Source organism: Panthera onca, chromosome D2, assembly GCF_046562875.1.
Source record: "Panthera onca isolate mPanOnc1 chromosome D2, mPanOnc1 haplotype 2, whole genome shotgun sequence".
In the NCBI taxonomy this organism is placed as follows: domain Eukaryota; kingdom Metazoa; phylum Chordata; class Mammalia; order Carnivora; family Felidae; genus Panthera; species Panthera onca.
Window position 1 is genome coordinate 78,833,166 of NC_138349.1, and position 1,153,433 is coordinate 79,986,598.

Sequence of the window (1,153,433 nt, forward strand, 5' to 3'; positions counted from 1 at the left end):
CACCCATTAAATAATCCTGTATATATTAGCTGGGGCACAGAATAGCATTCATAGTTCTTTTCATTGCACACATATGGCTCATTCCAAAATACTTCTACTAATCTGAAGTAAAATTTATACTAGTATACATATACTATTAATACTTATTTCCTATTTATGCAAAGCATTATTATCTTCATTTTCCAAGACTTCTTCCCTCCCCAGTCTTTTATACCCAAACTGTTTATTTCCTCTTTCTAATTGCCTCATTCCAAAGTGCCCTCAAGTAGCATCTCTTCCTACTTATTTAGTAAATTCAACTATTAAGAACACATCTGAAAGACAACAGAAGAGAAAAAAAATGGCCACCTGAGAAACTGAAATCAAATGCCAAAGTTTATGCAAATTAATTACGGAGTCACAGTCTCTGACTTCTACAGTAGATTTTTACATTACTTGTCATGACCAGCTCTACGGTTCTCCGCTCACACAGGTAATTTTAGTACACTGAAGAAAATTAGACACAGCCTAGTGTGCACTGTAGCTTCAGAGCGTTAAAGTAGGTGACTAATGTCAGCCTTCTGTGACCACCTCAAGTGACCTCAAGGACACATCAAAAATAAGAAGAACCAGAAAACCAGTCAAGTAGAGGCATGCACACAAAATTTGGAACAATAAGATATGATAGAAACATCATGTCCACATATCCGGGTGGAAACGAGTAACCCTTCATTTTCCAACCCAACACATTAGATCTTATGAGATACTTTGGAGAGTGGCTTGCAAGCTTCCCTTTTTGCATACAATCCCCTGTAAACTAACAAGCTTGGGAGTTTTCCAGAGCAATCTTAAAGACTGTCTCTAGGCTATAGTCCTCAGTAAAATAATGAATAAAGTATTCATGAATCTATGATGCTGGCTTTTCCCCCCTCAGTTTATGCTATAGATATAGCAGCTCAAGGCAGAAGTACAACGGCAACCCCTCAGAAAGATCGGGATGGAAAACTGCATCAGGGGCCATTCAATGGAGGTGTGAACCAGTCTAAGTATCTCTAGGGCCTGAGCGGTCTTTCAAAATTAGAACATAAACTTGTACAGTCATGAACGGTGGTCACAGAGAATGCATGTAAGTATAATTAATCATTGATTCATTTACTCAGCTGTTCATTTATTTAGCAAGAGAAACACATGAAACTGATTTGTCTGTTGATGTCCCTGCTTCACCCTATGTGGCAAAACCACAAGGCAAAAGGAAACAAGGATTTTGTGAAAATTCTTGACAGGTGGGAGACATACCTCACCAGACTATACAGTGGATATTTTAAAAATAAAATAGGGAACTCCACATTTTAAATCATTTCAGTCATTTCAACTAATCAGAACATAGACTCTCTCCTGACTCTAGCCACCCTCAATGTCCCCAGCTCTGTTTGTTTTCTTCCTTTACAGAAAGTTGGACCATTTCCTCCTAATCTTCCTTCACACCCACGCCATCTGATCTCACCTTGGGCCTTCAAAGATTCCTTAAGGAATTCTCCTAAATAAAGACCCTTCTGTCCATGAGAAGAATCTCAGTCTTCCGCTGGAAATCATGCCTTTACAAGAATAGTATTTTAAGAAATATATTCTTGTAATAATGTTTTTAAATGTTTACAATTGGAAGACTTTATTTTCTGAAATTACCGACAAGGCTAAGATAGATCAAGGTGATGTATCAGCAATACGTTACTATACTGGTAACAAGCAAAAAGTCTATTTATTTGTTCAGGTGCGCTGAGTAGAGTCTGCTATCGTTGGTTCTTTTTCTAGAGTCACTGCAGTCTCCAAAATCTTACCCTTAAAGATTCCTTCCGTTGGTGAAGCACTGCCCTCTTCAGGCAAAATTGGTGAAAGTATCAATTCTCACTAGGGCCCATTAACATCTGCAATGAATTTAATTTGTAAGATCACAACCTTTGTGAGCTCAGGCACACAAAAACAAAACTCTAGGAAATGACACAAGTCTTGCCCAAATCTGGGTAACTTTTAGATAAATTAGTGAGGTTTTTCACTTACGTAAAGGCTGAATGTGTATGATTTTTTTTTAACTCTGCAATCTCATGAATGATAAACCAAAAAGAAAGAAAAGAATACTTTAAGACTTGTGCAATTCCTAAACTAATAAGAAATTATTTCAAAAGTGATAGTTAAGGTCCACAGTGTCCAAAATTGTTTTCTTCTCTTAGTTATAAACAATAAAGGGTTGTCAGCTTATTGATATGAGAACAAATCCCAAAGAAATACATTCTTAAACATTACTTAATTAGCCTTGTGCATTGTTTTAAAAATTAAGAATATTTCAGTGACTGATGAGAGATCAAGTGTTTTTTTTTAAATTTTTTAAGTTGTATTTATTTTGAGAGACACAGAGACAGTGTGAATTGGGGAGGGGTAGAGAGAGAGGGAAAGAGAGAGAGACTCCCAAGCAGTCAATGTGCTGCCAGCACAGAGCCCAGTGTGAGGCTTAAACCCAGGAAACAGTGAGCTGAACCTGAGCTGAAACCAAGAGGTGGACACTTAACTGACTGAGCCACCCAGGCGCCCCTCAAGTGTTTTCAAATTCTATTTAAACAAAACGCTTCAGTGGCTGAAGGCCAGCAGTTCTGCCTTATTCTTAAAAAAAGAGTGTAAGGTGCTGAGCCTTATTATAAACTTCTTCATTAAGTTTTATTTGAGCCCTGAAGTGTTCACTGTAGAAGGAGGCATTGTGGGAAGAAAATGACCTTGTTAATTGGCTGTTGATGCCCACACACACAAAAAATTAGATGTATCTGTACTTTTTATAAGAATACTTTGCACTATCTTGTTATAAACTTATTTATTCATTCTAAGCATAAATTTTAAAATCTGCCTTCATATGAGTCCCTGTTTATATCCTATGGGAACTTTGAACTATACATTTGGAGTCATGAGTTTCGGCAATGAATTTCAAGTTGTGGACTCTCAGAGGAAAACCGTAACACCTCTCACCATGAGAAAAGTCAATATTGACATCTGGAGAAAGAACATACTATGTGCTAATAATTAAGCCAGACACATCTCAAAATATAAAACTACAGTCAATTATCAAAAGTTAAATTTTTTTAAAAAAATAGGATAATTGTGTCAGAAAATGCTTCTATGATTGTAGTTTACAAAAATCTGTAAATTATATAGAAAAGAATAGAGTTCAAATTAAACATTTTAGAAATCACCAATATTGAGTTTGGTTTGAATCATGTTCCTTATGAAATTATATATTAATTTAATGACTTCGGTCATAAAAAATGGGTAACAATCTGCAAGCTTGAGAATTAATTAAAACTTGTTATAAAATTAATTTGAAATGAACAGCAGGTTGGAAAATATCAACTTATTGTTGTACATTGTACACTGTAGATGTAGAGTGAAGAAAACTAAATTTGGAAATTAAAATGCTGTATTCGAGCTATATTTTCTTTACACTCTCTCATAAGGCAGTGCAATTAGTAAAACATACAGATTTTTGAAGCCAGACTTTTGGATTCTGTCACTGGCTCTGCTCTTCCCCAATTCTGTGCGATTCTGGACATTTGCTTCTGAGTCTCTGTTTCATTATCTATTAACAGACATATATTTCTTATCTGTCAAGGGTGTTGTATGGATTGACTCAGACAGCAGATAGAGATTCTATATCATAATGGTGACACACAATAAATGTTCAATAAATGTCAGTTCTGTTTGTGTGTTATTCCCCTTCGCTTTGGGAAGCATAGTTTCTTTATCTCCAAAACTGGAGCTATAATAAAGCTAACATAAATTAAGCTAGTTCACGGCCTATTCCCAAGATAATTAATAAAATTAACATATATTTTACTTGAAAATTCTTTGTAAACTAGAATGCTATGCCACCCTTTAGAATTTGTTAAGGTGGTGGTTGATCATAATACATAAAAAAGGAGAGTTAGTTAACTCTCCTCATCCATTATCACAGTAAAGGGTATACAGTAAGAAAAATATATTGCTAAATCTGGAAGAAAAGATGTATCACTCCACTGTAGAAATACCACATTTAGAATACTGAAATCTATTTTGTTTATACTGTTTATTTATATTGTTTGTTTTAATAGTTTCATAAGTAGACTTCCAAAAAGGGGCCAATTCTTTATGCAATCAGTCTCAATTATCATGCCAAGTTTATTGGTCCTTGTACTGTTAGTATATACCTAAAATTTCTAAATAAGTCTCTTGTATGTCTAATTATGTGATACAATAGTAAAATGATTCATAAAGTTGAATGTCTGATACTGAACGCGAGGATTTGCTATTACAACAGCATGAAAAGCAAAATAAAATCTCAAAACGTTAAGACTGAAACTCAAGACCCTCTGTTATCTGAATTTACATGTAATTGCAAATATTTCTTCCACTCCTCTTCTCACTTTCAATCCAGATCTTGTATTCCAGGCTATTTTTTATGCTTTTCATTAAATTTTGAGATAGAATTTATGTACTATTAAATGTGCCTAATGAGTGTACATTTCGATGAGTGTTCGCAAATGTATACGCCCTTGTGCACACACGCATGCATCTATCACAATAATGATAAAGAATATACTTATCACCACAGAATGTTCTCATGTGCCTATTGCCAGTACACCTCTAACCCAGCCAGACGCCAACAACACCTGCTTTGCTTTCTATCTTTTGTGGTGTTTTATTTAAACAGAAGCATACGGTATGATTTCTTTGATACCTGTCTTCTTTAACTCAGCATACTATTTTGAGATTCATTCATGCTTCTGCAGGTATCAGTTGTCGAGTCTTTCTTATTTGCTGAGTAGTAGTCTCTGGTATGAATAGACCAGAGCTTGTTTTTTCCATTTGTGTTTTGATGGATGGGCTGACTCTTATTTTTGGCCATCTGAATAACGCTTCTGTAAACATTTGTATACAAGTATCTGTGTAGACATATGTTTTCATTTCTCTTGGACAAATGCCTAACTGTGTAAATATTTATAAATGTTGTTTAACTTTTTAAGATATTGACAATACAACTTCCAAAGCCATGGTACCAATTTACATTTCCACCAACACTGTGTGGGATAACTGAAATCTTAATACTGAATCTTCTAATCTATCAATATGGCATATTTCTCCATTTATATAGGTCTCTTTATTTTCGCTCAATGTTACTTCTTCATTTATATAGGCCTCTTTATTTTCGCTCAACGTTGTTTTGTAATTCTCCATTTCAATTCTTGCATGTATTTTTTAAAAAAAATTATCCCTAATTATTTCATGTTTTATGCTATTATAAATCATAAGTTAAAAATTGTAAAAAATTGTTAAAAAATAGTTTTCTCTGTATAGATTTTTCACCTCTTTGGTTAGATTTATTCCTAGGTATTTTATGGATTTTTGTGCAACTGTAAATGGGATCGATTCCTTGATTTCTCTTTGTCACTTCATTGTTGGTGTATAGGAATGTAACCGATTTCTGTTCATTGATTTTATATCCTGAAACTTTGCTCAATTCATAAATCAATTCTAGCAGTTTTTTGGGGGAATCTTTGGGTTTTCCATATAGAGTATCATGTCATCTACGAAGAGTGAAAGTCTGACCTACTCATGGCCAATTTGGATGTCTTTTATTTCTTTGGGTTGTCTGATTGCTGAGGCTAAGACTCCCAATACTATGTTGAATAACAGTGGCGAAAGTGGACATCCCTGTCTTGTTCATGACCTTAGGGGGAAAGATTTCAGTTTTTCCCCATTGAGGATGATGTTAGCATTGTGTCTTTCATACATGGTTTTTATGATCTCGAGGTACGATCCTTCTATCCCTACTTTCTTGAGGGTTTTTATCAAGAAAGGATGCTGTATTTTGTCAAATGCTTTCTCTACATCTATTGAGAGGATCATGTGATTCTTGTCCTATCTTTTATTGATGTAATGAATCACACTGATTGTTTTGTGGATACTGAACCAGGCTGGCATCCCAGGTATAAATCCCACTTGGTCGTGGTGAATAATTTCTTTAATGTATTGTTGGATCCGACTGCCTAATATCTTGTTGAGGATTTTTGCATCCATGTTCATCAGGGAAATTGGTCTATAGTTCTTTTTTATAGTGGGGTCTCTGTCTGGTTTTGGAATTAAGGTAATTCTGGCCTCATAGGAAGAGTTTGGAAGTTTTCCTTCCATTTCTATTTTATGGAACAGCTTCAAGATAATAGGTGGTAACTCTTCCTTAAATGTTTGGTATAATTCCCCTGGAAAGCCATCTGGCCCTGGACTCTTGTTTTTTTAGAGACTTTTGATTACTAATTCAATATCCTTACTGGTTATGGGTCTGTTCAAATTTTGTTTCTTCCTGTTTCAGTTTTGGTAGTGTACATGTATCTAGGAATTTGCCCAGTTCTTCCAGATTGGCGTTTTATAGGTATATAATTGCTCATAAGATTCTCTTATTATTGTTCTTATTTTTGCTGTGTTGGTTGTGATCTCTCCTCTTTCATTCTTGATTTTATTTGGGGCCTTTACTTTTTCTTTTTGATCAAACTGGCTAGTGGTTTATCAATTTTTTTTTATTTTTTCAAAGAACTAGCCTCTGGTTTCATTGATCTGTTCTACTGGGGTTTTTTTGGTTTAGATAGCATTAATTTCTGCTCTAATCTTTATTATTTCCTGTCTTCTGCTGGCTTTGGGTTTTATTTGTTCTTTTTCCAGCTCTTTAAGGCGTAAGTTTAGGTTGCGTATCTGAGGTCTTTCTTCCTTCTTTAGGAAGGCCTGGATTGCTATATACTTTCCTCTTATGACCGCCTTTGCTGTATCCCAGAGGTTTTGGGTTGTGGTGTTATCGTTTTCATTGACTTCCGTATACTTCTTAATTTCCTCTTTAACTGCTTGGTTAGCCCATTCATTCTTTAGTAGGATGTTCTTCAGTCTCCAAGTATTTGTTACCTTTCCAAATTTTTTCTTGTGGTTGATCTCAAGTTTCATAGTGTTGTGGTCTAAAAATATGCACGGTATGATCTCAATCTTTTTGTACTTTCTGAGGGCTGATTTGTGTCCCAGTATGTTGTTTATTGTGGAGAACGTTCCATGTGCAATGAAGAAGAATGTATATCCTGCTGCTTTAGGATGAATTGTTCTGAATATATCTGTTAAGTCCATCTGGTCTAGTGTGTCATTCAAAGCCATTGTTTCCTTGTTGATTTTTTGATTAGATGATCTGTCCATTGCTGTGAATGGGGTGTTGAAGTCTCCTACTATTATGGTATTGCTATCTATGAGTTTCTTTATGTTTCTGATTAATTGATTTATATATTTGGGTGCATCCATATTTGGCATATAAATGTTTACAATTGTTAGGTCTTCTTGGTGGATAGACCCCTTGATTATGATATAATGCCCTTCTGCATCTCTTGATACAGTCTTTATTTTAATGTCTAGACTGTCTGATATAAGTATGGCTACTCTGGCTTTCTTTTGTTGACCATTAGCATGATAGATGGTTCTCTATCCCCTTACTTTCAATCTGAAGGTGTCTTTATGTCACAAGTGGGTCTCTTGTAAACAGCATATAGATGGATCTTGTTTTCTTATCCATTCTGTTACTCTATGTCTTTTGATTGGAGCATTGAGTCCATTGACGTTTAGAGTGAGTACTGAAAGATATGAATTTATTTCCATTTTGTTGCTTATAGAGTTGGAGTTTCTGGTGGTGTTTCTGGTCCTCTCTAATCTTTGTTGCTTTTGGTATTTATTTATTTATTTATTTATATTTTCATCTTTTCTCCCCTCATAGAGTCCCCCTTAAAATTACTTGCAGGGCTGGGTTAGTGGTCATGAACTCCTTTAATTTTTGTCTGGGAGACATTATCTCTCCTTCTATTTTGAATGACAGCCTTGCTGGATAAAGAATTCTTGGATGCATATTTTTCTGATTAAGCACATTGAATACATCCTGCCACTCCTTTCTGGCCTGTCCAGTTTCTGTGGATAGGTCTGAGGCAAACCTGATATGTCTTCCCTTGTAGGTTAAAGACTTTTTTTCCCTTGCTGCTTTCATGATTCTCTCCTTGCCTGAGTATTTTTTGAATTTGACTATGAGATGCCTTGTTGATGGCCGGTTTTTGTTGAATCTAATGGGGGGTCCTCTGTGCTTCCTGGGTTTTGATGTCTGTGTCTTTCCCCACGCTAGAAAAGTTTTCCACTATGATTTGCTCACATAACCCTTCTACCCCTATTTCTCTCTCTTTCTCTTCTGGGACACCTGATTCTGATGTTGTTCCTTTTTAATGAGTCACTGATTTCTCTAATTCTTAAATCGTGCTCTTTTACCTTAATCTCCCTCTTTTTTTCTGCTCATTATTCTCCATAAGTTTGTCCCCTATATCGCTGATTCTCTGTTCTGCCTCATCCATCCTTGCTGCCGCGTCATCCATCCGTGATTGCGGCTCAGTTATAACATTTTTTATTTCATCCTGACTAGTTTTTACTTCTTTTATCTGCGCAGAAAGTGATTCTAATCTATTTTCCACTCCAGCTGGTATTCTTATTATCATGATTCTAAATTCTGGTTCAGACATCTTGCTTGTATCTGTTTTGATTAAGTCTCTGGCTGTTGTTTCTTCCTGCTCTTCCTTTGGGGTGATTTCCTTCGTTTCATCATTTTGAATGGAGAAAAGGGACTAATGAGGTAGAAAAAATTAAAATGAAAAACAATTAAAATTAAGAAAATATTAAAATTAAAAAATTAAACACACACACAAATCGAATAAATGATGCTAGATCCTAGGTGTGTTGGTCTGGGTGTTGAAAGTGGCTTGACAGATTAGAGACAAAGGGGGGAACAAAGGAAATCATTTGAAAATTTGGACAAATGAATACACTGAAGTAGACTAAATTGAAATGATGGAAGTAAAATAGAATTTGAATAATTTTACACAAAAGTAAAGAATATAGTAAAAAAATTAAAGAGATTATTTTTAATAAAAATTAAAAATAAAAATGTATTTTTTCTCTTTCTGTATTCAAGAAAACGAAAAGAAATGATAAAGAGAAAAAAAGAAAAAAAGAAAGAAAGAAACTTGAATAGATGGACCTGCTAACAGACTGAAATCGACTGAAATTACTTTGTTTTCCCCTAGAAGTCAGACTATGAAGCGTTTGTTGTCCATAAACTAAGCAGGCTATGACACTTCTGTTCTTGAAGAGCGAGGTTGGCCCAGTTGGGCGGGGCTAGGTGTAATGTCTCCATTCTCCACTAGATGGCGCTGCTCGCCTACTGGGGTGGATCGTTGTGGCGCTCCTAGGTGCGTATGCGCACTGGCGGGAACGGTAAAAATGGTGTCACCCAGCTACCCGGTCTCTAGTATAGGAACTCTGTTCTCCATGGTCAGTAATCACACACCTGTCCTTTGTGTTCGTCCTTTCGTCCACTCCCCACTTTTACACTGTCTGTGACCAAGCCCCAGGTAGGACCTCTCTCCTGAGTTTTGTCTCAGATGCGGCTGTTTTCCCTGGCCCCTTACTTCTAAGGGACTGTGACTTGACCCGTTCTGCCCCTCTGCAGAGGGTCTCACTGAGCAATGGCCAAATGCCAGCTGCACCCAGGAAAGTTCGCAGGACGTGCTGCTGCTGATGCCAGAGACTGGGGCCAGGTTCCAGCCTGCCCCAGAAAAAGTTTGCAAGATAGTGTAGGAGCAGCATGTCAGGGATTATGGAAAATCACAACACACATCTGGCACCAGCCTTCACCCTTAATGACCTTGTTCCAGCACCCTTAATGACCCTTGTTCTGGGGTCTGCTGGGTCCATGTGGCCTCACAGTCTCTACCAAATGTCCTTCCAGCAGTGGAACCACTTCTCCCTGGGTGGCCCGAGAACCTCCCGGACCCCACTCTGCTCCTGGGGATTCGCCCTTCCCACCAGAGCACTACCAGGTATCGAGCTGCAGAGTTGCAGCTTTTGCGTTCCCCTTGTTTACAGTCTTAATGGAATTGAGACCCTCTCCTTTCTCCCTTTTTCGTTTAGTCCCTGTGGCTGTTTCCAATTTTCCACTTTCTCTCCAGCTGCTTTTGGGGAGGGATGCTTTTCCCATATTCCCTGCCCACCCCCCCAACTCCATCCTCTCTCTGCATGCAAAAGCGGCTCCCTGCCCTCCACGGCTTCTCTTTCCCCAAGGTCACCAGATTGTTGTGTTAATCCTCAGATCAGTTTTCTAGGTGTGCAGGATGGTTTAGTGTTGGTCTGGCTGCATTTCATGGACACGAGACACGCAAAAAACTTCCATGCTGTTCTGCCATCTTGGCTCCCTCCACTGGTTTAACTGAGTTTTTAAATTTGCCTCCCACATTTCATTTTGCCATTTTCTGATTTTAATCTCTACACTGTTATTAATTCATCCTTATACTTACTTTGGATTGAATTCACTCTTCTTTCCAATTCCTTCTTTCTCCTCTCCCTCCTTGTCTTTCACCACTCCTTCTCCTCCCTCTCTCTCCCCCTCCCCCATCTTTTTTTGCTTCTTCATGGTTTAAAGTGAAAGTTTGGATTATTGATTTTAGATATATTCTCGTTTTAACAACTGTGTTCAAAGATATAAATTTCCCTGAAATCTCTACTTCATTATACCACACAAATTTTGATATATTTCTTAGTTATCTTTATTCAATTCAAAATATTTTCTACTTTCTCTTTTAATTTCCTCTTATCTATCTGTTATATAGAAGTGTGCATTATAATTTCTCCAATATTTAGCAATTTTTCATTCTGTTAGTAATTTCCAGTTTAATTCCAATTATCAGTTAATACATTATGAATGACTTCTACTCTTACAAATGTACTGAGACTTGTTTTATAGGTCATCATATGGTATATCTTGGTGATTTCTCCACGTTCAGTTAAAAGAATGTCCATTTTTTAAGTTTTTGTGTGGAATGTTCTATAAAATATAATAGAACACTTTGGTTGATAGCCTTTATACTATTCCCCCAGCCCTAAAGATTTTCTCTGCACTTGTTCTATTAATTACTAGGCTGTAAGTGTTGAAAACTCCTACTGTATGTAGACTTGCCTGTTTTTGCTTTCAGTTCTGCCCATTTTTACTTAATGTAGTTTGAAGTTTTGTTGTTAAGTGTATAGCCCAGGTAGAACCATTTTTCTTCTTAATAAATTGATTTCCTCATCATTTTGAAGTATTCTCTGCACCCTTGGAAATATTCTTTGCCCTGAAGTCCACTTTTTCTGAAATTAATACCGCCACTGCTGCTTTATTATGATTAGTGTGGGATATAAATATACGTTATATATTATATATAATAAAGATCACCTTATTTTATAATTTCTACTTTCTTTACAGTGATTGGTATCTTGGTATTTAAACCTCTGCTTTAAGTTAGAATGATTAGATTATTTCTTTGATAATACTTTTAATGTGATTGGGTTAAATCAACCACATTCCAATTATTTTCTATTTCTCTCATATGTCTTTTCTTTTTCATGTTTTTTCCTGCCTATTAAAAACTAATGGTGTATTTTTTTGCATTCCATTTTATCTTAAGTATTTGTTTATTCTTGATGTTTGTTATCACATATGAGTGCTCTAAGAAGGAGCTTCTGAAACAGAATTTAAAGTTTATTAGGGAGTACCCATAGGATTAACACCAGTGATAGAGGAAGAAGGATTAGGCACAGAAAGAAGTCAGATGTGATATAGACTTGAGTACTTCCCCTGACCTCACAGAGAACTCTGGACTGAAATAGTTCATCAGGATTGTCCTATATTGAACGGAAGTTTCCAGTAGTTCATAAATATGGTTTGGTCAGTCACACCAGGCTATATGAGAAATGCTCCCAGGTCAGTAATAAGGTTCTGTTTTGTTTTGTTTTGTCTTAATTTGGGGTAGTTTATTTTACTGTATATTCAAGTTCACTGATATTATCTCCTGCAATGACTAATCTACTTATAATTCTACCAACTGAATCTTGCATTTTTAGATATTATATTTTTCATTTCTAGAAGTTCCTTTCAGTTCTTTTTGCCATGTGTTTCTTTTCGTCCCTCACTCTGCTCCCAAAATATCTTTAAACATATTGAGCATATTTAAAACATATTCTTTAACACCCTGGTCTGCTAATTTTATCATCTTTATTATTTCTGGCAGTTTTTATTGAATAACCTGTATCCAAATGCACTTAATATTTTTTTAATTAGATGTATGATATTTTGATTTTTATGTTTTAGTGTGTTGGATTTTATTTTCTTCCTTTAAAGAGTTTTGGGTGGTTAGATTTTCTTATCTTTCTTATACAGTTACGAAGTTTGCTCTTGTAGGCAATTAAGTTACTTGCAAATCAAGTTGATCTTTTGGAGGCTTATTTTTAAGATTTGCAGGGCAGACCCACAGCAGCCTTTATTCGGGACTAAATTAGCCTTATTAATGATTGACCTTTCTTGGGACTCTACTAATTGCTCTTTAAAAATTGTGCAGGATGATTGGGTGGCTCAGTTGGCTAATCGTCATACTCTTGATTTCAGCTCAGGTCAAGATCTCATGGTTCAGTTCATGGGATCAAGCCCCACGCTGGGCTCTGCACAGACAGCATGGAACCTGCTTGGGATTATCTCTCTCCCTCTCTCTCTGCCCCTCCCCTGTGCTCTCTTTATCTTGCAAAATAAATAAATAAACTTTCAAAATATACAAATAAAAATTGTTCAAAGTAGTCTCCACACTAGCTGGAATTCAAGCTTTCCCCAAGTGTGATGAAGACTTGGAATTGTCCCCATGTAAGAGTCCTGGATCCTGGGGCACCTGGGTGGTTGAGGTTGAGCATCTGACTCCTGATTTTTGCTCAGGTCATGATCTCAGTGCAGAGCCAGCGTGGGATTCTCTCTCTCCTTTCTCTCTGCTCCTCCTCCCACTCATGTGCATTCGCCAGGCTAGCTCTTGCTTTTTCTCAAAATGAATAAACCAACTTAAAAAATAAAAAAGAATCCGAACATGCCTTTTCCTTTATGAGGTTCTACCCATGTATGTGGGATAGGTATTCAAGTAAAGATTTAATGGGACCCCTATTCTGATTTCTGGAGCTTTCTCCTCAGGGTGCCCTCCTTTTCAGTGCCCTGTCCTGCAAATTCTGCCTGCCGCAGTTTTCCTCAACTTTGATCTCTGTCTCCTCGACTAAGCAAGGCCATTGGCTCTGTCTCGATTCCTCATCCCTACCTGTGATTCAGAAATTGCCTAGGAGTAGAAATCTGATGAAATCATGAGGTTAACTGTGTTTGTTTCTCTTCTCCTTAGAATTAGTCCTACACTGCTTATTGTCCGATATGGGACAAGAAATTTTATTATGTTTTTTCATATTTATCTTATTGTGTAAGGAGGGAAAACTTTATCCCTGAATCCCCTCAGATCTAGGGGTAGGGGTGTTTACTCATTGTTCTTTTTTCTTCCTGTCACCCACCTCCTGAAAGAGGCATGTAACGTATCTCTCTGAGAACTACAGTACGTTACTTGGTTTCCTTTGATTCTATACATCTACATGTCTCTCTTCCCCAGTCACTGGCATCTTCTTTCTTAACTTCAATGACCAACTGCCCCACCTCTAGCCTAGGTTTTCATTAGAGTTTTTATTTTTGTTAGTAATTGTGGCATAATAAACCACCCCAAATTCAGTGACTTAAAAATGTGGTTTATAATTCAATAGGTTAATTGAGCTCAGCTGGAAAATTCTGTTCCATATGATATTAACAGTAGCCTCTGTATGCTGGAATCCCAAGCCTGACATACAGGGACATCTTGAAGGCTGGGCTAAGCAAGAGATGCCAGCATTGCTGAGTCTCTCTTCCCTTCCTGCCCATGTCATCTCTCCATGGCATAGTTCTATATAGTCTCTCCAGATAGGACTACTTACTTGAAGACTCATGAGTCCTGAAAGTGAAAAAAACAGAATCTGACAGCTTTTCTTAAGGCTCGATGCCAGAACTGGCAAAATTCATTTCCACCACATTCAATGGTTAAAGCCATCAGAGATACCAAGGATTCCTATAAGGCTACAATAATTAAGGCACTGTGCTATTGGTGCAAAGGTAGAAAAAGAAACCAAATATGCAGATCCCAATGCTTAACAATAAAATCAACTATTTATTTTGGAATGATTTCAAATATAGAAAAATATTGCAAAGATAAAACAGAAAGTTTCTATATACCTTCACTCAGTTTCCTTGAATGTTAACATCTTACAGTACCATGATACATTTGTGAAAACTAAGAAGCCAACATTGGTGCACTACTCTTAACTAAACTCCAGGTTTTATTGAAGAATAACTAGTTTTTCCACTAATGCTTGTTTTCTGTTCCAGGATCCACCCAGTGCATAAAAACTCACTTCTATATGGTGATTTGATTATATAACATACCACTACAATCCATAGGGTGTAGGATTTCCTTTCAAAAAAATGACACTGAATCAATTGGTTACTGTAGAGAAATATGAACCTTGACCTTCCTCTATGCACTATACAAAAGTTAATTTGAAATAGATCATAGTTTTAAGCTTGAGATGTTAAATTATAAATCTTTTAGAATAAAACATGGGATATTATCTTCATAACCTTGAAGTGGGCTAAAGGTTTTTCAAAAGAAAATAGAATTTTGAAAGTAGCAAGAGAAAAATGACTCATGGTTTACAAAAGCACCCTAATAATGCAATCAGCACGTGTAAGGTACATGAAAAGGTGCTTGACATCATTAACCATCATGGAAATGCAGATCAAAATCACAGTGAGATATCACCTCACACCTGTCAGAATGGCTGTCATCAAAAGCACAAGAGATAATAAGTGTGGGTGAGGATATGGAGAAAAGAAAAATCTTGTAGACCGTTGGTGGGGATGTAAATTGGTGCAGCCACTATGGAAAACAGTACGAAGTTTCCTCAAAAAGTTAAAAATAGAACTACTATATGATCCAGCACTCCCACTTCTGGGTATATACCCAATGACAGTGAAATCATTTCAAGGAGATATCTGCACTCCCATGTTTACTTCAGCATTGTTCACAACAGCCAAGGTTTGGAAATAATCTAAATGTTCTTTGGTGGATAAATGAATAAAGAATATGTGATATATATATAATATATATAGCATAATATACATATATAGATAGATAGATAGATATAGATATAGATATAGATATATTTAGATATATAGATATAGATACTATTCAGTCATTAAAAAAAAGAAATCCTGTCATTTACAAGGCCAATTTCATATAAACAGAGAATAGAATGGTGGTTACTAAGAGCTGTGGAAAGGGTTTGTGGGGAGCTACAAGGGTACAAACTTTCAGTTTTGAGAAGAGTAAGTCCTGAGGATCTAACATAAATCATGGTGACTATTAATAATATGGTTCTGTATACGTGAATATTGCTGAGAGTGCATCTTAAGTATTCTTACCACAAGCACACAAAAAGTTAACTCTGTGAGGTGATGGGTATGTTAATTATCTTGATCTTGGTAATTATTCTACAATGTATATAAATCATCGTGTTGTACACTCTAAATATATATGATCATTATTGTCAATTATTCCTCAATATGGTTGGTGGGGGAAGTACATTCTGTGAGATTCCATTAATATAGTTAACAAGCAGAAAAATCTGATCTGTGGAGATGAATTTTGTGATTAGAATCCACCAGCTCGTTAAGGTTTTCCAAGACTGTTTCTGATTTTTTGCACTCAAAGTCTCACATCCAGGGAAACTCACTTCCAGGCAGACCAGGGCAGATGGTCAATCTAGGTGATAACGTCAGGGGGGTTGTGTTAGTTATCTATTACTGCATAACGAATTGTCTCAAAACTCCATAGCTTAAAACAATAAGGGACACTAATGTCACATGGCTTATCTGGGTCATACATTGTGGGGCACCCTAGCAGGTCATAAATTTGGGTGTTTTATGACCTTGCAGCCATGCTATCAAGCAAGGCTGTCATCATCTGAAGGCTGGACTAGGGCTAGAGGTTGTGTTTCCAAGAAGGTTTTACTCATAGGGCTATCACTTTTGTGATGGCTGCTGCCAGGAGAACTCAGTTCCTCATCAGGTTGGACCTCTTCATAGAATTGCTTAGAATGTCCACATGAAGTGGCAGCTGGCTTCCCCAAAATGCATAATCCAGGAGAAACAAGAAAAAACACATGTTTTTTGTGGACCTGGTCTCAAAGACAGCACACCATCTCGTCTGAAATAAAATAGTAGTAAGAAAAACACCCTTATTTTTGTGCAAGGAGACTATACAAAGGTATGGATACCAGAGGCGGGGTTCATTGGGATCCATCTTGAGGCTGGTTGTCTGTCACAGGGCTACTGACTGAAAAAGGAATTGCCTGGGGTGCTGGCAATGTTTTATATCTAGGTCTGGGTGGTAGTTACACGAATGTATTTATATGAGAATTCATCAAGCTGTGCATTCAGGATTTGTGCACTTTATTCTACGTATGATTTGCCACAATCTAAAATATAGACATAAAGGAAGAAAGCAGTGGGACTATGTAAACATGTACATATATGAACACCTTTACCTGCTGCTTGAAATATTTGAATGACTTTGGGGCATCTGGGTGGCTCAGTTGGTTAAATGTCCGACTTCAGCTCAGGTCATGATCTCAGGGCTCGTGATTTCAAGCCCCACGTGAGGCTCTGTGCTGACAGCTCAGATCCTGGAGCCTACTTTGGATTCTGTGTCTCCCCCTCTCTCTCTGCCCCTCCCCAACTCGTGCTCTGTCTCTCTCTCTCTCAAAAATAAATAAACATTTTTTTAAAAAGTCTTTGAATGATTTCATAATTACATAAAATGGAGATCAAAATCATTACTATTGGTGGTAAGGCCACAATAAGGACTGCCTCTCTTCTGGCATTACTTTACTTTCCTCTTCTAATCCTCACTTCATCTGCTGTTTACTTTTACGAACTATATCCTTTTCAGTCTAGACTCTGAAATACTGGTCCTCTGTCTGAAAAATTCTTTTCTGCTTCTTGTTCTTCTTTTTGGTCCTAGTTTAAAACTGTTTCATCAAATGAATTAGGAACCTAACTACTCATTTAGAGGATTGGTAATTCTGGGGCGAAAATAGGCATTTGTTATGTCTTGTCAGTAAAAATTGTCTTTCAAGTTTACCAGATACCCCCAATTGATATTGGAAAGGGCTTTTTCAAACATTATTAGCTAACAAAAATACATTGAGTGATAGAAAACTCTAATTTTGCAACCATGATGGTGTAAAGGTAATCATATATAGCCATTGGACACTAAAACTGTATCAGTAAGTAACTGGACATTTTGTAAGAAGTTGAGGTACTATGCTAGCTAGCTTGTTGGGTTTGGATACATTTATAATCTCATACTGAAGACATCTTGCCAGCTGTAAGTTAACCCAGAAATCAAACTTAAAATAACTAATAATGAAAAAACCTACATTATGCATGATATGCTTTTTGAAATGATACAATAAAAAGTAAACAACATTATCTATGCAGTAAATCTTATCCAGTCTCTAGATTTAACTTTAAAGTTACAGAAAATACAAGATATAGAAAAACAAGTTAAATACATGAAAACGAAATAATTCAGACATACCCAGAAGGTAGAATATTGCCCAAGCCAATGTCACATGTGTGTGTACATGCACACACACACACACACACACACACACACACACACGTGAAGGGGACAATATTATAGATTAAAACAGACCAATGCAATGCATGGCCTTGAAATTAGCCTGTTTTTTTTTTAACTTTTACCATTTAAAAAAACAATTTGAGAAGATTGAATATGACTGGGAATTATATATTAGGGAAATGATGGTTTCCTCTTAGTAATGATTTTAAGATTATATAGAAAATTTTCTGCTCTTTTAGAGATGCCTACTAAACTAAATAAAGGAAAATAGTAAGTAAATATTTTGATTTCAAAAACTTAGCAAAGGATGACATAAATATGGCAAAATATAAGCAATTTTTAGATCTAAAATACAAGTTCAAAAGTCACTTCATTTCAATTTTGACTTGAAAAGTCAAAAGTGACTTCATCAAAAGTCCACTCATCCACCCTGAACTAAGTAAGGACCTAGGACAATAGTCACAATATTTTTCATAGCATTTATCACAATTACAATTATTCATTTACTTAACTGTAAATGCTGGGCTATAGCCCCTTTAAAGTAAGGCTCATCCTATCTTATTCAACATTGTTTGCAAATGTTCAGTAACTATTGGTTGAAGGAAAAAATGAAGGACATGGATGATTCCCCCAATCCTTTGATCATTTATTTCTTGCTTTTTTTTTCATATTTTTCTTTTATGTTAAACAACCTGCCCTCCTAATGTCAATTCTATTAGCTGAAATTGTGTAAATCTCCAATCAATTGTTACTTCTTGCATGAAGTTTTCTCTTATTTTGCCAATCAAAATAATTTCTTCATCTTCAGCATGATTATTACTCCATCACAACAAAAATAACACATTTAATTTCTATGTAACTGTTCATTTGTGAGTGTATTACACTCTATTTATATAAAAACAAGGATTGAGCATTTCTATCTGTCTTTTTTCCTTAAAGACTTTATTAGTTTATAGGGGTATAATAAACCATTGAAATTGGGTCCATATCAATATGTGCACTGTGTACCTTTTATTGTATTATTATATTTTTAGTTCTGGTATTCTTTTGTGACAAAATATTACGGGTCCCCCCCCCCCCAGGTGGATTGCAGTTTCATAACACAATAACTTGCAGTTTCAGTAACACAATAGAATTAGCAACTTCCTTAGACACATCCAATCTCTCATACTGGGACTCAGTACCAGGCGGGATCTGTGCCACAGTGTAAGCCCACAGAATGCAGAAGCACGGAAGCCAACAACAAAAGAAACGGAAAGAGAACTTTAAAGCATGAGACTTCGCCTGTCACATTGGGTCCCCAGAGAACTCACCTGGGGGTGTTATCCCACAGACAATAGTATGATACAGAGATAACCTAGTGGATGTGCTATGTCAGAGACAGTAGTAAGAGTCTGGGAAATCTTTGAGCCAAGGAATTCCAAAGCACGTGAGACGAAAGGAACACCTATAGAAACTGAAAGGCAATCACACACCAATGTCCAGAATGAACAGGGTCGCTGTTGTACTTTTGCTGGGTTGACAGCTAAGGGAGAGCTGCTCTTGTTATTGGCTCCCTGGTATTTCCTGGTAATCTGCATATCTATTATGTGTGTTTGTGCACAAACATTAGCACATATTCTGCAGCTGTCCCCTGACTGCTGTCAGCTACTCCTGCCACCCACTCACCCCGAAAACTGGACACAGAGAAGAGGGGAAAAAAAGGACACAAATCTCTCCACTGAAATTCCACAAAACAATTGACTACAGGAAGGCAAAGCACACTACCCTGGGGTCCCTTCCTGCTGGGGAGCATGGCTCTCCCATCACACACCATTGTGTGATGCCATCCGGCTGGGATTCACATCCCAGTGACCAGAGAAGCAGGTTTTCCAAGGGAAGTAAATTATCCTTAAATTCATGTTTTATTAACAGGGGAGACTCAACTTCTTTATTCTTATTCTTAATTTACCCTTGCTTTTATCTTAAAATGAATAGAAACATTTCCATCCTATAAGTATGAAAGCACCTACCTAATATACCTTTGTGCTTATTGTTAGACACTACTATCTTATTGTTTGGTTTCCCCAGGAGCATGTGATTTCTGAGTTTCTTTTTATTGTCTTTTGTATATCCTTAAAATCATACTATCCTTATGCTATATTCTACACAGTATCCCATTAGATGTGTTTTGGAAAAAATGGGATGTGCCACAAGTTCTATGAAGTAGTTTGTAACATGACTGGTCCAGAAAATAGAGACCAAGAAAGAAAAAAAAAACTAAACTAAACCAAGCCTAGGCCAGAGCCTTGTGCAGAATAATTGCTTTACAAATGTTAACTCAGATTGGAATGAGAAACCAAAATGAAAACACTGCACGATACTAATACCTTTCTTCAGCTTACCCATGTTGTCCTCTCTATAGAATTCACAGCTGAGGTGCCTGTGTGGCTCAGTTGGTTAAACATCCGATTCTTGATTTCAGCTCAGGTCATGATCTCGCTATTCCTGAGTTTGAGCCCCACATCAGGCTCTGCACTGAAAGTGTGGAGCCTGCTTGGGATTCTCTCTCCCTCTCTCTCAGCCTCTCCCCTGTTCATGCACTCTCTCTGTCTCAAAAATAAAATAAATAAACATGTAAAAAAATTCACAGTTATTTGGAAGCCACAAGTTTTCATGCATGTCATATAAACTGGATGACTGATCATCTGTAAATTATTTTATTTTTTCTTATTTTCAAGATGTTATTTTTTAAAGTAATCTCTACACATGACATGAGGCTCAAACTCAGAACCCTGAGATCAAGAGTCACATGCTCTACCAACAGCCAACCAGATGCCTCTGATCATGTACAAATTAAAATATTGGAAGTACTTACACACTATGACAATTCTAATTTTGTATTTAAAAGTCATGATGATAAGAATAAGAACCACATTTTATAGCACTAAAATCTTAAGGAAATACTATTTTCCAAATTTCATTTTCTCCATTTAAATCTCATTGTTTACTCAAAAAAGTATTAGACTGCAGTTTGGAATTTATCATATTCTTTAAGTACAGAGTTAAGCTAATCTCTTTATTGAGTTTAAAATTTTTTAAATGAGAGATGTAATTGACACGAAACATTATATTAGTTTCAGGTCATCCATCACCACACATAGTTACAGATTTCTTTTTCTTGTGATAAGAACTTTTAAAATCTACAATCTTAGGAACTTTCCAATATACAATACAGTTACAATATATAATACCATTAATTTATATTAACTATACAGTCACCATGCTATACATTACATCCTCAGGACGTATTTATTTTCTAACTGGAAGTTTGTACCTTTGATATTTTTCTTACTACTAATTATTAATTGTTATCAAATCTAACATGTACTTAGTGTTTTGTGGTTATAAAGAGATTTCACATTTTCTTTCATTTGTAATTTAGGAAATTTCTCTGAGGAGGGTATCATTATTGTTACATGCTTCTATTTCTATGGAGCTGACTAATTAACAAACTTGCTCAAGAATGGGGTTAGGAAATACCAAAACCTTCATACTCTAAGGTTCTTCTTAATGACATTATATCACGTCTAACTCTTGACACCAACTTATATAGACATATCCTCACAAGCACCCAAAATTGTAGTTTCCAAAGAATCTAAACATCATTTCAATATTCAAAAGAAGCATATATCACTTCTGTACTGATTCCCCTTCCTTAAACACTAAAGCAGCACACAGCAAGAAGTTAAGAACCAAATTATTCGAACTCTGTGTGAGATTTAACCAATCTGACTTGTTCTAGAAAGATCTGTTCAGGTTATTTAAGCAGGTTAAAAAATGATCTTCTGTCTGGTGTCCTAAAAATATGTTCTGAGAATACTGTAGAGAAACAAATGCTTAGCTCCCTCCTGGTGTTGAAATAATTTTGCTCTTGACTTCTAGTGGACACTTGGAAGGCTAATACAAAGACTTCTAAGACAAGACCCTGAATCAGTATGCAGTTCATACCTACAGTGAACCAGGGAGGGGCTATGTCCAGTCCCTAGTAAGACAAAGGGCAATGGAAGGAGGAGAGTTTTGGTAGGGCTGGAATTTGACAATGTGCCATATATTGAGTTTCAATACAACTTTATACAGGAATGATGCTGTTTAGTTACTGCCCATATTGCTCTAGAAGAGGAAATTCTTACAGAATAAATTTCAGCATGTAAAAAAAATCTGTTTCATTATTTCATTCTAAAATTTTGCAAAATAAAACCTTTGTCAGAAACAATAGAGATTAAAAAGAACATTGTTGGCCTTCAAAGTTCTACCTTCCACCTCTCTGAAATCATTGGAATGAGGAATACAGGCTTTCCGCCTTCAGAGAACATTCTAAAATCCATGGCCTGAAAATCATAAACCTAAACCTAGTTCTTGTTTATCTGTCTCTACAAAAACATATACTGCCACTAAGAGTAAAAGGGTATTTTAATTAAAATAACTTTGCTTCTACGGTGGGCATTGAATGCTAACAATTTTAAAGGTTTCTATGCAAAATCAGAACTCAGAATGAATCACTACTATCCTAACATACGTGTGTAAAAGAAAAGAACACCTTGAGCATAGCTTATGAGATTTTCATGGAATTAATCATTGCATTTAAGGTTACATGAAGCACAACACTGCCACTTTGGGATACAACAGAGTTGTTTACAGCAAAGCCATATTCCACCAAAAACAATCAGAAGAGTCGGATAAAATATACCATTTGCTTGAATACATTGCAGGGTTGCTAAAGAGACTATCATTGGAGAGGCCAAGATCTTAAAGAACAGGAAACCCCAGAAATGTGAGCTGGTATGACGGGAGCTGCTTTTCTACCCGGGATATTTGCTGATCTGTAGCATGTAGCTAGAGGCTGGTAAACCACTCCAAAGAACAGAGATGCAGTGGAGCAAGGCAAGATTTAACAGTCTCCTAAGGGGAAAGGAGACAAAACTGGGAGTTTGCTGCTGGCCAGTCATTCATGATTCAATAAGCCAGAATCTTGAAATGGAAGCTGCGGGGAAGTAATGCCAAACTCTGGGGTCTCCCCAGCATGAACTTTTACCCAGAAAAGAACAAGATGTTAAAAACTAAACATAAAGCCACCAAAAATGCAGAGCCGGCCACAAGCTGATTAACAGATGAAGATAGGGTACTACTAAATAGCAGGGGTCTTATAAAACAGTTGATATCCTGAAATCTACGCCCAACAATATGGGGCAAAGCAGAGGTAGAAGAAGCCATGCTAAAAATTGTACCCCAATTTTGAGTCATATGCCTGGTTGGATTAAGGTGATCCCACTGATTCCTACTGCTTTTCCATGTTCAGCATTTATTATTTTCTCTATTTTTTTATATTCCCTATTCAACATTTCCTTCTCAACTGGCTCCTTTCCCAGCAGCATTTCAACATTCTCAACTATTACCTGTTGGCATGGAGGCTCCCACTTCCCTCTCCTGTCTCCCAGTACAACGCTATTTTCCCTCCCTCTCCACTTCTCACAGTCTACTTACTCCTGCACCCAAGATAACCTCATTCTCATGCCTGCCACGCTACTAAAATTGCTCTTGTCAAAAACTCCACTAACTCCATGACTCTCCATATTCCTAATAAGGAGCATTTTCTGCCTTTGCCTCAGTGGCTTTCCACATCATTCCAATGAAAAGATGTGCTACTCTTCTCCTTCCATTCATTTCTTCTTCACCTTTGTTGACTCTGCTTTCTAATCTCTTTTATGTACTCTTCTTTCTGTTCCTCAAACTGCTATGGTAGTTTTCTTTTCTTTCCCATTTCTGCATGTGTCTGGCTAACTCTTACAAGGTTTCAGATGTCACTTATAGATGATGTTGGCTCTTAATGTAGTGTCTAGGTCAAGATATAATCGACATTTCCAACTACACACAACTCCAAATACTGTTTTGAATCTCCATTTGGACAATTTAAATGCCCTTCAAACTCAATATATCCAATACAAATATCCCCTTGAAGTCAACTGGTAGTCCTCCATAATTTACTATCTCATCCCAGTACCTGATATATTGTGTATAAAATATCTTATAAATCTTTTTTCACTGTCTCTAGTCCGATCGACTGTCAATTTTTCATTGGCGATGGTAGTCATCTGCTAATAGTCCTGTGCATCTACTCTTGGTAAGCTCTATTCCATTTTCCACCCTGAAATCCCAGCAGCCTTTTATGCATTGCAGATCTAATCACACCACCCCTCCATTTAACATTTCAATCAATAACTTCCCTTAGCATTAAGGACCAAGTCTGGTCACTGTCAACCCCTCTGACATCATGGTGTGCAAGTCTTCTTCCTTCTCTTCATTCCAACAAATTGTCCAGATTTCAGTTCCTTAAAGGAACCTTGCTCCCTTGTCCCCCAGAATTTTTGAAATGCTGTTTCTTCTCCCAGAATGCCCTTTCAAAGTCCCTTGTTTATTGAGCTACTTAACTCCTACTCAACTTTCCAGTGTTCATTCAAATGTCATTGCCTTAGGAAAGCTTTTTTTTGGACATCTTCTGGCCATATTATGCTTGCTACAGTCTCTTCACTTTCTGTATGTTACCCTGAAGGAAAATATATTTTTGTATGTGATTATTTCCTACCACCACACATCCAACACACCAATCCTGATCAAATTGGTAATTCCATGAAGATAAGAATCGTGTCTGTTTTATTCCCACTGTATCAGTTCCTGGCAAATTGTAGATACTCAGCAAATACATGTAAAATGAATGAGCACAAATAAATGAATGAACGGATGACTAAGAAAATACTGGGTAACCCCAGTTACTGAGCACATCAAGGTAGAGTTGTTTGTGCTAGGTTACTTGGATAGGCAACTTTGCTCTTCAAACACCAACTCTTCTCCTTATACCTACACCTGCCCCATCATGAAGGCAGATGGCACATCTCTAATCACAGATTAGAGATCCCTCACCATGTCCTTACGGATTTAATTAGTAATTAAATTAGCAAATTTAATTAGTAAATCATATTTCTCCCTCTCCTTCATATTCCCAATGCACAGGCATGTATGCACTTACACACACACACACACACACGCACACGCACACACACACAGTCAACTTCTGAAAAAAAGAAAATTACATTATTGTACTTAGGGTGTAATTTTTCCCAGAATGCTGCAATTTCAAATTAGTATGCAACCAAAAAGTGAGTTAAAATGTAGACTATTATTAGAAACTTATATTGACTCATTGAACTGACCAAGTAGTTTCTGGAAAGAACTAACTCAAATTATTGTGGGTTTTTTTTTCACAGTTCTTCCTCTTTCTGCTCTCAAAACTGAAATAAGTTTAAAATTAAAATAAAATGTTAGAAAATAATAGGTTTGAAATATAGCACTCTTAAAATCTTCATTTTCAAAGTACTTCAGTCTTCTGGAAGTTTCCTAAGAAAATGTGTGACTGCCATTCAATCTTCAAGTGACATTAAGATTCCAGAACAACTTATTTCATATGCTTACTTTCATACAGAGAAAAATGAGTAAGGGAACAGAAAAAAAACCCCAGAAAGTTATTTTAATATTTTACATTGTACCAAGTCCAATACTACTGCTCCAAATTGGTGCAAAATGTTGAATATATAAATATTCTTCATATTTGGCCCAATAAAATCAATATTCCTTTACAAAACTTGACAACTGATGAGCTACTTAATATAGCTCATCGAATTATGTTATTGAAAAGAGATATTCAGAAAGTATATCAATAAAGCTACTGTTATTATCTGCAAATATACACTTATATTTTTATAATTGCTACAAATAGAATATTATTTTGTCTCAGAAAAAAATCTGAATGTGTCATCATTTTATAGTAGAATATGTTTTTGGAGAAAAAAAAGTCTTTCATTGAAACACTTGCTTAGAAAAGGAAAAGGTTCTGATGATAGTGAAAGCATTTTGGATGACGTATTAACATACACAGATAGTCCTTTGGAGGCGATCTTTGGAAGCTTCAGAAAACATGCATATTGCTTCACTCCAAGGCAGCTGTATGTTTTTTTCTCTGATATCTTAACGACAAAGAACTGCTACTCAAATGTATTAGTGGCAAAAAGAGCAATAGCTACTTGGCTTTTTCTGTGGTTCTAAAAATCTTCCTTCATTTCCTATAAAAATTAATTTAATATTTTTTGTTGTCTTTAATACCATAAAGCTCAATATGAAACAGAGTCTTTACTCAGAATAAGTATAGAATTGATGCTATCTGAAGAGATGTTGAATTCCCTCTAAATCACAGTTTCTTTTCTCATTATCCACACAATTTTCTTGTAATCATTGCACATTTGTCTTACAAATAACATCCAGCATTCCCAGTAACATTCGTGTCTTTTGTATTTGGATTCTTCTGGTTATTCCATCTACAGGATAATTTTAGGGCTGTCTAATGTATGTGAAGTGCTGAAAAATGGCATTTATGAAAATATTTATTAGTACTTCCAAAGTGGGTCACCTAAATTAAGAGCTCTGGGTTTAAACACTTGTTTATCAACATAAAAGCTGCTTTCACATCCTTACCCAAGTGTGTGGTTCCTTACTCAAAGGCTATCCCTAGGTAAATGCAAAATCAGTGAAGTGTGTTTTCAGCCCCCCAGCAACTGCTTTTGGAGACTTTCCCCCTCTTTCTAGGAACCCAGGGTTTGTCTGATAATCCTACAAAAACAATCTGCAAACTGTACTGAAATTTTTATTTATCCTCCTGGGTAACTGACTGACTGCTTAAAGTGTCTCACTTCTTAGGCCTAATTATACTTTAGTAGTATTAGCAATGGTATTAACTGATTTTATTGCTTCCTATATGCTAGAGAATCTAAGTACTTTCCAAGTAATAATAGAAACGTGAGCACCTTCCATATCTTCTTTCTGTTTTTCTCCAGCATCAGCTTCATGGATTGCATAACAGTCAGTAAAGTATTTTCAACAATTTAAAGATGGACAACATGATATTGCTTTTGAACCACTGGGTTATAAATCTGGTCAAGGGTATGTTATATTCTCTATGAGATTATGGCTATCATTGACGCGTAGTTTTAGAAAGCTCCAGTTCTACACCAAAGACACGGATTTTATTTTTCCTAATAAAAAAGTCTGAAAAGAAAAAGAATAAAATGGGTTTTATGTTGACACACCTAAAAAGAAAAAGAGACAAGAAAACAAAGCAAGAGTGAAGCAAATAAAGAATAAGAAATAGACTAACAGGAAGCCAAATTTATCTCGGAGAATTAACTTGGATGTACCCCCACACCACCTACTCTCTTGTCAAACCTTACAAAAATATCAGCGGTAATAAGAAAAAAACTATCAAAGATGTGACATAATCCTAGAGCTAAAATTGTGCCTAAGATATACTCTTATCCAGCCTATATCCCATCCACAGGCCCACAAAGGAAAAGTGGCCACAGTCACAGCCTAGATCAGCGGGACAGAGACTGAACGCAGGTTTTCTGAAGGCCAAGCCACATAAGTTCTTGGCCAAAGTTCAGTGTCTTCTTTGTGACATTGAGTTCTTTGTAAGCATTTTATAGAAAACTAACTATGATTTAGAGTGCAATAATTTGACTTCTGACTCTCCCCGCACTACCTGTATGACCAAGAGAACGGCGTTTAAGTTGGGAAGCGTAAATCCGCTTCTCTTTAAAATGTTGTTAAAGATACTGACTTCAGAAGATTGTTTTGCTGATTACGTAAGTCTGCAAATGGCTTTTATGGGGCTTTGGAATAAAAATAGCAGCTGGTATTTATTGAGGACTTACTATGTGCTAGACCCTGCTCTAATTTATCCATATGTATTAAATTATTTTATGCTAGCATCACTTTGAAGCATATACCTCACACAACTAGAAAATATTTTAGTGAAAACAGATGATCTCAGTGAGTCTGTACACAGCCTATATATATTAACACCATATAGATGGAAAATATCATATATAACAGTCACGTAATAAGAAAGAACAGCTATATATCCACCTCTAAGCTTAATACCAACAATATTACTAGTAGACTTAAAACCTCCATTGTGTCTCCCCTCGTTGTGGCCTCCTTCCTTATGTCTAGAGTTGATCACTAACCTGAATTTGAGGTAAACACTCCTTTGTTTAATTCATGATTTCCCACCTATGTGAGAAAAGGAGAATCATGGGCAAATATATTGTCTTCGTTTGTAATTTATCTTTTTACCCTTTTTTAAGATGATCTTTGATTATAAAAAGTTTTAATTTTAAGACAGACTCATTAACCAAGCATTTCCTTTAAGGCCAATGCCATTTTGGAAACCTATAACAAATATTACACATTAACATCAAGCCACATTCTCATTACCAGTCCATGCATAGCCACTTTAATGTTATCTAGTTTTAAAACTTACAATGTATTATATTAATTATATATTTTTAAAATTATTTTAAGTTTATTTACTTTTGAGAAAGAAAGAGTGAGCAGGGGAAGGGCAGAGAGACGGAGAGAGAGAATCCCAAGCAGACTCCATGCACTGTCAGCTCAGAGCCCGATGCAGGGCTCAAAGTCACGAACTGTGAGATCATGACCTGAGCCAAAATCCAGAGTCCAATGCTTAACTGAATGAGCCACCATACACCCCTAATTATATTATATTATTATGTGTGAAATCATCACCCATAACAAAAGCTTGAACTTGAACCATAGCCTGTATCTAACCACCTTGTTTTCGGTGTATCATCAGCTTAAATTTAATAAAATTAAGTGGCGCCTGGGTGGCTCAGTCAGTTAAGCACCTGACTCTTGCTTTTGGCTCAAGTCATTATCCCAGGGTCGTGAGATTGATCCCCATGTCCGGCTCTGCACTGGGCATGGAGCTTCCTTGAGATTCTATCTCCCTCTGCCCTGTCCCCACTCTCTTCCTCTCTCTCAAATAGAATAAACTAGAAGAAATTCTTAAGAAAAAACAGCAATCATATGCACTCTTGTCCACATGTGGACAGCCCTCACTATTAAACTACAAAGTTCCAATGACCTGATAAAATAAAAAATCCCTTTTTCTCCTCCTCAGCCTCAGAGTGATAGTTTAATGAGTATTTTAGTGATCATATAAGTCAGAACTAAACTCCATTCTAACTAAACCCTATTCTAACTAACCTCCATTCTAACACATTGCACTTTCTTGAAATTTTTTCAGAAAACTTTTGGCTTAAATGATTCCATGAGTCCCCCCACTTATGTGAAAAAAAAAAAAAACACATTTTACAACTCTCCACTCTTGGTGTTAAAAAATGACACTTTCAGAAACAAGTTCCTTTTCATTTTATTTATGAGAATGATGTTGCTGTGAAAAAGATGACATTTGAAGAATTGCGGGAGAAGAACGACAAGAATTTAAAGGATTTCGACAAGCCCATTATCAGTGCTGAGTTTTAACACTGCACAACATCTAAGGTGCTTGGTTTACTATGTTTCTTCTAACTCTGTTTCTTCCCGTTTCGCCAAGTCTTGGCAATAGAGTCTTTCAGCACTTCTTACACAGAGCTTATAATTTCTGGGACAAAGACTTGGAAAGCTTTAGGAAACACATTAAATCACTCAATAATTCTCCAGTCAGAAGAATTAAAACAAGGTTACTGGCATCACTTCTAGTTTTTTAGTTCATCATTTGAGTGAATAGTTTACATATTTTGCTAAGGCCATTGCATGTTTCAGAGGTCTTTTGGCCTAACTGTAAATCATTTTGCTTTGAAAGTGGTATTACCTTAGGTGACAGTGAGAAAAACAGATAAAAAAATATCCAGTATTTCAATGAAATAATAGATGTTCATGAGCCAAGCGTGCCTATACATTTTATTTGGAATTCACTCATCAATTGTCATGGGAAAAACTACACCTTACAAGTGGAATTAATTCATTTAACAACTGACCTAATATATTCAGGGAAATGTGTTAGCCACTAGAGTTCAAAGTTAATTACTTTAAATAATATTAAATTCTAAGAATAAACACTTTCTAGAGAGATGTTTGATATCTACTGAAAGTGTAGAGAAATATGATAAGTTGGTTAATGTAACATCATATTGAGATAAAGAAAAGCCGCCTATGGTGTCCAGAGGCTGGCCTGGCATGTTCAGGGAGGCCATGGAATCCCGCTCTTGAACTTAAACACTTTCAAGGAGCACTAACATCAGACAAGGCCACTCTGTGACCATGATGAATGGAGACAAAAAGGATGACCACTCTGTACTTATGAACACTGTCAAAGCTACAAGAATAGACTAAATATCTATCCTGGATCATGTGAATGACCATTGCCCCTTTACCAACTACAACTTAGCCTTGATTTATGCCTCTCATCTTCTGGATGAGCTTTATTAAGATACCCAGTCATGAAATTACCCATGCTTCCTGACAACATCCAATCCAGAACAAACATTCTTGTTTATAAACCCTACCCTACATCTGCTGATACAAACCCAAATCTTTTTTAAACTTCTTAATGTTTATTTATTTTTGAGAGAGAGAGAGAGACAGAAAGAGAGAGAGAGAGAGAGACAGAGCATAAGCAGGGAAGGGACAGAGAGAGAGGGAGACACAGAATCTGAAGCAGGCTTCAGACTCTGAGCTGTCAGCATAGAGCCCGACATGGGGCTCAAACCCATGAACTGCAAGATCATGACCTGAGCCAAAGTCAGACGTTTAACCGACTGAGCCACCCAGGTGCCCTTAAACCCAAATCTTTTAAGTCATTTTCTGCACCATTTTAGTACTGGGTGCCTTCTCCCTCTCTGAAATGAACAACAAAAACAACTTTTTCAACTATAGGTTTGCTTTTAGAGCTAATTCTCTATTTCTTCAAATGTAAGGCACTATAAAAATTGTGTATCTTAGAACTGATGGAAAAATACATTTTATTACATTTGCTTTCCAGAGTACAAATGCATGTACCATATACGTTCAACCTAAAAACTGAGAAAGTCTTTTATTTTTAAGGCAAGTAATTCCCTTAAAGAGATTCCTGAAATATTCTCTACAGAAAAGGAGTCTATTCATCACATGAAGTAGAAGCTTGGTAAATTTTTTTTTTCAATTTCAGAATATATGAATACATAAAGGATTTTTAAAAATACTTTGGATCAGAAATTGGTAAATTATGGCCCACGGACTAAATCTGCCCCCTTTCTATTTTATAAATAAAGTTTTATTGAAATATAGGCATATATATTCATTTACATATTTTCAATGACAAAGTTCATTAGTTGTAACAGATCATGTGGCCAGTTACGCTTGAAATATTTACTTTCTGAATCTTTATAGAGAAAACGTTTGCTGAGCAACTATCTTCTGGAGTGAAATATAAGCAATTACCAGAAATTAGGACTGAACATATTGCAGCTTTGTAACACTTGTAAAACACATTACCATTTGCATGTATACCATATTGATAATGTAAAAAAAATACTGTGATTCAATCTCCTCACCTGTAAGATCAGCATTATAATACCTACTTTATACAGTTATTGTGAGGATTATGTGTATTAATATATCTAAAGTCCTTGGAACAGTAATAGCATATAAGAACTGTTAACATAAGTGTTTGCTATTTTTGTAGTTGCTTACAACCACTAACAAAACCAGCAGCACCCCATACCTCTAAACATTAAATCTCATTTCTGGACAAAAAACAAATAAAAAAATAGCACAAAAATAGCCAAATAAAGGCAAGATGATTTATATTGTATCACTGGCCAAAATCATCCAAAAATGGTGGGGGGAGGGCAGGAGAGAGAGAAAGAGAAAAGGAGAACAAAAAGCATTGCTTGAAAAGCAAGGCAATTATTTTATTGAAAACTAGGAAACAGTTAATGAAACTGATTTGAAGCAACAACATACATGACAGTTTTTCTGTAGTGTTCCACCACTGGATTATGCAGATACGAATATAATAGAATTCTGAAACACCCATATGCTGATTAAATAGGAGAAATCGAAATATCCAACTATACACCCATTTTCTGCAGAAATATCAGTGTGGGAGTCTGTCCTCAGAGTTCATTTCTGTGTCTCCCATTCTTACTTCATAGTGTTCTTTGGAGGAGAAAACCCACAAGTTGAGGTAAACCAACTGAGCAAATTAAAGAAAATGCAGGGTAACTTCCTATGAGATTTTATTATATCTATCAACAGGCAGATTTTCTTGGAAATTCATGGGACTAAACAGTCCCCCTACATCCAATGAACGTTTGTTTTCAAAGGTGTCATTTTTACACGTTAGAGATTCTCTTCAACATTTCTATTTACCAGACACCATTTTCTATTACTGAAGGATGATTATTGGAGGGTGATATGTGATATTGGGAATTTAGTAAATTCCCTGATTCTGAGTCAAATATAATTTTTCCAGATTCAGGAAGAAAGTCTTGAAATAAAATGTCTTAAATGCCATCTTTTTCTACCTAATTTAATAAGAATGTTTTTGAAACAAGTGGTCATACAAAGGTTTAGAGCCTGGAAATCAGATGAACAAAAAACCGCAGTGATACAGAAATAGGTTTCTACATAAAATGAATCAACAAAGTATTCAAAGTACAATGCTTTCTATCTCCCCTTATCATAGTTTCAAAGAGATTTCACTCAAACATTTGACCCACATGGAGCACCTGGGTGGCTCAGTTGGTTAAATGTCTGACTTCAGCTCAGGTGATGATCTCACAGTTCATGGGTTCACGCCTCACATCGGGCTCTGTGCTGACAGCTCAGAGTCTCGAGCCTGCTTCGGATTCTGTGTCTCCCTCTCTCTCTGCCTCTCCCTCACCCGTGCTCTCTCTCTCTCTCTCTCTCTCTCTCTCTCTCTCAAAAATAAATAAACATTTTAAAAATACATTTGATCAACAGAAATTTCTACATGTTCTTTTCATTACTAAGTGACACGTGTTCTACATTTAGATTCACAGTACCTAATAGTTCTGTTAGATTAATACAATTATTATCATTTTCAGGTCTGACTTCATTGCAGTCATAGGATTAAGCCTTTTGAAAGCTACAAATCAAGCTGAGAATACTGCCAATATTTCAATTCTTTCCACTAGGATGAATCACAGTTTGGGAGAAAAGACATAATAAATGACAAGTAACAAAGGGCTTGTCACTTTTACTGCTCTATGGATTTTAGAATGGAGAAGACCATAAGAATTTCTGAAAAAAGGAATAAATTCAGTAAAATATGCCCACTTGCATATTATAGAATTATGAAGCCTACTCATAATAGATTTATATGATTTTCATTTCACATTGCATTTCCTTTATAAAATAACACCAGTCAAGTATATAATATACAGAAAGACTTATTTACAGATAAAAATAATAAGAAGCCATTTAAAGAAAGAAATATGTCTGTATACACTTATATGAAATAATTGTCAAGTTATATATATGGTGGGAACAAAATGATGGACAGAATTTGTAGCGGGCTGACTCTAAGATGTCCCCAAAGATTCTTGCCTCCAGTAATTACACCCTTATGTAATCTCCACACCTTGAGTCTCATGGAAACTGACTTGTTTTTAAACTATGAGAAAGGTGATGGGAGATGACCAAAATTTAGGTTACATAAGAATGTCCATCTAGCTAGCAAATTGTTTCCTTGGCTTATATGCTTTGATATAGCAAGTAGCCTTGTTGGAGATGTCCTTATGGGAAGGAACTGAGGGCAGCCTTGGGTCAACAGTCAGCTGGGAACTGAATCCCTAAATCCAACAGCCCATGAAGAGAGCTTATACGTGGATTCATTCCAAGCTGAGTGTTCAGAAGAGAACCCATGCTTGGATGACCCCTTGATTAAAGTCTGAATAGTCCAGAAGCAGAGGACCTGGTGAGGCTATGTCTGAGCACCTGACCAAGAAAAACTAAGGTACTGAATATGCATTGTTTTAAGCTGCTTAATAAGTGATGTTTTGTTATCCAGCAATAGATAACCGATACATATTTTGACACCTGGTAGTGGGATGCACCCATGACAAAGGGAAGAAGTGGTTTTGCAACCAGACAGTAGTTGAAGGCTAAAGGATTTGGAAAAGAAAGATAGAGAAAACCTAAATTCTCTTGACCAGGCTGTTAGTAGAAATGTAAACATTAAGGACACTGCTGATGATGGCTCAAAAGAAGTGAGTGATATGTTACTGGAGACTGGAAGAAGGAGGATCCTTATTATGTAGTGGTAGAAAGCTTAACAAAATTTTTATCTCAGTTATGTGGAAAGCATTTACATGATAAACTTGGTTATCTAGCTAAGAAAATGTCCAAGCAAGCTATTGAATATGCCACCTCGTTCCTTTGTGCTATTTATAGTAAAGTGCAAGAGGAAAAAACTGAGGATGAATTGCCAGACAAAAAAGGAACCAGAACTGATGATTTGCAAAGTCTTCAGCCTCTTCAGATGGTAAAAGATGCTAACATTGAGAAATGACTTCTAGGCACTCTCAGAAGGATGTATTCTAGAAGTAAGGCCTGGTCTAGAGGTAAAGTTGAGTGTCTTTGTTAAAACTTCAAAAGATAAATTATCAGAGTAGTTGGTGATCAAACAGGAGTCATTTAGAGAGATTAATGGTATGCCTGACCATAAGGCATTTGGGACCTTCAGAGCATTGTTCTTCAGCCTCTACAGGAGCCCAAGGTAGAAGAGGGCTTATCTAGAAGACATTTGGGGTGCGGCTTTTGTCTAATGGATTGAATCCCAATTAAAGTCACAGAAGGCCCACAAACTTTTAAGAAAATCTTGGCACCAAAAACACTGGCAGTTTTAACTAAAAGAAACAAAGAGAATATAAAATGAAAAGACACTGCTGGTCTCCCCTAAATTTCTACTGGCAGTGAGCACACTGAGAGAACTGTGAGTTCTCACACAGTGAAAAACACATGCTATTTTTCACAAAGAAAAGCAGGGAGATTTGAAGGACCAAAACAGGAGTGCAGAACACAGAATCAGGAGCCCTCAAAACTAAGACCAGAAGAAATAAACACACCTAGGGAAGACTTGCATTCTGCACTTGGGCCCCATATACCCATCATCGTAAAAGCAGTATTTAACACTGTGTTAAAGTACATACTCACAAGTATATACTCATCTAGTCTAGAATGGATGTAAAAGGATTCAAGAAGAAGGTGGCCTGTAAATGACTGTCACTTCTCCTACTGGCACAGATGGAAGTTTTTAGAGCCAGAAATGAAGTCTTTGACTAGCTTCAAAACTGCAAAGGTGTGTGTATCCCATAAGCTGTCTTAGCTTTGGGGATATATCTTAAAGAGATGGCCAATTGAAAGCCAAAAAGCCATTCACTAGCAGTTATTTTTCCCCCTTCTAAATTTGCTATTGGGATTTTGAAAGGTACTAAATGTAGTACAGCAATTAACATCTTTGAACAACTCCTGGGAAAAAAAATAAATTCAAAACTGGATGCATCAATCGCTAAAAAATAATGAAAAACAAACAAACAGAACAACAACAACAAAACTAAGAACCCAGTTTCAAAGGATTACTCCCAAGCCTTGAACATAATCAAGGACCTTCCAACGTTTGGTCAGCTGGATTTCCAAATTTTTATGGATTCTTATTTCCTCCCCAATTTGCCCCTTTTGGAAAAGGGCTGTGTAGCTGCTCCCTTTCACCTCACTCACCACTGTATACTGGTAAGACAGGCAGAAGATTACTTGTCGCTTTGATTTCACAAGTCAGATCAAGAGAAATCGTGTTCCAAGAGCTCTGCTTAACAGACTACACTCGTCTGCACCTGAATCTGATCCCTAAGATGAGATTTTAGACTTGGAGAAAATTCTGTAATAGGCCTTAAGGACTTTTTTGGGATGGGCAGGTTAATGTGTTTGGCATGGGAAAGTGATGTGCATACTTCAGAGTCAGGGTACAGACTTTGACAGGTTTCTATGACAGCTGCTCATACACTTGTGGAAACCCCTGACCTTAAGTAACTTGTTTCTAACCAATAGAGTGCCACAGAGTTCAGGGGTTATAACTTCCAAGATTAGAATTTCATAAGATTTCAACTTCTATTGTAGTCACAGACTCTCCCTATTGCCATCTTAGAGATGTCCATGTGACAAGGAACTGAGGGTGGCTTCTCAATACTACCAGCGAGGGACTGATACTCTCAGTCCCATAGCCCTTAAGAAACTAAATCCAACCAACAGATGTGAGGTTAGAAATGTCCTTCACCAGGGGCGCCTGTGTGGCTCAGCCTGTTAAGCATCTGACTTTTGATTTTGGGCTCAGGTGGTGATATCATGGTGGTGGGATCAAGCCCCACATTGGGCTCTGCCCTGAGTGTGAAACCTGCTTGAGGTTCTCTCTCTGCCCCCCGCCCCCACTGGTGCATGCTCTCTCTTTCTCTCAAAATAAATAAACTTAAAAAAAAAAAAGAAATGTCCTTCACCATTTGAGTCTTCAGATGAGACCTCAACCCTGACCTACACACTGATGGTAGCCTTGTGGGAAGTCTTACATCAGCAGGTTCAGCTAAGCCATCTCCAGATTCCTGACACATAGAAACTGTGAAATAATAAATGTGAATTGTTTTAAGCTGCAAATTTATGTGTTATTTAACAATGGCTAACAAACATAGTATTGCACATAAATATATGCTTTAATGTGTGTAGAACATCTCTGATATAAATACAACAAACTAAAGAGGGTGGGTATCTCTGAAGAGAGAATAGGACCTTTCTGAAGTGAGAAGTCATACTTTTCTTTGTATACCCTTTGTAGTTTTTGAACTTTAAAAAAAAACTTGTTACTAAAACTACTAATTATTTTTAAGAAAATAGGTCATTTCATACTTGTCATTTAAAAATCAACTAAGAATTTATCCTATACAAAACTTACCCTGTTAATTCTATTTTCACAAAATGAGACAACTTGACATCTAAGATAGTAAAATTTAAGTACAAAAGACTTTCATATCAGAGAGCAATCAAGTTGAGGACATACCTCAGTTTAGTCAATTGGCAGTAAGTATTTTGGAACTAAGAAATCAACTCTGCGATAATTTCTATATAATTCCTTTTTACCAAGAACAGGCATCTAAATTTATCAGGTTCCAGGAAAGATGTAAGTGGCAGGTGGTAGACTTGTTATGTGCTAGTACATATAATGGGAAAAAAATTCTTATTTACTTTTTTACCTCATAAGTTTATTAACCCTTTTTATATCAGTAGTAGAATTTTTAAACCTGAGATAAAGTTAACTTGTATTATATACTTCTCTTCTTCCACACATTACATCAAGAATGAAATAGTCTCCTTGGGCATCTGGGTGGCTCATTTGGTTAAGCGTCCGACTTATCGGACAGTTCAGGACATGATCTCATAGTTTGTGGGTCTGAACCCCGCGTTGGGCTCTGTTCTGTGCTGACAGCTCAGAGCCTGGAGCCTGCTTCGGATTCTGTGTCTCCCTCTCTCTATGCCCCTCCTCCGCCCATGCTCTGTCTCTCTCTTTCTCAAAAATAAGTGAACATTAAAAAAAATTTAAAGAAGAATTAAATAGTCTCCTGTAATTTATTTCATTGTAAAAACATATACTGGATATGTATTATGTACCAGCACCAACGATGAATAAAGGGATTCTACTCACAGTAAACTTGCACTCTAATGAAAGAGAGATATAAATAAACCTTCAAGAACATGTCCGTGTGATAAATATTATAACAGATATGTGTACAGGGAGTCTAATGGGGGAAAAAAAAAAGGTAGAGAAGGAGGGAGCCAAATCATAAAGAGACTCAAAAACTGAGAACAAACTGAGGGTTGATGGGGGGTGGGGAGAGGAAAAAGTGGGTGATGGGCATTGAGAAGGGCACCTGTTGGGATGAGCCCTGGGTGTTGTATGGAAACCAATTTGACAATAAATTTCATTAAAAAAAAGAAAAAAATAAAAAAAAAACAGGGACACCTGAGCCCATGAGTGGGGAGACCAGAAAACTTTTCCAGAAGAGCAATTACACAGGCCAATGCTTTCTACCGCCTTTGTGACTAATACGATTTACAATTTTACTTTCATTTTTTGGTTTGGAATCTTACTTTCAACTCTCGTTTGCTGTTTTGCTTTTTTTTTTTTTGCCTGATAATCCTATTTTATTATCAACAACGTACCAGCTTGGTGGTGTAACTATCGGATTATGCCAGTAGCAAATCCTGAAAACACTGGACACCTCTGCAACGCGGGGAGCGTGGGTTGGTGATGCTAAGCCGTGAAAGAGGAGAGAAGATGCACCGGAGAACAAAAAGGAGCTATGCCGAAGGATCTGAAAGAATGTCAGAGAGCCAGCATGGGAGGACTTGCAGGAGCAGGAGAAGCACAGCAGGAAACGCTCTTACTGGACTAGCGCAGATGGCAGAAAGAAAAACCATCTCTCACACACACACACACACACACACACACACACACACAAGAGCCATGGAGAACAGAGAAGATGGAGTAGGCTGACAATTACCACGCCATATTATCTATTATTTTTAATTTGCAGATGCCTATTTATTTCGCTCAGGGAATGCTCCACAGTGTGCCCCGTATTTTGAGATGCAGGATTTTAGGGAAGAGTGGGTGAGTTCAGGAGAGATCAGAGTGGCTCAGTGGAAAGTGAGCACAGAGGCGATGGCAGGCCGCCATCTCACCTTCTTGGGAGTGCGCAGAGACTTACTAATGCCATTCCCGTGGGGGCTTGCAGTCGCTCCAAAGCTCAGCCCCACAGAGTCCGCATTAAGGCACATCAACTGCTTCACAGGCTTTCTCCATCTCTGTGCACAAGAACGATCACAGCTGAAACTGTAACATCTCCAGACACCCTTACTGAATTCCGTGAGCTTTGGTATGAACACAATGATGTCATGATTCTTACTGTCTAAATGAAAGAAGATAAATCATTCTTATAAATGTAATTGTATGCCACAAGATATGAGACATTCGCTCCCAGCTGGAAGTAAAATACTTCACAAATCGTGAGTCCAAAACCCTCCTGTTAGCCCAGCATCTTATGCAAAGGCCTGTACAGGCTGGTAAGGGAAAAGAGGAAACACACAGAGTTCTATTGGTAAAGCACGTCACTTACTCATAACAAGCTAACGAGAGAAGAAACAGCAGATAAATGGAACTAATGGATGAATTAGGATTTGGGGGAATATTTTTGAATTTCAGTCTTATCCTTATATGTACCTTTGGTCTTTCCGCCGTTTGAACTAACTTCACCTCAGAAACCCCACCTCCCCAAATCATTTAAATGAGTTTAACAAAATTAAGAGCTGGATATAATAAACAAACTGTCAAAAACGTGAAAAATTTAAAGACATCGTCACCAATCCATAGTCAGGCTTTGATTTAAATGACAGGCAGGAAAAGATTATGTGATACAGATTATGTTTTGTTTTGTTTTGTTTTCTGTTTTCCTGTTGCCTTAATCTTCTTCATTTTCCTTTGCCTAGAGGTGAGTTACTTTTCTCGAAATCCCTCACAGGCCAGAATAAGAGTACAGTGATATGAATTAGTGCAACCATTGAAGATAGATTTTTTTTCTGTGAACCCAAAATTACTATAAATCCAAACTAATCATTACAGAAATAACTCTTGATATGATACACAATGATAAAGAAAATCACTGATCTGTTCATAGGGAAGTCAAAATAAGGGTGGAATAAAGTTGAAAAGCAAAAGAGAGTGTGACCATAGTTACAGATAGAATAAATGCACATGAAATTTATTTATTCAATTATTTCTCAGTCATGCACATTTTGTGTTTTATTCTACAGTAACAGCTACTAACAATGTAATAATAATGTAATAATTATTACATGTAATAATATGTAACAATGCAATAATTACATATAATAATGTAATAATTATTGGATATTGGATATCTCACATAAATGTTAAAAACTTTGTATTAATTATCTAATTTAAATCTCAACAACCAAAAATGAATAATCTAATTTAAAAAATGGGTAGAAAACATGAATAGACATTTTTCCAAAAAAGACTTCCAGATGGCCAATAGACACATACGTGAAAAGGTTCAATATCACTGGTCATCAGGGAAATTCAAATTTAAACTGGAATGAGAGATCACCTCACACCTGTGAGAACAGCTAAAATCAACAACACAAGAAACAACAAGTGTTGGCAAAGATATGGAGAAAGGGGAATCCTCTTGCACAGTTGATGGGAAAGCAAACTGGTGCAGACGCTCTGGAAAATGGAATGGAGAGGGAGTTAAGATGGCAGAGTTGTAGGGGGACCCTGAGCTTGCCTTGTCCCTTGAACATATCTAGATACACATCACATCATTTTTGAACACCTAGGAAATCGATCTGAGAATTAAGGAACAATCTGCACAATTGGAGGAGGAGAACATAGCAGGTATAACACTTATTTTAACAAATGAATCCAAGCATACCTAGCTAAAATTTCAAACACTCCCGACTGCAAGCAAGGAGGAGCTCTTTAGAGGACTGACCTGTGGCAGAGAGCAGCTAAAACACAACAGCACTGTGCACATGGCATACACTGGAAACAGTTCCTGAAGTGCTAGCCCTGGACAGTGTATGACCCCTTCTTAATATAGCATTAGTCTCAGGAGCAGGAAACATAACAAGTTTCACAACATGCAGAAGACCGAAACCTAGACAAAATGACAAAACAGAGGAATTCTCCCCAAAAGAAAGATCAAGAAGAAATCACAGCCAGGCACTTGCTCAAAACGGATGTATGTAATGTATCTGAGTAAGAATTTAGAGCAGCTATCATAAGGATTCTAGCTGGGTTTGAAAGAAGTGTAGAAAGCACCAGAGAAACCCTTGCTGCAGAGACAAAAGACCTAAGAACTAATCAGGCTGAAATGGAAAATGCCATAACTGAGATGCAAAACTGATTACTACAATCACAATGAGAATGGAAGAAGCAGAGGAAAGAATAGGTTATATAGAAGATAAAATTATGGAAAATAATAAAACTGAAAAGAAGAGGGAAATAAAACTATTAGATAACAAATGTAGACATAGGAAACTCAGAGACTCCATAAAGTGCAATAATATCTGTGTCATAGGAGTCCCAGAAGAAGAGCAGGGAAAAGGGGCAGAAGGTTTATTTGAACAAATTATAGCTGAGAACTTCCCTAATCTTGAGAAGGAAACAGGAATTCAGGTCCAAGGGGCACAGAGAACTCCTCTCAAAATCAACAAAAACAGGTCAACACCAAAACATATAGTAAGACTTCCAAAATGCAAAGATAAGGAAAAAATTCTGAAAGCAGCTAAGGACAAAAGGTCCTTAACCCACAAGGGTAGACACATAAGGTTAGCAGCATACCTGTCCACAGAAATTTGGCAGGCCAAAAGGGAGTGGCATGATATGTTCAATGTGCTATTGGAAAAAATATGCAACCAAGAACACTTCATCCAGAAAGGCTGTCATTCAGAATAGAAGGAGAGATAAAAAGTTTTCAAGACAAGCAAAAACTAAAGGAGTTTGTGAACACTAAACCAGCTCTGGAAGACTTATTAAAGGGACACTTTGAAGGGGAAAGAGAGACCAAAAACCACAAGGACTAGAAAGGAACAGACAATCCACAGAAAAGTGACTTTACATGTAATACAATGGCACTAAATTCCTGTCAATAATTACTCTGAATGTACATGGACTGAATGGTCCAATAAAAAGATAAAGGGTATCAAAATGGATTAAAAAAATAAAACAAGACTCATCGATATACTGCTTACAAGAGATTCATTTTAGACCCAAAGATTGAAAGTGAGGGGATGGAGAGCCATTTATCATGCTAATGGGCATCAAAAGAAGCTGGAGTAGCCATACTTATATCAGACAAACTAGATTTTAAAACAAAGACTGTAATAAGAGATGAAGAAAAACACTATATCATAATAAAGGAATCTACCCAACAAGAAGATCTAACAATTGTACATATTTATGCCCCCACTTGGAAGAACTCAAATATATAAATCAATTAATAACAAAGACACTCATTGATAATAATACAATAATAGTAGGGGACTTTAACATCTCAATCAGAGCAATGGACAGATCATCTAAGCAGAAGATAAACAAGGAAATAATTATTTTGAATGACACACTGGACCAGATGGACTTAACAGTTATATTCAGGGCATTTCATCCTAAAGCAGCAGAATACATATTCTTTTTGACTTCATATGAAACAGTCTCCAGAACACATACTGAGCCACAAATCAAGCCTCAACCACTACAAAAAGATTTAAGCCATACCATGCATATTTTCAGACCACAAGGCTATAAAACTTGAAGCCAACCACAAGAAAAAATTTGGAAAGACCACAAATACATGGAGGTTAGAGAACATGCTACTAAACAATGAATGGGTTAACCAGGAAATTAAGGAAGAAACAAAAAAAAAATGTGGAAGCAAATGAAAATGAAAACATGACAGTCCAAAAAACCTATGGAGCAAAGGCGGTCCATAAGAGGGAAGTATATAGCACTACAGTCTTGTCAAGAAGCAATAAAAGTCTCAAGTACACACCTTACACCTAAAGGAACTAGAAAAATAACAGCAAGTGAAGCCTAAAACCAGCAGAACATGGGAAATAATAAAGATTAGGGCAGAAATAAATAATAAAGAAACAAAAAAAACCCAACCAAACAACAACAACATAAAAGGTAGAACAGATCAACGAAACTAGAAGCCTGTTCTTTGAAAGAATTAGCAAAACTGATAACCCCCTAGCTGTACTTAGCAAAAAGATAAGAGAAAGGACCCAAATAAATAAGATCATGAATGAAAGAGGAGAGATCACGATCAACATCATAAGGGGGAGTTCTCTTAGTCACACCTCCTGGGTATTCTTCTAACCAATTCTTTTTGAATGTGTATGTAAATCAAAACAAAGAAAACACACACACACACACACACACACACACACACACACATATATCATACCATATATCACAAGCAAAAAAATATCTGCAATGTTGTTTAAGTAATTATGCTACTATGTTATGGTAATCCATTAAAAATCAAATCTAGAAATTGATCAGATCTTACAATCATATTTTATAGGGAAAGAATTTCAGTGAATGTAAATTTACTATTATGAAAAAAATTCATTTAATTATTTCCTATATAAATACAGAAATATAAACTAATAAAACAATCATAAGCTATTTCCTGGAGAAAAGAAGCTTTACTTAAATGACCTTCTTTTACTTAGATGAGTATGTATTTAAATATTAATTTTGAAATTAATATTAAAATATATTAATTTATTATGTATACAAATATTAAAGTATATAAACCAAGTATCATCCTTCTTACATAATCAAAAATAATTTGGTTAGGATACTATATTATTTAAGAATGGTTGGGTCCCTTCCAGTAAACGATCAATGCCAATGTAAATCCATTCAATTAATGGAACTAGTTACCTAAGATTTGAAATGAAAATCAACATTCTCCCAAGACCTTTGATCAGATCCAAACATAATGTCAAAATAGAGGAAGTTTATTTTGTTTTATATTTTATTTTATAGTATTGCTTTGTTCTATGGCAAAGAAGACAAAGCTCCAACTTCCAGCTCTTGCTCAGGAATCTTGAAGTAATCTTATTTAAAGATTCATGAGCAACTATGTTCCCAAGATATTTTTTGAGCCATATTCAAGTTTTATTTTTGTTCATACTTCCTCAAACAATGCTCAAACGTTCCCACTTTCTGAAACAATGTTAGAACATCAGAATATTTATTTTCTTTAGTGTAACCTTTATTACAAACTTGTGCTAGAATGGTATTTATCTCAGTGGTACGATGGCTTTCTAAACTATACCCTAGTACACTATTAGTCTTACAAATTATGAGCTCAGGGATTCTATCTCTCTAAGGAAAGTAACTTCAGAGAAATATGTTAATAAATAAGTTCAAATCTGATAGAAAATTTGTTCTTTTTATTTATATGGTGTTAGACATTCTTCAAGATTCATCTTCCTGAAGTATTTCTCATTAAAAGGAAAGAAATACATTTGGCTTTTAAGAACAGCAAACCAGAGAGAAGATAATTTTGTGTGTCTGAAAACTTTCCTTTGAAATAAAATTCTACAAAGGGAAAGGATCCTTTTAGGAAATTTTCTCTTCATGTTAATTTTTGAGGGTTGGCTAATGTGCCAGAATCTATCAAATGGGAGTTGTGGAGTTTCATTCCACACGATCAGTTGTTTAACCTAAACATGAAGATACCAAAATTATTGGAGCTCCTTTTATTTATTTATTTTTCTTTAATTTTAATGTGTATTTACTTTTGAGAGAGAGAGCAGGCAAGGGGCAGAGAGAGGGAGACACAGAGTCTGAAGCAAGATAGAACCAGATTATGCATAGACACCATTAGCATTATGTGCATGCTTCTAGGTGTTTAGCTATATATTAATATATATGTATAGCACCAACCTGTATATAGGAGGCACTTATAAATTTTAGTTCAAGATATATATAAGCAAATCATTGATGACACCATAAAAGATATGACATGAAAGTGTTAGCAGAAGGAAAGTACGTAAATGAACTAAGATAGGATCCTTGGTTCCATGTTTGTACATAGGGCACAAGGATCCTGGAAATTGCCCATCGGGTGGCACCAAGGTACTGTTAGGTAGCGGCACACCTGAATGCTTGTAGACCGCAGGACTGTTGGACCAGAGGTTAAATCTCATTTGCAGTAATGGAACCGGTATAACCAAGCCAGGGATCCAAAGGGATCGCTCCACCATGTTCAGAATATCGAGTGGTAGATCAGTCTAGCTCCACAGCAGCCCCGGGAAGATACAGCGAACAGTACAGGGATCTTTAAGATCTGGTCTTTTCTCGGCTGCCATGAGATCACGAGCAGATCCTTCTCCCATACATACCAGTACTCTATTAAAGAAGAAAGTGGGGGGACAGAAGAGGTCTGGAACCCTAACCCTCCAACATAGCAAAACAGTCACCTAGAGAATCTCTTTAAGTTCAGGAGTCAAAGTAAAATGAAAAATAAAATAGGTTCTTTTTGATTTTGTGAGTGTTTTTCCCATCGTCATTGGATGTACTGATCATGTCATTAACAGAAAAAAATTTAAAACGAATGTGATTTTGGAATGACATTCATTCATTACAAATTACATTCATTATCTGTGCTACTTTCTTTAACATGTGTAGCTGGACGAGCCATGTTAGCATATATCATCAAAGTCATACCATGCTCTTCAGAACTCTCCTGAAAAGGGGATCGCACATGTGATAGTTCTTCGAAATCACAGATTGGTTAATTGACCCTACAACATGAATGACCACTTCATATAAATTAAAATCTTTAAAAAGATTCTATTTATAAGACCCTCTCTTCATTCCAGTATGGAATCATCTCAAAAGCTCTTGAATTACAATTAGAGGCCCTCAGAAAAAGGAATCTTATTTGGGACTAAAGCTCTATTCTGCAGACATCTGGGTCTTCTCTCTGAGGGGAAGCATTGAGCCTACTTATTATTTATCTGAAAGATCTATTCCCAGAAGGAGAAAAGGCACTTTTCCAAAGTTGAAAACAAGTTCTTTGGTTTTAACATCCACAAGCCGTTCAATTCATTCAAGTGTTTAACCAATAAAGTTCAGCTTTACATTGCTTATAAAGTACCATTTTGTTGCAGCTCAGGATTATTAATATTTCATATCATAAATAGTGTTTATCAAGTTCTTGCCCGTTCTTGCTTCCACTGATGGCAGACAGTTCAATTTGGGGAAGTGATGCTCTGTGCAACAAGAGCCTTGGGATAAGAATGCACCTGAGTTCTAAAGTTATGTATGACTCCAGTCATTAATTTAACACAATGCAAATTCTACAGTAGAGTCTAGAGATACATTTCTAGAAAGAACAGGAATACAATCCGGAATTTCATGAAGCTGATGTCCTAGAGAAGACATATATATGTTTTTAAATACAGAGTATTCTGCCTCTACTGATGGCACATTATGGAATGTGTACCAACCTTTTTACTGAGAACAGAGAGACATACTGGAAAATATGTTTTTAAAATGCTTTTGAAGACATAGCAATGCTGCAGCATAATGAAGAATATAAAGCAATGAAATAAGAGAAGAAAACACAAGTAGTTGAACTTAGCATCTGGGACATCTTTTCTATAAGGGACATCTGCCATTCAAGAGAGAAGAGGATGAGATACTGAGAAGTGATTGGGGCAAGCTCCAGGGGCTGGAGAGCACAAATGGAGTCCAGACCATGCCAAAGAGGGAAATCCTTTTTGACCCCCATTCTTTGTGTAGACCATAAAGCACTATATCCTGAAATGGAGGTCAGCAAGTTTTTTCTGTAAAGGGCTAGGCACTAGATATTTTAGGTTTTGTAGGTTATGCTGTTGGTAGCAACTACTTAGTTCTGTTTTTGTAGTAAAAACGCATCATCATTGACAATATTAATATATGGACATCACTGTATTTCATAAAACCTTATTTATACAAACAAGCAGCAGGCCATATTTGACACACAGTCTGTACTTTGCAAACCTCTGCCATGAAGAAAGCATGAGGCAGAAATATACCAGACTTAAAAGGAAATAAAGCTTAATCATATTATTCTTTGTTATTGGATTAAAGTAAGAATGCATTTCTAGCATCGATGGCTACCTTTAAAAGTCAGACTTAAGTCATGACAAATGGAAAATAGTAAGATCCTACAAATTATGATTATCTGCAAATTATCTCTGAAGCTTTCTCATATATTTTGCAATCAACTAAAAGTCCCATAAGAAAAGATAAATAATAAACAAATGCAGTTGCACGAAAATATCAGGTTTCTTTTTTAACTTGATGAACTCAGTCTACAATTTATGTGGAAGTTTAAAAGACCAAAAGTGAGAAATGTTCTTAAGTAAGATGTATAAAGTGGGAGCAGATTCTTTACTAAATATTATTTTGAAAGTACAGTATTTAAGAGAGTATCCTATTGAAGCGAAGCAATGTTAGATACATAAACCAATACAACAGAATATAAATTACAGAAACAGATCCATCTATATGGATATATGATTTATGACTGGGTAATACTGGAGCATATATGAAAATCTCAAAAATGAGTACTAGATGAATTACAGCACTAAATGGAAATGGAAAAAAGGAACCTCCTTAAATATAGTATGTAAGAATATTGTGATGTGGAGGAGGGAAATAACTTTTTTTAAGTTTATTTATTTTGAGAAAGAAAGAGACAGAGAGAGAACATGAGAAGGGGAGGGGCAGAGAAAGGAGACTGAGAATCCCAAGCAGGCTCCATGCTGTCAGGGCAGAGCCCAATGCGGGGCTTGATCCCAGGAACCAGGAGATTATGACCTGAACCAAAACCAAGAGTCAGATGCTTAACTGACTGAGCCATCCAGGAGCCCCAGAGGAGGGAAATACCTTTTAAAAAGGCGTAACTATAGTTAATAATGCTGTGTTGTGCATTTGTGAGTTGATAAGAGAGTAGATCTCATCACAAGATGAAAAAAGTAATTATGTGTTATGATGGATGTTAACTTATTGTAGTGATAGTCTGTAACACATACAAATGTCAAATCATTATGCTATATACCTAAAACTAATATAATGTGTTATTTTCTATATTTCATCAAATTTTCTGATATAATGTTATGTGTGTTCTAGTCAAAAATAGAAGATTGGATAATTTTTTTTACAGCAGTGAGAAAGAACTGCTTACACAACTGATAAATAACCCAAAAATAATGTTAGGCATAAAAATAAACACAAAATAAAAGAGACTGTAAATTTGAAAAGTTCAAGACAATCATACCTAAACTGTGGTATAAAAAGAAAAGTGACTAGCTGAAATCATTGCCGGGGGCGGGGAGGTTAGCTATTGAGATAGACATGTCGGGTGGACATTCTATCATGCCCTTAGTGTTCTCTTTCTTGATGGTGGTGGTTACATGAGTGTTTCCTTTTTGATAATCTTTTTAACTGTTCATTACATTTTATTTCTTTTTGGTATGTGTGCTACAATACAATAAAAGTTCAAATTTAATTATATGCATCATCCAACGATTCAGCGACTACAGTGATATTTCTATGTAGTTTTATGATGTTCTGTGACAGGCACAAAAACATTAGAGTCTAAAACAAGAGACATTTACCTCGTCCGAAGGGAAGAAAAGACTGAATCCCAAAATATTAACAAGATTAGAGAGGTTGAGTAGAAAGAGAGGGCAAGGGAGTAAGTTAGACACACGAAAAGAAGAATCATGAAAGTATGACTTACTTACAGGTACACATCTGGGGCATCAAGAGTTACAGAGAAGCTTCCACCAAGCTCCACTTGAGAACTTGGCAAGTATTAAGATCTCTGAAATTAAGACGTATCTTAAAATTTAAGATGTGCCATAGTATAGTTAGTGGGGTTTGTTTGTTTGTTTAATTTCAATCTTTCTTAAGGATACATATGTTACTTGTGATTTTTTTTAAAAAGGACATCTTGGATTCAATGAAAATTAAATTTCAGAGGTCACTGGCTAGACCTTCATATTAGATGGAATCTGAAGGATGATGACGAGCCAGTTATCACAGACTCATCACAGCCATGGACAATTGTGTCAATGGGGTGGCAGTTTCTGAGGTGGGAAAATTGAGAAGAAAAGATCAAATGGAAAGTTAATTGGGGATCACAAGTTCAGGTTTGGATGTGCTGTTTTAGGTGCCATTGCTTCATGAGAGGGTGATACAACAGAGTCTGCTGACACCCAATAGAACTCAAGAGAATGATCCAGTTTTATTATCTAAAAAAAAAAAGATTAACTCTCTGGGTAATAATGAAGGCCTATTTAAGGTAAAGATCTAGTTATAAATTTGATATTTTGTTGTGGAATCACTATTAATCTGAATGCTGAAACATATATTTTTATAAATCAATATTTCAGTATACACTAATATACGTTGTGGCCTGATATATAATCACTCCATGTGCTCAAAAGTTCCATTTTCACACTTAGTGATTGAATCCATGTTCTTTTGGTGTTTACCATCTAATAGAGAATTTTTTTATTATTTATAAATTTCCAAATCATATTAACTTGAATGATAAACTTTACCCCGTTTCAGATTTTCTTTTCTGTCTAATAATTTTGTTTATTCTTACCAATAGTACAAATGTTGATCATTTGTACTGTAATGTATGAAAGTACAATCCCTTTTTGTGCAAATAAGATTTTATTTTTAAGTAATCTCTTCACCCAAGTGGGGCCTGATTTACAACCCCAAGATCAGGAGTTGCAGAATACACAGACAGAGCCAGTAGGCGCCCCCTTTCTTCCACTTTTATATTGTCTAAATTGTCCTAATTTTCTTCCCACATCGACTTTTTAATTTTTTTTATTTAATTAAAAAATTTTTATCGCTTTTTTTGGGTATTATGGAAAAGTAAAAATTGTTATTATGTAAGTTGTGCAATGTGATTTTTTAAAAGGTGTGCAGTGTGTTGATTTAATAGACATACACATTACAAATTAGCACATCTGTCACCTCACACACTTACCATTTTTGTGTGTGTGTGGTGAGACAACTTGAGATAGACAATTTTAGCCAATTTCAAGTATGCAATACAGTATTAACTATAATCACCATTTTGTACATTAGCTCCCAGACTTCGTTCATCTTAATAAGTGAAAATTCATACTCTGACCAACATCTTCCCATTTCCCCTACCCCTCCAGCCCTTGGCAACTACCATTGTACTTTAAAAGTCCCCAGTTATTTTTTTTTTAATTTATTTATTTATATTGGAAGAAAGAGCAAGAGTGAGTGTGGGAGGGACAGAGAGAGAGAGAGAGAGAGAGAGAGAGAGAGAGCAAGAGAGAGAGAGGATCCCAAGCAGGCTCCACACTGCTAGCACAGAGCCCGAAGAAGAGCTTAAACTCATGAATCTTAAGATCATGACCTGAGCAAAAATCAAGAGTGGGATGCTTAATTGACTGAGCCACCCAGTTATTTGTCTTCTTATCATTCAGCATAGTGTATAGTTTTTTTCCTAGAGTCCTATACATGTCTTGTTGATTTTTTTTCTGAAAAATTTGAAGTCTTTCTTGCTATCAGGGTCCAATGTTTCTATTTTTGTTTTTTAAATTTCTATCTATAGGAATCTAGCTATTTATCAAATGTGAATTAAAGAGGAAATTACTGAAATTTGATAATAAGACTTTAATAGCTTTATAAAAAGAATCTAAAAGGGCCTATATTATTTTCTGTACTTACAAATTAGTTTACAAAAACCTGTTTCTGTTCTTTAAAATCGTGATCAATTTACCTGCAATGTTTCTGGTTTGGATTCCGGAACTACTTATTAGAGGTTATTCCTTGAAAATTTCTTGAATTTGTGTCAGATTCTGAGATTTGATCTTGATTCTCCTGAGATTCTCGAATAAATTTTAATGGTATATGTTTCTCTAAAGTACTGATGCCCATACTTTGGTCTATAGTCAACCGTTGAGTTGAATGCATAATAGTCACCTGGAAAACTCATAAAAAGTGCCGATTATCAGAAGATTCTGACTTGTAAGTCATACCAGAGGAAACCATATGTTCAACAACCTTTCAATCTAATATTAGAGCTCGTGATGGGCACCCTGGCCTGGTACCCATTGTCTGGATCATTGACCATTTAACTTGCATTTATAAATGCATTAGAATGGCTTTTTAAATCATTCATTATACATATAATTATGCACGCTACTCTGCAGCTGGGGTGTTATCAGTGACACAATGAAGCTTCCATTCATTGTTCTGGTCTTAGCTTTCTCCTTCATTGTCAGTAGATGCCTCCTCTGAGTTTTGATATGCATTTAAATGTTAATTATTATATTTTACCCACCATCTCATGATATTTATAAAGGAAATGTTTCCAGGTAAATGTGATTACTTTGTCTTATGGAATTACACATAGGAGGGGCCCCACTGGTGAATAATTGGGGTTTACATGGCTGCGTCATATGACACGTCTTTTCACTATAACTAGTTTGTTTAAATTACTTTAAACTTGGGGTGTTTGGGTGGCTCAGTCGGTTAAACGTCTGACTCTTAGTTTCAGCTCAGGTCATGATCTCGCGGCCTCGTGGGTTCGAGCCCCACATGGGGCTCTGTGTCGACAGCATAGAACCTGCTCGATATTTTCTCTCTCTCCCTCTCTGGCTCATGCTGTCTCTGTCTCTCTCAAAATAAATAAACTTTAAAAATTAAATAAATAAATGAATAACTTTAATCTTAAAAATACCAATTCAATTATAATCTTCTGTTCATCTAGGAAATCAGACTTTTATAGCTTAGTATTTTATATCTAGAGGTGAATTTTATATTGACGGCTAACATGGGGAAGAGTCAGCCTTTCGACAATCTTGTTTTCATTCCTCTTCCTATGTAGGTTTTTAATCAAAAAGAAGTAACATATTTCCAGGATTTTTTATGGCAAAGAATACTATGTAAAAATGTGGAGAATCTGTTTTTTTTAAGTAAAATAGTATTAAAATCAATGAATTTATATTCTATCCTTATTGATTCATATCCAAATGTTACAATATGTCAGGAAACTTCATTTCTCCTAAGTCAGAGCCTAAGGAAAACGTTTACTGTGGATATTTTATTTGCAAATGCCGTCTAGTATCTGGAGTCAGGAACAAAGGGATGGAAACAGGAAAAAAGAACGAGTCAGTACAAGTATGTGTTATCAAGTTATATTAGAATATAATATTAGAATCTGACCAATAGGTGATTGATTGCTGATCACATGCCACCTGTTTTGGACCAGATTCTTGGAAAGAGAAAGGAAGGAACTTTATCTATTGGTTCCTGTCTTCTTTGATCAAGCACCACCCCCTGTGGTTTTACCTCCACCCCCACTCTTGAATATTGTGCCCACCTGACTGCAAAGGGAGGGAGTTGAATAGGAACTGTTCTCCTATTCAACACATCAGACAAGGAAAGCTTCAAAGCATGAGAGAATTTGAAATGGTGCAAAAGGAGTGTTCCTCTGTGTGATAGTGAGTACTTTTGTGGGAAAGAATTGTAGAAAAGAAAACTATATTCTCTGTTCATAGCCTGCATTTACATAGTGTATTAGCACCTCTGTCATTTTGGGCCACATATATTATACATTTTCTGACAGAAGGATTTTTTTTTTACTATTGTCTGCCATTCTCCAAAACAAAATTGGATCTGTTTCTCAAGTCAGTAACCAGAATTGTAAAATAGAGCTGCTCTTACAAAAATTAAGCTGTACATGTTTGTGAGTCTACGTATACACAAATACATATACATTGACTTCTATATATTTGAAAATACTTTAAAAAGCATAAAGTAGTAAATTTATAGAATGTGTACATATTTGGAAAATATATTGCATGGAATGATACAAATAAACTCCTAATATGAAAAATTAACTAAGGGCAAAAGTAAGATTCATATATGCATATTCCCTTTTATATATTTAATACATATTAATTTATTAAATGTATATATATAATTCAACTTATTAAAACAGCTTGTATTTACTTTTCTAGTGACAAAAAATATACCACAGGGAAAATAAAAAGGAAATTATAAACATTACACGCTGGGTTTTTTGTTATTCTCTTTTGTTGGAGATGAGACCGTGTTCTATCAAACTGGTTTTAAAGCAACAAGTGTCTAACTAAGGCCTTGTGTGTGTTGCCTGGCAGTCTTTTCAGCTTTTTAAAAATAACTGGGGAAGTGTGAGATATCGCCTCCATAGCAGTCAGAATGGTTAGTATCAAAAAGACAAGAAATAAAAAGTATTGGTGAGGATGTGGGGGAAAAGAGGTCCTCATACATTGTTTATGGGAATGTAAATTCGTGCAGCCACAGTGGAAACAATATGGAGGTTCTTCAAAAAATTAAAAATAGAAATATCATATGATCCAGTAATTCCAATAATTCCATTACTGGATATTTACCCAAAGAAAATCAAAATACTAATTAAAACAGATACATATACCTTTATGTTTCCTGCAGCATAATTTACAATAGCCAAGATATGGAAGCAGCCCAAATGTCCACTGACAAATGAACTGATAAAGAAAATGTGGTATAAATATATACATATATATTTATGATATATATGTAATGGAATATTACTCAGCCATAAAAAAGAATGGATCTTGACATTTGTGACAACATGAGTGAACCTAGAGGGTATAATACTAAGTAAAATAAATCAGTCAGAGAAAGGCAAACGACAAATTATTGCACTTATAAGTGGAATTTGAAAAACAAAACAAATAAAGAAAAAAAAAACACACTCTTAAATACAGAGAACAAACATGGTGACCAGAGGGACAGTAGGTGGGAGAGGGGCGTAGTGGGAAATAGGCAAAATAGATATAGGGGATTAAAAGGGACAAAATTTCAGTCATAAAGTAAATAAATCATGGTGATTAAAAGCACAGCATAGGAAATATAGTCAAAAATGTTGTATGGTGACCGCTGGTAACTATAGAAAGCAGGGAGTAATGTAAAGAATTGTTGAATCAATACATTGTACACCTGAAACTAATAGAACATTGTGTGCCAATTATACTTCACTAATTTTTAAAAGAAAAAAGAGTGGGGAGAATATATTTTATCATTGAAAAGAAAAATCTTTGGGGCGCCTGGGTGGCTCATTCCCTGGAGCGTACGACTTTACTCACACCGCGATCTCATGGTTTGTGAGTTTGAGCCCCGCGTTAGGCTCTGTGCTGATAGCTTGGAGCCTGCTTCGGATTCTGTGTCTCCCTCTATCTCTGCCCCTCTGCCCGCTTGTGCTCTGTCTCTCTCTATCTCTCAAAAATGAATAAATGTAAAAAAAAAAATTTTTTAAAGAAAGAAAATAAAAATCTTTGCATCGATGTAATGTATACTTTCTATTTACAATGTGATCTTCAAAACATAATTACTGCTTAGTTTGTCATGTATTAATCATTATTACTGATTTAATACTATAGGTAGCGTGCTCTTAGGATGTACTTTTTTTTTTTTTTTAACTGAAACAAGGTCTTTATTGTGGAATGAGTACTGGCCCCCAAGAGATATGTCCATGTACTAACCCCTGGAACCTGCAAAAACAACCTTATTCGTAGAAAGGATCTTTTTTTTTTTTTTTTTTTTTTTTAGTGTTTACTTCTTTTTGAGATAGAGCATGAGCAGGGAGGGGTAGAGAGAGAGAGGAAGACAGAATCCAAAGCAGCCTCCAGTCTCTGAGCTGCCGCAAAGAACCTCACACGGGGTTCAAACTCACAAGCCATGAGATCTTAGGATGTACTTTAAGGGGATCCAGGAAGTATAAGCGAGGGAGCTTGTTGTAGAGCATAACTATAAAAAAAATGACTCACGTTGCTTACAGTCACTGCAAAAAAGTTCTTTGATGGGAAACAATCTCTACTCTTTGGAAATATTTGGAAAAATTTCTTGGATGTCTTAACATATCTTAACTTTATACACACACACGCACACACACAGACATGCACACCCCTACATATATACAATATGACATAGATAGAGACAGATATATATATATATACATATATATATATATACACATAATATATATTATGTAGATATCTATATATATATCTCTGTGCCTATGTAGACACAGTTAGGTGATAGGTAGATAAAATGATGTAGCCCAACAGACATGGATTTCTTTTTTCCACCATAAGCCTAGAAAATCTTTATCTAGAACCTGCTTCTAACTGGAAAAAAGGTTTTCTTTATTTTGGAAATCAACAAGGAAATTCTAGAATAGGAAGCATTAGAAAGCCAACAACTTCAGGAAAACCAATCCAAATTGCCTGGTATGCGTGATTTTGCCTTAGAATCCTATTTGCCTCAGGCTTTTCTAAGAAATTGCATTACCTCCCTTAGCCAATGATTTTTAACTTAGAGAGGAAAATCAATACTAGTTTAACCAATTAAGTCAAATTAATTTACCTCAGTCGCTGGTGTATTTTAGTGGTTTATGTTTGGATGACCAAGTTTTCCACACATTTAAAAACTCCGCGTTAGAATCCTGAATTATTTTAAAAGCAGTTCAAAAAACAAAATGTAAAACATTACATAAATAACTCATCTTCAATTTTCCTTAAAGAGTAAGGTGTAATTTGGTGTTAGAACTTAGTTAGGAAAGTACTCCTAAGATATTTTGAGGTTTCTGGTTTGTTTTTACTGCGTCGTCCTGTCAGTTCTAATCTAATCATTTCAGCTGTCTTTGCCCTGTTGGATTGCTTTCCATGTCAGCTGACCTTGCTTGAGTCTTTTAAGAACAAAAGCTTCAGAAAGCTCTGCAAGTTGCATTTAGGTCAGAAATTAGGATGTTACTGTGGAAAGTATTTACATTTTTGTTTGAGCGAGACCTTATGGAAAACTTCTACTAGAGGTTAGCAGGGTAGTAACTCAAATTTGAACTCTGTAAACTCATTGTTTTAGCTCTGAAAATTAAAAACTCTTCCCCACAAAGATTTGAAGTTCAAAGTGAGGGATTCGAAATGACCTAGAACCAAAAAAATGATATAAGCACAAACGCAATTTTAAAATCTGACTAGGCATAACTGTTCTATTCTCCACTTATTGCTGAGTCAAAAACCAAGATACTACTGGCTGTTACTTATTTCAGTTAAAGTATGGGACTGATGAAGCCAAGGTTAAGGTTTTTTTGGGATCCAGCTATTTTTCTACTTTGCTATAGTCTCCAATCTCAGCTGCCTACAGAGAAAATAGAATATTTAGTCATAAGGGACAGAGTGTTAGTGCATTTGCTCAAATATATTCTCTCTCCATCTATAAAAACTGTAATCTTCCATAACTTATAAAAGCTGGGAGCATCACCTTTGTGGAGAGGCACCATACTACAATGGAAAGGGTCATTATTTCAGAGTCTAAAGACATTTGTTTGAGGACTAATACCATCTCTAAACTGTCTGAGTAACCTAAGATACATACAATTTGAGCTTACCTTTAATATTGTGAAAGAAAGAGTATTAGTCATGGTTCCCCAGAGAAACAGAAATACATATACACATATGTGTGTGTGTGTGTGTGTGTGTGTGTGTGTGTGTGTGTATACTTTATATATGTATATACATAATTTTTATATATATAAAATTTATAAATAGAAAGAGACAGATAAATAGACATAGTCATAGATACATAAAGAGATTTGTTGTAAGGAATTATTTCATGTGATTATGCAGGCTGAGGAGTCCCATGATCTATAACCTGTAAAATTAACCATCACAAACAGGGTTGATAAAAATTGCAATAAGGGCCATTTTGGTTCTTTGAAGACTAAGTCAAATGAGGTAATGTATGTACTTTTATTTCTGTATGTTAAATTTTATAAAAAATTTACTTATATTTTTTAAAGTATGCAACTACTCTATAAGATGATTTCTTTATGGCAGATTCTAAGCCTGAAGCATGATGTCAATGTAACAAGCCAGGGGATGTGACGATTTCTGCCATTATGGTAAAATGTTCTATGTAGATGAATGAATTGTGCTAGATAGAATTATAGCAACTCATTATTTTCTGTGAACTAAATATAGATTCTGAAGTTTAACTGACATTTTGATAGATGTGTAGGAGAAAAGGGTGATATGTTTAAAAATCTTTGATTCATTTATATCTCTATATTTAATTGAGTACTATTGCATTATCAGTACACATGATAATGAAAGATCATCATCTTCTGTTCTTTTAGAATATACTGTTGATTTCATGGTTATAGCACATGAATTTATCTGGCTAATTTTTTCCCCTGAAGAACTAAGAAAGCATTTATGAAAATATTTAAAGCATAGTTATAAGGGGAAATGCAAGTCAATATTTTCTGTGATATGTGAAAAAAAATTACGTGGAGGTGGTCTGAATCCTAGTACATAATGTTTTAAAACAGAACATAGTGAAATATGAGATTAATTTAAAACTAGAAAAATATAATGGAAGAAAATATCATATAAGAAGTGCAGAGGGGACACCTGAGTGGCTTAGTCAGTTAAGTGTCTGACTCTTGATTTTGGCTCAGGTCGTGGTCTCACGGTTCATGAGATCAAGCCCACATTGCGGTTAGCACGAGTCTGCTTGGGATTCTCTCTCTCCCTTTCTCTCTCCCTGACTCATGCACGCTCTCTTTCTCTCTCTCAAAATAAATAAATAAACTTTTAAAAATATATTTAAAAAAGAAGTAAAGAGTAAAATCAGTAGTGTCAAAATCTGGACCAATGATGAGGAGAATGGCATTGAGAAAATCACACGCATACAGAGGAAAGTAAGAAAGATGTGGGATCCATTATAGAGAAGACATTAATGAAAGATTACAAGCAATGAAAGGCTAATATGTAGATACAAGTTTTCTTGAAGAAGAGGGAAGACTAAATGTAAAATTAACAATATAAAGAGCAATATTAGAAACATAAATCTTCCTAAACTATAACCTCAAAGGAGTTCATTGTATAAAATTATTCATCAACAGGTAGCATCTAGATTATAATTTAATAATTAATAAAATATTTGGCTTCAAGAACCAATAGAATGATTGAGGTACAGAGAAAATCTGTTAAATATGGAGACTAAAAACAGTAAAAGTATTTTTAGATTTCTTTACAAGGGTAGATGCCAGTAGACCTATCCTAAATCAAAAAATATGACCAGGATAGACATACAGTCTATGATATTATGAATGATATTTATGAAAAAATGTCTCCCAATAGAAAGTGGGGTGTTTCTCAGAAAGATGGGAGTACCAAAGACAGACACTCTTCAAAATAAATCTAAAAATTTAAGATAATTCCAGTTATAATATCATTCTAATTTTGATGGACCTTAAAAAATACAGATTAAATTTATGTGAAAGAATAAACATGAAAGAAAAGTCAAGAAATTTATGAATTTTAGCTTACATAACAGAGAATGAGCCCTATCACTTTTTTAAAGTAGACAGCTAATTAAGCAAAAGAGTATGTTCTAGGCTCATAACAGGAAAATAGATCGATAAACAAAGTCAAGAAGCAGATTCAAGAGTATATAAATTTTAGTCTACAGTAAGTCATCATTTTGAAATCAAAGGAATTGATAAATTTATCAGTATATTTAATTAATAGTGTTCAGTTATACTATTTCAGAAAATACATCTCCAACACCAAAGTATTACCCAGATAGACTGAATATTTATATGCAAAATATGAATACATAAAAGCAGAAATAAATATATGTGGATTTTTAAATATTATGATATAAACGTCTTTTTGAGTATGTTTTAAAAGCTAGAAATGAATAAATAAGATTATGAAATTTATTCAGTTTAAAACCCCATAAATAAAGCCAAAGACAAATAGGCTCCTGGTAAAAAGCATTTGTTTCATATGTCATAGATAAAATCTAAAGACCCCAATAAATCAAGAGATCATACAAATTTAAGGAAAAAACAAGGGCCCAATAGAAACATAGGCAATTGGATAAATCTGTCACGAAAGAAGAAACCAAGTGGTCAAAAAACATAAAAAGGTATTTCCATAAACATATGTTGCAAAGAATGTAATTTAAAGAATAAAATCGTATTTTAGCTTTCATGTTAGTATAAAATAATCTTAATGCCTAAAGCTGGCACAGGAATACATACATATATAAGCAAAGTATAATTTATTAATAAAGTTATCTTAGGGGTCTGACACTGCATGTTGGGTTTTTTTTCCTTTCGCTTACTTTACTATCCCTTTGTTCCTCAGGCCTTACTTCAAATTTTCTGTGTAATGAAAATTATAAAATATTGAATATTAACCAGTCAGCTTTCCAAGAAGACCTCAAAAGAATATTTGACATTTGTGATGGTATCTCCTGCCCTTTCCTACTTTTGACTATGTTGGTGTTTCCTGTCCTTTCCCACTGTTGACTAAGAGTACTTGATTACACTCTTTATTGCCTTCAATGACAATTTTTTTAATCTAATTTCAGTTTGGCCCCTCTTAAGAAAATGTTACATTCACACTTAGCAATACTTTGCAAGCTTTGGAAATCAAAGAAGACCAGTAGATATTATCCCATTTCATCATAGGTCCATGGTAGCACAGTGTAAAATATCTGATACACATTTCAGAAAAAAAAGTCTCAAATTCAAGTTTATATTTAATAACCCAAATCACCTCCAAGAAGCTGTTTTCAGTGATTTATGTAGTTTGGATGATTCTAAAAGGCTCCCAATGATGTGGTAGGGGTAGAGTTGCCATCCAAGGTTAAAACGTGAACGTGGGGAGACCATGTGTAGCACATCAGAAGCAAGCTTACTACACCAGCTACATCATGGCCAAGTTTTCTTTAGAAAGATCGACAAATGGTAAGAAAAGGATATTAGCAGTTCCTGCTGGGCTATTTGCACACATTATATGATTTCCACCAAATTATAACCTAAATTTATCACATATCTTCAATTCCCTTAAGACTGAACATTGTAAAAATCTGTAGATTGTTTATCATTTTTCTATATTCAAATATTTCTAAGTACTTTCAGTTACAACTTATGAAAGCCATATATCAAGAAAAACTTAGGTTAATTGCTTCCTTCAGGGATCTTCTTCGAGCTATTGTTTCTTTAGTAAAATTTATCTTGAAAAGAAATTTGCGACACAATCCCATCTCTTCTCCAAAAACCCACAGACTTCTCAGAAGAGCTCCAACTAGCTCTCAATGATTTGGATACCACCTGTTGAATCATAGGATGTTAGCATGTTTTGGTACTAACTTTTTTTTTTTTTTGGCCATTTTAGTGTTCCCCTGCATTTCTTAAAAGTGGAGCCAGTCAACACGAAGTGAGTCTCAGTGAAATATAGTTTAGACTGTTTCAATTCATCTTACTAAATTTATGATATTAAAATTTTAATATTTTTAATTAAAATAATTATATATGAAAATAACTTCTTGAAATTCTTAGTTTCAATGTTAAAAATCTATAACTAAGTACTTAAATGGAGATGCTAATAAAAATGATGGATCAAAATTAAATACGTATTCCTCAAAAAAACATCAATTGAGATAATTCACTGGCTCTATCACCAAATCTCCCAAGCCCTAAGAGTTTGGGTTGTGGTGAAGATTTCTATTCCTATTCTTTTTTTTTTTTTAACATTTATTTATTTTTGAGACAGAGAGAGAGCATGAATGGGGGAGGGTCAGAGAGAGAGGGAGACACAGAATCTGAAACAGGCTCCAGGCTCTGAGTGGTCAGCACAGAGCCCGACGTGGGGCTCGAACTCACGGACCGCGAGATCATGACCTGAGCCGAAGTCAGACGCTTAACCGACTGAGCCACCCAGGCGCCCCTCTATTCCTATTCTTATATCCTAGATTACTTGGTTAAAAAAAAATGGCTGCCTGAAGATGTCCACACCTTAATCTCTGGAATCTTTAAATTGTTTCACTACAATACAAAAGGGGATTTGTAAATGTCATTAGGTATATGGATCTTAAAATTGAGAGATCATCCTGGATTATCCAGGAATGCTGAATCTAATTGAATGACCTCTTCAAGGCAGAGAACTTTCTCGAGCTGGATTCAAGGCACATGTGACAGAAGGGAAGTCAAAGAGTTTCAAAGTGTGAGAGGAACTTGACCGACCATTGCAGGACATATGCAAAGCATGAGAAGGAGTCAAAGCCTGGCTGACAGCCAGCAAGGAAATGGGATGTTGGCCCAACAACTGCCTGGCCCTGAATTCTGCCATCAACCTGAATGAACTTGCACACAATTACTTCCCCAGAGTCTTGATTGCAGCCTTGATTTCAGCTCCTAAGCAGAAGACCCAGTCCACCCCCCCCCCCAGACTCTTGACTTACATAAACTGTGAGATGATAAATCTGTTGTTTTAAGCCACAAAATTTGTGGTGATAAACCACCAACAGAAAATACGGAAATTATCAAAGGGCACTCCATCCTGGCAAGCAGGCTTTTGTGTATTTGATCTAAAGCCCCTTGTTTTGTCCTATTTTATTTTTACTGCAAGATCCGAAACAGCTATTTACAATTTAATCTTGCTTTCTAAGAGTTTCATTTTTAAGTGAGTCCATTAGAATTCACTGATGAAGTGCATTTGAATTTCGTAAGCAGACTTTCATTTTACAGTTTCCACCTCACACAAATATCTCATAATCTCTGGCCTTTCATCAAAATATAAAGCTTGGCTTAAAGGAATATTGACCTAGGGGATTTTATTATCAATAAAAATCATTCATGCATTTCACAATTGTTCTTCCCTTTTGAATGAAGAGATTAAGTGCAAAAAAGATATGATTTAAATGGCTGTAGAAGACTTGAAATTCAGGGCCCTTGATTATGAAAAACAGCACATTAATTAAGAACAATCTTTCAGGCTTGTAATCACTTTGGATATGTTTATATTTTTATTACTAGTCTTGGACACACAGTATAAATTAAATACATATACACAAGTACAAAATAATGTTAACTAGGAAAACTATAGAATGTGATCTATCTATTGGAAATGATTTTTAAGCACTTACTGCTCGCTCACCACTATGCTAGGCATTGTCAAAGATATAAAAGGGATACAAGACATGTTTTTTTAAGTTTTTATTTATTTATTTTGAAAGAGAGAGAGAGCGTGCAACCCTGGCAGGGGCAGAGAGAGAGAGGAGAGAGAGAATCCCAAGCAGGATCCCCACTCCGTGCTGAGCCTGATGCAGGGCTCCATCCCACAGACAGCGAGATCACGACCTGAACTGAAATTGAAAGACGCTTAACGAACTGAGCCACCACCCAGGAACCTCAGACATATTTTTGGAGGCAGACTCATAGTCAGGGAAAACAAATTCCTACTTAGAAGGGTAAAGATATGACTGGTTTCTTTTTATTTATGTGTTGAATGATTAACCGGATACATGGGGCTCAAAATCACGAACCATGAGATCATGACCTGAGCGGAAGTTGGACGCTAAACCAACTGAGCCACCCAGGCGCCCTGAACTATCCTTCTTAAGAGATCAGGGTGTTCAAACCAAAAAGAGTTACTGCATTGAAAGGACTAGAGGCAAAGATAAAATGAAACATTTGTGGCAGCACCTACATGTCTTAGTGAGGAAAAACACACATCCGTGAGTGTGGATGGGAGAGAAGACAGAGGGCTGATCCCAAAGGGCCCCTGGGGCATTCTAAGCTGGGCAGACTTTATCACTAAGGTAATAGGAAACAATTAAAGAGGTTTCAGGAGGATATCACACAGACAGATTTGCATTTTAGAAAGTTCATGCTGGTGGAAGAAGAAAAAAATTGTTGGAGAGTGGCAAGGTTTTTCAGAGGGAGATCTGATAGGATGTTGTATAGAAATCAGATAGCAGCAATGTTATAAAATTACTGTGAAACGTGAGGACGTTGCATGCTGTCTGAAAAATCCTTTTAAATGAGAAAAAAATATGGGGCACCTGGGTGGCTCAGTCAGTTAAGTGTCCAACTTCATTCAGCTCAGGTCACGATCTCCCAGTTTGTGAGTTCGAGCCCCCCGTCAGGCTCTGTGCTGACAGCTCAGAGCCTGGAGCCTGCTTTGGATTCTGTGTCTCCCTCTCTCTGTGTCTGTTCCTCCCCCATTTGCACTCTGTCTGTTTCTCTCTCTCAAAAATAAATAAGGATTTTTAATGTTTTTAAAATGAGGAAAAATAGATTTCTCCTTGATATTTAAATTATGAAAGTAACACACAGTGGAAGAGTTTGGTCAGTTCAAAACCCACTGGCCTAAATAATAACTTGTGTGACAAAATAATCACTCCTGAGTCTGTCAATAGGATGCAGCATTATGCAGTCTGCCCTTACTAGCATGTTAGGCTTTGTTATGATATGAATACATTATAAAAATAAAGCATGTTATGAATACCCCGAAAGGGAAAAAAATAAATGACAAAAGAAGTTATCCAAAGAGCACAAGAGGAAAAAAAGGCATAAGTATTTTCTCATTGTGGATTAATAGTCCGTTCCACTGGTTAGTTCCCCTTTCTGTCTACGTTTCTCATGGTTTTGTTGACTGACTACTGAGAAGATAATGTCTCTGAGCCCTCAACATGGAAAACTAGGGTCTTCAATGTCGTGATGAACTCGAGATACTTCCAGTAAATCTTTTCCTTCATGCAACTTCATGTCCATCTTCACACGGATAAACTCAAGAAGGCGTCGAGATAGTAGAATCAAAAGGACTTCATGCTTAGTGGCAAGGGTAGGAATGAAAGAGGAAAGTTATGAATGATTTTCAGCATTCTAGCTTGAGCTACAGGTGGGTAATATTGCTATTCACTAAGGCAGAATAGAATCAGGTCCTGACTTGGCTACAGAGGGAAAGGAAGACTGCGGATCATAAATTCAAAATATGCACATGTGGGGTGCCCCCTCTGTTTTGCAGCTGAAGATTTCTGGTATAAATTGGAAAGCTAGGTATAAAACTTAAAAGCTGATGACTGAAACATGAATTCTAGAGAGAATCCTTATATAGCTGAAACCACAAGAGTGGATGAAGTCACCCAGAGAGGCAAAGGGATCCATTAAGGTAAAGAAGGAATTTGGAGGCAGAGGGAGAACAGGGGGGTATAAGTATTAAGTATTAAGACTGCTGTAAAGAGGAGAATAAACATAGGAAGCACAGGTTAGGTGGAAATGATCAGAAATTAACCAAAGAACCGGGTTTGGTCTGAGGCATGTATTCCTGGTAGAGTAGACAGAGTTCATTTCAGGGTACACATAAGAATTTAAGCATCATTAATATTTGTTCTGTAAGCATACTGGGAAGAGGAGTGACATAATTAAAGCAGTGTTACAGACTTGAGAAAAGAATGACTAGATTGTTCTTTCTGTAATATGTCAATGGTCATAAGGCCTCAGACATGAGTTAACAGTGGCAAATTTTTTTTTCTAAAGAAAGGAATAACAAAATTCCTAAACTAATTTCATCTCCTGTTTAATTTCCACTTGCTCATATTTTGCTTCTTTGTTTCACTGGTGAGAGAAGGAAACCAACATTGTGAGTGTCCCCACATGCTAACTTTTGCTCCAACGGAACACTGAGATCTAATTTAATCCACACCACAGTCTAGGAGGAGAGTGAAGTGCCAATTTCACAGAACAAAAACTCAGTCTCAGTGAATTAAACCACTTAAGAGACAAAACTTGCATCCAATCCAGGTGAACCCAATTTCCAAGCCCAAGCTCTTACCGATGTACCTGCTCCCTCTTGCTGAGATGTTCCATCCCCCACAGACTTTTTCTGGAATTGTCGTAACCTCTCTTCTGACCTCTCTACCTTCTTAGGGTTTACCTGAAGTTCCATTTCTTTTGGGAATTCCCGTTGATGACCTCAGCTCAGAAGTATTTTTCTATTCTCAGAATTCATATATAATATTTTTCAAAGTGTTTTCTGAGAACACTGCTTTCCCAAAACTCTACAAAAATTGGTTTCTGTAATCAAATAAATTAGAAATCCTGCATATACAAAGAGACAGATGAGCCACTGGCAATGGGAAGGGGATTAGAGTCTGAAAGACTCCTAAATGCCACTTTCTTAGGATAGCATTACAATTATTTTCCCCTACAACCACGTCTGACTTTTGCTGAGGAAAAGAGCAAGCAACTGAGATTGTAAAATAAAATGAACTCATGTAGCTCAATATTTTTAAAGCTGCAGCCAGTCCTCAATAAAATAAAAGTTTGGTAAAATCTGAAAGATCATCATCTCCCTTTATCTTCCACATATAAGAAAAATAAAATTACACTGTTTGGAAAAAATAAAAAGCAAAGTTGTAGTCTACTTCAACCTCTACTATTTTTTAAACACAGTACTCTACAGTATCAAATATGATGAACTATGTAAAGAATACAAATATGCTAAGAAAAGAAAGAATGTACGACAAAAAATCACAAAAACTAAACCACAATAACCCAGACACAGGAATATCTTTCATCATTTTATCTTTTTTTATAACTTTTTTTATTAGTTCGTTTATTTTTGAGAGAGTGTGCATGTATTTAAGTGGGGGAGGAGCAGAGAGAGAGAGAGAGATAGACAGAGAATCCCAAGCAGGTTCCACACTGTCAGCATAGGAATATAGGTCTTGAACTCACAAACTGCGAGATCATGACCTGAGCCGAAATCAAGAGTCGGACACTTAACCGACTGAGTCACCCTGGAGCCCCTCTTCCATTATTTTCTATAATGTGACCTTGACACTCTTCCCATCCAAAGGCAAAATCTCTTCCTTTTGACTTGAATCTTGGAGAGCTGCTCTTCACTCTCAATAGAATGTGATAGCAGTGATGCTGCATAACTTGTAAAGGTGGGACAGAAAAGGCGGGAGCTTCTGCCGTGTTGGCTGGGCCACTCATCTGTGGAACTCTAAGCCGCCAAAAAAACAGTCTCACCACCCTAAGTCTTCTATGGTGTCAGAAATCCAAGCCTTCTGGAAAATCCACATCTAGACATTTCATCAGCAACTCTAGTGTCTCAGTTATCCCAGGCCCAGTGCAATAAATGCTCCTTGACTAAATCCAGCTTTTAGCCAACAAGTCATAGAAATATTTGAGTCTTCACAGATAAAGAACCAGTCCCAGTGGAGCAGATACAAGCCATCCTGACTTGATTTTCTCAAATTACTAACCCACAACATCCATAATCATAATAAAATGATAGTTTTGAGCCATTAACTTTTAAGATAATTTGTTACACAGTGACAGGAAGCAAAAGCGTTGCTATACATCGCATGGGGCTCAACTCACAGCTTGAGTGCAAAATAACTGCCTCCTAGAACTGAAAACAATAATTGTCAAATAAGAAAAACAGATTCCAGAGATTTCTATTATTTATAACGTCTGCTTTTTACCCCCAAATCACAAGATATGGAAAAAAGGAGGAAAATGTAAACCATTCTTAGGTAAGAAAAACAGCTGATAAGAAAAGACACTGAATAGTTTCAAATGATGGACTTAGTTGCCAAAGCCTTCAAATCAGCCATTAATAGAACAAATTAAAAGAAAATATGTTTGTTATTCAAACAATGCCAAAATAACAAGAAAAATATTTTTTAAAACATTGAAATGGATATTCAAGAACTCTAAAACATAACATCTGAAATATAAAATTCATTAGATAGGCTCAGGAGCAGATTTGAGATAAGAGAAAAAAGAATCAATGAACTTGAAGACAGATAAATAGAAATGATGTATTTCCCCTGCCCCCCTCCACACACACACCCCAAAAAGCAGACGGAGAAAAGACTGAATGAAGAGGAATATAGCCTCAAAGATCTGTGGTACAATATCAAGTGGTCCAACTCATATATCATTGGTTAGGACATATAATGCTACTTTGATTAACTATTTGGAAGCTTCTTATAAAGTACACCTACTTATCTACCAGCAAGGCAACTCCTAGGTATTTTTTTAATGTTTTTTTTTAATTTATTTTTGAGAGAGAGAGAGAGAGAGAGAGCATGAGCAGGGGCGGAGCAGAGAGAGGGAGACAAGAATCTGAAGCAGGCTCCAGGCTCTGAGCTGTCAGTACAGAGCCCAGTGTGGGGCTTGAACTAATGAACCACGAGATCATGATCTGAGCCAAAATCAACTGCTTAACTGACTGAACCACCCAGGCTTCCCAAGTCAACTCCTAGGTATTAACCCAGAAGAAATTAAAAAATATGCCCACAAAAGTCTTGCACAAAAAATGTGCTATCTGTGTTCATAATAACAAAATAACTGAAACAATACAAATCTCCATCAATGAAATTGATAAATTGTGGTATATTTATAAAATGAACTACTTAGATTTTTAAAAGATGAATTAATGATACACGTAAGAGCATAGCCAAATCTCACAATCACTGTATTAAATAAAAAAATCCCCATATAAAAATGAATGTATTATGTAATTCCATCTATGAAGGTCTAGAGGGCAGACCTCATCTATGTGGGTAAAAATTAGGATAACTGTTGGATCTCAAGGTGAAGGGGATAGTTTAGAAGGAATCACAGAGGATTTCTGTGGTGACAACAATGTTCTGTATCTTGGAAAGAGTCAAGAGTGAGACAAGTGTAATTATTTGCCAAACTCATCAAAGTCTACACTCAGGATCTCTGCACTTTGCTCTGTAACTCTGCATGATTTTTAATTCCAGAAATTAGTGTATATTTCTTTTTGTTGGTTTCTTCTCAGGAAAACTAAATTCAATGAACTATTTTTTCATTCCATAATCACTTGCTTTAATTATTAAAACATTGAGATTGGAAACAGTATAGTAAATCAGAGTAGTTTTGAATAATCTCGTTATTCGTGAATCCTTTTTTTTTATTTGGCAAAATCTAAATTGGATACATTTTTATAGCTAATGTGTTTCACAAATCTTTAGTTGAAATAATGAAGTAAAGGGTCTCTGTTTGATAATGCTGGAACAGTCTCTAATAAGCCACTAATGTATTTTACGTTAATGAAAGTAAATTTTTAAAAATAAAATCTGTATTTCTGTATTCTATTAATTCAGATTATTGCATTAGTTCTGGAGTTCAAGTTAACAAGGTAGTGCTTTTTTAATTGGTATAGCAAAGATTTATTATATTTTAATTCCTACCACATTTCACTACCTCAAACCTTTTTTAGACATGTTGCATAGATCTCAGTAAGTAGGCAGTTGCCTTAAACTTAATGCAGTTTCATTTGTCAGTTCTTACATAACACAAAGTATGGGACTGAATAAAAAGTTGAGGTAATACCAAATGTAAAATGACCAAAGATGTTGGTAATTTGAAGTGGATGAATAGGGATCTGGAAGCTATAGAAGACCAGCCCTCAACAATATTTTCTTTTCCATTCTCTTTCACTTTTATTTATTTATTTTCTAATGTTTATTTATTTTTGAAGGAGAGAGAGACACAGCATGAGCAGGGGAGGGGCAGAAAGAGAAGATGACACAGAATCTAAAGCAGGCTCCAGGCTCTGAGCTGTCTGCACAGAGCCCGACGTGGGGCTCGAACTCATGAACTGTGATATCATGACCTGAGCCAAAGATGGATGCTTAACCAGCTGAGCCACCCAGGCGACCTTGTCTTCACTTTTAACGTGGAAATAAGTTTTTTAGTAAAGAAAGAAACTCAACCTTCTAACTCATGAGATTTGGGTAATTATTATATCATATGTCATTTTCTTTTAGTCATGAAAAAAGATGATAAATAGCTTTATCATTTCCAGACAGGTTTAAAACATAGTCCTGCCTGTCGCTTAATAACTATGCAGTTAAGGGGAAGAAGGTTCAATTTTCTGAATCTTGAAAAGGTTTTAACATTATAATTTTATAGAATGCATGAGAAATATGACATATAATACTACTGAAAAAGAAGATGCATATATATATATAATACATATATGATACATATATATAATACCATATATATATAATACATATATATAATACCATATATATAATACATATATACATATATATAATGCATATATATATACACGTATATATGTATGTATTATATATAACATTGTTACTACTTCCACTGTTATGGCCAATCGAGAGAAAGTCATAGTACAGAGGGTCTCACACATTCTTATTTTATGGCTCCCTTAGCATCTCAGTAATTGTTTCACAGAAGCCCTACAGCAAAGCAAACATCTGTTTCTTTATTAAGTAGATAACACTAAACAGCTTAATAATATTTATGTCCTAACAATTTAGTAAGTATTTAAAAATATATACAGATGAATTAAACACAAGATAACATTTTGTTTTCACTCTGAAAAAATCCCAATTACTGAGTTGTGAGATGTGGGCATCTGTGGGGGCATTCGCAACTTCTCAAACCTCAGAATCAGATTGGAATGTAGCACATTTTAATGTTCAAATTTTTAATGAGCTCAAGCTAGTAGTTCACACAGTTCTCAACATGGCTAGTATCACTGTGATTCTTTTTTTTTTAAAGTTTATTTATTTATTGTGGGGGGCGGGGAGGGAGAATCCCAAGCAGGCTCTGCACCTGCCAGCACTGAGCCCAATGTGGGGTTCCATCTCACAAACCATGAGATCATGACCTGAGCAGAATCCAACAGTCAGAGGCTTAACTGAGTGAACCACTCAGGTGCCCCTGATACTTTAAAATTTAAATATATTCCATGGTGCCACGTGAGTTTGTCATGATGCCCCAGGGCACTTTGTCACACAGTCTGGGGGTGCACATTTCAAGAAAATAAAATAATAAAAAACTTCTGATTATAAGATACAAATTGAGGGAACATCCTCTTGAATTAATATGAGAAAATCTGTAACATATGAAAAGGTTTTAGACTGAGAAATTGAGTTAGTAATTGCCCTAAAGGGAGAATGAATAAAATATATACTCTTTGCCTTTCATGAGACTTAGAGCAATTAGAAGAGCTGCAATCCAGAAAAAGGTGGTCCTTTTTTCAGGATTTTCAGGATTTCAGGAAAAATCCCTGAAAAAGTGTTTTAGAAACAGAATGTTCCTTTAAGATTTTGTCACATATTACACGTGTTTGACAAGCAATGATCCTGAAAATTCCATGGCTTACTCTCACATTTTCTTTTCGTTTTTCTAGACTAATCTTTTTAGCAGCTTCGATGGTTTGCAAATGTCCGCCCCATGCATGCACAACTGCTAGGGTCCTGTGTCTCTCCTTAGGCACCTGTCTCTCCAGACTGCTTGCTCTGCAATCCCTGTTCTCCGAAGGGTTCGAGAAAAGGCATTAATGTGTGATTTATCCAGCATTTTCCTTGTCATAAGACTGGGAGTTATGTTCTTTCCAGTTTTAACACCCCTGAGCTTAAACATGAAGTCCACCAGGCTTACTAAAACTAAAACCAACAAAGAAACTCACTCGGTCTCCTCTCTCTCTGATTATTTAATCCTGTCTGACTTAGGCAAAATGAATCTGACTAGTTTTTCTTCCATTCAATACTTTTCACACACAGTTCACCTGGACCACCTCACAGTTCAAAATTATACCCAAGGATCTAACCAGAGTTGTATCTTTTTTTTTGAAGCCTTTTCATCAATGGGTTATTATTTTTATTATTTTTTTTAAACAGTCTTTCATTGGTTTGCTTACTTATATATTAAAAATTACAAAATATCATCATCATTTATTTAAATTTCTTGAAACATCAATGCCATTTTTGAGAAATACATTCTTGTGGTTATATATGCTAGTTAAATCCTCTCAGATTTCTGCAAGAGTCCATTCAGAATCGAAAGATGGTCAACTCTCTCAGGAGATCTTCTTTACTGGTTACTATATGCTGACTGGTTTCTGGCTATTGATAACAAAGCAATGTTCCCAATGGTGAGATCATGGAATTGAAATTCCAAGATAGGTGTTCTACCACATTCAGTATGGAGGTCAATAAGTGATTCTTTTTGGCCCACGGATCTTCCCCAGCAGTAATTTACCATGTACTATGTGCAAGGTGCCATCACAGAGTTGAGGGTAAAATGGTGAAAAGAACACAAGGGGTCTCCTTTTCATAGAACTTACAACCTATGCCAAGAAAAAAAATTGAACAAATAAGTAAATAATCAAATGCAGTAAGTGGGAAAGAAGGATATGGCGCATAATCATAGCTTATAAAAGATGAGTCTGGGGTCTAAGAAGGGTCCTCTGAGGAGATAACAGTCAATCCGAACATAGAGAGATTCATCATAGCTTAACAAAAAAAAAAAAAAAAAAACAAAAAAAAAAAAAAAGGAGAGAAAATGAAAATCAATGGAATCTGGCACAACAAAATTAAATAAAACTTGTAAGTGTGTTTTTAGAGTTTTTAATTGAGTTGAAATACCATTGTTGGCTTTATTTTAATTACTGTATAAGTACTTGTGAATAGGATTGTCAATCTCAGAGTAAAAACAATGAGAAGACAAGGTTTAATCATCACAAAGATATGTGTATTCACTTGGTTACAAGAGATCAATGAAAAAAAATACTAAACTTTTTTTTTTTCAACTTTTTTTTTTTTTTAATTTTTTATTTTTGGGACAGAGAGAGACAGAGCATGAACGGGGGAGGGGCAGAGAGAGAGGGAGATACAGAATTGGAAACAGGCTCCAGGCTCCGAGCCATCAGCCCAGAGCCTGACGCGGGGCTCGAACTCGCGGACCGCGAGATCGTGACCTGGCTGAAGTCGGACGCTTAACCGACTGCGCCACCCAGGCGCCCCAAAAAATACTAAACTTTTAAGGTTTAGAAAATGTTCTTAATTGCCTCTTCAAATTCCAATTAATAATTCACTTGGAAAAGGCAGTTTCTAATGTCTTTTGAAGAAAGTATAGCAAAAGACTACATTATTTTACTGTATTATATTGAATGTTATTCAGAAATCAGTTTTCAAGAAACTTTAAGAAAAATAGTAATTAATAAAATGAGAACATTTTAAAATCTGACATATCAGACAAAATAAATGGCTCTTAAAATGTTTCTTAATTCAATATAATCTACGGTTTATCATCAGAATGAATTTAAATTTCTAAGAATGCAGACATAAAATTGGCATCAAAATAATAAGGGAAATTATATTTTCTATCTAGCAATAATGTCAGTATATGTATATAAAATGCAAACATATATGTGTGTGTATGTGTTTATATATATAACATATATAATATGTATCATATATAATATATATTATATAACATATATATATAACATATATATATACTCATTTTATGTTTTTATGTGTGTGTATATTAACTTTAAGTATACTTGTTTTCTGTGTACTAACCAATTGATATTCCTTTATACTGAGTAAGCCTGCATTGAAACCAATACAACAACCTCCTTCTTATTTGTTTCTTGAGCACAGTTATGAAACCAATTTTTAATGGTAAAAGTATAAAACAAAACAAAAGCAAATGGCCTTTCACTGAGGAAAAAGTAAATACCTTAGAGTATGACCAGATTCATGTCCTACCTAAACATTAACAGGATCTGTAAAGTGGCACTTGGTCTGGAAGAATCTTCAGCAGTAAACAGCAAATGAATTTGTCTAAATACTAAGGTACAAAGAGGAAATTACCTTAAGGACAAATGCATCTGAAAAGTACTTCCTGAAGTATAGTCCTAAACTCAAAATTTCCTAAGACCAATTTGATCACAATACAAAATTTTCTATTGGAAATAAATTTACCACCATTCAGAATGCTCTTACAAGGAAAGATAGAAAAACAATTCCTAACACACTTGACGTTTGGAAATGGAATACCATATGCCACACCTACTGCCAAACAGTCACAAAATTTTAACGGAGCCAGAAGACATGCAAAGAAGGAGCCTATAATCATAAAGTATTGGGGTTTTTGTAGCACTAAAAACAGTAACAATAACAAAAAGACTATGATAGAGAAACCTTTCTATCCACAGAGACAAAGCTTATAAGGGAATAGTGATGGGGCACCTGGGAGGCTCAGTAGGTCGAGCTTCTGACTCTTGATTTCCGTTCAGGTCATGATCTCATCTTTTGTGAGTTCGAGCCCAGCATCAGGCTCTGTGCTGACAGTGAGAAGACTGTTTGATATTCTCTCTCTCTCTCTCCCTCTCTCTCTGCCCCTACCCTGCTCAAGCACTCTCTCTCTCTCTCTCTCTCAAAATAAATAAATAAACTTAAAAAATTTTTCATAGAATAAAAGGAAATAGTGATGTATAAAAATTATGAATACTGTTAACAGAGAATCATATAAGAAATTTTTTAAATATTTGAAAAACGGGCATTCTTCAACACTAAGTCTAAAAAAAAGATTCCATAACTTAAAGGAAAGTGTAGGTCATGAATAGGTAGTGAAATTATTGCAGTTCAGTTTCTGAAAGAGGCAAGATAAGATTCTTGACATTTATAAAGTCAAAGTTCATAGGAAAAAAAGATTCACATGTCCCACCACACAAATAGACAATTTTTAAAATGTAGATGATTTAGAAACAATTCCAAGTGTGAGTCATGCTAAAACCCTTCAAATGACTCTATAGTGTGGGGTTCAATCCCACAGACAGAGACATAGTACTGAGTTCCTGGGCCCAATTCGCCAACTTTGCATTTCTTCGGTGTTAAAAATACTGCTTATACTTCCATTCCTTTGGTAGGGTTTCTCCTATATGACACAACTGTTTCTATAAAACGCTAATGTTTTTCTGTTGAAATGAAAAATTGTGTTATGGATTAAACTCTGTGCACTGAGTTTAAATGAGAGAGGAAAAGAGTGTTGTCCTGTAATGGATGGTGACTGTACAAGAACTTGAACCATGCTCTGCACTGAAGGATAGTCTGCCCAGGGAGACAGAACAATATATCAGGTTGACAGAAGCTAAGAGATAAGTAATATATTCTCTTATGAAGACAATATACCTTTTCCCGCGAACACTCCTAAACTAGGTTAGTGAATGTGGCATTAGTGGGAAAAAAAATATTTTGCTGTTAGATTCAGCTAGGGTTATTGTCAAATCCAGACAGGTAGAAGTCAGAGTCAGGGATTCATTAGAGCACTTTTTCAAAAGCACATTACTGAAACACTTCTGTAAAATAAATAACTATATTTTAAAAATACCCTATAAATTCAGTAAAAGTAAGTTCTCCTCCTATGTGTACAGTTTGCTCAGAGAAAGGAAGTTAATTAGCACATACTGAACATCTACTAAGAGCCAGGAAGTGTTAACATATTCTGTCACTTAACTCTCAGAACAATCTTGTAGTTAAGCATTATATTCTCTCCAATTCAAAGATAAGGAAATAGGCATCATTTATTCCAACTCTCACTAAGTCAGTTACCCAAAAAGTCTCATGTACTGGGCATGGTGCTAACTTCCAAGGGTCTTTTGGTGAAGAGCATTGGTACCGTCTCCTGGCTAGAAGATATGACAGAAGCAGGTATAAAGATGACCTGATATGCTTTAGGGAGTACGGAAAATTTTCCCCAAGAGAATAATCTTAAGACTCAAACAATTTATTTGCCATAGTTATATAGCAGTGTGTGGAAGAAACGCCATTTGAACTTGTTGGCCTGACACCACAGTCTATAACTATAGTTAACTGTAATGTGTTGTAATATTCAGTGAGAAAGATAGCCGATTAGTTGATTACTCAAAAAGAGTTTGTATGCATTTCTACACAACTGTCCGTGCAGAAACCATGTCCAGGAGTATATGATGTGTGCCTTAACCACAAAGGAAATAACATGCAGTAAGGTGTCAGGGAATAGGTTCTACTTACACAAATGGTTTAACAAAAAGCTTAGGGTGGAAATCCACCATCATGGGGCGGAAGCACCCGAGGTTAGCTAGCAAGATATTGTAATGGGATCATGAGTAAGTTGTTATATCACCTGCAGAAAATTACTTCCCATCTGGTGCCAATATACCATTGTACTTTGATCACAAACTCCACTTGCCCCCAGACCCTTTGCTTCTTACACATACAAGTTATCGATTACTATCTGACTGCTTTCTCCACGTTCACCACGTGTGTAAGATCTTGTTTTCTTCACATTCACCACGTAGGATCTTGAGCGCTCAATAAATACAAAGACGAGATCTGTGTTTGGGGCTCTAGTTTCCTCCTGGATATTAGCCTCTGTCATATTCAATTCTGCATCTGCTCTCTTGCTGGACAAGAGAGAACTCCAGACTCATAGTCTGTGACACTAAGGGAACCCTGCTCCATCACTCACTGAGGGAGAATCTAGGGAGCACCTCATGAGAAATCTAGAAAATTGGAATATGGTAAGAAATCGCAACACCAAACAGTCCTCTTTTCAAACCAGGTCTGTTGGCACTGATGTGGGGCAACCTTCAGCTACACAGTTGAAAGCAGCAACTGACAGCTATCTTAAGTTCCATGCCTTCCTTCTTTGGGACCAAATGGGACCCTGCCTTTCATTCACCCACAGCCTCAGCCGACTACCCTGATTCGTCAGATCTGAACCCAGTGAAATAACAGGTGTGGCTTTTTCTACCAACACTGAGATTTTGCTCCTATATGACTTCTGCAGGCTGCCGGCCTCACCGAGAAACTGTGGCTTACATCCTGCTCTTTACTTATCAGGTCCAGCCCAAATATCTGAGTTACCCAGCACAAGCATATAGATAGCAGCCCACATATGATAGTCTTAATATTAATATATAGAGAGATACATTATTAATATATATGTACACATATATATCCACACATATATATCCACACATGTGTGTGTGTGTGTGTGTGTGTGTGTGTGTGTATCTCAAGCAAATAAACCAAATCAGTGAAATCCAACTGCAATCTGTAATACTTCCTTTCAGACCTACTATGTGTTAAGTGATATTTGTCTAAGTTTGAAGATTGTTTTTATTTTGCAATTAAATAAATTCCATTTAATGGAAGTATTATCTGACATTTAAATGAAACTACTAATATATTAGAAGACTAGTTTAACCCTACCTCAAACACAATAACTGAATTCTATATAATTCCAGACAAGAGTGAAACCAAATGGCTATAGCCAGAAGGGTATCTAAATTGCCATAGAATCAGTGCTCTCAGTGGGGGGTCCTTTTCAGCTTTAAATCAGCTTTCAGTTTACTTTTCCTACTAGTTTACTTTTCCTACTTTTCCTACTCATTTAAATTTCACCCACTGCCAGGATCAGACCATAGACCACTGCGGCAGCAGGAGGCGTGTTGTGGAGGAAGAGAAAGACCAGAGAGGGGAGGCCCACAAGAGAAACACCTTCAGGCAGTGGATAGATAGCATCCAGGATTTGACAAATGCCATGACTGTGAAATAACGTAATTCAAGAGGAAGCAACATTGAAAAACTGTAAGTTTGAGTAATGACGTGTGCAACATGAGACATCTCTATAGCCAGTAAATAATGCTATTTTTACTAAGAAAAGACAGTACTGGTCAGTCTGATGAGAACACAAACAACATGCAACACTCCGAAGAGAAGCAACTGTATTTGGATGTCAGAATAAAACAGAAGCAACCCACTCCCTACATAATATTGCTTTAGCCAATTTTTTAATAGGAAACATTATGTTAAGACAGGACTATCTCTATATTATTTTAAATGTTTGTGCAAAATTACAATTAGCCATAAAATGTAAAGCATATCAAGTTCTCACTCCAACATCAGCATTTGTGTGGATAGGTGTTTTCAATTCCTTCTTTTATTTATGATGAGTTTTTATGACTATGATTGAGAACTGGACTTAAATTAGCACAAATAACCATTTCAATAAAAATGTCCATGCAGACCAAAGAAACACTTCTCCGGAAAGAATGTGAAATTAGCCAGGCTCCTTCCTGGCTAATTTGTGACCCCTGACATTAGCTTATCATACCCCATATCAACTAATTTATTCTGGAAGATGCCCTATTAATAGGATTTGTGTGTTGACACACTAATAATGATGGTAATACTCAATCTGAAACATAAGAATGCATTTTCAAATGGACACTGAGAAGGTCCCACATGAGGAAATCATCACAAAAATGACAAATTCAGATGCTCAACAAAGGTTAAAGCCAGTTAGCATACACAATTTTTTAAGGAAAGCAACATGAGGGGAAAAAAAGAGCAAAAGATATCAAACAAAAGCACTTTCTTCCCTGTTTCGTCTAAAAAAAGCACTTCCTTCTACTTCTTCTAATTCGTGGGTCTGCACAACAAAATAAGATAAAGAGCATCAACAGGTTGTTTCCTTCATGAGAACGTAAAGACAACCACCTGACTACCTACAAGAGACTACTGTCGATAAAGACTTTTATCTCACACAAATATTGATGACAGTAGCATTTTGTATTTTAATTTAACAAGTTTTATGTTCACAGTTGTATCCTTAATGATTTTGCCAGTGACAAGGCACTACTTCAAGGTAATCATTCCACATAGTGTCTGAATTAACCTGCTTCTGTGAATGCTATTTTTTACACAACTATGCTACAGAGGCAGACAAAGTCACTGGATGATTGTACTTCAGACCTTTTGTTTCATAATAGGATAATTTTTGAAAAGGGGAGAGAGAGAGCATCAACATCGCAGCATAATGAAATTCTCTGAAGGAAAATTCTTCCGGGAGACAGACCATTGATATTTAATTTAGTGAATCCTGATCATTGCTTACATTTAAAGTTTGAGCTATAATGACAATAGACAAGATACAAATTAAAATCTTAAGCAACTACCTAAGGGACGGTCACTATCACCTTTGTTTCAATGAAATAGAAATTTATAGAATTTAATCTTTAAGTGTTCAAATAATATTATTATATTTAGTAAGTATCTAACTAGACATGGTGCTAATACCGTTTACCACCCAAGTTACCATAATGTAGAAGTCAAGAAGGCTAGTCATTTGTACTTTTTTTTTTTAATGCAGTCTCTCCTTTCCACTGGAAAAGAAAAAAAAAATGGTAGCAATTTAAACTAAGATTGCAGTTGAGGAAAAGCTGTAGAGTACAATTTGCATCATAAGTAGAAAACATGTAATTAGAACACCCAGAGTGAAATGCTGACAGGTCATCTGTGTTGAGATGACAGTCATATAGACTCGCGAAACAGGCATGATATAGGTTATTGGTAAGATGCTTTAAGTAATTTGCATTGAAGTGAAATAAAAAGTGGAATGGACAACAGAAACCCAGAGAAAGAAGAACCTCTGTATTGCATCACATCTGTCTTTTAACACATTAAGAAACAGTCAGGGTATGATTTCCAAACTGTTACCATCATGACAATATATATATGCTGTGTGTGACAGATAACCATCTTTTTTCAGGCCCAGTAATGGACTCTTCTCCCAATGCCATCTCTTCTATCCTAGTGCTGGGTTGCCACTTTTCTAGGATATCATATATATATAGTGATTTCAACCGTGGTCAGCTTGCTGTTGGCTCTCAGATCAAGATTCCTATCTCTGCTCAGTGCCCTGAGATCCTGGAGCATATATCCAACAGCTTGGTGCACATTTCGATGTGGATGTGACACCAGAAACCTAAGGCTTTCTGCCCTCAAGTCAGTTCCCTCTTCACTCTGTTTCCCGGCCAGCTCTGTCTTCACTACTCCCATCCTACACCACCTACTCATTTATTCTTGAATCAACTTGGACACACACCCCCTCTTTTCACATCCAATCTACTGCTAGATTGGACCTAGCTCTAGCATGTGCCTCACTGACATTTTCCTCATGCCACCTACACAGTCACATTCTTGTCTTAGCTCTTAATCTCTTTTGCTTGTACAGTTGTGCTGTAGAATGGCTGCTCTCTTCCAAGCCATTCTCCACAATGAAGCCAGAGTAATACCTATGAAACAACGCCCTCATGAGTGCTTAAACACCTGAATTGCTTCTAATTAATCCTGAGTGAAAGTTGGAGAATACAAGTCATTGCTCTTAGGAAATCACAGTGGGTCAGGAGTCATCTGGGTGGCTCAGTCAATTAAGCGTCTGACTCTTGACCTCTGCCCAGGTTATGATCTCACGGGTTTGTTAGATCGAGCCCCATGTCGGGCTCTGCACTGACAATGTGGAGTCTGCTTGGCATTCTCTGTCTCCCTCTCTCTCTGCCCCTCCCCCGCTCATGTTTGCTCTCTTTCCCTCAAAAATAAAATAAGCATTAAAAAAAAAAAAAAGAAATCATAATGGGTCAGATAGGGTGACAAACAAAAGCAAAGGTGTCCAGCAGGCCTCAGTTCATTCCCTCTTCCCTGTTCCATGTACATTTTGACCTTCCACCTTCTATACCTATTGACCAAGAACAGTCCCAGGTTCTCCACCAGACCCTCGGACTTGTGCCTACAGGGGAAGCAGCTATACAAAGACAATGGTTTTCGCTAGTCCTCTTTGCAATCTTTTCCACTGTGTCCCGTCTAAAGTGGCTAGACCTGGTTGGTTTCTCAGATTTTCTCATTATTCAACTACTGAAAGCCAAAATAAAGGGCAAATCTTGAAAGCAACAAGGGAAAAACGTAACACTACAAACGGGAACCATGAGCAAATTAGTGGCTTATTCTTCATAAGAAGCCATGGATATTAGGTTAGAGAAGAACAACTATAAAATACTAAAAGGGGGGGGCGGTGCCTGAGTGGCTCCGTTAGTAGAGCATTCAACTTCAACTCAGGTTACGATCTCATGGTTCGTGAGTTCGAGCCCCACGTTGGGCTCTGGGCTGAGCGCTCAGAGCCTGAAGCCTGCTTCAGATTCTGTGTCTCATTCTCTCTCCACCCCTCCCCCTCTTGCACTTTGTCTCTCTTTCTCTCAAAAATAAATAACCATTACTTTATTTTTAATGGTTTAAGAAAAAACAATAAAAGAGGGGCACCTGGCTGGCTCAGTCAGTAGAGTGTACAACTCTCAGGGTCATGAGTTCAAGCCCCACATTGGGCATGGACCCTCCTTAAAATTAATTAATTAATTAATTAATTAATTTTTAATGCTAAAAGAAATACCCAGAATTCTATATTTTAATTAAAATATTCTTCAAAAATTAAGGCAAAATAAACAATTTTTTCAGATAAAAGAAACCTGACAAAATTCTTTGCCAGCAGATCTGTTTCATATGAGATGATAAAAGAAGTTCTTCAAGATGGGGGTGCCTGGGTGGCTCAGTCAGTTGAGCATTGACTTCAGCTCCGGTTATGATGTCTAGGTTTGTGGGTTCGAGCCCCACATCAAGCCCCACATCAATCCTTAAGTCAGGCTTTGCAATAGCAGCACAAAGCTTGCTTTGGATTCCGTGTCTGCCTCTTTCTCTGCCCCTCCCTCTCTCATGCTGTCTCTCATGCTCTCTCTCTCTCTCTCTTTCTCTCTCTCTCTCTCAAAAATAAATAAACATTAAAAAGAGAAGTTCTTTAGAATGAATGGAAATTATAGCAGACAAAAACTCAGATGCATAGAATAAGCCAAAGCATACTAAAAATGGTAAATGTCAAAGTAAACAAAAAAAGTGAAAAAAAAAATTCTTCTTCTTCAGTTCTGTATAAATCATATAACTGATCAAGAAAAAAATATAACATTTTCTTGTATTGTTTATAATCAATGTGGTTATAATACATATAACAATTAAAACATGAAAAATAGGGGATAGTCATGGCAATATACAATTACAAGGTTTCCTATGTTTTGTTTGAACTGGTATAGTATTATTCAGAGTATTATTAAAATATAATACCAATAAATTTGACAATATAGATACAATGGACGCATTCCTCAAAAGGAAAAACTTATCAAAATTGAATTTAAAAGAGAGAAAACCTAGCTGCCATCAAGCCACAAAGAAGACAAATTTGGGGGAAAACCAAAGAGACTCAAAACTCATTTGGGAGGGGGAGGGGCCAAGATGGTGGAGCAGCATGGAAATTTTTTTGGCATCTCACGTCCATGAAATACAGCCAGATCTACACTAAAACCTCCTGCACACCTAGAAAACTGATCAGAGGATTTCACAACAATCTTCACAACCTGAACCACAGAGCTCAGCAGGTACATGGCGTGGAGAGGTGAAACTAGGGGAAAGAGAAGCCACGGAAAGCAGGGAGCTCTTTTTGCTAGCGGAGAGAGGACAGAGATGGGGGAGAGTACGGGAAAAACACTGGAGAGAAAGTGGAAAAGTGGAAACAGCCGTAGGGACTGAACAAAAAAAGGAGAAAGGAGAGGGTTTAAATTCCATTAAGACTTTATAAACGGGGGGAATGCAGAGTCTGAAATGCTGCAGCCTGATACCTGGCGGTGCTCTGATGGGAAGGGCAAATTCCCAGGAGCAGAGAGTGAGGTCTGGGGGTCCGTGGGCCACAAGAGGAGAGGCAGTTGCCCTGCTGGCAGGACATTAGGTAGAGGCTGTGCAGCCACCCCACAGGCCAAGGTCCCAACGGACCCCAAAGAACAACCACATTCCCTGGTACTGGAACAAGGATATTAAGGGTGAAGCCTGGTGCCAGATGTGTGTTATGATTTTCCCTAATCCTTGAAATGCTGCTGCTACATGATCATGTGAACTTTTTCTGGAGTGGTCTAGCACCCAGCCATAGTCTCTGCACATCAGCAGCAGCATAGTCCCGCAAACATTCCTAGGTGCAGCTGGCACCCAGCCATTGCTTGGTGAAACCCTCCCCCAGAAGGTCTGAGTGGGTCAAAGCCGTAGTCCCTTAGAAGTGAGTCCCTTTCCCTTTTTTCTCTAATCTATCAAGCTCCTTTCAACAACCAACCAAAACACACCTAGGATTTCACATAGTTTATTTGATTTTGTGTGTGTGTTGTTTTTAACTTTTTAATTTTATTTTTTTTACCTCATTAATTCCTTTTCTCCCTTCAAAATGATGAAATGAAGGAATTCACCCCAAAACAAAGAGCAGGAAGAAACGACAGCCAGGGACTTAATCAACACAGATACAAGCAAGATGTCTGAACCAGAATTTAGAATCACGATAACAACAATACTACCAGGGGTTGAAAATAAATTAGAATCGGAGTGCCTGGGTGGCTCAGACAATTGAGCGTCCAACTTTGTCTCAGGTCATGATCTCATGGTTTGAGTCCCACATCAGGCTCTGTGCTGACAGCTCAGAGCCTGGAGCATGCTTCAGATTCTGTGTCTCCCTCTCTATCTTCCCCTCCCCTACTCATGTTCTGTCTCTCTTCAAAAATAGATAAACATTAAAAAAATTAAAGAAAATAGAATAGAATCCCTTTCTGCAGAAATAAAAGAAGTAAAAGCTAGTCAGGATGAAATAAAAAATACTATAACCAAGCTGCAATCTCTAATGGTGGCCATGGCTGCAAGGATGGATGAGGCAGAGCAGCAAATCATCAATACAGAGGACAAACTTATGAAGAGTAATGAAGCAGAAAAAAAGACGGAGACTAAGGCAAAAGAGTAAGATTTAAGAATTACAGAAATCAGTGACTCATTCAAAAGGAACAATATCAGAATCATAAGGGTCCCAGAAGATGAAGGTAGAGAAAAAGTAGAAAGGTTATGTGAGCAAATCATAGCGGAAAACTTTCCTAACGTGGGGAAAGACACAGACATCAAAATCCAGGAAGCACAGAGGACTCCCATTAGATTCAACAAAAACCGACCTTCAACAAGGCATCCCATAGTCAAATTCACAAAATACTCAGGTAAGGAAAGAATCATGAAGGCAGCAAGGGAAAAAAAAGCCCTTAACCTACAAGGGAAGACAGATCAGGTTTGCATCAGACCTATCCACAGAAACTGAGCAAGCCAGAAAGGAGTGGCAGGATATATTCAATCTGCTGAATTGGAAAATATCTGCATCCAATAATTCTTTATCCTGCAAGGCTGTCATTCAAAACAGGAGAGATAAAAAGTTTCCCAGACAAACAAAAATTAAAGGAGTTTGTGAACACTAAACCAGCCCTGCAAGAAATTTTAAGGGGGACTCTATGAGGGGAGAAAAGACAAAAGGAAAAATAAATAGACCAAAAGCAACAATGAATAGAAAGGACCAGAGAACACCACCAGAAGCTCCAAATCTACAAGCAACAAAATGGAAATAAATTCGTATCTTTCAGTATTCACTCTAAAAGACAATGGACTCAATGCTCCAATCAAAAGACATAGGGTAACAGAATGGATAAGAAAACAAGATCCATCTATATGCTGTTTACAAGAGACCCACTTGAGACCTAAAGACACCTTCAGATTGAAAGTAAGAGGATCGAGAATCATCTATCATCCTAATGGTCAACAAAAGAAAGCCAAAGTAGCCATACTTATATCAGATAACCTAGGTTGTAACAAAAGGTGAAGAAGGGCATTATATCATAATTAAAGGGGCCAACCACCAAGAAGACCTAACAATTGTAAACATTTATGCTCCAAATGTGAGAGCACCCAAATATATAAATCAATCATAAACATAAAGAAACTCATTGATAATAATACCATAATAGTAGGGGACTTCAATTCCTCACTTACAACAATGGACAGACCATCTAATCAGAAAATCAACAAGGAAACAATGGTTTTGAATGACACACTGTACCAGATGGATTTAACAGATATATTCAGAACATTGCATCCTAAAGCAGTGGAATATACATTCTTCTCCAGTGTACATGTAACGTTCTCCAAAATGGACCACATACTGGGACACAAATCAGCCCTCAACAAGTACAAAAAGATCAAGATCATACTTTCACATCGCAACGTTATGAAACTTGAGATCAACCACAATAAAAAATTTGGAAAGCTAACAAATACTTGGAGACTAAAGACCATCCTACTAAAGAATGAATGGACTAACCAAGAAGTTAAAGAGGAAATGTAAAAAGTATTTGGAAGCTGATGAAAATGATAACACCACAACCCCAAACCTCTGGGATGCAGCAAAGGCGGTCATAAGAGGAGAGTATATAGCAATCCAGACCTCCTAAAGGAGGAAGAAAGGTCTCAGATATACAACCTAACCTTATGCTTTAATGAGCTGGAAAAAGAACATTAAATAAAACCCAAAACCAGAAGAAGACAGGAAATAACAAAGTTAGAGAAGAAATCAATGCTACTGAAATGAAAAAGATATTAGAACAGATCAATGAAACCAGAAGCTGGTTCTTTGAAAGAATTAACAAAATTGATAAACCTCTAGCCACGAATGAAAAAGAAAAACTTAAGGACCCAAATAAATTAACTCAAGAATGAAAGAGGAGAGGGGCGCCTGCCTGGGTGGCTCAGTCGGTTAAGCGGCCGACTTTGGCTCAGGTCATGATCTCACGGTCTGTGAGTTTGAGCCCCGTGTCGGGCTCTGTGCTGACAGCTCAGAGCCTGGAGCCTGTTTCAGATTCTGTGTCTCCCTCTCTCTGACCCTCCCCTGTTCATGCTCTGTCTCTCCCTGTCTCAAAAAAATAAATAAAACGTTAAAAAAAAATTTTTAAAAAAGAATGAAAGAGGAGAGATCACAACCAACAGAGCAGAAATAAGAACAATAATAAGAGAATATTATGAGCAATTATACACCAATAAAATAGTCAATCTAGAAGAAGTGGACAAATTCGTAGAAATACGTAAACTACCAAAACTGAAAAGGGAAGAAACAGAAAATGTGAACAGACATTTCCAATTTCCAATAAAGAAACTGAATTAGCAATCAAAAATCTCCCAAAAAACAATAGTCCAAGGCCAGATGGCTTTCCCCCTAAGGTCATGAACAAGACAGGAATGTCCACTCTCACCACTGTTATTCAACATAGTATTGGAAGTCTTAGCCTCAGCAATCAGACAACCCAAAGAAATAAAAGGCATCCAAATCGGCCATGAGTAGGTCAAACCTTCACTCTTCGCAGATGACACGATACTCTATACGGAAAACCCAAAAGATTCCACGAAAAAAAACCAGCTAGAACTGATCCATGAGTTCGGCAAAGTTGCAGAATATAAGATCAATGAACAGAAATCAGTTGCATTCCTACACACCAATAATGAAGCAACAGAAAGAGAAATCAAGGAATCTATCCCATTTACAATTGCACCAAAAACCATAAAATACCTAGGAATAAATACAACTAAAGAGGTAAAAAATCTATACACTGAAAACTATAGAAAGCTTATGAAAGAAATTGAAGGAGACACAGAAAAATGGAAAAATAGTCCATGCTCCTGGATTGGAAGAACAAATATTGTTAAAATGTTGATACTACCCAAAGAAATCTACATATTCAATGCAATTCCTATGAAAATGACAACAGGATTCTTCACAGAGCTAGAACAAACAATCCTAAAATTTATATGGGACCAGAAAAGACACCAAACAACCAAAGCGATCTTGAAAAAGAAAAAAACAAATCAAGAGGCATCACAATCCCAGACTTCAATATGTATGACAAAGCTGTAATCATCAAGACAGTATGGTACTGGCACAAGAACACTCAGATCAATGGAACAGAACAGAGAACCCAGAAATGGACCCACAAACGTATGGCCAACTAATCTTTGACAAAGCAGGAAAGAATATCTAATGGAATAAAGACAGTCTCTTCAGCAAGCGGTGCTGGGAAAACTGAACAGTGACAGGCAAAAAATGAACCTGGACCACTTTCTTATACCCTACACAAAAATAAACTCAAAATGGATGAAAGACCTAAACATAAGACAGGAAGCCATCAAAATCCTTGAGGAAAAAGCAGGCAAAAACCTTTTTGATCTTGGCCGCAGCAACTTCTTACTCAACACGTCTCCAGAGGCAAGGGAAACAAAAGCAAAAGTGAACTACTGGGACCTCATCAAAATAAAAAGTTTCTGCACAGCGAAGGAAACTATCAGCAAAACTAAAAGGCAACTGACAGAATGGGAGAAGATATTTGCAAATGACAGATCAGATAAAGGGTTAGTATCCAAAATCTATCAAGAACTTATCAAACTCAACACCCAAATAATAATAATAATAATAATAATAATAATAATAATAGTAATAATAATAATAATCCAGTGAAGAAATGGGCAAAAGACATAAATAGACCCAAAAGATACAAACTTCTCCAAAGAAGACATCCAGATGGCCAGTCGACACATGAAAAAATGCTCCACATCACTCATCATCAGGGAAATACAAATCAAAACCACAATGAGATACCACCTGGCACCTGTCAGAATGGCTAACACTAACAACTCAGGCAACAACAGATGTTGGTGAGGATGCGGAGAAAGAGGATCTCTTTTGCACTGCTGGTGGAAATACAAACTGGTGCAGACACTCTGGAAAACAGTATGGAGGTTCCTCAAAAAGCTAAAAATAGAACTACCCTACGAACCAGCAATTGCACTACTTAGATATTTATCCAAGGGATACAGGAATGCTGTTTCGAAGGGACACATGCACCCCAATGTTTATAGCAGCACTATCAACAATAGCCAAAGTATGGAAAGAGCCCAAAAGTCCATCAATGGATGAATGGATAAAAAAGATGTGGTATATATACACAATGGAATCAAAAGGAATGAAATCTTGCCATTTTCAACTACGTGGATGGAACTAGAAGGGTATTATGCTAATTGAAATTAGTCAGTGAGAGAAAGACAAATACATGACTTCACTCATATCAGGACTTTAGATACAAAACAGATGAACACACAGGAAGAGAAGAAAAACTAATATAAAAACAGGGAGGGGAACAACACATAAGAGACTTTTAAATATGGAGAACAAACAAGAGGGTTACTGGAGAGGTTGTGGGAGGGGCGATGGGCTAAATGGGTAAAGGGCATTAAGGAATCTACTCCTGAAATCATTGTTGCACTATATGCTACCTATCTTGGATGTAAATTTAAATTTTTTTAAAAAACAGAGAAAACCTATAAAGGTTTCTATCAATACAAAAATATGCAATCCAAAATATTATACCTTCCTCAAAGAAAATTTGGTTATGGCTATATTGTTGTGTTCTCCCAAATATTTTAGGCAGAATTATTACTATTTTAGCAGAAACTTTCAGAAAATAGAAGAAGGAATGGTTCACATCTCATTTTAGGAGGCCATTATTACCATGATACCAAACCAATCAAAGATAGAAAGAAGATGGGGCGCCTGGATGGCGCAGTCGGTTAAGCGTCCGACTTCAGCCAGGTCACGATCTCGCGGTCCGTGAGTTCGAGCCCCGCGTCAGGCTCTGGGCTGATGGCTCGGAGCCTGGAGCCTGTTTCCGATTCTGTGTCTCCCTCTCTCTCTGCCCCTCCCCTGTTCATGCTCTGTCTCTCTCTGTCCCAAAAATAAAAATAAAAAAAAAAAAAAAAAAAAAAAAAGATAGAAAGAAGAGGGGCTCCTGGGTGGCTCAGTCGGTTAAGCATATGACTTCGGCTCAGGTCATGATCTCACGGTCCATGAGTTCCAGCCCAGAGTCAGACTCTGTGCTGACAGTTCAGCTTCTGGAGCCTGCTTTCGATTCTATGTCTCCCTCCCCCTCTCTGCCCCTCCACCCCTCAAAAATATACATTAAAAAAAATTGGGGGGGGGGGTCAATGGGTGGCTCAGTCAGTTAAGTGGGCGACTTCGGCTCAAGTCATGATCTCACAGCTAGTGAGTTCAAGCCCCACACTGGGCTCTGTGTTGACAGCTCAGAGCCTGGAGCCCATTTCGGATTCTGTGTCTCTCTCTATTTCTGCTCCTCCCCCCCTCATGCTCTCTCTCTTTCTCCTTCAAAGTAAATAAACATTTTTTTAACTTTAATGTAGTAGAAAGAAAGCTACAGATAATTATTCCTCATGAAGATAGGTAAAAAATATTTAACAAAGTTTTAGTAAAATGAATTCCACAATATAAAAATAACAATAGATTATGACCACATAAGGCTTGTTTCAGAAACTAAAGTCTTTATAACCATTAAAATAATCAAATGTAATGGAATAAATGTTAATGGAATAAAGAGAAAAAAATACATAATCACTGCAATAGATATTCCAGGATCAACTCAAGAATATCTGCTTTCAACACTTCTATTCAATATTGTTCTGAAGTCCCTAAACAATGCAGTAAGAAAATAAAGAGAAAAAAAAGAAAGAGAAAGAAATTCCATAAACATTTGGAAGGAAAAGTAAAACTCTTAACTTGAAGTGACATGCTCAAATGGGTAGAAGTTCTTAATTACCAAAACAATAATAATTACTAGAATTAAAATGTAAGCTGGGCAACTTCACAGAATACAAGATAAATATACAAACATAATTAGTATTCATATACAGTAGCAATGAACAATTAGAAAATAAAAACAATTCCATTTATAATAACATTAAAATATTTGAGAAATTATTGAAAAATGCAAGATCAATATACTAAAAAATACAAAATATTGCATGTTTAGGGAAATTCAAGAGAGTAAAAATGGAAATTCTCCCCAAACCAATCCATAGCGTCCATGTATAGTTACACCTTGGATTGTGAATAACTTGTTCTGCAACATTTTCACCTCAATAAAATTGGAGAAAATATTTATGGTATCTGAGAAAGGGCTTAAACCCACAATATAAAGAATTTTTACAAGGTGATATGAAGCCAAGATAAAATTTAAATACTGCCCCAAAAAATTTTTCAGGAAATTCATTCAAGTATCTTCAAATGGCCAAGAAACATAATGTGTGCTCAGCCTCTTAGACATTGGGAAAATGCAAATATTATGCCATACAATTATATTCCTCTAAGAACAGATACAGTCTGAAAAAAGATGAAGGAAAAGGAGAAGACAATACATACCATTTTAGGTGACAATGTAGTAAAAGTATGACTCTTTGTATATTACTGGTGGTATATTGATGTATTCACTTTGGAAAGCTATCTGAGAGTGACTAAATAAAGCTAAATACATACAACGCCTAAGACCCAGCAATTCCACCCCTCGGGATACATCTGAAAGGTAGGCACTTGCATTTACCAGAAGACAAACACAAAAATGTTCAGGTAAAGACTCACTGTAAACATAAAAGAACTAGGCACAAACAAAAATGCTCATCAACAGTTGAGTGAGAAAGTAGCCTGTAGTGTAATCAGACACTGATTTCTATAAAACATAGACAATGAATATTCTTCAACTATATGCAAGGAATTGGAGTGAAAGAGTTGAGTGAAAGAATCCAGACCAAAAAAAAAAAAAAAAAAAAGGAGTACATGGTGCATAATTCTATTCCTAAAAATATCGGAAAAACAGGCAAAACTATTCAATGCTGTTAGAAATCAGGACAGTAGCTGCTGTTGGCAGAAAAAGTCACTGGACGAAAGGAGAGTTTGTGCTTTGTTTCTTTATCTCTATGCTATTTATAAAGATGTGAGCAGTTTGTGAAAATTTTGTTAACCTGCACACTACTGGAATGTTTACTATGTTTTAAGAAAAGTTGCTTTTAAAGAAAGGATGCCTGGACGTCTGGGTGGCTCAGTCGGTTAAGCGTCTGATTTTGGCTCAGGTCATGATCTCGAGGTTTGTGGGTTCGAGCCCCACGTCAGGCTTGGTGCTGACAGCTCAGAGCCTGGAGCCTGCTTCCGGTTCTGTGTGTGTATGTGTGTGTGTGTCTCTCTCTCTGCTCCTCCCCCACTTGTGCTCTGTCTCTCTCTCTCTCTTAAAAATAAATAAACATTAAAAAAAATTAAAGAAAGCAACCCAAGAAAAAGAAAGAAGTATCTGATTATTAAAAACATGACATCAAAGTCCTGAAGGACTGGGGCACCTGGGTGGCTCAGTCGGTAAAGCGTCCCTAAGCGTCCTGCTTCAGCTCAGGTCATGATCTCACTGCTCATGGGTTCGAGCCCTGCATGGGGTTCTGTGCTGACAGATCAGAACCTGGAGCCTGCTTTGGATTCTGTGTCTCCCTCTCTCTCTGCCCCTCCCCTGCTCATGCTCTCTCACTCTCTCAGAAATAAATAAACATTGAAAAACAATTAAAAAAAAGCCTGAAGGACTGATGATGGGACAGAGAACAGGAAGCTAGCCAGAGAAACATTATTTATGGAGGTATGAAAATCAGTTTTCTATATACTCACCCCAACTTCCTCAGAGATGCATTATCTAGTTGAATAGCTTTTGGTTTGGTTTTATTAAGTTGGCCCTAAAAACAAAAAGATTTCTGGATCTTTTCACTGCAAATATTCAAGATGCCCACAGTACTATCACAGGGCTGACATTGTAAGTTACTACAGGGAGGACTTTCCCTGGATATCCCAGTATCATCATGTGAAATGCAAACAAATACTGTTTATCTGTTTCTTTTGTGCAAGGTGTTTTCAACTGCTTATGATATTTTTTCAAATTGGAGTTTACTTTCTGTAACAGGCTGACAAATCCTGGAGAAAAGGTCTCAAACAGTATGGCTTTCAACAATTCAGATAGAGATATAAGACACCCTAATATAGTAAAAAAACAAAGAAAAAATTCTCCTTTAGATTGAGTCCTCTGCTTGATGGTATAGAGAAAACTCAGGATCTTACTCATGAAAAGTTAAGGATCATTGCAAATGAATGAAAGGGACAGGGAAAATATATAAGCATGAAAAACATACTGAAAACATATTAATCGAATACAATGGTTCCTATAAATAGTACAAAGCCAAATGGTTTCTCCCCTGTGTAATTGATAGAGCATACCTTCCACACAAATGGGAATTCCATAAATTTTTGTCTACTTTAAAGTTGATGAATAGGATAAAATATTAAAAAATAGGCAATCAGAGTAAAAATAAAATGGTGATGCTATTTCTATCAAAGTAAAATGTCTTCCCATTTGCATGTGAATTGCAGGTGATAAAAAAAAAATGGAAATTCACCAAAAAGAAAAACAAAACAAAACAAAACAAAAAACCAAAAAGCAAAAAAGACTTGGCTTGATGTCCATTATCTGCACAAGCATGGTTCCCATTTTATTTGTAACTATCCTTCCTGTTAAACTATTCAAACACTTGCCAGCTGATATAAAATTTAACTTGAACACATACCAAGTACCTACAATTCCTGTACTAATGTCTTTGGCAAACTTACTCATATTATTCCCTCCACCTCCACCCCTCACTCACTATCCAGTATCTTGAAGCGTCTTTCAGAAACAAAAATGGTCTGTGAAATATTTTCAGAAATATTTTCCCCATCAAAATCTTTTCCCCATCAGAAATTTAGCAATTAAGTCTTTGGAAATTAAAAAAAAAAAATACTCTAAAATAAAGGAACACACACAAGAGTTCACTATTTTTTTTCCCATGAGAGTGATAGAATTTTTGAGAACTTAAAATTCAAGATAAGCCCCCTCAGTTCAACTTTATCAATTTAAACAAGTGACCAGCAGAGACAAATCAACTTCTCAAATCACATAATAAGCCGGTTTCAGAGGCGGCCCTGGAACCCCAGTCTCCTGATTGTGTCATTCATGATTCATTTACTCTTCCACACTTTGTCTCTTTAGGAGTGCTCCTTCCAATCGTGAGTGATAGCGGCTTGCTAGGACCACGCTGCCTATGCATTGCTACAAGAAAATGAATGTAATTTTTCCAAAACTCGCAGTGCCCTGGATCCAACCTTGCCAGCTATGAAAAACAAATTACTCTCCCCAGGCTTTGCCTTCATGACATTAACTAGAATCACTGTGTGTTTCTTTCCATCGTGATTCTTGGAAGGTCAGTCTCCTTTCTTGTAAATAATTCTTTAAATACGAGAGTTCTATATCTCCAGTTTGTCAACCCACTCCATCATGCCTTCAGTAGTATAGTTGTGAGTGTCTATGAAACCCTGTTTTTATTCCCTAAGAAGTAGCCCTACTCTAAGCTGAGTACAAAAGCTGACAGGAGGGTAGAGGTTAAGTGCTGGTGTTTGAGTTTAGGCTAATTGAACAAGAAAGCCGTCTACTGGATGAAACATTGCATTTGAGATCCATTCCCTTCTTGCCAGTGAGTGACGGTCCCCTGCAGTGGCTCTCTTTGCCTCCTTTCTTCCCCGGATAAATGAGATTCGGTAATAACGTTTGAGACCAGAATAGCAAAGAGTAAAGAAGCGAGCAGTTCCTTTCACGTACTTCGCATTTATCAAAGATACAGGGTAGCTGGCATACATAGTAAAATTTCTGGACTCCTTCCACCTGAGATGAGCAGAAAGAAATAACAAGTAAGTGCCGTGCTCAGCCTCAACTTTTTAATCTCTTCTCCAGACACCTGGGGCACCCCTTATCTATGTCTCCAACTCTCAGACTACCTTTCTGTTGATGGTGGCTCTTCCTCTACTCGTCTCCTAAGTATAGATACGGCTCACTGTGCTCTCCTAAACAGTCCCGTGATGTAAAGACCAATAGAATTATGTCACCACCATGCTCAAGGATTATTGAAAGTCTCCTCGCTATAAAATACAGAACAAAGTCCTTGGCAAGGCATTCAAAGCCATCTACCAACTGGCCCCAACCTCCTTCTGTCTGCCAACATACCCTCAACCCCCCATGGAAATTCACATTATTTTACAACTATTTCAAACACCTCGATGACACTATCCCTTTTCTTTTATTAAATTATTTTTAAACTTATTTATGTATTTAGAGAGCAACAGAGAGAGAGAGAGTGTGAGCGCAAAAGAGCCAAGAGGAGGAGGGGCAGAGAGAGGGGGAGAAAGAGAGAATCCCAAGAAGGCTCCACATTGTCAGTTCAGAGTCCAACATGGGGCTCGAACTCACAAATCCTGAGTTCATGACCTGAGCCAAATTCAAGAGTCGGACGCTTAACTGACTGAGCCACCCAGGCACTCCTCCTTTTACTAAATTCTAACTGTAACCTTTGCCAGCTTTGTAACATATAAATTCCATGTCCTTTAAGAAACTTTCCGAAACCTCCCTAGTTCAAGTATTTTTAATTTCTATTTGAATTGCTTCCATTATGCCTCTCAGATCATTTCACAGAAGCTGTGTGCTTTTTCTCTTCCAGCGTGTGTTTTTCAAGCTTCTGAATCTTATTTAACTTTATGCTTCATGAGTACCACAGGCAATGCTCTTCATAAATAGTACACACACACTATGGCAGCTAGAGAAGTATGTATGTCACATGAAATTGAGAAGTGAATAAAATAAGGCCTTGTCTGGAGCGCCTGGGTGGCTCAATCGGTTCAGTGTCTGACTCTTGGTTTGGGTTTAGGTCATGATCTCACAGCTCGTGAGTTTGAGCCCCATGTCCCTCATCAGATTCTGCACTGACCGTGCGGAGTCTGCTTGGGATTCTCTCTCCCTCTTTCTCTGCCCCTCCACTGCACTCTCTCTCTCTCTCGCTCTCTCTCTCTCTCTCTCATAAAGAAAGAAAGAAAGAAAGAAAGAAAGAAAGAAACAAACAAACAAACAAACAAACAAACAAATACAAGGCCTCATCTGACTTAGCAATAAACTTTATTCTAGCATGAAATTTGAGATCAGTTTTCTTCAGAAATGAAGAAAATTAGTGTTTCAGTGTTTCATTAGGAAAATGGACATTACAGCAGTTATTTCAAGAAGGAAGGCATCCAATACAGAAAACTAACAGCTCTCAAAACAGCTTTGAATGGGGTGCCTGGGTGGCTGAGTTGGGTAAACATCCAACTCTCGGTTTGGGATCAGGTCATGATTTCGAGGTTCATGAGTTCAAACCCCGTGTAGGTTTCTGCACTGATAGCAGGGAGCCTGCTTGGGATTCTCTCGCTCTTCCTCTTTCCTCCTCCCCTGCTCATGCTCTCTCTTTCTCTCAAAATAAATAAAACTAAAAAAAAAAATTTGGAGACCTAGCAACCAAGGTCAGGAAAAATCTACTGATGTTTAGGAAATCAGAAACTGCAGGAGACAACCGTCAGTGAATTCAGCTGCCCACCACCCTGCACGTGTGGCTCACTGGGGGATGCCTTGGATCACTGGAAATGCCTCTTGGCTTCGAAAGCCAAGGCCCACACTCCTGCCCCAACCTGCCAGGAGGCATCATGCCTTCTGTTTGTTTTCCACCTCCCAAATCTCATACAAGTGACTCTAATTGATGCCTCCGAGTGCTGGCAGAGGTTCTGAGAAATGGAGTTACCAGGATTCTAGGCCCTATTATGTAAGCGGCAATATTGAAAAGGAAAAGGATTGTTAAATATTTAATGGCTAATTGGGCACACAAAGACCCAGAGGTCACCATGAGTCAGGACTGTTTTTCTGAGCTGTGGAATTTCATACAAACATACATGACTAAGTGAGAGAATTATGTGCAACTGCCCAGAACTTTAACCCAGTTGAGCTAAATGAGTTGACCCAGGATGTCACAGTCTAGTTATTTAGCTGACAGAGACCCAATTAAAGACTCAAAAAGCAATAAATTATGTATTTCTTGAAATGTGTCTTATTGCAAATCATATGTGATACCATTTAAAAAGAGAGGAAATAGGATTAATTGATAAGAAGGAAAAATGTACTTTCATTATTTTCATGTGGAAGAAAGATTGTTTTGACCACAACAGTGATCTCAATATTTGAAGGGTCTGAAAAAGTTGCCAAATCAGTAGTGAAAACTACTACTTCCGTGTGGAAAAAAAATAGCGCCTTGACATGAACTCGACCAGAAAGCTACCAATGTTCTGTAAATGGCTACAAAGAAACCAGCACTTCCCGCGCTTCTTCCTTTCATGCAACCACAGGACGTTTACGTTTTTTTTAATGCAGCAACTTCTGCAACATTAAAATTCTGTCCATTTTCACTCATTTCTTTAGTTTGTCTTTTTATTTCTCTGTTCTTCAATAGTTGCATATGAGTGTGTTTTAGGAACAAAGAAAACCCCGATTATAAGAAGAGCTTCATGAAATCCACAGCTGTGAAGTTAGGCACAAGTAACATCTGAAGCATATATTGTCAACATATAGGATGGCGCGTTTTTAGGAAACCTCCCTCTTGCCAAATAGAACGGGGACAATAGGGGTGTAGAAGAGAGAAAAAGTGAGAGCATATACATGGTATATATAATTCTGTAAAATCTTATGAGACATTTTGGATGTATTGCTAAGAGCTGTGCGACATTTGACAAATTGTATAATCTCTCTGTTCCTCCATTTTGTTTGTTCTTTATGTTTCTTTTTTTTTAATGTTTATTTATTTTTGATAGAGAGAGAGACAGAGCGCAAGTGGGGGAGGGCAGATAGAGAGGGAGACACAGAATCCGAAGCAGGCTCCAGGCTCTGAGCTGTCAGCACAGAGCCCGATATGGGGCTCGAACTCACAAACCGTGAGACCATGATCTGACCCGAGGTCAGACACTTAACCGACTGAGCCACCCAGGCTCCCCTGTTCTTTATGGTTCTTTAACCATATCCCGCGTTGCCTAGAGTCCGCTCAGGCATTTCTCTGAATGGGAGCACCCCAAAGTGTGAAGCCTGTCACCTTGACTCTGGTTCAACCTGAGCAACCATTCTCTCCGGGAAGTCTGCATCAAATTGCTCTTGAGCTGAGGATTGCTAAACTGAAGAACAATTTGAGATCCACTGGTTTAGTGAACTACAAAAGGCGATGCCCTAGGAATGTGATGTTTCTTTTTGTCAGGTGGCGTTCGATGAAACCTTTCAAGGGATATAAACATCGCTCTATTTTAAAAGGTGTCCAGAAGGCGCACTTGGGTGGGTCACTCAGCTGAGTATCCAACTCTTGATTTGGGCCCAGGTCATGATCTCAGGGTCATGGGATCAAGCCCCACTCAGGCTCCACACTGAGCATGGAGCCTGCTTGGGATTTTTTTCTATCCCTCTGCCCCTCCCCCGCTAATTTATTTTCTTAAATAAATAAATAAATAAACAAATAAATAAATAGCTGTCCAGAAAGGAAGAATTCATCATGGCTTTCATGCTATATTCCTCAGCCTCACTTTCATCGTAAAATGTCTCCTCTTTGGGGAATTTAGTTCAGCTTCACCAGTAATCAAAGAAATAAACTAATGCCCATATAAAAGACCAATTTTCGTCTGTCAGATGAGAAAAGAACTTAAAAGGAGTAATTTTTTTAAGAATGTGTATAAACAACAATTTCTTATATTTCCAAAGAGGTTGTAAATTGGGACAGACTCGTGGGAAAGAGAGTAAATTGGTAATGTATGTCAAAAGCATAATGTGTTTCTGTGCCTTGAATCCATAATGTCGCGTCCACAAATGAAGCCTAAAAAATAATCCAATGAAAACATTATTTGTCTATCCAGGTATAATTTCTGCACTATTCTACAGTAAGTATATCAGAACCAATATAGACTAGGGGTGTTATATTAACTGTGCTACATACATGCATATATTGATATAACATGTAGGCATTAAATACAGGTTTTTAAGAATTGCTAACGACATAAGGGACTTTTTTGTGATATAAGGTTAATTGTGAGAAAACAGAAAATGCTTAGCAGAAATACTACAATATGTTAACAGTGGCTAACTAAAGGTGGTGAATATTTTCCACTTATAAGATTCCACTTGTAAGATTTTCCACGTATTGATAAGGTCTGTATTTTCCAAAGGATAAACATTAAGTTTGTCATAAACAAAGACTATTTACATAGAAAGTTGAGCATTGTTATATGCAGTGGAATTGCAGAACAAAAATGTTTGCCCTCTTAGAGGTAACATTTCACGCAATAAATGTATTTTAGGTTGTGTCCATTCTCGCTAGTCAAAGTGCAGATCACTGCTGGTATTCTTTACATTATCTTAATTTCAGTACGGTGCAAATCATTTTTTCCTTTTAGCAATCTATTATTTTACATGGATGTTGATATCTCATCGCATAATGTTGACTAATGTTGATTCAGTTTCCCAAGATCTAAGTTTAATGACTTCAAGTGTTCACTGAGCTACTGTCAAAGATAAACCAAGCCGGACACCAGTTAAAGTGATAAGGACAGATTCTAATCAGTAGTAACTATTGCAATGGGGAAAAGAGTGCATCCTGCACTGAATTTCACTTTGATTTGTAGAGATGACGGGAGCAGAGAGGAGGGCAAGTGGATGCTCAGTAGAATCTGGGAAGTGACGAATCACCAAGGATTGGTTAGTGTAGACGCAGTTCTGCCAGCTGTGTCTGCTAGCTGGTTAGGATTCCATCAACCCACAGTGATTGGGAGACAGAAGACATATCCTTCCTGATTGTTGTATTTGAAAGGATGGCTTTCAGATCCTTGAGAAAGACACTCCTAAATGGTAGTAGATACACATACATCTCAAAGAGTCAAATGAAGGATTCCCACTTGCCAGCCCTTTCGACTAAATGCTTCAAGAATGTATGACCAGGGATGTATTCTCAGGTGTTGGCCAGAATGGCCCATTCTTCTACTGGTCCTGAGCTTTGTCAGGCCAACTTCAAGGTGGCTGGGGTCATTCTAGGGATGGGACCTCGAGCTATTGGAAACTATGTTGGGCAGAGTTTAGACTTTGTAGAGAAAAGAGCTCAGAGAAGCCTGGCTGGAATTTGGTCAAAGACAGAATCACTGTCAGTACCAACATCTTTCAAGCAGAAGCCTCAAGTACATCACATAAGAAAGAAGAAAGTTCTGGGGCACCTGGGTGGCTCAGTTGGTTAAGCGTCTGACTCTTGGTTTTGGCTCAGGTGATGATCTCACGGTTCATGAGTTCGAGCCCCGCGTTGGACTCTGTGCTGACAGCTCAGAGCCTGGAGCCTGCTTCAGATTCTGTGTCTCCCTCTCTCTCTGCCCCTCCCCCGCTCATGCTCTGTCTCTCTCAAAAATAAACGTTAAAAAAAGAAAGAAGAAAGTTCTTGCAATTTATTTATGTTTTAAGTTTATTTATTTTGAGAGAGAAAGAGAGAGACAAGCAGGGCAGGGACAGAGAGAGACGATAGAGAGAATCAAAAACAGTCTGCAATATCAGCAGACCATGAGACCATGACCTGAGCTGAAATCAAGAGACTGATGCTTAAATGACTGAGCCACCCAGGCACCCCAAGTTCTTGCAATTTAGAAAGTCCTCCCATGTACTTATCTACTTACCCTTATATCCAGAGGCAGTTTTTCTTTTAGCTTCCAATGATCAGAAGTATCTGCTAGTTGAGTACTTTTGAGAGTTTGGGTATGATCTATGTAAGTGATTATCACCCTTTGTCTTTACCAGAGAAGCCCAGATAAAATACTTGAAGCAGTCAATACTACGCATTAATTAACTGCATACTACAAATTCAGCTATGCAATATTTATATATAAAAAGTGGTTTTGGGAAAAAGGAAAAAAGTTTTAACTCACATCCCAATGCATAATTCATCCATTATACTGAATTCAACAATAATTTATTGAGAGTCGGTTTATAGCAAGCAATGTGTTTCATAATTCATTCACTACTCATCTCAATAAGCTCTTCTCAGTGGCTAAGACAGTGATTGAAAATGAATGTTTCCACGTAGGATTTTTCAGGAGTCTCAGTAGTGGAGCAGGCTTCATCCTGAACTTCAGTATGAATGTTCCGTACTAAGCTTGGGAACCATAGCTGTATTTTCAAAAAGGTACATTAGAAACTGACCAAAGACATGTATAATTTAATAACTCTCCAGAAGTAAGATCACCTCAAAGGAAACATCTACTACTGCGTTGAGAAGAAATGTCTTTGGAGTCAGGTAAACCAGGGTTTGATTCCTTAATTGTTCTCTAGCTGTGTGATCTTGGACAAGTTACTAGGCATCTCTGGGACCTCCATTTCATCTGTAAATTAAGGATAATTCTTACCACATAGTATGTTGCTCTAAGGTTAGATGAGATAATGTGAATACAACTTGTGATACATAATAAACTGTCAATAATAATTGTTATGTAGAGTCTTTTATTTTTCATGCTTCGGAGATATTCTGGGTTCATGTCTAGACCACCACAATAAAGCAAATACTGCAATTAAGTGAGTCAAATGAATTTTTTAGTTTCTCAGCGCATATAAAAGTTACATTTAAACATACTGTAGCCTTTTAAGTGTGCAAAAGAATTATCGCAATAATTCACAAAGCAATGAACATATCTTAATTTTAAAAAATAATTTATTGCTAAAAAATAAAAATGATGATTGCAATAATTCATAAAGTAATGAATGTGTCTTAAATTTTAAAAAGTAATTTATTGCAAACAATACTAATTATTGTCTGAGATTTCAGGGAGCTGTAATCTTTTTGCTGGTAGAGGGTCCTGCCTCCACGTCGATGGCCGCTACTGATCAGGGCGGTGGTTGCTGAAGGTTGGGGTGGCTGTGCCAATTTCATAAAATAAGGCACCGATAAAGTCTGCCACATCTATTGACTCAATGGTTTCTCTGTACCATGGGATGCTGTTTGGTAGCATTTGACCCACAGTAGAACTTCTTTCAAAGTTGGAATCCATCCTCTCAAACCCTGCCGCTGCTTTATCAACTAAGTTTGTGTCACGTTCTAAATCCTTCATCGTCATTTCAATAATGTCCACACCACCTTCACCAGAACTAGGGTCCAGCTCAAGAAATCACTTTCTTTGCTCATCCGTAAGAAGCAACTCCTCATCTGTTACAGTTTTATCCTGACATCGCTGTAATTCAAATATAGTAATCACGAAACACTTTGAAATATTGTGATAATTACCGAGCTGTGATGCAGAGACACAAAGGGAGCAAACGCCGTTGGAAAAATGGCACCAGTAGCCTTGCTCGGCTACAGGGTCGCTACAAACCTTCAATTTGTAACAAACATGAGATCTGCAAAACGTCATAAGGTGAAGGTAATAAAATAAGACATGCATGCAACTGGACTTCTGTGGGATCCATGAATTGGAAGCATATAATGAAGCAGATCAGACGGAACAACTGAACAATCAACATAAATATACAGAAACACACTAATGTGCTAAGTGTTCAAATGGAAAACAAAATAGGACAGGATAATAGTTAATTTAAATCTAATGTCACCTAGAGAAATTCCAGTTAAGATAAGAGAAAACATAACATTTGAATTTAGTCTCAAAGAATAAATACATGTTTTCTAAGTAAATTAGAAGATAAATTTATATGTAAGAAGCGTCATGTACAAAAACAGAAGGATAAAGAGCATGATCTGGGGAAAGATGGCATCAGTGTCATTGAGGTACAGTCTTGGTGAGAGGTGGAGGGGGTTGGGGAGATTAAAGCTTCATTTGGGACATATTATGCGGGTGTTGACGTGGAGTTGTCAATGTTTCTTTCAGATAGCCCTACCCAGATGAAGAATTATTGTATGCACATCTGTGTTTTAGGATAATGGCTGGGAGGCTCAGACTTTCCTCCATAAGGCGTACAAATCCTACTTTTTCTCTCAATAGACACACATTTTTAACAAGTTCATGAGTTACAAAAAGACAGGGAGAGCTTTTGTTTTGCAAATAGCAATGATGAAGAAGAATGTTTTAAGTTGTTGGCCTTGAGGTTTAAAATACCCAGCCTTCCTTTTGGGCCTAGAAAAAGGACAAGCCCCCTCTCTTAAATGTCCCACCCAGTTGATTTCCTAACACACGCACAGGGACTTTTCGACCTTTCCGAGTGTAAAAATTCATTATGATAAATGGCTTTGTAAACTTATTATACAGTGGAGATTGCCTCAATGGTCATCAAAAAGCTACTGAAAAATTGATTTTTAAATTATCAACTGTGAGAAGATAATGCTATGCACCCTTCAGGCCTATTAGTCATTTTGCAAATGTAGCTTCATCAAAAAGACTGATTTAATATCTAATAATATGATAGCACTGAGAACGAGTGAGCAAGGTGACAAGTCTCATGATGTCCCAAATCAAATCCTTGGTATATCTGCCAGCCACACCAAACCTGATTGTACTGCTGTTGCTTTTATTTCTGTTAATAGGACCATTATCCTTCTAGATATTCAAGCTTTAAACCTCAAAACTGTGTTTCAATTAAATTCCTCTCCCTTATCCCTTCAAAATCTGGTTGGTCACAAAGCTGTTATAGGTTAAAAAACACTATTTCTAAGATATCTCTGATTATATATACTATATAATATATAATATATATATATATAATATATATATATATATATTATATATATATATACTTGCCACCTGGTTTAAATCCTATTACCTATCTGGACTATTCCAGTAACTTATAACTTGTACTCTTGCCTTTAGGCTCTCTCGGTTGGAGCCAAGCCACACACCGTTGCCATAGGAACTTTACTCCCTTCTCTCCCAGATCAAACACTCGGAAGGGACTCCCCTTTGCCTACAAGATAACTCATTAGCATAACATAGCAGACTGTCCAAAAACTGTTTTCCAACTGCCTTTCAGTAAACCTTTTCGTTCACTGTCTATTCCTCCCTAAATAGGACCCTGCCATTGGTCTATTACCAGCATCATTTTGAGATTTTTTGTGTTTACATTATGCTTATTAATAGGTAGTGATACTGCTTCCATCCTGAAAAGCTATAAAATTTGCTCCAAAATATTGCTGCATTTCGTGTGTTCTAGCTTGCATTACACACACGCATATACACACATACGTAAATTTATGCTGTGTTCTCCATAATACCACTTGAAAGCTTTGTTCATAGGATCCAGTAGGAGGACACGGGGATTACTTTAAGGGAAGGTGGAGGCGTGGAGAGGACTAACGATAGCATAGTTCTTAGCACACCCACCCATTACTTCATTTCAATAGCTAGGATTTTATTTGTTTTATTTAATAAAGTATCATATAGTATTCAATTTTATTTTTTAGTTTCCACTCTTTCTTGTTTCAAAGTATAAGGGATTTCCTACACTGACCTCCTAAATATCCACATGGACAGAATCTCTCAGGATTCTCCAGAGTCAAACTTCATCAGAAAGGAGGTAGCTCTCCCCAAAACTCCGAATCCACTGTCCAAGTAGACAACAGATGGCTTTGACCCAACACCTCTAGACTGAGACCCTCACACTTCAGGCCTCTGACCACCAGCCTATTTATTTAGTCTTTTCACCATTGTCTTTCTGTCACCTTTTCCCCCTCTCTCTCGCATTAAAGTTTTTGATTGCTAGAATGAAGTTCTGCACGTTTCTTCTCCTAACCCCGGTTGTGTAGGCAAATCTAGAGAAGGCACACAAATGCATGGGTATCAAACCTGACTCATCTATAGACTCCAGAAGGGCTGGGATATATTGTCCTGGCTGACTGCAGCTGGGACAGAATCTGGTCTGAGAGGCATGATCCCAAGCCTTCTAATAATTGTCATGCCCGTGCTTGCTTTTACCACAGTTCACTGTGTTTTCTCCTGATTCCTAAATGCTTTTGCACGGCTACTCACTCAACCAGTGACTGGAATTCCACTTACAATGACAAAAGTGGCAAGGAGTCCTGACAGCAGTTGCACCCAGTTAGTCTGAGATCACAATGGACCCAAGAGAGGTAGCTATTTCAGAGGTCAGATTAGAGCAACAGTCTCCCTGTTGACCCAGAGGACAGCCCATAGGAGAGCCTGAAAGACTAAGAATTTCTACTGTGGCACTAGCATTATTTTGACCCCTGGAGCTTTTTCTTCCCATCATTTCTAGAAATGAATTTAGCCCCTGTTACATTTCCTATTCCACCTTACACCTAAACCGTCCAACCAGCAACTGCCAACTGCAAGAGTGATTCTTCCCTCTTCCAAAAACCATTTTGATCTACTATTCCTAAAACGAGCTGAATTTCAGGTTATGCCTCTGGCTAACGCTCTGTAAAAACTCCACCTTTCTTTCCCAAGGTAAAACACTACTTCAGAGCTCTCACGCCATATTATTACAAATAAAGGCTTATGTTTAACATGGCCTGGTTAATCTTCTCCTACATTATCTTGCTCAAATCAAATAAGAAAGAACTGGTAGAGCCCCAACTCACACTCAAGCTTTCTGCTGACCAGCAGATTCCTTTTACTGATACAAAACACTGAGTCAAGATCACGACTGTTATATGAACACAAAAAAGATAGAGAGATTTTTTTTCCTGGTGATATGCTACAGGGGGATGCTTAGAAAAAGACAAAAATCGGGCCTGACACTCTGCACACAAACATGTAAATGAGATATCCTTCTTAAAGGTGCGTATGAAACAAATGGGAAGAAGGACAACTTTTAGCAAGCAAGCTATGAAAATTTCACATCAGCCGAGTCCTATTTACAGTCACAGAGGATGAACACTATCCCCTCACTGAAACCCTTCATTTAAGAATTCTGCTTCTTTGTTTTTCCTTGTGTAGAGAGAAGGAAGAACTCTGCCTTAGCATCCAGAATCGGTCAAAACAATGCTGACATTTCATTTCTTCAGGGATCGACAATTTATGCTCAAAGCCATGGAAATAAAGGTTAGAACACTCTTGCAGCTTGCTGGGAGGGTCGCTTGCTACTCAGAGCGGGAGCTCAGGGGAAGCTGCTGTCTAGAATCTTCTGTCATCTGACCCCTTCCCTATGACCCCACCACAAGCAAGTAATAAAAAATACCAACTGTACAGCTCAGGGCGCTGTGGACAACTAAAGTTTCCTACCCTCAGGAAAACTGCTAGCAGCCGGGCAGGATAAACATGACTGTGGTGGAATAGGTGTCCCTTGTATTAACAGATGCATTGCTTTTCATGTGATAAAAACTTTGATTTTCTGGCTTTGGGTCGCCTTGTATTATAAATAAAGAACCAAAGCACAGCACAGTTCGGAGAAGTAGGAAGTACTACATTGAGGAGACTATACAGGATGCAGTTGGAAAGAAAGCACCTTCAGAAGAGAGGAGAATGATGCCTAAGCCTTGGCGGACTGTAAGGAACAGTTAGGCACAGCAGTTTTTCACAGTCGGAGAGGAGTAACACCTCTGGAACGGTGAGACGCACAAAAGGATAAATACTATTTATCACCTCTGCTTCAAACTATGGGGCACCTGGGTGGCTCAGTCGGATAAGCGTCTGATTCTTGATCTCACCTCAGGTCATGATCTCACCCTTTGTGAGTTTGAGCCCCGCCGTGGGCTCTGTGTTGACTGCGTGGAGCCTGCTTGGGATTCTGTCTCTCCCTCTCTCTCTCTCTCTGCCCCTCCCCCACTTGTGCACATGCTCTCTCTCTCTCAAAATAATAAATAAATGAACTTAAAAAAAAGAAAAAGAAACTACAGCTTGGTGAGCAGGTAAGCAGTCATACTGGCTGTTGCACTGGCCAATCCCCCTCCTCAGCATCAAGGCACTCATTCTTCAGCTGGTGAGTCCCTCTCTGGGTAAGGGCCTCGGGCCAAAGGGAGCTGCCTTGCTCAAGGTAATAACTCCCTCCAGGGACACTGGGCATAGGGCAGCCGTTGATTGGTGCCTTTATTTTAGCAGCGCCGAGTTTTAGGTGAAGGTATTTGGACATGTTGATCTCTTTTGCTCCGCCTGCATTATTAAAGAGTGTTTTACCTGGGTATACATTTCTTTTTTTTTTTTTTTCAACGTTTTTTATTTTATTTTTGGGACAGAGAGAGACAGAGCATGAACGGGGGAGGCGCAGAGAGAGAGGGAGACACAGAATCGGAAACAGGCTCCAGGCTCCGAGCCATCAGCCCAGAGCCTGACGCGGGGCTCGAACTCACGGACCGCGAGATCGTGACCTGGCTGAAGTCGGACGCTTAACCGACTGCGCCACCCAGGCGCCCCTGGGTATACATTTCTAGATTAAACATATAATTCTGTTTTCCTTGAATGTCAAGTCTGCTAATACTATAGTTGCTGTGAATCTGAAGATAATCCTTTTTTCTGGTAGCTTTTAAGAATTTTCTATTTTTATCCCTGATATTGTAATCTTTCACCGCATTATGTCCATGTGTGGGTCTGTTTTATCTACCCCACACGGCACTTGCATTAGCCAGTTACTGTACAAAAAAGACCCGGTGGTTTTCAAACATCACTCACGGACACTCAGGCAGCTACAGCTCGTCTGGGGGTTAACTGACCTACTGGGACTTGGCAAGATGTAGCGCCCACTACAGTCTGGACCAAGATATAATACTGTCACAATATATAACAGCCCACATATGGCAGGCTGAAGCCAGTCGTGCGATCAAATACAGAGTCAAGAAGTAGAGAGGTAGACTTTTCTCCTAAGCGGAGAGGCTATACAGCACGACAAAGGGAAGGTTTCAATAAGGGGACTAGAATTCATTCCACCATAATCCTGTAGGTTATTCCCAAGCTGAAAACCCTCCTGCCCACTTTAGTATAAATATTCTCAGACTTCATCCTTTAGAATATCATTTCCACTCCCTCTCTTTTCATCCTCTGTAGCTTTCTTTAGAAATCTGTTGCAGACTGTCGAATTATACTCCAAGCCCCAATTTTATTTTTCATGATTTTTCTATTGACTCCATATCCCTTTTCTATACCTGAAAAGAAAATGAAATTCCATGAAGTATTTTTTCCTACTTTTTGGATATATAAAATTAGCAGTTTTACTTCAATTGCATTACTCATACAATAATATATTCTCAATCTACAGAAGTCTTGTGAGGTACATAAAGTTAAATCATCTTCCAGCTTCCCCTGCCTCTACCCGGACTCTGAATGCTAATTCCCAATTAGAGTATATTTAGAGTATATTCATCTTTATGTATTTAGAGTTTGCTAGAATAATGTATATATACATGAACATATAGAAATACATTTTTTGTTTTATGAAAGCCTTTTTTTTTTTACACATGTAAATTATAAAGTACATATCTTGGGGGGGCAGATCCAAGAATTGGACAGGCCCCCCCATGCAAGTGAAGTGCTCTGCTTCTTTTTTTTTTAACATGTATTTTGTTTTTGAGAGAGAGAGAGAGAACAAGCAGGGGAGGGGCAAGGGACAGAGAGAGGGAGACACAGAATCTGAAGCAGGCTCCAGGCTCTGAGCTGTCACCACACAGCCCAACATGGGGCTTGAACCCCCACACACACAAACCACGAGATCATGACCTGAGCCAAAGTTGGCGCTCAGCCGACTGAGCCATCCACGCGTCTCTGAAGTGCTTGCTTCTTACGCTTCCTCTGCTCTGTGGTAAACCTACCTGTCTATAAATACAGCGACTTCCTCTTTTGCACTGAAACATTTACATGGGATATATTTTCACTGCAAAATAATATACAGCTCACATAATTTATTTAAAATATTGCATATTACTTCTCTGTTAAGTCATCATATTGTAGCTTTAGTAAAATTTTTGCCAGCCTTGTTGTTAACAGGTAAATATTTCTCTGGGATGCACAGGAAGAACCCTAGTCTTTATATGAAAGATATACATATTTTCAATCTGAGCATATATTGTGAAAATATCTTCCGAAGAGACTGCTATAATTTACACACTTTTTCGACAAGGGGTAATATTGATAATTTTGCCCACTTTTAAACATTGCATTCGCCAGCATATCTTTTTTGTTTTTAATGTTTTATTTATTTTTGAGAGAGAGAAAGAGTATGAATGGGAGAGGGGCAGAGAGAGAGGGGGACAGAATCTGAAGCAAGTTCCAGCCTCTGAGCTGTCAGAACAGAGCCCGTTGCAGGGCTCGAACTTGTGAACTGTGAGGTCATGAGCTGAGCTGAAGTCGGACATTTAACCCACTGAGCCACCCAGGCATCCCCATTCCTTGGCGTATCTTAATGCTGTGTATTCTATATTGATAAATTTGAATTTTTAAAATGTGTTTTTCTTTGTTAAAGAAGATGAAACTCTTGGGGGATGAGATGAAGAATAAAAATAAAATATATATCATTTAATGAACTTGAAAAACAAAACATTGAATGAGACAAGCCCCATTCTACTACATCAAAGACAATATGAAACAATGGAACCATTCATACATACACTTGGAATAATCTGGCATTATCTACTGACCTGATGATGAACGTGATCATAATTTTTCCAAAACAGTCCTAATTTACCTATTGTTCTAGCATCCTGTTCCACTTAGTACTAATGGTCTAGAGTACTGACCAGAGGATTATTCACCATCATTGCCCTTGCCAGCCACTTGGCTTACCAGCCAGCTGTTCCTATACCAGCATGCAGTCTGCAACATGTAAAAGCGATCAGGCCACCAATTAGTGGGTCAGTGGAAATGAAAGAAGTTATAGTTAAAATAGGTATGAACTATACATAAAAAAGAGGCTGAGCCATCCTGCCAGGGAATTTCTAAGTAATCATCTGAATGCTTTTGCTACGGTACGTTTGGCATTTATCATAAACTGTACATCTATAAACTACTTTATTCGGTTGTTTGATGATATGCTTTTTATTTTGAAATAACCCCTTTTAGAATAAATGGCTCAAGAGTCAAAAGTTACATATAAAATGCAAGTAATGTAAACTGAAAAGTGAACTATGGGATTTTCATTTCTTAGAAAGCTGAAATGTACAAACATTTTATAAACTGTTTACAGTATTTATGATTTCCTTACATGTTAAAGTGATACTGTTATCAGTATTTTTTTTAAAAAACGATATAAGATAATCCTGTGGAAGGATAATCAATATCCACTTTAAAAGTTAGTAAATTCAGGGGCACCTGGATGGCTCAGTCAGTTGAGCATCCAACTTCGGCTCTGGTGACGATCTCACGGTTCCTGAGTTCAAACCCTGTGTCGGGCTCTCTGCTGACAGCTCAGAGCCTGTAGCCTGCTTCAGATTCTGTGTCTCAGTCCCTCTCTTCCCCTCCCTGGCTCATGTTCTCTCTCTCTGTCTCTCTCTCAAAAATAAATACACATTAGAAAAGATTTTTTAATAAATAAATAAATAAATATATAAATGAATGAAATGAATGAATAAATAAAATATGTAAGTTAGTACATTTAACACAACTACCCCAAAAATGGTGATTTATCATACAAAACTGAGGAAGATGCATTTACAGGTAAAACACATACGCCTGTGAAGCATAACTCTTCATTCAGATCAAATGGCTAAACACTTAAATAAACTTTTTCTATATCAAGGAGTTATGGTGAGTAATTACAAAATTAATTGGCACCTGTTAATGTGATGATTCCAGAAGTTTCATCAGATACTTCAAATAGAAACCAGTTAATTCCCATAGTATATTTATCATTGAATTTAAGGAGTCAAAGTGTTCAGCAATTCATTCTGACAATGGTAAAACATTCAACTTTATAATAAATCCTTTTGTGAGTTTATTAAAAGTTTAACACTAGGGGTGCCTGGGTGGCAAAATCAGTTGAGCATCCAACTCCTACTTTTGGCTCAGGTCATGATCTCACAGTTCGAGGATTCGAGCCCAAGCTGGGTTCCGTGTGGTGAGCATGGAGCCTGCTTGAGATTCTCTCTCTCCCTCTCTCTCTCTGCCCCTTCCCCACTTGCTTTCTCTCTCTCAAAATAAACAAGTAAATATTAAAAAAAAAAGTTTAACACTAAAGATAAAACTGATTGCTTTATGGTGATAACAGAAATACAAATTTTGATGGAACGAACATTTGTATCATGGTAAACACAAAATTCTTGCAAAATTAACAAGCCTGGATAGCATAAATGTTCTCGGATCTGTGATGCATACAAAATTCATAACTGCATCTAAACAAATTGTAATATCCCAATGCCCTAGACAGAAGCTGTGGTTGTCAAATTTTACAACATACGTGATTTGAGTAAATTAACTATAAAGTCTTTGTAATATACTTGATGTTGAAAACCAAAAAAATCTTTTGACACCACAGTATGCACCACACAGTTATTTTAGAAATGTCTGAGACTTTGAAGAGTTAGTTGGTAAATCAACCTAAGTATACTACCTTGAACTTTTTTTGTAAACGGGTCCTCTGAAGTTAGGGAGCCTTGTTTTTCTAACGCGAGTAAAAGTATTCAATTAAATTATTTAATAAATGTAGTATCAAGAATCTTGGAAACTTTTGCTGAATTAGTTATTGAAAACAAAGTGTACAGACAACCCCTAATTTATGATAGTTTGGCTTATAATTTTTTGACTTTGTGATGGTGTGAAAGTGATATGCATTCAATAAAAAACATATTTCAAATTTTGAATTTTGATCCTTTCCCCAGTGAGTGACATGTGGCATGATACCCTCTCGTGATGCCGAGTGACGACATCTGGCAGGCAGCCACACCATCACGAGGGTGATCGACTGTCACACTTGACCATTGTGTACCCATACAGCCGTTCTGTCCTTCACTTTCAGTACAATATTTAATATGTCACGTGAGATACGCATCACTTGATTATAATACCAGCTTTGTGTTAGATATTTAGGCCAACTGTAGACTAATGTAAGTGTTCTGAGTGTGTTTAAGGTAGGCTGGGCTAAGCTATGATGTTTGGTTAGTTAGGTGTATTAAATGCATTTTTGACTCATGATATTTTCAACTTGTGGGTTTATCAGAATATAATCCCATCGTAAGTCAAGGAAGATCTACACAAACAAAAACACATAATAAGGCCAAGAGAGAAAATGAATAAATGAAACAAAGAGCATCTACCTATTCATAAAATCTCATTTTTAAATTATATAATTCCTTTCTATAAAATATTGCCTTGCAGGAGGAAATGTTTCATGGAGTTTCTACTTTTAACAGGATACATATGTATCTTTTTTACTAGAAAGGAATGAAATTAAGAAGGCCTATAATTTTGCAACATAAACAGTGTGAGGGTTTTTTTCCTAATCAAACTATTTGGAAAAAGGAAAAGATTCTTAGTAGAGCACCAAAAACAGTATCTGTGAAATATTTAGTGTAGAATATTGAAATTTTCCAATACAAAATATCCTCCAGTCACCAAAAGTTGTTCTGAGTTTAGATTTATGTTAGTCCTTTCAGATAGAATATCTTGTATCACTTATACAGAAGAGTGTAAAATTTAGATTCATTAACTAAATTAACTAATTATTAATCATATCAATTATACAGAAGAGTGGAAAATTTAGATTTATAAATAAAATTTCAAGGAACACATAGCAATTGTGGAAGAAATCTGAAAATATTAAGACTACATTAAAAAATACATTCAACATGCAAATAGTGACTGATTAATGAACTTTTTAATATTATTTTACCTAAATACAAGATTATTTTGCAAAATTCATTTAAGTGCTTAAATATAAATATAAAGGCATTTTTCAATTTTATTCATTCTACACAGATATTATCCTTATTCTTCAGAACTAATTTGTTTCTAAAAACCATTTAAGACAGGACTATTTAATTAGTCAACTAATGTACTATAACCAATCTGTCAGTCAATAAATGTCACTTAAAATTTACTTAATTTTTAAAGTTTAAAATTTAAACTTAAAATTATACAATGTTATTTGTTTTAGAACACCTTTAACTTTCCAAGTGTCCCAGTGTCTATAATAACTTACATAGTAATACTGCCTATGACTGAGTAATGTCATTCTTATTATTTACCCAGAAGAATTCATGCACAGAAACACCAAGTGATAGATTCAAAGACGTTCACAGCTACATTATGAGGTTAAAATAAAAAACAATCCAATTGCTTGAATTGTATGATATACAGGAAAGTTGTTTGGAGAGTAAATCCTAAGAGTTCTCAACACAGGTGAAACTTTTTTTTCCCTTTTTTCTTTTATTCTTTCTGTCTTTTAAATTGTATCCATACGAGATGTTGACTGTTGGCTGAATCATCTCACAATATGTGTAAATTTAGTCATCATGCTATAAACTTATACAGTGATGTGTGTCAGTCATTTCTCAGTAAAACTCGGGGTGGGGGGAATCCAATTGCTCAAAACTAGAAGGATGAATATAGTTTGTTATAGACTGCTATACTACTAATGAAAAGAAAACAATGAAACAACAGTGAATCATACCGACATAAAACTGAGGAGAGGGAGACATACATAAGGGGATACATACTCTATGAACACACTCGCAAAACATCCCAAACATATTAAACTGTCATTATTAGCCAGATATTCACAGGAGGCGAAACTCTAAAGAAATTTCAAAGGTGTTGTTACTTATAAGGAGAAGAAAGAATCAAGGCTTCAGGGATTCTACAAATATTCTCTTTCTTGATCCTGATGGAGTTTAGACAAATGTTTCCCTTCTAATAACTCATAAAGCCTACATTTGGATTTCATTTGTTTTACTGTGTGTCAATTTTTCATTTAAAAAAGGTATACAGACAAACATTCTGAAAAACATTTAAAAAATTTTTATTCGGTAGCCTCCTTTTATCATTTGCTGGAGTAGTTGTACTTTTGAAATACAAAGCTGAATTATAAAACATAGCTACATCAAGGTGATTTTCCTAATCTGAGTGAGCATGTGTGTGTATGTATGAGTTGTGTTTATTTGTATGTGTTTGTAGGGGTGTGTGTGTATGTGTGTGTGTGTGTGTGTGTGTGTCTACATGTGCATTTGCATGAGACTGGTTTGTATGCTTTGGGGTAAGGTAAGGATACATTTTTTGGCATGGGATAATATGATTATCACAGAAAGATTAAGATGAACTAAGAATTTGAAATTGGAAACCCCAAACAGAAAATTTCAAGTAAATGGAATAAAAGAAATAAATATATTGCTTTCATCAAGTTTGGTGGTGTAAAATACATACTTTAATATTAGCTTATTCCCAGATTTTTGTTTTCCCAGTGTGTGGTTCATGCAACTATAATGACTTTGTGAAAATAGAGCCCTCAGCTACTAGAGAAAGAGCTCCACCTGTTATTCTCTGATTATTCTCATTCCGTACTGCTTTTCACTGCCTCCTTATGAGTATTATCCCCAAACAAAAACAAGAAACACCTGCTGTATTATACACAATTTTCAATCAATTCATCAGTAGTGTTAGCATAAAAGAAAGAAATCAAGCAAATTATTAGCCTGTTTGGGAACTGGGAGAACAGATTTAAAGGATGTGAGTATTTTCCTTTTGAAATAATTTGCTTTCTTCGCCTTTTGTAATTATGGAGCACCAAATTCTTTTTGCCTTGCCAGTTACAATTTTCATCATTGTCTTTTATAATATTTATTGAAAAAGTCCCTGAATATTGGGCACCACCAAATATAAAGACACACACACACACACACACACCATCCCATATACACAGATAACATGGCCAGCATTTTCTACAAGATTCAGGTTTCATTATAATCATTCTGCCATTCCCTCAAATTCTGGATTCACTTGCTTAACCCATTCAACCTTTAATTTTGAGTTTGATAATTTCTGATGTGATCTTTCTAGTCATATGGGATATTTACCATAATAGTCTAAGTTAGTAGTACCTCTATTCCCTTGTACAACACAATAGATCCATAAAAGGGCACAAGTTTGGGGCGCCTGGGTGGGTCATTCAGTTGAGCGACCGACTTCGGCTCAGGTCATGATCTCATGGTTTCTGAGTTCGAGCCCCACATCAGGCTCTGTGCTGATAGCTAGGAGCCTGGAGCCTGCTTCAGATTCTGTGTCTCCCTCTCTCTCTGCCCCTTCCCCACTCATGCTCTGTCTCTGTCTCAGAAATAAATAAACATTAAAAAAAAATTTTAAAAAAAGGACACAAGTTTGGGTAGCAGGTAAAGGGAGTTCACTGGAGGAATGTAAGCAATCTGATGAATGAAGACCACGATGACCTGACCAATGGCTGAGAGCAAAGAGGTAACTTTTCACTTCCCCATATCTGTGAGAACAAGTCCCGATGAATTCCCTAAGGTTGGTGTTTTTCCTCTGTGAAACAGATGGGAGAAATACAGTGATAGGAGTATGGTCTGCTTTTTTATTTGAAAAGTGAATTTGCTACACTTAGGGAAATTATGGGTTTGATGCTCAGGACTGTGGCCACTGAGGCCCCAGTGGAGATACAAATTAATGTCTTGTCACAGTCTGAGGCATGGCTAATGGACTGACCTGGCCTGAGGGCCCAGAGAAGTAAGAATGCACATGTATTAATGGAAAAAGAGAGCAAATGTGAAGCAATATGGAATCCAATGTTCTGACCTTATACTTGAAAAGAAGAAGGTATTGAAGTGGCAGCAGTTCTGGTGAAGTCATGACAAAAGAACACTTTGAGTGACCCTATTTTTTATGCATGATCCCAAAGAATGAACCTCTAACCTCAGTCCACAAGAGGTACAGCAGTCAAGGGAGCAGTCAGATGTGGCTGGTGTCTAATCCTTGAACCAACAGGTCCTGGATCACCCATCATACAAAGGCTCATCTATCTCACTGAGAAAAAACATCAGCCTTCAGGAAATTAGCCAGGCCTTGCTCTCTCTGTCATATAGAGGTGAGAAGTTGCCTGTTTTCTCTCCAGTTTTGGTTGGTTCACAGTCCTCATTCACTTATTTAACAAATGTATATTTAGAAATGACCATACATAGGCTTTGATTTAGGTATTCAATTCCAGATGAAACAGACATATTCTTTGTTAGAGTTTACTGTCTAGAGGAAGAAAGAAATAACATACAAGAGGGTGCCTCAGTGGCTCAGTCGATTAAGCTCAGGTCATGGTCTCACGGTTCATAAGTTTGAGCCCTGCATCGGGCTCTGTGCTGACAGCTCAGAGTCTGGAGCTTGCTTCAGATTCTGTGTCTCCCTCTCTCTTGGCCCTCCCCCACTCACTGTGCATGCTTTCTCTCTCTCAAAAATAAATAAACATTAATTTTTTTAAAAAAAAGAAATAACAGGGGCGCCTGGGTGGCTCGGTCGGTTAAGGGTCTGACTTCAGCTCAGGTCACGATCTCACGGTCTGTGAGTTTGAGCCCCGCGTCGGGCTCTGTGCTGACTTGCTCAGAGCCTGGAGCCCGTTTCGGATTCTGTGTCTCCCTCTCTTTCTGCCCCTCCCCTGTTCACGCTCTGTCTCTCTCTGTCTCAAAAATAAATGTTAAAAAAAAATTTAAAAAAAAAATAAAAAAAGAAATAACATACAAGTAAGCAATCAAACAAAAATATGAAATGATAATCTGAGAATGATAGTACAGTAGAGTCAAATTAGACATTTTAACAATATAAATTATTCCAATTCATGAGTATGGTATATCTTTCCATTTTCTGTGTCATCTTCAATTTCTTTCATCAATGTCTTACAGTTACAGGGTACAGGTCCTTCATCTCCTTGCTAAAATTTATTCCTAGGCATCTTATTCTTTTCGATACAATTGTAAGAGGGGTTGTTTATTTAATTTCTCTTTCTGCTAGTTCATGCAACAGATTTCTGTACATAATTAATAATTAATTAAAGTCTTCAACTTTACTGAACTCACTGGTTAGTTCTAATAGTTTTTTTGGTTGAATGAAAAGAAGTTTTCGTTTGAATGTTATTAATTTTTCAAAGATTCTCTTAATTTGTTATGCTTCTTTATATAGTCTAGAGAATCCCACACTCCCCTAAGATTAATTTTCTGATAAAATTTTTAAATTCTGTTCTTTACATTTGTCTTTAACCTATCTGGAATTTACTTTTGTGAATTGTATGAAATAAAGACCCCACTAAATAATTCTCTTTTTAATTTTTTTAATGTTTATTTATTTTTTGAGAGAGACAGAGACAAAATGCGAGTGGGTTAGGGGCAGAGAAAGAGGGAGACACAGGATCCAAAGCAGGCTCCAGGCTCCGAGCCATCAGCATAGAGCCCAATGCGGGGCTCAAACTCACGAGCTGTGAGATCATGACCTGAGCCGAAGTCGATCGCTCAACCAACTGAGCCACCCAAGCGCCCCATAAATAATTATTTTTTATAGGAATTTTTATGTTTATTTATTTTTGAGAGACAGAGCATGAATCGGGGAGGGACAGAGAGAGGGGGAAACCCAAAATCTGAAGCAGTCTCCAGGCTCTTAGCTGTCAGCACAGAGCCTGACGTGGGTATCAAACTATAAACTGTGAGATCATGACCTGAGCCAAAGTCAGATGCTTAACCGACTGAGCCATCCAGGTGGCCCCCCATTAAATAATTCTTTTAGAATGCTATTCTTTTTTCCCCCCGAGTATTATTCTTGAACAGTCTGCCCAGTAATTATTGATCTGCAATATCATCTCATTCATATGTGTCCATGAATCTGATTTTGGGTTTTTTTCCGTTCCATTTTCACTTTTCTTATCATTTAACCGAAAGCATACTGCCTTAATTGCTACAAATACACACACACACACCAAGTACAAATGCTCCCCCTACTCACTGTTAAATATACATTTTAGAATCAGCTTTTCAAATTGAAAAAAAATGTATATATAATTCTCATTCTTGTTGGAATTACACAGAACTGATGTAATGTTTTCAGAAACATTGACAAAGTTATGACACCTAATGAGCATTTTATGTCTCTTCAGTCCATTTCAATCTTACTTATCATCTTTCTTTTTTTTAAATATTTTTATTTATTTTTGAGAGACTGCAAGCAGAGGAGTGGCAGAGAGGAGGCAGACAGAGGATCTGAAGCAGGCTTTGCGCTGACAGCACTGGGCCCAATGTGGGGCTCGAACTCATGAACTGCAAGATCGTGACCTGAGCCAAAGTCGGACACTCAACCGACTGAACCACCCAGGTGCGCCTTATTTACTTTCATAGAAGCTTCCCAATTTTCTCCATAAAGCTTTACATAACTTTGTCATATATATTCATAGGTACTTATAGTTTTTACTATGCAAAATAGACTTTTTGTTGAGTACAGTTTACAAGCTTCTAATAGCATTCAGGTATAATCTTTGGTACTTTTGGATTCTTCTGTCCTTGCTCTGCTAGGTAAAATTTTTCTTTGGAGAAACGAAGGAGAAACGAAGTTCATTATTTAATATTGCCATTCCTTTCAGTATATTTGCTATTTTACTAATGGTATGTAAGTCCTGCAGAGTTTCTCTTGGAAGTCTTCTCACATCTGTTCCTTCTTCATGCCCATCCAGCCTTCACACAGTAGTACTTTCTTATCCCAGGCCCCCATTACATCAAGACTTGAATTTCCAGAATGTCTTCTCAAATCTATCTATTGTCTACTGCTCAACAAACCCTAATCTAGCCCATACAGAATTTCTTAATGAATAAAATGGGCCTTATTCCCTAATTTAAAAAAATGTTCAATGGGTAAAATTCACATCCTATTAGATTTTCCCTCTCATTTAACCTCCTCAAGAAGAGCTTCTACAATTTATACTTATAATCTGTTTCTGTCTCTGTATCCTTCTCTCCCATCAAGCCAGCGGGCATCTTCACCACCTCTGGCTCCTACTCCAACATGCCACATTCGTTCATATCTCTGAATGCTTCTGTCTTAAGCATTTGTCCCTGCCCATACTTCCCATATGAAAAAAAAAAAATACTCTTACCTTCGAAATCCAAGTTAAGCCCCATTTTGATTTGAGGTTTTCTCCTGTTATACAACCTACATTCATAGCTCACTATTCTGAATTCCTTAGTAATGATTCTACACATGCTTATGTTATCAGAAGAGTACATAATGTGCTGTTTTCATGTTTTTATGTTTCATCTATCAACAGTAATGGATTGAATTTGTAACATGGTCAGATACTGTTTCTGCAACCAAACCTCTTTGGTATGTTTCAAATGGGACTTTTGCATCCCAAAAGTAAATGCATCAACCTAAAAAATAGTAGCTGCTCAGTGAATACTTGTTTATTAATTTCCCTTATTTACTGTTCAATTCCTGCAATAGAGTAACTGTGCACATATTAAACATATAATGTACATATTTACGTGCATTATGTACCTCCCCTGAAGGGAAAGTGAGTAAGCATTTTTTCTCTCTCTAATTTAGGACATTTTATAAAAATTATAGGGTTTCTATGGAAAAATATGTATATGGTACAATGAAAATGCCAGAAACTTAATACAGATTTTGTCTGATTTGCCTATCTTTAGTAATATGGCTTGCCTTATTCCAAATCAACGTAACAGAGTAAGAATTCAGAATAAATCCAGAATAAAGCATCAGCACTTTGGTGTTAACATTAAGTGAGCTAGCTATGTTAACACTTCCTTACAAGTATACATTACTTATTTCTTTCTCATAAGCCTATTAATAAAGGGGATATATGCCTCTGATTGTCAAACACCTTATTTATAAAAGAGAATATTTTAGGTTAGCATCTTACAGGTAACTAACCATTTATAAGGTACCATTTCTACAGCTCACCAATTTACTTAGGAATCAATTAATTTGCTTCCACCCACCTCCTTTCAAGACTGCAGTATTTCTAACTTCATCTACAGCTTGATCTCTTTGAACTTGAAATGTGAAAGGTTGATGTGACTAGAGCCATTTTAAAATAGAATCGGAGCAGCCACTGCAGAGAAACCGCCGTACTCACCTTTGTTTGAACTGGGTCAAAACCTTTGGACTGAGCAAAATGGCAATTGTTTTAAGCAATTGCTTGAGAAGTCAAAATGAGATAAGGGACATTCTGGTCACAAGACTGATGGTTGTGGAGTTTCGAAAGATAAAATCAGTAGTCAATGCCTAACCCAGGGTTAACTTGTTACCATCCAGAGAAACGTCTTTTTCTTTTTTTCTTTTCTTCAACTTCTGTGATTGCACCCCCCCCCCTTTCTTTAACTCATAAAACACCCTTGCCTCCACCCTAGAAGCAGGAGCACTATTTGGGTAACCACCTGAATCTGAGCTCCCTAAATTTCCATACTTCAGCTGCAAATAAACACTCATTTGTCTCTCATTGTGGCTTTTTATTTTCAGGTTTACCAAGTAAAGATTGGAAGCAGCCATTAATGATACAACACTCAGAATAAACTCCCTAAATGAATGATTTTGTAATTCCAAACAGAAGTCTATAGTTTTTTTTTTTTAATGTTTATTTATTTTTGGGACAGAGAAAGAGAGAGAGTGGTGGAGGGGCAGAAAAAGAGAGGGAGACACAGAATCCGAAGCAGGCTCCAGGCTCTGAGCTGTCGGCACAGAGCCCTACTCTAGGATCGAACCCACGAACTGTGAGATCATGACATGAGCCGAAGTCAGACACTTAATCCACTGAGCCACCCAAGCGCCCATAGAAGTTTGTAATTAAATTGAATGCCAAATATTTGAACAAATGAAGGTAAAATAATCCATTTCTTCCATACATTTTATTTCAGGGAAGTAGAATATGCTAAAAATGGATGTTTCCAATTATAGGTCCTATTATTCCAGGAAATATGGATATAGATAGCTAATTAAGCTCAGAAAAATACCCTTACGAGTACCGAGAATTTAAAAACTATCAGTTCTCTCAACAGCTTCCTGTAATCTAAGCTTATTTTCTTCCAGAATGTCAATACTGTGATATTTCATCTTTTTTTTCTTGCCAGTAAATAATCCTGCCTTTCAAAACAATAAGCCATCTAAAAAAGACATAAAAACTATAATAAATCACCTTTGAGAAATTCTTTTTTTTTTTTTTTTAAATTTTTTTTTTTTTCAACGTTTATTTTATTTTTTGGGACAGAGAGAGACAGAGCATGAACGGGGGAGGGACAGAGAGAGAGGGAGACACAGAATCGGAAACAGGCTCCAGGCTCTGAGCCATCAGCCCAGAGCCTGACGCGGGGCTCGAACTCACGGACCGTGAGATCGTGACCTGGCTGAAGTCGGACGCTTAACCGACTGCGCCACCCAGGCGCCCACCTTTGAGAAATTCTGACAGAAACAAAGTTTGAGCAATTGCTTAACTAAAAGCTTCATCAGAGTTTTCTGCCTGTGGATGATGCTGTGTAAGCATCCTTGAAGTCTCCCCTCCCACTGCCATCATATCTAAGTTAGAGTCTCCCAAAGAGCCCAAGCAGCTGTAGAAGCTCTTCATTGGAGGTTTGAGCTTTGAAGAAACTGATGAGAGTCTGAGGAGCCATTTTGATCAAGGAGGAACTCTCACAGACTATGTGGTAATGAGAGATCCAAGGGCCCCAGAGGCTTTGGATTTGTCAGCTACACCATTGTGGAGGAGGTGGATACAGCCATGAATGCAAGGCCACCCAAGGTAGATGGAAGAGCTGTGGAACCAAAGAAGGCTCTCTCAAGAGAAGACTCTCAAAGACTCAGTGTCCACTTAACCGTGGAAAAGACGTTTGTTGGTGGCATTAAAGAAGACACTGAAGAACATCATCTAAAAGGTTATTTTGACATATGGGAAAACTGACGCCGTTGAAATCGTAAGTGACCAAGGCAGCAGCAAGAAGAAAGGCTTTTCTTTTGTACTATTTGATGTCCATGACTCCATAGACAAGACTGCCATTCAAAAATACCACACTGTGGATGACCACAACTGTGAAGTAAGGAGAGCTCTATCTAAGCAGGAGATGACCGCTGCTTCGTCCCGGCAAAGAGGTTGAAGTGGTTCTGGAAACTTGGATGGTGGTCATGGAGGTGGTTTTGGTGAGTAGGACAGCTGTGGTCAAAGAGGAAACTTGAGAGGGCAGGGTGGCTTTGGTGGCAGTTGAGGTGGTGGTGGATATGGTGGCAATGGGGATGGCTATACCAGATTTGGTAATGCTGGAAGAAACTCTGGAGGTGGCAGAGGCTATAATGACTTTGGCAATGACAGCAATCACTCTTCAAATTTTGGACCCATGAAAAGAGGAGATTTTGGAGGCAGAGGTTCCAGCCCCTTGGGTGGTGGAGGCCAATACTTTGCCAAACCACAAAACCAAGGTGGCTGTGGCGGTTCCAGCAGCAGTAGCAGCTATGTCAGAAGCCGAAGGTTTTAATTACTGCCAGGAAACAAAACTTAGCAGGAGAGGAGAGCCAGAGAAGTGACAGGGAAGCTACAGGTTACAACAGGTCTGTGGGCCCAGCCGAACATAGTGGTGGCGAGGCCTAGCTGCTACAAAGAAGACATGTCTTAGACAGTACTCCTGTATACGGGCACAAAACTCGAGGAATGTATTTGTGACTAACTGTATAACAGGACATTTTAGTTTCTATTCTGTGGAAAGTGTAAAGCTTTCCAACAAAGGGTTTTAATATAGATTTATTTTTGCACCCATGGTATTAATTGCTAAATGTAATAGTCTAATCAGGATATGAATAGATTGTGTCTTTTTACATAAATAAATAAATAAATAATAAAGTTTTATCAGAGATTTTAATTTTTTTAAATTTTTTTTAACGTTTATTTTATTTTTGAGACAGAGAGAGGCAGAGCATGAACAGGGGAGGGGCAGAGAGAGAGGGAGACACAGAATCTGAAACAGGCTCCAGGCTCCGAGCTGTCAGCACAGAGCCCGATGCGGGGCTCGAACTCACGGACCGTGAGATCATGACCTGAGCCGAAGTCAGACGCTTAACTGACCGAGCCACCCAGGCGCCCCAGAGATTTTAATATTTTAATATGCCTTATGAATTTCAGAAGGGACAACACTCTGTACAGGACTTCCTGGAAATCTATAAACATGGAACTGAAGGACAGAAAATTTTCCACCCCAAGATATGGCTCTTTGGCATACTGATTATTTTAAGCTGGTTATTGTTTTCTAAGTGAGCTCTACATCCAACCTGGGGCTTGAACTCATGATCCTGAGATAAAGAGCTGCATGTTCTACCTACTGACCAGCTAGGCGCCCCTTAAGCTGGTTATTTTTAAGAAAATGCAGACACAAGAGAAGCTCTGAAAACTGAGAAGTCACACTTTTGTTAAAAGAAAAATACATTTATAAGAGAAATCTCCAGTTGTAAGGATGTCTCCCCCACTATACCTGGAAAAGGGAATGACTCAGTGTATAGAAATTTATCTATGGAGAAGGCAATGACTTCAATCTATGCAACAATCTTACCATTGTTGACTATGCTTTTCCTGGTAGCCTCCCATAACTAACACCCCACCTCCAATGTCTTCTTTTGTCTTTAGCTGACAAATTTAAGTACGTTGGTATTTAAGGTGATGGCTTTGGTCAGTTTGAGCTGTTACTCATTTCCTGTGTCTCTTTCATGTATACAGGAAATATACATATCATTGAAGTTTTGTTTTCCACCTGTTGATCTGTCTCATGCCAATTTAATTATTAGATCAAAGAACCTAGAAAGGTAGAGGGAAAAAATTTCCCCAACAGAACTGTTCCTTTTTCAACTTTACCATAGGACTGAAGACATGTTTCGAAAATCTTGTTATAGTGGAAATATTATGAGTTTTCAGATTTCTGGAGACTACGTTTACATCCCAATCCCTCCCAGTCCTGCCTCTGTTAATTAAATCTTTGAGCCTTGATATCATCATTTGTAAATAGGAAATACTATTGAACAAATAAGGCCATTGTATAAATGCCATAAGCTAACTTGGTTGACTCATTTCAACATTTACTTAGGTCCTAAACAAAGGCCAGTACTTGGTTAAGAACTAGAGGAAAAGAGATAATTAAGATGTAACCCCTGACCTCAAGGAGTTCACTATTTTCAAAATCACTGAGCATTTACTACTATGGGAATTCTATGTGGCCACATTCCTCTTGGTTTCTTATTTTCTACATCCTTCTCTGTACCTTTCCATCACTTTTTTGTGGATGCCAACTCCAAACTATTAGCAGTTTAGCTCTCCATTTCCCCAAAGCAAGTATCCTTGAACATCCAAAGACCATAGATGGAAAACAAAAGACAATATAGTCTAGGTACCTATACTGAAAAATACAAAGGTTAGAAAAATGTTGGACATAAGAGATTTTTCTTTTCCTTGAACAGACTCCAGATCATATTCTTTAGTCATCCAGTCTTGACATAAGTAAAGTGAAGCAATTGCAATGTATTTTCTTAAATGTCCGAGATCATCTGGAGGTGTTTATTACTATTATTTCTTCCATTTTCACTTAGTTATTCCTATTTTAAATAAAAGCTTTCTCAGGCAATAATATACATACAAAGGTCCCTTCCCTTTAAAAATCAGCAGCTGTTCTTTTTTTTTTTTTTTAATGTTTACTTATTTGTTTTGAAAGAAAGAGAGAGAGAGAGTGAGGAAGGGGCAGAGAGAGTGGGAGAGAGATAGTTCCAAGCAGGCTCCAGTCTCAGTGCAGAGCCCTCATGCGGGGCTCAATCTCATGACCATGACATTATCACCAGAACTGAAATCAAGAGTCAACGCTCAACTGACTGAGCCATCCAGGCACCCCTCAGCAGTTGTCCTGATGAATATAGCAGTACATTCAAATGAAGAAAGAAAAATACATATAAAACTGCAAATTCACAAAAAGGACATATTCATATGAATATTAAATGTTTCTTAAGTATTAGATTAGGATGTGCTTAGCTAAAGAAATCATAATTTATTCCAAATCAAAATACATGTTTGAGTAGCTAGTATATCAAAGCAATAAAGGCAGTTGCAAAAAATAAAAATGAAGTTACAACATCAGCATTAAAATAATTTAAATTTTATACTAAAGATAAACAATTGGGTATTTATTGAACCACTGCTGTGCGTTTAACATTGTTATGGGTCTTTTTGGTTTTGCTTTGTTTTGGATGGAGGAAAAAGATTAGAAACTGAAGGTTCAGATCAGAATTTGCAGAAAGATAAAAAAAACATTTTTTTTTGTTTTTTGGCAGGCCAATGTTTACTTCTACCTGTTAGACAGCAATAATCATAGAACACTTCAAATATATATACCAAGGGGAAAAAATTCACTCAGCTATTATGCAAGTTTGGGTTGATTTTTGTTTTCAAAGTTGATTGGTTATTATAACTGACTGTAATAGAGGCAAATATGTTTTAAATTATGATTTCCCAGAAAAACAATAAAATAAGGTAAAATGAGACACACTAAATAGTGAGTATCAAAGTTAAATTTTCAAATCTGGTCTGAGCTGGCACAAAAATATTTCCAATAGTGTTTCCCTTCTGCCACTCCTTCATAGTCTGCTTTGAATTAGAGCACCCATGCCTTTATCCCATTTCATAAAAATCCAGAAATGAGGATATATGGAAGAATAAGGATTATATGGGCAAGATTGGATTCTTGAATCAACAAAGGATTTAGAAAATAAGGGTTTTCTTTAACATTTCATGAATAATTTTATTCCCAACTCTTTAAAAATCTTGTAATGTCATTTTGTCTCATCTTATAATTTTTCATCTTGCAAAGAGAAAAATATTATTACTCATTTCTTTCTATGGGATAATAAATGGAAGGAAAACCTCTCCTCTATCCTGTTAATGTTAATGACCAGAGCCTATGAAATAAATTGACAAAAGACAGATTAACAGAATAAAAGGCACTCAAATTTCGTTGATGTTAATGTTTTTTTTATGCAAGGGGATTTCACAGAAAAGAAGTGAAAATCCAAAGAGGTGGTTAGACCTGAGAGCTCACATACCATTTTAACAAAGGGCGATAAATTCTGGAGAAGTAACTAGATAAAGGAAAGGGGGGTTGGGGGTTCCTATGGAAAATACACTGTGGGAGGGTAAGTATATGGTGAAACTAATGTCAAATAAGGGTGACTTTATGAAGCTTTGTTTGTGCAGAATCATTTCACTGTTTTGTGTCTTCTCTATGGCCATAAAAGTCCTTTGGAGAGGGGATTTATGACAGTCTTCATTCCTCAGAAATTTCTGTTTCTCATCAGATAAGGGAAGCTCTGAGAAGACTCCTTTCTGAGCCTGTTAATTCTCAATTGCCATCAGCTCAAAATAATTCACATTCCAAAGTGGCATATTTAAGGCATATTCAGATCCCCTTCAGTAACACATTTCAAATGGCAACTCAAACAAAAGAATTGTCACTATACCTTCACTGTTTCTGGTACCAGAGACTAAAGTCAATTAACTATTGATCATGGACAGTAGTCGGGGGTCATCCCCAGTCAGGATTCCAGCTGTATTTTTGTTTCCTGGGAGAGCTTCAGCTCTAGGTAGAGAGCCAGATTCTCTCAGGCATTTGGAAGATTCTGACTACCTTTGGCAATTCTAGAGGTTCCCTCCTTCACTAGTTTCACTTATATTTTCAAGGATCTTACAATGAACAAATGTACCCACCTATGCATAACATAAGCTCACAATTTCTGGCAATGCATTATTTTTTTAAAGTTTATTTATTTTTGAGAGAGACAGAGAGAGAGAGAGAGCAAGTGGAGGAGGGGCAGAGAGAGAGGAAGACTCAGAATCCCAAGCAGGCTCCAGGCTCGGACCCACCAACTGTGAGATCATGACCTGAGCTGAAGTCGGACACTTAACCGACTGTGCCACCCAGGAGCCCCTGAAAATGCATTATTTTTGATGTAAATATCCAGGGAAAGAAACCTACTCTCTCTCATTTCATACACCTATGTGATGCTGTGCATTGCAGAATATGATCCGTTAAGCAAATCAGTTACAGTGTAAAAATCAGAGCTTAATAGCTTCCCTTTGTCTTTCATCTTCACATCTTGCTTAAATGCCAAATGCCTCTTACTAGCAAAATCCAAGTGGAATACTGCTGGAAAGTAATTCAAAGAAAAACAGTTCCCAGAGCTTACCTCCCTTTAGCAAAGGGGAGACTTCAAAAAGGTAAGAGTAATAAATACATTCTGCATGTTACACATAGGAATGATTTAAAGTTTTCTGAACATTTCACAAATACTATCAAGTAGCTTCCTTGACATTTTTTTGTGCTACTCAGCAAAACAGCAGAGTTGTTTACCTTCAGATTATTTTACCTTCTTCTATGGAACCTTTTATTTTCTTAATTGTACAATCACCAAAATAAGTTTTCCAGAGTTAAGTTCTTACTAAGAAGATGAGTAAAATGGCGAAAGCATTCTGTACATTTACCCGAAAAGAATATTATATCTTTTGACCCAGGAAATGAGGCTTATGTGCCAAAACAATTAGAGGAAGTTTTCAGAGTAGGCTAATTATAGCAAGTAACTAAATACTAAATCCAACGTACCCCACCTTAGGCAGCAGGTAAACCAGAGGAACCATCTTCTAGGTCATCCTGCTCAAAACTTTCCCTAATGTTGGGGCTCTTGGGTGACTCAGTCGGTTAAGTGTCAGACTCTTGATTTTGGACTCTTGGTTTCTGTTCAGGTCATAATTTCACAGTTTGTGAGTCTGAGCCCATCTTGGGCTCCACGCTGACAGCACAGAGCCTTCTTGGGATTCTCTCTTTCCCTCTCTTTCTGCCCCTCTGCCGCTTGAGTGCGTGCGCTCTCTCTCTCTCTCTGTCTCTTTCTCTTTCTCTCAAAATAAATAAATAAACATTAAAAAAAAACCTTTCCTAATCTTGGCATCAAGATTGATGTTAAGTGTCACCTATACCCCCAAAATATTCACGTCAAAATTTGCTAAAACACTGTCTGCTATGGAACTATGAATTTACAAATAAGAATAATTCCATAAATGACTATTCTGTCACTGTGGGCTATCGCGTATGTGTCCTATGAACAAATGTGAAAACCGAAACACAGTCTGGGAGCCTAGTTCCCGATTACCTTCAGGCTGAAGGTGTCTTACTCATCGCACTCAAACTAAAAATGATAAAAGACCAAACTGCACTCACATCTTTTTTGTGTGTATGAATGAAAAGTAAACTACAGGTCCCAGGCCAGGCCATGGTGTATATTTTACTCATCCGTGTAGATAAGTGCACTGTACATGTTCTGCAATATGGCATAGAATACAAAGCAGTAACTATTAAAAATACTTCAATAAGCATTCTTGTAAGCATGTATATAGATAGATAGATAGATAGATAGATAGATAGATTTGCTACCTGTATGTTATGTCAATCTTCGAAACACATTGAGACTTGTTGGAGTCTAATAAATGTCATTTGTTACAACATTTTTTACAACATTCCATGTATGCTCTAATAACTGTATATACTCCAAAAAAAAAAAAAAAAGAATACAAAGCAGTATACACATTTAAGAAATATACCATTTGTGTTATCTTAAAGCAAAAGCTATGGGAGCAGATGGACAATCGCCTTGGATGAGAGAGAAGATCAAGTATAGGGTGAATTGTCAGAGTCTGACTGCGGGAGCAACACTGCAGAACAGATGCAAATCTTACTTTTGGTAGTGACTTTTCTACTCACCCTGCATTTTTTTTTTGATGTTTCTTTTTTAAATCTTTTAATGTTTATTTATTTTTGGGAGAGAGAGAGAGAGAGAGACAGAGACAGAGAGAGAGAGAAACAGAGTGCAAGCAGGGGAGGGGCAGAGAGAGAGGGAGACATAGATTCCTAAGTAGGTTCCTGAGCTGTCAGCACAGAGCTCGACGCGGGGCTCGAACTCACGGGCTGCGAGATCATAACCTGAGCCGAGGTCGGACGCTTAACTGACTGAGCCATCCAGGTGCCCCTCACCCTGCATTTCTGAGTTTGAGATTAGATTACTGCTTACAATTTAAGAATAGAACGTTCAATCAAGTCTCCAATGAATTCAGATGGGTAATGAAAGTGTTGCTAAGTGAATGGGGTATAAATAGAAATAAGAACATGGGTATTTATTCAGCACAGAGAGTGTATTATGTATTTGTTGGAAGTTACAACTTTTTTGGTCAAAAGCTGTCCTTAGCCACTTTTATCTATGGCGTATTTGGCAGACAAGGTTACCAGCTGTTCTTCACGACAGGCCAAGTTAATGATTTTTTCTCCGTTGTGTAACAACAGAAACGGAGATGGGTCATATACACCCTGGAACAAGCACAGAATAGTGTGTTATTTAAAATATTTTGGAGGCTACATATGTATGCCTGCAGTATAAACTATCAAATGAAGCTAAGTAATAATTATCCCCTAATTTGGAAGATCCAAGAATCAAGCTAGGTATGTTGAGTGTTATCAGAATGTCAGTATTTGAGATTTGGGGATCAACTTAATTGAATTAGTTGTGAGGGCTCTACAAATTCACTTTACTATATCGATGTGATTGCATGACAATATATAACTTTAAAGTAAAACTGTAATCATGAATCAGGTAAGTATTGTCTATGCTGTTCTTCCAACCCAAATGTGATGGCTATTTAGTAAATCTCTTATCCATATTTCTGGTTTCAGATCAGTCACATGAAGAGCTTGAGAGGCATGAGTCCCATTTTCACAAAAAGAAAATAAACTAAACAAAGTTAATGGCTTTTCTTAAACCCATCAGAGAATTGAGGTCATATGGAAAATATTCTCCCAGAATTCTGAGAGAGCAGGAAGATTCCTTATGTGCCCCAGATCAGAGAATCACAGACCCGATCAGCTTAACTGGAGCAGAAATCCAGACACAGGTAGGAACACTAAAATGGTAATACTCGCAAACAACCAAAGCCTGAATGTGGACCAGCTTAAGAGTAAAAAAATCCCAAAGGCTTTAGTTTTATGTGGGTTATGCCTCCAGGAGCCCCACAGAATTCTCATGGTGAAGAGGCAAGAAAGCCCCTCATGGCTCTGGTAGGGAGAAGCAGCCATTCAAAAATATGCCCAGAATGTTTTCCATGAGGACAGCTTGCTCTCCAATAAATAAATAAATACCTTAGTTCACCTAGAAGTAAGGGCAATGTACCCGCCTGGTGGCCCCTCTAGGCTTCCTGTCTCACCCAGAGTGGGAAAGGAAAACAAAAGCCAAGATACACTTAGGAAAGTCATATCCCAGGCACACAAGCTACTAAGAGACTGAGATTTAATCAAAAGAGGACAGGATACTTCCCATCCCCTACTTCTTACCACCACATCAAAGACTCCGGGATAAAAACAGCGGATGCAGCTGAATGAATGGCAAGGCACAACGTTAGGAAGTTCTTGGGGGAAATCAAAGACAACATAAAAGACAAAGATATTAGAGGCATCTGAAGACCCTGGAAACTGCATCAATAGCAAATATTACACACCATCCAACTCCTGGCTCAATTAATGTAAGACTTCACATTCACTGACCTCATTCTTTTTTTAAGTTTACTTATTCACTTTGGAGAGAGACAGAAAAAGCACAAGTTGGGGGGCAGCAGCAAAGAGAGAGGGGGAGAGAGAAAATGCCAAGCAGGGTCCACACTGTCAGTGTGGAACCAGACATGGGGCTCAAACCCACGAACTAGGAGATCATGACCTGAGCCGAAGTTGATGCTTAACTGACTAAGCCACCCAGAGACCCCTCATTGACCTCCTTCTTATTACTCAGTATGTTATGTCCATTTTCAATAAAATTACAAGACATTTTAATAAGCAACAAAAATGCAATCTAATGAGACAAAGCATTAGATCCAGACTCATATATGACATGAAAGTTGGAATTATCATTTTAAAATAACTATAATTACTATAAGAATTCTACTGGAAAAAGTAGATAACATACAATAATAGATGGGTAATATAAGCAAAAAGATAGAAACTCTAAGAAAGGATAAACAGAAAGGCTAAAGTAAAAATACTAACAGAAATGAAGGATGCCTTTGATGTGTTCATCAAGAGTATAGTGAACTTGGGGCACCTGGGTGGCTCAGTTGGTTGGGCTTCTCATGTCGGCTCAGATCATGATACAACATTTCTTGGGTTTGAGCCCCTCATAAGGCTCTGTGCTGACAGCTCAGAGCCTGGAGCCTGTTTCAGATTCTGTGCCTCCCTCTCTCTCTACCCCTCTCCTGCTCTCATTCTCTCTCTCTCTCAAGAATAAATAAACATTAAATTTTTTTTAAAAGAGTAGTAGTGAACTTATAGAAACTTCACACACTGAAATACAAAGAGAAAACAAATGGAAAAAAAGAAAATAAACACCCTGGAACTATGAGAAAATTTCAAAAGGTATAATACCCATGTAATCGGGGTACCAAAGGAACAGAAAATAGAGCAGAAGAAATATATGAAGTAATAACAGCTTAAAAATTTCCAAAATTAATGACATACACCTATCTATAGATCTAGGAAGCTCAGAATACAAAATAAGATACAAACAAAAACAAAAACAAACAAAAAAACATCTACACCTAGTCATGCACTATTCAAAGTATAGAAAACCAAAAGCAAAGAGAAAGTTTTGAAATAAGCTACAGGCAAACCATACCTCATCTACAAGAAAAAAATAAGACATACTGCCCACTCTTCGTCAAAAACCGTGCAAACAAGAGAAGAATGGAGTGACATATTGAGTGTTCAAAGCAACATCCACCAATCTAGAACTCTACATATCCAAAAAGTTACATTTCAAATGTGAAAGAAAATAAATGTTACCCAGGTCAGAAACTGGGATCTACATAAAAAAGAAAAATAGTCAGAAAAAGGATAAAGTAGTCAAATAAAATATTTGTGCATTCTTAATTGATATAGTAGGTAACTTTTCTGCTCAAGATAATGATAATGGTGATGTACTGTGTGGGTAAGTGAAATGAACTGTAGCAATATTACAAGGAATGGGACTAAAGCATGGGAAATACTGTGTTATAAGTGATCTGCACTATCTATGAAGCGGTATAACAGAATTTGAAAGTGGATTTAGATTAGTTGTTAGTGTATACTGTAAGCTATAAGGCAATCTATAATTTAAAAAATCAAAAAGATATAATATGCAAAGGGGGAGAGAAAATAAGGTCATATAATTACTTGACTAAATGGGGTGCCTGGGTGGTTCAGTTGGTTAAGCGTTCAACTCTAGATTTTGGCTCAGGTCATGATCTCATAGCTCCTGAGTTTGAGCTCCACACTGGGCTCTGCACAGATAATGTGGAGCCTGCTTGGGATTCTATCTCCTCTCTCTGTCCCTCCCCCACTTGCTCTCTGTATCTTTCTCAAAAAAAAAAAATAAAAATAAATTTAAAAAATGAATGAATGAATAAATGAATGAATGAACATATTCAAAGCTAGACAAGGCATAAAAAGAAAAGGTTTTTTTTCATATTAAATATAACTTATTGTCAAATTGGTTCCCATACAATACACACTGCTCATCCCAACAGATGTCCTCCTCAATGCCCATCACCCACTTTCCCCTCTCCCCCACCCCCCATCAACCCTCAGTTTGTTCTCAGTATTTAAGAGTCTCTTATGGTTTGCCTCTCTCCCTCTCTGTAATTTTTCCCCTTCCCCTCCCCCATGGTCTTCTGTTAAGTTTCTCAAGATCCACATATGAGTGAAAACATATGGTATCTGTCTTTCTCTGCCTGACTTATTTCACTTAGCATAATATTCTCCAGTTCCATCCGCATTGCTACAAATGGCCAGATTTCATTCTTTGTCATTGCCAACTAGTATTCCATTGTATATATAAACCATTTCTTCTTTATCCATTCGTCACTTGGTGGACATTTAGGCTCTTTCCATCATTTGGCTGTTTTTTGTTGAAAGTGTTGCTATAAACATTGGGGTACAAGTGCCCCTATGCATCAGCACTCCTGTATCCCTTGGGTAAATTCCTAACAGTGCTATTGCTGAGTCATAGGGTAGATCTATTTTTAATTTTTTGAGGAACCTCCACACTGTTTTCCAGAGCAGCTGCACCAGTTTGCATTCCCACCAACAGTGCAAGAGGGTTCCCGTTTCTCCACATCCTCGCCAGCATCTATAGTCTCTTGATTTGTTCATTTTAGCCACTCCGACCAGCGTGAGATGGTATCTCAGTGTGTTTTTGATTTGTATTTCCCTGATGAGGAGTGATGTTGAGCCTCTTTTCCTGTGTCTGTCGACCATCTGGATGATTTTTTTAAAAAGAAACAAAGAGGGGTGCCTGGCTGGCTCAGTCAGTAGAGCATGAGACTCTTGATTTCAGGATTTATAAATTCGAGCGTCATGTTGGGTGGAGAGGTTACTTAAAAATAAAATCTTAAAAAAATAAAGAAGTACAACAAATAGAAAACAGTTACAAATGTGATATAAATAATTGTGACAAACACATGATATAAATAAGTGATTGGATACATAAATAAAAGGAAGAAAAGAGACAAATTTCCATTGTAGAATTCTGCATAATTTATATAGACACTCTTTCTTCAGAGGGAGAGCACAACCACTCCCCCACCTCGTTAAGTATTATCAAAAAACAAAATTCAGCTGAATATATTTTAAAGATCTTATTGGCTTTATTCAATAATTCATGAATTGGGCAGCATCCCATACTGCAGATAGAAAAAAGCTCCAAAGAACTGTACAAAATAAGAGATGTTTACAGGCAGAAGGAGGCTAGATAAAGAAGTTACCAGTAAAGCAAAAATAAACTATTGGGCCTATATCAAAATAAAAGGCTTCTGCACAGCAAAGGAAACAATCCACAAAACTAAAAGGCAACGTACGAAACTGGAGAAGATATTTGCAAATGATATATCTGATAAAGGGTTAGTATCCAAAATATATAAAGAACTTACAAAACTCAATACCCTCAAAACAAATAATTAATGGGCAGAAGACATGAACAAATATTTCTCCAAAGAAGACATCCAGATGGCCAACAGACACATGAAAAGATGCTCATCATCACTTACCATCAAGAAAATGCAAATCAAAGCTAAAATGAAATATCATCTCATTCTGACGCCTCTCAGAATGGCTAAAATCAAAAACACAAGAAACAATAGGTGTTGCCAAGAAACACACCTGTGTTCTTCACACCTGTGAAGAAAAAGAAACCCTCATGCACTGTTGGTGGGAATGCAAACTGGTACAGTCACTCTGGAAAACGGTATAGTTTCCTGAACAAGGTAAAGATAGAACTACCTTATGATCCAGCAATTGTACTACTAGGTGTTTACCCAAAGATACAAAAATACTAATTCAAAGAGATACATGCACCTCAATGTTCATAGCAGAATTATTTTACAATAGCCAAGGTATGGAAGCAGCCCAAGTGTCCACTGATCAATGAATGGATATAGAAGATGTGGTGTATATGTATATATGTATATGTATATGTATATGTATATATGCATTTATGTATGTGTGTATACATATATATATGTACAATTAAATGTTAAAAAAGAATGAGATATTGCCATTTGCAAAGACATAGGTGGAGCTAGAAAGTGTAAGGCTAAGTGAAATGAGACAGTCAGAAAAGCACAAATACCATATGACTTCACTCGTAATATGGAGTTTAAGAAGCAAAACAAATTGGGCAAAGGGGAAAAGCGAGGAAAAAAAAAAAAAACACAAGAACAAACTCTTAACTATAGAGCACACACTAGTGGTTGGTTACCAGAGGAGGGGGGGATGTGGGGGGATGGGTGAAAAAAAGTGATGGGGATTAAGGAGTGTATTTGTTGTGATGAGCACTAGGTGATTAAAACAAAAAGTTAAAAAAATAAAAATTAATTAACTAATTAATTTTTTGAAAAAAGGTATTTCTACTCAGAGTTGATTGCTTCAGGCAAGGTTACCTTTCTTTGAGGGACAACAGGAATCTATCCGGCATATAACCCTATTAGTTTTGACCAGGTAATTCCAGACTGATTATTTAGGATTACATTCCTCGAAGAGGCTAATAGTGCAATTACGTTAGATACATTAAGTCCTGATTTGGAACATGGGCTTAGCGTAAACCACTCCATTTGAGGTCTGTTATCTCTTTTTTAACAGTATGAACCACACACAGTAACTTCCTTCTTATATACAAAAGTGTATATGAAAAAGGGAGGAAAATACAAACTTCACAGTGGAGAAAACTAACAAAAACTACGTCAGCCAGATGGTCAAGGTCAATACCAAGAGAGATAGCACATACCCTTGATATGATATTAACATGGTACCTGGCCTCTGTGGTCTTTCTCCTAAAAACCCATAATCCCAGTCTAATCATGAAGCAAATATCAATCCAAATATAGGGAAATCCTACAAAATACATAACTAGTACTCCTCAAAACTATCATGGTTGAAAAAAAGAAAAGAAATTTTGAGACACTATCCCAACCAAGAAGAGACCAAGGAGACAAGAAAATTGAATACAGTGCAGTATCTTGAAATGGGACCCTGGAACAGAAAACGACATTAGCTAAAAATGAGGAATCTGAATAAACTATGATTAATAAGAATGTACCAATATCTATCTATTAACGGCAACAAATGTATCATACAAACATGAGGTGTTAATTATAGGGGAAAGTGGATGCCAGGCTTATGGGTATATGGGAATTCTAATACTACCGTATCAATTTTTCTGTAAATTAAAAACAAAATTAAAAATAAAGCACTCTGAAGGGCACCTGCATGGCTCAGTCAGTTAAGCGTCAGACTCTGTATTTTGGCTCAAGTCAGGATCTCTCAGTTCGTGAGGTCGAGCCCCACACCAGCAGGGGTTGTCAGCGCTGAGCCTGCTTGGGATTCTCTTTTTTTCTCTGTCTCTCTCTCTCTCCTTCTGTCTCCTACTCACACGTGTGCTTTCTCTCTCTCTCCCTCAAAATAAAGATTTTTTTTAAAAAATAATAATGTTCTAAAAATTAAATATATTATTTAAAAACTCCTCATTACAGAGGTGCCCGGATGGCTCAGTCGGTTAAGCATCTAACTCTTGATTTTGGCTCAGGTCGTGATCTCACAGTTTGTGAGTTCAAGCCCCACAATGGGCTCAGAGCCTGGAGCCTACTTCAAATTCTGTATTTCCCTCTCTCTCTCTCTGCCCCTCCCCTGCTCATGCTTGCTTGCTCTCTCTCTCCCTCTCTCTCAAAAATAAATACAAAAACAAACAAACAAACAAACAAACAAACAAACAAAAAGAGAGTAGAGGAAATCTCTGATCCTTTCTATGTCTGTTGCAATTGCCTAGCTAAGTATGCAAATGCCTTTATTTAACCAAACCTATGCAACTGAATAAAACTATTTATACTGCGGTGCAGATTTGATACTCAAGGCATACAAAAATAACATGATGCCACAAAGTATGTGTATATCTCCCAATGGCATAGAGAGGATATATATCAACATGCAGTTTGTTACTCCACCTGAAGACTCACACATAGTGTAACTATGCATTCCAGAACACATCTGCTCCATTTGTTAGCACACAGCAATCCAGGAAGAGTGGTCAACCAAGTTATTCACATTAACATGTTGTCAATTCCCAGCTATCACTCTGAGGATATGTTAGTCAACATTTCTAGAAAGAGAACTGGCAGTTTCTATGCCTTCCTCAAGAGATAAATTGAGCATCTAATAAAAGTTCATTAGGCATTAATTTTCTGCCCATGTTGAAGAAACACTCTTGTAAATTCACTAATTCCTACGCACCAAGGAGGGACAACAACAACTACCTACTTAATACACTATCATCTTTCTAGGATGATTATAGCAATAAAAATAATCCACTTCCACTTTTAAAGTTTGTTCTGTTATAAAATATGCAAAGAATAGTAGCAAATTTTATATTATCTGCAGGCAGGCAATTTCAAAAATATTTATTATTGTGCTTGCATTGTAAGAAAAATCAGAGCTTTAAACAAAATCTAGCAGGTCTCTTCTCTTGCCCTCTCACTCACTCATTTCGAATGGCTTGTGGCATCTTTTGAATGTTTTTTGCCGATTTTGAAAAATAAATCAATCTAAGGAGTATCTAGTCCTTTTAGGACATGGCTGGCCTTCTCTCACATTCACACAAAAGAGAAATAAATAAACAAACAAACCTCCTTGCCTATGAGGCCACCTGGTAACAAAAGAAACGGTCACCGTTCCTCAGACCTTGCCTGAAAACATCCTTTCTGCTCCTTCTGCCGCTCGCTATCAAGATACAATAGCAGCTACGGGTTTCTGAATCTTTTGTTAATGCTCAGGGCACATGAAGGTAGACGCTTGTCCTTTAAAAAGCAGGAACAAAAATCAAGTAAACCAAAAGAAAATATTAACAGTAATATTAACAGGCTAACTTCAGTTTTTATCTCTAGATAGAGCAATTGCATGGGATTTATTTCTGTATTTCTCTGTAGGATCATGAGAGCAATAACACATCACAGTGTGTGTGTGTGTGTGTGTGTGTGTGTGTGTGTGTGTGTGTGTGTGTGGCTTATTCCCATGGTAAATACAATTCTTCTTTCTGATCCCATGTACAAAATCTCACTAAATATTTGAGCTCTACTGACAGAGTTTGTTCAGAGAGGGTTAAGACCCTTTGCTATGTATGACTTTACTTTAAAAAGATGACAACTGACAGTGTGGAGCCTGCTTGGGATTCTCTCTCTCCCTCACTCTCTGCCCCTCCCTGGCTCGTTCTCTCTCTCTCTCCCTCTCTCTCTCTCTCTCTCTCTCTCTCCAAATAAGTCAGGTTTGAATATAAAGTTCCCTGGACACCCACAAGAGTTCTTTATATGAATGTCTTCCACAAAGGTGTCAGTCTTGTGACTCAAAGAAGTCAGACATAAGCGCACAGCTGGTCTTTTGTTTTTCACTTGACTTATTGATCTTTTTAAAAAAAAATTTTAATGTTTATTTATTTTTTGAAGGAGAGAGACAGAACATGAGTGGGGGAGGGTCAGAGAGAGAGGGAGACACAGAATCAGAAGCAGGCTCCAGGCTCTGAGCTGTCAGCACAGAGCCCCACGTGGGGCTCGAACTCACGATCTGTGAGATCATGACCTGAGTGAAGTCGGTCACCCAACAGACTGAGCCGCACAGGCACCTGACTTATTAACCTTTATATAACTGGACTCATTCCTATTCTTTTAAGTCTATTTATTTATTTTGGGTGGGGGGGAGAGAATCAGCAGGGGAGGGACAGAGAGGGGGACAGAGGATCCCAAGCAGGCTCTGTGCTGACAGCAGTGACCCCAACATGGGGTTTGAACTCATGAACCATGAGATCATGACCTGAGCCGAAGTCAGATGCGTAACCAACTGAGCCACCCAGGGGCCCCTCATTCATATTCTTCCTAAATAATAGCTTTATTGAGACTGTTAAGATAGGGTAAGCGAATTATAACTTACATATTATAAAATTCATCCTCTTAAAGGTCACAATTCAACAGTTTTTAGTATATTCCCAGAGTTGTTCCATCACTACTACCTCGTTTTAGAACAATTTCCATCCCAAAAAACTCCATTCTCATTAACAGTCACTCTCTTTGCAGCCCCTGGAAACCACTAATCTACCTTCTGACTCCATGAATTTATCTCTTCCAGACATGACATTTCACATCGCTCCTTGTTTGTTACCCACTTACATAGATTTTTCTCAACACTAGTCACATGGCATGTTTCACTTGGGCTTTTTTTTTTTTTAATTCTTTTTAACGTTTATTTATTTTTGAGACAGAGAGAGACAGAGCATGAACAGGGGAGGGGCAGAGAGAGAGGGAGACACAGAATCTGAAACAGGCTCCAGGCCCTGAGCTGTCAGCACAGAGCCCGACACGGGGCTTGAACTCATAGACCGCAAGTTCGTGACCGGAGCCGAAGTCAGCCACTTAACCGCCTGAGCCACACAGGCGCCCCTCACTTGGGCTTTTAAATCAGAGTTATATCTCTATAGAGAAATTATATGTTAAAAACCTCTTCTTTTCCTTTTTTTTTATTATTTGAGGTATAACTGACATATAACATTGTATTAATTTCAGGTGTACAACATAATGATTTCATATTTTATATATTGCTAAATGGTCATCACAATAAATCTAGTTAACATCTGTCACAACACATAATCACACAATTATTTTTCCTCTTGTGATGAGGATTTTTTAGATGAGCTCTCTTAGCAAACTTGAAAGATGCAATTCAGTATTATTAACAACAGTCACCGTGCTGTACATTATAGCCCCCGGACTCATTTATTTTATAACTGGATGTTTATAAATTTTGACCCCCTTCACCCATTTTCCCATACCCCCACCCTCTGCTTCTGGCAACCACCAATCTGTTCTCTGAATCTTTTTTTTTTTTAATTTTTAGGAGAAGAATTCTTTACTCATTTTTCAAAGAATAATATACTATGAAATGATTAAGCTCTTTAATTCATTTCAAGAAATATTTATTGAGACATTTAACCAGTATGTCTCCAACTATAGAGTTCGCATGACCTAAACAGAATCACCTGGGCACTTTATAAAGATGGATAAATTGGGGATCCACCTCACCCCTACTGAATTAGTTCGAGGGGACAAAGGAGGCTTCACCCCAATAGGGCCTCTGCGTTATTCTTATGCACACTAACATTTGTCAATCGGAGGTCTGCCCTGACTAAGGTCTGGAGATAAGATGGTGATTTAGATACAGTATTTGAGGGGCGCCTGGGTGGCTTGATTGGTTAAGCATCCTACTTTTGATTTTAGCTAAGGTTATGATCTCACAGTTTGTGAGATTGAGCCCCGCGCCGGGATCTGTGCTGACAGCACAGAGCCTGCTTGGTATTCTCTCTCTCCTTCACTCTCTCTTTCAAAATAAATAAATAAACTTATGGAAAAAGACCTAGTATTTGATATGAGGTGATTCCAACCCATTTAGTCTATACATTTTGCCAATGATATTTTAGTAAAATTATACAAATGTACTGATATGAAAAGGAGCACTAAAAAATTCCCAGTGACCAGCGACTTCCTGCTTCTTACAGAATACTCCACAAATACTATTTTTTTAACTATTAAGTGTAGCATATGCCGTGACATATATACGTTTTCCATATTTGATCTTGCATTAAAAATACTCATCTTAGCATGAATTCACCCACTTATTTATTCATTAAATGTATATGTATTGAGTTATTCCTATGTGTCATACAATGTCAGAGCCAGTAAACAAAATACATAAAGTCTTCAAACTTTATGTCAAAAGGAAGAGGGTGTGAACACAAGACACAGTCACAGGAAAGAACAGTGGGTAGGAAAGGCTCCATGGAAGGAGAAAAATGAACTGGTTCTGAGGATGTCTAGGATCCTCTGGGAACCACAAGACAGAGGCTATTTATACAGTGGAAGATACATAAATAAAAGTGTATATAGCACCAAACCATGTTATTTTATTCAAGTTAAATCAAGTTTGATTCAAGTTATATCCAAGGTATAAATACCTCTTTGGAGTCAAGTATCTGTTGGTACCTGGACTATATAAGAGAGACGTGACCAAAATAACTGATATGTGACTATCTTATATTTGGGCCATAGAAGAACCTGGAGTGGAGATACCCAAGGAGAGACTCTTAACATAGTTTACCCTAGTGAAAACAGCTCTGTGCATTCCAAGGGAAAATGTGTCCATCTGCTGGTATGAGTTGGTCTTCTCAATCTTAAACTGCTGAGAAGCCACAAGGCTGTCTCAATCCCTTTTCCAGATAAAAGAGGGAGAAGAGATAGAAGAACAAAGAGTCAACTCTGCATGTTGTAATGGGGGATTGAGAACTTGCTGCTGCTCACCTACTAGACCGTAAGTAAAGAATCCTGTTAATTCTGCCACTAATGTGACTATTTCCTCTGGAGGTGCCCTGGAAGGTAAATCAGAACATCAGGAAGCATGGAAAGAACAATACTAACACATCTAATACAGCCAAGCAAGCAGAGAGAGAGAGCGAGAGAGAGAGAGAGAGAGAGAAAACAAGCCTAGATTAAGCACCCCAAAAATATGAAAATAAAACTACTAAATGAGACAGGTCAGATCATGAATAGTGAGCATTTAAGGAGTTTCAATCATGGTACAGAATACTTTATAGAAATATAAAACTAAAAATGTTTAATAGATGTTGGAAAATAGGACAGCTACTGGTGAGATCAGAATTGGTGACCTAGATTATACAGTGTAAGAAGTATCTTAAAGCACAGAGTCAAAAATATAAAGAGACAGAAAACCATACTGGGAACATGAGAATTTGGAGGAGAGAGCTGACAGAATTACACATGAATTTTCTAGAGTTCTGGAGGGAGGGACAGAAACAGAAGACAGGAAATGAAATAAAATAAACATGTATTTTTTTCACTTTAGCTGAATAAAGAGCCAAGCCTTCAGATTAAAATTATTCATTAGACAACCCAGGCAAAGTTAATGATTAAAAAGAAATGTTTGGAAGAATTCAAGAACTTCAAAGAAAAGGAGAAAACACTTACAAGCTTCCAGAGAGAAGAAACACATTGCCTAAAAATGAAAGTGGATCTGACCAGCCATAGGCAAGTCTTCTGCCACACTGGCAACAACAAAGCAGCAGAAGACCACCCACAGAATATTGAGAAGTGAGAATTACAGCCTGATCATTCCATTCCTAGTCAAGACACTAATCCCTGACAGGGAAAAAAAGAAAGATATATGTGGATATGCTACCCTACAGGAAATATACTATTTTTCTTCCTCAACTAACCAGCAAAACTGTATCAAGGAAAAACCTCAAGAGATGGGAAGGTAAAGGGGGGACCAGGAGAGGACAGGAGGGATGGATCTCGTATTTCATACACATATAACTGAAGTGAATGCAATCAAATGATCACAAGGATGCTCACGATTAAAGAGAAATCGTTGAAATCCAATGAATGTAAATTATCGAAATTCAAGAGAACTGACATCGAGAGGAAATGTTTAAAAGGAATCTGGGATTGGGGTGCCTAGGTGGCTCAGTTGGTTAAGCATCCTTCTCCATCTCAGCTCAGGTCATGATCTCACAGTTCATGATCCGCCGATTAAGCTTGAGACTCTCTCTCTCTCTCTCTGTCTCTCTGTCTCTCTCTCTCTCTCTCTCTCTGCCCCTCCCCCACTGTCTCTAAATATAAATAAATAAATAGATAGATAGATAGATAAGTAGATAAATAAATAAATACTTAAAAAAATAAAAGAAGAGATGTTAATAACATTGTTGGCCAAACTTGGCTGTACAGCAGGTGCAGATGTCAGGACTCCCTGTGGCTACACTTCTCGGACCCAGGGAGCTATTCCAGCTGCCATTTCCCTGAGCTAGCTCAACGGATGGGAAAGGTCAAGGCCATGATACATTTTGAAAATGGTATCTGTGGTATTTCAAAAGCTGTCACAGAGAAGTAAATAGATATCCTTTCCCTTAATGCTCCCACCCAACTAGGGTCAAGGCCAAGCCTCTGAAGGAAGGAATTCTGTGAGTTTAGTCGTAGCCAGACATGCCTCCCAGTAGCTTCTGACCTTTGGCCAATTACATGACAGTAAAAACAACAGCAGCAACAACAAATGTATTGATTTTACTTGAAAGGAACCTGAGGCTCCAGGAGATTAAGTGACATCTGACAGATATGCTTGGAGCCAGTTTCCAGAGACTGCATTTACTTCTTAACTTCTCTGAGCCTCAGTTTCCTTGGAGCAAAGTGGGACTACAAACCCTCCCCCACAGGAGTGTTCCATGGAGTATGTGTTGTAATGCATAAAGTCAGTGTTCAATAAAGTCACCTTCTGGAAAGCCTGCGTGGCTCAGTCTGTTGAGCACCCAACTCTTGGTTTTGGCTCAGGTCATGATCTCCCAATTTCATTTATTGAAGAGACTGTCCTTTCCCCAATGTATAATCTTGCCTCCTGTGTCATAAATTAATTGATCGTATATGTGTGGGTTTATGTGTTGGGTCTCTATTCTGTTCCACTGATCTATGTGTCTGTTTTTATGCTAATATTACACTGTTTGGATTACTACAGCTTTGCAATATAGTTTGAAATCAGGAAATGTGATGCCTCCAGCTTAGTTCTTCTTTCTCAAGATTGCTTTCGCTGTTTAGGGTCTTTTGTGGTTTCATACAACTTTTAAGATTTTTTTGTTCTATTTCTGTGAGAAAAATGCTAGTTGAATTGTGATAAGGCTTGCTTTCGGTGGTATGGACATTGTAACAATATCAATTCTTCCAATCCATGAGCATGAAATACCTTTTCATTTACTTGCATTTTCTTCAATTTCCTTCGTCAGTGACTTAGTTTTCAAGGTACAGGTCTTTCACCTCCTTGGTTAAATTTATTCCTAGGTGTTTTATTCTTTTGGGTGCAACTGTAAATGGGACTGATTTCTTAACTCCTCTTTCTTTCTTTTTTTTTTTTTAACGTTTATTCATTTTAGAGACAGAGAGAGACAGAGCATAAATGGGGGAAGGTCAGAGAGAGAGGGAGACACAGAATCCGAAACAGGCTCCAGGCTCTGAGCTGTCAGCACAGAGCCCGACGCGGGGCTCAAACTCACGGACCGCGAGATCATGACCTGAGCCGAAGTCGGTCGCCCAACCGACTGAGCCACCCAGGCGCCCCTTAACTCCTCTTTCTGATGCTTCATTATTAGTGTAAGAAACACAACTTACTTTAGCATATTGATTTTGTATCCTGCAACTTTACTGAATTTATTACTTCTAACAGGTGTTGGGTTTTTTTTTTTGATGGAATCTTTAGGGTTTTTAAAAAATATATAATATGATTTCATCTGCAAATAAAAACAGTTTCACTTCTTCCTCTCTGTTTTGGAAGCCTTTTTGTTAGTTTGTTTTTCTTGCTTAATTGCTCTGGCTAGGACTGCCAATACTAAGTTGAATTAAATTGTCAAGAATGGTCATCCTTGTCCTATTCCTGATCTTAGAGTAAAAGCTTTCAGATAAATTATATATTTTTTAATTCTTTTAATGTTTATTTATTTTGAGAGAGAGAGAAACACAGCGTAAGCAGGGGTGGGACAGCAAGAGGGAGACACAATCCGAAGCAGGATCCAGGCTCTCAGCCATCAGCACAGAGCCCAATGAGGGGCTTGAACCTACGAAAGGTGAGATCATGAACTGAGCCAAAGTCAGATGCTTGACTGACTGAGCCACCCAGCTGCCCCCAGATAAATTATATTATTAATGCAATATTTTCAAAGAAACAAAATGATAAACTATGGTCGATGGGCAGGCACCTGTTTTTTTGTTTGTTTGTTTTTTGTACATAAAGTTTTAACTTCTCATTTTAAGTGGAATTCTTGGTTTCACTCTTATACCAGCAAGCACATAAAAGAGTTCTAGAATATTTTCATAACTTCACTGATACATCAATAAGATGTTCATGCTCCTAGGATTGTATATTTTTCTTTGAATGTCCTATTCAGGTCATCATTATCCAGCCTCAGAAAGAAATTCAGAAAATATGACATTACACAAAATTTACAGAAAAAGCTTTCGCTAAGATCTTGGATCTATTCTCTAAAGTTACATAAAGAAGCTATATAAAATAAAGCTATATAACAACATTCTTTTACCAGAGAAGTGTTTTATAATGTATTATTCAACCTTAGGAATTGCAAAGGGAAGTGAGTGAGACCCTCACGGCTTTCCTTGTCCCATAGATGCTGGATTCAATCATGGAGTGTTTACAGCACATGTGGGAGCACCACTGTTATTCGCATGATTTGCACTCTCCTCCCTACTATGCTTAATTTAAAACAAGAGATATTTATAGAAATTGTGTGCACATCAAAATGGTGGCATCCTGCCGTACTCAGCAACATTTATTCGGTTTTGAATGCTATTTAACGTATTTACCAAAAAAACAAATTTTCCTCATAAGGCTAACTGGAGGGGTGCCTGGGTGGTTCAGTTGGCTGAGTGTCTGGCTTCATTTCAGGTCATGATCTTGCAGTACATGGGTTCAAACCCTGCTTTGGGCTCTGTGCTGACATCTCAGAGCCTGAAGCCTGCTTCGGATTCTGTGTCTCCCTCTCTCTCTGCCCTCCCCCCGCTGGAGCTCTGTCTCTCTCTCTCTCACACACACATTAAAAAAACAAATAAAAATAAATAAAAAATAAAAAGGATCTGGGATTGAAAATATAGAATGCCAATTAAAACTCTGCATTAGAGTGTGGTAAAGGAGAGAGAGAGAAAAGAAAACAAAACAAGAAAGTCTTTTTCAGATTGCGGTGAGAAAGGAGAGTAAGGAAATAAGTATGTTCTAAAAATCTCAGCTTGTGGAGAAGGGTTCTAGAGAGCAGGGGGTAAAGTCCTCACGAGGGCAGGACTGGTGACTTGTCCCCAAGCATAGTAGTGAAACATGAGCATGGTGGTGACAGCCCAGCCAGAGATGAAACTACTGATGAAATAAAGGCTCCAAGAAAAAGAAATACAACTTGTTTGATTCTTTTAAAAAAAAGCATTTAAGGATAAAGAGAAAATAAACTGCATAGAAACAGACCTCTTATAGTACAAATAAATAAAAAGGAGGAAAACAATTGAATAAGTAATCAACACCCCATGCAAGATATTTATTAGACAGAAATTATAAATCAATAGATTTAATTTAATTTCTAATTTTTAATTTCTAATTTTTAATTTCTAATAATTTAATTAATTTCTAATCAATAGATTAGAAATCAACAACATGAACACCCATTCAAGATATTTATTAGACAGAAAGAAATATAGATCCCATTCCTATCAGAAACCAATGAAATTGGAAATAAATTACAAAAACCATACTAACATAATATTACCTACTTAGAAATTAAGCATAATAGTCCACGATAACTCTTGGATCAAAATAGAAAATACACACCCTTTGGAAAGGTGTGGAAAGAATACATCATGCCAAAGCCCATACAGTCTAGCAAAACTAAGTGGAAAAATGGTATTGCCTTAAATGCTTTAATTATTAAAGAAAACAATTATAAAGAAAGTAATTGATAGCTGAAATTTCTCGTGATGAAAACACAATTTTAATACTTTATTTTGAATCTAATTCAACCTATCTTTTAAGATTCATGGTTTTCACTCATTTTGATATCCAAATTTAATCTGTCCCATCAATTGAATAATTTCAATAGAAGTCTTCTCTTAAAGCAAAAGAAAAAACTACTAGAAAATACTCAACACTGTAGGTTATTGGGTGAAAACTGAAACATTCATTAAAATGTTAAAATAAGAGCATGTGAAATTACTGGATAATTTGGTGAATTTTTAAAACCTGTAATAATCAGCTTGGGCTGTTATACCAAAACACCACGGACTAGATGGCTAAAACAATGAGAATCTGGGGTGCCTGGGTGGCTCACTCAGTTAAGTAACCAACTCTTGATTTCGGTTCAGGTCATGATCTCATGGTTCGTGAGTTCAGTCCCCAAGTCAGGCTCTGTGCTGACAGCACAGCCTGCTTGGTATTTTCTTCTCTCTTTCTCTCTCTCTCCCTCTCTGTCTCTCTCTGTCTCTCTCTCTCTGTCTGTCTCTCTCTCAATAAATAAATACAAAATAAACTTTAAATTTTTTTTTAATAAAAATAAACAGGAATCTATTTCTCACAGTTCTGGTAAGATGGGAAGTTCAAGGTCAGTATGCCACCCAATCTATCCCCAGTGAGGGCTCTCTTCCTGACTTGAAGACAGCTGCCTTCTCCTTGTATCCTTCCATACATGGCAGAAAGAAATAGGGAGCTTGGTCTCTTTACCTTCTTATGAAAACCTTAATCCCATCACGATTGCTCTATCCTCATAGCCTCATCTAAACTTAATTATCTCCTAAAGGTCCTACTTCAGATTATATCACATTGGGGGTTAGGGCCTCAACATGTGAATGGGACACAGTTCAATCCATAGCAATACCCATCACAGATTTTGTATTTTCCTTGTCCTAGAACTTCTTCTATTCAGTTTGAAATTAATCCGGTGTCATAGCCAAGCACAACAATTTTGCAATATACTTCACTGTTATTATAAATGTTTATGTGCACAGCAAGTTAGCAATCATTTTATTAGTTAAGGAGTAATTTTGAACTTGTTTGCTGCACATAGCCTAAGAAGGACTTTGACACCTAGGCGGTCATAGAGTACACTCTGTAAGTACACTCTTTCTTCAAAAGCTTTCTAAAAACAGTGCGCAAACTAAACACAGCCAGCTGCTGCAAGTATCCATTAAACATTAACTGTTCCAGGAAAAATTATCACAATCCATGCTTTACACATAAGAAGCTATCTCTGAGATTATCACGGTAATACTTAACTATACTGCTAACAATGGGAGAGAGCTTAACAGCTAGTAAACTTGCCACTCTAGGTATTACAAAGGGAAGTTATGTAGTTGAAAGGAGAGCAGTAAAACAACCAGGGCATCATAAAAGCAAGGTAAACAAAATCACATGGTAGTAACTAACTAACATGATGCATGTAAATCTTTAGAATTATTCATTGCTTGAAATCCTTTTTATAAGGATGATATGAATCCTTTATATGAAATGATTTCATAGAATCCTTTACATGAAATGGCCTTTTTCTGTTCTGTGGAAATATACAAAGCCCATCCAAATGAGAACAAAAGGCTTTGTCCAGAGCTTGCTGTAACAAGAGTCAGTCACCACCACTTGTGCCTGGCAGAGACTCACAGGCACACAGAAGAGTGAGATAGCTTTACAGCTGGGGAAAAAATGGAAGGTTTCAGGTCTGCTCTGATTGGGGGCTTTTGGCATGTGGAAACTGGGGACAGGCTCGTTAGAAGTAAGGCATTCTAAGTGAATGGTTAGGGAAGCATATCTGGCTTTCTTTGGTTGGGCATAAGTTAGAGGTAGGAGCAAAAATTAGGGAAGCTGGCAGTTATTGATTACTTCCATTTTGGACTGATTGCTACAGAGGTTGTGGTTTGGCTCCCTGCTCTGGTTGCTGTGGATTGCGGATGAGAGCTCTATTTTTACATGTGGTCTGGCTGTTGTCCATTTGTATTCAGTCTCTCCGTTTCCATCCTGATAAATGTCTGACAAATATTGCCCCAATAGAATTTGAATTCATAATGGTTTTGGGCAGTGAAAGAAGAAATAGACAAGTCTTATTTCTAAGAAAATGCAAATCAATCTGCTAATCTCTCATTTTATTTTTTTTAATTTTTTTAAATTCTTTTTTTAATGTTTATTTTTGAGAGAGAGACACAGAGAGAGAGAGAGAGAGAGAGAGAGAGAGAGAGAGAGAGAGAGATTGAAAGAATGAGCAGGGGAGGGGCAGAGACAGAGGGAGTCACAGAATCTGAAACAGGCTCCAGGCTCTGAGCTGTCAGCACAAGAGCCAGGTGCGGGGCTGGAACTCATGAACCATGAGATCATGACCTGGGCTGGAAGTCGGACGCTTAACCGACTGAGCCACCCGGGGGCCCCTGATCATCTCTCATTTTAGACACATTGTTTTACAATTGGTTTCTTCTATTTACTATTACTTTTTATGCTCTCTCCTATATTAACTAAATTGTTTCTCAGGCATATAATTTTAAGCCCATGAAAATACATATGTATGGCTAAAATAGCCCTGTTACGTTTTAAATCATGTATGTAAAGTTGTATGAAAATGTCTCAGAATATGTATCAACTTGTCATTTTACCATTGTTACAAAAACTGTCTTAAGTGCTAAAATACGTGGTATCTATTGATAGGGAATGTACTGTACGTGCAGCTTTTAGGTTCAGTTGAATAAGCCTTTCAGTCTCCTCAGGCATTCGTATCAATGCAGATATTCGTGTCGACTACCTGTGGTCAAAAGGCCAATGTCAGCTTCAGGGTAATAAAAGCCACCACCACCATAACAACAATTATTATTACCATTTATCAAACTACTACTGCCTGCCAGGATTTCTGTATATATTCACATTTAAGTTTACTTAATCTTTGCAACAGTTTAAATGCAAAATAGAATGCTAAATTCTACGGACTCATTTTTCGCTCAAGAAACATTTACTGAGCCTCTCTGAGGCCCAAGGACATTGGCCAAAGTGGACAAGTCAGGGGTCAAATCCAACCCCGTCGGCATCCACTTTCCATGTTCTCATTCAAATATGTCCAGTCTTCTTTGTGAGCTGAGACGTATTCCAAGGAAATAAATCTCTTGAATTTTAAGCTCTAAATTACAGACAAGAATGTCCTTGATAAGTTTTTCTATCACTAAAATTAAGTGCATAGAGCACATAAAACATAAAAAGAAGATTCCAAAAAGTAAAATTTTACACACGGTCTTTAATATATTCTTCTAAAGAGATGTTTTGTAATTATTTTTTTTCCATTTGGCAAATAGTAATCATGACATACTGATTAAAGATGTTAAGTGGCTGTTCATATGAGATATGATGATGAATAGAAGATAGGAGTCCATAGAGCAATAACAAATATATTCATCCGATGGTTAATTTTAGGTGTTAATTTGATGGGGCCATAAGATGCCTAGACATTTGGTCAAACATCATTCTGGGGCTTTCTGTGAGGGTGTTTCTGGATGAGATTCACATGTATCAGGAGACAGAGTAAAGCAGGTTGCCCTCTGTAATGTGAGCGGGTGTCATTCAATCAGGTAAAGACCTGAACAGAACAAAAATGCTGAGTAAGCAGGAACCTCTCCTGCCTGAATGCTTGAGCAAGAACACTGATCTCTTTCCTCCTTTGAACTTGAATTGAATACTGACTTTTCTTGAGTCTCCAGTCTATTGGTTTTCAAACAGGAACTTACACCATCAAAACTCAGGTATGTTGTCAGGCCTTTGGACTCAGGCCTTCCTGGGTCCCCAGTTTGCCATTTCTTTATAATAAATTAATGTCTTTCTTTTTTTTTTTTAACGTTTATTTATTTTTGAGACAGAGAGAGACAGAGCATGAACAGGGGAGGGGCAGAGAGAGAGAGGGAGACACAGAATCAGAAGCAGGCTCCAGGCTCTGAGCCATCAGCCCAGAGCCCGACACGGGGCTCGAACTCATGGACAGTGAGATCGTGACCTGAGCTGAAGTCGGATGCTTAACCGACTGAGCCACCCAGGCGCCCCTAAATTAATGTCTTTCTACAGATGAAAGGAAAGACAGAAGACAGACAAATAGATATGTAGATAGACAGAAGATAGATAGATAGATAGATAGATAGATAGATAGATAGACAGATAGACAAATATGTTTATATACATATGCATATATTCTATGCATCCTATTGGTTTTATTTCTCTGAAGGACCCTGACTGAAGTAAACCATCTTAATTATCTGCCGGTGGCAGAGAAAAAAAAACCCACAATTTTTATAGACGGCAAATAAAAGTTACTTATTAGGAAAAAATATTTTTAAATAAACCACGCATTTTGGAGGTATTTTCAATTCGCAGATCTATCATAAAGAAATAATTACAAATAAACACAAAAATTTATTTACACAAAGACCTCCTGGGAAAAAATCAAAATACATAATTTAGATATACAATGATAGAAAAATGGTAGAAAAATGGGATGCCTGAGTAGCTCATTTGGTTGAGCGTCCGACTTCGGCTCAGGTCATGATCTCACAGTTTGTGAGTTTGAGAGCCCCACGTCAGGCTCTGTGCTGATGGCTCAGAGCCTGGAGCCTGTTTCGGATTCTGTGTCTCCCTCTCTCTCTCTGCCCCTCCCCTGCTCATGCTCTGAAAAATCTCTCTCTCTCTCAAAAATAAATAAATGTTAAAAAAAAAATTTTTAAGAAAAATGGTAGAAAAAAATTTAGAATAGCCAAGAAGCAAAATATTATACAATTATAATTATCATGTTTTAAAAATCAAATTATATCTTAATATTTGGATAACTGTTATGTTGTTTCTAATTCTTTGTATTGTAGTAGGTTTTTTGGTTGATTGGTTGTTGGTTTGCTTTTTAATGGCCACAGTCTTTTGTAGCAACTTTTTCAAGAATTGTGGTCTATTTCACTTCCTTTTGAATATAGGGTTGGTCATGTGAAAAAATTTTGGAAATATATAGAAGCATATATGCAGTATATTATAATTTATGCACATTTTAAACCATTTAAAATAATACTGTGCCTTGTTCACAGACAAATTTACAGATAGTAAAATTATTAAATCACAGATAGGAAGGATAATCAACCAATTGATGATCATGCTTTCTTCTCATAATGAAGGGAGGTAACAAGATTGAGAAGAGGCATTGTAAAAGGATTTTCAACCATTTTACTTAATTACACCCATATAACTTTTAAATATAAAAAATAAATATAGATAAATATTATTTTTAAGAGATGGATACAAATGTTTGTTATATCATTTATGTGTTTGAAATGCCTCCTTTATTTTTTTAATTATTAATTTATTTTTTGACACAGAGAAAGAGAGAAAGAGACAGAGCACAAGTGGGGAAGGGGCAGAGAGAGAGGGAGACACAGAATCCAAAGCAGGATCCAGGCTCTGAGCTGTCAGCACAGAGCCCGACGAGGGGCTCAAACCCACAAACTGCGAGATCATGACCTAAGCTGAAGTCAGACGCTTAACCAACTGAGCCACCCAGGCGCCCCTGAAGTATGTCTTCTTTAAATAAAAAAATACAATAAAGTTACCTGAAAGCCTAATAGAAATAGGAAAAAAAATGTGTAAGATGAACACTTGCAAATGATAATATGAAACATCAACTGTTTCTTAGGCACCATTTTAACCAGTGAGGATGTGTAATGGAAAAAATTACATTCAAAATAAATATAAATTTCAAAGTTCGTAGGAATTTTTTTAATAGGAAATATGCATCACATATAACAATATAGAAACATGTGCCTGAACAGGTGGAAGGAAATTTTTCAGATGCTAATTCTTCAAAGAAATAATTTTGTTTAATTTCAACTAAACCTCAAGAGGTTTAATTTGGACTCCCAGGGAGAGTGCAAATTCTGTGAAATCATAAATGGCCAAATAGCTAAGATATTTAATAAGATGTAAGAAGGGCCTTAAAACAACAGGTTACTTATGCAAAAATATTAATAAAACTTCAATGGATCGTGTTTCTGGAGAGATAGAACTCAGGGTTCTTATTTATAAGAATTTCTATTTATACTCTTATTTATTCTTATTTATCTGAATTGAGTACATAATTGCCTTTCCATTGCAAAGAGCTGAGAATGAAGTTAATCAAAAATAGTGTAGAATCAATTGACTATACTTTTAGGGGGAAAAATCAGCTCTCTAGGATCTCCAGCAAACATCTGAACACAGAAGAGTTGGATTCTGAATCCTCTCCCTGTGTTGCTGCCACCATGGTGCCCAATACAAATACAAAAGATGCGAGAAGGAAGTGGAGACAGACCTGCGGCCACAGCGCCTGCTGAAAGATTATCACTGGGCCACAGGATCCCTGGAGGAACCAGCACCAGCTCTCCAAACAAGGAGCTACCTTTTCATTTTTGCTTAAACATGAGCAATCAGTACACAACACTGGGCATGTGAGGAAAAGAGCAGCCAGAAATGATAACTTCGCACTCGAAAATGAGAACAAAAACTATGAAAGAAAACAGAATTCGTGAAAGGAATTAGAGAGGTCTTTGCAAATATCTAATTAGTATTCTCAGCCAGATTCACGAGAATGGCAGCGATAAGAACAAGAGCAAGTTGCAAAGAGAGGCAATCAGATTGCAGGAAGAGCTCTTAGAAATGGAAAGCGTGAATGAAAAAATCCATAACCCCATAATAATTCAAGAACAAAATGCAAGCTCTAGAAACTCAATTTGTGAAGATCAACTGTATTAAAACTATGGAAAAGTGAAAAGATCCAACACGTACAAGGTAAAATACGTGCTTGGTAAATCTAGGCACGCCAACACACTTTAAACAAAAGAAAAAATATGGAAATTAATAATCAAATTATGTATGACAAATTTCCATAGCTGATGAAAACACTTTGGGAAAACACACACAAACACACACACATATCCTACTAGAACTTTTGACTTCCTATGAGTGTCCAGATACACACATTGTACACATGCACAAAACATAGCACCAAGATAAACAAAAACAGCAAACAAACAAACAAAAAACCCAGGTTTACAAAGGAAAGAGAACCACAACGGCTTTGTGGTTCTTATCTGCAATACCACAGTCAGTGTTAACTGAATTAGGAAAAACCATTGCAAACCTCTCAAACTAGAGTTCAACGGGGAAAACAAAAGCAGGAGAAGCAGGTTAAGTTAGAGAATATTAAGCACATTCCCATTTTTTTTAACATATATGTATGCAGTGTCAAACAAAAACGTGGAAAATTTGACGTGTTAGCTGTTTTAACATGACGCTGTCATGACACGTATTAACATTCATGGAGTCTAAAAGGGTGTTCTGGAACCAATGCGAATGCGGGGGGGATTGCATTTCCCCACCAACACCAAGTGGTGTTCTGACACCAACTGGGTGTCCTACAATTGCACTCAATTCTGACACTGTCTACCTGGAGGTACCATCAGATCCCACAGCTTAAGGGCTCATTCCCACAAGACTGCATCCGACCCCCCTTCTCCAGATGTCAGTGGCAAGTTCCGACGGTCAACTATGCTCCTGACCAATCAGCTATAAATCTGAGATTCCCACCGTCTCCTCTTCAGTCTTGATTAATTCGCTAGAGCAGTGCACAGAATTCCGGAAAACTGTTTACTTAGCGTCTACCAGTCTATTATAAAAGGACATGATAAAGGATACAGATGAACATCCAGGTGGAAAGGATGCTTAGGGCACAGTATTGGGAAGGGGCGGGAAGCCTCCACATCCTCTCCGGGTGTGCCACTGTCTACACACCTCCTTGTGGTTCATGACGCAGAAGCTCTTCACACTCTGTACCTTTGGAATTTTTAGGCAGGCTTCATCACATAGACATGATCAATCATCACCTCCATTTTTAGCGCTTCTCCTTTCTTAAAAGAATGGAGTGAATCAAAACCACACTCAGATATCACCTCACGCCAGTCAGAGTGGCCAAAATGAACAAATCAGGAGACTATAGATGCTGGAGAGGATGTGGAGAAATGGGAACCCTCTTGCACTGTTGGTGGGAATGCAAACTGATGCAGCCACTCTGGAAAACAGTGTGGAGGTTCCTCAGAAAATTAAAAATAGACCTACCCTATGACCCAGCAATAGCACTGCTAGGAATTTACCCAAGGGATACAGGAGTACTGATGCACAGGGGCACTTGTACCCCAATGTTGATAGCAGCACTCTCAACAATAGCCAAATGATGGAAAGAGCCTAAATGTCCATCAACTGATGAATGGATAAAGAAATTGTGGTTTATATACACAATGGAGTACTACGTGGCCATGAGAAAGAATGAAATATGGCCCTTTGTAGCAACGTGGATGGAACTGGAGAGTGTGATGCTAAGTGAAATAAGCCATACAAGAAAGACAGATACCATATGGTTTCACTCTTATGTGGATCCTGAGAAACTTAACAGAGGACCATGGGGGAGGGGAAGGGAAAAAAAAAAAGAGGTTAGAGTGGGAGAGAGCCAAAGCATAAGAGACTCTTAAAAACTGAGAACAAACTGAGGGTTGATGGGGGGTGGGAGGGAGGGGAGGGTGGGTGATGGGTATTGAGGAGGGCACCTGTTGGGATGACCACTGGGTGTTATATGGAAACCAATTTGACAATAAATTTCATATATTGAAAAAAAATAAAAAATAAAATTTTTTATTAAAAAAAAGAAGAGTGGAGTCGGGGGGGGGGGAGGGGCAAGCACTGAAAATTCCAAGCTTCTAACTCACGGCATGGTCTTTCTGGTAACCAGCCTTCATCCAAGAATACACCCAGAGTCACCTCATTGGAACGAAAGACACTGCTGTCACCCAGGAAGTTTCAAGGGTGTCAAGAGTCCTATGTCAGGAACTCAGATGGAAGTCCAAATACTAGAACAAAAAAGGTTACTAGTGCTCTTATCACTTAGGAATTTACAGGGGTTTTAGTTGCTCTGTGCCAGAAATAGGGACGGAGATATGTAAGAAATAAGAAATATGTATTTCTTATGATCTCTTTCCTTGTGGTACAAGGGAGCCACCTTAAAGGGATCCTACACCGGCCACACAGATATGAGCAGGAAAGACACCGTTGCTAATGATTGAGTCCTAAGGGGTAGCAGCACTTAACCAACTCACAGGAGAGGAGAAAGCATTGCAGGCAGAAGGCAAAACATGAGGCAAAAACAACACATTGTGTGGGAGGGAAGAAGCGGGACTACAAGCTGAGCAGTTGTCAGAATGTTTTCAGAATGAGTCATTATGTAGACAGAAATGAGGCTGAAGAGTATAGTTGGGCCCAAATCATAGAGGGCTTTCTAACCCTTTGCTAAATACTTTGAAGCATATTCTGCAGGGCATCGCTTTTCAGTCTTTTGAGGCAGATTAACCCCTTATTCCAACAATAGCTACCCAGAGATCCAGTTTATAAAACACGAAAAAACTTAGTCCCTTATTACTATAATTACACAAGCTATAGTTGGTGACATCGACTTAAATAGTCAAGCATCAAGTGCAATGAGGCCACTTCAGTGAACCCCACCAATCACACTCTCAGCATATTTATTTCTAAATTGAATTTTGGTTGCATATTAGCCAAATTAACTCTTAAGTCATAGAGAGAAATTTTTGCAAATAGTCATTCAACAACTTGTATTAAGCAGAAGTGGCAAAAGAAGCCTTATTCTGGGACCTTGATGGACAAAGGGAGAGCCTGTGTGCCAGCAAACCTGAAGAAGGGGTTAATAAACTGACCAGGGATGAGTCCTTCAGGGGAGCCCCCAGGACTGGCTAAGGATTTATAGTCCTTTCACCAAAAGCCTTAATACTTGCTTAACATTTACTAAAGACAGAGATAGGGTTGGAGTTCTTTTAGGAAACAGTTTTCTTCTTTGTATCCAAAATTTGTCATTACCAAGTGCTGAGTGACTCAGTTCGTTGAGCATCTGAGTCTTGATTTCAGCTCAGGTCATGATCTCATGGTCGTGGGATCGAGCCCTGCACTGGGCTCCGCGCTGAGCACTAAGCATTTGGATTCTCTCTCTCCCTCTCTCTCTGCCCCTCCTCTGCTTGGATGCTCTCTCTCTCTCTCTCAAAATAAATAAATATTCAAAAACTTTCATTACCAAGTAAGAAATTCCCAAGTCTGGATATTGAAACAAGCAGGACAGATTACTGGAAGGTATGGGGACTCAGAGCATTGGCAACGGGAGACACAGCTTAGAAAGTGCACGGGAACTGAGACAACCTTGAACTTCCCAAATCAAGGATGATGGCAACTCAACCTTCAGCAGGGACAATCCAGCTAGGACGCATCTGTGTGCAGCAGGACACCATCTCCACTGCGGGAACACTGCAGTGGCTTCATGAGTGACTCCTACCCTACCTTGGTCATCAATGTCCTTTCAGCTGAGCTCAGATCCTGAGCCCATCCCTGGCTCTCTGGGGACAGGGAGAAGAAGGAACTTTTCTCTGCAGCTTCTGGAGTCGCAGGTTGAGCAATGGTGGCTGCCAATGAGAACACGAGCTTATGCGTCAAGTTTAGACTGTAGAAGTCAGTCCGTCACTGAGGAAAGAGATCACCAGGGTTCTCCCTTGCAACTCCGAAGGGAATGAGAGTATTACCCATTCTGTGAATAGCAGGGGCTCATTACCTGTTCTTTCCCCAACACCGCAGGGGATTCATAAACATCAGATTGGTAACCTAAGGTGGTTGGTCTTTGGTGACCTTTCCTGTGATTACAACAGGAAAATGCCTGAAATGGGCATAGAGTCAGAGAAACATCCACTTTTATAGGACATCATTATTCTGACAACAGACGTTACTACCAACATGTACTGAACTTCAGGAACAGTCATTCCTTGAAATTTCTTTATTATAAGACTCTCAAACATTTTTAGGGAGGGCAAGTCAGTGGGTAAGTCAGAGTATATCAGATAGTTTAGATGTTCAGGAAAACAAAAAAAGCTTAATTTAAAATACTTCCTATGAGCCAGGCAATAGTCATAGCATTTTACATATTCAACTCATTTTATCCTCACATCACCCTATGTAGTAGGTACTAACATTATCCCATTTTACTCACAAGGGAGTAGGAAACAGTGAAATTAAACAGGGTTGCCTGGGTGGCCCAGTTGGTTGAACATCCGATTCTTGATTCGAGCTCAGGTCATGATCCCAGGGTCACGGGACCCTGTCATGGGTCCGGCTCCACGCTGAGAGTGGAACCGGCTTGGGATCCTCTCTCTCCCCCTCTGCCCCTCCCCTGCTCACTCTCGAGCACATGTGCATGCACTCCCTCTCTCTCTCCCTCAAATAAAATTAAAAAAATAAAGCTTGAAATTAAACAACAGAATTGTACAGTAAATAAAGAGAAGAGCCAGGTTCCAAATCCAGGCCATCTATCTCCAGAGCCCATTTTGTAGCTTATATGCTACATTTATCACAAGGGCCTGCAAACTAAAATTGATAACAACTATTTCTGCATGAAAAATGAAGACATTCCATACACTAAATATAATTTTTGGAATTATTTTTCAAGTTGCTCATCACTCCTAAATAGTTAACATTGGCTACACAAACCCTTGAAGTACAGTGGCTAATGGTTCTCAAATTTTCTTTAAAATATATTTGATCTTTGCAGTGTTTTATGTGGGAAATATTTCCTAATATTCTCTTTGATGTTCTTTTTTAAAATTTATTTACTTATTTTGAGAGAGAGAGACAGAGAGAGAGAGAGAGAGAGAAAGTGAGAGCGTGAGAGTGGGGAGGGGCAGAGACAGAGGGAGAGAGAGAGAATCCCAAGCAGGCTCTGCACAGTCAGCTCAGAGCCCAATGTGGGGCTCGATCCCACAAACTGTGAGATCATGACCTGAGCAGAAATCAAGAGTTGGACACTCAGCTGACTGAGCCACCGAGGTGCCCCTTCAATGCTCTTTTGAAATTTTCCAAATTAAACATTTTCTTGAAACACATCTTAAAGATTTTTAAAATACAGAGGTACAAAATAAAACATATTCCTAATAAATACTAGTGGGTGACCGTTTACTTAGGTTAGAGCTCATGGTTACTGGGACAGTCAACTTCAAGGGACTCTTGGTAGGCATTTCACTTGATTGCTAGTGAGGTCTTCTATGGTTTGCAGTTTATCTTGAAATACTTCAACAGAGACAGTTTGATATATGCCAAAAAATATCCCATGAAAACTCACATTGAATCATGAATTGGTTGGGACTGTCTCCCATCACCTGACCAGTCCTTCTTCTCCAATGCTCTGCCAGCGTCCAGTAGTTCTTACCCTTTGGGGGATCAGGCAGCCTCCCCCATGTTCTCTAGGCCCCATATCCCAAGATCACCTGTGTGTTACGTGAATGAATTTTTGGATTCCATTTACTTCATTCTAGTGAGGCTGGGGTTCAAGTTGTTTTACTCCGTATCTTACAGGTGGTTAGTAAACAACTCCAGTCTTAGTTATCCTTTAGAAGTCTGTTATTTACAAACTCGCAGTTCAAACAAATACAGCTACTCTAAGTGCTAATGCTTTCTCCATCAGCTACAGAGGACACTGTGTTACGTAGCATCATGGATCTTAACATTTTTCAAGATATGCCCATTGACTAGAAATTTTTAAGAAACCCACCCAAGAATCCAATGAGCTCAACGTCCTACACCTTACAAAGCAAAGCTCTAAGCTTGCGATTCTGCAGCGCATCATCAGAAAAATATTTCCTTCCCTTGACCAGAAAACTGGCTGCTAAAACGCTGTCACATCTGGCTTGAGTGAATGTTCTATGTAAAGTGCAAGGACAGAGAGCTGGGACTTCAAATTTTCAGAAGTGATACTACAACTTTTTGTCATTTCTTGCTAATAGATGGTTTGTATGTGTGGTAGGAGTCGGTCTGAGATTCAACCATCATTTTAACGGCTCCTATCACGGCACAGCTGTAGGCTTGGAAACCTACAGACCTCAGCTATCTCTAAAAATTAGCCAGTGCCCATATCCATCAAAAAGAACTGATAATTCAGAATAACCACATCGGCTACATCAGTTTGCAACAGGACTGGGATTGGGGTATGCATTTAGTCTGTGCCAGCTGTAAAATATTTAGCAAATGTAGGTCAGCACCAGTAAAAATTACGGGGTTTTTTTGTTATGGATTTATTTTGTTTATTTTTGTTTGAGAGCACTAAATACTTCGAGGGAAGAACAAATTTACATTCTGCTGATGATGTTAAAGGTGCCTCATAGAAATCTGAGTTTATTGGCATTAAAAATACCTATTTTTTGGGGGGGTGGTCTGGGTGGTTCAGTCAGTTGAGTGTCCAACTCTTGATTTCAGCTCAGGTCATGATCCCAGGGTCGTGGGATCGAACCCTACGTCAGGCTCCACACTGAGCACGGAGCCTGCTTAAAATGCTCTCTCTCTCTCTCTCTCTCTCTCTCTTTCCAAAATTAAAAAAATATATATATGTAAACACCTATTCTTATTGGGGAGGTTTCCATGCCTCTTCTCCTCAGGCATTGTGAGCAATCAGCTGGTAGACTGCCCCTTAATCCCACACCAGTTTTAAAAGGTTAAAAATAAATTTCATTTAAACACACTTGATCTCTTGAAACAGTATAGAAGATTACAACTATTTCAAACTAAAATCATAATCGAGCGTTTGCTGAATCACTAGAGCACCTGCGTGCAATAACAGTTGGAAAACTGCTAGTGTAGGTGAAGGGAAACACCAAAGAAGCTTAAGGAAGAAAATAATACTATCAGATTTACATTTGAAAGACATGTCTAGCATCTGTGGGAAGAGCAAATTTGACAGAAAAAAGATGGAAAACACAAAGCCCTTTAAGAAGGAATTAGAAAGAGCAAATGGTGCTGGAAATGGAGAGAAAGTTGGACTGAAAGCTGATTTAGAATTTAAGTCATTCTACACTCTTTTAGTCTCATTTGTAGTCTTTCCTTGAAACCAGTAGATTTGCTCATGTATCCTGGCTGCATAGTAATGGTAAGAAACACAGACCTTGGATTAAATCCCATACCTGAAATTTTGGAGTCTAAGATGTTGGGCAAATTACTTAACCTCTTGAACCTCCATTTCCTCATCCATAAAATGGGAATAATAATTTCTGCCTCACAGGTTTAATAGCAGAGAGAAAGTGAAAAAAATCCATGCTTACGTTAAAGTATTAGGACAATGTCTACCTACACAAATGGCAAATGGTTATCGTCTTCTCTAGAAAAGAGCAGTTTAAGAGTAGACAATCAAAGTGAAAACAGTATGTTAGTTAGAAATACAAAATAAGGGTGTAGGAATTAAGCAGTATCTCCACATGGAAACCAGGCTATTTAAGACAGAGGAAATGAAATGAAAATAAAAGTGTTACTTCTGTTTTGGTTTGCTTCATTCAATCTGATTTTTTCTTTCCCCGAGTAGAACTGTATGGATAGCAGAGACCTCACCTGCAAAAATAAAATGCAGTGATGGAAGGAGAGAAGATGACGATGTTTTCGATGTGCCGATATACAACCCCTTACACATCTGAGAAAAGATGATTCCCTTGCTAGCAAGTCAGCTTGGGCTTGTTCCACAGAAGAGCAAAGGTGAGGAGATTGGATGAGACAAACAAAAACTTGCCCTTTGACCAAAGGACAGAGATGAGCAGTCAAGTATAAGTTGCCTCAGTCACGAGCTCTGCACCTCCCTGGGTGCCCAGGTAAATCCCTTCCCCAGGAAGCCAGGCAAAGCTTTTCGCTGCTCTTCAGTGAGGGCTGAGCAAGAATTATCAGCACGTCAAAGCAGACTCCCCTTATTCAGGTGGCCTGTGGACATTTTTTTTTAAACTTTTTTTTTTAATGTTTATTTATTTTTGAGACTGAGAGAGACAGAGCATGAACGGGGGAGGGGCAGAGAGAGAGGGAGACACAGAATCGGAAGCAGGCTCCAGGCTCTGAGCCATCAGTCCAGAGCCCGACGCGGGGCTCGAACTCACGGACCGTGAGATGGTGACCTGAGCTGAAGTCGGCTGCTTAACCGACTGAGCCACCCAGGCGCCCCGGCCTGTGGACATTTAATTCCTACTTGCTCTTAGGATGCTGGAATTTGAGCACAGATATGTAAATTAAATAAATAAGTCTGTGCATGAAATCGAATGTTTCCACTATTCTAGAAGTATCCACTTGGTGCCACAGACTGGTTCTCCCAAAATAGATGGAACCACCACGGATATCCTACAAACCCTTCTTGTGTTTGCAATTTCAAGCAGCCGGTTACCACTAGGGAACATGTGCTAATTTTTTGAAACCATTTTATTACCTTAATTTTTGTCATAAAATAACCTTTTGCCACAGAAGATAATGATGAATTGTGCTGACCTTTGAATATCACTAAAAAACAGACAATCTGGGTTTTGGGTTTTTTTTTTTTTTCATGACACAGGTCATGAATTTTCACCACATTTTAAAGTCATCTGAGTCCTTAACTCCTGTAAAAATGGTTTACTGATAAATTCAACATAATTCACTGTGAAAGAATGGGACTGGACTTTAGCATTACCTCTAAAACTTATTCTCAATTGTCTTTATATTGAATACAATTTTTAGAGCAATTATAATTTAATATAAAAACCAACACAACCAACTGCCTCTGTTTCTAATCGCACACACAGATGCAATCATAGCATGCCTTCCCTGTGCCAGGAACTCCACTGGATGCATTTTTTTCCCTTTATGTAAAAAATGAAGTGATTAACCAAACGTTTGAGGAGATAAAATCCAGCTCCATCGCTGCTCAACCCCCAAATACAGTTCAACCATGGGTATTCTGCCTTGGGCAAAATAAAAGCAAATGCTAAATATATGTCATATGGCATGAGGTATCACCAATTTTTATGTAGGTTAATTACGTGAAAATCCAGAGTGACCATAAATTCATCCACCATTATTCTGAAGTTGGGGATCTATAAAATGACACACCTGTATTTTCACAACTGATTCGAAGCCAATGTTGGGTGTGGGTTGGAAGAGAGAAAGGTGATTTACTTTCCAGTGCTTTTGTAAATTAAAAAGAAATCCATAGTTAATAGTCATGCTTTGTTTCCTATCACCAGTATTTTTTATCTTAAAAAAAATTAAAACTAAATAGTTTTTCTTGGCTACATTTTTAAAAAGATATTTAATAAACAGTGATCTTTACTTCTTTTGTGATGAACACCATTTTTAAGAAAAATAAAATGTGAAGTTGAACACAGAATTGATTTGTAAAATTTTATTTGAAAATGGAAACTTCTGGAGATTCTCCTAATCCTAACTGATGTCAAGTCCTAATTGTATGCCTTTATATACGTACTTTGATTGATGAATCAATCCAAGTTGCCATATAACATCAAACATATTGGCTACCTCAATCCGACGATGAAACCTTTGTGCAGGGTCCCGAGCTTGGGTATTTCTTTAGTTGGACCACAATAGCTGTAAATGTCTAATACAGGACTTTTCTCCACTCCAATACAAAGAAGTCCACCCATAAATGGCCAGTTTCCCACTAATATTACAGATTTTAAACTCCCAAGGTAAATGGCTATTCTAAATATAATGCTAGTTTTATTCTTTCATAACTTCATTCAACAAACACTGAGAGCCTAAAAACTGTGACAAGCACTATTCCAGGTGCAGTGGATACAGCAGTGACCATCAGAGACAAAATCCCTGCCCTTACGGAGGTTACCTTTTAGTTGGATTTGGGGGACACAGTCCACAAAGAAATACGTAGGTAAACTATATGTTATGACTCAAGGACATAAGTGCTACAGGGAGGAATAAAGCAGAGAAGGGGACCAGGGACATAGGCAGAGGGGTGGTAACTTTAAACAGTGTGTCCTGAGAAATCTGCACTTAGAAGACACATTTGAGCAAGGACCTGAAGGTTGTAGGTTGAGCAAAGACCACAAACTATCTGAGGGATCATTCAGAGCAACAGCAAATGTCTCCAGTGCTTTGTGTTGGAAGAATAGCAAGGAGGCGGGGTGGCCAGAGGGGAGTGAGCCAAGAGAAAAGGGGTAGGAAGTAGGTGAGAGAGTGACTGAGAGGCAGAGAGAGAGAGAGAGAGAGAGAGAGAGAGAGAGAGGAGAAGGCAGTGGGGAAAGACTGGAGGAAGAACCGTTTTGGGAAAGAAGATTATGAGGTCAGTTTGGAGCATCTTAAGACCAAGGCACCAGTCAGCCATCCAAGAGCATTGGTGAGTGGACTGCTGGAGTCTGGGGGAGACTCTGGAGGGAGGGTTGTGATTAGCATCAGGGGAGATCTGAGCCATTCTGGAGAGAGAAACTCTTCCTTCTTCAGAGAAGAATGAACGTTCACTGGAAGCAGAGAGAGCATGGTATTGGAAAGCTTAAAGTCACCTCTGGAAAAAAAGTAACGTTTAAATATCCAGATAGAAGGATATTTTAATCCTAACACGGAAAAGGTCCCTAATCCTAATGTGGGAAAAGGAAGTAAATTTGTTAAAGTTACAGCCTCTATCCTTCTCATTGTTTGATCTTAAAAAAACCACCACAAAACATCCGATTCTTCAGTGAGACATGGGTGACATCTGATCGATAGCTGACTTAATCTGGGGACAGTGGAAAGGACAGTAAGCACTTCATACCTAACCTGCTCCCGTAGGGACATGCAGACTGGTAGCTGGAATGACCGCGTACAGAGCACTCATCAGTGACCATGTACAGGCCACCATGAGGGGAGAGCTACGGAAGTAACCAACTCTCTAGATTTAAGGGCAGAAAGTCTGGATTTCCTGTTACCCTCATAAGTTAGCAGTAACACGCTTAAGAGATGAAAAAGGAGGACGACTTTAATTGTTATTATAATAAATAAGATAATTAAACTTCCACTTGATGGTTTCCCTTTGTTTTAAAAAGCACCAAGCAGAAAGCAGACTTCCACAAGTCAAAATAAAATTCTGAAGTCCATTAGTGTAGTAAATTCCACTGTGTACCATCAGCAAAATAATTTTCCTTCTCCGTGACTGACCCAAAATTTAGCCTTGTTCAGAGTAACTGAAAATATAATCTTTTGCAATGAAGTCTGGATTTGTGCATTTTTTAATGAAAATGAAGCCTCCTCCTTTTGGTCATGATCTGTTATTTTGATCATCTTTAGATGAGATTGGGAGAGAATGAAAAGATCCATGAAATGAAACCCCATTATGAGACTCACTACATATTGAGAGTAGTTCTTAACCTGCTGGGAATCAGACTCTGTTGAAAATCTGATAAAATCCCTGGACATCTGAGAAAAAAAACAGAAAAAGTGCTCAGCATATAGAAAGAAATACATTTCCATGAGGCTCACGGTTAACCTGGAAAACATCTGAATCAAAGGCCCTAAAGACATCCAGCTTGTGGTGAGCAAATCAAACTACAAATGGGGCCATGCCTCTTAACTGCTTTGCTCCACACTGCCTTTCCCTTCCCCGAGGGGGCAAAGGGAGCCAGTGTCAGAGTTTATGATCCTGCCATGAAATACGGAGACCTTGCTCAATCTGGTCTTCTCAACCCTGTTTTAAGACAAAGAAATTATTCTCTGCACATCTTCTATAAGGAAAAGCTGTTTCATAATGATGCTTAATGTAAAGCAGCTGTCGCTCTCACAAAGGCGGCTTGACGGTGATGCTTTGAGTCGTGAGTCATACGTGCATACGGAATTAGCCAAATGATCATTTGTGGACTTGTCACGTCCTGCCCCTATAGCATGAACGTCTGTTGCGACAGTGCAAACTTTTCGTGAAAATGCCAGTGGGAGGGGAGTCTCCTTAATTATGGGCTGGGAACTGCGGACTCACCCTCACGAAGGTAAAGTAGTGGACAGAGTGCCTCGTAAAGCAATGGGGGAGCTCTAGAGATTCTTTTCAATGTTCACCGAATGCAACCAACTCTTCTCTGTCTAGGAAGTGTGATTTCACACCACAGGCACCCATTTCAGTCCGGATGGACCTTCCTAGGATCTTGCAGACCAGCTCGGCCTTGGGAGTTGGGCTGGTTGTGGCTAAGGACAGAGAGATATAGAGCTAGATCAGAGAGTTACCTCCTTGGATGGTACACGGATGAGAATTCAATGTGCTTTGCGAATCTGAATGACTCCTACCACTTTGGGCCTAAATGAGACATCTTAGAGAAAGCTCAGGCAACCCTTCCTTCAAGGAAGTGATGGATGGGAAGCGGTCCGCACCCTCAGGAAGGGGGCGGGGCATCTCAAATCTTTAAATATTTACATGTCTGTGTCTTCAGAAATCACATTCTTCAAGGCTTACAGAAGAAAATGTTCATAATGGAAGCCCAAAAGTTGTCTGAGAGAGTGCATTATGCTCATTCTGAAGACTGTTTTAAAATAGCAGAAAAGTGATCTTTCTCGCATTTTTAAAATGTGATTCTTGATAAACATCTTTCTTCTCAGGGAGACATGGCCATTAAAGCGTAAATATTGAGAAGCTGAGGAGTAAGTTATTCCCAAATTGTACAAGTTATGTTCAAAGCCTGGAGATGGGCAGATTTTTGTTTTTGACATCAGTGTTGAAGGCATTTTTAAAGCCACGCTTTAAATTTAACGTACGGCTTACACTGTTGCGATGAAAACCACACGCTAATGAGAACGTAGCAAATGCTGTGTAATGCAAACAATGGCACGATTGAACTTGCGTGGCTTTAATCAGCTCTGGAAAGCTAACACATACAGCCTGTGTATAACGGTTAAGACTCTGAACTTCAAACGCTTGCATTATGCTCTCCAGTTTGTGCTATTCTAAGCTGTTCAGTTTATCATTTCTATGATATTCTAAGTCAAGTGAGGACAGCTTGATTTTGCTGATAGCTGATGAAGCTGTACGAGGCTGCAAAATTAGATAGAAAGGAAGTATCTATTTAAGAAGGAAAATAAACATCCAGGAAGTTCTTCTATGAGGGGGGTTGGGGGGGAAGGGATGTGAAAATTATTTCTTGCCCTGTTACCAGACTTTTCCAAGAACTCAGATTTAGCTTTTGTTTGCAGCATTGAGTTTGACATTCTGGAAGCTCTTTACTTAAATAATTGAAATGTGAATAGTGCTTTCTGGTTATGAAACCATTTGGTGGGTACTATCTGCCTGAGTACTCCAAAGTAACTCACGAGAGAGATACTGTCATTACCGACTTTAATGATCAGGGCACTTAGGCTGCCCGAAGTGAAATTTTTCCCCAAACTTACACAAAGGGAAGTGACAAAACTGTGAAGGAACCCCCCCCCCCCCCCGCAAATATTCTGTCCCATCACCAATGTGATGCTTCCTTTCACGTAGGAATTTCCAGGACTGCAAGCAAGAAGGAGGCAGTCATCTTGATTTGCCTGAACTATGGTAACATCTCCTGACTTGTACCTGCCCTAAGTCTCTTCACACTCAGCCTTATCCCTCCTGCACCCTGGTGACAGTGATTGGTGCCCCCAAGTACCTCGAGTACCTGCTGGGGAGGCGCCATACGTTTCAGCCCAAGGAATGAAGGTGCTTAAAAACCAGCCACACTGATTGATAATAATAATAGTGATTACAGTAAGTATATACATACGATTTTATTTGCTCTGTGGCAAGCACTATGCCAGGAATTTTACAATGTATTATCTCAGTTAATTCTAACCCAAAACCCAGGAGGCAGGTACTAATATTAATCTCCAGTAGAGGAAATAGGAAAATACGACAGATGAAGCCACTTCTTCAAGATGCCTTACTTTCTCTCTCACTGGGCTCCTAGTTTCCTGCCTTTGCTTTTCATTAAAAAGGTGAGAAATAGGATTCAGGGGTGGATCTCATCTGGATGAGAAGTCAGTGTCGTTTCGGGAGTGACGCATCAAGGAATCTGAAGTGTTTCCTACATTTTGCTTACAATCTAAGAGAAAGCTTAGAGTGTCAGATTAGGCAGAAAAATGCTATCCTCAGAATCCAAGAATGAGGCACAATGGTTACAGATGATCACATCCTGATAAACTGAGACAGCCCTCAAATTAGTTTACATAATGATATCCAACTAACTGCCAATTATACTAAACGCTTTTGAAATATACATGTAAAAGTAAAAAAATGTAAAAACATGTAAAAATTTTTAAAAAATGAGGGTGGGAATGGAGTAGACACAAAGGAAAGAAAAGAAAAAAATGAAAATATAAATTATTTTACATAACTGAATCCACCTATCTGCCAGTTATAAGAAACACTTCTGGAATATACGGAATGTTTAAAAATAAATAAGGGAAAGGGAAACAATTGCCACATAAATGGAGGGGGAAGAGAAACAGAAATACAAATATCAGACTGCACTGATGTAGGCAAAAGAAGAGATCTGCAATGTCAGCCATAGTGCCCTTTTGGCCTGGGTGACGGAACCTGTTTGTGAGGAGAGGTCTACTATCTTTCCACTGCCTTCAAAACCTTGGTGCAAAGGAGGAGGGGAGGGAGGGGCCTTGAAAGGACGGCTCTCTGTACAGCGAAGCAATTTAACTAGCTTTTGCACGATGTAGGACTAGGGAGTCTCAGAGCTGGTTTTGGAGGTCTGAGATAGAACAACATTTCTCTGAATTAGAAAATGAGGGGAATTTGTTTTCCCATTAATTGTTATTTCTGTCTCCTAAAAAAGGAGGGAAAGAGAAGAGGAATATTTAAAACTGAACTTTGACTTGTTTCTGTCTGGGCTATGGAAATGCCCTTGCTCATCTCCGAGCTCTCAGTAAAACCCAACACAGACCCTCGGGGACATGCTTCTGGGTGTGGGGAGCTCCACGTGTGGCTGTGCGTGTGTTTGCACTGGGTATTTCAGGTGACCACTGGGCCAATCCTGAAGTATCCAAACACCTTCCAAACTTCTCATGATTTTCTCCTTTTCCTCTTGGGAAAATCATAATCATAATAAATTGTGACTGTTAACTATCGATCTCAGCTATGCCATATGAACATCTCTGTGCATCTTTCTCAGAAATAAAACTTTTGGGGTGCCTAGATGGCTCAGTTGGTTAAGTGTTGGACTCTTGACTTCGACTCAGGTCATGATTTCACGGTTCGTGAGTTTGAGACCCGCATCGGGCTCTGTGCTGATAGCTCAGAGCCTGCTTGGGATCCTCTCTCTCTCCCTCTCTCTCTCTACTCTCCCCCCACTTGCACATGCACTCATAGCACTCTCTCTCCCTCCCTCCCTCTCTCTCCCAAAATAAATAAATAAACTTAAAAGAAAAAGAAATACAACTTTCATATGACTTAGAATGGAATATGGAATGCATATAAAATTCATCTGAGAAATATCTACCCAAATTTGTAACACTGGTGCTACAAAACAGCAGAGAGAACTGCAATCATTACCCTGCCTAAAAAAAAGAAAAATGTTTTAGGGACACTTGGGTGGCTCATTCGGGTTAAGCCTCCTACTTCAGCTCAGGTCATGATCTCGTAGTTCAGGGGTTCAAGCCCCGCATCGGGCTCTGTGCTGACAGCTCAGAGCTTGGAGCCTGCTTCGGATTCTGTGTCTCCCTCTTTCTCTGTCCCTACCCTGCTCATGCTCGGTCTCTCCCTGTCTCTCAAAAATGAATAAACGTTTAAAAAAATGTCTTAAGATGTGGTTAGCTTCACCATGGCCAGTAATTTCTACCTGGAGAAATTATACAGGGACTTAATGCTCTCCCACTTTGGGTTGGATAGTTTATGGGTAAACATAGCCCCTTTGCTTACATCCATACCTCTCAAAACTAGATCTTTTAAACCTAAATCATTAGTACTCTTTAAAAAAAAATCTTTTTTAGTGTTTATTTATGGGTAAACATAGCCCCTTTGCTTACATCCATACCTCTCAAAACTGGATCTTTTAAATCTAAATCATTAGTACTCTTTAAAAAAATTAATTTTTAGTGTTTGTTTATCTTAGAGAAAGAGAGAGTGAGAGTGCACACAAGCGGGAGAGGGGCAAAGAGAGAGGAAGACACAGAATCCAAAGCAGGCTCCAAGTTCTGAGCTGTCAGTACAGAGCCCAACATGGGGCTTGAACCCACGAGCTGTGAGATCATGACCTGAGCCAAAATCAGAGGCTTAACCGACTGAGTCAGATAGGTGTCCCTGCATCATTAATACTCTTGAGAAACAGGAAAACACTACACAATCATAAGAGGTAAAGGCGGTTCTAAATTACGATGCGTAGACACATAAACATAGAGGATGTTTCCAGTAGCATTCTACAATATTGGCAAGAATAAATATGGAAACACAAAAATCCACAAGTCTAGATATTAAAGGATTTTTCTCCTTCCCATTGGTCATAAAATTTATAATTGATTTTCAATCAAATTGACAAATAGGCAAGCAAATAAACTGGAGTAACAAAGCAGATTCTCCATCATCTTGTGCTCAAGAGATAAAATATCTCAATAAACCATTAATCCATTTATGGAGATCAGCAAGCCATCAGACCATAAAGCAAATTACCAATCGTGCTGACACCAGTGGATCATAATTTATCTCCCTTAAACAAACCAAAAGCACAACACAGCAAAACAAAAAATTACTGAAGAGGAGAAATTAATTTTTCTACTGCCACTTTGGATTCATCATACTGAGACTTACCCTGGGCATGAGGTTCCCCACGTCTCCAGAGAGGAAGTTTATCCAGTTCTGTCAGGTGAATCCACTGAATGTCTCAGGGGAAGACATCTAAAATTATATAAAGTTACAATATTGAAGTATTGAAATAGTAATATGGAAAATAGGCAAACGATTCAATACAACATGAAGTAGCCTTAAGTCCATAGAGGACATAGAATCATTTATCTTAACAGAGGAATCACAGATGGAAAAAAATAAGGATTATTCCATAAAAGACTGAGAGATTTAGTTATTTGGAGAGAAAATAAAATTAAATCATACTTTTATGCTATCTAGTATAAGCAAGTTCAAGTATATCAAAAGACGAAATGAGAAAAATCAATCATTTAATAGCTCCCAGAGAAAAAAAATAAGATGACTATTTTTATGCTGTTCGTGGCAAGACTTTAATAACCTATTTGTTTTGTTTTGTTTTGTTTTTTAACTCAGATGGCAGATTTGATTCTGTGATGCTCCCGGTCCATGGTATACTCTCATCCTGGATCCCTCCTCGGCTCTCCCCTTGCCACGTTTTTTCATGTGCTAACGTTCATCTCATGTCGCACTCCCTTCCTGCCTCCCTTCTAGAGAATTATTGTGATGTTTTTAAATGTTGCTATTTTCCATGTGTTCATGTGTGCACACATGACAGATATCCTAGTCTAGCTCCTTGTCCCCCCCACACACGCACACACATTGGATATTATGTTGTTAAAACTCCACAGGCTGCCATGTGTACAAATACAACGTCGCTTCAAACTGCTGCGTGATTCTCCATGGTAGGTGGGCATGGAGTGATTTTGCTCTTGGTTTGTTACAGGAGGATAATTATTATTCCCCATTGGTGACAGCCACTGAGGATTTGGTTTTATGGTCTGATTACTTGATGATCACTGTAAATGGGTGGATGGTTTATAGATACCTGTTATGTCTTGAATGAGAGACGACAGAGAATCTGTTTTGTTATTGATTAGTTTGATTGCCTATTCATCTATTTAAACCCAATAAACCCTTTACCTGCTACTGACTGCACTCCAGTTCTAACAAACTCCCTGCAGCACATCACCCTGAAATGAACAATTTCGTGGATGCTCCTCTGTGGGCCTGGGTGAGCGTTTCTTTTGAATGTATACCCAGGAGTGCAAGGTTGTAGGAGAGGCTTAGTTTTAATTTGAATCGATGATGTTGGCTTACACTCCAGAACAGTTATACGTCTCCAAACGGATTCAATCGCTTTAAAGTGACATAGGTAAAATAGCAATTTTTAGCTAGGTGAGGATAGAGGGGTACACGTTGTTGGGTTTCAGTTCATCCGAGTGGGTAAAAGGAATAGGTTGAGGTCATTCATCACCATAACAATGCTCCATTACAAGCCATCCTAAAAGTCAGTGGCTGACAACTGCAAACATTCATTTTTCTTACCCACAGGTTTGTCTGGGGCTGTTCTGCTTCAGCCTACAGATCACCTGGATTTACTTCTAGACTTTGAGTTCGGTTCGATCTATTCTAGGAATCTCTTCCCTTTCCCTGGAGCCATGGCTACTTGAGGCAAGCGGTCACTGGATGACAGAGGACAAGCGCTTGAGCAGGAAAACAGCAAGGGACACTGAGGCCTCAGCATGGAACAGACAAGTCACTACTCTGCCCATATTCTGTTGGACAAAGCAAATGCCACGGCCAGTACAAGATCAATGGGTGAGGGATAGTTTGCTCACTTAACGGAAAACCTTAAAGTGACAGATTGAGATCCAAACAATCCAATGTTTAATGCCACAGCAGACATTTAAGGCAAAGTGAAGGATGTCAGAAAACTTCTTGGTGTTTCGGTAACATTTCCAACAGTCACTACTGAAATAACCAGTAGAGGAAGGTATGGAAATTAGTAGGGGCTGAAAAGGTCAGAAGAACAGGTTGGCAAGGAAATTAAAGCAAAAGATGGATGGCCACAAGTGTTTCCCCAAGATGGAGATTCTAGTTCCTTAGAAAGAGAAAGACATGCATTTTGAGCAGTGTACAGAGACAATTAACTCATCGAATGGATATCAATTTCTCCAATTAAAAACTATAATGGGTTGGAGACTTGAGAAAAATTAAAGCTGACAGAAGTAAATACCCTTTATTTCAAATTCTCTCCCTTAGAGCAGAACGACTTAATAGAGTCCTTTCTGGCCAAGCATCCCACATTCCTTTGGAAGAACTGGCCTAGCGAATGGCCAATCGTGATAGAGTTTGAACAGCACTACGCAAATTATTCCAGCTTTTCTCCTTTACCGCTGGATCACGTTCCTATTAATTGAATTATGCCAAACTAAATATAAAATAGTTGAAATGAATGACTATGCCTTAATTAAAAAGAAAGAAAAAAGGGCTCACCTCCACACTGTTCTTCATTTCGAAAAGGCAATTAGTCCCATTTTAGAACACTTCTAATTTAACCAGAATTTCAATGATACTAACTTTTCAATTGTAAGAGCATGGGCCTAGTAAGATTCATTTATTTTTAAACCTCAGATTCATTCATCTACCTACATAAATGAAAGTTACTCATTTATAATGCTAGTAGTTCCCATTCCTGTCTGTTCACATTTTCTACATGCAAATAGATCTGCTCTTCAAGGTAAGCATATTTAATTAGTGCATAAGCCACCTCTACTGTGCTATCCAAAACTAAACAAATTGCATGCCAATGTTATCTTCAAAAATAAATTCTTGATTCAAAAAGTTTATCTTATTTTTTTCATTTTATTTATTTATTTATTTGAGAGAGAGAGAGAGAGAGAGAGAGAGCGAGCACTAGTGGGGGAGCGGGGCAGAGGGAGAGACATATCTTAATGAAGCGGGCTCCACACTCTGTGCAGAGCCCAACACAGGGCTCCGTCTAACAACTGTGAGATCATGAACCTGAGCCGAAATCAGACGTTCAACCACTGAGCCACCCGGATGCACTTCTCCCCTTCAATCCTAAATAAAAACCATTCTCAGTATGGTTGACCTCAGTTATCAACTCCTTATCAGGGCTCAGGAATTAAAAACATTTTCTGGATACAAATGCATCCCTAATTGTAGAGGTGTGCTTATCAGGACACTCCCCTGCTTGGTTTACACTGCAATCCCTTCTCTTTAGCAACCCAAACTAGGTATCTGCTCTTTAGATTTCATTTCTGAAGTGGGGCTGATGTCTCTTCTGAAGTCTTAGTAATTCATGCTAGAAACTCAGGAAAGACTGAATGCAGCTTTCCTTGTGTGGGCTTTCTCTGGCCTTCAACAGTATCAGCTACAACTGTTGTGGATTGCTGAGGAAATTCTCCCAAGGAGTAACTAATATTCCCAAAGGAATGCTTTGAAGCCTAATTGTATTGCTAGGATTTTATGATCACAACAATGTTCCCTCCAAAATTAGCAATTGCAATAATTATTTGCATTTTTTCTCGTTATTTCCTTCCAAATAGCTCAGTCACATCCACCTGGCAGAACTTGGTTCCTAAGCTCCTGAGCCCCACAGAGACGGGTGTGCACAGGGGGAACAAGAAAGTCAGACTTCTCATCTGCCACAAGGCAGATGAAATTAATCTTACCTCCGAAGCCCATGAAATCAAGCAGCTAGTCACCAAAGTGGCAGTCAAATTGATAATGTAGTCTTTAATGGATTTTATCTCTTTCCCTGCTTCACACCCCTGTCCCTAATGCTTTCTCTAGGAACAGTGTTCCAGAACCAACCACAGGCACATACATTTTTTTCTCTCAAGTTCTGCTTTTGGGAGAAAAACCAAAAAAAAGGAGAAGGAGAAGAAGGAGAAGGAGAAGGAGAAGGAGAAGGAGAAGGAGAAGGAGGAGGAGGAGGAGGAGGGGGAGGAGGAGGAGGAGGAGAAGGAAGAGGAAGAGGAGAAGGAGGAGGAGGAGAAGGAGGAGGAAGAGAAGGAGGAGGACGAGGAGGAGGAGGAGGAGGAGGAGGAGGAGGAGGAGGAGTCGTCTATACCTTCATGTCTCATCATGTCAGTTGATTTTTCTGGTTAACGTTCTTTTTTTTTTTTTTTTTGTAATGTTTATTCATTTTTGAGAGAGACAGAGAGATAGAGCATGAGCCAGAAAGGGGCAGGGAGAGAGGGAGACACAGAATCCCAAGTAAGTTCCAGGTTCTGAGCTGTCAGCACAGAACCCGATGCAGAGCTTGAACTCAGGAATTGTGAGATCATGGCCTGAGCCAAAGTCGGATGCTTAACCGACTGAACCACCCAGATGCCCCTGTCTGGTTAAATTTCTATCCGGACACCCATCCTTCTTAGGGACCTTATAACTTATCCCAAAACAGCTAGACTGAGGGAAAGCATAGATCAATGGATAATTAGTGGATTATGCTAATAAATACCAAGACATAGCATACTTTTAATATGTTGGGCATACTTTTCAGAATTTTTCTTAAGATATTTCAAAAGTTATGCATTTATAGTGCATTTTTACAAAAATGGGGTTTTACTATCATATATATACACACATACATGCAGATAAATACACATGTGTCTTATTTTAAAAAATTTTTTCATGTTTATTTATTTTTGAGAGAGAAAGAGTGCAAGTGAGGGAGGCACAGAGAGAGAGGGAGACCCAGAATCTGAAGCAGGCTCCAGACTCTGAGCTGGCAGCACAGAGTCTGACTCAGAGCTCGAACTCATGGATTGCGAGATCATGACCTGAGCCAAAGTCCGATGCTTAACCAATGGAGCCAGCAGGCACCCCGATGTGTCTTATTGACAAATAAGCATTAGTTTATATTCAGTTTTGAACTCTTACAAAACACTGTCATCAGAAGTTTAACTTTCTACATGCATCCTTGTTCCATTAAACAAATTCTTTTCTCTTTTTTTTTATTTTTTATTTTGAGAGAGAGACAGAGACACACAGAGAGCATGCACAAGCAGGCTCCACACTCAGCGCAAAGCCTGAGCACAGGGCTCCGTCTCACAATCCTGGGATCATGACCTGAGCCAAAATCAAGAGTTTGTCCAGCTCAGTCAACCAACTGAGCCACCCAGGTGCCCCAACAAATTATTTTCATAAGATAAAATTCTGTGTGAACAGCATTCAGTTTTACAGAGAATCTGTACCAATTGAAATGCTTGCCACAAACGGTGTATAAACCTGTTTTATCACACCCTCACAGGCCATTAATGACATTATTCATTTTCTTAGGTATTCTGACAAAGATTACACACACACACACACACACACACAATTATAGACAACTGAGATGTACATTAATATGATTTAACTTCTATTTGATTATTATTGAAATGTCACAAGTGTCTCTGGGCACTTGTGTGTGTGTGTGTGTGTGTGTGTGTGTGTGTGTGTGTGTGTGTTTGGAATTACTGGTTCATATCCTTCATCTACTCTTTCATAATGAGCTCTTGAAACACTCATTCATTTCAATGGCAAGGGATATTTATTGAGAACCTACTATATGCTAGATAAGATGTGGTAGGAGCTGCAGCTGGCATTGTGAGTATCAAGCTTGGCTCCTTCCCTTTGTGCCCCAAGTTTAGCAGCGAAGACGGCCACTAATAACGTCACCTGTGACGTAGTTGGTAAATGTTTCCCTGGAAGAAAGTATGGTGGGAGACCTCAAACAGTCAGTTCATCAGGGCATCCTGGAAGACCACCCATGGATATAAGGCTTAGGCTGAGACTGAAGAGTACATGAGAGTCAGCCAGGTAAAGAGGGACAGAAGAACATTCCATGGAGAGGAAAACAGCACAAAGCACTGTTTTCTTAGTTTATTTTTGTTTGCAACCATTTTGCCAAATGGAAATTTAAAAAATGTTTCTCGGGGCTCCTGGGTGGCTCAGTTGGTTGAGCGACCGACTTTGGCTCAGGTCATGATATAACAGTTTGTGAGTTCAAGCCCTGCGTTGGGCTCTGTGCTGACAGCTCAGAACCTGGAGCCTGCTTCGGATTCTGTGTCTCCCTCTCTCTCTTCCCTTTCTCCACTCATGATCTGTCTCTCTCTGTCTCAGAAATAAATAAACATGTATAAACACCTCCCCTTACAATTTAATTTTTTGTTGTTGTACCTAGATACTCCATTGTTACCATACAGTCATATTATCGTTCACTTATATTTCCTTCAGCAGTTCTTTTATTTTTGTTTTTCTCTTCCAAATATTTTTTAAAGTTTATTTATTTATTTTGAGAGAGAGTGCGAGCGAGCACCAGCAGGGGAGGGGCAGAGAGAGAGAGAAGAGAGAGAGTCCTAAGCAGGCTCCATGGTGACAGCAGAGAGGCTGACACAGGGCTCGAACTCATGAACCCTGAGTTCATGACCTGAGCTGAAGTCAAGAGCTGGAGGCTTAACCGACTGAGCCACCCAGGTGCCAACTCCTTCAAAATTTTTTTAAAAATCTCGAATGTATTTGGCTTACAGTATGAGAAGAATATCTTTTTATTGGTTTCAGGTGAATTTACAAACAATTTTCCCTCAAAAGGTTAAGTAGATTCCCCTACTTAAACAGAGAAGTTTCTTGAAGCAAATATTGATCTCTTGTCACATTGGTTTAAATCTCCACAGTGATCAAATACTCCTCACACATTACCAAATCTTTCCTTCTCTGGCCCAACAAATCTGTCCCTTCTAGGGTCCTCACTGCCCCCTCTCCTAATTTACATCACAAGCGTTTTTTAAAATTCTCATCCACTGCTCTGTCCATGACAGTTGTCCCCAAATTAAGTCAATTTGTTATTCTTTGTTAGTCAATCATACAAGACACCAGTTAGAGAACAGAAGTTAATATCCATTAGTAGGAAAATAAAATAGCAATAAGAAATGCATTTTACCTTCTTTGGAAGTGTGCAATTCAATGAAAGTTTCCCGTATTTTTTTTTATTGTAACATTTCAAAAATAACTAAGAGCAAAGGAATTCACTCTAAAACTAATTGTTACTTAGACTGCATAAAATTGGCACAGTGCAATAAACAAAATAATTTAGAAAGGGTACCTCACCAAAATAAGAGAATCTGTATGGCCAAATTCTCTCAAGGGGGATTAGAATGTCCCTGAAGCAAAGGTACTTTGTTGGTCTTGAGAAACACAAAATACCTCTGCTTGTAACAGCATGAAGTCTGGCGGACAGTCACAAAATATTACCAAAAATATGAAATAAACAGCATCAGATACATTCCGTATGTATTTTTAGAGGCAACTCAACTAAAGCAGCTTACAAGACCCTGAATTAGAGTCATTACAATACATAACTAAAAACATTATTATTTTTAATGACAGTAATAAGAATGCAGTCCATCTTTTCTCCCTGAGTATTGTTTTCAAGCTTTAAATACATCCCCCACGAGCTGTAAAATCACCAGAGCGAAAGCACTGGCTCTTGTATGAAAATATTGGAGAAGATACGACTACTCTTTCCCCGAAGAAATTTTGTCTGTGATCAAGGACTGCGTGTTGGCACATTAACAGTTTGCCCAACTTGGCAAATGGCATCCCTTCTAAGATAAGGTTTCGATCCTGATTAATTTGGTGGTATTGCTGGGGTGGACAGAGGGGAATTCGTGTTAGCAAAGGAACAGGTGATTAATCTGTCACAGCAATTTGAGTGTCTGTTCCTCATACTGTCCAGGGGTGTCCTCAGCCATGCAGCAATGGTCAGCAAGAGGCTGTGGCAGTGAAAGTCTAGAGCAGAGCCTAGGGGCGGGTCAAGAAAGGCAAAGGGGGTCTCAGTCCTGGGAAGCTGCTCAAGGCAGAAGGAGGGGCAGACAGCACAGCTGAGAGGGTCAGTATAAGAAAGGAGCCACAATTTAGTCAGAGAACAGAGCTCTAGCCAGGAATCACCTTGGTCCTTTGGTGCAGTGTATTCCTGTACGTTCTGTTGTCTGGTCTGAAGAATGCCACCTTTCTCCCTGGTCTGGGCTTTTCACCCTGCTGTGGATGTTTGTGAAGGGAAGGGCCAGGAGCCATGAAGAAACGGTTCTCATGAGAAGCAGGTAGACTGCTACAGAGAGTCACATTCTGCTTCCTGAACACAGGGGTGCTTGGTAGGATGTCTTAGAGCAATGCCTCCCTAAAATACCATCTTTCTTTTATCGCTTATCCTCCTGAAGAGTAAAAACTATCCCTTTGAAGTTACGACACAGGAATTGCTAAGAAGGTAAACAATACCGTGGAGTCAATTCTAGGATTTTGCAGACCATATATGCCCACTAGATCTAGAACCTAGTTGTCCAAGCTTTGTCTTGTATTGCCTAGCATCTGTGTTAAGACTGGAATGAAAAAAATGAAAAGAAAGCAAAACTCTTTGGAGAGGGGGAATGAGGTGTCATATGCCATTACTGAGACTTTTAAAGTGTAGATAGGGGGATCATCTGGGAAGACGTTAAATATCCCAAATTATTAAAATTTGGTCCTTGTGCCCTAAAATGTGCATCACTCGTATTCCCAGCTCTAAATTGCTGTCTGCTACAAACCACTCTGCAGCCTTTTCATCAGTCCATGACTGCAGTGTGTTACCAAACCTGTCCTACGCAGTCCCTGATGTCAGTCTGGCCAAGAAAACAGGGCACTGACCTGAAGGTGAACAGATGCGAGCCCCAGTTAACAGATGCCTTCAACTTGCAAGATACTCAAGAACGCACTCAGCACTGGCTGTCTCTACACAGAGTAGAGATACCCATTTTCTACTCAGAATCATTCTAAAGCCACCACTGATATTGTTCATATCTCCATTTATACCGTATAAAAGTAAACAAACAGGAAATATCTGGAAGCATCTAAGAAGACACTGCATTTCAAGGAGGAGCCCCCGTTCTGTGACTTAGAGTAATAAAGGTGCTTCACCAAACGTGTCCATCCATGCTCTGAAAAAGGCAGTGGAAGCATTTCCGGGGAAACAGAACCAATATTCACAACTTTTATATGAAAATATAATATTTAAGATGATGGCGATTATCAAAAGAGGGCTGAAAAATCAGAGTGACTGCTAGCATTTTCTCAAAACAAGCGGCAAATAGCCCATGGATATCATGATAACAAGCAGAGAGGAGGCGGCTAGGAGCTTCACGTTGGATAAGGAATTTCAAGATGGCAACACTTTTATTGCTCATGGTCAGCACTGACAGCTTTCCAGGGAGATATTTTGAGTGGCTGCATCGTAGGGCTCATTAATTAATTTGAAATCAAAGATCATTCCAAGTAAGAATCCAACTCAGACAGAGAAAACCAAGCCCCAACAACTTGCTGACTTTCAGCGGAAAACCTAAAGTCAGACGACGGTGCAGGCAGACTGAGAACTGCTCGGCCCAGCCCCTTAATCCTGATCAGTGCTGGCAAGGATTAAGGCACTTAGCAGTTCAAAGCTAGTGCTGACAAAGACTCCATGATTACTGCCTCCAATTTGGGAAAACCACAGCAGAACTGCAAGCTAACCATGAAACCGACTCTGCTGATACATAATAGGACCCTTGTAAGGAATATCCTGGGGTAACACCTTTATATCAAACCCCCACGTTTGAAATCTTCTGGTTACTGAGAGACCTTCTGGACGACAGCTGAAACACTGTTCCCACCAGAGGCTGCTCCCCGAGTCCTGTCTGCTCCTCACCCCCGCTTTCAGATATTAGCTCAACCAATGTTGGGCTTCTCCTCTTGAAAATAGATTGGGGATTTGATTTGGCCATTATCACTGTATACACATCGAGGCCAACCCACATATCTCTTATAATTCTGACCTGAGCTATGTTGACCTGTGGTCACTGGGGAAGATCAACCTCTGGTTTCTGCTCTCAGGAGAATCATGTTTGAATTATAACGAATAGACACATGCAGGGAACAGACAGAATTGAGGGGTTCCATTTAATCTGGCCTAATCCTCTGTGCCGTGCACCACAACCCAACTTACACCCAGGTTTTAAAAGAAGAGACTTTGAGCCTCTATATCAGCCGTCCCAAAGTCCATGCATCTTTCTACCTGGACCGTCCACAATGATATGGATACTTCCTTTACCTGGTTAGTAAAAACTACAACATGTTTAGTTTGCTGCTTTTCAGCTTACAATATCTGAAAAGGGAAATTAGAAGCAGAGATCTGAAGGATGACTGGCACACGCCACAGGAAGAGTCAACTATTTGTTGCCAGATCACTCATAGCAGGAGAAATGAAGACATAACAATGAACAGAACAAAAGGAACTAAGAAATGGAGAATTCTATTGCCACACTATACTATGATGGCTCTGTAAATAGTCGTGTCCAAAAACAAAATAGTATGTTTCTGTACATTCTAAGAAAGTCCACGGTATTAAATTTTCAGTCCCTTTCAAGGTAAATAGAGATGAAGAGGGCAGAAAGAAAGTAATAAATGTCAGGGAATAAGCATCAGGGATTAACATCCTGATGTTAAACGAGCTTGATTTCATTTGGCAACTCCATTTCATTCTTAGGGACTTCCCAGAGCACTGCGTGGCTAAGAGGTGTGGAGCTACATTTAGACTAAGTCAAAAAGAGGGCCAAGGCTGATAAGTGATGTTTTCCATGGCTTTGAGCGAGAAGGTACAGAATGGGAAGTTAGGAGGGAAACTTATTCCTTGGTAAAGAAAAGGTTGTTGAATGCCAAGGAATGGGGAGGACTTACTGGCACTTATAATATACCATAAACAGCTCACTCACAAAATATTTTGAATCTTAGCGAAGAGGGACCTGCCTACTGCTTTTATAGATGGAGTTACACAGCTACTTAGGACTTTAGTTGAATTTGTAAGAATCAAGACCTCATCATATGGCAGAAGAATCACTGAACAGGTGTCCAGCTAGAATATTTTGTTGATAGTGTGATGCACATTGTTTAAACAAGGAAATCTTTTTCATCTATATTTCATTTTTCATGCTAACAGTGAATTCTTAAAGAATGAACTTTCTATTATTTGACACAGGTTGGCCTTCAGAGGAGCACTTGATAAGGAGTCAAGAGTCCTGGAAACCTCTCTTGCTATAGGCCATTAATTAATTAGCTTTGTGACCCAGCTCAAGCCACACTGCTATACTTCAGTTTTCTCGGGTGGCAAATTAGGGGAGTAGGCAAATAAGCGGTAAGTTCCCTTCCAGGTAAAAATCTATAAATCACTATAAGCTCAGGGAAATATATATTCTATAAGAAATGCAAAGTTCTTACAGAAATAGTGGCATCAATACATTGATATATATAAAATGTTTCATAACACTTGAATTCACTAGTCATCTGTTCTCATAACAATCTTTCTTAGGGAAAAAAATAAAGGCTTATTAGTTTGTGAAAAAGATGTAATGACCTTTCTTGGTCAACAAAACAAGAACTGCAAATTAACAAATTTCTTAACCATTTATTTTAATAGGCATGCCTCTCAAGACTACATTTAACATTCCTGATTTAATTTTTTAATCTGGTTTTTGACCAAAAAAAAAAAAAAACAAAAAACAAACCCACATCAAATTAGACCATTTTAAGGGCAATTGTTCTGGGTTCATGTCAGTATCAAATGTCTGTATCATGTCACAGAGTAGGTATACTTCCATTCTGGTCATGCGGAAAGCGTCATGAGGAACATTCTGATGAGATTTGTTGTTTCCAAGGCTTATTTTTATCACATGTTCAAAAACAAAACAAAAAGAAGAGGTACAATTAAGTGAAGTTGCTTAGTATATTTGTCACCAGATCCAAATCGCAGTTGATACAAATTAGAGAATCCTGATGTAAATATCAAGGCCTTGTCCATTTGTCCATTCATTCACCTGGCATTAACACACTGATTGTAGTAGTCAGTGAAATTTATTTTAGTAAGTGAAAAAAATTATAAAGAAGTGATTATAGACCATTAAGAGTAAAAGCATCATTAAATTTAATTTATTTCTTTCTTCACAGCCCATTATCTATGTGATTCTTAACCATATTGCTTTAGTATGCAGAAATGTCCTAGCTCAAGGTAAAAACTGTTATGCTTTTCCACAGCATAACATGACTAGCTAAAAGCATATAATCAAAGTTTCCAAACAAATTCTCCTTCAAATTAATTATAGGGGTAAAAATAAAAAATAATTTTAAAACTCAGTAATAAGAATTTTACTGAACTTTGTGGTTGTGATAATGGGGAGGAATGAATAACAGTGTTATTCAATTCTCATCAATGTCTTTTATATTATCAATTCTTAATTACATGGGTTTAGAATATCTGAGTATTCTCCATTTAAATAACATCTATAGTCATTCTTAGTCCATTGGAATCATCATAAATACTGCCAGTTGCTTTGTTTTGTTTTTCAGAGAAGATTTACTTCTAGCTTTTCATTTTAAGTTATAATTGAGAGCATTAAAACATATGCATACATGCACACCCAGAGACATACTGTAGAAGATATTTTAGTCTCAGTGAAGGTAGCACATCCCCTGAAGATCCTATGTTGACTTGTTAAGACTAAGTTAGACCCTCCTCTATATTGCCACTGAACATACCACTGAGACGATCATAGTACTGACCAAGACGACCACTGACTTCCTGTGTGCCTGTCAACCCAATTATGATCCTTAGCTTTCTGGTGTTTATAGCTACAGTGCCCGGCAAGGTACATACCCCATTGGATCTGTTTAGTAAATTATATTTTAAATGAATGAAGAGAGGACATCGAGGAATAGTACTGTGTGACCACAAATTTCTGGGTGGATTTAAAGCAATTCATTCTGGGGGCACCTAGATGGCTCAGTCAGTTAAGTGACTGACTTGATTTAGGCTCAGGTTATGATTTCATGATTTGTGAAATGGAGCCCCAAGTTGGGCTCTGCGCTGACAGAGTGTAACCTACTTGAGATTCTTTCTCTCACTTTCTCTCTGCCCCTTCCCTGCTCTCTCTCTCTCAAAATAAATAAATAAACTTAAAAAAAGCAGCTTATTCTGTGATCACATATTTACTACTAGCAATTGTCAAAAGAAAGATCCTTGTCTTTATATCATAGTATAAGATTAATTTGTTCATTAACACTATGGTATAAGATGTGCATAGTTCTTACCTCTAAAGTTTAGTGTAATTTTAGGACATACGTTAGGAAGCAAATGTTTTAATATTGGCCTTAACTTTTTTTTTTTAAAGCTTATTTATTTTGAGGGGAGGAGACAGAGAGAGGGAGAGATAGAATCCAAAGCAGGCTCCGTGCTGTCACCTCAGAGCCTGACTCCCACGAACTGCAAGATCATGACCTGAGCCAAGACGCTTAACCAACTGAGCCGCCCATTAGCCCCAGCCTTAACTTCTTAATAAATTACATTTTTATAACTGGATCAACCTTAGAATTCACTGTTTTAACAGGTGAGAGGCAAAGTTAATTAAACTAAAAAATAAAAGGCAGATATGAGAATTTAAAAGTAAGGGCAATTTGGTGATTACAATATTCTCACGGAAAGGGCTCCTGAGTGGCTCAGTCTGTTAAGCATCCAACTCTTGATTTCAACTCAGGTCACAATCTCATGGTCGTGAGATCTAGCCTGGCACTGATTCCTGCACTGATCATGGAGCCTGCTTAAGATTCTCTTTCTTCCTTTGCCCCTCCCCTGTTCATGCTCTCTCTTTTTCTCTCAAATAAATAATAAATAAATAATAAAATACATTCATTGAAGAAATAGAGAATTTTTAATATTGTACATGTGATAAAGCAAATCTTATAACCCTTACATAATTTCTAAAATGTAATCTGTAAGAAATTTAAATTATCTGTATAATCTAATTAATTATTGGATATTTTTTGAAAAAAATCATTGATAAAGTGATTCCACTGAATAAATACCCCTATAAATATATATCCATCCATTCCGAGACTTAAAAAGGGAATCTAGCCATGCTTTGAGTGAGGAGATTTATTTTAATTTGAATTGTTATGGTTTACTTCTTTAAATAAAGTAGAATTTTGAATAGTTTGGAATTATTTCATACCATGTTTAATTCTCTAGAAAAATATGTGAAAAATACGTAACTTTTCTTATATAGTTAAGTATGCTTCTTTGAATCTGTAGTGAACTCTTTACCTTAAAATAACTTCAAAGAGCTGAAAGGTGTAATTTCAAGCTGCTTTCTTCAAAAATACAGTTAAGATCATAATGGCTGGTTTGAGCAGTTTTGTTTTTTAGCGTTAAATTTCAGAGTTGAGTGATATGGAATGAGATTAGATGCCATATGTCCCTTTTCTTACATTCAGAACTTAAATAAACACATCATTTTCATGATGGATGATTCCCTGCAGAGTATATTCATCTACTGTGAGAAGATTGGGGGACTCGATTTGGGAAGTAGAATGATGGTCAGTCAAGGGAGAGCGATTTCAGTTGGTGAAAGTACTTGGATAATTTTTGCTCATATCATCCTTATTCTTTTTGTTTGTTTTATTTTCCCTATGACACATTAGGGATACTGTACTTGAAGATATTTATTGCTTTCATGGATTTTTTATATACTGTTTACTTTAGATACTCTACTTTTTACTTTATTTTTACCTTGTCTAAGCCCTGAGAGGAAATAATCTTTCATACACACCTTGTGCTATTCTTTCCCAAAATTACTCTTTGGGGTTATCGCAATAAAATTATATCTTTGTGTATTCAGTGTTTGGGATATGATCTATTCTTCCCATGTCCTTAAAGTACATTGTTTATTTTTTGACCTTAGAATATCATTTCCATTCCCCTGCACAATACTTATGTAGAAGGTAGTGAATTTAAAAGAAAAAATAATTTAGAAAATTTGCCAAATCCTCTTTTAAAAGAAAGTAGTGTGCTAGGAGATACATAAAATTATGAAGATAATCCATTTGACATGTCTGACCTCATTTGTATTCATACGAGAAAGTGATCCAATGAAATGCTAAGCTGATGTGCAAATGTGTCTCTATTACCAGTAAATCTTTGCTAAGATTGTTACTTTCTTCCAAAAAAAATTTTTTTTATACATAGCAATTATAGAGTACTTATATAAAAACATGTCGGGTCTAGGACAAACTCCTTATAGTGACTTCTCAATCAGATGGAAGTGTGCCAAACTTTGGATGAAATCTCAGTGAAGTAAAAAATTATTTAGAATTCATATAAATTAGGATGGAAAGAATTTAATATGCATGTGCAAATGTATGTGTAAATATGTATACAAACATAAGTACTGAAACTTCAAATGCTAAATCCTAATATAGGTTAGATTTCTTGCTGTAAATAGGATTCAAATCATCAAAGAGCTAATTAAAAAATCATTTCCATAATTTCCCTTGTCATTGACATAGAAGCATCTAAGTGTTTGTTTGGTGCTTTTGTTCCCTAATTATTTTTCATTCTTTTCACATATCTTAATCCATGAAGTCCCTGTTGCAATTAATATTGTTTTACCAAAGGGTATCTACTTGTTATTCATAAATCTGATGTTTAATAGAACAGAAAATAGAATTCTACACAAAATACAGCAGACTATGGTGAAAAATCAAGTATTTTTCCCCACTACAAACACAATTAAATACTGGATAAAATATTTAAAAATTAAAAATTATTTGGGTGAATCCCAGAAAAAAAAAAAAAAAAAGAAAATCATGAAGGCTTCCTCAAGGAAGGGGGCACACAAATGCTGGTGATCAGATCAAGCCAAAAGTTTCATGTAGATATCAGCACTGTATTTAAGCCTTTGGAGCAATCTGAATGGTCTCACAAACACAGGTGATGCCACTTTAGAGTCAGATCCATTATCAAAATAACCTGGAAATGCATTTTCTATGTAAATCTTAGAGACAAGGATAGCAGAATTGTCTGTAAAGAAGAGAATAGAAGAAAACTCCACTTAATGATCAACGAATGGAAGTTGACTCTGGCCTAGGATGTTAGTTGGTATCATGATTGTATATGAATTTTAAATTCCCACTATCTTCAGTATAAGACATTAACGTGAAAAATGAAAAAAAAAAATTTATGTTGAAAAAGACAATGGAAGAATCTTGATTTGCTCCTGATTTGAGGGGCAGGGGAAAATATTTGAGAATGAAAAACTATAGACTAGATATTGTATAATGTTATAGAATTATTGTTAGTTCTCTAAGGCATGATGATACCATTGAAGCTGTAGGATAATATCCTCATACTTCAGAGATGTGAGCTGAGTCTTTGGTAGTGCTGTCTGGTAGTGAGCACCGGGGTGGCTCAGTCCAACTCTTGATTTAGGCTCAGGTCCTGATCTCATGGTTCAGGGGCTGGAGCCCCACATCATGCTCTACGCTAACAGGGCACAGCCTGCTTGGAATTCTCTCTCTCCTCTCTCTTCCCCCTTCCCTGCTCACACATGCACTCTCTCTCTCAAAACAGATAAACACTTAAAAAATTAAATGAAACAAAATCTTTTAAAAAAGACAAAAAAAAAAACAAAACAAAAACCCACCAAATGTATCCCACCAAGTTTCACATTTAGTGGGGAAGGTATCATGAATTCCCTAAAATCAAGAATAAGGCAAAGTTAAAATCTAATTAATTAATGGGAAAAAAAGGAAGAGGCTATGAGATACAGGGCCCATTATTAACAGCATATCAGTTAAGGGGAGAAAAACACCTTTCACTGTTCATACTAATTGTAACCAAGGCGATCTTAAGTACAATGGAAGGAGGGCAGTGAAAACCAGACATGCAACTTTGGATAACTCATCTAACCTTTAAGAGCTTCCGAAGCCTAAAATAGGTGATGGGCATTAAAGACGGCACTTGTTGGAATGAGCACTAGGTGTTGTGTGTAAGTGAGGAATCACTAAATTCTGCTCCTGAAACCAAAAAAAGGAAGAAAAAAAAAAGCTTAAGAAGCCTAATTATATACAAATAATAAAATTTAAACTCTCAGCATTAACTTACCCAAGGATACATGCGCTATAAAGGGAGGGAATTTGCATATTTTTTCACCTCCAAATACCAATGAGGTATTTAGGCACTCAGTGAATGTGTGTTAAATAAATTAATAATAATGTTACTCCCCCAAAATATTGTAGGAATTCAAATAAAGGCAATAATGCACAAAAAGGCATTCAACACAAAGCCTGGTCTATGTAAGCATTCAAATTAAAAAATCATCAACATTGTCATACACATTAATATCTTTTATTACTACTATAATTTTTATAAGTCAGTAATTGCATGAATAGCATCACATTCAAGGAGATACAACTACTCTTCCAGACATAAAACTTCCAGTGGACTGAAAAAATGTTTGCTTCTGAGGCCAAACCTCTGAACAGATTATGAGTGAATTGTCTCAAGTGTACTGACAATACAGGGGGCAGCTGAGGAGACTGGTCTGGAAGTTTTTGTTGACCTCTGAAAACTAAATAGCACTGTTAACAAGAATGCGTTTATATATAGAAGTACATTATTAACTGCTTATTTACATTTGGCAATATGCTGGTAGTTTTGTCCAACTCAGGGAACATGGATAAATTACATGCGTATGGGAATATTGTTCAGATATAAATGTCAAAATTTAGAAATCCTCTTACAGGTGAAAGATCATCCAAAAGATTTGGCTAAACCCCAGGTTCTGGTGGCCGTTGACTCTAGTCCACACAAAAAGATTTATTTTTCAATGTATTTCCTTGTCACAGACCTGTCACCCTTCAGGAACAATAACGCTATGCTTTCTAACTAGTTTTCTGTCTGCAGTCAGTATTTCTAAGAGATAACATCCAAGAAAAATGTGGATGTTTTCTTCTAAATTAAATTCTGAGCATGACAGCCTAGCAAACTTAGCTACTTAATGAAATATTCAGATTGGCATTTTATTTTACTGTATTTATTAGGGATACAAACAATATGACCTTTAAATGTTATACTTTTTCTGCTTTAATTGAAAATAATGCCACATTCAATGTAGATGTCCTGTTTTAACACTGAATATGAGCATCCATTAAAAACAAACATGAAATGTTGGACTCTTCTGTAATCTATGTAGGTTGTGTATTATAAGCAACTCAAAGAAATAACCACAATTTTGATTGAAGTGTAGATTTACTATGAATAATTAATAGCAATCTTATCCTCACTCTGTGGAACAGAAAATACAATAGGGACATCTCATCTCTATCGTAACTGGTCTAACTTTTAAAGCCTAAGAATTGAAAAAAAAAATGGATGATGGTGACATTAATAGACATTTTCATTTTGTTATATAAATTATCTCATGTAATCCTCTCAATAACACTACAACATAAGCATTATTATCCACATTTTAGAGATGAGACAATAGAGGCATAGGACTTAGATCTTGTGCTTCACCTATGACAAAGATGTTCTGCCACAATGCCCTGTACTGTGACTAATTCTTATATTTTTGAGAAGCTTCTATATGCAAGGTCTTAGACATGTCAAGCAACAGACATGTTACTGAGGCAAGCTGCTACTCTCTGTAGGTTCAAAACAGAGGTAAATGAAGATCAAGCATCACAACCCTACCCCTATAGAATCTGCCACTCAGAAAGTGTTATGGTCTGAGGGTCTGCTGCCTAGATGCCTCCAGCATCTACATCAGTGGGTTCAGTATTTTTCTGTTCTTGAGCTAATCTTGATAGAGGCAGTGTGTACATTAAAGCTTCAGATCCAGTTCCTCCTTCTGTTTCCCCCTTTATTCTAGTGTGTCCTGAGTTAACATCTCATATCTGAGCTCAGGCAACAGTGCTAGGTTTTGCTAAGAACCGAAGCCAGATGCACCCCCAGGAACTATCCTTGAGTGCTTACATTAGTCAAGGCTCACCTGGTCCTCCTTCTCTGATGACCTCATACTTGCCCAAACACAGAAATTATATGGAGTGTACTTTGATTTCCACCCAGACATTTGGCCTGGTTCTTCTATGACCCCTCTATGGGAGGAGTTGTGTCCTGAGTTTTTTCTGATGCTAATTCACTTCTTCAACATTGTCTTATCCTGGATCCTCAATGTCACACACTACATGCCCTACTCCACTCCCATTTAAAAATTCTGGCACCAACTATGGTCTGAATTTCATCTGCACATTCCACCTGCTCTGAGCCCTGTGTCCAGCCATCCAGCTGTCCGCAAGGTCTGCAGTCAATTTCATTCCTTTCCTTAACAGTTCTCTAGTCTTAAAGGGAATTGTGCTGGCTCCCTCATCTTGTCTCATATCCTCTGTCCAAATGTAATCATTCCCCCAATAATTATAATACAAAATCAAATGTAACAATCGCCAAATGTTTATGAAGTGCTAAGTGTATTCAGAGATTAAGTAGAACTGCTCACTATAAAAAATGACGAGAAGTACTTTGGACCATGAAACGTGTAGTACAAGCTTTAAAATTCTGTGACAAGCAAAGATTGTAGAGAAGAGTATGCTAGTAAAAGAAATAGCCTTAACAAACTGCATGGGGCACAAAAGTCTGTTAACAACATGGCGAGAGACCCAAATGGGAGTCGCTTGTGCTAAGCTCCATATCACTGAACAGAGACTTCACTTAATTACAGTTTTGGGATCTCCCAAAAATGGAATCTTAAGCCAGGAAGTCAGGAACTACCTCACTGGCACTAGTTACGTCATCTGCCTGATAAACCTCTGCCGTCCTCTAAAGGAAAAGTAATCTTGCAATAACCAAAGACTTTTATGAAAGTCTTTCATTTTATACGGCTCCTCAGAGCTCTTTTCTGTCTGCCAGATTGGATGCTGCCTAACTCATGAACTGTTGAATAAAGCCAATGAGATCCTTAAATTTGACTCAGTTGAATTTGATTTTTTTAACAAATCCAAATCATGTACCGAAAAAAATAACCTGGTTTGGTTTCTCTGCATGGTATAGGAGAGACTAATGGGAGACAAGGATGAAAAGGTTAAAACCACACTGGGAAAAATCTTGAATATCAGACAAGTGAGTTTGTACAAAATATTTTAGACAATGCAAATTAATGAGAAGTTTCTTTCTATCTTTCCTTCTTTCTTTTAATTTTTTTTTTATGTTTTATTTATTTTTGATAGAGAGAGACAGAGCACAAGTGGGGGAGGAGCAGAGACAGAGGGAGACACAGAATCCGAAGCAGGCTCCAAGGTCTGAGCTGTCAGCACAGAGCCCACAGTGGGGCTCAAACCCATGAACCGTGAGATCATGACCTGAGCCGAAGTCGGACACTCAACCGACTGAGCCACCCGGGCGCCCCACCTTCTTCCTTTTAGAAGCTGGCACAGGAAGAATTAAAACCGAAAAATATCAGAAGGCTGAAAATATACTTAAGAAAGAGATTGTAAAACACAAACAATATGAAAAATTAACAGCCTGAATTAAAGTGTTGTTAGTATAAGAAAAAAAAATACTTAGTAAAAACTAAAGCATAAAACAGAAGTAGGTATTTGAAAGAGAATCTTCTTATTCAAAGAGACACAACGATGACTAAGCCAAAACTACCTCCCCAATATTCACCTTCCCTTTGGGAATTTTGTGCTCACCACACCCATAGCTATGCTGCCACTGCACTCTCTCTCTTTTCTGACCCAAGAATGGACACCTGAGTTTTCTTCTCCACAGCCCCCAGCAGAGCAGAGACAGAACTGGAACAACAAAAAATAATTTACTGAAGACCACTCTGCAAGTTGATCCAAGGTGTAGAATCTGGACGGCGTGGCATATAAAATATGGCACCATGTTTGGCTGATGACCCACAGAAGAAGACCTAGCTCAAGGCTGCTGCAGCTTAGGAGATTCCTGATAATCACCAGAGTAGCACACATCTGAATACACTCCAAGTCAAAGGAAGTATACAACCACCTAGATACTGAGATGATGTCCGAGTGTTATCTTTCAATTCTAGCTTACTGCTTGAGGACCTACTTCATATCCTGGCCAACTTAAACAGGATGAACTCATTCTGTTCACTCACTTGTTCATTGTTTTATCTCTGACCTTTTTAGGATAACTATATCAAAGCACAACATTGACAACCCAACATCAGTGATATGCTAATAAGTGTTGAGCAGTAGGCTCTCTGGAAAAATGAAAACAAAAACAAAACTGGTTTGTATTGTTTGCCAATTTCTATGGTGTAAATACCCTTTCCCCTTCCAATTTTGAGCTACCAATAAGAAGTCACTGAATTAAGAGTTGGAAGAGCCTGTGTGAGCAGGCTCCAGGTCAAACCTGCTATTTGTGTATAATAACAATAGCTAGTATTTTTAAGTTCTTTCTTTCTTAAAAAAAAATTAAAAAAAAAGGTTAGAGTGGGAGAGAGCCAAAACATAAGAGACTCTTAAACACTGAGAACAAACTGAGGGTTGATGGGGTGTGGGAGGGAGGGAAGGGGAGGTGATGGGCATTGAAGAGGGCATCTTTTGGGATGAGCACTGGGTGTTGTATGGAAACCAATTTGACAATAAATTTCATATATTAAAAAAAAGATTTTTTTTAATTAAAAAAAATTTAATGTTGATTTACTTTTGAGAGACAGAGACAGTGTGTGAGCGAGGGAGGGGCAAAGAGAGAGAGGGAAGCACAGAATCTGAAGCAGGCTCCAGGCTCTGAGCTGTCGGCACAGAGCCCGATGCAGGGCTGGAATTCACAAGCTGTAAGATCATGATCTGAGCCGAAGTTGGCCGCTCAACCAGCTGAACCACCCAGGCGCCCCCTTAAGTTCTTTCTAAATGTCAACATGAATGCTAAGCAACCAACATACCTTCTCTCCTTTACTCTTCCAACAGCTCTCTGAAATAGGCATTCTTTTCATCATTGTCAAGTATAGGGATGAAGATATTAAGGATCAAAGAGGTTAAATCGTTCAAAGTCACAAAAGCAGTAAATGGAAGAGCCAACATTTGAGCCTCTTTCTGTCACTTGACTTCTGATGTGCATGTCTACCTCTTAATCACCAAGTTCTAGTTTTGGCATCTATGTTTCTCACCCAAAAATCTTCCTGTAATGCTTGTGTTCTTATGTACTTTTTCTATACTTTCCTTGTTATATATTAGGAAGCACTAATATAGAGATTATAGCTGTAAGAAGTAATAAACAGGTATTAAAATAATGGGTACAATTATATAAATATTGCAGGTATCAGCTCTTCATGAGTAGGCAATAGATTAAATATGGTGATCAGAGGGAAAACAGTAACTCCATTTTTATTCTGGGGTGATTGGAAGAATGCAATGATCATTAAATTTTTTGGATTCTGGAAAAGGCCTTGGTTTATGAGAAACATATTTCAGGAATGCTGGTTTAGGAAAAGGAAGAGCCTAAAGATTTATAAGGAAAATGTATACTGTAGTATCTGTTCTGGCAAGATAAATAAGTCTACCAGAATCGGGCTGGGCAATGTAGGAACAAGGTAATTAATTTCCATGACTTTAAGTTTCTCTACTTTAAAAACCCAAAGTTAGGAACTCTGCTCAAATTCACTCCTCAGAGAATGGTAGGAAGATTAATGTATTTTAATCAAGAAAGCTCAAATGCCCATCTCTAGTAGCTACTGGGGGGAAGTTGGTACCAACTGAAATGATAGTTTATTCCTCTCCATGAGAGAAACCATCAGTTTCATGGTTTCATCAATGTAACATCATTGTAGTTATCAGATCGATTCGTTTCCCCCATTTTTCTTCACACTCCATTTTTTCTTTTTCACCATAATATTTGTAAAGGACATCTGAGTATGAAGGAAGGCCTTAAAAAAAAAAAAAACAGCTGTAAAGTTAGTGTTATGGCTTTTCAGCAACTTGCAGGGAGACCTCATTATCACACAGAAAATGGCAATTCAGAATACAAAGAATGTGATACTTCCTGCTCTATTCATTTATATAAAATTTTTTTCATGTGGCCTTAATACCCAAGAATTTGAAAACTAAATTAATATTTGCTTCCCTCTATGAGATTGAAACTCACCTCTTAGAAATCTTAGCATATGAATTGTCTAATTTTGTAGATCGCATATTTTCTATTACTTATTTTGTCTTTTTCCATCCCCCGTTCATCGGGTCACAGACTTTGTCTTCCTCACTGTGTCTGAGCACATCTCTGAGTGTATATGTGATGGCCTGAATAAAAGAACTACTGGATGAATGAATGAATGAATGAATGAACATGACAGGTCAGGGAACTTGGTTAGCTCTGAAAGTAGAGCATTTGACCAGCTCCAGAATCTGGGCTCTGTCTTGCCTTAAAATTGGAGTCATGGATGATTTCTTGTTTTATACATTCCACGCATACTATTGTATATCTCCTCTGACACCAGATATTTTTCTGATTCCTGGTATCATGTCCCCATTCCTCAGTGCTGATCTTCTATTTAGTAAGGACAGCCCAGAAGCAAAACTGTGTCCATGTCGATATGTTTACTTTCCCAGCCGGGCTGTAGGTCTCTTGGAGGTAAAAACGGTGTCCTTACCTAGCTCCATGGGTTGGACATGCAGTGGAGGTTCTGAGACATTAGTCAAGGTCTTTCTTTAAAGGCTTCATGTGTGAAATGTTGGAGACATTTTTGTATTCTGCCCAGCATTTCTCTTTTCATTTTCCCATATTTGCTTTGATTTATAAGGTAGTTCCATTTGATATTTGACCTTTGCTTAACACTTTCAGGAAAGCATCGGCAGCGGGAGGCAGATAAATATTATTTTTTAACAGATTCTATTATTTATATTTAATATTAGTATCTTATCTACCTAATCATTGCAGTAATAAATTTGAAAATTGTAGAAGTCAACTCACTGAACATTGAAATAATTAATTGTTCTATCCCTATTGTGTCTTCTAACAACAAATGGCTACTTTTCTCATGTTTCTACGTGGTAAAGAAAAGCATTTATTTTGTGTGTATAAAGAGTGATAATTTGCAAAATGAGGACCAAAAAGCAGTGTTAAAGGAAGAATCTCATAGCAGATTTTAACCGAGGCACTTTCTTCTTTTTGCAGCAAGGAGCCTTGCATCAAAATCACTAAGAAAAGATAATAATTTAGTTCCTAATTATAGCACTAAATATAGCATAGTTTATTTTCTGTTAGAAAGCATGTAATTCAAATTAAAAATAAAATATAATTTTACCTTCTATTAGTGTTTTATCCTGTGCACTTAGAATAATAAAAAGGCCACTCTCACTACACAAAGTCACTTTTGACAGTGAACAAAAACAAAACAAAAAAAATTTTGTCTTAATCTTCCTTTATATGGCAATGATTTGAACATATTTTAGGAGAAATCATGCCACCCACGAAATACTTAAATGAGTAAACCCTTAGTACAATTAAATTAGCCTGCATTTTGGGTTGTAATTGAGAATGAAATTGATCCCATTCTATCCTCTGGAAGTTTGTAAAATAAATGTGATTGGGGGCCAGCACTCTTAAAGACATCTTTATTTTGTAACACGAGAGGACAAAGCCAGATCTCTCTAGTGAGGATCACAGCTTCTACTAAGTTTTCTAGACAATGCCTCAAATAACTGCTGCCGTAGTTTCTCCTGGTCAATAAGTTGCTTGTGATTACTTACCAATTTTCATGCTAATATTCACATAAAAGTGTTCTATCATTAATTTAATAGATTTTTTTTCAAGGAAAGCAATGTATTTTTGCATGTTTTGGGCTGTTGTTACGTTTATTAATTGTTTAAAATCCCCACTGCCTAGGTTGAGCAATCTCAAGGGAAACCAATGGGATATTTAGCTTAGTAGGTGCTAACCATATCACATTCCCAACTGCACCCATCCTCATTTGATCTATTACAACATTCATTTTTTATGTTTATTTATTTTTGACAGAGAGAGAGAGAGAGACAGAGAGAGACAGAGAGAGAGACAGAGAGAATATGAGCAGGAGAGGGGCATAGAGAGAGGGAAAGAGAGAACCCCAAGCAGATTCCATGGTGTCAGCACAGAGCCCAATGTGGGGCTAAGACTCATGAACTGTGAGATCACGACCTGAGTTGAAAGCAAGAGTGGGACACTTAACCGACTGAGCCATGCAGCCACCCTGATCCATTACAACACTATCAACCTAAGGTCCAATAATTAGATGTCAGTAGGCTCATGAATATGGATGGGTTATTTTCACTGACGTGTAACCAAAATTCATCATTTCTGTCACTTGTAAATCAGTCAACAAAGCAGAGTAGTAATATCAGTGAATGTGGATTTGTCACAGATAGAAGCACACGCATATTCTTGTGACATTACAGCTGCTGGAAATATCCTAAAATCAATATGTAGACTCATCACCTTGAATTTATGTTGAGTAGGTCCACAGTTACATTTCTGATGAACAAGACAGTTCCATTAATGGGTTTATAAACACATGTATTATTATATCCCAAATGTATTTACACATGTATATGTACACATGAATTAACATAAAGAGATGGCTGTAAAGTCAGATTTAAATACAGATGTATAACTGATAGTTTCCTTTGTGTCCTATGCATTTAATAAATTTATCTTGGAAAGGCATCCATACCCTTCTCCAGAGTGCCCTTGGAGCCCATGTGACATTGAATGTTACGACCTCTGCATTGTTGAGCTTGTAAGACAGACAAAGGAGAAGTTTGTGCTGAAATAACACAAAAAGCCTCAAAACATCCTCAGAAACTTGCAAATACTTTTCAGGGAAAAGACCAAAAAAAGTCCCCTGCCAAAATATGGCGACCTGAACCTGGGCAATCAAAAAATTTAGCTAAACTTGTGAGTTTTTTCTTAATGTACTTTAAATGTATTATTTTAATCTAAAACAAGTATATGTGCTTTGTACATTTTTTGATAAGGATAAAGATTTTTTTTCTTTGAAGTTCTCTGGTTTGAGATTTATTTTGGCATTATTGTTTAAAAATAAACATATTTGAAAGGGATTGTCCATGATTTTCAGGTTCAGTGAAATTACGACAGCCTCACAAGCTTTGCAACGTAAGTGCCAAAGACTTCTGGATTTGTATTTGCAGAACATTTTCCCAAACTCTTAGAGTTGTGTCACTCACTCTTAACCTGACTGTGATTTTTTAGTAAGTCACCATTATTGATTCTTCTCACAGAAGTCAACTTCATTTTCATACAAACAAAAATTATCACCATATTAAATAATATTATTTAAAAATAAGTTTTGTGAAAACGCAATTAACTGACCATTGGCAAATCAATTAGAAGCATAAAAATACAGAGACACTAATCAACTTCCTACTAATTCTGAGCCTTCCATATAGCCCTAAGTGTGACATCTTTAACAAAAGCGTTTTTTAAAAGGAGGCGCTAGGGGCGCCTGGGTGGCTCAGTAGTTGGGCCTCTGACTTCAGCTCCATGATCTCACGGTCTGTGGGTTCGAGCCCCGCGTCGGGCTCTGTGCTGACGGCTCGGAGCCTGAAGCCTGCTTCGGATTCTGTGTCTCCTCCTCTCTCTGCCCCTCCCCTGCTCATGCTCTGTGTCTCTCTTTCTCAATAATAAACATTAAAAAATTAAAAAAATAATAATAAAATAAAAAAAAATAAAAGGAGGCGCTATGTGCAGTCATAATTTTATTTTACTGAGAGAAGAGAGTGTAGCAATCTAGCATGTCAGTTAAGTGAAAGTGGGTAACAGAGTTAAGGAACTTCTACACTACATGTGTATTATCTATACAGCTTTCCACTGTATCTACAAAAATGTTGCTGCCAGAATTAATGTATAATTCATAAAAATAAGATAGTCTTCAACAAAAATATTTCAGGTACTAGATGATTTTAAGCTGTCATATTTCATAAGACCCATGAACCAGCATTAAGTGCAAATCAAGTTGCTGTTAGAAAACTTTAAAACAAATTTTTTGTTTATGTTTTATTTTATATTTGAGAAGAGAAAGCGAGAGACAGAGCACGAGGCAGAAGAGGGGCAGAGGGACAGAGTCCGAAGTAGGCTCCAGGGTCTGAGCTGTCAGCACAGAGCCCGACGTGGGGCTCGAACTCGTGAACTGCGAGATCAGGACCTGAGCCAAAGTCAAACTCAACCAACTGAGCCACGCGGGCGCCCCGGAAAACTTTGAATAGACAAATTTAAGCATCATCTCTCAGGATGTATGCAAGTGACTTTCAAGGTAACATATTTACCCATGAAGATGGTATCCTAGCATACTTCCCTATGAACAGAGTGCCTTTACTACTATAGTCATCAACAATACTAAGCACACACAATTATTCTCAGATCAGTCTGCTTACAATCCACTTGAAACTTCTAACAACAAAAAATTATATTTAGAGGGAAGATGAGCACAATGGAGTAAAATAATTAGCTTGCATATTTGAAAAGCTCATCTAAAAACACTTGGCTGAGAGCTGCAGCCTTCATTTCCAGGAGTGAGGCACTCTGGATCAGGACCTAGTAATAGTTTGGGATGGAGTCCAGGTGTATCTGACTCATTATGAAAACAAATACAAGTCATTTTAAAATTATTTTCACCTCTGTTCACCTCCTTATATTGGAGATGATATTGAGCTTTTGCTTAGGATTATTGTGTGCCCTGAAAATGAAAGGAAAAACAAAAGCATTTTGAAAATAAAGTGCTATGAAAATTTTAATAATAATTTGCAGAAGTGAAATTGCAAGGTCTGAAAAAGAATTTAAAAATCAATGTAAGTTTCTAAATATAATAAAAGTAATTTATCCCTCAAAATTGGAAGAATGTTGAATAGAAAAATGAAATTTAAATATAAAACTTTAGCATGTGGGTCGCCTGGGTGGCTCAGTTGATTAAGCATCTGACTCTTGATTTTGTCTCAGGTTATGATCTCACGGTTTATGAGCTGGAACCCCACGTGGGGCTCTGTGTGGATGCAGAGCCTGTGTGGGATTCTCGGTCTCTCCCTCTCTCTCTCTCTCTCTCTGCTCTTCCCCCCTCAAAAATAAATAAATAAACATTAAAAAAATACTTTAGCATAATATAATCCCTTAATTGTGAAGTTTATTTAAAATGCTTGCTTCTTTAATATCTTTCAAAACTGAAATATATTAACATAGAGTACCAGCTTCTCTAAAATTTTAATGTCACAGTTCAACAAAGGCTTACTATCAACGATATGAAACACATTATTCCATTGCTAGGGAAATACATTGACATAGTTGCTGTTCTCAGTTAACTTGCAATGGATATTGCACAGGAAAATTATGTTTTTAAGTTTATTTATTTATTTATTTTGAGAGCAAGAGAGACAGAGACAGAGAATCCTGAGTAGGCTCCATGCTGTCAGTGCCGAGCCTGACATGGGACTCCATCCCACCAACCATGACATCATGACCTGAGCCAAAATCAAGAGTCAGACACTTAACCGACTGAGCCACCCAGGGGCCCCTAAAATTAATTTTTATTATTATTTGGATCTCAACTTTCTACTTGGAGCAAACCGAATGCAAAGCTGAGACAAAGTTTTAACGCCAAATGCTAGTCTTGATGTGATAGGGAGCAGACAAATGTTTAAATTAACATCATTTACTAAATATCCTCTTCTCATCAAGCCCTGTATTATACCCTTGGAAAAGAAACAAAACTAAAGCAGCACTCCTGCCCCATGGGTCTCAAAAGATGTTGAATTAAATATGCAAATGATGAAACAGAAAGGGGAGAAAGTAAAATATTTCGGATCTTTTCTGGAATTCTTAGGGGAGGACTGTGGGCTCACCAGCAGAGGGTGTTTGGTTCCATGGGATGGGGACTGGCCCGTGTCACTACCCGTACAGGGTCATCACTATAAACCACGGGATTTCCTCCACTGGTGGCCTGCTGGAGCACACGCTGACGTCTCACAGGTATGTGGGCAGCAAATTTATTTGATGGCTCTAATGAGCCTCCTGTATTAGGTTATATTCAGCTCCGACACTTGTTCAAATTCCATAGGATCTGAGATAGAGATCAATTACAATTTCTTTTCGTACAAGGGAACATTTCTATAGTTACGCTTCTTTCCAAACTTATCGTTCAGGAATAGAGCGATAAATATCAAATGCAGTGGACGGCGCTGCTTGATTTTAGAGCAAATATTCACTAAAGCATTTATTTGCTGCATCGCACAGACGTGCTGCAGGGCACTGATCGCACCAAAAGCCAACACAAGAGAGAAAGGCCCTCTTTGGTCAGAGCCACAGATTTTTTTTTTAATGACACAGAAATATAGGACATTTGGGTAATGTATTTCATAGCTTTAATTTTTTTTAATTTCTTATATTTGACAAATAATGGTGGAATAAGAGGAAGTGTCTCCTTATGAGTCAGGCACACATCATTTCATTTGATTCAAACGATGACATCTTCGTTATTTAGGCGAAATACTGAAGTTTTAAAAGTTCACTGTGACATTCGTCCAAGAACTACTATGTGCTGAATAGGGGATGTTAAAGTAACTCTGCGTCACCTCTAAAGTTTTCCACAGAGATGGGTAGTATTTCTCAAATAGCATTCTGCAAAGCAAAGATTCCATAGAAACTGGACACCATTCATCATCCATAACAAAGAAAAATGGGAAGTCGAAGAAAAAGAGTTTTCATAGCTGCAGATATGCTAACTTGCATTCTGAACAACCAAGAAGGAATGACAGCATAGATTTCTCAAAATATTTAGCCTAAGTCTGTTTTCATGAATCCTTATGGATATATCGAGTTGGAGTATGTGCTATGGGAAGCATTCCAACGAACCTATAAATAGGAATGTGGGGAGGATGTACAAAGAGGGACAGGAAGGACATATGCCAAGAAGTATCTTAGGGCTTCCTGTAGGTGGACAGTCTTTAAGGAAAGTTAATGCTGTGGGCCAGAAGAAGAGGCAACGAATTCTAAAACTGGAAGTAGTGGCCCAGGTCCTCCGGCTTCAGTGGATATTGTCCAACCCCAAAGCAGAAGCAGATACTTTACTAAAAGACATCTACCTACAGCTACGATTAAATCACTGGGACTGGGCATGTCCTTTAGCCACACACACACATGAAGCTAGAAACCTGGACAAAGTATATGAAAAATGTCATTAGCAGACATTGGACAGGAGACAGGAATGACAGGATCCCCGAAGAGAAGAGAAACAAATGAGGCAAATCCTGTGTCTTAGTCTGCTCAAGCCTCCATAACAAAATACCGAAGACTGGGAGGCCTAGGCCCCAGTAATTCACTTTCTCACAGTCTGGAGTAGAAGTCCCGGATCAAGGTGCCCACTGACGTGGCTCCTGGTGAGGACCCTCTTGTTGGTTTGCAGATGGCTGCCTTCTCGCTGTGTCCTCACATGTCAGAAAGAGAAAGGTCTCTAGCGTCTTTTCTCGTACTGAATCAAGGCTCCACCCTTATGACCTAGTTTAACCTTAATTACCTCAATCTAGGCCTTATTTGCAAGTACAGTCACATCAGGGGGTGGGGCTTCAACATGTGAATTTGAGGGGAACATAAACGTTCATTCTGTAACACCATCCCTTTCTCCCTCTAGCTATTTCTTAGACTGTGATACAGAGGTGAGGTTGGAGGTCTGTAAGACAAGTGAATACACCTCTCAGATCTCCGACTGCAAGGGTCGGAGCGAAGGCCCTAGCCCTGCCCCCAGAAATCTACTGATATATTCGCACGGAGGACACACTTCACAAGGGCTGCACTCAGTGAATAACTGCACATTCTGGGAATATTCACGCAGATCTGTTCTGGGAAGCAGGGCAAGAAATAAGAAAATAATTTAAAATCTAGTAGATACGTTATACAGTACACTACTGTAAAAAAATCAACAGAGAAATTAAATAGGATTCTAAATATACATATACATATATACATAAATGCATATATATGTATCTTAACAAGAAAATATATGTGTGTATACATAATTTAAAACACACACGAGACTCAAAGGAACAGAATACACTTGAAATATATATATAAAACAAATAGCAAAATTATGTAGACATAATTCCAACCATATAAATATTACACTGGGGCACCTGGGTGGCTCAGCGGGTTAAATGTCTGACTCTTGATTTCGGCTCAGGTCATGATCTCGCAGTTTGTGAGACTGAGCCTTGAGTTTGGTTCCATGCTGACAGCTTGGCACCTGCTTGGGATTCTCTCTCTCTCTCTCTCTCTCTCTCTGTCCCTCCAGACTTGTGCTTTCTCTCTCTCTCAAAATAAATAAATAAACTTAAAAAAACATATTACATTAAATGGGAATGGACTAAGCACTGCAATCAAAACACAGAGATTATCAGACCGGAATAAAAAATGATATCCAAATACATACTGGACACACTAAAGTTTCAGATATACTAATGGGTTGAAATTTAAAAGGTGAAAGATATACATATATATACACATATATACATACATATATCTACATATATACTTACATATATATATGTAGATATATGTATGTATATGTATGTATATGTATATCTGTATATATATATGTATATATATGTATGTATGTATATATGTAAGTATATATATATATACTTACATGTATATATGTATCTACTTTTTAAGTGACACAAAAAGACCTCCAAAATTCACTCCTCCATAAAAGCAATAAGAAAACTAGCAAAAAACGTTAGAATCAACTTTTTCTGAACCTTAGAAATTAAGCAAAGGCTTGAAACTACCCAGGGAGTGTTTGTTGAGGGAAAGTGGCTGGATCTCAGTGAGAATGCAAGCTTTGTGGCATTTTATCTGCCTTTGTCACATCCCCTGCCCTCCAGCTCTGTGGTGGCCTTGTAAAATAACAGCCCACACTTAAGGAGTGCCTCCAAAGCTCCATGCCTAGGGGGTGGTCACTATCTGGATGTTTCTGGCGGCTTCCGGCTTCCTGAAACGCCGCATTCGCAAGGCTGTCTGTGTTTGCCTGACGTGGAGACTGCTCCATGTGAAAAGCTTTTTCCTCGGAGTGATTTTTCAAATATATTCCAGGCAATTGAGTAACTTAGTATCTTTCTTAGGTGGTGAAAAGCTGCCGGGCCGAGGCAAACAAATCAGGGAGCTCAAGAGGAAGATCTGGGTCACAAGATGTTCATAGGAGATTTTAAAAGCTCGGACTTGCTGGGAATCTGGAAGGCCGTGGGTATACATGCCCGGGGTTGTGCACACACTCAGGAAAGATCTGAAAAGGCCCCGAACTCTCCCCTCTGGCTGACCTCGAGGCTCTGTGCAAAAGAAAGCAGAAGCTAAGGCAGAGCAGTCAAGTGGCTAGCTAAACACTGAAAGCACACAACCAACGTGCACTCAGAGCCCCTCAGCAAAGGTGGAGATGCACTGGCTGTTCACTGAAGAAACAGTCTATGCCATTATTGACACACCTCTACGCTAACCAAGCGAAGACTCCCATGGCCACGCATGACAATGTGGACTTTGCAGAATTATATCAGAAAAGCCACTAACCCAACAACAACTATGACAACAAACAACAAAAGCAGTAAACTCTGAGAGGAGGCAGTGGGAGTCTGTTGTCCAGGGTTGCCACACAGTGTTAATGAATATGTCTGATTTTAACAAAAATTAACGAAGAGCCAAGAAAGTATCACCTATACACAGGAAAATAAGTAGAAACTGTCCCTGAAGAAACCCAGACATTGGAATTCCTAGACAAAGACTTCAGTTATTTTATATGTCCCCCAAATTAAAAGGAGCCATGTCTAAAGAGATAAGGAAAATGTGTGAATAATGTTTCACTGTATATAGAAGAGAAATGAAGAGGTAGCAATTATTTAGATAATGAATTAAAATTCTGGAATGAAAAGTTGAAATTAAAAATTCACTGGGAGGCCTCAACAGAAGATTTGAACAGGAACAATGAAGAACCAACAAACTTGCACGTAGACAAGTTGAACTTATCTAGTCTGAGGAACAGAAAAAAAACATAAATAAGGAAAAAAAGCCTTTGGGTGCCTGGGATAAGTGTCCAACTTCGGCTCAGGTCATGACCTCATGGTTCGTGGGTTCGAGCCCCATGTCGGGCTCTGTGCTGACAGCTCAGAGCCTGGAGCCTGCTTTGGATTCTGTCTCCCTCTCTCTGCCCCTCCCCTGCTCATGCTCTGTCTCTGTCTCTCTTTCAAAAATAAACCTTTAAAATTTTTTTAAAAAGGAAAAAAAGCTTAAAAGTCCTTTGGGCACCATCACACATACCAACATCAGCGTAACAGAAATCCTAGAAAAAGAGGGGAGAAAAAGGCAGAAAGAACGTTTGAATAAATAATGACTGGAAACTTCTAAACATAATGAAAAGCACAAACCTGTACATCCAAGAAGTCAATGAATTCTAAGTAGGATAAATTCAAAGACATATACACCTAGATGCAGCAAATTCAATACTTGAAAACCAAAGAAAAAGACAGAAATATAAAAGCAGGAAGAAAAAGTGACTCTTCACATACTAGGAATTCTCAGTCATAGTAAATGCTGATTTTTCATGATTAATCATGGAGGCCAGAAGGTAGATGAAACACATGATAAAAGTACTGAAAGAAAAATATTATATTATTATGTATATATATAGTATATTTATATAATTTTATATATATATATATATATATGTATGTACATATGTATGTATGTATGTACGTATGTATCAGAAACTTTATGTCCAGCAAAATTGTGCTTCAAGTTTGAAGGAAATATTAAGTCATTCACAGGTACGCAAAAACTGAGAAAGTAAGTCTCTAGAAGAAATTTATTCTAAGAAAAGAGTCCTTCAGTCTGAAATGAAAGGAGGCTAGATATTAACTTGAATCTACATGAAACACTAAAGAACCCCACCAAAGACAACTGCATAGGTAAATATAAAAAAGAAAGTATAAATATGTTTTTGAATTCCTATCTGATTTAAAACACAACCGTATAAAGCAATCATTACAAATCTGTGTTAGTGGGCACAAAATGTACATTATGTAACAATACTAGTACCAAGTAAGCAGAGGGAATGAATTTACAAAAGAACAAAGTTTTGTATGCAATTGAGCCAATCTGAAGAGCTCACACATCTTGATTTCAACACTTACTACTCAGTTACAGTGAGCAAGGCATATAATAAATACTGCCATAAGAATAGACATATACATCAGCAAAATGGAATCAAAAGTCCAGAAAAAAATGATTTTCTACAAGAATGCCAAGATAATTCAATGGGGGTGGGGGTGGGATTAGTCTTTTTAACAAATGCTGCTTGAACAACTGTACATCTTTATGCAAAAAGAAAAAGAAAAGAATTTTGACCCATATCTCATATCATATAAAAAAATTAAAATGTATTAGAGAACAAAATGTAAGGGCTAAAATGTTAAAGTTCTTAGATGAAAACATTGCTGTAAGTCATGATGGTCACGAACCAGGCAGTAAATTCTTAGACGTGACACGAAAAACAAATCAGTCAATTAACAAACTTCTGGAAACCAATAGGGCAGAGTAGATTTCACAAGAAACGTCGTAAAATATGTGAATTGAATAAAATATGTTTGTAAACTGATATCAAAATTTATGGAACACAGCCAAAGGAGCAGTTAAATTTTAACAGCCTACACTAGAGAAGTAAAAGGGTATTAAACAGGGGCGTCTGGGTGGCTCAGTTGGTTAAGTGTCTGACTTCAGCTCAGGACATGATCTTACTGCTTGTAGGTTCAAATCCCGCATTGGGCTCCGGGCTGACAACTCAGAGCCTGGAGCCTGCCTCAGATTCTGTGTCTTCCTCTCTTTCTCTAGCCCTTCCCTGCTCATGCTTGCTTGCTCTCTCTCTCTCTCTCTCTCTCTCTCCCCAAAATAAATAAACATCTAAAAATTTTTTAAAAGGTATTAAATAATAAACTTAAAATCTTCCACCTAATGAACTATAAAAAGGAGAGCAAATAAATACAAAGCAAGCAGATAAAAGAAACAATAAAGATGTGTGCAGAAATCATGGAAATAGAAAACAGAAAAACAACAGAAAAAAAAAATAAGGATACCAAAGTTTGGTTTCCAGAAAAGATGAACTAGATTGACAATTTTTTTTTTTACCAGACTGACCAAGGAAAAATACTCAAGAAAATTACTCAAATCAGGAATGAAAGAGGGAACCTTACCACCAACTTTACAGATTATAAGGAAATATTATGATCAATCTTACACAATGAAATTTAGACAACATTCATGAAGGGGACAAATTCTTAGGGACAAACAAATTACCAAAAGTAATTCATGAAGAACTAGAAAATCCTGACAAAACTATAATAAGTAAATAAATTCAATTAGTAATTAAAAATCTCCCCACAAAGCAAAACCAGGGATCATATGATTTCACTGGTGATATCTAAGAAACATTAAAGGAGAAAAAAAATATTCACAATCTCTTTCAGGAAAGCACACCATGAACACATTTCCCTCATTAATGTAAATACAAAAGTCTTTGAAAAAAAATTAGCCAACCAAATTCATCAGCATGTAAGAAGGATTACAACACATGATTAAGTGGGGGTTATTCTAGGGATAAAAAGTTGTTTTAACATCTGAAAATCAATTAATGTAATAGATGTACAACAGATGTAGGAAATGATTTAACCAATCCCACACCTGGTTACGAAAAAACTTTCAAAGAAGGAAGAGAAATTCCTCAGTGTGACAAAGGGCATCTATGGAAAACCTACAATTAACATGATATTTAATGGTAACAGATGATATACTTTTCCCCCAATAACAAAAAAAGAGGCAAGGATGCCTGCTTTTACCACTTCTCTTCAGTATTTTAAAGGAGGTAATAGCCAGTGTGGTTTTTTTTTAATTTTTTTTTTTTAACATTTATTCATTTTTGAGACAGAGAGAGACAGAGCATGAACGGGGGAAGGTCAGAGAGAGGGAGACACAGAATCCAAAACAGGCTCCAGACTCTGAGCTGTCAGCACAGAGCCCGACGTGGGGCTCGAACTCACAGACCGCGAGATCATGACCTGAGCCGAAGTCGGACGTCCAACCGACTGAGCCACCCAGGCGCCCCAAAAAAATATTTTTTAAAAAGGTGTTCAGAGAGGAAATGTAAGTAAATTGTCTTTATTCATAGAAGACACACTTTTTTGTGTGGAAAATCCTGTGGAATCTATTTAAAAACTAACAGAAATGATTCAACAAGGTCTCAGGATAAAAGATCAATATGAAAATGGATTTTATTTCTGTACATTAGCAATGCACAATAAGAAATTGAAATTAAAAAGCTGTAACTTTTAAAATGGCATCAAAAATATGAGGGGTGCCCAGGTGGCTCAGTCGGTTAAGCATCTGACTTGGGCTCAGGTCACGATGTCTCAGTTTGTGAGTTCAAGCCCTGTGCTGGGCTCTGTGCTGACAGCTCAGAGCCTGGAACCTGCTTCGGATTCTGTGTCTCCCTCTCTCTCTGCCCCTTCCCGGCTTATGCTCTGTTTCAAAAATAAATCAACATTTAAAAAATATTTTAAGAAAATATGAAATAGTTTGGGTTACATGTGAGAAAGATCTCTTGACGGAAAACTATAGATCATTCCTGAGAGAAATTAAGGAATATGTAAATAAGTGAAGAGATAAACTTTTCTGTCATGGACCAGACAAACTGATACTGTTAAAATAACAAATCTCAAATTGATCTATACATATGGTACAATCATAATCATGATGAAAGCAAGCATTTTTAAACAGTTGACAAGTTGTTTCTAAAATTCTTATGGAAATACAAAGGATCAAGACAGTGGTAGTACCCTCAAGCTAGACAAATGTATCAACGGGTTAGAAAAAGAGTACAGAAACAGACCAGAAAATACACAGTCAATTCATTGTTGACAAAGGTTCACACAATTCAACAGAGAAAGGCTAGTCTTTTCAACAAAAGACACTAGAAGTTAGAAATCCATTAAAACTGTAACTTCATGGGGCACCTGGGCAGCTCAGTCAGTTGAGCATCCGACTTCAGCTCAGGTAATGATCTCACGAATCGTGGGTTAGAACCTCACCTTGGGCTCTGTGCTGACAGCTCAGAACCTGGAGCCTGCTTCAAATTTTGTGTCTCCCTCTCTCTCTGCCTCTCACCTGCTCTCTCTCTTTCTCTCTTTCTCTCTCTCAAAAATAAAATAAACACTAAAAAGATTTTAAAAATAACTTCATACTTCAAACTGTATATAAAAATTAACTTAAATTGGATCACAGGCCTAAATGCAAAACTAGAACTAAAAGGAGAGAGTCTTTACAACCTTGGTTTTGCCAAAGATTTCTTAGATCAACATCAAAAGTACAACCAATAAAAGGAAAATTTGGTAAACTGGACTTTTCCAGGTTAAGAAATTCTTTTCAAAGAATAATGAAAAGACAAGCCAGAGATTAAGAGTAAATGTTTGCACACCATTTACTTGATAAAGGACTTGAACCCAGTACATATAAAGAGCCTTTGAAATTCAATAAGGAGAAAACACACCACTAAAAAAAGAGGGCAGAAGAAGATTTGAAAAGCCATTTCACCAAAAATGGCAACAAATTAGCACATTAAAAAGGTCCTCAACATCATTCCTTCACTAAGGAAATGAAAATTAAAATCCCAATGAGAGATCAAAATGCACCTGGTAGAATAAAACACACTCCTTAATGTAATAGATAAATAAATAAATATCTGACCATTCTAAGTGTTGACAAGTTTATGTTGCACAACAAACAGGTCGTGGTACACTGATACAACTGAACATAATTCAGCAATGAAAAGAATAAACTATTGATGAATCTCAAAATAATGAGTTGGAGTAAAAGAAGTCACATAAAAGAGAGTACATACTGCACGATTCCATTTATATAAGGTTCCATTTTCATTCCAGAGTGAAAATGGGAACTAATTTATGGTAACACAGAGCAGATCAATGGTTGCTTCAGAACAGGACAGAGATGACAGGGAATGGAAAATTCAGATTATTGTATGTCAGCTCTACCTTATGAAAGCTGGCAAAAATAAATAAATAGTATTTCTTCCACCATTTTGAAAGAATAAGCAGTTGAGTATTGGTTAGAGATAAGTAAATCAGTGAAATTCTAGAAATAGGTAAGAGTATATGAGTTTACTAAAGAATAGAGTGACATTTGTAACAAAATAGGAAAAATGAATTATTCACCATAAATCAATAATCCAGTGAAAAAAGGTAGGGTCACAGTGGCCTAGAGCACAGAGTATAAGCAAAGACTTTCTACAATGAATGCTAACTCCACCACTTAATAGCACTATGGTTTTTGAAAAGTTATCTAACCTTCCAAAGCCTCTAACACATGACCTTCTATGTGAAAACCTACCTCCAAAACAATTTGTCAAAGGATGAAACAAGTAAGAAATTATTTTAACCTTGACCTCTACCGAACAATATCCCTAAAACTTAGCTCATAACGGATCATAGATTTATACACAAAAGCAAAGACCATAAAATTTCTAGAAGAAAATAAAGGGGAAAGTCTAGTCATTTCTGACGGTTGAAATCGCTCCGGTCAGAGACAAGGAGCTCATATTCTTCAGGAGTTATCAGAAAAAAGTAATCTCCCTGCCAGGCAGAGAGCCTGAAAATGACTGGTTACCCACCAGATAAAAGATGCCTTCCATTTTCATCAATGAAGAACAGAGTATTTGTTTTAACCAGTCTCAGAAAAGAATTATCATGAAAAAATAATACTTAATCCTCCTATTCAAAGCTCAAACAAAACAAAAGATTAGACAGCTCACTCATTCTTGTGTTTTCAGGTCTTGCTTTCTCAAGCCAAGCTTGCGGCTTGCCTGCGTTTCTTTTGCCTTCTTAAATTGACTTGGCGCTCTAGGAAGAACAAGGTCTTGGAAGGCATACAGAGCTGTGTTCAAATATCAGCTCTGCCATTTATTAGCTGGGTTACCTGAAGCAAGTCTTTTAAATATTCCGGGTCCTGGTCTTATCAAAAAGGAAAAACGAGGTGGGGTGGAGAATACTTTCTAATGTAAACACTGAGCAAGATAACATAGGGACAATGTGTCTGACAGCAGTCATTTTAAGACCTTAGCCTCCTTTCTTTCTTGAATATCAAACTGATATTTTGTTTGTGTCCCTAGCCAGTCTAGCTTTTCTTCAGTCCTCCAAGAACCATTCAGGGTAACAATCATTTTACCACCGCTCTAAGTAAAATGTGTGTTACAGATAATGCTAGCATTTTCACTGTCCCTTCGGATTGTCCTTCACCTTTTTTTTTTTTTTTGGTTTTTCTTTTTCAAAATCCATAACATCAGGACAGAGGGAAAATGGTCAATTTTGTCCTATTTATGTTAATGGGAACAACCAGTGACATAAAAACAATAGAAACCTTAAGTAGCAACCCATTACATTCCTTGTTACAACCTCCCTCCAAAACAGACCATTTATCAAGAAGGAACAAGTAAAAATATGACAAATTTCTCTCCTTTCCATTCCTCTCCTCTTTTCCCCAGATCCCTTCTGACCCTACGTTAAAGCTGTAAAGTATTATAAAAGCAATCAGACACTTTTAGGAAAAAAGGTTAAAAAAAAGTGTTTGAATTACCAACAACAGGAAATGAATTTTTAATAATTAAGAGCAACCTGTTTTTCAGGAACCAGTACAAAAACATCTTGTGGTATGTTTGTGACCACGCTTCATTAGCCAAAACACCTTCACGACTATTATCTCCAACAGCAGCATCAAAAATCGTTTCAGCCAAAAGAAAGGCTAATTTAGGTACTTCTCCTCTCATAAGCAGTAGCTATTATCATTGTTCAAGGTCAACATACAGAAAAGAAGGTAGAAACTGAGAGGACAGAATGTGAAGAGTTTTAAGAGAAGAGAAAAAAATGTTCAAGGGCCTTGTGCAAAAGTAGTAAATTTGTATAATCTTTCACGGAAATGATTGAAAATATCAAAAGAAGTTTATAATAATAATTACTTTTTAAACTAATGAATGTTCTGATGGCTGACACTCCAAGAGGGGAAAGAAAACTCAACATAATAGTTAATTTCCTGTTGATGTGAAATATTCATATCATTTTGATAATGCAGAAGTATAAAATGTCATTCATCATACTTTCTTGACAGAAGACATTTTTAAATACTTTTACCTTTAAAATGGACTGTGACTATTTACAATAATTCTATTAATTTCCCACATCTCTGAGCACAGATATCTAGTATCTCATATATTTAATGCTTATTACATAACAGGCATTCTGCTAATTTAGAGAGATTATTTTATTTACTTCTCACAACAATTTGAAGTGATTTTTATTATCATCTTGATTTTGCACTTGTGAAAACGGATACGTAAGAAGATGGCCCTCCAGGATCACTCAGTGTAACTAGTGAAGTTTACATTTAAAACAATGCACATCTGGTAATCGAGTTCAGAACAGTGACCTAATGTCTCCATGAGAAAGCTGCTTCCATATGTTCTCTTAAACCTTCATCAGTTTCATTTATGTGAGTCCTTCCATAATTCCCTATTTCTTAAATAATGTTCCCTCTTTGCAAATTGAAATTATAAACTGTAATTTCACTCTTATGAAACCATTTTTATGAAATAAAAACTACTTTTCCAGGACTTCACATTGATAAACTTAATATTTAAAAGAATCATATTTAAAAGGTAAAATAATGTCTCTTATCAGTTTGAAATGGACACATGTCAAACATTAACTCATTAATGTGGGGACCAGTAAGATGTTACAAGGGTTTCAAAGGAGAATCCAAAGAGCACGTACATATGAAAGAAGAAAGAAAGACTGACATAAATCCCCTTAATAGATGCAGAACTGGCCAATATTAACAAGGCAATAGTTGTCCCTATCTCCAAGGAAATTTACATTCCTATGGTCAAGTCATTTGTATTAATATCAGTATTTGACAATTTACAGAAGAGCTCAAAGACAATGAAAGGCACAGAGATTCCACAGGAGCACAAACTCAATGCCTACCTTTATTTTTTTTTTTAATGTTTATTTATTTTTGAGGGAAAGACAGAGAGACAGAGTGTGAGTGGGAGAGGGGCAGAGAGAGAGAGAGACAGAATCTGAAGCAGGCTCCAGGCTCTGAGCTGTCAGCACGGAGCCCAACGCAGGGCTCAAACTCACAAACCGTGAGATCATGACCTAAGCTTAACCACCTGAGCCACCCAGGCACCCCATCCTAGTTTTACTTTAAAGACTCCCAGTGATCTTTTCATGCATTTTCAAGTCTTTCACTCTTTTTCCCTAAATTATCTAATTTTACTTAATTAATAACACTGAATTTTAAAGAACGATAAAAGGAGGAGGAGTTGACTAACTTGAGTGAGATAACCACAGACAATAAACTTAAAGGAATCCTAACAAATATGTACCTCCTATCCCTCTGAAACCTCACTAAATGACAATGCAGAAATGAAAGGGGGGGGGGGGACTTCCTCCCTCAAACATAAAGAGAATGTCCGTGCAGAAAATCGGACCACCAGAAAGCTAGTGGCATCCTACAAAGAGCAGTGTGTAATCCCAGTAACCCTTGCCTCCCTAAGGAGATTCTTCCGTGCTTTAAATTTTATAGAAATTTAACCAGAAAGGCTCTGGGCTCAGCACTTGATGGAAGAGGGTTAGCCCAGAAGTGAAAACGGGAGGATTAAGAGAAAGACGCACTAGTGAACGGTGAGAGGTTTTGCACCTTCTCCCTCTCTAGGACATGACTTAAGACCTGAGATTTGAGGATTCTTTTCTCAAGACACTGAAAGTTCCCAAAGAAATGACCTTTATGTACTGAGATCACAGATTTGCCAAGTTATTGTGTGATAAGCAAGAAACCCACAGGGTAGCAAGTGTTGTGAACAAACTTTTCCTCCACTCTGTTATGTTCTTTTCTGGGAACCTGCAAATTAAACTGACAAAAGCTAAATCAACAAAGAAAAATGTGACTCAAAGAGGACATTAGAATTTGGGACTTAGATACCATCTTAACAGGGGACAAGGAGGTACAGAGAGGTACTTCCAGGAAATCAAATGACTTATTTGAAGAGGTGGGGGGGGGGGGGGGGAAGGACACTTACAGAAAAACAAGTGGATTTTGGAAAGAAAATGGGCCCTTAGGGGAATAGAAGGGAGATATGATAGTTTTGTGACAATGTCTGTTTGTGTGTGTAGCCTGCTGCTCCTCTCTGAGAAGAGATTAGAATTGCTCTGGGGAAGGAATTTAAGACAATTGAGTTCTTTCTGGAGGCTCTACCTGTAGGCAGCTAGGGATTTCAGGAACTCAAATGCCTTCAGTTCAAAATAATTTTTATGCCACAATGATTTATTGGGGACCCCTTTACAAGCCTTCCCCACGCCCCACCCTAGAGCAATGGAAATTAGGTACTACTTACAACAGCAACAACAGCAAACACCTACAAAGTATGTAAGAATTCGCCCAGAATCCAAACAATCTCTGTGGAGAAAATTAAAATTAAAACTCCTTTGTGCTTTATGGACAGTTTCACACATCAATAATTTAATGCCTGTGTTTTAAGAGGATATAAACCGTTTAACAGCCTGACAAAGGAGAAACAAGAGAAAGACCTATTCCATGTATTTATATTTTGGAAAGGGCTATTTCTTTTCTGGTTCAGTATGATGTAAGGGCATAAAATTGCCTAGGTGAGAAAATGCCTTTGGCTACAAACTTGAAGGAAGGATAAGGGAAGGAAAGACATTAAGAAATGATAATGTTTTAAGATGTTATATTAGTTACGCCTTCATAGCTTTTTGATCCCGGAATGTCAAAAAACTACTTGAGCGATTATATCATAAAGCACCTGTCAGTTAGAAGCAGCAGAATAGAGACGTGGAGTATGAAAGATGGAAAAAATCTTAAACATCATTTATTCCAACTGCTTCATTTCACAGGAAAGCAAACCAAACTCCAATGAGGCTAAAAAAGTCCCATAAGGGTTCAAAGTATGCTCAAATGTTGCCGGGTCACCTGTCTTTGGCCCGCCCATATCAGTATTTAAGAGGTAGAAAAACACAAATCCGTCTCCATTAATTACAGATTAGGAAACCAAAACACAGATATTAAAGGGCTTATTTAGAATCATATACACTTCAATGTCTTGATTTCTGACCTAGGACACTTAACAACTACACCATACTGGCACGTCTTAACTGATTAAAAATAAGATTGACAAAGTTTCTTTTTTATTGAAATAAGCCAGGTAATTTCTAGTTGTGGTCACAAGGGAACTGGAAGGTCTAAATTAACTAAAATGTTAGATTTTTCTGAGAATTCACTTTAGGCAATCTATGACATGATTGGTTTTGAATCTCCTCAATATCACCATGTAATGCATACTATTTTTTTTTAATCTTTTTCTGGACTACAATACAAACAATTTTCTTTATGAAGATTGATGCAATATATTAATTTGTCCATTTTCAAATTTTCTGGGCAACACTGAACAGCGATAAATTCATGCCCATCTTATATCTGTGAAAACTAAAATTCTACATAGTATAATTCCCTTTCAACTCTTACAACGAAAACAATTGGTGTTTTCATTATATTTTCACACATCAAAGTCCTTGGAACCCCTTATCCCTGTTTGTTTTCAGATCTCCTTACATAATACATATCAAATTGATTCTTTTATCCAGAAATTTATATCTTTACATTTATTTAACAATTTTTTTTTTAATTTTTTTAATGTTTATTTATTTTTGAGACAGAGAGAGACAGAGCATGAACGGGGGTGGGGCAGAGAGGGAGGGAGACACAGAATCCGAAGCAGGCTCCGGGCTCTGAGCTGTCGGCACAGAGCCTGACGCGGGGCTAGAACCCATGGACCATGAGATCATGACCTGAGACGAAGTCGGACGCTCAACCGACTGAGCCACCCAGGTGCCCCTATTCAACAATTTTTATACACTGCAATATCTTACTGTGTCTCAGAAACACTCAATGTTATATGTTGTTCTTGATTATATTGTGACATGTGTTCATGTGCTTTTACCATCACCTTCGCCTTTCACATCTCAATAGTCACATCGTCTAAACTTTGCGTTCTGTCAAATTAATAATTCTTTAAAAGTATTCCGCCAGTTTTGATCAGGACTGTAATAAATATGTAAAGGAATTTGAGAAGAGTTGAAGCATTTCAAGTGTCTCTCCTTTCCATTGAGTAAAATACATCTCCCAACGTACTTGTCTCCTATATTCCTCACAAACTGTTACTTTACACACTTACATACATCTCCAAGCAACATGAATTATTCAGTATTTTTTTTATTATGAAGGAGGAATCACTTTTTAATGTTTATTTACTTTTGAGAGAGAGACAGAGTGTGAGCAGAGGAGGAGAAGAGAGAGGGAGACACAGAATCTGAAACAGGCTCCAGGCTCTGAGCTGTCAGCACAGAGCCCGACGCGGGGCTCAAACTCATGAACCACGAGATCATGACTTGAGCTGAGGCCAGACGCTTAACAGAATGAGCCACCCAGATGCCCCAAGAGGAATCACCTTTTGGATGTAACTTATACATGGTGATCAGAGAAGTAAGGAAATGTCAGGGATATGTAGTTTTTCTATTTTATACTTATATGTATATTTAATGATTTCACAATCACTTTCTTTGGGGAGGAAGTCTAGTGATTAATATCTTAGGTTAGGGAGCAAAAGCCAAACACACACGTCCAGCCACTTCTTGCTACTGAAACCCCACAGTGCAACACCATGCCTATTATTAGAAATTATAAACATCAATGTGGATCACCATTCTTCAGCTCAGTATCTGCAGTAAAATCAGGATAGTGCTACACAGTCCACGGTCTTTAATGACTGGGCTATTTCCTCTAACTTCATGTATTTGAGAGTCATTCACGTTGTTTTGTGCACACATTGGTTTATTCTTACTGCGATATAACGTTTTGTTATTTTGTGGATATCCTACAACTCGCTTACCCACTCTAATGTTGATGGATTACTTGGTCGTTTTCAGCGTGGAACTGTCTTGATAATGTTGCTGTGAACATATTCATATGTGCCCCCCTTAGACACATGCCTGCTGACGTTTTCTCAGGCAGCAGTACCCCAGCTCAAATATAGGTGAGGCAGATGTTCAGCTTTACTAAATGCTGCCAATTTTTTTTTTAATTTTTTTTAACATTTATTTATTTTTGAGACAGAGAGAGACAGAGACAGAGACAGAGACAGAGCAGGGGAGGGGCAGAGAGAGAGGGAGACACAGAATCAGAAGCAGGCTCCAGGCTCTGAGCCATGAGCCCAGAGCCCGACGCGGGGCTCGAACTCGCGTACCGTGAGATTGTGACCTGAGCTGAAGTCGGATGCTCAACCGACTGAGCCACCCAGGCGCCCCAGCTAAAGGGATTTAACAACTTTTTCCACAAATGATGATATTCCATATCCCCACCAAAACTACAACCCACCTGAAATAGATTCTACTGTATGATGTGATGAAACAGTCAAAATCAGTTGTGTGTTTATTTTTTTCATATAGATATCCAAGTTACGCGGCGCTGTTTTATAGATGCTGTTATTTCCTCATCCTATAGATCATCTTTATTGTACATCAAATATCTAAAGTATGTGTGGAAATGTTGTCGAACCATCTATTGTATTCATTGGTCTATTTTCCTATCAGCATTGTATTAGTTAGTATAGCTTTGGAATAAGTAAAGTTTTCTGCTGGTATAAGTTCTCCAGCTTTGTTTTTTAAGATTAATTTTTGGCTATTCTTTATTAAAAATTTTTTTAATGTTTATATATTTTTGAGAGAGAGAGTGTGAGCAGGGGAGAGGCAGAGAGAGAGGCAGACACAGAATCCGAAGCAGGCTCCAGGCTGTGAACTGTCAGCAAGGAACCCGACGTGGGGCCCAAACTCGCTCAAACTCACAGACCATGAGATCATGACCAGAGCCAAAGTTGGACGTTTAACTGACTGAGCCACCTAGGTGCCCCATAATTTTTGGCTCTTCTTATGTATTCATATTTATAGGTACGTTTTCAAGTGAATCTTTTATTTTCTATTCTTTGATGTGACTTTGTGATTGAACTACAGATCAGTTTGAAAGAACAGACAGACCTGTGATACAGCTTCTTTTCCACTTGTGGATATAATCTATTCCTTTGATTTTCTTTGTGTCTTCTTAATTTCTCACAGTAATATTTTCGAGTCGTTCCCATGCAGGCCTGTGGGAGACAATAGTCAATGGCCCTGGCCCTTGTATAATCCCCTCCCCATGAATGTGGGAAGAATCTGTATATATGATGAAAAGTAACTTCTGTGGTTATGTTACATTGTATAACAAAAGGAATTTTAGAGATGAAATTAAAGTCACATTTCAGTTTACTTTAAGATAGGGAAATTATGGGGCGCCTGGGTGGCTCAGTAGATTAAGTGTCTGACTTCAGCTCAGATCATGATCTCATAGCTTGTGGGTTTGGGCCCCATGTCGGGCTCTGTGCTGACAGCTCAGAACCTGGAGCCTGTTTCGGATTCTGTATTTGCCTCTCTCTCTGCCCCTCCCCTGCTTGTGCTCTGTCTCTCTCTCTCTCTCTCTCTATCTGAAAATGAATAAACATTTAAAAAAATTTTAAATAGGGACATTATGCAGGTGAGATTGACCTAATCACACCAGACCTTTAAATCTGGATCAGTCTGGGAGAGGAGAAAGTCACAGACTCAAAGCAGGAGAAGGGTAAGCATGTTATTGCTGGCTTAAGTGTGGGTGGGACCATGTGGCAAGATATGTATGTGTCCCCTTGAAACTGACAAGGGCCCCTGACTGACATCCAGTAATGAAATGGGAAACTCAGTCCTACGACCACAATGAACTGAATTCTGCCAGTAAGAGTCAGCTCACAGGTGTTTTTTCTCCCCGAGATTCCCGACCAACATGTCACCTGGCCGACAGTTTTCAAAAGAGAAAATTCATGTGGCTAATAACACGAAAAGAGGCTCAACCTCACTAGCTGTCAGTTTTTAGACAAATTAAAACTGAGATGCAATTTCACAGGTAACAAATTGGCATAAATACTGGACATCTTATAATACCAAGTGCTGATGCTTATATGGAAAAAAGGGAATGCTCTGATAATTCTCACGCGAGTGTGCATTAGTTCAACCACTTTGGAAAGCAATTCCCCAATGTCAGGCCAATTTAACAAAGGTGTGAATAGGGGCACGTGAATGGCCTAGTCAGTTAAGTTAGTCCAACTTCGTCTCAGCTCATGATCTCACAGTTTTGCTTGTGCATTCGAACCCCGCATCAGGCTCACTGCTGTCAGCACAGTGCCCACTTTGGATCCTCTGTCTCCCCCCCTCCTCTGCCCCCCCTTTCAAAAGTAACAATTTTTAAAAAGATGTGAATATCTTAGGTCAAGAAATTCTTAGGTCAAGAATTTCCACAGGTATATACACTGTAGAAATATCCATACATGTATAAAAGAATGTCTACTAGAATGCTGTTTGGAAGGGAGGAGAAAAGGAAGGAAGGAAGGAAAGAAGGGAGGGAGGGAGGAAGGAAGGAAAGAAGGAAGGAAGGGAGGAAGGGAGGGAGGGAGGAAGGGTGGAAGGGAGGGAAGGACGGAGGAAAGGAGTGAAGATACAACTTAAAATCCCATCCACCACAGATTGAGTAATTAAATTGTGATATACTGACAAGTGGACCACTAAACAGCAGTGTAAAGGAAATTACAATATATGTTGCCTTTTGTAAAATTTTAAAACAGTAGAAATACTATATATTAGTTACAGATGTATACATATGTAGAAAAAGTATAAAAACACAAATGGAAAGGATAAACAGCAAATTTGATTTATTATGTATCTAGGAGGACATAAAAGTGAATGAAATTTGGCAGGTGGGTTCAATTTCATCTGTAATATAACAGGCCTTTAAAAAACGGTAATCATTTCTGGGCGCCTGGGTGACTCAGTCAGTTGAGCGTCTGACTTCGGCTCAGGTCATGATCTCACCGTTCGTGAGTTCGAGCCCATGTAGGGCTTTGTACTGACAGCACAGAGCCCAGAGCCTGCTTTCAGTTCTGTATCTCCCTCTCTCTCTCTGCCCCTCCCCTCTCATGCTCTGTCTCTCTCTCTCTCTCTCTCTCTTTCTCTCAAAAACAAACTTTTAAAAAATTTTAAAAAAAAATAAAAAATAAAAAATAAAAAATGGTAAACATTTCTGAGGCGCACTGGCTATGTCTTATTTTCTGTTATTTTGTGTGTGTTTGTGTCACTTAATAACGAATCTGTGTAGTTTAAAGGTTTGTGACAGGTCCCATTTCCTAACATGTCTCTGTTCTTCACCTTTATCACTGCCTACACTACTTGCCTCTTCTTCCCAGGTGATACCCAAATCAGAGACAGTCCCCATTCAGAAACCATGCGGATTAGTCAGCATCTGTAAACTCAGTCAGCTCTTCAAGGTCAAGAACTGCATCTTCCTTATGGCTGTGTAGGTGGTACCTAGCTTAATGGAACAGCTCAGCAAAGAGTTTGTACAAGTGAGCTCCCTGGTAGCTGGTCGACTCATCCAGGTGAACACTGTGATTGACAGCTGCTCAGACACGTCCTATTTCAGGTTCTGGATTTGTTTGTTTGTTTAATAATTCCACAGTACTCATCGTTATTCTACGCTTCTGGCAATAACAAGCAACACATGGTGAGGAACTTAAATGCACCTCTATTTGAGTTATAGGTCTGCTTCCTGAACTGTTAAACTTGATAGACACAGATATAACTAATGGCAAAGTATACGTCACCTAGTTGTTTCCTTGCTTCCCGCCAAGCTCTCTGAACTGAGGATTCATTAAGTCTTCTGTGACTCGCCAGAAGACAGCTCTCAGACCGGGCCAGGGCCTGGCTGACTTTGCTTTGTTTTGCCCTCTGGTTGGGTTCCACGCTTGTCTTGGCAGGTCATTGCCTATTCACGTAGAAAGCTCTATAAAGATGAGCTGGCGGCAGGGATGCTGCAGGCTGTTGAGGCTTCAAATTACAAGGCTTTCTGCCTAAAATGGTGTTACTTCTCTCCTGCTCCCACCTACCTCTTCAACTCAACCTCACCTACACCACCTGACAACTGTGCTCCAGCACTAGAGCCACTTAGAATGCAGACACACTTATTGTTTCTTGACTCTGCACCTTGTCACGGGCTGTTTCCTATGCCAGGAATGCCATTCTCTCTTTCTTGTCTGTTTGGCAAGCATCTTGTCTACCTGGCAAAGCCCTACTTAGGTATCACTCCTTCTCACGTAACTTCCCTGAATTTGGCAATCCAGAACTGTCATGACCTAACACAAAACAAAACAAGAAGGACAAAATCCATTCACCTTGTCCTGACATCCAATATCTTCGACGATATGCCCAACATATTCATTCACCCATTTATTGATTTCACAATGATTGAGTGCTTACTAAGTTTTAAGCAATATACAAGGTATTGAAGATAAAAAGATGTCTAACATGCAAACCTCTGGCTATAAAGAGCTTCCTGGACTGTTGAAACCAAAACCAACATCTACACTATAGTAACTTTATATGCATATATATTTAGTCCATGAGACAATATGAGAACACCAAAAACTAGTAAGAGGGAACAAGGCAAGAAAGGAAATGGTAAAGAAAGGAAAGGAAAGGAACAAGAGGAAGATATTTATGAAAAGAAATATGTCTCTTCGGTTCCTCTGCCCATTTTCAAAACGGATTCTTTGGTGGGTTTTGCTATTGAGTTTTACGAATTCTTTATAAATTTTGAATGTTAACCCTTTTCAGATATATCAGTTACAAATATCTTCCCCCACTCAGTAGGTTGACTTTACAATGTACTGATGGTCTTTTGCAAAACATTTAATTTCCTTATCACTATTTTCTCCCATTACACTCAGGAGTCAAAAGGCTAAAGTTGAATGAATCCTACTGCCCACCTTCCCCGTAGCTTTACCTTCACAGATCCACCACTCAGGGGGGGAGAAAATATTAAAAATACTGAATCAGATCAGCTGATGGTATTTTAAACCAATGGTGCCTAAATTCAGTGGGGCCCTCCTCACCCTACAGCTGTCCTTCCAGGCCAACTTTCCCATCATTGAAACCATCAAAACAGCATCATTCCTTTATTTTCTCCTATTTCTTTAAAACATTTAGACTCCTTCCATATCTCCATATTCAGGAGACAAACTGACCTCATAGAAGAACCTCATAGATGAGAACTTTTACCAATAAACCTACAAACATACTCTTTCTTGTGCCCATTTTCTCCCTCTTCTTTCCTAATTTAATGCAGAAAGTACTCATCCTTCTGTCAATGCTACCCCTAGAAAATCTACTCAGAACTCTACACATTACCTTCTTCTCAAGGCCATATGCGATCTTCTCTTCCTCCTGCCTTGCCCATCACTCCCCCAGCATATAGATATGCACCTGTATCTACCTGCTAGAGTAGAGGCCCCTCTTGTTCTAAATCACAGTACTTCATTTGCTTCTTCAGAGCGTTTAGCAAAACTTGTAATAATTACATTTTATTTGTTTGGAACTTTAATGCCGGCAACATTCTGGCTCTTGATCTGAAAGTCTTGACACAGTTCATATCTTGGTTTTTTTCTTGTTAATTTTTAAAGTTTATTTATTTTGAGAGAGACAGAGCGAGTAGGGGAGGGGAAGAGAGAGAGGGAGACAATCCCAAGCAGGCTCCATGCTGTCAGCACAGAGCCCGATGTGAGGCTAGAACACACAAAACCATAAGATCATGACCGGAACAGAAACCAAGAGTCAAACGCTTAACCAACTGAGCCACCCGGGAGCCCTTACATAGTTCACATCTTAGTGAGTTCCATCCACAGTTATGTTTTGGGTAGTTCTTTTTGTATCTGTTAGACTTCAGAATATTACACTTTTTAATTGATATATAGATTTCTATCATATTTAATATCTAATTTTATTTGTTAGGAAGAACTCATCTTTGTATTACCCAATATGAATATTCAATTATTAGTTCAGTGTGGGAGTAAAGATCATTAAAACTTCTTCTTTGCTGTGACACTGTCATCTTAATTGTTTTAAATAGGAATTCAAGGTTCTTACCAATAATAGTTTTATAGAAAACAAGGGAGATGAAGAGGCAACTAGTCATAATTATAAAGAAGAGAATAGGGATAATGTATGAGAGACAGTATTTATAAAAATAATGCCTACCATGGACTAAATGTTTGTTTCCCCCCATCCCAAATTGATATGTTGAAGTCTTACTCCCCAGTGTGATGGTATTGGAAGGTGAAGCCTTTGGGAGGTAATCAGAGTTAAATGAGGTCATGAAAGTGAGGTTCCATGATGAGATCAGTGTCATTATAAGAAGAGGACCAGAGTGTTTTCTCTCCCCTCACCCCTGGCAATTAATCTGTCTCCCAAACTCTCTCTTTCTCTCTCTCTCTCTGTCACATGAGGACACAACAAAAAGGCAGCCTTCTGCAAGCCACGATGACAGTCTTCACCAAAAACCCAATCGTGTTGGCATCCTGATCTCAGACCTCACTGTCTCCAGAACTGAGAAATAAATGTTTGTGTGAGCGACTCCGTTGATGGCATTTTGTTACAGCAGCCCAAACTGACTAAGACAATGCCTCAAGATTGTTTATATTTAATGAAGGACATAAACCCTTTAATGACAGATACAGACTAATGAACACGAGAAGCTCAATGTACACAAAGAAGGAAAAATACAGAGTCTACGCCTCACACATCATAGTGGAACTTCAGAACACCAGACAAAAGACCTAATTTGGGAAGCAGAATCAAGGAAGCCTATCTAAGGAGATGAAATTTGAACAGACAACCGAATGATGAGAGTGAAGCACACAGGCTTGCTCAAGGACGAGCGAGGAACCAGTGAGCCAGAGCACATTTATAAAAGGAGATATGGAGGGAAATGTGTACAGACATTTAGGCCAGTCATGTAGGCCTTGGAAGCCCAGGAGGAAGACAGTTGATTTTTCTTTTCTTCTATGTGAGGAGAAGCCATTGGAGTGTTCTGAGCATATGAATGGCATGAATGAATTTATTATTTAAATGACCACTTGGGGGCGCCTGGGTGGCTCAGTCAGTTAAGCAGCCAACTCTTGATTTCTGCTCAGGTCATGATCTCACGGTGAGTTTGAGCCCCACGTAGTGCTTTGCGCTGACAGCGCATGGAGGCTGCTTGGGAGTCTCTCTCTCCTTCTTTCTCTGACTCTGCCCCATTCTCACTCTCTCTCTCTCTCTCAAAATAAATAAATAAATAAATACGTACATAAAATGATCATTTGGATTAACACTGTACGTTAACTGTGTTGGAATTAAAATTTTCAAAAATAAAATGATCACCTGCACCGTCTGCTCAGGACTGTACTGTTGGATCACTAGTGGGGCAGAAGGACTGCTGGGACCAGTGGGACTGCCATAATGCGAGAGACAGGTGAGACTGTGTGGGAATAATGGGAAAGCAAAGGCAGGCGTCAAGGAGATGGGTTGGGAGCATATTTTAAAAGTATAGCATATAGGTGCATGTTGATGGATTTGAATGGATTTTTAAATGTTTATTTATTTTGAGAGAGAGAGTGAGTGGAGGAGGGGCAAAGGAGGGGAGAGAGAGAGAGAGAGAGAGAGGGAGAATGAGAGTCCCAATCAGGCTCCACGCTATCAGCCGAGAGTCCGGCTTGGGGCTCCATCTCAGGAACTGCAAGATCATGACCTGAGCTGAAATCAAGAGTCAGACTCTTAACCAACTAAGCCACCCAGGTGACTCTGGATGTGAGTATTTAGGAAAACAGAGGAATAAGGAATGATTCCTATGAAAAAGGAAAGGAATGCAAAACAACTTCTTTTCCAATTAATAAATATGAAATTGAGTGGAAAGGTTATATAAGCAATTGCATAAATGTGTCTTAAGTTCAGATCAAACTTGGGGCTGAAAACTTAAATTGTGGAAGTTCAGCTTACTAATACTATAAATAACACAAATAATATATGCTGACTGTAACAGATGATGACTAACTTATCCATGGGCCCCCAGACCTAGGGAAGCAGTCAAACTTCTTCCTAGAAGAAAATTATACTGATATAACTGCTATGTTCTGAATGTTGGCATCCCCCTAAAATTCTTATGCTGAAATGCTAACCCCAAAGTGATGGTTTTAGGAAGGGAGCCATTGAGAGGAGATTAGGTCATGAGGGTGGAGCCCCCATGGTGGGGGGTGGGGGTGGGTTCAGTGCCCTTGGAAGAGAGACCTGACCGTGCTCCCTCCCCCTTCCACTATATGACACACGGTGAAAAAACTGCCGCCTATGAGCCAGGAAGTCCTCACCAGTCTCTGAATCTGCCTGTGCCATGATCTTGGACTTCCCGGCCTCCAGAACTGCGAGAAATAAACTTCCGTTGTTGATAAGCCACTCAGTCTGTAGTATTGTGCTATAGCAGCCTGAACAGGCTAAGGCAACACCTGGAGAGATTTTTGCGAGTGCCACCTTATCTGTTTCAACAGACATTCCGCTCATGCCTTGCAAGTATAGTGAGGGCTGCAAGGAGATGCAGTTCAAATAGCGCAATACAGAATTTCATTTCCACTTCATGCTTTTTGAATATGTTTTATTGAATAATAAATTGATGAGATTCTACTCTAACATTAAATATTTATTGATGTTTGCCTACCCAAAACATCTCCTTCCCAGTGGGATTGGAATGGTCTGTAGACTTACTTATAAAGAGAGAATAATAACAATAATAATAATAACAACAATAACAATAATAACACTTCAATTGCCATTTCCTTATCCCTCGGGAAGATCTGCTTTTCTTTGCTTTTTGGCCAAAGTTTTAAAAAATGGGGCAAGAAGATTGAATATAATCAATGTCATCTCACGCTGGCTAAGGGAGTACCTTTCCATGGCATTGCTGCAAATGACACTGGGAAGCTGTTCAGTCTCATTAACTTTACAAACCAATCTGCTATAAGCATCTGGTTGTGAATTTGCCAATGATGAAAAAGGCTGGAATATACCTCCTGGAATCATTGCTTTACACATTTTGTGTATTCAGTATGATCTTTCTGATCATTTGCCAGCATTATGAATTTTTTAGGAATAGCCAGGGTGTTGGAAGGTAAATTGAAAGGAAATAGAAGCCTGATTCTCCTATAGATTCAGTTTAGCATGTTGGAACGAGACCCTCAATTTCCTTACAAGAAGAGGTACCAAGAAACTAATGGGCCTGGCTATGCCAAATTTTGTACTGGAAACCTTGGATTCCCTACACACCCAGACCACTCACCTCCACTGGCATTTTCACTACAAGATATGTCATGAGTACTTCTCCAAATCAACTTCACACTCGCCCCCCCCCCCCCCCGTCCTTTTGCAGGCTTATTTCATAACACTGAACTTTTTCACTTACAATGAAAGTTAAATTATGTTGAAATTTCAAAGTCACCTAAATCCTATAATTTGACCACAGAAACTTATAATTAAAATGTAAGTTTAGATATCCACCCCCATGTTCACTGCAGCATGATTTACAATAAATAATAGCCAAGATACGAAAACAACCTAAATGTCTACGGATGCTGAATAAAGAGAAGGTATGTGTATATACTCATACATGTTATAATAGAATACTATTAAGCCATAAAAAGAAAGAAAATACCCTTCTATGTTGTTGCAAATGGCAAGAAATTGCTCTTTTCCATTGTGTGTATGCGTGTGTGTATGTGCATCTCACATCTTCTTTATCCATTCATGTATTGATGGGCACTTGGGCTGCTTCCATACTTTGGCTATTGTAATAATGCTTCAATAAACACAGGGGCGCATACATCCCTTGAAATTGGTGGTTTCACATTTTTTGTTTAAATACCCAGTAGCGCAATTAGGGGATCACAGGGTAGTTCTATTTTTAATTTTTTTGAGAATCCTCCCTACTGTTTTCCCCAGTGGCTGTGCCAGGGAACTGTTAGATCACTATATTGTACACCTGAGACTAATACAGCACTGTACTTTAACTTGCACTGGAATTAAAATTTTTAATTAATAAAATTTAATTATTAAAATTTAATTATTTAATTAATAAAATTTTTAATTAAATCAATTGATTTTAAAAAAGAAAAAAAGAAATCTTGCTATTTGCAACCATGTGGATGGATCTAGGGAATAATATGCTATGTGAAATAAGTCAGAGAAAGACAAAACCATATGACCTTACTTATATGTGTAACTTAAAAAACTCATAAGATACACAGCATACATTGGTATTGCCACAGGTGGAGGGTGGGAGGGTGGCTGAAATAGATGAAAGGGGTCAAAAGGTACAAACTTCCAGCTACCCGATAAATAAGTCATGGAGGTGTGAGGTACAGCATGGTGACTATAGTTAATAACACTGTAGTGCTTATGTCAAAGCTGCTAAGACAATGTAAAAGTTCTCATCACACGCACACGCACACACACACACACACACACACACACACAATTATGTAGTTATGTATGAGGATGGATGTAACTGGAATGACTGTGGTGATAATTTTGCAATATATACAAATATCAAATCGTTATGTTGTACACCTAAAACTAATACCATGTTGCATGTCAAGTACATCTCCATTAAAACGTAACACAAAATAAAATAAAATTTCCTGATTTTGAACAATATTAGAGTGAGCCAGGGCCAACGACATGACCACAGAGGAAACGGAGATGAATCTTCCGGAGGCGTGAGATAGAAGTCCTGGATAGGGACGTGTGTACCTAGTATCAGAGTGGTAACAAGAGTCTTTTAGCCACACACGTTGAGCTACCTTACCCGAGTTATTCTTGGCAAACCTCATAATTCCTAAATTAAACACAATACTGAAGTCAACACACATAAATCAGAAATGATATTTTTAGATAGGAAAATTACTCAAATAGCCATACTGCTCGTTAGACTTCGACTTTGTACTTTCAGTGCCTCCAACCACAGTTTAGGAACTGTTTTCTATTAGTCAAAAGATTACCGCGTATCACGAAAATACAAGCCACACACAAAATCAAGAAACCACACCCAGTGATATTATTCATCCAGGTTTGCCTTCAGTGAATACAGAATAATAGACAGTATTCTCAAAACCAGAACCAAATACCCACCTACTAAAAGGCGTGGATATGTTAATACTTCCTAACATTTAAAAATGCTTTCAAATATATCACATCATCCATTTCTTTCAGTGTACCTGTGAGAAAGACATTGTTTTATTCCCTTCAGAGATGAGATTCAATGAGATTCAAACACATGGTAAACGGCAAGAAAAAGAGTCGCGAATCTGGATCATGTAATACCGTTCTTTCCCCACTAGGAAGTTTCCATCCTTGGAAGATAGATGCGACTTTTATAAACCATGATTATGCTATTGGCTCAGCATTCTTGAAACACAAATTCTGAGTTGTACTGTTCTGTCCAGACACCCTGCTCCCTTCCACCCAACAAAGCAAGTAAGAAAAAAGAGGTTAATGCAATTGACGTGAGCTGTGGCAATATAATTTTTAAAAACCAACTGATATTCATGAAAACCGAAAAATTTATAATGAAAGCATCTCAGTCTACACAACTGAGACAAAATGTTTGTAAATATTTGAAATATCCTACTAATATTTTACAACTCTTTCCCCAAGGATGAATTCCTGAATATAAAGCAAGCTTCCACTCAGCAAATGTGTATGTCAGATTGAAATGGAAGATAAAATGGATCCATATATAATTGCAAATCTATAGCTCTTTCACAGCAACTTGTCTCATGAATTCATTCAAATACTGAACATTAGTTCTGAGCTAAGGGCTTTGCAAAATCTATGAACTATATAAAAATGTATGCAGCACCAACATTTTTTAATGTTTATTTATTTATCTTGAGAGAGAGAGAGACAGAGAGAGAGAGAGAGAGAGAGAGAGAGAGAGAGACTGGGGGAAGGCCAGAGAGAGAGGAAGAGAAAGAATTCCGAACAGGCTCTGTGATGTCAGCACAGAGCCCTACCCGGGGCTCCATCCCATGAACCAGGAGATCATGAGCTGAGCAGAAATCAAGAGTCAAATACTTAACCAACTGAGCCACCCAGGCACCCCAGAGCACCAATATTTTAATATTTAAAACTTGGTAATCCTGGGGCACCTGGGTGGCTCAGTCCGTTGACCATCTGACTTCAGCTCAGGTCATGATCTCGCGATTTGTGAGTTTGAGCCCCAAATCGGGCTCCCTGCTGTCAGTGCAAAACCTGCTTCAGATCCTCTGTCCCTTTTCGCCCCTCCCCTGCTTGCGCTCTTTCTCTCAAAAATAAATTAACATTAAAAAAAAACCTTGATAATCCTCATTCAATTTTAACAGGACCTAAAAACTTTTTTAAAGCTCACCATTTTAACTCCATCATTCTGTTGTTTTCACTGATGACCTAACACAAAACCATAGGAAGGAGCATATATCATCAGTATTTCACCCCAGTGTTCAACAAAAATATTGTTCCTAGATACACTTCTAAGTACAGACTTCTAGTAGTTGTATTTACTAGGTATTATGAAATAAGTGGAATTAACCACCAAGTTAAGAGCAAAAGGCATTCGTTGGTATATTGGGTAAATCTCAAAGTACTTAACATCTGCCAATTTGAGTATGTTAGCATACTCATGTTAGCACGAAAGATAATAGTGCTTGGAAAATACAGAAAAAAAGACAATATATTTTTCCATATAAAAAAACTAACATTGGACCCCATCTGGGAATAATGAGAAAGTGAGTCTCCTCTGATCCCATGATAAGCACAAATGCAAAAGGAAATTAGATGCAACTTTTTAAAAGCTCTAAACTTTTCTCTGTCTAGATTGCCAAATTTATTAAATCTTGGGATCATGCATTTGCCCTACAACCTTGTCCTCTTTATATCTGTACCAGTTAACCCAGTATCAGAAATACAGTGCTAAGAATGCTGTCTCAATTCTACCAAGTTTTGTAATACCTGGATAACATCACTTGCCACAACTAAACTTATAAGGTATTGAAAGGAGTGTTATGGTCCAAAATAAAATGTTCCAAATGAGCACTCTGCCATCCTCAGAAAATTTTCCCAAGAAGGGGAAAATATCCATATGCTTTGTGATCAATTGGCTGAAAATATTGCTGTGTGCTTTGTCATAACAGGCTGTTCTGTTGTTGAGACTTATGAATACTGGCACAAGTCCAGTTTGTATAAGAGATTAACTTTATCAAAGTCTCTGAAGATAAAGGCTCAGACCAGTTCATGTGACTGTGGTCACAACAGCATAGCCAACGAGAAAAAGCTCACAAAGGAACAAAGACTCCCTCATTCATGGTGAAAGACATATATGCATGACTCCTGTAAGCTTCAGCAATGCAAGAAAAATTGGCAGAAATACTTGAATGTGGCCACCAAAACCAATTTCATTTTTTATGGAACTGCTACTGTGAACACTGATTAGATAAGGAAAAACCGTTGCCAGCACTTAGAGAAAAACATTTTCCATCAATTGACGATGAAACACTGCTAGAGCATAAAATATTCTTCTTTCTAAGCAGATGACTTGGAGTGAAATAGAACCTCTTCTGTCTTCCCAGGAGTCATTCCTCTGGTATTTACCTTTTCCCTGGGGATTCTTCCGTAGTAGGATTTTGGCCACTGGGTACCAAGACCACTGAGGAGGCAATGGAGCCAGATCTGGCAGAAGATGTTAGGATGCTGACACTTATCTTAGCCTTGTGTTGGGAAAAAGGCAGCTTGGCCACCTGCCAGACATATTCTTTTGGTCTGTAGGAGAGGTCACTCAGCCACCAGAAGTTGAATTTTATACAACTACGGAGAACAGAGGAGTTGGAAAGAAGGATGACCATTTGTCCTTTTTGGGAGAATAAGAGGAAAGAAGCCATTGGTGGTCTTCTGTTCTGTTGATAAATGGTTAAGGCTCATCTTTTACATTTCTCGTAAATGATTCCTAGTTTACATCCTCAAAAATTAAAACTGAATGTTTAAAGTCAGAGATTCTGGCGGGGGGGGGGGGGGGGGGGAGGTTACTTCCAAATGCTAATAGATTGAAATGCAGCAAACAAGATTTTAATTTTTTCCTAAATTCCCCACACTAATGATTAAGAATCATGTCCTATTATTACGATTTCTCCTTACACATTTATTCTAATATTGCATGATTATACAGCTCACCTATTACAACAGCTATTTATAAACGTTTCATTTTACTTTCTGAAGAGAATCCCCCAAAATGTATTTCTCACGACTGTCTAGAGAAGAGTTATATGTAAACTCTTAAGGAAAGGCCAAATGAGTAAAATACCAAGAGATTTTTAAAAATTTTTTTAACTTTTACATTGCTTTCCTTCATTAAGTAACCCCCAAACATGCAAAAACACTGTGAGTCTTAACCAGAGAGCCCCATTTGACACACAGGAATGCAGTCTGACTGTCTTGTCTAATGAAAAGAATCTGAGTGCTGACAAGCCTACAATTATGAATATTTGGTTCTTGGTCTCCTGTATTTTAAGTAGATTTCTCTTTATTCTATCATGTATTGTTCTTTTGCAAATGAAATCCCTTAACAATATCAACTCAGTGCCCTCTTTAAGTAATAAATATCTGAGGTACTGCTAAAGTATGATCAGTATCAAACAGCTTATGATATTCTAAATTCTGAATGCAATCAAAATAGGAAACCTTGCCCAGTATCATTTAGGTGTAGGATACAAATGGCTCTGTAAAAGTAATCTTACTCTAACCCTTCAAAGGAATAAAACCTTGAGAATTTCTGTGAAAATAATTTCAAAGAAAGCAGAAAAAGCAATCTTATTTTCTTTGGCTAATGCATAAGGTAAAACTATCTGAAAAATCAACCATTAATGGGTACTCACAAGTGCCTTTCTTGGAATATGTGATTTTTAAAATTTTTTCAATGTTTATTCATTTTTTCAGAGCGAGAGATAGAGCGCGAACGGGGAAGGGGCAGGGAGAGAGAAGACACAGAATCCGAAGCAGGCTCCAGGCTCTGAGCTGTCAGCACACAGCCCGACATAGGGCTTGAACTCATGAACCACAAGATCATGACCTGAGCTGAAGTCAGACGCTTAACCGACTTAGCCGCCCAGGTGCCCCTGAGTGTATGATTTTTATGAATGATTTCAGTTCACTCTCAGGCAAACAAAGTTAGCGTTAGTATCCTTACTTTACAAATTAAAACAACTGATACTTAAAGATATTAAGTAACACACAAGTAATTAAAGATATTAAATAACACAACTTAAAGTCACACAAGTGAATGTGGGATCCAGGATTCTAAGTCCTTTTTATATCATATTTTGCATGACATTAAGCTGATGGCATAATTTCTTCTGTTCAGTGACAGTGACATAGAGGGCCTTCTCGCCCCCTTTTGGAATCAATCTCTTTGTAATTGAACTTCCAGAGCATTTATTACATTTATGAGCCTTACTTCAGTCTACGTTTATTATAGATATCACATACTTAACCTGGATACTCTTGGAGATTTTAAACTTCCACGAAGACCCATGCCTTTTTTACATGTTCCTAACATGGCATTTTATACATAGTAATAATCAGTAGTGAATGAATGCCTGCTAGAAAGTTATCTTTTGTAAAGCATTGTAAAAACTGACTAACACCTTGATCTTCATATTAGAGGTGACTGTTTAGATTAGGTGAGCAAATGTTGGATCCACAACTCACCATGTGGTAAACATAATTTAAAAATTCATCACTACCTTCTCCTTGCTCTTGCGACCACATTAAACCTTCTAAATCTGATCTCATGGTTGTCCTTTTCTGTAGATTCTCATTATTTTACAAATGTATTCATTTCCTAATTGTGATTTAACTGTGCTTGTGCTCAACAACCACGACCACCTCCACAGGGAAGGGCTTCCTTCCATCTTTTGCAATCTATCCTAGAGTTTATACTTGCTTGTCACTGAAAAGTGGGGCTTCCCCTCAAAGAAGAGCATACATCTTTTTTTTCGCCCATATGTCCCATATTAATATGCTCAGTTTCTGTGTGTCTAGCTCTTGTCTAAACATGGTAATGAAATTTCTGAGAGAAGTGCTCTAGCTTATATATGACCTTAAAAATGACCTACACCTCTAGCACCTAGTAGAAGGCTTTTGGTTAACAAGCCCTTAGCAAATATTAATAAAAGTACAGAAGTAGAAAATACTACAATGGTTAATTTCCATTGTTAGACAAATGAGTGCCAGTTGCCCAGAGTTTTAGGGTTTTATCCCTTTTTTGCCAATGTTCTGAGTGAGTCAGTCATTCTACATGGGTTTTATTAACATACTACATGATCAGCAGATGTTCACTTACACTGAGTTGACAACAGACTCATTCATGTCAAGGTTTATTTGTATAACCATCTTGTCCAACCATATGCATCACCATTTGATCTGTGGGAGTTATTAGTTCACTTACATTATTCTCAGGATGGTAGAAAGCTGAAAGAAAACTGGGCTTTTGTGAAAGTACTCCAGATGTTCAGCTCTAAAAGTTTAGAACTTGAAATGCAAACAGCACACTGGATAATTATTAGATCTGTTAATACTTGCTTTCAGGGACACTTAAATACCTGTTCGTTTCCTCTTGTGTCCCTAGTGCATAGTATTTATTGTATTTCAAATGAAAAGACTTTACTGACACTTTTTTTGCAAGATATCACTGCCAAATTTTATTATGCATTTACACAGAGTGAAATAGATCACAAGATTCTACCATTATTTACTCGCATTAGCTAGTAAAATAAGAGTTAGTAGTTTAAAATAAGTGGTTTCACATACATTTACACACTCCTCTATCAAAATACTGCGAAGAAAGCTACCAAATTATTAGGTTTCTTAAAACTGTACATAAAAATAAAATTATTATACTGTAAGCAGAATTTAAGGCTCACTTAGATAAGAAAACCAGGTTATGTCTATACCTGGACACCACTGGACATAACTGAGCAGACTGTGAGTCGAGATCCAAAGGGAGGACCTGGCCCATGCCACTTCACATATTTAGAGGGACATTGGGAGAAGACAAGGAACACCAGACTCGTTGATAACTTTCTTCTGCAGTTTAAAAGCCTTGTTGAAGAGAGGAACATCATATATAACCCAAAACGGTTATTAGTTTAAAAAAAAAAAAAAGGCAGAGAGGGCTCAGCCCTGCTGATACAGGTCACGGCTAGGGGCCTCATAAGTTACGGGTCGGGGAGGGATGAGGAGAACACAGAAACCATCTAGCACCTTATCTCTCTTCATCCAGTAAAGAATGCTAAGAAGGTGCAGAAGGAACAATGTGGAAAAATGAAGTGAAAGGGCAAAGCTCTCTTTTGATATTCTGTAAGCACAGAGTTTGATCACTTAGTCAAGACCTTTCGGACGGAGATTGCTTACGGTTGACCGTCACATGCTCACTCCGTCAGGAGACACTTGTTAGCTTCTCCCACATGTGAGGATCAGGCCAGCCACGTGTGTGTTATTTCACACATTCTGAACAGCAACCTAACAAAGAAAGGTACCTCTCAGGAGCTGCCTCATGTACTAAGGTCTTCCTTGGAAAACTGTGAAGCTGTTTTCCTTGCTTGGTCTTCTTAAATCCCTGTGGATATTCTCTTATAAATAACTATTGCCCGGATATTAAAAGGGTAATGGATGACTTATAATATTACACAAGTAATAAATGCTCATTCTAAAAGAAAACTTTTACGGGAGCCTGGGCGGCTCAGTTGGTTAAGCGTCCCACTGCGGCTCAGGTCATTATCTCGTGGTTTGTGAGTTCGAGCCCTGCATCAGACTCTGTGCTGACAGCTTCAGATTCTGTGTCTCCCTCTGTCTCTGCCCCTTCCCTGCCCGTGCTCTGTCTCTCTCTTTCAAAAATAAATAAACATTAAAAAAATGAAAAGGAAACCTTTCATATAGTTGAGATCTTAAGAGTAGACTCCTTAAGGAAGACTGCTGTGGGGGTTCCTCACGGTTCACTGTGTTGGAGAGCTGCCTGGCGGGTCACACGCAGGGCAGACATGCACACAGCAGGTTTTCAGTAAGTTAGTTGACAAGCAACTTAGTCAACTTAGAGTAAGGTGTGCTGTTTGGGAGAAGCCAATTTCAAACATCTTCTTACATGCGTGTGACACTGATTTAGACAACAGGCTCAAATCAGAGCCTCAAATGTATACACAATGGCTGCTATAGGTGATCTTATTGAGGATGAGAATGGATATTCATACTTTCTTTTTTTAATGTTTATTTATTTTTGAGACAGAGAGAGACAGAGCACGAGCAGGGAAGGGGCAGAGAGAGAGGGAGACACAGAATGGGAAGCAGGCTGCAAGCTCTGAGCCGTCAGCACAGAGCCCGACGCGGGGCTCGAGCTCACGAACCGCGAGATCGTGACCTGAGCCGAAGTCGGACGCTTCACCGACTGAGCCACCCAGGCGCCCCTGGATATTCATACTTTCCGGTAATGGTCAGATAAGCATTTTCTCAGGGAACAGAATAGATCTGAGTTAATAAAATGTTCCACAAGTGCTATTGTTGTGACATGGACTACATTCTCCGCAACTCACACGGTGAAGTCCTGATCCTCACATACCTCCGAATGTGACTGCATTTGGAGCCAGGGTCCCTACAGACATAATTACGTTAAAAATGACGTCTTTGGAGTGGGCCCTCATCCACTCTGACTGGCATCCTTATAGAAAGATACAGGAGGAAGATGATGTGAAGACGACAGGGAGAAGGTGGCCATCTACAAGCCAAGGAGAGAAGCCTCAGAAGAAACCAACCCTACCAACACGTGGACCTCGGACTTTTAGCCTTGAGAGCTGTGAGAAAATGAACTTCTGTTCTGTCAGCCACCCAGTCTGTGGTACGAGGTTATGGCAGCCCTGGGAGACTGATACAGGTACTATCACCCTAGTTTCTGGGTTATATGAGGCCATATGCACTCTGTTCAGATGATGCAGAGGCTTTCTTGGGTCAAGCCAGTTCCCCCTGAACTGGTGTCTGAATCATCCATACCACTAAAGCCAAGAAACAAGGAGCTGGCCTTTACATAATGACTTTGAGCCAGTAGGTTGCTGGTGTCAGGAGTCATGCCACCCAAATCTGGGATTATGGCCAGGTTTCTGCCTGCACGCAGATGTGTTCTGTTACAGAGCTGCATGGTTATGGTTCAGTCCTTGTTAACAGGTCTGTTACCTTTGCCTCACGACTGGCGCCAGGAAAACAATGAAAGGAGAGTATCATTACAAGCTTGTAAAGGGTTCCTAGGGACCCGAATACTCCTGACTCCCATAATGACAGAGGATGAAGCAGGCTTGCTGGAACATCCACACCACGGATTCAAACCAAAGTCCCAGTCCTGGCAGGGAGCTTCTGATCAGGACTGTGATGTTCAATTTGGCACAGCACATGTGTTTATATAATCTCCCTCCAACTGTGAAAGCTGCAGGAGCAGATATGACAACCCATCGTAGGAAGAACCCACCGAATACCTTGGGCAGGTAGCAAGGAATACCACTGGTCTTGCTAAGGGAGTCTTTCATAGGCAGCCCAAAGCAGTGTCAGAGCAACTAACAATGTCAAGCACATGCCATCCGCTAAAGGACCCCTTCTCAATGAAGGAAAGAAGATACAGGAAAGTGACAGGAATTCAGAAAGCAAACCTTAGGAATCTTCTTGTCTCCTGTACCACAGGCTTCTTGACTTGTTTCTGGGATATCAAGAACTTAAAAAAAATAGTGTTTGAAAAAGACAGAAAGACCACAGAGGGTGTCAGGGAGTTGATCAGTTGTAAGCCACTGGTAGTGGTTACTAGTCAAGCCGGGATACATACCTGCAAATTTTATGCTTAGCTGGTCACAGGACTCTTACACAGACAGGGAGAACAACAGAACAGCACGGGCAGCTCATGAAGACCTGGGCACGAAAGCGATAAGTTGATCTAAGCCTTTTCTATGACTGAGGGAAGTGGTTACTTCTTCTCAACAGGGCTAGAGGTAATACCGGAAAGCACAGTCACAAAAGCAAATAGAGAAGTGTCCAGTAAGTGCCATCAACATAAATTACCTGAGCGTGTTTTGGGTAAACTCCCCCTTGTGGAAACTTTGGGAAATGACATAGACAGCCATCTTCCATTCACAGGCGGGGTAAGAAGTCTTATGGAGGGCAAAATAATCACCCCTGTCTCCTGAGCTGAACAAGTATGGTTAGCAATCCAGAGACCAGAGAATCTGGAACTTAAGGCTATTATCCCAACTAATGTTGGTCCTGGAGGAACCAACCTGGAGGAATCCATAATAGTTGTCCCCACTTAAAGTAATCATGGTGGTACCACATTAATCGTTTTCCTCTCATAGCTTGTTGGGCAGCTGAAGGTTAAGCATAAGGTTAATATGCTTAAAGAAAAAAATGTGCTTACTTTTTAGTATCAAAGATAAAACTAACAGCCGGTTCCTTTCCTCTAACAAAAGTGACCCTTAAACAGAGACTTTTTAAATTGAAACATTTTCATTACTATTTCTCTGCACCCTAGACCAATGGAGGAGGAAGTTGAGTTTCCTGGCCCTGGAGAGCATAAGGGTTATATTTCTCAAAACTCCAGGCAGTATGGTTACATGTTAATCATGTCTGGATATGAAATTCATTGTTCCACATTCCCTAGTCAAGGGAGGAAAAACAATCATGTCCACGGATTAGAGCAGATGCAATGACAAAAACTGTAGACTGGAATATATGTGCTCTTAGACCAGACCACATCAAATGAAAAAGTTGGCTAGTTGTGGACCTTATCAGGCAGCTAACCCTTCATAGACTAGACGATTCCATCATAAATAACTCTCCAAAAGTCTCAAGTTCGGTCACCAAAACACCAATGACAGAGTGACATCAGCAAAAATGGCAAAGCACGGACCTCTGAGAATGAGCTCCTCCATAACAGGAATTTTTTTAACTGACAGAATTTTCATTATCAGAACTCTGAAAATCCACTAAAGGTTTACAGTAATGCAGGCGGAATTTATTCAAGACAATCAGTGGGACCTCAGTGAAGGCAGCAACTTTTGTCGCATTTTCACTTGCCTTCGTCCCACCCTCTGCTCTCCAGCTCGGTGGCAGCCTTGAAAAACAGCAGCCCACCACCGTGACTCAGCTGGACCAGCCACTGGAGGTGGCGAAATAGGACTGGGTCACGCCCACAGCCTCGTTCCCAATGAACCTGTTGGTATTATTTGACCTGCTGGTCATTCCCTGAAGACCCCACTTATAAGGCTGTCTGCATTCAACCTAATTAGAAGCTCACCCAAAGCAAACATTCTTCACCTAGGAGGCATTGGTCAAAAGCAATTAAAGGCAAGCGTTTTAACCTTCCATTGCTTTTTGTAATGGAGGGTAATAGTTGGTACAAACAGAATACAGACCAAAAAGATTAAAAGGAAAAGCTGAGAAATGAGATGCCCACATGATTTTTGAAAAGTTATCACACACACATACACACAAACACGCAAAGAAGAGTTGTGACCCGTTCTGAGTTTCTAGAAGGTCATACACACGTACACTTGAACAGAACAAATTTGAGAGAGCCATAAGCTCTCAGTTCTAGCTGACTTCGAAGTTCTACCTAACGATGAAGTGAAGGAAAGGACAGAACTGTTAACTGCTCCACTGAGTGCTGGAAATGTGCCTGGATATAAACACAAGGTCCCTCAACAAAAACAGGGATTGACTGGTTTCTGGTGTATAAGTAAACATCCATCCAACCATTAGTAAAGCCAAAACTAAGCAAACAGAGTAGAGATTTCCGTGACCACTTAGAAGAAAGGCTACTGACTTCACAGAATTACTTCAAAAGGCACTGAATGATGGGGCACCTGGGTGGCTCAGTCGGTTAAGCGTCCGACTTCAGCTCAGGTCATGATCTCACAGTCCATGAGCTGCAGCACCGCGTCAGGCTTTGTGCTGATGGCTCAGGGCCTGGAGCCCGCTTCAGATTCTGTGTCTCTCACTCTCTCTGCCCCTCCCCTGTTCATGCTCTGTCTCCCTCTGTCTCAAAAATAAATAAAAAAACATTTTTAAAAAAGGCACTGAATGATGAAACAAATAAGACAAACAGCAACAGCAGCGGATGTTGGAAAGGGAGAGAATCTTATTTCTAGAGTTACCACACCATACTATTGAACATTTCCAGTTATCAACACCAACGACAAAAATACATAAGGCATGGAAAGAAACAACTATGACCCATATCAATAAAGAGAAACAATTTGTAAGGATGCCCAGGTGTTAGACTTACTGCACTAAGACTTTAAATCAGCTATTTTAAAAATGCTTAAAAGAGTTCAAAGAAACCGAGTGTAAATAACTAAAGATGTGTATAAGAAAAATGTCACACCAAATAGAGATTACCAACAAAGACATAGAAACATATAAAGATATAATTTATATATAAACATTTATATACTTTAGTTATATATTTATATTATATAATTTGTTTATATATAAATATATTAATATTCTCTGTCTGTATATATATATGCATACACACACACACACACACACACACATATATATATATATCAAATCATGTAGAAATTCTAAATTTAAAGAGTATCATGGGAGAAGTTTAAAAAAATCAATAGAGGGAATCAAGACCTGACAGCACTCAGCTTACTCAGGACTCTCCCTCTCCCTCTCTCTACCCCCTCTCTTTCTCTCTCAAAATAAATAAATAAATAAATAAATAAATACACACACACACACACACACACACACACACACACTGTTTTAAAAAGCATAAACACCTGAAAATAAAGAGAACAGAAAAGATATTGATGGATGAACTTGGGCAACAAATTTTTGGAAGTTGACTGTCTGACAAAAGACTGGCAACTAAGCTAGCAGAATAAAAAGAGTTGAAATCTAAGGGCTTGCTAAAGGAGTGATAAAAAGAGGCATACAATTCATACCCTAAGACCTAAATGATGATGGAGAATAGGAGCACCCAGTTACGCCAGCAGGCATAGGTGAACCGGGCATTGAACACAGGATCATTTGTTGGATGTCTGTATAAAGCACCAGTTAGAGTTCCAAGTTCCTTCTCATACCCCAGCAGAGACTGGCATTTAGTTTTTGGAGAACTTGAACCAAGAGGTTCTAGACATAAGTCGGTGCAGAGAGCATGACTGAGGCAGGAAGATAAAGAGGCACGCTATACAATGCTGGTGACAACCTCTTCCCCAGCCCTAATTCCGTCATTAGTTCCCAGACTGCTGGAATGCTTGCTAATTATCTTAGGGCAAAGGATTAGAGATCCTCTTGAAATCCTCTGGGATAAAAAAGAATACTTACCCTTACTTATATTTAGGTATCGCACTGTGATGTTTAATTTTATGTGTCAAATCGGCTGGGCCACAGTGCTCAGATATTTGGTCAAACATTATTCTGGATGTTTCTGTGAAGGTAGCCTGCATTAAACTAACATTTACATTGGTGGACTTTGAATAAAGCACATTTTCTTCCATAATGTGGGTGGGCCTCATACAATCATGAAGGTTTAAACAGAACAAAATATTGGCCTCCGCTGAACAAAAGGGAATTGTGCCAGGTCTTTATTTTTTTTTAATGTTTATTTATTTATTTTGAGAGAGATAGAGAGCTAGAAGGGTAAGGGGAGAGAGAGGGAGACAGAAATTCCCAAGCAGGCTCCACACTGTCAGCACAGAACACGATTAAGGGTTCAAACTCACAGACCGTGAGATCTTGACCTGAGCCATAACCAAGAGTCAGAGGCTTAACTGACTGAGTCATCCAAGCATCCCAGGAGAAGGCCTTTAGATCTGAACTGCAGCAGTGGCTCTTCCCTGGGTCTCCAACCTGTCAGCCACCCTGCATATTTGGGGCTTGTCAGCCTCCATAATCTCATGAGCCAATTCCTTAAAATCTCTCTCTCTCTCACACACACACACACACACACACACACACACACACAAACGTGCATACACACCCTACTGAATCTGTTTCTCTGGAGTACTCTGATTAAAATATACCTGCAAAGAAAGAAAAGCCCAGATCACTATCCTATTCGTTATAAAGAAGTCATCAGTTGACACGTCCCATATATGAACACACAGTTTCAATCCTGATAATGCTTGAAACCAAGAAAACAAACATTTGAGGAAAATCTGTGAGATCAAATAACATAGATCAAAGAAGATTTCCGAAGACAGAATGGCAGTGCAAGAAGAAAAGTTTTAAAAGTTAGAATTAATATCTTCATAGCAATTAGAGAAGATAATTTTCACATTATAGAGGAAGAAAAACAATAAAGGGGAATAGATAACAAGAGAATTTTATTAAATTAAAAATATGATAATTAGAATTTAAAAATTCAGTATGAAATATGAAGCTATTGTTGAGAAAATCTTCCAAAAATACATCGAAAAGAAAGATGGGAAATAAAAGATCATATGAGATGATATAATAAACAGATGTTCAGATATAACAGCTCTCAAAAATTATCCTCATGGGCACCACACTTATTCTCATGACAGCGATAAAAAATTAACTCCACTAAAATAAACAATGTGTCAAGAAGATTACATAGAATCCAGGAAAGAGAGGACCCAACATGGAATTCAAGCAAAGGGACTTCCCAGGATGTGAATGACAGACAGAGTTAGGGAACAGATGTGTCCTTAGACTAGAAAGCAATCAGTCCAGATATGAAGAGGAGAACAGAGTCCTCCAAGAAGGGGGCTGTAAATTCAATTTCTTAATGAAATCAATAGATTATTTTATCAGAAATGTATTAGAATTCCATAGGATAATTTTGAAGAATTCATGACAAGTTTCTAGAAAACTTACTACATATAAAAATGAACAGGGTAAGGGTGCCCGACTGGCTCAGCTGGTAGAGCATGGGACTCCTGATCTCAGGGTCATGAGTTCAAGTCCAATGTTGAGCATGGAGCCTATTTTATAAATATGTACGTACATACCTACCTACCTACATACATAAAGGCACTGTAGAAGGATAAGGATATATAATAATAACATATTAGCATGCAGACAAATGAAACAACATATTACCTAATGCAACTCAAAAGACAAGTGACAGGAAGAGATTATTTACAGAATTATAAACTGCAAATGGCTAAGCACATAAAAGACCTCAGTAAGGATTAAAGAAATTGACATTAGAAAAATTAAAAGTAAAGCAAAAGTATGACATTATTTCACACCCATCAAGTGGGTAAAAATGTAAAAGTCTGATAATACCTAGTGTTACAAAGGATACTGACCAATGGGAATAAATATATGTTGACTGTAAGAATAGAAATCTGTCCAGCCACTTTGAAGAGCATGTAGGCAATATGTATTAAGGTTGCAACAATACAGGAATGCTGATTCATAGGGGGCACATGTACCCCAATGTCTATAGCAACGCTTTCAAAAATAGCCAAATTATGAAAAGAGCTTAAATGTCCATCAACTGATGAATGGATAAAGAAGATGTGGTTTATATATAGAATGGAATACTACTTGGCAATGGGAAAGAATGAAATCATGCCATTTGTAGCAACATGGATGAAACTTGAGGGTATTATGCTGAGTGAAATAAGTCTGTCAGAGAAAGACAGATATCATATGTTTTTCACTCATATGTGAAGACCATGGGGGAAGGGAAAGGGGGAAAAATAGTTACAAACAGAGAGGGAGGGAGGCAAACCATAAAAGATTCTTAAATACAGAGAATAATCTGAGGGTTGATGGGTGGGGGCGGGAGAGGGGAAAATGGGTGATGGGCATTGAGGAGGGCACCTGTTGGGATGAACACTGGGAGTTGTATGTAAGCGATGAACCACAGGAATCTACCCCAAAACCCAAGAGCACACTTGACACACTGTATGTTAGCCAATCTGGCAATAAATCATATTGAAAAAATTAAAAAAAAAACAATAAAGTTGCAACTGTGCATAGTCATTAAATCAGGATTTAAGTACTAAAGAGATTCACACAATTGCACATCAACACATGAGCATAAGTATTTACTACCGTCATAAAAATATGATGCGCACAAATGCATCTGGATACACACAAATTTTTCAAAGTATAAAAACCCATGTGGCCTGGGGCCGTGGGTGGCTCAGTCTGTTGAGCATCTGACTCCTGATTTCAGCTTGGGTCATGATCAAGCCCCATGACGGACTCTGTTGAGCATGGAACCTGCTTGAGATTCTCCCTCTCCTTCTGGCCCTCCCACTGCTCACACACATTCTCTCTCTCTCTCAAAATAAATAAATAATAATTAAAAAAAAAAACGGATGTGGCATGATAAATACTAAATTCAAGATCCAGGTTATTTGGGAAGAGAGGGGAGGGAATTAAATGGTGCTAAGGACAAGTATTGTCAACTAAATCTATGAATGCTCTGAAACACAAGTAGCCATATGGTAAGTTTTATTTTTAAGCTGGGTAGTAGCTACATGGATGCTTATGATATTCTTCTCTATACTTTCAGGTAGGGTAGAATTAGTTCTTAATTTTAAAAAATGGGTAAGTAGGTGATGAAGAAATTGAATATCTATTTCAAGCCAATCTGAAAAACATGGAGATGGAAGGAAAGAGTGGGGTGAGATTGAAGGGCAAGAATGAACCCATGAAACGTTACCCAGATCGGTTAGGATACAGATGGATGGTGCAGACCACCAGGAAGAACACAATGCAAGAAGCAACAGGAAATGGCTTCCAGGTCACAAATGTTGGCATGAGCCTCGTAAGGATGAACCTTGGTTTCCTCCCAACAATGCGTGGGGTGAGTGGAGAAACCGGGGGCTGGGTTCTTCCCTGGCTTTGTCTATCAGTAAGGAATTTAGTAAGAAAGTCAACCTACCTCCCCCCATCATGGTTTCCAAGTGAGCTCTTAGCGACATTACTCCTGCCACATTTGCACAGACGTCTGTAGCTCCACCTTTAGAACGCATAGGATTACTCTTGATTTCTAATTATAATATTTTATTCTTAGAATTAAAATAATAAAAGCGCCTGGGTGGCTCAGTTGGTTAAGCGTCTGACTTCAACTCAGGTCATGATCTCGCGATTTGTGGGTTCGAGCCCCGCATCGGGCGCTGTGCTGACAGTTCAGAGCCTGGAGCCTGCTTCAGATTCTGTGTCTCCCCCTCTCTCTGCCCCTCCCCTGCTCACACTCTGTGTCTCTCTGTCTCTAAATAATAAATAAACGTTTAAAAAATTTTTTAGAAAAAAATATCTCCCCCCCCCCCCACCAAATCTATCATGGCATTTTTTTTTTCTTTCCTGTAACTCCAGACCAACATTTTTAGCCTTGTTCTTTTAAAAGATTGTGGTCTCCATTCATTTTCAAACACTTCCTTTAATTCTCAGGGTATTTTTCACACTGAACAAAATCTATTTTTCCTCCTCTTTTGTTAAATGTTTGTTCCAGCGTATCTCATTCATTAACAAGAGTACAGTTTCCAGGGATGTCTAGGAAACAAATGTAAGAAATGGAGTCAGAATATGACACAACTAATAATCACACCTGAGATTGACTTCTATTCTCTAATCCACATGAAAAAGACAATCCATGTGCATTGTTGTATTTCTATCTATCAGGTATTTCCCATTGCAAAGGTAAAATAAGAATTAGGAAAATAAGTGTCCTAACAGTTTATTTGATTCAAAAGAAAGATAAAGTCACTGGAACACCAAGTAACTTCAACAGCAACAGAAGAAATATATTTTTCAACTGAAGTATTGCTTAAGAACCAACCATTTGACTTGGGTAATGTGACAGAAAATCTTGACAGAATTTGTCCTCATCAAAGATTCATTTCAATAACTGCTTTGAGTTAAATATTTACCAGATCAATGGCATTATTTCAGTAGTTCTCCTTTAATATATTGATGTAGCTGTGTCAAACACTAGTATGTGTATATGTCAAGCTTTTCTTAGCATTTATTCAGTATTTTCACATCTTCAAGGTTGTACACGTTGGAAATCAAGAGCAAAGAAGCAAGTGAAAATGAGGAACCGTAAACTAATAGGGCATGTTATTTAAGAGAATGAATGAGGTTTTGAATAGAGGCTAAACTCCAGTGAAATAAATAAAAATAAGCAAAACCCACAAAATGCTACATAAATACATGATTTTTACACTCCTTTGCTTTGTTGATCATGAGGAAAGATATGAGTTTAAGATGTAATTACAGTCCTTCAGACTGTATAATTCCAGTGAGATCACTTCCCTCTTCCGTCTCTATCTCTTTAAACATCTGTCCATTAGCAACATTAAGCACCTCTCTATAAAAACTGTGATTCATTAGGTAGACGAAGTACAAGTATAATTTGGATACAAAATGAGCAAAGCAATGAATCACCAAGTTAAAAAAAAAAGAAAGCAGAAATACTCCTTACTGCCGAATTTCATATCAACTCAACCTCCAGAGGTAATGATCCTCAAACAACTCTTAGCAGGAAGTCAGAAAGGTAGACAGAGTGTTCATCCAGAACACTCAGATGACTTCCGGACTCAGCAGCCAGTTAGGTGGCCTAATACCAGCCCTGGTTAGATTCTAGGAGGTCTTATCCATTACATGAAATAGAGGATCAGAGATCTCTGGGCAGTGACAATCCTTAATAAGGGTTGTGCGTACCAGTTGTCATTTGTGTCAGAAAAGAACCCACCCAGAGCCCGGTAATACAGAAAGAATGTTGAAAAAGAGCAGGATCAGCAAATTATCTATCGCTATATTGTCCAATACAGTAGCTGCTAGCTACAGGTGAATGTAAATGTTTTAAAATAGGTAAAATTAAAGTTGGGTCCCACCGTAGCACTCACCACAGCAGCACACCTACTGGACGGCACAGATATGGAAACCTCCCGTCATCTGGGCAGTGCTAAGCCAGAGTCCTGCTACTCCAAGTGTGGTCCATGAATCAGCAGCATTGACATCACCTGGAAGTTTCTAGAAATGGAGAAACTTGGGCCCTACTACATCTTCATGGGATCTGTGCACATTAAAGCATAAGGAGTACTGGTCTAAAGCTCATTCCAGGAACCTCATCATTGAAAGATAAAGGAATACAAGCCAAAAAGCTGAGGCAGAATGGCTCAGTCAACTGCACAAAAATGATCTGAACCCAATTTTGTCCTGGCTTCATCGAAATAACCTCGGATGCATAACCTCTATTTATGGAGCTGAGATGATTCTCAATTCCAAATAGGATTCTGCCTATTTTGTCAGGACTGGTGAGGTAACATACAATACACAAACAAATAACAATAACAAATAACAATAGCATTTAGCATTTGATGGGCAATTAGGCATTTTCTAAATTATTCACATAAGTGCCCTTTTAAACAGTTTTATCGATGATATAATTTAGTCTCAACAAGTATAAAAACCATGCCCAAGATCACATACCTAATAAATGGTAGAGCCAAGTTTGAAGAAAAGGGAAAAAAAAGTTGTTTTTTGTTTTTAATCAACAGAACATTCGGAAACTTGTACAGTTATTTTGGCTTTTAAGTACTAGAATCTCTAAGCATTATGAATGCTGCCACAGAGATTAAATAAATCTTGAGATTCAACTAAAAGAATATGACAAAGAAAGATTTTGTGCCTGGACTCAAGACTGGTAAAGAGAAATATTTATAATTTCCTTAAAAGCTTTTAGTCTTTTGAAGAGGCTCTAATCTACATTAGCAGAGGTTCTGCCCTTGAAGTGACATTTGGGTTTTCTTCTGTGCATTTAGAAATCTGAATTTCAGTTTCTCTCCACCTTACATAATGGAAGGCCACTTCTCTGCTTGCATTTTTAACTTTAACTCATACTGTTGTTGCCCCAGAATCAGACACCACCGTGATCTCTCATTAGCTATGACAGCCAAATGCAAAATTCTTAGTAATACAGGGAATATTGAAGGTTCTACTGGTGAGCGTGGAATTTGCAAGCAATCATATCAAGACAGCAGTTAAGAAAACATGGTTTTACAATTTTTACACTGGCCACCAGAGTTCAGAAGCCTGTCCACTCAGTTTATCCCTAAAGGCTACCCTTACACAGGTTGGAGTATATGCATTCTTTAAATCATCACCAAAACCACAAAAGAAGTGAACAAAGCTGGTCTTTTGCAAGTGATATTTTCATTTTCAATAAATAATGCAAGCAACTATTCTCTTAGAGGAAATGTTAAAGAAAATACAAGCCTATGGAGTAAAAAGAAAATTTAATGAAGATTAGCCATGATATTCTCATTAACTATAAAACAATCCCATTTATATAGTTTTTTACCCTCAACTATTTATTCATGAATCTGACGTATCAAAAATTTGAACCCATGTTTCATATATTCTAAGTTGGTTTATTATATTTTTAACATATTACAAATATGTTTAATATTTTAAATGTAAATGTATGATTTTTTTAACTTTATTTTTATTTATTTTGAGAGAGAGATGGAGATTAAGCTGGGAAGGGGCAGAGAGAGAAGGAGAGTGAGAAACCCAAGCAGGTTCCACGTGGACAGCGCAGAGCCCAATGTGGGGCTCAAACTCACAAACCATGAGATCGTGACCTGAGCCAAAATCAAGAGTCTGACACTTAACTGACTGAGCCACCCAGACGCTCCGTAAAGGTATGATTTTTTAATGACAAAATGGTTTGAGAAGGGATGGTAGCACACAATATTTTCACAAGTGTGGTGGAAATTAAATTGCAGAAACCATGATTTGTCCATATAAGGCAACCATATTTGTTAGTAAGCTCGGAGAGGTCTCTGGGGAAATTAAGGATCTTTAGCCTAAAGAACAGAACTTTAAATAATTAGCGGACTTTAATGTGGAAAAATCTGCATAGCATCCCAATGCAGATTAAATAATCCTGGAGAAAAAAACCAAAAGCAATTCTAATAATACGCTTTAAAAACAAAAATTCATCTCAATAAAAGCATGTTGGATTGTAGGTCACCTTCTAACCTCTTGGGGGAGCTCATTTCATTTCATCCTCTGGGAGAAAGGGCTCAAGGCAAAGTTGGAAATGCTGAAAGAAGCTTAATCAGTGTGCCAGTGGGTGGGGCTTTAGGGGTGATACCAAAAAAGGTCTGAACGTTCTTCCTTCTTGTGTTTTTTGTTCCTTTCTTCTCCTGCTCGTTATGATAAGGTGGCCTGCAGATTACTTTTGCCTGCAGGTGTCCTTACACTTGGAAGGTAAACCAATGGTCACAATACAAAAGCCCAATGTACTAGAAATTAGTTTAGGCAAGCTTTGCTCCTGGCCTAAAGAAAATGATGTTTATAGCCACTGTGGTTTACAAGGAAGCTGGCATGGAGGGAGTTTGCCTGGCCAACATCTTATTTGGGCCTTAAGATGAAGGCAAAAAGAATACCCAAGCAAGCTTTTACTAAGTTGCCTGGCAATATATAATACCGACAAGCAATCTTGTCAATATTCAAAAATAATAAAGAATTAGAATATTTTTTTTCTTTATAAAGTCCGCTAACTTCTTCTGAAGATACAACGTAGAGATTCACCAAATATCAAAATAAATTTCATAACTTACCTTAAGCAACATGTGTAGCAGCTCAGAACAATATATTATGAGTGTTAAGCATATTACATCAATATGGCAGTTACAAATATAAAGTCATCATCATATGCTATGTTCTTCCCATTTACAAATGTTGTCATTTCAATAATTTGCCTTGGCAACATGTAGAAATTTAAATACATTTGTCTCTAAAATAATCACCTGAAATCGCTGATTGTTGGTTACATTATCTGAAGAGTTGATTAATTCATTTATTAAATCATCATATGTATGATTCATTAAACCACAGTTTTGACAGAGAAATAAATAAAGTAACTATGTGTAAAAAATTTCTTAAGCATTGCAACCATTTTCTCAGTTGTCTTTCTTCTGCATGTCTGTCAAAGTTGAGTTCCCTGTACTCTGATATGCAAAGAAGTTCCCAGACCACCCACCAGAACAGATCTAAATTCTAATTAGATTAACTTGAAAGTGAAACAGGGAGGTGATGAGAAAACAAAAGACATTTATGATAACATAGAACAATAATAGATTTTATTACTGAGCGTTTACTATGCGCCAGACATGTACATTTCACGTACAATAACATTTAATTCTTGTAACAACTAAAGGAAGAAATTGCTATTGGGTATCACCGTCTTCAGATGAGGCAAACTCAGATCACTGACAAATGCCAGTGTTGGATTCAAATCCAAGTCTCTCAACACCAAAACACGTACTCTCAAAAGAAGTCCCACACTGCTCTCCTGCAATCAGTAATGTGGCTGATGATATCATTAACAAATACAGACACTTTCGAGATGGACAAACAAATGAGGCAAAATCTATGTAAATACAACCTGACGGCTGCAGAAGATATTACAGTCTACACACGGAAGGTGTTAATACAAGTTAGAGTTTTATGTGTTTTGGAAAAGGTTAATTGGATTTCTACTTCCAATTAGGATGTAGGAATACATGAAAGAATTTCACTCCCATGGTAGCAGCAAGACGAAAATAGATATGCTAACATGCATAATTTTTATAAAGCTATTGAAGGGCACTGAACACAAAGATGTCTTAATGAACTGAGTTCTGGATAGAGATGAGCCCTTCATAGGTTATCAAAGTGCCATTTCCACCCCTGGGATCAAGGGCCTAGTGTGGGAATAGGTAAGTAGAAAAGTAGGCCTGTCACACACAAAGAGCTTGCAGAGACACTGTAAAATCAGCCAATGACAGAACACAGAAAATCAGTAACAGAAAAATTAAATCTCTTAACTTGTCAATCTGCACTTCCCTTTGTAGAGTACTGCTGAGTAAAGACAACAGAGGTGAGAACGAAAAGCAGTCTTTGCGAAGGCTTGCACAGCTCCTAATGCTTCACATTCCAGGGATCAGCAAGAGTAGAATGGAAAGGTGAATCAAGACTACCTAAAATTGCCATCTGAACCGCTTCCAACCCGACCCCTGACAAGATCAAAGAGCTTAGCGGGAGAGTAAAGAGAGGGTCTGAACCCAATTTGAAACACCAAGTGAATGAAGGCAATCTATTAATGGTAACAGGCCAAACAACTCAACCAAACTCTTCATGGAATCTGAAAACTCCTTCCTTTATACTACTCACCCCTCCAGAGAGAAATACTACTTGAAATCCCTAGGGGAAACAAAGATACAACGTGGTAACAACAAAAAAATATTACAGATCTAATCTGCACTCTATTTAATGTAAAGATATGCAGAGAACAGGGAATGTTACATAATTATGAGAAAAGATAGTCAACACAGGCTGAGCAGCAGGAGATCCAGATATTGCAATCAGCAGGAAGAGGTTTAAAAGGACTATGATAAAAATGTTAAGAATTACAAAAAACAAAACAAAAACACAAAACAAACCCAGAAAAAGGACAGATTGGGAGAAGAAAGGGAGAATTACAGAATAAAAAAGGAAAACTATATAAATGAAACAAAAACTCAAACTCAAATACACAATATCTTAAATATGTATTTAAAATAAATTAAACTTAAATAAAATAAACTTTGGGGCTCCTGGGTGGCTCAGTAGGTTGAGCATCTGACTCTTGATTTTGGCTTAGGTCATGATCTCATAGTTCGTGGGATCAAGCCCCATGTGGGGCTCTGTTCCCCTTCTCTCTCTATCCCTCCCCTTGAAAAATAAACAAACAAACATTAAAAAATATATCTGAAAAATAAGAAACTTAAAGTAGTGCAAATCAATTTCCCTCCCCCTATCCTAGGTGATAATTTTGGACATAGCTCAGACACAACAGAAGAAAGGGTTAGTGATCCTTATACAGATTGATAGAAATTATGCAAATTAAAGTAGAGGCAAAAATAAATTTAAAAAATAAAACAACAAAAAGGGACCTGTAGGAAAACATCAAATTTTGTAACCTATTATAATTAGAGTCAGAAAAAGAGAAGAGAAAGACTATAACAGAAAAAAGAATTCATGAAATAAAGGCTAAAATGTCCATATTTATTTACAGCACCAATATACATGTCCAAGTAGCACAGCAAGTCTAAACTCAACCAGGGCATAAATAACCACCCTTAGACATAACAAAACCAAACTACTGACAATCCAATCCAAAATCATTTTATCACTGTTTTTTAATTTTTATTTTAAGTAGGCTCCATACCCAATGTGAGGTTTAAACTTACAATCCTTAGAGTAAGTGTCACATGCTATATTGACTGAGTCAGTCAGATACCCCTAAAATAATTTTAAAATCCTGAAAGAATGATAAGAATGATAACGATAATTGACTTCTCATTAGATTCACCAAAAGCTGGTAGACAACAAAACGGTAATTTTAATGCACAAAAGAAGAAAAATACAACCCTTCATTCAATTTGCAGCAAAATATCTTTTAAGTTTATTTATTTATTTTGAGAGATAGAGAGCATGAGCAGGGGAGAGGCAGAGAGAGAGGGAGAGAGAAAGAATCCCATGCAGGCTCCATGCTATCAACACAGAGCCCAACGTGTGACTCGATCTCATTAACCTTGAGATCATGACCTGGGCTGAAGCCAAGAGTCAGACACTTAACCAAATGAGCCACCCAGGCACCCCAAGAAAATGAAATTTTTAAGAATAACAGAGTACCAAAATCAAAACACTTAAAAATAAATTTATTGAAAGATATGCAAGAACTCTACCACTAAACATAAAAAAAAATTTGAGAGTTATTAATGATGAGTTGCAAGAATTATTAGGTATGAATTATTCATAAAGTGAAATCAGTAGTGTTAAGATATTCACTTTCTGATTTAACTAGGGATTCAATGCTATCGAGATCAAAATCCTAGTTTGTTTGGGTTTTTTGGTAGAAATATAAGGTGTTTCTAAAAGTTATGTGAAATTGAGGGGTGCCTGGGTGGGCTCAGTCAGCTAAGCATCTGACTCTTGGTTTCAGCTCAGGTCATGATCTCAGGGTTCATGAGGTCAAGCCCCATATTGGGCTCCGTGCTGACGGTGTGCAGCCTGCTTGGGATTCTCTCTCTCTCTCTCTCTCTCTCTCCCCCCCAAATTAAATAAATTAGACTAGACAAAAATGAAATAATAAAATAATAAAATAAAATAAAATAAAATAAAATAATAAAATAAAATAAAATAAATTTATGTGAAATTGAAAGGGATCTGGTATAGCCACAGACAATCTAGAAAAAGAAAAACAATTTTAGAGGGCTTTCAGTGCTTGGTTTCAGGGTAACATACTCCATCATAAGATACACTTACTCCCTAATTATAAAGCTTACAATAGACCTACATTAATTTTGACGGCATGGTATTGACAGAAAGAGGCAAATAGATCAATGCAACAGAAAAGAGAGTCATAGGAGCCAATGCAAATCAGTGGGGACACAGAAGTCTTTGCAATAAATGGGGTTGAGCAAGTGGAGCAGTGAACCCTGGCTCTACTTCATACTAGTCAAAAATTAATTCCAAAGATATCATAGACCTGAACAAAAATTCAACCATAAAGCTTCTAAAAGCACAGCTTCTAAAAGCAAAGCTTCTAAAAGGAAATCATTTCCTCAACTTGGGGTACACATATTTCTCAGACACATCATAAAAAGTCCCAATGACAACAGAAAGAAACAACAAACTGAAACACTGCCCATAAATGGATGCCAATTAATAAAAGAAAAAGCCATCGATTGGGAGAAACTATTCATAATCCATATGTCTAACAAAAGACTAACAAAAATTACACAAAGAACTCCAACAACTTAGTAACATAGAGCCAAAACCCTAATGGAAACTGGAAGGAGACATGAGCAGACCCTTCCCAAGAGAAAATACCTCGATGGGTAGTAAGTCAGAAGAAGGTGTCCAATACCATTAGGCATCAGAGAAACTCAAATTAACTCTACAAGGACATGCTACTTCACACGAACAAGAATGAAAACAATAGAAACCAGCCAGTACCAGCTGGAATTTAGGGTATGAAGCATTGGGAACTCTTACATATTTTTGGAGGGAGTGTAAAATAGTGTAACTACTCTGGAAAACTGACAGGCAATTCTGTTTCAAGTTTAATATATACCAAGTCCTTCCTAGTAGTTCCTCTTCTAGGTATAAGTCAACTGTTGCCTGATGAACACCTCCTTTAGATCCTTGGCTTTAAGTGTCAATATGCTGTTTCAAGCAAACTTTCAAAATATGATTGTATCATAATGATGGGTAAACTTACCAACTCATTCATCTCAATTATTCCAGTAACTGTGAACATTTTAGGGTAAGCATATCTAATAAATTTATCACAGAAGAGTCAATTAATGGAGCAGCAGTTTATAGGAATGCTTTTGAAATTATTTCTCATTTCTTAAAGTGCTCTTTAACTTCAGTGAGGGGGAAAGAAAACTGACTCACAATGCTGGCCCTCATTCAACCTTAGTAGTATTCCATTAGCAGTGAGAATATGTGTGTGTGTCTTTCCAAGAGCTTAATCACTTCATGGATCCTCTTAGAAGACTACTTATGATCTGTTTTGTGATATTAGATATTAATACTGATTGGTGCATGTATCCCTTGTCTAACCACAGATGCAAATGAAAACTCATAGCATATAGTAGATTATAGGTGGCTGCAAATTCTTAGTTCCTTCAAGAGGTGGAGTCTAGTTTCCTTCCCCTTAAATCTGGATGGACCCTATGATTCACTTGACTGATAAAAAGCAAAACCAAATAACATTGCATGATTTCCAAGGCTGCATCATATGAATCATAACATCTCCTGCTTGGTTCTTTTGGAATGACTGTTCTTGGAACTCTTCTGAGAATCCACCTGTCATGTTGTAGAATCCCATGCCACAAGGTGAGCCCTTGTGTAACATGCCAATGAATAACTACAGCTGAGCTCCCAGCCTAGAGACAGCATCAAATTTCAGTCATATAAGGGAGCCATTCAAAATGTAGCCAGTAAGCAAGGGTTCGGCTAATTGCAACTTCATCCACCACATGAGAGATCCCAAGGGAGAACCATATGGCTAAGCTCAGCAGTGCACAAAACCAAAAGGGATAATAACTGAGGCCAGTAAGTTTGGTGGTCATTTATTACATAATAATAGATACCCACAAACCAGTGAACTCAGAAACCAATCTTTCAGTCTAATTCAGCTCTCTTTTCTGACCTCTGGATAACTGTGATAAAAGCAAAATCACTTATGCAGTCCTCTTGGTGTAATTTTACATGACTGGAGATGGAGATATTCAAATGATCTTTAATTTGCTTCATTTAAATTTGGATTCTGCTTTATAAAGTAGGTCTGCATACAGGATACTTACAAATGTGTAACTATCTTATTTTTAAGAATGAAAATCCAGGGGCACCTGGGTGGCTTAGCCAGTTTCCGACTCTTGATTTCAGCCCAGGTCATTACCTCATGGTTTGTGAGATTGACCCCACATTGGGCTCTGTGCTGACAGCACAGAGCCTTCTTGGGATCTTCTCTCTCCCTCTCTCTGCCCCTCCCCTGCTCACACTCTCTGTCTTTCTCTCTCTCAAAATAAATAAATAAAACTTTAAAAAAAAAGAAAAACTAAAAATATTTCTAATTAATAATTATATTTAATACATAAAATTGGGAGTTCATTATAAGTTTTCTCTAACTGTGCCCTAGATATAAACAGGTACACTCTTTTCCCTAAGATCTGGACAAGATTCATTCAGACCCACATTTATTGATTAGAGAAAAGCCCAATGCCTTCCCCCAAATTTCTGTGAAGTAACTGGGCTGAAGGAGGGTAGCCCTTATATTCTCAGGGATACCTCTGATTTTAAGCTCCCATCTCTGCTGAATTTGCTCAATTTCAACATATTTTTCATCTAGTCCTTATTGTAAATTCTACAGATGGAAACCCAGTCCAATTCCTTAATCTCCTTCCAGAATTTACATAGGTGTTTCCCTGAGAACGTAAGTAAGATAGAGGCACTTATAAAAATAAGCTCAACTGTAGGTATGCATAGTCCTTAACAAAAATAAACACACACACAAAACAAAACAAAACAAAACAAAACAAAACCACAGCTCTCAGTGATTCTATAAAAGTGGCATTTATTGCTTCTGCTCTCATTCCACTAGACCAAATCACAGGGTTAATCTTACTGTCACTGGGGCAGGAATGGGTTCTCCTCCCTGAGACAAGTACTGCAAATCATATAGCAATGGGGAAGGGGAAGGGTACATTCTCTCACATGTAGTGAGTCAGTCATGGCGCCCTCTAGGGAAGAGCATTCAGGGAGAGGGAATAGAAGAAGCATATCTTTGATGAAAAATATGCTTGATATATTTATTCAAGGGACATCAACAAGACAGGTATCTCTGTATCAAGGTGAACACGAGCAATAATGAAAGAAAATGAGATCAGAGAAGTAAGAAGTCGGGATTATGTAAGCCACAGTAAAGACTGAAAATATTATTCTACATGTTATGGAGAGCCACAGAGGGATTTGGAAAAAATGGCATCATCTGATTTGCGTATTCAAACACTCATACAGCCTTCCATGTGGGAAATTAACTCTGTCGCTCTCCAGGGGTAACCAGAAAACCAATCAGGAGGCTTTTGCAGAAAAAGGTTCAGGTGAGAAAGGAGAGAAGCATGGCCGTTTGGGACTGTGATGTAAGAGAGAAGGTAGAGAGAAGTATTTGTGTTATGGATCCATTTTAATGGAAATGCCAGGAAGTTTTTGGTGGACTAGATGCTGCATGTAAAGGAGGAATTAAGGCACCACTTACTGGAAAAATCTCATGGAACAGCAAATTTGGAGAAACGCAGAGATTAAATGCATTAAGTTTGAAATGCCTGTTTGAAATCCAACAGGAAAGTTTCAGTCTGTGGCAAGGTATATGTGTTTGGACTCAAGAGAGATACAAAATTTGGTCATATTAGAAAATGGATTGTAAGTAACATCATCGGATTGGGTGAAAATATAGGGTCAGTATAGATAAGATGAGATGTCTAATGCCTGATCACTAGGGCACTAGAAAGTAGTCAGAAGGATGAGGAAGAATAAACAAAGGAGGGTGAAAAGGACCAACACTGCATTAAAAACAAGACAAAACAAAACAGGGAAGTGGTTGTCCTGGAGTAAAACGTCTCAAGAAAGACAAAGACAATTTGCAGGCTTCTGAGACATCAAGTAAGATGGCAATTTAGAATTATGTATTATATTTATAAATCCGTAACCAAGATAAAAGTGATAGGGATCTCAATGAAGATAATGAAGGAAGTAATCTAAGACTGGGAGGTGATGATTCATAAGCATAGCCAAGTCATTGTTTCTTTTCTTTTTTCCAAGTTTTATTGAAATATAAGTGGCATACAACACTGTGTAAGTTTAAGGTGTCCTGCATAATTATTTGACTTCCATATATTCTGAAACGTGGGTGCAGATATCTTTTCAATACAGTGTTTTGGTTTTCTTTGTATCAATTTCATTTATCTTTCAAACAATCAATTCTCAGTTTTGTTAATAGCCAAGTCATTTTTAAAGGACATTTGTTTTATTTTTATTTTTGTTATTTTTTTTAATGTTTATTTACTTTTGAGAGAGAGAGAGAATCAGACAAGACAGACAGAATCTGAAACTGGCTCCAGGCTCTGAGCTGTCAGCACAGAGCTCGATGCAGGGCTTGGACTCACCAACCCAGAGACCATGAGCTGAGTGGAAGTCAGATGCTTAACCGACTGAACCACCCATGTGCCCCAGGACGTTTGTTTTAAAGGGAAGAAGACACAGGATGGGTGTAGAAAGCACCAAAAGTGTTGCTTTGCCCTCCTTTTATTCTAGAGACATCACAGCAGTTCTGAATCTACTCATCGGGGGCTCATTCAGGTTATTAGCATCATAGTAACCACACATACACCCACACACAGGATCAATACAACATGGTAAATCTTTATGAGCTGTGGGGCATCCACTGCCCATCTTGTCCCAACTATTTACTCTTCCTTTTTCAGCTCTTTCATTCTGTGATTAAGCGACAAATGAGTAGTTCCCTTCCTCACACCTGTCTCATCTTGCCAATGACTCAACAAATCATACACAATTTGACAGGCTCCCTTGGCTAGACGGTAACCAAGAAACGGTAGCCATAATTATTTTCAGCCACTGAAGGCATAAAGCTTTCGGAGCTGAAACTTCCAAAGTCCTTGCTGACAGTTTCACTTACTCCAGATCAAGAGCCGCTCGGTCAGCAGGCAACATGTGTCAGAAGACGGGAGGATTTACAAGACAGAAGCGCTCTCAGAAGAGAAGGCAGCACCGGAAGGAGTAGTCCATGCATGCTCGCCCTTTGGTCATTAATATTAATATTTTCTGGTTTGGCCTCTTCTGGTTCACCCATTCACCAGGTTATCAACTTTATTAGTATTTCCAAAAAATCCATTTTGAACTTTGTTAATTGTGTCTATTACTTATCTTTTTTTAATTCTATTGTTTCTTCCTTTATTATTTTCTGCTGTCCACTTACTTTAACTCTTACTATTATGTTTTCAAATTTCTAATAGTGGAAATTCAGATCATTGAGTAAAACAATACATACATTAAGCTATAAATTTTTTACAAAACACAGATTTTGCTGTATTCCACAAATTCTGATAAATTTTATTTTCATTACCATTCAGATTATAATCATCTGAATCATCTTCTTGTTTGTCTTTTGGGTTTCTAACATGTTTGTTGTCTATTTTCCAATATTTGAGATTTTCCAAATATGCTATTGTTACTGATTTCTGCTTTAATTTTGTTGTGATGAGGGACCATACTTTAAGAATTTAGCATTTGATAGACTTGTGTTTTCTCTAAAAATGTTTATAGTTTTAGCACTCACGTTTAGGGGTATTTTTAATCTATTTTGAGTTTGTTTTTGTGTATGTTGTGAGAAAGGAGTAAAACTTCACTTATTTGCATATGGGTATCCAGTTTTCCCAGCATCATTTCTTAAAAACCCTGCTTTCCCAACATTGAATAGTTGGAACCCTTATCAAAAAGTAATTGACCTCAAATATGTGTTAATCTCAGTGCTATTTCATTAATATATATTTGAATATTCATAACTCACTGTCTTGATTACTAATTACTGTAGTATTTTAGTAAGTTTGTTATCAGGAAGGTTGAGTCCTCCAACATTTTCTTCTTTTTCCAAATTACTATGGCTATTCTGAGTTCCTTGTATTTTTTGATGAGAGAAGTATTGAATCTGTAGACCAATTAGGGGAGTAATGTCATGATAACAATATTAAGTCACCCCATCCATGAATATGGACGGTCTTCCCACTTACTTTCACCATCTTTAATTTCTTTTAATGGTTTTTTTTGTAACTTTCAACACATAAGGCTTCACATATTTTGTTAAATTCATCTACTTAGAGATGAATTTATTTCTTGTTATTATTAATGGAATTTCTTAGGTTTATTTATTGTTTAGTATATCTCTACAACATGAGCCTCAAACTCACAACCCCCAGATGAAGAGTCACATGCTCTTCTGACTGAGCCACACAGGTGCCCCTATAACTTTTTCCTTTTTAATTACATTTTCTGATTGTTCATTGTTGATATGTAGAAACACAACTGATCTTTGGGATGTATAGATCTTGTTATCCTGCAGGTTTGCTTACCACATTTACTAGTTCTAATACTTTGTGTGTGTGGTCCTCTGGGCTTTCCGTATAAGATGATGGCATCTACAAACAAAGCTGTGCTTTTTCCTTTCCAATATGAATGCCATTTGTTTCATTTTCTTGCCTAATCACCATGGCTAAAATTTTCAGTACAATGGTGAATGGAGGGGGCAAGAGAAGACATCCTTGTCTTGTTCCTTATGTTAGGGAAATAGCATTCAGTCTCTTATCATAGATTCAATACTATCTTTGGCATGTAGATACCATCTATCAAGTTGAGTAAGTTACCACTAATTTTGTTGAGGTTGATTCTTTTTTTAATTACAAAGTGCTGTTGAATTTGTCAACACTGATTGATTTTCAGATATTTAAACCAGGCTTCTTATTTATGGATTAAATCCCACTTCATTAGCATATATAATCATTTTTACACATTCTTGGATTTGGTTTGGTAATAGTTTTGAGGATTTTTGCCTATGTTTTAATAAGAGGTACTGGCCTATTGTTTTCTTGAGATATCTTTGTCTAGTTTTGATATCAGAGTAATGCTGGCTTCATAGAATGAGTCGGGCATTGTTCCTTCCACTTTCATTCTTTTGACATGGTTGTAAAGGGTTGATACTAACTCTTTCTTAAACTTATGGGAGAAATCACCACTGAAGCCATTTTATCTTGTATTTTTCTGTGTGGGACGTTTTTAATTACCATTTCAATTTCTTTTTATTGTTACAAGTCTACTCTGACCTTCTATCTCTTCTTCATGCAGAGTCAGTACTTTATTTCATCCTCGGAATTTGTCCATTTAATCCAAGTTTTCTAGTTAGTTAACATATAGTTGACTATAGGATTCTCTTATAATCTTTTTTTTATTTCTGTAAGGTCAATAGTATTGTCCCTTCATGCATGACTGATTTTACCAAAATGAATCTTCTCTTTTTTTTCTTGGACAACCTAGCTAAATTTTGCTGATCTTTTCAAAGAACCAACTTTCTTTTTCGTTGATACTTCCTATTGTTTTGTTGTTCTTTATATTCTTCATTTTCTCTAATAATAATTTTTCTCTTAAGGTGTATTTTCATGGGATGATTATAGCTATGCTAGCTCTCTTTTGGTTATAATTTACATGGCATATTTTTATATCATTTTGCTTTTAATCTCTTTGTGCCTTTGAGTCTAAAACATGTCTCTTACAGGCAGAATATAGGTGAATCATATATCTTTATCCATTCTTCCAATCTCCACGTTTTAATTGGAATGCTTGATCCATTCTTTTTTGTAAGATTATTTTTTATTTTTTTAATGTTTATTTTTGAGAGAGAGAAAGAGAGAGAGCATGAGCAGGGGAGGGGACAGAGAGAGGGGGGCAGAGGATCCTGAATGGGCTCTGTACCGACAGCAGCGAGTCCAATGTGGGGCTCAAACTCACAAACCGTGAGATCATAACCTGAGCCAAAGTCTGATGCTCAACCAACTGAGCTAGCAGGTGCTCTGATGATCCATTCATTTTTAATGTAATTACTGAGAAGGTAGAATATGCATTATCTGCCATCTTGCTGTTCGTTTACTACCTTCATTACTGACTTATTTTGTGTTAGCTAAGTATTTTTTGTTGTTATTGTTTATTTATTTTTTTGGTAGTCTCTACACCCACTGTGGGTTTTGAACTCACAACACAGCGATCAAGAGTCACAGGCTCTTTAGAGTGAGCCAGCCAGGTGCCCCTCTAGTATACCGTTGTAAATCTCTGTTGTCTCTTTTACTGACTATTTTGAGTTATGTTTTTAATTTTTTTTTTCAACGTTTTTTATTTATTTTTGGGACAGAGAGAGACAGAGCATGAACGGGGGAGGGGCAGAGAGAGAGGGAGACACAGAATCGGAAACAGGCTCCAGGCTCCGAGCCATCAGCCCAGAGCCTGACGCGGGGCTCGAACTCACGGACCGCGAGATCGTGACCTGGCTGAAGTCGGACGCTTAACCGACTGCGCCACCCAGGCGCCCCGAGTTATGTTTTTAGTAGTTTACTTGGGAATTATAATTAAAACCTTAACAAAATCCATTTCATTTTAGCACCAAGTTAATTTCAATAACATAAAAAGATTTGCTCCAATATAGCTCTGTTCCCTCCTCATCCTTGGAGCTATTATTTTCATCTACATTACCTGTTTATGCATTATAAGCCCTTTGTCTTTTAAATCAGGCAGAAGATAAGTGTTACAATAAAAAAATACATTGGTATTGTATTTTATATTTATCCACATAGTTATCTTTATTGATGTTCTTTATTTCTCTGTGGAGATTTGAGTTACTGTTGAGTGTTCTCTCATTTCAGACCAAAAAATTCCCTTTAGTAATTTTTGTTAAACTGATCTCCTAGCAACAGATTCTCTCAGTTTTTGTTTATTTGGGAATGTCTTAAGTTTCCCTCATTTTTGAAGGAGAGATTTTTTAGATGCAGGATTCTTGTTGGGAGCCTTTTTTTTTCTAGTCCTTTAAAAAAATTTTTTATTATGTTTCTTTATTTTTGAGAGGCAGAGAGAGACAGAGCACAAGTGGGGAGGGGCAGAGAGAGAAGGAGACAGAATCCAAAGTAAGCTCCAGGCTCTAAGCTGTCAGCCCAGAGCCCGATGCAGGGCTTTAACCCACAAACTGTGAGATCATGACCTGAGCCGAAGTTGGACACTTAACTGACTGAACCACCCAGCCGTCCCTCCAATTCTTTAAATATATCATTCCACTGCCTTCTGACCTCCATGTTTCTGATTAGAAGTCATCAGTTAATCATGTCAAGGACACCTACCTACAACATGAGTTGTTTTACCATTGCTAAAGTCAAGATTCTCTGTTTTTTTGTTTTGTTTTGTTTTTTGGTCTTTCAATACTTTAATAATGATGTATCAAACTACAGACTTCTTTAAGTTTATCCTATTAGGAGTTTGCTGAATTTCTTGGATGCTGGTTTACGTTATCATGAATCTGGCAAGTTTTCAGCCATTATTCTTTAAATATTCTTCCCTCTTTTTTCTTTCTCCTTTCCTTCTGGGACTCACATGATGTATATATTGGGATGCTTGATGGTGATGGCAATTCCTTTATCTTTGTTGACATTTTCCATTTAATAGGGATATCATTCACATGTTTTCCTTTCATTTTTGAGATACAGTTTCCTTTGTTTTTAAGATTTTTTAATAGCTTACTTAAAGTCTGTTTGGTTAAGTCCAGCCTCACTGTACCTCAGGAGCAGTTTCTATTAGCTGTTTTTTTTTTACCTATATGTAGCCTCAGTTTTCTTTATCTTTGTATTTCACATAAATTTGTGTGTGTGAAATTGTATTTTTAAAATAATATACAACTCTTGAAATAAGATTCTTCCCCACCCCCCATTGTTGTTGCTACAGTTTGTTATTGTTCTTGTTGTCACTGTTTGCTTGTCTTTTTTAAGTCTCTTACTGCCTATGTGTTGGGTCAGTCGATCACATTTGTATAATGTTTTATTTTACTTATGTTCTCTGAAATTGTATTATTTATCTAAAGTAGGGCTTGTGTTCTTTCATGGAGATATCCTAAGTCTGGTGTTTGAAAGATCTCTCAGACTAGTTTTGTGTTTCTTTCTATCACGGGCACCAAAGTTGTCATAGATATTAAAGAACTTACACTCACTTTTGATTTTAGAGAATCCTGATACATGGTTTGCTGAAATTTACTCTAAATCTACAAAAAACACATGATTCTATTGTTCACAAGATCCTTTATTTTTCTTTTTATGCTCAATATCCAAGCAACTTGTTAATTCCCTGGACTATTAAATGGTTTCGTTTTACTGAGGGTGCAGCATCCAGAGGGTCTCACATTAAAACAAGGGTCACAGGTAAATTCAGAACTAACAAGTACACAAGGCTTCGTCTTTCTTCCTGGCTCCTGGTCAGATTATCTCTACCTGTCCCTCAGGCCCCCATAACTGCATCAGTTCATCTACTATTGTTCTAGCTTTCTATCTGTCTTCCCATCTCTGTCACCTGGAAACTTCCTGCCCTGATTTTCTGTGTGGTTATAATTTACCCAGTGCTCCTAGGTATTTTTAAGTAGGAGTTTTAGCTGAGTCTACAAATTTGAAAATACCGTACATTTTCTCAATCATTTTTAAGTTAATTATTGCTGCTATGTGGGGAATAGATCAGAACAGGGTAAAAATGAATTTGGAGAGATAAATATTATTCCTCAATATGAATGAATGGTAAAGTAATTTCTCAGAGTTGTATCTTTTTATGCTATGTTACATTCAAAGCAATAAACTTATTATTTTCCAAGTCCTCTGGCACTTAATAAAAAAAAAGCTAAAGGCATATATTCCCAGGCTTTAGCCAAATTTCATAACAGCCAATTTAATCACATCTTACCTGTTCTTTTTATTTCCTGGACTTGAAATAATGCACGGCTTTGCTGGCAACACGACAGATGACTGGGTTGACAGGAGAGGTTGTGTCCATTATTAAACTAACTTCCTTCAGTAATCAACTTCTTAAAACACTCCTGAGAGGATAAAAATGGTAAAAGTTGACATGTATTCCAATAAAAAAAAAATACGAACATAAGAGGCACTTTTTAAAAAATTGCCACCTTGGCCAAAACAATTTAATAGATTTGTTAGAGAGGGTGCTGCCCTCGTGTTTCTGGGCTGCTGGTAAACATCAAAGGTATTATTTCTGAAAGCCTTTTTATCTTCTCTCCATGTCTTCCATTTCAAAGAACCATGTGCTTCATTGTCACATTGCTGCACTATCTTTTCCTAGTAGGGAAAATCCCTCAGAGACAATATGGGCTCCACCTCCTTGAGATAGTTATATAATGTATATTTTTATTTTTGTAGCAGGGAGGGAAAGTTTGGATAAATTCAAATGCATAGAGGTGACAAGCTCTTCATATATTATCCAGAGCAGAGAGTCACAAGTAAGTGATAATGAGGTTGTATGGGCATTCAGCATAGTAATTCCAGGTCAAAGGAAAACATCCATTAAAGCAACGACACATGTTCCATTGAGATTTTTGACATAGCAGTGATTTTCTTTTTTCATTTTTTTTTTTTTTTTTTTTGAGAGAGAGAGGACAGGCGCAAAGGAGAGAGGCAGAAGGATAGAGAGAATTTTAAGCAGGCTTCACACTCAGCACGGAGCCCCACGTGGGGCTTGATCCTACACCCCTGGGATCATGACTTGAGCCAAAATCGAGAGTCAAATGTTAAACCAACTGAGCCACTCAGGCACCCAGCAATGATTTTCTATCAGTCCTTGGCAATATGGCTGACAACTCAAAATAATCATGCATAACAAAGAGGTTAATATATCTCCTGCAGATAACAGAACAAAACTCACCAGGTAAATATGAAATTGAGCCTTGGTTATCTTATCTTAGGTATGAGGGTTATGGATTTATATTTAAATTCAGTAAAAAAGGGGGCACCTGGCTGACTTAGTTGGTGGAATATGCAACTCTTGATCTCAGCGACATGAGTGGAGCCCCATGTTGGATGTGGAGATCACTTTTTTTTTAAAAAATTCTTAAAATAGATAGATAGATAGATAGATAGATAAATTCAGTAATAAATAATTAATTTTGCAGTAATTACTATTAGTTCCTCAAAGAATAATGAAGGTGAGAGTGTTCCGTAACCACAATATTTAATAGCTACTACTAGTAGTAAAAATACATTAATATGCTATATCCATGGGCAATATTCTGCCCAAATTTATGGAGCCAATAATACTCTGGACAGACAAAGAGCATTCCTTGATTATTAAGTCAGTGGCTGAGGCTCAAGTTGGTTTCATGTGAAGTCCTGCTATAGACTGAATGTTTACATCCTCTCAAAAATCCATAAACCCTAACCCCAATGCGATGGTATTCGGAGGTGATGAAGCCATGAATGTGAGACCCTCATGGCTGGTATTAGTGCCCTATCAGAGATGTCCCACCAAGCTTTCCTACACCCTTCCACCACGTGAGGACATATTCAGTGACTTTGAATAACCTAATGAAAATATCCAAATATTAAAATAGGAGAAAAATTCTGAAATTTTGTCAAGATGTTACTGAGAAATCTAGTACTGAACAAGAAATAGGGTTCCATATGGGACAGGTGGGGAGCAATGATTAGAACAAACAAAGCCTTTTCTTGTTCATATTCATTGTATGGAGATGCCTGAATAAATGATTAAAAATTAAACAGGTTCTCATGCTAGAGTGTGATAGAGGGGGATTTAGGAATTTTCTAGGTCAATGTGCAAACCTAAGAAGGGAGAGAGTTCATGTTTTGGTTTTAGTTGTTATCAAGAAACAAGGAGTTTTATTTCATTTTATTACCTTACTGGATATTACTACAAACAAAATAAGGTTCAGTTTGTTGTAAAGGTGTCATTTAATTTACTGATGCTCTCTCCTATTTCATCAACCAAGGATATATTTCATAATCATTTCTCCATTTCCTTTCCAAAATATTTGGTATGACTATAATACAATGAAGGGAAAAAAAAAGAAAGAAAAGGAATTCTCAGATGATTTATGGAATGAATCTCAGTATTTTACTTTTATTCTTTATTCTTTTTTTCACCTTGGCTGTAAGTACTGATTTTAATGGAATTTTTTGGCTTATGAATCATAGGAAAGACTTAGCTAAAAGGATTCTATATTTTATTATAAAATATTCAAAAGCCAGTTAAAAGCCAGAGTTGGTCACTTATTTATTTATTGCCTGAAGAAACATTTATTCACAAATTTCTACATATACTCGACTAGACCCTGTGACCTTCAGTGAATGACAAGATGCTGTGTAACAAATTATCACAAATTTAGCAGCTTAAACAGCACAAACTTATCACTTCACAGTTTCTGTGGGCCCCGATGGTGGGTGCCAGTCAGCCGGTGCCCCTGCTCAGGAGCCCACCGGTCTGAAATCAACATGTCGGTGGGGGCTGGGTTCCCCTCAGGGGCCCCTGGTTGTCAGAATTCAGGTCCTTGGGATTGTAGGATCATGTTTTCCATTTTCTTGCTGGCTGCTAGCTGGGGCCACTCTTTTTCCTAGAAGCCACCCTGAGGTCCTAATTCCTACGGCCCCTCCTCTCCCATGAGAATTCTTTTTTTTCAAGACATCACATGTGAATGCTTATATTGGTTAGCTTATTATCCCCCAAAACAACACTAGGAATTGCTACTGTCCCCATTTTGCAGATAAGGAAACTGAAGCACAGCAAGGTTACGTGTCTAGTCTAAGGTCACATGACCAGCCAGGTTTCAGAATTGACATTCGTATACAGATTGTCTGATAGTCTGGCTCCCAAGTCTTTGTTTTTAAAAAGAGCACTCTAACTTATTTAGGTTCCTTAAATTTTAGGGTAATACTTAATATTTTATAAGTTTTATAAGGTTCAATAAAGATGAATTTATTCATCACATTCTGTATTTATTTCCCTCTTTAAAATTCTAGGTCATGTCTTTGCCCAGATTTCTATTTTTTTTTATGTTTATTTATTTATTTTGAGAGGTGGGAGGACAGGGCAAAGAGAGAGGGTGAGAGTCCCAAGCAAGCTCAGCACTGAGCCTGATGCAGGGCTTGATCTCACAAGAGATCATGACCTGAGTCAAAATCAAGAGTTGGACATTCAACCCATTGAACTACTTAGGCACCCCTGCCCAGATTTCTATTGTTATTTAGAACAGAGGAAATTAGAAAATATGTTCCTATTGGGTTATATCTTTTTTCAGTTTGTTTAAGCTATTTTTTTTTTTTTTTTTGCAATACAGCCATTGTAATCTTATTTATCAGTCTTTCTATTTGAGTATCTGGGTGTGGCTTATGGTTTATAGTTATAGTTCCATTTTTAGAATAATTTCTAATTTGGGGTGCCTGGGTGTCTCAGTCTGTTAAGCATCTGACTTCACCTCAGGTCATGATCTCACAGCTCGTGAGTTCGAGCCCCATGTCGGGCTCTGTGCTGACAGCTCAGAGCCTGGAGCCTGTTTCGAATTCTGTGTCTCCCTCTCTCTCTGCTCCTCCCCTGCTCATTCTTTGTCTCTGTCTCTCCTTCAAAAATAAATTTAAAAACATTTAAAAAATTTACAATAATTTCTAATTTGGTTATAAGTAGGCATTAAAATACATATTTGTGCATTTTAATTTCTATTCATGTTATTATAAAGAAGTATTTTAAAATATGCTATAAAATGATATTATGGCCAAAACTGATACCTCTAAAACGAAAAAGAGAATTTTGTACAAAATTAGTAATATTTCAATACCAAATTCAATATTAATCTAATCTAATTTCATTTAACCATGTAAGGTATCTTATTTAGGAAAAAAGTTTGGAAGAAAATCCACAAATATCATCACAGTTTCTTAGAGTGATGAAGTTATGGGCTTTTTATTCTCTCCTCTCCCTTCCCCACAAACTATCTAACATTTTAAAATTCTTTTCACTTTTCAATGAATTTTGCATTATAATGTGGGTACAGAGAAAAGAGGTTACGATTTTCCTTCGCTTGTAGTGAATGTCAAGACATATATGTACCTACTCTCTACTACATGAGTCTGGGATACCTAGCTAGCTCTTTCTTGAAATGTCTGCAAATAGAAATAGTGTTGTAAGATGTCCCTGTTATTCTTCTCTATGCCCTGAACTAAGTCGTCTGGTTATAGCTATTTTCAAAAATAAAATGTTATTTCCCAAGAAGGAAAACATAACGAATTGAGAAACTGTAAATGAGGTGAAGTCATAGCTCCTGGCCGATTAAAGGATACAGCGGATCCAGAGTTCAAGGTGAGACCCATGTGGATGTGGTGGGTAGGGATAGCACCTAACCTTGGCATATGCTGGCCTATTGACAAGCACAAGCACGCAGGCAACTTAAAGCAATGATAGTTAAACAGTGCAACCACACAGCATCACCGAGTGCCATATCTTGTTAAGCAAGACCCTATTTAAACATGTGATAGCTACACAGGTAGTGAGCATATCACAACACACAGAGTTGTGGAGTCACTGTGTTGTACACCTGAAACTAATGTAATGTTGTGTGTCAACTATACTTAAAAAAAAAAAAAAAAAGATGATATCTGTTGTAATCTCAAAAGCAGTGACTCTATTGAAAGTGAGGATTCTTATTCCCTTTTTTTCCTTGGGGGCTCTTGTCCCTAAAGAATGTTCTTAAAAATACAAAGCATTAGGTAACTATTAGGTAAAGCCATTTTAAATATTTTGCAAATATTAAATATATATGCAAATATGTACATGGATATAATTTTATGAAGTACACACACAAGTATAGTCCCTGCCTTTTTCCTTAGCTTCCTTTATTTTATTACTCCGTTTTCGTATGTCCAAGTGACTCTCTCCCCATCTGTGAAACTCTTGTGTGTGGTGTGTGTGTGTACTCTAAATATTTGGGTGTTTTTTTTCTTATGTGGCCTTATTAATTTCCCTATGGAGCACTGGCTTTTAATATTAAATAGATTACCTATATCTGTGCTAAGATGAGAAGAATAATCAGAAAATGTAATGAAATAACACAAAGCAAATAGTAGTGAAATCACTATGGTTTTATTTTTCCATTTATTTTTTTCACATCCAACCAGATAGTTAAGAGTAAAACTTCTTTCACAATCAATATAAATTTCCTCTATCACTGGAAAGAACAAAAAGACTTTGGATTTACCTGTTTTACAAGAAAAATTCTTGGAATATAGTAACCAAATCTCCTGGCTTTAAACTAATACCATGTCAACATGGTAACAAGTGTTCTAAGAGAGCAAAGTAGCAATTGCCTATTTGGCCAACATAGTGAAAAACGTTACAGATTTCAAATTCCCCACATGTTTTCCTTCATTAGAATTTAGCTACTTTGGGTCTTAAGTCCCCTGGTATTGTGTGCCTGACTCATTTAAGTCACCCTGACATCTGCTCAGAATTAGTCACCATGCCCAGTAGGTCTAACAGGATTCACTCAGGTGGAAAGCAGGCAGCCCTCTTAGACAGAATAATAGAGTGAAAGCCTACTTTCTTCTCCTGTCCAACCTACAGGGCAGTAGCAGGATATACTATTTCCAAAGGCTATGGAAATGTACAAGCCTTCCAGTTAGAGAAGTAAAACTACAGTTTCTCATGGGGAAATGAGATCTTGAAACCATACTCCATGACAAACATTTTTAACAATTTTTTTGTCTCATCCCAATTCACTGAAAATAATGAGATATGAAAAAAACATCAGATATAAGCAGAAACCAATTAACAGGCAGTCTCCACAGCATCTAGGCCACCCTAATTAAAACAACCTTGCAGACTGGTTAAATGAATCACAAATCATTCACCAGTTTGAAAACGTTACTGTGATAAAGGTACTCTATTCCAATAGGTACTATTAGATGCTTTGGCTTAAGAGTTTTCCTTGCCTACAATGATTATCTCTTTTGGTAGTCAGTCAACATTACGGACTCTTTTAAAAGTTTATTTATTTATTTTGAGAGAAAGAGAGAGCACACAAGCGGGGGGGAGGGGCAGAGAGAGAGAGGGAGAGAGACAGAGAATCCCAACATCAACTTGGGGCTCGACCCCACAAATCATGAGATCACCACCTGAGCCAAAATCAAGAGTCAGACACTTAACCAACTGAGCCACCCAGACACCCTTCTACATTATTGACCTTTAGTCTGAGTCACCACCGTTAGCCTCCGTTCCTCCATTCTCGCCCTTTTATTTCATATAGGTGTTAACCAGCACCTGTGCTGCATGCCCACCTATGTTGCCTTATGCACGTGGTGCTTTATTAATCCTTTCCCAAGCTCCCTTGGCTATTCTTGCAGATTGTTATGGCTACTGAGGCCTCCTAACTTCCCTTGCTCACATTTGACCTCAACAGGCATCGGTCTTTGAACAAATATTGACGAAGCTGAATGACAGGGGATGCTCTTGGCACTGAGGGTCGTCAGCAGGAAGACAGACATAAACCATCACTACAGAGCTGACTTTCAGAAACTAGTTATCCACGCCTGGATGTATCAATGCTTCTTAAAGCAGCTTCCTCGGACCATGACTGTCAGAATCAGTCAGTCTGCTTACTAAAAGTTTTGATCCCTGGGTCCCAACCAAGACATATTGTATATCAGAATCCAGACAAAGAAGAAAGTATGCATTTAAAACTAAGCACTCTTCTTCACTCTATAATTATTATGCACAATAAAGCAAAGGAATTATTGGTATGTATAAGTGTAGTGGTGAGAGCAAAGGGTACATTTGGTGAATGAGGGGTACATTTGATGAAGCTGGAGTCTCCAGATATGCCCCACAGTATTACCAGCAACTTCGTTCAGGTTTGGATGGGATTCAACCAGAGTTTCCCAACTTTGAGAATAGGGGCTAGCAAGAATCAGTATGTTCTAAGGGCCTTTGTCAGGTAGGCTGAGGTTTGGAGAAGTTCCCAAAGAAGTTGAGTGAAAACCAAGGCGGAAACAAATCTGTCCCAGAGTTAAAATAAGTTAGAAAACTCAGTGGATATTTTTGTTCTGTAAATATCAGCCCTGATCATTGAACACTATACATAAGCCTAATTTCAAGTCCCATTTATTGCTAAGGTAAAGCTCTTTGTGTATTTCCTACCTTTTTACGATTGTTTCAAGAAATGGGCTGGAGTGAGACAAAAGGTTCTGGGCCTTCGCTGTTCTAGTTTAACAGATCTGAGGAAGACAAGTGTTGAGAAATTTGTCAGAGTTAATGGGGAAGGATTCATGGCAGCATCCAGGTTTAGCTAGAGAGAGAAAAACAGAGGCAGAGAGGAAGAGAGAGAAAGAGAGAGGGAGTTTTCTCCTAGAAACATGTCCTTATTAAACACTCCAAGAATGGCAGTAGTTCAGCACTGATAAGAGGAAGTATTAATACTGGGAAACATGCAGTGTTGGAAAAATTATTTTGTCCTTGAGACAATTTCCACTGGCTTTGAGAATTTGCAGCTAAGGTGATTTACCAACTTCAGGCAAGAAGCAGGCAAGACTCAACAAACAACAGATATACCTAAGAGAATAGTCATTAAGGAGTGCCTACTATAAGGCAGGCACTTAACGTGAGAGAATTTCGCACACTTAAACACCCCCGCAAGGGAAATAGTATTGTTCTCTTTTTACAGTAGAGGAAATCGAGGTTCAAAGAATTTAAATGGCTTTCGCAAGATACCACAACTGATCCTACTAGAGTTGGGATAAAAGTAGATTTGTCTATGGGGCACCTGGGTGGCTCAGTCGGTTAAGCGTCTGACTTCGGCTCAGGTCATGATCTTGCAGTCCGTGAATTCTAGCCCCACGTCGGGCTCTGTGCTGACAGCTCAGAGCCTGGAGCCTGCTTCGGATTCTGTGTCTCCCTCTCTCTCTGCCCCTCCCCCACTCTCAAAAATAAATAAATATTAAAAAAATGTTTTAAGTAGATTTGTCTACGTGAGAAGATATTCCTTCCTACTATAATACACTTGGATAACTTAAAAACAAGTTATTAAAAAAGAAACCTTGGCTCTTGACAAGACGGTAAAGTGACATTGGCTCCTATTATTGGACAAACCCAGAAGTAGCCACATAAATAAAAGGAATATATATATAGTTCTGTCAAGCCAAAGAAAAATCAACCAACTAACCAATGAACAACCCATGAGAACCCTTGATAATGATATCAGTTATGGTCTAGTGTGGAGACAAAAATGGTGGCTCTGAGCAGAGGAAGGCCTGATGCCAAACTTAGGATACAGGCTAGGTGACAAGGTTTGATCTGTGTTCTTCATTCTCTGCTGCATTATCCGGGGGGGATCATGGATGCACATCACTAGATGTGGGTGCTCCAGAAAGAAAAGAGTTCAGGAGAAATCCAAGTGTTTGGTCTGAGCAGCTGGAAATACAGGGTTCTGATTTACTGAGCTGAGGAAACACAGAGTAGAAGAAAGGGTAGGAAGGAAAATATAATGTTCCAGTTTTGGGTTTTTTTTTAAATTAACTTTAAGGTATTACATCACCTGGATACCTATAGTACTATATTATCCAGAAAACAATTTTAATATCAGGCAATAGTAGTATTTAAAAAAATGACACAGTATAAGGAAGAACATATCTATGGTGGCAAAAGGCATAATGGAAACATGATTATACATATTATATATTTATATATATGTATAGTCAGATATTTACATACTTTGTGTTCAATATATTAATGCTATATTTTTAATTCTATAATTATATATATTTATATACCTTTATATTCTACATTTTAATGCTATATTTTTAATTCTATAATGTTATATATATGTGTATATATATGTGTACTTTTATATTCTATATTTTTAATGCTTTGACATCTGGGACCTTGCTGACATTGGACAGACTGCCCCTCCCAGTGTCAGCCAATTCCTAGACATATTAAATGAATGGACTCACACACCAGCATTGCCCTTCCTCCCCAGTGCATCTTTCATATGCAAATCAAACAATACCCCAACCAGCTCCTTTATCAGGCTTTCACATTCCCAGCCAAGAGTCCCCTGCACTAATCACCACGGGGCTAGGTACCAGACAACCAGGGACCACCCTTATGCCCCAGAGCCTACTGAAGTTCTTCAATTTAGCCAATCCCAAACCGGTTTACTCTGCATGAACTGACTCTTTCCATAGAACGCACATAAAAGGTCCGGCCCACATTTTTGTCTCCCTCTTTCTGCCTCCTGACTCTCATGCCTCCCTATGTGCCTGCCCCCACAGAATGGCCTGCCCCCTTCTTGTACAATCTGTGAGCATAACAATCGTTTCAATGGTGGTCATTTCCTGATCTTTTGACCTTTCCATACCTCAATAACAGTAAAACCTATATTTTATAACATATGTGTGCAAAATATAATAATTTCAGGTAAATACAGCACCAACTGGCAGACTACGGAGGCACACTCTCAGAAACTGACAGAACAGATAAATAGGCAGAGAACTTCACAACAGTTGTGTGTTTTTCTACTACACCTGGAACACTCACCAATTTTACTATGAACCAGTTCTCAAAAAACAGTCTCAAGTCTCAATAAAATGCAAAGAATCAACATAGAGTAGTCTTTTTTCCCTAGCCACAATACAATAAAATTAAAAATCAATTACCAGGGGCACTTGGGTGCCTCAGTTGGTTAACTGTTTGACTCTTGATTTCGGCTCAGGTCATGATTTTACAGTTCCTGAGATTGAACCCCAGGTAGAATTCTACACTGAGAGTGTGGAGCCTGGCTGGGATTCTCTCTCTCTTTCTCTCTCTCTCTCTGCCCCTCCTCTGCTCTCTCTTTTTCTCTCTCAAAATAAATAAATAAACTTTTAAAAATGTTTAGAAAATAAATCAATTACCAAAGAATACCTCAAAATGAAATTACTTTATGAATTCATAACATATTGCTAATTAATTTTGTTAAAGACAGTCACATAAAGAGAAGTGTACATAAAAGTAATTGTCAATGAAAACACTATACACTGATATTTGTGAGATGGTTCTAAAGTAATATTTATGTCTTGATATGTAGCTCTAAATGTACTTATCAGAAAACAAGAAATATTTAAAATATAGAACTGAGCACTCAAATTAAGAACCTGGATAAAAGAAATGTAGCAACTCCTTTAGTAATAAGATGAAAGAAAAATAATTATAAGATCAAAACATACATATCAGATAACCAAAAAGTGGATACAATAACAAGATATTGGAATTCTGATTCACTGAAAAGATCAACATGATGGTGAAACCTCTAGCAATATAGAAAACAAAAAAAAAATAAATTGCATACAAACAAAATACATACAAGAAGAAAAGGATAATTTTAGATTCAGGGAGGTTAATGGAACAAGAGAATAGTATTGATCAGATATATACTCAATAGCCTAAACCAAGTTGATGGATTTCTGAAAAATTTACAAAACAACAAAGTTGGTGAGAAAAGAAATAAAAATCCTAAAGGAACAAATATCCTGGAAAGTTGAGCAATAAGAGTAATAAACAATAATTTCCATTCTTTCCTGAAATACCCCTCACCAGATGAATTATACCAAAATTTCAAGGAATGGAGACAGACAAATCTGCTTAATCCATTTTCTAAGACTTACGTAAACTTGATGTCAAAACCACAATAAGAAGACTGCAAGAAGTAAACTATCAGTTCATTGCACTTAGAATTATAGTTTAAAAATATTAAATATGTTTAAAAAGTTATCCATGACACTCAAGAGCTTTTAACCAAAATATGTATTGAATTTTATCTGTATTTTATATGCATTGAACAAAATACATGGTATTCTCTTTTGTCTGCTCATGTGACAAATTACATTTGCAAATTGCTTTAACTGCTGGGGTCTATATTTACCAGAAAATGTCTGCAAAGATCCAAAAGGAGACATGTACTTAAACTTCATCACTCTATTTTTTGCATGTAGATTAGTGATGGTTTGGTTGCAACACAAGTGTCCATAAATGGAAACACTGAAAAATAAAATATGGTGGATGCAGTCAAGGGGAAACTGTCCAGTAGAATGAAGGATTGAATGTGATGAATGCACAGCATCATGGGTAGAACTCCATGCATAGCAATGAGTAACAGAAGTAGAAAACAGAATGAAATGCATAGTGTAATTTAATATATGTTAAAATATATACATATAGAAACGATACATCATTATTAAAGGATGTATGTATATCTAACATAATATGTGTATTAAGGACATTAGCATGCTATTACATAGCACAACACTGTACATTATAGTAGTGTAGTGTAACATAGTGTAATGGGAGGAAGGGTAAAAGGTGGTCCTAGTGAAAACAGACAAAACAAAGTAAGCCAGGGAAAAATAAAATGGCAAACCAACATCTTTGCACAAACTAATGAAACAGCGTGCTTTGAATTGAGGAGTACACAAATTCAAATCTATGCACTTGAGGAACACCAAACTTTTAAACTAAACAGTGAAACAGAAGAATTCTCATGTCAAACTGTATTCTATTTCCCTTCTTCCTATACATGAGACTTTCCAAAGACCTCTAAAGATATATTGTATCCTTAAATGTCTCTTTGTTCAATTTCTACATTATGCTTTTATGGAAACTTGAAGTCAAATTCTAAATGTAAATTTGGGTCAACCACTGTGATGGCGAGTTTCGTGTGCCAATTTGGCTACAGCTTAGTACCCAGTACTTCAAACACTAATCTAGATATTGCCGTGAGGGTGTTTTGTCGATGTGGTTAACACCTATAGTCAGTTGACTTTAACTAGATTACCCTCAATAATGTGGGTGAGCCTCACCCAATCATCTGAAAGTCCTTAAGAGCATAACTGAAGGTTTTCCTGAGAAAGAAGAAATCCCACCTCTCAAAAGCATCCGCTGATCCTGCTGGAGGGTTTCCAGCCTGTTGTTCTGACCTTCTGATATCACATTTACCCAGCCAGACTCCACAAGTACATTCACCAATTCCTTGAAAAAAATGTGTACGTGTGTGTGTGTGTGTGTGTGTGTGCACGCATGTGCATATATAATTCCATTTCTCTAACGGAACCCTAACTGATACAACCCCCAATTCTTGAACGTCAAAAACAAAAATCAAAATTATGAACAAAATGATCAGTACTTTTAAAACCAATAGTGAATTTGGTTTAAAGTAGGACAAGGGTACCCACCCGGCTGGCTCAGTTGGTGGAACATGTGACCCTTGATCTCGGGGTCATGAGGTCAAGCCCCACATGGGCATGGAGCCTACTTTAAAAAAATAATAATAAAGTAGGACAGATCGCAAGAAAACAAAGAGGATCTTGGTCTGTTTTACTCTATTATGAATCCACTGTTTTGAATTTCTGACATTACTATAGAAAGGTGGCTTTATGTATGAGTCTATATTAAGAGAGCTACCTCATTTTATAAATATTCTCTCAATTCACACCTGTGTGGGTTAGTTTATGGGCACATATCTTCACAGATGCAAGTATACAGAGAGGGGAAGATAATTTTAAGTAGATAGTTGATAAACTCACGTGGGAATAATAACGTCATTAACAAAACTTCTCAATCATTTTTACTCAGTTATGAACTGCTAACCCTCACATGAAGCATTTAGTAGACTTTTGGTAACCATAAATGATTCACTTGTTCAGATGTACTGAAAACCTTAGTTTTTCTCTGTGATTTCAAAACACTCAGTCAACTACCTCAACCAAACAACCCCCTCTCTACTGCCCCTTGGGGAGATTAAAACAACCTGTCAATGGTTTATTCTCTTGAAATGTCAGTTTTGCTGTTTGAATATTCAAGCCACAGTGGAGGATGTCAGAAGAAAGAAAAGCAGCCGCTAACCTTGTTTTAAAAAAAAAAAAAAGGCAGGTAATTGATCTTAGACTAATGTCAAACCTGGCTGTGCATATTTCAAAAAGGAATTTCTCGTCATGGTTCTTTTCTGCATCTTTCCCCTCTCCCGCCCATGGCTTAACTTGTGTGTCTGAATTCAGCAGTGTGGCTGGGCAGGACTCCATCTCCTGGGCCTTCGGTGTCTTTTGCATCACCTTGACCCTGGCCTTGGGAGGACAGACCACCTGCTTCCCTCAGCACATTCATCTCTCCACAAGCTCTGCCTCTGTTCTTTCAAGTGAAAAGGCACCAAGTCTAGCCCGCTTTCCTCAGAGGCCATGCATTCTGCTTCAGCTGCCTGAACCTTCAATTATTCTCTTTGACAGAGAACCAAATGTGTTTGCCCTAAATATTACACCTTCCAAAACAAAATATTTTGAAGGTACATTTATTTTTCAATACACATGTTTATCATCTCTTCCTTTAAACGGGTCTTGAAATTTGGGTAAAGGGAAAGCTAAGCACTGACAACAATTACAAGACTTTTTCTTCCCCAGATCGTGTTGTCTCTGAGAAGGAAACATTAAAGGCTCTTATTAGCTTTGTAGCCTTGAACAATTTAATGCTGAGCATCATCAATGAGATGCAAATGATATGTATTTTGCTCAATAATTTAACAATTATGTGCATAACGTGCCTGGTACATGGTATTCCATAAATGGTAGCTATTACTATCATTAGCTTTCCCTCCAGCAGGGAATAAAGGACACCATCACACTTGATCTTCTCTTCCCTGTGATCTATGACTAGGGTCTCAGGATGGTCAGAGGAGCCTCAGCTCTATGCAACCTCAGATTCTCTCCCTGCCCATGATATAATACAGGCCTTTAACATTACGGCAACTTTGTTCCCTGCTACCTGTTCAAGGGTCTTGACTCTACAATATCAGAGCAAACACATCATTGCCCTCTTCCCCATGAACCTCATTCAATCTGGACTTTGATATCATGAAATTGTTCATGTATGCATGCAAATTAGGTAATCTACTTCCCTCTAAAATACAGGGTTTATTCCAGCCAAAGGTTTTAAGCTGATAGAGCTGGAGAGGTTAATTTGTAACTAACTGTGTTCCTCACGATCAGCACCGTATATTTAGAAGCATTGGTTTTGAAGTTTTGCCTTTAAAATGTTTTCATACAGTAGAGCTTCAACTGATTTTTCATAACCCAACTAAGAACGCTACCCACATGGCAAGGAGATCCAGCCAGCAGCAGAATTCAGGCATCGGAGATGAAACAAGGTGGAAGGAAACAGAGACAGAGCCAGATCCCGTACTGGAACTGCCATTCCAGCATCTGCTACACAGAGCGTGTCAATATCGACTGGAGGCGCAGAGACAACCACCAGGCAGAGGACTGGACTTCGCTCACTCTACAGAGACATCTGCTCCTTCCAAACCCTCTTCCGTGGCCCCCGGGACTGGAAGGACTTTAGCACAAAAAAGAAAGGGACTTCTCAAGATGATGCCAAGTTCCCACCCCATTCCGCGCATTGCTAACTAGCCCTCACAAGGGAGGGAGAAGGGCTTTGAATTGGATAAGAAATTAGAATTTTAAATGAGAGAACTAATTTCAATGATAAAAAATGACAGAAGAGTTACAATCAGATCTAGATGTCATCAGGTGCTTGAAATGTAGCCAGGAAAAGAGATTTGACATAGTAATTTGGAAGCAATGACTGAAACAAAAATAAAAAAAATTTATGTTCACATCCCCAAAGCAGTTGAGACACCCCATAAGCCAACTGGTTATATAATCATTATTACTATTCTTTTTTTTTAATGTTTACTTACATTTGAAAGAGAGAGAGACCAAAACAGAGCATGAGAAGGAAAGGGGAAGAGAGAAGGAGACACAGAATCTAAAGCAGGCTTCAGGCTCTGAGCTGTCAGCACAGAGCCCGACGTGGGGCTCGAACTCACGGACTGCGAAATCGTGACCTGAGCCGAAGTCGGCCCTTAACCGACTGAGCCACCCAGACACCCCAATCATTATTACTGTTCTAATAAATACTATGTACTAATATAGCAATTGCTTAAACACAGATCCAAAAACATTAGCAAACTATGATTACATGTATATAAAATAAATAGGCTTACAATAGAAGCTTAGATTGAAATACATTAATATTCTGAAAGAAGTTATGTTTGGATGCTAAGATTCATATGTCATTTTTGTTCTTTTTCTCCATTGATCACATATTCCATAAACTGGTTATACTTGTTTATAAATTAAAATATAATTTTATAAATAACAGGGATCATTTGAAATTATTTAATGCTATCTCTCACCTGAGTTTTCATCTAACTGCAGTACGAACATATGGGTGATACCATAGTGTGAGTCTCCTCAACAAAGGATGGCCCTCAGCTCGCTTATTTGGGGAAGTAATTTCAAGGGACAAAGGTGCAGGACAGGGAAGCATGAAGCAGGGAAAGACAGAAGAAGAATTCAAGGCTAAATGATTGCTGCTATGGACAGCGTGGGACCAGTTCCACTGGGGACTCTGGGGAACCATGAAAAATGGTGTACTTATCCATCAATACCCCCTCCTCATTGGTCAAGGGTTTCCTCAATCTTCCTGGTTTATCTTACATCAGAACGGCAAGCGGATCCCTTAAGGTGCCCATGGGGGCCAGGGGTGAGGGCAATAGAGAATTCTCAGGGCCAAAAGTAAGAACTTTGTGATTGAGTTAAGGCCCAGTATTTCAGGTCACAACTAAACAGTGGTAGCCACACAAACCTACTGTAAAGAGGTAGGTGAGGGAAGGTGAGGTGGGACACATACAAACACGTCCCACGTAGGCTATAGCAGCACCATCTGGTTTCCAGTGAGTAAACAAATGAGGACATGGTCGGTCTCCTTAGGGCAAGAGGAAGGACACAAAAGCATTGTCGATGGGGCCATCACTGAGTCGCACAAAATACTGGCTTCAACCTCAGTGAATTACTATAGTCCAGAATGAAATGCTTTGGCAAAGTCAATGAATATGAAAGAGAGATTTTTCTATTTCCCTTCTTCGGCATCTTACTTACAGGAATAATTTCATTCTGGCTCTGCTTAATGAGTTTTATGACCCTGGGCAAGTGAATACCTTGGCTGGGCTCCAATTTCTTCATTTATAAAATGAGATGATCACTGAGCTCCACTCCAGTTCTAACATTATGATTCTATGAACCTATAGCCACACAGTATACTAGAGCCTGAAATCCTTCTCTATTTCCAGAAGTATTCACATCTGTATTACTGTGTAGTGCTTTCCTGCTAGATGCTCTGCTAGAATTTTTCCAGTCCCCCACTAGCTACGTTTGGGTTTCTTAGATTCTGTATCCTGAATACAATGATATGTGAATCACTCTGGAATTTTCTGAATATTTATAGGAAGAGAAGTCTATAAAGAATACTGCCAGAAAAAAAAAAAAAAGAGTTTATACTGATTACATGAAACTCAGCATGTATGCTTTTGGAAATGGTGGCTTATACTTGCACACTAAATGGTAAATTTCCAGTGTCCCCACTCACATTTTAAAACCCCTGAACTCCTTCCAATGGTCTCCATGCTACACATAATCCGGCAGAATAACTCTGTTCCCCCATTTCTTTCCACTCTCCCCATCCCCCCTTTGCTACCTCTAACAGCACGGACTTGCTTTCTACCCTTTGACCACACTTAGCTCATCTCTGTCTCAGGGCCTCCTCACTCGTGTTCTCCCTGCCTGCACTGCTCAGCTTATCTGTGTTTTCTCCTCTTCCATCTCTCTGAGCAAGCATCGCGTCCTCAGAGAAGCCTGCCCTGACCATCCAGTCTAAATTTGCCCAGTCACCCTGTAGTAGTCTTATTTTTCCTTCCAGAATTATCACCATCATACATTTTTGTTTACGTGGTTTACATTTAGTTATATATTTATTTATTGTCCTTAAAAAAAGGAAAGCTTCATTCTTCATTGAATTCCCAGTTCCTAGGAGAATATCTGGAACATAATAAATTCAAGATAAATATTTGTTGGCCAAATAAATGATTGCTGAGCGGCACGTGGTCAACATTCAAATAAAAGAGAATGGACACTGATCTTGAAACTAGAATTCTTGTTTCAGTTCTGCTTCTGATATGAGATTATATAATCTGAGAATAACATCTACCCTGTCTATCTCACAGACTGTTGCTTTATGTTTAGATTTAATGCCTCATTATCTGAAACTTTTCCTCCAGGAATATTTTAGAAGAATTTTATTCATTCTTCCATGTTTTATGTTTACATCATATACTAGCTGTGAAAACGTGTGCAAGTTACTTAACTTCCCTAAGCCTCAGTTTCTTCAACTAAAACAATAACAACAGTGCCTATGTTAGGTATATCTAGCGTCTCTGGGAAGAACCTGACACGTACTAACCATTACACAGGTGTTTGCTACTATTTCTTTTTCATTCTGTATCAGCATCTTTCTCTGTCAATAGCTGGTGAATCCTAACTGTGCTCCAAGGCTTCAGGCAAATGCTAGGTCTTGTACCAAGCCCTTCCTTATATCTCCACTTACCTTGTCCTTCCCCAACATAATTCACAAACATGAGTAATTTCTTTCATTCTGTTCACTTAGTAAACACTTTAATACTTGCTTTGTTTGTTTATGATTTCATTTTATAACACACACTAAAGAATCATCGTGATTTTTTTCTTCATTTTAGACAGAGAGAGAGACAGAGAGCATGAGCAGGGGAGAGGGAGGGAGGGAGGGAGAGAGAGAGAGAGAGAGAGAGAGAGAGAGAGAGAATCTCAAACAGGCTCCTCACTTAGCGTGGAACTCAGCATGGGGCTCATTCCCACGACTCTCGGATCATGATCTGAGCCAAAATCAGGGGTCAGATGCTCAACCAATTGAGTCACCCATGTGCCCCATCATGAATTTTTCTAATACCTTCTTAGAGCCACTTCATTTATGGTTAAATTTATTTTTCTCCAAATAAGTGGAATTAATTCTCACTCTTTCAATTTATTTAAAATATTTATTTAAAACATTTGATTAAAACAATCTTCTTTGGGGCGCCTGGGTGGCTCAGTCAGTTAAGCATCCAGCTTCAGCCCAAGTCATGATCTCACAGTTCACGAATTTGAGCTCTGCATCAGGCTCTGTGCTGACAGCTCGGAGCCTGGAGCCTGCTTCGGATTCTGTGTCTTCCCCTCTCGGCCCCTCCCCCGCTCATGCTCTGTCTCTCTCTGTCTCTCAATAATAAATAAACATTAAAATTTTTTTAAAAAAGCAATCTTCTTTGTCATGATCATTGGTCTTCATGAAGAGAGGAGAAAATATCACATGTATTTTTTCAAGTCATTTGTCTTTTCAAGAGACTTCAAAATGTTCATTTTTTTACTGTACCATATTTATTTCTTTATCATCCAAAAGAAAGTTCTAAGGAAAGAAGTTATTGAATTCAATGAAAAAAATCTGTATACCTGATCCAAATGGATGGGTTATCTGCTGTTTTTTTCAGAAGATTTATAAATTTAAAAGTGCAATAAATTCAATGACTTCCAGGATAGTTCTAATAAATTTAAAATAGTTTATACCCAAAAATAGAGTGCTAATCCAAAATTATAACAAATTATGGTTTACATCTACTTTTCCAATGACAGTCAGAAGTGTTAATTTCTTACTAAGAACTTCATATGCTTCATTTTCTAATAATAGAAATACCGATGAAACTTCAAAGAAATTCTCCTAAATACATTTAGAAGTTGAACAAACATAATTTCTTGATTTATTTCTTGTCTGTCATCTTTTCTATTTCCCATAATAAATGATCTAAAAATTTTTAAAGATTTTATTTTTAAGTAATCTCTACTCCCAACGTGGGGCTTGAGCTCACAACCCTGAGAACAAGCGTTGTAGGCTGTACTGATTGAGCCAGCCAAGTGCCCCAGACAATTTAAATCTTTATTGCTCACCCCAAGTCCCCAGGTATACACCTGCAAGGACAGACATCTATAGACAAAAAAGGACATCAGACATCAACATTTGCATTTCCCTTTGCCTCCAGTCACAAAGATCTGTCTATTCACTTATATTTACTTCTTTTCCTCCTGTGAAAGACCAAAGAAAGTATCCCATTTTCAAACTCGAAGCCTTCTTTTAGGGGCACCTGGGTGGCTCAGTCGGTTGAGCCGAATGTCCGACTTCGGCTCAGGTCATGATCTCAGAGTTTGTGGGTTCAAGCCCCGTGTCAGGCTCTGGGCTGACAGCTCAGAGCCTGGAGCCTGCTGGTTTTAGATTCTGTGTCTCCCTCTCTCTCTTCCCCTCCCCCTTACCTGCTCACTGTCTGTCTCAAAAATAAAATAAAACGTTAAAAAATGTTTTTAAAGCCGTCTCCAACTTGGGCTCAGTGGAGTAAAAAGAATATTAGATACACCTGATTTTAAAACTTCAATATGAATCCCAGCACTATCACGTATTAACCACGGCACAGTGGGTTATTAAATTTGCCTGAGTCTTTTCTTTTTCAATTGTAAGAGGGAAATAATAAGTACTACCTTAGAGACTGATGGTTACAAACATTATAGATTATATAATATGTGTCAAGGAACTAGCAACATACAGGCCCTACAAAAACGTTGGTGTTCTTCGTCTGCATCTTTTTCTGTCTTAAATTTAATTGTCTTTGTCTCTTAGTAGCTCCTCAATGAGACACAATTCTTTTCCTTCTCATTTCTAACATCTTCAGTCTCTCATTTTCCTATTTTTATTCTGTTTTTACCCAAATCACACCCTTACCTCCTTTATCCTAAACTTAAAGGTGCTTTCCTTACTACTTCTCTTTGACGTCTAACCACATGGCCCAATATGTTTCTCCTGTCCATATCTCCTTAGCTTTCCGTGCGTCCTTGTAGCTGCAAGAAGCTGACTCAACCCCCAGCTCTGTTACTGAAACTTCTGTTTGCAAGATTAACAGTGACCAGTTTCTGCAGGACCCATCCCACTTCTCCAACCTCCTGGCAAATCTCACCTTCAGAGCCTGGACGACACAATACTATTTTCTCCTTCTAACATGGTGAGTCTCTGTCTCCTTCTTTGTCTGCCCTACTTTTAGCTCCTGCTTCTATAGGAGTATGTTCTAGCACCCTTTTCTTTGTCTCATTTGCACTCTGTCTACCTTAAGAGAGCAATGTTATAAGTTGTCACAACATGAATAATTTCCTCTCTGCTGCTGTCTCCCCATCAAACTCGCCTGCCAAGCATATCAGCTGACAAATGTGCATTTCAACCCGAATACCCTGCATGACACTTGGATGGACATCTAGAATCATCATCTCTCTTAACACCCTCAAAGCTATTGCTAATGCTTTTCTGTGTGTTGCTGAGTGAACTAAATGGCCCTCAAATGCTCAAACTAGAGGCAAATGACATTTTCTAGATTTTTCCGTGTGCCTCATTAACCCTGCCCAATGTCCCGAACAGTAAATTCTACTTTGTACATATCATTCCATTGGTTGTGCTTCTTTTCCACTGCTTACATTTAGGGCCTCAGTATTTTTCACTAACACTTTTAAATTTTGTTTTAATGCTTATTTATGTTTGAGAAAGAAAGAGTACGAGTGGGGGAGGGGCAGAGAGGGAAAGAGAGAGAGAGACAGACAGACAGACAGAATCCAAAGCAGGCTCTAGGCTCTGAGCTGTCAGCACAGAGCCCAATGTCAGACTCAAACTCATGAACTGCGAGATCATGACCTGAGCCCAAATCGGAAGCCCAACCAACTGAGCCACCCAGGCGCCCCTAAAACTTAACATTTTAAAAAATACTTCATAAATTGTAAAAATCCTGGGGTGTCTGGGCGGCTCTATTGGTTAAGCTTCCAACTTCTCCTCAGGTCATGATGTCATGGTTTGTGAGTTCGAGCCCCACATCGGGGGGCCCCCATATCGGGGGGCTGTCTGTGCTGACAGCTCGGAGCCTGGAGCCTGCTCAGATTCTGTGCCTCCCTCTTTCTCTGTCCCTCCCCCGCTTCCATTCTGTCTCTCTCTCTCTCTCTTAACAATAAATAAACATTAAAAAAATTGTAAAAATCCTGAAGTCTTCAATGGCCTAGTATATATTTAATTATAGCCCCAAGAGGATGGGAGAGGGCAGGGAAAAAACTGATAAAGAGATGAAGAGTAAATCATAATATCACTTGAGAAGAAGTCGAATTACACACAATGGAACAAAAGTATGGATAATGGCAGATTTCTCACTGGAAACAACTTAAGCCAAAAGACAGTAAAGCAAAATCTTAAAACATGGAAAGGAAAAAAAAAATCCACCAATCAGTATTGTAAATTTGACGAAAATTAACATTCTAAAGAAAAGGCAAAATAAAGACTGTTTTAGGCCAAGAAGAGCTGAAAGAACTCGCTGTCAGTAGACCATCACTGTAATCTACACTGAAGAAAGTTCTCCAGAAGAAAAGAAGACGCCAGAGGCTATGAATTTGAACCTACACCAAGAAATGTAAAGCACCAGCAATAGTGATAGCATGGGTAAATACAAAAGGCTTTTTTCTTACTAATTAAATCTCTTTATATGGTAATTGATTGTTGAAGGCAAAAGTAACAGCAGTGTAATGTAGGACTGGTAACAGTTGTCAGAAGTAGAATGTATAACCAAAAAAAACAAAACAAAACAAACAAACAAAAAAAGACAGGATGAGATAACTAGAAACATTCTTGTTACCTTATATATATACCTTTATATAGTAACAAAGAATTATAGTTCAAAAGCCAAGACAGTACCTAAAATAGAACCATTAAAAAATAGTGAATTCAAAAGATATTTAAAAAAAAGAAAAATTGAACACAGAACACATAGGACTAAACAGGACACAGATATGAATATTCATATGATATGTAAAGGGTCTACATATTGCAATTAAAGAACAGACTTTCAGATTGGATTAAAAAAAATAAGATCAAACTTTGTGCCAACAAATAACCCATATGCTACCAATAAGTAACCCAGTTTTAAGTATAAAGCTACAGAGAGTTAAAAGTAAAAGATGGAAAAAAACATAGCATACTAACACTAATCCAAAGTAAGCTATAGTTGCTATAGCCAAAGTATCTTTCAGAGCAAGGAATATTACTAGGGCTAAAAAAGGTCATTTATCAAAGTGTATACTCTAAATATGTATAGTTCATTGTACATTAATTAAACCTCTGTGGAAAAAAAACTGTAATTCAATGTGCAAGTTCTTCCGCATATTATGAAAAGTGCTCTTACATGCATTGCCTTAATTCCTACCTGCCATATGCACGGATCCTATCCTGCAATCAATGTTGTACCACTACTGTGCTCTAAGAACCCTTGTCATGTCACCATGCTTTAATATCAAGAATTTCTTTCTAGAGCAGACTTTATCCTTGAAAAATACCTAAATATACTTCAAAATACAATTCAAATGCCATTAATAACACAGTGCAACCAAACAACAAAAATAAGGAAATAATATTTGTTGGGTATGTCTTATTCAGTTTACTTAGAGAGTGACAAAATCTTATTGTCAAAAACCAGTGGAAGTCTAACCAATTAATAACCAAATCTCAAGTGTTCTTTACTCTGGAACCTATAAAGGCAAGAAAATATTAGTCGAGAATGACTAATCAAACATTGGAGGGAATGGTAGGAGTTTACTAGAGAGTTACATTAGGCATACACACCCTGTTAATAATAGATACATTGTATTGAGTGATTATCTTGCCCTGGACACTATAATGTATTATCTCATTTAACGCAGAAAAGTCGTATTAGTCACCCATTTTTTGTTCTTTTCACTATAACGAGTTAAGTTAGTTTTCCAAGAGTCTCAAAGTTAGTGAATTAGAAAGCTGGAATTTCAAGCAAAGTAGTGCAAATTCAGAAAGCGCTCTTGTTCTCGACACCCTGTCACTCATCTTTACAACGAATTACGACTGGCACACGCTGAGGTTCTGGTCGGAATTTCTAAAACCACTTCGCTGAGGAAGTGGCGAAACATCCAGCCAAGTTTCTCTGTCTTGGTTTTTTTACAGATCTTACCAACTTCCCATTTACATTATTATTTTTTTAATTTTATTTTTAAATGATTACTTATTTATTTTGAGAGAGAGAGAGCACAGACACATGAGCGGGACTGGGGGAGGGGCAGAGAGAGACAGAGACAGAGAGAGACAGAGAAGGGAAGAAAGAGAGAATCCCAAGCAGGTTCCACACTGTCAGCACAGAGCCCAACATGAGGATCGATCCCACAAACCGTGAGCCGAAGGTCAGCTGAGCCTCCTAGGTGCCCCTCCATTTATATTCTACATTACGTCCTAAGTGTTTTTCTCTTCTCTTACAAGTAAGTGATAGAATGAACTCTTTCTAGTAGCTGCACTGCTAAACCGATTTCACAGGGTTTTACATCTCTGCTGAAGTCCAGATCCCAAAATACATCTTGCCTCAAGTGCGTTTACACCATTGCAAACGTCCCTGTCTCTGGCTGTCCCTGCACAAGTGTCTGTGATACAAAACTTTCCGAGGCTTCTTCTGCCATATGCTTACTGTCAGGTGTGTTTGTCTTTGTTTCCCTGAAATGCCTTCAGGAGCATCCAAAACAGGATTACTAAGGGCGGGAGGTCAGCCCTAGTTACAACAGGAAAGGAACGTCTTCCAGACCAAGTTTCACTAAGATAAGTCCACTGAACAGAAATGATTTATTCTTGGTCACTTACTGCATAATATCTTCAAATACTTGCCTTAGCTCTTAACAGTTTCTCCTGTCAACACTTGCGTGGTTATGTCACATTTTCCCCTCCACTCTTTCCCACCGCCTTCTGTCAGAGCGGCTACCTACCTACCCCTCTGTACTTCCTGGCACTTTGCATAGAGCTGTGCTGTAAAACTTGGCCTGTTGGGGTCTGCGAGACTCTGAATCATCCCCAGGGAACGGCCGTGTCCTACTTCTTTTGTATCACAAAGCCATCAGTAATTTCTGCTGAGTCCTCAGCTTATTAGAACACTTAGCGTTTGGCACAGTGGGCTCTTCTTCCTTGAAGCCACTGCTGTGTTCGGCTGTCAGGTCACCACACTCTCAGCTCTCCTGTGCCTGCACTGGCCCTGCTTCTCTGCCTCTTTCTGCTCATGAGTCCCTCCCTAAAGGAGTCCTGCAGCCCATGGTTGTGCCCTTGGCTGTGGTAGGCCTGTTCCCAGGACCAATCCTTTGAACATTTACATTCCTTTTACTTTAAATCTTTTCACTATCTTGCCCAGTTCTGTGGCTTTCAAAACCATCTGTATGTTGACAACCCCTGCATTTTTATCTCTAGCCACAGACTCCTCCATGAACTCCAACCTCTTGAATCGATCTGCCTATCTGACATTTCCACTTGCATATCCGATAGACATCCAAGTCCTAGCCTGTCCTAAAATGAGCCTCGACTTTTCCCTGCTCCCAAATCCTTTCTTAACACAGGCTTTCACGTTCAGTGGGGACAATCCCTTGCCTCCCACTGCTCAGGCTAAAACCCTTGGAGTCATCTCTGGCTCTGCTCATTTGTCTCCTACCCTAGAGCTGGTCCATCAACAAATTCTTTTACCTCTATCTTCAGCATATTGTTTAGAACCCACACGCTTCTCACCTCCTCTTCGGCTACCACCCTGGCTCACAGCACAATCACCCCCTACCTGGATTGTTGTAGCAGCTTCCGAGCTTGTCTCCCAACTGATACCCTCACTCTCTTCAGCCTCTTCTCAATATGGCAGCTCAAAGAATCCATGGCTTCACTTCTCACTGTAGAAGACAAACTTGTTGCCACGGGCCAAGGGTTTCTCGGGATTTGTCACCCCACAGCCCACTACACCTACTCGCTCCTCCCCTGCTCACTTGGATCCACGAAGGCATCTTTGCGGTTGTTGGAATTCCCCAGGCAAAGCCTTTTGTATTTGTACTGGCTGTTCCCTTGGCCTGGAACACTCTTCTCCCAAATATCCACATGGCTCGTTCTCTCACCTCTCTCGGGTTTTGACTCAAATGTTCGCTTCCTAGAGCAGCCCCCTTGATCCTAAGGTGAAATTTCCATGACCACCTCTATCCCCCTTCCTGCTTTATCTTTTTCCTAAAACTTACCACCCATGCAGTCTATTATATATTTTAGTTTTTTAATTAATTGATTGCCTCTCGCCCCTCACTAGAATGTAAAACCCAGAGGGCAGGGATCTTGTCTGTTTTGCTCACCACTGCTTTCTCAGCACTTGGTGCCTAATACACAGAAGGTACTCAAAAAACATGTGCATAGGGGTGCCTGCATGGCTAAATCGGTTAAGCGTCCAGCTTTGGCTCAGGTCATGATCTCACGGTGAGTTCGAGCCCCGCGTCGGGCTCTGTGCTGACAGCTCAGAGCCTCCAGCCTGCTTTGGATTCTGTGTCTCCCTCTCTCTCTGCCCCTCCCCCTGCTCACGCTCTGTCTCTTTCTCTCTCTCTCTAAAAATAAATAAACATTAAAAAAAAAGTATGTGCAGAAAAAGTATGTGCAGAAGTATGAAACAAGTTGAATGAGTGAATGAAAGAACAAATGAATATTTTGCATGACCTAACCTCATTTCTATGATGGATCACTAACACAGCAAACGTTTATGGAAGTGAAAAGGAAAGCTTAGGCAGATAGGACAAAGTTAAAATGAGAAAGGACAATGAAGACAAAGAGAAAGGCACCAGGACTGTACAATATCATTTTCTTTTCTGGTCTTCACATTTGATTTAGAAAAAGGAGAATTGTTTTGGACAGCTTGGGCTGCTCTTTATTTTAGCACAAGCATTGAATTTTCCTTTTCAAGTTTCCTGCCACCTACTTTCTTTATGTTTGTAAATAATGATGGTCCACCTACACGGTTGGCTTCTGTCAGATATCCTGACCTTTGTTCCAATCTTATTTTGCTGTTTGACCTACCCTCCCATGCTGAGAAGACATTCTGATTTAAAACCACTAAATAAGTCAAAAAGAATATGTCAGTTCCTTTCAGGCAGAGACTGTACTTTGGTTCTCGGGGAATAAAAGTAAAAAAAAAAAAAGTTTAGATGTTAGTGGAAACGTAACTATGTCTATGTACATATTTCTTCTTTTTACTTTTATATATAATACCACTTTGGCCAAGGTATGTCAGGAACATTTCCTGATGTTTTCTCTCCCTTCACGGAAGTCAGTTTATGAGGGTTCGAACTGGATAAAACTGAAGATGAATTCATCTTGTGCCTATTCACTGTGGTCAGTGGAGACTCATGCTATCAGTAGAACGGTCACTCTCCATTTTGAGAGGCATAGTGTATGCAAAACTCTTGCTTTTTTCTGGAACTAGGTGGACATTGTAATTTCTGTAATTAGCTGTTCCCCATTTGGCTACAGTTTGAAGACACTGTCACAGCACTAAAGAAAATTACTAGTTAATCAGCAATTATTTATTGAGCAGACCCCGTGCCTCCAAGAAGGGAATGATCCAGCAGAATTCTCAGACCCACACGTGGGGTTATAGTATTCAGATTCACAGAGAACATGGAGTCTGCTTAAGATACACTCTCTCCCTCTGCCCCTCCTCCCCTCTAAAGTAATAGTAATAATAATAATAATAATAATAATAATAATAATACAGTCATACTACTGTAACCCACATGAAACAGAGGTTGCCTTTCAACTCCCACTGAGAGAGCACAGAGCTTCTTTCTGCCCTGAGTCTGGAGTCCTAGACCAAATGAATCTAGTTAGGAAAGAACGAGAAGGGAAACAGCTAATTTAGTATGTTTTCTGCTAACACAGGGATCAGAGGACAATTGATGCTCATGTGAAGCCAGAGGGCAGTGTATAAACCACCCTTCCTTCCCACCTATGGACAAAGTCGTTCACAGGCAATGCAGTCTAAAACGCACATTTTAAACAAGCTTTAGCAGAGTCAAAGGAAGCTTACAAGAGGCTGCATTTAGGTTCTCACAATGGGAACTGATGAGGACAGTCTGTCCTGCAAAAACAACCAGGCTGCAGAGAGGAGCCTGCTGTTAAGACTGAAGAAGGGGTTTCCCTTGAGGGATCCAGCTGAGGAATTCTGCCTCCTGACAGGCCCTTGTCACCCCGTCTGCGTCTGCGGCGTGGAAGACTGAGGGTCAGGGGTTCTGCGGGGCATGGAACTCTGCCAGTATTCTCCTTCTGGCTCCACTTTCTCATAACAGATGTGAGGAGAGCAGCTGGGCGACCTGGACATAGCTGCTCGGAAATAAGCACCCGGGAGGCTTCCTGTCGTTCTAGTCGCAATGAGCCTGGTCTCTGCATTGCAGGATATGCCCTGCTTGCTCTCGGATCCTTTCCCGACAGTCTCCTGCCTGCCCCTCACCTCAGGACAGTATTTTCCACGCTCCCTTGTCCTCTGGCTTCTGGGCATTTTTGAGTCCACGGGAAGCAGGGCTGAACTGTGTGTCTCTGCCCCCTCGGCCTCCAGACATCTGCTCAGTAGCTTCAGCTCCCACTCCATAGGACCTTCCTTTATCTCACAGCTTCCAGCAGGGAGGGAGCCAAATGCCTGGTTTCTGCTCCTGCCCTCATCCCTTGGCGTCTGAGCTCTGTTAGCCCTACCTCTTGCTTCTGCAGTCCTAGGCAGATCGTGGCTTCACGCGGTAGCGAAGTTCAGGACGCCTTGCTGTCTCTATCTTGTCAGCCACTCCTCACCCGTGTGACCTGTTGTTTGAATTACACTATTACAGTCAGAAGGAACCAGGGTCGCTTCTGTTTTGCTGGTGGACGCTGATTCACAGGTTGTGGATCGAGTTGAATCTTTCCACCTCCTTCTTGGTTGGTGTTGTTAAGGCACGGAAGAGGACAATATTGAAACAGACCACCAATTGTTTTCTCCACCCAGCAAATATAGCTCTGATGGCTCTGTTCATTTTATATTTATATATAAAATATTTTTTTTATTTAAAAAAAATTTTTTTAACGTTTATTTATTTTTGAGACAGAGAGAGACAGAGCATGAACGGGGGAGGGTCAGACAGAGAGGGAGACACAGAATCCGAAACAGGCTCCAGGCTCTGAGCGGGTCAGCACAGAGCCCAACGTGGGGCTCGAACTCACAGACCGCGAGATCATGACCTGAGCCGAAGTCGGCCGCCCAACCGACTGAGACACCCAGGCGCCCCTATATAAAATATTTTTAAAAAGGGAAATACAGAAAAAAATTGTGTATACTTTATGTAATTTTATGGAAGTATTATAATTATATGTATAACTTTTCTATATGTCTTTTTCTTTCAAAGTGTATTTGTTTATTTTGAGACAGAGAGAGAGACAGTACAAGTTGGGGAGGGGCAGAGAGAGGGAGACAGAGAATCCCAAGCAGACTTCGCACTGTCAGTGCAGAGCCCAACGCAGGTTTTGAACCCACAAAACTGTGAGATCATGAGCTGAGCCCAAACCAAGTGTTGCTTAACCGACCGAACCCACCTAGGTACCCCTCATTTTTTTTCTACATTTCTGATACTCTGGCATCTGAAGCCTCACCCACTAATGAGGCTACCCTTCCCGGGCTAGCCAGTTCTTAGAGACAGCAAACAATTCCTCTGTGGAGCATGCCTTTCACATGCAAACTAAACCATCCAAAGCCTACATAGGCCAACCACCTCCTTTCTAGAACTTTCACACTCATAGCTACCATCCAGCTGCTCTGATCACCCCACGGCCAGCTATCAGACAAGCTGGGGTGGTCCCTACACTTCAGAGCCCACAGACACTATTCCAACTAGCCAATGCTATGTCTGTTTTCACCGCCTCACACATTCCTTCTCACAGAAACCATGATAAAGGCTTTCGTCCAAATTTTCCTCTTACTCCTGCCTCCTGACTGCCCCTACTGCTTCCTCATGTGGCCCTGCATGACCTCCCATGACTCCTGCTTCGAGGGATCTTCGAGCATAAAAGTGTCTTTCTTCATGACAGTCATTTCATTGTCTGTGTGTCTTACCATATCTGATTAAAACAAATCTTGGTGCATTTTGCAGGGGGTGGGGGGATGCCTGGGTGGCTCAGTTGGTTAGCGTCCAACTCTTTACATCAGCTCAGGTCATGATCTCACTGTTCATGGGTTTGAGCCCCATGATGGGTTCTGTGCTGACAGCTCAGAACCTGGAGTCTGCTTTGGATTCTGTGTCTCCCTCTCTCTCTGCCTCTCTTCTGCTCTCTCTCTTGCTTACTCTCTCTCTCTCTCTCTCTGGAAAATAAATAAAAAATTAAAAAACAATTAAACAAAAACAAAAAACAAATCCTGGTACATTTTTAACAATGAATGCAATATAATCGGTGTTTTCTGTAGCTCCTCATTTTTTTCTTCTTAAATATCTTCTTAGAAATTCTGTAAGGCAGTCAGCTGGGAGAGGAGGTGGAAGGGAATGTTAACCTGAAGTTACACTTATCTGGATGCAAAATAAAGTCTTTACACATCACTGGTTAGTCTCATATCATCTTCCTCAATGATCATTCTTACTTTTAAAGTTTTAAGTCTTCTGTCCTAAAAGAACCACTTTCATGGTTAGCATAGTTTTGTGGGGTTTTGTTGTTGTTGTTGTTGTTGTTCCCTCTCTTACTACACACACACACACACACACACACACACACACACACACACACGAATTGATCACAGGTCAATGTCTTCAGTTCCCTACTGCCCACACACAACGGGTCCTGAAACAGCTCACCTGTCCCACCTCACCTGTGCTCAGAACCCACCTGCCCCAATTGAACACGCTCAGCCTGGCTCTCTGGCTCTCTCTAGGATTCTCCCATTTTTATTCATCCCCTCAGCTGAAGAAAAGCCCAAGTCTTTTCCACCCTTGCACAAAATGTTTACCTCCACACCCAAACTTCATGGGAGGTTACTTAAAGTCACACTTTTTCATCTGTCTCCTCTTGCTCCGCATCATCTGGTTTGTGCCCTCTCTTCCCACAACAGCTGACGCTTCCATCATCTCTAGGCACGTGTCAATTAACTTCCTTATAAATCTTACCAGCCTATGCACTATGTCACCACCTTAGACTTCTCTCTCGTCCCTTGGTTTTGTGTGACACCAACCTCTCTCTGCTCCTTCTCAACTCCTCTCTCTCCTTCTCTGTTTGTCTTGTGAACACTGAAGTTCTTTGGTTTCTTCTTCCATCCTTCTCAAAGGTCCATGTATCTACTTTCCTGGCTACAGGGGTGCCACTTTAAATTGTCCCTTTTAGAATTATACCATAGGGTTAAGCCAGCATTTCCCTAGTGGGAATTACAAGGAAACTATATGTAGGTGTGTACAAATACCTACACACTTGTACAAATGCTATAAAAGAATGTTTTCTCCATTCCAATCAGATTGGATTAAAATTAAATGAAGAAAATGGAGCAGAGAGAGCACACTTGCAATGCACCATTTCTGAAATGTTTTTATATTTTGAATGGGGCACGTATCAACATCTGTCGGCGGGATTGTTACTCACACGCCAGCTGATAAAATACCAGACGACAACACTCTCTCAGAAAGACCTTGTATAAATTTGCACTAAGATACACTAATGTGTTGGGAATCTCTAATAAACTGCCTGGGGTGGGCGTGAATAACAGCATGTCTGTCATGTTAGAACATGAGATAAGCAAGTTTGGGTAAAAAGGAAGAGACAAGCCTGAGGCAAAGTAGTACTCTGAGAAAGCACAGACGACACTCTCAGAACTTGAGGAGAATTCCAGGTGTCTACAGGTAGGGCAGTACTGGAAGAAGAGAAAGTTAACAATGATTTTTTTTCTTAAGTTTTTTAGAAAGTTGAATATACACACAATTTCATCAAAATATAAGAATACCAAGAGACAACCTTTGAAAAACTAAAAAAAAACTATTTTCCTTATAAACAATTTTATTTCCTTTCACAAATGATGAGGTTATAACTAATCCAATTTACAAAGAGAGAAACCTAGTTTCAAAAGATAATTGAATTTGTGCTATTATATGCACAGAACTAGTCTTTGTTTTTCTTGTAGGTATGATTAGAAATAGGAAAATGAGGAACTAAAATTGAATTTTGGCTAAGGCACATATGAAAACTTTAGTTTATAAACATTTTGCATTTTGTCCAGCTTCAAGCTGCACTGAATGCTTTTTAAAGTCATAGGAAGTTTTTTTAGCCTGGGATCTACAGTATCCTGGCAAAAATCAAAGCAGAGGTACAATTTCTTAGAAAATGTATCTTTTAGGGACACCTGGCCAGCTCAGTGCATGGAGCATGTGACTCTTGATCTTGGGGTTGTGAGTTCGAGCCCCATGTTGAGTATACAGGTTACTTAAAAATAAAATCTTTAAAAAAATACTTTCAAAAAATTTCATTTATACTGTCTTAAAAATAGCACACTTTTTTTATTTTTTTAAAGACTATTTATTTATTTGAGAGAGAGTGCAAGTGGGGGGAGAGGTAGAAAGAGAGAATCCCAAGCAACCTCAATGCTGTCCACACAGAGCCCAACACAGGGCTTGACCTCATAAACCATGAGATCATGACCTGAGCTGAAACCAAGAGTTCGATGCTTAACCAACTGAGCCATCCAGGTGCTCCCAAATACCACACTTTTAAATAGTGAGCTTTAGGGGGCGCCTGGATGACTCAGTCGGTTAAGCATCTGACTGGGGCTCAGGTCATGATCTCACCATCCGTGAGTTCGAGCCCTGCGTCGAGCCCTGCGTCGAGCCCTGTGTCGAGCTCTGCGTCAAGCTCTGTGCTGACAGCTTAGAGCCTTGAGCCTGCTTCAGATTCTGTGTGTGTGTGTGTGTGTGTGTGTGTCTGCTCCTCCCCCACTCATGCTCTGTCTCTCTCTGCCTCAATAAATTAATTAATTAACTTCAAAAAATTAAAAAAATATAGTGACCTTTAGGATCTCTGCTCCAAATGGACACAAAGTTAGAATACATCTGTAAATAGGAAATTACTCACTTGAAGTCATGCTATGAAAAAAAGAGAATATGCTATTATATAACACATTTCTTCTCATAAAAATAGATCACGGGTATTTCAAGACTATCATATTATGTGGAATTTCTTTCTTTCTTATGGATTTCACATGTGATTTTTTTTAATGTTTATCACCGACTATGGAGTTAAAACATTACACATTTGGCGACATAAAAAGTTTACAACATTTTAAGTGCACATATTGAAAGTGTAGATTACATCGTAACATCTAAGGAACCAGTTAAGCCTAGGCTGCAAGTCTCAAAGGATGAAGCGTGAAAATATGGGCATTTTAATTTTAAATTTTTGTATGATGGAGGATTGGCTATTTTCTCAAAATTTGATAATACTATCACCAAACTGCAAATTATTTCTCCCAGATTCCTTGGGGAGTAACTGTCTACCCAACATCTGCCCCAATTCCCAGCTTCACTCCTTGGTGTCACAGCAGTGTTAAAGTATAACATACTTTCTGTCATTTAGCAGACTATTCCTGCTCAGAAGCACAGAACTTGGGATTTCCGAGGCTCTGTTTCAAACCTGAGAACATGTCAGAATGTAGCACCTCCCTGCTAACCCTTCCTCACCTTCCATCTCAACACACATGGAGGCAGAGGGGAAACAAACCTCACACTGCAGTTTTTCGGAGACCTCTATGATGCAGAAGCACACGGATCTTAGTGCCTTGTGCAAGATGCTGATTGATGTCAGTCTATGCAGTATTTAGTCTTCCTTTCCTTGGAACCAAAAGGCTCCCACTTGTTCAGGACTACAACACATTCAGATAAAAAGTTTCAACATATAGGGGCGCCTGGGTGGCTCAGTTGGTTAAGCACCTGACTTCAGCTCAGGTCATGATCTCAAGGTTTGTGAGTTCAAGCCCCACGTCAGCTCTGTGTTCAGCCTGGAGACTGCTTCCAATTTTGTGTGTGTGTGTCTGTGTGTGTGTGTGTGTGTGTGTGTGTGAGTGTGTGGGTCTCCCTCTGCCCCTCCCCTGCTTGCATTCTCTCCCTCTCTCAAAAATAAATAAACATTAAAAAAAATTTTTTTAAGTTTCAACGTATAGGCTCCGTTGCAATTAGAGATAACTGAATGTGGCTAATGACAGGTACCTAATGACACTGAGCAGAGCCTCAGGGAAACTTCTTTTCAATCAGGGAGATTCAGCAGACATGTGCCCTTTAGCTTTTTTATTTCTTCTTCCTGCCTGAAACTCAGTGCGACCCTGGAGGCCAATCAGAGGTGACAGGTGTAACATGTGAAGGGCGGCTGAATCCCAAGCTGAGTCGTGCGGCCACACCACCAGTCTTGGGCAGCCTACTCTGGAATACTTGATATGTTGAAAAAACAAATAAACCTATAAAACCCCTGCCTGGTTGAAGCGATTTTTCATTTGATTTTCTATTGCCTGTAGCTGAACACAGTCCTAACTATTACAATACACACAGTCTAACCTAGTGAGTTTTATAATGCCAGCAAGTGCCCATAATATTTGAGCCAGATAAGCATGAGTTTTTCTGAATTCTAATAGGAAGAAAATGGTAGACTTTAAATCCATGTCTTTATGGACAAACTTATGAGCAGCACAATCATTAGGACCATAGCCATTAGGAGTCAGGACACACGAAATAGAAAAATTTTGAAAATGTACTGATTGATGTTTAGAGCTTTAAATTTAGTGGCTAGTAAATTGTATACACATTAACTAAAATGGATAACTCTAAAATAACAAAACGTGACACTTGAACTATTAAAAATATCAAAATTTAAGTTTTAAAAGCTCTGTTCAAATTAAATTTGTTTTTTTTAATTTATTTTTATTTATTTTGAGAGAGAGATGGAGAGCAAGTGGGGGAGGGACAGAGAGAGAGACAGAGAGAGAGACAGACAGACAGAGACAGAATCCCAAGCAGGCGCCACACTGTCAGCACAGACCCTGATGCGGGGCTCAAACTCATGAACTGTGAGATCATGACCTGAGTCAAAATCAAAAGGTCACTTAATTGACTGAGTCACACAGACATTCAAATTTAAATTTAAAATATTGAATTAGGTATCACTTGAATGTGAAATTTAAGGAGGAAATGAGCAAGTATGTTATGGAAGAACAGTATGATTTTGTACAAAGCATCCATGAAACCAAAATCTCAACTCTATCCACTCTGACCACACTAGATAGATGATAGATGGACAGATGCATGGATGCATGGATGGATGGATAGATGATAAATACACAGATGTATGGATGGATGATGGATGGATAGATGATAGATGCATGTGTGGATGGATGGATGGATGGATGGATGGATGGATGGATAGATGATAAATACACAGATGTATGGATGGATGGATGAATAGATAGATGATAGATGCATGGATAGATGGATGGATAGATGATAAATGCATGGGTGGATGGATGAATGGATGGATTGATAGATGATAGACAGATGCATGGATGGATGGATGGAGGGAAGAAGGAAAGAAAGAAAAAAGAAAGAAAGAAAGAAAGAAAGAAAGAAAGAAAGAAAGGAAGGGAGAAAGAAAGGAAGAAAGAAAGAATATGGCAGGTCCTTGTGATGTGACCTTCTTATGTGGGCTTCATGACTCTCAGAGAAACATCCCCAGCATCTTTCCCCAGCTCATAACTTTCCACCTAGCGATCCCCCCGACACAGAGTTAGAAAAAATAGGCCACAGACAGTAAGGAGAGTCCACGGCAGAAAGGGGTCGACGCACTGTGCTTCCGCTCTGTGCACTGAGTACAAAAATACTGTGAAAGATAGCAAGAGGAATTTAGTGTCTGTGCCCATGCAATAATCAGGACAGCCTTCCTTATCATGTAGATTGTGTAAAATATTAGGCTATGGCTTTGCTTTGATAAACGTGTATGAAGATGGCTTGAGATCATTCATACTGCAGAAGAGTTTTAACTTACATGCTGTTGCTTCAGAATTACCAGGGGTTCTCCATTCTCCCTGTAAAAATACCAATATGGGCCTAGTCACCTGATGCAGGGGGCTTTCTGATTTCTTCTGTTTATACCTTCACTCCTTATGTTCACCATGCCTTTTTATTAGACAGCAGAAAACAGGAACAGTAACAGACAGCAGTCACACACAGTTGTACAAAGTAAAGTAAGCCAAATAGCTGGAAACTCAGTTAAGGCAAGTGGATGCCCCTTGACCCTAGCCCCCAAACCATCTGTGGAATTAGGTGCAGGATAAATAACCATAAAATATGTGTTAAGAATGTAAACATACTGACTTTCCTGAATGTGCTTCATCAGTGTTTGTTTATACGCTACCATCTGAAATTAAACATTAAGAACTGCAACTTTAGTCAAAGTCTTATGTTTATGGTTTACTCAAGAAGGACTCAGAGGTATCTGTCTGCGGGCATCGACAGAAACAAAAGACTTTGGTCCTACATGCAAAAATGGGGGCGGGGAGGTGACTATGTGCTGGTAAGTTTTAAGTTACAAAAAGGTATTAAGCTATTGGATCTGACATTACTTAATCACCTCTGAACTATGAATCTGGTCTATTATGCTCATCTTGGAGAAGGGGAGAGACTCACAAAGGAAAGCAACTTAGCCAAGATCACATACCGAGTTCAGATTTGAGCAAAATCTGCTTGAATCCTAAACTACTGTAGGCAACTATTGAATTCCTTCCTTAGAGGACAACCACGATATATTAATATCGTTGAGAGTGGTTAAATTGGAAACACATATACATATGTAGAAAACATATATTCCTCAAGCAAACCATACTGATTTTTGGTTTTACTCACTATGAATGAAACAGGAAAAAACACCATTTTATGATTAATATTTGTTACCAACAAACTTACAATGATTCCTATTGACTCAGAATAATACATTTACTTGGATCCTGGATGATAAGATATTTACTAAATTTATAGAGTTGCTAAGTAACAGATTAAATGCAACCCACCTCAAAGATTCTAAAAAATGGATAAATGTCACCAGATTTTAAATAGAAAATGTTTAATACCATAGAGTTCCCAGTTCTTGGTTCGTGAGTTACATCACAGTTAGAAACATTAACTTTTTAGCTATGCAATTGTCCTCCTTCCTTTAGCCCTCTTATGATATGACATTTTCTTTACCTTTTCTGCATGTGAGAAAACTTAGGTATATACTCAGAAACAAAAGTATGAATCGCTGTATTAAGCTCAGAAAAATTATAGCTTAACCTTAGAAAGATGTGAAGACCTGAGGTGCCTGGGTGGTTCAGTCGGTTAAGTGTCCGACTTCGGCTCAGGTCATGATCTCACGGTTTGTGAGTTCGAGCCCCGTGTCGGGCTCTGTGCTGACAGTTCAGAGCCTGGAGCTTCCTTCGAATTCTGTGTCTCCCTCTCTCTCCGCTCCTCCCCTGCTCATGCTCTGTCTCTCTCAAAAATGAATAAACATTAAAAACATAAAAAAAATAAAAGAAATATTCCAACGCTGAGATCAGAACAGTGTGCTTTAATAATGCAGTCTCCACCCGATTCTAGGGCTATTTAGGGAAGCATATTCATACTACTTCCTTGAAAAGTTGTAAATCTCACAAAGGTATGCCTCATTTTGGAAAACGTCATTTTGAAAAACCACCACATAAGGAAAAAAGATAATATGTGTATATATTCTGGTCCAAGTCCAAGCAGTCCCTTACTTGTGTACAGATCTGTAGCTCATGACAAATCAAGGGCGGCAAATACCTTTAATGTTCTCTCAGCCCTGCGGACCTTAGTTAAACAGATGAACAATCAGTATATTTACAGTAAAGAACAAAGAACCAAAAGGAGTAGAGAAGCCAGCTGCTTTTAACTTGTACGTTTGGCTTTTAAAGAATGCTTATCCCAGATAAGACTCCATCTCCAAGAATATGCACCTTTGTTTGCATTACATTTCTTAACTTTTTAAAAGAAAACTACTGTTTTCCTCCTATTTAAATCTTTGACTTTATCCTTGGTTAAGTTTTTGTTTTTCATCTTGAGTCCGTTGCATTTGTTTCCTGGGAACACATGTTCATTTCTGTAATAAAACTTAAGAAAGAAGTTAAAAGTTCATCTGTTTGAGGTTTATTTAACACCTAGCTTTGCAGAACTTGTCTCTCTCTGCATAGTTATACATACCTCAGCCTAGTAATTTCGATTTCGATTTCTTTATAAAACCTGAAGGGCATGAGTTTACCATCACTTCCATTGTCTTGACCGCCTGTGCAGGATTTTTGGGGGTGGTTAATGCCAGACATGAAGAGGGGATTTTTCAGGGTCCAGGTTATGCTACAATGTACATTATGTCCTTTAAAAAAAAGGCAGCAACTCTTTCATGCCACAGAGGAATCATTTCAGAAATAACTGTTGCATTTTAAATGGATACATATTAAGTGTTTCTGCCAGAACTATCAGCTGAATTCTTAGCTCAAAAATCACCTCATCGCCAAACCCTATCACCTTTTCAGGCTACACCTTCATCAGGTTTTCACAACATTTGCCCCTGTTGATTATTCTTTGCTTGACTTACCCCCATGGGTGCTCTATACCATGCTTTCTCTCTCCTTCCAGTCGTTCTTGTTTTTCCAAACATCCCCTGAGGAGTAGGGTCCTGGGATCTTTCCACCACCTTTTGTCTTTTTTTTCATATTTACTTTATTTTTTATTATTTTATCATTTTTTCTTCACTTTTTAAAATTATATCCTAGTTGACATATAGGATAATCATGATTTCAAGAACAGAACTCGGTGATTCATCACATCGATAACACTCAGTGCTCATCCCAACAAGTGCCCTCCTTCGTGCCCATCCCCCATTTAGCCCATCCCCTCACCCAACACCCCATCAGCAACCCTAAGTTTGTTCCCTGTCTTCTTGATTTCCAGTCCTCTGAAGTCATGCCCTTGGGTAGCCCCGCCTCTCTCCTCTGTGCAGAGGGCTTCAGGATCTGAATGCCCAGCTACTCTTCTCCCATATTCCCAGGTCCCCATTCCAGCTGCCTGCAGTTGTGTCTTCCTACATGTCTCCTCCAAAGACGCAGACTCCGATTTCTTCACCATCAGCTGCAAACTCCTTATACCATTTGGTCCCTATGTTATTCCATGCTTCAGACAAAATGAGTAATTGGCCATTTCCTAAACACAACTTGCCCATTTTGTTCTCTCTGGCTGAAATGTCTTTATTCCTTGTCTCAAAAAAAAAAGGCAAAAAAAAAAAAGATTTTATACAAAATGTTTTTATTCCATGCTTTATAATTCTGTAGGGTTTCATTTCAGACTCTCTTAGGCTTTATTCTTTGTTTTCGTTATGAATATTCGTGTCAAGATGTATTTTCTGACCAAGATCCCAGGTTTCTTGTGGGCAGGAAACTTCCTGTTGTCCCCTGTGCCTGCCTAAGGTGCTCAATAGATAACTGCTCAAAGAATGCAAAACAGCCCATTGTCACAGGGCAATGAACTCATTACTCTTGAAGTACAAGCATGCCGTTTTTGGCTTGGAAAAACTAAGTTCTACAACAAACTGTCCTAAAGAAACAGTGCTAATGGGAACATTGAGATACAAGTTTGCTTTGAAAAATCTGTGATAAATTCCCAAGAAGGGATATATGCTCATTGAAATAAACTCTTTCCGTATTTAAAATTGAAAGCTGGGCACGGGGTGGCTCAGTTAGTGATCTCAGGGCCATGTTAGGCTCTGTGCTGACAGCTCAGAGCATGGAGTGTCTCCCTCTCTCTCTGCCCCTTCCCCACTGGCGCTCTGTCTCTCCCTCTCTCTCTCAAAAATAAATAAACATTGGGGCGCCTGGGTGGCTCAGTCGGTTAAGCGTCCGACTTCGGCTCAGGTCATGATCTCGTGGTCTGTGAGTTCAAGCCCCGCGTCGGGCTCTGTGCTGACAGCTCACAGCCTGGAGCCTGTTTCAGATCCTGTGTCTCCCTCTCTCTCTGACCCTCCCCTGTTCATGCTCTGTCTCTCTCTGTCTCAAAAATAAATAAACGTTAAAAAAAATTAAAAAATAAATAAATAAATAAAATAAATAAATAAACATTAAAAATTTTTGAAAGATAATAATAAAAATAAATAAATAAAATTGAAAGCCATCTTTTTTGCATTTAAAATAGTTTAAATTATTGTGAAACTGCATATATAAATGGCTAAGGAAAAGCATATCTGAAAACACATATAAACATACTTCTCTTATAATATTTGGTTTCAAGCAACATAACTTTATCTAGACAAAGTAATGCTATTGTACAAATGCCCAAGCAACTGGTTTAATTTTTTATATTGTAGAAACATAGACGAGCTCTAATTTCCCTTATCACTTTCAACAGATATCTAGAAGTATCTTTTTCAATCAAATTATTAAATATTCAGAGAATTGGAAAACATATATGTCACTTGAATATAGCAAGTTCTAATACCTTGGCAATATCTTAATTCATCGCTTTTTGTACCAAGGAACAACTTCAGTCAAAAAAATAAATTTTGCCTGAAAAATTAAAATAGTGGTACAGATTTCTGAGAGGGAGGGACTGGTTGATTATATTTATTCCCATTAATGTTGTTTCATATAATGTACTCTGTTATTGACCAGGTCTTAATAACACATTACATAATACCCTGTTAATCAGAGTTCTGGTTTGTGAGTCACAGTTTTATTTTGATATTTCAGGTGCCCTAATTTTTTTTTTCCTATAAACTAATCTTTTCCAAAAAGTCTCCATGATTTACTTTCACACTTTGTTTTCTCCACGAACAGCAGCAAGCTTGAAGAGCTTTTGAGAGAAAAAATTCGGGGGAACTTGTGACTTTTTTTTCTCCTTTTCTATCTCTTGATTTGTAGCCAAAACAAACGAAAAATACAAAAAACCTTCATGTTGTGAGAAGATAAAATAAAGAGTAAGTTCCATATATTCACGGTGGCCTAGGAATGAAGGCTCATGAGGCAGTGTGCCTGCCCCCACCTTTTCCAGGTGGAAAGCAAGCTCTCTGCTCCGGACCAGGGTACAGATTCCCCGCCTTCCTTCCCCTCTTCACCTTTCTTAACAGGACACGGGCTGCCAGCTTGGAGCGATAGCAAACACACCACTGGTGCTGGAGTGCACGGTTTGGGGGTAGGGAGGGGTAGGATGACGCTTCTAAAAGCAATTATGCCCAGTTGGAAATCTTTTTCAGGATGTTCTTCTTAGGATCTCCACTTTGGGGATCGACCTCTTTCAGTCCTCTCGTCTGTAATTCTTTTTTCCTTCTTTGGGCTGGGTTTTGGGGACTGCTTCGGTTTCTTCTCCTGTCTGGTCTGGTACAGTTGTCCTTCCTGCTTGACATGCTGTCTAGTGCTCATCTCTTTAGAGCCACCAGGTGGGAACGGGGGTGAGAGACAGGAAGAGAAACAAAGGGGCAGGAAGCATAGGTGTGTCTCTGGTCCAGTCAGAGGAATTCCTCAGAGTCACATGTACTGTGTTCCAATCCCATAAAGTAGATTTTATAAAAATTGGAAGCCAGAGCCCCAGATATGGTTAATTTTATCCTACAGTTTCTCTTCTGCCCAACTCACTCAAAAACTTGAGGGAAATCAGCCAGCTGACTGGGACTAGTCAGGATCCTAGCCATCTGTGTCTAGAACTCCACTCAGAAAAAAGATAAAGGCCAAAGATTTGGATCATGTATACATGAGTGACTAGAGCAAAGAAAGAAAGGGCCTCTGAGGATCAGTAACACACAGAGATCTCAGACTTAGTCTAGACACATGCAGGAGAAGGGAAGGTAAAACCTTAACATCAAATTCACCTATGATCTAGTACAAGAGGGCTTCAGAGAACATAGTGTTGACAGACCATCTCATCCCATCTGAGATAAAACAGGCAGAAATCGCTAACAGTCATTCTTATCGGAGTTAAAATAGATGATCTGTGTCCTAAAGGACAATTTTTTCCAGATAGTAACGATGTGATATTCACTCATGAGATGGCACACACTGGCCAACCCTTATCCATGCCAGGCACAGGCAGTACCACTGCTAGACCTGGCCAAGTAGGGTCCTCATGTCCACTCTAGAATGTCTTCCTGAAAATGTCTTTAGATCCTTCCTGTGTTGTGGGCCAACACCATCATCGTGTCAGGGGGCCCCAGGCCTGGACTGCTTGGCCCTAGTCCCCATTTCTCCCTTTTGGGGAACTCTCCAACCCTATCCCATTAACTCATCTCTCCCATACCTGCTCTACAGATGCCTCAAGGAGGAGATATAGGATTCATGCCTTTGGGGTTATCCTAGGACCTTGCGTTAAGTCCCTACTTCTAGGAGAAGAGTCTGGTAAACAGATTACTCCCACTGGATTGTATGGTATTTCTTTTACAGGATAATGCGAGACCGTGCTGCCAGAATCACGCCTACATGCCGATTTGGGGTGGTTTTGACCCATGGAAGAAATAGAAGGCATTCATGGATATGGGCTACCAGAGGACCACTGACCCTTGGGCCTGAGCCATGTGCAGGATGGTTAATTGCTTCTCACCCATCCATCACTGCTTCTGGTTTGTACCTGAGAGTAGTGGAGTAATGGCAGAATTCCCTTACCCTGTGCTCTCCATGCCACCAGCCCCAGATGCAGTCGACCACCTCCTCCACTGTGTGTATTCTTTTTCAGAGATTTTGAAATTATTGCTCTACAACAGAAATGGGCCATACTAATCATTGTCTTCTCTTGCCTCCAACAGATACAGCGATGTTGTGCTCTTGTTGGTGATTAGGAAGCCATACCAGATGAGGGACTGACATTCCTTGTGCAAATAGGACCGCTTTTCTTACTTTGCCCCTCAACTACCCTCCCCACTTGTGTTGGTATGTGGAGGGCAGGGACAACATTGCAAGAGGAATACAGTGAGCATGGCCTAAAGAGTTCAAGAGAAGACGTGGTTTGAAGATGTGTTGAACTGTGTTTCCACCACAAACTCCTCACAATAAACTTAACATGACAAGAGTGAATTATTTTTCACATTAGTCTGAATATTCTGGATAAGATTTGCACCTGGGCTCATTCTCAGCAAAGCACAGTAACAAGCTATTATTAGACAGTATCTAATATTCACAGAAGACTCAATGGAAAGGATAGTGTCATGAGTATCAATGTAATTAGCATTAGATAAAGGATATAAGGCAAGAATATCTATATTGTTTCAATAGAAACAGATTCCAAGGAGCCGTGCCATTTTAAGCAGTAACAGAATTGCTGCCTTTTTACTGTGGTGGACATATAAAATTTGCCAGGAAAGTGCATTTGGTAATAAAGTCCATGAAGAGATAGTTCCTAGATCTGAACGGAAGATGACAGTGCCTAAATATCTGAAAGGATCCTCTGATCCTTTGGATCATAAACCGGTTGGATGACAAGCAAATGCTTGGGTACCTCTTCTCTACCCATTCTTCTGAGCCGAAAACTAAAACTATAAATTGATATACCTTACATGGACCCATGAATTTCATTGATACAGTCAGTATAAAGACTTCTCAAAAAATTGCCCACGTTCCCATAGACACTGGGAGGAGCCCTGCCCACATCCTGGAGCTTGGCCTTCGCAGGGTCAGTATAGTGCTATCTTAGCGTCCCTCCCAAAGTGGAGCTGAGCTCATCATGCAAGAAGCAACAGGCTTGTGGTCATTCCAGACAGTCATTTCTTCATCAGTGCCAACCACAATACCAGGAGCTGAAGTATGGCTCGGACTGGGGAGGGAGGTGTTCAGAGCAAGAGACTGAGGAAACTGGGAGGATGCTTTCACTACTTGTTTAATTTCTATTACAACCCCCACCAACAGCTTCCAAAATAAATCAAGAAACCAGAGTGCTAAGGGTTGAGAGAAACCTCAAGACAAACCACAAGCATTTCTCACTTTAAACTAGATTGTAACTGTGAAGCTTTCTTTCTTTGGAACCCACAGTCACCACTATTAGCAGGATTGATATCAGCAGCCTATGCAGCAAGATGCTAAATGAACACTTTTCTGATTTTCAGGAAGTTTTAATGGGTCCCAAATGGAGTTTAAAGAAGTGTTAGGTATTCCCACATTTTAAACAGACTGCCTCAAATTGGAATTTGACATATGAAGAGCTTACTTAGAATTGAAAGAATGAGCCAAGTTAAATTCCACATCACCCCGACCCAGAAATTTAAACAAAGCTGGGACTTTTAGAGAAGGTGAGAGTCATGTCTGAGGAAGAAGAAGAAAGTGTTCTCCATACCTCTGAAACCAAGTGAGAAGAGCTGCAAGAGAATTTTAAAAATTGTAAGAACCTGGGGCTCCTGGGCTGTTCAGTTGGTTGAACACCCGACTCTTGATTTCCGGTCAGGTCATGATCTCACAGTTCATGAGTTCGAACCCCACATCAGTATCTGAGCTGACAGCATGGAGCCTGCTTGGGATTCTCTCTCCTTCCCTCTCTGCCCCTCCCCTGCTTGCACAGTGCATTCTCTCTCTCAAAATGAATAAACTTTAGTGAATAAAAAATAAAAATTATAAGAACTCAGCATATTTCCTACATAAGATTTACCACTTAGGCATATACTTGGGAGAGGAGAAAAGAAATTATGATACAATTATTGGGCTGGACAGCTACAGTATATTTTACTTGGTTTCCTGGTGTTAATTCTTTCCTCTGGCCAAATTAATCTTTAATGCTAACCTCGTTGGGGGGAATTTGTTGGATTAAGACCGAAAAAGCTCAATTTATTTAAATGTCTCATTTTTGTTGATTAACAAGCATAGACCTCTTATTTGCTTTTCTTAAACTTTCTCCTTGTAGAAATCTCATTTTTTTGGAAAAGATTAAAGAAGCAGGGAACCTAATGGAATGACAAAATCTCCTCTCAGAGTTAAACCAAAACTGTAGCCATAGAATGCAGATGGAGAATATCTACTATAAATAATGTTTGAAGATACAACACTGTTTTCTTAGACCACTGTTATTATCTTCACAAGGAATAAGATATTCTTCCGACACTTAAATTTATGCATTTAACTTTATCTCATGAAAGATAATTTGTCTAATGCCCAGAATAAAGATAGTGAGGAATTAGTTGCACTGCAGGTAACTGTCCCACATGGCACTGACCTGATAACTTGGTTACTGAAAGCCACAGGTCGGAGCTATTAACAATTAACTAAGGTAAGCTGCAATTGTGTCTTGTGATAAGAATGACCTTGTTTAAGAATACAGTTCACAGGTGAGCAGTGAGGTTTAGGTAGCGCTAGGCTTAGAATAAGCTCTGCATATGCCCTAATATATGTGTGCACACAAAAATTACAGTGTTCACCAACTTTATTCCAATATTTACAAGAAATTTTATTTTTCAGTGACAGAATCAGTCATTGTGAAGTTTATTTTACATGGCTGGATTTCATAAAATAATATCATCTGACTTACTTCCTTATATGAGCTAAAAAAAAGTCTTTGTGATATGATTTCAGGAACACTGTCTTTTAAATTTCATGTCATATCTGAAATATTTGGCTTTCAAAAGCTTGTACATCCGAACAATCAATTGCTTTTTGCATTCTACAGTAAGTATTCATTTAAGGATTTCCAACCATGCTAAACATCTGTTCTTTCTGCCATTGAAGTTGAAGGAAAATCATAAATACTGCAGCATTTGTTTGATGAGCAAATGGAAATGCACAATCTGATGCATCCTTTTCCTTTCTTTCCTTTTTTTTATTTGTCTGACTTGAGCAATCATCCAGATTTTGATCAATTAGATCTTTTGTACTATACTGATTTTTTCACTGCAGAAAATATGAATGCAAAGAAAACCATATTTGAATTCTGAGAAATAAAAATGTGAGATCTTAGTCTTTCAATGACTCACATAAGCAAACATGAAAGGAGTCTAACCTCAAATGACTTATTCAAAGCACTAGGACCTGTATGTTCTGTGCTTACTGAGGATTTGCAGGGCTCCAGAGAAGACAAGTAAACAAAGGCATCTGCTGGTACCCCAAACAGGTCTTGAGACATTGTCCTAAGCAACTTTCCACACCTCAACAGTTTTCAAAGTACAAATAAAACCTTGGATTGTGAGTAACTTGTTCTGCGAGTTCTGCAAGATGAGCACACCTTTCTAATAAATTTTAACTTGATAAACGAGCGATGTCTTGCAATATGAGTCGTACTTGACGTGGAATGTCACATGATCACAACTGAGCCAATAGTTCTTGAAATTCACTTTGATATACAAGTGCTTTGGATTACAAGCATGTTTCTAGAAGGCACTGTACTTGCCAACCGAAGTTTTACTGAACTTGATGCTCTATGTGCTTTGTTTATCTCCCAGTTGGGAATAGAGTAAGCAGAATACTAAAAATTACATCCACTGGAACTGTTTTTGAATAAATTACTATTACTATCTTGAGGAACACTAATGTCCCACAAACATGACTTGGGGAAGCTGGGCTATATATCTGTGTTTGGAAGTAATCAATATTCTTGTGGTATTAAATCCTTGAGACTATATGCAATGGTTCCCAGACAATAGACAGACCAGAATGGAACTTTGCAGAAGGACACCACAAGCTCCAGGACAGGCGGGGTGTTATACTGAGTTTCTTATGCATGTTGTAGACCCACAAAAATTTTAAAGTAAGAAGAACAGACATCACATAGTTCAATTCCCTCACTTCATAGGTAGGGCAATTAAGGACTAAAGAATTTGGTGATTTACTTAAAGTTACACAGCTTGGTTCCTGGTTGCTCATCAAAATCAATGTATTAGCCTAACGAAACTGACATGGAACAAAAGCAGCACGTTCTGGTTGCAAGACATTAAAGTACGTTAAAATAATTTCTTAATATAGAAGACGAAGGAATCTACTGGGCCCCTTCCTTCCTTCATGCAGTTTCTCGTAATGAGGAGGGAACGTTTTGAGTGGACAAAGCACATTAAACCCTTGTTGGAAGCCACCACACAAGGAGAGTGCTCATGACAATGATAAAAAGAGAAAGAAAGAGGAAGAGGAAGAGGAAGAGAAAATCCCCATGGTTTGTACTTTTATGTAGCCTTTTGTTGCCTCATTTGAGAATGTCAAATACAGAAAAAAATAGAGTATTTTTGTTTCTGTTGACTCCTCAATCATCCAGTCAACTAATAAAAGAGTAATGTTTTGGTTTGTTTTGTTTTCTCTGTAGCCAAGGACTCTGTGTATGTTGACTTAAATAATTCAAAATGGTACAATCCAACTTCCGGCAGCATTTCACACTCATTTTTATATTCAAAAATGACAATGAGAAGAAAGTGACTGGCAATGTATTTAGCAGGCTCCTAAGACAACTACGGCTTTGGAGCTGCTGGACATCCAGTCTCTTCTCCTCACAGTAAATGGTGTTTGCTCATATGACACAGGCCACTGCACCTCTAATTGCTGCACAACTGTACCTTTGATCTGTTTTCATTTTCTATCTAATTAAATGTAAATATTATTTCACATTATAAGCCAATGGAATGAGGTGTCATCTTCCCACCCTTCTCTACATCTTCTTTATTTCCTGGAGCAGGTGCCATAATAGATATTCAATATAAATACCTATAAAACACAGATAACAGTAATGTCACCCTCATAGTCTTATCGAGAAGTTTAAGTGAGGGATGATACATGACAACTCTTTGTAAACAGTAAAGCACTACCACCCTGCTCACCAGCTATTGCACTACTAGGTATTTACCCAAAGGATACAAAAATACAGATTCAAAGGGCCACATGGACCCCAATGTTTACAGTAGCATTATTAACAAGAGCCAAGCTATGGAGAATGCACAAATGTTCATCAACTGGTGAACGGATAAAGAAGATGTGATACACACACACACACACACACACACACACACACACACACACACAATGGAATATTACTCACTCATCAAAAAGAATGAAATCTTGCCATTTGCAATGATGTAGATGGAGCTAGAATGTATTACACTAAGCAAAATAAGTCAGAGAAAACAAAACCATATGATTCCACTCATATGTAGAATTTAAGAAACAAAACAGATGAACATATGGGAAGGGGGCAACAAAAAAAGAGAAGAGAGGGAAACAAAACACAGGAGATTTTTTTTAATGTTTATTTACTTATTTTTGAGAGAGAGAAAGAGCACAAGCAGGGTAGGGGCAGAGAGAGAGGGAGGCACAAAATCCAAAGCAGGCTCCAGGCTCTGAACTGTCAGCACAGAGCCCGACATGGGGCTTGAACCCACGAACCATGAGACAATGACCAAGAGGAAATCAAGTCAGATACATAACTGGCTGAGCCACCCAGGTGCCCCAAACCACAAGAGATTCTTAATGAACCAGAACAAACTGAGGGTTGATGGAGGGACGTGGGTATGTGATGGGTGATGGGTATTAGGAGGGAGCTTGTTGGGATGAGCACTGGGTGTGTTGTATGTAAGTGATGAATCACTGAATTCTACTCCTGAAATCAATATTGCACTATGATTGCCTATGTTAAGTACTAGAACTTAAATAAATTAATTTTTTTAAAAAGTAAAGCACTGCTTATACATTATAGATTATTATGATTACAAACATCAACATTATTATTTATAAGATGCTGCTCTAAACATTGTAATGGATATTAAAAAGAATCGGAACATTTATAAAGCATAAGATCACAATTCTTAGCATATAATTCTTCAACAGTATTTATTGAATCAAATATAAAATCAATATGCTACAAATGGAACACAGTGGAATGTGGGTACAGAATAAAGGGTGAGCCAGAGCCTCATAAAACTAATGTGGAAAGTGAGTATTAAAGTAATTTCTTCAAAAGGTGAGAAGTAGAACTTCATAATTTGGTGGGGAAGACAACATAAGGCAAAGAGCATTGGCAAAATTAAAAATGGCAGGAGTAATTATAAGCAGGGAACTGTAATGATAAAGTGCAAAGAATTAGACAGTAACTAAAGGATCACAATTAGGGTCAGTATTTGTGATGATGATGAAGTTGGAAATTTTTCTGTATATAGACCTAAGAAAAAGAGGTAAGGCAATCTAGGAACTGAATAAGAGGTAGCTCTTTTCACACAACCATCTCAAAGAGGTGATCTTTGCTTCACTTTAAAGATAGCTTTTCATCTATTCTCCAGTCTAATCTTTCAACTCTAGAATTAGACAACGAATTCTTCAGCATCCACATTTGCATGGCTAATATAAGTCAAGGCTCTAAGTTAATGTGTCCAAGAATGAACTTCTGCCCCCCTGCACCCAAGTCCTTGCTGCCTCAAGTCTTCTTCATCTCAGGAAACGTCACTCTTCGGTTAGGTGAACATGCTTGGAATCATTTTCAACTCCTTTGCTTCACTTACAACCCAAATCAAACCATCAGCAAATTCTATCAGCTTACCTATCAAAATATTTCCTAAAACTGAATGTACCTTTTTTCACCATTCCTACGCTACAGTGCTAGTCACACTGACAAATTCCAACAGCCTCTTAAATGGCCACCATGCTTTCTCTCACTCTCCTCCGTCTATAATCCAAACAGTAGAGAAAATTACTCTCTTAAAACATAAAAAAGTTAGTGCTACTCTCTTGCTCAAAGGCCTGCAGTTTCACTTAGAATAAATTCCAAACTCCATCCCATGACCTAAAGGATGACATGATCTCAGCCCTTACCTTCCTCCCTTACCTCACCTCTTCTATGACTATTTGCCTCTTAGCTCCCTGCTCTCCAGCCGCAGTGGCCTCCCTCATATATTCCTGGAAAACACCAGACAACACATTCCCACTGTGGGGCAGGGGGAGCTTTTGCACTTCCTCTTCCTCCTATTTGGCACACCCACCCCCTAGTCACGTGTTTCCTTCCTGTTTCCGTTCAAATGTCACCCCTTCAGAAAAGTCTTCTCTGCCATCTCATCTAAATATTAACTTTAAGCATTCTCTGTTCCGTTACCAAGCTTTATTTTTCTTCATTGCAATTATCATTGCAGACCCTGCCTTTTGTAGAACTTGTGTATTTGCCTGTAGTACGTCTCCCCCTGTTACAAATTAAGTGGTATGGGACATGCCATCTGTCTTACTACTGTGTTCCAAGCACCAGGGCCTGGAGTATAATGGACACTAGATAGATGTTTGCATTTAACGCTTATTAGTCTCCAGAGCCCTACTTTTTAATCAAGACAGTATGCGTTTGATATTTATGATTTTTATATATTACCATCATTTGAAGAACAAGACTAACTGAATCCTGCAGTTTTTCAACCATACTGCTCAGGCGTACGTTTAGCATTACAGAAGTGAGTCGCTACCTGACCCACTGCACACATTCCCGGGGGAAACCGTGTCTACATCCCTGCAGGTGAGCCTCCAGAGCAAAGTTCTGTTCTGCATGAACCCAATGGCCTGCCCCAGCCTACTGGCTTACCTGTGGTCGATAGATTCACGGTCAGCCCACAGACACCACCTCCTTGGAACTCTGGACAGAACCAATCATATTCATCTCTTGAGAGTTTAGAGATAGGAAAGTTTAAGATGGAAATAATGAACAGAGCTGGATGATTTTAAGAAACTGAAAGCAAGACAGCCATTCTAGGTGTTTTGCAAGCAAAAGACAAAGAGTAGGATGACAAGCAAATGTGCTGAGCGATGCCGAGATTCCCTGGCGATCTTCCAGGAGAGTCCTAGGAGGGACATAGAGAAGAGACCACCTTCCCAATTCAGCTCCAGCCTTTGTGTGTCTTAAAAATAAATCCCGAGTTTCTTTAGGCACTGAGGTAGACCACATTTCCTTGATCCCAAGAAAACCATGACATAATCTGCCTAATTATGGACTAAGAACTAAATAGTGGACTAAGAACTATGGAACATCATCCATATGGACTTAGTACATATAGACTAAAAACTATGGAACATCATCCATAGTCGTCTTTCGCTTTTGACAGGAAGGGCGACTACAGGTTAAGTGGCAGAGTTCTGTTAATCGTCTATGAGGCTCATGCAATTTCATGTTTATCCATAAGTCACACAAAGCACTTTAACTACCTGTTCCTTATCTATGAACTTAGATATTGTATTCACCTTATAAAAATATAATGAAATCAGCTACCAATAGAAGTCCCAGGGATGAAAGTTTGAACTGGAATCTCTGAGGCTACTTGCTGCTAAGCCATGCTTCCCAAGGTTAGCTCTCAATCAGCAAAGCAAAATATAGATTTGAAGCAATTATCTGGATAATTCAAGCAAAAACATTACTTTGACTTGAATTGCCTGAATAATTGCAAGTTAATAATCTCTTCACTCCTGACCTCCTAGCAAGTCAATTGTCCAGGTAATAGAGACAAAGCATGGTGGTAGCTTCAATTACCCAAATAATTGCATGCTTGCTTCACCCAACCTTATCAATGAGTCCTGGCCATGATGTAAAGAACATGAGTAGAGAAATGACCTGAGTTGACAGCTAAGGCCAGACCTATCAATGGGAGGTGAAAAGTCAGAGGACAAAAGTCAAGAAGGCTTTGTTAGGAGACACAAGTGTGTGAAGCAGGAACCGCTCGAGTGGGAAGAGCCACCTACTACAATGCCACTTGATGAGGACGGGAATGGAAGTGGGGAACGATGCACTCTGATGATGAGAAATTCTCATATATGTGAGAAACGTGGGGGAATAAAATGGCCTTCTAAAATCCCAAAGAGTCACTATGCAATAGGCTTAGCTGTGGATTAAATCACAAAAGTTAAAAAAATTTTTAAACGTAAGTCCAAAATAGTGTCATCCCTGTGCTTAGACACTGAATGTATTTTAAGTTTACTTATTTATTTGAGAGAGAGAGAGAGAGAGAGAGAGAGAGAGAGAGAAAGAGAGCAGAAAGGGGCAGAGAGAGAGAGGGAGAGAGAGAATCCCAAGCAGGCTCTACACTGTCAGCACAGAGCCCGACATGGGGCCCGACCCCACAAACCGTGAGATCATGATTTGAGCCAAAACCAAGAGTCAGATGCTTAACTGACTGAGCCACCAAGGTACCCCCACACTGAATAATTTTAAGTATACTATTAGTAAAATTACATTCAACAAACTAAAAACACAAACACTCTCCACTCATAATTTATTTTTATAGTTTTTTACTAAAGTGTGATTTCCTCAATTTGCCTCTCTAATACTATGTACAGAGAAAAAAAAATAGGTGTAATTTTAAATATAAATAATCTGAGCTGCACTAAATCAACAATGACCGTATTTCTAGAACTGCAGGCATTCATGAAATAGTGACTCTATAGCTATAGTGCTTTAAATCCATCTTCCAATAAAATAATTTCCGCTGAAAGGCTGACTTCCCTGTGAGGAATTGGTCATTTGTGTTCTTTTTTTTTTTTTTAATTTTTTTTTAACGTTTATTTATTTTTGAGACAGAGAGAGACAGAGCATGAACGGGGGAGGGGCAGAGAGAGAGGGAGACACAGAATCGGAAGCAGGCTCCAGGCTCTGAGCCATCAGCCCAGAGCCCGACGCGGGGCTCGAACTCACGGACCGCGAGATCGTGACCTGAGCTGAAGTCGGACGCTTAACCGACTGCGCCACCCAGGCGCCCCGGTCATTTGTGTTCTGAAAGTTATAACTGAATTATAGTTTAAGATATACTGATTTATCATATTCATTCAACAAACTTTTATTACACACCTACAGTGTGAGAACTAGCGTGCTTTCACATATACACATTTGCACTGCAAAGCAAGTCAAACATCATCAATGCATTTCACCAAGAGTTACTTTATTTCTGTTATCAAAGCTGCAGCTTTTATATTAAAGTAAAACAGAAATCTAAACAGGACAGTGATATAAAGGGAACTAGTATCCGGATATTAATCCAGACTCTGTCCAATGACTGTGTTTTCTATACAATGTGCTTGTTGATATAGAATGTCAAGGTTTCCCTCCTACTAAAATTTCTGACTCTCTTTATTATAACCGAATCTACAGTAATACATTTTGTGTGCTATCAGTGATGGTAATTATTATTTATAATGTTGCCAAAGGCTCTTTTCGTACATTCCGCGACCCAAATGAATCTCTCTATTGGCAACCGATCTGTTTTCGTGAAAGAAAATCTGAAGTGTGCAGTTAAGAGAGTGGTTTAGTATTACCTGAGTGTTTTTTTTTGTTTTGATTTGTAAGAATTATCCCTGCTTTAATTTTTAGATACATTATAAGTTACAGTATACATGGAAATATACCAAATTACTTATGTCTGCATTTGTTATAGATCAGGTTTTTTTAATCTTTAATTGATTGATTGCTCTAAATTACCACTGGTCCTTCACTTGTATTTTGGAACACATAAAACCATATTTGAGGACTTAGTGTTGTAATTCACTGTGTCTGATGTACACTCGGTCAGATATGGACCCTAGGCGAATGAATTACCCAAGGTTGTGCAAACCGGTGCTAAAGGCAGGCAGTGAGATGTTATCAGAGGAAATCAGCAAGGCAAGGCACAGCTTTGAGTTTACGTAAGAGGCAGTAGGGTACAAATAACTGATATGCCAAATCAGGTAAGGATCAGTTCTAGAAGCCACCCTGCGCTATATAAACAGCGTGTGTTTGTTCAGATGTCTGCCTTGATCATTTTCCTCCCTTTTTGTTCAAGGAATGCAAAAGCTTCAGGCTGATTGATCCCAGGAAAGAAGTCAAATGGGTTGTATGACCTACTTTGTGGCTCCGTTACCAATACCATAAGAGCAGTTACATTCAATTAGATGCCACTGATCTGGCAGTTTTTATCGGCTCTCCTCTAAAGCCTGACGGTGTGCATGTGTGTGTGTCGGCACATGCCCACCTCTCCCTCCTTCTCCCTCTCTCTCTCTCTCTCTCTCTCTCGCTCGCTCTCTCCTCTTTCTCTCTCTCATTCTCTCATTTCTTACATAGTGACATTTCACAGTTGGCACCTATATTGGCCCTAGTAACGAAATACTAGGCCCTGGTAACAAAATGATATGTCAACAAGTTCACCGGGAGGCCATTCTGGAGGGATTATCAGGAAGGGTATTATTAGGAAAGCATTCCCATTTGCATTTGGTTCAATTTGGCTCTGGCTCCATCCACATTTGTTCTTCGATTTTTTTTTAACTGCTATGCATGTTTGAGGGGAAGCTGGATGACATTTTATTTATTTTAAGTTGTCTTTTTTTTTTTTCCCCTAAGAGCGGCAAAAGGAAGGATGTTTTTGAGAATAATCTTTTTTTAGTTACTGATTTCTACAAGCAAAAGCTTTTTCTTATATTTAAATAATTCCTTTTGTAAAACAGACTATGTAACTTTGAAAAACAGCTGCTATACAAGAGTACTGACTACTCGCCCTAACGATTTTCTACTCCACGAGGCATTTCAGTGCTGTGTACTATCTTATTAAAAGTACTCTCCACAGCGCATTGGTAATCTAACTGTAACTATTTGACAATTACCCTTTCCTTTCCTAGCCTTTACACTGAAAAGCATCATGTGACAATGTGACAAAAGTGAACATGAAGCTGCATGGTGCATCTTGGATGTATGATGAACGGTACATTTGTGTTGGTGTTGTTTTTTTTAAGCACAGTTGGTCTTTTTCCCTGTTGTTCATTTTCAAATATTTACTGGGTAGCTACTGTATATACAGGACCGACCAGGGACGCTGAAGTGCACAAAGTATATAACCTCAGTGAACATGTCATCTATCACGGAAAATAAACTAGAGACACAAACACTTTGCTTCTGACCCGAAAAATAACATACCCTCTTCCGAGAGGAGGAAAAGGTATCCCCTAGATAGCAGATCTGAAGAAGATTCCCCAAGGATATGGTATTTGACGGAGAGGATGTTTAGGCCTTCCACATGGGAGATTAAAGGCTAAGAATCCAAAGCAAAGAGAGGGACCAGAGTAAGGAAAACACAGGCTGTCATAAGTCACTAGGAAGCTACCTATTTTGATGAAACCAAAAAAAAAAAAACAAAAAAAACAAAAAAAATGATGTAAGAGAAGGGCTCAAAGGAGGACCAAGATTCAATCATAGTAAGTCTTGCGTGCCCATCATCCACAAAATAGAAAGAATATAACTGATGTCCAAAGAGAAGGAACGGTAAAGAGACCGCGTGCCTCCAAAAAGAAAGAGCCTAAGAAAGTCAGCCCCTTGCCATGTTCAGTTCCTACTTCCAACCTGTTCTGAAGCCCAGAGGCATGGCCGACTGTGCATAGGTCTGAGAATCCCCGTGTGTGTGTGTGTGTGTGTGTGTGTGTGTGTGTGTGTTTAATTCATGTACACACAGGCTCTCATATCATAAGCCTCCCCGTTCTTTTATTGTCTCAAGATATTTGCAGTGTTTTTTAACTTGCAAATGAAGAAACATTCATAAAACCAAAAGTGAAACAGGACAGGACTCCAGGGAACCACTTATCACATATGTGAATAAATAGCAGGGGTTACTAGAAGCAGTACATGAAGAAAGTACAAAGTTATTTCCTGTCAGATACCGAACGGCTTAAACGTCTGATGCTAAGGACGAACAGAAGCTGAGAATAACCAACAGGAAAACTAATGACCCAACAAGTAGAGGAAAAGTCATCTGCACATTCTGCTTCACAGCGACTTCTGCGTGCACAGATCAAAGTTGTCACCTACAGCATTTCAGAGCATGAACGATTTAATCACAATTTCCTGTGTCTGAGGTCTTGGACTTTAATTTTATTTTAACATGCATGTTTTAGAGGTAAAAGGAAAGGGTTTTTAAACGCATCCTTAATTACAAAGGTCAAAAACAGAATATGATGTATTTTCAGCCCTATTCAAAACCAAACCCTAATGTCATTTCAAGGTGACACATCAGTTAGAGAAGCGATGTGGTCTTCAGTAGTGCTCAAATTTTAGCAAGCATCAAATAATCTGGGCAATAGTTAAGATGCTGTTTTCCTAGGCTTCACTCCTATATATTTTGATTCCTTAGATCAGATGTGTGGCCAAGAATCTCCACTTTTAACAAATATCCCAATTGGTTCTGATGCAGAGAGTTCCTGGATGAAGCCTTGAGAATTCTTTTTTTTTTTTAAGTTTATTATTTATTTTTGAGAGACAAAGAGAAAGCACACACATAAATGGGGGAGGGGCAGTTGGGGGGGGAGAGAGAAAGAGAGAGAAAGAGAGAGAGAGAGAGAGAGAGAGAGAGAATCCCAATCAGCAAGCAGGCTGCTAGCTGTCAGCAGAGCCCAGTGTGGGACTCAAACTCCCAAACTATGAGATCATGACCTGAGCCAAAAGTTGGATGCTCAACCGATTGAGCCACCCAGGCGCCCTAGCCTGGAGAATTCTTATCACTGATCTTTAGTAAGCAGCTTGGGCCAGCAGAACAATCATCGACCTGTATGTCAGAAGTCACAACTTGTCTAAGGCTGTTTATTCAAACTAAAAAATATTAATTCTATCCTTCCCGTTTCAGTTACTGTCAAGTTAATATAATAGACCATGATTATAGTATTCATTGATCGCTATTCATGTTACAAGTCACAAGAGGGAAAGCTTGTTGATTCCCTGGGAAAGTTCCTTGAGTATCAAAGGAGTGCATGACTGAGGTTCTTTACAGGTACGAATTCGACAGCAAAATCAAATGTTTGCAGGGGGAAAAAAATCTCTTTGTTTTGATATAAAACGGGTTTCCTTTCTCAAGGCCTCATTCTTTCTCAGTGGCCAAGGGTTAACAAAATCATGACATTTCCAGGTATTCTTTTTTCTTTTAGTTTAAAACTTCACTTCCTTTGGGTAAATATTCAGTCAAATTCAAGTATTATTATTTCCATCACTATCCACAGCGCCTTACTTCCCCCTGTCTTGTTGCCTTCACCTCCCGCTCTTACTTCCTTCTCTTCAGCTGCTGGTGTCTCTCTGTTAGAGCTGCAGGTGGGAAAAGGGGAGTGGGCTGATGGGACTGTCCCTCAGGAGAGACACCACATGTCTGGTCTGGGTGGTCCTTTGCCTTCTACTGCTGCTGTCAAACCTCAATCCATCCCTGGAACTGTCTGTTTCAGCCTGGACAGTATCTGAAGCTGGGCTCAGCATATGAAGCATTCCATGTGTGTGGGTCCCCCGCGGGACTCCAGTGCAGGGAAGCATGGCTGCCCCCCTCAAAATCCGCGGTAGAGGGGGTTCCAGGCAGACCCTCTGGTGACAGAGGTCTCTTAATGCCATGGGTGGCCCCGTGTGATGCTGGGGAAATGGCTCGCCCTTCCAGATTTTTTCACAGGCGACTCTAGGCCTATTGGCAACTGGTGAATCAAACTCAGCTTTGAGGGAATTTGGGGCTCATCCTTGCCCTCTCCTACCAAGTTCTGTCGCTCCCCAAACTCTACTACCCACACTGCCAAATCACTGCACTTGTCTCTAGGCATGTTTTACTGCGAAGCAGACATCCCTAAACTCTAGTCCCCTGTGCCCAGAATGGCCTCCCCAAGGTCCAGCAATGACCCTAGTGGCCCCCATTTTCAAGCAGAGACAGGTTGAGTACACAGCCTCCACCAAAGGGACCAAGAAAAGTCCAGTCTTCAACTTTGCTCTCTACTGCTTCTCTCTTTCCCCAGCTAAATTGTCTTTTTATCTCTTGTTGTAATAAACTGAAAAAACAAAAATAAAAATAAATAAAAAATTAATTTTGCCTCATTCATATTTGGTTTGAACCATAGGCTTCCGGATGCCAGTGTGGAGTATTCCTTCGGAATTCTGTCTTTTATTCCCTGCTGCATGCTGTCTCCCAAGAAACCATGCACTTTTAGTGTGGTTACCAGGCATGATAGGGAGTGTACTTACTTCTTAAACACAACAACAACAAATGATTAAGAAAAGGAATTAAACACACTGCTTATGCTTTAAGGCATTTACAACTGAATGGATGACTGAAGCAGACAATTATAACACAACGTGCTGATTACAATCACAGAGATGGGGGCCGGATCATCCTGGGAGTTCACAGTGGGGAGCCACTTGGACCCGACCTTGAGCCCTGGGAATATTTCTTGTGAGAAAGTGCTATTGGGTCCAAGGTAAGGTGGTGGATGGAGAAAGGCTAGCAGAATGGCCAGCTGGAGCAAATTACAACACAACCTGCTAATTACTCCCCAGGAGTCACCAGTTCAATTGTAAATGGCTTAAGTATATAAACAGTGTATTTTAGTTTGTCTCTGATCAACATTTCCGTATCAGTGGCACTTAACACTGAAACTTGGTAGAGGCTCTTAAATTTTTTTTAACTACTTTGCTAATATATTAATTACATTAAAACTAATGCAATTACTACTACTGCTACTAGATAATGAAATACTGCATCAAAGATTTGTCATGTAGCATATAAGAACTACTTAAATGTAATGGAGGCCTGGGGGGCTCAGTCGGGAAAACATCCAACTTCAGCTTAAGTCACGATCTCGAGGCTCATGGGTTCAAGTCCCACATCAGGCCCTGTGCTGACAGCTTAGAGCCTGGAGAGTGTTTCAAGTTCTGTGTCTCCCTCTCTCTCTGCCCCTTCCCTATCATGCTCTGTCTCTTTCTCAAAATTAAACATTAAAAAAAATTTTTTTAAGTACCACCAAGGGCTCCTGGCTTGCTCAATCAGTACAGTATGGGACTCTTGATCTCGAGGTTGTGAGTTCGAACCTCACGTTGGGTGTAGAGATTCCTTAGAAACCAAAATAAATGAAACGTAAATAAATAAATAAATAAATAAGTAAATAGTCACCAAGCAGGTGCCAAGCACCACTATTAGATTCTAGCTCCTGGGGAACACATATGGTTGGTGAATGGCCTTTTTGTCTAGTGGCAAAGACACAGACAATTATAGTCAATGTGACGAGGGTTCTATGGGACATAGAAGAGTCTGTGGGGAAAGAGAAGGGCAAACCTTACCTAAGAAAGTCGGAGAAACAGGTACACAGGGTAGATTTGAAGATGAAAAGCGTTTGCAAGGCAATGGAAGTTCCAGCCTGTGCCAACACAAGATGGTGAAAAGCCCAATCTGAGGATCAGGGGGTGGCTGGTCTGGCTGAAACATGTGTTATGTTGGCTCAGGTAGGAGATAAGGCAGGAAAGAGGTGTCACATGACACAGAAAGCTAATAATAAGACCAATACTGATAGTGCACTATGAGCCCCTACTATGTTTAAGGATTAGGCTGAAAACAAGCAGTGCGTGGGGTCTATGCTTAATCTTCACAACATGAATATTGTTAACCATTTATACCATGTAAAGCTTTGCCCAGAGCTTCATGCGTTGCTGTCCATTACGCAACAAACAGAAGTTGGTTAATACTGGTTATATTTGTTGATTATTAAATTCTCACTGTCCCAGGACTGCACATTTGTGATTACTGAAAACCTGAAGCCAGGAAACACAGCCCATGCTAATCCTCAAGCAGTTAAGAAGCAATTCTGTGACTTCATTGAATTCATACTGTCTCACCTTCAAATGAAATCCACAGAGTCATCCTCTCCCAAACCTGGTATGAATCCATATGCTTCCCCTCTGGATTCAATGTCAAAACTTCCAAAGTGTACTGCTGTTCTGACTCCCTATCTGTGTAATGAATCCCCAGTGGGACTGGTCCCGTGAGATGACACATTGCCATTTCCTGCCATGGGTCTCTATCTGTTGCACCTGATGGTGAATTAAAACCAAGTACCTCAACTCTTTTCCCTCATCAGATAACCAGATGGGCTGTCTTGGAACCCAAATCATCCACTTAAAAGTTTTGCAATTGGTACTGATGCTTACCCTCTTTAAAGGTCAACTTTAAGGTATACTCTCCCTGAACACCAGCCCAGGTAACTTTCCTTGTATATTCTTCTTTCCAGACCAGGTCATCCTATAGCCTCTTCATGCCTTCTGCACAAACCCATGAAGGCTACAGAATTGAATAAGCTTTAAGAATAAACAACCAAATAAACAAATAAGTAAATAAATTAATATATATTAATATATAAATAAATTAATATATATAATAAATAAAATATATTAATAAAATATAATAAATAATAAAATAATATATATTAATATATATAATGTTTATATTCAATATAGTTAACAGAATACTGGCCTCCCCAAAAAGTCCACATTGTAATCCCTGGAATCCATAAAAACATTGCTGTAAATGGAAAAGAACTTTGCAGATGTGATTAAATTAAGGGTTGGTAGATTCTTGAGATAGAAACATTACCCTAGATTATCACATGGACCAAAGTAATCATAGGGAACCTTCTAGGAGGGAGGCAAGAGGGCCAGAGTCAGAACAAGAGATGCAAAAATGGAGTCCGGGTCTGGAGTGAGGCACTTGCAAGTTAGAGGAAGCATTCTGGCACCCAGGAGTGCAGATGGCCCTGAGAAACTGGAAAAGGTACAGACACAGGCTCTCCCCCGGACCCCTTAGTAGAATATAGTCCTGCTGACACTCCTTTCTAAACTCCTGACTTCCAGAACCATAAGAAAAATAAGTAATAAATAAGTAATAAATATATAATAAATATATAATAAATAAGTAATAAATAGTTACTTATATAATATATAAGTAATAAAAAAGTAAATAAATATATAATAAATAATAAGTAATAAATTGTATAATAAATATTACTATATTATAATAATATATATAACATATATGTAATACACAAACACATAATAGAATATTATTCTATATAAAAAGAATGAAATCTTGCCATTTGTAACAACATGGATGGAGCTAGAGAGTATAATGCTAAGTGAAGTAAGTCTGTCAGAAAAAGACCATAATAAACAAGCAAAGGAAAAAAGAGACAGACAAAAAACAGAGAACAAACGCATGGTTACCAGAGGGGAGGGGGGATGGGTGGGGGGACGGGTGAAGTAGATGAAGGGGATTAAGAGGACGCTCATCTGATGACCACTGAGTAATGTATGAAATTGTTGAATCACTATATTGCACACCTGAAACTAATATAACACTCTATGTTAACTACACTGGAATTAAAATTTAAAACTTTAATAAAAAAAAAAGAATCTAGAAAATAAAGAGCAGATTGAATCTAAAGTAAGTAGAAAGAAAAAAAGATTGAGGATGAGAACAAATTCCAATGAATAAAAACCAGAAAAACAGTAGAAAAGTTAAACAATATCAAAATTAATTTCTCTGAAAAGACTAATAAACTTCTCATAAGAGTCTTCCGCCTGCAAAAGAAAGCAAGACAGAAATTGCCAGTATTTGAACTGAAGAGTGGATATAATTTCATATTCGTGGCCTAAGACTGCAATAACAAAGGACCACATACTTTGTGGCTTAAATAACAGAAATTTATTCTCTGGAGCACAGAATTACAAAACCAGAAGCCTCTAGGGAGGCTCCTTCTTTGCATGTCTCTGGCTTCGGAGGGCCCCAGCATATTCCCCAGGTACAAGCACGGGTGACGTCTGTGCCTCCCACTTCACATGGCCATCTTTTCCTTGCGTGTCTCTATGTCCTCACAGAGTGCTCTCCTCTCCGTGTCTCTCTCTTCTTTTTACAAAGTCATACTGGATTAAGGGCCACCTTACTGCAATATGAACTCACCTTAACCTGACTAATTATATCTGCAGTGACCCTATTTCTAGATAAGGTCACATTCACAGGACTTCAACATTATCTTCTGGGAGGGCACAATTCAACTCCTAATACACTATAGCTGGCCTCTGAATAATGCAGGGGTTGAGGCGCTGACCCCTGCACAGGTAAAACTCCACATATAACTGACTCCCCCAGACCTTAACTATTGCCTACTGTTGACCAGAAGGCTTACCGATAACATAAACAATTAACACACATTTTGTATGTTGTATATATTACACATTGTATTTTACAATAAAGTAAGCTAGAGGAAAAAATGTTAAGGAAATCATAAGGAAGAGAAAATAGATTCACAGTAATGTACTGTACAAAATATCCATGTATAAGTGGATTATATTGTTCAAGACTCAACTGTATAAGCATTAAAAAGATAAAGTCAACACTAAAACAACTTTATGTCAATAAATTTCACACTATAGTGGACACATTCTTTGAAAACCGTAAATTGTAAAGCCAGAAAAGGAAGAACTAAGAAATTTAAATAGCCTTATACTAGGTTAAAAAATGTAAATGAATAGCTAACATCGCAAAGAAAACCTGAGGCACAAATAGTTTTCCTACTGGTTCCGTCAAACATACAGACTTACACAAACTCTTCCAGGAAATAAAGGAAGAGAGAATACCTCTCAAGTCATTTTATGATGCTGGAATTACCCTGATACCAAATGAAGACAAGTATTTGGTAGCATTAAAAAAAACAGTACATAAGTATCTCTCAGAAACATACATGCAAAACCCCTTTAAAATAATGTTAGCTAAAAAACCCCAATCAAGCAATATATAAAAAGGAAGCACTTCATGACCAAGTGAGGTTAATTCCAGAAATATAAATTTAGTTTAACATTAGAAAAATCAATCATTTACTTCACCACCATGATTGAATAAAGGATTAAACACTGATTATCAGATAAAGCAGGGGACTGAGTTTGATACTCATTAAAGATAAAAAAAAGAACTCCATAACAAACTAAAAATGGTAAGGTATTTATCAGCATCCAGGAAAGGGCATCCAGGAAAAAAATATAGCTAAGTTCATACCCAATGGAAAACTGCTACAGGACGCAACTCCAATTTACAAAATAATCAATTGTATCTCAATAGAGAAGCAATAAAAGTTGAAAAGTGGATTTTATTCTATTTTTTTATTTTTTCTAAACGTTTATTCATTTTTGAGAGATGGGGAGAGACAGAACACAAGCAGGAGGGGCAGAGAGAGAGGGAGATACAGAATCCGAAGCAGGCTCTAGGCTCTGAATTGTCAGCACAGAGCCCGACTCCAGCTGAACCGCAAGATCATGACCTGAGCTTAAGTCGGATGCTTAACTGACTGAGCCACCCAGGCGCCCTGAAAAGTGGATTTTAAAACAAATCCACCTAGAATAGCATAAAATATATAAAACATTTAGGATTCAATTTAAAAAAGATGTTCAAGGGGTGCCTGGGTGGCTCAGTCGGTTAAGTGCCTGACTTCGGCTCAGGTCATGATCTCGCGGTCCGTGAGTTCGAGTCCGGCGTCGGGCTCTGGGCTGATGGCTCAGAGCCTGGAGCCTGCTTCCGATTCTGTGTCTCCCTCTGTCTCTGCTCCTCCCCCGTTCATGCTCTGTCTCTCTCTGTCTCAAAAATAAATAAACATTAAAAAAAATTTTTTTAAATAAATAAATAAAAAAGATGTTCAAGAACACAACACTGAAAACTACCAAATGGTACAGAAAAAAAATTTTTAAGACCTAAATAAATTAAGGGATATATTATACCTGTTGACTGAAAAACTCAAGATTATTAAAAAGTCAATTCCCTTCAAATTAATGTATAAATTTAGTATATCTGATTCAAAATCCAGATAGGTTTTTAATAGAAATTTAAAAGCTGATTCTGAAATTTATATAAAAATGAAAGTAACCAAATAAGCTTAAACAGCCAAAGATTAGCTAAAATTGCCAAATATAGCCAAAATAATCTCTTAAAAATTTCATGTTTTATATAATCCAAATTAAAATCCTTTTATTTATCTACACTAATTATGGCAACTGATAATGTGTAAGAATAAACAAATATATTAACAAAATAGACTTAGTATGGGAACAGAACCGTACATTTGTAATTAATAAGCTTTCAACGCCTGAGATAATTAAATGAGAAAAGAAAGTCTTCCCAAAAGTGGGGCAAAAACAGTTGAATTAACATTTGGGGGAACTTTATCATTTTTAAAATTTTATTTTACAGAGAGAGAGAGAGCTCACAAGTGGGGGGAAGGGGGGGGCCAGAGGGAGAGAGAGAGAATCTTAAGCAGGCTCTATGCTCAGCACAAAGCCGGATGCAGGGCTCAGTCCCATGACCCTGGGATCATAACCTGAGCAGAAATCAAGAGTAGGATGCTCAACCAACTGAGCTACCCAGGCACCCCCAGCATATGGGAAAATTTTAAATTGAACTCTGCATCATACCGTATGCAAAAATCACTCTGTCATGGATCATAATAATGAGTGTAGATGCCAAAACTATAAAACTTTTAGAAGACATGCAAAAACATCTTCATGAATTTAAGTCACACAAAAAACATCTTAGGGTGACAAAACTATTAGTTAAAAATATCTTTCATGGGGCGCCTGGGTGGCTCAATCGGTTAAGCGTCCGACTTCAGCTCAGGTCACGATCTCGCGGTCCGTGAGTTCGAGCCCCGCGTCGGGCTCTGGGCGGATGGCTCGGAGCCTGGAGCCTGCTTCCGATTCTGTGTCTCCCTCTCTCTCTGCCCCTCCCCCGTTCATGCTCTGTCTCTCTCTGTCTCAAAAATAAATAAACGTTAAAAGAAAAATCTTTCATGAAAATTTGATTTCATTAAAATCAAAACTTCTCCTATTCAAAAGACCCCATTTAAAAAATGAAATGGCAAGCAACAGGCTGGAAGAAAATATAGACAATCAATGACAAAGAATATACAAAGAACTTGTAAAAAATAATAAAAGAAAAATTTGTATCCAGAATATATAAAGATTTCCTACAAAACAATAATCAACAGAAAAATAACCCTTATGTAACGTGGGCAAAACATTTCAAAAGACATTTCACAAAAAAAGATATATAAGTGGCCAGTAAGCACATTAAAATGTCCAATATTATTAGTCATAAGGGAAGTTAAAATTAAAATCAAAATGAGATGCCTTGTCAACCACTCAAATGGCTAAAATTTAAAACGAGGTCAATGCCAAATATTGCAAAGATGTGAAGCAATAGGAACATGTTTAGACTGCTGAGGGAAATATTAACTGGTTCAGCCAGTTTGGAAACCCTTCTGTCCATTCGTGTGTGTGTGTGTGTGTGTGTGTGTGTGTGTGTGTGTGTGTTAATGAAATACACATCTACCAGGGGCACCTGGCTGGTTCTGTCAGTACAGCAGGCAACTCAGTCTCAGGGGCATGAGTTCAAGCCCCACATTGGGCATAGGGCTTACTTAAAAAATGAAGAAAGAAACAAAAGAAAAGAAAAGAAAAGAGGAGAGGAGAGGAGAGGAGAGGAGAGGAGAGGAGAGGAAAAGGAAAAGGAAAAGGAAAAGGAAAGAAAAGAAAAGGAAAGAAAAGAAAGGAAAAGGAAGAGAGAAAGAAATCAAGAAAGAAAGGAGGGAGGGAGGGAAGACATTTTTCCTTCTTCAAAAGAATGTACACTTTTTACATGATCCCACAATTTGATTCTTAGGATCCACACAGAGAAAGGGAAATGTATGTCCACAGAAACAATTGCACAAGAATGCTCGTAGCAGATTCGTAACAACTCAAAACTGGAAGCAATTCAATTCCCATTAACAGACACATGGATTAATAAATTGGACATTTGTGGGATGAGAATATTTAGTTTTAAAAAATAAATTGGGGTGCCTGCCTGGCTCAGTCAGTAGAGGATGTAACTCGATCTCAGGTTGTGAGTTCCAGCCTGATGCTGGGTATAGGGATTACTTAAAAAAAATTAAAAACTCAAATACGATAAATTAACTCTCTTCGAAGTGTTTCTTTTTTAAAAGATTTTTAAAAAATGTTTATTTATTTTTGAGACAGAGAGAGACAGAGCATGAACGGGGGAGGGTCAGAAAGAGGGAGACACAGAATCGGAAGCAGGCTCCAGGCTCCGAGCTGTCAGCACAGAGCCCGACACGGGGCTCGAACTCACGGACTGCAAGATCATGACCTGAGTCGAAGTCGGATACTCAACCGACTGAGCCACCCAGGCACCCCTCAAAGCGTTTCTTAATAACAAAGGTAAAAACAATAACTTTTCAGAAGAAAAAAACTGGCAGACATCATCTTAACCAGGTATCCAATGTAAACATCACAACTAATAGGTCAAAACAACATTATGAGCCTCCTGATAGGATGCACTGAGAAAGATACATCATCACTCCTATGCTATTCCTGTCAAAAAATGCATAGCCCAAATCTAATAATAAGGAAATATCATACAAACCCAAATTCAAAGACATTATACAATGCCTCCGACTCTTCAAAAATGTCAAGGTTATGAAAGAAAATGTCAGACTGAGGAACTGTTCCTAATTAAAAGATCCCAAAGAGACCTCAAAAGTAAATGTAATACTTGATCCTGGATTGGATCCTGAACCAAAAACAAACAAGCAAACGACAAACAAAAAGAGCCAAAAACCACTTTTTTTCCCATCTATATAGGAAAATATTGGGACATTTGGTAGAGTTTTAATAAGGTGTCTAGATTGGATGTTAGTATTATATCAATGTTGATATTCTGACTTTAATAATTACACTAATGTTCTGCAAGAGAATGCTGTTTTGAGGAAATACACAGGAAATATTTAGGGTTAATGAGGCATAAAGTCTACAACTTACACCAAATGACTCAGAAAGGGAAAGAGAAAGCAAATGTGGTAAAATATTAACAGTTAGCACCTTGGATGAATGGTATGCAGAAATCCCTTGATTCTTGCAACTTTTACATATCTTTTAAAAAGTTTTCAAAAAAGCTACACTGATACACACAGCATGGATGAAATTCGTTATTATTATGTTGAGTGAAAGAAGCCAGACCCTAAAGGTACAGACCATATAAAGCTCAGAACAGGCAAAACCAATCTATGATGACAGAAATCACAACATAGTTTTTTGTGGGCGTTAGAGATGGACTGTAGAGGGGCACCAGGAAACTAAGAAGGAAAAAAAAACAGGAAATAAGGACATTTCAGATTATATTTTGCTGTGAAGCAGGAAGTACTGAAGCAAGCCCCTCTCTGGCCCTACCTTAACAGATCAATTGTTCTGTAATAGTTGATTACGTAGAACATCTTTCTTCCAGAGGCATCGTATCAGTTAAATGAGATGGAAGAATTTTTGTATTGTTCTTTTTTTACTGACTTCTTGCATTAATTTGCTATATAGGTGAAATGTGGACTCTTAGGGAAGCTGTTTTTGATTCTTCTAAAGCAATTTTTTAAAAGAAATACATGCTTTAAAAATGTGTAAAACTAATAATAAATTAACAGTATTAACAGTTCACAATTACCGATTACTTAGAACATGCAGATACCATGTAAAGTATTTTGTATGTATCGTGTCACTGAATTACTGTGATTATTCCCATTTTACAGATAAAGAAACTAAGGTTCAGAAAGTGTAAGCAACTACGAATTTGCACAGAGGCAAAGCTGGGTCTGGAACCCAGATATTTGTTAACCCAGCTGTCCTTATTCAACAAATATTCGGTCCATCTGTTGTTCAGGGTATATGATATGAGTATCACTTCCTTTCTGTGACAGAGTCTGCATAAACAAGGAGAACCACATATCTAATTCTGATCTTTGTAGAAAATTGATAACCCCGCATCTCTCACATGCATTACAGAGACAGGATAGCATGTTGGATCTTGCCATGTATCATTTCAGAGTAATGTAAAAAAACCTTAGTAAAGACTTGATCAAATATATTTGTATTTATTTATTCCATTAGGAGTTCAAATAAAGTATGCATTCTGTTGAGGCTCTTCTGTGGTTTTATAATCGCTGATGAAATTCACTAATACCAGTACCCCCAATACCAATGCCAGGAAATTTTTTCTGTTTACTAGGGGATCTAAGTAATGATAATAAAGAAAACCAAAATGACCATTTATCATTGCAGACCACTTTTTTTTTTTTGAGAAAAAGAGTGGGGGGAGGGAGAGACAGACAGAGACAGAGACAGAGACAGAGAGAATCTTAAGCAGGCTCCATGCCTGTGGGCCAGGGCTCAGCTCTGACCTGAGCTGAAAGTAAGAGTTGGATGCTTAACCAACTGAGCCACCCAGGCACCACCCCTGCCCCCTGCAAAACACTTTTAAATCAATGCAACATGTCTACTGTTTAGAACCTTCATGTGAATACCATTCTGCAGATAGAATTTCAATTGCAAATGTTTCTTCATTTTCAGTATTAGGAGAAATCTGGTTGATTTGCAGTGTTTGTCATACTATTTGAATACTATGTCAAAAAAATATATATATATATACATAGAGAGAGAGAGAGGGAGAGAGAGAGAGAGAGAGGCTGAGTAACTAGCCCAAGTTTATTGAGCCATATATACACCAACAGATGTAGACACCTCTTCGAATTACCTCTTTTTTCCTGTTTTTGTTTTTTGTTTTGTTTTTTTTTTTTTGAGACTCAATTGACATATTTTGACATGTATTCATTTTAGGTGTACAAATAATGATTTGATTTATGTAAACGTTGTGAAGTGATTCCCAAATAAGTTTACTTAACCTCCATTATCTCACATAATTACCGTTTTTCCCTTGTGATGAGAATTATTTAGATTTATTCTTTTAGCAACTTTCGAACATACAATAGAGGACTGCTACAGTCACCATGCTGTACGTTCCATCCCCACAGTCACACTCACTTTACAACTGGAAGTTTGTCTGTTCTGGTAACTTTCATACAATTCCCTCACCAGCACCCCCACCCCACCCTCCGCACCTGGCAACCACCCAACTTTAACTCATTCTTTCACCTCAGTTATTTCACAGGACGTAGATAAAACATGTTTCATTAGAGCAAGATCAACATTTTATTTCTAATAATAGAGAAAAAGGTGCACGAGGAGACATTCTATTTTCACACCACCTTTTTTTGTCCTATGAACATATAGCCATTGGGACGGCAGAAAAGCCAAGAAAAATCTACAGCAGCTGACACAACACTCTGATATTATTGAGTGTTGAGCCAATTCGAGAACTACCTCTCTCTACATTTCTTATAATCAGAGATATCTAACTATCTAAAGTCGCAGTTACTTAGCTATGTTGTTATTTTCATCCCAACACATTGCTAATACAATATCTTTATTAATCCCTTTAATTCTACTTGCCACATACCAACTTTTGCATGAATTCTACCTTTTTTTTTTCTTAAGAGTCTATTTTTAAGTAATCTCTACACCCATCACGGGGCTCAAACTCATAACCCTGAGATTAAGAGTCATGTGCTCTATAGACTGAGCCAGTCAGGTGCCCCTCAATTCTACTCTTTCTCAAAGTACAACTCACCACCCTCATGGCCTTCTTATGTATGTAAGTGAGTTTGACTTTTAGTCTACTCCCAACAAACCAGTAAATGAATACATTTGATATGTGTTTACCTATTTCTAGTTTAATAGTTATGTTTTGTATTATATGTATTCTTTTATTCCTCCCGTGAGTCTTGAAATAAACGCCCCCCTTTAGTTGGCTAAAGCTAACTGGTGTTGATGTCGTTTGTTCCCATCCTTAAGGGTATCTGTCTCCACAGCTACTGTGAGTTCTCCCTCTCACTCAGACCCTAGGCCTCTGCCCTCACGTTTTCCATGCTTGCTTTCTATTTGTTGTGCTTCTTGGAATCAGGAATCAGGTGAACATCATCCTCCCCACAGAATTTTTTCCTCTTTTCCATTCCTTCCCACGAGCTATAATATGCTGACCCTGCCTCCATCTCTGACCACCTGTGATGTTCCTCACGGACTTGGTCTCGCTCACTTAGCACTCACGGAGTACTCACATATGTTGCTCTAAACATTTGCCTTCAGCACTTGTAAGCCTCCTCTCTTTGCCTTTTGGGGAGCATGTTCATTCTCACCATTTTGATGGAAATGGTGCTGGACTGGGAGCCAGGTCATGTCCCCACCCACAGGCCAATTTCTCAACTTCTCCAGATCTCAATTTTTCATTTGCCAATGAATAGTTTTCTTTAAGGCAACTGTTCCAAAATATTCACTAGCTACTGAAATCTGCATCTCAGATCCTTCCTTGTGACCATTTTCACTCCTTGTTCCACGGTTTTGTTTTTTTCAAGTCAGTATGATTAAAACCAACCATTTCCTCTTTCTTTTCCTAACTTTGTCCTCTTTAGTTGGTCATTCCTTCTTCCACTCCTGTGTCTCCTCCATGACTATACACTCTCCCATCTGTCTTGTTTTCATTAAATACAGTTTTTATCACAGTTTTTGGCTCTTCTGAAAATTTGATTAACTTTGTTTTATTTAAGATATTGAGATTAACTTCTGTTTTCTTGCATTCGGTACTCTTTACAATCTGGGCTTAGCGTACCTGTCAAGAACATTCTCTACCACTCTCTTTTACTCTCTGCACTTCTAAACCCAATTCCCTAAATGCTTGAGAAAAAAAAATCACGTTTGCCCTTTCTGCTCATAGCTTTGCTTATACAGTCTCCTCTTAGAAATTTTCGTCCAATATCCTATAAACAACTAAATTGCCTATTTGAAAACCCCTTTCTCCATGAAGTCTTCTAGGAATGATCCATATTATTGATCATTTCACTCTTTTCTGAAATCCTATTCAACTAATGATCTGCATATCACAGATAATTATTATTGTTAAGACTTTAGACTTCACATCTTAGATTTCATGTCTATATTTGTGACCCTGTATCGTTTGCTAACTGCTTCATGTGGGTGAGTGAACACTTCCCAGTTTCCTACAGGCATCCCAGGGCCAGGCCATATCTCTTGTGTCTATCATTTGTCACTCATCTATTGAGTGGACCAGACATATTAGTGATGGTCCCTTCCAAAACTAGGAAAACTGTTAATATTTTTCCAAATTTATGGTTGAAAACAATAAGGTTCTGTGGGATTCAGTCATTGACTCAAATTTACACAGTGATTAAGTGTGGAAGCCAAGACCTGGCTCCAAATCAGCCTTACTCTAAAGCCCAGGCTTTAACTTGTTAATTGAGCTAGTAAAGAGCCTCAGAAAGTACTCACCCTTTAGAAATTGTCACCAGCTCTATGACTCTGTAGGGAGCAGGGGAGATATAGAGTGCAATTCAAGTACTTGAAACTTTTTTCTCAGAGACCACACTTAAACAGAGTGGTACAATGCAATCAGTAGTAGGAAGTTCCCACACCTGAGATGATGCAACATTTCCAATATTTCACAAGTGAAGTCTGTGTCAGCTCATGACTTATTGGACAATATAGTAGTACTTTGGTCTTATCACACACGTTGGGTAAACTCATCCGTTTACAGTAAACCACTGTTCTAAACCATGAAGAAAGGAGTGGGAAAAATAAAAATTGTTGCCTTGGAATTCGAAAGTGCAGAATTAAGATATGGTTTAATCTGGGAAAGATTTATTTATCTCACTTGATAAAATTTAAGTTAAAAACATTTGGGATTCGGGGCACCTGGCTGGCTCAATGGGTTGAGTGCTGCACTCCGGCTCAGGTCACGATCTCATGGTTTGTGAATTGGAGCTCTGCATCAGGCTCACTGCTGTCATCGCAGAGCTTGCTTGGGATCCCGTGTCTCCCTCTCTCTCTGCCGCTCCCCTGCTTCCTCTCTCTCTCTCTCTCTCTCTCTCTCTCTCTCAAAAGTAAATAAACATTTAAAAACCATTTGGAATTAAATTAAATATAATTAAATATAATGATTCAAAAATGTGTGTCTGTGTATGTGCACGTGTACTTATATGCACATGCATATAAACATACATATAAATAAAGTCCTTAGGAAATTTTTTGTTGTTGAGAGACTTTTTTATCTTCTCTCCACATTCCATTCTTATCCTTAACTTGGTATAAAACTAGCACACATCGGGGTGCCTGAGTGGCTCAGTCTGTTAACGGTCTGACTTAATTTCGGCTCAGGTCATGATCTTACGGTCATGAGATCAAGCCCCGTGTGGGGATTCTCTCTCTCTCCCTTGACCCCTCTCCACAGTTCAGCTCTCTCTCTAAAGAAAACTTAGCACAGATCTCTTTTCTTAAAAATGTTTATTTATTTATTTTCGAAAGGAGGGGGGGGGCACAAGTGGGGGAAGGGCAGAGAGAGAAGAAGACACAGAATCTGAAGGAGGCTTCAGACTCCAAGCTGTCAACACAGAGCCCAACTCTGGGCTCAAACCCACAAACTGTAAGATCATGGCCTGAGCTGAAGTTGGATGTTTAACCCGCTGAGCCACATAGGTGCCCCCATATATATTTTTATATTAGGATCCATTAAGCCTGCATTTGAGATACATTTGAATTTGAAAAAAAAATTAGTCTGACAACAGAAATAGAGTTGTCTTGAGTATTTACCAGTCGTGAGAAGGAGGTAAATGTGAAAACTCAAAATGGGTATAGGATTGGTTAGTACATCCAGACCCCTGGAAGAACACTGAGATGAGGTTCACACAGCAAAGCACACGACACCTGGGACATGGGTGTCACTGATTATCGTTAAGTTATGGAGTACAGTTTAGATAACTAATGGGACTCTGTCAGAGTAAAGAGAACCTAAGTGAATTTTAGATCAATGACCTTAGAAATTTAACTTTCCTGAGAAACAATTTATATTATAAAAGTCTGTTTATTCATTTGAATAAACACCCATCGAACACCTATTCTGTGCCTAACGCTCTAATAAATGCTGTTGATGAGGAAAGATAGCAAGACTGGACCTTGTCCCCAAGAATTTCACAGTCTAAATGAGACATTAAAGCATAAATTACAATGTGACATATACTATAGGGAAAAATATTAAAAGCGGCTTGCAAAAGGAGCTGAGAAAACTAAAGATGAGACATTTCTAAATGCAGTTAGGATTTGAACTGAGCACTGACTCATGAAAAAAGTTGCTACACAGAGCTTCCCAGCATGTTTGCTTCCTAGCATATACTGCAAAATAGTTTATAGTACAGTTTCCATTAACACTGTGCCAACTTTAAATTCAAGTTCTTGCCCGATAAGTGATTAAAATAGGTTTTCTTTTTTCTTTCTTTCTTTTCTTTCTTTCTTTCTTTCTTTCTTTCTTTCTTTCTTTCGAGAGAAAGCATGAGCTAGAGAGGGGCAGAGAGAGAGGAGGAGAATCCCAAGCAGGCTCCGCCCTCCGTGCTGAGCAGAACAAGGTGTTAGATGGAGAACCACGAGATCATGACCTGAGCTGAAATCGAGAGTCTGACACTTAAATGACTGAGCACCCAGGCGCCCCTAAAATAGGTTTTCTAGTGAAGTTATTATCCCCTCTTTGGAGATATAGGAAGGCACAAAATCCCTTAACCTCTTAGACTTACATTACACATGTCCTACAGAATGGGAAAAACAAACATTTTCAGTAACATGTTTGTAGAGCACGTAATGGCATTCAAACTAGTTTAACACAATTTTTATCAAAAATGGTGTATGAGTAATGAGCAAGAGAATGGCAAAACAGTTTTAACACCCTTATTAATTATGATGCAATATAGGAATTGAATTTATTATCAGAGGATTGAGTTGAAATATCAAGTTTGTCAGTAATAAGCTCCAAGACCCTGAGCATATCACTCCACCTCTGTGAGGTTCAACATTCTCATCTTTGACATGGTATAATACCTACCCTGCAGGGTTATTATAAGAATTGAGAGCAAGAGGAAAGCAAGAATAGACAGAGATATCTTCCATATATCTCTTTCTATGTATTTTGGCAAAAAGTTCTATTTCTTTTTTGGGGGCACCTGAGTGGCTCAGTTGGTTAAGCGTCCAACTTCGGTTCAGGTCATGATCTCACTGCTCATGAGTTCCAGTCGTGCATCGGGCTTTGTGTTCACAGCTCAGAGCCTGGAGCCTGCTTCAGATTCTGTGTCTCCCTCTCTCTCTGCCCCTCCTCTGCTCGCTCGCTCTCTCTCTCAAAAATTAAATAAAAAAAAAATTCTATTGCTTTTCACACCCTACAACCTAATGTTATTTTTGAAAGCGGATGAATTCTTTTGCAAGATATAAACATCACAAGTTTTTTTCATTTAGTAAAGTATCACACTCTAGGTAAGTGTTTTTGCTAAATATTTGAAGCAAAACTTGTTCAAAACTGAAGATGTAAGATTAGGCTCTAGTTGAGTGGACTGTCTCATTCTAAGTAACAGAGGAAGGAAGTAAAACATTCTTCAAACATTTCTCCAGCACTTTATAAACACTAGTACTTTCAGCATTCAAGTTGAAAAGAGAACTTATGCCATGCATCTCACCTTCAAAGCTTGTCTGTAATGTGGGGAAATGGACATGAAAAGGATCAATGTGCCTTAGGAACTAAGTTTTATGCTGAAGACTAGACTTAAGACATTATAATAATAGATGTCCAATATTGGCCAATTCCTAAACTAAGAAGTTCAAAAGAAAGAAAGAAAAACGCCTACTCAATTCTACTCTGAGATTTAGGAATAGAACATGATGCACATTCCTGGCATTCAACAATCTGAAACCCACATGCTTTCAATATTGGCTCAGACCTGTTTGCATTCAAGACTCAAACACTTTTACATAGAATTAATAATTCTCACATTCTCTTGTGAGGGGGCAGGAGGCACAACAGTGCTTACGTACATCTTACAGGATTGGCAAGAGACTGGTGTAATGTTATCCAAAGTCATAGAGATTGTTGCCAAGACTATAGTTGATATCGGAACTGCAGTTAAAATGTAGTCATTATGGCTCTAAGAATTCTTTGCAACTGTAATCATCTTAAAATAAAAATGATGTAATTAAAATTTTTCCTGCCATCAAAATCCTAGATGAGAGATGGGCAACAACCTTTTTGACCTCAGCCTCAACAACTTCTTACTTGACATGTCTCTGAAGGCAAGGGAAACAAAAGCAAAAATGAACCACTGAGACCTCATCAAGATAAAAAGCTTCTGCAGAGTGAAGAAAACAGTCAGCAAAACTAAAAGGCAACCGATGGAATGGGAGATATTTACAAATGACATATCAGATAAAAGGTTAGTATCCAAAATCTATGAAGAACATATCAAACTCAACACCCAAAAAACAAATAAACCAATGAAGAAATGGGCAGATAACATGAATAGACACTTTTTCAAGCAAGACATCCAAATGGCTAACAGACACATGAAAAGATGCTCAACATCACTCATCATCAGGGAAATACAAGTCAAAACCACACTCAGATAACACCTCACACCCATCAGAATGGCTAACATTAACAACTCAGTTAACAACAGATGTTGGTGAGGATGCAGAGAAAGGGGAACGCTTTTGCACTGCTGGTGGGAATGCAAACTGGTGCAGCCACTCTGGAAAACTGTATGGAGGTTCCTCAAAAAATTAAAAATAGAACTACCCTACAACCCAGCAATTGCGCTACTAGGAATTTATCCAAAGGATACAAAAATGCTGATTTGAAGGAGCACATGCAACCTAATGTTTAAAGCAGCCCTATCTACAATAGCCAAATTATGGAAACAGCCCTAAAGTCCGTTGACTGATGAATGGACAAAGAAGATGTGGTATATACACAATGGAATATTACTCAGCGATCAAAAATCTTGCCATTTGCAACAACATGGATAGAAATAAGAGTGTATTATGCTAAGCAAAATAAGTCAGAGAAAGATAAACATCATATGGTTTCACTTATATGTGGAATTTAAGAAACAAAACAGATGAACATAGGGGAAGGGAAGCAGAATAAGATAAAAACAGAGAGAAAACAAATGATAAGAGACTCATAAATACAGAGAACACAATGAGGGTTACTGGAGGGGAGGTGGGTGGTGAGATGGGCTAAATGGGTGATGGGCATTAAGGAGGGCACTTGTTAGGATGAGCCCTGGGTGTTATTACATGTAAGTGATAAATCACTAAATTCTATTCCTAAATTCATTATTACACTATATGTTCACTGACTTGGATTTAAATTAAAAAATTTTTTTCCTGAAAATATGTTCATAAAATAATTTTCTTAGCTGGGCAACCAAATCATACTTGAGGTAAACCAGCTCAAAGTAAAAGTGACTTTTTTCAAATTTTTTAATTGTTTGAATTTTATTTATTTATTTTGAGAGAGAGAGACAACTTGAGTAGGGAAGGGGCAGAGAGAGGGAGAGAGAGAATCCCAAGCAGGCTCCTCACTGCCAGCACAGAGCCCAATGTGGGGCTTGAACTCACAAAACTATGAGATCATGACCTGAGCCAAAACCCAAAGTCAGATGCTTAACCGAATGAGCAACTCAGATGACCCAAAAGTGAAAATTTTAAATCAGAACTACTAAAATTAGAAATTTAGTATTTTATTCCATCCCCAAAATTCATGGTTTTGTTTGCTTTGTTTTGTTTTCATTTTGTTTTGTTCTTATCCAACCCCCAGCTTCAAATAGTGAAAATACAGAAACTTACATAAATCCTCTGAGTTTTAGACTCAAGTTTGGAGAAAATGCATCCATATAAAGAAAAAATATAATGATACAAAGAAGTAATAATGTAAAAGATAACTTTAATTTCGGTGTGCCTTCTATGAAATAGGTGGTTCTAGATGTTTTTAAGATACTAAATTGTTCTAGGCGCCTGGTGGCTCAGACGGTTCAGCATGTGACTCTTGATTTCGGCTCAGGTTGTGATCTCACTGTTGTGAGATTGAGCTCCGTGTCTGGCTCTGCACTGACAGCCCGGAGCCTGATTCTCTCTTCTCCCTCTCTCTCAAAATAAATAAACTTAAAAAAAAAATTATATTGTCCAATCCTCACCTCTACCTTTAAAAAATATATGCCTTTTATTCCCATAACCCAGATGAAGACACAACCTCAAAGAGGTTATATAGTTTGCCTAAGGCTATAGAGTTAGAAATAATAGAGCTGACATCTGAGACCAGTCTGTTGGAGGCAGTCTTGCCTTTTTTCTCATTAACCATGAGACGTATTTACAGTGAATGCTATCACATCAAAAGAATGACAGAGATGGGTTGGTCACCCAGGACTAAACTGAGCCCTTAACAGATAGACAGATGATACAGAACACATTCTAAGTGGAGCTGAACATAAGCAAAACTACGCTCCCACTCCTCCCCCTGGGTTGACTGAAGCTCTTCAGGGTGCCTCAGCACACGGTTGAGAAGCCTTGGAATCAGTACCGGAAATCAGACAAAGACCCCCAATAGTAAGCACTGGAATAAACCAAACTCAAGTTATAAACATAAGGGTATGTCTGATGGTAATAACGAGATCAAGGCCAGGCTGACCTGAAGGGGAACATAATGAAGGAAATGCTCTGCAAGTCTCTCAGTGGTCCAGTCAACAGAAAGGTTAGAAAGAAAAATGTGTCAAATGCTTCAGTTCTCCATCCCTTCCTGCATTTATTGCTGATTTTGTCCTAACTGGAGAGGTATTTGTGTGGCTCCGGAAAGGTCACTTCCCTGGACTGGCCTTAAGAATATTCACTGAAACAATGAAGGACTCTGATCAAAAGATCTCTAACAAGCTACAATATCACTAAGTAGTCATTTAGGAAGCTAACAGATCTCCTTCTAGATATGCAGCTCTATTATGTTTTGCTTAGATGTTTAATAAATACTTCTTGAATAAAGGGTCCCTACCTCCCACATAGGGATTCATTATAATCTAATAAATGCGGAATGCTGAAACAAGTATAGAGAGATGTCAAACAGTGAGTGTTGTTCAGAGCACTGGAATTGTTTCCCCTTCTGATGAGGAAAATAAATTGGAAGATGAGAAAGGTAAATTGTAAGACATGCTAAATTTCATATTTGACTGGGGCAAAGGAACAACCAAAATAGCACCTGTTTCAGGATAATTATTTCTCTTTTTGTAGATTCAGTGGTTTTCTTGGACAAATCTGCTCCTATCAGTGGTGAATGCCATTCAGAAAAAGACATTATATGACTGACAGCATAGGGGAAAAAGCTGATGAATTAGTCACCAAAGCACTGAGACTCACCGTCTATAGTAAAACAATTTACAAAAAAAGAATTTATAAGAGTCAAAGACTTCTTCCCAAAGTATAAACCCATTTCTGCAGCTAATTAAAATTCAAAGGAAAGCTGAAGTAAAATGAGGGGAAAATCATAATAATTCCATAAATTTTACCCTCTGAGAACAGAACTGACATCTTGAGGATTTGGGGATAATTTTCTCTTAAGATAATGCTGTAGATGTTTCTAAAATTGTTTCAAGGAGAGACGTCAGTGCTCCCTGAGCATGATTTAAGGAGTTTAAGGAAAATTAATAGGGAAAATAGTTAATGAAAAGTTAATGAAAATAAAATTTTGATTGTATGATAATTATAACAAAATTTAGTAAACAAAGGTAGCAATTGAAATGGAAAAAAACTGAATCAATGAACATTATCTTTTAATATTAGTATTAGAGGAGGTATTATTTAGTTTTTTATTTTATTTTTTATCCGTTATCTTTTATTTTTCAAAAATTAAAATAATTAAACATAAGGGCACCTGGGTGGTTCACTCTCTCTCAAAAATAATAAATAGACATTAAAAACATAAAATAATGAAACATATCTTAAAATTACAGAAGTAGATACACAAATGTTTATTATAAAAGGTTCTACTTTTCTTTGCTGTTGTTTTTTAAATGATTTTTTTAAACATTTATTTATTTTTGAGAGACAGAGCGTGAGGAGGGGAGGGACAGAGAGAGAGACGGAGACACAGAATCCAAGGCAAGCTCCAGGACCTGAGCCATCATCACAGAGGCCAAAGAGGGGCTCACACCCACGGATCAAGAGATCATGACCAGAGTCAAAGTCAGTCGCTCAACCTACTGAACCACCCCAGAGCCCCAAAGGTTCTACTTTTCTTGTGTTTCAAAACTGTTCTCATACAACTATTTTCATTTATTTTATTTTAAGTTTATTTATTTATTTTGAGAAAGAGAGAGAAAGGAAATGAGCTGGGAGGGGCAGAGAGAGAGAATGAATCTCAAGCAGGGCCCACACTGCCAATGTGGAACCCAACATGGGGCTTGAACTCCGGAACCATGTGATCACGACCTGAGCTGAAATCCAGAGTCAGATGCTTAACCAACTGAGCCACCCAGGCACCCCTATTTTATTTTTTATATGATTTTTTTAAAGTTTTTATTTGAATTCTATTTAGTTCACATACAGTGTAATATTGGTTTCAGGAGTAGAATTCAGTGATTCATCACTTACATATAACACCCAGTGCTCTACTTAGTATTTTACATTTGATTAGTATTATCTTTTTGATAATATTGAATACATTTGGGACTCAATCACTAAATGTTGATTCATTGGAGCCTTTATGAGCACCCTTTGCAACCAGGATCTCTCAGCTCAACCAGAATAACTTTAATATTTCACCATTGGTTAAGAGGAACATTGGACAACAGAATCCATTTACACAAAATCAAATCTATTTCCATTACTAGAATATTAATCTAGGGACTATTTCTTACTGCAGTGGTTCAGACCATCCTTAAATATGGAGGCTGGCATGTTTCTAACTTAACCACTGATGACAATAAGCTTAATTCTTGACGGCTAACCAGACTAACAGGATTCACCTCATATATTAGACCGGATATATAACTGTAGGTATTAGTGAATATCCCAGGAGTAAGGTAAATGGTGATTAGAATTTTCTATAATTCTTGGTGGTTTAAATGATATGGGTTTCAGTGAGAACTCTGACTTGATATTTTTCTATTTTATAAACTTCCATAATATCTTTTTAATTACATAAGAGAATTGAATTAAAAGAGAAGTTTCCCTTCCGTAAATTCATCTAAAGCCTTCCTTCTTTCATTACTTTATCTGCTGATTAAGTAATCATTCTTTGTTACAGAATGCAATATAATATATAATTGAAACCATACTTCTTTCTCATCCAAAACAGCAAGAAAAAAGCAAGCAGCACATACTTTGTAGTGAATAGTTTAGTTTATGGATGTTGACTTCCCTTCTGTACTTTGTGTCACTGTTACTGAAGCCTTCAACCATTATGTGATCACGCAAGGAAATAACATTTTTTCAATTTAACAGAGTTATAACTCTATTTTGGACCTTTCTGATACAGTGGAGACCTACACAGCTCATATTAGTGATTCAGTCTTTCATTTCTATGTTCTTTCCTTAGAAATAAGAATATTCCCTCAAAGTCATTGATAAACTTGTTTTTTAGTTTACTATTTATAAGAGCTCATCTTAAATCATTAGACAAAATAGAAATAATAGCAAAATAATGAGCTCCATACTCCTTACCATGTTTGGACCAATGGTCCATTTGTGGTGGTGTTGACATATTTGGTACTCATAGCTCACTTAACAGTCAAAAAACAGAGGAGCAAATAACTCCAAATGCCACACAACTACATGAGAATGTCAGGATACAAACCCAGGCACTCAGGATCAAATTCTAGAATGACCACTGATTAGGCTATAGTGGGCAGCTTCAGCAAATATCAGCATTTCAAGGCCTGAATACTACTTTTCACCTTCACAGCAGGGTAACTCTGAAGTTGGCATTCTAAGTTAAGAGTAAAATAAACTTAAAAAAAAGAAATGAGTATGTTGACATTTATTTATGTATTTATAATGCATATTTATTTTGAGAGAGATAGAGCGTGAGAGAGGGCATGGGGGGAGGGCGGAGACAGAGAGAGAATCACCCAGTGGCAAGGGGGCGGAGGGGTGGGGATTGAAACCATGAACCAAATCATGAGATGATGACCTGAGCTGAAACCAAGAGTTGGATGCTTAACCGACTGAGCCACCCAGGTGCCCCAACTTTTATTATTTTTGAGGGGAAAGAAGTGATAAGAAGTGTTTTGTGACAATATGGTTTTTAACTTTTTTTCATTTTATTTATTTGAGAGAGAGAGAGCATGAGCAGGGCTGGGGGAAAGGCAGAGAGAAAAAAAAAGAGAGAGAATCTCAAGCAGGCTCCACACTCAGCCTGGAACCTGACACAGGTCTTGATCCCATGACCCTAGGATTATGACCTGAGGCCAAATCAAGAGTCTGACACTCAACCAACTGAGCCACCAAGGCACCCCCATTATGGCTTTTAAAATACAGTTTGACTTCTTTTCATAAATATATCACAACTAGAAAATTAATTTTAAAATAATTCCAAAATGTATGGTTGTAAGAACTTTTATAAACACCTAATTATTCAGGTTTTGTTTCTTTGGAATTTCTAATATAATCAATAGAATATCTCCTTTATAAATCTGAAAAAGAACACAATTCAAACTATCTCAAACTTGCTTACATTTATAAAGAATATTTGACATTATGCTTTTAATTCAAGAATCCATATTGATCAATCACTAATTCAAGGGCCCAGGTTAGAATTCTACTTATGTTTCCATGTCTTTTCTGGAAACTAACTATTTCAAATCTAAAGAGGGAAAAAAATTATACCAAAGAAAATAAGCTTTATTTCTAGTTTTATTTCCAACTGCTTCTATTGAAATTGGACAAAGAAAACAAGTTGATACAGTAAAAATAGCTGCAAAAAATGATTCTGAAGAAATCACATTATTCAGGCCAGGCCTGTAATGAAGAAAAAAAGACATCCTTAAAGACTAAAAAATTCAATGAAAATAAGAATCATACGTTCAGGAATAGTCACAGATGACAAGGAAAGACTATATGACTAGTCCAAGCCTTGGGGTTTTTACTGCTTAACTTTGTACGTATCTATGTATGTATGTATTTATTTTTGCTTTTATTGGAGGAAAAAAGGGAACCAAAAACATTTAAATGTTGAAGTCCAAAGGACTAAGAAAAAAGAATATCATGAATGTATTTTTGATTTGGTGAAATAAAATATATTTCATGCTAAAAGCATTTGTATTATTCTTGGCTTACAATGAATACCATCAAGGTAGTTCTCCCTGAACGACTTGATATGCAGAGCTTTAAAGGTTCAGGACATACAACTGAATTCCCCTAAATACCTTCTACCCAATGTATCATAATAACTCATAGGAAATTAAACACATTTCCTATTCAATGACTTTTTTTTAATTGGGTTTACTATTCCTTATGCATACAAGCTAAAACATGTTCTTTTGTCCTGCATGCAGGCATATAATAGAGAAAAACTAAATGAGCGATGATTTTTTAATAGAACCAAGCTATTATTCTGTAATTTATAAATATTGTATTTTGTTTACTGGAAGAATAACTCAGAAGCTTTGTCAGTATTTAATAAACTAAGGGGAATACAAAGGGAGTGGGCATACCTTGATGCAGTTAGTAGTTTTATAATGATCATAAAGTATTTTCAGGTGGGCCAGCCAAAGAGTAATCCTTCCATATCTTCAATACAGCATAAGATGATGTCAGGAATAAATGCTAACGGGGATAACCAACAGGAAGGCCTTAGTGTAGGTCTACTTCATACCTGAAAAGGTATATAGGCAGATCTACTTACAAGAATATTACTTCATTTTGTCATCCGATTTTACTGAACTCAGAAATGTGACACAGCACTCGGAGTGGAATGAAACATTCTTCCTGTTTAATTAAATATCCAGTTCATCAAGTATATGTCCACACTAAACCATTATTTAACATACAAAGCTCTGGCTTTTACTACTGCACATAAATAACCATAAAGAAGATTGCATAAGTAATTAAATATGCTATATAGTGATTCACTGTGGGTATATAAATAACCTTTGATTATGCACAGAATATATGTACATTTGCCATTTTAATAGCACCAAATGATGAAAAATACATGTGGGAAATCAAAAACCAAATGATTCACTTTTTCTTGATACAGCATAGCGTCGATAATTCACACAGATGATACATTAAAACCTTTGTGATTTCATTCAAAGGAATATTAGGAAGGTCTAATGTTCGTAAGCAGCATACAGGTAATGATAACCACCATTGGCAAGCTTTGGACGCAAAGAAGAGTGGTTTTCTTACTACCCAAAAGCCACCGCTCATTTGCATTTTTCCATAGGGATGGGTATTGATAGGAATTGCCTGCATATTCGTGATCTTTATTTCTACTTTGTGACCTAGTTTCACTAAAGTTGGTACATCCCACTTCTTACTACATTTGGAGAAGAAAAAAAAAAGAGAAGAAGGAAGAATAAGAAGGGGAGGAGGAGGAGGAGGAGGAGAGAGGTTGAGCACTGACACAGTAATATAAAGAACCAGGAGCATAGGATAACATGACATTAAGCTAAAGAAATTATGTTTCAAGAGGAAGCATGTTCTCTAGTCTGGGAAGAAAGTCTTTTCAAGAATCCATTGGCTCTATTGGCCAAGCACTGACAGAACGTGGGAAAGGACCACATGTGCTTGAGAAAGGAGGCAGACATGAGTCATTCGGCTCCATTATTGCAACAATCTACCCCAGAGGACATAGACCACATTGCCATTGGCTGGGGAAAAAAAAAAAAAAGTTTAGAAAGGATGAAGACTGAGAAAAAGGTCACTGGATTGGTACTTAGAGACGAGTTTTAGGAATAAGAGTGGGGCAAACCCAGATTGAAAAAAAATGTTTAATTAAAAACTATAAGGAGAGCAAATGGAGGGGGACTATGTTCTCCTCTTGAAGTTCTGTACTGGCAAAAGAAAGAGGAGAAACGGGCCAATGTGAGAAGAGGCAGCAACATTAGAGAAGATCTGTCAACTTGTTAGTCTTTTATTGTTTATTTTAGGCAGAAGTGTCTTCAGAGGTTTTGTTGGTAGAGAAGAAAATAGAAAAGTTTTGAGAGACACGGGCACAGATTATTTCCCAAGCAAAGGCTGGTAGATAAAAAAAAAGAGAAGGTGAATCCCAGTCTCCTTGAGTCGTGAACTGAATGAGGTGTGAACAACTGGAAAGTTTATGCCTACATGTTAATGATTAGACATAGTAATAATGTAGGAAGGTGTTTATTTGCACAGCAATATAACTGGCACTCATATAAACTTCCTTGTAATCCCCTCCTGCCTTACATCTCTTTGTAGCTGTGGAGCCCTCAGAAGCTCTGGGAGATTTACCTGATTCACCACCTGCCATAATTGGATTATCAAGAGCAATGACGCTACAGGGTCCCTGGCCCTCAGAGCAGGTTCCCTAAATTCTTTTCGATTTACTGTCATCCTGATTGAGAGGAAAGAGAACAAACATGTTCCATAACCCCAGAGTTTAATCCTTGGGAACTTAAACAAACATTTCTCTGTCTTAAAAAAAAAAAAAAAAAAAGGATATATGTGTAGTATTTATGGAGTTGTAGTTGAATGATCTAAAAAGTCAAGTACCATGATATAAATAAATGCCTGGACTTTCCCAGTAATACATTCACATATCTCATCAAACACTATTGATGATACTGCTAATAAAATACATGGCAATCACTGTGCAGGGGACAAAGCAAAAAAACAAAATAAAATCTAGTTCTTGTCTTTTGACAATTTAGTTAAAAACGGGCTGTTGGTTGATCACTCTCAGGATACAGTATTTACGTAAACTATTCCCCACATTCCCCTTGTAGTTGATGCTATGAATAGCATTAAGGAAAAAAATAAATCTAACCCTAGCCAAAGAATTTTGTAAAACCAGTAAAATAATATAATCACTTGTTTTGAAATGGTAGGGGGTAAGAATAAAGAAAGTCATAGTTTCACTAAGACTTTAGGAACACACAAGAGTTTTTGATAAATATGATGTATATTTAGGTACCTAGGTTTTTGGCTTCACTATAAACTTATGTTTAAATAGCAATTTTAAATTAGGCAAAAAATATTATTAGGCAATTCACAAAATAGTAAATATAAAAGTTTAGTAAACCTGTGAATGGATCTTCTACTTTATTACTACTAAAAATGTGATAATCAAAAACACAAAATAAAAATATCAAAAGATTGATACTATCTAATTAATGTTGCCATGGATGTAGGGAAATGAATCTGCTCACATGACACTGAATGGTAAATTGCCTTGAACTTTCCAAAAAGTAATTTGACAATAATTATTTGATCCAGCAACATAACTTTTAAAAACCCAGTGTATATTCATATAAATATTTAATCCACAAGCATATTTCCAATAAATACTTATAGTAAATTATATTTCTCACAGTAGTGTGTCAAAGGGAAAATGGAAATATTCTGAATGTTTGTATCAATGAATGTCTGAACAAATGACACTATATTCATATATGAACTAAACTGCTTTATGGTAGTTATTAGAATGGTTCAAGGGGCACCTGGGTGGTTCAGTCTATTAAATGTCCAACTTCCGCTCAGGTCATGATCTCACGGTTCATGAGTTGGAGCCCCACATCGGGCTCTGTGCTGACAACTGACAGCCTGGAGCCTGCTTTGGATTCTGTGTCTCCCGCTCTCTCTGCCCCTCCCCTGCTCATTCCTCTCTCTCTCTCTCTCTCTCTCTCTCTCCCCCTCTCTCTCTCTCTCTCAAAAATAAATAAACATTAAAAAAATTTTTTTAAAGAATGGCTCAAAAATATGTCATTTATCCTCTTCAGGGCATGTAACATACTTTGAGATTTGGGATCCTTCTTAAAGTTTGGTGTGGCCATGTGTCTTGCCTTGGCCAATGAAATGGCATTGCTGTGTTAGGCTGAAGCTCGTATATAATTTGTTTTCTTTCCCTCTAGCATAAATATAACTTGTTCCAAGACACTGAATAAGAATATTACATAGAGTTCAGATCCTAGCAACTTTAATAAATATGCAGTTGAACAAAAAATAAGCCTTTATTGTCTTAAAACATTGAAATTTAAAAATGGTTTATTATTACTGTTATTATTATATTTACTATTACTGAAGCATAACCCAGCCTACCATAACTGATATAAAGTATTTTTGTTCTTAAAATATGGCTGTGATATACTGAACAGTGGAAAGCAAGTTGTAAAAAATATGTATGTTAGAATCTTACTTTTTAAAAAACTTTGAAAAATATATACATATATGAGATGTATATGAGACAGGGAAAAATATTACAAGGTAGACTTATAAATGTTAACAACTGATGACTTCTAGAAATTAAGAAATTATGAGTAATAATTTTTCCTATACACATTGTACTTTTATTTTTTTAAACAAAAAGCAGTTATTTCTAAACTAAACTTAAAAATAATAAAGGGTGAGGGGTGCCTAGGTGGCTCTCAGTCAGTTAAGCGTTTGAGTCTTGATTTCGGCACAGTTAGTGAGCTACAGCCCCATGTCAAGCTCCATGCTGGCAGTGCGGAACCTGCTTGGGATTCTCTCTCTCCATTCTCTCTGCCTCTCTCTCTCTCTAAATATAAATAAAATAAACTTAAAAAAAATGATAAAGAGTGCCTGGCTGGCTCAGTCAGTTAAGCATCCGACTCTTGATCTCAGCTCGGGTCTTGATCTCATGAGGTTGTTAGTTGAAGCCCCATGTTGAGCCTGTGCTGGACTCCACACAGGGCATGAAGTCTACTTAAGATAATAATACATACTATAATTCTATATTTATTGAAAAATATTATATATGCATGAGAACAAAATGATCAAAGAAAGTGAACAGCAAGTCCAGAAACAGATTCAAATAGAATTGAGTACAGATGAGTTTACCATTGGCAAAAAGAAATATCTATTCAATGAATTAGGCTGATATATTGGTTAAACATTTGAAAAAGATTAAGCAAAATTTATACCTCTTCTTTTTAGCAAAATTAATTCCAGATTCATTACAGTTATGACTATAATAAAATAAATCACATAGACAAATGGTATATGTCTAGTGGATTAAGATGGCCTTCTAAATGTGATGCCAAGACCGGAAAGAGTTATGAGTAAACTGACAGATTTGACACACAGTGAATCAACCAAATCAATCAATCAGTCAATTTCAAAATAGGGGAAATATTTGTGACACATGTAACAGAGCTCAATCAAAATGTGTAAGCCTATCCAATAGCATAGCAATCACACTCCTAGGTAAAATTAAGCAAAGATTATTTGTAAAAGTATTTTATTTCACTACTGGGATATTATGGGCAATCTGTGTGACTTTTCCTGGGAGACAAGACTCACAAAATGAGATTAATGAACACAGAATTATTTTGTAAAAGTCAGAAGTAATAAACTAGACATAAACCCAATAATCTGGGTTGAGCTTTTTTTTTAATATGGTAAAAATGGGAATATAAAATTTACGTAAATTCGTATGTGCATAAAGAACAACATACGTACAAACGAAAACATATACAAAAAATGTACATTAAGTACTTTAGAATGAATATCTGTGTGGGAGGAGATTAGAAATGCAATAGAAGAAATGGAATATATAAATAAGTAAAAAAACAAAAACAAAGAACAACAGAATTGCACTTATTGTACTTTGCAAAGATCAATCATAATATCATGCCAGACCATTGATGAGTACAATTAACTCAATACACGTGAAGTCAAAATATATCACCAGTATTTTAAAAATAGGCTAAGACAAGACCTGGTAAATTAATAGCAAAGGAACATAAATAGGTAGTAAGAATATTAAAAAGAATTTCATTTTTACTAACAGTTACAATTACAGATTAATACAGACATTGATTTGTGTTTATTTATTGACTAGTCTATTGAGAACTGTGGTATCGAGTAAAAAGTATCATTCATAGCCATTGTTAATGGCACTAGACAGTGGGAGAACATTTCTGGACCACTCAGCTGCCAAATAATATTTGAAAAAAAGTATTTATTGTAACGTTCGTTATAGAAGCTAACAGCTGGGGATAAATAATTAACACTTATGGGTTTGATCACACAAGTGCTATATCAGAAATGGAGTATTATAGGGGCACCTGGGTGGCTCAGTTGGTTGAGCATCTAACTTCGGCTCAGGTCATGATCTTGAGGTTCGTGGGTTCAAGCCCCACACAGACTCTGTGCTGACAGCTCAGAGCCTAGGGCCCGGTTTGGATTCTGTGTCTCCCTCGCTCTCTGCCCTTCCCCTGCACTCTCTCTCTCTCTCTCAAAAATAAATGAACATTAAAAAAAAAATTAGAAATGGAATATCATATAGCCACTGAGAGTTGATGAAACAGAAATTTTCTCTTTGCCCCTACTCTTAAAATCTTTCTACAATTAACACGTATTATTTTCTGCAAAATATAATAATAAATATTAGGATAAAATTAATTGGGAGGAGCTTCAAAAATTGAATTCTTCTAGAAGAACAGCTCTACTGTTTATTATCTGTTCTATGACAAATAAAATTAGACTCCTAATGTATTTTCTTTTGCTTCTTTTCACACAGATAACTAAAGTTGACTTTTTAAAAATTTTTTTATTAAACTTTTTTATGTTTATTTATTTCTGAGACAGAGAGAGACAGAGCATGAGTGGGGGAGGGGCAGAGAGAGAGGGAGACACAGAATCAGAAGCAGGCTCCAGGCTCTGAGCTGTCAGCACAGAGCCCGATGCGGGGGTCAAACTCACGAACCGTGAGATAATGACCTGAGCCAAAGTCGGATGCTCAACCGACTGAGCCATCCAGGTGCCCCAAGTTGACTTTTGATTTGGGAGTTCATACATTCCCTTCCCATCATTAGGAAATATTTGTGCTTAATACCAAAACTCTACATGCATTACTACTATAGTTAAGTAGGGGGAAACAACTCAGGTTTTTCTACAATAAAAATATTTCAAAACTAAGTGCCAAGCCAGGTTAAAAATCTGTTTAACAGGAAATGGCATTCTAAAAGTATGTATTTTTTTGCCATTAAATTAATTCAGTATTACATTTTGTTAAAATGTAAAATGAAATAACTGAATTTGATATGTTTGATGTGACTTCTTGGTTTGTGGGTAAATAGTAAAATTTATGGCCAGCCATATTTTTATGAAGATTTTACTTTTTCAGAGCAGTTTTAAGTTCACAGCCAAACTGAGCTGAAGCTGCAGAGATTTCCCATCACCCCCTTGCCGCACACATACCTTGTCTCCCATCCCGCAATGATCAACATCCTCCACCAGAGGGGTACATTTGCTAGAGCCGAGGAACCCGCATGGACACATCGTCTTCACTCAAAGTCCATAGTTTACATTACGGTTCACTCTTGGTCTCGTACACTCTGTGGGTTTGGAAAAATAGATGATAACATATATCCATCTTTCTAGTATCAACAGAGGGTTTTGACTGCCCTAAAAATCCTCTGCGCTTCATGTATTCGGCCCTCCCCACCCACTGATCTTTTCACTGCCTTTTCCAGAATGTCATATAGCTGGAATCATACTGTATAAAGCCCTTTCACATTGACTTCTTTCACTTAGTAACATTCTTTCAAGGTTTCTCCCTGTCTTTTAATGACTTGATAGTTCTTCGGTCTTCAGTGCGAAACAGAATTTTATTGTCCGGATGTACCAGTTTATTTATTCATTCACCCTACTAAAGGACATGTTGGTGACTTTCAAGTTTTGACAATTATGAGTAAAGCTGCTATTACACATTTGTGTGCAGGTTTTTGTATGGACATTCGTTTTGAATTGCTTAGGGTAAATACCAAGGAGTGCAATTATAAATACAGATTTTTTTTTTTCTGCAAGCTAATAAGACAGTTCAGGTATCCAGGATTAAACACCCCACACCCCAATAACTTTTATTCCTTATGATACGGAAAAATAATTTTATGCTGAGATGAATCTGTCTTTGCCAACGAAGTTATCACTTATAAGAAAAATTTGCCCTTCACATCATCTCGCCCCACAAACCTGTCTTTTGCCCTATGTAATTCCCTTTTCCTGGTGTGAGACTTATTTACTTTTTAACAAGATGTTTGTTCTATTTCTACCGGTTCTCTCCTTCACGAAGAAGCAGATAATTAAAGTAACAGTACCAAAGAGTCCCGGACGCAGTCTGCATCAACGGTGTGCAGTGAGGACAAAGGGCTAAGGCTTTACAGTCTTATTTTGTCACGAGAGTTTATCCCTTATTTTTTTCTTCCTCTGCAGTTACAGGAAATGAAGAATTCACTCTTTTATGTATAGTCTGATGACAGTTGAAAGTTTTACTGAGGATGTGGTCAGGCAATGGTAATCTACAACCCACACACAAAACATAGCACTAAAATCTTTATAATTAACTGCATATGATTTAGCAGGGTCATTTAGAAAGATGATTCATCAGCAGTAGGTGTGAACTGGTTCACTAAACCTAAAGCTTAAAGGGAAAGAAGAGACAGAATGGGTTCTTTATTCCACTTTAGGCGAATAGCCAGGTGATTCAGAGTCCTTAAGAGCCCTGATTCAGTCTTCATTTCTCATCACCGATAGGATGTGGAAGTGTCATGCCAAACAATTTATCTTTCCACACCTCAGTTATGTAAATCTCTAACACAAGCCTCTAACAGGGGTCTGGGCAGGTGCTACTTATAGCCTATATTCCGAAGTCCTAACATTTTTTCTTCTTTCTTCTTTGTAATTGAGTGTGTGTCTGTGTATAGAAGATTTTTCCCCAAAATGACTGCATATCTTGGAAAAATTGTATGATGGGCACTGTTCTCTTTGGTGCCTTTCCATCTTTTTGCAGACTAGCTATGCCCAGGATTCTTATGCTATCTGAGCCCTGGCAGCTCAGAAAATTCTATCATAATAGACTGTCTCCCTAGGCAGTCCTCAGCTTCTACAGAAATCTTTACCCCTTTCTCCTTAAACTCTGCTTTCAGCAAGTTGCCAATGTAGAAAGATCTGAAAATCTCGTCCTCTAAATTGTGACTAGCTCACTGTTGTTCACGGTTGTTCCCCTCAGAAGAACTTGTGCCATAAAAGGGAAGAGATCTTTGACTTCAGGCTGTGTTTCTCAAGTAAGATCAACAGAATCTCTTGGAATGAATGTTTAGGAATACAGGTTTGCAGGGTACCAGATTAAACACATATGCTTTAGAGAATCTCCTGAGACTGAGACTGGGAAATGACAACCATGTACCTGGAGCAAACACATGTGACATCACCACACTCAACTACATAGTCAGGATTAAAGCAAGGGGTTTTAGTACCTCTCAAATATTTTCCATCTCGCTCTCTACAGTAACCTTGTATACAGTGTATGAGTGCTATAATTTGGCCCGATGCCAAATGCCAAGAAGAACAGAATCAGATAATGAGCATTATCCATCCATTACAACATCTGAGATAAACTGTGCTTTTGGTCAGCTCACGTTCAAGTGTCAGAACATTCACTGAACGTATACTGCAAAGCAGCTACATCTCTCATTCAGAGGAAACTGCATTCACTTCACCAGGAAGGGAACACACTTTTGGTACTTCTGACTGCCCACCTAGTCTAGCACCCAGTGGCTTCATAATGTTTTTTGCTAGTTTACTACAAAGGCTTTTATTGTTATTTTTTATTCCAAAAGGAACATGTGTTTGCTAAAGCAAACTTAGAAAAAGCAATGGGATAAATAATAATATTTGATCACTACTGTTCACGTTTTAACGATCCTTTTATTCTTTCACATATACATTCATCCATCCTTTCTGTAAACATTCCAGGAGCTGTTCTAAGTCCTATGGATACATCTGTGAACAAGCTACCTAAAACTTGTATGGTCAAGACAACAGTACTGCAGTGCAGGAGCCAGCTAATAATGAAACACGGAAGTTTTATGAAGAAGACAATCGTGAATAATGGGACTAAGAGGGTCTGAAGAGGGAGCATGACTTTACATTGGATGATAAGGCAAGACCTTACCAAGGGGGTAGCATTTGAGCCGACAACTGAGTAAGAGGTAGTTCATCCTGAGACAAGCTGGGGAATCAAAATCCAGACAGAGGGACTGTCAGTGCAAAAGGCCTAAGATGGGAATAACCTTAGCATATTTAAAGAATGAAAGGAGGTCAGTTCGATGAGTCTGAAGATGTGGAGACTGATAATAACAGAAGCAGCAGAATTAATTAGGGGTAAGCCTTGTACAGCTGCACTGTCCAATATGGGAGCCACTAGTCAGATGTATCTACTGAGCACCTGAAATCAAGTTAGTCTGAATCAAGCTAGTCTGAATTGAAATACACACGGGATGTGATGGTCTAGTGTAGAAACAGAATATATCCCATTAATAATCTTTATACTTGGGGCACCTAGGCGGTTCAGTTGGTGAAGCGTCCAACTCTTGGTTTCAGCTCAGGTCATGATCTCACAGTTTCTGAGTTTGAGCCCCACTTTGGGCTCTGTGCTGACAGCGTGGAGCCTGCTTACTGTTCTCTCTCTCTCCCTCTCTCTCTCTCTCTCTCTCTGCCCCTTCCCTGCTTGCTCTCTCTCTCAAAATAAATAATAAACTTAAAAATAAATTTAAATAATTTTACATTGATTATATATTGAAATGATGATTTTGGACATATTGGATTAAATGAAATATATTTTTACTATTAAATGACTTATTAAATAGGTTTTACTATTAAATTACTTTTTCTAAGCAAAAAAATATGGTAAAAAAAAAATTTGTCTTTCTCAGTCTGACTTACTTCAGTTAGCATAACACCTTCTAGGTCCATCCATGGTCACAAATAGCAAGATCTCATCCTTTTCTATGGCTGTGCAATATTTAGTTATACATATAATATATATCTTACATATAATACATATATTTACTTATATAATTTTGTATTTTATTTACATTTACATATAAATTATTTATACATTATATAACATAAATAAAGTTATATAAGTTCTATATATACAATTGTCACATCATCTTTATCCATTCATCTATTGATGGACACTGAGGTTGTTTCCATATCTTGGCTACTGCAAAGAATTCTGCAATAAAAATAGAGGTGCATGTATTTCTTTTTAAAGTTTATTTTTTTAAATTTTTTTTTAACATTTATTTATTTTTGAGAGGCAGAGAGAGACAGAACATGAACATGGGAGGGGCAGAGAGAGGGGGGAGACACAGAATCCAAAGCAGGTTCTAGGCTCTGAGCTGTCAGCACAAAGCCCAATGCGGGGCTTGAACTCACAAACTGGGAGGATCAAGTCCTGAGCTGAAGTCGGATGCTTAACCAACTGAGCCACCCAGCTCCCCAAAGTTTATTTTTTTGCAATCTCTACACCTAATGTGGGGTTCAAACTCATGATCCCAAGATGAAGAGTCACATATTCCTCTGACTGAGCTGGCCAGGCACCCCTGAATATATCTTTTTTAATTAGTGTTTTCATTTTCTTTAGGTAAGTACCCAACAGTGGAATTATTGGATCATATGGTATTTCTATTTTTTACTTCTTGAACAATGTCCATACTGTTTTCCACAGTGACTCTGCCAATTTAGATTCCCACCAAAAATGCACAAGGGTTCCTTTTTCTTCACATTCTCACCAACACTTGTCATTTCTTGTCTTTTTAATTTTAGCCATTTTGACAGGTTATGGTTTTCATTTGCACTTCCCTGACAATGAGTGATGTTGAGCATCTTTTCATGTATCTGTTGGCCACCTATATGTTTTCTTTGGGAAAATGTCTATTCAGATTATTTGTCCATTTCTTTTTATTGAATTTGATTGGGTTTTCTGGTGTTGAATTGTAAAAGTTCTTTACATATTTTGGCTATTAACCCCTTATTGGATATATCATTTGCAAATATCTTCTCCCATTCCGTAGTTGCTTTTTTGTTCCGCTGATGGTTACCTTAAGTAAAGGGGTTACTTTACTTATGTGTGGAATCTAAAACACTACAGAAATGAATAAACAAACAAGCAAAAAGCAGAATAATACCTATAAATACAGAGAACAAACTGATGGCTGCCAGGGGAAAGGGGTTGGGAGAATGGGCAAAGTGGATGAAGGCGGGGAGGGGTACAGTCTTCAAGTTACAGAATGAATCAGTCATGGGGATGAAAGGAAATATAGTCAGTGTATTATAATAGTGGTAAATGGTGACAGACGGTAGCTACACTTGTGATCAACGTAGCGTAATGTGTAGAGACGTTGAATCACTGTGATGTACACCTGAAACTAACATAGCATTTGTGTCAACTGTACACAAATTAAAAATTAAAATAAGAAAGTAAATAAATACTTGCATGTACACTATTAAAACAAGTAAAAATGCAGATATAAGGAACCAGAACCAACTAAAAAACTTAATTACTTTTTCTAAAGATGTTACCAGAAAATTTTAGATTGCATCTGCAGCCCACGTTATACCTTTATAGATAGCACCAACATGGAGACTTGCATGTCATAGTCAGGAATTGCAGTTTTTTAAGTACAATGAGAAGTATTTAGAAGATTCTAAGGAGGTGGTAAGAGTTAGCTTTTAATATGATTTACCCATTAATGAGATTGTATTGTTGTTGTGTTGAGAAAGGATAAGAATGGTAACAGGGAAACGAGGCATCAGATTACTGATGGTTATTTAGACCAGGGTACCATAAATAAAGATGGAACAAAGAAGGTAGTTTCAGAATTTATTTTGAAAGTTGAGCTCTAGGAAAAAGAGATGATTCCCACTTACTGTGCAACTGTGTAAATGAATTATTGTGGTGCCACTGCATGGGGTGGCGAAGACTGGGGTAGGAACATGCTTGAGAGCAGGGAAAACATGTTGGAGACATTTTCAGATGCCTATTAGATATCCAAGTAAACTTCACAAGAGAAATCAAGTAGAAGAAGAGTACACCAAGGAAGATGAGCCAGCAAGCTGCTGGAAAATAGTACATGACAATGTTCCAGAAGTCAAGTAAATAACTTGGTTCAAAGAGCAAATAGTGGTTCACTATTTTACATTCTGTTCAGTAAGCAAGGAAAATGTGAACAGAGAATTAGACAGTACATCTGGCAATGTGATGAACCTTGGTAACAGTCGTTTCTTATGGTGGTAACAGTGAAGGTTCAACTGAAGCGGATAGAACAGTAAATGAGAGATGATAAAATTAGAAAATAAAATTTCAAAAAAATGCTTTGTGAAGATAAGCAGACTAAAGGAATAGTAGCTGGGGAAAGACATGATATTTGCCCTTCTTTTAAAAGTTTCGACCTATCAGGGCTTCCCTTGTGTGCTAAAGGGAATTATTCAGCAAAGCAGGAGAAAATGATGTAGTACAGAGGATAATTGTTCAAGGTTCTTGAGTGAACTAGTTGGAACAGGATCCAGATCTCAAAGACAGGATTGACTTTTGATGAAACTAGGATCTCATTGTATCATAGATCTGTTGTATCTGAACAAAAGATAGTGTAGATGAATGAAACAGATAAAGGTGAGTCTCTCTCTCTCTCTCTCTCATTGTCTTCTCCCGTCATGTGTTTACAATGCTTGTATCATATCAAATTTATCAATTTGTAACATTTGTAGACACAATTCTGAATTCACAGATCTATGTGTTCTAGCTTCAAATGTCATTACAGAAAACTCACTGTGTGTGTGTGTGTGTGTGTGTGTGTGTGTGTGTGTGTGTGTTTAACGTATAGAGATGTTGAATCACTATGAGGTACACCTGAAACTTCTTGAACTTTTATGATACGATATTTAAAAGTCTCCTAAAAATTTGACTTGGTTAAGTCTTAACTCATTATTCTGAATGCTCAATGATTCACTGCAATCTGAAGATTGATTTCCTGCATTTGGGGGAATTTTCTGTATTATTTATTTATTTTTATTATTTCCTCCTTTCCAGTGTTCCTTTTCTCTCTTTCTGGAATCTGTATTAGTTGGATGTCCCATGGATTGTTCCTGGAATGATCACAACTTTATTTCTCAGTATCTACTTGGTTGCCTATTGCCTGTGTGTTCTACCTTCTAGTAGTATTCCTTGATTTTAACACTGAAACCATTTTGGTTAGAAAAAATTTAGGGGACCCTGGGTGCTCAGTTGATTAAGTGTCGGATTGTTGGTTTCGGCTCAGGTCATTATCTCACAATTTATAGGTTCAAGCCCTGCATTGGGCTCCGTACTGGCAATGTGGAGTCTGTTTGGAATTCTCTCTCTCTCTCTCTCTCTCTCTCTCTCTCTCTGTCTCAAAAATTATTTAAATAAACTTAAAAAAGCCTTTTTTTGGTATGGAATTTTTAATTTCCTGGAGCTCTTACTTTGATCTCTATTCCTTCTTCATAGCATTTGGCTCTTCCTTAATGGGTTCAGTGTCTTATCTAATGACTCTGGGTACATTAATTACTGTTTCTTTGAAGTTTTCTTGCTTTCACAGTTGTTCCTGCCCCTTCTGAGCTTCTCAGGTATTATCTGTTTGTTGGTTTTCCCCTTTCATGTTACAGAGTTCTCTCAAAAGTTTTGAGATACATAGCCATCTGTTCACAGTAAAAATTGCCTTTAAGCTCTGTGTGCATGGCAGAGAACACTGACCAGAGAGATGCATTGTAAAATGAGCAGGTGGCCTTTGGAGAACACTACATGGCAAGATCTAGGTTTCTCTCTGGCATGGTTCAATTTATCTAGAGGTGGAGGCTTCACATTATTGATCTTGTACAAAAACCTGATGGCGGGTGGTCTATACAGCCAGGTAGCAGAAAGAGGTTGGAAGGAGGGTGGCAGCATCATGTAATTAGTATGTGGACTCCCATTGAACAGCTCTCTTCTAATCTTGCACCTCGTCCTACATTCTTCTGTAGCTGGTTTTCTTAATCTAAGCCTCTCTGGTTCAGTTCCTCCATAGAGCATGTTTCACATTCCTAGGAAACCTAGCGGCTATAGTTTTCTAACAATGCTGAGGTGGAGGTGAGAGCAGGAAATCTAGCTGCTTCTTATGTAAACTTACTTCCAAACTGCCCCAGGCTTAGAGCCTTCTCCAACCGCCCTTTTGTAGTTATGGTGCCGCGGCTTTGTCTTTCTGGTATCCAAAGAACAAATCAGCTTCTTCCTCATGGATAACCCACTTTGTAGACTTCCATGTACACCATCTCTACTTTTTTTTTTAAGATTTTATTTTTAAGTAATCTCTACACCCAACATGGGACTCGAACTTAACAACCCTGAGATCAAGGGTCATGTGCTCCATTGACCAAGCCAGCCAGGCGCCCCTCATCTCTTCCTACTTTGATAAATAATTAAATTCCTACTTTTTCTTTCCATCGTCCCACAGTGTAATTCAGAATTATAGATCTCTCATAATTTAATAAGAGATGAAATCAGTGTTTCTACTTATGGGCCGAGGCAGCAACATTGCTAAGTTTCCATCTTATACGAGAAACTGTTTAAATCCAATGGTAATAATACAGTTCCTTTTGACAGTCAAGATTCCTGAAGATACTGTCTTTCAGGAACTCTAAATTAATAGCAATGTTTACAGCGTTCTATACTCCCATATCCATGGGACTATAGCTTCTATTCTAAATATTAATGAAAGTAGTATGGGGAAAAAGTAGCATCTTATTTGAATCTGCACACTTAAACCCAGACTTGTTACTGTTTTCTGAAAAAAAGAAGAAAGGAAGCAAGGAAGGAAGGGAGAAAGGAGGAAAGGTCTTTAGAACCAAAGAGGAAAGCAACTAATTCAGCTTTCCTGGTGAATTAGGGAAGGCTTCATAAGAGAACTGATATGTCATCTGTATCTTGAGAGATTTGCCTACCTTTATAAAAGAGGGTATTATATATCACAAAAGAATGGAAGCAGAAAGGAGACCAACATGTTCAAAGAAAAACGAGATATTTGAGAGGACAAAACCAAGATAATGTATTAGATTTGGGGAAAAGGTTAAAAGTTTACATAAATTCAAAGAAGCATTTTTTATTGATACTGATTCTACCTTCTTCCTGGAGTTTTGCACCCTCTCTGTGAATAATATGCGTATCTAATGATCTAGTTTACAAGGAACCCACAAATCTACTTCACAAGAACCCCAGAAGATTCAATTCCAATTTCACAGGAATAATTACTTAATAGAAAACTCATAAAAGAGTCTTTTTTCATCGTTAGGAATCAGGCTATCGTTGATGGTTGTGATGCATTGTGCAAACTCTCCTGAGCATAGCTGACTTCAGCCCATGAGAGGTGGACAGTTCCAACCACACTGCCAGGGCCCCATGTCTTCAAGGCCTTCTCCTAAGCCACAGGAGGCCACTCAACTGAACCTGGTTCAACCTGCAAAGGTAGGGGAATTAACCCCTTGAGAACAATCTTCTACAAGTGGGAGACAGGAGTCTTGATAAATGCCCAGCCTTCCTATCCTCTACAGAGACTGTGGAAGGGAGGTCGGATACAGCTCCTCACCAGGGTCCGTGGTAGGACCGAGCTTCACTCATTCACAGGGGTAACTGGACTCTCAAAACTCAGAGCTTGCTCCTCTACCTTCTTTTTTCTCTCATATTTCCCACTCTTTTACTTCTGCTCCTTGAAATTTCCCCTTGAACAATTTACCTATGCCCCATTTCTGTTCTCAGGTTGTGCCTTTGAAAAAATCAATATAAAACATGTACTTAACTAGTTATGTGCCTCTACTATCTACTTATTTTTCTTAACTCCACAGAATTTGCGGCATCCCACCTTTTCCATCTCTTTATCTTAAAATATGAAGAATAATTAAAAATTAAGTATTTTCTTATTTATTAGCATTGATTACTTATATTTAGAATATTCACCACTGATACATAAAAGAACACTGAACGAAGAACCAGAAAACCCATATTCTAGTCTTAGGTTTTGTAGTAACTAGTGGTGAGACTAAATGAAAGCAACTGTATCTCTCTAAAAATCTTAGCTCCCAATTTACTAAAATGTAGGAATTGGTGTAGAAGATTATTCATAGGCACTGGTTTTATGATTCCATGAAATAAATTATAGAGGTAGGCCTGCTGTGGGTGAAGCTGTCAATCTGACATGCTGCCAGGTGGGCAGTTGGTCATGTTCACATCATGGTCACCTGCACCTGTGGCCATGCCTAGAGCAACTTCCGACCAGCATCCAATTCAAATCTGTCCCTTGTATGAATAGTTCCCAATGCCCCAGTAGCCCGCAGCTTTAAATATACATCGTATTTGATTTGTGTAATCACAGTTAATCCCAGGTTCTTCTCTTTTCTTATATTTTCTTATATTCTTGAGCAACACACAAAGTAACCATTTGTTACTCAACAGTGACTCCAAAGGTGAAGTTTCTAGACGAAAGGGAGAGGGACACCCAGGGGTGGGCGGAGCTTAGAGGCAGAAAAGGCTTTACTGAACTTTGCAAATCATCCCATGTAGTTGGGTTGCCAATTCAGCCACACCGAAGGCTGGCTCTGGCAGGAGGCATTAAAAGGAGAAAGTAAAATAGTTCCTTTGTTCAGACTCTACAAATGCTGAAGGGAAATTCCTGCTCACAGCAGGTGATTAAACAAGCTTTATTAGAGGCCATTACATGGAGTCACTAACACTGCTTTGTTGCAATAAAATGGTTCATTTTCCCATTTTCTCATTCTTTACCTTTCAAATTGTATTAATTAGATTTATCAACAATTTGGTAACTCCAAACTGGCTGCCAGAGTCTTGTAAGAACTCTTTTACAACCTGTTCTTTTAAAGCAATAAAGCTCAAACTTATCCAGCAAATTCCTCCTAAGATAGAAGAAAGTGGATTTGTATCTTGGAGGAAAGGGGTCACCATGTAGCTCAAAATCTTTGGCCACAAGCATGAAATTTCTCCAAAGCCTTATCCTTTATCTTAAAAGTTCATGTGAATTTGCCTACTACGCAGTAGTAAACCTCAACTTATATTAATTTCAACATAATGTGTGCATCATTTACTAATTACCCCATCAACACGTCTAAGGAAGAATAATGTAATTTGGATTTTATGTTTTATTCTTGTACTCTTCATCTTTTTATAAGGGTAAAATAGAAATGTTTCTCTTTCTTCCAATGATACCTTTAAACTGTTCCTGCATCATATATTAACCTAGGAGAAAGACTTCCCCATTCATTATGAAGCCTGTTTTTGTGCATCTGAAATCCCATACCATATATAAATACGAAATTCAAATGTCAACTCCATTATCCTTTCGAGAGAAACACAAGGATCAAAATTCAATGCTTATCAAGTAAAAGTAAAAAAAAAAGGGGGGGGGTGATATTATGGTCTTTGAATCTTCAGACTTCAGAACTCATATGTTTAGCATCATACATAGCCTGCACCAGCTGAATAAGCCCAGGAAATTATTATTTTGCTGCTAGCATCTGACCTGCCACAACAGGGAGGGCAGGGTCAAAGTGAGCACACAATGTGGAACAGAAACATTCATTTCTCTCCCTATATTCCTCTGACTTCCTTGTACCTCACCAACTCACTCTTTTCCTTCCTTTTATTTTGCAAACTCATCACTGCCCGCTTTATAGCATATTTTCGTAATTTTGTTTCCACCCCACATTGTCCTGTATGATAAATACCATTGTTTTCGTGCATTAAAGAAAGGCAGAGATATTCTTTTCCCTTTCCCTTTAGCCAGTCTCTTTGAATTCTGTATTCATGAAATCATCACATTTCCTTGCCTAATCAATTATTACTCTGCTACACATAAATTCGGTGAGTTTGATGGCAAAAATCTGCCAAGCACTTTGGATCTCATAGAATGGAAACCTCTATATAGATGTCTGCTATGATTTCTATTAGATGAAGACACCTTAAGGTATGTTTTATTGGCCCGTTAATAAATGCCTGGAGTGGTAAAGATATCTGGCTAGAAGCCCTAATTTTTGCAAGCACAAAAGATTGGGTTAATGGAGCAATTAAATACACTTTTATGTCCCAGGGCTGTAATAATATTGGGGAAAGGTAAGTGAATTACTACAAAGGAAAGACAACTGTAAATACAGAGTAAGAACTAAAGGTGTAACTTCTAGAAAAGTGATAGAGAAATATATGACAGAATTTCAAACAGTGGGCAGTTTATAGGGCACCAAAATTGTTATCTTTATACATTTTCTTCTCAAAAGAGGTATCTTGTTTCATTGAGGCAGAAGAAATATAAAGTGGAGAAACAGGCCTACAACAGAAGCGGTGAGTAGTGCGGGGGGAACAGCAGTCAAAAAGCGTTTTAAGAAACTTTAGCAGCTACCTGATTGTCGGCTGTTGATGTAATAAGACTGTTTTGAAGCTACAGGAGACGTGAGAGTTTGTAAAAAGAAGTGCAAGAGCTGAGAACACCGTCAGTACGAGGCCAAGTACTGGGCATCTCTGCATTCCTAGCATACTGCACATGTGTGCCATGTCGGGCTCGTTCAGGAATTGGTAATATGCCAGGATTAGTGTACCAATGCTTGGTTACAATGGCTCTAAAGGTGACAGAGTGATTGAGTCTGTTGGGCAGTCTCTTGTCAAAGCTCAGTTGAAGGATAGGGATCAGAGGAAGATTTACTCACCCCAGTATCAGCATCATGTACTCCCAGAACTGCCACCTTCTTCTTTGCTCTTCTCTTTCCTTCGCAGCCTGTTGCGGAGACATCTGGTCTCCCCTCTTATCTGCCACCCTGGTTCCTTTGCAGTCTTATCTTTCCACCATCCAGGCTCAGTGCATTTATTATGATGATCTAACTTCTTAGCTCCTACACCCTGGAAGCTGAGGGTTGCTACAAATAGCTGCCTAACCATAAAAATCTTGTGGCATTAAAAGTTAGCTGAGACCTCAGGGGAACCTGTAAAAATTTCACTTCATTTTTTTTCAGCTTCTTCTGTCAGCTTCTTCAATGACTTTTCCAAAGATTTCTATTCTTTACTCCCTTCCTTTCACTCTCTATTCAAACTCCATCTTCCACACTATCAGAGAAAATGTATCCTCTAATTCATGAGTTCTACTTGGCTTACCCAGTATGCATGATCTCTGACCATATTCATCACACTGATTACAAACTGTGTATGTGTGTGTGTGAGTGTGTAAGTCTTGGCCTTAAGTTACTTGTACAAGAGTTTTGTATCCAAAAGACACACAACTTTTATTTCAAAAGCATTGAAGAGTGATGAAAATCTTTATTGAATTCCCAGAGGAAGTACTAACAGGATTATACAAATGCCAAGATGTTCTAAAACTTTCCCAAACTTCCACTAATCATTACAGCTACTGGGACCATCTCTTTTGTGTGGGTCTCTAAAAAAACTTGCCTGTGGCTTCCTCACTCAGATATGCTAGAATTTCCTCTCTGAGAGGATTACCATGTCTTTCCTTGGTATCTCAGTTTTTCTGTGGAGCCCTCTTCCAATGGGTCACCACAAAAGTTCTCTGTGGCAAGTCACAGAGTAAGCAAATACTCCATCCTGGGATGGAATAAAAATCGTGAGATGTGACGAGTATTCATGCTTCTATATCCATGGTTGTCTTTGCCTTTTCTCCTCCAGGTAGAAGACAACTATGCCAGCTCTTTTCAACTAACCCTGCTACCTATTCCTTTGACCAAAGTCTTTCTGTCTCTAAGACATTATCCATCAGGATTTCTGTCTTCAGCCTTTGTAAACAGAATATGTTTTTAAAATTGTCTCAACTCAGTAATGAAAAAAAAAATTTCTTAATGGGCAAAAGAACGGAACTGACACTTTGCCAAAGATGTACCAGTGAAAAGTAAGCACATAAAAAGATCCTCAATATTAATAGTCATTAGGGAAATGCAAATTAAAACCACTATAAAATACCACTACGCACCTCTATGGCTAAAACGAAAAGGACTGACCCCATCATGTGTTGGCGAGATTATGCAAGAACTGGAATTCTCATACACGGCTGCTATGGCAATGTAAAATGGTACAGTTAGGTAGTTTTTTTAGAAAAATAAACATGTACTTTTTGCATGATCAAACCATTCAGCACCTGGGTATTTATCCTAGAGGAGTCAAAGTATATATCCAAAGAAGATTTGCACAGAAATGTTCGCAGAATCTGTACATGTAATAGTCTAAGCCCACACGTGAGTGGATAAACTGTGATACTCAGCACCAAACAAAAAGAAATGGATGACTTAAAATAACTACATCATGATCAATACTGCAACACTATGCTGGATGAAAGAAGCCAGACCAGGGGTGCCTAGGTGGCTCAGTCAGTTGAGTGTCTGACTTCAGCTCAGGTCACGATCTTGTGGTTCTTGAGTTCGAGCCCTGCAATGGGCTTGCTGCTGTCAGCACAGAGCCTACTTTGGATCCTCTGTCCCTCCCCCCATCTCTGCCCCTACCCTACTCATGCTCTCCCTCTCAAAAATAAATAAGACATTAAAAAAAATAAAGAAAGAAGCCAGACCAAAAAGAGAGTATATAATGTAGGAGTCCGTTCATATACAATTCTAGAAAAGAAAAACTAATCTATAGTGACAAAAAGCAAATCAGAGGTTGCTTGGGGGTTACAGGGGGTGAAGAACAAGTAGTGTGTGTGTGTGTGTGTGTGTGTGTGTGTGTATCACTCCTGTGTTTCTCCTTTACTTTCATACCACTAGCACACTCACACCACTTGTAGTGGTAAGCTTTCCACATAGTAAGCATTTCTGCCACACTAGCTATCTGGAGTTAGCATCACATCCCACAGGTTAAGGCTTCAATTTCACATGACTGCCCCCCACTTGGAATGTCAATGTCAAGTCCCAGAATGTCACCTGTGGTTCTGAGCAATGGGCTATAAATTGGGGGTTCTTATAGGCCCCTCTGTGGACTCAATAGTCCAGAATGGTCCACAGAAGTCAAGGAAATGCTGAGCTAAATTTACTGGTTTATGATAAAGGATATACTAAAGAGTACAGATAGGTAGGACACAGCCAGATAAAGAGATGCATAGGGTACGGCACAGAGAACAGGACATGGAGCTTCCATGCTCTCTCTGGGTACCACTCTCCCAGCACCTCCATGTGTTCACCAACCCAGAAGCTGTCCAAACTCTGTACTATAGGGTTTTTTATGGAGACGTCATCATGTAGACATGCTTGATTATTAACTCCATTTTCTGACCCTCCCTCTTCTCTAGAGAATGAGGATGGAAGGATCGTGAAGGACCCAAGCTTCTAATCATGCCTTGGTCTTTCCAGTGATGAGTCCCCATCCAGGAGCCTACCAAGAGTTACCTCATTAGAACAAAAGACACTCCTATTACCCAGGACATTCCAAAGGAGTTAGGAGTTCTGGGTCAGGAACCCAGATCAAAGACCAAATATTAGAACAAAAGATGCTCTTAATACTCTTATTACTTAGGAAATTGCAAGGTTTAGGAGCTCTGCTCCAGGAACCGGGGCAAAGATAGATATATACATTTTTCCCCGTAATCTGATTATTCACACATACACATACACACACACACACACACACACACACACACACACACGACAAAACTTATCAAACTGTGCACTTTAATAGGTACATTTCATTTAATGTCAGTTATACCTCAGTAAATCTATTAAAATTTTCATACGCTTGCTTTCCCATTTATCTTTTAACCCATTAAAATTTGGTTTCTATCCCTATCACTTTAGAGAAACAGCTTCAATAAGATCTTCATTAATATTTGAGTTGCCATCGATCTATATGTATATATTTTAAATCCTTAACTTTACCAGATCTCTCCAGTGCATTTGATTACTGTGATAATTCTATCTTCTTGAATTCCTTTACTCTGCTGACTTCTGTGACACTGTGGTATTCTAATTGTCATCACAATCTCTGAGTCTCTGGTCTTTCTTCTGTATGCACTCCGCTTTCTCTTCAGATTTCTGAACTGTAGTTGTTTCTCAGGATTTCACTGACACCTCGCCTCAAGCTAAACATTATTCCTGGGGGCACCTGGGTAGCTCAATGGGTTGAGGCTCTGACTTCAGCTCAGGTCATGATCTCACGATTCATGAGTCTGAGCCCCACATCAGGCTCTCTGCTGTCAGCGAAGAGCCTCCTTGAGATCCTCTGTCTCCCTCTCTCTGCCCCTCCCCTTCTCTCTCTCTCTCTCTCTCTCTCTCTCTCTCAAATAAATAAACATTTAAAAAAGTAAACATTATTCCTGAATATTGTTCTCAATTCCCATTGACCCAATGTCTCAAAGACGGAGGTGACCCACATCTACATCCCTAGCATGAGACCCACACTAATCTTCAGAGTATTATTTCCAAATGCTTGATGGACATTTCCAGTTTCATTTCCCAAAGGAAAGTGAATACAACAAAGGAAACACTGAAATTGTCTTCACTCAACCAAAGCCGTTCTCTAGGACTAACGGTTTTAAACATCAGAGCCTACTTATCCCCCAGGGAATCACCCTTGAGTTATCTTCTTAAGTCACTTCCTCACTCATTATTTCTTGCTTATAATTAACGGAAACGGCCCCCTAAGTAATCCCTCTGCTTCTGGTCAATTCTCCATCAAGCCCATGCTTGACACAATGCTTGTCACTTCACTCTTCAGTTGAATACCCTTGTGTGGTACTTTATTAACCACAACATGAAATGCAAACACCTTATCATAGTAATCAAGACACAAGTCTTCAAATGTTTGGCTGCCATCTATTTAGTTAGCAAACATCTACATTTACTAACATCAAATAGCTTTTAGTTCTACACACACATCATGCTACCATGTCTCTGTTACCATTAACCTCCGTGCCTCAAATGCTCTTTCTTATTCTATTATTCTACTTTTCTGGATAACTACTGTGTGTCTGCTAAGATTTACAAAACACTATTCTAAGTTATTCATATTATTTATTTATTTATTTACTTACTTACTTACTTACTTACTTGCTTGCTGACTTCTATATCAGAAGACCAAGCTGGGTATAGAATTTTGGAATCGGTAGAGAAAAAAAAAAAAAAAAAAGACCAAGAAATGAAAAAGTGGTTGAAATGTTGGTAAAGGCTTGATATTAAATGTCCTCAAAAACAACTTGAAGATATATACCAAACTTAAAGGAAGTTAAAGAAAAAACTCGAGTCAATGTGAAGCAATGATGTGGGGTGAATTCTAATGCCAATAGTCATGTGAATCCTGAAACAGCATGCCTTCGCTGAGCTCGAAGAGTTTGGAGCTAAGGAATTGATTTCATACCTCTGTGTACTTTGCATTTTCTTTGGTTTGAAGGAAGTTTAACGTGGGCATGCAGGAAAAGCAGAAGAACTGTATGTAACCATATAAACTTACTAAAAGATACACTTGTTAAAAAGCATGCCTAGTCCTGTGCAGAAGGTACAAAGAGGGAGGTAAAAAATAATCAGCTAATAAGGTTTTAAAGGTCAAGTTGCTAGTACACCTGAAACTAATATAACACTATATTTTAATTAATTGGAATTAAAATAAACACTTAAGGGGTGCTTGGCTGGCTCAGTCACTGGAGCATCTGACTCTTGACCTAGGGGTTGTGAGTTCAAGCCCCACACTGGGTGTGGAGCATACTTCAAAAAAAATTTTTAATTAAAAAATAAAAACTTAAAACTAAATAAATAAAAATAAAATAAAAGTCAGGTTGCCATTATCAGTAAAGCTCCATAACTTCTGAGAGTCCTAAAAGATAAGTTTTGCTCTTTCTCAATTAATTTGTGTTCTCATTTAATTCATTTTGACTAATTTCATGGTTTTCATATTTAATAAGTCTTGACCAAGTTGTGAGAGTACATAAAAACACTTTTCTGCTTATAAGGAACCTACAGTTTAGAGGAGGCAAATGCCTTTAGTACCAGCTATTTTTCTATGTTCTTTACTTAAGTTTAATTCAGTCTTAGATCAGGCTTGTTTAGGATAGTATAGATATGTATATACAGCAATGCAATGTAGTTATACAGATTAATCTATTTTATAAAGACACTGATATAGGCAGTGATGATTACAGTAGAATTACAAAAGTAGGATTATAAAATTATCTGAGTCGGAGACTATTTTATGGCTAGAAGGTAGTAAGGCTTCAAAATATGTTATATATAAATCTTAAGAACAAAGAGGAAATGTAGTAAAGATTTTTAGTGTTTTTATCTGATATCCATTTTTCTCAATTTTCTTATTTATAAAACTCCAATCATATTCTGAGCAAAGGACCCCATTCCATAGCCTCCTTTGCAAATGGAGTTGCCAATCAGGTATAAAGGGGCAGATGGGTCCTTACAGTGGGCAATCCCAGAGTAGAGATTATCCCTTTATCCTGTCTTATTACCATGTCCTCCTTTTTCTTGCTTCCAGCACAGACATTATTATAGGAACTCCAGCAGCCATTGTAGACCATGAGGAGCTCTTGATAATCGCTACAAATTTCTCGTGGAACAGAAAGCCAGAAGGAACATGCCTCCCTGATGACTGTGGTGTGGTGTTACCATACTCCTGGATTATTTTTACAGATGAGAGAAATAAGCTTCCATCTGGTCTAATACTGAGGTTAATCTGAGGTTTTATTTTATATATATCAAATTTAATCCTAAAAGCATCCATATAAGAACAGGATACCAAGTCCAAGTAAGAGTCAAGAAATTGACCACAATATTGACCACTATATTGACCACAATATTGACCACAATACAGAGTCAGACACCACTGTCACTGACAAGTGTCAACGTAACTTCATCTCTAGCCTCCCCTTTGCAATTATAACTCTTCGTTTAAAATGGCCTTACACTTGTCAAATGTAACTCTCCATTATCGATATCTATAGAAATCAAGCCAACTTTTCCAAGGAGAACTACTAAAAACTGTAGATTAAAAAAAAAAATCAAGGACATTAAACAAAGTAGCCTGGATTCAGGGACCAAGACCTCTAGAAGCAAAAAGCACATTTTGAGTTAGCCTGATAGAAGTCATAACTTTTCTTTTAGAAGAGCTTTCTTGACCCAAGGGGCTGATGTTGACAGACAACCTTGGGATTAGCCCAGGTGAAATTCAAAACTAGCCCCGATACACAGAGGGCAAGGAGAGTCCAGAGAAAGAGGCAGACCACTCCACATTGGTAGATGGCGGGTTTAATTTAATAAGCAAGGGGATTTACATATGAAACTTGTCTTGGGCGACCACAAGCCCAGTAAATCTCTGCACCCACTTTCCAGAATCTTAAAAGTGTGTATAGAGGCCTTCACAGGGTTCAGTCACATATGCTGTCCAGCTGGTTTCAATGATACTTTATTTCTCAAGACTGCATCCTTAAATTGGCTCCAGCTACGGGAGCGTAGTCTTGTTTCATTTTGCTTTACTTAAGTACAACAGTCCCATCACCAGAGCAATATTATTTGTAGGCAGATATCACCACTGTGTGACTTGGTGGGGAGGGGGGTGTGTGTGGAAAACTAAATATGAACCCAACTGATGAGGGAGCATAAGGCAAGCTGAGAGCAAAGTATAGGCTAACAGCACCCCTCCCCCACCTCCCCACCCCAGGTGGGACATGTGTGATATTCCTCGGACACGTCTGGCCGCCCAAGAACAGGGAAAGGAAAGAAAGCAGATGGTTGAATGATACAGATCACAGTCATGCAGGACAGGAGTCTCCCTCAGTTTACAGATAATTTAGTAAACTGCAAGAAAAAGGTAATCTTATCCAGAGCCTAATCTCCAGAAACCTATAGACTCCGTTTCCTGGAGCCCTAATATCACCCCCCTCAAGACGTAAAGGAGTTAAAGCGCTTGTATGGTGATACAGGAAACTAAGGCAAATGAAAAATTAAATTCCCTTACTGCCCACAGCCCATTGACAAGTCCTTGAAACAGGCAGAGTGACCTCCCTCTAGGAGCTGAGCTGCCCTGATGATGACACTTTGCTGGGGCAAAAGGGAATCTTGGCCTAACGTTATCCTGACCGCCAAGGATCCTACTTTAACGTATAAAAATTCCGTTGGAAACGTCCTTTAACTGAACTCCCCCAAATGCAGGCTGGCAATCATACTCCAAGCTTATGGCCCCTGGTGTCCCATCTGAAGGGTCTCATGACTGAGGTTTTACTAAAAGGTACTAAATGGTGTTTCTCTAGCAACAGACTTACTCTATCCCTGACCCCCTACCAACCTGAGGGTATATAATCACTTACCTGTCACAACCCCCGTGCAGCTCTTTCTGCCCAGGGTCCTGTCCCCGTGCTTTAATAAAATCACCCATTTGCACCAAAGCCATCTTCAAGAATTCTTTCTTGGCCCTGGGCTCTGAACATCCCCCCCCCCCCCATCCCCCCAAACCCCATCACAGCTTCCGCCATCTATTTGCTTCTGTCACATTTAACAAGACATTCATGACTATGTGAGTCTGTTTTCAGCGCTCCGAAAGGAATTTCATCGAGAGATTACAATAATAGACATAATAGTGTAGTAAGACGTCACAGTAAGCATCAGGCACAATATCTTCTTTAAAAATTTTTTTTTCTTCAACGTTTTTTTTATTTATTTTTGGGACAGAGAGAGACAGAGCATGAACGGGGGAGGGGCAGAGAGAGAGGGAGACACAGAATCGGAAACAGGCTCCAGGCTCCGAGCCATCAGCCCAGAGCCTGACGCGGGGCTCGAACTCACGGACCGCGAGATCGTGACCTGGCCGAAGTCGGACGCTTAACCGACTGCGCCACCCAGGCGCCCCAACAATATCTTAATACTGTTCCCAGAAATGTGCAAAACCCAGGGCCCCAGGCATGAACACGGGGGTCCCCCGACCCTTCCTGGGGAGAGAGGCCAGTGCCCTGAAATGCGCCAGAGCCAAGAGCCCCGCGAGGGCCCACTGGCTGCAGCCCGGTGGAGAGCGAGTGCGACGATGGCGCCCGCTAAAGAAAAAGGAAAAGAGAAAAAAATAAGGAAAAGAAGAGAAGAAAATGAAACAAAGAAAAGAAACAAGAGGAAAAGGCAGGGCGCCCGCTGGCTCTGGCGAGGCGGGGGAGATGGCGCCACCAGCGCCGCCAGGGGGAGTTTCCCAGCTCCTCCCCAGCTCGCGGAGGCCCCAGGCCAAGGAGGGTTCAAAACTCCCACACAAGGGGAGCCTGGGGGGTGGCGGGCTCCGTGGGTTCAGAGCCGGACTTTGGCTCAGGTTGCGATCTAGGGGTTTGTGAGTTCGAGCCCCCGCCTCGGGCTCCCTGCTGGCAGCGCGCGGGATCCTCTGACCCGGCTCTCGCTGCCCCTCCCCCACTCGTGCTAGCTCTCCCTCCCTCAAAAGTAAGTAAACATTAAAAAAAAAAAAAAAAAAAAAAAGATAAAATGAAATGACCAAAGGAGTCCCTTTCACGTCAAGTCTGGGCGGGCAGGCCTGGACGCAGACCCGTTATGAACGAGCGCCCTGCGTCTCCTGCTTGCCGGTGGCCTTGGGCTGCAAGGCCACAGGTTTTGGGGTCTCATCCTTCAGGTGTCGGTCTTAAACTTGGGGTGTCCCTCAGGGAGGAGCCTCAAGTTTTGAGTTCCCTCCCATGTATTGGGGTTGGGGAACAAGGGGTGGTCCTCATGGTGAGACGTGTCTCAGTCTTTCCTACCTGCTGCCGCGTGCTTTCCCTCCTGCCTGCTGATGGGAAGGCGTTTCCTCTGTCGGGTTGAAGGTTTTTCTGGGAGGAAACGATTCCGTAAAGAGCCGAATTCAGCGGTTCTGTGGGAGGAGAGCAACTTAGGGTCTTCCCGTGTCGCCATCTTGAACCCCGGCGCCTGGCACTTCTGCTGGAGAAACAAAATGGCCCACAGGGAAAATCCGTGGAAATGGTTCCTCCTGTGCCTCCCCTACTCAAACATTGCAGCCCTACGTTGGTTGCAGGTTAATAACCGAAAAATGTAGTTTTACATATGTTGTCCACGTTGTGTAGTTATTTTATGGTAGAAGGGTAAGTGTGCTATTAGCTTTCTCTCTTGTCCAAAACCAAAGCCTTATTTAATAATTGACTCATTGAATAAATGAATAAATCTTATACACACCCCCTGTGTTTTATTTTTGAAAAACGAACCTAAAAGGCAGGATTTCAAAATGTATTTTATCTAGTTCATCCCTTTTGCTATAAATCAACATCTAAAGTAAAGAACTGTTGATGAAGTCCCAATAGTTCATTCTGCAAATGACGTATGGGATAAAGGGTTAGTATCCAAAAATCTATAAATAACTTATCAAACTCAACACCCCCCCCCCCCCCCGCCCAAAAAAAGTAATCCAATGAAAAAATGGGCAGAAAACATGAATAGATACTTTTCCAAATAAGACATCCAGATGGCTAACAGACACAGGAAAAGATGTTCAACATCACTATCAGAGAAATAAAAATCACAACCACAATGAAATACCACCTCACACCTGTCAGAATAGCTAAAATTAACAACTCAGGCAACAACAGATGTTGGAGAGGATGTGGAGAAAGAGGAACCCTTTTGCACGGCTGGTGGGAATGCAAACTGGTGCAGCCACCCTGAAAAAGAGCAGGGCAGTTCCTCAAAAAATTAAAAGTAGAACTACCCTACAACAAAATGCTGATTTGAAGGGGCACATGCACTCCATTGTATATAGCACTGCTATCAACAATAGCCAAATTATGGAAAGAGCCCAAATGTCCATTCACTGATGAATGGATTCAGAAGATGTGGAATATACGTATGTATGTATATGCGTGCACACACACACACACAAACACACACACAAACACACACAGTGGAGTACTACTTGGTGATCAAAAAGAGTAAAATCTTGCCATTTGCAACAATGTGGATGGAACTAGAGTGTATTATGCTAAGTGAAGTAAGTCAGAGAAAGACAAATACATTTCACTCATATGTGGAATTTAAGAAATACAACAGATGAACATGGAGGGAAGGAAAAATAAGATAAAAATGGAGAGGGAGACAAACCATAAGAGACTCTTAAATACAGAGACAAACTGAGGGTTGCTGGAGGGGAGGTGGTTTGGAAGATGAGCAGGATGGGTGATGGGCATTAAGGAGGGCACTTGTTGGGATGAGCCGTGGGTGTTTCACGTAAGTGATGAATCACTGGGTTCTACTCCCGAAATCAATACTACACTGTATGTTAATTAACTTGAATTTAAATGAATAAATTAAAAAATAAAACAAAAACAAAACAAAAAAAATAAAGAACTCTTTAGATTTGACATTTAGTGTCTTATAAATTATCACTGCCCCTAATTTGGTTCATTCTCAAATCTAAGAAGTAGCCATATAATTTGATAAATTTGCTGAACAATAGGGCACCACACTCAAAACCAGACACTACTCTGATCTAGCATGAATATCATTACCAAGACACTTCAGGAAACCCTCCAAACTGTTGGTTTCACTTTGTTCAATATGACCATACAATTTACACTTGCCTTGTCCATAAAGATAATGAGAAATTTAACTGGAATTGGGAAATGCCACATGTATGAGTTTAATGAAGAAAGAAATAAATGAAGCAAGGTCTGGGAAGATATTTTTACTAAATTATAGTTGTTTTCTGACTACTGGCAAATGATTTATTTCATGATCTTCTCTAGAGTATTGCCAGGAATCCCTCTGACACTTAATCACTATATAGATAAGAAAATCTACCTAAAAAAAAAAAAAAAAAAAACTGGTACATTTCTTTATGTCCATTCTTCTGGCCTCCTGTATGTTATTTATGGATTTACAAAACATTATCAAAATATATTATATCAAATTATGAAAAGTAAATAGCAATTTTGTGTAATGGAAAGATATTTTAAATTTGAATTTACTAGCTCTTACTAGCTGTGTAATGGGTATTTATCTAGTCCTTTCAATTTCTGTCCATTATTAAATGGGGGTAACATACTTTTTTTTATGTTTGCTTTGACAATTAGGGATATATATTTGGAGGCAACTATTATATTTCAGTCTGAGAGGTATCCAAACAAGATGCCTACCTTACTAATAGTTATCATCATTCTAGTATTTTGCATGTAATTCATTTGAGTTTGGGTATTTAAATTTAAGTAGGCATATGCTTTCTCACTAGATTTTTCCTATTTTGACCTTAATTCTCTCTAAGCAATGTTTAGTGTCTTCTGTCCTGAAGATTGCTCTACCTAGAAGAGAATATATAGATAGACTCAGAATGTAATATGTACACTTTCATTTCTCTCTTAGCATGACTTACTTTCTCAAAGAAGAGCTCTTTTCCTGTTTATTTTCTTGCTCCAAATAGATTTAACAAAATCATTTTTCTCTTCCCATATTATTAAAACTTTAATTTCATGCTGTGCTCTAAGTTCTTTCCCCCCTTCCCTCCAGAGTCCTTTCTCCTTCCTTAAGGGATTCTCCTGCAATTGTTCCTTACATGATCTTCTATAAACCTTCAGTGCGCTGTGGGGCAGCCTCATTGGTATCTCTGCAACTTTGGCCTCTTTCCACTTTGTCCTTATTTAGTTAGCTGAAAGTAGTATAGTAAGACATTTCCCCCCTCTCCCCACCTCCTTCTTCTCTCCTTTTCTTTCCTCCTTTCTCTCTTTTGAACTTCTCATTCCTCTTGAGCTACCTATGCAATATAAAAGCCTGGCTAGCAAGATCCTATCTTTTATCTTCTGATTACAAAAAAAAAAAAAAAAAAAAAGGGTCTGGGTGCGTGTGCACGCGCGCGTCTTTTTAATGCATGTTTACCTTTTTTACAACTAAGGCGTCAACTTCTGGAAGAGGAAAAGCCAGGTCGTCCTCTATTACATTGTTCTGTAATGAAGAGACTATCATCAGGGAGGGGGCGGGGAAGACTCAGGCTGCTCTCTAAGGAAAGGTTCTCAACGGAGTCGTTTATTATAACCGCGCTGGGGTTCTCTCGGCAGTAAGTTGTGCCCAAGAATCCACTTCCTCTCAATCCTTCCAAGCAGCCCAAGCAAATGGACTCAGGAGAGAACACAGCAACACTGACCCACAAGATCTGTCCTTGAAGCACCGGGGGCCCGAGCTGGGGACACGCGTGGACAGAGCGAGCCCAGCCCGGAGGCCGCGGGGCTCTCCCGCCGCCGCCGGGCTCCCCCGCCCCCAGGCGCAGAAAGCCCGTGGAGCCCGCACGCGGGAGCTGAGCGCGCGCCAGCAAAGCCACTGGGCATGCTCAGAAGCCGGGCAGGTTTGGGTCTGTGGCAGGCAGCTTGTGCATTACACCCGTGCTCGCCGTCCTGGGGGAAGGAGGAGGAGGAGGAGGAGCGCGGGAGGAAGAGAAGGAGGAGCGGCGAGCAGTAGCCACGACCGCCACCACCAGGCAGAGAAAGAGTTCGTGAGGAGGGAGAGACCCTCCTTCCACTTGGAGCGCCTTGTGTCTGCTTTTGGAAAGACAGAATACAAGATAAAGGAGGAGAAGGAAAGAAGGAGGGGGAAAAGTGAGGAGGGAGAGAGAGAGAGAGAGGGAGGGGGGAGAAAAAAAAGACGCGAACAGAGAGGGCCGGAGCGTGCCGGGCGCCCGAGGCGCGGGGGCGGCAGTGCCGAGCCAAGAGCGCTGCCGCTTGGGCAGGTGCCGGGCCGCTGCCTGGAGGCGGCATGTGACGCGGCCGCAGCTGCCCGCGGGCGGAGCGCTCTCGGACCCGGGAGCGCACACCGCGGGGCAAGTCGGTGCCTCCGGATCCCCGCGCTGCTGGTGAGATCGCCGGCGGCAGCCTCGCTTCTGCAAAGACGCGCGATGAACCGAAGGGCGGCTCCGGGCATGGGCGTGCGGTCCTAGGACACTCGCTCCCGGAGCGCCGAGCAGGAGGCGACTAAAGGACAGGGGACCCGGCGACACCCGTGAGTCGAGGAGGCGCGGGCGGCCGGCGTGGGACGGTCACCTGGAGCGCAGCGGCCAGGTAAAAGACGGTGCTCGCCACCGGGGCGCTGGGCGAAGCGGGTGGAGGTAGCGGCTGACCTGGTTTCTTGCCTGATCGCGTTGCCAAGGGAGGAAAAAGTTTTCGGCCCGGGTAGGAAAGGTCTTTGCTTTGGGGAATGCAAACAGGGTATTGGGGACGCTGGAGAGAGCTGGTCTGTCGATTTGGGGAGTAGGGGGGTGGGTGATGGAAACTTGAACCTAGAGAGAGCGCGATATTGTGCGGAGTTGGAGCCTGGGACCCAGGGTGGGAATGCTGGGGTCACCGCAAGTGCCGGGAAAATGACGGGAGTAACAGGAGCGGTGGCCGAGAGAGAGCGGGGGCGCACCACTGGGCTCTCCTCGAGCCTTGCATCCTCTCTCCCCCAAATGCCGGATTTGAGGCACCAAGAGTCCGGACAAGAGGAGCTACTCGGCTTGGTGTGTGCTCGTGCGCGCGCGCCTGTGTGATGTGCGTGTGTGGCTTCCCTCAGATGATTTCCTACCGCTTTTAGGAAAGCTAAAGCAGACACCCGCCAACCTCGAAATAGGGTGGCTTGTTCGGATTGCATTTCAGGGGGCGAAGAGGCAAATTTGGCACTTAGTGTAACACCTGGGCGAAGGTGGGTAGCCCCGGCGCGCATCTTTACTGACCCAGAGAGAGTCTACACTCGCGGAGCCGTGGCCGTTAGACCGCACCGGATCTTCTCTCTGGAACCCTCCCCCAGAACAGCCTCCTTACAGCTGGGTTAATTTCTGCGTGTTTTTAAACCGTGGTGGTGTGGGGGGCGAGGTGGGGGCACAGTTGACTCGTGCAGCAAAATGCACTTGTCTTTTTCGCGCTGTGCGTGTTGGAATTGTGATCCTGTTCGGCGTGCGTGTGCATGTGTGCGACTCTCCTAGCACGCAGGTTGGAAGTGGGAGAGGAAGCAGGGGTTTGGGAATTGCACCCATATGGACAGATTACAAGAATGCAAACATTCATGTGTCTGGAAATGTTATTTGAACCTGTCCGATGGCTGTAAGGATATGCTGTCCTCAGGCTGGCTGTGTTGCGATGTTGAACGGGATGGCTCTTCTTAGGAGGTAAATGTATGTATCCAAGCGTTTGTGTTGTTAAAGACACTGGTTATTTCACTGTATGTTTTGCACAGACCTTTTCATGCCTCTCTTGGCCTCTGAGTCCCAACAAAACAGATAGCCTGATCCCCCATTTTGGGTCTTTCTGTGTTACTATTTGAAAAATAATTTTTTTTCCAAAAAAAAAAATGTATTTGTTGATTCTGCGGTCCCAAATAATTTTATATTGTGAGATCATTAAATTGCATGAAACATTCAGCACTATTTCCTGTGTTTAAAACAATGCCCCTGTATTTACTTAAGAAAGAGACCCTGCCTAAGAATATACACTTAAGAAAGGGGAGAGGTGAACCTAGGACAAATACCAGCATATAGACAAGATTGTGGTAGTCATGTATTAATTTAAAAAAAAAAAACTGAGGTCTTTCTGTTCCAAACGTGGTGGGATAGATATGGCGTTGGGTGCACCCTCTTGTTATGGGAGCTGGTATTGCGAACAGTATATAGAACATGCCTGCCTTTTCTGTGTGCATTCAACATGCCACAGAATTGTGGTTTAGATCATACGCTCCTATCCTTGAATAGCCTATTTGAGATTTTGTTTACATAGCTTGTCTCAATTAGCTTAATGTATAATTAGCTATTGTTGCATTAGAAAGCATGTTATTTTTAAATGGGTTTCCATATGGAAATATACCTTTAGCTTAAATTGCTGAGTTAAAATTAATTACATTGCAGGTCTGATTTAGACTGTTTCTATAGGCTGGGGGGGGGGGTTGCTAATAACATTGACTTCCAAAATGAAAATAGTACTACTGAAATGCCATTTTTTAAAAATAATAACAAATATTTATGCAAATAGACTTAATATTTTAAAAAGGAAAAGAGAAAAAGATTTTGAAAAGAATCTTTGACAATGTATATATCTACTGCATGGGAAATTATTGTAAGAGGAAAGTGTAATTCGGGAAAAGGGAAAACGTGTGTGGAATTGGTCAACATATAGAGAAAGATTGATTGTGTTATAAGAGTAGTTTTGCATTAAACCCTACATTTAAACTTATTTAGGAAACTTCCTATTAAAGTTTAGTGAAATGTATGAATTGTACATTTTTCTTTTTGGGAAAAAAGGGAGATATCACATCAAAAGTATTACCAATTTCTGAAGATTATTTAGGCATACTGGGTTTTTTTAGGATGCACCCGTTTTCTTCTCCTTATAAAGACAAATAATTTACTTCCTTACAGAAAGAGTGTGTTGTTTAAGCTACAGTGTGTAAAAGCGTGAACTTCTTTTAATGGTGTTTCAGCTTTAATTGAGGGCAACCTGTTGAAAATGAGTTTGGCGGTGGGGGTGGGGGGGGTGATATATGAAATTCACAATAATATAAAATTTCTTGCATCCCCACCAGTCCACTGAATAGAAGGAAATTTCCGTGATATAATTAAAAGCAACATTCCCTTGTGTATTTGCAAATTCTAAAGTAATAATTTTGTTCATATTTGTACCTAAAATTTCCTCTAGCATTTCCTGAGCCCACGTACTGTTCTTGCCTAATAGAGTTGTTAGCATTGGAAGAATTACTTGCCTACTCCTAAATGGCCTGGACATTGTCAGTGTAACTATTAAGGAACTGGGTCTTTGCAATGCAGGGAAGTTTATATTGAGAACAGCTGTGGTCTAGTGGCACTTCAGACATGAGATGAATGAATGGTGAATCATATGAAGACAGAGTCTCTGGTGGGTATGCTGAGAGATGCACCTGTCATTCACTGAGGGAACCTACTTTTATGTCATAATATATTATGACCCATAGCATTATCCTCACATTGTGGTTCTGAAGCATCAGTGAGTAACTGGAAATGTTTTACTTTATGCAATATGTTTGTGAATTGAAAAATACTTTTTTCTTACAGGAGAATATCAAAAAGACCTGTATGGCTCCAATAAAAAAAAATTAAGCAAATGCCTCCACCACGGTTATTAAAAAAAAAAAAATCAGCATAATAAAATGTGCCTTATGCTTAATTTTTGATGGCAGTGCTTCCCTAGATGGCCATGAAATGGTCCACTGGATTTTGTTTTTTTAACCTATCAATCTCATTTAGTCCAGTGGATTCCCTGTCCTAGTTGCCAGTATGAACAGAACTGGGGGATAGAATTGTAGCCTCGGTGGAAAGTTTTGATTTTAGGGGAGAAAGGTGAACAGATCACCTAATGAATTTGACAAGAGGCAAAACCTGTCAAATTGGAAGTTAATTTCTCATGTCTGACAAGACTCCATCTTCAACATTAAGGAAGGGGTTCTTGTTCAGATCAAATTAAAGACTCTGAATCCTAAATCAGTAGTTATGGCCCTTGTCTCTCCACCAGCACGCCACAGAAAGGCTGTGCAGGTGCAAAAGGCATCCCCTTTTGGTTGTAATCCCACATCCCATGTGCTCCATTAGATTTCCCCGTTCCCTAAAAAGTGCATATCCTGGGCGACTTAGACCTGCATTAGCACTGTCATCAAATAAGGAAATGAAGACAGTTTTGTTGCAGTGAAGCTATTGGAAATATTGAATCACAATGGGCCGTACAGTGGAAATGGGGTGCCCTCCCCCAGCAATTCTTTCCCCATGTGCAAGTGGAGGAGATAGAAGTCTTCCTGTCTACGTTGCGGAATGCTTTTGGCCATCCATAGCCATGACTTTTGTGGAAGTGCTTTTCAAACGATCTCTAAAGCACTATTAAATGTGGCGCACGATTTGGACCCTTAATATTATTTGATGTGGAGCCCGGAGAGCCAGAGTACAGGTTCCCCTCTGGCTAAGTAGCTGGCTGCACTTGCGTTCCCTTCTGTCCGGAAGTTTTGGCGGCTTGTAGACTCCCTGGCCTCTGGCAGGCTCTCCCCTTCCGGCTGGCACTTCTGCTCTCCCACCTGTTGAAACGTCCTGCTCATGCACTCCTGAAGGCTAAGTCCTCTGGCTGGCATGCACCTTCTTTGACTTCTCTCTGCCGAGGCTGTAGCTCCCCACATCGACAGAGCCCCGGGATCCACCGGTGGTGATGGCAGGCCAACAGAAGGAATATTTGAGCTCCTGCCATCTTCTTCTCACCAACTGTGCCAGTTCATCCTGAAGCCAGCTAGAATATGAACACTTTGAGGAGAAACAATGATGGGGGGGAAATGGGGGAATACGATTAGACAAACAGTAGCTGGCTGATGCATGTGGGCTTTGAGCTCTTGCCTTCCCCAGCCCTGCATTGTGTGACACTGGGAGACTGGGCTTCTGGACTCTTCAACCAGTGCACTGCAGAGAAGGGAGTGTGAGGTTCATTGGCCCTAACCCTAGTGAGCTCTAGTGTTTCCCATGCCAAGCTAGCCTCAGTTTCTCTTACTCTTGTCATATTTTCCAAGGCTAGGCTTTTCTCATGTTTGCAGTTTTAGTCCTACAGGCTTGCCTGGAAGGGCTTTAGCTGTGACCTTGGCAGTTAGCCTCACCCTTGCCAAGAACTTTTCTCCAGGAGCAAGACTGCATTCTTTCTCTTCTTAGTCTCTGATGCAACCCTAAAGTGGACAAACCCCTAGGCCTAAGGCACAGTCACCCTCCTGACAGTGTATCCTTTCTGCCCGAAGAGTCGTGCTGCCAAGTTCCAACCTGACAAATAAATTCTCCTTGTGTGTCATTGTTGGCAGGATCAAATCTCAGTTCTCCACACTCCTCCTGGCCACTGTAATTTGAGTTGCTGACTATCCACTACAGAATTAATTCTTCATTAGGTCATTTGTTCTGGCCTAGCCCTAGCTTATTTCCTGTCCCCGGTGTTCCCTTGAAATCTGGCACACCAGCTGAGCCCTGACATATTCTACCTTCAGTCACCTCTACTGCAGGAAGTAGAGCTAGTGTAGACATCCTGGGTCAGGCAGGATATCCTTCCACTACTGCTGTGCAGATAAAATTCAGGTAGGATCAAGCCAAAGTAAAATACCGCCAGCAGGCTGTGAAGGACCATGCGTTTATGGTTGTGAGGTGTTCTTCTGCTGAGGCCTTTTAATTTATCACAGGTAGCTATGGCCATGGAATTAGATTCACAGCAAAATATCCTGCCAGTAAGCTTTAGGGAAAGGGACCTATGGACAGCCTTTGTCCATTTTTTTTCAACTTCTCACTTTAGAGTAGTGATATTTGCTCTGGACTTGCCCATGGAACCAAGTCTGGAGAGAGACCCCGTTACTACTCAACTAAGAACCACTTCTTGCCCATGGCCATTTGGAGTTTCATCTTGCCGGCTCTTAACCTCCCGTGGGGCCCAATCCAGTTGTATTTTGCAGAATCCAAGAATCCACATAAATTTCAAATATTACTGGGTTCTATGTGTCTGTGTATCTATCTATTTATATATATGTGTATTCATTGAGAAGTGTTGAACACAGTGATTTTTTTGTTATTTTCAATTTTTTCAGTTCAACATAGTCTAAAAGCACAACTTCTCTCATGTGCAAATCCCTCAAATCATCTGCATTGAAAAGAAGTTCTCATACATGAAATGGATGCAGAGATCCTCCTGTCTAGTTTGCCTGTGACTCCTCACGTGATAATGACCTGTGCCGTGTGCATTACCTTGTCAGAAGGGAGACATTTGGGAAAACTGGAATTGCCACAGTATCCCTTCCTATGAAGTCCTCCTTTCTTCCCTCCTCACCCCCAAATCCTCAGCCAACCTCTCTCAACTTTCCTTGAATGCAGCTATCATTCTGTTTTCCTTGTGATAAATTATTTAAAACCCTTTAGTTCATGTAATAGTAAGAAAACTTGTCTAAGCAACTATAAGCCTCATGTCCTTCCTCCAAATTCTGGTTGTACCCTCTATCTTGAATAGTAAATGTGGCATTCGAGGATAACCCAAGTAGTATTTATGAAGTTAACTTCATGAGAGTATAAATAAATTTTAATTTACTTGCTTGAGTAGGATGAGTCTATCCATCTGCCTTTCTCCTTCCCTGTTGCTTTGTCTATCTGTCTGTCTGTCTATCTATCTATCTATCTATCTATCTATCAGTCATCTGTCTATTATCTCTCTGTGTGTCTGTGTATCCGTCTCTGTGTTCCGCTTACACATGTGGGTGTACATCTCTGTGGTAATTCTCCCTGACAGTGTTCAGTGTTATCTGATGTGCCGGGTACCACAGACATCCTTCTTTGGATTCACAAGAGGGTGAGTCCAGGGCTGTGCCTTCCAAGAGTTTATGATCTGCATGTGTTGAGAGCAGCTCCAGAAATCTAAGAGTTGGAAGGTGATGTCAGGTGTCATATTGATTTACTATGGCTTAAAACAAAATAAATGTTTCCTCTCATAATTCTGGAGAGCAGAAGTCTGAAATCAAAGTGTGGGCAGGTGCACAGTCCTTCCAAAGCCTCCAGGGGAGAATCCTTCCTTGTCACCCACAGCCTCTGATGGCTGTCTACATTCCTTGACTTGTGACTGCCTCTAGTCTCTGCCTCTGTGGTCACATCGCCAGCTCTTTTTCTGTGTGCCTCCTCCTCTGTGTTCCTGTCTTACAGGGATACATGTGATTGCATTTAGGACCCACCCAGAAAATCCAGGATAAGCTCCTCCTTCTGAAAGTCTTAATGTTATCATACCTTTTACCACATAAAGTAGTATTTACAGGTTTCGGAAATTAGGATGTGGACATCCTATTTTGAGAGGACACCATTCAACCAGCTACAGATGTCAGTGATGAACCACATTCTACTTTGTGATTCCCTGTTGAATTGTGCGATCTGTGAGCTCTGAGAAATGAATGTATACAAGGTGGCCTTTTCCATTTTCAGACAGCCCTGAGCAGATTCTCCTTACGTTGAGCCAAAAATCTAATTCTTACTGTTTGCCCTCCTAATAATTCTGAGAATTATGATGAGAATACTTCTCATCTTTTTTCCATAAGCAAATCTTTAAAGTTCAACAGTTTAAAGTTCATTCAACCTGGTCTCTTACGCCCCTTCAGAATTTTCATTTTCGTTCTTAATCTTTTCATTCGTGCTCAGTGCCACCTCCCTCCACCCCCAATTTCACTACCCTCCGACCCTAACCTTTTGCTCTCTAGCTTCCCTCCTCACCAGGAGTAAAACCACTACCAAAAGTCACCCCTGACCTCTTAGTCATAAAACAAGTAGCCCTTCCCCAGGTGTCCCCTTTAGTCTCTTAGCAACACCTGTACCTCTCTTTATTTTCAAAGCATCGTATTTCCCTGGCTCTCTCTCTCTTGTGGTTCCTCTGCCTTCTCCCAGCTTCCCTACCCCATCTCCTGAGCGGAGTGAGACTCTCCAAGAATTTCTCTTCTGTTGTCCCCCATGCCTTCCTCGCCCCCTCCTCCCTTGGTAACTGCACTTGTTTTCATGGCTTCCAATGCCTCCAGTGTGGAGCACACCCATTCATGGTCTCCACGCCCAGCTTGGCTTCTGGAAGGAGTGTTTCCATGAGTTTGCCGGACAGCACAGCCTTCATCTGTTTCCTCCTCATCCTGCTCCTCTTCGGTTTCCTATTTCTATAAATAGCATGGCCATCGTACAACTCAAAATGTCTGAGTAATCTTGATTTATTCCCTTCCATTGCCTCCCACATTTAGTCAGATGCCAAATTGTAATAATTCAACCAAGTAATAGCTCAAACCTCTTGGCTTCTTTTCTTCCCTATCACCAGCACCTTGATTTATTGCTTTTCCAACTTTATTGTGCATTCAGATCACATAGGGATCTTGGTAGAAGGCAGACTGATTCGGGAGGTCTGGGCTGGGGCCTGAGAATCTGCAGTTCTAACTAGCCCAGGTGATGCGAATGCTGATTCGAGTCACCTCGTTCATCCAGTCTCTGGGCCTCCCAGATGACTGTGCCCTCTTCTCATCCATTTTATACAGATCACTTTTATTGAAGACCCAATCTGATCGTTGTTTTCTCCTATCCTCACAAAACTTCTTTGACATCCCCTTCTATTATTATTGAATGACAATTAAATGTATTCTATCAGCATTCAACTAGCATTCCACTTGTTCCATGGCTTGGATTTACATTTTAAATTCAATCCCAAGTCTCAAGGTCGCCTCTCACGGTACCCTTGGCACTTGCTGTTGTGTATACGCTCTGCCATTTCCCTGACTTTCATGTGTTCTCAGTGCTGCACAAAATGCCCTTTCTTCCATATCCTCATGGGCTCAGATTTTAGCAGTTTGTCAAGGATTGCTTGAACTGACATTTCTTACCATGAATTCATCTTTTAGTACTTTATCAGACATTCAGTGTCATCACCGGTCACATTTACTCGTGCGTGCATGTGTGTGTGTGTGTGTGTGTGTGTGTGTGTGTGTAAATTATTTCAGATACTGGAGTGTGAAGTCCTTTGAGGACACTGTGTCTCATTTGTCCTTTATTGCCCTAAAGTACCCTGCGTGGAGTCTTCCTCCGAATGCTCAGTATACTCATCAACCTATAAACTGTGTAAATATACTGTATTTGTTGCTTTCTCATTATGTAAGTAATAGGGATTACACTAAAAATCAAGCATTACAACAATGTATATGACGTCAAAAGTAAAACCAAAAAGTTCACCGTGACCTAATATCCCCTAAAAAACCATGGTTAACAATTTGATGCAAAATCCTTTAATACTTTTTTTAAAGCAAGCTCTGCACCCAACGTGGGGCTTGAACTCATGACCCCAAGATCGAGAGTCATGTGCTCTACTGATTGAGCAGCCAGGCGCCCCAATCCTTTGAGATTTTTCTATATACACCCTCACGTTTATCTTATACAAAACTGAGATAATAATAGATTTTTGTGACCTGACTTTAAATGTAAATCTACCTCTCCCTGTTTTTTTTTTAAATCTGCAATGTATTCTAAAAGATCTACTGATTTCGCTGCATAAAAATCAATCCACTTAAGATGGCCCAGTGGTATAGAAATATGTTTGCTTTGAAATTCTGATCAGTTAAGCATGTCTTTATTCAGCACTTTCTCTGCCCCCAGGATTAGACACTTAGGATTTACGAGAGTAAGACATAATACTGCCCCAGAGGGCACAAGCTGTTCACGTCCCTTCAGGCTGATGTTGGACCGTAGACTGGTGGTGATGTAGTGACCACTCAGGTTTGATGCCCTGTACTTTCAGATAGTTGAATTTCATATTGAAATTTAAACTGTCACATGCTTTATATTTTAATAGTTTTTTTTAAGTTTATTTTTTAGTTTTTGAGAGACAGAGGGAACGTGCATGCAGGTAGGGGAGGGGTAGAGAGAGACGGAGACAGAGGATCTGAAGCGGGCTCCTGGCTGACAGCAGAGAGCGTGATGTGACGCTGGGCTAGATCTCACCAACCATGACATCATGACCTGAACTGAAGTCAGACGCTTAGCTGACTGAGCCACCCAGGCGCCCCTAATCTTTCACATACTTTAGATCTGTGGAAAGCGGATGATTCATGTTGAAATCTGAATGTGGATATATTTATTGAAGACACACATATAATGTATATTAGTTTTTGTTTCATGAATGAATGTAATCTTGGAGTAAAAAAGCCCAGAAAATCTTTTTCCCCCAGAAATTCTTTAACAAAGATTTAATAAAATCATGTTGTATATTTAACAAAAGTGCAATTTAGAGAGAGGAAGGGCAAAAAAAAAAAAAAACCACAAAGTCATACGAGCTATGTTTTAGAATGCCAATAAATGAATGCACAATGTAAGACATTGATTGAAAAGAAAATTCCTATAGAAGTCAAAATCAAAATTCCTCTAAGGATTTTGGAGAGACAGCTCCAAACGACGAATGTTTGTTACTGTGACCGTTATTTGTCAATTTTTGAAAAATCAGTTTTGCGGTAGAATTCTGGAAGTTCGTTTTGCCTGGGTAGTGGGTCAGGTGGAGTATGTAGGGGGAACCTACAGTTATCATTGAAGCTGGCTATGTCTCATGAAGAAAAAACCTAAAAGCAGAATGCCAGACAATAAGGGGCTGATGCTTAGACATGTGTGAGGCTGCTGTGGTCTGAGTTTGTGAAATCGTATGAAGAACACTTCTAGATCATATCTCTTCTATTTGAGGAAAATGAGGTCCCAAGACTTTGAGTGATTCACCCAAGGACACAAACTTAACAAGCCTGGGTCTTTGGGCTGCACATCAGGGTTTCTCGGTTCTTCCAGGGAAGAGTCATCGCACCTGCTGTCTGTGTGTGTTCTCGCCCCTGGAGATCTCAGCTGCACTTAGGGCTTCGGTGACAGCAGACCCAGGTCCGTTCCCTTGAGTGCGGAACATCCATTTCTGGCACTCTGCTGGACATTTCCACAAAGGATATCCACCGGGCACCTCTCACGCCCTGTTTGGACATTGGAACCCATCACCTTTCTCCGAAATATACCATTCTGCCTGGTTTTCCTATATTAGCTGATTGCATCAGTCCCCCTAGGATCTCAGACCTTTTGCCACTGTATTTCCTTTATACCCTCACTCTGCACATGCAGTCTCCACATCCTAACAGATTTTCTTGAGCTGTCTCATCCATTCCTTCCCTCCCCTTCCCACTGCCTTTCCCATCTCCCCCTCACACAGTGCCCATGGCCTCGAACGTGGCTCCCTGCTTTCATTCTGCTTTGGCTTTTCCCTATTCTGTAACGAGGTCAAAGTCATTCACATTTGGCTCTATGCAACTGTCCATACGGTCTTCCTTGCCTCCCTCTGCTGCGGCTCTTAGATCCATGTCAGCCTGCTGGGGAACCCTCTCACTGGCCCCCATTCTCCTCCCTCCGGGTGTCTGTAGAGACCCCCCCCCCCATGCTTCCTGACATTCTACTCCTGCTCTGACTGTTAGCAGACCCACAGATGCTGGAGGCCTGCCTCCCCAGACAAAAGTCACCTTTTCAGTCCCCATGCCCCTTTAGTGTATTAGTCCCATGCCCGCTATCACATTTGCCACATATGTTTGCGCTAGAATAAGTTACGTGAATAACTGTCTTTTCCTTTAGATTTTCCGTGTCTCATCAGGACCCACCATTATTTATTTTTCGATGCCTAGGACTTCACGCTGTAAAGTCCAAACGAGAAGCTCTCGAAATCTGTCCCTGTATGGGCAGAGATTTTTATGTTATGTTTTCCTCGCCAGCGTCTCCCATGGGCCAAAAACAGTGCTTGGCACATGATAGACTCTCGTTATGTACTTGTTGTTGAGTGAATTCCCTCTCACTTTTCCCCTTGCGGGGCGGGGAGGGGGGGGCTTGAATTAAATCTCAGGTTTACCAGTTTTCAGTGCATCTTAATAATGACAAAATAGCTGACATGTTTATAAACAGTAACCAGTTCTTGATGAGTATCATACAGAACATAATAGAATTATCCCAGGCCAGACCCAGAGTGTCACTTGCTTGGGGGGTTGTCTGTGTAGATATAATGGTTACGCGGGTGACCCTAACATTTTGAGAGGTATAATCCTTTCAGAGAACCACCTCCAGATGTGGCTCCTCTCACTGGCCAATGCTGATTGTACTTTTGAAGTAGTCATTATTGGTCGAGCTTCCTAAGTAGCGGCTTCTCATGGGGATTCTTGTAACCACCGGACAGGTTTAGAAATGGTGATGTTTCTAAAGCCATACATAGCCCAGGATTGAGTGCCCCAGAATTCTCTGGGGGTGGCTGTTAAAAATGCATTCTTGGGGATTGAAACCAGACCAGCCGAATCAGGTTCTGTCAGTCTGCATTTCAAATAAATACCTTGAAGGATACTTACGCTTGCTCAATTTTAAGACCCACTAGTGAGGATTAACAGCGAACAGGAGGGAGACAGACATAGAAAGAAATTGAGAAAGAAACATTTTCTTTCTTTCCTTTTTTTTTTTTTTCTGTGTAGATTGTGAGTAGCCTGGTTGGCAAGGGGTGCATTATCTTAGGCTGTTCTCTCTGGTAAGATGAGTCATATTCAACTTAGGGTGTTTCTCAGGCTGTGAGGAAGGGTGGAGTGCTCTTTTCCACTGGAATTTAAACACAATCGAGCAAGGACTGAGATCTCAGGTGTAGAAATAAGATGAAACTGTTTCCATCAAATGTCCTCCACTGTATCTAAATATATTGTTGTATTTAAGAAGTACGGATATGTGTTCATAGGTGGTATTAAAACAGAAGTTCTGATCTCGAATACAGGAAGTCCTTGACAATTTTTTTTCTTTGTTTCTTGATTTATATTATGGAGCTATTATACGCAGACCATATATTTGCATGTATTTAATGCTATATTTAAGGATTACCTTTCTGAGAAAGTATATCATATGCATTATTGATATGAAGAAGATAATGTCAGGAAAGTGAGACGGTATAGTCTAGAACTGCTACCTATGTGCCTAATAATTCAATTATTGTAAATATTCATAGAATAAGCATAGATTCATTTTGCTCATTGATTAAAGGTCATTCCGTCTAGATCATCTAGAAATAAATAAGTTTTAAAAAGCGTATGTAATACATTTCATAGTACTTCACAAATTTAAAGTATTATATTAATTTCTAAGACAATTAAACAAAATTATCAATCACTCTGTTCCGATCTGTTTCCAGTTCCTCTACTGCCATTCACTAGCTCATTAAATTTATCACGTTCCTAAATTGTTTCAGGCACTGTTCTAGGTGCCAGAGATAAAGAGAGAAATAAACAGGACAAGATGCTGCTTTCATGAAACTTCTGTTTTTGTGAAAATCCATAGGATCTAGACATAAGATCTACAAGTTTCATGAAATTTCTGTTTTTGTGAAAATCCATAGGATCCATAGCAATCCATAGACTCCATAGGATCCCAAGGGGTTTTACACAGGCCTTCCTTAACTTGATGTCAAAGTCAGAGAGATATGGGTATTACAGTAGCATGGTCACTTAGATGTGTGACCTTCCTAGGTTTCACTTTTCCTCTATCTTTTAAGCTTAGAGCTTAGATTGGATTTTTCTCAAAAAAATATATGTGTATATATATGCATGTATATATGCATATATATAGACTGTTTTCTAGAAAAATTAGGCTGCCGATTCTGATTTTTGCCACTAGATGGCAGACATCAGCATTTGTGTCCAATGAATGGGTCAAGTCTTGAAAAATTAAAATGAGGTTCAAAATGAGTCACTTGATATGGGGAAATGTTGTTAGTTCCATGTGAGGGAGAGGGAGGAGTTGCTGTTATATTCCATAGATTTCATGCTTTAAATATGGTCATTCTTTACTCTCTGGCATTTAGTTTGTTGTTTTGTTTTGTTGGGATTTAGTTTTTAATGTGGCTATCTGCTCTTTCTTTCCAAACACAGGACAGCCCATTTTTGAAACCTATGTTGAAAGTCATGTGTATTGCTGGAATTATGATATAAGACATTATCTCTAATATCTTATAATAACCTTATAATATCTAAGTTATGATATAATAAATATATGAAATATAAGATATTAGCTAGAATAGAAATTCCCTAACATACCTTGACCAGTGTTTCTTACATATGAAAAAAATTAAAATAGACTTTGCAAGTTGAAACTTAGATGAACACATTTAGTAGCTGTAGGGAGTAGACTACTATTCCAAATGTATGAGAAACAAAGGTTTCATTTGTGTGTGTGTTGGGGGGGTGGTGACAGAAGAAACAAAGATACTAGAAACCTTAAGCCTGACTAATTAATTTTATCTGCCATTGGTTATAGGAATCCAAAAAAAATCAAATATAAACAGAAGTTATATCAGGCAACTCATATGTGTAAACCAAGATTAACATTACCATTACAGAGTAGAAAGCTGGCCCAGATCCTGCTAATGAAGATCCCATCAATGTATCTTCTTTTTAGCACAGAAATAACTAACCAGGGGCTCCTGGGTGGCTCAGTCGGTTAAGTGTCTGACTCTTGATTTTGGCTCATGTCATGAGCTCTCTGTGCACAGAGCCTGCTTGGGATTCTCTCTCTGCCCATCCCTCTCTCTCCTTCTCTCTCTCTCTCTGTCTCTCTCTGTCTCTCTCTCCCTCTCTCTCAAAAATAAATAAATATTAAAAAAAAAGAAATAACTAACCAAAGCATGACATTCAGTGTGTCTTTTAGAAGACTGAAGGCGCCATCTTGTGTGTTTTCCAAGTCCAAACCAGACCAAGCTATAAAGTGGTGCCCACTGACTCTTTAAAATTTTAGAAAGCCAATACCAACTGTAGATGCTGTTTTTGACCTCCAGAGCAGCTTGGAAATAATTGTTTTAAGGCAATGAGGTTCAGAAGGGAAAAATGTGTAGCAAAGTCTTGCCCTTAGATATGTGTTTATAACCTATAAAAGTGTTAATTGGTAAAATAGAATTATCTGAGCCAAGTTGTTCTTGGGATTTAAAGGGTGGGGAAGCCAAATCTTTTTGGAGGGATTCCAGGAACTTCTTAGTTAAAGGAATTTCACTTGAGAAATACTTTAAAGGACTGGTAAGGTTTAAATAGGCAGACATGCAAGGTACACTAATTAGGCAAAACTTACCTTACATGTGGAAACTCTTTGCTATTTTTTGTCTGTGTCAGGAACATTCCATCTCAGAGTCTTTGCACCTGCTATTCCATTTGGAACACTCTTTCTGGAAATCTGTACAGCATGCTTCTGCACCTACTTTAGGTTTTTCTCAAATGTCACTTGATCAGGCCAGCATTTTGTGACCACCTCATCTGAAATAGTATGAATTCTCTTCCACTATTCACTGTCTCCTCAATCTCTCGTCTCTTCATAGTATTTATCACCACCTGACATCATGTGTATTTATTTTTTTCATTTATTGCCTGTTTATAATCCACATAATATGAGCTGAGACCAAGAATTTAATTTTTTTTAAACTGCTAAATCTCCAGTTCCTAGAACACTGCCTGGCCCACCATAGGCTCTTAACAAACACTAACCGACTAAGAGAATACTCAGTGCCACTTTTGCATTTCTTGTCACATAAACACTGATAAACTTACCCCGTATTGTCCATTCAGCCATGGCCCTTTCTTTTGTACATTCATATTAAAATCATCACTCATAGCATCATTTACAGTGAAGTATAGAATTATAGATGTGCAGAACAATGAAATAAACCAGCACATTCACTCAGATTTACCTGATTATGCCTAGCCTTGTTTCTAATAATGTTATTTCCCCTATTTTCCCATTAGAATTACATAAGAGAGAAGCAACTTGCTACCTTCTAATTTTTTAAAATTTTATTGTGCTCACAATAAATAAATAAATAAATAAAATGTATTAAATAAGTGCTCACTTAATTATAAGCATATGCACTAAAAAGGAAGTCAAGAAATTCTTTGGGTTACAAAATGGAAGGGGAAGTCAAAGGACTTTTCTGAGTTTGATTCTGTGGCGTAATTAGGAAGTCACCAGTGAGTACCTACTATGTGTCACTGTGCAAAAAGTGACATAATCACGAGTGTGTTGGCCCAAAGTACCACAAGATACTTAATTTTCTACATTACTTGGCTAATATGCTTTCTAGCAGTTTGGTGATTCTGAGGCTCTTAAAAATAACCAAGTATTATACTCTGTTAGGTTTTTCACAGCAAAATCTAGGTCTTGACATATTGCCAAACATACTTGAAAATAATGTATTCTATTTTTTCATTCATCAGATTTTTTTTTTTGAGCAACTGACCATGCTAGAATGCTGTTCCACGTCAGGGATACAGTGATGCCGAAAAAAGACAGGGTCTTGCCCTCAAGAGGAGCTTCAAGCTTCAGTGAATCAACTAATTGTTCTTGCTATTGAAAAGTAGCTTTAAGGGGCGCCTGGGTGGCTCAGTCGGTTGGGCGGCCGACTTCGGCTCAGGTCATGATCTCGCGGTCCGTGAGTTCGAGCCCCGCGTCAGGCTCTGCGCTGGCAGCTCAGAGCCTGGAGCCTGTTTCGGATTCTGTGTCTCCCTCTCTCTGACCCTCCCCGTTCATGCTCTGTCTCTCTCTGTCTCAAGAATAAATAAACGTTAAAAAAAAAAAAAAAAAGATTAGCAGAAAAGTAGCTTTAAAAAAATGTAATAAGAGTATAATAAATATAATATAAATATTATAATAAGTAATCTGGCTTGAAGGGTGCTGATCCGTGGGCATCACCGTGAGATTGACATTCCTAATATGGTAAATTTTGCTCTGATGATGGTGGGATAGGAGGCATTCCCTGGAGACGCTGTTTCTCTGGAACCTGCAGATCAAAACGCACACACACTCGACTGTGTGAACCATCTTAGCAGCACCCAGAACTCGGTTGGGGCTGAATCTCTCCCATCTCTCAGGTCTTGAAACCATATGTGTAGGTGAGAACTTTTGTCTGGGCTCTGAATCAAAGTGGGAAACGATGCTTGTACAGGCATGGTTTCAAAACAGGTATTTGGAAGTTAGGAAAATATTTTACTGGAATCACACGGAAGCTATTGTCCAATAGAATGTGAGGTTGTCACAAGCTTGACCTCTTGATCGCTAAAAGGACAGTGAGATGCTTGGAATTTGTAGCAAGAGATTCACTGAGGGGCACCTGGGTGGCTCAGTCGGTTGGGCGTCAGACTTCGGCTCAGGTCATGATCTCACGGTCCACGGGTTCGAGCCCCGCGTCGGGCTCTGTGCTGACAGCTCAGAGCCTGGAGCCTGTTTCAGATTCTGTGTCTCCCTCTCTCTCTGACCCTCCCCCATTCATGCTCTGTCTCTCTCTGTCTCAAAAATAAAGGTTAAAAAAAAAATTAAAAAAAGAGATTCACTGAACAGAGAATATCTTTTGTTAAAACAAAATCAGTGATGTAGGTACTAAAGCAATTTTCATTTGAGGGCATCTGCTGCTCTAACCTTTTAAAGAACATTTTGCTGTATGGTATCAGATGGCTGATATTAACCTTAAAATGTTTTGTTGTTGCTGTTTTTTAATAGTTTTTTTAAAGTTTTTATTTTATTCTTATTTTTGAGACAGAGAGTGCCAGTGTGAGAGAGGGGCAGAGCGAGAAAGAGAGAGAATCCCAAGCAGGCTCCACACTGTCAGTTCGGAGCCTGATGTGGGGCTCAAACTCACAAACCGTGAGATTAGGACCAGAGCTCAAATCCAGAGTCAGGCACTTAACCAACTGAGCCACCCAGGCATCCCAACCTTAAAAATGTTTTTAACCACAAAATGCTGTCATGCTCCCAGAATTATAAGGTCCTTCTCAATTGTTGCCAATTTCCATTCTGAAGCTCTCCCACCATTATTTTCCCTCTTAACCTTCTTTTAATTAAGTGTTTCTTATTCGGACTTTTTTTTGGTCCTAATCTCTGTAACCCATGAAAATTTAATACCATGCATTCACTGTGTAGCTGTTTGTAAAATGTGGCCATTCAGAGATTTGGAAACCATTGCAATCTCTAAAACTTTTTTTTTTTTTCCCCTCTAAGAACCCATTTTAAAGGCTGGGTATGCCCTTACATACTTTGATCATTTACCAGGACGGTATCAAGGCAGAAGTGGTTCCATGGCCCCTCACACTTCATGGTGCTTTTAGTCTCCTTTGCCGTTCCCCAGAAAAGTTCTGTACCGTTGACGTGATTCTCTCATGGAAGCACGCAGGATCCCTTCCCCACCATCTCTCTGCTGGAATCCTCTGATCCCTCAGGACTCGTGCTAGAGTGGACGCATCTGCTGTCCCTAAAAAAGGATTTCCAGTAAACCTCTACTACACTCTGGCCCCTTAATACTGGGTTTTTGAGCAGTGGAGAAGGTCAGTGTGTTCTTCTGAGGCACAATAAGAAAATCCAAGCACAATTTTATTTATTTTCCAGCTTCTTACTGCTTTTCTCCAGCTCCACTGCTGTAGGTGTCCCTAAATTTGCTTTGTTCTGCCTGGCAAATCTGCCTGTTCTCACCACCCAAGTACACTTGAGATAAAGGGAAGCCTAGATAGGGCCACTCTGTTTTGTTTTCTTACACGATTTACACAGTTGTTGCATTCCTGTGTCATCAAAGAGTTTTGAAGCTTTTGTAATACCTCAGTCCTTCACAAAGTCCCATGGTTCCCAAGGCTGTGAGAAAATTATAGCAGCCCTCAGTGCCCCAGGCCTCCCAGTTTCCCAGTCTTAACAGGTGAGCATTTTTAACTCTTTAGGCTGTTTTTTTCCCCCTCTTATTTACTTTCATATTTGTAAATACCATGCTTCGACTGATGTGTCTTACTTTTTGGCTTTTAGTTTTTTCAATAACTTTTTAGTGTTTATTTTTGAGAGACAGAGAGAGAGTGAGCATGAATTGGGGGAGGGGCAGAGAGAGAGGGAGACACAGAATCCAAAGCAGGCTCCAGGCTCCGAGCTGTCAGCACAGAGCCCGATGCAGGGATTGAACTCACAGACCACGAGATTATGACCTGAGCCAAAGTTGGCCACTCAACCTAGCCAGCCACCTAGGCACCCCTTACTCTCTGGCTTTTAGAATTTACTTCTTACTATAGAAAACCTCCATCCTTATACTGAGAAAATCACATTAAAATTTTGGTTATATGAATATTCAATATTAACATGTTTTGACTATATAAATGTTACTCACTACTGAACCATTTAGTGAACTTCTTATGATATTTTCTCTTTTTGTATTTTTTTTTATTTTCTAGGAAGTAATACTTGTCTCATGTTCTCCCTTTCTCTCTCCCTCCCTTTCTTTCTTTTTCTTTCTTTCTTTCTTTCTTTCTTTCTTTCTTCCTTCTTCCTTCCTTCCTTCCCCCTCCCTTCCTCCCTTTCTCCCTTCCTTCCTCCCTTATCCCTTCCTTTCTTCCTTCCTTCCTTCCTTCCTTCCTTCCTTCCTTCCTTCCCCCTCCCTTCCTCCCTTCCTTTCTTCCTTCTTTCCTCCTTCCTTCCTTCCTTCCTTCCTTCCTTCCTTCCTGTCCTCTTTCATTTATTAGGAGCGTTCCAGAACTGTTTGCTCTCTAGACCTGCCATATATCTGCACTCTTAAGATATGCCTTCACTCTACTCTTCCCTGAATTACCCCTTTTCTTCAGAGTTCCTCAATTTTACCGTCTGTAGCGTGAGAAGGATAATTACTATTCCTTGCCTCTTCTGGTTATCAGGAAGATTAAACTGAGTATATGGATAAGCCCTTAAGTAGAACTTGCACGTGGTACGTGCCCCAAAAAACAGTGTTATTATCACTGCTGTATCTACTGTTTTGTTGTTATTTTTCTATTATTATCTTACCAGTCTCATCACCGTCTCTATGACATGATGTGAGTAGAGTGAGAGATTATTGTAGAATAAGTTAAGAGTCTTGCAGAATGATTTTGTAGCCATAATTATTACAATTACTATTAATGGTACTGCAGACTTCTTTCATGGATAAATCAGAGCAGATACCTCATGGAGGAGAGTCTGGCTGAGGGTTGCTGGCTGACCGCTGCTGTCCAGACCTCGCTTGTACTTTGACTCTCAAAAGAAAGGCCCGTTTCCTGGGAGGGTTAGAACTGAACCGTAATCCGAATTGAAATGAAACCGTCACGACTTTTAATAGTCTTCTATGTTTTTTGTGAACGTCAGTCAACTACTTCAATATTAATTTGAATGAAACTGTAGAACATAAAAGCATGAATGGCTGTGTTGAAACACAGAACTCACTTGCACAGGTTATTTAGTTAATTAATTAAAGGGAAGGACTCAGGGTGCCTAGGTGGCTCAGTCGGTTAAGCAGCTGACTTCGGTTCAGGTCATGATCTCGCGGCTTTGTGGGTTCAAGTCCCCGCGTCGGGCTCTGTGTGGACAGCTCAGAGCCTGGAGCCTGGAGCTTGCTTCGGATTCTGTGTCTCGGTCTCTCTCTGCCCCTCCCCAAGATGCACTCTGTCTCTCTCTCGAAAAATAAATAAACATCAAAAACAATTTTTTTGATAAAGGGAAGGACTCAAAAATAAGTGGATTTAGATGTTACTGTGCAGTTAGAGTGGTTTGGGGGTATGGAGAATACACAAGACACATAGACACACACTTTTTTAAACTAAAGAAGTAGGCATCAGCTTGTTTTCTGTTGTTCTTATTTCCATTGCAAATGTTTACTTGGGTGGTTTTAAATCATATGAATGCTACCAGAATAATGCAGACCCAAGGTGGGGAGTGTTTGGTGACAAGAAACGAGGGTTCTTGTTTGTCTCAGGTTCTCCCTGAGAATGTTCTCCCTGAAGTTCAAAAAGAATTTGAACCTAGGACCTCGTCATTTGTGGTAATTTTGTGAGCAATCCCGGAGTTTGCTGTGTCTCTGTAGCTGAAAATCCAAATGTGTTTGAGTGGGTGGTGGGGCACTGGCTCACCTCATCACTGCTATGTTTTGTTTTGTTTTGTTTCACTGCTATGCTCTTTGTTTCATCTAATCCTTGGTTTCTTTTCTATTCACAATTAATTTTATACTGAACACACATGCTTTGTGACAGCTGAATACTTGTCTTTGACGTCAATCAAAAGAATAATTCTACGATGAATCACACAAGTGGCTTACCTTTTTTTTTTAACCTTTATTTATTTTTGAGACAGAGAGAGACAGAGCATGAGCAGGGGAGGGTCAGAGAGAGAGGGAGACACAGAATCCGAAGCGGGCTCCAGGCTCTGAGCTGTCAGCACAGAGCCCGACACGGGGCTCAAACTCACGGATTGTGAGATCATGACCTGAGCTGAAGTCGGACGCCCAACCGACTGAGCCACCCAGGCACCCCTGTGGCTTACCTTTTTTTAAAAGGGGTTCATCCCTTCCTTACTTTGATTTTAACAAACCTAGGTAATTTTTAATACTCACTTAGGTTGCGTCTACCTCAGGCAAGTGTTTCCAACAGTTTGATGCTATTTGGAACACACTTTCCAAGTTGCCTGTGCTATGTGACATTCAACAAACATCAGCCTCTACCTTATGTTTGCTCCAAAGCAGGTAGTAAAACAGCTGGAACAGAACAAAATAGTTCAGATCAGATAGCATCCATTTCAGAAAAATGGACTAGCATAGATAGTACACTTAATTTCATATATTTTCCTAAATTCAATTCAGCTGAGATCAAGGAGGATTGATTCAATATATAGAGTAGAAACTGAACATGCATTTTATTTTATGATCAGTTTCTTGGGAGCTCCTGCCTTTATGGAACATATGGCTAGTAGTGGAAATACTGGTGGTAGGTTGTAGGAAACCAGCTTGACCCTTTGTTTCTTTTTTTTTAACGTTTATTTATTTTTGAGAGAAAGAGACAGAGAGCGAGTGGGGAGGGGCAGAGAGAGAGAGGAAGACACAGAATCTGAAGCAGGCTCCAGGCTCTGAGCTGTCAGCACAGAGCCCGACATGGGGCTCGAACTCACAGACAGTGAGATCATGACCTGAGCCAAAGTCGGACGCTTAACTGACTAAGCCACCCAGGCGCCCCAAGCTTGACCCTATCATACAGAATGATTCACTGTCAATAATATAAACACTAATATTTACCCAAAAAATGCTGGGTGCTTGCTCTGTGTTAGAACAGTGCTAAGTATTTCCTTTGTAATATCTCATTTGCCCTTAAAACAATACTGCAAGGTAGGTATCCTGTCTGATTAATAGGTGAGCATAATAAACCACACATACGCTAAATAACTTGTCCAGTCCAGGTATGACTGTGGTTTTGGTTAAAGGTATTTGCAATCTCCGGACTAAAAAATGAAACCTATTGAGGCGCCTAGGTGGCTTAGGCAGTTAAGTGTCCGACTTTGGTGCAGGTCATGATCTTACAGCCTGTGAGTCTGAGTCCCATGTCAGGCTCTGTGCTGACCGCTCAGAGACTGAAGCCTGCTTCAGATTCTGTGTCTCACTTTCTCTCTTCCCCTTCCCCACTCACACTCTGTATCTGTCTCTGACAAATAAAAATAAAAACATAAAATTTTTTTTAAGTTACTCATAATAATGTTACAATAAGAGGTTATTTTATTCATCTAAGTAGGATCATCTACTGCTCTCAATATGATCTCTTTGCAACTTGGACACTAATTTAGTGATCTTATGTAAATAATGCACTGTGGCTATAAAAGATGACAGATAGAATTACTCAGTTTCTGTGTTTGGTATGGATTTTCCAAACAGTAAACATTTAAGGGGAGAAGAGCAGACTTTTCAAATAGGAACGTGTATCAGTGATTCTGCCACTGTGCTCAGCTTCTTTGATAATTCAAGTTGTTGAGAGTTCTAGAAGGCTCTTCAGGAACAGAATTAAATATTGTGGGGAAACCACAGTTGATCTGAATCTCAAAATCTACCTGAAGGAAATAAAATCATAAAGACCATTCTTCATTTGAACATCGGTCTTCAATGATCATGGGTTGGTTTTTGTTAAATGATAATTTAGTTTTGTGAACTCATTTTTATCTGACTGTGTCATTCATTTTCCCCTAAAGTTTAGATTATATAAAAAAATGACAAGATGTTGTCAGTGCAGAAACTAACTATTGGCCTATGTAGTAAAATAAAAGAATTTCCCCTTCCACGAAAGAGAGGTGTTCTCTGTAGAACACTATTGTTGTTCTCTGAGGTGACCAGTAGAGCCTCATATGGGCATTTCCTTCACATTCTATGGGATCTGACTGTTTGAGTGATAAAGCCTCGAGAATAGGAACCAGAATGAAATATATTTATATCTTCTTTCTGGTGAAAATATATCCATCAATACTAATGACTATGAGGTATCAGAAGCAGTTGTTAACTTTGTGTTCTTCTTTTGCTGCCAATTAATATTTTCCTTCTTTTCAGAAAATGATTTCGTGGACTTCTGGTTTATAAGTCAAGACAATGGAGGGGAAAAGCGTAAATGAAAGAAGTGTGTAAAACTGAGCAAGGAATATGCCCTCACATTTCACACTCATTCCAGGGTTGGAAGGTGAGGAGACTTTCTCGAAGGGTTTATATGTAACCTTCCTCCTCTCCCATGGATATGGTTTGGGAGCCCAGATTGCTGCTGGCTAGTAAGCTGCTTTAAACTCACTCTTTTTTCATTTCTTTCTTTCTTTCTTTCCTTCCTTCCTTCCTTCCTTCCTTCCTTCCTTCCTTCCTTTCTCTTTAATGTTTACTTATTTTGAGAGACAGAGAGCAGCAGAGGGAGAGGGAGAGAGAGAATCCCAAACAGCCTCCATGCTGTCAGCACAGAGCCCAACACGGGGCTCAGTCCCATAAACTGTGAGATCATGACCTGAGTCAATATCAAGAGTTGGACGCTTAACCGACTGAGCCACCCAGGCGCCCCAACTCTCTCTTTAGATACGAAGTTGTGTAGTTGGGGAAGACAAGGTGCTGGGTCATGCCATTGTCGATAAGGCTGAAGGAAGGAGAGCCAGTAAGAAGGAAGGAGAGCCAGTAAGAAGGAAATTGCAGGAATTGCTTTGGAATTCATGGAGCAAAAGTATGGAACAAAAGGGTAAACTATTGTGAGGATCCAGGGGTTCGTTTGTACAATAAAAAGAAAGGTCTGCGAAAACACAATTGTGCAGTATCAGCGGCTACCTAATAACAAACTGACTAGGTGGTTTTACAATCACCCTACCATCTGTTTCTGAATTTGGGGAAAAGAGGTACATGTGAACTTTTCATCATTTTTCTAAGATGAGAAGAAAACAATTTAGGCTGGGAGTATGTGTTGCTCACACATGCTGTTTTCAAAAGAAAAAAAAGGTGTGAATGGAGAAAATTTTAAGATGTGAAATTCATAGACTTCATGATAGAATAAAGAATATAGTCTGGTATATTTTAGAACAAGTAGTCTGGGCTCCTGGGTAAACTTTAAGTTTGTTCCATTTAGTTCTCTAAAGAAAAGAAAAAGAGATTCCTCCATACTCCTTTTTTCAGAATATTGCCACAGAAGCTGCCAGAAGGTTAACCTCCTAATGAACAATAAATTATAAGTTAAAATAAATTATAGGTTAATTGGTTATTATCCCAGTCACTCTTCATAAATTCTAGGTTTTAAGCCAGTGTACAGATTAAAAAATTCCATTTTAATTTTTGATTTTTTTTCATAATTTACATGTATATGTATATCTCTTTAGAATATAATTTGGGGTCAGAAGTTACTTTGAACTATCTGAAGACATCTGTTTAAAATATTCCTAATTTTGTATTTTGAAGTCGACAGGACTTACTCATTTTGAATTCCATAGGTTTCCTTCTTGACTAAAGACACTTTGGAAAAATAGCACAAGTTTTCAACCCTAGACAAGTGGATACAATGATGAAAATAAGCAATCGGGTCATGAAATTTGTTAGAACTATTTGAGAGCAGATAACCAATTGTAACATATTAGTTTTTCCTTTTCAAAGTTGAAAAAAAAATTTTTAATGTTGATTTATTTTTGAGAGACAGACACACAGAGCAGGAGAGGGGGAAGGGCAGAGAGAGAGGGACACACAGAATCCGAAGCAGGCTCCAGGCTCTGAGCTGTCAGCACAGAAACTGACGCAGGGCTTGAACCCACAAGCTGTGAGATCATGACCTTAGCCAATGTTGGACACTTAACCGACTAAGCCACCCAGGCACCCTGAAAAGCTTGGAAGGTTTTTAATGACTAAAAATTTCATTCTTTGGGGTGCCTACGTGGCTCAGTCAGTTAAGCGTCCAACTCATGATTTCAGCTCGTGTCATGATTTCACAGTTCATGAGTTCAAGCCCTGCACTGGGCTCCGTGCTTAGGGCACAGAGCCTGCTTGGGATTCTCTCTCTTCCCCTCCCCTGCTCGTGTTCTCTCTGTCTCTCTCTCAAAATAAATAACAGTTTGAAAAAAAAATTATATTCTTCAAAACCTGGTTTCTTTAAATAAAGGAGCTGAAAACTCGAACGCATCTGTCCTCCTGGCCTGGGTGTTTCTTAGAGAGAAATTATGTTGACATTGGTACTGCAGTAGGACAAGTGTAGTGCTTGAGAAGGAGTGTACTGGCCGTGATAATCAGTCACTTCATGAGTGGCTTCCTCAGTGCTGCCTCATGGGACATTGGTGCACACCATTCTTGGTGACTTTGTTCTTTAATGAGATGGGAAATCATTGGAGGGAAAGAACAAATCCAGTGTGTGCTAAACATGAACGTGTCTTTTAAATAGACCTTGAAGGATCTGTAGGATTTCTGCAGCAGAAATGATATTTATAGAGAGGGGCATGCTGGTATGTGTCATAGGCACATTTGGGGTGGAGGATGGGTACCTGGCTCAGGTTGTCTGCGGCATAGGATAAAAGCAGGAAGGAAAGAAGTGAAAGACAAGACTCACAGCCACATTCTAGTGGAAGGGTCCTTGAATTGCTCATCTCTATCTGGTATGTGCTCTGACTTGTCGTATTTGTTTTAATTTTTCTTAACGTTTATTTATTTTTGAGACAGAGAGAGACAGAGCATGAGCAGGGGAGGGGCAGAGAGAGAGGGAGACACAGAATCTGAAGCAGGCTCCAGGCTCTGAGCTGTCAGCACAGAGCCTGACGTGGGGCTCGAACCCACAAACCGTGAGATCATGACCTGAGCCAAAGTCGGATGCTTAACCGACTGAGCCACCCAGGCACCCCTGACTTGTCATATTTTTGAAGGCAGAGACATGAATCCCTTTTTTCCCTAATCCATAGTATTGCCTCAATGAATCTGTGAGTTTGATTTGATCTGACTTTAGATATCCAGCTCTCAAAAGGGTTTTTGTAAGTACCTACTTATTAGAGTCAAACAAATTTTAGTACCATAAGCTCCCACCCAACCTTTCCATATGGATTAACTCTTTTGGAAGAGTTAGGATGAGAGTGTTAGGCTTTCCATATCTTTAACCACGTGGAGATATAACTCATCTTGACATTTGGATTTTAAGTGATAACAACATGTACAATTGGATTTAAGATCTGATGTTAGGAAATCACAAAGGAAGGATTTTATAAGACTTTTAAGTTTTATCTGCCTGTTGTTTTGAAGGAAGATAGCTAAAAAGAAGGATCAGATCGTGTGTGTTTAAAGCTTTTGGACTTGAGGCGTCTGTGGTCCATATTGTTCATATGTTACGGAATTTAATAAAATTAGATGTAACAGTTCACATATAACCCATCAGGATGCAAATGGGGAACAATTTATTGTCTAAAAAGATCAAATGTAAAATAACTTCAGTCTTTCATTTCAAATTCTATCATTCTTCGTGATCTTATTGCACAACACTTGATTCGGAAAACTTTTATTATTTTATTTGTTTGTTTAAAGATTTATTTATTTATTCTTGAAAGAGAAAGCATGGGTGGAGGAGGGGCAGAGACAGAGGGAGAGAGAGAGAAACCCAAGCAGGCTCTGCATTGTCAGCACAGAGCCTGATGCAGGGCTTGAACACACAAACCATGAAATTATGACCCGAGCTGAGGTCGTACACTTAACTGACTGAGCCACCGAAGTGCCCCTGATTCAGAGAATGAAAGCATAGACTGCAATTCTCAAAGCTCTTATGAAGCTTTAAGGAAATTGAGGCATTCTGAATCTACCTGAGAGATTTTGATCCAGTAGGTTTTTAAAAGTTTCACAGGGGATCCTGATTTATAGCAGAGTTGAAAGCCACCAAGCTGGATATTTATTAAGTTTTTGTAAATTTAATAATGTTGATACACTTTAATTAAGGAACATTTCAATTTTAGTCTAAAAATGAGTTTCATAATAAGAAATCTTAGTGAGGTTTTTCCTCACTCTGAGTAAGGTTATTCAAAATACTCTGTATCTTTTAAGACTGATAAATAGTATTGATTTCAGTATAAATCCTCTGGGACAATTATGCTGGCTTCCCCAGTTTTTCTGTTTAGTATGTTTTCTGTGAATGGTTGAAGTTTAGATGTATTTATCAGCTTTGTTTTTGAAGAAAGAAAGAAAATAAAACTTTGATAAGCCTACTGTGATATTAGGACATTGGAACATGATGCAGATAGTTTTTTCTTCTCTTATTTGAGCCATAGGTCTGGTGCTCTGTCATTTGATAACTTTGTCTAATTTCCTACAAGTTAGTCTACTTTTTAAAAAGAATTCATGTGTTAAATTTTTTAATGTTTATTTATTTTTGAGAGAGAGAGACAGAGCATGAGCAGGGGAGGGGCAGAGAGAGAGGGAGACACAGAATCCGAAGCAGGCTCCAGGCTCTGAGCTGTCAGCACAGAGCCTGACACAGGGCTCAAACCCACAAACCATGAGATCATGACCTGAGCTGAAGTCGGACGCTCAACAGACTGAGCCACCCAGGCGCCCTTAGAATGGTTGTTAGAAAGAATTCTTCCTGGAGCACCTGGGCTGGCTCAGTTGGTAGAGAATGTGACTCTTGAGCCCCATGTTGGGTATGGAGCCTACTCAATTAAAAAAGAAAAAAGAATTCTTGGAAACATTGTGTGATTAGTCACAATTAGTAGCCTCATTTGTCCATTTTATTTTCTGACTTCCTTGTATGAAATACCACAATGTTATTAGTCTTTTATTTGGAGGGTACTGACCTTTTATTACAGTAAAATGACAGAGGGAGGTATCGATTTGCATTTGATTGTATAAGCTTAGCTTTTGGCTAATAAATATTTATCATTTAATTACATTTTAAATCTTAAACTCCCTTTTCAGATTCCCTGTAAATAATGTTAACTTAAAAATTTGCATTTGTATATTGCTTTTATATATGTTTACGTGTGTGACTTGGTATTATAAAAAGAATTTCTTTGCTCTCCAGATATATTAACCAGTCATTCTTGATCTGACCTCCAAAACATAGGTCAGGAAATATTAAGTGCTCTTATGCTTTTATTGAGAAATTCCAATCATCCGTGTGAAACTCACCCTGTGGAATGCTTCACCTCTAATGTGCTCTTTATCTCTCCATTTGTCTATATTAGGCTAGTTTTACAGTCTCTGGTCTTCATTGCCAAACCACACCATACTGATGCCAGATAGTTTTTTTTTTTTTTATTGGACTAACAAATGTGCTTAAATTTCTTTTTATCTTGTGAAGAATGGAAGTTATAATTCATATTACACCATGGAGCGCACATAATGCAGTAATTGTAAGGCACGTAGATGTATTCTGCTCTGTACATGACTTGTCTCCGTTGTTAAGTTATAACACAGATAACATCCCAGGAGAATGAAGGCTGTGTGATCCTTTAGCCAAGAGATCATAAATGAGGCCAGAAGCCACTTATCTATAATGGCCCGAAAAGGGGAGTTTATCTTACTCTTATATTTCATAAAACGTTTTTATTTAATGCCTGTGATGATTTCAATGATGCTACCGTAAGAAAGTGTTGGGATCACAGGATTTGGACATAGACTGTGTTTTTCCCATTGCTGATTTCTGTTGAAGTTTGAAGCTTGACTGTGTTCAATAACTTCGTGTTCTAGGCCGTGCAAATCCTGAGAAAGTGACCTGGCCCGGTGCACGTAAGTAGGGAGGTTCTGGGAAGTCAGTAAATCATCGTTTGCTTTCTTTCTCTGTCGCCGTTACTGCTGTTTTTTAGTTTACTTTGTTTCTTTAGAACAAACATTGGAAGAGTGCGTAATGAAGTTGTATTATGGCAAGCTTCACATTTTTATTTTTAAAGACCATCTTTGAAAAATTAAAAACAAATAAAAGACTGCCTTAACAATTGAGAAGACAAAGGTTTTGTAATGACAATAAGTTGTCTATGAAATACTTTGCCAAGAATAAAACCCATTTAATGCAGGAAGGCAAGGGATCAGGTAGGACAGGTCATTATGGGACAGCTTTGCATCTAAGGAAATGTAAGTATGATAGGAGAGGACAGGCCTCAAGATCAGAAGGTGGTGGGGTGCCTGGCTGGCTCAGTCAGTAGAGCATGCAACTCTTGATCTCAGAGTCATGAGTTCAAGCCCCACGTTGGGTGTAGAGCTTACTTTTAAAAATAAAATTAAAAAGAAGGCGTGGGTGCCAGTTCTGTTTGATCTCCACTGAGTTGCGTAAGTTTCATTTGATCCTTGGTTTTCTTATCTGTGACACAGAGATAGCACTATCGCTCTCAAAGGGCTGTAGGAGGACAAAGCGAAGTAAAGCATGCTAGTCACCTGCAGGGCACCTGTACCTAGGGAACTCTTGGGAAATGGATTGAAATTCCAATTTATTTCTTCCTCAGTGTTTCTTGATCTTTTTAGGACACGTGTCGAAAAAAAAAAAAAAAAATAGGTACGGCAGGTGTGTACTGTTAATCCTCATATTTTTGCATTTAAAAGAAAATCATATGCAATCAAGAAGTTAAAACTCTCATGATTATGATAACTTGTTTATGGAACACTTTGACTAGAATAGCAGCTCTTTGCCACATACGCTCAAAGACCACCTGGGCTCCACTCCTCTGAAGGTATCCATTAACCACTTAGCCTGTGTCTAGGGTAGCATCCTGGTAGAAGAGGGTAGAGTCAGAATGAGGAAGAAACACAGTATCAGATCCCAGCTTTTGAGCCATATTTGGGGAAGCCGGGACATTCAGTAAAACTATTTAACAATTATTCAATGTATACTTGAGTGGACTTTTATTGTAGACCAGTGTTACTAAAAGGTAGAGTCCGAAAAGATTATAAAGTAGGATTAAATTGGTAAATTTATAAAAAGCCTCAATCAGAGTGACTGGCACAGGGCAGAAACCCAGTAAGTAGGAGGTTTAAATTTTTTTTTTATTGTTTATTATTTTTGAGAGAGAGACAGAGAGACAGAGAGCAAGCAGGGAAGGGGCAGAGAGAGAGGGAGACATAGAATTGGAAGCAGGCTCCCGGCTCTGAGCACTCAGGACAGAGCCCGATGTGGGGCTCGAACTCATAGACCGTGAGATCACGACCTGAGGTGTAGTCGGCCGCCCAACCGACTGAGCCACCCAGGCACCCCTGTAAGTAGTAGGTTTAAAAATTACATATATTATTGTGATTTTTTTCCCCTAAGAAATAGAAAAACATTCAAGAAGAAAGCTTTGTAACTTCAGACCCAATGCCTCTTTCTTTGTGAAACCGTATTGAATATCCAGAGACTGTCAACCTATTTCTCCACCATGTATCCACAGATTTCAACCACACCTATATTAGTGCACTTACACATAGTCTGACAATTGGTGGGGGATCCTGCTGGGTAGAATAGGCATTCCTCAGGGGAGCTGATAAGATCTCGTGTAACCGCATAGTCTGTGTCCTTGCAACACAGGACTCAGAACATGAGAATTCATTAATGAATATTTGTTGAATTAAATAACAGGTTTGAGCTGGGCATGAAGGAAATACTCGATTTTTGTTCATGGCGGGATTTTGTTCATGGTGGTGGGGATGGGTGAAGTCTCTTCAGGAAGGGGAACAATCTTGGGGCGCCTGGGTGCCTCAGTTGGTTAAACATACGACTTTGCTCAGGTCACGATCTCGCGGTTCAAGCCCCAAGTCAGGCTCTGTGCTGACAGCTTGGGGGAGCCTGGAGCCTGCGTTGGATTCTGTGTCTCCTTCTCTCTCTACCCCTTTCCCGCTCATGCTCTGCAACTAAATAAACATTAAATAAATAAATAAAATAAACATTAAATAAACATCAAAATAAACATCAAAAAAATAAAAAAAGAGAAGAATGGGAACAATCTTTAAAGATGCGGAGATTGAAATGAGCATGCCATTTCATTCATTCATTCAACAAACATCTATTAAGCAGCTTTTTGGTGCCAAGCCCCTGAGTAAAAGCAGATACAGCTTCTCCCTGTGGAACATACAGACTAGTGGGAGAGATGGGCATTAATCAAACAGTCATGACAGTAAGTAGACATTTGTAGCTGGGATGAATTCCGCAAAGGAAAGGTACATGGAGCTCTAAGCGTCTGACCTACTCGCAGAGGACAGAGTGTTAGGTGCAGTGTGGTGACAGGAGGAAGGGAGAGGACTCCTACGAAGAGGAGTGTTGCATACACAACATGATGGTCCGAAAGAAGGCTGTGGGCCGGTACAAGGGGGTCGGTGGCGGGGGGAAGGTGTTGGCCTGAAGAAGGCAGTGGGGACCAGATCAGATAGACCTTGTGAGCCACATTAAGGAGCTTTGACTTTGTTGTAAGAACAGCCCAAACCGCTGAGAAGTCTTAATCTTGCGTGAGCAGTGAAGGAATGGCAGAAATCATCAGACTTTCACTTTGGCATTTCGAAGAGCTGACTCTGCCTGCGGCCTGGGTGATAACTGTGGGGAAGGGCCAGAGTGGATTCTGGTTGAGGGCCTGGAGGGCTGTTGCACTCCCTTGGAGGCTTGGCCACGAGTGCTTCTGATGGAGACCGCACTTAGGATAGATGTACCTTGGGATAAGGAGGGATTAGTAACGTCACTACAAGTGATCTAGGAGTAACAGGAATTAAGGTTGAATAGGTAATACTGAGACAGGTGCTGCAAGCTGAAACCTTAGGTCCAATGGGTCAAACCCAAACCAAATGACCTGTCACATCTCTGCCTTTACCTTTCCTTCATTCCCTCAATCTTTTATTAGGTGAGTCGTTTACATATTCATTCATCCATTCACTCAATAAATATTTATTGTGTGCCTACTGTGTGTGCCACAAACAAAACCATGTACCCTTGCTAACCTCAGTCTCCCTTTGCTCTGTCTCTCAGTTTATTGTAATTTTTCTTACCCAAGTGCAACTCAAGCCTGTTCTCCCGAGACCACTTTGTGGGTCTTCCCAGTTAGAAATAGCAGCTTTTACTCATCTTTCCACCGGGTAGAAACATCGCAGCTCTCAAGCAGTAAGCCATTCTCCTCGATCAGTAGTGTGGACAGAGTGCTGCTTTTTCAGATTTGGTTCCTCCCACTGGAACAGAGACCCACAAAATACAGGCACGTGGTAAATGCTTATTCGATCAAGTTAAAATAAACTGAAGAAAACAAAGGAGGGGAGTTTTCCATGAAACGAAATTAAATTTTGTTTAATTTGAATGATGATCATTTAAATCTGGTCAAATGATGATCAGATTCTGATGATATCCCTAACCGTATGTGTTATTTTTATTATTTCCCTGGCAAGTGACTGTTAATTCACATGATTGTTCACGTAGAATCTTCAAACACTCATTCCATGCAATTGTGTTCTTTCGGAAATCTCTGATGAGTTGGGGAATCTAACCTTCCCTGTGTCAGACGCGCCTCTCAGTGTATGCTAGACCAGCTCGTTGCAGCTCAGGAGAGCCCTGTCTGCTGGCTCCTATTTACTGATGTTGCCTTGGTAGCTTGAAATTGGCAGTGATGGCCGTATTGTCAGCACGGAAACTGCAAGTGCTACAGATCAGAGCTTTGGCCTTTTCCCTCAGAAAGCTGATTGTGAATTACTTTCTAGCACACCACTGCTTTGAATCCAAAACGCACACACACACAAAAAAAACAAAGAAAAAAATTATGATTCATGGATTGCATTAATTCTGAAACACATGTGTGCTGTGTGTGCGTGTGTGTGTGAGCACGCACAGGCACATACAGATTGAAATGGTTCGGGACTATTTCTAAGGCCTATGGGAAAAGCGAAATTTTGTTATTCTCATGTTCAGTTTGCACCTCACTCATTCACTCACTCAAGCAATGCATTTATTTACTGGAGACTCTAGCAAACGAGGGTCTTTTTCCTCAAATTGATCCCAACCTAGTTGGTGAGAGACGACAGGGATTCCTGTACAATATATTGAGGATGGAATCTGAACTGAAGTGGAAGCCATGCAGTTGCAGAGAAGTAAGAGACTTAAGAACTACGTAGGAGATACAACGAAAAATACTTGATAAAAGGCCAGAGAGAATGAGATAATTGCCAGTTTTCCAGATTATGCAGGCAGGTGGATGGTTGTCTGTCCCCAAAATGAGAATTGCAGGGAGAGCAATGGCTTGAAGGGAGATGTGGGTAGGGCAGGCAGAGGTCCTTGAAGGAGATGGATTTAATTTAGGGTGTGTTAATCTGAAGTTATTTTAGAATACCTGGAAGGTGCTTTGAACTATATACTTGGAGATTGGAAAGAGATGGGTGATAGCGATTTAAAGTCATTGCCCTGTGGCGGCAGTCCAAGCTGAATGAGAATAAGATGGGGTATTAGTCAAGATCCCAACAAGAAACAGAGGTCATGTGCAAATGGGGTAATTAAGGGGAATTCAATGATAAGATGGTTCATGGAGGTTATGGGAAGGCTTAAGGAAGCCAACTGGATTGATAAAACACACTGGGACCAGCAACAGAATAGAGCCATTGTCCACATTAGGTCTGGAGAGCCAGAGGGAAGGAGCACTTACCAGAACATGGACAAGTAGAAGCGAAAGCTGTAGATATGGCTGTAGGAGAGAAATGCCTAATAGTATTTATAGCCTTCAGTAGAGGAATTTGGCCCTTACCAGACTTGGCCCAGCAGGACAACAGGCTGGGGAATACATATTATGACCTCTCTCCCTTCCCACTCTCTGACCTCTGGTCTTCCATTGGCCAAATCCACAGTGAAACCAAAGGGCAAGGAAATGCTTTGAGGCTCTTTAGAGGTCATCTTCCTTGGGCACAGAGCAGGATAGGGAAAGGTATAATGAGATTGTGGACTTGGAATGGTGAGTGGAAGACAACAGGTGAGGTCATCTGAAGAGGCTGGGGCAAGACAGAGCCTTGAGAAGCACCAACATGAAAAGACAGGTAAGGAGGAGGAGCCTGAGTAAGGGCATCAAGGGCTAGATGGAAACCGAAGGGGACGGGTGGGGTGGTTTTGCTGGAAGGAAGGAGAACATTGCAAGGAGGAGGAAACCCTCAACACTGTCATATACAGGAGAAAAATCTAATAACAAAACTCCAGAGAGTGTCCACCAAATTAGTCACTGAGGGTCCTTGGTGACTCTTGTGACTTCACATTGTGATGTGCACAAACGAGGTTATGAAATTGGTGGCGGCCACAGGAACATATTTGTAAAATTCGGCACCGTGGTTCTTGCATCAAACATGAAGAGGATGGAGAGTCCCTTAAGAGTGGGACTGTACCTGTGCCACCTGTGCCCCTGTCTCTCCAAGCATACGCTCTGAAAGATGCGTGAGGGAAGATGGGTAATGATTAACTTTGGTGCACCAGGATGCTGTGCAAGAAAGGAAGGCAGTGGTAACTGCCAGCAGCAAGAGAGGAGGGGCCTGCCGCTTTCCGAAACCCCCTGGAGTCTGACACGCGTCCTGGAGTGGCAGACACAGTGTTTTCCATTTCAGAAATGGCAGTAGACTATTTCGCACAAGTGATTAGTAGTTCTTGTCTCTGGCACAGTCTGCAGTGGTATTTCAGAATACAAAATATGACCTGGTTGTGAATTGACAGGGACACGTTAAAGAAGAAAGGCAAAAGTCCTTGTATTTAGTATGAAATGTCAGGAGACTGGCCCTTGGAGGTGTGAGTGAAATGCATATAGGGAACAGCACAATACAGAGCAAACGTTCCATAAATGTATGTTGAATGGAGCAAAGGAAAACTTGGAGAGATGCTACCAGATTTAGTCATAAGAATACTCGGTAGGGGAAAAGTCCTCATTTTGTATTGTTCGACATCTCACCAAAGGATTAGCCAAAGTAACATTTTCACTATTTGTTTTAAGTTTATTTTTCCTGTTACAAAACATAAATCTGTTAACAGCACAACTACAACAGCAGTTTTTAACATGCCAACATAACCATCTTTATCACTTTGAGAAATTTCTTTCTAGATCGTTGTGTTACGTCCTTTTTCTACTTACTGTATACACAGTTATGGATTAACTGCTTCCTGGGTCAGCTTTATATAATGGGGATTCTCCACCTCACTTCTAGTCGTCATTTTTAGTGGCAGAAAGATAGCCTATTTGAAAGATACAAGATGGTATTCTTAGTTGTTGTCCTGTTACTGGTTTTTTTTTTTTCACGTTTTTCACTCTTACAAATATATATTATAATGAGGTTTTTGAACCCAGAACTTTACCCACTGAGTTTTGGGTTGTTAGGAATTTTTTTTTTGGATTTTCTGAAATCAAATTACTAGGTCCAAGAGCAGAAACATTGTTATGGATCTTGATGCAATTTAAGGCACGTTGATATTACTATTTCTTAAGTTTGCCTTTGAATGAATACATTTTCAGTATCTTTAGTACCTAACAACTCCCTAAACTAAGTAAAACCTAGTGGTTTGTGTGTGTAGGCCTGCAGAATGCTTAACGGTGGTAGCTCTGTGTAAGAGGGAAGTTAACAAAAGGACTTGAAACCCTTCATCCCTGAACGCAAGGACAGATACTTATTAAACTGGATTAAATGATTAAATCTAGTGAGTAAATTTTAATACATGATTCTTTTTTTTAATGTTTATTTATTTTTGAGAGAGAGAATGAGAGAGAGAGAGAGAGAGAGAGAGAGAGAGAGAGAGAGAGAATGAGCATGGAAGAGTCAGAGAGAGGGAGACAAAGAATCTGAAGCAAGTTTCAGGCTATGAGCTGTCAGCATAGAGCCCAATGCGGGACTTGAACTCAGGAGCTGTGAGATCATGACCTGAGCCGAAGTTGGATGCTTAATCAACTGAGCCAGCCAGGTGCCCCAGGTTTTAATACGTGACTCTTAAGTCATTATCTGTGATTTATTTCAGTCCAATTACCATCTGCTACAGTGCTTCAAACTAGATCAAAAGGCTAGCTGTGACCGGCTCATACCCAGTGTAACATATGCTATAAAACCAGGATGTGATTGTTATATACCAATGCTTACTTAATGTGTTTCACTCTTGCCCTGTGATTTTACACTGCAGAACTCAAGTGGATGGCACATATTTTCTGTGCTTTGCTCTTTTACACTTCTGACAATGTGTTGATTTTTTCATATCTGGTGTTTTTATCTGGCTAGTCTGATTGCATTTTTCTTCTCTTTGCATTTAATTATTTTTCCCCTTCTGTCACTATTTTCTGTTCATCTTCATTATCATGAGTTTTTCTCCTGTAACATCTCAATGGTAATTCCTTTATGTTTTCCCGAGCTACCTACACATGGGTTCTGCCTTCTTCATACTTCTTAACCTATTAAACCTTTCATTGCAATTAAATAAAACATGTGCTCAAATGGTATAAAACCACTTGATCAAGTAAATAAACACCCAGACAGTCCTGTAAATATTTTGCACTTTATAAAAATAAGTAAAACCCATAACTTAACACATCTTTTAACTTTTCACTTTTGATTCTAAATTAAGTAAATAAATGCCTAAAATACATGTAAGTTTCACAGACTCTCACAAACTACCCCTAAATGCATCTGTTTAAGATGAGTTCAGCGTTTATAAATCAGCAGGTATGATTTTCATGTGACTGCTGGATTTTTTTCCACTCATTGGCCAAAATAATCAGAAGAAAACCATGTTTAGCTGAATTTTTGGAAATATTACTATAGATAACTGGCTAAGCATTAAACATGGGAGACTCAATGTTTTAAAATTAAGACTTTTTTTTAGAGCAGTTGTAAGTTAACAGCAAAAGTGGGGAGAAAGATCAGAGATTTCCCATATATCCCCTTGCCCCCAAATATGCATAATCTCCCCCATGATCAACATGGACCCACCAGAGGGGGGTACATTTGTTATAGCTGATGTGACATTGACACATCATTAGCACCCAGTCCATAGTTTATATTATGGTTCACTCTTGGTGTTTACTGTGTATTGTATGTATTTGGACAAATAAAGATTACATGTATCCATCATTATAGTATCATACCCTATGTGCTCTATCCATTCACCCCTTGTCATGCCCCCAACTCCTGGAAACCACTGGTCTTTTTACTCTCTCCATGATTTTGCCTTTTCTAGAATGTCCTAGAGATGGAATCGTATAGTACTTATCCACTTCAGGTTGACTTCTTTCACTTAATAATATGCATTTAAGTTTCTCCCATGTCGTTTCGTGCTCTAATAACTCATTTATTTTTATTGTTGAATAATATTCCATGTCTGGATGGACCACAGCTCACTGATTCATTCAGCTACTGAAGGACAACTTGGTTGCTTCCAGATTTTGACAATTATGACCAAAGCGGTTATAAACATCCACGTCTTCGTGAGGAAATAAATTTTTAGCTCTTTTGGGAAAATCCCATGGAGGTGGGTAAGAGGGAAGAGTATCCTTCATTTTGTAAGAAACCACCAAGCTGTCTTTCCAAGCGGCTGCACCATATTGTGTTCGCACCGGCCGTGAACAAGAGTCCCTATTGCTCCACACCTTTGTCAGCATTTGGTGTTGTCATTGTACTGGGTTTTGCCCATTATAATCAGTATGTGATGGTAGATATCTCATTATTGTTTGAATTTACATTTCCCTGATGACATGATGTAGAGAGTAGATTCAATTAAAAAAATAATAATTTTTAGGGGCGTCTGGGTGGTTCCGTTGGTTAAGTGTCAGACTCTTGATCTCAGCTCAGGTCTTGATCTCAGGGTCATGAGTTCAAGCCCTGTGTTGGGCTCTGTGCTGGTCATGGAGTCTGCTTAAAAAAAGAAAAAAAAAACAGGACACAATTTTCATACCTAAAATCATACTGTTTTTTAATTCCCCAGATATAAACATACACACAGGTAAACATGTGTACACACACACACACACACACACACACACACTTCCCCAAATACATATATCAAATGGCTGATAGGAGTTTTACTGTTTGCTGTTTTGGTTTTCTGTTAACATTTTTTTTTGCTTGACACGTTGCCTGGTATATTGATTTCTCTATAAGTAGATTTTTTGTAATATAAGAGTTTTCAGAGCCTGAGAGAAAGATAACAGCTAAGAATATCTTTGTTACTTCTAATATTAAGTGAATAATAGAAAAGTATTTTCAGCATATTGAAAATCATAACATCTGTTAACTTTAGTTGACCTTAGAGCTTCTTGTTTCTTTGTTTTATTTATTTATTTATTTATTTATTTATTTATTTATTTATTTATTGTAATCCCCATTTATTTGTAATCTCTACACCCAACATGGGACTTGTTGAACCCATGACCCCAAGATCAAGAGTCATATGTTCTACTGATTGAGCCAGCCAGCTGCCCCCGAAACTGCTTTTAAACCAATCCCTCTGAACCACACATTGTACTACTGTGCCAGACTTTCACTATGAATGATAGAATGTGACCTTCATAATCCTTCCATATTGAAAAATCTAATGAAATTAACTCATTTATTCACTGGTGCACGACATATTGATAGGTACCTACTATGCCTATAAAATGCTCTGGGATACAGAAGGAGAAAGATTAATTTACATAATAAATCTATGCAACCTAGTTAATTTTCCCTCTGAAATAAATTTATAAGGAACATAAGGATCACACAACAGTTTTTTGTTCTATCAACCCTCCACAGATTATCAAATCTGCTTCACTGATTTTCATTTTCAGGAAAAGGATTTTTAAGGGCTATAAAATAGCAATTAAAATGCCTGAGGTTATAACCGGGCATGCCAAATAATGAAATTAACAAGGTTCAGTGGCTCTGCATGACACAATAGTCTCTTTACCAACAGGGAAATAAATATTATCCCTCAAAGTTACTACATGTGGACTTAGGTTGGAGCAAAATAAACCCAGACAGAGTTCAAGGTCAGGCCCTGGCTTTTGAAGAGAAGACTGACTGTCAGTGTAAATTGCCTGAAGTTCCCTGCCTTTGCCACGCTCTGTAATTTACAGTCAAGGATAGTGTTGGTTACCACTTGAGTGATTCATTTCATTTATTTAGTGCTTAGTAAGTACTGTGAGAGATACAGAGAGGTGGAGAACACTGTTTGGCATCCTTTGAAGAAACTTTGCCAACAAGAGACCCCCCTCCCTCCATTTTAGGGATTTTTGAGATGGGACTCTAGTCCTGAACGACTTCCATTTTGATTTTACTGGGTCTAGAGACTTTCCCCCAAGAGTCAGGAAGTCGCTGCTTTGGGTCAGTCTGCTAGAGTGCTAAAGACTGTACTGTGAGCAGTTATAAAAATCCAGCAAGCCCCCGCTGTAAGGGAGAGCACACGTTTCTCTGTAACCCTCGACACTCCTTCTCTGTAACCATCTCCCTCATCCTTGAAGAATGTGGCTATCACAGGAGTTGTGCATGGGGAATGTGCCACCCCAAGATGGCTTATAGAGGTTGACTGTCAAGGGGGGGAGGGGAGACAGATAAACGACATGTTCCAATTCAAAATCCCATCTGGAAGTGTCTGTTTGGCGATTACCTACTCAGTTTTCATAAGCAGTTTTGTTACCTCCTGGGAGATTCCTGGGAGCATCTTTTATTGGGTGGTAACGTCTCAGGGGCATTCCATTAGCTGGTCTGTGCACATATAATTTGACATGACATTCAGACTCTGTATTTATATCGAAATATATTAATCCTCCTCCTTAGTCACCTGGGTTTCACTTTTGTTTAATCTTACCTAATGAGCTGCTGCTGTGTGGCTGCTGTTTGCTATATGAAGAGTGAGTGGGGAAGATGCTCTGTAGGTAGACTGTGGGGACAGCTGTCTTTGCACAAGTGGACTAATTGGGGATTACTTATGCTGACCCCACGGTACGTCACCTGTAAGTGCTGTGCTGGGACGTCTGCGCTGTTTCCTTTGAAAAGTTGATTTTGATGTTCATCCTGTGAAAACTGTGATGTGATAAACAATAAGATATGTTTGAAAATAGAATGTATGAAAACCAAGCATGGTATTATTTAATAATCTAGAGAGAAGATTCAGTCTTCTCTGGTACTTCAGAACTGAAGAGAAACCGTCAAATTCAGTCAAATGCATTTTTCTACCCTAAGATAGTAAATCTGTTAATATTCGATTATCACTTTCTCAGCCAAGTTTATAGGCTCTTTTATTTTCCAATACTGGGGCTTCTTAGGATAGGATTCTTGGTCTTTCTATTAATTCAACAATTATTTATCCATCTCTGTCCCCTCCTTCATCCCCTCTACCCACCACACTCTGGCCTAAACAAATGTAATTCATCCTCACTTAGACGTTAGCCCTTCAGTCTTCACACATTTCCTCCTCCCCACCCTCAAAACTGGCTTTTGAAGATCACAATCTGATCAAATTGCTTCTTTGTTTGAAATTCTTCGGTGGTTTTCATGAGTTACACTTGAGCCTTGACGCCTGATAACTTTACTTCTCTTACCTCTACACAAGCCTCTCCTTAGTTGGGCAGGCAGTGCCCTGTGATCTCGTAATTCATTCCTTTATGTGCCCTATTTCTTCTACCTGGAAGGCCCTTTCCTGCCTTGTTTGTGTAGCTAATTCCTGCTTCTGTCTCCTAACTTAAGATAAACATCATCTTCACTTGGATATTTCATAGGACTACTCCATCTGTATAGAAATAGAATTACTATATAGAAATAGACTGCCCTTCTGCATTCCAAGAACGTTTTGCGCAGTGCCTGCTATAATTTACCATGTAACACATGGTTTATATGATCTTCTTGTCTGTTTCCTCAGCTATAGAGTGACTTCCTTGAGAGCAGGAACTGGGTCTGATTTACTGCTCTTGTCCCAGCATATCCAGTTCAATGCTACAGATACTTACTGAACACCTACTATATGCTAGGCGCTAAGTGCTTGTAACACATCAGTGAACAAAATAGAAATCGCTGCACATACGGATTTCGATTCTAGCGTATAATATTTGCCTGGTATTGGAAGAGAAGGAAAGAGAACAGAGAAAGAAGGGAGGATGGAAGGATACACAGATTAAATTATGGGATTGGAATCGTTTTGAAAGGAAACAATAATGGGTATTTTGGTTGGGAATTTGAAAATGCTATCCATCAGTCTGTGGAAAGGGAAGCAAATTTCTTAGTGTTTGTTTGTTTGCTTTGTTTTGTTTTGTTTTCTTTCATGCTCTTTGTTGCTTTAGGACTTCATTATAGGACTCTACTGCCTGTGGAAGACAGTATTGTTCCCATTTCTTTCCTGTTAATAAATGTTAAATGTTTCATAAAACTGGGAGTAGCAAAAATTATATGAACAGTTGCCCAATTAATTTTTTAGAAATAAAAATACTAGTTAATAATGCTCAGTGCTTTTAAGGGTGCAATAAAAGTTTTTCTCACTATTATTGGTGTGATCACCACTTGGTATTATCCCAAAGAAATAGTGAGTAAGTGAATGAATGTATCTGCAACTTTCCTACCAATTAATACCTAAGGTAGGCTAGGCATTTAGAAGTTTCTTATTTATTTTTAGTAAGTGTCCATACTGTAAAAAATGTGTTCAGTGCTTTCCATGTTTGACAGATAATGTTTAGAAGTAATGAATTCCACCATGTTTATAGACTACGGAGATTTAATTTTGAGCTCAGATGGACCTTTGATTCTCCTAAAAAGCATTTTATGCCTTTATTTTTCAACATTTCCATCCTGTGGTAGTTTGCACTGCAGAGGGCTTTATGCAAGGCATGGTTCAGAAGATCACACTTCTCTGTTGAGAATTAACGAGATGTGGTATATTTTTAACGATTTTATTTTTAAGTAATCTCTTTACTCGAGAGCATGGGGCTCAAACTCACAACCCCAAGATCGAGTCACATGCTCTACCGAGTGAGCCAGCCAGGAGCCCTTAGATATGTGGTATTTTTAAAAAATAATTTCGAAAGATACCGTAAATAATAATATTTGACAAATTTTTAAAAAATGAATCTGTGTATGCACGTGTTATGTGTATGCTCATGGGCATATAAGAAAGAAAGAGAATTCTTGGCTATTTTAGCTTAGTATTCTGAAAGGCAGGGAGGTTGGTTAGGAGGAGTTTTGTTGTTGTTTTTTGTTTTTTGTTTTTTTGACATTGCCCAACAGTTTGGAAACACATTAATCTCAAATAGCTTGGCGGGTCAGGGCATTTCTAATCTGGAGAGATTGAGGACACAAGCCACATGGAAGTCGGAGGTCTCGATGTACAGTCGGTCCCCAACATTCTGGGGCAAGGACTGCACGACGCGAGCCTGTTCTCCTCCCAGTAAACCGAGCTGTGCTTCCAGTGCTGTTCTCACTAGACCATTATGAGGTGAACCGGCAGGATGCCTCTGCCTGTTGGCATTGACCGTGGGCAGCCTCTGCCCATGGCATTGACCGTGGTGTGTGCAATCCCGAGATAACACAGATTTGTTTGTTCCTTTGCATCCACTGCTGCTTTTGTTCATCCATCTCCCCAACCTGTAGGAACCAGCCAGGGGTTAGTCACTTGCCCTTATTTTGATCAAAAGTGGGAGAGCTTTATGAATGGCTCTCACATTCATTAATTGTGCTCAGATACCTTTTCTGGATGCTGTTACTTTGTAACTTTCTGCCTTGAAAGGCTTCCTACTGAGAAACCTCAGAGTGATACACAGTTACTTTTTCTAGGGCAAACATATTAATTTTAGTAGCAATGCAGGGTTTTATCTGTATGACTCGTTTGTTTCCCCCACCCCAGTACCTCTCCCAGATTAAACTTTGCCTTGAGTGTTGCTATTATTCCATCTTTATTGGGAGTTAGGCCTTTGCCTGCCCTTTTTTTGTTTGACCTTATCATGAAGGATGCCCCAATGAAGTGACCTCTCATGGGATTTCCAGTTCCAGAACCACACATGAATGACTCGCTAGACACAACATATCTCACATATAAACTCTTTTGTTTTTTTAATAAGTGGCCTCACACAGTTTACAATCTAGTGGGTAAGGAAAATTTTTATCTCTCTTCCAGTTAAGTAATTGCTAATGCTTGGTCACGCCCCTTTTAGAGCATTGAAGTCACATCACAGTCTCTGCTGTGGGATTCTGCTCTGTCTGCTCCCCTTAATGGCCTTGGGGAACCCCAGGCAGGTAGAGCTTTTCTTACTGGACCTGTGCACCCCATAGCAATGGCAGAAGATGAAAATTGACAAAATAATCCCAAAGGTTCACCAAACAACTCAGGGAATCTGGAAAGGAAATCTGAAACCAGAGACCATCGAGAGTCTAGCTGGTACTAAAAGAATAAAGATTATCTGTTTAAATGAAAGCTAGAAGCAGTTTTGAATAATGTCAGCAAATTTTTTTAACTTTACTTATTTTGAGAGAGAGAGAGAGAGAGAGAGAGAGTGTGCAAGCAGGGGAGGGGCAGAGAGAGAGGGAGAGAGAGAGAATCCCAAGCAGGCTCCCCACTGTCAGTGTGCAGAGCCCAATGTGGGGCTTGAACTCATGAACTGTGAGATCATGACTTGAGCTGAAATCAAGAGTTGAACATTTAACCGACTGAGGCACCCACGTACCCCAATATTAGCAAAATTTTAAGGTCTTCCTAACGTTCTTAATGTTTTGCCTAGTGTGGAGCTGAGATCTTCCTCGGGCTAATTGAAATGGGGACTGAAAGAATCACAGGGTGAAGGTCACATGGAGAGAACTGGAAGTTCTAACTCTAATAGACCTTAAAGTTCATTAATGACTTCTTGCTCATTGCATTTCTTCTTCGGCAAATGCACGTTACATTTTAAAATAGAACAAAACATATTTCACGATATGGTATCTTAAGTACATTTACACTTATTTCCACCCCAGGGTATTTTTTTTCTTTTTTTTTTTAAGAGTTTAATACAAGTTTACTGAATGAATGAAATGGCAAACAATTGTTCAGAGACAAGTCACTAGGGCAGATACCAACAATTATGTTTCTTTTCCCAACTCTTGATTTGGCATCAACAAAGACCTCAGCCTGAAAGCATTGATAGGATGTAGATAAGTGGAGCCTATTTTTTTAAAGAGGGGAGGCACAGAAATGTACAAAATGGAGCAAAGGTTTTGTATATAAATAATGTCTTAGCATAGCAGAGTACCTGCAAGCAATGGGGACAATAAAAAAAGAATTTCTTGTTTGTATTTAATGTCAATTTTAAATATTATGGGGACTCACTCATGCCTCACAACCCAAGGCAGACTAACTCCATTAAAGGATAGAAACTGAGACTCATAGAGGTCAAGTGCTTAGCCAACATTACCCAACACTGATGTTAGGTCTACCAGACGTCAGGACCTTGGACTCTGTGTCAGTGCTCTGGATCTTAGGGGCACACTAGGGTGACCTCAAATTTAGGGTGCCACACAGCAGCAGCAAACTATCCTGACTTTCCCCAGCTCAGCCCAGTTAACGACTCCGATTCTCGGCAGCAGAAAGGCTCAAATGCCCTCAGCCTTAGGCTACCAAGAATGGAGTCGGGTAGCAATGGAGAGGCCCCAGCCCCATGGGCAGAGGCATTGTGGGATTTATCTACTACAGTCTTAAGCCCAGACAATCCTAGGTATGTGGTAGTTGCATGGCCACAGAGTATACCCCTGGTCACCCCACCCCTGATATTCATTGCCTTGGCTTCTGTTCCAGCTCCCAGAAACTTGGTCCTGACCAGTCCCATCTCCCCAAGAGATCAGATGAGCTGTTCTCAGAGCACACATAGCACCGGGGATGTCATGTTTCTCTGTGGCCCCCACACCAGGTCCCCAGGGTATTTTCTTAATAGGTAAGGAAGGTATGTTTTCAGCAACTGTAGCCAAAGTCTTGAGATGTGAAACTTTTACAGAAGTTATCTATAAATGGTGCCGATTTTCGACACACACATAAACACACAGAGACACATTCAAGTAAGGCTAATTCTGTATGTGACTTCAAACCCATATGCAACTTAAAAATGGAGTCGCACTTTATAAGCTAACTAATAAAGGACAAGATTCTGCTTCAATTTGGCCAAGCTAAACATGGCATTCTGCTGCCACATCTTGGCATGTTGACTCTGGTACAGTCTGTTTCTGTGTTTTACTTTTATACACCAAAGCTTGTTACATAATCTCCTTCTTGTATATTGTCTATATGACGTGGATTACAGTAAATCTGTCATTACAATAAATTTGGTAGAACTATTGTGTCAGTCACAATAGTGACTCAATATTTGAGATTCGAGAAGCTTTCCTAAGCCACAAAAGCTTTAAGAGACCTCTGCATTAGGAGAGATGATATTTACTTTTGTAAGTTACAAATCTCTTCTAAAGAACCTTGAGGCTTTCTGATTAAGTATGCGATCTAAGAAAAAAATAGTTGTTATACAGTATTTTTCAGTAGTGATGTGCTTCTGAAACCTGTTTCAGAATTTTGATATTATCTAAGCAAAAGGTTGCACAAATGTGCCCCAGTCATCAAAGAATAGAAAACCAAACTGATGTAACTTAGAGACTTGGAAGCAAAGAATGTTCCATACAAAATCAAAGTGTAACCCTGACTCTGATGAACATAGTGACCCGCCCCCTCCCCCAACAGATAGTTGTATAAATCGAGCCTAGTTGAATACCCAGGTTCTTAAACAGCAGTACCTTCTCCTGGCAAACGTAGTGTGAAAATTGACAGGTTCACATAGGTTAATGGCAGTTACTGAAAAGGCACATTTCCCTGGTTGAATTAGCATTTCCACTGAAGGCCACTAGTTAGTACAAGTACAAGTTCGAAACATGCTCCTTGGGTTTACATTGCACTGGAAGTCCTGGGATTTCCTAGGTGGCCAGGTCAAGGTTGTGGTTGTCTTCTGTGACATGAACATGAACGGCTCTGCTGATGTTGATAATAATAGTAATAATAGCACTTCACAGCTTTTCTATTTAGTCATTCATGGGAAAGGGTAAAGAGTATTGGGGAGAGAGAACTAATATTAGCATCTTTGGTACTTGTGAGGACGGTAGCTGATGGGAGGCTACAGTCAGCTTCCGACCGCACTGGGAGCAGCCAGAGGACACTGAACACCTGTAAGGGCAGTGAAACGGAGAATTCGAAATAGGGTCCAAAGAAGGGTAAGAAAGGGCTTGTTGGACAAATTCTAATTATTGTCAGTTTTTCTTAGAATAATGGAGAAGGTAGTCAACACACTACAAAAAGTTGATCTTGGAAAGAACACAGGTTGTTAAAACTCCTGAAAATTTGGGCTTCGTGAGTTTATTATGATCTGTTGTGGTCATTTCAGTGTCACTGTGCCTGGGTCTTTGTACTGAATGGTACAGACTGCTTGTGTCTAGGACACAGAGTGGGGCTGTCTGCGTGGAGAACATTCTGTAGGGAGCAGAAGTCAGTCCTTGTACCTTTCACTAGGGCGTGGCATCAGCCTGTTCGATTTTAGGAAATAATGGGCAAGAAGGTGATATCAGGAAGTTTAAAAGACCTCACTTCAGGGCTAGGAACCCGGTGGGTTTAGACATTGAGTGTAAAGTGTAGAAGGTAGTTCTTTAAAAAATTACTTTAATGCTGAGCTGTCAACACAGAGCCCGCCATAGAGCCTGAACTCACAAACTACAGATCATGACCTGAGCCGAAGTCAGATGCTTAACCGACTGAGCCACCCAGGTGCCCCTAGAAAGTAGTTCTTGAAAGTGAGTCACAAAGAAAAGAAAAAGGGCAGAAGATCAGAAAATCCAACTAGGAAGCTGAACTGCTGACCTCATACGATGTATGTATTCTGTTTACGAGCAATACTAACGTTAAGCACATGGCTAACTCTATACTCGGGGGTTCAGTTCCAGTTTGGACGGTGGAGAAATATAAGGCGTATTCATCATCAAAGCGATGTTTAGCTCCATCGCTCAGAATATTCCTATCTCCTCATCAATAGCAGTATTTCTTGACTATTATTTTTTGTCAGAGAACAGGTCTCAACGCCCTGTTGCTCTTCAGCCAATTAACAAATGTATCCTTTACAGGAGTGCTAACATGGCACACTAATTAACGGCCCCAGAATTGTACCTAATTAAATAATCCCTTAATCCTTGCCTGGAAACCTGTGATACTAGCTCAGATCTTTGTGGTTCAACTCCATAAACAGCTCAGCCTCCCCTGGGCGGTTGAATTTGCATTTACTGTTCACTTGTGAGGCAGACGTTACTCTGGATGGTGTTTTTCTTTGATAGTCTTTTGGCTGCTTAGTACTCCTAGTGTCAACAGTTAAATTCATAAACCGGCAGATTGAGGCCAGAAACAGAAAAATAAGCAAAGTAAACTCTCCTGATAATGGTTCTTAACTGGTGGAAGGCTTCACACAGTTTTCCAGAAGTATTGATTATTATTTTAAGCATGTGTCATCAATTGTTGATGAATAGATCCGAAATGGGAACAAAAAGGTGAAAGAACATTTATAACTGGAAAAGTTCACATTAGAGCTGTTGGCTCTTGGGCAAGTTAAGCAAAAGTAAGACAAAACAGGGGCGCCTGGGTGGCTCAGTTGGTGTAGCGTCCGACTTCAGCTCAGGTTATGATCTCACACTCTGTGAGTTTGAGCCCCGTGTCGGGCTGTGTGCTGACAGCTCAGAGCCCGGAGCCCGCTTCAGATTCTGTGTCTCCCCCTCTCTCTGCCCTTCCCCTGCTCATGCTCTGTCTCTCTCTGTCTCAAAAATAAATAAAAACATTAAAAAATTTTTAAAAAACGTAAGTCAAAACAGAGAAGCAAACAAAAACACAACTGTTACCTAAATTGGAGCAAATTGCATGACTTTCTGTGTCTTTTTTTTTTTTTAAGTTTCTTTATATAGTTTGAGAGACATCGCGAGAGAGCGTGGGGGAGGGGCAGAGAGAGGGAGAGAGAGAATCCCAAGTGAGCTCTGCACTGTCCGCACACAGCCCGACGTGGGGCTTGAACTCATGAACCGGGAAATCATGACCTGAGCCAAAGTCGGACACTCAGCCGAGCCACCCTGCTGCCCCAGTGAGGGTCCTTTCAAATAAGTCCTTCCGAGAAACTAGGGGAAGGCTTTCCCAGGTGGTTAAAGCTTTTGTTTATTTTTCACAGTTGCAGCTAATAATTTTCAGTCAGACAATTCTTCTTCAGATTGTGCCATGACCAATTTGTTTCGAAAGCTGCTTGTATGTTTAAGAATTCATACACTTCTCATTAGTTGAACTCTTGCTGCCTGTTGCCATGTACAGATGAAGAATCTTAAAATCCTTGATAACAAATAAATGTTTTTAACAGAAATTAAGAAGTTAAGAAAATTACAGATAGATCATTTTTCTTAGCATAAAAATTCTATTTGAATTTTACTGTATACCTAGAAGGAGACAGCCCGTATATTAATCGCCAAAGGGCATATAAGTATGTTGTCTCCGGTCCTTCCTTTCAGCTAGCAGGGGTTGAATATCAAGTTGTCTCAGATTATATTTAGCATTAAAAACAAGTAATGCTAGTTCTCGATGAATGCATGGATAGAGACATTTGTTTTTTCTTTTTGTGTTCTTGAGGTTAACGAATTTTTCAGGTTGAGAGATTATGAACTGTCTTGGAAACAAATGTGTGGGGCACACACCGGTTGTATTTCTTTACCCGTCAGGGGTAACTTGAGCAGAAATGGGGAATGTGGCTCGGACCCTGTAAGATGGCCCTAACAGCCTACTCTCACTGTTGGCTTTTGCTCTGATTACAGAAGAAGGAAAAGAAAAAATAGAAGCAGGGAACTTTTTAAAGTTAATTAAACCTACAACAGGTTTTATTTTTTTAGTTTAGAAAGGGACCAGAAGTGGCAGAGACTTAAACTTTCTCCCACGGCCAGCAGGCATGGGAAGAGAAAATCAGAATACTTTTTTTTATACTTAGAACCTGTGTCGTTTCTTTCCCTGGTGAGTTCTGTGTGCTAGTTGCCTTTTTTCCCTGGCAATAGGTATATGTGTTGTTATTATGCACAAATCCTTGGGCTATGGTTTTGTCGAGTCTGAGGTTCTCAAAAGTGTATTTACAAATAAGGATAAAACTATCAATTTTAATTGACCCACCGATCTTTAACATTTTCATTTGATTGTACAGAGTATTACTTCTTGATGGTTTTATGTGGTTAATTTACTGTGATATAACACAGCTTATTTTATTTCATTTAATAGTGAATTACAAAAGCCTGAGGTCATTGCTGTCACTTATAAAGATATTTTAGAATGAATTTACAGTATTATTCCACCCCCATGTGTGACTTGCAGTTTTTGGTGTTCAGAGAGGATTTAAGTCATTTATGGAATAGTCCTGTATTTGAGGAATAATCTGATGATTGTATAATTTGTCACGAGTCATGTATCCTAATATGGCGTTAAAGTGAATATCTCGTACTGAAGTCTTCTGCAGTTTACTAAAGAAAGCTGATTTTGTAGTGCTACGAACATAAAATTGATATCGGTTTTTCTAAACAAATAATTATGAGAACATCAACTCTGGGGAAAAAATTGCCGATGGACTGCAGTTATGTAAGCACAAATGGAATTGGAATTGCAAAGATCATATCATCGTGTCTGAGAAGAAAACCTGCTGTTAGGATAAGATTTTTCCGGCTGTTTAAGGTGACTGTCACGTTGAAAGCTGCCTATAATAAATCCAGAGTATTTTTTTAGAAAGTACTTACTTTAGTGAAGAATCTGAAGAAATGCTTAGAAAGTGAAAAATGTGAAGAAAAATATTTTTCTTTGTTTGAGCATTAGTCATTGTAATATTTTGACTCCTCAGAGGCTAGATACATGCAAAATTGCTTGAGTGAAAGAAGCTTCAGTCATCACAGAGAATTTGGGAGAGACTAAAGGAAGGTTCAATTAAACCTTTGTGGAGGTCTTCCTGTCCTCCTATTACTTGAGCTCTCTTGTGGGACATATGTGTTCTATATTTTATAGTTTTCAAAACCCTCCTCCACTTATTGTGTTATGTAATGCCTACCAAAAAATAGCTTGTGTGGAATTTGCTTTTAATAATTGCAATTGTGACCTTGAATACTAAGAGCCAGGCATCACACGAGGCATGTCCTATGTTTTCTCCAGTTCTTAGGAGAATCCTTCAAGCTATTTATGAGTATTCTTGCTTTACTGATGAGTAAAGTTTCCTCAGGCTGGTCATGGGTCTTCCTCAAGAGTCACACACTTTGTATGTACCGATGAAAATACGAAAGCCCGTTATTTTCTTACCCCACTTGGTTGCTCTCTATGTGTATCAAATTGTTGTCTCTTTTTTAAAAAAGAAGAAAATAAGATCTAAAAGAGTTAAATGACACTCGGTCAATTTCCTGTCTCTCTCTCTCTCTCTCTCTCTCTCTCTCTCTCTCCTGGGTACAATGGGTCCCACAAAGATAAACAAGGAATTTTACAATATGATAGGAGAGACAGGCATTTTATATACAACTGAAATAAAAATAATGTTTTAGATTAATTGAGGAGTATAAAAATTACTAAGGATTTATAAAAGATAAGGCACTTAATTTGTGCTGGAAAGAATACGAAAGAAAGACTTCATTAGAGGCCCTGCTGTAGGAGCCGGGATTTGAAAGGTGGGTAGAAAAAGAACTTTGTCAAGGAGAGAGGTCAGGGGTGAGGAACAGACGGGAAAGGAAAAATGGAAGACTGGAAAAGGAGATTGAAACTAGATCATAGAAGACCTGGAGTGTTTTCAATTTAGTTGATTTCAGAGAATTTGAGGGAAAAAGTCAATTGGATGATGCAATTAGAATCATAACTCTGAATATATATATACGTATATATATATATACGTATATATATATACGTATATATACGTATATATATATATGTATACATATATATATATATATACTTTTTTTTCTTGGAGAAAAACACAGATCAAAGAGAGCAGAGAATATTGCATATTTCCCAGTGGCCTCTAGGAGTGATGGGAGCTGAGAGAGAGAAAGGAAGGAAGGGAAGCTCGCCAAGATGGAAGGATTGGATTTGACGGATATTTGTTTGATGATTATTTACCTGTAGGGGCAGGTGGAAAGAGAAAGAACGAGAGTGGTACTGAGGTCTCTGGCATTAGTGAGAGGGAGGACAGAAGGTTTGGAAGGTGAAGGGCGATCAGTGATTCGTTTTGTGCAGCAGACCAGCAGATTTAGCAGTAAGGAGATGATGGACACTGGAGGCAGTGCCTTCACAAATGGAAATCGGATTGCAGTGTTGGAGAGCATGTGAAAGTTGGGGAAGTTGAACTGCATAGTCATGAAATAATTATTTTTCAGAAATTTGTCTAGCTTGGCAGAGGAGAAGGAGTGACAACCTGGGTAATGCTAGCTGATCTGACAATGATGTTGATGATAATGGCTAAGTGTTATGGAGTTCTTCCAGGTGCCTGGCATTGCCTTAAGTACCGTCCCATTTACTCTCCATAGCAACCTCATGAAGGAGACGGCATTATTTTCTTTCTACTGATGAAGGAAAGAAGATGCCGGAAACTCAGTGGAGTGCGATCATCCATATGACAGACATGTTTCTAAGACTAAAGCATCTGAGCTTTAAGTGTGAGAAAATGCCTTCACAACAGAAGCTGTGGCACTTTGCACACACCTTTATTTTATAGTTGCTAGTGGACAGTGCGGCCATCATCCAAGACACAGGGTGGAGGTAGAAGTTTGACAAGTATTCTCTAATGGCCCTTCATTAGAAGAGCAGGCTCTTAGAGGTGGATTTCAGTTTCTTTTTCTAAAACTGTTATATAAGTGTGGTTAAGACTAGAAACTTTAATGCATCGTGGAGTTAGTATTTATAAACATGATTGAAACAGTGCTTAAGAAGTCAAATTACATTAGCCGGTGTTATTACCATCCTCGTCCATCCATCCATCCATTCATCCATCTATAAAACCAGGAAATATGGGGTTTTATCTACTAGACGCTGGGGAACTCAGAGATGAAAGAAAGAGCCTGCCAGAAACAGTCCAGTGGGGGGAGGAATGTAAAACAGCCAACTACAGGGTACTGATCCATTAAAAAAAAAAAAATTTGAGTTAATTACCAAACATCTTAAGTGGCAAACACTCTCTAAGCCTTGAAGACAGAAAAAAATAACAAAGGCAAATAGAATTGAATGCTTTCATATTTATAACCTTTATGCAAAATAAGAAATCACATTTGGAGCTGATTAAGCTGTGAATGTAACTTGTAGCAAAATAAAAGGAAACTGTATTTAGTATATAATATCAGTTAAACTGTTAGGAAATTAGTGGACAGCTCACAGATTAGTGATCAATGTGGATAGCCAGCCATTTGCTGAAGAGTAGTCAACACATCTAAACAAGAACAAAAATACTACATCTTAAACAGCAATCAGAGAAATATAAATTAAAGTCATTATGACCTAACTTTTCCTTTGCAGACTAGACACAAAATTTTAAGACATTTTCAGTGACTGTCAATGTGCAGTAAAATGAGCTCACTCATGCATTACCAATGAGAGTATAAATGGTGCAATCCCTTGAAAAAACAGCCTGGCAATGTGTAAGTCTGAATGGACCATTCTAGTGAAATATAATAAAGTATGGTGAGAGCAGTGTGCATCCAAATTTCAGCGTATTTAAAGTAGGAGAAGACTGGAATCATCTAAATGTTCATCTAGACAGGGGGAGTGACTAGGTACCAGTGGTTCTAAGGGGCCTTTTAGAAGGATGTTAGTAATGTTGTTTAACACCATGGAAATGGCCCACATAACAATAATGAATAAGTAAAGAAAAAGCAGATCACAAAAATTATGTACGTAAAAATATGGTCATTAAAAACGGAGAGAGGATCTATTTTTGTGGTTGTATTGGGTCTTGGGGCACAGGTCTATAAGTGACTTTTTTCGGGTTTTCCACATTTTACAAATTATGTTTAATTAGAATCTAGTTTATGAGTATGTATGCATGCAATCATTTTCATCACCAGATTAACATTAATTAGTATTTTAAAATATTCACTAAATGATTTCCATTTGATTTTTTAGGATGACTTGTAAGTTAGATAAGGCTGGCAATATATTTTAGAGATTAAACAAGAAGATTTCATGACTGCCCAATATTGAAAATATTATTTTGGAAAAAGTGTTAAGAATCTTTATACAAAACAAAAAAGATGTGGAAGGAAAAGATTAAGTAAAAGTAGTTTGCTAAGTTAGTTTCTAGATATATTTCCTTACAATATTCTAAGAATTTGGGGACAGAGAGAAGGAAGGTCAGAGAGAAAGTTCTGGAGGGAAAAAATTGCATGCATTTTTTTTCTTTGAAAGCAGCTAAGTGCCAGGAAAACAAAACAAAACAAAATTTACAATTGCTTCGTATTAGACCAGGAGCTTTGTGTCCAAGTAGAAGGGCCTTAAAATTGGAATCTGTTTATTGAGACGACATTATTGGAGTTGACAGTGTGAATTAGAGTGTTTTTCTTGGCATCCTGCACTCCTTTTAATATACTCTTGTTTTTTCACTGGGTTTGGTGTGCCGTCATTCAATGCTGGTTCCATCCCCACCACACCATTGGAGGTAGACCCAACCCACCACTTTGTTCTTGAAAAAAAGTGGCAGTTCCGGTCATATCTGGATTCCAGTCCGAATTTTGCTATAGTCCAGGACCATTACAAGGTCCTGGGCAAATGAAGCTCTCTAAGGCCCTGTGTCCTTGTGTTTAAACTGAAGAAGGTGCCTTGAAAAGTGATTTGAGGGGACAAAATGAAACAACATGGAGTAAGATTTAGCAAAGCATTCACCACATAATAAATGTTCAAGAAGTGTATCTTTCCTAAAGCAGCCACTGGCTACTCTGCTCTTGGTTCTGAAAGATGGATATGATGGTCCTATGTAATTCACTTGCTAGATCAAAGTCGTAGGCATTTTAGTCAAAGCATTCACTTTAATTTAAAAATTAAATTATACATAGAGTAATATGTTTAGTAAATTATTAATAGGTTGGAGCCTAGCATGTATTTCATTAAAGGATATCTCAAATTTAGTGAATCAAAGGTAATTGATTTTTAGAACTTGAACACTTTATCAAGTTTGTAACAAATATTGAGCCCAATTTTACCTCATCCAAGAAAAGGTTACCTAAGTTCTCTACAAAGGAAATAAATGTTCCTTTATAAACATTCAAAATGATATACTCACAAATTTCTTTGTCATGATTAATGTATCACTTTTGTTACAAGATAATTTTAAAAGAAGACAGAGGCATTGGTAATACTTAATAGTATAAAACACCCAAATAATGTTATTACAGGCAAATCTTCATTTTTTTTTTCAACCTGCTTACCACTCAGCTAAACCATGAAAGAGATACTAAAGGATAGACTAGTTTTAAAAAAAAAAATCTAGACCAAAATTCTCTATGGATCAATATCAGGAATTTAGGGTCTTTCTAGTCTTAAAATACTCTGGTCTGTGAGTCTTTAATATCACAAATTATAAAGTTGAGGAATATCCAATCCTTTTCAACTACAGGATGAACGCTGACTCTTCTATTTGATTTTTTAACACAACGGCTCTGTTTATTATAACCGTTTGTTACCATAAAAGTATAAACTGAAAGGTAGCAATGATGGGTGAGTGTAATATATTACATTAAATAAACTTGTCCTGTGCGCAGTACATGGAAAGTTCTGTTTACATTACAGGAAGCTGTTTTCTGCTGCATTTACAATTCTGCTGGGCAAATAAATTAAGAGAGCTTATGACAGCTCAATTTAGTTTATCTGGTCAAGCCCCAAAGACATTATTAGTATAATTTTAGCATATTTAACTTTATATAGGTATTTTATAATGCAATCTCAACCATCTTTTTTTTTTTTTTAAGGAAAGGATGTTTTAGCTGATGATGTAGAAAAAGAGAGCAAAAATATAAAATTACTGCACAAAAACCTGAACAATACAATTCAACATACAGAATCCTTGCAGAGGAGGATTATAAAGGAATATAAAGGTCATTATATGAGCTTGAAGGAGATTTTAAAAACAGAAAGACGTGTAATGTATTAAAATAATATTTTTTCATTCTCCTTCCTACAGGTTGATCGAGGGTTCGATGTTTAGACCCAAGATAGAAGTGAAGGAGTTGGAGGGCGTATGGTGTGGAATTTTGCAGATAGCTCCAGGTTCTCTTTTGTAGTAATTAAAAAAAAAATTTTTTTTAATGTTTATTTATTTTTGAGACAGAGAGAGACAGAGCATGAACAGGGGAGGGTCAGAGAGAGAAGGAGACACAGAATACAAAGCAGGCTCCAGGCTCTGGGCTGTCAGCACAGAACCCGACACGGGGCTTGAATCCACAGACTGTGAGATCATGACCTGAGCCGAAGTCGGACACTCAACCGACTGAGCCACCCAGGCGCCCACTTTTGTAGTGATTTTTAAAAAATTTTTTAAATGTTTATTTTTTTGGGGGGGAGGGGCAGAGACAGAGGGCGCCACAGAATCCAAAGCAGGCTTCAGGCTCTGAGCTGTCAGGACAGAGCCCAAAGTGGGGCTCAAACCCACAAACCGTGAATGGGATCTTGACCTGAGCTGAGGTCAGTTGCTTAACCGACTGAGCCACCCAGGTTCCCCTCTTTTGTAGTAATTAGAATAGATGACACCAAGACAAGAAATTTAGTTCATTACACTATTCACTTAACTAGACTTAATTTTCTCAGCTTTCTGTTACTTAGGATGAATTTTCATTTTCTGGGTGTGTAGGTCTGTCAGTGTGTGTGTGTGTGTGTGTGTGTATGCATGTGTGTATGCGTGTGTGTGTGTGTGTGTAAAATTGTAACATAAAGAGACAGGGTAGGAACACGAAATGGAAAGATTCATGGGTTTGGAGTAAGAAGACCTAAATTCAAGTCCCTGCTTAGCCATGTGTTAGGTAGGTGACCACTTTCTTTAATTACGTTTTTGTTTTAATTCAACTGTAGTTAATATATAGTGTTAGTGTCATGTTACTTTCAGGTGTACAATTTAGTGATTCAGCACTTGCATACAACACCCAATGCTCATCACAAGTGCCCTCCTTAATTCCTATTTCACCCATTCCCCTCACCTACTTCCCCTCTGGTGACCGCCATTATGTTCTCTATAGTTAAGAGTCTGTTTCTTGGTTTGCCTCTCTCTTTATTTCCCTTTGCTTGTTTGTTTTGTTTCTTAAATTCCACAGATGAGTGAACTCATGTGGTATTTGTCTTTCTCTGACTTATTTTGGTTAGCATAATACTATTTCCGACCACATTGTTGAAAATGGTAAGACTTCATTCTTTTACATGGCTGAGTAATATTCCATTGTAAATGTATACCACATCTTCTGTAGATGACCACTTAAGCAAACTAAATTACTCGGGGGGGCTTAGTTGAGGCTCTCATCTCTGTTAACTCAGAGTTACATGGTAAATATGGGTGCCCTGGACCTATTCATAATACAGGAACCTTGGCAAATTATGCATTTTATGCCTTTTCAAGCCACTGTTCTTTACATTTCCCTCCAACCAAGTAGGTCCCACTTGTCTAAAGCATCTCATGGCTCTGCATTTGCACAAGTCCTTGACTTTGTCAAGGATGCCTTCCTGCTCCCTCCTAGGTAAGCACTTGTCGTCCTTCTGGGCCCATCTTAGACGCCCCCTCCATTCTAAAGCTTTTCTTATTACTTTTTACTTATCTCTTCTTTTGTCTTAAAAACATCTTTGGATTCTAAAATTAATTTAAAGGGTATCTGGGTGTCTCAGTCAGTTGAGCGTCTGTCTTCGGCTCAGGTCAGGATCTCACAGCTCGTGAGTTCAAGCCCTGCATTGGACTCTGTGCTAACAACTTGGAGCCTGGAGCCTGCTTCAGATTCTGTGTCTCCCTCTTTCTCTGCCCCACCCCCTCACTGCTGGTGCTTTGTCTCTCTCTTTCAAAAGTAAGTAAACATTACAAAATTTTTTAATTGAAAAAATTAATTTAAGTACATTGCATAAAGATACAGAAATAAAAAAGTGAAAATAAATATGATCCAATACTCCATGAAAAGAGATAAATACCCCTAGTATTTTAGTATAATTTTACCAACTTAACCTTATACAAACCCACTTAAATAAATGAATTAGTGGGGCGCCTGGGTGGCTCAGTCGGTTAAGCTTCCGACTTTGGCTCAGGTCATGATCTCACGGTCCGTGAGTTCGAGCCCCGCGTCGGGCTCTGTGCTGACGGCTCAGAGCCTGGAGCCTATTTCGGATTCTGTGTTTCCCTCTTTCTCTCTGACCCTCCCCCGTTCATGCTCTGTCTCTCTCTGTCTCAAAAGTAAATAAACGTTAAAAAAAATTAAAAAAAAAATAAATGAATTAGTGGGGCGCCTGGGTGACTCAGTCCATTCAGCATCTGATTTCAGCTCCGGTTATGATCTCGCGGTTCATGGGTTTGAGCCCTGCTTCGGGCTCTGTGCTGAAAGCTCAGAGCCTGGGGCCTGCTTTGGATTCTGTTTGTGTGTGTGTCTCTCTCTCAAAAATAAACGTTTAAAAAAAATAATAATAAATGAATAAATAAATAAGTTAGGAGAGTTTATGACAGCTCAGTTTAGTTTATCTTGTCAAATCCCCACAACATTATTATTTTAGTATACTCACCTTGTATTTGACTCTAACCGCTCTAGAATACAGGCAGTCACAACCGCAAAGAAAACCAACTTGGGAACCGATGTGCATGTATGTTTACATTCTCTTTTCCACTTCTCCTTAGATCGTGTCTTTCAGTGTTCTGAGAAAACATGGCTGTGATCCCTTTCCGATATTCCATCACACAGGTTAGAGTGTGATTAGTGTAATGCTTCCTCTCTTTGTTGTGCATTGAGGCCGTGTAGAATATTTTGCTTTGACAAGCAAAGCACTCTTGTGCGCATCTAATATTCTTTCGGCAGGACAAATTCCTAGAAAAGGAATTCCGGGGTGTGTACACGTTTCGTACTCTGGAAACATACTGCCAAACGGGCCCCTCGGGAGACGGCAGCATTTTGCTCGTCTGCCAGCGAGCTCCGCTCTGGGGCCTGTTTTCACGGCTCCTCCTGTGACAGCGGCCCTCATCACGCCGTCTTTTCACAATTTATTTACTCGTCTCGCTCACTCTGAGACTGCAGACTTCTAGGTGACGGGAGCTGTGTCTTACTCATTATGAATCCCAGGGTCCAGCTCAGAGCCTAACCTAGCACAGGAAAGTGAGAGGGGAGCTAAAATTTGGAGAATGAATTATGCGTTTCCGGTTTTTGTTTGCACTCTGTCACAGTTTTCTGTACTTGATTCTAATCGTCAGTGATCTTAAAAAATACGCAAAGGCTGCCTTTTCTGCCACTTCATTGAACGACCCTGTGATTTCGACGTGTTCCGTTTCGGACGGGCTTTGTTACATCCCGCAACAGGAGATTTCCTCCCCTAGACAGTGTTAGCTGTGTCGAGAATAAATATGGTCATGAAAAGTGAGTTTGTATCTATTTCACTTCCTTTTTTTGTTATTAAAAATTTTTTTAATGTTTAGTTTGGAGAGAGAGACGGAGACAGAGACAGAGCGTGAGTGGGAGGAGGGGCAGAGAGAGGGTGACACAGAATCTGAAGCAGGCTCCAGGCTCCGAGTCGTCAGCACAGAGCCCACGTGGGGCTTGAACTCACAAACTGCGAGATCATGACCTAGAGCCGAAGTCAGACGCTTAACTGAGGAGCCACCCAGGCGGCCCTGTTTCACTTTCGATTATGAGTGTTTAGTGGAAAGATTCTGTGAAGCTAGATATAAACATATCTTTGGAGAAAAAATATAGACTTTCTCGACAATGCAAGGGAATCCCATACAGCTGGTGTGACCGTCCCAGGTAACTCAGGCTTATAAATGTCCACGTTGGTTACACGTTTGGTTCGTATCAAGTGGAATTATAAGATGTAATAATTTATCTGTGGTTAAGTGTCTCTTCTTAAATCTTTTAAGGACACTTCTCAAGGCAGTATTACTTATAAAATTAGAGTGTCTGTGGATGTGATCCTAAAAATTGCATTACAGTAGTGAATTGATAGATGAAATCAGTGTTCAGCCATCAATATCAATATATTAAATGTGGGCATTGTAAGTATAGGGCCAGGAACTGCTCCGTGAGTCTAAGAAGCACACCACAGCAGTCTGAATTTGACTTTTATAATTCTGCAGAATTGAATTTGTAAGTTATATGGTACAATACCAACATTGTTGCCAAGAATGAGTATGTGGGCAAGAAAAGATCGATTAAGTCAGGAATGTGGAGGGCTGGCCTCTCACAGTATCTAGAGACCGGGCTCAGGAGGATGTGTCTCGGATTGAGATCCAGCTTCGTGTGGCCTCAGGCCGCTTTCTTCAACCTGTGTGCCTTTCTTTCCTCACTGGGGTACAGGGACAAGAAGAGTACCACTTCACAGATCTCATACAGATTAAACGAATTCACAGATATGGAGCGCTTTAAACAGTGCCTGGAACATTTTCAAAAATCAGACAACCTACTGAAGCAAGATCGTTAACCTCAGGAAGATATTTTTTTAAGATTTTATTTTTAAGTAATCTCTACACCCAACACGGGGCTCAAACTCACAACCCTGAGATCAAGAGTCGCAGGCTCCTCTGACTTAGCCAGCCAGGCGCCCCAAGAAGATATTTTTAATAAACTTGGTAACCAGTAGGAAAACACTGAGCAAAGGGATGGAAAAATGAAACACGTTTCACACCGCAGAATATATGACTAAGAGTGTTCAGAACGAACTCTAAATACATAAAATATTTTATCTTGTTTTCCTAAATTCTATTGCCTATTAAAATTGAATGTTACATTTGAGGATACTTATTCTATTAGATTTTAGAAATAAAATTATTCATTGATTAACAGGCAGTACATTTTGAAATAAGAGAATGTGAAATCTGAACACACTTTCCTGTACCTTTTTTGTTGTCACACGACATTCTTGCTTAAATATACTTTCCATACAATATTACGCCCATCCTTTAAAAAATGGTGTTTATCCATTTCCCATAACTGTGCAACACAAACTGATGCCCACGTATTATAATTCAAATACATTACATTCTACCCTGATTTAGGCCAGATGAAGGAAAGAAAATTCACATGTTAAAATAATTGTGAATACATGCGTTTGAATTAGTTTAGCGTGGGTTTGGATTCCATAAATGTAGCAGAAGTCACTGGCCTTTTATAGAAGCTGGTTACAATTTGTTTCTTTACAAAGTTTATATAGTTTACTGTTAAATAATTAACAGTACTGTCATTACCCATCCATGAATATCTGCAACATTAAGTGACTGATGCCATTTCCAGGGGGTTGACACCATAGTGAGAAAAAGACCTCAGGAATTCTGGAAATTAATTGCTTCATTAAGCCCAGATTCTAAAGGTGGGCTTATTTTAAGAATCTCGGCCAGGGGCGCCTGGGTGGCGCAGTCGGTTAAGCGTCCGACTTCAGCCGGGTCACGATCTCGCGGTCCGTGAGTTCGAGCCCCGCGTCGGGCTCTGGGCTGATGGCTCGGAGCCTGGAGCCTGTTTCCGATTCTGTGTCTCCCTCTCTCTCTGCCCCTCCCCCGTTCATGTTCTGTCTCTCTCTGTCCCAAAAATAAAATAAAAAACGTTGAAAAAAAAAAAAAAAAGAATCTCGGCCAGAAGAACCACCGAGCTACTAAATATATTCCAATATTTCTAGTACTAATTTCCACTGTAGCCAAGATATTTCACTGAGGTAAGATCCCCATAATGATATAGAATCAATCAGAGTCCAGTGCCTGATGTCAGCCAACAAAGAATAAATGCATGTATCAAATTCATTACCCAAAGGGAGTATAAATTGTAGCAGAACTCTAGACTAATACCTGACAGTTATATTTACAAAGAAAGTCATTCCGATTCCAGAAAGCAGTGAAAGTTAAAAAGCTGACACAGACTTCTGTATTTAGGCTTGCTTCTAATTAACTGATGCGGGGTAGTGTTGATAAAAGAGACTAAGAGAACGAGGAAACAGCTCCAGAAGCCTGAAAAACTTCAGGCCCGCTATGGTGTCATCAAGATAATTTAACTTCTCCGTTTTATTTCGGCATTGCTTCTGAGAAACGAGAGAGAGAAAATGGAATTTTAACTAGTGATCTTTTATTCCTACCTCATGATGTTTGTCAGTATGAAATTATAGGGAATTCAGAATAATAAATGGAGACGGGTATGTTGCTATCCCAAGTGTTGTTGTAGCAAGAGCTAAGCTAAAATGCCTACCTTGGGGAATAGGTCGACTTCTTTAACGTGGTTTCATCCAAATGTATGCAAATGTCTGCCACACCATCCGGGTTCTCATTTTAAATGACAAAGGTGCATCTTTGTACAATTTTGCACAAAATTGTCACGCAGGCACATTATGTCGTGTTATAAACAAGATGTTGCTCACTTCTGTTTCCACACAGATATCTTCCAAAAGGAATGAACAAATTTAGCCATTAAAAACAGAAGGGTACACACAGGTATAAATTATGACTTATACGAACTAACACATTGATTGTGCATTCTATTAAATAATCTTAGATACGGTGAAGATTCTAGAAGAGTTAAAGTATTATTACTCTCATGAGAAAATATATATCCATTTGGAAGCAGGCACCAAAACGGATTTAGATGTAGGAGAGATTCCCTGGCGGAGAAGCCAGTGAAGGTAAGGACAGAGGAGGGACGAGTGGGGAGAGCTTCAGACCACAGTGAAGGTCTGGCATCTGTGAAGGGAGCAGGGAAGGAGTCTCAGGATGGGGGAGCCTCAGAGGGCAGTGCGGTTTGGAGAAAGGCTCCGAGCCTAAGTGTCGGGCCGGAATAGCTGATTCTTAATTTTTTTTTAATGTGTATTTATTTTTGAGAGAGAGAGAGAGAGAGACGGAGCACAAGCAGGGGAGGGGCAGAAAGAGAGGGAGACACAGAATCTGTGCTGTCAGCACAGAGCCCAACGCGGGGCTCGAACCCACGAACCGTGAGATCATGACCTGAGTCGAAGTTGGACGTTTAACCGGCTGAGCCACCCAGGAGCCCCCAGAATAGCTGGTTCCGTCTGGTAGTCTGCCATTGCTTGATTACCGGCTTGGAGCAGCTGGAGTGGGGGTAGGGGTTGGACCTGGGGGAAGGCCACGTGGCCTGTTAGAAACGCCACAGTGGATCAAAAAGTACAAGGACTAGAGGCTGCCAGGTGACGACCCTCCACAAAGCGAGGTCTGCTGCGGGGAGCCCAGAGCAGAATTCTGTGACCGTCTTGCTGACCGCCATGGAGAAAGTACAAAGTTGCCTTTACACACGCACAGCCCCTGCAAGTGTATCTACCTCTACCTTGTTTTGTATCCAGTTACTGATCCACGTCTTCACTTTGTGGTCTGGTCTCTAAGTTTCAGCCCTCCCTTTGCTGAGGACTGGGAGTATGTTCAACATGTTGTCTTGTTGTGTCTTTGGTTTGTGTCATACTTTCGGAGTTCAAACCAAGGGGTCCTTCGGATCTGGATTTGGCTCTCTACCTGGTTTTCTTTGTATGATCATAAGCAGCGTACTTAACTTCTTTCTCTTCTAAGTTTATTTATTTTGAGAGAGAGAGAGAGAGAGAGAGCAGGGAAGGGGCAGAGAAAGAGGGAGAGAGTGGATTCCAAATAGGCTCTGCGCTAACAGCTTGAACCCAACACAGGGCTTGAACCCATGAACAATGAGGTCATGACCTGAGCTGGATGTTTAACCAACCGAGCCACCCAGGCCCCTTTCTGTGCCATTCTAAGTAAGGTTGTAGGTACTTGTATCTTCTGTCACTATCTATGAAGACATTCAAAAATCTCTTGTCCCTGGAAAGAGTCGGAGGGATGAGATGACATTTCCATTGCTTCATTTTTCATTCAGAGCTTCCAATATTTCTCTACTTATGAGCCACAATCAAGAGTCAGACACTTAACCAACTGAGCCACCCAGATGCCCCATTTACTTAACTTTTTAACCCTCAGTTTTCTCAACTGTCAACTGGGAAGGAAAATATAAAGTATTGAAAGAGAGGATTTAAAGACAGAACACATAGAAACCTCTCAATATGATGCTTGGCTTACCTCAAGCATCTGAAAACATTAACAATTTTCATTGTAACTGTAATTTTTGAGTATCCTTCTGTTATCTATACGTTTCATACTCTTATCTGGAAATATCTGAGTTTCTGTACGCTTCCATTTGAGCTGACGAGCTTTGTTTTGAAAGCTCCAATTGTATCCTTCAGTTTAATGGAAAATATAGAACAAATGATGTCAGAGATCTACAAAATGCCAAATGAGGACCTTGTCTAATGCTGTGGATTTTCAATGTGGTGTTTTGTCTATTGGCAAGCCAAATCAAAGTTCCGTGATGAGTACTATGATTTCATATTTCTGAGGAACAAAAATAAATATTGAGGGCTGTGAGGCTTACAGATAAAAGGAACCCCAGTACTTGTCAGGACAGAGGGCAAGACATCTGCAGCACAGAGGTGCTTGGTTTATTAATGAAAAAATGATACATGTCTTCTTACCTTTGTAGCTTTGTGAAAAATGCTCACCATAAAATTATCTACTTGGGAATGCCCTTGATAAATATAAGAAAAGTACAGTTGTTTGAGAAAGAGATTATAAAGAGTGGGTTTGAATACAACAGTTTCTCATGTGGACCCAACCCAAGTGACTGGTGAAACTGTTTTATCACTTGCCCCTGCTGTTGACAGAAATTGCTTCTCATTCGATACATTTGTGGGGGACAACTAAGGTCCGTTATGCTCTCCTTGTGTTTTGTCCAGGAAATTACATATTACAATTGTAGTTGAATATTAGGGTCTCAGAAATAAACCTGTTCTCAGGAAGCTTGCATTGTATTTGGGAAAAGAAAAAAAAAGAGAAAAGAAAAGTAAGAAACTATATAAGGAAAGAGTAGCGTATATCGTATGTTGGGTAGTGATAAACCTATGGAGAAAAATAAAGCTGAGAAGCCATTGGGTTTAAGAAGACAAGACCTACCATAGACTGTGACTGTTTTTCCAGGCACATTCAAGCCATTGGATCCATATTTTTAAGATGCCTGGCTGGGTATAGGGATGTTCTGTGTGGCTGGAAAGCAAAGCTAAATGCATGATCCATACTCTATTGTTATGGTTCTAACTAACACAATAAGCTGCAGATAAAAAGAAATAGAGTAAAACCTTGGATTGTCAGTAACTTGTTCTGTGAGTATTCTGTAAGATGAGCAAACATTTTTAATAAATTTTAACTTGAGGGGCGCCTGGGTGGCTCAGTCAGTTGAGCGTCCGACTTCAGCTCAGGTCATGATCTCACCACTCATGAGTTCGAGCCCCGCGTTGGGCTCTGTGCTGACAGCTCAGAGCCTGGAGCCTGCTTCCGATTCTGTGTCCTGCTCTCTGCCCCTCCCTCACTTATGCTCTGTCTCTCTTTCTCTCAAGAATAAATAAAACATTAAAAAATAAAAAAAAATAAAAAACAAATTTTAACTTGACAAATGGGCAGTGTCTTGCAATACGAGTCATACGTGACTCTGAACGTCACATGATCACAGCTGAGTCAATGGTTTTTGAAATTCACTTTGATAGACAAGTGCTCTGGATGACAAGCATGTTTCCAGAACGAAGTATGCTAGAAAACCAAGGTTTTACCATATGTTGCTTTCCAAACAGAAGTCCCTAGTATGTCGGTACTAAACCAATATATTTAAAAGCATAGTATTTAAAATTAAACTGGAAGGAAAATAAATAAGGTGTAGCAGAATAATTAAAATAATAAGGCATACATATTATGTCTAGATTACATAAGGTATCATAAATATACAAGCCTTAAAACTCAAAGGGTTTTATTCTTGAATGTATTTAAAGGAATTTCCAAATTTTTCAAACCCTTGATTTAGACAATGACTGCTTTTAGTCTGCATTGTTATTATTTTATTTTACTTTATTTTTTATTTTATTTTATTTATTTTTTTTGTAAGGTCCTCATCACATAGAGTCAGAAATTACTTGGTACTGTTCTGGAAATAAAGACCACAGACTCAAAAATTTTTAACATAATTAAACAGAAATTAACATAATATTGTGTATTAACTAAACTTCAAAAACATATGTAAAATAAAATAAAATAAAATAAAATAAAACAATAAAAATGAAGTGAGGTGAAGTGAAGTGAAGTGAAATGAAGTGAAATAAAGAGACCCCGCAGATAATCTTCATGCAAGAGGAAGAAATGGGAGAAGTGCCATCAAAGTCTTCTGGCTACTTGGTATTTTGGGTATATGAGCCTTATTTATACCCTTTATACAGAAATGGCACATTATGTTCAACAGAGCTGTCAAGAATTCCTTTAAAAGAATTGTTTTCCCGGGGCGCCTGGGTGGCTCAGTCAGTTAAACGTCCGACATCGGCTCAGGTCATGATCTCACAGTTTGTGAGTTCGAGCCACGCATCAGGCTCTGTGCTGACAGCTCAGAATTGGAGCCTGCTTCCGATTCTGTGTCTCCCTCTCTCTCTGCCCCTCCCCTGCTCACGCTCTGTCTCTGTCTCTCAAAAATAAATAAATGTGAAAAGAATGGTTTTCCCCGCAGTTAGATGTCTTTCCCTGTGATTAGATGTTCTTCCTCTTGCTAAGTGTCAGGATTTCAGGATTTCTTGTAGCACAGGAAAGCTTTAGAGACAGGGGATTTGGTGATGTTGGCCATTGACTAGAGGTGTGGTGGTGGTATTTCCAAAGAACCAGGATGACGTTTATCACCTGGAGTCTGGGGTCTCCCCCCACCAAATGTAAAAGAAAAATCAAGTACTTTTTTTTTAATGTTTATTTTTGAGAGAGAGAGAGAGACACACACACACACACACACACACAGAGTGTGAGTTGGGGAGGGACAGAGAGAGAGAGAGAGAGCAGGGGAGGGGCAGAGAGAGAGGGAGACACAGAATCTGAAGTGGGCTCCAGGCTCTGAGCTGTCAGCACAAAGCCTGATGCAGGGCTTGAACTTATTAACTGACAGATAGTGACCTGAGCCACAGTGGGCACTTAATCGACTTAGCCACCCAGGTGCCCCTCAAGTACTTTTTAAACAATAACCTTTCCACCTCCGGTTATTTCAGACCCACCGTGTATTTGGACCTACACAAGGAGAGTCTTCCTGACCAGGCGGCTGACATCCCAGGACAGGGAGGGGCTTGCCAGGGGGATGGGGCAGCTTTCTAGCAGGAGGAAATACTTTCATGTAATATCCCGTTTTACTTGGCCAAATTCTGATGGTCTGTAACATAGTCAGTAAGTTACACGCGGAACAGAAGTTTCTTGGAAGTAGGTAGAGCCTTAAAAAAGAATAAGTCTTTTGAATGGACTGAGGTTACTAGAAGAGAATGTAATGGGCTATGAGAACAGAAAATATTAATTTTCTTCTCTCTGTTTCTGCAAGTACCTTAAATGTTTTTTATTACATGAGTTGAATCTTTTCTATTTCCCATTAATTCCATAAGATAGTCATAATTAAAACTAAGAAAGAAATAAAGCTTACTAAGGAAAAAATCATTGTATTAGTTTCCCTTCATTTTTCTACTTACTCAGATTATGATATAATATGGATGAAAATAAACTGTCTTTGAAAGTGTCTGTAAGAATCTATTTAATCTTCTTAAACTTCTCTATACCCTGTGGACAGGAACCTTTCCCTAGAATATAGATATTTTTTATATTTTGTTTAGTTTTTTAAATTGTCTTTAAACATTTATTTATTTTTGAGACAGAGAGACAGAGAACGAGTTGGAGAAGGGCAGAGAGAGGGAGACGCAGAATCCGAAACAGGCTCCAGGCTCTGAGCTGTCATCACAGAGCCCGACGTGGGGCTCGAGCCCATGAGCCTCGAGATCATGACATGAGTCGAAGTTGGACTCCTGTCATGTCATGAAGCTTAACCGACTGAGCCACCCAGGTGCCCCTATATATTTCATTTATTTTCCATGTTCTTTTCCCCCTCTGTTCTCTCTTGGGCATGGGCTTCTAACCCCCATTTTTCAGTCATAACGGAACCATTGATGCTTACTGGGGAGAAGCTCTGCAGTGTTAAGAAGAGATCTCTGCCTGAACTTGCCATCCTTGATCAAAGCCAGTGAAATCTTTTCATGTTAGGGGATGGATTTCCTACCAAACTCCATTCAAAAGTCATTTGTAACCAATGAAACTAGTGGTTGGTTTCAACTCAAGGTTAGATCTTGTATGGTCTTTTCTCTTCTTCATTTCTGCTTTGGGCAATTCTTCTCTGTGTTTATATATTATTGATCCTTTCTTATTCTATATTCCTTCACATAAAAAAATTCTGTACACTTCCCCCAAAAAGATTTGAGGTGATTTCCAAAAATACTTGAACTACAACACAATAAAATTAAATGAAGTTGTTAAGGGAAGTAAAGATAGAAAAATAAATTAGCAAAACGGGCAATAAGTTAACATCAATTTGGCTGTGCTTAAAAGTGATGGGATAGAAATAGGATTATAGTCTCTCAACAGTCGACACACAAAGGAAAATATAAAGTAAAATGCAGTGGTCTTTGGGTTAAAGAAGACTCATAGGAAGAGTGTAGTCATCCCCATGCGGCAGAGAGGACTTTCATGGTTCCTTATGCAGAGACATCGTGTCATGTGATGAGTAGTATCTGTGATACTGACAGTAAGGACAAAAATGAATTTCATTGCTCTGTTTCTTTTTTTTAAGTTCATTTGTTTATTTTGAGCGAGAGAGAGAGAGAGAAAGAGAGAGCAAGCAAGCGGGGGAGGGACAGAGAGAGAGGGAGACACAGAATCCGAAGCAGGTTCCAGGCTCTGAGCTGTCAGCACAGAGCCCGACACAGGGCGTGAACCCATGAACCACGAGATCGTGACCTGAGCCAAAGTCAGATGCTTAACCAACTGAGCCACCCCGGCGCCCCTGTCGGTTTTTTAAAACAAAGTACACTGTGGGAGGATTGGCTTCCTTCACCCTGTCGTACTTCCTTTATTTCTATGCTCCTCTTGTTTTGTGTATGTTAAATGCAGATTCTCTGCAAGCAAACCTTAGCGAATGTGCTTGTCTCCATAAACACACAGTAAATAATACAATTCCCTTGACAAAGTGAGCTCTTCAGGTGGTATTTCTGGTTGATTTGGGGTGTGGTTCCATCCAGCACTTGCAAACATACACCCCTTTGCCCAGGAAGGTAACTGATACTATTTTCTGCCCCTCTTCCGTCCCCCACTCCCGACTGCTGCCAAGACCCCACCCACGTATGACACCTTCTCCTGTTCTCCTCTGGGGACATCTTCGTGGATGACACCTTGACTTCATTTTTTTTGTCATCTTGCTTCCTGCAAGTTCTTTCTCCTTCACATTCTCGATTCTCTCCCATTTTCAAAAGTTGAATAAGTCAGGAAAAAAAGAACCTTATGTTGAACCTGCCTCTTGGCCTCTCCACCCTCAGGTAATACCACTTCTTTTCACAGATGAGGAGAAATTTTAATTTTCAAAATTGTGTTTGATGTAGCTATGAGTCGAACTTCTGTTTCTTGCATGCATTTAAGCAAGTAAATAATTGTGATTGGGGGTGGGGTGGGGAGACGTTGTCCTGAAATGTGAAATGTATGAATGCTAAATTTGCTTCAAAGGGAAAACAAAGGGATTCAGGGGCATTTACTATATTTGAGAACTGAGGGGCATTTATTTTATTTTGCTTCAGGCAGGTTTATGTGAGCAGAAGTGTTTATTGTGTGTTATGCCACTGGGTAGGTAAATAATGTACATCTGGTAATACAAGAACCCATTTTTGTTACCCAAAGTTGATCTGTTTCAAAAGTTGTGATTCTGGAGCACCTGGGTGTCTCGGTCTGTTGAGCATCCAACTTCGGCTCAGGTCATTATATCACAGTTCGTGGGTTCGAGCCCCTCGTCGGGCTCTGTGCTGACAGCTCAGAGCCTGGAGCCTGCTTCAGGTTCTGTGTCTCCCTGTCTCCCTGCCCCTCCCCCTCTCACAGTCTATCTGTCTGTCTCCTTCTCTCTCTCAAAACTAAACATTAAATTAAAAAAACAAACAAACAAAAGTTGTAATTCTGAAATCCCATAGTTGTCAGAAGAAAACCGAAAAACTTTTCTCAATTTATGCTCTTGTGCCAAATCATAAATGCTTTTGTTTGGTTTTGTTTTTATGATACAATGCATCCCAGGGATATAAAAAACAGACTTTCATTTTGTGCATTCACACTTTTACAGCTGCTTACAGGCTATGTGTAAAAATAACTTGACTACGAGTTCACTTTTCTGGCAGATTAAGATAGCAAAATAGATGATTGATTTTCAGCTACTCAGACATGCTCTAATTAGAGATAATTTTTAAATGTGTAAAATACTTTTAGATTAACTTTACATATAGTGTGTTTGACACCAAAAATGATTTTGCTAGCTTTTGAATTTATATTTCAAGTTTAGTTGACAGCTATTTCTTCAGCTTCCTTCCTTGATAGTTATATTTTACTAGCATAGTGTTTTGAAATTCCAGACGACGAACGAAACTTACTCTTTTCAGACATTTTATGGAATCTGTCGTAGACAGTGTTACGTCTCTTTGACTTCAGGTTGACAAAATTAATTTTCTGATCGCCAGTCAGTAAATACATAATGAGAGGAATAGAGAAAATGTGTGAGTCATGATTCCTAGAAAAAGCAGTTCACTTTTATGCAGCCAAAATACATAACTCCCATTTTATAGTATTCCGGACTATGTATAATGACTTCATTAACTGAACAATGTAGTTCCCAGAGTGGAGACTATTGACACTGTAGTGATTGCAGTGATGAGAAGAAATGATACCAGCCTTGGGATGGTATGTAACAGAGGATGGTAAGCAATTAGGAAGCAAATAAACAAATAGATAAGTAACGGCCCATTGTATTCGTGTGGCAATTTTGGGAGACTTTATTTGCCAACCAAAGTCGGAACTTGTTTCCACGTATAATCCAGTTTTCATAAATTTTGGGGTGTGCCCTGAGAGGCTTTCGTGATCACATCCATTCGGGTTCTCCTTTTTCCTCCTTGCCCGTTCCTTTGTTCTTTTCCTGGACCTGTGCTCCTCTGCTCTGTGATTCTGTGCGAGCACCCGAGCAGAGCTTTCTGAATCTGTCACTGTCACATTCATCTTTCTTAAATACTGCTCCCACGATGACTCTTCTCTGCAAATGTAAGTTTAGCTCTTACCTGTCTGCTCTTAGAGCTAGAATCTAAAAACCCGTGTGTCTTCCTTCCCCACTTGTCACTGGCATGCATTCTCTCTTTCCGTCTGACTTGTCTTCCTCTCGTGCTGGACTTCACTTCCCAATCCTGTGAACTCATTCCTTCCCTGCTTTCCGCGGGGGGTCTTTCTCCCTCTGCCCGGAATGTGCTCTTTTTCATCCCCAAAGCTGTGTGATGCTTTTAGCGACATGCTTGAGGTTGGGGTTTGTTTCTGGGTGTGATGGATTAAAGATGACCACAAGTTATTGAGCATTCTTCCTGCCGAGATGTGATGACCGTGTCCCCTACCCCTGAACATGGGCAGGTCCTGGACTGTTCTGACTAACACAGAATGTCAGGAGGGACACTGTTGATTTCCAGTCCTGAGGCTCAAGAGATCGGCAGCTTATGCTTCCTTTCTCCTGGAGCACTCACTGTCCACTCCCCCAGCCTCTATTTAAAAAGTCTGACTACCCTAGGTGGTCCTGTTTCCTTTTACTAAAGAAGTGACTGTAAGGGTGCCTGGGTGGCTCAGTTAGTTAAGCATCCGACTCTTGATTTGCGGCTCAGGTCACGATCTTGAAGTTTCTGAGTTTGAGCTCCATGTTGGGCTCTGTGCTGAGAGTGCGGAGTCAGCTTGGGAATCTCTCTCTCTCTCTCTCTCTCTCTCTCTCTCTCTCTCTCCCTCTCTCTGCCCCTCCCCTGTGTGCGTGCTCTCTCTTTTTCTAAAATAAATAAACATAAAAAAAATAAGTGACTATAATGGGTTCGTGACTCTAACTTATGTTTATATTTGAGACTTTCCCTGAAACAGTGGTCTCCAAAGTACAAAAGACAATCTACTTAGGTGTAGGAAGTAAATATTATCATTTGCGTTACTATGGTTTTTTTTGTAGCATATTTTTAAGTTTCCCTTAGGTGCATCATTTCTATTTTAGTGACATTATAATGTGTAATACATGGTTGTGATTTATGTATAAATATACACCTATTTGAGGCATGTGCATAAATATTTTTTAATGAAAAAGTTGAATTGTTAACAAGATCAAAGTCTATGAATCTGTAAACATCAAAATCATCTTTGGGGCGCCTGGGTGGCTCAGTTGGTTAAGCGTCTGACTTCAGCCCAGGTCATGATTTCACGGTTTGTGGGTTCAAGCCCCATGTCGGGCTCTGTGCTGACAGCTCAGAGCCTGAAACTGCTTTGGATTCTGTGTCTCCCTCTCTGCCTGCCCCTCCCCAGCTTGTGCTCTGTCTCTCCATCTCTCAAAAATAAATGTTAAAAAAAAAATTTAATCATCTTTAACCTATGTGTGTATACGCATACTAGTGTTTCCTAAAAGAAGAGCAATAATTAACTGCTGATGTAGCGTTGCAAGTCCCTGAAAGGGAGAACGCACAAATAAAAGGCAGTGAGCCAAGGCCTCTCCTTGCAGAATTACAAAGTTATGCCTCTAATTTGATTTATTCCCCCAGAATCGAATTCGGTTTCTTTTTAAGTGCCTACAAAATTTCTCTCCACGAATGTTTCGTAATAATATCAAAGCCTATAAACGGAGAGGTGGTGTTTTCCAAGTTTTCTTTATTTATACAGTGACTGCTCAATCCTTAACACCCAGGATAAGCCAGTGCAGCTCTGTGCTACTGTGTGCCGACCTTCCAGAATTGGGGAGGGGGTGGCCCCGTCTCTCAGTTCACAGTGCGTTAGTGAAAGCTGTGCTCTGGGCTTGCTGGAGATAAGTGACGTAACAGAAAGCACCTTGCAGGCTTACGGGATGCCATCAAGAAAAGCAAAAATCTGGACATGACCTAAGACATCTGTAGGCCAGGGAGTTGTTCATTCTGGCTACGGCGCAGGGTATGTGTAAGAGGAAACGGGCCGTTGGATGGGCGATGTGTAGTATCAGGTCTCGAATGACAGGCGAGGAGTTTAAATATTCCTCCGCTGCTGAGGAAAGTAGCTTTTGACGCAGGCAAGCAGGAAGTCGAGCAGGATGGCATTGACCGTGCTGTGCTCGTCAGGTTCCTTCCGTGGACTTCTTGCCTGTGTTTGCCGTTCGTATGCAGCACTGCGCTTGCGTTTGCTTCCACAGCTGAGCCAGGAGGTGTGTAAGGTCCAGGGTCACTTTCGATTCTTCTGGGTCCCCGCTGCCTCGGGGAGGGGCAGCGAACTTAGATTCCGGTAACGCCCCGTCGTCCTGCGTAATTGCAAACTTCCCACCTGGGTGCTGAGATAACGTTTCTGAGAAAAAGGGGTCTTAATTTCCAGTATCAGTTTTGTATTATGTAGTAGTTATTACTGTAAATTGCAAGTTGCAATTCTACTCCAGTCGTTTGGGTTCATGTACATCTAAGATGGACAGGAGGATGCTATCATCTGTGCTAATACCCGGGTGGAGAAACCGGACGCAGGCGGTTTCTATCAGCTTCTCATGGTCACTAACTGGAGCAGGTGCAGGCCTGAGACTAATGTTCAGATGTTTGGGTCTTTTTCTGTGCCTCTCCTAGTCTCTCTAGAAGGTATTTACAATCCTTGGAGAAAGAGTAATGCAGTTTTTAAGGTACTAAACAAGTGTTTTATTGTTGTCCTCTTTAAATAGGTGATTAAGTATACCGAATCTTTTCCTCTGGTTATTTCATTTTTTTTTTTTCTTCAACACAGTACACTTAGCCATTAAGAAAGTGGCCGTGTCACGTTGAACACTACATCCCTCGGGACTTGAAACACAGATTTCATGCTTAGACGTGCGTGCTTGTTTTCCTTTTGTTTTTTAAAAAGTTCTCTGTGATGAACAGTTTCCAATGATGGGTGAATGAGTTTAAATGCCTTTAGATCTTAAGAGAGCACAGACAGGAAGAAAAAAATATCTGGAGGCATTGAATATATTCTACAAGTTTTACCTGTTGGCTTTCATTTTAAAGTATGCAGCTATTGTGCTAATATTGAATAGCACGTGACACCTTTGCTGAGATAGGTTATCGCTTGGGTTGAAGAGAATTATGATTAATGACATACTCTTGCTTAGTGGGTTGGCTCACTTTTATTTTCAGTATTTCCCAGAATGCCATCCTTAAAATAGAACTCATCATTTTCTCCACCAATGTTTCCTACCCCCTCCCAACTTTATTCCAAGATGAAAAGATGACAAAATGTGATCATTTGTCTCCTCGAAGTCTGAGGGTGTTAAAGAGTTCTGAGTGGTAAAACAGATGGAATTGTGCTAAAAAGCACATGGCCCCTTATAATTTTTTCTTTAAAAAGATCCAAAACTTAGGCTTAGTAATAGAATATACTTTGCTATTCTTGAGTAACACATAAAGAAATCTTTGCTTCTCCCTATTCTGACTCACTGCTCTTTTCCCAGAGTGCAAAATGTCCATTTTGGATCAGTCATTGAGAAATGCTGATTTAATAGACTTCCAGAAAAGGTTGACCAAGGTGGGTAACTCTATGGATACGGGAAATAAAGTATATCAAATTATAAGATTATTACCAAATTTTCTTCTGACTTTGGTGACCAAGAGAAGTCTTCAGATGCTTTTACCCCTGCAATGTCTTTTTACCATTACATAAACGTTAAATATATTTTTCTATAAATAGTGACTCAGTATGAACTTATTTTAAAGTATGGTTTTTCTTTTTTGTAAATTAAATTCGTTGAAGTTCATGTCTGGTATGATGGTTTTGGCAAACGTGAAAGTGATAGGTGCCAATTCTATACGATTGAAATTTCCTGTTTTCGGAGGAATTTTTGTCAACTCCTAGAAACCACACTACGGTCTTTACATGAGGATCTTTAAATTCCTTGCTTTAGGTGGTGCACTCAAGTATTTGAAACAAAGCCATCTTAGTATTTAGCATTTGAAGTACTGAAATTAGAAACAGGAGAATTGGACATCATTCCTATGACTTTATCTTAGAATTTAGTGCCAGATATGTTTTAAGCGATTAATGTGTAATGACAATATATTCTCATGTACAAAATACATTGAAACAGGCCTTCAGACACAGATCTCAAATAAGGAAACTCAAGTATCTACTGTGTGGCTCCTGGAGTTCAGTCTCTTAGCCACTTTTTTTTTTAATATGAAATTTATTGTCAAATTGGTTTCCATACAACACCCAGTGCTCATCCCAACAGGTGCCTCCTCAATATCCGTCACCCACCCTTCCCTCCCTCCCACCCCCGTCAACCTTCAGTTTATTCTCAGTTTTTAAGAGACTCTTAATGGTTTGCCCCCCTCTCTCTCTAACTTTTTTCCCCCTTTCCCTCCCCCATGGTCTTCTGTTAAGTTTTTCAGGATCCACATAAGAGTGAAAACATATGGTATCTGTCTTTCTCTGTATGACTTATTTCACTTAGCATGACACCCTCCAGTTCTATCCATGTTGCTACAAAAGGCCAGATTTCATTCTTTCTCATGGCCACATAGTATTCCATTGTATATATAACCCACAACTTCTTTATCCATTCATCGGTTGATGGACATTTAGGCTCTTTCCATAATTTGGCTACTGTTGAAAGTGCTGCTATCAGCATTGGGGTACATGTGCCCCTATGCATCAGCACTCCTCTATCCCTTGGGTAAATTCCTAGCAGTGCTATTGCTGGGTTATAGGGTAGATCTATTTTTAATTTTTTGAGGGACCTCCACACTGTTTTCCAGAGTGGCTGCACCAGTTTGTATTCCCACCAACGGTGCATGAGGGTTCCCGTTTCTTCACATCCTAGCCAGCATCTATAGTCTCCTTATTTGTTCATTTTAGCCACTCTGACTGGGGTGAGGTGATATCTCAGTGTGGTTTTGATTTGTATTTCCCTGATGAGAAGTGACGTTGAACATCTTTTCATGTGCCTGTTGGCCATCTGGATGTCTTCTTTAGAGAAGTGTCTATTCATGTTTTCTGCCCATTTCTTCACTGGATTATTTGTTTTTCGGGTGTGGAGTTTGGTGAGCTCTTTATAGATTTTGGATACTAGCCCTTTGTCCGATATGTCATTTGCAACTATCTTTTCCCATTCCGTTGGTTGCCTTTTAGTTTTGTTGATTGTTTCCTTTGCAGTGCAGAAGCTTTTTATCTTCATGAGGTCCCAATAGTTCATTTTTGCTTTTAATTCCCTTGTCTTTGGGGATGTGTCTTAGCCACTTTAAGAAAGAAATGGCCAGAAGACAAAATGAAGCAGGAGATAACTGTATACAAGTCCAGGAATTTCATTAACAGACCATTATTAGTAAATGATGTCATCTAACTACCATATTCCTACAGAAGGAAAAGTTATTCTGGGATTATAAAAGCCAAGATGAGTAAGGGAAGACCAGAGGTTGTTAATTCCAATGAAAGTCAGGCGTAATGAGAAATAGAAATTAGACTCAGAGTCAAAAAGCCTGAGTACTAGACTGTACTTCTCATTTATCTTACAGAGAAATCTGGGTAATTTATTCAGCCTGGGTCTCATGGTCTCCTTCCTTCAAACTAGCCTGTTTTGTAGCATTTCTGTGGAGGGTCAGACAGATACAGTATATGTTAAAGTGCTTTGCACTTTCCTGACTGTTTCTAGCTAAAACAGACGGTACCTTGGGTTCCGACCCGCTCCCTCCCATACCTTGTGCATGCAGTTAATTCCGCCCATTTATTTGACACGTCTCTCTCTTTGTTAGACTGTACGCTCTTCAAGGTCTATATCTGAATCATTTTGGTATCTGTAGCTCCTGACACAGTGAACGTTCTTAATAAACGTTATTAATAAATATGAGTGAAGGAATGAGCATTATTTGCACAATCATGACTACATAAGCAAATCTTCAGCCTGGTTGCTAAGTAAATTTAGTGGATGTTCTGGATACAAACTCTGAGCACTTTCTTGGATTCCTTCGATGGCCTCCTTCTTTCCAAAAGCCCCACCTGTTCCTGGGACTGTGTCCACCCTCCCTTGTCAAGCTCCCTCTGTAGGCTGGAGTCTGAGGTGATACCCAGGGGCTGTGTGGCTCTTATACCACACCCACTGAGGCTTACCTGTGCCATTCACCCTGTGGAGGATTGAATAGTGGTGTCCACATTCTAACCCATGGTACCCGTGATTGTGTCCTTATTTGGAAATAGCGTCTTTGTGGATGTGATTTAGTTAAGGATCTTGAGATGAGATCATCTCTGAATTCATGACTGCTGTTCTTACATGAAAAGAGGAGGGACATTTGAGACACATAGACACAGAGAAGATGGTGATGTGAAGGTGCAGGCCCAGAAGGAGAAATACAGCTACAAGCCAAGGAATGCCAGGAGGTGCCAGCAGCCACCAAAAATTCAGAACAAATTCTCCCTTAGGAACCAACCTGCCAGCATGCCTTGATTTCTGACTTTTGGCCTCCAGAGCTGTGAGAGAATAAATTTCTGTTGTTTCAAGCCACACAGTTTACGGTAGTCGTTCATGGAAGCCCCAGAAAACTAATAAACATCTCTCCATTCTGGTAGAGGAAATGTTACCCTATGGGCTTGGATCTGGATCCCAGAGTGGTCCTCAGGAAGCATCTCAGAAGTGTGGATGCATGACCCCCGTATAGCTTGAGCCAGCTGGAAATAGGAGCAGCCAGTCAGAAAGTGCTCCCCTCTGTTCATCCTTTCTTGGAACATGCCACTGTGTGGTTTCTTATTTCATGCTTTCCAGGGAAGCGCCTACCTATCACACTCCCCAAGCTACCTACAGCGCTCCCCCCCCCAGTTCATCGTGGAGGCCAGCACTGTAATAACATCACATGGCATTGTTTTGTGTTTTCACTTTGCCTCACTTCCTTCCTTCCTCCCCATCACCTCCACAGAATTGCACCTCACAGAACAAAAGTATCAGTATTTTAATACTTGCTTCAGGCTCTGCTTTGTAAAAGACTTAGCTAAGACAGTGTGTGTATTAAGTTGAAGAATTACAACGAGGCTTTCATTTTTACTGAATTCACTTCCTGAAAACTTCTTGGTGAAATAGAATAGTTTTTAGCAGAAACAATCTTAGGGGCTGAATTCCTCGCCTAGAATCAAATATATCATTTATATAAACAATAAGATTTCCTATAATTATATGTAAAGGCTATATGTTTCTAATTGTTTAAATAGTCCTGTTTAGTTAGGATATAAATAGTCTTAAGAGGGGGCACTTGGGTGGCTCAGTTGGTTAAGCATCCACCTTCGACTCAGGTCATGATCTCACGGTTTGGGGGTTCGAGCCCCGTGTCGGGCTCTGTGCTGACAGCTCAGAGCCTGGAACCTGCTTCGGATTCTGTGTCTCCCTCTCTCTCTTCCCCACCCCTGCTTGTGCTCTGTCTCTCTTTGTCTCTCAAAACTGAATAAATGTTAAAAAAATTTTTTAAGTAGCCCTAAGAAATGGGCATAAATTCATGACCATGAATTATATGAGAGAACTCAATGACTCATTAATTGCACTTTGAAGAATTTCAAAATAACTTCTGCATTTACAAAACTAAATTTTTGTTAATGTTTCATTGTTGCTAGACTTCCTTTCTCTAGCAAATGGGTCAGGAGCTCAGCTGAGGGAGAGAGAAAGCTGGGCTGCCAAGCGTTGGAGGAGCTGGAATACTTGATGAAGGCAAAAAGCCAAGCATGAAAGAGTTAAACCTTTCATCACTGAAGAGTCACTATAAGCAACTGTCTAATATTGGAGGAGGTGCTGAACTCGCCCATTGCAACCTTCCCTGTGAAATGGTGCACCAGTTGATGGTCAGGTGGTTCAGCACAGAAGTCTCACTGTAGGCAGAGCTTTGATTGAAAGCCTCTGGCAGATTTATGACCCTGGCAGGGGCGGGGACACAAAACAACAAGGCAGGCAAAATCTAGTAGTGGAAAAGCACTGGATACTGAGTCAGGATGGGGGCAAGTTGTCTTCATGTTTTTCCCTCCCCCCCTCCCCATAAGGAGGTCCTGGCAGAGCCACCTGAGGAAAACTCTGCCTGGGGTCTTAGACAGAGAGACCTAGGAATGAAGGCCCAGGGCTGGATATGCAAACGTGGGTAAGAGCATGACCAGCAAGGGGCTGGGGGGCCCTGAGTTTTTGTTTTTTTGTTTTTTTTTTTAATTTTTTTTTTCAACGTTTTTTATTTATTTTTGGGACAGAGAGAGACAGAGCATGAACGGGGGAGGGGCAGAGAGAGAGGGAGACACAGAATCGGAAACAGGCTCCAGGCTCCGAGCCATCAGCCCAGAGCCCGACGTGGGGCTCGAACTCGCGGACCGCGAGATCGTGACCTGAGCTGAAGTCGGACGCTTAACCGACTGCGCCACCCAGGCGCCCCTGGGGGGGCCCTGAGTTTTGACCGTAACTCCCCTCTTTTAGACATTGAGCGCACCGTCTGTGCACGAAGTCTGGCGTGGAGAGGACAGCTTTCCCCCCATGACATCTGCCAGAAAAAGCCTGCGTAACCGCCTGTGGTCAGTTCTGAAGAAATCACACATAGGTTTTAACTAAGAGCCCAATTCCCCAAGTGGTGTTGTTTTGTTTTGTTGTTTCCAGGTTGGAAGGACACCCCGCCGAGTGGGGGCAGGTAACCAAATATTCTGCAAACAGCTCCTTGGAGTCACATGCATTTATCATGCTGGGTCCAACATCACTTCAGGGAGGAGCACGAGTGACTGGAAGCTTATGAGCCTCATATACAAAGCTAGCTTATTATACATCTCTGCTCTTCTCCTAAAGGCACCATTCCTGGCCCATCCTCTTCCAGACAGCCCTGAATGGCCTTTTCTTGTCCTCAGGTGTGGGCACTGAGAACTTTTCTTAGCACTCATCTTAAATGGTTCTATACCGATTCTGTTTTTCTTATGGATTCGGTGCTTGTGGTCACCTAATATTGTACATTCTGTGATTTTCTCCCTGCTTGCCATAGCCTGCCTCTATAGGAAACCCTCGTTGCTAGAAACTCCTGAAAAGAATGAACAGACTGATAGGCCATATTCATTGACAGCAGGCAAAATGCAGTATCAGAAATAGGTCAGTTCTCTTCAAATGGGGGAGGCCCAAGTGCCAAGACCAGACAGATTTATTTTAAAAATATAAAGCAGGTAACATTTTGCTTTTACACATATCAACTTAAGAATCTAGACTAGTGAAAATATTACGGCACTGGTGCAGTTATAAACAGTAAACCAAGGAAATAACAAAGATCAGAAATAGTCTCACATACGAAAGCATTCTTGATGTATGATAAATTGGCATTTAAGAAGAACACATAACTTTATGAGGCACTGGGGTGGCTTCAGTTCAAGTCGTGATCTCACCGCTTGTGAGTTCGAACCCCACGTCGTGCTCTGTGCGGACTTGCTCAGAGCCTGGAGCTTGCTTCTGATTCTGTGTCTCCCTCTCTCGCTACCCTTCTCCCACTCACGCTCTGTCTCTTTCTCTTGAAAATAAGTAAATGTTAAAAAAAAATTTTAATAAAAATAAAAAGAATACATAATTTTTTTAAAAATGGTGGTGGAATAAATGGGTGTATGTAAAGACAAAAATAAACCAATTTAAAAGTAAATCTTTGGTCCATTAAATACTAATTTTACAATATGAAAACAATATACAAGAATCTTTTTGTGAATGAAGGGAAATACGTAAATTCTTAAGTCAAATGCAAAAACCATCTCATAAGCAAAAAGGCTGAAAATTTTAAATAGAATGTAAGCATATCCAAGCAAAACTTTTAAAAAGATGCATGAAAAAATTAAAAACAAGTCACAGATTGGGGAAATACATCTGCAGCACACATTATCAAGCACGGATGGATATTTAGACTCCAGTATATAGAAAATTCTTTTTATCAAAAAAATTCTTACATACAGCAAGAAAAAGATAACTCAGTAAAAGAAATAAAGAAAAGATAAGAATAGGCAGTTCACGTAGAAGATGGTCCAAATGGCTGCAAAAATGTGAAGCAAGCAGAGCTCTCATGAAATGTTGGGTGAATCATTTGTGTAATTAATTTGGACTGTAATTTTACAATACATAGTAATGCAATTTTATTCCCAGATGTTGATCTGTTATTGACCACATTGTTTGTAATAATGAAAAAAATGTTAACAGTCTACATGATAATAACAAAACAGGTAAATAAATTATAGTATACTGATGTTGTGGAATAACATAAATGAATGGACCTGTGTTCTGAAGTCAATGTGGATAAACGTACCTCCTAAATACATTTAGCAAAAGCAAGTGAAATAAGGAAAGGAATTTTCAGAGGTGTACCTATGGTATTATACCATTTCAGTATTGTTAAAACACTGGTATTATTTATGTGTACATATGTTTGTAGTAATACCAAATTCGAGGTCATGGTTCCTCTGAGAGAGTAACAGAGAAGAAATGGTATCAGAAAGGGCTTCAGTAGAATCATTGTCTTATTAGAAAAGAACCCAAACCAGCCAATAGTAAGATTTGGAAAGGCTGTGTATAAGAGAATGATTTGCCAAAGTATTTCACAATGCAAAACAAGAAATAAAAAGTCTTTATCCACATAAAGGTGTTCCATTTTATTTTAAAAGATAACATCTAAAGCATCTAAAGATGTCATTTTTACTTAATGAAATGACAAAAGCCTTTAAAAAAAAAAAAAAGAAAGAAGAACCAGCAAAAATACATTGAAACATAGCCCTCCTAAGCTTCATTGTGACTGAATTGGTAAAAGTCCTGGAAGTTAACATGGCAGTACTTAATGCCTCATGCCTTTTGCCCTGTTATTGTTTCCAATTCCCTAATTCTGTTATAAATAAATAATTAGAGATGTAGTCCAAGCTATATGAGCAATATATAAAATCACAACAATAAAAAGTGAAAAAGTGGCTATTGCATATATATTGTATGTATAAGTATAAATTTATATATACATGTAATTTTGTTTGTTGGTGTATCTGTGAGTAGACTATTACATGTATATGTTTTCGCTGATTTATTTTGTTTACTCTTATGTTACCGTGTCACCAGCACTGGGAATACTGACTGATGTCTAATTGTGCTCACTGAATTATTGTAGAATGATATATTGAGGAAATATAATGATACAGTTTTTTCTTTTTTTTTTCAAAGAGGAGAGAGAGAGAGAGAGAGAGAGAGCGAGCATGCATGCATGTGAATAGAGAAAGGGCAGAAAGACAGAGAGACTCTAAGGATCCCACAACCATGAGATCGTGACCTGAGTGGAAATCAAGAGTTGGGCACTTAACCTACTGAGCCACTCAGGTGTCCTGTAGCAAATAATTTTTAAAAGATAAAGACAGTGTTGAGAACTAATGTAATCAATGGCAATTTGCTTGCAGGGATGGGCTATGCCTACACAGAACCTAATCATTACAGATAAAAGATGTCTTCCAAAAGTGATCTAAACTCACTTTTAGTTAGAGTCTGAGAGGTAGTAAGCATCAACTTTTTTGAATATCATAAGCTGATAAAATTTTACAGTATTAGACCACATTTACAGCAAACAAGATAAACTAGGCATTTAAATAAGTTGGTAATACTTACTACTGGGGTTATAGTCAGAGACAGTGATATCACCCACTCACAAAAATGAGGTTAAACCATATTTTTACTTACGTATTTGTTTGGGGGCACCAAAATACCGGATAGAAATATGCAGTTAAGAGGAAGTTATGTGAAAAACAACAAAACAGTTAGGAAAATGGGATGATGTAACTGGTAAGTAAATTAAGTTGACAAAATAGGGTGCAGTGTGGTTAAGAAACAATTAAGTTAAAACAAACCATCCATGTTGTGTCTGTGAGGAATATCTACAAGTGAAACAAAGAGCAGGCAGGAAAGTTAATAAAGCAGAGAAAGATCGTCCACAGTGTGGAAACCAGGTGGCTGCTCTGTAAGCGAAAGTAAATCTCTAGCCTATTTCTGTTAAGTTCTCAAGTCCTGGTGAAAGGAAAGTCTGATTCTTCCCTCAATGGTTAACTGAATAAAGATATAAAAAGGCCAGACAAAGGTCAAATTTAGACAAGAGCGACTTATCTCCACACCAGCGGCCTGACAGAAGAAGGGGGCACTCTTTTCGGAAGAATATGCTGCTGCCTTCAGTCCTGATTGTTCTTTGCACAGAATATTCAGCATAAAATAATGACAAAGTGTTGAGGAAGCCAGAAAAGGTCACTGGTAGTCAAAACAAGAACAGTCAAATCGATGCAGACCTAGAAACGCTAGTATTAGTAGGTAAAGAATTTAAAAATACCTGTAATGTATATTCCAAAAGATGTATCTTTCTAGAAAAGGTAGACAATGTGAATCACTATGTGGAATTTTAGCCGAACAAATAGAGACTATATATTAAAAACAAACAGTGGAAATGATGAACTTGAAAACTATAAGATAAGGGGTGCCTGGGTGGCTCAGCAGGTTAAGCAACCAACTCTTGGTTTGGCTTAGGTCATGATCTCTCGGTCTGTGGGTTCGAGCCCCATATCAGGCTCTGTGCTGACAGTGTGGAGCCTGCTTGGGATGCTGTCTCTCCCTCTCTCTGGCCCTCCCCTGCTTGCACTTTATGTCTCTCTCTCTCTCTCTCTCTCTCTCTCTCTCCCTCCCTCCCTCCCTCTCAAAATAAATGAATTAACGTTTAAAAATAAGAAAAAAATAAGATTTGAAGAATTAATTCCATAGACTTAACAACAGAGTGGATACAGCAGAAAAAAGAATCAGTGAATTTTAAGATAGATAAGTAGAAATTATGTAAACTTAAACATAAAGAGAAAATAAGGAGTGAAAACATGTAATAGATACCTAAGAACTATAGGACAATAACAATCTTATGTTAGTGTAACTGGAATCCCTCTAGGGAAGGAGAAACAGATTGAGGCAGAGGAAATATTTGAATAAGTAATGGCCTTTTTTTTTTTCAAAATTAAAGATTGCCATTTACAAATCCAGTAAGCTCAGTAAATCTAAATGGGGTGAATACAAGGAAAACCATACTTAACATGCATTGTAGTCCAACTGCTGTAACCAACGAAATGAAAGAAATCTTAAAAACTGCCAGACTAGAAGACCTACAGGAGAGCACAGGTAAGAAAAACAGATAACTATTCAGAAGATACAGTGGAGGCTGGGAAGATGATGGAATGTTTCAAAGCACTGAAAAAATACCAGTCAACCTAGGATTCTACAGCAAGGAAAAAAAAAAATATCCTTCAAACATAAGGACTACATAAAACATTTCAGGCAGACAAATGCTAAGATAATTTGATGAAGACAACTTACACTAAATGAAATACTAAAGGAAATGATTTAGTCTGAAAGGTTTATGATTAGGTTATGATAACAGATGAGAGCCCAGATTCATAGAAAAGAATGAAGAACAACAAGAAGGATAAGTATGTAGATAAAACAGAGGACTGCTTTTGGTTTACATATACTTGTGTTTGTGTGTGTGTGCGTGTGTATGTATGTGTATCTTTAAAACATATTAACTACTCAGAGCTTATATATAGCATTACACCATGAGATTTATAACACGTGAACAGCATCTCATAATACTTAATACAATCTTATAAAAATAAGAGATCTAATGTATTGAGTGCATCCTATGTGCGAAGTATTGTACTTTACACATTTAAAGTCAGGTGTATAGCCCTTACTTTATAGACTAGGAAACTCAGGCTCAGATGACTGAAGTAATTTGCCTAACATCCTACAGCCACGTAGTTGCAAAGCTCTTCTACACTCCAAATGCATGAACAAAGTTATAAAATTGTTTGTATAAACGTAATACAGAAAATAACTCCATTCTACCAGGAAGCAACTAATAAAAAAGCCATGATGTTTCCATTCTTTTTTTATGGTGTTTCCATTCTATGGAATATTATACAGCTGTTAAAAAGGGTCCTATATCTAAATGTGCTGACCTGGAGCAATATCCATGACATAATTTTAAGTGGGAAAAGTCAGATTAATGCAGTGAGAATAGCATATTTTCCTATGCACATATATGTGTGTTTATTTCTATGCTTTTGTGCACAAACGCCCATCTATACGTATACATGTAGAGAAACTAGCCTTTCACAAAACAAAAGAACTGCTAAGAGATTTTGAGTCTAAGAACGACTTTAGAACTTGAGGGTGAGAACTGAAAGAGAGACTTACTTTTTCAACACTCTCTTTTGGTGTTGTTAAAATTTTTGCTACACACTTGCACTTTCCCCCCAATTTTGAAAAGCCTAGTTTTTTAAACAAATCCTAGTTTTGCTCATTTCACTGTAGTAAACTAGCAGAGGACTCACAACATGAACTTAATAGAGGCAGAGGCCATTCTTTTAATCTAGATTTTTCCTTTGTACCCAGTATAATGAATGCCCTGGCATAAAGCCATTACTGTTTGTTGAACTTTCAATTTAAAGGATGTTGGTAATGACAGAGTAAAATTTTTTGAAATATTGGGATGAGACAAGCCCAGCAATACATAGGACTGCTTAGAAGCATAATGTAGGTGGGGCGCCTGGATGGCTCCTCGGTTAAGCGTCCGACTTCGGCTCAGGTCATGATCTCACGGTCCGTGAGTTCGGGCCCCGCGTCGGGCTCTGTGCTGACAGCTCAGAGCCTGGAGCCTGTTTCAGATTCTGTGTCTCCCTCTCTCTCTGCTCCTCCCCTGTTCACGCTTTGTCTCTCTCTGTCTCAAAAATAAATAAACGTTAAAAAAATTTTTTAAAAAATAAAAATAAAAAAATTAAAAAAAAGAAGCATAATGTAGGAGGTAATAGTTGAACAGATACTGGATGGGCAGTATTTTGGGGGTTGAGGTCTGGGATATATCACATATATCACTGAGCTCCACCATATATACCACCGTAGGCAAGAATGATACAGACATAGGTGGGGGAGGCTGAGAAGTGCAGATACGTGTTGGTGAAGCGCAGTCTTGTTTGGGAAATAATGAACAGGCGAAGGTAGGTTAGTGCTGTATTGTGGGCTGAGGGGTGGGGGTGAGGGGTCATTGATGGGTTCTGAGCCTCAGACACAACACTGCTTTAGGACAATGAATATGGCAAGAAGTTCTTTCAAGTAACTTTTGAAGCCAGCCCTCTTTGCCATTATAAAGACTCTCTTCTTTCACAGTCTCTTCTCCTTTCTGTCCCAGCCCCCTCCCGCCCTGTCCTTGCGACGCTTCCCTTTTCTTTCCTCTCTTTTTCTGGCCCGTCTGTGCCGGCCTGGCCATGGCAGTAACAGCCCAAGGACAGCCTCGTGCTTTTCACAGCTGCTCTGCTTACTCATAGAGCAAGTATTTTCGCACATTGCTGATGACTGTAGCCTTTCTCTTCTTTTGCATGTCTGGTTTTTTTCTTAACCTCTGTCCGCATGGACATGTAACTGTGGTGGGGAACACTGGCCCCCTCAGGGAGATAGACACCCACAGGGCTTAAGCCAAACAAGACCGTTTTCGTGTTTCTTTTCCACAAACGTGAACTTGTCTGAGCTTGGAAAGCTACGTACCCTACTTGAACTACGGGTTCTTTGCTCTGCAACGCAAGAGAACCTTTTTGCCTGAAGTACCCTTGTGGTCCCCCCTCTCCTCCTCACCCTCGATTCCCCTGGCTAAACCTTGATCCTTCATATATCAGATCAGAGATCCCTTTCTCCAGGGAGCCTTCCTCTGACACCCCAGACCCAGGCTGCTCCTTCGTAGGCCTGCACTGTGCCCTTTGTTGTCACACTGAGGTACAGTTCCCTGTTTCTCTTCTCCACTGAGCCATAAATTTCGTACTGCTCTGTATCATTTTTGTCATATTCATCTTTTATGGCCAGTACCTAGCTTAGTAGCTGGAACGTAGTAGACTCTGTTGTCAGAATGAATGAATGAATGAATGAATAGCGTGATAGAAAAAACAGAGAAGTGCTTCATGGTTGTTTTCATGAAACTGAAACCCCCCCCCCAGAACGTTTTTGGTGTCCTCAATATTCTTTGTATTCATGTGATTCTACAACATTGCTTCCCCCCCACCACCTTGAAAGAAGGTGATTTCCTAAGCTGTGCTGACTTCATAATCATGTTTGTAAAGGCTTTTTTTTGAATCAAATGGATCTTTAAGGGTTCCTCTTTGGGTTTATGGCCCTCGCAAAGTAAATTTGAAAGACGTAAGAGGAGTACTTGGAGGATGCTAGCGTTAACACAGCAGTAATTAACAGCCTAGTTAAAGTGTTTGAAAAACCTACTTCAACAGCAAGCCAGTACCGCATGTCTTACAACTATTACATGTCTGTTCTACATTTTCTAACTTGTAATCATTCTAACCTTCATTATACAAGAAGGTATTAAAGATTTAACTGACCAAGTTGAGACTTAAGAATGTTGCCCCAGTAGAAAAATGCACCTCTCCAGAAGCTGTTGAGAACTCTCATTGTCATAAGCTCTCATTGTAATTCTACACTGTACTTCCATGGGCTTCTGTAGAAATTAACTAATCATATGCTGCTGGACTTCCCTAATAAGACCGAGCCTAGTAATCTGAGATGATCAGCCTCTCAAAAGAGTAAATGGTGGTGGCAGCACAAACTTGGCTTTGCACAGGAGCAAATGGGAGTGGTTTGCCCTGCTTTTGCAAAGCTTCTTTAACTGTGAAATTGTTTTTGACAAGATGCTTTGTCACATGCTTGACATCTTTTTTCTTTTTTTAATTGAGGGAGTGACTGGAAGATAATTTAATCTGAAATGCTGCCACCTACGTAGCGAGAGATTAATTGGATACTGTCTGAAAAATTATGTGAGCACCTCAGAGACAGAGTCTATGTAAACAGAAGGGGGTATGAACAAAGTGGAGGCAAATCATGCCCCTTCCTTGGCTGAATAAGAAGGCTCTGGGTAAACAATTGTCCTTACTTTTTGTCCACCCTTACATTGGTTGAAAAGATGGTTTGGTATCTCAGCAAGTGTAGGTTTTAACACAACCAGGATATGGTCTACTTCTAATGCAGCTATTAATTTAACTTCTTTTTTTCTCGGGTGCTTATTTTGTACAAGAAGGAAACCAATTCACTGCAGTGGACGTTTTGTTAATAACATAACATTACCAACAAAATAAATGTGTAGGCATTTTGGCTCTGAAACATCCTTTCAAGATCTCCAAAAGATCTTCATTGGGATATGTTTCTAGGATATTATTCCAACTTGAAGAACACGGCTATTAGAATGGAACAAAGCCAGACATGGGAGTAGGGGACAGGTGTGGACACCGTGTAGGGCTGGGATTTTGCATTAAGGAAGCAGAGATATGGTGTGAAACTCACATTGCGAAGATGATATATCCTCAGGTTGCTGTGCTCTGAGAAAGCAAGGATAAAATCTAAAAGGAATCTTATTACAAAGACTTCTAGAACATAAAACATTATATAAGAGAAAATATACATAAACTCCCAATGTATACATTTCTAGAAACCTGTACGTTCACGTGCCCCCTTTTCTGGACCTCCATTATGGCAATCTTGAAATTAAGTTGCTTTTGCTAAACAGGATCCCTTTCATGATGACCTTCAGGTTCCTCAGTGGACCTTAGCATTTTCTTAATATTCTGAAACAAAGCATTATTAGTTTTTAGCTATTGCCTTGATCTGTATTATCAAGCTATGAAAACTTTATAGATTAATTTAGCCATCTTGGAATGCCCGAGGACCCAGCTATTGCCCAATTTTTTGCTCTGTCTTGCACGAATAGGATTAGTGTACAAAGTCTCAACTGTCTCCAGGAGTCACAGAGTGGGCCAGGAGTTTGCTGTTAAATCGGCAAGGCTCGTCTTTTCAGTGTCAGACAATATGCTACCTCCCAATTCTTTTCTTGAAAAGTGTAACAATCTTGGTCTATCTTTTATTTTTTTAAGCTTGTTTATTTTTGAGAGATAAAGAGAGCAAGCATGGGCAGAGGAAGGACAGAGACAGAATCTCAAGCAGGCTCCATATAGTCAGCACAGAGCCTGACGCAGGGCTTGAACTCACGAACCATGAGATCATGACCTGAGTGGAAAACAAGAGTTGGGTGTTCAATCGACTGAGCCACCCAGGTGCTGCAATCTTGGCCTTTTTCATTCTTTCTTTTGATGTAAGAATGGAAAAATGTGTCTCCATGAAGGGAAAATATAAACTCCAGTTCAACGATTAATTGAAATGACACCTCAATGTTGGGAGGCATCAGGAACAGTGGACTATAACATACCAAGGCCCATGCTTATACTGAGGGGGACCTCCTACACATATCCTACTTGTCACTAACATGCATGAACAGGGCCTCGTGTGGACCATTCTTCCAATTACTGCAATAGATTTTCTGTTTTTATTCTCTCAAGGAGAGAAGTTTATTTTTTTTTATTTATTTTTTTATTTTTTAATATATGAAATTTACTGTCAAATTGGTTTCCATACAACACCCAGTGCTCATCCCAAAAGGTGCCCTCCTCAATACCCATCACCCACCCTGCCCTCCCTCCCACCCCCCATCAACCCTCAGTTTGTTCTCAGTTTTTTCAACGTTTTTTTTTTATTTTATTTATTTTTATTTTTATTTTTATTTTTTTTATTTTTGGGACAGAGAGAGACAGAGCATGAATGGGGGAGGGTCAGAGAGAGAGGGAGACACAGAATCGGAAACAGGCTCCAGGCTCCGAGCCATCAGCCCAGAGCCTGACGCGGGGCTCGAACTCACGGACCGCGAGATGGTGACCTGGCTGAAGTCGGACGCTTAACCGACTGCGCCACCCAGGCGCCCCTGTTCTCAGTTTTTAACAGTCTCTTATGCTTTGGCTTCAAGGAGAGAAGTTTAATTTACACTCTGTGTGTTGGACCCTGTGTGAGGTGCCCGGGACACAAAACCGTGTTCCCTGACTACGACGCTGGTTCTCGTTCAGCATCCCTTTTTGCAAGTACTCCCGCGCAGACATCAGGTTTATCTTTCTCAGTTTCTATACGGATCATGCCCCGCCTTCCAGCAACATCTATAAATCCCTCTTGCTACCAAATACATTCTGAACTGCTTAGCCTGGCGTTCGAGGCTCTACCCAGTCTGGCTGTGGTCTGTCCTTTACTTCAGCCTTCGTTCATCACGGTGCCTACTGCAGACATCATGGCTCCCAACTTGCTTCTCTGTAAACCCAGTCTGCTCTCAGTCCTGTTTACTTCCAGCCGTCCCCCACCCCCTCCCACACACACACACCACGGAAAAGATCTAGTTCTGTTCTGTCTGTGGGAACTCGGTCAGGACATGGTTTGGGATAGGGGTTGGCAAACTTCATCTGTAAAGGACCAGAAAGTAAATATTTTCGGCTTTGCAGGCTGTATGGTCTTTCTTGGAACCGTTCACCTCCGTAGCTGTGGGGTGAAACCAGCCAGATAACATGTAAAGGAGAGCACGTGTTCCAGTAAAACTTTATTTACAAAACAGAAGGCTGAAAGGCTGTAGTTTACTAACCCTTGACTTAGAATCTCCTCCCCTACCTCTGTGTGCCTGAACTTCCTGCCCTCTGATGCTTTCTCATCATCACCCCTAGAAAAGAATCCTGGTTTCTGATCTGTGGACACCACGGCTACCACATTTACTAATTAAAAGTCTGGTAATAGAAACTGTGGGCAAAGATGTGAAGCATCAGGAATTCTTTCTTATTCACCATAAATGGGGGAGTAATTAGCATAACCCTTCAGGACAACAACTCGTAAACACCTGGAAGGCTGTAGTAAACACCGCTTGTTGAGGTGTCCTCCTCAACAAGAGGGCAGATTCCTGGGGGAGAGGGCCACGTGTCGTTCTTCTTTGGATCTCCTGTACTGAATAGCGTTTACGTGAAAATATGAAGAACCGTTTGCTCTATGTCATTGAAGTTTCTGGGTTTGGACATGTATTACAAATACCAACTCGTAGATAGAACTTACTGGGAAAAGCAATAAAGAACGATGCAGGGGAGACCTAATTCTTGTCATATTTAGGCTAATCTTTTCTCCTTTCAAATATAAAAGTCAGTAAGGAAAATTGAAACCATCTATATATTGAACTTCGTAAAGTCAATAAACTCCAAGTAAATGTGAGAAAACGGCCCTAGTTTAAGACACTGAAGTATAAAAAAAAGACAAAGCTATTTCCTTTAATTTTTGTGCATGATAATTGAAGTCACATTCAGAATCCCTGTCATAATCTTGTTAGCCTTTCAAATGACTATAATGTTACCATTATTTTCAGGTAACATGGTCTCTAGTAAGCCTGAAAATCTCACGGAAAAATCAAAAAAAGAAGAGAATTTAATAAAGGTTCTGCTTTAAAGAAATTGTACATAACTCAATCTAAGTAACTTTCCATGCACACAACAAATAAACACTTAAATTTTGCAAGAAGAGGGGCTTCCGGGTGGCTCAGTCGGTTAAGTGTCTGACTTGTGGTTTCGGCTCAGGTCATGATCTCACGGTTCATGAGTTTGAGCCCCACCTCAGGCTCTGCACTGACAGCAAGGAGCCTGCTTGGTTTTCTCTCTCTCCCTCTCTCTCTGCCCCTCCCCCGCTTGCTCTCTGTCTCTCTCTCTCAAAATAAACAAATAAACTTAAAATAAGTAAAAAAAAAAATTGGAAGAAGAGCCTCCATGTAGAATATCAACAACAAAAAAAGCACGTCTAGGAAGAAATTCAGTCAGAAACATGTCAGACCAACATGAAGAACTTCAGACCCCACTCTTGGCATACAGGAATGGCTGAATACGTGGAAACACATGGCATGGTTTTAGATAGGAAGTTTGGTTATTGTGAAAATGCCAGTTCTCCATGAATTAATCTGTAACTACATTGAATTCCTTGTCAAAGTAACAAAAGAGACTATCTCAGGAACACTTAAAGGATACAAGAAACGTAAACCTAAGATGATAGCACATTTATCAATCCTATCAAACCTATAAATCTTAATCTAGAAAAGAGAAATATTATTCCTTTAAAAAAAACTGTACTACTAAATATACAAAACCAAATGACCAAAACATGATTATTTAATATTTGCAAAAAAAAAAAAAAAAGAGCAAAGAGAAATTATCCTTAAAATACAGAGATAAATACAAACCATGCAGTAGAAAATTACGCAAAGAGCAATTCATAGTTACCAAGATAAACATAAATAGACAGTGATCATCTGGGAAAAAAGAAGCTCACCTCATCACTAAGCGGAGAAATGCACACTGAGACAAGGCATGTTTTAGGGGTGCCTGGGTGGCTCAGTCGGTTAAGCATCCGACTTCGGCTCAGATCATGGTTCCCGGTCCGTGGGTTTGAGCTGCGCGTTGGGCTCTGTGCTGACAGCTCAGAGCCTAGATGGAGCCTGCTTCAGATTCTGTGTCTCCTTCTCTCTGCCCCTCTCCCACTTGCACTCTGTCTCTCTCAAAAATAAATAAATATTAAGAAAAAAAAAAAACGAGGCATGTTTTAGCCTATGAGGTTGGCAAAGATTAAAGTTACATAATCTCAGGCACTCCCCCTGCCCTCTTGGCAAGAGTTTAAACTGGTGTGAAACCATCAGTCTCCATGAGGCTGACTTTCAAAAGGTGAAGTGCATAGACTCTTTGACCCCTCTTAACAGCCAGATTCCCCTCGTACGAAGATTTTGTACTTACAAACTGGTAAAGGTGTGAAAGGTATTATTGACATTACAGTGGTCGCACCTAAACATTCATTAATAGGAGACCACTATTGAATTATGGTAAATCCCTATTTTGGGCTCCTGAGTAGCTGTTCAGACTAATTAGCTAGTTTTGTAGATGCTGGTAGAGGACAATTTTCAATACCTAGTGAGAAGAAAGCAAGCTGTAACTTGTGTATAGGTTTATGATTAGGTTTATAATTTCTCCTACATAAATTGTTTTGCACTTGATGCTCGTAAAGGTTTCAGAAGAATTGGTAAGGAATTAGGCTTGTAGTTTCTTCTAGATATTAAATTAGGAGGTCACATGGGAATTCATATTATATATGTCTAAACTTATACCTGCCTGTTTCCAACCTAATGATATTTTTTGTAACAAAAATCTGGTTGCAAATAAAGAGCATCACGTGTTGCCTAGATACTTTGCTGCTGGAGAAAAGGTAGGCTCCAATTTTTGACTACTCTTTTTTGAGCAAGAAAAATACTTTGATAAGTTAGAAACAACCCAGCTTCTCACACTATCATGACTGTAATCGAAACCTTATGTGTTTACAGGACCTCCTGCTTTATATTTATAGCTGGATATGTCTGGAATCACAGCTTAGTTTTTTCAAGGAAAACGTTCCTATTCCTGATTTCCTGGAAGGCACTTTGGCCCAAATACACCTGACCTCTGTGTCATCCCTCACTCTTTCCTCCTTCCCGTGGTAAAAGTGTCGTAGCAGAAATTGTGACAGAACAACTTGGAATTTTCTGACTGGCAGTGCTGTCTTTTCTCTGCCAGCCTGCAGAGAGCGGGGCTGTTGTGGCTGTGGCCAGGCTGGGAAAATGGGGGTGAGGTCCCTGCCCTGGGATGGGGGTGGGGGGCTGCCGGGTCCAGGGCTACCAGCAACGAGGTGAGTGAAGCTGATCTCAGTCTGCCCCTTGGTCCAGGCCAACTTTTATCAGACTCGGGGGAATTTGCTGACTCTTTGGTCTTAACTCTTCATTTGTCCGAAACCTGTTGGAGAAGCCCACTGGTTTATATGGAGTCTGCTCAGAACTCAGTATCACACTATTTAGGCATCACACCAGCCTACCACTGCAGGCTCGCAGGTTATGGGTAAAGAAGCGGAAGTTCCAGGAAATGAAACTTGGACAGTTTGAGACAATAGCTGGACTGAAGCTAGAGCACAGAGTTGCAATCAAAAGATTTTGCAAGGAAAAGCTGATATTAAAAACAAAGGACTCTTAGGGATTATGTTTACCTTAATGTAATTAAATATTGGAGATACACAAGTGATGAAGTTATACACTGCAGATGCATCAGTATTTTCATGTAGATTCATGCCAGCGGACCAATGCAGTTTCTCAGTAAGAACCATGGGGTCCCCCTGGGAGACCCCAGTTACTAGCTGAGGAGCTGTGTTCTCACTGCTGGGCTTGCCCGTTGTCGCCTTTAATCCCAACCCCGTCAGATGTGTTTCAAAAAAATTCAGTCCATCCTGTACTGAAAACATCTCAGCTAAATTAATCTCTGTGGGAAGTTGCTGTTATCACATATTTATAAGCTGGAAGTTTATTTATGGTTGAAGTTTCTTGAAAACTCTGCTCAAAAATAGCTTTAAAAATTATTTGAATACCATGCCAAACACACAGTAGGCATTTCAAAAGCAGTGAAGCTAATGATACACGTTAGAAGCTTTGTACTTTTAGTTAATAGGTTCCCACTGAGTAGAAAATTAAAATTTCCGACCTGCAGTGTGGTTCAACTCTGTAACTGTGTGTGTAAGGAGGAAGAGGCATTCAGACGCTGGACAGTATTCATGCTCAGCCAAAGTCCACTAGTCCAGGTACTGCGATACTGTCCAAGAGCATCATTTGTTTTTTTTAATGTTTATTTATATATATGAGAGACAGCGCGAGCCAGGGAGGGGCAGAGAAAGAGGGAGACACAGAATCCGAAGCAGGCTCCAGGCTCTGAGCTGTCAGCACAGAGCCAGACGCGGGGCTCGAACTCATGAACTTCGAGATCATGACCTGAGCCGAAGTCAGATGCCCGACCGACTGAGCCACCCAAGCCCGCCTGTCCAAGAGCATTCTTAAATACAAACTGCATACTCATGTTCACTTCAATAGACAGTTAACTTGATAGTGAAAATGTGTGTGGATATTTATATACATGCTACCTCAACAAGTTGCCAAAAATATTTGTATAGTTTATATCTTTAGTCCTGTTTCCTTCTCCCAAGTAGATAAAACAATGCCTTTGTCCTGGTTCTCCTGGGTCTTCTTTGTATCTAAGCATTGGGCATTTTTCAGTATTTCATTTTTCGTGTCTGTCCGGATTGGGACACTCACTTCTTTTGTGACAGCTGTTACTCTAATGGAGACAAAATTCTTAGTGCATCTGCTGGCAGTTTTTCGAAATTCAGTTACTAGGACCCGGACTCGACATGTATTTATGTTGTTTCAGGTATAGTTACTGGTTTGTCTACCAACCAGGATACTCATAGGAACTCCTACATCAATATCTTTAGAATGGAACTCATTGGGAATTCATGTAGATGGTTGGGTTTTCTCCACATTAAACCACATAACCAGGGCGCCTGGGTGGCTAAGTTGGTTAAGTGTCCAACTTCGGCTCAGGTCATAATCCCACAGTCTGTGGGTTTGAGCCCCACACTGGGCTCTGTGCTGACAGCTGAGGGCTTAGAACCTGCTTCTGATTCTGGGTCTCCCTCTCTCTCTCTGCCCCTCCCCCACTCATGCTGTGTCCCTGTCTCAAAAATGAATAAAAACGTTAAAAAAATGCAAACCATCAACTGCTACACAAAAGGGAAGAGCAAGAAAGCAGCCCAAGAAACAGGCAGACAGTGGACCTGTAGCCCTGTCTCTCTTCTAATTAACTTTCTTTTTAGCTTCCTACCCTCTGTACCACTCCCTCCCAGGTACAAATTTGGCTGGTTTCTCTGTGAACCAGTCTCTCCATCCACCTGTGAAACACTTCTGCATCTGAGGTTGGATTTATGTTCTCTGTGCTCACAGCGGAATGTGGGGGAGGATGTTGCAGGAAGAGCAGGAAGGTGGCACTGAGATCAGTCCACCTCCCTTTGACCACCGCTCTGCTCTCCACCAACCGTGAGCCCTCAGTAGGCTCAGCTTCAGATCTTCACATATAAAATGCGGATGATAATTACAGTTGCGATACTGAAGAATGAATGAACCTATCTATCAAGTTTCCTACACATAGTAACAACTTAATAAATATTAGCTATTATTATTATTTTTTAATGTTTATTTATTTTTGAGAGAGACCGAGCACGAGCGGGGGAGAGGCAGAGAGAGAGGGAGACACAGAATCTGAAGCAGGCTCCAGGCTCGTATCTGTCAGCACAGAGCCGGATGCGGGGCTTGAACTCATGAACCATGAGACCATGACCTGAGCCAAAGTTGGACGTTTAACCGACTGAGCCACCCAGGCACCCCAATATTAGCTATTATTATTAATTATCACTGCCACTGTTCTTATTAATTCCTGCACACCCCATCTTGGAGTTTCCTTCTCTGCTCAAAAGCAAGCATAATTTCTTCTGATCTCTTATCCTTTTGTCCCTATTTTTGACAACCTATACCAAAACTAGGAATAAGAGGGCAAAGGGGTACGACGTGTATATACTGTCACTGGGAGGTGAGAGGGAGCGGGGATTCTGTTCCAATGTTTCCTGTCTACTGCTAACTAACGTCCGGGTCTGTGCTGTGTTGGAACCTGAGGACATTCATCATCTTTCATGCAGTCTGCACAATAATACCTCAAGCACTCTATTTTCAGATGTCTGTCTACATCACAATCTCTCTCTTGGGTATATACATGCAGAGATCACCAAGGGGACAAGCTAGGTGAAAACACCATGCAGAACAGGTCAGCTAGCAGGAACCGGCTTCTGCAGGGCAGGTATTACTACTTCTGCTTTACATGTGGGAATCACACTTAGCCAAGCACCAGTCCTACGTTTGCTAGTTTTACGAGCTTATTTTCGCTTTCCAAGCCTCAACAAATAAGAGTACGATGAAGAATTTTCTGCAGTGACCACACTTGTCTCCTTTTATCTCCAGATCACACCACCAATGAATTTTTGAAGCAGCTCCTTGTGTCGACATTCAGAATTCTCCAACTTGGGTGACGTGTTTCGAATATAATTTCACACAACTTCTCATGTGTATCATAATTATACAGTCCAGAGGTTTTTAAAAAATTTTTTGTTTTGTTTGTTTTTAATAAACAGGGCAGTCGGAACCCTGTTTGCATGAATCACCGATGTTCTCTGCTGAAGAGAGGCTGCTATGAAATCCATTTTCTGTGCCTCACTGTCGCTTTAGAATAATTCCTCTTGGGCGCCTGGGTGGCGCAGTCGGTTAAGCGTCCGACTTCAGCCAGGTCACGATCTCGCGGTCCGTGAGTTCGAGCCCCGCGTCAGGCTCTGGGCTGATGGCTCGGAGCCTGGAGCCTGTTTCCAATTCTGTGTCTCCCTCTCTCTCTGCCCCTCCCCCGTTCATGCTCTGTCTCTCTCTGTCCCAAAAATAAATAAAAAAAAAAAAAAAAAAAAAAAAAAGAATAATTCCTCTTTCCCCAGCCAGTCTCCTCATCTGTGTGTGTAAACCCAGACACTGAACTAGATGCTTCTGTTTCTAGCGAGGGGTATTTGGGGTTGGGCATACGCTACAATAACCAGGCAGACCAAGAAAGTATCACTGCACTAACTTTCCCACATCTGGGAACTGGATCATGGCTTCGGAGAATAAATTTAGACAAATGTTATCCCAAGGAGTGTGAGGTGATGATAACACTTTTGGGAGAATGTTGGTGATCACCATGGTCGTTCTTTTTACGCTTTGGGGTAGGGGTTCAACACCCCAGTTTTTCAGACTTCCCATTTTATTCAGCTCTCCCAGGATTGTAAAAAGACTGGTTAATGTCATCCCCACTGCGTCCCGCCCAACCTGCAGACCTGTGAACAAAACGTGAGTTGTTAGTGCTTAATAACTCCACATTAAAAGGGAGTTTAAGGGCACCTGGGTGGCTCAGTTGGCTCAGGCCCAACTTTGGCTCAGGTCATAATCTCACGGTTCATGAGTTCGAGCCCACATCAGGTTTGCTGCTATCAGCATAGAACCTGCTTCAGATCCTCTGTTGCCCCCCGCCGCCTCTCTCTGACCCTTCCCCACTCTCACGCTCTCAAAAATAATTTTTTAAAAATGGAGTTTAATAATGACTAGTTTTAGCTCTATTGATGAATTATATTATCAGTATACAAATAATCATGTATAGTCTATATTCTATACTTACATATAATTCTGTACATAATTTATATTGTATAATGGTTTCTTTTTTAAAAAAATTTTTTTTAATGTTTATTTATTTTTGAGACAGAGAGAGACAGAGCATGAACAGGGGAGGGGCAGAGAGAGAGGGAGACACAGAATCTGAAACAGGCTCCAGGCTCTGAGCTGTCAGCACAGAGCCCGACGCGGGGCTCGAACTCACAGACCGTGAGATCATAACCTGAGCCGAAGTCAGACGCCCAACCGACCGAGCCACCCAAGCGCCCCTGTATAATGGTTTCTTATGTAACATTACATTAATACCCAGTTGATGCTAATACTGTATCATAATTGATAATATTAATAAATTATAGCTTAATAATAACTAAAGACTTCACTGTTTACCAGTTCTGTTTTTTGGGGAAAATTGTTCACATCTGTTGGCCTTGGTTTCTTCAGCCTTAAGACTAAAGGTCGCATTCATACTTACCTCTTAGTGTTGTGAGAAATAAGTGGAATTAACACCTAGAAAAGTGCCTGAGACATATAAAGACTCAGTAGCTATTTGTTGTAATAATAACAATGAAGCTGGTGATGGTGGTTCTTGATAATGTTGATGAGCAGGACAAAAACATAAAGAGATCACCTTTACTTGGGCTAAGTGCTTACTGTATTATATTTTCCATGATGTATTTATGGGCCTGTTTATGTGAATAGACTGAAACTCACTGAATTCAGGGAATTGGTCTCATTTATTTTTGTATGTCAAGCACAGCTGTGCTTGTTGGACTGTTGAAGAACAGACATCCGAGTGAAAACGAGAAATTCTATTTTGGACCTTCTGGGGTTTAGGATATGAGGGGGATATCCCTAAAACTTATATAGAAGTCCCTGAAAATAGGAGCTTTGTGCTTATGAGAAAAGCAGAGATTTGGGTGACTATTGAAGACACAATTGGCGAGAATCTCTATGGTATGTGGCTGATAAGAATACAAGGCAGGATGTAGTAATTATTTCAAGCACAATGCTACAGAGCCCGAGGCTGAAAATATTCCCTCTGACGGAGGCGGGGTGGGGGGGGGGGACAGGAAGAGTTCACAGACACACTTCTCCTGTAAATCTTGAAGTCATTGGAAATGACTATTAATCATATGTAAATTTATTTTCCAGAGAAAAGAATTAGATCGGCTCTCCCCAGGTTAGTAGTCAGAGAAAAATGAGAAGTGAAGCGATACGTCTTCGGTTTAAGAGTAGTTGACAGTTTAATGTGGAAGGGCAATTATGAAGCTGGGCAGTTCTGTACAGTGAACTCAAACTGTATATATACCTCAGTGTTTTCTGGAATCTGGATGGATCATCCAGATGGATGGATCATCCTGAATACCAGAAGTCTTCACTAAAATATAAGTGTTTAAGCAGCAAATATGAATGTAAGTGAATTCTTTGCATTTTGAAAACCTACAGCACCAGCTCTATTTTGGCCATGCTCTAATTATTTTTGTTTTTGTCGTTTACAATGTAATACGTGTGATATTCTTTCCTCTCCTAAGGTTTAGGGTAAAAGTGACTCTACATCTTTGCTCTCTATTCTCTTCCTCAACTCACTACAGTCTGGCTTCTGCCCTTACTTTTCTGCCTTAAGTATAATCACTAATAACGTCCTATTTATAATTCCAATGGGTACATTCTTACGGAAAGGACTAGAAGCTTACAGAGAAGACTAGAATGCTTCCCATATTGGTACTTATTTCTAGAGCATGAAAGTTAAATTGTATGGAATCTCTTATGAACACAGGCAACAAGAATTATGTCAATCATCTTCTACAATCATCTATCTCCTGTGCCCACCATCCTCCAACAAATATTTATGGAATACTTCAGTGGATGCCAGCAGAGTTGAGCGATGTAACACTTGACAAGGTCGACAAGTTAAACATTTTGGTGCTCTTAAATTGGATGTTTATTAAAGTCACCTGGGCTGCTTGTTTAAAATTCAGATTTCTCAGCATCGCTCCAGATCTCCTGAATCACAGCCTCATGTTGAGGCCAATAAGCATAATGGGCAATTCTGACATGGGACGTCCAGAAACAGTGCACACACGAAGGCTTTGAGGATGCCCTTCCCCGCTCAGTATAACCAGCTCAGACACTCCTCTTACCTATGTGTACGTTACCCTTCTAGGCATGCCTCACTGAACTTCTCCTTCCTGTGAACTCAGTTCTCTACTCCATAGATACCTGTAAATTTTTCGTACCTAAGGACTTCCAAACTCACGTAGCAAATTAATCCTGCATGAACTTCAGCTGGCTCCTTTATTTATTTTAAAATACTTTTTCTTGTTTGTATTCTTTCCATATTTACACTGTAAACTCCTTAAATACACAGACAAATGTATGATGCTTCTAGAATCAGCCCTAAACCTTAGCAAAGAGCTTCCAGCATAGTTGGTGTTCAATATATAATTATTAATTAACCGAACCATGAATCAAGTATCAAGCAAGCTCTGTTCTAAAAAAATTTTTTTTTATTTTTTTAAATGTTTATTTGTTATTGGGAGACAGAGAGAGACAGAGAGTGAGCAGGGGAGGGTCAGAGAGAGAGGGAGACACAGAATCTGAAGTAGACTCCGGGCTCTGAGCTATCAGCACAGAGCCCGACGGGGGGCTCCAATTCACCAACTGCAAGATCGTGACCTGAGTCGGACGCTTAACCAACTGAGCCACCCAGGCGCCCTGCAAGCTGCGTTCTAGTTCCAGCTCTCTGTGTGACTACTTGTGTTGTGACGTGGGACCAAGTCATTGAGTCTCCTTCAAATTAGGCTTTTGTATCTACTGGACTATCTTGAGGGCCCTTTCAGCTGTGTATTGTGAGATGATGGTTTAGAAAATGTGAAAAAACATCAGCCTTCGCATGAATGGTAAGCAGTAGAGAAGACTAGGAGAAGCAGGACTTTATTTCAAATGAAATGTTTCAAATAAATATACTGGATAAACATTTGAAGGGCTAGGTCCACCTCACATAGTGTGAAGTGTCTCCAGGCCTGCAAACATTTACTACATTATCTAAACCAGGTATTATAAAGAGAGAGAAATTTTCACTATAGTCCCAGGACAAATTCTTCAGACTCGATCCAGTATTATATTTTTCTTAATTTAACTCATCCATTCAGCAAAAATGTGCAGGGGTGTGGATAAATACATTTGATGGATATTTTTTCTGGAGAAATATTCTTTCTTGTTACCTGCTCTTCCTTGGATATGTTATAACAAGAATTTTTCATTTTTACTGTTGAGTAATTACACATCCTGTTCAGGTCTTGAAGTGATTTTAGATAAATTCCATCAAATTCCATCAATGGGAATACCCAGTTATATGCTATTTTCCTCTATACAAAGAAGAAATTAACCTGGAATTTCTATCCAGCAGCATTCATGCTTTTTACTCTGGTAAAATCTGTGTATAAAATACTTGCAAATGTTTTTCCCCAAGGTGTAGGTGGAGCTCATTTCCATGTAATCTGGTTGGTTGGTTCCCAGCCAGCAACTCAAAAGCTTCTGGGATCCTGTGAAATCATCCATGCCTGTTTACATAGCAATGTTGATACTATAGGTTCTGGATAGAAACAGGTTTCTGTTTGTTTGTTTGTTTATTTGTTTGTTTTTACAGGTTTTAGACTAAATTCGGTGTGTAAAGATGTTTATCTGTGCCTTTTGAACATCGCTTAGGAATTGGTGTGTGTTTATGAGTTTGTTTTTTTTTGTTTGTTTGTTTGCTTAGTTAACAACTGAGAAGTTTTAAGAAGTAGAAGCTATTTACTTTATGTAAGCAATCTGAGATACCATAGAAGAAGCTGTATGTAGTTCTCAGGGAGGCTGATGCCTCAAAATATATCTTACTCCAAGATTATTAGTTTAAACCAAACAAAGTAACTCTGGGTTTTTTGTTTTTGTTTTTTGTAGATGTAGTATCTCAATTTTTTCCTAGCAAATATTGGTCTAGAAAGAGCATGTGCAGTAATCTAGGTCTGAATCATGAGCAGAATCAGCTTGGGACTTCTGCAGAGTTTTCTTGTTCATTAGAAAGAGAAATGAGCAAAAATTGTTCCCTCTTCTTCCCCTGGATGTTGAGGCATGAAAATGTGGCTGCCATGTTGTGATTATCACTGAGAAGCTAATGACACAGCTGAGAGATAGAAGAACTGGGATCTTTAGTAGCATCATTGGATTAGAATGTGCCAGAAGCCCAAACTAACCCTCTAGACTTTTGTATTATGAGATAATAAGTTTTAGCTAGTTTGAGGTTTTTTCCTATCTACATTTGAAATCTCTTAAGAGACACAGAATAGACAATGAAACTCTAGAGGTGAGATGGAATTGTCCAGAAGAAAACAATGCAACTACAGCAATAAAGAGAAATAAAATATTACAGAAAGACAGAAACACCTTTACATGAAAAGAGAATGAAATGTCCAAGGGCTTTAAAGAAAAGTACCAGATGCAAAGAACTAAGCAGCATTCGTCAATCACATCTATGTGGCTATAGGTTATGCACTCTTATACAAGAAATCAGAGAGAGAGATTAATCAGATTGATTGCATACAGTTTTATTAACTGTGAAGACTGGCTAGAACCATGGATGTTACTTTCCAATACTGCTGATAATATCTTTTCAAAATTAATTAAACACAGAGTAAATAATCTGTAGATGTGTTATGGGTTACTATTTCCAGTTTTCTCTAAATTGTTGTCTTGTAGATACATTTAATATCAAGTTATTATAAAGGTGAGGTCTATTATTTGTTGTAATTTTGTTACAATGCAACTTGAAGTAAATATTCACTTTCTTCTGGCAGAATTAAGTGTTTTAAAAGATTCAAAAAATGAAAGTGTCAAATCTGATTTCTATGGTTATTTTTCTCCTTAAAAATAACTTTCCAAAAATATTAGATATGTCTATTCCATTTTTGTCATGAATTTGTTAAATGATTTCAGCTCTATGGGATTTAAAAAATAAATCAGGCTCAATTAGTTGGAAGTTGCACCACATTATTTTAGGAGAAGAGTTTGGAGACTTTTTGCCTGACATGTAACAAATTAAAACTTTATTTTTTTATTAAGTTTAATTCCATGAAGCACAAGCTGATACTTATTTTCAGATTTACTTCTTGATCAGAATGAAACGTGTTTCATGGGAAATTAAGTGGAACACAACAAAAGTAAAAATGCTACCATTGCCAAATCAATAGATCAAGGAAGCAAAATAAGCTTTTTGTAAGGTAATTGAAATTGTAATGAATGAGCACTTTACATTATTATTGCAAGTGCATGTTGAACTCATTTATGCAGAGAGAGGAATATTATTGGGCTATTAACTGGTTATGATATGTACACGGATTGGAGGGTTAAGACTGAAAGAAGAAAGATGGAAGGAGCCACTTACTCTAGTTGAGGGCTTGGGCTAGTACGTTGGCATGGCAACTGGATGGAAGGAACCAGAGTGAGAGGTGAAAGATTGAGTTTGCAGAAGGAGGAGTTAACAGAGAAATATGAATCCAGAAAAAGGGCAGTCCAGTAAGGGTACGCTTTGGGTGGAAACCCCAATTCACTCTTAGACAGCCATTGATGTAAAAGTGGGATAGTCAAGTCTAGGTTCTCAGGCTAAGCGTAGAATTCAGGGCTTCAGTCAGGTGACTGCTCAGAGAAATGGAGCTATCTGAGCTCTGGGTGATCCCTGAAGGATTTTAACTCCATTCAACTAATTTTACCTGAATGAAAACCTCATCTATGTAGATCTCATGGGAAAGTGGCTAAAGGTGAAGGCACAGGAAGCAGCAGAGCCTGAGCATCATGACTGTATCCCTGAGTCCCTGTCCCAGTCTCTTTTGTTGACTTCACCACAGTTTGATATTAACTTCAGGGTATTAATTGTCTTTTAGGAGCACTTGGCCTGTTTATTGTATCTGGAAGCTTGTGATTGCTTCCTCCATTCCTCCCTCCTATCCCTCTCTCCTTCCCTCCCTTCCTCCCTTCCTTCCTCCCTTCCTTCCTCCCATCCTCCCTTCCTCCCTTCCTCCCTTCCTTCCTCCCATCCTCTCACCCTTCCTCCCTCCCTTCCTTCCTCCCACCCTTCCTCCCTCCTTCCCTTCCTTCCATCCTCCCACCCTTCTTCCCTCCCTCCCTTCCTCCCTCCTTCCTTTCCTTCCTCCCTCCCTCTCTTCCTCCCTCCCTTCCTTCCTTCCTTCCTTCCTTCCTTCCTTCCTTCCTTCCTCCCTTCCTCCCTTCCTTCCTCCCTTCCTTCCCTCTTCCCTTCCTTCCATCCTCCCACCCTTCTTCCCTCCCTTCCTTCCTCCCTCCCTTCCTCCCTCCCTTCCTCCCTTCCTTCCTCCATTCCTTCCTTCTTCCCTTCCTTCCATCCTTCCACCCTTTTTCCCTCCCTCCCTCCCTCCCTTCCTCCCTTCCTTCCTTCCTTCCTTCCTTCCTTCCTCCCTTCCTCCCTTCCTTCCTCCCTTCCTTCCTCCATTCCTTCCTTCTTCCCTTCCTTCCATCCTCCCACCCTTCTTCCCTCCCTCCCTTCCTCCATTCCTTCCTCCCTCCCTTCCTCCCTTCCTTCCTCCCTTCCTTCCCCCTTCCTTCCTCCATTCCTTCCTTCTTCCCTTCCTTCCATCCTTCCACCCTTCTTCCCTCCCTTCCTTCCTTCCTTCCTTCCTTCCTTCCTTCCTTCCTTCCTTCCTTCTTGTCATAACCCTTTGCTGATGGATATTCTCTTTTGTTGCTCTGGTTTCTTGATGGGTAACCATCCTCTAAGGACCTAGCTGTATGTGAAACTTTCAGTTCCATATTTTGTGTGAGTCCAAGTCCTTATCTCTTTCCCTTAGAAAAACCGTAAGAAGCAAGACCTTTGGTTGAGCATCTGGCAGATGGCCCAGAGTATCTGTGGGTTCTGTGCCAACTCCCCAGTCCACCTGGTCAGCTTCGCCTTCACTCGTAGCTCACTCTGGCGATTTCTCTCTTGTTGTTTTGGGCTATGCCATGCCTACAGGAATGCCTGTTCTCATGCCCCTCACCTCGATATTGATAAACGTTTTATAGTGAAACGTTTTATACTGAAATGTTTTTCATAACGGCTTTTACATTTTAGGTCTTATTTCTAATATCAGAAACCTAGATTTTGGCAGTTAGCCCAATGCCAACTGGGTTTCCAATAATATATCTTAAATGTTTTTATAGGTATTGTAAAGACATAATAATAGAAGAGAGAAAAAGGACATATTATTAGTCTTTTGGCATCTTAACCTGATCCCTTTTGGGGGGGGGGGTGTTGATTTAGTTAGTTTAAATCTGTATATTTTAATTTTGCCATTTTTCAAAATAACATTTTGATTTATTTATATGTGCATTGGTTTGATTTTTTTCTCCTACAAACTTGATAAACATTCTAACAATTGGAAATAAAACATTTTCTCTAAATTAGATATATCGAATTCTAAACTTTTTAATTACCTTTTTATAAGCCATGCTCCTAATATTTGAAAGGTTAATTAGCTAATTCAGTCAGATAATTAGTCATTTAACAAGTGACCAGTTCATGGCAGGGGGCAGACTCTGTTCCAGGCACTGGAAAGTCAGTTATCAGTAAACTTCCTGATATCACAGGGCTTACTTTCTTTTGGAAAAAAAACACATTATTTACTTGTTTCAACTAGAGTCTGTTTTGTGAACGAAAATAATACTGCTTTTAGTGTTAGAAAACTGTTGGATACTGTTAGAAACTGTGCCTTAAAGTACAGCTTATGTACAGAGTGCCTGTTTTTATAGTTGGGCATTAGTTTTTTGAGAAGTTTCAAGTTTACAGTAAAATTGAAGGGAAAGTCCCTATATGCCTCACCCCCTCCACATTCCCCACCAGGGTGGTATATTTGTTACAATCCATGAAACTACATTGAACTTTATTGTCTCCCCAAGTCCTTAGTTTACATTAGGGTTTACTCTTAGGGTTATACATTCTATGGTTTTTGACAAATATATAATTTATCCACCATTATGGTATCATAGAGAGTAGTTTTACTGTCCTAAAAATCTTCTGTGCTCTGCCTATCCATCCTTCACTCCCTTCTAACCACTGACATCCTTCTAATCACTGACATCTTAACCACTGACAACCAATAATCTTTTCACTGTGTCCGTTGTTCTCCTGTTTCAAGACCGTCTTAATAGTTGGAATCATGTAGGATATAGTTTTTTCAGGTTGCCGCCTGCACTTAGGCATATATAGCTTAGGTTCCTCCATGCATTTTCATAGCTTAATAGCTCTTGTCTTTCTACCACTGAATTCCATTGACAGGATGGACCACAGTTTATTGATGCATTTTCCTACTGAAGGACCTCTTGACTGCTTCCAAGTTTTAGAAATTATGAATAAAGCTGCTATAAACATCTGCGTGCAGATTTTTGTATGGACTTAAGTTTTCCACCGATTTGGATCAGATACCAAGGAGGGCGATTACTGGATCATATGGTATGAGTATGTTCAGTTCTGTAAGAAACTACTTAACTGTCTTCCAAAGTGGCTGTATCCTTGTATACTCTCATCAATAATGAATGAGAGTTCCTGTTCCTCCGTATCCTTACCATCAGTCAGTGTTGCCAGTGTTTTTGGATTTTGACTATTCATATGGGTGTGTATCTTGTTTTGATTTTCAGTTCCCTAATCATATGAGATGTTGAGTGTCTTTGCATATGCTTATTTGCCATCTGTATATCATCTTTGGTGAGGAGTCACTTAAGTCTTTTATCCATTTTTATTTATTATTTATTTATTATTTATTAGGAAGCTAGGGGTTTTCTTTTGCCTTTTTAAAAATATATTTATTGTCAAACTGGCTTACATGCAACACCCAGTGCTCATCCCAACAAGTGCCCTCCTCGATGCCCATGACCCATTTTCCCTCTCCCCAACCCCACCCCCCATATACCCTCAGTTTGTTCTCTGTATTTAAGAGTCTCTTTTGGTTTCCATTTTTAAATTTGTTGTTCATTGTCCTAGTCTTGAGCTTTAAGACTTCTTTATATATTTCAGATAACAATCCTTTATCAGACATGGCTTTTGTAAATATTTTCCCCCAGTCTGTAGCTTGTCTTTTCATACTCTTGACAGTCTTTCACAGAGCAGAAGTCTTTAATTTTAATGAAGTGTCCAGCATATCAATCATTTCTTTTATGGATCATGCCACTGGTGTTTTATCTAAAAAATTATTACCCTATTCAAGGTCATTTAGATTTTCTCTCTTGTGTTAACTTTTCAGAATTTTATAGTTCTGCATTTTGCATTTAGGTCTGTGATCCATTTTGAGTTCATGAAGGATTTAGGTCTATGTCTAGACTTTTTTTTTTTTTTGGCAATAGTTCAAGAGTTAAGTTAATCTTTCAGGTTTCTATATAGACATTCATGTTCTCTGTAAACAAAGACAATTTTATTTCTTCCTTCCCTTTTCTTCTCTTCTTTTCTTTCTTTTCTTTCTTTCTTCCTTTCTTTCTTTCTTCTTCTCTTCTTCTCTCTTTTCTTCCTTCTCTTTTCTTCTCTTTTCTTCTCTTCTCTTCTCTTCTCTTCTCTTCTCTTCTCTTTACTAATTGCATTAGCTAGGACTTCCAGCAGAATGTTGAAAAGGCATGGTCAGAGGGGACTTCCTTGGCTTGTTCTTGATCTAATTAGGGAAGCTTCTAGTTTCTCCTCTGGGTGCCCTTTTTAAGCTTACTGGTTTTGAATGTTTTTTTCTGTGCAGAATTTAAGTGTTTTACATGCATCACTTATTTCAGTCCCCCACCTTGACTACTGTCCACTGAACTTGAGCAAAAAGAAAATTTACAGGTGGAAGCATTTCATTGTTAGGTGTTTGACCATAGCAGAAAGAAATTTTTTAAAATTTGGGATTCAATCCATCATAAAATCCTCTCTAAATCAAAGCATCACTACAGAAGTGAAAATTAAAATTACTTAGTTGAATATTTAAGAACTTAAAAATATTTTCCCTTGCTAATAACTTTCCCTACGTTTGTAGAAAGAAGAGAAATGTAACTAAATGTGATGCTGAACTATACAAGAAAAAAATACACTGATTTTCTCTATCAATTCGTGTATTTATTGGTCATGTTTTTAAAGCTTAACATGTTGCCACTGCTGGATAACTGTATATATTTACCTATAAATAAACTAGATATTCAAACTCAAAGTCTTTTAAAATGCTTATTAAAACAATACATACGGTTTTTTTTCTAAAAACCCATAAAGATTCCCTGTATATATATATATATATATATATATATATATATATATATATATATATATATATTAACGTTTGTTTATTATTGAGAGACAGAGAAACACAGAGCGTGAGCAGGGGAGGGGCAGAGAGAGGGAGAGACACAGAATCCGAAGCAGGCTCCAGGCTCTGAGCTGTCAGTACAGAGCCCGACGCGGGGCTCGAACCCACAAACTGTGAGATCATGACCTGAGCTTAAGTTGGGCACTTGACTGACTGAGCCAGGCAGGCACCCCACCCTGTGACTTTAAAAATCTTACATTGACTTTACAAGTAAGCATTGAGTAAGTTAAAAATAGATATACAAATGAAAAGCAGAAAATATGCCATATAATTGCAACTATTAATGGGACATCTAGAATAATTTATAATTATTCGTAGGTCTTTTTAAAATTCTAGAATAAGGATGGGGTAGGGAAAATACTTTATCTTAAGTTAAAACTTTTCGCAATATTTATATTTGAACAAGAGCAATGTCTGTTGCAAACCTGTTTTCTGCCATAAACAGAGGGAATTATTTTTCTGGACTTTAAATTATTGACTTTTCTAAAACCATGTTGCATGGCTTCAAAAACACGGCAGACGAACAACGATTGTGAGAAATGAAAAGTGACAATGTATTTAACTCCCTGCATCATACTTTTGGGCAGGCAGCAGTCTGCATCCTAAATGAGTAAAATGTGATGGAATACACTGAACTGTCATCTTTTTGCCAAGGAAGTGCAGAATGACTTTTAGGGACTTTTGGGAGTATGAATTATGAAATTAAGAGTGCTGCTCTTTGGTTTGGTTGTTGAATGGGACCATGGTAATCTGACCCCTAGTAATCTTCCTTTTAATAGCCATTAAGAGCTGGATAACTCATTGCTTTCCCCCCTTTTCTGTCTAGATTGCCAGAAAACTTACAGCTTATTTTTTGCTTGTTAGCAAGAACCATTTGTAGGTTAGTCCTTCTGGTGTAATACTTTCTTCTCTTTTTTTGAGGGACTTTTCACCATATGAAAGAGTGGCCTTCCTAACAGGGGAAGCATTGTAAGCAATTATGCAAACATATCAAATAAAGGGAAGAAGCTGAAAGAATTATGCTATTTGCAAGTAGTTCTTACCACCTTGAAAATATATCACTTAAAACCTCAGACCCTGGCTTTTGGGTTAGGATTTGTTCTTTATCTCCATTCCTAGGTGTGAGAGCTGAGGTAAAAAGAGACAAATAACTTGTCCAAGTTTGCTCAGCTGATAAGCAAAGAGTTTGTCTCCCCACTTCGAAAATCTTCACTTTTCCATTGATTTGACATCTGTTGCCTCTGTTGTGCTTTGCATTTAGACCATAAATAAACAACATGAGTTTATCATTGACATAATATACCTTATAAAGTAGTTCCCGAATTCAGTGAAGTATAATACATTAGGTGGCCAATTATCAGCAACATTAATGACAGCTAGGCACAGAGCATCATTCAGATCTTCTAGGAGAGTCATGGGTTTAAGAAAATGTAATGTTTAAATTATTTTTTATTTTTCTCCAGGCACTACTTGTATCTTTAGGAACGAGCATTTTCAAAGGGCACATTTTAGGAAGCACTATTTTGATTGTCTTTGTTTTATATATTCTGCTTTAAAATTAACTATGGCAGACTGGGGATAAATAATCAATATATCTGATGAGATAAAGACACTTTCCCCACATTTTAATTTTATTGCTTTTAAAAAAAATCTTTATACTTCTTTTTTTGAAAGTAATCTCTACACCTACTCTATACCCAGTGTGGGGCTCTAACTCACGATCCTGAGATCAAGAGTCACATGCTCTACTCACTGAGCCAGCCAGGTGCCCCTGATGTAATTGCTTTCTAAAGAGCACAAGGGAAGACTAAACAGTCATATAAATTTCCCAGGCTACCTCTAATAAGCAGAAGTAATCAGTTCCTTAAATATATGCAGAAGAATAGTAAATATAGGTGAAAACATTCTCCCATGTATCAGAGACAATCAAGTGAATGTGCATTGGAACCTGTCTCAATTCAGTCATCAATGAACCCCACTACCCCCTTCTGTTATCCCAAGTCATTCTCAACTTTACACCTGGACTGGATGCATCATATAAATAGAAGGACAGGTGATTGGTGTCAGTGACATTACGCTGTATAGTCTTCCAAACTGAGGTCCACAAAAGGTGCTTCCCATGAGGTTCTCATGGTGGGTGATGGAGAAAGCGCGTGTGGCCAAATGTAAATTGCCACCCTGAGTGAAGGCCCTTTCAATTTGCTGTAGGTTTGAAGGTTTCCAAAATCAGAAGGGTGGATGTGGTGGAGGGAACACAGAAAGCAGAAGCTGTTTCCAGGAAGGTAACTGGTGTTAGAGATTAACTTAAATACAGTGAAGGCAATAGCATGATTTAGGGTCATGATGGGAAAACCTACATACTGGTGCTTATGAGGAGAAACTTTATGTGCATTTATTCCACACTTATCTCCCTTTAAAAAATGTTTTAATGTTTGTTTATTTTTTATAATATAATTTATTGTCAAATAGCTAACATGCAGTGTATACAGTGTGCTCTTGGTTTGGGGGTAGATTCCTATGATTCGTCACTTATATACAACACCCAGTGCTCATCGCAACTGGTGCCCTCCTCAATGCCCATCACCCGTTTTCCCCCCTCTCACCCCCCCCACATCAACCCTCAGTTTGTTCTCTGTATTTAAGAGTCTCTTTTGACTTGCCCCCCCCCCAGTTGGAAATATTTTTCCCCTCTTCCATCCCCCATGGTCTTCTGTTAAGCTTCTCAAGATCCATATATGAGTGAAAACATAAGATTTCTGTCTCTCTCTGACTGACTTATTTCATTCAGCATAATACCTTCCAATTCCATCCACATTGCTGCAAATGGCATGATTTCATTCTTTCTCATTGCCAAGTAGTATTCCGTCGTATATATAAAACGAGAACCCTCTTGCACTGTTGGTGGGAATGCAAACTGGTGCAGCCGCTCTGGAAAAGTGTGGAGTTTCCTCAAAAAATTAAAAATAGATCTACCCTATGACCCAGCAATAGCACTAGTAGGAATTTATCCAGGAGTGCTGATTCACAGGGGCACATGCACGCCAATGTTTATAGCAGTGCTTTCAGCAATAGCCAAATTATGGAAAGAGCCTAAATGTCCATCAACTGATGAACAGATAAAGAAGGTGTGGTTTATATATACAATGGAATACTACTTGGCAATGAGAAATAATGTTTGTTTATTTTTGAGAGTGAGAGAGAGCTAAAGAGAGAGAGTCTGAGCAGGGAAGGGGCAGAGAGGGGGGGGGTACAGAGGATTTGAAGCAGGCTCTGTGCTAACAGCAGAGAGCCTGATATGGGGCTTAAACTCATGAACGTGAGATCATGACCTGAGCCAAACTGATTGAGCCACCTAGGTGCCCCCACACGAATCTCCTTATCTAAAAGACAGAGGACTAGTGGTTGAGCTGCTAAGGCACAGCCTTCCTGTCTATGGTGATCTGCTGTATTCATTCCTTCTCCCCCTGAATTTAGCCCAGTGCATATTTGATACAAATGTTTCTATGGCCACAGAATAATGGACTGATGATTTTTGCATCATAACAACTTGACTTTGAGAGGTCATCAACATACGTTTTTCTTTGAGTATAATCTAGAGATACTTTGAATGCAATTTTTTCAATGTGAATAGTATAAAAATTTAGCATGTGGTACACACGTTTATCTAGATAAGTAAAAATTTATACAGATTTTCCTTTGTAGTAATTTAAACTCAGGTTTTAAGATTGTATATTGCAGTTCAAATAAAGCCATCCCTTATAAGACAGTATTAACAAATATAGTGTCTTCTGTATGTTTTTTTAAATTTTTTTTAACGTTTATTTATTTTTGAGACAGAGAGAGACAGAGCATGAGCGGGGGAGGGGCAGAGAGAGAGGGAGACACAGAATCCGAAGCAGGCTCCAGGTCTGAGCCATCAGCACAGAGCCCGACGCGGGGCTCGAACTCACGAACCGTGAGATCATGACCTGAGCTGAAGTTGGACGCTTAACTGACTGAGCCACCCAGGCGCCCCATGTATGTTTTAAGACCTACCAAAATTAAGCAGATATTTTTGTGATTTTTTTCGTTGATATTAGGAATATCAATTTTCTGTGTTTCACATGTGAATTGTTAGTGATTCGTAAATTAAGCAGTTCATTCATTGGGTTCAGGTAAGCACAAATACTCTTTTTATCATCAAAACAACACCTATTTTGAAATGTCTAAATAGTTGTTAGCAGAGAGATTTTAACAGAGAGAATATTTAGTGTTTATCAACTTTATTTTGATTTCTTGAATATCCTTCCATAAGAGAATTGTTCTCCCATGTTCCTTGCCATTTGAACTCACTTGCCATATTCACATGGTTAAAAACTAGCTCCTCGGTTCTTATTCTTTTGCTTTCCCTGTCTCTTAAAGTTCAAAACATATTGTCTCCCATCCGAATACCAAATGTTTAACTCTAAGTGTGCTCACTTATTGCTGAGAAAAAAAATTATTTTGCTTAATCCCCATTGTGTATTTAATATTCTAGCATCTAAGAAATGCATACAGGAAATTAAATTAAAATCAGGACTACTTGGGGCATGGGAATGTTTTACGGTCATCAAGAACTCCGGTTCATAACAGCAAGGCAGGTATGTCAATGCAAGTCAAATCAGTAACTGAAACAATATCCCAGCCAGGTTCTTCTGGTTCTTCTAAGCTTTGCAGGATTCAGCTCCTTTGAACAGATGTAATATTGACCTCGTTTTAGGGACACTTTCATGTATTTGCTGAGGCATTTGTTGACTTTCAAAAGGCAACTTCAATCCAAAGCATTCGTACATACATGGCATACTGTTAGTACAGTCTTACAAAGGGTTTCAAATGTATCCTAATAAAACTCCTGTCTCTTTGGAGTTACATAATTATAAAGCACAGAAAAGACAGAGATTTGACCCGATAAGAACTTAAAGGAATCAAGGTTGGCAGTGAGAGTGCAAAAATAGACTTGCAGGAAATCCTTTAGAATTTTTTTCATTATTCAGATTAGTATTAAAAATAATTGGATTAGATGTTCCTCCCACATTGCCGTAGCACCATCCAGAAGTCTGTTATCTTTAATTCCAATCACAGTAACTAACCTAGACCTCATCTGTCAGCCAAAGACTAAAGAGCCTCCTTTGTAGTTGTCAGTACATAGTGCAGTTTGAAGCTCTCTGGTGGTCAGCAGATGGTCATTGCTAAGGTCAGCATTGCCCTGTTCCTACTTCCTTTAGGACATGCACACAAACTATTTTCCTGGTCATTAGGCCTTTAGAAGAGTTACAGCTCCAATGAAGGCATGGGTGTCTTTGTGAAAACATTGGGTCCCTGAGCAATACAAGACAATGGGTCTTTCTCATCCTTGTGGAAGGCAGCTTAGGAATTATTCACTGAAGATTTGTGCTCTCCATAATTCTCTGAAATTCTCCAGTGTTGACATAGTCACAATGGTTTCCCATAAGTAGAATGTATATGCACTATGCCCTTTTTGGTTATTCACTAAATGAAGTCATTTCTGAAATTGAAATAATATGCCATGTGAATTATACTGAATTGCCAAATGATTATTTTCTCTGCATCAGTTTTAAAGAAAGATAGTGAAATTCCCTTGCACAGCTGGATGTACAGGTTTAGTCTGTGTTTGTTTGAGGAAGGGATGTGTATTGTTTTGGTCATAGTACTAGCATTAAAGTGTGACACGGAAAATTTCCAATCCAAAGATGAGAATATGCGCTCATTCCTTGAACACGGGCAGACTGTCTTTGCTGCCTCAGGTCTTAGAGTAAGATCGTTGACTTGAAGCCACGTCCTGAAAGGCTTTACAGCATCCATCTTGGTCTCTTGGATTGTTTCAGTTGGGGAGGCGGGCACCCTGTCATGAGGACCTTGAAACCACCCTGTGGAGGGGGGGGGGCGTATGGATGGAGGCCCTCAGCCCCCAGCCTGCACTGGCTTGCCAGCCTTTTGAAGGAGCCTCCTGGGAAGCTAATGCCTAAGCCTCACTCAAACCCTTACTGGATCCTTCAGGCTTAGCCAACGCATAACTACAGCTACATGAAAAACCCGAAAGTGGACCCTCCCAGCCAAATCTTTCCCAAGTTCTCATCCAGCAGAAACCACATGAAGAATAATAACCATTAATATTGTTTGGAGCCACCTGGTTTCGAGGTGATTACTTTATAGCAGTAGATCGCAGATACTGATTTGGGTTGGGCATATGGGTTCATTATATGTTCTGCTTTTGTGCATGAGGGGTAGTGAGCTTTCTGGTTGCTGAAAATCAGGTGGTAGGGACATTCTGGATAGAGGCCTTTAGGCTTTGAAACCACTTTTTCCTTCCAAGAAATACGTGGCCTTGCAGACGCTGAGCTTGATTTAAGCAGTAGGAACTCTCAGTGTTTCTAAATACTCCCATACAAAAGTTCATACATTATTAGATTAAGTCCTTCTGGAAAGGTCATATAAGCCCACAGAAGAAGAAGTAGTGGTCTAGCAAAAAAATTGAGTTTCTCAGACCTGGCAAAATCCTTTCTTGGGTGTAAAATGTTATTCCCCCTGTAGGTCTGTATGGACTCCTGGGTCCAGGGAGTCCCTGCTTTAAGGGACTGAGTCAGCTCCAGCCTTGCCTTGTAAGATCAGACATCATAATTAATCTACCCCCCCCCCCCCGTGGCTGGTGTTGTGTGGGCTCTTCCCACCTATCTAACTCACGTGGAGAGCAGCAGTGAAATAAAAAAAAATGACAAAAATCAAGTTGATTGCATCTGTAGATGTATTAATCAGGGTTCTCCAGAGAAACAGGAAGTAATTTATAATAAGAAATTTGCTCATGCAGTTCTAGAAGCTGAGAAGTCCCAAGATCTGCAGCTGGCAAGCTGGAAACCCAGGAGAGCCCATGGTGTAAGTTCTAGTCTGGATCCAAAGGCGGGAAGACACTGATGTCCCAGCTCAAGGCCTCAAGCAGGGAGAGGAAATTCTCACTCTTCGTTTTCCTCTTCTAGTCTGGTCCCAATGGATTGGATGAGGCTTCCCATACTGGGGAGAGCAATTGACTTCACTAAGTCTGCCGATTCAAATGTTAATCTCGAGAAACATCCTCACAGACACACGTAGAATAATGTTTAGTCAAATATCTGGCACCTTGTAATCAGTCAAGTTGATAAAACCTTAACCATCACAGTACATAATATATATGTTGTATGTACAGGCATATAATGGTTTTCTTTTTTTTAATTTTTTTTAATGTTTCATTTATTTTTGAGAGAGAGGGAGACAGAGTATGAGCTGGGGAGGGACAGAGAGAGAGGGAGACACAGAATCCAAAGCAAGCTACAAGCTCTGAGCTGTCATCACGGAGCCCGTCGTGGGGCTCGAACTCATGAACCAAGAGATCATGACCTGAGCCAAAGTCGGATGCTCAACCGACTGCACCCAGGCACCCCTCTTTTTGACAATATATACACAACATATAGGTACACAGCATATACAATACATATATACTCGCATGTATCTAAACCATTTATTGACCCCTTACAATATTCAATAAATAACCATTTTCAAATCAGAGAATAATAGCATGCTACCTACTTAAATTCTTTCAAAAATCTTGATGACGACTATTTACGTATGTTATAGATGAAGAAACTTAAGATAAAGAAGTTATTTGCAGTAGGCTCATCCCTCAACTAATTTCAGAGCTACAATTCGAAACCAGTCTGATTTTAAAATCTTCCCATTATGCCTCAGAAATGTGTATCATGTGACCTCAAGAAATAATTGTATTTGTTAGTTTCTTCTAAGACTTAAAAAACTCCATAGTATAAGTGTGCCTAGCACCTAACGGTCTTGATTCAGAGTATACCAGTGGAGGGACTGACCACATTTCAAAATTACGTAACGAAAAGTTTTGTGGCAAAGTAATTCCAAAACCTAGGCTTAACTTTTAGAGAGTGAATCACAGGCAACATCTTATTCCACAGCTGTGCCTGTTATCTGAGCAGAAATTGGTAATGACATTCTAAATGGTGACCTGAAGTTCATGCAGAATTATCAAAGGATTTATGCCATGGAGTTACTGCAAAATAGGGTATCTCTCTACAAATGCCCGTTCGGCTATTAGTGCGTTATTTGATCAAAAACAGTTCATTCTGTAGTGATTCCAAATAAGAGTAAGTACTGTGAACTTTTTTAATATCAAAAACAGGGATAATGTCTACACGGTGCAATGCAAACACTGCCCAGAAATTTGTCACAGCGATCTTAACGTGCATTCTGTGGTGGAAGAACCGGGATGTTGTTGAGTGATGTGTCCTGCTGTTTGATGGGCAGACCATCGTGACTCCTTTCTGTGGTCTCATAATTTGCCTTCCCAGGTGTATTAGAAGATAATGTTTAGCAGAGTTAGGAGTTGTACGTTATGCTTACATTTGGAGTTTCTCACTCTCTTTACACATTCAGCATAATCAAATGCAATCAGCTAATTCTACTGAGAAATCGTGAACAATTCTTCTGACCCAGTTGTGTTTCCTTATTGCCCACATGTATGAGACTTTCGACCTGGGGCCTTCCGTGAGGTCTTGTAGTAAAAGGACAGTGGCGTGAATGTAGAACCAGAGACACAGATACATGGGCGTGTGTACTTGTCCAAGTTCCCATTGCTGGAAAGCTTAACCTCCACCTCTGCACTTTACTAAATGGCATCCTCAGGATCCCACGCAGATGCCCTACCCCCTCGAAAGGCTGTCCTAACTATCCACCTGAAGCCACCCCATCCCCCATTGTTTAATTGCATCTTCCTGTTTATTTTCTTCGTAGCGGTTGTCATTGTGTGATTCCCTGTTGATGTATTTGTTCACTTGGGTGCTGTCTGTCTTCCCCGCGAGCATGTCAACTCCATGTGCTTTGTATTCAGTGACCCACCCAGGGCTCTTAGCAGAGGGCTTGGCGCACAGTAGGCATTCATTAGATAGTTGGTGAATTAATGAATGATTGGCTTTTATTTGAGCCTAGTGTTTCATCAGCTATAGAATTATTAATATTCCATAATAAACCTAGTACTTTTATTTATCTATTTTTTTGGTATATCCTGTTCCTTGTCACCAAGGAAGGTGCGGCACAGTGAGACTTCTTGAATCCTAGAATCCTGAAGACCAAAGTAGCCTTATCATCTTGTGAGTCCTGCTCTGTCATTTAATAGCTGAAGTTACAGATCTTAAAGGCAAAGCTAAGTCCAGGTTAACCAGCATTAGGAGCACTTGTCCAAACTAGGCATCTGGCTCATAAGCCACTACTCTAGATACTTGCAGTGCAATAAAAAATTAATTTCTCAGCAGTGATGCTTTGCAAATGAAAATATCATTTAAAAATTACAGATAAGCTGATGAATGCAGATAGTCGGAGTGACAGATGTGGTTGAAGACAAAAATAAAATCTGAATCCTTTGTCCCCCATATGTGGAAATGTTTTGTTAGCTTAGCTTTTTTTTTTTTTTACATTCCCATTTGGTGTCTCTCTGTTATTATCATATTATAATTCAGAAATTCTGATTTTGGCTTATTTTCTTGATCAAAATAGAGCCAGGACCAGAAATTAAGGTGCCATAGAGGCCCCCAGTGACAATTAGCAAGTGACTACTGTGTGTTAGGTAGAACAGTACGTTTCAGAAGGACTGAATGCAAAAACGAGATGACAGAAAGTAAGATGGAATTAATGGGAAGAAGCAGTGTGGTGTCAAATAAAACATTGTTGTTTGGCTTTTTTTGTGTGATTTTGTGCAGAAGTTACAATCAGAAAAGGCATGCTCAACTCAGGAAATAGAAGAAATAAAAGAATAAATTAATAAGTGCAATATTTGTGAGGTGAAACCAGACAGAGGATATCGAGTCAATGAAATCTGTTAGAAAGGAAGACCTATAGGGCAGAACTGATAACCAAGTGCCTGAGTCCTGGCTCTCCTGTAAAAGGTAAAGTCACATTGCTCAGCTTTTAAGTATTCAACCCACCAAAAACATTAAGTCCACATCCCACCTTTTTTAATAGACCTGCCCAACTTATAATTCTAGACCCTACTGACTTAAAAAGAATATATATATATATATATATATATATATATATATATATATATATGAGTTTCTCATAAAATTATTTGCCTTCCCCCCACCAAAACAGGCCTTCTGTGATTTTCTAAATAAATGCAAATTTTACTGACAGCATATATTTTTATCTCTTCAAGAAGACGGTTCCTTGTCATTGTTCTTTTCAACAATCTGTCATTTGATTTAAGCAACTTATTCTCCACTTTGTAGTACTTGAGGTATCACCCCAATGAAATTGCTCTGTATCTCTGCAGTGGGTGTTCTCTTGAAAACACGGACAGCGCATTCCATTATTTATTACCAAGTCCTTCGGCACGGTTGGCAAACCACATGCCAGGCTAAAATGGGATAAATGCAGCTAAGAACGTTGTTATAGTAGGGGATTTTCTGTTAAATCCAATCAGTGAATTCCACAGATTGAATTTATAACGTGACCATGAAAATCAGGTTTCCTTTCCATTTTTTTTTTTAAGATTTTATTTTTAAGTAATCTCTACACCCAACGCGGGGCTTGAACTCACAACCCCGAGATCAAAGAGTCGCACGCTCCACCGATTGAGCCAGCCAGGTGTCCCCTCTTCCGTTTTTAAATTCATATCAAAGTGAACCATGTCTTACCTCAATAATAAATATACATAAAATTAAATGATTAAACAAACAAAAAAATGTGAAAAAAGACAGTGGTAAAATCAAAGTGGATTCTTTTTTTTTTTCAGTATATGACATTTATTGTCAAATTGGTTTCCATACAACACCCAGTGCTCCTCCCAAAAGGTGCCCTCCTCAATACCCATCACCCACCCTCCCTTCCCTCCCACCCCCCATCAACCCTCAGTTTGTTCTCAGTTTTTAACAGTCTCTTATGCTTTGGCTCTCTCCCACTCTAACCTCTTTTTTTTTTTTTTTCCTTCGCCCCCCCCCCCCCCCATGGGTTTCTGTTAAGTTTCTCAGGATCCACCTAAGAGTGAAACCATATGGTATCTGTCTTTCTCTGTATGGCTTATTTCACTTAGCATCACACTCTCCAGTTCCATCCACATTGCTACAAAAGGCCATATTTCATTCTTTCTCATTGCCACGTAGTATTCCGTTGTGTGTATAAACCACAATTTCTTTATCCATTCATCAGTTGATGGACATTTAGGCTCTTTCCATAATTTGGCTATTGTTGAGAGTGCTGCTATCAACATTGGGGTACAAGTGCCCCTGTGCATCAGTACTCCTGTATCCCTTGGGTAAATTCCTAGCAGTGCTATTGCTGGGTCATAGGGTAGGTCTATTTTTAATTTTCTGAGGAACCTCCACACTGTTTTCCAGAGTGGCTGCACCAATTTGCATTCCCACCAACAGTGCAAGAGCAATTTCTTACTTGACACATCCCCAAAGGCAAGGGAATTAAAAGCAAGTGGATTCTTTGAGCTATAGTCTCTTCACCCTTCTGTGTAAGCCTGGCACAGGTCAGAGGCCTGATCAACAAAGATTACTTCCAGTACTACCCTTTGTTCTGAAACCTGTTATTGTTTAGGGAAAAAAAATTAATTATTCCCTCTCTAGTTGGATAAATTAAGAATTTTTCATATTGGGTTTTGCAAAGTGAAAAACTGAGCACATTCAAGCATTGCAGTCTGTTCACATGCACATCCTTATATAACACTATCCAGAATATATTATTGTGCATTTTGCTTCATTTTTCTTACACAGGTTTTTGTGTTTTGAGATAGTCCACCTAATTTTTACTTTCTTAGCCACGTAATACCGTGTTGCTGTGTCCTAACTTGATTATCAGCTGTTGTCTTGCTAAGCATTTTGATTTCCTTTTCTCTCTCTTTTTAAAAACCTTTAAATCACATATAGTATAAGCACTTATATACAGATTAGGCTGTTTATTTGGGGTTGAATAGAAAAGTTCAGCTGAAGTTGAATAATACAAATTACAACACATTCCCAGATTTTTTTTTTTTTTTTACAGAGAGGGGAGAGGGCAGAAGGAGGGAGAGAGAGAGAAGGAATCCCAAGCAGACTCCACACCCAGTGCACAGCCCCACACGGGGGTTTGTTCCCGTCACTCCAGGATCATAACCTGAGCCGAAATCAAGAGTAGACACTCAACCAGCGGGGCCACCCAGGCTCCCCTCCCAGATTTTTCTTAGAGAAAATGAACAGATTAACTGGCAACATGCGTGTCTATACCACCCCACCTTCCCTCATCCTCTATCTCACGACAGCTTACATTTTTTGTTTTAATGCCTAAAAGATTAAATTTATGGCTTTTTAATTATGGCAGGAAATGAGATAGTGTTCATAACATACTGTCAGGCCCAGTGGTTCTCCACCTTGGCTGCATATTACAATTAACTTGGGGGACTTTTAGAAGCCCTGATGCTCAGGACACCCCAATTCCAATTCCACTTAAGTCAGAGTCCTTACGAGTGGAACTCAGGCATCAGTACATTTTTTTAAGTTCGTCTATTGGGGCGCCTGGGTGGCTCAGTCGGTTAAGCGTCCGACTTCAGCTCAGGTCACGATCTCGCGGTCCGTGAGTTTGAGCCCCGCGTCGGGCTCTGTGCTGACAGCTCAGAGCCTGGAGCCTGTTTCAGATTCTGCGTCTCCCTCTCTCTGTGACCCTCCCCCGTTCATGCTCTGTCTCTGTCTCAAAAATAAATAAACGTTAAAACAAACAAACAAAAAAAAATTTCAGTTCATCTATTTATTTCAAGTAGGCTCCACACTGTCAGCACACAGAGCCCGAGGTGGGGCTCGATCTCATGAACGGTGACATCATGACCTGAGCTGGAAATCAAGAGTCAGACACTTAACCAACTGAGCCCAGTCATCCCTACATTTTAAATCTGCTTAAGTGATTCTGTTGGAATCAGGTTTGGCTGGGTTTGGGGAGCACTGGACTAAGCTGGTTGTGAAGTTGTCTCTGGGTTTGACAGGGGACTGGAAAAAGAGAAATAGCCTTAGTTCCATCTTCTGGGGCAATCAGAATTAAGCAGAGTTGCTTGTCTTACTTGGTTCCATTCTGCGGAAGCAAACCCTACCTTGACCCTGAATCTCCTCGTATTGCTTACACCCTTGCCTGGCTGGTCTCTCCGTATTGAGTATCCTTCCCTATAATGGTCCCTCCTTACTGTTGTCAGCCCCACTGGTACCGCATCTGACTGCTTGCACACTTTTCTCTGATTCTTTGCCTGCGGAGCTACATCTTGCTTCCCGAACCTCCAAACCCTGGCTGAAGTTGTATTCTCAGAGAATACTTGATATTTTTATATTAATCAGGAGCCACAACGATCCTACTTCATCCCAGTAGTTTTAGGGCACACCTTCTACATGATTTGACCTTTGCAATGAATATGAATGCTACTGGCCTGGGCACCACTACTTCCTAGAGGCCCGGGGCTGGGTTGGCCTCCCCATAGCTTTAATGAGTAAGACGTTTTCTGGCCTCAGCAAACACACTCCTACTCTGATTCCTTTACCACAATTAAGTGCAAGTGAAATCCAGCAGCTTTTGCTGTATTTAATAGGACCAGCTCGCAGAGCAGGGAAGAAAAGCCCATTTCCATTTATTAGTCTTTCCTTTTTTTACTTTTATTTTCCACCAGCTGCAAACTAAGTCTGTCTCATCCGTAATGACAAGAACCACAATGATGAAAATAACTCACTTTCATCAGATTCTTTCTACATCTACACACCCTGATAAGCCTTCTACACCTTTTATATCTCATTTGCTGCTGTAACAACTTACAAAATAAATTACTTTACTCAGTCCCATTTTGCAGATGAGGAAACAAAGTTTCTTGACCAAGGTAACATATTTGATAAATGACAGAGCTAAGAGGATCCAGCCTAGGAGTGATGAGTTCCCAGAGCCTGAGAATTACCCGTGGTCTTGTGAAACCGGGGCTGCTTAAAAAATATGCAAGATCCTCAAAAAACCGACTCTCCAACTTCTGTGTTCTCACGGTCATCTTCACTTATCGTTTCCTCAAGTCCTACCGACCTACTGGTTGACCCCAACTGTGACAACGGCGTGTCTTTCCACATCTTGTTTCTTAAGCCAGAAACTTTTGCTCCCTCCTTCAAGGTGGACGCCCACTCACAATTTCAAACCTCGGTTCAAGTGTCAAACGACTCTATGTGAAGCTTCAACTGAGCTCCCACATTGGCTATTTGCTCTTTTCTCTGTGTTCTTACAGCATATGTTAAATGTCTCAATCACAGCATTCATCACTGACTAGCTAATTACTTTTTTAAATATTTATTTATTTGAGAGAAAGAGAGAGAGAATGCACGAGCAGGGAGGAGGCAGAGAGAGAGATGGAGAGAGCAATTTCAGGCAGGCTCCACACTGTCCGTGCACAGCCCAATGTGGACCTCGATCCCACGAACCATGAGGCCGTGACCTGAGCCGAAATCAAGTGTCCGATGCTTAACCGACTGACCCACCCAGGCACCTCTAGCTAATGACTTTTGATGATTCATTTGTCAGACTCAGTTTCCTCAGTTAATCAGAGGGTTCACCTCAGAGTCTTATGTGGATAAAAGGAGATAATGAATTTAAGATATTTAACAACATGTTGTATAGTAAGCATTTTAAAAAATATGAACTATTATTATTTTAGAAAGAGAGAGAGCATGAGAAGGGGAGGGTCAGAGAGAGAGGGAGAGAGACAACCTTTTTCTTTTAAGTTTATTTATTTATTTTGAGAGAGAGAGAGAGAGAGAGAGAGAGCACGTGAGCAGGGGGTTGGGGCAGAGAGAGAAGGAAAGAAAAAAATCCCAAGCAGGCTCTATGCAGCACATGGAGCCCACCGTGGGACTCAATCTCATGAACCATGAGATCATGACCTGAGCTGAAATCACGAGTTGGTCACTGAACTGACTGAGCCACCCAGATGCCCCTCACTATATTTTTTATTATTAACCATCTCTTCATAGCACAATTTCTTTCTGTTTTTAATATGAAATTTATTGTCAAATTGGTTTCCATATAACACCCAGTGCTCATCCCAACAGGTGCCCTCCTCAATGCCCATCACCCACCCTCCCACCCCCCATCAACCGTCAGTTTGTTCTCAGTTTTTAAGAGTCTCTTATGGTTTGCCCCCCTCCCTCTCTAACTTTTTTTTCCTTCCCCTCCCCCCGTGGTCTTCTGTTAAGTTTCTCAGGATCCACATAAGAGTGAAAACATATGGTATCGGTCTTTCTCTGTATGACTTATCTCACTTAGCATAACACTCTCCAGTTCCATCCACGTTGCTACAAAAGACCATATTTCATTCTTTCTCCTTGCCAAGTAGTATTCCACTGTGTATATAAACCACAGTTTCTTTATCCTTTCATCAGTTGATGGATCAGGCTCTTTCCATAATTTGGCTATTGTTGAAAGTGTTCATAGCACAATGTCTTAAAAAACTATTTTCTCTTTCTGTGAGGATGGGCACAGTGATTTGTATTTTGTATTTCCATATTATGTAAAGTGCTGAGCACACAGTAGAAAGTTATGAGCTCTTGCAAGTTACCTAACTCCTCCAGCTGTCAATAATGAGGACCCCATGAGGTTATATGTGGATTAAGAGAGAATGTTAAACTGATTAGCATGGAAATATTTTAATAAGTGTCAGCAACTATCGTTATGTAATAAGTTTGAATAAATGGATGGATGAATTCAGGAGCGAGTAAAACGTTCTTATGCTGCTGGTTTCTATTTATTATACTGAGATGATGGCAAATCACAGCTGTCTGTGTCAGCTGTCTCCTAGATAGACCTCATTGTGTGATGGGATATGACCAGTCTTTAGACTTTGTCTTACCAATATGCAGCAGGACTGAGTTTTGCAGTCGTCCAGGGAGTAAGTATTGTATTGATCAGCGAGAGACCTGGCAAGTCTTGCCGAATGTCTCTTTTGACAATAAGATAAACCCTTTCCATAGATTCTTTCTGTTCTGCCCTGGAATTTTGGTAGACCATTTGTTTGAAGGTGCAGGACATAATGGTGACCAGGGAAATAAGGTACTTTCCTGCAAATTCTAGTAATTCATCTACAGTAAATTCCAAAACATGACTTGAAGAGAGTACCTGCTAATCTCTGTTACAAGTAAGCTTACACATTCTGGAGCAGCAGAGGTTGGAGATGGAACTAAAAGGACATTCATTTAATTTGGGATGTAGACAACCATAACAAAATTTTTTCTTCTGGAATAACTCCCCAAAACAGTATGAATATTCCTCTTCCTATTCAAGCTTAAAAGAGCAGTCTTGGGGCGCCTAGGTGGTTTGGTCGTTTAAGCGTCTGACTTCGGCTCAGGTCATGATCTCGCTGTCCGTGGGTTCGAGCCACGCGTCAGGCTCTGTGCTGACAGCTCAGAGCCTGGAGCCTGCTTCAGATTCTGTGTCTCCCTCTCTCTCTGCCCCTCCCCTGCTCATGCTCTCTCTCTCTCTCTCTATCTCAAAAATAAATAAACATTAACACACATATTTTTTAAAAAGAGAAGTCTTTATTTGTTGGATCCTCTTGCCCACCTTCCGTTCACTTCTCATACACTCATGCCTTTTTGAGCAATTTGCTTGGCCGTAGTTGCCTGTAGAGAAAGAAAATGTGACTGGAAAATTGTTACTGAAGAAACACTTGCAGGTCTTGGCTTTGTTTGTGGAGAATATTCCATGTCAGAGAATATAGCAGATCATCAGTTTAGTGATTATCAGCTGCTTTGATGTGGTAGTTTGAGAAGTAAATATATGAAGTTCTAATTCCAAATGTCTTTCATTTTTTAAATTTAAATAGCTAGTATATTAGGAGATGTCTTGTTAATTATTTGTCACTTTTCTTGATTAATTGCGCATTTTCTCATTTTTGTCCATTTATCATTCATCTTTACATCAACCCAATCGTCATTTGGGTCAGAGATTACCCCATGCACGTTCAGTGGTAGCTGCTTCGGGTGCTGGTCTCACCCCTGTTCTTCTAATAAAAACACTTTTAATTTATGAACAAGTTCCTTTCTTAGCCCTACCCTCCAACCCTACCGAGCTATCATGTCTTTCATTACTTTTGATAATAAACTTCTCCATGAATACATCAAGTTAAATAATTGCACACTTGAATTAGCTACTAAGTTCCTAATTCCTCAAATTCAAATTTCTATCCCAACATATGAGCAAAAACTAACTTGATGTATTTTTTATCTATATTGGTTATTCCAGTACAATTTATATTGACCTTAAGACAGGGAACAGCTCTAAGTAGTGTGCCTATAAAAATTAATAATTACAAATTTTAAGGAAAGTGGGACTTTAAGAGTGTGGTCCATACAGAAAGAAAGAAAGAAAGAAAGAAAGAAAGAAAGAAAGAAAGAAAAGAAAAGAAAGAAAGAGTCATTTAATAGATGCTGTCAATGTGAGGGCCAGGAGTGGAATTTAGCATATAGCGACTTCAGTGGAGCTATGATAAATATGTTCAAAGAATGAAAGGGCTCTATGCTTTAAAGAAGTAAAGGGAAATATGTGAATGACATATCACAAAATAAAAAATATCAGAAAAAAGGAAGAAATTATATATTAAAGCCCAATGAAAATTTACTAGACAAACTAAAAAATAGACTTGGATGGTAGAAGAAAGAATCAGTGAACATGAAGATTTATGAATAGGAAGGAATAAGTCATGAAAAACAGGAAGAGTGAAGGAATGAACAGAGCCACAGGAACTGTGGTACAACATCAGATGTACCAACATTAGGCATTCCAGAAAAAGGCAGAAAACATAGAAAAAAATATTTGCAAAAGTAATGGCCATACTTTCCAAGTTTTATGAAGAATATCAATCTACATATCCAGGAATCACCACAAACTCCAAGTCAGATCAATACAAAGAGATCCATGCCTGAACACATCATCAGCAGACTGTTGAAGGCCAAAAACAAAGATAAAAACTTGAAAACAGACTACCAGAAAGACCATAGACATTTACTAGAGACAAAGATATTTATAATGCCAAAAGTGTCTATTAAAGAAGATAAGAAATTTGAAAACATATAGACACCTAACAATAGAACCCTAAAATATAGGAAGTGAAAGCTGAAAAAATTGAAATGAGATACAAGCAGTTCAACAAAAATAGTTTGAGAATTCTGACCTTAATAATTGATAGAATAAGACCAAATCAACAAGTATATAAATACTTGAACAACTCTATCAACTAACTTAAAACAAAAGAACAAGTGGAGTGTAGAACACTCCACCCCAGAACATGAAAATATATATTATTGTCAAGTGCAGATGGGGAATTTTCAGAAAAAAACATATGCTAGGCCCGTAAAACAAGATTCGATAAACTTAAAAGGGTTCAAGTCACATAACCTGTGTTCCCTCACCCTAACAAAATTAAATTATAAATCAACAATACAAAAATTGGGGAAATCTCCAAAAATTAAAAATTGAACAAAATACTTTTCAAATAACCAAGGAGTCACAGAAGAATTCACAAGGGAAATTTAAAAATATTTTGAAATGACTGAAAAAGAAAATATAGCTTATCCAAATTTGTGAGATGCAGCTAATACAGTGCTATAGGAAATTTGTGTTTTTAAGTGCCCACAACATAGTAAAATGCAATTGAAAATTAATAATCTAAACTTCATAACATACTAGAAAAAGAGGAGCAAACTAAAATAAAATATGAAAGAAAATAATAAAGATTGCAGTGGATATCAATGAAATGAAAGGCAGTAAAGAAAACCAATAAAAACATAGAGAAAAGAAAATCAAAGTTTGGTTCTTTGAAAAAAATCAAAACAAGGGACAAACTTTTAGCTAGAATGACCAAGAAAAAAGAGAAAAGATACAAATTGTCAAAATCAGGAACATAAGAGACACCACTACCAATCCTATAGAAGTTAAAGGGATTATAAGAAAAAACTTTGAACTATTTTCTGCCATCAATGGACAATTTTGATGAAATAGACAAATACCTACAAAGATAGAAATCCATAACTGACTCAAAAGAAATAGAAAATCTGAATGGGTGATGATAAGTAAAAAAAAAAAATAGAATTAACAATTTAAAATCTTCACATAGGAGGGGAAGGAAAAAAAAAAAAAAAAGAGGTTAGAGTGGGAGAGAGCCAAAGCATAAGAGACTGTTAAAAACTGAGAACAAACTGAGGGTTGATGGGGGGTGGGAGGGAGGGGAGGGTGGGTGATGGGTATTGAGGAGGGCACCTTTTGGGATGACCACTGGGTGTTGTATGGAAACCAATTTGACAGTAAATTTCATATATTAAAAAATTTTAAAAAAAAAAAGTTAAAAAATAAATAAATAAATAAAATCTTCACATAAAGGAAAATCCAGGCCTACGTGGCTTCCTTGGTGAATTGTCAGATATTTTAGGAAGAAATAATACTATTCTTTTACAAACACTTCAAGATTTAAAGAGAATATTTTCCATATAATTCCTTGAGTCCAGTATCACTGTCATACCAAAGCCAGATAACACATCACAAGAAAACTAGACCAATATCCCTCATAGATGCAGGTGCAAAAATCATCAACAAAATAACAAACCAAATCAATGTGTCAGTTGACCAACATGTATAAATTAATTGCAATTTGTCATTTTAAAACAAAATCAGTTTAATATTCAAAATCAATTAATGTAGTGCACCAAATTAATAGAATAAAAGGGAAAACACACGATCATCTTAAAAGATACAAAAAAGCACTTGACAAAATCCTATATCCTTTCCTGATTTAAATTAAAAAAAAATTTAATGTTTATTTCAGAGAGAGAGAGAGCATGAGCAGGGGAAGGGCAGAGAGATAGAGGGAGATACAGAATCTGAAGCAGTCTCCAGGCTCCAGGCTGTCAGCACAGAGCCTGACACAGGGCTCAACTCACAAACCATGAGATCATGATGTGAGCCAAAGTCAGACACTTAACTGAGCCACCCAGGCGCCCCAACATTCCTAATTTAAAAATAAAAATGAAGGGGCACCCATGTGCCTCAGTCAGTTAAGCTTCGGACTCTTGATTTTGACTTACATCATAATCTCATTGTCATGAGATTGAGCCCCAGGTCAAGCTTTGTGCTAGGCATGGAGCCTGCTTGGGATTCTGTCTCTCTCTCTCTCTCTCTCTCTCTCTCTCTCTCTGCCTCTCCCTCTCTGTCTCTCTCTACCCTCTCCTCACTTGTGCTCTCTCTCTCTCTCTCAAAAATAAAATAAAAACAAAAATGAAAACAAAAACTTTCAACAAACTAGAAATAAAAGGGAACTTTCTTAGTCTATTAAAGGGCATCTACAAAAAACATACAGCTAACATTATACAAAAGGATGAGAAATTGATACTTGCTCCTTATGACAGGGAACAAGTCGAGACATCCAATCTCAGTGTTCTCCTCATCATTGTATAGAACATGCTGATCACTTGCAGTAAGGTCAAAAATTAAATTTAAATAAAATAAATAAATGCATCCAGATTAGAAGAGTAGTAAACTGCCTTTATTGGCAGACGATTGAGCCTGTGTGTGAAAATCCTAAGAAATCAACAAAAATACTGTTAGAACTAATAAAAGTGTTCAGCAATACCAGAGAATATATTATCAACAAGCACGATCAATTGCATAGCTATTTACTGTCAATGAATTTTCTGAAAATGAAATTAAAATAATTTCATCCCCCCATAAATATGTAGGAATAAATTTAACAATGAAGTACAATACTTAAACAACAAAAATTACAAAGCACTGCTAAGAAAAAGAAACTTTCTGAGAGAAAGAACAGGTTAGCTGAGAGAAATTAATGAAAATTAAATAAATGGAGAGACATTTTATGGTCATAGATAGAAAGACTCACTATTGCTAATATGGCAGTTCTTGCCAGCTTTATCAATCAATTGAAAAAGTCCTATCAATTTCCGTCTAGAATCTTTGCAAAAGGGATAAACTGATCCAAAAATTTATGTGGGAATTCTGAGCATTGAAAGTAATCCAGTGATTTTGGAAGAGAAGAACAAAGTTGGAGGACTTAATATTTCCTGATTTTAGAATTTAATGTAAACTACATTAATCATAGCAGTGTGATAGCATTAAAGACAGATGCATAGAGCATTGATTTTACTTAATATATGCTAAGTAAAAGAAGCTGGATACAAAACACTTTTTTATCTCTATGATTTCATTTGTATAGCCTTCTGGGAAAACTTAAAGAATAGAAATCAGAGCAGGGGTGCCTGGGTGGCTCAGTCAGGTAAACGTCTGACTCTTGGTTTTGGTGTAGGTCATGGTCCCATGGTTTGTGGAATCAAGCCCTGCATCAGGCTCCATGATGAGAGCCCAGAACCTGTTTGGGATTCTCTCTCTCTCTCTCTCTCTCTCGCTCTCGCTCTCGCTCTCTCTCTCTCTCTCTCTCAAAATAAATAAACTTAAGAACACAAAAAAAAGAATATACATCAGAGCAGAAGTTGTCAGGACTGGAGTGGGAGAAGGGCACTGACTACAAAGAGGCACAGGTAACTGGCTAGCGTAATGGAAATGTATTTTGTGGTATTAGGCATGGCTACTGTACCATGAACATTTATAAAAACCCAACATGCCATATGATAAAAAAAGGGGTGAATTTTACTCTTTGAAAATTATTTCTAAACAAATCCAACTTTAAAACTGAAGAGAAAACATCCTGAATTTATTTATAATTACATGTTAGCAAATATTGACAATTTCGTGAAAAGGGCATGAGCCTTTGAATCAAAGCACAGTGATGCATGTGCACATAGGCTTTGCCACTTACTGAGAAGCTTATTTTCTCTTCATTAAAATGCAATAGCAATATTTCCCATGTAATAAATTTGATACTTTTTCTCAGTTATTGGAAATGACACATCTAGAACAGTTATGTGACTGCCTCATAATTTTGTATTAATTTTCTTTATCCTTTATCTTAAAATATTGAAAGTATCAACTGAAAGTGGAGGGCTTTTTCATTTCTTTCTTTTCTGTTTTTGCCATTTCCAAGATACAAAACTTGAATGAAGTACATTTCTCTTCCCTTCGCCTATCCTGTTCAACAAACTTTATTTTCTAGTGCAGGGAATTTGGTTCCCGACACCAGACTAGCTGACAAAGACCTTTCTCCCATGCTCAGAACAGGCCATCATTTCTTGTGTTTCTCTGTGGTCCAGTCCAAGCTCAGACAGATGTATTGTGGGAAGTTTTTATCAACCAAACCAGTTTGGCATGCATGGCATGTCAGTATCTCCAATAACCTCTCTCATTAAAATGTACACAAATTTGGATATATGTTATTTCTTTTATATATTGAATTATTTGTCTTACTTGTTCACATCGTGAAGTTAAGTCAAGACTTATCTCTTTGCATTGCTAAATATGCTCTTGAAGGAGTAAGATTTTCTGCAGCCAAAGCCTGTGAGCCTCATGGTGCCTAGAATCATGGTTTGTGCCAAGCTCAACATGTTAATGTGTTTGATAGTGATAATAAAAAAATAGGACTCATTTAAGAACTTGTTTTATGCCATTGCTGTTGACCACTATTTTTTAAGAGTTTTGAAGTCCAAAACAAGTTTGAAAAAACTACATATATGTGATAGAGATGATGAATTACATGAGGAAAATTGCATTTAAAAATGTTGGAGGATCATGAGAACATCTGATCAGAAACTTTTAAAAGTAGTTTAATGGCAACCAATAATTGTATTTAGGGACTGAACATAAATCATATAGTTAGATGATGTCGGTACTCCTAAAATGTCAGAGAGCAGCATTCTTTGTAATTCTACTTAAAATGGATTTATTATGAATTAAGTATTTCAAGATATCATGAACTTGGTTAATTCTAAGAAAAAATATCTATTATTCACTTTGTGTTGTAGAAAAGAACATTTCTAGAATTGGTTTCTAAGATGAAGAAATCGTCTTACAAGATATGTAGGAGTTCCACTCTATTTGATAAAGTTTAACATTAAGACCTTGAAACAAAAGCAGTGTAATGAAAACTGAGAGGTTAATAAGCATGGAAGTAGTAGAGATTATACTAAGCCAGAAGGGAGTGACATGATATATTCTAAGTGCTCAGTGGGAAATATTTGCAGCTAAGAATACTCTATCCAGCAAGTCTATCATTCAAAATAGAAAGAGAGATAAAGAGTTTCCCAGATAAACAAAAACTAAAAGAGTCTGTGACCACTAAGCTAGCTCTGCAATATTAAATATTAAAGGGGATTCGTTGAGTGGAAAGGAAAACCAAAAGTGACAGTATAAAGGTAGAAAACACAAAAGTAGGAAAAATGAATATTTCTATAAAAATCAAGTAACTCACAAAATAAAAGGATATAAAATATAATAACATATACCTAAAATGTGGGGAGGAGAGGAGTAAAGAATGGGTTCAAGCTTAAATGACCATCAACTTAATACACACTGCTATATGCAGAAAAGGTTAGATGCTAACTTAATGGTAACTACAAATCAGAAACTGCTAATAAATATTCAAAGAATAAAGGGAAAGAAGTAGCAAATACATCACTAAATAAAACCAGCAAACCGTGAAAGAGAAAGACAAGGATGAGAGAAAATCTTCAGAAATGACCACAAAACAAGGAATGAAGTGACAATAAATACATATCCCTCAATAATTACTTCAAATGTAAATGGACTAAATGCTCCAGTGAAAAGAAATAAGGTGGCAGAATGGATAGAAAAGTCAAGAGACTCATTCAGACCTAAAGACACCTGCAGACTGAAAGTGTAGGGATGGAAAAACATCTATAACGGATTGCAAAAGAAAGCCAGAGAAGCAATTCTTATATAAGACAAAATAGACTTTAAGACAAAGAGAGTAACAAGAAACAGTGAAGGACACAATATAATCACAGAGGAGACAATTCAACAAGAAGCTATAACAGTTGTAAGTATTTATGCACCCAACATAGGATGCTCAAATACATTAAACAATTAATAACAAACATAAAAGAACTAATAGTAATACAATAATAGTAGAGGACTTTAACACATCACTGACAACAATGGACAGATCATCTAAACAGAAAATCAACAAGGAAACAATGGCTTGGAATGACACACTGGAACAGGCGGATTTAAAGAGATACATTTAGAACCTTGCATCCTAAAACAGCAGAATACACATTCTTTTGCACATACAACATTCTCCAGAATAGATCACACATTAGCCCACAAAACAAATCTTTACAAATTCAAGGAGATCAAAGTTATGTCATGCATCTTTTCTGACCATGAAGCTATGATAATAGAAGTAAACCACACACACATTATCACACACACACACACACACACACACACACACACACACGAAACAAAATTTGGAAAAGTCACAAATAAATGGGGATTAAATAACATGGTACTAGACAATAAATGGGTCAGCCAGGAAATAAAAGATGAAATACGAAAGTACATGGAAACAAATGAAAATGAAAACACAATGGGACAAAACTTCTGGTATGCAGCAAAAATGGTTGTAAGAGGAAAGTGTATAGCAATATAGGCTTACTTCAAGAAGCAAGAAAAGTCTCAAATGTATAACCCATCCTTACACCTAAAGAAGCTAGAAAAAAAAAAACAAAACACAAAAACAAGCAAACCCTAAGACCAGCACAAAGAAGGAAATTAAAGATTAGAGATGAAATAAATGATTTAGAAACTAAAAAACAATAGAGCAGCTCAGTGAAACCAAGAGCTGGTTCTTATTATGAAAAAAAGAGAAAGGACTCAAATAAATAACATCACAAATGAGAGAGGAGGAATAACAATCAACACCACAGAAATACAAACAACTATAAGAGAATATTATGAAAATCCATATGCCAACAAATTGGACAATCTAGAAGAAATGGATAAATTCCTGGAAACATATGACCTACCAAAACTAAATCAGAAAGAAATAGAAAATTTGAACAGAATGATAACCAGCAAAGAAATTGAATCAGTAATCAAAAAACTACCAACAAACCAAAGTCCAAGACTAGATGGCTTCACATGTGAATCTTATTTTGAAGAAGAGTTAATACTTATTTTTCTCAAACTATTCCAAAAAAATAGAAAAGGAAGGAAAACTTCCACATTTATTCTATGAGGCCAGCATTACCCTGATACAAAAACCAAATAAATACACCACTAAGAAAGAGAACTATAGGCCAATATCTCTGATGAACATGGTTGCAAAAATCCTCAACAAAATGCTAGCAAACCAAGTTCAACAATACATTTTAAAAAATACCACCACTATCAAGTAGGATTTATCCCTGGTTTACAAAAGTGGTTCAATATTTGCAAATCAATCAACGTGATACACCACATCAATAAGAAGAAGGAAAAGAACCATATGATCATTTCAGTAGATTCAGATAAAGCATTTGACAAAATACAACATTCATTCATGATACAAACCCTCAAGAAAGTAGGTTTAGAGGGAACATTCTTCAACATAAAACCCATTGCTAACATCATCCTCAATGGTGAAAGACAGAGCTTTTCCCTTAAGTTCGGGAACAAGATAAGGATGTCCACTCGCACCATTTTCATTCAACATAGCACTGGAGGTCCTAGCCACAACAATCAGACAACAAAAAGGATTGAAAGGCATCCAAGTATATAAGGAAGGAATAAAGATTTCACTATTTGCAGAAGACATGATACTATGTGTAAAAAACGCAAAGACTCCGCCAAAAAACTACTAGAACTGGTAAATGAAGTCTATAAAGTTGCAGGATACAAAATCAACATACAGAATCTGTTGCATTTCTACACAACAATAATGAAGCATCAGAAAGAAAAATTAAGGAATCAATCTCATTTACAATTGCACCAAAAACATTAAGATAGCTGGGAATAAACTTAACCAAAGAGGTGAAAGACTTGTACTCTGAAAACTATAAAACAACCATAAAAGAAATTGAAGACAGCACGAAGAAATGGAAAACATTCCATGCTTATTGATTGGAAGGACAAGTATTGTTAAAATGTCTATACTACCTAAAGCAATCTACACATTCAATGCAGTCCCATCAAAATACCTCCAGCATTTTTCACAGAACTAGAACAAACAATTCTAAAATTGAAACCACAAAAGACCCTAAATAGCCAAAGCAATTTTGAAAAAGAAGAGCAAAACTGGAGGCTTCACAATTCTGGACTTCCAGTTATATTACAAAGTTTAGTAATCAAAACCATACAGTACTGGCACAAAAATAGACACATAGATCAATAGAACAGAGTAGAAGACCCAAAGCAAACCCACAATTATATAGTCAATTAATCTTCAACCAAGCAAGAAAGAATATCCAATAGGAAAAGGACAGTCTTGGGGCACCTTGGTGGCTTGGTTGGTTGAGCGTCTGACTTCAGCTCAGGTTATATCTCACAGTTTGTGACTTCAAGCCCTGCATTGGGCTCACTGCTGTCAGTGCAGAGCCCACTTTGGATTCCGTGTCCCTCTGTCTCTGTCCCTTGCCCACTTATGCTGTTCTCTCTCAAAAATAAATAAACCTTTAAAAAAAAGCACAGTCTCTTCAACAAATGGTGTTGAGAAAACTGGACAGCAACAAAAGAAATAAACCGGGCCACTTTCTTATACCATGCATGAAAATAAGTTCAAAATGGATTTAAGACCTAAACGGGAGACCTGAAGCCATAAAAATACTAGAAGAGAACACGAGCAGTAACTTCTTTGACATCAGCCATAGCAACTTCTTTCTAGATATGTCTCCTGAGGCAAGGGAAACAAAAGCAAAAACAAACTACTGGAACTTCATCAAAATTAAAAGCTTCTGCACAGCTAAGGAAACAATCAACAAAACTAAAAGCAACTTACAGAATAGGAGAAGATATTTGCAAATGACATATCTGATAAAGAGTTAGTATCCAACATGTATAATGAACTTACAAAACTCAACACTCAAAGAAACAATCCAATTAAAAATGGGCAGAAGACATGAATAGGTATTTCTTCAAAGAAGACAGGCAGATGGCCAACAGACACATGAAAAGATGTTCAACATCACTCATCGTCAGGGAAATGCAAATCAAAACTACAATGAGATACCATGGCACACCTGTCAGAATGGCTAAAATCAAAAACAGAAGAAACAGCAAGTGTTGGCGAGGATGTGGAGAAAAAAGAACACTTGTGCACTGTTGGTGGGAAGGCAAACTGGTGCAGCCACTGTGGAAGACCATAGAGAAGTTCCTCAACAAGTTAAAAACAGGTCTACCCTACAATCCAGCAGTTGCACTTCTATTTACCCAAATAGTACAAAAGTACCAGTTCAGAGGGTTACACGTACCTATGTGTTTATAGCAGCATTATTTACAGTAGCCAAGATACGGAAGCAGCCCAAGTGTCCATCAATTAATGAATGGATAAAGAAGAGGTGGTGTATATCTATGTACCTATGGATATAGATCTATGTAGAGAGATAGATATATAGAATATTACTCAGCCATGAAAAAGAATGAAATCTTGCCATTTGCAATGACATGGATGAAGCTAGAGATTGCAATGCTAAGTGAAATGAGTCAGACAAAGACAAATGCCATATGATTTCACTCATATTGAATTTACAAAACAAAAAAAGCAAAGGGAAAAGATAGATGATGATGATGATGATGAAGATAGATAGATGATAGATAGATAGATAGATAGATAGATAGTAGATAGATAGATAGGTAGGTTGATGATAGATAGATGATAGATAGATAGATAGATAGATAAAGAAACAGACTCTTAATTGTAGAGAACAAAATTGATAGTTACCAGAGGAGGGTGGGGAGATGGATGCCATAGGTGATGGAGATTAAGGAGTGCACTTGTTGTGATGAGCACTGGGTGATTTATGGAATTGTTGAATCTCTATATTGTACACATGAAAGTAGTATAACACTGTATGTTAACTAACTGGAATTAAAATAGAAACTTTAAAAAAAACCACAATATGCTAAAAGAAGGTAATTAAGAAAGAAGACTGTCTGGTGAAGTTTAATATAATCTTTGCTACAAACGTAGACATAATCACCTGTAAGAAAATGAGAACAAAAATGACCGAAGCAGATTACTTTAAAATATTATTTATGGTTTTAAGCTGATTTTCACTTGAATTCATCTGTTTCATGATTTTTTTTTTTTTTTTAGTTTTGCAAAAGGCCCCATAATCAAAACCTTAAATAATTCTGGAGTATCCTTTAACTATTTGTGGAACTCTGATGGAAATAACATATTTTGATGTATTATCATTCTCCTTTAGGGGAGGGAACAAAAGGTCAAATTATTCCAAATTTTTAGAAAAGAAAAGCATTGTATTCCTTCCATTCCTCAATTTTTGTGGGAACATGATGAGAAAATATACTAAGGTCCCCATGACTAGGCCAAACTTTCCATGTTGGTAAATGGGCACATCAGCGATGAGGCTAATCTGGTTGTCACCTGTGCTGCCCCACTGAACGTGGGGCTGACTCAGTAGCCTTGACTAGATAGCCGGAGATCCCTTCCTCCTTCCGCGCCATTACACGCACGTCAAAATGGCGATGTGCATTTCAGGTGAGCGCACACACTGATTTGCATTTCTAGGTCTTTAACTTTCAAAACTTTTTCACATGCATGTTGCTTTTTTGGATCCCACGTAGTGGATTGGGAAAGGGGTCCCAGGCTAGATCACTATCATAAGTCTAGGTGCTGAGGGAAGAATTAGTTACCACCTCTCACATCTAGAAGTCTACCAATCATTTCCAGCTTCAGGGACATTCTCTGAAACAGAAAATAAACAAAAACTTAAGTTTTCATAAGGTGGAGGGTCAATGGGATTTGGCATAATCCAACCTAAGTTTGAATCACCAGTTTTCCCATCTGTAGAAGGGGGCCAATATACATTTTCAAGGTAGTAAGGAAGACTAAATGGCACAGTCCGTATTTGGAACAATTAGCATTTGGTCTAGTTCCTGGGAGAACCTCAGTAACTAACAGTGTATAATAAAAGCAATAAACTCTGATTGCAGTAAGGTTCTCCTTAACTGAAGGGTCCTACCACTGCTGGTGGCTGCTGAACTTGAGTAATGGCTTATTTTGAAGATAGCATCTTTCTGTAAGGATGCTCCTCCATCGAGAACTGTCCCACTACGTGTCAGACTCCGTGCCAGGCACTGGAGATGCAGCAGTGAGAAAGAGCCTCTGCTCTCCTGCAGCTTACCGTGTCTCTTAGCATGTGCACATTGCTCTGCCTGTACAACTTTCTTGCACCAAGTGATTGAACTTTTAACAGAACCTCAGTCCTGGAATTCATTCAGCACCAAGTATTCATTGAGGGAAGGAAGACGGACAGATTAAAACTTGGCATTGATGAGGATGCCCACAAGTCGGTGCCAGTGGTCCAGAGTCTGCATGCTGTGGGCTTAAACTCAGTTGGGAACAATCTTCTAATAGTTAATATTGGCACTATGCACTCATCACATCTGGGGCAAAAAGCTCTTTATAATGCATTTTGTCTCCTCTCTCCAAAGGGGAGAGTTCACCATATTGCTGCCATGTTACCATGTTGAGAACTTTGAGTGGAACCCATTTAGTATATATTTATTTCCCATTTAGGATATATTTTAAGTCCTTTACATTTCTTTTTTCCTATTTGGGCCCCATGTTTCTAGCACCCCAGACCATATGGAATGTGGGATCTGCCTTGTGAAAATGCTTTCACATTCTGGTCAGGCAGTTCTTCAGGCTCCTGTGTTGCCCTTGGCTTTGGCTTAGGTTAAAGTAACCTGTCTAATTGGGAAGATTATTTCTCCCTCTCCTGCCTGCGTTTGTTTTTCTGTTTGGGGATCTCTCCCATCGGATTCGTGGCCTGGAGCTGCTGTCGATACTTGTGAGGCATGTTCCCCAGCATCAAGGAGTCGATGTCATGGAGGTCAGTCGGCTGTTGAGAGCAGGGCTATTGTTAGGCCTGAGCAAAGGTGAGGACTGTGAAACTGGCTGTCACCTGGGCCCTTGGGCACAGGCTGCTGCAGCTTGACCTTGACCCAGAGAGATCCCACCTACCCTGGAACTGTTAATGAAGCAGACTGAGTATTTTAAGCAGGATAGGTGAATAGTGTGCAGTGCTTTCAAGCTGCAAGCCTGCTGCGCACGTGAAGAGACACTGTTGAGACTCCATCTTCAGACTACGGGGTCTGAGAATGGTGTGAGCATCTAGAGGTCTGTTGCTTCCAATTCCACTCTACGCTTGGGGTCCAGGAGGCGGGACTAACACGGGACTTACACGGTGTATCCTCAGGGTTTCAAGTTTGCTTTGGTTGGATTAATTACGAAAATTCTCACCGTGGCTTTGGTTTTCCAATTCCCACAATGCAGAGTATTTGAGGGGCCGGTGGTTTGTGTGCCCTCCATTCAATCTCAATCATTTATTTCCACGTTCTAACTGGAGGACGTGGTTACTAGTTTTCTCTTGGCCAAAGCCATCGTCCTCCTATGGCAAGCAGTCTCTGTTGAGATGGAGACCATAGTTTTGAGATTGATACTCGGGAGCTATGGACTGGGGAAAAGGCGATGTGTGAAAGGTGCATTCGACCCACTGGCCCTGATGGTTAGTGGTGAGGCTTCCAACTAGCGTGTTTCTGCATTCATTAACCAGCTGTATGCTTATGGAATTCAGTGGATCCCTGCCCAGAGGTTGATAATCTTATTGAGTGTATTCATTGTATAAATGCATAGCTTAAGAGCAGCTTAATAATATGCACATATGGTGCATTTTTATATGGGGGGAGGTTCCTTTCCAAAGCTTGTATGCCCCATACCACAGGACTGTTGCTTGTCCTTAGTTTCTTAGTCCTGTCCTCGATATCAATTTGTAGGTGGACTGGAAACCTACTTTCTCTAATGTAGTGGAAGTCCTTCCTTCTATCCACATTTTGAGTGATACTTTCCTTGCTTAAATGTGTAGGGTAGAGAGGGGCTTTGCCCAGAGACATCTGCTTGAAGCCACACACTGAAATCCTGAATACATTTTGCCATAAGCAAACCTTGCTGCCACTTTAAGCCATGAGGACGTCCTCTTTCTGCCCCAAGAGCGCAGTATCCTATTGCCCTCAACGTTTGCTGTAGTCTTCCTTACTTAGTCAAGAGAATGCTGAGTATCAGCACTAAGGAATGCTTATGCATTTGTCTTTCCGTGACATTAAGGGAAGTGTTATCACTTCCAAAGACTTCAAGAGCATTTGTGAAATGTGTAAATGTTCTGACTGCAAAATGTACCTGAGACATCTCTTCACCCAAATTACTAGTAAACTGTCATCATTTTGAAAACTGTAATATCCATGTGAGGTAACTGTGTGATTTCAGAGTCCTAAATCACTTCCTTTCAAGTGCAAAACTAGGAAAGTGTCCAAAGGCATTCATGATGATAGCCATCTAACTATCCAGGCTGGTAAGGCGAAAAGAGAAAACCCCAACTTTAATCATTTCTGTGTTCTCTTGGCTGCCTTCCTCATTACCGTGCCTCCAGGAAACCAAGGCCTTTCCAGGTTTCAGAAAAATTTGTGCACTGGCTTCTCAGTCCTGGAAAGTTACCATGCACTCCAGCAGACGGCATTAGAAGTCCTAAGGAAGCCTTTCTTATTTAGATATAAATGCAGATTTTGTCTCTGTTGATCTATTCCAGTCGAAAGCTTCCGCATTCCAGTAGTAGGTTCTATGAGGTTTTAAGAGGACAATGAAGCTTGTTTTGTTTTGTTTTTTTCTTTTCTTTTGTTTCTTGGGCTTCAAAGATGACTTTGAAGTTTGCTTTCCTTGGGCTTTATGTCTGGAATCCTTAGCAGATATCAAATGACTGAGATATTCATAGATTGCTAATTTTGTTGTAGTTCGGTAAATAAATAAAAAAAAATACCCTAAATTTTAGCCACTCCTTCCAGTCTAGACACCTCTTGGTCTGGTAACCATTATTTTATTTTTGTTTCCTTTTATCATCCGTAAATTAACTGGAATGTTGGTAGTGATCATGGTCCTTTTTAACATGAAGATTCAGACATTAATTCCATTTGCTCTGGAACTATTCTGTTGCTGTGATTTAAGAATGTTTAATTGAGTAGCTCTCTGATATGGAAGTAGGTTCTGAAGGATAACAATCCAGCTGCCAGTTTCCATCATGATTCCTTACATGCTCAGGGGCTGCAGTGTCGCAGTGAGTTCTGCATTTACACAGAGCTCTTACTTTTCTCACTAAAAGAATCCGTTCAACTGGGGTTTGGTTTCTACCTTTGCCACTCAGTGGCTCTTTGGCTGTGAAGTTCAGTCTGGAAGAACCTCAGCTTCTGTGAAATACCAGTAGCAACAGTTTTGGAAGACTGAAAAAGAAAACAAAGATGCATGTGAAGTACCCATCAATGTGCTTGGCACAGAAGTAGGCTCGTGAGTAATGACTGTGATATTGCTCCTGCTAAAAAGGACCGGGAGAAAGACGAGAAAAGAGAGGAGAAGGAGAGGAAGGATAGAAGAGAGAGGAGAGGAGGAGCTTGGAATGGCCCAAATAAGGAGATTCTCCATTGTTCGATAGCCTTTGGGGAGGGTTTTCCCAAGCATCTCTTTCTTCAATTTACCTTAGCTCTCATCTTCAGTGTGATTACAAAGGGTGATGAGAGCCTCTGAAAGGCTTTTTCTTTTCAGACAGATGCTGATAGAAAATGCTTCCCACCTCCCCTCTATTGGTGCTTTGCCCCAACTGTAGATCGCCTTTCTGCATTAGCTAACCTCCACAGCACCCCTCCTTCAAAAGGCTTGGTCACTTCTCTACCATCATGACAGCTTTGATTCATAAGAGAGCCCTTTATCCACAGCTTGCCAAACTGGATGTCTCAACCCAATCAGATAATATTGGAGTCAGATTTAAAATTTAAATAGAGTTAGAAGCTGCTGTCTGTTTTGTAAATGGCATATGAGAAAATCTACTGATTTTTGTCTAGCTAATTTAACAGTCCTTACTTAAAATTAATATAAAAGACTAATTGGCACATCAGGAAAGCAAATGTAGAATAAGCATGGAAGTTAATTTTCAGTGCAACTAGTCTTTAAAGTTTAATAGCCAATAAATATAAACATGAAGTGACAGTTACCTCATTACAAATGTAAACACATATAAACCTACCCAGTAGCAAGTTAAAACAAACTTAGAAATAAAAATATACCTCCTACTTTGGCTATGCCTGAGCCTTTCTTGCCAAGGCTATCATTCTTTTTGATTTATTATTTCCTACCTTAACACTGTAGCTGTCCACAGCAGTTACTAAAATAGTTAATTCGTGCACCTGGGTGGCTCAGTCGGTTAGGCATCCGACTCAATGTTCCGGCTCAGGTCATGATCTCATGGTTGATGGGTTTGAGCCCCACATCGGGCTCTGCACTGAGTGTGGAACCTGCTTGGGATTCTCCCTCTCCCTCTCTCTCTGCCCCTTCTCTGCTTGCTCGCTCTCTCTCTCTCTCTCTCCCTCTCTCAAAATAAATAAATGAACATTGAAAAATAAAATAGTTTTCATGAAAATTAATTTTAAAGTCTTAACAGAGAAGGAAAAATACCCATCAGATTATCCTTTATATAGTGGGAAACCTAGCTAAAATGTGTATTTTCATCCGGAATATCACCATGTACACTGGGTATAACCATTAGTGCGCTTAAACCATGTATATATCAGATGTCGGTCTCTGGGCATAATCATTTGTATGGGAGAAAAGCCACCCACTCACACAGAAGAAGCTGCTCCTGATTCCTGGATGATTAGGTTTCATGGTTGTATAATCAAGATCACTTTTCTGTACTTTCTTTGGTAGAAGATGCCTTTTTTAAAAAAATGTTTAATGTTTATTTATTTTTGAGACAGAGAGAGACGGAGTGCCAACAGAGGAGGGGCAGAGAGAAAAGGAGACACAGAATCTGAAACAGGCTCCAGGCTCTGAGCTGTCAGCACAGAACTTGACTCGGGGCTTGACCTCACAAACAGTGAGATCATGACCTGAGCTGAAGTTGGGTGCTTAACCAACTGAGACACCCAGGAGCCTCCTAGAAGATGCTTTTGATTAAATAGACTTCTTTACAGCCACCTGGGTGGCTCAGTCAGTTAAGTGTCCAACTTCAGCTCAGGTCATAATCTGGCAGTTTGTGAGTTCAAGCCCCCCATTGGCTCTGTGCTGACAACTCGGAGCCTGGAGCCTGCTTCAGATTCTTTCTCTCCTGCTCTCTCTGCCCCCTCCCCTCTCTCTATCAAAAATAAGTAAACAGATTTCTTTAAGTTTTTGTGACTTTCTTCTGTTGTAATGCAATGACCATAAGAGAATACTAATTGCTTCATGAGTAAGTGACACAGGTTAGAACTGCCTTCAGATGAAAGTTGGAGATGCAGGTGGTCTGTGACCTGGGCATCTGCTGGTGTGGATATCAGGTCCTGACTAAGCACGCGTCAACATGTTTTTGAGCCTCAGCTGTTGCTCTTGTCCAGTATGGTCTCCCTTTTTGGGTAAGAACTTTCATCATTGTCTTTGCTGTGGTTCTGTTAAAATAGCACGCTCCCTATATGCGGTATGCATACACACACACACACACACACACACACACACACGTGTGTGTGTGTGTGTGTGTGTGTGTGTGTGTATTTTTTTTTTTGCAGGAGTACCATAGTCAGTATTATCTTGTGTTGATTGCTTATCCTAATTGGCAAATGTGAAGGTAAACTCTATTTTAAGTCGAGTAGATAGTTTAAATGACTCCATTTCAGAGAGAACTTAGCTCCAGTAATCCTTGTTTTTTAAATCCGCCTCTAAATGTTTCCATTTCTGGTAGCAAAATAAATAGACAAACTAATAGCTCTTACTAAAACCGCAGTAAGTATTTTCCTGCTCAGGGAAAAAGTGAGATTTCAAATGTGGAGAAGTCTGGCATGTTACCACCACTCTTAGAAATGTATACATGTCAGCTTTTTTAAAATATAAATTTGAACTCATGCATGTTTGCACTTTTCTCAAATAAATGGATGAATTTCAAATAAGTTACCTATAATCACACGGTCTTGCTTTCACCGTACTGTCTTCCAATATTTATTATTTATTCTACATGAAATTGCTCATAATTTTGATGAGCCTTCTTAGCTTTTTGTATTCTGCATTTATGGACACAGATCCTTATGTTAGCATAACTTCGATACTTACAGCAAACAAAGCATAATATAAGTTTCACATTATAACATTCCATAGTGATAAACTGTTTCCCTTTTGTTGGGTTATAATAATTGTAGTAACAACAACTATCACTTATTGACTGTTTATACAAGAAGTCTTCCGTTAAGAGCATCTTTTAACAAAGTAGACACCAAAAAGGAGTTTTAATGTGGAAATGCCTAGACTTTGATATACTTAAGGTTCCACTCACTGTGTGACTTTAGTCAAGAAAAAGCTTCCCACTCTTTGCTCCCCTTCAACTTCCTCCTCTGAAAAAGAATAAAAATGGAAATAGCTGACTTAGAGGCTGTACCCACTGGAGTCTGGTACATAGTAGATGTTTGGGAAATTGGGAAGATTGTCATTGAAATCTACTTCAAAAGCTCTTTTGCCCAAATCTATAAGATGAAGAGATGTATACTACTTTGTGTCTATTTCCAGATGGATTTCCAGGGTAATTAAGCAGTCAGTGTTACTGAGAACTTGCTAAGAGTCCATTTCTTACATATCAGATCCTTACTAGGTTTGCTGTTGCATTCTTCCTGCACTCATTCTTCACTTACTCTTTCAACAAATAACCAGTGTTTGGCCACCAGACATTTCTGAAGTCGCCATTACACTCAGGTTGCAGCTGGCATGAGGAAGGTGTTGTCTATTCAATAAGTGCCAGATGACTCGGATGTGGTCTCCTACACTAGGCCAGTAATAGGCAGGCAGGAAGGTATGGTGTGTGTGTGTGTGTGTGTGTGTATGTGTGTGTGTGTGTGTGTGTGTGTGTGTGTTTATATGTCTGTGTTTCCCAGGAGGCTATAGTTGGTCATTTTGCTATCACATCATATCTTACCAATGAAAATGACCAAGATACAGCGTCCTGGGCAAGACAGATGTTAACAGATAACACACTATGACTTAATAATAACAGATTTTTGCACAAAAAGGTTGTGCCTGTATATTTCTGCCCAAGGGATTAAGAATGGTTACAAAATTTATTTTTTTCAAGTGAATAGCAGTTTACCAGTGAGATGAGAAAAGATTCAATGTTAGAAAGCATAGTCTATGCAAAGAAAGCAGAAAATGCAAAGGCAGGTGAGACTTACATGTCCAGCACCGATTTTCCTATGGTCGTAATTGTCATGGCGGATGGATGAGTTTTAGAACAGGAGGGTGGGAAGGTGAACAGGGCTAGACCAGAAGGAAGGTAGCAAGCTAGTAAATATCATACTTCCCATGTAACAGGCAATATCCTGGACATTTTAGGCATATTTTGTCTCACAACTTTCAAAATAACCCTGTTTCAGAGGTAATGGAAATGAGACTTTGATTATGAGGTTGTTCAAGGTCATACAGCAAGAATATGGTGGATTTGGTGTTCAGGGCCACGTCTTTGAGATCAGAACCTCTCTTTTCTTCACCAAGATGCAATTAGTAGTTAAATGGGAAGCCACTTAAATGTCTTCTCATTTATTTGGGTTTAATTAATTTCTGCGAAGAACTGTGGGATTTTGTTCTGTGTTGTCTCAAACTTCACTGAGAGTCCAAAGAATGTTCTAGAATGTTTAATTAATTAATTAATGTTTAATTAATTTCTGCGAAGAACTGTGGGATTTTGTTCTGTGTTGTCTCAAACTTCACTGAGAGTCCAAAGAATGTTCTACAACACTTTAACTTTCTTTGGTGTCTTTCAGATGTAAATGTTTCCTCTTCATAAAGATGGCATGGTTTCCTTGTGCTTTGTAGCAGATTTTTTTTTTTTTTTTGGTTTTTAAATAGGATTTTTAAATTATGTTTTACTTTTTTAAAGTTTTTATTTAAATTCCAGTTAGGTAACATACAGTGTAATATTAGTTTCTGGTGTACAGATTAGTGACTCAACACTTCTGTACAACACCTGGTGCTCATCACAGCAGATTCTTGTTTACAGGCTTTATGCTTTTTTGTCTGTTTATTTCCGTCTCCCCTTAATCCATCCTTAGACATGGCCAGTTGAGAACACCGTGGCCCGTTTATCCTGGTGGCCAGATTTCTTCATCCATCCTCATTGGCACGACCTGTATGCCAGATTGAGTGTGGCTGAGTCTAACCTTTCCAGTGCCTCCTCCAAGGAAAAGCCCCACTGTCCCCAGAGGAGCCTGGCCATACTCAGTGCAGCCGTTGCATTGCCCCTGGGGTTCTGCATCCTCTGCGAGGATTGGATTCCCACCCCCTACCTCTAGTCTGCCTGAAAACACCCATCTTTCTCTAATATCATCCCCGCCCAAAGGAGAGCGATTCTTTAGATCAGAAGCCAACCGACCATTTCAATAAAAGGTCAGATAGTCTGTATTTTAGACGTTGTGAGTCATGCTGTTTGTCACAACCTCTTGACTCTGCCGTTGTGGCACCCAAGCCGCCAGAGACGATATGTAAATGAATGGCTGTGGCTGTGTTCCAATAAAACTTTATTTATAGACTCCGAAATTTGAATTTCAAATAATCTGCATGCTTCTTTTGATTCCTTTCAGTGATTTAAAAATGTAAGACCCATTCTTAGCTCAAAAACAGGCGGCAGGCTGCATTTCGCCAGGCCCTGCTCTAGACAGACAGTCAGCCACAGCACTCACTGCTTCTTCAGTGGGGTAAATTGGGTCTGACCATCGGGGTCTTTGACGTGGCTCTTTCTCTATAGCTTCTCCAGCTTTTCCTAGTTCCTTGTGGTCACGCAGTTTCTTCCTAGGGTCTTTAGCCATTTCTGTTTGCCCCCGTCTTTGTGCAAGGGAAGGACTGCATGAAGAGATCTGGCCGCAGGGGAAGGTGGTTAAGTTCTGTTAGCACGCTGATATCTGATCCAGGAGTGAAAGCCGAATTCTTTTTCCGTCTCTGGAAAATTTCTTTGTTATTGACCTTTTGCTGTTCTTCAGGAACCTCTCCAATTGAGGCAAATTGAACTGACTCCTAATGAATTTGTAATTCTTTGAATGAGGGCTATTTGACTTTAGCTCACTTGATGTTTCAGATTATGTATTCTGCTTTTTTTTCTCCCGAGACTGTGTTGCAGACAGGAAGGTAATGTCGGCAAGTAAATGAAAGGGTTGATCAAACAAAAGTGTGAACTCAGACAAAAAATATATGCCAGTTCCTACTTTTGTTGCCATTTATTCATTCGTTTACTCAGCAAATATTTACATGTGCCAGACTCTGCACCCCCACACGAGGTCTCTCGCTTTGGAGGTCTACATACAGTGATGAGCAGAGGACCACGTTTGTCTCCCGAGAACCCCAGGGGAGGCAGAGATCAAGGAGACCCATCTTTCCTTGAATCTCTTGGCATCTGTCACTCATAATGTAGGACGTAGGGGGCACAATTAAGCATAGGACGACACGTGTTCCTACACGTTGCCCATGATAAGTGAAAGGACATGGCTCTAGAGGTCAGAGTCTGGGGCCAGCTGCTCTACTATTCTGAACCCTAAATGCTGTAAACGAGGAGACTACCTGTGTTGGAGCTTTGTTAGGAGGACTAAAAGAAATGTCATACACAGGCAAGATATAAATGTTTAGCACATAGGCCCTAAAAAACCACCCACATCCAAGGATGTCAAATTTGCCTTTTGTTTGTTTTGTTCTTTATTGATAAATTTATAGCCTTCCAGTAAAGTCCTACCGATTTACTGCTAAACTTACTACTAAATCAGACTTATTTATTGACTGCACAGTGCGTGTCCATGGCTGTACTATGCATTGTGGGAGAAATCAGAAAAGTGTGATGTATCATCAAACATTTTTTCAAGCTGGAGGTTGGAAACATACTCTTATATGAATGATGCGAAATACTCTTTACTGACGTTGTTATCTCTTTGTGTGTCTTTTTTAGATCTGAACAGTGATGGCACACATTTCAGTTACGAGTCGCTCAGAGAGCTGTGGATCGACAGAACGATAAACATGCCTGTCGTGATGTATGCCACTAAGCCTCTTCACTAGTAGGTATTTTCTATTCAGTATTGTTTACGTGGTTATATATGGAGATTGTCAACAGAGTCTACATTTATAATGAAAGAGAAGCAGAATACTTGTGTTCGTGTTGTGGTTATGAACGTGGCTAGATTTATTCTGGTTATGTGGCAGCCAGTTGCAAAATGAAAGAGAAGGTTAAAATGTACCTGTTGCGTATATGTGTGTATATGAGTATGGAAGCGTATATGTATCCCTATAGCAGAGTTTAGAAGTATAGAACTTTCCCTCTCTTTTAACTGAGTAAAAATAATGTCACTGGAAATTTTCACTGTCCTTTGGCTCTTTAATATCATCATATAAATCTGGCAGTGAAAGCCTAAAAAATTTTACCTAATGTGATGTTTTGAAACGGTTCAATTTTATTGCAGTTTTAACTAACAAGATATCTGATAATGTGTCCACTTACACAAGTATCATGTGGTAATTGGCATGTGATGTTTATGGTGTCATGGAAAGGGAATTATACTGTGTCAGAAAACCTTAATTGGATCATCCGACCAGACCCTCAGGTCTCCAGGCATCAGTTTCCTCATCTGCAAAATGAGAGAGAATTTCTGTTTTACCTGATTCATAAGGTTACTTTATAGGTCCAGTGAGATAATAATGTGAAGTCATTATTTAACTACAAACCCCATAAAAATGACGTTATCTGTGGCTGATTAATATTTCAAGGAGGGAGTTGGATAAGAGTTGTGATCATACTTTGCTTTTTCTTTAGTTTTTCTTTTTTTAATTTCAATTCTAATTAGTTAACATACAGTGTAATATTAATTTCAGGTCTACAATTTAGTGATTCAGGACTTCCATACATTTGGTGCTCAGCTTTTTAAATTGGCCAATACAGTTTGATATTTTGTGTGTTATTCACCCAAAATATAAATGATAAAATCATACTTAACTTTAATTCATGAACCAAATAAATTTCTCATATTTGAGAAAATTATGTGTAAATTAAACATGAAAAAAAACCAACCAACCATGTTTCTCACACATACTGTGCACCCCAGTCCCCACCAACTATGGGTGTTAGATGTCTGCTTCTGTTCTCCTGGATACACTTTATTAGACTACTTTTGGGTATTTACACTGTTCTCCTGGATACACTTTATTAGACTACTTTTGGGTATTTACACTCGGAGGAGAAAAGATACATTAGATGCTTTTTGTATACAGTTTAATTTCAGGACATTAAGAGATAATGGAGAAATTCAACCAGATATTGTTCATTTAGCTTACTATATTACATTCCTTTTTACCGAAACCTCTTCAGTGCCTCATATAGCCATTCTTTTTTGCTAATGGAATACAGTTAGTGTGTTTAAAAGATTGAAAATGAGAATCTTAACGAATATATTTAGTAAGACGGAAAAAGACTTTTTCACTAAAATTTTAAAAGTTGTTATATAACCGGGACCATGCAATGACACTGGTTTGCAGATTATTCTCCAGGAATTGGATATGATTATTTTTGAAGGGACAATGGCTTATTACATGAATAAAGTGTTTGCATTTAGGTGAAACAAAATCTTTAATAACAGGTAATATATATTCACTTGCTAATATTGTAGCATAGTCCCTAAGGGGGGATGGGGGTGGGGGGGAGGAGCTGTCTAAAGTCAGATTTATGGGGTTGCAACCAACCCAGTTGTTTCATTTTCCAGCTTTGCACTGTTGGACAGGTCCTTTAACCTCTCTGTGCCTTAGTTTGCCCATCTGTAAAATGGGTCTAATAATAAGAATGATTTCTTTTTCTAAAAAAAGACAGAGAGAGAAAGTAAGAAAAGAGGTGGAAAGGCAGAATGTATGTCACAAAACGATGTGGAGGACGGTTTGCTTTTCACTTCCCCCGATCATTTTCTCTAAACCATATTGTATACTTATTCCTGTTATAAATAAACTTAAGGTATTGTCCATTGGGCTCATATTGGACAAAGTTCAGTGGTTGTACTGGGTGGTATATTTCAAATGAGTCATCATTTGTTCCCAAGATGGGAAATACTGATAATCTGGGGTGGTGATCTGAGCCAAGAGCCAATTGCCTGTCTGCTGTGTATGACTCAGAACAGAAAACCAAGTCTCTTTGTGTCACGTGTTAATTATAACCCATTTGGAACAGTGACAGTGCTTGGTCACCGCATCTCTGTGTCCATCTGTATATCAGCACCCAGGATTATCTCATAGGGTTTTTGCGTGGATTACATGAGTTAATAGGGTCAAGTGCTTAGGAGCGCTGTGTGATGCTTCGTAACTAATCAATATTTATGGTTATTATTCACTGGACAGAGTGAGGGATTATGGTAACCACCACAGATTTTGGAATCAGAAAGCCCTAAGTTCAAAACCATTCATTATGTTACGGTGGAAGCTAAAGTAGTTACTGAACCTTTCGAAGTCTCAGTTTCTGGAAAAAAAAAAAAAAAGAAAGAAAGAATTTAAAAATACTCCATACTGCTTTTGTTAGGATGATTTAACACAACATCTGGCAAGCAGTGGTAGCCAACACCTGAATCGAGAGTTGTGAAAATATAGTCACAAATTATTATAGAATGCATTTTTAAAGTCATGTAAATCAGAGATACTCCGATTCTGAAAATGTCCTTCTTGCCATATGTTATATTTAGGGGACTTTTAGAAATGTGCCCAATTATATGATTTACTTTGTGAGATCCAGAATTTCAAAAAAGACAAATGAATAACTTAACTCAAATTAAAAAATGCAAACATAACTTAAATATGGTATCCTGATTAAAAAAAAAATTCGTTGCCTTTTTTAAGCCTATCAGGGAATATCAACTCAGTGTTTATTTTGTTATAAAGATTGGGCTGTTACCACATTTAAAATGATTTGTTTTCTAAAAAAAAAAAAGTGGGGGGGGAGGAAAGAGGTGGAAATGCAGAATGTATGTCACAAAACGATGTGGAGGACGGTTTGCTTTTTCACTTCCATGAACATTTCGTCTAAACCATATTGCATACTTATTCTTGTTATAAATAAACTTAATGTATTGTCCTCTGGGAGCATATTGGACAAAATTCAGTGCTTGTACTGGGTGGTATATTTCAAATGAGTCATCATTTGTTCCCAAGGTGGGAAATGCTGATAATCTGGGGCAGTGATCTGAGCCAAGAGCCAATTGCCTGGCTGCTGTGTACGACTCAGAACAGAAAACCAAGTCTCTTTCCATCACGTGTTAATTATAAACCTTCTGGAACAGTGACAGTGCTTGGTCACTTCATCTCTGTCCCTCAGTATCACCACCCAGAGACTCTTTCACATGCAAATTTAACCTGACTTGTTGACAATTCAGATAGTGATATTATCAACAGTTGCTTTCTACAAGCCTGTTATTCTTCTTGTTTATTTTTGCAATAGCGTTAGCCTTTAAGAGTTTGCCCACGATGAGGACAGTCATGGTTGTAGAGGAGATTTTTGGGTGTAAACGTTTGGGAAGTGCATTTTTTTTTAATGTTTATTCATTTCTGAGAGACAGAGCGTGAGCGGGGGAAGGGCAGAGAGAGAGGGAGACACAGAATCCGAAGCAGGCTCCAGGCTCTGAGCTGTCAGCACAGAGCCCGATGCGGGGCTCGAACTCACAGACTGTGAGATCATGACCTGAGCTGAAGTCAGACGCTTAAGCGACTGAGCCCCGCCCCCCCCCCCAAAGCGCCCCGGGGAAGTGCATTCTTATGTCCACGTATGCAGACATAGGCTTTGCTGTCCCTGCTTGGGGCCCTTGGTGAGAGATGACCTTGGTCATTCTGACCTCCTTCCGGAGGGCCCTGCATTGCTGCATACTTCAGGCCTTCGGTATGGTCGCCATTCACGTTTTGAAGTCTCGTATTAGGAGTTAGAGTGTAATAAAAAGAAGCAGAGTCGTCGTGCTCATCCAAACAAGTGGATTCTCACATCGCCCTCCTTCCCCCCTCCTTCTTGCCGCGGCCATTGCGCACTTGCGATGTTTGTCTCAAAAGTGATTTGTGGCTTTAGAAGTGTCCTTTTAAAGGGGTCTGATCTAGTCAGTTATCACTCTAATACTTCATCAAATCGTGTCTCTGAAAACGAAGAGACGTTTCATTCCCTGTCACAGGGCCAGAGTTTGGAAGAGGTGGGGCGTCCAGAACTAAAGTCGGCTGTCGTTCGGAGACAGACGTGAAATGAAATCTGTCTTGGCGGGACTTTCAAGAAGAGGTTGTGACTGTAAGCATAACACACTCACGGAGGGAGCGGGAGAAGCTCGGAGCGGTTGCGGGTGAGCCGGATGGGCGGCAGGACAGGCGGAAGAGGAGCTCATGAACAGCGAGTGTCTGCTGCCCAGTGACCAGAAGTAGCCTCAGATGAGCCGCAGACGCCCCCAGACGTGGATGAGGCCCCCTCTCTTTTGTCGGCTTCAGATCTCAGCCTCTGCGCTGACCGCCCACCCGGAGGCACCCCCGTCTCACCTGCCCGTCGCCATCTCCTCGTGCTCGCCGTCCATCAAATTCCAGTTCTTCCTTCCAGACTCATTTGGCATTCGCTGCCGTCTGTGAAAGCTACCCCCATCCTCCTCTTAAAGTTGACCGTCCCCTGCTGTCCTTCCACCTCTGTACTGCGGACGCGCCTTAGTGAGAGATCACATTCTTCACTTCTTCTGCAATACTTGGCTTCCATTTCACCATCAACCGAGTGGCTTATGAACAACAGAAATTTCTTCCTCACTGTTCTGGAGCCTGGGCACTCTGAGATCAAGGCACCAGCAGACTTCATGTAGGGTAAGGGTCTGCTCTTTAGAAAGCCATGTTTTCCGCGTCCTCACATGGTGGAAGAGGCGAAGGAGTTTTCTGGGGCACCTTTTATAAGTTTCCCACGTATTCTTGTATAACTATAATCCCATTCATGAGGGCTTCACCCTCACGACTTAATCACCCCCCCAAAGACCCCGCCCCCCTCCACATGCCACCACATAGGACATTTGCATGTGACGTCTGAGTTTTGGGTGAGAGGTCCACAGTCAGTCTATAACAAGTATCCATCTGTCCCTTTGCAGTCTTGTTGAGGGCATTCCTCGTCTTACTCAGTCTCTTATGTCCAGGGTCTAGTGCTCAACAACTAATTCCTGATTAAATTAATGGTAGAAACAATACCATTCTCTGTCCTCAGACTGAAGAGGAAATAATTGCATTTGCCACATCAAAAGATTTCTACGAAATGTTATTCAGTATGGATATTACTTCAAATTGTTATTAATATAAATCTGCAGGGGCACCTAGTGGCTCAGTTGGTTCAGCGTCCGACTTGAGCTCAGGTCACGATCTCACAATTCATGAGATCGAGCCCCACATCGGGCTCTGTGCTGACGGCTCTGAGCCTCGAGCCTGCTTGGGATTCTGTGTCTCCCTTTCTCACTGCCCCTCCCCTGCTCGTGCTCTGTCTCTCTCTGTCTCTCAAAAAATAAAATAAAACATTAAAAAGTATATATATATATATATATATATATATATAATTTTATATTATAATATATTATACATTATATAATTTTATATTATATATTACAGTATTATATGTTATATATAGATCTGCAAAAAGTATAACCAGAAAAATGAAAACTGGCAACTTTTAACATATTATGAGATTTGCATCATTTTTAACACTTTTAGAAAAACAGAACACAGTTTTGAAAATGTAAAACTGATTCTACTAACTTCCTTATGGGTTTACCATTAAATGTATTATTTTTAGAACAGCATTTCAACAATAATGAGAATTATTTGACCTTTTCTTGACTGAGAGGGAAATGATTTTTTTCATGTAAGTTAATATGTAAGAAATTATTTATATATTAATTAAGGAATTAATAGATTAATTAATAGTTTACTAATATATAAAAAAAATTAAAGAGTTCTTAAGGTTTTGTTTTATTATAGTAATTATTACATATATTTAAAATTGATTTTGTTCAATTCATTATAAAATATATTAAAATGTGTAAGATATTTTAACATAGTTTACCCATGGAAACCATGGAAGACACCTACTATTAATCTGAATGGGGAAAGGTGGATGTATATATTGTGTAAGTCAACATTCCTCTAGGTTTGAGCTGTTTTTGAAGAAATACAGAGAAAAACAACCAAACCAAAAAATTCCCTCCAAGTCAATAAACGAAACCCTCATGATGTAGCCGCATGAAGTTCTATCTGAAACTTAACTTTGGTGGCCGTATACGACACAGTAGTGGACTTACAATTGTTTAGTTTAATATTTATACTTGAATAGTACCATGTTAACAGGGAAGACCATCAAATCCGCTAAACTAGTATTTTCACACTCGACATTCATCTTTTGTTACTTCGCGTACATCAGTCTCACACAGAGGAGTCACTACAGGCTAACGTAGAATTGTGACACACTGTATCTTAAGCCATTCAGCTTTCACAGATGGCTGTAGATAGGTAAGCGGAAGGCATTGAGCCAGTAAAGACGTATTTCAGAGAGGAAAATGGGCTGACAGTTTTCAGTGCATGAGCTATTTTAGACTGACATGCTTCTGGCAAAAAGGGATAATGTTTGAATGAATCATGTATCAAGAATATTCATCCAGTTGTGTAAGCAGAAATACAGGACTAATGTAGGAGTGATGAATATTCATCCAGTTGCGTAAGCAGAAATATACGACTAATGTAGAAATACAGGGCTCGGGTAATCACAATATTAAAGCTTTGGTATGCTCCAATAAGTAGCGCATGGTATGCCAAGAATAACATATTATCGGAAGAAGTAGGGGTTTTTATTTTGTTGTTGTTGTTGTTATTCCCAGAGGTAACACTTGAAAATTTTCGAGATTGTTTCCTGGTAACTTTTTAAGTCTTTATTTTATGTATTTGAAGATTCGACTATCTTAGTGACTATTTCCTGACATTCTTTTTAGCTAATGAACTTAACAGTCATGTGGCGAAACTTGGCGATGACAGTGATGGCTACCACGTACTGAGCTAGTAACTGTGCAGTAGGCTTTTGTCTCATGTTGTGTCACATCATTGTGTCATCCTCACAAAACTCTGCAACAATGGCCTCATCATCTTCCTTTCACAAAGGAGATGAGTACTGTACCCTGTACCCCACTGATTCACACCCATACTTACATAACCTAAATTTGTAACAGCCTCATCCCTACAGGGGGGCACATATGTATGGAGGCATATCATATCTTATGAAATTAGAAAACTAATTTGATTTTTAAAATAAAATTAGTGTTGAAAATATAATGTGCTTCGGGTTTTGAGCCATGCTTCTCTCATATCCTGGAGAATCAATAGCTTATAAAATTATAATTAAAGATTTCCCCTTCTATCCTTCTGCAGCAACCGATATGAATAAAAATGAGAATCTGCAGTTATTTCAGTCATGTCTTCAGTAACAGATACAAGCAGGTGTCTTCCAGGAAAATGCATCAGAAATGCATTTTTAAGACTGGACAGTTTATCCGCAAAGTTCAACGACATCCTTATTCAACATGTTTCCTTATATCTTTTTTTTTTTCATATTAACAGTCAGTGTAAGTGCCATGAAATCAGCATGTGTTTCATACTATAATTAATTGCTCCCACAAAATTCAGACTAAAATTCTTATTCTCAACAACTGTCTTCTGTACACCAGTCACCTCACCAAATGCTTTCACATTAATTCCCTCTTTTCAGCTCAGTTATGCTTGAAAAGAATTTTGTGGATTCATGTCATATGCTGCCTCTCTCTCTCTCTGATGGAGAGACATTAACAGTGTTTTACTGTCCCTTAGATGCTCACTCAGAGGGTCTGTTAACCCCAGCAAGCAACACCTAAATGGAATAAAAAAAATACAATAAAATAAGCCTGGGAAGCAGAGAGAGTTTTGAAGAAACACTTGCTTTTAAATAAAGGAGATAATTATAATATTTTGAAGTCATTTAAAATTCGAGGGGATTAAACTATCTGGAAAGAAAATCATGCCCTACATGACATGTTAAATATTTGAAGCTGGAGAACTGAGGTATTCTGTTTATTCATTCAGCAAATATTTCTAGACCTCCTTCTATGCAGCAGGCCCTGCCTGCCGCTGTGAACAACAGACAAAATCCTTGTCCTCGTAGTTTTTCCAGGTAGCCACTGGTGAGCAGGAGGCATGGAGGACGAGAGTAGAGTGTGTGTGTGTGTGTGTGTGTGTGTGTGTGTGTGTATACATATATATAAAGTCCTTTTCTATAGTGACATAGATCATTAAATATATGTATATACAAATAGTAATGAATTTAAGTTTACATAAAAGCAGTTGCTTTTTGTACCAGCAAAAACTTTCTTCAAAGCATAATTTTATTTATTTGTTTATAATGTTTATTTATTTTTTTAAAAAATTTTTAATGTTTATTTCTTCTTGAGAGAGAGAGAGAGTCAGAGCATGAGTGGGGGAGGAGCAGAGAGAAAGGGAGACACAGAATCTGAAGCAGGCTCCAGGCCCTGAGCTGTTAGCACACAGCCCGACACAGGGCTCGAACCCACAAACCGTGGGATCATGACCTGAGCTGAAGTTGGACGCTTAACCAACTGAGCCACCCAGGCGCCCCTGTTTATTTATTTTTGAGAGAGAGAGAGAGAGAGGAGCAGAGAGAGAGGGAGACATAGAATCCAAAGTAGGTTCCAGGCTCTGAGCTGTCAGCGCAGAGCCCGATGTGGGACCTGAACCCATGAACCGTAAGATCATGACCTGAGCCGAAGTCGGACACTCAACCGACTGAGCCACCCAGACGCCCCTCCAAAGCATAATTTTAGATTACAAACTTGGAAATTCTTACTCACCAAAACTTCCTATTTTGATTGCTTTCAGAAACGAAAATTTTGATAACCTATCTCAGCCTTCGTTGGAAAATGATTCGTGTGTTTTCTGCCTTGTTTTCTTTACTCACTGTAAGATAATTTGGTAGGTGCTCCAGAACCTAAAGGAGAAAACTTCAAGACTATTGTGTACATCATCAGATTACACCGAGAGTGGCTAAAAGCGACTGAGGGGGACAGATAGCTTGCACACCATGAGGCCCAAAAGGGAAAAAATAACAGAGAGAAGAGAAGCAATTCCAGTGTTTTGGAACTTCGTTCGAAGTTCAAGTTCTTCCTCTGCTGAAGCACCGAGTGGCATGGATGTGTTGCCCTTGTATCACCTAATCCCATGAAAGTTGGGTATAGAACCAGAACCCTTCATTGATTGATATCCATCACCTAATTAGAAATGTAGTATCTGATGTAGAGCTGGTGACAAAAGGAAAAATTTAAAAAAATTGGGTAAAGTGACAGCCATGCACTGTGCTGAACCAGCTTTCCAACAGGAAAGTGAGTCAGAGATTTTTAGTGATTTTTGGATGCCATATAATGACCTCTTAAGCTCAGCAAGTAAGTAGATATTAAACTCTGTTTACTTAGATTGCAGTGATAAATAAAAATAGCCCATTCCTCTTGGGGGAGATGATAAACATCATAACTGCATTCATTTTTTAAAAAAATATTTCTTTTCTTTGCATGAAGCCCAGTTGCATGTTTGACAACTTAGTCTACTTTCTAGGTTTTCTGAATACGTGGTTTTGGTGGCTCTCCCAACTCCAGATCACTTAACTCTCATGCCACTGATGTGAAAATCAATGCTTGATGCAAAAAAGTGCTACACAAGACTTTGCAGCCATTCTTGAGAGTGCATTTTTAAAGTTAGCTCTTTAAAATAACCTAGATTAAAAAATAATATGGTAATGTAGTCAAATGGTAATGTCTAATGGCTTTTAGACGATGGGACGAAAACAGGGCCGAGGCGGAGGGCCATGAGTAGCTCATCAGTGCTAATTTTGCCTTTTCCCTACTACTCTGTATAGAGAGCAAAACTAAAGAATTTCCGCCAAAGTGAAAATTGTTGACAAAGTGATTATCACCAAGTTCCCATCCTGTGTGCTAACAGCCTGCAAAGTGTAGCAGTCTAATAAGGAGAGTAATTAAAGCTGCATTTCAGTGTCTCATACTCCTAGCATTTGTCTATTAAAATACATTAGACATGTTATAGAAACGTCAGTCTTCCTTAAGCTGGAGATGTGTCTCCAGCTTCCTCGGGGAGGAGGTATGTAAGATAAGTTGCAAGATACAACCAGTAAGCCCAAGACAAGGAAAAACTCATTGTGTAGAAGGAGTTCCAGGTTGTTTTTTTCAGTTTTGTTGTAACTCTCAGGGGGGAATTCACACCAAGTGGGGCTCATAGGAGGAAGCAAATAAATGTTAGTTCAATCGAATGATGCCCCTGCTTTTCAGTTTCTTTAAAAGATCGGCTACAAGCTCAGACTATATTACTAAAGGTGTTTATTTTTTTTTTTTTAACTTTAAAAAGTAATTGGATCATGGACTTTAATCTCATTCTTTCATTTATGCCTTGGGCTAGGAGATCCTCAGGGGCTGTGCAGATTAAGGAAAAGCCACTTAATTAGTGGAGAGAGCCCTCTCCCTTTGTTCAGATTCTCTGTTGCCTGCTAATGAGAAAGGCAACTCAATCACATCTCTTCTGACACTAAAACTTCTTTGTTCAGCTGGCTGCTGAACAAAACTGGTCTTTCCATCTGAGTTCTCTGTCAGCCTTGCTCATACTTCAAGGCTGACCTGCGAATCAATCATAAAATCAGGTTGGTAGATTGCCACCAGCATTTTAAAATGCAACACAGCAAAGGAAAAAGTGTCAGAGTGTATCCCATGATGACTTTCTATAAAGTCTTTGTTTCATTTATATCTGTATGTATATGTGCCGGGTCAAGGGTACAATGTGTTTATTATTGGGGGTCACAGTGGAAAAAAAAGTTAGAAAACCCCTGTTATTTATCTAATCCCCTCCCCTCTCTTCTTAGTTCTGTCTTCTTAATTTGTCTTTTCTAACTCATACATTTTCAAAATTTTCATTTCATTAACTCTTTTTTTGCCAGTGTAGACAGCTCCTTAGTTCCTCAGTATCTCTGTCATGATAGCCAACACTTAGTACAGAGATCACTGGAGTGATCTCGTAATGTTGTTTGAAATAATGAGTTACTGGCATTCTTAAAAGCAGTTACGACTTTGTAAGTCCCAACTGTGAATTTAGTTTTTAATCCCACCCTCCTTTTCCTCTTTTAATCCCTATTATGACCAGTGGTAATCACCAGCAACCATGCAGTTACCCAGTGGAATTTCTGAGTCATTTTCTAAGTTCCCCGGCCTCTTTAATCAAAATGAGTGATCAATCCAGATGATTCTATCACCTAATATCCTTTAAAACAATCCTATTCTTTACCTTGTCAGGACTACTATTTGGCCCTGTGATTTTATACCTAAGCTATTACAGTAAACATTGCAATAGTCTATTTGACTCCCTTCTGGTATGTCCTTGCTCTTGCCGTTGGAATCTTTTCTAACACACAAACCTGAATATTTCACTCTTTGCATAAACATTTCCCATAGCCACATTCCCTTTGCCTTGAGATTAAAATCCAGACACATTTCAGTGAGAATAAGAGGCCCTCCAATATGTGACTTCAGGAAATTCTCCAAACATATCCAGCCCTACCCACTTCTACACCTAACATTTGAACTCAGGTCGGTATTCTCAGCTATTAAGCACGTTAAAATCTTTTGTGTGACTGGACCATCGGGCTCACCCACGCTCTCCTTGCCTACAATGCCTTCACCTTCTATTATGCCTGGAAAATGCCTACACATCCATTAACATATTGGTTTAGGTTTTTTGCCTTATGTAAGAATTCCGAGTCACCTGAGTCAGCTTCTCTGCCATTACTTACTATTTACGAAACTGAAATCCCTCAATGTCTATATGCTCGTCTTCCTATCCCTGATTAGACTCAGAGCTTCTCTTGCATACCTATTGCCAGTTTCCCTTTGTAACCAGAGATAGAAGCTGTCACAGTGCGGAACACTAGAAGGATGCTCAGGGAATATGGGCTGAGTGAACTCTTGTGCCAGAATCATTGAAGATATTTGCCAGTCCTCTTTTACTGGTACGGCCTTCCTTATCCTCTCACTCCCACTATACCACTGACACAGATTCTTGCTAGACTCATAAGTATGGCACAAAATAATATTCACCATAGCCATTCTCCATCACTTTCCCTATATCTGTGAGGTTTTTTTTTTAATTTATTTATTTATTTTGAGAGAGTCAGAGGCAATGCAAGTAGGGGAGGAGCAGAGAGAGGGAGAGAGAGAGAGAATCCTAAGCAGGCTCTGCACCGACAGCATGGAGCCCGATGTGGGGCTCAAATCTGTGGACTGTGAGATCATGACCTGAGCTGAAATCAAGAGTTGGATGCTTAACCAACTGAGCCACCCAAGCACCCCATCTATGACTTTTATAATCTTTGAAAAGGTCATATAAGCAAAGCAATATGTCTCCATTATTCACGTTATTCCATCGATACTCTGGACTTGGGTTAAGATCATCTTACATGGATTCACCAGTTTATGCTTTTACAGTGTATATCCTAAAGTAATGTTCCAATGTGGGTACAAATACTTATTTCAACACTAGAATTTAAAATGAAATCTTGGGTTTCAGCTTACCCTTGACCTTACCCTTCATCTTGAACAGTGTTATACAACGCATTTTCCCTGATTGTTTTATTATAGTCATTTTTTTTTTCATTGAATGTCAACAACTGACCGTTTAACCACCGCATCAGATTTAAACATCGAATTTTGAGGAGCCGATTGCTTTAAGTATAATATTTTCTTCATAAGACTTCAGGGAAAGTGAGGAAGAATTTCAAGAGAGAACACTGATTGGTTTAATTTAGTAAAGAAGACATTCCTGTTAGTTCAGGAAGCTAATCAGCATTTCTTGTGCATGAATTGATTACCTTGTTACATTTCACTGGCCATGATAGGATATGTTTAATAAGGGAAAATATTGCATTCATTCTATAATTATAAATATATATAACATTGTCCCAATGACTATGAAATGTCTTATGCACACTTTCCCCCTTTTTTGTCATTGCAGAACTCACACAATTGATCACACAATTGATCATTTCCCATGCTTCATCCAAATCAACCGTTAAGGGGAAACAAAACATTTCATGGCCTTTTTGTTTTGGAATGAATAGCAACGGATGTCACAATTTGTTTTTCCAAGTAGATTTAAGAGTGATGGATAGACTAACTATATACCATTTATTTGTAAGAAAAGATACAAATGGTGAAGTGTATTAACTAGTGTGCAACAATTCTCTGGGACCAAAAATTTATGTATACAAAGAATAGGGAAAGATACAGAGAAATGTTTTGTGTTGTAAAAACAAAATTTTAAACAATACCATTCTATAAGCACATTAATTAGAAAATATATCAATATGCTACTTCTCAATTAATAAATTTATAGTAATGTTAGGAAATGAAATACCGTTAAACTGGTTTTGCTAAATCTTTCTTTAATATATTCTGCTGTTTTCTTGTAACTCATAGGCTAACTGAAGTTTTTATGCTCCTTATTTTTTCCAGATTTTTATAAAATATAAAAATATAAAATATAAAAAATATAAAAAGAGATACAAAAAGTAATATAAACACCTCAAACCTTACCACTGAAAAACTACAAAGTAACTCTTCAAATATTTTTTATATTCTAGACTTCTAAAGTTTACATACTTTTACAGAACCGGTGGGATTACAAAACTCCTACCTTTTTCTTCTTAGTAGTATAACGATACATTCCTATGTAACAAACATGCCATCATCACGTGAGGGCCTAATAGATAGTTAGTGATAAATTAACATGTGCAGAATTGGACTATGGATTTTCCCCCATTCCACCTCCAACATGCTTCTCCACAATGTCTTGTTTCCCTTTTCAAACTTTACTGCTTTTTTTTTTTTTTAAGTTTATTTATTTATTTTGAGAGAGAGAAAGAGAATGCCCACAAGCATAGGAGGGGCTGAGAGAGACCGAATCCCAAGCTGGCTCCACACTGTCAGCATAGATCCAGATGGGAGGCCCGATCTCCTGACCTGTGAGACTGTGACCCGAGTCGAAATCAAGAGTTGGACACTTAACTGACTGAGCCACCCAGGGGCCCCCAAACTTTACTCCTTTCCCAGGAGAACCAGGCAAAGCCTAGGTGTTATTTCTCTTCTTTCTTCATTTCCCACATGTAATTCACCAGCACATTTTATTAAATCAGCCTTCATAACACATCCCGGATGTGCTCTCCTCCAGCACTGCCGAGTCCGTCTGGTCTCACCTGAGCTGGTACCTGGCACTTCCCATCAGCTCTCCCTGAGCCCACTCTTGGCCCCTGTCACGTCTCTCCTTCCCTCGCCATCGTGCAGGGGCTTTCGGTATACCCAGATAAAATCCAGACTCTCTTCCACAGCTGCCGGGACCCCATGTGACCATCACCAGGCGTGCTTTCCCTCATCTTTCACCACCTTCTTCCTCTTTCCCGCTTTGTCTACTGACTTCTTTCTGCCTCATAGAAAATCCCCTCCCCTCACACTCCCGCTGCCTCTTCCTTTTTGTTCAGGATTCAGCAGACATGCCATTGCCCTCAGTGGCTTCCTGCCCAACGAGTAGGAAAGAAGGCCTCCAACAGACCTGCACATTTTGTTTCCTGTGTATGTACATTATTTCTTAAATACTCCTGTGTTTGTTTATCATACATCCACTCATTAGAATGTAAGCTCTGTGGAAGCAGAGAGAAAACTCGGTCTTACTCCCAACTCTATCCCCAGAACCAAGAATAGTGCTTACTGTGTGGAGAAGACTAAATATTTACCAAGTGAACAAATAAATCCGTGAAGATTTACTACTAGAATTTGTATTAAATAGAATTTCTCAGTCAAAAAAAAATTTTTTCTTAACCTTTTGCTTCTCAGTCTTTAGTCCCCGCGCATTATGTGGCAGGGCTAAATTTACCACACTGCCTTCCCCATCCAACACTGCATGAATAATATTGTTTTGCCAGCTCAGCGCACAGCATTTAACCAATGGTTTTCATTTTCACATTAGTGTCTGCTAATGGGGCCCAAAGAAGTTTGGAAATCTTTCTCATTTGAAGCCCACTCACTTCTGACCCAATCCAGGCTTCTGATCCAATCTGAAGACTTCCGGAAGGAAAGGATAAAGCAAATGGGGACACATTTATTGAGAGTCTGTTAGGGACCATATACTTGCTGTTTTTCATTGAAGTATTTACATTTAAGTCATTTGACCCTCATAGTAACCCTAGAAAATAGATGTTATCCCTTTTTTAAATTTTCATATGAAGAGATGTTCTCTGAGCGATTATGGTTCATGGAAACTAACAGGTTGTATAGTTTAAATCTGTACCCAAGTCTGGCTGATGCCGAAATCTGAAGTGTTAATGCGACATCATAAACATAAAGGTTTATATCCATCACCACACAAGCTTTCTGAGCCATAACCGTTACGTTTTAGTGTGGATTCTGGATATTAGTGCTTTATTCAGAACATTTTTTAAACAAACAGGTGTCATTCCTTTAGGAGATTTCCACAGACTCACATATCTGTTTTACTACATAAAGGGAAATTTCACAGGTAGAGACCTGGAAGTGACTGGAATCCATCATTTATATAAGCAAAGAAATGGTAAGCTGCTTTTGGAGAGTTCAGCAAACCTTTTATTTACGCATTAATAAAGTCATGTCATCAGAATTGGTGCTGATGAGATTTCTATCATATTCTAGACATGCTTACGGGCGCAGAGATTTGCCTTCCTTCCTATGAAGGTTAAGATGTCCTTTACTCCAAGGTTGGTGTGGAGCGACATATAAGAAACCAGGAAGGGATCCATCCAGGTGCAAACTCTTTCTCTCAGATGATATAATCAAAATTATGAATATTTATTTGTTTCTAAGAATAAGCAGATCATCACAGAGGTGGCTTAGTTCAAATCAGGAAGATGAGGTCAGTGTGGCGTGTGCATGCAATTGTTCAAGTTCCCCAGATAGCTAACTTCTAAGGAGCCCTCAGAATGTCACTAACATAATGAATGTTTGGGTACATAAAATGAGAAGAGTTAAGAATGGCTTAAGCTAAAAATAAAAATTAAAAAAAAGGAAGAGGACGAATTACTTTTAGACTAGTTCTTCAGATATACGAATGACCTTTTCATTTTTGTTCTTTTTTGATCCCAAACATTTCACAGTATAATTCAATAATCATGAAGAATTCCAGATGGGTTCGCAGAATTTGAAGTTTTTATACTATAGAAGTGATCTATCTCAAGGCAGGGAGGAGGCAACACTTTAATGAAAGGGAGGTGGGCATTGTGGACTAGAGTGTCTTTATTTATGGTAACTCTGTGCAGATTGCTCAGTACACATTTGACAAGAGGCTATTTGTAGGAAGCTAATTTAAAGTAGAAACAAATAGTTGTGAAAAATGAGGAAATCCTGCTGGAAGAAAAAAAAAGTGTGACAGGATCACATCAAATAGGAGTGTTAGAGTAATTTACTATTCTAGGCAATCCAGCAGCTGGTTTATCTAAAGCGTTCCTCTTTTTCATGAGCACTGGAACAAGGACAGGAAATCGTTCAAAAAGCATGCTGCCTTTTCCTCTAACAGATTTCTGTAAAACTTTAATAGCAAAAAAAATGAGTTTTAGAAGCTCAGTTCTTAGCCATTTGGGGGACTCTTTAATGAGACAATGCATATATTTCTAATTTTAGTTACTCAGAAATTATACTAGAATGGAGATTTTTCGAATAGCATAAAGATAAGAGGAAAGAAATCTCTGCTTATGTCATTCATAGAAAGTGTTCTGTATTGAACTCAACACTTAGAATCAGTTTTACAGAATAATGAGTATTTTAGCTAACCATTGAGAAAACGATCCAGAGACCTAATGTAAAGTAGAACATACATAACATTTTATAGAACTGCACTTAATTGTTCCAAATAAAGAAATATTAGGACTGGTATAATTAGGAGTTGGAATCCCAAAGACACAAGAACTGAAGGAAACATAAATCATACAATGTAAAAATGTATTTGGAAAAATATTTTAATGCAACTAATAACCTATAGGTAGGACTATATTTTTTAAAATGATTCCAAAAGATTTGAGTGGAATCTCTTTATGAATTCCCTGCCCCTCTCTCCCACAACAACAACAACAAAAGAATAAAAAATATTTCCTTACTAGGGGCTGGGGGAAGGGGATACTAGGAAAGGGTTGGTTAAAAGGTACAAACTTTCAGTTATAAGATGAATATATGAAATATATATATATATCTTAGGATATACGGTTCTATTGCAGTAGTTAGCCACCGCAACTATATTTTTAAGTAACAAAATGCATTTTTCACTGGAGTTGTTGTCTTATTGACTCTAGATTTTATTTGGGTTGTGGGCGACAAAAATCAAATTCTGTGTATTAGTTTCGTAATGCCAGCGTAAAAAAAAATTACCACCAACTTGTTTATTCTCTCACAGTTATGAAGGACATAAGTCCAAAATCAAGATGGTGGTAAGGTTTCATCCCCCATGGGAGTTTCTGGGGGAGAATTCTTGACTCTTCTAGTTTCTGGTGGCTGCAGGCATTCCTTGGCTTGTTGCCACATCACTCTTATCTCTGTCTGGATCTTCACATCACCTCTTCTTCCAAATGGGTCAGATCTCGTGTGGCCTTCCTCTTAACACATGTAACACATTCAGGACTCACCTAATCCAGGATAATCTCCCCATCTCAAGATCCTTGACTTAATCACATCTGCAGAGACTCTTTTTCCAAATAAGGTCACATTTGCAGGGTCCAGGGATTAGGGCCTGACATCTCTGTAATAAAGGGAGGCATTATTTATCTACTACAGGCTGAGGCATGGAGTTTCCGATTCTCAAGTAGCTTTAAATCTAATGTAGTCTGTGGAATATATTAAAATGTAGGTGTTAACTAGAACTTTTAGTTAAATAAAACTAATCAAAGCTATCATAGCTGTAATAGGGTGAAAAAAAAACTAGCTTTGTACCCAGAGTATTTTTTACCCCCCGTACTTCATCTGTTCTCAATTACTGAGGTCATGCCATAAAGCTCTATTGTTCTGTGCCAATTAAATATGATAGAAATCAAGTTTTAAATGTTCGAGTCACATTTATTTCATCTATTAGAAATTTATTTCCCAAAGTTCCTTGACCCATTTTGCCTTACTGGTCCTTGGTGATGTATATTAGAAGTAGATTAGAATACCTGCCATTAGGCCTTTTTTAAATTCCACAGTTAGGTGGTTAACTCTCCCTTTTTCTTGTTCTGTTTTCCAGTGACAATCTCCTCACATTCAGGCAATTTGTGATCACGGTAAAGGAATTAAGAAGACAACATAACAGCTCTGATCTGGTCTTGTTTTTATAGCACGTCCCACTGAGAAAATGATATATGTTAAAACACCACCTTCGCCAAACACTGTTTTCATTCCAAGCATCTTTGATTTTGATTCAGCATTGTGTCTGCCAGAGCAGACCAAGCTATAGATAATAACGCGAATCCGGAGGTTAGGTCATCGTATCTGTTATTATGTTAATTAGCTTAAGTGAATTACCAATGTCCAGCAAGACATTACTCACTTTGGAATGCATTTCACTAGCAATTTATCATAGTAATAAGAGCTCGAAGAGACATGTGAGTTCCCTAAGTGGCAGCAATTATACCTACTAATGGAAAGGGAAGCTGTTTATTAAAACACACTCTATCTTTTGCATCAGAGTTGTTCATCTTTACTTGGATGCCTGGTTTCAGTTCCTTTTAATTCGAGTTCTTCTGTGGATGTTTATTACCTTGAAGGATTCGTTGGTCCCAGATTATTTACTTTTAATTCTAAATTGCTGTCAAATACAATGGGACATGAATTCCTTGTGGGACATGAACATTTCTCCTAGGAGTGTGGATTTGCAGGGTACTTTGAGGAGTCTAGTTTGCTCCCACTTGACCCAAATTTCACAGAGAAATGTTGGTGATTCAGTTAGGACGTTTCAGGCTCTTCAGAGCAAGCCGGGCTCCTCGCTTACGGAACAGTAAGGGTCTGGTGTCAGAGAGGCAGGCGGTCAGAGAAGGAAGGTCCCCAAAAAGCACGACTGCATTTGGTAACAAATACGATCCCTTTCACTAAACACAAATACGAATTGTGTCCGATGCGAGTGCATTCACAATGATAGATTAAAAAGTCTCTGCAGGGGCGCCTGGGTGGCTCAGTCGGTTAAGCGGCCGACTTCGGCTCAGGTCACTATCTCACGATCCGTGAGTTCGAGCCCCGCGTCGGGCTCTGTGCTGACAGCTCAGAGCCTGGAGCCCGTTTCAGATTCTGTGTCTCCCTCTCTCTCTGCCCCTCCCCTGTTCATGCTCTGTCTCTCTCTGTCTCAAAAATAAATAAACGTTAAAAAAAAAATTAAAAAAAATTAAAAAAAAAAAAAGTCTCTGCAGAAATGTACCAAATTTGTGCAAGGTGAAATTACCTAGATCGAGATCTTTATTCCAGGGTGACTGGAAGAGCTTATTCTAAGGAAAGCATCATTGTATTAGGATGATTATGTGCTATAGTTACACATTTCATAGGTATCTCAGGAACTTAAAATTAATTCTTTGCTGGGGTGCCTGGGTGGCTCAGTCGGTTAAGCATCCGACTTCGGCTCAGGTCATGATCTGACAGTTCGTGAGTTTGAGTCCTGCGCTGGGCTCTGTGCTGACAGCTCAGAGCCTGGAGCCTGCTTCGGATTCTGTGTCTCCCTCTCTCTGCCTCTCCCCCACTCGTGCTCTGTCTCTCTCTGTCTCAGAAATAAACATTAAAAAAACTTTTTAAGAACTACTCTTAGGGGCTTCCAGCCTACCTATGACCTCATTAAAAGTGATTGCTCTCTAATTTAAATAAAGAACTTGGTGACATCCTCTTGGTGCTATAGTTAAAATTTTCATTCTCATTGCAACGCAGATATGCAGAAAAAAATACATTTTATTTATTTTAATCCTAAACTACTGATTAAAACATTTTCAGGATTTATTTTGGGGCCATAATTTAAGCAGTGCCTTAGATACTGCCCATTGTCTAGGGGACGTGATCTTTAAGTTGTCCGCTGGTGAGGATTACTTCTGTGAGCAAAGGTGAATGTGGGGCTTCCGTTATATCACGGAGCGTGTGATGCCCATCTCTGGGCCTGGGGCGGTCTGCTTTGGGCTCCAGGATGCTGACCCCCCCATCCCCACTTGTCCTGTGGCATCTATGAAACCTGGATAAGTAGTAACATAGAGGCTGGTCTGTTTTGGCACAGGGTCTGTTTTTCCCTGGCTCACTCCCCATCTCCCTGGCACCCGCTGGTGGGTTCTCCCTAGGCCCTCATGGGGTCTTCACTTTATCCCCTTCGGCTCCAGCTGGGCTGGCACTTAGCTCTGATTGGCCTGCCCTGGCTCTTCTTCAGGCAGCCCCTCAGCCACCTCTGAGCCTGTCTCCGTCTCTAGGAACCGAGCCAGGCCATGAAATGGAATTTGCCTGGTCTCCCCCACCCAGCCATGCTGGACAGCCAAATTCCCATTCATGGGACTGTACCCCAGGCTGGTGTGGGCAGCCTCTTTTGAGGTAAGGAAGTGAGTCAAAAGCCCTACTTTGCTTTGCTTTAGCTCTCTTCTTTAACCTGCACTCCCACCCCATGGACAACATAGAGAGAAGAGCAGAATGGGAGAGTACATACCCCTCACTCTTAGCCTCCTGCCTTCTCTCTTCTTGGCTCGGCCTCCTTTCTTACTCCACTCTTCCCTAAAGGCAGATTTTCTGGGATCACATACTTCTTCTGGATACAAGCCTAATCATTAATCCCTGAGGAGGAGTAGGGGTGTTCTCTCTACTCCCCGGGGTACCTGGGATCCAAGTACCCCTCTGCTTAGCTCTTGATGAACTAAATGAGAGCAGCTGCAATTCAGACCAATACGTCTGGTCTCCACGTATCAGGCCTGGCTCCCTTTGCCTCTTGCTAAAGAGAATCGGGTTCTTTGCCTTTCGCACCCTTGACAGAAAGGAGAAAGCGAGGAAGATGTTGGTTTAATATTTACAGTCATTATCTCCAATATTTATATATGTGATGTGTATATACATACATATGTAAATATAACAGTCTTGTCACCTGCCAGCTATATGATTGTAAGAAATTTGCTTTACTCTGTAAGCTTCGGTTTGCACTAAGATATAGCTATAAAAGCCCATAACTCTGTAGGGCTTTTTTTTTTTAATGTTTATTTATTTTTGAGAGATAGAAAGAGAGAGAGAGAGAGAGAGAGCAGAAGAGGGGCAGACAGAGAGAGACACACAGAATCCAAAGCAGGCTCCAGGCTCTGAGCTGTCAGCACAGAGCCCGATGTGGGGCTGAAACTCACAAACAGTGAAATCATGACCTGAGCCGAAGTCAGACACCGAACCAACTGAGCCACCCACGCGCCCCTGTAAGGTTGTTTTTTTTTTTTTTTTTTAAGTGGTAAACAGGGTTTAGTAGGTGAAATGACAGGTAAGGTCTTTAAGAACCTTAAATTCAGATCTAATGATCTTTGACTATACTCAGAGACACTTCAAACAGGCACAGTTAACTCATTGTGTAATAACTCAGATGGCTGCTGTGGAAATCTATCAAAAGGGCCCTTGTACTTATTTTAAACTAAGAAAATGTAAATATGATAGTAATGCAGATTATTAGGCAGTACATGTATGTATTGGCGGTAGGTTAGTGATTTCAACCAGTTTGTCAAAGCTGTGCCTTTGGAAAGTGATTGTATCCATTGTTGTTTAAGAAATCCACTTTCCAGGGCACCTGGATGGCTCAGTCAGTTAAGTGTCTGATTCTTGATTTCTGCTTAGGTCATGATCTCATGGTTCATGGGTTCGAGCCCCACATCGGGTTCTCCATGAACAGCTCAGAACCTGCTTGGGATTCTCTCTCTCCCTACCTCCTTCCCTCCCTCTCTCTCTCTCTCTCTCTCCCTCTTTCTCTGCCCCTCCCCTGCTTACACTGTCTCTCTGTCAAAATAAATAATAAAAATAAACATTAAAAGAAAAGAAATATACTTTCCTTCATACTATGAGTCCTGATTTTAATGAGAAATAAAGAATAATTGAGAGGAGGCAGAACAAGACATCATCTTTACCTGTCTTTTCCCATCTTTGCGATCAGAGAGAATCCCAAATCCCAAAGCCAAAGCAGAGGAACGTTGGTTGATGTGGGTACTGAAGAGGGTTTCCCGATACTGACAGTCAGAAATAGATGGCAGGGCTGGATGAGTCCGGTGCCCCCCCACCCCCCGCGGTGGTGGAATCGTTCATATGAACATTAGGAGAGGAAGGACGGAGAGGTGGCTCACTTGAGCCCTAAGAGGTTTGTATTTTAAGATGACTTCTGTAGGTTTACGATTTCCCCCACTGTGTGTTATTTCAGTAGTTTAACTGAATTCTGAAGATCCGTCTAAAATTGGCTACCTTCCTAGGAAATCAAAAAGGTCATTTATGTTTTACGTTTAAAAAAAACAAGAACAAAAGAAAGAGAGGTCAGGGGGACGCTTCTCGAATGGACTCATCAGAAACTCCCACTGTCCCCGGGAGAGGGGAGAGGGGCTGACACAGACATGGAAAATCTCCTCCTTTCACTTCCTTTGGGTTTCTACCAATGTCAAACGGTGCAGCGATTTGTGAAGGGCCAGCTTGTCAGGCATACGTGAATCTCTAGTAACACTTGCAGATCAGTTTTATTTTCTTGAGACCAAACATTGATAGGCTCATTCTTTCCAATAATTGATAGTTGAGGGCGCTTTTTAAATAAAAATGGTGAACCAGATAAAGGATGTTCCCTTCAATCATATAGTTTGCTCAAAAATGTGAGGTAGGTTAATATGAAATACACTCTGGAGGGAAGTAAGTGACTCGGCTGGAGGTCACCTTAGCGATAAGTGACTCGGCCGGAGGTCACTGTAACGAACAGGGCATATTCAGATTATGGCAACCTCTAGCTTTGAGATGGAGTAAAGATGTTTTCAATCCTTCTCATCTTAAATAAAGAAAATAACAAGATAAACTCAAAATAACAAGAAATAAACCCAAACTCCATCTTCTTTGACAGTAGGAGGTATGACTACCAATAATACTCGGAAAATGGCAAGAGGGGCAGGGGCTGGATAAAATTCAGGGATATACATGAAAGTCTGCAGTGAATGGAGACCCTGGGGCCAAACCTCTTGTCTGCCCAGTTCTAGCTGACAAGCAGCTGCCTGAACAGGGCAGGACCTTTCTCTGGATATACCGATTCTACCCAGAGAAATCACCTAAAGATCGTAACAATTAAAGGGCCACCAGTTAAAAATCTCTGTACCATGAAGTGGACAAGCCGTCCCCTATGTACCAGACCTTCCAATGAGCTTGTTAGGGTTTTGCATGTTAATAAGGACAGACAGCCACGGAGCACAAGCTATTTGAGGAAAGCTTCGAACAGAAGTGTTCCAGAAACATAGTGTAGAGAAAATTGCAGGGAAAAATTTTAACAAGGAAACAATGCAAAAACATTTCTCAAAACTAAAGGACAAGAGTCTCCAGTTTTTCTTTTTCTTTCTTTCTTTCTTTCTTTCTTTCTTTCTTTCTTTCTTTCTTTTTAATTTTGAGAGAGAAAAAAAAAAAACAAAACACGTTAGTGGGGGAGGATGGGAGAGAATCCCAAGCAGACTTCGTACTGTTAGCATGGAGCCCAATGTGGGGCTCGAACTCATAAACCATGAGATCATGACCTGAGCCAAAAGTGGACACTTAACAGATTGAGCCACCCAGGCACTCCGAGAGTCTCCAGTTTGAAGAGGCATGCCCTTGCCTTGCACCAGAACGAATTAAGATCGACACTGAGGCACATGACCGTGAAATTTCAGAGCATCTGGGAACCCTGCTCTTTGGTACAGAGAAACCTCAGAGACATGTCCTCCATTACATCCCTAGGAACCACCATGGACACATGTCCGTTTGGGGGTGGCTGGGTGAAGACCAGGTCACCATCAGTTGTCCCTTCCCATGGTAACATTCCCTGTGGCCCCTTCTGCTTCAGACTTCTTTTATTCTCCATGATTTCCGTCTACCACAATCCCTTACTCTCTCCTGCTCTGTCAGGGCAATCTCAGGCCATCAGAGAGGTCTCAAAAATGCTCAACTCCGAATGGAAGTGGCCAAAGCTCTAGTTACCTTTCTCTTGAAAGTAATCAGTGCACTAATACATAAATTCATAAATACATGTAGATATGTGGGCATTGGGCAATAGCACATTTCTTCCCACTAGAATTCAACCTCTCCATAACTGATCAATGCATTGCAACAAGGCTGACTTCTTGAACTTCTTTTCCCAAGACCTGGCTCAGCCAGTATGTCCCGCCAGCCACCATTTAATTATAAAAGTATTATGTGCCAGGCATGCAAAGTAACTTGCATATAATGTCAAATTATTTTTACAAGCACCCTATATGGAGGTTACAGCGTTTTGCATTTTAACTGGGATTTGACCTAAGGCTGTATGATTATCCATTTCGTGACCAAATCTCCTGCAAGTTGCCGCCTGGGACTTAGACTTGTGCTTGCAGGAGTACAGGTGCAGGGGCTGGGGGTAATGTTCCTTTACCCAGAATGATTCTGAGCCCTTGGGGATTCCCACAGTGACTGCTGAAGATCCTGGACCATCTTGATGAAGTGGAGAAGAGATCCCAATGAATAAGCTTTTCATAAATTCAGTCCTGTCTTCCAGACTCTTAGGTGGATCAGAGATACTGCTAAGTTTCTGTCTGAAATGTAGAAGCTTATCATTTCTAGACAGTGTATCGGTAAATTATTGTTAGAAATGTGATGTTGACGAAGGTCATGTTGAATGAGATTTCCTAATTCAGTATAAAGTTGTATCAGGAGAATATATGTGTTTTTCAGCCAGCATGCATCATACTTAATCATCATCAGCAATGGGCAAATTCATCCATTTTTATTTGTCTACACTGCTCTTGTAAACCAGTTTATTTAAATGAAGCCTTCTATTTCCATTAGGTACTTAATACATCAAATCTTTCTTCTCAAGAATTATTTGATTTTTATGCATCGTTTTGATGTCCTGCTGTGCCTCTGGTCACTAAGTAGTGACAATGAATGCCATTCCTTTAATGGATGTGATCTGGGATGTTTGTGACATACCCATATCCATTGTTTCATATTTCCTTTACAGTAACTATTTTTATTTAAGAGAAATGAAATCATGTTGTTAAGGACTACACAAAACATGCGAAATACAGAGAGAGTAACAAGCTGGCCTACTTTATACTGAGCCCTTCCTTGTCTGTGATTCTTCATATCCCCTTTGAGTTTACCTTTCACTTCCAATACTCTTTCTTCTCCAGAACATTCTTACCTTCTGCTTCACTTAACAGGTGGTGCTTACCCCTCCCATTCCTGCCAGGTTTCCGGGGGTTCTCTGGCATTCTGAGGGCTTTGACGCGATCCTCACTACTCCATGGGCATATAGAGCACAGACTCCCCCTCCCCATACTTTTTCTTCTTCTCTGTATCTCTTTTCATTACCAGATTTGTCTTGTCCGGCATCCCTTCTCTGACTACCCTTCACTGCCAATTTCTCCCAACATTGGACTTCACTTTCCCTTTTCCCTTCCAATCTCTGCTTTCCCCCTTCCAGCGTTGTGCTGATCAGCTAGTCAGGCAGTTTTGCTAAGTGCCTTCTGTGAGATGAAACTCAAAAAGATGAGGCTTCTGGGTAATATTATATTGAAATATCATCAAGAAAACATTCTCTATAGAAAATTACTCTGATTAACTTAACACCGATACATCCCAGGGCCAAAACTTGGCCGTGGCTTTCTAGCATGTCCTGGAAATTCTCTTCTCTAAGCCATATTCTTCCCCCAAGTGATTGCTAAAGTCCTTTAATGATTTTACTATGTAGGGAAGAGTTATTGGGTAAGAACAAAATTATATTAAATGCACATAACCTATATTGAAAACAGTCGCTTGTCAAAGCCCGTAATCTCATAGAGCAATGCAGTAGAGGTCCCCATAAACCATGCTTTTTATCTGCTTTAATTCTCCTGTGGGTAAGAGCTCTTCTGGCCGAGGATCTCCTTTTCCTGGCCCGCAGGCCCCCGTTAAATCTCCTCCCTCTGTAATTGTCCTGTTCTCTTCTAAACAATGTCACTGAGTTTTGCTCAAAGCATATCTCTGAGCTGAAATCCCCATTTTATAGATATATTAATCTTGTCCTTCTTTTAACTTTCTCCTTTCTGAACACAGTTTTCATATAACCCTTCACCAGAGCATTAACATTCTTCACCTCGTCTTCCATTCCAGGTCACCACCACCCCCTAGAATGAATGACTCCTAGTTAGAGGTTCGGTGAGTGGTGGAGGCTGGGTCTCGTCTCTTGTCTCCTGATCTAACACTCATTGCAAAATGCCAGGACTTCCCTGCTGTCATCATGTCTGAGAGCAGTCCACACCAGCCCACCCTGCTGGTCCATCAAGAGTTAGTCTTGGGGGGCACCTTGGGTGGCTAAGCATCGGTTAAGCATCCAACTTCGGCTCAGGTCATGATCCCGTGGTTTGTGAGTTCGAGCCCCACGTCAGGCTATATGCTGACAGCTCAGAACCTGGAGCCTGCTTCTGATTCTGTGTGTGTCTCTCTCTGCCCCTCCCCTACTCACGCTCTGTCTCCCTCTGTCTCTCAAAAATGAATAAACGTTAAAAATTAAAAAAAAAAGAGTCTTGCATTCCTACACAACTAGTTTTGGGTATGGGGGAGAGATTATTTGGTCTTCCTATTCCTTGCCCCATTTTAGCTGATGCTCAGCAGAGCAGTTGAAGTGTTTCTGTAAAACAAGCCAGAGCACACTACTTCTCTGCTCATCAGCTTGCTGTGGCTCCCCATGTCACTCAGAGTCAAAGCCACAGTCTTTACAGAGTCTGAAAGGCCCAGCGTGGTTGGATGTCAGTTTCCCATCTACTTCCCCTCCTGCTTCGGCCTCTCATGACTTTCTAGCTCATGGGCCCCGCCGGTCCTCGTACATGCAACACATACTTCCCCCTTGGGACCATGCTCCAGCTTTGGGCCCGGAACACTCTTACCCAGATACGCACGGAGACAACCCCTTCACTCCCTTCAAGTCGTTGATGAAATGTCACTTCCTCTACCAGCCCTGCCTAGACTGTCCTGTGGAATAGAACAGGCTATCCCCCCTCCCCCACCCCAAAGCCGCAACGGACACTTCCTGTCACTCTCAGCTCACTCTACTTATGCCTTTTTTTTTTTTTTGCCATGTTCCTATCACTTTCTGTCACTCTAAATAATTTACTTTTTTTTCTCAGCTCACTCTACTTATGCCTTTTTTTTTTGCCATGTTCCTATCACTTTCTGTCACTCTAAATAATTTACTTTTTTTTTTAAATGTTTTAAACTTTTTTTGACGTTTATTTATTTTTGAGAGAGAGAGAGTGCGAGTTGAGGAGAAAGAGAGGGAAACACAGAATCTGAGGCAGGCTCCAGGCTCTGAGCTGTCAGCACAGAGCCCGACACAGGGCTCGAAGTCACAAACTGTGAGATCATGACCTGAGCTGAAGTCAGATGCTTAACCAACTGAGCCACCCAGGTGCCCCAATAATTTACTTTTTTTAATAAAATGTTTCTGTTTATTTTTGAGAGAAAGAGAGAGCGCGTGCATGTGGTGGAGGGACAGAAAGAGAGGGAGACAGGATCTGAAACAGGCTCTGTGCTGACAGCAGAGACCCTGACAAGGGCTCGAACTCGAACTTGTCAGAGAGCCTGACAAGGGCGAACTGCAAGATCATGACCTGAGCAAAAGTCAGACACCTAACCAATTGAGCCACCCAAGCACCCTGATAATTAACTTTTTTTATTTGATTTCTCGTTTATTTTCTTATTCCCTCTGCCATAATTTATGTCCAGTAAGTGTAGTGATTTTCATCTTGTGATTATGATTATGACAGTTGCCATCAGCAGCAACAGCATCACCTCGAACAATGCCTGGCACATAATGTGTATTCAAAACTATTTGTTGAATGGAAGTACCCATCTCACCAATTGACAACTTGGCCCTAATGTTATCCTTAGACTACAGACACTATTTCAGAGTTTACAATGCTAATTTTATAGTGTCAGAAACTATGCCTTGATTCTGATGTCAAATAAATGTCAGTATAGTGAAACTCTTTACTTTCTTAATGTTTATTTATTTATTTTTGAGACAGACAGAGAGAGAGAGAGAGAGAGAGAGAACATATGTGGAGGAGGAGCAAAGAGAGAGAGACATACACACACACAGAATCTGAAACAGGCTCCAAGCTCTGAGCTGTCAGCACAGAGCCTGATACAGGACTCAAACTCACGGACCATGACATCATGACTTGAGCTGAAGTCAGATGCTCAACCGAACTGAGCCACGCAGGAGCCCCAAAACTCTTTAATGCCCTCATTATGTACAAAGATAAGAATTAAGGGATTTAAATTAAGTAGAGCTAAGTTTTTGGGTTTTTTTTTTTCCAACTGGGGTATTATTAAATCTCTCCTTTTATGAAAACAGATTAAAACATATAGATTCCCTATGTTTATTAGCATTCATTCTTTTAAAAAGGTAGAGGGGTGCCTGGGTGGCTCATTTGGTTAAGCTTCTGGCTCTTGATTTCGGCTCAGGTCACAATCTCACAGTAGGATTGACCTTCATATCGGGCTCTGAGCTGACAACATGGAGACTGCATGGGATTCTTTCTCTCTCTCTCTCTGTCCCTCCCCTGCTCATGCTCCAACTCTCTCTCTCTCAAAGAAAGAAAAAAAAGAAAGAAAGAAAGAAAGAAAGAAAGAAAGAAAGAAAGAAAGAAACTAAACAAACTTAAAAAAATTGTTTAAAAAAGGTGGAATACTTTGAATAAAGAACAGAAAGCGGGAACGGTTCTTACGCCTCTGGTTCACCAAAGTCATCATCAGTCTGTTGTGAATGAAGAGAGAGAAATTACAAGTCTTAATAATGCCCAGGGGCAACTGAAATAATTCATATTATTGTAATCCTAATCTTTTATAAGAATGTCAGAGGAGGAAACCAGAGTATTTTTGACTTACTGGGTTTCTGAATTTGTTGGATCTCACCACATCTCATTTTCTAGAGAAAGTAGAACACCTTTGAGAGTAATGATCAGCTTTGCATCACACCCAGGACACAGAGTTAATTCTGACTTCTGATTTAGGTCACTGTAGACATAGGCGTGCGTTACAAGTCCTGGATGCTTTGTGGTGTCTTGTGAAGGGATTTGTGTTTTCTCTTAGGGTGAGCCAGTCGTTTGGGTTCTAAGCTAAAATCATCCTTTCTAGAGACTGGAAAAACTATAGGCTGTCAGAGCCAGAAAGGTGGCTGGTCTGACTCAGACAGCTGTGCTCAGTGACACCCATGTACAGCCACTAGTCACCAGCCGCATGATAACATCCTGAATCGGGAGAGGGTGTGCAGTCCCACAGGCTGTGTACAATTTACAGTTTTTAAACACACACACACACACACACACACACACACACACACACACACACACATTTTAATGATTTTTGTTGTGACAAAAAACCCACATAATATTAAATTTACCACCTTAACTATTTTCATGTGGTGGTTCAGTTTTTAAAAAATGTTTATTTATTTATTTTGAGAGAGAGAGAGAGTGTGTGAGCAGGGGAAGGGCAGAGACCGAGAGAGAGAGAGAGAGAGAGAGAGAGAGAATCCCAAGCAGGCTCCATGCTGTCTGTGCAGAGCCCCACACGGGGCTTGATCCCCAAACCGTGAGATCATGATCTGAGCTGTAACCGAGAGTCAGAATTTTAGCTGACTGAGCCCCCATGGAGCCCCCCAGTTGAGTTTTATTCATTGTTGTTCCACCACCTCTAGAACTTTTCATCCTGCAAAACTGTAGCTCCATACCCCTTGAACAGTGACTCCCCTTCCCCTCCTCCTCCTAGCCCCTGGCAACCACCATTCCACTCTCTGCATCTCTGAATTTGGCTTGTCTAAGTACCTCATAAAAATGGAAACATACGGGTTTTGTCCTTTTTGCGATGGGATTATTCTACTCAGCTTAATGTCCTTTCCGTTCATCCATGTAGCCTGTTTCAGAAGTTCCTTCCTCTTTTAGAACTGAGTAGTATTCCGTTGTGTGGATATACCACATTCTCTTTATCCATTCATTCTGGGAGACTAGACTTCTCCCCTCATCCTACGCCCCTCCTCCCAGGGTCTGTAGTTAGTGGCAATTATAAGTGAAATTGTGATGGTTAGAAGAGGTACTTGAGATTATTTTGGGAAGTGTTATCAGAAAGAACATTGGAATGACCCTTATTTTAAAGCAAGTTTGAGAGAAGTAACTGGTGAGAGGTTTGGTCCACGATGAGGGAATAATGAAAGTACACAGTGTCTGCACAGTTACTGTGGGCCACGTGCTTCAACGCAGCAAAGAGACCAACAGGGCACCTGGGCGGCTCAGGCAGTTAAGCGTCCAACTCTTGATTTTGGCTCAGGCCATGATCTCACAATTCGTGAGTTCGAGCCCCAAGTCAGGCTCTGCACTGACAGTGCGGAGCCTCCTTGGGATTCTCTCTCTTCCTTTCTGCCCCTCCTGTGAATATTCCCTCTCTAAATAAACAAATAAACTTAATTAAAAAAAAAAGACCAACACCTCCTCTTTGTGACCCTCTGAACAACACTCCTTGTGCTCGCAAACACGCACCAGCAAAGAGTAAAGAGTAAACACATAGAGATTTTACCTTTAAAGATAAGTTACTTATTTCTCGATATAAAAACATTTCCAGGGGGAAAAATTATCACAGACAGTTCAGAATTTTCAAGACCATTTGAGATCTTTAAATTGAAACTGACCTATTAGAAACTTCATTGGTTTGTGATTCCTCCTCTAAATTATTTTTTAATGTTTATTTTTGAATCAAAGAGGACATTTGATTCTTTGAATCAAAGAGGGGGAGGGGCAGAGAGAGAGAAGGTCAGAGGATCCAAAGAGGGCTCTGCACTGACAGCAAGGAGCCTGACGTAGGGCTCCAATTCGTGAACTGCGAAATCATGACCTGAGCCAAAGACGGACCCTTAAGCCACCGAGGTGCCCCCTTTTAATTTAATCTTATTTTTGAAAATTTTTTTAACGTTTTTTTTTTATTTTTGAGAGAGAGAGAGAGAGAGAGAATGAGAGGTAGAGGGGCAGAGAGAGGAGACACAGAATCTGAAACAGGCTCCAGGCTCTGAGCTGTCAGCACAGAGCCCAACGTGGGGCTCGAACTCACAAACCGTAAGATCATGATCTGAGCCGAAGTCAGAGCTTAACTGACTGAGCCACCCAGGTGCCCCAATTTTATTTTAAAATGAGAAACCGTTCCCTGTTCATCTACATCTCGAAAAACATAGTGGAAAACAAGCTGTTTAGAGAATATTCATAACGAATGCAGTTCTCACATCTGAGATAAGGATGGGCCAAACCTGCAGGCCAGCTCCGTTGGGATTGATGCACGATCTTCTCATGCAAGGGGGTCACGTCCCGGTGTTGTCACCACCACATGCGCCACCCTCTCCCCTGCCTCACAGTTAAAGAGTGACGGGTTATACAAATTCTTAAAACTGTTAACAACGTGCACTTGGGTTTTGGAATAATGATTGCTTCTGAGTACAAACTGTTTACTAACTTTGGCATTGGTACCTATTCTGTTATAAAATTCTGCACAAAATTCACCACGTTTCAATGTTACATTCTAAATTTTTTTTGCCCAAAGCGTGCTTCCTGTCGGATTTATGTATTGGTTGCCATTTCCAACGTGCCTCAGCCATGCATCATCCTGAAGGAGGCAGGTCTCGTTTACAGCACGCTCACTTTCCTGTCAATGGCACTCACCTAAAGTGCCCATCACGGGTATTCTGACCCCTCAGGAGAATCATTACAGTTCTAGCAAAACCCTGTTCATGAAGGAAATGACAGACTTATTAATGTGAAGACATTAATATGTGAGAAGGCTTATTATGTCATTGTTCCCAAGGGTATGTGCATTTTTATAACGATCAATGCTTTCGGCCTGAGGAATAGAACGCTTATGGTTGGATTTTTGGTATCTGCAAGGGACCAAAGAAATGAGATTTTTCTTTTAAGATGTAAACTCTGGAATACCCCTGAAATCAGATCACAAAGATGGTTGTCCTTATGGAAGACCAGCTAATTCTTTTGACAAGTTACAGTATCTTACGGTCGCATCTATAGGTGCAATTATAGTAAATACATTTCTGACTCTGTGTCTTGTGGCTTTGCAGTTCCTGGTACAAGAAATGTTTGTGCACATTTTTGTATGTTTTCAATTAAATTTCATATTTTTATATTTACCAGAAACATTCCCTGAGTTTCACTGATATATATATATATATCAATATATATCAATATCAATATGTATATATCAATATATATCAATATCAATATATATATATATCAATATATATCAATATCAATATATATATATCAATATATCTATATATATATATCAATATATATATCAATATATATATATCAATATATATATATATATCAGTGAAACTCAGGGAATGTTTCTGGTAAATATATATATATACATATAGTGCATCTACCTCAGTGATACCACTTTGTTCCAAAAAATAAAGTTAATGATGCACCTTACTGGTATTATTTAACTCTGAATAACTGGACTTTTTCCAAAAGTCAAATCTATCAATAAAGGTCAGAATCTACTAGCATGGTCAACATTCAAATGATGATGCTGCAGAATCAGAAGGACATTCAGCAGAAGCAGTCTTTTGTATTTTAACTCAATGATACTGTTTTTGTCATTAGTATATGACTTCTTATGTGACTGCCTTGAAAATGACCTGAATTACCAGAATGGATAGAGAGGGGTGTGTAGGGTTTTATAAAATGAATCTCATTATCCTGGGTTAAGCTCTTTACTAAACACCGTCTTTTCAGCAGTTCCAAAGCCCAGATAAATTTCAAAACCACCTCAAGAGCATTTTACACGAAGAGACCACCAGGACTCAGCCCGGAGACCTGACCCAGAATTTCCTGGTCTCCCGCCCAGAATACATGGTTGAAATTGGTTCCCTAAGTGATTCCCATGCTTCCAGATCAACACCAGTGGGGGTTACTGAGAACCATTGATGTACAGCTACCCCCATTCAGGAAACTTGAAGAGACTTGGATGTTTTCATCCCCGTTTTCTTGAGTAATGAGATCCTATTGACTTTGCATTTTAAATATCTCACTGTCTCGTTATTATATTTATGAGCATGAATGTCTCACCACTTGTCTCCAATAAGAGACTTGAATTCTATTCTGGCATAATTTGAGCATTTATGAAATAGCTGTTGAATGAATGATGAAGTGGCTGAATGAAGGCATCAAGACAGACCTTATTAAATGCTTTTCTGGCCCCAGGTTTTATTTTATCCCACATTTCCCTAAATTACCAATCTTCCAAACCTAACAAAGAAAGTGTTAAAATTAGTTTGACATGTACTATCTTACTAAACCCATAGTGGTCCTTAGGGATTCCCCAGTCTCTTTTCATGATGTCCTTTACTATGCTAATCTGTTATAGAATCATTCCTGGAATATCAAACAGATTAGTCTCAATATTTGGAAATGACACTGCTTTTGGGGAATTGGAACAACATGTATAATTTTCCAGAGCCATTGGAACTCTTGATGTTCTGTATATGGTTTTAAAGGTCACCAGTCACAGCTAAATATTCTTACTTGTGGATTCTTCAGTGCCTGTAAAGGTATTTCACCGGAGGCAAGGATAGTAGATTTTTCCCTTGGAGCAGCCTGTGTAATCCCTGCTTTCGTGTAGCTGACTTTGAATTTCATCTTAGCAATTTTCACATACACTTAGGAGCTCATTTTTCTTGACAGAGAAGACAAAAAAAAAAAATACGTTAAAAGCTGGAGATGTTTTAGTCTCTTCCACTTTCACTTTCTCATCCAGTAACACAACCCGATTGTCCAGAAGCAGTCCGTGCGAGCTTTCTTACTCCCGAGATAATTCTTCTTGCCTTTAATGAGAGTTGTGCCCTATAACTTACTTTGAATTTTAGATCTTCTAAATTGTTTTTATCAGTCTTTCCTAATAGTTAATACTTGGTCCTCACTCTACGGCAGGCATTGCTGTATTTTATACTTCTGTATGAACTTATATATCTTCCCCAAAACACTAGGAGGTAGGCAACTGTGGTTATCACCATATTGTAGAGGAGGAAACCAAGGCACAGAGATGTTAAGTGATTTGTCCAGGGTCCTACAGCCCAAAGATATTTGAGTTGAGATTTGAATTCAAGCAGCCTACCTCCAGTATTCCTTTAAAAATTTTTTTTTAATGTTTATTTATTTTTGAGAGAGAGAGAGACAAAGTGCGAGCAGGGGGAGGGACAGAGAGAGGGGGAGACACAGAATCCGAACCAGGCTCCAGGCTGACAGCTGTCAGCACAGACCCTGATGGGGGGGCTCGAACCCATGAGCTGTGAGATCAGGACCTGAGCCGAAGTCAGACGCACAACCAACTGAGCCACTCAGGCACCCCACAAGCCCGAGTATTCTTAACCACTATGCTGAGGACACTATGCTGTCCTCAGTTGTGTGCCCTTTGTCCATATATTTTGTCCATAGTTTGGTGCTGTATGGACTCAGTGAAGATTATTGGATGCATCCACATCGCTTCTGTTAATTACCTACCCCTCCTCTGTCACTAAGGGGATTTATAAATACACAGATGACATTCTTTCTCCCCATATTTTAAACCCAAGTCTCTTTGAACCAGGAACTAGACTCTGCTCTTCAGGAAACAATGTGCACTCGTGCACACCAACACATTGTTAATTGAGACGAAATTGACTAAATAAATATATTCAACTGAGTATTATGATCAGTTTCCATGTTTTCTTTTTTAATCAAATTATTAAGATGCTATTATCTAACAAGGAAGGAAACTAAAATTCCTCCTTGCTGTTCTCACTTGGTGACTATTTATATAATATTCTATTTTGGCAAAGAGTTTAGTGACTGTTTATGCCTTGTTGGAAAGTCACTCTTAGATTCTCACTCAACGAAAGAAAAAACTGTTAAATGATTGATTTGTAGTCATTGAGAGGTTATCAAACCTGACAGCACAGTTGAATGTTTCTGCTCTGATTTTCAGACCCAGTGTCAGAATATCCACCTGTGCTCTCTCCCTGTTGTTACCTGTATGTGAGATTAGATGCACCGCTTTGCCAAATATATTTACTATTTATATACTATATACTATATATATACTATGTATATATATACTATATGTATATATGTATATACTATATATATATATGTTCACATTTCTTATACACAAGTTAAGAACTTTGATATGATTTTAACATGTGGAGGTTTTCAGTGAATGTGCTTCTTCAGATTGGCTTTTTTAGATGAACATATCTCTCTGTTGGAACAGAGTTCCTTACCTCTAGGGCATTTCACTACCAAACATAGGCCTTTGGGGTCATACTCCAAGCACTTGGCAGTGACCCAGGGACATGGCCCTTTACACAGACCTCACAGTACTCCAAAGTTGTGGTTTATCACCTTTTTTTTTAACCCTCTCAAGATGGCCCTTGCTGTTCATTTTAATTAAGGATTGTTTGGTAAGAAATTATTATAGGAACCACGTAGTAACTCCACAGAACTTGTAGTTCTGTATGTGTGGTTTTGTTTCTCGAACGAGAATACTAGTAATGAGGAGGAAGAGGAATATGGTGAGGACTTACAATGAAAAAGGTACCTTTACCAAATAAACTGTACTGCTCAAAAAAAAGTTCTTATTTAAATTTTAAAGCACTGTTATGAAGCAGATATGGTTATCCTTCTGTTTCAGAGGGAGAAATCAAGGCTTAGAGGGTTAGACGTTGCTTAACATCACACAGCTAGTCAGTGGTAAAGCTGGGATTTGAATCCAGGCCTGTCTGATACGAACACTCTCTTCTTAAGGAGAGTTATTGCTGAGACTTGCCTATTTGTGCGTGCGTGTGCATATGTATATGCGTGTGCATGTGTGAGTGTGTGTATCAAATGCTTACCGAGTTTCCATTGGGTAAATATTTATTGAGCACCTGCAAAGCCAGACTCCCTGTACTGGTCACCTTGTGGATACGGACATGATGAAGGCACAATCATTAACTGAACACAATTCACCATGGTTAACCATGTGTTGAGTGATCTGTGGGTGACCAGCTCTATGCTAATGCTTTAATTACATGATCTCATTTAAAGCTCACAGTAACCCTAAAAGTTAGGTAATATCCCATGCTATAGATGATGGAACTGAGGTTTAGGAGATTAAGTTAGGGCGTTATTCAAGTTCAAGGCTTGGACTTAGGTTGCCTGATTCCAAAGCCTGTGCATCTATTCTGTGCGTCTATTCACTTTGCTATTCTGTAAAGAAATTAGAAGAAACATTTTCATACTTTTCACTATATACAGTGCAGAGAAAATAAATTCTACGAATGATTTATAATATCTTTGTTTTTATCCTTTTTCATCTCTGCCATAATGTTGTCACAATAATATAAAAGCATACATAGAAATGAATACATATAACTATCCAATATTTGTAGGACTTTTTAACCTAACCGCTTTGCAAGTAGATGTCACTTAAATAACTAAAATTTTGAATTTCTTGAGCGAGAGCACAGTGAAGGTAGATTGTGTGCTGAGTGAAACCATTTGTGTGCTACAAACATAGGATACTCTTGGATAGTATAAATTATGCCAGCCTGCCAACCTTTATGACTTTTTCCTCTGTGCTCTAACCAGCCTGAAAATGTCATGCTAAAGAGGATTTCGACTGCACCATCAGCTTAGAGAATTAGCAGGCTTACTTTGCTAAAAACACTTATTTTTAATCAATATATTGTCTCATTCAAAAAAATGAACCATCTCTGTGTAAAATAAGGAGGTCCATAGTACTTACCTTTTTAGTGTTTGAGGTTTTTTTTTAAGTTTATTTATTCACTTTGAGAGACCGAGAGCAGGAGATGGGGCAGAGAGAGAGGGAGAAAGAGAATATCAAGCAGGCTCCACACTGTCAGTGCAGAGCCCGACACAGTTCTCGAACTCGGGCACCACAAGATCAAGACCTGAGCCAAAATCGAGAGTCATCGGTCACTCAACCAACTGAGCCACCCAGGCACCCGAGTATTTGAATTATTTTATCACAAACTCGGTTTTCTACCTGTAGAATCACTGTTCACTCAAGTGGAAAATCTCCCAGTTGAGAGCCCATGCACAGTGTGGCTTCGGTTACCAGCCACATGCCCCTGGCTCTCAAACAATTTCTCCGGATAGCAAAGATGTTCTGGGCTCCAGAATAGTACATCCTACATTTTATTGCACATCACCCCTTGCATTCTGCAGGCATCTCAAACATACCACCTCTCAGACTAAACATGCTTTCCCCCTCCAGCCTCTGAAATTCATCTCCCCAATGCCGTCCAAGTCCATGCCATCATGGTCTGTCACCTGAGTTACTGAAACAGCACTGTAGCCTGCCCCCTAACTAAGTCATTCCCCTCTAGAATCTGTTCTTTACACAGCAACTAATGGGAACCTTTCAAATCACATGGATCTTCCTGACGGGTTCAAGCTGTGAATTCTCTCAGAAGTCTTGAGTGTCTTCCATTGGGATCAAGTCCTATGGCTTTTATTTGATTTGCAAGACACCTTCTGATACCTTACCTGGCGAGCTCTCCAGAGTCCCCATAAGCCACTCTGTCTTTTCCTGCTACCTCTCGAGAGGCTGCATGTGTCTGGGCTTCTCTGGCATGAGAGCTCACTCACACCCACGCCTACACTCAAGCTGGCTCACTGGGCTGGCTAGCATCTCCCCTGTCACCCTTTGAGTGAGCCTCTGCTCACTATGGACCATGTGACTTGCCCACACCACCACTCACCACACTTTAGTTCATAGTTCAGTGCCTATTTTTCCTGGGAGAGTGAAATTCTATGAGGGCAGGTCTCATGTATGAATGAACCATATGGAAACCAGTATGTTAATACTATTTGTAGTATTTTATATTAAATGTGCATATGTATTTGTTTATAGCTTAATCATGAATGATTCATTGAGTTTATAAAACATGGAAGCAGTGGAATATATCATCAGTCTCAAAAATGCTTATATTTACTAAGTCTTACTGAATGCTAGGCATAAGAAAGAATGCATTTGTTCAAAAAGTATTTAGTAAATGCTCTGCTATGCTTCGGACTGTGCTAAATATAGCAGGTATAAGGCACAGTGTGTCTTCAAAGTTTTGGACAATGTAGTTGAGAAGATAGGACACAGACACAAAGAAATGGTAATGTAGGTCAATTTAGTATAGGGGTACTAAGTCTCAGTATCTATTTTTACTGGTTAATTACTTAGCCAAGAATTACTTTGAAAGTAATTTCACAATTTTTGAATTGTTCTTCTCTCCCTTTCTCGTCCCTTTCACCCCCTTTTCTGAGCAGTAACGTAAGATTTATTTAATTCCTCTCATTTGGCATCATGACAGTATAAAGTCATCAGTGTAATCACCATAAGAGGACTTTGTTTTAATTTTTATCACCCAGCACATTTTTATTGTCAGAATGGTTACTAATCATTCATTTTTATTTACTCTAGCTGGGGAAGTTTTGCAAAAATCTTGTGACTATTTAGAAAATAAAATGTTTGGGGCGCCTGGGTGACTCAGTCGGTTAAGCGTCCGACTTCGGCTCAGGTCATGATCTCGTGGTTCGTGAGTTCGAGCCCCGCGTCGGGCTCTGTGCTGATGGCTCAGAGCCTGGAGCCTGTTTCAGATTCTGTGTCTCCCTCTCTCTGACCCTCCCCCGTTCATGCTCTGTCTCTCTCTGTCTCAAAAATAAATAAACGTTAAAAAAAATTTTTTTTAAAGAAAAAAAATGTTTTAAATTATGGGTTCCCTCCTAGCCTGCTGCCCAATGGACACACCATAGACTCAAACCTTATGACTCCATGAAGATGAAGAAGCCTTGGGTAGTAGACAAGATCTGCTTCTGCCCTTGCCAACTGGCCCCAGAGCCCTCCTTCCCCCTCCCAGACCATGCTCAGCACCAGAATGTCAAAGCCAAGCTGTGTTTCTCTCAGGTTTGATTGGAATAGCCATCTGGGTAGCTGATATGGAAGACACAAAAATACTGATGATTAGTGTCTATTTCAAATTCTCGGGCTCTTGAGATTTTTAAAAATAACCATTATTTTATAGTTTTGTTAAGCTTAATTGAAATATTTTAATAGTGTGCTTCAGAGCCTCTAGAAGAAGAGAGAAGGTAAGGGTGAACATGAAATCGTCTAAAAAAATGCTATGATATACATCAAATCGGAAGCTGCTGAGAGGGGTAAAGCCTTGTGTTGAGAAGAGAGTCAGGAAGATCTAGGTTTAGAGGATTCCTGTTCCTGTTCAGATTGAGCCCCCCAAAGTGTCACCTGTAGTGACACCTTCTGTCCTCAGTTCAGGGTGCATTCCTCATAATTCGTTCAAAATGCCAGTTGGAAAAGCGTCTGTCGGTTGTGTGGGCATTGTGTTGACCAGCAATATGTAAGTTGTCTTCTCTGATAGTCTAGAAGCTCATTAAGACCTAGAATTCATATATCAGATACCAGTGTTATAATTCTAAGCTCAGATTATTTTGTGAACGTTTGCACTTGGTTCTGGTTAGAATAATTCAAATAGGCCCATGACTTACGGCCATAAGAGGCAATAGTTCTTCATGAAATCAACCCAATGAAAGTTGAAAAATGACCTACATGATTGTTTGGAGACACAGTGTATGCATATAGATCTATGCATACTTTCAGTCATAAATTAACAGGAAAATGCCGAAAAACTTTGATACTAAAAGGATGATAAACTGGACATGTCATTTGAGTAAGAGTCACTGTGGCTCCTGTCTCGTGAATATCCAAATGTGTTTTCTGGGAGAAAAAAAAATAGGTGGTCAAGACCTTTGTGAGGGTCAACCGGCTGGTCAGGACTATAAGGTATTTTGTTTGGTGATAGGAGAAAGAGATTGGAAGCTGAGGTCAATAGGCAAAGATTTTGAGCAGCATATCTAACATTAGTAAAACAAAGACCAAGATGATTACAGGAAGATAAGATGTGCTGTATTCATGGGCTGGGACCCGGGCAGCCCTTAGTAGTTCGGAGGTATGTGGGAGAAACACCTTGCCTTTGATCATGTTGTCATCAAAAGCACCCATGTCAGCCTTTCCCTAAGCAGCAATATTCAAGAGTAAACACTGAGCTGAATGGGTCCAGTGTAGCCTATATCTAATGATCACAGTTGAAGGTGGCTATAAATGCTTGGCAGGCCGATCTTTCCTGATTTGCAGGCTGAATGTTATGAAAGCCAGTGGAGAGTTGTACTTCAAGAAGTCCTTGTACTTTGAGAGACAGAATATGAATTCTAAATGGCCACATCAAGATTAACTCGGTCTGTAAACTGGTCACCACTTCCTTTTAAATCTTGCACAGGATGCATGGAGAAAGGAAAAGAACCCAGTGTTCATGTGCCCTTGCTTCCACTCTAAAAAAAAAAAAGGTTTTCCTCTATGATGTCAGTTTTATTTATTATTCCCAGTTTCGAGATGGGAATAGTTAAGCCCAGGGGCACAGTCTTGCTAGGGGAACTCAGCTAATCGATCGTGATGCAAATCTTGATCTGATGGAGCAGCGTTCCATCCACTTTCCACCCTCCATGCTCCATAGGAATCATTTCTATCTAAACTGCTGTGCCTCAAGAAGTAGACAGGCCCAGAGACCCTGGTGTCTGTGAATTGATGTGATAAGATGTTTAGATTGTTCATAAAACAGTATCTGAGGCCAAGCCGAGTCGGAACTGATGGAAAGTCATATCGTTTTTTTTGTTGCCATTTCTTAGTGGATTTCAGCTCTGGAATTACACCAAAGCCTATTAATATATAACTGTGGTCCACACAGCCACAGGTCTTTATGCAAAAACTGCCGAGGTGAACTCGGACTGCAGTCTATTTTTTGCAGCATGGAAGTTTCTCAAAGCAAATGTCAGGGCTTTGGATACTCATACGAATCAAAACACAGGCAGAAATAAAATTATAGTTACCTCTTAGAACCAAAATTCAAGGCCAGAAAATAATCCCCTTCCCATTCTTCAATGTCTCAGGGAGATTATTCTTAAATTCGCCATTAATTTATTTAGAAATTATTCAGGTGTTCTTTGAGAAACACTTCAACGCTTTTCATTATATATTTTGGGATGTTATAAAGCAGATATGCTTCATGCTTCCTTCTTATTTCTGTGTGAAGATTATAACTTTGGCACTCAAGGAAAAAAATGTGCTAGGAGGCTTCTTAAATTTTTGGAGTAAGTTAAAATCATTTTCTTGCACTTTCTGAGCTACATAATGAGCTACAGCCAGTTCTAGGATTGGTCCTGGAGGTTTGTGGTGCTGGTATATTGCCTCTTCTTTCTAGATTCTGTCTGGTAGACAGGAAGAGAAAAAGGAAGGTGAAAGCTTAAGTTTTATTTAGGGTGGATATTGGCATCTCCCAACACAGGTCTTTTTGGTGAAGTTGGATTTGAAAATATGACTAATGGAGAAATCTGGGGCTCCTACTAACTTCTGAGGGCTGTACCTTTCTGGGCTTGTAGAGAAAGCTTGGAGCATGTCCTCTCACCTGAACCAGGGGAGGATTGACCTCAGCTCTACCCACCACAGTCTGTCACAGGAAGACCAGAGTCAAGCCCCCGAGCTCGGTGTGACCCTCCAGGCCCTCCCTCTGGCAGGTGCGCCCTCAGCCTTACCCACAGGTGTCCATCGGAGCAGCCAGTTAGGTCCCGGTTGCTTCCTGCAGGGCTGTGACACTCGCCACAGACAGACATGGATCGGAGGTCAGTTCCCACTTGAGCGGAGAGCTCAGCCCTCCGTCCTGTAAATACCATGCACCAGAGAGATTAGCCTCTTACCAGTCAGTTTACTGCTGCTCTTTTCCTTTTCATGGAAAATATGGTGGAAAGCGAGATAGAAGGATCTCCTCCTCCTACTTCACCCCACCCCCAAACACACACACACACACACACACACACACACACACACACACACACCAGAAAGAACTTTGCTTCTCATCAAGAAATTCCATCATTTACAGGCCAGGTTGGGACATGAGGAAGCAGAGGGTGGCCTTGGAGTCAGCACCCTGGGGAATTTTAAGCCAGCTATGCAATTAAAATAGTGAGGTTGGCAAAACTGTTTAAATTACCTACAGACACTAGTCTTTATTTTATTTTTCTGTTTATCTGCCTGTCTCACTGCCCTACACTCCTCCCTTCCTCTCTCCATTTCTCTAACCCCTAAGCAGCAACAAAGTCATTTTTCCAGGGCTTAATTCAGGAATTATAGCCACAGTTACAAAAGCGTGTTCTGGCAAAGAGAAACATTTTCTGAGATTCATTTATAAAGAAACTTTCTCTGGGGCTAAGCAACAAAAGAAGCTTCATATTGGCTTAAATTTGACATATCTGATCCACCAATATAGCTTTCTTGCAGGTGCTAAGTATACTTTTAGTAGACCGGTAAAACAAACTCCTACATTCTGGTTTTATTTTTCCATTTTTACTTAAGTACAAAGGTCTCTTGAAGTTTGGTTTTTGAACATTCTATTAGACCCGTACACGAGCCACACATCTCTGCTCTCTTAATGCAAACCATGTGGCATATTTTTAATTCTATGTGAATACTGCATAAAAACTTTTGAATACATTATGCCATTTTCTAATTTTAAACAAACTTGATTTAAGCATGTATGCAGATTGGTTCATTTGCTAGTTAGAATACCATTCCTGCAGCTCCCAAGGAGTGGATGAGCCTGGGGACAATATTTATGAAACTGTAATCTAGAATATTGATCAGCCTTCACACTGTCTGGTTGAAACTGGTCTTTGGAGATGAAGGTCCTACGTCTGGAAGTGCTTATATACCATATGGAGGTATTTTTATTATCCTTAACAGAGTGTTGTCTCTAGAATTCATAGACCTCCAATAGGTAGCATAGTGCATAGTATGAGAGAAGCTCAGTAAGCAATTATTGACTGAGTAAAGGATCATCTGTTCGATGTGTGGCTATAATCAGACCCCCACTAGGAGTGTTCAGTCGTGTCTTTTCATTTTCCATTTTCAGATGTTCTATTGCAGGACGTGAGTAGACAATCATCTTACTTTTGCGAACAAAGGATGATTTTGAAAATCAAAAGGAAAATAAAAGGAAAAAATCAAAAGGAAAATAAAAGGAAAGGCACTGGGATACTTAAAAAAAATACATATATGTATTTTTAGCTCTCTTGTGCTCGTCATGCTCTGCAACAGAGGAACCAGAAGGCCAGCAGTGTACAAGCTGGGGGAAATGCTTCTTATAACAGCATTTTACAAAAAAAAAAAAAAAACACACACACACACACACACACAAACAAACAAACATACAGGCTTTAGCTGTGTAGAGAAGTGGATTGCATATACCCACATGTATATGATAGCTCACAAGTGCCCGTACAACTTTGTAGAAAAGGAAGTGGGTTTATAAAGCCATCATAGACCTTCAGGTGTTACAAAAAAGCAAAACACTTACTTTATTGAGTTTTTGAAGCACCATTATAAGAGAACCAAACAGTGTATTAACTTACGAATAGTTAATGTACTGATTTCAATGAGGAACCAAATTTCGTATCTACTAACTCACTCAACTGAGTGAAAATAGCCTCCTACATTCGTAGACCTCTCTCTGCCAAAGATGATTCAAGGTACCAAATGCAAGCACCGTTCATGAAAAAAAAATCATATATTAGTACATGAAAATTACATAAAACTATATATTTCTGACTTTGTGTCTGAAGTTCTACAGAAGTCCCTGTGAAGTCCATGACTTCAGAAGTGAGACCATTCATTTACAAGTGCCATAAAATACCTTAGTGATAAATATAAAATAATAGGGTCTTTGATTTTTGTATGAAAACCCACATTTTAGGCATCACTAATTTTTTTTAAATCTTCTATTATTTTATATTTCTCTCTGAGGCATGTTATTATATTTGTATGTAAATGGCCTTAGACCTAAATTCGTGGGTGTGATGGATCCACAAGACTCAAGGTCACCTTCATAGATTATCTGGTCTGTCTGACTCGCTTCCTCGGGTCAAGCAGTGGCCTTGTCCCTAAGGATCTCAAGCTCAGTCAGAGATGCTGAATGTTTGTAGATGAAATGACTGATTCCTTTTACCTCATACTTTGCCTTCAGTTCATTCAGTGATTTATTAAGTCGATCATTAAAAAATCTAGGGGAGCCTGGGTGGCTCAGTTGGTTAAGCATCCGACCTCAGCTCAGGTCATAATTCCATGGTTCGTGAGTTTGAGCCCCGCATCGGGCCCTGTGCCGACAGCTCAGAGCCTGGAGCCTGCTTCGGATTCTGTGTCTCCCTCTCTCTCTGCCTCTCCCCCACTCGTGCTCTCTTTTTCTCTCTCTCTCTCTCGCTCTCAAAAATAAATAAACATTAAAAAATTTTTTCAAATGCCCATTATACATCTAGGGATTTCAAGACCAATACAATATCCCCAAGACCTCACAGTTGAGCATAAAAAGTAGACCAATGGGCAAAATGGGCAATACATCTTACCAGTATTATGACCTACATATAAAACAAGATACATTTGGGACACAAAGAAAGGGTGGCCAATTCTCCTTGAGGCAGGGATACAAGTTTACTTAAAGAACTATGTTTTAACCATTTTGCATAAGATGAAACTTTATAATAAAAAAATGTCTTTAGGGGTGCCTAGGTGTCTCAGTGGGTTGAGTGTCCAACTCTTGGTCTCATCTAGGTCATGACCTCACGGTTCTTGAGTTCAAGCCCCATGTCAAGTTCTGTGCTAACAACATGGAGTCTACTTGGGATTCTCTCTCCCCACCTCTCTCTCTTTCTGCTCCTCCCCTGCTCTGTCTTAAATAAACTTTAAAAAAATGTCTTGATAATTTCATTTTGTACAAAGCAGAGACCAAAAACTTTCCCTGTATCTATTCTGCCTCTCTGACCCTTCTTTTAAGAAATTCTTTATATCTTACTGAAATTTTTCAGGATGCATTTTTAACTTGAAGTTCCTTAGTTTCTCCAGGGAAGATGGAAAACTGCTGATTGGTATCCCTTATTTAGCAATCTGAATTTTTGGCAGGCTGAATTTGAATTGCTGGATCAAAACCAAAAAGATTAAATATAACAGGAATAAACATAAAATCCTATATTTAAATTAAAAATGTTATCACAGATAAAAGACAGGAGAAGCACTGACTTAAATGAAAAGGTCTGAAGATTTTAGCTGACCACAAACTTCAGTATAAGCCCATTGTAAGATGTAGCTGCTGAAATCCCAACTCAACCTCTCGTCCACAGTTACTGTTAATGGAAACAGGCTTCATATCACAGTAAGTATTAAGCTCATTATCCCAGGCACTGGTCAGAGCACAGCTGGAAAATAATCCGTTTGGTTCTGTGTGTCACATTTAAAATAACAGAAAACCTGAAAGCTCTGTATGGAGAAGACCTCCCCACCTGTATCTCTGGAGTAACCTTGGCCTCCATCTTGAATTTCAGTTTCAACCAACTGCCAAGCTTCTGAGTGTGTAGCATCTCGTACTACCCAGTGATACATGGCCTGGTTTGTAACAACTCTCCATTGTTCAGTCAGTTCTTCACTCCCAGCAATTTTCAGTCAGTTCTCTAAAACTGAATCACTCTTCCTTCCCTGTGACACACTCCTCTCCTTCTAAGGCATGCATCCATTTTAGACACCACTGCTCTAACATCCACCCAGATGGAAAATGTGGTGGTTGTTGTTTTAAAAACACTTTCCCCTTGGCCTCTGCTTTTCTGATATCCCCCGGTCCCCGAGACAGGCGGCTTACACACTTCACTGTCTTGCCCATAGTGTGAATCATCCTGTCCTTTTGTCTCCAATAGATAGTTCATGGCAGAGGTGAAAGAATATGGTTATACCATCTGAGTGGGAGAAAACAGAGACTTATATTTACTACTTAAGATGTGTTATTTCTTTTCATTTTAAAGCGCCGTAGCAACCTTTACCATGCTAGTCTTTATTGAAACAAATGAACAGAAAGATTACTCTGAATATTCTGGAGTTTTCATAACCTCTTAAGTAAATGTATGGACCGTCAGCTCTGAGCTCAGAATAAATAAACATTAATTTTTTTTTAATTAAACAAAAAGAAAAAGAAAATTTATTCTCAGAAAGCATCATTGCGGTGAAGAGGTTTTGGCCTTTTTCTCTCAAAAATATAGCTAATCTAGAAACGTGCTCTTTATAATTATCTGAGCACAAAGTGATCTACCATGATTGATTGACCTTAAAACTAAGATTTTATTCTTCATCCATAATATACCTGCCATTTTTTTTTCCTTACCAGAAATTGTCAAGTTTTTTGTTTTTTGTGTTTGGATCTTCACTCTAATGCCTGAAGGCCTTGATTTCTCCTTTGGTCTCCAAAATCAGTTTGGGTGTCAAACAAAAGTAATAATTGGATTTGCTTGAGTTATTTCTTACTTTAGTCCATTCCTTTAAAAACATAATAAAGCTCATATATTTTATTTCATTTGCCTGAGATCAATTTTATGATCTGTTTAGGAGGTTGTTATAATTCAATATTGAATTCATACTACCTAGGAAAACTGTGTTAACTTATATTAGAAAGTATAATAACTATGTTAATATCAGTAGCTGCCCCAGCCTTTTCCCCTGTCCATTTTCAAAGACAAATGGCCAGGTTTTTATCTGTTCTCTTATTTCTGTTGATTTCTCTCAAAGAGTGTACTTATGGACCAACTTCTATGCAGAAGGTAACAATTTCAAACTTGTTGCCTCTTTGTAAACTCATCCAAGAGAATATACACACTTCTTTATCAGGCTCAGAATTTTACCAGAAGCACAACCTGCAGTGATTTGAGGTTAAAGACGATGAACACTATGACTAGGCCAGCAAGGTAGCATTTCTCCACCAGAAGATACAGTGTCAAACACTCAGGGAACCACCAGGTTAAGCAAGCATCACTGAAAGGGAGACCTTCATCCAAGCCCAAGGAAAGCAGAAGTCATTAATGCATCTGATATATCACCGCAGTTGATTATAATCTCCTTCAAAAGCAATCCTTAGCACCTATAATCCTTACTTAGCGGCACTTGCCATTAAGTTGTAAATAAATCTTCAGAATTGTAATTAAACCCTGATGTTCAAATCCACTGATAAGCAAGTTCCTCATTTACTGCTCTATATAACCACTTTAATTGTGCTCTTAGGTATTTTCCATATTATTAATATGTTTCCCCCTTTTAAGCCGTATTAACAGTTATCCAGGCACAGCATGTGTCAGAAAGTATTGTAAAACACGTAAGTGGATCAGCTTTTTCTCCCTTTTCATGTCTAAATTATTTTTGCCAGGCACAAATTATTTCTGCATTCTGTGTTATGATATAACTTGATATTATTAGCTTTAACATTTGGAAATCAGAGGTCACCCGGGTGGCTCAGTCAGTTGAGCATCTGACTTCGGCTTAGGTCATGATCTCACAGTTTGTGAGTTCGAGCCCCCCATCGGGCTCACTGCTGTCAGCACAGACCCCGCTTCAGATCCTCTGCCCCCCTCTCTCTGCCCCTCCCCCCACTTGCACTCTCCCCCAAAATAAACAAATATTTAAAAAAAAAAAAAAAGAAAATATTTGGAAATCAGAAGCGAAGGACTTTTCAATATGACTCATTTGATTTACAAGCACGGGAATAAAAAGTACATTTCTAAAACCAGACAAATTTGATAAGCACAGTTGTACTACTTGGGGAGTTTGTTGACTTTTGTTTAAGAGAGACTAAAAGTGGCAGCAACAAAGCTTTTCCCCAAATGTTTGGATTTTCTATATTTGGTATGGATCGTGAGATGCATTGGCAAAGAATACATTTTGCAAGATGTTTGTGTTTATAAGAAGCAGTGTTTGTATCTATACGGGCACATCTCTGTTGTGAATATTAGCAGTGGTACTGTTGTACCTGTGAATTTACTATTGCAAAATCAACTTGTCATTGGTGTCAAGGTTCACTTAAGTTCAACTCAGTGTTTCAGACTTTTAAGGTGTTTTGAGAATGTATAACTTCAGATACATTTGTGGCCGTTTCTCAGTTTGAGCAAATCCTCACTGTTTCAATTTCAGTAGATAGAATTCCAGTAGCTTTTAAGAAAGACTTTTAGGGAAGGAAATAGTATTATTTTTTTTAATTTTTTTTTAACGTTTATTTATTTTTGAGACAGAGCATGAACGGGGGAGGGTCAGAGAGAGGGAGACACAGAATCTGAAACAGGCTCCAGGCTCTGAGCTGTCAGCACAGAGCCCGACGCGGGGCTCGAACTCACGGACCATGAGATCATGACCTGAGCCGAAGTCGGCCGCCCAATCGACTGAGCCACCCAGGCGCCCCAGGAAATAGTATTATTTTGATAACTGAGAGAAGAGTATGTCTTCAGAAATATCTCCCATAACTTAAGGTATTCAACTTAATCATTTATTTATATTTTTATAAGGCACAAAACCATTGGATTTATTTAAGTATTTGAAAACCATGTATTTCCAAGATGTTTTGTTCAATCAGAGCATCTCTTTATTTTTCTTTCTTTCTTTCTTTCTTTCTTTCTTTCTTTCTTTCTTTCTTTCTTTCTCTCTCTCTCTCTCTTTCTTTCTTTCTTTCTTTCTTTCTTTCTTTCTTTCTTTCTTTCTTTCAGAGAGAGCCAGCATGAGTGGGGAGGGGTAGAGGGAGGGAGAGAAAATCTTAAGGAGCCTCCATGCCCAACGTGGAGCCTCATGCGGGGCTCGATTTCACAACCGTGAGACCGCGACCTGAGCCAAAATCAAGAGTCAGACACTTAATTGTCTGAGCCACCCAGTCGCCCCTGTTGTAGCATTTTCTAAACTTCCCTTTTCAATTCTCCAATGCTCTGAACATTGTAGGCTTTTGAAACAATGTTTAATGTTTATCCATTTGGGTGGCAGAGATTAGAATTTTCTTTAGACAAACAAATCTAAATCTGTTTTAACCATTTTACTCTAAAATGGCCAAGTTAGTGCCAGGGTGTTTGAAAATTGAATTGTGTACCAGGGGAAATATGTTCTGATATAAACATCAATGCCAAAATTTACTACTATATTCTTCTACTTTCTATTTCCTTAATTTTAGAGTTGGTTTTTAGAATACTGAAAGTCTTTACAAGTAGTCCCATGATTTTGAATACTAAGTTATACCAGTCTGTTGTACTATATGTGACTCATGTTATGTTTAGGAAACAGAACGTTGCCCAAAACATTCAGCGCCTTTATACTAAGAATCAGTGTTAGTTCATGCTTCTTAGTTTTAATTAGAAAAAAAAAAATCCTCCTTAAAGTATATTTCACCTGGCTGGATTTACAAAATTCAAAGTTTGAAATTTTTTATGTGGGCTGTTTTTTCCATCTCTCGTTTCGCTAGACTGTGAGAAGTCGCAGAGAAATAAAACAATGTTGAGATAATTCCTACCTTCTTCTTCATTCTTTAAATCCAGTAATTTTCCATCTCTGATTCTACATGAAAAGCGTTCGCAGTTCCTGGGACATTTCAGCTGTTGACACTTTAGGAACTTCCAACTCTGTGTAGGTGTTTTCAAGTAAATTTGAAACCTGGAGGTGGAAAAAAAGCCATATGTCCCTAAAAGTTTTATTTTATTTTTTTGAGTGAAAGAATTGTTGCCAGTATGAGAGACAGTCAGCAGCTCGTACGTAAGGAAGGTCGCTAAGAGAACTGAAGTAGAATGTCCATTGTTTAAAAAATTCTGAGCAAAACTAACAAACTCGGAGAATACGACACATTAAAAAAAAAAAAAAAGCTACATACCAAACTATGCTGTTTCTTCTTCATGGATAAAAATTGTACTATCAAAGACAAGTGTATCCCCTGATAAATTTTAATTTCAATTAAGAAGTTGATTGATTGTAAGTCGGAAGATGGATCCAGCCCGAATCATCCCATTCGGAGAAGAATCCTTTCTTGCAACAGTGCACACGCCGCTGTTCCAGAATGTGAAGCAGTCTCTGAGGAAACGGATGTCATCTCTTGCTGATTTTTTAAAGAGATTAAAATTTAATGGATAAGAGGCCCCTAAATGGTTTTTCTTTGAGTGTCTGCACATATATACAGATACTTTGTGTGAGTGTAAGTGCTGCGCAAGTGACCGGAATTGTTTTTAAAACAAGATTCGGGACAGAGAAAGCAAAAGAGGCTTCATTTCACTCTGTGCTTCTCTAGGAGGGAGTGAGGGGGAATCCAAGAACACGAACCTTTTCACAAAGAGATGAACTAGGTTCTGATTTTCCAGAGGGCTCACGGTTTAAACGGAGGAGTCAAAACAAAACAATAAAATAAAATAAACACAACTGAGTAAATAAAATCAAACCAAGAGACTTTATGGATGAAAATTCAACTATAATTCGCTTCGGTGTATTTGGGGGGAGGGGGTGGAACATTCCTGTCTTTCATCATCCTGCCATCTTATTATCATCATCATCAAAATGCATCCTGGGACATTTCCTATGAGTTGGACACTCTGCCCTTCCGTGATTCCAACGTTTTGATTCTTTTGTGTGTTACAGAAAAATAATGGCACGTTCAGTTTCGTTTCACTGGCTTCATCAAGAGGGCGATGTATTTCAGAAAGCTAAAATGGCATACGATAAAACTATGTCAGCAGCTGACCTGTAGCAGATTCTGATCGAGTGGGGTGTTTTGCTGAGGTTTTTTTTTTTCATGACATGACTGAAGTTCCGTTTCTCATCATAATTTGTTTCTAGCTGATACCTTTTGATTTGTTCTTTTTCTTTTTTTATATTTATTTTTTTTTAATTTTTTTTTAACGTTTATTTATTTTTGAGACAGAGGGAGACAGAGCGTGAACAGGGGAGGGGCAGAGAGAGAGGGAGACACAGAATCTGAAACAGTCTCCAGGCTCTGAGCTGTCAGCACAGAGCCTGACGCGGGGCTCGAACTCACAGACCGCGAGATCATGACCTGAGCCGAAGTCGGCCGCTTACCCGACTGAGCCACCCAGGCGCCCCTGATTTGTTCTTTTTCATGTCCTGTGAAAATCAAGGCAAGGGATTGTAGTGTTGACTTGTGTTTATTCACCCAACTGTCCCTCACCTCACTTCGAGCAGAGACCCATTTATACTTTAGCATTTCCTTACGTCTCCGTTTGTGTATTTTTTTTTTTTTTTTTTTTTTTTTTTTTTGTCAGTAGCATCTCAGGGCTTCTGTAAAAGCCTAAACTTGTTGATGGGGTTTTTGCTCCTGTAGGTCTCTGAGGGCAATGGGAAGAGAGCACAAATGATTTGCCAGAGCCTCCCCTGCCCCTGAAATACAATGTTGAGAGTTGGGATCTCTGAGCAGAGGGGTCCCTTGAGTAATTCAGTGGCATTGCCTGGGGACACGGCAAGACTTCCGAGGATGCTCTAGCAGGAGGCTGGACTCAGACCTGGGTTCTTAATTGTAAAATCAATTCCTGTACCTCATCATGGCACAGAGCCAGGGGCTCTGAAGGCAAAAGCCAGTGTGGACAGCAGGCAGGACTCAGAGGCGGGGGGCGAGGGGCTCCCTCACGCTTTGGTTCTATGGGAGACACCAGGACCTTGGAAAGGCCCCAGTCATCATTGAGATTGGTGTGGTTGTGTTATTGTTATTGCTTGAATTTCCCTGCTGGGCTGGCAGGATCAGCTGGATCTTTGTTGAGCCAAAGAAAATAAGAAGTGTGTTTTCCTTGGCTTCTTTGCATCTTGAATGTGCCCTGAGATACATCCGTACCCAGTACCTTTGTGTTCTTCTGAAACTGGTATCATGAAAAGGTTGCTGACCGAGCACTCGGGAGACGGATTCTCAGCCTCTCGTCTCGGCTCTGTCTTTCGATCGCACCTTTGTCTCAGGAGAACGCGACACATACGTGCCTCCGAAACTCTGTTTTGGTTGAAGTGGCATTAAACCAAGATGCTTCATCCATGCCCCCAATTTAAAACTTTTTTTATGTTTATTTATTTCTGAGACAGAGAGAGACAGAGCATGAGTGCGGGAGGGGCAGAGAGAGAGAGGGAGACACAGAATCCGAAGCAGACTCCAGGCTCCGAGCTGTCAGCACAGAGCCCGACACAGGGCTCGAACTCATAAACCGTGAGATCATGATCTGAGCCTAAGTCGGTCGCTCAACCGACTGAGCCACCCAGGCGCCCCATGCCCCCCAATTTAAAGGTGGGGCTCCTGAATTAAAGGTTCCCGATTTAAGGATAAGGCACAACTGTGGTTCAAAGAGCGAGCGGAGTCACTGGTCAATCAGAGCGGGGTTCGCACCTGACTCGTTTGGGGAAGCAGTGACAAAGTTTTCAGTGTTTCAAACTTTCTTTGGGTTTCCTGATTTTGAAAGTCTACAAACTGTTCTGAACCAAATTTTCTCATTTGCACACCAACGTGCTTCTTGCCTTTCTCCCTGTCCTCTCTCTCTTTTTCCAAAGTGGAGAGTGTGGGCTCTGGGGTGGGAATAGGTGAGACTACGGACTAATTGTGCTCCCCCCACCCCCGCCGGCCCCCAGCCCCAGCCCCATGCACCATCAGGTCTGCACAGAGGCCTTCAAGCATGAGCTACTTCGACCCCCCATGATGGATGTCACCTGAAATTGCATGAACCACCTGCTCATGTTTTGGCTCTTCCCTCATCTGTTCCCAGCTGCTCCCTCCTCTTGTGACATCTCTCTGGGGATCTAATTTCTTCTCTGTGTTTTCAACCCCTCTCTTAGCCCCCTTCCGCAGACTGTCCTCAACTGTTATTTTGAGAAGACATTCCCCCGCCCTTGGTCCTGCCTCCCACTGCAGGCACCTGCCTTCCACAGCTGCCCAGCAGCAGCAACCTTCTCAAAAGGTTAGAGGACTTTCACTTTCACTTCTGGGTCTCCCGTGCTCCGCCCTACCGATGGCGATGGATTCTCCCTTGGTCGCCCGGATAGCTGCTCTTCCCAAGGTCGGCATGACCACCTCCTCAGCAAACCCACTGGATGCCCCCACACCCTCTTACTTCAGTTATCTTCCACGGTGATGCCCTGCACAGACCTCTCCTTCCTTCTACAGTTTCCACCACTTTTCATCCTCTCTCGGTCTCTTTGGCAGGCTCCTGGTGGCCTTTTTCCTTTCTTGGAGTCAAACATTATTAATGTTCCACAGGGGTCCTCCCTGACCCCCTGCTTTTCTTTTCTGATGTCATATCCACGGGCTTTGCATCCATTCCCTTGGCTTTAACTTCTGTCCATTTGATGATTATGCCCAAAGCTTATTTCCTACCCATGCCTACACTGGGGTACTGCAAAGGCCAAGAATGTACACTTTATGCCCACTGGGCTGCTTCTCAGACCTAACATGCACCCGGAAGAACTGATTTTTTCCTCTAAACTTACACTGTAATGTATGTGCCTTCTTCTGATTAAAAGCAGTGCCCCCACCCCCAAAACCAGAAACCCCAGAGTCATCTGTGAATGTTCCCTTTCCTCCCTCCTCACATCCAATTCAGAACTGAGTCACACGGACTTTAACTCTCACATAATCTCTGCTGCCTTCCCCTTCCTGTCTGTCATCACTGCCGCTCTCCTTGTTCAGACCCCTGGCATCTGTCCTGTGACTCTATCAAGAGTTGTTTGGATGGTTAGTTCCCACCGGCCACCCCCACCCCAGTACATTCTCTGCCCTTCATCTGGGATTGTGTCCTGGGACAGTGACCTCCATGTGGGCTCTTGTGCTTGAGCTAAATCCATAGGAGGCCCTAGAAGATGGCAGAGGGCATAAGGGGAGAGATCGGTCCCCGTGGTTCTGGCTTTGGTTGTCTTCCTCTGAGGATACGGCTCATCTGGGGAGCTGTTCATCCACCCCTGGTTCTCTCCAGCCTCCAGCTACAGTGTCCCTCCTTCCCCTTCTTCTTTGGGCTGGCAACTTCCCTGGGCACTTCACCCTTGGTGGTTTTTTACCTCTGTTTGGGTGTGCCAGTGGGTTTCCTGCCGGGACTCGGGCTGATGCACCTTCTAACTGGTCTCAGTCTTCAGCTCTGCCCTTCCCCCATTCGTCCTCCATGCTTTTATGCAGAATGAACTTTTAACTGTAAATCTATCATCCACATACTTAAAATTCCGCCATGACTTCCTTCAGTTGAAGAATGAGGATGGCAGGGCGGTTTCTGTGGCAGTGTCCTCCATGATCTCCTGCCTCTCCAGGATTCTTCTACCCTGCTTGGCCCTTTGCAGGGTGGAACTGGCTGAGTCTAAGTGCTTATAAACCTGAATCGGTAGGGAGAGCCCTGCTCCATAGCTCTGAGGACTCTACACTCTGGCCATGCTCCGTTTGACCTGCTCGTTCACCTCTCCCAGCGTTGCTACCACCATGTGAACCGATAGGGAGTTTTTCAGATTGTTGTCACTTAGGTGAATGTTCCAAAAAACAGTTGAAAACAAGAAGTTTGACTGTTTTTCCCGATGGATGGCTTGTTTCCTCCAATTTGTTAAGTTGGAAATAAGGCACTTTCTGTTTAAAAAAATTTTTTTAATGTTTATTTATTTTTGAGAGAGAGAGAGAGAGAGACAGAGTACCAGTACGGGATGAACAGAGATAGATGGAGACACAGAATCTGAAGCAGGCTCCAGGCTCTGAGCTGTCAGCACAGAGCCCGACATGGGGCTCGAACTCGTGAAACGTGAGATCATGACCTGAGCTGAAGTTGGATGCTTAACCGACTGAGCCACCCAGGCACCCCGAGGCATATTTTATTTTAAACAGAGAAGAAGTTTGAAATGATGGGTTACTCATGGAAGCTCAAGACAGGTATTTTCCCATATGTGCAGTGACCTCTGAACATATTAAAGGAACATTTCCCCACATTGTACGAAGTATATTTGAGATTTTTGAACCCGTTGACTTTGAAGTATGTGGGCTCAGGGAGTGGGAGGGGGAAGAGTGATTTTAAAGCCCAGTGATAGGAGGCTGAACTCATCTTTCTCATCTGAAATATTGCCTTTAAGAACCCAGTGGAGAGGATTATGTCATTCCTTAAGTGAAACTTCATATTTCAAGAAAGCTAATTATTAATTATCCCAAGGGACTGAATCCCATGCTGGAACAGCTTTCCCTCATCCTCCGCTCTCAAATCTTATGTTTTCCTCGGTTAATTCGCTGAGGTCTGCGCTGTTTGGTGATTGATGGGAGACCGTAGAGAGGCCCGGGATGTGAGTCGTGGTGACATGACCGATGGCACTGTGGGGTTGTTTCCTGATCCATAAAACAAGCAAATAATCTTTGTGACCTGATTGATCCTCTGTGATGGAAGTGGTTTTTAAACTGTGTTTTCTTCAAGGAAATGTCAATATGCATGAGCTTACTGAGTAATAAAGTGGGAAAGAGTAAGAGTGAGGTTAGAGCCAGATCAAGTTACATGCATTTCAGAAGAACGTCCAGCTCTATCGGTTTGATAGACCCCAAGACCAATTAGAAAAAGGGTGGTAGGCTCATGGATACCAACTGTGTGACATTGGGCAAATTACTTAAATTCTCTGGTTGTCAGTTATGCTTCTAGAACATGGAGGCAACAGTCCCCCACGTGTGCTTATTGTGAGGAGTAAATCAACGGATAACCTATCAAGTATTGAATACAGTGCAAAGCATAAGGGCTCAATATATGGACAGATGATGACTTCTGCTGTGTTCCCGTGGCTGCTTTCATTGCTGTTGCTTAGACATTTCTATGCTTTTTCATGTGCTCCATTGTTGTGCTTTTTTATGAAATCCACTCACTATCCTTTGTTCTTCATTGTGCAATAACTGTTTTCCACTCTGTTGATCGGCAGGTTATGACTTCCATGGTAGCCTCCTTCCTTCTTTTGTTGCTCACAAAACTTTCAATATATAAATGCCCACAATGCTACTAAATTGGCCCTATTTAAAAAAAAAATGTTTTTTAAGTGGGAGGAGTCACTTTGGACTTTAAGAATATGATTTTATAATTAAAATCCCATCCTGGTAACAAACCCAGACAATTTGAGGTATTGTTGGAGATGAAGTACCCGTTTAAGATCATGGATTTTGGTGTGAAAAGAAAGTAAGTAACTGAGAATGTGAAATGCTGAACTAATGAGAGATTTCCATTACTGAAGAGTTTAGATGAGAGAAAATAGACAGTCTCTCTGTGCTGAAAAGCCCATCCTGAGCTCTAGAAAAATTAATGAAAGTGTCTATTGATAGCTCTTTATGCAATAAAAGTAACATTTTCAACAACAGGCAAATACTAGGAGCTGAATATGTATTTTTTTAATTAATGCTTAGTGTGCAAATAATTATTTTTGAAACCTGCTGGAAGTGTGTCCATATAAAACTAGAAGCATTTCCCTAAACATCTGTAGGACAATTCATTTTTAGAGCTATTTGCAGTGGCACCGTGAGAAACATTTACCCTTTCTAAGTACACAGTTCAGTTATGTTGAGTACATTCACATTGCTGTGCAACCAATCTCCGGAACTTTTCCACTTTGCAAAATTGACCCCTATACCCACTAAACAAAAATTCCCTATCACCCCCAACCCCTGGAAACCACCCTTCTACTTTCTGTCTCTAATAAAGACTACTCTAAATACCCCACCCATATAAGTGGGATCACACAGCATTTGTGTTTTGGTGACTAGTTTATGTCACGAGCATAGTGTCCTCAAGGTTCATCCACATTGTAGATGTCAGAAGGCTGAACAGTACTCCATCGCGTGTATATACCACATCTGCTTTTCCATTCATCTATCGATGAGCACTTTGGTTCTTCCAGAACTTCTGACTATTATGCACAGTGCTGCTGTGCACATGGTATGCAAACATCTTTTTGACATTCTGCTTTCAATTCTTTTTCATATATATGCCCGGGAGAGGGGTTGCTGGATCATATGGCAATTCTATTTTTTTAATTTTTTGAAGAGCCTTCATACTCTTTTGCATGGTGGATACACCATTTTATATTCCCACCAACAGCACACTCCTATTTCTCTACATCCTCAGCAACTTTTGTTATTTTCTTTTTTGATAGTAGTCACCTTAATGGGTGTCAAGTGATATTTCATTGTGGTTTTGATTTGCATTTACTTAATGATAGTGATATTGAGCATCTTCTCATATGCTCGTTGGCCATTTGTGTGTCCTCTTTGGAGAAATACATATTCACGTCTTTTGCCCATTTTTAAATTTGTTTTGTTGTTGACTTGTAGTAGTTATTTATATATTCTGGACATTAATCTCCTATTAGGTTATGAATTACAAATATTTTCTCCATTCTTTTTCACTCTGTTGTTTATGCTCTGTAATGCACAGAAATTTTAAATTTTAGTACAGTCTGATTTTCTGTTTTTTATAATTATTTAATTTTTGTTTTCATTTGCTGTGAAGAAATATGGAGTCATTATAACACTTTCATTTGTTATTACTGTTTGTTGTTAAAAGCAGTAAGAATATTTAAAAATCCCTTATCATAAAAAGAAAATGTTTTTTTTATTTTTTTAATTATTTTTTAAATTTATTTATTTTTGAGAGAGACAGAGCACGAGTGGGAGAGGAACAGAGAGAGACAGGGAGACACAGAATGCAAAGCAGGTTCCAGGCTCTGAGCTGTCAGCACAGCGCCCAACATGGGGCTCGAACTCACCAACCATGAGATCATGACCTGAGCCGAAATTGGATGCTTAGCCGACTGAGCCACCCAGGCGCCCCAGAAAATGTTTTTTAAAAATATAATGCTTCTTATTTTCATCTCAAGTTTTTGTAAGGAATTCCTACAATCAAAGGCAAGAACTTAGAAAAGTTAACTTTTTGGAATGGATAGGTAAAGGAAGAATAAATAACATGGCAATATTTCAGAAATAACTGGGTTTTTCTGAACAGATGTGAATGTTATTACCATTCAGTGATAGGGCCATTTATCCTGTATCCTGGTAGGCATTCTGTCTGCTTGGACAAAGAAGGCACATGCTATTGCTCTGTTCTACCGGAGTTGATTGTTCAGACTTTCTCAGCCTTTGTTGGTAAGTTTACACTAAAGTAAGCATGGATCTTGAGAAACTTAACAGAAGACCATGGGGGAGGGGAAGGGGAAAAAAAGTTACAAGCAGAGAGGGAGGGAGGCAAACCACAAGAGACTCTTGAATACAGAGAACAATCTGAGGGGGGTTGGGGGAGAGGTGAAAATGGGTGATGGGCATTGAGGAGGGGACTCGTTGGGATGAGCCCTGGGTGTTGTATGTAACCAATTTGACAATGAATTATATCAAATTGACAATGAATTAAATAAATAAATAATTTAAGTAAGTAAGTAAGCATGGATAGTAAGCCAATGAGCTCTGAGTTTGACCTTCTTATAACCAATGGTTTTTCTTTTGTTCTTTTTGAATCTGCATCTAGAAACTGACTTTCTTCTTTACCAGAGAAAATATATTAATTCCCCGTGAAAGATAGCCTTATATGATTAATGTAGACAGATTGATAGGGAACCTCAAAGGTAAGCTGAGTTATGGGTGCATGGGTGTTTTTCTTTTACCTTTATGCACACATAACACACACACATGTAAACACACATGCATGCACACATACACACACACACACACGCACACACACATTATATAAACACATTACGGACAGTCTATAGATACAATAAATTTCATAATAAAAAATGAATAGCTTTACATTAAGTTCTGTTGGGAGTGAAAATTAGAACTATAAGTAATTTTCTATAACTTAGACATTTGCTACTGGAGATGGTAGTTTATGGCCCAAATTCTGTTTGATTTTCCTCAATGGTATTATGAGGCTTCAACAATGTAGTAAAAGATGAACTCGAATAAGAACCACAGGTTACCTAGTTATATGTTAGTAAAAATGAAGAAGATCCATAATACGTAAATTTTTAAATTGAAATACAGTGTTAAAAATTTCTCTCCTTGGGAAAATCCTTTTCCTTTGAATTAAACATTGTGAGGGGTGCCTGGGTGGTTCAGTCAGTTGAGCATCCAACTCTTGGTTTCGGCTCAGGTCATGGTCTCATGGTTCAAGGCCCATCTCGCACTGGTGGTGTTGAGCCTGCTTGGGATTCTGTCTCCCTCTTTCTCTGTCCCTCCCCTGCTTGCTCTCTATATCTCTTAAAGTAAATAAAAATAAACTTTAAAAACAAACAAACAAACAAACATCTTTGTGGTTCAAGTTAGAGATTCAGATGATGGATTAAACATTTCCTGCCCGTGCTTTTGTGCTCTGTGCATGAAAGATGGTGATTATTTGCACCTTAAGAAGTAGCATTTATTAAATTGGAAACTTAATGAAATTCAAGTGGAATAGCAAACTCTTAGCCCATCTGGGAAAACTGAGGCTAGTTGTTTTTTTCAATCAAGGAAAAGCAACCAGAACAAAGTCAGTTTCACTAATTACAACTTCAGAATACTGTCATGGTGTTTGTCCATGACATTCACTCCATCTAGCCCCTTCCTGTATTTCCCGGGCTTGATGAATTCTTGAACATATTTCCACCTCTCTTCAGATAGGACTGAAATGATTAAAAAATGGAAAGATCCTCTCCAGTCTCTGACAATATGTCTAACATTATGCTTACTTGTCTAAGACTCCTGTCTAGAGCCACGTGCATCTTGGCTGGCTCTCTGCATGTCAGACAGCAACTGCCCTCTCATGAAGTGACAGACTGTGGATCTCCAGACAGAGGCTCGGTTTCTGTGGCTTACGAATAGTCCCAGAGAAGTCGGTCCCAACGTAGATGTCCTCTACAACATTCTAGCTTCAGAGTATTTGGATACGTTTATTGTTCCTTTAATCCAGGGATTTGCAGCTCATTTTCCTCTGAAATGGTACAGTTGGGGAAAATGGAATGCCAAATGATATTTTTAAATTTTTGTGCCGTTTAAAGATTGTTAGACTGTTTAATTGCAGAGTGAATTCCTTCCGTTTTACCTTGTTAGTCTATGATTATATGCGTTAATTTCATTAAGGTCTCTTTATTTTCAATCAAAGTGCTCCCTTTAATGACTAAGATTTTTAATAGAAAAATTTGATTTAATACTATTTTTATAAAGTTAGGATGAATTCTGTATCTCAAGAGATCATATATAGGTTGAGTAACACTGGTTTTTATGCCAGGAAGAGCTACATGAGTAATCCAAAATTTTATCAGGTATGAGTTTAAATACTTGTACGTTTGCATAGTCCAGATAATGTGGATGAATGAATTATTTTCAAATTCAAAGGTCCTTAGGTAAGAAGACATTTACATAGTTTAAGATCCAGTCGTATTCAAAATCCAATCAAGCCACCAGCCTGTGTGAGAGTATTAGACTTTTCAATAGAAGGAAAAAATAGGTCATGCCCATGTAGGGTTATGGGCTACATTCTTTCTCCTTCTTGATGGTACAGAGCCATTGATATATTGACCATGTGGAGTCTAGTACCTCTCATAAGATCAGCTAACAAAGTCCCATGAAAACATTGGCCAAAGGAACATGTCAAAGGGAATCCCAATGAGACTGAGAAGATGGTTGTCTTCCCTAGAAAGCAAGCACTTTTCACCTCTGAGAAGATAGGGAATTAAAATATAAATGTTTAAGAGAATCAAAACCATAATGCTAATATTTTTGTTTAAAGGAGAATCTGTGCACAACTGGTAACTTACAGACATGTAATTTTAAGGTCACCCTAGTGTAATTACAGCCTGATAATTCCAGTTTAAAATATATAATCATTTAAACTTGGGATTTGGGGCAGAAATCTCAACCAAGTTTATGTTCTTCATTAGAATGTTTAAGATAACTTAAGGTTTGTGGCATTTATAAGGTTAACTTATTAAATGCATGGGAACTACTTATGTGCTTAGGGAAGTTTCTCATCTGGGCATTTGTGACATTTAAAAAGGATTAGACATATCAGCTGGTAACAAACAGCATTCAAGGTCATCACTGCTGTGAGTTTCCAAGGCGTGCCTTGGGATTCTGTGGGGTCCCCAGGTCCATTAGGGATTTCACATGGTCAAAACTATTTTCATAACACTGCTAAAATTTTAGACTACTTGCCTTTTCACTCTTGCTGCCTCAGCATGTCCAGTGGACTCTCCCAGAGGCTTCCCCAAGTGCGATATTGCAACAGACAGAATTCGGAAGCAAATAGGAGAATCCAGCTGTCTTCTGTTAAGCCAGTCATTAAAGAGATTTGCAAAAATGTAAAACAATGCCACTTTTTTACTGAAATTTTTTTTGCTTTGGAAAGTCTAGTTATTTTTCACTGAAAGATAAATCATTCATGCTAATTTGGGGGGTCAATTTATTTTTTAAGTGAATTAATTTTTTTAATTTCTAGTTTTTATTTCTAATACAGTAAATATTTATAGGCATAATTAACATAAAGAACAGCTGATTGGTGTTATTTTTGAGCATATAAACGCATCCTGAAACCTACAACCTTGAGACTACTCTAAATTAATTGCTAAAGTTACCACATTCATGGGGTGTAGAGGTGGTGGCTAAGTAGAATGCCTAAGAAAGCCATGATTTTGATTTGTAACTCTAATGAGTCAAAAATTAAATCTTGGGGTGCCTGGGTGTCTCAGTTTGTTAAGTGTCCAGCTTCAGCTCAGGTCATGATCTCACAGTCCGTGAGTTTGAGCCCACAAGCCCACGTCGGGCTCTGTGCTGACAGCTGAGAGGCTGGAGCCTGTGTCAGATTCTGTGTCTCCCTCTCTCTCTGCCCCTCCCCCGCTCATGCTCTGTCTCTCTCTGTCAGAAATGAATAACGTTAAAAAAAAAAAAGAAAATTAATTCTTAAATCCAAAGTCAACCTCTAAGTAGTCTCTTCTATGCACCCTAGATGCCCTTAAGACCATCAAACAATGTACCATTACATAAACAGGATTGCACCCAAAAATGTGAGCCTCCTGACTGCAGTCCTATCCCACACGCCCTCTGAGAAGGAACACTGGCTTCTTACTCTCATCCACTTGGCCTCTCTTCCCTCTTGCCACTCAGATTCCATTTAGGTGGAAATGTATTATTTTCTAAACTTAAACAGCAAAAAAAGGTTTCCAGATCAGCAGAATGATAAAAAAAAAGTTCATGTGCTATGGGCCAGCCCAACAGGCTAAACTCATTCTTTCCCTAGAGCCAGGGATCACTCTGGGCCCCTGGCCTCACCTGTGCAAGGAGAAGAGTAAGGCAGTAATCCTGCATCAGGTGGTGGTGAGAGATGAATTCATACATTTAAGGAGCTTAGAATAATGCCTAGCATAAGACAGCTGTACAGCAAGTGCTGCTAGATCTATTTTGATTGTTAAAAAAGAGTTGTCTAGTTCCCTTTAACAAATACATAGGCATCTGGCTGGAACAACGGCTTCTTGGGGTGGAGGCTGCCTGTATCCCTTGCTTTTATGTCCCCAAGGAAAAGAGAAGTACCTGTAGGACCCTTATTAATGGTGGGATCAGTTTCTTCAATAACTTAGAATGTTGGCAGAAAAAAATAAAATTCTGACTCAGCTTCTTTTTGTTACAAGAAAGTGATTTTATTTTTCCATTTAAATTATTTATCTCAGTGGAATGCCACCAATATGAAAAACTAAAATGAAAAAGACTCCGTTTAAATCAACCTTTCTGTTATGTGTGTGTGTATCACAAATTAATTTGGGAATTTATTACTTGACCTGAAAAATACACAAAAGTTAGCATGCGTTCCTTAGATTTATTTGAAATTTTTTTTTCACTGCAAGTCATGGTTGTAAAATTTGAAAGTATAAGATCAAGTGGGATTTATTCCAGGCATGCAAGGATGGTTCAACCTCATCAACCCTCAATGTGATACACTACATTAACAAACTGAAATATAAAAATCATATGATCATATCAATAAATGCAGAGCAAAAGCATTTGACAAAACTCAACATCCATTCTGATAAAAACTCTCAACAAACTCAGTGTACAAGGAAGATCTCATAACATGATAAAGCCCATATATGACAAGTCCACAGTTAGCATCATTCTCAACATTGAAAAAAAACTGAAAAAAAAAAAAAAAAAAAAAAAAAAAAAGAAAAAAAACTGAAAGTTTTTCCTCGAAGATCAGGAAGAAGAGGAAGACACCCACTCTCACCACTTCTACTCAACATAGTACTGGAAGTCCTAGCCAAAACAGTTAGGCAATAAAAATAAATAAGAGGCATCCAAATAAGAAAGGGAAATATAAAATTGCCTCTATTTGCAGATGAAATGATGTGATATATAGAAAACCGTAAAGATTCCACCAAAAAAAAAGTCAGAACTAATAACTCTATCAGTAAAGCTGCAGGATACAAAACCAGTGTACAAAACCCAGTTGCTTTTCTGTACACCAACAACAAACTAAGAGCGAAATTAAGAAAAAAAATCCCATTTGTAGTTGCATTAAAAAAATAAAATACCTGGGAATAAATTTAACCAAGGAGGTGAAAGATCTATACACTGAAAACTATAAGACATTGAATGAAAGAAATTGTAGAAGACACAAGCAAAAGATATTCTGTGCTCATGGGATGGAACAATTAAAATTATTAAAATGTTCATACTACCCAAAGCAATTTGCAGATTCAGTGCAATCCCTATTCGAATTCCAATGGCATTTACCAAAAATGGAACACACCATTCTAAAATTTGTGTGGAATCACAAAAGACTCTGAGTAGCCAAAGCAATCTGGAGACAGAAGACAAAGTTGGAGAGATCACACTTTCAAATTTCAGACTATACTGCAAAGCTAAGTTATCAAAGCAATATGATATTGACATAAAAACATAGATATAGATCTGGGGCGCCTGGATGGCTCAGCTGATTAAGCGTCCTACTCTTGATTTTGACTCAGGTCATGATGTCATAGTTCATGAGATCAAGCACCATGTCAGGCTTTGTGCAGCCAGTACACGGCCCACTTGGGATTCTCTCTCTCCCTCTTTCTATGCCCCTTCCCTGCTTTCTTTCTCTCTTGCTCTCAAAATAAATAAACATTATAAACATTAAAAAAAAAAACACAGGCATAGATCAATGGAATAGAATATAGAACCGGGAAATAAACCCAAGCATATGTGGTGAATTAATTTACAAAAAAGTAGCTGAGAATGTACTGGAGAAAGGACAGTCTCAATAAATGGTGTTGGTAAACTGGACAGCCATGTGCAAAAGAGTGAAACAGCCCTATCATATAAACAAAAATCAACTCAAAATGGATTAAAGATTGCATGTACGACTTGAAACCATAAGACTTCTGGAAGAAAAACATAGCTGGTGAGCTCCTTGACATTGGTGTTGGCAAAGATTTTTTGGATTTGATGCCAAAAGCAAAGGCAACAAAAGGAAAAATAAACAAGTGGACCTACATCGAACTACATATACAGCTTCTACACAGCAAAGGAAACTATCTATTCTGTTAACTTGATAATGAAAACATGCTTCACATTATTCCCTGCATTCTGTTTTAAGATTGTAACATAATTATGCCTTCTTTTATTTGTGTTTAGAATTGGGGAAACCTTTCATTAGGTGGCTTCCCATGGGCTCCTAAGAGTTTATGTATTTACTTTTAAAGGAAGATGCTTTTTCACTGGAAGAAATGACCAAGTATGTATTAATAAACAAAGTAGTTTTCAGACTTTCTGAGGTCCTGTGTTCCTTTATTTAATAAGCCCCACTCTGTATGATAATAAACAGAATAAACTGCACCTTAACTTAAATATAATTTTTGTTGTGGATAAACTTTGAAGTTTATATATAATTCTATTTTGAAATCATTTAGTTATAAATGAATCAAACTCATTTATCACTCACTGGCTGAAGTTTCTTGGTAAATATCATGGTAAATGCAGGATTAAATAATTCTGCCAGCTTTATGTGCTTATCACATGTACCTACTTTGTTCAAAGGTTGTTTTGGAAAATGTTCCCCACATACTTATTGTTTAAATAAACTTTTGTGGACTTTAATAATTCTGAGTTTCAGAAAAGAGCAGCTCTGACAAAATCCTTGCTGGCAAGAATATGTCCTTCTAAATACTTCCATCTGTTTTAATTGTTCTGTACGCTCTAAGAGAGCTAACATAGATACTTTCACCTGCAAGAAAGTGCCAGAACTGACTTGCCAAACCATAAAATAATAAACCTTGATAGTTCTGTGGTTTAGAATATGGACAGGTTCGTTTGGTACTTTATTTTTTTTTTAATGTTTCCTTATTTTTGAGAGAAAGACAGAGTGTGAGCAGGGGAGGGGCAGAGAGAGAGGGAGACACAGAATCGGAAGCAGGCTCCAGGATCTGGGTTGTCGGCACAGAGCCCCATGCAGGGCTCGAACTCCAATGGCGAGATCACGACCTGAGACGAAGTCAGGACCCTTAACGGATTGAGCCACCCAGGCCCCCCGTTTGGTACTTTATAATATCACCTTGCAAATGCAGATAGTGACCATGGGTACCAGTAAGCAGTAACACATGGGCAGAAACATTAATGAAAGTCAAAGTTGATTAGTCCCGTTACTCAGTTCTGGGGAAAATGTGGCGATTTTCACCAGGACAAAGGTTTTTAGTACAAAACTGTTAGGCATACATAAAGTTTGCTTAAAGAAAAATTTTAACCTCACAAATAAATTTGACATACTATATAGATAGCAGTTCAGCCAAAATCATTTTTCTTATAGAGCCTCACTTTTTCTTTATTTTCTATCATTGCAGGACATTGGAAAATACAATAAATGGAAACATACAGTGGATTTTTTTTATTTTTTTCCAGCTGTATTGAAACATAATTGAATCTCCGAACTGCACATATTTAAAGCAACCAGGTTGAAGTTTTGACATAATATATACATTTGTGAAGCCATCAACAAAAACAAGACACTGAGAATGCTTTGTCACTTTGTAATGTTTTGTAATGTAATTTTTTGCAATCTTTCCGTTCTCCATTCACCCTTAATTCCCTGTCATCAACCAACCACTGATGTGCTTTCTGGCAGTATAGCTCAGTTTGCATTTTCTAGAATTTTATACACATGGAATCATATAATGGGTACTCTGTTTTGATCTAGCTTCTTTCACTCAGAATAATTATTTTGAGATTTCCTCATACTTTTATGCGCATCAGTAGTTTCTTCTTTTCTGTTGCTTATTAGTATTCAAGTATGCTGATATGCTACTATTTATCCATTCACCTCTTAGTAGACATTTGGGCTGTTTCCAGCATTGAACTATTAAAAAAAAAAAAAACTACTGTGAATAGTGTGTACATATCTTTGCATAGAAAATGCTTCCTTTTCTCTTAGGTTAATACCCAGGAGCAAAATGTCTGAATCATATGGTAGGTATATGTTGAACTTGTTAGGAAATTGACACACTGTTTTTCAAGGTGGTTATAGGTTTTACATTCCCAGTAGCAAATGAAAGTCCCAGGTGCTCTACATTTTTGCTAACGCTCACTGTGGTCAGTGTTTTTCATTTTAGTCCTCCTAGCAGATGGATACTGGTATTTATTTTTATTTGCATTTCCCTAATGGCTAATGACCTTGGGCATCTGTTCATGTTGCTTCTGTGCCATTCGTATATATTTTTTTAGTGAAGTGTCTGATAAAATCTTTTTTATCGTATTGTTCATATTTTCTCTTGGGCTGTTCATTCTATTATTGAGTGTTAATAGTTCTTCATATATTTCATGTAAAGTTCTATAAGCTAGAATTTACAGCTAATTTGATGCTATTTAAACTTTCATCCATAAATTCATCAAACTAAAGTTCTGTAACTTTTTTTAACGTGTATTTATTTTTGAGAGACAGAGAGAGACAGAGCATGAGCAGGGGAGGGGCAGAGAGAGGGAGACACAGAATCCAAAGCAGGCTTCAGCCTCCGAGGTGTCAGCACAGAGCCCGACATGGGGCTCAAACTCACAGACCGCGAGTTCATGACCTGAGCCAAAGTTGGACACTTAACCAACTGAGCCACCCAGCTGCCCCAAAGTCCTATAACTTTTAAAATTAATGCTTTTTAAATTGATTCAACGTATGAATCATCTCTTGTTTTACTGTGTATGCTCCAAGCACTATGGTATCAGGAGGCACCTGGTGGCTCAGTCGGTTAAGCATCTGACTCTTGATTTCAGCTCAGGTCATGTTCTCAGGATTGTTAGATCAAGACCTGAGTCAAGCTTTGTGCTGGGCATGGAGCCTGCTTAAGATTCTCTTTCTCTCTCTCTCTCTCTCTCTCTCTCTCTCTCTCTTTTTCTTCCTCTACCCTTTTCCTCTACACTTGCATACTTGTGCTCTCCGTCTCTCTAAAACAGAAAAAAACTGTGCTATCATTATTTATGCCTCTTATTTTTTTAATGCCTATGTCTTCTATATATTAGATTACAATTTCTCATGAAATGGTGTATTTCTGTCCCCTTTTTTATGCCATAGTTATCAAGTTCTCCTTGATGCTGTTCCTGATCTATTATGTATTTATAAAACCTTGTAGCTTTATATAGATATGGTAAAAGCTAAAAGTGAATAGCACTTTTCCTTGCCAGGCATTATTCTAAATCATTCTAAGGTCTTTACATACATTAAATACTTTGGTCCTCACAACACCATGAGTGTACTAATGTGACCCCATTTAGAAATGAGAAAGCCTAGTAAAAGAAAGGACAGACATTTGCCCAAAGTCACGAATGAGTAGGGGGCAGAGTTAGGACTCACTTCACATCTGGACTGTCTGGTCTGAGTGTACAAACTCTAGATCTCTGTTAAAGGCTTGGAAATTTTCTTTTAAAAAAAGCTATGGATGTTAATGATTTTTCTGTCACCAAATTAACCTTTGTATAAATAAACAAATTTGAGTGCTAGCTTTGTTGCCCTTTCTAAGTAGTGGAAATATCAAAATGTATAGGAGAAAAGAAAACAAAGTTAAGCTTACTGGAAAAATCTATGAATTCTAAACCAAGCTCTTATCCATTAAATTCACTGAGTACCATGCACTCATGTGCTAATTTTTCTAACATGTAAATAGAATAAATAGACAATGGAAGTAGTATAATATCATATAAATAGACAATTCTTTAAACATTGGATAAATCCAGACTTTATTTTTTCAAAGTAACCATTATGCCTAAGGTGGGGCTCAAACTCACGACCCGGGTATCAAAAGTTGCGTGCTCTGGAGACTGAACCAACCAGACGCCTGTAAATCCAAATTTTGTAAGTGACATGTTTTGCATCCAAGAGAAAATTTAAGATTGACCATTTCTGTAGACAAAATTTCATAACATGGCAAATTCAGACAAGTCTACTAAAATTTATTGTCAATGGGTTATAATTAAGAAGTGTGTGATATTGGGGCACCTGGGTGGCTCAGTTGGTTAACCATCCAACTTTTGATTTTGGCTCATGTAGTGATCTCACAGTCATGGGATAGAGCCCCTGATGGGGCTCTGCACTGAGTGTGGAGTCTGCTTGAGATTGTCTCTCTCTCCCTCTCTCTTTGCCCCTACCCTACTCATGCATTCTCTCTCTCTCTCTCTCTCTCTCTCTCTCTCTCTCTCTCAATATTAAATGTGTGATATTGATGTTAATGAAAAATGAAGAGAAAATTCTCACAGATTTAAAGAATTCTAAGTACAATTTATAAAATTCTAATTTACAGGATTGAGTTTATACACATGGAGTCATTTGTAAAATAACTTAATCGTTGGGTCATGGAGGTGGGATTGCTCTCACGGGTTTCTAAATTGGTTCTTTCCCTTTACCATGTCTTCATGAATCTGACAATAAACTCTCTCTGCTTAAAGATATTCAGAGATGGAAACACCATGTCTTTATTTTAAATCATAAATCTGAGTGTTTTGTCATATCAGAGGGATAATCATAATTCCTACTGCCCTGACTTTCTTAGAGAGGAGACTCGTAGAAGACATGGGCCAGATTTTTAATTTTTATTTTAATTAGTATGTCACGAGACATAATACCACATCTAATTTAGCAGTTCTTGCCTAATTATTAGGTGATTTTATTAATTGGCATATAGCTGTAGAGAGCATTTTTGTGTCTTGAACGGCCACTTCTGATGAATCAAGGGTATCAACATTTTCTGAGTTTTGCATTTAGAACTCTTCCTTAAAGCAGAAAATATGTTTTTCCCTCTTCTATAAATTGCATGCCGTCTTCCTCAGACAGATAAGGAAAAAGCAATCAAACCCACAGATAACAGAAACCGGCCTATTCCTCACTGCCTGCCAACCCCACTCTTCATTACACACTGAGAAATGTCGGTCTGACAGGGTATCATTCACAAGCAGTTTGATTTCTAGTTGTTTCATTTTTTCCTTCTCCATCATTTTTTTTTTTTCCATTTCCTACAGGATGCACTTAAGGAAATGCTGCCCGTTGTCTCACATTAAATGTCCGGAACCACTATGGAACTTTGTCCCTACTGAATGTTTCCCTGTGGTGTGAGCTGGCAGTGGTGTGGAAAAGCACAGCGGTTAAGCGCCCCAGCCGTGGAGCCGCACGGTCCGGCTTCAAACTCGGCCACTGGCACTTACTACCTGGGTCATCTTGAGTAAGCTTCCCTTCCAGACCTTGATTTTCCCTTCTCAGGGGCAGGGAGGATAAGAACACCTTGGCATAGAGTTTTTATGAGAATTAGAGGTAGTTCCTGAGGACCGTCTGGAGTACGTCAGATGCTATACGGCTAAGCTAATCCACTTCTCTGACCATGAACTCGAGACTAGGAGAATGCGCCCTAAAAGCATAGCACAAAATAGGCCGATGTGACTTGGGGCGTCCTCACCTCATCCTCCCTGTGGCTGTCCCCGTGGTGCTGGGAGGACGTGACAGGCAACAAAGAGCTGATGTGATAGCTCATCAAACACAAGTTTTTGCCAAGCTGGGTGCAGATTTCACCTCTGTGCACACAGGAAGCAAAGGCTGAACGCGCTGTCATTCTTAAGGCCAGTTCTGCCACTTTACTGATCATCGCTAAGGAGCCATGAGTGAGCTGGAGGAGAACGAGCCATTTCAGAGCAACAAAGTGCTGTGATTTTTTTTTAAGTAGAATTAAGACAACATATAGCTTTATGCATATTTAGACATAGGGTTTGTAGTTATAGAAAAATGAGTATCACACAGATTATATATTCTAAAAATCTCCCAATCTCAGGTACCACATAATATAGCACTATTCACTGTCAGCCTCATGCACATGGACAAAAAGTTGAAGCCTAAGGAGTTACAGGTCTCAAAACAAGTGATGTTAGTTGATGAAAGATCTGTAGGTAAAGAGAAATGAAACTAAAAGGGCCGTAAGAGAATAAAAACAAATCTCAGTCATTGGGTATGTGTCCATCTGTCTGTGTGTCAGTCTGTCTCTCTCCCTCTGTCAGTCTTTCTGCTTGTGTGTTTCTTACTCTCTGTTGCTGTCTCTTTCTTTTACACATACATGCACACGGGCAATGAGACCCACTCTCTCCACATTAATGACTCTAATCACTAATCAGAAATGTAAAGTCATGACAACAGTAATCAAGAAGTATGCAGTATCTCATTTAAGAGAAAAAGAAGAGTCAGGTCGCTGCAGTACCTCTGTGTCTGGCCTGTACTTTCTTAAAGACCAAGTTTCTAATTATTTCAAAAGTATGTGCAATCTTACTGATTTCTTACAACTAAGCAAATAAAAATATCAATTGGATAACATTATTAGAATGAATAACCAAAAGATACAAGACAACAGTATTCTCTGTAATGTGAAATTTCAAATAAAATTCCAAGGTGGAGCCTGGGGGGCTCAGTCGGTTGAGCATCCAACTGTCGATTTTGGCTCAGGTTATGATCTCATGGCTCATGAGATGAAGCCTCTGCCCCTCTCCGTTGTCCATGCTCGCTCTCGCTCTCTCTCTCTCTCTCTCTCTCTCTCAAATAAAAAAACAAACAAATAAAAATCCAAGTTAAGGATTCATCACGTTGTATATGTGGGAGATTGGTTGTCGAGTCCCATTAGGAAGACACAGAAATAATGGTTATAATGTTAATGCTGATGCACAGAATAGGTTCACACTGGGCTTGAGAAAAATAAATCCTGAACCTAAGTTTAAATGTCTTGTCTTTTGCTGTACCCCAGATTCCCAGTGACTCCTCGTGTCTACCACAGGCAGTCAAAATGTCCAGTTTTTCCCTCATCCAGTAAAACCTGTGCTCTCCCAGAATGGCTGGCACTCCATGTGGTTGAAGGAAAACTGTGCTTTAATTCATGCAAAGGTGGAGATGATTTCATGGATTACGGAAGCATTTACATATAGAGTATTTTTAAATCCTTAGTTGAGTACTTAATTGCCAAAAATTCATGTCATCTTTTTCAACGTAATGAATATCTCAGATATAATAGGATCAACAGAATTTTGAAAAGCAAAATGGAATACAAAGATATTAGATTCAAATAAAAATACCCTTCTATTAGCTTGAAAAGTATTCACTTCTGTCTAGTCTTCATAATATGGGAAAAGTTGATATATTTTTTCAAGAGTTATTATTTGGTTGACTATTTTTTTTGTCTTTTTAAAAATTATTATTTTAATTCCTGTGTACTTAACACACAGGGTTGGTTGACTATTTCTTAATTAATAATTCTCATGGGTTTTTTTTTTTTGAATGACTCGTAGTTTTATTTCAGTCTAATTGTTTTCTTCTCCCCCCATCTTGCTCACGTTTTTGGGGGGCGATCTCAATAAAATGGGTGTTACTAGAAGGAAACCATCTCTGTGAACTCCAGATGGCCCTCTCTAGGGAAAAATACAAATGCCTTCATGCCATCAGCCATCAGTCAGGAATAAGCTCCTCCCATTGCCCAGCTCCCTGGGGAGAAATGACACTTCTTTCTAATGAAAGCACTCCCTTAGTCTTGAAGCATCACCGTTGTGACTCTGGGGATCCTTCAGGCTGCTTCTGATCTGGAAAGACAAGAATATAGCCTTGGTTATGAGAAGGCGGTATGTGTTAACCTTTTACCTACCAAAGATACTGTTCAATCCAGTAGGGAAAAGCCATACTAACTCAGAACACTTGAGCATTTTCTGAAAGATATTTAACAAGAAAAGCTCCAGGGGAGCTGATTAAATCTGTTGCTTGCACCCCCAACAGTATTCTATTTCCCAAGAACAGCTGTACAATAGGAATTGCCAAAATTGTAATTCATCACATCAAAATTGACCTTTCCAAATATTTAAGAGGTTGAGATTTTAGCAAACTACAGTTTCAGGAGCTCATTAGATTTTCAAGAGTGTATCCTAGAATATCATGGTTACATTTCAAAATGTGGCATTTAAAAATATGTATTTTGAATATTGTTATTGAATTTTTTTCCTATCCCAAATCAATTAGTTTTTGTTGTGTAACACAGCAGGCAGTATTCTCTTTTCAGACAGACAAATTTATTTTTCATGATGTTATAGAGTCTATGAATTTGGAGAAAATACCAGTCCAGACTCAAGAGCAAATTCATTTTCAAGCTAGGCTAGAAAAGAAATAGATGTCTTTTTCTGTAGTGAAGTAGAAGAGTCCTGAGCTGTGCAATGCAGCATTTGCCCTTGTCCTCCTAGGAAGTCTTCACATGGCCAAACAAAATTGGACGAGCAAGTATCAGAATGCATCTGTCTTTAGGAAATTCATGATGTGTACCTCAGTTTTAATCTCTGAATGACTCTGTTGTAAAGATAATGGTAATGTAGTATTTAACCCAGTAATTTCCAAATTTATTTGAGCACCAGATCTCTTTTTTAAATACTGTGCAGCTCCTAGATGTCAGGTGCAGTCTAGAAAAGGTTGTAAACACCAGTGAAGAGTCTTCTGATCGCCTGATTTTGTCTACTCCAAACACTATCCTCTTGGTCACGTATCAGAATCTAGACAGTTAAGGTGGCTCACTACAGCAATGCCAGCACAAGTTAACTTTTATAAAATTAGATAGTTTTGTGCCAAAAAATTTGAATCTACAGTGTGGTGTTAAAATGTCTATATTTTTAGGGGTGCCCTGGTGGCTTGGTCGGTGGAGCATCTGTCTCTTGATTTTGGCTCAGGTCATGATCCCAGGGTCTTGGGATTGAGCCTTGCATCAGCCTCCACACTCAGTGTGGAGCCTGCTTAAGATTCTTTCTCTCTCTCCCTCTGCCTACCTCCCCTGCTTATACAGTCTCTCTCTCAAAAAAAAAAAAGGTCTATATTTTTATATGTATATTATATACAGTATGCTGTATATACTAATACTAATTTCCTTTGCTTGCCACACACACACACACACACACACAAAATGGATAACAATCTGTAGCTAAGAAGACCACTGTAGCGGTCCACTGGAGGGTCCTTTTGTCCTTTTGTGTCTGGATTTGAATAGTCTGTGATAGTCCCTTTTACATCCCCACACTATTACTGTTTCAGGTACTGTGTCCCTAAGTATTGTGCTTCTCTTGTGTCTTATAGAAGCATTTAGAAATCTCAGACTCTGCCTGCAGTTGTTAAGTGTCTGCTTTTGTTTGCTCGTTTAATCAGCCACATCCCTGAGGAATCTGGCTTAGCTGTAGTATACTCTGAGAAGTGTCGCCATTAAGAACTTACCAGGCATGACTTCACTGTCTCCTCTGGCCTTAGCTGTATGTCTACCTGAGAAGCAGTGTCGACTTCAGGGAACATTTGGTGCACGCAGTCCTTATCTACAATCCTGTGGAAGAGCTAGACACAAGAATAGGAAGTAGGGCTGATTTTTAATTACAGGCAGCATGGTAACCACAGATGAAGCGAGCGGCACAAAGCAGGAATGTTGGAAAGAGAGGAAGCGCAGAGAGGGCGTCAGGCATGGAAGATCCTGTCAGACTTGAAGGTGAACTCAGGCTTCATATTGCAGAGGATTTGTTTCAGATTACTTTTGCATCAAATGCATCTGCTTATAAAAAAAGAAGTTGAAAACAAGAGTGATACAGAATACAGAACACACATTCCCTTTATTCAAAAGACAGCCATGTTGTCATTAGGAGGTAGTATTTCCTTCTCTGTCTTACAAGTTCTTTTATCACTTCTCTGAGCTGAGTTCATGCTTTTAACTTCAGGCTGTGGGTGAGAAAACCAAAACACTGAATCAAGCGCCTGCCCAAAGTCCAGACTCAGCGAGGGCTCAAGAACATGGAAACTTCCTGAGTACTGAAATGAAGACTAAAGAAGGGGGGAAAATGGGAAAAAAACTCTTCTCCAAACAAGCAAATAATAGGCATAGAGCAAAGTCTATTTTCATTATTATGTTTTAAGGAGTCTATCTACCTGAGGTGTGGTAAACTAAGCTGGCATTATGACTAATTGTTCATCACAAATCTGTTCCAAAGTGTAGTCAGTGAGTGTGGGTGCCCCACTACTAAGAAATCTTGGGCTCCACATTCACCAGTGGTCTTTTTGGGTGTCTCTCAGATGCCTAATGGAAGTCCCCAAAAGAATATCCTTTATAAGAATCTAGGCTGTAGGTACATTTTCCCCCTTAAAATTCATCCCGGTAAACACAATTATTTGCTCAGGCTTTGTAAGACTGGTTTGACCAAAAATAAGAAATACTCCTTTCTGGCTTTTACAGTTGTATTATGACCTAACTTCAAAGAGAGAAAGACTGAGCTTTAAGGGCTATAATTATAAGCCACCTGAGTAAGGACTCCTGAAAGGTTACCTGAAGAAAAGGGTGATTAACATTTCCAGGCATGTGAACTGAGTCATTTCTGGCTGAAGGGTAGCATTTTAAAGATACAATATTGTTTATAAAATTAAGGAACTTCAAGACTGGACCTTTTCCTTTGTTATATATTTTTTTAAACTTTTAGAGAATACAGGAAACCATTGGGTGGGTTAGGCATTTTTAAAATTATAGTTTTATGGAGAAAATAATAGCAGTGGCTTTTAAATCAGAATGTTTTTTCCATTCAGAGCAACTCACTGAATGGAGCACTTACTTGTTTTCACTCAGTACAAAAATTCTATCTCTGAATGGGTTCCTGTTGTTTTTCCTAAGATACATTTTCCAAGGATTATCTCCCTCTTATGCCACCACATTGGAACATTGGCCAAAGGTGCCCCTAGAACAAAACTATCTCTGAATCCCAACAGATAGAGGTAACACTGAGAACACTGATTTTCTTGCCAAAAATAAGATAGATTTACTGATTGATCGAAAGATAGAGAGAGATAAATACACAATTATGGGAAACGGGAAACAAAACTGCTACAACCTTTTTGATAAGTAACTGGCATGATTGACTTAAACATAAAACGTGAAGACCGTATGATCCACAAATTATAGCTTTAAGAAGATATAACTACCAAAATGAACATACTATGCACAATGATGGTTATTGCTAAATTGTTTTAATAGAAAAAAAGGAAACAATCCTAATCCCATGAACAGTAAAAGGATTGAATAAATTATGGCACTTTGTGCCGAGGTGGGTTCACCAGCTCTTACAAAGCATGAGTCAGACCTAGACCCACTGATGAGGAATATTACTGAGAACAGCATATGCTTTGTCACATGAATGTTAGGGTAATAGTACAGAATGACAAGACAAGACACCGGGAACAATAAATATCAAACTAGTAAATTCAAGGGATTGAATTTGGGAGTGAAAATGAGGAAAAGACAAATTTATTGATTTTTTTTTCTCTTTATGTAACTAGTATATTTTGGTTTATTAAATGAGCTTTATGACTTTATAAATACAAAATAGACAACATTTTGTTATGTATTATTGTGCATGAGTGGCCATTGAATCCTGTTTCTAAGAGGTTAGGTTGCCTGGGATTTGGGCTGACCGAGATGAAGTCTCCAGAACAAAAAGTTAATGGTGGAACCCAGGTGAACAAAACTACCTCCTGCCCCCACCTTATTCTTCCCACTCAATTTCCATAGACTCCTTGGAATTATAGATAGGTTATTGTCCTAGGCTTATCCATAAATACATGTCTCGACTCATAAATACCTCTATATCCAATGGGGATACAAAGGGGGAAAACTGGGGCACCTGTGTGTCTCAGTCAGTTGAGCATCTGACTCTTGATTTTAGCTCAGGTCATGATCCCAGGGTCATGGGATCGAGCTTTGCCTCGGACTCTACACTGAGCATGGAACCTACCTGGGATTCTCTTTCCCGCTCCCTCTGCCCCCTTTTCTTGCTCGTCACTCTCCCTCTCTCTCAAATAAAAAAAAAAAGGTGGAAAATAATAGTTTTTCTGTATAAAAGGAAAAGTGGAAATGTACAAACCCATGGCTCTTTTTCCTTCCCACCTCATTTCTTTTTTTTTTTTTAATGTTTTATTTATTTTTGAGACAGAGAAAGACAGAGCATGAACAGGGGAGGGGCAGAGAGAGAGGGAGACACAGAATCCGAAGCAGGCTCCAGGCTCTGAGCTGTCAGCACAGAGCCCGATGCGGGGCTCAAACTCACGAACCGTGAGATCATGACTGGAGCCGAAGTCAGACGCTTAACTGACTGAGCCACCCAGGAGCCCCCTTCCCACCTCATTTCTACCAGCAATACAGATTAACTACTTTTCGACCAACCTAACTCACAAGTTTTAGAACTATCTTGAGGGGCACCTGGTGGCTCACTTGGTTGAGCCTCTGACTTTGACTCAGGTCATGATCTCATGGTTCGTGAGTTCAAGCCCCACATCCATCTCACTGCTGTCAGCTTGTCAGCACAGAGTCCCCTTCTGATCCTCTGTCCCCCTCTCTCTGCGTCTCCCCAGCTTGCACTCTCCCAAAAATAAATAAATATTTTAAAAAACAGATGAAAATAATCATGAATCACATGTGATAAATGACTCTTTCACTCTTTAATTCAGATATAGGCCACACATAATATTCAATGTGGTGCATTGGCTTCAAATTAATTATGTTACAAAAGGAACTGATGTTTAAACTTTCTTTTTTTATCCTTCTCCTGAAAGATGCTAGCAGAGGAAGATATTTCGTTTTGTCATCATACATACTCCACATAAAGTTCAAATTTCATTTTAAATCCACCACTTGTGACCAAAGGACAAAATTCAAAAATGGGAAGTTTCGCTCTAAATTGTCCTTTAATTCTTGTTAGCTTCAGAGTTCTCGAATTCGATGATTGTAAAGAAAAATTAAAGCCAAAACTACCGGTGAAGCCAGACATAATCTCCAGTAGGTTTTTGCTCACTGGAGACCTGAATGGAAGTGTATCAGTCTATTCAAGCTGCTGTAATGACATATCCCAGATGGGGTGTTTTATTTTTTATTCTTTTTAAAAAATCTTTTAATGTTTATTTTTGAAAGAGAGAGAGAGAGCGAGCATGAGTGGAAGAGGGGCATAGAGAGAGTAGGAGACACAGAATCTGAAGCAGGATCCAGGCTCTGAGCTGTCAGCACAGGGCCTGATGCAGGGCTTGAACTCACGAACTGTGAGATCATGACCTGAGTCGAAGCCAGATGCTCAGCTGACTGAGCCACCCAGGAGCCCCTGCTCTCACAGTTCTGGAGGCTGAGGGTCTGTAGTCAAGAGGCCAGAAGAACTTGTTTCTGGTGAGGCCTTTCTCCTTGGTTTGTTGACCGGGCTTTCTCACTGTGTCCTTACATGCTGTGTTCTCTGTACCTAAGCAGAAAGAGAGTGAGCAAGAGAAGAACAGTCAAGCTGAGGTATCTCTTTCTCTTCTTATCTCAACACCAATCCTATTGTATTAGGGCCCCCCCTTATTATTTAACCTTATTACTTAACCTTAATTACCCCTTTAAAGACTTCATCCCAAATGCAGTCACACCTGGGGCTTAGGGCTTCAACATATGAATTTCAGGGGGACAAAATTCATCCATAACAGGGAGAAAAACAAACATAGGCTACCACGGGATACAAAATTTGTGTATATTTTACATTATGCTAAGTTTCTCCCTTCTAAGTTTTTTGTGTCTTTTAGTGAAAGAAACAAATTGAACTGACATTTAACAGCTTGCCACAGCCAGCAGGTATAATCTACAGGGTCCAATTTTAGAAGGTCATGAATTATTTCATTACATTGTTAAAATGTCTTTATATTGAACATAATATGTGAGATACGTACGTACATCTTTTTTGAAAGTGATATTTGAAATGATGCCTCTTTAGAATTATTTCTTTTGCTTTTAAAATAGCTTCTGGGGAAAGCACTGGTTAGCCTATTACATTCTAGCCATTTCGTGGGCCCCGTAGAAACACTAGTTAGTTTATATGAAAGACATTTTCTTCTAATTTATAGAAACAAAGAAGTACACAAGAATCACATCTAATTACAGAAAGAGCCAGCCAACAGGCGTTAATATTATTGGTGAAGCTCCTTTTTGTTACTTTTCTGTGTACAGACGGAGAAAGGCGAAATTGTAAAGTCTGAGTAATACCCTTCACACTGTTTTGTACGTCTAGTCGAATCTAGCCTCCAACCTTTATCTCAACGGTATGAGATTAGGTCTGCGAAAATTGGACTGGCAGGCGGTCCTTTTCCACGAACGTAGGAGAGTTTTCTTCTCCCATTACCGCTTTCTACCAAAACTGAAATTCTCTTCATTCAATTGTCTGCTGATGCTGCCTCAAATTTCCAGAACTCTGGGTGTAATGAGACTTTATAAGAATCTCAGTAGCCACTCCTACTGACCTCAGGCTCCGGGAGCCGTGAGAATTGACCACTGCCAGCCACCAAGACTCAGCCGTGCCCAGGTCCCGAGTAGTAAAGAAGCAGACTCGTCCTCTCCAGTTGGCAGCTTCTGAGAATCCTGTGACCTCCAAGAGGTCCAGGGTGGGCCTTGGTAGCGCCAGTGTTTACAGTTCATCATCCTCAAATCCTGGTTTGCTCTTCTCATTCTTATTTAAAATAGATGCCCCACCCCCCCAATTCAACACACCTCTGAAGGCTAGGGACCCAGGGATCTGCTTCACTATGACCAGGGCACTCGCTCCAGACTACTAAACCTTGCCCGTGTTCCCAGCCACCGGCTGAGGTCTTGTCAGCTCAGATGAGCCACCGAGTCTGCTCCCATCCTGACGATGAGTACGGAACCTGCCTTGAAGGCTTCTAAGACTGTGTCCCCCATCAGGCGGGTCCACTGCCCACCGTCTTGGCTTTGCAACGGCTCCTTAGACACTGCAGTGTGGCAACACTCTCCTGGACAGCAAACCCCCAAAGTGGGAGCTTTTCTTCAGCTCCCAAATGCCATTCCCACTTACTGCCCCTCCCCTTCCAGCGTGTTCTGTTCTCAGGAATATGAAAGTAGAGCCTATCTATCTTAGAGGGCTCAGGATCCACTAAAACTTCTCACGGTGCTGCCCGGATCAAGATCCATTGACCGTCAGCACGGGCAAAGCGACGTCTCAAAAATGTTTTGGATATTGCTGGACCTGCCGCACCTCTACCCATTCAAACCGAGAGTGGTGTTAATTGTATGTCTTGGATGAAGTAAATAAGAAGGAAAGGACATCGAAGGGGAATGGTAAATGGAAAAAGATGAAGCAACGCCAAATTTGGTCTCAATGATCCCTGTGGAGCTGTGGTGCCCCAACACAGAGCAAACAAGTAGCTGTTTCTTTATCTATGAAATGTAGACAACAATAGTTAGGGCTGTGGTGATTAAAATGACCGGGTGTATACAAAGGGCTCGGGGGGCGCCTGGGTGGCTCAGTCGGTTAAGCGTCCGACTTCAGCTCCGATCACGATCTCACGGTCTGTGAGTTCGAGCCCCGCGTAGGGCTCTGGGCTGATGGCTCAGAGCCTGGAGCCTGCTTCCGATTCTGTGTCTCCCTATCTCTCTCTCTGCCCCTCCCCCATTCATGCTCTGTCTCTCTCTGTCTCAAAAATAAACAATCGTTAAAAAAAAAGGGGGGGCTCAGAATGGCACCTGCAACATGGTGAGCGTTCGTAGATACTTGTCGCTGTTGTGGTTACCGCTACAACTATGTGCGACTGGAAATGCAAAGGAGCCAAGCTTGGACAGCAGCTCTACCCACCACTCACAGGACAACTCTGAGACAGTGATTTGATCCCCGAGCCTCATCTGCAAATTGGGAAGAGTAACAAAAGAATGAATCATTTCATTCATAAGAACAATTTCATGTTTTAATTATCTGTCTTTCCTTTTTCTGGATAGGCTGGCTCAAAAATGAGAAGACAGACTTTGAAAGGAACTAGTGAGGGTCCAACACAACATCTGAATGAATGTAGATACTTAGTGAATCCTGTGTTTAGATAAGAACTTAATGCGAACCAGACTTAGCATAATATATACATTTTTAGAACCATATTTATCCTATTCCCATAAAGCAGGCTGTCAGACACAACTTTGTCAAAACACGTGTTATTTTGGTCTTTGATAAGCAAGTTAAAAACTAAAGCTATATCATGAAATTAAAAAGGAGAATATTCTAGATCTTTCCGAAGAGGCTGGAATCTAATTTCAGCTGAATACCAGAAGTTAAATTAGTTAATTAAGCTTATTCATTTCGGAGCTGTGAGCAGGCATGATGCTGTCTAAATCAGATGGCTGTGGGGCACCTGGGTGGCTCAGTCGGTTAAGCATATGACTTTTGATTTTGGTTCAGGTCATGATCTCACAGTTCATGAGTTCGAGCCCCGCGTCGGGCTCTGTGCTCACAGCACGGAGCCTGCTTGGGATCCTCTCTGTCTCCCTCTCTCTGTCCCTCCCCTGCTTGCTCTCGTGCTCTCTCTCTCTCAAAATAAATAAATAAACTAAAAAAAATTTTAAACATCAGATGGCTGTGGGTTCAGTTATCACTCACTTAGATTGCAAAACATCTGCTCAAGTGTTCTGTGTCTCCCAGGAGATCAGAGCAATATGCATGCTCACAATAATTAGAAAGTAGGCAAATAATGTGAGTTTTTGGAAAAGATTGAAGGAAATGGGACCGTTCAGATGGTTATACTAAAAGTCCAGACCTGCCACCTTGTTGCTATCTCATTACCTCTGTAAATACCCACTGATACGACACAAAGAAACAATTAAAGACACTAACAAAAGAGCGTACACATCCTAAAAGTAATGTTTTGTTGGCCTATTCTCTATACATCCTAAAAGTAATGTTTTGTTGGCCTGTTGAAAGAATCTTCTCATCTGTGGTTCCTTAATTATTATTCTGTGTCTGGCTTTGTGTTTCTCTTTATTTGGCCTACTGCAAGACTACGACAACAATCTCTGGAATCGCCAATCATATTTTCATCATATAACCCTTTGAGCCGTGTCTACTGGGATTTGGTAGAGCCTGTCATCTACACTCCGAGAGCTGACGCTCACCCTCAATGAATGTCATGTGCGGTTAATTTGCGTTAGAAGTAATTTGAAGTTATGACGGAAGCCAGCTCCCTCACTGGTTCTCACAATGAGTGCTTTGCCTAGTCAAACACTAGAGAAACTTAGAGATTCTTCGAGGTATTCAGTCTCAGTTATTGTTCTCAGATTCATGTAGTGAATGAGATATTTTTATTAGCAGACACTTGAATGACTGGATAGTGTTTATTTTATCATTAAATGTGTGACTTAATTTTATTATATTGAGATACGTATTTACATATTCAAGTGATCATAATCCTAATACATAGGCATGTTAGGACTTCTACTTCAACTGTGTTCTGGAAAACCGTTCATTTGAACGATAAAATCCATATGACAAATACGTATGGAGCAATTACTGTGCGTGGGGGACTTTGCAGGTTACGGTGACAGGACTGACACGGGCCTCAGTGAGATCCACTTGCCCTTGGGTTCCCTAGATTCTATAAGGAATCACTGGTGAAAGATGAAGTCTAGGCTCCCTGGCATGCCCCACTTGGCAGAAAACATCCGGTTTGTTAGAGACCAGAGACAGAAAAGTCTGCCTCCTCCCACTGACATGCTAGTTGATGCTTTTCCTAGCACTTCTCTAGTTACAACAGGAGTGTTAATGCTGCCGCACATTCCCTTGAAGTGCCATAATACATGTATTATTTCCTGAGGAGATGCTGGGATCTACCAGAAGCAAGGCCATAGGTGGAAAAGGCCAGAGAGCCTGGATTCAAGTGACCTCTGTTCACTCACAGCCACGGCCTCGGTTTCCCCATGCTCTCGGGAGATGATCAGCTTCAGCTGTTCCTTCCCGAGGATGCCCTCCTGGGCTGGGGCTGCAGGGAGAGGAACCGTGTGAGGCTTCACTGGGGTCCGGGGCCCTCTTCCCAGAGTGGGAGAGGTCCTTTGATTGAGAGCTCCGCCAGTGCAGGCAATAGCAGAGTGAGAGGCCCTCAGGGAGAATGAGACAGCAAAGGAGGAATGTTCTCTAGGATAATGCTTCTCAGACTGAGGCAGCACCAGCGACTTTTTCCTTTCCTTTTTCCCAATCTTCTGCAGATCGATACTTTCAACAAAAGATACACACAAGACACGCATCTATTTTGCATTATGAATGAAGTATTTCTTTCTGTCTCCAGGCTTATCTTGCAGACCACACTCTCAGAGGCTGCCCTGAGCTCCTCTCGTCCTGCGCACCCTGGGAACCCTCACCCTCTCACCTCACGGCCTCTTCCCCTCCTATGGTCTGACCTCACTGTCACCTCTCAGGAAACTGCAAGGTTCTCCTTTTAAAAATCCAGCCACATCTTGTCAGTCCCCACCCCCAATTCTGCCATAGCACTTATGGTTCCCTCCCGACCCCGTGTTGTCTGTGACGTCCTTCACAGGAGCACGCTTCCTTCACTCTCTCCCCGTGGAACATGGTGTCTCTTTTTCTTTCTCTAGTCGACCTTCTAAAAGCTTTCCTAAGGTTCTAGCCTAAATGTCAGGCTCTATGCACTTTAAATATATGAATGTCAAGGGTGCCTGAGTGACTCGGTCAGTTGAGTGTCTGACTCTTGATTTCGGCCCAGGTCATGATCTCACGGTTTGTGAGTTTGAGCCCCGCATCGGGCTCTGCACTGAAAGTTTGAAGCCTGCTTGGAATTCTCTCTCTCCCTTTCTCTCTGCCCCTCCCCCACGTGCACTCTCTCTGTGTCTCACAATAAATAAATATACTTTTAAAAAAAAATGTGAATGTCAGTGTCTGAAACGGGGTTGGGGGATGTTAAGATTTGACTCTCTCCCAATGTGAAAAGGGGGCTAAGCAGGAGTTAACTGCGTGTATACGTGTCCATCGTGTCTGGAGAAGGTAGCCGACCAAAGCTTCTGAGGAGGGTAGATGGCATTAACCCACTTGCTAACAAAGGAGGGTACCATTTGTTAACCCTTTGCTAACAAAGGAGGGTACCATCACTAACTTGTAAAATGAAGGGATGTGCAATATCTTTTGTTTTCTGTTCTTCTCCCTTTGTGTCCCTTCACTCTGACGGGGGCTTCGATGGGTATGAGGAGTGGAACTGTACAAAGATCCTTTTGTAGAAAGTCAGTAGATGTGTTTCTTCTGCCAATGACAGGGATCTTAACTCTCTGACCACCTGTATCCTCATCAGTGATATGCGGTGGTTCAGTACTGGGATCACATTCCCTAGAAAGTTCCATAATTTTCGTACATTGCCTCAAATCTTTTGTTTAAACTATTGATTTTTTTCATCCCGGGGCTCTATGTTAACCTTATGTTCTTAATTCTCTTCTAGCAACTGTGTTCTGCTCAGAGGCCAAATAAATGACATTCAGAACTTCTACTGAGGTACTATGAGGTAAGATCTTTTTCTCGGTTGAGTTCTTTGGTTTAAAAAAAAAAAAGGATGTATGGCTTGATCAGTGAAACAGATTAATGAGGAATAGGAATTTCTAAGTTGGTGTTTTCAAGTATGATGTATAATTGCTCTCTGTGCATCTCAACATAGGTAACACAGTCATGCTCGATTTTTGTCTTAATACAGATACTTTTTTTTGGCTTTTTGCTCATAATATTCAAAATTACAATGAAAGCATGTCGGTTAAAATATGAAATGTTGTTTTCTTTCAAATACTCATTTGTCTCTTAAGTGTAGCAAGACGGGGTTACTGGAAATTAGTGCCAAATGTTTGAATTTTTAGCGTCTATAAAATGTTATAGCTTGTCTAATTTACAGAAGCTTACATATTATCCCTTGATTGATATCACCTTATATAAAACGCCATACAAAATCTGATAGTGAATATAAAGACAGAGCAACGTTGTGAAAAAGCTCCATTTCCTCTCAATGTTATTGTTAATCCCTTCTCTATTCAGCAGACAGTGTTATTGTCCTAGTCAATATCCCTTCTCCCTTCTTCCTTCCAAAAATCGTCATCATCACCATCATCATCATCCTGGTATTTTGAAAGGCAGTGAAATACCTTGTTTAAATACCGTCACGTTCCCAGACTCCTTTACGAGGCCACGTAACCTGGTTCTCACTAATGACCCTGGATGGTGGGCCCCAGGGAGGGCTTCTCTTCCTGAATTTATTCCCTTCCTGCACTCATTCCCTTCTTGACTTAAAAGATCAGAGCTTCAAGAGCAGAATATTTTGGGAATATTGTTACTACTTCATCTTCTTACCTGGAAAGCTGTTCTAACATTTGTAGCCGCGGATTTTAATTTGTGGAGGTGACTGAGTGTTGACATGGAGAGGTCAATGCCATTGAAAGAAGAATTTCTTCCGTACATATGCTGAGAGAAGGGCCACTCTGTGCCACCAGGAAGCACCGGGTTTGGTCAAGAGGCAGAAGACGGGAAGAGGAGAGAGTCTGAGTCAACAGTCTCTCCTGGGAGTGTCTGTGGGAACAGCTGTGCAGGGTGGGGCATACGGTTGAGGATTGGCCAGTTAAAACCGTGTGAGGGGCTCTGGGCTGTAAGGGCGGTCCCTGGCCGCTGGGTGACTTAGGGCTGAGGAAACACCGGCTTGGTGTGTGAGTTAGAGGAGAACTGGGACTGTGGATCCAGGGTTGCTTGGTTTACACATGAAAGATGTGCTCTGGGCCACGCCCTTCGCTGTCTCTAAGACCTGGGTAGCCCTCTTGTTGGCATGAGCGCTGGGAGTTGTATGCAAGCGATGAAACCTAGGAATCTACTCCTGAAGCCAAGAGCACACTGTATACACTGTATCTTAGCTAACTTGACAATAAATTATTTCCAAAAAAAAATAGAAAATAAAAATAAATGAAAAGAACTGGCTAGCCTTGACAGAGGCAGGCTCTCCCTCAGCAGCAAGGTTTTAAGATCTCAGAACATCATAAAATACAGAAAGGAAAGAACATGCCTGATACACAGCACAACCCCCCCCCCCCCCATCTTGAGATCCCAAGGACGAAAGCCACAGCCAGAGATGTTAGAGCAGGAAGGTAAAATGAACTTGACTCCTTGATGACATTCTTGCCCTCCAGTGAGCCTACCATCAGCTCTCCTGTGGGATGACTCAGATAAATCCCTGATTCTCTAGATCTCTTGACACTCGGAGCCCAGTTCTTACAGCACTGATTCACAGGCGTTCGTACCCGGGGGTTGTGCTAGACATGCCTGTCTTTAATCTTGGCAGTAGTGTGCAGTCAGGGTAAGTGTTATTATCCCCATCTACAGATGGGGAAACTCACACACTGAGTGTTAAGGTTGAGGTTTGAGCTGGACCTTCCGGTGCCCTTCCCTGTCCTCTGTTACCCTGATGCCTATCCTAACAGTATATGCCAGGAGCCTGTGCTTTCGGTATTCACATCTGCTGGCTAGTCAGCAACATCGCCAATTCATTACCCCTTTGAATGCTTGCTCTTTGATAAGCCAGAATTTCCACTGGATTATCCACTTATAAAACCAAGTGAACTTAGGCTATTCCACATTAAAAAAAAAAAAAGAAGAAGAGAAAAAACTCTAATTTGGGGGGATCAGATTTGATTGGAATTGCCTGTGAAAGCAAGTGAAGGAAATATTAATTCCAAGGTGGGTTTTTTTTTTGTTGTTTTTTGGGGGTTTTTTTGGCAGTAAAAGTTTAGAACTCATGGTCTCAATAAGGCCACCACAATTCAGCTTTTAACCTATGGTCCAAATACTAAATGTTCTCCTTCCAACAATCTCTGTTTCTTTACTCGCACTTGTTGGGATCGGGGGAAAATGCAGGTAAGAGATAAATTATATAAAGAACTCCTTTCCAAAGAAAGTCATGCACGATATTGAATAAGGTACTGAGCTGAGTCAGGGAAGGAGGTGCTTATAATGGAAAAGTCTCTGGGCTGGAAAATACGAGAGGGGCAGTGCAGGTGACAGCCAGCTCTTCCAAGGCTTGAAAAACGCCAGCTCACCTCTCTGGACCTTTGTTCTTTATTTGTAAATGGAGGGTGTCAGATATTCTGATATTCTCTTCGTGTAAAATAATAGCTTTCTTTGTCAGATCTCCTTTGCTAAGGCAGGGAAATGCTGCATCTACTAAAGTCAAACTTTCCTTTTGGCCACGGAAGCTATGATTTCTCAGTACTTTCCCTTTTCCTTTCCTTTCTTTCAAATAGATGCGGAATCTCTTCATTTCTTTGTGTCTCTTCTGTCACGACCCTGCCCTAGGTCATCATTCTGTCTTTCCTGGACAACTGTGTGAGCTTCCCAATGGTCTCCTGGCTTCCAGGAGACTGGGGAGCCCGGAGCACATCTCATTACTCTCCTGCTGGAGACCTGTTGCAAACCCTTCAGCTCCTTCCTCTACATTAAGAGCAAAACCCCCAGTGCACAACAATGACCTATACATCCCATACGATCCGGTTTCTACCTGTACTTGACTCCTTGCTTCCCAACTCCAGCAAGTGTCCTTTTCACTGTTCCTTGAATGTTTCTTTGTGTTCTTTCCCCCGACACCCCCGGGGCCCTGGCAGTATAGTCCCCTGGCTGACATTGTGTGTCCCTGGTCCTTCCAATTCGGATCTCAGCTGCTTCAGCCTTCCCTGACCACTCTCTGGATATGAGCGCCAGCCCAGGTACCCAAATTGAATTCCTTTTAAAAACTAGAAATTTTATTTTGTAAAGCATACAAAAATACCCATGTATGATATCTATGTATGCATAGAACTTAAGGGATCTAGGAGAGACATGAAAAATAAGGGATTTAGGCCAGACGTGAAGAATTCAGCCCTGCTTGTTTATGGTTTATTATCTCTTGCCATAGTGTGATCTAAGCTCGGTGAGGGCAGGGCCTTATCTGTTCCTTCCTTGCCAAAGCCCACAGTGCCTACAAGGATGCCTGGTCCCTGCAAGAAGCTTAGTAAATATTTAGTGAATGAATGAATGTAGAGGCAGAAAATGCTGTAGATCAAATATCCCCCCAAAATTAAGCAGTGCTTACAGATGTCCCTGAAGAGTTTATGGCTTAGGAAGGAAGGAAAAAAAAATAAAAGTAAAGATGAAAAAAAAAATTCTGGGGAGAGGGACAGACAGCAGGGCACAAGGAAAGAACAGTAAATCTTTGGGAGGGATCGCTTCAGGTATTTTTACGAGCAGTATTTCTGATCTGTGGTGATGGGTGGCGGAGGCCAGTTCTTTGGATCTTACAAAGATTTATTAGCTAAGCCTGACATGTGGACGATCAGAACTGTTTGTTGAATGAAGGCCCAAAAGAATGAAATAATAAATTATTGAACTGCTAAGAGCATTTTGCCTTTTTTTTTAAATGGGCAGGATAACATTCCCTTGATGCCAATATTTAGTCCGTGTTAGTAACAGCCATTCCAAATACACTGAGTGTGAAGAATGTTCCATGAAGCAGAATTCGGTTACTGCGCTAGGCATCTCCCTGAGAGCATTTCAGAATTTATTCTATCTTCAAGTAAATTGTCACAGTGACTCTCCAGGATGGCATACCGTGGTAACGTATTAAAATGCTGATGGGAAAATGGAAACTAGAAAAATGTCTTATCTGTCAATTAAATGATGTAGCCTCGTGGGTCGATTACAGCAATTCGGGGGCTTTTTGTTTTCTGCCAATTGAGATTTGACAGCTGTTTATAAAATATTTACATTCTGATTTCAGTCACATTGACAACACTTTTGGGTCTTTGGAAGATGATAATTATATGTTAGGAAAACGTTAAAAAAATTCTGAAGCTGATCTGTTGAGGGGAAAAAATATCTGGCTTTTTTCAAATTGTACAAAGGAAGGAAATCTACTTTATTAAAGGATGTATTTCTAATAAAAGTCAGGAATAATAGACATTTGTGATCCAAAGACATACTGCGTGTAATACGAGAGAGTATCTTTCTTCACCTCGCCTGTTCTGGGAACCTTACCTTTTCTCAGTCAGCTCTGGCTAGCTAGACACGTGTTTCTCACCTTTCTTTACTTTATTAGGCATACATAATGTTTGTATGGTACTTGGGTGAATTAGACAGGATTTGAGAGCATCTCTATGGAATTTTACAGAAAAAGAATTCAATATATATTCTTAGTACTTGAAAGAAGAGAAAATAAAAAGTATTGGGGATAATACTAACTATTGAATTTATATCGAATTTTCAAATAAAATCATTTTAAATGTTTTTCATGAGAAGTGTAAATTTACATGCAGCTTTTCTTTATCAGGTATCATGTTAGAAACAGTGACCTCTAATTCTTGATCAGTATCTGTCTAAAATCTTGACAGCCACTGTCTGTGTGATGCTTTGTAAGAACAAGTAGGTGATAGAAAATTTGAAACCTAGTTTATAGCCATTCAAGGGTTTCCTGTAACTGACATTATGTTTGAAGTATCTAACAGCTATTACTTTCTTTCACTGATGAATGTTATGTTGAAGTTTCTTAAGGTAAGGCAAATGATTTTGGAATGCAACCTAACTTTTTAGTATCAAGTATATTAAGTTTGTATAAAACATATATTCTTTTATAGCCATCACCCTGCACATAGTTTGGACCCCACTAAAAGGGCATGTCAGTCATAAATGGGCCAAAGTGGGCTTGAGTTTATTTGTGGAACCAGGAGAAAAAGTGCAGTTGGAGGCCCAGGGCCCACCCCCTTCCCGTCCCTGGCTCTTCCCTGTCTTTCCAGGGGCCTTGCTCTGGGACCATTCATGTAGACACTCCCTGTGAAAGTCTAACACGCCCCCTCCCACTGTGTCACAGCTGTCCCTTGGCCAGCCATGGGGTCCCAGCAGCACCTAAGGATGCATCTGGTGAAGCCACCACGTAAGCCCTAGAAATGAGCAGACCTTTGGTGAGAGATTCTAGGGACCTGCAGAGATGAAGCCTGGTCTAGAAGAAACCCAACTCCCTGTGGGCAATTCCCATGCAGAGGGTCATGGCCAGAGGAAGTCCAGAGTGGACACAGATACAGCACTTCTCTAACACTAACGTGGACACACCTGTTAAAATACAGATTCTGATTCAGAAGGGCTGAGGTGGGCCCGAGCTTTGGCGTTTCTGATATGCTCCCAGGTGAGGCTGATGCTGATACTGACTAAACTCTGAGGAGCAAGACGGTGATGCACAAGGTCAAGGCCAGGGTCCTACTGTTTGGGTTGCAGGGCAGTACTGGACAGAAGTATCTGCTTTGGGTGAACACAGAGACATGGGCCTGCCACAGACAGCTGTCCTCGCCCCCAGGACCTCCCAGCCCAATTCTATGTCATGTCCCTTGGCAACCTGTGTCACCAGTTGTCCCTCCATCAGCTCCCAGCCCCTTGTCCACGTGGGCAGCAGCCCACTCAGGGGCTGGGCACTGAACTTGATGTCCAGGTGTCAGAGCCCACCTTGGCTGTGCTCAGAGTGTTGCAAGGCCAGGTGTCCCCAGCATGCTTGCAGCCAGGGAGAGCTCAGCACCAGACCGGGCTCAGGCACACCTGCCCCTGGGGATTGCCCCCCCCTCCACCACACAGGTCCCTGAGGGCATATGCGCCTATCTTACACCCTGGGGCACTTCACCCAGCTTGTGGGAAGTCCTACAATCAGGCTCAAAAAGGCACATTAGGGGGAAATGGTAAATCTAATAGTTCTCTAGCAAGATTATACCTCATTATATGAAATTGGATTACAAAGTTTTCAGAAGTGACCCAAATAAAAGCAGTGCATAAAAAAATGATTAAGTTCTCAGAGGAACCTTTGAACCAAAGAGAAAAGAAAATCCAAATTAGGAACAAAAGAAAACAAAACAAAAAAAAAGAAACATTTGGGGGCACTTGGGTGGCTCAGTTGGTTAAGTGTCCAATTTCGGCTCAGGTCATGATCTCACGGTTTGTGAGTTCGAACCCTGCATCGGGTTCTGTGCTAACAGCTCAGAGCCTGGAGCCTACTTCAGATCCTGTGTCTCCCTCTCTCTCTGCCCCTCCCTGCTCACACTCTGTCACCCTCTGTCTCAAAAATAAATAAACATTAGAAAAGAAACATTTGGGAAGTAAATATAGGTGTTACGCCATATACAAAAGAAATAAAATGCTACCCAACAATTGATCAAATCATCAAAATATATCACGGAATCCCACTTTAAAATTTTTTTTAATGTTTATTTATTTTTAAGAGAGAGAGAGAGAATGAGTATGAGCAAAGGAGGGGCAGGGGGAGAGAGAGAGAGAGAGAGGGAGAGGGAGATTCCAAAGCAGGCAAGAATCCCAAGCAGGCTCCACACTGTCAGCAGTGAGCCCGATGCCAGGCGCAAACTCAAGAACCATGAGATCATGACCTGAGCTGAAGTCAGACACTTAACCAACTGAGCCACCAAGGCGCCCCTCACAGAATCCTGTTTAAGACAAACACACAAACAGTATCGGGAGATGGGAATCAAAAATTAAAAAATATTATGGGATGACTATAAAAACTTATAACAAAAGAGCAGCTCTAGAAAACTAGAGTAAATCAGATAAAGTAATAAAGGTGATTAATTTCATTAAAATCCAAGTTTGGAGTTAGTAGGTGATACTTTTTAAATAAAAGAGGGTTTTAGACATAATTCCATAACATGGAGAAATTCAGTTACGTTCCAAGAGAAATGAAAAAGCTCGTTAGAATAAAAACATCATAGGGGCTCCTGGGTGGCTCAGTCAGTTACACGTCCAGCTCTTGATTTTGGCTCGGGTCATGATCTCAGTTCCTGGGATCAAGCCTCACATCAGGCTCTGTGCTGATAGCACAGAGCCTACTTGGGATTCTCTCTCCCTCTCTGCCCCTCCCTGGTACATGCTCTCTCTCTTCCTCTCTCTCTATCTCTCTCTCAAAATAAATAAATAAACTTAAAAAAAATTGTAGAGGGGCACCTGGGTGGCTCAGTCAGTTAAGCCTCTGACTTCGGCTCAGGTCATGGTCTCACGGTTCATGATTTGAGCCCCATGTCAGGCTCTGCGCTGACAGCTCAGAGCCTGGATGGAGCCTGCTTCGGATTCTGTGTCTCCCTCTCTCTCTGCCCTCCCCTGCTCATGCTCTGTCTCTCTCTGTCTCTCAAAAATAAATAAATGTAAAAAAAATTTTTTTAAACCCATAGAAAGGAACATTAAACACAAGCCACCGTCTTCACACCAGACAACATGCAGCGTACATGGAAGTATAAGAAGAAATAAATTCAAAGTGCGTATAAGGATGACTTGGAAAGAAAAGATCTCATAATGTGATCAAAGGCAAAAGCTGCCGAAGTGCTATATTTACATTCTAGTGTGTCAGAGGGGAGAAAAAAAGAAAATCCGTCTACACAGTTTCTTATTATTCCAAGACTGCAAACTCTATCCAGTTTTCTTTACAGCAAAGGAGTTATTCAATTCCTGCTGGATGTTCCTAAGAGAAATTTTAGATGATCTATACCAATGCTTTAATACACAGGGTCTATCCTCAAAGAACGTGCAGTTCCATTTAGATGGGAAGCCATACACATTTTTTTTTTAATGTTGTAAGTGTTAAATACAAGACCAAGTATTAGCAATGTAACTAAGTAGTTTAAGTACCAAACAGATCATTGACCTGTTGTGGTCATGGGCTATAGCCTTAGCGTGTTTACATCCTTGATGCTTTTCGTAGTGATAGACCTATGTGAGCTCGTAGAACATGTTTATGAAAAGGATGTGTTAATGACATGCCAAAGCAGAATAAAAGGTAACATTTTTCATGGCCTCAGGGGCACAGAGACACCCCTCAATAAAAAGGGATGACATATATAGAGGCTGGAGAGAGAGTAGGACTTACATAGGCAGAAAGAAACCAGAGAACATTGCAAAGGATCACAGGGCAGGTATCATCCCTGTGTGTGTGTGTGTGTGTGTGTGTGTGTGTGTGTGTGTGTGTGTGCGCGTGTGCGTGCAGGGGGTGGTTTTCAAGGATGGTGAGAGAAGGGGACGAGCAGAATGAAGAGGACTTTGTAATTCTAAAGCAGCTTGGATTTTATCTGAAAAATCACGGAATACCACTGAAAGAATATGAACTGGGGGATAACGTGAGAAAAATTAATTAGGCAACACTATGTGGAGCTAGATGGAAAGTGGGGAAAATATGTGGGTGACTTTAATCAGGAACCAGAATGTCAAAGGCTGAAGAGAAAGCTACCCCCAGGAGGGAGGAAAGCCTGGATTCAGAAAACAGCACAGCGAAGTCTCTGTCTTCTTTCCTAGTCGGTGTGGTGTTTGCTCTCTCCTGTCTTCACACCTTTCTGTTCTTTTGGTGATTTGCCTTTCATATGTACATGTCAAATGGGTTCAAATCATAAAGAAAAAGCAAACAACACCCTGCCTAGGTTCTCTTTTGATTTCTGTCTCTCCCTCCTTCTCTTCCTCCAACCCGCCAGTGACCCTAGTTCCTTCCTTAGGTTTCCTCCTCCTCAGTCCTCAACCCTCCATAGCCTGGTGGCTGGTCCCCCTGCCTCACTGGAACTGTGGCTAAAATGAGCGAAGATCTCCTGGTTGATGAACCCTAAGAATTTTTGATCCACAACTTTTTTGACATCTCTGCAAGTTTTGCTGCCTTTTTGAAATTTTCTCTTTGCTTGGAATGCAAGGAACTTCCTCTCCTTGAATCTCGTACCTTTTTTTCCCTCATTGCCATTCTCCCTCCCTCCCTTCCTTCCTTCCTTCCTTCCTTCCTTCCTTCCTTCCTTCTCTCTCTCTCTCCTTCTATCAGCTGCCTAAGTGCAAATTCTCTCCTCTGCCCCCGCAAAGCTTTGTTCAGAATTCTCCTTATTTCATTTAACTTCCAGGCTTAGACTATGACCTCAAATCTGTGCCTCTAGCTTAGACACCTTTCCCTAGTTCACATCTATCTGTATCTGTAGAGACCACTCTCTCTACAGGGTTTCACCACATGCTCCAAATTCAGAACAGCAGAACTGAACTCCCCTGTTCCTCTTTCCACTCCCTGCTTCTCCATGTCTCTGTCTCAGTGCTGTGTGTGTTATACAGGTGCAACCCAGAAACTAGATAAACCCTTTCTGTTTCTGAAGTGAAAATCTAATCTTAATTCCACTGAGCCACTTCTTAGCTATGTGACCTTCTACGTTACTTACCTTCTATGGCTCTCAGTTTGCTTATTTATAAAATGGACAGAATAGTAACACTTTTCTCACAGAAGGGCTGTGAAGATAAGAAATGGCACGTTGTAAGCCCTCAATACATATAGCTATTGCATTGTTTGAAATAATCTGACTCCCCATAGACTTGAAAAGAAAAAAAAAAAACCCTAGTTTTCTTAGCATGTGATTTGATTTTTGCCTAATTCTCAAACTTCTTTCTCACCATTTCCCAGCTTCCACCCTGCTCTCCACCCTTATAGAAGACACTCTGAGGTGCCATTCTCTGCCCACCATCCCCCAAGCTCATGAATGCCTCTTCCTGGTATCAGATCATGACTTAACCATGATAATTTCCCCTGATCATCAAAGTGTATGTGGGTAGGGGTGCCTGGGTGGCTCAGTTGGCTAAGCGTCTGACTCTTGATTTCGGCTCCGGTCATGATCTCATGGTTCATGAGTTCCAGCCCCATGTTGGGCTCTGTGTTGACAGACCGGAACCTGCTTGGGATTCTCTGTTTCCCTCTCTCTCTGCCCCTCCCCTGCTTGCTCTCTCTATCTCTATCTCTCTTTCAAAAATAAATAAACTTTTTTTAAGTGTAGGTGCTTAGCTCTTCTTGCATTTTTCTCTTCGATCTCAACTAGTTTTCCTCCATGTGCCTCTGGAAAGCCGTTGCCTCAGAGATTGTTCCTTCTATGTTGTCATCAAGCACAGATCTTTATCTCTACCTCTGTACTATCAGCTTCTTGGTGGTAGAGGATGTCCTATTTATCTGTAGGTGGGAGTGGTTTTGAGAAGAAGTATAACCAATAGGGTGTGGACAAAAGAGAATAACCGTTGGATGTGCCAGTTGTGCACCTAGAAATGGCCCCTAAATATGGTTGAGTCAGCCTTCACCTCAGCGGAGTCTGAGGTGGCTGCAAAAGGGAAAGTTTGAAGAGGACAAGGCAAAAGGGATATGGGGATCCTGGGGAAAAGCTAAGTCAAAGATGTGAGGAGAAAAATGGAAGCCAGCTGGTAGATGGTTCACAGTGGAGGAGAGGTCCATGGGGCCCAGTGGAAGGGGTGGCTGGCAAGAAAGGAGAGCTCATGCTGACCTGTGATGGATTTATATCTGCATAAAATCTTCCAGAAGAAGATTCCAAAAAAGAGAGGCTTTCAGTGTCAAGAATGAGGAAAGGACAAAACATACATAAATTTGTGATATATAGGAAGTTGAGATATAACAATATACACACAGTTTTAATGAGTTACAGGGGTTTTTTTTGTTATGGTATTTGTGGATGTAATGCCATGTATAATAGTATATTATAAATATACATTTTTATATGCAGCTGACCCTTGAAAACACAGGGGTTAAGCGTGCTGACTGCCCCATGCAGTCAGAAATTCATGTATAACTTTTGACTCTGCAAAAACTTAACTACTAATAGCCTACTGTTGACTGGGAACCTTACTGGTAACACAGTAGTCGATTACCACGTATTTCATATGTTATATGTATCCTATACTCTATTCTTACAATAAAGTAAGCTAGAGAAAAGAGAATGTTCTTAAGGAAATCATAAGGAAGAGCAAATACATTTCTCACTTATTGTCGCCCCAACCCTAAGAGACTGGGCAACAGGGCTCTGTGTCCCTGAGTTCAAGTGGGGTGCAGATTTAAACCTTCTGGATTTAGAAGAACAGGTCTGGAGAAAGCACGCCGCGTGCCCAGCAACTGACCTCAGGGGCCTTGTTTTCAGGCAGACCTCTGTGTCCTGACTCTGCCCCCTTCCTTCAGCTTCAGGGCTCTCGTCACGGCTGGTGGTGGTGAGGACTGGACCGGGTTGGTCTGGACTCTGGAACGGACTCCTGTGCCAGCCCCATCATGACTGTCCCTATCAACTTGGGCCAGGCACTTAGCCCTTTCCACCTCAGCGCTTATCATGTAACATGGTGATTAAAGCTGGTCGTGCAAATGAGCAACAAATAAGAACGCTGCTATAAGAGCGCCTGGGTGGCTCAGTCGGTTGAGCGTCTGACTTCAGCTCGGGTCATGTTCTGAGTTCAAGCCCCACTGCTTCCGATTCTGTGTCTCCCTCTCTCTCTACCCCTCCCCCACTCATACTCTGTCTTTCTCTCTCTCTCTCTCTCTCTCTCTCTCTGTCAAAAATAAATAAACATTAAAAAAAATTTTTTTTAAAGAAAAAGAAATTGCACATAAATTTCCCAGCACACAACAAGAGAGTATAAAGAGAACGGACAGCCAGACACTGGTGACATCCTAACAGAAATGGGGGAGAGACAAAGTGATTAACGGTTTGAAGGCAAGGTTTTTAAAAACTTAATTTTTAACCAAATGGCAGCCAATTAAAGCCTGGTGAGGTGGGCAAGGCCCAGCTTTTGTTTTGAAGCTGATAAATTTAATAAAAATTTCTCCATTTTCACTTCAGTAAAGGCCAGGGGAGATTTTGTGTGTGCACAGGCACATTTCCAAACACGTATCTGTAATTGAATGAGATTTTGTACTGGGAAAGGACATTAATTACCACGTTATATCAGAGCATCATGCAAAACACTTAAAACTAAGTAAACTAACTAATTAAAATACTCTGGGTTTTTTTTAATGTTTATTTATTTTGAGAGAAAAAGAGCATGAGCCAGGGAGGGACAGAGAGACAGAGAAAGAGAATCCCAAGCCGGCTCTGAGCTGTCAGTGCAGAGCCCGACTTGGGGCTCAAACCCATGAATCGTGAGACCGTGACCTGAGCTAAGATCAAGAGTCGGATGCCCAACAGACCCAGGCGCCCCTAAAATATACTGTTCTGTAGCATCATGGATATAATATAAAAACAGGGTGTTAAAAATGTGCATATTATGTGTCTTGATTTCCAGATGGAACCACCAGTGTCCAAGGGCAAATCTAGAACAGTGCCTGGGACATGAGCTACCAGATGGTGGTGGATGAATAAATGAACAGATAAAACCCCTGTTTGCAACCTACGTAGCTTACATTGGAGGGTCTCCATCTTAGGAAAAAATAGCCAATGCATTCTATTTCGATTCTTACAAACTAATGTAACACAAAATTGTGCTTAATGCTAGAAAGCACTATAATGAAGGAATTTTGTATGAGTTGATGTATCAAATCCAAGAAAAAGGGCAAGGCATTCTGAAGTACATATCATGTAAGCATAGGTAGGATTGTGTTCCAGACTGTTGGAAAAAGGTTTATGGTACAAAATCATACCATTAAAGTATTACCTGAAATAATGTTGTATTTATTGCAAAATCAAAACATTCCTATGAGAGAAGAAGGAAGGCAAGATTTTAAATTTTTTTAACTTATTTTTTGAGAGACAGAGAGTGCTAGCAGGGGAGAGGCAGAGAGGTGGGGGACAGAGGATGCAAAGTGGGCTCTGTGCTGACAGCAGAGATCCTGACGTGGGGCTCAAACTCGTGAACCATGACCTGAGCAGAAGTCGGATGCACAACCACCTGAGCCACCCAGGCGCGCCAAGGAAGGCAAGATTTAAAGCTGGAGGTGATGCAGCACAGCACGGGAACAGGGAGGGGGTGTTCAGAGAAGCTTGAATAGTAGTCCTGGCTAAGACAGAGTTGGGGATTCTCTGTCCTTCCTTCTTCCCCTTCCCCAGGCTAGTCTCCAGAATGAGAACGTCAGTGACCTGAGTGACTAGCTTAGTACTTTCTGAGGGGAGTATGAAGAAACTGGTACTTTGGGAGTATGAAGAAACTGGTACCCGGGTGGCTCAGTCGGTTAAAGTGTCCGACTTCGACTCAGGTCATGATCTCATGGCTCGTGAGTTCCATCCCTGCATCAGGCTCTGTGCTGGCAGTTGAGAGGCTGGAGCCTGCTTCAGATTTTGTGTCTCCCTTCTTCTGCCCCTCCCCCATTCGCACTCTGCCTCTCTCTCTCTCTCTCTCTCTCTCTCTCTCTCTCTCTCTCTCTCAAAAATAAACATTAGAGGGGCGCCTGGGTGGCTCAGTCGGGTAAGCGTCCGACTTCGGCTCAGGTCATGATCTCATGGTTTGTGAGTTCGAGCCCCGCGTCGGGCTCTGTGCTGACAGCTCAGAGCCTGGGGCCTGTTTCAGATTCTGTGTCTCCCTCTCTCTCTGACCCTCCCCCGTTCATGCTCTGTCTCTCTCTGTCTCAAAAATAAATAAACGTTAAAAAAAAATAAAAATAAATAAACATTAGAAAAAAATTGAAAAAAAAAAAGGCAACAGGTACTTAAAGTGTGATCCATGGACAAACATCAGCATCACCCAGGAACTTACTGCAGATGCTGAATCTCAGACCCCATAGCAACTCTTTACTGAATTGGAATCTGCTGTTAACAAGTTCTCAAGGTGTGTGGGCTTCAATCTTAAATTAAAATTTGAGACGTATTGTTCTAGGGATTAGAAACGTGGGCTTTAATGCAAGGCGATCTGAGTTCAAATCCTGATTCCTCCTCGGGCAGGCCAGTTATATAATACTGTTTTATCATCTGCCCTCTGCACTTATAGGTAAGTCATAAATACCCTTATCTTGCTGTAAATGAGATAGGTACACATAAAGAATTTGTGTAGTACCTGCCTTTCAGTAAGCAATCAATAAACCTTAGCTATGTTTATTATTTCTCTAATGCAGAGCAGGAAGAAAAGGAAATAGTGAGGAAGGGTTCTCACTATGACCTTACTCTCTCCTTTCCCAATCCCAGACTCAGCAGGAACTTGCAAGCAGATCTGATAGTTTCTCAGAGTTTCCTTCTGCCACCACAAGGTTTTTTTTTTTTTCTATTTACATTCCTATGGACAAGTCACTTAACCTCTTTGAGCCTCAGTGTCCTCCCCAGTAACATGGGATGGCCACATTAGCCTGTATCACAGTTGTGGGGAAAAAAAAAAGTGAAGGGGTCCATAAGACAGTAGATTCTTTTCATTGTTCAAAGAGCGAGTCTGGAGAAGGTAGCATGATGGATTTCACAATTAGAAAGAATCCTCCCGGGTGCCCGGGTGGCTCAGTCAGTTAAGCGTGTGACTCTTGATCTCAGCCCAGGTCTTGATCTCCGTGTCATAAGTTCAAGCCCTGCGTTGGGCTCCATGCTGGGCATGGAGCCTACTGAAAAGAAAGAAAGAAAGAAAGAAAGAAAGAAAGAAAGAAAGAAAGAAAGAAAGAAAGAAAGGAGAGAGAGGGAAGGAAGGAAGGAAGGAAGGAAGGAAGGAAGGAAGGAAGGGAGAAAGAAGAAAGAAAGAAGGAAGAAAGAAAGAAAGAAAGAAAGAAAGAAAGAAAGAAAGAAAGGAGAGAGAGAGAAGGAAGGAAGGAAGGAAGGAAGGAAGGAAGGAAGGAAGGAAGAGAGAAAGAAGAAAGAAGGAAGAAAGAAAGAAAGAAAGAAAGAAAGAAAGAAAGAAAGAATCATCTTACCATGAGAGGCTAAATAACTGAAGGTGGTGAATTACATCACTTTAGAGTAATGCAGGGTGGAATAAATGATAGGGCGTTCCCTTTTGATAAGAGGAGAGCAGGTGGATTCTACTGGCAGATGGGGAGGAGAGGGAGTTAGTTCCGTCTTCAGAGACAGAGGCCTCTGAAGTTTGTTCTTGAAAAAATAACGTAGACTTTCAAGGGATACTTAAGTATTTTGCTCTTTACCTATGTAGCAGCAGCAAAAAGAGCGAGACAAAATTAAGGAAGTAGGCATAGAGGAAAAGTTTCTAAAGAGGATCAGAGGAAGGAATGATTGCATCTGGTTGGGTCTCAGCAGAGCTTCTGAGAGAGAAGATTTTTATGGTTGGCCTTGGGGGATGGAGAGAATGTTGAGAGGGAGTTGCAGTCTTAGTGGAGGAAATAGCATGAGAAGAACAAGCCAGAAAAGCTTGATGCTCATGAAGGAAGAGTGAAGATTCTAATTTGGAGGCTCCAGATTGCACAGAGTTGGAGAGGAAGAATCAGTCGTGAAGGTAGGTGGGGATCAGATTCTGAAGGACCCTGACTGTTCGACTCCTAATTTCTGCGTGACGGCTGGTCATAGATTGTTCTTGATTTGGGAGCTGACATGATCAGGGATGTGTGTCAGAACATTTATTTGGCATCCATGTGTGATGTGGCTTAACCCAGGAATAAGTAGAGAGACTAAATCCGTATTGGAGTGGCTCAGGAAAAGTAATCAGGCCCTGAGCTGGATTTGTAATGCTGGGAATGAAAAGGAAAGGACAGTTTCGAACAAATGCCTTTGTAACATGACTCTTCCTCGTCAGCAAGAAGCATCAGTGTTAGAGGAAAATAGAAATCACTCACTTCATAGTGAGCAATGCTCTTGCCAACTTCCATGTTTCAATATATTTTAAAGTCAGTGTGAGTAGAAGTGCAAATATACTAGTTTCTTGTTCTATTTTTATGTCCCTGTGTAAGGAAAAGAGAAAAAGGAAGAGTTCTTTTGATGTGTCATACTCTGAGACTTATGGTAGTTTGCTAATTATAAGTTCTATTATAGTAAGGTCTCCCAGACCCCAGTGATTACACAGCTGCAAAATCTGTAGCCGAAATGTCAGCCTGACTTAGTATTTTTTCAGGCCAAAAGGCCAAGCAAAGTAAAGTCAAACCGTTTCTCGTTTCTCACCAAAATTTGCAAGATCTAACAATAGATCTCAAGACTGCATCAAAAAACTTGCATCCATTCTTTGCCCTCCTGAACTGTTGGCTGAGCCGGGGTTTTTCCATCTGTTGAATGGGGGATAATCATACTCTTCATCTATATCCCTGTCTTTGTAACAAAGGCCTTTTGAGTGCCTTGGTTTCCAGGTATTTCCAGATACCCAAAATTAAACATAATTTCGATGTCCTCATACACATGGTGGCAGACCAGCTTTCTTTCTTGGTGTAAATTCTTGAAACCGATTAGCCACTGTCGTCCACTTACTCTCAGAGCTGGGTGCCCACCTGACTTGTCATTTCCTTGACTTTTGTTAACCTGCCCCATCAGGCTCGATCTTAGATCTTAGTGTCATCTCGATGTCTTCTCTATAGGGGCAGTCTTTCTAACGGCTTACCGAATAGTTTGAAATGAAACATTTAACTTAATGCGATCTCTTTTTGTTTGTTTGTTTGTTTGTTTGTTTGTTTGGTAAAAGTCAATATTAAGAAAATGCAAAGAAAAAGTATTGCCACGTAAAAATATTGATTTGGGATTGTAAGTGATTTGTAAAATGTTTTCATTTTTTCTTTTCAAATCTTTGTAATGAGAAAACCATTTCTTAGAGCTACGAGAGATAACTGACATATGAGTGATGTTAGTTCCTGGCGTGTAACATAAAGATGCAGCATTTGTATATACTGTGAAATGATCACCGTATTAAGTCTAGTTAGTGTCCATCACCATACCTACTTACAGAATTTTTGTTTTCTTGTCATAAGAACTTTTAAGATTTACTCTCAGCTACGTTCATATATACAGTATGGTATTATTAACTATAGTCACCATTCTGTACATTATATCCCAGTACTTACTTATTTTACAACTGGAAGTTGGTGCCTTTTGACCACCATCACCCATTTCACCCACCCTGTACCCCCACCTCTGGCAACTACCAGTCGGTTCTCTGTACTTCTGAGCTTGGTTTTGTTTGTGGTTTTTTTTTTGTAACATCTTTCTGTTTTTTAGATTCCACATATAATCGAGATCATATGGTATTTGTCTTTCCCCATCTTATTTCACTTAGCACAGTACCCTCAAGGTCCATCTGTATTATCACAAACAGAAAGATTGTGTTCTTTTTTATGGCTGAGTAATATTTCATCATATATATGTATACATATACCTATCATCTTTTCTTTATCATTCATCCAATGATGGGGAAAAAAAATCTATTATTTAAAAAGCTTTTTCCTAAGCATAACCATCATACTTTATTTTTATAATTTTGATGTGTTTTTTTTTTTGAGAGACAGAGAGTGTGCTTCGGTGAGGGAGGGGAAGGGTAGAGGAAGAGGGAGACAGACAATCTTAAGCAGGCTCCATGCTCAGTGTGGAGACCGATGTGGAGCTCGATCCCATGACCTTGGGATCATGACTTGAGCCGAAATCAAGAGTTGGATGCTTAACTGACTGAGCCACCCAGGCGCCCCTTGATGTTTTATTTCTAAAAGACACATCCTTTGGTACGTTTTGGTGATTGTGCACATTATTTTATTCTATAGTAACGATTCTTATGAATTTTTGGTTTTGAAAACAGAATAATGTTTTAAAAGCAACTAACCTTGTGCTGTTAAGTTTTAAGAAAAGGAAAGGATATTTTAATACTATACTAATATAAAGGACTTGGTCTAAGAACAAAAAGGACCCTTCAGGAGAAGGGCCAATAGGTATATTTTTACAAACTTTTATGAGGGCTATATTAACACGTATATACACCATTTCAAATCCATTGAAATTCTATTTAATGACATTAGTGTGAAATAAAGTTATTTTGGAGACAGCCATTTTACAGTGAAACATGGAGATGGAGTGCCTACAATGTCTCATTTTCTCTCTGTGTCATTGTGACTATAAAATTACCCAGCTCTGCACAAGAATATTGAAGAAAATGGAACAATACTCCGTAATATTCACTGCGCTCAATTTGGAACGTTCCAGGTAAATTGAGAGATACCAAGGTACAACCACACATCCTGCTAAAATTTTCCCCTTGAAGAACCTAGAATTTCAGGAGTCAGGTGACTGGCTGACAAGGTGGCCTCAGCAGTTAAGGACTCTGCTGATTCAGCACAGAAAAGTCAGCAGCTTATATGAACGATTCATCAAGGTTGGTACCAGACAGGCATTTGAGAATCCTCTTCTTTCACTGCCTTTTTATCCTCAGTCATTTTCCCCCTGCTGTCCGAAATATATTTTAGGTACTAAATCTCATGATAAAGCCATTTTAACTCTAGCTAGATTCTGTGATTTGAAGTATGGACAGGCAAGTCATTGGCCCTCACATCGGTAGGTTGCTTTTTAAAATAAGGCAAAAGCGGGGCGCCTGGGTGCCTCAGTCGGTTGGGCGTCTGACTTCGGCTCAGGTCATGATCTCACACTCCGTGAGTTCGAGCCCTGCATCGAGCTCTGTGCTGACAGCTCAGAGCCTGGAGCCTGCTTCCAATTCTGTGTCTCCCTCTCTCTCTGCCCCTCCCCTGCTCATGCTCTGTCTCTCTCTGTCTCAAAAATAAATAAAAACATTAAAAAATTTTTCAAATAAGGCGATATCCCATTAAGAATAACATCTGTCTCCACTGCCCTTGGTGCCTTTGTCCTTTATAGAGCTAATATGTCTATGTTCTTCCCTCTACGGTCCTTGGAGAGAAATTACAAGATTTATCTTATTACTCTGACAGCTGTGTTATTGCATAAGTACCGAAAAACTGAGAACAATGCAATGTACTTCATTGGGGTTATTCTTAAGGGGTCTGGTATGTGCCCCTTTGTTAATATTAATTTGCAGTTCTTAGCATGCTCTGTGTGTGGTTCTCTCAAATGAGGAAAAGTCCCTGATTAGGGATAAATGTCTAATAGAGTGAGACCAACTGTTCAGATCTACTTTTTTATTGCAAGTGAGTGATTAACTTTTGGATTTTTAATAATGAGATGAGTTTATTATTGGAAAAAGAAGCTGTTGCTTCACCAAGGGCTTCCTTTGTGTGACTCACTACACAATTTTAATATTATTTGTGCTAGATTTACAAATAATCTTTAGTTCTCATACTAAGTGGCAGGCTCCATAATGGGTATTATGGGGCACCTGGTGGGAGCTCAGTTGGTTAAGCATCCGACTCTTGGTTTCAGCTCAGGTCATGATCTCACAGGTTCATGAGATTGAGCCCTGCATCAGGCTCTGCACTGACAGTGCTTATGATCCTCTGTCTCCCTCTGTCTCTGCCCCTCCGCCACTTATTCTCTCTCTCTCTCTCTCTCTCAATAAATACATAAACATTCAAAAAATGTTTTTTTAAGAAATAATGGGTATTGTGTTGAAAGGCATCCCAAGGCTTCCTTGGGCTCAACCAGAAAGAATATCAAGACAGATTCATACTGTCTACAAAAGACAGGAACCACGAGGTGCACCCGAGTGCCAGGGTGTTGTTGTGCCCAATCTGAGGTAACATTTTCAAACTGTACTCTAAAATTTAGTATCTTTATGTTGTTCTCTAAGCTTCTTCTGTAAGTCCAGACTTTTCAATTTCGTTGTACGTTTTCCCAAAACATCTGGTATGTTAGGAACCAGTAAGCAATGATAATTGATTGGTTAATTAATGGATTGACAAATTAGCAAATATTTAGCACCTAAAATTTGCCAAATTGTACAGCATATCTGTGTGTCCTCGTAGCTTCTTCAAAATAATACTACAATTTTGCTTTTCAGCAAGTGCATTTATCCCATGCTCTCTTTGTGTAAACACTAGCAAAGTCTAAATCTTTCATCCTCCATGGTGGTTTGTTCAAGGTTAACAGGTGTGAGTTCTGGGGTGCCTGGGTGGTTCAGTTGGTTAAGCGTTCGACCTTGGCTCAGGTCGTGATCTCACAGTTTGTGGGTTCAGAGTCCCACATAGGGCTCTGTGCTGACAGCTCAGAGCCTGGAGCATGCCTTGGGTTCTGTGTCTCCCTCTCCCACTCTTCCCCTCCCCTGCTTGCACTCTGCTTCTCCCTCTCTCAAAAAATAAATAAAAATTAAAAAAAAATTTTCAACAGATGTGAGTTCTGTGGCTTTTATTTCAAACTCACTGTTTTTGTACCTGCTGTCTGCTCCTTATGTCTCTGGGGCGAAGGCGCTTCTCTCCTTCACCTCTAAGTATATACCTGCTCTGCTCTTACCTTTTCCTGCCCCTCCTGGGATCTTGTGCCTCAGTTGTTCCCAAGATTTGTAGTAACCGCCCTGTCTTTCTCTTGTCTGGAGCCTTTCCCTCTCCTTAAAGGTCTACTAGTCTCTCTGTTTCAGTAGAAACTTCACTTCACTTACCTCTGTCCCTCACTTCCAGCTACCATATCATTTCTGTCCTCTCACAGGACAGGCCTCTCTGGCCTCCTGACCTTCTTTCACTCGAGGTACTTCCTGAAGTAACGGAAATGTTCTGTACCTGTTCTGTCCAGGCCACTCAGCACTTGTGGTTCTTGAACAGTTGAGATGTGACTGCTGTAACTTGAAGAAATGAACTGTGATTTCTTGGCATTTAATTATTTATTTATTTATTTATTTTTGATTACACATTTTATTATTTTTTTTTTATTTTTCACTTTTTTTATTGAAATGTCTTTTCCAAATTGCGGTTAAAATGGTATAGTCAAACTTTAAAAATGTGGCATTTCCATTAAAAAAAGGTATAGTGCATTTATATCAAATATATATTTTTTTATTTTTTCATTTTCTTTCCTCTTTATTTTTTTTTATTTTTTGTGTTTTTTTTAATTTAATTTTTTTTAATTTACATCTAAATTAGTTAGCATCTAGTGCAACAATGATTTCAGGAGTAGATTCCTTAGTGCCCCTTACCCATTTAGCCCATCCCTCCCCCACACCCCCTCCAGTAACCCTCTGTTTGTTCTCCATATCTAGGAGTCTCTTAGTTTTATCCCTCTCACGGTTTTTATATTATTTTTGCTTCACTTCCCTTATGTTCATCGGTTTGTCTCTTAAAGTCTCATAAGAGTGAAGTCATATGTCTTTCTCTGACTGACTAATTTCACTTAGCATTATACACTCCAGTTCCATCCATGTAGTTGCAAATGGCAAGATTTCATTCTTTTTGATTGCCGAGTAATACTCCATTGTGTGTATGTATATATATATATATATATATATATATATATATATATATATATATATATATATCTTCTTTATCCATTCATCCATCTATGGACACTTGGGCTCTTTCCATACTTTGGCTATTGTTGATAGTGCTGCTATAAACATTGGGGTGCATGTGTCCCTTCGAAACAGCACACCTGTATCCCTTGGATAAATACCTAGTAATGCAGTTACTGGGTCGTAGGGTAGTTCTATTTTTAGTTTTTTGAGGAACGTCTTCGCATTTAATTTAAATTTAAAGCAGTCATACAGGGCAAATGGCTGCAATATGGGACAACGGGTAGACTTTCTAAGCCAGAGTCCCTCACCTGAGCCACACAACACAGAAAATTATTTGAATGTATCGTCTCTATTCTCCCAGGGATAGTACATAGCAGGTATTATCCCAAGATGCAGAGAAGTTAAATCAGCACATGTAGTAGGTGCTTGAGGGCGTCAGGACTTTGTTCTTTCTGCTAAGGTAACTGAAGTCTTCCTTTCCAGCCCCTTGAAAGACGAAGTTCAAATATATACCATTTGCAAAGGTCATCAGCATCTCTAAAAGGCAGTCCAGTGCAAGTTTCTCAATCCTGACTCTTAATTCTCTGCCTTAATGGAATTCATCACTATCCTCCAAATGCTAATTTTACTTTTCTACTTTCCAGCCTCATATTATACTTTATCCTCAGACTGTTGTATTCTGCCTCCTCTCTATGCTTACCAAACTATATAGATTCTCGGAGGCTCACATCTGGGTTTTTCTAAAAAATGAAGCCTATGAAAAATGGGAATCCTTCAGTCTTTTCAAGAATATCTATTGAAGTTTTGCTACATTCCAGGCAAGGACCTCCTCCTCTCCTTCCCCCTCCCCCCTCCCCCCCATTTTCCCCTCCCCCTTCTCTTCCCACTCCCTCCCTCCTTTTTCTTCTTTTGTTAAATATCTCACGTAGATTCATGTGTTTGGGGAATAGAAGGTCTTGATTCAGTAGCTAGGCTGTCATGGTGCTGAGACATCTATCAAGTTGGAGCTGAGGAGGAGTTTCTGCCCCGTTTGCTTCATCAGGGCTTTCAATCTCACCTCTTTTGCTCTTCCTTTGTCTTCCCCCTTCTTTCTTTTTTTTAAAAAAAAAATTTCAATCTTTATTTATTTTTGAGAGAGAGAGACAGAGTGTGAGCGGGGAAAGGGAGACACAGACTCCGAAGCAGGCTCCAGGCTCTGAGCTGTCAGCACAGAGCCCGATGCAGGACTCAAACTCAGGAACCGCGAGATCATGACCTGAGCCAAAATCAGTCACTAAACTGACTGAGCCACCCGGGCGCCCTCCCCTCTTTCAATACAGATCACCATGAGACCTGTGACTTTCATCTTAACACACTTATAAGGATATCAAAAGAACGGACATACCGAATTTTGTCAACAATGTGCCAAACTCCCGGACTCCACATAATTCACTTTCGACACGCTCACATTTCTTTTCCTCGCTGTACATCCCCAGGAAGAGGAAACATGAATGCCTCCTTGAGGCAAATATGCTGGAGGTGATCTCATCCCATATCAATGTCATAATAGTCAATGGAGTGGAATCATAAGAGAAAGGAAGAACATACAGTAAATTTACTTCTTGTTTACTGCCTAATTATCTTTAAACCTATTTATATTTTTAAGGAGGAATAACTAAAACCAGAACCATACATACTGGATCTCCAAATGAAACAAGAAGCTAATCCATCTGGGATGGTAGTTGAGCAATGTCAATTTACTCTTACATTTTGTACAATTCCGGAGTGCCTGGGTGGCTCAGTCAGTTGAGCGTCTTACTTCCGCTCAGGTCATGACCTTAGTTTGTGGGTTCGAGCTCTGCGTCGGGCTCTGTGCTGACAGCTCAGAGCCCGGAGCCTGCTTTGAATTCTCTGTGCCTCTCCCCCATTTGTGCTCTCTCTTTCTCTCTCAAAATAATAAATAAACATTAAAAAAATGTGTACAATGCCAGTCAAAATATATTTTTTTGCAGCTGATTAATTATAGTCAGTCCTTACCAGTAGAAAACTCTTTCAGGATTCCTTTGGAGACTTTTTTGAAAAATACATATTCCTGTGGCCTGCCCCGCACCCCTTTAATTAGAGTCTCTGAGCGTGGTACCTAGAAATCTTTCCTTTTCAAGGAATTTCTTCCTCAGAGTGCCGGGGTGGCTCAATTGGTTAAGCATCTGACTCTTGATTTCAGCTCTGGTCATGATCTCATGATTTGCACTGATAGTGCAGAGTCTGCTTGGGATTCTCTCTATCCCTGTTGCTCTGCCCCTCCCCAGTTCAGGCTCTCTCCCTCTCTCTCTCAAAATAAATAAATAAACTTTGAAAAAGAAAGAAAAAAGGAAAGAAAGAGAGGGAGGGAGGGACGAATGAAGGAAGGAAGGAAGCAAGCAAACAAGCAAGCAAGCAATGTCTTCTTGAAAAGGAATTTTGATGATTTCATCAGGTTAGGGAACCAGTGGCATGCAATCTTGGGTGGTAAGTGAAAACTACTTAAATATCAAAAAGCTTTTAAAATATATGTAACCCTTTTTAAAATTGGCTGATTTTTTTTCTTAGTCGTGAACCCAAGTTTTACAAACGTGATGGTTGGCTTTACCCTCTGGGTGTCCCTTCTGGCTCCCATGAGGAATTGAAAGCTACCAAAATCCTAATGCAGTCTTCATTCAAAAAATATTTTCATGACATCAGAAAGCAATAGACCACCAATCACTTGTCCAAGAACCCTCTTTGTCTGTAAATATTTACAGAGTTCTTTCTGAGCATAAAGCACTATCTTCAGGGAAGTCATCCTACTTACCCAGCTCTGTTAGCCCGTGCACATAGTCTGGGAGGCAAAGTAGCTTCTGATCCATGTTTGATTTATCCCTGATTGAACACTATCAAAAGCATTTTTTAAATTCTTGCGTGTATGGCCCTGTTCTTTGGGCTCTACAGTGAAAGTCACAAGCACCCTGGTTCTTGCTTCCTTAGAACAAATTGGGCATCCTACATATATCCAGATACTTTCCACACATGCTTACGTTTTATTCTGTGAAATGGAGAAGACATTGCCCTTGCCCCTTGGGCAGAGGGACCAGTACAGTTTAAAAGTTTATTTTGTTCTCCTGCACCCCTTATCTTCAGAATCTCTCCTCACAAGAAGATTGCAGGTCCTTTCCTTCCTCAGAGTCTGTGGAGACTGCTCTGAGAGTCCCTTTCAGACTACACAGGTGCCTCGTCCAGCCCCTTCACTGCCTTTCTCTCACACTCCAGCCTCCAGCCTCTTTCCTTCCTCTGCCCGGCCCCCCTCCCCACCCACCACTCAGGGGCTTCCCCTTTTACCCTCCTTGAAGCTTTTCCCATGTTTCGGTGGCTTGAGAACACTGGAAACTCCCACAAGCCTTGTAGACAAGTCCCGTTATAAATGTGGGTCTGCCCACTGTCCATAATGGCCGAGTCTACTCTTCACAGTGGCTTTTCCAGTTCTCCTTCACTCTTTGCCCCCAGTCCTGTACATTGCCCTTCCAACCTGAGTTCTCTTGGAATGGGATACCTCATCACCTGCCTGACTGAGAAACCCAGAGCTCCCACATCTGCGCTCCAGGCATCTTCAACACGTCGGTCCCTTATTCCGCTCCTGTCTCATGTCTCCCTCTGTCTCTGGAGAAGTGTCCCTTCAAACTAACCGATTTCCAACCTAGACTCTCCGTCCTGTCTCTCTGGTCCTCAACATCTGACCTTTTAGCCAATTACTGAGTTCTAATCCTCCTATCTTAAGCATTAAAAATTTGTTCTTAAAAGATTTAAAATGCGTGTTGACCTCACCTCCCTGTCTTTTCTCGCTTGTTCAAAAAGGTGTGAGTGCCCTAGTGCGTGCCCCGTGCTGTCTCCAGCGAGCATGCGTTTCCTCCAGACTCCATGGTGTCACCTGCCCTTGCCGGTCCCCTCTCTTCTTTAGCTCACTGCCATTTGACTTCTCCTCCTTCATTATCTAGAAACATTGGTCTTAAAGGTTTTCAGTGAACCCTTCTCTCTTTTTAAACCTATTTTTCTCCATCTTTTCTACCTGAAAACTTTTCAGAAGTTGAGGCCATAGTTACCTATTTGTTTGACATTGCCATCAGTCAGATCTGTGAATCCTTGTATTTTTCCACTTTCTCTGGTTGGTTCCTGGATTTTGGCTGGAGTCTTCTTTTCCACCTCCTGCCCTCCTAAAATAGTTATCCCCTAAGACTGAGTCTGCCTCTCCTGTCTTACATGCTTTTCTTCCTATTCTACGTGCTCTGTTCACATAACTCTCATGGGTGTTGGGCAGGTAGGTCATCTTTATATTTTAATCTTTAAACTATCTCTCCAAGGCTTAATTCTTGTGCTATTAATTGTTTCAATGGCTGAATGAGTAAAAATCAGCACTTCTGAAACACAGAACTATTTACCATTTTTCTTGAAATTTACACACACACACACACACACACACACACACACGCACATTTTCTTCTCCTTTTTATCTCAAAGAAATTGCTATTCTCCTAGTAACTTGGCCTTATCAAAATATGTGAATAATCTCCTTTTTCTTTTATATCCAGTTAGTTGAGAAGTTGCTGTGTTGATCTCTGCCTGAGGGACTCACCTGGGCCCCTCCTACCTGTAGCCATTGAGCCAGGGGCTTATCGAGCCCCCCTTGACATTTCCCCAGTCGGAGCCTGTGTTGGGGTTGCACTGGCCTTGTGGTTCTTCTCATTTCTAAACACATCTTAGCAACAAGGTGAGGGAAGTTTGAGGAAGAAGACTTATTCCTCACAGGTTCTGGAAGGAGGAAGGCACACCTAAGGGCCACACATTGAGGTCACAGGTAGAGAGAGAGGGAAGGAGCATGGCCTGAGGCTTGGCCTTTTTTGGAGTCCAAGGGTGGGGTGCCCATGGTTTAGGGGGTTCAGTATTGATAACTTGAAAACATAAGAGTGGGAATTAGAATGTAGGAAGGGAAGAGTGGGGTCACCCAAGTGGTCAGTTACCTAGGTTCCCCGGGGCTTTCTGGAAGGGGAACTTCATGCGTGGGAGAGGCCTGGCTCCTTATCTGGTGGTTTTATTAGCATCTCAGTCACACAACAGCTGGTATGCTGAGTTGAGATGGGGGTCATTGAAAAGGAAGCCTCAGCGATCAAAAGTGTCTGGTCAGGTGCTTGCACTACCAAAGCCTAGTCAGCTGTGTCCTTCATGAGGCCTTTTGGCATATTCAGTCCTTCATTTTCCACCCCAGCCTCAGCACCTGCATCAGTCACTGTGTGCCTAGACCCTTGGCATCATTCTCCAGATTCTACCAAGGCCTCATTCTTTCTCATGATCCCCAGTGTGACTGACTCCCATCATGACTCTGTTTCACCTCTCTGTAACAGATTGATTACCGTTCAACTTTTTGACATGTCTTCAGTGTGAATTCAAGCCATAAAAACGTAGAGCTCCATGAGGAGACTGAGGCCCAAAAGGGAAAAATAATTTTCTCAAAGAAGCATCGCTTCATTCTTTCTCCTTTTGCATGTGCCACCTTCCAGAAGTATAGATGCACCAGGAAGGCTACCTGTCATGTTCCGTGCCGCAGCCTGTGGACATTTTCCTGTGTTCCTCTGTACCTGAATCCCATGTCTCCCATGTCTTCCTGCCAAAACTCTACCCCACCTTGCAGGATCCAACACAGATCTGCCATTGCCTTCTCATGCCTGATGAGAACAGAACTCATCCTTCTCTGTGTTCAGGTAGCTTTGTAATTCTGTCACAAACCCTGTTGTCTTCCTCCCACAATATGCAGTTAGTGTTTTGTGTTGAATTGCTCTGAAATTCAACAATATGTGCAGACTTGAAGCACCTAATTTTATTGGAAGTTTACCACTACTTAGAAATGTTATTCATTCATCACTTAAGGATACACTTTCCAAATTTAATTTGGCCTCTGCTTCCTTAGTCCCTTGTTCTTTGTATCTACTAAGCATTGCTTACAGATCTTTTTTCCCAGAAAGACCATCTCTATCACATGAACCTTCTACTCAAAACATTCAGTGACTCTGCTTTGCTCTCAGGATAAAGCACAAATTCCTAATGACTAGCATTCAAGACTTTCTCAGTCTGGTTCCAGCCTAGATGCCTGTAAATCAGTTCAGTGTTGTCCTCCCCTTGGTCTTGCAGTATATCATCTTGATTCTTGATTCTGAGTCTTTTTTCTTATTATCCACCCCCCAGTCCCTGAACCACTTCCCTCCTCTTATTTTATGAATTACATTGAGAATTTAAGATCTAGCATTTTCTTCCTTTTTAGTTTATTCTTTATGAATCTACGCCTTTCCCATGGCGCCGTAAGACTCACTGCCAATAACGCTGAGCACCACATTAGAAGATGGATGGATGGATGGATGGATGGATGGATGGATAGGTAGATAGATAAATAGATACACACCATATACACATTGTATGCATATATGTAACTTTCTGTTATTTTCCCAACATGATTATCTTTTTGCTGAAAACATCGTGTAACCTTCCCAAAGACAAGGATGATGACTTACACTCCTTTATATCCCACAGAGACACTAGATCCCTAGTGTATCATACTCTCTATTTGAGTTTTTTTGGAATAATTAAATCTAGAGCATCTTGAAAAAGAAACACATGCAATGTCTCTATTCTAAAACTTTTCTGACCTTTGTTCTATATAGTCACACTCTTTCTATTGGACTCCTTTAAGCTCCTATTACTAAGACGAAACATTTTTCAAGCAGATAAAGTCAATTTTTTAAAAAAATTGTGTCCACAGGAAAATTAAAGCTCCAAAATAGTGGGATTATGCATTACTTCTCTGCAACTTGCACTCTTAAATATCCTGGTGCTTGATTGTTCTAGTTCAACAATAAGAACAATTCCCAGTTCATCCATAATGTGTTGGCTTCTGGAAAACAGAATTCTAATTTATCACATCAGAGTGTGATTGCAGAAGCTTATGTTCTTTGCTGGTAATTAGTCATGTTTTTTGTGTCCATTCTTGCTCATTAGTAAAACAGTTTGGGGTCTTATTCACAGAAAGAACGGGTAGTTCTAGAGATAATCAGATCAAGCAGGAAGTGCCATATTCCATTTTATACAACACTGAGAAACTGAAAGGGACATTAATTTCTCTAAAGGGCATCCCTGCCTACATAGCTGAACACCACCTTCTACATCGTTCATCAATTTCTATTCTGACTGACCTCATCCTGAGCTTCAATCTCCCTGGAAAATTCAGGAGGCTCTGTCAGCATGGAGCCTGTTCACGCTCCTGTTAGTCAGGAAGGGGCTCAGCACTTCCGGACCCAAACCCCACTCATGTGACTGCGAGCCTGCAGCCAGCTTTCCCCAAAGTTAGCAAGCATTCTAACGCCTTAAAAGGGAAAAGTAAGATGAAAACAGTGAAGGCCAATTTCCATTCCCTTTAACAAAAATTCTTTGCACCGGCTCTTTCTTGATGTTCCTTGTGTTAAATTGGTGTCTTGGTTCTGTTTGTTTCGATCAACTGGTGAAAGCAGACTCATTATTCCCCTTCATTTAACAAAGTGGGCGTTTCTCTGCACCTTGCTTAGTTTATTCCTAAAAGGACCTCTCTTCTGCAGGCCAAGCTTTACTGAAATTCATTACTGTTTAATACAAAGAACCAGACTCTGACTTAACCAATTTCTCCTCAAATTATTCAGAATCTCACGTGTACATGTGACACACGCTGATTCTCATCTGAGAGCTGTGGTCGACTAAGCTATGAAAGGAGATAAGGAAAGGACAGTAAAGAGGATGTGAGAAAGACCCAGAAAGACTTCACCACATAATCCAAGAAGAAGAATGTGGAGAGGAGGGCATTAAGACATACATCTAATGCCACCTGCTATATCGATGATACTCTTTTAAAGAAATGCAGTCCTCTAGATGTTTAAAACATTTTAAATTAAAAAAAAACTACAGGCTTACTCAAAAGCAGGCAGAACATAACCAACCCCCTGTACTCACTGCCTCATTCAGTAATTAGCAGCACATGGCCAGCTTGTTTCTTGTAGATGGCCCTCTTTTCCCACAAACACTGGATTTATTTATTTACCTACTTATTTATTTAGAGAGGGGGGGGGGCGAGGGGCAAAGGGAGAGAGAGAGAATCTTAAGCAAGCTCCATGCTCAGCACAGAGTCTGACTCAGGGCTCGGTCCCATGATCCTGGGATCATGACCTGAGCCAAAATCAAGAGTGAGACACTCAACTGACTAAGCCACCGTAGCTCCCAGCACTGGATTACGTTAAAAGAAATGCAAGATATGCATATTTCCAAGTGTCTCTAAATTGATATTTTAATATTAAAAATTAATTTTAAAAATAAAATATTTAATCTTTAAGAGATCATCTCTGATATTATATAAGAATTAAGAAGCCAGTTAAGGTTCTGTTTAATGAACTATAGTCAGGTATAATGTATATACAATACTAAGCACCCATTTAAATGTATATTTGGATGAGGTGAAACACATTCATCTAACCATGTTATTACCAGTAAATCAAATCTTAACAGTGCACTTCCATCCCACACCTTGTTCCTTTTATGCCCCTTCTTTGTTTCTTGACACACGCCCTCAGCCCACCTTAAGCCCCAGGTGATCACTGTTGTGCTTTCTGCTTTCTAGATTTCCTTTTTCTAGAGTTTTCTAACAATGGAATCCTATGAGGGGTGCCTGGATGGCTCAGTTGGTTGAGCGTCTGACTGTAGCTCAGGTCACGATCTCACGGTTCGTGAGTTCGAGCCCCACATTGGGCTCTGTGCTTACAGCTCAGAGCCTGGAGCCTGCTTCGGATTCTGGGTCTCCCTCTCTCTCTCTGCCCCTTCCCCACTCATGCACTGTCTCTCTCTGTCTCTCAAAGATTAATAAGCATTAAATTTTTTTTTAAATGGAGTCCTACGATATATATTTTTGTGCCTGGCTTCTATTGCTCAGCGTAATATTTTTGAAGTTTCTGCATAGTATTGTGAATATGAGCAGTTCATTCCCTTTCATTACATTTTTTTATTCCATTGTATGAAAGTATCTAGATTTGCTCCTCTGTGTCCTCTGATGGACATCTGCTTTCTCAGTTTGGTATAATTGTGAATGTAGTTACTCTGAACATGGGTGTAAAAGTTTCTGTATTGATATATGTTTTTATCTCTCTTGGGAAACTAACTAGGAGTTTAATTGCACAGCCTTGTACTAAACATGTTTAACTATACAGTAAACTGCAAACCTGTTTTCCAAAGTGGTCACATCACCTTACATTCCCATCAGCAGTGTATGGAGACAAGAGTGGCTTCCTGTCCTGTCTGGCCAGCACGAATATAGTCAGTCGTTTTAATGTGAGCCATTCTTGTGGGGGCTTGGTGGCTTCTCATGGAGGTTTTATTTTGCGTGTCCTGATTACTAATGGTGTTGAGCATCTCATTCGTCGCCTTACCGGACTCCTCAAACTCGGGTCGTCACTTTCTCAATTCAGTGAGGCAGCTGTGCTCTGCCCACTTCTTCTGTCCACTTTCCAGAAATCTTTTCCAAACAGGGAGCCCAGATGTTGTCTTCCCTCATTGGTTTCCCTTCCCTCAGTCATCACAGTCCTGTGTACCTGTTGTCTGGTTCTTGAAAACAGTTATTTCGTTTGTTTTGCACAGTCTTCTAAGGTTCTTTTTTTGGGGGGAGGGGGAAAGCCGGTGCCGTGTGCAAAGGATTTAGGTTACTCTCCATCCTTGTTACTCTGTCATGGTTATAAATAGAAGTTCAGGTTATTTTCGGCAATTTTCTATATTCTTTTTTTTAGTTTATCAAGGGCCAAGCCCAGAAAACTCAAGTCATATTGTATGGAAAAAAAAAACCCAAAAACCCTTCAACTTATCACTTCTGGGCTCACTGTCTGATGGTAAAAGAATATGACACCAAGAAAGAGAAAGGAAAGCGTGCCCCTTTGCTGAGCCTGAGGAACTCTGCCAAGCAGGAATGGCAGTGGCAGGGAGGAAAGTAAGTGTGCCTGCCAACTTTCTCTCTTGGGGTTTTAGCCCAGAAAAAGAGAGGTGTGTCAGCGAAAACGAGGTGTGCACAGGACAGGGAGCTATTTCACGTGCAGCCCCGTGCAGCAGCATAGTGAACTCGGCAGTTCAGCCTGCTGGGTCACAGGGAGGCCTTGGAACTTAGGTTCCCGTGTGGCACAGAAAGGACCCCGAGATAGCCGGAGAACCTGTCACTGGGGCTGGGGTTCCATCACGTGGGTGAGGGTGCTTCTGACCTGAGGGCTGCAGCACTCGAGGGCTGAGTTTGCATCACAGCCACACCCTAGAAAAGGCTGCATTGTCAGCAGGAGGCAGGATGAGTTAAATAGAGATGTCTACCCACCGTAGCAGGGCAAGAAAAAGCAGATGGCATACCTACCAGTGGTGAATTGAACTGTAAAGTCCACCAAGCCGGGAGCACTCAGATGGATAAGGAGCCTGGTCCCGTAGGGCAGAACAGATAGAAAAAGTCATGTCTGGAGACAGAGACCCTTTTTTCTGTTCCTAGATTTATTCTTTTGCTGTTGTTCTTTTTAAAGTAATCTCTACGCCCAATATGGGGCTTAAGAACCCTGAGATCTTGAGTTGAGTTTTGGGAGCTCAAAACCCTGAGATCAAGAGTTGCCTGCTATACCAACTAAGCCAGTCAGGTGCCCCTGTTCCTAAATTTATTGAAGGCACACCTCTTTCCACTCTGCATAACACACACACACACACACACACACACACACACACACACACACATTTTAGAAAAGAAATAGAGGAAGTTGACGGAGATGCTAACTTGTCCAAAAAAGATTAATGGTACCTGAATTACACTTAATTTTGTGTTTCTTTTTATACACAAATGCATAAATACAATGCAGGCAGAGGGGCAGGGATGCGGTTTGTGAATTTCTAATGATCTGTAAGATTTATACACTTAGAAAGTGCCTTTGCTTTCCAAGAACTGTTGACATGAGATGGGTAATAGTTTCTCTGCATTCATCTCTAGAAGACAAGGAGTGTGTTGGAGCAGCAAATGCCATGACTTTACTGCCTAGAACCAAGAATGAGACCAAGAGTGGACAGGGGTGAATATGACACCATCTAAGCACTTGCTTGCTCATCCTTAGTCTTACACAAGGCAGAAGGAAGCACCAAGACTGGCTCTTTTTTCTTCAAATGCTCCTTCTTCTTGCCCAGCCAAAGACAAAATGTCTTCCCAAAGATGGAGGAGACCTTGCTGGGGCCAAGGGTGATGTCTTAGAGCAGAAGATGAAGCAGTGGGAGAATTCTCCAGCCCACCTACTTTCCCTAGAACATGGGATGGAGGGAATGTGAGAAGATGAAAGCATAATACATAGTGGGAAAGACTACTGGTCGTAGATCCATTTCAAATCACATTCATTAGCAATTATGTCAACAAATCTTGTAATCTCATCTTAATTTCCAATGGCTGCCATAATACTAAAAACATTTGTTTACACCATTATGTTAAAATATGTGTATTTTGTCCCAGCATTATACAAACCGTGCCTCCTTCCCTCTTCCTCTACTATCAAATAGTTAATTATGTAACAAAATAATATTGTGTATGTGGAAATCATTTAACCATATAAACACGTACTCCAACTGTATTGTGTTTGTGGGTCTATATTTTAATTTAATGGATACTTTAAATGAGTACAGTTTTAAATTATATGGTACGAAGGGGATTAGGATTTCTTAAATGTATTCATCCTTACTCTACCCCTAGCACAACTATTTTCTTTTTCTGGTCACCAGCTAGTATTTACTCACATATGTAGTTTGTTCCTACTTATAATCAGAACATGTAATTTTGTATATAGCTTTCTTTATCATTCTCTATATTGCAACTTAATGGAGTTAATCTAGCAACATTTTCTTAGAATCTCCCCTGTTGGACACACAGATTGTTTCCATTATTCACTATAATGAATAAGGCTGCAATATACATTTTCCTAAGTATGCCATTTTCTAATTTTGAATTATTCCCTTGGGATAATTTGTAAGATTAATAGTCCAAAGATATGAATATATTTAGGGAGTCTTAATATAGAGATGCATCAGATGGGGGGGGGTCCATGGGCTATATATATGTATAGTACCACCAGAACTATATGAATTTATCAGTTGTTTTCCCAGTAACCTCATCTGCATTTATATTTTCTTGCTTATAATTTTAACTAACATAATATGTGTCACTTTTTAAATTTATTTGTATTTCTTTAATTGCCATTCAGATTTTGAAAGTTTACATATTGCTTTACACATGCCTTACTATTAGTGAGCTTAATCAGGGAAATCACTGAAGTATCATTCAAGCATAGGTTCAAGTTCCAACTCTGAATTAGCCTCTCAAAAAAAAATAATCATTTCTTCAGTTACGACTTAGTGACAATGAGGCTTGCATTACAAAGTTGTTGAAACGATTGGATGAATTAATCAATGCCTCATGAGTTAGCAGCACATGGGGAATTGTTACTTCTCTCTCTGTCTCTGCCTCCCTCATCTCATCTACCAACCCTCGTGCCCCTGACTTCCTCTCGCATGGATTATGCACTCACGCTCTCTTGGTACACAGTTTTATAGGACCCGCCTTGTCCTTCCAGAGTTTACATCCATGGGAGCTCTTTGTCAGCGTTCTCTAGAGAACCGATCTCTGACTTGCCAGCAAGGGCTGACTTATATTGCACATCACTGAAGCCAGATCTGTTGGACCACGTCTGAACTTACTTGAGCGTTCACACAAACATGTGGGTAATACACTCAGTATGAATGTCTTTCTATAAATTACTCACTTTAGGATTCTGTGTATAGTCCAGTTTCTCTTTTAAATGTCTCTTCTCCGAGTTTCCTTCCACTGGTCTTTTCAGAGATATTTTTATTTGTTTATTTGCCTCTTTGTGCTGGTTTCGGGTAATACTTTATCTTAATCTTCCACTTGTTGTGTCCCACCTGAGAACAAGCGTCCTTCTTCTGGCAACAAGTGCAGTTGGTCAGACAGTCGTAAGACAAGCCGATCGCCAGACGTTGATAGATGATGCTGTCATCTGCATTTTGTCCATCTTGCGTCTAGTGTGTTTTCCAGGCGTTATCGCCCAGCGGTTGCCTGAATTGGTTTCCATCTTGAGGACCTTTGTGGCAGGAGCTGTCTTTTCAAGCGGTCATTCTCCCTTAAACCCAAAATAATTCCAAATACATTATAAAGTATGAGAAAGCCTGTGAGCAAGCATATGGTTTCTCAATTGGAAAAGCATCGAAATTGTAAGTTCCTGTCCTCTTCCATGAGGGCAAGGCGGTTTGGGGTCTACCAGAAGATCTTCCAATCTCTCACCTTCATGACGAGAAATCGAACTGAGTAAGATGTGTTCTAAGCAGTTCCACTTTGGGATTTTAAAAAGAGCAAAAGGGGAGGAGGGAGAAGAAGGGAGAAGAGTTCTCTACAGTCTTTTCCAGCCTCGGCAACTGTATTTCTCATCCTCTAGAGAATGCCACGGGCTCCTTTCGATTTTTTATTTCTTACATAAGCCTTCTCTTTATGTGTCACAGGCAAGGCTTCATTTTTGCATTGCTAAACCTGCTTTCCTGCATCTCTGTGCCCACTCTCCCCATTTTTAGATGTTACACATGAGTGCTGGCCTCTTTTCCTATCTGAGCAGATGCAACAATTCTACCTTCTTACCCACATCCAAGCCCTTCATCTGCACACTGCACCGGCAAATGTTCAAGTACTGATGATTTCCACCAAGCCTGAGAGAGGCTCCTGTGTAATAGTTAAATCAACAAAGGGAATTCAAGGATCACAGCTGGGTTTAGACACAAAGACCGGTTTTTCCATTGCTGGTGAGTGGTACACAGCAGCCACCATGCCCGCAATATGCCTGCGCAGAGACATCTAGCACTGAAATTCCCAAACTCACAAGGTGAACGAAACGTGCACTTACAATCACGGTCTTGTTTCTCTGCCCCACACTTGCATTCATGAAGCTGGGACCAGAAAGGGTGATATTAGAAACGCTGTACTTGTGCCCAGAGCCCAACTTGCACACAGCAAGAAAGCTGTTGACATGAAACAGGACAGTGACTGTAATGGCCACACCACGTTCATCGCTGTATCGCACGCACTTCTTCACGAACCCTGGCATCCTGAGCCTCTCCCTGCGGCTGACGGAGGACCGGCCCCAGCTTGAACCTCAGTCTGCATGACTCGCTTTGTGGTTTGATCAAGTCCCCTTAGCCACAGTTTCCCCTACACAGTGCAGGTAAGGTCACACTGTCCTGCAAAGAGCTCATTAAGCTAGAAGGAGATAATGTGCATACAGGATTTTGGAACAGGGTTCAAATTCTCTACAATTACCAGGGTAGTTGTTTTTGTTAGCGCCGTTAGGCTGATTTACAGTAATTTAAATCTGTAAAAAGATGTTCTGCCGTTTGTTTGTGTATGTTCCACTTTCCTCACCCTGTTGTGCACCAATTAAGGCGGCTTTCAGAACATGCCGTTCTCCCTCACAGCTTCCTGCGTTTGAATATGCCGCTTGAATATCCTTCTCCTCCCCTCCACCCCCATGTCCCTTTGTCTGTCTGCCACTTTCCTACTCAGCATTCAAGACTCAGCTTAAAGACCTCCTGACTGGTGATGCCCACCTCTGTACCCTCTCTGTACCGCAGTCGGGCAATTACTTGCCTGTATTGGGATGATCTGTGTCCAGTGTGGTCTCTTCCATTTGACTGGACCAGGCTTGTCGAAGGCAGAACCAAGTCTTACTCAGTTTTCACCCCAATACCTGGTTCATGTTATTCACTCAATAAATGTTGATCAAAATGGTGAGTGAAATGTCAAATACTTGGTGCCATGAAATCAATTGTATTAATCAGGTGAGCGATTCTTTGCTTCTTTGCTATAAATTTATGAAGGAAACTCATCACTCAGCTTTCTATAAGTGGCATACATATATATTCATTTTGTGTACATATTAAAGGGGAAAGCTAATAAAATACTCCCGGGGCTCCTGGGTGTCTCAGTCGACTGTTGATTCCACCTCCAGTCGTGATCTCACAGTTTGAGACTTTGAGCCCCACATCGGGCTCCACAAGGTGGAGCCTGCTTGGGATTCTCTCTCTCTCTCTCTCTCTCTCTCTCTCTGCCCCTCCTCCTCTGCTCATGCGTTCTCTCTCTCTCTCAAAAAAAAATATAACTTTAAAAAATACTCCCAATTATTTGAAGTTTCAAACCGAGGACATGTGACCATGTGACAGAGACCATAAGATGTGATGTTTATGTGGAGAGGTAACTTATACAAATTCATTGTTTCCCCAGTAGCTGCCACGAATCACTCATTCAGCAAGACGCCAACACATATAGAAGAATAGGGTTTCTTGATGAACATTTGGAAAATTCTGGGAAAATCTCTATTTATAAAATTTATCATTTAATTACAATGTCATCTCTGGAGGAGTAGGAGAAGGCTGGTCAAAAAGTAACAACCTTCCAGTTATAAGATAAAAAAATACTAGGGATATAATATACAGCATGATGACTATGGATAATATTGCCATATGACATATATGAAAACAGTTAAGAGAATAAATTCTGAGAGCTCTCATCACAAGGAGAGAGAAATTATTTTTCTTTTCTTTTTTGCTTTGTTTTCATTGTATCTATATGGGATGATGGATGCTAATAACTACACTTACAGCAATAATGATTTCACAATATATGTAAATGAAATTTATTAGGCTGTACATCTGAAACTTACACAGTGATGTATGTGAGTTATATCTCAACAGGACTGGAAGAAAGTGAAATGCCATCTCACAATTTAGCTTTCCGAGTATCATTTCGTCTTTTGTTTTGGTTTAGATTAACTTCCTCTTTCATTATTATGTTCGATTTTCAGCTTTCGTGGTAACATGGCCCCTGTTTTCCTTCTACAAGAGAAATTCAGCACACAGCAGAGTCCTTGATAAACTGGGTTAGTTTGATGATCCCACTTGGAATAGGTATGTAGAACTTCAATATTTTCTTACTTAGTGTTTTGAACCCTTTTTATGATTCAACAGGAACCATTCCTGCTCACTGAGAATGGAATTTGCTATGAGGGGTAAAACTGATGGGTCAGAGATGACCTTTGTCTTTTCTGCTTCGAAGTCTGTGTTTATGACTTGCAAGGCTCCGGAAGATGCCTTTCTTTTCTTCCTCGTGTGATAAATACACATTGAGAATACAGTCATTCCAGGAGAGGGAGGAAATTCTATGCTCGTAGGATTCTGAAAATAATATTTATCTGCAACTCTTTGAACATCAAGCATATGAAATATGACTGATGCTCTGGTATGTTTATGAGTATAATATCTGTAGTTCAGTGCTGTAATGGAAATATACAAACTTCTTTTTCCCCAAAATTAGGCCAGGCTCAGACAAAACTGAATACTAAATTACAGACTGAATAATTGCACATGTGAATTAATTAATCATCCCCGGATCACTGAGGTTTTGTGACAATTACTCCCTTGGTGTATCATCATATAAATATGATATAAAAACCACAAAATACAGTATCTGACAGTTTTTCTATATACAGAATTCTTTTGAAGGAAATATTCTATAATTAGATTCTTATAAGGTATAAGCCTTGTAACTCTTGATTTGATCCAGTTAAGACTACTTGGATAACTACTGTGTGTGTGTGTGTGTGTGTGTGTGTGTGTGTGTGTGTGTGTGTATGAGAGAGAGATATTATCACTAAGGGATATTTTATTGTAAGATTCATTGCTTTCTTGTATTCGACTTTTAAAATATTATTAGGAATATGGTAGGCTTGTTGAGATGCTGGCAAAAATTTAGAAAAGTGTCCCATCTATATAAATTATATTTTCAAAAGTAAAACTCTATAACAACTCTTCCGTGCCCCACCCCTCAAAAAAAAGTGTTGAAAACCACATTTCAGAAGTAGCACAGACTTGAGAGTTAATGAGACATGAGGACCTAGCTTTACTACTTAACCCATTACCTTAGGAGAATCTTTTATGTTTCCTTAGGAAGAGTGTTATCACTTAATTTGAATGGGAGGAAGAAAATAAATTAATTCACAGGTACAATGTATGAAGTCCACGAGGTCACTTTTATTCTTAATGAAGTATCTGGTAATTAAGGATTGTGTTTCCAAGAGTCTCCAAAGAATTTCATTCCTACGTTCTGTGAGAGTCTGAAATCCATAATTAGAGTTTAACTGCCTGATTTAAACAGAATTTGCAGCTGGTCACCTACATGTTAGATCTGTCTTCGTTTGTTTATTTTTACAAGGTTTTGTTTTGGTTTTGGCCCACACAAAGTTGATACGTATGTATGTTAAACAATTACCAAATCAAAAAACCCAGGAGAGTTCACATAAAAATCTAGGTTCCCAGTCTTCTCTTTCTTGGTCAGTGACACTACAATTAAACCAGATACTTATTTAAGAAATCTAGTTGCCATACAAGAGACTTCCCTCTTCTTAACCTCTCCACATCTACCCCATCAAGTTCTCCAAGTTCAGCCCTGACTCCGTGGTTCTCAACCCTTATGGAGAAAAGATGCTGGTTCCCAGGTTGCCCCCAGAAAAGGAAGGCAGAATTTTTTTTTAAAAAGCCCCTCAAAAGATTCATACGTGCAGTTGGGGTTTAGAGCCACTGCTCCAAAATCTTCATTCGTGTCTGTGTCAAATGCCACCACCCCTCCCCCCACGCAAGTGAGACCTTCCCGTGTCACCAGTGCCCTGCAGTGGTCCTGAATTCACCTTCTCACTTCTATTCTGATCCCCAGTCAACCCATTCTCTGCCCAACAGCCAGAACGATTGTCTGTAATAGAAAAATATCTGGTCAGTGCCTGCTTACACCTCTTCAGTAATAACAGCAATAATGAAGATCACGGATAATGATCATTTATGCTTTGGTGGGATGAAGTTCAGGTTTGTTGAAAGACTGAGTCACCGAAGTGGTGAATTTCAGGACAAATGGGGGAAAGGACATAAAAGGTATAACTGAAAATACCAAGGCAGTTTTGTTCCACCCCACCCCCCCGCCCCAAATCAGGCTTCTGGCCGAATCTTCTGCTGGCCTGTTCCTCTAGGCAGTGACCCAGAGGCCAAAAATAGTGCTGACCTTTCCCACAAATTGCCACCCAGTCCATATCCTGGTCTCCCATGACCATCAGGAGGAGCAAAGGGATTTCATAATTTGTCAGTGACACTATTATAAGATTAATTTCATGGCACAGCCACCAAAGTTTATTAAATGTCACTCCCTCAGAGTTGCACGATTCACCCAGCAAAATACAATGATATTGGTAAATTTTTAGGCAAAATAACAGAAGTAAGGGTGTGTATTTGTTGGGGGGCGGGGGATGATGGTTACAGCTAAGATCTTTTTTCCTATAGCTCATACGTGTAGGTCTTTCTTTTCGCCAATAAATAATGTAAATCCAGCTATTTATTTGAGATGCAGTGGAGACATTTTTTCCTCATGTGACTGTATCGCGATTTTATAGACCACTGTATCAGCCCCTGAAATCTTTTCTTTAGATTCTAAGCACCCCATCACTGTAGATGTTGCACTTTCCACTGGGAGGGCAGAAAATAAGGTTTTCATCAAAAAGTACACTCTTTGAGGTATAGTGATGTTGTTTCATCAGAGTTTTAAAAGATACCAGTAAATGCAAACCGCTTTGGTGCTGAGTGGAAACTTGGATCCCTGTCGGCACCCCATGCACATGGCATAATCAACTTTTATTTCGTGCTTTTATTTCATGCTGTCTTATATACAGAACCTTCTGCTGTTCACCATTTCCATTATTAAAAAGTTCAAGGAGCTGCTTTAAGAACCTGACAAAAATGTGCATTTGACATTCCAGCAATGGAGACCAGTAAAGAGGTTATAAATGTAGCTACCTAGGTGTTGAATTAAGGCCGGGGGCATGGCTACCTTCTTTACCCTACATTATTTTCATCAGTGAAGCTAAAGTGTGTTTGGGGACCTAATTTACCCAAATAATATGCCTGTGCAGAGTTATCCTTCATTTAAGAAAACAGTTGATATTTTAAGCTTCCCCTAAACGTTTAGTTTGGGGGAAAATGGAAAACAAAATGTACGGAGAGAAGCACACATACATGCACGCGCACACACACACACACACACACACACACATACACACACACACACACGGACCATCCCAAGAGACACTGGACAGGACCCTGCTTGCTAATGAGATGCCCACGCATTTCTTTTTGGGATCAAGGTGGATTGGTCTTGTATGGAATTCTCTGTGGTGAATAGAGCTTTAATAAGGCCACAGATTCCTTTCATGCTGTTTTAGGAATTTCTTTGAAAGGATTCAGGCAGTGACACCCCTTGTGTTTTAGAGTTTTACATTTGTACAGACAAAGCTTTTCAAATAATATAAAGCCATTTTTCTAAATTCCTTATGTCCCTGAGTCCCTGGGTTCTGGACAGAGGAAGATGAAAATCTCTATAAAATGTACCATATTGCGACCACATGAACCAGCTATTGAGGGAGAAATTAATAGCATCTGAAATGAGCCTTGTGTTAAGCGTCCTTCACTTGGTATTTTCTACTACTTTGCTCGTTTTCTATTAAGTCTTTTTAATCAGAGAGCTCCCTAAAACATACAGTTGATTCAGATTAATCTTTAAAATCTAATATAAAAGATAAATACATATTGTGTTTGTTAAAGAGCAGACACACCATGAATGCTTGTGAATACTGAATTCATTCTGAAAATTCATATTATCTTGTATTGTTATATCAAATGGCTCCAAAAATATACGTTTGTCACAGATATTTACTACTGCATCAGACTTTTTCTTAGTACTGTCATTCCTCTAGCACCTCGTGTTGACTCTCTTTTTGTTGTTGTTCTTTTTTTTTTTTTACCTTTTTTTAAACTTCAATTCTTTTTAGTAAACATACAGTGCAATATTGATTTCGGGAGTAGAATCAGTGATTCATCACTTACATACACCCAGTGTTCATCCCAACAAGTGCCCTCATTTGTACCCATCCCCCATCTAGCCCATCCCCCACCCACCTCCCTTAGTCAACCCATAGTTTGTTCTCTATCATTAAGGGTCTCTTGTGGTTTGTTTCCCACTCTTCTCTTTTCCACCGCGTATATTTATCTGTTTTGTTTCTTAAATTCCACATATGAGTGAAATCATGTGGTATCATACAGTATTTGTCTTTCTCTGATTGACTAACTTAGCTTCACGTAATACATTCTAGCTCCAGCCACATCTTTGCAAATGGCAAGATTTCGTTCTTTTTGATGGCTGAGTAATATTTCATTGTGTGTATATATATATATATATATATATATATATATATATATACCACATCTTCTTTATCCATTCATCAGTTGATGGACATTCGGGCTCTCTCCATAGTTTGGCTGTTGTTGATAATGCTGCAGTAAACATTGGGGTGCATGTACCCTTTCAAATCTGTATTTTTGTATCCTTTGGGTAAATACCTAACATTGCAATTCCTAGGTCATAGGGTAGTTCTATTTTTAGTTTCTTGAGAAACCTTCATACTGTTCTTCATAGTGGCTGCACCAGTTTACATTCCCACCAACAGTGCAAGAGGGTTCCCCTTTCTCCACATCCTCACGAATGCCTATTGTTTCTTGTGTTGTTAATTTTACCCATTCTGACAGGTATAAAGTAGTATCTCGTCATGGTTTTGATTTGTATTTCCCAGATGATGAGTGATATTGAGCAACTTTTCTGGTGTCTGTTAGCATCTGGATGTCTTCTTTGGAAAAGTGTCTATTCAGGTCTTCTGCCCATTCCTTAACTGAGTTATTTATTTTTTGGGTACTGAGTTTGATAAGTTCTTAATAGATTTTGAACATTAACCTTTTATTGGAAATGTCTTTGCAATTATGTCTTATTCCATTTTGTCGGTTGCCTTTTAGTTTTGTTGATTGTTTCCTTCATTGTGCAGAAGATTTTTATCTTGATGAAGTCCCAGTAGTTCCTTTTTGTTTTTGTTTCCCTTGCCTTTGGTGACATGTCTAGTAAGAAGTTGCTGTGGAAAGGTCAAAGAGGTTGCTGCCTGTGTTTTCCTCTAGGGTTTTGATGGTTTCCTGTCTCACATTTAGCTCTTTCATCCATTTTGAACTTGTTTTTGTGTATGGAGTAAAAAAGTGGTCCAGGTTCATTCTTCTGCATCTAGCCATCCATTTTTCCCAGAACTATCTGTTGAAAAGACTGTCTTTTTTCCAGTGAGTATTCTCTCCTGCTTTGTGAAGATGAGTTGACCATATAGTTGTGGGTCCATTTCTGGGTTTTCTATTCTATTCCATTGGTCTATGTGTCTGTTTTTGTGCCAGTACCATACTGCCTTGATGACTACAGCTTTGTAATAGAGCTTAAAATCAAGAATTGTGATGCCTCCAGTTTTGTTTTTCTTTTTCAGGATTGTTTTGGCTATTTGGGGTCTTTTGTGGTTCCATACAAACTTTGGGATTGTTTGTTCTAGCTCTGTGAAAAATCCTGGTGGTGTTTTGATAAGGGTTGCACTAAATGTATAAATCGCTTTGGGTAGTATAGACATTTTAACAATATTTGTTCTTCACATCCATAAGCATGGAATGCCTTTCCATTTCTTTGTGTCCTCTTCAAGTTCCTTCATAAGTGTTCTATAGTTTTCAGAGTATAGACCTTTTAACCTCTTTAGTTAGGTTTATTTCTAGATACCTTATTGTTTTTGGTTGCAAATGGGATTGATTCCTTGATTTCTTTTTCTGCTCCTTCATTATTGGTGTATAGAAATGCAACAAATTTCTGCACGTTGGTTTCATATTCTGTAATTTGCAGAATTCATGTATCAGTTCTAGCAATTTTTTGATGAAGTCTTTTGGATTTTCTACATACAGTATAATGTCATCTGCAAATAGTGAAAGTTTGGCTTCTTCTTTGCTGATTTGGATGCTTTTCATTTCTTTTTGTTGTCTGATTGCTGAGGCTGAGACTTCCAGTACTATGTTAAATAGCAATGGAGAGAGTAGACACACTTGTTTTTTTTCCCCGTTGAGGATGATATTAGCTGTGGGTCTTTTTTATATGGCCTTTATTATGTTGAGGTATGTTCCATCTATCACTACTTTGTTGAGGGCTTTTATCAAGAATGAATGCTGTATTTTGTCAGATGCTTTTTCTGCATCTATTGAGAGGATCATATGATTCTTACCCTTTCTTTTATTAATGTGGTGAATCATGTTGATTGATTTGTGAATATTGAACCAGCCCCAAAGCCCAGGAATAAATCCCACTGGTCATAATAATCATGACCTCTTGAGAACAATCATGTTGCCTCTTTTTTTTTTTTTTTTTTTTTTTTTTTTTTTTTTTTTCATGTTGCCTCTTGAGAGTGAATATTTTAGAATGAAACATATAGTCTTCCAGTATCCTCCATGCTTGGACTCCACATTAGATTTTAGTAAATATTTTTAGAATTTGTAGAATGAATAATTCAAATGCATTTTGATATTAGACACAAGCAGAGGAAATACCAAAGCTAGGAACGGACTTGGTACATAGAATAATGAGCAATGGAAATGGTAATTCATCAGATCAGAGGCTATATTTGATACACTCTGCTGAAGCAGAGATGGACATCATTTTTGAAGGATTTGGATAAAGTAAAAAAGCCAAGAAGGCTAATATTTTGGTTAAGAACTCATCCTGATTTTATTAAGGCCATGGCCATTGACTTCCTTCTTCACCAATATTTTCATCTTTAATTTTTTTCTGCCATGTTGAGGAGATGTTCTAGCCTGAAGATTCCTAACTGAGATGCCTTATCTTTTGAAACTTTTCTAGAGTCATGTGGACAACCATTAAAGTGTAAAGTACTACAGAGTGGCTATAAATACTAGTCTGGTATAGAAATAGCTGCACTAGTGAATAGTTTGGTGGCTTCTAACGCTGTCCAAGTAAACTCTAGGAAGTACTTGAATCTCTTCCACATTTCCATCTACCTATCCATTAAATCTCTGACTTCTCTTGGCAAAGTTCAAACCCAATTAAAGAAGACAGACTTTATATCACTTCTCTTTTGCATTTTAGAAAAAGAGTAGATGGTCCAAATGGATATGATGGTCTTCATGATACTATAAGCCCTTCATACGGAAAGTTATTTTTCTCAATAGTAGTGAAATTTCATTTCAAAATTAGACTGCATTCATAGTGTAACAACACACAGTGCCTTGGGAAAGAAACAGTTTCATATATTTAAGGTTCCTAAATCATATCCTCATATTTGGGAGAATTTAAAAACAAAGCAAAACATTTTCTTTATCAGAATAATAATATGATCAATGATAACTTTGATACTGAATATTTTGAAATAAAGAACTTCCATATTTAACTTTGCCTTTTCAATGTTCAATCATATTTTTCTTTACATTATTAATATTCTAAAACATTTTCATCTACTCTTCTTTTTACTTGTGTATCTCTACTATGCTTTTCTAACCTAAAAAATAAAAAGACTTTAGATGGGTTAGCACAATAATAAAATAGAATAATTATAAATGAAATAAAAAATTAGGGAAGGGGTGCCTGGGTGGCTCAGTCAGTTAAGCGTCAGACTCTTGATTTGGATCAGGTCATGATCTCATGGTTGGTGAGAGTGAGCCCCACATCGGGCTCTTCGCTGACAGCTTGTTTGCAATTCTTGCTCTCTGCCCCTCCCCAACTCAGTGTGCTCACTTGCTCTCTCTCTCTCTCTCTCTCTCTCTCTCTCAAAAATAAGTAAATAAACATTTTTAAAAAAAGAAAATTAGGGGAGGAAAAAAGTGTAATTAAAACCACAGAACCAAGAAAGAAAGAAATATCAGTCACAATTTGCAGACCCTAGGGACCAGAAGTTACTACTGTTGGTCTTTAAGCTTGACTCTGAGTTTCCTGGCAGCAAAATTTAGTTAAGCAATTTTGTTATCTGAAAAAAAAAATCTCACAAAAAGCAAGTACTGTACTGCCTAACATTATCATATTCATTCTGTAAAAAGAGAAATTGCACACTTGAAGGAATGGAAATTGTTTATGATGCTGTGGGACGATTGAACTCATATTAAACCATCACAATAGGAGGAATGAGCTACAGCTATCCTGAACTGTGTGTATCTATCATCAGCATCTATTTATATTTGAAGTCATGTTTCAGCTAATAGTTGAATGAAATCCATTGAAGTCAGGAATTTGTATATTGAATTACATTAGCCTTTTAACCTCAATGGGCACAGAGGTCTTGATCATATCTTCTGTTCTCTACCACCGTCAACATTAAAAATTTTTTAAAGATTTTATATTTAAGCAACCTCTACACCCAATTTGAGGCTCAAACCCACAACCCAGAGATCGAGTCTCATGCTCCACTGACTGAGCCGGCCAGGTGTCCCTGTCAGCATTAAATTTTGAATGATGGTTTATGGAATCAGGTTGAAGCTATAGTTTCAAAATTGCTGTCTAGATTCTCACAAAAGTGGAGGTAGTTTTATTGTTTCAAATTCTTTAGTTTATTTCATTTGGCATAAAATCACATGGCCGCCTAACACTGTTTTTATTAGGTTGGCTAATACCAGACATACATATTTTTAATTTTGTTACTCTGTAAGCTTTGGGGGAAAAAAATGAATGAGTCTTTATATTTTTTTGATTAGGATCATTGAACAAAGAGTAGTAAACTGCTACATATTTCCCTAAACAACAACTTCCTGCATTAATCTATTGCAATATGAATATTGTGATTAATTCTTGTAAAAGCATGGCACACAACTGGATCATTTTAAAAAGGAAAAAAAGGGAATCACATATTATGTAAGCCACATGGTATAAGATAGAGTTAGGAATCCCTATGCATGAATTCTGGTCTTAAAAGATTGAAAGGACTACTTTCAATAAGGAAAAAACAATGGAAATGAATCCATAAGAAAGAATGAATCGTCAGTAAAACACGCTCTTCTATGTTAACATATAGCTTGTTTCCAAATATTGCATTGTAACCAACACAAAGTAGAATTAAGTAATGAGGGGCCAAAATTTGAAATTTATATTCTTCTTCCACTAATTTCTTATGACTTTGGGCATATTCTTTTTTTTTTCCTAACAACCTTTTTATGTTTTTTATTTTGAGCATATTTTTAACTAGTGGCTGCCTTATAAGTTCTCCCTATTTAGAATAAAAGATAAGTTTGAGAGCCTGTCTCCAGGTATTAAACAAAAGGTCAACATGGTGGTACTGAATGCTGTTTTTCTGGGACATTTTTTCAACTTACAAAGACCATTTTAAATTAAATTGATTATTTTTGCAAACTGGTGCAGCTGCTCTGGAAAAGAGTGTGGAGGTTCCTCAAAAAAATTAGAAATAGAATTACCCTATGACCCAGCAATTGCACTACTAGGAATTTATCCAAAGGATACAGGAGTGCTGATGCATAAGGGCACATATACCCCAATGTTTATAGCAGCACTTTCAACAATAGCCAAAGTATGGGAAGAGCCTAAATGTCCACCAACTGATGAATGGATCAAGAAGGTGTGGTTTATGTATACAATGGAATACTACTTGGCAATGAGAAAGAATGAAGTCATGCCATTTGCAGCAATGTGGGTGGAACTGGAGGGTATTACGCTAAGTGAAATAAGTCAGTCAGAGAAAGACAGAGATCATGTTTTCACTCATATGTGGAACTTGAGAAACTTAACAGAAGACCATGGGGGAAGGAGGGGGGAAAACATAGTTAAAAACAGAAAGTGAGGGAGGCAAACCATAAGAGACTCTTAAATACAGAGAACAAACTGATGGCTGATGGAGGCAGTGGGGGAGAGGGGGAAATGGGGGATGGGCCTTGAGGAGGGCGCCTTTTGGGAGGAGCCCTGGGTGTTGTATGTAAGTGATGAATCAAGGGAATCTACCCCCAAAACCAAGAGCACACTGTACCCACTGTATGTTAGCCAACTTTACAATAAATTACATTTAAAAATATAATAATTAATTAATTAACTAATTACATTGATTATTCTGAGGGTGCCTATGTGGCTCAGTCAGTTAAGCGTCCAACTTCAACTCAGGCCATGATCTCGTGGTTTGTGAGTTCAAGACCCATGTTGGGCTCTGTGCTGACAGTTTGGAGCCTGAGGCCTGTTTCAGATTCTGTGTCTTCCTCTGTCTCTGCCCCTCCCCCCCCCCCATCAAAAATAGATAAACATTTTTTTTTAATTTTATTAAATTGATTATTTTTACTGCTATGCAGTTAAAACTTGAGTATCACCATTAATCTGCTCGACTCTTTCCCATTTTCCAAACACTGCTATGGTCCAGTCCCCATGTGGGAACCCTAACACATATCATTACTTCACATTACCTGATTTCAGAGCAGCACTGGGAGATAGGTAATATCATCTTCACTCTGCATGTAATAAACAAAAATGTATTACAGGAAAGTTATGTCATGAGTGATTCCCATCTCCTTACTAAGAAGGATAACCCAAGAAAACCAGAATTTTTGCTTTCCCAGCACAAAACTCTTATCCTCTACATCAGCGCTTCGCCATCAGGGTTGTGTTGTCCCCTGTGGGACATTGGGCAGTTTATGGAGCCGTGTTTGGTTGTCAGGGGGAAGTGTCCCTGGCATCTAGTGGGTGGAGGCTAGCGATGATGCAAACTTCCTGCAATGCACAGGGAACCCATATCCCCAACAAGGAATTATGCAGATCAAAATGTCCACATTGCTGAGGTGGAGACGCCCTGCTCTAAAAAAGTGCCTTGTGAGGGGCTCCTGGGTGGCTCAGTCGGTTAAGTGTCCAACTTCAGCTTGGGTCATGATCGCACAGTTCGTGGGATCGAGCCCCGCATCAGGCTGCTGACGGCTCGGAGCCTGGAACCTGCTTCAGATTGTGTCTCCCTCTCTCTCTGCCCTTCCCCTCCTCATGCTCTGTGTCTCTCAAAAATGAATAAACATTGAAAAAAATTTCTTTCAATAAATAAATTTTTAAAAAGTGCCTTGTGGAGAGTATTGAGTAGTTAGTGAAAGGCTATAGATGTGCATAAAAAAGGAAAGTGTATAGGAAGTGAGTATTCTGACAGGGACACTGGGGAGAGTGAGTCTGGGGGCTGAGGGGGAGTGTCAGGGGCAGGAAGGCTTTGCGGATGGAGCCAGGAGACACGTGGAAACATGTATGAAAGGGAGCTTTTCTCCTCCTTTTTAATTTTTATTATTTTTTTTTCAACTTTTTTTTTTTTTTTTTTTTTTTTTTTTGGGAAAGAGAGAGACAGAGCATGAACGGGGGAGGGGCAGAGAGAGAGGGAGACACAGAATCGGAAACAGGCTCCAGGCTCCGAGCCATCAGCCCAGAGCCCGACGCGGGGCTCGAGCTCACGGACCGCGAGATCGTGACTTGAGCTGAAGTCGGACGCTTAACCGACTGCGCCACCCAGGCGCCCCATAATTTTTATTATTTTTTAAGGTTTATTTTGAGAGAGACAGCACAAGTAAGGGAGGAACAGAGAGAGAGAAAAAGAGAGAGAATCCCAAGCAGGCTCTACACTTTCAGCTCAGAGCCTGCCACGGGGCTCGAACTCACAAAACTGTAAGATCATGACCTGAGCTGAAACCAAGAGTTGGAGGCTTAACCGACTGAACCAGGCAGGCGCCCCCTCTCTTTCCTTTCAAATGCAGGACAACCTGTCTGCCCTCTTCATGCTCCAGCCTCACTCAGCATCTCGCTGGACTTTCTTGGCCGTTTCCCCTCTGCTGCTCATTCTGATTCCACAGGGCATGTAAGCTCTAAGAAGTGTCAGGACCCACTACCTACTGGGGGACCCTGTCTTACTCCAAATCTGCATTTCAGCTGTACCTTGCATACAACCCCAGCCGGGAACTGGATGGCTGTATCTACTCTGAGGGAAGATATTTAACTTCCCTGAGCTTTGGTATCTTTATCTGTAAAAATGGAAATAGTAGTATTTTCTTCCTGGGATTGTCGTAAGGAATAGAAGAGTCTCTACTACAAAGCAAGTTCTTCCTAAATGTCCTATTAGCTGCTCAGTTAAGTGGCATTTCATTGGCTTTCTCAAAAAAAAAAAACAAAATCAAGAGTTCTAACCACTGGTGCTCTGTGGTCTGCCATTCTCATCCCCAAACAGTACAAACAAAAGCAATAATAAAAACTTGCTGCTCTGCTTCCTCCATAGGCTGGGTCTCGCCAGCTCTCAGAATCGGGTTCCGTCTTTGACACACCCCTCCCCCGTTGTTGTGCGAGTCGTCATCACTGCAACTGAATGACTCTGAAGTCTTCTTTAACGATTTCTTCAGTTATCTCTCTGCCACCAGTTTTACCTCACTCCAGTCCTTCCTCGGTACTGATTCCAGAGTAATCTATATGTTTTTAAATGAGCCACATAACGTTACGCTTCTACCTTAAAAACTGTCGACTCCAGGGGCTCCTGGGTGGCTCAGTCCGTTAAGCACCCGACTTCGGCTCAGGTCATGATCTTGCGGTTTGTGGGTTCAAGCCCCGCGTCAAGCTCTGTGCTGACGGCTCAGAGCCTGGAGACCGCTTCTGATCCTGTGTCTCCCTCTCTTTCTGCCCCTCCCCTGCTCATGCTCTGTCTCTCTCTCTCAAAAAATAAATAAATGTTAAAAAATAAAAACTGTTGGCTCCATGGTGCCCACAGGCGCCTATCCTACAAACTGAAATTGGAGAATTTTATGCAAGCTCCTAAGAGCCACCCCCTTCCATTAATCCTACGTAAGTTCTATCACGCTGGTGTCTTACTGTTCACTGGGAATTATCCAAACGCTGTGCTTGCACACGGTCCCCATTCTGCCTGCAGTATGCTGAACCTCCTTTCCTGCCACGTGTGTCTTCTTCTCAAGACCCTGATTAAATCTCACTTTTTCATTGATGCCTCTTCACATGCCTGGCTCATCTTCCCCAAGCAGAGTTAGGTTTACCATGCTGTGTCCCCAGAACTCTTCCTTTATAGTTACCCAGCACTTAGCACCTTGTATTGTAACTTATTGATTTCCTCGGTCATTTCCCTGGGACCGCCCTCATATTCATCATAGTATTCCTAGGGCAGTACATAACGGCCACTAAATACATGCTTTATTGTTGAATAAATGCTAAGCGACCCATGAATCCCTGTTAATTTATCATTCCCTTGCAGCTAGGGAAATGGTGCAATAAATTAATTTGCCCAACGTTCTGGAGCATCCAAAAAGATTAGCAGTGAGTTTCATTAACTTCAGCTTTTACCCTCCCACCATTTTTCAGCTGGGAAGAAATGCAGAGAGAGAAAAATGTAATGTACCTACCTCCTAAGATTTTGACACTTTTTGTAAGATGTGGTGTCATCCAGTTTCTTTCAAAATTATCAACATAAGTACTTAGGAAGCGTTTAAGATATTACGTTCTCTCAAGAAAAAAAGCTATCACTTAAGGACAGATGTCATCCATTCATTCAACAGATTTGTGTTGATTGCTGAATATGTGCCAGATTGCCTGGAACATTATTATTCTATTAATACTATATTTGAATAATAATCATACTATTTTTTGAAAATTAATGAGATGTAGGGCGCCTGGGTGGCTCAGTAGGTTAAGCGCCAACTTCAGCTCAAGTCATGATCTTGCAGTTTGTGAGTTTAAGTCCCACGTTGGGTTCTGTGTGCTGACAGCTCAGAGCCTGGAACCTCCTTTGGATTCTGTGTCTCCCTTTCTCTCTGCCCCTCCCCCACTCATGCTCTGTCTCTCTCACTCTCTCAAAAATAAATAAACATTTTTTAAAAAAGAAAATGAATGAGATGTAAAATGTATCCTCTAATGCCCAAGAATAATTAATTGACTCACTTGTGCTAAGAAGATATCTACAAGTTTTATATTTGATCTAGGACTTTAAATTTATTTGTTAATAAACTCCTTCTAAAGGAAGCTGATGTTACCTATATATCTTGGTGCTGGGTTCAGAGATTATTCCTCACTCTACTTTATGAGCAGAAATATTCCAGAACAACAACATCATGTGGTATTGTTACATCATGTCTTTCTGAGTTAGATCATATTTATACTTAGATATACTTTTTAAAAATTAGTTCACTTCAGGGGCACCTGGGTGGCCCAGTTGAGCATCGGACTTCAGCTCAGGTCATGATCTAATGGTTTGTGAGTTCAAGCGCCATATGGGGCTGGGTTCCAGCTTGGAGCCTGGAACCTGCTTCAGATTCTTTGTCTCCTTCTCTCTCTGCCCCTCCCCTGCTCGTGTTCTGTCTCTCTCTTCTCTCAAAAATAAATAAACATTAAAAAAAATTTTTGTAATTAGTTTACTGCATAAAGCCATTCCTTTTACATTCCATTGAACAAATTTAACAAGTTTATGGTCTTCATGTCGCAAAATTGTAAAAACCTGCCTTTACTAATATAAATGTGACATGTTTATACACTCAAGAAGTATATGCGTTTGAGTATATAACTATATTCTGATCACTACCAAATACCACTGTTATTAATGCATCACGCCATGCTGGATGTTTACACTGATGTACAAAAGTCTCTGCTCTTGTGGCCTCTGGGTGATTTAGTGAGTTCAGCGTCTGACTCTTGATTTCATTTTGGGTCGTGATCTCGCACTGAGTGTGGAGCCTGCTTGGGATCCTCTCTCCCTCTTTCTCTGCCCCGCCCCCTCTCGCACGTGCATGCTCTCTCTCTCTTTCTCTCTTTCTCAAAATAAATAAACTTAATAAAAATTCTCTTCTCTTAAGATAGTTGTGAGAATGAAAAAAAAATTGGGGAGTTTGGTACCTTCTTTTACTTTTTCTTGTAATATATTGCAGTGTTTTTCATTGATCTATTTGCAGAAAGCACCAATATAAATATGTTAGTGTATAACTGCTAGTGTATATAATTATATGTTATTATTATATAGTATATAATATATTTTTATATATGTATTTCTCGCTGACTTCGAAGCATTGTCCTGGATTTTTTCCTAAAAAATATGTTACCATACCGGTTTTCAACACAGATTTAATGACTGTTTTTTAACTTTATTCAAACTGCATTATCAGTGCAAAATTTCATTTTTTATATGCTCTGTATTTTGCTAAGATTATTCAAGTCCACTAAGTGCATATTTGTGCATATTTATTTGTACACATGCCCATCTAAGACTAACAATGTTGTAAGTCGATGTATCAGCGATTTAAAAAGTACTTCCAGAAGCATACTGTAGCGGTTATGGGCATAAACTTTGCACCCAGAAGCTCTGGGTTCAAGTTCCCCATCAAAACCTATCCATGGAGTTTCCTTGTTTCCTGACTTATCTTAGCCCCCGTTTTCCCATTTTGCCAAGGAGGGTCATCAGGCCCATTTTATGGACAGACCATGGAAAGGATTCCATGAGATGGGGTGTATAAAGTTAAACAACTGTCTGCGTGCCTGTGCAGGTTAGAGTACAGAGAATAGTGATTTGAATTTAGACCTCACAAAGGCCTTTAATAGTTCAATTTTGTGTCAAAGGGAGAGAGAGAGGGAAAAAGCCATGTCCACAGCGATTGGGAAGTATCTGACTCCAGGTCACGGAGCTTTGGAGTGCCCCTGAATGTGGGCTTCCCTTAAGCTTCCCTTAAAAGGGAATGCCCTGCCCTGCCTCTAGCCCCGAGCTCCTGGTGGGCCTGCCCTGCCTCTAGCCCCGAGCTCCTGGTGGGCCAGATGGATTTTTACATCCTCAATGTTCTGAAACATAGTAAGCACTCCAGAAATGCTGGGTAATAATGCAGTTAAAGAAAATTTTGACAATTTAGTGATTGTAAGAATTCCTATGGGAAATTAAAGTTAGGGATGAATACACTGAGAGTCTTTGAGCCACACTAGTACAGCAGAAGGTAGTCTTTTTGCTAAGGTTCTGTTACATCACATCCCAAGGGCAAGAATCTTGTCTTAATTGATGTAAGAGAGTGCCTGGTATAGACAGACACTCAATATCTGTTCGTTTCATAACTGATAGAGCAAATGGATAAACTTGAATAACTAGAAGGAAGTGTTAATAAAAACCTTTTGAAGTTTTGAGATAAAAATTTTATTATTCTTACTATTGTTTTGCCACTAACGTTTTGGAAAGAATATATGCCTTTGGGTGGGTTTTTATCATCAGGTCTCCTTGTATTCCTCTTTTCTATGTGCATATAAAATTCTTCCTTTGCTTTTTTCCTCCATTTGTTTTGCTTATAAACAACTGGACTTTGTTTTCTCATTATTTTAAAAATATTTATCTTTTTCTTAAGACTCTTATTGAAATAAAATAAAACTTTGTTAATGTGTACTAAATGAAGAAAAGTTGAGACATAGTCGTCTGTTTTGTTTTTTATTTTTTTTTTAATGTTTTTATTTTATTTTGAGAGAGGGACCAAGTGTGAGCAGGAGGAGGGGCAGAGAGAGAGGGAGACACAGAATCTGAAGCAGGTTCCAGGCTCCGAGCTGTCAGCACAGAGCCTGACATGGGGCTCCAACCACAAACTGTCAGATCATGACCTGAGCTGAAGTCGGACGCTTAACCGACTGAGCCACCCAGGCAGGCGCCCCTGTTTGTTTTGTTTTATGCATAAAATGTAACTGAAATTCCGGGACTGTGGATAGTGGTATTTTTGAGGTGTCTATGTTAGGAAGTGAGAGAAGAATGATCCTTAAGGAACACCATGACTTTCAATAGCACAGATACTTCTGAAGTCCTTTAAATTATTGTGTATCCTTAGGATAGTCAAGGAGGAACTGCTGTCTTACTTCTTCTCTTGTTTTTGATATTTAAATAAGAGAATGGATCACTTTGACCCGAGGACTGTGATAAATTCACCATCGAACATCACAATTGAAGATTTAACTCAAAAACCACAAGGCCCCCGCGGGCTCAGCCAGTGGAGCACGTGATTCTTGATCTCAGGGTTGTGAGTTCAAGCCCCACGTGGGGTGTAAAGATTACTTAGAAAATAAAATCTTTTAGAAAATATTTAACTCGAAAACCAAAGTTTGAAGATAATAATTTAAAAATACTCTATAAGATTTATATATATATATATATATATATATATATACACACACACACACATATATATGTGTGCATACATATGTGTGTGTGTATGTATATATATATATATATATATGCTGATTTGTTTTAAAATAAAGTAAACCTCCTCAATTCTCTCCACTGGAGTTTTTAATAACAATTACAGTGAAAATGTGATCTGTTTGAATGTTACTAATTTGTTTTGTTGGAAAACACAGAATGAGATTTTTCGCAGTTAGTTTTTTTTTCCCCCCAGGGGAGGATTCTAACTGAAGCGTCACAAATTAAAGATACAGGAGGTTGATGGGGGGATGGGGGAGAGGAGAAAGTGGGTGATGGGCATTGAGGAGGGCACCTGTTGGGATGTGCACTGGGTGTTGTATGGAAACCAATTTGACAATAAATTATATTTAATAATAAAAAAAGACAAAAAAAGATGCAGGAGGAATGACAAGTAATAAAATATTAATGGGACCAATTGTTGCCTTAACTTGAAGCACTTCCTTTGTGCACAGACAGGTTTACATTCAGGCATAGGGTAAGTAAATGTTTGCATAAGAAGGTGATAAGAATATGAATAAAAATGTAAATTTTTCTAGTTAGAATTAAAAAAAATTTTTTTTAAGTTTATTTATTCTTGGGAGAAAGAGAGAGACAGAGCATGAGCAGGGGAGGGGCAGAGAGAGAGGAGGAGACACAGAATCCGAAGCAGGCTCCAGGCTCTGAGCTGTCAGCACAGAGCCCGACAGAGGCTCGAACTCACGAACTGCAAGATCATGACTTGAGCCGAAGCTGGACGCTTAACCGACTGAGCCACCCAGGGGCCCCTAGAAGTTTTTTAATAGTGAAAAGAATTATAAAATAGCAGAGCTCATGAATTAGACTTATGATAACGCTGCGTGTTAAAACACATAAAATCGGTCCCCAAATGTAAAATTATTTTGTATTTGGAATTTCCTGTGCTTCGTTAGCCTTGCTCCGTGTCTTCAGACATGTTTCCTCTTTCTGAGAGATCCTAAAACTGGGATTTTTACTGACCACGTGCTTTGGGTCAGACATCCTTACACACTGAGGCTGTGACAGCAAATGAAACAAAAAGGTTGTGCCTTTATGGAGGTCATGTTATAGTAGGGGCAGATAGAAAGTACAGAGATACACATACAAATGTTGAGTGTGCAGGGAGATCAATCTTAATAAGCATATTAGGGCAAGAGAGAATCTTGGCACTAAAGGGATATGGTGCAGTGTTCTTTTAAGGAGAGTGTTCAGAGTCCTTTTTCAGTTAAGGTCACATTGGAAGGGAAACCCCAGAAGAAGCCAAGGCAGGGGACCAGCATCAGCAAAGGCCCTGAGGTAGGAGCATACTTGAGATGTTGAAGAGAGGCAGGGAAGAACCACAAGCTCAGGATGGAGAGGAAGAAAACACTGAGAAAATGGAAGCAAGTCAGAAATTGGTGGAAGGCCAAGTAGACCATCATAAGACTTTGAATTTTAGATGAAGTGACCTGGGAAGCCTTCGGAAGATTTTGAGCAAAAGAGTGACATAATCTAAGGGTTTTATGGAAGGATCATTCTGGCTTTTCTGTGAAGAAGACTAGACGGGGAAAGGGTTGCCGACCATCGGTAATAGATGGGAGCGTGAGGAGCAGACGTGAACATTTCTCCTTGCACAGCCACGCCCAGCTGCAAGGAAGGTCACCGTGTGACCAGCTGAGAGTCAGGGGCTTATTATTACAGGAACGGGAAGAACGGATGTGAGTGTGAAAAGAGCAGTTTCGGTGTCATTCAGAGGTAGGACATGGGGTAGAAGGACCAAGTTTGTGGAGGGGAAGTCATGAGGGTTTGTGCAAGAAAAATACGAGATGCTCAGGTGAGCCCCAATGAAATATTTAGGAGGGGCACAAAAGAGTTGTTTGGGGAATATTTGGGGTTCTTTTGTATTGTTATATGTCAATTCAAAGCTTGGAAACAAGAGCATGTAAAGGGAAAGAGACAAGAACCCTAGGGATGTCCCTGCTTCTGAGCGTGGTTTGAGAATATATTTGAAGAGTCACCTCACCCACAGAGGGAGAGAAGGTGCTGGTGGGTGGCCTTCTCTTTTTCCTCAGGGTCTGCACATTTCCTTTTTGCCCTAACACTCAGAGTGCTATGGATTCCCATTCCAATTTCTCTCTCCCAACTCAGTGTGAGTGCAAGCTTTTGCATATATAATACTTGAAATCCCTAAGATGATCCCAGGAAGGCAGAATAATCATCAAAAGAAGGAGGCTGTGTTAACCTGAATTGAACATAACTTCACGCAAAAGTACTTTCTCATCTTAAAGGGTGAAATCACTTAAAAATAGGACTGTTTTTCTCAAAAATTACCCCTTATATGCAAATCACAGTAAATTATTTTGTCTGCTCTGGGAGAGGATCATCATTTTAAAAAGTTGCATAGGGTTGTTTGTGTTAGTATTCCTAAAAATTCATAATGTTTATGTGACATGTAGTAGCTGGTAATTTTGAAGTATATATATTTAGGTGTTTTGTTATAAGCAGATGAAATATGCATGTATATACCTAGGTAGATAATTACTTAGGTATTATAAGATAAGTACGTATAAGATATATACATGTATGTATATATCTTGGATTACTACATATATAGTTATATAAACATATTTACTGAAGTATTTTACAGGCATTTTGTTATAAGCAGAGGAAATATATATAATATATATTTACATAGATATATACTTAAGTATTTATAAGATAAGTATATATGTAAGAAACATGTATATCTCTTAGATTAGTATATATATAGTTATATACCTATATATATATAGGCATACTTAAGTATTTTATATCTAAGTGTATGTGTAGTTATATAACTATAGAGACAGAGAATCCAAGAGAAAGGAATCCAGCTAATGAAAAGCTTTAAAGTGTCCAAAGTTGAAGTAATTATGACATTTGGATACCAGCTAAGAGCAGCAGAAAACAGAAACCTTTGGTCCAGCATCGCTCAGGAACATTTGCCAGGCTCGGATGGGAGTTGTTAAGGGCTGAGCCCTTGAGCGTCAGCTAGAGGAAGCCACTCTGGGGTTGGAGAAGCCACGAGATTGTGCAGATCGGGTGAGGAATAAACCAAGAGGCAGAGTGAGCTCTGGGCAATGAGGGGCTTTAAGGGCTGACTCAGGATTTTCAGGAAGAGTTGGATTTCATTTTAAGCCTGTAGGAAGAGCTCATTAGTCTTATAAACAGAGGCATGGGTAAACGTGATTAAGAACTTTCTTAGAAGGCTTGCTTCTAAGAGTAACTTTTTAAAATGTTTTGGCTTTGCCTTGTGTTTGCTCAAAGAATTTTACCTTACTCAACATGTTAGAAAATTATCCTGACTCTTACCAAAAAAAAGGAAAAAAAGAAAAGAAAAAGAAAATATTTTAAAGGTCAGAGGCTACAAGCTTTTCATCATTTAGCCAAGAGACATAGATAATATAGTCCATGTATTCAGTTTAATTTAAATAAAATGTCAGCTTGAGGGAGTAACAACGAAGCAATTATCTGAAGATAGATTAGAGTGACATTAAGCCGTGTCCCTCATGTCCACCTGGGGATCTCATCATATAGTAATTCATCCATTTTACGTTTTAAATATTGTTCCTAGGGAGAAAATAGTCAATCATAATTTTAAATGAACTCTAAACGTTTTACGTCGTATTCGCCTTTTCTGTTCAGTCATGCTGATGTCTCCCAATTTGGATGTGCATATGAATAGTGGATTAAATGGCTCTCTCCATATTTTGTTGTGAAATAGAATGTCCACTTTTAGGCTCCGGGCTTACAGCTCCCCAAGGCACATCATTTGAGGATTTTCCCCCAAGACCAAGTGTCTGGAAAGATCAGTCGTGAAGTAATGAAATCAAAGGGTACTTATTTCAGTGTTTTGACAAGGATCCTAAGGCAAGAGACCTTAGGGGACAAAAGTATCTCAAAATGAATTAGCAACTTTAGATGTCACCAGTATCTCGTCCGTTCCCTCTAGGCTAGTTGCCTGGAATCTGTTCCAGTTTCTTTCTCTTGAGTCTGAAAGGTGGTCTCTCTCTTAGGCATCTTGAGCAAAACACATATATCTTTGAGATAAATATTCAGAGGCTAGAATCAGTCAGGCAAGGAAAAAAGAATGTCTTTTGAAGAAATCTGCCTTGATGATGGTGCCGAATCATTTTGCCTGTGCTCAGGCCAAATGACTCTGTAGGGGGCAGTGTGTCTATGGAGTTGAAGAGAAATTAAGGTTCCAGAATCAACACTCTGAAATGTAAACTCTAGTTAGAGGTGATTTGCATGTCAAAATAGTGGAAGGCCTAGGGTTAGTTGCAATTTTGAAAGAGAAAATAAGACCAAAAAAAGACAACATAAGAAACAGCAGTTGAGGTACGATAAGGAACCTGTTGCGCCTGGCTGTTTGGGAATGTTGTCAGCCATTTGCAAAAACAGTGAGATAATCCTGCTGTCATGCTCAATACTGAAAAGACCCTAATGAGTGTATTGGTTCCATAACTCCAAAGGAGCGTGGAGATTTTGAAAAAGCTTTAAAGGGTAATCACAAAGGTGAGTAACAAAACAAAAAGCAGGAAAAGTTATGAAAAGCAAAGAACTTCTCTAGAAGAACTTGAGTGATCTTTGAAGTCACCAACAGCTCCTTGAGAGATGGTTACGTCTGCGTTCTTTCTGCAGGACCAAACAGACTGCAACTAGGGGTAAGGGCTTTTACACTCCAGGACCAAACTGGTTTCTTGACCGTGAAACTTGGAAACAGCAGGAGTGGGAGCCAAAAGATTGTAAAGTTTAGTTGTTCAAAGAATTAGGGTGTAGAGAAAATGTGTTTTCATCTACTTGTTTTTGCTTTGGTAAGTCCTGTCCTCAGATTGACTCCTTAATCTTTTCTAAGCATTGCTATGACTTTCTTCATTGCTCCAGAGAAGGACGTCTCAAGTGCATTTACAAGTAAGAAATCAGATCGTCAGAGGTTGCACAGCTTGGGCATCACTGCTCTGAATTCGTGTACGCCCCTGTTTGCCCCCATTTTCTTCACACAGGTGTTTAAGAAAAGTACTGTGATTGCTACCCTCAGCTCTCTACACAATCATGACCCAATAGTTCAAAACAGATGCCACTTACTTTTTTTTCACAAATTATGATAGCTTTTTGACTTTTCAGAGCACTGTGGATTGAATTGCGTGCCCCCAAACCCATATGTTGGAGCCTTAACCCCCAGTGCAATTTTATTTGGAGATAGGGCTTTTAGGAGGTAATTAAGGTTACATGAGATCCTAAAGATGGGCCCTAATCCCATAGGATTGGTAGCCTTATAAAAAGAACCCTCCCACCAGGAACCAAATCTGCCTTATCTTTGACTTCCTCGACCTCCAAAAACATGAGCTGTCTGTATTTGTGAGCCACCCAGTCTATAGCATTTGGTTGTGGTAACCTGAGTAGACTAATAAGAGGAAAGTTTGCTGCTCGACTATCATAATCTCATATGTCTGAAGCTGGCTTTAATTAGCAGAAACCTTAGAAATTAGGCAAGGCTTTTCTCATAAGTATCTCCATAGAGTGAGGGGCAGGGCGGAGTTCTGGTTGTGGGGGCAAAAGGAGGGCGATAGGAGAAGAAAGGCTCAGGGCATGTCCACCTTGGAAGGTTTCTCATTAGAACAGAAACAGACTTGGGTTATTTATGCCATACTTGGGACGTGCCAGAACACTCTTTAAATCAGACTTGTTTAATACTTTGGTGAACAGATCAGGAGATAAACTTACAGGGTTTCCTTTGATTTCATACACGGTGGGAATTATTCTTCCATTAGGAATAAAAGACAGGCTAGCCTCTGGCCAATATATAAATGACAGACAGCCACATTCAGAAAGATGATTTTCGATTCCTTTTCACATAGCAATAATTTATATATTAGACACTGTGTAGTGGGGTGCATTGAGCTTTACACTATTTATATGGTATGCAAGTTTCAGGCCTTTACATATTTATGAAGTTTAAGAGAATTAAGAACAGAAGTCAACACTCAGAAATTCAAAATACAATGAGACAAGAATTACGTATCAAAACCAGTTAAGAAAGTAGTTGGCAGTTGAAGACTTTGATCCGATACCTACTCCCAGTACAATGGGAATTCAGCCAAGAAAGGCATCGTTATGAATAACGTTTTGAAGATAACTCAAAGAGATGGAACTTAGGCATGTTTTCTTCTAGGACATCATCACTGTTTAAGAGTTTTTGTTCTGGGGCGCCTGGGTGGCGCAGTCGGTTAAGCGTCCGACTTCAGCCAGGTCACGATCTCACGGTCCGTGAGTTCGAGCCCCGCGTCAGGCTCTGGGCTGATGGCTCAGAGCCTGGAGCCTGTTTCCGATTCTGTGTCTCCCTCTCTCTCTGTCCCTCCCCCGTTCATGCTCTGTCTCTCTCTGTCCCAAAAATAAATAAACGTTGAAAAAAAAAAAAAAAAAAAGAGAGTTTTTGTTCTTACATTTGTATATGCATATAGATGACAACAGTTGCGCGTTAATATCTTGAGTGAAGGAGTGAATGCTCAGAATGAAAGACTGCCATGAGGTGTAGATGTTAATCTAGGCACTGACTCACACATTTGCTATAGAAGCTTGTAATTAAATGTAGTCTTTATGACAGTCTTTGGATTCCGTATGATCTGGTGATTTAGAGAAGCATCAGGCCCAGCCTACACCGAGCCACAGAAGTTCCAAAGGGTTTTGCAATTATTAATTTCTCTTTTCCTCTTAGCGCTCTTCTTTGAGGTGGGTGTTATGATCATCACACCCATTTTTCAGATAAGGGAGTCAAGGCTGAAAATAACGGCTTGCCCAAGTCTCAGGATAGGGGCTGAACCTCAGCAGTCTGGGTCCATCGTGCTTCTAGCCTGTATACTGTGTCAGCAGTTCTGGTCTACAGGCACTCAGTACTGCTTACTCACACACTTCTCCACCTCTTAAATTTGTGCTGATCGTAAGAATGAGATCAGTATGGAACCAAACCCTATGGTTACAATGAAGATAACTTAACATCATCTTAAGATGTGAAGAAACAATGAGGCACGGTCTGCTTCATTTTCCACCAGGGCACACAGGAGCTCCCCTGGGTCAGAAAGAACAAGGCACAAGTCATGTGTCACAGGTTGTAGGAAGGGAGCTCAGACAAATCGGGCATACGACCGTGTCTCTGCTTCCACAAGCCTCATGCAAATGGGCCATCCAAGTTCTGAGACTTTCAAAGGAGCTTAGATGTTCCAAGAAATAAGAAAAGGTCTTTGGCATTCCTGGGTAAAGTGCTTATGGAATGTGAATTTGTTCTTGCGTGATGGTAAGTTAAATATTGTATTTTCTGAGTGGTGTTAGAATAGTAGAGACTGCCATCTGTCTGTTTTAAAAATATTTTATTTTATTTCATTTTTACCTTGAGACTCTGGGCTTAAAAATCAAAAGAATTAAAATGTCCCATTCTCTTACACATTAATAAGCATATAAAAATGATACTGAAGAAAAAATTCTGAGTCATCATCTGCATTTTAATACAAATTTAACATCCTAAAATAATTATACTAATCTTGATCTGCATAATCAATGTATTAAAAAGGGTATCCTTTATTAATATGTATAGCTACTTATAATAAAAACTTTCACTTTCAGATATTTTTACCTTTTGGAGTTATATATTGATTTTTCTTTTTTAAAAATTTTTTTAATGTTTATTTATTTTTGAGAGAGAGAGAGAGAGAGAGAGAACACAAGCAGGAGAGGGGCAGAGAGAGAGGGAGACAGAATCTGAAGCAGGCTCAAGGCTCAGAGCTGTCAGCACAGAGCCTGACACGGGGCTCTAACTCACAGGCTGTGAGACCATGTCCTGAGCTGAAGAAGTCAGACACTTAACTGACTGAGATACCCAGGTGCCCCTATACATTGGTTTTTCATTGACATCTATGTTGCAGAGCAAAAAACTACCCTACAAAAAAAAATTGCAATAGAAATGACGTGGGTAAAATTGGAGTTGATTATTAAAGATGCTTCTATTTTACTTTGGGAAGATATTCATATTTTGTGTATTTTACCTTATATACACCACTAGCAAAGTAAATTACTATTTTTTTTAGATTGTTTTTAATTGGGAAAATTTAGTTTACTGCTTTGACATGTCGGCACATTGTTATTACTCACATATTTAATTTTTCTTACTTTCACAAGAAATCTGGAAGATCTTGAGGGACCAGAGACTAAAATCATCACACTATGCTCTCTGTGGTCAGCTACAGTCATTACATGCAAAATTACATTGTAAACAAGAAAGGCTTTAGTGCACATTATAAGCTTTAGTGATCGAAATTCAAACTTAGGCTCTAAGAATTTTTAAGCTATTATGATAGTTACACGAAATGACTTTTTCCCTCAGAGTAGTCCTAGTTAGAGGAAATGAAAAGGAAAGAAAACTCATTTAGAAAATTATTTTTAAGAAGCAGAGAAAGAATTTTCATTACCTTTGAATTATTTCAGATTTGCTGTTCTTTAATTAGATGTTGAACTAGACTCACACAGCTATTTAAATTCAGTGGTTGGGGAACATGCTAGAGAATACGCCCAACTCAAGTGCCCTTATTACCTCAAAATTATTTATCTTGATTTCTGTTTCCTTTTCTAATGAATGGATTACCTCTGTAGTCATCATAATATATGTGTTACCTCCAAACCCAATATCTTTTCCATGCTTTCCATATATGCACTAGCATTTTCTCTTAAGACTTTGATTTACAATACAGTGAGGGTGTAGACCATCTTTATCATGTTAAGTATAGAAAGTACATATCTGGATTTGAAGCCAAAAGACATGATTTCTGGCCCTGACTTTGCTATCTGTTAAAATGTCTGGCCTTGAGTAAGACACTTAACTTCATTAAATTCCAGGTTCTGCCCTATTAAAATAGAGACAATAATACCTGCCTTGCAGCTTGAATGAAAATCTTATGTCAGAATAAGTGCTATATCTAATAAACCATAAAATACTATAAAAATGCAAGGTCTTAGAAAAAGAAGAATGAACAAAACCCAAAACCAGTAGAAGGAGGGAAATAATAAAGATTAGCGCAGAAATAAACAAAATAGAAACCAAAAAAATAGAACAGATCAATGAAACCAGGAACTGGTTCTTTGAAAAGATGAATAGAACTGATAAACTTTTCTCTAGACTCATCACCAAAAGTAAAAAATAAAAAAGAAAGAGAGAGAGAGACAGAGAGAGAGAGAGAGAGAGAGAGAGAAAGGCTCCAATTAACAAAATCAGAAATGAAGAGGAGAAATAACAACTAACTCCACATAAATACAAAAGATTATAAGATGTAAAATATATAACCTCCCAAAACCAAGATTCAAAATCAGAAAGAAATAGAAAGGGGCACCTGGGTGGCTCAGTCGGTTAAGCGGCCGACTTCGCCTCAGGTCATGATCTCACGGTCCGTGAGTTCGAGCCCCGCGTCGGGCTCTGTGCCGACAGCTCAGAGCCTGGAGCCTGTTTCAGATTCTGTGTGTCCCTCTCTCTGACCCTCCCCCGTTCATGCTCTGTCTCTCTCTGTCTCAAAAATGAATAAATGTTAAAAAAAAAAATTAAAAAAAAAAGAAAGAAATAGAAAATTTGAACAGACTGGTTATCAGCAATGAAATTGAATCAGTAATCAAAAAACTCCTAACAAACAAAAGTTCAGGGCCAGACAGCTTCACAGGTGATTTCTACCAAACAATTAAAGAAGAGTTAATACCTATTCTTCTCAAACTATTCCAAAAAAAATAGAAGAAGAAGGAAAGCTTCCAAATTCATTCTATGAGACCAGCATTACCCCATTACTAAAACCAGATAAAGACACTACAAAAAAAAGAGAACTACAGGTCAATACCTCTGATGAACGTAGATGCAAAAAGCTTAACAAAATATTAGTAAACCAAATCCAACAATACATTTAAAAAATCATTCACCACAATCAAGTGTGGTTCACTATTCTCAAATCAATCGATGTGATACATCACCATCAACAAGAGAAAGGATGAAAACTATATGATCACCTCAATAGATGCAGAAAAAGCATTTGACAAAGTATAGCACTGATTCATGATAAAAACCCTCAACAAAATAAGTTTAGAGGGAATATACCTCAACATAATAAAGGCCATATATAGAGAACCCACATTTAGGGGCACCTGTGTGGCTCAGTCAGTTGAGCATCTGACTTCAGCTCAGGTCACGATCTCACAATTCTTGAATTTGAGCCCTGCATCAGGCTCGCTGCTGTCAGTGCAGAGCCTGCTTCGAATGCTCTGTCCCCCTCTCTGTCTGCTCCTTCCCCACCCATGCTGTCTCTCAAAAAATGAATAAACATTAGAAATAATGAAAAGAAAAGAAAAGAGAAAGAAAGAAAGAAAGAAAGAAAGAAAGAAAGAAAGAAAGACATCCCACATGTGACATCATACTCAGTGATGAAAAACTAAGAGCTTTTCCCCTCAGATCAAGACAAGGATGTCCACTCTCACCACTTTTATTGAACATAGTACTGGAAGTCCTAGCCACAGCAATCAGACAACAAAAAGAAATAAAAGGAATCCAGAATGGTACAAAAGAAGTAAAACTTTCACTATTTGCAGATGACATGATACTATATAGAGAAAATCCAGAAGATTCCATCACAAACTACTAGAACTGATAAATTAATTAACATTGCAGGATACAAAATTAATATATAGAAATCCATTGCATTTATATATACTAATAATGGAGCAGCAAAAAGAGAAATTAAGAAAATAATCCCATTTAGAGTTGAATCAAAAATAATAAAATATCCAGGAATAAACTTAACCAAGGAGGTGAAAAAACCTGTACTCTGAGAATAATAAAACACTGAAAAGGAAACTGAAGACAACATAAACAAATGGAAACATATTCCATGCTCATAGATTGGAAGAACCAGTATTGTTAAAAGGTCCATACTACCCAAAGCAATCTACAGATTTAATGCAATCCCTGTCAAAATATCAGTAGCATTTTTCACAGAACTAGAACAAATAATCCTGAAATTTGTCCGGAACCATAAAAGTCTCCAAATAGCCAAAGCAATCTCGAAAAAGAAGAATAAAACTGGAGGTATCACAATCTCAGATTTCAAGACATACCACAAAACTCTAGTCCTCAAAAGAGTATGGTACTGGCACAAAATAGACACACATATCAATGGAACAGAATAGAGAGCTCAGAAATAAACTCACAGTTATGTGGTCAATTAATCTTCTTCATAAAGAAGGCAAGAATTCATAACGGGAAAAAGACAGTCTCTTCAACAAATGGTGTTGGGAAAACTGTAGATACATAGAAAAGAGTGAAACTGGGCCACTTACACCATACCCAAAAATAAACTAAAAGTGGATTAAGGACCTAAATGTGAGACCTAAAACCATAAAAACCCTTAAAGAGAGCACAGACAGTAATTTCTCTGACATCAGCCAGAGCAACTTTTTTCTAGATATGTCTCCTGAGGCAACAGGAGGAAACAAAAAGCAAAATTAAATTGTTGGGACTACATCAAAATAAAAAGCTTCCGCGTAACGAAGGAAACAATCAACAAACGAAAAGCCTACTCAATGGGAGAAGATATTTGCAAAGGACATACCTGATAACGGGTTGGTATTCAAAATATATAAAGAACTTGCACAACTCAACACCCAAAAAACAAATTATTTAAATTGGGCAGAAGTCCAGACCAGATGTTTCTACAAAGAAGACAGACAGATGGCCAACAGAAACATGAAAAAAGTGTTCATTATCACTCATCATCAGGAAAATGCAAATCAAAACCACAATGAGATATCACCTCACACCTGTCAGAATGACAAAAATCAAAAACAGGAGAAAAGACAAGTGTTGGTGAGGATGTGGAGAAAAAGGAATCCTTGTGCACCATTGGTGGGAATGTCAACCAGTGCAGACATTGTTGAAAACAGTATGGAGGTTCCTCAAAAAATAAAAATAGGGGCACCTACCTGGCTCAGTCAGTTAAGCCTTTGACTTCGGCTCAGGTGATCATCTCATGTTTCATGGGTTCAAGCCCTGTCTCAGGCTCTGTGCTGACAGCTCAGAGCCTGGAGCCTGCTTCAGATTCTGTGTCTCCCCCTCTCTCTCCCCTTCCGCTACTCACTCTCTGTGTCTCTCTGTCTCTCAATAATAAATAAACGTTAAAAATTTTAAAAAAAGAGTACACTTATCATCATGAGCACTGAGTAACGTATAGAATTTTTGAATCACTGTATTGTATACCTGAAAATAATATAACACTGTATGTTAACTATACTGGAATTTTTAAAAAATGCAAGTTCTTGTATGTTGTCACTTTTATCGGAAGTCGAGAGGTGTTAAGAGAGTAGATCGTAAATGTTCTCTCCACCACAAAAAATATGTAATTATGTATGGGGATGGAGGTGTTCATTCACCTTAGTATGGTCATATTTTGCCGTATATGCATGTATCATAATCATCCTGTACACCTTTAACTTACATCTATGTCAATAATAATATCTCAGTAAACTTGGAAATATTTTTTAAAAAAATAAAAAAGAGTAAGTAACAAAAACAGGCATTATAGGAAATAATATAAAATTATGTGTCAAGGGGCGCCTGGGTGGCTCAGTTGGTGAAGCATCTGACTTCAGCTCAGGTCATAGTCTCATGCCGTGGGTTCGAGCCCCGCATCGGGCTCTGTGCTGACAGCTCGGAGCCTGGAGCCTCCTTCAGATTCTGTGTCTTCCTCTCTCTCTGCCCTTCCCCTGCTTATGCTCTGTCTCTCAAAAATAAATAAATGTTAAAAAAAATTTTTTTTAATTATGTGTCGAAAATTATCTGTACGTAGAACTGTAGTATCCGGTATGGCAGCCACCAACCACCTATGACCATTCAGTGCTTGAAATGCACTACACATGTGAAATAAACCATATATTTTTTTAATTTTTTTAATGTTTATTTATTTTTGAGACAGAGAGAGACAGAGCATGAACGGGGGAGGGTCAGAGAGAGGGAGACACAGAATCCGAAACAGGCTCCAGGCTCTGAGCAGTCAGCACAGAGCCTGACGCGGGGCTCGAACTCACGGCCCGCGAGATCATGACCTGAGCCGAAGTCGGCCGCTTAACCGACTGAGCCACCCAGGTGCCCCTGAAATAAACCATATTTTAAAGACTATGAAAACAATGTAAACTACCTCATTAGTAAATTTTACTCGATTAAATGTTGAAATTACAAGATTTTGGATATATAAGGTTAAATAAAACACATGATTAAATATTTTTAAAAAATACAAGTTCTCACGGGGGCAGTAGTGTAGGTATCTTGGTTGACAGATGAACACTGGTGTCCTCCTTGTGTAGGTGATCTCTCTCCAGTCATTTCTGACAATTTTGTGACTTGGGTTAAGATCCTGAACCTTTGTGAGTTTCAGTTTCTTCATCTTTAAACTAGGAATTTTGAGGATATTCCCCTCTAAAGGCAAAGTGAAGTTTAAGCTAGAAAATGCATGCAAAGTACTTACAGACAAATCTGGCAGGTAATGAGCATAAAATAAATAATAATTCATATTGTTTTGTTTTAAAACACACATATTCAGCATCATACTAGCACAGTTTTGTAGCTGGCATTGGTATTACCTGCTCAGAATGGGATATGTGTTAAAAAGAAAACATGAATTTTTATTTTAGTTTTGTTAAGACTTATTTTTCTGTTAACTGAATAATACATCTTTGCTGTAAACTCTCAGAACGTACAGAAAAGCAAGAAGAAAAGAAAAACAGCCATCAATCCAATTTCCAGGTAGAATCATTATTTAACATGCTTCAGATGGAAAAGTACTTGAACAAAAATAATTTCAGAGAAAACCAAAGTTTTCTCTGATAGAAATGGGATGGATTTGGGTTGCAGAGAAACCAGTCCCTAAGAATGGAAACCAGTGGAGGGGGAGGAATTCAGGAAGTACAATATATGAGAGAAAGAAACAACTGACTTACAAAACTATGGTTGTGTTAATAAGGACTGAAAACTACTTTAAATAACTAAAACATATGCCCTTGCTTAGGGTAGAATCACCCTGATTTCACCATTTCCCCTGTAGTATTTGACCACTCTACTGGCAGGGATGCGACCATAGCCACATGGAGGGGGTCAAGAGATACACATATAAACCATTTTCCATGGAGCTCCTGGCTCAGTCGGTTAAATGCCTGACTCTTGATTTCGGCTCAGGTCATGATCTCACAATTGTGAGATCGAGTCCCTCATCAGGCTCCATGCTGAGAATCCCTACTTGGGATTCTCCCTGCCCCTCTCCTCTCCTCCCCTACTCTCCCTCCCTCTCTCTCTCTCTCAATAAACAAACATTTAAAAAATAAAAAAAAAATTAAACCACTTACCATTGTTTTCCCTAAAAAATAAAATAGGAAAAGAAAAGAAAACCAAGTCCTCTGAATCATTCCCTTCACACCTGTGACATCAGAAACCATTGTCCTTGGTGGATGGGGAGGGAAAAGTGGCCGCAGAGAAAAGCCGGAAGAGAAGAGAAGTGACTAAATTTGACATCTCTGGCTTTGTGCAGACAGAACTGGAGAATTATTCATACACAGGGGCAATTAAGAAAAAAAGATTCTAAGAAAGGAATTACACACCAAGTTTGCCACATTCGTTTTGTGAAAACAGGCATTAAGAGGTAATTATTATTTTGTGAAACTGCACCATGACAAGCATTAAGAATGCTACGACGTCTACATTTGACATTACTGCATAATTAAGAAGAGATTATTGCAGATCTCGAGAAATCACTCTCCCATTTCCTCCTCAAAGGTCATTATTTCTAAGTCATTAATCTGAAATGAAATTTAAGGTACTTCAGTAGCATATAGGAAAACAGCATAAAAGTTTAAAGCAGATTTATTCTTTCCATGCTGCATTAATTTAATTTATGGCGTGGACCCCTCAAAGAGCAGGATCACGCCTACCTGACACGCCTCATATTCAGGAATTATACTCACTATTTCATTGACAAAGAAGGATGTGAATCAATTGCATTTTTTTGTTTTGTTTTGGAAATAAAATACATATTGTTATGAGGCTACTAGATTGTTCATTAGAACATAGGATTTAAAACACAATAAATAGGGGCCCTTGGATGGCTCAGCCAGTTAAGCATCTGACGCTTGATTTCAGCTCAGGTCTCGATCTGAAGGAAGTGAGATCCAGCCCCATGTCAGGCTCTGCACTCTGCACTGGGCACGGAGCCTGCTTGAGGTTCTGTCTCTCCTGCTCCCTCTGCCCCTGCCCCACTTGCACTCTCTCTCTCTCTCAAAAACAGAAAATAAAAATAAAAGCTAAAAAACACAGTAGGGACGCCTGGGTGGCTCAGTCGGTAGAGCGTCCGACTTCGGCTCAGGTCATGATCTCACGGTCCGTGGGTTCGAACTCCATATCAGGCTCCGTGCTGACAGCTCAGAGCCTGGAACCTGCTTCGGATTCTGTGTCTCCCTCTCTCTCTGTGCCCCTCCCCAGCTTGTGCTCTATCTCTCTGTGTCTCTTAATAAACGTTAAAAAAAAATTTAATATAAAATAAAAAACCCACAATAAATATACTGTACTTCCAGTGAAGTATACAGTTAACTGGCAGAACTTAATTCTTCCAAACAGAAAAGCTAATTAACTACAACACAGACCCTTGCTTGTCAGAGCGACACCTACTTCCGGTGGCCCTTATAATGAATGGTCAGCCGCTATCTTATTGCAGAAACAGTGAGTTCAATGAACAGTTACTGAGGGTCAACTCTGTGTCCTGTGGGCTCTGATTCGGGTGTGGGGGCCCTTTATCTCCAGGTGGCCACGGTCCTGACCCTCTGGTCTCTCTTGCTCCTCAGGGCCATTTACCTAACAAAGGTAATAGACTCTCAATCCAGGTCTTGATGAACTGATTAGCAGGAGTGTTCCCACAAACTTAACTCTCCTAGCACCGTGTTCAAGTTGTACATTTCTCTCTTGAAGCCTGGAAAATAAAAAGGTTTAAAAAAAAAGAAAGGAAAAATAAAAAAATAAAAGCCATTCATTAGTCCTACCACACTAACACAACCACAGCTAGCACATTGATACTTTGAAGACTTTTTTTCCTATGTCTGAGGTTTTCTCAGTGTGCTTTTAGTAATATTATATAATTTCTGGATCCTGTTTTTTATTTAATCTATCAAAAGTTATGTTCCGCGTTATTACATAGTTTGGGAAAACTCATTGTTGAGTGCGTGGTGTTATGGAGTGAATGTTTGGGTCTTTCCCCACATGCGTATGTTGGAGCGCAAGCCCCCAGGGTGATGGTATTTGGAGGTGGGGTCCCTGAGAGATACTTGGGTTGAAGGGCGTCACGAGTGGGGTGCTGGTCTGAAAAGTTTAGTGCTCTTAGGAGAAGAAACACCAGAGAGCTCATTTTTCATGCCAATGCAAAGAGGAGGTCATGTAAAGACACAGTGAGAAGATGCCCATCTAAAAGCCAAGAGAAGAGAGCCCTCACCAGCCTGAATTGGTGGGCACCTTGATCTTGGACTTCCCAGCCTCCAGAGCCATGAGAGAGAAATTTCCATTGCCTGAGCCACCTAGTCTGTGCTATTTCCTTACAGCAGCCTGAGCTGCCTAGGACAAGTGACTCCATCATATATAGCTTGATTATTTCTAATTGTTCACAGGCAACCTCTGTCACTGTGGTGTACATCTTTGTGCATAAAATATTTTCCTGTAGTTCACATTGCTTCCTTTGTGCAAATTCTCAGAAGTGGAATTATCTGATCAAAGACAAGAATACTTGCTAAGTGTTTATAAATCGGTTGTACCAAATTACATAGCCAAAAGGAATATGGAGAAAGCATGTCTTCGGCCTAACAGCACTAAAAAGAAATGCGTGACAGAAACCCTCAAAATATTAGTTAGAATATCAGAACCGTGTTCAGAACCAGCCTTAAGAAAATAGGGAAGAAATTTAAGTTTCTTTTCTTCCGTCGTTCCTTTTTCCTATGCCTGCCATTCAGCAGGGTTGTTTTCTCCTTCATTCTGGAAGGAAAAAGAGTCGTGGATCCTATGCCTTCAGATTTTTAATTCACTCTTTCACGGAGGAATATGGTGTCTGATAAATAGAGGCTCATGACAGAAATGCTGGACAAAAACTCTGGGCTTGTCCCTCACCGACTCCTCTACCTTTCTGTCAAGGGACCAGTGTTCCTTTCCGCTCTCTCCCGCCTGAGACGTTGATGTCATACAGTGTTAGAATTTTAGATTTGCAAAGGATCTCGCAGGCTGTCATCCCAACATCCCATCTACAATGTGTTATTCCCTCTATCACATCCTTGCCAAGTGTTCATTTAAACTCCATATGAGCCTCTTCAGTGACCGGAAACTCGTCATCTCACTGGTCAGTCCCGTTTGCTGATATCCATCCTCTGGAGGGATCACAAACAAATCTAATTCCACTTTGACTCAAAAGCCTTCAGAAATTTGAAAAGAGCTGTCAAATAAACCTTCTCCTGGATAAATCTTATCAGTCCATCCCCTTTCCCTTGGGCGATGTGGCTTTGAGTCCTATTAGCATCCTGTCACCCTCAGAATGCTCTCCATTGTAGGCATGTTCCTATTAAAGCAGATGTCATAAACCCATAGCCTGCAGGCTGGCTTTTGATCCTTGAGTATTTGGGAGGGGAAAAAAAAAAAAAAAAAAAAGGTAAGATCTGAGGGGCTTTATTTCTTTAGTTTGGCATGTTCCTCCCAATTTTCTTAACTTCTTGAAGTTATTACTCATCTAAGTTACCTGCAGACTTTTGGACGCCTGTCTGTTTGTGACCTCTGTCTTAAAGGGCAGGTCCCTCAAATGAACACAGCACTGTAGATCTGATTTGAACCGCTTGGAGGAAAAGAGAGCTGTGATCTCCCTCATTTTAATGACATGCCCCAAATGTGTATCAGCCATTAAGACACTTGGTTTTTGTTTACTCTTCATTTTAAGTTCCTAAGACATTTTTCCACTGTTCGGTGTCCTGTTAAGTCCTTTCTCTGCCTTTACTTGTGCAGTCGGTTTTCTGAACCGAAGCATAGGAGTTCGGACTCATGACCAGTGAGCATGTCTTCCTAGAGCTGGTCCACCAAGGCAGAATACTGACAACTTTTGTGTCCTGCATCTGTCAGTCCCTTGCAGGACTGTGTTGTCTGGGGAAAGCTTGTGGTCTCTATCGTGTCCTGGCGCACAGGTGAGCAGGACCCGACTGAGGAGAGACCCACGAGCAGGGTGCTGTATACCTTCCTCTTCCCCGTGGGTTCAACATGCTCCTTGCTCTTCCTCTGAGTCTGTCCTCCTTCCCCAAAGCTTGTCACCAGGGTGTGGGAGGTCTGATTTCAGAATGGCCACCAGACTGTCCCCTTCGTGCTCATGGTTCAGAGCTGTCCCTTATCAAATTAGGCTTAGGGTTTTGCCAGCAATTACCTGCCTTGTTTGGCTAGCTGGCTCTTAACTCTGAATTTCAGTGCACCTTGTGTGGCATTGCCTGATGATTTTCCTAAAATATCACGTTCATCATGTCTATTCTGCTCTTGATATTTTAATAGATTGTAGTTAGAAATGCACACTCTTCGGGGTGCCTGGGTGCCTCAGTAGTTGGGCATCCAACTGGGTCATGATCTCGCAGTAGGTGGGTTCAAGCCCCACTTTGGGCTCTGTGCTGGCAGCTCAGAGCCTGGAGTTTGCTTTGAATTCTCAGTCTCCCTCTCTCTCTCTACCCCTCCCCTGCTCACACTCTGTCTCTCTCTCTTTCTCAAAAATAAATAAACATTAAAAAAAGTTTTAAGAAATGCACATTCTAAAAAAAAAAAAAAAAGAAAGAAGGGGCGCCTGGGTGGCGCAGTCGGTTAAGCGTCCGGCTTCAGCCAGGTCACGATCTCGCGGTCCGTGAGTTCGAGCCCCGCGTCAGGCTCTGGGCTGATGGCTCGGAGCCTGGAGCCTGTTTCCGATTCTGTGTCTCCCTCTCTCTCTGCCCCTCCCCCGTTCATGCTCTGTCTCTCTCTGTCCCAAAAATAAATTAAAAAAAAAAAAAAAAAAAAAAAAAGAAATGCACATTCTTCCCTGTGGGTGGCATGGCCTCAGTGACCCCATTCCATTCTGACCCACCCAGAGTCCTGGGCAGCCTAGACTCTTCATGTTTATTTATTTTGGAGAAAGAGACAAAGAGCACAAGTGGAGGAGGGGCAGAGAGAGAGAGGGAAACACAGAATCCGAACCAGGCTCCAGGCTGCGAGCTGTCTGCACAGAGCCCTACTCGGGGCTCAAACTCACAAACTGTAAGATCATGACCTGAGCCTAAGTTGGATGCTTAAGCCTCCCAGGCACCCTATACTAATCAATGTTAAGTCATCTCCTAATGATTCTACTATCACTTCTTTAATAGTTCCAGTTGGGTTCTATTCCTCCTTCTGGGCTGAAGGGTAAGCGCGTCGAAAAGGAGCCATGTCCTTTAATGCTTTGTCTAAACACTTTTCCTGAAATAGTATTAAACACATGATGGATGCCTGGTGAATGTTGCTCTCAAGCTGATACACTTACACTTAAAGGAATGTGGTGCTTAAACTTATCACTGATCCATTGTGCAACTAACTTGATTGATTATGGAATTTCAGAATGAGGACAGTGTTTGGGGGCAATTTCTATCTGACCCTTCTAACAGTATTTCTGAAGAGCCTTCTGTGTGCCCCGGAGACATGGCTATCTCAGATTCAATCCTGGCATTCATGTGAATGTCAGTAGTTCTTGTTTTAAATACTTTGTCCACAGATTTTTCCCTTTACTGAACATGGGGTGCTACTCTGAGCTAACGTTCACAGATGTCATTCACGGTACATCACATGTATTTTTCACTTCACATCTAGAAAAGAGAGCATTGTCTTTATTTTTTTTTTAATTTTTCTTTAACGTTTTTATTTATTTTTGAGACAGGGAGAGACAGAGCATGAACAGGGGAGGGTCAGAGAGAGGGAGACACAGAATCTGAAACAGGCTCCAGGCTCTGAGCTGTCAGCACAGAGCCCGACGCGGGGCTCGAGTTCACAGACCGCGAGATCATGACCTGAGCCGAAGTCGGCCGCTTAACCGACTGAGCCACCCAGGCGCCCCAACATTGCCTTTATTTTTATTCTTTTTGTCTTTCATTTTAATTCCAGAAAGGAACGCAAAAGAAAAACTTTAGTATTATAAAGCGTTGTAGAAATTTCTTGTCTTATCTATTAATTCAGTCTCACCTTTGCAAGAATAAAATTCATCTCTTTTGCTACATGGTAACTTAAAACGTGAATTCGATCCATTGAGTTCCTATGGTGACCTGAATCTCTATTCCAAAACAGTGGCGTGCGACAGGTAACTTTCTTTGTCTGTCCCGATTTTCAGTGTTTCTATGTCAGCCTCACATATAGTCTTCAATAGATATCTTCTGTGGATTGATAGCATTGCAAACTGCTTCCAAAATTTCACAGACTGTTATCTCATCCTCCTATATCCTGTGTTGTAATTAATTCAGTTGTACCACCACCGCAGAAATATATTGATTAGGCCCCTCCAGGCATGGCGCTGGGCTCAATGCTCTGTAAAAAAGAGCAATGTGGATGAGCCATATTTTTGCTCTCCTGGGAAACTCTATTTTGCTTGATTCTCTTACGAGTTTACATCAGTTTCTGGTTTCTCGGGAGACAGAGGAAGTTTCTACATTGTCTAGAGATTGCATATACCCACATACAGAAATCCCTTTAGCTAGATGAGTTAACTTTCCCTGCTACTGTGCCTTTGGACTAAAAGCAAAATGGAGTCGGGTTTCGGTTGCATTTGGGAGGCATCCATGTTCAGGAAAACAAAACGACAGATACTTATTAATATGATCTTTGTTCTTTGGGGTAGAAGTGTGAGAAATGACTACAGTACAAATCAAGAAATTCATAAAGGCACCCAACTAATGACTGTTACTTGGCAATCTGTCCTTTTCTTTTTACCCCCAAATATATGTCCTCTTATTCAGGTTAAAGCAAGCAAAATCTTATGGCTTTTGTGAGATGATGACATAATAAGCATTACATTGAACCTGTCCCAAGTTTGATATACTTGTCTTCAAAGCTGTAGGCCATAAATGGTTTAATCAAATTAAGTGAAAATTGATAGATCTAGGAATCCCTTTAATGAGTGATGATGTCATCTTGTAAGCATGAGTTGGTGAATCTACCTAATATTTGTATTTGTTCCCTCCTATTCAGAATGTATTTGTTTATTAACTAATGTGAGAGCAACTCATTTTTGCATCAATTTTGACATTTCACCTGGAAAGAAGTGGAATAACTTTGGGGGAGCACTTCTTTGGCTAATAAGCATTTAGCCTCTAGGCTTTTCATGAAGGTCACAGAGGCTTTATCCAGCTTTGTTCATTTAAAAAAAATTAATGTTTATTTATTTTTGAGAGAGAGAGAGACAGAGTGCAAGTAGGGGAGGGGCAGAGACAGAGGGAGACACAGAATCCGAAGCAGGCTCCAGGCTGCGAGCTGTCTGCACAGAGCCTGACGCAGGGCTCGAACCCATGACCTGAGCTGAAGTTGGATGCTTACCCAACTGAGCCACCTAGTCACCCCCTGTTTTGTTCATTTTAAAGAAGAAATTCTGGTGTAAAATTTTTAGAAATGCCCTTCCCCAACTATTCTGTAATTATGCTTTCTGCATAAATAACTTTGAAAATAAATAATTCCTCAAGAAGGGCAGAGGAAGATGTATGTGCAAACCAGAAGCATCTGCAACTGTTAAGGCGGGTCTGCACCTGGCCCTGTTGAGAGGTGTGGGATGTAACAAGAGATGAAATGCTGGCCGTGGAAATTATGAAGAACCTGCAGTTCTTTCTTCCACTGAACTGATGAATCGGTTGAAGAAGACCTTCTGGCAGAACTTTGACTTGGATTTTTGTATTGATTACAAAAAAGGAAAATCTGGGACACCAGACCCAGGGAGAAGATATACCATGAAAGGACATTGAGAAGAGAATAAACAGTCAGAAGTGTATTTTAGCTTCTTATCACAGAAGCAGAAACGCAATTCACCACAACCTTTTCCCAAGTAGCTGGGCTTCTCTTGTGCAATTCAGGTAACAAAATAAACACGAAGTACCTTCTCTGTGCAGAGTGCTGTGAGCAGAATCATGAACGGTACCAGAAGGAGGAAGAAGTAGTCCTTGCCACAAAGAACTTGGTTTATTTATTAGAGGAAGATATGTATACAAGTAACAACAAAGCAAGGTAGAATTTATTAATATTTATATTAAGATACAAATAAAGCGCTACCGGGAGCTTGGAGGAGATACGTTTATGCCAGCTAGCGATTTTGCAGAATTTACGGTAGAAGCCATCTTCGGGCTAATCATAAATGATAATGAGGAATTGTCTAGGCGTATATGAAATAAATGAATTTTGGAAAAGGAGAAGTATGGAACATGGCTGGGGAAAAGCAAATCGCCCTTTTTGAATGCAGCCCGAGTTGCTACTTTGCTAGGACCGCTTTAACGAAGCACCACAGCCTGAGGGGCTCAAACAATAGAAATTTATGGTCTTGGAGCTCTGGAGGCTGAGCTTGACATGGCCTTCTTTCATGCGTTTGTGTCCAAATTCCCACTTTCTATAGGGACACTAGTCACATTGGATTAGGACCCACCCTGATGACCCTGCTTTTACTCAGTTGCCTCTGTTAAGATCCTACCTCCAAATAAGATCACATTCAGAGGTCCTGAGGTCAGGACTTAAACACATCTTTTGGGAAGGACATAAATCAACCCACAAGAGTACCTAAAGGAGGGAAAATGACAGACTGAGAGATTCACTGTCTATATCCAGTGGCCCTGATTTTCAAAATAAGAAATATAAACATTATTCTAAGCATTGGAGTTCTGTGGGCAATCTGTACAAGGTGTTTAAGTGACCTTGGGATACTAAGTAAGCTTTCATACACAATTAGGATGCAAAGTTGTGAAATGAATGGTGGCAGTAGATGATATTGGAGATAAAAGAGAAATTATAATTAAATATTTGACATATGAGAGGAGGGGGTTGAATGTCAAGGACGGTGGCTAACTTATTGAGATGGAAGGAATATTAAACTGAGGAAAAGAATACCTTCATTCAACTTCCAAGAACTGTTAAAGGCACTGAACACAGCTAGGACATCCCATGATCCAATGTGCAGACCATCTGCCCACTCCAAATTTTATATAAAATACCTGAAGCACTGTTACGAGGTACCACCTCCTGCGTCCTGGGTTAGATCGTCTGTCTCCTTGCGGATTTCAAAGAGGTAGAATTTGTTAGTCATGAAGCATGATTTGGAGAGGTTTCCACTACTTCCTGATACTTAAATCTAGAAAAAAATTTCACTCCCATTCTGCTTCACACATCCCCTCCATACGTGTGCGTGCGCACACACAGAGGCGTGTACAGGTAAGCACACATGTATAAGGGTGATGTTGGGAAGTACTAAGGAGGTACTACAAAAACTCGACTTATTATCATGGGTAATTTCCAGGGAAATGTGAAAAAGAGAATGCTATTTTTCAACTTGTATGAGAAAAGTGAGGGCAAGGTATGGTAGAAGAAAGAGCAAAGTCTTGGAGTCTTGGGGCACGTTGGTGGCTCAGTCGGTTAAGTGTCTGACTCTCAGTTTTGGCTCAGGTCGTGATCTTACAGTTCGTGAGTTTGAGCCCTGCATCGGGCTCTGCACTGACATTGCAGAGCCTGCTTGGGATTCTGTCTCTCCCTCTCTCTTTCCCCCTCCAGTGCTCGCACTCATTCTCTCTCTCTCTCTCTCTCTCTCTCTCTCTCTCTCTCTCTCTGTGTGTGTGTGTGTGTGTGTGTGTGTGTGTGTGTGTCTTTCTCTCTCAAAACAAATTTAAAAACAAAAGGCTTGGAGTCTGGCAGGCAGCCTTGTATATGAGCTCCATCAACATTTTCTAGGTGGCTGTGCACATATGAGCCTATCTTACAAACTTTGGTTAATGTGCCATGTAAGAAGAGGACAAATATGTCATATAGTCATTTGGACAATTAGATTAAATGAGCTGTATGAAGGATACAATAAGTGTTATATCTCTCTTTCATTATCATGAATTATAATTTTCATAACCAAAAGATTCCAGACATTTCTGCCTATAGATTTAAACACATGCATATGCACAGACTGATTTGCTGTCATATTCATAAGGTGAAAATAAACTAGCTGGACAATAAAAAAATAAATCTGAATCTCCGGTGGAAAAACCCATAGCTATTGTAGGACTGGGATGATTCTCAGCAAAACTGGCAACTATTGCTCGTGTCAAGTTTCCTTCTGTTTGTTTCGTTTTGCAAACCTAGATGTTCTGAATAGTGAGATACTTGTTTCAGAAGGAAATAAAATCTACATTTTCAAATGAATATACCAACGTTTGTTGGAGGAAAACTTAAGGAACGATTTTAAACTTTTCATGCAGATGTGTGATCTTGGTCCCACAAAGACATTAATCACACAGAGGCACTGGTTTTGAAAAAAGATGTAAATAAAACATCCTCCTTTTTTCATTGCTTTTGTATTTTTTGGACTCAATAATTCCAACCGACATTTTCTGGGCAACAGAGTTTGTCAGCAATTACTCTGTTGAGAATGCAGAAAAGAAAACAGTAATTAAATACCTTCACTTATCCTACTTTATCCCTGACTCTGTAGCTAAACTTAAGCATGGACTGAAAATAAACATACCTTGGGATAACTTAATATAGAAAAGTACTGGGCATCTTTGGTCTTGGAGTAATTTTTTATACACTTATAGACATTAAATGCCTTTATGTACACTAGTTTAGCTATTTCCCTCGACCTGTCTTTAACCTGCTAAATAAATACTATGGAATATTTCATTACATGAAATACCTACTCATCTCCTTAAAAAGGACTGTGTCAGTATCTGAATGTAGTAATTCTGCAGCACGGGAGAAGATACGACCTTCAGGGTGTTTGAGTCTATGTAATAGAGATGGGTTGGAAATGGGTGAAGCAGGTGATGGGGATTAAGGAGTGCACTTGTCGGGATGAGCACTGGGTGATAAGTGTGGAGTCACTGTATTATACACCTGAAACTAACATTACCCTGTATTTTAACTAATTGGAATTTAAATAAAAACTAAAAAAAGAAACATAACCGGAAGATGAAATAAAACAAAATCCAACACTAGCAATGTAACACTATATAATTTTTTAGAAAATAGAAGCAAATACTCAACATCGCTTCACTCAGCTCTTCGCATGTTTCTCCTTGTCCCTATTTACAACACATTATGTATAAAAGTTTACATACATGCTGCAAACCTTAATTAAACTTCTCATAATAGTGGAGTTTTCTGGTGCTTCATTGGATTCATGATTCTCGTTTTGTCGGATCTGTAATATTTCAGAAAATAGTTCTCCACCTAGTTGAGTAAGTTTCTATTGTTGGGCATTTATAACAGTCTTAGTGTTTCAAGATTTTCAACATAATGAGTGACCATGCAGGGAGTTCCCTTTTAAATAGCTGAGAATTCATTGTCTCTGAATTGCCTTAGAATGCCGTTCCTGAGGTTGGAATTTTTAGGTTGTCACTTCTCAGAGCCACGAAAGAAAATATATTTCAAATTACATGAATGTCATGGTAGAGTCACTATGAATGTGTGGATGTTTGAAGGACCGAGACCCCTACAATGTAAGCATTAAACATTCCATGAAGAAATAACGAAATTAATTTTCTGAAAAATGGGAATGTCCAAATGGATATTACTTTGTAGGCCTAAGCCAAAAGAGGCTGAGAAAGCTTTTCTTCCGTCCTGGAAATGGTGTTCATGAATGAGTAAGACACATTTTTAAGTTTCTTTTGTGGAATATGTAAGGATAGCTATTCCTCAGAGGCAGAGGGCTAGAATGGTTAATGAATGAAGGAACTTTTATGAGTGTCCATCTTGTTCCTCAGTTGGGGTGTAAAAATGGTTTCCAAACCTGAAGGCTAAAGGTAGACTTAAGTTATTTATCTGTGTCTCTCATGGGGCTATTAAACTGTTTCATTCATAGTAGTTTGTTCTTTGGGTCCCATGACAAGTTCAACAACGTTAACCAGCTTTCAAGGTCCACGTTGGCAAAAAGACATTGCCATTAAAAACAAAAGAGCTTACCAAAACATAAGTCTTTTCCATCTAGTCCTGCCTGGTTATTTACATATCCTGAGAAATATAATGCTTTCTTTTGCTTCCTATTTTCTGCATCTAAGCTTGGTATTTATCAAAGATTTTATCAAACACATTCACATTGATCTTGCTGCTTCTCAAACAAGCCAAGTTTGTTCCCACCCCAGGCCTTTGTTCTCTGTGTTCCAGCTTCTAAACTTTTTTAACATTTATTTATTTTTGAGAGAGAGAGAGAGAGAATAAGCAAGGAAGGGGCAGAGAGAGAGGGAGACACAGAATCTGAAGCAGGCTCCAGGCTCCAGGCTCCGAGCTGTCAGTGCAGAGACGGACATGGGGCTCAAACCCAACAACCATGAGATCATGACCTGAGGTGAAATCAGAAGCTTAACCGACTGAGCCACTTGGGCGCCCCTGTGTTCCACCTTCTGGAATGTTTTCATAGACTGCCCTCTGGTGAGCAGTGGTCTGCTCAATGTGACTCCACCTCAGGCAGCTTTCACTGGCCACTGGATCCAAAATGGCCATGGCCTTGCCAGCCCATCCTCTTCTTTTCCACTGCCCTTTTTACCCACACGCCCTGCTTTGTTTCTTCAGTAAAGCAGCTAATGTATCATATAAATTCAGGTGCAATTTTTTTCTCCCCTACTAGAATAAAATTCCTTTTAATGACTGACTTCATCTCTTTTACCTATATGTCCAAAGCTAAAACAGCCCTTCCAGTGTTGTAGAGACTGTATTTGTTGAAATGAATGAATGAATGAATGAATGAATGAATGAATGAATGAAATCCTTCTTATAGACATGGAATTGCTTAAAGGAGTATACAAGTCCTTTTATCCTGTTCACTAGTTGCTTTTGGAAATAATGTTGTCAGAGACAGGCTTTTAAGAGTCCTCTATGAGGCCATTTCTGCAATTCATTATTTGTTGTAAAATTGTATTCAGTAGCTAAATTCCAAATAAGCTTAAAGAGATAACCATTGGTACACCTAAATTCTTCACTACTAACAAATACTCCTTGATGGCTAAGTGACCTTGCTTTATCTTTAAAGCCTAAGTGTTTTTAAAAAGTTGCTATAATATATTGAAACAGTATCCACATGGGGATAAGTTAAAAATGATTTTAATGGGCATTTGGCATGAAATGTCACTGTATCATGAGATACTAATAAAAGAAACTGCAGTCCTCTTATACCCTGATCAGGTAAGAAAGGCACTGATCGAAAAGCTCATACTGGCAATTTCTTTTTGCCGACATTGACCTTGAAGGCTGGTTAATGTTGTTGAGATTGTCATGGGACCCCAGAAATAAACCATTGTGAATTAGACAATGTAATAGCCCGACTAAAGACCAAGAGACAAATAAATAGTCTTTCCATCTGTTGATATCTACACATCATCTTTACAACTATATTCTTTTTTTTTAATTTTTTAAATTTATTTTGAGAGAGAGATAGCACACAGGCAGTGAGAGAGGGAGACAGAAAACCAAGCAGGCTCCACACTATCAGCACAGAGTCCTATGTGGGGTTCAAGCTCAAGAACCATGAGATCATGACCTGAGCCAAAATCAAGAGTTGGATACTTAACCGACTGAGCCACCCAGGCACCCCGTATACAACTATATATTCATATCAAGATCAATCATTGAAAAATTCCCTGATCTAAGTTAGGCAGACATTTCATAAAGTTATAATAATTTCATATCAATAGGTAAGGCCGTTAATGCAAGAAAATACATTGTGACAGTCCAAAGAATGACATAGCATTCTACATGATTAAGATTGTTAAAACTGCAGAGATAGATGTGTTCTGGGTCTGTGTATGTGACATGAGGGGAGGCAGACGTGAAGAGGGGGCTGGGGTTCACTTCAGAACAAGCTTCAATTAAGCATGCAAATTAAAATAATTTGCTGAATATTATTTAACCAGATACAGTACAGAGAATTTGATGACTATAATTGAATACCAAGTTTGGGTTAAGTCATTTAATAGATTTTCCCTATGTCTCATTCTGGAGAAATCACTTCTTCCTAAGCATGGGGACAATAGATAGAGCCTTTAAGTGCTGCCTCTAAGCACTGCTCAACCATGTGCCCAGCACCTTTCACTGTCCCCCAAATGACCTGTGGGTGTCCCTGGCCCACTTCATTTGTGCTATATCCTTTGCTTGGAAAGCTCTTCCTCTTCTTTTCCAGTTTTGTTTGGCTTCATTTGAGGGAAGTGAAGGGATACGGTCCTGAGTTTTCTAAATTACTTGACCACTCATGCTCATCCTGCAATACCTACCAAAAATGTCACCTCCCTGATGACACCTCCCTGAGTCCTAAGATAAGATAAAGGAGCCCTTCTCTGGGGCCACATGGTGTTATGTGGACACAGCCACTGTGGCACAGGTGACAGTATTGAGGTTTTGTTCATTGCTTGCCCACCTGCCTTTCCCTCCACACCATTGGGGTCCTGTATGGATTGTCTCTATTACCCTGATGGTTAAGTTGGGTTTTTCCTGCTCCTCTGAGATTTGGTAAGCAGTATTCACTGCATCCAACTTTGCATCCTCTTATGGTCCAGAGTTCTCCCTACAAGTCCTGGAATTTAGTGAAGAGTTTATTTCTTTGTTTTTGAGAGAGAGAGAGAGAGAGAGAGAGAGAGAGAGAGAGAGAGAACACGAGCGGGGAAAGGACAGAGAGCAAGGGAGACAGAGAACCCCAAGCAGGCTCCATGCTGTCAGCACAGAGCCCGACTGGGGGCTCAGTCTCACGAACCACGAGATCATGACCTGAGCTGAAATCAAGAGTTAGGCGCTTCACTGACTGAACCACCCAGGTGCCCCAAGAGTTTATTTCTTTGTATCACTGATGTGTTCGTTCCTACCTCCATGTGTCTAGCAATGATCCAGTGCCCAGACCCACCACTCAGTCCCTTCGCAATTTTCCAGGAAAGTAGTATCGACTTTCTCTGGAATTTGATGAACTAGTTAATGATTTGTCAAAGATTTGAGGGTTTCCAGGAGAAAATCCTCAAACAAAACACAGCAAACTTCCTTCCACCCAATCCTGAGTTACCTGCCAGTCTCCCTCTGCCTCTATCTTCTTTTCCCTCTTTCCCCCCTGCAGCCAGGTGCCTCCCCAGACCTCACTCAGGGAAGCCCACTTAGGCAGACTCCTTATTATCTCAGCTTTTATCCCCAGCAAGCTTGTTCAGAAGTGTCCCTTCCCCCACCCCCAAAAAAGTTCTTCTTTTAAGAGAAACTCTCAGACATTCCATAAAGAGAATAATTCCTTTTATCTCACTTATATGTCTTATTCATCTCTGTCATGAGCATAGGATCAAGATTTTTGCAGATGTTAAAAAAAAAAACAACTTTCATTGATTGTTATTGTCTCAGTTAACTCGGTCCCTGATCAATTTCAGGTAATTTTGAAAGCCTTCTATTTTAGTTATCCTTGCTTGTGATTTGAATGACTTCATTGATTGGTGAGCTATTTTAATTTACTTTTGTCCTTTACAGAATTCTTCTCAGATCAGAAGAGAAAAAAGATGGTGTGAAAACCATCTCTTACTTAAGAAATATTTTCCTAAAATAAGTGAAATATATTATTCTGAAAAACAGAAAATAACAAAATTCACCTTGGAGTTTATTACTGGGATCTTATACTAACAGAACTCTGTCATTGGAATGAATGAAAACCCAGAGGTCTTTGTATCTGGGGGGTGGGGGTGGGGCAGGGGGGATTTGACTACCAAAAACTCTCAACATTGTAATGAGTTCCTCTTGCCAGCATTTAGGTGAAAGTAGCATGGTGACACGTTGCCTTTAACACCCTGATCGCAATCTCAAAAACGATTTCCCTTGAGAACCTGAGAACAGAGATAGATGTATTTTGTAAAGACTGAAGAGGAACCCCAAAGCACCAATAAATTAGAATTCATCTGGGGGCGCCTGGGTGGCTCAGTCTGTTAAGCATCCAACTTTTTGGCTCAGGTCATGATCTAGAGGTTCATAAGTTCAAGCCCCACATTGGGCTCTGTGCTGACAGCTCAGAGCCTGGAGCCTGCTTTGGATTCTGTGTCTCCCTCTCTCTCTGCCCCTCCCCTGCCCATTCCCTCTCTCTCTCTCTCTCTCTCTCTCTCTCTCTCTCTGTCTCTCTCTCAAAAATAAACAGATATTTTTAAAAAAGAATTCATCTGTTAACTGCAAGGTTGAAATATTTCATGGACAAATCCTGGCGAAATACCTACGTTTCGTGTCGTACAGGTGGTGTCTTGTCAACAAGACTAGAGTGACCATAGCTGGGCTGTTTCATTGTCCTGTATGAGATTTGACCGCACAGTAAAGGACATATTTTTGCCCTTTTAATTTACCCAGGATTTAAGTACAGGTATGATACAAGGACAAGCCAATCAGAGATTGTGCATTTGACATTTTAAAGCCCCTTTAAATCCTCATCGCAGGGCCAGTTCTCAGCACCTAAAAAGGAAGTCTGCACAGACACCACAAATACTGCCCGCTGTGCGTGGGCACTGTCTGCCTCTGCAAAGATTGTGTGAATGTTCTTTACGGGCATTTCTGTGCAGTAGCAGACAAGGTCATAAAATACTTTGAGGTATGCCATGTCCATTTTTGGAGGCAGCTTAGCAAAATGAACCGATCTCTGAACTGGAAGTCAGAGACCTGATGGCACCATTCCAGCTGTGCAATTTATTATCTGCGTTTTGGAGTTCTGGGCGCCATTTTCTTCATCTGTAAATATGGGCAACACTACTTGCTTTGTTTTTAATGTTTATTTTGAGAGAGACAGCATGCGAGCAGCTGAGGGACAGAGAGAGAAGATCCCAAGCAGGCTCTGCACTGTCAGCGCAGAGCCCGACCCAGGGCTCGATCTCATGAACCGTGAGATCATGACCTGAGCCAGAACCAGGAGTGGGTTGCTTAACCGACTGAGCCACCCAGGCACCCCGATACTACTTGCTTTATAATGAAACAATAGCTTCTCTAAGGATGGTCTCTATCTTGTTCTTCCTTCACATGGGCCCCGTGCTCAGTAAATGTTTTGAGAGGAGTCTGGGTTTATTGCAGGGGGTTACCAAATAATGTGCCAAACGGCATAAGCTCCAGATAAAACACAAATGATTAATGCAATTGTGTGATGGCTGCTGCGGATACACTACCGACTGCACAGTTTGCACAGAACCAGCACCACATTGCAAGAAGCTCTCTTCTGTGATGGGTTTGGTCCTTCTGTGACCCCAATGACGGTTCACCATGGACAGAGAATTTTGCATTTACCCATTTTGTTCTGCTCTGTCAACTGGCGCTAGGGTGACCATGAATCCCAGTTGTCTGGAGAGCTCCATGGTTTACCTCTCTTGTCCTGGCATAATTATTAATATCACCTCCCGTCACTGACCAACATGCCAGGTGTGAATAATAAACTGTATTGTTACCCTATGTGAGCATATATCATGATATTCCATCGTATTTTATATGGAGGACAGACTGAGCATAAAACTAGAAAAGTGTATATAGCGCTTTATGGTTTTAAACCTTGATCTTGGGGGGAGACATGGTGTGAAGACGACACATTCTTCTGCTGTCATTTCAGTAACTCATCTTGTCTGTGCCTTACCAACGATGTTTACTAAATCAGGTTATATCTCTGTCGAGGCCTTAATTTCCTGGCTTAGAACTGCTTTCTGCTTGTCTGCAGGAAATCTAGCATTCTACCAGTTTCCCCACCTGAAGAAATTTTGGAAATTCCCAGGACCTGCACTCGAGCATTCAGTACATATTCACAAGACTAACACTGTGAGCGTGACATAAACTGCTGGGTGTGTATTTATGAGCAAGAAGGGACAGTCTCGGCCTTCAGAGAGGTCACCATCTAAAGAGAGAAACAAATATTATTGTATTGAATAAATGTGGAGGGGGCAGACTGAGGAAAGAACATAAATGAAGGCTCCCTGAAAAGGACCCTGAGAAAAAAATGACAAGAGATGTAAGGAGAAATTCAAGAAATGTTGATATCCTAGAAGCTGAGGCAAGTGATTATAAGGAGGGAGTTGCCAATAGGGTCAGATTAGCTTAGTAACAACTGCAAAGCAGCCATTAGATTTATCAACTGGGAGGTTACTTATTACTTTCAATTTCAGTGAAGAAATGGTAAGAATTAAAGGCATATTTGAATTGGTGAGGAAGAAATTACAGGCTGAGTACACACTACAGTTTTTTCTTATTTATTTTGAGAGAGAGAGAGAAAGCAAGAGCACAAAAGTGGGGGAGGGGCAGAGAGAGGGAAAGAGAGGCTGCAGCACAGAACCCGATGGGGGGCTTGATCCCACGAACCGTGAGATCATGACCTGAGCCAAAATCAAGAGTCATACACTTAAGCGACTGAGCCACTCAGGCGCCCCCACACTACATTTTTAAGTCGAATATAAAAGGAAAAAGAGAGGACATAGGCTAGACACAATGATTTTTTTTTTGTCAGTATTTCTGTTTGTTTTGAGCAGAGTTTATGTGCAGCGGCGTCCTGATAAACCAGCTCTCTCCGAGGTGGGGTTGATAACCCAACCCCTGATTTATAGCTTTGGCTCACTGCCATGGTTTCAGTTCTCCACCATGGCTGACGTCAGGCTGTCCATGTGATCTTAGTGGTGCAGATACAAGCAGAGACACAGAATCAGCCACAGCTCCAGCACAGTGGGAGTGGCTGGAGCTTTGTGTGCGGAATGAAATACGCAATAGAGCAGGTAGAGAGGAAAGGGGTAGCAGCAAGAATAAAAGTGGAAAGATCAGTGCTGGGCAAGAGAAAAGACATCGCTTCTAAGGAGTTGGGGGACACAGCACGGGGTTGGAACAAACTCAGAGGAGAGGGAGCTGAAAGAGGTCTCGCTTCTTGGGCTATTTTATCTATAAAATAAAGTGAGGAAACGAGGGCTTTGCTGAGAGCAGGGAAGTTGTGGTCGGTATATCATACTGGTTTGGAAGGAATAGTCCAAGTTGGAAGGAAACGTCCATGTGGTAGGTTAGTTGGGGTTCTACCGATATCATGGCCAGGGCTGTCTCTAGCAGGGGCATGTGGGTTTTTCCAGAACATAGCAGCACAGGTACTGGAACACAGAAACCAAACAATTGCATTGTCCTTGGATTGAAATTTTGCTGGAGAATGTGGAGGGAGGGCAAGAATTCAGGGAAACAGTGGCTATTGACAAGAGAATGTTTGAAGTGATAGGCTAGGGTGTCTAGGATGAAGAGCAAGAACAAAAATGAGAGCCAAGGGGAGTTTTTAGACTGAAAAGAAATGCTACTTCTAAGAGATTGAAAGTCTTAACGAGGTTGTAGAACAGATCTAATAGAAATATGAAGTTGACAGCTGAAACATTGAGAGGTGCAGGTTGGACAATATCACAGAGTAAACAGGTACAGAGATAACCAAGTCCTGCGTGGTCATGACTGTGATGGGCCAAAGCCCAAGGGAGGGTGGGGACCATAACAACAAATAAGCAAGGGTGTTAGTCATTCAAAAGGACACTGAAGTCACCCAGGATCTTGTACTGGATATTAAGACTTTAAACCCTGTGTGAAAGTCTTTGTTAGATGTAGGAGGAGCTCACTGAGACTGTGGCCACTTGCAGGGAGAAATGGGGTATAGCTGAACAGTGTGCTCCTTAGAAGGGAGCGTGAGTTACAAGAGAGTGAAGAAATATTATTTGTTAAGGTGGTAATGAAGAAAGCTAGCCAAGGGGTCCTGAGAGAGTAGGAATTTTTTCCTAAATTTTTCCTTTATTTTTTAATTTTATTTAAATCCATGTTAGTTAACATACAGTGTAAAAATGATTCCAGGAATAGAATTTAGTGATTCATCTCTTACATGCAACAACCAGTGCTCATCCCAGCAAGTGCCCTCCTTAATGCCCATCACCCATTTAGCCCAACCCCCCACCAACCTCCCCTCCAGCAACCCTTAGTTTGTTCTCTGAATTTAAGAGTCTCTTATGAGGCAAAACATAGGGATTTCTTTTAATGAAGAGCCTGAACTTTAGAAAACGTGAGTAGACACAGAGAAGAGCCCAGGTACAGCTAAGGGGGAAAGCAGGAGAAGGCAGCTCTCTCTGAATACAAGAACACATAGGAGGGTTGTGGTTGGTTTGTGTGTATGTTTGTTTGACTTGGTTTAGGCTTGTTAGTTTCCTTTGATTTTCACCATCCACACAAGCATATTTGAAGACTGTTCAGAAGATAGTTAGGGAGTGACACTTTCGGGAACGATAATTGAAATGTCTTCAGTTTCAGAAAGACATAGGTGTTCTTAATCACCTTCATTTTTCTTGCATGAAAATGTTGCCATGAGTACATCTTCCAATAAAAAAGAGAATGTTTAAGGGGTAAGATCCAAGATGAATGATGAGGTTCTCAAAAAGTATTTTTGGATTCATTTTTTTAATGTTTATTTATTTACTTTTGAGAAAGAGAGAGAGAGAGAGAGAGAGTGCGAGCGCACAGTGGGGGATGGGCAGAGAGAGAGAGGGAGACACAATTTGAAGCAGGCTCCAAGCTCTGAGCGGTCAGCACAGAGCCTGACGCGGAGCTCTAACCCATGGACCCTGAGATCATGACCTGAGCTGAAGTCAGACACTCAACTGACTGAGCCACCCAGGCGCCCCTGGGTAAATTTCTTAACTGCGAATTTTGGGACCCTGAATAAGGTTTATACACATGTTGGACCTGTAGCTTGATAAGGAAATAGCCACTGACTTCAAAAGCAGTCAGTTGTATTGATTTTGTAATGCTGGCACTGGGAAAGCATTGAACAGATTGTTTTTGAAAACCCAGAGCCTTGGGGTACCTGGGTGGCTCAGATGGTTGAGTGTCCGACTTTGGCTCAGGTCATGATCTCTCAATTCACGAATTTGAGCCCTGTATCAGGCTCTGTGCTGACAGCTCAGAGCCTGGAGCCTGCTTCGGATTCTGTATCCCCCCTCTCTGCCTCTCCCCTGCTCTCTCTCTCTCTCTCTTTCAAAAATAAATAAACATTAAAAAAAATTTTTTTTTAATTAGAAGAAGAAAAGAAAACCCAGAGTCTTGCTGGACATTTCAGTGTCACAGAGGGGAGCCAGGACTATTTCTTGGGCAGATTGAAATATTTTATTAACAGACCATTCCATCACCACTGGAAAATCCTAAAACAAAACTTAAGAGACATATACACAGGGCGCCTGGGTGGCTCAGTCAGTTAAGCGTGTGATTCTCGGTTTCCGCTCAGGTCATGATTTCACAGTTTCAAGCCCCACGTCAGGCTCTGTGCTGGTGGTACAGAGCCTGTTCAGGATTCTCTCTCTCCCTTGCTCTCTGCCCCTCCCTCACTCAGTCTGTCTCTGTCTCTCTCAAAATAAATAAATAAACTTTAAAAAAGAGAGAGACAAATATGCACACACGTTTCTCACTGTTGTTAGTAAACAGTAACTAAACATGGTTGATGGTTATTCTCCATTGGTTAGAGATTAGAATTATGTTTCTTCAGATCTGAGAAATGATCTATGTAGTAAGGACCTTGTGTGGACCTTATTGGGGGTCAAGTGCTTAAACCATTCCCTTTCTCGAGGTGTAGTTTACTCTTTTATGCTACCTGTCATTTGTGGCTTAAACTTTGTCCGGGAAATTCACCTCCACTGAACAAAGAACCGGCTCCCTTGCTTGAGTTTTATCCTTCTTCCTCTAAACTTGACATTCCCTGAGGCCATGTCCTGAAATGACTCATCCTGCTATAGCTAAATGGTAGTAATCTGTGTTTAACTAAAGCACTTTATCAAGCAATCTCGTTTTAGATCATGTCAGCATATATAGTGACATAGATTTCACAGGACAGGGAGGTTGATTTTGTACACGTGTTTCTACTTCATTTGAAACATGATTTTGTGGACTGACAAGTAAATGGTATAGTGTAGGGGAAAGAGTAGCAACCACCATATTATTTTGCCAGAACTCTCATGTGACAGTATCAAAAACTGTCGAGAAAGATAACAGTGGATGTTATGATGTTCCGTTCAAGTAATAACAAAGCTTTAATCAACTGATAGACCCACTCAGGATTGAAATGCACCTTTCAAGGGTGAAACATGACAAGCGTTTCATTGAATGCTGCGCAGAAGGTAAATGAAATATATATTTTCCAATCACAATAGGAATTTTAAGTGAGTGGGATGGAATACACTTGGTTGGGAATTCGAAATAAATGCAGCCTGGAATGTGTCTCTGAGAGCAAGGTTTACACAAGAGCTGTACAAGACTCTCAGCATGAAACATGACACTAGGTGAAATTTTCCTGGCATCTGAGAGCCAGATAGGGTTTTTGGAAAGTCCAGGGCTCAGACATTTGGTCAAGAGCAATTTGTTTCTATTTGGGAAAGGAAACGTAGATGCTTATTTAAAACCCTGGGGCAGGAGTAATATTCCACCTGACAGATGGAATTGTGCACACTTTCCCAGAAGGTGGGGTTTTTAGTTTGGTGTTCCCCATAAAATATTTTCCTCATATTTCCATTTTTTTCTTTCTCTTGATATCTGCTTCGGTAGTTCTAAGTAATGTCATATATCGCACATAGTAAAACTGATTAGGAAAAAAAAGGGGGGGGGGATGAGAAAACCCAAGAGAAAACACAAGAGTCCACTTCCAGTAATTCAGAAGTAACCATGAGGAGCAGTTTACCTACTTTCTTGCCAAAGCTATTTTCTCAAAGTCTAGATTCCCATGAGCTGGTAACTTTGCAGGGGAATCGTAAAGGGAGAATAGCCTTTGTGTGCAAGGATGAAGAAGCAACTGGTAACTAACAATACATCCTTTGTAAGGTAAATTCAGGTCACAAAAGACTTAATCTGCAGTGTTGAACGACTTCTATATTTCTTAGGAGCACAGAAATACTGGGTCAGGTGGGACTACAGGCAGGTGCAAGGTGCTGGGCTTCAACAAAAGAAATCGTCTGTGGAACACAGAAGAAAGGGGTAAGGACGAGAATCATGGAGAAGATAAAGGGTGCAGGGCCGTGGATTAAATGTTCATGCGTAGACCTCCAGCCTTTTGCAAGTGAGATGATGAAGTCGGTGAGCTCCGGGGATGCAAGATGTAGAATTAATAATCAGGGTTAGTGGCTTGCATGTTCTGAGTTCGTCGTTGATTGGAGGGATGGAATTAGTCCCTTGTACCGCTTGTAACACTTTTCCACTGTAAACAGCAGCTTGTGATTATTTAGCCTTCGTCTGCATTCAGGTAAAAACCAAGATAATGCCCTATAATTCAGCAAATATTTATTTCTCTGGCAGTGACGGATCTGCCTGCATCACAGTTTCACGGGCAGTTCTACAATGTTTACAGTTTCCACTGCTTGGAGCTTTCTGTATATTTATCCCTGGATTAGACTCAAAGTAAGCTGATTTTATCAAACCGCTGGGTAATTCTGACCATTTCGTCTGGCGATTTTAGTACTGTATTGTTGCAGCTGACCTGTATATGTAGAGAATTACTGGGTCACCAGCTCACAGAAATGCCTTCGGATTATGGACATACTTTGAGCACGCATCCATTGAACACAAGGGGTGGGGGGGAGAGTATTGCACGATCTGCCTTAATGCCGATTTCAGTTAAATAAAAGTGGGATTTCAGGCATGGCCCGGTTGTATCTTCTCAAATTCAAATAGAAGTTCAGCGACTCAGTGCAGAAACAAGAGGTCTTTGAAGAACTGAACATTCAGATGAAGCAAGCGTGTCCCTTCAAACCACATCCTTCCTGCTGCCTGTGGGAAAGGGGTGGTATTTGTGTTGCACTCTGAGCACATGCAGAATAGATCTGTGTGTATTTCCATAAATAAAAGGACATTGTGTGTGTGTTTGGCACCTGTGATGGCAAGGGCAGTTGATTGCTTCCGAAAGCTTTGTTCCAACTCCAGGATCAGCAGGATTTTTAAACACTGAACTAGGAAGTGGGCACTAAAAATACATACACAGGAGACTTATGATAGCATTAAGTTTTGAAGAGCAGGGCGAGGGCTTGCAAACTTTGTTATAGCTGTGTTATTACTCTAATTATTATGGTTCAGGGGAAGGGATTTGACATGTCGTGTATCCAACCTGCAGACTAATGAGCCATGTTTTAGGAACATTTTGAGTTACTGCTTGTTGTTTCAGTGAGGACGTCCAGAACAGATAGAACGTGAGCGTATGTTTTGCTGGAACCGAAAACTATTCCCTATTTCTTCTCTTTGCTTGTTTTGTTCCTAGCATGTTCATGAAGCCACTAGCAATTAATGATTTGGTTATTTATTTGGAGGCAGAGTAGCACCCAATCCCAAAACAAGTGTAAAGTAGAAATGAAAGTTGTATTAAAAATGAAGCTTGCACAGCGCCTGGGTGGCTCAGTGGGTTGAGCATCCTTCAGCGGACTTCGGCTCAGGTCATGATCTCACAGTTCGTGGGTTCGAGCCCCGCGTCGGGCTCTGTGCTGACAGCTCAGAGCCTGGAGCCTGCTTCGGATTCTGTGTCTCCTTCTCTCTCTGCCCCTCCTCTGCTCACGCTCTGTCTCTGTCTCTCAAAAATAAATAAATGTAAAAAAAATTTTTTTTTAATGAAGCTTGCATTATTGAAGTAAACTAGTAATGCTCCCATGCCCATCTGCCTCCATCTTCCTCAAGGTGCAAATCAAGAACTTTCCACATTGCAAGTAAACGTGAGCATGTTTTAAATGCTCCTGATATTTTCAAAGGTTTAATCCCAAACTTTAATGGGCTTGTCTGTAGAGATATGGGAAATTTGAGTGGGGTTTTGGGGGGGTTGTGTTTTGTTTTGTTTGATTTTCTATTATGCAATTCTCCAGAACCTTTACTATAAGATGCATGGAACAGGCATGATTTGAAGAGAAAACAGGGCACCTGGGTGGCTCAGTCGGTTGAGTGTCCAACTTTGACTCAGTTCATGATCTCGCAGTTCATGGGTTTGAGCCCTGCATCAGGCTCTGTGCTGACAGCTCAGAGCCTGGAGTCTGCTTCAGATTCTGTGTCTCCTTCTCTCTCTGTCCCTCCTCCACTCACGCTCTGTCTCTGTCTCTCAAAAATAAATAAACGTTAAAAAAATTTAAAGAGAAAACAAAGCCTTATGTAATTCATGTTGGAAATCATGACTATTAGGTCTCTTTACATATGATCAGAGGGGTCATCTCCTTGAATATAATGAAAATAAAAACAAGTGATAGCCCCTTAGGTTTATTTGAATGCAGTTTTTTCTGTGTGAATCAAATTTCCTTCTTTAAACATCCCTGCCAGAGAGTGATTTTGTTGAGAGGCAGTGTGCACTTTTTAATTTTATTTTTGTTTCACTTACATTTGACCGAAATAGATCTGTGAGAAGAACATTTATTTATTTAAACGAGGGTCTCCAAAAATTATGTGGAAATTATGTATTGTGAAATTGAAAATAATTATAATTGTATTCAGATTATCCAATTAAAGGAGTACTCACGTGAAGGATGAGAAATGTGTCAAAAGCCCAAACTCTGTGCAGTGAAATGATGCCTGTTTCTCAGAAAACTGAGTGTGTTTTAGATCTTAAAACAGACAGAGTAAAGGAGTTCCTGTCTAACGCTGTGAGTGAAATTCTCTTTGGAGGGAACGTTGAATACAGAAGATGAGATTAGTGATCGATGGGAAAGAACTGTCTTCTCCGGTTCATCTTGTAGGTGAACTCACCTTTCCCACTGGCTCAGATGGCTCTGCTTAGATCGCAACCCCAGGTATTTAAGACCAAGTGGGAAGAAGCACCTTTCAATGACAGGCATGGCATCGAACCTTAGCAATGGCGTTTATACCGAATGATCATTCATGTTTTCAGGGCTTCTGAAACATTAGAAACCCACGGGTGATATAAACACATTTCATTAACAAGCAGTACAAAGTTTCAAACTGAAAGTCAAAATAATAGTTTCTATTTTAATGGAGTACAGAAAAACTACCCCCTGATAGATCAGAAGAATGGGAAAAGATCTCTTACATACCGTCAGCTCAAATGAAGAACATTTCACCGAAATGGTTCCTACATTGAAAATTCATCGTGGGATATTCAATGTATATTATCTCCGTACAGTATGGGAAACACAAAACAAGAAGTGCCTATAACCTGCATGGGAATTGTATGCACCCGTGTGTATTACATGCACTCGTGAAACAGCTGGAGAAAGATACAAACAGGACCCCAAAAAATGTTAACAGTGGAGCATGAAAAAAATAAGTATCGCAGAAGATGAGGGAGGGGACCAGCGGTGATATGGGGAGTTTCCAGGACAATGATTTTTACGATGGACCTTGAAAATGAGCAAAATTTGTCCCCTCAACAGAAGGTAGGGAAAGACATTCCAGACCACGAAATCCTAGGAAAAAAAGGTGGAAAATAATTACTTTTCCAATCCACATTCAGCTTTTGGTTCAAGGGACAAGCATTTAGATATGGTGCAACTTATTTGATCTTTTCCTGCATAAATCATTCCATTTCTTTCATGTTCCAGCCAAAGTCTGTGAAGCAATATAACCACTTGGTTTTTGCCAGGAGATTTATAAAGATGTACTCGCCTAGAAAATGCTAACAGGATTGGCTGAAACCAATTTTCTTCCACTCTTGTGACATGTGCCTTTGTTTCAGTCAGGTTGACTTGACAGTTTTCAGCAAAACAAAAAGAACCCGGTAGACATGTTTCTTAGTGCCTATTGGCCATATGTGCTCAACCGCTCACATACCCCCAGTTAGTTGCATGAACAGACATTATAGTTACCTGCTCTCTCCCCCGTTTAAGTATTATTTTTATCGGCCTACATAATCTTTCCTCTTGCAGTTTAACTGGTGACTTTGGTAGTCATTTAACGTGTCTTCAACTTAGTTTTTCCTCACTGAGCACTTACTCACTAGGCACACTGAGAAATGTACATGCATTGTCTGCAATGCAAGTACGTTGGCGTTAGGAATCTTCATTGTTTAAACTCGTAAATACTTCGTAGAGATAATACATTTAATTTAGAGCCAACCATGCAACCAAGCGTGGCATTTAAGATGATCATTCAAATGAATGCATTCTTGCCTGGAAAAGCCACGCACTTATTGTGAGAACATCTGTAAACGTGATTGTGCTTTATTGAATTTCATATTTCTTTTACCTTGGGTTCTTAAATGTGAGTACAAGAGGGAAATAAAAGTCGAACTAAGTTCTGGCTGGTTAATTCGTTTTGAGTAAAGACTGACAGTTCCTTACTGACGTATATATGGTACTTAGATTAGCTTTTGGAGTTATGGAGACAAGAATTTACTCAACATCCTCTGTTTTCTCTCTCTTACTTCCTGATGAGAGATTTTGCTGGGTTGCCTTGTTGGTGGTCTCTAAATCTGCTTTCATGAGGAAGAGGTCATCACTTGAATTTATTAAGCTATATATAATGCATCATGACTCAGCTATTTGCCAAAAATACTAAATACGTATTAAGTGTTTATTACTAAATACTAAATACTAAATACAACAGTGCCTCAGTGATTTCTATAGGTACTTAATTATGAGAATAAAATTAAGTGTCCCCTAAAGTATAATTGAATTATGACTTTTACTTTTAAGAATTTTAATATATCAGTATTTTTTGGAAGGTCAATAGTTTATGTTATCTTTAATAGGGATGATTTTTTTAGTTCAGTTTGAACGTGTTATTTTCAACTTTATCTTTAAAGTACATAACAGGTCGTGGGGGCTGGCAAATTCAACCATTAGGCAAATGCGTATTAAGCTCCCGGCTGGTATTACTAAACCATACTTCAGCTAACAACTTGTAGTGATAATAGCTAACATATATTGAACAATTTGCGTATGCAGGCGGAGTTTGGTACATCATATGCTGTATCTCACTAGACCAGTCCCGTAAGATGTAAAGTGGCTAAATATGATCCCTGCCCATTGGGGCAAATTTCATGAGATGTTTCTAGAACTAGATTGGGAATTGCCGTGTTCAGTGTGACTGACCTAGGGCTGATACACCACTTATTCTACTGATTCTAGAACATGAGGCCCCAGGGTACAGACCAGTAGCATTTTGCTTCCTTACAACAACAATTCAATGGAGTGTCAAATTGTGGAGCTTGCCAAAAATCCGGGGGCTGTCACCCCTAAATATATTAGTCAGGAAGCAAACTCCATTTTACGAATGGGCGTATTTTGGCCCTTGGTTGATATTCACTGAAACCAAGCTGCACAGTCTCTGGGTATTTCAAATATGGTTGAAAGCTTGCAAATCTGGCTTTTGGTCTCTCTGTGCATCAGTACTGGCCAGAGTCAGAAGGCTTGCCATTGTTGGCCATGCGGTAGACGTCAGAACACTGGAACAGTGTCACTTTGGCAAGAATGTTGACCTAGGAGGATAGGAATACATTCTCGTCCTTCTATAAACCTCCCCAGTTTACAGAATTGTGTCTTGAGCTCTCGGTGGAGTGCAGGAAGTGTAATTCTCTTTATCAAGTCATTTGCTGATAAGACATATGGCAAAGCCCAAACAGCACACCTGTGCAGCTGGCCTGGGCAAAGGAAATCATTTCTCGCAGTTTTCTTCGGACAGAGTTGCTTTATTATCACAGTGTGGTAATGGTTAAGGCTCAATTTAGGATTGCAGATGAATGAGTTAAAGTCCAGGTATGCCCTTTATTTAACTGTTTATGCTTTGAAGTTACTAACCCTCACTAGACGTTTGTTCCTCGGCCTGTAAGTTGTGCACACCAGTAGAGCTTTTGCGAGGAGTCAGTGAGGTTATACACGCAAAGGGCTTAGCACGGTCCCTGGTACAAAGGACTCATTCAGTACACACCAGTGTTAGGATAGTTCATGATGATGAGTTGCCAATCTGGCATTTTCTCCATGCAGATGCTGCAAACATATCTCAAATAGAGTTCCTTCCTCACCCTCCCCTGATCCAGTCATTTCTTTGTGTCACATTTCAACTTTTCACCAAATCCTCTCGGCTGGGAATTCTCGTTGCTTACTCTTTCTTATCTCCCACATATCATCAATTACCAAAGCCTGATGATTTTGCCATGGAAATATTTCTCATTAGGGGGCTCCTGGGTGGCTTGGTCGGTTAAGCAGCCGACTCTTGACTTTCACTCAAGTCATGATCTCACGGTTTGGGAGTTCAATCCCCGTGTCGGTCAGTGCAGAGCCTGCTTGGGATTATCTCTTTCCCTCTCTTTGCCCCTCCCCTGCTCACTCTCTCTCTCAAAATAAATAAATAGAACTTTAAAAATTTTTTAAAAATATTCCTCAATCTGCTCTCTTTCCTGCATTCTTATACCAGTGCCTTCTTTCAGTCCCTTATCATCTCTGGACCTGATTACTAAAGCAGTCAATCATTTATTCTCAGGTGCAGTCCTGCCTGACATCTCTCATCACCTCCTCCCCCAGCACGTCCCCCACGGACACAGTGATCCCTGTGCCGCCCTCCTGGAAATGGAGGGCATCTTCTTGGATCTAGCTACTGTCTGGCTCTCTTACATATTTTCCTTCTTCAACATGCTTTGCACTTTGGAAGTTACTTAGGAAAGGAGTTTTTACAGTCTTTCGCTATTAGAAAAATTCAAGCTTTACCATTGCCTGGGGAATAATGACACTATATTTTCTTTGCTTTTGTGGTGTAACATAAGATACTTTACCAAATAATTATTCCATTTGTCTACTACTACCATTGCAGTGAAATTGAGGCTTGGAAAATGAATATTAAGAGCCTAAAATTAATAAATTACTGACCATTTGTCTTCGAAATATTGTAAGTTTGAATATATTAGGTAGAAATGTTCATACATAAAGTAAACTTGACTATACTTCTATGGATGCAGATATAGTACAGTAATTTTTAAACTATACTACAGTATAAATTCTTTGTATACTGGAGTGATTCCACCCTATGCAGTTTGATGTACTTGTTTCTTGTTGTTGGATGTACAAGTTGTTTCTCTCGATGTTTTTCCTTTTATGTCAGATGTCTCACCACATAAATAATGCAGTTGCCTCATCTATTACATTCTAAGCTTTTTGACAACAAAGGAACTCTTACAAGTGTGTGTTCCCACTGTGCTTAGAAAAGGCAAAACACTTTGTAACTAATCTGTAAACGCCTGTTGCCTCACTCACTGACAGTCAGATAATTAATTTTCACTTACGTAACAAAAAATTATGAGAGTTTTGCTGCCTGGCTAAACATTTTAAAAAGACTCCTTTCTGGGGCACCTGGGTGGCTCTGTCAGTTAGGTGTCCCATTCTTGATTTCTGTTCAGGTCATGATCTCACGATTCATAAGATCGAGCCCTAGCTCGGGCTCTGTGCCGAAACCATGGAGCTTGCTTGGGATTCTTTCTCTCTGTCTCTCTCTGCCCCTCCCTTCTTCAAAATAAATAAATAAACTTTAAGAAAAAAGAAAAGAAAAAAGAAGACTCCTTTCCCTAAAATCTAGGCTAGAATTTGCAAACTATTTCAAGGGGATAAATGTGGACTGGATTTTTTTTTTCATGCTGCTAGTTTGAATTCAAATGAGCAAATGCATACCTCGATTATTGAGATGAGCGCATCTTCCCCTTTTTGAAATGTATTAAGCAATATCAGAAAATATTACTACAAACACTAGTGTAAATGTCTTTAAACTCTTTTGGTACTCCCATGTAGCACATACAACCCTCAGCCAAAACCCGCTCTACTTGCCTGTTTTGTAAATAAAGTTTTATTGGAACACAGCCACACTCATTCATTTGCACATTGTTCATGGCTGCTTTTGCACTAAAATGGCAGGCTTGACTACTAATTGCAACAGAGGCTGCAAACTAGAAGCTCTCAGGCCCTTTAATGAGAAGTTTGCTGACCACTGATTTAGTATATTAGCTGTTGTATGGTTTTTTTGTCTGGATGTGGTTATATTAACAGGTAATTTTGGTGCATCATAAGTAGTTATGTTTTACGTATGTGGTAAAATAATGTTCACATTAGTACTGAACTTTTGGATTAGAAGTTATGTAAATCTGTAATACCCATGGAATTAATGTGCATATTACTAAACAAAGCTTCATTTATTAACCATTTAGGTTTTTTTCTATTTTCTTGTACTTTGAATGATTCTGATTTACCTTTTTAAAAATATGACTACCATATAATTTAAAGTATTAAAATAGCTTCTTTATCTAGAGAGTTCCGACCAAGAGGTTGTACCAGGTTTGGGAAGACAGAACTCATTTTTATGGCCTCAAAAATTATTTTCCTGATTCTCTACCAGACACAGTGATGTTTAGTGGACAAAACACTTGGCCGAAATCAATGGGCAGGAATTCTATTACCAACCCAGTGTAAAATCCTGGACAATCTCTGTTTGGGTTTTCCTTCTGCGAAAACAGACATGACAATAAATGTCTTACCGAGCCAACTCCAAGAAATCATGTGCTCATGAAACTGTGTGTTTGTGAAGAAATAAGATCAATTTCTTATTTATTATCACAATGCCTGACAGATAGCAGTGCTTATCAGGTATTTGGTATCTAGACTGAATTGTCTACATTAATACTGTTGCAGTAGGGAACCTTCCAGAACAGTACTTACAAGTGTAGCCTCTAAAATCAGCAGCCCTGGGCTTGGATACCGTCTCCATCACTCACCACCTTTGTCACTCCACACATGTTAATGAAACTCTGTGTCACAGTTTTCACAGAGTTTAACTGCAGTTAAACTCCCAGCCGCAGCCATGTGTATGAGAAGGGTAATGACAGTGTCCCCTTCATAGACCTTTGGTGAGGATCGAATGGTAAATTTCAAACAAAGCTCTAACAACGCACTTGGTACATAGGCAACTCTCAGTAAATGTAAGTTATTATCATGTCTTAATATATAAATCTTAAGTGAAGAAGGATAACCTGTTCTGAATGTAATTCTGCCTGGAAGGTCTTCATCTTCTGTTTGGATATAATTGTTATTCTGAGTATCTTACCCCTGACCCCCCCAGAAATGAGTATGAAAATGTTCTCTCATTTCAAAATGTCAGCTTCACAATTTCTTTGCCAATTGAACCCTTGAGAGTGAGGCACTCTCTCTGACCTTTTTTGGCATCCCCAATTGTTTAAAAGTCTCTATTTAATTTTAAAAAGCTTTTGTGCTCCTTTTCCTTGATGCTTATTATAGGTTTGGAATCATGTGCTATAAAAAGTATTTGGCTGTATGTGCTTTTATAATGAAAGTAATTTAATTGGGCACTCTGCCTCCACAGATCAGCAAGGGTCAAAATGACTTTTTTAAAAACATGAGAGAAGTAATACAGAGGGGGAGGTTAACAAAAAAAAAGAAAAAAAAAACAACCTTACCATTTGCTTTCAGCACTGAATTATGCATATGCTTCATTAAGGCCAATGGTGAGTCTCCCATGTTGGCTATTTGCAAACCTGTTCCACTGACAGACAAGTTCACCACATGCATTCTCCTAGAGTGGACAGCCCATCACCCCACGTCTGTTAAGTTTGCGCCTGCCCAAATTTGACAATGCTGGGACCAGGGCACGTCAAACACACAATACCAAATACACTTACTCACTATTTTGTCGGGAATTCTTGCTGCCTCCCAAGATTCTTTGTTGAACTTTTCTAAGATGACCCTTGTCACTTCAAGAGTACAAGGAAGAAATCCCTCTCTTACAGAGGGGACACCCCCAGCCAAATAATTTACATAACCTACTTCCTTTTCACACGGTGTCAGCAGGATTATAGAGTTCACCACCTCTGCCTCTTACTGATAAGGGTTTCCCCTAAGTGGAGCAAACGCTGTGCCTCTCTCAGGATGGACACACACTCCATGTCACCCCCACTGACAGAAGCTAAACTTAACATTAGTGGTCACAGTTACACACCATTTGAATGAGATTAGGATGTAAGAGAATGAGATCTCAGGGGTTCTGGTGAAAATCCCAAGTTTGTGATTCATGTAACATTAAGATCTACATATTTGGGGCCAACTCTCTAGGAAAGGAAGTAATGTAGATACAATGGTAGGAGAGGAAGCTAAATCGCCTGGAACATGCTATGTCCATCTGTCAATATTCTTGGCTCAATTTGGTTGAGCAAGTCTTTCAAATCTTTCCATCTTTGTCCCATATTTTATAAGTTCACAAGAGTAGTTCAGTTAAAGATTATGTAGATTAAATTGCTTTTCAAAATAATTAAAATAGCACTAATTGACAAGTCTATATAAAATGAAGCAACAATGTTGTATTTCCTTGTAGTTGAAGGCAGCACGTTTAATGGAATAACCTAGACCTTTCTCATTAGCACGTCCCCAAATCAGAATGGAAATTTTTGGCACAAAGTCTGTCTTTTCTTCTAATCTTGACTCAAGGGTCTACTAAACTGTACCTCAAACAGACAAGGTCTTCTCTGTACACACACACACTTAGATGCAACGCACTCACATATGTCCTTCAAGCCATCAGAAGGACTATCGTTCATAGATGAAACCAACATGGATCCATTCACTCGGAATATTCTGAGTGCTCACTGAGTTCAGACCAGCACTTCTCCAAGCTGTGGTCTGTTGAACTGTGTGTGTTTTCAAGACTCTCTCAAGGAGTACACCAGGTCAGAAATCATTAAGTTATAATACTAAGAGGATGTGCACTCCGTTGACATTCGCACTGATGGTGTTAAGTCAATAGTACGTAACACTGCTAGTTCCTTAGCAGGAATCCAGGCAGGGACACAGAACTGTACTAGTTGCGGCCATCCTCCACCACTACCCCTTCCCACACATTTTCACTTAAAAACATTTGCAGTGTAGCAATTTTTTTCTTTTTTTAAAGCCAACTAATGTCGCTAAATCTCCATCCTTCAGCCACAAAACTTTAAAATATGTAATATTTTTAATATGTGTGAGGTATGCACAAATTTCTGTTTCATACTGAAGTGTGATGTTTGTCTTAAAAGAACATGTGTGGGGCCCCTGAGTGGCTCAGTCGGTTAAGCGTGTGACCCTTGATTTTTGGCTCAGGTCATGATCTCATGGTTTGTGAGTTCGAGCCCCACGTTGGGCTCTGTGCTGACAGCATGGAGCTTTCTTGGGATTCTCTGCCTCTCTCTCTCTCTCTCTCTCTCTCTCTCTCTCTTTCTCTGCACCCCCCCCAAAATAAATAAGTGAACTTAAAAAAAGAAGAACATGTGTGCTTGTTTGAGATGCAAGCTGAACTAACCATTTTTTTCATGGGATCCCATTTGTATTTCCCATTAAAAGAATGGGAATCCCATTAAAAGAATGACTAACAGATAAACTTGGGTTATTAAGACTTGGGTATTTTACAGCTATTTTCTCAATAATGAATGAAATGAGCTGTTACTTTGAGGAAAATACTTGACTGCTTGTTGCCAATGACAAAATTTAGGTTTGCAGAAAAGCAAAAATTAAAATTTTGAAAAAATTATATTCACCACTGTGAGTTTGATGGCTTCATGGTATTTAAAAAGTTTTCTGATGATATTGTGTGATATTGATTAATGTGATTTTTTTTGTATTATATAATGAAACATGTTGAAATCTGAAAGATCTGCATAATTCAGTGGACCAGTGTTTTTATTTTTGTTTTTGTTTTTTTAATGCAAGAGTCATGGGTAAAAATTCAGTCAAAATACAAGGGATTCAAATACAACATCGTGAAAACTCTATAGATACGGTTTTGGATTCTGCATTGCATCTCATATTTAAGAAACTACTGTTGAGTTTGAGTGTATTTTCAAAGTAAAATATCCACAAGTATCTGAAGAAGCTATTAAAATACTACTCTCCTTCTAACTATATATTTGTGTGAAGCTGGATTTTCTTCGTGTATGTCAGCCAAAGCTACATCTCTCATAATACATTCAATTCAGGAGCAGAAACAAGAATCTGGCTGTCTCCTATAAAGCCAGACATTAATGCAACTTGTAAAAATGTGAAAGAATACTATTCTCACCAATACATTTTTTGCTTTAGGAAATATGGCCACTTTTCAATAAAAACACATGATTTGTGTTGACATAATCGGCTTATTTCTAGATTCTTTTTTAAACTGTCCGTTTTAACTTTTAATATAGTAAATATTGATACACACATACCCCACACACAAAAGGTCTTTGGTGTGCTCAATAATTCTAATGGTTTAGAGAGGAATAAGGCCCAAAATTTTGAGATGCAGTGGTTTAGATATGGGCAATGCAGACTCAAAACCATAACCTTCATCTTCACAATTTAGTAGAAGTAGAACGAGCAATTCAGCTACTCCCTTGCGTGTGACACTGAAATAGAAGTTCTGTAAGGAGGTTATGGGAAGAGAGGCAGGACTCATAAGTCACAGAAGTTATGGGGAAGGCTTGCTTGTTTGTTTATTTATTTATCATTTATTTTTAATTTTATTTAAATCCAAATTCGTTGATATATTGGTGTAATAATGTCTTCAGGAATAGAACTTAGTGATTCATCACTTACATATGACACCCAGTGCTCATCCCAACAAGTGCCCTCCTTAGTGCCCATCTCCCATTTAGCCCATCCCCTCACCCACCTCCCCTCCAGCAGCCCTCAGTTTGTTCTCCATATTTAAGAGTCTCTTACGGTTTGCAGAGAAAGAGAAAGAGGGAGGGGTGCAGTGAATGTGAACGTATATGGAAACTGAACATTTTCTAGTACAAATCTACTCTTTTTAAATATCTGGCAGCATTTAGATAATTTAAGACATCTTAATTTTGGTTTATATTCAAATGTATCTTTTGCCAACCATTTATGATCTGTAAATAGCCATTAAGATTTTCAACCTCTCTATTTTTATCTTATTTTTCCTTCCCTTCTACAGGGAAGGCTTCTTAAAGGACATAACAATGTGCCTGAGTCTTTAAGTTTATCTGACTCTTGATGTTTGTCTGAATCTTGACATTCAAGTTCACATTCAGCCCATAAGAAGAATATGTGCATTCTTGTAGAGAGAACACACTGTTTAGAGAAACTGATGGTAAGAGAACATGCTATGTTCTGGAAACTGCAAATTCAGGTTGCATGAGTGAGCCACAGTGCGGACACTGGAGCAGTATAGCTTGCACATGGTTCTGACCGTGGAGGAAACAACAGAAACATTCCCATCCTAAGAAGCCGACTCCAGTACTACCCTGGAGACTGTTGTGGGCAGTGAGAAAAACTGGCAGTAGCAGGTGGAAGCAGGGAGAATGAAGAGATGGATTTGATCCGTGTCAGTGAGGTCAGATTTATAGCTAACTGAATGCAGAGGATGAGGAAGAAGATAAAAAATATATGGCTTTAAGCTTTCGGCTTGGGTGGTTGGATAACAATGGTGCCGTTCTTTGCGTGAAAGAAAAAAATGAGGGAAAAACTGGAGAAGGATGGTGTTGATCAATATATTGTAACATTTTGAGCTATTGATTGACTGGATCATCAAATGGAGAGAGCCAATGAGCTCTTGAATGTCCACCTCTATTAGGAAAAACACAGAGGCTGAAAATAAAGATGTGGATGCTATCGGTACAGAAACGTTAACACCTACTGGCTCCACGGCTCTGGCTGAGATCACTTAGACATCAGGCATAGGATGAGAGTAGAGCAGCGTCAGTGTCAAAGAGCTACATGGGACAAAAGGAACTATACCGCAGATGATGTTGTCTGTTGTAGTGACTGTTGTGTTACTTAGGAGAGTTTCATTTTCAACCTTCAGTTTCCCTGAGATTAAAGAACATCCCAGATAGCTTTCACATGCTATCATGTATGTTGAGATCTGTATGAATTCTTGCACATGAGTAAGAATAAGAGAGTGAGAAGAGAAAGAGAAAGAGGGAGGGGTGCAGTGAATGTGAATGTATATGGAAAATGAACACTTTCTAGTACAAATCTACTCTTGTTAAATATCTGGCAGCATTTAGATAATTTAAAACATTTAAATTTTGGTTTAGATTCAAATGTACCTTTTGCCAACCATTTATGATCTGTAAATAGCCATGAAGATTGTTCCTTCAGAAACACTTAGAAATCTTGACTGGGTGGCTCAGTCAGCTAAGCGCCCGACTTCAGCTCAGGTCATGATCTCACAGCTTTTGGGTTCGAGCCCCACATTGGGCTCTGTGCTGACAGCTTAGAGCCTAGAGCCTGCCTCAGGTTCTGCGTCTCTGTGCCCCTCCCCCACTCGTTCTTTCTCTCTCTCTCTCTCTCAAAAAAAAATAAACATTAAAAAAAATTAAAACACTTAGAAATCTTTACTGCTGTGCTGGCCTCAATGGTCTGGCAGAAACACTGGTCCAAAACTGAAAAATTAACCAGTAATTAGCTATATGTGCTTGTGTTTTATATTTTAAATTGTAATGTAAAATGTAAACTAAACTGCTTTATGAGGATTATGGTTTTACAATATAAAAAGTAAATATAAACAGTTAGGTTCAAACACATTTAGCAACCTTTAAATTTAAACCTTCTAACAAAGAAAAATCTCTGAGTCTGAGTCTAGAAAATGTTCAGTGACATAACTATAGGACACAGCTGGCTTGAGCAGAAGACTTTCTTTCACTTGGTTGACCCTTTATCCACATACAGATAAATTCAATGATTCATGTGAAGTTGTCTAAAACATATCACATTTAGATAATCATAGTTAATATCTCATTTAATTTGATTAATTGGGATAACTTCATCTAAAAAGAGGAACAAATGTCATTTTAACATTGCTTACATTCTTAGAAGTGATCTTTTCCCTCCAGATGTCTCCAGTGTCTAAATGCCATTTTATTCCAAAAAGATTTTATGTCATCTGACCCTTTCATCATCCATTTTTCTGGGCATTTAATCAAGTTCCCCAAATTCTTCCATTCCCCCTAGCTCTCTAATCTGTCTGAGTTACTTCTCCGTGGCCTGTAATCCCGAACCATACCACCAACTACCTCAGTCAGCCCTGAGCTAAAGTGGAGACTGGGTCCAGCACCAGCATCTGGACAGCTCCCTGAGTATGCAAAGGAGGAGGAGGCTCCAAGGGCAAGAGAGATGCAGAGTAGAACAGAAATAAAGACCCCCAAGGATTCTCCAGCTGTCTCAAAGACTTACAAACAAATGGAAGGAATTGAAGCAAAAATTTCTATTAACAGTAAGGCACATGGCGATTTGCAGGTATATACTGGGCATACACTATGCATCCAAGAAATATTTTAGTAGTAGTAGTAGTTAGTAATTTTCCAGGTAAAGAGTCTTAAGTTAGAGACTAGCAATAAATCCCTGATTTGTTATCACCTCTTTAGATGCACACAGAGGTACTGTAGTTTTATCACAAAGCACATTTATTGTCATTTAACAGGGGAACATTTGAAGTAAAATTAAAGGGTGAGGACTGAAGAGGAGATTGAGTGGGGCTTTAGAAGAATGTTAGGAACTCAACGCAGCATTCTGGAAATTGGTAACTGAAGGCAAGGACTCAAGTGTTTCTCCTGACTCCTCTCTGCAAACCGGATCTCAGGCTATCCCAAGCAACTGATGAGGGAAATGTTATCCTTTTAGAAGAATTCCAATTAGTAACTAGAATATAACAAGTGGAAAAACTTCAGACATCACTATTTTTTAACCAGTAAATGAAATCATGAATCTGGGCAATAATCCTCATTCACTGTCAAGACGATTAGCAGAAAAGCTGATGAGAAACTTACACATGATAAATAAATCAGGATTTTCAACAAAGGAGGAGGGCAGGGGAGGAAGGGTCATGCATAGATTAAAAGAGAACTAAGGCCAAACAAATGTAATATGTGGACCTTATTTTGATCCAGATTTTGAGCAAACCAACCATAAAATAACACTCATATATAATGAGAGAAATACTATTAGTGGGCATCAAGGAATATTTGTTAATTTTTTAGGTGTGGTTTTGACATAGTGGTTATATACTTGGGATTTGCTTCAATACAATCCAAGATGGAGAGAAGTAGGTAGGAATTTAGATGAAATAAGATTGCCATATGTTGGCAGTTGTTAAAACTGAGTGATGGAGCTCAATACGATATCTCTACATTTGTGTACACTGGAAATTTTCCATTATTTAATATAAAAATAGATATTTTTTTATTCCATAAGGTGTACCCATTTGAAATACATCAGGGCATTTGCGCCTGCTCCCAAAAAAAGGTGGTGATGTCAGAACAGGGAAAGAATTATCATACTTCTAATTTACCCATTGTGTAGGCAAGAAAGCAAACAGAATAAAGGTGCTCAGACACAGAAACATAAAACTTTGATATAAAATCAGTGTAACATGAGTTTATCATCCCTAATATCACCCTGGTTGAGATCATGTGACTGATATCAAAGTCCAGTGGTCCTTTATGGGTCTTCTCTCAAAGCAAGCCAAGTAGTTTCTATCATTGCTTTATAGATGATGCTGATTTGCTTAATGCAGAAATTGGGTATTCAGAACATACTGTCTGTGTCTGCTTCCTGTATTGCCAAATAATCTTGTTCAGCCCTGTCTATCCGCTGCAACTAACATGTTTCATGTCACTGACAAGTATAAAATGAAAGACCGTTTTTCCCCTGCTTTTATTATTCTTTTAAAAATGATAACTCCAGCTTAAAAAATCACGCAGTAGTTCTGAATGTTTTTGTCAAAACAAGGCACTGTCAACCTTTTTCTTTCCCAGGCACAGACTCATTACTTTTGAATAAAATTGAAGCAGTGAATAAAAACAACAAATCGTAAGTGAAGCAGTAATTTGGCTTGAGGTGTAAATTGTTGTCACGTTTCTTTTTCTGACCACCTATGTTACAGTGGTCATTACTTCCTGAGGACTTGGTTGAGTCACTTCTTTTCTTTTCTCCTTGAAATTTGCCATCCAGAGAAAACTGCCTCCCCTAAAATGAATGCTGACAAATTAACGCCATTATGTAATTTGCACAAATAAAATGCATCGGAAAAGCAGTTACGCTGAAATAATTTAGCAGCTGAGACCATACAGGGGGGTTTCCTCAGAGACGCATGGATGTGCTGTAATGTGCATAATGTCCACCTTCAGCAGTGAGGGCTCCTTCTGTAACACTGGGGACAAATTATTGACGTGCTGATACCCATCATCACTACTGCCCTCGTGAGATTGGAGCCTAGAAGGCAAGGAGAAATAAACCAACTCTATAATGTTATATTCTCGATTACATGGCAACAGTGGATAGAAACGGAACCCTTCCTGTGTGCCGTCCACAGAAGTTCCATGAGGAAGGGGTTATGTTATTACTGCAGACATGTATCTCGTATGAGGAGCTGGTGGTATAGGATAAGCTGCCCAAAGCCAATGGGCTGGACTGTGACAGAACCAGGATTTGAACTCTGAAGTCTGAGCTCAACCTTGCACTTTTCATCTCTACTCGGTACAGCCTCCTTAAGGGTGAATAGCTTACTACTATCAGCTGGAAAAAAACAAGGTGTAGTTAAAAACATAACCAGAGGTGCCTGGATGGCTTCGTCAGTTGAGCATCTGGCTTCAGCTCAGGTCATGATCTCACAGTTTGTAAATTCAAGCCCTGCAGTTGGGCTCTGTGCTGACATCTCAGAGCCTGTGTCTCCCTCTCTTTCTTTCTGCCCCTCCCCAGCTCATTCTCCCTCTCTCTCTCTGAAAAATAAATAAATAAACTTTAAAAATAAATAAATAGGGGCGCCTGGGTGGCTCGGTCGGTTAAGGGTCCGACTTCAGCTCAGGTCACGATCTCACGGTCTGTGAGTTCGAGCCCCGCGTCGGGCTCTGTGCTGACCACTCAGAACCTGAAGCCTGTTTCGGATTCTGTGACTCCCTCTCTCTCTGCCCCTCTCCTGTTCATGCTCTGTCTCTCTCTGTCTCAAAAATAAATAAACGTTAAAAAAAAAATTTAAAAAAAATAAAAATAAATAAATAAAAATATAACCAATCACCAAATAACACAGGAATGTGCAGGAAAAGAAGAATTTAAAAATGTTGATCTATCATTTAACTCCATCTTGACCGTAATACTGCCCAGAACACAAATGATACCAACCTCATTTGTGTTATACATAAAGACATGGGTGTGTCCACAGCTATTGCTCTGGAAATAAAGGATTTATTTTAGGGGCGCCTGGGTGGCTCAGTCATTTGAGCATCCAACTTCGGCTCAGGTTCTTGCAGTTTGTGAGTTCGAGGCCACGTCCAGCTCTGTGCTGAGGCCTGGAGCCTGCTTTGAAAACTGTGACTCCCTCTCTCTCTGCCCCTCCCCTGCTCATGCTCTGTCTCTCTCTGTCTCTCAAAAATAAATAAATGTTCCAAAAAATTTGAATATATAAAAATAAAGGATTTGTTTTAGGATATACCATCAGACACTGAACCTAATGACTGCCGGATGCACACTGAATGCTGTCAGTTTTGCTTTGTCATAGATTGGAAATTCAATCTCATTTTTGTTGTTCTTGAAAATTTTGTAAGCTTAATTGCTGATCTTGCTCATACTGGTTCTGTAACAAATGATGTCAATAAAATTTACATTTCCAGCATCAAATTGGCAGCATTCAGTTTTTAATGTTTTATTTCCTTAAACATAGTAAAGTCACTTGTAAAGAAATTGCCTATAAAATGGCTCCAACTTACAACTTACAACAATCCATTGGGTTATCACAGAAATCAATTCTCTGCTCTTAATTTAGTTTTGTGTGAAAGTTCAGTCTTACCAAAAATGTGGGAATACATTTATATAAAACATTTATATTTGTATGGAATTACCACTACTGCAGAATATTTTTATTTTTTATTTATTTATTTTTTAATATAATTTATTGTCAAATTGGCTAACATACAGTGTGTGTGAAGTGTGCTCTTGGTTTTTGGGGTAGATTCCCATGGTTCATCTCTTACATACAACACCCAGTGCTCATCCCAACAAGCGCCCTCCTCGATGCCCATCCCCCATTTTCCCTTCTCCCCACCCCTCCCACCATCTACCCTCAGTTTGTTCTCTGTATTTAAAAGTCTCTTATGGTTTGCCTCCCTCCCTCTCTTGTAACTATTTTTTCCCCTTTCCCTTCCCCCATGGTCTTTACAGAAGTATTTCTAAATAGTTTAATGTTTGGGGTTCCTTTCAGGAATTTTTTCCCCGAAACACTAACTTCTGGACAATTCGTCTGTATTTTATTTAATACTTAATTTTTGGGGCGCCTGGGTGGCTCAGTCGGTTGGGCATCCGACTTCGGCTCAGGTCATGATCTTGCAGTTGGTAGTGGGTTTGAGCCCCGCGTCGGGCTCTGTGCTGACAGCTCAGAGCCTGGAGCCTGTTTCAAATTCCGTGTCTCCTCCTCTGTCTACCCCTCCCATGCTCATGTTCTGTCTCGCTCTGTCCCTCAATAATAAATAAACATTAAAAAAATTAATACCTAATTTTCCACATATATATCTCTTCAACCATGTCCCTGTAAAGTACTATATACATATTAAGGATGATGTGCCTGAGTCTGCTCACCACCGTTAGTCATCCAGGACGTCTTTATCTTAGTATATTATTTATGACAATTTTTAACTACATTTTGACAAAATAACTTATAATTTAATTGTTACCCTTTGTCGCTGTGGGTAATGAGTATAGCCACTTTGTAATGATCTACTTAGACAAAATGAATTTTCCACAGAAAATCTGAGCAAATAATGGAACTTGAATCTAACTACTAACTACAGCATCAGTCATAGAAAGTAATAATGTTACTGTTGCTACAAATCATTTAGAGAAAAAGGAGGTCAGAAAACATGACTAACCATAGGTATAGGTGCTCAGATGTGTCCAGCACCATTTACCAGTGTCCCAAACACATAGTTCAAAGCCAGAGCTCTGCCAGGTAGTTTTGACCTCGCTAGCTTTTGTCGAAATGTCCTCTGCTCCTCACCCTTAAAAACACAACCACTTTCTTCTTGCATTTTTGTATCATTACTTTTTGCAGCCTCAACCTGGCCCTGTGGGGGGGACCCGGGGGCAGAGCAATGTTTTCCAGAACAGAGCATCACAGCTCAGCACTGCTCTCTCTGCTCTTTGGAGTTGTTTGAAGTAACAGCTAACTCCGAAAACTCTAAAACATTCCAACAAAGAGAGAATCATGATGGATTACAAAGATGCCCGTCCAAGTATCTGAGATCACACCGCCAAGAGTCAGCAAATCAAGTAAACTGACCTTTCTGAACACATGTGAACATTGTATTTATTTCTCTTGGTCAGTTCATTCTTGAACTGAAATTTTTTCCTAAAAAAATTACTCACGGATATAGCTTCTTGAGTTTGCCTCTTTCTTTTGTTGCCAGCAAGAATTAAGAGGAGCAGGTTGAATACCTAATAGGGTTTGAGGTTCATGAGGTTTATTTCCATGATGGTTTTGCAGGGAAGCGTCCGTGTAACTGAACTTTCCTTTAATCATACTCTATATCTGCATTTTGGGAAACAGCTTTTGATCCGTTCTCTCAGCCCCATCCTCCGCCCCGGTGACCCCGTGCCCTTCGTCGCCTCATTCTGGTGCCATCTGTGGTTGCAAGATCCACCTCTGTTTGTACAGAATTAGAGAAAAGCTGGATCCTCAGCACGCGAGCACCCACGCCCCATATGGACAGCCCTGGCTGGTGGTCAGCACCGGGGCTTAGTGGTAGGGACAGCGGGTGATCGCAGCCAGCCAGATGGGGATTATCATCCCAGGGTCAGGCTCAGAGAGATTTGGGGGGCCAGGGGTTGTGTGCAAATGAGACATTGACAGGATGGCCCCAAACCCGTTTGTCCTCGGGCAAGTGTGACTCTGATGTTTGGCGAGCGAATGACATCAGTTTGGTATTAGAAACGCGTGAAGTAGATGTTTGGACATAAGGGATGAAATGAGAGAGAGGGAGAAAGAGAGAGAGAGACAAAGCCTGGTCCAGACAGATCCACGACTCACTTTCTTTTGCTAGTTCTTGTGCTCCGGGAACAGACACTGAAAATTAACCACTTCGGCGCTCTTTCTGCTCTCTCTAAAGGTATGTAGTGTGGACTCTGTGTGCTGGGCCGAGCACCGTGTAAATACGGAGTGGTGGATCTCTTTGGAAAGGACTGAAAAATCCACACAAGGCTCTGGAAAAGATAGGTGTCATTCAGGACACGTTTTTGATGTAGAAGTCCCCGTCCACACTAGGAAGCGTCTTACACATTCTGTCTTTTTTGAGGTTGCTCCCGGGGCGGGGCTGTGGAAGGGGGGGTCTCGCTCTCCTCCGGGCTCTCCTCCCCATCCCTACCTGCCTCCGTCGATTTCAATCGTTTTGTTAGTGCTCACTACAGGAAGCACCTAAGAATAGACTTGCTGCTCGGAGCAGATTCTATCTTGAGACAGGATGGGTGGAGAACAGCCAAGAACATTGCAGCGAATAGGTGTCCAGTTGGGCTTTTCAGTAGTGTGTATTTGACATTGCACGGCAGCACCAGCCCGGGTAGGCATTGGAAAAATGCACTGCCCGGTTCTGTTTGAAAGCTCCCTGTCATTTCAGAAGCACTTGAAAACGGGTGCGTACTGGGCTTTGCTGCGGCACTTGGACGGACTATTAATAGGACTTCAAATCTCGTACTTGTTTTGCCCTTTTCATCTGGAAGAAAAAAATCCGAAAGCCTTTCTCTTCCAAAACAGTACAAATCAAGCCAACGGTAGTGGTCTTTGGACAGAACATCACGTAGCTGCTAAAACTTTGGTCAGGAGAGCTGAGTCACAGTCACTTTTAGGCAGGATACTTCCGTTGTGCCCGAGATAGAGAATTTATAGTGAATGAGGATGGTGAGTGCAGAGATCCCCCTACTTAGTCTGGAAAACACCCAGCTCAGTTGTGACGTCAGGCATCAGGGCTTTGTACGATTGTGAAGAGCTCAGCATCATATTATGTACCCAGAGAGCGTTGGTCACACGGGAGGAGGTATGTTTTAAACACTGTCCTGGGTACAATGGGGCATGTCCCAGTCATCTCGAAGAACGGTACACATGATGTCAAAAAACTTAATGTCTCTTTTCCTTAGCAGCCTAATATTTTTTTTCAAAGAGACTGATTTCTCTTATACTTTGCTAGCTGGTGGGTGCTTGGCATCTGGAAGCCAGTTGACTTTGCTTTTTGTCCTGGTGCTTCATGTGAGCTGCTTTTTTTTTTTTTTTTAAGTGTATTTATTTTGAGAGAGGCAGAGAGAGTGAACGAGGGAGGGGAAGAGACAAAAGAGAAAAGAGGATCTGAAGCAGTCGCCGCACTGACAGAAGAGCGCCCCATGTGGGGCTCCAACTCATGAGCTGAGCGATCGATCGTGACCTGAGCCGAAGTCAGATGCTCAACCAACTGAGCCACTCAGCTCCCAACACTGCGAGCTGCTCTACATGGGACAGCTATCGAGAGAGGTGTGTGCCCGTGTGGGACGTCACTTCTCTGTGGGCGTTCACGGAGTAAGTGTGCTGGTTTCCAAGTCAGAAGGGCAATAGGGAAGGGGGGGAGTATTCCAGAAAGAGTGGAGCACCGTGAGAGGGGTTGTCGCCAGAAAAGGGTTAGTCTGCTCTGAGGCATTTGGGTGTCTCTCGTAAGGTCACTTTCTGTCATACAACCTTCTTCCTGTCAGGGAATAGGATGTTCTCCAGGCCAGGAATTTTTGAGGCTACAACCAAAGTTGAGAGAACTATTGTTTTATTATTTAACACAACAACTGGAAATCTCCTCAAAATAATATTGTGAAGTGCTTTGTTTAGGATTTGAGGAAAAATTACGTTTTTGTTTTTATTTTAATTACCATTGCTTTCCCGTTTTCAAAACTGGAAGTCTGGAATTTTGACAAGATGTTCTAGGCTCAGTCTGAGGAGCTTCAGCAGGAAACATGCAGGCTCCTTGCTCTGAGGTCCCACTGGCTACTGAGGAAATTGACACTGAGGGTGTTTTCACAAATACTTGCTGAGGTGAGGGGGAAGGTCAAGTTTAGTAAAAATAAATCACCGTTGTTTTTAAAAGCGTTTCCCCCAGCTTAATCTTGTTATGATTCCCTGTTTTTCTTTTTTCTTGATGTATTCGTGTATTTTCTTCCCAGCCCTTTGTATGTGATCTATAAGCAATCTCGTATCCTTTTAGTAAGACATCTGGGTTTGAACAAATAAATAAAAGGAATTCTGACACTGAAGCCAGTTGAGTAGTGGCTGAATTCAGTCAGTTAAAGCCTTTTTATCTATTTACAATAAAGCTCCACGCCCCCTCCTGTATACTTATAGTCACGCTATGCACACACCCCTTATATTTCTGTGTCATCGTCCAAAGCTATATTTAACTTCACAGAGCGAGAGTTGTGGCAGACGAAAGAAGACTTCTTTGTACAAAGTAAATCTAATTCCATCTTGCTGGTCAACCGCATCTCTGCCTATGTCCCTTCAAGGCAGAATCGGCCCCACACATCATGGCACTTCTTGCTCCCGCCCGTCTCTTGGTCCCCTCACCTCGTCACCATCTCCTCCAGCCCCCGTTGCCAGTCAATGCTTCCGCCCACGGCTCCCAACCCCAGGCCTCTCTCTCAGTCTTGCAAAGGTCGGTTGCACTTCGATTTTGACCTGTAAGCCCCAGTAGTTTGCATTGTTTATTCCTTAAATAATTGGACGTTACTGCTTTCTAATCATGTCATGTGTAAAAGCGTATATGAATTCTGGGCCTCATGAGTCACGGATCCGAGGACACCGCGAGGCACCAAAAAGGAACGTGATAGTTTGAATCAGTGGAAACCTAATATAAGTGTTGGTTTTATAATACACCTTTGGAGAAATTCCTTTACACTTTTGAATTTCTTCAGTGAAATAATGAATCCAGCTCTTTTTTTCTGGGAAAATAAAAAGGTAAGCCAAAACAATTGCCATACGTATTTGTCCTGAACAAATGTTACCGGTCTTGTCTTATCATGGCAATCTGCATACATTTTTTTACTCCTTCTCTGTTTATATAGTTTTGGCTGAACTTGATACCAGAGAAAGTTTATATTAAAATGACATATTTTAGGGGTGCCTGGGTGGCTCAGTCGGTTGAATGTCTGACTTCAGCTCAGGTCATCTAGGGGTCCAAAATGGGGCCCGATGGTCCAAGCTTGTCTCACTCACCTGTATGGCAGTTAGCAGGACTTTGTGCAGGTATTTGAGTTCCCCTCTGCATGGCTGATCCAACAGGATAGTCAGGCTTCTGATGATGGTCTTGCCAGTCTGAGAGGGGGGGAAGCAGAAACACAGGCCTTACGAGGGCCACACTTGGATGTCACCAATGTCAGGACCTTCACATCTTCTTGGTCAAAGCAAGTCCCGAGTCCAGCCTGGATTCTAGGCTGAAGAAATACACTCCCAAGATGGGAAAGACAGGAAATCATCTGTGACCATGTTTAATCTACACCATCTTGGGGAGCCTGGGTAGCTCAGTCAGTTAAGCCACGGACTCCTGCTCAGGTCATGATCTCGCAGTTCTTGAGTTCGAGCCCTGTGTCGGGCTCTGTGCTGACAGCTCAGAGCCTGGAGGCTGCTTCGGATTCTGTGTCTCCCTCTGTCTCTGCCCTTCCTTGCTCTCTCTCTCTCAAAAATAAACATGAAAAATGTTTTGAATAACATTTTTTTAAAAATCTACTACCATCTTAATTTTTGTCAAATTCATTTCGTTAGTAGTAGACACGCAAATGAAAGAAGCAGCATGTCGCAAGTCTGAACATTAAGGAAACAAGAGTCTGGTGTCATCTTTAAACTTCTGACAAGATTCACTTAAAACCCGTGACCCTGTGATAATTGAAAGAAAACCAAACATCTCTGTTGCTATTGCCTATGTTACTCATCTGTACCACCGTCTGCCTTCACTAACCTCACCTCTTGAGTATAGGTCTTTTTAGAAAGCTACCAGTTTCTATAATTTGTCGAAAGGGGAAACAGTCTGGGGATATGTTGAATGCCTAGTCATATTCAACAGATGCCATGACTTGGAGCCCAAAGTAAAATCAATTAAAAAAATAACTTCTGTTTAAGTGGAAACCCTAGCAATTGTCTAAGTAATGAGGATGGCTCCATTTTACTACTCATTTTATTTATAATTTGAACTCAAAGTTGAAACTGGTTTCCAGAAAAAACAATGTTTTCTAATATTCATCACATAATATAGCGCAAGCATTGGGTGCCGTTCCTCATTATTTATTCTTGTATCCCGGGTGGTTTTTTTTTTTTTTCAATAAACTCCAGTTAAGCATAAATACCCTTTAATCATTTTAGCATTGATGTTTTCTTGCTGGGGAGAATCAATTCCTAATAAAATTCACGCGAACCTATCCACACTGCGCTTTTATGAGACATGGCAATGAGATTGCTGTGTGTGAGAGACCCATCAAGTAGCCCCATCACTTCAAATCTCAGCTACAACCGATAGAAAGACAGCATACATTTGCCAGTTGGGCTTCACGAGAGCTGGGGGTAGACATCGTTTGGGAAAAAGGGACGTCTCTACAAAAGATGATATTCTTACTCATGAACATAGCATATTCCTCCATTTGTAGGGAAAATTTACAGTAAGATTTCACAATTTCCTTCATAAAGCTAAAAAGAAAAGCGGCATACGTTTCTTTCCTGAGAAGAATTTTCCCTACTCCCACCACCCAAATAAAGAGGCCAATTACAAATGTATGGCCTATGACCACAGAAGCTTACAAGTCATTTTGAATCTGTGAAAAATATGAATATTTTGTCTCAAATCTGGAAAATTCCAAACAATATTGTTAGAGAGAGGGCATTCTGTTATATACATGCAGTAACCAAGTATAGTCCCAGGAGCTCTATCAAACAGTCATTGATTCATTCAGCCACTTCTGTGGAGAGTGTGCGTGGCTGGGGTGCCAAGGACCACACTTTCCTTGTATCCTACAATGTGATCCAGTCTATGCCATCAGTCCAAAAAGTGTCGCTCTCCTGGTTCAGATGAAAGAACCAAGCCTCGGTGCCCTCGAGCTAACTTGCTTCAGGTGTAGCACTTGGCGAGTACTCAGCTGGTATTTTAACACAAATACATGTATATCTTTTTTCCTACCAAATCTCTGTGCCTTGTTGTAATTTACAGTTTTAACCTTTCACTCTTTGCGGCTTTCTCCGTATGTTCCTTTTCTTCTTGCAGCCCACCTGCTTTTATTTGCAGATGGTATAGTAGCAGCCCCAGTGTCCTTCTAACCAAAGTCTTTATTCCGTGAATGTTTTGGAAAGAAAAGGCGTCCTTAATTAACAGCACATACAAAAGGACTTTAAGCTTCTAGAAATGGTGGGTCCTTAAGAAAAAACAAAGTTAGGGTGGGGACAGTTCAACCAGTGGTCCTGACTCTATCTTCCTAAATTTTCTCTTCTTTCCTCTTCTTGGGGAGGGGGGGAGGGCAAGTATCTTTGCTTTTAACCATGATTTAGGCTACAATGATTTCTTTCACAAGCCCTCCATGTTTCTTTCTTTTTTGGGGAGGGGGTGGGACAGAGAGAGAGGGAGAGAAAGAATCCCAAGCAGGCTCCACACTCTCAGCACAGAGCCCGATGTGGGAGTTGAACTCACGAACCCTGAGATCATGACCTGAGCCAAATCAAGATTCCAATTCGTAAACAACTGAGCCACCTAGGCACCCCTGTCCAAGTTTATTTCTTAGAGGGTTATCAGTTTGAATCATCAAAGGTGAGATCATCTGACCACGTGCTAGTATACAGTTAGCTAGTGGTGAAAACGGTAATGGCCGCTGCCATTGCCCTAGTATTTATTGAACACCTACTGCACTTTGGGTCAGCTCTCCCCTGTAATCCCAGGTCACAGTAGATGCGTCTTGAGGATCGTAAAGACTGTGCACAGAGCGTAGATGAGAAGCTGGGAGGTCTAACTCCTACTCCCCAGTTAGAATCAGGGCAGGCATCACGCCTCCCATCAAACTTCCTCTGTTGGCCTCCCTGAACTGAACTTCTAGCCCATCAGGCTCTGTTTGTTGCTTTACACATCGGTGTCCTCTTGGTCAAGTGTCCTCTCTCTTGAGCACAGGGGCCATTTCTCGTTTGCATTTCAGCTCCCAGACCCTGACAGAGCACCCAACTTAACGTTCCTTGATAACTGACCTATGGAAATAGTGGAGTGGTCTTAAAGGGGACGGTCTGAAACTACCGTTTCAGTTGCATGCGATCCCAGTAACAGCTGACCTTGATGGAACCGTTATGACCTGCTGGACCACTAGCAGGCACTTGACACACGTGTCCCCCACGGCCTCCAAACGAGGGGTCTCATTGCTCCCATTTCACGTCAGAGCAAACCGAGGCAGGGAGGCTTGGCCACATGTTTGGGGCCCCTGGCTACCATGTGGTAGGGCCAGGATTAGAACCCAGATCCAAACCTATGCTTCTAACCACCAACTTTTATTCCCTTTCCAGACTACTCAGAAGTGACCATTCAATTTCTTTCTGTCTCAGTGCCTTCCTTTTTTTTTTTTTATATAAAGAATCAAATTATTTTTATTTATTTAAATCTTAACATACATGTTTTCCATTTTTAATGATACAGCTAATGCCTCCCTCATTCAATGTGTATTCATTGAGCCACTGTATGCCCTCAGCACTACTGTAGGCCCTAGGGATTCAGCAGTGACCAAAACTGGCCTAGTTCCTGCTATTAAACTTACATTCAGATCATGGGTACAAGAACAACAACAAAAGTAAGTAAGATAATATACAGCATATAAGTAGATCATTAGTACTATAGGGAAAGTAGAAAAAAATAGGAAAAGGGAGTGTGTGTGTGGGTTGGGCTTAGTGATGGGGAGTCACCGGATTGTGGTTTTAGGTAGGGAGGTCAAGGAAAGCCTCACTGAGAAGACGGCAGCTGAGCAGAGGCCTGGAGGAGTTGGGATAGGGTCCAGCGGCTAGAGAGGAAGGCTGTTCCCAGCAGAGGGAAAGGTGCAAATGTCTGGAGGCAGGAGCATGAATGGCTAGTTCCAGAAAGATCAAGGAGGCCCGGGTGGCTGGAAGGCAGACAGTAAGAGGAGGTTTACGGAGACTGGGAAGGACAGGTGGGAGGGGAGGGTTTGTTTTAGATGTTTTCATTTTGAGATGCTTATTAAACATCCATAGGGGAGAGGTTGAGGAAGCACATAGACAGATGCAGGAATGAAGGATGTCAGAAGCACATCTGGACTGGCACACCGTGTGGGACTCCTCAGTTCATAGACTGGTTCAGTCTGTGGCAGCCCAGACAGGGGAGGGAATACTAGGAGTGGCTAGATCCTGAAGGACTTGCATTAGGTCAAGGAGCAGAAATTGGGGATGAGGACATTGCAGGTGAAGGGACTGACCTTGAGCAAGGACCCCGGGCGAGGAGAGGTTTGGCGCTCAGGGAGCGGTATCAGATGTGGCTGGATTGCAGGACAAGACACTGAGGGGGTGGAAGGGGGTGGTGGGGAGGTTAGAGAAACAGATTGGAGAGCCAGATTGCGACCATCTTTATAGGACGTGCCGAGGAATTTAGTATTTCTTCTGCAACCAGATGGGAGCCATGGAAGTCTTTGAAGCAGGCATGTAACATGACCGGACACATCATTAAGAAAAGTAACTGGCAGCACAGTGAAGGTTAAATTGCAGAGGAGGAGACTTAAGTCACGTACATCATAATTACCAACAAGGTTGAAAGTGACAGTCATGCAATGGACAGGTCAAGTGCTATGCAAAGATGCTATGTACCTCTTCGTGTTGAAAAAACACTCCTGAAAGAAACAATAATGGCCTGTGTTTACTGTTACTTATTGTTGTAATTTTTGTTAGAGCATAATATGATATGACTTCTTTTTCTTGAAGGCCTTACACAATTTCCCTTCTGAAATGATGATCTATTTTGAAATGTGAGTACCTTATAAACAATCACATTTCTCTGCACAGAGCTGGACCCTCTGGTGTCACAGTTAATTACCCTCTTTACTGAGTTCCTGAAGAAACTGATCCAACTTCCTTGCGACTAAATCCCATTTTTATTTAGTATATGAAAAAGAAAGGCGACAATTCAGAACACCCTCATATTTTCTATCCCTGAATACCATTACCCGTATCATACTGATCAAATTGCAGTATTTCATTTTGGAAAAATAGCACAGCATTTTCCCCAAACACAAGCCAGAGGAGCTGGGAATATGCATGTCTTAAAGCTTGTTGAAGGGAACTCCCCAGGATCAACAGAAGCTTATCCTTTGTGTCCATAGAGACTGAATACCAAACCGCGTTTCTTGCGTGTCTTTTCTATGCCGGGCACTTTCACATGAATTTTTATTTAATTTTTAAAAAGCTGTGTTCCATGTGTGATTTTACAAGTGACAGTACTGAGGCTCAGAGATGTAAATAACTTGGCTAAGGATACACGCCTCTTTTCCAAAGCGATGTAAATAACTTGGATGCACGCCTCATATCCAAAGTGATGGCTATTTCCACTTGCCTCTGCTTTGCTTGTTATGAGAAAGCGTACTCGGGTATGTAAAGCAAAATGCACATCGACAGGTAGAAGGGTCCTGCCAATACTGTTTCTCATAGAATGTTTGGAACGCTCTCAGGAAGATTTATCCATCTCGTCGGTAAATATCAGTTCTCCTTCTAAGTAGTTCATTCCCTCCCTTGTCAACATGCAGGTAGAAGAGCAAAACGTCCATAAACAAAATTAAGTAAAGAGATTTTGTTTGCTCTCCCAGACTGAAAAGCCTTACTAAATAAATTTAAATTTAAATTTAAAAAGGCGGGGAGGGGCACCTGGGTGGCTCAGTCAGGGAAGCATCCGACTTCGGCTCAGGTCATGATCTCGCGGTTGATGAGTTCGAGCCCCACATCGAACTTCAGCTCAGGTCATGATCTCACAGCTCGTAGGTTCGAGCCCCGCTTCAGGCTCTGTGCTGACAGCTTGGAGCCTGGAGCTTGCTTCGGATTCTGTGTCTCCCTCTCTTTCTCTGCCCCTCCCCCACTGGCACTCGGTCTCTCTCTGTCTAAAATATAAACATTAAAAGTACATATTAAACAAAAAAAGAATTGTCCATGGAACAGTTTGAAGATGCACAAGACCCCAAGACGTTTGTGTGATTTAAAAGACACAGGATTCTGATTAGGACTGGGACCGGGAAACTTTTGTGGAAACAAGTGGTGATATATTGGTCCTCCGTTACAAACCATTCTTGTGCTTTTCTTATCACATTCCCAGCTTTTGGTCAAACATGGAAAGCAACTTGAGAAAACACAGGGCACAGAGTTCTTCTTTGAGAATGTGTAATTTTCAGTCCATTGATTGATGAATGGATAAAGAACATGTGGTATATATGCAATGGAATATTACTCATCCATAAAAAAGAATGAAATCTTGCCATTTAGAACGACATGGATGGAGCTAAAGTGTATTATGCTAAGCGAAATAAGTCAGTCAGAGAAAGATAAATACCATATGATTTCACTCATATGTGGGATTTAAGAAACAGACAGATGAACATATGGGAAGGAGAAAGAGAGAGAGAGGAAGCAAACCACAAGAGACCCAAGGAGAGAGAACAAACTGAGGGTTGATGGAGGGAAGTGGGTGGGAGATGGGCTAGATGGGGGGTGGGCATTAAGGAGGGCACTTGTGATGAGCACTGGGTGTTGTAAATGATGAAGCACTAAATTCTACTCTTGAGATCAATTTTACCATCTATGTTAACTAACCAGAATTTAAGTAAAAACTGTTAAAAAATGTGTAATTTGGTCAGTATTTTACACGTGTGAAATGTTTCAAATCAGTTTTATAAGTAGAATGGTGTTTTTAATCCAGCAGAAATAGTGCTGTGCAAAGGACCACTATCAAAATAGGAATAAGGAAATGATGTTATTTTAACTTGAATAGACACCTGTAGATTTCACCGTTCTGTAAAACTGTACTAGATTATCAACTGTTGGGGTATCTCAAACCACCACCCAAGAAGAAAGTGTGCACATGCTCACCCGTTATAGGCACTGCTTCAAAATGTATTGGGTATTATTAACTACTTATCATTCATTCTCATCTTAAGAGTCACATTCCTCATTTTTGTTTTATTTTGGTTTTCCAAACATCAATTCTCTCTTGTTCTGTAGACAGAGTTTTATGGGCACTTTTTTCCCAATTCTCAGCCCGATCAACCTCCCATTTTATGGTGGACTTTTGTTCAGCCGTTATTCCCATAAAAGATAAATCACAATACCCATCTGTCCTTGACTCTCTTTAATTCCATAGAATTTTTAAGTATACTGTGTTTTTCAGTTAATGAAATGTCTGGACAGTTAAGTAATAAATTCTGCACAGAAGTCGATTTCTAAGTCAGAAAAATTTAAACTATGAAGTTATTAACTGGAATCAATTTGCATAGATCTTGTTTCATTGTTACTTCAGTATTAGGAAGGAAAGAAGGAACAGCCAGGGAATGTGTGATTAGTCCAAAATGGATGGATTGAATTCACTTGGTAAATATAATTAGCCCTTAAACACCAACGTCGTTAAACAAGGAACAATTTGCAGAAGACAAAAGAGGTTGATGCAAATTCTAGCGTGCCTTCTATTTTGCAAGTTAGCCTTGTCTAGATTTATGCAGGGCTGAGATATTTAACCTTCACGTGGAGTGGATAGCTTTATTGAGGGAAAATGATTTCTGTGGAATACCGAGATTGTACTGGCAGTTCTGTGAAAGAGGTCCAACCCTGTGAAAACAAGCATGGAAATGAGCATTGATACTGAAATGCACAGGAGAGATGACTCCTCATTACGGTACAGGTGAGGCAAACCCAGGTGATGAGCGGTGTGGGTACCAAGACCACAGGATGTGTTCCCCACCGGTTCAGAAGGCCAGGGACATACTTTTTTCCCCTTCCATATTTGTTTTATATTTTAATAAAATGTGGGTTTGGATTCGGCACTCTTTGGTAAAGAAAGAGGAATCATTACCAGTAGTGAAACTTTACCTTTTGACCCTTGACAACTTTGCTGTAATGAGCTTAAATGGAATCTTCCCCCCAACCCCGCCCCCTTTTGGGAGACTGGTTTTGATCAGGCTGCTGTGCATGCCAAATTATGCCAGATAACTCCTAAAGCAGGAAAACAGACCTGTTCTCATTATCACTCCAAACTCTGACGTGCTCGGCGCAAAGTTTCAGGGGTGGCTTTGCATCGTGTGTGAGCCTCCGGGCTTCAGGGAGCATTCGAACAAGGGCAGTTTAATCACCAACCAGAGTGATGGCATTTGTTATGTAAGGGTTTTTATTGTAAATAAATTAAAACATAGGTAGGACATCCTGACCTCAGATTAGAGAATGTCTACTGAAGGCATCCAAGAACTTCCTTGCCCAAATGGAAGGAGGCTACTTGAGTTATAAGGGCCTGTGTGAAGGATACAAAGGAACACAAGACTGTGGCACTGAGTGGCAGTTAAGGGTTAGGATAGTCCATGACTGCTGTTGAAGAAATAGTTATTTGTAGATTGAATTTTTATTAGTGGAGACAGTACTGGTTGTATAACGTCAAGCTTCATCTTCACTATCACCCGTCCTGTGACAACTTTTCTTACCCCTCCCTTCTGGAGCACTGACTTTCCTCACTGTTCTGATTTGTATATACCCCCATCTTTGTGCCTGTAACTCAGCATCAGGGTTTGCAACCTTCTTGATGGACCGGCTGCAACAGGGTTTGGTAGATATGTGCAGGATATAAATGGAAAACCGATAGACAAGTAGATACGAATGTGCTTGAAAGAAGGCACAGCAGAGGCTATGAAAAGGAAAACGGAAAAGAAACATATGCAAGACCTATAATGAATGAATAGGAAGTCACCAGTGATGTGCATTTATTGTCAAATGCATTTTCGCAATTTATTTGGAGATTTCTTTCTGTAAGGACTTGTGTTGCTGCCATCATTCGGTCAACTCTTCAAATTCCATGTCTGTGTGAGGACTTATTCAAGGAATCTACTTTGCCGTCACCCGAAAGTGTTCTTCTCACCAGATGTCTCCTAGTGGATTCTTTCACCTTACCCTAAACAGAGATGATATGCCAAATGATGATGTACAAAATAATTATCCTCCGAGGGGATGTGACTGAGGAGTCATTGCCACCTCCTGTTTTCAGCTTTTGAGTTGCTTCCAAGGGAAATGAGGGTGAGGTTTGGTTTCTGGGCTAAAGGCACCAACCACCTGTCGATGTCTGCCATTTGATTTCTGCTGTGTACATCTGCAATTCACATCAGTCATCTGAAACTGACTTGTGCTGGTGAGCTAAGAGCTAGTAGACTTCAATCCTCTCAATAAAGTTCGTGTTTTGGGGATTCTTAAGGACATTTGTATCAAAATGTTTTTACTTCTAACATCTTTCTTTGAGACGCTGGAACCATGGGCCGCTGCCCATTTACAACATAGCCAGCTAGTGTAACTCCATAGAAACAAGCAATTATCAGCTCAGAAGAAAGAGCATAAGGAGTCAGACAGACGAGGACCCTCATCTCAGCTCCACCAAGTTATTCAAGGACCTTCAATATCCTCATCTACAAAATGGGGCAACAATACAATCCTCCTGAGAGGGTTTGTGTGAATAAATGATATGACCCGGGCCAAGCGTTTGACATTGGGTGGAGCACTTTTTAAAATAGGAGCCATGCTAATAACACATTATTACTTTAAAGCAAAGTGGCAAGACACAAATTTGTCTGGAAGAGTCCATCAAGACTGTGTGTTAGATAGGGAATGCTATGCCATTGTAGCAAAAGATCCCTTATAGTTCTAGAGCTCAAGGCATGCAGAAGTGTAGGTACTGTTTGCTTAAAGATGCTCAACAGACGTTCCAAGTCAGCGAGTTTCTACTTCATGAGGTCATTTTCAAGGTCTCTCTAGTTCATCCATTTCAGGGAAAGGACACAGAACATGGAGCAGCAAATGTGGGAGATCAGGGGTCGGGCGTGGAAGTGACACCTGTCAGGTCCATCAGACTGCACCGCGGGGGGGGAACGATCACAGAACTCCACACAACTGCTGGGCGCCCTCACTTCTGCTCCTGTGGAAGAGAAGGACAGTGAATTGTCCTTGAGCCATCAGTCTTCTGTTGGGAGATTGGCAGAGCGCACACAGGTCCCTGGAAATTGCCTACGTGGAGAGTTTGTGAGTCAAGCCTGTCTAAGTGTATAGTTTTGTGGTTTTCTTTTTTTAAATTTGTTTAATGTTTATTTTATTTTTGAGAGACAGAGACAGAGCGTGAATGGGGGAGGGGCAGATAGAGGGAGACACAGAACCAAAGCAGGCTCCAGGCTCCGAGCTGTCAGCACAGAGCCCAACGCGGTGCTCAGACCCACAAACCACGAGATCATGACCTGAGCGGAAGTTGAGCACTTAACCAAATGAGCCACCCAGACGCCCCTGTGGTTTTCTTCTTTTTTAAAAAAAAAATATTTTAATATTTATTCATTTTTGAGAGAGAAGAGTGGGGGAGTGGAGGGGCAGAGAGAGAGGGAGACACAGAATCCAAAGCAGCTCCAGACTCTGAGCTGTCAGCACAGAGCCCGACACGGGGCTCAAACCCACAAACCGTGAGATCGTGACCTGAGCCGAAGTTGGACGCTTAACCGACTGAGCCACCCAGAAGCCCCTCTTCTTTTTAAATGAGGAATGGGAATAAGTCATCTATGAGATAACTTCCAGTTCTCAGTATTAGAGAATTAGAGACTACTGACTTTTAGCAAAACACCACTTTGGTTAAATATTTTCCTAATTGAAAAATTGCCAACAAAAATACAGGGTAAGGATTATTTTGTTTTCCATTTTCAAATATGAAATAACATTAAGTGAGCTTATGACAAACAACTGCCAAATTTATCCATTCAAACATTTCTAAAAACAAATAGAATAGTTTAGCTATGCCAGTTTTCCTAAGCTGTTTTTCTAAATTGGAAAATCCTGAAATTCCTATGATTGTCTATTAGATGTGATAATCGTATTTTTTAAATATTTTTTCACTAGGCTTCAGAGAGGAGTGCCTGGGTGGTTCAATCAGTTAAATGTCTGACTTCAGCTCAGGTTATAATCTTACAGTTCTTGAGTTCAAGCCCTACTTCAGATCCTCTGTCTCCCTCTCTCCCTCTGCCCCTCCCCCATCTCAAAAATAAAAATGAAACATTAAAAAAAAGAAACAAATCAAAGCAAAAGGGGGTTAAGGTCGGGGTTAGTGTTAGCTTATTCTTATCTTGGTAAAGAGAATGTGAAGCTTCAAGATAACGCATTATTTTTATTGATATTTATGCATAAGGAGATAGGTGATGTTTTTTTAAATATCTCTTTTGGACAGCAAAAGTATTTGTTGGAAGAACTACTTTGATAAGCCACCAAAGGTAGAGAGCAAGACTGCATAGTCTACTATGTGTAAGATTAGAATGATTTATATTCTTTCTGAAATCCACAAGAGTGAGCATAGAAACCTCTTCCAAGGAATTTGGCACTTAGAATATAGAAATTGTATTGGTGCAGCCGCTCTGGAAAGCAGTGTGGAGGTTCCTCAGAAAATTAAAAATAGACCTACCTATGACCCAGCAATAGCACTGCTAGGAATTTATCCAAGGGATACAGGAGTACTGATGCATAGGGGCACTTGTACCCCAATGTTTATAGCAGCACTCTCAACAATAGCCAAATTATGGAAAGAGCCTAAATGTCCATCAACTGATGAATGGATAAAGAAATTGTGGTTTATACACACAACGGAATACTACGTGGCAATGAGAAAGAATGAAATATGGCCTTTTGTAGCAATGTGGATGGAACTGGAGAGTGTGATGCTAAGTGAAATAAGCCATACAGAGAAAGACAGATACCATATGGTTTCACTCTTATGTGGATCCTGAGAAACGTAACAGAAACCCATGGGGGAGGGGAAGGAAAAAAAAAAAAAAAAGAGGTTAGAGTGGGAGAGAGCCAAAGCATAAGAGACTGTTAAAAACTGAGAACAAACTGAGGGTTGATGGGGGATGGGAGGGAGGGGAGGGTGGGTGATAGGTATTGAGGAGGGCACCTTTTGGGATGAGTACTGGGTGTTGTATGGAAACCAATTTGACAATAAATTTCATATATTAAAAAAAAATAAATAATAAACAAATAAATAAATAAATAAATACTATATTAAAAAAAAAAGAACATAGAAATTGCATTATAGTGTCCTGAAGGCAGGAGTTACATCTGTCTTGTTCACCAGAGTACAGTCCCAGGATTTAGAGGGATGCTTGAGACATTATAGATATAAATATATAGATATAGCTACATATATAAATATAGATATATAGATATAGCTACCAATATAGATAGAGATGGCAAGTTCCCATATTTTGTTGAATGAGTGGATGATTGTAGAAGTCTGAGCATCAGGGAGGCCTCGGTTTACTCCTGGGTTGTATAAGCCAAACCTGCAGATGGGGAAGGTGTCATTAGGCAAATGACCATAGTCACTACAAAGACAACAGTGGGTATTTCCCAAGGGATTTTTTTAAAAGACACTTTGGACAGAGTAAGAAAAGTAACTCAATAGAAGACAGTTTCATCTGTCAACCTTTTTAACATCATCCATCCTGTGTATCTGTTGACCTTTTTAATACAGTCAATCCTGTGTGACAGAGCCCATTGGATTGTAGGTGTCCTGGATGGTCGGTAGAGGCTTTTCTGTGTTCATTCGCTTACTCATTCATTTGTTCTCTTTTCAGTACTTACTATAGTGACACACGAGGGAGGCGAGACTGCCTTCAGTGAGCTTACAGCTCAGAAGCAAATACCAGGCTGTTAGTATATGCAGACTGTGTAACAGAGAGACTCCAGACAAATGTCTTTTAATTGCAGTGGTCAGTACCAAGGAGATGTGTCTGGTAACCACGATTATAAATATCTGAGTACTACGTGAACAAATAACTTAGAACCTGAACATCTTCTGCACATTGGCTCAAGCGGCTCTTTATTGGTACCACCAGATAGCACTTTTCCCCTGTGTGGGTTTTGTTGAGATGGTGGTGGCTGTGATGGTTTCTGCAGACATTTCAGCACAGCACCGTGTCTAAGTGGTCCTCACGTGGGGCCAGAACCACCTCTCTAGGAGGCATTTGCAAATATGTTCGTGCGTTTCAGTTCTCGCAATGACTGCGCACCTCGGACAGAGGCTGAAATCCCTACATGCTGGCAGCACACGGACAGCTCAGTACCATGAGGGACTGTCCTGTCCAGATTATCACTGGCTTCCCATCCAGAAGCATACGGGGAGATCAAGTCAGTCTTCGTCCATTTCTATGTTCTGAAGATCCAACTTTAGGTATCTGTCTCAGGCTAAGCGTGGGCAGACCATGCACACACTGGAACACAAGACAAAAAGGATTCTACCAGAATCCGTGATAATTAATGCTGCATTCAGGAAGGGAAGTGTGATCCTGGGGTAACCCCAACCAGAGGGCAATGAGGAAGAAAAACTTAAAATCCATGAGTTATGGGCTAGTCCTCCAGAGGCTGAAAGAGGCAGAAGGAAGAAGGAAGACTTTCTTTCATAATTTGTCTGATGATGGAAAAAAATGCCCAGTCTTATTCTCAGGTTAAGACCATTAATGAATTTTAAATGTGCAGACTCAAGGCTGTCCTACCCTGTCTTAAAAGGATTATGGATTGGATTAAGGGACTTTTCTGTTCCAGCCAAGCTTACAGAACTTTCCTACTTTATTGAGGTAGAATTCTCTTTAATTTTAATGAGATTTATCCTTTCTTTGTTCTCTTAAAACTGAATCCAAAGCAGGTCCTTATCAGTGCTTTATAACCAGGTTAAATATTCCAGCTGACTCTATCCTTCTCTTTTTTAAAGGAAATCTGTTCAAAACCATTGGGGATGTTGTGATCAACATTCTGAAAAGTTTCATTTCCCTTAGGTATGTCAAGCAGCCCCCAGGCTGAATTCTGTAAACCATTGTGTTTTATTTCAGTTCACACAATAAAACCTCACTTACCAGGAAGTGCCTTATCTGTGAATCTCGAATATCTAGGATATAGTAACCCAAGCAACAAAGCGCCCGATTTTTATGCCAAAAATGAGAAACTTCAGGCTCTCTTGGGAGTCGATGTATTCTCAATTTACACACTGTCGTAAGAAGTTTTGTTATCTGCTTCCCTGGCTCGCGACAGATTGAAAAATGGACAGCCAGGGAGTTATTTAGTTTGGGTTAAGGATTGCAGCAGGACCTCCTATAGCCTGGCACGGAAAAGGTATGGGCAAAGGGTACCCCACTTTTATTGGAAGACAAAAAAGGAACTCTAAAACCATGTGAGTTTGGAACCAGGGTGTTTTGTTCAGAGAAGCCATCCAGCTAGGCATTTCCTACAGCACACTGCTGGTTCCCTAGGTGTAGACACTGGTGGTCACACTAACCATATGAAAAGAAGCAAGAGGGGTACCTGAGTAGCTCAGTCCATTTGGTGTCCGACTTCGGCTCAGATCATGATCTCACAGTTCGTGGGTTCGAGCCCCATGTCGGGTTCTGTGCTGACAGCTCGGAGCCTGGAGCCTGCTTCCGATTTTGTGTCTGCCTCTCTCTGCTTCTCCCTTGTTCGCATTCTGTCTCTCTCACTCTCAAAAATAAATAAACATAAATTTTAAAAAAATAGAAGCAAGAGAAGTTTGTAGCCCCTTTTACAAGGTTTCCCTCAAATTTCATAATTTTTTTCCAAATTTGTAATGTTTTTACAATTGTGCCGGCTATAAGACTAACTGTAACAGTCTGGGGGGAAAACACCACTGATTTAGAATATCTTACTTCCTAATAAAGCTGGATCAATGAGACGGTTGTATGGGAAATTCAGTTTGGAAATCTTCCTTTGAAAGTTGGAACTATTCGAAACTAAACACAGCAAATTCTGTACCTCTTATCCCCCATCATGGGATATGTGTCTTCCTGACCTACAGATGTCTTCATACTATATGTTATTCACTTGATTGCCTCAAGTGCACACTGGGACGCAAAGTTACTCCGTGTCATGAGAACCTGCGTCATCAGGCTGGTGCATGGGTGAAACCATAGTTTCCAATGCCCCTTACGTAAGTTGAGGGAGAGAACGTCTTTTATTCATTTTGCACCATCACAGGTAAAGAGAATTGAGGAAGTGGACTGAAATCAAATGCTACCAAAATGGGAAATATGTGTTACATAATAATTAAAGCTTACAGATTAGGTTATTCTTCTCTCTTTGTTAGTAACCCTTAGATTAGGGTAATTGCATTTATGGAGTATGTCCTGCCTATGGATTTATTCCAGAGAAGGACTAATCAATGCAGATAGAGTACAATGCATAGCCCTAAAATGTTTGTATATACTGGACCACTATTGTTCTAATACCCAATGTCTAATAGGGAAGAAAAATATACTAGTTACTGAAATAATGATAAATCATGAGAGAATGAACTGGATCCTATGAGAGCAAAGGTGGGGAGGGGGAGGGCTGACCTGTTCTCTGCCTAAAGTTTTGAGGTGTAGAACCACCCAGTTGGGGTTAAATTGTGGTGCCCACAGTGGGCAGCAGAAGTAAATCGTTGTCCTTACTCTCTTCTCATCTTATTCTTGCCTGAGTTTTTTACATAATATTTCTGGCCTTTTACTACACAGAGGTAAATATTGTAGACTTTCATATTAGTTTATGAGGAAATTCTGAGATATAGGTAATCTGCATTTTTAAGCATTCGATAAGTGACTTGTAATCATTGGAGAGTTTTGGAATTATACACAGTCTATTAAATGGAATTTAAAATAGACCACATGCTTTTCTATGGCCTCCTACTTCTTGCCTGAGACTAAAATACCACTTTCCCTCACATGACAATGTCATGAATATTATTTGTGAGGGACTTTGAGAATTTCAAGACAAAGGTGCTGAAGGTTTTTGAGAACAAAAATGAATGTTGTTACAATTTTTACTTTGTCTCCCTCATCCATGAGTGTCAAATTCATATTTATCCCAAACTTCCTTTGATTGTTAATTCAAGGAGTGAGATACTGAAAATCAACTGTTCACATTTCTTACCTTATCCCCTCTAAGTAACAAGTGTATATGTCCTCATTCAGTCTATACATCCTATTTAATTTTTTTATTAATTTTTTAAATTTTTTAAGTTTAGTTATTTTTGAGGGAGACACAGAGCACGTGAGCAGGGGAGGGGCAGACAGAGAGGGAGACACAGACTCCGAAGCAGGCTCCAGGCTCTGAGCTGTCATCACAGAGCCCGACACAGGGCTCCAATCCACGAACCATGAGATCTTGACCTGAGCCGAAGTCAGAGGCTCAACTGACTGAGCCACCCAGGCGCCCCTGCACACCCTATTTTAAAATAACTGTAGGGAAGATGTCCTTATTAAGAATGTCTGGATGGTAGATGTGAAAGTTGTTTTTTATGTACTTGCCAGGGGCTATCTAAAGTAGAAGTTCAATATAAGCAATCCATTTTAATCCTTTGCTTTTCTTACTTTAAAGCTCAATAAACATTTGGTAAATGAATGTTGAATGTTAATGCATTCCGTTTGCCCATCTCATGAAATAGACAAAGGGAGGCAGTCCCCTTAATACAAGCAGCAATGACTTAAGCGCTTAATCCTAGTGAAATGAAGATGTTTAAGTGCCACTCACTCTTCCTGAGTGACTCATAGGTCAGAAGCAGTCAGTCAACTGCAAACATCTTATGTGTGGTTAAGAAATCCAAGTTAATTTGCAGAATTAAATAATTCCCAGCACTGCCCAACCCAACAGTGCTACATCTCAGCAGTTTGTTGCATAAATAGCAACTGCTGATAGTGGCTTGTAACACCGCGAATCTTACTGCGTAACTCTTCTGAACTTCACATGGGCCAAGACTGCCTGGTCTCATTGGCCATCATAATCAAGACTGACACCTTGCAGAGGAATACTTTCTCTTGCGTGTCACCAATGTAACTTTAGCCTCTGACCATCCCCCCCAAAATCCATATATGAATATAAAAATTTAGCTATTTAGATTTTTTTAATAAAGAGACTCAGAGATGCGTGGGTGGTTCAGTCAGTTAAGTGTCTGACTTTTGGTTTCGGCTCAGGTCATTATCTCACCGTTTGTGAGATCAAGCCCAGAGTCAGGCTCTGGGCTGACAGGAGCCTGCTTAAAATTCTCTCTCTCTCTCTTTCTCTCTCTCTCTCTCTCTCTCTCTCTGTCTCTCCTAGCCCCTCCCCCTCTCTTTCTCTCAAAATAAATAAGTATTTTTTTAAAAAAAAAGAGAATCAAATATCCAAGTTTAAGACCCCAGTTGAGGGTAGGCTGGGGATAAGGAAAAGCTTGAGTTGGCTTTAAACAGTTCTTTCCAAGGACTGTAGCTCTTGAAACTTTAAATAAATGTCTTAAGGGGCACCTGTCTGGCTCAGTCGGTGGAGCATGTGACTCTTGATCTCGGGGTTATAAGTTCGAGCCCCACGTTGGGTGTAAAGATTATTTAAAAGTAAAAATCTTTAAAAATAAATAAATAAATGTTTCAAAATCATAACTAAGAAAGAACCTTTTGCATCCAGGATTTTTAATAATTGTGTCCTAAATGGTAGGCAGGAGATATATTTTGTTTTCCCCTGGTATTCTCCCACAGCTTCTAGGGCTGTGCCCCACCTAATAGCCCTTGGGGAATGATTGCTGGATGAGTCAGAGAATGGCATCTTGCATGGTGTCTCCCCTTGCCACCCCAGCAAACAAGGTGGTATATAATGATTGTGATGGCATTGTAGGAGAATCAGCACATTTCCATGAAAATGGTTGACGATTGCTTATTGGAACAGGAATATGTAAAGACGTATATGTACATGATTCCAATTTTATCCAAATTGTAGGAGTTGTCTTCATGCTTCATAATTTTGAGGTTACTGAAATTGTTAAATGCTTGAATTTTTTTTAATTGGCTTGTCTGTTAAAAACAGTTTGGAATATAACTGACTCAAAGGAAAGATTATATTTTGTAATTCTATTGTTTTTTTCCCCCTTGAGAAAGCTCTTATCTTCCTGAGTATATTGTTTTTTCATATTGTAGTTATGATGAATTTAAGATGTGGATGACTTTGTTTTGTAAACATTCACATAACAGAGCCGGGGGTTGGTGGGGGGTGGTGTGCACCTGAAGTTGAGCTCCTGACTTTGGCTCAGGTCATAATCTCACAGTTAGTGGGTTCGAGCCCCACTTTGGGCTCTGTACTGACAGCTCAGAGCCTGGAACCTGCTTCAGTTTCTGTGTCTCCCTCTCTCTCTCTGCTCCTCCCCCGCTCTCTCTCTCTCTCTCTCTCAAAAATAAATAAACATCTAAAAAAACTAAAAAACAAAACAAAACAGAGCTTGGACTTGATGTGGTCCCAGTGCTCATACATCTGGCCGTTGAAGGAGACCTTTCAGGAAACTCAAAGCCTTTTCTAAGAAATCAGGGAATGAGGGGTGCCTGGGTGGCTCAATCAGTTAAGCATCTGACTTCAGCTCAGGTCATGATCTCACGGTTCATGAGTTCAAGCCCCGTGTTGGGCTCTGTGCTGACAGCTCAGAGCCTGGAGCCTGCTTTGCATTGTGTCTCCCTCTCTCTCTCTCTGCCCCTCCCCCACTCGTTCTCTCTCTCTCTCTCTCTCTCTCTCTCTCAAAAATAAATAAGACATTTTTAAAAATTAAAAAAAAAAGAAATCAAAGAATGAGCTGTATGGATTGTCTTGTAATCAAGTGCTTGGTTCTTGAATGTGTAGGTTTCCCAGAGTATATGCAGTGGAGAGTCCGATTTATTAAATGACTCCATACCTACATCAGAAAAGCAGGGGCGGAGGACCAATCAGCACCTCGACATCTTCCTCCTAACTCAGTGTTTCGCTTAAGAGCCTTATCCCACAGGTCTGTGGGCTTTTGCAGAGAGGAAACTCCTATTTTAAAACACTTACATACACAGTTTGGGCTGGATTTTAACTCAGTAAAAATAAGCTACTTTGGAACAAGTTTTTAAAAATATATTATCTGTTCAATTTTACCTAGACTTTTGTGTTATGTTAATGTATCAAGGAGCGAGCGACGATAGATATGGATGCCTGTCATCCTCTGAGGAAGGAGTTATAAGCACAAGTAGTCACAGGCCTTTGGTATGCCAGGTAAATCCTGTGTAACCACAAGACCAAAGACATTAGACAATTAAACTGCAGCCTGTCGAGCCAAGGTGAAATAATACCGACCATGTCTTTTTAGATGCCTGAATTTGTTCTTCAATCTGTGTACAAAAATAGCAACAATAATCATATTGTTGCTTCCAATTTGTTTTAAAAGAGTCTGTAAAATAAGGAGATTTTGGAAAGGGAAAATGGGTGTGGTTGTGCCCTCTGTGGTGCATTTTTACTCAGCTGGGAAGTCACAGAGAAAATGAGCGCGGGCCCCCTGCTCTTTCTCCTGTAACAAAATGTCGAGTACTGAGTTGATCAAGGAATAAGAACGTTATTTTTTTATATAGGCATAGTGGAACAATTTTGTTTAAGTTTTATGTATTTATTTTGAGAGAGAGAGAGGGAGGGGTAGAGAGAGAATTCCAGGCGGGCTCCACACCATTGGTGCAGAACCTGACATGGGGCTCAAACTTCAAACCAAGAATCAGACGCTTAACCGACTGAGCCACCACCTTCTAACATGTGCCTTTTAATGTCTATTGATACATTTGTATTTAATACTTATATTTAAGATAATTATATTTTTTCTATAATGTATAATATTGTTATATAGTATATAATTTCATATATTTACACACACACCAAAAATTTGGCACACCAATTAGTTCTTTAGTCTTTATTCAGGACAAGGTTTCTAAAATACTGTGCAGTATACCATCCCATTTTTAAAAAATATTTTGTAATGTTTATTTATTTTTTAGAGAGACACAGAGACAGAGACAGAACAATAGTGGGGAAGAGGCAGAGAGAGAGGGAGACACAGAACCTGAAGCAGGCTCCAGGCTCCGAGCTGTCAGCACAGAGCCTGACACGGGGCTTGAACTCACAAACCGTGAGATCATGACCTGAGCTGAAGTTGGATGTTTAACTGACTGAGCCACCCAGGCACCCCTTTTTCTGTAGAAGTTTGATTGGTTCTTTTTATGTCTTGTGTGATTCTGTTACCATGCTCATACTTTACTTTCTCAGACATTGTGTGTGTGTGTGTGTGTGTGTGTGTGTGTGTGTGCGCGCGCGCACGCGCGCGAGCTCCTTTAATGTCCTTGTCTACTAACGATGCCATTTATTTCATGTCCAGACCCATTTCTGTGGATTCTCTCTTCACTAGGGATTGTGGGTTTCTTCTTGTTTGCATGTCTGAGGATGTTAACATCTGATGCCAGACATTGTGAATTTTATTCTATGGGGTCCTGATGTTTTGTATCCCTCTAAATGTTTTCTCTTTGTTGTAGGATGCATTTAAGTTGGAAACATTTCAATCTTTTTGAGGCTTGCTTTTCAGGAAAGACCCAAGGTCTTTAGTTCCCCATGACTGACTGTGTCTTCAGAGTGCTTTGTTAAGGTGTGTGTATGTGAATTCTTCCTGGCCTGTGTGGTCTGAAGATTGCTTTGCTGCTCCTTCCCTGGGATGCATTCCCCAACCTCAGATAGTTTCCTTCTACACATGCACCGGCCAGTCACACCTGACGGATTTCCGGAACCCTCTCTCTTTGCAGCTCCTTAAACCCTGCTTCAGCCATCACATCCCTAATGAAAATCTAGGAGTCTCTTTTTTTCCCCAGGAGAATTGATTGTGACTTCATCTACAGTGGTTCAGTTCATCATTTCTTCCAGCATTATAGCACCTCTCTGGTCGATTTTGCGTTGCTCCTTGAGTCTTACAAATGACCTCTCAATAAACTGTACCTGTGATACACCCTTTTTTTAAGTCGCCCACTGCACATCACAGAATGTGTCCACGGTGTGTCCCACAGCCCAATAGAGTGAATGAACAAAGGCATTTATAATATGTTCACATTAGTTAATACGTGAGAATTTGGACCTCTGTTTAACATTGCAGATAAACGAAATACATTTTCCAATAGTTGCCTTTGCTCGGCTTTCTCCCCTCAGTCCTTCTGCATAATTTTACCAGTGACAGGAAGGAGGGAGTAAGAAGCATGTTCATTAAATTTGTAGAGAATACCAAACCCGAAGGGGATCGTAATCTCAAAATATAAGATTAGGGTTAATTATATCCTTGGCAAGTAGGATGAGTGATCACAAAGTAAGTAAAATTAAATGAAACTACAAGCTATTAAGTTTTAGAAAGGAATTAAGCCACCTGCCATGATAGAGAGGGTTGGAACCACATAAGATTGTAAGAGCCGTGGTGAATCACAAGCTGAAAACGCGTCAAAAATGAAATTTCCTGTTGTTATAGGATGCTTTGTAAAAGTGGCAAAGATAATTATCCTTTCACAATCATAATTATACAACCCATATAAAAATCCTGTGGCATTTTTGAGATCTATTTTTATTTTAAGAGCATTAGCAAATATAGGGTTTTAAGAAGAAAGCTGTTAAACTCCCGCAAATGGAACCCACGAAGAAACCTTATTCCCGTTTTCCCTTTTTGCTTTCTTGCCTCTCTGTAAGAACGAGTTGTGTGTACAGAAAAGTAGCATGCTGTATCAAAGAAAACATGCAAACAAAAAAGAACAACCACTGCCTTTAACCGAAACCAAAACAGGAGCCTTAGCATTGGGAGCCAGTAAATGAAAAACACAACAAACTGTTATGAACATCAGAAAGGTTTTCAGCAGGCCCTGCGCTAACCGTGTGCGGGTGTGCAGAAGAAAGCCCGACGTCCAAATAGCTTTTTTTGACTTTCTCAGTGTCTCAAGAATGTATAATATCATCTAAACCTCACAGCCATTTCGTGAAATATTATTTCCATTTTGCAGATGATGAAATTGAGTGGTCTCAAAGAAATGAATCCCATTTCAAGGCAGGTAGCTAATTAACAGCACTGTCTGCACAGACATAAATTTCTACAAACACTGGGTCAAACAAATGGTAATCCCAAATGCCTGGATGGATGCATGGTGGAGTACTTTGAAGGCACCAAAATGCTATAAAATGGAAGATGAGAAATGTGTCTGTGGTCTGGAGACTGGATCTTCCCCAAAAAAGTGCTGCTGTGAATTCCCATGAATTCCTTCTACTCTCAGGGAAAAAGAAAACCTATTCGTCACTTTCCATACTGTGGCGCTAAGAATTGAAAAGACAACCTAAGACGTTTGTCCTCAGTGAGCGTTTAGTTCATTAACTCCTGGGTGGGTAGGATGACCGTTAATATTGTAAGCCGACGATGCCACCAGCTCCTTCCCCGTTGAGCTTGAGTTAGTGATGTAGGTTACCGTGACACCTCCGATCATTTATCTATTTTCAGGTTGTTTTGTATTCCTCTTTAAAAATGACAAGTTAGGGGCATCCGGGTGGCTCACTCGGTTAAGCGTCCCACTCTTGATTTCAACTCAGGTCATGACCTCATGGTTCGTGAGTTCGAGCCCCATGTGGAGGTCTGGGCTAACAACGTGGAGCCTGCTTGGGATTCTGTCTCCTCTCTGCACCCCTCCCCTGCTTGCCATCTGTATCTTTCTCAAAGGGTAAAAAAATAAATAAATAATGATAAGTTAATAACAGGGTCTCTTGAAGTGTATGTTGAAAATTTGGACAAAAAAAAAAGTGGGGGGGGATAAAATTGATGTTGACTTGGAAGAATTATCCTTTGCATGCAGAAGACTTCTCTCCCATCTGAACAGAGGGGGACAGGAGTGAATTAGCACAGAGGGTTGTGTGGTAGGTGGACCTTGAGTGATTTCCAGCTGAGGTGGACTGCTTTCTCAGTGAGCCCATGGGGCAGATCAGCTGTCCACAAATGTGTGCATTGGGCATGAAACTTGGGTACAGGACAGGTGGCAGAGTGGGGTGGGGTGTGAATGCAAGGGGCTTTATGCAGCTGCTATGGAAATTCCACTTCTCAGAATCCCTTCCTGTCCTCTCTGTATGCTCATGCAGTTTTTCACAACACACAAGGATTCTGCTAGCTTGTGAATGTCCAGTGATAGCAGAATGGGTTGATAAATTAGGCTGCAGGAACTCAATAGAATATTTTTAGCAAAGAGAGGCTATTCTAGCCACTTCTTCTCCTCATAATTATCTCCTGGCTTGACAAATTCTGAACAGGTAAAGACTTAACTCTACACACTACTATTCAAAAGAGTCTTGTCCAGCGAACCCAAAATTGCCTCTTGTTGGACACGTGTGATCGTGTGAAGGAATTTAGTCACAACGTCGACTGGCCATCGCTGAGGTGAAGTTATATGACTCTAGAAAGTATTTTTCTGCCATTTTGCCATACTGTAGAACTCAGGATATCCCAGGGAAAAGAATTCCTAGGTCTGCCTGGAAACATAAACTTATAATAATCTGGAAGTGAAAAGAAACTTGGAGATCATCGTTTTGTTCCCTCCTTTTAGAGACAAGAGAACTGTATCAGTCACAGGGTGCCTTACTCGGAATGTTCTGGAAGGTGCTAGTGGTGCCGCAATTGTGCTGGCCAGGCTTCTCCAGGGAGATGTTGATCTTTCACAGTGGAACCCAACAAACCTCTCTACAGATCTCTGTCTATTCACAGAGACTGGGACCCCCTCTCTGCCCCCAACCCTGCCGTTCTCCATTGCCTCCTGGGAAGCGTGAATGTCCCTCTGCCACTGGCCTTTGGTCTTAGCTGGCTGCTTTTAAATCCTCATCCTTATGGCAATAAGTCCTGTTCAGGGTCAGGTGCATTTAATGCTTTATTATTTTCTAGTTATGACATTTATAATGCCAATAGTTTATAGCAACAGACAATAGAAACGTCTGCAGACTCTTATTTCGACAGCTATATTTGACAGAAATTAACTGACGGCACATTTTGAGGCTAAAAGACCAGTAGTTTAATTTCCTGGTGTTGCTGATGTCAGATTGACCATAAAAATTGAAATCTCCTTCTTACCTGACACCAAAAGCGGCTTTGTAGGGGAGGAGCCCAACTTCTGACTTTTACCTCTTTTATTTGATGTAAGAATGTGTGAACCATAGTAGAAAGACTCTCAAGCAGTCAGTATATTCAGTTTGCATTTAAATGGTCAAACGAGAATCAAACTGGCAATGAAATGAACTTAATAAAATGAGAGGATATTTTCTTCCCAAAAATAAATGCGGGAAATGGGAGAGATACCTAAGAACAAATGGTATGCATAAATAACTGAAATTCTGAGAGCTTATCATCAAATGTGGGATTACTGTAAATGGATATGTTGTCATATAGAGAAAACAAAATGAACAGAAAACGAGAAAAATCAGTACGCATACCACAGCATAGTGTCTCTCTGAGGCTTGTTGAAACACACGAGGAATAACAAATTCCTTTAAGCATCATAAGTAAATATGGACTGCCAATACTCTGAGTAAAGTTTAAAATATCATCCTCTTCAACTTTAGGAGACAGTAGACTATTAATGTCATTTGTGGTTTTGCTTGACATGTGTTAGGTGCGCACAGGGAACTGTGGAGAGTTCATAAAATACCCTGCCCTCCTGCTCACAGACGCTCTGTCTTTGTGACATGCCATGTAGAGAGTCCAGCGGGAAGATGCTGTCCCCATCGTGGCTCATGCTCACCCTCCTGGCCAGGTGGATGGGGCGGGGGGTCTCGCATAAGGAAGGCAGCCAAGCTTCCAACAGCTAAGCCACTTTCAGAGCGTGCAGACTCCCACGCGGTAGAATCAAACTTCCGGTGGGGGATGGGGGGTGGGGAGGAAGTTGGGTTTTTTTTTTAGTAGACACACAGTGTTACATTAGTTCCAGGTGTGAGACATGGTAATTGGACATCTCCATAGTTTAGGCTGTGCTCACAAGTAGAACTACCAACTGTACATGGACTGCCTTCCTTATACACATCCTTTCATCCCCGTGACTGATTGGTTCCAGAACTGGAAGCCTCTGTCTCCAACTCCCCTTCACCATTTTTGCCCATCCCCTCCCCCCCACCCCCGTCCCCTCTGGCAACCACCAATTTGTTCTCTGTGTTTATGGGTCTGTTTCTGTCTTTTGCTTGTTTGTTTGTTCATTTGGTTTGTTTTTTTTAGACTCCACACAGAAGTGAAATCATAGTCACACTCTGACTTATTTCATGTAGTCTAATCCCATCTGGGTCCATCCATGGTGTCGCAACTGTTAAGATCTCATTCTTTTTTGTGGCTGAGTAATATTCCATTGTACATTTATACCATATCCCAGAAGATGTAGCGTTGATGCAATACTAGGTTTAGAAAAAGTCTTGAATACAAACAACAGCAGCGACAGGAACCACGCAGAAAACCTGAATTCTTATCCTGGCTTTGCTTGCGAAACACTGTATTCCTTTGTAAGTCCCTTATGCTCCCCAAGGCCTCTGAAATTCCCTATTAAAAAAAAACTGCCGTGTCTCTTCTACTTCTTGGGAAATAATGCGAGATTTAAAGAGAGGTCATTGAGAAAGGACCTTCCGAGCTTTCAAAAATATATATTATATGTGTGTTATATGTGTTATATATTATACATAAAATATAGCATACAGAGAGAGAGAGAGAGTGAAACACATGATTTCTGGGACTTTGTAATCTTAAGAAAAAATTACAATGTTGACCATTTAAAGCTTGTGTGGGTACAAAATGCAAACAGGGTTCACAAGGTGTATATTAAATAACATAGCAAATCTAGAAATGTGGACAGGAAGGATTTTCGCTTGCTAGTCAAATTTTTTTCATTTAATTTCACCTCTTTCCCAACTGACTTGAATACTTTTTTTCCTTTTTTCTTTTAGAGAGAGAGAGTATGAGTGGGGGAGAGGGGCAGAGGAAGAGAGAAAGAGAATCCTAAGCAGACTCCACACCCTATGTTTGGGATCCTAGGGATCACGACCCTGGGATCATGACCTGAGCCAAAATTAAGAGTCGGATGCTCAACCAACTGAGCCACCCAGACAACCCTTGAACATTTTTCTTTCTAATTATAGTTCAGTAAATGTCTGCTACATGCTACATGAAAATCAGGCTGCTGAATTTTTTTAATGCATATTGTTTATGTGCCTAAGATAAACTGAAGTTCAATGGCTAATTAAATATTAGATTATTAATTTAATGGCATAAAATCTGGGTCTCAGGAGTGTAAACCTTTCAGATTCAAGACTTAAGTTCCAAGACTGTGTCCTTCATTTCTCCTGCAGGAAAAAACAAACAATCGCAGAGAACTTTCTAGAACTTCTATAAAGCAATGTCCTTTTCCTCTAAAAGTGTAGGTCCCTATAATAAAAACAACTCCTGGAGCCCTAGTGTCCATTGATAGATGAATGGATACAGAAAAGGTGATACACACACACACACACACACACTGGAGTATTATGTAGCCATAAAAAGAATGAAATCTTGCCATTTGCAACAACATAGGTAGAGCTAGGAAGTACAGTGCTAAGCTAAATAAATAAGTCAGAGAACGACAAATACCATATGCTCTCACTCATATGTGGGATTTAAGAAACAAAACAAAGGGGACAAGACCACAGAGAGACAAACCAAGAAACAGACTCTTAACTATAGAGAACAAACTGATGGTCACCAGAAGGGAGGTGGCAAAACAGGGTGAAATAGGTGATGGGGATTAAGGAGGGCACTTGTCATGATGAGCCCAGGGTGATGTAGGGAATTGTTGAATCACTATATTGTACACCTGAAGCTAATACGACACTGTATGTTAACTGTGCTGGAAACGAAATTTAAAAATTAAATTAAAAATAAGTGAATAAATAAAATTCCAACGGAGAAGAATCCAAGGGGACTTGCCAGGATTATGAAATTCCCCTTTCATTACAGTAAACATTAGTTACACTAATGTGTACTTCTAAAATCAAAACTGTTAACAAATTAATTCTGGTGATCATTTGAAATGAAAAACTATAATTACATATTATGTAATATCTAATGAGTGAAGTACATATAGAGCATGAATAGTAACCATAATATTAATTCCTAGAAGTTATTTAGTACTTATTGTGTGCCAGGTGATTTATATATTATCTCTACAACGACCACACAAGATATATATTTTCTTGCAGGAGCTCGTACAATTTGTAACTGATGGAATCAGATGGATCTACCTGGTTCCAAAGCTAATGAATGCTCTTTCCAGAACACCAGAGTTTCCTTAGATATGTTCTACAAACATTGATGTGTGTGTGAATCCCTTTGAGTATTTCTAACAAGCTGTCAGATGTCAGTGCTAATGACCATTGGCCACACTTTGAGTAGCAAAGCTGTAAAGTGCAATAATCCCAGAGTATTTCCCTAGAAATGACCAAAACAAAAAAGTAGCCTTTAATTTGTTAATGTGCATTGTGATCTAAAAGGAGGGGAGCATATATCCCATTTTTCAAATCTGTTTGGTAATAGAAATTTTTCCCTATCCAGCATACCTGAGGATTAGGGTTCTCTTTAGAAGTGCTGCTTTCCATCATGCTGACTGACCTTTTCTGGAAGACACTGAAACAAAGACTTGGCAGTGGTCAGAATAAGGTAAAGTTATATAACCATTATTATGCCTAGTAGTTACTGGAGCTGGGAAGGCAATGGCAGGGGCGGGGGGGGGGGGGGGGGGGATACAAAAAAGAATAAAGCAGGACCCGTGCCTTCAAGGAGAGCTCAACTTGGTGAAAATAAATGTGTAAAAAATTAACTTCAGGGCAGGATTAAATGAATTCTAAATGGAGGTTGAGAAAAATGCAGTAAGAACTCAAGGGAGCTGGCTGGGCACCTGGGTGGCTCAGTCGGTTAAGCGTCTGACTCTTGGTTTCAGCTCAGGTCATGATCTCACAGTTGATGAGATCAAGCCCCATGTCGGGCTCTGCACTGATAGCAGGGGGCCTCTTGGGATTCTCTCTCTCTCTTTTCCTCTCTCTCTGCCCCTCCCTCACTTGCTCTCTCTCTGTCAGAACAAACCAACTAACAAAACTTAAAAAAAAAAAAAAGAAAATGAAAGAAATAGAGGGAGGAATTGCTCATTGTAAACTTTATTAGTAGTTTCAAATTCTCCTTTTTTCCTGTATCTGATGCTTCCTTTACTGAAGCCCTTAGACACTGCAGGGATTGTTTGTGGAGACTGTAGGAGCTAAGAACATTTTCCAGATTGAACCTCTTCCCGTATTAGAAACTCCTTCCTTTCCTTACTTCTCCACGGGGGCCAGACCAGAACATCAGTGATTTTTTTTTTCTTCAGAACACATCCTGCATGATATTTGCACATCAGCATTTTGAATTTTTTTTAAGTTTATTTATTTTTGACAGAGACAGAGTGTGAACATGAGCTGGGGAGGGGCAGAGAGAGAGGGAGACACAGAATCCGAAGCAGGCTCCAGGCTCCGAGCCGTCAGCACAGAGCCTGACGCGGGGCTCGAACTCACGAGCTGTGAGATCATGACCTGAGCCCAAGTCAGATGCTCAACCGACTGAGCCACCCAGGCGCCCCGCACATCAGCATTTTGAATTTCTTCTTTAGTTCAGTTGCTTTATGGGGGGAGTGATGAAGACGGGGATCTATTTGCTTTTCCCTTCCAGTGTGGGAGGAAGCAGGGCAGTGGGTAGCAAAGGACAGCTGTGCATCACCACCTGCCTCTGGCACCCTTGACTGGTCATTATAACCAGGATTTGATGAGTCCTACCCCAGTTCCCTGGATCTGACCTCAGAGGTCTCAGGCAAAGGCACCATGCTGCCATTATGTCATTCAGAGCTAAGAACTCTGGTATCGGTTTCTGGTTCTCACATACAGAGCCACAAGATCTTCTTTGCTTAAAAATGTGAACTTTCATCATATGGTTACTGACCTCTTCAGTATACGGAAAAGTTGTATAAACACCATGTTCCAAAAAGAATCATGACATTTTGCCATCAGCTTTGTTGCTGTAACTCTTCTCCTAGATCACTCAGTAAGCCCATCACTTTTTCTTCTCGGGATCCAGAATCATTTCTTTTCTGGGGGTCCATCTATTCCTTTTAGGCCAACGTTTAGCTTTCTTTTAGTCAAATTCCATTATGGTGGCTCCTTTCCTCTTAAAAATTGTAACAATAATGGTGCCTGGGTGGCTGAGATGGTTAAGCATCCAACTTTGGCTCAGGTCATGATCTCACAGTCCGTGGGTTCAAGCCCCACATCGGGCTCTGTGCTGACAGCTCAGAGCCTGGAGCCTGCTTCGGATTCTGTGTCTCCCTCTCTCTCTGCCCCTCCCCTGCTTGTGCTCTGTCTCTCTCTGTCTCAAAAATAAATATTTAAAAAAACATTTAAAAATTAAAATAAAACAGCTAACATTGGCAGTATAAAGAATCACAAATCTCTGTTCACAATGTCACTTATCATGACATGAACGTATACGTGAGTTTTACATCGATTTGTCAGAAAAGTGATGTTCAAGAAAATATATTTCCTTAAATTCACATTTCTGGTGGTGTTCATCCTTTCTTCTCAGGGGATGAGTTACCCACTTTTTTATTTCAGTTAGGATTTTAACCCCAGAAGCTCTTCTTACCCCCTCTTGCATCTTGACTTTAGCCAGTCTTTTCTCAATATTTCCTCCTTCAGTTATTTTCTTTTATTTAAAAAAATTTTTTAATGTTTATTTATTTTTGACAGAGAGAGAGAGAGAGAGAGACAGAGCATGAGTAGGGGAGGGGCAGAGAGAGAGACACACACAGAATCCAAGCAGGCTCCAGGCTCCGAGCTGTCAGCACAGAGCCCAACGCGGGGCTCAAACTCATGGACCGTGAGATCGTGACCTGAGCTGAAGTCGGACGCTCAACCGACTGAGCCACCCAGGTGCCCCGGTTTTTTTATTTTTTTTAAGTTCATTTATTTATTTGGAGAGAGAGCACAAGTGGTGAGGGGCAGAGAGAAGGAGAGACAGAATTCCAAGCAGGCTGCATGCCATTAACGCAGAGCCCGATGTGGGGCTCAAACCCACAGACTGTCAGATCATGACATGAGCCGAGATCAGGAGTTGTTAGCTTAACTGACTGAGCCACCCGGGCACCCCCTCATCAGTTCTAACACCTCTGCCCGTTCCAACCTTTGTGTTTCCCTCGTCTCTGTCCCGGCCGATAGGAATAGCCTCCTAATTGATCCCTTTGCCCCAAGACTCCTTACTCAGACTCTTCTCCATACTGCCACCAGGATCCTCTCCAAAGAAGAAAATAAAAATTTCTAAAGAAAATCTGTTCATACAGCAAATCTACTTGTAGAAGGCTCTTCAACAGAAATACTCAAAACATTTGTTACCATTTTATTTGTGACAAAACAATTGGGTGATCTAAGTGTCTGTCAGTATGGATACAATGAAATTTATTCTAGTGCATAATACATAGGATGCCAGGAATCCTCAAACTTTTTCTGTAGAAGTTCAAATAGTAGTATTTTGGGCTTTGCAGGACATATGATCTCGACCGTTTTTACTAACTTCTGCTCTTATATCAAGAAAGTAGCCACAGACAATACGTAAACAAATAAGCATGGCTGTGTTCCAATAAAACTTTATTTATAAAAACAAGGACATGCTGACTTGGCCCCTAGACCTGTAGGCTCCCAAGCCCTGGTATAGATTAAGGACTGGATATTTAGAACAATTAAGTAAGTCTGCATGTGCTGACCCGGAGGGATATCCACAATATAGTCTTAGGGAAAACAGTATACTACTGATATATCCTATGTTTGTTATGCTATCTTTCTTTGCCTTTCAATCTTTGTTAAAAAGATATACATGTATACAGACAGAAGGAGATAGAAACAAATGCAAATAGAAATAAATCAAATAACATGATACATTATGCACAAAACAGAAAAATCCAGAAGAATATGCACCAAATATTACTGAGAGCTCTTCTGAGAAAGGATAGGTATAAAGGCAAGGAAATTTTCTGTTTTTATGTGCTTTATGTTTTTATATACTTCTATATTGTTTAAACTTGTACATGATTATGTGTTGTATTTCCATTACAGAAAAATACTGAAATAATGAATAATCTCCTGAAATCTGAGCCTCTGTCTCTCCACTGGTGCCCACATCTTTCCCATCTCCTAAATCCAGAAGCTGTTCCCATCATTTTAATATATAACTGTTTCCATTTTCACACCCTCCATTAGGCTGGGTTTCTTCAGGCAGGGCTTCTGTCTCGCCATTTCTGAATCTCCATACTCAGCACACAGCTTAGCGCACAGTAAACACTCATTAAATCTGTGCAGATGAAGGCTCCTAGTTAAGGAAATATTTTAAGAATCTTAGGGATGTGATAGGGAGATTTTTACACTGAAATTTTAAAATGTTCAGTGAAGTCTACAATGCAGATTCGTATGGCAAAATGTTTTAAATATCCCCATCTAGAAAAGGGTTATTCGTGAATGATCTGTAAGAGAGGGGTGCACATGTGGGTCTGCCTTATTGCTTTGTGGACTCGGATGTTTTCAGCATCACCTGAGTGGCCAAGACAACCCAAAGCTTTTTGCATTGGAAGTCAAGTAGCACCTTCTAAGATGTTGATTTTATAGCTATATTCGTAGTGAATGTATTCAGCTGCAAGTAAAGGAATCCTCTATTTATGGCCCAGATAATTAAGTGCTTACTGTTCTCAGATATGCGGTCTGGAGGAAGGCAAGTGTTGATGGTGAATTACCGGCTCACTGCTTGCATCAGGGGCAAATGCCCTTTTCGTCTTGACGTTCACTGTTTCTTAGCAAGCTGGCTTCTATCTCATGCGTGTTGCCTCATGGTTGCAGGATGGCTATGCGTCACCAAGAATCACATCCACACTGGAGGCAGGAACTAAAGTATAGACGCAAAAGACCTCTCTTCTTGCTCTTTTAATTATGACAGAGAAGTCTTTGCGTTACATTTCCTTGTCCCCTTACCCGTGGCCACTCACCTCTCAATCATTAGTCCAGGGCAGTGAAATGAAGATAACTAGTTTACATCGAATGTGAGTCAACCCCTAGACTTGGGGGGATGAGTATAGCCTCCCTTAATTAAAGGAATCTCTCCTCGTTACCTCTGGACGTAAGGATTTTGTTAGAATGGAAGAAGGAGGGAGGAAGAGTGTCTGGTGAGCGAAGATTGTCTGTGCCGGTGTTGATTAGCACTGTCAGATTCGTAGATCACTGGATTTAGACGTACTAGAGAAAAAAAATCATGAAATTTGAAGTTAGACAGGAGGATTCTAGGTCTACTATTTAGCAGCTAGGGGAACCTGAGGTAATTATTTAACTTCTCTGGGCTTTTTGTCCTAACTACGAAACAGGAGACAATACCGTGTATCTCATGGGATTATCGTGAGGACCGAATCCAGGTGGCCGGCCTCAGGCCAAGCACCATGAGCCACATGGTCGGCATGCTAGCAACACCTGGCCCCTTGCCACTGCTCTGGGGCAGGGATTGCTCTCGATAGACTCTTCGGTGCCCTTGAGCTTTCGTCTCCCTATGAGTCCACTGGTGTCATTGTTCTTAGTATAGTCATGGCTGTGTTGCCTCATTTAGGCGCTCTTAAAGTTCTAAGTCAAAGTAGGAATACCTAGGCAATGTGTTTATTTAAAGAGAGGAGTGGGGCAGGGGCGCCTGGGTGGCTCAGTTGGTTAAGCATCCGACTTTGGCTTAGGTCATGATCTCACGGTCTGTGGGTTCGAGCCCCGGGTGGGGCTCTATGCTGACAGTTCGGAGCCTGGAGCCTGTTTCAGATTCTGTGTCTACCCCTTTCTCTCTTTCTCTCTCAAAAATAAATAAACATTAAAAAAATAATAAAAGAGAGAAGTGAGGTATTTACAACGCATAGCGGTTCCTGTGTTGCTTAATCATGAAAGCTAAATATAGTTTCAGTGTGGGGTAAAGAAAGACTTGTACAGTCAAGATATAGAAAAAGAACATTTAATTTAGGGACCAATGCAAAATAAAATTTCTTTTGAATCCAAAGTTCTTGGATGACATATTTTGATAAAATGGAATGACAGACATACCAAAAAACAAACACAATGACAGACATACCATTAAATAAAATACGAGTCTGAGGGATTGAATCCTGTTTCAGAATAGTGCTGACTCTCCGGGGTTCTCCACCCAGACTTTCTATCCAGCAGCTTTCTCCAAAATCTGGGGTTGCATTGGCTCATAGAAAGATGTGGGTGAAGTTTCTCAATTTAGAAACAAGAATTCTCTGATCCCTGCCTTGTCAGATATTTCTACTAATGAAAAGAATCAAGAAGGTATTCCCTTCACAGAAAAAAAGGACATCAGGTACCACTCAGGCATTTCCTAATAGCCAGTCTGGGATGCAGGAAAGGAAGATTTGGGGAAGGAGAGAAGGTCAAGCTTCGTGGAAAAGAACATCTGAAAATAAAAACCCAAAAACCTCACGTGTATTCTTTATATGAATTCTGCCTTTTTGGAACTCTACTGCACTGAAACTTTGCAAGAAATGCTCTTTGATACTCTTCCCTTATCTGACAGCCTCCCTTGTCTGATCCAATTTGGGATCATGGCCTAAAAGAAGTTTATTTTATTTCTTTAGGTGAGTTAAAAAAAGATTTTAGATCAGTTTTGCAAATTACTAAAATATCAAACAATGACTTTATGTCTGACGTCCACGTTAATAATCCAGTAACACTTTTATAGTTATTATTAAAGAAGTAGTTTGAAGCTTGAAAGTTTTCCTACTTACTTCTCCAACCATATTTGAACTGCAGCCTTGCACAACTAAGTAATACTCCCGGAAAAGGACTTATTTGGGAAACTCCAGGTACTGTTTTTCTATGTAATACAGTCAGCTTTCTAAAAGGACCGGGGCACCTGGGTGGCTCAGTTGGTTAAGTGCTTGACTCTGGATTTTGGCTCAGGTCCTGATCTCACTGTTTGTGAGATCGAGCCCCACATCAGACTCTACACTGACAGCCCAGAGCCTACTTAGGTTTCTCTCTCTCCCCCTCTCTCTCTGTCCTTCTCCCCACCCTGCTCCCCGCCCAGCACCCTCTCTCTCTCTCCCTCTCTCTCTCTCTCTCTCAAAATAAGATAAATTAACTTTTAAAAAAATCAGTGAAAAAACATGAAGGACTGTCTGCAAAAATGTTCAGGATTTCTACCAAGGTGGGAGGGATTTTCTTCAACTTTCAAACCTTACTTTAAAAAATTCTGTTGTGAGGGGCGCCTGGGTGGCTCATTCAGTTAAGCGTCCAACTTCAGCCCAGGTCGTGATCTCACAGCTTGTGGGTTCGAGCCCCACATCGGGCTGTGTGCTAACAGCTCAGAGCCTGGAGCCTGCTTCAGATTTTGTGTCTCCCTCTCTCTCTGCCCCTCCCCCACTCGTGCTCTCTGTCTCTGTCTCTCTCTCTCTCAAAAATAAAATAAAACATTTTTAAAAAATCCTCCTGTGAAAAATGCCTTAAAAACACATATTATCTTTCATAGCATGAATAAAGAAGTGTTCCAAGCCCCCTTACACAGAAAATTCAGTACAGCTTTAGCTTGTACTCCGAACTTCCCAGAAGTCCTCACCAAGCAGTAGTTGCTGTGTCCCCGGCCGCCTGTGTACCTGGGGGGATGCCTGTAACACGTTTGCTCAAGATTTCCATTTTCAGGTGGAAAAAAGCACAAGGTATTGTGAAAGACCAACTGTTGAACATATCGTGTTACCATATGCCACAAACCTGTGGCATATTGCAACCGTCATTGTATTATCTGTGGAAAACAGAGAGGAGAAATAGATAATCCCAGAGCCGAATTTGAGGAGAAGCCTGAGGTTTAATGCAGCCGGTGTTAGTGACAGCAGACAGGGCTGGCGGTGGGGGCGGCAGGTGGAGTTTTTAGGTGATGGATCCGGCCCTGGTGTGGCTTCTTAGCCCTAAGAGGCTTTTACCTTGCAGAGGTATTTGTACACCTGAAGGCTCATCATACATGTTGTATACATGTTATACATGTTTTATGCATGTTGTAGTTCGAGAAGTCTGACCCGTTCTGCGCATGTGGGCTCTCTTGTGTGCTTTGTCCATTTCTCCATGCATTCTGTTCGCGCTGTCTTCTCTGTTGAAAAAGGCATCACGTGACGATACAGCCTCTGTGGATACGTCTCCTCTTAGCTCCGGAGCAGCATAGTAGAGTGGCCTAAAGCACAGACTGTGGAGCCAGACTCCCTCGGTTTGAATCCAGGCTCCAACATTTACCAGCTTTGTGCCTGAGTATTCTCATCTGTAAAATGGGGGTCATACTGGTTTCTACATTATAAAGTTGTTGCAAAAGATCACATGAAGTAACGACTCTAAAGTCCTAAAAACCATATCGAAAACATGGTATCTTAAGTAAAATTTTCAAACTAGTGCCAGGTATTCAGTAGGATAATGCTATAAAGGATCGTTCAATACATTCTCGTCTCTCTCAACATTGCCGCTCAAAACTAGACGCCATAATCCGTGTCTCCCTTTCCCCTTCACACAATTTTAAGAAAGGGAAGGACAGGAAAGAAAGACTGAGCCCTAGGACAGGATCTGCTAGATGAGGTCCACGACCGGGGACTGCCCATCTAGTACAATGTAAAATGGTACATCCTTCATCCATGAACTGGAGCACTTACTCCCTCAACCAAAGCTTTTGGCTGCCTCTGTAATGCACTGTACCGTTTGTATTCTAGAAAAGGTTATTAAACACTGTTGTGAACAATGGATAACTAGAAGTGGGACGAACAAGAGCTCACCAAAAGTCAAGCCCCAACAACATCATCACGGATTTGACAGAAGAGATCGGTATCGTTAAACATTGTGCATCTTGGTTTCAGATGAGAGCGTCTTGATTTCAGAAAGACAATTGGCAGTTTTTCGGGGCACTGTGATTGGGGACGAAATATGGATTGCTTAATAATGCAGTGAGATGGATGTGGAATTAGACCAGTCATTGCCATCACAAATAACAAAGAGAACTAATGTCATGCCATAAAACTTTGTTCTGGGATTGTGCTGTTTGAGGTGGGATAGTTATAACCAACCGAATTGCAGCAAAGGTTCAGGCCGATAAAACATTAAGTATATCACGTATAAGTCAGTAAACAGTAAGCTCCAGATCTGAGAAAGGTACAAAGTTTTGTTTAAAGGGATTAGGGCACGGGTGTGCACAAAGCGAGAAGACACGGGCTTCTGTTCGCTGAGCACACAGGTCATAAGGCTGCCTAATAATCTGTGCTATTCAGACACCAATGAGTGCAGAAAAGAACAAAGGAACCGTCGCTCATAGAGATCAGGCTGTATTCTAGGATGGATGAAAGGCATTAGCAACACACTTGAATCGTCAAATCATTGAAAGGTCGCATTTTTGGACACCTAGATGATATACCAGCTTCTTTTCTTCAGGGGAACCCAATAGGGATATACTCTCAAAACATCAGGTTGAACTATTAGACTTGATATGACATAAGCCATCCTCTGGAGTGCTATGTATTTTCAGCCTTTACCAGTTCTTGAAGTACTGAGTGAAGGAGGTTTACTATATACTGATTAAGTGATACTTTGATTTATCCTCAGTTTACTTCAGACATCTCCAGGGCGTCACCTCCACCAGCCTCTCCCCAGCTCTGGGTTTTCACAGCATCTGGCTATAAAAGTTCCATGTTTACCCTACCCACGCCTTCATGATCTTCTAGACGTGCATCCCTTGTTGTGTAAGAACACACTCATCCTGGCAGATGAGAATTTATACAGACTTCACAGCCCCCCTTCCCGACCTTCCTCCTTTCCACCGCCTCTGTCTGGCCCCTTTCCAGCAACACTGTAGGATTCTGGAAGGGCAGCCTCAGGACTGCGCGTCCCTTGCCGCGAGGTGGATGATGGTGGGCCGGTCGGTTCGCACACAGTGTTTTCCTGATAGCAGCTAGGGGATTTGGATGTGATTCAGAAATGACTTGGACGTTACCCACACGCGATCCTGTCATTCCTCTCCTTCGAGCCACAATTACAGGGGATGCCAAATCCTATTCATTTTGGCCTTTTTTGTCCAACTTTTCCCTCCCTGATTATAAACACTCACAATGACCATAAAAAGCCCTTTCCTTAAAGGAGACTCACTTATAGGTTCAACAAGGTGATGTCTCTGACTGTGGTTCCACTTCCACTCTTATTCCTTCCAGAAGGGTAGTTTATCATTATCTTCTCGTCGCTCGTCAGGACGAGTGGACACTTTTTCCTCTCTGTATTTACAGTGATCACTTACTAATCCTAATCAACCTTGATGTATGGGTTTGTTCGTTTCTATTTGCTCATCTTTTTAGGGACCAAATTAACTTCTCAGCAGCAAAGCCTTACACAAGTCCTGTGACATGTGTCTCCTCCCTTGATAAATATTTGCGGGGGCAGGGGGGAGGCGGTCCTCACTTATTTTTGATGTCTCTCCCAGGTCTGTTTTTCAGTGGTTTTGGTTTCGTCTCTTTCTCCTTCCATTGCTTACTAGATCTGCATACCAAATTGTTAATTAAAACCAAACAGCGTTGTGTCCTACAGGTGTCCAGCATTCCCATTGTTCCCTCTGTCCCCTTGCTCGCTTTCCAATTTGTCATCTGTCAGTTTGCTGACTTGGCGAGATTTCTGCCGGCCACACGTGCCAGCTCTGCGACCGCTCAGCAAGGCTGTGGCTCCTTCTGTGTGATTTGAGGGTCTCAGAACAATCAGAACCAGGGAGATAGAGGCAAGCCTTCCAGCCTCCGCAGTGTGACCACTCCCGTATAAAGCCACACAGCCCGAGGCCAGCATCCCCAGCGGCCCATGATCATAGATGAACCCCCTGTAACTTCATTTAGGAGTATTTCTTTTGTATAGGTAAGGTGAAATTAATGCTGTAGGGAAGCCTGATGTGACTTGGTTATGTGACTTCTTAAAATTATATTCTGAGTTATAGAGGTTGTATTATTTTCAATGGATTTGGGAATTTAGTTGGGATGAGAATTTGAGGATACAAACATAGAAAAATAAATCACCTAAACCCTTGGCTTTCTGTCTGGCCGCATGGAGACCACATAGATGGATGGCTCTCTTCTTTCGCAGCTGCACTGACTTCTCTGTGCCCCTCAGTCTCCTTGTCCTTGTTTGCCTTTATCCGTTCTCTTCTTTCAGTGTGAGATTTCTTTCTTGCCCATCCTTCTTTCTTTCCTCTTTCCCTCCCTCCCTCCTTTCTTCCTTCCTTCTTTCCTTCCTTCCTTCCTTCCTCCCTCCCTCTGTCCCTCCCTCCCTTCCTTTCTTCCTTCCTTTGTTCCTTCCTCCTTCTTTCTTTTAGGTTCTAATGTCTTATTATCTCTTGATATCTTGTGGTTTCCTCAGCTAATTTTTGCCTTGGATAATGATTTCTCCTGACTCCACATGTATTATCTGGGATTGACAAGAGTTAGTTCCTTCATGAAAACATGGGGACTGAACTAACTGTGGAAGCAGCCATCGCCAGTGGGCTATGGTTTTTATTTTAATCTTCATGGAAAAGATTACTTTGTAGATCCTTCCTTCTTTGGCACTTAGGAGGCTTTCCTTCACGAGGAGGTGGAAATATTTTCTTTGAGTAAAATTACATTGTACAAACCCTGTCAAGTGTGCATGTGTGTGTGCACACGTGGGTATAAGTAATCTTAGAAAGTGGGTCCAAGTGCTTTCATGATATCAACAAATCTGATACTTTTTTCTTTCATTTGTAGAGAGGGCGTGAGCAGGGGAGGGGCAGAGAAAGAGGCAGGGAAAGTGAGAATCCTAAGTAGGCTCCACTCTCAACAGGAAGCCCAATGCGGGGCTTGATCCCATGACCCTGGGATCATGACCTGAGCCAAAATTAAAGGTCAGACGCTCAACCAGCTGAGCAACCCAGGTGCCCCAACAGATCTGATATGTTAAACACATTATCTCAGGTGACTTGTTTGAGTACACAGTTGACCTTTGAACAACACAGGGGTTGGGGCGCCAACCCCAGCGCGGTTGAAAATCTGCACATTACAACTCGGGACTCCTCAAAACCGTAACTGCTAATAGCCTGCTATTGGCTGGAATTGTTACGAATCACATAAACAGTAAATTAATACGTATTTTTATGTTATATGAATTTTATATTGTGTTCTTCTGATAAAGTAAGCTGGAGAAAAGAAAATGTTATGAAGACAATTACAAGGAAGGGAAAATACATTCACAGTACTGTCCTGTATTTATTAGGAAAAAAAATCCATGTGTAAGTGGACCCGGACTGTTCAAACCCATGCTGGTCAAGGGCCAACCATACTGTACGTGAAGGGATTCAGCAGCTACACTTTGAACCATCTTTGTTTGCCCTACAATAGCATCAGCCTGTCATTCTCCTGATGTCGGTTTGGTTTCAGGAGGGCTGGGTGTTGCTTTTATCAAGATGCAGTCTGATTTAGTTTTATTTTATTTATTTTTTTAATGTTTATTTATTTTTGAGAGAGGGACAGAGCGCGAGCAGGGAAGGGGCAGGGAGAGAGAGGGAGACACAGAATCCGAAGCAGGCTCCAGGCTCTGAGCTGTCAGCACAGAGCCCGACGTGGGGCTCGAACCCACAAACCTCGAGATCATGACCTGAGCCAAAGTCGGATGCTTAACCGACTGAGCCACCCAGGCGCCCCTGATTTAGTTTTATTTTTAAAATGCACTCTAAGAACACTCCCCTCCCCAGTTATACATGGTCCATTGTATTAACATTTTCTCTCCACTGAGCTAGGCTACGGTGAGGCAAAAGCAAATCATAACTATCACCAACACTTAGAAGTACTGTGCACCAAATACCATTCCGATCACTTTACATGTGCTATCTCTTTCAACTTCACAACGTTCCTGTGGGTAGACACTGTAATTAGGCAAAACCTCAGCTCTGTGGGGTCCACCCGCTTGAGGTGTCCACACTGCACGGTGAAGGGCAGGGCGAGAACCGAGTGAGAAGAGTGCAGGAGAGGGGTTTGGTGAACAGTATGCCAGGTTGTGGAAATCCTGTGGCAGAACCAGGGAGCTCGAAGTCAGAGAGAGCCATTAAAGGACATTGTGCAAGCAAATTCAACGAGAAGACGTGCTTTTCAGAAAGACCACTCCGGCCTGAACGCAGAGACAGCTGGCAGAGGGGCCAGGCAGAAGGCAGGAAGACTAATTACTGGGTGATTGCAGTAAACCCGGGAGAACGTCAGGAGAAGATTCAGATCTAGGGTATTGGCTTTTGTAAATAGGTCAATGATACCAATTCAGATAGAGCATGCCGTAAGACCAGGTGGGAAAAGAAAGACTGTGAATTCAGATGCTGGATGCCCACAGTCTCAAGTGCCAGAGTCATCACATCATGGTGGACCCACCAGGCAGCTAAAGCCGTGTCTGGAACGTGAAGAGACAAGTGTTCCGCCTCGAGGTGGCCGGTAGAAGCAGGGGACTCGGGCAGTTAAGTAAAGCCACCCACATGCGGGGTGAGAACTTCACGGGGCAGAAGCCGTGTGGAAGCTTCGGAGAAGCTTGTGAGGAGGAGAGAACGCCAAGAGAGAATCAAGTCTTAGAAGCCAAGACAGGAGGTTCCAATGGCGGAAGTGGTCAATAGAGGGGCATCAGATTTGGCGAGCCAGAGGTCCTTGTGACCTGAATGTAGGTCAGTGGGGTGAAACACAGCCCACACTGCGGTGTGAACACGCCGACCCGTGCAAGAGGATGTGGGAACCACTTTCTCCGACTCATCTTTTAATAAGAATGAGCGTGATGATCAGCACAACTGAGTTCAGATTGTAGCTCTGGCATTGAACAAGCCTGTCCGACGTTAGGTAAGTGACCACAGACCATACCTACAGCTTTCTAGTGTGTAAAGTTAATGCCGTGTATCTCAGAGAATATTTGGGGGATTAAATGTGCCGATATGCATAAAAAAGATTTTATGTATAAAATATGTTATATGTTTATAACACAAAAATACGTACATTCACGTATATAAAGTACATTGTTAATGAGAATAGTTGTCATTTTTGCTGTCATTTTAGACTGAATAATCAAGGGTTTTCTCCTGAATCCCAAATAGGGCCAATATTTTAATACTGGGAAATCAGACAACCATTGAGCTTCAGCAACTAGACTTTCTTATGTTTTTTATTTGGATGACCCCGAATGAAAGACTCTGCAGAATATGTTAAATCACCAAAGAAAGATTAAATTTCATTGGATTATGAAGTATTTTTTATGCTACCTTAATTCTTTGAGAGGATATTGAATATGTATTAATTATGACAATTCTAGGTAATATAATTGATAAATTCCAAAAACTCAGTGGAATAAAACAGTATTGGCTTGTTGGCCATCTGTAGGTCTTCTTTAGAGAAATGTCTGTTCATGTCTTCTGCCCATTTTTAATTGGATTATTTATTTGATTTCTTGGCGTTGGGTTGTATAAGTTGCTTATATATCGGATATATCATTTGCAACTATCTTCTCCCATTCAGTAGATTCTCTTTTAGTTTTGTTTGTTATTTCCTTCGCTGTGCAGAAGCTTTTTATTTTCATGTGGTTCCAATAGTTTATTTTAGCTTTTGTTTCCCTTGCCTCAGGAGACAGATCTAGAAAGACGTTGTTGTGGCTGACACCAAAGAAATTATTGCCCGGGCTGTCTTCTAAGATTTTTATGGTTTCAGGTTTCACATTTAGGTCGTTACTCCATTTTGAGTTTATTTTTGTGTATGGTGTAAGAACATGGTCCAGTTTCATTCTTTTGCACGAAGCTGTCCAGTTTTCCCAGCACCATTTGTTGAAGACACTGTCTTGTTCCCATTGCATATTATTTCCTCCTTTGCTGGAAATTAGTTGACTATATAATTGTGAGTTTATTTCTGGCCTTTTTATTCTGTTCCATTGATCTATGTGCCTATTTTTGTGCTGGTACATACCCTTGTGATTACTACTGCTTTGTAATATAACCTGAAGTCATGAAAAGATTCTCAACACCGCTCACCGTCAGGGAAAAGCAAATCAAAACCACAATGAGACATCACCTCACACCTGTCAAAATCGCTAAAAATCAAAAACTGAAGAAACAACAAGTGTTGGCGAGGATGTGGAGAAAAAGGAACTCTCTTGCGCTGTTTGTGGGAATACAAACTGGTACAGTGGAAAACAGTGTAGAGGTTCCTCAAAAAATTAAAAATAGAACCACCCTGTGATCCAGGAAGCACACACCTGGGTATTTACCCAAAGAATACAGAAATACTCATTTGAAGGGATATTCATCCCTGTGTTTATTGCAGCATTATTTACAATAGCCAAAGTATGGAAGCAGCCCAACTGTCAAAAAGAGGTGTGGGGTGTGTGTGTGTGTGTGTGTGTGTGTGTGTGTGTGTGTGGTGGAATGCATAATGGAGCATTACTCAGCCATAAAAAAGAATGGCATCTTCCCATTTGCAATAACATGGGTGGATCTAGAGAGTATAATGCTATGTGAGATAAGCCAGTTAGAGAAAAACAAATGCCATATGATTTCACTCGTGTATGGAATTTAAGAAACAAAACAAACAAAAGGGGGCGGGGGGAAGAGAGAGAGACAAATCCAAAACAGACTCTCAACTATAAGGAACAAATTGATGGTTACCAGAGGGGAGGCGAGGGAGGAGATGGGTGAACTAGGTGATGAGGATTAAGGGACACTTATCATGATGGGCACTGAGTAATGTCTGGGACTGTTGAATCACTATAGTGTACACACTATATGTTAACTGCACTGGAAGCAAAATACAAAAAACAAATTAAAATTTTTAAATCTGAAGATTAAGATGCAATTCATGTCCATGAAGTAAATGAAAGTTACTTTTTAAGAAGCTAAAAAAGGAAGAAAGAAAAGAAAAACAGTATTAGCATATGTTTTGCTCATGCAAGAGTCCACTTTGAGTTTTCCTGGTCAGGCATCTCTTCTCTGAACAGTGATTTGATGATGATTGTCCCATCCTCCGGCTCCATCATGTAAGGGTGTCTCCACTCCAGCAATTTGGAAGAGAAAAAGAGCATATAAAATTGCTCAGGGGAGGATGCTGTGAGCCAGGCTTGGAGTGGTGCTCAGTACTTCTGCTCGTAGCCCATTGGTAACCCCAGACCCTTCCGAATTATGAAGGAGGCTAGAGAATGTTATCTAGCTGTATGCCCAGAGGAAGAGAAAATTAATGTGAAGATTAGCCAGTCAATGCACAGTATGTAAGTGATAGGAAATAATGCATATATTTCAGCTGTTATTAACCAGAGTATCACCTTCCCAGCCACACTGAATAAATACACAGTTAGTTCCATTTTAGTCTTTTGGGGATTACCCGAGAAAATTCTTCCTCAGTCTTTTGGGGATTACTTAACGATAAATACCCTTTCTTTAGCCTGGCAATTGTGCAAACCTAAACAGAGGCAGACACAAAGCTGTTAATAGCAGACCTAAAAGCGCAAGGTGAGTTCCCTGACCTCCTGCACAGAGTATTGGTTTCTAAGTCAATTAATCTCCTGGAGCACAGACACAGTAGAGCCAAGACTGGGCTTGTGCCTCAAAACGTACCTCTGTTGACATGAAAGTCACACTGGCAGTCAAAGCCACATCGACTCTGCAGCTGTACAAAGGGTGTGACTTCGTGGAAGGAACTGTTAAAAGAAAAATGTACAATGCAATTATTCACAGTTAGATTATTATCGTTAACTGGTAATAGTCCACAAACAAAAATACAGGAAGATATATGCAGCAGTCTCTTCTGAAGAAAAAAAAAAGGCACGTCCCACAGTCTGTCAAGATCAGTAGACTTTCTGGGGTGCCTGGGTGGCGCAGTCGGTTAAGCGTCCGACTTCAGCCAGGTCACGATCTCGCGGTCCGTGAGTTCGAGCCCCGCGTCAGGCTCTGGGCTGATGGCTCGGAGCCTGGAGCCTGTTTCCGATTCTGTGTCTCCCTCTCTCTCTCTGCCCCTCCCCCGTTCATGCTCTGTCTCTCTCTGTCCCAAAAATAAATAAAAAACGTTGAAAAAAAAAATTAAAAAAAAAAAAAAAAAAAAGATCAGTAGACTTTCTTTAAAAGGGGCGGGCTGAACAGTTTCAGTAATGTAATTAAAGACGTGCTGAAGCAAGATGAATTAAGAAGAGCAAATACGTCTAGATATCTCTGCATCTTTACCAGCCAGACAAGTGCTACCATTGGTGTTTCTGGTTTTCTAGTCAATTTTATCGTTTGATGTCTGAGATCATGACACATCCTCCTGGCCATCCAAAGATTTGCCAAACAGAAGGCTCAGTATGATCTCTGCCAGCTCTGAGAACGTGAGGGGGGGAAGCCAAATGTATTTCATTAGGCACGGACACTAAGATGATGTGGAAGGGGGGCAGGGGCCAGGTCCTCATGGAGTTGGGTGAAGACACAGGACAGAAGTCTACAGATTCAGCTGGAAAAGTGAGAAAGAAATGGGGCAGGAGGATTCCAGAAGCACCCTGGATAGGTGGACAGGGGCAAGGAGGTCTACAGTAGTATGTATATGTTGTCTATAAATATACGTCATTAGTCTTACAATTCTTACTCAGGATACCGATTTTAAAAAAAAAAAATTTAATGTTTTTTTGAGAGAGTATAAGTGGGGGGATGGGGGGGGACAGAGAGAGAGTGGGGGACAGAGGATCCCAAGCAGGATCTGAGCTTTGAGCACAGCCCAACACAGAACTGGAACTCACAAACCATGAGATCATGACCTGAGCCGAAGTTGAACACTCAACCAGCTGAGCCATCCAGGCGCCCCAGAATATTGATTTTTTAAAAAGAAGAAAAGGGGCACCCGGGTGGCTTAGTCGGTTGGGCGTCTGACTTCGGCTCAGGTCATGATCTCACTTTGTGGGTTTGAGCCCTGTATCAGGCTCTGTGCCGACAGCTCAGAGCCTGGAGCCTGCTTCAGGTTCTGTGTCTCCCTCTCTCACTGCCCTTCTCTCTCTCTCTCTCTCTCTCTCTCTCTCTCTCTCTCTCTCTCCCAAAAATAAAGATAAAAAAATTAAAGGAAGGACGGGAGGGAGGGAGAGAGAGAGAGAGAGAGAGAGAAAGAAAGAAAAAGAAAGCCTAGCTGGCAGGCTCTGAGAAAAGCCTTGGAACAGACAGACAAAAAGCCACTTCCTTTTCTTGTGTGGGTCCCAGCCAAACAATTCCTGAGAAACTTTCAATATTAACATGCATTTTAATGTTCACAAGTGGATGAGATCGTTTTATAAGATTGTCTTCATCTTCAACCAACTATAAAGATGACTTTCAAATTCATTGTTTTCCTGTTGTTTCTAGCTGTCTGTGAAAACCAAAATGTGTTTGTATAAAGCCACAGGATGTTAGAACTTGAATGGAATTTAAAGATGGTGAAGTTCACGGCTCAGAGAGGATAACTGGTTCTTTCTAAGGACATTCAAATAGTGGACCACACAGTCCAGTTGAACACCTAAGCCTTGGACCCTGAGCTTGACGCTTTGCTAGCCAAGTTGTGGTGTTGCTATGGTCTTTGGTAACTTACGACAGGAGTAAGTGACACAGCTCTGATTTGCATTTTACAGCAAGACCTAGCCTGTAGTTGTGACTGGTCTAGCCACAGATGCCATTCAATAGAAAATGATTATCTTTTATAAAACAAGTACCAATAGGAAGGCAAATCCTGAACTTGCTGGTCGTTCTTCCTGGCTAGAGACCGTTTGACTGGCCTCTGAGTTATTTTTCAGAAAACACAAAAAATGGGCTTCAGTTATTTCTCATTATTTGTCACACATTTGGATACCTTCCCAGCGTTAGCATGTGAATTACTGAGCTGCTTTTAAAATCTGTATCCATTCTGAATGATGGTGTGGCACTGGTTATTTTAATTCTCTAGGGATTCCTTCGGGATTGTTTGTTTTAATGTAGTTTTATCTTTTGTTTCAAAAGGTTGAGATTTTGTCAGCTCCTGGGGCACCTGGGTGGCTTAGTGGGTTAGGTGCCCGACTTTGGCTCAGGGTGTGATCTCACAGGTTCGTGGGTTCGAACCCCATGTCGGGCTCTGTGCTGACCGCTCAGAGCCTGGAGCCTGCTTCGGATTCTGTGTCTCCCTCTCTCTCTGCCCTTCCCCTGCTCGCACTCTGTCTCTGTCTCTCTCTCTCTCTCTCTCAAAAATAAATAAACATTTAAAAAAATGTAGAAAAAAACAATTTTGTCTGCTCCTGGTAGTGATACACAAAATTTTTAAATAAGTAAATACATTTATTTATAAGTTTGTAATTTATAAAATTATTAAATAAATAAAATTACAATGACCCTATCGTTTTTCGCTGGGATGGAGCTGTCAGGAGGGTCCCGGCAAGATCAGTGGCCTTCCCTTTGAGGACAGTCACCTCATGGAATATCCACGAAGTTATCCTAATTCCAGAAAAGAATGAGAGGGAACACGCCCACATTAGGGACTTTTAAAAAACTGGTGGTTAGCGGTGAGACCGTTAATATGAAACAAAATGATTCCTAGAAACAACCAAAATTTTACTTAACTGCTCAGGCAGAGGAATTAAACATATCAGATTAGCAGTCCTGCATCTAAAGCTGTTGTGGATGCTCTTATCTTTTGAGCTTCTCAGCGTGAAAACATCTCGTCTGCTTGGACTACGCAGAACACTCTAAGGTGGGAAATTGGCCTACGGCCTCGGCTTTCTGAGGACGTCGGGGAATTCTCGCTGTATCACAACCTTCTGCACCAGAAGCCAGCAGATGTGTAACTTTCAGAGAATCTAACCCGTACTTCCTCCCAGACTACCCCCCGTCGGCTGTGTAGGTCAGAAAATTTTTAGTTTCTGGACAGCAAGTATTTCCGAATGGAAAATATACAGATTACAGTAACACAAATTAGATACAGGTGTCGGCTCTAACACTGCTGACCGTACATGGGACGGAATATGCAGCAATGAGAGGTACACTATTTGCTGCGGTGACTGTATAGACATGGGTAGGGAAAAACCTCACAAGGATAGCACACGCCTGCGAATCGACTTGAGCTTTGTCTCTCCCACTTACAAGCTTGTTCCCTTCTTTGTCTTTTTCCCTTTGACTGACCTGTAATTTGTATTAGATCGTGTGACCATTCAATAACTCAAATGGATGTTTCAGTACCAAGCCAAGAGTTCAGACATTAGAGCAGGAAGAGTGGCGAGGGTCTGCTGTATACATCCTGTGCTTTGTCTTAACCTGATCAACCTGTGTTTTTATTTTCCTACCAGTAAAAACGTGGGAGTTGGGTGGGCTGTATGAGTTCAAAGGCTTATTTCGGCTCTCCGTGCTTTTAATTACCACTCTCTCTGAACAAGCAGTAGTGTTTCCGTTTATTAATTTACAAGTTTTATAAGCTATTAAACCACTTTCAATATTAAGCAAGTAACTGGTATTACATTGCTGTATGCCCATTCCATCATTTTTTTTCTTTCGTTTTACATTTTCAAGAGGTTCCTGGTCATATCAATAAATTTAATGTCTTTTAAACATCAGAACTACCATTATGTGGGCCAGATAACAGTATTCAATTGCTGTCACATTTCTGTAAACATCCAATTTTGGATAATTCCCAAATTAGCTTCTAGTATCCATACATGAGAACAGATTGTTAATCTGTTAACTCACATTTGCACACTAGCTGTTGATATTGAAAATCTGTCAATATAGAACTGATCTTATCTTTGATGACATTGCGCATCATTTTTTCCCATCTGAGAATAGCTGACACACAATGTTACATTAGTTTCAGGTGTACAACAGAGTGATTCAACAAGACTGTTCATTATGCTCAGCTCACAACTGTAGCTACCGTCTGTCACCATAAAACACTACTGCAATAGCACTGACACTGTTCCCCATGCTGAGCCTTTTAGCCTATGACTCACTCATTCCATAACTGGAAGCCCGTACCCCCCACGCCCCTTCACCCGTTTTGTTCATACCCCTCCCCCCTTCCCTCTGGCCATCATCAGTTCTTTGTTTTGGGTTTTGTTTTGTTTTGTTAGAAAAAGAGAGAGTGAGCCTGTGTAGACAAGCAGGGGAGGGGCAGAGGGAGAGAGAGAATCTCAAGCAGGCTCCACACTCAGTGCAGAGCCCTACACGGGGCTCGATCTCATGACCATGAGATCATGACCTAAGCCAATATCAAGAGTCGGACGCTTAACTGACTGAGCCACCCGGGCACCCTTGTTCTTTGTTTTTATATGTCTTATTCTGATTTTTGTCTGTTTATACATTTAGGGTTTCATTTTGTTTTTTAGATTTCACATATGACTGAGATCTTATGATATTTGTCTTAGTCTGACTTATGTCACTTAGCATTATAACCTCTAGGTCCATCCATGTTGTTGCAGGTGGCACAGTCTCATCCTTTTTTATGGCTAATATTCCATTATACATACACACACACACACACACACACACACACACACACACACACACACCCCACATCATCCTTATCCATTCATCTATTGATGGACAGTTGGGCTGTTTTCATATCTTGGCCATTGTAACTAACGCTGCAGTAAACACAGAGGTTTCAAGTTAGTGTTTTTGTTTTCTTTGGGTAAACACCCAGTAGTGGACTTACTGGATCATATGGTATTTCCATTTTTAATTTTTTGAGGAACCTCTCTACTGGTTTCCACACTGGCTGCACCAGTTTGCATTCCCACCACAGTGCACAAAGGTTCCTTTTCCTCCATACCATTGCCAACACTTGTTATTTCTTTGTAACTTGAGCCATTCTGACAGGTATGAGGTGATATCTCCTTGTGGTTTTGATTTGCATTTTTCTGATGATGAGTGATGTTGAGCATCTTTTTCATGAGTCTGTTGACCATCTGCATTTCTTTGGAAAACTATCTATTCAGAACCTCTGCCCATTTTAATCGGATTATTTCTGGGTTTGGTGTTAAGTTGTAGAAGTTCTTTATATATATTGGATATTAACTCTTTATCAGGTATATCATTTGAAAATATCTTCTCCCATTCAGTAGGTTGCCTTTTTGTTTTGTTGATGGTTTCCTGTGCTGTGCAAAAGCTTTATTTTGATGGAATCCCAATAGTTTATTTTTGCTTTTGTTTCCATTACTTTAGGAGACATAGCTGGAAAAATGTTGCTACAGCCAATGTCAGAGAGATTATTACCTGTGTTCTCTTCTATGATTTTTATGGTTTCAGGTCTCCCATTTAGGTCTTTAGTCCATTTTGAATTTATTTTTGTGTATGGTATAAGAAAGTGGTCCAATTTCATTCCATTATATCTAGCTGTGGTACTGTTTAATCATAAGAGGGTAGAATTATCTTTAATAACTATTTTTCCCTTTTTTGTGTGAAAAACAAATTATTACATTTCCTGCACCAACCACATTTCTTTTGACCAAAAGTTAAGAAAATATTGGCTTCTCTGGTGTTAACTTATATAAAGTCCTTCGACTGCTTTTTTGTTAAGTTGTATTTTGAAAGTGAGCTGGTATAAAAAGTAGGTGGGAGATAATGGGTATTTTCTGATGGTCTTTAAGAGTAATTTTACTAAAGTAGATGGGTTTAATGGTTACTTTTATGGATGATCATTTAAAGTAATTTTTCTCAGGGTGCCTGGTGGCTCAGTCCATTGAGCGTCTGAATCTTGATTTCGGCTCAGGTTGTGATCTCATAGTTCATGGAATCGAGCCCTTCATCAGGCTCTGCACTGATGGCATGGAGCCTGCTTGGGATTCTCTCTCTCCCTCTCTCTTTGCCCCTTCCCTGCTTGCGCTCACTCGCTTGCATGCACACACTCTCTCTCTCTCTCAAAATAAATAAATAAACTTTAAAAATGTGGGGTTTTTTTAAATATAAAATTTATTGTCAAATTGGTTTCCATACATCACCCATGTGCTCATCCCAACTGGTGTCCTCCTCAATACCCATCACCCGCCCTCTCCTCCCTCCCACCCCCCCATCAACCCTCAGTTTGTTCTCAGTTTTTAAGAGTCTGTTATGTTTTGGCTCCCTCCCTCTCTAATGAGGGATTTCATTCATGAGGATTTCAACCCCTCATGCTGTGAGTTAGCACATCAGTGACTCCAGGGTTGTTTTGTGATTAATCCCGTGTGAAGCGGGTCTTCTCCATGCTGTCCCCGTGGCTTTCAGTCCTTGTTAACTGTCCAAATACAGTGCTCAAAACTCACTGGAGTCAGGCAGGAGAACACAGATGAAGGCCTTCTCTTAATTATTTCATTTGTTTCTTTCATCCTATGCAATGCTTTGTTAATCTGTAATAATATGCTTCCTGAGTGGATTTACTGTAGCTTCAGAAATTGGGAAAATATTGACAAGCTTCACCATTTTTATTGAAGGTTGATCATCCTTGCATTTTTGTGAACAGTGTGGCTTTTTTTTCTTCTCAGATTTAGAAGGATCATATTTTTAAAAAATTTTTTTAATGTTTATTTACTTTTGAGAGAGAGAGAGAGAGAGAGGCGTGAGTGGGCAGAGAGAGGGAGACACAGAATTCGAGGCAGGCTCCAGGTTCTGAGCTATCAGCACAGAGCCTGACCTGGGGCTCAAACCCACAAACTGTGAGATCATGACCTGAGCCAAAGTTGGATGCTCAACTGACTGAGCCACTCAGGCGTCCCTAGAGGGATCACATTTTAAATAAGTGAAATTGTTATTTGCTTGTCTGGCAGCACATTAGGTCTGACCAGTTCATCTTTGTCAGAGTTGAGTATAAAATAAACCATGGTCTCCACATGATAAGGTATAAGGGGACTTTATGCTGTTATTTCCACATTGACTATGCTCCATGACATTTACATTCTGGCGTGGGGAACACAAACGAGACATTTTGTGGAGTCTTCTGGCTAAGCGTATTTTTAAGTTCATCAAAGAAATGCAATATGTTGAAATTTGTGTTGTTATTATGGTTTGTTTTAAGGCTTTGTTAATACTCCTGCTTTGAACTAATATATGTCAAATTTGCACCCAGATGGAACGTCATCTTTCTAGAGCATCCGAGGTTGAATGTATATATAAATGTTGGAATTTTAATGTTTTCCTCCTTCCTCTGTACTCTGTCTTTTCCTTTAGAGTTGAAGAAAGAAAGTATAGTGAGATGAAGTGAGAAGGAAGGGGGATCACAGAAAAAAGAGAAATGGAAAGCAGAGATTTTGCCCATAAGTCACAGGAGAGAGAAGAATCACCACACTTTTGAAGGGATGCAGGTCTCAAAATGAACATCTGACAGAAATGCTCTGTCAGAGAGGCAGAGTTTTGGTGTGATGTTTCCAGTACTTCCTAAATCGCTAATAGAAATTGGAAATCAGTTGTGTGGACTCCATGTACATTCTGGCACAGTTAGATACATGCTTTAGACTCGTGTGTGTGCTAGCAAACGTCCATGGTCGGAGCACTGGGCTGATCCACCTTTCAGATGCTTTCAGGTGTTGAAAGGCATCACCCCGTGATCCCTTCTTGGGCGGGCACCATGTTGTAGTAGAAAATGTCTGACCCACTGTTGTTTGGAAACTAACAGATTCACAACTCTGTCAATATTTCATCTTCCACTACTACACTGATAGTTTCTGCAGTAGGAGTAAGCAGAAGGATTGCATTGTCCCAAAATAATGTGTGTTTTAAATAATGGTTTAAAAATGAAAATGGTCAGGCCTATTTGAGGGAGTAATTCGATTATGAAATGGAAACAGCTTCATGTGGTAGATGGCTGTTTTCAGCATGTGGCATGCAAAAAAGCGGTCGCAGGTTGTATGATATGCCTCCTCCCTTCCCCTGTAGAGTCGGTTTCTTTTTGCTACCCAGCATTTGAAAAGCTGTGCTTTCAATGCACTAGTCTTCTGAGAGTGAGACAACTAGGGCATATATAACAAACCGCCTTTCTGATTCTTTACCTCCTTACCCAGCGCGTGCCTCAAACTCAGAAAGCCCGACGCCAGATTCCACATTCCAACGGCCATTAACCGACTCCTCTGTCTTTGACACCTTCTTCTTTCCAGGTCTTCAGATCTGACATTTCGTGGTCCTCCTTGTTTCTTTCTTTCTCTCCTACTGTTGACTGTCCTTTTAAAAATATATATATTCAGTATTTATTCAGTGCTACCAGCCCCACACCACTTCCCAGCCCAATTCACCATCAGCCCCCATCTGAACTATTTTAATCATCGCCTCACTGCACCGCTTGCTTCTGTCTTTGGATACAAAAGTCCTTCCAGCCTGGTCTCAGCATGGCAGCCTGAACAGCTCTTACAAAACGCAAGCTGGCTCATCATGCCCAAACACTCTTACTCAGAACTCTGTCATGGCTTCTTCTCTCATCCAAAGTCTTTGCTGGAACCTGAGGCTCTTAGTGATGTGTTCCCTGCTGCTTCTCCAGTGTCCTCTCCTCCCACCATCCCCTTCCTTCCCTGCCTGGCCCCCACTGGCTTCACCACCGTGTCCTGTCCACCGCAAGCGTGCTCTGCGCCTGGCACCGAATGCCTGTCCTGCAGATGTCTTCGTGCATGACTTTCTCTCTCTCTTTAGGTCTCTGTTCAATATCAGTCCAGCAGAAAGGTCCCTTTTACAACCCTAAGTGAATAGCCCTCCTCTGTAAACACATCATTTCCTTCCCTCTTACTTTTCCTCATTTTTCTTCATGGTGCTTATTACCACCTAAATAGGTAGGTAGGTAGGCAGATAGGTGATTGGTCAGATCCCCCTCCCGTTCTAGAATGTAAGCTTCTTGATGACAAAGTGTTTTTTATTATTTTTTTATTTATTAATTATTATTTATTATTATTTAATAATTACTGCTATTATTATTTTTATTTATTTATTTATTTATTTATTTAAATCCAAGTTAGTTAACATACAGTATAGTATTGGTTTTAGGAGTAGAACCCAGTGATTCATCACTTACATATGATCCCCAGTGCTCATCCCAACAAGTGCCCTCCTTCATGCCCATCCCCCCACCCACAACCAACCAATACGCTTCCAGCAGCCCTCAGTTTGTTCTCTGTATTTTAAGAATCCCTTATTGTTTGCCTCCCTCTGTGTTTTTATCTTATTTTTCCTTCCCTTCCCCTGTTCATCTGTTGTGGGTCTTAAATTACACATATGAGTGAAATTGTATATTTGTCTTTCTCTGACTGACTTATTTCACCTAGCATAATACATTCTAGTTCCATCCACATTGTTGCAAATGGCAAGATTTCATTCTTTTCGATGGCCGAGTGATATTCCACTGTATATATAAACCGCGTCTTCTTTACCCATTCCTCAGTTGATGCACATTTGGGCTCTTTCCATAATTTGACTATTGTCAATAGTGCTGCTATAAACATTGCGGGGGGGGGGGCATGTGCCCATTTGAATCAACATTTTTGTATCCTTTTAATAAATACCTAGTAATGCAATTGTTGGGTCATTGGATAGACGAAGTATTTTTTGGTAACCTCTTTATTCCTAGTTGTGTGAACAGTGCCTGGCACACAGTAGACACTCCATAAATATTTGTTAAATAAGTGAGTGATGCAAGGCAGAAATCTTACTCTGCACATCATTCTGCTCAGTCCTGCACTGTCCTGGGGAGAACAATAGCTCTGTGAAATACCAAAGAGCAGATATTACTATGCAAATCTCAACTGGCACACTTCAGTAGGGAGAGAGAGGTTGTTCTAGGCTTTGAGGTCATTGAAGGCTTCATGGTACTAATAAGACCAACTCTCAGCCCGGGGTGGTGGTAGTGTATCGAGTTGATAAAGGTAGATGGAGAGATTATTAGTCATATGCGAATGCCCAGGAGACAGTGGGAGAGCGTAGCTTCAGAAAGATGGGGGCTGGGACTGAGGAAGTGGCTGTTTAACAGACAGGCTCAGGGGTCAAGCCATTAAAGGAAACTCAGGAGAGAACACCGGATACATTGAAAAAAAGCAGATTAATGAGGTGCCAAAGGGAGAGAGGATGGTAAAAGACAGACTGTGTCAAATATTGGAGTAAAATCTAGTGGGAGAAGACCTTTCAGAAAGCCATTGGACTTGAGGCCTAAGAGGTCATGGGCAGAATCTGTGGGATTCAAGTGGGAAGGTGTGAGCCAGATAGAACGGGCTTAAATGAGCCTGTGGGAAGGAGGGACACTAGTCCTGGTAATGTCTTCATGACGTTAGACAGGAAAGAATCAAGACGTCATTGATACCATCGAGGAATGAGACTGCATTTGTGGATCTGCACTTCTGATGGGCAGTGTAGACGCTCTCCCTCCCCTCCCTGTACCCAGACTCCTACCCAGACTCCTAGGAACCCAGCATCGCCTCACGGAATCCCTCAAACAGCCCACCGGTTCTGTCCTTATCTTCCTCTTCTCCAAAGAGCCCGGAGCCACAGATGACACTTTGCCACCACTGCCCCTTTTAGTGACACAGTCCCACATGTGGACGTCAAGAGAAACAATCAGATTGGGCTTCCCTTGACTTTTTCCTTTTTCTGCCTTGACAGTCTTTTGTAACAGCGCAGATCCTGTGGTCTTCGGGTGAAAATGTTACTCTGCACAACATCAAACTTGAACTGCTACACGCAGGCCTGTCTCAGGGAGAACATAAGGGCTCTATAAAATTCAGAAAAACTCTCCTTCCCTTGCAACTTTCAATGAACCCATGAATTATTAGCGGCAGAGTCAAATGAGAGGGTGTCAGAAGCTTAGACTGTAAACAGGTGTCTGGGATATACAGACAACTCATTACGCACCCTAACAGCTGCCTTAAGAAAACTACTTAATGCCAGTCTGGTCAAAATGGATTTTTAGTTCCTCTTCACACCAGGGAGTTAAATTTTTTCAACACTAACGGTATGTGTAGGGATGTAAGAATAATATGTTAAAACACTAACGAGTAGGGGCGCCTGGGTGGCTCAGTCGGTTAAGCGTCCGACTTCAGCTCAGGTCATGATCTCGCGGTCCGTGAGTTCGAGCCCCGCGTCAGGCTCTGGGCTGATGGCTCAGAGCCTGGAGCCTGCTTCCGATTCTGTGTCTCCCTCTCTCTCTGCCCCTCCCCCGTTCATGCTCTGTCTCTCTCTGTCCCAAAAATAAATAAACGTTAAAAAAAAACCACTAACGAGTATTTTAATAGGGCTGGAGATAGGGAGGGAGGTGGAGAGGGGAATAGGCGAGAGGCTGATGGCCATTTCTCTAAGATTTCCAGATTCAGATCACCAACCTCCTTTATTTTCACTTCCCTTTAAAGGTGGACAATCTCTAATGAATAGGTGAGCAAATTTCCAGTGGGGCAGCTGGCAGGTTCCTGTGGGGCCAGGTCATTGCTCTTCCCGTTCCCAGCTAGAAAACCCTCAAAGGGGGGGCATGGCATTGTCGTCGCTGCGTTCCCCACGTTAATTAGCACAGTGTCAGCCTCCCACGCTCAATGACCGTGTGCTGATTTCCTCACCTGACTTAATCAGAATAGGTTAGCACCAGTGGTTCCTTGGAAACCGAATGCAATGCTTCTCGGCATTAATAGGCATACTACCACGCAGGGATCTTGATAAAATGCAGTCCTGCCCCTGTGGGTCTGTGTCGAGACCTGATTCCGCATTTCTCACAAGCTCCAAGGGGGCGCCTACATGCTGGTTTGCAAACCACGCCTTACGCAGCAGGGTTTTTGTGGAATGCACCCCCCACAGGTTCCGCCAACCGCTGCTGTCGTAGACCCACAGGATGATCCAGATTCCTCTTCCTGCAGCGTCAAATGTGGCTGAACGTAGTTTGAACTCTGGTATCTTCTTAAATATTTAAACAAAGGTTTACTATGATGGCAAATGCAAAATTTGGTTTTTAAAATTGCAAGGAAAAATGTAAACTGTAAAAAATATATATTTGTTATTATATTATATGTTTTATATATATATATATATATATATATATATATATATATATATATGATTTCTTTGTGGTGGAGATCACCCCCTGCAGGCTATACTCCCAGTTGGCCTCCAGGGGATGCTTTTGATCAGAAGCTGCTGTGGTACCTTAGAGAAAAAGGTTCAGAAGCACTAATATAATCCCAGTGAGGAAATGGGGACCAGGGAGGTTTGAATAGCTAGTCAGCCTTACAACAACATTGAGGACAACAGCTCACGTTTATTGGGTTCTTCCTGTGTACGAGCCAGGCATGGTGCATGATATATACGTTATCACATTCAGTATTCGTGGCAGTGTTCTGAAGTACATATTATGTACTTGGATACACTTGGATCTGGTTTCCACTTGGATCTGAGGAAACAGAGCCTCAGAGAACCCAGGTGGTTTGTCCCAGAGCACACATCTATCTTTCGTCAAAGTCCCTGCTGTCAGCCACAGGGTTTCTGAGCCTCCCAAGGAAGGGAGACCCGGGGCTGGGACCAGAGCATCTCACTTCCCGTCCAAGACTCAGTGGAGAAGCTGAGACAAAGCAGGTCGATGCATTTGGCAGAGTGACTTTGAAAATCATAGAGATGTGCCTTGTATGAACCTGGATATTTACTCCTTCTGGTTCTTTCATGGTAACAATCAGCAGACTGACTGGCTTTTCTGTTCAGTATTCGATCCGGGGTTCTAGGCTCATAGACAATCAATACTTTCTCACTAATGTGTGCCTCTGCCAAGCAGCCATCACAGTTAAAGGAAAAGACGGTCTGTAATGAGTTTTTATAAATTGCATTACTAGGTGACAGTTAATGGGTTTCACTCCTTACACAAATGGAATTTAAAAGGGTAGCACTGAGTGTTATAAAGAAGAAATTCTCTTCTATGCATTTCAAGTCCACATTCTAGAAGCTATACAAGGCAATCTTTTTTTTTTTTCTTTTGTTTCCTACTTCCTATGTTTTTTGGGTTTTTTTTATTTAGTGATTCATCACTCACATGTAACACCCAGTGCTCATCATAACAAGTGCCCTCCTTAATGCCCATCATCTCCCACCCCAAGCTAATCATTTGTAGTATTTTTCCATGCTTGTGATACCACTCTTTCCAGATACACACCATGCTCATTCTGGGATGTGGATGAACATGCCTGCTGCCCACAGATTGACCTGGTGGCCAAGGGCAAGTGCGGCAGGAGCCGTAGCCCCAGGCAGGCCAGTTTCTCTTATGCATTATGGGTCTGTGTTCCTCAAAAATAGACTAAATTTTCTCCTTCTCCTTATCACGAATCCCTGACTTTTCTAAAAGTGAGACACCCTGATCCTTTCGATTAAGGGAGACTCTGTAGAGGTTCAGGTTTGGAGAAAGTCAAGCTGCTTTGGAACGATGCAGTCTGATGTTGCTGAGACCCATCGGTTAGACCCCAGGGTCAACAGGAACCCTGAAGTTTTGTGTGTGGGTCCTTAAGCTAATAACCCAGAGGCTTATCCTCAAGAAAAATATTGTTCTGAACCATACAGTACCATAATTTTGCAAATTATTTTATACCAGTAGCTGATAATACGTAAAAATTCAGCACAGTTGATTACACGAGAAATGTAAGAGAACACCAGTTCAAAGTGATACCACCCCTGTGAGTTCCTTGCTAACGATCTATCTAATGGCTGAGCAGCGCCCTCTATGGTCTCCCAGAAGCAGTGAAGCAGCAGGCAGCCTTTGTGAGGGAAGGAAGCTGAGAGGCATAGCACTCAGACATGCAGATGGCACATGGAGTCGTCTCCAAATCTTAATTTGAGATTTGATTGAGAGGCACTGGGAAGCTAACTATTTCCTCTAGTGGAGCCTACAGTCCACCATATGCAATCTGATCCCATTGTTTGAAAAGACAAATGTCCCTAAGAAAGGTGACATGGAGTCCTTCACATCGTAGTGCGAAAACACATTTAGACGCTTCTTTCACAGGGTAACTGAATAGAAACTTTCACAGGGTAACTGAGTAGAAAGCTGTATTTCCCCCAGTGAACAAGGAGGCACGGAGGCATCCCCGTGTCTTACCTTCTTGCTGGTTTTGGTGAGGGCAGGTCTCCATCGTGCTGGCCCATCTTGATGGTCCGTTATTTCAACACAAAGCCCAACACACGGCAGCGAATTCCGAGAACACTTTCCTTCGAGCACGTGGAGTGGAAGTACGTGTGTTCTCAGCACTTACTCCATTGGCTGGGATGAGGAAAATGGAAGGGGGAGGTAGTTAAAATACAAGGCAAGCATGTCCATCATCACACCGCCTTCAGAACCGTGAATCTGTTTACGTGAATCTGTTTACCAACTCATTTTTAAAAGACATACATTTGGGGCACCTGGGTGGCTCAGTCAGTTACGCGTCTGACTTCATCTCGGGTCATGATCTCATGGTTCGTGAGTTCAAGCCCCGCGTCCGGCTCTCTGCTCTCCGCACAGAGCCAGCTTCAGATCCTCTGTCTCCCTCCGTCTCTGTCCCTCCCCCAAATCTCTCTCAAAAATAAACAATTTTTTTTAAAAAGACATACATTTCCCAGAGAGGGTGTTCTATCACTATGAGGCAAGAGTCCTGGGAAATGTTTTCCCTTTGTATCAGCTGAAGCTGACACAAAGAGCTTTGCATTTCAAGAGGTACTTGATCTCTCTACCCATACTTCACTGATCCTCAAAATTATCATTTCAATGTCAGATAATCACAAATTCTGGAATATCAGCTCTTTTTTCTTAGTCTGAATATTATAGCCTTAGGCACTAAACTCCAATCTGAAAGGCATAAGGCAGGTGATCGTGGCCAACAAGTTAAATGGTACAGGCTAAGAGTATATACCACATTGCCAGACAGAGGGGGACTCTGATTAATTGAAGCAGAAAAGAAAGGCCTCAGCCCTCCCTGTGAGGATGTCCTGTTGGAGATCCCGGTAAGTGCTTTACATCTCCTTAGCATTTGTCTGAATTTAACTCTCAGTCCTGCCTCAGACAGGCTGGTATCTTGCCATTCTAAGATTTGTCAGACTTGCCAAGCAAGCCGATTACCTTTAAACTCTGGTGATCAGAGGATTTATGGCCACCAGAAGCAGTAGGCATCGTGGTAATGGGAGAGAGGAGCATTCCCCCTCTCGGGAAACATTTATCTCTCCTCAGTGATGACAGCTTTATGATTTTACTGAGAAAATCCACGGAAGGTACTTTCACAAAATCAACCGTCTTTTGACATATTTCCAAGGGCAGTGGCATAGGAAAGAGGAAGCACATTATGAAGTAAAAGCTGAATAAAACTCAGGGGTGATAAACGAGATGTCATTTCCATGAAGGGAAATTGACTCCCCCCCCCGCCCTTGATTTATCCCATTGCAACTTCACGTGTCAGCCACTGTTTTCCTTTATCCATAAAGGACCGTGTTGTGGAAAATGCTCTTCCTGTGGTAAAGACCTGTGTGTTTGCTGTTTGACATTCTCTCCTGGGGAAGTTCCTCAAAGTTATCAGCCTTTGAGCTGCATATGTGGAGGACCCACCTACCACTTCTTAAGGGTGCAAGTCTCGTCTTCCTTTGGCCCAAAACTGCCTTTTGTTTTTGAAGGAGTTTGTTTTGTAGTTGAGTTTCTAAGGAAGCCAAGTTGATGGTGACTCTGAACTTCACAGCATCTTTCCTAGAGAGTCAATGGTCCACAGGGCCATGTGCAAGTTCACTCCCAAATCTTAGGATTTAGCTTGAGGCAAATGCAGCCCCTTCCTCTTAATTGGGGCTCAGGGGGCAGCAGAAGACAGGGTATTCATTCTTCTGAATCTTCTTTCTGCTCCTCTCACAAGGGTCCTTTTCGCTCTGCATCACTTTACGCCGTGTATATCTTCCCCTTTATTTCTCTCTGCCTGGCCGTGACTTGTGCAAGCTCTTTTCTTCTCTCTAAAATGTTCTCTTTTATCATGTCCTTGTGTTAGTACTTCTGTTTAATCTCTCCTCATTTATCCCAAAGATTATTAACTCATTTCCACCTCTTGCTCCTTCTCTGTTCTGCAGTCACCCGTGGCTCATTTCCTTAAGTCTTAACATTATTCGCCTTCTAGACCTAAAATAAGTCACAATGATGAGAGTGGTAATGATTGTACTTTAAGCTATTATGTTTCAGGACACACTGGGCTACACACTTCACATCTGACATCTCACTTAATCCCTGCAAATGACAGGATGGCACCGTGCCCTTTAATTGATGAGATTCGACGAGGTTCGTACCATGATCAGCGTACAGAGCTTCCGGTCTGGTGCTGTTTGTCTGACTCCTGGTGTGCAGAAAAAGGACACGGCTTGCTTAATTGTGAGCTATAACTCATAGGCCTGGAGTGAAGCTTGATAAATATTTACACCGTTTCACTCAGGGCCATTCATTGACCTGTACCCTTTGATGCAGATAAATTTCTTTTACTGCACACCTTTCAATAATTATATATTGGATATCTAAGCAGTTCATAAATTCAGGCACTAACAGGTAGGCAGAGTGGCAAAGTGGGATGAGGAAGAGAAGAGTCCGGGTCAAGAGAAGTAGCTGGGGAAGAAAAACATGTGAAAAGGATTGACGTTTCTGAGACTTGAAAGCCTCTGGCCCTGGAATCTGGGGCCTGACGAGGGGTGAGGTGAGGAGTCACAGCCTTCCAGTGGATGGGCAAGGAATGATTGGGCTCACCCCTTCCCATAAGGCTGGAGGAATTTGTGTCTGCAGTAAAGAAAACTATAAATATATTCTTCAGCTGTCAAGTTGGTTTAACTAAGCATACAAATTCACAAGGTTGGCTTTCAGGCAAAATGTACAACATTTTTACGGAGTTCACAGTCACCCTGTGGAGTGTGGAGTGGGTACCTTCGGATGGCTCGCTTCCCTCAGCTGTAATATCACCCCGCAAAATGCCAAATCCATCATGAAACCATTAAATAAGCAGAAAGAAAGAAAGCAGCAGAAAGAGGGAAAATGGTTAACTGGCAGGGTGAGTGGTTAACTGGCAGGGTGAGTGGTTAACTAGCAGGGTGAGTGGTTAACTAGCAGGGTGAGTGGTTAACTAGCAGGGTGAGCATCAGTGGAACAGACACCTGGGTCTGAGCCCCAACTCCATCCCTTCTGTCACTTCATACACGTATTTATGTCTGGGTTTACATTTTTTGGATAATGGGAACGCCGTCGTCATATATCCTCTCTGTTACTGTAAGGACTGTGTGAACTAGGGTACTTTAAAACGCTTTGTAAAGTATAAAACACCCTCCAAGGGAGACTGTAATTAGCATCACCATTTTTTATTATTACTAACGGTACTAACTTTAAAGCACTTGATTTCCCTTATTGGTCAATTCGAAAGAAGTTCACCTCCACTGTTTCTTTCCGGCATCTTAATAGTTGGCATTTCAGGGGCGCCTGGGTGGCTTAGTCGGTTAAGCGTCCGACTTCGACTCAGGTCATGATCTCGCGGTCTGTGAGTTCGAGCCCCGCGTCGGGCTCTGGGCTGACGGCTCAGAGCCTGGAGCCTGTTTCGGATTCTGTGTCTCCCTCTCTCTCTGGCCCTCCCCCCGTTCATGCTCTGTCTCTCTCTGTCTCAAAATAAATAAACGTTAAAAAAAAATAGTTGGCATTTCATTACCACATTTTAAGGGGGAGAGAGAGAGAGAGAGAGAGAGAGAGAGAGAGAGAGAGATCTCCTGAGGCTTGAATCTGTTTTTTGGAAGCTTTTGATTCCCATGGCCATCAGGGAACCCAGTCTGCTCAGAAACCTTGGCACAGCCCCACGTAAACCCCACCCCCACCCCACTCTTGCCTGCAGATCCCTGAGAGAGGTTCTGAGATGCTGTAATCAGCCCTCAGCCGGCAGCCTCCAGTTCAGTGACACCTTCTGCCTGGCTTCGAGCAACCACTTAGTGACAAAGAGAACTGAAAATCTCGAGTTTCTGCTCCTCCAGCATTCTGCACACCTACAAATTGCTTTGACCTCACTCACTCAAACCAAAAACCACCTGTGCCTAGGTGTTAAGCAGGGCCCAGCGATACGGGGCAGAGTGACATGCCACACACACATCTGTGGACAGCCAGAGATTATAATGGTTGCGTCCATCGGGAGCAGATGGCATGCTTAGCAAGAAAATAGGATTGACTTCGGGAATTAAGCCGAAAGCAGTAAGGGAATTAGTAAGCCAGACGTATTAGGCCTGCAGAGTAATGGCGGACAGACAGCGTTGCAGGTCACGTGACCTCAAGTGTGGCAAAGCCAGACTGGCAGGGCCTCCTCTGGGAGATGGACCATCACCGTGTTCACTTCCAGAAACAAATACCTTGTAGAAAACAAATACATACCTACATGCTATTTCCCCTTCTAAAATACAGATATATTTTAACTTTTTTTTTCTTTCATCGTTTAGAACAGGCAGTTTGGGCAAAGAAAGAGAAACATGGAAAGAAGAGCTAGGAATATAAGAAATCTGGTAATATTAGATGCACTTCCATTATCTTTCAGACCTCAAGATAATAAATAGTTGGCAGAAGAACCAAAAGGAAGCATGTATTCTGTTTCGAGAGTAGCACCCACCGTCTCTGGTCAGGGAATATTCCAAAAGACTATGACTCCACATGAGTTTTGATGGCGATGATAATGAAAATTCTTATTAATGAAATCTTTTTTATCTGACGTTAGCATTGGGTTGTGTCTAGCAAGATAGGGAGATTTGCCAAATGCATTTTTCTGTACGTTTTAACCACTAACACACTGAAAATATAAGGAAAGGAGCAAACGGCTCACTTAGGTAGAAGACGGTGTGACTTTTCCATCTTAAAAAATTCAGTTCCTTTTTACTTCTTTGGAAAAGGGAAGGTAGCTCAAACTCGTTACTACATCATTGTAAATAATTATCCTTCTGGCCTTTTTATTAGTGGGTTTTAGTTTATAGTTTTATGGCAAGAAAAATGTTTATAGGTTGGCACAACCTAAAAACATCACCCTGTTTAAAATTGACCTGACACTTAAACATCATCATTTTGGCAATGAGCACCTTCTAAACTTACCCTTCTGAGTTGTGGGCATTAAGCCCATAAATAGGAATGCTAGAGGGAGAAAGGAGGGGGTCACTTCCAGGAGAAGAGAACCCTTGGAGAAGTGAATGGAAAATGTTGCCTCTGTTTAGCATGAATGAGCCTGGGATTTAAATAACATTCTTCAGGCCAGATAAATAGTTTTCCTTTGGCTTAGTAATCATGCATTGCATTCAAATATTTAGGTGAAATGTTTTCTGGCTTTCCTCACTTTGTCTTTGATCTTTACACGCTCTGTTGTATTTTAACTCATCAGCCTCACCAAATAAAAGACCTAATTTATACCTTTCAGTACATGTAAGAGAGGCAAATTTGCTATAATGCATTGGAAACACACGCCATCGAGTTTCTGTTTTGTTTTGTTTTGTTTTGCTTTGTTTTGTTTTGTTTTACACACACACACACATCTCCCCAAATGCTGAAATACACTGGAATCTTAAAAGCACTTAGCAAGCGCTCAGAGGCGGCATCATGGGTGTTAAGGATGATCTCATTGATTCCTTTCTTTCGTCTGTTTCCAAGCCGTCCTGCAATGTCTATGCGTGATACTTATAAAAAATGAAGATGTTTTTTAAAGAAACCTATCCCAAAATCATTTGAATTCTTTGTGAGTCATCGCCCACCTCTTGCCATTTCGAGACACTGGCTGCTTTGACCCAAATCAGAAGAGCCTCAGAATCGCCCCTTGCAACCAGGCTCCTCTGAAGTGACTTCTCCATGGGAGCTCCATAAAGGCAGCCTTAGAGAAAGCTCTCACACACGCACCTACCCATGAAAACCCAGAGCTGAAGTCAGAGGAGCAGAAAGGAAACGCGATCCTCTCCCGTTTGCCCTGCCATGTGACCTACCAGGCATGAAAAATCCATACAGTCCTGATCTCTGTCAGTAAAATGCCAGGCTCTGTTATGGGCAGGATCAACCTGCCCCCTAGAAGGTGGGAACTCACGTGGGATGTTTGAACAAAAGGAGACCAAGTGAATTTGCCCTAAAATCGCGCTGTGGCTCAGGAGGCAATGTCATGCTGCCTTAATTACATGCTGTGTGAACCATCTTCACTCTGACACAGGTGATCTTTTCTAGGTATAGTGATACATCAAATCTAGAGGAATAAAGCAGACAGCCTCTTATTTATCACCTCGAAAATGCCTAGTGATAGTCTTTGCCGTGTCTATAGGGCTGATGAATCAAGTGTGATAAGCCTGCCACGCTTCCTGTCTCCTACAACGCGAAATGGATCATGAAGAAAAAATCAGGGCGAACCTCTGATGTTATTCATCACCTTAGACTTTACGTAGACCCTTTAAAAGCCTTCCAGACAGTTGCCCAGAGTAGTTTCATGTCTTAGAAATACACTGATTCTAAAAAGAGTTCATCAGCACTCTTCTAGAAAGCCCATCAAAGATGGTTTGTATTGATGCAGGGGACAAGCACTTGTTGAAAGGCTTGTTTGTAATAGTAATTTCCTGTTACTAACGTCTTGGCAGGTTCCCAGTTAAGCATCGTGTGTTAATCTTCACAAAAGGAGCAATAAGGGAGTTCACGGGTTGCTGGGGTTTTTTTCCTCACCCCTTTTTCCAAAGCATTTGCTCACGTTGTGCCTCTGTGGCACACTTCGGTAATGGAAACAGTATTTCAAAGATTCTATGATCAATTGCTATTATATTTGTTATGGTGATCTGTGATCAATGAAAGCTCAGGTGGTGGCATTTTTCAGCGATAAAGGATTTTTTTCATTAAGGTGTGCACCTTGTTTTTTTTTTAGACGTGATTTAATTGTGCACCCAACAGGCCACAGTGTAGTGTAGACGCAACTCTTACAGGCACGGTGAAGCCAAAAAGAAATTCACTTGACTCCCTTCGCCGTGATGTTAGCTTTCCTGCGGCCGTCTGGAACCAAACCCGCAGGATCTCCGAGGTCGGCCTCTCCGGGGGTCTTCACCCTGCAGTTCTCTTCTCCATTCCTGTCCCCGCCGCCCTCTCCCTCCCCAGGAGTGAATCTCCTGCCCACTCCTTGCTGTTTCCTGTTCGTTTCACCAAAGGCTCCTTTTTGCCCTGTGAGCCGATTCGCTGCACCTCGTGAGGAGGTCGGCACACTTGTGCACCTGGTGGTCCAGAGGCCCAGGAAAGGTGAGGTCCATCCGCTCAACAAAGGAGGAACAGGGTGTGTGGCCACTGCGTTTTTTGATCTTGAGACCAGCAAAGCTCCCTCCTTTGTCTTAATATCCGTGGTCTCACAGGAGGCCCACGTGCAGAAGGTGGCCACTGCTGTTCTTGTGCTTCTCTGCCCCGGGGCCAAGCCACGGGCTGGGGGACCCACGCTGCTCTGTGCTCTGTACCTTCCACGGTGTAATGACTATTCTTCCAAACATACTTTTGCAACACTGGGGGCCAGGATGAGATGCCAGCTCCCTTACCAAAAAGGGATCTGTGATGCTTTGGATTCCTGGGCTATTAAAGGGATGAGGGAGAACTTGAAGTCATGCTTTGCCATCCTGAGGAAGCGCTCGAGGCACCCCCGGACACATGGGGGGCCAAGGCACAGCCGTAGTTTCCCCGTGGCCCCCGGGACTGCATGGTCTTTCAGGGGAAAGCGAGGCTGGTCAGGGGAATGTTGACCTCCTGCTGTGAGACTTTTTTAAAAAGGCAGTGCCTGGTGGGACACATCCCAGGATCAAGAAGAACGGGCCTGGGCCTGGCGGACTAGGAAGGGGGAGGACTTCCAAATCAGGTGCTTAGGATCCCAGAAGTTAAAGCCACACCAGTTATTTCCAATGTTATCTCTCTGGAATTTACTGGAAGCTTCATTTCCCGGTAGCTATCTTTGAGGGCCAAGTGACAAATGTTAAGCTTTGGCATAATCACAGTTATGGTTCCTGTATCCTTGGTCAAGTCCAAAGGCACCTTCATCATTTGTTAGTAAAAGCTAACAAATGGGGTCGGCTCTGAGTTGTGATTAAACACCGCCACCTGCTTATCAGCGCTCCGAGGCTAAGGGAAGGGGCCGTCCTCAACTGACCGTTCACACCTTGTAATATGCCATGGTGGTGCTTCTGAAAACGCCCATCCGTAAGAGTGAAGTTAGCTGTCGAGTACCTGTACCAGCATGTGGTTCTGAGACACAGTTTCCAAAGAAATCCTTAGAACCACCCTAAATTTTGCTTCTTTTCTTTTTTCTTTTTTATTTATTTTTGAGAGAGAGAGACAGAGCACAAGCAGGGGAGGGCCAGAAAGAGAGGGAGACACAGAATCTGAGGCGGGCTCCCGGCTCTGAGCTGTCAGCACAGAGCCCGACGCGGGGCTCGAACTCATGAACTGTGAGATCATGACCTGAGCCGAAGTCGGACGCTTAACCGACTGAGCCACCCAGGTGCCACTCGCTTCTAAGGGCACGGAGGAAACTTGATACCTTACCTCATCCGTGGCTAAGCATACTCAATACATACGTGTGAATTAAAAGTCTCTTTCCTTTTAAAGCGAGATGCGGTGTATGATTTCGCACAGGGCCGTGATTTTTATTTTGTCGGTAGAAGCCATCCCGATTCAAAGTCCAGGTAACATTTCAGGGTTTCATTGAGAATGCTGTCTGTGAACCGTGAGCAGACCCACTCTACGGGGAGGCTCTGCCTTTTGTTTCCAAGGAAGTCTGCGATTAGATTTCTTTTAGCACTTGCGATGTGGTGGCTCCCTCGGCAGCTGATAGCATGCTGACCACGAGACCTATTGTCTCCCGTTCAGGCCGTCCCAGACCGCTGTGAAAATCGTCTTCCTCGCCAGCCACTTTGATCCTGTCACTCCTGCCCTGAAAGCTTCTCGCTGTTTCCTAAAGCCCTTTGTGCCAGCCTCAGCTTCCTCCCTCTGGCTGCTACAGCCGGGCGCTTCCCTGACTGTGGGTCGTTGCCTGCCTTCCCCTGACCTCCCTTCGTCTCCTCTAATTCAGCCAAGCAAGTTTATTCTCAGACTCCTTGGACACAATCTGATGTATCTGGTACCTCGTTTTCATTAGGACAGTTGAGCAAAACAGAATGAGGACACATAACCCAAAGTCTCTCTCTCACATGGGCTAGTTCCACTGGCCTCCTAACCTTTACGAGTTAGGAAAGGAGGCACCTGAATGAGACCTGCATGTCGTTGACTCACGCTTTGCAGGTTTTGTACGGCTACCAGACCACCCGATGTCAGAGTCCCTCCAGGGAAAGGTTTCGGGGGAGAAGGAAGTTTTCCGTATTATTTTAAGCACAGTTTAAAGATGTTCTAAAGCCATTTGAAGACAGGAGAAAAAAAAACAATTTGTAGAAGCAAAAAAGTGTCACCAATGAGGAGGCAACCAAGAATGAATAGAAGGAAAAGCTATTCAGTGGCCACTGGGTAGATTTTGCAAGTGAGCAAACATGAGACAAAGTCCAAGGCCACAGGTCGGTTTCTAATCATGTCCCCGTACGCATTCGTCCTCTATTTGACAAAACACGTCAAGAGCCTGATTGATCTGTGTCAGGTGGAATTCAGAAAATAAAAAGGCGGGTGCCTGGGTGGCTTGATTCCAGCTCAGGTCATGATCTCATGGTTCGTGGGATCAAGCCTCATGTCAGGCTCCTCACTAAGCATGGAGCCTGCTTGGGATTCTCTCTCTCTCCCTCTCTCTGCCCCTCCTTGGCTTGCTCTCTCTCACTCTGAAAATAAATAAACGTTTAAAAAGTAATAAAAATAGGGGTGCCTGGGTGGCTCAGTGGGTTAAAACCTCCAACTTCAGCTCAGGCCATAATCTCACAGTTTGTGAGTTCGAGTCCCGCATCGGGCTCTGTGCTGACAGCTCAGAGCCTGCAACCTGCTTCAGCTTCTGTGTCTCCCTCTCTCTCTCTGCCCCTCCCCTGCACGCTCTCTCTCTCTCTCTCTGTCTCTCAAAAATAAGTAACATTAAAAAATAATAATAAAAATAAAATGGCGTCCAAGACTACAAAGCAAGTCACTGGTTCCAGGGAAGAAGGACAGTATGTGACATATTACAGTGAGGACAGAAACCATAGCGGGGCCCCCATTTAAGTCTTTTTACATAAGGATGTCTACTTCGTTTAAATACTAGTTAAGATTCTTGGTTTATACCAAGAGAACTTGGGTGAGATTTATAGTAATACTAATCTCTTTCCAGTTGAGTCTGTGCTGTGTTCAACCCATCTCTTAGACTTTTGGATATCTTCTGTATATAGACCACACCTAGGCTGTGTGCTTGACCTTGAAACCATGGCTACCAACTCAGCAACACAGATCCCCAGCTCAACACCAGGAGCAAAGCTTGATTTCATTTCAGTCATGCATGAACTGGCCGATCGCCCCCGTCCTGGGGAAAGATTTTTGTCCCCTGGAGCCTCTTGCTATAATCACTATAAACCATCACTTCTTGTAGAGGAAAGGCGATCCAATTCTGCTTTTGTGACAAACTTATAATGGGACGGGCAGGGCCCTTGGTGGTTGCTGAGCAGCGAGGTCTGGGGTCTCACCCCCAGCGCTGATGGTGAAACATGAGGAAATTCCCTTAGCCACTTTTTTCTTGGTATCTTCTCTGTTAAATGGAGAATATTCCTGTGAGCATGTCCGTGTTTACTTATAAGTAGCATGTGGTAGGGCTTCCTAGAAACTGTAGAGTATATTGTGAAACATTTCGCAGAGGGGGAAAAAGATATTAATTTGATAATATTTTAGCAACCCAAGACCACCTGAGCAACGGCGAAATTAGGTAATAAGAAAGATAGCCCCACCTACTGCCTAGGATAACTCAAAAGGCTACTTGAAACGAGAAATGAGCACAGGAGGAGTCCAGGGTTTCTGCATAATGAAGTACAATTGTATTAGGAGTGCTGTCGAAGGTGCTTTAATTTCCAAGATGCCGCATCACATGCATTTGTACCATAGGGTTATAAAAGGCTGACGCTGCTGGCCACAAATCACATCTCTCTACAACTGCAAAAAATACCTAGTCGCAACCCACCGGGTCGTAATGAGCAAGCCATCAGTCCATCACGGAAATGAAGGTCGTGATGTGACCACCACCTAGTTGGGTGTCTCCCTGTGCTGGCGCTTGGCCAAGCACACTACACAGTATCCAGCCCAGCAACCTGGACGGACAGGTATTTTATTTTGCAGAGGAGACAAGAGGCTCACGGGAGTAAAGTGCCCAAGGTCACATATGTGGGAAATGGCAAAGCCGGGGTCTGCTCTCCAGTGTACTGCCTTCCAAAATCTGCCTTCTTTCCATTACTGCACCACCTCATAAAGAGGCTTCTGCAGAGGGGCACCCGGGTGGCTCAGTCGGTTAAGTGTCTGACTTGAGCTCAGATCATGATCTCGCAGCTGGTGAGTTCGAGCCCCGCGTCGGGCTCTGTGCTGACAGCTCGGAGCCTGGAGCCTGCTTCGGATTCTGTGTCTCCCTCTCTCTCTCTCTCTCTGCCCCTCCCCCGCTCACACTCTGTCTCTCCCTCTCTGAAAAACAAATAAATATTAAAAATTAGAAAAAAAGAGCTTCTGCAGAAAGCTGACCATGTGAAATTCCCTTTTAAAAAAACCCATTTAGTCAAGGATGCCCACTGTATTCTCCTGTTCAGAGATTCACAATATGTGTCAGTAGGTTAGTGATTCTAAGCAGCAAAATTTACAGTTAAAAAATGGGGGGGAGAACCTGATTTGGACTACCCAGCATTTCAATCCCTTGTTTGACCAAAAAACAAAACAAAACAAAACAAAAAAGAACTGTTTCCATGAACTAACTTTGGCAAATATTTATCTTCCTTGGCTGCTTCGGCAAATACCTTATCTCCCCGGTCTTGTTCCAAAGGGAGGGGAGGGCGTTGGGAAATCCCCACCACATAAAGTAACAGCAGCCGTCACACTTACAATTGTAAACTGCCTTCCTATTGACAAAGCCCTTTCTTTTTATTCACTCCAATTCCCCAACAATCGGGTGAAAGTTATTAAGTCTCTTTAAGAAAACATTGATGAAACCATCTTAAAAGGCCAATTTGGGATATTTTTTTTTTGGCTATTTAAGTCCAAATTTAAATGAATTTAAATCATTTTGTGTATCCATGGACTAGAAGTCAGATGGTTAATTTCAAAGTGGAGAGGAAGGTTAGTATGTGGATTCTCTCTCCTTGCCTGCCTCCCTCTCTCCCTGTCTCAATATCATAAAATTCATTTGTTACCTAGGTCTTGCTCAGGGGAGACAAAGTTTGATTTTTAAGAAGGTCACCGTAGGGTTTGTTTGATGTATTTCTCAGCAAACCCAGGCTTCTCTGCCTTACAGTCTTGGCTGCTTCTCCTCTTAGCCTCATGCCAGAGAAATAGTCCTGAGTCACATCAAAGTTGCCTGGAGAGGAATATTTGAATATGGCCCCTTTCAGAGGCACCCAAATCCTCCTTTCCCTCCCCCCACCACCCTTGGAGGTGGTGTTTTTCTTTCATCCGTGGGAACTGCCACATGTACCTGCTGGCACCTTCGGCATTGTGGAAGCTAGTGACATTGGCTTGAATGCTGATTCAGTCATCTCAGGCGTGAGGCACCCCGACCTGCCACTGAGCTCGTGAGGAAGATAGTCCACGGGAAGCACCACACAAAAGTCCTGTAAATGATAACATTGATAGCAAGTGGTTGCCGAGGGTGACTGACAGCCAGCCTCAGAGATAGGGGCAGGATTCAGCCCCTCCTGATTTCTTATGTTACCGTGCCTTTTGCCTTTCCTTCTCTTTCCTCTGGCAGCCTACCCATGGATCCCTTGTATACATTTTAGTTCTTTATCTTGTTACCAGAAGGTAGGGATAAAGTGAATTTTGCAAGTCAAAGAGTTGAAATGGATTCATGAATAAAATTGAAAATAGTTGTGTTGACAGATCTCCCTGTATTGACTCCCTGTATTGTCATGGCCGTTCGTGTGTACCCATTCTCGTGACTCACCCAGTAAAGGGAATGTGTGACTTTGAACTCGGCATTTAAACTGTCTGAATGTTGTTTTGTGCAACTTTTTCTCTCCCGTTTTTCAAAATATTTTATTTATTTATTTTTGAGAGAGAGACAGAGTGAGCGAGTGGGAGAGAGGCAGAGGGAGAGGGAGACAGAATCCGAAGCAGGCTCCAGACTCCAAGCCATCAGCACAGAGCTCGACGCGGGCCTCAAACTCACGAACTGTGAGATCATGACCTGAGCCAAAGTCGGGTGTTTAACCGACTGAGCCACCTAGACGCCCCTCTTCCATTTGTAATCAAGTTACTCTATTTGTAAAATGAAGAGGTTTGTCTAAAACACGCTGAGACCTCTTCTGCCGTTGCCTCTCATTCCATAAACTATGGATTAACCCGTATCTTTATTTAATTAGTACCCATTTTGGAAGTGACCGTAACTAAAAGCAAGCCTGTAAGCTCAGTACAATCCTTCTGAAAACCTACTTCTTTCAAAAAAAAAAAAAAACAATCTGAAAAACGGAAGAAGGTGAGCTCTCACACACCCAAGTATAAAGAGAATGCTAGAATATTTACTACAGGGTAGGTCCCACTCGGCCTACAGGCAGTCAAAGGTAAAATGAAATGATGTTAGTGGAACATCGAACAGGGACACACTGACGTCGGGAGGGGAAGACGTGTTCATCTAGACACTCGTGTGTGCCGTGGGGGCACATGGTGCATGGTCTGATGCTGTGTATACAACAGGTTTTATGTATCTTTAAATTGCACTTTTAACTGACTCTTCTGGAGTTGAAGGTTATGTAGTGACAGCAGTTCGGCCAAATCGATGCAAGCCCTTGTACCTCAGTGACAAATTGAACAGTAGGTCCCTGCCATTTGGAGGTTATCCGTGTATGCCATTCGGGTTGGGTTTTTGTTTCTGTTTTTGGCTGAGCCTTTCTCATTCGGGAACACAAAAAACAAAGCCGGGATTCCATGTCAGTCTCCTCCTCTCAGACTCTCCTCCCACGGTCATCTCTCGGGAGGATTCACCCACCAGTTGCTACCATCTAGATGCCCTGGTAGCTGGCTGAGCTGCAGGGCTGCAGAGAAGCATCTAGAATGCAGGGAAGGCAGAGCCTCAGCGTGACTGATGTTTGCTGCTGCCCACTCCCGTGAGGCTGATTCAGGCTGAGGGAATGTGTTTGCCTTGCTTCAAAGAGATAGTCTTTCCTAATACAGTCTTGCTCTACTAGTCCAGCTCTTGGCTGCTTTTTTACATTTTTTTATCCACGTAATCCTGTTTTCCTGACGAGCTTTCTTCATAATGTCTAAGCACTCGCTCACTAATCCGCGCAGCGCGTCTGTACGCAAAATCTATAGTGAATGACCCTGTTGAAAGCCAGGCAAACTCAGACACAGGTGGAGTAAGAAAGGGTTCAACGTCAGCCCTTCTAAGACCCCGCTCGGAACTTTGGCCGCCATGCCTGCCTGTCCTGCTCCTGGTCCGGGACGCATGGGGGAAAGTGGGGCTCTCCGGGGAGTCACCAGGCACTGTAATCTGGTGCTCAAGAGCAGGGGAGTGGGGCCACCCGGGCTCAATGCCTGTTCTCCTTGCTGGCTGAACGACCCGAGAAGCTACATCCAACCTCTCTGAGCCTCACTTTCTTTCCTTCCAAACTAGGGGTATTAGTACCTGCCTCACAAAACGCAAGTGGGAATGGATGTACGCCTGAAGCTTTGCACAGTACTTGGACCAGTGCCTGTCACCCTCTCCGGGGTGGTGGGACCAGGCTCTGAAGGTCCTGAGGTTGACCGAGTGCCAGGGACACCCACAGAGAACTTATGGAGCCCCCTGCACCAGCCCTCCCTCGAGGTCTCCTTCCCTGAGTCTTTTCCCCTTACTGTTCCCTGCCTAATAGGGGTTCCTCAGTCAGTTTGATGTGAAGTCACATTCCCTAACTGTCCCACCTCGAGAACCACCCAAATTCTTTTTTTAATTTTATTTAAAAAATCCAAGTTAGTTAACATATGGTGTGATAATGGAGTAGAATTTAGTAGAATTTAGTGATTCATCACTTACATGTGACACCCAGTGCTCATCCCAAGTGCCCTCCTTAATGCCTATCACCCATTTATCTCATGCCCCCCACCCAACACCCCTCTAGCAACCCTCGGTTTGTTCTCTGTATTTAAGAGTCGCTTATGGTTTGCCTCCCTCTCTGTTTTTATCTTCTTTTTCCTTCCCTTCCCCTACATTCATCTGTTGTGTCTTAAATTCCACATATGAGTGAAATCATACGATATTTGTCTTTCTCTGACTGACTTATTTTGCTTAGCATAATACTTTCTAGTTCCATTCACGTTGTCGCAAATGGCAAGATTTCATTCTTTTTGATGGCCGAGGAATATTTCATCGTATATACATACCACATCTTCTTTATCCATTCATCAGTCAGTGGACATTTGGGCTCTTTCCGTAATTTGGCTATTGTCGATAGTGCTGCTGTAAACATCGGGGTACATGTGCTCCTTCAAATCAGCATTTTTGTATCCTTTGGATAAATACCTAGTAGTGCAATTGCTGGGTCATAGGATAGCAGAACCATCAAAATATTGAAGACAGGCCACAGCCCCACCGAGATGGCCATGGGACAGAGCTCCTGTGGGTCCCTAGGGCCTCCTACAGTGTCTCAAAGGCGTGTGGACATTGCCACAGGCTACTGGGGGCGCTGCCTTTGTTTCCCTCTGCCTCCGTGTTCCCTCAGCTCTCCTCAGCTGATGCCTCCCCGGACACAGGAGTGCATGCATGCAAAACCCCCATCCCCTCCCCAGGAGAAAAGCACTACCCATCCACCTGCACCCACACACTCCCACAGCTCTTCAAATCTTAAAGAGATTCCCCCCTCTCCAGACTCGGGGAACTGTGATTTAGTCAATGAGCTCCTGTATTACTGCACCCCCTTCCCTGTTCAAATGTCTGCTGACGCTTAGCAGCCGTGCAATGTTAGAGAAATCATTTTCTTTTTCTGAGGCTCCTTCTGTGTGCATGAAATGGAGGTGAGAAGCTTGCCTTGCACGGAGGTTTTGAGAAACCGGTGAGCTAACAGTAGGTGTGCAGTGCGTGGTCCCAGTCTGCTCAGGTGGCCGTAACGCACCACAGGCGGGAGGCTTCAACGACAGATGTTTATTTTCTCATGGTTCTGGAGGACAGAAGTTCAAGATCAAGGTGCCAGCAGAGTTGGTTTCTGGTGAGACCTGTCTTCCTGGTTCGCAGATGACAGCTTTCTCACCGTGTCCTCAAGTGGCCTCTCCGTGCATGCCTGGACAGAGATCTCTGGGGTCTCTTCCTCTTCTTAGGACACCAACCCTGGGGCTCCTGGGTGGCTCAGTCGGTTAGGCGTCTGACTTCAGCTCAGGTCGTGGTCTCACGGTTCGTGGGTTCGAGCCCCGTGCCGGGATCTGTGCTGATAGCTCAGAGCCTGGAGGCTGCTTCACATTCTGTGTCTCCCTCTCTCTCTGCCCCTCCCCTCTCGCACTCTGTCTCTCTCAAAAATGAATAAAAGCGTTAAAAAAAATTTATACGGACAGCAATCCTACCAGATTAGGGCCTCACCCTTACGACCTCATTTAACCCAAATTAACCTCTTTAAAGGCTCTTTCTCCAAAAATGGTCACATCAGGAAGGGGGACTTCGACATTAGAGTTTTGACCAGGCAGGTTTGCACAGGTACACAGTAAGTGACATTTGCTCACTCTTCCCTTGCTTCTCCCACATCCTGACAGCACGTGGGTTTTCATCTTTAAGTCAAGTGCACGTGTCCCTCTTGCCCTGGAGTCCCGGGCTTCAGATGCAGCCCGTCAATGTAGAGTCATAGCCCTGTTTCAGGCACCTGCTTCATGAACGTGTTCCATGCACCTGCTTCATGCACCTGCTTCAAGCACCTGCTTCATGCACCTGCTTCATGCACCTGTTTCATGAACGTGTCCCATGCACCTGCTTCATGCACCTACTTCAAGCACCTGCTTCAAGCACCTGCTTCATACACCTGGCCAGCATCCCAGCAGCTCAAGCACTTTGGGCTCCTGAGAGTATGTTGTATCCTGGGATACCTGTTCCCATGCCATTCATTTCCTCACCTTTCTGCTGCTGGGCATGCCTGGCTGACTGGGTGTCCCCCAAGCCGAGTAGCTGTGCTCCCATGGGAGCTCTGTCTCACCTCCTTGCACCCTGGCCCTGCCCTCCCTCCAACCAGTGGCACCCCAAACAGATGAGGCCTGTGACCCCAAAGTCGCAGGTGGGTATTTTAGGTACCCTGTAAGCGGTCCCTGCTCAGGAATGTCATCACACACATAGGAAGGGGTAGGGTCAACACTGTCCACGGCTGCAAGTTTCTACTATTTCTAGAGATCAGGTGTCATCTTGGGACCTGTCATCCCTCCTGAGGGAGAAGAATAGCAGATGTTTGGGTCCATAGCCCCTTCCTCGTTCGGCCCACACTCGACCTCGATTTTCTGTTATTTCCTGGCAGTTCTGGGAAACTAGTGAAAGGTGTGGAGCTGCGCATACATGTAAATAATCAGGGAAAGCTGATCACAAAGTTAAATCAATGTATAAAAGCCCGCAGGGAAGATAAATGGAAAGATCAGATGGCGGCATAGTGTGGCTGTGGACGTAGTTGCTGGGGACACTGAAATGCTCATTGAAGAAACCTGTACGGTAAAAAATGGCGCTGGAGCCCCCAATACCGTGAGCGGAGACATATGCGAGGCTGCGAAATCGAAATGCCATCGTCTTGTGAATGTGCTGTTTACATCGAGGCTTGAAGTAGAGTGGGCTAGAGGTGCTGAAGGGCTTTTCTCCCTGCCAGTCATCTTGCGGCTCCGAGACCGATCTGGCATCCTCCACCCCCCGTCCACCCTGGCCAGCTTACGGTTCACGCACCCACCTCGCTTTCTAGACACAGACTAGGGGGCGGCCCCGGACACTGCTGTCCGCCCCCGTGCCCACTTGGCAGTGAGGACGCAGGGGAGGCTACACCCTGTGGTTAGTACGTGGATAAGACCTCTCAGGTATTCAGATCATTCATTTGTAAATCCCTGAACCCACAAGAACCAATGGTTCTAAAGTACAGTGAATGGGAAGGTGCCACTTTGGTCTTAAGACAGACATAAAACAGGGGCGCCTGGGTGGCTCAGTTGGTAAATCAGTCATGATCTTTCGGTTTGTGAGTTTGAGCCCCATCTTGGGCTCTGTGGTGACAGCTCGGAGCCTGGAGCCTGCTTCGGATTCTGTGTGTGTCTCTCTCTCTCTCTGCGCCTCTCATGCTCATGCTCTGTATCTCTCTGTCTCTCAATAATAAATGAACGGAACAAAAATAAAAATAAAAAAAGACACACAAAACAAGTGGCCAAACAGCATGCCCTTGCTGTTCTGCCTTCCAGAAGAAACTATGTGTTTCTCTAAACAATTTCACTAATGCCATTCAGAAAATAGCCATTTAGAAATGGTCATAGCTGGATTTGTATGTGACTCGTTAGAGACTCACCGTGGGGGCACTGAGTTGAGACTTCTTCCTTTCTCTCCTTACTTACACTCTTTCACACTGTCACGCTGGAAAAGTCACAGCCTGTTGTGATTTCTGTGGGCTTATTACCATCTTGTGATGTGTCTGCAAACCTTCCAAGGAGGACAGCGTGAAGAGCCACATGTTCTGACCTAACAGGGCCAGTGGCCGTCCCAAAATTGAGAAGACCACCCTGCGATAACAGTTGTTTTTAGTTTTTATTATATTTATTTTTGAGAGAGAGAGAGCACAAGGAGGGGTGGGTGCTGGCACACACACACACACACACACACACACACACACACAGAATCCAAAGCAAGCTCCAGGCTCTGAACTGTCAGCACAGAGCCCAACGCGGGGCTCGAACCCATGAGCCACGAGATCATGACCTAAGCCAAAGTCGGAACCTTAACTGACTGAGCCACCTGAGCACAACTAGTACAGTTCTCTTTAAAATTCAGGTGCACCTGGGTAGCTCAGCTGGTTAAGCGTCTGGCTCTTGATTTTGCCTCAGGCCATGATCTCACGGTTCATGGGTTCGAGCCCCGCTTGGGATTCTCTCTGTCCCTCCCCTGCTCTCTCTCTCTCTCTCTCTCTCTCTCTCTCTCTCTCAAAAGTAAGTAAACATTAAAAAGTAAATAAAATACAATTCAATGCACCTTATTCAGTTGGCAGTGTTTCCATCATGCAGGATAAAGCAGCAATACTATGGTTAGGGTCCCTAATCAGCCACATAAACATTGATCTCTGTCTGATCCAAAAGAACAGTGGCTGTCGGGATCCCCCTCCACTTAACCTACTTCAGCACGTGGGGAAGATCCGAGGCATCTCCTAGAAAACAGGGCAAGGGGGTCCTTCTGCTGCCATTACCTTGATGTAATTCTTAGTCTTTAGATGACACTCCAGTCTTATCAGTCATCAGGATATTCCCAGAAATCCTCTGGTGCACATTCTGATTGCACCTGCTTTCTAGTCTCAACAGAGAGCAGGCACTACCCAGTGCTGGGTGGGAAATAGGAATCAAGTGACAGGAGCCATGGGAGATGTGAGTGATAAGGGGACAAGGCGGTGGAGGGTGGGGACACAAGCCTTGTCTCTGCCAGTCTCCCAGGCCCCAGGCGCTGGAATGAGAAACTACCCCTCGACCTGCACACCAGTGCTCAGTTCCTTATGGAATAAAGAACAAAAAGGGTCAGATTTGGATCTACTTTACAGAAGGTTAAATTCAGCTGGAACAGAATTTTTAAATTCCAGAATCAGAATATAGTTTTCTAAAACTGCTCTGTGAGCATTCAGAACATAAGAGATAAAGGACAGGCTTTCATGTTAGGTATTTCTAGATGGAAATCTAATCCGTGAAATTATAGCATCATTCAGAAATTATGATACCACAGCCAACATGATTAAATAACAGTTCCTCTTTTATAACCAACAAACGATCCGTGGAATTCAGTTGTGACGCTGGCACTCCTGAAGAGTGTCCTGTAACTTGTATCTGTGCTAGAGACTAGTGCAAAGATAACTAAACTGAGTAGGAGTAGCAGGAAAGAAGCTTTGCTCCTTTCTAGAGATGATGCGTTTGCTTAACCAGATTCCGCTTCAGCGTATCCAGAGGTGGGTGCACCGTGATGGGTAATGATTGATCCAGCGACAAATGTGAGCCTGTTGAAGACCTGTCATTCTCCAGAAACCAATCAGCACTTCTTCAAATAACTTTTACAACTAGAAAAACTCCCGACACCGACTGAAAAGTTTAGACTGAGACCCAGATCCTGCTTTTCAGGATCAATCTGGGAAGGTAATTATCCGGTTATATTTCAGTAAATTATCGTAACCCTGGTACGCACAGAGATTCCTATTATCTACACCTTTACCTTAACATGCGAAGCAAAAGAATCTGACTTTTTTAAACTTATTTATTTTGAGAGAGAGAGAGAGAGAGAGAGGGAGAGAACGAGCAGGGGAGGGGTAGAGAATGAGACAGAATCTCAAGTAGGCTTTGTGCTGTCAGCACAGAGCCCGATGGAAGGCTCCATCTCATGAACCGTGAGATCATGACCTGAGCCAATATCAAGAGCCGGACGCTTAATCGACTGAGCCACGCAGGCGCCCAAGAATATAATTAATCAATAGGAGGTAAACTTGTGTTGTGGACACTAACACCTTTGCTGATAAATGAAACATGGAAAGGGGTTTTGCATTAAGTGACCCCTTTGAGGAACCCAGGAAATTACAAGGTTGGGATCACTACACAAGTTAACACGGGTCTTGGAGAAGCAATGACGCAGAAAACAGAGTGAAAGAAAAAGAGAAAAAGGACAGACCCAGTAGTTCTCATTTCCCCGCAGGTAAAGTGGCAAAGAAATAGATTAGAACTGTGGCTTCCCCTCCCCCAAAATGTGTTACTTAATGAGCATCGTAAAGAATTGTTCTGTCAGGTACTCGGAGTTTGAGGCTGAGGCATGACAAACCAATGGCAGAAAGTTTATCACAGATTTATGTCAGAGTGAGATCATGGCCAATATATATCACCCAATCTCCAGTAATAATCTCTAACATTTGTTTAGCTGTTTATAAATTTCGAAGCAACATGTCCTGCATCACCTTATCTGATTATCAAGACAGTTTGATGAGGGAGACAGATGACATCTTTCTGGAAAAGGAGGCTTGGAATCAGTCACCTCATCACATGCAACTAGGAATGTAAAAACCAACAACCTTACGGAACGATAGGGCAGGAAAAGCCTCCAGGCCCCATATGCTCATGCCTTGTGCCTTTAAGCAGGACGGTGACAAGCCAGTGATGATAAATCCCCCAGCCTTGCTGCAGGAAGGCCACCTGTGAGATGCCCGGGTTCTGCCCACTTGCTCTGGGTCCCGTTTCACAGCGTGTCAACCCATATACCTGCGTTCCTGCTCCCTCCCCTCTCAGCCTCAAGTTACTATCACCTGAAGAATATGTTACAATTGATTATCCAAAATATTCCCAATTAAATAACTTACTGAGGAGTCAGCTCATCTTTAGGAAAAATTCAGAAAATACTTATGAATTGATGACACTGAAAAATTATTTTTTCTCATAGGGACACCTGGGTGGCTCAGTTGATTAAGGGGCCAACATCGGCTCAGCTCATGATCTCACAGTTTGAGTTCAAGCCCCGTGTCGGGCTCTGTGCTGAGAGCTCAGAGCCTGGAGCCTGCTTCCAATTGTCTCCCTCTGTCTCTCTCTGCCTCTTCTTCCCCGTGTGCTCTCTCTCTCTCTCAAAAATAAATACACATAAAAAAATTTCAGTAAGGGACACCTGGGTGGCTCAGTCAGTTAAGCGTCCAACTTCTGCTCAGGTCATGATCTCACAGTTCATGAGTTCAAGCCCTGCATCGGGCTCTGTGCTGACAGCTCAGAGCCTGGAGCCTGCTTCAGATTCTGTGTCTCCTTCTCTCTCAGACCCTGCCCCACTCCTGCTCTCTCTCTCTCTCTCTCTCTCTCTCTGTCAAAAATAAATAAATGTTAAAAAACTTTTTAATTTTTAATAAAAATAAAAAATTATTTTTCTCATAAACGAGAGGCTGATGTGAGATGTTTTGAAGAGGAAAGGCAAAAAAAAGTGGACAACTCAAGAACACAGCAGACTCTTGTGATTTTTTTTTTTAAGTACAATAGTAAACTAGGGAAATAAAATCGTTTTCCAGAGGGATTGAAGAGAAAATGGGCAAGCAGATAGAATGCCAGAAGCCACTGAGAGACGAAAGTGGAGTAAAGGAGACCGTGGGGGTGTTAGATCAGAGGGCGGGAACTCTGCAAATACCTAAAGCTCGCAGCCCCGACCGGTAACTGCTGGGGAGTAGCCAAGGGCCCCCCCGCCCCGCCTGTACCTGCAAAGGGCCGGGCCGGGCGATGCCTCACTTCCTCCAGTCCCTCGTGCCCTGTGTGCCAGACGTCTCTGTTCTCCACTCCAACACACATGCATTCATTTCATATCCCGACTCTCGAATCGAAAACTTGGTAACTTTGTCACCAGAGGCACTTGCTGGTGAGAAGACACTACAGAGAGCAGCAGTCAGCAAATCTATTTATCGTCTTCCATTTAGGGTCCCGGAAGGCACACAGCGGACTCCATGCCTTCAGCGGAAGCTGTTCCAACGTGCCATTGTGAACGAGCCTTCCTTTCCTGGCCTGACATGCCAAACTATCAAATCCCAACCTTCGGTGCTTATCCAATGCCAATAGCATTCCGTTTATTGCTGGCTAATCACACAGCCCAGTGCGAAAAATAAAAACCTCTGTAGTTTGTGGGTAAACAGAAGATAATTAACGAATGTATTGTTTCTTTTTCCCTGGAAGAAGTAAAGATAGGCCGGTCTGAGATGGTGAAATTAGCATATCCACTAACTAGGGTCGGGTTTGTGTTTCTGCGTCCCTCAGCCTTGTATCTTCATGTGAAAATGTTGACTGCGTGTGAGAATATTGAGTGAGCCTTGTAAAGAAAAATGAATGATTAAGAGCACACTCAGGGCAGAAGGAAGGATATTAACACCTGTCAAAATACCCACCAGTGGGGCGCCTGGGGGGCTCAGTCAGTTGAGCATCCAACTTCGGCTCGGGTCACGATCTCGCGGTTCGTGGGTTCGAGCCCCGCGTCGGGCTCTGTGCTGACAGCTCAGAGCCTCGAGCCTGCTTCGGGTTCTGTGTCTCCCTCTCTCGCTCTGTTCCTCCCCCACTCGCTCTCTGTTTCTGTCTCTCAAAAATAAGTGTTAACATTTTTTTTTAAATACCCACCGGTGATAAATGAGTTTTCTTAGGACAGACCAACGTGTTTTGGGATGGACAAGAGACATAAACAAAATCCCAACCAAAGAGTTCCAGCGTTTTGTCCCGCGGACGCTTCCTTCTTAGCGTATTTCAGATTCAGTAGCTGTGTTATTTCCCACAGCCGTGCCCGGCAACCCTGATCCCTGCAAACAAAACCCTCGACTCCAGCTCTCTCTGTGGGCCCATCTTCTGCGCCACAGTCATGCCCTGCGGTTGGCTGACTGACGGGTCCTTGCTGCACATGGCCTGGTGCAAGTTCTGTGCTGGGCCCCGGATGACAGTACGGGCTGCACCTGCCTTCACAGCAGGCACCGTCTGATGGATGCCTCCTCAGTTCTGAGACGCTCACAGCTTCTTCGTCGTCTTGATGTCTTTGGAAAACATTGCAATCACAGTCGTTCCTGTTTTATATCAGTTTCTAGCTGGCCCCTCCTTCGTTCCAGCTAGCACTGTATGTTCTCGCTTCGAGAATGCCCCATCCCCCCCGTCCACCTCATCACTCAGCTCGCAGCTCCCAGGGCCATTCCAAGTGCCCTCCCGCTCTCTTCCCTTTCAGACCTTTTCTCTTGACACACTGAAAGTGCCACTTCACAACCCCCCCCCCCCCACTTCTAGAGCCCCCACCCGGCCCTAGTCCTTCTTGTGATGCGTTCTGTGCAATACACGCCTGCCCCCGGCACTGTGTGCACCTGTAGGTGTTCATCACATGTCTGTGCTGTTCTGTGAACCCTGGGCCTTTAAGATTACACATGCTCCTGGGGTGCCTGGGGGACTCAGGTGGTTAAGCCTCCGACTCCTGATTTTGACTCAGGTCACGATCTCATGGCTCGTGAGTTCAGTTCAAGCCCCAGACGGGGCTCTGCACTGACAGCACGGAGCCTGCTTGAGATTCTCTCTCTCCCCCTCTCTCTCTCTGCCTCTCCCCCCACTCATGGTCTCCCCTCTCTCCCTCTCTGTCTCTCAAAATAAATAAATAAACACTAATTTTGTAAATAAATAAACATTTTAAAAAACTATAAAAAAATAAAATTACACATGCTCTGAAGGGATCGTTGAACACCCATGTTCACAGAGCGTTATTCACGAGAGCCACGGATAGAAGCAACCTAAGAGTCTGTGGACAGATGAGTGAATAAGCGAAGGGTGGCATTTATATACGGTGGAGTACTATGCAACCGTGAGGAAGAAGGACATTCTGACGCCTGCTGCAAGATGCATGCACCTTGAGGACATTGTGCTGAGTGACACAAGGCAGGTGCAACAGGGCAAGCACTGTATGATTCACCTGTAGCAGGTAGCTAAAGGGGTCAAATCCTAGAGACAGAACATAGAAGGGTGGTTGTCGGGGATGGCGGGCGCAGTGGGGGGGCGCGGAGAATGCAGACTTAGTGTTTAATGGGGATTTAGAGTTTAGTTCTGCAAAATGGAAAGAGCTCTCGTGATGGTTGTAAAACAGTATGAATATTGGGGCACCTGGGTGGCTCAGTCATTTCAGGGGCCAACTCTCGATTTCGGTTCAAGTCATGATCTCACAGTTCTGTGAGCTTGAGCCCCATGTCGGGCTCTGGGTTGACTGCATGAAGCCTGCTTGATATTCTTGTCTGTCTCCCTCTCTCTTTCTCTCTTCCCTTCACCAGCTTGTGCGCTCGCTCTCTCTCTCTCTCTCTCTCTCTCTCTCAAATAAACTTTATAAAAAAGAAAACCCTTAAAAAATAAAAATAGTTGAGGTGGTATATTTTATATTATGTGTATTTTGCCACAACTTAAATATATGTTTTTAAAAATTACTGATGCTCATTTCCCCACCGCATTCAGTTGTGAAGAACTTAAGGGTCCCTGCCTTTTGCTATTTTACAATGCTGGTGTCATTTGTTATGTTCTCCAGGCCCTGAAAACATAAGATAAACAAAGGTACTCAATAGACATACTTGAATGACTGCAAAATGCAGGATGTGGGGCAGAGAGAGAGAAGGGGGGATGGGGAGGGAGGGAAGGAGAGTCAGAGTTGGGGAAGGAGAGAGAGAGAGAGAGAGAGAGAGAGAGAGAGAGAAGGAGGGGATGGGGAGGGTAGGAGAGGGAAAGGTGGGGAAGGAGAGAGAGAGAGGAGGGGATGGGGAGGGAGGGAGGGAAATGGGGAAGGGGGAGAGAGGCAAGGAAGGACAGGGAGAGGCAGGGAAGGAGAGAGAGAGAAATTTCTCCAACATCAAAGCATCCCTGACCTCTCTCTGACCTCAATGTTATGTGCAGCCATAGTCTGATTAAACCAAGGTCAATGTCACTGATATTTTGAGAAGACTGTGGCAAAGAACCAAATAAGCAAAAAATTACCTTAATCCACAGCGTTGGAAAAATGAAAAGAATCAGATAAAGTAATCAAAGGAAAGCTTTGAGATAAACATAGAAGCAGGGCACTTTATTAAATGGATTTTTGATAAAAGGAGGAAGCAAGCCCAATCATCAGCAAAAGCAACCTGTGAGTACTCTGAAGAAATACGGGTAAGATGAGAGAAAGTGCGTTAGTACATCGAGGGGAAAATGCAAGAAAGTATCATTTCCACAATAGAGGGAAGGATGTAAATCAGTGGAAACAACAATAATATATTCCTTTCCAGGCCAACACCACAGGCAAGTTTGCAGGGCTGGCCTGTGGTGGAACTCACACGTTTTATTGGCAATATACATAAGGAGACAAAAAGCAGCATATGGAGAAATACAAAAATATACTCTCTAGAGACACTGCCTCTTCAGATGTCAAGAAAAACCTGGATGGAAGCGTGCGGAAGAGTGGCAGGCTGCAAAGTTACAAATTCAAGGCCACCCCCAGAACCAAACCTTAAACCTTAGGCAACTCACTGCTCAAATAGTCCCATTCTTCTCTGGGTTCAGTAGAAGACGCTAGGGAACCAAGAGGGATCCCTCTGTGATGCTCAATGACTCCACCATTAAAATGGGAAAAAAGGGGGCGCCTGGGTGGCTTAGTCGGTTAAAGTGTCCCACTCTTGATTTTTGGCTCAGGTCACGAGCTCACGATTCGTGAGATCGAGCCCCGCATCGGGCTCTACCCTAATAGCATGGAGCCTGCTTGGGATCCTCTCTCTGCCTCTCTCTGTCCCCCCTCCCTCCCCCTCTCTATCTCTCAGAATAAATAAATACATTTTTTTAACAAGTGGGAATAAAGATGGAGAAGGGTCTGAGTCCTTGACCAGTGAACTATTCCTTCTTTGCATCTGCCCACATGGAGTCAGCCTCTTGGGCAGGCCGCCATCTTGTTCATACCTCTGTTCCAGGGAAGGGGAGGAGTCCCATCACTATATTGTGCCCCTCCTTACCTAACTCAGTGCCACCATATTGTAGCTATGAAAAGGTGGGTTTTTTTTTTTTTTCATTAAAAATTGGTAAGTGGAAGTAAGCAAATTGCCACTGTATCCCGACTCCACTGCTCTTTACCTGTGTGACTGATTAAGACATTTTAACTCTGTGTATCTCAGTTTCCTCATTGGTAAATTTGGGATAATAATAGTTTCTACCTCAGGGGTTTTTAAAGGATTCGATGAAAGGGAACAGGTAAAATGTTTAGACCAGTGCCTACAAAGAACATACCTCAATAAATATCAGCTGTTTCTCACACTATTTTTGTTAAGTTATTCCTTTTGCTAAGATATACTTGGAGACCATCATAAATTTCACCGTGCATAGAGAATATGAAATCTTTAAAAACACAGTTTTACCCCACCAGAAAAATTCAACATAGTTTTCACCCAACAGTGAGCCTCAACTGTTCATAAATGTTAGGTGATTTCAACTAAAAGATGGGGGTTTTTTTTTTGGTACCTAAGTATTAAACGCTAGGATAATTTTAATGTGTTTTAAATTAAAAAATCATTATGAAGTACACCATGTAATTCTTTAAGTTTTTTTCAGAACGTGTGGAAGAAAATTTAACTTTCTCTCTGTGTCTCAGATTCACTATTGTGATCATAAATTATTCAGTCCTCCGTAGACACAATGCTATTAAGCACCTGTTATGTTCCAGGCAGTGTTCTAGACACAGGGATGCAGCGGTGAATGGAACAAAGCCCCTGCTCTCATGGAGCTTATATTCCTGTTTGGAAACACACACACACACGCGCGCACGCGCGCGCGTGTGTGTGTTATGGAACAATAATGACCATGAAGGAAAATGATTACAGAGAGCATTGCATGGAGAGGATGGTTATCTAGTGTAGTCAGGGATGGACGCTGATACAGTGACACTTAAGTAAACGACGCACTGATGTGATGGTCTCTGGGAAAAGACCCGTTCAAGGAAGAGGGGACAGGAGGTGCAAAGGCCCTGGGGTAGAAGCCTGTTTCAAGCTCTTATCTCTCTATCCCAGCATAGAGAGAGCATATAAGGCCAGAGAGCAGTGGGGCAGGGGAAGAATGGTATGTGAGAAATTTAAGAAAGTAACTGGGAGCTGTAATACGGATTTGCTCTAAGTGAATGGGAAGAAACCGGGGAGATTTTATGCCTGGGAGTGATATGATTTATATTTTACAAGTGCCACTCTGGCTGCCGTGGGTACAGTGTGATGGTCACAGTTTGGACTAGGATTCTGGGTCCATTTTAAGCAGAGAATACGGGGTCTGCTGATGTGCTGGATGCACGTTGTAGATGCCAGTGTCGATTGACTGGGACACCGCCGAATGTGAGTTGCCTCAACAGGTGTGCAGAAACCTGCTTTCTCAAAATGTCCTTCATGTCAGCTCGCTTTGTTTTTGTTGTGGTTTGCTTTGGTTGTAACTTACTCCATCTCTTCGTGAAATAAATGAATCTGTGTGAACTGTGGATACATGAGGAACTAACAGTTCCAAGTCTGATTCCAGCAGTGGAAATCTTGACCTCTCTGAGCCTGGTTTCCCCAACTATAAGCTGTATGTAAACTGCAAACCTCTTTCCTCTACCAGAGGTATCGTTGCAGCTCGGTCAAAGAGCTTCCCAGCCACACCAAACTTTACCACGGTTGCTTGGATATGGGGACTCAATGCATTCATTCATTCGTTCTTTCTTTTCTTTCTCTCTCTCTTTCTCTTTCTTTCTTTCTTTCTTTCTTTCTTTCTTTCTTTCTTTCCTTCTCTCTCTCTCGCTTTCTCTTTCTTTCTTTCTTCCTCCTCCCCCTCCTCTTTTTTTAGAACTTTTAGAATTTTTAAACTTGATTAGCCTGGTTTACATTAAGATCAAGAAACAGAGGCTCCTGGGTAGTCAGTCGGTTAAGCGTCCAACTTCGGCTCAGGTCATGATCTCACGGTGCGTGGGTTCCAGCCCCGCATCGGGCTCTGTGCTGACAGCTCGGAGCCTGGAGTCTGCTTCCGATTCTGTATCTTTCTCTTTCACTGTCCCTCCCCCGCTCTCACTGTCTCTCTCTGTCTCTCAAAAAATGAATAAATGTCAAAAAAAATTTTTTTAAAGAATTATTCCATCATTGGGGTTCTAAAACACCTGCTATCCATTACCATATTTTACTTTCCATATTTACAAAGCATTTCTTTTCAAGTAAATTTTAGTCTATACCAGCCTTACCAAAAACCCTCTGACCCACGTAGTGTGTCTGCAGGTTGGAGAATGGCATGTAGCAGAGTGGTTAAAGCAGGGTCTCAGGAGCCTGACTGCTGGCATTTCAAACCCAGCTCTGCTACTTACTAGCTGTGTGATCCCAGGCAAATTAATCAACCTCTCTGTGCTCTGTTTGCTCATCTCTAAAATGAAGATAACAACAGTACTCCCTCACAGGATTGCTCTGAGGACCACAAAAATTAATGCCTGTTAAGCACTTGGAGATTGCTTGATACCTTGCTTGATGAAGGAGTTCCTTATAATTATTATTTCTTTTCTCTACTCAAATACTCTACCCACCTCTACTTTTAAAGAACTTGAAAAATGCTTGATACTTAAAATCTCTGTATCTCTTTCAAAGAATTCTTTCTAGTGGCGAAATGATACCCGTGCCCTGGACCAGTGATTTAGGACAGACCGTTTGTGAAACGTGCCTTTGGAAACACCATCGATTTTCAACTCAGAAAGAACTCCGCTAATCCCATCCCGCTCCTTTACTGGCGCTATACGTTTGGGGAGATTCTTCCTGAGGTTCTTTTCCTACATCTGTCAAATGAAGATGAAAATGTGTGCTTCTCAAGGTTGTCGTAAGGATTAAGAGAGAGAATGGATGGGAAGTGCTGGGAAATAGCTTCATCACTCTTTATCTCTCTCTTCGCTCAGTCACAGTGCGAGCACCCTAAAGCCGCATCCGTGAAATGTAACGCGGTACCCCGAGATTCCGAAATGAGGTGTCTCGGTGGAACGTGTCTCTCTCGGGTGAGGGTCGCTTACAAGAAAATGGGGCCGTGTGGGCGTGGGCGGTGGGGGACAGAGGGTGCCCCGCGCGGGGGCCCTGCCCACGTGCGGTGTCCACAGATCTCCCTGCCTGAGACTGCTGGGCGTGTGCGTGGCGTCTCCTCAGCCCCCCTTGGCTGAGGACGGGGAAGAGCCCTTTACTCCACAAGGAGATTTTCACAATTGTCTTTGTGCTTGGGATTTTTGTTTTTTAATCTGGGCTCTGTGTCTTCGGGGCACGCGTGGGAAAGGGTGCTACTGGGCACCGCTGCATTCTTTGTTTTTCTCCGCGTGTCCCCGAAAGCGCTAAGGGCAGCATTGCCGAGGGGAGGGACGTGGCCAGGAGGGGGACCGGTGAGGCTGTGCCGTGAATCGGTCGATCTCTGCATCCTCTAGGCTCTACGTGGGAGACCTCCAACGAGATGCTCCCTAAGGCCTTTGGATTCCCTGTGATTAAATTATTGGAGAAGTGAAATGCAGAAGTGGTCACACTCCGGGCCCAGATGGGCCAGGAGACGGAGCGGCAGGCTGGGGGTGTCCGAGGTTCCCTCCTCCAGCAGTCTCTTGTCACCGAGTGTTTTTATAAATACCTCTTGACCGACTTGGGGGAACAAACACACTACCTGGAAGGAGCTGTTTTTCTCTGTATTGGACTTTTAAAAATATATTTCTATCCCTGGCGGTCTGATGGTAAGTGTTCTGGCCAGAAAAATGGGAACTCGTCTTCCACAGTTTGGTCTCCAGTTATAGATGAAGGAGCAGCCCCTGATGGAGCTGTTGAGAAGGCACCAAGGAAAGGGGATGGTTTTTCATTTCAGCGTCAGCTTGACTATCCATTCTCTGAAAATGACATTCGAATTTCAGCAGAACATGAGGTCCAGAGGTGCCCTGCCCAGAGCGCCCGCAAGTGGTGGGGGATGCTTCACCCGAATATTCTGGGGGCACAATTTACTAAGTGCCACGTGATGGAATCAGGTGTTATATAGGTTGAAGGCGATATTTTTATATCTTACCAGGCATGAAACAGCAGGACTTTGAAAGCGAGTGGAAATATTTTCTCTTTTCCTCTTAGAAGCACTAATATTCTCTATATGCTTATGCTTTATATATTTACGAAAAGACCACTACGCTTTTGGCTCAGCCCTCATGCTCAGTGTTTGCTCACGACCCTTATGGAAACAAGGAGAAGAATTAAATCTTCCTGCGTGTGGTTCAGGACAGAGCCTGTCACTTACTGTTTTATGGTAAAATCGCTTGAGAGGGAAGTGCTGTGTGTGAACACCTGTGGTCCCTCCGCCGTCATGCCGGCCTCCTGACTTCCGGAGGAAGCGATGATTCTCCACCGGTGAGCTCCCAGCCGGTTACATTTCTCATGTTCTTGCCCTTCACTTATAATATTGTCAAACCGGGACAAAAGCGGACTGCTGGAATCCATGCTGCCTATGAGAACATCTAGATGTCGTGGCTACTTGTTCGACTTCGAATGCAAAATCCGTGGCATTTGTCTTCATTCTTGGAGATATAGGCACCCATCGCTGTGTCCATTCCTTATTTGGACATGCTGAGAAGGCACCCCAGCCTTCCTTAGCAATGAGAACGCAGCAGCTGGGTTCAAAGCCTTGTAGCTCCATTCTCCCAGACAGTTAGTAAAGCTCTGCTTTTGTGTTGTCTGGATTTAGGGTTCGTCTGTCTTGTAGGACGAGGCTGGGGCTGAACCAGGGTTAAATGACTTGGTGTTTCCCCATGGAAACCAGGCTTTTTCCTGGCACAGAGCTTAGTATCTTGACTCGGTCCTGCCTCAGGATAAGATCTTTCTCAGCAGACTTCTTATTGCTCATGCAAAAACACCAGGCTTGTCCTGTCTCTAGGATAAATGATGAATATGGCATAGATTCAAGATGGCGCCCTACAACCCAGAGCTTGATGTCTATGGAAATCAGGAGGTAGTGGGCCTGAAGGAGAGATCCAGAGGAGAGGAGAGGTTTCTCAAATTCCTCCAGGCGGTTACTTTTCAGAGCCTCTTCCTGGGTCACATCGTCCTATGATTTTCACACTATATCCCAGCGGAGGTCGGAACAGGACCCTCGAAGGAGGCTGATACTCTCAGACCCAAGGTCTTCATGGGATTCAGCCTCCATCCCAGAACTTACTTTTACCAACAGAGGAATTCTGTACTCTCACTAAGGAGAACTTTGTTTTAAATCCCCAAGGAGATGACCTATGTGTGTTGTTCGTGCCTGAATGCAAAAGATGCCTTGGTGGAGTCCAAGAGAGGCTCTTACTTGTGATTACTTTCGGCATAAAACTGCCTCATTACCAAGTCCTTCCGGTACTTTCTGTAGCTCAGTTCCCTTGGACCGTGTCCAAATCAAAGCTACCTTTACACCAAATTCCTCTCTGTCCTGAATAGTGAGATTATCGGGCATACCCGCCTGCTCCCACACTTCCTTCCTGCTTAATTTAAATAAACAGTGAGTTGTTTTTCTTTTTGACTAAGAGCCAGTCTATACAACAGCAGCAGGAAGATTGCTTTCTATCTATATGCAAATAGGCTGAATTCCCTCCAAGCCCTGGGAAAAGACCCTTTTAACCAAATGACTTATACTTCTGTTTCTTCATGTACAAAATTAGTGGTTTGTATAAAATAACCTGAGTCCCCTTCCAGCTGTATAATTCTACATCACGAACACTGGAGAGGACAAGCTTTGCACACACTCGACAATTAGAGAATCGACAAAGTGGTACATGTTTAAATGCTCAACACTCAACTCCCCACCATAATACTCAAGGTCCTTCTCAACGTGGTATCAACCCATTCCTGCCCCACCTCGACCATAAACCTTTAGGCAACAAGAACACCCAGCCACTCAGCAATCGCCCAAGTGTCCTGCACTTAACCTGCTGCTGGCAGCCAAGTTCACATAGTCCCCACTGACCCGAATGCCCCATACCAGTAACTTCTACTTTTGATGACTCCTGCCCAGTCTTCAAAGCCCTGCTCGAATGGCTCCTCCTCTGTGAACCCTCCGCCTCCCCACGCTACCTCTTACACTCAGCAGAAGGCTGGGCTCCCTCTCTGTGTATCCATGACGCTTTGCTCAGACCTATGGTACTACTCTTGAAATATGGTAGCAAAAGGGGCACCCGGGTGACTCAGTCGGTTAAGCATCCAACTCTTGGTTTTGGCTCAGGTCAGGATCTTGTGATTTCATGGGTTGAAGCCCCACCTTGGCAATACAGAGCCTGCTTAGAATTCTCTGCCCCCCTCTCTCTCTGCCCCTCCTTCCCTCTCTCTCTATATATATATATGTCAAAAATAAATAAATAAACATTAAAGAAAAGAAATATCGTACGAAGCTTTCTGTGGATATGGCTGCCAAGATAGACCGAGAGGTGTTCAGGTATCACCTACCTTTCTCCTGCCATGATCTAGCACCAAGTTCTTTTTTTTTTCCAATATATGAAATTTATTGTCAAATTCGTTTCCATACAACACTCAGTGCTCATCCCAAAAGGTAGCACCAAGTTCTTAATGACGCATGCTGAGTACAGCTTGAACAAGTCCCATCAGGGGAAAGGTTCTCAAAATAAATCTTTTTAGGTTAAAGTTTAACACATACACAAGGTTATATGCTTAATGTCGATGCTACAGGAAAGGCAAATGAAGATATGGGCAAGCTTTGATTTCTGGCTAATTAGTTCATTTTCATTACGTGGAGATGTCAGAGGACAGTGTGCTAGATTCTGGTGGTGGGGCTTGGGATCAAGGGAAAAGTACTAGTTTATCTTAAACTGCCATTTTGATTTAAGGTGTTTTCCCTTTAGCAAAGTTTTGTCTAGTAATGATTGAATATAAATCACATGGCACTCTTTCTGGCCAACATGAGACTCAGCAAATCTTCCGTCTTTTGGGATTCTCCATGCCAACTCATTCCTGTAACTTTTGTCTGAAGACGCACAGATCTGGTTCTGCTTTTCTTTCCTTTTTCCCCTTTCCTTATTCTTCCCTTCAATGAAGACATTCAAGTGTGAATCTTTTATAGATTTCGTGGTCTTTCAGCAAGCAACTGGCTCATGCCCACTATGTTCTGTGCACCATAGGAAGCATGGGGCGGGGAATCAAAAGATCATTTGGGCAGTGCTGTTCAGGAGGTTATTCTTTTTACTGGGGAAAAAAATTAGGTAACAACATTTCTTGACTCTCTTTTATGTGTAAAGGCATTTTAAGAGTCAGAGATGAATAAAGCATGGTTGTCGACCTCAGAGCCCTTAAACTTTCAAACAGTGGTTTTCAAATTACAAGACATGAAATCAATTTAGTAGATCAGGAAGCACATTCTTATTTAGAATAGTACAGAATAGAATGCATCCGAGAACCTCCCATAAAGCGAAGATATTATCACATGGGACTTATGCTCAGTAGAGTGGCTATGTGTGCCCCAGATAACAGTCTAGGTTGTCTTTCCTTCTGTAAGACAAAAAAATTCAGAAGCCCGCTGATTCAGAAGAACCAATGACCATGTACATAAGTCATTGTAATTTGGGTTGTAAGAGATTATTTTATTTATTTATTTTTTTAAAGAGAGAGAGACAGAACATGAGCAGGGGAGGGGCAGAGGAAGAGAAACCAGGCTCCACGCTCAGTGTGGAGCCCAACACAGGGCTCGATCCCATGATCCTGGGATCATGACCTGAGCCAAAATCAAGAGTTGGACGCTCAACGGAGAACCACCCAGGTGCCCCTGGGTTGTAAGAAACTAAAGTTGTGAGGAGAAGTATGAGAGTATCCAATGTCAAACAAGCGTCAAGGATCCACGCGACCCCAGCTGAATCATATTTGTACCACTTTGCCTCTCTCTCCCTTCCCGGGACCAGTGAGCTCTGTATAAACATCCCTTCATGCAGTAGTGAACTTTGATGAACTAACTCTTTGGCTGCCATGTTTCAGTTGTTATTCATAACATGTAGGAGGACACGGATGAAAAGATCTCACCTATGTCTTCTGCCACATGATTAATACTTACTGTCTTTATTATAGTTATAACAATAATACATGTTCACCATATTACAGTGAAATATGTAAAGAGATGACGTACAACTCATTTCCCAGAGGTAATCACTTTTGATATTTTCCTTGAGGCCATTTTACATACATATCATATAAGATACATTTATATACAGATCACTTTTTTGGATCTCTAAATGGGTCTGAGTAAAGCTCAGGTATTGTCTTCTACAAAGAACCAACCATATTCCTGACATATCTTTTGCAACAGCTGAAGGAACGCCTTAAAGATTTTCAAGCTAATAATTTTTAGTTTTATTTTCAAATTAAATGTAACAAATAAGGATTAACCATCCACGTGCTAATCAGTGGGAACACAGAGGTATAAAACATGGTCCTTGCCCTTAAAAGGTTTATAGTCCGGTAGGGGGAAAGAAAGCATTAAATCACCATCAAAACAATGCGGTGAGCACAATAAAGAAAGCTAAGTACCAGGTGCAGAGGAGAAAATGATCTGGCTTATTTGGTGTTATCAAAGGAAGTGTTCCAGAAGCTCACCTGGGTAGAGAACAGCTTTTGGAATTGCCCGGCTGTAGGGAACCTACCTAATGAAAAGCCAATTCAAGAATAATTTCTGGGCGCCTGGGTGGCCTAGTCGGTTAAGCATCTAACTTCAGCTCAGGTCATGATCTTGCAGTTCCTGGGTTCGAACCCTGCACTGGCCTCTCTGCTGTCAGTGCAGAGCCTTCTTTGGATCCTCTGTCTCTCTGCCTCTCTCCCTCTCTCTCTCTCTGTCTCAAAAATAAACATTTTTTAAAAAGAGTAACTTCCAATGCTAGCAACGAAGTTTGAAACTAGTTAAGAACAAAGTATGATGAGGGAGTAAATCAGACTCTTCTGTCTCATATTTGGATTTACAGACCCCACCTATGTCTCAGGAAACCCACGCATTTTCCCCGTGAAACATCTACATAAATGCCCAGTAAATAATACCATATATAGCCCGTACAGGCCACGCAGAAGGACAGGTGCACACACACCCATAATATATTCTGCGCAAAAAGACTGTGATTACCCAGGGTAGTTTAGAGGAGGTCATCCTGTGGGTTGATGGAGATGCATTAGTAGAGAAGAAGGTGGTCACTGCCATTTATGCACAGGCATGGATGGTATTTCATGGACGGAGCTTCCAGACGGTCACCCTGCTGTGACCTCTTGTTTCAACCGAGGAGTATGTTGGCTTCGAATTGGTGGAGCTCGCGTGACCAGCTCCCCATCCAGCAAATTCATAAGTGAGAAATAGGAACACTTAACACAGCATCAGGAAACGCAAGCTGCTCTAGGCCCATCTCTCGAAGCTGTTTCAAAAACAAAGTCTTATCCTCAGACCAAGAGAGGGTGTGGCTTCGGAGGGAGTGTGCTTTCCTCATTCTGTGCCCGGCCGAGTGTCTGAGCCTGGCCTGGTGCTTGCTGAATGAAGCCATGTCAAATCCTTCTCCTTTTTTTAAAGAGAAGCATATAAATATATTTCAATTGATAAAAATATAAAAAACCCTGTGATTGTTATTCCTATCCCAGTATATTTCTTGGCTGGGAAGCTGCCATAGGAGCCGATTCTGTCCTTAACATCCTGCTCTGAGAGAAGTGTGGGATCCTAATTCATCCCCACTGTTGCTGAACACCAACCTCAAAGCGCCTTTTCACCTGAGGGCCGACCCTCCTCGAATTCCTGGAACCCTGTTGACGTTCACAGGAAGCAGCCACAAAGGGAAAGTTTCTTTAAAGGGTAAGATGGAGAGAAGTGGGCAAGGGATCTTTGGAGCATAGAGTCACCATCATTCCCTGCTGTCACAAGTGCATAACAGATAGGGTTGTAAAGAGAAGAAATTGAGTACTGTGCCTCGTGCTTCATGGATCACCCACTGAAATGCTAGCTAAACCGTGAATTGAGAATCTGTCATGCCTCACGGTGTATGAGCAGAGAACACATCTTACTTTTCTCTCATTTCCATGCTTGCCCTTTGAAGTGTCTGTTTAGAGCCAATGAAATGACACATTCGACACATCCTTAATGATGGCTCGAGAGAGCCAGAAAAATATCCGGGGGCCTAGAGTTGCAAAATTAGAACGAATCCACAGAAGGTTGTCCAGTCCAGCCTCTTGTGTCCAGATCTTCCTGAAGCTGACATCACCGGTTAGTTTTGAGCAGGCACGGACCCTGGTGAGGGAGTCAGGTGCTGGTCCTCACCGCCTCCCCCTGTTTGCCCTGCCCTCCTTAGAAAACTACAGACCCTAGCAGACTTTTGCAGCCAATTAATTCCAGAGACCTAATGGCTACATTATGTTATGGAAGTTTTCGTGAGACACCACAGAGCTTAAGGTGAAACACTACAGGCAGAACTGTCTGATAATAGTGAATTTCAGTGCCTGCAAAATATCTTTGCACTTACACACCTAACCACACAATTACATAATGACGGCTAGACATTTCTCCTTCAGAAGTTTATAGATTGCTGACTTCACTTGTTTATCTAAAATCGCCAATCCCTTAAAGAGGGTTAGAGTGGGGGTCTCTTTTTGATATTCTGTTACCTGTATCAACTGAATGAAGCCCCTCTCATTCGTGCATTCGTTCATTCATTCATCCATTCGTTCATTCCTCATTTGCTGAGTTTCTATTAAGTGTGATGCCTCGGGCCAAGCTGTGCAGGTACAATGAGACTGAAACAGGCTGACTCAGCCTAGAAGAGTTTGCAATGCAATTGTGAGGATAAGTTGTGTGGATAGATAACAACCTTAAAAGGCAGAAATAGTAAAATGGCAAACCTCCGTGGAATTTTAAAGAAGAGCATACTTCAAAACATATGACTCAAAGAAAGATCATGAAGGAAGTGACATTTGGCTTGAGTCCTTAAGACCAGGATGTATAAAAACGGGAGGGGGCGCCTGGGTGGCTCAGACGGTCAAGAATCCGACTCTTGGTCTCGGCTCAGGTCATGATCTCATGATTCCAAAGTTTGAGCCCTGCGTCGGGCTCTGCACTGACCGCACCAACCCTGCTTGGAATTCTCTCTCTCTCTCTCTCTCTCTCTCTCTCTTTCTACCCCTTCTTCTCTCTCTCTAAATAAATAAATAAATAGGAAAAAGAATTTTTAAATGGGAGAGAGCCCTCTTAGCAGTGGATACACAGTGAGGTTGGAAAATTCAGGGAATATTTGGCAGATGGGAAGACGTTCACTTTGACCAAGAATGGGGTCTATAAATGGAAGCCTGGAACACGAGGTTGAAGGGCAGCCTGGAGTCAGACAAGCGTAGGCAACAGAGTGTCAACTTGAGTCTACGTGGTGGGTACCCACGGAAGGTGTCAGAGCAGACAGAAGCGATGTGATTGGAGACAGATGTGTGTGGTTGAAGATTCCAAGCTCCACCACAAACACCATCTGTTTTCACCCAGTTTGGGATAACACCACAATATATAGGTATCATGTCGGCTGTAACTGGCAAGCAGAACACATTCCTTATTTCATTGCTCCTCTCAACATTTGTAAACTCTTTAAAATTGCCATGCCCACTTTGCAAGCACCTGATCTTGTTTGTTCCTTACTGCCAGCCTATGATGTTTTAGCCCATCGTAGGGGAGGAAAACCATGCTCCAAGAGGTTTCTTCTGGTCACATAGCTGGTTCGTGACAAAGTAGACACTGGAATCTTCTGCCTGCAGATCGAGAGAATCTCCTAATATATGACAGGGTCCCCAGAACCTAGTTCTTATTGGACTGTTAACCACGAGCCCTGTAAAATACAATGGGGTCCTTTTATGTGTAAAATATTATCATAGGTAAAGAAGTGAGCTCTCCTTGCAGAAATGTGAAATTATTTTCTGGGAGACTGACACTTCTGAAAAAATGCGGCTAGATATTCTTTTATCTATTCTGAAGAGAACCAAGAAAATTCAAATTAGATTAAGGAAGATGTCAAGCAAAGCATCATGTCATCTAAAAAATTCAAACTTGGTTGGGGACAGATTTTCTAAGAGGTCACGTAAAAAGAAGGGAGCATTAGATTCATCTTTGAAAATACAGAATGCAAAATAAATACACCCCCTTCCATTTGATTTGCCCTCCAGGGCATTCTCAAAACACTTGATTCTCCAAATAACCCCTTAAGATAGGCATGGTAAGTATTATTATGCCTTCCTTGGTAAATCAGAATATTAAGGCTCATTAATCAGGTCATGCTGGTTAATGGGACTGGGACTGGAACTCAGGTGGTTCTTGAAGCTCTTAATTCAAAGCCACTTTCATTGCCCTTAGATCTGCCTCACAAATGAAAGTCTTTTGAGATGATTTAATAATAAGGTGTTACAGACTGTATATTTGGTTTGAGATACATAATTTATTCCAGTGGTTCTGCATACTGGTCAACCGTATCTTTTAGGTTTTATTGGGATAGATTTTTCTTTGGGCTTTGGGAAGCATTACCCAAGGCAGAATAGGATGCTTAGGAACATTACCATTTATATGCTTTAAAATATCGAAGTCAGTGAGAAGAACCTCATGAGGGTCCACTTATTCATATCCATCATTTAAACAGAGAGGCAAGGAGGACGTGGCTTACCAGGAAGCAGCTTGGGCCATAAATGCTTTGGGAACCTTGATATTGAATTCAGGGGGAGGTGTGGACAGTTCTTTTCCATAGCACTCCTGGAGCCAGAGCTGAAGCAAAGAGAGAGGAAAGAGGTAGACCCAGGCTCTTCTCCCAGCACACGAGGAAGAATGTCATCCCCCAGTGCAGAGCCCAATCTAGCTCACACCGCGGTTTTTAAATCCATTAATGCAGTCGTTACAAGTGTTATTTATTTTTAACTTCAACAATAATGAATGAATTCTTACTCTAAAAACTTCAGGGACGCCTGGGTGCCTCAGTCAGTTAAGTGTCCAACTTCAGCTCAGGTCACGATCTCACGGTCCGTGGGTTCAAACCCCGCATCAGGCTCTGTGCTGACAGCTCAGAGCCTGGAGCCTGCTTTGGATTCTGTGACTCCCTCTCTGTCTCCCCTCCCCTGCTCACTGCCTCTCAAAAAATAAACATCACAAAAAAATTTTTCAATTAAAAAAAGAAAAACTTCAAACAGGAAAGGTGGAACTGTCATCTCCCTTGACCAACACTCAGTCTCATTCTCCTACCCAGAGAGTTTTCTCCTCCCTCAATTTTGGGCATATTCATCCAGATAATCGCCTATAAATTTATCTTTATGCTCTATGTACATTTGGAAACATATCAGTCTGTTTTGATTGTGGTCTCTCTTTTTTGCATCCCATTAAAGATATTAATGGGAAGTCAGTTACCGTAAGACAGCATGTACTTTAATGAATTCTCCCCATTAACATGATCTCTAGGCCTCATAATTCATTTAAGAGCCAATCACTGGTCTGTAACACTCAGACATGTCACACGGCATTGGTTTCCTATTCTCAGTCATGCCCAAAGAAGCAGTCTGGTTCTTCCAGTTTAACTCCTAATAAACTGATACTTGGAAGACAGTGACGGTAATACACAAAACAATATTCCAGTTATGCAAACAAGTAAGTTACAGTTAATGTCAAAATGTGGTCCCCTGGCCCAGAGGAGCGGCTCGGGCAGAGGAAGTGGACACCACTGACGTATGACAAGACCTCGGAATTGTTGCTGACCAAGGTACAGACTGTTTTTCTGGGAATGAAAAGAAAAAGTTTCCATGATCCGGCTTTAAAAGCCAAATCACACAAAATCTTGGGAACAACAGAAATCTCACTCTTGCATCTATATGCTCCTCTGGCAACTCGAGGAGCAGCAGTTAGAATAAGAAAAAGAGTTAGTGTGGTGTTTTCTCTTCAGGACGTCGAGGATTGTTTCGATGTGTAGTATGTTATTCAGAGATGGAGCATGGTCACTGCTTGTTCCATTTTGGGGTGATTAATATTCATTGCTGTCACCCTGGCATAGGAAGTGATTGTCTCTTGATTCATGGTGCACGTGTGGGCAGCAGCAGACGCGGAGGAAACATCATAATTTTAGGCCATTTACAAAGGCCCAGCTACCAGAACAGATTGATCAGAAGCCACCCACCTACATTGTACGTCAAGACACCCTGCCTGTCTTGTCTGCTACAAAACTGACCCGCAGTGTCTTCTTCAATACTGAGCAAGCATTGAGAACATGAGTGTTGCCTTTTACTGATCCGTAAAGGCTGAGAAATGCCTTTAGGTGTGGTCAAGCTCCTTACACAAAGCTGAATTTTCTCATGGAATCAGCCTCTCCTTGAATAATACCAGTGTAGTATGTGTTAGATATTGGCACATGGGGGACAATTTGCCAGAACTTTCGGTATGAACCTTGAGCCAGAGTGCTCTGGAGATGAATTTGGAAGAAATGTGGGGTTTGGTGAGGCATGTCTGAACCTTACGTTGCATTTTGACAAAACAGAACGATGTTCATTTTCAATGATCAATTACAGTTCACTGTAGAATTCTATTGTGTGCAGATTCACAGACTGTCAGCTCTCTCTAAGGGAGGACAACAAAGAGTACAACTCCATTATTTGTTGACTTGCTGTTTTTTTCATTAGATGTGCAGGACCCCAGTTTTTTCTGCAATGAAGAGAAGTTCCACGTGGTTAGAAACCCAAAAGGCTGTAGGACTTGGCATCCTAAATTCTTTGACTATCAAGGTAGAAACTGAACTCAAAGAATGAGAGATGATCAAGGCCACAGAAGCTGACTAGACGCACTTCATTTTCTACTTGGAGTCCAGAGTAATGTGTGACTCTTGAATAGCACCACTTAAGGCATTAGCATAACTGGCTTATTTTCATCTCGATGGGAAGATGGACAGTCTCAGAAGCCCCAGAAAGTAGTGGCCATCTCTAGTTCCTGACAACAGGAAGTAAACCGGGTAGAATGAGGAAGTAGCCCAGAGAGAAGTTGTGCAAAATAGAATTCTAGAATAATAAGATTTTATATCTGGAAGGAAACTTGGAGTTCACTTACTCTAGGGATTGTCAGCTGCTGGGGGTAGGGGGGAGACACCTGTAGGGTAGGCTGTGTACTTTGAAAATCTCTAGGTGATGCTGAAATGGGCTGCCCCTTGTTTTACTAATGAGGTTCAGGCATACTGAAAGATTTATTTAAGGTTACATAACTAAACAAAGCTAGAATTTGAGTCTAAGTCCTATGGTTGTTGTATATCATGGAATTATAATATGTCACCTTTAAATCCCATTTTCTTCTACGTTGTTGATGATGGGTGGGGAGAGCTGAGGGAGAAAAGGAAAGAAAGGGGGAGGATTGATCAACACATTACAAGAGTACAGAATTAGAGGCATCTTTTTGGCCTGGATTTTGATCACTTTGAGTTATCAGGAATCCAAATGTCTTCATAAAATCCCAAAGTTGGATGGATCATCTAAGATCCCAACACACACATGCATGTACACACGCGCACGCGCGCACACACACACACACACACACACACACACACTAAACATAAGGGATAGCAGCAGATTTGGGAGGGGAGAGGTGTTAAAATAATGGCCCCAATATCTCAGGAACTGTTAGATTTCCATTCTCACGGCTACCATCCAAGACTCAGACCTTCATCACCCCTCACCTAGACCATAGCAATAGACTCTTCTTAAATGGTCTTCCTTCCCCTAGACCCTCCATGTTTTAACCATTCTTTAGACCACAGCTTACACTTTTGTGGTCACCTCCTTCCTCTCCTCTGTAAACTTCAGGGGATCTGATCCCACCACTCCCTGAATAAGGACAAAACCCCTTATGTGGCTTTCTTGTTCCTAGTTACTTTGTTGCTTTTTTAGGTCTTTTTACTTCTTACTTTCCAGGCAATATAGATGTCCTGCCCCAAAACAAGGACCATGCTTTGGTGACTTTGTGGCTTCGCTTGTGTTAATCCTCCTGACCATACACTCATCACCATACTCCTTACCTCTATTTACTAAATTCTGCCCATCCTCCAAAACTTCAGCAGAATTGTAAAATGTGGTATTGTAGCACTAGGGACCCATGACAATTTATGTTATAATTACTTATAGATGTCTCTTACCTACTCCATTAAGCTATAAACTCTGTTGGATTCTCACTTTTCTTAGCATCCCTTTGAGGCCTTATTAGCCTTGATGTAGCAGATTAGCTAAAGGCATGAATGACTCAGCAGTGGTCTTATATAGACAGAGGAAGGAATCCAGCACAAGATTTTGCGATCAGTAAAAGAAAAAGTATAGCCCACACTAACAGATAGTAATCCAGTACCTGTCGCATTTCCACACGTTACCAGCTAAAAAACTGTAATTGTCCACATAGAAGTACTGTGCCCCTATTCCTCTCCCAATGAAAGGAAGAAATGGACAAAAGATTAGTTTTTTTAACTCCAGTATAATCGATGTACAATGTTAAATTAGTTTCAGGTGACAATACAGTGATTCAACAGTTCCATACTTTACGCAGTGTTCATCATGATAAGTGTCCTCTTAATCCCCTTCACCTTTGTCACCCATCCCCCCACCCACCTTCCCTCTGGTGACCATCAGTTTGCTCTCTCTAGTTAAGAGTCCGTTTTTTGGTTTGTCTCTTTCTTTCTTTGTTCATTTGTTTTATTTCTTAAGTTTCGCATATGACTGAAATCATATAGTATTTGTCTTCTCTGACTGACTTATTCTACTTAGCATAATATTCTCTAACTCCATCTGTGCCATTGAAAATGGCAAGATTTCATTCTCTCTTATGGCTGAGTAATATTCCATTTTACACACACACACACACACACACACCATCCTACATCTTCTTTATCCATTCATCAATTGATGGACGCTTGGACTCTTTCCATAATTTGGCTATTGTAGATAACGCTGCAGCAAACATGGGGGTACAAGTATCCCTTCAAACTGCTGGTTTCATTTTCTTTCGGTAAATACTCAGTAGTGTAATTACAAGTGCATATGGTAATTCTATTTTAAATTTTCTAAGGAAACTCCATATGAAATAGGTAAATGTTTAAAAACCAGAACCTAAAGATGCTAGCTTTAGTTTCTCTTTCAACGGATCGTGGATAGGTCATTTATATCTAGAAGAGATTAGCTGCCAGTTTTTTCTGAAATTATGTATTTTTTCACTGAGGCCTAAGAGGGATAAGATGTGAGGTTCTACGCTTGAATACAAAAATCAAGGTTTAAAGATTTGACGTATTAATGAGTTCAGTGTGAGCCATCGGTATGGTGTACCTATTATTTCTTATGGCAGAGGTGATCCCAGACTACAGGGGAAAACGCAGTGTCTAGAATAAAGGCAGTGAGAGGAAATCCCCTCTCTGTATGCAACAAACTACACCCATTCAGTCTGAGATTACATTTAAGATGAAACTTGATTGCTCAGGCCCAAACAATGAGGCTAATGGGTGCCATTTTAACTTGAATTCACAGAGACTTCCCTGAGAATTGCAGCTATGTAATCATTAAATGGGTTGCCCTTACTAATAATTACTGTTAAACGGAGTGAACTGTGATTTGTTATTCGGTTCTATCCTTCCCATAAGTAGATTATGTTATTATCCAGCCTGTTTCACCAATAAGGATATTGAGATGCAGAGACTGAATAATTTATCCTGAGTTACTTGGAAAGTGGCAGAACAGAAAGTCACCCCATGCGTTTGACTTCAAAGCTAAGGCTCTTAACCAAGACTCTGATACCCATTTTGTTAATCAGGGTGCAGGGGTGGGGAGAAGATGGTCTGAGAAAGTTGTAGATGGAATGCAATGCCGACAAAGGGAAGGTGCTTATAGACGATTCTGGAATTTTTTTTTTCTAACCTCCAGATTCAGGGGAGGTCACAGATAGGCTGAATGGCTTGATATCTACAGGTAAGAGGCTGTAGTCCATTCACAGTGAGTTTTTCCTTATTTTCCATTTAGTCGCAGGATACAGAAGTTACATAATGCCTGTGACAGAGCCAATTAAGAAAGAAATGCTAGAAAACTGTAGGAAATTCTTCCCCAGTGAGGTGTTGACTGAGGAAATAGGATGGTATAAACAAGGTGGAGCAAACTGCAGCCCCTGGGCCAAATTAGGAATTGAACCACAAATTTGTTGGCTTTCTATAGTTTTGGGTTGATTTTTTTTTTACCCTGCTCATTTTTGTGGGGGGTTTTGTTTGTTCTTGCTTTTTAAATCGTTAGTTGCCAATATCTTAAAATCGGGATGGTTACGTGCTTTTCTTGAAGAGACAAACCCAGCACCGCTGGACCTGAATCCACAGGTCAACAGTGCCATGTTTCCAGAAGGTTCCCACCATGCCCTGTCATCTTGTAGTGTGCCTGCTTCACTCAGTATGTCATCGACCCAGCTCTTATCATTTGGGTGCTGCCCCACCCCTTACGTCAACCTGAAGAATACTTTTTAAGTTGCTGGAGTTCACTACATGGACAAGGCATAATTTTCTTTCTGAAGCAATTTTTCATAAGGGGACATACATTATGCATAAAAGAAAACAAACTTTTGGTATATCTAAAGAACATCCACTAAACAATTGAAGGCTTAGGTCTTCTAGACCACATTCCAATTTCTGGCCTGTTTTACAGATACATGCCAAAACATACTTCCAGGGTGGACATTTATATATCACTGTCAGCCATATACTTCCAGATAGATCTTACTGATTTTAACCTTACTGATTTTAACCTTACTTCCCTTTTGCTTTTCTAAAAAAAGAAAAAGCATCTTAAGCATTGCCTTTCTGGAAATACATCTTAAATTTATATTGATTTTACAGAATAAAGGTTTGGTAGAAAGTAATTTATCAATAGACAGATAGGTGGGAACATTTTTTTCAATCCACACTAATGAAATTTTGACTGTGGAAGAGGAACATGTCTCTTGATATACTTACCTCAGGCTCAGTGATTTTAAAGTTAATTTTATAGTTTTTTTTTTTAAAGCCATGATTTAATAGACATTTTCTAGGCCAGGGATCCTGTTGATATAATAAATGTGCACTTTGTTTCCTTGTAAATTTTCTGACATAGATGGCAGTGTTAATGTCATTTTTAAAGTAAATTCCAGAAAATGCTTTCTCTTGAAGGGCCCAAAAGAAAAATTATATTCTTGGGACTACTGTAGTTATCGGCCTGAACATTTATCTAGACGTAAAGGAAAATTATTACTCCTAGTATATACCTAGTAGTTTGTTGTTATAAACTCAAGAAAAATCCAACAGACTTGATCTAAATTCAGTCAAACTAATCGCCTCCATGTCACAGAAAGAAAAGACTCTCAGTCTAATGCATCAACGGACAGATGATGAAAAATATTCCAGAAGTGCCAGCTTTGCCAAGATCTGAGACAAAACTGAGGGACAGGTCCCCCCAAGCAGCAAGTGAGCAAAAGACTGAGCAATATGGACAATTCATGACAAAGGCTAATTCAGAGGAACAGCGACAGAAATAGATCGGCATTTCCCAGAGTACACTGTGTGGAAGGAATACTAATAATCCAGGATATTAGTAAGTGTTGTTCCCAACATTTAAAAACCTCTGGTCATATACATTTGGGAATCAATGCATTAATGAAGTCAAACATCTTCCTTCTATTATAGGATTCTCTGAGTGTTTAGTATGTTATTATGTTAATATGAATGGTGAATTCCCAGGGAAGATATATGGCATACAGTAATTCCTAAACTAAATCCATTTTCGATAGAATGTCTTTGGATGAGCACCCTACATAAAATACCTGGTATATTGAGGAGCGCCTGGGTGGCTCAGTCATTTAAGCGCCTTTCGCTTGGTTTCGGCTCAGGTCATGATCTCACAGTCCGTGAGACGGAGACTGAACCCCTGCGTCGGGCTCTGCACTGACTGTGTGGAGCCTGCTTGGGATTTTCTTTCTCCCTCTCTCTCTGCTCCTCCCCCCACACACACACACATACTGTCTCTCTCAAATAAATAAACTTTTTTAAAAATACCTTGTACATTGATTAAGGCTAAGTTCAGCTGTGGGAGACAGAGTTTTAAGCTTGAGTAATGATGACTTGTTTCTCTCACGTGTAAAAGAAGTCTAGAAGCAGGCCGGGACTGACATGACTGTATTTTTATAGAGTACTCATGCTCCTTCCAGTGTTATGCTCTGTTCACCATAGAATTTGATCCGTGGTATTATAATCCAACGTGGCTGCTGTAGCTCCACCCATCACATCTGTGTTTCAAAAATAAGATGAAAGTAGGTATGGAATCCCACCTGTCTTTTAAAGGAACTTTCTGTAAATACATTCAGTGCTTCCTTTTATTTCTCATTAGCCAAACTTAGTCCTGACTGCCAGGATGATAGGAAATTAAGTCTTTTTAGCGAGGTGGTCATATGCATGGCTACAAGAAGAGGGTCGTATATTTCAGACAGATAGAGAGAAGGAGTATTTTCAGACTGTTAGAATCTATGCCCTGACTCAGAAATCACTGAACAGATAATCAAAATAATATATAGCATAAGTATTTATATTTGATATAGATACATCTAAGTATTACTTACAAAGGTTTTGATTTTTTTTATTGGTATGAATTTCTTGAACCAATAATAACAACAACAAAAATAGATGTAGGATTGAACTACATGAGGGAAACAAGTAAAGGAAAAATAACTACATGAGTTCATGGTAGTGAGAAGCTGGTCTCGTTCTTTGAAACAGAAATAACCACCCTCAGTCGGTTAAGTATCTGACTTCGGCTCAGGTCACGATTTTGCGACTCATGAGTTTGAGCCCCACGTCGGGCTCTGTGCTGACAGCTCAGAGCCTGGAGCCTGCTTCAGATTCTGTGTCTTCCTCTGTCTCTGCCCATCCCCCACTCATGCTCTGTGTCTCTCTGTCTCTCAAAAATAAACGTTAAAAAATTTTTTTAAAGAAATAGAAATAACCGCCATTTAACACAGTCTTTACCCTCATATTAAAAATACCTTTTTGTTAAGACTTTTATGCATAAATTTGCCTAATTATAATAGATAACATCCATCTATCCATGGCTGGGGAGACATTGTCCTAATTCAGAAAATTTTCATTATCCAGTAATAGAATTGGCTCTGACTCAAATAAGGAATCAATCACTACCTTAATGCTTATGTGTGTGTATGGAAATATCTATTTTTTTTTATTTTTTTGTATCTTAGTTAACATACAGTGCAATACTGGTTTCAGAAGTAGAACCCAATGATTGATCACTTACATACAACACCCAGTGCTCACCACAAGTGCCCTCTTTAATTCCCATGACCCATCTAGCCCATCTCCTACCCACCTCCCATGCTTTTAAAAAGGAGGAGAGGGAGTTCTGATCAATCTTTTCTGACATTCAAAATTATTCTGGAAATAGATTGACCTCAAAATTACCTTGGTTCGCTCTGTCATTTTCACTGCTTGGTTCAGACTTATAGCAAATTACAATATACTTTACTCATCAGTATTTCCCAAACACCCTGGGGCACGGGTCGATTTTACAGTTGACCTTTGAACCACACAGAGTTTAGGGGAACTGACCCCTGCACAGTTGAAAATCTCTATAGAATTTCTGACTCCTCCAAAACTTAACTGCTAATAGCCTACTGTTGACCGGAAGCTTTACCAACAATATAAATAGTCAATTAACACATATTTTTTATGTTCTATGTATAATACACTATATTCATACCATAAAGTAAGCTAGAGAAAAGAAAACATTAAGAAAATCATAAGAAAGGGAAAATACATTTACAGAACTGTATGTGTATTTATTGAAAAACAAAGTCCATGTGTAAGTGAACCCGTGAAGTTCAAAATAACCTGACTGATATTCCTACCTAGGAAGCAGCAAGAGCAGGCTTTGGTCTCCGTTTCTGAACTCCTATGCTGTATTTCTCCAACTTGGGAAGAGACTCTTCACTGGCTCAGAAGTATTTGTACATATTTGAATTTATTTTTGCAAGGGAATCTCAGTATTCCATGTGTGTGTATAACAGAGTAACACACGCCTATTGTTTATTATTAAGAATAGGTAGCGGGTGCCTGGGTGGCTCAGTCGGTTAAGTGTCAGACTCTTGATTTCAACCCAGGTCACGATCTCACACTGGCTGAGACCAAGCCAAAGCACTGAAAGTGCTGAGCCTGCTTGGAATTCTCTCTCCCTCTCTCTCTGTCCCTCCCTGGCTTGCTATAAATAAGTAAGCAAGTAAATAAATAAATGCCCCTTGACTCAATCTAATTATGGTGCATGTCTGTCATGGTGCTCCCACAGCACATACAGGAATACAATTCCCCACATTCTTGGCCCAATAAGATTGAAAATAATTGGATCATCTATAAATAGCTTCACCAAATCATCATTACGGTATAGAGTCTTGAAAAGAAATTATTCCATTTTCACCATATAATCTTTGAGGCTTAGTCTTCATAGATAAACTCTCAACAATTTTAAGAAAAGGGATCGAATGCTGGTTTCAGCTGATTATATAAAAAAGTGATGATGGATAAGTGGTCTTTTAAAAATCAACATCTGTTCCCTGTGTACCCTCCAGTCGTATTTGCTTAGTTTACAATTCAGGCAAAATCTGGGCTGTTTTTAGCAAAGCCAACACATCAATGGAGGAAAACGCTGAATACCATTCTGATTTTGCATATTTGCTTCACGGTCCTCGGAGTCTTTATGACTGGTGATGATTCAAGTATCATTGTAGCACGAAGTTAAGACCAACAGCCACATTCTTCCATCTACAGACATTTCCTATTATAGGTGCATCGCATGCTCGGGGTTGAGTCGTAAAACAGAACCAAAATCCTGACTGCATAATGGAGTTGTTGACTTCATCTCTTTGAATACTAGAAAAAGTGTCATAGGAAATGATAAAATTTTCAAGAAGTAAAATACAGATATTTATCATGCAGTAAAATACTAAGAGGTCCCATTAAAATATTTTGACATTCGCCCCAATTATTCTGGGGTAGTATTTAAAAGCACAGACGTTTGAAGTTGCTTGATTTTGACTCGATCAATAAAGCTAATTGTTTCACTGGCTGTGAACTTTGTAGATTCCACTCTTCCTTCCTCAACTTCCTCATTTGTAAATGAGATAACAACAGCATTTGTCTCATAGAGTTTGTCCAAGAAATAAGAGAATAGGGGCGCCTGGGTGTCTCGTTCACTTAAGGGGCCGACTCTTGATTTCGGCTGAGGTCATTATCTCAGGGTTTGTGAGTTCAAGCCCTACATCGGACTCTGCACTGCCAGCAAAGAGCCTGCTTGGGATTCTCTTTCTCCTTCTCTTTCTGCCCCTCCCCAACTTGCACATGCACTTTCTTTCTCAAAATAAATAAATACCCTTTAAATTTTTAAAAAGAAAAAGAAATAAGAGAATACCAGGAAAACAGCTAGTAAGTGCCCAATGGATGTTGGCTGTTAGTAATAGATGTAATTGCTATGTTTGACTCATGAGCCCTAGTTTTCTTATCGAAATGTATTTGATCCCTTTTCTACACTTGCCATACACTTTTTTTTCAACATTTTTTTTCTTAGAGAGAGACAGAGCATGAGCAGGGGAGAGGAGCAGAGGGAGAAAGAGAGAGAGAGAGAGAGAGAGAGAGAGAGAGAGAGAGAATGTCAAGCAGGCTTCATACTCAGCACAGAGCCTGATATGGGACTCAATCCCACAACCCCAGGGTCATGATCTGAGCCAGAATCAACTGACTGAGCCACCCAGGCACCCCACCACACACTTTTAATATAAATTTGCTGAATTACTGGGGAAATACTTAAGGAGTATATAATCTTTTCAAAACTTTCACATCATTGGTGGGAAATCTGTTGTAACAAGCCATCTATGGAGAGTAGGTTTCCAAGTATGGGATATACCAGCCTCTAACAATATGATTTGCTGTATGTTCCCATTGTTAAGATATAAACGGAATTACCCATAATGGAAAAAAATACTGATTCTACCATTCCACGTATTTATATCAAGCAGAAGAAAAGCAACATCCATGTTTTCTTGACTATGGACATCTATGACACATGTGGCACTCTTATATCTGTCATAAACCCTAAGATTCAGAGTCTATATCCCAAAGGATAGTGAAGTTCTGGAAGAAGTGAGTAAAACCAAGTCTGGCTTAGGAAAAATAATATTGATTAGGTAAACTTACTGCTATTACTTCCTAGTGAAATACATAACATGAGCTGAATGAATAAAAAAAATTGCAATTCATGTTGAGAAGTAATGGTTACCTAGCAAATTTAATCATTGATTTCAGAAATTAAAAAAAAAACTCAAGAAAGCAATCTAGTGATCTTTAATCCTTCATTAAGAAACAACTAGCTGTTGGGGCGCCTGGGTGGCGCAGTCGGTTAAGCGTCCGACTTCAGCCAGGTCACGATCTCGCGGTCCGTGAGTTCGAGCCCCGCGTCAGGCTCTGGGCTGATGGCTCGGAGCCTGCAGCCTGTTTCCGATTCTGTGTCTCCCTCTCTCTCTGCCCCTCCCCCGTTCATGCTCTGTCTCTCTCTGTCCCAAAAATAAATAAAAAACGTTGAAAAAAAAAAAGAAAAGAAAAGAAACAACTAGCTGTTTAGGTAGAATTCCCATCACCGAAATATAGAAATTCTAAGAAAAAATCATTTCCATCTTTTTCTTATTCAAGAAGGAGCGTCTCTTTACTAAATGACTGTACCTACAAGCAAAACGTTTTTATCTTCCAATATTCTGTGGCAGGAGCAAGCAAAGCTGTAGAAAACAGGCTTAAGCCTCTTCTTACTCCTTTGAGAAGAAGCTTTTCCATCTAATGCAGTTGTCCAAGAAATGAAATTTAGCTCCTTAGGAATCCAGATTTGATTTTAATCACATTCGGTGAAAAACCCTTTCTGCAACATATTAAACTCCCACAGCCCTTTCCAAATAGGAAATAAATAGCAAAATTTGACACCTTCTCAGGAACCAGGATCATGGAAATGTAGATATGGAGAAAGCGTGTGTGGCTCTCAGCAGTGGCCTAGAACTTCGTGTATAAGGAAGTGTGGCTGCCATCTGCTTGCCTGCTGAGTCTTTGCTCTGTTCCATAAAGCTAGCATAGGAAAGGTGTCATTTCCTTCCCCCTAGAGATGAGTCTCCATAAAATTAGTGACTAAATGAAAGGCTTCGTCCCAAATGGCTTTCCTTCCATCTGGTAGACGTTCACTTCTCAAAGTGACTGACAACATGAGCATCACTTGGGAGCTCGTTAGAAGTGAGGATTCTCGGGGCTCCTGGGTGGCTGAGTCAGTTGAGTGTCTGACTCTTGGTTTTGGCTCAGGTCATGATTTCATGGTTCGTGAGTTCGAACCCTCCCCAGGCTCTGCGCTGACGGTGTGGAGTCTGCTTGGGATTTCCCTCTCTGCCTCTCTCTCTCTCTCTCCCCGCTCCCCAACTCATGCTATCTCTGTCTCTCTCAAAATAAATAAATAAACATATTTTAAAAAAAAAAGAAGTGAGGAATCTGAAGTCCTAACCTGAGCCCCCAGGAGCAGAGCATGTATTTGAACAAAATCCTCGGGGCGCCTGGGTGGCTCAGTCGGTTGGGCGGCCGACTTCGGCCCAGGTCGTGATCTCGCGGTTCGTGAGTTCGAGCCCCGCGTCGGGCTCTGTGCTGACAGCTCAGAACCTGGAGCCTGTTTCGGATTCTGTGTCTCCCTCTCTCTCTCTGACCCTCCTCCGTTCATGCTCTGTCTCTCTCTGTCTCAAAAATAAATAAACGTTAAAAGAAAAATTAAAAAAAAAAAATCCTCAGCTCCTTTGCAGGCACGCTCACATTTGTGAAGTGCTGATTGGGTCATCTTCACTGTCACCCGTCACATAAGAGCAGAAACACATGACAGTAGCTCCCATTCCACACCCAGTAACTCACTCTATTCTTATTAACACTGAATGTGTTGAAGGGTTGTAAAGGAGATCTTCTCCTCACCAAGTCAAGGAATCGTGCTCTGAGTATCTTGGGAAAGGCTTATTTTTTACATCTATGTTTGTTTCATAGAAGAGAAGTGGAGGAAAGGGGGAGGCTGGGTGACAAATTTGAAAACGTGGTGAATGTGACACTGCCCTTAACTGTAATGGGAGCCTGGTCTAGTCGTTACAACTCAGCCTGTTTCCACCTCTTGAAACGATTCTCGGGTCCCTTCTGATATAATGATTATGTACAAGGCATATTATTCAGGTCTTCAATTACAGTGTTTTGAGCGGTTTCAGATACAAGTAATATCATGTCCTTCCAGAGAGGGAGTTTCTCTTTTCTTTTATTATTTTTTAAAATTTGTTTTAATGTTTCTTTTTGGAGGAAGAGAGACAGAGTGCGAGCCGTGGAAGGGCAGAGAGAGAGAGAGGGAGACACAGAATCCGAAGCAGGCTCCAGGCTCTGAGCTGTCAGCACAGAGCACCCCAACGCAGGGCTTGAACTCATGAACCGTGAGATCATGACCTGAGCTGCAATCAAATGCTTAACCAACTGAGCCACCCAGATGCCCCTATTATTATTACTTTTAATATAATTTATTGTCAAGTTGGCTAACATACAGTGTATACAGCGTGCTCTTGGTTTGGGGGGTAGATGCCCATGGTTCATCGCTTACATACAACACCCAGTGCTCCTCCCAGCAGGTGCCCTCCTCAATCCCCATCCCCCATTTCCCCCTCTCCCCTGTTCCCCCATCAACCCTCAGTTTGTTCTCTGTATTTAAGAGTCTACTTATGGTTTGCCTCCCTCCCTCAGAGAGAGAGTTTTTTATTTGAAACAAAGACCATAAAGTCGTAGCTAATGGCCAAGATGAGATTCCAGGCCTCTTGACCCAGCATTCAGACCCACAATGCCAGTAAATTCTCCAGAAAGTAATGTGTAAATGAAAAAGATGTGCGTAGAAGCTTGGATTATGGACAGCCGATCTCAGTTGTTCCACTCGCTCCTATTTTCTTCATTCTTCATATACTCCAGAGTTAATAAGCAAATACTTCCAATCATGACATAAAATGTTTTCAAGGAATTGCCAGCACAGCTGTCTAGTATATTCAGAAGTCATTGAGAAAGTAGATCCTGAGTTCTCATCACAAGGAAGAACAGTGTTTTTCTTCTTTTTCTTCTCTTTTTTTCTATCTATAGGAGGTGATGGATGTTAACTAAACCTCTTGTGATCATTTCACAATACATGTAAGTCAGATCATTATGCCATACACCTTAAACTTTCACAATGACATATGATAATTCTGTCTCAATAAAACTGGAAAAAATAAATGAACAGTGAATGAATGAATGAATGAATGAGTAAAAGAGAATGAATGACTAACATGACACGTTAAAAAATACTTTCGAGATTATAATGGATTCATAAGGAATGGTTTATTCAAACAGTGATATTGAAGAGTGGCTCAGATGAACATTCTAGATCTGTGTTCCATCATGTATGAATTGCAAAAACACAATGTTGAATAGTTAGAGCAGATCATAAAACTACATACTATTTTGATAATTTATATATATATATATATATATATATATATATATATATATATACACACATATGTATTTAAAACTCATAAAACAGTTCTATACATTATTCATGAATGCATCCATGTATTGGTCAACTGAGAAGATCTGATTTAAAAGGATTAGAATTCAGGATGATGGTTATCTCTGGGACAGACTGTATGGAATCGAGGGACTGAACTTAAATTGTATCTTAATAGTTCCTTTTTAAATTATAACGATATTTAATTTGGAACACATAGGGCAAAATGCAAATTTGTTATACCTGAGGGTAGGCATATGATTCTCATGGTACTGTGTATATTGTATTAAATGTTGAAAATATTTTGAAATTTAAAATATTTTTAATGTTTATTTATTTTGAAGGAGAGAGAGGGACAGAGCATGAGCGGGGGAGGGGGAGAGAGAGACAGAGGAAGACACAGATTCCGAAGCAGGCTCCAGGCTCTGAACTGTCAGCACAGAGCTCGACACGGAGCTCGAACCCACGAGGCTTGAGATCATGACCCGAGCTGAAGTCGGACGCTTAACCAACTGAACCACCCAGGCGTCCCTAAAATAAATTACAATTTTAAAATAAGAAAAAAATTACTTTCAAGAAATTAAATGGAAATGAAAACAAGTTTGCAGTCAGTATTACTAAAGGAAATTTGTCTAGCATTGTGCACATTCTAATTCACGTATTGACAAGTGTTTATTACATGGTAATTTTTACTTGTATCTTCACTTTCTCATAATGCCTCTTAAAAGAAATTAACATAGTTTGTTGGGGTTTTTTGGACAGTTACTATACTTATTTTTTGTTTTTTCTGTGTTAAGATAAATTTATTACTTTATTTTCACATTTTTTTCTTTCTGCTCCTTGAGATGTTCATCTTTGCTCTTCTTAGAACTTCTTAAATTGAATGCTACCATACCATGCTTATTTTCTTTGCTTTTCTTAATATAGCAAAACCATTTATGACTAAAAATTAGTCTCTTACAAAGTTTTGGTCTCATCCTGTGAGGTTTTGGTTTTTTTAAATTTAAATACCTCCTTCACAACTAAATGAATATTTGAGAAAGTGGCTTTAAATTCCTAAAGAGTTGGGGCACCTGGGTGACTCAGCTGGTTAAGCGCCCGACTTTGGCTCAGATCATGATCTCATGATTTATGGGTTCGAGCCCTGCATCAGGCTCTGTGCTGACAGCTCGGAGCCTGGATCCTGCTTCTGCTTCTGTGTCTCCCTCTCTCTCTGCCCCTAACCCACTCACATTCTGTCTCTATCTCTCTCAAAAATAAATAAACATTAAAAAAAATTAATTACGATATAACTGAAACATAACATATTAGTTTCAGGTGTACAATGTAATGATTCAATATCTGTATATATCAGGATGATTATCCCAGACGTCTAATTAACACCCATCGCCACATGTAGTTACAACTTTCTTATGATGAGAACTTTTAAGATCCACTGTCTTAAAAACTTTCAAATATATAATACACTATTGTCAACTATAATCACCATGCTATAACTGTACTCACCTGACATCCCCAGGACTTACTCATTTCATAACTGGAAGTTTGTACCTTTTGACTTCCTTCACCCATTTTGCCAATCTCCCACCCCCGCCCCCACCTCTGGCAATCACCAGTCTGTATCTATGAGCTTGTCTTTTTTGATATTGCTTATTTTTTTTTAAGATTCCGCATAAAAGTGAAATCGTACACCACACTTTCTTTATCCACTCATCCATCAGTGGACACTTAGGTGGCTCCCATGTCTTGGCTGTTAGGTGGCATGTTAGGTGTTAGGTGTTAGGTGGCTCCATGTCTAACGCTGCAGTGAACATGTGGTTGCATATATTGAGTTACTGTTTTCCTTTCCTTCAGATATATACCCAGTAGTGGAAATACTGGATCACATGGTATTTCTATTTTTAATTTTTTGAAGACCCCTGTAGAATTTTTCGTGGTGGTCGCACCAACTTACGTTCTTACCAGTGGAATACGCGTGTTGTCTTTTCGCCCCATCCTTGCCAACCCTTGTGATCGCCTGTCTGTTTTATGATAGCCATTCTAACAGGTATAAGGTGACATCTCACTGTGGTTTGGATTAGCATCTCCCCGATGATAAGTGATGTTGAGCACCTTTTAATGTACCTGCTTATGTATCTGAAAGTCTTCTTTCAGAAAATGTTTATTCAGATCCTCTGCCCACTTTGTAATTGCATTGCTTCATGTTTTCATATTTCCTTTTTACATAAGGAACAGTGAAATAGTGAACTCTATTGTAAAATAGAGCTCAAAGTATTTTTATAATGGAAGTTACTTTGGGTCATACTATGCAACTTTAGAAGTCATTTTACAAGGTGATCAGATTTGCAAATAATGACAAGGAAGTCATTTTACAAGGTGATCAGATTTGCAAATAATTATTAGGAGGAATATAGGACAGATATGCATTGAGAGCCAGCTGTGTATTGTGAATATTTTGAAATGTAGTTACATAAGAGTAAATTAGCAAATCTAAAATCATCCACATGCTGTTCCTTTCCAATTGACATCAAAGATACAGGACCTATAAAGATGATTTGAAAACTAAATTCCGTGATTCCTGCTTTTTCTCTCCTTTGTGTAAGACTGGAGATATTCCTCCAAAGGGAAATATGACAAGGGAAGCAATTATATTTCCTATGTAAGCTATTTAATATGCATATTGAATTTAATTGACCCAGATGAATCTCTTTCATCCATGAGCTTTCGACCCTGCCAGTGCTGTGGAGATCTCACTTGACAAAGGTTAGCAGTGCCTTGATAACTGTTAGGAGAGTTTATAGCAAGTACTGTATCAATTCTGTGTACTTTCTTTGTCTCACCAATAATAAACTTCTATAGTCTGTGCTGTCATTAATACTCTTTTATATTGGATCTTTTGTCACTCACTAATTGTTTCCAGCCAGATTACAAGCTCTTGAAAGGCCATGCTGTGTGCTTTTTAGGGCTCTTACATTTCACCCTAGCAATGGGCACAGAGCTGGCTCCTAATACCCACTTGATTGATCACTTGAAAAATGCATGCAGCGTGTGAACAGAACAGTCAGTGATTTATGAAAGCTTAAGTGGATTGTTCCCTGGTTATCCTCGAGATACACATTTTATTCTATGTATGAATCTCTTTGTTGATCGTACCTGGAAAGTTCTTGGCCATACCCTAGGAGTCCAAATGTAAAGAAGCTAAAGAAATAATAATTTCATGTGAAGACTTTTGTCTGTTCAAGTCATCTGGTTTCTTATTAAACAAACTCTGACATCTCTATGGTTCAAAAGCATTAAACAACACCATCTGTCATGGTGGCCATGTCCCTGTAATGAGACCGTTTATCAAGATATATTGACTCATAGGCATTTAAGCTTACATTTGTTCTGTCCGATGTGTAAAAGCTTCTACTGGGCATGTTAAAAAAAAATGATAATAAGGCAAATGCCAAAGTGCTCAACTTTTATGGGCTCTGTTTAGCCTTCAGGTGATTTACAGAAAACATGACTCATACGCCACCTGGGTTCATAATGAAAAAGGCCAAATACTTTCCAAACCACCTGTTGCCTTGTGTTTCATGTCTAAGGAATCATATCCAGCATGAAACATGGGCTCTCTGCCGTTATTATTCCCAAAGAAGAAATATAATTCCAAAGGTTTTACCCATCTGTTCATTCTAAATCACTAAGGCTATTAGAGATATCAGAAATATTTTTACGTGGAAAATTTACTGTGAGCACTAGTATGTTTCCTCCCCTCTGTGAAAGCTTAATGCTACACTACTCAAAAGAATTCAGATAAGTGGAAGACATTTTAAAGTTAATAGCTCCATTTTATAAATTGCATTGCTCAAATTCAAGAGTAAAAGCCACTTCCTAGTTTTTGTCAGGTCCTTCTTTCACAGTGTGTCAGATGTCACTTCATTCATAAAGTCTGCGAAGATTTAACAGGCTTATTATGCAGGTCTTTCTGGTAATGCCCTTCACTCTTGACTTTGCAGATGGAAATATATTTTATCGATCCAGAAGCACTAAGTGTTTCAGACACTCTCCAGCATATTCCAGTTACTTTAGTGACGCCTCCTTGAACATGAGTGTCCCTTGGATAAATCCTTGCCTTTCGGTAATGGCTTTGAAATGGTCAAAATGATCATGAGTCCTCATGCATTCCTGAAATATCTCTGCACACACAAAAACTACGGAGGGGTTTTTAGATTTGAAGTTGACCTTTTTTGATTAGCAGCTCCATCGTGAAATCTATTCAGAAACTACCTCAGTTTTACACAGAAATCTTTATGTAAGTCTCATACGAATTACTATTTCCAAAACACTCCCTCCTTTAGACAAGAATTCTCTTCACTATATGAAGACAAGGAAGACTATAAATGAACTGAATGCACATTAGCTTAATATATCAATATGCCCTGTGAAACTGGTCAACATTAATGGGTTTTACAAACCGATGGACCTTTTCTCAGATGCACAACACACACACACACACACACACACACACACTTGTGTGCATAGACTCTATTGACGGGTAAACATGTCTGCTCATAGATTGACCAGTGGGCAAAATAAGAGGTCATCTCTTTTTACGTCATAACTAGCTTTTTTCCTACACTGATTATAAAATTTTTTCAGTCCTCAAAAACAAAGAATTTTACAGTTGGCATCCCTAAACAAACCTCTTAGAGTGAATAATTAGTGTTGTGCTGTACTTGGTATAGTACATATCCGCATCTATCCATCCAACAACCCATCATATTTATTCAATGCATTTCCAAGTTAGTTGTGGGCATCAGTTCCCCTAAATATGTCAGCAGATGTATGGAATTAAGTAATTTTTATGTAAAAGTTTCGCGGAAGGGATCATTTCAGGTGATCTTAAATCTCATAAGCTACTCAGAATTTTAGTCCAGTTGTTCCGGCTTCTGTGAAGTTCCAGTGTTCTCCCTTCTCTTTTTTGGCTTCATCGACTGCTCTCTTGAGCCTGGCGCTAATTGTCCTAACTCTGCCTGTGCTCCCATCTCTATTCCTTCCCCTCTACCACAGACTTGTGTATGCAGCCATGAATCAGTTAAGAGTTCTTGAACCAAGGTGCGTGTAGCTGTGCGGGTGGTATGAAATCACCACCAGAAAGACAGTTAATGGCCAAAGAGTATTATAAACCATGAAAGGCAGGGGTAGTTGACAAAGCGCTTCACCCAGTGTCTGACACATAGGTGGGACTCAATAAACATTATGGATAGGAAAATGGAAGGAGAGAGAGGGGAAGAGAGGGAGGGAGAGAGGGTGAAAGGGAGGAAAGGACGCCATTACCTAGGATGATAAGCGAAGGCTTCTTGGAAAAGCTGACACTTACATGAATGAGATTTCATCAAGAGAGTAGGTAAGACTCATCTCAGTGGAAAATTTCAACCAAACCCTCAACTGAACACAATCTCGTTAGCATATTGATTAAAAGTGGAGGTGGCCAATGAGCACTTGTATTTCTGGTGGCTGAAACTTGCCTGGGGAAAGCTCCCTGAAGACAAGTAGCATTCAAGAGTATTTTTAAAACTTGGATGATTCCGTAGGAGGCTGTTTGAAGGACTTAAGATTCAGATAGAAGCTGCAAGGGTAGAGATGAGTGAGTGTGGGACAAGTGTGGGACATACAGAAAGCTGCCAAAGCGAAAACCAGATGCATAACTTTCAGTCACTGGTCCCAGTGTTTACAAGGAAGGTGATAATGTCTCAGCACACATCTTATACAGAGAGAGCTAAAATAAAAATGCTTTTGACATTTCCATTTGGAACCAGGATCTCTCCTGTTTGGAGCATAAAAACAAAGGTACCGGGGCGCCTTGGTGGCTCAGTCGGTTAGGCGTCCGACTTCCCCTCAGGTCATGATCTCTCGGTTTGTGAGTTCGAGCCCCGCGTCAGGCTCTATGCTGACAGCTCGGAGCCTGGAGTCCGCTTCCGATTCTTTGTCTCCTTCTATCTCTGCCCCTCCCTCACTTATGCTCTGTCTCTCTATCAAAAATAAATAAATGTAAATTTAAAAAATTAAAAAAAAAACGAAGGTACTTTCCCAAGCTGATCTATGGATGATAGCCCAACAAACAGACAGAATATTGGGGTGCTCCCTAAAAATGAGGAAAAGAGGTTTGTTGCTTTCAAGGATTGAAAATATATAATAATCAAGAAAACTGTGTGTCCATCAACTGATGAATGGATAAAGAAGTTGTGGCTTATATATACAATGGAATACTACTTGGCAATGACAAAGAATGAAATATGGCCTTTTATAGCAACGTGGATGGAACTGGAGAGTGTTATGCTAAGTGAAATAAGTCATACAGAGAAAGACCAATACCATATGTTTTCACTCATATGTGGATCCTGAGAAACTTGACAGAAGACCATGGGGAACGGGAAGGGGGAAAAAAAAAGTTAGAGAGGGAGGGAGGCAAACCATAAGAGACTCTTAAAGACTGAGAATAAACTGAGGGTTGATGGGGGGGGGGGAGGGAGGAGAGGGTGGGTGATGGGCATTGAGGAGGGCACCTGTTGGGATGAGCACTGGGTGTTGTATGGAAACCAATTTGACAATAAATTTCATAGTGATTTTCTTTTCTTTTCTTTTCTTTTAAATATGAAAAAAAAAAGAAAACCTTGTGTGTGCATATATGTATATAAATAATAAAAAATGAAGATAAAAATAGAACATCTTTCTAAAATTTGTCTTATCATTCCAAAATATTTTTGAAGTTATAAACTGGGTGTCTGGCTACTGAACCTAGTACGTGCCATTTGTTTTTATTTATTTATATCATTAAAAAAATTTTTTTAATGTTTATTTATTTTTGACAGAGAGAGAGAGACAGAGCATGAGCAGGGGAGGGCAGAGAGAGAGGGAGACACAGAATCCGAAGCAGGCTCCAGGCTCTGAGCTGCCAGCACAGAGCCTGATGCGGGGCTCGAACCCACAGACCATGCGATCATGACCTGAGCCGAAGTCGGACGCTCAACCGACTGATCCACCCAGGCGCCCCTATTTATATCATTTTTAAGTGATTCTAATTATTTTGTGTGGCCAGAAGCTCGCTTTAAGTAATTTGGACCATCACTCGAAGCGCTTTTGTTTACTTTGTCTAGGACCTTGACCACACCTGGAAGGCGGCAGGGTAAGCCTGAGGGATGAGAGCACAGTCAGACTTTCTCAACCAGTCGGATTACAAGGGGTAAAATAATTTATCAGCTGACAAAGGACTTGTTTAGTAACCTGTGGTCTTTTTTTTTTTAAGTTTGTTTGTTTATTTATTTCTTTGAGACAGAGAGAATGAGAGTGAGCTGGAGAGAGGGAGAGGGAGAGAGAGAGAATCCAAAGCAGGTACCACGCTGTCAGTGCAGAACCAGGCACGGGGCTCGATCTCATGAACTGTGAGATGGTGACCTGAGCTGAAACCAAGAGTCAGGTCGCTTAACCGACTGAGCCACCCAGGCGCCCCTACCCGTGGTCTTTAATCATGCTTTGCCACTATTGCCATCTATCTGAAGTCTTAGTTATAACATGATTTGAACTTGCTTTGGATATTATCCTTGTGTTCCCTCAGGAAAATAGGCAGTTATGTGACACAGATGTTATTTGAAATTGCTTATCTTTCGGAAATAAAGCTGTAAATATAAGGTGGAGATTATATAGCTCACTCTGTGTCCATCATAACCCTCATCAGTTGCCAAAGAGCAAAATGACTTCAAAGTAACTCACTTAATTTTGCACTGGTCATTTTATTAGAGGGCTGGAAGCGACAACAGGTAAATTCTTTGACCAGTTTTCAAGAGCTCTCACGAACTGACATCCGTCATGATTTCACAGTATTGCACAACCAGATGATGTTTTTCTTTAATCGCACACATGAATGCGTTCCCTTTAAGTGTATATTGGATCATCCCTTTCCTTCTCCATACTTCCTCCTTCAGACCTGGCTCTTAGCTTTTCTTGTCACTTGTCAAATCAGAGAATAGGAGAAAGGAATAATAAGAGGGGCATTCGCGTGTAGTTGTTCGAGCACGTGTTCTGAAATCAGACTGCCTACCTTCCTATTTTGGCTCTTCCATTAACTCCCTGTGAAACCCGCAATGAGTTACTTAACCTTCCTGTGTCTGAGGAGTTTCATTTGAAAAAATGGAAATAGTTATCATGTGTGCTTCATACAGTCTGGGGGATTTTTTTTTTTTTTAACAGAGGTAAAATTTACATAACCTACAAAACATAAAATTAACCACTAACCATTTTAATTCAGGGACATTTAGTACATTCACCATGGTGGTAACTCACCTCTGCCTAGTTGCAAGATATTTTCATCACCCCAAAAGCAAAATGCATACACATTAAACAGTCACTTCCCATATCCCCCTACCTCCAGCCCTTAGCAACCACCAATCTGCTTTCCGTCTATTTATTCTAGACACTTCGTATAAATGGAATTATACAATGCGTGACCTTTTGTTTCCTGTTTCTTACACATGGCGTAATGATGTGGGGGGTTATCCACATTGTACCACGTGTCATTATTTAATCACCTTTAATGGCTAAATAATAATCCATTACATGGAAATACCACATTCATCACCTGATGGACATTTGGGTTGTTTCCACCCTTTGACTCTTATAAATGATGCTGCTGAGAACATTTGGGTCCAGGTTGGTGAATGGACATATGTTTTCGTTTCTCTTGGGTGTGTACCTCGGATAGAATTACTGGGTCCCATGGAAACTCTATGTTTAACCACTTGAAGAAGCACCACACCGTTTTCCAAACTCACTGCACCATTTAACATTCCAACCAAGTGTATGAAGGTTCTGATTTCTTCGTATCCTTGTCAACAGTTGTTATTTTCTTTTTTCTTTTTATTTTGTACCATGCCTAACCCCCAGTGGCCATAAAGTGGTATCTCTTCGTGGTTTTTATTCGCATTTCCCTAATAATAAATGAGGCTGAGCATCTTTTCATATTCCTGTTGACTTCCTATCATTTTTTGAATGTTTTATTTATTTTTGAGAGAGAGAGAGGGAAAGAGACAGAGTATGAGCGGGGGAGGGGCAGAGAGAGAGGGAGACCCAGAATCCAAAGCAGGCTCCAGGCTCTGAGCTGTCAGCACAGAACCTGACGCGGGGCTTCAACTCATGAACCGCCAGATCATGACTTGAGCTGAAGTCGGATGCTTAACCGACTGAGCCACCCAGGCGCCCCCTCATACCATTTTTTTAATAAAGATTGATTGAGTGAATAATAGATAATATGCGTATGGTGTATTACACATTGTGTTAAGTACTTTACATATATATACACATACACGTATCATCATGTAATCTCAAAACAGGTATACTATTATTCTATGCAAAGCTTTTTGCAAATGATAAATGTGAGTTACAATGGAAAACCAGAGAGAACAAGGCTAGAAAAGAACATGACGTCTTCTTTTTTTTTATTACACTATTAATTTACATTTTCATTGAATACCCAAAAGATATCGAAGTTGTCCCCCACCCCACCGTCATTCCAGAACATGCCAGAGGTAGAATGACCACTTTGTTGCTTTCAGTTCACCAACGATGAGGATTTTGTTTAAGACCAGATGTGCTTTTAGGGTTTTGTTTGCACGTAAACCTGAAAGAAGGCTTAATTTGTCTACATGTTCATTTGTTCATTCATTCTTTCGACAAATACGCATCGTGCCTGTCATATGCCAGATGCTGTTCTAGGCGCTTTGTAATAGCAATTTACAAAAAACAAAAAACAAAAAAAAAAGTGGGGGGTGGGGAGGACCTTCCTTTTGGAGCTCACCATCCTCAGGGCAGAAAACAAACAGTAAACAGATAATAAATATGGATACATTGTGTAGCATGTGGTGCTGAGTCCTGTGGAGGAAAAGGAAAAGGGAGGACAGAAGGGATGTGACACAGGGAAGCATGACTAAGGGTCAGCTGAGGAAGTGAGATCCAGGCCTCTCCTGCTGGATCTCAGCTGGACTCGCCCTCCTGCCCCTCCTCACCTCCACTGCTGGGAGCAGGAGGGAGGGAGGGGGAGAGTGGGCACAGCAGCAACTACCTCGAAAGCAGCCACCCCTTTAATCTGCTAGGGGAGAACATCTGCACCTCTAATTCTCATACCCCTAATTTTGAGAAAGACTGAGAACACGACTATTTTCCTTCCTTCAGTGTTTGCATGTGACTCAAACATTTGCTCATTCCATCTATCACGGCCCATTTAGAGTAGCTAGAAATGGAAGCTTTGGCATCGGCAGGGACACCAGCTAATTGTTTGGAAACGTCCAGTTAGGTTGTGGGCAAACGATATGGTGCTAAGTGTGTGCCTTACGTCAGAGGTCAGTATTAAAGCATTTACCAGCAGACATGGCTGGGCTGCTAACATTCAGGAAAGACTCTGGCCTTGAACACCGGTGTGGCCACGACTGTGTATCAGCCAGACGCACACTTTGTCTGAGATCACTCTTTTCTCTTCTGTACTTGGATCCTCTGGTATGAGTGAAAGAGGAAGGAGGATATTAGGAAGAAATTATACCTGGACAGACTTGATTTCGATTCTTAATGCTAGCACCAAGTAGCCTGACCTTGGGCAAGTCCACGGCTTTACCGTAAAATGGATACAGTAACGCCTAGTTTGCAGGATTATTGTAAAAATGACATATAAATGGATAAAAAGGAGCCGGGACAACATCTGAAAGAGAGTGGGCACCCACACATCACAGTGGTCGGAATTTACCATTATGGATGGCATCTGGCCAAAATCGCCCTGACCCCAGCTGGGCATGAGAAGAGCTTCAGGGACACTCTAAAACCCAGCCTCAAGTTATGCTAAGGCTGAAATATGTAGCCCAAGAACCTGACACTCAGCAGTTGGAAAGAAGAGTCCCCCTTCTCTTGTGTTTGCAGCTGCAAGGAGAAGAAAGCTGCCTAGGAACCAGGCAGGTGGCGGGGATGCTCGGGGAGTCTGAGCTGACCCCACACTCAAGGCAGAAGATCTCAGCTCAAGTATCAGCTCTCTGTTTCCTAGGCCCGTGATCTTGGGCCTAATATTATCTCAACCAGGTGATGGAACCCTAATAATGTCTGTGAAAGCTCATTGTAAACTACAAAACACTATACAAAAAGCTGATTCTAATTAAAATGTGTGAATACCAGGGAGCCTGGGTGGCTGTCCAACTCCTGATTTCAGCTCAGGTCATGATCCCACAGTGGTGGGACGGAGCCCCATGAGGGGTTCTGTGCTGAGAACAGGTCCTGCTTAAGATTCTCTCCCTCTCTCCTTTTGCCCTTCTCCCCTGTTCTCACGCTCTCTCTTTCTAAAATAAAATTTTTTTTAAGTATGAATACTGACATTTCTGCATTTAGCAGCAAGCACAGTATCAAAGGTATACAAGCCTTTTAAACCATAAATTATTACAAATATGCTTGTCTGTTAATTGTTTCTAAATATACAGATAGAAACCGATAGGGTGGAAGTGAGAAATTAGTCCATGCAGCTCAAATGCCTGGCATCAGACACACCAGTAATATAGTTTATCAAAGAAATTTGAAGCATTTCAGATATCCTTTAAACTAATCCCAAGCAGGGGCACCTGGGCGGCTCAATCGGTTGAGCGTCCGACTTTGGCTCACATCATGATCTCAAGGTCTGTGAGTTCAAGCCCCATATTGGGCCCTGTGCTGACAGCTCAGAGCCTGGAGCCTGCTTTGGATTCTGGGTCTCCCTCTCTCTCTGCCCCTCCCCTGCTCATGCTCGCTCGCTCTCTCTCTCTCTCTCTCTCTCAAAAAATAAACTTAAAAAAAATTTTTTAACTAATCCCAAGCAGTTACCATAATATGTTATTTCGCTTTTATAATATCCTTTGAATGCTATTATTATTGTGCATATTCACAGGGTGAGAAATTAAAGAGCAAAGAAATGCAGCCACCAGTACCTCATATGTCATTTAGTGGGAGAATCACGACTAAGATTTAGGAGGTTGTGTTTTCTTCCTGTCACTGATATCTGTTATTAATAACATTCAGTTTATATTCTACCAAGCATACTTCATGGGTCGGGCCCTCGGCTAGGCCCCGGGGACACGATGAGCAAAAGAGACTCTGCAGAGCTTGCAAAGGGGGAGGGAGCCCTGTGGTCCAGGAACCATAGAACCAAGTGAAGCCACAACTGGAGAAACGCCCTTGCGTGTGGGAATCATGGGGTCCACAGTGGAAGTGGAGGCAGATGGGGACTGGGCGGGACTTCCTGAGGAAGAGAAGGTGGAGTTGACATCTGAGGGATGGCTGTGTATGGCTGAACAAGAATGGGCAGCAAGCTGGGTCCAGGCAGAGGAAACAGTCTGAGCTGACTGCAGGGAAAAGAAACAGGGTAGGGGTGGAAAGACCAACACGGCCAGGGCTGGAGAGCAAGGAGGGTGCAGGGAAAGGCCCAAGATGAGGCTGGGGAGGCCAGCGGGGCCTCAGAACTGTGCCCGTGACCAAGTAGGGCCAGGCAGGAGAGCAGGTGCGAGTCTCGTGCTCAAGGTCACATGGACCCTTTAGTCCCCTGTCCAGAGGCCGCCTTGCTCCGTGAAAGCACATCTCTGAGGACTTTGGCAATGTCCCTGAGAAACTCAGATAGAGATCCCCCAGCCCACTATTTCAATGTGTTTTCTTGTTCTGGTATTTCTTAATTTGAGTGATTTTAGTAATTGACTAAGCTGATCAAATCTAAGAAAAATCTATAAACAGGGGCACCTGGGTGGTTCAGTCGGTTAAGTGTCCAACTCTTGATTTCAGCTCAGGTCATGATCTCATGATTCGTGGGTTTGAGCCCTGCATCAGGCTCTGCACTGACAGTGCAGAGCCTGCTTGGGATTGTCTCTCTGCCCCTCCCCCTGCTCATGCTCTCTCTTTCTCTCGCAAAATCAATACATAAATATTTTTTAAAAAAGTGAAAAATACATGAACTGTTTTAGTAGAAAGGAACGGTTTTTGAAGAGAGAAACACTTTTGCAGATGTGAAACTAACTTCTCTCTGGGACTGTCTGTGGAGCCCATGCTGGAGCTATCGCAAAGACTCACCAGGACAGTTTAGGATACAGGAGGCTTTGTCCCTGGCTTCCAGTAGCCGGCGACAGGCCTCCCTCTAGACCCAGACTCTCAGCTCATACAGGATCGCTTGTTTGAACGAAGGCTGCAAAATCAAAGAGGTTGCCCAGCCTTCTAAAATCTAGGGAATTCTTAGGGCACCTGGGTGGCTTGGTTGGTTAAGCGTCTGACTTCGGCTCAGCTCATGATCTTTCAGTCCGTGAGTTCAAGTCCCATGTTGGGCTCTGTGCTGACAGCTCAGAGCCTGGAGCCTACTTTAGATTCTGTGTCTCCCTCTCTCTCTACCACTTGCCTGCTCGCTCAACCTCTCTCTCTCTTTCAAAAATAAATACACATTTAAAAAAATTAAAACCTAGGGAATTCTCTCAGGATATTGGGAGTATTATAATCTTATGTAAACACAAGAGGAAGTTCGTGATGAGTCTCAGTAATTATGCAGACTTCTAGAAAACACAACTCTCAGGCCAGCCTGTCTCCCTCTTACGTGAGAAATCCAGGCTATTAAAAAGGAAGCTGTGTCAGAAAATTGCAACGTGTCTAGAGCATCACCTTCTTGGACGTTCATCGTCCTTTGACTTCATTTACAGATAACATCAAAGAAGAACGTTGACAAGGGCAGGTTTATCCAAGCAGCGATGACTAGACTCCGGAAGTCGTTAAATGACAAGTCCAGCGACATCGTTATTTTTACTTCTTTTCTTCACTGAGTCCCAAGAGGGTGGTAGAACACGAGAGAAAAATAGGATTGACATTTTAAAAATAGCACTTCGAGTAGAGATTTTCAGGTAGCGTAGGTTTAAAAATGTAGGCTAGTCATTAAATGTAGTGTTTTGATAGTTATTAATTTGCTTTCTATAAGTGGCCTATTACTTAGTAACATGTTGTGAAAATAAATATGATGAAAACCTTTGCATTCCGGCAGAAAGCAAAAGTAGGAACTCGTGGGCTGAATCACCCAGGTGCTGCCCGCATTAATGCAGCCCTCTTCCCATTCGGCTGTGTAGGTCAAAACATACATTCCTGTGAAATTCAGTGACACTTTACAGAGACAATCAGTTTTCTCATTTATTTTCAGCCTACCAATTCTAAATCAAAAGGCTTGTGGGGAAAAAAAAAAAAAAAGATTTACAGAAGAATGCCCCTAACTTTGAATCATTAAATATGGACAGTAGGTTACAGAATCCATTTATTTTCATAAATGTCTTTGAGCCTCAGGATATCAAGAGGGGCTTTTGCCCTGAGGAGCCTTCCAGGCTAGTTCGGCGTCTTGGCTTGGGCGTCAAGAGGCTGACAGAGATGGGACCAGAGCTCAAACCCAGGCCTGTTCAGCACCAAAACCTGCACTCCTTATGGCTAAGCCACATCTTCTCATATTATTTAGATTCTTGTTTTTTTAATTTATCTATTTTGTGAGAGATAGAGCATGCATGCATGTGGCAGCGGGGAGGAGTAGAAAGAGCAGGAGAGAGAATCCCCACCCTCCTTGCGGGGCTTGAACTCATGAACCTTGAGATCATGACCTGAGCTGAAATCAGGAGTCAGATGCTCAACCAACTGAGCCACCAGGTGCCCCTATTTAAGTTCTTCATATTATTTATTTTTTTTTTTTTTTTTTTTTAATATTATTTCAAGGAAGAGACACTTGAGATCTAAGCTCGGACCTTGTTGCTCTAAAGGCACAATGACATGTTCAGCCCTCCTCTGAGAGCATGGAGATAATGGCTGGTCTAAATTCAGTCTATGACTATAATGCCTGCAGCCACCCAGCCGTCATTTCATGATGGGCAGCCCTGGCCGCTTTCTGTTCCTTCTGTGTGGGCATCTCGGATGCAGAATCCCCGAGAGCACAGTGCATCAGGTCCTGAGTCACTTTACGGTGTGGGTGACCTCTGGCCAGAGAGCCTTATTCTAGCTCCTTGGTGTCACCCAGAGGAAGCATAGCAGCCAGGGTGGCAGGTCAGGGTGGCAGGTGGAACCATCAGGGGTGACTCCTTGACACAGGAACGTGAAGAGCACAGGATCTAGACAGTTTCCCAGGGGAATTCTACCAAACCTTTTAAGAACAGATTCCCCAGTGCTGTTAATACTGTTCCAGAACACAGTGTGGAGTTGACGGGGAGAGCGGGGAAACCCTACCAACACAAGCATCCGATGTTATAAAACTCAGCAAAGGACAAAAACCACAAACAGATATTTTTGAAGAGCGATGGGCCAACCCTTAATATGACAATAGCAGGCAGGACACTGCAGCAATTAGGATTAGGAGGAAACGCCCCGTGACCACGTGTTGCTTATTCCAGGAAAATAAGGATGGTTTTACCATTATGAAACTGATTAGTACAGTTCAACACAAGAGATCTAAGGAGAAAAATGATAAGATCTTCTACATAGACGCCACTTCTTAACTCTGAGACTTACACTGAGCCTAAAGGGGAAAGACCAGAAGCAGAAATCAGGAATACGTTTAATCAGGAATCAGACAAGGGCGGTCACTACCCCCACCTCACTAAAATTGTCCTGAAGTTGCTGCAGTCAAACATGAAACCAGAAGTACGAACGTGTTACTAGTTGATTCTCTGCGATTCTCAAAGTACGGACTCACGTGCAAAGTAAACTCTCCGGGATCTCATTTGTTACCTGTCAGATCGGACAAGACTCACGTGCGTCGTGACACATGACGCGGTCAAGGGTGAGAAGGCTCTGGCGCTGTGACACGGTGTTGATGGGATACGTCTTCTCCGAATGAGGCCGTGATGACCTCTGTCACGGTCCCAAGTGTGCACGTCTTTCGACCATCGAGTCCACTGTTGGGAGTATGTAGATGTACCAGTGACACATGCTACATAAGTAGAGTGAAGAATGTAGATTACAGCATTGCGTGTAACGGCAAAAACACAGAAAAAAAACCTAAGTGGCCGTCAGCTGACTAAATTATGACCCACGAATCCATCCACCACGATCCATCGGTGAAGTCTAACGCAGGCATCCGGGGAACGAGGAATCTCCTTGGAATGGACACGGACCCATTCTCCTCCATGTCCTATCAAGTGAGAAAGGACAAGATGGAGAACAGTATCTGCAGTAAGCTCATGTTGTATGTAGCATGTTCCCATTTGTGCAAAAACATGTATATGCATAAAACATCCTCTAAAAGGAGTCATGAGACCCGGAAGGCCTTGGATGTCTGTGAGGCAGAAAGCTGGGTGTCTGAGGGATAGGATGTCAGCGAAACAGTTTCAGTTGGAGCTTTTGACTTTTGAACCATCTGAATATATTACCTTCTCAAGAAATAAATGAATAAAGTGCAAATTAAGGAAGAAAGGAGAAAGCGGGGCGGGGGGGGGGGGGGGGGGGGGTTGGTGGCAGGAATTGCATCGAGCGACTGATCTAGTCCAAGCAGCTAGAAGGGCACATCATGTGGAGAAGGGTTGAGGGAGAGAGGAGCAGTGTGGGCGTTGTCTGTGGTGGGAATACAGGAGTGAAGTGGGGGCCGGAAAGCGCAGGAGGGGAGGACATTCAAAGGGTAACAGCAATTCAGGTCTCACCAGAATGAGCAGAGCAAGATTCAAAGGTACAAATACTGGGGTGGCATTGCAGAGGACATTGGCTCCAGGCTTAAAGGGGCTGCATTTTATCTGGCAGACAATGGGAAGCCATCAGAGGCTTTTCATTAGAGAAGAGACGTGATCAAAACTGTTCTATTAAGGGCTTAAAACCTGTTACCAGCAGAGAGAACGAATTTAAAGGAACAGGCACAGCAGGTGAGTTCCTTGAGCACAGAAACTCACACTGGTTCAGCTCTTTAGCCCCCCTGCATAGAACAGCGACTGGTAGGCACACATCCAGGCAGAGCTAGCTAGAGCACTTACCACACACTAGATACCTTTCTAGCATGTTCCATGAAGGGCCTGATTTGATCCTGGCAATAACTGTATGAAGGGGCTCTACTATTGTCCCCATTGTACAAATGGAAGAAATTGAGGCTGGGATTGATTAAAAGTTTGCCCAGAGTCACAGCCAGGCAGGGTGAAGCCTGGATTCACCAAGCACTCTGGCTATATAGTCTCTGCTTTTAAAGAATATTAAATTCTGTTTTAGGGGCGCCTGGGTGGCTCAGTCAGTTAAGCGTCCGACTTCGGCTCAGGTCGTGATCTCACGGTTGGTGAGTTCAAGCCCTGCGTCAGGCTCTGTGCTGACAGCTCAGAGCCTGAGCCTGCTTCAGAATCTGTGTCTCCCTCTCTCTTTCCTTCCCCCATTTACCTCTGTCTCTCTCTCTCTCTCTCTCTCTCTCTCAAAAATAAATATAAAAAAATTTTAAATGCCTCTGTAAACCAGGATTGTGGCAGTGGACATGAACTGGAAGGCAAAAATTCAGAGGAAACCCAAGAGCCGGGAAATATTAGGGTGACATCCTTACAGTTGAGTAGGGTAACGAACGTGAAAGTAGTTTGAGAAGGAAGAGATAATGTAGCATATGCTTTTTTTCATTGAGCAAAAATTATTAATTACTGTGTGCAGAGGAATTCACTTGACTGTATATAGGATGAATAATAACTACTAGCCTTATTTCAAAAATTATGTATTTCAAAAATAGTAAGGGACACCTGGGTGGCTCAGTTGGTTAAGCTTCTGATTCAGTTTCAGCTCAGGTCATTATCTCGTGATTTGTGGGTTTGGGTCCCGTGTTGGGCTCTGCACTGACAACACACAGAGCCTGCTTGGGATTCTCTCTCTCTCTGCCCCTCCCCACTAGTGCTCACTCTCTCTCTCAAAATAAATGAACGTAAAAAAATAAAAACAGCAAATATCCGTTATTATGAATCACCAGGGATTAATAAACCTTTAGCTGGGATTTGTATATACCGTTCTATTGAAACTTAGCAATCATACAGTAAAATAGATATCCCTACTTGCATTTTACATCGGAAAAATGAATAATTACTCATGAAAACTGCCACAGGTCACACAGCTAGTGCATGGTAGGACCACGCTCAAACCTGCATCTACCTGAGTCTGGAGCCTTTGCTGGAGCCCTGGGCTGCCCACTACAGCTCCCCTCCCTGCCCACCTCAGGGCAGGAATGTTTGCACAGATCCGTCCTAACCCAAAGCCTCAATCAGGCACCCACAGTACAGAGGGACATTGCTCTATTCCAATCAAAACAGGGGGCTCCTGGGTGGCTCAGTCAGTTAAGCGTCTGACTTCGGCTCAGGTCATGATCTTTCAGTTCGAGGTCATGATCTCATGGTTCGTGAGTTCAAGCCCCACATCGGGCCATCTGCTTTCAGTGTGGAGCCTGCTTTAGATCCTCTGTCCCCCTCTCTCTCTGCCCCTCCCTAGCTCATTCTCTCTCTCCCTCTCTCTCTCTCTCTCTCTCTCAAAAATAAATAAACATTAAAAAATAGAGTTATAGGGGAGCCTGGGTGGCTCAGTCGGTTGAGCATCCAACTTTGGCTCAGGTCATGATCTCACAGTTCATGAGTTCGAGCCCCGTGTTGGGCTTTGTGCTGACAGCTTGGATCCTGGAGTCTACTTTTGATTCTGTGTCTCCCTCTCTCTGCCCACCCCCCACACTCATGCTCGCTCTCTCTCTCTCAGAAATAAATAAACATTAAAAAATAGAGTTATAAAGCATAAATAGAATGGCTTTTCCCTGACACCATCCCTAGAGGGGATAGTTTTTTAGTGGAGATTGTGCTGAGGACAGCAGACCTTGTACTTACAGAATCAGCGGGTGTGTGCATGTTCTGCCTATGTGAACACTAATCGGATGGTAAAGAATTGGAATATACCCCTAGGAGCAGGGATTTGCAAGACACAGGGAAGGTCATATAAAGTGTGTGACTTCTGTGACACAGGAACCAAGTGCATACCAGAGAAATAGGGTGTATTCCTGTGGCTGTGGCTGCGGCTGTGGCTGTGGCCTGCCCGTGGGCCCAGACACCGTGCACGGCTCCCTTCCGAGTGGCCTTAGGTTGCCTGTAGAATCTGGCAGAGTCCCTAGTCCCCAGAAGGGATGGGGGCGCATTTCTCTTGGCTATGAGTGTCCTTCCACGCGGACATTAGAGGAGCCTGCTGCCATGTATGTGTTGTGAGCGTGGCCAGACCAGGGTGAGCCACGGAGGAAAACGAGGCAGGGCGGACGCCCACCGATGGCACGCCCATGGCAGCCCGGCCCCAAAGTCCACCTTGCCTTTGACACGCACTGGAGAGAAATCCACAAGCCAGACCTCTGCAGGAGTTTCGGGAAGGACACACTACACTGCTCGGTGACAGCCTCGAGGGCTTCCAGGGAACAGAAGGGAACTGCCAGAGCAAGTCCCTGGGAGACACCTCCCGGGACCTGAAATGATTACCTGCAAGGGGGGACCCCGTGCACAGTTCCCGTGGGCATGTTTATCTTACAGCCGTCACTAAATGCTGCATGTACTCACACGGACGGCCAGAGTGCCCCCCAGCGACCACACGCTCTCTCTCTCTCTCTCTCTCTCTAAGTCATTGTTCCAAAAGTTAAATGGTAAATGAAATAGGTGCAGATATTTCAAAAGAAACACCCCAAACAAAGCCCACTTCACTAGGAACGTTCAGGGGCTGTTGTCCCTCACCCACAGCTTCAAGCCAAGTCCATGACCCCGATCGAGAAGGTTCTCACGTCCTTCTCAAGCGCCATCTGGCACTCAACAACCTCCTCCACCTCCCCGCTCCTTGCCCAGATGAATGTAAGAAGATCTGGTGCTCTCTTCCCCCACAGAGTCATCCAGGGATCAGGGAAGGGCCCCTGAGCCTGGGGTCCCCCCTCAGCCCCGCAGGAAGGGGAGAGGAATTTGTGATGCTCGATGCCAAGAGGGAGCCCTGGCTCCTAGTGAGACTGCTCCTGTCACTGTGACTTCGTGACCGTGAGCCTCAGTTTCAAGACTGCCCACTTCAAATAAGCACGCCTGTGTCATTGCGTTTGGAGCCTTAGGCCCTGTTCCCTGGAAGCAGAGCTTGAGGCAAGGGTTCCTGTGCCCACGGTGGTGGGGGCGTGCTCTCAGGAGCTGAGCAAGGATGGGTCTGGGCTGGAGACTGCTTCAGCCTGATTCCAGGACAGCTCTGGAGCCCGCCGGTCCCACTGAGGTGGCCCCACCGTGGAGCAAGGCCCAGCACAGCTAGGGGGTAGGGAGGCCCACCAGTGTCGGCTGCTCGTCATCGGGGGGCTGTGTACCAGGGGGGTTCTGTGCAGCACACCAGCAGCGTGAACTGAAAGCGGCCACAAAATGTCATACCTTACAGACTGTCGACCAGGTATGATTTGGAGTGATACGATCAAGGCTCAGGCTTGGAAGGAGATGAAGGAGGTGAGAGTCAGTCCTACAGCATGATGGAGGGGCCAGCTGGGAGGGGGCCCACAGCGCTGTCCGGCTTCTGGCTCTCACCTCTCCGTCTGGAAACCACGCGCAGTCAGACACAGCCTTGTAAGCCTGGGGCGTGATCAGGCGATTAGGTGGGACACTGGATCCACTGGATCTTGAGGCCTGTCCTTCCTTTTTGGAGGTCAGCCTCTATGGGGCCTCCCCCGGGGACACAGCCTCAACGACAAAGTCCCCCGTGGCCTGGCTCAGCCTGGGGCCCTCGGTCCCCACTCTCTGGGCTGAGCGCTTCCCCGGCCAGCCTGCCCCCAAGGTTTCTTTCCTCCAGCTCTCCAGCTGGATGTGTGCCTGGTATAGGATTTATTGCTTCTTATTAGGTATCGTCTCTTCATGTGCCCAGTTGTGAATTCCTGTAAGGAAGGGCTGTGTCTAAACATCTTCCTGTGCCTTCTCCTCCGAGGGTGTTTGGCAAATACTTTTCAATGGGATGTTTGCTGTTTGACTGGTAGGGTGCCAGGGATTTCCGGCAGCCACAAAGACGGGGACAGTTGGCAAAGAGAAGGAGCACTCGGGAGGCACTGCCGACTCTCTGATGGCTGGTTTCGTGAACATTGCCTTCTATTCAGAACAAGCAATTTTGGGATTACTGTTTGTTTTGGGCGGTTTTTAAGGTTTTATTTTTTTTTCAATGTTTATTTTTGAGAAGAGGGGAGGGGCAGAGAGAGAGAGAGAGAGAGAGAGAGAGAGAGTATCTCCAGCAGGCTCCACGCAGTCAACATAGAGCCTGACCTGAGGCTCGATCTCACGAACCATGAGATCTCTACCTGAGCCGAAATTGAGAGTCGGACACTGAACCCAGCTACCCAGGCATCCTTAAGGTTTTGTTTTTTAAGTAATCTCTACACCCAGTGCAGGGCTCAAACTTACAACCCTGAGATCAAGAATGGAATGCTCTGCTAACGAAGCCAGCCAGCCAGGCGCCCCACGGGATTACTGTTTTCACTGCCACGTGAACTCTAAGTTCGGGGCCGCTCTGGCGTTCTTGTTCTCGAGTTATTCCTAGGTACTAGAAGATGAATAGGATAGAGGTCCCTTCTCCGAGGCGCTCCTGGGAAGGTTCCACGTGTGTAAATGGCACCATCTTTGCACACAAGGAGGTTATTATCTGAAGAGGGAAAGAATAGGCATTTGTATGCAATGCTGACAGAAGCAAATGGAACCAGAGGTCGCATCTCTGTAGAGACAGGCACACGGAAAGAAGCGAGGGGTGAAAAACCGAGTGGCTGTCCACCTCCCAGGTCCGTACAGTTGTCCAAATAAGCAGAAGTGCCCCTTCCGGGCAGGGAGGGCAGAGGAAACCTTGTCTTCCAGTTTCCTGTGCAGGCCTTCAATTAAGTCATATGATAAGGATTAATATTGTTTGTTGAATGTCAGACACACAACACCGTCCCTTCCTGGGAGCGCTGGACGGACGCACAATTCAAACATAAAAGGGACCAGCTGACGGGGTGGCTCAAGCTCAGAGGTGAGCAGTTTCAGGGTTTACGGGCTAGTTCACTGTTTGTTCTCTGGTTATTTCCCCCCCCCCCCCCAAATTCCACCTGCTGTTCTGGGAAGGAAAAACCTCCCTCCCGCGCGTTTCTGTGCTCGGCATTCACTCTGTGGTTAGGCTTCTAGAAGAGCTGTTGACCTCGCTGGCCACTTTTCTTAATATTCACATCTGGTCAAAGCAAACTAACTGCTCCAAGGAGATCCTGCTTTCCATACCTTCTCACTGGGGCGTGAAATACCTGAGCAGTCATCGCAGGTGCTGGGCATGTTTATCCTCTTTTTTGACTCCGGTGACAATCGTTAGTTTTTGCCTGAGGCATTCCTGAAAGATAGTTTCGCTGGAAGGGAGCAGGCATAGAAAACGGTAACCAGCTACGGGGGTGACTTGGGGTTTCCCTTCCCTTCCTTGGCTTGTCCAGACTCCCGGTCAGCGTGCTGCGATGCTGAGCCAACGCACCGCGTCCGACCACCCCAGCAGTATCCCCTCGTCAAGATGTGCCCCCAGGGGGGGTTGCAAAGTTGGGACCGTGGAATCACTCCAAATGTACTAGTGAGAGAAGATGATCGAGGAGAGCGAAAAGTTAGAATAGTGCTGCCGTGAACACATGATATTCTGTATAAAGAGAACGTCTCTGGTTGAAAGTTGGAAGGCTGGCTGGGATGAACCGCAGACTAGCCTGTGGGCTTGTGATCTATTCACAGGACAGACGGAAAGAAGCACCACCATAAACCTGAATCTGAATACGTGGCTAGTGGTTTCCCTCTGCTTCGTTTTGGTTTGCTCCACAGTCATGTGTCCCCGTTGTCCCATTTTGTCTGGATCCTTGCTGTCTGTGAGCTACCCAGCCTAGAAGGCATTCTGGAGCTTGAATGCTTGCTTGCTTCGGAGTTTCTGTAAGTGCCGTACAGAACCTAGTTTCTCCTTTTCTCATCAGTAAAAGGCAGCATTCCCAAATATTGCCAACTATGAGGGACGCGCTGAGAATTTTAAGTGGGTCCAAGAGAGAAAAAAAAAAAAAAAAGTCATCGGGGCCGTAAATCTGCCTATGTTTATAGGCAGTCTCGGTACTTCTCACTAATTAATTAGAATAACTGTGTGGATTGGATTCTGAAAACAGAAACAAAGATCAGTTAGTCTGTGGTTGTTCTGGTAGATTTGGTCAGGTGGCCAGGACACCTCGCCCCTGGTCTGGTCGCTTTGGGGACGATTGGTGTTAAGGATACTGGCGAGGGCTGTGTCCTGGGACCCGTCTAACCTGAAAGCTACAGGTTGGAACGCGGGGTCAAGGGGAGACGTGAGTGTTTACAAACGTGCCAGCCAGTGCGGTCAGAACGCAGACTTTCTGTGAGTCCAAGGATCTGAACCTTTGTCACATCTCCACTTTCCACTCAGAGACAGGAACCCTGGAGATCTCGGTCTTCATGTCTGTAAAATGAGGTGATAATCAGCGTGTTGGTCGAGGTTGGCAAGCCGGTGACTGCCCTCCAGCTCAGACCCTGTGACAAATCACAGCACTAGTGATTCCCAAAGGACATGTGGGCCTGGCCGGGCCCAGGAAGAGGTGTAGCCATGGTGAGAATCCTGCAAAGAGAACTAACTCACCCCTACATGGCGAAAGGGGCCCAAACCTGAGATCAACTCCACAGATGAATGATTTACCCGCGGCAACTCGGAATGACAGGCCACAGCATCCTTTTCCGAGGCTGCCCTCCCTAAGCCTGAGTGCGCCACGATCTACTTTTATAGAGAAAAACAAAACAAAACCAAAAAAAAAATGGTAAACACTATACTTGTGAAGATGTCCAAATATCAGCAGGAAGTATAAAAATCGGAATATAACATTCTGACAGCCTGCCGACAGGGGAGACTGTGGAGTATTTTTAGCATCGTGGGTATGTTTTTTTCAAGTCCTATACATGCTGGGATAGATGTCAGGAACAGACCTCAAAACTCAGCAGGCTTCGAATCTCTCCGAGCCTGTAGCCACCTGCACAAAACTGTGTTTTTAGTCCGAGTTCCTCTAGTTCGGCTTGAAAGTTTGTTGGTATTTTTCTTCCTAAACTGCATTTAGAATCGAGGACCGGAAGATGGTTGTTTCCAGAAAGCACTTTGGAAATGATGCCCAGACAGGGATTGCTAGGGAAGCACAGCCCTTCGTGAGATGCCCACCTAGTTGTAAAGTCATGACCAGGAGGCCAGTACAGTCTGGATGGACACAGGCAGACACATCTGGGGTCTCCAGAAGCTGAAACACTGCACTGGTGACATGATAACGTGAGGGGAATTTTCTACACACTCCCTTGGGCCTACCACTCCCTGTCGAAAAACTTTTAGGGGCGCCTGGGTGGCTCAGTCGGTTGAGCGTCCGACTTCTTTTCAGGTCATGATCTCACAGTTCATGGGTTCGAGCCCCGCGTCAGGCTCTGTGCTGACGGCTCAGAGCCTGGAGCCTGCTTCAGATTCTGTGTCTCCCTCTCTCTCACCTCTCCCCATTCATGCTCTGTCTCTCTGTCTCTCTCAAAAATAAATACACGTTAAAAAAAGTTTCAGTAAGGGACACCTGGGTGGCTCAGTCAGTTAAGCGTCCAACTTCAGCTCAGGTCATGATCTCACAGTTCATGGGTTCGAGCCCCGTGTCAGACTCTGTGCTGACAGCTCAGAGCCTGAAGCCTGCTTCAGATTCTGTATCTCCCTCTCCCTCGCCTCTCCCCCATTCATGCTCTGTCTCTCTCTCTCTCTCAAAAATAAGTAAACGTTTAAAAAAATTTTAATTAAAAACAAAAAACCTTTTAGCAGATCTCTGTTCTTTTTAGTTAAGAGTCAAAACTTCCCAAACTGGGGACCCACACGGTGCACTGTTCCTGCAAGTCTCTGTCTTTTTCACATTTCCCTGTGCCTGGACCCTCGATTCATTTTCCTTCTCTGCATGTGCCAGGCACCTCCCGACCCTGGCCTGCCCTCTTGGATCCGGGAACTGGCTCTTCACAGGCAAGGCAAGGTGCCCCTCGCCTCCCCGGTGGTATGCCCCACCATCAGGCGCTCTCTGTGCGGTGTTGACAGAACTCTCACCACATGGGGACTGTCATTTATCTAGTGCACACCATGTGCCCAGCACAACTAGGTACGTTATGTATATCTTCTGTTGTTACCCTCACAGGAGCCTAGAGAGGTAGGCGTTATCCCCATCTTACAGATGAGAAAAGTGAGGCCCAGGAGGGCGGGAGACAGGCCAGAGACACCAGCACCAATCTAGGAAACTAGTTTTTAATTCAGACAATTTCGACTTCACTGAGTGTAGACTTCCTTCACACAGCTTCCTTGCAACTTCAGTTTTAAGCCATATACATAAAACAATTGACCAAAAAACAATACGGGGCACCAACGCCCCCCCAGCACAGTCAAAAATCCACATATACTTTTGACTCCCCAGAAACTTAACTACTGACTGGAAGGCTTACCAATAACATAAACAGTTGGTGAACACATATCTTGTATGCCATATGCATTATATACTGTATTCTTACAATAAAGTAAGCTAGAGGAAAGAAAATGTCCACAAAATCATAAGAAAGAGAAAATATATTTACAATATTGTACCGATTGAAAAAAAATCTGCGTATATGTAGACCCGTGCAGTTCAAACCCGTGTTGTTCAAGGGTCTCAACGTTCGTTGGGACCAAACCCACACGTTCAAGCCAATGCAGGGTCAGTACATCATATACCTTTGTATGTGTCTGACTAGAAAAACACCCAGAAGTTCAATCATTTGACAAATATATCTGAATGCCAAGTATGTGCAAAGTATATGTCACGTGCTGGGTAAATAGCGGTAATAAGACAGACATGATTTCCGCCCTTCAGAACCTGTAACGCTGGAGAGTGAATGAGTGTTATGAAGAAGGCTCAGTATGTTTCTGTGGCAGGGGTCCACACACTTTTTCTGGGAAGGGCCAGGGAGTACATATCTTAGGTCTTGCCATCACACAGTCCTGATTACACTATTCAGCTCTGTTGTAGCGGGAAAGCGACAACAGACAACACATAAACAAATGGGCCTTGCCGTGTTCCAGTAAACTACTTTATAGACACTGAAGGGTGAAGTCCGTATACTTTCTGTGTATCACAAAGTGTTATTCCTCTGATATTAGCCTGCATCTCTTTAAAGAAAAATGTAAAAACCATTCTCAGTTCACCAGCTTTACAAAAGGAGGCTGGACAGATTTGGTCCACAGTCAACCCCTGATCTATGGGACAGTATGACAGTCGAGACCTAGCTGAATTGTGGTTTTTATTGACAATAATGATGTAAGAGGCTGTATCTTAAGACGATGTTGTATAGCCGTTGATGATTTATGTTCATTCTGGCACACATCATCGGTGTTCTTGGTGTTTGAGTTAGCCTGTTGGCAGAAATGACCAGCACTTGGTCGAAATTAACTGTATATCAATATCTTTCTGTTTAACGCTTCTTATGATTTCTCCTGTTGTTTCATCCAAGATAATGTCAAATGAATTAAAGAAAAGAAACTTACACCGAAGTGCTCCCTCTGTCCCCAAATCAGAGCATTACTGCCACCCCAGCCATCTCTCCAAACTCCCCCTTGGAGGTAGTTTCATGTAGTGTTGCAGAAGTACCAGAAGATTGGGCTAGGTACTTGATGACATCTTTTGACCACACATCTTTTGACGGTATCTTAATCCTTAAATTGTGATGACATCGAGGACATCTTAATCCTTACATTGTGGCAACAGAAGGCTTCAGAAAGCTGATTTCCACAGCTTTCCCACTGGTATCCTGCTGAATAACTCCACTTTTGCTCATAAGCAAACGGAAGAGGCAAAACCACGCATGTTCAGGTTTAGCTCTCCTGAACACAATTAGATAGGAATTATTTGAATAACCAGCTTTGCCTTAAGGGATCTTCTTCCTGACTTAACTTTTAGTTATGTGCAAAGATAAGGAGCCCCACATCCTTAATATTGGTCTGATTTCTGAATGTTAAAGTGCTGGTCTGCATTTGTTGTGGACACAACACTGCTTACAGCCCAGGCGGTGGTCAGCTTAGAAGGCAGCTGCAGGCAGTGTAAGCACAAAGCAGAACTCACGTATGACGACGAGGGATTTCAGGGGAGCCCGGAAAAGGGGCAGGCTGATGAGGGGGCCCTGACTGGGACCTGGAAAGCCACTGGGACCCCGAGCAGGACAGTGTCTTCATCTGAGCCCCAGTGGCCTCTGTGGACGGACTCACCCTACATCTCTGTGTGTGTAAATGGTACGCAGAAGGCAACACAGCCGTAGCCCGAGTGTGCATCCCCACTGTATGGGAGACTGGTCGCCACACACTGCTGGCTGCCACTCGGTCCCAAAGACGCATTCCTGGGAGAGAGAATGCCATGCAACCTCTCCAGTCCCTTTGCCCTGGCCAGTCACACGCCAGCACGATGAGGTTGCACAGCAGGAACTGGAAAGTCAGAGGATTTTTAGGGACATTACTCTACACTCGGCGTGCACCATATAATTTTCTTTTGTAACTTCGGTTGTGCCAACCGTCCATTCCCCATAGTGTTTATTCAGCCATCGCTTCGCGGCCCTTACTCTTCTCAGCTCAGCTTTCGGGGTCACCAAGGGGTTCCACAGACCAAGTGTGCTGGCAAGAGTCACTTGCTTATTAACAGCCCTCGGGAGAAGACAGAACTGTCACTTTGTCCTCACCTTCTCTGCCTCCTGGTTGACGTCTTCAACAGAGAAAGCAACTGTGTAATGTCGGGAGAAGAGCTGTATCAGAAGGGGTTTACAGAAAATGCAGCAAATTTATGTTAAAAATGCCCTGCACAGGGCGCCTGGGTGGCTCAGTCAGTTAAGCGTCCAACTTCAGCTCAGGTCATGATCTCATAGTCGGTGGGTTCGAGCCCCACATCAGGCTCTGTGCTGACAGCTCAGAGCCTGGAGCCCGCTTCGGATTCTGTGTCTCCTTCTCTCTCTGCCCCTCCCCCACTCACACTCTGTCTCTCAAAAATAAACACGAAAATTTTTTTTTAATTTTTTTTTAAAAAGTTGCCCTTCTCCCTCCCTTTCTCTCAGAAAGACACACACACACACACACACACACACACACACACACACGCACGCACGCACCAGTCTGCGTTTGCTTGCAAATTTAATCCATCGAAGGTACTCAGGTAATTTTGATTTCAGTTACAGTTTCTATCATAATCATTCCTTCAGAATTTAACTGCAAGATTTTTATTTTGAAACATAAAGGCATTTTTTTTTCTTTAAAAGAAGTTGGAGACTTTGAGTAACTACAGTCCTATAATTTAAAAAGGATAAAATACATTGCTTTCAATTACATAGTCTGTGAAGTCTCACTGGTGAATAACACCAGTTGTCATTTCCTTTTTTTTAATTTTTTTTAATGTTTATTCATTTTTGAGAGAGAGTGCAAGCAGGGGAGGGGCAGAGAGAGAGAGAGTGCAAGCAGGGGAGGGGCAGAGAATCCGAAGAAGGCTCCAGGCTGCACACATTCCTGGCGTGGGGCTCAAACTCATGAGCCCCGAGATGATGACCTGAGCCGAAGTTGAATGCTTAACGGACTGAGCCACCCAGGCGCCCCTACCCCTTGCCATTTCTTTAGTATTAGGTGCCCCGTACTTCTACACGTTGTTTCTCACTTTCAAAACTATAGCAGACGTGCAGTCTCTCCATTTTATAGATTAAGACACTGAGTCCACAAGAGAGAAATTGAACTGCCGAAAGCCACATCGTTTTGTGACCAAATTCAAACCCCGAGGGTCATTTCATTGCATTCTGCTTCTTCCCAGGAGGGGAAAATCCAGAATTTCTTTCAACAGAAAATTTTATGTGATGACTATCTTCTCAGTGTTTTTTAAGTTGTTAGATTTTAAAAATAAAATCTCTCTCCCCTCTCCCCCACACCGGATGTCCGTCCATTCACTGCCTCCATACCAGGCAGCTTGTCAGACATTCAGGAAAGGCTGCTGCCCTCAGATAAACCACAGGGACACGGGAGGCAAGAATCAGCTGAAAGACAGTTGGTTTCATCATTGCCATGAGAGCATGTGTGTTGTGTGCTCTGTGACTGCCCCACAGGGACACCTGTCCCAGCCTGAGGAAGCGAGGCTCCAGCAGCATCCTCCTGGACTTGACCAGGTGACCGCGGAAGGTGAGGCAGGATTTTCCAGGTCGAGAGGGTGGCAAGTACAGGTATATGGCAGAGAGAATGATTCCAGACTTTTATTTATTTTCTACTTTTTAATTTTTTTTTTTTTTGAGAGAGAGAGAGGGAGAGAGAGAATGCCAAGCAGGCCCCACGCTGTCAGCACAGAGCCCGACAGGGGTCTCGATCTCACAAACCGTGAGATCATGACCTGAGCCAAAATCAAGAAGAGTCAGACGCTCAACTGACTGAGCCACCCAGGGGCTCCGATTCTAGACTCTTTTAAACCAAAAGTCCTCAATCTCAAGTGTGCATCAGGATCACCGGAGGGCTGGTTAAAACACCACTGATGAGTGGGTGTCACCCCCGGACTTTCTGGTTCAGCAGGTGGGGCCCAAGAACAAGCATTTCTAGCAGGCTCCCGATGATGCCGGTGCCACCAGACCACCCTTGGGAAGAACAGCTTTGATCAGCCCCGCTGGACTGTCTCTGTAGGTCATCCAAGCTGGGCTATGCTTTCTAGGTTTTGTCAATTTGATGTTCATACCCACGTGTTACCTCAGAAACCAACTTTGCATTGCTTATGTTTGCTAAGACATCCATAAATCTGCCGAGTTTCCTTTCTTCGATCTGAAAATTCCCCTGGCAAGGAAGCCACGAATCATGAATCATCAGATTGAAAATCAGGCTTCTGGATGAACCAGCTGGTCCCAGCACAGGGCCACGGGCTGGAGGAAGGCTTCTCACCCCTTCTGCCCCCACCCCCTCCCTCCTCCCGCCACCCGAGAGAACAGCCTGCTGGTCCAGACCAAAGGTGGTCAACCTCCCACCCTGCCTGGCTCACACCCAGCTTCTTGTGGGGTCTGACTGCTTCAAGAAACATCTCCCCTCTGCAGTCGTATCAGTAGCTCTAGACAGACGTCTATCTGTGTCTGAGGGCCATGAAAACAAAACGGGTAATTTCAAACATCTGCTTATTGCTGCTAATTTGTATATGCCTGAGCATTCAGAGGAGGAAACTAGCAATCCCAGTTTTCAGCTGAGGAAGCAGAGGGTAAGCTCCTTAGTAGTAACAGCAGCAAGCAAGCACTAGAGAAAAAAAACCAGGAACCAGAGGGTAGTGCCTGTTGCTGAAGCTGCTGCAAATGGTCTAGCGAGGAAAGTGGGAGAGGGGTGTGAACCCCCCAACCCAATCGATGGAGGGACAGGGAGACTCAGCACAGTGAAGTGAGGCTTTAATCAACGTTCTCGCAAGAGCAGGTGTCTGATTGACAGACATCCTGGGGCAGTTACAGCAGACAATTTGTCTCCTAGCATGCAAGCCATTCCCCTGATTCCTCATTGGCTCCTAGCGCACAAGCCCCTCCCCTGATTCCTCATTGGCTGAGTACTACAGCGGTTACAGCCTCACCTGGAAGTTACCTATGCCCATGTAAGGCCAAAAGTAGTCTGACTGGAACAAACGTACATTCCCTGAGGTGAGGCAGGGACCTTGGCGTGTGCTCATTGCAAAGCCTGTGAAAAAATGCCCATGAAACAGAGAGGGGAAGAAGAACCAGAAAGTGAAGTGTCTAGGGTTTGGGACTCCACTGCCAGGAGGGAGGTGTGTGTCCATATTTCTAATATGTTAACTAGACAGCCCAGCTTTTATTTGGTATTTCTGAAAATGAATCATCTCCCTTACTTTTCACAGGGGTAAAGAGAGTGAAAGGGGGAAAATAATGAAAGAAATGGGGGAAAAAATAAGATGCAAATCTATTTCGGGCTCCATCCATAAATGCACCGGCTTGTGGTTCGGGTAACCGTCAGTTGCCTCACCCTGACCTCCGTGACATTTTCCCCAAAGTTCGCCATGTCCTAAATCAGACAGAAGAATCCACATCTCCAGATTTTACCTTAATTTTCCCAGGGTTCTTCCCCAAGCCACTGACTTGGAACTCACGCTCAACCATCTGCTTCCTATGCCCTTTGAATAACTATTTAAAGTAAGTTTTTCGAGCTAGAGTTTCACCAATGGGAGAAAACCTTTTTATGGTTCTTCCCCTGCCAGGCAGAAGAGCTGGACCATTAGCAAAGCCCAACAGAGCCAGAAGCACTGGGGAATTTAGAAACAGAGTTCTACAAAGCTACAGCTAGAGAACGACTCATTACCTTCATTGTCCTCGTTTTACCCAGGAGAAAACTCGAAGCCCACAGGGAAAAACTACTTGCCCAAATCGTATGCTAATTAGTACAAAGCTGCTCCTGCGTGTGTATGTGATTGTTGTTAGTTATTTTGTTTGCTTTTACTTTGTGGTGAATTACGGTGTCCTGGGGAGACTAGTAATAATAACTATCATCATTTAACACTTACTGGGTTTTCACTACATGCCAGACACTGTTCAGAATACATGTATTAATTCATTTGATCCCAACACAGTCGTGTGAAATAGGAACTATTTTCATTTCCTCTTTGCTGCCTTGGAAAAAAAGGATTCTCCACTTCAAGATTATTGGAGGATCATCTTGCCATAGTAGTTTAGGAACTACTTATCCAAATATTTCTCTCAGGTGGGATGTTTTCCTTGTGGTTCAGGAGAATTTCCTGCCTATTTCCACCCTCTGTATGTTTCTCTTGAAACATACAAATGGTAACAATGAATGAATCAGTTACTCGATAGAATGAGTGCCCCTCTTATCTGACCCATCCTTGTAAAGTATGAAACAGTTAGTCTTATCAGGAAGCACATCTCTCAGTCCATAATACTGCTTTCCCCAACTTTCTGCATGGCTCCTTTTTTGTGCTACGCTTAATGGTCACCTTCTTAGACAGCCGAGCCCACCCCACGTTTTCTGAAATGGGCCTCCCCCCTTATCCGACATAACCTTTAACCCCACGACAGACCCTTGTTTATTTGCTCGACAGCATCTCAATTGTGTCCATCTATTTTGTGAAGGATTCTCTTTTCTACCAGGATATATACCTTGCGTTTGTCTTGTTCATCCCAAAAGCTAGCTCAGAACCTGACACATTTGTTTTATCTACTTAGCAAACACTACCTGTTCCCTATATGCTCGGTATTTTAAGTGCTTTATTAATTTAATAATTAATTAAGGCACCCAGAGAGTTCAAGTAACTTGTCAAAAGGCACAAAACTAGTATGCGGGTTTGAACCCACAGAATCGAGCTCTGGGTTTGTCTTAAACCATCCCTTTTAACAAATATGGACACACTCAATTCTTATCTGCTGGACATATGAAAAACTTTTTAAAAATGCCAGGAAAGAAGCAAAGAATGAAATACCTCCTACTTAACTGTATCTGTTTTCCCCTCAGCTTTACTTCCTACATCTTGATCTATATTTATCCCCACCTCTAATCTCTTGGTCTTTTCTTTTTTCTTGAAGTATTATTGAAAGTGTTTCTCTCCTCTTAAAATCTTTCGAATGCAAATGAAAAACCTTTGGCAAAGCTGAAGTTCCAAAGGAAATATATTTATCATATGAAAAGAGAAACCCATCAACAGACACAAATATCAGCCCTGGTTTGATGCAAGTTCTATCCTCAAGAAAGCTAAACTTGCCTGATTTCTGTTTGCACACAACAGGTCCCAAAAGATAGGTCCGCACCCTCACCTCCCCGAATCTGTGACTGTTACCTTAGTTGGAAAAAGAGTCTTTGCAGGTGTAATTTGGGGCTTGAGATGAGATCATCTCATGGATTATCTATGAGGGTCCAGTGATAAGTATCCTCATAAGACAGAGGAGAAAGCAGGAGGAGGCAGTGTGACCAGGGAGGCAGAGAAAGCCATGAGCCAAGGAGTGCCGGGAGCCCCTGAAAGTGGAAGAAAACACAGGAGGGACCCTCTCCTAGAGCTTCTGGAGGACAAGCAGCCCTAAGACACCTTGATTTTGGACGTCTAACCGCTAGAACAGCAAGAGACTAAATTTCTGCTGTTTTCAAGTCACCCAAGTTGTAATTTATTAAGGCAGCCACTGGAAACTAATACACTGACCTATGAAGATTGAGTAGGTGCTTATTAGTTCCATTAATGAAGCTTTTTGAAACCGATTTGGTTCATGTGTCTTGTACAAATGAATGATAAAGGGTAAGAAAAACAGCTTACCTCGGGCATCTTGAAATCTCTTTTTTTCTTTTAGTTACTCTAGCTTTCCTATGCGTGGCTGTGGATGGTTGTAGAGTAAATCCAACATATGTCTGGTGCTTGCTACTAAGTTTTAAATATGCCTCGTCCGGGGCCCCTGGGTGGCTCAGTCGGTTAAGCGTCTGACTTCTGCTCAGGTCATGATCTCGCGGTCCGTGGGTTCGAGCCCCGCATCGGGCTCTGTGCTGACAGCTCGGAGCCTGGAGCCTGTTTCAGATTCTGTGTCTCCCTCTATGACCCTCCCCCGTTTATGCTCTGTCTCAAAAATAAATAAATGTTAAAAAAAAATAAATATGACACGTCCTGGTTTGGCACTGAGCAGGTCTGTACCAGAGGTCCGCCCTGGCCCTTCACTGTATTGGGCACTGCGCAGGGAAAGTAAAACAGAAGCCTATGACTTGAATGCTTCTGATTGTTTCCTTCTCTTCAGCGGGACTCTAATTTCTTGAGTTTAAAAACATGCCTTGAAGTTTGGTAAATATCCCCCAAAGCCTTGGGAGGCTGAATTCGTAGGTGCAGAGTGAATTCTTGCTGAGTGGCTGGTAGAAAACAAGTGGACTGTACTCAGCCACCAGCAGCAGGTGTCTTACCAGATAGAAGACGGGAATCATGCTGCCGGTCTTGGTTCCTTCTTGCTGCCAAAGAGCTTGCGGTCGGCCGTCTATTTAGAATCTGATTGATAAGAATTGGGGCAGGGAGGTGACCGGGAGGAACGCCTGAAGAGAATGTTTAGAGATCATTGGAGAAACTGTAACAGGCAGGTGCCTTAGAAGAAATGGAAAATAACTGATGTCCCCGAAATAGCCCCAGGCTCCCCGGTGGCTGTCTTGAGGACAGTGGGTTCTGAAACTTTCACCATGTATTAGAAATGCCTGGAAGGCTTGGTGAGACACGCGTTGCTGCGGAATTTCTGAAACAGGATGTCTTCCGTGGGGTCCGCAAATGTGCACGTCTAACAAGCAACCAGTTGCTGATGCTGCCGGTCCGGGGACCACGCTTTGAGAACCACTAGTCTAGGAAGCTCATATGAGGGAAGGATATACTCATCTAGCCAAACTGATTGGCTTCTTGCGGTTATCTTGGGACCATTTCTTGTACCCTGAGAGAAATACCACTGAATGCTTTTCGTGCTGAAGTCCTCAGTATATTTTTCAGTGCAGATCCGTTTATCTGGTGGCAACTTTGGCAACGATGACTGTGTGGTGGGCACTCCAGCAACCACATTGTGCTTTCAAGAGAGGGCACATCTGCTTCCTGCCTCCCACACTCGCACGGTGACTAAGCCATTAATCCCGTGTCAGCGCAACACCAACAGTGGCCTTTCCCTCAAAGGCCACATAGGGAATCTTCGGCTCCTACCAGGCCCATCTCGACAGAGGGCAAGGTGACTCCGCGAAACAGCTAAACGATCCAAGTGCACTGGCTTAAAATCGCTCCTCGGCCTCTCTCCTTCTCTGGTCGGTCATATGGAAGCTAACCTGGCTCTGATTCCCCGACCAGAGAGTTGAGGGGATTGCCAACTAAAAGGCTCTCACAGCTATTGCTAAGCGATCTAGTTATTTCTGATCGATCAACAAAACTGTTACGACGGTTAGTGCCGCCGAGGCTGCTCCCTGATTTCTCCATTGCATGTGCTTTTGGTACTCCGAGCCGGTCACGTGACAGACGTTTTTTGAGGAAGCCAGTAAGGTAGGTCTGGTTCCTGATGCTTCTTGAGGCAGAACCTAAGCCTTGACTTCATCTTCTCTGGCGCCCAAACCTTGGAGAACGTGCGGAGGGCAGTCTTGGGTTACAGTCGTAGGCAGCACACGATGGGTGTTGAGCGGTGTTGGATGGCCAGCAGAATGGCACAGGGGATGTGCTAATGACCAGTGATTTGGGGTCTTTCGCATGAGGGCTTCCAACCCCGATGGATATGTATTCTAATTTAAAATATCACGGGGAAGAAAAAAATAGACGTTCCCATGGAAACATTTTCTCAGGGCCAGCTCTTCTGTCTCATTATCATATCTTATTTAAATATTTCCTGGAATCAGTTTCGACTTAACCCTTCCGTAGGTCCTCCACCTTCTGTGGCCATGGATAGCATGTTACCTGGTCAGAGGCTTTCTTGAAATAAACTGTAACATTGCAGGCAGTTCCGTGGACTTCCACATTGTGCTTTCAATAGTTGCTAGTTGAATATCACGTGAAAATTTCATTAGCATTCATTTCTAGATCTCTAATTAAGAATTTTAAGTTGGCTGAAACGACCGTTCCTTCAGGAACCCCAGTGGACACCTGCTTACAGCCAGAGAGGGTACCATTTGTCACACATTTGCTAATTGTATTCCAGCCTGGTTCCAATCAGCATCGCTGGGCCACCGTGTGAGCCACATTGTACCAAACACGTGGAGGAAACTTTCCCATAAACCTTTCTTTGGCATATGATTGACTCAAAGTGACTTCCTCTCTGTCAGTTTTTATCATTCTCAGAAAAACTAAATCCCTCAAATATGAGGTTTGCATGTCCCAATTTGTCCCTTTGTGTCCTTATAAGACTGCTTCGGTGACTAGCTTCCCCGGGGTTGATAGACAGGTCCCTTTACTACTGGCTCTGCGTTGACACCAGCCTGCCACCCAGGGGAACCCTTCCTTTTTCCCTTCTCCCCTCCCCACCCTTTTTCGAATGTGATCATTTGGTGGCATACAGTGGGATCTTATGGGTTCTTAACTTTAGAAGCTAATTAAACATTCTCAAACCTAATTCATTGGAATACATCACACGTGGGCCAACTCCAATTTCCTTCTGCACAGCATCAGAATTTCCAGCCATTGTATTTGCATTTGCTTGTTGAGGTGTTTTGTTTTTTTTTGTTTTTTTTTTTTAATGTTTATTTATTTTTGAGACAGGGAGAGACGGCATGAACGGGGGGGGGGGGGGGGGGGCCAGAGAGACAGGGAGACACAGAATCAGAAACAGGCTCCAGGCTCTGAGCTGTCAGCACAGAGCCTGATGCGGGGCTCGAACTCACGGACCGTGAGATCATGACCTGAGCCGAAGTCAGATGCTTAACCGACTGAGCCACCCAGGCGCCCCACGTTGAGGTGTTTTTGAAGACTTCATTACCTCTAAGTCTACAGATACACATATTGAGTGAGTTGCATATAGAGTTTTAAAAACTTTAAGTTCCTCAATCATAATCGTCTGAATTTTTGTTGGAATTGGGAGAAAATTTACTGTGAAGCTAGTAAAGCTAAAACGGCAAGCTCTTTCCCTTTATGCAAGCCTCTGGGGGAGAGGAGAGTGATGACATCTTATACTCCTAATTTCGTATGCATTTTCTTAAAGGGGGACAATAAACTTGTAGAAGCTTCAGTCTCCACAAAGTCTGTATCTGCCCCTGATTGGAATATATTGAAATATCAACTCGTATAGAAAGCCTTTTCTTTCACAGCCTGTTTTTGGAGTGGAAAGGGTTTCTTATCATCAAGGCGGTGGTGCTCACGGTCACTGTGGTGTTCTCCTCTGGAGACAAATGCGTTCTGACACCAACATTCATGTGTCAATAGTAACAGCAACAAGAAATAGACTGGATAAAGCGATCTATTCTGATGCAAGTGCCGCTGCCTTCACAGAGAAGACAAGCAGGGCGTTAATCAGCTTCCCTGAATGATTAATTGTCATTAGTCTAGGTTCCCGAGTCTGCCAGGCCAGGGAAGGAATCTTAGGGTGGCTTCCTCTGTCATGTAACAACTGCCCCGCGAACTCACTTCACCTCCGCGTACAGCTCTACCGAAGGCTGTGCAGACTAGTTGAACCAGGCTCCACCGGCAATGGAGAACAACGAAGTACTTTGTCGTGTTCAGGGGCAGCTGCTAACTGGGAGCCAGTCCCGTCACTGTATCAGTGGCTCATAGAGGTGGCATTTCAGCCCTCGGTCCCAGACTAGGATATGCTGAGCCTGTGTCAGAGATGTAACCAATTCTAAAATACGGTTCTGCCAGAGAAAATAACTCATAATGAGGGGGATAAGAATGAATAAGACACGCTTGCAGCAAAGAGTACAAATTTAAACTCGGGAAGGGCCTGCCCCTGTAATTCTGGGATTCTCCCACGTACCGTTTCCTGCGTCATCTATTACAGAGAAAGAGGAATCGATTCTCGAACTAGCAATGTATGAACACAACATTAACGATGTGCTTCATGCCAATTACAAGAAGACCCCATTGGTAGAGTAGGTTAAGCAAACCATGGAGACTGTGGTTTAGTGTCTGACACACAAAGTCTATAATCCCATTGGACACGTCCGATGTCTCTTGGGCAAATTCTTAACCCCTGAGGCTCTGTTTTCTCAAACATAAAATGTTAAGAATATCCACCTTATAGAATTACTCTAAGGATTTGCCCTAATGAATATATACTTTGAATATATACATAATATATGTGCCATATATGAGATAGGCGCTCGATAGATGACAGTATGACCAGTTATTACAGAATTGGTTATGTCATGGGTCATGTTGCACCTGCTGAAGCATAACGATCCCGCATTCTGCACAGTTCTGTGCAATGTGCAGTTCAGTCTCCAATATTAATGTGATGTGGCGTGTCGAATCGCCGACATCATAAAGGCTTTAAAATCATTTGGGTCTGGGATTTGGCCATTGATAAATTTGTCCTTCACAGAAGCATGGCCACTCCATTGTGGTATATTATTAGTTCTATGAAGCATTCGCTGCTTCGCAGATCAACAGTGAGATACAGTTAATATCTACCACACAGACGTCTGGGTGGCTCAGCTAAGTGTCCAACTCTTGATTTCAGCTCAGGTCATGATCTCACCATTTGTGAGTTTGAACCCCACGTCAGGATCTGCACTGACAGTGCAGAACCAGCTTGGGATTCTCTCTCTCTCTCTCTCTCTCTCTCTCTCTCTCTCTCTCTGCCCCTTTCATACTCCCAGTGTCCCTGTCTCAAAATAAATAACCTTTAAAAAATTATCTACCACAGACAGAGACGTCACATCGTGGCCACTGCATCAGAAGCTTAAACTTTCTTATCTCGGGAAAGGAAAACACAAGCCTCGGAGGGTGAAGCCACCCGCCCAGGCAACCTGGGTGTTCGCGGTATACGATCATGTGGATCCAGCTCCGAATCATGCCCTTGCTGGGTTACATATGCATGTTAGTGCCATTCCTTGCCCTCTGGAGTTCAGAGGCAGGTGGGGAGATGTGACACTTCTGAGCTCATCGGGGCAGGGACCCCCCGTGCCACGGCCCCTCAGTGAAGCCCCGACAGCAAGTGCCAAATCGCCCAGAGGAAGGGCAGTTTGATGGGGATTTCTAAAAATAATTCCAGGCACCAAACCTCAGTATTCTGCCCATGATTATTTTTTTGTTTGTGTTTATTCCGAATCCTCAGTATAATTTCTTCTTTTCTGTCTGATAAATCTTTTCATTTTATTAATTTCATACTTCTGGTATTTAATGTTTGCATTCATACTCCTGTGCGGTTTTAGAATAAGGATTTGCACTGTTTTGTTAGACCGGTTCAACCTTATTCCTTTGCCCTTTGTTTTTAATCCTGTGGAGCCAGAATTAATAGTGATATGAGCTTTACTTTCCATTTGGTTTCAGGAAATTCAAAACAAGAGATCATTGTTTTCTAATATTTAATTGTGAGGGCTGTGCCAAAATATACATTTTATTATTTTATTTGAATCTCACAGTTTCTGCTCTCATTGTTTCATTTTAACAGATGCGTAGTGCTTTGAACAGTCACTTTTTTATACTTTACCATAGTTTGAGAGTTTAGTGTCCATTTTCTTTCATCAAAATCTGTGAGCGTTCTTGGCGGGTAGTGTTTTAAGAAAAGGGTTGACCCCCCACCACCACATCTTCTCCATCACAGTCCTTTCGTATCTCTTCATTTGTTTGACTTCTACACGGCTTTGTGATGTGGGCCAGCTGCCGAGGACGTGGAGACATGGCCCTCTGCCTTCTTACTAGAATTTCAGTAGAGCAAGTGCGGAACAGGAGTCTGGAAACCGGTCATTTTCTTGTTTGGAGGTTCTCAGAGATTCGCATTGGCCACGCTCACGCTGACTCGGCATCATGTCACTTAAAAGGAGGAGGAATCGTCAGGGGACGCTGTGTCTCATACGCTCTCCCGCCGTGAAAACCTGCTGGAGTCCAGGACATAACGTGCTAATTAACGAATCCTGGTCCGTCCCTCTTTATGGTACCGGGTGCCTTTTAGGCATGCGTGACGTAGATTTATTGGCACTGAAGGAGAAAGATGTCCACGATATACCGTTAAATGAAAAAAAAGCAAGGTAGACAGCATAATACACATTGGCTGGTTGGGAGCAATGCCTTGGGTTAGACGGCCTTCATCCTTCGTGCAAATCTCATCTCTGCAGCCTACAAGCTGTGTGACCCTGGCCCAGTGACTTAACCTCTCTGTGCCTCTTGTTTCCTCATCTGGCCATTAAATGAAAGACTCTTAACTCACAGAATTGTCGTGAGGATTAAATGGCTTAATATGTGTTTAAACATAGAGAACGGTGCCTGGCACACAGGGAGTGCTTAAACACGTACATATGTGATTTTGGAAGTTCATATCCATTCCTCTACCAAGTATTCACTTAACAAGTGAACTGTTGCCAGTGGTTACCTCTAGGGCATGGGCGTGAGAGAGGCGGGGCAAGAGGCCTGCATGGGTGCTTCATACATTTGGGTGTTGCTTGGCAATGGGCCTGGTGGATGTGCCACCAGGGTAGAAGTTAGGAAAAGACGGGGAGCCGGCCGCGGCTAGCTGCGGGACCCGGGGCAGGTCTCTACGGCACTCAGTGCACCGGCTTCTTCACGCTGCAGGCGGGAGGCCTGACCGTCCCCACCTCATGGGATGATTATAAGGCTGCAGGGGTTAATACACGCTCACTTGCAAGAGCCCGGGTCCCTGGAGGACAGATGTTATCGATGGCAGCACTGGAAGGGAAACTGAGATCAAAACCTGCAGCCCCTGGGGTCATCGTGGTGTTTGTCTTTAAAATCACGAGAAAGGAACCAAGAAGGCGTGTCCCCCAAAGGACAATAGAAGGCAAAATAAAATTGTGGGGTCTTGCTTACATTTCCACCATTTTTTCTCCTTCCCGCAAAGCCTTTTAATATCTCGGCCGTGTGTAAATTCTTCGCCGATCGTACCAAAGCTACCTCGCCAGTGTGTTCATTTTTTTTTTTTTTTTCCTGTTACTGGAGATTAATTCTCCCTGTTCTCCATTTTTTCCTCTTCTTCAGTAGAATTCATTTGAACCTTGAGGGGTTTTTGCTTTCAAGGAGGAATCACAAGTACTCTATCTTTCTCTTGCCTGATTTGCTTTTATAAGAAAAAGTGAGTATTACTTTTTTCATTTTATTTATTTTGAGAGAGAGAGAGAGGGAGAGGAGCAGAGGGAGAGAGAGAGAGAGAGAGAGAGAGAGAGAGAGAGAGAGAGAATCCCAAGCAGGCTCCACACTCAGCACAGAGCCTGACGTGGGGCTCGATCCCATGACCCTGGAATCATGACCTGAGCTGAAATCAAGAGTCGGATGCTCAGCCTACTGAACCACCCACCCGGGCGCCCCAAAAGTGAACATTATTAATAAAACCATATGCCTTAAGGGTCAATCTACTGAACATGTTACCACCAAGGGGCCGCTTTCCTCCTATCAGAGTTGTGAATTCTAAGACAGACTTGGAAACTCAAAAAGTAAGGATAAAAATGCCTTTGCTCATTGCCCCCAAGAGGCTTACAACCTGTCAGGAGGATGAAGATCCGTGGAAACAAAAAGCGATGTGTCAAATCTCTGACCGGGGAAGGCCCAGGTACGTCCCAGGGACTCCAGCTCTGGGTGTGATCACATAGCAGGCAAGAGAGGACCGACACCTTATAAAACGCTTCCTGAGGGGCGCCTGGGCGGCTCAGTTAGTTAAGTGCCTGACTCGGCTCAGGTCATGATCTCACGGTTCGCAGGTTTGAGCCCCATGTCTGTGCTGCCAGCTCAGAGCCTGGAGCCTGCTTCAGGTTCTGTGTCTCCCTCTCTCTGACACCCCCGTCCCCTGCTTCATGCTCTGTCTCTCTCTGTCTCAAAAATAAATAAACATTTAAAAAAATTTTTTTTAATAAACGCCTATTGAGTGATGACGGTTGTGCCCCCCGCTTTCTCTGTTATCTCCTTGAATGTGCCTAACAGCCACGTGGTGTTACCCCTGCTCATTTTCTGGTGCGGATACTGAGGCAATGACAAGGCAGCACCCAAACCCAGACAATCGCCTCACAGGACTCCCAGCACAGGGTGTGGGTCCAGGGTCACCAGTGTGAGGACGAGAGTGCATAGGGGGCAGCGGAGAACGATGACAAGAAGATGGTGTTTTCCGTGTGGCTCTTTCCCCCAGGCAAGCCTGTCTTTGCCCTGTGCCCCCCACGGAGGGACATCTGGAGGGACAGGGTGGTTGAGAACCCCTCTCTCTCTCTCCCTCTCTCTGCCGTGGAAGAGGCTGAGGCAGGCCCTTGACGATGGGGACTCCTCTCTCCCAGCCACACCTCCTTTCTGTCCCGAGTCACGGGTGCCACCAAATTCTTATCTTCTTGGACCAGCCCAGCCCAAGGGCACTAGGCGATCTCTCCACCTCCCCCTGCGGCCGCCTCTGGAGGAGCCCGCGGTGCTCCTTCCCTTCCAGTGGGCTCTCATCAGATGCGACCTCGGTCTCTGCCTCCCTGCCACCGCCGTTTACCCTGGGCGCCCGCACCTCCTCGGGCCCTTCTGTTATCAGCACTTCTGTCCTAAGTGCGGCTGCGTTGATGCCAGGGACGCGGGAGCTCAGGCCACAGTTCTGGGTCTGCTGTGCAAAAGAAGTCGTGAAGATCTCCGAATAAAACGGCGAGTGGGAGAAGCAGGAACCTTCCCTCGAGGCGCCTCCCCTGCGGTGAATTGAGGGAGAAAAACTAAAACACACTGTGCTCGGAGGGACGGGAGCGTGTAGGGTGGCCGGCTACGCCCTGCAGAGGCTGTTCCTTCTACCTGGAATGCTGTGCTCTTTGTTTCCTGCTTGGCAGCCTGGGGTTTTATTTCTCAAGACTCGCCAAATACCCCCGCCGACTCAGGCAAAGCTGGTTATTCACCAGACTCCTTCTCTTGTGGCAATTCACCGTAGCTAACGGTGTCCCTAAGGAGTGGTTTCTGGGGAGCAAGAACCCTGTCCCCTGTCCAAGGCCACAGTAAGCGCTCAAACGCACAGACTGTCTCAGATGATGACTGAAGGGTTGATCAAATGATGACAAGATTGATTCCCGTAGGTGGGGAGTGGGATTTCCAGAGGAATTAGATGTGAGCTGATTCTTTTTTTTTTTAACGTTTTATTTATTTGAGAGAGAGAGAGAGAGAGAGAGAGAGAGAGAGAGAGAGAGACTGAGCACGAGTGGGGGCAGAGAGAGAGGAAGACACAGAATCCAAAGCAGACTCCAGGTCCTGAGCTGTCAGCACAGAGCCCGACGCGGGGCTCGAACCCACCAACCGTGAGATCATGACCTGAGCCGAAGTCAGACACTTAACCACCTGAGCCACCCAGGCGCCCCGTGAGCTGATTCTTGAAGAGACTTTGCCAACCGGCTTGCCAGGTTCATGGGTGCCAGGACGTTTTCCAGGCACTGGGTCCATTTTTCTGGATCTCTATTATCTGTCTATACACGGGAGTTTCTCTGCCTCTGGATGACAGACCTCTGGGGCCGGATAATTTTGTCGTCGGGGGCTGTGCTGTAGGATATTTATCGGCGTTTCTGCCCCCCCCCCCCCACCGCCCCTGCTACACACATTCTCCCCAAGTTGTGACAAGAAGAATGTGTCCAGACATTACCAAACGTCCCCCGAGGGCAGAGTCACCCTGGGTTTAGAACTCCACAGAGGCTGGCTCTCGTTTAGCCTTGAAAAAACCATTCTGTAAAATTGAACAATCACAGAAACTTAATAGTCTTAACCATTCTCAAGAAACTGCTGTGGACCCGTCAGGCTATGCTAAATGTTCTCTACACATTCTATCCAATCCTCAAGTAGGATAATCCTCATTCTATAGTTAAGGAAGCAGGATCAGAGTGCTCAGGAGATTGCCCACCTGGCAGAAGGGGTATGTTTGCTGACCTAACGGGATCGGGCCGGACTCAGTCTCCCCTTATGTGCACGCCCCCAAGTAACTGCTACTTCTTTGCAAACAGTCTTCCGGCACGTGGGGATGGGGAGGTGCAAATCGGCTGAAGTTTCAAAGGAAATCAGATCTATGAAATATGTCCAGCTACAAAAATAGATACTCTGATAAATACGGACCTTGAAAAAAATCATAACTAGTCTGACTGAAAGCAATCAAAAAACATAAACGTGAAGTCAAAAGAACATTCTTTGCCAGGTGTCCTATCAGTATATAAATGGACACGTTAGAAACATGTAGTCCAGGGACGCCTGGGTGACTCAGGTGGTTAAGCATCCGACTTCAGCTCAGGTCATGATCTCGCGGTCTGTGAGTTCGAGCCCCGCGTCAGGCTCTGTGCTGACAGCTCGGAGCCTGGAGCCTGCTTCGGATTCTGTGTCTCCCTCTCTCTCTCTCTGCCCCTCCCCTGCTCATACTCTGTCTCCCTGTCTCAAAAATAAATAATAAACATTAAAATTTTTTATTTAAAAAAATATGTAGTCCACAAGTCTGTTTTGACTAGATTTTTCATCAGAGTTATTTCTCTGAGTGCATTAGCTCTGCAGTTTACAGACACGATTCCTCACCCATCACAAACGCATACACCGTATTCAAAAGAAGTAACAGTAAGTTTTCAGAATATCGAGAAAATAAGAAGTAAATCCTAGATCCTGAAGGTTTGCGGGAGAACAGAATCCGGCTGGCCCCTCTTTCTCTCTTTTCCCTCGGAAGCGAACAAGTAAAGGGATAGGGAGTGAGCCCCTCTGAGCTTTGTTTTCTACTTCTTGCTGTTGCTCTAAAAATTCTAATAACAAAAGGTGTGCGGCTCGAGAGTGCTGATGCAGATAATTAGTCCAATGTAGACGTTTGTTTTTGAGGCTCCACCGTGTTATTTCAGCAGCCAGCTGTTGTGCATAGACAGTAGCGAGGCCAATACTTTGCCAAGCAGCCTTCCTTTTTGTTGTCAAATGGCATAAAACCTATGAAAGGCAGCAACCAAGGGAGGCGGCATGATCCATCGACTTTTCAAAAACAAGCTTTCTCTTTTTGAAGTGGCGTTTTATTCCCATTTTGGCATTCCGGAATGTTCTGTTCGCAACGGGAGCAATTGCACCATATTAGGGCACGACTTTCCTCCTGGCAGCTCGAAACAAGAGCTGGGTTCACAAAGTTTGGTTCTGACTGTGCGAGTCTGCAAAGGTTTGATTCCCTTTAAAGACACGTTTGACTGCGGAGGGTTTGTTGACCCTTTGGCTGTCTCTCCACGCACCGCATGACTGAGCCGCGTGGAGGTTCCCGCTCACCGGCCTGGGGAGAAGGGCTGCAGCCTCGCGCCCGCCCGCCAAGCCGCTTCTCCGGGTCTGCTTCGCCACCTAGTGGCCGGCTCTGGAATTGCCTGTCATCTGAACAACGTAGCGTTGGGGAAAGTCCTTTTCATTGAAGACTGGTGAATAAGGACACAGAGACCCTCTGAACAAAGAAGGGGAGGAGAGACCCACAGCAAACCCTGAGAAGTGATGCGTACTTGATGCTGAATGTGGAGGAAGGGCTGAATAGTTGATCTTAGAAAAAAGCATGGTTGTGAACTGCAAAGGTATTTTTGGTTTTTTCCCTTGGCCCTTCGTGATTTAATAATAATAATAGTAATGGTAATAGTTATAACAACAACAGAAGTGGAATTAAACTTCTAGAAAAAGTTAATTTACACATTTTTAATCATTTCAGGAGGTTTAAAAATTGACAGCCCCCAATCCTTTTTTTTCACGATGGCTTAGAGGAAATGAAATGACTTTGTCTCTTGGAATTCATTTAAAAAATGCCTCACATTTACATTGGCCTTTTAGGTGTCTCTAAGCACTTTTACACGTGTTTTCATATTGGATATTTACATTTTTTAAGTTTTTAAAACGTCATCTAGGTAGTTTACAGATTTATAATCCCAAAACCTTTTCGCATAACTTAGGGGGATTAAATTTCTCATAATGTTACTTTCAACTCTTGGCACTCTCAAATAGTTCACATTTTGTTCCAATTTTTCATTTTAAATACTAATAAAAGAGGCCAGACTATCCACTGCAGTGACTTTCAAACATTGCTGACCAGGACCGACAGTACAAATTACATTTTATGTCATACCTGTGTATGTGAATATGTGTGTCCTAAAAAGAAGTCTTCAGAAACAGTACTTACAGTTATCATGTGTTCTGATATGCCCTGTTCAATTCTGTGTCTTTTCTTTTTTATTCCCCGGTTGGCCCACTGATTGGTTTCTGGTTTCTGTTTTGAAAAACTCAGCGAAGCAGTTCTGTATGTGCTCGTAAATACAATATGGAGAAGATGGTCTGGAAAAACATACACTCAGAGGTGAAATCGGGAACCAACCTATATATGCACAGATGTCACTAATCCACGTGGAAGGATAGGGTGTTCCTCCCAGAATCGTGGAGGAGGACTTCGTGTCCCCACCCACTGGCAGGATCGTGCTCGTTTTTGAATGCCTCGCCTGAGGTCTGCAGGCTGGAACACTTCCATAGCAATGCCCTGAATGTCCCACCAACCCCCACGGGCCCCGGCTCCCACCCGACGGGTCGGAAATCTCTGGATCCCTGTTCTGTTCCTGCCTCACCACCCCTTTGCCCTTGGGCAGCCTGCGTTCCTAGACCTTCTGCTTGCAGGGATCTCTGCTCTCGCCACCTGTTCCTTCCCGAGCATGAGAAGGCGGGGCTTCCCTCCGGTGTCCTCACCAGTGGACATCAGTTCAGTGACCATAGATTAGGAACTTCCTTGATTCGAAATAAGCCCTAGAGCATGTAGGCTTTTGATGGACAAGCTCCACAGTGTGTAGGCTGTTGAGTCAGGATGAGAAAGAGTGCCGAGCCTCGAAATCACATCCCCTCCTCGGGGAAAGGCCTTAAACAGGAGCCCCACGTTTATCATCGTTTCATTTGGATCTTACCCAGGACCCCTGGTTCTTAGCAAGTTACATGTTACTTCTGAATGGCAGGGGTATGTACGGAAAGAGAGTAGGTGACTTCATGTCTAATAAGTCTTTTTAGATAGTCCTTATGGAAGCCCTTAGGACCTTCTGATCGGTTTCTCTGATGTCATACCAACAAGACTTCCATCGCTGAACCTCCGAGAGCACGAGGGTGCTTTTAAGAAGACGGATCTGGCACAGGGGGCCAGGAAGAAGGTTATGGAAGATGTCTCAGGTACCTGTACCTGAGTGAAAGTTGGAGGAGGAGGAGGAGGTCTTGTTTCCTGGCCACATACGGACACCCCCTTACTAGATCCCATGGGTACAGCTCGCTGTGGATGGACTAGGGGGCGCTGGAAATGCACTCCCCTGGCTGGGGATAGAAGACAGTGTGCTGTGAAGATGCATGGCCCCTGTGGATGTTCCCACGGAGGAACAAATGGGAGAAGGGCCCCCCGCAGCCGTGGGGAGACAGGGTGCACGACTGACTGGAGAACTGGGGTTTGCCACGTGTCAGATAGGACGTTAACTATTCACGTATAACGTGGGTATTACCTTTTCCACCCACGAATGCTGCCCCGTGCCAGCAAGGAATCTCATCTGTATATAACTGCAATCTCCGTTTTCACGCCCCATTCGGCATGGGGAATCGCCACACAGCAGCTTACAACACCATTTGCCATTTCGGCTGGTGGCAGGGTTCCCGGGTCGGGGTGTTGAAAGCTGAGATCCCGGGTGTCAGCCGGCCTGAGCTGAGCTCTGGAGTTGTGAGGCCGAGGGACCAGCCGCTCCAAGTGCGTGCAGGCTGTCGCAGACCCTCGTGACCCAGAGGCAGAGACGCCCCCCTACCTCCCACCGGGCGCCAGGCAGGGAGCGTGTGCGGCCCCCGTGACCCCTGCATCACCAGCATCCTCAGACCTGGTTTTTCCTGACCCTCTCCTCACGGAGAACCAACACCAGGGAAAATTCCAGCATCTTCCCGTCTTTACTCTCTTCCCTGCCTCCCTCTGGCTTTGGAAACGCATACTTTTCCCATTAGGAACGTTACAGATTAGGCTGAAGTCCTCTTTGTCCATCACCCGCACCCTCATCGTCTTCCCCAACTGAGACATCACTGCTACTATGGGATTTGCATCTTTCTGTCTTTTTATGACAATTTTAAACATATAAGCATCTATATAAGGTACATACTATTTTTGTATATGTTTTATTGGTACCTGAATCATATCATGTTTATTCATCACCCCACACGCATTTTTTTCCTACTCAACAATATATTTTTAGAGCTTTTAGAACTATATTCGTATATATCCAGCCATGAAATCATCACCATGACCAAGGTCATGAAGCTCACTTATCCTCTTTGTTTTCTTCTAGAATTAGAGCTTCAGATCTTATGTTTAAATAGATAGATGAGGGGCACCTGCGTGGCTTAGTCGGTTAAGCATCCAGCTCTTGGTTTCAGCTCAGGTCATGATCTCACAGTTTGTGAGTTCGAGCCCCACATTGGGCTCTGATAGTGTGGAACCTGCTTGGGATTCCTTCTCTCCTCTCTCTCTCTCCTCTCTCTCTCTCTCTCTCTCTCTCTCTGTCTCTCTGCCCCTCCCCAGCTTGCTCTATCTCTCTCTCAAAATAAATAAATAAACATTTAAAATTTTTTAAATTGATAGATCATAGATAGATAAACTTTTATTTGCTGTATTCCCTTTTATGTATTACCAAATTTTGTTAATCCACTCTCAAACTGATGTTCTTTTTTTCCTAATTGTTGTCATGCCAACAAATGCTTCAGCAAACATCCTATGCACATCTCCTTGAATATATGCAAGATTTTCTAGAGGACAGATACTTAGAACTTAAATTGCTGGCTCATGGGGTACCTATTTTTTCCATGATCCTGCTGAGTCACTTTTTGTGGTCGTTTTGTCCATCTACTTAGATTTAACGGGGTGAGGAGGGATCTTTCGTATTTGATTAGGCCAGTACACCATTCCCTGGTGCCCAAAGACTTAAATGTTTGTAGATAAGAAGAACTTATCCCTAAAGCCCTGTTTCAGCCAGAGTATTTCTTTTTTAAAGTTTTTCTAATGTTTATTGATTTTTGAGGGAGAAACAGAGCACAAGCAGGGAAGGGGTAGACAGAGGGTGAGAGAGAATCTCAAGCAGGTTCCGAGCCGACAGCACAGAGCCCGACTCCGGGATCCATCTCACAAAGTGTGAGATCATGACCTGAGCCGAAATCAAGACTCCGATGCTCAACCGACTGAGCCACCCTGGCGCCCCTCTACCAGAGTATTTGAAGTCTGCTTTTAAAAGCACACTTTGAGCATGGTCTGATTTCTTTCTCCTTGTGTTCCTGCGGTCACAACCCAGCACTGAGGACACGAGAAGTTGGCGTTAGTGGAAAGCAGGCAGCATATCAGTTAATACTTCCGAGAATTAGCCTGTCACACCATGTTTCTTCATGTTTCTTACCCTCTTCATAACCCACAGAGAGCAGGCGGTGGCCAGGGTTTTTGTTTGTTTTTATTCTGCTAAGAACCCTTAACATGAGATCGACCTCCTTAAAAAAATTTTAAGTATATTTATTTTGAGAGCGAGAGAAACAGAGCACATGAGTGAGGGAAAGGGAGAGAGACAGAGAGAGGGAGAGAGAGGGAATCCCAAGCTGGCTCCACACTGTCAGCACAGAGCCCGACGTGGGGCTAGAACTCATGAACTGCGAGATCATGAAGTCAAGAGCTGGACGCTTAACCAACTGAGCCACCCAGGCGCCCCCCCCACCCTTAAGACAATGTTAAGTGCGGGCTGCAGTGTCATTAACTGCAGACACCGTGTTGTGCAGAAGGCCGCCAGCACTCATTCATCTTGCATAACGTGTGCCCCATTGAATAGCAACTCCTCATTCCCTCTCTCCCCCTGCACCCGCCATGGCTAATCTGCTGTCTGCTTCTACGAGTTCTGCTATTTCCGACGCCTCATATGAGTAACGCAGTGTTCGTCCTTCTGTGACTGGCTTAGTTCACTCAGCATAATGTCCTCAAGGCTCATTGTGCTGTCACATATTGCATCATTTCCTTTTTTAAGGCTGAAAACTATGCCGCTCTACGTACCCCCCATACTTTCTTCATCCCTTCATCCATCCATAGATGTTTAGTTTGTTTCTGTATCTTGGCGATCGTTAGTAGTGCTACATGAACAAGGAAGTAAGGGCCAGTGGTAAGGAAGTAAGGCTTGGAGTAAGGGCTTGAAGCGCTTCAAGATGCTAATTTCGGTTCTTTTGGATAAATACCCAGAAATCATTGCCAAGGACAGTGTCATGAAGCCCATCCTCTGTTTTCTCCTAGGAGTTTTGTAGTTGCAGGTCTTATGTGCAATAAGGCTTTCATCTGTTTTGTGTTGACTTTTGTGCATGGCATAAGACTGGGGTCCAGTTTCATTCTTTTGCACGTGGCCGTCCAGTTTTCCCAGCATCGTTTGTGGAAGAGACTGTCCTTTCCTCATTGTGTGCCCTTGGCATTCTGAGCTCTTTCTGGTTACCTGGGTCAGTATGTCTGTCTTCAGGCCAGTGTCATCCTCCTTTAATTACTACAACTTTGTGATGTATTTTTAAATCAGGGATTGTGTTGCCTCTAGCTTTGTTCTTCTCTCTCAAGATGGTCTTCGTTCTCTGGGGTCCTTTGTGGTTCCATCTAGGGAAGCCCTCTTGACAGAGGAAGAAATGTGTCTCAGAGAAGCCAGGCATTCTGCCAAGTTTGTACTCCTTCTCAGCCAGCCCAGAACTCAAACCCAAATCAAACAGGCTCTGAAGACCATGCTTCTTCAACTACCTTTGGCTGCCTTCCAGGGAAAAGTTATTACTGATAACAACAGCATCATATTTATTGAGAGAAGTACAGTTAGTGCATCTCATTATGTGGTGGCTTCAGATGAGCAACCACGATTTCCTAGACATTTCTCCCTCTCAGAGCCAGAAGTCATAACAGGTTTTCGCTCGTAATTTGCTTTGCTCACTACTTTCCATCTCCCATTTGAAAGGCTTTCTTCTCCTCAGTGACCTGTTCACCTACCAGATTCACATTCTTCTTTTTCACTTTCACATATGAAGATATCAGAAGGAAACAAGTGTATTTTTCGGGAGTGAATACATGATTATTAACCATTAGCTTTTAATTACTGTCCTTTCGATGTTGTATCACAAGGGGGGAGAGCACGTAACTACAGGTTATTCTCTGTGAATGGCTCTTTCGCAACAGTAAAATTTTTGCTCAGTTCATAATCTATATCCATGGTATGATGGACAGAGACTAGAATATTTTTAAAATAAGAAAAAGCACATATCTGAAACTTTTAAGGGATATTAGATATTGAATTAGCATTGAATTATAAAGAGAACAATGGCCGCTGGTAGATATGCCAAAGAACTTAAGTCAAAGATCGCCTGATAGTTTGTGATTCACAGGGTTTCTAGTGATTAATCAAGAAGCCCATAGACTCCAGCAGCACCAGAACGAGTATTTAATGAGCCCGGGATAGAGACATAGTCCTATGCATGGGTGTCTTCTCTCAATTCTGGTTTCTTTTATATCCTGTGTTCCAACAAAGTATAATTAGAATGGAATATTATACAACTTGTGGTGCGCCACAGATTCCCAGGATGCAGTGAGCCAAACAAAAAGAATTGATCTCAGGCATATTTTTTAAATTCCTACGTGTTTCTTCAACATGGGTCAACTGAGCAAATTAATTTGCTCTTGAATTTTTACAAACGTAATGTGATTACCTGCGGGGAGCAATATGACATTGCCTAAAACACTTTGTGCTTTTTAAAAACTATTTTATTCATATCCCATATCTCATCTGGGGGTAAGCCCATGGAGGGGAGAGTCCTGAGTCATTGAATTCAATGGCACCAATCATAATGGCCTAAAGCTAGTTGTGGCTTAATGAGAAGTGTTGATGTTGAGGGTGACAGTTATGTTAACTGGGACCCTTACGGCTGCAGACGGCAGCAAGCTATCTCAGGTAGCCCCAGCCACAAAGATAACGGTTGGCTCACATATATATCCTGCAAGGTCAAGGAGGAGGGGTTGACCTCAGGAGTGGCTCCATCCAGGTTTGAGAAGACATCATGATCATGCCGTCTCTGTGCTCCGCACTGCCTGCCATCTCTCTCCTTCCCCCGTATCTCCGCTCTACGCTTGCTTCTCAGGTTTTCCGCGTGGATATAAATAGGTCACCGGCACCTAGAAATCCCCAGGAACACAGAATTACCCTCCCTTTCCAGGACGCATATCAGTTCCCTAAATTTACTCTTGCTGCTCCTGTTTGCATGTTCTTCAGGCCCATTGCTGAGGTAGAGGAGTCAGGACCACATGATTGATGGTCACCCAGAAATTACATACTGTGGATGACAGGCCATTTCTAAAAGAATGGCCGAAGGAGAGACACATAGTAGACAGCCTCTGCATGACATTGGCAAGAAGAAACAAAGATGAACGAAGACAGATGTGCCATCAGCACAAATACAAAGCACTGGGATTATTGGCCATTATCATGATGTATGAGAAAATCAGTATGGCAGAAGCTGTGAAAATAACTGTACAGAACATGATGAATTCCGTGGGACACGATGACAGAGACTTAGCGTTCTTAAGAATTCTGAAAGGTGGTGCAGAGGATATGTGGGATTCAGAGCACACAGCAGGGGCTGGGGTGGGGAGGGCGAGTAGGAAGAAGGGAGGAATATGACCTTCGCTGTAATGCAGCTCAAGCGTGGACCTTGCTGCTATGTCCAGGAGGCTTTGGAATGGAAGACGCTGGGGAGATAAAAGCCACTCAGTGTGTAGAAAATTAGCAGGGGTACGTGAGGAAGAAGAGGAATGCATGACAACGGGTGATGATGTGAAGAAGAAAAAAGTAACGCTCATCCGAGCACATGCAGTGGAGGACACTGGACAGGCACCTCCACTCCCCGGGAGAAAGTGGCTGTTAAACCTCAGAGACAGGACGTTGAGCTGAGGTGTCTGGTTCGAGACGGATCCGTTCTCATCCACCCGTATGGGTGCGAGTGTGATGGGGAAGACGGGCAGACACCTTTAGGAGTCCTATGGGAAGCTGGGAACCGGGTGGAGGGAGAAGAAACAGATCTTCTGCATATGGATCTGGGAAGGAACCGTAAATGCAACAGAGTACCCAAACAGCAAGTCTCGCTTCCCGAATACAGACGTCCCGCGGTGAGAGAAAGCTGGAGATAAGGATGAGTTGACTGCACCTAATAAAACCCAGAGAGGTGAAAATATATAAAGAAGAGGACCCCTTCCATCACCTATGATTGGCAGTTAGTGCAGTGCGGTAGATTTCATCTATGCGTTATTCAGATGTTCCTTTTTTTTAATATAATTTATTGTCAAGGTGACTAACATACAGTGTGTATAGTGTGCTCTTGGTTTTGGGGGTAGATTCCCTTGATTCATCACTTACATACAACACCCAGGGCTCCTCCCAACAGGCGCCCTCCTCAAGGTCCATCCCCCATTTCCCCCTCTCCCCCACTGCCTCCATCAGCCATCAGTTTGTTCTCTGTATTTAAGAGTCTCTTATGGTTTGCCTCCCTCCCGCTCTGTAACTATTTTTCCCCTTCCCCTCCCCCATGGTCTTCTGTTAAGTTTCTCAGGTTACACATATGAGTGAAAATATGATATCCGTCTTTCTCTGACTTATTCCACTCAGCATAATACCTTCTGGTTCCATCCACATTGCTGCAAATGGCAGGATTTCATTCTTTCTCATTGCCAAGTAGGATTCCATTGTATATAAAAACCACGTCTTCTTTTTTTTTTAATGTTTATTTATTCCTGAGAGAGAGAGAGCGTGAATGGGTGAGGGACAGAGAGAGGGAGACACAGAATCCGAAGCAGGCTCCAGGCTCAGAGCTGTCAGCACAGAGCCCAACGCAGGCCTTGAACCCACGAACTGTGAGATCATGACCTAAGCCGAAGTCAGGTGCCTAACCGACTGAGCCACCCAGGTGCCCCAAACCACATCTTCCTTATCCATTCATCAACTGATGGACATTTAGGCCCGTTCCATAATTTGGCTATTGTTGAAAGCACTGCTGTAAACATTGGGGTACATGTGCCCCTATGCATCAGCACTCCTGTATCTTTTGGATGAATTCCTAGTAGTGCTATTGTTGGGTATTCAGGAGTTCTTAAACTCTTCTTCTCTGTAATAGAACAATACACTAGAACATTTAGACTATTAAAAATTTTTTTTACAATTTCAAATAGTCCTGAAGTAAATACATGTGTATATGTGTATGAATGTAAGTGCATGTAAAATTGTATGTGTATGCTTTTGTATGCCCAACCATTTATGTATTTTATGTGTAAGTACACACACACACACACACACACACAATACATACATGCTACAGGCACACGCTGTCAGCTTCCGGAATCTTGGAATTTGTGCATTATTTGGACACATGCTGCTAAATTACCTTTCGGATTGTTGACCAGTTTACCCTACAGCCAAGACCGTGAAATTATTTCCTTCACACTGTTGTCAGTACTCCATGCATCAAATCACTTATATTTTGCCTCGTAGGTGACAAATGGTATCTCATTGATCTTTAAATGCACATTAATTCCACTTGAAAGAGGTTCATCAAAAGTTTCAGCTAGTCAGGCCAGGTGTATGCAGCATTGGGACAGGCTGGTGGGAAGCAGAGAAACATCCCAGTGGAACACAGAGGTGGTGGGCTCGAGATTGGGTATGAATGAATCTCTGCTCCCCTCCTCTGTCACTCATTAGCTTGATTCTCGGACAAATAACTCTCTGTGTCTCAGTTTCTTGTAAAATGTGATTAAAGATGAAGCGAGATGAAAACATATGGCAATTTGCACGTGTACCACATAGGAGTATCCAATATATGTTCTGTTTTAATCACTATTATTGCACTAAATTGAGCTTTGAGCATCCTGAAAGCAAAGTGAGCTCACTGTTCGTAAGAAGAAGAGTAAAGCAACACTAGACACTACCCTTCTGTAGCACGTTCTGTGTGCCACGCTCTGCACTAAGTACTTTCTTTGCACGTATTAAAGTATTTTGATGAGAAACAAAATTTCTTTGACCACTTACTATGGAATTCTGTGTTAAATTTCTCAATGGTTTATTGCATTATACAGAATGTTTCATTCCTATTTTTCAGTGAGGAAACTGGCACTCAAGAAAGTTAAGAAACAGGGGCGCCTGGGTGGCTCAGTAAGTTAAGTGTCCGACTTCGGCTCAGGTCACGTTCTCATGGTTCGTGAGTTCAAGCCCCATGTCGGGCTCTGTGCTGACAGCTCAGAGCGTGGAGCCTGCTTCCAGTTCTGTGTTCTCCCTCTCTCTGCCCCTCCCCTGCTCATGCTCTCTCTTTCTCTCTCAAAAATAAATAAACATTAAAAAAAATTTTTTTAAGTTAAGAAATACCCAAGATCCCACCACCAGAAAGTAGTTGAACCGACATTTGAACCCACGCCTTTGGGACTGCAAGGTCTTCCTGCTACAGGCTGAGGCCACCCCAAGAGGCTACGTGTCATTCTGACTGCTCTCCGTTGAAAGACTCTGACTTGCAGTGTCTAAAGGCCTGAGTCAGGACTCTTACCGTGTGACGTGTGCACATCTTTATATGTAAGAGCTTACAGTTGAACGCTTCTTCTTAAGTTTATTTTTGAGAGAGAGAGAGCATGCAAGAGAGTGAGGGAGGGGCAGGGAGAGACAGAGAGAGGGAGAGATTGAGAGAGGGAGAGAGAGACAATCCCAAGCATGCTCTGTGCTCTCTCCACTCAGAGCCTGATGCAGGGCTCGAATCCACGAACCGTGAAATCATGACCTGAGCCGAAACCAAGAGTCAAGACGCTTAACCGACCGAGCCACGCAGGTGCCCCCAGTTGAACGCTTTTTAAATCAAGAGCCTAAACACAACAGAAGTGTTCCCAGTAGTATTTTGCTGTGATCAGCAAACACTGAATTCATAGAATGACACCCACTGAGGAATGATGGACTGAGTCAGGTCCACAGTGGCTGGTGACGTGAGCATCTGTAGGCCTCACGACCCCAGAGGCTCCAAGAGGATGGGGCAGGTCTCCCCCAAGGTTTCCCGTGACAGCACGGGGGTCTTCCTGGTGACGCATTAATTGTAATGATTCTTAGTCATTTCTATATCTTGGTGACAAGTGTCCAAAAGAACTAATTGCAATTTTGCAACTATTTGTACACAAATGTGCATGCGTGGTGCTACAATACTTTTTCATCGCTGAATTTAAAATATCTACGAATACTGGAAATATCCAAAACCAGTTTGGGCGGTTCCGAATATTCTGGTAAAGATCCTGCCTATTATCAAGCATATGGCAGCTGCCTTGCGTACTGTTACCAACCACTACACGGATCCAGTACGCTATTTCCTATCTGTGTCTTGAAGAGGGGACACAATGTGAGGTCATTTACACTTATCTCGTCCCTTGCTCCGGGTTGACGTTGCTCAGGCTGGTGAGGCTTCAGTGCTCGGGCACCTCTTTAACGCTGCTTACGTCCGCAGCCTGGGATAGGTAAGTGCCCAGGTGGAGAAAATTCAGATGAGGGACATCAGGGTCTGGAGTAGCATGATGATAAAGCTATGCTAGATAAGTATCACAGGAGCATCTAATATTTTCCCCCTTCTCTTTAAACTAAGAGAAGGAAGATTTTGTTGGATAACAGCATTACGTGCGAGTGTAGGTGGCAGACTCTTAAAAGTAAGGACAGTGTGGAGAGAAAGAACAATGTTCCGTGCATGCCTCCAGCTAACTGTGCTCAAACGAATCAACGCCTACCTGCTCTAGACTCCTCACCTTTAAAAATAAGAGGAAGGGCTTGGTGTCTCTAGCCTGCCTGAGGGTCAGCATCCCGTAAGAGGTCTCCATGTCTTTTAAAGTGTTCAGTCGATGCAAAGAACCAATCAAACGAAGGCATTTTCTTAACCGGGTCTTTTCTCTCTTATCTCCCCAGACTATGTCAGAGAATCACAATGACCTTGCACAATAACAGTACAACCTCGCCTTTGTTTCCAAACATCAGCTCCCCCTGGGTACACGGCCCCTCGGATGCAGGGCTGCCCCCAGGAACGGCCACCCACTTTGGCAGCTACAACATTTCTCGAGCAGCTGGGAACTTCTCCTCTCCCAATGGCACCACCAATGACCCTCTGGGAGGTCACACCATCTGGCAAGTGGTCTTCATCGCCTTCTTGACGGGCGTGCTGGCCTTAGTGACCATCATCGGCAACATCCTGGTGATAGTGGCCTTTAAGGTCAACAAGCAGCTAAAGACCGTCAATAACTACTTCCTCTTAAGCCTGGCCTGTGCTGATCTGATTATTGGGGTCATTTCAATGAATCTGTTTACTACCTACATCATCATGAACCGATGGGCTTTAGGGAACCTGGCCTGTGACCTCTGGCTCTCCATTGACTACGTGGCCAGCAACGCCTCGGTCATGAATCTTCTGGTCATCAGCTTCGACAGGTACTTTTCCATCACGCGGCCACTCACATACCGAGCCAAACGAACCACAAAAAGAGCCGGTGTGATGATAGGTCTGGCTTGGGTCATCTCCTTCATCCTTTGGGCCCCCGCCATCTTGTTCTGGCAGTACTTTGTTGGGAAGAGAACTGTGCCCCCAGGGGAGTGCTTCATTCAGTTCCTCAGCGAGCCCACCATCACCTTCGGCACGGCCATCGCTGCCTTCTACATGCCTGTCACCATCATGACTATTTTATACTGGAGGATCTACAAGGAAACTGAAAAACGCACCAAAGAGCTCGCCGGCCTGCAAGCCTCGGGGACAGAAGCAGAGGCGGAAAACTTTGTCCACCCCACGGGCAGCTCTCGAAGCTGCAGCAGCTATGAGCTTCAACAGCAAAGTATGAAACGCTCGGCCAGGAGGAAGTACGGACGCTGTCACTTCTGGTTCGCCACCAAGAGTTGGAAGCCCAGTGCCGAGCAGATGGACGCAGACCACAGCAGCAGCGACAGCTGGAACAACAACGACGCTGCTGCCTCCCTGGAAAACTCGGCCTCCTCCGACGAGGAGGACATCGGCTCCGAGACGAGGGCCATCTACTCCATCGTGCTCAAGCTTCCCGGCCACAGCACCATCCTCAACTCCACCAAATTACCCTCATCGGACAACCTGCGGGTGCCTGACGAGGAGCTGGGGGCGCCGGACTTGGAGAGGAAGGCCGGCAAACTGCAGACCCAGAAGAGCGTGGACGATGGCGGCAGTTTCCAGAAAAGCTTCTCCAAGCTTCCCGTCCAGTTAGAGTCAGCCGTGGACACAGCCAAGACCTCTGAGGCCGACTCCTCGGTGGGTAAGGCCACGGCCACCCTCCCCCTGTCCTTCAAGGAAGCCACTCTGGCCAAGAGGTTTGCTCTGAAGACCAGAAGTCAGATCACCAAGCGGAAGCGGATGTCCCTCATCAAGGAGAAGAAGGCGGCCCAGACCCTCAGCGCCATCTTGCTTGCCTTCATCATCACCTGGACCCCCTACAATATTATGGTTCTGGTGAACACCTTTTGTGACAGCTGCATCCCCAAAACCTATTGGAATCTGGGCTACTGGCTGTGCTATATCAACAGCACCGTGAACCCCGTGTGCTATGCCCTGTGCAACAAAACATTCAGAACCACTTTCAAGATGCTGCTCTTGTGCCAGTGTGACAAACGCAAGAGGCGCAGGCAGCAGTATCAGCAGAGACAGTCCGTGATCTTCCACAAGCGCGTGCCCGAGCAGGCCTCGTAGAGTGGGGTCTGACCAATCGCGGTGACCAAACGCACGCACGTCGGCCCACAGACCTTAGCAGGGAATGAGGCGAGGGCGGGGGCGATTTCTGGGCATGATGAATATGGTTTTTATCACCCAGATATGGAAGGAGCTGCCTGTTCACTGACCCATTGAATAAATCCATTTTAATAGAGAAAGTCAAATACCAATTCAGCAAAAAAAAAAAAAAAAAAAAAAAGCGTATTACCGAATATAAAGAGATTTATTCTTAAATAGACTTCAAGTGTTTTTTTCTTAAAGAAAGGAAAAAAAAAAAATGTTTCGTAGCAATTACATACCCAAATTGATCTGCTTGGTTCTTGTAATTCCCAATAGCGCTGGCATCTCAGATGAGCGTAACTAGCCGACACACTTGGCCACGTCCTTTCCAAGGATTCCACGTGGAACACGTCAGGCTAGTGACCCCGTGGTTCTGAAATTACGTCATGCAAAGCTGAACCTTCTTGTCCCAGTAGAGCTTCCGTCTTCTCTGGTGTGTTGTTAAACTCTATTTGTGGACTTGATTCTTGCCAAGTACTGTTTTGTGCAGTTCCAGTCTCGTACAAAATAAAAATATAGACGTATATATATATGTGTGTGTGTGTGAGAGAGAGAGAGAGAGACTTCTGCACACACACACATAGTGTATATAATAGAGTGGGAATCGCTGAGCTGGCAAATTATTCCTGCAATATGTTTTCAGTACTTTGGTAACTGAAGTTTTCTAGGATCCTAACACAACATAAAAGTGAAATAAACCCAGTGTAATGTTTTGGAAACCAGGGCTCTTTGTCCACAAACCACCCTGGGGAATATTCAGCAGAGAGGCCAGCCCCTGAGAGTCAGGTCCTACGCGGCCACGGCTTGCCCAGGCTCGTGAGCATAAGCCTCGTCCTTTGCTGGTGTTCTCTACAGAGCTCAACCCAACTGGGGCCCCTCTGAGCTCAAAACACGAACCACATGCACATTGTTTGAATTCAGTCATTCAAATCTGAATGTTTCCAAACGAAATGTCTGCTATCCAAACTGCTTGAAACTCAGTACTAGTGTCACGCTTGAATGTCACACACAGCAATATAGATGGCAGAGCAAAAAGGGACACTGTGGGGGGGTGGAGGGTGCGGGGGTGGGGTGTGCGAGGAGGGGAGGAGAGCGTGGGATTGGATTTCTTGCTACCTGGCACCTTCCAAACAAAAAAGGGCTCACACCTGTGTTACTTAGCAGTGGCCAGTGCTTTCTGGTTCGTTCTGTGACCTTCACCCAGCCGTCGGTGGGGTTTAGGAACTCGCGTGTCCTCTGAAGAAAGCATTAGCACTCTGGAAAGTATCGCTTCCAATTGATCTCCTTACATTTCGCGACAACGATTTTTGTATCTCCTTCGAATTGATCCAAAAGCTTAAATGTTGTATTTGGCGGGGAGGGGAGGGGTGCTGCCGTTGCTGTTGTTTTCGTCGCTGCTGTAATTGTCGGGGCTCCTTCTCCTTCCTTTTGCCGGGGCCGTGTGGGGAGCGGGGGGGTGGGTGGGGGGGGCTGAGGAGAAACCTCACCTTGTACAGGGCGTCCGTGTCGTGGACCCGGAGCCAGAACAGAAGCTGCTTGTGTTCAGTGTAAGCTGGTGTTTACGAGCAACATCAGCGGACGTGGACTCAGTGGTGTGCGTGTTGCTGAACTATTTAATTTCGTGTTACGTTTCTATGAAGAAATATTTATGCATATTTCACCACCCGTCTATTTAATGTTGATAAATATTACTCTTCAGTCTTCAGCCGCGGTGTCCCTTGCAAGAGACTGTTTAAGGTCCTCTAGAGCGACACGTGCAGGGAACTGGGCTTTCATGAGGCCGGGAAGAAGAAGACAGCCATCCCGTTGGCGTCAGCAAGTACCTAACTCCTGGGCAATCAAAAGCCAACTGTAACGTTAACGTCAGTGTGGAAAACCACTCTTTACTTGATACCTGATGGACCCTGAACGGAGCAAATTTGAAGTCACATGACAAGGGTTAAAAAGCAGATCAGTGTCATTGAAAGAATGATGGTTTTTGTTTTGTTTTGTTTTGTTTTGTTTTGACCCACATTCAACCAAAGAACAAGAAAAACCAGAGACCATTTTCTAACGTGTAGAACAGACTACAGAATGTTCTGTGATCCACCTGTGAAATGTCTAGTGAGCAACCACATCCATATTTTACTTCTCCCATTGGCCTGGCACTAATAATAAATGCGTGAATGCAGATTCGAGTGTCCCAGGGCTTCAATCATTCTGAATCTTTTTGATATCCTGCCTTTTTCCCAGAGGGCTGTTAGCCTGTTTTTCAAACAAAATTAGAGACGATTAGATTTTGAGAAATGGAGAAACCCCCGAGCTTTGGCCAAGCTGCGAAGGTCACTAACGGTTCTTCTTGAACATGATTCTCTCCTTGCCTTTCTCTAACGCTGATAATGGCAGAAAAGTATCAAATCCAACACTCTAGCTCCCCTTTACCATTTTTAAATCTCTTATGGGTGAAAGCTGTTTTTCAGTGCTATCTGTGGACTGTGTTTATAGAAAGGTATGGCCAACTCTTAGGTTGTTTCCAGAGAAGGAAAATTCGACTCTCTCGAATACGGGGAATCAGGATATGTAGTCAAAGCTGTAGGAGTGGGTTTTTTTTTAATATTTATTTATTTTTGAGAGAGAGAGAGAGAGAGAGAGCATGAGCATGGGAGGGGCAGAGAGAGGGAGACACAGAATCTGAAGGAGGCTCCAGGCTCTGAACTATCAGCACAGAGCCTGGCGCAGGGCTCGAACCTACGAACTGTGAGATCATGACCGCAGATGCTCAACCGACTGAGCCACCCAGGTGCCCCGTAAGAGTGTTTCTAACAGGACAGGGCTACACGTGCAGCTCTCCAAGGGTATGTCATGAGAGGAGGGGTTCAGCATTTCCATAAGATCAAAGTGTCTTTATCCTCAAACCATTTTATTCCACAGAAGTGAGGTTTGCAGAGAGCTTTCACGATTATTCGCTTTAATTGAAAGAGCAAAATAATTAAGCCTAGAATAAACCACACATGAAGAACACCCCCCGACACACACACACACACACACACACATACATATGCACACATACATGCATGCACATATGCACACACACATACATGCACACACATATACATGTACATGCATATACACATATATACACGCACATACACACATACATATACACAAGCACATATACACACATACACACACACACCTATTCTATTCTCTGTTCTCCAGGCCTTACCAGATGAATAAGAGAACTAACCTATCCAGTCCCCTATTTCCCTTGGCTCTCTTATCTTCAGCCCATGACCCACCTGAAGTCTCTCTGCTGGTTCTCCTTCGAATCCTGCATCATCCTTGCCAGAAATCCAGCCTTGACTCTAAATATGTCCCACTTCTGTTCACTCTTTCACATGTAATAGTTCTCCACTCTGACAGAGAAAACAGAGGAAAGCATAAGCATTAGACGATTCCGTGGGTAAAGATCCAGAAGCATATCCACTTTGTCAAGCACCCTTGTCGCACATGGGCAAGTTCACTGCTCTGGAGAGGGAGGAGAGCCCCTGGGCATCAACTGAGAGAAGTGGGAGGGCAGAGTCAGGCAGAGGGCTGCCTCAGGTGCACCTCAGGACGGAAGAAGAATGCCAGGGCTCAGGCAGGCTGGAGGAGCCTGATCTGGACTACACGAAACAGGGGGAGCACCCGGGGGTTACCCTGGGTGTCCCATAGTGACCTGAGCAGAGATGATTCCCACCCAGATGGGGACATATCACTGAGAACAGTCTGTCACCAGCAGTTCCAGGGGGCAAAGGAAGGTAGCACAAAGAAACACTAAACTAGCATGGGGGGACAGGGGGAGCTCCTGGCTCAGTTTTGTCACCAGGGACTTACATGTCCCCTGCCATGCATGTCACTTACCCTCAGACTGTCTGGGTCATCTCCATAAGCTCGTACTAATTAATTAATCGCAAACAGATCAAAACTGAGGCCTGGTGGGAGGTAAGCGAGAACAGCGGGGAGTGTGAAATGGTGTATCTGATGAATGAAAACTTTATATCCGTCAGTTATTTCCTTACATTTCAAAACAGCGGAATCTAAGGAGCTCACACTTTGTGGGTGAACCTGAAATTGGACTGTTTGAAATACCACTCCAGTCCGGGACCCCCGCCTGAGGCCCAACAGCCTTCCAAATAGAGCTGCTGGGGAGCAGGTGTTTGGGGGTTCACAACGGTGGTTCTCCTCTTAAAGGGACCAAAACTCTGCAGAGTACAGCACCTAAAACAGCAATCCTTTCTTCACCCCGCCTCCCACGTCCTCCTCTAAAAGCGCACTTTTCCCCAAGTGAAATGTGCAGCGAGCTTGGTTCAACAGTGAACAGCCCACACTTCAGGTTCAAGGAAAATTGCACGGCTTCCCCCTGCAGATTTAAGCCGCGTGCTCTCTCTCCTTGTGTCTTCATGACTGTGTTTTGTAGATCTCAGCCTGGATTCACGCTATGTGAGTAAATATTCCAGACGTAACAGTCTGGTTCTGGGGATGGTAACCCAGGGCTCTCCAGAACTAGAGACTTCCATTGTATTTTTCTGGCTTTAGCATTACTGCCTGAGAAAGGAGGCTGTTGAGGGAATGAACGTGGACAGGGACAAGTTGATAAGGCGACTCTACTCGGCAGAAGTTCGCACCTGCAAGCACAACGTTGTATTGACTGGCTCGGAAACAGACAGGTGCTACAAACCTTACTGGGACACATGGTACATTCACAGCCTCACACACCCAAGGACAGACAGTATGCTTGGAGACGTGTAGAAGTGGACACGAAAGCTTCAGAACATTAGGTCTGTGGTGGTCACAGCAGAACCACAGAGACTCAGCACTGAGTCCTGACCCTCCTACCCTGGCTGGGCTGGGACCTGAGACCCGAGGTGGCTCCCCTCTGAGCCACAGGAGACGTCCCACATAAAAGGCAATGGGAAACGAGGCCATAGCCTCCATGAAAGAGAAATATTCATAACACATTCCTCACCCAAATCAGAGCCCAGGAACCCTATCTTAACCTAAAAAATATTATCCCCAGAATATATAAGTTTATTATTGTCCCTTCTGGAAGTCCCAAGATCCTTAACAACTCTGCAATTCACACACCAAGCCCCAAACTTGTGATCAATTCTGGGAGTTCCTTGATGATACAAAGTGGGTCTTATCCATCCATCTGTCTCCTGTCACTGGTTCCGTGTTTGTCAAAGAGTAGATATTCAATAAATGTTGTTGAATGTGTAATATATACTCCTTATGAATTAATATACCAATTATTTATCAGGATTATGTGCACATCCCTGCCCCACACTGCTACGGTAGTCAGGGGTTAGCTCAGTGGAGCTGCGAAAAGTCACTTAAAGGAAAATGTGATAATGGTTAGCTAATAAGATGTTGCTAAGCAACGAGGAGAAATATTTTAAATAGACTTGAAGTGAATGATATAAGTAAGAGTACAGAAGTAGGGGGGGAGCAACTGTCTCTTTTATCCCTAGAACTCGGGGACTTTTTACCGGACTGGTCAACTCTATCTGGTTCTCCTTGGTCATCCTAGTACGAGGAGTACTGAGGGAGGCTGGAGAGTCCATGAAGGTCAGTTTTCTGTTTGTGCAAGTGAGAGCTGCCATTTGGCTTAAGACATCTTCGTGTGTAGCTTTGCTGGGTGTGCAAAGTTAGGGGAGGATCCATTCTGTTCCACAAGCAGTTAAACAAAAGCCCTCTCTCACATTCCCTCCCCCACCCACTACATGGCCATTTTCAGCCTCCTACAGACAACACTCCGAGAAACTTCTTCGGGGCTTGTACTGAAGACTATGCGAAGGCGACATTGCGAACGATGCCTTTCTTTCTTTCTTTCTTTTTTTTTTTTTTTTTTAAACACGGGAACTAAGTTGGTGCAGGTTGGAGGGATAATTAAATTAAAATGGGCCTCCAAGTTCATTTCTGTTGGGAAGAAGCTTTCTGGGAAGTATCTACGATGCGTCCAGTGATCATCATATCCTTCTCGTTTATGAAGGTATAGTGAGAAACCACTGTCGAGAAGAGATGGCTACGTATTTGCTTTGTAAGCAAAAGGCATGTAACATAGTTGCATCTATAATAGTGTCCACATCTTTACCAAAGGCACTGAATTTTACCTGTTTTTCTGACCTGGTGGTGGCCTTCACCTCCTCAGTGATCATTTTTGGTATGCCGTATGCCACGTTCATTCCTTCTCCCGAAAATACGTCAATTGTCTGTACTATAAAATGATGCCTGCAACTGTGTGGTGATATTATCCCCTAAGTTTAACAGTGAAATAAGGAAATAAAACTATTAATAAACAAAGAATGTGGTTTGCTTGCTTTTTAATCCAAAGTCTGCACAGCTGCGGCTTTTTGCTCTAAGAGCAGAGACACGGAGGGTTCCTTCTGGAAGAGGCAGTTATGCACACTGACTACTCTTTTTATATACGCTAGAATTTTCTTCAACAGCCAATACTGTTGCCGCCATAACCCAAAAACACATATGATAATGTGTTTAGGAGTGTGTATTAAGCATGTGTAAAATGTGTCTACACACACAATCCTTATTCCAAGAGTCTGAGGAAAAATTCTGTCTAGATAAACCCATGAACAAGGAATTTTATTTTCCTCCTTTTAAAAGAAATGCTTATCTTCCCCAACCCCTTTTTTTAAATGACTTTTTATTTATTTTTGAGAGACAGAGCATGGGTGGGGGAAGGTCAGAGAGAGAGGGAGACACAGAATCCCAAGCAGGCTCTGAGCTGTCAGCACAGAGCCCAAGGGGGGCTCGAACTCCCAAACCGTGGGATCATGACCTGAGCCAAAGTCGAGCACTTAACTGACTGAGCCACCCAGGCATCCCTCTTTCCCCCTTTTTTAAAGAATTGTTTATTAATTTCTTTTGGACCCATCAGAAATGTTTTCCTCCTGAAAATAAAAACCAAGCATCATATTTCACTGCATTGACTTTAAATTTTCTGCAAGTGTAGGTATAAACTGAAGTCAGTCTAGGCAAGGGATGCGAGGGGTTTTTTTAATGTCTTGCTTAATTGATTTGTGGCTATTATGCTATTTCACAGCACGTGCCATAGAAACCAAACACTGCCTCTTCATTGTGGAAACTTCCCAACTTTCACCTTGTAAGCAAGACCAAGAAAACAGTTAAGAAAACAGTTTTCTGAATCTCTCTCTCTCTCTCTCTCTCTCTCTCTCTCTCTCTCTCTTCCTATCTCCTTCATCTGTCATTAAATCCTCATTCTTAGTTTATCATTTGGACATATGCTCTCTAGGGCAAGCTCTGTCTGATTTGATGAACCATTTTGTCATGATTCTCAAGGAGATCAATGCAAATTGCCAGGAAATGAACTACTTTTCTTACACTCTATGATAACAGGCAGTTTTTTAATGTTTTCATTTTATTCTTGAGAGAGTATGAGCAGGGGAGGGGCAGAGAGAGGGAGACAGGATCCAAAGTGGGCTCTGCATGGACAGCAGAGAGCCTGATGCGGGGCTTGAACTCACAAACTGCAAGATCATGACCAGAGTCGAAGTCAGATGCTCAATCGTCTGAGCCACCCAGGTACCCCAATAACAGTTTTATTTGAAATTAATACTGAGACTGAATAAGAAGAGTTTTCTGTTGTACTGAAGTCTTCCATAATTTGCTACCTAAATTGCCTAGATATAACCTATAGCTATAGAAAGAAAAAAATGGCTGAGACTATGGAAAATTAATGAGGCATAAGAACATGTTAATGTTGGAAAGAACAACCAGGCACGAGTTGATTTTTAACTGAGTGGTGCACCGGAGGGAATTGATAAATAGCTTTGGGAAGGACTTGCTACTTCATAATCTGAATGGTTACATGGGAGGCAATTTTGTGAAACAGAACTTTGCTCTCTCGACCTCAGTTAATGAATCCAAGGATTGGTACCCAGTTGGACTGATCAAAAAATTAACCAAAGAATTTTTAATTTGAGGGATAGATTGGAGCCGGTCTCATCTCACGCACCCAGGATTGTGAAACACAGGAGCTAGCAGCCGTGACTTGTCACATGAACACATCGTATGTATCATATGCATCGTATGAGCACATCAGAAACTGATGTGGGAAAAAGTGAGATGAATCAGATTCCAGAGACAGAGAGTAGAGAAAGACACCATCTACCCCTGATTTTCCCAAGGCCCAATGGCATCTGCACACTTCTCCCAAGCCTGGTTGTTCAGATGTATTTTGCCTGTCCCGGGTATTTGTAAAACTTAGCATTTTAGTTTAAAGGCATTGGGCTAAGTACCTATTACCTGTAACTAAACGGGACTACCCACTACAAGCTGAGGGGATTAGGTAATACAAATGTTTGCGAAATCTTAAGTTATGGGATTAGTCATTTGGGTGTAATTGACCATTCCGCTGATTTAAATATTCCCACAATTAATTAAATTTTTATTTGGCTGAACTGAGGAATTTCACCCTTGAATTCAATGCTTCCTGTTCTCTAACCGCAGCCATATATTTCTCATGAAAATAATCACTATTATTTTTTAACTATCTAGCATGCTTTTTAAGGGCAGTAAGAATTTAACATTGTTTAAACGATGAGCATACTTTTTTTATTGAAATTATACTTCACAAAGGTAAGTCTGCACATAGCACTTTTCTGGAAGAGATGTCCCCTCATCCAGAGCATTTACAGAGTTGTAAAGAGAATGAAGCCAACTTCTCTATAGAGCAGAAGTTCCTTAGTCTGACTGTGGTCTTTCTTGGGCATTTTTGCACACCGCCCTTCAACCTAATTCCCGCTTCTTGGAGATGCCACGTGTACCTGTCAGTGTATTCGCCACTAGAATTAACCAACAGCATTCACATTATTAAAAGGCAAAAATAGGAGAGGAGCCAAGATGGCGGAACAGCATGGAAGCTTTTCGTGTGTCTCGCGTCCATGAAACGCAGCCAGACCAACACTAAACCATCCTACAAACCTAGAAAACTGGTTGGAGGGTTAACACAACAATCTGCACAACCTGAACCACAGAATTCAGCAGAAAGAGAAAAAATTCATTTTTATTTTCAATTTTTATTAAAAATATTTTTCTTTAATTTTTTTTACTGTATTTTTTACTTTTGTGTAAATTTTTTCAAATTCTATCTTACTTCCATTATTTTATTTTAGTCTACTCCAGTGTATTCACCTTTTCAAATTTTCAAACGATTTCCTTTTTTTTTTCTCTTTTTTGTTTCTTTTCTTTTTCTTGAATGCAGAAAGAGAAAAAATTCATTTAATTTTTTTACTATATTTTTTGCTTTTGTGTAATTTTTTTTCAAATTCTATTTTACTTCCATCATTTTATTTTAGTCTACTGCAGTGTATTCACTTTTTCAAATTTTCAAACGATTTCTTTTTTCTCTTTGTTCTCTTGTTTCTTTTCTTTTCCTTGAATACAGAAAGAGAAAAACATTCAGTTTTAATTTTTATTACAAATATTTTTCTTTAATTTTTTCTACTATATTTTTTACTTTTGTGTAAATTTTTTCAAATTCTATTTTACTCCCATCATCTCATTTTAGTCTACTTCAGTGTATTCATTTTTTCAAATTCTCAAACGATTTCCTCCCCTTCCCCTTTTTTTTCTCTAATCTGTCAAATCACTTTGAACACCCAGACCAAAACACACCTAGGATCTAGCATCATGTATTAGATTTGTGTGTGTGTGTGTGTGTGTGTGTGTGTGTGTGTGTTTGATTTTTTAATTTTAATATTTCTTTAATCTCAATTTTTTAATTTTAATTTTTCTACCTCATTAATTCCTCTTCTCCCTTCAAAATGGCAAAATGAAGGAATTCACCCCAAAGGAAAAAGTATGAAGAAATGACAGCCAAGGATTTAACCAACACAGATACAAGCAACATGTCTGAACCAGAATTTAGAATCACGAGAATAAGAATACGAGCTGGAGTCGAAAATAGATTAGAATCCCTTTCTGCAGAGATAAAAGAAGTAAAAAATAGCCAGAATGAAATAAAAAATGCTATAACTGAGCTGCAATCACGGATGGATGCAGTGACAGCAAGGATGGATGAGGCAGAACAGAGAATCAGCGATATAGAGGACAAACTTATAGAGAATAATCAGCAAAAAAAAAAAAAAAAAAAAGAGGGAGATTAAGGCAAAAGAGCATGATTTAAGAATTGGAGAAATCAGTGACTCATTAAAAAGGAGCAACATCAGAATCATAGGGGTCCTAGAAGAGGAAGAGAGAAAAATAGGGGTAGAAGGGTTATGTGAGCAAATCATAGCAGAAAACTTTCCTAACCTGGGGAAAGACACAGACATCAAAATCCAGGAAGCACAGAGGACCCCCATTAGAGTCAATAAAAGGCAAAAGTAATTACCAATAAAAAGTAACTGTCAGGGGGCACCTGGGTGGCTCAGTCAGTTAAGCATCCGACTACGGCTCAGGTCATGATCTTGTAGTTTGTGGGTTCAAGCCCCGCATCGGGCTCTGTTCTGACAGCTCAGAGCCTGGAGTCTGCTTCGGATTCTGTATGTGTCTCTCTCTCTGCCCCTCCCCTGCTTGTGCGCTCTCTCTCTCTCTCTCTCTCTCTCTCTCTCTCTCTCTCTCTCTCTTTCTCTTTCAAAAATAAATAAACATTCAAAAAAAATTTTTAAGGTGACTGTGAAAGATGGGTTCTCATTCGAGTTACATGGGGACACTGATGAGAATCTTGTTGCAATCAGAGCCCAGACCGTGGGAGCTCTCTCGCACTCTCCACAGCAATGTGCTTTAAGAATAGAGTATCTACCCTGGGCTCATAAGAGATTTACCAACTTAACCTTGCTGCAGAGTGGAAGGAGAAATGGCACTTAGTCCTGGATTCATTCCCGTCGTCTGCACTGCCACTTGGCCTATTCTGACACCAAATCATTTGCCAGTGTGCTATTGGAAAATATTTGAGACATCACAAATCTCTGTTGGGGGAGGAAGGGATTCCATGCTTCCACAGGATAGATATTTTAGAGGATCCAAAGTTTGCCCTGAACGTGCTCCGCACCCGGAACCCCCAAATATGATGAGCCAGCCAGCATTTAAGCCAAGAGTGACCAAAATTGTGCTTACGTCCATTTCTGTCATCTTCCTGATATGCATCTCTGTAATTCTTAAAACTCATTACATCAGGGTCTCTTCATTGCATTTTTCTTCATTCCAGACAGTATAATGTTTCTAGACAGTGGGGATGTTTTAAATAAAAGTCAATGTTAATGTTCTGCATTCACTAAATGACTAAATCTCTCATAATGTCTTGTTTGTAAATGATGTTATCTATCATACTTAGTCCTTAATTCATTTTACTGGTTGTTCTTTTCCATAAAAAGATAGGGATTTTGATTTTTAAGTGATTTTACTTATTGGATTTGGAGGAAACTATTGGCAATAACAGTGTAGGCAGGGTATGGGTTTGACTTAATCCCACAGTGTTTTCTCATGACTCATACTAACTTCCCCTCTTAACTAACTTACCTTTCTGAGCCCAATCATTCTCCCCCAAACAATTAATTCATAAAGATGACAAACATGGGATTTGTCTTTCTGCTATGGGACAGCCACTTACAAGCTAGGAAGACAGATAGAAAGCAATGCTGACTATATATTCATATACTCACCACAGGAAATATTCTTTAACATTTAGTTCGATAAGGCCAATGAAATTTGAATAATAATCTGTTTCATTACATTGTTGGCACGTGGATACAAACAGATCTCTAAGTGACACAATCCCACCCCCCACCCCCGCCCCACTAACCCTGGCTTCCAGAACACAAAGTGCCTTTAGAAATCTGACCACTTGAATGGATTCCACCCAGCAGGGATAGCTATATTTAGAAAGAGTTGACTACACTGTCGCACTATCTAGGTTAGCTTGAAATGGAAAGAGTCAGTAGACGCTCCAAATATGGAGGAAGTTCATAACTAGCAGAGATAATTAAGGAGGCCCAATACTACCTACCAGCTGTCGGGAGGACCTTTAACTATGACATCACAGGGAAGGGCCTCCTCTGAAATTAACTTCAGAACAATATCAAAAGGCCAGTCCTTTGCCACTAAGCCAGAGGTTAAGTATTTTCGCAGTAGCTTTGCAAGAAATCATTGCCACCCGGGCCGTGGCATCAGTGACGCGCCTCCAGCTGTTCCCAGCCGTAGTGGGAGCACGTGTGGGGCAGAGGTCAGATCCATGACAGCTCCCCACACCCCTCCCCTTCCACCACCGATCCACACGCCCACGAGCTTCAAGATCAGACTCACTAGAGGCTTCACGAAAACCCAGGGAGGATACCTGCTGAAACTGCATTTCCTTCTTGGCTCTGTCAGAAACAAAAAGGGCACATATGATTCCTTATCAAGGTGGGAAAACGGAGTTAATACACCAACCTTTCTCTCTGCTACCCCTGCCCACCCTACCCCAATTCCCTTCCTCATGCCCTCTGTGTGTCCCTACACCCAGAAGTAACTCCTACCTTGTTGGCACCGAGTATATAAACTTCATATATGCTTTGTAACGCGACTTAACACTTTCCCACCTCTGAAGTTACAAAAATGATTCTGTGTACTAGTAAGCAAGTTCTTTCTCATTGTGTTAGCTAAGCTTGGCAAACAGAAGTGACTTTGACTTCAGAAGATAGAACCAATGTGTAAAAACAGAGATACAGAGATAAAGAAAAGGAAAATAAACACTCACTGTTCATTAAGAGATAATGGCTTCCTTTGTTTTCTTTCAAGGTTCCAAAATAAGATTAAGATCTTAATGCACTACAAAGTTTGAGCACTCCTGGATAAAATATCATAGATCCTTTAGTTGGGGGGAAAAAAACAACAAAACTTTAAATATTCTCCAGTTAAGGGGTGCCTGGCTGACTCAGTTAAGCGTCCAGCTTCAGCTCAGGCCATGAACTCATGGTTCGTGAGTTCAAGCCCCGCGTCGGGCTCTACACTGACAGCAAGGAGCCTGCCTGGGATTCTCTCTCTCCCTCTCTCTCTGCCCCTCCTCTGCTCTCTCTGTCTCTCAAATAAACTTAAAAAATTTTTACAAAAAATAAACATTAAAAAAAATTTAAATACTCTCCAGTCAAATCAATGCAAGCAAGGGTCCCTCCTCCTATGGCATTGTTGACCATGAACCACCCAGATGCTGTGTAAGTAATTCCAATGGCAAGAAACTCATTAACAAAGTGGACCACTTTTTATTTAGGGTTTTAATTGTTTTGCTACACTGTATCCACGGGCTCTAGCCTTCCCCTCTAGGGCACTGATCTTCCACAGTATATGCATATCAGTGGGGATACATGAGGACTTTCCAGGGAGCACTAGCGTAGGGTCAGTTTAAGGAAGTCATTTGCGAGATCCTCAAGTGTCACAGGTACTCCTTCTCAAAGGTGACCTGACTAGAAGATCATCTCCTCCATCACACCTGCCTTTCTGCTACTTCACATGACACACATCTCACCCAGCCTGAGTCTCACTCGTGTGCACAATCTAGACAATAAACAAAAGGACGGTTTTATTTATTTTTATTAAATTTATTTATTCTGAGAGAGTGAGTGTACAGGAGAGGGGAAGAGAGAGAGGGAGAGAGAGAGAATCCCAAGCAGGCTCCACGCTGTCAGCACAGAGCCACGGGGCCCAAACTCACGAACCTCGAGATCATGACCTGAGCTGAAACCAAGGGTCAGATGCTTAACCGACTGAGCCACCCAGGTGCCTCACAAAAGGACAGTTTTAAAATGCACATTTTCCCAGAGAGTGTCTTGTAGCAGAAAAGCAAATAGAGCTTCAAAGAAATATTGAAGAGTGGAGTGTCTTATTTTATCCAGAGAACAAACCTATACCAAAGCCCCATGCCTCTATGATATCCATTCATATATCCATCCACTCATTCGTCCATCCATCTATCCATCCGTGCGTCTATCTGTCCGTCCATATATCCATCCACTCATTCGTCCATCCATCTATCCATCCGTGCGTCTATCTGTCCGTCCATATATCCATCCACTCATTCGTCCATCCATCTATCCATCCGTGCGTCTATCTGTCCGTCCATATATCCATCCACTCATTCGTCCATCCATCTATCCATCCGTGCGTCTATCTGTCCGTCCATATATCCATCCACTCATTCGTCCATCCATCTCTCCACTAATCTATGAGTTAGAATTCAAAGGTGAGGTAGCTGTCATAAGAACATGTATAATCGCATTTATTTAAACGGGAACATTAGGTCAGGTTTTTTGTAACATAAAGTAAATGAATTCTGTTGATTCATTTCGCAATGAGGGCCTGGCTTTGCCAGTTGGATTATAAGGTATACATTTTCCGTAAGGTGGATAAAGAAAAATCTACACTACAAAGTTTTGATATATTGAACAGAGATCATATGGCATATGCAGGAAACTGCACCCTTTGAACTTATATTAAATCTGTTTATAAACAAAAGTAGGCAAAGGGCATAGAGCTTTTAAATTTTTATGTAAATGAGGGGGGAGAAAGCAGTGAAACAGAAAACAGAGTAATAACCTCCCCTCATCCACATGGCATATCCCTGAATATATGAAGACAATTCTCATTTCTCCTGTACAGCACTTTCTCTCCACTTTAAACCTCCTGGACGGCCTGAGCCATTCTTCATAGTTCACAGTCAAGGGCATCACTGAGGGGGGAAGGAGTGAGTGATCCCAGCAAGTCCCACTTCTGTCTTTCCTGGGATCAAGCTCACACCCCCACCCAGCCCTCCTGGTAACTCAGCCTCCGAATCTGGCTTGTCCAACCTCAGTGCACGTAAAAGCAGCCACTCAGAGAACAATAGCTGCTCTGTCCTCTGAAGAACCAATGAGTGGCTTGACCGTAATTTCTTGTCCTAACTCCAGCGAATCTCGTTGTGCCAGAGGCGCCCTGTCTGCCTCAAGGCACAGTCGACAAGCAGAAGGGAGCCAAAAAGTAGGAAGGGAGGAAGAAGGGAGGCTGAAGGAAAGTGAGTGTGTGTCCCACCTACACCAAGACGCGTGCATCCACAGGCAAGACCACTGGTTATGTGGTTAGAGTCAGTGGCGTTTTGGATACGGTGACATCACACGTGTCGAAGGCTCTGACTTTGCGAGGGGAACAGGTTGTTACGTTCCTCGCTTCTTCTAATCCACTATTTGCCTATTAGCACCACGTCACTCCCAACCCCACTCCTGGCCAAATCCTGCACGTGAACCTATGGTTTCTGTAAGTACTGCTCAAGGAGAAGGCTGATGCAAAGAGACAGAGTCAAAACTCTGAACTTCCGAGCTTCCAAGCAGATTTTTAACCAACCTAGAGGAGAAAAAGATGTCGTTAAGCCATAGCTTTCAAAGGTAACAGAGAGAGACAAAGAGAAAAACGTTCCTGGGAATTCTAAGACCTTCCCTGGGTTTCTACCCAGGGACATGTGCCTCTGAGCCTTCATGCTTCTCTGCTCTTTAAATTTCCACTGGCTCTCGCCTTAAGCCGAGCCGGGGTCCTCGACCAGGGTCATGGCTAAGTCTTCACGGCGCCCCCGAGAGCCACATTTTCCTGAAGTCTTCATCTGGTATTGCTTCTTCAGCTGGTAGCTGCCCATTGTTGTTGTTTGCTTGTTCGTTTCCGATTCAAAACTCTGGCTCCTTTTCAGCTCAACCCCTGACGTTTCTGTTTCCTGTCTGATAAAGGCTTCCCGCTGCTTTACAGAGCAGAGGTCAGTGCAGAGAGGAAAGCCCCCAAAATAGTCTTCTCTCCCGGCTCAGGCACCCCCACCTCCCAGCACCTGACACTCACACTGATGACAGTGTTCAAATATTTCTCTGGGGAGTGCAGAGCTTTCTGAAAGCTCCATAATTTTATTTCTTATGCTGTATCTTACGTTACATAGTGGAACAAGATGTGCAGTTAAGTCCGTTCAGAATAAAGGGAAGGGAAGGTCCTCAGAATTCTCACTGAACCAGATGCTGTCGTTTACAGTGGAAGCCACACTTTGGAGGTTGGTTACAGGTGCCCTGTCTTCGGATTTTGCAGTGGGGGCTTTACGGAATAGCGCAGAGGGGATGTTCTAGAGTCCAGAGTTCCACGTCAAGCAACAGGAGAAAAGGCAAACTGGTTTTAGGATGATAAGGCCTTTGGGTGGCAAATGGACTTGGGGACTGTGCTGCCCAGAACTGTCTAGTCACCACCCGTAGGAGAGAAAGAGCATAGAGGAGTTTCCTTAGGTGCAGGTGAAACTCGCCGTGACCACATGACTTTGGCCAATGGCATTACTGCCATTTCTACCCAGATCATGTCCCTCCCAGCTCTCCAGGGGGTGGCTTGGTGGGAAAGCGTGTATCCTCTGCTCTTATAGAACCTGCTCAGAGAGAGACCCTACGACGACCCTACCATGTAGGGTCTCTCTAAAATAGCACCTTGCCACCCCATTCTCAACTTATTTACCCCACTGGATGTTTCTTCACAGCACTTATTACGTTACACATTTTTAAAGCATTTGTGACCTATCTCCCCTCACTGGGATGTAAGCTCTGTGGAAACTGGGTTTTTGCTTACTTTTCCTGTCTCTTCCCGCGTGCCCCCCGCCCCCGCCCCTGCCATGTGTAAGAGCCTAGGAAAGTATTTTGATGCTAGGCAGATACTTACAATGTATTTAAGTGAATGAACAGAATAAAATCTAAAAGCATGTCTTCAAACTTCCACATTTCAATTGATTTGAATTCTTTTTTTCAGTATATGTAGTTTCCTATCTAATGTGTGATCAATAACTCCTCAAGGAGAAATCTGATAGGCTCTCCAGCCTTCCACGCTAGCCATTGAAATGAACAATGCTCCCCACTCTCCAGCCGAGGCCTTTCTTTGCAGGATGGGCCATTCTCATATTTTTGTTCTTACTTCTAGGGCTCTAGAAACAACAAAGAGCTCATTGCAATAAAAGCTTAGGAAATATGTAATATCACATATTCAATAATGATGTGACATTTTGAATGGTCTGTATACATTTTCAGGCCTTCAGTATAACAGTTTACATTTGTTTCCAGATTTTACATAGAAGTGTACTCATAGTTGGAAAATTTATCCATGACTATGTAAAATGTTCCTATAGTATATTTATATATTAATGACTGTTCATATATATACATAGATTTATGTATAGATATATATATAAGTACATATAGTTTTAGATATAAATATGCAAATGTTTATATAGCATGTATATGTTATATGAAGGTAATATAAATTATATATTGAATATATACAAATATATAATTTATCTGTAATTATAATTACATACATATTATATATATATTTGAATTCCTCAATTTTGGTACTACTGTCTTTTTCCTTTCGCCCTTCAAACTCCGCACTATTTGACAAGCCACCAAATGGTTCATCTTTCTCCTGCCTTAGAGTTATTCTAGCTTGAAGCTAGTTCAACATCAAAACCAATAGTGATCTCTGAAACACACGTCATGCTCCACATTTTCTCTTTATGCTTATACGTTATTACTCCAAAAAAATAACTCTCTCTCTTCCACCTAGAGCCCCCAAACCCTCAATGGTGGAATCCAGAAACATGTCCCAATTAAATCCCCCAAGACTTGATGTGTCCCACACTCCCCACCCTGGCTGAGACTTTTTCTTATATTTCATGGCCACTGACTCACCATTCCCCAAATCCTTTGTACTCTAGAAGAATACATGGGAATCAGCTGTTTCTCTCTTCTTTCCGAAAAAGTAAAATCCAGTTATTATTTATTTATTTATTTGTTTGTTTGTTTGTTTGTTTGTTTTTGAGAGAGAGAAATAGAACGTGCACTCAAGCAGGGGAGGGGCAGAGACAGAGGGAGAGAGAGAATCTTCAGCAGACTCCACGTCTAGCGAGGAGCCTGACACCCGATGCGGGGCCGGATCTCATGACTGTGGTGAGATCATGACCTGAGCCAAAATCAAGAGTAGGAGGCTCAACCGACTGAGCCACCCAGATGCCTCTAAAGTCCAGTTATGTAAATACACTTTGCCAAGACAAGAGAAAGATAATGCTTTGGACACCTTGAAAGTGACAATGGGATGAAAAGGGCACATGTGTGCAGATGAATCCATCACACCGACTCAGTCCAGGGACAGGCAGCCCCAGCCTTACATTTGAAATAGGTCCTTGTTTGTTTGCTTTCAGGATTTTTTTTTAATTTCCTTTGTTCCGTTTAATCTGGTGGTTCTGTGTGGTCATTTCCAGGCAAGGAAAAAGAAATGCAAAATATACAAATTTATATTCAGGCATTTTTTCATTGCCCTTTCTTGGGGGGATCTTTGGTCTTTTTTCCCCCAGTTCCTTCTTGTTCCAATTGTGTATGGACCTAGAAGAAATACCTACTAAATTACTTCACAAGATACAAGTGGTGCTTTAGTTACTATTTCTGTTGTACCAAATTCCCACAAATTTAGTGGCTTATGACAACACACATTTATTCTTCTTGCTCTGTAGTCAAAGAGCAAGATGAATCTCACTGGATTAAAATCAAGGTGTTGAAAGGCCTGCATGCCTTCCAGAGGGTCGAAGAGAGGATATGGCTTTACCTTCTCCAGTTCTAGATGTTGCCCACACTCCTTGGCTTGTGGCCCCTGCCCCCTTCAAAGCCAACAATCTCATCCCTGGACCTCTGCCCCTGTTGTTACATCTGTTTCTCTGAATCCGATTCTCTGCCTCCCTCTTTCCCTTATAAGGACTCTTATGATTAAATTGGGCTTCCTAGGGGCACCTGGGTGGCTTACTCAGTTAAGCGTCCGACTTCGGCTCAGGTCATGATCTCACTGTTCATGAGAGTTCATGAGAGAGAGCCCCACACTGGGCTCTACACTGACAGCTCAGAGCCTGGATCCTCTGACAGCTCAGAGCTTTGGATCCTCTGTCTCCCTCTCTCTCTGCCCCTACCCAGCTCACACTCTGTCTCTCAAAAATAAATTTAAAAAAATTTAAATATATTTTAAATTGGGCTGCCCAGATAATCCACAGTTATCTCCCCATTTTAAGATCCTTAACTTAATCACATCTTTAAAATTCCTTCTGCCATGTTAAGAAGCATATTCATAGGGTCTGGGAATTAGTACATGGACATCTTTGGGGGCCAATATTCTGCCAAACAGAAGTGGTAATGTGTCCTTCACCCTCCCCAGGAGGGACAGATGTTTGTGCTTCAAAAGAAAAGCCTATAAAATTGATTTCTAAAAAACAGAACTCAAAGCATGCCGACCTCTGGGTGTGAAAGAGGGACTTAGGAGCGAGTGGGGTCTTTCCAGTGTGTTAAAAATGATACAGAAACGTCTATCTCGTGACATTGTGGACAGAGGATTACAAATTCTAGTTTCCACAGCTGCTCTGTAATGATTTGTAATACGAAATGTGTGTACATTTTCCTGCTAACTGAAAGAATGTATATTAAGTTTGAAGAGTCTGTGTGCTCTGAAAAGCCACAATGAGCTTCCCAAATCCGTATAAGTTCGTTTTTACCACTAAAGGCCAGTTTTTCATAAAAGAATTCTCAAAAATTCACAGATACTCTTTAATTAGTGACATGGGGTAGCCTCCATTTTGTTGAACACTTGCTATGGGTGAGGTGTTATGCGAATATATTCATATCCTATTTATTCTGCCTACAATCCTAGGAGACATTTAGTCCAGAAAAAGGGAACCGAGTCTCAGAAAAGTCATTTGCCTGACATCACACATTTATGAATTGGCCGACCTAGAATTCAGACATTAGTGTGTCTGATTCTAAAGGCTGTTAGCACCTCTTCCATGAAGATGCCATGGACTCTGTCGGTGGGTCCTTTCCCACTTCCTAAGCCCATTTTGTCATAACCCCCTCTTGTTTCCTCTACTTTTCCTGTGCGGTGCTCTTTAGGTCATACTCATAACCAGTAAAATCCACTTTTGACAGCTCTCTGCTGTCAGTGCAGTCCCCCTCTCTCTCTGCCCCTTCCCTGCTCTCTCTCAAAAATAAACATTAAAAAATAATAGAAATTAAAAAAACAAAATAGGGATAATAAAATTATAGCTTTGTTGCATTGTTTTATTACCCAGCCCAGTTGGGGTAAGGGGTGGGGGGAGGGTGGCTGATGATGAGAAAAGAATTAATGTATTGAATACATTCTATGAGTCACATGCTTTTCACAGTTTCGCACGTATCTGAAATTGACTGCATCATAAAAACACAGTCGTCCAGTTGGGATTGTGACGTATTGTTGCCTATAAACATGTGACTTCGGTGGTTACTACTTGGGACCTGTCTGGACAATGACCACCACTTGCCATCTGAGTCAACAGAATCTTAAAGGAAGGACCTTTAATGAAAGGAACATGCGTCCTGATCATCTGAAATCATTTTGACACCTGATACAGAGAGAGGGGACCAGTAGTCAAACTTGCAGAATGAACATAAAAAAGGAAGACAATGTCAGCAATCAGATGGCAGAGTGGGGGAGGGATGCTTTCAAGAGCTGTAGCGTCACCAAGGTTCTGGAGAGCAGAGTGTAGGGGGAAAACGTGGACATCAGGGACTTCGATTCAGAAAAGCGGAACACTGACACCAACAAGCTTTGGGAATGCCCGAAACAATTTATTTTGTTGAAAGTTCCTTTCTTCCCACATGTATGAAAAAGATACACGACTTAAATCCATACCTAAAGTCTCCAAGCGCTGTCACCAAATGTACAATAACAATAGTAATGACGAAACAGCTCCACATTCTGTAAACCTAATACTGTTCTAAAATAAAAAGTTTCTTTTTTTTTAAAGCATTGGTTAATAGTAAAATGAAGGAAGTTTTCTGGTATATAAAACAATGGGCTCACAAGTGGTTACTTAGATTCAGAGACATACAGAATTTTATGTTTGATTTTACGGCCACTAGAGTTGATAGACAATAATTTCCTAAAACAAGAGATAGTGATTTAAAGTTTATGTTAATGTTTTCGGAAGGGGAAAAAATATGACTACTTGCCTACTTTTGCACCAAATAAAAAACCGAACTATTTTTTTTTTTTTTTTGAGAGACAGAGAGAGAGACAGCACGAACAGGGGAGGGGTAGAGAAAGAGGGAGAGAGAATACCAAGCAGGCCCTGTGCATTCAGCACAGAGACCGATATGGGGCTCTTTCCCATGAACCATGAGATCATGACCTGACCCCAAACCAAGAGTCAGACAGTGAATCGACTGAGCCACCCAGATGCCCCTCAAACTATCTCAACATAAGAAAAGCTATTTGAAGTGAATAGACTGTGACGTGGTTCATTAATGTGAGCTTTTGTGTTTTATGTATCTCCATACAAACACATCACATGTTTATGTTGACCATAAGGCAAATTTGATGGGAGGTGAATTTTGAGAATTTACCCACATCAGTGAAAGGAGACATATCTTGATATGACTCATTTGCCTTTTAATGTAATTCAGGCATAAATGAAGAGTATCTTCGATAATTACCAATGTCCTAAATACAAAATTTGTTCCTCCTAAATTTCAAGAAATAAATATGTGATCATTTCCTATAAATACACTCATTTCCATCTGGATGGGAGTTGGCTCGTGATTTATAATGTTTCTAATTATGTAATATTAATGTAATGCTGCATCAAATCCAATAGAAAGTGTGTGATATTTGTCATGATAGTAAGAAAAAATTCTGACATTCAAGGTTTTTCCTCAAATATCTCTTCTGCGGTTGTAATCAGAAAAACTGTTGTTAAATGTCATACACTTCACTGTTGCTCAACATTTGGCTTATGTAACTGATGTTTATTAGGCACGCTTGCTGATCAAAATAGTCTGAGGAAACTGACGTGGCAGAGTATGCTTATATTTATCTTTGGGTCTACAACGTAACGATTTTTATTTTAAAAAATCTCTTTTTGTGTTCACCCATGTAGCAAATATTTATTTGAGGATTCACCATAACCCAGGCACTTTTATGCTAAGATCAATTAACCAAGGCAGTGAATTAAGCCAATATCTTATTGGGTGAAATGTATGCAACCTTCAACAGAACTGCTAATGTAGAAATGATTAAGACAAGCAGTGACCAATACATTTGACATCTGAACAAAGAAAGTAGTTTGTTGCCCATACCAGTGTGATCTGACAAGTAATCAAATTCCCACCTAATTCAAAGTATTTATCCAATATTTTGCTTGTTTGCCTAAAATGCCCACCTTTACCCTCATTCATTTTTTTTTTTAATTTTTTTTTCAACGTTTTTTATTTATTTTGGGACAGAGAGAGACAGAGCATGAACGGGGGAGGGGCAGAGAGAGAGGGAGACACAGAATCGGAAACAGGCTCCAGGCTCCGAGCCATCAGCCCAGAGCCCGACGCGGGGCTCGAACTCACGGACCGCGAGATCGTGACCTGGCCGAAGTCAGAGGCTTAACCGACTGCGCCACCCAGGCGCCCCCATTCATTATTTTTAAGACAAGTTTTTTGAACTAGCAGTCCATGGAAAACTATGTTCCACCAAACCTACAGAATTCATCACTAGAGCTGCACTACAAGAAATACTAACAGAAACTCTTCAGGCTGGAGAAAACTTTTCCTACTTGAAGCAGAAAGAAATAAGCAGAAAAGAGAGAGTGCATGTATAAAATACACACATATGAAGAGGAACAAATATATGTGTATAGGTAAAAAGAAAATGTTTACCATTGGCTTTAACAAGTAATAATCATAGGGGCACCTGGGTGGCTCAGTCAGTTGGGCATCTGGCTCTTCATTTCTGCTTGATCTCACAGTTCGTGGGTTCGAGCCTTGCGTCCAGCTCTGTGCTAACAGCATGGAGCCTGCTTGTGATTCTCTCTCCTTCTCTCTCTTTCTCTCTCGCTCTGCCCTTCCCCACTCATGGCCTCTCTGTCTCTCTCAAAATGAATAAATACACTTTAAAAAAAAAAAAAGAAGGATGGGGCACCTGGGTGCCTCAGTCAGTTAAGAATCTGACTTTGGCTCAGGTCATGATCACACAGCTTGTAAGTTCGAGCCCCATGTCAGGCTCTGTGCTAACAGCTCAGAGCCTGGAGCCTGCTTCAGGTTCTGTCTCCTTCTCTCTCTGTCCCTCCCCCATTCATGTTCTGTGTCTCTCAAAAATAAATGTTAAAATAATTTTAAAAAATAAATAAAATTTAAAAAAGGATGATAAAAGAATGTAATGAGTCTTCAAATGTTTTTATTATTTACAATAAAAAACAAAAGTAATAAAAGTGATATAAGCCATGTAACTATAAGTATAAATATTGACTTTCTAGAGTAACTACAAATTCAATTAAAATAACTACATATATCTATGTATACATAGATGGAAATAGATATAAATGTAGAGATACATACCTAACTAAAGAGCTAGTTGAAGAGAAAAGTAGAGTTATAAAAAATAATGAGCCCAAAAGAAAAGAAGGAAAGAACCAAATCTCAAGGGGGAGTCAGAAAAAAAAAATTAGTAGCAACTTAAACTATTAACAGGGAGATATGACATAGATAACTTTTTAAAAAAATTTTAATGTTTATTTATTTTTGAGAGAGAGAGAGAGAGAGAGAGAGAGAGAGACAGAATGTGAGTGGGGGAGGGGCAGAGAGAGAGGGAGACACAGAATCCAAAGCAGGCTTCATCCAGGCTCTGAGTTGTCAGCACAGAGCCTGAGGCAGGGCTCGAACCCACAAACTGAGAGCTCATGACCTGAGCCGAAGTCAGACACTTAACCGAGTGAGCCACCCAGGCACCCAAGATATGACATAGATATAATTTAAAAAGCTAATAGAGGAGAAAATTGAATAATTAAAATAATCCAAAAAAAAGCAAGAAAGGAGGAATACTGGAACAAAGGGCAGAATATTGAAATAAAGTGGCGAGACAGTGAGCATAAATTCAACTATATCAACAATTACATTAAGTGTATATAAAAGGAAATTGAGTGTAAATATTGCCAGACTGAAATAAAATACAAGACTCAACTATATGCTGTTGGCAAGCAGCACACACGGATTGACCTGAAAAACTTGAAAATAAAAGGATAGAAACATAAAGATCGTGCACACATGAAGGGAAAGAAAACTGTGTCGCTCTATTACCATAAAACAGAATTATTACCAGAGATGAAGATGAACATTTCATAATTAAAAGGGCCAGCTCAATAGGACAACGTAAACATCCTAAATGTGTATGCAGGTAATAATATACCTTCAAGATAAAGGAAGAAACAGATAAATCCAAAACATAGTTGGAGATTTTATGCATTTCTGGAACTAGCTGTGGGATCAAACGGGCACAACCGGGCAGGACACGGTGAGGTTAACCAACTTGACCCAATCAAGGTCAGGTTAACTAATCTTGTTTGATTCACCCAGAGCGGCCTGATGAACCAACTTGACCTGATTCATGAAACACCATGCCCAACGACAACGGCAGAATAGACATCCTTTTCCACTGTGAATGGAAAATTCACCAAATAGGCTGTATGCTACACAGTAAATCAAGTCTCAACAAATTTCAGAAGACTGGAGTGACACTGAGCATGTTCTCTGAAAAAACAGTGAAAAACACGTGAGAATTAAGAGGACCAGGAAATCCCTACTCTTTAGAAATGCAGCAATATTCTTCTACATGACTCATGCGCCAAAGGAATCATCACAGTAAAATGTATAAAATTTTTTGGACTGAATGGTAATAAAAATATAATATACTAATACTTGTGGATTTTGCTGAGGGGGAAAACTGTAGCCTCAAATACTTATATTAAAAAAGAAGAGTTATTGAAAATTAGTTAACTAAGGTTCTACTGCAAGAAGCCCGAGAAAGAACAGCAAGTTCAACGAGAAGGCAGAAGTAGCTAAATTATACATGTAAGAGCAGAAATCAATGAAAAGAAGCCAAAATCAATACACTAGGGAAAATCAATAAACCTAAAAGAAAATCAACAAACAAAAGTTGGTACTTTGAAAAGTGAATAAAAAATGGTTTTTAAAAAAGGTACACAGAAAAGGTAAACATTGGCAGGGGTAATAATGGGGATCAAGGAAGTCCTGGAACATGGAATGGGGTCCAGGGGGTCAGCCGATGGAGACAAGGGCACACGGGCGAAGCAGCGAAACTGTGTATTGTCCAGCATCCGGTGGTTCTTTCCCTCAGAACCACAAGGTGGCGCCAAACCTCCAGCCTTTCCTCCAACTGCTCCCCGCGCCGGGACCTGTGTTCCTGGCGGCCTCCATGCTTCCAAAAGCCTAACTAACACTCCTGCATCCACTTTTTCCAGCAAAATGCAGAGCTTCCTTCCTTCAGTACCTTACTTTCGAATTAAAATGCAGATCTAATTGGTGGAGTCTGCACCCTAGCTGCAATTCTTGTTATCTTTAGTTATTTTTTTTTTTTATCCCTATTAAATAGTAGTTCTACACCTTACCATTTAGTAATTCATCATATTAAGTTATCCCTGTTCAGATTACAGGTTCGGTTTCTGTTCCCTGCGGAGGTGCTGACTGGTACACTTTTTTAACATCATGACTAGGCAGCACGTGTCTGATTTTGAACTGGGCAGTCTGCTGTTTAACCTTTCTGTCTAGTGTAGACTGTAACAGAACTATAAACGTTATTTTTAAAAGATTACATAAGATTATTATAGGTTATAATGGGACCCAAATGCACAAAATTATGCAACTGAATGTAAAATATAAGTCAAATATTTTGCCTCTCATAATTTTTATAATTTGGGCTACACATTTTGATCAAATGATTCAATGTGTTCCCTCCCTATGACTCTAAATTTTACAAATGGACACACTTCCTCTTTATTGTGCTCCATTCTCCTTTTCCTGACAAACATATTGGCTAAAATTTTAAGATCTCAAGTGACATTGCCTCCATTAAAATTCTTTCTCTGCAGCTGTTTGCATTTTGTTGAGTAAAAACACATTCCAGGACAAACTCAGGCACAAAAGACAGTACTGTCCATGATTCCGTTTATCTGAAGTCCAAGAACAGGTTAATCCCGTCAGAAAGTACAAAGGGGCCATAGCTGGTGTTACATGTCAACTTAACTAGGCTAGAGTCCTCATCTACCAAACACTAAGTGTTGCTGTAATGTGATTAACATCTACAGTCAGTTGACTTTAAATAAATGAGTATATCCTCCAAAATCTGGGTGGGCCTTAAAACAGAACTGAGGTTTTCCGAGGAAGAAGAAATTCCACCTGAGACCTGGAGCGTGAGCTCCTGTGGGAGAGTCCAGTCTGCCCTTTCTGACAGGGAGTTCAGATTTACAAGCACCGCCCCCCCCCCCATTTCCTTGCTACATAGAGAGCTCGAGATTCAGACAGATAGACATGGTCTATCATCTAGCTGTCTAGATATGTGTCTATGTCCCTATCTATCTATTTATGCATGTCTGTGAATGTGTCCTCTCAAAATCCGAATGTTGAAACCCTAGCCCCAATGTGATGTATCAGGAGGTGGGGCCTCTGGGAGGTAATTAGGATTAGATGAGGTCCTAGGTCTCCACCTTCAAGAATGAGATTAGTGCCTTTAGAAGAGTCACCAGAGAGCTTGCTTTCTCTCTCTAGGGTGAGTGGAGTGCACAGTGACAGACAGGCATCTATGAAAGAGGAAGCTGCTGTCTCTAGATACCAAATGTTCCAATGCCTTGACCTTGGACTCCCCAGCTTTCAGAACCGTGAAAAATAAGTGTTTGTTTTGTAAATCACCCAGTCTATGGTATCTTTGTTAAAGCAGCCCAAGCTAATCCTCTAGTATAAATATACATGTAAATATATATATATATATATGTGTGTGTGTGTGTGTGTGTGTGTGTGTGTGTGTGTGTGTGTGTAATATCTAGAATGACAGAAATGCTCTATATCTTCATTTGGGCAGTGGTTACAAAGATTATATTACAATACTATTGTTATATTACACAGATTGTAAAAGTTTTCAGAATTTGGTTTTGCCATCTGTGTGGGAAAAAAATAAATACACCCCCTACCACTTACCATTCCCCAAAATTAATTTTATAAGGACACATTTCATCCAAGTAGGAAATCTAAAATTATGAAATTTTTAGAAGGAAATTTTGGAGAATATCTTCATATTATATATAACACACACACACGCATTCCCTCTCCAAAAATCAAACAGAGAGAAAAATGGCCCTTTTTTCTGTTTAAGGCCTTACCTATTAAAGGCCTTGAATCCAAAAGGTAGATAGCCTATATATATAATGAAGATATATATAATATATATTATATAAATTATATATAACATTAATTTATATAAAAATATATATTATAGGGGCGCCTGGGTGGCTCAGTTGGTTAAACATCCGACTTCGGCTCAGGTCATGATCTCACGGTCTGTGAGTTCGAGCTCCGCGTCGGGCTCTGTGCTGACAGCTCGGAGCCTGGAGCCTGCTTCGGATTCTGTGTCTCCCTCTCTCTCTCTCTCTGCCCCTCCCCTGCTCACCCTCTGTCTCTGTCAAAAATAAAATAAAACATCAAAATAAAAAAAAATTAAAAAAATATATATATATATATATATTATATAATCATTCACTCCTACACCTGTAAAGAAAACAGCCTGATATTTGAACAGACCTTCACAAAGGAAAATATACAAATAATTAATAGGGACCCAATCTCAATACGATTAGTTATCAGGGAAACACAAAACCACAGTGAAAAGGAGCCAATACACAACACTCTAAGGGCTAAAAATTAAAAGGACTAAAGACACCAAATATCAGAGAGGATGTGAAGCAGCTAGAACTTTCCCACCTTGTTGTTGGAGCGTAAAATGGCACAGTCACCCTGCTTTCTTATAAAAGTACATGTGCACCTGTTCTGTAATCCAACAATACTAGTCCTCAGTATTTACGATGATAAATAAAACATATGCCCAAAAAGAGAGCTTCTACCACAAAGTTCCTGACTATTTTATCCATAACAGCTCCAAACTGGAAACAACTCAAATATCCATCAAGAGTAGAATGTGTCAGTATGCAAATATAATATTTTTGTGTGATAGAATATTACTTCACAGTAAAAGGAAGGAACTACTGATAAATGCAATAACATTGGTAAGCCTTTAAAAACATCATGGTACGCAGGAAAAATTAGACACGAAAGTACATGAATTGTAACCCCCTTCCCATCACTGAATTGTCTCTGTATTTTTGTCAAGAAACAACTAGGGTATAAATGTGGATCTATCTCTGAGCTCCATTCTGTTCCTATGGTCTCTATGTCTATTCTTTACACAACAATACCACACTTTCATGACTACTATATATTTCCAGTAGGTGTGGGATCAAGGAACATGATCCTCCAACCTTGTTCTTTTTAAGAGTATTTTGGTTTTCTAGGTCTTCCAGAATTGCATTTTTAACTACTCTAAGTTTTCATCATCTTTTACTTAAAATTGAAATAGTAATCCCTGTTTTGTAATAAATCGGTGAATTTTAAGCCACCTAGCACAGAAGTATCAGTACCAATTAAATGTTAATTTCCCTCTTTCTCCTCTTCTTTCCTTCCATCTCTGAAAACCTAACAGACTTTATATATGAGAAAAACCGCCTTTCCTTTTGTGTCATGAGTTATAGTTAAATCCAAGAAAAAAAGAGAACCAAAATAAGCCGAAGAGGGATATTTTGCTATAAATTTTTACTGTTTCCCCCTACTTGTTTAGAAGGTCTTTATTATTACAGGATTCCACGATTCCATGATTCAGATCACCAGTTTCCTTTTTTTTTTTTTTTTTTTTTTGGAGAGAGAGAGGGAGCACGACAGCAGGGAAGGGGCAGAGGGAGAGGGAGAGAGGGAAACCCAAGCAGGCTCCACGCCCAGCACTGAGGCTACCTCAGGGCTGGATCTCACGACCCTGAGGTCATGACTTGAGCTGAAATCCTGAGGTGGACACTTAACCGACTGAACCACCTGGACGCCACGATCACCAGTTTCTTATCTCCCAGACTTTGTGGTCAAATTCAAAGTGGCTCGTCCCATCCCTTTGCCGTCTTGCAGTGCTAGCTAACTCCAAACGCCATGGGGGAAGTAGGGTTCCCCAAAGCGCTTAAGATCCAGCCCGCCTAGCGGCTGCTTTACAGACACGTCTGGGCCTCGGGTCGGACCTCTGTATTGGTGTGGATGCACCCGCGCCCAAGGGCGTCTGCGCGCAGCCAGAGAGAGAGGCCCCACGCCGAGGCTGCCTGACGTCATTAAGACAAGTCATGGAAAACGGAGGAGGAGATGATGCTCCTTCGCCCTCAATTCAGCTTTGGGAACAGCCTGCACCACACCTCATCTGCCTCCCACCCACATGGACTCTCTGAAGCTGGCATAAACATCAGACCGACCAAGGGCCGCATCCATGCCCTCCGTTCCCCCAGCTCCGAGGGGCCCCCCTGTCACTTCCATCTGCTGAGGCCACAACGGCTGTCGCCACCAATGGTCGCTCTCTGGTGGCGATGGCTCCTGGGCTCTGCTTCCGCATCGTGCGTGGAGCCCTGCCTCTGACGCCGTCCTGAACACGGGGACTGGTTCCCATTCACCGTGTGTCGGCCACGCGCTCACCCCCCCGAGAAAACACGTGGCAGGTAAATCCATCGTTAGCCTCAACCCTCGAGTAACGGACGCCGTCATCGATCTACATTTAGCAATGTCAGAGAAACAAAGTAGGAAGGATCTTCAGTCCATCAACTTTCCAATGTCAGGATGTGTCAGGGGTTGAATTATGTTCCCCTCCCAAATTCAGGCGCTGATACACCGACCCCTGGGACCTCAGATTAAGACCTTATTTGGAAACAGGGCCAATACAGATGTAACTAGTTAGGTGAAGATGTGATCACACTGGAACAGGAGGGGCCCCTCACCCAAAATGCCTGATGTCTTTTTATTTGTTTTTTTAAATGTTCATTTTATTTTTGAGAGAGAGAGAGAGAGAGATAGAGAGAGAGAGAGTGGGGGAGGGGCAGAGAGAGAGGGAGACACAGAATCTGAAACAGGCTCCAGGCTCTGAGCTGTCAGCACAGAGCCCGACACGGGGCTCGAACTCACTGACCGTGAGATCATGACCTGAGGCAAAGTCGGACGCTTAACCGACCGAGCCACCCAGGCACCCCAATGTGTATTCATTCTTGAGAGAGAAAAAGAGAGAGACAGAGTGCAAGTGGGGGAGGGGCAGACAGAGAGGGAGACAGAATCGGAAGCAGGCTCCAGGCTCCGAGCCGTCAGCACAGAGCCCGACGTGGGGCTCGAACTCACAAACTGTGAGATCATGACCGGAGCTGAAATTGGACGCTTAACCGACGGAGCCATTCAGGCACCCCTGAAGTCCTTCTAAAAGAGGAAATTGGGGGGCGCCTGGGTGGCTCAGTCGGTTAAGCGTCCGACTTCAGCTCAGGTCACGATCTCGCGGTCCGTGAGTTCAAGCCCCGCATCGGGCTCTGGGCTGATGGCTCAGAGCCTGGAGCCTGCTTCTGATTCTGTGTCTCCCTCTCTCTCTGCCCCTCCCCCGTTCATGCTCTGTCTCTCTCTGTCTCAAAAATAAATAAACGTTAAAAAAAAAAAAAAAAAAAAGAGGAAATTTGGATGCAAACATGCTCACAGGGAAAATGCCACGGGAGGAAGGAGGCAGAGATCCGGACGAGACGTCCGCAGCCAGACCACCAGCAAACCACCAGAAGCTAAGAGAGAGGCCAGGGTCAGGCACCCTCAGAGCCTTCAGAAGGAGCCAACCCTACTGATGCACTGACCTGGGACCTCTAGCCCCCAGCGGTGGGAGACAATACATTTCTGCTGTTCAGGCCACTGAGCTTGCGAAACTCTGCTACAGAAGCCCTGAGACACTAACGTGGCACTCAGTCAACACAGACCTTTTGCACCTTCACTTTTACAGCTGTAGACCTTTAGTACAATGGCTCTCCAATCTGTAAGAATGACTCATTTGTTCCTTAGGCTGCACTTACTAAGGAGATCAATTGGCAACTTTTTTTTTTCTTTTAGCAACAAGGGTTAAGCAAATATAGTTTGATCTTCCCACACAGCGTCCTTTCAAAGTTTTCGAACCTGGTAAACTCCTACTTACCGTTCAAGTCTTTCAACTAAAATTCACTGTAGCTACATGTAATAGAGACCCCCAAATAAGAGTGATTTATACAAAAGTAAGTTTTCTCTCATAGGTAAGTCTGAATGTAGGTAATCCATGAGATCCTCATAGCCTAGGCTCCCTCTACCCCATACGCAATCCCTAGGGCACCCCTCATTACTCAGGATGGCAGTCAGGGCTCCAGCCATTGGATCTGCACTCCAGGGAGCAGAATGGAAAAAAGAATCAAGAAGAAGAAGGCTCACTGCATAAAGCTTCTCTCTTCTAAGGAAGGATTCTACCAGCTATCACGTGATGCTGCAGCTTACATCCTATTAGCTTGAATCAGTCGCTTGGCCACCTTTAGTCACATGGTCACACCCCTGGCACACAATGGGACCTGGAAAATGTCATTTCACCTCTTTTCTCAGCCCCCATGCTCCTATCTAAAATCAGACATGTCATTACTGTGGAAGAAGAAAACAATGAATAGTGGGGGAAGCTACTGCTCTTAGCTACGTCTGGTTAAGATTTATCTAGCAAAATCACTTTATTTCTTTATACCTTTATTTACTTATTTATTTATTTACGTTTAATTTATTTTGAGAGAGAGAAAGAGAGGGAGAGGAGGAGCAAGCATGAGTGGTGGAGAAGGGCACAGGGAGAGAGAGATAGAATCCCAAGACACAGGGCTCGATCTCACGACCCTGATCAGGACCTAGCTAGTCTAGGGGCACCTGGGTGGCTCAGTCGGTTAAGTGCCGGACTTTTGGTTTTGGCTCAGGTCATGATCTCACGGTTTGTGAGTCTGAGCTCCGCTGTCAGTGCAGAGCCTGCTTGGGATTCTCTGTCTCTCCCTCTCTCTCCGCCCCTCCCCTGCTTATGCTCTCTCTCAAAAAAATAAATAAATAAATAAATAAAAAGAGTCAGACACTTAACTGACTGACCACCCAGGAGCCCCTCTAGCAAAATTATTTTCATGTCATCTGACATCAGTAATACCTTATGTCCTCTCCCCTCACATGTGTATTATGCTAACACCCAGAGCCCCCACATTTCAGGGGCCTGCCATAATGGACGTTCATGGCTCATCCACATGACAGATGTTCCTGTTTTATCGGGGAGGCAGTTTTCCCCCTCAGTGCAGTGTGCAGACAAAGACTTCTCCAATTTGGCCAGAATTCATCCCGCAGAAGAGGGAGGAGGACACGGGGCAGGCATGGCTGCACCTTCCGGTCGTGGCCCAGACGCAATCCACATCACCCCTGTCATATTCCTTAGGTTTCGCCTCAGTCATTTGGCCACATCCAGTGCCTGCTCCTTGGGCAGAAGGGACAACTAATGTTTCCGAACAGTGGGCTGCATCTCTCTTGGAGGAAACGTTAGCACACAGGAGTCATCTCCTCTCCAGGCAACGTCGCTGGAGTCTTAACACGGAAAGCAGTAGCCTCACCTCCCCGGGGAACACTGGAAATATGCTGGAAGGAGGGATGGCAGCAGGTACTTGGATGGCTGAAAAAGAACGTTAGCGTTACTCTAAAATGGGCTCTTGCAATCGTGACAATAAAGTAACTTAATCTTGCTTCTGTGAGAGAGGGAGAAGAGATTGACATTTCTTGAACATTTCTTTGAGTAGGAAAAATTCACCAACCAGTCATGCAGGTTTTTTTCCTCTAAGGAATGTGTCCGTTTGGTTCAAATTTCCAAATTCGCTGACGTAAAATTACAGACAAGTACAGCGGCTGCGGTAACAGATTTTGGTCCAGAAGTGGGGGTGCCTCCTCCCCCAGGCCGTACTGTGGGGAGCTGAGACCAGGTAGTTGAGTTGGGCTGGTTTCGAATCGCCCCGGTGGGGGCTGGCTGCCTAACGTGGGGGCTGAGGGGCTGGGGGGTTTCCTGTGTCTTACACCAAGCTCCTGCCCCTCCCGCAGCAGTGAGCTGCTCGGGCTGGATTCTCTGCAGGCTCAGGTCAACTGGGGGAGTCGAGCAGTAGAGAACCCACTTGCAGGGTCATAGCTGCAGGCGCCTCCTGCATCCCACGAAGTCCGTGAAGGTCCACCATCGTCTCCACGACCCATCTGGCGTTCACAGTAGCCAACACGGCGAGTAAAACAAGCACGGTAAAAAGGCCCAACCCTGTAACCCCCCAGGGCCCGAGGAAGCCACTCATCTCTCCCCCGCCCCCAGTGATGCAGACTGGCCTGCCGTCTACTCTGAGGGAGAGGCGGTCCCGAGGACCTACTAGTCTACTTAGCCCTTTCTTCTCTACAAACCTTCACTCCTAGGTTCCAGAGACGACAGTAAGGATTCCACCAGTTGCTAATGTATCTATTCCCTATACTCTGGGATGGAAGAAACACGCACAGAGAGAGTCCACAGTCCTGACAAACAAACTGTTAAATGTGGGTTAAGACTCCTTCTATCCCCAGACCTCAAAGCCCTATGCCAACTGATGGGCCGCGTGGTATGTATGATCTTTGGGAATCAGAGTATGTTCAAAACTACTATATGTAAGTCCTGAGAAAAAGCAGTATTTCCCTTTTCCCAGAGTATGGTCACACTGGTAAATGTCTGCAGCTTTGGGGACACTTGGGGAAGGCTGGTGTAAGTTCATAACCTCAGGAGCTTTCCTGGTGTAATCTCAGACTGGCCCCCATACGCAGAGGGCGGGGAGAGACGGAAGAGAAAGGCAAGCCATTCCGGTAGGTGGCAATTTTAATAACAGCAAAGGGAACTTGCAGACGAGGTTTGTCTCGGGTGGCAGCAAGAAAAATGCGTCCCCTCCCCCTGCGCCCACTCTCTAAATCTTAAAAGTTTATAAAAAGGCCCTGGAGCGTCTGGGTGGTTGTCAGTTGAGCATCCAACTCTTGATTTCAGCTCAGGTCATGATCCCAGGGTCATGGGATGGAGCCCTACGTTGGGGTCCGTGCTGAGCGTGGAGCCTGCTTGCGGTTCTCTCTCTCTTTCTCTCTCTCTCTCTCTCTGCCCCTACTCCCTGCTTGCACCCACTCTCTATCTCTCCCTTTCTAAAATAATAGAATAAAATAAAATAAAATACCCAGTCACACACTGTGCAGGTGTTTTCAACACATCACCGTCTCAACATGCTGTCTTCGAGCAGACCCTGGAGAGGAAAAGGTAAGTGGACCCCACATTCCAAGGATGGGGACGGGGTGAGGAGCCCCCGAGTGCCCAGGTTCAGCTCACGGGTCAGTCGGTTGTCACATCGTTTTGCTCATGTTCCCCAACAGCTGGGGAGAAGACGTTGCAGGCACCTGAGATGACTGCAGGGTCGTTACCCGAGGAGCTCCAGTCTCCCCCTCAGGCTGGGGGCTCCGGGTCCAACACTGTCTTCGGGGGCTTGGGTTAGGTGAGAGACCGTGACTTCTCACTGGAGCAACCACTGGATCTGGATCTTTTTTCCCGGCAGGCTGCCCATCGATTCATTCTAGGCACACCTTATGAATACCCCTGAGGGTCCCGTTCCGTAATTTCCATCCTTGTCCCCATGGCGTACTGTGCGAAAGCAGGTTTCCTACTCAAATATCCTGGTTAGAAGCCAAGACTTTTTCTCTCTCCCTGGAAACAAAACCAAGAAATGAGAGCCTGTGGTAGGTACGTGGACGCCCAAGCCCTCGGAGAAAGGCGCCGCCGCCCCCTTCTTCCCGGAGTTTGGTGCAGGAAAAGAGCCCTGGCCTCGTCCTTCTCCTTTTCTCGACTTTTCTCAGCAGAGATTCGGTTTCATTCGGGGCAACCAGTCACCACGCTGAAGGACTCTATCTAGTTCGTCACCTCTTGCAGCTAAGAGTGACCACGTGAAGTCTCGGCCAACTTACAGTGAGCAGAAAGATTCTGTGGGCCTCTGGGGAGGCTCACACAGCCACGCTCCCCTGAGTCCTCCTCCTTTCCTCCCTCTTGCTGTCTGAAATGCCCCAGCAAAGGTGTTCTGCTCTAGGTTCTCCCGCCTGAGGCGGCAATGCCAGTGCCGGCCACCAGGGGGCAGGCGGTGCCCGCCGTGCTCGGCAGGAGCGGGGCGCCAGAGCAGATCCGCGCGGAGGTCATTCTGGCCACTCTCCTGCCCCGGCCCAACAGGCACCTTCAATTATGGGCGTCCATCTACACAGTCCGAGCTGGTCCGAGGTGGGATGGGGCTCCTGGATCCGCTCATTTATTCATTTTGGCAACTGTGCCCAGAACATTCATCCCGGTTTAGGCCCTGCCCTCCAGGAGCTCACACGCTGGAGGGACAGATGGACAACAGCACAGAAACAAATACACGTGGGAGACAAAGGCCAAAGGCTGTCTTTAAATAACGCACGGTGCCGTGAGACAGGGCTGGGCGCCACAGGCGCTGCGGGTCTGAACAGGCCACACTGAGGTGCTGTGGATGCCGGGACCAGGATGACAGGACAAGGCCAGGCCTGCACGCGCCTCGGAACAGTGTTGCGGGGGGGGGGGGGGGGCGGGGACTCATCTGCAGCGATTCGGAGACGAAGTGACACAAGTGAGTGCGGCCAGAGATGCCACGAGCAAGGCACCACCACCGCTGGCTTGTCACTGGGAGAAGAGGAAGGGCGGGGGAGGAGGGCAGGGCTGGGACCCGGGGCCTGGGGCCTGGGAGACCGCGTCAACAATGTGTCTCTGGGTGGAAAAGCTACCCCAAACACGGCGACTTGCAGCCACGGACGTGTATTACCTCACGGTTTGCGTGGACCAGGAATCCAGCTGGTCCCGGGAGCCTCTTCCCCAAGAAATCTCAGGAGGCTGGGGCTCTGGTCAGCCGAGGCTGCAGCGGGGCAGGACTGCAGCCGCGTGCACTGGGGGTGCTGGCAGGACTCGGTGTGGACCGAGGGCCTGACGCCCCTGTCAGTGTCTCTCAGTTGTGGACTGCATGAACCTCTCCTACGCACCAATGCAATTTCTGTGTCTGCCTCACAACGGGGGACGTGACACAAGAGAGAAAGAGGGGGAAGAAGACAGAACCCAAGAATGAGTGGGCGAAACATTACTCAAAGTCGCTTCCAACTCTTGGGAGTGACGGTGCATAGCTTTGCCGTCTTCTATGGAAAAGAGGCCACTAAGTCCAGTCCACGCTCACAGAAGGAAATCACACAAGGATGTGGCCACTGTGGGGATCGCAGAGAGCCGCTGAGGAGAGGAGGGGAAGGCCCCAAAAGGTTCAGTGCCTCGCCCAGAATCCCAGTAAGAAGGTGGAGCCAAGTGTGAACCCAACTGTGTCCTCACAGGTGGGGCCCTGGCTGCACCCAGGTTTTCTCAGGGACTCCGGAAAAGGCTGTCAGTGGGACTGCATGTGGACGTGGAGGTGGCACAGGGGGTGGGGTGAGTACTCAGCGGCCTAGACGGGCATTTAACACCCTGTCCACACAGCACTCGGGGCAGAGGGAGCTGGGGCCACAGGGTTCACACTGATACAGTTTCTGAATCTGATTCCTCACGGGACAACTGGGAAACCGAGGCCTACAGAGAGGCAAAACCAAGGAGAAATAAAGACTTTCCCAAATGAACTGAAACAAAGGAGTTCACTGTCATTACACCTGCCTTCCAAGAAATGACGAAAGGTGTTCTTTGAGTGGAAAGAAAAGGATGCAAATTAACATCATAAGAACAGATGGACACATGGGTAAAATTCATTGTTAAAAGGTAAATAAATAGAAGCCATATTCCTCAATACTGTAATGGTACATAACACTTATAAGTGTAGTTTAGGTTTTGAAATGTATTATAAACGTAAGTGCAATAATTTGCCATCGGATACATAATATAAAAATATGTAAATTGTAATATCAATAACCTAAAATGTGAAGAGAGGAAGTAAAAGTGGAAAGTTTAGGAATGCCATCGAAATTAAATTGCTACCAGCATAAAATAGAGCATTATATACATAAGATGTTAAGAAAGTATTATATATATGGCATTACCAAGAAGAACAAAGGTAGAGGAATTGCACTTCCTGATTCTTACATAGCTCTAATAACTGAGACACTATGGGACTGCCATAAAAACAGATACATAGAGACCAGTGGAACAAAAGAGAACCCAGAAATAAATCTCCTATACACAGTCAACTAATATTTGATAAGGGAGCCAAAAGCACTCCCTTGTGGAGTCTCTCCATTTAACAGCGCTGGGAAAATTGGGTCGTCAGGTGCAAAAGAATGAAAGTAGCTCTCCATCTTAAAATTAACTCAAGGGGCGCCTGGGTGGCTCAGTCAGTTAAGCGTCTGACATCAGCTCAGGTCATGATCTCATGGTTCGTGGGTTCAAGCCCCCCATCAGGTTCTGTGCTGACAACTCAGAGCTTGGAGCCTGCTTCAGATTTTGTGTCTCCCTCTCTCTCTGTTTCTCCCCTGCTTGTACTTTCTCTCTCTCTCTCTCTCTCAAAAATAAAGATTTAAAAAACTCAAAAAACTAATTCAAAATGGATTAAACACTGAAATGCAAGCTTGAAACCATAAAACTCCCAGAAAGAAAACGTAGAGAAAAAGCGTTTTGCCATGAGTTTTGGTGACAATACTTTTTATGTGACACCGCATCACAAGCAACAAAATACAAAATAAACAAGTGGGACTACACAAACTAAAAAGTTTCTGCAAAGTGAAAGAAATGATCGACAAAATGGAAAAGAAGCCTACAGAACTGGAGAAATAATTTGCAAACCACATATCTGATAAGGGATTAATAGAATATGTAAAGTGGCACCTGGGTGGCTCAGTCCAGTAAGCGCCCGACTCTTGATTTCAGCTCAGGTCATGATCTCATGGTTCGTGAGATCTAGCCCTACATCGGGTTCTGTGCTGACAACATGGAGCCTGCTTGGGATTTTCTCTCTCTCTCTCTCTCTCTCTGCCTTCCACATTTCGTGCTCTCTCTCTCTCAAAATAAATAAATAAACTTTTAAAAAAAGTAAAAAAAGCAAAAAAAATCAATTTAAAAATTGGCAAATATCCTGAATAAACATTTCTACAAAGAAGATATTGATACAGCTAACAAGTATGTAAGAAGTTGCTCAACGTCACTAATTATTAAGGAAATGCAAATCAAAATCACAATCTGTTAGAATGGCTACCATAAAGGGGCTCAGTCGGTTAAGCATCTGACTTCGGCTCAGGTCATGATCCCACAGTTTGTGGGTTCAAGCCCCGCATCAGGTTCTGTGCTGACAACTCAGAGCCTGGAGCCTGATTTGGATTCTGTGTCTCCCTCTCTCTCTGCCCCTCCCCTCCGGTCTCTCTCTCTCTCTCTCTCTCTCTCATTCAAATAAACATTGAAAATTTTTTAAATAAATAAATGCACTACAGAAGAGCAACCATCCCCATCCCCAGGAATAACACTGGCTTCCACATAATACTCCCATAATACTGTCAAACTGGCTTCCACATAATACTCCCATAACCATGTCTATTGTGTGTTTTTTTAATAATTTTTTTTAATGTTTATTTATTTTTGAGAGCAAGAGACACAGAATCTGAAGCAGACTCCAGGCTCTGAGCTGTCGGCACAGAGCCTGACACAGGGCTCGAACCCACGAACCGTGAAATCATGACCTGAGCCCATGTCGGACACTTAACCGACTGAGCCACCCAGGCACCCCTATTGTGTGTTTTTAAACGCTGATAAATGTTTTACAGAATGTCTACAGCATTCGTTCCCCGTAAGAACTCTTGTAAACGTAGCTTGCCGGGAGCACGGTTTCGTGTGCCAGGCTCAGCCTGATAACCACACTGATAACCAGTGTGGCTGGACCGGCCTCTGTGGCTCTTAGTATGATTGCAAGATGCCCTCAGCAGTAACCATCAGGAAACTTTGAAACAAAAACAAAAACAAAAACAAAAACCAGGCTTATTACTTACAAGTCCTGGACATTACATGCACACCTGAAGCCACACTTCAAGGTTGCAGGTGGGGAGAAGGGGAGCTAGAGTTCTACTTTTCTTGGAGTTGAGAGTGGGGGCCTTTTTATTGGTAGGCTTTTTACTGGTAAATTTTGAACATAAGACTGTCGAATTTAAAGCATTTGAAGACAGGGGGCGCCTGGGTGGCTCAGTTGGTTAAGTGTCCAACTCCTGGTTTGGCTCTCAGGTCATGACGTCGCCATTTGGTGGGATTGAGCCCTGTGTTGGGCTCTGTGCTGGCAGCACTGAGCCTGCTTGGGATTCTCTCTTTTTCCCTCTCTCTCTCTGCCCCTACCCCACTCGTGCTGTCTCTGTCTCTCAAAATAAACAAACGTTAAAAAAATTAAAAATAAATAAAAATGTAAAAAGTAAAGAAAAATCAAGACTGGGAAGAGAAAGAACAAGTAGCCCAAAGGGTCAGTTACCAAACCTACCAAGATCTCCAAAACAAAGGAGCCTCAGGGGTGGGGTGCAGGCCAGCTCTTTACGTATTTACTTAAAGAGCAGCTGTGAAGTGGGCCCTCAGCAATCAGACTTAAGTCACGTGCTTGCATTATGAAAAAGAGAAAACCCAACTGTCAGGGCTCATGCCATAAGCACTCCAATACCCACCTTTATTGCATATGATTTTAAACGCTTCTCTACGTTCAATACAAAAGATATCACATCCATGTCCTGAAATAACTCTTCTCAAAGTAGAATGCAAGTAGCACTCTTCGAGCCATTGCTATTACATTTGGTTTTAAATTCTCCTCCAAATGCCTTGCAAAATGGACATCACACCCCTGCTCTGAAATAACAACCCTCTCAACGATGGACTCATGTATCACTGTGATGACCATCTTACTACATGTCTGTTTAAACACTTCTGCATATAATTTACAGAATGGCTAACATATCAATTTCCTAATACAACACCATACTCCAAGTCACATTATACATAGCACTCTTACACCCATTTTTATCACATGTGTTTCAAACACTTCTCTAAATGCATACTGAAAGGCTATCACTTCCATTCCTTGAAACAACATCCCTCTTAAAGTAATATACACCCAGCAGTATAAACATTTTTATTACTTTTTAAAAATTCTCTTAACCTGTTAACAGATACAGCTATCACACCTGTTCCCTAACACTCTTGTTAGTGCAGGTTACCTGTGCCTTAATAGAACCATAATAATTATATAAATTTTAGGTCCTTCTCTAAATGCATTGCAGAACATTAAATGACACTCCTCTGTGGTAGAATACAGATCCTACTTTTATAGACATCTTTACTTCAAGTGTTTTTGCCTGGATTTTATTGATATAATTGATGCACAGTACGGTGTAAGTTCAAGGTGTGCAGCACAACTTGACATATGTATTATGGAATGATTATCACAGGAATTTTACTTAATGTCCATCATCTCAAGTAGATACAAAAAATTTTTTTCCATGTGATGGGAGATCTTAGGATCTACTCTCTTAACAATTTTCATATCTACCATAGAGCAGAGCTAATTACAATCATAATGTTGTACATTACATACCCAGTATTTATCTTACAACTTAAAGGTTATACATTTTGATCACCTCCATCCAATTCTCGCATCCCCCACCTACCACCTCAGGGAACCACATACCTCAATTCTTTTGCTAGGAGTCTGTTTTTTGTTTTTGTTTCTTTGCTGGTTTTTAAATTCCACATTTAAGTGAGATCACACAGCATTTGTCTTTCCCTGTCTCACTTATTTCACTCAGCATAATGCCTTCAAAGTCCATCTATGTTGTCACAAATGGCAGGGTTTCCTTCTTTTTGTGGATGAGTATTCCACTGTGTGTGTACCACACCTCTTTCCCTTCATCTGTTGGTAAACACTTCAGTTATTTCCATGTCTTAGCTATTGTAGATAATGCTGGAATGGACAAGGGGATGGAGATGTCTCTTCGACATTTTGTTTCCTTCAGATGTATTCCCAGAAGAGGAATAACCTGATCATACGGTAGTTGCATTTTTAATCTTTTGAGAAGAGTTCATACTATTTACCACAGTGGCTGCACCAGGTTACAATCCCACAAGGAATACAAGTTTCCCTTTTCTCAACACCCTTGTTCATGTCCATCACTCTAATAGACCATCACTCTAACGAGCAAAAGATTCCTCATTGTGGTTCTCATTTGCATCTCTTTAGTGATTGGTGATGTTGAGCACCTTTTCACGTACCTGTTAGCCATCTGAATATCTTCTTTGGAAAATGTTTGTTCAGATCTTTTTCCATTTTTAAGTAAAATTGTTTTTTTTTCTGTTGAGTTGCATGAGTTCTTTATATCTTCCAGATATTAACCCTTCATCAAATATATGGTTTACAGATTTTTCCCCCATTCCATAGATTGTTTTTTCCTTTTGTCGATCATTTCTTTTGCTGTGCAGAGCTTTTTATTTCAAGACAGTCTTACTCGTTGGGACCCCTGGGTGGCTCAGTCGGTTAGGTGTCCAACTTTGGCTCAGATCATGATCTCATGGTTGGTGGGTTTGAGCCCCACATTGGGCTCTGTGCTGACAGCTTAGAGCCTGGAGCTTGCTTCAGATTGTCTCCCTCTCTCTCTGCCCCTCCCCCACTCATGCTTTGTTTCTGTCTCTCAAAAATAAACATTAAAAAAAAAGACATCTAAATCTTTAATCCATTTTGAGTTCATTTTTATGGGGGAGTAATATAGGGGTCAAGTTTCATTCTTTCACTTGTGAATGTCCAATTTTCCCAGCACCATTTATTGAAGAGATGGTCTTTCTCCATTGAGCATTCTTGGTTGTTTTGTCAAATATTAGTTGACTGTATATGCATGGGTTTATTTCTGGGCTCTCAATTTATTTCTATTGATCTATTTGTCTGTTTTATGCCAGTACCATACTGTTTTGACCACCTTAGCTTTATAACATAGTTTAAAATCAGGAAGTGTGAACCTCTCACAGGATTGCTTTTGCTGTTCAGGGTCTTTAAGTTGTTCCATATAAATTTAGGATAATTTTTTTTTTTTTGCTACTTCTGTAAAAAATTCTACTGGAATCTTTTAAAAAATTACTTAATGTTTTATTATTTATTTGAGGGGGGGAGAGAGAACATGAGTGGGGGGAGGGGCAGCAAGAGAGGGAGGCACAGAATCTAAAGCAGGATCCAGGCTCCGAGCTATTAGCAAAGAGTCCAACACAGGAGACTTAACTCACGAATGGTGAGATCATGACCTGAGCCAAAGTCTGACGCTTAACCAACTGAACCACCCAGGTGCCCCATCCACTGGAATCTTGATATGAATTGTGCTGAATTTATAGATGGCTTTGGTTGGTATAGAGATTTCAAAAATATTAATTCTTATATCCATGAATATGGAATGTCGTTCCATTTATTTGTGTTTTCTTCAATTTCCTTCATCAATATCCTGTAGTTTTCAGTGAAGAGATCTCTCGTCTCTTTGGTTAAATTTATTCCTAAGTATTTTCCTGTTCTTGATGCTCCCATGAACAGAATTTTATTTTTGAAAATTTATTGTTAGTGTATGAAAATGCTGCTAATTTTGTGTCCTGCAACTTTCCTGAAATCATAGCTCTAACAATATTTTGGTGGAGTCTCTCTGATTTTCTCTATATAAAAATCATGTCATCTGCAAATATAGACAATTTTACCTCTTCCAATCCTATTGTGATACCTTTTATTTCTTTTCCTTGCCTAACTGCTCTTCCAGGACTATGTTGAATATGAATGGTGACAGGGGACACCCCTGTCTGATCATAAGTGAAAGCTTTCAGACTTTCACCGAGTATGATATTAGCTGTGAGCTTGTCCTATAGTTTTTACTATGTTGAGATATGTTCCTTCCATAATTAATTTGTCATGAGTTTTTGTCACGAACAGATGTTGAATTTTGTCAAATGCATCCACTGAGGTGCCTTATTGGTTTATGACATTGCTAAACATCTCACATATGAAAATGTAGAACGATGGCTGAAAGAACAGAGAGATCATGCTGATAGTAACATTGTTATCATGCTTGTGGGCAATAAGAGTGATTTGCGTCATCTCAGGGCAGTACCTACAGAGGAAGCAAGAGCTTTTGCAGAAAAGAATGGTTTGTCATTCATTGAGACTTCTGCTCTAGACTCTACAAACGTAGAAGCTGCTCTTCAGACAATTCTGACAGATCTACTGCATTGTTTCCCAGAAAGCAAATGTCAGACAGATGTGAAAATGACATGTCTCCAAGCAACAATGTGGTTCCTATTCATGTTCCGCCAACCACTGAAAACAAGCCAAAGATGCAGTGCTGTCAGAACATATAAGGCGTTTCTCTTCTCGCCTAGAAGGCTGTGTCCATTTCCCAGGTCTGAGATTTAAATATATTTGTAATTCTTGTGGTCACTTTGCGTTTTATTACTTCCTCCTACTTATGAATTTTTCATGTCTTAAGTCTTTTGATTTTAGCTTTATAAAATCATCCACTTGCCCCAAATGACTGCAGGTTTTCATGCCATGGCTTCACTAGCCTTACTTTAATAAAATGAATGGATTCATAAAAAAAAAAAAAAAAATTCATCTACTGAATTTTTCTGCATCTACTGAGACAATCATATAATTTTTTTTTAATGTGTTGTATCACCTTTATTAATTTGCATATATTGAACCATCCTTGCATCCCAGGGATAAATCCCACTTGAATACGGTAAAAGATCCTTTTAATGTGCTCCTGAATTAGGCTTGTTGGTATTTTATTGAGAATTTTTACATCTATACTCATCGGAAATATTGGCCTATAGTTTTTGTTGTTGTTGTTATAGTGTCCTTTTCTGGCTTTGGTATCAGGGTAATGCTGGCCTCATAGAATGAATCAGGAAGTATTCTTTCCTCTTCTGTTTTTTGGAATAGTCTGAGAAGGGAAAGTATTGCTACATTCCAATATGTTGTGGTATGTTGTCTTTCCATTTTCATTTGTCTCAAGATACTATTTTACCCATTTATTATTTGATACACTGGTTTTTGAGGGAGTGTTAATTTCCATGTGTTCGTGAGTTTTTCAGTTATCCTCCCATTACTGATTTTTTAATTTCATACCATTGTGGTCAACGAAGATACTTGGTATGACTTCAGTCTTCTTGAATTTGCTGACTTGTTTTGTGAACATATGGTCTCCTGTATAAAGTGTTCCATGCATGCTTGAGAAGAATGTGTATTCTGATGTTCTGTGTATATGTCCATTAGGTCCTTTTGCCCTACAGTGCTGCTCAAACCCGGTATTTCCTGGTTGATTCTCTGTCTGAATGATGTATCCTTTTTGAAAGAGGAGTATTAAAGTCCCCAAATATTGCATTGCTGTTTATTTTTCCTTTTAGCTTTGCTACTTTTACCTTATATATTTAGTTGCTTTAATGATGGGTGCATAAATATATACAAACGTTATATCTTCTTGATGGATTGACACTTTTACTGTCATATAATGAACTTTTCTTTTACTATTTTTAAAGTCAATTTTGTCTGACATAAGGATAGCTACCCCTGCTATTTTTGGTTACCATTTGCATGAAATATTTTTTCCATTCTTTCACTCAGTCAGTATGCAACTTAATGCTAGAGTCTCCTGTAGGCGGCCTATCATGGGATTTTATTGTTTTATCCATTCAACCTTTCTAGGTCTTTGAAGACTATAATCTCTTTACTGTAAGGTAATTATTGACAGATAAGGACTTACAATTGGCATTTTGTTATTTTCTTTTTTGTAGCTCCACTGTTCCTTGCTTCTTATCCATTTGTGTTTTAATGCCTTTTGGTGAGTATGCTTGGACTTCTTTACCATGTTCTTCTGCATAAATGCTATAGGTTTTTCCCTTGTGGTTACCATGAAACTTATATAAAGTATATTAAAATTATGTCTATTTTAAACTGATAACTTAAATCCAACAGCATTCTTAAGCTTTACACTTTTATTTCTCCTCTGTCACACATTTTCATTATTGATGTTACAGTTTATATATATTGTATATCGAATGAAAGGTTATTGTAGTCATGGTTATTTTTACTAAGTTTTTTTTGTTTTTGTTTTTAATTTTAAACTAGTGTTGTTAGAGAATTATGCACCACCACAGAACAAGCCTAAGACCACACACACAAAGCCTCGCAGGGCTGGGAGCTGGTTCCCTTTTCCACCCAGTCAGGGGAGCTCAGTTAAAGCCCCACCCACTATTGAGTGCAGAGATGCCCACCCCACCAGGTAAAAAGCCTGACCTGAGCACCTGGGAAGCTGCCTAGAGAAACAGCACTTGAGTGGAGATCATGGCCAGCAGCACTGCTTATCTGCTGAGTTGAGGACACTGGCCCATATGGCCAGGGAACTTGGGACTACAATTCTGCTAGACTAGTTCCTCAAACAAGATATGCCAGCCTTGAGGCCTGTCGCATGGTCCTGCCTGGGCAGGGAATCTACTCCATGCTCTGCCTACGCTGAATACAACCTCCATCCGTTCTCACTGTAGAACAGTTAGGATAGGCAACTCAGTAACATCCTCATGAACCCTTCACTCTCTGCCCCACCATCCTCAGACCACCACCTACCTCTGCAAGTTGCAAGACAGAACTAAGTGTCAAGTCCAGGCATCAAACACTTCAGCTGGGCAAGAAAGAAACCTTTCCCGGAAGTTTTCAGAACACTTCTGCAAACAACTCTGATGACAGCCAGAACACGGGCCAATCCCAAACAAATCTTGGAGGGGAGTGTCTTTCATGACTAGCTTAATACAATTGTTCTTTACCTCTGAACCTTTCAAGGCCAAGGTGAGAAATTACAAGTTAAGGCACTGCCATCAAGGGAAAAATGTGTTGGGTATTAAGAGTCTGTAAGAACCTATCAATTGTTTGAAAGTTAACTTAAGAAATAACAGCTAACACATACACAGCTCATACTAAATCGCCCCTATGAAGTAGCCACTACTAATGTCCCCATTTGACAGATGAGAGTCTGAGTACAAAAGATGGTAATTTGTCTCAAATCTAGTAAGTGACAGGGCTAGACATCATATGAGCCCAGGCAATCTGGTAACTAATTCTACGGCCTCCCCTACACTGGGAAGGAAGGAATAAGACAAACTATGTATATACAACATCGCAACACAAATGTACATGGTTCGTTACGCTTGGGCTATGCAACTCATCCCTAAGTGGATTGCTCATCTGAATGTTTCAGCTGGACATTTTCTTCATATAATGGAAAGCAATAGTGTGTTGAACTCAAGGAGTACTGTTAATATCTGCTTTCTTTAATTGGTATGGCTTATTTTGTGTAATCAGTATTTTCATTATACCCACTGATGGATCCTGACGCAGATAACAACTTCATAAACACAGTGTCTGAATTCTTTATTGAAGAATTAATACAAAACACTGGCCGAATCCACTTTTATATGCCAGGAAACTGAGAGAGAACATGTGTAATATATGGTAAAACTATGGACTATTACTTCACTTAACAGGTTTATTGAATAGGAAAGACAGCGAAATTGGTTAGCTTTTAACATGGAGTATCTTTGTTATTTAGCACGTTGAGAAGGGAACAAAATACTTTCTGTAGTAAACTCACATACATAAGCACTTACTACACAGCGATCCCTCACACACGCTTACTGCTGTTGTCCTAATTATTCATCTTGTGTTGTGTTTTTAAGTGAGATGGGGAAGCTGCTGGAGGAATCTAAGCAGAGAGTGAACCATGTCAGGCTTTCTGCTTTTATTAAGGAACATTTACACTCAGACATGTAGATATATATATATATATGTAAATATTCGCAAGTAACAACATCTGTAAATTGATTACACCTACAATCGATACTGAGACAAAAAGAACACGATGAGCACCAGAGGAGCCCCCTCACATTAGGCTCTGCAAGCTGCTACCATCCAGGCAACCACCTGGATTCTAACACCACATATTAGATTTGCCAGCTTTTTGAATGAAAAACATGTATACGGCACTTAGGTCTTCTGTGTTCTTTGCATGCGTGTAATTGTGGTTTGTTCATTCCTACTGCTGTATAGCACTGAATGAACAGCACAGTTTATATACTCATTTTAGTGTCGTGGCCATGTGTGCCGTCTCTACTTCCGTTGAGAATTCTAGTACTATGAATATTCTTTCAGTAAACGTGTATTTCTGTTGGATATATGCCTAGAAGTAGAATTACACAGCCAAAGGTACACGCATGTTTAGCTTTAGCAGAAAGAGCCTATTTTCCACAGTGTACAATTTACATTCCTACCAAACTCGTATTAGTCCCAGCTGCTTCGTATCTTCATCATCGGTTGGTCTTTTCTTTTTACCACTTTAGCCATTCTGGTGTATACTGGTAATCACATATTCATTATGATTTGCTTTTCCTTGCTGACTAATGAAACTGAGCAACTTTCCACATTTACTGGTCACTTAAATACACTCTGTGAATTATGTTCAATCTGCTGCTCACTTTTCCTTTCCTGATTTGTTGGAGTTCTTTATATATGCCTTATAAGAGTCCTTGGTTTGATATATGCATTGCAATTATCTTCTCCCAGGCTGTGGCTGGCATTTTAACTCATGTTTTTTTGTTGTTGCTGTTGGTTTTTGTTTGGTTTTTGTTTTTGAACAAACAGCACTTTTTAATTCTAATGTTCTCAAATTTATCTACACTTTTTTTTTAAATTTAAATCCAAGTTAGTTAACATATAGTGTATCTATGGTTTTTGTTTTTTGTTTAAGCTGTCTTAACCAAAGCTATGGTGTTCGCCTATACTTTCTTTCTTCTAAAAGTGTTACTTTCACATCTAGATATACAATCCACACCAAACAAGTCTTTGTGTATAGTGGGTGGCTACAGTCAAAATGTTTCTTTACACACACACACACACACACACACACACACACACACAGCTGACTAACTCACCATTTATCAAAATTACCATCTTTTTACCACAATATTAAAGTGTCACCTTTATCATATATTAAGATATTGGGGCCTGTTTCTGGACATTGTTTATCCTTGTGCCTATACCACAGTCTTGATATCCAAAATCTAAGTCCTGCAGATTTATTTTTCTATTTTGATTGTCTTAGCTATGGTCACTGCATCTGCATATACATGTTTTTGAGACAGAGACAGAGAGAGATAGCATGAGCAGGGGAGGGGCAGAGGGACAGGGAGAGAGAATCTTAAGGAGGCTCCACACCCAGCGCAGAGTGTGATGTGGGGCTTGATCTCATGACCATAGGAGATCATGACCAGAGCCAAAATCAAGAGTCAGATGCTTAACTGACTGAGCCACCGAGGTGCCCCTGAATATACATTTTAAATTCAGATTTGCTAATTTCCAATAACAAAACCTGCTGTGAGATGGTGATTGGGTTGCACTGAATCTACCACTCAGTTTTGGGGAAATGAGCCTTCAAAGTCATCAAGACAGTTATGTATATCCTTTCATTTATTTTGATCTTTAATATCCCTTAATTTGGTGGTGGTGCAGTTTTTGGATTTCTAGAACTTACCGTTTTTGGAATACTGTAAGCTTAACAGCGATGTAACAGTATTTAAAGTGTACAACTTGACAGGGTGCCTGGGTGGCTCAGTCGGTTAAGCAGCCGACTTCAGCTGAGGTCATGATCTCACAGTCTATGAGTTTGAGGCCTGCCTTGGGCTCTGTGATGACAGCTCAGAGCCTGGAGCCTGCTTCCGATGTGTCTCCCTCTCTCTCTGCCCCTCCCATGCTTGCTCTCTTTCTCTCTCAAAAATAATAAACATTTAAAAAAAATTTAAAGTGTACATCTTGATATAATTTGATAAATATAGCTGAAAAACCATCACAATATAGTGAACCTACCCATCACCTATAGGGATCACTGCCCCTTTATTGCCTGGTGTCCCCTGTCATGAAAACAGTTATTTCCTGGATTTTATCGGTTTCCTTTTTCCGTTTTTTTTTTTTTTTTTTTTTTTTGGCAGGTAGGTAGATCTGGTCTCTGCTACCGTATCCTGGGTGGATACAACTGTCCTGCTATCACTTGTTTTCTATTTGTAGTTTTTTACACAGTGAGTTTGCTAGTTCACCATTTTTAGTAACTTCTCCGTAAGTTTTTTTCACTTTTCCATGCAATGATACCACCTACCAATAATGAGTTGGCACTTCAATCTTCCAAGTTTCAGGCCTTAAACTTTCTTCCTTTTTGCCTTACTGACGAGCTAGAGCCTTCAGTCATATGTGAAACAGAAGTGGTAACAAGCATTCTTGTCTCATTAATATCAGGGAGATATAGGTCAATACTTATTTATTTAGTATAATATTTGCTGTATGTTGGTTTCCTTTTGTGTTTGATGAACTTTCCTTCCGTTCCTAGTTTTGTTGGTTTTTAACCATGAAAGGAAAGTTTTTATCAAATACGTTTTCTGCATCTATTGAAATAATCAAATGGCTTCATTTATTTTTTCTACTAATGTGGTAGGTTACATCAACTACCTTAAACTTGTAAACATTTATTCTGAAATGACTTCACCCTTAAAAAAGTCACAAGCGCAGTACCAAAAAACTCCCATATCCCCCTCAGACAGATTCTCCTAACCGCACTGCATCTCCTCCATCAGTCCTTCGCGCTGTGTGCGCAGGCGCGCGCGCGCGCACACGCACACACACACACACACTCTCTCTCTCTCTCTCTCTCTCTCTCTCTCTCTCTCTCTCTCTCTCTATTAGCCTTTGTCTAAAGCATTTAAAAATAAGCTGCAGAGGCACCTGGGTGGCTTAGTTGGTTAAGTGTCCAACTTCGGCTCAGGTCACGATCTCCTGGTCTGTGAGTTCGAGCCCCGTGTCGGGCTCTGTGCTGACAGCTCAGAGCCTGGAGCCTGCTTCGGATTCTGTGCCTCCCTCTCTCTGTCTCTGCCCCTTCCCCACTCAGTCTTGCTCTCAAAAATAAACATTAAAAAAAATTAAAGCAAGCTGCAGCCATGAGGCTCCATTACCTCTACATATTCCAGTGTGTATTTTCCCCAAAGGCACTAACCTATAGAACCACCCAGCAATCATCCACATCAGGAAACAAACATTGATAAGCACGACCATCCAATCCATACACTGAATTTTGCCAACTGTTCTACCAATGTCTGGTCTTCATTTTTATTTTAAAATTATCTCCAGTCACCTCTAATCTGAAACAGCCTCTCAGTCTTTTTCGTATCTTTCACATAATAAAAAACTATAGGCTTTGCATTCACTAAAATAACCATTCATATGGATTCATCTGATGTTTCCTCCTAAATAAACATAGGTCAAGCTTTCTTTTCTTTTTTCTTTTAAGTAGACTCTACACCCAGTGTGGAGCCCAACACAGGGTTTAAACTCATGACCCTGAGATCAAGACCTGAGCTGAGATCAAGAGTTGGACACCTAACTCACTAAGCTATCCAGGCATCCTACAGGTCGTGCTTTCTTGGCGAAAATGCCACACAAATGATGCTGCCTCTTCTCAGTCCATCTCATCAGGGGACACATCATGCTGACCTGTCCTACTCCACTGGTGAGGTGAACTTTGATGGCCTGATCATGCCGGTGTCTGCCAGGTTTAATCACAAAATCACCCTTTCACCTCTGCAGCTGATGGGTATTTTGTGGGGAGATATCTGAAGATTATGCCATATCCTGTTCTTCATCAAAGCTCTACTCACAGACTCTAGTCTATGCTGACAACTACCTCCTGAATCAACTGCCCCTCCGATGGTTGCCCAATGGTGTTTTTCTATGTCCATTATTCTCCCTACATTTATTAACTGGCATTCTTTTGTACAAGTCTTCCCTTCTCCTTTATGAATTTACAAATTTATCTATATCACTATACATTAATGGACTCCCATTTTATTAATGGGAATTAAGAATTCTGACGCTATGTTCAAACTGTCTCAAATCTGGCCAGTGGAACCTGACCAAGGTGGTTCTTTGGACTCCATGATTATTTGAACATTTTTTTACTGTCTGGCAGGTAAGACGATTCAGGTTCATCGTGTATTTCTCCCCCTCTTTTACCTGAAACCAGCCATCACTCCGGAGACAGTCCCTTTTTTGGTGGAGGACAGCATTTAGACATTAGTAACCTGGTATTTGGTGTGCACACTGCTCCTGGGGTGTCATTGTGTGTAGCCCTCTCAGCAGACAGATCCATCTCACACACACACCACACACACACACACACACACACACTTCCGTGAGTTACATTCCAATCCAACACCCCGGGATTTTCTAACTTTCCCCTCTCCATTTTCATGAAAACCTTCTCTGATCTGGCTCTCATCATCCTCAGCACATTTTCTCATCTGCTCAATGTTATCGATACTTTAGCCACGATGATCATCTCTTCCAGCTGCATCCAACACGTCTGATGCAAGTGTGCACATCACCACACCTTTCTCATCCCTTGTGGCAGGCCTGTTCTGACTTCCACTCTAGGAACGGAAGGCAGAAGAGAAACACAGAAAGCACAAGGGAGAAGGGAGGATGTGGGAGGAAGAAGAACTGGCCAAATCGATTTAATTTTAAATAGTAAATCCTTTGATTCCCCTAATAAACATTACTTGGTCCATGGATATGACTGGATTTTTTTTTTAAGATTATTCACCTTAATTCATAAAATATTGGTAACTTTACTTTCCTGAAATGTCTTTTACAGGTTTTGGTATCAAGGTTGTACCATGCCCCCAAAATGAATTAGAAAAGTTCCATCTTCCATTCTCTGGAAAAGGTCATGGGAGCTTCCTATTATTTCCTTCTTAAATATTTGGAATAACTGCAGTGAAAGCAACTGTACTCAGAGTTTTCTTTCTGGGAAGTTTTGGTTCTTTTTTAATATCAGGTATCATTTGTACAACTGACCTCTGGTATGACCTTACCTTTACTGATAGCATGCTGTGCTCGCCAAGGGCCCATCCTACTAACAGTTCCAATCATTTTTTGGAACTGAATTCCAAGCATTTTCTCTGTCCTGAATAAAATCGACTTTCGGCCTAGCTTTTCAGGCTCCTTCCCGTCCTGAGTCAATCTTCTAAAAATTTGAGACTAGCTACGAGGCTTAAGCCTCTAATGTTGAAGAAATTTTCACTCCAGCCTTGACTGCTGAAAGTTCTGCTGGCTTCTGGTCTCCGCCCTCTCGCTACGAGCTTCACCCTCTACCTGAGCCAAGCTCAGGACTCAGGTTCCTCTGTGCCCAAAGCTGGCAAATGCTCCCAGGGGAAACAGGTGCATTTTGCCCGGGGAACTTTCTGTGACTCACTCCTCTCCTGAATTTTACCTTCAGTCCTCTTTGCTCCTGCAGCAATAAGCTGCATTGAAACAGATGCTTTTTGTGATGTTTCTCTAGTTGTTCTCATTAGGGCACCGACCTGCTACAAGTTACTACCCAGCACTGGAATCTACTTGTGCTTTTTAATTTACTTATTTTTACTTGTGCTTTTTTAAAGCTTCATATTTAAGAATGCATTTTTAAATGTTTATTGAGAGAGAGAGAGAGGGAGAGGGAGAGGGAGAGGGAGAGGGAGAGGGGGAGAGGGGGAGAGGGAGAGAGAGAGAGAGAGAGAGAGAGAGAGAGAGAGAGAGATAGGGGCAGGCAGGCTGAGAGAGGTAATCCCAAGCAGGCTCTGCGCTCTCAGCATGGTGCCTAACATGGGGCTCAAATTCCCGAACCATGAGATCACAACCCGAACCAAAATCAAGAGTTGAATGCTTAACCAAATGAGCCACGCTGGTGCTCCAAAGAATACATTTTTGTATGTGACTATTACGTTTTTTGGAAATTGTTACATCACCTATGGAAGTATTAAGTATGTGGAGAGACAGAGCGGGGTATGGCAAGTCACCCCAGCAGGGTGACACTGAGACAAACGTCAATGCCTGCCAGGGAAGAGACCACCGATGCTTCATGCGCACTCAACTTCTACTGCCTCCACTAAGCTGTGCGTGCAGCAACCCACCTTTCCCCTCTGACCCCCTAGGCCAGGATGAGCCGCTCTCAACAGTCTGCCCCAGAAGCATGAACACATCCTGCTGGCAAGCTGCCCGTCCATGAGCCAACAATCCAGAACCTCTCTCTCTACCTGGGCATCCGAAAGTCCTCCTGGTGGGTCCTCTTGCTAAAAATCTTCTCTTCTTCTGCAGATGCATGAGCCTCTGACTTGCTTCCAACTGCTGGTCCCAGCATGCTGTGTTTTCACATCTAATACCTTAAACAGTGGGGAATAACAAGCCCAGCAATGGGCCAAATTGCATCTCAACAAAAATACAAAGCTATTTCTAAATGAAAATCATCCTCCACCTTAAATTGCCAGAGATCCTTCAATTCAAAATATCTGATGCATAAGCTTAGATTTTAACTTAAAGCTCCCACACATTTAAAATAATGTATTTTATCTAGTAACTACTGATATCCACTGAGATGCTACACACAATAAAATAGCACAATGCTTTCCTATAGCTTCCTACAATCTGTGCATGTTCTATAGCCTGTGGATCAAGTATTTTCTACCCTATGAACATTAATAGAGGTTTCTAACTTGTGAGGTGTGGCTTTGGGCGATTTGCTGATAAGGTGTTCTCCACTCTGAGATTTCTGGTATATTCTATGGTTCAAATTCCAGCACTAAAGTTTTCTGTATTCAATAGCTTCATATTATTCTCTCCCCTCTATAAGTTCTCTCCTGTATTGTGAGAACTGACTTTAGACCTAAGATGTTTTCAAAATCATTACAGCAACAGATTTTTCTCCCCTTTTGCATTCTTTTTCTATAAAATCTTGACTTCACCCAGAGTGATTTCCCCCATTTATTACATTTATAGGGTTTCTCCCCAAATGTGTTCGTTGATGTACAGTGAGTTTTGACTTCACATAAAATGATTTTCCACATACGTTACATTCATAGGGTTTTTCCCCTGTGTGTGTTCTATGATGTGCAATGAGTTTTGACTTTACACAGAATGATTTCCCACATTCATTACATTCATAGGGTTTCTGTCTTATGTGAGTTCTCTGATGAACAATTAGGGCTGACTTCTGACGGAAGTTTTTCCCACATTCATTACATCCAAAAGGTTTCTCCCCTGTGTGTCTTCTCTGATGTTCTGTGAAACCCGAGTAGTAGCAGAAAAACTTCCCACATTCAATACATTCATAGGGTTTCTCACCTGTGTGAGTTCTCAGATGTTTGGTAAGGGTTGACTTCTCAGAGAAGGATTTCCCACATTCATTACATTCATAAGGTTTCTCCCCTGTGTGAGTTCTCAGATGTTTAATGAGGTCTGATTTTCTAAGAAAGGCTTTCCTACATTCATAACACTCGTAGGGCTTCTCCCCTGTGTGTGTTTTCTGATGTACAGTAAGGACTGACTTGAACGAGAAGGCTTTCCCACATTCACGACACTCATACGGTTTCTCCCCTGTGTGTGTTCTTCGATGTTGAGTGAGGGTTGACTTTTCACTGAAGGATTTCCCACATTCCTGACATTCAAAAGGTTTCTCCCCTGTGTGAATTCTCTGGTGTTTAATGAGGTCTGAATTCTTGTAGAAAGTTTTCCCACATTCCTGACATTCACAAGATTTTTCCCCTGTGTGTGTTCTCTGATGTCTTGTGTGGGCTGACTTCTGGTTGAAGGTTTTTCCGCAATCATGACACTCATAAGGTTGTGTTCTCTGTTGTACACCAAAGACTAACTTTTCACTGAAAAACGTTCTACATTCATTATATTTAATCACATTGTCAATTGAGTGGCTTCTCTGAACTGGAATGAGGTTTGACTTCTGGCTGAAAGGCTGAACACTCTGATGCTCAAAGAGAATGGATTCCTCAAAGAAATTTTCTCCACATTCATTAAATTCATACTGATTCTCTCTTGGATGTGTTCTCTGATGAGCCATGAGGGATGACATATCACAGAAGATCTTCCCATAATCAGTGTGTTCACAGGAGTTCTTTCCTGTGTAAGTTTTCTTATGTACAACAAAGAGTGAATTCTCATGGAAAGCTTTCCTACATTCACTGTATTCAAAAGGTTGCTCCAAAATCTGAATTTTCTGACGGTGAACAAAATCTTCATTAAGATGGAGGCCATTCCCATTTTTATTATATTTATAAAGTTTCTCTTCAGAATAAATTCCTTCATGCTTATCATTATGGAGCCAATTTCTACCTTTGTTAAACTCATTGAACTTCTTTCTTGAATAGTTTCTACTGCTATTAATTAATTCTGAAATATAAATAGAGTGACAAGGAAGATTAGTTGACAGGAAAATTAGGAGAAACAGAATTAGTTAGGTTTTGGGGAGTGGGTAAGTTTAGGTCATTATCTTCTCACATCTAGATTATGACAACAGTATACACATTTCCAGTTTCATCTCTCTCTTCCATTCTACACAACAGCAACAAATCAAATTTCTAAGAACTCTAATTCAAAAGAGAATAGTACTATAACCCAATCTCTAATATCTAATTCTGTTACTAGCTCTAAATCACTAGCAATAAAAACATACAACAAAATAGCAAAATCAATGAGTGGTCAAGCCAGCCTTGCCACAGGATCATATTTACAGCTCTTTTCTGATTTATAGATATTTTCCTTTATTCCATCTGAGTTGTTCAATAGTGAACCATCAAACCCTCTTCCAATGCTTTCTGGCTTTCCCCCAACCAAATCTCACCTGATTTAACATTAGTCTTCAATCCTGCATACACACACACACCCTTCTATATCTTTGCAGAACATGAAAACCTACAATTCTAAACCTGGTCCTAAAACTGTCATTTACCTTTACTTTAATATTTTTTTGGTTATGCATGCTCACCTTTACTCCTCTGCTATCTACAATACTATATTTGTAATGATATATCATATGATACTGTACAAAACCCATAATAATACTATTGAGTCCTATAACCTAAGAACTGACAATATTTTTTACAATGGTATCACACTGAAGAGAACATATCAGTTATATCCAGATTCAGCTTAGAATCAAGCTGTCAATTTACAAATCTAAAATGAATATATTTTACTCTGGTAAGCCCAGCTGTTTGTCCCTTATAAATTGCTCATTCTCATTCATAATCTTATATTCTTTCACTCCATTAGCTTACAGTCCAATAACATTTTTAAAAAGTTGCCTTCCCAAATCTCCCCATAATTTTCAGCCTCTTTTGTTAAAAAAAAAAAAAAAGACCTAAAACATAAACAAACATTTCTCCAAAGAAAACATACGGATAGATGGTCAACAGACACATGAAAAGATGCTCAACATCACTCATCGTCGGGGAAATGCAAATCAAAACCATAATGACATATCACCTCACACCTGTCAGAATGGCTAAAATAAAAATACATAAAACAACAGGTATTGGTGATGATGCGGAGAAAAAGGAACCCTCATGCACCGTTGGTGGGAATGCAACCTGGTACAGCCACTGCGGAAAGCAGCATGGAGATTCCTCAAAAGAGTTAAAAATAGAACTACCCTATGATCCCGCACTCACAGTACTGGGTACCTACCCAAAGAATACAAAAATGCTAATTCAAAGGGATACATGCACCCCAATGTTTATAGCAGCATTATTTCCAATAGCTAAGATATGAAAGCAGCCCAAGTGTCCATCGATAGATGAATGGATAAAGAGGATGTGGTATGTGTATATATATACAACGGAATATTACTCAGCCATCAAAAAGAATAAAATCATGCCATTTGCAACAACATGGGTGGAGCTAGAGAATGTAACGGTAAGTGAAATAAGCCGGTCAGAGAAAGACAAATACTGTATGATTTCACTTGTACGTGGAATTTAAGAAACACAACAAACAAGCAAAGGGGGGAAAAAAGGGAAAGAAACCAAGAAACAGATTCTTAACTATAGAGAACAAACTGATGGTCACCAGAGGAGAGGTGGGTGGGGGGATGGGTAAAATAGGGGATGGGGATTAAGGAGTGCACCTGTCGTGATAAGCACTGGGTGATTAAAATAAAAAGTTAAAAAAAATCTGTTTGTATAATTTACTTTACCACAAACATGAACTACACTGCGGTAACACTGTCTTTGTTAAACACTAATTTTTTTTTTAAATGTTTATTCATTTATTTTGAGAGACAGTGTGTGTGAACAGGAGAGGTACAGAGAGAAAGGGAGAGAAAGAATCCTAAACAGGCTCTGTGACATCACCGCAGAGCCTGACAAGGGGCTCAATCCCACGAACCACTAGATGACCTAAGCCAAAATCAAGAGTTGAACACCCAATCGACTGTGCCCCCCAGGCACCCCAAATACTAAATTTTTAAATATTTCATGCAGCTCTGATTTTCATTCAACTATGTTTCTGGCAACCATAACTCTACCTATGATTTTCTTTCAACACTGAACAGATATGAAGTCAATGGTATTTAACAAACGGTTTTTATCAGAATTAACTGCACAGCTTTACTAAACACAAATTTTAGGCATCATACTGAAAGGTTTAGTGGTTTAACGTCTGTACTTTTAAAAATACTTCTGGGGCACCTGGGTGGCTCAGTCAGTGAAGGGTCTGATTTTGGCTCAGATCATGATCTCATGGTTTGTTGCGTTTGAGCCCCTGACAGTGCAGAACCTGCTTGGGATTCTCTCTCTCCCCCTTTCTCTCCCCTCTCCCACTCATGCCATCAAAATAAATAAATAAACTTAAAAAAAAAAAACTTCTGTAAAAAAACCAGCAAATATGGTAAAATGTCACTGAAAACTTTTTAAAAAGCATGTATAGAACAATGTACTTAATATTATGACATTAATAATTAATGTTAGTTTATAATGAAAATAAATATTTAAATGCTATTAACACATCCATATAAACCCCATCAAAAATGTCCTGTTCATCTGAGGGAGATGACACGGGGTTGGCTTTCACACTCCATAGTAAATTTTAAAATGAGTGTGTGCTACTTCTGATAAGAAACAAGGATGATAATAGACATGATTTTTTTCAGTCTCTGTGTCAGTGTACACAGAATAAATCAGAATCTAACAAATCTTACATGCTTGATGAGCTGGCATGTAAGTTTGTAAAGAATTTGTGGTAATGGCTTTCTGCATTATTATGAAAATCTGGCTCTATGTGGCTCCACAGTCAAGCAAAATCATTAATGTGTAATACTAGATTTTTAAGGAGTGAAACTAAGATCTTTCTTTTTGGAGGATCAAAATACTGATAGGAAGAGAAGCCTCTATAAACTATAATTACCTAACTATATGACCAGGAATTAATTTCCTGATGGGCAGACATGGAACGAGAAGTATGCTGAAGTAGTCGATGAGCTTCTCTTGGCAATATAAATCACGTGATGAACACAAGAAGCCATTACTCAATGTCAGGCATTCTTTCCACACCTTGTTTTCTGTTTAGGTTTCTCATTTACAACCTCCATGTCTCCTACTTATTTTCAGCAATATCTTTTTGTTTTTCCTCGATTTTTATGTAATGTCTACACCCAACATGGGGCTTAACTTACAACCCTGCGATCAAGCATCTTCTGTTCCACCGAGTGAGCCAGCCAGGCACCCCTGCAATATCTTTTCTACCTCTGTTTTTTTTTAAATTTAATTTAAATTTAATTTAATTTAATTTAATTTAATTTAATTTTTTAATCAATTTAATTTTGATTACTGCAGTGATTTTATTCTTTTTTTCAATTATTTCCTATGATATAACATAGAATTATTTCCTATGGTATAACACAGTTCATAACACACCTTCCTGTGGTCTTACTATCTCCTTCAGAATGAACGACCTGCCTCTCTTATGTTCTCGTACACCAGAAACCATGTTTCATTGTTAATTTATATTAAACACTAGTGACAATATTCAGACATTACATGATAACATTTTCAAGTGAATTGTTTTTCACCTGCCACTTGCTTGTCCTGTCTTCTCCTGTTTCTCATAATAACTTTGAATCCATCTCGTGTTATGTTTCTTAACAAGGGCACTGCGTGCTCTCCTCAATCTTTACTACGGTCTCCAACCAACCGAGAGAAGTCTTTGGTTTGTTTCAAGTATCAAAGTCTTCTGCACTTTCTACCACTTCACAGATGGCCTGCATCTTTCCAACAGAGCTTGTGTGTGTGAGTCCTCATCCAGCCCCCAGTGTGGAGTCCACTCCAGCCCTCTGCTTCTCACAAAGAAACTACAGAGATCTACCAGCATCCTAAAAGTCCTTCCTCCTGTTCTGTAAGATGACGTTCGACGATCCGAGGTCACACCTTCGGACGTGGCAGCTGGGCACACACCTCCACCCCGTTTTTCCCTGCTCTTGGCAACCCTTCACTGGTTCTGTTGTTGACAGTTAAGCTTTCTGCTTGTTCTTTCAAAGTGGGGTTTGACTGGCAGGTCTTAGCTCTTCCTGTTTCTAAGAAGTCAAGGTTAAAATGCCAACTTTATGTTTCTGTCTTCAAACCTGAGGTCCTTTACTTCTCCTTGAAATTCTTCTCTGGCCTCCAGAGTATCACCTTCTCTCAAATTTACTCCATCCTCAGACTCCCCCACCGTCCCCACTGCTCAGTCCTCATCGTCATCACTTCTAAACCTCGTGGTGCCCCAGGATTTAGCCACAAGCCCACACCTCTGGTTTATATGCACTCATGAGCAAGAAGCTCTCATACAGCTCCCACGACTGAACATCACCACACAGCTGGCATCCACTCGTCTCTCCAGTTCTGCCCTAACAGAATGCATATTGTTACATACAGTGTAACCCCTAAAAGGCTAATAATTTTTTAAAAGACTATATAACTAGTCTATATAAAAGACTATATAACTATAAAAAGCTAATAGAGGCAAAAGAAAGTAATAATTAAAAAACCCAAAAGGAGTTGTGAAAGGAGAAATAACAGAAGAAAGAAGAAATGGTACATAAAGACACGAAATAGGACTGCAGGCTTAAGCCCAGTTATACCAGTAAACATAAATGGACTGAACAGTCTAAATAAGAAATTTAAAATGTCAGACTAGATTTAACAACAACTAGAGTGTGGTAAGGCTGGCAGTAAAGGATGAAACAGAGTATATCCTACAAACTCTAAAGAACAGAAAGCTGGTGTGGCGATGTTAATACCAGAAATGGACTCGAAGGAAGAGCATCACTGCGTATACGGAGACAGGCACCACATAGTGGTTCAAGAGTCCATTAAAAGGTGAGATATAACAATCATAAATTTCTGTCTGCCTAATAATACAGCTTCAAGAAATATCATACTTGGAGATTTTAAAACACCTTTCTTAGTAACTGACAGAGTGGCTGACAAAAGACAATCAGGATACACAAGACCTGAAGACCAGAAGACCATTATAAAACACTACACGAAACAATTGTAGAACATATATCCTTTTCAAGTACAAACAGACATCAACAACTTTCAAGCCACTGAAATCACACAAAGAGTCTTCTCTGTATTAAATCAGAACTCAAGACCTGAAGGATAACTACAAAAGAATGATTTTAGAAGCAACTCCCTTCTAAGCAACCCATGAACCATGGATCAAAGAACTTTTAAAAGGCGGCGGTGGGGGGGAGGGTTCCTAAAAAGATTTCCATGGCAGCCCTGCAGCCCCAGCTCTGCCCCAGCCAACACCCAACGCTGAATTTAGCTTCTAGGAGTAGGTGCGAATTTTGCACTAAGCAAAAAAAGGGGGAATTTTTAAAAACAGCTCTGTATTGTCTTGTGGCTACTACGTCCAAAGATGTGGCAGAAAACAATTTGGTGTAAGTCCCAGAGACAGTCGTCCCTATCAAGGGAAGAAGTGTCTGTGGGTGAGGATTTAGTGTCCATGTGTAGAATCTTACAGTACTGGAGACAGAACAAGTCTGCAAGACTGATGATCTGCCTAAGGGAGGGCCGTGTGCAGAAGAACAGAACTAGGGAGGGCCTGTCACACTTTGGGAGCTAGCTGCCTTTTGGAAAAATCATTTTGAACTTGCTAATGAGCTCTTGTTAAACTGTGATGCCTGATTTACTGGAGAGTGATAATGGGTCTCTAGCCTGTTGAACCCATTTTTGAGTGGATCAACTTGGAATCTACCACTGGCAAGGTGAAAAAGCCTTTCTATTTTATTCATTTTTTTAATGTTTATTTATTTTTGAGAGAGAGAGAGAGAACGCACTTGCAAGTGGGGGAGGGGCACAGAGAGAGGGAGACAGAGAATCCGAAGCAGGCTCCAGGCTTTGAGCTGTCAGCACAGAGCCCGCAGCGGGGCTCAAACTCTTGAACCATGAGATCATGACCTGAGCCTAAGTTGGGACATTCAACTGAGACACCCAGGCACCCCCAAAAAAGACTTTTTAAAATAAAACCCAGCAAGAAAGGCCTTGATGGAGTCACAGAGCTCTCTCCTGGCTGCTGCTCCGCTGTGTCCTTCAGCTCTGCCAGGCAGGTGTGAAAGCAGGTGTGGTCCCTCTGTGCAGTGGCAGGACTCTGACCATGACAATGTTGAAAGCCACCCTGAGGCACTGTGGGCTGTGGAAACACGGTGAATCCTGGCAGAATCGTGGAGAGGGCTACTTCTGGTGCCGGGGCCTGCACCGCCCAGACTACAGGAGCTGACTGTGTTCTTAGCTCATGTTCCTGTGGAAGGTGCAAGGTGGGGGGGTAGGGAGCACCCATTCTGGGACAGGGAATCGATCTCAATTTTAAACTCCTTTAGAGGATATCTCACTACTGTGACTTTACAATAATGAGCAAGAATGAGTCTATTTCCCTTACCTCTTTCTTGGCACACACACCTTAGCAAAGCAGTCTATTAAATGGAGCTGTCCTCAAAAGGGATGGTCTCCAGGCTATTTCCTGGATACGATTAGGGGAAAAAGGGTGAATATGGGGGCAGGTAGTACACGGACCTCTTTTGCAAATTCAACATCTCACCCTGACCGTTCAGGTGGGCATGATGGATCTCTTTTCCCTGACAGCGACTCCAGGCCAGAACACAGCCAAAAAACAGTTTCAAGCATCAGAACTAATTCTAAGTTGTATGAAAACGCTTCTGTTACAGAGCTGTGGTCTCCCTTGTACCTGGCCCTTCCAGATGCAAGGTCTGGCTAAGAGTGGAGGATGGCTGGAAAGACTGTGAAGCTGCAGTTTCCATTAAGACACGCAGACTTTGTAATGACGGAAGGAAAGCAAACTCTCTGGCACCTGGAAAGCGAACCTTTATAGCAGCATGGGGACAGGGCTGTCAGACCTGCTCTCGGGAGTTCTCCTCCCAGAGGACCAATGCCTCTGCTGCTCCCGCTAAATGCCGCCCGTGCTCTTCAACCCAACTACAAACTGCAGCGAATCCCTGGCAGTGAAGTTGGCAGCTGTTTCTCCCATCCCTGCTTGGTGTCACAAGACAGCAGCTCGGAGCACCTGTGGGTATCATGCATACCACAGGGAAGGGGATGGACGAAATGGCGTCATGGACAAGCAGGACTGTTTGGAACTGACTGCCTGAAAAGAAGACAAAACCAAATATTTAGACTGGTACTGGGGTGGGGGTCTAAAGCTTACCAGACAGTGAGAAGCCACGATGGAGGCAGGGGGGGCAGGTGGTGCTAACAACTGCAAAATTTTTATTTTCCAGTATACCCTCTGAGATTGTGTGTGTGTGTGTGTGTGTGTGTGTGTGTGTGTGTGGCATTAACTTGAAACTGAAGTGTGATCTGCACCAAGGGGTGGTTATCAGAAACACTCAAGTATGTGAGCAAACACCTGGTGCTGAACAGACCCCAGACATGCACTCTGTGAGCAGTGTCACCTACAGTGCAGGTGTTCTGTTAGAAAGAGGGACAGAATCTTTTCCTGCCTTGAGCTGAAATGCTTCATGACCCTGCCTCAGCCTGGAAGGCATTCAAGTCAGTTTTAACTGGCTGGCCACGGCTGTATGGACCACAGAGCGTGCCACAGACTTCTTCCACACAGACCAAGGCACAGTCTGTACAAAATATCAATAAATGCTGCCGCAGCTGGTTTACCACCTTGGGCCAGGTAAAAGGTGAATGGAAAAACGTGAAGAGCATCTAGCTTTCAGCATACAAACCTGTTTCAAGACTAAAACAAAATGAAGAATGGCACGTACACAGAAAAACTGCCCAGAAGTCAGAAATAAGACGAATGGTACTGTGGGACTGTAGGGAAAATAAATTTTATGTTACTGAACAGTTAGGACTTTTTGAGCAAATCTCGATAAAACTTGGAGCTTAAGGTGCAAGAATGAGGCTTGGAAAGTAATTAATGACTAATGAGATAGGGACACACTCTAGAGAGATTTACAGTTCAGTGGGCATGCTGGACCTGGGACCCTGATGCCATCCTGGGTATACAGCTGGAGACAGGGGCGCCTGGGTGGCTCAGTCAGTTAAACGTCCAACTCGCAGCTTTGGCTCAGGTCATGATCTCATGGTTCATGAGTTGGAGTCCCATGTGGGGCTCTGTGCTGACAGCGTGGAGACTGCTTGGGATCCTCCCTCTCTGCACCTCCCCTGCCTCTCAAAATAAATAAATGAACTTAAAAAGTACATACATACATACATACACACACACATAGCTGGAGATAATAACCGTCTTTTTCCCTGAAGAAATTTACTCATAGTCCAAAGGATTAGAGTGTGAACTTGGGCTCCTTTCTAAGGGAGCAAAGGTTCTGCTCTCTGCTTTAAAAAGGGTAGGGGGACAACTACCTCTCTCCTCTATGCAAGCACCCAGATTCATTTTATCGGTGTTCTGCACCCAAAATACCAATTCTGCATGTATGTGCAAGACCCCTGGTTTTTCTTATTGCTCGGAGAGTAAGAAATCGAGGTACACCAGAACCACAAAATTGTTACTTGGCTTTACATAAATAATAATTCATCTGCTCTGATCCAGATACTCGTACCAATACTCGTATATTGTATTTACGGTAAAATTAACAAAGACAAATACTAAAAATTTAACAGTCTGAAATTTATAATCTCCACCAAGAGATAACTTCAGACCCAATGGCTTCATAGGTGAAACCTTTCAAACATTAAAAAAAAATAACATAATCTCACATAATATCATACATAGAAAAGTATGAAACACCGCCCAACTCATCTTTTGAAGGTAGTACAGTCTTCAACCCAAAACCTGAAAAGATTACGATGAGGACAATTACAGGATAACAGCTCTCGTGAACACACGCACACAGAGAAACCCTATACAAAATAGTGAAAAGCCAAACTCAGTGATTATAACAGCAAAATACATTATGATGAAGAAGAACGTATTTCAAACATATCAGGTTGGTTTAACATTTGAAAATCAATCAAGATCACTCACCATATTAACATAATAAATATGAAATAAGTATGACTATCTCAATACATGCAGAAAAAGCATTTGACAAAATTCAATACTCAGTCATGATCTAAAAAAAAAAAAAATCTCCTAGCAAATTAGGAATAGAACTTCTTCAAAATGATAAAAGACATCTATAGAAATCCTTCAGCTAAAGTCAAAATTAATAATAATACACCCAACAGTTTCTCCCTGAAGTCAAGAACAAGACAAAAATGTTCACCTTCGTCACTTCTATACATCACATCACTGGCATTCTCAACCAGTACAACAGGCTAAGAAAAAAAAATGTATGAACATTAGGAAGGAGAAGTAAACTTGTCTTTATTCCTAGAGAACACAATTGTTTACCTATGAAATTTTTAAAAATCTATAAAACTACCAAAATCAGTAAATTTAGCAAAGTTGCAGGATACAAAGCCAGGGTGCAAGTATCAAATGTTTTTCTATATGTTAGCATTAAACAACTGGAGAATAAAATAGTATGAATAGCATAAGGTTAAAAATGAAAATAGCATAAGAAAACATAAATATATTTAAGAATATATTTACTAAAGGGCACCTGACTGGCTCAGTCAGAGGAGCATGTGACTCTTGATCTTGGGGTTGTAATTTCAAGCCCCACACTTGGTGTAAAGACTACTTAAACAAATAAAACTTAAAAAAACAAAGAATACATTTAATGAAGGATGGGAAAAACTACTAAACTGAAAACTAAAAAACCAGAAAGAAATTAAAGAAGAGTTAAATAGAGTCATACCATGGTCATGGATTGGAAAACTCAGTATTATGAACATGTCAATTTTCTCCAAAATGAGCAATGCAATCCCAATAGAAGCCCTAAAAAGGTAGGTGTAGGGAGTGTGTGTGTACTTGTACAAATTGACAAGGTGCTTTTAACATGTATATGAAAATGCAAAAGCTCATAGTAGCAATGCATTATCCATAATATCTGGCATCACAAAAATTATTTTAATATATTTTGTAGACTAAACATGTTCTTGGGGCACCTGGGTGGCTCAGTTGGTTAAATGTCCGACTTCAGCTCAAGTCATGATCCCACAGTTTCTGAGTTCGAACTGTGTCAGGCTCTGTGCTGACAGCTCAGAGCCTGGAGCCTGCTTCAGATTCTGTGTCTCTTTGTCTCTCTGTCCCTCCCCCACTAGCACGGGCACTCTCTCTCTCAAACAAACAAACAAACAAAAAAAAGCATTAAAAAAAAAGATGTTCTTAAAAAGTAAATACATAAATCTAATAGAAAACTAAAAAACAATGGGTGCGTCTGGGTGGCTGAGTCAGTTAAGTGTCTGACTCTTGGGTGTCAGCTCAGGTCATGATCTCACAGTTCTGTGAGTTCAAGCCCCAGGTCGGGCTCTGCACTGGCAGTGCAGAATCTGCTTGGAATAAGATCTCCTCTCTCTCTGCCCCTCCCCTATTTGTGCTGTCTCTATATAACTCAAAATAAATAAAAATAAATAAATACATAAATAAATAAAACTAAAGCCAAAAAGATGTTCTTGGCAACTTTCTGTATTCATGTTATAGCCAAGGAACCCTGAAGAAAATAGCCAACACAGGAGTGCTTGAGTGGCTCTCTCGGTTAAGCATCCGACTTCTGCTGAGGTCATGATCTCACCATTCGTGGGTTTGGGCCCTGATCGGGCTTTATGCTGACAGCTCAGAGCCTGGAGCCTGCTTCAGATTCTGTCTAGAGAGACAGTCTCTCTCTCTCCCTCTCTCTCTCTGCCCCACCTTGCTCGTGCTCTCTCAACAATAAATAAATTAAAAAAAAAATTTTTTTTAATTAAAAAAAAGAAAATAGCCAACCCAGAAGGCTAACACTGCCAGACGTCATAACTTATAATTCAGTTATAAAAATAAAAAGCAGTGGTATTGTCGTGAAGAAGGATAAATCAGCCAGTAGAACAAATCAGAAGTCCAGAAAGAAAACCACAAATATATGGTCACTCAATAAATGACAAAGATAAAACCACAATTCAGCAGGGGAAAGGACAGTCTTTGTAACCGTATTCAGAAGTCATCAAGAGACTAAGACAAGTCATAACTCAGAAAAGATTTCAATAACTACATACATCTGCCAAAAATTTATATTCAAAATATACTTTAAAAATTCTAGAATTCAGTAAGACCAATAACCCAATAAAATAATATCGACAAAAGACGTCAACAGTTACTTTGCTAAAGGAAATCCAAAAAGCCAACAAACATGAAAGGATGCACAACATCATGAATCAGCAGAGAAATGGGATAAAACCGAACAAGATAGCACAACACAATAACTAGAATAGCAAATTAATTAGGCTGACAATACCAAGTGAATGATGAACTGCAATTAAAACTCTCACACATTGCTAGTAGCAATATGACGTAGTACAACCACTTTGGAAAACTGTTTAAAAAATACTGATAAAGCTAAATATGTAGCTACTCTGTACCCAGCAAGCCTGTTTCTGGTCACACATCTAACAGACGTTAAGAGTTTAGGGGCGCCTGGGTGGCTGAGTCCAGTGAGCATTCAACTCTTGTGTTCAGTTCAGGTCATGTGAGACCATGACATGTGAAATCGAGCCTCGTGTTGGGCTCTGTGCTGACAGCATGCAGCCTGCTGGGGATTCTCTCTCTCCCTCTCTCTCTGCCCCTCCCCTGCTCACATGAATGCTCTCTCTCTCAAAATAAATGAATGAACTTTTAATATATAAATAGATAGATATAAATATAGATATATAAGATATGATTTCAAAGATTTAAAAACAATTTTTCCTCCAAAAGACACACACAAGACTATTTATATCGACGCTTAAATACTTTAAAACTCAAACCAAATAGGTTTCAAAACGAATATGTAACCTTAATATGTACTATAAAAATAAAGAGATAAACTCTGGGATAGTCACAATGGAATGCTACACAGCAATATACAGCAATAAACTAATCATACACACAACATGAATGTTTCTCAAAGACATAATACTGAACCAAAGAAGCCAGATACTATATATATACACACACAGAACATACATATGGTCCACATACACATATATAGCATATATAGAGAGTATATATTAAGATGTGTGCACTTAATTCAATATAATTATTCCTTTCGTACACAGAAGTGACACTGGGAGATTCTGGGTGATTCAGGGACACTGAACATTTCAGTCAAGTCAACATGCCACTTCCAAAGGCTCATCAGAGACTCTAAGCAGTGATTCCTGAAGACCACTTCAAAGACCATTTCAATGACCTTAAGCTCTCAACTAATGCTTTATCATCTAATTTCCTCCTAAACTCCAACTGACTCACACTGACGGACTCACCTGGGTCACTCTGGCCTGGGGACTCTAATATCCATGGCTCCTCTCCTTGCTCCAACTTGAGGATCACTTCTGGTTTAGGAATGGATAACCCTGTGAATAAGAATCGTATCACGTGGGACAAATTGGATGAGTTTCAGGACTTCTCAAGGTGGACGACAGTATAACTCAAAGACTACACAATAAAAAAAATTTAATTTAATCCCTGTTACGGGACAGAGGGAAACAAATTCCTTGTGACAACCAAAAGGGATAAACCATCCTTGGCCTCCAAATTCCAAAGCTAAATATTACTGTAGTCTACAAAAACTCTACAGGTTTCTGTAAATAAAAAACTGGAGGCCTGCCTGAGAAACAAGCACTACCTACCCACTGCGACAAGGTGGCTGTAGTTCTCCAGCATCACGTCCCTGTACAGGGTCCTCTGAGCAGGGTCCAGGCGCTGCCACTCCTCCTCAGTGAAGCCCACAGTCACATCCCCGAATGACAATAATCCCTGCAAAAGCACATTGTGCTCAGTCTAAAGTAGTCAGAATCAGGAAATATGAAAAAAAAAAAAAAAAAAAAAAAAAGATGTTCAAAGACAAATTCTTACATGTTTTGCCGTTGAAAACTGACCAGATAATGTTACTAACCTCTACTATATATATATATATATATATATATATATATATATATATATATACACCTTGTTTTGTGTTAGACTTTGCGAGTGAAAAAGAGATTAGAGTAGAAATACCACTGACGAATCAATTTATTCTTTAATGCAAACGATCTGAGTGCACACATGTACTTGGAACTGCCCTGGTTCTGACAATTCCAAGTGGAATAAAATACTCTTTCTGATCTCAAAGAAGATATTCTCATAAGGAAACCCGCAAAGACATACCTGCCACAGGAATTAAAGAATCCACACCTAAGAAGACATTACATTTATACATCAGGCTGATCCTTGGCACAAAGAGAGCCTACCACCATCAAACAATAAATAAGTAAGAAGAAACAAAAACAGTAAGAAAATACAGCAAACATTGCAGACTGTGGAGAATCTGATTTCCAAGCCACCACATTATTAAATTCAAATGCCCAATGTTTAATCAAAAAATCACAAGGCATATAAGAAAACAGGAAAACATGTAACCATATAAAACTCCTAAAAAAAAAAACAACAACAGAGGTGCTAATAATAAGCTCCTTGACACAGGTCTTGGCAATGGTTTTAGGTTTGACACCAAAAGCAAAAAAACAACACAAGAAGAAATAAATAGGAGTACATCATAACTAAAATGTTTCTTTGCACCCCAAAGAAAATCATCAACAAAAATAGAAAGGAAACCTACTGAACACAGAAAATATTCCTGACTCCTGTATCTCATAAGGGACTAATAGTCAAAATATATAAAGAACTCACATAACTCACTTGCCAAAAAAACATGAATACACATAGTTCAGAGAAGACACACAGGCCCATAAAAAAGATGCTCAACATCATTCATCATTAGGGAGAGGCAAATCAAAACCACAATGATATTACCTCCTACCTGTTAGAATGGCTATCAAGAACACAAGGAGGAACAAGTGTTAACAAGGATGCAGACAAAAGGGAACACTGGGCACTGTGCGTCGGAATGTAAACTGGTGCTGTGGAAAACAGTATGGAGGCTGTCCAGACAATTAAAAGTGGAACTACCATATGATCCAGGCATTCCACTTCCAGTATTTACCCACCCCCCCCAAAAAATAAAAACATTAACTCAAAAAGACACATACACCCCATGTTTGCAGCAGCATTATTTACAATATCCAAGATATGGACACAACCTGTCCACTTACGGATGAATGCATATAGAAATTGTGGTATGTATATACAACGGAATATGATTCAGCCATGAAAAAGAGTGAAACCTTGCCATTTGCAACAACATGGATGGACTTTATGGCATGATGCTAAGTGAAATAAGTCAGGAAGAGAAAGACAAGTAAGTACCATGTGATCTCTCTTACATGTGGAATCGTAAAAAAACAAAAACAAAAAACAAGCTCATACAGAGAACAACTTGGTGGGGGGTGGGGTGGGGAAAATGGGTGAATCCTTTTCTAGTTTAAAAAACTGTCTTCAAGAGAACAAGGAAACTACAATATCTTTTATGAACATGGATGTAAAAAGTCCTCAACAAAATATTTCCAAACAGAATTCAGCAGCATAGTAAAAGGATTATTACATATCACAAAGCTATAGTAATCAAAACATATGGTACTGGCACCAAAACAGACACAAAAATCAATGGAACAGAATCGAGACCTCAGAAGTAAACCAAAACCTGTATGGTCAATTAATCTATGCCAAGGGAAGCAAGAATAAACTTTGTGAAATAGACAGTCTCTTCAACAAATGGTGCCGGGAAAACTGGACAGCTCCATGCAAAAGAATTAAACTGGACCACTTTCTTACACTATACACAAAAAAGAAACTCAAAAGGGATTAAAGACCTAAATGTCAGCCCTGAAATCATAAAACTCCTAGAAGAAAACTACACCCAGTAACTTCTTTGACATTGGCCATAGAAACACTTTTCTAGATATGTCTCATGAGGCAAGGGAAGTAACAGCAAAAATAAACTGTTGCAACTACACCAAAATAAAAAGTGTTTGCATAAAGAAAACCATCAACAAAACAAAAAGGCAACCCAGTGAATGGGAGGAAATATCTGCAAATGATATATCCAATAAAGAGGTTAATATCCAAAACATATGAAGAACTTATACACCTGATTAAAGCAGACATACAGGAGCGCCTGGGTGGCTCAGTCAGTTAAGCATCCGACTTTGGCTCAGGTCACAATCTCACGGTTCGTGGGTTCGAGCCCCACACTGAGCTTTGTGGTGACAGCTCGGAGCCTAGAGCCTGCCTCCCATTCTGTGTCTCCCTCTCTATCTGCCCCTCCCCTACTCCTGCTCTCTCCAACCCTCACTCTCTCAGACACAGGAAAAGATGCTCAACATCACTCATCATCAGAAATGCAAATCAAAACCACAATGATATCACCTCATACCTGTCAGAATGGCTAGTATAAAAAAGAAATAACAAATGTTGGCAAGGATGTGGAGAAAAATGTGAATTTTTGGTGGGAATGGAACTGGTGCAATCACTGTGGAAAACAGTATGGACGCTCCTCAAAAACAGAAAAATAGAAATACCATATGACCCAGTAGTTCCACTACCGTGCATTTATCCAAAAGAAAAAAAAAAAAAAACACTTAATTTGAAAAGACACATACACTCCTATGTTTAATGCAGTATTATTTACAATACCCAAGATATGGAAGAACCCTGAAAGATGAAGGAATAGAGAAGGAAGGAAGAATGAAGGAAGAATCACTGATAGATGAAGGAATAGAGAAGATTTAGTGTGGATATATATATATATATATATATATATATATATATATATATATACGTATGTGTGTATATATATATATATATGTGTGTGTGTGTGTGTGTGTATATATATATATATACATACACACACATATATATATGTGTGTATATATATATGTGTGTGTGTGTGTATATACATGTATGTGTATATATATGTATACATATATGTATACACACACACACACACACACACACACACACACAATGGAATATTACATAGGCATTAAAAAGAATGAGATCTTGGCATCTGTGACAAAATGGATGGACCTAAAAGGTATTACGCTAAGTGAAATAAGTCAGACAGAAAAATACCACATGATTTCACTTCCATGTGGAATCTAAAAAACAAAACAAATGAACAAAGAAACAAAAAAGAGACCCATAAATACTGAGAACAACTGGTAGTTGCTAAGGGAAGGTGTTGGTAGATGGGTGAAACAGAGAAAGAGAATTAAGAGTTACAACCTACCAATTATTAAATAAATCCTGGAGATGAAAAGTATGTAACAGCAAATAAAGTCAGTAATACTGTAATAACATATGGCAACAGCTGGTGACTACACTTATTGTGGTAAGCACTAATGTATACAACTGTTGCATCAGTATGTTGTATACCTTATGCTAATATTAAAATTGTATGTTATGTTTCCTTTAAAAAATAAAATAAAATAGGGGCACTTGGGTGCCTCAGTCAGTTGAGCAACCCACTCTTGATTTTGGCTCAGGTCATGATCACAGGGACATGAAATCGAGCCCTTTGTCACACTCCACACTGGGCACGGAGCCTAAGAGTCTGTCTTTCTCTTTTCCTCTGCCCCATCCCTGCTCACGTCCACACTCACTGTCTAAAAAAACTAATAAAATTTAATTTACTTTAAGTTTTCAAAAAGGATTATACACCATGACCAAGTAGATCCATTCCTGGAATGCAAGGATGGTTCAACATACAAAAATTGATTAATATAATACACCACATCAATACAATGAAGGAAAAAAAAAACCACAAGACAATCTCAAGTGATGCAGAAAAGGCATCTGACAAAATTCCACCATCTTTCATGGTATCAGCAGTCAACAAAATAGGAATAGAAAGGAACTACCCCCACTTAACAAAAGCCATAAATGTAAAACACACACACACACACACACACACACACGAAAAATTATTCTCAGTGGTGAAAAGGCAGAAAGCTATTCCTCTCAGATCAGGAGCAGGGTCAGGATGCTTGCTTTCGCCACTTGTCTTCAACACAGTACTGGATGTTCTAGTCAGAGCATTAGACAAGAAAAAGAAATAAAAAGCATCTAATTTAGAAAGGAAAAAGTAAAAGCATTTGTGCAAATGAAATAATATTACATGTAGAAAAACCTAAAGACTCCACAAAAAAAGCGGCTGCATCAACTAAATGAATTCAGCAAAGTAGCAAGATACAGCAACACACAAAATTCAGTTGCATTTCTATTTCTATATAGGTACAATGAATGACCTGAAACGGAAATTACAAAACCAATTCCACTTACCAAAGCATCAAACAAAATCTTAGGAATTACTGTGACCAAAGATGTAAAAGATCTGTACAATAAAAACCACAAAATAGTGCTGAAGGCATTAAAGAAGGCATTAATAAATGGAAACACATCCCATGTTCATGGATTAGACAACTTCTTGTTAAAATGTCAATACTACTCAAAGTGATGTACAGATTCAATGAAATCCTTAGCAAAATCCCAATGACGTTTTTTGCAGAAATTAAAAAAACCCATCCTAAAATTCAAAGAAACCAGACTATCCACAACAATCTTGAAAAACAACAAAACTGGAAGACTTACACTTCCTGATTTCAAAACTTAGTACAAAGCCACAGCAATCAAAACAGGATGGTACCAGCATAAAAAGGGACAAATAAGACCAATGGAATAGAAAAAAGAGTCCAGAAATAAACACTCACACATATTGTCAAATGATTTTTGACAAGGCTGTCAAGACCACTCAATGCGAAAATGACATCTTTTCATCAAATGGCACTAGAAAAACTGGATAGCCACATGTAAAAGAATAAAGTTGGACCCTTAACCTAACACCATAGACAAAAATCAACTCACATCAAGTACCTAAATTTAAGTTCTAAAACAATAAAACTTAGAAGAAAACATAGTACAAAAGATACACAACACCGGATTTGGCAATGACTTCCTGGATATGACATCAAAGGCATGGGTAACAAAGAAGAAACTGACACACTTGTCATGAAAATTGTAATGTCCACATCAAAAGATACTATCCACAGAGTTAAAAGTTAATTGACAGGAGAAAATATTTATAATTCATATATCTGATAAGAGATTAATATCCAGAATATAAAGAGAACTCCTAAAATTCAGCAACAACAAAAAAAAACCAAACAGTCTAATTCAAACATGGGCAGTGGACTTGAACAGATATTTCTCCAATGAGGATATACAAATGGCCAATAAACACAAGAAAATATACTAATCATGAATCATTAAGGAAATACAAGTCAAAGGTACAGTAAGATCCCACCTCACACCCATTAAGATTGCTACTACCAAAAAAAGAAAAAGCAACTGTTGGCAAGGATGCAGAGGAAATGGAACTCCCACGCTCTGCTGCTGACAGTGTAAAGCGGTACAACCATTGTAGAAACAGGATGGAGCTTCCTCAAAATTGAAACTAGAATTACCTTACGGCCCAGCAATTTTCCTTCGAGGTATATATCCAAGAGTAGGTCTCAACCACATGTCTGCACACTCGTGTTCACGGCAGCATCATTATTCACAATAGTGGAAACATGGAAGCAACTCAAGTGTCCACGGACAGGTGAATGGACAAGCATAATGTGCATATACGTACAATGGGATGCTACTCAGCCTTAAAAATGGAAAAAACCCTGCAATACGCTACAACATGGATGAATCTTGAGGACGTAATGCTAAGCGAAATAAGCCAGTCACAAAAGGACAAAGACTACAGGATTTCACTAATACGAGGTACTCAGAGTAGTCAAAATTATAGAAACAGGAAGTTGTAACAGTGGTTTCCAGCACCTAGAGGTAGGGGAGACCGGGGAGTTATTGTTTAATAGGTATAGAATTTCAGTTTTACAAGATGAAAAGAGTATGGGGATGGATGGTAGTGACAGACACACAACAACATGAATGCATTTAATACCACTTAAGTGTACACTTAAAAGTGTTTAAGATGGTAAATTTTATGTTATTTGTATTTTGCCACAATTAAAAAAGAAAAAAGTAATAATGTACTGACATGTACTAAACAGGGACACACCCTGGAAACATGCTAAGTGAAAGAAGCCAGACACAAATGGCCATATGCTGAATGACTCCACTTGTAATATATTCACAACAGATCAACCCATAGAGACACAACACAAGTTGTCGGTTGCCAGGGGTTGGGTGAATAGAAGAACAGGGAGAAACTTATTAATGAGTAAAGGGCTTTATTTAGAATGATGGGAATATTTTGAAACTCAATAAAGGTAGTGGTTTCATAACACTGTGTAGTAAATGTACTGATTTGACTTGGTTGCTTTAAAATCATTTTGTTTTGGGGGCACCTGGGTGGCTCAGTCAGTTGAGCCTCCTACTTGATTTCAGCTCACGTCATGATCATACCATGGTTGTGAGATCGAGCCCCACATCATCAGGCTCTACACTAGGTGTGGAGTCTGCTTAAGATTCTCTCCCTCCCTCCTTCCTTACCCCTCCTGGCATGCATGCTCCTGCTCTTTCTCTCTCTCTCTCTCTCTCTCTCTCTCAAAAAAAATAATAATTTTGTGATATGAATTTCACCTCAATATATTGGAGTTTTTTTAATATGTAAGAAGAAGGTGTGGACAATAAAATGGCAATGAAAGATGAAGGAGTTAAAACCACGTATCACTAACTACAACAAAAAGGAAACATTAAATTCCCAATATAAAAGACATAGCATTTCATACTGGGCTAAAAATGTCTAGTCACATGTTCTTTACTAAAAAATACATTCACAAAGAACATGTAAAATCTCACTAAGGTGCATTACCCCCATGACGCAAAACCTCCAGGATATCAGAGGATGGAACGACTGACTGGTGAGTGAGAATGGATAATATCTCCTTTTACAATCAAGTGTTTTCAGTTATCTGCTTTCAACTAAGTTGAAAGAGAAATTAATCAGAGTTGCATTAAGAAAACAATTCCACTGGGGCGCCTGGGTGGCTCAGTCGGTTGAGCGTCCGACTTCGGCTCAGGTCATGATCTCACAGCTCATGGGTTCGAGCCCCGCATCGGGCTCTGTGCTGATGGCTCGGAGCCTGGAGCCTGCTTCGGATTCTGTGTCTCCCTCTCTCTCTGCCCCTAACCCACTCGCATTCTGTCTCTGTCTCTCTCAAAATAAATAAACGTTAAAAAAAAAATTAAAAAAAAAAAAAAAGAAAACAATTCCACTTACAACAGCATCTAAAAGAATAAAATACTTAAGAATAAATTTAAGCAAGCGGTTGTAAGATTTGCACACTGAAAACTACAAAATATTGCTGAAAGAAATTAAAGAAGACCTAGGCAAATGGAAAAACACCTCACATTCACGGATTATAAAACATCCCCAAAGTGATATACAGATTCAATGCAATCCTTATCAAATTCTCAACAGCTTTAGGGTTTTTGTTTTGTGTGTTGTTTTGTGTGTGTGTGTGTGTGTGCGTGTTTTGTTTTGTTTCTTTGTTTGTTTTGTAGAAATAGAAAGGCTAATCTAAAATTCACATGGACTTGCAAGGGACCTTGCTGCAGAACAGTTTGGCGGCTTCACAATACGTTAAACATAGAATGCGCCATCAATGTTACTCCCAGGAAAGTGAAATAGGTCTTCAACAAAAGCTTGTACGTGAAGGCTCACAGCAGCACTATTCTCAATAGCCAAACATGGAATCACTCCAAATGCCCATCAATTGATGGACACACAAAAGGTGGTGTACACACACAAGGGAATATCACTCAGTCACAAAAGCAGATGAAGTAATGATAACATGCTACAACATGGGTGGGTCTTGAAAACATTAAAGGAATGGGGCGCCTGGGTGGCGCAGTCAGTTAAGCGTCCGACTTCAGCCAGGTCACGATCTCGCGGTCCGTGAGTTCGAGCCCCGCATCAGGCTCTGGGCTGATGGCTCGGAGCCTGGAGCCTGTTTCCGATTCTGTGTCTCCCTCTCTCTCTGCCCCTCCCCCGTTCATGCTCTGTCTCTCTCTGTCCCAAAAATAAATAAAAAACGTTGAAAAAAAAAAAATTAAAAAAAAAAAAAAAAAAGAAAACATTAAAGGAAGTGAAAGAAGTCACACATGAAAGACTATCCATTTATATCAGATATCCAGAACAGACAAATCCACGAACAGAAAGTAGATTAGTGGTTGCTAGGGGCTGGGGAGACTGGGGAGGAATCGTTCATTAAGTCACGGCACTGCTTATTAAAAGTATGAGGTTTCTTTCCGGTGTGATGAAACTATTCTGACAGGAGATGGCAGTTATGGTTGTACAACACTGTAAATGTATTAAGTGCAACTCAATTCTACACTTTAAAAAGGTTTAAGGGTGAATTACACATCATGTGTATTTTACCACAACTGAAAGAGTGGAATCCCTCACCAGACTCTGCAAAAATTTAGATTCTGCCCAGTCCCCAGGGCAGTCACAAAGCCTACCTCCTCCTACGGACCATCCTAGATCATCATGGTCTGTCCAAATTCGCTCCTTCTTTGAACAACCATGAGTCCTAATGCTGGCACAATTCACGTGCAACTCAAATTTTCCTCTGAATTGGACGAGAATTATTCACTTTATTCCTACCACTTTTTTAGTAACTGCAGGATTGTCACTGGAAGGGACACAATGTCACCAAATGAAGGTTATCATGTTCCAGTTTCAAAACTCAGTAAGATCTCAAGGTGTGCATTTATCCACAGGGCATCCTTGCCCTACTGTGTCAGAGGTCGGCAAACAGCAAACCTTTTCCGTAAACGGCCACTTAGCGAGTATTTCAGGCTTTTGCCGAGCTATACCATCTCTGTCACAATCACTCAACTCTACCCCTGTAATATGAAAGCAATCACAGCCACAAGTAAATGAGTGCAGCTATGTCCCAATAAAGCTTCAGAGACACTTAAATCTGAATTTCATATCACAAAAAAAAAATCACTCTTGATTTGTTTCTGTTTAATTTGTGGGCCATAGAAAAAGAGGCAGCAGGCTGTATCTGGCCCATGTACTGTAACTTGTGGACTTGTGCTCTATATCTTCCCTGATGTTAACATTTTTATTTGTACTATTTCATGTGAAGGTATAGACGTTTTATAATAAACCTCACACAAATTGTATCAACCTCACATAATCACTGTTAGGCAAAACTGTGAGTAAATGAACAACTCACCTGGGATGTGATCATCTTCTGCTGGCCCTGGAAGAGTGGGGACAGCCAGGAGGGCACAGCTGAGAAGGAAAGACGGATCGTGAGAGATGCCACCGGCCTACAAAATTTCACGTAGCTGCTGGCAAAGCAGCTCTGAAGGGGAGATGCTTTGAGAAGGGACAGAAAGGATGAGAGGAAGGGAGGGAGCAGCCCAGGAACAATTCCGGAGGGCTGAGACTCACTCGGTTTTAAATGTAAAAACATTTGTTTTCGGGGTGCCTGGAGGCTCAGTAGGTGGGGCCAGCGACTCTTGATCTCGGGTTGTAGATTTGAGCCCCATGTTGGGTAGAGACGTACTAAAGATAAAAGACTTAAATTTTGTTGGGGCACCTGGGTGGCTCAGTCGGTTAAGCATCCAGCTCTTGATTTTTGGCTCAGGTCATGGATCTCACAGTCCGTGAGTTCGAGCCCCGCTTCAGGCTCTGCGTTGACAGTGCAGAGCCTGCTTGGGATTCTCTCTCTCTTCCTCTCTGCCCCTTCCCATGTTGTGCCCGCACGCTTTGTCTCAAAAAAATTTTTTTTCAAAAAAAAAATAAATAAATAAATTTTTTTACTGAGTTACTAACAACGTACACTCTAACCCAGAAAAAGGTAAACAACACAGTACACTAATTAAGCAAATTAAGACAAGCCAAGCAATGGAACATAGGGATTTCATGAAAACTGATGCTGAGCAAAAAATACTCAAGTCGTAATATTCATTACACACCAGAGAGTCCCACTAGGTTCTGAAAAAAGGGAGCGAGTTTTAAGGGCTGATCTTTTTCGTAAGGGGGGAAAAAAAAGGTTGCTTTAACTCAGTTTTAGGTTCTTGAACATATCTTTTGATTAAAAACAACCACCACAAACTGGTTCTGACTTATCTGTTGCCAAAGCAGAAAACACCTGCCAGGGCCATCAGGAGACTCAATGTCTGCTTTTGGTTTTGCCAGCACAAAATGTGTGACTATGAGCGGTCACTGAGACCTAAAGGCCTCTCCTGCAGTACCATCTCGGATTCTATCAGATCGGGACAGAGGCAGCATTCAGCCCATGGCTAGTTGTGCTGTCCTGTGCGAAGGGCTCAGAATCTGGGGGTGGAGCAAAGAAGGAAGGGATGAAACAGGTGGTTTCCTTCCACTCGGCTGGCAACACTTCCTTCCACATGATGCCCCCACACGTCCCTCGCGAGCAGTTAAGTATTCTCCGTTCCTTTTGCTTCACCCTCCTCTCCCAGCCACAGCTTCCGTCCCTCCTGAAAGCTGGCCCAGAACGAACACCGTCACCCAGTCTGCGAGGATCTCGACACGACGGCGGTACTCGCAAGGGTCTTTGCTCCTTCCACATTCGCTCTGCATTTCTGCTGCGGTCTGGGGCCAACTGACCGACTGTCCTAGGAGGGATTCCTGCTCTTGGGGGCCCCCTTCTTCCCTCACAAGAGCTGCCCTGTTCCAGGAAAACTGACCATAGCCAGTTAGAATCCTTACCCAAGATCGAAAGCTGTTGGCCCTTCCTGTAACCCTGAATCGCAAGCTGGACCTTCTACGGAACGCAAACTGCTGCTACCGAGGGCACAGGCAAGGCTGCAGGGTGCCGGCGGGACCTGGACGCCATCATTTGGGGTCTCCAGAAACAACAATGAATTCCCCCAATGCAAGGCCACGTTCACTTGAAAATTACTCCCCAGGAGAGGTCAGGGCTCCTGCAGCTACTGCGTCGGCCTCGCTCTCAGGTTTGATGCGAGACAGAGGATGAGGCAGAGAACGCATCTACTGGTTCGCCACCTGGGCTTCCGTCACCTCCCACAGGGCTTTATGCGGTTACCATGGGAACGGGACACTGACCACCGGTGGCTGGAAGGACGAAGACGGACCCGAGTGAAGAAGAACGAGGTCCCCCCCCCCCCCAGGAGAGAAGCGACCACCCACGAGCGCCCCCGGGCCAGTTTCCGCCGGTCTTACCGAGGCCTCGGGCGACCCTTCACCTCGGAGACGACAACACGAACCTTCGCTGGGTAACAAGCGCGGGGACGCGCTGGTTCTCATTCGATGCATACAGACGGAGCAGGACTCACCCCGCGCTCAGGCACCGAGCCGTTTCCTCTGTCACCGGCCCCACCCGCGCGGGGCCTCCGTCCCACGGGTCACCAACAACCACCAGAGCCACCCGGGTCTCACCCACCACGTCCACCCCGCCTGCCCCCAGGCCCTCAGTCGCGAGCGCATCCGGGACCGTCTTCTCGCGATGCCGCGGCGGCGACGTGAACCACCGGGAGGAGCGCAGCGCACATGCGCAGAAGGCCCCGAGCAGCTCCTGCGCCGGAGCAGGAAGCGCGCGCTGAGTTTCCTAAGACCCAGGCGACACCTCCTTCGGAATCAGCCTTCAGGCTTAGGAGACTTTGGGTATAACTGCCCGATTTAGCAAATAAGGTACAAGCAGGAGGCACCGATAGTACAGTTTGACTCATTGCTTATCCGAAATGAATGCTAAGAATCTAAATGCACACCTCTTTCATTAATTCCATTTCCCTGAATTGGCTCTCCTAGCAGTTTCTTCTACTGCAAAATGCACCTGCAGAATTTCTTCCAGAGACAGTCTGTGTTCTATTTATATTGTAACATCGACAGTATCATACCTCTCTTATTTCGTTCGTCCTTTCAGACATTCATTGATGAGAAAGCATACCCGATTTAGCATTAGAGTGGTCAGGAATCACCATCCTTATCGCCAAAATTGTTAGGGAAATCTAATTTAAAATAAATCTTCTCCGAACCTAGAAAACTTAACCACTCAGGCAGCAGACAAAGAAAACAATCTTATCATTGAATGGCGGGATATATCTCAAAGGCAATCCAAGGACAGAAAGAAATCTCACCCTTTTTTATAGCCAAGCAGATACATCCCATCACATAAATGTTGCAAAAATAAACAATAACTACTTCTCAAGTAGGAGGACTTCACATCATTTATCACACATTGTTTGCCCTAAATTTGCCTGGTAATTGGATGACCACCTGTGTTAGTTTATTGGTTTTGCAAGTTAAAAAAACAAGCTTCTCCTATCTTTATGACAGGAGGTAGTTTTGCAACTTGGATCAAGACCCCAACCACCAAAGTTTAGGCTTCTACCCTCTCACAGACTCTGGGAGACAGAAGTGCCAGCTCCCTATTACATTTCAAACAGATGGTTCTGAGGTCCTTGGGAAAGACATTCTAGGCTGTAAAACTGCCAAGAGACATTTAAGAAGATTTATGGTTCATTCTCAAAAGCGCAAAGAATTTACAACTTTCAAAGAAAATAATCTACAAGGAGGGATATCTCTTCATTTTTAGCAGAATATTAAGCCTCTTATTTTTCATTTGTATATGCCCTTACACCACTCTTACCACTTACGGTTAATGTCGAACCGAAGGTCCTAGAAAGGGAAATTAGGCAATAAAATGGAATAAAAGTCACCCAGATTGGAAATAAAGTGGTAAAACTCTGTCTGCAGATGACATGACCTTCCATGTAGAATATACTTAGGAACATGACAACAAACATCAGAACTAATCAATGATTGCAACACTGTTGCAGGATACAAGATCAATATATTAATATCAAATGAACTTGTACACATTAGCAATGAACAATACAAAAACAAACAAAAAGTTCTTAGAAATGAATTTAACAGGGGCACCAGAGTGGCTCAGTTGGTTAAACATCCAACTTGGGCTCAGGTCATGTAACAAATGTGCCCACATTCAAAAGGAAGGGACACAAGGGCGACTGGGTAGCTCAGTCAGTTGAAAGTCTAACTCCTGATTTTGGCTTAGATCATCTCATGATTTATGAGTTTGAGCCCCACTTCAGGCTCTGCACTGCTGATGCAGAGACTGGTTGGGATTCTTTATCTCCCCACCGTTTGTCGCTCCCCCACCCTCTCTCTCACAAATAAATATACTTTAGAAAGGGTGGGGGGCGGGGACACACAGAACTTCCCTCTCAATGAGATAAGGGTCAAAACATTTGCAAATATGTTTTGAAACCTTTACACTTAGGAGACCACTTAATAGTGCCTTCTTTCATCTCCCCAACGGAAGATGCAGGGGAGCTGGGAGGTTAAAAACATCTCAAACTTCCTGAGGTTTTATTAACTGCAAAAGTATGAGCACTACTGCAAGAATTGTGAGCATTTGTCTAAGTTCAGCACTGAGCAGGCACTTTAAATAGCGACACTTGCACAGGTGTACTCGCATCCCACCTGCGAGAGGTGGTCTATTAAACAAAACGCCGGCGGCTTACAGGGGAAGCGAACGTTCTACGAACGCCTTTTTCAAGAGCCCAGGATTGTGCATACTGAGAAGTGACAGGAGTGCCTTGGTCACTATCAGTAACGTCTGGAACTAGAAAGGGAACGGAAATATCCTGGTCGGCTCCTGTATCATAGCCATAGGACCTGGAGAAACATCTGTTACCGTGATTTACATTCAGGCTGTACTGTGAGGCAAGACATTTCCAGAATTCCTTACCCCACGGTGGGGCACCTCTTGGGTTAATGGCCCAAGAGTACGTAAAATTTGCAGATGGGGCCACTTGTTGGCCAGAGGCTCCAGTCTTAAGAGGACCACTTATGCAGACTCTTGGGTCCTTCCCTTCATCAGGGACATCCTGGACAAGGGATGAAAGCCAGCAACATTCCCCCGAGCTCCATCACATGTCAGGATGATGATGGCATCTGTGAAGTCTAAGAACTGCTACTGCTGCTCATTCAGTTCATTCCAAGGGGCTGTCCCGGTAACAGGGTCCGGGAGACGGGTGACATTTTCCAGCACCACAGATGGGCTGAATGAAGCAAAAGAGCACAGCCCCCTTGCAGCTGGGATACGCCAGAGACCCCACGTTTGGCTCCATCATGCAGCAAGAAGCATCAGTAACCATGCTTGCAAGGTACTGCTTCCATGACTCAAGCTACAACAGGCAGTTGGGTATGGAGGGTCCCCAGGCTCAGGGAGCCTCTTTGTGCTGGGGCACCAAGTATATGACCAACAACTGATGCTCCAATGGGGATTACTGCAAGGCTGAAGAAGGTAGTTTCTTGCATTAGAAGCCACTGGGCAACCTATGGCCACCCTGGGGGGGGTCTACAAACTCCAAGAGGAATGGGGGGATACTGGCAAAGTTTCTGCAGTGAAGAAGGGCACTCACAGGAGTGCCTGTTGACTTCAATGTGGATTGATTCTAGAGCCTGTTTTTGGAGGGGGCCCTATAGAAGTTGGGCCAATTGAAGATAAAGCCATCAATAAAACTGAGTAAACTGTTTAAGTGGGGAATATGTTCCTTGCAGAACTCAAGAAGAAAAGACACATTTGTATCAACATTCTGTGTGCTAAGAACACACAAGACAAAGAACAGTCAGTAGCAGTTTCATCACAGTGGCAGGGATGCAACAGTCCAAGGTTTACAAGTAATTTTCAGGGAATTTACCTGAGGTGGATCTTTGCAGTATGTATGGGAAAATGAATTATCACAACTTTTGTATGTGAACGCCTAATACATGGGTGAAGGATCTCCTTGGAGGATGAGGTCATCAATATATCATACCTGGGTTCCTGAAGAAATCTGGGTGCAATTAAGGTATTGCCTGCAAAGACTATGTGCAATGGCAAAGAGTTGCTGGGATATCCCATTGGCAGCCTGCTGAAGGTGTACCAGGACCCTTTGGAGGCGAGGGCAAACTGTGGCTGAGGTTGCTGAAAACAGCACTGGGAAGAATGTACTGGCAAAACCCATAGTAACAAAATACGGACTGGTTGCTGCTTAGACGAAGGCAGTTATTTCGGGAACAGTGGTGTTGGGTCCCGGACAACTGGCCACAGCATTGAGGATGCGGTAACCCACTGTGACATGCCAACAGTATTTCCAGGTTTAAGAACGCAGTAAACTGGAGTACTAAATGGAGAAGCAGCAGTGATAAGCACTTCGTCTCTGAACAGGTGGTTACCATGCTTTCAACCGGGACATACAGTACACGGGGGTCCCCTTCTGACAACCCAAATTCTACGTGCCAAAAGTTCATATTCACTCGACTGGAACCCACCATGGGAATGGGCTATAATTAAGTCAATGGGTGCTGTGACCACGGAGAACTCAGGCAATAGTTCTGTGGATTAGGAGAAAATATACCTACTCATCCGAATGTCTCAGGTTGTTCATACTGGCAAAAAAAAAAAAAAAAATAACACAGCCCGGGTGGCTTACAAACAACACAAATTTATTCTCACAGTTCTGGAGGCCCTCAAGTCCAAGACAGATGAAGGGGCCAGCGGTATCAGCACGTGGGGAGGGCCTGCCTCCTGGTTCGCAGATAGCTGTCCTTTTGCTCTGTCGTCACTTGTGCAAAAGCCAAAGGCGTTCGCTCGACACTTTTGAGGGCTTTACTCCCATTCATGAGAGCTCTACCCCCATAACCTCATCACATCCCAAAGGCCCCACCTCCAGAGACCATCACACTGAGGACTGCAGTTCAACATATAAGTTCTGAGGAAACAGTCACCCGCACTCCATTTTGTGGTCAGTAACTCCTCTAAGATTTTAGGGAATGACATGATCAAATTTAGCCGAAGGCCCAAATACAGCTGTAATTCAAGCCTTGTGTAAGGTCATGACAATTTGTCAACGGTGCGTTTCAGCAGATATTTAAGTCATTTCACAAACGATCTAGCGAAGGTACAAAAGCCAGTTAGTGCCCTTTGATCTTCTGTTGCAGAAGTTATCTTCGTATAGTTTGGACTCCCAGCTGGGGCAATCTGTGCACCTTCATTTCTGTCACTTCCTTGTTTCCTTTTCCTGTACCTAAGTTCCTCCCACCCCTCATTCTTTCTTGCCAATTCTTTCCTTTTTGTTGTCACTCAATATACGTCAGGGGGTTTTCTATTTATTCTGATCACACGTACAAGTTGCCTTCTCCAGAGAGCCCCCGGGGAGGATCTACGGGCTCAAGAGCCCACTCTATGGCAACGGCTACATTGCTTCATACGGATTAAGGATCCTGGGCTTACGCTGCATTCCAATGGTCCCCTTTGCTGTGGCACAGGGTGACTGCTTTCCCCTCTGAGCAGGAGGATGAGAACTTTTCTCAACAGAGGCAGCAGAGCACAGCTGCAAGGAGCAAGCGTGGCCCATAACCCAGCGGTTGACCAAATGTCTTCTGTAGGGCTGCCTTTTTGCAACAGTGCAGGTTTCTTCTCTCTCATTTCTCTCTCTACAAATTCCCTCACAGTATTTTGGGTTTCTAGCCATGTGAAGTGACAGCGTTCAGTTTTTGTCTCCATCCTGACACCTGTGGCGGGGGCCTGGGTGGTTACAAGGGAAAGGACCACAGCCCGACAGTCCGCCTCATAGGCAGCTGCTGCTTCCTGCAGGGAATGCCAGTCAATCTCTCTGGGGTCACGGTTCACAAACAATAAGGTCATTCTGTCATGGCAAGGGTCAAGGCCATCAAGCCCCAGGACTCCAAGGGTAGTCCTTTGGTGTACTGAAAAAACCCCAGCGCCTCGCAAACCCCAGGTTCACTGGCTGAGGGTTCTGCATTAGCGCAGTTGAGGTCCTTCTTCCGGCAATTTGGAAGACGTCCCCTTTTGTTTCTCATCAGCCTCTGGGCCACAGGACACCACAGGTGTGCACCTCGGCACCCTCGGGCGTGAGGCGTGTGTGCAATGGCAGCAGGGGAAGGGGCAGCAAGAGATGGGGACGGCCGCTGCCCGCACGTGAACAACAGCTCATCACACACCGAGGGCCGTGCACGCTTCATGCTCCCGGGGCCAGGGCAGCCCAGCTTTCCAAACTTTCACCAAGGGCCATCTGCATGCCCTCCCCGCTGGGGCACAATGACAAAAACTGGTAAGCGTGGCTACCCTCAACAGCCGGGGACGGCCAACACACGGTACACAGTAACCGGAGAGTGCCAGCCAGACCCTCGACCCTGGGTAGCTGGGGCTCAAATGCTCACCAGTTAAAGTGCGGTGTCGTCACTGCCTCTACAGGCGGAGCGTCTCACGACACCAGCCAAACTGACTGAACCCGGAGCCCAGGCACCTGGGGTACAGCCAATTAACAATTCTTAGGGCCAAGAGCTTCTTGCCAGGGGAGGAAACAGTGACACCCAAAGCAGGCAGCACAGTCCACAGCAAGAGGCTGTCTGCAGCAACCGGTAGCTCGGTCCCAGGTGGCCTTTGTCCTATCTCAGAACTCGTTAGTCAACAACAATCACTTAATGACAATTGGATGAACTAGGTCTTACGTGGTGACCCGGGTCTTAGATGGACCATCCTCTTAGTCATGCCCACTGTGTTAACTGCCTCCTGCTAGGAGGGTTCACTCCATGTTGGTTTCAGATGTCAAGAGTCTAGGACACTGGGCCTTAACTTCAGACCACAGTTACTGTGATTAAAAATATTCTGAAGACTATAGACACAGCTCAAATGTTCATCAGTGGCCATTATATTTGTAGTGCAGGAACACAGGACCAACGGAAACTTAGTACAGAAACAAGATGTTATGAAGAGAGGTGAGAAATTTACGGCACTTGCAGAAAAGACAAGGAGGCTTACAACAACAGGAAGCTACAGCTGAAAATAGGCTTTAGTGATGGTCAGTATATGATTTCTGAGAATGCATTCTGCCTCCCACCATGGGAAAAGTGGTACTGAATACTGTGTTTCTAACTTCGTAATTATAGAAGAAACACCCTCGGAGATTCCTCTATATTGCTACAGGCAGACAGGATGGTTCATTTCTTTCACACACTTTACATTTTAGCGTAGTCGTAGAGTTACAGACACATGGAGCAGAAAGTCGAGTTCCTATACACCCCTTCACTCCTCCCCCTCTGCAGCCCCCCATCATGCATATCTTGCAGTAGTGTGGTCCATTTGTTACAACTGATGCGTCAATGCTGATACAGGAGTACTACCTGAAGACCACAGTTTACATTAGGCCTTACCCCGTGTTACATTTTTGGGCACTGGCAAAGGACCCGCACGCCATGTACCGCTACAATATCCTACAGCATACTCCCACTGTCCTAAAAGCCCTCCATAATCCACCTATTCAGCCTTCCCTCCCCTGCCTCAGTCCTCTGGCGACCACCGATCCTTTTACTGTCTCCCCACGTGCCTTTCCAGAACGCACTAGAACTGGCAATGTAAGGTGGAAAGCCTTTCCGATTGGCTTGTCTCATTCAACAATATGCACGTAAAGGCTCCTGCATGTCTCCTGTTACCGAACGGCTCCTTTCTTTGTACCACCCACCCAATCACCGTATCCTAAAACCTGGCTCACTCGCATCAGCGCGTTTTATTGTCGACTCCTGGAAATTTCCTACATGGGCAATCACGTTATGTGTGACTGTACACAGTTTTCTCTCCTCCTTCCCAAATCAAGTCTCTCTCCTTCTCTGGTCTTGCTCTGTCGGCGAGGACTTCCAGGAGGGTGAAAGAGCAGGGACAGGGACCTCTTTGCTCTCCTCTTCTCACTGGGAAAGCATCTAGTGTCTCACCATGAAAGTACAACGTTAGCTGTAGGGCTGTTGGAGATGTTCTGTACCAAGTTAATGTTCCCCATACTCCCGGCCTGCTGAGATTTCTTATTGTGGATGTGGGTTAATGTTTTGTGAAAGGCTCTTCTGCACCTATTGATAAGATCATATGATTATTTCTTCTTTTGCCTCTTGATGCGACAGGGACTACCTGACTATCAAATGTTGAACCAGCACAGCACCCCTGGAATAAATCCCACAAGGTGATGGCACGTAATTATATATTGTGGGATTCAACTTTGTGATGATTTGTTGAGGATCTCAGCATCTATGTTCCAAGACATATAGACATCTAGCTTTCCTTTTCAGAATTTTTTTAATCACACCCAACCTAGGGTTCGAACTCAGGACCCCGAGATTAAGAGTCACATGTTCTACTGACTCAGCCAGCCAGGCACCCGTTGCTTTCCTTTCCTATAATGTCTCTGCCCGCTTTTGCTACTATAACAAGCATCACAGAATGAGTTAGGAAGGATTTCTTCTCCTACTTTTTGGAAGAGGTGTAGAGAACTGGTATCATTTCTTCCTTCCTTAAGTGTTTGCTAGAAGTCACCAGTGAACACATCTGGGCCTGAACTTTCTGATTTGGAAGATTAAGGATGAACTCAATTTTCTTAATAGATATTTGCCTATACAAATTTATACTTCTGTGAGTTTCGGCAGATTGTGTGTCTCAAGGAAAAGATCTAGGTTATGAAATTTGTGGGCAGAGTTGTCTGTTATCAGTTGTTCTTTCTTTCACTTCTGACATTGGCAGCTTGTATCTTTTCTTTTTTCTTAGTTAACCGAAGGTTTATCAATTTTATTGACCTTTTCAAATAATTAACTTTTGGTGTATTGGTTTTGTCTTTTCAAAGATCTCACAGATTTCTGCTCTAATTCTTATTATTTCATTTGTTTTCCTTACTTTGGATTTAATTAGCTCTCTTCTACTTCTCTAAGATGAAAGCTTAGAGTATCTGTGCAATTTAAGATCATTAGTTTGTGTAACCTGATTTATGAAATCGGATAATGAAATGTAGTATACCACCTTTACACCTGTCGGTCCATAAAAGCCTCACTCTGACCTTACTCTGGCTCTGCTCCAGTCTCAACCCACCTTCTCATATAATCAAAATCCCATGAGCCCAGATATGTTTCTGGGTACACTGGACCTGTGATTTTACAGCCTAATTTACAACCCTGAGTGACATACAGCCTGTCTGTGGCTTCTATTCTGAAGACTGCCTTAGAAGGCAGTTACCTACAGGGGTTTGTTAAAAATTGAGGCTGAGGGCTGGAGGATTCACATAAATACACTCAAGGCAGTTTGAAAGGACCAAGGGTGAGAGGGGAAAATGAGATCATAGACTAGATATCCCTCTGCACAGAGCACTTTTTATTTACCATTTTGATATTTTACGTATTTTAAGTGGTTACATATTAGCTTTGGGGGCCTCCTTTCCAGAGGTTCCTCCAGGCCCTGACATACATGGGAGATGCTGAACTAGGAGTGTCTAGTTTCAATTCACAATCATATTAAATTCCACTACACATATGGAAGAGACACAGTTAATGGAAGGTACCGTTTGTAGAAACAGGAGTCCTGCAAACTTAAGGGATACTTCACATAAGCATTTAACGCTGTTGCCCTAATTATTCAACTTGTCTCTGTTTTAAAAACTTCATACTCACATGAATTGCCAGGATAGGGTTGCAGAAAGGGTATTATTAACACAAGGGACCTGCTTGTGGTGAAATCTTGGTTCCTTTTTAACCCTAATACAATACAGATTCCAGATTCCTTTTTGATTTTGTAGCCTGTGCTCACGGGTACTCAAACTATAAGCGACAACAGTTTGTAAAACTTCACATAAACACAAAGTGCACGTAAAAACCGCTGAAGTGTGAATGACAGTATGTGACTTAGTATGAAGGTACCATCCGTATTTCTGCTCGAGAATATACCTCTGTTATGTAAAATATCTTAAGAGGAAGCTCAGAGAAGGGCACATGAGAAATCTATGTATTACTGCAACTTCTTTTATTTCATTTTACTACTTTTTTTTTTTTGCTTGTTTGTACAACACACAATATTCATCTATAAATTACAAATTCTTAGGTTTCCTAAGACAAATATGGCATCAAAACTACAACACAATTTCCAATGTTATATTACCTCTAAAGAGAATCTTCAAGCTGTATGTCTCAAACTGAAAGATTTCTCCTTAGTAGAAATTCTGACATAACCTAGTTTGTATTTTTGCTAAAAACAAATGACAAAATCAAAAAATCTGCAAGGTTTTATACCCACATTTGCTAGGGGACATTCAAAGGAATGTTACCTAACAAGACTGTCCTTTATGTGTTGCAGTCTACTTCGGGGTAAAATAAGGCCAGTTTGTGGACGCAAGTTATTCAACATTCAGGACATCGACATTGCTTCCTCTACGTGAGTTCTCTGAAGTGTAGTGACTGCTTAACCACAGCTCAACATTCCTAAGACCCACTGCAATCCTAAGGTTTTTCTGGTGTGTGTGTTCTCTGATGTACAATGAGGTTTGACTTCTGAGAGAAGGGCTTTCCACATGTGTTACATTCATAGGGCTTCTCGCCTGTGTGTGACCTCTGATGGTTAACAAGGTTTGATTTACGGTAAAAAATTTTCCCACATTCATTACACTGACAAGATTTCTCCCCTGTGTGAGCCCTATAATGCACTGTGAGGGATGATTTGTGACTGAAGGATTTCCCACAGTCATTACATGCGTAAGGTTTCTCTCCTGTGTGTTTTCTCTGATGTAAAATAAGTCCTGACTTCACACAAAAAAATTTCCCACAGTCACTACATTTATAGGGCTTTTCTTCTCTATGAGTTCTCTGGTGCACAACTAGAGCTGACTTATCACAGAAAGACCTTCCACATTCATTACATTCATAGGGTTTTTCCCCTGTGTGTTTTCTGTGATGTAAAGTAAGTCCTGACTTCACACAGAAAGACTTCCCACATTCATTACATTTATAGGGCTTTTCTGCTCTATGAGTTCTCTGGTGCACAATTAGAGCTGATTTGTGACAGAAAGCCTTTCCACATTCATTACACTCATAGGGTTTCTCTCCTATGTGGATTCTCTGGTGCTGAGTGAGCTGAGACTTCTGGCAGAACGTTTTCCCACATACATTACATTCGTAGGGTTTCTCCCCTGTGTGTATCCTAATATGTTTATGTAGGGACGATTTACTATAGAAGATTTTTCCACATTCATGACACTCGAAGGGTTTCTCCCCTGTATGTGTCCTGTAATGTTGAGAGAGGGTAGATTTACGGCTGAAGAATTTCCCGCATTCGGGACACACAAAGGGTTTCTCCCCTATGTGAATTCTCTGCTGCACCATGTGGTCAGACTTCAAACACGTTTTCCCACATTCGCAACATTCATAAGGTTTCAACCCTGTATGAATTATCTGATGCCTGGTGAGAACTGACTTGTGGTAGAAAGTTTTCCCGCATGCATTACATTTGTAGGGCTTATCCCCTACGTGGGTTCTCTGATGTTGTATAAGATGTGACTTCCGACAGAAAGATTTCCCACAGTCAGGACATTCAAATGGTTTCTCCCCTGTATGAGTTCTCTGATGCAGGATAAGGTGTGAATTGATCCAAAAGGATTTCCCACATTCATAGCATTCATAGGGTTTCGGCCCTATGTGTGTCCTTTGGTGTTTGGTGAGGTCTGTCTTCTGGTAAAAAGTTTTCCCACACGCGCTACACTGATAGGGTTTCTCCCCTGTATGTATTCTCTGGTGTATCGTGAGGGCTGACTTGTGGCTGAAGGCTTTACCACATTCGTTGCACACATAGGGCTTCTCCCCCGTGTGTGATCTCTGATGTTTCGTGAGGTCTGACTTCTCCCAGAAAGTTTTTCCACATTCATCACACTGAAAGCGTTTCTCTCCCGTGTGTATCCTCTGATGTCGAGTGAGGTGGGACTTATGCCAAAACGCTTTCCCACATTCATTGCATTCAAAGTGTTTCTCTCCTGTATGAGTTTTCTGAAGTCGTGGAAGGCACAAATCCCCCCGGAAACGATCCCCACTCTCACTACACTCCGAGGGTTTCATACGTGCCCCATGAGGTTTCAAAAGGGTAGACTTCACACAGAACGATTTCCCACAACCACGCAGTCCACAGTGATTCTCTTCGGAGGCATTCATGTGACGTAACAGGAAAGAGGAGTCAGGAAAGAAGGTTCTCCCATATTCAATACATTCAGAGTGATTCTCTTCAGTGATCGCTCTCTTGTACGTACTCAATGTTGCCTTTTCGGGGAAGGTTTCTTGATACATGTAATATTCAAAATTTTGCTCTGCACTTTGAATCTTCTCACGATCAACAGAGTCCTCATCCTGACTGAAAGTTTCCCCATGTTTAAAAAATTCACTTTTCTCGCTAGTAGGAGTTTTCTCGTGTTTAATACTGAGTAGCAATTTTCCATAGGCACTAAATTCACCAGTCTTTTCTCCCAAACATCTTTTCTTATTGATACACAATTCAGAAATACAGCTGAAACTCACTCCATATGAATCACACTGACAGAGGCTTTCTCTGGAAGGAAACGAATTTGTGTCCAGGTTAAATGGTTTTCCTATTACAATATCACGTTCCTTGGTCAGCGTTTTCTTACTGATGGATGCAACTTCCCTCACAGGTTTATGCTGGTTTTCTCGGCTCCTTCCTTTCTTGTGATCAGTTTCCCAGACTTCTAAAGATAAGAAAAATTAACCGTACACATAAATACTAACTCATTTCTTCTGGAATGCAACATATATACAAATGCCCTATGTTTTAGTGGATTTTGATTTCTTGTCTAGTCTCCAAGGAAGAAAATAACTATAAGTACTTATTTTTTCGATTTCTTCTGTTAGACATGAAAATACGAAAATGGAAACAAGAAACAAAAGGCCTGGCATGGTGGAAGAAAGGAGAGGAAACTACTACAACCATACATCTGCATTCCGACGTCTGAGGAGTAACGGCAGCTACTAAATTCGGAACATCTCCATCTATCCTCCAAATACCTCTAAGGATCAACATAAGGAGAGCAAATAAAATGACCAATCAACAACCCGTGACTTCAGCATAACTGGGAAATACAAAAACTACTGACTTCAAACCACCACTGAGGAAATAAACATTTAATACAGAAGAAACTGATATAGAGTCCACATCTATATAAAGAGTCAGTTTGAGTCTGTAGCAACGACACGTAGAGGAAGAGACAGAGAACTCAGAGATAATTAAAGTTCTTTTTCTTTAATATTTATTTTTGAGAGAGAGAGAAACAGTGCATGAGCGAGGAAGTGGCAGAGAGAGGGGTACAGAGAACCCAAAGCAGGCTCCAGGCTCTGAGCTTGTAGTACAGAGCACGACATGAGGCTGAAACTCAGGAACTGTAAGATCCTGACCTGAGCTGAAGCCAGACGCTCAACGGACTGAACCACCCAGGCGCCCCTAGAACGTATAGATAATTAAATGCAAATAAAATCACTGCCTGAAAGGGGAAGTCCCACAGTGAGAGGGGAAAACATGGAGTGACATCTTCGTTCTGACAGATGACAGCTCAGACCACCGAGAACTCCAACACAAGGGACTTGGAGTATTAATGGGAACTACGGAGGCAAGGGCTGATCGGGTAAGGAATTCAATTGTCAAAAGGCCAGAGTGATCTTAGAATATGACTCAAATTGTAAGAACCTGGTTATGAGCTCAACTGTCCCCCTACCAAATTCGTATGTTGAAGCCGTGAGGTTTAATTACATTATCAGGGTGTAGCACTCATGACAGGAAAGACATCCATATCAGAAGCCGAAGAGACACCAGCCCTTTCCTGCTCTCCGTTTGCAGAAAAAAAGCCATGTGAGGAGAGGGCCACAAGGTGCTGTCTGCAAGCTGAAGACAGAGGGCTCACCAGAAGGCACCCGAGGGCACCCTGAGGATACCTTCATCTTGGCCATACAGCCTCCAGATGTGTGAAAAAATAAATTTGTTACTTAGGCCACCCACTCTGTGGTGTTTTTGGTAAAATGGTCCAGGCAGATTTAACAGAAAATACAAAAAGAAAAGAGACTTGAATGAAATTTTAATAAACAGCATGAAAAAAGACATGACAATAGAGCAAAAAAAAAAAAGAATGACAATAAAACCAAAGAAAGAAACCTGGATCACAGAGAAAGTTCTGGATAAAGCAGGTGATCCACAAAATAATAAAATACATGTTTTTAATTAAAATTATATGTGTGACTGTAGTCTCTAAAGAGAAAAAAAGAAAACAATGGAATAAATACAGTATTAAAAACCATTATCTAAGAAAATTGCCCAGAAATAAAAAGAGATCTTACCCACATATTTTAAGGACCACCATGAACTTTCCTTTTCTGTCAGGAAAGCTGACCTGAAACAGTCCTTCCTAAGACATGCTTTAAGGAAACTGTAAACCTTAAAAGTGAAGAAGTCTCCTCTGGACAGAAAGATCAAGTCTCAATAAGCAAACAAACATGTAGATTGGGCAAGAGACTCTGTCACCAATAAACAAAGTGAGGTCAGTGCAGCAACCTTTTCAACAAATAACCAAGTAGAAATCAAGGGTTGTATACCCAGCCACGTGATCCTTTAAAAGTATCCAGGCTCTGGGAAGAGGTCGATCATATTAGAGATTCAAGAAATCAGGTAATAATGTAATCACGGAACCTTCTAGAAGAGGACAAACTTCAAGCAACCGAGATATGATAGGAAACACTGGCAGAAAAGCTGAGCAGTGTAGGACTAAGACCAAAAGAAAGTTGAGAATAAGAATATAAGAGTAATATATATAAATGCTATATATTCCAGTGAAGCAGAAATAATGCAACTATAAAAGCCTATAGGAAACAGGAAAAAGGAGAAGAAATAACAGTAAGCTAAGTGAGAGCCATGGAATAGTCTAAAGGTCACTAAACACTCTAACGGTCACTAAAAGCTGAAAACCAAATGGAAGGTTAAATAAGGAAATGAGCAACTAAAGCCAGTATAAAAGACGTTACTGTAAAAGTAACCACTAGAACAAAAACATCTAAAGTTTCTAATGGACTCCTTCAAAATGAACAAAAAGACGAAACAGAATGGTTCAGGGAATATGATACTCATGAAATGTTAACAAAATGACAGATATGAAACCAGACAGGAATCCTGGTAGTAAATGTGAATGGGCTTAACTCACCACTTAATAAAATGACTTCAAATGGGTTACAAATATCAAATCTCTGCTGCAAAGGGGAAACACACTGACAGAAAAATGACTCAAAAAGCTAAAAACAAAGGAATGGTCAATATTATTCCAGGCAAAGGGAAACAGTAAGGAAACAGATAGAATCTAGTTAGCAGGATGGACAAAAAACCCAAAAAACCAAAACCAAAAACAAAACACTTTACAAGGCTGACATCCACACTTTGAATGTACAAATAACAGTGAGGAGTATCGAAAGACCAAACAACCTTCATGAAGAACTCAGAGAAGCAAGGAAAAAAATAAAACACACTGATAAAAAGAGTATCTCAAGAGCGACCAGAAAGCACAATGTCGGGGTGTAGAAGATGCAACGACATCAGGAAGACTTGTATTATGACCCATATGTAATTTTCTAATATTAAAACTTATAATACAAAATATACTTATATCTCAAGGGTGCACAAAACATTAAAAAAAAAAAACCTGATAAAGGTAACATGCTCAGGGAACAATGCACTAAAACTAGAACTTATGCAGGAATGGGGCGCCTGGTGGCTCAGTCGATTAAGCGTCTGACTTTGGCTCAGGTCATGATCTCACAGTTCGTGGGTTGGAGCTCCGCGTCGGGCTTTGTGCTGACAGCTCAGAGCCTGGAGGCTGCCTCGGATTCTATGTCTCCCTTTCTCTCTGCCCCTCCCCAGCTCATGCTCTGCCCTTTTCTCTCTCTTAAAAATAAATGAACATTAAATATTTTTAAAAAAAGAAGTTGTTATTGGGGAAGAACAAGCTTCTTCCATCAGGACTTCAAAAGCAAACAATCCTCTAGTAAACTGCTCTTTGGTGAAAAAGGAAACAAACCAAAGCCAAAGTTCTAAACCAAAAAAACTAGTGAAAATATTACTTACGAGTCTATGTGGGACACATATACGGATCAGAGATTTCACAGCATTAAATGTTTTGCATCGGTGAAAAAGAATGAAAAACAAGTGAATCCTTAACTCAAAAAGTAAAAGACTAGAAAAAGGCAACAGTAATATAAAAGAAAGAAGTAGCACAAAGAGGGAAGCAATAAAGGCAGAAACACATGAATACAAGAATAAATTTAAAATAATATGGATAAGGGGACCTGAGTGGCTCAGTCAGCTTAGGATCTAACTACTGATTTTGGCTCAGGTCATGATCTCACAGTACATGAGTTCGAGCCTTCTGTGTTTAAGGTCCAGTAGTTTTAGTAAAGCATATCTTAGAGTGAACCATTCCAGGTCAGTTTTCCCAGGTTCCTGATGGTCCCTCTGAATATGTGCATCAGGTCTTTTTTCACCTTTGGACAATTTACTTAGATTAGAAGTTAATGAAACAGGGGTGCCTGGGTGGCTCAGTTGGTTAGGCATCCGACTTCGGCTCAGGTCACGATCTCACGGTTGGTGAGTTCGAGCCCCATGTCAGGCTCTGTGCTGACAGCTCAGAGCCTGGAGCCTGCTTCAGATTCTGTGTGTGCGTGTCTCTCTCTCTGCCCATCCCCTGATCGTGCTCTCTCTCAAAACTCAGAAATAAATAAACATTAAAAAAAAACAAGTTAATGAACAAAAAACAGAAAAACAGTAGAGTAAGTAGAGTAAGTGGTAAGTCAAAAAGCTGGTTCTTTGGGGGTCACCTGGCGGGCTCAGGTGGTGGAGTGTGCAGCTCTGGAGCTCGGGGTTGGGAGTCTGAGCCCCACTTGAGTGTAGAGATAAATAAAGTCTGAAAAAAAAAGCTGGTTCTTTGCAAAGAAACAAAGGAGGCAAATCATAGGCTAACCTCTTCAACAAAAACAAGGGAATGAAATCTCAAGTGTGCAAACTGAGAAAAAAATTAAGGAAGAAACTACCATTGAAACATGGTACGAAAAAATCCTAAAGGCTATTTTTGTTCAACTTGATACAAATACATCTGCAAGAAATGTAGCAACTAATTTACTAACAAAATACCACTTACCAAATTTATCTTGGAAGAAACAAAATGTAAAGAGAATAATTTCCACATAAGAAACAAAATATCGAGTTTGCCTGAGCCATAAAACACGCACTTGCATCCTTTCCACCTAGATTCACAAATTGTTAAATTTTTGCCACATTTGCTTTATATAAAGGCTTTCTGACCATGAACTATTTGGTTTAAGTGCAGACATCATGACCTGTTATTTCAAACATGTCAGCATGTATTTCCTAAGAATGAAGACATGATCACACTCAGGAAAACCCTCCAATGATACATCACCCATCATATAATCCATTCAAGAGGAGCAACAGCTTGCAAATATCTATGTGCTTCTGGGCTACACAAAACTCCTCCCTTCACTACAAAATCCTCCATAATCAGAGGTATAGCTATCATAAAAATGAGTTTCATCAAAATTATCTCTTTAAAAATTTTCCACATAGGTTCTGAAATTTGTTAACGTATCCCTAGGTATGCCTGTACTGTCTTTCTCCATTTTCAGTGTTAGGAAAATGCTGGCCTACGAATGAATTAGTATACCTTTTTTCCTGGATTTTCTTGAAGAGTTTAGTAAAACTTGTGTTATTCCACATGTGGCAGAACTCACTAATGAAGCCCCTGGGTCTTCTTTGCGGAATAGCTATCTATTTCTTCTGAAGTGAGCTTAAGTAGTTGTTTTTTTGAAGGAAACTGTCCATTTCATCTAAACGTTGAATTCATAAAGTTAGAGGCATAATATTTCCTTATTTGACTTGTAGTATCTGTAGAATATTTGGTGATATTGCCACTCCTATTCTTGACATTAATAATTTGTCTCAGGGCACCTAGGGGGCTCAGTTGGTTAAGCGTCTGACCTCAGCTCAGATCATGATCTGGCAGTTTGTGAGTGAGAGCCCAGCGTCGGGCTCTGTGCCAACAACTCAGAGCCTGGAGCCTGCTTCGGATTCTGCGTCTCCCTCTCTCTTTGCAACTCCCCTGCTTGCACTAAATGAACATTAAAAAAAATAATAGTAATCTGTCAATTTTACTGACCTTAAAAGAACCAGCTTTTGGTTTCACTAATTTTCTCATTTATTCCTCTGATTTGAATTACATCACTTTTTATCTTTATTACTTCCTTTCTTCTGCTTACTATGGATTTAATTTGTTCCTTTTTTTTCCAGATTCTTAAACAGGAAGCAGCTGAAGCCATTAATTTGTGATGGTCACCTTATCCGACACAAATTTCATAGAGGTGTGTTAGATATATGTGTGTGTACACACACATGAAATTTATACATCATATATTAAATATGTTGTATATAATACATACTCCATATAAAAGAAATTTCACATATGTATTTGTGCTAGAGATATATACATACACACAAAAATGTACTTGTGTTGGCCATTAGTTTGTGATAGTCCATCTTATCTGACACAAATTTAATACGTGTGTGTTAGATGTGTGTACACACATATATACAAAATTCAATGTATGAAATATATACATATCTTAAATATACTTTATAATACGTATTTCAAAAAAAGAAATTTCACATATGTATTTGTATTAGAGATACATACATACACACAAAAATATACTTGTGTTAAGTAAGAAAGTTTTCAATTACTACAGCTGTGTCCACCTTTAAAAACTAGGAAAGAGAAAACAAAACCCAAAAGTAAGAGAAGAGGAGCACTTGGGTGGCTCAGCCGGTTAAACACCTGACTCTTGATCTCAATCTCAGCTCAGGTCTTGATCTCAGAACATAAAGTAGTAATTCAACAATGTATTGTTGGAATTTAAACATATACAGATCTACTATGTATACAAGTAATATCACAAAAATAGAGTAGAAGAAATAGAACTATATATGAATACATTTCTTTATTTCACTGTAGATGAGGGGGTATAAATCTGAAGTGGAGTCTGTTAGGGTGCATTTCTTAGGGAAATTTTAATAACAACCATTACGAAAATAACTAAGTGAAAAGGTCATTGAAGAATTTAAATACTGTGCTAAAACACATTCACTTAATGAAAAACAAGGTACTTGTTTGAACTATGGGTCCAAAAAGGCATAAGGCAGATAAACATAAAACGCAAAATGGCAAGAGTAAATCCAGTCATACCAATAACAGAAAACTGGGAATGGATTTAGAAATCCAATCAAAAAGCAGTAATTGTCAGGTCCCAAACACAAGCTGTCTACATGAGACACACTTAGATTCCTATTAATGAATGAATTAATATTAATGAATATTAATGAATTAATGAACTCATATTAATGAATGAATTAATGAACTATATTAATATCTGACAAAATATACTTTAACACAAAATACGTTATTAGAGATAAAGTGGGACATTATATAATGAAAACAGTCCATCAGTAAAGGAGACGTAAATCCACATAATTCTACGTTGCTGACGATGAGACTAGAGCAAATACTGATAAAATTCAAAGGAAAAATACACACAACAATAATTAAAGACTTTAAAATTCCACATTAAGTAATGGATAAAAAAACTGCTAGAATACAAATAGGAGGAAAAAAAGATAAAAATAACACTATCAGGTAACCAGACTAACAAATATATATAAGACACTCCACGCAAAAAGAGAGGATTACACATTCTTCAGAAGTACATACGAAAGGTTCCCCAGAATACATTTTAAAAGGTTCTCCCACCAAAATGGAAGGAAATTATACATCAATCATATAAAGGAATTTTGAAAACTCACAAAGAGGACATTAAACAATGCATCTCTGAATAAAATAGAGGGGAAAAATATCCAGGAAATTTAAGAAAACACTTTGAGTAAAAATGAAGACCAAATATACAAAAACTTGAGACACACACAAAACAGTAATACAGTACTTAGAAGTCAATTTATCCTGCAAAAACCACATTAAAAAAGACAATCCCAAATCAATAATCTGCCTTATACAACTGATAACAATGGGGAAAAAAAAGTAATATAAATCCAAAGCAAGCAGGGATGGGAAATGAGAGAAGAGTAAAAATTAATAAACCAGAAAAGAAAGGCGATAGATGACTCTTTTAAAATATCAATAAACATGACTAAACTATAGGCTGACATGGAAATAAGAGACATAACAGTCAAACTACTGAAGTTATGGGGCGCCTGGGTGGGTGGCTTAGTCAGTTGAGCATTCAACTCTTGATTTCGGCTCAGATCATGATCTCATGATTTGCATGATTGAGCCCCGCATTGGGCTCTGTGCTGGCAGCGTGGAGCCTGCTTGAGATTCTCTCTCTCCCTCTTGCTCTCTGCCCCTCCCCTGCTCACTCTCATGTGCACACTCTCAAAAATAAATAAACGTATCTGAAAGAACTAAATTACTGAAGTTGTGGAATAAAGGCAGTATACACGCTAGGGATAGAATGTACTCACATTACAAACCTGGAATGTTTTCTACGCTACAAAAACAATTGTAAGTGAATGTTTTGAATTGTATGTCAACTAATTTGATAACTTGGCTGAAATACAAAAATCCCTAGAATCGGAAAAAATATAACAACTCAAGAAGAAATAAGCTATCTGAAAAAAAGCGTAAGAAGTAAACACACTGCAGTCATTTGAAAACTGCCCATAAAGGAAGCCCAGGTCCAGATGGTTTCCCTGGTGAATTTTTAAACTCGTTTAAATAAATATTAATTATTCAAACACTCCTGCAAACAATAGAAAAGAACACCTCCCACCTAATTATATGAGCCTTATATTACATCGGCACTAAACTCAGACATGATGAGAGAAGACGACTACAGTTCAATGTCTAAAACAACTAAGAGCAACATCTTTGGAATACAGACCCACAGATACTCTGCACAATACTAGCAAATGTTATCGAATAACACATTACGAGGATTGCACACAAAGACCCTGTGAGATTTATCCTACTAACGCAAGGCGGGTTTATCATCCGACGATGGTAAGTGAGCACCAACAGTGCACTCTCCCTCTGATTCACTCGAGCTGGAGGGTATCTTCTCTCCGCGTTCTCCCTCTGCCTCACTCCAGCTCGCCAGGGTCTTCTGGAAAGCAGTGTGTATACTCCTCCACCATACTTGGGCGCCTACTACTAGTGAACACTTTTAGGTTCCCCAGCTCTGGTGGCCAGCATCACTTCTGCTTCCGGTCTCACAGGACTGTACACATTTGCATACTTTAAGAGATACCGTCTGAAGATCTCCCTTCCAATCAGCCTGAATCTAGATGCCGAGTGAGATCCTCCCCTTGGGACAGTGACAGGTCTTGGAACACCCTCAACTACTGAAAGCCACTACAAATAAAAGAGGCTGGTTAGACAACATGAAAATTTGACAGGCAACCAAGAGCTAAGTCAGGGTCGAATGACAAGGTTCATCACCTACACCAGGCCATTCTTCCAATACTAGGAGAGGTGGCTGTTTTATCTAATGAACACAAACCAACACAGACAATCAAGAAAAATACACAAAGAAATGTGTGTTCAAAACGAAAGAACAAGAAAAAACCTAAGAATAAGTCCTTAATGGAATGGACACAAGTGATTTACCTAATAGGAGTTCAAAATAATAGTCATATAGATGCTCATCGAACTCAGGAGAAAACGGACGAACACGGTGAGAACCTCAACAAGAAGAAAGTGCAAGAAAGTACCAAACAGAAAATACAGTAAGACAACTGAAAAATACTAGAGGAATTCAATAGCGGAACAATGAGGCAGAATGAATCAGTAATCTGCAGTCAGACAGTGGAACTCACCCAATGAGAGCAGGGGGGAAAGTGAACACAGCTTAAGAGACATATGAGACAATATACAGCAGACCAACATTTGCATTATAGAAATCACAAAAGGGGATGAAAAAGAAAGGGGCAGAAAATTCACTGAGAGAAATAATAGCCGAAAACTTCCCCAAACTGGGGGGAAAAAAGAAATCCATATCCAGGAAGCCCAGAAATTTCTATTTAAGTTGAATTCAAAAAACCCACACCAAAAACATGAGATGGAGTGCCAAAAACTAAAGACACGGAGTGAATGTTAAAAGTAGCAAAAAATCCACAACTGGTTCCAGAAAAGGGAACTCTCGTAAGATTATCAGATCCTTCAGCAGAAACTTCCAGTCAGAAGGCAGTGGCATGGTATATTCAAAGAATGGGAAAAGAAAAACCTTTACTGGACAACAATACACAGCAAAGCTCTCATTTAGAATCACCAACACCGGAAAAGCCTCACAAGAAATGTTAAAGGGACTTCTTTAAGCTGAAACAAAAGAATACAAATTAGCAACACGAAAACATATTAAAGTATAAATCTCACTGGTAAAAACAAATATATAGTGAAATTCAGAATATCCTAATGTTGTGAAGACAGTGGGTTAATCACTTACAAAAGCAGTATGAAACATAAAAGACCAAAGTACAAAAAATAACCATAATTACTTATAATCATTAGTTAAGACATACAGAAGATTAAAAGATACAAGAATTGACATCAAAACTATAAAACAAGGAGGGGGGGGGGGGATACAAACACATAACTTTAGAATATGTACAATCTTCAGTTGTTGTCAACTTAAAATTGACATTGTCCTAAAATGCCCCATTAGACCAGACGGACTTTACAGACATTTCATCCACAAAGAAAAATTCTCAAGTACACACGAACAATTTTCAAGGATGGACCATATATTAAGACAAAAAAACAAATCCTAGCAAATTTAAGAAGACCCAAACCCAATCAAGCATCTTTCCTGCATGAAACTAGAAATCAACTAGACAGAACAAGAAAGCAGAAGGTAGCATGCTTGCTGATTTCAAACTATACCAAAAAGCTACTGTAATCAAAACAGTATGCTATTGGCATAAATCCAGACACACGGATCCTTGCAAGAGAACAGGGAGCCCAGGAATAAACCCACATCTAAGTCAACTAATCTACGACAAAGGGGCCAAGAATATACAATAGGGAAAGGACAGTCACCACTTCAATAAACGGTGTTAGGAAACACGGACAGCCACATGCAAAAGAGTAAAATTAAACCGCTATCTTGCACCATACACAAACTCTAACTCAAAATGGTTTGAAGACTGGAACACAAAACCTGAAACTATGAAAGTCCTCGAAGAAAACAGGCAGTAGGCTACACATCAATCTCGGCAATAAGTTTTTGTATTTGACCCTAAATACAAAGGCAACAAAAGCAAAAATGAGCACGTGGGACTGCATCAAACTAAAAAGCAAAGCAGACCATCAATAAAATCAAAGACAATCCACTGAATGGGAGAAACTATTTGCAACCATTTATCTGATAAGGGGTTAATGTCCAAAACACAACTAATATTACTCAATAAGAAAAATCAAATTTGATTTAAAATGGGCAGAAGATATGAATAGACATTTTTCCAAAGAAGACATACAGATGGCCAACAGGTACTTGAAGAAAGTACTCTACGACACTCATCATCAGGGAAATGCAAATCAAACCCCAATGAGATAGCACTTCACACCTACCGAAATGACTATTCTCAAAAAGACAAAACATAACAAGTGTTTATAAGGATATGAAGACAAGGAAACCCTTAGGTACTCTTCGTGGGAGGGTGAACTGTGCTGCCACCATAGAACACAACATGGCAGTTCCTCAAAACATTAAAAATAGAACTATTATGTGATCCAGTAATTCCACTTCCGGGTATATATCTGAAGAAAATGAAAACACTAGCCTCAAAAGACATACACATGTTTTTTCACTGTAGCACTATATAAACAAATGAAGAATACATAGTTATAAGTTAAACACATTATGCATACTATATTTTGTATGTTTTACATATGTATGTATTATGTATATATACATATTATAAATATGATATACATGTGGAATATTACGCAGTCATAAAAATTAATGAAATCTTGCCATTTGGGGACACCATGGATGGATCCCGAGGGCATTATGCAAAGTCACAGAAGTCAGACAAAGGAAGACTTATACTGTTTGATCTTGCTTACATGGAATTTGAAAAATGAAAAACACAAACACAGTGATGTTACAGATCCAGGGAACATACTGTCGGTTGACAGAGGTATGGGTTTGGGGGTAGGAGAAATGGATGCGTGAGTGTGTGTGTATATCAAAACGATGTATTGTCAAGACCACACACACACACACACACCTTTATCGACAACTGATGCTGAGGCAATTAGATATCTACATGCAAAACAATTATACTCTTTTCTCACAACATACACAAAAGTGGGTAACAGACCTAAATGTAACAACCATTTACTTAAAGGAAATATAGGAATGAATCTTTCTGTCCTTGGGATAGACACAGCCCTTTTAGATACAACACCAAAACCAATAGTGACAAAAGACAGAACAGATAACCTGTATTTCATGACACAAAAAACTCTTTTGCTGCAGAGTGCACAGATAAAATAGTAAAATGACAACCCAGAAACAGGAGAAAATACTTGCAAACTACATACCTAATTAGGGACTGATATACAGAATATGTAAAGAACGCTTACAACTCACCAATACAAAGACAACTACAACTAAAATATTAATAAGGCAAATGCCTATTGAATATTAAGCTTGTATCTGGCAACCTTCCTATAAATGACTTCTATGTTGTAGGAGTGTGCCACTTTAGGATTCTTAGACAATTGAATCTCTGCAAAAAGAGGAGTTTTATTTCTTCCCTTGTCACCTTTCATATCTGTTTTGTTGCATTACCTAAGATTTCTACTATGATGTCAAATAAGAGTGGTGAAACCGCATGGCCCTGACTTGCTCCTGATCTTAGAGAGAAAGCATCCAGTTTCTCTTTATTATATGTGATGTTAACAGATTTTTTGGTAGATGTTTTTCATCAACTTGAGGAAATTCTCTATTCCTAGTTTGCTGAATTGTAATCATACATGGATTCTGTTAAATGCTTCTTCTGCATCAATTGATAGGATCATACAATTTTTCTTTCTGCAGTTTACTGATGGGATGGATTATGTTCATTGATTTTTGAATGTTGAATGAGCTTGCAGGTTTGGAATAAATCCTAATTCGGCATGGCATATATTTCTTTTCCTACACCGTTGGACTTTATTTGGAGCTCTGCATCTATATTCCTAAGAATTATTTGTAGTTTTTCTTCCAAGAGCGACCATCTGCTTTTGGGATTAAGGAAACAATTCTTTGGCCTTAAAGAAAGAGTGGAAAAGTTCCCTCTAACTACAAATCATCCCTAGGAATTTACAAAAAGGCCACTCGAGGTAATAAATAAATTCAGAAAAGCTGTAAGCCACAATATAACCACCCCCAAATCAGGTGGGTTTCTATGCAACTGCAATCAACAATCTGAAAGGAAATTAATAAAGCAATTTTATGTATAACAGCATCTTTGTCAGCCTATGGTACATTATACTGATTGCTTCTGGAATGCTGAACCACTTTTACATGCTCTGAATATAAACCACTCAGTCACGGTGTAGGATTCTGTTTATACACCACTGTTTTCTACTTGCGAATATTTTGCCAAGGATTATACAGGTAACTACTTGAGAGTATTTCTAAGTGTACCACTTCATACATTTTTTTGGTGGTTGCTCGAGGTATTTGAGTCCATTTCTAGGTAAAAGGCACATATATGATTCATCACATTCTTCTCAGATCAACATTTTACCAACTCAAGGGAAATGTAAAACTTCAATTCCATCCAAATCCCTTTATTATATCTTTTAAATGGAATTATATATTTTCCCCACACATGGAGCATCAAATCATAGGATATTTCTACATTTTGCTTCAACAATCAAATATGATTTCAGAAAATAATGAGAAGGAAACTCCATTATATTTATCCTTATTTTTTCCACTTCCGATGTTCATTCTTTTCTGAAGTTCCAACATTCTTGTGTTATTTCCTTTCTATTCAGAGGAGTTCCTCTAGCCATTTTACAAGTTAAGTTTGCTAGGGACACCTGGCTGGGTCAGTGGGTTGAGCGTCTGACTTTGGCTCAGGTCACGATCTCATGGTCTGTGAGCTTGAGCCCCATGTCGGGCTATGTGCTGACAGCTCAGAGTCTAGAGCCTGTTTTGGGTTCTGTGTCTCCCGTTCTCTCTGCTCCTCCCCTGCTTGTGCTTTTTCTCTGTTTCTCAAAAGTAAATACATGTTACAAAAAATTTTTTTAATAAATAAGTAAAAGGTTTCCCAACATTTTCTCTTAGTTTTCCTTTGTATGATAACTTCAGCTCTCCTTTCATGAATATATGTTCATAAGATACCAGTTTTGTCTGAAAGTTCTCTCCCTTCAGTACTCAGAAAAAAAGGCATCGTTTCCCTCTAGCTTCCATACTTTTGACTGAAACATCCACTATCATTTCCAAAGAAAAGGAGATGTTTCTCTCCGGCTACTTTGAAACATTCTCTTGTTTTTAGAAATGTTAATCATGACATGCCATTGGCGTGGATCCCTTTGCATTTTTCTTACTTGGAGTTCACGCAGATTCTTCAATGAATACTATTAGGTCTTCTGCCGAACTTGGGAAGTTTTCAACCATTATTCTTTAAAATCCTTCAAGTCCCACCCTCTCTTCCCTTTCTGTTACTCTTCTTCCCGACACAGAGAGAATCCACGCTCCTCTCGTTACCTCCATGCCTTCCAATCTGGACTGACCATAATCACCCTAAAGGAAAACGACAAGCGTCCTCTAGCGACATCTGTAGTGCTTATGCTCTTTCCAATATCTTCTCCAGGGGCGAGAAAGATCTTATAAACATAAACCACACATTGTGTATTAACCAAAATATACTAATAAGGATAATATTAAAATCTTTAATAAGATTTATGATATTTACCTTGTGGACCACAACTGCCTGACGTCATTTCCTGTCCCACACTCATCAATCACTCACTCCCCTTTGGCCATTGTACTTTTTTTTTTTTTTCGCTATTTCCCAAAAAACACCAAACACATTCCTGCTCATTGGCTTAGTGGGTGCTATTCCCCTTGCTGAGAAGAGGCAGAAACCGCCCAACTCACACAAACATTTCACTCAAATCCGGATCTAATGGTAGCTGATCTCCTACTTTAGGTCTCCACTGGCTACTCTTCTTAAAGCAGCACAATTTAACTCTGCTCTAATTTCCATGGTCATTTTTTACCACTACACAGCGTTAATACGCAGAAGTATCTCTTTCTAGTGCTACTTTTTAAATTTTTTTTTTCAACGTTTTTTTATTTATTTTTGGGACAGAGAGAGACAGAGCATGAACGGGGGAGGGGCAGAGAGACAGGGAGACACAGAATCGGAAACAGGCTCCAGGCTCCAAGCCATCAGCCCAGAGCCCGACGCGGGGCTCGAACTCACGGACCGCGAGATCGTGACCTGGCTGAAGTCGGGACGCTTAACCGACTGCGCCACCCAGGCGCCCCTAGTGCTACTTTTTAAATGCATGAGACATATAACTATATAAATTCAAGGTGCACATGTTAGTTTCAGACAATTATAACTGTATTATGACTGCTACTGTACCAGTAATCAGCACCTTTATTATGTTACACAATTCCCATGTCTTATTAGTGACTGGAACGATTCAGTTCTGGTGTCTTGGCAAGTGTGGTTATCACAATACGATACTGTCTGCATTCTTGATATGGTATCCGCTATCTCTAGGCTTACTTAGTACTCTTCCGATCTTGTGCCATCACTCCTTTCCCACACCCCATCCCCTGGGAACCACCACAGTACCCTCTGTTATCATGAGTTTGCCTTTTCCAGATTCCAGATATAAGTGACACCATACGGTAACTGTCTTTATCCTAAAGTGGCAAGATGTCATTTCTCATGACCGAATACTACTACTCTCTTTTCTTTCTTTAGCCATTCATGAACTGACGAGCACGCAGATTGTGTCCAGATCTGGCTATTTTGAATAAGGTCGTGATAGACATGAATGTGTATATTCTCTTCGATATCCTCTTTTCATTTTCTTTGCGTATGTTCCCAAGTACAACTGCGGGATCCTAGGACAGTTCTATATTTAACTGCTTGAGGAATCTCCTCACCCTTTTCCACAGTAGGTGAACCAATTTACATCACCACCACCGACAGTGCACAAGAGTTCCCTTTTCTCCTCATCCTCGCCAACACTTGTTCTCTCTCGTCTTCTTGGTGCTAGCCATTCTAAATGGTGTGATGTGGCTCGGGGGTGCATGTCCCTCACGTTAGTGACGTTGACCACCTCTGCATGTATCTCTTGGCCACTAGTGCTACTTGTATAAAGTCACTGGCACATTATTCTTTCACTGCTATGGCATTTATTAATTGTTTTTAATCAAAAAAATTTTTTTCATGTTTATTCATTTTTGAGAGACAGAGACAGAGCACGAGTGGGGGAGGGCCAAGAGAGAGGGAAACACAGAATCTGAAGCAAGCTCCAGGCTCTGAGCTGTCAGCACAGAGCCCGATGCAGGCCTCGACGCATGGACAGCAAGATCATGACCTGAGCTGAAGTTAGACGCTCAACTGACTGAGCCACCCAAGCGCCTCTCACTACGATGGTATTTAGACAACAGCAAGCACTCAAAAATTACTTGAGTCGGAAAATCAGTGTATGAAACAATGCCTGGGAACAGCAGGAATGCAGTGCAACAACGCCGGTAAGGTCGGAGGCTGACACTGCTTTGAGAAACACACACTCATGCAGGAAAACGATGGCAAAGGGGAGGAGGCAAAGACTGGTCTGTTGACAAATGTAAGAATGGTGAATATTCAAAACGTGAATCAAACAGGAGAAGATTTTTCGTGAGAGCAGAATCTGGAGGTTTGGTCCAATAACCAGTATTCTCAGTCACTCACTGGATTATGACTTCTAAACAGGTACCTTAAAAACACATTCCAAAGTTGTCCAGCCCTGGGTTAATCATGGGAAGATAATAAATGTCCTCACGTTCATCGGTGCCGTATGTATCCACTCACCTGGGAGGCTCTGGCTTGGGAATTCTTCCTCCCATATCCATGGCTCCTCTCCTTGCTCCAGCCTGAAGATCACCTCTGGTTTGGTAGCACAGGACCCTGTCAACGTGAAATCATTCAGGATTCAGACCAGGTGGCCTAGACTTCAGGGCCTCTGCAAGAGGAGGAAGCCGCTGCAGCTGCTCGGTGAAGAAGCCACGGAACACTTCACTGGAGAGGTAAACACAACTACCTTCCTGGCGCCCAAAAGTGGTCAATCGGCAATGACTCCTGAATTCCAATCTTAAATATCATTCAACGCGGCGCAGAGCCTATACGCCTCATAATTAACACAACCAAAACATGCTACTTGGAATTATATAAAAACAGTCCTGGGGCGCCTGGGTGGCGCAGTCGGTTAAGCGTCCGACTTCAGCCAGGTCACGATCTCGCGGTCTGTGAGTTCGAGCCCCGCGTCAGGCTCTGGGCTGATGGCTCGGAGCCTGGAGCCTGTTTCCAATTCTGTGTGTCTCCCTCTCTCTCTGCCCCTCCCCCGTTCATGCTCTGTCTCTCTCTGTCCCAAAAATAAATAAAAAAAAAAAAAAACGTTGAAAAAAAAAAAAAAATAAAATAAAATAAAAAAAAAAACAGTCCTTACCCACTGAGACAAGGTGGCTGTAGTTCTCCAGCATCACGTCCCTGTACAGGGACCTCTGACTTGAGTCCAAGCACTGCCACTCCTCCTGGGTGAAGCCCACGGTCACATCCTTAAATGATACCGATCCCTGGAATCTCTGTTCAATCTGAAATGTTCAGAATTGGGTGACATGGAAAGAGCTGTACGGGAACCAATCCTTCTCATGATTACCAAAACAGTCTGCAGAAGGCGTGTTTGGCTTTAGGCTTTGAGGGAAGACGAGAAATCTAACAAACACTATGCCATTGCTTCAGGGTATTATTAATGTAAAAATCACCAAATCCCACAACGTATCCGGAACTGTTCCAATTCTTAGAAATGCTAAGATTAATAAAACTGTTCTTGTATTCCAGGAGCACATAATCTGATAAGAAAACATGCAGTAACAGGTTACAATCGCTAAGGTGAGGTATGCACAAGACAGACTAAAACAAACGAGCAGCAAAATTAGCTCTTTATGGGGCCTCACTGAAGACCGGCTGGTGGAGAAGAGGAAACCCGTACTCTCATGAACACAGGGTCGTGGTCCCCGGTGCAAGCAAAGGCGGGGCTCCATTAACACGTTCGGGAAATGAGAAGAGGGCAAATGGTGGAGGAAAAGTTGAGAATCCAGCCTGGATCTGTGATGACAAGAAGTGCCAGAAAGGAATTCATGGAATGGATCACAGAGTAAATTAGACCGAGTCTTCAATGTGTGATCACTCTCCACCTTAAAGAATATTTTGGAGTACTGGGGAGCCCGGGTGGCTCAGTGGGTTGAGCGTCCGACTTCGACTCAGGTCATGATCTCGCAGTTCGTGAGTTCGAGCCCCATGCTGGGCTCTGCTGACAGCTCAGAGCCTGGAGCCAGCTTCGGATTCTGTGTCTCCCTCTCTCCCTGCCCCTTCCCTGCTCATGATCTGTCTCTCTCTGTCTCTCAAAAATGAATAAACATTTAAAAACGTTAAAAAAAAAAAACCACTTTTGAGTACTATCAAACTTGATATTTATGAATTACATAAATATACTATCAATACATTTTGTTACAAATTTTTATTCTCCAGTTTAAAAGGTAAAAGCCGAGGGGTGCCTGGGTGGCTAACTTCGGCTCAGGTCATCATCTCCCTGGTCACGGGTTTGAACCCTGCATCGTGTTCTGTAAGGACAGCATGAAGCCTGCTTGGGATTCTGTATCTCCCTCTCTCCCTGTTCCTCTCCAACTCATGTTCTTTGTCTCTCTCTCTCTCAAAAATAAACATAAAAATGTTAAAAAATATATGTAAATAACATGTTTCTACCTGTTGATGCAGCTACATATCGTGAGTATAAAGGCTGAGGTTCCTTAAGTATCTGAAGTGGGAGAACACACTGAGACATGACACGTCTATGAAGAGGTGAGGGGGAGCAAGATGATAAAATCAGCAGCACACAAAGATCTTCCCGAGTCATTTTCAAAACCAGGAGGCACCTCGGGAACCACTGAGAACACTTCCAGTATCATTTGTAATGTGAGTTCCGGTTCTCACGTTTCAAGCATCAAATTGCCAGAAGAGGCATCTTCCGGTCGACTAGGAGTCAGGACATCTCAAATTTGTCCACTTCTCAAACTGCATTTTCTGCAAATGAACTATTCTATAGAGACCCCGAACGTAAATCCTTATACGCTTCTGTAATTTCAGTACCTACAGCATAAAGGTGGTGTAGGATTGCACTAGCTGATCCAGAAAACTTACTTAACGTAGTATTATCCGGGCACATAATTAGAATTCACCAATCAAGAGATATATTCAATTCCAAATCATTCCTGACATACCAGCTCTGTCCTTTAATGAAACTGCTTCAAGAAATTTTTTTAGGTTTCTTTCTTTATTTTGAGAGAGAGAAAGAGCACGAGCAGGGGAGGGGCAGAGAGAAAGGGACAGAGAGGATCCCACGCAGGCTCCAGGCTGTGAGTGTGGAGCCCCAAGCACGGCTCCATCCCAGGAACCGTGAGATCATGACCTGGACTGAAAGCAAGAGAAGGATGCTAAAGCCACTGAGCCACCCAGGTGCCCCATGAAACTGTCTGAAAAACAGTATTACAAATATTCTTCATTAAGGGAAACAAAATACTTCAGAGGCCTTCCACAAAATACGGGATAGCAGAAGATGACTGAAGTAAATGTAAAGGTCGAATTGCAGTAATAATAAAGGTCCTTTCATATGTTGAGAGAAAATTACAAACTATAACCACAATTTAAACTTAAATGATGATTAGTATTAGAATAAAAATTAAATACTGAACCACTCTAGAAGGAGTAACTTTAAAAGTGTATCATCAAAGGTCACTTGATAAATCATGTGACCACTGACAAACCACTCACAACATATTTTTTCCCCTCTCCAGTAGGTCCAGCGCCCCAGCCTGCCCCTGTGGGTACATCACAACTCCTGCCCACTGACATCAAGCTGGGCCACGTGACTGGCTTTGGCCAATGACAAGTGGTACAAGGGAAATGTGTCACTTCAGGGAGAAGTTTCAGAGACATCATCCTTCATCCTTGACCCCACAATGCACAGCACAGAGAGCAGAGCCACGCCTTAGCTCGTAAGATCACAGACACAAACAGAAAATAAATTTAGGAATCCTTTGTTATGACACAAGCTGACGCAGTGTTGAAAAAATAAAACAAAATAATCCAGTAAAACAGAAACAAACAACCTGTAGAGACCACTTGTGTATACAACAGGCTTGAGCAGTCAAAGCTTGAGGAAAGCAAAAGGATCCACAGCGACCACGACCACCAAGCTGACGTGAACAGGCTCATTAAGCCACAGGCCCTCACTGACCAATGGGCTGCCCACGGCAGGCACAGGCCTAAGATTACCAAAAAAGGGGGAAAAGTTACAGCTACTCTAGAACTACAGCCCCTCACCACCGCCTAGTAGCAGACGGTCTCCCCTTTGCCATCCTGCCCGCTGCTCCCTTGCAGGGTATCCGGTAAACTTCTATTTCCTCTGTTCTGTCTTGAGTGAATTCTTCACTGGCACCCCCTACCGGCTCCCACTCAATCAGGGTGCCCCACACAACCAACAAAAAGCATAGGGAATAAATACATTGTCAGATGGAGGGACTAAAGCCTCACAAGAACAAATACAAATGGGGTACATCACCCAATACAAAAAACAATTATGTTATTTTAGCCTTGAAAATCTTGTCTTTTCATTTTTAACCAGAAATGAAAAATCATAAGGAAAACAAAACAGGATCCCCACCGTAGGACTTACAGTAACGTCAAAATCACGTGAGTTCTTTTAATGCCCTACACAGTTCTAAGAGTTTCTCCTTATAAAGAGCGATGTCTCATTCTTAGAATCCTCACCAGCTGGCACACATTAGGACACGTACTAACTATTCATAAACGGTTAATGAACGAAGTGAAGGAAGGCCTAATTAAGGTACGTTACAGGGAATACCAACTGCAGCGAAAGGGAGACTTATTTCAGTGATAAAAACAGTTGCAGTCAAATGGAACAGAAGAGAAACCCCCCAATAAACCCACGCATATATGGTCGACTGATTTTTGACAGGGTTGCAAAAACACACAATGGAGAAAGGATAGTCTCTTCGGTAAATGGCAGCGGGAAAACGGGATACCAACACGCAAAAGAATGAAACTATACCCCTATCTTACACCACTCATACAAATTAACTTGAAATGAATCAGACTTAAACATAAGAACTGATACCATACAATTCCTAGAAGCAAACATAGGGGAGAAGCTCAACATTGTTCTCTAGGATGATGTTTTCTTTGGATAAGATGCCAAAAGCAAGGCAACAAAAGCTCAAACAAGACTTTATCGAACTTAAGAGCTCTGCCCAGCAAACAGTCCATGAACTGGAAAGTAACCTACAGAATGGGAAAATATATTCACAAATCATGTATCTGATAAGACGTTAATATCCAAAATGTATAAACAACTCATACAACTCAAAAACCAAAAAGCAAATAATCCAATTAAAATGAGCAAAGGACCTGAACCGACATTTTTCCAAAGACCTACAAACGGCCAATTGTACATGCAAAGGTGCTCAATATCATGAACCATCAAGGAATGCAAATCAAAACCACAATGAAATATCTCTTTCACACCTCTCAGAATGGCTATTATCAAAAAGACAAGAAATGACAAATGGCAAGACTGTGGCGTGAAGGGAATCCTCATTCACTGTTGGTGAGAATGTAAACTGGTGCTGCCACCTTGGGAAACACTATGGCGGTCCCTCAAAAAATTAAAAATGGAACTACCAGATGATCCAGCAATCCAATTCTAGGCACAAATCCAAAAGAAATGGAATCAAAACTGCCAAAGACCCCTGTAATCCCCTGTTCACTGCAACATTATTGATAGTAGCTGAGGCATGAGGCTTAGTGTTCATCAACAGAGGAATGGGCATGCGTGTATACATGCATGCATATATAATAAATATATATATAAACGCGCGCGCGCACACACACACACACACACACACACACACACACAATGGAATACTATTCAACCATAAAAACAAAGGAAATCCTGCCACTTGAGACAATATGGACAGACCTTGAGGGCATTATGCTAAATGAAGTAAGTCAGAGAGAAAACAAATATCATACACTATAACTCACCATAAAGCCAATTTCATAGAAACAGAGTATAAAATGGGGACTGCCAGAGGCTGGGAGAAAAGAGGAAAAAAATGGGATGTTGTAACCCAGGGTCATGAGATCGATCCCCACACTGGGCGCAGAGCCTACTTAACAATGAAGAAAGAAAGGAAGGGAGGGAAACAAACTAATTCCAGGTAAAGATGTCCCTACCTATGAATGAATACCTAAGAAAGAAGTAGAAACAAAATAAAACACAATCTTGGGGAGAAAGCAGGAGGAAATACTCAAGAATTCTTGTTATGAATTCAACATATGTTTGACACTAAATACTAAATCCTAACAAGAACATGTCCCCCACCAGGAAAAAATACCTCACTGCTCAATGTCTCTCATGGACACAGATACATAATTCTAAAACAAAATATTGTCATGACCCAGTTAGGTTTATTTCAGACATATCTTGTTAGTTTTACATTTAAATTTGTTGTAATTAATTTTACATTAAATTTAATTGCATAAGATTTGATGTAATTTACTAAGAAAATGAAGGAGACAAATCATATGACGATTTCAGTAGATGTCCAAAACCATTTTAAATAATTTAATTGGCACTCATTGGGGCGCTTGGTTGGCTCAGTCAGTTAAGCATCCAGCTTCGGCTCAGGTCATGATCTCACAGTTCGTGGGTTCGAGCCCCAAGTTGGGCTCTGTGCTAACAGCTAGGAGCCTGGGGCCTGCTTTGAATTCTCTGTCTCCCTCTCTCTCTGCTCCTTCCCTGCTGGTATTCTTTCTTTCTCTCTCAAAAATAAACATTAATATTTTTTTTTAATTTAATTGGCACTCATTAAAAAAAAAGAAAAATTTTAGGTAACTAGGAATAAAATTGGACATCCTTGATGCCATTATGAAATGTAAACAAATACAGCAAAAATCCATACTGAAAGGAAAGTTTCCCCCCTACTCTTGCTTCTATTTAATATTATATATTTGAGGACCTAAGAGGGCAATATAGAAAAAAAAGTACAAAATCTGGGAAAAGTATATGGCAGTGTCACTATTCCCAGATTATACATGTGTATACATAAAAAATCCAAATTTTTGGATATATAGATAAACAATTAGATGTGGTAAATTAGTGTAGAAAACTTGTTGGAAATAAGGTCAATATATAAAAAATAACATGCCAGCAACAAGCAGTTAAAAAAGTGCAAATAAAAATATATTTAAATATTAATACATAATACAGGGTGGCTCAGTTGACCATCAGACTCTTGATTTCTGCTGTGGTCCTGACCCCAGGGACGTGGGATCCAGGCTCATGTCGGGCTCTACCCTGAGTGTGGAGTCGGCTTAATTCTCTCCATCCATCTCCCTCTACCCCTCTCCCCAGCTCACGCTACCTCTCTTGGGTGGGGGGAGATACATGTATATTTTTAAAAAACCACTAAACACAAAGAAATAATTCTAACAATGGGTGTGCAAGAATTCCACCCACTCTTGAAATTGCTGAACACTTATACACCATAAATTTATGAAATTTGCACAAACTCAATAATCAGACACATACAAATTAAACAGTGAAGTTTGTAACCATTTGAAGTAGGAATAACTTCTGTATCTGGAGAAGACACAGTTTTCTGATGAGTAACAATTTACCTAGAAAAATGAGAAATCCTAATATCCTGTAACTCAAAAATATTAATCACTGGACACTGGAGCAATGATTCTTAAACTTAATGTGTTATCAACCATCACACGGACATCCCGTAAGAACACAGATTGCTGGGCCTGGCCCCCAAAAGTTCTCTTCCAGTAGGTTTGGGATGGTGGATCACAATCTGCATGTCAAACAAGTTTCGAGGGGACGCTGCCATTTCTGGCCAAAGATCCTCACTCTGAGAAGCAATGCTCCAGGGTCTGGAGATACATCTGCATTTACCATAGAGAATGACAAGGATATTCACAGCAGCTGTTATATTAAGGAAACATGCAAATTACCTACATGTCTATCAGTAAAATATAGTATTTAGAATACACTGTGTCCACACAGCGGGAAAATCCAACATTAAAAGAAACAAACTACAGGGGTGTCTAGGTGGTAAAGCATGTGACTCTTGATTTCAGCTCAGGTCATGATCTCACTGTCGTGAGACTGACCTCTGCACTGAGAGCGCAGCCTGATTAAGATTCTAATTAAAAAAAAAAAAAAAAAAAAAAAAAAAAGGAAATAAGCTACATATGGATAGATCTCAAATTACTAGGGAACTAAGAAGAGAAAATGCCTGTCAATTACACATTAAGATAATTTACATATTTTTAGAAGTACTCAAAACAATAAACAGTATTATTCAACCATTTTTCCAGTATCCATCAAAAGAGACAAAGAGTCTCCTGGAAAGAGTGGTCAGTAAATACAATTAAATCATTGGCAACCTTTACCTGGACAGATCCCAAACAGTGAAGAAGAAAAACCAAGGCAGAAAGCTATGGGATGAATTTGACGGAGAAGCTCAGACAGACTTACTGGAGAATTTAACTTTAAACGATCGGCTATAAAACTCGCATACACAACCCGGCTAAAGTACTCATGGAGAGTTCTTGTTAACCAGCACGCAGGCCATATTCATTCCTCTAAACGTATCAGGGTTTTTATTTTCTTTTTAATGTTTATATATTTTTGAGAGAGCAAGAGACAGAGTGTGAGCGAGAGAGAGGCAGAGAGAGGGAGACACAGAATCTGAAACAGGCTCCAGGCTCTGAGCTGTCAGCACAGAGCCTGACGTGGGGCTCAAACTCACGGAGTGTGAGATCCTGACCTGAGCCACACTCTAAAGCTCAACCTACTGAGCCACCTGGGCGCCCCTAAACGTATCAGGTTTTATACCAGGATCGAACAAGACTATCATTAAATTAACTACTTGAGCTATCTCTTGGACCCTTTTACTTTCAGTGAGGAATAGTTTTAGGCACTCATTTCAGGGCTGTCACAGGAAGGTTAAAAGATAAAAAAGATATCATCCAAGAAGTCTTTGTGTCTTATAAAAATTCTGTCTGTATCCAAAAGACTGTGTCTTCCTTTCTCCGTGATTATCAGAAACAACAGAGATGTTATTTGTAGGTCAGTTTAGAAACTCTAAGTTATAGAATGATCAGTATGTATCTAGAAGCCACTTTAGTTTTGCTATTGATCTGCCACTACTTTCTGTAAAGGTAGATTTCTATCTATTGCTAATTTCCCATTAGTATGGGACTCACAAATCTCACCAGGTCCACTGCAAAATAAAGTGGGGAATGAACAACTTACCTGGGATTTGTTCATTTTCTGCTGCCTTGGAAAAGTGTAGACAACTCTGGTGCTGTGCTGAGTTACAGGAGGAATGAGGTCCTAAAAGAGCTGGCCTGCCTGGTGGCTCCTGAACGCTCCTGCCCTATAAAACTATACAACCCAATAGATAGGAAGCGTGTCAGTACCCTTCACCTTCAGAAAGGACAGCAGATGCTCAGAGAACAACTATCTAATAGGACTCTGACTTAATCATGTAATGGCTGCTGGGCATAAAAGTTTTCACTGGGAAAACCTAAATATTTGCTTCCTGGGGATTTTTAACAGTTTAAAGCTCTCTTGATGTTCACAAAAAATTTTTAAATTAAAAAGTAGGTTTAAATAAAACATACTCAGTGAAGTAACATTAAGTCTTCACCAAAACTGCTACAAAAATACTCCCAACCTGGGGCACCTGGGTGTCTCAGTCAGTTAAGCCTGGATTCTTGTTCAGGTCAAGATCTCAGGGATGGTGGGATGGAGTGAGCCGGACATCAGGCTCTGCGTTGACAGTGTTGAACCCGCTTGGGATTCTCTCTCCCTCTTTCTCTGCTTCTTCTGGGCGCTCTCTCTCTCTCTCTCTCTCCCTCTCCCCAAAATAAGTAAACTTAAAAAAATACTCCTGATTAAACTGTTTATCAATTTCCCCACTGTTACTAAACCTTTGATTACTGATTACACAGAAAACGATAAAAAGCAATGCTTTAATGAAAGGTCTATGTTTTCGTTTCTTGATCCTGGTTGCCGTTTCTCAAAAGGATCTTTTTAAAAGTAATTTGCCTTTCCTCGTGTGGAAAAGCAGGCAGTCTCTCTGGAGTCGGGAGACACAACTTCCAGGCTTCGCCACTAACAAACTGTGATTCTGAACAAGTCAGTAACCTTCGAGAAGAAAAACAAACGAACGAACAAACAAACAAACAATGTTTCTATTCAATGAGACAAAAAGTAAGGGATTCTTGGAGATCCTTCCCTAATGCCGGACTGAGTAACACCACACCTCAAGAAGCAGTCGCGCACCCGACTGGAGAGCCGCTCGGGGGACTCCAGGAAGGAGACAAGGAGAACCAAGAGGCGGGGCGGTAACCGACTCAGCCCAGGCAGGGGCGCCCGTCTTCCCGGACCACCCCGCCTCCGCCCGACGCGCTCGCGCCCCCCTCCCGGCCGCGGCGCCGTCCCTCTCCCACCGCCTCCGGGCACACGCCCTCCTCCCGCGGCCTCCAGAACCGGGCCCCGCGAACGGCCCCGGCCGCTCCGGCAGGGACTGAGCACCGGGGGGCCCGACCTCTAGTGCTGATGGACACGTCCCCATCCCGCCGTCCCCGGTCCACGGACCTCCTCCACGCGATCGGGCACCGACCGCCGGGGCACAGACTCCCGGGCACACGGCGCCCCCATTGGCCCTCGTCCAATCGTCCCAAGCTCACCTATCGATCCCTGCACTTGAATCCGCAGAAAAGGTCAGAGACACGGCGGGTGCAGAACGCCCCCTCCCAACGAGAACTGAGTTAAACGGAAGGAAAAAAAGAAACAGGACGGAAGTGCAGAGACGAGGAGGCGGTACTAGGCAAGCGCAGAACCGGGCAGTGGGAGCGTTCCGCGCTGAAAGCCAGCGCCACCGCTCCTTTTAGACTCCTTGAGCGGCGATGGGCTTTAGTGGAGAGTGTGTAGTCTTTATCTACCGTAAGAAGGTTGGGGCGCTTGTTAGTTACCCAAACAGTTACCCAAACTGTCAGATCGCGTCAGGGAATCCCCAAAAGTTTCAGATTACAGCCGAGATCTATGTGCACCCAGTGTGCAATTTGGACACAGAGCTGAGCAGTCAGGAAAAGGAACCTGCTTGTCGACTTCACTTTCTAAATACTAGGAAACAGATTCCATCAAGCAATAAAACAATTTTTAAAATAAAAAAATAGTATCTGACACCGCCAGCGATTCTCTCTGGAAATAAAAAGCCAGGGGACGAGGGTGGGATCAAGCAAGATAGTTCATCAAAATCATGAAAGCAATGAACGAAAATCGTAGATAAATCAGAAAATCGACAGTTCAAAAGAAAATGTCTTTATTCGTCTACATAATCTTATTCTTTCTTCTACGACACTAACATTACTTGAAGAAATGGAGATAGACCCTTTCACTGAAACTCTATTCTGTGACAAAATCCACTAACACTGTCAACCAACTTTTGTACATACTTCTTTCTCTTTGATTTTTGTGTACTTTAATAGGTACTTTACAAAAGCATTCGTAACTTCATCTGTAACACATGAAAAGCTAAACTGACAACATTTCAAAAAGAAAACTTCCCAGGAAATATCAACACGTATAATATTGCTCCACTACAAGTAGTCTGGCATCTGCTTCATGGAAACATGGCCATGATTAAGAGTGTTTTTTTGAATGTAGTCTAATCAATACAGCATTTCAAGGCAATGAGAAATGAATGGAATATTCCAAACAGCAAGTCATTCGCAACAGTTTGGAATAGTCTTAGGTACATAGTTCACACAGGGCATAATTCACAGGGATCCAAGATTTGAAATGTGTAAAATAAACCACTAGGAAAATAAAGGTGACAAGCTGTGACACCAAAAATAAAAACCATAAATTTAGTATCCGATGCGTTTTAGTATTAGCAATAACAAGTAGTTCAGCTCGATTTTAAGTTAAAAGCAAATAAACAAGGAAATATATTTTTAATATTTGAAAGAAAAGATATGTTAATTAATAAAGACATCTTTAAGTCAATAGAAACGTGAATCCGGCTACATAACTAAGCACTCATGATAAAAAAGAAATGACAGTGAATGACAAATGTATGTAAAAGTCTATTAGGAGAATTTAAAAGAATGCAAATGTTTAAGTAAAAACATGTAACCTATCATTAATTGAGAGAAAATTTTTTCATTTTACTTCTATACACAGAAGTTCACTCTGGTGTAGTTTCAGGAATTGTGACAAAATGCGGAGATCTGTGTAACCACCACCACAGCCAAAATCCAAAACTATTTCACCACAGCCCTCAAATTCCTTCGTGCTACTCTTTTGAAGTCAAACTTCCTTACCGCTCTATCCTCTGGCAGCTACTATCTATACGTCATGCCTACAGGTTTGCCTTTTCTGGAAAGTCCCGTGCATATAGAATCTTACAGTATGTAATCTTGTGGAGTCTGTACCTTTGACTGACTACAATATACTTCAGATTCATCCTTCTTATTTTATGGATCAATACACATACATTGTTGGTTTTTATTTCCCAAGTCCTTGGGGCGCCTGGGTGGGTCAGTCCGTTAAGCGTTCCAATTCGGCTCAGGTCATGACCTCATGGTTCCTTTGTTCGAGCCCCACTTCGGGCCCTTTGCGGACAGCCCAGAGCCTGAAATCTGCTCCGCATTCTGTCTCCTCTCTCTGCCCCTCCCCTGCTTGCACCCTGTCTCTCTCTCTCTCTGGTATGTGGTTGAGGAGATACTTATTCCCAGTCACCGTTACTCTGAGTTTAATCCATGTAAACTCCCTGGAGGCTCGTTTCTATCAAATTTTACCGGATTGTTAATCTGGCACTTCCAGCACGTACACGACTCCACGTGACGCTATCATAAAGTTAACGTTCAGTGATGTGCGTACAAGAATGTTTACATCAGTCAGGGTCCACCCAAATGTTATGAGAGAGGGAATTTAATAGAGCAGGTTAAAACAGGCATTTTAAAGGCAAAAGTGGACCCTGAGGCAACACAGGCGTAACACGGGCAGAGAGCAGCTCCCATCTCAGGGTACCATGACGGAAGAAGTCACTCAGGAGAGCGGCCCCACAGAACTGGGATTCCACACCTGAAGCGGAGGAGGTGCTGGGTCATGCTGATACTACAGATACTCAGAGAAGAGCCCTGCAGAACTGGAATTCGGACCTTCAGACCTTCAGAGCGGTGTCGTCCAGTTACCGCAGGCCGCTCAGAAGGGCACGGAGGTGGGGGGATAACGCCTCTGAGGCTCACGCCTCCCAGCTGGTGTGCCCATCGGGGAGGGGTCAATATGGCTGCACCTGGGAGACCTAAAAGAAGCTGGTGAGAAAACATGCTGGGATTCGACAGTGGTGATGGTTGCACGACTTTGTGAATATACTTACAACCCACTGAATTTTCCACTCTTAAAGGAGTGAATTTAACGGTAGGTGAATTATATCTATCTATCTATCTATATATATATAGATAGATAGATAGATATATCTATTTTGAAATTTTTAAAACAATTTTTAAAAAGAAGCTGTAGTCTACTACTAGTGGCCAAAGTGCAGGGCCATCGCTGGGGTGATGTTAAGGAAAGCATCCCGTGATGACACCTCACAGCCTGGAGCCTGCTTCGAATTCTGTGTCTCCCTCTCTCTTTGACCCTCGCCCCCACGCGCTCTCTCTCTCAAAAATAAACATTAAAAAAAAAAGAGGTACTTAAAAAATAAGTCAGTAACACTAAAAAAAGATAAATGGGGAACCTGGGTGGCTTAGGTGGCTCAGCATCCAACTCTGAGTTTCAGCTCAGGCCATGATCTCACGTTTCTGTGAGACTGAGTCCTGACGGGCTCTGTCCTGGAGGTGCAGAGTCAGCTCAAAATCAGACTCCTCTCTCTGCCCCTTCCCAACTCGTACCTTCTCTTTCACTCCCTCAAAATAAATAAATCTAAATAAGTAAGTAAATAAATAAAACTCAAAGATGTTCTTAGCAATTTTCTGTATCCGTTATACCCACGCGACCCTGAAGAAAACAGCCAACCTAGAAGAGTGACGCTGCCAGATATCATAACTTATAATTAAGTTACGATAAATAAAACGCAGTGGTATTGTCATGAAGGATAACTCAGCCAATACAACAATCAGAAAGCCCAGAAACGAAACCACAAATACATGCTCACCCAATAAATGACAAATATAAAACCACCAATCAGCAGGAGAAAGGACAGTCTTTTCAACCGTCATCAGAAGGCATGGAGAAGATCAGACATAACTCAGAAAAGATATTTTCAATAAATACATATTTCTACAAACAATTCATATCCAAGATATATTTTAAGACTTCTAGAATTCATTGTTAGGGAATTTTTTTAATATAATTTATTGTCAAAATGGATTACATACCACACTCAGTGCTCATCCCAACTAATGCCCTCCTCAGTTCCCATCACCCACTTTCCCCTCTCCCCCAACTCCATAAACCCACAGTTTGTTCTCTGTATCTAAGAGTCTCTTATGGTTGGCTCCCCCCACCCCTGTTTGTAACTATTTTTTCCCTTCCTCTCCCCCCATGGTCTTGTGTTAAGTTTCTCAAGATCCACATGAGTAAAAATATAGTATCTATCTTTCTCTGACTGACTTAGTTCACTTAGCATAATACCTTCCGGTTCCATCCACGTTGCTGCAAATGGCATGATTTCATCCTTTCTCATTGCCAAGTAGTATTCCGTTGTATATATAAACCACGTCTTCTTTAACCATTCATTAGTTGATGGACATTTAGGCTCTTTCCATAATTTGGCTGTTGTTGAAAGCGCTGCTATAAACATTGGGGTATAGGTGCCCCTATGCACCAGCACTCCTGTATCCCATGGGTAAATTCCTAGTAGTGCTACTGCTGGGTCATAGGGTAGTTCTAGTTTTAATTTTTTAAGGAATCTCCACACTGTTTTCCAGAGCGGCTGCATCAGTTTGCATTCCCATCAAACTTCTAGAATTATTCAATAAGACCAATAACCCAATAAACTGGTATCGGCAAAAGACCTGAACAGTTACTTTGCTAAAGGACATCCAAAAAGCCAATGAACATATGAAAGCATACTCAACATCATTAGTCATCAGAGAAATGGCAATTAAAACCTGACGAGATAGAGCAACACACCGACCAGAATGGTTGAATTTAATTAGACTGACAATATCAAGTGCTCATAAGGATGAACTGCAATTAAACTCCTCACACACTGCTAGTGGCAATATGATTTAGTACAACCACGTTGGAAAACTGTTAAAACTAACACACATTGATAAATCTAGATATGTAGCTACTCTGTACCCAGCAAGTCCATTTCTGGTCACACATCTAACACACATAAGAGTTGAGGGGTGCCTGGGTGGCACAGTCAGGTGAGCATTCAACTCTTGGTTTCAGCTCGGGTGATAACCTCACGGTTCATGAGATTGGGCCTCACATTCGCTCTGTGCTGACAGCATGCAGCCTGCCGGGGACTCTCTCTCTCCCTCTCTCTCTGCTCTCCCTGTCACATTCACACTCTCTCTCTCAAAATTAATGAATGAACTTCATTTAAAGATTTCAAAGATTTAAAAACAGTTTGTGTCCTCCAAAACACACACAGAAGAATATTTACATCAAGGTTTTTCAAATACCTTAAAACTCAAAAGAAATAAGTTTCAAAACAAGTGTGTTTCCAATACGTATCCTAAAGATGTAGCATAAAAATAAAGAGATAAACTCTGGGATAGTCACAATGGAATGCTACACAGACATATACAGCAATTAACTAATCATACACACAACATGGGTATTTTTCAAAGATACACTACTGAACCAAAGATGCCCGGTACTATATGTATATATACACACACATATAAAATACACATGGTTGTTATACACATATACAGACAGTATGTCTTAACTCAATATAACTTATTCCAATAAAAAAAAGATAACATTTGTGTTATCTTTTTATAGATAGTATAGATATCTTTAGTATAGATAGAAATAGAAATATATACTATAGAGAGTATACATATCTTTAGGTAGTATGTCTTAAGATGTCTTAACTCAACATAACTTATTCCAATAAAAAAAAAAGATACAATTTGTGTATAAAAGTGACAGTAGGAGATTCTGGGTGATTCAGGGACAGTGAACATTTGAGTCAAGTCAACATGCCACTTCCAAAGGTTCATCGGAGCCTCTAAACAGTGATTCCTGAAGACCACTTCACAGACCATTTCAATGGTCTTAAGCTCTGAACTAATGCTTTATCATCTAATTTCCTCCTAAACTCTAACTGACTCACACTGACGGACTCACCTGGGTCACTCTGGCCTGGGGACTCTAATATCCATGGCTCCTCTCCTTGCTCCAACTTGAGGATCACTTCTGGTTTAGGAATGGATAACCCTGTGAATAAGAATCGGATCACGTGGGACAAACTGGAGGAGTTTCAGGACTCCTCAAGGTGGACGACAGTATAACTCAAAGACTACACAATAAAAAAATTTTAATTTAATCCCTGTTACGGGACAGAGGGAAACAAATTCCTTGTGACAACCAAAAGGGATAAACCATCCTTGGCCTCCAAATTCCAAAGCTAAATATTATTGCAGTCTACAAAAACTCTACAGGTTTCTGTAAATAAAAAACTGGAGGCCTGCCTGAGAAACAAGCACTACCTACCCACTACGACAAGGTGGCTGTAGTTCTCCAGCATCACGTCCCTGTACAGGGTCCTCTGAGCAGGGTCCAGGCGCTGCCACTCCTCCTCAGTGAAGCCCACAGTCACATCTCCGAATGACAATAATCCCTGCAAAAGCACATTGTGCTCAGTCTAAAGTAGTCAGAATCAGGAAATATGAAAAAAAAAAAAAAAAAGATGTTCAAAGACAAATTCTTACATGTCTTGCCGTTGAAAACTGAACAGATAATGTTAACCTCTACTATATATATATATATATATATATATATATATATATATACATACACACCTTGTTTTGTGTTAGACTTTGCGAGTAAAAAAGAGATTAGAGTAGAAATACCACTGACGAATCAATTTATTCTTTAATGCAAACGATCTGAGTGCACACATGTACTTGGAACTGCCCTGGTTCTGACAATTCCAAGTGGAATAAAATACTCTTTCTGATCTCAAAGAAGATATTCTCATAAGGAAACCCGCAAAGACATACCTGCCACAGGAATTAAAGAATCCACACCTAAGAAGACATTATGTTTATACATCAGGCTGATCCTTGGCACAGAGAGAGCCTACCACCATCAAACAATAAATAAGTAAGAAGAAACAAAAACAGTAAGAAAATACAGCAAACATTGCAGACTGCGGAGAATCTGATTTCCAAGCTACCACATTATTAAATTCAAATGCCCAATGTTTAATCAAAAAATCACAAGGCATACAAGAAAACAGGAAAACATGTAACCATATAAAACTCCTAAAAAAAAACAACAGAGGTGCTAATGAGCTCCTTGACATAGGTCTTGGCAATGGTTTTAGGTTTGACACCAAAAGCAAAAAAACAACACAAGAAGAAATAAATAGGAGTACATCATAACTAAAATGTTTCTTTGCACCCCAAAGAAAATCATCAACAAAAATAGAAAGGAAACCTACTGAACACAGAAAATATTCCTGACTCCTGTATCTCATAAGGGACTAATAGTCAAAATGTATAAAGAACTCACATAACTCACTTGCCAAAAAAACATGAATACACATAGTTCAGAGAAGACACACAGGCCCATAAAAAAGATGCTCAACATCATTCATCATTAGGGAGAGGCAAATCAAAACCACAATGATATTACCTCCTACCTGTTAGAATGGCTATCAAGAACACAAGGAGGAACAAGTGTTAACAAGGATGCAGACAAAAGGGAACACTGGGCACTGTGCGTCGGAATGTAAACTGGTGCTGTGGAAAACAGTATGGAGGCTGTCCAGACAATTAAAAGTGGAACTACCATATGATCCAGGCATTCCACTTCCAGTATTTACCCACCCCCCCCCAAAAAATAAAAACATTAACTCAAAAAGACACATACACCCCATGTTTGCAGCAGCATTATTTACAATATCCAAGATATGGACACAACCTGTCCACTTACGGATGAATGCATATAGAAATTGTGGTATGTATATACAACGGAATATGATTCAGCCATGAAAAAGAGTGAAACCTTGCCATTTGCAACAACATGGATGGACTTTATGGCATGATGCTAAGTGAAATAAGTCAGGAAGAGAAAGACAAGTAAGTACCATGTGATCTCTCTTACATGTGGAATCGTAAAAAAACAAAAACAAAAAACAAGCTCATACAGAGAACAACTTGGTGGGGGGTGGGGTGGGGAAAATGGGTGAATCCTTTTCTAGTTTAAAAAACTGTCTTCAAGAGAACAAGGAAACTACAATATCTTTTATGAACATGGATGTAAAAAGTCCTCAACAAAATATTTCCAAACAATATTCAGCAGCATAGTAAAAGGATTATTACATATCACAAAGCTATAGTAATCAAAACACATGGTACTGGCACCAAAATAGACACAAAAATCAATGGAACAGAATCGAGACCTCAGAAGTAAACCAAAACCTGTATGGTCAATTAATCTATGCCAAGGGAAGCAAGAATAAACTTTGTGAAATAGACAGTCTCTTCAACAAATGGTGCCGGGAAAACTGGACAGCTCCATGCAAAAGAATTAAACTGGACCACTTTCTTACACTATACACAAAAAAAGAAACTCAAAAGGGATTAAAGACCTAAATGTCAGCCCTGAAATCATAAAACTCCTAGAAGAAAACTACACCCAGTAACTTCTTTGACATTGGCCATAGAAACACTTTTCTAGATATGTCTCCTCAGGCAAGGGAAATAACACCAAAAATTAACTGTTGCAACTACACCAAAATAAAAAGCTTTTGCACAAAGAAAACCATCAACAAAACAAAAAGGCAACCCAGTGAATGGGAGGAAATATCTGAAAATGATATATCTAATAAAGAGGTTAATAACCAAAACATATGAAGAACTTACACACCTGATTAAAGCAGACACACAGGAGCGCCTGGGTGGCTCAGTCAGTTAAGCATCCAACTTTGGCTCAGGTCACGATCTCACGGTTCGTGGGTTCGAGCCCCACATTGAGCTTTGCGCTGACAGCTTGAAGCCTGGAGCCTGCTTCAGGTTCTGTGTCTCCCTCTCTCTCTGCCCTTCCCCTGCTCCTGCTCTCTGTAACCCTCTCTCTCAGATACAGGAAAACATGTTCAACGTCACTCATCATCAGAGAAATGCAAATCAAAACCACAATGAGGTATCACCTCACACCTGTCAGAATGGCTAGTATCAAAAAGAAATAACAAATGTTGGCGAGGATGTGGAGAAAAATGTAAATTTTTGGTGGGAATGGAACTGGTGCAATCACTGTGGAAAACAGCATGGTGGTTTCTCAAAAAAGTAAAAATGGAAATACCATATGACCCAGTAGTTCCACTACCGTGCATTTAGCCAAAGTAAATAAAACACTTAATTTGAAAAGACACATACACCCCTATGTTTACTGCAGTATTATTTACAATACCCAAGATATAGAAGCAACCAAAGTGTCCACTGATACATGAAGGAATAGAGAAGATTTGGTATATATACACAATGCAATATTACATAGGCATTAAAAAGAATGAGATCTTGGCATTTGGGACAAAATGGATGGCACTAAAATGTATTAAGCTAAGTGAAATAAGACAGACAGAAAAAGAAAAATACCACATGATTTCACTTCCATGTGGAATCTAAAAAACAAAACAAATGGACAAAGAAACAAGAGACCCATAAATACAAAGAACAACCTGGTGGTTGCTAAGGGAAAGTGTTGGAAGATGGGTGAAACCAAGAAAGAGGATTAAGGGTTACAACCTTCGAGTTACTAAATAAATCATGGAGATGAAAAGTACAGAACAGCAAATAAAGTCAGTAATATTGTAATAATGTATGGCAACAGCTGGTGACTACACTTATTGTGGTAAGTACTAATGTAAACAATTGTTGAATCAGTATGCTGTACACCTTACACTAATAAAATTGTATGTTAATTATATTTCAATTAAAAAATAAAATAAAATAGGGGCACCTGGGTACCTCAGTCATTTGAGCAACCCAGTCTTGTATTTGGCTCAGGTCATGATCCAGGGTCATGAGATCAAGCCCCATGTCACACTCCACACTAGGCATGGAGCCTGTCTAAGAGTCTGTCTTTCCGTTTTCCTCTTCCCTGCTCACACCCACACTCACTGTCTCTCTAAAAAATTAATAACATTTAATTTACTTTCATTCAAGTTTTCAAAAAGGATTATACACCATGACCAAGTAGATCCATTCCTGGAATGCAAGGATGGTTCAACATACAAAAATCGATTAATATAATATACCACGTCAATACAATGAAGGGATAAAAAAACCACATAACAATCTCAAGTGATGCAGAAAAAGCATGTGACAAAGTTCAACAATCTTTCATGGTAACAGCACTCAACAAAAGAAGGGAACTACTTCCACATTTCCACATAATAAAATCCATGTATAGAAAGAAAGAAAGAAAGAAAGAAAGAAAGAAAGAAAGAAAGAAAGAAAGAAAGAAAACACAGGAAAATTATTCTCAATGGTGAGAAGGTAGAAAGCTAATCCTGTCAGATCAGGAGTAAGGTCAGGATGCCTGCTTTCACCACTTGTCTTCAACACAGGATTGGATGTTCTAGTCAGAGCATTAGACAAGAAAAAGAAATAAAAAGCATCTAAATTAGAAAGGAAAAAGTAAAAGCATCTGTGCAAATGAAATAATATTACATGTAGAAAAACCTAAAGACTCCACAAAAAAAGCGGCTGCATCAACTAAATGAATTCAGCAAAGTAGCAAGATACATCAACACACAAAAATCAGTTGCATTTCTATATAGGTACAATGAACGACCTGAAACGGAAATTACAAAACCAATTCCACTTACCAAAGCATCAAACAAAATCTTAGGAATTAATGTAACTAAAGATGTAAAAGATCTGCACAATAAAAACTACAAAATAGTGCTGAAGGCATTAAAGAAGGAATTAATAAATGGAAACACATCCCATGTTCATGGATTAGACAACTTCTTGTTAAAATGTCAATACTACTCAAAGTGATGTACAGTTTCAATGAAATCCTTAGCAAAATCCCAATGACGTTTTTTGCAGAAATTAAAAAAAAACCCAACCTAAAATTCAAAGAAACCAGACTATCCACAACAATCTTGAAAAACAACAAAACTGGAAGACTTACACTTCCTGATTTCAAAACTTAGTACAAAGCCACAGCAATCAAAACAGGATGGTACCAGCATAAAAAGGGACAAATAAGACCAATGGAATAGAAAAAAAGAGTCCAGAAATAAACACTCACACATATTGTCAAATGATTTTTGACAAGGCTGTCAAGACCACTCAATGGGAAAATGACAGTCTTTTCATCAAATGGCACTAGAAAAACTGCACAGCCACATGCAAAAGAATACAGTTGGACCCTTACCTAACACCATAGACAAAAATCAACTCACACCAAGAACCTAAATTTAAGATCTAAAACAACAAAACTTAGAAGAAAACATAGGACAAAAGATCCACAACACTGGACTTGGCAAGGTTTTCCTGGAGATGACATCAAAGGCATGGGTAACAAAGAAGAAATTGACAAACTTTTCATGAAAATGGAAATATTTTCACTACAAAAGATACTATCCACAGAGTTCAAAGTCAATCCACAGGAAAAAATATTTATAATTCATAAATCTGATAAGGAATTAATATCCAGAATATATAGACAACTCCTAATATTCAGCAACAACAACAAAACCCAAAACAATCCAATTCAAAAATGGGCAATGCAGTTGAACAGATACTTCTCCAAAGAAGATACACAAATGGCCAATACACAAGAAAAGATACCAAAGGAAATACAAGTCAAAGGTACAGTAAGATCCCACCTCACACCCATTAAGATTGCTACTACCAAAAAAAGAAAAAGCAACTGTTGGCAAGGATGCAGAGGAAATGGAACTCCCACGCTCTGCTGCTGACAGTGTAAAGCGGTACAACCATTGTAGAAACAGGATGGAGCTTCCTCAAAAGTGAAACTAGAATTACCTTACGGCCCAGCAATTTTCCTTCGAGGTATATACCCAAGAGGAGGTCTCAACCACATGTCTGCACACTCGTGTTCACGGCAGCATCATTATTCACAATAGTGGAAACATGGAAGCAACTCAAGTGTCCACGGACAGGTGAATGGACAAGCATAATGTGCATATACGTACAATGGGATATCACTCAGCCTTAAAAATGGAAAAAACCCTGCAATACGCTACAACATGGATGCATCTTGAGGGCGTAATGCTAAGCGAAATAAGCCAGTCACAAAAGGACAAAGACTACAGGATTTCACTAATACGAGGTACTCAGAGTAGTCAAAATTACAGAAACAGGAAGTATAACGGTGGTTTCCAGCGCCTGGAGGTAGGGGAGACCGGGGAGTTATTGTTTAATAGGTATAGAATTTCAGTTTTTACAAGATGAAAAGAGTACGGGGATGAATGGTAGCGACATTTGCCCAACAATGTGAATGTATCTAATACCACTGAAGTGGCTCCCGTCACCTCCCAGAAGGCGTTACGCGGTTACCATGGGGACGGGACACTGACCACCGGTGGCTGGGAGGAGGAAGACGGAGCCGAGTGGAGGAGAACGTGGTTCCCCCCCTCCCCCCAGGAGAGAAGCGACCACCCACGAGCGCCCCCGGGCCAGTTTCCGCCGGTCTTACCGAGGCCTCGGGCGGGCGACCCTTCACCTCGGAGACGAAAACACGAACCTTCGCTGGGTGACAAGCGCGGGGACGCGCTGGTTCGCATTCGATGCATACAGACGGAGCAGGACTCACCCCGCGCTCAGGCACCGAGCCGTTTCCTCTGTCACCGGCCCCACCCGCGCGGGGCCTCCGTCCCACGGGTCACCCACATTCAACCACAGCCACCCGACTTCTTCACCATGGGGTAGTCCCGCCTGCGTCCAGGCGCTCAGCGGCGAGAGCAACAGGGACAGTCCTCTCGCGATGCTGCGTACACCAACGTGAACTACCGGGAAGAGAGCAGTGCACATGCGCAGAAGGCCCCGAGCGGTTCCTGTGCCTGACCAGGGTGATCACGCTGAGTTTCCCAAGTCCCTGGTGCCACCTCCTTGGAAAACACCTTTCATTCTTAGGCGACATTGGATAGAACTGCCCGATTTAGCAAATTTGGTACAAGCAGGAGGCAATGATGCTACAGTTTGACTCACTGTTTATCCGAAATGAATGCTAAGTACCTAAACATACACCTCTTTCATTAATTCTATATTACTGATGAATTGGCTCTCCTAGAGGTTCCTTCCTTTGCAGAATACACCTGCAGAATTTCTCCAGGGACAGTTTGAATTCCATTTATATTGTGTAAGGGTTAAATTGTACTGTAGGGCTAAGGCTTAGCTTAAAAGATGACAACTTTGTTCTAGCACTGCAGGTCAAAAGATAACAGCCTTGCTTTTAACTCTTGTAAATCATACTTCATACTCTTGTGAATCAGGCTTTACCAATGAAGGAAACAAAAGCTCAAAAAAGAGCGTCAGAGACAAGGACAAGGAGATCCACTGGTTGCAACTTAGCAGCAGAAAGTCTAAAATAATCACCTCATTCGATAACTGTTTCTAACTCATCTGGGAACTGTTTCTCTGTTCTGTTCCCAGATAATGATAAAACGATGTGATCGGGTTTAAAAACTCTGTACCCCGGCCGTTCGAGGCCACACTCTTATCAAGAGTGTTGGTCCCGATCGGTCAGCCTTGCCTCTCATTGTAATAAACTTTGTTGCAACTGTCATTGGTGCCCGTAGCATTCTGTTTCAGGAGTCGTGTGGATGCAACCATTCTAATATCGACAGTACCATCCCTCTCTTATTTCGTTCTTCGCCCTTTCAGACATCATTGATGAGAAAGCATACTCAATTCAGCATTATGAGTGGTCAAGAATCACCATTCGTATCACCAACATTGTTAGGGCAATATGATTTGAAACAAAATCTTCTCCAAACCTATAAACTTAAACACTCAGGGAGAACACAAAGAAAACAATTTTAAAATTCAGTGCCAGGATACATATCAGATACAATCGAAAGACAGAAAGAAAGCTCACCCTTCTTTATAGCCAAGCAGATACAACCCATCACATAAATGTTGCAAAGATAAAAAATAACTAGTCTCAAGCAGGAGGATTTCACACCATCATTTTGTGACACATTCTTTCCCCTAAATTTACCTGGTAATTAGAATGACCACCTGTGTTAGTTTATTGGTGTTACAACAAGTTAAAAAACAAGATTCTCATATCCTTATGACAGTAAGTAGTTTTGCAACATGGATCAAGACCCCCACTACCAAAGTTTAGGCTTCTACACTCTCATAGAATATGGGATACAGAACTGCCAGCTCCCTCAAAGTTTACTTCCCAAACAGATGGTTCTGAGGTCCTTGGGAAAGATATTCTAAGTGTAAAACTGTCAAAGACATTTAACAAGATTTATTGTTTATTCTCAATGGTGCAGAGAAAAAATTTACAACTTGAAAAAAGAAAATAATCTACAAGGAGGGATGTCTCTTCATTTCTAGCAGAATATTAAGCCTCTTGTTTTGAATTTGTAAATGCCTTTACACACTCTTACCACTTAGTTAATATGGTACTGAAGGTCCTAGAAAGGACAATTAGGCAATAAAAATGGAAGAAAAGGCATCCAGATTGGAAATAAAGTGCTAAAACTCTTTCTCCCTGCAGATGACATGAGCTTCTATATAGAATATTCTTACGATCCAGACAACAAACATCAGAATAAACCATTGCAACACGTTTGTAAGACACAAGACCAATATATTAATAGCAAATGAATTTGTATACACTAGCACTAAGCAATCCACAAACAAACAAAATGTTCTTAGAAGTGAATGTAACAGGGGCACCAGGGTGGCTCAGTTAATTGAGCATCCAACTATGGCTCAGGTCATGATCTACAAATGTGCCCACATTCAAAAGGAGGGGACACAGGGGCACCTGAGGGGCTCACTCAGTTGAATGTCTGACTCCTGGTTTTGGCTTAGTCATGATCTCACGGTTCTTTGGCTTAGATCATGATCTCATGGTTCAAGAGTTTGAGACCCAATTCAGGCTCTGTACTGCTGACACAGAACCTGTTTGGCATTCTCTATCACCCACATCATCTGTCCCTACCCTAGCTTCTCTCTCTCTCCTTGAAAAATAAATATACTAAAAAAAAAAAAAAAAAAAAAAAAGGGACACATACCTTCCCTCTCAATGCGATAAGGGTCAAAAGATTTGCAAATATGTTTTGAAACCTTTACACTTAGGGGACCACTTAATAGTGCCTTCTTTCATCTCCCCAACGGAAGATGCAGAGGAGCTGGGAGGTTAAAAACATCTCAAACTTCCTGATTTTATTACCTGCAAATGTATGAGCACTACTGCAAGAACTGTGAGCATTTGTCTAAGTTCAGCACTGAGCAGGCACTTTAAATAGCGATACTTGCACAGGTGTACTCGCATCCCACCTGCGAGAGGTGGTCTACTAAACAAAAAGCCGGCGGCTTACAGGGGAAGCGAACGTTCTACGAACGCCTTTTTCAAGAGCCCAGGATTGTGCATACTGAGAAGTGACAGGAGTGCCTTGGTCACTATCAGTAACATCTAGAACTAGAAAGGGAACGGGAATATCCTGCTCAGCTCCTGTATCATAGCCATAGGACCTGGAGAAACATCTGTTACCGTGATTTACATTCAGGCTGTACTGTGAGGCAAGACATTTCCAGAATTCCTTACCCCACGGTGGGGCACCTCTTGGGTTAATGGCCCAAGAGTACGTAAAATTTGCAGATGGGGCCACTTGTTGGCCAGAGGCGCCAGTCTTAAGAGGACTACTTGACGTATGGCCACTTATGCAGACTCTTGGGTCCTTCCCTTCATCAGGGACATCCTGGATAAGGGATGAAAGCCAGGAACATTCCCCCGAGCTCCATCACGTGTCAGGATGATGATGGCATCTGTAAAGTCTACGAACTGCTACTGCTGCTCATTCAGTTCATTCCAAGGGGCTGTCCCCATAACGGGGTCCATGAGAAGGGAGACATCTTCCAGCATCACAGCTGGGCTGAAGCAGAAGAGCACAGCCCCCTTGCAGCTGGGATACGCCAGAGACCCCACGTTTGGCTCCATCATGCAGCAAGGAAGCGTCAGTAACCATGCTTGCAAGGTACTGCTTCCAATGACTACTACTGTTGTTGCCAAGCTACAACAGGCAGTTGGGTATGGAGGGTCCCAGGCTCAGGGAGCCTCTTTGTGCTGGGGCACCAAGTATATGACCAACAACTGATGCTCCAATGGGGATTACTGCAAGGCTGAAGAAGGTAGTTTCTTGCATCAGAAGCCACTGGGAAACCTATGGCCACCCTGGGGAGGCGGGGGTCTACAAACTCCAGGAGGAATGGGGGGATACTGGCAAAGTTTCTGCAGTGAAGAAAGGCACTCGCAGGAGTGCCTGTTGACTTCAATGTGGATTGATTCTAGAGCCTGTTTTTGGAGGGGGTCCTATAGAAGTTGGGCCAATTGATGGTGAAGCCATCAATAAAACTGAGCAAACTGTGTAAGTGGGGAATATGTCGCTGGCAGAACCCAAGAAGAAAAGACACATTTGTATTAACATTCTGTGTGCTAAGAACACACAAGACAAAGAACAGTCAGTAGCAGTTTCATCACAGTGGCAGGGATGCAACAGTCCAAGGTTTACAAGTAATTTTCAGGGAATTTACCTGAGGTGGATCTTTGCAGTATGTATGGGAAAATGAATTATCACAACTTTTGTATGTGAACGCCTAATACATGGGTGAAGGATCTCCTTGGAGGATGAGGTCATCAATATACATACCTGGGTTCCTGAAGAAATCTGGGTGCAATTAAGGTATTGCCTGCAAAGACAATGTGCAATGGCAAAAAGTTGTTGGGATATCCCATTGGCAGCCTGCTGAAGGTGTACCAGGACCCTTTGGAGGCGAGGGCAAACTGTGGCTGAGGTTGCTGAAAACAGCACTGAGAAGAATGTACTGGCAAAACCCATAGTAACAAAATATTGGTTGCTGCTTAGATGAAGGCAGTTATTTCAGGAACAGTGGTGTTGGGTCCCGGACAACTGGCCACAGCATTGAGGATGCGGTAACCCACTGTGACATGCCAACACTATTTCCAAGTTTAAGAACGCAGTAAACTGGAGTACTAAATGGAGAAGCAGCAGTGATAAGCACTTCGTCTCTGAACAGGTGGTTACCATGCTTTCAACCGGGACATACAGTACACGGGGGTCCCCTTCTGACAACCCAAATTCTACGTGCCAAAAGTTCATATTCACTCGACTGGAACCCACCATGGGAATGGGCTATAATTAAGTCAATGGGTGCTGTGACCACGGAGAACTCAGGCAATAGTTCTGTGGATTAGGAGAAAATATACCTACTCATCCGAATGTCTCAGGTTGTTCATACTGGCAAAAAAAAAAAAAAAAATAACACAGCCCGGGTGGCTTACAAACAACACAAATTTATTCTCACAGTTCTGGAGGCCCTCAAGTCCAAGACAGATGAAGGGGCCAGTGGTATCAGCACGTGGGGAGGGCCTCCCTCCTGGTTCGCAGACATCTGTCCTTTTGCTCTGTCGTCACTTGTGCAAAAGCCAAAGGCGTTCGCTCAACACTTTTGAGGGCTTTACTCCCATTCATGAGAGCTCTACCCCCATAACCTCATCACATCCCAAAGGCCCCACCTCCAGAGACCATCACACTGAGGACTGCAGTTCAACATATAAGTTCTGAGGAAACAGTCACCCGCACTCCATTTTGTGGTCAGTAACTCCTCTAAGATTTTAGGGAATGACATGATCAAATTTAGCCGAAGGCCCAAATACAGCTGTAATTCAAGCCTTGTGTAAGGTCATGACAATTTGTCAACGGTGCGTTTCAGCAGATATTTAAGTCATTTCACAAACGATCTAGCGAAGGTACAAAAGCCAGTTAGTGCCCTTTGATCTTCTGTTGCAGAAGTTATCTTCGTATAGTTTGGACTCCCAGCTGGGGCAATCTGTGCACCTTCATTTCTGTCACTTCCTTGTTTCCTTTTCCTGTACCTAAGTTCCTCCCACCCCTCATTCTTTCTTGCCAATTCTTTCCTTTTTGTTGTCACTCAATATACGTCAGGGGGGTTTCTATTTATTCTGATCACACGTACAAGTTGCCTTCTCCAGAGAGCCCCCGGGGAGGATCTACGGGCTCAAGAGCCCACTCTATGGCAACGGCTACATTGCTTCATACGGATTAAGGATCCTGGGCTTACGCTGCATTCCAATGATCCCCTTTGCTGTGGCACAGGGTGACTGCTTTCCCCTCTGAGCAGGAGGATGAGAACTTTTCTCAACAGAGGCAGCAGAGCACAGCTGCAAGGAGCAAGCGTGGCCCATAACCCGGCGGTTGACCAAATGTCTTCTGTAGGGCTGCCTTTTTGCAACAGTGCAGGTTTCTTCTCTCTCATTTCTCTCTCTACAAATTCCCTCACAGTATTTTGGGAAGTGACAGCATTCAGTTTTTGTCGCCATCCTGACACCTGTGGCGGGGGCCTGGGTGGTTACAAGGGAAAGGACTACAGCCCGGCAGTCCGCCTCATAGGCAGCTGCCGCTTACCGAAGAGAATGCCAGTCAATCTCTCTGGGGTCACGGTTCACAAACAATAAGGTCATTCTGTCACGGCAAGCATCAAGGCCATCAAGCCCCAGGACTCCAAGGGTAGTCCTTTGGTGTACTGAAAAAACCCCAGCGCCTCGCAAACCCCAGGTTCACTGGCTGAGGGTTCTGCATTAGCGCAGTTGAGGTCCTTCTTCCGGCAATTTGGAAGACGTCCCCTTTTGTTTCTCATCAGCCTCTGGGCCACAGGACACCACAGGTGTGCACCTCGGCACCCTCGGGCGTGAGGCGTGTGTGCAATGGCAGCAGGGGAAGGGGCAGCAAGAGATGGGGACGGCCGCTGCCCGCACGTGAACAACAGCTCATCGCACACCGAGGGCCGTGCACGCTTCATGCTCCCGGGGCCAGGGCAGCCCAGCTTTCCAAACTTTCACCAAGGGCCATCTGCATGCCCTCCCCGCTGGGGCACAATGACAAAAACTGGTAAGCGTGGCTACCCTCAACAGCCGGGGACGGCCAACACACGGTACACAGTAACCGGAGAGTGCCAGCCAGACCCTCGACCCTGGGTAGCTGGGGCTCAAATGCTCACCAGTTAAAGTGCGGTGTCGTCACTGCCTCTACAGGCGGAGCGTCTCACGACACCAGCCAAACTGACTGAACCCGGAGCCCAGGCACCTGGGGTACAGCCAATTAACAATTCTTAGGGCCAAGAGCTTGTTGCCAGGGGAGGGAACAGTGACACCCAAAACAGGCAGCACAGTCCACAGCAAGAGGCTGTCTGCCAGCAACTGGTAGCTCGGTCCCAGGTGGCCTTTGTCCTATCTCAGAACTCGTTAGTCAACAACAATCACTTAATGACAACTGGGTGAACTAGGTCTTATGTGGTGACCTGGGTCTTAGATGGACCATCCTCTTAGTCATGCCCACTGTGTTAACTGCCTCCTGCTAGGAGGGTTCACTCCATGTTGGTTTCAGATGTCAAGAGTCTAGGACACTGGGCCTTAACTTCAGACCACAGTTACTGTGATTAAAAATATTCTGAAGACTATAGACACAGCTCAAATGTGCATCAGTGGCCATTATATTTGTAGTGCAGGAACACAGGACCAACGGAAACTTAGTACAGAAACAAGATGTTATGAAGAGAGGTGAGAAATTTACGACACTTGCAGAAAAGACAAGGAGGCTTACAACAACAGGAAGCTACAGCTGAAAATAGGCTTTAGTGATGGTCAGTATATGATTTCTGAGAATGCATTCTGCCTCCCACCATGGGAAAAGTGGTACTGAACACTGTGTTTCTAACTTCGTAATTATAGAAGAAACACCCTCGGAGATTCCTCTATATTGCTACAGGCAGACAGGATGGTTCATTTCTTTCACACACTTTACATTTTAGCGTAGTCGTAGAGTTACAGACACATGGAGCAGAAAGTCGAGTTCCTATACACCCCTTCACTCCTCCCCCTCTGCAGCCCCCCATCATGCATATCTTGCAGTAGTGTGGTCCATTTGTTACAACTGATGCGTCAATGCTGATACAGGAGTACTACCTGAAGACCACAGTTTACATTAGGCCTTACCCCGTGTTACATTTTTGTGCACTGGCAAAGGATCCGCACGCCATGTACCGCTACAATATCCTACAGCATACTCCCACTGTCCTAAAAGCCCTCCATAATCCACCTATTCAGCCTTCCCTCCCCTGCCTCAATCCTCTGGCGACCACCGATCCTTTTACTGTCTCCCCACGTGCCTTTCCAGAACGCACTAGAACTGGCAATGTAAGGTGGAAAGCCTTTCCGATTGGCTTGTCTCATTCAACAATATGCACGTAAAGGCTCCTGCATGTCTCCTGTTACCGAACGGCTCCTTTCTTTGTACCACCCACCCAATCACCGTATCCTAAAACCTGGCTCACTCGCATCAGCGCGTTTTATTGTCGACTCCTGGAAATTTCCTACATGGGCAATCACGTTATGTGTGACTGTACACAGTTTTCTCTCCTCCTTCCCAAATCAAGTCTCTCTCCTTCTCTGGTCTTGCTCTGTCGGCGAGGACTTCCAGGAGGGTGAAAGAGCAGGGACAGGGACCTCTTTGCTCTCCTCTTCTCACTGGGAAAGCATCTAGTGTCTCACCATGAAAGTACAACGTTAGCTGTAGGGCTGTTGGAGATGTTCTGTACCAAGTTAATGTTCCCCATACTCCCGGCCTGCTGAGATTTCTTATTGTGGATGTGGGTTAACGTTTTGTGAAAGGCTCTTCTGCACCTACTGATAAGATCATATGATTATTTCTTCTTTTGCCTCTTGATGCGACAGGTGACTACCCGACTATCAAATGTTGAACCAGCACAGCACCCCTGGAATAAATCCCACATGGTCATGGCACCTAATTATATATTGTGGGATTCAACTTGGTGATGATTTATTGAGGATCTCAGCATCTATGTTCCGAGACATACAGGCATCTAGCTTTCCTTTTCAGAATTTTTTTAAAGTAATCATACCCAACCTAGGGTTCGAACTCAGGACCCCGAGATAAGAGTCGCGTGTTCTACTGACTCAGCCAGCCAGGCACCCCTGTTGCTTTCCTCTCCTATAATGTCTCTGCCTGGTTTTGCTACTATAATAAGCATCACAGAATGAGTTAGGAAGGATTTCTTCTACTCCTCCTTTTTGGAAGAGGTTGTAGAGAACTGGTGTCATTTCTTCCTTCCTTAAGTGTTTGCTAGAAGTCACCAGTGAACACATCTGGGCTTGAACTTTCTGATTTGGAAGATTAAGGATGAACTCAGTTTCTTTAATAGATATTTGCTTATACAAATTTATACTTCTGTGAGTTTAGGCAGATTGTGTCTCTCAAGGAATAGATCTAGGTTATGAAATTTGTGGGCAGAGTTGTCCGTAACATTACTATCTGTCTAATGTCCATGTAATCAATTGTTATGTCTCTCTTTCACTTCTGATATTGGTGAGTTGTATCTACTCTTTTTTTATTTAAAAAAAAATTTTTTTTAATGTTTTTATTTATTTTTGAGACAGAGAGAGGTAGAGCATGAGCAGGGGAGAGGCAGGGAGAGAGGGAGACACAGAATCAGAAGCAGGCTCCAGGCTCTGAGCTGTCAGCCCAGAGCCTGATGCGGGGCTCGAACTCACCGACTGTGAGTTCATGACCTGAGCTGAAGCCGGACGCTCAACCGACTGAGCCACCCAGGCGCCCCTACTCTTTTTCGTAGTTAACTTAGCTGAAGGTTTATCAATTTTATTGACCTTTTCAAATAATTAACTTTTCATTTTATTGTTTTTGTCTTTTTAAAGATCTGATTTCTGCTCTAAAATTATTATTTCTTTTGTTTTGCTCCTTTTCATTCAATTAACTCTTCTGTTTCTAGTTTCCTAAGGTGAACACTTAGAATATCTGTGCAATTTAAGATCATTAGTTTGTGTAACCTGATTTATGAAATCGGATAATGAAATGTAGTATACCACCTTTACACCTGTCGGTCCATAAAAGCCTCACTCTGACCTTACTCTGGCTCTGCTCCAGTCTCAACCCACCTTCTCATATGATCAAAAACCCATGACCCAGATATGTTTCTGGGTACACTGGACTTGTGATTTTACAGCCTAGTTTACAACCCTGAGTGACATATAGCCTGTCTGTGGCTTCTATTCTGAAGTCTGCCTTAGAGGGCAGTTACTTCCAGGGGTTTGTACAACTGAGGATGAGGGCTGAATAATTCACATATGTACACTCAAGGCACCCCACGGCTTGAAAGGGAAAAATGAGATTACGGACTAGATATCCCTCTGCACAGAACACATTTTATTTACCATTTTATTATTTTGATTTATGTGTTTTAAGTGTTTACATATTAGCTTTGGGGGCCTCCTTTCCAGAGGTTCCTCCAGGCCCTGACATACCTGGGAGATGCTGAACTAGGAGTGTCTGGTTTCGATTCACAATCATATTAACTACCATTATGCATATGGAACACACAAAGTTTATAGAAGGCAGCATGTGTAGATACAGGAGTCCTGTAAACTTAAGGGATACTTCATGTAAGCATTTAACGCTGTTGCCCTAATATTTGAATTATATCTCCTTTTTAAAAACTTCATATTCTCATCCATTGCCAGGATTAAGATTGCAGAAACGGTATGGTTATTAACACCAGGGAACTTCTTGTGGTGAAATCCTGATTCCTTTGTAATCCTAATGCAACACAGGTTCCAGATTCCTTTTCGATTTTGTAGCCTGTATCGACAGGTACTCAAACCATAAGCGACAATATTTTGTAGAACTACACATACACAAAAGTGCACGTAAAAACGACTAAAGTGTGAATGACGTATGTGACTTAGCATTATGGTACCATCCCCATTTCTGCTAGAGAATATACCATACTTATGTAAGATATCTTAAGAGGTAGCTCGGGAAAGGGCAAATGAGAATTCTCTGTATTACTGCAACTTCTTTTAAATTCATTGTTTCATTTTACTACTTTTTTTTTGTTTGTACATTGCACAATATTCAACTATAAATTACAATTTCTCATGTTTCCTAAAGACAAATATGGCATCAAAATCAAACCACAAGTTCCAATGTTATATTACTTCTAAAGACAATCTTCAAGCTATACGTCTCAAATTGAAGATTTCTCCTTAATAGAAATTCTGACATAACCTAGTTTGTATTTTTGCCACGAAAGAAAAAAGAAAAAAAAAAAAAAACATTCACAAAAGCAAAATTCTGCAAGGTTTTATACCCACATTTGCTAGGGTACATTCAACGGAATATATTTAACAAGACTGTCCTATATGTTTTGCAGTCTGCTTCGGGGTAAAATAAGGCCAGTTTGTGGATGAAGGTTACTCAACATTCAGAACATCGACATTACTTCCTCCACAGCGTGCGTTCTCTGAAGCATAGCGGCTACTGAACCACAGCTCACCATTCCTAACACCCACTGCAATCATAAGGTTTTTCTCCTGTATGTGTTCTCTGATGTACAATGAGGTTTGACTTCTGAGAGAAGGTTTTTCCACATGTGTTACATTCATAGGGCTTCTCGCCTGTGTGTGACCTCTGATGCTTAGCAAGGTCTGATTTTCGGTAAAAAATTTTCCCACATTCATTACACTGACAAGATTTCTCCCCTGTGTGAGCCCTATAATGCACTGTGAGGGATGATTTGTGACTGAAGGATTTCCCACATTCGTTACATTCATAGGGTTTTTCCCCTGTGTGTTTTCTGTGATGTAAAGTCAGTCCTGACTTCACACAGAAAGACTTCCCACAGTCATTACATTTATAGGGCTTTTCTGCTCTATGAGTTCTCTGGTGCACAATTAGAGCTGATTTGTGACAGAAAGCCTTTCCACATTCATTACACTCATAGGGTTTCTCTCCTATGTGGATTCTCTGGTGCTGAGTGAGCTGAGACTTCTGGCAGAACGTTTTCCCACATACATTACATTCGTAGGGTTTCTCCCCTGTGTGTGTCCTATTGTGTTTAGTCAGGTACGATTTATTATAGAATATTTTTCCACATTCGTGACATTCGAAGGGTTTCTCTCCTGTATGTGTCCTGTAATGTTGAGAGAGGGTAGACTTATGGCTGAAGAATTTCCCACATTCAGGACACACAAAGGGTTTCTCTCCTGTGTGAGTTCTCTGATGCACTGTGAGGTCAGACTTCAAGCAGAAGGTTTTTCCACATTCGTAACATTCATAAGGTTTCAACCCTGTATGAATTATCTGATGCCTAGTGAGAACTGACTTGTGGTAGAAAGTTTTCCCGCATGCATTACATTTGTAGGGCTTATCCCCTATATGGGTTCTCTGATGTTGTGTAAGATGTGACTTCTGACAGAAAGATTTCCCACAGTCAGGACATTCAAATGGTTTCTCTCCTGTATGAGTTCTCTGATGCACTGTAAGGTGTGAATTCATACAGAAAGATTTCCCACATTCATAGCATTCATAAGGTTTCAAACCTGTGTGTGTTCTCTGGTGTTTGGTGAGGTCTGACTTCTGGTAAAAAGTTTTCCCACATGCACTACATTGATAGGGTTTCTCCCCTGTGTGTGTTCTCTGGTGTAACGTGAGGGCTGACTTGTGGCTGAAGGCTTTACCACACTCGTTGCACACATAGGGCTTCTCCCCTGTGTGTGATCTCTGATGTTTCGTGAGATTTGACTTCTCCCAGAAAGTTTTTCCACATTCATTACACTGAAAGCGTTTCTCTCCCGTGTGTATCCTCTGATGTCGAGTGAGGTGGGACTTCTCCCAAAACGCTTTCCCACATTCATTGCATTCAAAGTGTTTCTCTCCTGTATGAGTTTTCTGAAGTCGTGGAAGGCACAAATCCCCCCGGAAACGATCCCCACTCTCACTACACTCCGAGGGTTTCATACGTGCCCCATGAGGTTTCAAAAGGGTAGACTTCACACAGAACGATTTCCCACAACCACGCAGTCCACAGTGATTCTCTTCGGAGGCATTCATGTGACGTAACAGGAAAGAGGAGTCAGGAAAGAAGGTTCTCCCATATTCAATACATTCAGAGTGATTCTCTTCAGTGATCTCTCTCTTGTACGTACTCAATGTTGCCTTTTCGGGAAAGGTTTCTTGATACACGTAATATTCAAAATTTTGCTCTACACTTTGAATCTTCTCACGATCAACAGGGTCCTCATCATGACTGAAAGTTTCCCCATGTTTAAAAAATTCACTTTTCTCGCTAGTAGGAGTTTTCTTGTGTTCAATACTGACCAGTAATTTTCCACAGTCATTAAATTCATCAGTCTTTTTTCCTAAATAGTTTTTCATATAGATACACAATTCAGAAATACAGCTGAAACTCACTCCATATGAGTCACACTGACAGAGGCTTTCTCTGGAAGGAAACGAATTTGTGTCCAGGTTAAATGGTTTTCCTGTTACATTACCTCGTTCCTTGGTCAGTGTTTTCTTACTGATGAATGCAACTTCCCACATAGGTTTACGCTGGTTTTCTTGCCTCCTTCCTTTCTTGTGATCAGTTTCCCAGACTTCTAAAGATAGGAAAAATTAACCGTACACATAAATACTAACACATTTCTTCTGGAATACAACATATATACAAATGCCCTATGTTTTAGTGGATTTTGATTTCTTGTCTAGTCCCCAGGGAAGAAAATAACTATAAGTACTTATTTTTTCGATTTCTTCTGTTGGACATGAAAATACAAAAATGGAAACAAGAAACAAAAGGCCTGGCATGGTGGAAGAAAGGAGAGGAAACTACTACAACCAGACATCTGCATTCCGACGTCTGAGGAGTAACGGCAGCTACTAAATTCGGAACGTCTCCACCTATCCTCCAAATACCTCTATAGATCAACATACGGAGAGCAAATAAAATAACCAATCAACAACCCGTGACTTCAGCATAACTGGGAAATACAAAATACTACTGACTTCAAACCACCACTGAGGAAATAAACATTTAATACAGAAGAAACTGATAAAAGAGCTCACATCTATAGAAAGAGCTTGAGCCTGTGGCAACTACACATAGAGGAAGAGACAGAGAACTTAGAGATAATTAAAGTCCTTTGTTTTAAATACTTACTTATTTTTGAGAGAGAGAGACAGGGAAACAGAGTGTGAGCAAGGAAGGGACAGAGAGAGAGGGATACACAGAATCTGAAGCAGGCTCCAGGCTCCAAGCTTGTAGCACAGAGCACGACATGGGGCTCCAACTCACGAACCGTTAAGATCCTGACCTGAGCTGAAGTCAGACGTTCAACGGACTGAACCACCCAGGCGCCCCTAGAACGTATAGATAATTAAATGCAAATAAAATCACTCCCTCAAAGGAGAAGTCCCACCGTGAGAGGGAAAATATGGAGCAGACATCTTCGTTCTGACAGATGACAGCTCAGACCACCGAGAACTCCAACACAAGGGACTTGGAGTATTAATGGGAACTACGGAGGCAAGGGCTGATCGGGTGAGGAATTCAATTGTCAAAAGGCCAGAGTGATCTTAGAATATGACTCAAATTGTAAGAACCGGGTTATGAGCTCAACTGTCCCCCTCCCAAACTCGTATGCTGAAGCCCTAATCCCCAATGTCACTGCATCCGGAGACACAGCCTTTAAGGAGGCTAATTAAGGTTTGAATTACGTCATCAGGGTGTAGCACTTATCGGATAGGAATGACCTCCTGATCAGAAGCAGAAGAGACACCAGCACTTGCCTGCTCTCCCTGTGTGCACAGAAAAAAAGCCATGTGAGGAGAGAGCCACAAGCTGGAGAGAGAGGGCTCACCAGAAGGCACCCTGCAAGCACCTTCATCCTGCCTTACAACCTCCAGATGAGTAAAAAATAAATTTCTGCTACATAGGCCACCCACTCTGTGGTGTTTTGTCAGAGCGGTTCAGGCCAACTCATAGGAAGCATGAAGAGAAGAGACTTGAATGAAATTTTAATAAACAGCATGGAAAAAAGACATGACAATAGAGCAGAAAAAAGAATGACAATAAAACCAAAGAAAGAAAACTGGATCACAGAGAAAGTTCTGGATAAAGCAGGTGATCTACAAAATAATAAAATACATGTTTTTAATTAAAATTATATGTGTGACTGTAGTCTCTAAAGAGAAAAAAAGAAAACAATGGAATAAATACAGTATTAAAAACCATTATCTAAGAAAATTGCCCAGAAATAAAAAGAGATCTTACCCGCATGTTTTAAGGACCACCATGAACTTTCCTTTTCCGTCAGGAAAGCTGACCTGAAACAGTCCTTCCTAAGACATGCTTTAAGGAAACTGTAAACCTTAAAAGTGAAGAAGTCTCCTCTGGACAGAAAGATCAAGTCTCAATAAGCAAACAAACATGTAGATTGGGCAAGAGACTCTGTCACCAATAAACAAAGTGAGGTCAGTGCAGCAACCTTTTCAACAAATAACTAAGTAGAAGTCAAGGGTTGTATATCCAGCCACGTGATCCTTTAAAAGTATCCAGGCTCTGGGAAGACGTCGATCATATTAGAGATTCAAGAAATCAGGTAATAATGTAATCACGGAACCTTCTAGAAGAGGACAAACTTCAAGCAACCAGTATTTGATAGGAAACACTGGTAGAAAAGCTGAGCAGTGTAGGACTAAGAGCAAAAGAAAGTTGAGAACAAGAACATAAGAGTAATATATAATGTTATATATTCCAGTGAAGCAGAAATAATGCAACTAAAAAGCCTACAGGAAACAGGAAAAAAAGGAAAAAAGAATAAGGTCAGAGAGAGCCATAGAATAGTCTAAAGAAGGTCACTAAAAGCTGAAACATCAAATGAAAGGTTAAATAAGGAAATGAGCAACTAAGGCCAGTATAAAAGACACTACTGTAAAAGTTAACTACTAGAACAAAAACATCAATATTTACTAATTGGCTGCCTCCAAACAAACAAACAAACAAGCGAAAAAAACACACGTTCAAACAAAGTGATTCTGTAAAAATGATACACTCATGAAATGTAACAAAATGACAGATATGAGACCAAACAGGAATCACGTTAGTAAATGTGAATGGGCTTAACTCACCAATTAATAAAATGACTTTAAACTGAGTCACAAACAAATCCCCAATCTCTGCTGCAAAGTGGAAACACACTGACAGAAAATGACTCAAAAAGCTAAAAACAAAGGAATGGGCAATATTATTCCTGTAAAAGGGAAACAATAAGGAAACAGATACAATCTAGTTATCAGGAAGGACAAAAAGAAAAGAAAAACAAAACACTTTGCAAGGCTAACACCCACAACTCTGAAGGTACAAATAAAAGTGAGGACTACTGAAAGACCAAACAAAACTCAGAGAAGCAAAACTCAGAGAAGCAAGGAAAAAAATAAAACACACTGATACAAAAAAGAGTATTTCAAGAAAGATCGGAAAGTACAATGTCAGGGTATAGAAGAGGCAATGACAAACAATCAGGAAGACATGTATTATCACCCATATACAATTTTCTCATATGAAAACTTGTAATACAAAATACATTTACATCTCAAGGATGCACAAAACATTAAAAAAAAAAAAAAAACCTGATACAGGTAACACACTCAGGGAACAATGCACTAACTAGAACTTAGGAAGAACAAACATCTTCCATCAGGACTTCAAAACCAAACGACTGTCTAGTAAACTGCTCTGTTTCTTTTAAAAAAAAATTTTTTTAATGTTTATTTATTTTTGAGACAATAGGAGACACAGCGCGAGTGAGATAGGGGCAGACAGAGAGGGAGACACAGAATCTGAAACAGGCTCCAGGGTCTGAGCTGTCAGCATAGAGCCCAATGCGGGGCTCGAACCCACGAACCGTGAGATCATCACCTGAGCTGAAGTCAGACACTTAACCAACTGAGCCACCCAGGCGCCCCTAAACTGCTCTGTTTCTTAAGGAAACACAGACCAAAGCTGAATCGCTAAACCAAAAAAACCACTGAAAATATTACTTACGAGTCTATGTGGAATACACGTACCGATCAGAGATTTCATAGCATTACATGTATCAGTGAAAAGGAATGAAAAACAACTGAATCCTTGACCCGCCCCCCCAAAAAAAGTACAAAAAGGCAACAATAATGTAAAAGAAAGTAGAAACCACAAGGAGGGAAATAATAAAGGTAAAAACATTGAAATACAAAAATAAACTTAAAAATAATACAGAGGAGGGGGCCTGAGTGGCTCACTCTGTTTAGCTTCTGACACTTGAAGATCTCAGGGTTTAGTTCCTGAATTCGAGCCCTCTGGGCTCTCAGCCCCTTCCCTGCTCATGAGCACGTGCTCTCTTTCTCTCTCTCTCAAAATAAATTAACTTAAAAAATAATAATACAGATCAAACTTTTTATTCATTATTAAGGCCCAGTAGATTTACTAAAGGATGCCTTAGAGTGAGTCATTCCAGGTCAGTTTTCCCAGGTCCCTCATGATCCCTTCTGTTAATAAAACAGAAACAGAAAAACAGTTGTACAAGTGTTAACTCAAAAAGCTGGTCATTTGGGGGGCAACTGGGTGGCGCAGTAGATTAAGCTTCTGACTTCAACTCAGGTCATGATGTCAGGGCTCGGTTCAAGCCCTGGGTCGGGCTCTGTGCTGACAGCTCAGAGCCTGGAGCCTGCCTCAGATTCTGTGTCTCCCTCTCGTTCTGCACCTCCCTGCTCACACGTGAACTCTATCTCAAAAAGAAACAAACAAAAAGAGAAATTCATTTTTTAAAAAACCTGGTTCTTTGGGGGCTCCTGGCAAACTCAGCTGGTGGCGTGTGCAGCTCTGGAACACAAGAGACATTACACCAGAAGGAACAAGGCAAAGAGACAAAGAAGAGGCATCCCAGGCTGTTGCATTTGTTCCGATCCACCAGAACCATTCACACAAATACACTTATGATAGATGAAGATATTCTAATGATTTCCTCCAACTGTGTTTTCCAGGAGATGATTTCAAAAATGGTGGCATGAAGGGCAGTACCAAAGAGTCGCCTCACACGCTACTCTCTGAAAGGACTCACATTTAACTGGACCAAACTATAGAATGTGTGACTCAGGACAACGTTGGAAACATTGAGCAAAGAGCCAACAATGAGTAGAGGCTAAGGGCAGAATGTGACACCATTAGAGGCAGGGAGGTTAACACAGAGATCAGTGAAAGAGACTGTTAATCAGGGTTCTCCAGAGAAACAGAGCCAGGTACTATATGTACGTGTGAGAGCGACACAGACAAAGGAAGAGGTTTATTAAAGGACCCGGCTTTTGCACTTACGGACGCCAAGAAGTCCCACAGTCTGCTGTCTGAAAGCTGGAGAACCAGGAAAGCCAACTGTATTTCAAAAGGCCTGAGAACTAGGGGAGGTGATGGTGTAACTCCCAGCAAAGATGAAAGGCCTGCCAACTAGAGGGTTGGTGGTGTAAGTCCCAGAGCCTGAAGGCCCCACAACCAGGAGCACTGATTCTGTCCAGAGAGGATGGACGTGCCGGCGCAAAAAGAGAAAGAGAATTTGTCCTTCTTTGCCTTTTGTTCCATTCAGGTCCTCAACGAATTAGAGGATATCTGACCATAATGGTGAGGGTGGATCTCTTTACTCAGTCTACTGAGTCAAATGCTGCTTCCAGAAACAGCCCCCAAGACACACTTTGACCAGTCTGGCCATCCCTGAGGCCACTCGGGTTGACACCCAGAATTAATCATCATAGACACACTCAAAGAGCACCCTCTCAACACGACTGCCATTCTACGAACCATGTGCACTGCCCAAGGCAGAGCCCTCTGACAAGAGACATCAGCCAACAGTACACTGCAAGAGGAAAAGACTTCAATCAAATAATACAATCAAGTCACTTAACAAATACATAAGCAAGCAAAAATAACAAGAAGCCCTATCAGACTCGGTTCAAAATATCTAAAATATGCTTTCGTCCAAAATTACAGGTTCACAAGACAAACGGGAAAATTTCACATACGTGGGGGAAACAACAGGCAACAAACTGTCCTTGAGAGGGTCTGGATACTGGATTTAGCTGACCTCCAAGCAGCTATTATAAACATGTTCAACAGGGAACCACACTGGGGCGCCTGGGTGGCTTAGTCGGTTGAGTGTCCGACTTTGGCTCAGGTCATGATCTCATGGCTCGAGAGTTCGAGCCCCGCAGGGGGCTCTGTGCTGACTTAGAGCCAGGAACCTGCTTCACATTCTGTCTCTCCCTCTCTGCTCCTCCCCTGCTCATGTTCTGTCTCTCTCTCTCTCTCTCTCTCTCTCTCTCTCAAATAAACTAAAAACAAAGTAACCATATTTACGGAAAAAAGGGAGGTAGTGGTGATAGGCAGTAGTGATACCTTCTCACAGAGAAAATATAATAAACAGAGAAAGGAATGAAATGAAAATTCTAAATTTGAAAATTTACAATAACTACAATGAAGCTTATACAAGAAAGAATTAGTAAACTTGTAGATATAATACCATCTAAACACTAGAAGAATGAAGAAAACTGATCAAAGCCTCAAATAAATGAAAGATACCATTATCTGCACCAACATATTCATAATGGGAATATCAAAAGAAAAGAAGAAAGAGTAAGGGGCAGAAAAATTATTCAACATAGTTGTTGTAAAACTTTGCAAACTTAAAGGAAAACAATATGCAAATCCAAGATGATAGATAAACTTCACGAGGGATAAACAGAGATCCACATCAAAATGCATCACAGTAAAAATATTAAAAACTAAAGAGGAAAGAAAATTTCTTAAGTATCAAGAGAATACAATTCATCACATACAAGGGAACTCCAGTAAGATGACCACCTGACTTCTCATCAGAGACACAGACCAGGAGGTAGGATGACACAGTCAGTGTGCTGGCAGAAGAAAACAAAACAAAACAAAACAAAACAAAACAAAACAAAACAAAAAACAAACCAAGAAGCAAACAAAAAAACCCAAACAGTCAACCAAAATACCAGCACTGCTTTGAAACCTGAAGGTGGTGTAAATAAACCCATAGATTCCCAGTCATGACTTCAAATCTATAAGGACTGTAGGAAAAATAACTATTTTAAAAGACAGGATAAAGACGTATTTCTTCTCCTAACCATTTGGCCAAGGCCATGCAACAATCATTATGTATATACCTATACTGTTCAGTCTGTAACCGTAGAAATTAAATATATTTGACAATGAGGCAAAATGAGGCAGAAAAGCAAAGGTAACCCGGGGTAAGGAAATGACCCTGGATGGTAACATGAATCCACAGTAGCAAATGAAATGAAGCAGAAATGGTGAATAAGAAAGTTAATATAACAAACTCCACAAGGAGATATTTGCTATCCTTTCTTCTCTCAGTTTCTTTAAAAGACATCCAATTATATAAAGTAGTAATTCAACAATGTATTGTTGGAATTTAAACATATACAGATCTACTATGTACAAAAATAACAGCCCAAAGATAGAGGAGAAGAAACAGAATTACATATGAATGACCTTTCTATATTTCACTACAGATGAGGGAGTATAAATCTGAAGTAGAGTCTGATCGGGTGAATTTCTTAGGTAAATTATAACAACAACCATTATGAAAATAATGAAGTGAAAAGGTCATTGAAAAAATTGAAATATTATGCTAAACCATATTCACTTAATGAAAACGAAGGCAGTAATATAAAAGAACTACAGGTTCATAAGGCTGTTTAGGGCAGATAAATGTCAAAATGTAATATGGCAGGAGTAAATCCAGCCGTATCAATAACACAAAACTGGGAATGGATTTAGAAATCCAATCAAAAGCAGTAACTGTTCGGTTGCAGAAAATATGTAAATCCAAACAGATGCTGTATACAAGAGACACTCTTAGCTCCAAAGGAACAAACAGATAGCAAATTTTAAAAGCAGAGAAAGACCTATCACGTACACAGCATTGATAATGCTAGAGAAGCGATACTAATATCTGACAAAATACATTTTTACACAAAATATGTTATTAGAGATAAAGCGGGACATTATATGATCAAAACAGTCCATCAGTTAAGCAGACATAAATGCGAACAATTATCCGCTGTTAACGATAAGTCTCAAGCAAGTACTGCCAGAATTCAAAGCAAAAATACACACATCAACAATAATTAAAGACTTTAAAATTCCACTTTAAGTAATGGATAAAACGACTGGTAGAATACAAATAAAAGGGGGAAAAAACAGATAAAAATAACACTATCAGGTAACCAGACTAACAAGTATATATTAGACACTCCACTCAAGAAGAGCAGATTACACATTCTTCAGAAGTACACATGAAAGGTTCCCAGGAATACATTCTAAAATGTTCTCCCACCAAAATGGAAGGAAATTATAAATCAATCACATGAAGGAATTTTCAAAACTCAAATAGTATATTAAATAACACATCTCTGAATAAAATAGAGGGGAAAAATATCCAGGAAACTTAAGAAAATACTTTGAGTAAAAAAACGAAGACCAAATATACCAAAACTTATGAGACAGAGATCAGTACTTAGAAGACAATTTATCCTGCAATAATCATATTAAAAGAGAACAATCCCAAATGAATAACCTGCCGTGTATACCTGAGAACAACGGGAGAAGAAAAGCAATACAAACCAAAGCAAGGAAGGATGTGAAATGAGAAGAATAAAAATTAATCAACCAGCAAAGAAAAGGAATAGATGACTCTTTTAAAATATCAATAAACCTGACTAAACTGTATTTAGGCTGACATGGAAATAAGAGAGATAAGAGTCAAACTACTGAAGTTATGGGGAGCCTGGGTGGGTGGCTTAATCAGTTGAGCATTCAACTCTTGATTTCAGCTCAGATCATGATCTCATGATTCGCGTGACTGAGCCCCGCATTGGGCTCTGTGCTGGCAGCGTGGAGCCTGCTCGGGATTCTCTGTCCACCTATCCCTCTGCCCCTCACCTGCTCACTCTCATGTGCACTCTCTCAAAAACAAACAAATAAATGTTTCTAAAAAAAATAAATTACTGAAGCTGTGGAATAAAGACAGTACACACGCTAGGGATAGAATGTACTCACATTACAAACCTGGAATGTTTTCTACGCTACAAAAACAAAATGTAAGTGAATGTTTTGAACTAATTTGATAACTTGGCTGAAATACAAAAATTCCTAGAATCGGAAAAAATATAACAACTCAAGAAGAAATAAGCTATCTGAAAAAAAGTGTAAGAAGTAAACACACTGCAGTCATTTGAAAACTGCCCATAAAGGAAGCCCAGGTCCAGACGGTTTCACTGGTGAATTTTTAAACTCGTTTAAATAATAATATTAATTATTCAAACACTCCTGCAAACAATAGAAAAGAACACCTCCCACCTAATTATATGAGCCTTATATTACATCGGCACTAAACTCAGACATGATGAGAGAAGACGACTACAGTTCAATGTCTAAAACAACTAAGAGCAACATCTTCGGAATACAGACCCACAGATACTCTGCACAATACTAGCAAATGTTATCGAATAACACATTACGAGGATTGCACACAAAGACCCCGTGAGATTTATCCTACTAACGCAAGGCGGGTTTATCATCCGACGATGGTAAGTGAGCACCAACAGTGCACTCTCCCTCTGATTCACTCGAGCTGGAGGGTATCTTCTCTCCGCGTTCTCCCTCTGCCTCACTCCAGCTCGCCAGGGTCTTCTGGAAAGCAGTGTGTATACTCCTCCACCATACTTGGGCGCCTACTACTAGTGAACACTTTTAGGTTCCCCAGCTCTGGTGGCCAGCATCACTTCTGCTTCCGGTCTCACAGGACTGTACACATTTGCATACTTTAAGAGATACCGTCTGAAGATCTCCCTTCCAATCAGCCTGAATCTAGATGCCGAGTGAGATCCTCCCCTTGGGACAGTGACAGGTCTTGGAACACCCTCAACTACTGAAAGCCACTACAAATAAAAGAGGCTGGTTAGACAACATGAAAATTTGACAGGCAACCAAGAGCTAAGTCAGGGTCGAATGATAAGGTTCATCACCTACACCAGGCCATTCTTCCAATACTAGGAGAGGTGGCTGTTTTATCTAATGAACAGAAACCAACACAAAGAATCAAGAAAAATACACAAAGAAATGTGTGTTCACAACAAAAGAACAAGAAGAAGACTAAGAATAAGTTCTTAATGGAATGGAGACAAGTGATTTACCTAATAAGGAGTTCAAAATAATAGTCATATAGATGCTCATCGAACTCAGGAGAAAAGAGATGAACACGGTGAGAACCTCAACATGAAGAAAGTACAAGAAAGTACCAAACAGAAAATACAGTAAGACAACTGAAAAATACTAGAGGAATTCAATAGCGGAACAATGAGGCAGAATGAATCAGTAATCTGCAGTCAGACAGTGGAACTCACCCAATGAGAGCAGGGGGAAAAGTGAACACAGCTTAAGAGACATATGAGACAATATACAGCAGACCAACATTTGCATTATAGAAATCACAAAAGGGGATGAAAAAGAAAGGGGCAGAAAATTCACTGAGAGAAATAATAGCCGAAACTTCCCCAAATTGGGGGGAAAAAAAGAAATCCATACCCAGGAAGCCCAGAAATTTCCATGTAAGATGAATTCAAAAAACCCACACCAAAAACATTATGAGATGGAGTGCCAAAAACTAAAGACACGGAGAGAATGTTAAAAGTAGCAAAAAATCCACAACTGGTTCTAGAAAAGGGAACTCTCATAAGATTATCAGATCCTTCAGCAGAAACTTTTCCAGTCAGAAGGCAGTGGCATGGTATATTCAAAGAATGGGAAAAGAAAAACCTTTACTGGACAACAATACACAGCAAAGCTCTCATTTAGAATCAAAGGACAAATAAATGAGTTTCCCAAACAAAAGCTAGAATTCACCAACACCAGAAAAGCCTCAGAAGAAATGTTAAAGGGACTTCTTTAAGCTGAAACAAAAGAATACAAATTAGTAACACGAAAACATATTAAAGTATAAATCGCACTGGTAAAAACAAATATATAGTGAAATTCAGAATATCCTAATGTTGTGAAGATAGTGGGTTAATCACTTACAAAAGCAGTATGAAACATAAAAGACCGAAGTACAAAACAAAAACATTACTTATAATAATTAGTTAAGAGATACAGGAGATTAAAAGTTATGGATTTGACATCAAAACCATAAAACAAGGAGGGGGGAATACAAACACAGAGCTTTAGAATATGTTCAATCATCAGGTGTTGTCAACTTTTGACATTGGCCTTAAATGCCTCGTTAGACCAGATGGGCTTTATAGACATTTACAAACATTTCATCCACAAAGAAAAATTCTCAAGTACAAATGAACGATTTTCAACAACTGATCATATATTAAGACAGAAAACAAAACCTAGCAAATTTAAGAAGACCCAAACCCTATCAAGCTTCTTTCCCGCATGTAACTTGAAATCAATTACCAGTACAAAAACTAGAAATTCAGATATGTGGAGACTACACGACACTCTCCTGAACAACCAATGACTCAATAGAGAAACCAAGGGATATCTTGAGGCAAATGAAAATGGAAATACAATATATCCAAACTTACAGGATACAGCAAAGGCAGTTCTCAGGCAGAAATTCATAGTGATAAATACTTACAGTAAGAATACAGAAAATTCTCAAAAAAAAACAAAAAAAAAAACAAAAAAACAAAACAAAACCCTAACCTTACATCTCAAGGAACGAGAAAAAGATGAGGTAATGAAACCCAAGTTAGCAGAAGGAAGGAAATAATCATGATCAGAGCAGAAATAAATGAAATATGATCTGAAAAGACAATAGAAAAGATCAATAAAATTAAGAGATGGTTCTTTGAAAAGATAAAATCATCTGAATTTTTACTAGACTCGCCAAAAAAAAGAGGACTCAAATCAGAAAAGAAAACGAAAACATTATAACTCGTACCACAGAAACACAAAGGATTTTAAGAGACTACTATGAACAATTATGTCATAACAAATTTGACACTCTAGATGAGATGCATGAATCTCTAGAAAAATGGTCTACCAAGAGTGAATCATGATGAAATAAAACATCTGAACAGACCAATTAATACTAAGGAAACTGAATCAGGAAAAAAAGCCTCCCTAAAAATAAAGCCCCCTCCCCACACCCACCAAATAAAGCCCAGGACCAAACACCTTCACTGGTGAATTCCACAAATCACCTAAAATAGAATACGATTCTCAAACTCCACCAAAAAATAGAAGAGGGAACATTTCCTAACTCATTTTACAAGGCCATCATTACCGTCATACCAAAACCGGAAAATGATGCTACAAGAACAGAAAATTACAGGAAAATATCCCTGATGAACACAGATGCAAAAAACCTCAAGAAAATATTAGGAAACTGAATGCAACAATATAATAAGAGGATGATATACGGTAACAAAGTGGGATTTATTACAGGGATTCAAGGATGGTCCATAATCCACAAATCCATTAGCATGACACACACATTAACAAAATAAAGAATAAAAATCATAAGGTTATCTTTCAACAAAGTGGGGCTAAAGGGAACATACCTCCACATAATAAAGGCCATATATTAAAAACCCACAGCTAACAGCATACTCAATGGTGAAAAACTAAAAGCTTTTTCTCACATCAAGAACAAGACAATAATGTCCATCCATTCTCATTACTTTCATTCAACACAGTAATGGAAGTTAAGTCCTAGCTGCAGCAATCACAGAACAGAAATAAATAACTAAAAGGCATCCAGATTGCTAAAGAAGTGAAACTATCACTATGTGAAGAAGTCATACTATATATAGAAAACCCTGAAGAGTCCACCAAAAAACTATTAGATCTGATGTATGAGTTAGGTAAAATTGCAGAATAAAAAAAAAATCAATATACAAGAATCTGCTGCATTTCTATACACTAACAAAAAAACAACAGAGGTAAAATTAAGAAAACATTCTTAATAAAAATTAAGAATACATTTCCAATTGCACCAAAAGAATAAATAACTAGGAATAAACTTAACCAAGAATATAAAAGATCTGTATTCTAAAAACTATACAACTCCAATGAAAGAAATGGAAGACAACACAAACAACTGGAAAGATATACTATGCTCTTGGATTGGAAGATTAGCATTAAAATGTCCTTACAACCCAAAACAACCTACAGACTTAATACAATCCCTATGAAAAGGGCAAAAGCAATTGTCACACTAGAAGAAATAATACTAAAATTTGCGTGTAGAACCACAAGAGGTTCCCCCTACCCCCAAAATGTTTGTTTATTTTGAGAGAAAGAGGACACATGCATGTGAGCAGGGAAGGGGCAGATAGAGAATCCCAGGCAGGCTCCACACTGTCTGTGCAGAGCCCTATGCAGGGCTCGATCTGACGGACCATGAGATCATGACCTGGACGAAAATCAAAAGTCAGACACTTAATGGACCGAGCCACCCAGGCACCCCCACAAAAAAATCTTTTTTTTTTTTTAATTTTTTTTATACGTTTATTTATTTTTGAGACAGAGACAGAGCATGAACGGGGGAGGGGCAGAGAGAGAGAGGGAGACACAGAATCAGAGCAGGCTCCAGGCTCCGAGCCATCAGCCCAGAGCCCGACGCGGGGCTCAAACTCACGGACCGCGAGATCGTGACCTGAGCCGAAGTCGGACGCTCAACCGACTGAGCCACCCAGGCGCCCCCCCCCCCCCCAAAAAAAAATCTTGAATAGCCAAAGCAACCTTGAGAAGGAACAACAAAGCAAAAGGTAGCATGCTCACTGATTTCAAACTATACTACAAAGCTATTGTAATCAAAACAATATAGTATTGGCATAAATCCAGACACACAGATCCATGCAACAGAATAGGGAGTTCACAATAAACCACATCTAAGTCAACTAATCTATGACAAAGAAGCCAAAAATACACAATAGGGAAAGGACAGTCACCATTTCAATACACGGTGTTAGGAAACATGGACAGCCACATGCAAAAGAGTGAAATTAAACTGCTATCTTGTACTATATACAAACTCTAACTCAAAATGGACTGAACACTGGAACACAAAACCTGAAACTATGAAAGTCCTCGAAGAAAACAGGCAGTAGGTTACACATCAATCTTGGCAATAAGTTTTTGGATTTGACCCTAAATGCAAAGGCAACGAAAGGAAAAATGAACATACGGAACAGCATCAAACTAAAAAGCTTCTGTACCCCAAAAAAGACCATCAACACAGTCAAAAGACAATCCACTGAATGGGAGAAATTATTTGCAACCATTTATCTGATAAGGAGTTAATATCCAAAACACAACTAATATTACTCAATAAGAAAAATCAAATTTGACTTAAAATGGGCAGAGGATATGAATAGACTTGTTTCCAAAGAAGACATACAGACGGCCAACAGGTACTTGAAAAAGGAACACTACATCATCAGGGAAGCGCAAACCAAAACCACAATGAGATATCACTTCATGCGAGTAGAATGACTATTATCAAAAAGAAAAGACATAACCACTGTTTACAAGGATGTGAAGAAAAGGAAACCCTTGGGTACTGTTCGTGGGAAGGTAAATTGTGAAGCCACCATAGAACACAACATGGTAGTTAGTTCCTCAAAACATTAAGAATACAACTATCATATGATCCAGCAATTCCATTTCTGGGTATTTATCTGAAGAAAATGAAAACACTAACCTGAAAAGATATACACACGTTTGTTCACTGCAGCGTTATATAAATAAATGAAGAATAAACATGTAAATAGTTATATATTAAATTACATAAATTACATATACATTATACATATTTTACATACGTATATATGTGTATATTTACTATACATTTTACAAACATTATATACATGTAGAATATTATTCAACCATAAAAAATAATGAAATCTTGCCATGTGGGGACACCATGGACAGATCCTGAGGGCATTATGCAAAGTGAAACAAGTCAGAAAAAGGAAGACAAATACTGTATGATCTCACTTACATATGGAATTTGAAAAATGAAAACTGCAAACAGGGATCTTATAGATACAGGGAACATACTGCTGGTTCCAGAGGTGTGGGTTTGCGGGTAGGTGAAATGGGTACACACACGCGGACACACGGACACACACACACCCACCCACAAATCCTTTTCAACTGATGCTGAACCAATTGGATATCTACACGTAAAAATATTAAACCCCTTTCTCACACCATACACAAAAATGGGTAACAGACCTAAATGTAACAACTATTAAGGAAAATATGAGTGAATGTTTTTGTCCTTGGGATAGACACAGCCCTTTTAGATACAATACCAAAACCAATAGTGACAAAAGATAGAACAGATAACCTGTACTTCATGAAACAAAAAACTCTTTTGCTGCAGAGCACACAGCCAAGATAGTAAAATGACAACGCCAAAACGGGAGAAAATATTTGTAAACAGTATACCTAATTAGGGACTGGTATACAGAATATGTAAAGAACGCTTACAACTCACCAATAAAAAAACAACTACAACTAAAATATTAAGGCAAATGCCTGTTGAATATTAAGCTTGTATCCGGCAACCTTCCTATAAATGACTTCTATGTTGTAGGAGTGTGCCACATTAGGATTCTTAGACAATTGAATGTCTGCAAAAAGAGGAGTTTTATTTCTTCCCTTGTCACGTTTCATACCCATTTTGTTGCATTACCTAGGATTTCTACTAAGATGTCAAATAAGAGTGGTGAAACCGCATGGCCCTGACTTGCTCCTGATCTTAGAGAGAAAGCACCCAGTTTTTTATTATAAGTGATGTTAACAGATTTTTTGGTAGATGTTTTTCATCAACTTGAGGAAATTCTCTATTCCTAGTTTGCTGAATTTTAATCATACATGGATTCTGTTAAATGCTGCTTCTGCATCAAAGGATCCTATCAAAGGATCATACAGTTTTTCTTTCTGCAGCTTACTGATGGGATGGATTATGTTCATTGATTTTTGAATGTTGAATGAGCTTGCAGGTTTGGAATAAATACTAATTCGTCATGGTATATAATTCTTTTCCTACACTGTTGGACTTTATTTGGAGTTCTGCATCTATATTCCTAAGAATTATTTGTAGTTTTCTTCCAAGAGCGACCATCTGCTTTTGGGATTAAGAAAACAATTCTTTGGCCTTAAAGAAAGAGTGGAAAAGTTCCCTCTAACTACAAATCATCCCTAGGAATTTACAAAAAGGCCACTCGAGATAATAAATAAATTCAGAAAAGCCGTAAGCCACAATATAACCACCCCCAAATCAGGTGAGGCGTCTATGCAACTGCAATCAACAATCTGAAAGGAAATTAATAAAGCAATTTTATGTATAACAGCATCTTTGTCAGCCTATGGTAGATTACGCTGATTGGTTCTGGAATGTTGAACCACTTTTGCATACCTGGAATATATCCCACTCGGTCACGGTGTAGGATTCTTTTTGTACATGGCTAGTTTCTATTTGCTAATACTTTGTTAAGGAATTGTGCTAGTAAATTTATGGGACATATCGATCTATAGATTAATTTTGTTTCCTGGGCTATGGTTACATGGTTTTGGTATCAGGATAAGAAAAAACTCCATTAGAACTGTTTCCTTCTAGAAAAAAAAAAAAAAAAAAAAAGGAGGTTAGAGTGGGAGAGAGCCAAAGCAGAAGAGACTCTTAAAAACTGAGAATAAACTGTGGGTTGATGGGGGTGGGAGGGAGGGGAGGGTGGGTGATGGGTATTGAAGAGGGCATCTTTTGGGATGAGCACTGAGTGTTGTATGGAATCCAATTTGACAATAAACTTCATATATTGAAAAAAAAAGAACTTTTTCCTTCTATTTTTCTAGAAGAGATTGTGTAAAATCAGTGTTAATTCCTCCTTAAATGGTTACATGTTTGATAGACGGTAAAAACATCTGTAGATTTTTTTAACCTATTTTAAATTAAATTTCTTTAATTCAAATTATCTACGTCATCTTCTATGACAATGTATGGACCATTCAAATTGTCCATGTCATCTTGAGTTTGGTAGTTTAGGATTTCTTTTTTTTAAATTTTTTTTTCAACGTTTTTTTATTTATTTTTGGGACAGAGAGAGACATAGCATGAACGGGGGAGGGGCAGAGAGAGAGGGAGACACAGAATCGGAAACAGGCTCCAGGCTCCGAGCCATCAGCCCAGAGCCTGACGCGGGGCTCGAACTCATGGACCGTGAGATCGTGACCTGGCTGAAGTCGGACGCTTAACCGACTGCGCCACCCAGGCGCCCCAAGGATTTCTAAAGAATTGATCCATCTCTTCTCGACTGTCAAATTAAGAGAATAACATTTAAAGTATCATCCTGTTAATGAATGCAGAAGTGATAGCCCCGTTCATTGGTGGTTTGGGGTGTGCGTGCGTGCGTGCGTGCGTGTGCGACGACTGCTAGGTTTATCATTTTTTTTCTAACCACTGGCTTTGTATCATTAGGTTTCTCTGTTTTCCTATTATAAACTTCATTGATTTCTGCTTTTTTTATTTTCTTTCTCCTACTTGCTGTGGATTTACCTTGTTTTTTTCCAGTTTCTTCAGGTAGAAAGTTCATTATGGATTCGAGACCTTTCATCTTATCCAATGTTAGCATTTATTACTATAAACTTTCCTAACAGCACTTTAGCTGCTTCACACACAAATTGGTATACTTTTTCATTTAGTTCTAAGTATTTTTAAAATTTCCTTTGAGCCTTCTTTGATTCATGCTTTACTTACATGGATCTTGTTTAATTCGTAAGGTCTGTTGACTTCCTGTTACTGATTCAGTTTGATTTCTTTTTTCTGTTTTGTGAGGGTTTTTTTTGGGGGGGGGGGGGAAGGTTTTTATTTATTTTTGAGAGAGAGACAAAACAGAAGTCGGGGAGGGGCAGAGAGAGAGGGAAACACAGAATCTGAAGCAAGATCTAGGCTCTGAGCTGTAAGCACAGAGCCCAGCACGGGGCTTGAACTCACAATCTGAGAGATCATGACCTGAGCCGAAGTCAGACTCCCAACCAACTCAGCCACACAGGTGCCCCCACCGTTTGATTTCTTTATGTATGGACAACATAGCATGATTTCAGTTCTGCAAAATTTCCTAAGCTTTCTTCATGGCCCAGTATATGGTTTCCCTTACTGAATGCTCCACAAGCACTGGAGGAGAACACATATCCTGCTCTTTTAGGTAGTATTCCTAACCAACTGAGCCACTCAGGTACCCCAATCTGTTAGGTAGTATTCTACATTTTCGTTCAATCCTGTTCAGGGATGTGCTCTGCAGCTCTTCCACATCTGCTATTAATTCATATCTGTTGTCTACAAGTTCTACCAATTACTAAGAGTAAGGTGCTGAATTCCCCAAATATAATTGAAGGTTTGTTTATTTATCTGTTCAGTTCAGTCAGTTTTGATTTGTGTCCTAGGAGGTTCTGTTGTTTGGTGCGGTCACCTTTTGGATCACTGCCTTTTTCTCTAATAATTTTCTTTGCCGTCGAGACTACTTTATCTGATATTAATGGAGTCAATCTTGCTTTCGTTTTCATTAATATTTGCATAGTACATCTTTTTCATAAAATTTTATTGTTTATTTTTGAGAGAGAGAGAAACAGAGCATGAGCAGGGTAGGGGAAGAGAGAGAGGGAGACACAGAATCTGAAGCAGGCTCCAGGCTCTCAACTGTCACCACAGAGCCTGACGTGGGGATCAAACTCACGAACCGTGAGATCATGACCTGAACCAAACTCAGATGCTTAACCCAGCCACCCAGGCGCCCCCATCTATTTCTATTCCTTATCAATCTATGTTCTGTGTGAAGTGAATTTTTTGTAGATAACATATTTCTGCATCATGTTTTCTGTTTCATGCAGTCTACCAATTTATACGCCTATTGGTATATTTAGTTCATTTACATTGATGGTGAACACTGCTAACGTCAAGGTTTAAGTCTGCCATTTTATTTTTCGGTTGTTTTCTCAGTTTCTCATTCATCTCTTCCTAACTTATTTTCTTACTGGTTACCTGAACATTTTTTTAAACATTCCATCTTCATTAATTTAGACTATTTTGTTTTTTTCCGTTTACACTATTTCTGAGTGTACCACTTCATATAATCTTTTAGTGGTTGTTCTAGGTATTTGAGACCATTTCTAGGTAAAAGGCACATATATAATTTATCATAGTCTTCTCGGATCAAAACATCTTATCACTTCAAGAGAAATGTAACACTTTAATTCCATTTAAAGCCCTTTATTCTATCTTTTAAATGTAATTATATTAATTTCTCCACACATAGAGCATCAAATCATATTTCTAAATTTTGCCTGAATCAAATATGATGGTAGAAACTCATGAGAAGGAAACTCCATTATATTTACCCTTATTTTTGCCACTTCCATTTTCTTTCTTTTCTGAAGTTCCACCTTTCTAGTGTTATTTCCTTTCGATTCGGAGAACGTCCTCTAGCCATTTTTAAAAGTTTTGTTTGCTAACAACACTTTCTCTTAGTTTTCCTTTTTATGGTATCTTCAGCTCTCCTTTCATGAATATATGTTCACAAGATACCAGTTTTGTCTGAAAGTTCTTTTCCTTCAGTACTCAGAAAAAAAGGCATTATTTCCCTCTAGCTTCCATGCTTTTGGCTGAAACATCCACTATCATTTCCAAAGAAAAGGAGATGTTTCTCTCTGGCTACTTTGAAACATTCTCTTGTTTTTAGAAATGTAAACATGACATGCCATTGGCGTGGATCCCTTAGCGTTTATCTTACTTACAGTTCATGCAGATTCTTCAATGAGTACTTTTAGCTCTACTGCCCAACTTGGGAAGTTTTCAACCATTATTCTTTAAAATCCTTCATGTCCCACCCTCTCTTCCCTTTCTGTTACTCTTCTTCCTGACACACAGAGAATCCACCCTCCTCTCGTTACCTCGATGCCTTCCAATCTGGACTGACCATAATCACCCTTAAGAAAAACGACAAGCGTCCTCTAGCGACATCTGTAGTGCTTATGCTCTTCCCAATATCTTCTCCAGGGGCGAGAAAGATCTTATAAACATAAACCACACATTGCTTGTTAACCAAAATATACTAAAAAGGATAACATTAAAAACTTTAATAAGATTTATGATATTTACCTTGTGGACCACAACTGCCTGACGTCATTTCCTGTCCCACACTCATCAATCACTCACTCCCCTTTGGCCATTGTACTTTTTTTTTTATTCGCTATTTCCCAAAAAACACCAAACACATTCCTGCTCATTGGCTTAGTGGGTGCTATTCCCCTTGCTGAGAAGAGGCAGAAACCGCCCGACTCACACAAACATTTCACTCAAATCCTGCTCTAATGGTGGCTGATCTCCTACTTCAGGTCTCCCCTGACTACTCTTCTTAAAGCAGCACAATTTAACTCTGCTCTAAGTTCCATGGTCATTTTTTACCACTACACAGCGTTAATATGCAGAAGTATCTCTTTCTAGTGCTACTTTTTAAATGCATGAGACATATAACTATATAAATTCAAGGTGCACATGTTAGTTTCAGACAATTATAAACTGTATTATGACTGCTACTGTACCAGTAATCAGCACCTTTATTATGTTACACAATTCCCAAGTCTTATTAGTGACTGGAACCATTCAGTTCTGGTGTCTTGGCAAGTGTGGTTATCACAATACGATACTGTCTGCATTCTTGATATGGTATCCGCCATCTCTAGGGCTGACTTATCTCTTCCGATCTTGTGCCATCGCTCCTTTCCCACTCCCCATCCCCTGGGAACCACCACAGTACCCTCTGTTATCATGAGTTTGCCTTTTCCGGATTCCAGATATAAGTAACACCATAAGGTAACTGTCTTTATCCTAAAGTGGCAAGATGTCATTTCTCATGACCGAATACTACTACTCTCTTTTCTTTCTTTAGCCATTCATGAACTGACGAGCACGCAGATTGTGTCCAGATCTGGCTATTTTGAATAAGGTCGTGATAGACATGAATGTGTATATTCTCTTCGATATCCTCTTTTCATTTTCTTTGCGTATGTTCCCAAGTACAACTGCGGGATCCTAGGACAGTTCTATATTTAACTGCTTGAGGAATCTCCTCACCCTTTTCCACAGTAGGTGAACCAATTTACATCACCACCACCGACAGTGCACAAGAGTTCCCTTTTCTCCTCATCCTCGCCAACACTTGTTCTCTCTCGTCTTCTTGGTGCTAGCCATTCTAAATGGTGTGATGTGGCTCGGGGGTGCATGTCCCTCACGTTAGTGACGTTGACCACCTCTGCATGTATCTCTTGGCCACTAGTGCTACTTGTATAAAGTCACTGGCACATTATTCTTTCACTGCTATGGCATTTATTAATTGTTTTTAATCAAAAAAAATTTTTTAACATTTATTAATTTTTGAGAGAGAGAGACAGAGCATGAGTGGTAGAGACCCAAGAGAGAGGGAGACACAGAATCTGAAGCAAGCTCCAGGCTCTGAGCTGTCAGCACAGAGCCCGATGCAGGCCTCGACGCATGGACAGCAAGATCATGACCTGAGCTGAAGTTAGACGCTCAACTGACTGAACCACCCAAGCGCCTCTCACTACTATGGAATTTAGACAACAGCAAGCACTCAAAAATTATTTGAGTCGGAAAATCAGTGTATGAAACAATGCCTGGGAACAGCAGGAATGCAGTGCAACAACGCCGGTAAGGTCGGAGGCTGACACTGCTTTGAGAAACACACACTCATGCAGGAAAACGATGGCAAAGGGGAGGAGGCAAAGACTGGTCTGTTGACAAATGTAAGAATGGTGAATATTCAAAACGTGAATCAAACAGGAGAAGATTTTTCGTGAGAGCAGAATCTGGAGGTTTGGTCCAATAACCAGTATTCTCAGTCACTCACTGGATTATGACTTCTAAACAGGTACCTTAAAAACACATTCCAAAGTTGTCCAGCCCTGGGTTAATCATGGGAAGATAATAAATGTCCTGATGTTCATTGGTGCCGTATGTATCCACTCACCTGGGAGGCTCTGGCTTGGGAATTCTTCCTCCCATATCCATGGCTCCTCTCCTTGCTCCAGCCTGAAGATCACCTCTGGTTTGGTAGCACAGGACCCTGTCAATGTGAAATCATTCAGGATTCAGACCAGGTGGCCTAGACTTCAGGGCCTCTGCAAGAGGAGGAAGCCGCTGCAGCTGCTCGGTGAAGAAGCCACGGAACACTTCACTGGAGAGGTAAACACAACTACCTTCCTGGCGCCCAAAAGTGGTCAATCGGCAATGACTCCTGAATTCCAATCTTAAATATCATTCAACGCGGCGCAGAGCCTATACGCCTCATAATTAACACAACCAAAACATGCTACTTGGAATTATATAAAAACAGTCCTTACCCACTGAGACAAGGTGGCTGTAGTTCTCCAGCATCACGTCCCTGTACAGGGACCTCTGACTTGAGTCCAAGCACTGCCACTCCTCCTGGGTGAAGCCCACGGTCACATCCTTAAATGATACCGATCCCTGGAATCTCTGTTCAATCTGAAATGTTCAGAATTGGGTGACATGGAAAGAGCTGTACGGGAACCAATCCTTCTCATGATTACCAAAACAGTCTGCAGAAGGCGTGTTTGGCTTTAGGCTTTGAGGGAAGACGAGAAATCTAACAAACACTATGCCATTGCTTCAGGGTATTATTAATGTAAAAATCACCAAATCCCACAACGTATCCGGAACTGTTCCAATTCTTAGAAATGCTAAGATTAATAAAACTGTTCTTGTATTCCAGGAGCACATAATCTGATAAGAAAACATGCAGTAACAGGTTACAATCGCTAAGGTGAGGTATGCACAAGACAGACTAAAACAAACGAGCAGCAAAATTAGCTCTTTATGGGGCCTCACTGAAGACCGGCTGGTGGAGAAGAGGAAACCCGTACTCTCATGAACACAGGGTCGTGGTCCCCGGTGCAAGCAAAGGCGGGGCTCCATTAACACGTTCGGGAAATGAGAAGAGGGCAAATGGTGGAGGAAAAGTTGAGAATCCAGCCTGGATCTGTGATGACAAGAAGTGCCAGAAAGGAATTCATGGAATGGATCACAGAGTAAATTAGACCGAGTCTTCAATGTGTGATCACTCTCCACCTTAAAGAATATTTTGGAGTACTGGGGAGCCCGGGTGGCTCAGTGGGTTGAGCGTCCGACTTCGACTCAGGTCATGATCTCGCAGTTCGTGAGTTCGAGCCCCATGCTGGGCTCTGCTGACAGCTCGGAGCCTGGAGCCAGCTTCGGATTCTGTGTCTCCCTCTCTCCCTGCCCCTTCCCTGCTCATGATCTGTCTCTCTCTGTCTCTCAAAAATGAATAAACATTTAAAAACGTTAAAAAAAAAAAACCACTTTTGAGTACTATCAAACTTGATATTTATGAATTACATAAATATACTATCAATACATTTTGTTACAAATTTTTATTCTCCAGTTTAAAAGGTAAAAGCCGAGGGGTGCCTGGGTGGCTAACTTCGGCTCAGGTCATCATCTCCCTGGTCACGGGTTTGAACCCTGCATCGTGTTCTGTAAGGACAGCATGAAGCCTGCTTGGGATTCTGTATCTCCCTCTCTCCCTGTTCCTCTCCAACTCATGTTCTTTGTCTCACTCTCTCTCAAAAATAAACATAAAAATGTTAAAAAATATATGTAAATAACATGTTTCTACCTGTTGATGCAGCTACATATCGTGAGTATAAAGGCTGAGGTTCCTTAAGTATCTGAAGTGGGAGAACACACTGAGACATGACATGTCTATGAAGAGGTGAGGGGGAGCAAGATGATAAAATCAGCAGCACACAAAGATCTTCCCGAGTCATTTTCAAAACCAGGAGGCACCTCGGGAACCACTGAGAACACTTCCAGTGTCATTTGTAATGTGAGTTCCGGTTCTCACGTTTCAAGTAGCAAACTGGCAGAAGAGGCATCTTCCGGTCGACTAGGAGTCAGGACATCTCAAATTTGTCCACTTCTCAAACTGCATTTTCTGCAAATGAACTATTCTATAGAGACCCCGAACGTAAATCCTTATACGCTTCTGTAATTTCAGTACCTACAGCATAAAGGTGGTGTAGGATTGCACTAGCTGATCCAGAAAACTTACTTAACGTAGTACTATCCGGGCACATAATTAGAATTCACCAATCAAGAGATATATTCGATTCCAAATCATTCCTGACATACCAGCTGTGTCCTTTAATGAAACTGCTTCAAGAAATTTTTTTAGGTTTCTTTCTTTATTTTGAGAGAGAGAAAGAGCACAAGCAGGGGAGGGGCAGAGAGAAAGGGACAGAGAGGATCCCACGCAGGCTCCATGCTGTGAGTGTGGAGCCCCAAGCACGGCTCCATCCCAGGAACCGTGAGATCATGACCTGGACTGAAAGCAAGAGAAGGATGCTAAAGCCACTGAGCCACCCAGGTGCCCCATGAAACTGTCTGAAAAACAGTATTACAAATATTCTTCATTAAGGGAAACAAAATACTTCAGAGGCCTTCCAAAAATACGGGATAGCAGAAGATGACTGAAGTAAATGTAAAGGTCGAATTGCAGTAATAATAAAGGTCCTTTTATATGTTGAGAGAAAATTACAAACTATAACCACAATTTAAACTTAAATGATAATTAATATTAGAATAAAACTTAAATACTGAACCACTCTAGTAGGAGTAAACTTTAAGTCCTGGCCCCCCAGCCTGCCCATAAGGGTACATTAGAAATCCTGCCCCTGACATGAACCTGGGCCACGTGACTTGCTTTGTCCAATGAAAAGTAGTACAAGGGAAATGTGTCACTTCAGGAAGAAGTTTTCAGAGACATCATCCTTCATCCTTGACCCCACAATGCACAGCACAGGGAACAGAGCCACGCCTTAGCCCCTAAGATCACAGACACAAACAAAAAATAAATTTAGGAATCCTTTGTTATGACACAAGCTGACTGATGCAGTGTTGAAAAAACAAAACAAAATAATCCAATAAAATACAAACGAACAACCTCTAGAGACCACTTGTGTATACAACAGGCTTGAGCAGTCAAAGCTTGAGCAAGGCAAAAGGACCCACAGCGACCACGACCACGACCACCAAGCTGACGTGAACAGGCTCATTAAGCCACAGGCCCTCACTGACGAATGGGCTGCCCACGGCAGGCACAGTGCCTAAGATTACCAAAAAAGGGGGAAAAGTTACAGCTACTCTAGAACTACAGCCCCTCACCACCGCCTAGTAGCAGACGGTCTCCCCTTTGCCATCCTGCCCGCTGCTCCCTTGCAGGGTATCCGGTAAACTTCTATTTCCTCTGTTCTGTCTTGAGTGAATTCTTCACTGGCACCCCCTACCGGCTCCCACTCAATCAGGGTGCCCCACACAACCAACCAAAAGCATAGGGAATAAATACATTGTCAGATGGAGGGACTAAAGCCTCACAAGAACAAATACAAATGGGGTACGTCACCCAATACAAAAAACAATTATGTTATTTTAGCCTTGAAAATCTTGTCTTTTCATTTTTAACCAGAAATGAAAAATCATGAGGAAAACAAAACAGGATCCCCACCGTAGGACTTACAGTAGCGTCAAAATCACGTGAGTTTCTTTTAATGCCCTACACAGTTCTAAGAGTTTCTCCTTATAAAGAGCGATGTCTCATTCTTAGAATCCTCACCAGCTGGCACACATTAGGACACGTACTAACTATTCATAAACGGTTAATGAACGAAGTGAATGAAGGCCTAATTAAGATACATTACAGGGAATACCAACTGCGGCCAAAGAGAGACTTATTTCAGTGATAAAAACAGTTGCAGTCAAATGGAGCAGAAGAGAAACCCCCCAACAAACCCACGCTTATATGGTTGACTCATTTTTCACAGGGCGCCAAAAACACACAATGGGGAAAGGATAGTCTCTTCGGTAAATGGTGGTGGGAAAACGGGATACCAACATGCAAAAGAATGAAACTATACTCCTATCTTACACCACTCATACAAATTAACTTGAAATGAATCAGACTTAAACATAAGAACTGATACCATACAATTCCTAGAAGAAAACATAGGGGAGAAGCTCCACATTGTTCTCTAGGATCATGTTTTTTTGGATAAGATGCCAAAAGGAACGCAACAAAAGCTCAAACAAGACTTCATCCAACTTAAGAGCCCTGCCCAGCAAACAGTCCATAAACTGAAAAGTAACCTACAGATTGGGAAAAGATATTCACAAATCATGTATCTGATAAGACGTTAATATCCAAAATGTACAAACAACTCATACAACTCAAAAAGCAAACCAGCAAATAATCCAATTAAAATGAGCAAAGGACCTGAACCGACATTTTTCCAAAGACCTACAAACGCCAATATGTATATGCAAAGGTGCTCAATATCATGAATCATCAAGGAAATGCAAACCAAAACCACAATGAAATATCACTTTCACACCTCTCAGCAAGGCTACCATCAAAAAGACAAGAGATAATAAATGGCAAGAATGTGGCGTAAAAAGGGAACCCTTCACTGTTGGTGGGAATGTAAATTGGCGCAGCTACCTTGGAGAACACTATGGCGGTCCCTCAAAAAATTGAAAATGGAACTACCAGATGATCCAGAAATCCCACTTTTAGGCACAAATCCAAAAGAAATGGAATCAAAATTGCAAAACACACCTTAATCCCTTGTTCACTGCAGCATTGGTTACAATAGCTGAGGCATGACACAGTGTAAGTGTCCATCAACAGAGGAATGGATGGGATAAAGAAAAGGTGGTGTGTAAACACACACAATGGAATACTATTCAACCATAAAAACAAAGGAAAAAGGAAATCCTACCATTTGTGACAATATGGACAGACCTTGAGGGCATTATGGTAAGTCAAGAGAGAAAACAAACACCATATGGTGTTACTTACATGTAGAATCTCCTGAAAGAAAAGGCCAACATCATACAAACAGAGTATAAAATGAGCCCCTGATTGGGTGTGGAAGGAAGGAAGGACGGAAGGAAGGAGAAACAAACTCCATGCACAGATGGTGCCACATATGGATGTATATCTAAGAAAGAAGTAGCAATAAAACAAAATCTTGTAGAGAAACCAAGAGGAAACACTCAAGAATTCATGTTATGAATTCAACATACTTTGATGCTAAATACTAAAACCTACGAAGAACATATCTCCCCCTGGCCAAAAACTTAGTGGTCAATCTCTCTCATAGACATAGAAACAAAAACCCGAAACAAAATATTAGCATGACCCAGTTAGATTTATTTCAGAAATATCCAGGTAGTTTTACATTTAAAAATTAATGTAATTCACCAACTAAGAAAATGAAGGAGACAAATAATATGATTTCAATAGATGTCCAAAACCATTTAATAAAGTTTAAAAGGCACTCATGAAGAAAATAAAAACTTTACGTAACTAGGAATAGAAGTGGACATCCTTGATGTGGTAAGAAATGCAAAAAAAAAAAATGCAGCAAAAATCACATATTGAGAGGAAAACTTCACCTTTGAGAACAGAATAAAGACAAGGAAACCTACTCTTTGCATCTATTGAGTATCATATATTGGAGGACCTAAGAGGGCAATAAAGAAAAAAAGGTTTTATGAATTGGAAAAAGTAAACAGCAGTGTCACTAATACCAGATTACACATGTGTATATATAAAAAATGCAAATAAGGTTGAGATAAATTATTAGGTATAGTAAATTAGTGTAGAAAAATTGTTGATTTAAGGTCAATATATAAAAAATAACATGTCAGCAACAAGCAATTAAAAAGTACAAATGAAAATATATGTATAATACACACACAAAAAAAACTCAGAATGGATGAAAGACCTAAATGTAAGACAGGAAACCATCAAAATCCTAGAGAAGGAAGCAGGCAAAAACCTCTTTGACCTCAGCCGCAGCAACTTCTTACTCAACACGTCACTGGAGCCAAGGGAAACAAAAGCAAAACTGAACTATTGGGACCTCATCAAAATAAAAAGCTTCTGCACAGCGAAGGAAACAATCAGCAAAACTAAAAGGCAACCAATGGAATGGGAGAAGATATTTGCAAATGACATATCAGATAAAGGGTTAGTATCCAACATCTATAAAGAACTTATCAAACTCAACACCCAACAAATAATCCAGTGAAGAAATGGGCAAAAGACATGAGTAGACACTTTTCCAAATAAGATATCCAGATGGCTAACAGACACATGAGAAAATGCTCAACATCACTCATCATCAAGGAAATACAAATCAAAACCACAATGAGATACCACCTCACACCTGTCAGAATGGCTAACATTAACAACTCAGGCAACAATAGATGTTGGCGAGGATGCGGAGAAAGAGGATCTCTTTTGCAATGCTGGTGGGAATGCAAACTGGTGCAGCCACTCTGGAAAACAGTATGGAGGTTCCTCAAAAAATTTAAAATAGAACCACCCTAAGACCCAGCAATTGCACTGCTTGGTATTTACCCAAGGGATACAGATAATGCTGTTTCAAAGGGGCACATCCACCCCAATGTTTATAGCAGCACTACTGACAATAGCCAAAGTATGTAAAGGGTCCACATGTCCATGGATGAATGAATGGATAAAGAAGATGCAAAATGAATGTATGTGTATGTGTGTGTGTGTGTGTGTGTGTGTGTGTGTATCTGTATATGTATGTGTGTGTATACACACACACACACACACACACACACACTGGAGTATTACTCAGCAATCAAAAAGAATAAAATCCTGCCATTTGCAACTACATGGATGGAACTGGAGGGTATCATGCTAAGCGAAATCTGTCAGTCAGAGAAAGACAAGTATCATATGACTTCACTCATATGAGGAATTTAAGATACTAAACAGATGAACACAAAGGAAGGGAAGCAAAAATAACATAAAAACAGGGAGGGGGACAAAAAAGAGACTCTTAAATATAGAGAACATACAGAGGGTTGCTGGAGGATTGTGGGAGGGGGGATGGGCTAAATGGGTAAGGGGCATTAAGGAATCTACTCCTGAAATCACTGTTGCACTATATGCTAACTAGGATGTAAATTAAACAATAAATTAATTAAAAAATAATTTAAAAAATAAAAATTAAAAAAATATATACAGGTATATTAGGGGATCCTGAATGGCTCACTTGGTTGAGCATCCAACTCATGATTTAGGCTCAGGTCATGATCCCAGGGTCATGGAATCCAGGACTGTCAGGCTCTGCCCTGAGTGTGGACTCTGCTTAAAATTCCCTCTCTCCCTCTCCCTTTGCCCCTCTCCCCTCTCTTTCTCACCCTCTCTTTCTCTCTCTCTCAAAAATAAAAAAAAAGAAAAGCATATATATTAATAAAAATGCTAAACACATAGAAATAACTCTAACAATAGGTGTGCAAGAATTCCACACACAAAGAATCTTTTAAAATTACTAAAGACTTACATAAATGTAGAAAATACATCATGTTCACAAGCAGAATATTCAATATCAGAAAATAAGCAATTTTTCCCACATTGACTTATAGATTCAATTCAACTGCAAATAAAGTTCCAGCAGGTTATTTTGTGAATGCTAACAGTATTTGTACAGGAACACAAAGGGCCAACTGAAGCCAGGATCCTGCTGAAGACGAAAAAAGTGTGGAAGGATGTACACCACTCACTTGAAATATTTTTTATCAAATGTGGTACTGGCCTAAGAAGGGCCAAACTAAGCAGTGGAAATGAATAGAGCGCGAAAGGACCCAGACATAGATGTATGCACTATGACATACATCACACTGCAAAACAGTGGGGAAACTCAAGTTTTCAAAAAGAGTTCTCAGACAAATTGTATGGGAAGAAAGTGACCTGATGTCTGTCTCCTACAGGACGCCAGGGTCATCATGCAGGCTGACAGCACCATGAAGATACGGACTTCAGAGCGCATTTCTAATCACCCATGGGAAACTGTTTCAACAGTCGCAGTGCAGAAATACCTGAACCCTATGACCTCAAGCTAGGTTGGAGCTGATGTACTGGACAGAACATACAGATCCCTTTGGAAAGTTTCACAGCCAAAGACTTCTCGGAACAGAGCGAGGACTGCCTTCCACTGTGATCTCTTATTGGTGCGGCAGAACTAAAACGAATGTGCAAAAACAGTCTGTAGTTGTTCCCATAGACAAAACAAGGAACTTAGGTCTGCTAGTATTTCATTTACAAATATGGTTTCAGTGGATGACAGACTTCTATGCAAACCACATTCTCAGGACCCAGAAAAAACTCTTTTGACTCAAGAAGCCATAATCATTGTGAAAGGAGTCTGTCTCAGCAGTTACCTTGAAGGACTGACAGTAAGTACAACATCTGCAAATGCGAAGAGTGGCCGAGAAGCAATGCAATGGCTTACACATACATTAAATGTGGAGACGGAACAACTGGTGGCTTCAGGGAGAGGGACATCGGGGCACCGACAGTGACAGCAGCATTTGCAGAGAACTGAGGATGGAACCTGCTCCCCCAGGTCTCTGTAAGCTGGCAATCTACTTGTTATTTTAAAAATAAAACTTATTTTAAGTAGTATTTGTTTTATAAGCTGAAGAAAAGCTATGTAATTTCTGATCAAAAGAAAGAGGTGCAGGATTTCTAAATAAAAGAGATTTCCAAAAGTAGTGTTGTTTGAAATTACCATCTAATTGTGAAGACTCCAGGATTTGGGGCAAATTTAACAATTTTTGACAAGTACCTGGAAAATCACACTGGCATGTTAAATCTCCACTGAGGTAGAATTTTAAGCTTTTAATGCATTAGAAATCTGCCTGGTGGGGCACCTGGGTGGCTCACTCGCTTGAGTGTCCAACTTCAGCTAAGGTCGTATTTCACGGTTTGTGGGTTTGAGTCCTGAGTCGGGCTCTGTGCTGATAACTCGGAGCCTGGAACCTGCTTCAGAGTCTATGTCTCCCTCTCTGCCCCTCCCCGACTTACGCTGTTTATGTCTCTCTCAAAATAAATAAATAAATTTTTTATATATATTAAATATAATTTATTGTCAAATTGGTTTCCGTACAACACTCAGTGCTCATCCCAACACGTGCCCTCCTCGATGCCCTTTAAACTTTAAAAAATAAATAAATAAAATAAAATACACAGGAATTCTTACAAAACTCAGCAGAATAAGACAACCTAAAAAGCCATAAATTTATGAAAGTTGCACAAACTAAATAATCAGACCCGTGGAAATTAAACAATGAAGTTCTTCACCCTTTAATGTAAAAATAATTTTTACATCTGGAGAGAAAGGAGGAAAAGTAGTTTTCTAATAAATAACAATTTACCTAGAAAAATTAGAAATCTTCATATCCTATAACTCAAAAATATTAATCACTGGACACTGGAGCAATGATTCTTAAACTTAACACCATCACACGGACATCCCCTAAGAACACAGATTGCTGGGCCTGGCCTCCAAAAGTTCTCTTCCAGTAGGTTTGGGATGGTGGATCACAATCTGCATGTCAAACAAGTTTCGAGGGGACGCTGCCATTTCTGGCCAAAGATCCTCACTCTGAGAAGCAATGTTCATGAGTCTGGAGATACATTTGCATTTATCAGAGAATGTCAAGGATATTCACAGCAGCATTTATATCAATGAAAAATGGAATTACCTGAATGTCGACCAATGAAATATAGTATTTAGGATACACTGTGTCCAGACAGCAGGAAAATCCAACATTAAAAGAAACAAACTACAGGGGTGCCTAGGTGGTGAAGCATCGGACTCTTGATTTCAGCTCAGGTCATGATCTTATGATTGTGAGAGTCAGCTCTGGGTCAAGATCCACCCACCCTAAGTGTGGAGCCTGATTAAGATATTCTCTCTCAAGATATTCTCATTCTCGGAGCGCCTGGGTGGCTCAGTTGGTTGAGCATCCCACTTCGGCTCAGGTCATGATCTCACAGTTCGTGAGTTCGAGCCCCACACCGGGCTCTGTGCTGACAGCTCGGAGGCTGGAGCCTGCTTCGGATTCTGTGTCTCCCTCTCTCTCTGCCCCTTTCCTGCTCATGCTCTGTCTCTCTCTGTGTCTCAAAAATGAATAAGCGTTTAAAAAATTAAAAAAAAAAAAAGATATTCTCATTCTCTCTCTCTCTCCCTCTTTCTCTCTCTCCTTCTGCCCCTCTCCCCCACTCACAAACTCTAATAAACTTTTTAAAAAACTATTTATTTAAAAAAGTAAATAAATACACTTCCTATGGATAGATCTCAAATTACTAGTGTACTGAGGGGAGAAAATGCCTGTCATATAAACATTAAAATAATTTACATATTTTCAGAAGTGCTCAAAATAATAAGCAGTATTATTTTTCCAGGATACATGTAGAGATAAACGTTAAGACTGGTAGACAAAGGATACAAACTTGGAACTGAACGATGGGGTACAATGAGGAAGGCTACAGGAAAGAGCCATCAGAAGAGACAAAGAAGACTCCCCAGGAGAGACTGTCAGAAGAGTAATGGAGCAGTTCTTGAAGGAAGGCAATTACAATTAAATCATTGGCAATTTTACCTGGACAAACCCCAAAAAAGTGGAAGGGAAAAACCAAGACAGAAATCCATAGGATGAATTTGAGAAGCTCAGACACATTTACCAGAGAATTTAACTTTGAACCATCTGCTATAAAACTCACAGACACAACCTGGCTAAAGTAGTTATGGAGAGTTTTTGTTAACAGGCATGTAGACCATTCATTCCTCTGAACATATCGGGTTTGACACCAGGATCGACCATGACCATCATTAAATTAACTACTTGAACTATCTCTCAGACCCTTTTACTCTCAGTGAGGAACAGTTTTAGGCACTCGTTTCGAGGCTGTCACAGGAAGGATATTCACTATGCGTCCCTATGTTAAAACCAAAAAAGATATCATCCAAGAAGTCTTTGTGTCTTGAAAAAATTCTGTCTGTAGGCAAAAGACTGTGTCTTCCTTTCTCCATGGTTATCAGAAACAACAGAGATATTATCTGTAGGTCAGTTTAGAAACTCTAAAATATAGAATGATCAGCATGCATCTACAAACCACCTTAGTCTTGCTATTGATCTGTGACTCTGTATTTTCTGTAAAGGTAGATTTCTATCTATTGCTAATTTCCCATTGCAATGGGATTCACCAAGTCCGTCGCAAAATAAAGTGGGGAATGAACAACTTACCTGGGATTTGTTCATTTTCTGCTGTCTTGGAAAAGTGTAGACAACTCTGGTGCTGTGCTGAGTTACAGGAGGAATGAGGTCCTAAAAGAGCTGGCCTGCCTGGTGGCTCCTGAACGCTCCTGCCCTATAAAACTATACAACCCAACAGATAGGAAGCGGGTCAGTACCCTTCACCTTCAGAAAGGACAGCAGATGCTCAAAGAACACCTAAATGTAAATATTTGCTTCCTGGGGATTTTTTCACAGTTTAAACCTCTCGTGATGCTCACAAAAAAAAAAAAAAAAAAAAAAAAAAAAAAAAAAATTTAAATAAAAAAGCTAGTTTAAATAAAACAATATACTCAGTGAAGCAACATTAACTCTTCACCAAACTACTGTAAAAAGAAAAAAAACAAAAACAAAAAACAAAAAACTTCCCGACCTGGGGCAGCTGGGGGGCTCAGTCAGTTCAGCCTCGATTCTTGGTTCAGGTCACGATCTCAGGGTTCGTGGGACCAAGGCCTGCACCAGGCTCTGTGCTGACAGTGTGGAACCTGCTTGGGATTCTCTCTCCCTCTCTGCCCTTTCCTGACTCGCTCTATTTCTCTCTCTGTCGTGATAATAAACTTACAAAAAAATACTCCTGACTAATCTGTTTATCAATTTTCCTACTGTTACTAAACCTTTGGTTAGCGATTCCACAGAAAATGGTAAAAAGCAGTGCTTTAAGGACAGGTCTATGTTTTCTTCGTCCTGGTTGGGTTTTCTCAAAAGGATCTTTTTACAGGGGCACCTGCGTGGCTCAGTAGGTTAGGCGCCTGACTTCGCTCAGGTCATGACCTCACACTTCCTGAGTTCAAGCCTCCCATCGGGCTCTGTGCTGACAGCTCAGAACCTGGATGAAGCCTGCTTCAGATTCTGTGTCTCCCTCTCTTTCTGCCCCTCCCCCACTCACAGTCATTCTCTCTCTCTCTCAAAAATAAAAATTTTAAAAACAAGGATCTTTTTATAAAGCAATTTGCCTTTCCTCGTGTGGAAAAGCAGGCAGTCTCTCTGGAGTCGGGAGACACAACTTCCAGGCTTCGCCACTAACAAACTGTGATTCTGAACAAGTCAGTAACCTTCGAGAAGAAAAACAAACGAACAAACAAACAAACAAACAATGTTTCTATTCAATGAGACAAAAAGTAAGGGATTCTTGGAGATCCTTCCCTAATGCCGGACTGAGTAACACCACACCTCAAGAAGCAGTCGCGCGCCCGACTGGAGAGCCGCTCGGGGGACTCCAGGAAGGAGACAAGGAGAACCAAGAGGCGGGGCGGTAACCGACTCAGCCCAGGCAGGGGCGCCCGTCTTCCCGGACCACCCCGCCTCCGCCCGACGCGCTCGCGCCCCCCTCCCGGCCGCGGCGCCGTCCCTCTCCCACCGCCTCCGGGCACACGCCCTCCTCCCGCGGCCTCCAGAACCGGGCCCCGCGAACGGCCCCGGCCGCTCCGGCAGGGACTGAGCACCGGGGGGCCCGACCTCTAGTGCTGATGGACACGTCCCCATCCCGCCGTCCCCGGTCCACGGACCTCCTCCACGCGATCGGGCACCGACCGCCTACAGCCGCCCGCGACTTCCCAGTCAGCGCAGCGCCCCCCTCGGCCCTCGTCCAACCGTCCCGCGCTCACCTATCGCTCCCTCGTCATGAGGCACTGACCCCAGAAAAGCGCAGAGATTCGGCGGCCGGGGAACCGCCTCCCACGCGAGAAGTGAGGAGAACGGGAGGGGAGGAAAAGCCTGGCGGAAGTGCCCAGAGGCAGAAGGCTGTACTAAGCATGCGCAGAACTAGACATGCGCAGAACCGGACAGTGTGAGCAGTCCGCGCCGAAAGGCAGAAAACTACCTTTCCCTGCAGATTCACCGACCAGTGGCTGGAGGGTGGCTGAGAGTGCAGTCTTTACCTAGCACGTGGGAAGTTTGGGGAGCTTGACCTAGTTACCCAAGCAGTCAGAGCCCGTCAGGGACTCCCCAAAAGTTGCGGATTGCAGCTGAATTCTATGTGACGCCCAGTGTGCCATTTAGACTAGAGCTGTCAAGGAAAGGAACCTGTTTGTCGAGTTCACTTTTTGAAATACTATGAAATAAGACTCCATCAACACAATAAAAGAATATATGAAAAAAATTAGGATCTGTCACCATCAGCAACTCTCTCAGGAAATAAAAAGCCAGGGGTCAAGGGCGGTATCAAGAAAGCTTGTTCATCAAAATCACGACAACAATGAATGATAACTGAGGATACATCAGAAAATCGACAGTCCAAAACAAAATTTCTTTATTCGTCTACATATTCTTTCTTCTGTGACGTTAAAATTACTTGAAGAAATGGGAGATTGACCGTTTTTTATTTATTTATTTATTTTTTTAACGTTTTATTGTTGGGAGAGAGCGCGTGCAGGAGCGAGGGAGGGGCAGAGAGCGAGCTGGACACAGAATCCGAAGCAGGCTCCAGGCTCTGAGGTGTCAGCACAGAGCCTGAAGCGGGGCTAGAACTCACAAGTGGTGAGATCATGACCTGAGCCGAAGTTGGTCGCCCAAACAACTGAGCCACCCAGGCACCCCAAGAGATCGACCCTTTCAATGAAAGGCTCAATATTCTTTGACAACATTCCACTAAGAATCTGAACAAATTTTTGTACATACTTTTTTCTCTTTGATTTTTGTGTACTTTAATATGTACTTTACAAAAGCATATTCTCTCGGGGGCTTCTGGGTGGCTCAGTCGGTTGAGGGTCCAACTTTGGCTCAAGTCATGATCTCACGGTTTGTGGGTTCAAGCCCCATGTCAGGCTTTGGGCTCACAGCTCAGAGCCTGGAGCCTGCTTCGGATTCTGTCTCGCTCTCTCTGCCCCTCCCCCACTCGTGTGCATGCGCTATCAAAATAAACATTAAATTTTTTTAAAAAAATGAAAACAGGACACTGAAGAGATACATGCACTCCCATGTTTACTGCATTGTTATTCACGATACCCGAGATATGGAAACAATGTAAGTGTCCATCAACAGATGCATGGGTAAAGAAGGTGTGTGGTAAATACATAAAACACACTACTCCTCAGCCATGAGAAAGAAAATCTTGTCCACTTGCAACTCTATGAAGAGACCTTGAAGTCATTATGGGAGTGAAGTCAGAAAGGGAAAGACAAATACTGTAGGATAACAGTTATATGGAATCTAAAAAAGCTTATCTCACAAAAACAGATTGTGGAATGTTGGTTACTGAGGGCTGGGCGTTCAGAGAACAGGAGAGATGTTGTTTAAGGGTACAAACTTAGCAGCTGGTGGATATATAAGTCCATATTAACCCAATGTTAATATGTCAATTATATATCTCAAGAAAAACGTACCCACTTATCCTAAAGAAAAAGAAATTCATACTCCTCATAATTCAAAATTAACCGTTTAGAGGTGTTTTAATTTCCTGTTGCTGCTGTAACAAATTACTGCATAGTGGCTTAAATCTTTTTTTTTTTTTTTAACGTTTATTTATTTTTGAGACAGAGAGAGACAGAGCATGAATGGGGGAGGGTCAGAGAGAGGGAGACACAGAATCCGAAACAGGCTCCGGGCTCTGAGCTGTCAGCACAGGGGCCCGACGCGGGGCTCGAACTCACGGACCGCGAGATCGTGACCTGAGCCGAAGTCGGCGCTCAACCGACTGAGCCACCCAGGCGCCCCATGCATAGTGGCTTAAAACAACACAAGTTGAGTATGCTCTTGGAATTCAGAAGGGCACAACAGGTATCACATGGCTAGAATCAAGGTGTCAGGGCTGCATTCCTTGTGGATGTTCTATGGGAGGGAGAATCCACTTCTTTGCCTTTACGAGTTTCTAAAGGCTGTCCTTGCCTTGTCATCCTGCATCACCGCCACCTCTGCCCATGTTGTCACATGTCTCTGACTTTGACTTTCCTGCCTCCCTCTTTCCTTGGAAGAATTCTTGTGATTATATTGGGCCCACTGGGATAACTCAAGATAGTCTCCCATCTCAAGATCCTTAACCTAAACACATTTGCTAAGTCTCCTTTGCCAGGTAAGGTAACATATTCTCAGATTCTAGGGATTAGGATGTGCACCTCTTTGGGGGCCACTATTCCGCCACAACAAGAATAAATGCAAAGAAGGATGGGTGCAGTTTTCAAAAACATTAATCTATGAGCATTATAAGGTACTTGTATTTTAATACTTTATTTTCTCAACATTTCATGTATATTATGCAAAGTATCTTCCTCTAAATTATTACTTGCAGAATGGTGGGGTATTCACATTCTATGCATCATGTTCGCATCAAAATTCTACTCCAGAGGTTTGGTTTTTTTTCAGTCAGAATGGTATTAAAGGTTGAAACCACAATGATTCAATAGATCATCTGAAAAGATTCCGAGGCACAGAAAATAAGCTTGTACTTAATTTGTAAGTTTTTGATACCAGATGAAGTTACCTTCTTACAGGTAAAAGGGCACCATTACATAGCATTCATGAGAGCAGCTCAAGTTTGCAGGGCCGGGGTAAAGGACAGAGCGGCCCAGACAGGAAGCGGCTGAGACGATAAGCATGTGTGTGAGGGAACTGCCCAAGACCCAGGAAAGACCCAACCAAAAGGATTAAAGGCAACAGTGCCCCATGTTCAGAAACCAAGCTCTAAATATATATATACATACTTTTATGTGTGTGTGTGTATATATATATATATATATAGCTTTATATATATATAGCTTTATACATATAGCTTTATACATATAGCTTTATATATATAGCTATATATATATATATATATATACACACACACACACACACACACACACACACACACACACACGTATGTATGTATATATATATAATCCCTATGCGTTATAGAATACAGGGCCATTGTGCGAGCTCTCAGCTCACTTAGCATTTCCAAGCTCCCCAGGACGTGCTGGGATGCATATGGGACCAGGGATTACTAAATGGGCATTATCTTTCTGTGATCTCTGGCTGTCTCTTCAGAGTCCTTAGAACACAGCATAACTGAAGTCCCTAGGACATACCTGCACTGTCCCACCACGCTGTGTCCCCAGTGGCATTTGAGTTTATACAAAATACAGTCTGAGTTTCTAGGGAACTGAGCATCCTTAGAGAGTCAGACTTTGGCACCCTGGATGAAGTTTCTATGCAAGTGTATCATTCTCAAGGACCCGAGGCCCAGCACAATGAACAGGAATTCGACCTGGAAGATAACACTCTCTAGCCTGAGTTCCCTCTCCAGAGCTAAAGAGCAGTAAGAGAAGTCCAAAAATGAGCATATTTTATATTTCTGATCAGAATTTGTGATTCGTCTCCCAAGAAGTGGGCAAAACCTGGAAGATGCTGCCATTCTCAGAAGCCATCGAGGACTATGACTGTGGAAGGTTTGGTCCCAGATTCAGAAGAGAGTCTGAGCTGGAGGTCTAAGACGTGGTATCTGCAGTCTGTGCAGGAAATGTCACCTGATTGGAGGGACGCTCCTCAGTCTTTCCTGATCTTTCTCAGCCTTGACACTTGGATGAATACCGGTCACTTATTTTGTAGAATGTCCCTCAATGTGTTTGGCTGATGTTTTCTCATGATTGGGAGGATATTGTACGTTTTGGGCAAGAATACCACAGAAGAGACCTGTGCTTCTCAGAGCATCCGGTCACGGGGTTCATCATGTTGCTGTGTCTTATTACTGGAGACGTTAACCACTCCGGTAAAGTTCTGTCTGCCAGGGTCCTCTGCTGTAAGGTTACAATTTTTCACATTGTGAGTATCTTGGAGGAGATCATTTCAGGCCATGCAACTATGCCATTTCTCTTCAAATGTAAAGCCTTCTAATATTAGTATCTGTTAATGGATAGTGTCTACAGCAATCATTGATGTGTTGTTTGCCTAATGATGGTTTTTTATTTCCTTTATTTAGATGACTTTTGAAGTTTTTTGTTTTGGGGGCTTTTTTTTGTTTGTTTGGTTTGCTTTGGGGTGTTTTTGGTTCTTTTTTTAAGTAGGCTTCACGTCCAGCATGGAGCCCAATGCGGGGCTTAAACTCACAACCCTGAGATCAAGACATGAGCTGAGGGGTACCTGGGTAGCTCAGTCAGTTAAACATCTGACTTTGGCTCAGGTCATGATCTCACGGTCTGTGGGTTTGAGCCCTGCATCGGGCTCTGTGCTGACAGTTTGGAGCCTGGAGCCTGCTTTGGATTCTGTGTCTCCCTCTTTCTCTCTCTGCTCTTACCCTGCTCACACTCTCTCAAAAAGTAAACATTAAGGAAAAAAAAAAAAAAAAAAAGACCTGAACTGAGATCAAGAGTCGAATGCTAGGGGTGGGAGGGAGGGGAGGGTGGGTGATGGGTATTGAGGAGGGCACCTTTTGGGATGAGCACTGGGTGTTGTATGGAAACCAATTTGACAATAAATTTCATATATTGAAAAAAAAAAAAAAAAAAGAGTCGAACGCTTAACTAACTGAGCCACCCAGGCACCTGACTTTTAAAGATTTTAAGAAATATTTTCTGGGGCGCCTGGGTGGCTCAGTCGGTTAAGCGGCCGACCTCGGCTCAGGTCATGATCTCGCGGTCCGTGAGTTCGAGCCCCGCGTCGGGCTCTGTGCTGACCACTCAGAGCCTGGAGCCTGTTTCAGATTCTGTGTCCCCCTCTCGCTGACCCTTCCCTGTTCATGCTCTGCCTCTCCCTGTCTCAAAATAAATAAAAATGTTAAAAAAAAATTTTTTTTTAAATAAATAAAACGTTAAAAAAATTTAAAAAAAAAGAAATATTTTCTTTCTTCCCTTTTTTAGAGATATTTTCAATTTCAATTTGTAATTTAAAAGAAGTCTAGGGCGCCTGGGTGGCTCAGCGTGTTAAGCGTCTGACTTTAGCTCAGATCATAATCTCATAGTTCATGGGTTCGAGCCCTGCGTCAGGTTCTGTGCTGTCAGCACAGAACCGCTTTGGACCCTCTGTCTCCCTCTCTCTCTGCCCCTCCCCCACTTGCACTCTGTCTCTCAAAAATAAACATTTAAAAGAAAATAAATTAAAAATAAATAAAAGAAGCCCAAATCATCAAATAGCACATAAAACTTCCTATGCACTTATGTAAGAGTGGGGTTCATTCACAAGATACAACCAATTACAGAATGCATTTCGGCTTACTAGCTAAAGTATCATTACCATATGGCAACGAGAGGGACAATCTGTACTTCGTTTGAGATGTCAGTTTTAACATTTTGTTATTCCAGACAACTAATAATAATTCAGAACTTGTATTCTTTCAACATTACGATAATAAATCAGACTTCATCAATGTTTATATGAGGTCATTTAAAATTTGCGTAACTAAAACAATCTTAAAGTAAGACAGTACTCTTACTATACATTCTTTTTACATACATATATGTGGGTTTTAACTATACGGTAAAGGAAGATGTAAAAGGTTACACACTGAACTAATAGCAATGGTTAAAGCATGGCAGGCTACCAATGTAAAGGTGGTGGGTCCAAAGAAATTAATTCTTTAATGAATCATTTTGAAATAATTTCAAATTTCACAAAAGTTCCAAGAACAATGCAAAAATTCCGATATCCTCCTTACCTAGATTCCCCAACTGTTAACATTTCACTGCATTCTTTTTGCATGTATCTATTTAATCAACTATCCTCTTATGATCATTCTTTTCCTATTTGAGATCAAACAACAGACACCATACACCACAGTTCCTAAGTACTCCATTATGCATTTTCCTAAAATGAGGGCACTTTCCTACAGAACCACCATCCAAACAAGCAAGCCAGGAAATCAACCTTAACAGAACACTACTGTCAAATCCACAAACCCCCTTCAAATCTCAACAGCTGTCCCAACATCTTTCTCCTTCCTGGTTCTGGATGCCACCAGTCTGAGTCTATCCTATGTTTCATCACCAGACTTAGGTCATGCTTTCTTGGTAGTAACCACAGAGAAGATAGATCAATGCGTCGCGTCATGGGACACACATTGTTGACAGTGGTGATATTAGCCTTGATTATCTTGTCATTTTGGTGTCTGGTAGGTTTCCCTGCCAAAAAAATCACCATTCTCCCCTTTGAAACTGGTATTTGTGGAGATATATTCTGAGATTATGCCAATAATCTGTCCCTCATCCACTCACCAATCTTAGTATCTGTTAATAATCTCACCTGAATCAGTCACTACCAAATACTGGTTTTTTATTTCCATTATTCCTCATACATATATTAGTAAGGAAAAGGTTCCCCTTCTCCCATTCATTTCTTTCTGTATCAATACGGATTCATGGTTTTCTGTTTTGTACCAAAGATTATATTCCATTCTTACTACTTGTTTTCACGCTCAAATTGTTTCAGATTTGGCCAACAGGAGCATCTTTGAGATGGCTTTTGTGTACTTTTGCTATGCCCCCATTATTCCTTGAGCAGCTCTTTGCCTTCTCCCTCGAGAAGATATTTTAGGTTCATCCGCTTTCCCTGGCCCAAGTTTGGAATCAGCCATTTACAAAGGAGTTCTGTTTCCTTTAAGTGGAAGGTAGTATCTAGGCACCAGACTCTGGAAGGTACTGCTCATTGCTGTGAGGATGTACTTGCTTCTAAGCAATCTCAGTATAAAGAGCTAGGAAATACATGTATGGAGGACACACACACACACACACACACACACACACACACGTACATTTGCATATACACATGCATGTGTCTACACACATATGTGGACATACGCACCTATAAATATTTCTATGTCAACACCTCAGGGTTCTGCTTAGTCTTCTGCCTTTCTGTATTTGTAAATACTTTCAACAGGGAGAAATTTGGCTATCAGTTTCAATACATTTCATCTTGCCCTCAATGTAATCAATCTCCACCCATGCCAACCATTTCCTCTATCTATAATCTCCTTAACCCTCACCTCCCTAGTGTCCTGTGTTTCCGTAATGGGAACAGCCACACTATTCTGTTCCTCTTCACTTCCCCTCACTGGCCTGCATTGGGACTGCTGTCCCTGTACTGGGAAGGGGAGGAAGAAAAAAAGGAATAGTTGTAATTTAAAAATATATACATGTATTCCAATATTATTTGTAAAATAAAAATAATAAAAATGAAATAATGCTATAGATTGTTTATGCCCCATGTCACCTTCCCTCCAAAAAAAAAATCATTTTGTGGGTAACTAATCCCAATGTCGTAATATTTGGAAGTGGGGCCTTCGGGGGATGATTAGGTCATTAGAGCGGAGACCACATGAATGGGATTAGTGCCCTCAGAAAAGATGCCCCAAAGGGATCCCTCACCTCGTCTGCCATGCGAGGACACAGGGAGAAAACGGACCTCTATGAACCAGGAAGCAGGCCCTCACCAGACACAAAATCTGCCAGGACGGTCATCTTAGACTTCCAGGCTCCAGAAGCATGAGAAATAAGTATCTGCTGTTTATAAACCACCCAGTCTATGACTTTGTTATAGCAGCCTGAATGAACTAAAATGTACAATTAGACAACACGGTCTACAGGGTCTAATTTCTAGTCACATTAAGGATGCCACAAGGTTCCTACCCATAGCTCCTACGTTCCACATGACGTTGATAGAGTGATGTCTCCTCCCTGATCCACATTCTCATCATCACTAATAGAGCCATTCATTCACACTCCCCTGGCTTACTAAAAGTTAAATTTGATAACTTATAGCACAGGGCCCGATACTTAGTAAATGTTTGACAACATACGTTTAGTAATTATATAGAGGGCACAGAGGGGAAGTTTACTTAAGATAACCCAGTCACTCCTTCCTCCCCACAGGACATCCACAATGCCTCTTCCTCCCCATACGATGGCTAGTGTCAGCCCAAGAATAAAATGCCTGAGCCGAGAGACCATCAACTCGGGAGTAAACATGGTTACCAGTTATAGCTGCCAATGCCCTCCAATTTCCTTTATTGTTTCAAAGAATGTGACCCAAAGATCCACGTATGAGTTATAAGCACACAGTAATCAGCTCACAGTCCTGTCTCTTCTGCTCTGAATACACGGACTTCCTCTAGGGAAGATTCTTAGAATCAGTTCAATTTTTAACTAAGTCTGTGTTTTAACTTGTAGCTTAACATTATTAACTAAGTTAAAGAGTAGGTGATTTATTTATCAAGTACAAGCTACATTAGTCTTTGGAAATAATTTTAAACTCAGAACACATTTGCAAGAGTAGCGCAAATAACCTTTTATTCTCTGAATTATTGAGAGTAGGTTGTCAGCATATTCCAACACCTCATATACTTTATTAACAAGAATACATAATCACGTTTCAATCCTCAAAATCAGGAAACTAACACTAATACCTACCACCTCATCCTCAGACCTCATTCAAGTTTCACCCATTTTCTAAATAATTTCCTTTACAGAAAAATGATTTAATCCAGGATCCTGCATTGTAATTTGCTATTTCTTCAGTCTCCTTCAACCTGGGACACTTTCTTAGTTTTCTTGACTTGCATGATCATGACATGTTTGAAGATCACAAGTCATTTATTAAAAAAAAAAATTTTTTTTTAACTGTTTGAGAAAGAGCATGAGCGGGGTGAGGGGCAGAGAGAGGGAGACAGAACCTGAAGCAGGCTCCAGGCTGTCTGCACAGAGCCCAACATGGGGCTGAAACTCATGAATCACGAGCTCTTGACCTGAGTCGAAGTTGGACATTTAACCGACTGAGCAACCCAGTCATGCCACAAGTCATTTATTTTATTATTTTTTTAATTTTTTTTAACGTTTATTTATTATTGAGAGACAGAGAGACACAGAACATGAGCAGGGGAGGGGCCGAGAGATGGAGAGACACAGAATCCGAAGCAGGCTCCAGGCTCTGAGCTGTCAGCACAGAGCCCGAGGCAGGGCTCAAACTCACAAACCACGAGATTATGACCTGAGCCGAAGTCAGATGCTGAACCGACTGAGCCACCCAGGCGCCCCACAAGTCATTTATTTTAAAGAGTGTGCCTCAACATGGGTTTGATGTTCCTCTCTGCTTTGACTCAGGTTATGCATCTTTGGCTGTATTCTCACTGCATCCTATTAGATGGTACACAAATTAAATACTATCGAATGACACTAATTGTCGGTATTATTTATGTTAACTTTAATCGCTTGACTAGGCTGGCTGAGCCGACTTTTTCTACTGTAACCACACTTCTGTTTCGCCAGCTGTCATACTTTGCCAATAGTATATGCTGGCGGGTTGCAAGGGTGGAGGGAAGAGGGACATGCTTCCTCCTGTTTCCTGTGGGCTTCCCCTCTATGTCCTGTGCTGTCAGCACCTTACCAATGCTTCTTCACCCGGTCAGGTGTAATGTCCTCTGAGGACAAGGCACTGAATTCACTTTTACAGTGTTTCCCCATCAGAAGTACCAACGTCAGGCAGCCAATATGGGTCCCAGACCTGTGGGGCCATTCCTCTGGGCTCAGATACCCCCAGCAGTGGAACAGGTTCCTTTGGAGTTCTGCACTTCAGCTCTGAGGGACGCCTACCCTGTTCCCTTCATTTTACCAGCCTAGAGCTTGAAGCTGCTGCCTGCAGTTGCTATCCTAGGGATACACTTGACTCTTATTTTCCCCTTTCAGATTCTTCTTCATATCTCAGGGTTCCCTGTATACCCTTTCAGATCCCTAGACAACTGTACACCAAGCTAACAATTCCTTGTATCATGTTGTTTCTGTTCAAATCACTGCTGTGGTTTCTCTCTTCCGACAACGCTGATTATGTCTCACTGGAATTTAAACTTGGGAAGATTAGAACTTCTGTTGTATTCACTGTTGTACAACGCCTTCTACATAGTGACTAATATTTATTGAATCAACAAGTGCTCGGCTGTATTTACAGAAATGTGTTTCTTACTGTGGGTTGAGGATGCAGCTGTAGTCTGCATAAACACAAAGTGTCCAAAGTAGTATTGTTCAGAACAATGAAAAATTAGAAACAAGATGCCTTTCAACAGAATGAAGTTATTTTAATAGAACGGAGCAGAAGATGCTAAAAAGAACAAAAGCTACATATATAAACATGGTCATAACTCAAAACCATTTTGCTGGTTTTAATAAATGGTGTTCAAGGCACAGTGTGGAAGATGACAAAATGTTACCAGAACCACTGAAATTCACAATGAGTTTATACACAGTGGCAAAAAGCAGAGAGTGAACAGCAGTGAAATCTTCAGTGTAGGGTAGGAGGGTGGTGTCCTGTGGTTGGTCCATTTAGCTTATGGACCAGCAGTAGACACGACAAGAACGGGGACAAGAACGCAGGGCCTAGAAATGCAATAGCCACACCAAAGGGTGTCTATACAAAAAATGGGGTTTCAAATCAGTGAAGTAAGGGCAAATGAATGAACCGGTGAAAGATCCATTGGCTAGTCATTTGCAAAAAAAAAAAAGTTGGATTTTTAGTTCACACCACATTTAATCAACAACACAAAGAGGTCAATAGATTATTCTGTTTACTCTAAACAGATTTGTTTCATATATTTTAAAGACAAACCTGACAAAATACAAAGTTCTAAAAAGAATCTTCTTGTATCAACTCAAGAAGCAGAAATACACTTCATACTATGGAATGACTATTTTATTTCTAATGTTCAAGTTCTAAACATAACTGCCTTTTGCTCTAATAACAGAAAACATCAACCCAAACTGTTCACTATCTGTGAGGTAGATAATGAAATTGAAGCAGAAAGATTAAATCACTATACAGGTCACTCAAATAGTAAGTGACAGGCATAAAACAGTTTGCAGAAACCATGCATAATTCTAGGGCGGAAACGTGGCAGCCTACCACAAAAAATACAAATGCAGAGAGTTGTGCTCACAATATCTGCACTTTGCACTTAAACTTACTAAACATACCCTTTAGAAAACACAAAAATGGGGGAAATGTCTTCAATGGGCCCTGCTTTCAATCCGTACAGTGTACTAAGTACTAATGTTCAAGGCCACCTTTGAAAATTAACTCATATGTGTATCATAAACAACTGTGTGCTGAATCGTTGCAGATTTCCAATAAATCTTGACTTTATTAAATGTTATGTGGGTGATTTACTAAAAGGACAGTTTCTTCACAATGTCTATATGGAGTTATATATGCCACCAAAAAGCAGAAAACACATATGACATTCACGCATTCAACGTTCCTTTTAAAATTCATATATGTTGTGGTGTAAATATGTGATGGGACAATAGTATTTAGTGTCAGAAATCCTCGTGTATGTTACAAAAGTTACTTAGGTAAGGGTGCAATGCCCCTACTGTAACTACTGTGAGTACAAAACAAAAATCAAGGATACAGAAAACAGCTGTTAAAGAGCACTGCTGTGTGGAAGCCTGACCTAGCACAGACGCTACTCATACACATTTAATGCCGCTGCTTTGACTCAACTCACTCACGCCTTTCTCAAACCGATGTGTTCCTTGATGAGCAAGACCGTTAAATAAGCATCCTGTGTCATATTATTTGTAAGTTATTTAATACTGCATCCGAAACATCGCTTCTAGAATAAGATCATTTCTAGGTAAGGATGTTTTCCTCGTTTCCTAAACTGACAATTTTCTTTTGTTACGTATTCTGATATATAAATCTTGAAATGTTTTTCAGGTTGTTAGCTTTATTCTACTCTCAATTATCTACTGGACAATCAGACTGTGAAAATTTTCCTACATTCATTTTTGGGGTTTTCCACTGTGAATTTCTGATTTATAAAATGTTTGGCTTGTTGATGAAGGTTTATTAAAATGCAGGATATTGGGGCGCCTGGGTGGCGCAGTCGGTTAAGCGTCCGACTTCAGCCAGGCCACGATCTCGCGGTCCGTGAGTTCGAGCCCCGCGTCAGGCTCTGGGCTGATGGCTCGGAGCCTGGAGCCTGTTTCCGATTCTGTGTCTCCCTCTCTCTCTGCCCCTCCCCCGTTCATGCTCTGTCTCTCTCTGTCCCAAAAATAAATAAAAAAAATAAAAAATAAAATAAAAAAAAAAAATAAAATGCAGGATATTGAGAGCGGTTTCTCCCCTAATGAATTCTCTGACCTACAGTGTTTCTCATACCTTCATTAGATTCACAGGATAGATGGGATAAAGCATGGCTAGCATACACTATGACAACAGAAAGCTCTAAACATGTAATGGCTGAAAAAAAAAATTATTTCTCGTCTATGACAAGACTTACGAAGTGATGTTAGTGAAGGCAAAACTCTGCCCAGGACCCTGGTTTCTCCCAACTTAAGAATCTGTAATCTCTAATGACTAGCTTCCACATTGTCCTGAGGATATCTCCATTACCCCCGATAAGGAAAGAAAAACGAAAGTAGGAAAAATTCCAAATGAGGTCTTTTACAGGCTTGGAATTTGTGCCCATATTGTGAGTCACAGGTCATATGGCCTCATGTGTATGGAAGACAGGCTAGCAAATCTGGACTAGTTGTGTAACCATAAAGAAAGAGAAATGGGTATTGGGAAAAACATAGCACATTTCTGCTACAGGGTTCCTACCCTACATGAATTCCTTGATGATTTGTAAGGGCTGATTTCCGCCCAAAAGCTTTTCCACATTCACAACATTTATAAGGTTTCTCTCCTGAGTGAGTTCTCAGATGGGTAGTGAGGGTAGATTTATGACGGAAACTCTTCCCACATTCATTACATTCATAGGGCTTTTCCCCTGTGTGAGTCCTCTGATGATTAATAAGAGTCGACTTTGTAAGAAAAGATTTCTCACATTCAATACACTGAAAGGGTTTCTCTCCTGTGTGAGTTCTCCGATGTACATTAAAAGCTGAGAGATGACGGTAAGTTTTGCCACACACATTACAATGAAAGGGTCTATCTCCTGTGTGAGTTCTCTGATGTTGAGTGAGGGCTGACCTCTGGCAGAAAGTTCTCCTACACTCCTTGCATTCATAGGGTTTTTCTCCCGTGTGAGTTCTCTCATGTCGAGTGAGGGATGACTTCTCATAAAAAGATTTCTCACATTCGTTACATTTATAAGGTTTCTCTCCTGTGTGAATTCTCTGATGTGCGTTGACATCGGACTGTCGATAGAAAGTTTTCCCACATTCTTTACACTGAAAGGGCTTCTCTCCCGTGTGAGTTCTCTGATGTACATTAACTTCTGACTGCCGATAGAAAGTTTTACCACATTCATTACATTGAAAGCGCTTCTCTCCTGTGTGAGTTCTCTGATGCACGTTAACGTCTGCCTGCCGATAGAAAGTTTTACCACACTGATTACATTGAAAGGGTTTCTCTCCTGTGTGAATTCTCTGATGTGCATTAACGTCCGACTGCCGGTAGAAAGTTTTTCCACATTCATTACATCGAAAGCGTTTCTCTCCTGTGTGAGTTCTCTGATGAACATTAACGTCTGCCTGCCTATGGAAAGATTTACCACATTTGTTACACTGAAAGGGTTTCTCTCCTGTGTGAGTTCTCTGATGTGCATGCACGTCTGATTGCCAATAGAAAGTTTTACCACACTGATTACACTGAAAGCGTTTCTCTCCTGTGTGAATTCGCTGATGTGCATTAACATCTGACTGCCGATAGAAAGTTTTACCACACTTGTTACAGAGAAAGGGTTTCTCTCCTGTGTGAGTTCTCTGATGTAGCTTAATGTCTGATTGCCAATGGAAAGTTTTACCACATTCATTACACTGAAAGCGTTTCTCCCCTGTGTGAATCCTCTGATGTATCTTTATGTCTGACTGCTGACAGAAAGTTTTCCTGTCTTCGTTACACTGAAAGCGTTTCTCTGCTGTATGAGTTCTCTGATGTTGAGTGAAGGTGGATTTCTCACAGAAAGTTTTCCCACTTTCATTACATTCGTGGGGCTTCCCCCTTGTATATGTTCTCTCATGTCGAATGAGGGATGACTTCTTGTAAAAGGACTTCCCACATTCACTACATTTATAAAGTTTCTCCCCTGTATGTGTCCTCCCATGGTCTGTGAGAACTGATTTGTGACTGGTCTTCCTACGTAAATTAAGTTGATAGCGTTTCTCTCCTGTGTGTGTTCTCTGATGCACTGTGAGATTTGACTTGTAGTTGAATGTTTGCCCACATTCATTACATTTGAATAGACACTCACCTCTCTGGCTTTTCTGAACTTGAGTGAAGTGTGACATCTTACTGAAATTATTTTCCATTTGATTGCTTTTGGATTGTTTTATTTCTGTGTAGACCGCATGATATTTCAACAGAGATGATATCTCACAGGTTTCCCCATGTTCCTTATATTCACAGAGTTTCTCTCCTATGTCATTTTGCCTGTGTGGAATTATTATGGTCTCTTCTCCTAAGGGTTTTCCACCATCATTATATTTTAAAGTCTCCTCTGAAGTCTGAGTATTTAGGTGCTGAATAATACCATTCTTATGACCAAAGGTTTTCTCATCCTGATTATTTTCACAAGAAATCTCTTGAGCATGAGGTTTTTCCTGCTTAATATCAAGTAATTTCTCATACACATTTAAAATGCCATATTTTTTTCTTGAAGAATTTCTATTACTACCAATTGATATTAAAATATTTTTCAAACTCACTCCATGTAAGTCGTATTTACAGGACATTTTTCTCGAAGGAACAAAGTTTGCACTCGTATTAGATGGTTGTCTTAAAGCATGAACTTTTTCTGAGGCCAGTGTTTTGTTCTTAAATGCAACTTGTGGCAAATATTTGTCTTGGTTTTCCTGGATTCTCTCTGTTAGGTAATGAGCTTTGTTGTCTTCTAGAAATGAAAATATTGAACAGACCATAAGATTTCACAGTCTAATGGAACTGGACTAAGATACAAATGTCCTATTATATACTTGACTTTTGGTTTTGGTAGTCTCTTAGGATCAAAGTGCCTTGTTTCCCATCTAGTTCAAGAAAACGTAAGTGGAAAAAGGGAGAAAAGCTATTAACACAAGGACATGTAATTATTTAGCCCTTTATAAATAAAACATTTAAAACAGAAATGAAGATATAAATGCAATTAGCAGTGTACAGAGGATGGAAGATTCTATAGGAGTGACAGATTCAGTAGGAGAAAAGTCACAGAAAATAAGATGGGTCCAACCGAGCTAATAAAAAGTAATTGGAGTGACAAGAAAAACCAGTAGACAAAGGTGTTCAGAGGGAAAACATGAGACATTAAGGAGAGAGACTACAGAGTAGACCTCATACTCTCAAACCTATATTGTTCTAGTAACATCTAAACAAGTTTTCATTCTTCCAGCTGAAGTTTCCTCCTATGCATTAATAGCAAGGTAAATTGCTGAATGAGCCAACTGGCTGATGTTTAAGTAGAGTCACTGAATTGCATTATAACTCCCCTCCCAACTATGATTCACAGGAATACCAACAACCAACAGAAAGTATAAAACAATGACAACATTAAGTAATCTTGTGCCAATATAGATCGGATGTATCACCCTGTTTTGGCTCTGATACCTTCATATCGCTCTACTGGAGCTATTCAATAGGTGAACCTACCATGACACGTTTATGTTCACTTGCTTTTGCTTGCAACAACACTGCTTGTGCCAAAATACTAATACTTAATTTTGCTTTACAGTTCACAGCTCACATTTCCACATTTCTATTTATTATCAAAATTTAAGGATCATATTTTTTCAACCAAATCCCAGAAAATGAGTAATGTTTACGTTGATTTACCATTTTAAAAAGTATTGTCCACATTTTCTGCCCAGTGCAACAAAGTCTGCCCCGAGCTGAAAAAAGTGCCACTGGCCTGAAGCATGTACTACATGGAAAACTGTTACAAGTCACTATTCAGACAAACAAAATTTACACCAACTAAATGCGCATCAGATTTTTGTTGTTGTTGTTAATGTTTATTCCTTTTTGAGAGAGCCGGCGTGAGTGGGGGCGTGGCAGAGAGAGGGGGACAGAGGATCCGAAGCAGGCTCTGAGCTGACAGCAGCAGGCCCGATGCATGGCTCGAAGTCATGAACTGTGAGATCATGACCTGAGCCAAAGTTGGAAGCTTAACCAATTGAGCCACCAAGGTGCCCCCTGCATGTCAGATTTTCAAGCTGCCATTCTACAACTCCCCAGTCAATATCCTTTGCTCCAGTTTAGTCAGTTATCTCATTAAAGTACTCATTCATGACTACAAGGTCAAAATGTGTTCCCTCATTCAGAGCCAAGGCTAGGATATAGTCAATTTAGTATCTAGAAAAAAAGACAAAATAGCACTATTTTTCCAAAATTTCAAGAATTCCTTTTCAAATCTTCTTCAAGACTTTCAAAATTTATCCTAAATCTAAAAGTAGTTCCTACGTAGATCAACTGTTTTAACACAACAATACCACTGCTTTGTAACATACTGTATCTCACCTAATATGATACACATATATTTAAGTTATAAACTCAGAATGCATGTTATAACTGATCACATATCTGTGATCAACAAGTCACAATATAGTATTTTACCTTAGTGATTCATCACATAATGGTCCAGTTACAAACTATGGCTTCTTAGATTTGAGGGAATACAACAAATTTTTCTTAAGTAAACACTGAATTTGAAATGTTTCACGTAATTTAATCCTCATTTTTCCATCCAGAGGATGGCAAACTTCCTTAGAAGGCAAAACAGTACACATTTTAGGCTTTGCAGGCCATAGCTGCCTTTCACAACATCGAGTTCTGCTATTAGTACATGAAATCCGCCAAAGATCATATGTAAACAAATGAGTATGGTTGTGTTGCAAAAAAAACACTTTTATTTACAATAACATGTGGTAGGTCTGCAGACCATAGTTTATAACCACTGCTCATAACAAGTGCTGTTAACTCTCTGATTTCCTTTGAACCTGAGTAATTTTAAATTAATAACTTCAACAAGCTGTGCGTATCAGTATTACCTGGAGAATTTTTTCAAACACAAATGTTTCGACACTATGCCTTTTTATACCCGATGAATCAGAACTATAGGTTCATGCAAGTAATCAGAATGAGTTCCCTCACAATGTTTTCAGAATATGAAATTTTTCTTCAACTTGATTCCAATCAACACGTGCTTATCAAATGTCTATTTCAGGTTATATACCAAAGTAAGAAAGAGTACCATGATTGCCATTTTCTGTAATATCATTCATCAGGTGTGAAAAAAGATAGATACAATAAGGAAACATCATGATTTTGCTTTTGTTTCTTGTGAAAGACCCACTGCATGCTGGACACTCTGAGAAAGAAGAGATTACATTGGCTCAAACATTCAAGGTCTGTTTCTTGGAAGCAGATACACTTAACCTATACTATTATAGGTTATTATACTGTTATAGGTTATTTTTATATTATAACCTACACTATAATATTATATTATTCAACATAATAACAATAAAAATGTTTTATTTATATACTAAACACTGTTCTGAGGACTTTTCATTCATTAGCTCATTTAGTATTCAGTCAGAGAAAGCACACAATGAAGAAAGGTGTGAATGATTAGAGTATGTTTAAGTGATATTTGATGAGGGGATCAAATGGTGTTTAGCATGAGTGTAAGCAAGATAAAAATAAGATTGCAGCAGCCAAATAAGGCCATAATGGAGTATGGCAAGTGTGGCCATAATGCATAATCCAAAAGGCAAGTTAATTTAAATTTCATTAAATAAATAATAGGGGTAACACAGATTTACTTTGTCTTTTTTACTACTGAAAGAAAAGACGTTCTAAGGCAAACAAAACCACCACCATCAACAACAAAAAAACCTCTCACCAACTACAATTAGGAACTAGAATAAAGCAAAGTATGAGGGAATGTAGTTCTACCTGATATTGATGTAAAGTAAGAACATGAGAAATATTAGAAGTTTACAAGGAAGAAATACAAATGCAAAAGAAAAAGAGTTAGTTTGTCTTCTGAGCTTCATAATTTTGTTACTGATTTCTGGTTTTATCAGACTACAACTAGGGAACGTCCTATTTCTACTTTGTAGGATTTACTGAGGGTTTCATTTTAGCAATGTTCTTCGGGCACATAATCGGTCTTTGTCCCATTGTTTTTAGGTACAAAGATATAATCTTGTAAAATAACAACGGCTGTGCTTTTGTTACAGTAGTTAATCTAATACAAGCTTGTAATCCCATTAATTTATTGCCTATTTATTTAAATAGTATCAAGTACTACATGTAGCAGTGAAAATATTATTTCCTCCCTTCTCCTCAAGAACCAAATTTTAGATTTTATTACCTTTCTAAGTTTTAGCTTTGTGCTATTAAGCACACACAAAAAACCCTTTATCACTTGACTCGTCTGCATAAATGATACCCTTGGACCCCGAGCTTTGAATAATCAGAAAACCAGCATACAGTCATTCTCAGGCATTACCCTTTTTGCTTTCAATTTTATCATATACATATCCTTTCTCTACTTGAAAAGTAGGTGCCACTAAGAGATTCTTAGAAAACATTTGAAATGTCCAACTCCTAAACTGACCACTTAGATTGTAATCTCTCCTGGCTTCCTCACTAACCTTCCTGGTACTCACTAACTCACCTGGGTAGTTCTGGTACAGAAATTCTTCCTTTACTATCCATGGCTCTTCCCCTTCCTCCAATCTGAAGATCACCTCTGGCTTGTTAATGAGAAACCCTGTAAAAGGAAAAATGACACAGAATTTGGGCAAAGCTGCATGGGTACAGCAATTCTAAAGGAGGGAGGAGGTATACTTTCAGGAGGTGGACCATGATGAGGCTCATTTAAACCTTTCATGGGATGTGAAAATACAAATATTCTTCCTCGTGCTCAAAAGAGATTAACCACCTCAGACTCCTGAAGCAAAAGTCTCAACAATATTAACCACAAAAGACCAAACGTTTTGGTATCTAAGAAATAAAACGCATGCTACACAAAGTTCGACATGCAAATTGCTTACCCACTGAGACAAAGTTGTGGTAGTTCTCCAGCATCACGTCCCTGTACAGGGTCCTCTGAGCAGGGTTCAGGCACTGCCACTCCTCCCAGGAGAAGTCCACAGTCACATCCCCGAATGACAGTGACCCCTGAAACAGCACATTTTTGCTCAGTCTGAAGCGGTCAGAATTGGAGTGGCACAGGAAAGAAACATGGGAACTAATTCTTGTCAGGTTCATTGTTGAGTATCTGTTACAATATGCCTACTGTGTACATTACTTTGGGTTAGGTTTTGTACAAGAAAGAAAAATGAAACAACATCATGCTTGTTTTACTTTATTAATACCCTATGCCTTGAAAGGTTCTGGGTGTCATAAATACTAAAAAAAATAAAACACTGTTCTTTTTCCCTAGAAAGTTAAATATTATACAAACATGACATACTCCAAAACTGAAAATAAGGTTATTACTAGAATGTATTAGAATATGTAAAAAGTATACTGGAGTCAAAAATTTAACTATTTTGTGTCACAGCTTATGCTTAATTAAAGAGTTAGAGACGTAGGGCTTGAAACATGATGGATAAATGTTCTTTATGATTACGAAGCAACACAGTATACATAAAATACTGAAAGCATTAAAAACATGGGTTGACTTCAGCTTCTACCCCAGGATATATAAACCAAGTAAGAAAACCACTCATTCCTACGATGAAAATGAGCTAGACTAACTTCAAATTCACAACTTTTTTCCCCCCTAACTTACAGGAGAGCCAAGGTCACAAAGTACCCAAGTGTCCCAAATCTAGGAAGAGACAAAATGTATGTTTTTGCCTGAGGTGTACCACAGGTAAGAACTCAACCAGAATAGGGGTCACATTTATTAATGAAGACTGAGTGTGAACTGACACGACAGTGTGAAACCCCTTCAGACCACAGACGTTGAGACTTGCCCCTTCTTACCAGCTTTGTCTCTGCGAACCCCACTGGGCACTTACACTACTCCTGGGGGAAGGGCAGGATTATGCACTGAGTCTCCAAGTACAGCTGGGGGTGGGGGTGGGGCAAGAGAACCAAGAAGGCCACGGCCACAAGGTCAGACCTAACACCGAGGCTGTATTGGAGAAGGAGGACACATTCTGTCAACGACTTCTCACCACCAAGCTAACAAGCATGGCGTAACAAGTATCAATAGAATATTGCTGATAGATGGACAGGAGATAAATAAATACATGGAACGAGACTGTCTCTGAGACAGAAAGCAAAGAGAACCCTTAAAACTCAGAAATGAACAGACATAGCTGTAAAGAAACCCATACCCTAAAACACAAGGTGTCTCTATAGAAACTTGAAGCCTGTGATGCATTGTGAGTAATAGCAGAAACAGTAACCCTCACATGCTGCCCAACTCCTAACAGTTAAACAAACCCCTGGGCTAAAGGCCTAGCAGGAAAGTCATGCCCAGATTCCAGGAATCTAGTTACCTCAGTTTAGAGACTGACCCAAGATATACGCATTTCAAAACATATTTACAAAGCATATGAAAAGAAACTACCAAGATACTACTAAGATACAAAACAACCGTCAGAACCAGAATCACATATACAGAGATGTTGAAACTACCTAACAAGATTTTACTTATAACTAATATGTTTCAGACTCTAATAGAAAAGATTATATGCAAAATCAAATGGATAATTTCAGCACAGAGAACTAAATGGAAATCTAGAAATAAAAATATAGTAACAGACGAAAAATAAGCTTCAACAGGCTGAACAGCCGTTAACACCAGTAAGGAAAGAATAAACGAATTTGAAAATGGGTCAATAGAAATTATCCAACTAAAACTGAAAGAGAAGAAAAAAATTAAAAACAGAAAACAAAACATTAGATAGCTGTGAAATATAATAACATGTTCTGACATATGCATAATTGGGACCTGGGGGGTGGGGTCAAGAATGGAACAGAAAAACACTTTAAGAAATAGTGTCTTAAAGTTTATTTATTTTGAAAGAGACAGAAACAGCATGAGTGGGGGAAGAGCAGAGAGAAGGGGAGAGAGAATCCCAAGGAAGCCCTGCACCATCAGCATGGAGCCCAATGGGGCTCGAACTCACGGAACTGTGAGATCATGACCTGAGCAAAATCAAGAGCTGAACACTTAATCGACTGAGACACCCAGGCAACCCCAAGAAATAGTGTTTTAAAATTTCTCCCAATTAATGACAGAAAACAAACTTAAGATCCAAGGAGCTCAACAATACCAAGTAGCATAAATGCCTCCCAAAAGCGTAACAATGCACAACATATTAAAACTGCTAAAGAGAGAGAGAAGAATGAGAATCCTAAGTGCAGCCAGCGAACAAAGAAACATTACAGACAAGGAATAAAGACAATTTCACCAGGAGCCATAAAAACTAGAACACAACAAAGTGACATGCCTAATGTGTTAGAAGAAAACCACTGTTATTATAATCCCACCATAAAAGCAGTCATTTGAAAAGCACCTGGGGGTATACATGAAAATTTATTGACTAATTTTAGGATGTGTGCAGGAAGGATGGGGATCTGCAGAAGCTTTTTCCAAAAACGAGGAAGCTAGAAGGCACTATTTTTCTTTGCCCTCCCAGAGCCTGGCCAGACATTTATACAAGCCAGTACAAACACTCTGCATCTACGTTTCTACCACAATGTACCCCACCCAGTGCTCCTCTAAAGACCTACTCCATCAACCCACCCAGGAGGGTGCTTCTCCAAAACCGCTCCCAGCCCACCCACCTGGCAGGCAGCCCCGGTGAGGAAAGTGCCTCAAGCCCTGGGGAGGTGGGGAGCTAACCGCACACACCAACGCACCTACAGCTCAAGCAGCCGAGACTCTCAGTTGGCCGTGCAGGGAGCTGTGATCACTGCACCCAAGCTGTCCCAGCAGCTAAATGCAGACAATCAAAAAACGAATAAACATTAAAAATAAAATTTGAGGGGTGCCTGGGTGGCTCAGTCGGTTGAGCGACCAACTTCAGCTCAGGTCATTATCTCGCAGTCTGTGAGTTCGAGCCCTGCGTCGGGCTCTGTGCTGACGGCTCAGAGCCTGGAGCCTATTTCAGATTCTGTGTCTCCCTCTCTCTGACCCTCCCCTGTTCATGCTCTGTCTCTCCCTGTCTCAAAAATAAATGAAACGTTAAAAAAAAATTTTTTTTTTTAAATAAAATTTGAAAGAACAAGACAAAACAACAGAAAAAGAGCTAACTGAAACAAACATAAGCCAATGTGCCACATATGGGTCAAGGTAATGGTCATAAAGATACCAAACTTGAGAGAAGAGTGAATGAAGTAACCTAAACTTCAACAATGAAATATAAAATATGAAAAGGAACTACTCAGAGCTGAATAGAATAACTGAAATTTAAAATACATTAGAATACTTCTTCAACAATAGATTAGAGGACGTAGAAGAATGGATCAGCAATCCTGAAGACAGTAACAGAAGCAACCAAGCCAAACAGCAAAAATAAAAAAGTGTAAGAAAAAATTGAAGGTAAGTTGAAAGAGCTCTGTGACATCATCAAGCCAAGTAACATTTATACTATAGAAGTACCCAAAAAAAGAGAGAGACAAGGAAGCAGAAAAATTATTTGAAGAAATAATAGTTGAAAACCTCTGTAATCTGGAGAAGGAAAAAGACACCTAGGTCCAGGATGCAGAGAGCCCCAAACAAGATGAAGTCAAGGAGGCCCACACTGAGACACATAATTGACACAAATCAGATAAAAGATAGTCTTTTTTTAATTTTTTTTTACTGTTTATTTTTTATTTTTGAGACAGAGACAGAGCATGAACAGGGGAGGGGCAGAGAGAGAGAGGATACACAGATTCTGAAATGGGCTCCAGGCTCTGAGCTGTCAGAACACAGCCCGACATGGGGCTCGAACCCACGAACTGTGAGATCATGACCTGAGCCGAAGTCGGACGCTTAACCGACTGAGCCACCCGGGCGCCCCTAGATAGTCTTAAAAGCAGCAAGAGGAAAGCAGTTACACATAACAAAAACCCCATAAGGCTATCACTGATTTTTCAGCAGAAACTTTACAGGCCAGAAGAGACTGGTATGATGTAGTCAAAGTGCTGTAAAGAAAAAAACCTACAAAAAAGAATATTCTACCCAGAAACACTATCACTTAGAATTGAAGAGATAAAGAGTTTTCAAAAGAAAACAAAGTTAAGAGTTCATCACCACTAAACCAGCTTCAAAAGAAATTTTAAAGGAACTCTTTTAAGTGGAGACAAAAGGTCACAAGTAGAAATAGGAAAGAAAAATATTTCACTAGTAAAAGCAAACATATGTAAAGGTAGTAGATTAGTTACTTATAAAGTCACTATGGAAGTTAAAATGCAAAAATAGCAAAATCAATTATATCTACAAAAATTACTCAAGTGATACACAAAATAAAAAGGTATGTGACATCACATACGTAAAACACAGAAGAGGGAGAAAAAATTTAGTGCTTTTATAATATGTTCAAATTTAAGCGACCTTCAACATAATATAGAGTACCATACACATAGGATATTGTACCTGAACCCCATGGTAAACACAAACTGAAAACATTTAACAGATGCACAAAAAACTTAGAGAAAGGAATCCACGCAAAACACTAAAGAAAACCATCAAACCACAGAGAAAGAGAGCAGGAGAAGAAAGGAACAGAAAACAACTACGAAACAACCAGAAAACAATTAACAAAACAGCAGTAAGTACATACCTATCAACAATTACTTTAAGTGTAAATGAACTAAATGTTCCAATAAAAAGACATAGGGTCACTTAATGGATAAAAAAAACGAGACCCAACTATATGCTCCCTACAAAAGACTCACTTCAGAACTAAAGAAACAAAGATACTGAAGGTGAAGGAATGGAAAAAATACTTTAAGCAAATGAAATAATAATTCTAAAAGCACCAGGGATTATCAAAATCAAACAAAATACACTTTAAAACAAGGACGGTAACAAAAAACAAAAACAGTCATTACACAATAACAAAGGGATGTGGATCAAACCCAACAAAAGGATATAACAATTGAAAAAATATATTCACCCAATGTAAAGAGGATCCAAACACATAAGGGAAATATTACCATATGAAAAGAGTAACTGACACTAATACTATGGTAGGAGACTACAACAACTCGGTTACATCAATGCATAGATCGCTAGAACATAAAATCAATATGGGAACAGTGGCTTTGAATGACACATTAGACCAGATGGACACAACAGCATCTACAGAACATTCTACCCACAAATTGCAGAACACACATTCTTTTCAAGTGCACATGGAACATTCTCCAGGACAGATCACATGCTGGACCACAAAGCCAAGTCTCAACAATTTAAAGATGAATGAAATCATATCAAGTATCTCTTCCAACCAAAAAAGGATAAAACTAGAGATCAGTTACAAGAAAAAAACTAGAAGAAACACAAATATGTAAAATCTAAATGTAAGTCTAAATAACATATTACCAAACAACCAATGGGTCAATGAAGAAATCAAAGACAAAATCAAGAAATATCTGGACAGAAATGAAAACACAACAGTCCTAAATCTTTGAGGCACAGCAAAAGCAATACTAAGAGCAATTTATAGTAATAAAGACCTATCTCAAAAATCAAGAAGTAACTCAAATAAATGATCCAACATCTAAAGGAACTAGAAAAAGAAAAACAAACAAACCCAAAAGTTAGCACAAAAGAAGGAAATAATAGAGATCAGAGCAGAAATAAATGAAATAAAGACTAAAAAGAAACAAAAAGAAAATATCAATGAGGCTAAGAGCTGGTCCTCTGAAAAAATAAGCAAAATCGATAAACCTTTAGCCAGACTAATCAAGAAAAAAACGTGAAAAGACTCCAACATATAAAATCAGAAATGAAGCTAAGTTAAAAATGACACATTAGTACAAAGGATTATATTACTATAAAAGTTACACTGGACAACCTAGAAAAAATGGACAATCTAGAAAAAAATGAATAAATTCCTAGAACATACAATCTTCCGAGACATAATCAGGAAGAAATAGAAAAACCTGGTAAAAAAATTACTAGAAATGAAACTGAACTGGAAGTCAAAAAACTCCCAACAGAGGCACCTGGGTGGCTCAGTCAGTTAAGCATCCGACTCTTGATTCTGGTCAGGTCATGATTTCATAGTTCATAGAATCAGGCCTCGCAATAGGGTCAGCACTGACACCATGGAATCTGCTTGGGATGCTCTCTCTTTCTGCCCCTCCCTGGCTCATGCAAGCTCTCTGTCAAAAATAAATTAAAAAAAAAAAACAAACTCCCAACAAACACAAGTCCAGGACCAGGACCAGATGGCTTCACAGATGAATTCTACCAAGGATTTAAAGACTTAATACTTATCCTTCTCAAACTATTCCAAAATACAGAAGAGGAAGGAATGCTTCCTAATTTACTCTCTGAAGCCAGCATTAGTCTGATAGAAAAACCAGACAAAGACACACACAAAAAGAAATCCTCAGCAAAATACTAGTAAACTTAATCCAACAATATATTCAAAAAATCATTCACCACAATCAAGTGGGATTTCTTCCAGGGATGGAAGGATGGTTCAATATACACAAATCAATCAGTGTCATAGTCAGTGGTGAAAATCTGAAAGCTGTTGCCCTGAGATCAGGAACAAGACAAGAATGTCCACTCTCATCAATTTATTCAACATAGTACTGGCATTCTTAACCATAGCAATCAGACAAGTAAAAGAAATAAAAGGCATTTGAATTGGTAAGGTAGAAATAAAACTGTCAGTACTTGCAAATGATATAATACTACATATAGAAAAAGCTAAAAACCCCAGCAAAAAACTATTAGGTCTAATAAATGAATTCAGTAAAGTTGCAGGATACAAAATCAATCACATAAATCTGTTGCGTTAATAACAAAACAGAAAACGGGGCGCCTGGGTGGCTCAATCGGTTGAGCATCCGACTTCGGCTCAGGTCATGATCTCACAGCTTGTAAGTTCGAGCCCCAAGTCGGGCTCTGTGCTGACAGCTCAGAGCCTGGAGCCTGCTTCAGATTCTGTGTCTCCCTTGCTCTCTCTCTTCCCCTCCCCCTCTCATGCTCTGTCTCTCTCTCAAAAATAAACATTAAAAAAAATTAAAATAAAATGTCCATACTATGCAATGCAATGTACAGATCTGCAATCCCTATCAAAATACCAATACTGTTTTTCACAAAACTAGAACAAAAAATCCTAAAATTTGTATGGAACCATGAAAGATATCAAATAGCCAAAGCAATGTCATGAAAGAACAATGCTGGAGGTATCACAATCCTAAATTTCCAGAAATACTACAAAGACAGAGTAATCAAAACAGTATGATACTGTTGCAAAAATACATACGTAGGTCAATGGAACAGAACTGTGAGTCCAGAGATAAACCTATATGTGTATGTGCATGTCTGTGTGTGTGTACGTGTACACACACACACACACACACACACACACACTACCACTTCATCTATGACAATGGAGGCAAAAATATAAAATGGTGAAGACATCTGCTTCAATAAATGCTGCCAGGAAAACTGGACAGCTACACACAAAAGAAAGAAACTGGACCACTACAGACAAAAATAATCTCAAAATAGATTAAAGACCCAAATGTAAAACTTGAAACCATAAAACTCTGAAAAGAAAATACAGACAGTAATATCTTGGATATCGACTTTAGCAATACTTTCTGGATCAATCTCCTTATGCAAAGGAAATAAAAGCAAAAATAAACAGAAATACATCAAACTGAAAAGCGTTTGCACAGTGAAGGAAACCAACAACAAGATAAAAAGGCAGCCAAATAAAAGGGAGAAAATATTTGCAAATGACAAGTCTGATAAGGGGTTAATATCCAAAATATATAAAGCATTCTTAAAAACATTAAAAAACCCTAAATAATCCAAGCAAAAAGTGGGCAGAATGGTGGGAAAGTAAAGCGTTGCCGCCACTGTTTTTCATACTATGCACAGCAATCTACAAGTTCCTCAAATAATTAAACATAGAAAGACTATACAACCCGGTAATTCTACTACTGGGTATCCCCCCAAAGAAAACAAACATACTACTTCAAGAAGATATGTGCACTCCCGTATTTATTTACAATTGCCAGGATATGGAAGCAACAATAGTGTCCACTGATGAATGAATGGATAAAGATGTAGTATATATACACAATGGAATATTACTCAGCCACAAAAAAGAATCAGAGCTTGCATATTTGTGGTAACATGGTTGAACCTAGAGAGTATTATACTAAGTGAAATCAGACAGGGAAAGACAAATACCATATAATTTCATTTATATTTCACTTACATGTAGAATCTAAAAAAACGAGCAAACAACAGAAAAAAAAAAGACTCCTAACAACAACAAAAAAGAGAGAAACAGACCCATAAACATGGAAAACAAACTGGTGGTTGCACAGGGGCTGTAGGTTGCTAAACTGTCTAAAGGAAAAATAGTAGAATTGTACTATGTGTACATAGCATAGGTTAAAGTAAAAAATAAAATATGTTAAAGTAAAGTAAAAAATAACACAAAGGGCAGGAAGGAAGAACTGGGAAATATACTGTTGTCTGGTCATTATACTATATCCATCATGTGGTTTAATATTTGGTTTAAATCAATAAATCTGATTAAAAATGTGTGTTATAAGTCCTTGGCTATTTAAAAAAAAATTTTTTTTAATGTTTATTTATTTTTTTTTTCAACTTTTTTTTTTTTTTATTTATTTTTGGGACAGAGAGAGACAGAGCATGAGCGGGGGAGGGGCAGAGAGAGAGGGAGACACAGAATCCGAAGCAGGCTCCGAGCCATCAGCCCAGAGCCCGACGCGGGGATCGAACTCACGGACCGCGAGATCGTGACCTGGCTGAAGTCGGACGCTTAACCGACTGCGCCACCCAGGCGCCCCTAATGTTTATTTTTGAGAGAGAGAGTGAGGGGCGGAGAGGGGTAGAGAGAGAAGGAGACAGAATCTGAAGCAGACTCCAGGCTCTGAGCTGTCAGCACAGAGCCCGATGCGGGGCTCAAACTCAAGGTGAGATCATGACCTGAGCCAAAGTCAGACACTCAACCAAATGAGCCACCCAGGCACCCAAGTCCTTGGCTATTTTAAAACTTAAAAAAAGAGGTATAAATAATAAGTTAATAGCAAGGATAAAATGGAATAATAGAAAACACTCAACTAAAATCCAAGAAAAGAAAAAGACAAAGATAAAGAACAAATAGAAAAATAGCTAGCAAAATGGAAGATTTTAACCTACCATGTCAATAATCAATTTTTAAATGTGGATATTCTGATCATACCAGATAAAGAGATTGTCAGATTGGATTTTAAAAAAAGTAGGACAAATTATATACTGTCTAGAAGAAACTCAACTTTACCCATAAAAATACATACATTAAAGATAAATGGATGGGGCGCCTGGGTGGCTCAGTCGGTTGGGTGTCCGACTTCGGCTCAGGTCATGTTCTCACGGTTCGTGGTTTGAGCCCCACATTGGGCTCTGTGTTGACAGCTCAGAGCTGGGAGCCTCCTTCCAATTCTGTGTCTCCCTCTCTCTGGCCCTACCCCACTCACGCTCTGTCTTATTCTCTCTCTCAAAAATAAATAAACATTAAAAAAATTTAAAAAAAAAAGATAAATGGAGAAATACAACACAAACAATAATCCAAAGAAAGCTGGAGTAGCTATGTTAACATCACACAAAATAGACTATGTGAGATATTATCAAAGATAGGTAGGCACATTACTTTAATGATAAAGGGTCAATTTTCCCAGACAAAATCAAATATATATCACCTATCAAAGGATCTTCAAAATATGAGGTAAACACTGATAAGACTGAAAGGAGAAACAGAGTAATATAGTCGGAGACTTCAATATTTCTCTCAGTAATTAACAGAAGTAAAGAGGTAATTGGAAAGACTACAGAAGACCTAAACAACACCATCACTTAACTAAACCTAAGTGACATTTACCAAACATGCCACCCCACAACTGTAGAATATACTTTATTTTTAAGTGCAAATGGGATAGTCATCAAAATAGACTGTATTCTGGGCCATAAAACAAATCTCGATGAAATTACAAGGAAGGAAATCATACATATTATGTTTGTTGGCCAAACTAGAAATCCGTAACAGAAAAATCTCTGGATATCTCCAATTACTTGGGAATTAAATAACACAATTCTACATAACCCCAGGGTTGAACAGAAGTTTCAAAGGAAATAGAAAATATTTTACGTGGAATCAAGGTGAAAACACAACTTACAAAAACCTGTGAGATGCAACTAAAGTAGTGCTTAGATGGAAATTTACAATATTAAATGCTTTATTGGAAAAGAAGAAATGTTGCCAAGCAATAAGATCACATTCACTGGTGAATTTTCACCAGAACAAATTCAGGCAGGTGGTGGGAAAGAACCAAAATTGCACGCAATGGGTTAAAATGGAAACATGAGGTGCAGAAATATTTTCCAGGGAATATAATTTGAACTTCCTGCTGAAAACTGGCACATGAAATTCTAAACAAAAACCAAAACCATTCTCATGAAGAGTTACAGTAAATTATTTCTATTGCCCTTCATCACTTCTCAAGATACTAGAAGGTTTTATCCCAGATTTGAGTGGACCATGAACAGCTCATTGTTTAGATCGGAGTAGTATGATCTCTTGATAATCTAAACCAGTTATGCTTTGGCAATATGTCCTCTCTTTCTACCATGTTCTCAGACTTCAGTTTCAGGACAGTCTTTATGACCCATTGAGAATCATTATGGTTTATTCTTATTTTCATTGCACTTCCTGTAAGAATGTTTGCTACTTCCTATAGTAATGGTTGCTACTGCTATCCAAGACAAATGTAGAGCTCAGCATAGAAACTTCAAGCACTTGAAGGTTACTGCTACACAGTGCCCTTAGCTCTGCTACTAATCTGCTACTCCATATTTCCTCCTAAGTTGACATGTACCTATTTCTACATTTACATCTTAATGGTTATACCTTATTCAGAAGATCTAATGTAAACAAAGTAGGAAATAATAATAAAAAACAACTCACCCGGGATTTGTCCATTTTCTGCCGTTCTTACAAAAGCATAGAGTCCTGTGCAGATACAACTGAGAAGTAACAAAACAGAGATGAGTCATAAATGACTCCCCTACATCTTGCCTCCCCTACAGCTCCTGGATTTACCTGCCTACAAATACTCTGTACACCAGTGGGTAAAATGCCTTCCTATGGGACACTGTCCTATTGGCTCCTGAAAAGAGACGGCCACATAGAGGTAGTGCCAACAGAGGAAAATATCTAATAACAGGCTCTCAAAAAAATAAATAAATTTTTTTTTTAAAAAAGCTCTGATTTTTTTGCCAATTTTGGAGGCATAAATACTCCTGCCATGGCCAATTTCAAACTACCCACATGATGTCACTGCATAAAGTTGGGAAGAAATATAGTATTTTTACCATACTGATAGATAAATAGCCTAGAGAACTGAGATATGAGTAAAAGGAAGGAAATTAATTAGGAAGTGAGAGTTTTGAAACTGATCACAGCCATGAGGCTCTTAAGCAGATAAGACTACTAAATGTAGTACAGCATCCTAGAAAGGAACACAGAACAAAGAACATTACAGAAAAACTGAGAAAATATGAGAAAATACAGACTTCATTGGCTTATTAATTGGGACAAATGTACCACACTTACGTAAGATGTTAAAAATAGGGAAAATTAACATGGGATATATAGAAATTGCTGCTGGGTGAACTGGGGAGATCCTGGGCCATGGAACCTTGACCCCAGAGCCCTCCCAAAGATGTCGCCGAAGGTTCTTGGTGTCATCACAAGAAAGAACTCAAGGACAGACACAACACAGTGGGAAAGTTTATTAAAGTGAAAGTGCGTGCGAGAGAGAGTGAGTGAGAGAGAGAGAGAGAGAGAGAGAGAGAGAGAGAGAGTGTGTGTGTGTGTGTGTGTGTGTGTGTGTGTGTGTGAGCTGTGGCGGACGAGGCTTCCCTATCTAAATATTCATCCTATTCCTAAACAGAGGAACCCATTTACCCTTGCTTGGGGAATCAGGTTTTGGAAGTCACTCCCCAAGGCCCTCTTTGTGCAACAACTCCACCTGATGTAGTTTCTATCTGGGACACACCAAGGAGCAAACTCTTGTTACTTGGGTTACAAATCTGGCAATGCAGATGGGACTGTTGTCCTTCTGAGGTCCTGCCGTCTGCTTACCTGGTTCCCCACCGATGGAGCAGTTGGCAGCGGTTCATCCGGGCTCACGCATCCACCCTGGGGACTGGGAGAGGAATTCTTGGAGGGGACTCTCCCTTTGTGCGGTCTGTGCCTCTGGACTGATGCTGCTGACCCCTTGAAGAACTGTGGCTGCCCTGAGCCTCTTGCTCTGAAATCTCTCCACAGAGGTAGGTAGGTGGTATGGATCCTATGGTGTGACTAGAAGAGTATCTTCTTTGAGTTGTCTCACAAAGCCTGGCAGGCCGGCAGTCAGTTAAGAACAGGGCCTCTCCAGTAAACACTCTGGAGGACTGAACACTCAATTAGAGTCGGGTGCAGACATCCCTGAGTGGCACAGGACAAGACCTGGCCACTCAGAGGCTGAGTGCCTCAGCCTGGCAAACGAGAAAGTGGCCCATCTGAGACTAATCTAGAATCAGTCATGGTAAAGGATATCTCCATCTTACCCGTTTGACCCGTTTGATCTGTCTGTTGGGGACACCTGTACTGCTCTGTTTTTCCTCTTAAAAAGGGAAGTGTGCCTTGAGTTATTGAATCTAAACCAGGTTCTCCCTGAGTCACTCTGCCAATAAATCCTTTGGGACCACCTGGACACTGAGGGGATGGAAGAGGCAGCCTGTGCCCCAGCCGCTACTCTGTAAGGCACAACTACCCACACGCACTCAGACGCCTTAGCATTAACTTTCTCTCCTTCTGAGCCTGGTTTTAAGTCAACCGAGTCTCATACATATTGTGGGTGAGGTTGCCTGGCATTTGTGTCACCACTAACCATTATAAATTACTTTGTGGAGGGTAAGAGGAAACCCTAAGAAAGAATCCCAGAATATGGGAGGGATGAATTCTATTCTGAAGGAGAGGCCGTTGGGCTATAACCTCCAGAAATGGAAAGCATTTATTCAAATACCCTCCCTTAACCTGAAAACATAGGACTTTCTTCTGAGCTTATTCTGTAAAAGAGAGAAAATGGGAAGAGATTTCATATGGTCAGTGTTTTATGGCATTGTATCAAAATGTGGGGTTGCAAAGGAAGTCTAAGATTTGGAAAATGACGGTTGAACCTAAAACCCTAAAAATGCTTCCTATATTCTCTGATGGAGAAGACCTGCTCCAGAAAACCTAAAGTCAGGGAATCTTTGCCCAGATTGCCATCTCCTCCAAGTCGTTAGATCGTAATCAGCCTCTGCCTTATTCCTCTGGTACTCAGGCCTTGGCTCCCCCAGTTTTATAAGCACCAGCCCTTAAACCTTGACTAACCTCCTCAAACTTTCCCCTGTCTCCTGTATCCCTTTATCCTCCTTTGCCAGATAGCACTACCAGATTAGGGATCAATTTTAAGCCAGGGATGGGATGTTCCCATTGAGACAGACAGAGACCAATGGAGTCTGAAAGAGACAGGAGTCTCTATAATGTTCACATCCCATTTTTTACCTCAGACCTGTATAACCGGAAGGCACACACTAAAGGGCTATGGGCTGACCTGATTAATTTACAAATTTAATGCAGGATGTCTTTTCTACCAACAATCCAATGTAGGCAGATATTCAAGCTTTGCTAACCACTGTCTTAACGAGAGAAATTTGCTTTGTTAGCATAAGCCAGACAAGAAGCTGATAATCAGCCAGGATCAAATCCTCGAAGACCGAACGAGGCAGCAGTGGTAAGAGCTGACCCTGAGTGGGATCCCCACTCCCATGATGGGAGACAAAGTTTAGGGCATATCAGGGCTTTTCTTAAAAGCTGTGGAGGAGTGCTGGTGCATAGGGGCACAGGTACCCCAATGTTTATAGCAGCACTTTCAACAATAGCCAAATTATGGAAAGACCGTAAATGTCCATCAACTAATGAATGGTTAAAGAAGATGTGGTTTATATATACAATGGAATACTACTTGGCAATGAGGAAGAATAAAATCATGCCATTTGCAGCAACGTGGATGGAACTGGAGGATATTATGCTAAGTGAAATAAGTCAGTCAGAGAAAGACAGATATTCTATGTTTTCACTTATATGTGGATCTTGAGACACTTAACAGAAGACCATGGGAGAAGGGAAGGGACAAAAAAAAGAAAGAAAGAAAAAAAAAGTTACAAGCAGAGAGGGAGGGAGGCAGGCAAACCATAAGAGACTCTTAAATACTGAGAACAAACAGGGTTGATGGGGGCTGGGGGAGAAGGGAAAGTGGGTAACGGGCATTGAGGAGGGCACTTGTTGGGATGAGCACTGGGTGTTGTATGTAAGCCAATTTGACAATAAATTATATTTATAAAAAGCTATGAAGGAGATAAGCATATCTCGTATAAATTGGTCCCTTAAATTTAAGGGAGATTCAACACGGGACAGATGAGAATCCATTAGCCTTTACGGAAAGGCTGCAAAATTGCTCAAGATGAAATACAAACTGGGACCCCGAGACTCAGCATAGTTTATATGGTCCTTAATAACCTAGTTCATACCTCAACCTGTTCCAGACATTCAAAGGAAAGTCCAGAATTTGGCAGTGAGTCTCAAAACTAACCCCTCAGCTTCTAGAACTAGCTTTCAAGGTGTTCAATAGAAAGAATGTGATGGAAGACGTTAAGACCAGAAAATGAGAAAGCAAGGTCTCCTTTGATGGTAGCTCTCCAGCCCACAGAAGAGAAGGAAAGACACCCCGAGGGTGAGTGCTCCCAGCCCCCTCCGCGGACCAAGAGACCAGAAACAAAGTTGGGGTCCAATCAATGTGCACACTGTAAGCAGGAAGGGTACTGGAAACAGGATTGCTCAGACTGCTCTTGGAAAGAAAGGAAGAAGCACAAAGCTGAATCAGTTCACTTGTCCCTCACTGAAGGTATGAGAGGGCCATGGGGCTCCCCAGCTGGTCTTGGACCATTAGATCCTCATCTCCTACGAGGAGTCCCAGGTGACCTTACCAATAGGAGGAGAGCTAGTTGAATTTTTACCTGATTCCAGAGCTTTCTCTGTACTGAACACCCAGAAGGGTAGCCTTTCTAACAAAAACTGTAATATAAAAGGAGTCTCGGGAAAAGAAGATACCAAAGTTTTTAGAGGCTTTGACTTGTGAAATAAGATAAAACATGTTAAAACGCTGTTTTCTATCTGTGCCAGAATGTCCCATTCTTCTTTTAGGATGAGATATTTTAGCCAAAACAGGGGTCACTCTAAGTTCAGGACAGGGCAAATTACAAATTCAACTCCCTAGATACCAAGGAACCGAATTCATGGCATTATTACAACATATACCAGTATTTAAAAGAGAGGAAATCCCCACCCCCACCCCCACCCCCCCCCGCCAAAAAAAACCTTAAGCCAAGTCAACTGGAAAAGTCTGGGTGTAAGGGCAGGTGGGGGCATGCCATTAATGCCCCATCTGTAAAAGTAAAATTGAGACAGCTAGATTGCTGGCCCCAGGTAAGGCAATACCCTTTAAAACCAGATGTTATACAAGGGATCTTCTTAACACAGGGGTTGATTAGGCCATGTAGATCCCTAGGTAACACCCCAATTTTACCTATTAAAAAGCCAGAAGTAGGGAATACAGATTTATTCAAGACCTCAGAGCTGTCAATGAAGCTGTTTGAGACATACATCCTATAGTACCCAATCCCTATACTCTACTGACCAACTTACTGAGTAACGGCAAATATTACACTGTGTCAGGTCTAAAGGGTGCCTTTTTCTGCATCCCACTAGATTCTAAATTCCAAGAACTATTTGCTTTTGAGTGGGAAGATCCTGGCTCCCATCAAACACAACAGTACTGCTGAACTGTTCCCCCACCATCTTTGGGAAAATTCTGGGACGAGATTTAAGAGAGTTAAATTTAGAAAAACAGCACTGTATTATAATATGTAGATGATATTTCAATAACTAGTCCCACCCAGAAAGTTTCTGACAAAAACAGTTGATCCATGTTAAATTTCCTGGCAGACATGGTATATGGTCTCAAAGGAAAAGGCCCAAAATTCTAAGGAACCTGTAAAGTACTTGGGGTTATTTCAAGACGACAGCGAAGCCTCCTCCAAGAGAGAAAAACGGTAGTATGTCAGGTAGCCCCGCCAAAAACCCGCAAACAACTGCATAAGTCTTTGGGAATGGCTGGCTTTTGCCGTGTTTGGAGTCCTGCTTTGGGGATGACTGCAAAACCTCTTAGTAATAAGCTTTGGGGATCTGAAACAGATTCATCTGCATGCGATAAGTCCTGGGGCCAAGACTTCAATAAACTTAAAGCCCTGCTTAGGAAGGCTCCAGCCTTCACACTGCCAGATCTTAAGCCGTTTGATTTGCATGTTAATGAGAGGCAACCAATAACTGTAGGGATATTAAAACAAATGCTGGGCCTGTAAAAAGAGCAGTGGCATATTTTTCTAAGCAATTGGACATGATGGCCAAGGGTTGGCCCCCTTGCCTAAGAGCTGTAGCAGTGTATCTTGATAAAAAAAGAAAAACTACGTGCCAACCTATGGCTGTTTGGACCCCACACCAGGTTTCCACTTTACTGGAAAGCAAGGGATATACCAGTGGCTGTCCCAAAACAGAATGCTATGGTATCAGGCCATGCTGAGAGATGCCCCCCAGACACAACTGAGGCCATGTCACACCTTAAATCCAGCCACCCTACTCCCTGATGATGATTATCCATGATTGTCCATAAGTGTTTGATCAAGTTTACTCTAGCCACAAAGATCTCAAGAGTGAACCTGTCTATCCAGTGCAGAAGAAATCAGTTTTACACAAAATGGACTAGGAAGGCAGGATATGCAGTAGTACCCTTAAACCCTCCTAGAGAAGCTAAAGGCCTGGGCCCAGGCACCTCAGCCCAAACGGCAGCAGCAGTAACCGCACTAACCAGAGCATTCCAGTTGGGTAAAGACAAGGTGTTAACCATTTGCACTGATTCTAAATATGCCTTCTCTATAATGCATGTCCATGGAGCCACATGCAGGGAAAGAGGACTACAGCAACCATAGAGAAATTCAATATGGCAAGGAAATGCACAGGCGGCTCGAAGCTGTACAGAAGCCTAAAGAAGCGGCAGTGGTTCATTGTAGAACCCATCCAGAGGGAAATTCAGAGATAACAGAGGGAAATAATTTGGCTGATGCAGCCGCAAAAAGGGTTGCCAAGTAGGGAGATGTTGCAGCTAGCTCTAATTCTGTCTCTATCACTAAATAAGTTTTCTCCACCTACCCCCAGGAGATAGAGGAGGCTTAAAATTGGGCTACCAATGGTCTCTTAATCAGAGGGTGGATGATAAATAACAATGGAAGAATCTGGGTACCCAAGCTGACTGCCTGGGGCCTCCCTAAGAGTGCACACGACTCAACCTATTATGGTAAAGGAGCTTTATACCTGTGGTTAATAAAGATCATGAGCATCCTGAAGGTGAAAGAGATTATTGAGAAAATAACAAACCAATGTGCCTATTGCTGGACAAAATGTACAAACCAGACCTTAGGTACTCCCTCTGGTTAGAGCAACTCAAATCTGGGGGACAATGCCAGGGGAGGCGTGGCAAGCAGACTTCACTGTAATGCCAATGGCCCCTGGAGGGATTAAATGCCTTCTGGAATTTATAGATACATTTACTGGATGGACTGACGCCTTTTCCTGTAGGAAAGAAAAAGCTAATGAAATAAGAAAGGCCGTAATAAGAGATAATTCCTTGATTTGGATTGCCACGGTCAATCCGAAGTAATAACGGGTCAACGTTTACATCAATAATTATTTCTGAGATAGCCAAGACCTTAAATATCAAGTGGAGGTGACAATGTGCTTGGAGACTTGAGTCTTCTAGGAAGACAGAATGTGCTGACAGAACCCCGAAAAACACCCTGGCAAAGTTATGCCAGGAAACACAGGAAAACTGGCTAAAGATACTACCAAAAGCTCTCACCAGAATGAGAGCTGCCCCAAAGGGCAAACTAAAGCTCAACCCATTTGAAATGACTTACAAGAGGCCCTTCCCAAAAGGTTCTGATTTTTTTTTTTTACCTCCAGACCCAGAGGTTTCTGTAGACACTAAGCGTATACTTAATCCCCGACAGGTGATGGACATGCTCAACAAATACGGGAATTTCGGCCTCCCTCTAGCCAAGGAGATCAAGCTTTACCCTGGGGACTGGGTGTACCTCAAACTTGGAAAAGTGGGTCACCTCAGAATCACCTATACCCTATATGGACAGGGCCCCACCCAGTACTAGGAACCACACACCCCTCCTTAAAATTAGAGGGAGTCGTACCTTAGATCCACCATGGTAAAGAAGGCGTCTGCACCAGAGACCCAGAAGGAGATGCCACCAGTGCCAGATGACAACAGATACTCCAGTGAACCACTCACGGGCCTGAGACTTCTGTTCCAGAGACACAAGATAAGTGCAGCCTCAAAGAATAAGAGTTCTCCAGGCATCTGGGTGGCTGAGTCGGTTAAGCGACCAACTTCAGCTCAGGTTGTGCTCTCATAGTTTGAGAGTTTGAGAGTTTTGAGCTCGGGTGAACTCCAGCCCACTTCAGGCTCCACGCTGACAGTGCAGAGCCCGCATGGGATTCTCTCTCCCTCCCTCTTTCCTTCTCTCTACCCCTCGCTCACTTGCTCTCTAAAATAAATAAACTTAAAAAAGAAAAGAAAAAGGCTTCCCAACTCTAAATAATTCTTTTTTCTTCAGCCTGTATTGTTTGCTGTCACGTCCCATAATAGACCATCATTATCTCCGTGATTATTAATGATCTAGCCCAATCTACTTTGTTCTGATTTTTATAACGAATACCTTCTTAATATTAGTTCTTGTCACCAATATGCTAGAGATGTCAAAAGCCATAAACACAGAGAAGCATCCCTGGGAGCGAAATTCTCTAGTAAATATAAGAAGGATCAGGGGCGCCTGGGTGGCGCAGTCGGTTAAGCGTCCGACTTCAGCCAGGTCACGATCTCGTGGTCCGTGAGTTCGAGCCCCGCGTCAGGCTCTGGGCTGATGGCTCGGAGCCTGGAGCCTGTTTCCGATTCTGTGTCTCCCTCTCTCTCTGCCCCTCCCCCATTCATGCTCTGTCTCTCTCTGTCCCAAAAATAAATAAAAAACGTTGAAAAAAAAATATATAAGAAGGATCATAGCAAACGGAAACAAACTAAAGAACCGTATGGCCTGTGTTCCACCCGATAAAAAATGACTGCTCTTACTGCTGTTTGGACCTTGCACAGTTAACTGGCTGGTACAATTCAAATGCAAATTCAGGAAGGCCAAAAATTACAGATGGTCATAACACAAATATATGAGTAGTTGGAGGTTAAACCTGGTGATCCACAGACATATCTAAAATGAGCTAAGGGAAAATTCTACTCCACTAACAATCCTAATGACCAAGCCCATGTCCACCAGGAAACAACTACAGAAGATGGGCCTTTGCCCTGTGCCCCTCAAGAATGAAGAGGGGGGAAAAAAAAAAAAAAAAAAAAAAACAACTAGAGGAGGGATTTGTCACCTGCTAGACCCTAACACCTAACCTTTACTGTTTACCAGCTTGTACTCACCAATCTCTGTCCCACATTTTTCCTTAAGCTCTTTCCGGCCTCTCTAAACGCAGGAAAATGGAAATTGGAATCACCTGTCAAGGGATAGCGAATGCCCCAATACCAACTGCCCCAACACCGCCAGGACCACTTTGAGCTTAACCCTGAGCAGGCGGGATCATGGAGTGACCTCTAGAAGGTGGGGCAACCACCATATTATAATACTAACACCTTGGTTCAAATAGGAGTACCATTTACATAACACAGAATGTGTGTGAGTATAGGTAGGTTGCCTTAAGGCGACTGCAGGACCTTACTCCATCTACAATACAATGACAAAGATCCCCTTTCTAAATATTCATCCTAACCCTAAATAAAAGGAACCCGTTCAACCTTACTCAGGGAATCAAGGCTTTGAAAGTTATGCCTCATGAGCTCCTTATCTGCTGCAAATTTTCCTTTGTACAACTCGACCTGGTGTAGTTTGCATCTGTCACTCGCCAAGGAGTGAACTCAGGTTAGTTCGGTTACAGTGGCACCTTACGCAACAGGAAAACAAAGAATTCCTATGCTATGCCCTGCAGTTCCAGGATCTACCCCTTTCTGGGACTGAAACTCTGGGGAGGGATCAAATGTCCCAAGGGTCTCTTCAGGATGCGATTTGTTTCTGGAGACCCAGGTCTTTAACTTCACAAGAACCCACGGGTTCTTTAGAAATTAGGATATAAGATTAGAAGGCAAATTCATATTTGGAACCTTCACCCAGGACCCCAAATCTGCACCTCTTGGGACCTCTTGTCCCCCTAGATACTGGGGCCACTGAGGACAAAAACAAAGGTGATGACGTTCACGGCACTTGTTACAGAGCTGTAAGCCAAGTTCAAAAGTCACGGGGCTCTCCACGCAGGCAGAGCGCAGCCTCACGCATGCGCACGCCCCCCACCCCCGTCCCGCGGACGCTCCGGCAGAACCACCCTCTTAGAGCTGGGGGGGCCATTCGAACTCAAGCCAATGGTGCGAACCTGGACGCCCCTGCCCGCTGTCTGGGGTCCCGCTCCTCCCCACCGCGGGTCAACGCCGCTTCCCACCCGGCCCACGCTCTAACCTCTGCTGTTAAGAAGGTGGGCAACCAGGACCTTGAGAGTTATTGGGAAATCTGGAAACGGAACATAGGGCTTCGCTAAACCTGTAGGCGCAGGAGGGGGCACCAGGAAGATGGCGGAGCTGCGCGTGCGCAGCACTCTCCACGGCTAGGGCGCAAGTACTGCTGGGTAAGCAAATAAAATTCAAGACTACGTCTACCATAATCCTTCGCGTGCACTCCTGTAAATAAAAATGTAAAGAAACCTATCCCATTCAAAGGGTATGGAGATTGTTACTCTGGCAGGTCTGTGGTTCTGGCCCTACATAGAAGAACTACTAAATGTAATTTGTGGTCCTTTACTGCGTCCTGGTTTTGGAAAAAAAAAAAATCTTTAAAAGACATTTGCGGACAATTATGGGAATTTGAGTATAGATGCGCTATTAAAGAATGTACTTAGTTTTAGAGATACATACTGAAGTATTAAGGAGTGAAATATACCTAACTTACTTTAAAATATTTCAGCAAACATAAGATAAAGCAAATACGGCAAAAGGTGAAATTTGTCCAATATAGACAATGGTATGTGAGTGCTCCCTTTTTTCTGTGATTGAAAATAGAAACTTCAATAAAAGATTGCAAAACTAAAAAGAACTAGGAGTATCATTTAGACACAAAACTAATAGGAAAGCATGTATCAGTTATCAGTTCTTGTGAATAGGGAATTTAATTAAAATGTTAAAAAATGGAATCCAGCAATACAGTAAAAAAATAACATCTCTACCAAGCAGAGTTGGTCTCGAAATTGAAGAAAAGGAAAATAACTTTTCTAAATTAAGGACGCAATATATTTTTTTAAATAAGCCAGAAAATATATGCATACTTTAATAAAAAAGATTTTAGATAAGCAATAATTCACTCGAGTAATTCCACTTATTGGGTTATATGCTAATATAATTCAAAGATTTATATAAAGAATGTCCTTCACAGTTTAGTTGAGTCGATACAAATATTCAGTAGATTTTATGGTAAATATGCTAATCCATGAAGTACAATGACAAAGAGCAGCCTTTAAATGTAATAAAGTGGGGGCACCTGGGTGGCTCAGTTGGTTAAGCATCTGACACTTGATTTCGGTTCAGGTCATGATCTTACGGTTTTGTGGGTTCAAGCCCCATGTCGGGCTCTGTGCATGGAACCATGAGTACCCTGCTTAAGATTCTCTGTCTCCTTCTCTCTCCCTCTGCCCCTCCCCTGCTCACACTCTGTCTCTCTCAAAATAATACATAAACTTAAAAAAAATAAATGTGATAAAGTAGAAGTATACTAAATCATACAAGGGATATTCAAAATATATTCTGAAATAAAAAATAACAGGGGCGCCTGGGTGGCGCAGTCGGTTAAGCGTCCGACCTCAGCCAGGTCACGATCTCGCGGTCCGTGAGTTCGAGCCCCACGACAGGCTCTGGGCTGATGGCTCGGAGCCTGGAGCCTGTTTCCGATTCTGTGTCTCCCTCTCTCTCTGCCCCTCCCCCGTTCATACTCTGTCTCTCTCTGTCCCAAAAATAAATAAAAAACGTTGGAAAAAAAAATTTAAAAAAAAAATAAATAAAATAAGAAACACGCCAGTAACATGGAGCAATCTATGAAACGTATGTATGTATTCATGGAGATATGACAGTGTCTGTCACAAGGTAAGGACTCAAATAGACATCATTCCAGTCAGGCTATGTAAGTGTATTTATCGTGTCAGTGAGTCTGGGTGTATGCATTTTTGTTAAAGAGGTTATTTCTGTATGACTTGTATATTTGTGTGTGTCCATCGCTTGTGGGAGTGACCACCACAGACTCTCTTGAGAATAAGGCAGGTACTTTAATATATAAAACAGTTACAAAAAAAGAAATATATATATATATAGTCATAAAATATAACAGTAAATAAAAATGATACATTTATTGTGTAAAAATACTTGTATATCTATGGGTGAATTATCCTTCATCGGTAAATAGTAACTACATCCATGGTTCTGCAGGCCAAAATCTGAAATCACTCGTTTAGACAGAATTAAGATGACCCTTTATTGTTAATTATTTTTCCAACACCTCCCATCCAGAACACTGGGGTATATGAAAGAGGACCTGGGCTGCCTCCATTTTGACCTCAGATTTTCTAGTCGCATCCTTCTTTCCAACTGGTCTCATGGCTCGGGTGGAGGACCCTGAGGACCAAGCATCCACCCCCCCCCCCCCAAACCTGACAGTACCCCTTTAAGGAATAAGGACTACCCCGAGTCTGCAAGACCCCACCCATGTTTGACTCCAAGACAATGATCACTGGACTCTCACTGCCTCCCTGCAGTGCCCACCATCCTTTGCCCCACATTTTGAAAAATAAACCTGGAAGGATTTTTAGCACTTGGGGGACAGTCTTTGAGATGCTAGTCGACTCTGTCTTCCCAGTGTTAGCCTCACTAAAAGTAAATTCCTTTCTTGTTTCACTACCGCTGGTCTCTCTGCCTTTGGATTTTCTCGGCAGTCGGTGGCTGAACCCGGTCTGTTTGGGCTCCCACATCCAGTTGCTCCACCCTGCAAGCCGGCTATGTGTGTATGTATACATAATATACACATACTCAAATGTGTATGTATCTTTTGTCTACATGGATTTTAGGTTTTAAAGTTAATCTTACCAAAAAAAAAATTTTTTGTCATTACACTGAATGGAAATTCATTTCTGTTGGCACAAAACTAAGTTAATGTCATAATGTGACTGACCAGGAAATCACTGCATATTCAGTGCATATTCCCTAGTGAAAGGAGTTATTTTATACTATTAGCATAAAATGAGTAAAAAAAAAAATCTCAGACTGTGCACTCACATTAAACTTTTCTCTCTTTTGGGCAATGGTATGCGTGGTACTAGTTTTCTGTTTTAGCCTATACGTATTTTCTCCTTATTACAGATTTCACGTGTCATTTGCATAATTTTGAAAACTAGCATTCCTAAGATAAAAGTCAGATGTTAGTGGACATTATTATTTGAATGTATTGTTGTACTTGGTTCCAAGTGCCTGGTCAATATTCGCACCGCTTCCGGGTAGTTATCTGTTTTCAAGCCCCCTCACTGCGGGCTGCCACTTGTCACCAGCTGTCACTGTGAGTAATCACGGGGGGGAGCGTCCTGAAAATCCCAGCAGCGCTCAGGCGGCTGGAGGAGGCCAGGCCTTATTATCATATGTCATCCGAAATGGAGTTGCTATCGAGGCTTCTGGGAAGCGTAGTTCCAGAGTGAGGCGCGCGGGGCTTTTGGGCATGCGCAATTCCACCTCCTTTTGATAGTCGCCATCTTCTGTCTCCTGCCCCAGGGCGGGATAGGACTCCGGGGCCTGCAGGTGTCCGCGGTGCGGCAGAGGGCGGGGCCTGGAACCTGCGCGGGCCGGGAGCGGTGGCCGAGCCCCTGCAGGTGTGTCGGAGGCCTCTCTGCGGGTGCGAGGCCGGGGGCGGGGGGAAGCCGGGTCTCCGCGGCTGCGACGAGTCGGAGAACTTGGAAGGCGCCGCCCCCCTCTGAGCGCCCGGCTGGCCTCCGAGGACTGGGGAGGGGGCCGGGCAGGGGGCTTGGCGGGGAAGCCCGTTGTCCACCTGCCGCCCCTCCTCAGAAGCCTGGCTCTCGACCTGCGGAGCCGGGCGGCCCGAGTTGGCCTGGGGCGCGGGAGCAGCGGGGAGGGACGCGGGGGGGAACGGCTGTTGTGACGTGGACCCCGGGCCCGCCGCGTCCGCGCCGGCGTGGCTGCTGGCGTGGCTGCTGGCGTGGCTGTCTACGCCGCGGCGGTGTCAGCCCCGGGGGACCTGCGCGCGTCCGGTGCCCGCCACTTAACTGGGCAGGATGACCTGGGTACGACTCGGACATTCATCTGTATAATAACCACACTTACTACTGGGGTTGTTTGCTGTATTAAATAGGGCCGTATATATAAAGTTTGATAAGGACTCAATAAAGGTGAGCTGCTTTTATTATTCCCGAGGTATGCTGTTCTTTTCATTCTTGGCTCATTTAATCATAATCATCATGACCATCCTTTGAATCGGCATTAACCACCTCCATTTTAATAGACAGGAGTACGAAAGGTCGGAAATTGATTGGTTTACTCAGCATTAGCGGTGACGGGGGTGGGTAAATTCGTTTTATTTACTCTTTGGTTCCTGCTGTTTCCTACAGCCTTGGGCTGTATTTAGTACAATAATTGCCCCTAAACATAACTGTGGAGAGTAATGGACCTAACCTAGTGTTCAATTAACAAAAATTCTCGAGGTTTCCTCAGAACCCTTGTGTCAAAATGATAATTAAGGCCCTTCCCTCATTCTCCAACCTATTTGAATTCTCAGAGGACTGTTACATATGTAAATTGAGCCCTGAATCTTACGTGTTATTGGAGAAGCTGGGAATCCTCTCCAAGCCCGAGACTACTTTCTAGAGGGGGAATGGGACACACTTTGTTAAAAAGACAAAAACTGGAATTTCATCCTTGCTCCGTGTTATTAAGGTGCTATCATAATGCCTCTGGCTGGTGTATCTGGGCTTATTATTAGGCATTTTGTAAGCATCAGGCCATCGGGAAGAGCTTTCTGCTATCTCAGCATTATGGCATCTAGTTACCTTTTGCTTACCTGCATCAAGGGCCTGTTCTGGGATTTATGGTGTCAAATTGTTATTTTAGAAGTTAGATTTGTGTCCCTGTCGTAATTCTTCGAGGCCTAATTAAATTTTACCCTCGGCCCAGCCCAGGCTTGGAGGGGACAGTGAATTCCAGGGTCCTGTCGGGATTTGTGGCACTGAGTGAAAATTTACAGAATCAAAATGGTACGTGAAAGTTTCAAAATTAGATCTAATTCCTCCTCACGTTAAATATAAGACCACTGAAACGAAGTCACTAGGTTTGCTGATGCCAGAGACTAGCACGGAACCAAAGTCTCCAGGTCCACTGCACCATGCTTAAGTCAAAACTGGTGTCTTAGAGAAGTGATTTTTGAGAAACTGCAAGTTAGGGAGAAGAGACATGTTAATTTTTGAGAGCTCTGAAGACTTTCTAACGTCGTGGGGTTTATAACGTTAATAGGAACAATTGTTATGTAACAAACACTTCTCTATCAGTGCTTTTCAACATCATTTGTAATGCCAGCATAGGGATCCACACTTTGGACATGTTATACATTCTGCCTAACTTGCTCTTATTGGATGCTTTTCAATTCTTTTGTATTATTTAGTAAATGGGTACATAATTTGCAAAACAGCTAGTAGGAAAGAAATGTTTAGATTCACTCAAAAATTTCCCAGATTCATCGAGGTTGTATCAGAGTCACCAATGGACAGGTGGGTATTCCTTTATCATGCCCCTTTCTATTCCTTCTCATGGCTCAAAGGGATATTTTCCTAGGGGTTTATGTTTGACTAAAATGTATGGAAATTTCTCACAGGTGATTCCTGAGCGGCAAGATAAGGTCTCTTAAGACTTCTGTCTTCCACCTTTCCCTGTTCTGGCTTCATAGTTTCTATCCTTTCCCAAGAGCAGCAGAAAATGAACAAGTATCAGGTGAGTCATTTATTTAGCCCTGTGTGTGTGTGTGTGTGTGTGTGTGTGTGTGTGTGTGTGTATTTTCAGTGAGTTTTATGAAAAAGAGCCCATATATTAAACTAGAAAAGTGGAAATAGTTAAAAATCACCTTCAGGGAAAATACTGTTTGAATAACACAGCAGTTCCAGAATGCAGACCCCTGGCTTCCCCAAGACCTTTTCAAAGGAGTGTATCAGGTCAGAACCTAATACTAAGATGCAAATTGCCTTTTACACTGATGGTGTAAAAGCAGTGGTGAATAGATTGCTGTTGGACATGAATGAGGCAATGATAGCAGGTGACTGTATTCAACAGTGTACTCAACAGTAAAAAATTCACCTTAAGGACAGCCTTGATAAAACAGTAAAAGTAACTAATTTTATTACATTTTGACCCCCGAATACACATCTTTTTTTTTTTTTTTTTTAACATTCATTTTGGAAAGAGAGAGACCGTGCAAGTGGGGGAGGGGCAGATACAGAGGAAGACACAGCATCCAAACGAAGAAGGCTCCAGGCTCTGAGCTGTCAGCACAGGGCCCAATGTGGGGCTCGAACTCATGAACTGTGAGATCCTGACCTGAGCCAAAGTCGGATACCCAACTGAGCCACCCAGGCGCCCCCCAAACACACCCCTTTTTACTATTCAGTATGACCAAATGGGAAGTGCACATACAGTTCTTTTTGCTGCATACTGAGGAATGATGGTCATTTAGGAAAAGCACTTGTGCAACTGATTTGTGAGCTCTCCTAGACACCTTTTTTGCTTGAAAGAGCAACTGTCAGACACACTATAGTTATTCGGAGAAGTATTTACCATTTTCCCAAAAATGGCTGAAGTGAGCCTGTCACTTCAAGGAAAATGACTCTTGGTATTTATTGCCAATGTTAAAAGTTGAGGTTTCAAGTGAAACTTAGAATTTTGGAAAACTTGTATCCTCTGCTGTGAAGCGGACAACTTCTAATATATAAGATTTTTCTGAGGAGATTGGTGGGGATACGAATAAATGTGATATATTTTCTATATGTGTCAGCATTTGAGTGATATTCCTCGTGTATGTGCTCAGAGGTAAACAAGCAGTTACAAGGACAGCATGATACAGAGAAGTGAGGAACAGGGGATAAGTTGATTGGGGAACGCCGCTCTAAAAAGTAATATTTGAGGGGCGCCTGGGTGGCTCAGTCGGTTAAGCGTCCGACTTCGGCTCAGGTCATGATCTCACGGTCCGGAGTTCGAGCCCCGCGTCGGGCTCTGTGCCGAAAGCTCAGAGCTGGAGCCTGCTTCAGATTCTGTGTCTCCCTCTCTCTCTGCCCTTCCCCTGTTCATGCTCTGTCTCTCTCTGTCTCAAAAATAAATAAACATTAAAAAAAAATTAAAAAAAGTAATATTTGAGAAATGTCCTAAATTAAATAAGGGAACCAAGTAGAATTCTAGGGGAAGAACGTTCTAGATAGGAAGAACAATAAATACAAGCACCTTGAGGCATGTTCCAGAAACAGTATTCAACACATTGAAGCTAGAGGCAACCTAGGGAAGAATGACCTAGAGGTAAAATCAAAGACGTAGAAGGGGCTAGAATATGTAGGACCTTGTGGGCTGGAAACGCTGAATTTCAATTTTATTTATTTATTTATTTATAAGTCGTTCAAAACAATGTGCATAATGTATATGTAAAATTTAGGGAATATTAATGAAACACAGTTGTATCCCCTATCTGGCTTAAGAAATGACTATTACTAGGATCTTGGAAGCCCCTGTGTGCCCCACCTTAATCTCCTCTCACCATTCATTACCCAGAGAAAAATGAATGCTGAGTTCTGTGGTAACCATATCTTTGTTTTAAATTCCCAGCCCTTTGGTAAGCACTTGACATAGTCAGTCTTACATAACTCTCACAGCCCACCTTCTGACATGGTATTTCTACTGTATCATAAATTTTTTGAACAGACATTATCTTTTTTTTTTAAGCTGAAGTTTTTTTAAGTTTATTTATTTTGAGAGAGATAGAGACAGCATGAGCAGGGGAGCGGCAGAGAGAGAGGGAGAGAGGGAGAATCCCAAGCAGGCCCCCAGCTTCAGTGTGGAGCCTGATGCAGGGCTTGAACCCATGAACCGTGCGGTCATGACCTGAGCCAAAACCAAGAGTTGGCCACTTAACTGACTGAGCCACCCAGGTGCCCCAAACATTTTACAGCCAGTTATTACACAGGGCTTGTTGGTATTGGATTCTTTTTTTTAAGTTTGTTATGTATTCTGAGACAGAGTGAGCAAGCTAGGGAGGGGCAGGGAGAGAGAGAGAGAGAAAGACAGAGAACCCCACTGTCAGCGTGGAACCTGATGCGGGGCTTGAACTCACGAACTGTGAAATCATGACCTGAGCCAAAGTCAGATGCTCAACCGACTGAGCCACCCAGGCACCCCCGCTATGTAGACATTATCTGTTATTAACTAAAAATCGTAGCTTTTGGGCATGATAGTGGGAGAAAGAAGCTTTGGAAAGAGGGAGAAATAATGTAGGAGGAAGCTCAAAAAAAAACAAACAAAACCAAACTTACCTACTCTACAGTTCTGCTTCAGTCAGTTTTGAATGTATATCTATGTGCCATTCTGATCCAGAATTCACTCGACGGTGCTACAGTGTTTCCCCTGTGTTGGGCTCTGTAACTAATTGCTGAGTTGAACGGTCAGTTTGGGACAGCACAAAGGACTAGCGAGCCTTTTTGTTTTTTGAAGTAACTTTGAGTACAGTCATCACGACCAACTCTTAGAAAAGTTCATTTTCTGCAGATACTGTATTTTTTTATTTGTTCATAGCCATTTTGGTCAAATTAGATCTTTTTTATCCCTAAAATTGTGTTGGCATAAATGTCTTCTCTTTGAAAACATCCTTTATAATTACTGTTTTTTTTTAAAAAAAAATTAATGTTTATTTAAACATTTGAGAGAGAGAGGGACAGAGCCATGAGCAGGGAAGGGGCAGAGATTGGGAGACACAGAATCTGAAGCAGGCTCCAGGCTCTGAGCTGTTAACACAGAGCCCGACGTGGAGCTCAAATTCACAAACTGAGATCATGACCTGAGCTGAAGTCGGCCACTTAACCGACTGAGCCACTCAAGTGCCCTTATAATTATTGTTTTTATTCTGCTTGTTTCCTTGTTTTAGTGAGGATCTGCTGGTGGAAAATTCTCACTTTGGTTTTTCTGAAATATAAATGAACTTTTTCACTGTGTATACAACTCTTGGTTGGAAGTTCTTCTGTTTTAAAACATTGAAAGCATTCACTATATTATACTATTGAAAACTCACCTTTTAATTTGTCAGACATCTAAAGGAAATTTGTGTGTTTTGGACTAGCTATTTTTAAGATCTTATTCTAGTACGTTTGTGTGTGGATTTGTCATTATCCTGATGAGATTTGTTGTACTTCCTGTAGGTTGAGCGTTTTGAGTATTATTGACTTTTAAGCTCTACTTTTGTGTTATTTTGTTTATTGCTCAGCCTGGCGACTACAGTATGCACCATTAACTTATCACCTATGTCTTCAAGTAATATTTATTCATGAACAACATAGTAACTTTCTTCAGCATAATTCAATTTACATCCTCCCACCCGTGTGGTCCTTGTCTTATATCTCCCTTTTACATACAGTTTTAACCCCAAATATTTGTTATTTTTACTTTAAACGGTATTGACTTTTTTAAGTAACTTGAGTATGCATGTGTGTATGCACATAAAATACTGCTTTATGTTTATACAAATATCTGTATATACAGGTATCTGTATTCCTTCCTACAGGTCTGGGATTGTCTCTGATGTCTTTTCCCTTCAGCCAAAGCAGCTTGTTTTATCATTTCATGTAGTGCAGGAGTGACGGCGACAAATTCACTTCATTTGTCTTTCTGATAATGTCTTTATTTCACCTTGGTTTTTGAAGGATATTTTTTTGCCAAATATAGACCTCTATGCTGAGCATTTTATTCATTTCTGCATTTATAGGATGGCTTTGTCTTCTGTTTCTGAGATGTCAGTCTCATTGTTATTCATCTGAACATAATGTGTCTTTTTCCTCCACTTGTGCTTAAGATTTTCAGTTTTATCTTGGGGCGCCTGGGTGGCTCATTCGGTTTTGTGTCCAACTCTTGGTTTGGGTCAGGTCATGAGCTCACAGTTCATGAGTTCGAGCCCTGCATCAGGCTCTGTGCTGACAGCAGGGAGCCTGCTTGGGATTCTCTCTCTCTTCCCTCTCTCTCTGGCCCTCCCCCACTTGTACTCTTTCTCCCTCTTTCTCTCAAAATAAATAAATAAAGTTAAAAAACAAAAGGGATTTTCCATTTTATCCTTAGTTTTTGACAGACTGTGATGTGCTTAGGTACAGTTTATTTTGTTTTATCCCTCTGGGATGATAAAGATTTATGGTTTGTTCCTTTTATCATTTCAGGAAATTCTTGAACACTTTCAGATATTTTCTTTGCCCCATTCTCTCTTTTTCTTCCTAAGATCTAAGATTGCAGTTACACAAATGTTAGACACCATGTACATATTGTCCTGAATATCTTCAAATGCTGTATTTAGTTTGGAGGCTATTTTAGTTTTTTAGTTTGAATATTTCTGTTGAACAGTTTTTTTTCAAGTTCATAGTTTCCTTCTGTTTTATTAATTCTCTTCATTTCATAAGCCCACAGAATCCACTTCTGATACTGTATCTTTTAATTCTAAAAATTCCTGGGTTTTTGTTTTTTCTGCTATGACTCCCCATTCTTTCATTTCCAGTCTGTTTTTTCATGAAGTCATTTAACATTTTATTGTAATTACTTTGAAGTCCTTATCTGCTAATCCCAACATCTAGGTTGTGTCTGCTTCAATAGGCTTCTTTGTTTTTAAGTCTGTTTACTGATTTTGAGAGAGAGAGAGAGAATGTGTGCATGCGTGTGAGCTGGGGAGGGGCAGAGAGAGAAGGAGAAAGAAAGAATCCCAAGCAGGCCCCACACTGTCCATGCAGAGCCTGATATGGAGCTTGATCCCATTAACCTTGAGATCATGACCTGAATGGACGCCTAACCAACTGACCCATCCAGGTACCCCTAGGCTTCTTTTTTTAGTATGTATCAAAATTGTCTACTTTTTTGCATGTCCCCTAATTCTGTATTATGTGCTAGACATTTTATAAAGGGACAGTAGAGGTCAAAGTAAATAATAGCTCCAGAAAAAGGCACATCCCTTCTTCAGTCTGGTTGCTAAACTGATCTAAGATATACTTGAGCTGACCCTGGACGTTAGGGTCAGTTCACCACTGGCTTCAGATGATTTAAGGGCAGGATGCAGGCTTTCTCTTCAGCACAGCTTGGGGTCTGAGCGCCACCAGGTCTCCAGTGATCTGCTGTGCAGCCTAGCCACCAGCTAGGCTACTGAGGAGTAACTGAGAAGTTCTGCAGAGCCTTCCCCAACTGAGACCTCTCGTCCTGCCCATCGTCTCTGCCCCCAGCCATTGGAGGGTTGACACCACGTACTCAGTAGAGGCCTCGGGGGAAAACTGGTGGCTGTTTGTACTTCAGAGCATCCGTGTCTGTTATGGACCTTCCTATTTGGTTCCAGAAACTGCTTCCCCAACTTACTATATGTACTGCTGAAACATTCCCTGGTTCTCCAACTCAAAATAAATTGATCACCTTGAGACACTTGGGAAGTAAAAGTGCTGCAGACACTAGGCTTCTGTTTTGAATATGAAACCAGAGAGTGTCAAATGGCAGGTTGGCGTTCACTTGCTTTGTGACTAAAGCTCTTAGCGATTCTAATACGTCACAGAAGCCCGCAAGCAAACATGAACATTTTGCTAAAAGTTGGCCTGGCTCTCTCTGTCCCCTACTAGCCCCCAAAACTGAAAGAAGTTGTGGTTTTCTTTTCTCTTCTGAGTTTTTTTCCTTTGTTCATCTTTGGATTGTTGGTTCTCTTCAAGGTTTTGGAAAACTTGTAATTTTCTAGGTTAGGGGCTTGTTCTCATGGTTATAGTGAGATCAGCTTCTCTTTTCCTTTTCTACATTCTATTCAGAACTAGCTTCTTATCCTTATTCCTGAGATGCCAGCTCTAAGATATTTTCTCTCCTGCTTTTTTTCCCTGCTTATGAAATTTGAAAATGCCCTGAGAATACGAATTAAAGGCATAGGACTCATTCCAATCAATTTCTTTTTTTCTGGGATTTTGATCCCTCTAAGTCTGGTGTGTATGCCAACGTTTGATACTTTCATAGTTTTTTTAGTGCGTTTTGTGGGTATTGGCTTTTGCTTTTATTAATTGTAGCAAAATACACATAAAATTTACTATTTTAACCATTTTTGATTGCATAGTTCAGTAACATCAAGTACATTCACATCATGGTACAACCATCACCACCATCCATTTCTGAAACTTTTTTCATCTTGCAAAACTAAAACTCTACCTATTAAACAGTAACTCCCCTCCCCCCTTCCCCTAGAAACCACCAATCTACTCACCTATGAACTTGACTGTTCTAGGCATTTCATAGAAGTAGAATCATACAGTATTTGCCCCTTTTAACTGGCATATTTTATTCAGCATAGTGTCATCACTGTATCATGTGACAGGATTTCCTTCGTGTTAAAGACTTTAAAATGATATTCATCTGTTTGTATTTACATTTAGTTTATGCATTCATCTTTTTTTTTTTTGCTATTGATGTTTTATTAAAAATCAAGGTTCTATAATTTTTAATGAGTTAATGAGTTCCATCTTTACTTTTGCATCCACTTCTGATATTCTCAGCCGACTTCTGTGATGGAGCTGCTTCTCTACTTTTAAAAATATTTTATTTTCGGGGCGCCTGGGTGGCGCAGTCGGTTAAGCGTCCGACTTCAGCCAGGTCACGATCTCGCGGTCTGTGAGTTTGAGCCCCGCGTCAGGCTCTGGGCTGATGGCTCGGAGCCTGGAGCCTGTTTCCGATTCTGTGTCTCCCTCTCTCTCTGCCCCTCCCCCATTCATGCTCTGTCTCTCTCTGTCCCAAAAATAAATAAAAAACGTTGAAAAAAAAAATTAAAAAAAAAAAATTTTATTTTCTTAATGTGTCTTTATTTTTGAGAGAGAGCATGAGGAGAGGAGGGGCAGAGAGACACAGAATCAGAAGCAGGCTCGAGGCTCTGAGCTATCAGCACAGAGCCCAACGCACGCTCAAACTCACAGACCGTGAGATCATGGCCTGAGCCAAAGTCAGATGCTTAACAGACCCAGGCACCTGCCTCTTCTCTACTTTTAGCTGTGGAGTTTGTTCTGCTCGTCTTGGTTGTTTGCTGAGTTATTCACGGTGATGTGTTACCTGCTTGTATCCATGGGATGGAGCGAGCTTAGGGTCCTCCTACTCCATCTTCTCAGCTTCTCAGCTTCTCCGTTATGCGTTCGTCTTCGTGGACACTGGGACATTTGCCCCTTGTGGCTATTGTGAATAATGCTGCTATGAATACTTGTGTACAAGTATCTGTTTGAGTCCCTGCTCCGAGTTCTTTTGGATATATAACCAGGAGTGGAATTACTGGATCATATGGTAATTACAGGCTTAGGTTTTTGAGGAATCGACACATATCCTCTGTAGTAGTTGCACAATTTCACATTCCCACCAGCAGTGGACAGGGGTTCCAGTTTCTCGATATCCTTGTGAATACTTGGTATCTTCTGGGGTGTAAAGTCGTTTTTGTTTTGTGCTGTGTTCTTATCTTCCTTATTTAACTTAACAGCAAAATCCATTCTTTTTGGGTATACATTTTAGTGAGTTTTGACACATGCCTAAAGGCACAGTCATCACCGCAGTGAAGATATCGAACGGTTTCATCATCTCAAAACTTTCTTGGTCCCTCCCACCGCCACTAATTCCTGGCAATCACCAGTTTATTCTTTATCCCTATAATTTTGCCTTTTCTTGTTATGTCATATAAATTGAACCAAATGGTATGTAGTTTTTTAAGACTACCAACTGGCATTTAGCGTAATGCATGAGATTTAATCATGTTCCAAGTATCAACAACTCATCCTTTTTCATTGCCAGAGACTATGGATTTGTATGTATGTACCCCATTCATTAATCTGTTCACCAGCTGACAAACATTTGGGTTTCTGGCAGTTATGAAAGGAGCTGTTACAAATATCTGTGTTTAGATTTTTGTGCTTAGATTTCGTATGTTTAGATTTTCATGTATCTTGGGTAGGTACCTAGGCAAGTGCTTGCTTGGTCATGTTGTAAGTATTTGATTAACTTCATAAGAAACTGCCAAACCGTTTCCAGAGTAGCCGTACTGTTTTGTATTCCCACCACAATGTGCAGAGCTCTGTTCGCTTCACATTTTTGTCCGCGTTTGGTATTGTCAGTTTCTTTTTTTTTTTTTTTTTCCAAGGAAAAAAGGGATGCTGATAGGGATGTAGTGGTATGCCATCATGGTTTTAATTTGCATTTTTCCTAATGACTAATATACTGGAAATGTTTTAACGTGCTTATTTGCCATCTATATATCTTCTCTGCCCGAATCTTTTAAATTAGGTTATTTTCTTACTGAATTTTGAGTTCTTTATATGATCAAAGCATTTTGAGAGTGCTCTGTGATTTTCAGATATTTGCTCGCTTTCTGTGCCTACTCTTTCCACTCAACTATATCTTTCACAGAGCAAATTTTTCTGACTTCCAGATTTTCTTTCTAAATTTTTTGTGGTGTTGTATCTAAAGAGTTTTTGCTTAGCTCAGAGTCACGAAGACTTTTTCCTATCTTCTAAAAATGCTGTAGTTTTACACTTTGCATTTAGGTTTATAATTCATTTTGAGTTGGTTTTTGTATATAAAGTATAAGCTATTGGCTGAGGTTCATTTTTTGTATATGGATGCTCATTTATTCTAGCTCCCATTTATTGAAAAGCAAATGTATACACACTACCTTAATATATACTAGCTTGACATATATATATTTAGAGAAATGATTACGGATGTGTATACACGAGTTCATACACATATATTTTCTAACTCTGTGAAGTGCCTGTAAACAGTGACGACAGTCTAGTAGCAACGATCATACTTGGTTCACAGGTGTTGATTTCTAACTACCATCCTCCAATGAAAGGGAACTAGAATAACACGGAGAAATGTTTGATTTGAGGGATGAGGTCATAGAAATTTAAAATAAGCCCGTATAATTTTGTAGTGTCACAACGTACGTGCTCAGAAAGATGAGGACGTGTCAAGTGGACATGGAGCCAGCCTGAAAGACCTTCTCGTAGGCTCAGCTGGAACAATTGAGCAACAAAATAACACACTACTGGATTCTTTTTTTATTTTTAATTTTTTTAATATTTGTTTATTTTTGACACAGAGACAGAGACAGAGCATGAGTGGGGGAGGGGCAGAGAGAGAGGGACACAGAATCCGAAGCGGGCTCCAAGCCCTGAGCTGTCAGCACACAGAGCCCGACACGGGGCTCAGACTCACGAACCACGAGATCATGACCCGAGCCGAAGTCGGACACTCAACTTACTGAGCCACCCAGGCGCCCCACACACTATTGGATTCTAACGCGAAACATTAAATACTTGAAGCCATAGTGATATAAATAAATGACTGAACAAATAAGTAAGCAGGGAGAAGAGGATATTCTTTGTGAAAAATTACAATATATGTAGATAGTGCCAACTTCTACAGGTGGGGCCTACTCCCTCTTTGAGTATGTGCTGGTCTTAGTAAATTTCTTTTAAAGAATACAGTGTGAAAAAGAAAAAGCTACTCTACAGTGGAGAAAACTGGCAAAAACTACCTTAACAAAGTAATCTAGGTTATCATCACCAGTGGTATTATGTACCCACACTGATATATACTTTTATACTTTATACACTTTTCAGTTTTATTTATTTAGAGAGGGTATGTGCACATACGTGAGTGGGAGAGACGGAGAGAGGGAGGAGAGAATCCCAAGCAGACGCCCCCATACTGATATATTATGATGAGGACTCTTTGTTATTCTCCCTCAAAACCTATAATCTTCAGCTTACCCAGCATAAACCCTAAATTAAATTCTTCTGCATTTTGACATCTATTCTGGGTGTATTCCTTCATTTCCCTTAATTTCTCTAAGACTGTCTTATTTTTTTGTGTTTAATTTTTTCTAGTGTACCATTTTGATTTACTCATTTCCTTTTATTTTTCTGTTACTTTTAAAAGTTATCTTCATACTCTGGTTTCTCTTCAGATCGTATAAATCTTTCGCCTTTTAAAAGTTATCTTCTAGTGGTTACCCTGACAATTACAATTAATATCCCTAATTCCTAACAATTTGAAGTGATACAAATCTAGCTTCACTTGCGTAACAGCAACTGCTGAAACAGCTCATTCTTCCCCCTTCATTTTGTTAGTGTCACATATATTCATATTTTGTGTGCCCACTGACCTAGATTTACAGCTAACTATCTTATTCATTTGACTTTAAACCATACAGCACATAAAGAGGAGTTATAATAAAAAATACAATAGGGGCGCCTGGGTGGCTTAGTCCGTAAGCGTGATTTGTGAGTTCTAGCCCTGTGTCAGGCTCTGTGCTAACAGCTCAGAGCCTGGAGCCTGCTTCATATTCTGTCTTCCTCTCTCAGATCTGTCTCACTCTCTCAAAAATAAACAAACATTAAAAATATATACAATAATATAGGCTTTTATATTTTTCTACAGTCACATTTACCTGTGTTCTTCATGTGGCCTTGAATTACTGTCTAATGTCTTTTCATTTCAAGCTGAAGAACTCCCTTTGACATTTCCTGTAGGGCAAGTCTGCTAGTCCCTGAGCCTTTATCTTCAAATACCTTTTAATTTCTCCTGCACTACTGAAGGACAGTGTTGCTAGAATTCTTGTTTGGCAGTTTTTTTTCTTCCAGGAATTTAATGCATCATAGTGCCTCTGGTCTCCCAAGTTTCTGTTGAGGATTTAATCATAGTGAGGATCTTGCTGCTTTTAAAAGACTTTTTGTCTCTGGTTTTGACAATTTAATTATAATGTATATTGGTATGGAGCTCTTTGAGTTTTCCTTTTTGGAGTTCACTGTGCTTCCTGTGTGTACACATTTATGTCTAGCATCAAATATGGGAAGTTCCTGGCCATTATTTCTTCAAATATTATGTCTCTTTTCCTGCCTCTTCTCCTCTGGGACTCCCAGTTTGCTTCTGTTGGTATGATTAATGGTGCCCTCACAGGTCCTGTTAGGCTCTGTTCATCTTTCTTCATTCTTTGTTTCCTTCTCCTCAGACTGATTCATTTCAAATGTCTTCAGTCTTACAGATTTTTCTGCCTGCTCAAATCTGTTTTGATGTGTTGTATTGAATTTTATATTCCAGTTACTGTACCTTTGAATTTCATAATTTCTTTTTGGTTTCTTTTTATAACTTGTATCTTTTTGATATTATTTGTTCATACATTGTTCTCCTAGTTTCTTTCAGTTCTTTGTCAATGGTTTCCTGTAGCCCTTCGAGCATGTTTAAGAGAGTTGATTTAAATTGTTTGTCTAGTAAATCCAATATTTGCATTATCTGAGGGATGATTCCTGTCAATTTCCTTTTCTTTCCCCCTGTGAATGGGCCTACTTGTTTATGCCTTTACCTTTTGGTTAGAAGCTTTGTAATATGAATAAACATTATAATGTGCTTAACTCTGGAAAGCAGGTTGTCCCCCTCCCCACGGTTTGCTTTTGCTGCTCGCTGAAGGCTGGACTTGTTCATTTGTCTACTCTCTAATTTTTCAAAGGCTATGTTTCTTGTCAAGTGTGGTCGTTGCCATTTCTGTTCCATTATCTCAGTGGTCAGCTGGTGATGTGACAGAGATTTCCTTAAACTTCTGGAACCAAAAAGAAAAATCAAATACTCACTCGTTATTTACATAATGGCTCTAAACTGGGGCACTCCTTCTCCATTTAACCACGCTGTCTACCCTTTTGCCTTACCCTCCACCTCTTTTGGAGAGCCCTAAAATTAGCCAGAGACGGATGTCAGCCTAGTGTCCTCTCAAGTGTTTTCTGAGCCTGTGTCCAGCCCTGGGCATGCACATTGCTCTCTGGAGTCCCTGGTTTATGCACTGTAGTCTGTGCAAGCCCTTTTTCTCCCTACTGTCTTCCTCCTCAGCTTCCACCTTCCCGGGCATCTGGAGTTGTCTCTGCTTTTCCCACCACCGTGCCACAGACCGTACATGTCATGACATAGTTTCCATCGAGTCTGGCCCAGGATGCCATTCCAGACCTAGAAGGGCAAAAGGCAGGCAAGCCTCTGCACTCACCCACCAGGAAACCACTAGACAGATCAATATGCTTAGCAGTTTTTGAACACAAAATCTGTATTGTCTCACCCTGTCAATCTGCACCAGGAACATAGGCACTGTCCCTACTGCCCTTGCTACACTGGAGAGGGGGTTGGTAGGTGGGCAAGCAGAAATACCAGTGCTTTCTTCATGGCTAGCATCCTCTTTCTTAAGTACCTCACTAGTTGCTCTAAGCTTTTCATTAGTTTTTAGAATTAGATTCTAGAGTTCTGAAAAAGTTGATTTTGTCAGTTTTTGCCAGCTTAAAACTGGCAGTTTTTGCCAGTTTTGTCAGTGGTTGCCTCAGTTGGAGGGAACAATTTTTGAAGCTCTCTACCATCACTCACATCGAAAGGTTTTTAACTGCAAGAGCAATTTACTGAATAGATACATAGGACTATTCAGCTCTAGGTATTTCTAAGTGAGATTTAATATTTTCTTTCCAGGAATTGGTCCATTCCATCGAAGTTGTCAAATTTATAAACTTAGAATTGTTCACAGTATTCTTTATTATTATTTTAACATTTGCAAGGCCTATAGGAATTGTCACCCTTTTCATTTCTGATATTGTTAACTTGTTTTGTTTTCTTCATCATTCTGGATATAATTTTATCAGTTTTCTTGATCATTCAGAGAACTTTTTGTTTTCCAGTAACACTAAACAAAAGTGCTCAAATATTATTTCCAAATATTTGGCACTTTCCCACATAATTTTGTTATTGATTTCTAAGTTTAAATCAGCTGTGGTCAGAGAATTTATTTTATATGATTTCAGTTATTTCCAGATTTGTCTCCTGGTCAGAAAATGATCTTGTCAGTATTCCATGAAAAGATGTGAGCACGTTGTTAACATACTGATCAGTATCTAGAAAGGACAGTGTGATTGTTTAGTATGCACAATAGTCTATTCCTTTTCATGGTCTCTGAATGCAATCCATTTTAACTCCCCACAGCTTCCTATTATGGCTATACCAGAAATAAGTTCTTAGTGATCTCATATCTGTTAGCTGTCATTTCTGGCTTACCACGTGCTTTTCCTTCTTGTTTCCTTTTCAGTGTATCCAAGTACTTTGGAGAATACTTGCATAGTTTGTATGCTTTTAGTATCCTTATGTTTACAAAAACATCTGTTTTTAAAAAGTCTGAGAGAGAGTGAGTGAGCATGAGCAGGGGGAGGGCAAAGAGACAGAGGGAGAGGAGAATCCCAAGCAGGTTCCATACAAAGATACATACATAGATGCATAGGAGCCCCAAGATACAGGGCTGACTCACAAACCATGAGATCATGACCTGAGGCAAAATCAACAGTCAGAAGCTTAACCGACCTAGCCACCAGGTGCCCAAGAAGACATCTTTTTTAAAATTTATCCTTGATTGAAAATCTGGCAAGGCATGGGATTTTAGATTCAAAACGTTTTCATTAGATCTTTGTGGGTGTTCCTTCTTTGTCTGGCAGCATTTGGTTCCGCATATGAAAAGTCACATGTCCATTTTATTATCTTAGATATTCTCTTAATTGCCGAAGTGATATTGCTATAAGAAAACAGTACTTGTAAGTATTTCATCACAGGTGTTGCCTTGTAAAGCAAAACAAAACAAAAACAAAAACTCTTTTGTATTATAAAGGAATACAATGTGTATAACACCATTTTGTGTTTCTCTTTCTGGCTGTTTTGTTCCCACACTTAGAGCCAGTGTCTTCCTCTGCTTTATGTGGTCAGTTCATTTCACCAGTTCTTGCCTTCAACTGAATGCTCTTTAAAAAGGGGGTGAGGACAAGGAATCCTAGAAGCTTGACTCTGATCAGTTTCCCTGCCAAATCCGTTGTTCTGTCCTTATCAAACTCCAGGCCTTTGTTTTCCCGAGCTGTTAGGATGTGCATCCAAAAGCTGGTTTCTCTGAAGAATTTTAAGTCTTCCCAAAATTTCTCCAATCATCATGCTTAATGATTACAGCTTTCACTCCCTTGCTGTGCTCTTACCCAATTACTCTACCTTGGATGTTTACATTTGGCTTCACAGTAGAACTGCCCATTTGTTGTGAATCTCTCTGTCTTTGGTTTCTGAGCGCTCTCCTCCTGGCCTGCTCTTCTATTTAGAGAAGTTCCGTCAGGCTTCGGTCTTGGCCTAGTTTCTCCTACCATCATCTTGAAAATTCCTATTTCCACAGATTTTTTTTTCTTTTTTCTTTGGACTCTTCCAGAACTCTGCTTAAATATATATGACAATATTATTTGTGGAAATTCACTTACATATGTATCTGCCAAAACGGACAGTTCCAGCTGTATGTTCAACAGTCACTTCACAGTGTGAACAAAATTCAACTCATTGCCTCTTTCTGCCCAACTGATTCTTTTTCTCATTTTCCCAGTTTCTTTTATAGAATAATGTTAGCTGGCAAAATACAAACATCTCCACACACCACAACCTGATCCTGCTATATAGCTAGGAGGCAGGACACTTCAGTTTTGGGAGATCACTGTCAAGAGCAGAAGCAGCTGGGAGCTCCCCCCAGAGCAGGAAGTCAGGAGGGGGTTGATGAAAGACAAAGGATGGTGAGGTCACAGTTGTAAAGGAACAGAAGATCAAGTGGACTCTGCCACAAGCAGAGGCGCTCACCCTGATTGGGGAAAGATGGGGGGAAAGTCTGGAATCGTGGGGTCCAAGTACTGGCACCGGGATTAAAAACGAAGGGACTCAGAATGTGTGCGGGAACATCAGCAACTCAGAGGAAAAGAAATAGAATTCCTGTGTGCCCGTACTGAAAGCACGTAAGAAAACAAGCAGCTGAAATCAGGTGCCCTAAAAAAAAAAAAAAACAAAACAGTACACAGAATCTAAAGATACCTCCCCCAGTAGTGCTTTCTTCAAGAATGTGAACATATGGGGCTCCTGGGTGGCTCAGTCGGTTGAGCATCCGACTTCCGCTCAGGTCATGATCTCCCTGTCTGTGAGTTCGAGCCCTGCGTTGGGCTCTGTGCTGACAGCTCAGAGCCTGGAGTCTGCTTCTCATTCTGTGTCTCCCCCTTTCTCTGCCCCTCCCCAGCTTGTGCTCTCTCTCAAAAATAAACAAACATTAAAAAAAATGTGAACATACTATGCCAATAGAGACATTTTTGAACTAAGTAACACTTTCACCCCTCCCCAACATAAAATAAGCTCTTCATTTGATCATGAACCAAAAATATTACTCAACATGTATACAATGCTAATACAAGAAAAAGTGGAATCTGTGAATTGACATTTTTTCAGCTGACGTCAATACTCCTCCCCCAAACACACACAAAGTAGAGGAGAGTACAGCCTTCCAATATTACGTGTTTCAGACAGGAAAGAACCTGAACCCCAGAGATTAAAGCCTCAGAACAGAAATGGAAAAACAAGTAGATATAAAATGCAAGCAAATTAACTCAGGAAAGAAATGGTAGAACAGCACATCATCTCAGAATAGAAGATTAAATTTCAGGGCACCTTGGGGAGAAGATGAATGAACGCCTGATAAATGATACACAGGAGAAATGGAAGAGACCCCAGGGAGTGGGAGGGGGAAGAATTAACTGAAAGAGGAAGACAGGGTAACAGAAGTAGAAGCTGAAGTAGGATCCGTCAATAACAAAATCTAAAACTAATACTTAATCAGAGGAAACTTTCCATAAAGAAAAGGAAAACTGAATTACATACTGAAAAGACTCTCTGTGCCAGAGAGAACTGACCCAGAATGGTAAACACCAAGAGAGAGTCTAGTAAAACTATTAGACCTAAAAGCAGAGGGAAAAAAAAGAGTCCTCTAGGCCACAAAGAAAAAGTCTACATCTCTTGGCAAGGAAAGAAAATAAAATTGACATAACTCTTTTCTTTTTGAACTCTTTTCTTTTCTTTTTGGACATAATTCTTATTAGCAACTTATATGTAAAAGAATAGAATGGTGTTTTCAGGAAAGAAATGTGAAGCAAGAATTTATAGCCAATGAAGAAGTTCCTCAGATTTTCACATTTCAGATTTTATGAAATATAAGCAACGATTGGAAGAAATTTCATAGCCCTAAACAGTCCTGTCAATAAAAATGAGAGAATGAAAATAATTAGCATTATAGTTCTAGCCATTATCAAACTATAGAAGTACTATGGGACGTAACCTCCCCCTTCTCTCAATAATTAATTTCCAAGGAAGTTATTTTTTACCCACTGCTGCTACTTTATTATTTTTTTCATGTTTATTTTTGAAAGAGAAAGAGTGTGAGCAGGGGAGGGGCAGAGAAGAGAGGGAGACATAGAATCTGAAGCAGGCTCAGGCTCTGAGCTGACAGCACAGAGCCGGATGCAGGGCTTGAACCCACCAGCCGTGAGATCACGACCTGAGCCGAAGTCCGACGCTTAACCGACAGCCACCCAGGTGCCCCCACTGCTGCTGCTTTAAATGTTTATTGCTCACGTATGCCTCTTAATTTTGTAACACTCCATATTTCTGATGTGCTCTTGCCTCTTCTTTAGTGTTTTTTTAACTTCGAAAAAGCACGAGTGGAGGAGGGGCAGAGAGAGAGAGAGAGAGAGAGAGAATCCCAAGCAGGCCTACGCGGGGCAGGGCTCGATCTCACAAACCAGATGATGACCTGAGCCGAAATCTAGAGTTGGTCACTTAACCGACTGAGGCGCCTGGGTGCCCCGTTAGTGTTTTCTTCTAAGCTACCGGTCTACTCCTGTGGCTCTCCTGCTACCCACATGTATCACATCGGTAGCTCCATTATCCATACTCGCATCTACAAAGTGAAGGGGTGAACACCCCAAAAACATGTAAGACAGTCCACATAGTATAAAATAATACTAGAATTAGTTTTTTAATTATAAATAGAAATAAAACTTACCAACTTTTAATAAACAGATTATTACAAATATAAATTAATAAGCAGGTACCAATTCAGTGGGTATGCAAAATACATTTTAATGGTCCAGAGACACATTCAGAATTATTCCATATTCTGTCACCTGGACCGGACTGTATTACCTTCTAACCGATCTTTGTCCAACACCCTATTCTCGTATCAGACTGTCTTCTTTGTAATTTTCCTCAACTTGCCATTTTTCATGCATCCATCCATGTCTTTGTCAATTCTGTCTTCTTTGCTCCCAAAGTTTCCATTAGTCAGCTTAACCTAGAAAATCTAACTTGATAATACAAAATTCAAGTAACCACTCCCTCTTGTGACCATTTTATATCTCGTACATGTTTCTGTCAGGGCACCTGCCATATGTATCGCATTTGAGTATTTACGTCTCTGCCTCCTTGTCAGACTGTGTGTTCCTTCACAGCAGGAACAGTTGCTTTCATTCATCTGTGTATCTCCTGGCAGGATTCCAGGCGTGGAGCCACAGCTCAGCACATAGAGTGAGCAGATATTTTATCTATGTACAGAGTAGCAATGTATCCAGCTTTCTAGAGTAAACCTGATGGCACATGAAGAGCTAGTTCACAAGTGGTTTTCTCCTGGTACTCCACTCTGAATACTTCAGTTTCAACCAAAATATGTTGTTACAGGGACCTGTAACATTCAAGGATGTTATTGTGGAATTCACCCGGGAGGAGTGGCAGTTACTGGACGCTGCTCAGAGGACCCTGTACAAGGAAGTGATGCGGGAGAACTATGGTCACCTAGTCTCAGTGGGTGAGGAAAACTTCCCCGAATGGAACTGCCAGTAGTTCGCATTTCCTTCCCCAGTTGCTGCAACACGTGAGGTCCCTGTAGGGCTGCGCCATATTGGCTTTGTTTCAGGGGTCAAATGTGATGAGGCCGTTTCGGGCACCAGAAAGAATGTGTGTCCCCACCCTCGCCAGTGAAAGAATCTAAATTTGCCGAGCCAAAGTAGGACTTGAGTGTTCTCAAACTGTACTTCCTTATCCTTCACAGGCCCTAAATCCCAAGTAAACCGTGTTTTCTTCTCCATTCATAGGTTACTGTGTGAATAAGCCAAATGCAGTCTTCAAGCTGAAGCAAGGAAAAGAACCGTGGATACTGGAGGTGGAATTTCCACGTCGGAACTACCCAGGTGAGTGAGAAATTAGAACCCCTGTCGCTAGTGAGGTGGTTGGTGCCTTTTGCCTTCTGAAATATGTTTCAGGAATCTCTTTTTTAAATGCCCTATACATCTGGGAATGACTGAGGACACTTGGTCTGCATATGCAAGCAACATAAATCGCACCTCCAGTTGTCATTCTTTCCACATAAATTCGTCCTTTGCCAGACTTTGTAAAATAGATTTACTTTTCTTTCCTATATACAAAACTAATTCCTGCCTAACCTTGCCTTAGATGTTTGTCTTTTTTTCTGGAATTCCCATTATTCCAGTACCTGGGAATTAAGTGGGAATTCTAGAACACTATAATCTTAAAGTATTAAATCTTAACAATTCTTTTTTTTTTTAAGTTTATTATTTGAGAGAGAGACAGAGAGCGCGTGTACACATGAGCAAGGGAGGGGCAGAGAGGAGGAGAGAGAAATCTAAGCAGGCCCCGCGCTGTCTGCACAGAGCCCAATGTGGGGCTCAATGTCACAAACTGTGATATCATGACCTGAGCTGAAATTAAGAGTTAGATGCTTAACCAACGGAACCACCCAGGCACCCCTAAAGTGTTAGATCTTAAATCTGACCATAAATTTTTCTTCGAATGCCATTTCCCTCCTTTTATTAACAATGAAATGTGCCTCAGTTATTTTCAGCACCAGTTTATTAACTTCCTATTCTCTCTTTAAACTCTGAAATTAGGTTATAAGTCATTATGCCTTTCATCAGTTATATTATTTCAGAGTTGATACTTCCTTTTAGATAGTGTTTGTCTTTCACACAGGTACTGATTATCCCTCCTAAAATCTGCACCTTATTTGGAGTGTGATAACACTAAGATAAAAAAACAAAAACAGGAAAACCACTAAGATGATCTCACTCTGCTCCTTAAATGCTTTTCCTGTACTTGTGAGCTTCTGCGTTGCCAGGACTAGGAACAATGCCTGGTATTTCTTAGTTGTTCACTAGATGTTTGTGGAAATATTCAATCTGAACTCACAAGAGACAGACCCTTTCCTCTGCTCTGTGCCCTTCACAGTCACTCCTGCAAGGGCTCATCCTTTCTTAAGACCAAAGACACACAGGCTCTTGTTTCCTGTGCATCTCACTTAACCTTGCACATGTCCCGTCACGTTAACTTCTTACATCTTCCCCGCAAAGGCCATGAAATTCCTACCCCAAGCCCCTGCTCTTTATCTTTCGCTTCCTTTCAGGCCTTTAAAGAGGAGTAAATCTTGGGGCGCCTGGGTGGCTCAGTCGGTTGGGCACCTGACTTCGGCTCAGGTCATGATCTTGCGGTTTGTGAGTTCGAGCCCCACGTCGGGCTCTGTGCTGACAGTTCAGAGCCTGGAGCCTGTTTCAGATTCTGTGTCTCCCTCTCTCTGACCCTCCCCTGTTCATGCTCTGTCTCTCCCTGTCTCAAAAATAAATAAACGTTAAAAAATAAAAGAATAAAAAAAATAAAGAGGAGTAAATCTAAAGGTCAGTAAAGGTTCCAGGATCATGTTGAATAATTAATCCTTAAAGATCATGTAGTAAATTGAAGCAGAAATGTCGAAACTAAGACAGGAAAGCAGTGGAAGACTGGCATTGGGTCGTGGTAACGCTGCTTTGGAGATGCAGTATTTTTTGGTGGTCAGGCTTGAAAACGTCTGTGCTACAAATGGAAACTCATCCTGTTGTACAATGACTTGCACACTGCTGTTTAATCATCTTTCCTTTGGGATGTATGTGTTCCTGGGTCTTCCGTCCCGGTGAAAATTACACCAGTGAGACGGAGAGAGCCCGGAGTGTGGAACTGTTCCTCCACACATGTTGTGATGTAGTCACTGTAGGGACTAGACTAGGCATCTAGACTGTCATGTGTGGGTACAGAGGAAATAAAGTAGAAGTTTGTAGTCACTAATGAACAGTAAATTAAATTCTGGCTGACAAAGGCTTAGCTTTGCATCCAGTTTCATCTTTCCCCAATATTTCCAGTGGACACAGTCGTCTACTAATTTTTCTTGTCACCCTACCTACTGTTCATTGTCTGTAATGGGCTTACCGCATTCTGAGTCCCAGATTCTTGTGCACCACTCTGAATATCTTTTGTTCTCTGCTCCCCATTCTTTTTCCCTTAACTTTTTTCTCCAGGTTTTTAAAATGTTTGTAAAGTGTCAGAGTACTTGGGTTTATAATGACATTTCTTCCCTTGTCTGCTCCAACCGTCTTCAGTGTTTATATTTTTTCTAAACCAAAGGCATAGAGGAAATTTGCATATAAGAATTCCTTTATTTGGGGAGATTGGCCTGAAGCCTAAGAATCAGCCCTACAACCATAATAATATGTTAAGATTTAAATGGTATTAAATTTTGAATTCCTTTGTAGAAGACCTTTGGAAGATTCATGACTTAGGAGCAAGATCCCAGGGAAGCCAAGCTGAAAATTCAAGGCAAGTTCAAGATTTTGATTTTAAGATGAAAAGACTTGTAAAAAAAAAAAAAAAAAAAAAAAAAGTGTTGATGGGAGTACTGGAAGTAGGAAGGCACTAGTTCATACTAAACGTGAGAAAACTAAAACACTGGAGTGAATTCCAAAGAATTCACTTTCCAAATGGGAAAGCCCTCTTCCCCAGTGGAGATCTTCTGTAGGACCAGGAGATTCAAACTTTGAAGCAGTCTTTCATTTCTTCAATTGCACAGGAAGGGAGGCTTTGTTACCCAAAGCAGATCTCAGGCAATTAAGAGACTGCATACAATGCAAAGGAAGGTTCCTGCTACTTAATGTTAAACCACAGTGTGTGTCAGAACATTCATAGTAGAGAAACCATGAATCGAATCAGTATGGGAACATCTCTAGAAATGGGTTCTCAGCTAGAGTACCTTATGTATTACTGACTTTGGGAATTTCTCTCTAGGAATGGAGAACTCACAAAACACCAGCAAACTCCTGCCAGAGAGAAAATCTATAAATGTAGTGAATGTGGAAAGTCCTTCTGCCAGAAGTCTATCCTCCTAATACATCAGCATATTCACTCAAAGGACAAACCCAGGGAATGTGGGACATCGGTCCCTAGGAATGGAGACCTCACAAGACAACAGAAAGGTCAAGCCAGAGAGAAAACCTATGAATGTAAGGAATGTACGAAAACCTTCTACCACCTGTCCTCTCTTAGTAGACACTTGAGAACTCACGCAGGGGAGAAACCCTACGAATGCAATCAGTGTGAGAAATCCTTCTACCAGAAGCCACACCTTGTGGAACATCAGAAAACACACACAGGAGAGAAACCCTATGAGTGTAACGAGTGTGGGAAGTTCTTCTATGTTAAGGCATACCTCATGGTACATCAGAAAACACACACGGGGGAGAAGCCGTATGAATGTAAGGAATGTAGGAAATCCTTTTCCCAGAAATCACACCTCACGGTACATCAGAGGACACACACAGGGGAGAAACCCTATAAATGTAAGGAATGTGGGAAATTCTTTTCTAGAAATTCACACCTCAAAACTCATCAGAGAACTCACACAGGAGAGAAACCCTATGAATGTAAGGAGTGTGGGAAGTGTTTCTATCAGAAGTCAGCTCTCACAGTGCACCAGCGAACTCACACAGGGGAGAAGCCCTTTGAATGTAATAAATGTGGAAAAAACTTTTACTATAAATCAGACCTCACTAAACACCAGAGAAAACACACAGGGGAGAAGCCTTATGAATGTCAAGAATGCGGTAAATCCTTCTCTGTGAACTCAGTCCTCAGATTACATCAAAGGACTCACACAGGAGAGAAACCCTATGAATGTAAGGAGTGTGGGAAATCCTTCTCTCAGAAGTCACATTTTATCATACATCAGAGGAAACACACAGGGGAGAAACCCTATGAATGTCAGGAGTGTAGGAAAACTTTTATCCAGAAATCAAAACTCACTGCCCATCAGAAGACACACACAGAGGAAAAAAGCTTATAAACAGTATGAATTGGGAACTTTTTTCTGAGTTCATCCTTCAGAATAATCAGATAATTCACACAAGACCAAAAAACTTAGGAATATCATCTAAAAGTTTTAGTCACAAGAGTTTTTCTTGACAGGAAATACACAAAAATTCTTTGAATCTAGAAGGAAGAAATTTTTCCCATATGTGAGACTTTAGTGTCAGACACCCTACAAATTGTAAAGCATGAGAGAGACCATTCTTTTAGAAGTCACGGTATACTGTACAACACAGAAATCACATGAGAGAAGAACAAATAAAAAAAACGAAGGTCAGGAACCTTCTGGTCAGGGCAGCCATCACTAGATCTCCCAAAGCTCAGGTGAATGAGAGCCTCCGATCCGTGTCCATCCTGAGCTTCAGAAATACTTGACAACAGGTGGACTCCGAACGCTCACAGGGGTGACTAGACGTCGAAACAGATCCAGAAGCCCTTCTTGAGAAGTGACGTCTCTGTGACCTTCGGATGAGCGATGCCAGGATAGAACCATCGCAGACATCTCAAATACGTCCATTTCCTGACAAAAACTCAGTATCTGTATCGGGTGAGAGTGACAGTTACGCCAGAAGTCATGTTGCAGCGACTGGATTGTGAGGGTTGGGTGATTTTTTTCTTTGAAGAAACCTGCAAATGTCCAGATAGATAGATAGATGAAGCTTTTTAAAAAGCACAAACACATTGAGAAGCCAGGTGACATCCTTGAACTCACGTGAAAAGTCCTTGAGTGGAGCTGATGTGTGTCCGCGTGCTGCTAGGCTGATCACAGATGTCTGTGCGTGCACGGATCCCATCCGTAAGTGTACACGGGAAAATCCGTAACCTCAGCTCCGCAGCTCTCACGTGCGTGAGGAGATCCCACGTCAACCCTCAGCATCGACTCCTGTTGTCCCAGTGTGTATTTTAAGTGTACTGTTCTTTTAAAATTTAACGCATCTCTATTTCCTGGCATTTTTAAGTGAATTCAGGTGTTCCTGAACTGATCCTTCGGAAAGAAGCTAAAAGTCTTTTTGTAAAATTCTCCAGCTGTCTCGTGGTCAGCCAAATTTTGCATTAGGGACACATTTATTCCTAAGAAAAGACTGAGTTTATTTTTGAAAACAGCTGATGAAAACAGTCTGTATGATAAACAGTGCCGTGTGAAGAAGTAGTGTGTGTCCTACCGTTGATGTTTTAGGAGGGTGCAGAGGTATCTGCAGGAGAATTTTGTGTGAGGAAGGATGTTCTTCACACAACATGGCAGTGGTTAAGAGTGTGGACTCTGGACTCCCACTGCCAAGGCTCAGATCCCATGGGGCATGCCACTTACCCTCTCTGTGCCTCGGTTTCCTTTTCTATAAGAGAAGTGAGAATGTTAGCATTGCTTGGAGGTATGAGTTAATATTTTTAAAGCACTTAGGATAGCGTCTGAGACACGAGAAAAGCGTAAGTTGGCTACGACTATCATTGTAATTGTATTTCTTGAATGATGCTGGAAAACAAAAAGGTTGGCTCCCAGCATTCATCACTCACTTTCTTGCTGTAGTGCCTTGCTTTGGCTTGGTTGTGCATTTTCCTACGAATGGTTCAGATACTCACGTGTGACCCGCTGCCTGTCTTTGTAGCCTTACAAGCCAACAGTGGTTTTACGTTTCTAAATGGTTGAAAAAAAAAAAAAAATATTTTGTGACATGTGCCGATTATATTCAGATTTGTGTCCATAAATAAAGTTTTACTGGAACACTAATAAAGTAATAAAACAGAGACCGCTGTCTCTGTTCTGCCTGAGGCTGCCTTCAGCACTGTAAGAACAGAGTTGAGTAGTTGTGACGGGAGACCATATGGCTCACAGAGCCTAAGACAGTTACTGTCTGGCACTTTACAAAGTCAAGTTTTCTGTTACTTAGGACTGAAGACATCACAATCAATGTATACAGTGTACTTTTATATATGCTACATGTTCCAGGAGTGATGCACACAGCAGTTTGTGGGTGGGTGGTTTTTGTGGTGTATTTATTTTGTACATTGTATTTATATGTTAAAAGCCTAAGCATTAGAATTTTTTTTTCAAAGAAATGTGTTTTACTTGTTGAACTATCATAAAATGCAAACATCTTTTGATGGAATGTAGCACTACACGTATGAAATAAACATTGTCTGAATTAAACAGAACTGTTCATTTGTCCCTACTTAAAATATTCCTTTACTTTATTACAAGTCTATGGCCCGCTTTCCCTGTATCATTTTATAATTTTCTCACTGTCCCATGAGAAAGTACCATCTTTATGTCACACTTGACGTGATTTAGTAACAACAAAACCCTTACAATACCCAACCCAATCCCACCAGGTACGTTACCAGTAATCTGCATTACTAGTATCACCACGTTACTAGTAAAATCATTGAACTGCCCGAACTTCCTTCAGTTGTCAAATGCTGCTCCAATCTATATCCTGCCCTTACCTCCCCTTCCTAACGATGACTTTCGTGATGCTCAACTTCCTACGCAGGCCTCCTTCTGATTTGTCTAATGTTCACCACTAATGAATACCTACTATATTTAGTGACTGCATGATCTATATAACTTCCGAATATTCAAATACAATATTGTTACCAATATTCTACCCAACACTGACATAAGTATGCCATCCTGACAACAGCCATCTTTAGGGTAGTTCTTTATTTCAACCTGCTTTGAAAGCAAATATATTTCTAAATTTCCCCTGGCTTCGCAGCCAAAAATTAAATAAAAATTAGTATTTTGTGGGGAAAGTCCAGTAACTCTGCCAAACCTGTTATTAAGAATAAAGTCTGGTGGGGGGGGGGGTGGAAGGGCGGGGAGGGTGGGTGATGGGCACTGAGGAGGGCACCTGTTGGGATGAGCACTGACTGGGTGTTGTATGGAAACCAATTTGACAATAAATTAAATATTAAAAAAAAAAAAAATAATATAGTCTGTACTGGGGCGCCTGGGTGGCTCAGTCGGTTAAGCATCCAGCTTTGGCACAGGTGATGATCTTGGCGGTTCATGCGTTCGAGCCCCGCGTCCGGCTCTATGCTGACCGCTCAGAGCCTGGAGCCTGCTTCGGATTCTGTGTCTCCCTCTCTCTCTGCTCCTCCCCTGTTCGCACTGTCTCTCTCTCTCAAAATAAATATTAAAAAACGAAAAAGGAAAAAAGGATAAAGTCTGTACTAATGAAAATCTTCTAAAAATACTCTGATGAGAATAAAATATTCCTGGTCTTCAAATTCAAGATGGGAACTGGACTGCTTCTTGGCAAGAGCCTCAAGCCACGAATTAGTAACCACGAGAATCGATGGATCAGAGAGAAACGATCGGTGTCTTGTCACCACACATGCTTATGAAGACGACCAGCCAACCTGACAGTTCCACATTTCTGAAAGCCAATCAGCACCAGCACTCAGTTCGCCCGTGCTCGGAACGTCAGTCAGGTGCAGCCTCACTCCAGTGACCAAACCTTTACAACTGAAAGCCAGCAAGTCAGTCCCCCAACACTTCTGCTTCTAAAAGCCTGCCAATCCCTGAATCCACTTCCCAAACCCTGAATCACTTTACTTTCCCAGACTGACATGAGGATAGCCCTTCTCTGGTTAGTATGGTGGCCAACGGTGGACAGAATCAATCCCTTCCTTACTCCGTTCTAAAAAGATACTTTTTTTCCTCATCCCCTTCAATCTGGACTGGCCTCCTGACTTGCTTTGGCTTCACTAGAATGTGACAGATTCCAGGCCAACCCTTCAGAAGTGTGGCAGTTTCCTCTTTCCTTCTTGAAGCTAATCATTGTGCACAAAGTCCAAGTAGTCTGGAATCACCAAGCTGTGAAGAAACTCAGGCTACCAGAGGTGAAAGCCCAATATAATCGCAGACACAGAAGCGAAGTTTCTTAGATCTTCTGGCCCAGCCAAGCGAGACTTCTGCTAATGCCAAGTGCAGGAGCCACCTACTCTACCTGCAAGAACAAATCACTATAAAAGCCATGAAGTTGAGTGTTCCTGTCACATAGTAATAGATGAGTGAAACCGACAGGGAGCCAGAAGTCAAGTTGCTTCAGGTACTGACCAGTCTCTTCTTTCATAAAAGTTTCACGGTACACGCAGCGCCAGTCTTGCTGCCGTGAAGAACACCACAATGACCACCATTCAATCTGACATCTAACAAGGATTTGCCCACACACCACAATCTATTGCCACGAAAAAGAAGCGATCCTAGCTAAACTAGACTGTCTCATGCTGCTGCCCCAGCCACAGCTGTTTGCTGAGTATTAGAAAGACTAAACCCAAGTGCAGGGGGGAAACTGTCCAGACATTGTCCTACAATAAAGATTCTATCTACGAGATTTAACAGTTGACCAGATCATGCTTTATCTGTAAAGTTCACACAGGGCTAGGGGCCCTCCCTCTTCGAGCATTATACCGCTGGACCAAAGGGGTATTTCTAGCTGTCTGGCTGATTTAGGGCAGGGGAACTGGATTCTACGAGAGAGAGTAGGAGGCTGGGGCTGCTACTAGTTGGTCTGCATATGCAAGAGGTGCTCCAGGCCCAGCCCTGTGCGGTCTCTAAGGGAGGCAGACTCTCCCTGGCCAACAAGCTTTTTAAGCTGTCAAACGTAAAATACAGAAAATAAAAAACATGATCAATACACGATGCTTTGAGAAATGCTTAGTATTCCTTAGCCCAAAGTTCTACAACTATTACTAACGATAATGACAATGTGATCTATACTTTTCAACGTTTATTTATTTTTGAGACAGAGAGAGACAGAGCATGAACTGGGGAGGAGCAGAGAGAGAGGGAGACACAGAATCTGAAACGGGCTCCAGGCTCTGAGCTATCAGCACAGAGCCCGACGCGGGGCTCGAACTCACGGACCGTGAGATCATGACCTGAGCTGAAGTCTGACGCTTAACCGACTGAGCCACCCAGGTGCCCCTATACTTTTCAAATCCCTATAAGTTCACGGGGTGCCTGGATGGTTCAGTCAGTTAAGCGTCGGACTTCAGCTCAGGCCACGATCTCACAATTTGAGTTCGAGCCCCACATCGGGCTCTGTGCTGACAGCTCAGAGCCTGGAGCCTGCTTCGGATTCTGTGTCTCCCTCTCTCTGCCCCTCACACTTGTGCTCTGTCTCTCTCTCTCTCTCTAAAAAATGAATAAACACTGAAAAAAATTTTAAATAAATAAAATCCCTATCAATTCTCATAAAATTGTTACTAAATGATCTGAGATTTGGCTTGAATTTTCCCCTCATAAAGCTTAAGTTTAGATTTATCAAATAGCCAATGTCATGTACACAGTCATATGCCTGAAAGGTAAAAACTGCATTTCTTTTTTTTTTTATTTTTTTTTTCAACGTTTTTTATTTATTTTTGGGACAGAGAGAGACATAGCATGAACGGGGGAGGGGCAGAGAGAGAGGGAGACACAGAATCGGAAACAGGCTCCAGGCTCCGAGCCGTCAGCCCAGAGCCTGACGCGGGGCTCGAACTCACGGACCGCGAGATCGTGACCTGGCCGAAGCCGGACGCTTAACCGACTGCGCCACCCAGGCGCCCCAAAAAAACTGCATTTCTAAAAGTAAAGTCACCAGAACACCTACAAAGTCTACAAAGATATTATATATGTTAAAAGAGACACCAATCAATGTTAGTCTTAAAATCACACTGAAAAGGACCATTTCCTATATTTATATTCTTAAATGCTACAAGAATAAAAGCATGGAGGAAAATTACCAGAATAGGTCATCCATTTATTTCTGACTTTGGAACAAATGGATAAAACGGCTTAAGTCACAAACGTCCTACAGACTGAAATAACTCCATTCATTAGAGTAATACCAAGAAATTAAAATTGATGTTGAATACTGTAGACAGACAGAATCTTTCTAGATGTCTGATTTCCAGGTGCTTAAAGGTTGCTACACGGCCAGTATGCTCAGCCTCCATTAAATGATGATTCTGCACTAAAGAGACTAAAGCCTTTATGGTCAAAACTGTTTTGTCCAAAATGAAGGAGTCTGAAAACTTCTAATGAGGAAAATGGTATCGATCTAATGTAGAGTTGCTCACAGAAGGACACTGACCGATTATATAGAGACAACCTGTCACATGTACTTAACAGTTAAGCTCTCACTTTTTTTCAGACAATCTATAAAAACTCATCTTTTCTTGGATGTCCTGGATAGGCTACGTAAAGACAGACTTCCCAAACTGATTTCTGTTAGCTGCCAAACTACTCACTTTACCTAAAAAGAAAAAAATAAATAAAAAGTAAAAAGGTAAGATTCACTGTTCTCATTGTAGCTACGATTTACCATTTTATCTTCATAAATGAATCCTTTATTTTGGCACAACTGTCTGGTATAATTTGTAAATTATACCAGAATAAATTTGTATACAAAATGCTAAATATCTCTTAAGTAATTCTTTGACAAAATATGGACTCCCTACTTACAGACATCCTTGGAGAGGCTCCAACATCATAATCAGCAGTTAGTACCCTCACCTCATCATTCCCTTGGCTTGAAATTCCGTCCCTTTCCTCTCAAACTCTCATCACGTTGGGGGAAATCCTCGCAAGATTGTGACCTTCCCATTTCACGTTTGTCAAAAGACTGGCCTCAGCTTTCCACATAGTGCCTGCCTGGTCTATTTCATTCTAGAATCCTCCCTAGGGGAACTTAAAATTGGCCACAATCTCCCCCGAAAGAGACTGAGAGGAGCCAGAGGTAGCACCGCAGGCCATCCCTGCCTCTTCTAGGTGCAAAATGTTCATGAACATGAAGCTGGAGAACTGCCATTCCTGGAATCTTCCAGGACATGTGCCCTGGGGGGTCACCAATCCAATTCCCAGAAAAGCAATACGGTCAGGGGAGGTGTAAGGTTCTGTGCTACAGATAACCTTTTTAGGGTATTGGAAGCCTGGTAATTTTAAGAAAATATTTCTTGCAAGCAGAAAAGAATCGAGAATAATATGATCACCTATTGCCCTGTTAACAAGTAAAAGGCTACAAAAACCAAAGCCCATGCCGATCTTTATAAAATCATTCACCCAACTGTACCCTTTCCATTCTCAGCTATTCTAAACTCCTTTATCCTCTGTGTCTACTTATACTTTTACTCTGTACGTTTGTGTCTAGAATAATATATATTTGGGGCGCCTGGGTGGCTCAGTCGGTTGAGCGTCCAACTTTGGCTCAGGTCACGATCTCGTGGTTTGTGAGTTTGAGCCCCGCAGCAGGCTCTGTGCTGACAGCTTGCTCAGAGCCTGGAGCCTGCTCCGGATTCTTTCTCCCTCTCTCTCTGCCCCACCCCCGCTCACACTCTGTCTCTGTCTCTCTCAAAAATAAACAAACACTAAAACAACAACAACAACAACAACAACAACAACACTAGAAATAATATATATTTTTGCTTTGCAATTTTTCTATCTATGGTAGCATGTAAGCTCTTCTAAAGCTTGCTATTCAATTCTATGATTTTCAGGGTTATCTATATGATCTATGTACAGTCAAGTTGACGAAACTAGTACATACTATTCTACTTCATACAAGAATCTTTTCAGTTGTAGAACATTTAGTTTCCAATTTTTTATGATAAGGGAAATATAATTTCATTATATAAAGGAGTAAGAGATTCACTATTACAGCTGAATGTAATTATTGCTCATTGCTGAGGAGTGAGAATCCCTTTTTTTTTTTTAATTTTTAAAAACATTTATTTTTGAGACACAGGCAGAGAGAGAGACAGAATGTGAGTGGGGAAGGTGCAGAGAGAGGGGGAGACACAGAATCTAAAGCAGGCTCCAGGCCCTGAGCTGTCAGCACAGAGCCCGACGCAGGGCTCAAACTCACGGACGGCGAGCTGAAATCAGATGCTTAACTGACTGAGCCACCCAGGTGCCCAGAGTAAGAATTTCTTTAGAGAGAATTTTAAACATTTAAAAAAATCTCAACACACTATAAGAAATAATTTATTATATTTCATGACCCAGCATAACCACACAAATTTAAATTAATTCATTCACAAAATTCTGTTAAGTACCTACCATTCATCAGGAACTATTTTAGGCACTTGGAAATAGCGAATAGAAACATCTCTACCTTAATAATGCTTGTATTGTAGTGATGCGCAGGGTGTTGGGGGAGGAAGAGAGTTTAGGAAATGTAAAAAAGTAAAACATATAGTAGACAGGATGGCAAGCATTATTTGAAAAAAGAAAAGAAAAGAGGATAGAGAATTATAGAGAGAGAATTCGAATTTAAAAAGGTAGTCAGGGAAGGTCTCACTGAGAAAATGACATTCCAGCCAATAGCTGAAGAATGAGTAAGTGAACTTTGTGGATATATGTAGGAATATGTGATATGTAAATATATGATAAATGCTATAAATCTATCTATATATATATCTATATGTATATATATGTATATTCACACATATGCATAAATGAATATATGTGTATCAACTTGAAATACTGTTTCATTAAACAGTATCGTTTCCACCTATGATGTATTACTATATTTGATAATCAATTCTATTTTACCATTTTACTTATTGATATGAGCACTTACTAAGTCTTAGATTATGAGTTTCTCTAACCAAACTCATTTGTTTCCCAAACTTTTTTCCCCTACTTTTTTAACTTCACTTCCCTCTAAGCAATGTGGTATTCTTCAATGACAATAAAAACTTAAATGTGGTCATAACCTCAACAACGTCTTAGCACTTACTACGTACGAGGCACTATTCTTGGCAAAGAGTTTAAAGCAGTAAAAGAAAGCTCCGTGTGCTCGCACAGGCTCAATTCTAGGTGGGGAAGACAGGGTAGGGATCAAAAAGTAAGAAACTCATGGCTCACTGCAGGAAATGCTAGGATGAAAACCTAAGAGAGCTAAAGAACTGACGGAGGCGGGTGCGTGATCAAGGAAGTCCTCACTGACGTTACACTGACGTCACACTGGAAGTACATACGGGGATGTGTCATGTTAAAATCTAGAGTAAAAGCATTAAAGACGCAAGAAAAACTATTTCTAGTATATACAAATACAACTGAAGGAATATATATCCTAAAAAAAATTTCTGGAAAGAATACCTTCGCTACTTATAATGCAGTTTTATATTCTACTTCAGTGTTGTATATGGAAAGTTTGCCCAAAACCATGTTAAGAACTTCGCAACCTATTCATGGATGTCATCCTACAATTTTAAACCAAAGCTCCAGGAGTTATAAAGAGGAATGGGATTGCTGGGTCCTCTCAAGAGATGGCACCAATTCTGTTAGGGCCCAGAGGACAATGAAGTGGTAAGAACATACCCGTGAGAGGGGCACAGGGACAATGAGTGAGCTTAGCAGGGACTCTCCTCTGGAGGCCAAGTCTAATGGTGGAAGACGCTGCTATGGAACTGCTCTCACAAATGCCAAGAGAGATGGTGAATTCCGAAATAGAAGCCAGCTGGCAAGACTAACAGTCGAAAGTACAGAGAGTAAAATACTATACAGGGCACAGGACCAAAAGGCAACGAGAGGGCCTCCACTCACAGGGGTCTGTGATGACGGCTTATGGACAACACATTAATCTTTAAATCTTGGACCCATGTCAGTCATTTCAGGCTGTTACCAAAAAAAAAAAAAAAAAAAAGGAAAAGAAAAAAAACCATACAGTGGGTAGCTTATAATTAAAAGAAATGTTATTCACACTGTTCTGAAAGCTGGGGAATTCAAGACTGGGGAGCCAGCGTGGTCAAATTCTGGTGAGAACTCTGTTCTGGATTGCAAACCCGACTTCTCACTGAATCTTCACGTAGCAGGGAGCAGAGGAGAGGAAGCAAGCTCTCTGGGGATTCTTACAAGGATACCAAATCCAATTCATGGGGGCCCCACCCTCATGACCACATCTAATCCTAGTCCCCAAAGGTCCCAATGCTTAATACCATCGTATCGGGAGGCTTGGTTTCAACAACTGAAGGGACACAAACATTCAGTCTGTAACAGCCAGAAACCAAAAATTACCTCGTCTTTCTTGAGTTCATAATGCACATATGACAACTACAACAAAAAGAACAGTGCCAGGAAGGAGGCAAATGGACTTTTTCGGTTGCAAGGTTTCTACATTTTATGCGAAATGGTACATTACTAACTCTAACTAGAAGGTGAAAAGTTGAAATGTACACTGAAAAAGTACTTGCTAGAGCAACTAACATACAATACAAAGAGATACAGATTGGGGCGCCTGGGTGGCTCAGTCAGTTAAGTGTCAGACTTCGGCTCAGGCCATGATCTCATGGTTTGTGGGTTCGAGCCCCGCGTCAGGCTCTGGGCTGATGGCTCAGAGCCTGGAGCCTGCTTCAGATTCTGTGTCTCCCTCTCTCTCTGCCCCTCCCCCACTCATGCTCTGTCTCTCTCTGTCTCAAAAATAAATAAAACGTTAAAAAAAATTTAAAAATAAAAAATGAATAAAATAAAAAGCCAATGGATCAATTAAAGTAGAATTCTAAAAAATATTCAAATTCAACAGTAAAAGAGGCAAGAAATCAGAACAAGAGGGACCAATCATAAATAATGAAATTACAGAACTAAATCCACAATAATTCACATTACATCTTCATGTAAGAAATGAAGAGAGGAAGGTAGATTTTGAAAAGGCCAAGTACCATCTTGAAAGACATCTGCCCCATGTTGGGCATCCACACCGTCTCTAGGAAATGGTAGTGCCCTCCTTTCTGTTAAGGAGAAATGGCTTCTCCTGCCCGTCTGAAGAGTTTAAGGGAACCTCAAGGCTCAAGTCTCGGGTGTCAGCTGCAAATTTCCCCATTCGAGATCTCAATTTCCCACCTCCATTCAGGAGGTTCCTGAATTTCACACAAGAGGTCTGTGACACCCGCACCATGGCGAGCTGCTGCTCCCCCGCAATTAAAGCTGGGGCATGACTTCTGGGACATGGCCTTACATCTCAGGATAGAAGACTCCTTTGAAAGCTCTTATGGCGGGCTGCTGTCCTTTACTGTGTGCCCCGTGTTGACAGTTAACCTGAACCCATCTTCAAGGCTCCTAAGGCAGGAGAGTCAGCAACTCCACAACTCATAAACTTATCATTGCCCCATCCTGTTCAAGTGCTGCAGCTACTGCGGAAGACCAGCCTACCCCTCCTCGCCCTACTCTACCACATTCGAGAATCCTTCTTTCACGGGACGAGGGTTAGCCTCCCACCACTTACCAGCAGCAACGTGGACTTCACTGCCATCTGACTAATAAGCGATCTAGTTATAGATTCCAAAACCCAACTTCTCATTTGTAGGCCCACTTGTGGCGCCAACACTACTGCTCTGGGTTGGAACGAAGGCAGAGACAGACAAGGAACTGTCTGTCAACAGAGAGTTGATTTTAGACGTCACCTAGGAAAACCAGAGGGGGATGGAGAGACTTGGCCAGGAAAGCAGGGAAGGTGAATAAAGCGCCACTGGAGGAACGGCGTCTAACACCACTGTGGACTCTGAGTAACTGTACGGGATGCACCTCAGAGGAGATCCTGCTGAGGGACGGCCTGGGCAAAATTCACATTCAGTATATTCTTTTTTGTGCCATTTTCTTACTGTTTGCTCATAGTCCACTGGTAGTGATGTCTTAAAACTTCGAATGAAGTATGGAAAATTTTCAATTTCTTTACAGGTCCTATTCGGAAATCTAATTGCCCTTAGTATTTTCTCTACATACACTGAGTACCACATCAGGTGGTGTTATTTTTTGTTTGTCTCAATGATTATTATTAATTAATAATTTAATTAACTTATGACAACAGCCTTACACTTAACAAATTTGTACCCATTTCCTTCCCTTTTCTGAATTTCCAAGACTCCTTCTGTTACTATTTTCGTGAAGAACTTCCTTTACCCACTGTCCGTAGGCAGGTCACCAGGCAACAAATTCTGTTATCCTTTATCTGTTTCCCCAAGGCTATTTTCCATATAAAGCTCACAGTAGACAATTATTTCGTCACTTGAACAATTTTATGCCATGGACTTCTAGCCTCCCAAGGTTTCAGGGGAGCACTCTCTGGCCATTTGTATCAGTGTTCCCTAACAGTTAATACACGGTTTCTCTCGAACTCCTTTCAAGATTTTCTCTTCACTATCAGTTTTTAGAAGTTTTAATCAAACGTGTCTGTGCATTGACTTATATTAATTTATCCTCTTGTGGTTTATTTTCCTTCTTCAGTCTGTACATTTATGTTTTCGGTCAAATTTGAGAAAGTTTCAAATACAGGCATACCTCGTTTTATTTTACTTTGCTTTACTGCACCTCACAGATACTGCATTTTTTACAAATTGAAGTTCTGTGGCGACCCTTTGTCCAGCAACTCTTTCGGCACCGTTTTTCCAAAAGCGTTTATTCCCTTCATGTCTCTGTGTCACCTTCTGCTAATTCTTACAGTACTTCAAACCTTTTCATTATTATGGTTGTTGTTACGGTCACGCGATCAGCCATCTTTAATGTCAGTATAATAATTGTTTGGGGGCACCAGAACCGCGCCCACACAAGATGACGAACTTAATCATAAATGTGTGTGTTCTGTTTCACCGACCGGCCGTCCCATCTCTCTCCGCCCTCCATGAACCTCCTTATTCCTCGAGACACAACAATGTTGAAATTAAGCCAACTATACCCTACCGTGGCCTCTCAGTGTTAAGCGAAGAGTCACATGTCTCTTACTTTAAATCAAAAGCTAGAAATGATTCAGCATAGTGAGGAAGGCACGTCAAAAGCCAACAGGCCAAAAGCTACGCCTCTTGTGCCAGTCAGCCATGTTATGAATGCAAAAGAAAAGTTCTGGAAGCAAATGAAAAGTGCTATTCCAGTGAACACACATGATAAGAAAGTAAAACAGCCTGTTGGTGATGTGGGGAAAGTTTGTGTAGTCTGGACAGGTCACACCAGCCCCAACATTCCCTTAAGCCAAAGACTACTACAGAGAAAGCCCTAACTCTCTTCGATTCCGTGAGAGCAGAGAGAGGTGCTCTGCAGAAGAAAAGCAGGAAGCTAGCAGAGGTTGGTTCATGAGGTTTAAGGGAAGAAGCTGTCTCCCTGACATCACAGGGCCAGGTGGAGGGGCACGTGTTAGTGTGGAAGCTGTGGCAAGTTCTCCAGAAGATCCAGCTGAGAGAGTTCAGGAAGGCGGCTACACCGAACACATTTCCAGTGTAGACAAAGCAGCCTTCTATTGGAACAAGATGCCGTCGAGAGAGAGGTCAACACCTGGCCTCAAAGCTTCTAAAGAAAGCCTGACTCTTGTGAGGGGCTAACGCAGCTGCTGACTTTAAACTCGAGACAATATTCATCTACCATTCCAAAAAGCTTAGGGTCATTTACAATTATGCTGAATTTACTTGGCCCGTGTTCTATAAATGGAACAAAGGCTGCATGATGGCACATCTGTTTACAACATAGTATACTGAATATTTTAAGCCAACCGCTGACAATTATCACCCAGATAAAAAAGATTCTGCTCGTGGACGATGCAGCCGGTCACCCAAGAGCTCTGATGGAGATGGACGAGATTAACGTTGCTTTCATGTCTGCTAACATAACATCCATTCTGCAGCTCATGCTGCAAGGAATAATTTTGACTTTCAAGTCTTACTATTTAAGAAATACATTTTAAAAGGCTGTAGCTGCCAGAGATAGTGATTTCTCTGATAGATCTGGCAAAGTAATTGAAAACCTTCCGGGGAAGATTTCCTATTCTAGATGTCAGTAAGAACACTTTGTGATTCATGGGAACAGATAAAAACATCAACATTGACAGGGGTCTGGAAGAAGGTGATTCCAACCCTCACGGATGACACTGAGGGGTTCAAGAGCTCAGGGGAGGAAGTAACCACAGATGTGGTGAAAGAGCAAGAGAACTGGACTCAGAAGTGGAGCCCGAAGACGGGACTGAATGGTCGCATCTCATGATCACACTTGAACAGATGAGGAGATGCTTCTTACGGATGAGCGAAGAAAGTGGTTTCCTGAAATGGAATCTGCTCCTGATGGAGATGCCATCAAGACTGTTAAAATGACAACAGAGGATCTGGAATATCTCACAACATAGTTGATAGACCAGTGACAGGGTCTGAGAGGGATGGACCCCAAATGTGAAAGTTCTACTTGAAGCAGAATACTAGCAAACAGCAGCACATGCCCCAGAGAAACTGCTTATGAAAGGAAGAATCCACTGAGGTGGCAAACTTTGCACTATTGTCTTAGGAACTTGCCACAGTCACCCGACCTTCGACAACCACCACCGTGATGGGTCAGCAGCCATCAGCACTGAGACAGGAACCTTCACCAGCCAAAAGTTACGACTCCCTGAAAGCTCAGATGATGGTTAGCATAATTTAGAAATAAAGTATTTTTTTTTATTCTTAATGTTTATTTATTTTTGAGAGAGCACGTGCAAGTGCGCCTGAGTGAGGGAGGGGCAGAGAGAGAGGGAGACACAGCATCCAAAGCAGGCTCCAGGCTCTGAGCTGTCAGCACACAGCGTGACGTGGGGCTCGAACTCACAAACTGCGAGATCATGACCTGAGCCGAAGTCAGACACTTAACCAACTGAGCCACCCAGGCGCCCCAGAAATAAATTATTTTGAAATGAAGGTATGTACTATTTCTTTCTTTAGATATAATGCTATTGCACGCTTAATAGATTATAGTGTAAACATAACTTTCATATATACTGGGAAACCCGAAAATTAATTTACCTTGCTTTATTGCAATATTTGCTTTATTTTTATGGTCTGGAACTGACCCTGTGATATGAGGTATGCCTGTATCTGACAGAGAACTACAGTCCAGAATATATGGAGTACTCTCAAAACTCCACAGTAAAACCACAACCCAGGTAGAAAATGGGCAAAAGACAATAGAACCTGTTTCACACAGACAGCAAATACACTGATGAAAATATTTTAAACACCATTAGGGAAACACAAAGTAAAATGACAATGAGCGTTCACTACAAACCTATCAGAATTGCTAAAACAAAATATAGTGATAACACAAATGATGGTGAGGATGCAGAGAAACTGATCACTCATACATTATTGATGGGAATATAATACCGTGCATTCATAGCAGCGTATTTCCAATAGCCAAAAAACTGCAATAAAACCAGATATCTATCGATGAATGAATGGTTAAGGAAACTGTTATATATATACATATATAAAATGAGGAACACTATTCAGCAACAAAAAGGAATGAACTACTGATACACATAACTTGGATGAATATTCGAGGTATTATATCTAATGAAAAAACCCGATTCCAAAAGGCTACGTAACATACATGTTTACACATAAATACAAATTTCTGAACTGACAGTGCGGCCACATCAGAGTAAAGGCGGTGTGGTTACAAAAGGGCAACACAAGAGGCCCTTGTGATGAGGGAACAATAGAGTATTTTGACTACAGTGGCAGATACATACAACCTACAAAAGTGACAAAGCTGTATTGTACTCAATATATACACGCAAACAAATGAAAAATATCTGGAGAAATCCGTACAAGACCTGAGGATCCTATCAATGTCATTATCCTGGATGTGATATTTAATCCAATGGTTTTGCAAAATGTTACCATTAGAGAAAACTGTGTAAAGTTTTCACAAGACTTATATGCATTGTTTCTAAAAACTTCATGTCAATCTACAATCATCTGATAAGAATTAAAATTTTAAAAAATAGCAAGATGGCAGATGTTCAAATAAAAACTTACTCCAAACAAAAGCACTCAAATAGAAGGCAGAGATTATCAGACAGGATAAGAAAGTAAGTGCAAACTCTATCCTATAAAAAATTCACTTTAAATATAAAGACAAGTACAGATTTTTTAAAAAAGATGGCATTAGATATACCATGCAAACACTAATCATAAAAAGCATAACTGGTTACATTATTATAAAAAAAAATTCAGGAAGATAAGTTTTGCCAGGAATAAGTAGAAAAATTTCACAATGAAAAAGAAGACCTAACAATCTTAATGTGACTGTACCTAACATTAGAGCTTCAGGTTATATGACAAATGACAGAATAGAAAAACACAAAGTCACAATTACAGTTGGAAACCTCAACATGCCTTTCTCAAAAATGGATAAAACGGTGAAAGGGAAATTTATCACAAATACATATAATTTGCAAAACATTATCAACCAACTCGACCTGACATTTTATTTATTTTTGCTTATTTATTTAGAAAGACAGTGAGAGCACATGAGTGGGGAGGGGCAGAGAGAGAGGGACAGAGAGAATCTCAAGTAGGCACCACACCCCCGGCATAGAGCCCCATGTGAGATCGTGACTCAAGCTGAAACCAAGAGTCAGACGCTTAACCAATGGAGCCACTAGGCACCCCGTTTTTGAACATCTCGCCTAATAACAGCAGAATACATAACCTCTTCAAATGCGCATGGAACATTCACCAAGAAAGATAAACTTCAGTGAAGTCATAAAGATTATATTCTCAGAACACAAACAAATTAAGTTAGAAATGAATAATAGAAAAGTATGTGAAAAAACACCCATATATTTAGAAATCACACAAGGTTTTTCTAAATAACCCATGGTAGGGGGCAGGACATCTCAAGGTAAATTAGAAAATATTTTTGAACTAAATGAAAATGAACACATAACTGTCCAAAATTTCTAGATGCTAGAGTGAAATTCAGAACTTTAAAAGCTTATAATTAAAATAAAAATAATATCAAAACCAATGAAAAACCCAGGTTTCATTATAAGAAGTCAAAGAAAGAACTAATCCCCTAGTGAGTGGAAGGATAAAAACAGCAAAGAAAAGAAGTCAATGAAATAAAAAAAGGATAAATAGAGAAAAATCAATGAAACCAAAAGCACGTTCTTTTGAAAAACATAATCGGGAAAACTGGTAAATTTCCTTGAAACTGATGAAGAAAAAGAGAGAAAACCAATTATCAATGTTATAAATGAAAGAGGTGACTGGTATAGTTCATACAAACATCATTCTTCATGAATACTGACACAACCAACTTTTTAACACAGTGTCTGCAAACCAAACTCACCCATGTATAAATGACAGGTCACAACCAACTGGATTTTATTCCAGAAATACAAGGTTATTTGAACATTTAAAATATATATAAATTAATCATATTAGAAAAATTTAAAAAGGAATCATATGACTATTAGACTTGGTGCTTAAAAGACCAATTGACAAAAATCAAACTCCATTCATGATACAACTCTGAGCAAACTCAAGTAGAAAACACCATTCATGGCGGACATGAGACATGCGGTGAATGACTCAATGCTGTCCCCAAAGACAGAATAAGACAAGAATATCTTGTCACCAATTCTCTTCAGCATTGTAGTGAAAATGCAGAAAGGGCAAAAAAAAAAAAAAAAAAGATATAAAAAGCATAAAGATTAAAAAGGAACTGCAGGAGACATGGTCATATACCATCATTAGAAAACCTTAACCAAAAAGCCACCAAAATGAAGTTTGCTTATCAAGGTTACAGGAAACAAGGTCAATACACAGGGATCAACTGTGCTGCTACTGATTAACAAAGAACAACCAAAAAGTGAAAGTACATAAACAGTACTGCTTATAAGACACAGACCTAGGGATAAATCTAATAAAACACACAATATCCATACTCTGGCAATACAAAACGCTGCTTCAAGAAATTAAAGATCTAATTAAATGGAGGGAAAGAGATCATATTCATGGATCAGAAGACTCAATATTATTAAGATGTCAACTTTCCCCAAACTGACTTACACAGTCAATAAAATCCTAAAGCAGTATTAAAACAGCCTTTCTTTTCTTTTTTTGGAAATCGACAAGTTCATGCTGAAATGTATGTGGAAACACAAAAGACTTAGAAGGTCCAAACGATACTGGACAAGAGAACAAAGTTGGAGAATTTATACAATTTCATTTAAAGACTTATTAACAAAGTTAGGGAATACAGACAATGTAGAGAAGATAAACAGGTTAGTGAGACAGAAAAAAAGCGTCCACAGGTAGAACCCCCAAAAACACAGACACAAATACAAATAATCAACTGGGACTTTTAAGAAGGTACCAAAGTAATTCAATGGAGAAAAGACAGTCTTTTCAATAAATAGTACTAAAACAAGTGAATGTTCAAATGGAAAAATCTAAATCTCGACGCTTAACACACACTATACACAAAAATGTATTCAAAACAGATCATACACCTAAACATAGAGCCAAGGCATTTAGAAAACAGGGGGAAAATCTTCGATGCTACTGGGTCTGTATAGATTTTTTAGAAAATATTAAAACCAATAAGCTGGATTTTATCAAAATGAAAAACTTAAAAAAAAAATTGTTTTAATGCTTATTGATTTTTGAGACAGAGAGAGACAGAGTGTGAGTGGGCAAGGGGCAGAAAGAGGGAGACGCAGAATCTGAAGCAGGCTCCAGGCTCTGAGCTATCAGCACAGAGCCCGATGTGGGACTCGAACTCACGAACCGTGAATTCATTACCTGAGCCGAAATCAGAGGCTTAACCAACTGAGCTCCCAGGTGCCCCATCAAAATGAAAAGCTTTTTAAGAGGCCACACACTGGGGGAGAATATTCACAATCAATACAAATAAGACAAACAACCTAACTATGAAAAGGGCAAACGATTTGAACAGATGCTTCACAAAATAAGATACACAAATGGCCAGGACTTGAAAGATGCATAACATCATTATTAGGGAAATGCAAATGAAAAGCACAGGGAAATTCCACTAGGCACATGAAAATGGCTACAGTCAAAAGTCACGGTACCAAAGT

At 40.3% G+C, this 1,153,433-nt stretch overlaps 6 protein-coding genes, 2 long non-coding RNA genes and 2 pseudogenes across 32 annotated transcripts; 4 read left to right on the plus strand and 6 right to left on the minus strand.

Annotated features, from left to right (window-relative positions):
- Positions 1-1,727: 1,727 nt before the first annotated feature.
- On the minus strand, positions 1,728-257,436 carry LOC144613227 (uncharacterized). Its single transcript, XR_013550620.1, has 3 exons — positions 257,309-257,436; positions 166,238-166,324; positions 1,728-1,901 (listed from the first exon to the last, which is right to left on the minus strand). It is a non-coding gene; the product is annotated as an uncharacterized LOC144613227 (long non-coding RNA).
- On the plus strand, positions 108,257-119,004 carry LOC132684690 (heterogeneous nuclear ribonucleoprotein A1-like; annotated as a pseudogene).
- A 112,331-nt stretch (positions 257,437-369,767) lies between the features above and the next one.
- Positions 369,768-889,439, plus strand: CHRM3 (cholinergic receptor muscarinic 3). Of its 4 annotated transcripts, none has more exons than XM_078434160.2 (5): positions 369,768-370,763; positions 517,316-517,424; positions 601,424-601,486; positions 638,976-639,078; positions 886,490-889,439. In XM_078434160.2, exon 5 carries the CDS (start codon positions 886,509-886,511, stop codon positions 888,279-888,281), a length of 1,773 nt encoding a protein of 590 aa, XP_078290286.1. In that variant the 5' UTR covers positions 369,768-370,763; positions 517,316-517,424; positions 601,424-601,486; positions 638,976-639,078; positions 886,490-886,508; the 3' UTR covers positions 888,282-889,439. The 4 variants fall into 4 exon arrangements, with proteins under 4 accessions (XP_078290286.1, XP_078290288.1, XP_078290287.1 ...); XM_078434161.2 differs by lacking the exon at positions 369,768-370,763 and adding an exon at positions 371,578-371,845; XM_078434162.2 differs by lacking the exon at positions 601,424-601,486.
- Positions 402,235-412,197, minus strand: LOC132685514 (uncharacterized). The gene is made up of 4 exons (XR_009613153.3): positions 410,809-412,197; positions 410,382-410,453; positions 405,548-405,648; positions 402,235-402,632 (listed from the first exon to the last, which is right to left on the minus strand). It is a non-coding gene; the product is annotated as an uncharacterized LOC132685514 (long non-coding RNA).
- ZNF37A (zinc finger protein 37A) lies at positions 883,321-968,341 on the minus strand. 6 transcript variants are annotated; one of them, XM_081790562.1, is made up of 7 exons: positions 967,991-968,341; positions 956,502-956,628; positions 956,136-956,225; positions 942,619-943,677; positions 941,535-941,660; positions 891,641-891,757; positions 883,321-884,170 (listed from the first exon to the last, which is right to left on the minus strand). In XM_081790562.1, exons 1-6 carry the CDS (start codon positions 968,081-968,083, stop codon positions 891,678-891,680), a joined length of 1,575 nt encoding a protein of 524 aa, XP_081646688.1. In that variant the 5' UTR covers positions 968,084-968,341; the 3' UTR covers positions 883,321-884,170; positions 891,641-891,677. The 6 variants fall into 6 exon arrangements, with proteins under 6 accessions (XP_081646688.1, XP_081646689.1, XP_081646690.1 ...); XM_081790563.1 differs by lacking the exon at positions 883,321-884,170 and adding an exon at positions 890,958-891,307; XM_081790564.1 differs by lacking the exons at positions 883,321-884,170; positions 891,641-891,757 and adding exons at positions 934,781-939,610; positions 939,677-939,890.
- A 9,270-nt stretch (positions 968,342-977,611) lies between these two features.
- LOC132677905 (uncharacterized) lies at positions 977,612-1,012,563 on the minus strand. The gene is made up of 5 exons (XM_078434145.2): positions 1,012,474-1,012,563; positions 1,005,400-1,006,296; positions 997,441-997,585; positions 996,807-996,902; positions 977,612-980,349 (listed from the first exon to the last, which is right to left on the minus strand). The coding sequence occupies exons 2-5, from the start codon at positions 1,005,412-1,005,414 to the stop codon at positions 978,104-978,106; spliced, it is 2,502 nt and encodes an 833-aa protein (XP_078290271.2). The 5' UTR covers positions 1,005,415-1,006,296; positions 1,012,474-1,012,563; the 3' UTR covers positions 977,612-978,103.
- Positions 1,012,564-1,029,496: 16,933 nt separating this feature from the next.
- LOC144613144 (uncharacterized) lies at positions 1,029,497-1,066,429 on the minus strand. The gene is given in 6 exon segments (XM_081790558.1): positions 1,029,497-1,030,008; positions 1,030,010-1,032,081; positions 1,053,614-1,053,709; positions 1,053,987-1,054,131; positions 1,064,815-1,064,946; positions 1,065,236-1,066,429. Coding segments are annotated over 5 exon segments (2,442 nt in total). The 5' UTR covers positions 1,064,830-1,064,946; positions 1,065,236-1,066,429; the 3' UTR covers positions 1,029,497-1,029,894.
- On the plus strand, positions 1,061,527-1,062,084 carry LOC132676738 (PRELI domain containing protein 3B pseudogene; annotated as a pseudogene).
- Positions 1,066,430-1,078,853: 12,424 nt separating the features above from the next.
- On the minus strand, positions 1,078,854-1,106,795 carry LOC144612695 (uncharacterized). Of its 14 annotated transcripts, none has more exons than XM_078434148.2 (8): positions 1,106,684-1,106,781; positions 1,105,600-1,105,642; positions 1,104,317-1,104,427; positions 1,098,057-1,099,024; positions 1,096,878-1,096,936; positions 1,085,754-1,085,880; positions 1,085,375-1,085,470; positions 1,078,854-1,081,591 (listed from the first exon to the last, which is right to left on the minus strand). In XM_078434148.2, the coding sequence occupies exons 5-8, from the start codon at positions 1,096,890-1,096,892 to the stop codon at positions 1,079,355-1,079,357; spliced, it is 2,475 nt and encodes an 824-aa protein (XP_078290274.2). In that variant the 5' UTR covers positions 1,096,893-1,096,936; positions 1,098,057-1,099,024; positions 1,104,317-1,104,427; positions 1,105,600-1,105,642; positions 1,106,684-1,106,781; the 3' UTR covers positions 1,078,854-1,079,354. The 14 variants fall into 14 exon arrangements, with proteins under 14 accessions (XP_078290274.2, XP_078290273.2, XP_078290284.2 ...); XM_078434147.2 differs by having other exon boundaries at positions 1,105,600-1,105,673; positions 1,106,684-1,106,780; XM_078434158.2 differs by lacking the exon at positions 1,106,684-1,106,781 and having other exon boundaries at positions 1,078,854-1,080,065; positions 1,081,407-1,081,591; positions 1,105,600-1,106,497.
- Positions 1,106,796-1,110,002: 3,207 nt separating this feature from the next.
- Positions 1,110,003-1,136,760, plus strand: ZNF25 (zinc finger protein 25). 4 transcript variants are annotated; one of them, XM_078434173.2, is made up of 6 exons: positions 1,110,003-1,112,024; positions 1,112,129-1,112,244; positions 1,130,110-1,130,236; positions 1,130,523-1,130,618; positions 1,133,004-1,133,067; positions 1,133,533-1,136,760. In XM_078434173.2, the coding sequence occupies exons 2-6, from the start codon at positions 1,112,230-1,112,232 to the stop codon at positions 1,134,584-1,134,586; spliced, it is 1,356 nt and encodes a 451-aa protein (XP_078290299.1). In that variant the 5' UTR covers positions 1,110,003-1,112,024; positions 1,112,129-1,112,229; the 3' UTR covers positions 1,134,587-1,136,760. The 4 variants fall into 4 exon arrangements, with proteins under 4 accessions (XP_078290299.1, XP_078290296.1, XP_078290298.1 ...); XM_078434170.2 differs by having other exon boundaries at positions 1,110,003-1,111,514; XM_078434172.2 differs by having other exon boundaries at positions 1,110,003-1,110,653.
- Positions 1,136,761-1,153,433: the final 16,673 nt, after the last annotated feature.

Bases quoted from the DNA above. Each gene is read 5' to 3' on its own strand.
- CHRM3 (XM_078434160.2), top strand. From the start codon at position 886,509: ATGACCTTGCACAATAACAGTACAACCTCGCCTTTGTTTCCAAACATC.
- ZNF37A (XM_081790560.1), bottom strand. From the start codon at position 968,083: ATGCATCGAATGAGAACCAGCGCGTCCCCGCGCTTGTTACCCAGCGAA. The intron at 956,226-956,501 runs GTAGGTAGTGCT...TCTTATTCACAG, and splicing joins CAGCCACCTTGTCGCAGTGG to GGTTATCCATTCCTAAACCA. The intron at 943,678-956,135 runs GTGAGTCCGTCA...TTTATATTTCAG, and splicing joins CCCAGGCCAGAGTGACCCAG to AATTAATTAATAGCAGTAGA.
- LOC132677905 (XM_078434145.2), bottom strand. The intron at 996,903-997,440 runs GTAAGGACTGTT...TCACGTTGACAG, and splicing joins CAGCCACCTTGTCTCAGTGG to GGTCCTGTGCTACCAAACCA. The intron at 980,350-996,806 runs GTGAGTGGATAC...TCTTATCTTTAG, and splicing joins CCCAAGCCAGAGCCTCCCAG to AAGTCTGGGAAACTGATCAC.
- LOC144612695 (XM_078434155.2), bottom strand. The intron at 1,085,471-1,085,753 runs GTAAGCAATTTG...TTCCTTTTACAG, and splicing joins CCACAACTTTGTCTCAGTGG to GGTTTCTCATTAACAAGCCA. The intron at 1,081,592-1,085,374 runs GTGAGTTAGTGA...TTTCATTTCTAG, and splicing joins TCTGTACCAGAACTACCCAG to AAGACAACAAAGCTCATTAC.
- ZNF25 (XM_078434173.2), top strand. The intron at 1,130,237-1,130,522 runs GTGAGGAAAACT...CTCCATTCATAG, and splicing joins TGGTCACCTAGTCTCAGTGG to GTTACTGTGTGAATAAGCCA. The intron at 1,133,068-1,133,532 runs GCAAGTTCAAGA...ATTTCTCTCTAG, and splicing joins AGCCAAGCTGAAAATTCAAG to GAATGGAGAACTCACAAAAC.